Genomic DNA, 1153433 nt, shown 5'->3' on the forward strand with positions numbered 1-1153433 from the left:
ATTCCCCAAATCTTATAACACAAGTGTTCCTATGAACAATCATGCGTCAACCTATAAGTATATACATGTCAACATATAGGCTCTTATTAAAGGAGACCTGGGCTTAAGGAGTGGCATCAGTCATAAGAGATCCTGTCAATACTGGATATTACAAGTGGATCCCTTACAGACCCCATGCAATCATGCAAACATGCAGATGTTTATGCCGTTGAATCTGTTAATCCCAGGGTTTCATTGAAGACATAAAGCCTTCAGGCATGACCTGGAGGACCCATCCCCAGTAAACCTAGCAGTATTTCCTCACCAGGTAACACCAGCCGTAGTAATAACAAACCTCTTGTGCTTCCTGATGGTGCTGGTGGGCAACATCGGTTACATCGCAGTGTTTACACCGCAATACCTTTACAACACGGGTATGGCAACGCAAGTCATTACAATGACTTGCGCTGAATGGCACTCTAAGATAAGGAATAGTATGATTTACTATTCAAACACCTTCCCTACTGTAACGTAGGCTGGAGTTGGAATAGTAAATCATACTATTCCTAAGTCCAGCACCCTCAAGCGCAAGTCAGTGTAACGATTTGCATAGTTATGCCTGCATTATAAACAGGCCCGGACTGGCTGTTGCGGGCACCGGGCAATCCCCTGGTCGGCCGTAAGGGTGGGGGCCGGTTTTGGGCCCGCAGAGTAAACACCGCAATGTAATGTTGTATATTCGGTGCTGGTAACATGTTACTGGCTCCATTGGGAACACCATGCCACTTGTAATATTCACCATAGTTTTCTGGCCCTTTATTCATCACAGTTTGAGTTAAACACCCAGGGCTAGATGTAGTTATTGTAAATTACCGATTCAAAAATACTGAATTTTACTGATTCGGTATTTTCGAATCGGTAATTGCTATGTAAATAAAAAATCGGTAAAAATTACTGAATCGTTAAGATTGGGTAATTACCCTAATACATTAACCTCAACTCCGTTTGATATAAGAGGAGGGATATTCGGGTTAGATTTTAAATAACGCAAATACGGATCCATATATAATGCAAAAAGGAGGGGAGAGCTAGGTCAACCTTGCCTAGTGCCTCTTTTAATTTGTACAGGTGCAGTTGAATCTCGGTTTATTTTAATTCTGGCTGTAGGTGCCTTATATAAAACCTGAATTGCCCTTATAAATTTATTGCCAAAACCATATACTTTCATTATTTCCCACAAGTATATCCATGCGACCCTATCAAAAGCCTTCTCGGCGTCAAGGAATAAGGCTGCCAAAGGACCACCAATAACCTCCATGGCATCAAAGCAAGTGATCACTGTTCGAACATGTGTAGTGGTGCCTTTTCCTGGGATAAATCCGTGTTGCTCTGATGTAACTAGTTTTTCTATAACGGTGGACAGTCTTGTTGCCAGAATTTTGGAATATATTTTCACGTCCGCATTCATAAGGGCGATTGGTCTATACGACCCTGGGGCTGTAGGAGGCTTACCCTTTTTTAGAATGACAATAATCTCAGTGCCCCCCCATGAATCTGGGACTGACACTTCCCTATGTGCATGTAAAAGAGTATCTAGTAACTCTGCTCTTATAGAAGAGAAAAATGTTTTGTAAAATTCGATTGGAATGAGATCTGGACCTGCTGCTTTAGAGGATGGGAGTTCTAATAATGCTGATGTTACTTCCTCTAACGTTATATCGGAATCCAGCTTAGTCTGATCTTCCATTTCCAACATATCAAGCTGTATATTTCCCAGATAGTCTCTTATTTCAATACTTATTTCATCAAAACCCATCCTGTTGTCACCATCATATAGGTTCGTATAGTATTCCCAAAATTCATTCCTTATACCATTAGAGTCTAATATCACATTTCCTAGATTATCTACCATACTTTTAATATCCCCAGCGTTGGTTTTCTGCCTAGTTCTAACAGCAAGAATATGACCCACCTTCTCGCTGTATTCAAACGCCTGTTCTTTTTTTGTGAAATAATTTACAGCCGTTTTATTCGTAACCATTTCAGCAATGTCACTCTTTAAAACCATTATTTCTAATATTTTTTGATCCAGTGGGCTCCCAGCTATGATAAGTCTACTAAGTTCTGCCTCCGCAGCCAGAAGTGAATTCATCTGCTGTTCGGTCTTCTCTCTTTCACTCTTCCGTCGGAATGTTGTAAAACTAATCGTCTCACCTCTTATCCCTGCTTTAAAAGCATCCCAGATGTTACCACTACTTGAGCTACCCTTATTATTAAACCAGAATTCGGTTATCCATTTCTCCATATGTTTACAGTAACTCTCATCTTTTAACAACGCCCTTTCAAATGTCCATTTATAAGCTTTTCTGGTTATACCATTGAGATTCAATGTCAGTAACAATGGGTTATGATCTGACATCATACGTGGTAACTTTGTAATAGATGCATTGGATAACAAAACATTAGAAATTAAGAAATAATCTAATCTAACAGTAATTCTATGGGGTGCTGAAAAAAAAAGTGTCCCCGTCACTCATTGGATTCAAATTTGCCCATACATCCGATAATGCGTTATGTGCGGCCAGATCTACTATTGCCTTATGTACCCTCTTCTTACGCCCAGTATAACCGTGGTCCCTTTGAAGTTCTACGCTAGCAGGGCGGTTAATATTAAAATCCCCACAACAAACAATAGGTTCCACCCAAGTTGTCAATTCCTGATCCAAAAATTCAAATATGTCCGGTTCATCGGACGTTGAGCCATAGACTGATACCAGAGTGAATCTAGCTCCTCTGAGCACTACTTCCGCAATGACCCATCTTCCCCACTTGTCTACCTTATTCCTAATCACCGTACACTCTCTCCCTCTTCCCAAAATTGCCACCCCCCGTGTTTTCGAAGCTTGTTTAGTATAAGCTAATACTTCAAACCCCAACTGCCCTAACAAAAACCCTTTACCTCCCTCAACGTGAGTCTCCTGGAGACAGATCAGATCTGGATTTAATGCCTTACAAAAATCAGAGACCCTTAATCTCTTCTGGAGGTCATTAAGGCCACACACATTCATTGAAATAATTCTTCAAGCCATTAAAAAATATCAAAAATTATACCCATCCTACTCTCCCAGTTTCCTTTTTCTTTCTTTATTTCCTTGTTCCACCTTATACTTAAAAGCAGTACCAATTTTTTGCAGGAGCTCTGTATGTATGCTACTACGCATGATGTGTGCCATTTCCCCCCCCCCTTGTGTTCCCCCCCTTCTCCACCCCGGACTACCCCTCCTCCACCCTCCCCTACAGGCAAATAGGTCACGCATGACCTATGTGTGATCGCCAGGGAATCAGCAGTCGCCACTCCTCCCCACCTTCATACCCCCTCTATGTCAAATATCCAGCTTCAATATTCTAGTTAACGCTCCTTGCACCCCAAAACTTCAATCATAAAGGCCTTTGCTTTGATTTCAGAAAAGAAAAACTTAACCTGACTTTTGGTTACTATTTTCAACTTTGCCGGATACAAAAGGTAGGCTTCTGAGCCCAGAGATTGTATACTCGGAATCAATTGCCTCAATCTCCATCTACGCTCTACCGTAGCATGGCAAAAATCGGGCCTTGCAAAAAATGAAACATTGTTAAAAGACTTTCTTGACTCAGGTTTGGCCTTATCCAGGATCAGCTGTCTTAGCAGAAAATTCCCAACAAAAATCAAAATTGCCCTTGGTTTCCCCCCTTGGGCTCCTTCCTGCCCTCTTTTGAAAAACGGAAAGCGATGGGCTCTTTGGATTTCATGTTCCCATTGCCATGATGTTAGTTCTGGGAAAGCCCCTTTTAACAAATTTACCACAAACATTCTGATGTCCCCTCCTTCCAGTCCTTCTTCTACTCCTAGCAGCCTGATGTTATTTCGACGCTGTCTATTCTCAAAATCCTCGAGTTTCCAGTTTACATCTTCAGCCACCTTCTGATGCTCTTCCTTATATGATTTAATCTCTCGCAGATCGTCCTCCACTTTCCCAGTTCTTTCCTCCACGTGGGCCACCCTTTCAGCCATCTCGTCCTGTCTTTGACTTATTTTCCTCAGTTTGTTCTGGACCTTTCTAGCCTCATGTCTAGCTCTCCTACTTTCCCCTCTAGCCTCGGATTGCATCAACTTCAGAGTGTTAAATAATAAGTCCAGAGTGACTGGGGGTTGTGTAGACTGCAAAGATCCCTGCTCTCCGATCATTGTAGCCGGGCTATCCTGCTCTAAAAAAGAGAATGTGGTAGTAGAATAATCCCAGGCTAGCTTTTTGGTAGGGTCTGTGGTACTGCTTGCTGAAGAAGGTTTTCTTTTGGCTAAGCGCTTTTTTTGAGTGAATTTCTGGACTGGAGAGCTGCTACCTGTGTCTCCCCCAGTTGACTCATCAGAGCTCTCTCCTGTAGGAAGTGATTGTGACTGGGAGTCTTCTTCTACCGAGTAAAACCTCTCTGCTGAGGCTGCCTCAGACATAATGTGCAATTCAGTGGAGTTGGAAGCAGAAGCTGAGGATTCACCACCTGATTTGACTCCTTCTCTTTCCATGTTCGAATCTACTTCATTCACCAAAAGCGAAGGCAATGCTTGTATATCAGAATCTGTTGCCAAACCATTCTCCAATCCTGTATTGCAAACAGTAGTTTGTATCAAGCAGCTATCCTTATCCGGCAAATGTGCATCCAGAGCTCTAACATCAAACAAGCCATTACCGACCTTGTGCAGCGAGAGATGCTTCCCTGGTTGCGTGTGGTTCAAAGATTGTGCAGTGACCTCACCTGCCACAGCTCCTTCGTTCGTCTTTCTTGCAGCGCTACCAGTGGTTGCAGGCATCGCCTCAGCCGGCTTCCCCACATCGGGTCTTTCACCTTGTTGCTTAGCAACCGCTGTGCCAGCGCCAGCGCTGGCGTCCGTTACAGCTTTCTCTCCCTCTCCCAATGCCGGAGTCGATCCATGGACTTCGCTGACAAGCTCCGCTTTTCCGTCAGCATCTGTAGCAACTGTAGCAGCAGACACCGGGAGGACATCAGACTTGCATCCAAACTTGCCGCCGCTGCTCCCGCCTGGATTCGAAGGTATGTTTGAAAAGCTCTCTGTAACTGAGGGCTGACGCATTGCATTCTCTTTTGTTTTCTTAGTATTTCCGCCGTCCTTTGCCGAAGCTAAAACTGAATTATCACCACCCGGCTTTCTCAGGGATGATTTCTTAGGGATAGCTCCGCTTTTCTGAGCCGCATTCTGTGATACTTTTGTATCCGTCCTTGTTTCCTGTTTAGTATCGATCTTGGCTTTCTCTTTGACATTTTGAGCTTTGCTAGAGTCAGTTTCACAAAGCTTCCCGCTTTTGTTTTCTTTGCCGTCTTTCGCATCATTTACTCGCTGTAGCCTCGGCGGCATTTTAAACCAGGATCTCAAAAACAGCCTGGTATTTGCTGTAAAATTCCTCCAAAGATTCAGGGCAATTTGTTTAGTTGTGCTTAATTCTTGAGATAGGAGTCCGCCTTTCCTGTAATTCCTGTCACAGTGAAGCTGTATGGAGTACTGAAAAGTATTCCTTCCCAAGCCAGGCTCCACCATTGATTCAGCCATCCATTTACCCAGTGGCAGGGAGAAGTGAAGTGTGCGACTTACTCGCTGAAACCCTCAGCGGCCATCTTGCCTCCTCTTATATCAAACGGAGTGGAGGTTAATGTATTAGCGTATGCAGATGACGTTGCCATAATCACCCCAGACCCAGCCAAAGCAATGGAGGAGGTTGAGTTGGAGGCTAGTAAATTTGGCAGAATTTCCGGGTACAAATTAAATAGCGCAAAAACACAAATTATTAAAAACACAATGGTTCAATATAATGATAATCGGGTGGTTCCTGCAGCAACGTATTTAGGAGTTGAGATATCACCTAACTTGGACACAGTGGTAGGACGGAATATTTCCCCTTTAATTAAGGACGTAAGTGCAGAGTTGGCCAGAATAGATAAGCTTAGACTTACGCTAGTAGGACGTACAAATGTGATAAAAATGATTATTCTCCCTAAATTCCTTTATTTCTTTCGCACTATTCCTCTTTTGTTTGAATCAATTTGGTTTAATAAACTAGAATCAATATTAAATAAATTTATATGGTCATATGGGAAAACTAGAAGGGCCTATAAGTTTATGACGTTACCAAGGGTTAGTGGAGGGTGGGGGGTTTCGGACTTCAGGCTATATTATTGGGCATCTGTACTACAATACACTCAGGGTTTGCTGGGGGCAGGTAATTTAGAGTCGAATGTTAGATCCTTTTCGACAATGGTATACTCAATTGTAATGGGGGCAGATGCCGCAAACGCTTTTCTAAATCATGCTGATTTCCTTTACTATAAACATACACGTTTTAAAACAGTTAAAGCTGCATATAACATCTGGATAGCAGTAGCAAAGAAATGTGGACTAGGAAGATACAACAGGTATACTAGAATGTATAGGAATAGAACACTACCCCCCTTGATCTTTTCTGATTCTATAATGGCGGAATGGGATATGCAAGGTGTTAAAAAAATAGGGGATCTGATGGGGTTGGATGGGAATATCTTACAATTTTCAGAGTTGATGGGAAAATATGACATTACAAGAAATAGCTTTTTTAAGTATTTGCAAATCAGGAGTTTCCTGGGTAAGAAAAAGGGTGGAGAATGTGGATTTCGGAAGAGTAACCTTATGGAATCCCTAGCTCGGGGTGGAGAGTGTTCTATACGATTCTTTTATGCTAGCCTAGCAGAATTTAAAAAAGATGATACTGAGAAATTTGGAGATAAATGGGCAGGGAAACTAGGGGTACAGAGTCAATGTTTTTTGGATTCACTTGAGTTAGGATGTTCTGTGCTGTGTTCTGCTCCTCTTCAATCGCAGCACTTTAAAACTGTATATCAGCTCTATCACACACCGGACCGCATTGCACAGTGGGGGGCGACTACAGGGACAACTTGTTTTCGTTGCAATGCTCCGGCAGCAGACAGTATCCATATCTTCGCACTCTGTCCCCAATTAGAGAATTTACGAAAGGGTATTGAAGATTTTATGAGGCATACTCTTGGTGTAAATGAGATCCTAACACCAACTGTTATTATGCTAGGGGTTAGGGGATATAGGGATGATAATACTGAATTTGTATTCCTAGCGATGGCAGTGTACAGATTATTAATTGCTAGAGCATGGCGGGACCCTACCCCCCCCACAACACAACAATGGATTGCTTTGCTATTGGGGATATTTAACCTTGAAAAAGGTATATATGCCAGGAAGGGTAAAAGAGGAAGAAAATTGGGATTAAAAATTTGGAATCCTGTATATTGCTGGAAAGAGAGAGTAAGGGTATCCCTTGGTTAATAATTTGTAAGGCTTGTTCAAGTTCTCCACTTGTATGTATGTTTTGTTTATAATTTTTTATACAGTAATTATTTGGGTTAAATTTTGCATTGTGATCTCTGCTTATACAAATGACAATTGTTGTATGGTGTGTGCCAACAAAATGTTTAAATAAAAATTAAAAAAAAAAAAAAAAAGATTCGGTAATTACCGAATCGGTATTTACTGATTCGGTAAAATAGGGAAAGAGTCAAGGGTGGCAGGGTGTCACTTTATACCCTGTTGCACCCCTGATTAGTGCTTGTGTGCACATGTGTCACACATACATGCCCTAAGGGCATGTATGTCTGCCACATGGGACAGTTGAAAATGCATTGATTTGCATTTTCTAAGGTATTCCTTATTTACCACCAACTAATAGTTGGTGGTAAATAACGAATCCTTAACGCACATGAGCACTGTTTAAAGTGCTTCCTACATGTCATTTACCGATTCGGTAAATACCGAATCGGGAAATGATGATTCGGTAAATACTGAACCAGTAAATACCGAATCTGTAAATTGGCCCCCTACATAACAAAAGCCTATTACCGGTCGGTAATGGGCGAAATTCGTTAATTTCGGCCGTTACCGACCGGTAATAGCCGTCCTACATCTGGCCCTTAGTAACTTGTTAAGAGTCAGTCCAGGTCAATTTTTCCAGGGACCTTGTCTGAGGTAAAGGGTCAAGTCCTATCACCTGTCAACATCCCTAGGTTCAAAATGCATTAAATCTGATGTTATAGAATGGAAAAGCAAACTTTTTTAGAGCTGGGAGTCAGAGTCCCACAGAATTTGAAACAAAGACTTTCTAACGTGTTATCCTTCACATATAAATTAATATGCAAGACATAAATATGCGGGCCCATCACATCACAGGTCTGTTTTTCACATGTGTTGTGGTGTCACTTGTTGACATTGTGGTGGTGGAAATCTGGAAATAGAGAAAGGGTTGTGGTATGTTATAGATAACTCCTGGGCTGTGGGTATTGGGGGGCACACAGTTGTGTGATGTAATTGATGTATTTGGATCATTAGGAGAACATGATGTTCCACAAAAGGGTATCTTGGGTTCAATTTTCACTAGTCTCTACATAGCTCCTGTTGGAGGAGACAGCAAAACAGGCACAATTGTTATACACTTTTTTACAATTCCCAATTATTTCCAAATGTGTGCAATTACTGCCTCCAGTCATGTGCATATGCTATTTGCAGTGGGGGTATTTGTGTCTGATATTTCCACCAATTTCTAAATAGGTATGGTAGAGAATCCTTCAAATAATGTAGTCATCATTCCTGCCAGCCACACTTTGAATGAGACACAGTGCTGGGATTATGTACCAAATGAGCACTCTATTTCCATCTGCCTTAGCTTGGGTTTTCAGCCCTTGCAGGCTGAATATTTGCATTGATTGACAGGGAGGAGTGGCCTCCTCAGCTATAAATGGTACTACCAAAGGCAGTCTTGACAGGGCTCTGCTCACCTGTTGTGATGAAGATGCAGCTCATCAGGGTGTTCTTCACCACTGCAATGTGGATATCATGTGGGTGCAGAAGGATCAGGTATATGTTGCATGACCCCATATGATTGTAGGGCAGGTGTCTTACTAACAACTTTTTTTTTGCATATTTTCTTCTCAGGTTCTCAGTCGCAGGCGCCGGTGCTGACTCCGGCCACCACCTCAGGCCCTTTGGGACAGAGCATAACCTTCAATTGCAATGTTGGAGTTAAAGATGGCGGGGGGATAGCTTTCATCAAGCAGACTCCAGGGGATGTCCCCTCGGGCATCATGTCTCATCATCATTCATTGACGGATCCAAAATATGCACCAGGGGTGTCCTCAGCTCACTTTACAGCCACCATCAATCCTGCTGGGACCGAGTACCAGTTTATTATACGCAATATCGAACTCACGGATGGCGCAACATATTACTGCATAAAATGGTATGTGAGTTTTTCTGGATACCACTGTGAAAGAGGCCTTGACAAAAACACTGGTATCTCTGCAGAAACAGGAACAGAGAAAAGATGATTTGCATATGTACCAAACCTGCACAGTTAGCTATATCTTATTTCTGGTTCATTGCTACTACATCAGCTTTCAAGTTCTACTTTCTTTTGTTATTGTACAATACATATTGCCAGTGTTTTTGTTATGAACAAAGATTGAAGAAAGAGATAGTATTAATCATAAATCTTTTTTGCAAGGACACTTTTACCATTGTGTTCTTAAAGGCAATGTGGGCAGTTTATAGATGAGTAAATATAAGCATTTATACTTTGTATAAAAGCAGTAATTTCAATCAATTTAAATGTAAGTTTACTTGTTTTGACCACACACAAATTCGCTAAATTGTCTAATGTGTGAAAATGGTATCCTTTCTTTAAAAACCTGAAAATATTATGTAACATCTTAACACTTTTATAGGAATATCAAAACTTGTTTTCATGTTTGTTAGTCATTCCTAAAACCATCAAAGGTTTCTGACTGAACATTAATGGTCGTTGTGTAATTTTGCGAGGCATACTAGTTGGCAGGAAAATTGTTATTTTAAATATATATGAACCAAACACGGACGACCCAGCATTCTTTCCGGTCAATCAAGAACAATTGTCCAATTAATTAGACGTCCCATACATATGGATGGGCGACTTTAATTGTGTCTTAGACTCAGCTCTCAATAGACATCTCCCCAAAGCAGGAACAAAACCCAGAATGTCCCAGATGCTCAGGAAGTTCATGCAATACTTAGGGGCCCATGATGTGTGGTGGGAAACCCACCCTACACTTCCACTCTTCACATGCCATTCACATACACACAGAACGCAAATTAGGCTGGGCAGGTTTCTGGTATCGGGAGTGCCGCCCTTCCCAAAGGTGGAGGTGACCCATTTGGTGCACTTTCTGTCCAACCATTCCCCGGTACGATCTTTAGTTCGGTGGGGATCACCCATATTGGGCCCGAGGCGTTGGAGATGCCCACCCGATCTGCTCGTGGATGAATTGGGTAGAGCTAAATTATCCAAGACAGTAACAGACTACCTGTCAAAAACTGGTGGGGTCCCACTGGGAGGGCTACTGAGTGGGGGCTATAAAGGCAGTGACTCGCAGGGCGAGCATGGGACTGGTGTGTGGGGTGAGGCGGCAGTTACTTGGAGAGCTAGACAGAGAGGAGAAAGCGTTAACCCACATACAGGCGGGGAACCTGTCTGTCAGAGAGGTGGGCGAGATGGTAAGGAAACAGCAAGAACGTATAGCTGATATCTGGGATAGGCTGGTCAAGTACACCTTGATGCTCTACCGCCAAAAACTACATGCTGAGGGTGACAAATCGGGTCACCTACTGGCATGGATTCTCTGTAGGAAGCGGCTTCCCCATCTGTCACCGCTCTGAGGGCAGAGGGAGGGAACCTCGTGCACACCAGGGCCGGGATCCTAGAGGTGTTCCAGCATCACTTACAGAAGGTATATACTGAAGACCCCGGAGTGAAATCATAGAGATACGTCCCCGTGGTCGGTGGTTGGCTCTTGTCCTCTATGGTAGAGGAACTGGACGCTAAGATCACCGCTGAAGAAGTTCAAGAGGCGCAACGGGCCATGCCCGGAGCTAAGACTCCTGGGGCTGATGAGTTCCCAGTGGCCTTTTTACAAGCTTATTCTAGTCAGCTTGTCCAACCTTTGCTATAGGTTGGCCCCCCACATGGTGCACATGGTTCTCGAAGACCAATGTGCTTTCATACCAAACCGTAACACGGGCTTGAATAATAATATCAGGTGGCTAACAGCCACGGCCCGTGTAGGGCATTCCACCGGGCGGTGACGTCACGCGGGGAGGGGCAGGGTGTGGAGTTGTAAAATGCGGCCGATTTCAGGTAAGTACTGGGGAAAAAAACGAATTTCGTTGTGCGCGCTGCATCGCCAAATGTGATGCAGCACGCGCAATGAAATTCGTTTTTCCCCCCGGTACTTACCTGAAATCGTCCGTATCCCGCATTTTACAACCCCCCCTGCCCTTCCACCGCCTGACGTCACTGCCCGGTGGAACGCCCTACACGGACCGTGGCTGGTGGCTAATACACTTTCTGCATGAAGTAGAGCAAAGAAACGATGATCTAGCCATGGTCTCCATAGATTTGGAGAAGCCCTTCGACTCTGTGGATTGGGGGTATCTGTTGGAGGTGCTCAGGGTGGCTGGTTTTGGCCCATGGTTCAGATGATGGGTACAGGTGTTGCATACAGCGCCCAGCACTAATTTCTGGGTGGGGTACAGCAGGTCAAGTGAGTGGCTTCTGGGGAGGTGGCTGCGTCTAGCCTATTTCCCTTCTCTGCTTCTGTTTGCACTGGCAATTGAGCCCCTGGTGATATGGGTGCATAGGGACTTGGGTCACTGGGGCTTAAAAGTCACCAAGACTTCCAACATCATATCTTTCTATGCTGATGACACTCTATTCTATGTCTCCTCACCACAGGAGGCAATTTCGAGGCTACTACAGGTTTTGGAAGAGTTTGGTGGGTGCTCGGAGTTGCGACTCAACAAAACAAAATCATTGATATTCCCCCTGGCTCACTTCCAGCTGATCCACTCCCTAGAGTGGGCTTAAGTTGGGAGACAGAGCACTTCAGGTATCTGGGTGTGCAGGTGGCGGGTGAGGGCTCACGGATATTGTGGCTCAATGTCCATAAGTTAATAGATGCAGTACATGGGTCGATGGGCTTCTGGAACACTCTCCCGCTCTCACTAATGGGTAGGTTGCTGATAGCAAAGATGGTGGTGTTGCCCCGCTGCCTGTACATGTTCCAGAACGCCCTATGTCCAATCCCTGGGTGAATTTTCCTGGCTCTGGACTCTCTAATGATAGACCTGTATTGGGCAGGTCAAGGCAGCAGAGTGGCTCTTGCCGCACTGAATCGCACATATGATGTGGGTGGCCTAGAGGCACCCAGAATGGAGCTCTATGAATACGCCGGTCAACTACAGCATGCAGCGAGATGGATTGCTGAGGAGGACAATTGGGAGAAAAGGCTGCTATGGGACAGAGTGCAGGTTACTGACTTACCGTCCCTCCTCTTGCAGGGCTTCAGACACCTCTGTTGCAGTGCCATATGTGGTCAGACAGACTGCGCTCATCTGGCAAACATTTGCAGAGCGAGTCTTGAAACACTCCCCGTTCCATCAGGATTTGTCAGTGTGGGACATTGCGCTGGTTAGGAGGGTGATGTCCAGTATGTCATACCGGGCCTGGCAGGAGGGGGGTTGTGACATACTTGCGGATCTGTACTCGGGTGAGAGCTTTTTTTTACATTCAAACAACCCTGTGACGACTTTGAATTGGGGCAGGGACAATATATACAATATGCTGCCTTAGCCAATATATTTAAAGAAATATGGCCCACGCATTCAACAATCCCACATCTTACGCAGACACTAGACATTCTACTCACATGCGGGGCAGGAAGACGCACCATATCACTACTGTTTGAGGTCATGAGGGAGTATGCCGGTGCTCCCCCTCATTCGGCATTTGTCACTTAAAACGCAGACCTGGAGGGGCCACTGGAGGATAAGGACTGGGGTCGGTGGGTGCACTTGCGCACACGGTCTCCTGTAATGCCCAATTCTGGTTAATTCACTACAACTACATGCACTGCACATATATGACTCCAGAGAGAATACATTACATGGCCCCCAATAGGTCAAACTCCTGCCCTAGGTGCCACAAGGAAGGGGTTAATTCCCTGCACTTGGCTTGGGAATGCCCTGAGGTCAGTAGCTTCTGGACAGAGTTGTTGTAGCGGATCAGAGGCAGTGTGACTGGGCGGGTTCAATTGACACACTCCCATTGCGTATTGGGGTTAGTACGGAAACCTAAAAAGCAAAGCAAGATAGTATACAGACTCCTGTAATTACTTTTAGGGCTAGCGAGCGCAGAATTGCTATCGTGTGGATGGGGACGCGGGCGCCCGAGGTTTCGGCATGGATACGAGATGTGCGCAAACGGACATTAGCTGAGGAAGTGCACATGAAGAGGTGTTGCAGTGATGAGAAATTAGTGGACGATTTAAGACTTTGGAGGGAACTCTGTCATGATCTACAGGCTAATGGCACACAGTCAGGTACCCAAAGCTCATCAGTAGTGGGTAGCCAGGCAGGAACCGAAGAGGAGGGTATTAAATGTCTGTTATACTTAGCTAATGCTTGTGGAAAGGGGGATCAGCGTTTGGACAATTTCCAGAACAGCACAACCATGATTTATGACTACATGATTCTTTTTGCTGGTATTGGTTGAACACCGGTATTATGTTATTGTGTAAAATTTTAAACAAAGTTTCTAAAAAAAAGAAAAAAAAGCACTGCCTGGAGCCCAAGTACACTTTAGAGAGCACCAGGCGTTGCCTAAGAGCCAAACGAATATACCAGCTAATGCCAGAAGGACATCAACTTTTTTAATCCTGTGAGTGAGTGGTGAGGTCAGTGGAGTGGGGTGGAGAGAGTACCATTGTCAGAAGAGTCTGGTGCCAACCAAATGAGAGCCATAGGAAGGAGTTCTATGTGTTCTACGTGTTTGGCTCACAGTGAGCTTGAGATATCCACAAACCCTTCTGTCTTCATGGGATTTTACAAGATTTCAGGCAGGAAACACTGAGCCTGGTGTTTCCCGGTTCAGAAAATCTAGCTGTAGGAGCATCAACCAATTATGATTGAGGAGATCTGGTTGTGATCTCCTATTAAGATATCGCTCCTCCGGAATCACCATCAGGGCCCTTTTAGCATTAATTCATGACCTTCGCAACAGCATGCACCTATCAATAGGTTCACAATTATGCCTAAATCCATATTGAAAAGCTTGGATCAATGTATTTCATCAGGACATTGCTGTAATTTCTGTTTAATATTCCAGTAAACATGTTTTTAATACTGATGAGAGGATAGTTCACAAGCTGCAATATATTTCCTTTATTCTATATAGGGATAAAGATTGCCTTTGAAATGATTTGGCTTTTAGGAAGTGTTTTTGAGTGCACCTAATAATACATACATGTGTAGGCCAGTTTTACAGGTTGGTTTGGCATACCCATTTAGACACCGCATGATGCCGTGTTAATGGCTCACATACCACTTGGCCTCAGGCGTTTAGGTAATGAATTTGCACAGTTCATGCAGAATCATGGGTTAAAACTCAATATTAGTAAAACTTTTGCAATGAAAATTGTTAGAAGGGTTGCACGCTGTTGTGATATTGTTATTGAGTGCTCAAAAATTCTGTTTACACCCACATTCCCATATTTAAGCATGTCCTTTAATCAAGCTGGGAACTGGATGTCTCCAATGAATTCAAGTAGGCTCCAATTTGTTGAAACTATTATGACCTGACTGAACTTTGCTTGAAAATTGGGCATTAAACAACTGAGGGAGCTTATGACTATTTATAAGGCCAAATGTAGACCTACTGCCACGTAGGGGTCTGAGCTTTGTTATGTTATGTTATGTTATTAGAGCTTTTAAAGCACACTTTTACCCAAAGGTGCCCTGGTGCTGAGCACTGTCAAACTGGTTTCCGTGGACGCAAAAGGCTTATTCTGAGAACAGACACGTTTTCAACCCCTTCCTGAAAGAAAGGAGCTTAGTGGAATTCCAAAGATGCACTGGTAGGTTGTTCCAAGCTTTTGCTGCACAAAAGATGGAACTACTGCCACCCCAGTTAGCTTTTTTCACTCTGTGAACAGTCACTTGCTTTGCTTCCAAGGAGTGCAATATTCTTCCGGGGACATACCATTGAAGGTGTCTCCTCAGATACTCAGGACCACTTCCCATCAAAGACTTAAAAACCATGCAAAGCGCTTTGAATTGTGCACGTTGTTTTATTGGGAGACAGTGATGTCCATTTCTGAATGAGACGAACCGTGGTGTGCCCGTTAGAAGCCTGGCTGACACATTTTGAACCAGCTGGAGTCTGTTTAGATGTTTCTTTTGAATATTCAAATACAGACAATTACAGTAATCCAGCTGTGACAAAATGAGGGCTGAGACTGCTGTCCTGAAGCTATCCTCTGGTAGGAAAATTTTTATTTTCCTCAAAATTCTAAGGAGGAAAAAGCTTGTCCAGATAACCCCACTGACCTGGTCCCCAAAAGTAAGTTTGTTACCCATAATCAGACCAAGATTCTTAGCTTTCACCGTGGGGGTTGGGGGCTTACCCATTTCTTCAGGCCACCAGTCTTGCGTCCAGAGGTTGGAGTTATTCCCCAATATAATGACCTCAGTTTTGCCTGCATTGAGTTTCAAGCAGTTCGCAGACATCCAACCAGTTATAGCTTTCATGCAATTGTGGCAACTTAAGGCCGTTTCGGCTTCTTTGCTTCACTATAGGAACAATACAATTTGTGTGTCGTCCACGTAGGATGTTAATTGGAGCCCGCAAGATCTTATCAGGGCTGCCAGTGGGCTGACGTATATATTAAAAAGCGTGGGGCTAATGGAGGACCCTTGTGGCACCCCACAAAGAAGGGAAAAAGGCTTTGACCTATCCCTTCCCAGATCCATTGTTTGCATTCTATCAGACAGAAAAGTTTTCAAGAGGTTCCAAGCCTTGCCCTGAACCCCCGCTCTCGATAATCGGTCCATCAGAACTTCATGATGGACAATATTGAAGGCTGCTGACAGATCCAACATAATCAGGATCGCCGAGCCTCCCTGGTTCACAGCCTCCCTTACCTCCTCTGTGTCTTTAATCAGAGCTAACTCTGTGCTATGTCCGGCGCAAAGCCATACTGCGTAGGATCAACCACATTGTTGCTCTGAAATAACATGCTAAGTTGCACATTGATAGCCTTCTCTATCATTTTTGCCGGCAGTGGAAGTTGAGAGATGGGTCTATAGTTATTCGGATCACTTGGATCCTGGTTTGTTTTTTTAATCAGCGGGAGCATTGAGGCTGATTTCCAGGTTCTTGGGTACTGGCCTGACTCAATAATGATGTTAAACAAAGTCATAAGGATGGAGGCAATGACAGCTGGGATGCTTTTGATCACCGATACTGGACAGGGGTCCAGGGAAGATCCAGATCGAGTCCCCATCAGAAGGTTGGTTACATCTTGAATCTCAAATGGTGTGAAACCCTCTTATATAGGCGAGTTGTTGATGGCAACAGACTTTGGCCCGGCTAACAACTTTGGGGATATCTGAATGCTGATACACTCCAAGTAACAGAAAACACATTCCTTAGGAATCTCCTTGCTCTTCCAAAAAGCAGTTCAACCTTTGTCTGCCACTCTGAACTAGGAGCTCCTTATTTAGCAGACGTGATCAAGATCCAGACAGTTTTACTCTGGCATGAAATCTGGTCCTCCGATCATACAACACTCAAGCGGTCTATCATTGAAGACTGTCTTAGATCAACGTCTGCACTTAAAATCCCCTGGCTCAACTTTGTGCATAATTATCTGGTGGATATTGGCCATCCTGAGTTTTTGATCATCTTGAGCTCTTGATTACCATCCAAAGAAAAGCCCTTAAATTGAAATGCCTAACACTACTTGAGGAAGCGAGGTTATCGACAGAAATGACAAAATCTTTAGTTTTGAGGACCCAGATGATTCCGACTAGCCCCAATATGGAATTCTATTTAGTTAATGTGTATAATCAGCGTCATAGATTCGTGCTGACCCGGGTTCGGCTGGATATTTTCCATCATCTGATCAGCTTTCCCACTATTAATAGCTGGTAGTCTGATCTTGTGAAATGCCCATGTGATGACATTTCCACACAGAGTACCATGCATATTGTTTTATTTCTGTAAATACTATTCTGGCCTGAGAAAATACTTAAATAAACCTTTGTTACTACAACTAGGTTTTGTACAATGTCGACCAGCTTTGATGTATTTGCAATTGGTCCCGAATTTGTATATATGCGCTGTATTCTCTCGGTTTTTATTGGCTGTGATTAACTGTAGGAAGCAGCTGTAGATATGTTATTAATAATGATGGGGACAAAAGTTGTTACTTATGTTTGCTTTTAGTCTGTATTTTTACTCTTTTTAACTAATTTTTAATCTTGATAGTGTTATATGGTGTAGCTTTTATGATTCACTGTGTGACTTTGAATAAAGCTTATTTTCGATTCGACACCGCATGAGATCCTTGCCCAATAGAGAGGCTGGCATTTAAAAAAAGGGAAATAAGTAGAACCATTTCAACCGTTAGGGGTTGTTTCATGTTATTCACTATTTTATTCCAGTTTCTTTTATTATACAGTTATTCTCATACCATCCTTCAGTGTTCTTTTATTATAAATTGATCCCCTATCTCCCTGCTCATTGGTCAGTTTTGCTGCAACTCACATCTTTCTCCTATCATGATGTTTGCTGGCCGGCTCCAGCAGCAGGTGTACCTACTTCAAGAAAGGCAAAAACACTTGTTTACACTGTCTATAGTGGCACAGTGGCAGAACATTGCTCTTTCCCTATGACCACTGGAATTTATTTTTGATGTGATTTGTCACAGGGCCAAGTTTTTCCCGCACATGCATCACGTAATGCAATAGCACTGACTGCAAGGAATGAAGCCTGACCACCAACATAATAAAAAAAAGTGATTTTAGTCTAAACGATTTCGTAGTAAATTAGTTTATTTTTCCAGGGGCTGTGTCACAGCAAAAGGTTAAAGTCCTACCACCTGTCATAATCTATAGGTTCAATATGCAAAAATCTGTTGTTACAGAAAGGAAAGGTACATTTTCTTTGAGTTGGGAGTCAGAGTCCCACATAATTTAAAAAAAGACTTTCCAACATTTTATCCTTCACACATAAATGAATATCCAAGACATATACATGTAGGCCTACCACATCACAAGTCTGTTGTTCTCTCAAGTGTTGTGATGTAACTTGTTGTTGATGTTGTGAGAGTGGAAATCTGGAAATAGAGGAAGGGATGTGGTATGATATTGATAAGTCCTGGGCTGTGGGTATTGGTATTCACAGAGCTGTGTGCTGTAATTGAGGAATCTGAATGTGTAGGAGAACATTATGTTCTCCCTACAAAAGGGTGCTTTAGGTTCAAGAGCTAGTTTAATTATCAGGAGCAATTTTCACTTGTCTATAAATAGCTCCTAAGTGGAGAGAGAGCAAAACAGGCACAGTTGTTGTTTGCCATTTTCAATTCCCAACTATTTACAAATGGGTGCAAATACCGCCTCTAGACAAGTGCATATGTTATTTGTAGTGGAGGTATTTGTGTCTGATATTTTCACCAATTTTTAAATAAGTATGGTAGAGAGTTGTTCAAATAATTTAGTCATCTTTCCTGCCAGCCACACTTTAAATGAGAAACAGTTCTGGGACTATCCACAAAATGAGCACCAGACGAGGCTCTATTTCCATCTTTACAGCCTTAGCTTGGGTTGTCAGCCCTTGCAGGCTGAATATTTGCATTGATTGACAGGGAGGAGTTGCCTCTTCTGGTATAAATGGTTCCACCAGAGGCAACCTTAACAGGGCTCTGCTCACCTGTTGTGATGGTGATCATCAGGGTGTTCTTCACCACTGCATTGTGGATATCATGTGGGTGCAACAGGATCAGGTATATGTTGCATGACCCCATATGATTGTCGGGCAGGTGTCTAACAATTTTTTTCTGCATATTTTTTCCTCAGGTTCTCAGTCGCAGGCGCCGGTGCTGACTCCGGCCCGCACCTCAGTCCCTTTGGGACAGAGCATAACCTTCAATTGCAATGTTGGAGTTAAAGATAATGGTTGGATGGCTTTCATCAAGCAGACTCCAGGTGATGGTCCCCTGGGCATCGTGTCTCATCATCATTCATGGACGGATCCAAAATATGCACCAGGGGTGTCCTCAGCTCACTTTACAGCCACCATCAATCCTGCTGGGACCGAGTACCAGTTTATTATACGCAATATCAAACTCACGGATGCTGCAAAATATTACTGCATAAAATGGTATGTGAGTCTTTCTGGATACCACTGTGAAAGAGACCTTGACAAAAACACTACTATCTCTGCAGAAACAGGAACAGAGAAAAGATGATTTGCATATGTACCAAACCTGCCCAGTTAGCTATATCTTATTTCTGGTTTATTGCTACTACATCAGCTTTCAACTTCTACTTTCTTTTGTTATTGTACAATACATATTGCCAGTGTTTTTGTTATGAACAAAGATTGAATAAAGAGATAGTATGAATCATAAATCTTTTTTGCAAAGCAAACGTTTACCATTGTGTTCTTAAATGCAACGTGGGCAGTCTGCGATTTATAGATGAGTAAATAGAAACCTTTATACTTAGACTAAAAGCAGCAATTTAAATCAATTCAAATTTATGTTTACTTGTTTACACCACACACACATTTTCTAAAGTCTCGAGTATGTGAAAATTGTATCCTTTCTTTAAAACCTGAAAACATTAGGTCACATTTTGACACTTTTAGAGGATTATCACAACTTTTTTTTCAAGTTTGTATGTCATTTCATTTCAAAGTACTTTATTTGGTTTTAGAATAAAACCATAAAAGTTGCACAACTCCATCTAAAAATGTAAAAACATACATTTCATGACAATAAAAGGTTAATAATTAATCCTATAAAAACAGAGAAATCTATATACATCTAGATCAGTGATAAAAAAAGAGAGGGGAAAACCGGGCAACCAGTAACCGTAAATTCAACTTCATAGATGGTAATAGGGGGATGCCAACCATTATTAAAGGTTTATTAGTTCTCCATACAGATTCTAGATCTCAATGAGGATTTCAGAAAACCTACTACAAATGGAATACATTCTGGTTTCACCAATTGCAGATAAAAAGGAGCTGGGCAGACCTGGGTAAAATTCAGCTTTTTTAAAAGGGGTGTTAAAAAAATCTGCGAGGTACTTCATAGAAATTACAGAAAAACATAAAGTGCAGCAAATCCTAAGGAGACACTCCGTCGCAGCCACAGGATGCTAACACCTGGCCTCTACAGCTTCCTTTTGGTACAGCAAGTAAAAAATAAAAGTCATCCAAATGAAACCTGATCAATAAAAACCGCTCATCGGTCGACAGGGGCCACAGAAGATGTGGTTCTGTAGATGGAGTAGTTTTAAGCATCACAAATTTACGGACCCTGGGTTTTCCCAATTCTACTCCATCTCTGCCAAGTTTTTTGAGGGAGGTAAACGTCTTCTTTACAAATTCCACATCCTCTAGGGTAAAAAAAAAGATCCATCCGCCCCAGTTCTTCAAAACAGCCCTTTATATATTTTAACCATGGAATGCATAACATGTGGTCAAGGCTCAAAACTTCTCTCAAAATCTGGTGGTTAAGAACTAGGTCTTTGTTTAACCAGCAATTGAGCCAAAACAGCAAGGGGCGCATGGCCAAAATATCACAAATAAATGGCAACCCTGTTTCTTCATGTACCACCAAATTTGATGTTCCTCTAGGCACCCCGAGGAACTGTTTTAACAAGATATTCTGGAGGGATGCCATCCGGCCCTGAAGCCTTATTACACGACAGCCCTGAGATGCCTTTCTCCACCTCTTTATGCTCAAACACTACTGGGACGTTAGTATAAACCCTGACTTGGAGTTGCTGATGATCTGTAGCGCTTTTAAAAATGGATTTAAAATGAGACACCCATTCATACTCTGTTATATTAGTGCCTACTTCTCTGACCCCTGCCTTCTCAAATAAGGGTGGAGTAATAATACCCCAGAACCTAGAGCTACTCCCTAAGGTACTTGGCTCTAGTAATTCTCTCCACCTTGCTTCCTTTAGTTCTCCCTTGCGAGTGGCCAATGCCAGTTTATACTTGAGACGATGGGCACGAATCAGAGATTGATATCTCGGGGTAGCTTTTAAGGCTTCCTTTAAATCTCTAGCAGCTTTGGAACATGAAGGATCAAACCAACTGGGGTCACGAGGCACCGTCTTATGAGAAGGGGCGTTTAACAATGCCCCTACCTTACAGATAATACCATCGAAGGTCTTGAGGACACCCCCAGGGAGGGAGCCAGGCGACACACAGAATGCTATTTCAGATGCGCATGACTCTTGTACCTCGCCATGAAATGTCCGGCACTACCTGGGACCATTTTAGGCGGCGCCTTCCATCCATAGGTCTCAGCGTACCAGGCACTATCACCCTGGCATGACTTGTCAACAGACCACCTCCCAGGTACACACAAATGTGGTTATGATCGCTGAACACACTGTCCATGATTGTAAACCCCCGAAGGTTGGACTGAAGCCTAGCTGAGATCAAAATATGATCTATAAAAGAACCGTTGCTTCGTCCTTTAAAAGACGGGACGGACTGTTGCTAAGGGGGGCAGAAAAATACATTGATGGTAACAAATCAAATTCATTGAGCATATTGTTAAATTCATCCCCCTGAACAGAGTGCTCAAAGTGAAATCCCAACTCTCTCATACAAGTGGTTTTGGGATCAACACATGGGTGAATGTTAAAGCCCGCGCCACCATAAGTCCATGTGCAACGGGGCAGCAGCACTGCCTAATATGGCAGATCAACTGAGCAATCTTACACTCCCCCTGTGCGTTAATTGTATTGTAAAAGATAATGATACCCATGCTATCATTTCCTCTCCTTAGGACGATAACTTGAAGATTTTTATTAGCAATGGGGAGTTGCTGGATCCTACAAGTCACGGTCACCGCTATGAATATAACCAAACCACCCCTAGCTCTGCCACAAACTGACGGGGACGCAGGGACAAAGAAGGCTTTGTATCCCTCCAGAAATAGGTTACAGTTCACCAGCCAAGTCTCCTGGAAGCAAATCACAAATAATTGCCTGATAAACTGCACCCATGAAGGGTCCTGAAATTTCCACGCCATTCCTGCAATGTTCCATGACAGGACGTTATAAGCTTCTAAGTTGGGGAACACCCCTTGATGTGGGGACGGCATCTGCTGCTGGGGACTAACCATCCCAGATAGCTCCATACTGCAGGGCACAACACTACAGGTGGGAGAGCAGGGGGACTTCTGTTGATGGGGTAAGTCTCCTATGGGCTCTAGGTTCTTGTGCAGTCAGGCACACTCGTCCAGCCTTGAAAGAACTGAGAATCTAATCAATAACTCTAGCCGAGGGCCAGGCTGATGCCCAGCCGAACGGGACACCCCCCCCCCCCCCCAAAAGATTGAAAATGGCTCCCCCTAAAACCTCAGAAGGTCTTCGGATCCACCTATTACATGGCATACTTATATTGTGGTGCCTTGTGTGGTCAGCCTTGTAGAAAAAACCCAGAGGCAGAACCTGGATACCAGAGTCCCTGGGAGTTGGTTCAAGATAAACACCCCGAAAGATTCTCTCCACAAGGAATAAGCTATTGAAATTCACGATAATACAGTCATCCCCTCCGGATTTCCTCGAGCTACCTATCCAACCACACGGCGTACCATGATGATATTGTGTTCCACCATTGAACCCACAGAGGTATTGCTCGAAAGCCAATGAGTAACCTTATTCTTAAGTTGAGTGAAATCCTCCTGGGAGCCTTGTGTAAGTGGTGTGACATTCCCCAAGATTACTACCAGTGGTGCGGATTGGGGTGGAAGATTGATGACCGCTAAATTCTGAGGGGCATTGGTTGAATATCCCTCCGACTCTTCTGATGTTGTTCCTGATCTAGGAGTAGCTTGGCCCTGGTGATTTGTAGATAGAACCCCATTAGATACCTGCCTGTCACTTATACCATCAGCCAACCCCTCTAAATCTTTGGAAGCCATATTTGCGCCGCGAGACTGGCCTCCGCCAGAAGGTCGGGAATCTACGGCTACCCCAGGCAAAGGTGAAGTGCCTGGCACTGTATTAACCTTGGTCGAGTTCAAAATCATAGGTTGGAAAGAATAAGTGGATTCTGAAGACTTATGTTGTTCTGCTAGGATTTGCTCTATACGGTTTAACTTAGCCATAATCGGGCTCCGCTTATCATCCAGCATGCAGCTCATAGCTGATTTAAAGGCTTCCAACATGGCCAAATTGATTATATTTGATGCTGGGGACACGGGTACCTTGTTGTTAGGGGCAGGCTTGGGGGGTACGTTAGGTTTAGTTTTTTTTTGGCTTGACTCCCTATTGGCTTACATTTTCTTTTCAAACTACCACTGGACCTGTGAGCCACCCTTAGATGTCGCTGGGAGCTTCTGGGGATGTATGAATAATAATACCACCCGTCCTACCATTCCCTATCATAAGGGAAGACGCACCACTCTTCCTGTTCCCGATAATCACAACGGGAGACAGTGTCCTAGGAGGCACCTCCCAGGGGGTTTCTTGTAGAGGAGATAGGGCTTCATTGACCTCTGATTCACTACCCAACCCAGGAGATGAAAGTATACTTGGTGCTTCACTGACAGGTTCCCTTGGTGGATTATTTGGCCCACCCAGGAAAAAGAATAGGCCAATAGAGGGAGATCTAGAGAGACGCCTGTTCACTAGTTCAATCTCCTTATCAATAACTGAGGCAGCTCTTAATAAAAAGGCATCCATAGTTGTAACAGTAGTTGCAGCTTTTGTCCCTTCTTGGCTCACTTGTGTCTTCTGCCTCCCCATGGCACCGAACCAAAGTGAACCCCCAAAACTTGAGATAAATTGACAGCACAGCAAGTAATGCCCTCGATCGAATGGACCACAACGGAATGTAAAGAGCGTCAGTAGAATCCTGTGTGGGTACTACTTCTCCCACATAATGGAGCTATACCTGCACACTTCTAATAATCCACCATCTAGATAAAAACAAAGTCACTGACCAGAGTGCAAATATTGCTCTATAGCTATAAAATTAAAACCAAGAGGGAGGGCCCAGCCCAGCCTACTCCGGCCCCTGACGGGCACAGAAGGGCCCGCCCTTGGTCTGGGCTTCGTCCGTGCTTCGTCCCGCGTGCGGTGGAGAGGCAGAGCTTCAAGAGCAATGGCCACGCCTCTTCCTCACTCACGGCAACTGTGGGTTGCCAGGTGCACCCTGGGGGCTGAAGTCCTCACCCCGGGTGATGAGATGACCGGTTTGCGGTGTGGCGGATAGATGTCTAGATAGGGCAGCGCAGCGTCCTTGTGGAACCCCCCCAATCTTGTTCTCAATTCTGGACCCAGAAAAAAACAGCAGAGAAGATCTCCCGTGCCGCGGGGGGAGAGGCTTTCACTAGAAGAGGGCAACACAATAATCCCCAAGGAACTGGGTAACATAAGTTTAATAGAAAAATGCACCTTGAGGAATTATTTCATATCATTACTCATTTTATATCAAGTCATATATATGTACATTGATTGAAAGGAACATAAGGAACATGGTATCTTTTGTTCAGCTTTATATCACACTTGAAACAAATATATGTCAAGAATCGTTACAAAAATTAATACAAAGAATAGGCAACAGAAAACACTACCATATTCAATACATCTTTTAGTAGTGCTATATACCGTTGGTACAACATGTATTAAACATATATATACATAAAGTGCTCCAGAAACATCAGTCAGCTAATCCATCAATTCTTTTTACAAATCCTGTTGTTGGTGATTGTAAACCAAACGGTATATAGGCGTCGACGTTTCGGTCTTTATCGTACAATTCACACCAAGACCATCCTCGGGACTATATGTTGCACAAGATATCTACAAAAATATACAATATATACACATTTAGTATATTAGATCCTACTACTTATGTCCAATATAATCGATTGTCTGCTAACATTAAACTAACCGTCACCACACCCAGTGTGACAATATAAAACAATCTACACAAATCAAACCCCATCGGGGTGTCCAATACTCACTGAACAGATATAAATCACCCAAGTCTTCCAGATCGAATTAAGGCTTCTCAATGAAGACCAATCAAGTTCAGACGTACTCCTGTATAAGTACAGAGTCAAAACATGCCCGATCAGTATGTCCTTTGACCAGCTCATGTCTACCCATAAGATACCATCATAATACTGGGAGCGTAGCTTACCTCCACAGTGTTGTCAAGGTAGTACGGTTCAAACGGGTATAAGTCTGCTATAAAATTTCATGTGCATACCGTCTCACCTATAAGATAGAAACAGGAGCATCCACTATCAGATAATTGTGGAGCCAATCACGGGTAACAATAGACACCTGGGGGGAGAGGCAGCGCTATAAGCATGATGGCCAAGCCTCCCCCTCACTCGCGGCAGCTCGGAGTTGCCTGGTGCACCCTGTGGGCTGAAGTCCTCACCCCGGGTGATGCGATGACCAGTGGCGGTGTGGCGGCAAGATGTCTAGGTAGGGCTCAGCGTCCTTGTAGAACCCCCAACATCGTTCTCAATTCTGGCTGCAGAATAAACAACAAAGAAGATCTCCCGTGCCACGGGGGGAGAGGCAGCGATTTAAGCGCAATGGCCACGCTTCTCCCTCACTCGCGGCAGCTGGGAGTTGCCTGGTGCACCCTGGGGGCTGAAGTCCTCACCCCTGGTGATGCAATGACCGGTGGCGGCAAGATGTCCAGGTAGGGCAGCGCAGCATCCTTGTGGAACCCCCAACCTTGTTCTCAATTCCTGCCGCAGAAAAAACAACAGAGAAGATCTCTAAAACCATCAAGGGGTTCTGACTGAACATGAATATTTGACATTAAAATATGGCTTACTTTAAGGTCCGAATATATGAAGGAGAAGGGAAACAACCTTTACATCGCAGATTTTACACCCGATACATTCACAACGCGGTTGTTACAACAACCGCATTGTTACAACGCAGTGTCATTACAATGCAAGTTGTTACAACCACTTGCGCTAGATGGCGATCTAAACTAAGGAATAGTATGATTTACTATTCCAACACCTTCCCTACTGTTGCACACTCTGTAGTTGGAATAGTAAACCCTACTATTCCTTAGTCCAGAGCGCCATCTAGCGCAAGTCGTTGTTACGACTTGATTTGTAAAGGAACTGCGTTGTAACAATGCGGTTGTTGTAACGACCACGTGTGAATGTATCGCGGTGTAAAATCCACGTTGTAAAGTGCTATATTCGAAGGGCAAGAGCCCTTAGATAATATCTGCGCCACGCATACTTTCTAATAGGCTATCCAGTGTGTTCCGAGCCGACCTTAACACTTTAAACTGGTACAGCTCGATTTGTTAATGAGCACTAACTGGTCAACTCAGGCAAGTTTCTCTGTTTTAAGTAGTTGTTACCCGTTAAGTCCTTCAGGCGGCTTATAGTTTGGTAATTTCATTTAACATCAACTTGTCTCACTTTTTTAATCTACAAGCCCAAAGGTACGCTGATGCGCTTGGGTGTACATCAGATTGAATATGGAGGGTAGCAGTGTGTCAGGCTTTAATTTATTTACACCAGAATGAAAAGTGTATAACTAACAACAACCATCAGTTCAACATCTTGATAAATGAGTTCACAGTCTTGGCGGTAATACAAGATCTAGCTCGACCTTTCTTCCAATTCTGGTGCATTTTGTTCATAGGTTTGATATCGCAAAGAAAGTCTTTGAAAGAAACAGTCATTATGAGCTGCACTCATTATACCTACAAATTGAGGCACAGTTTCCATATCAAACGATGAGACACAGAGACTTAGGCCCTGATTTAGATCACAACGGTGACGGATATCACATCCACCAAATTATAAAACCCCTAGGATTTTAAGGGATTTATATTTCAGCGAATTGGATATCCGTCACCACCATTGTGGCGGAGTAAGCCGTCTGCCGAAATCTAGCTCTTAATACTCAGCACCACCATGAAATCGCAAAAAGATCACGCAAACTCCCCATAAGCTTGTCTGACAACACACTAGCGCTATAGATTCCAGATGGTGCAGAATGCTTTGGAACGACTGCTTAGGATTACCATCTAATAAAACCTGTTACTTCTACCTGAATGTGACATTTCTAATTCACGGAGCAAAGAAAGAGGCAGGAAGATAAAGGCTGTATTATTTATAGGTGTCAAACAATCTGGCCTCAAAATACATAACCAACCTACTCTACTAAAATGTTATGTTATGTTAGGAGATTTTCAAAGCACCTGGATACTGAAGGAATGGATCTGAGATGGGATGGGATGGGATGCTGTTCCAGAGTTTGATTGTGTTGAGGACAATACCTCTAACACCCCATTGCATCTTCTTAAATGTCAGAACACATAATAGATTGGCAATGGACGTTCTGAGTTCTCTGTTGGGCTTGTATCTCTTGAAAGCTGACCTGAGAAAGTCTTGCCCTGAGTTATGCAGTCATTTGTGGGCCAAGCAGAGGGCTTTGAATTTAGCCCTTCTGCGCATGGGAAGCCAGTGAAGCTATGAAGTCCCTGCTCAATGGAATGTAATTTAGGAAGAATAAAAATCAGTCTTGCTGCAGCATTTCGGACCAATTTTAGTCGACTCATATGTTTTTCTAAGACGGTTAGATAAAGACTATTACAATAGCCCAGTCTTGGAAGTACAAGAAGGGATATTAATGTTTTTCTGTGGCTATCCGGAATGAAAGGAAGAATTTATTTTTTGTATCATTTTTATGATATGGTAAACTGCGGATGTGACAGATGATATTTGCACGCTCATATTAAGGTTGTCATCAACGATGAGTCCCAAATTCTTCACTTTTATTGACGGGGCGAGGAGGTAGGGGCAGATTATCAGGCCACCAATTGGTGGACCAAGCTGGAGAGGTGTTGCCAAACACCATAATCTCGGTTTTCCCTGCACTAAGCTTCAGGCAATGCCCACTCATCCAACCATTGATTGCCTTGATACAGTTACAGCATCTTAAGGGGCCTGATGAGTTATTATGAGCTGCTGCAATTGTCAACTGAGTGTCATCTGCATAAGCTGTTACCTCCAAGTTTAAGCTTCTAATGAGCTGGGGCCAATTTCGCTACATAAACATTAAAAAGAGTAGGACCCTGCGGGACTCCGCAAGGCAGTGAGAAAGGTGGGGAGTTAAATTTCCCTAACGCTACTGTTTGAGATCTGTCCCTGAGAAAGGAGGAGAGAAGCTCGAGTGCGACCCCCTTAACTCCTATTAAGAGTGGTATGATCAACAGTATCGAAGGCAGCAGATAGGTCCAGTAAAATCATAACTGCTGAACCTCCGCCATCTACTGCTTTCCTCACTTCCTCCATTGCCTTGACCAGGGGGGTTTCTGTACAATGCCCTGGTCAGAAGCCATACTGAGAGGTATCTAGGAGCAGATTGTCAAAAATGTATTTAGATAACTCCAGATTCATTATCTTCTCACAATTTTCAGAAGACAGAGGTTGACGTGCGATGGGACGATAGTTGGCCGTATTCTTAACCTTTAAATTGAACTTTTTTTTAAAGTGGAAGGATAGAAGCATGTTTCCAGGTCGAGGGGAAGGTCCCAGTAGCGAACATGATATTATTAAAGATCTGAGATAGCTTCCTCGCAATGTCAGGGACCATCTTCAAGATCTTTGCCGGACATGGGTCATAAGGGGAACCTGATTTGGATTGCAAAAGTAGGGAACTCACTTGTTTTGGTGAAGTGGCAGAAAAGTGTGTAAGTGAACAGTCGCTAAACGTAGAAGACACCTATAGAGCTGTGACAAGACCTTCCACCTATTGCCAGTGAAAAACTATCTTCCAAAGAGTACACAACATTCCCCTTTCAAGCTCCTCACCCTCTGAACACACTTCCAATTGAAGTCTGCTACATTCAGCCCCTTCAAGTTTAAACAAGCATTGGCAAAGCCAATGGGTCTCACTTTGGCTTTGCCAATGTGTTTTAGCCATGTTGCACACTAGCGTGGCTGCTGTTCAGCGTGGCTAAATGTTAGTGGGGTAAAGGAAAGTGGCATAGAGTAGAGCGCATAAAGTGAAGTAGAGTAGAGTGTTATGGAGACGTATAGAGTTGAGTTGCATACGATGGAGTGAAGTGGAGTGTCATGGAGGGAGTAAAGTGTGATAGAGTCGATGGGCATAGAATGGAGTAGCATTGAGTGTGTTACAGTGTCTGGAGTGGAGTAGAGTGCCAAGTAGTTGCATAGAGGGTCATGGAGTGGTGTAGTGCAGCGTGCAGTGGCTTAAAGGGTGTTGAAAAGAGTGGAGTACAGTGTTGTAGAGTAGAGGGGCGTAGATCAGAGTAGATTGTCATAGACTGAAGTGGCATAGAGTGGAGTAGTGTCGGATAGTGGAATGGAATAGAACCTAGCAGAGTGTTGTAGTGTTGAGTGGTACAGACTAGAATCGAGTGGCAGAGTCGAGTGGCATAGAGTGGAGTGCAGTAGTGTGTCATCGAATAGAGTGGAGTAAAGTGGCGTGGAGTGACATTGAGGGAGTTGTGTTGTAGAGTGGAATAGAGTAGAGGAAAGTGTTGTAGAGTGGAGTAGAGTGGAGCACAGTTTCGTGGAGTAGAGCAAACACAAGGAGATGATGGACGGAGTGCTGAAAATTTTCAGACACTCACACCCAGTCACAGATCTGGGTTGAATCCGTCATCCTTCTTTAGCCTACTTCGAAACCTCAGTTGAGACCCAGCTATTTTCAAATCAGTCTTGACCCTGTGCCTCATGGGAACAGTCCAGCCCGAACTAGTAGAGCGTCATAAGGTGGAGTATCATAGAGTGCAGTGTGGTAGAATTTTGAGGAGGGGCCTAGAGTGAAATGCCGTAAAGTACAGTGGGGCAGAGTAGATTGGCCTAGATTGCAGTGTTGCAGAGTGCATTGTGTTGAGTAAAGTGGTGTAAAGTGCATTGACGTAGAGTCCAGTGACATAGAGCAGAATGTTTCAGTGTATAGTGAAGCGGCATAGAGTGCAGTGATTCAGGGTTGTAGAGTAGACTGGCATATAGTGTGGTGGTGTACTGTAGAGTGGTATAGAGTGCAGTGCTGTGGAGTGCAGTGGTGCAGAATGGATTAGAGCGATGTGGAGTGATGCAGAGTGTAATGGGATTCAGTGCAGTAGAGAGGTGTAGAGTTGAATGGTGCAGAGTAGAGTGCAGTGACGTAGAGTGCAGAGGCAGAGGGGAGTGACGCAGCGTAGAGTGGTGCAGAGTAGAATAGAGTGGCTTGGAGTGTTGCAGAGTATAGTATAGTGGCATAGAGTGCAGTTGTGCAGAGCTGTTAGAGTAGAGTGCAGTGGCATATAGTGCATTTGCTGCAGGCTGTTTTTTCAACATTGTAATCAGGAATTACACGCAAGCAGGCATATTAACTTTGTACAGGAAAAGGCAAGAAAAATATTACAGTTAAAAAAAGAATAAGGTTAATTAAGAAGGTTAAGCTAATGGCAAATGTTTCTTAATTACAAAATAGAGTATGGATGACTTAAATAGAGAAAGCGAAGAGGTTGTGGGACTGCCGCTCCATCCCCTGTGACGATGTAATGTCCTACGGTGCAGTCATTCTAGCTGGCACAGAACATATGCATAGCATGAAGCCAGGTCAACCAGACCAGGGGACATCACAGCAATGTTATATCCCCAGTAAATGGAAGCATGGACAGTACAAGCCAGTGTGGGGTGTAACGCAAAACACTGCCATGCAGAACAATCTTCGAACTGGCCTAATACCAGTGCAATATCAAAAAGATGCTTACCCGAACGAACCAATCAACGGATTTACTCTCCCCAGTTACTTTTTCGGGGTCTTCTAAGACAAGGAGAAAAGTTTGAAAAGGGAGATCAAACGGGCATAAAAGAGGAAAACATAATGATCTATATTTTCATGGGTGCAAATGTCCCCCGAAACTCGTTGTGTTCTCTGAGGTGCTAATGGGTGGCTTAATACAATTGCGCAGTCACTCACATGTGCAGTCACTCACATAGCTTTCTTTATTTGAATGCCGATGCTCTTGGAACACGCTTTCATGGTATTATACTCCCACTGCAGTCTGAACAGGGGATATTAAGGGATCAGAAAATAAACGTAGGGAGGGTCAAGTAGGGCTATATTTAACGACCAGAACAACTCATGCCCTAAGAGAAACTGTCAACAAGCAAAAGAGAGGCCTGGTCAGAAACCTGCAAGTGTGCCGCAACCGGACTAGTATCCCAAAACCATTAGAAGCACTAGAAGTGAGAGCCCAAGTCTGTTTGAAAAAATTCCCATCAGCCCACCCATGTGGTGGAGTGTCGTCATATGGGAGATGTCACCAATCCAATTCACAAACAGTGCACCTAGTCATGGCGCAGAGATGGATGGATTAACATGGTGTAAATACGGACCACTGGGCTTCACTGGTGATGCTAATGGGGTGCAGTGCAAAAAATAAGAGTGATAAATGTGAGGATAAAATTGACTCCAAGGGCCAAAATCAATTTTAATTAGTATGGCGCTCGGGTCAAGATTAAAATTCTGCCAAATAGTTTGAAATAATAACTACATGTGGGCAGAGTAAGTGAAGGTCGACATGTTTCAGCTGTACTGACTATTGGTCTTAGCTTTCTTCAGGACCATTAGGGAAACTGCGACTGCCAATCAAAAAATCAAAGGATCAGTGATGCACGCTAATATACATTGGATAAGTCCTACCAGTTCCTCTGAGCCCAGATGAATACTGTAGGAAGTCCAGAACTTTGTGTATCTCCTAAAGAAGAGACATAGACGTGAATCAGAAACCATCTAGTGCAAACCGGATTTTAGGAAAACAAGCACAGGATACAAAGCACACAAGCAGAGCGATGGAGACACTTTCTCTCCGCTGAACTATATTTAAATTAGTGTATTTAAAATCACATCAACAAGAGTGTCTGTGGTAACTTACCCAGCATTATGTGGGAGTACGCCTCACCTCACCCGGAACCCTCTCGGGAAGAAGGGAGGCCCCGCTCTAGTTAAGGAGGGAAATGGACAGAAAAAGTACCTTTGAGAAATAGCAAAGGGACTAACAACCATGATTGCTGCCATATCAAAATTGAGCTTAACAAAACCTAGCTTTACAGAAAAAGAGACTCAACCAGGTATAAGAAAATAGGCTGGGTGACTCTACAGGGAGGTAGTCAGCCTATACTTGGAGGGCTGTTCCTAGCGATAAAATGACTACAAGTGGCTACCAAATAACCATAGAGAACTGTATCAAATAACAAGCATAAAACAGGGAGCAACTACCAAAGCCTTGCAGTGACTGAATGCTGTGCAAATCACAGAAGACTTAAAGAAAGAAGGGCTAGTAATGCAGTGGCTCGCCCTACTCAGTTGGCAAGGGGAAGACCTAGTACCCTACCTGTCCGTCGGTACCTCGATGCAGGCGTCCGAGAGGGAACGGAGGTACCGACGCTTTACACGCTTGTGTATAAATACCCTCGTTAATTGGGTAACTGACTGCAGCTGTGGGCGTTCCTGAACGCGTCCGCTTAAGAAATCGGATGCCTGCGCTCGATAGCGCATGCCCTAGGCAACCCGATAGTGCGGCGCGTTGAAAGCGAACCCTGAACGCGCATGCGCAATGTGTTCTGATTGAAACGCGCATGCGCGAGCTCTGAGCCTTGCGTTTCAGAGCAGCGCATGTGCCGAACTATACTGCGCATGCGCTGATATTGAGACTCAGCCAAAGGCGATCGTCGCGCCGATGTCTATTACCAGAAAGGGACACAAGCGTCTGCACAACAGGCTATCATTTTAAAAGGCACTGAGACGTAAAAAGATGTTTGTATATACAATCCCTGATACAATAGTGGAGAAGAACATATGCACAAAAAGGCCATAGTATATATGTATATACAGTACAAAAATTGGACCATAATGAGTAGCTGTATACATACACCTGATGATGAAAAAAATTGTTTTATATTGAAAAGAGTGTACAGAGAAGGAGCAATTTACATGTATGACATAATGTGTGTAAGGCTTAGATTGACTACATATGGTCTAGGATGACGGTTTCTCTGTTATAAGGAATCTAGCTTCCTGAGGTGATCTAGCTTCCTGAGGTAGCGAAATTCCTCTTCAGGAAGGAGCAGAAATGGATTTTTCTTTTGAAAAGTCATATACAAGGTCTGAATGATGACATACCGTGGACATCGCTGTAAATCCAACTAGTCCATTGTCTTTTGGCATCTGTTTTCTGCAGTTTACTCATTCTGGGGTTATTTATGATGCCATCCTAGACCATATGTAGTCAATCTAAGCCTTACACACATTATGTCATACATGTAAATTGCTCCTTCTCTGTACACTCTTTTCAATATAAAACAATTTTTTTCATCATCAGGTGTATGTATACAGCTACTCATTATGGTCCAATTTTTGTACTGTATATACATATATACTATGGCCTTTTTGTGCATATGTTCTTCTCCACTATTGTATCAGGGATTGTATATACAAACATCTTTTTACGTCTCAGTGCCTTTTAAAATGATAGCCTGTTGTGCAGACGCTTGTGTCCCTTTCTGGTAATAGACATCGGCGCGACGATCGCCTTTGGCTGAGTCTCAATATCAGCGCATGCGCAGTATAGTTCGGCACATGCGCTGCTCTGAAACGCAAGGCTCAGAGCTCGCGCATGCGCGTTTCAATCAGAACACATTGCGCATGCGCGTTCAGGGTTCGCTTTCAACGCGCCGCACTATCGGGTTCCGATTTCTTAAGCGGACGCGTTCAGGAACGCCCACAGCTGCAGTCAGTTACCCAATTAACGAGGGTATTTATACACAAGCGTGTAAAGCGTCGGTACCTCCGTTCCCTCTCGGACGCCTGCATCGAGGTACCGACGGACAGGTAGGGTACTAGGTCTTCCCCTTGCCAACTGAGTAGGGCGAGCCACTGCATTACTAGCCCTTCTTTCTTTAAGTCTTCTGTGATTTGCACAGCATTCAGTCACTGCAAGGCTTTGGTAGTTGCTCCCTGTTTTATGCTTGTTATTTGATACAGTTCTCTATGGTTATTTGGTAGCCACTTGTAGTCATTTTATCGCTAGGAACAGCCCTCCAAGTATAGGCTGACTACCTCCCTGTAGAGTCACCCAGCCTATTTTCTTATACCTGGTTGAGTCTCTTTTTCTGTAAAGCTAGGTTTTGTTAAGCTCAATTTTGATATGGCAGCAATCATGGTTGTTAGTCCCTTTGCTATTTCTCAAAGGTACTTTTTCTGTCCATTTCCCTCCTTAACTAGAGCGGGGCCTCCCTTCTTCCCGAGAGGGTTCCGGGTGAGGTGAGGCGTACTCCCACATAATGCTGGGTAAGTTACCACAGACACTCTTGTTGATGTGATTTTAAATACACTAATTTAAATATAGTTCAGCGGAGAGAAAGTGTCTCCATCGCTCTGCTTGTGTGCTTTGTATCCTGTGCTTGTTTTCCTAAAATCCGGTTTGCACTAGATGGTTTCTGATTCACGTCTATGTCTCTTCTTTAGGAGATACACAAAGTTCTGGACTTCCTACAGTATTCATCTGGGCTCAGAGGAACTGGTAGGACTTATCCAATGTATATTAGCGTGCATCACTGATCCTTTGATTTTTTGATTGGCAGTCGCAGTTTCCCTAATGGTCCTGAAGAAAGCTAAGACCAATAGTCAGTACAGCTGAAACATGTCGACCTTCACTTACTCTGCCCACATGTAGTTATTATTTCAAACTATTTGGCAGAATTTTAATCTTGACCCGAGCGCCATACTAATTAAAATTGATTTTGGCCCTTGGAGTCAATTTTATCCTCACATTTATCACTCTTATTTTTTGCACTGCACCCCATTAGCATCACCAGTGAAGCCCAGTGGTCCGTATTTACACCATGTTAATCCATCCATCTCTGCGCCATGACTAGGTGCACTGTTTGTGAATTGGATTGGTGACATCTCCCATATGACGACACTCCACCACATGGGTGGGCTGATGGGAATTTTTTCAAACAGACTTGGGCTCTCACTTCTAGTGCTTCTAATGGTTTTGGGATACTAGTCCGGTTGCGGCACACTTGCAGGTTTCTGACCAGGCCTCTCTTTTGCTTGTTGATATTAAGGGATCGCCAAACAAGCACCATGGAGAGACAGGGAGAGAGAGAGAGCGATGATCATTAATATTGTGATGCACGAATAAGCGTACATATATTTGCTGATTAGTATAACCAGAGGGTGAACAGCGTCTTTATAGCAACTAGTGATAACCAGCTAAAAATAACGATTCATTACTTTGTTGCACATGCAGAGTTGTTCCTTGAGAACTGACCTATCTCTGCTATATAATTCCTGTTTCAGGTTGGTTGTGCCTCCTACCTGACCTGAGATTTTTTTATTGTAAGATTTGTTTTTCCTTTGGGACTGCGTTTTCTCAGAAGCTCTTTGACTTGCTGCAGGGAGACTGTGTTTTGTTTTTAACCTGGAACCCAACTACACTTTAGAGAGCACCATGCCTTGCCTAAGAGCCAAACGAAGATACCCGGCTAATGCCGGAAGAACTTTATCTTTTTAGGTCGAGCCTGGGCAGCTCATGCGCTAGTCTGCGAGGCATACTGCATTTGAGTATGGACTTGAAGCCCCACCCACTCTCCACCCATATTTGTCATTGGCTTGTGTCACTGTCCTTCATAAATGCTGGCTTTTGATTCGGTAATAGGCTCTGGTTAGCCCCTCCTTAGTACCTTAGTGGCCTTGTCTTCATTTGTAACCTCCCATGAGGATTGGCCCTTTTACTTCTGTTGTTACAGGGTATGTCTTATTTAGTCTGTAAGCAGTAGTTTCTTTAATGAGTTTCTCCTACTGCAGGCAAGACGTGCTTTCCTGCAACATTCAGAGCGCCATGCACACTTTCACTTTCCAAGCAGCGTGGGACAATGGCGGCTGTTTCTTTGAAATGCAATAGGCCTTGTATTTACATGAGTTTGAGCTCTTGGCATTGTAAATGACAATGCCTTTTATTTATGTGTTAATGATCAAAACAGATAAATAAAAGGCATTGTCATTTACAAGGCCAATAGCTTCAACTCTCGCAAATGTGAGACCTATTGCATTGCAAATGCTTGTTTAACCCTGAGTGAGGGGTGAGGTCAGTGGAGGGTGGTGGAGAGTGTATTAGGGGCAGAAGAGTCTGGTGCCAACCAGATGGGAGCCATAGGAAGGAGTTCTGTCAGTCAGACTCACACTGAGCTTGAGTCATCCACAAGCCCTTCCGTCTTCATGGGATTTTACAAGATTTCAGACAGGAAATATCGATTCCTGGTGTTTCTTGGTTCACAAAATGTAGCTGTTGGAGCATCAACCAATTGTGATTGGGGCGATCCGATTGTGATCTCCCGTTAAGATATCGCTCTGTTAGAATCACAATCAGAGCCCTTGTAGCATTACTTCACGACCTTCGCAACAGCATGCGCTTTTCAATAGTTTCACAATTATGGCTAAATCCATATAAAAAAACTAGGCTCAATGTACAGTACATTGCTGTAATTTCTGTATAATATTCCAGTACAAATGTGTGTGTAATGTTTTGAAGACTGATGAGAGGATAGTTCACAAGCTGCACTATACTTCTTTTATTCTCTATAGGGATAAAGATCGCCTTTGACATGATTTGGCTTTTAAGAAGTGTTCTTGAGTCCACCTAATAACACACACACGTGTAGGTCAGTTTTACCGGTAACTTTGGCATAACCTTTTAGGCACCCCATGAGAACCTTGCACAATAGAGACGCTGGCATTTATAAAAAGGGAAATAATTAGAACCATTTCAGTTTGAGTTTAAGGTTCATGCTATTTACTGTTTTATTCCCATACCCTCCTTCAGTGTTCTTGTATAAAAAAAATGATCCCCTATCTCCCTGTTCATTGTACAGTTTTGTGGCATCTCATATCTTTCTCCTGTAGTGAGGTTTGCTGGACGGTTCACCAGCAGGAGTAGCTATATCAAGAAAGGTAAAAGAAAACATGAGTTGTGATGCTCAGCACAAACATTTGTTTATACTGTCTATAGTGGCATAGTGACAGACCATTGCTGGTCCGTTATGGCCACTGGAATTTAATTTTCAATCATTCAATCAGGATTTATAAAGAGTGGCTGCTTCACCCGTGTGGGTTTCCAGGCGCTGTGGGATCATGCTGCCTGTACCTATTGGTTGACTATCCAGGTCTTGCGATCCTTTCTGATTTGCTGGAGTGATAGTGAGGCTCTGTAGAGCAGGGGAGGATGTTCTAAGTCTTAGCTGCCAGGTGGGAGAAGGAGCGGCCTCAGCTGTTTGCTTGGCGGATGGTTTGGGTGACTGCTAGGCTGAGTAACCCAGAATGAAGCTCCCTGGTGCGTTGGTGACATTTCACTTGTTTGTTGAGGTATGCTGGTCCTTCGTTGTGTTGTGCTTTGTACACGTGGGTGAGCAGCTTGAACTGGCATCTCTTCGCAACTGGTAGTCAGTGTAGTTTCCTGAGGTGAAGAGTGAGGTGTGTATGCCCATAGAGGTCGAGGATGTGTCTGGCTGCTGTGTTCTGGATGGTCCGGCCTCCGACGGACGCCTCGCCACGACTTTACAATTGAGGGACGTGCTACATACTGCCGCCCACACTATCGTGTTAGAATTCAGGCTGTTTTGATCTATTAGTGCCGCTATGCGAAGAAGCCTGCCCGGTAAACGGTGCCCCATTGATCGCGAGGGATTTCTACCGGAAATATCGTTCGAGAGGGGAAGAGTGGTCTCTTTATATCGGGAGGGGACACCTCCATCTGTTAGAACCCAGAACTGGACCCACGTTGTTTCCTTTCATCACTTGTATTGTGATTCTCTCTCATTTCGCTGTGAAGTATTCTGACCTCTTGTTTACACCTCTACGCATTCCCATGTGTGTGAATAGGGATATTGTCTAATGACTGAATATTGTGATATGGAGCGGCAGCCCTGAGCCTAGCTCTCTACATACTACTGTTTATATCTATTGATGTATTCTTCAAACCTATGGACCTGTTTTGAAAACACACAGAAGCGAATACTTGTAATTGTTTGCGCCCTGTCGACGGATTGGTGAATATCGGTCCTGTTCCGAAACGCGCGTCGGCGCTTTTCTTCTTTTTTCGCTTTGCTTTGTTTCATTTGTGTATGTTTGTTTCTAATGGTGTACATATTCTGTAAAGTGTTTGTACTTTTTGTATATATTGTTTATTGGTATGACTGATGATGGATCGTATGGGTGTGATTGGTTGTTACTTTGAAGGTGTGAGAGGGTATGTGCCGCATACATTTTGATATGTAAATAGATTTTGTATATACATTTGTGCCTTTATTATTATATGACCTATAAATGAAAACTTCAGAAAATAATAATAAATAGATATATATGTTTTTCAAATAAATACTCTCTGTGTGGGACTACGATGATGTCTGTTATGGACTAGAGTGTTCGCCATTTAATAGATTTAGTCTTAGGGGGGGTCCTCTTGTTTTTGATTATAGTTTTTCCCTGCCTCCTCCCCCTAATACTTATTTTCAGGGACCCTCGTGTGTTTTTGACTGGTCTGGAGTTTTCTCATGAGTTGGGCGGTGATTTCTACATAGAGGGAGTTGCCGTAGTCAAGTCTGCTGGTGATGAGACCTTGTGTGATAGTTCGCCTGGTGTTGGGTGGGAGCCATCTGAAGACCTTCCTGAGCATTCGGAGAGTGAGGAAGCAAGCAGAGGAGACGTCGCTGACTTGCTTCTTCATGGATAGCTGACTGTCGAGGACGATGCCTAGGTTGTGAGCGTGTTCAGTGGGTTTGGGGGTAGGGCACAGCTCTACCCCTACATTAATTTCAATTGGGTGAGTTACAGGGCCAAGCTTTTCCCGCAAATGCATCACATAATGCATTAACACTGACTGCAAGGAATGAAGCCAGACCACCAAAAAAATCAAAAAGTGTTTTTAGTTTAAAATATTTCATAGTAAAACTGAACTGACACTTTATGTGTGTTAGTAGTAAATTAATTAGCTGGCGTATATATGTTAGGCGTATATATGTTACACAATTACTTGACTATATGTACAACATTATTAGAGCCATACTGGCGGTCAGTTACTCTGCAGCATGTGTTTGGGACAGCTGTACAACCATGTTAATAACCTATTATCATTCAATCTAATGGACCTACTCTTCTCCTAGTCCCTCTTCAATTTTAGACTGAGACCAACCCTAGGGGACGATGGGGTCTGGAAGATGGGATACTCCGTCACACACGTGGTGGATAACAGATATCCCATCTGTTGTATTACAGTAGACAAAGCATAGACTATAAATGATGCACTGTAGTACAGCGAACAGCAAATATTTTATTGGCGAAGTTTGTCAAGGAGTATCCCATCCACCAAACTCTAAACCAGGCCCTTCGCCCCACATTACATCCTGGCCTCCACCAAAAAATACCTACACATGGCAGAGGGGAAAGTTAGTCTACAGGAAGAAAGTTATAGGGATTAGGATAGGTCGAGTTGTAGCTATGAAGTGCCATGTGCAGGGAGGTGATGGGTGGGATATCTGCCTCACTTAACACACACATTATTGTCAATAGGAAAGCAAGGTGACTTACCACTTGCCCTTGCCCTCACCGGAACTGTTCCCCCTCCCTCGACTGGCTAGGTCTCCTCTGCCGTCCCTGGCTGGCCGGTGCTGGCAGAGGCACTGGTGGCATGGGCATCTAGACAAGAACACAATGCACCCATTTTAAATTCCAGATTAGCCACCTAAGATTTATTTTGCACAAGCTACAACAGCAATACCTCACTAAAGGTAGGTTAGCTATCAGCATCTTTTATCAAAAGTATCACTTTGGGAGGTTGGGTTGACAACATTTTCAAAACCAGGTAGACAATCAAAAACATTTTTCTCCTAATTGAGGGCTAAGAATGAAACACAATGAAGGGGTGAAAGGGAATGCAAAGGACATATGGTATTGGTTGGGAATAGTGTCTCATTCCTGCCATCCTGCACTGTCTAGGAAACTACAAGTATAAGACAACAATGGGGGTCCATGACAACTCTATCTTTGTTTCTGTACCTTGTGGCTGTTCAAGAAAGCCTTCGTAGCCAACATGTTTGGTGAATACTTGGGCCTGAGATCCTCTCAACATTACCAAAATATGTTCTCTTAACAGTAACACATAAGACATGTAAAAGAGGGGCAAAGGAAAGCTTACTAAAAAAGAGAGCAGAAGGAAGCTACAGAGAAGAGAAAGTTTGCTGCAAAAACAGGAAATATAGATAACACTGGGAAATACAGGATTAACAAACATTATGAAGGGGAGTTGAAAACAAGTAAATACAGAAGGCTACAAATAGTTAAGAGTAAGAAGTAATAATAAACATGACATACTGAGTGGGGCCAGCAGAACCATCTGACGTGGCGCTGGTAGTCCTGGTGGTGGGCCCACTCGCCACTGCTTTGTTGTGGTGGCAGCTGCTTAGCTGGATGTCCTCTTTCCCTTGGATGCTTATGAAAGGAATAAAGATAAAAAGTACATTTCGTGATACTCTCTACAAAAAATACTTTGCCATCCACAGCATAGTACTTTTTAAATCAGATAGCCTATTCCTGGTTCCTAACCAAAACTTACATTTTGAACCATTTATTCATTCCAATGAATGATATTTGCTTCTCTGTCCTCTTTAAGTATTGATGAGCCAAGTCGGTCTACCTTTACATACTGCACATCAGGGAGGTTCGGATTGTATGAGCTACATAAAGCCACAGAGAAGAACACTAACACCTCTGACATACTACTATCATAATAGCGACATTCCTTAAACCAGCCTAAGCAAGCACCTGGCTCACACTGGAACAGGATCCTGGCAATATCATTCACTTGATGTCCATTCCGACCCTATAGTCCCCGACCCTCCCTGTAAGGCTGGCACCTTACACCACTACCTAGGATACCAGGAGCCAGATTTATCAAGGGTTTATTATAGCCTTATAGCCCGCCGTAGCGGGCTATACCGGCTATTAAAGGCCCGCTGAATCGTTAAAGGCCCGAGCCGAAGGCGAGGGACTTTAACGAGACATCGGGACTTTAATTGCCGGTATAGCCCTGCTACGAAGGGCTATAAGGCTATTAGAACATTCTGCCACTAGAGGGCAGAATGTTCTATCAAATTAAACAAAGGCCTCTCGAAGCTCGAGGGGATATAAATCCCCTCGAGCTTCGAGAAGCCTTTGTAGAACATTGGAATGTTGCTCTGCATGCCTTTACCGGCCCGTAGAAGCAGGGAGTACTCCATTGTCTGCAATGGAGCTCCCAACATTTCAATGTTCTAATTTGCCCTATGCCATGCAAGGTGACACAAGGGCAACACAAACTCTTAAGCCACATTTATCAAGCCATGTAAAGCTACCTTGGGTGGCCCTGCATGGCTTTGTAAATCTGGAGTAATGTAAAAAGGCAGAGTAATTTGCTGGCTTCAGTTACTCTGCCCCGGGAAGGTGTTCAGCGTCACATAGCTGGAGATTGAGAGCGGGTGTTTCCACACATCCACCCAGGTATATAATTTTGGCACATTCCAAGATTTTCCATCACTGGTAAACCTGAGAAATCATCAAAATGCTATGCTTTCCCAGAGGAGGTGTGTAAACATATGTTTATTTCTCTTCGTGTTTTCCTCTTTCTATGTGTGCTGCAATTTGACTCCAAGGAATGTTTTAATGCCGGAAGGCGACCCTTCCTGTACATAAACAATCCAGGGTGTAACGTGTCACCTTTGCACCATCGCCCAATGATGCCTACGTTGGTGCTGTACAGCACTCAGTGCACCAGAACAGAGAGAGAGCCGGCCTACAACATATCTTGGTAAATAAATATATTGCATTTCTGCCCTCACCCTTTGACGCAACGCAGCAAGTTGTCTTGGTGCCCAGCGCTGCACAAACTTTTGATAAACCAGAGCCAGATGCCTCCGCAAAGTTTATAGACCCTGGCATATTACATGCCCACTCCTTCTGAAACAAAGACAGTGGACACAAGTACTCTGTGATGCAAAAAGTCCATTATTTGTTTGTGTTTCACTTTTCACCCTAAGGGGGATGGGTATGCCCAGATGTGGGTCCCTTGCTCACTGTGCCACGGGATTCAAGCTAGCCTGGCTGATGAAGGGTAATACCCAGAAACCGGTCATAGGAGGCTTGTTTACGGTTCAGGGAGGACCTGGCTTTGCAGTTCAGTCTGGACTGTTACCTTGAGGCACAGGGTCAAGACTGATTTGCATATGGCTGGGACTAAACTGGGGTGGCATAGTGAGCAAAAGAACAATGGATTTAACAAAGATCTCTTGACTGGGGGTGACTGTATGATTTATTCAGCATTCCCGTCCATCATTTGTTTGTGTAGCACTTTTCACCCTAAGTGGGATGGGTATGCCCGACGTAGGTCCCTTGCTCACTCTGCCACTGAATTCAAGCTATCCTGGCTGATAGAGCATGTTACCTAGAAACCGGTCCCAGGATTCTTGTTTCCAGTTCAGGGAAGACCTGGCTTGGCAGTTCGGCTGGACTGTTCCAATGAGGCACAGGGTTCAGACTGATTTGCATATAGCTGGGTCTGAACTGAGGTGGCGATGTGAGCTAAAGAATGATAATGGATTGAACCCAGGTTTGTGACTGGGGGTGAGTGTCTGAAAAGTTTCAGTGCTCTGTCCATCATCTCCTTGTGTTTGCTTTGTACTGATGGTAGCACCACTGCTACCAATTTTCAAACTTGATTCCGGTAATGGAAACCTTGTCATGAGGTAGAGAATGTGTTGAATGTCATCGATGTAGGAGAGGACGTTGATGTCATGAGAGCTAATGATGCTGGCTAGAAGTATCAGGTTGCGTTGAAAAACGGTAAACTCACGGAGGATCGTTACAGAAATCCGCCGATGAGGTCACAGGCTTCTGAGGTGTATAGTGCCAGGCTGACTGTCGGAATTTTTCCATTAAGGCAGGAGCAGAGCCATCAGAGTGCATATCCTTGGATTCCGATAACGTGCAGGTATTGGGTGAGGATGAAATGGGAGAGCATGTTAAATGCTGCAGAGAGTCCAGGAGGATGAGTGCTGCTGTGTCTCCTCTATCCAGAGTCATGCAGATGTCATCCGTGACGGCGATGAGGGCAGTTTCCATACTGTGGTTGGGTCTGAAACCAGACTGAGTGGTGTCAATGGGTCGGTGGTCATGGAGGTACTCAGTGAGGCATTTGTTGCTGATTTTCTCTAATAGCCGTAGGGAGATCGGTTTGTAGTTGGCAAGTGTTGAAGGGTCTGCAAAGAGTTTCTTCGGCAATGGAAGGGCAGTTGCATGTTGGGGAAGGTCACAGAAGGTGGGTGGGTGTTCATAATGGGTGTAAGCATGCCACTGATGGGTTACTGTCCTCTGGATTAGGAGTGGTAGAGGCAGGGGTCCGTTGGGGTGGATGGAATTCATGGTGGCAGCAGTTTAGTCTGGGGCATTGATGGGTCATCTGGTTAGAATTAGTTCTTTGGTTAAATTGAGAGGCATTTGGCGAGGTCTGTTGGGTCCAGATGTGGGCTAAAGCTGATGTAAATGTCTGTGATTTTAATACTGAAGAATTGAGAGCACTTGTTGCAGAGGTCCTGAGATGGGTTGATCAAGTTGGAGGTGACCACTGGTGAGGCGAAATCCTTCCCAGGGGCAAAGATTTATTTTCTTCTGTTGGTGCTGGCATCGATGCAGTCTACCAGAACGGCTCATTTGGTGGACCAGACTATATGGTGGTAGCTTCTCAGGCAGTGCTGCAGGAAAACTTTCAGAGTGGGGGTGCTGCTATTAATGTTACACCACCCAAATCATAAGGAGTGTGAAAAATCCACGCATCAAACATACAAGTATAGTAAATGAGCCACGCCCATTCTGTAGGAGAATAATAAACATGTGATATGTAGACAATGGTGCATTTTGGAGCACGCTGTCACACATACATTGTGCTAGTGCACAGCCATTTACAGAAATTACAAAATCATCTCACTTTATAGTCAGAGTGAACAATAACCACCAATATCCATGTTAAAATAATAGGCAGAATTTTGTTAGAAGACAAAGCCTGACGTTTGACCTCTGTATGTGAATGCGCAGCAAATGCAACAACATAAAGACAAACTTTAAAGGCATCTTTATTAAGCATTCACCTTCTTAACACCAGCACAATTATTTTGAGGGGTGCTCCAGCGCCCCCAGCACTGACTCCAACAGCCTATGGTCTCAGGCCCAATTTGAATATGCTCCAGTCTGCATTGTCATGGCTCATTCACCATCGGTGCTCCAGTTGTTTGCAGTGTTGTTTTGTCGATCTGAGTTCCTGTAATGTCTGAGCACAACCAATGCAGAGCCTGGCTGCACAATCCGGTTAGAGCGAGACGTGAATTCCAGAAGCTGATTCCCTACACCACCCAGAGTCCTGCAACCACCCGCGAATTGTAAAGAAACTCCAATTAAAAACAGTACCCATGGGAAAGGGCAAGTTGGGAAAACACAAAGATGGTGTTTCCAGTAAGCATGGGAGGAAAATCCGTTCCGCTCGCGGATTTTCCGTAAATTCGCAATCCGCGAGATTCGCGAATTTCCCGCAAAATCCGCGAACGGAACGGATTGGGTCAAAAGTTCAAGCTGACTTTTGTAACTCTTTTAGAATGGCGCCGGCAAGCTGCCAGAGCCATTCTAAAATAGTTACAAAAGTCAGCTTCAACAGGAAGCTCTAATAGATAAAGTAAAGCAGGTGCTGCTCAAATTCAGTTACACAATCATTAATCACCCCAAACTTGGGGTGATTAATGATTGTGTAACTTAATTTGACCTTCAACTGGAGCACCTGCTTTACTTTATCTATTTGTGCTTCCTGTTGAAGCTATTTCTAGATATTTTAGAATGGCGCTGGCAGCTTGCCGGCGCCATTCTAAGTGGGGCTGAGGGCAGAAGGGCACAAAAGTGGGACAGAGGGCAGAAGGGGACAAAAAATGAGTGGGGCAGAGGGCAGAAGGGCACAGAAACCAGTGGTACAGAGGGCAGATGGGCATAAAAAACGAGAGGGTGGCAGTGATTAAGCAGGCAAAAAAAAAACCCCCGCGAAATTGCAAAGCGCCTTGCGTACACCGGGGAACACGCAAAGCGCCTCGCAAACACCCGCGAACACGCAAAAATAAAAAGATCCGACAAATTCGCGCAAATTCGCGAATTTTGCGGATTGCCAATTCCCAAATTCGCGAATTGCCAATTCGCAAAATTCGCCCATGCTTAGTTTCCAGGGTCCCTTCAAGGTAACTGCATCAGTCCATGACCCTTGAGGTTCCTTCAATGTTCTGAGTTCTTTATGTGTCTAGAAACAAAGTGTTACAGACTTTAGAGCCTTCACCTTGAAAGCATGAGTAACCCAGAATAACCTCCCACTTTCCCACTTGTATTTTAGTGCCTTGAACCCAATAAATGCAGTGTAATCCTAAAAGAAGGAAGCAATACAGGATACTAAATTAATATGAATGCTACATATTTCTATATTTTGACACCCCCCACCCCCTAATGCCCAGTAATACCTAGATGTTTAACAATGTCAACTTAAGGGGAGTGCAACAAACTGGAATTACTTCATTCATTCAGTCTCTCAACAAATAATCCATAAAACTTCAGAGATTGAGAACTACACCAGAAGTTGCTCAAACAAAAAAGTCTTAGAAAAACAACGAATTAACTTTGATTTAGAATCATAGAATTTAGCAGGAAAAATGTCCATTAACAGTCGTTTTTTTTGGTTAATTGCACATGTCAATCTCCATTAAGCATCTTTTTATCTCTTTATAGAATCTGCATGTCTACGTCCATTAAAGTCTTGGGATTCAAATGCAGTACTTTTTTTTAACACAGATTTTATTAAGTTTTTCAGTTTTGATGAAAATCACATTGCATTACAGTTCTGTGTCGAAGGGATTCAAATGCAGGACAGTGAATATATATCCAAAATTATTTATAAGCATGCATTTTAACAAATTTGAAGATCAGTCAGTTTTTGGTAAATGCTTTTTTAGTGCATGAAAAATAAAAAATAAACTTCCAAAAGCAGCAGAGATACCAGGACAACGCAGCACAGGAGCAGGTAGAAGCATGACTGGAGCAGCAATAAAAGTCAGCAGCAACAAGACCAACAAGGAATCAAGGTAAGCATGGCATCAGGTAAGCAATGAAAGGCACGCGTGGGTTCCAGAGTATGTGGTCTTTATACTATAGCAACAGGTAATATCATGAGGGGTTGCATTGGGAGTGTGACCCCCCAGGATTTATCTAATCTGGGAGAGGATGTCTGTCCAGAAGTTTTGTATTCTGGGGCAGGTCCACCACATGTGCATGACGGTGCCCCTGTCCCCGCGATTCTTCTAACACGTGCCTGGGTTCCCAAACATTGCATGGAGTCATGTTGGGATCAGGTACCAGAATGTGAGAAGTTTGTATGCATTCTCCTTATGAGCTGAGCAAATTGGGGACTTCATGGCTCTTTGCCACATCTTCCACCAAGTGTTGTCCCCTATCTCTCGGCTTAGGTCCCTTTCCCATAAGGAGGCACAGCTACGTGTAGCTTTAGGTCCTAGCTCAGAAACGATCTCTGTAGGCATGAGATTCCTTTTTGGTGGAGAATAGTTTCCAGTGGTGTTTTTGCCCGGCAGATTTAGCCCCAAATATTTCTCATTCCGACTGGGTCTACTGTAGGAGTTGTGTTTGTCTATAGCCGTCCCCTTGGCCCAGGAGAAACTCCTCTTGAATATCATCTTAGGATTTCATGTTGTTATCAGAGAACAGCTCTCCCAAGGTTGGTGGTGCCCGATCATTCCAAAGTGGATTCTTCTTTTGAAGACAGCTTTGGTGGGAAACCAGTGATGTCACTTCCTGTGCAGATGGATGATTGGAAATTTAGTGATCACACTTCCTGAGGAAATGACTGATGGAAATGTTCTTTTAATATTTGTATTCACATTTCACTTCCATATAAAATACGGATGCATATTTTAGGTAGTGCAGACTTTACACATCCAAATATATATCTTTGTAACTCTACCTCATAAAAGGTAGATGTTGATCCAATCTACATGTGAAAATGTGTGGTAGAATCCACTCCTTCAAAAACATGTTTAACTGTTTGCTTTCCTGTCAAGCACTATGGTACAGCATACCCAGTGCACTGAATCTCTATTTATGTCACTGTTTGTTTTGTGCTAAGAGTGTCTTGACCTGGTCTGTGCTCTGGATACTTTCTGCAGTGGTGTAAGATCAAAATGTTTTGCCTGATTTATTAACTTTAATATAAGAAAAATTGGATTGGCTATTATGGGTTTTACTGATTTTAAGCACACCTTACATACCGTAGCCCCACATTGCAGGTATAAATTTCCTCCTGCTGTGGATGGCCCCCTCGCATGCAGTTATTGCAAATTTCAGACCATTCCACACAGGTCTCCTAACAGCCCTTTTATTAAAAATCCGTCTGCTACCTCGGATACTACTAAAGCTAGCTGGAATTGCTTTCTAGCCAATGTCCGCTCCCTCCCCAAGCATGCTACTAATATCTGGGACCTCATTTCCTCCTCTTGCCCAGACATCGGCTTTCTTTTTTTTTTTTTTTTTTTGGTGCAAGATTTTTATTGAAATTTGCCATCAATACATCATCAGTACAACATGTCTCATGTAAATTTTACGCAGTTAACCACTGTTTCGTACTGTTACACAGCTATTTAGCCGACAACCTTCCGGTCCGGCAGCAAATATTTGGCATGATGCAGAATGCAATGAGGATACAATGACTGAATATGTGAAATCTTACTTTTATGTTATTTTTGCTATAAATTAACAAGAACAAAAACAATAGACTCATCCTTAATGTATAGTCACAATGTCACAATCAAGGTCAATGGTAATTGCAGATTCCAGGTTTCCCAGGCTGGTACCCTTCCCTCTCCGAGCACCGAACAATGTAAAGTCCCCATCAGACAAATCCTATCCCTTCACCCATCTCTGCACATTTCTCTCTATCTCATTCATCCATCTCCTCTTCATCTTCTGAGCTGTCGTCCTCGTCTTCCGGCAGTGGTTCACATAAATCCCCCCTATATCTGTTCCATGCCTCCCACACCTTGTTCCACTTGTTGGGGTTAGCTCTCAGTTTATACACTGTGCGTTCAGTCAGCATCAGTTTATCCATCGTCCTACACCACAGTGCTAGAGTAGGTGTTTCTGCCACCCCCCACCTCTGCGCCGTGTCGCGTTTGGCCACCATAGTCCCAATAGTGACCCACTGTTGTTGCCTGAGCGTCAAATCAGTCCCTTCCCAAATATTCAGCAAGCACATTCGTGGTTCCGGTGTTAAGGAAGTGTCAAGGGTCTGGGAAATGGTCTGCATGACTTGCTGCCAGTAACTCGTTATGGCCGGACATTCCCACAGTGTATGTAGTAGTGTTCCTTCCTCCCCACACCCCCTAAGACAGTATGGGGTTTCCGCCCTGTGCATTTTATGAAGAGAGGTCCTGGTGTAGTACACTCTATGTAGGATTTTCAGTTGTATGAGCCTAAACCGGGCCGAAACCCCTGCCTCCCTTGGTGACGCTAGTGCGGCATTCCAATCCGTCTCGTCCATGGCACCTAGTTCAGTTTCCCATTTCTCTTTCAAGCATTGTAAGGGGTCTGGGAGGTTGTTTAGTAACTTACGATATGTAAGTGAGGTCGCGCGTGTTTGCATGAAGTCCGTGAGAAGTCGGTCTTCTAAGAGTAAGGATTCTGGGACAGGTGACCCCGGCTCAAGTACTGCCATTAGTGCGTGTCTTATTTGGATGTATCTGTAGGTTTCAGTGGGGCCTAGTGCGTATTGTTGCTGCAATTGCGGGAAAGGGATTACCCCTGCAGTGGTCCATAGGTCCCCCACCGTTGAGATTCCAATATTATCCCATTGGGTAAAACCTTTACTGGACCTAAGACAGCCCAATTGTTTAGTGTCCCATAGTGAAGTTAGCTTGGTAATGACTACCTTCCATTTTAGCCGTGTGAGCGCCTTATACCACAATGTTACCGTGTGTTTAGTTGGACCGAGCAATCGCTTTAAGAGGCTTGGATTATATAGTGGGGCCAGCAAACTATGTGTTCCTAATTGCGCCCTATCTGCTAGATATGCCGGGTCGTCGTGTGGTAAATAAATATTACCCTTTCATAATTTCTATACTTAAAGGAAAGCTCATGCATTAAATGAGAGGCAGAGTCCGTGGTGTCCTGATTCAAAGGGGCTTTATTTACAATAACCCGGGTTAGCGGAGAATCTGTTCCATCACCACTAAGGTTCAGGAAGGGTCTTCTAACGTTTATTCACAGAGTCCTTTATTTATACATTGAATCTCGTACATAGAGAAAAGAGGAGGACTCCAGGCGGAGCAGGAGAAAGAGATAAGAGCATGTTGGCGTACACTTGAGATGTCATGGAGGTGTCATAAGTGGGTGGATACATGGAGGGGGTTGCATGGCCAGCTGGAACTTTGCCCTACTTGTGTGCAACTTGGTCATGACGTGTAATTGACGTGTGACTAGGGGAAGCTGGGGGGCTGACTTCTAGCACTAGGAGGAGAGTCTGGGATGTCAGAGCGACCTGTACCTTTGGCATTATCTGGTATCTTATGTTTGGAGTACATGTTGCTTGATTTAAAGGCCATCAGGGCAAAGGCAGCTCATCACTAAAGGCTGGTGTATGCATATATTTCTTTATGTATTGCGTGGGGCTATGGATCTTCTATGGAAACTGGTTCAGTAAATCACTTGCATGGAGACAGAAAGGCTAGGCCCTATCTTCTGCAGGCGGAATATGTTTATCCTTTTCATTAGGCAGGAATGTGTTTCTGTGGAGCAGAACAGATAACTGTAGGCATAACACTGTCTTCGCAGGCCAGGCCAGGCTGCGCCGGGCACCTCTCGGCTGAGCAGGAAATAAGGGAAAGGTCAGGGATGCAGGCGGGGCTGCAGCTTTCAGAGTGTTTCAGGAGGCTTGAGGCCTGGATTCGTCTCCTGGCCCTGCGGAGCCTCAAAATGGGTGCTTCTCGATATTAAAAACGTGCACCATGTAAAGACATTGGCAACATAGGCTTAAAAGCAGAATTATCCTTTCTTTCATGGTGGGCCTGGTAACTGACATGTTAACGTTGGACGCAAATGTAAACACAGAGGCGTCATCATTTCGGCCATAGAGGGAAAATGCATGGATGCCATGCACATACACTAAACGTGGGGGTAGACGTAGGGGACACAATAGGTCAAATAAAATTTCATTTACCTCATTCCCTCCTTGGCCCCTACATTACCCTTCAGGATACATCTATATTCATGAGACCGTATATTTGATCATACAGTATCATTTGTTCATCCTTGATCCTTTGTTTACGTGGATGGGGAACACAGGCAGTGGCACACTGCAGACAGAGACAGTCTCATGGCAGACTGCTCCTGGGTCAAGTTAGCCAGGGCAGATGCAGTCTCATTTACTACTGCTTCCAGAGTTATTGTTAACCTACGTATGAGTTTACTGTTTTGGACGGGACCTATGAAGAAAAAGAATCCTTTGTTGAAATCTGTATATTGCTCCCAAGCTGTCTCAGTCTGATCAACAACTGGGGAATTTATCTCCCTCTTGTGTCTGACATGTACTAGTCGTGAATCTGGATGATAATGGGATGGGGCTAGAAAGATAGGGGGCAGAAGGAAAACTATATAACATGTTCCACCCCAGTCTGAGGGCAGATGTACATAGGCTGTCTGACCGCAAATGAAATAGGTATGGCGTGATGCTTTGAAAATGGACTTTCCTTGGTCATTAAACTCTACTACAGTATTACATTCACTGTGTCTCATATGTACTGATCCTTTATTTCTAACACACAAATCACCTTTTGCTGGTAGGACTGAAATAGATTGTGGTCCTGTATTTTGCTTGGGCTGAACATTCAGTATTTTAAAATTGAGGGAAGCATTTCCTTGCTTGTACTCTTCATTTTCTAGGTCGGTCCCCTTCCTTTGAGGGAGCCCGTCTTTGTCTGGGAAACATACTTCATTCATTACTTTATTCAGATTTCCATGTATCCAGTCACTCTGGGAAACTACAGATGTTCTGTCTAGTGATGTCATTAAAGCAAACCATGCTCCGCACGAACCATTGTGGGAGAACGGAAAAGGGAAGAAGGGCAGAACTCCCTTCATTTTCTGATAAGGCGGGAGTTGGCCACATACCCAGCAATCTGTTGCATTGCTGGTCTGATGAGAATGGTGCAACATACGAATGAAAGAATTGTTGCGCAGTGCTTCATGGGGTGGCAGATCACTAAATGTGTGCTCTGCAGTGTAGTTAAAAGAAAAGTGTACATGTGAGGAGGAAAGAAAACATGGAATCAAAGGAACATAATAATCAGAGTTATTATAAATCGACTGCGAAGGGATTTGCAGTACGTCTTTCTCTTATCTCTCTGTCTACTGCTATTTGGGTCTATGGTCTAATACATGTCAGGAACCTGTCTAACCGATTCACCCGAGAGGGACTTAAACAATTAAACTGTCTGACTTACTAGACCGTAACTTGGATTAATACTCCTGATGCGGAGTTTTTCTAGAAAAAGGGGTTTTGAGTCACTGGGGTCATTGTCATTTTTGATCAAAATTAAAGTTCCAAATTGTCCATAGAATCTCCTTTTCGTCCTTCGAGCCGGATAACAGTCCTCGTGGTGTGTAGTACAATCCTCGGTGTCTTCCAATGCGGCTCAAGGGGGCTCGATCGGTCAAAAGTTCCGCTCATAGATAACATCTCCAGGGACTATGGCAGGCTCCTGGACTTGGGTGTTGTCAGGGAAGGCGGCGGGAACCTGTGAATGAAGAGAGAGTAGTGCAGACATCAAGGAAGCCAGGTAATCTGTCAGCATGTTATTGTCAACATCAGATATTTTATTTTAGGCATAGGCGTACCCCTAATCTCGTCTTAAGTGTCTGATTATGGTTTTCTACAAGGCCTGCTGCAGTATAATCTGGGACTGGGTACGCTTCTGTCCATCTAGTTAGTGCACACACTAATTTGTCCATTTGGATACAATCCATCTGAAGGAACTCAAAAGGGTGGTCAGGAGGATGGAATCCACCTTGTTCCACCGGAATGCCTTTACCTGGATTGAACTGGCAACAGATCATACAGGTACGTACTTTCTGTTTCGCTGCTGCACGCAGGTGCTTGTTAAACCAGATATTCTGTAAACTGTCTAGCATTGCCTTCTCTCCCAAGTGTGCTGGACTATGTGTTTGTGTTTATGATTACTTGTACCATGGAATCTGGACGAAACCATGTAGCTTTGCCTTTAGTCATCCAACCTTAGTCAGTCTGGACCCCTCCTTGTTCAGTCCATTTCTTTATTTCATCTGAAGTGGCATGTGTCTGTATGTCGAGTACATCTTGTGAAGGATCCCTGACTGTCATGCTATTCGTCAGTAATGGTACCTCTGTCTTTGTCGTGTCTGTTAGTGTCTGGACTGTAAGTCTAGAATTCGGTCTGCCAGGTCATTACCCTGGGAAATGGTGTCTGTGACTTTGGTATATGCTTTGCATTTCAGGATAGCTATGGCTGAGGCAAATGTATTGCTTCTAACAGGGCTTGAATAAGTGGGCCATGCTGAATTTTGGCCCCATGAGAGGTCAAGTAACCTCTCTCCCTTCAGAGAACTTCGAAGTCATGGACTACGCCAAAAGCGTACTGTGAGTCTGTATAAATGTTCACTTTCCAGTTCTTGGCTCTTATGCAGGCTTGTGTCAGAGCGATGAGCTCTGCTGCTTGTGCTGACAGTGTGTCTGTTCTGTGTGTCTCTATGACTTCAGTAACAGTGGTCACGGCATATGCGGCCACTAACTCTCCTGTGCTTGTTCTCATGCATGAACCATCAACATAAAGTGTCAGGTCAGGATCTGGAAGTGCCATATCTGTCAGGTCTTGTCTTGGTTTCGTCACTGTATTTATTACTTCCACACAGTCATGTGGTGCAGTATCTACTGTACTTGAGGGCAAAAGTGTAGCAGGGTTAAGAATGTTGCATTGTCTGATCTCTATGTGTGGCTGAAATAATGTCAGTTCATATCCTGTCAGTCTAGCTACAGTCAAGTGTTGTGTCTGTGTTCTGTTAAAGAGAACCTCCACTGCATGTGGTACCTGGACTGTCAGAGAAGGTCCTAACACTATGGAATCACTATGGCTAGGGCTGTTGCTGCAACTGATTTCAGGCACACAGGCAGAGCCTCGGCCACTGGATCTAATGTACTGGAAAAATAAGCACAAGGCTTGTGTTTTCCAGCTTGATCTTGTGTAAGGACAGATAATGCTGTCCCTTCCTGTTCAGTGACAAAAAGCATAAAAGGTTTGCTGTAACTAGGAGTCGCTAAAACTGGCGCTTGACATAAGGCTCTTTTTAATTCTTTAAATGCCAAGGTATGTTCTTGTGTCCAAAGGAGGACAGTTGAAGACGCTGCCTCCTGTGTTGTCAATTGTATGAGTGTTTTGGCTAGATAGGCATACTAGTGAGGCCAATGAAGGCCTTGTGTCTTGGGCTGTGAAAGATTGGCAATTAACTGAATACGTTCTTGTGTCAGCTGTCTACCCCTCTTGGACAGCAAGTGTACAAGGCACACACCACTTGCTGTGCACTTTGAAGGGGACACTCTGTGCCCCTTGTCTGCCAGGAACTGTAAAACTGTCAGTGATGTACTGTGTCGGTAGGCATGTTAATACTGTCCAGCTGTCTTTTTAATGCTTGACTGTAAATGCTAGGGCTCTCTGTAAAACCTTTAAATATTTAAAGCTACGTCCACTTAAACTGAATCAGAAGAGATACTGGCTACCTGGATGAATTGGAACACTGAAAAGGACATTTTTCAGGTCAGTTACTGTAAAGAATGGTGCTTCAGAATCAATAGCAGTCAGTAATGAAGAAATGTCTGGGACCACTGGGTATTGTGGTACTATATATTTGTTCAACTACTAGTCTGTAAACTGGTGGTGCATTAGGGTCTGATCGTTTAAGGATAGGAAGGACAGGTGAGTTACATACATTTGAGTCAGTCTCTACCACCCCCCATGTGCAATGAGTTCGTCAACAATCTTTAATAAGGCCACTATGGCATCAGGTGGTATCTTGTATTGTCGTATACGTGGGAGTACTACTCCTGCTTTGAAAGTGACACGGTGTGGTGTTATGTTCATGTGACCTACGTCAGTTGGACCTTGTGCCCATAGGTGCTGTGGTACATTCTGGAGTCTGGGGTCAAACTCTTTCAGAACATAATGTCCCTTAAAATCCCATAAGAACAGTCGCACTCCTTCTGGAGAACAACAAATAACTGCTCCTAGTTCCTTTAATGTCTTTATACCTAGCATGTTTTCTGGACATGATTTAGTAAGTACCAAGTCTGTGGTACGTGACAGTGGACCAACTCCAAGGGAAACTGGCTTTGACACTTCATTAACAATAGGCTTTCCTGAAAATCCCAAGGAAATATTGTGTGAGCCTGAGAGAGGTACCCCTGGAACCTCGTCATGGCTGATGGTAGTTCTGCTCGCCCCTGTGTCAATCAGAAACTTACTGTCCTGTCCTAGTACACGACCTTGTACATGGGGACCCCTTTAATCTACAGGAACCTCAATAAGGGACAAGCCATCTACCCTCTCTAGGCTGTTTCATGAGAAAGATTTGTAGACCGTGTAGTCTGACTGCGTGTACTGCCTCACTCCTCTGAGAAGCAGCCCCCACCTTCAGAAAGATGTTCGCGCTCAGAGCTTGAATCTGATCCAAGCATAATAAGCTACAGTGCGATGTAATTTTGAATCACTGCCAAATGCTGATCTCATTGCAAGAGCAACACTCCCTGCCAATTATTCTGTCTAAGCATCTCTAATCTCCAGTCAGGGAAGCTCACTTAGGCCTTCTGTATCTATATTACTCCAAGGGCCAAGCGTCTGCCAATACATTCTGCATGTGCAAGGATCCCTTTATCTTCATGCGAAGGGAGCCTGAGTCAGTTGGAGGAGTGTAGCCCTCCCTTTACATAAACATTTCTTGCGCGGAACGAAATTGGATGTTGGCCAATGATAACAAGACAGGCACTGGTCGGTGATTCTGTCGCTGGGAGCTATGCTAACTTCAAGGTCGAAAAACACATTCTTTGTAACTCAAAACAAAATCTGTTCCCAGGCCAGGCCACTATTCTCAAACTAACTGAAGGAAATTTAAAACGTGATGTAAAGCATCATAAAATCAGTAATTAATAAGGACATATTTTTTGCTTTGTAATTCAGACACATGCTGGCATTTTAAAATAATTCTGTTACAATGTACTGTTACTTAAAAGTTCCACTTTCTAAAAAAACACTTTTGTCTAACTAATGCAGCTAGAAGGCAAGACATTTGAAACATGGGCATTTATTTAGTATGCAGATTAACACATAAAAAGGGGGCAATTTGATTCTGAAAAAACGAATTATCATGGACTGTTGAGTTTAATATTTCTCTGCACATATCAATTGAAATTTCTCCACTAAATGTTTTATCTGAAACCTCCTTGCAGTAGGAAAATATCCATATATATCTTCTATAATATTATTTTCTATAAAAGCACACGGTTGCATTTCACTAATTAAAAGCACATTCTATGATGGGTCTGTTTTATAAATTCTTCTCCACAACCGAACACACTAATTCTAAAACACTGGCTTGTGTGCCATCCACAGCTGGAAACCCTTATCACAATCCGACTGGTTGATTTATAACATTCCGACCTCCGGAAAAACACATTAAATCATGTGTTCCAAGGCAAACCCACACAAATTCGTGGACGCATTTCAAATAGAAAGTTAAATGAACACTGCTTTCTGTTCTCCATGCAAGATGTTACCATGCTGTCAAAGCACATAGGCAGAACCAGTAACCAATGAAAAAGTGAAATCAAACCATCATACATTTAAACAATCACTGACTTTTAGTGTCAGCTCACATAACCATGCATGTTAAACAGCATGTTGAAATAAATACTGCCTTCTCAATCCAAGAAATTAACCCTTAGGCGGCTCAAACACAATCATTCCCCCAATGACTGCAGATACATGGGAAAATCAAGAACTTATCACTTCACGTTTTCAAATAACACGTACGCACATCTTCAAAACATTTTCTCCAAGCAGTTGAAAGAGATCCAGCTCTCTCCTGACTAACGCAACAATATCATGCTCTGTACAAGCCATATCCACATGGCGCTATTCACAAGCCATATTTACAAGAAAGTCAACAAGTCCAAAAATGACACGCTATTCAACAGGCATATTTACAAGGCACAATGCACAAGGAACACAACAAGTCTAAATGAGAATATGCTCCTCACAAGCCATATTTACAAGGAGCTATGTACAAGAAACTCCACAAATCTTCCTAGTCTTAGTGAAATCACGAGCATTGAGCCCTTTCCTGGTTCTGGATCGTATATACAGTGGGGAATTGCTTCTTTCCACATACTCTAAAGGGTACAGGTGGTGGCGTTTGCGGCCTACGGGGTGTTTCTGAGGGGGTCACTTTAGCTAGTTCTTCTGAGAGGACCAGTAACAACAGCATTTCTTTTTCTATCAGCCTGTTCTGCCTTGACCTTGTCTAGTTCTCTCTGCCCGATGAATTTCTTTCTCTGTTCTCCTATGTGACTCTATGCGCCATAACTCAATGGCATCTTTCTGTGAGGGTCTTGATTTCTTTTTCCATAGAGCTTCCTCTACTCTCATAATGCATTCAGAATCCCATGTTCCCGAGATGGGCCATCTGTACTTCTCCTCTAAATCCTTCGTGTAATCTAAAGTCTAAAAACAATATGGCATCTAGCCCATGCTTGTTGTACATATAATGACCAGGTGTGTCTCTAGGTGGGATGTTAACTGACTCTTCTAATATTCCTTTCCTGGTCCCTATCTGACGTAACTTTAAAAACAGTGGCATATTTGTACTTACTATAACGTGAACACAATAAACACAGTAAACACAGTAATAGATGTCAAACCATCATTCATACCACGACATTAAGATACATTAAAACATTTCGAACAGATACTGTCTAGTACATAAAACACAATACTTGAAATCTAGAGAAAACAATACTATAATAATGGATGACTAGATGCACTGCTAAACAGTACAGACCGGTCCCATAAAGAGACACGTCATACCGCGCTCACCTAAGTGAACACGTACGGACCAGGTCTGTGTACCCAGACCTGTCTTGACCGGGCACAAATTAATGCACCCGTCTAGATGCGTCCCCAGCAACGGTACTCACCGGGAAGCAAGACTTGAACTTGAACTTGAACTTGAAGGCCTCGGAAACTTGATACTGCGCATGCGCCTTGGAACAGGTTGGCCTCTGGATACCTCGGACCTTGCTCTCTCACGGCTTGGGCTCTGGTTGGGATGATCCGCATTCCTCACCGCCTCGTGTGGATGCCTGGTCGCAGTCCGTCCTCCTCGTGGGCCTGAGGGAGTAAGCGGGAAGTCCCGCGGCGTGCACTCTGAAGTCCGTCTCGGCTGTAGAAGGGGGCAAAAGCTGGACTAACATCACCGGCAAGTGGGGAAAGGGACCAGTCCTGGTCGGGCGCCAAATTACTGTGGTAAATAAATATTACCCTTTCATAATTTCTATACTTAAAGGAAAGCTCATGCATTAAATGAGAGGCAGAGTCCGTGGTGTCCTGATTCAAAGGGGCTTTATTTACAATAACCCGGGTTAGCGGAGAATCTGTTCCATCACCACTAAGGTTCAGGAAGGGTCTTCTAACGTTTATTCACAGAGTCCTTTATTTATACATTGAATCTCGTACATAGAGAAAAGAGGAGGACTCCAGGCGGAGCAGGAGAAAGAGATAAGAGCATGTGGGCGTACACTTGAGATGTCATGGAGGTGTCATAAGTGGGTGGATACATGGAGGGGGTTGCATGGCCAGCTGGAACTTTGCCCTACTTGTGTGCAACTTGGTCATGACGTGTAATTGACGTGTGACTAGGGGAAGCTGGGGGGCTGACTTCTAGCACTAGGAGGAGAGTCTGGGATGTCGGAGCGACCTGTACCTTTGGCATTATCTGGTATCTTATGTTTGGAGTACATGTTGCTTGATTTAAAGGCCATCAGGGCAAAGGCAGCTCATCACTAAAGGCTGGTGTATGCATATATTTCTTTATGTATTGCGTGGGGCTATGGATCTTCTATGGAAACTGGTTCAGTAAATCACTTGCATGGAGACAGAAAGGCTAGGCCCTATCTTCTGCAGGCGGAATATGTTTATCCTTTTCATTAGGCAGGAATGTGTTTCTGTGGAGCAGAACAGATAACTGTAGGCATAACACTGTCTTCGCAGGCCAGGCCAGGCTGCGCCGGGCACCTCTCGGCTGAGCAGGAAATAAGGGAAAGGTCAGGGATGCAGGCGGGGCTGCAGCTTTCAGAGTGTTTCAGGAGGCTTGAGGCCTGGATTCGTCTCCTGGCCCTGCGGAGCCTCAAAATGGGTGCTTCTCGATATTAAAAACGTGCACCATGTAAAGACATTGGCAACATAGGCTTAAAAGCAGAATTATCCTTTCTTTCATGGTGGGCCTGGTAACTGACATGTTAACGTTGGACGCAAATGTAAACACAGAGGCGTCATCATTTCGGCCATAGAGGGAAAATGCATGGATGCCATGCACATACACTAAACGTGGGGGTAGACGTAGGGGACACAATAGGTCAAATAAAATTTCATTTACCTCAGTCGTGTGGGGGACATCGGCTTTCTTACTGAAACATGGCTTAAACAGGCCTCCATTCCAGCCTTCGCCATTACACTCCCAGATGGCTACCGCATTTTAAAGGCAGATAGACCACGTAAAAAAGGCGGTGGCATTGCCATCATATATAAGGACCCTATAAAGGCCATCATGCTAGACCAATTCTGCAATGACGCCATAGAAATCCTTATATTCAGAATAGACATCCACTCTCAGCTAAGTTGGAAAGGAGCCTTGGTTTACCGCCCGCCGGGACCACTCCTCCCCTCCTTATCCCATCTTATAAACATAATAGCCCCCCACGCTATATCCTCAAACAAATTCCTCCTGCTAGGGGGCTTCAATGTCCACAGTGAGATTGTCGAAGACCCAGACGCAGCTACCCTCATGTCAGAAATGACTGCTCTAGGTTTGAACAAAATTGACGAAGCGCCTACACACAGCGCAGGCCATACACTAGACCTGATCTTCTCTAACTCCCCAGAGACTACTTACAATACCACCAGACCTCTTGTATGGTCAGACCACTCAATAATTAACTTTAATCTTTAAGGCCCCTATGAACGTGCAGTCAAGAAAAATCCCGCCAGACAGGCCCACCGACAATGGCATAAACTTTCTCCTACCCTCTTCCACGAACAATTTTCTCCCCCTGATGAGTCGCCCGCAGACACAGTAGACAAACGTCTTGTGGCCCTACAGGACGCAGTAAAATCCGCTATTGACTCTATTATTCCCCTTAAACATTCCTTTCACGAACCCAAGCTCATTCAGGCCCCCTGGTACTCATCCATGCTCAGAGAAGGGAAAAGCATATGCAAAAAGCTTGAGCGCCGCTGGCGCCGCACTAAGGACGTCTCTGATAAAGGGAAATACAAGGCTGCCCTTGATACCTATCACAAGAACCTAAAAGCAGCCCCGAAAAAGTACATAGCTACCCTACTGGAGCAAGCCGACAATGGTCCTAAAACCCTCTTCCAGGTCCTTAACAGCCTCATCAATCCCACTGCCTGCAGCCCTGCTGAAGAACCCACCCAATCTCTAAGTGATGAAATTTCCAATCACTTTTCCCAAAAAATCGATGACATTTACAAGAAAATATCTGTATCACATGCTAATCTCAGTCACAGCATGTTAATTGATCCTGCCCATAGACCACTAAGTCTCAACAATCTGGATAAATTCCCCTTACTGACCATTCCTGAAACCGAATCCCTTCTTACTTCAGCTAAATCAGGGTCCCCCAAAGATCTTCTCCCAGTCAAAATGGCCAAAAAACTTGCAGCCGAACTGGCTGCGCCTCTATGTGTGGTTTTGAATAATTCTATCAGTGAAGACAAACTGCCAGATGAATGGAAAGCGGCCCAGATAATGCCCATCAGAAAAAACAACAAACTGTCTCCTGATATTATCACCAACTATCGGCCAATTTTGCTGCTCCCTCTCTACAGCAAACTATCAGAAAAACACACCAATACACACCTTTCCAACTTTCTCGAATCCTCCAACTGTCTCGACCCCACGCAATCGGGATTCCGTCCCAAATACAGCACCGAAACCGCCCTGGTCAAGGTGATCGATGACATCCGTATGCAGGCGGATGCTGGTCGGGCAGTCATTCTCGTACTGCTCGACCTCTCCGCCGCATTCAACACCATTTCACATCAAATCCTGCTAGAAAGATTGGAAGCAGCTTGGATCCAGGACACTGCACTAGACTGGATAAGGGACTTCCTCCATGGAAGAACAACAGTAGAACTTGGTCCCTTTAGCTCAGTAACCACCCCTGTGACCAAAGGAGTACCGCAGGGCTCCTGTCTCAGCCCTTAGCTGTTTAACATTTATGTTGCCCCCCTCGCCGCCCTCCTTAGGGATAGCGCATTCACCCCTCTCACCTACGCTGATGACACACAGCTTCTCCTCACCTTTGATAAAGACACCCCGAACATTAAAAACATCTTCTTGGAAGGTATGAGGACAATAACAACATGGATGAGTAGACATTTTCTACAGTTAAACACTGGTAAAACTGAGATAATGCTCTTTAGAGAAGCAGTATCCACCTGGTCCCCCAGTTGGTGGCCGGAGGAAATGGGCCAGGCACCTTCCCCCAAACCAATAATTAAAAACCTTGGAGTTCTAATCGATAGCAAACTCAGCCTCGACGAACGTATAGCCACCACAAAATGAGCCTGCTTTCACGCACTACGGGCCAGATGTAGGTAAATCCGATTTACCGACTTTTAAATACCGAGTCATACCGAATCGGTATTTAAAAGTCGGTAAATTGGAAGGAGGCAGATGTAGGTAAAAAATTACCGAATCTGTAAGATTCGGTATTTACCGATTCTGTAAATACCGAATCTGTATTTCCCATTGATTCCTATGGGCCTTGAAGCCCATAGGAATCAATGTGAAATACAGATTCGGTATTTACAGAATCGGTAAATACCGAATCCTGCAAGGGTGCAGGGGGTGTCACTTTGACACCCTCTAGCACCCCAATTCTGGACTTGTGTGCAATGTGGCACACAGACATGCCCTAAGGGCATGTCTGTGTGTCACATTGCACAGGTGTGCATGCACACCTGAATTCGGTATTTTACCACCCAATAGGATTGGGTGGTAAAATACCGATTTTTAAGGGCCTGTGGCACTCTTAGGAGTGCCACCTACATGTGGTTTTTCCGATTCGGTAAATATACCGATTCGGTATTTTACCGATTCTGTAAATTTACTGATTCGGTAACTTTACAGAATCGGTAAAATATAGGCCCCCTACATCTGGAAACCCTAATACCGGTCAGTAACGGCCGAATTCGGCCGTTACCGACCGGTATTAGGGCTCCTACATCTGGCCCTTCGTCTTCTCCGTAGAGTTTTCCACTTTCTTCCCTCGTCCACTCGAAAAACTCTGGTTCATGCCCTGGTCCTCAGCCCCCTGGACTTCAGTAATGCCCTGCTGATCGCTGCCAAGGAATCTGCCCTGGACGGCCTTCAGGTGGTACAGAACACAGCAGCCCGCCTGGTAACCAGCTCACCCTACCGTACTCCTTCATTGCCTCTATTGCGTAAACTTCATTGGTTACCTATCCGCATGAGAATTAAATTCAAAATCTGCTGCCTTGTGTTTAAGAGCCTTAACCAACTAGGCCCCGCGTACCTGTCCAACAAACTGATTAGACATTCACCGACGCGGACCCTCCGCTCAAAGGAGAAAGGTCTTCTTACTATCCCGCGAATCAAACAAACTAGATTATTAGGCAAATCATTCTCCCATCTAGCGCCCCAATACTGGAATCAGCTCCCATTGGACATTCGCCTCTGTACCAACTATTTTAGCTTCCGAAAAAAATTGAAGACCTCACTCTTCTGTTAAAATCCCCAGTTACCACTCCTGCTGCATCTATAGCGCGGAGATACCCCATGTGGGGTGATTCATGCGCTCTACAAATGACAAAAATAAATAAAATAAATTAGAACTATCACAAACTATAAAAAAAAGATGTATTCATGTCTGTGCTATTTCTTCTCTTGAATCTAGCTGAAAGCAGCGGGCTCTGCACATGGTCAAAGACATTGATCCTAACTTGAGTGATTGGAGAGTGGCTGATTCCAGAGCGAGAGATTGTGGACCAGTACTACTCCGGGGAGAATGTCTTAAACCAGGTCAAAAACTGTTCTTAAACTACAGCCATCTTTCATTGGTAAATACAAAATGCTTAAGCCTCTTGACTTAATTTAAGATATGAAGATACGAAAAAAACGTTCTGCTTTTAATCCCAGAAGGATGCTGCGAATTGATTTTCCCAGAATCACAGAATGTTAATCCCTGGCCGGGATTTTAACCTGGCTCCCCAGTTCCAAAGTCAGCAGCTCTGGCCGCCGTGGCCTTTTGGTGCCCAAATTTACTTGCACCTCAGGCACTGCTCAGAAAGCTACTCTGCCCAGGTACTTTTCAATCGACACTTACAGAGCTGTGACAGACAAGGACGAAGCTTATAAAATTGTTTAAAATTAAAAAAAACAAAATATTTTATCTAAAGATTTTATTTTACTTAATAAAGTGAAGCTTTGGTCATTTCTGCTATTACACACTGCTGCCCTTGAGTGTCGCCCCACCTATACCTGAACGTCATCACCCTCTGATTACCCGTGGTCCTATCTTCCCGCTGAATAATGTCATTTATAAAATAGAACGTAAAAGCCAAAGCCATTAATAAAATGACTATTTCATAGTCTCTGACTCTGGACCAAAGATGCCCAGATTCGCAGTGTGGGCCAGGACATGAGCAGAATTGTTTCTTTTCTGCACCTAGACCTGCTGCTTATCTTTGCCTGAACATAGGAAGCAAGTGGCGCGAGAAGACATTTAGCGCCACTGGGGATCACACACATGCAAAGATGATAAGTGCCTGTTCTTTCTTACAATCTGTTCCTTATTTGCATGTGGAGCCTGTGTGCTCAGGCACTGCTGGCATATAATACACCCTGCCCGGCTCTGCCATCATTCTACAAAGCAAGGATCACACTGGAAAGAGGCGAACCATGAGGCTGCCACAGACTTTGTTCTCATGTGTCCTGCTCTGTATTTCAGGTAGGGATGCTCCTTAACAAGGTAGAAAGGTAGTAAAGTTGTGATGTGAATAAATACTGCATTTTTACTATTTCTTCTTTTTGACCAAACCTCAGGGGCACAGGCTCAGCCACCAGAGATGCCTCCCACTCCGCAGGTCAGCCTTGGCCAAAGTGCCACTTTGACCTGTGACGTCAGAGTGAAAGAGGAACATTATGTAGATTTCTACAGACAGATCCCAGGAGAAGCCCCGAAGCTCATCCTGTGTAACCATCACTCACTGGCCAACCCTACATATGGACCCGGAATGTCTTCTTCCCACTTCACCGCCACCATAAACAGTGCCGGCACCCTGTACCAGCTAATCATTGCCAACACAGAGATGGCAGACGTGGGACACTATCTCTGTTCGAAATGGTACAACAGTTTGAAAGGATTCCCACAGTGATAGAGAGCAAGACAAAAACACAGGAACTGAGTCCAACCACCGAAAAAAAACGAAAGGGACCATCTATTCGAAAAGTCAAAAGAAATTATGTAAATAGCTTATTTAAGGTGCAGCAACACATTTGCAACTGACTCACGCGTGTGCATGGGTCGCAAACTGAGTGAACCAGGGACGGAGAAAGATGTAACAAGTATCACTGATTTCCTAGCCTTGTGCATGAAGACCTAATCTTTGAGCGTTTGTATGGACAGCTTACAACTGGGCAAAAAAGAAGATTGATTTCCTCCATTTTAATGATTTTTAATATGAATGGAACAAAAAGTATTAATGCCACTCCAAAAAATGGAGTAGACTGGTTTCAGACAATGCTACAATTGTGTCAAAATTATTTTATTTTATTTTGATACATAAGTAGCATTATCTAGTAAAAAATCCAATTTGCTTTATTTTGCTTAATAAAAGTGCTACTGATAGATTCGGATTTTTAAATAAATTATGTGTTGTATGCAGTTTCATCACAATCATTTTCCTTAATTGTTATCCAGTGATATGAACACGTGTTTGTTCCATTTCAGCCCACACAAAAAATAAAAATGGTGCAAATTGATTTGCACTTTTTTCATCAGTACAAGGTTTCTGTGACATGGCTTTGGGTGACCTTCCTGATAAGCCCATGAGTTGACTGTTGACACAGAAGATTTGTCTTACAACTTTAATGTGGAGGTAACGTTTAGGACAGTTATATTATGTTGAAATTAACTCCTTGGCTTTAACATTGATGGTTGTTAGCTTAAAATGGCGAAAGTGAATTCAAACATTAAAGTTAAAAATAAAGTTAAACGAGGCTGGTAAACTATCTCAATAAATAATTGTCAAAGTTTAATATGTCATAGGCTTTTTAGATAATCTTAAAAAGACAACCAGCAATGTCTAGGAGAGCGGTTCATTCAATGTACAAATTCACATAAACTGGATACACCTCACCATCAGAAAGAATGGAACCACCCTATTTGCCTAACAAAGCCACTAGTAAGGGTTTAGCTCCTTTGAGACAGATTTTTGCAGCATATAACTGATTGCCAGAACCCTACAATAAAACCTATTGATTTCTAAGGCAGGAATCTAGCATTCTCGGTCATTGGAGCACACAACACCCCCGGATAACAAAGGAAAGGTAATGTTAGATTGTCCTTGTTTTTCCTGTTCCCATTGTGGGTGGTGTTTTCCTCAAGAAAATTCTGCCCACAGTGTTATGTTTTAAATGACTGAAATCTCACTGTATGATGAAAAGGGTTGTCAATCACTTTGAATCCTGTGGCTGTGTAGTGTGTATCAATTTTTGAGGTATACAGGTCGGTTGCTGTAGTAGGTGTACAGAGCAGATTACTTGTAAACTCAATTCTAACATCTACCCTTGTACACGTTTTTGGCTACAACTACGAGAATAGAGGAATTCGGCGGGCAAACTCCGGGCAGATGGAATCCTAGTTACTGGCCCGAATTTTCTCATGCAGTTCCTACTAGTACTTTAATATTCGCAGAATAGGAAATTGCTCTGTAGAATGGTGTGAGAAATTCAGGTATTGCTTGAGTGGGATGTTAATCCTGGTCAAGTAACAGCCACAATCCCTGTCAGGGTGAACCGTAAAAGTCACCAAACGAACCTGTGCTTAAATCTAGGGTAGCTCTCGGGTAGCTTGGCACAAAAGCAGTCAGGCTTAACTTAGAGGCAATGTGTAAAGTATTCATACAGCACACAAACAGTAATAAAGTGAAAACACAACATAAGAAAAGTTTCACACCAATTTAGAAGAATAGATGACATCTTAAATACATTATTTGACACCAAAATGACAAAATGACAACATGACTAAAATCTAATCAGTACAATGGGAGTTATGAAAGTTTTAAAGTTGAAGGTAAAATCTAGCACCTAAGAGATCAAAGAACCAACCGTGGACATCTAGTTGTGCAAAGGTCGGGTCAAAATAAAAGAATATGACCTATTGCGATTGATCACGAGTCAAATACAATAAGTTGGTTGGGCCCAGTCAGGGCTTACCCTTGGACTTATAGGAAATTCCAGTAAAAATGTTCTGAGAGGTAGAGGTTCTGCAGGGTAAGGCTGCAGGCAGTGTCCAAGGAGAAGGAAGTGGCATCAGGCAGCTGCTGGACAAAGTTGCGGTGAAGATTTTCACATTTGGATTCAATCGCTTTTTTGAAAGTTGAAATCTCCTGCTGGAGACTGCAACCTACGAGGGCTCTATGAGGTCAGATACCCTTTCTGCGAAGGACCACTGACCAGGATTTGCTGCTACTGAGAAGAACAAAGTGGAGCACCTTAGGCTGATACATGAGCAGGTTGGTCCCGGACTCCTCTCGGTTCTCAGAGCAGTTTTTAGTGAACAATTTTCTATGTCCCAAGTTTTGAATTTTGGCTACCTGGGCACCTTTAACACCAGCACCAAGGATCCTGGCCTGGAGGGCACCACATGGGGGTTAGGACTCACTTATGCTATGTCCAGGTGCAGGGTCAAGGATGCTGGAGCCTTTTGTGTCCCTGAGGGTCTGACCAGGAGGCCAGCCAACTAGCCCGTGGAGACCCTCTGCTAGTCCTGTGTTCAAGAAGGGAACAGGGTTCAAGCAGCAGGGCATGCCTCTATGGGTTCAAGGCAGTCTCCAGGTAGCAAAGCATTCCTCTGAAGTACACAGCAGGCCTCAGCAGCAGGCAGTCCTCTGAGATTTCTTCTACAGGTCCCGAAAGTGAACTGAAGAGTTAATCTGAGGTTTCTATTTTTATACCTGGTGTCTTCTTTGAAGTAGGAAAAGTTTCTGGAGAATTTCCTTGGAAGTGCTTTGAGTTTACTGCGTCCCGCTCCCAGGCTACGGCCTGGCTGCATAAACAATTAGGTAGCGTGAAGTCCTTTGTGTGGAAGCAGAGCACAGCCTATTGTAGTAATTATTTATTTATTGCTTGATTAAAAATAATTATTGCAATTCAAACATTAAAATCTTGAATATAAAAACACAATTCCCAGTTTCTGAGGGCCAGAACTTTGCACAATGTATGCTATTGTGCAAACGAGCAATGAAGGTGCTTCAGTGTCTTCATATATCTTTTAGACCCTGATTACCATAGTATCTTAGACACAAGATCATTTAAGGTGTCAGCAGCCTAAAAACAACCACTATAATTTCCAATTCATTAAAACAATCCTTTGGTTACAGACACCGGCAATTTTTCAGCATTAGCTAAAGGGTTATAATTTGACATGATAATGGAATCGACTTGCCCGATAGACATAAAATAGGGGCCTGGCGGGCTGATCTTACCCAAGCCTTGAGGAATAGAGGTTTTAAAAGTGTGCAGCGTATTTTAAGCAGTTTAGGACAGGCACATACTATGTGCAGTAAGGTTTCACGTGGCCAGCCACACAGTCTACATTTAGTACTTGGCCATTGTTGGATCCAAGTCAGTGTACCCTCCTTGGTTGAATTTATGCCCAATCTTATTTTTAAGAATATTTCTTTCCTTTGAACTGAGAAATGAGCATTCAGATAAGGCTGATTCGCAGAGTCTGGTGTGACTTAATCACTAACCATGCATGTCTTTTTGCCACTAAAGATGTCTTATCTGCATTAAGTTAGTTGGTTTTAATTATTTGATTTAGGATTTGTTTAAGACTGAACATTATCAATCCTGAGAGACCTAGCTACAAATCAAAACTCCAGAGGCATGTTGAAATGCAGGCTCACCAGGTATCTGTATAGACAGAATTAAGTATTTCATGCCAACAGGTGTTAGCTAAAGAATCGGGGTCAGATGAAAACAAAGAGTACATACATTTCGAAAATGACCCTTGCAACAACCATGGACTGTCTTTGGAGGCCAAACTCCAATCTAATTTCTGCTTGGCCAAGTGACCTATGGATCCCAAAGATTGATTTATAGGCCTTAAATACTAACAGGTCTAATAATTTTGCATCTTTCCCCCGGTAATAGGTGAACCATATCTAATAGTTGGCTGTAACTTTGCTTTCATAACTTTGAGGAGATGTTCATATCATTGGCATATCAATGGTTTAACTAGGCATTTAAATGTGTGAATTAGGGTTGCAGTTTTTGCCCTTAAGTCTTTAAAATGACTTTTGAACGAGACTCTACAGTCAAATAAAATACTCATATATTGATATGTCTTTACCACTTCAATTGGCCCACCTCCAGGCCTCCATGAATAAGTCTTACATTTTGCAGGGCTGATTTTCATAATTTAATTTTTTTAACATTCAGTTGCAGACCATTCATTAGGATATAATCATCGAATGCATTAATTAATCTTCGTAGGTCTATCGGGGTTCAGCTCAGCAAAATGGCCATGTCTGATTATTGTAAATAACTAAGATGCACCTCAGCAATTTTTGGAGGATTGGCATTAACACGCTCAAAGTGCAGTAGTGGGGTTGACAAAATTATACCTTGCTGTGCTGCCCAGTTTTCCAAATTGATCAATAGATGGGAGGCAAAGACCTTAGTGCCTTCATCAGTTAGGGCAAGTAGCCAGTAATCTGCAGGGTTGTTGACTGGGCTGCTTTTGAAAATGGGCTGCACTATGCTTCCTTGACAGGATACAGGGCCAATGTTCAATGCCAATAACTCTTTGAACACTGAAGTCAACACTTCGGCCCACGTCAATATTGGTACGGAAGATGGCATTGGGGAGCCCGTTTGGGCCAAGAGCCCCATTTCATTGAAGGCGGCATAGGAGAATGGCTATTTCAATAGTACTTATAAAATCCAAGTCATTCTCTGAATTGGGGCTGCTCATTTGCTCTATGTAGAACTCACTAGACTTCAAAGTGCTGTTTATACAATCCAGGTCATTCGCCAGGTTGGAGCTGCTCACTTTCTCCATATTTCGCTTGCTGATTTTATCACAATTCTAGCACAAGTCATACCTATTCACATCTAAATCACACACACCATACAAGTTTGTAATAAATCTTACCCATTCATCCTCCATTATATTAATACTGTAAGCCCTATTGCCTAGCCTTTCAAGGTCATTAATAATATCCAAAACGTTTTTACATTATTTAGTTTAGAGACATGTAATAATCTATGCCACTGCCCTGTTTTAAAAAGGGATAAAGCCAACCAAACTTCTCGTCTATATAATCTTCTTAGGACCGTCATTTTATCCTTAAGTGCATAATGAGATTACCGGTATCTATGGGAAAAAACTTCCCGTACTGCTGTATTGAGGGATCGTTTTAATTTAAGTAATGGAAAGGAATACCATTTATTAGTGGAGGTTAATGATGGATTTGCTTTTCTGACAGTTAGCGCTCGAAATTTTCCCACCAAGGATGAGGTAATATAATTCCATTTATCTAGCACTGAACCTACCTGGCACTGGTCACCATCCTTTATTATGGCTTCATCAAACTTCATTATTTCTACTTGTTTATCCGAATGCCATATCAGTCTTTTCAAGTTATATGAATGAATGAATGAATGAATGAATGAAAAGGGATTTGTATGAGCGCAACTTAACCCGAAGGGATCAAGGCGCATGAAGAAAGAACCATATTGAGAAGCTCATTAGATTTGGGGTTACAGCTTATTGGCAGTTGTAGCATTAATATCTGAGGATTATGGTCACTTTCTAGTCGAAGAGTCACCTTATATTCAACATTTTTTTAGCCCAGTTTATCTGAGATGAAGGTGAAATCGATTATTGAGCCATGCTTGGACTGTTTAAACGATGGAACTGGCCTTGATTTGCACACAGATTTTTCCTTTAACAAGAGTAAGCCAAGCTGGTGCAGATTGTCACAGCACACATTTGTGATACTTATGATATACCGTAAGATTATTCAGCTGGGTCACCTTATTTTTCCTCGCACTTAAATAAACATTAAATATTATCCTAAAGCAGTTTTACTGTAATAGAACACATTGTAACCATTCCAACTGCAAATCAACTACTTCTACTGTTAGGTTTTAATTCAGTGGTAATATAACATGAGAGTCCGCCCTTTGCATGGCCTAATTTATTAATACGTATAGCAGGAAGATTAAATTCATTTGGACCCAAGCAATGGAGTTACTTGTTCTCTCCATGTTTATTGGAACATTTAAATTTCAAAGGTATGTAAAAATGAGCGAATATCTAGATCGGCCAGAAAATGGGCCAGCCCGTGCACATTCCAATAACATATTATCAGTTATGTATCTTTACCACTTGCAGCAGGCAAGATTCAGTTCTCATCTTCTAAAGGCACATTTGCAAAGGTTTCTGGAAGCCATGTCCAATCCTCAAATGGCGTTTTATTTTTGGGTAACAAGTCACAGGTACACACTCCTTTTAATGTATTGGTAATTAGAAGACCTGTATGACAATGTGATTTGTTCAATGGGCCAGTCGCACTTCTGAGTTATGGGATTGACATTTTACTTTCAACTGTATTTCTTTCTTTTTCCAATTTTGGGGCTAATGCCTCTAAAATAGAAGGACATTTTGAAGGGGTATAATTCTTAAACTCAATGCCCCATTCCATAAAATAAATGCTTGAGTCTAGGATTTTATTTACAGCATTTTGATTTGCAAGTAGGGCTGCACCCAGTTCAACTGCCAACTACACCCAGTAATGTGACCCAGGATGAGACAGCAGGCACGAAATAGCTAAGGCAGGAACAAGCCAACTTTCTAAAAGTGGAATTTTTAAAAGTGTAAATTTAAATCCGACTTTACCAGTTTACGGGTATTTTAAATAACAATTTCATAGACATCAAACATGAAATTTTTACCTGTTCCCAATTGCAAGTTAGCACATAATAAATATAATAAGGCAACCCAATGTCATCTTATGGGAGAGGTTGGCCTTACAGTAGTAAAAACTAATTTTGGAGTTCTTTACTACCTGGACATGCAAGACTTAAAAGTATATGTCCAACCTTTTAGTTACAAAGCACCTTGCCCATTGAGCTGCCTATGGCCTACCTTAGGGGTGACTTCTATCTAATGAAAGGGGGGGTGGTTTAAGGCTTGGCAAGAGGTTTCTTCTGCCAAGTCGAAATAACGGTTTAAAACTGAATTCAGGCTGCAAAGGCAGTCCTGGGATATGTTTCAAGGGGCTACTTAAAGTGGGTGGCACAATAGGTGATGCAGGCCCACCAGTAACATTTATCTTATAGGCCCTGGGTATTTGGTATGCTACTTTACTAGGGACTTGTAAGTAAATTAAATATGCCAATCAGGTGTAAACCAATGTTACCATGTTTTAGGGAGTGAGCACAAGCACTTTATAACTGTCTATCAATGGTACTTAAGGCCAACAAAAAACAATTCCGCAAAAATAGGAACGGTTAAGGCAAAATATTTGGGGGTGACCCTGCAGAGAGGGCCAAGCCTAAACATTTGGTTTTACCGGATGCAATTCTGCATGCAGTTACCACTTGCTATGAGCAAACAATGATCGGAAGGGGTCTTCAGGATAGGAGAGTGAAAGGGAAATTGAGTCATGTCAGTGGGGAATCTTGCCAGAAAAAAAGGACAAGATATACTTGGGACAAAGCTTAGCTGCTGTTGAAGGAAAAGCTGTATATGATTTTACCAGCTGGATTTTTCTGCCAATTAAATCAGGTCCAGTGTCCTGGCATACAAGAAAAACAATTTCAGTGGAGCAGTACTTCATCCATGAATGCAATTCTGCCTGACTTGTCATCAGGACTTTCTCTTTTATCACTACTTAAGAAAGCACCAAACAAGCTAATGATTCCTTGAACCTCTTGGTCCTGAGTTGTAACCATGGGTTGGGCACTCAAATAACTACTATGTGATTTAAGTCACTTCACTCTAAGCCTGTTCTTCAATTACATGTCCCCATTACATGATCTGAACTCCACATGTGCTATACTGTCTTATATACCGCACCTCGTACTGGAGATTTCACTACTGAAATGAGGGTTCTCTTACCAAACTCGCCTACCTATAGAAGCTATATCCTTGTTACATCAAATAGCAAAACTACATGTTAATAAAACTGATAAGTGTTTTTTTACCTGCTTTGCGCTTTTTTAAAATATATTCCTATCCTCTCATTACTAGTTTTGAATATTTTACATTTCCCTCTACATTTATTCCATGGTTAGCATCTCTGTGCTTCCTATGCTTGTTTCTATAAAATCACTTTCCCTTTTGAGTTTTTTCCTGCCTTTCATATGCCTGTGATAACTTATCAACATTCCCTATCACCTGTTTTCTTTCAGCCTCACACCTGGTTTTATAGCTGCAGCTTTCAGCCAAGGGGCAGCAGGTGACAATTCTACTAGTCACAATGGGACTGGTCTTGATACTGCATATACGGATAAGGAAGGCATTCCAATATGTAAAGATCTATACTTTTGCCTAAACTGTAGAAAGCTGGCTCTGTATATACTATACCAAAGTAAGGTATAGTGTGCACAGAGTCTAGTGTTTCCCCAAAGGTAGGCAGGAGTTAAAGTAAACAGTACTTTACTCTCTATTTTGTGGTAGTGTGGGCGAGAAGTAAGGCCTTATCAGAGGGTAGTGTTAAGCATTTATTGTACAATCCTGGCAAGAGATGATTTCACACACTCAAGGGCTGAACTCTGCCAATTGGTTTGTATAAGAATATTGTTTAGGTCTTTTTATTTTCTAGAACCAAGCCAGGCCTGGTACAGGTCAGTATAGAAATACTTTGCAAGTATAAGCAGTTTAAATACAGTTTGAGTGCAGTGAATTAGTTACAGTATAGTTATTTTGCTATTACTTTTCTTACACAGCCACATATCTCTAGATACAAATCTGGTGCATTTCCTGAGGGAGAGAAAAATGAGTCAATGTGTTTTGCAAATGAAATACAGGTTTACAGTATTACTCACAAGCCACATTTAGTCCTGAAAAGGCAGAACTGAGTTTACGGGTCCACGGGTGGGATTTGGTCAAATGGGCACTAGAGTGGCACTGCCAGCGGCACAGAGGCGGCTGGGTGCAGAGTGCCGGGACCAAACGTTAACCAACAGGCTAAGCACAGTTGTGGGTAGGGGGACTGCAGCAAGCAGTCCATCAGATTGGGGACAAAAAACACCTGGGGTCGAGGTCAGCAGTGTAGGACCCAATGGCCAACACAAGAACTACACCACCAGAGGCACATGGGCTGCCGGGTGTAGGATGTGGTCTTGGCTGATGCTGCAGATTCTGTCGCGGTTCACTCGGAGTTGGTCAACTGCTGTTGAGGCAAATGTGGCTTTGGGAGTCATCGTCCTGTGACGGCAAATGCACAGTGATGGAGTCGGTCAGACGGTCTCAGTTGCTCTTTCTGGACCACTTCGGACATGGAGTCGATCCGGTTGTCGCCTTCAGTCGCGATTGAGGGGACCTTCTAGTTGTTGGCTGCAGGCTTGATTTGGGAGCTTGTGGAGGTTCAGGGGTCACTGGGATCCAGGCTAGGATCGCTGGGTGGACCTCCTTAGGGTGTTAATTCACTCAGGCTCGGGCGCCGGGAGCGGAGTAGGGGGGACTCACGGAGTCGGGCGAAGTCAGATTCGGTTACTTTTGAGGACGTCCGGTGCTCACAGTAGACAAAGGCCTAGCAGGGTCTCTGGGTTTTTGAGGACTGCTGGCTGCAGGACACACCAAAGTTCTGTTGTAGGAGTCCGGGGCCAGGACAAGCCAGTAGGGCTGGGGCGAAGTCAGTTGGTGTCCTCTTCTTCTTCTCTCTGCACATCTGCTCAGTCCTTCTTCTTCTTGCTTCTTCTGATCGGCTCTGGTCTGAGGAGGCATTGTTCAGGGTAGCCCCTAAATACTAAATTTAGGGAAGTTTACAGGTAGGTACAGGTCGGGGCCAAAGGGTCCCTTACTTGGGATGGGTACAATCCCTATTATGCCACCCTCCAGTGGGAGGGTGGCATGATCTTCACTCTGGTTGGTTGGGTCCCCTCATCTGCAAGATGGCGGGGACTGAGAGTTGTGATTCACCTCGCCTACCCCACCTGAGGGGCCAAGACGTGGATCCCTTGCTCACTGTACCACCGGATTCAAACTAGCCTGGCTGATGAAGGGTGAAACCCTGAAACCGGTCCCAGGATGCTTGTTTCAGACCCAGGGAGGACCTGGCCTGGCAGTTCAGACTTGACTGTTCCCATGAAGAACAGGGTCGAGACTGATTTGCATATGGCTGAGTCCGAACTGGGGTGGCATAGTGAGCAAAAGAACAATGGATTAAACCCAGTTCTCTTGACTGGGGGTGAGCGGTTGAAAGGTTTCAGCACTCTCTCCATCATCTTGTTGTGTTTGCTACCCCATACATAGGCACTAGACCTTTAATGCTACTGGTTTTGAATGCTACTGGTTCCTATTTGTGGACTGTAATATTTTTGGTGCAGGTATGTTCCAGTGGTCCTGCATGTATCATCAACTGCCATAAACTTCCAAAGGAAGTATAGTTCCATTGAAGGAAGGGTTGGGCTCTCCTGTTAGCACTGAATCCGTCAGAAAACAGCTCTCCAAAATTTGTGGAATGAGCCACTGTGTGAGAATCATGATGTTCTGCGTTGTGCAAGCAGTAGAAAATCTGCAGCACTGGAATGACTAAGACTCGCCCTCTAAATGATTTCATTGGGCCACTCGTGCAAAATAAGTCTTTCAAGTTGCCAGTTTTTTGGGCTGGAGCTTTTAAACTTAGGAACAATACTTTTAGATGTTAGTATGTGCAATAAATGAAACAACCTGGGCTATTAATTGTTGTTAACGGTGCTAAATTTGGCTGCTTTGTATGTTTCTTTTAGTATATTTACGACACTGGTTTGCGCTATGGGAGTCATTTCTAATTAAGCTTATTTGTAAGTTTAGGGGTGTTGATTAAGACTGGCATCTAATGCTATTGAAAATGATGGTTTTACCTTTTTATGTATTTTACTTTCTGTGTACACTAATGGTTGTAAAATGACCGAATAAACTATTTTTGACTTGACTTGAAGTCTTTCAATGTGACACTAGGCATTACACCATGGCACATGGTTGAGCAAGCAGTGTTTACATCAACATTTGTAGTTAATGGACTCACTGCAATACACATTTCTATGTGCTGCCAAACAGTAAGTAGCAGAACATGTGTAATTTTGCAGTAATTACATCTATACTACTATTATAAAGAGAGAACACAAACCTTTGAGCCAGGTAAACTACAAAAGTAATGCACCAATCACTGCACCCAATACACCATTTGAAAGGGGAGATGTGGCAGAAGGACATAGGCTATAGATATGTACACTATATACATTAAAAAAGCAAAAACGCCAAAAGTGGTAAAGTAGTCCCTTGGGGGCGTGGCCGTGGGCGTCTCAAACAACAAATGTGGGCGTTTACAGGGCCGTGCCAAGTGCGAAAAACATAGGCCAAGCGACTTCACAACAGACTTACATATGCACACATAGAGCGGAAATGCGCTTTCACTGAATTCAGAACGCACAAAATGCAGACATAGAGCGGAAATGTGCTTTCAATGAATTTCTAACAAACATTTGCAAATCCCAACACATACAGCGGAAATGCGCTTTCAATGAATTTAAATTCACACATACAGCACGGTAACACCAATAAACAAAAACAGCAGAGGTGCGCGCTATAACAAATATACACGCATTTGTTGCAGTTACCCAGACAACATTAACGCCTTCGCATTAAAAACCGGGCGGGCCTTCCATCGACGAGGAGTGTCAAATGACGCCACACAGGGGGCAGGATTAATCGCATACTACACCAATCACAACGCACTAAAGAAAACACACACACACGACTTCGGCTTACCAAAAAAAGTCTTTAGCCTTTGACCAACGACGTCACAGGGGGATAAACACGAACAAAAAAAGCTGACATTTCTTAACGGAGAAAGGCAATGGACTGCGCGTTCACAAGACTTTCCTCCCATCTTGCGGACAAGATAAAACGTTTACAATAAGACATACGAATAACGAAAATAAAACAACTGCCCATAATCACTCGAGCACTGTTAGGACTTCACCACACAATTGACAAAACGAAAGGGAAACTTATTTGAAGGGATACAAAAACGAACACACGGAAAGAGCCTTCAAAAGAAAAAAAAACATTAAACAGGTGACACGACACTTTCCTCAAATTTTGCGGACAACATAAAACGCGAAAAACAATACATACGAATTAAAAAAATAACACAAGTGGGCCAAATCAGTTGAACAGGGCCAGGACTTGCACAGACAACTCTTCTGCGGGGCGGGCGGGGGCCCTGAAGCAGCCTTTTACTCCCGGACAACGTCGGTTCGGGCTGCTAGTATGTTATAAATAGGAAAATTACATAATATTTCACTTGACCTTTGTGCCTGCTTTCATTTGGAACTAGGATTTCACAAACCCAAGACACACTTATTAGTAGGTATGACTTGTGTGAAAACCTGGGTGTGTTTGCTCTGATTCTGCCTGGTTATGCCTGCTTAGGCATAGGCAATGGAGGATCCTGGCAATCCTTGTCGCAGAGCCAGTTTGCATCGGCTTCTCAATGCAAACTATATTTTGTGCCAGAAAGTAGATCACTCCTGTCGTCAATCACAAGAGATGTAGCCACTTCGATTGAGGAACCTGACTTCATCAAACCTTATGCCTTCTTATTAACCTTGATGCTCAAGACTTCCATTAACTAGTTTAGGAACCAAGACACTCAAGATATATTTTTACCGAAAAGACCAATCACAGTCACAGGAAACAGTCCCTTCCAGCAGCAATCACTAGATCATGAACTTTCACCTCAACATCCCAAGGACAATACCTACAGTAATGTATGAACACATACCACCCACTTACAGAAACTTGACCAAAGCACCCAAGCAAAACCTACAGATACTCAACTTCTGAACCACGCAATGGGGTTTTACGAGCGCCTGACAACAGTTCAATGCAGTGGAACCCACCAAATCATGGACATCTTACTGTCAAAAGTCAAGATGATTCAACAGTGATATGAAGTTTCAAAAGGCAATGGAAGAAAACATACAATCAGAATAAGAAAATATGGCTCAAAAGACAGTACAGAATATACAAATCAGTGATCAAAACGACAAGAAATTCAGAGGCTAGCCGCCCTACTGAGAGCTATTAAAAAAACGAATAATTCCAAAGCCCATAATGCATGGCAACTGGCCCTGGATCACAGATCTTAAAGCCACCTTTCACTCTATCACATGCAACGCTCCTTAATATCTGTTGGACAAAGTTAGGATGATTACAGGCTTTAATTCTTGCGGTCATGGTCTGTATCCATGCATCAAATGTTGAATTGAGTTTTTTTGTTTAGCTTGGATGCACCGGTAATGAGATCATGTATTTTGTGTATATTGTACAGACTGTACTCACTCTTATGCTTCTTGCCTTGTTTTCTGTCTGCAATGTCTGTCTAACGCCTTTGTACATGCTGTGAAGCGCTCTGATACCCTCGGGTCCAGCTAGCACTATACAAAACTTTAATAAATAAATAAATAAATAAATAAATCATGATTCACTGTAACTGTGAGTTGTCTTGCTTTATTCCTGCAAGTTAATGGAATGTTTGTGTGCGCAAATTGCCACATTGCAAAAATAACTCATCACCTGCTTTTGCTTTACTTTAGCTAAAGATACATTTCTATTTAGCTGAAAGTATGCTGTATTGGTGACAACGAGGCAAAGACTTCTCTGTAGAATGACCCTTATAACAGACCGCAGGTTCCCTACTGAGGGGCTGAAAAGTAACACAATAATATGTCTGGAAGGGAGGCGAAGGACACAGCCTCACATTCCAGCAGAGTTTGCCCCTGTGCATTCTGGTGAATGCAGTCCACAATCAGTGCTTACTTGAATATTAGTAGTAGTATTTCACCAAGGTTGGTGCAGGTAGAGCTGTTCATCTCTAGACACGTGTTTCTGGATTTTATCCTTCATCAGTAGAGATCAGAAACAAATTTCATCAGAGGTTGCTGAGAATGCTGCCACAGTCCTCTCAGGTGTTAGTACCTCTCACAGGAGCACATGGGGTGAACTGTGCTGTGATGTGAGGCAGTGTGCTCCCATCCCCTTTTTAATAATATATGTGTTCAGATCGATGTTGCAAACATCGTATTCTGACCGAATAAGGTTGTATATACTCCATGGAATAACTAACATTGAAAAGGTATGTAAACTGCTCCTAGTTAAGGAGCGCAGTCAGAGACACCAGGGGTCTCATTTATGAGAAATGACGCATCTCTGCGTGAAAGCAGCGATGCGTCACTTCTCAGTGCGCACTCCTTGCGACATTCCTGATGCGTCATATTTAATGTATGACGCATTATGTCGCAAGGAGTTACAGATACGTCAGTATTTCTGACGTATCTGTAAGCGCAAAAGTGACGCATTGCTGCAGTGTGTCACAAAAGTGACGCTGCTCCAGCAATGCGTCCTTTCACATGGGGCAAGCCCCATGTGAAAGGGCCTGCGTCAGTCTTACGCCTGCTGTGAGGCAGGCGCAAGATTTTGACGCAACGGCGTCCTAAAAGTGATGCAGTGAAATCTCATAGATTTCACTGCGTCACTTCTGTGGCCCTTCCTTGCGTCAATACGCCCCCCTTGCATACATTATACCTGGCGCAGGTATAATGTGGCGCAGGGGTTTACAAAGTGACGCATCTACCTAGATGCGTCACTTTGTAAATATGGTGCAACAAGGCGCATTTTTTACGCCACTGGTGCGTCAGAAAAAGTGAAGCACCGGCAGCGTAAAAGTGACGCACAGCCTCATAAATGAGGCCCCAGCTTTGGAGGCATGCAGTTGGTTAGGATACTTAATGAAAGGCATTCTGGTCAACATGAATGGTGGGGTGTTACATGGTTCAGCCACAGACTAAATAATGACAATATATGATGGCGCAAGGTCAAAATGTGGGGTTCTCACAATCTTTTAAAAAGTAGTAAAAACCCTCAAGTGTAAACCTCAGTATATCATTCCACCTCCACAGTACATGCCACCTGGTGCACATTTTTACCTTCTAATTATAAAAGGCACCAATCTCCTAATCAAAGCTATAAATGTAACAGGATCTCCAAAAGGGTTCATGAAGAAAACCCTCCTACCATACTGGCTCGAGAAATCATCAACTCATCCCTTGCAACTGAAATGTCCGAAATCAACTAAAGGCGTCTCAATACAAGTCAGCAAGTTCCCTGACTTGGAGTATGAACCGTTTGGGCAGGGCCAGGGCCGGCTTTAGAGCCGTTGGTGCCCAGTGCGACAACCATTTTTGCCCCCCCCCCCCATGACCACCTGCTCGGATTACCTCACGACCACCAGGTAAAAGTCCCCCTCATCTCTCCATAGCCCCTCTCTCACATACATTTCATTTGTTTTAAAGTGCTGGTAAAGGCTGACTTTACCAATAAGAATGTATATCTACCCACACAAACACTTCTCAGCAACATTAAGAGAGACAAGATAATGAAAGCCTGGAGGGAAAAACTGAAAGTCCTAACCTATTTTATGCAGCTTGCATACAGCTCTTTGATGACAGTTCATAACAGTCACTGTTCTGTATTAGGGTTGTAATTTATGAACTGGGGTTAAAAAAGGGATCTCTGCGACAAAAGCAGTAATCCACATAAAATGCAGATCTATGATCTGCACGGTACGCGTTCCTTGCAGCAGGTATATTAACCCTCTGCACTACTTTATGAAGAGTTAAAATTAGACAAAACTCTGATCTCTCTCTCTCCAGCAGGAACATTATCACAAGAGTTATCCTGACGTTTTTAATGGTGCCTCATTACTCGACGCACAAGGAACTCTACCAAAGGTGTTTTTAATTCGTAAGTTATTGTCAAACACCTGCCGCCTCCCAGGTCAGCGCCCGTTTGGCCGCACCACTAGCCCTGCCCTAGAGCCGGCCCTGGGCAGGGCTGGGCATCTTATTTGTGGTTTTCTTTAAGGAGGACACATGTTACAATTCAAATGGTGTGCTCCACTTGCTAATTATCATCCACCATTTTGTAAGCTGGAATGTCCACTCTCTAAAATGTCCTCTTCAGTCATATTAGGCAGAAGGAAAGCTGATCAAGGAGTTTAGTCGAGTTTCTTCATTACCCATAAACCTCTTGGGTTATTCCAGCATCCTTGCCAGGTGGCGAGATTATGTTGGTTCTCCAAAGAGTTTGTTGGTTTAAAATGCAAGGCGCCACCCCCCTTCGGGGAGTGGCGTCGTTAGTGGCAGCCAAAGTGCCGACCCAGCGGAGGTTCACTTCCGGGTCAGCCGACCCGGAAGTGAAAGTCAGGCGAGGACCAATGGAATCAGGGCTTATTGACTCCCCCGGAAGTAGTCACAGGGCGCGAGGCTTAAAAGCCTGCGGTCATCTTAGGGGCTCCCTCTTTTGTTCGCTGACCGCCCAGGAGTCGGACGTCGTGTGAAGAAGGCATCGCGGGACCGTCGCGTGAAGTGAGCAGCGAGGGTCAATCCGACTCGTGATCCAGGTTAGCGGGCCGTGCAGTGTGTTGCGTGGTTGTTCGAAGTATATGTACGCATACTTTGAAGCGTGCGTGTAATTCGAGCTGAGAGAGCGAGCGGAGGCGGGGAAGCGTACCGCTCCGGGGGCGCGTTGAAATTGGAAGAGGGAAAGGGTTGCAAGCATCGCGAGTCGCGCGCACTCGGGAAGGCAGCGGAACGGGTGTGTGGCAGACGCGGAGTGACTAGGATCCCTTAGCGCTCTTAGCTCCCTACTGAACTATGTGATTTTTAAAATTGAGTGAACGATAACTGAGCGCTGTGATCTGGGGGCCAGCGCGGTAATTTTAAAAAGTACAATGAGGACTCCGCAAATACCCTCTTTCGTAATCAGTATCAGGCGGACAGCGGAAGTCACTGGGTAAAGCGTTTTTCTGCACGAAGTGGATGGGATGCATTCCCCCCCCTCCATCTTCAAAGAAGTTCAGGGATGGCGATCGCAGGAGGCCAGCAAGATATTTATGGGCTTAAGGGTTGAGGCTCCTTGATGAGGTATTTGGGACATCCTGTAGGAGAAGGTCATGCTTTAATAATATTATTTAATTAATACATGGGGGCTTTACGTAGAGGATAACGGCATTACGTTTATACAAGGGCTGTTATCAAATATCAGGCACAAACCCAATTTTATCTATTGTAAAGCTGGGTGAAGGACTCTATAAGAAGGATTGCATTTACCATATGGGGGCTATGGAGAGAAGGGCAGTAAACAAGCAGTCAGCTTTCCTTTTGTCATCATACCAGGGGGGAAAGCGCATGCGCATGAGGCACAACCGGATTCATTTGGGAGCAAGCTCAAGCCACGGTGGCTTATGCCTGGGAGAATGGGGTCTGGGCAAAGGAGAGCACGGTCTATCCAAATGCATGTAATGTCAGTTAAAGATTTTAACGATTGTTTTCTTTAAGTGCAGGATGCCGCCAAAAAGGGCACGGAAGGGCAAAGAGCCCTCAGCCAAAAATGACGAGTACCTCGCCTTTACGGAGTTGCTGGAGTTCACGAAAGAAAAAGGCGTGGATTGGGTGATAAAGAACATGCGTGAGGGGGCTAGAGCAGACGCGAACTCTCAGGAAGAAAGAGGGAGAGGCAAGAGAGCGAGGCGTACGCCAGAAAGGTTTAAAGATGCGACAAAAGGCAAGCGGCCCAGGGCGGCAGAGCCCCAACCAGCATCACCAGGTGAGGAGGAGGTGCTAGAGACAATTGATTTGAATTCAGTCGCAGATAAGGACAAGGACGGCGTGGAGGGACAGCATGTTACTGCTAAGTCTACACTAATAGGAGGGAACCCTGTCACTCATGTGGGGGTGCCCTGTTCACAGGGTACGTTACCGCCAGTAGTGGCGCAACCAGGTAGCGGAGTGTCGCAAGTGTGGGTACAACCCGGAGGGGTCGCACAGTTACCAGGGATGCAATTATATGGTTCTCATGGGCAAGCAATTGGTAATGGCCCCATAAGCCAGATGATCCCCACCATGTCATACCCGACAAGTGGGGGGCCCGTGATGATGAATGCTTACTCAAATTTGGGGTGTCCACCACAGACCCCAATGGCTAACACCGCTGTTGATTTGTCTGTGTCTCCTAATAGCCAGATACAAGGGGGGGTCGGGGGACAACCGACAGGTCACCCAATGTTGGCATTCAGCCCGTTAATGTTTGGTTCATCCTCAATGACCCTATCGCCATCTACGGGGATCACCTGGCACGTTCCAGCAGATATAAAAGAAAAGATACTCAGAGGTGAATATGTAGATGTGTTCGACCTCATTAATGCAGGGGTGGCGTCAGGGAAGTCCAGAGGTGGGAAAGAGGGCGAATATAATCAAAAGAAGTCGTGGGTAGAGTGGTCCATGAAGAATTGGATCACGGGATTTGCCATTTATGCTGCAGTTATACTGGAAAAATATCCCGTGTTGGGTCCTCAAATGATGAGTTACATATCCCTGATACATGGTGCTGCAGCTGAGTTTCCAGGCCTGGGGTGGTTAAAATATGATAAAATGTTTAGACAAATGAAAGCAGTCCACCCAGGCATATCATGGGACCAACGGGAGATCAATCTATGGCACACAGTGTTTTATTCTTCGCCCTCAACGTCTAAGACTAGTTCCCCCGCTCAGAGTCAGTCCTTTCGGAGTGACAAAGGAGTTGGTGATAAAAAACAGGCCTGCTGGCAGTTTAACAGAAAGGAGTGTACTAGGGGGTCCTCATGCAGGTTCAAACACTGCTGTTCATACTGCGGAGGAACGTCCCATCCAGAAATCAGATGTTTTAAGCAAACTGGAAATCCCAAAGAACAGTCCACCCATACCACCCCAAAAGGAAAGCCACCAAAAACATCCGACAAGGCTCCCAACTCCCATTAAACGTCATGTCCTGACACACCTCCTTAGTAAGTATGACAAACTTGAGGAGGCTCAATTCCTGCTTCACGGCTTTACATTTGGTTTCCGTATCCCGTCTTCAGCCTCCCCCACTAATGTCCCGCCTCGCAATCAAAGCTCAGTGCTCCAGAACATGGAGGCAGCGCGAAGCAAGATCATGAAAGAAGTCTCCTTGGGGAGGGTCGTGGGTCCTTTCAAAAATCTACCTAACCCCGATCTGGTCTGCTCGCCGCCAGGATTAGTTCCTAAAAAAGAAGTGGGTAAATTCCGCCTGATACATAATCTATCAAGTCCCCCTGGCTTCTCTGTCAATGATAAATTAGACCCAGAACTGTGTACGGTGCGCTATACAACGTTCGACACAGCCATTGAAAAATTGCAGGCGTTGGGTGAGGGAGCCTTAATGGCCAAAGCCGATATTGAGTCAGCGTTTAGGTTACTTCCTGTTCGCCCAGAAGACACCAGGTTGTTGGGTTTCACCTTTGATGATAACTACTTCATAGACTTGTGCATGCCCATGGGATGTTCTATTGCTTGTGCAGTTTTCGAGACTTTCGCCAGGTTCTTAGAATGGGCGGTGGAGCAATTCCTGACCTCAGACAAATCCCATGAAGTGGTACACTACTTGGATGATTTTCTATTCATGGGCCCTAAGTGTTCCCAGTCATGCAGGAAGGCCCTGCTGGGCTTCCAGCACCTGGCTGAAGCTCTGGGGGTGCCAATGGTGGCGGAAAAAACAGAAGGCCCAACTACATGTCTGACGTTTTTGGGCATTGAAATCGATACCAGAACAGGTGTGTGCAGGTTGCCTAAGACAAAAGTAGATGCCTTCAATGCCGCAATTGATAGCTGCCTAGGAGCAAAGAAAGTAACTCTACACCAGTTACAAGTCCTTTTGGGCCAACTGAACTTTGCCTTGCGGGTCATACCAATGGGCAGGGCTTTCTCCAGGAGTATAGCGAGGGCAATGTCTGGGCTGCGTGCAAAGCACCACAGAATGAGGTTATCAGCTGACGTGAGAAAGGACTTATTGATTTGGAAGTGTTTCTTGCAGGAATTCAATGGCACGGTGTTGTGGCGGTCTGCCAGCACCTCAAATGCCGACCTTGAGCTGTTCACTGATGCTGCAGGAAGTATTGGTTTTGGGGCGATTTTGGGCCCTAAGTGGTGCATGCAGCACTGGCCGGATGAATGGGTAGAACGAGGCCTGACCCGTAACGTTTCTTTCCTAGAGTTGTTCCCCATAGTGGTGGAGTTGCACTTGTGGGGGGATATGCTCTCAAACAGGCACATTGTATTTTGGTCAGTCAGTAGTGATGGTGATCAATAACCAGAGAGCAACCTGCACATGGGTGCTCCGTCTTTTAAAAGAGTTAATACTGCAATGCCTGAGCCACAATGTCCATTTCACTGCTAGGCATGTTCCTGGTGTTGAGAACAAAGCGGCTGATGCGTTATCTCGTTTTAAGTTGACAGAATTCCGTGCACTTTGGCCGCAAGCAGAGGAGACAATGACAGCTTTCCCAGCGGAGCTATGGAAGTTTGGTGCCCCACTGCCTCCGAGTTGATAGCAGAATCCTTGGCCCCCAAGACTAAGTGTATGTATCAAAAGTCTTGGGAATGTTATAAGACATACTTAAGGGGAGCGGGCCTAGTGGATGCTTTTGTGCCTCAGAGCGTGTTAGGATTCATAGTACAGCAGAAAGAGATGGGGAAATCAGTAGCATATATGAAGAGGCAATTATCAGCATTGGCATTCTATGCGGGGTTGCAGGGAGTTACAGACCCAACGAAGGACCAGAGGGTAAGAAGAGCGGTGAAGGGTTGGGAGCGCTTGACGCCTGGGGCAAAGGACTCCAGAAGGCCTATAGATGTAGGGAAGTTGGTAAAAATCTTGGAGGCGTTGCCGCTCGTCTGTTTTTCCTCATACGAGACCCAATTATTTAGGGTGGCCTACGTTTTAGCCTTTTGTGGAGCTCTACGAATCTCTGAATTACTCCCGGCATCTAAAACAGATAGGGAGGGAGGCCTAAAGTGTGCAGACATAATAGAGTCAATAGATGTCCTGAGACTCAGAGTTCGAAGGTCAAAAACGGACCCATTAGGAAAAGGGACTTGGTTACAATTGGGTAGGGTAGAGGGGGAGCTTTTCTGTCCGGTTACCCTGATGAGAGAGTTCATGCAAGCCAGGCCTCAAGGGGCTGATGATAGAGTGCTTGTTCACAGGAATGGTTTGCCCCTCACCAGGTTCCAGTTTACAAGGGTGGTAAAAATGACCTTGGCTAAGATAGGGTTGACCCGACCGACTTTACATCCCATTCTTTTCGGATTGGTGCAGCAACAACAGCTGCTGGCCTGGGGCTGCCCGAACAGGCGATTAAGAGATTGGGTCGTTGGAAATCCGCATGTTACGAACGTTATGTCCGTCTGCAATTAGTTTAATAGTCTTTACCATTACTTTTCCGCCCCTTCTGCCTAAAAGACCGTTCTTACCGTGCTTCTTAATGTTTACTATAGGTACCTCCCCTAAGAGAATCCAAATATGTTGGTGCGGCCACTCCTTCATTCGCAGGGCGGGGGTGATCTTCAATGAAACGCTTGAGAAAAGGGTGCACATGGTGCAAGGATGTGATCATCATTGGGTGGGGATAGGCGGGCAGCTCCTAGCTGACGTCCCGAAGGATTTAAAGGCGGCTTTGGCCAGGGGCATGCCTTATCCAGATGTATTCGTGTTGCACTGTGGAGGCAACGATATGATTCCGGCCGGAAGGAGAGGAGTGAAGGAGTTCTTGTTTTCTACCCTAGCAGCTGTCAAAAATATTTTGCCTGAGGCTATATTATTATGGTCCGAAGTCATCCCGAGGTTGGTATAGTCGCGGGGCGCACCCATGAAAGCGGTGAATAAGTCAATAAAGAGGTTAAATCAGTCAGTGGCAGAAATCCTGCGGAAATCCAGCATTAGAACTATCCGTCACAAGTTGATACAAACGTCCAGGCCGGATTTATATGCGGAGGATGGAGTGCACCTTTCAGAGGCGGGCACTGAGATATTTATAGAAACAGTCTTAGGAGCCATCTCCGAAGCTCTCGAGCGCGGGGGGGGAGATCGAGTCCGCCAGTAAGCGCCTCGCCCTGTGGCGGGGTTCCGGACAAGAATACCACGGGAACTTCTTGTCCAGTGACAATTTTACCTCTGAACAGGCTTTTCTAAATCATCATGGACTCCGGGCTGGCGGGAGAGTTGGGGCTGACCTGCTGGTGGCCTTGGCTTCTCCAGCCCTACCCCGGAAGCCGCTGGTTGCCCAAGTGGTGGCACATTATTCACCTGCGGCTCTGTTGACCGGAAGGGGGTTAACGTAAAGAGAGCAGGCTATCTGGGTTGTGGCCTGCTGGCGCAACCAGAAGTTAAACCAAATGCCCATTGGAGAATGGGCGGTAAAAGAGTGTATATGTATATAAGAGTGAGTTTTTTAATGCTGTGATGTAAAAATAATTTGGACTATAAATAAAGAAATGGGGGTCAATGAAGTAATTGACCTGTGAACTCAATTTTAATAAACAAGCACACTGCAGAAAATCAAGAAAGACTCCAGAGTTTAATTGTTGAAGGGGGGCCTCTCTTTAAGGCATGCATTGGGGGGGGGGGAGAGTGCACTTTGTATGCCATCTATGCAAGGCGCCACCCCCCTTCGGGGAGTGGCGTCGTTAGTGGCAGCCAAAGGGCCGACCCAGCGGAGGTTCACTTCCGGGTCAGCCGACCCGGAAGTGAAAGTCAGGCGAGGACCAATGGAATCAGGGCTTATTGACTCCCCCGGAAGTAGTCACAGGGCGCGAGGCTTAAAAGCCTGCGTCCATCTTAGGGGCTCCCTCTTTTGTTCGCTGACCGCCCAGGAGTCGGACGTCGCATGAAGAAGGCACCCACCCACCCATCCCTAAAATTAGGACTTCAGGCAGGGCAGTAGCGGGGTTCCGGACAAGAATACCACGGGAACTTCTTGTCCAGTGACAATTTTACCTCTGAACCGGTTTTTCTAAATCATCATGGACTCCGGGCTGGCGGGAGAGTTGGGGCTGACCTGCTGGTGGCCTTGGCTTCTCCAGCCATACCCCGGAAGCCGCTGGTTGCCCAAGTGGTGGCACATTATTCACCTGCGGCTCTGTTGACCGGAAGGGGGTTAACGTAAAGAGAGCAGGCTATCTGGGTTGTGGCCTGCTGGCGCAACCCGAAGTTAAACCAAATGCCCATTGGAGAATGGGCGGTAAAAGAGTGTATATGTATATAAGAGTGAGTTTTTCAATGCTGTGATGTAAAAATAAAGAAATGGGGGTCAATGAAGTAATTGACCTGTGAACTTAATTTTAATAAACATGCACACTGCAGAAAATCAAGCAAGACTCCCGAGTTTAATTGTTGAAGGGGGGCCTCTCTTTAAGCATGCATTGGGGGGGGAGAGTGCACTTTGTATGCCATCTATATAAGTGAATACGAGCATTAAAGAAGAGGGCTCTGTAACTTTGTAGTTTAACGAATGCATCCAAAATACCTTTCAACCGGAGCGTCATTAGTCTGTTTACAGGCATCCTCAATCTTGACAATATTCACATTCTTTGACAAAAATGCAAATGTAACAAAAGTATTTTTGTTAACAAAGTTGTATTCACTCATTGGAAATAGCAACAACTTGCTTAGCATTTGAACGCGAAATCTGAACGATGTGTGTTGATATACAACAGAAATAAAGATACAAACAAACCATCTAACTGTGTGTTCCTATTCTCAAGGAACAGCCCTGAAGAAAAAGCAGGTTGTTTGAAACAAATGTCATCAGCCTGTGCTGTCGAATGCAGCAAATCCTTAAAGAACATAAGTGATCGAAGTCAATATCTTTGTTACAGTTATTTCATACTCTGCAAAAGTGTTCCTCTTTCGGTCCATGATGCATGATGGATGAGTGCATTTCATATTTGCATATCTGACCCGGGCCCCCGGGGGCACTGATGGCACATATTAAACCTGCGTGAAGTTGCCTTTTTTGTGCAAACCTTGGTGCAAAGCTCTGAAAGGCGCCAGCATTGCTGAAAGGATGAGGCTGCTGCAGACCCTGGCATTCTATGCCCTGTCCTGGGCTTCATGTGAGTATGGCGAGGTCTGATGTATGCTTCCATGCTTTATTTCTATATGTATAAGTATGCTAGTATACGTTGCAAGTATTCATAGAATGTTGTAATTCTGTCTCTCTCTTTTCAGATGCCCAGGCTCAGAAACCTGTGATGCCCCCTGCTGCCCAGGTCAGCCTTGGACAAAGTGCCACTCTTAGCTGTGAGGTTGGAGTGAAAGAGAACCATGCTGTCTCATTCTACAGGCAGGTCTCAGGAGAGGTCCCACAACTCATTCTGTATCACCATCACACCTATAGCGCCCCTAGGTATGGCCCTAGGATGTCATCTGACCACTTCACTGCCACCGTAAATAGTGCTGGCACCGTGTACCAGCTTCTTGTAAAAGATGCCAAGATCACAGACGCGGCACACTATTACTGTGCAAAGTGGTTTGATGGTGTGAAGGGATACCACAGTGACACAGAGCCTGACAAAAAACATCTGAACTGAATTCAACAAACACACAATCAAAAAAGTAGCTCAAACTTTTGAAAAAAAGTCAACAAAGAGTGTTAAATTATTTATTGATTTTCAAACAGCACGATCAACCCAGAATGCCTCCTTGATAGCCTTTAAATTCCACTTTGCATGAAATTTGCATATGCGCTCCAGAAGAATAAAGAGCACACTGAACATTAAAAACTATAAACATAGCCTTCTGTTGCAACGGCGACATGAGGAGATAATTTCTGAAATAACCATTTTTTCCAATAGCTATTCTATTTGTGTTGTTTAATGCAATATAGGGGGTGGGACTAAAGGAGAGAATTATTACAAAACAATGCCTTTTTTTTTTGCATATTCTTAATTTTTAAAGTTTTAGAAAATGAGCTTAATCCAGTCATGGCGTTCCATGGATTATTTTGCAGCGGGATGCAGTGATAATGCAGATCACAAATGGACACTACACCACTAGAAGGTAATCGGCTGAGACTTATGTTGGCAGGCGCTGCTTCCTAATTTTTTAGTACTGTGACATCTTGTGGACCAGCCCAGTCTCAAACATGGCAGTTGAAGGGGTGGGTAATCATCATTCATTGGCCCTGGACATGTCCTCTCTAAACTAGAGACATAACACCATCTTCGAGCATTGACCTTACGTGATATCTTCAAGCTGTTTGCATCAAATGGAATTAGGTAAAATCATACCAACGGCGGGCTGCAAATTGGGGACATATGGACCTTCTGGTCACAATGAGGTAAGAGTCCATACTTTGAAAGAAAGTCTTAAACCCTGTCACTGAAAGTGCAGAATCTCTTTCTCCTGGTTCTTCCCCAGCTCTTCTTCTCAGATGGATCCTTGACTGTGAAGCCAGACCCTACACTGCTGAATGGAGTCTATGGGAAAGAGAGTTCCTGCTCAGGTCCACTATCTCCTGATGAAGACTTTCTTTAACTCAAGCTAAAGAGCCGCAACCCAATGTCCTTTGGTATTACAGGAGTGTTTTAAGACTTAAGCTGGAAATGAGATACTAAGAGCTGATAGGACTGTTCTTTGGCAGAACGTCCATTAGCTTCTAATACCGCGGACCGGTCTTTAGAAAGAGAAATGGGAGAAGCTGAAACAAGGAAGACATAGAACATGTGCTCTTTCGAGTCGAGGACCCTAAAATAAGATGACAAAATATGTCAGGGGAAAGTGTATTTCTTTGAATGGAAAGGAGATAGTGACCTAACATCTAATATAGATGAATTACTCTAAACAAGTAGTTTTTAACATTTTGACTTGTGTGGACCCCCACTGAATCATTATTAGAATCTGTGGACCCCCAGTGAGCCATTACTGGAAGCCAGAGGTCATGGCTTAAGCAATTTGGATGTTTGACCCTCAATACACAAAAATACAGAAACAAATCAATCATCAAACAAATGCACAAATGATTAAATATTTTATTCACAAAAATATAAAAAATATAAATGTTCATTTCTATGGGAAGGATAGGGATTGTTAATATCCAACTGATGCCCCGCATCTTTCATACTATATTCCTTTTTGATTCATTTGCACTGCTCCCACAAATCATTCTGAAGACACCAACCTAATTTTTAATCTCTAATTGCAAACTGCTTCATATTTAAAATATTTAAGTTTTACATTTTGCTTCTTTATTTGCAAACACGTAACTACATTTTCTAACCACTTACAGACCCCCCTGAGTAAGTATTGCTGCCCCCCAGGGTTCCCCCGGACCACAGGTTAACAACTTCTGCTCTAAATATTGATCCTGAAACCTGAAATATCAGCATAGGTGGTCCAAAGGAGACGTCCTAATGGTGATGACATTTATCATAAACAGTTTACCTTATTTTTTGCTAATGTGTGTAAATTGCCTGCTTCTCTTATTCATGAGCACACCTTTTTCTTTGTATAATTTCATTGGAAACAAAGAGATATTATGTTCTGCATCAGCGTGCTCTTTGACGAATATATATATATATATATATATATATATATATATATATATATATATATACTAGCAGCCCGTCCCGACGTTGTCCGGGAGCAATTAGGCTTTAGAGCCCCCGCCTGCACGTAGAAAAAGGGATCGGTTAGGCTCTGGGTGTATTTAAACCTTTTCTTTCAGACCATGTTTTGGGTTTGCATAAGATCCCACTCTTCCACCTCCTGGTCACCTTTTTAGATGCTAGGGCAGCATTCTTTCGACTTCTGTAGACACATCTGATCATATCCACTCTTGTTAGTTTGCTCACTGACTTTCTGACTGTGCTGAAGGATGATCGTACTGCAAAAGCCGCTATTTGTTCTCTCTACGCATACCAGCCCTCTCAAGCCTTCTGCCATATCCCTTGCGCTCCAGCTGGCTGTATACATCATACCTGTTCCCTTCCCACGCGGCATCTACTACACCTTGTCACCTGTTCCCTTCCCACGCTGCATCTACTACACCTTGTCACAGCACCCCTTCCCGTGCGCTCGGTCTTTGTACCTCAATACCTGTTCCCTGGCCGGCTCAGCATCACGTCACTCCGCCCCCTTCCTAGCGCTGTTGCCTTGTGACTATCACACAAGTGAATGACCCCTTTCCTGACCTTCTCTGCTACTCGCCACATGGCTCTCGTTTACCGGGTCCCCCTTTCTTCGCCTCTCGGTTGCTCCAATCAGGTCTCACCAGTCCTCCAGTCTCCGCTCTTTGCAATCAATGCTGGGACGTCAGCGTCGGTTGCTCCAATCACGTCTCACCAGTCCTCCAGTCTCCGCTCTTTGCACTCAATGCTCGGACGTCAGCGTACGCCGCTCCTCCCCTCGCTCCTGATGTCATGACCCACCTCGCGGCCGGTGCTACTTTCAAGGGACTACTTTTTTTTATGGTAAATTTTTTTAGTTACGTTTTATTTTTATTTTTATACAGCCTATGTCCATCTCCTGGACCTCCCCTTTCCAACGCTGTATTGGGTGTTGCAATTGGTGGTGTACTTTTTGAGTTTACCTGGCTCAAAGGACACAGTTCTCTCTTTATAATAGTAGTATAGATATATATATATATATATATATATATATATATATATATATATATATATATATATATATATATATATATATATATATATATATATATATATATATATATATATATCTATACTACTATTATAAAGAGAGAACACAAACCTTTGAGCCAGGTAAACTCGAAAAGTACACCACCAATCAAAACACCCAAGACATTTTTGAAAACCTCAGGGCAAGCAGAAGGACATAGGCTATTAAAAATAAACAATATACGTTGTTTAAAAAAATTTGAAATAAAAATAAAGTAGTTCCTTGCAAGTAGCGCCGGCCGCGACGTCTGCGTGATGACATCATTTGCGTGCACTTACCTGAACCAACATCAGTCCTGGCCGCATTCTGCGGGAAACCACTGAGACCCGCGTCAGGGATTTGCTTTCCTGGCCTCGCAGCACGCTGCAGACCTCCAGCCGAGCAGGAGAGGGACACGCATGGGGCCCCGCCTTGGCTGATCTTGGGCTGTGGGGTGAATTGAAGAGGTGGCAGCCGGCTGCAGACAAGTGTGCTGGGGAGGGCTGGAGCGAGACTGCAGTCAGACTTGGTGGGGTGGCACCTACCGCTGCAGACGAGGGGACTTGCAGCCACCAGACTAGGCAGACATAACAGCGTGGGCCCCAGGAGCCAACGGCGTAATTGGGGGGGGGGGGGGGGCGAGGGGGGCGGACCGCCCCAGGTGGCACTATTTTCGGGGCGGCGGGTGTCCGCAAATAAATTATAAAGGCCGCCGCCGTGGGCCATCAGTCCTGCGAGGGCGGGAGCGCCGCGTATGTGGGTCCCAGAGCCATCATTGGTAGCGCGCGAAAGTGCTACCAATGATCGCTCTGGGAATCATTTTTGACCAGCCCCTGCGCTGAAAGCGCTGCAGTGACGTGCGCCATCACCAGGCGCTCTCGAGTCTGGAGAGTGCAGGCATATTTGCAGCGCCTGAACTTGTTGTAAAGAAGAACCAAAAGAAACTCGTCAAATGCGTGTTTTAAGCACATTGGAGCCAGCGCATTATTTTTTCCTTCAGAATACCTCGAGGCCGGCTTCATGATGTCAGGGAGGTCACGGCGGCAGAGGGCGGAATGTGTATTTAACGCTACGAGGCACGGTTGATACTGAGTGAGTTTATTTACCATAAAATAAACGCATTGATTGTAGCCATGCTATGCTGTGTTTTGTATTTATGTAGCGTGCAATATCCGTTCAGGAATGTCTGGGAGCATTACTAAGTATGCAGTAGAGGCTAATAACGCACATAGTATACTTGGCTCATCACACAGAATTTGAGTCTGTAGATTAGATGTTTCACGCTCGCTCGATTTGTGGGGTGCATGTTATGAAGCGCACATTGTGTACCATCGGAAACAGAAGTCCTTCAGTGGAAACACATATGAAGCAATCGGGGGAACCTACTTCAAGGTTTCTGCCTGTACATACTGTCTTTTAAAATATTAGATTTGCTTTGATCTGGAGGCAAGGCCTTCTGGTTTCCAAAAACCCAGATTTCTCTTTGGAGGCACAACGGCCAGCTCTGGGTACAAAGAATTTGTAGGAGTTACATGTTACAGGTCTAGCCCGCCTAGTGGCATGAGGGCATAGTGCAGCTTGAAGGCACACCTGAGGCAGGCGGAGAGGCGAATCATCTGAGGGGGTGCTGGACCCCCTCCTCCTTTGGGAGATAAAGTCATCCATGGACTATGGGAGTGCAAACTCTGCACTGTCTGTCTGCTCATGTGTGTAACTCACTCCACAGCACTGGCATAGCGGTCCGCCCCAGGTGGCACTATTTTCGGGGTGGCGCGTGTCACTGATGGCCCAGTTCTTCTATTTTGCCTTTTCTCAATTTGCTTAATGGCACGTATTGCATTGTAATTGCATTTATATAGTGCTTACTTCCTCTGAAGAGGCGTCAAAGCGCTTTTCGGTGAGTAGCATGCTACTCTGGAACTTAAACACTATTAGTTGATTTGGTGTAATGAAATTGAAAGTAATTTGAGCGTGGACATGTTAGAATATTATTTGCACTGAAAAGGAATAGTGGGGGATATGTAGAGTTGGACAAGAGGAAGTCATTGGGCCTCTTTATATATTTAAAACCTAAGTTTTGTTCGAACTAATATTTTTTGTATTTCAATTGCAAACAGAGTGCCAATTGCAGGCTGTTTAGCCTGCTTCGAGGTCACTTAAAACATTGATTTAAAGTCTTCTGCTCTTTAAGTGTCTTGATCCATAATGCCTGTCAGAGTAGTATGTATGTGAAGGGGTTGGGAGGGCAGCTGCTGGAAAACGATTCCTTGCACTGTTGTAGATTTAGGTTTCTCTCTGAGTTTTCCAGATCCAAGCGTGAGGCGCTCACTCAGTGCATTTTTCTTTCCTTTGCATTCTGGAACTTGTAGTGTTGGGTTTATGATGGGATGAACAGGACTGGAAACCCCTGAGTGCAATGAAAACATATGGACGGGATGAGCTACTCAAGCTTGGAAATGGAGAACCTGAGAGGTCTGTGGTTTATCAGAGGAGCCTGTGCCGATCCAGTCCTGAGCTTTCCTTTTAGCAATCATTGCCATTTTTTACTGTAGTCCAGTAGGCTCAATTCAACGGAATCACAACTGCGACTCCTTATATTCAATAAGTTGTTGCATAAAGAGCAGAGACCCGAACATGGTGTCCCAGTGAGAGGATATAGCGTTAGGGCCAGACTCCAACAACTATGAGTGACACTTCCGCGCGAGCAAAATCAAGCAATGAAGAGGAGGGAAACATATAAATATTATAGATGACACCCATTTGAACAACGAGAAACTATAAGAAGATCTTAAAATGGCTGGGAAGCACCAGAAATGGACAGGCACGCACATCGCTAGGGGGTCACAACCCAGGCTGGAAGGTACTGAATGTGGTAATGGGGAATAAGGTTAGAAATACCTGATAATGGGATGGAATAATGTAGTATGTATAACGTTATGATGTAAAGCATGTCAAGAATGTCAGAACACAAAAGGAGTGTGCGATTTCTCTGTCACTAGGCCTTGTGTGAAATGAACTTCTATATATCAATGACAAGCTGGAGGTTTTTGGCGCGACAATGCCAAGCTACATGGTTGACTTCATTGGGGGCTCCGGAGCAAATAAGTCATTTTTTCTGTAATCCTCCCCCCTCCCCCTCCCACTATCGGCAGGGGCGGCAATCTGAGGGATAGCCCCGGGCGCCAGAAGCTCTAGCTTCACCGGTGCCAGGAGCTGCAGGTAAGCCTGCTGGGAGTGCCGGAGAATCTGGGGCGCCTGGCTCCAGCATGCACGGCAAGGCTGGGTGCAGTGTTGGGCCTCGCACTCTGACGGTCCTCGTGGCAGCATGGGTCCGTACTGGCCTCGCTGACAGTGTAGCAGGGTGGCTTTGCTCACTCCCCATCTCTGCTGCACAGGCCTCCGGTGTGTGACACAACAACAACAACTTGCACACAAAGATTCTCTGCCGGCAAAGACCCTGTGCAGCCTTACACTCCTTTATTTATATCCTCAGACTGCGCCTGCCCAGAGGAGTGCTACAGGTGGCAACAGTGTGATATAGAGGCCGGATGGCTCTCTACAGATGCTATATGTTCTCCTCCTCCCTTTCCAGCTCCACAACTTGAACCCACTCCTGTGCCTCCACGCACCTGTTGACAAATCTGGCTTTCTTGAAGTCTTATCGACATAGGTGACTTACCATAGGCTGTAACTTAAATTGGGAGCATGCAATGTTGTCCTGAATGTGCGTCATCCCAATGCACTCCGCTGACACTTTCCAGTGTGCTCAATCTCAGAAAGTGCCAACATTGGTAGGGGAAGCCCTACTGGAGCCTCCAACTACTCGATTAGATTGCAAGCTCAACACTCCACACAGCCTATTCATGCAACAGTAACTGATCCAGTCCAGGTTTTTGCTTTGCATTCTGTGACTGGTAGATTTTATCTATACTACTATTATAAAGAGAGAACACAAACCTTTGAGCCAGGTAAACTCAAAGTACACCACCAATAAAAACACCCAAGACATCTTTGAAAACCTCAGGGCAAGCAGAAGGACATAGGCTAAAATAAAAAATATACGTTGTTTAAAAAATTTCGAAATAAAAATAAAGTAGTCCCTTGCAAATAGCGCCAGCCGCGACGTCTGCGTGATGACATCATTTGCGTTTGCGCTCCCTGGCAACACTTCCGGAAATGGCACCGAAGATCGCGACCTGCTGGGAGGACTGCAGCGGCCCTGCTTGCTGCTGGGCGAAGTGGCGGCCTGTGCGGGCGGGGCGCATGGAGAGTGGTGGCCTGTGCGGGCAGGGCGCCTCAAAAGTGGCGGCCTGTGCGGGCGGGGCGCCTGGAGAGTGGCAGCCTGTGCGGGTGGGGTGCCTGGTGAGTGGCGGCCTGTGCGAGCGGGGCGCCTGGAGCGGGACCGGCGGCTCAGGTAACGATCAGGCTCTCCGGGACACGGGCGGGAGGGGGCCGGGACGGGAGGGGGCCGGGCTGTGGCGGGAGGGGGCCGGGGGCAGAAGTGCACGCAAGCCTCAAATGCTGCCCCTAGCCCCTATCTGCCCCAGGCAACGCTGGGGCGGGCTGCTAGTATATATATACATGCTTCGGTTTCCACCATGGACAGAGCACTATTCAACGGGTGCGGAAAAGCAGTAGTGGACACCACTACTTATTATCGCTCAAACTCCTTTAAGTCAAAAAAGAGAATTCTGCACTCTCAGGGGTATTTCAGAACAGCTTTATTACAGATTGACCAGCAACAACAGATGCAGACGCTTTTCGGCGAAATGCCCTTTTCTATGTCAATTACATTGCGGAACCGACATGTTTTTCAACATTTCTCATTCACTAAAACAGAGAAACGACTGTCGCGCTCATTCAACGCCATTTTAAAGTGTCCAAATGCTTCTGCATCATATATGCACATTCCTTATATTTTATAGACTTAAGTCCCATGCAGCCATTCTAATTATGCGTTATCATACTTTGCCAGGGACTTATTCGTCTCTATTTCTCACTTGTTAATCAAGATTAATCCTGGCATCATCAATTTACTAATTGTGTTACATCCATAGCACATTGTCTGCCGTGTATCGGCCCGACCATTGTCCTGAGGTAACTGAAATCTCGCCGTGAATCGGCGTATGTCCTTCCTCTGCTCATTATAGTCAACCTTAAGTCAAATTTCGTATTTCTTTTTTCATTTTACTTTACTATTTTTTCTTTTTTCTTTTTTCATTTATGAATGAACATACATATTTCATATCCCAAAGTTCAAATTTCTACCTAGATATACAGAGTCGGAATCCAGGATTAATACTCCACAATTCAAAATTTACATTTTCAAATTCATAGTTCTAAAATCATGAGGCATAAGTTCATCTTATTAAGAATCCATCATTGATTATTCTAACTTTCAACACTTTACAGGAAAAACATTTCATTCAGATTAAGACTGAGACCTTCTGGTGAAAACAAGTTCCCTTCTCCTTATATATAATCATACTTCAGAGTTCAAAATTCATGTTCCTATGTGTACTGCCAACTCTTCGCCACTATTCATTCACCCTGGTGATTTTGTGATCTATTATGTAACGTGATTCAAGTCTACGTAACTTCTTTATTTTATCACCTCCTCTAACATTTAGGGGAACATGATCTAAGCCAAAACATTGTAATTTGTTTCAATCACTCCGATGCTTCTCCGCGAAATGTCGCGCCACCGGATATGCCTGATCGATCGTATCAATTGCCCTTAGATGCTCCAGTATTCTTATTTTTTGCTGATGTACCGTGCTCGTGCTGCCTATATAGCGAAGCCCGCATGGGCACACTAGGCAATACACTACATAGGGCGTACCACACGTTATAAATTTAGATATTTTCTTCTTTCTCCCTGTGTCGGGTATGGTGTATGTTAATACCCTTTTGCTGTTTGCGCAGGCTTTACACTTGCCGCATTTAAAAATAATCTATCGCAAGCTGAGAAAAAAGCACTGGAAAATCTTGGGCAGGACAAATCTGTGATTATAAATCCTTCAGACAAAGGAGGGAATGTTGTGGTACAAACCAGAGAACAGTACTGTAAAGAAGCTATGCGGCAAATGTCGGATGAGAGGTGCTACCAAAAAACTACAAGTGAAAAGTATCATCAAAGCATTCAAGCCTATGACAAACTAATTCGTAAATGGTACAACAAATGTATGTTGGGTCCGGAAGAACATCTGTTTTTACGTAGCTCTAATCCGGTGATCCCCACTTTTTACCACATTCCCAAATTACATAAAGACAATTTGCATCCACCTGGTAGGCCTATCGTTTCCTCATTGCAAGGACTTACTGAACATGTTTCAATGTTTATTGATAATTTTTTGTCTTCGTTTGTGATTCAGTTAGATTCTTATGTGAAAGATACCAAAGATTTTTTAAACAAAATCAAGAGCGTAAAATGGGACCCAACCTATTTGTTGATGGCATTAGACATCACAAGTCTTTACACATGTATAGAACATGGAGCTGGGGTGAAGGCCATTAAATTCTACTTAAACAAAAGACAGCTGAGGTATGCACAACACAACCTCATGTTAGTGGAATTTTGGGAATTTTGCCTGACAAACAACATCTTTCTGTTTGAGGAGCAACATTATAGACACCTGACTGGTACGGCGATGGGCACCTGCTTTTCCCCCAGTTATGTGAACTTGTTCATTGGCTGGTGGGAGGAGCAGGTGCCCAGAACCTACCAGGATGGAAACACCGGAGGGAAGGTAATAGAATGGTATTGATATATATCGATGACCTTTTCATTGTGTGGCAGGACACAGAGGATACAGCTCTGGGTTACATTAACCTTCTGAACACTAATGATGTTAATTTACACTTCTCGGGTACAGTTAGTCCAGTGGCAGTGGACTACCTGGACCTGAAGGTGTTCATTGAAGGACATAACATTGAGACAGCTCTCTATCGAAAATCCACTGCAGAAAACTCCATACTATTTGCGACTAGTAGCCACCCCCAAAGCTAGTGTTGAGTATACCTTATGGCGAACTCCTCAGGCTAAAGAGCAATTGTACTCGAGAGGAGGATTTTGAGGCGGCTGCCTCAGACTGCTTAGCCAGGTTTACAGTAAGGGGATATTAGTCTGAAACATTGAACGCAACCTTGTGTAAAGTGAGAAAAATACCAAGAGAGACACTGTTGATTGAAAAACAAAGGAAGAAGGATCAACAGGCATCGTCGGTGAGACCAGGGTCGCGTTGCGGCGGTGTTCTCTGCCGTGTCAAAGCTTCGGCGTGAAGCAAGGCAGTGTGGAGTGCGGTGCCCACAGATTGCGATGCATGCAGTGGCTCGTTGGCGGCGTCAGCAGGTGTCGTTGGTGAGACAAAGGTTGCGGTGCAGCTTTGAGGCATGCCCGCTGCGGTGTCTTCAGGACACAGAGTCGACAGCGGCGTCGTAGAAGTCGTTGAGTTGCTTTTCCTCTGTTTGCAGCACAAACACACAGTTCCCAGTGCTGCAGGCAGAAGAGCTTGAAGTCTTTGTGTTTCCTGAGACTTCGTGAACAGGGGGCAATGTCTCTCTCAAGCCCTTGGAGAGACTCACAAATTTAGTTGCAGAAAGTCCAGTGTAGGCCTTTCACTGCCCAAGACAGAAGCAGCCACTGCAGGTCAGCCCAGCAAAGCAGATGTTTCTTTTCGCAGCTTCTCTGGCTCTTCTTCTTGGCAGTCTTCTTGTTCCTGATGAGTTCTAAAGTTCAGGGGTCTGCCCCCTGTATTTGTACACAAAAATCCTTTGATCTTTCAGGCAGTGGGTGTCTGTGTCCGGCCAGAACCAGGCTGGCTTACTCTGGTGTGTTTTCCTGGCAGGAGGTGGAGACGGCATTGTCAGAGGCAGACCAGGCTCTTTGAGGTGGAAGGAAATCTCCCCCATCTTCCCCCATTGCAGCTCAGGTCTATTCAGCCCCTTCCTGACCTACCAAGACTATCTGGAGGCACACCTGCTCCCCAGCCTTCTGTCATCCAAAACCCAGACAGGCAATCCACATTCCAGCAGAGGCACACAGGACGGCCAAGCAAAATAATACCCACTTTCAAAAAGTGACCTTTATGAACTCAGAATGAAAAGGGAACCCTCGCTAAAAGCTGCGTCTTTAAATTCTGAGTTCAGGAATACTAAACTTCATTTCCTTACCGCCAACCCGATCCATCCTACGGGGGAAGGGATGACCTTACAATAGTGAAGAGCGAATTTGGCTGTATTCACTATCAGGACCTCCCACACACACACTTGGGCATGTCCTGCATTTCACATACAATGCACCCTGCCCATAGTGGTACCTTGGTCCAACCTTAGGGGCGTCTGACATGTAAGAAAAGGGAAGATTCCATGATGGGCCAGTGTGGGCACAGGCCGCGCCAAAATGGCAGTCACAACTGCGCGCAAACTCTGCGATGGCAGGTCCGAGATACCTTTTTCCGTCCACGTGCGTGGGTGGCACGATCCTTGCTGCAGGCCCACGAGTAGCATTTGATTCACAAGCCCCGGCACCCGCAGTGCACTTTACTAGGGACTGACATGCAAACCAAATATCCAATCATGAAAACATCAATCCATAACATACTTTACAGCTAATTAGCAGTGCGAAAAGTGTGCAGAAACGCTACGCCAGCAAAAACAGAGTCAAAACCAGGAGGTCAGTAAGCAAAAACTCAGGGGAAACACGCAAAAAGATGTCAAGTCTAACAGTAGACCATACACTTCTTTTTATAGCTTGGAGGTAGTTCCAGAAAAATGCATACACTTTAGTACTTGGTCCCTGGATGACACACCATTGTAAAAATCAAATATTGACACAAATTGTACATACCAGTAAAGATGAACTGACACATGCAAGGTCAGTAGATGTTTAAATCCAATTTTGACACAAATGGTACATACCACTAAAGCTGAACTGGCACATGCAAGGTCAGTAAATGTTTAAATACCTTTTTGACCCAAATTGTACCTACCACAAAAGATGAATTGGCACATACAAGGTCACTAAATGTTTTACTGGAGGCCTGTGGCAGCAACAAAGCAGTAGCTTCTTTAGAACTGATAAGTATATCCCCCTCAAATAATATTGCATCAGCATCAATGGACAACTATATAATTTTAAATATGCATATGAATAATAGCAAAATCACTATACATGTTGTTCCTATCTAAGAAGAAATACAAATAAACTAAAATGGTAAAAGATAAGAACTAACACTAAAACTATTATGTTGACAAATCAAGATCTCAAAAACATCATTGGAATATGAGTTGAGTGACATGAACCAATTCATCAATACTGGTAGAGGTTTGAAAAGAGATGGCTTCTATTGTTGGACATTGTGTGGTTTCCTTAAAATTGATATCACAATAACTTATCTTTTCAGAAATAAGGGGCATGCATAATCCTCACCATTGTATAACATGTATCTTGTCATAACTACATAGCATGTTTTAGCATGGTTCATAGTCATGCCTCCATCTCTTACAGGTAAGACATTTTTGGACAATGGTCCACTTGAAATTGTAGTGTCTTCTAACAGATCTCTGTTATTTTATATTCTACCCATTGTGCATCATTTAAACTATCCTGGTCACAATCCACCACTTCTCTTCTACCCACACACTGGAATGAAAAGTTTTATTCTTGCACGTTGGACAAGACAGACTAGATGAGGGTTGGGATTGGGTACTTCTTCGAAGAATAGGCATATCCCACTGGGTATATGAGGAATACGTCTTTCTTTAGTAGGCAGTAGTTCCTGACTCCTGGGAGAGGCTGCCTTTAACACTGTCAACAATCATATGGAGAAGGTTGCACCTCTTCGATGCTTGCTGGCCCTGCCACTCAACAGGGTAATACTCCTTGGGCCAGAACCGACATTGGACACTACCAGGCAGAGATTGATTACTAGGAGGAAATGGAAAAAGCCAATTTTTAGTGAACTGCAGCTTCATGAACCAGGTCAACTTTGTTGATGGAATCACAGTACTGCAAGAGGGAGGGTTGTCACCTTTGTACTTTATTTTAACAGGTACCTCTGAGGATATAAGCTAATTGCATTCAAAGGCACTCAAAATTGAGAGACTTGCTCATTGGTAGAAATTGTCATGTTGCCTATAGTCAGAACTACTAACAAAGGATGTAGAAAGAGAGATTAATAAAAAAACAATTAAGATGTTAAGATAAGAACCCACTGCTCCAAGGGAGCGCTACTCATTACAAGATCTGTACTGAGACCTTATTCAAGTCAAGCTCCAAAAGACCTGAAAGAGTTGGGAACTTGACATAAATGTACTTAGCCAGTGAAATGGTTATGATGCATTTTGGCTTTGTTTTAACAGTATCATGTATACGTGCTACGTGCACACTCACTCAAACGTGCAAAAAGAGTCTTTGCTAAGAGCTAATTTACACTAGAGCGCAAAGAGAACACGTCAGAGGGGCACCAAAATGGTAAAAAATCACAACATACTCCAATTACTTATCTACAGTGTTCTCCCTTGAATGTGTATACCCTATATATTGAAAATAACGAAACCAGAATATGACCCTGTACTTAACTCCATGGCTGCTAAGGCAATTCCCCTCCTGTGCTGGGAATTGCTATTTTATATTGTTTTTTGACGAGCTGGGCTCGTCATCAGTGTATGAGGAGGCTACACCATGACGAGCCCAGCTCGTCATGAGTGTCGAAGGGGTTAAACCCTAAACTTATTCCTGAGCGGAGTAGGAATTGTTGGTGCGGTAACTACAAATTTCACAGCTCAAGTGACACTAGACAAAAGGATTCATTCACACAGGCATCATACAGTCATCAGTTGGAGTAGGTAGTAATATATTAATAGATTTCACCCTAAACTAATAATATGTCTTGAATAAGCATATCAAATTTACTGCTATTAATGTGGCCATTCTCATTGCCTATGTCACTTATACAAACTAGTCCATTCTCACTATCCTCCATTATAGAACACTCAACACACCTCATGAATTGCTTGTTCTTTCTAATTTTCTATGCCAGTTCTTACTATTCCATAATTCCGCTTTGTTATTTGATGTTCTTAATCTTAAGTTAGATTCACCCGCAGAAGCTGCAGAATTATTTCTTGCCAATCCAATATTATCAGGTCAGCACCTACAGAAATATATTCCTCCACATGAGCCAGGGAACTTACTGGACCCTATAAGTGCGTCTGAGACTTTTAACCTCACGTCCAATCCCTTTACCCTAAACTGGTCAAACTACTTGTTTAGTCCATTTTAAATCTCATGGCAGAGTACAACTCCCACATGGAGCATTACTACGGTGTCTCTCCATAACAAATCATGAACAACAACAGGGGCACCCACCAACCTGAACCAGGGACAGTCAATATATATTCCTAACAACAGTTAAGGAGACAATTAATACACAACACTAATATTCAATTCACACAAACAAATTCGCATTTGCAATAAAGGAAAAAGGGAAAAAGAATCAGGGAGAACGATAAATCAGATAAATCAAAAAATCTTTAAAAAAATAACACAAATTTATTATAAATATATAGCGTTAAAAAAGCACGCTCAGGTAAATGTTTGCTGGTATACAAAACAATACATTACAGAGGGACCAGACAGAATGGCAAACAACAAATATGTTACAATGAAGATACAACATATACAAAAATTATGTGTCCTCTGAATTTGATTAGCCACATATGCGTCAACGGCGTTTCAACCGCTATTTGTTGTGCGGTCCTCATCAGGACAAAATTGTTCACTGAGCCTCAAGCAATTTCTGCAATTACAAATACATTTATCAAAATTACTGGTTTGGACTCCCTTGAAAAAAAGAAGAAAAAAGAAGAGAAAAGAAGAAAATCATGTTGTTTTAGTTAAAAGATTTCAGCCAAACTCACCAGAGAAAAAAAAGGAAGAAAAAAGGTTTCTATTAACCTTTCTAGTGAAAAAGGCTACCAACACCAAAATTATATTAATTTCAGAAAATTCAACTGTATTAAAATTACTGTGCGAGCGATCCCATTGATTTAGAAATGCTCTCAAGGAAAGTTCATATCCACAGTCTGCTGTAAACAGAAAAATAAGATAAACAGCCAATCTAAATTCATAGGGACATCTACAAAAGCCATTGGGATGACCACTTACTTCCAAAAATGGTAATCAATACCACGAAGCAGGGTATCAGCTTCAAAGCTTCTTGTTTGTGCGAAAATTGCAAACAGGGAAGGAAGATTCAATCTTCAGTCATCAACTTCGCCCGGCAGTGAGCTTTAAAGAAGAAGGGGGGAAAAATTAGCTATGTCTGTATATACCGCTTTATTCAATTGAAAAACCATTAAGGTCTCTCCAGAAACAAGCCACTATGTAGACATAAAAAGGTAAGTATATCCTCCACGTGTGTTAAATATAATTAACAATAAAGCTCAGTGACTAGTGTGGGCACAGCCTCATAATATCATAGATAAACCAGGATTTATATTACCAGCATGGCCCTATTTTGCTGGCTTGGATATCTGTGCAAAAACACCTAAAACGTGTGTGACTAAAAGTTAGATCAATTTCAAGTCGGGCACTATAAGCAATGTAGTCTATCACATTGCATCCAACCGTTTGGCAACAGATGTGCATACTGTGCATCAAAGGCACATACCAATATTAGAAGTAAATAACTATGGGCCGTCACAAAGTTACGAGAAAAACTCTGTGTCCCCCCATAACAACGAGCAAACCATGTTGTATTCATCAACGCCCATAAACCAATCAGTGACTTGTAGGCTATCGTGCCCAAAGCATAGTAATTAGTTAGAGAAGTTCTCCCCGGCATAACCTTATCGAAGCTCCTTGCTGCCACTCGAACATACCCTCACGATTAACAAAAAATCGACGAAGGACTACAGACTCACAAAGGACAGGTGCCATATTCGATGAGTCAAAAAGCACCTAATCGGGTTATTGATCCGGGCGCAAATTAAGTCCAGCCAAACCTGGGTCTATATTTCATACCAAAATCAAGAAAATTGTTTAGTAAACATAAATATAGAAAAGAGGTTATTAGAAAAGAAACTTTTTAGAGATTAGTATAAGGGAAAAAGTTATGTTTGAACAAGGCAGACCCAGTCACAATGTACATGGAGCCATGGACATATGCAAATATGTAACACACATTCATACAATGTTCTAAAGTCATAACAAATAAATGAACATATACTATAAATAATGTGTTATGCATCCAAAAAGACATGAAAAAAATAATTCACAGTAATATTTCAATAGTGTTGTCACAATAAACAATCTTCTTCACAATGGATGAGCAGATAACATCAATAGCAGATATCTACATATATCTACCCATAGATTACAGAGTGACACTCCTCCATTGAGTTCAGACCGCAATTTATACTGTTACATCGGAGCATCCAATGCATTCAGCTTTATTTAAAATACCTGTGATGCTACCGCCTCTAGCAGAGACATGCACTACCTCAATGACCTGCCAACGCATTTCGGATGGGGCATGTTTCAGTTCCAAATAATGGGCCACTAGGGGTGCATTCTCAGTTTGGCAACGAATGCGACTCTTATGTTGTGTCAGACGTGTCTTGATTGTTTGAGTTGTCTGTCCAACATAAATAAGGTCACATGGACACCAAATCGCGTATACAACATTTTTTGTGTTGCAGTTAGAGTAGTCTTTCAGTTCATGTACAATATTCCCATGTAAAAATTGTTTCGTATTCAGACTAGAATCACACATTTAGCAGCCGCCACATTTGTAGTGTCCTAGTAATTTACTCAGCCCCGTAAAGTGTTGTAAGACTGGGGGTTTCAGGTTTAGGGAGAGCCGCCCTCACAAGATGGTCTCTGAGGTTTTTTCCTCTTTTATAAGAGAACAAAGGTTGTTCATGTGTGATGCCTGTTGCCAACACCAATGGCCAATGTTTTAAATAATTGCTGAGACTTTGTTACTTCGTGTTTCAAATGTAGTCACACATGGAATCCGATTAGTTTGTTTCCTGTTTGTAGGAGTTAGTAAGAACTCGCGATGGTTATACCATGCTCTCTTCATGGATCTTTTGACTAGCTTCCGCGAATAACCGCGTTTTCTAAGTTTTTCTGACAAAATTTTAGCCTCTATGAAATAATTTTCTTTAAATAAACAGTTTCTGTGAATACGCAAAACCTGCCCAAATGGCAAACCACCCCGCAGTCCCCTGGGGTGGTTACTTGAATATTCCAAGAGTGTATTTCGGGCTGTTGGTTTTGTAAATAATTTTGTAGACAGTTTCCCATCATAGGGGAAGATAGTCAGATCCAGGAAGTCAACATGGGACTTGCTGCAATTAGAGGAGATCTTCAAATCAGGGGAGTATCGATTAAGCCAGTCCAAAAACAAAGATAAATCTAACTCAGTCCCTGTCCAAATGAAAAAAATATCATCAATGTACCGTCGCCAATGACGGATGTGGTCAAAATAAGGATTATTAGTGGAGTCATTAACAAACCTTTTTTCAAAATTATCAACCAAAAGTATAGCAAAATTAGGGGCATAAGAAGCCCCCATCGAAGTGCCCTTCACCTGTAAATAATAATGTCCGTCAAATTCAATGTAACTACGTGTCAAAGAAATAGTCAAAAGTTCAACAATAAAGTCAGTTGGGACTGGCACAGGTGCTGGTCGAGTATCCAGAATGGTCCAAATAACTTCAATCCCTTCGCATTGCGGAATGTTGGTGTACAAGGATTATAAATCCAGGCACACCAAATATTCCGAGGCTGGACAAAATTGCATCACTTCCAGCTGGGAGATGATATCTCCACTATCCCACACATAGCTGCGGGTACTCGTGGCAAAGTCTTTAATAAATATGTTGATGTATTTACAAAGAGGCTCTAGGACCGACCCACAGCCAGAGACTATGGGCCGGCCCGGATGGTTGTTAAAGTCCTTATGCACTTTCGGAAGTGTATACAGGAGAGGAGTCCTGGGAGATTTGCAATTAAGGTAAGCAACTCCTTGTCACTTAGATAACCAGCCGTTTTAGCAATAGATGTCACATTGGTAATAAGTCCCTGAATTTCTGATAGCGGATTCGTTCTCAAAGTCAAATAATGATTGCCATTGTTGAATTGGCGTTTTACCTCAGCTTTATAATTATCCATAGATTGCAACACTATACCCCCTCCCTTATCTGCAGGTTTTATAATTACTTCTTTGTTTTGTTTTAAGTTCTGCAGGGCCTTCCGCTCAATATGGGAGATGTTATAGGGGATATATTCAAAGTCTTTATGTAAAGCTGAGACTTCTTTGAAGACCAGAGACTCGAATGGCAATAGTTCCACGGGCATCCTACTTGTAGGTGGATTAAACACAGAAGGAGGACGCAATCCAGAGAAATTCAAAGTTGTAGACATGGTATTATTCTGAAAGAAAGCTTTCAGACGTCGCCTACAAAAAAAATTGTAGTAGTTCCATCTGTACCTCAAATAGACATGTTTTCTCAGTTGGTACAAAGCTAAGTCCCTCAGTCAAAAGAGAAATCACAGCTGAAGACAACAAATGGTTGGATAAATTAAAAATAGGAATAATCTCAGAAGTATTAGGACCCACATCTTCTATTGGGGGGGTCCCCACTGATAAAACTTCCGACGTGTCTCTCTCTCTCCTGCTTGGAAGTTCCACTGTTGGGGTGGAGCTTGGGGTGGGGGGGCACGTGTTTTCCCTTTCCCACTTCCCTGTCCGCGTTGTTCTAAAAAAGGCGCATAATTACCATTTGAGGGACCAGGGCGAGCATTAATGTCAGTGTCAGACTCGTTCACTGAATTCACAGAAGAGTCAGAAAATGTGATTGCATTATTCCTCTTGAACCGTCCCCATGTAGGGTAATTCTCAGAATATTGTTGCCTTGGTTGAGTAAAAAATTCATCAGCCAGATAAGGATGAAACCGGGTTTGGTGGAAATTAGTTATGTCTTTCTGAATCTTGTTGGTTTTTTTATTACGTTCAATTTTCTCAAATTCATCGATGGTTTTAATGACTTTTTCAAGTGCTGCCTTAGCATCAGTAACTACATTTCCTTCTGACAGACGTTTTTTTAAATCTGCAATGATTTCTAATTCTTTTTTGCTATGTTCCATAGCAGTATTGATGCCATGGACTAGCCAATGACGTGAGCATGTAACACCGATATGGCTAAACCCATTTCTGAACTTCGGGTCATTAGTAAATATTACAGATACATTCCGCACCTGTAAGCCCATCGGAATCACGTCTTTTTTTAAATACTCCGTCATCATCAGGGCATGTAGTGTAGTTCGTACATGTTTTTTACGACATTGCTCCAGCTCTTCAAGCAATGCTTGGGCTTCATTAATAACAGGTTGTGTCACCGCTGATCCCAGCAGTGACGGACCATTCTTTATTCTTGAAATGTACTCCTCTGAATAAGTAGTGGCATCAATATTAGCCATCGTTACTTAGGCAAAATATCAAGGCCAAAAAGCCCTCACAGTCAACCAACTGTGCTCAAATCATGAAAAACTACAGGGGCACCCACCAACCTGAACCAGGGGCAGTCAATATATATATTCCTAACAACAGTTCAGGAGACAATTAATAAGCAACACTAATAATCAATTCACACAAACAAATTCGCATTTGCAAGAAAGGAAAAAGGGAAACAGAATCAGGGAGAACCATAAATCAGATAAATCAAAAAAATCTTTAGAAAAATATCACAAATTTATTATAAATATATAGAGTTAAATAAGCACGCTCAGGTAAATGTTTGCTTGTATACAAACCAATACATTACAGAGGAACCAGACAGAATGGCAAACAACAAATATGTTACAATGAAGATACAACATATACAAAAATTATTTGTCCTCTGAATTTGATTAGCCACATATGCGTCGACGGCGTTTCAAACGCTATTTAGTTGTGCGGTCATCATCAGGACAAAATTGTTCACTGAGAGTCAAGCAATTTCTGCAATTACAAATACATTTATCAAAATTACTGGTTTGGACTCCCTTGAAAAAAAGAAGAAAAAAGAGAAGAAAAGCAGAGAAAAGAAGAAAATCATGCTGTTTTAGTTAAAAGATTTTAGCCAAACTCACCAGAGAAAAAAAGGGAGAAAAAATGTTTCTATTCACCTCTCATAGGGACATCTACAAAAGACATTGGGATGACCACTTACTTAAAAAATGGTAATCAATACCACGAAGCAGGGTATCAGCTTCAAAGCTTCGTGTTTGTGCAAAAATTGCAAACAGGGAATGAAGATTCAATCTTCAGTCATCAATTTCACCCGGCTGTGAGCTTTAAAGAAGAAGGGGGGCATTCGAGTCTCTGGTCTTAAAAGAAGTCTCAGCTTTACATAAAGACTTTGAATATATCCCCTATAACATCTCCTATATTGAGCAGAAGGCCCTGCAGAACTTAAAACAAAACCAAGAAGTAATTATAAAACCTTCAGATAAGGGAGGGGGTATAGTGTTGCAATCTATTGCTAAAACGGCTGGTTATCTAAGTGACAAGGAATTTGCTTACCTTAATTGCAAATCTCCCAGGACTCCTGTCCTGTATACACTTCCTAAAGTGCATAAGGACCTTAACAACCCTCCGGGCCAGCCCATAGTCTCTGGCTGTGGGTCGGTTCTAGAGCATCTTTGTAAATACATCAACATATTTATTAAAGACTTTGCCACCAGTACCCGCAGCTATGTGCGGGATAGTGGAGATATCATCTCCCAGCTGGAAGTGATGCAATTTTGTCCAGCCCCGGAATTGTTGGTGTGCTTGGATTTAGAATCCTTGTACACCAACATTCCGCAACGTGAAGGCATTGAAATTATTCGTACCATTCTGGATACTCGACCACCACCTGTGCCAGTCCCAACTGACTTTATTGTTGAACTTTTGACTATTTCTTTGAACCCTTAATTACTTTGAATTTGACAGATATTATTATTTACAGGTGAAGGGCACTTCGATTGGGGCTTCTTATGCCCCTAATTTTGCCATACTTTCTGTTGATAATTTTGATAAAAGGATTGCTTATTACTCCACTAATAATCCTTATTTTGACCACATCCGTCATTGGCGACGGTACATTGACGATATTTTTTTCATTTGGACAGGGACTGAGTTAGATTTATCTTTGTTTTTGGACTGGCTTAATCGATGCTCCCCTGATTTGAAGTTCTCCTCTAATTGCAGCAAGTCCCATGTTGACTTCCTTGATCTTACTATCTTCCCCTTTGATGGGAAACTGTCTACAAAATTATTTACAAAACCAACAGCCCGAAATACACTCTTGGAATATTCAAGTAACCACCCCAGGGGACTGCGGGATGGTTTGCCCTTTGGGCAGTTTTTGCGTATTTGCAGAAACTGATTATTTAAAGAAGATTATTTCATAGAGGCTAAAATTTTGTCAGAAAAACTTACAAAATGCGGTTATTTGCGGAAGCTAGTCAAAAGATCCATGAAGAGAGCATGGTATAACCATCGCGAGTTCTTACTAACCCCTAAAAACAGAAAACAAACTAATCGGATTCCATGTGTGACTACATTTGGAACACGAAGTAACAAAGTCTCAGCAATTATTAGACAACATTGGCCATTGGTGTTGGCAACAGGCATCACACATGAACAACCTTTGTTCTCTTATAAAAGAGGAAAAAACCTCAGAGACCATCTTGTGAGGGCGGCTCTCCCTAAACCTGAAACCCCCAGTCTTACAACACTTTGGGGGCTGAGTAAATTACTAGGACACTACAAATGTGGCGGCTGCTAAATGTGTGATTCTAGTCTGAATACCAAACAATTTTTACATGGGAATATTGTACATGAACTGAAAGACTACTCTAACTGCAACACAAAAAATGTTGTATACGCGATTTGGTGTCCATGTGACCTTATTTATGTTGGACAGACAACTCAAAAAATCAAGACACGTCTGACACAACATAAGAGTCGCATTCGTTGCCAAACTGAGAATGCACACCTAGTGGCCCATTATTTGGAACTGAAACATGCCCCATCCAAAATGCGTTGGCAGGTCATTGAGGTAGTGCATGTCTCTGCTAGAGGCAGTAGCATCACAGGTATTTTAAATAAAGCCGAATGCCGTTGGATGCTCCGATGTAACAGTATAAATTGCGGTCTGAACTCAATGGAGGAGTGTCACTCTGTAATCTATGGGTAGATATAATGTAGATATCTGCTATTGATGTTATCTGCTCATCCATTGTGAAGAAGATTGTTTATTGTGACAACACTTTTGAAATATTACTGTGAATTATTTTTTGATGTCTTTTTGGATGCATAACACATTATTTATAGTATATGTTCATTTATTTGTTATGACTTTGGAACATTGTATGAATATGTGTTACATATTTGCATATGTCCATGGCTCCATGTACATTGTGACTGGGACTGCATTGTTCAAACATAACTTTTTCCCTTATACTAATCCCTAAAAAGTTTCTTTTCTAATAACCTCTTTTCTATATTTATGTTTACTAAACAATTTTCTTGATTTTGGTATGAAATATAGACGCAGGTTTGGCGGGACTTAATTTGCGCCCGGATCAATAACCCGATTAGGTGCTTTTTGACTTATCGAATATGGCACCTGTCCTTTGTGAGTGTGTAGTCCTTCTTCGATTTTTTGTTAATCATGAGGCTATGTTCGAGAGGCAGCAAGGATCTTTCGGTTAAGTTATGCCGGGGAGAACTTCTTTAACTAATTACTATGCTTTGGGCACAATAGCCTACAAGTCACTGATTGGTTTATGGGCGTTGCTGAATATGACATGATTTGCTCATTGTTATGGTGGGACACGGAGCTTTTCTCGTAACTTTGTGACGGCCCATAGTTATTTACTTCCAATATTGGTGTGTGCCTTTGATGCACAGTATGCACATCTCCTACCAAACGGTTGGATGCAATGTGCTGAACTACATTGCTTATAGCGCCCGACTTGAAATTGATCTAACTTTTAGTCTCACACGTTTTAGGCGTTTTTGCACAGACATCCAAGCCAGCAAAATACGGCTATGCTGGCAATATATATTCTGGTTTATCTATGATATTATGAGGCTGTGCCCACATTAGTCACTGAGATTTTTTGTCAATTATATTTAACACACGTGGAGGATATACTTACCTTTTTATGTCTACATAGTGGCTTGTTTCTGGAGAGACCTTAATGGTTTTTCAATTGAATAAAGCGCTATATACAGACATAGCTAATTCTTCCCCCCTTCTTCTTTAAAGCTCACTGCCGGATGAAATTGGTGACTGAAGATTGAATATTCATTCCCTGTTTGCAATTTTTGGACGAACACGAAGCTTTGAAGCTGATACCCTGCTTTGTGGTATTGATTACCATTTTTAAAGTAAGTGGTCATCCCATGGCTTTTGTAGATGTCCCTATGAATTTAGATTGGCTGTTTATCTGATTTTTCTGTTTACAGCAGACTGTGGATATGAACTTTCCTTGAGAGCATTTCTAAATCAATGGGATCGCTCGCACAGTAATTTTAATACAGGTGAATTTTCTGAAACTAATATACTTTTGGTGTTGGTAGCCTTTTTGACTAGAGGTGCATAGAAACCTTTCTTCTCCCTTTTTTTCTCTGGTGAGTTTGGCTGAAATCTTTTAACTAAAACAACATGATTTTCTTCTTTTCTCTGCTTTTCTTCTCTTTTTTCTTCTTTTTTTCAAGGGAGTCCAAACCAGTAATTTTGATAAATGTATTTGTAATTGCAGAAATTGCTTGACTCTCAGTGAACAATTTTGTCCTCATGAGGACCGCACAACTAAATAGCGGGAAACGCCGTTGACGCATATGTGGCTAATCAAATTCAGAGGACACATAATTTTTGTATATGTTGTATCTTCATTGTAACATATTTGTTGTTTGCCATTCTGTCTGGTCCCTCTGTAATGTATTGTTTTGTATACCAGCAAACATTTACCTGAGCGTGCTTTTTAACGCTATATATTTATAATAAATGTGTGATATTTTTTTAAAGATTTTTTTGATTTATCTGATTTATCGTTCTCCCTGATTCTGTTTCCCTTTTTCTTTTCTTGCAAATGCGAATTTGTTTGTGTGAATTGATTATTAGTGTTGTGTATTAATTGTCTCCTGAATCTCCATAACAAATGAAACCAGATAAATTTTTGTGAAAGTATTAAAAATTAGTTTCTTAACTGCACAAATAGTTTTCATCCATAAAAATCCAGATCATCATTTTTCAATCATTAACGCTGCATTATCTGAAATGGTCAATCAGGGTGCTCCATTACGATACACATGGTCTATTAAAACTGCTAGGACTTTTACACATAAAGAAAATCTTTTGTCCATTAAATAACTAGGTATTATGGGGCGCATGCATCAAGCATTTTACTGGTCGCAAACGTGCCATTTTTTGCGATTACCTAAACTGTGAATGCATTGAGAAAAACACAAATTGTGATTTCCTAAACATGATACATATTGCATTCGCAAATTTCATTTTCACAAATTGAAATCGCAAATTACCATCAACTTCAATTTGATGGTAATCTGCAATTCCTTTGAAAAATGCAAATAAATGCATTTTTCAAAGTACATTGTGGTGCACACACATGCCCTTAGGGCATGTGTGTACACCACAAGTGCATAGCTACCTTTTTGGGGGTCCATCCAGGTGGCCTTTTTGCCCCCTTGCACCCTTTAAATTGCATGCGCAATTTGCGAGTACCTATTTGGTACTCACAAATTGCGCATGCAATCCCATTCATTCCTATGGGCCACTAGGCCCATAGGAATTAATAGGAAGCCATTACTTAATAGCGAATTGCAATTTGTGAGTCGCAATTAAGGAATGTCTGGGAATCGCAATTCTTTTGCGATTCCTACATGCATAAGGAATTGCGATTCCTAAATTGCGATTCCTTAAAAATTGGAATTTAGGAATCGCATCTCCTCACTTTGATGCATGTGGCTCTATGAAACTAGCAACTCGGGGCCAAATGGTAGGCATTTACCGGTCGGTAACGGCCGAATTCGGCCGTTACCGACCGGTAAATGCAATTTGAGATGTAGGGCCCTGTATTTTACAGAATCGGTAAATTTACCGATCGGTAAATTTACCGATTCTGTAAAATACCGAATCGGTATTTTTTCCGATTCGGTAAAATTGATATGTAGGTGGGACTCTTCTGAGTCCCACAAGCATTACAGAATCGGTATTTTACCATCAAATACTATTTGATGGTAAAATACCGATTCTGGTGTGCATGCACATGTGTGCATGCACACCTGTGCCATATGACAGGCAGACCTGCCCCTAGGGCTTGTATGCCTGCCACATGGCACCCAATCCTGTTTAGGGGGTGCCAGGGGGTGTCAAAGTGACACCCCCTGCACCCTTGTGAAATTCGGTATTTACCGATTCGGTAAATACCGAATTGGTAAAGACTATTGATTTCTATGGGCTTTGAAGCCCATAGGAATCAATAGGCTTTACCGATTCGGTATTTACCGAATCGGTAAATACCGAATTTTACCGATTCGGTAAAAGGGAACATCTGGATTCCCTACATACCAACCCCTCACATTTACCGAATCTTAATTACCGAATCGGTAAAATTCGGTAATTTTCGGTAATTAAGATTCGGTAAATGTTACTTACCTACATCTGGCCCCTAATGTGTCGAAAGGAGCTGGAGGAAAAGCTACTCCATGGATCCACGTGTTTTATTTGAAAACCAATAACTGGAATACAAAGAGGCCATGAAGTCAGAAAAACATCTATTACACGCACCAACAGAATAACAAATGCTCCTAAATGGTCAAAGAACTCTTCAGAATGGTTTCAGAGTTCACCTGCCTCAACCTGTGTTGGTGGATGTCTACAAATGTTTCAAAACTGAACTCATCAAAATCTGAGTTGTGTTTTTCCAACCTCTTATCTCCTGGCTCGACTGACATTAACTGGCTAGTTCCTCGCCCCCATCCAGTTAAAACTGTCTATAACTTTACAATTATCTTGGATGAGAAGTTAGCCCTCAACCTTAAGATCTCTTACGGTAAGTAGTTCCTGTATTTTTAATAACTTTTCTGCATATTCTGCTTTTTATTGATTCTTCGTTCCATATCCAAATCATCAATGCTGTCATGCAATCTGAGCTGGATTATGGTAATATTATCTTTCTCATCTTGCACAAGAAATCCTTAAATCATCTCCAGCTCATACAAAGCACAGCAGCCAGACTGATCACTGACTTCAAGAAGTGGCAACCTATCTCCCCTAACTTGCATCAATTTACTGGCTCCAGAATCTCTAACCATCATTCATAAATCTCTATATTCTTGTCTGCACCGTTCCTAGTTTCTAAATTGAGCTTGTATCATGCTCCTAGCTCTTTAAGCCCAGAAGGACAATTCCTTCTTTACTTCCTGGTCCTCGCAAGGAACGAACTTGGTGAAGATCCGTCTGTGCAGCCAAACTTCCTTTACGTCTACATTTTCAACCTTCCATGCCTATGTTTAGGAGAAAAGCTAAATCCTTGGCTATTAAATTTGTAACATCTCCATCATTGCACCCAGTAACTGATCCGAGGGACCAGAGCTTATGGGTTTGTGCGCTTTACAATAAACACAAATAACATATTATAACATGACATTACACAACAGAACTGTGATCATCTGAAGAACAGACAAAATACAGGGTCATGTTTTCACCACTGTCAACATAGATCAAAATGGTACTCTAGCTAGGACATTCATTGTTCAACAGGCTGGTCAAGACATTCTTATGCAAGCACCAATTTGCATAACACCACAGGATGGACTATTGGAAGGCATCGCGGCGATGAGGGTCCTGTTGCGGCTTTACAAGTGCACTGATTTTTTAACGCACTCTTGTAATGCACTCTGCTCTGCATTATAATAGTACCCAAATAGCAGCATTTAGATGTGGCATTGTAAAGAATTGATTTTGGCCTGAAAGTGGAGGTGTATAACTTAATTTATGATCAGAAGTGTTTGCCTCTTGTCAGGATGACACAAGTGGCTAGTGCCTCTCGCTTATGGAAAAATATATTTCTCCTAGGTACAAGAGTGGGCTACCATTAGCCATTCAGGAAGTGTTAAAAGACCAAACCATGACGCAAGGTGCATGGGCGAGCACAAAAGAGCTTAAATGATAAATTAGGGTGCCCAGTGAACTTTATACCCATGAACCATGTTGGCCCCATTAGCCAGTGAGCTGTGAACTCGTGCCAACATTAGATCTGTCATGGAAGGCGAGAGCTTCCCGCAGAGCTGTTAGGCAGGATTCATCCAACATCTTGACTGAGTACAGTCAGGAGACACTCTGCGGCTTCTTTTGCTGCGGCTGGGCACAGTCACCAGCAAGGCGACTTGTTCTCTTGTGGGTCAATGTGGAGAGATGGAGCTGAATGTTTTTGTACACATCTAATACAGTTATAAATGCCCTGAATTTTAAGGATGAAAATGAGGCCAACTCTTCACAAAAGTCTCACGTGGTGTTAAACATGAAGAGAATTCACTGATGACTAGGAAAGGAAAGGATTCAGATCAGAGAAGAGATTCTTTGGGGATGTTTTGAAATAATGAAACTTTTACAGAGGTAGCTAAGTTTAGCTTCCAAATATCAATCTTTTATGCTTTCAAAAGATATTTACATCTCACTGAGTCTTCCACGTTCTATAATTTGGGTCTTGTCCAAATTAAATGTCTAGTTCAGACAGCACCAGGGCACCACTGAACCCTGTAATACAAGGTTGTGTGGATTTAAGTACTGCAGGTTTCTAAAGGATGTTCTTAAAAGCACCTCCCTTTCTTGATTATTAAATGTTCTGAAGCTTGATGTAATTCTTCATAAACACCACCCACTTCGAACCTGCAGCCTGTAGCTTACAGATCCTCTCCTCCTGTAACAGACAAAGCAAACACTGACTCATCCCTACAACCTGGAGTCTTCCCAAGCAACTTAAACATCTCAACACAAGTTTAGTGAACAGCAAGCTTTGCAGTATGCGTAGTCTGGGTCGAGCTGTGTATCTTGTTTGTTGCTTTATGTAAGTGGGAGGTGGGGGATAATGCACAAAGTGTGCTATAATTAACAAACATCTTCCAGCCTTTTCCTGGATGAAATGTCCACTCTCTGAAAGTGGCAGATCTTCACAGAGTTTAGTAGAGCTTCTCTGTCAGTCATAAATGTCTTTAGTTATTACTGCATGCACGCCCGCTGCCCTGGCTCTCCGAAAAGTTTGTCAGTGACAAATGTTAGTGGATCCTCAACGTTACAGAAAGAGTGTTCTGTCTTTTTGTAGATTCATGAATTTCACCCTTAATGCTTTCAAATCGAGAGTGTCACTTGGCTGTTTAAAGGCGTCCTCTAATATTACAGAACCGGCAATCTTGTAAAAGAAATTAAATGTGACGTATTGATTTCTTGTTGCAAAGCAGCAAAAGTGTTTAACTCGTATGCAGCAAGACCTTAAATTAAATCTGTGAATATAGCCAGTTTCTGTGTTCCTGTTCGGTCCAGTGATGTGTGAAGTGCATTTCATATTTGCATACCTGCCTCTCGGTCCCCCTGGGGGACTGATGCATATATTAAGCTTCTCAGACTTCGCCTTTTGTACATCTCTGTGCTCAAGGTCCAGAAAGGAGCCCCCGACCCTGAAAGAATGAGGCTGCTGCAGACCCTGGCCTTCTGTGTCCTGCTGTGGACACCCTGTAAGTAAGCAGGATCTGAAGTAGGTTTTCCTTTTTCTGAGAGCCATGCATAAACCATGATTCTTTACACAGCTAGTGTTCATAAATGTATTTCTCTCTCTCACTTTTCAGATGTATTGTCCCAGAAACCTGTGATATCTCCCACGGCTGAGGTCAGCCTTGGACAAAGGGCCACGATTGGCTGTGAGGTTGGGGAGAAAGAGGGCTATGCTGTATCATTCTACAGACAGACCCCAGGAGAAGCCCCAAAGCTCATTCTGAGTCACCATCACTCCTGGAGCAAACCTGAATATGGCCCTGGGATGTCATCTGACCACTTCACTGCTGCAGTGGACAGCGCCGGAACCGAGTACCAGCTCATTATAAAAGATGCCAAGATCACAGATGCGGCGCAGTATTACTGTTTAAAGTGGTACCCCAGTGTCAGCGGATACCACAGTTACGCAGAGCCTGACAAAAACCTATGAATGCAATTCTACAACGAAATACTCAAGACAGTAACTCAAAGTTTCAAGAAAATCCAAGAAAGTGCGTAAAGGATTTTCATTCATTGTTTACAAACAAAATCAACAGACATCATTCCGTATTTAATTGTGCACTATGTCCATGCAGGGGGCGAGGAATAGAGATGAGAAATCGAGACATTTTGTTGAAGGAGAGTAAAGTCTGATCAGGCGCCGAGCAATTAAAACATTTGAAGAGTCATTTGTGCAACAAAGGTTGAGCGTGATACCAGAAGGGCTTCAGAATCCAACAAGTGTGTCCCTTTGTCATGTACAAGAGTTTTACTTTAGTGTTTCAGATGATGCACTTGTATTCACTGCCATTAGAAATAATAGTCTGTAAACATGAGATCAGAAGCCTTCATGAGCGACCCCGCCATGTCCTACAAAGGCTTTGAGTGAACCACCATATGTCAGATATGACGTGCCCCTATTTAGCCTATATTGTTATTGTGAAGGAGCAACATTATATAGTCTTTGAAAGAATATACCAGAGAGGATTTGAATCCGCAGACATCCTGAACCCTGAATCATGTGGAGGCGCTCCCAAACGCGATTATCGAGTAAGAAGATGTAAAAGAGTCAACGTGAAGTAAATGAATTGTCCAAGATCACACAATCTGGTAAAGCAGTGAAGCTAGGATTGACCTGGGGTGTCCTGCTTGCATACTTGCATGTCAATTACTGGACGGATAGCTCCTCCTTTCCCCAGTTTAGCAATAAAGGAACAGAGACTTGTGATTCATTTTGAAGCACTCTATCATTGCACAGTGTTAAACAAATGCACTTACCACCGGGGCACAAACGCTAATAACAATAGAGGTGGGACTAATTGGGGCAGGCAATCAGCACCACGCAGAGTGATATCACCGGAAGTGATGTCAGGGGAAGCTATGTCACAGGCCTCCAATATCCCTTCCTTAAAGGAAAGTGCTGTTTCCCTTCTCTGCTGGCCTAGAGTCTGATCTGATAACTGTGAGCTTAACCAAGGCGGAGCCTGCAGCCTCAGCGGGGGGTCTCAGCTGGTTCAACTGGGGCAGCACCCAGGGTGGGCTTGTAGGATGTGCACTCGTTCAAAACCGTTTTATGGAATTTAGCAGATGTGTGTCTGACTCACGAGTAGTGACTTAAAGGTTGGCTTGGCTGCTCCAAGTAACATAGGTGTCAAGTGGCTCCAGGTCACGTGTGACACCTTCAGCCAGGCCTGGCCTCTTAGTCAACAACATTCTCCATGTTGGAATATTAAGACCCCGACGCCCCCATGGCGACACATGTCGTCGGCTGAAAATTGGGCATTGGCTGATAGTTTCATGTTGGTGCCATTTTACAGATGTTAAATAGAATGTAGCTTCTCGTTTTCTATCTTTTTAGGTCGAGCTGACCTAGCTTTCAATGCGAAAGCATTGAAAGCTGTCAGCAAGACAACTAATGTTGCCCGATTTTGGGAATGTGGACACGAGAGGGTGCACGAGCGCAGAGCGCGGATTTCACCTCGTGGGCGCGCACGTCGCCGTGCCCCTCTCGTGCCTCATTCCCTTGCGCAAACACACTCCACACTCACGCATGCGCACATACACAGCCACGCACACACTGCATACACACACGCAGACCCACACGCACACACACAGACACATTCGAACACACACAGACACACGCGCGTACACCCCCCTCCCCTCTCACTCACCGGGCCCTTTTGGCGTGTTCCGTGTCTCCTCTGCAGCGCAGGTCGGGCACTCACCGGGCTGTTGCTGGGGATCGGGCTCCTCTCTGCGGCAGGCTCATCTCATCGCGGCACCAGGGGGCAGGACTTCACTTCCGGGGCTCCCTCCAGCACCTGGGAGCCCCGCAACACTCTGGCTGTTTTGCTGTTGGCAGCCCCGGGACTCTCCTCGACTCATGGGAGCCCCGGGCTGCGGAGAGGCCATCAGTCGGCCGGCTTCACTTCTTCCTCGGCGGCGGTGGGCGGGACTTCCTGCCGGATTGCAGGCCCGCCCCCGTCACGGCCAAAAGTGCCTGACTTCCGGTATCTTAAACTCAGTTGGGCAATCGCGTGAATGGTATAAGAACTTTGATTAATTCCAAATGTTTCTAGTTTTCATTTATCGATGCGCATTTGACATTAACACTCTGTTTGACCATGGTTTGTTAGCTCGGATAAAGTTTTATTGCAAGAGGTAGTTTGGAGTCACCAGGGTGTCACAGCAACGAACGGAGAATAAACGCAGTTTCTGGAAGTCGGGCATTGATTGGCTAAAATCGCGTTTGATCCGCCAATAGGACGGCTTATTAGTTTGGGTAGAACAGGAAGTTAAATAGAACGCGTTTCACGCTATTCGGCAACCAATTGTTTGGAGAGGAGCAGCTCGGGTGTTTTCTATGAGAATGTGGTGTAAACTTGAGGTGAGAAAAATAGGGAGTTTTATTATTTTGTAACATAGTGAGTTTTTGGTGAACAATGTGGTATCGTGTTGGTGCCGTGCGCGTGTGTGTCTCGTGTTGTGGTGCGTGTATGTGTATGTATGCGCGTGTGTGTATGTGCTCTTGTGGAATGCGTGGAATGTATGCGAGGGCGAATGCTGGAGGAGTCAGTTACTGGAAGGGAGGACGGAGGAAGTACTATTGTGTTGCTGTATCGCCACTACTTGAATGTTAATAAAGAACAATTGAAGAACCTACTTGCCTACAGGATCCTTCTTACAATACATGGCGACGAGCGGGATTTGGCAGCAGCAACATCGATTTTCTTAAAAAAAAAATTTTTTTTTCCTATCTTAAATTTTCGTTGGATCATTGAATATTGGTTTGCTATTATTCACTTGCTAACGGATTACTACTAAGAGACTTTCAACAACAGTGAGTAGCTACTGGCTGAACTTGTATTTTGTGGAAAGTGAAAAGTTTACCTTCTTTAAACCATCTACAGCAACGTATGGTGCGTCTTTTGAACTGAACTCGTGAAGAACAGTTGCGCGTGCGGATGAACCTCTAGTCTTCCCGTAGCTGATTGTCATCGTCACGTGATAGTGTCATCACGTATTACGCACAACGTGTGGCCATTTTGGATGTATTTTTTTTTGCATCATTTCAACGCGTCAACAGATTAAGATAGCGTCTGAGCAACGCGATCAAAATAACATCGGAGCAACGCGTCTGAGCAACGCGATCAAAATAACATCAGAGCAACGCGTTCGACATTGCATTTAAGCAACGCGTTCAGTTGTTAATTTTAAATAAATATATATACGGCGTTTATAAGCAAAATTAACGCTGGCCATCCAGTTGATTCTACGTTGTGGGTAACATCTTTATGTACTATTTTAACGTTATTTTTTCTGCTACAAGTACAAAGCCTTATTCATTTTCCACACTATTTGAACTTTGGTGAACTTTTTGTACAAGGAAAATTGCATTAACTTGGACTTTGGTGAACTGTTTGCGCAAGTATCCGCAAAGCATTTTTTTTCTTTCTTCATTTTTGCAAGTGTTAAATTGTATTACCTTATATTGTAATTGTAATGTCTTCAATTCATCCACCTCCATTTTTTCTGGCGGAATCTGGTGAACCTCCTATTGCATGGGATCTTTGGATTGATATGTTTGAGGCTTATGTTGAAGTGTTAAATGAAGAGGAACCTTCTCAAGATAGGAAGGTATCACTACTTAAGCATAGATTAGGTGCTGTAGGTTTGAGGGAGTTCAAAAATCTACCGAAAATTGAAAATGCTGGTGATATGGGTGCTTATCAATGTGCCGTCAAACAGATGCAGGAAAGATTTGGAAGGAAAATTAACGTAGTAATGGAAAGGTTTAAGTTTTATTCAAGGGCTCAAAAAAGTGATGAGTCAATTGATCAATTTGTTTCCGCTCTGAGGGGTTTAGCAGTCACCTGCGAATTTGAAACTATCACATACGATCAGGTTTTGCGGGACCAGATCCTTATGAAGACTAAATCTAAAAAAATCCAGGAGAAATTATGGTCATCTGGCAGCACTTCATTGAAGAATGCAATTGAAGTTGCTAGAGGTGTAGAAATTTCTGACCAATGCATTCGTGAAGTCAGAAATGAAAAAAATGATAGTGATTCTACATCTATTAATGCTGTGAATAGGGTTGATAATTATAAACCCAAGACTGATAGTAAGACTGATAGTAAGATGACCAGTTATTCATCCTATTCTAATAAAAAGGGGAATGAAAAAACTTATGTAAAAATTGGTGAATCAAAAAAGTTTGCGTGTTTTAGATGTGGGTCTTCGACGCATCTAGCAAATTATAAGTGGTGTCCAGCTCTTGACAAAATATGCACTAATTGTAAAAAAAAGGGACATTTTACTAGAGTTTGTCGGGATTTCAAAGCTAAAGTTAACTATTTACAAAATGATGAACAAGATGATATTAATTGTGTTCATGCTAATAATCAAGATGATGCTTTCTACGTGGAAGGCGATGTATGTAGTATACAGGACGAATCTCTTAAAGGGACAAATAAGGTAAAAAAATTACCGTCATGCCTTGTCACCATTGATGGTTTGGAAGTAAAGGTCATGGAAGACTCTTGTGCATGGTACACCATTATGGGTATGGATTTGTTTAAATCCCTTTGGCCTACTAGACCATTATTAGGTCCTGATGTACGACCTGGTAGTTACACTGGGCATAAAATACCTTTAGAAGGATTCATAATTGCTAAAATAATCTTTGGCTGTAATTCGTGCCAGGGTAAAATTTATGTGGCCGACAAAGGTGCAACCATTTTGGGGTGGCCACACATTTTTGATTTGGGCATGAAAATCGACCCCAGACGGGAATGTCCTGTCTATTCTATTCAGGATGAATGCATTGAGAATAATACTTATTCAAACCTACAAGAAAAATTTCCTGATGTATTTTCGAATGGGATTGGCAAAATGGTTGGGTTCAAACATAAAATAATATTAAGAGAGGGCGCATGTCCTATTCGACAAAAACTTAGGAATGTTCCCATCAGCTATAGGGAGAAGTTAGGTGAGATACTTAAGAAACTATGTAGTGATGGCATTGTTGAACCTGTTGAAAGCTCGGATTGGGTTTCGCCAGTCGTAATTTCGCTTAAATCCAATGGCGATTTGCGACTGTGTGTGGACCTAAGATGTTTAAATGAAGCTATCTGGGTGGACACATTTCCTCTTCCTAATTTGCAGGAGCTTACATCGTCTGTTGGTGGCTCATCTTGGTTTTCCAAGATTGACTTAACCAGTGCGTACCATCAAATTGTATTAGATGACGATTCTAGACATTGCACTGCCTTCATTACTACAGAAGGAATGTTTAGGTACAAACGAATGCCATTTGGTCTCGCCAGTGCATCTGCTGTATTCCAAAGGGAAATTTGCAGGGTTTTACAAGGTATTGAAAATGCTAAGGTCTTTCAAGACGACATTTTAATATATGGGAAAGACAAAGAGTGTCACGATAAAAGTTTATTTGAGGTTTTAGATGCATTGAGAAGAAGTGGGTTGACCATTAAAAACGAGAAATGTGTATTTGGGAAATCTGAAGTTGAATACTTAGGACATGTGATATCTAAGGATGGGATTCGACCTAAAATCAGTCATGTTGATGCTATCTTAGCTGTTCCGGAGCCTACTAGCAAGGAGCAATTGATGTCATTCCTTGGACTCACAGAATTTTATTCACGTTTTATTGAAAACTATGCTTCAAAAGTTGAACCCTTGAGATCGTTATTAAAAAGAGGTGTAGTTTTTACATGGGATGAGCAACAAAAGACATGTTTTGAGGAAGTGAAGAAGGAGATAGTTACTACTCCTTGTCTGAAACCCTTTTTGCCAACGGCTGAATGTGTGTTATCTGTGGATGCATCTGGTTATGGAATTGGGGCTGTATTTTCCCAGCGGGTTAAGTCTGAAAAATGGGTAGTAGCATATGCTTCACGCACTTTGACCCAAGCGGAGCGGAACTATTCCGTGATTGAGAAAGAATTATTGGCTGCTTCATGGGCAGCTGAAAGATTTCGAATGTATGTATGGGGGAGGAAATTTAAAATTTGCACGGATCACAAACCATTGGTGAATATTTTAAGATCTGAGGGAGGAAAAAACTTAACCCCAAGGTTAGCTCGCTTAGCTTCAAAGCTGCAGATGTTTAATTTTAGCATAGAGTACATTCCGGGTAAAGATAATGTAGTTGCGGATGGTTTATCCAGGTTACCTAATGTGGATTCTAAGGAAGTTGTAACCAATACTGATTGTGAAATAGCATTTACTACTAAGGATGTATTTCTTGTTGGGACTCAGGATGCCATTAGTGGTATCTCTGAAACATCGTGGATGAATGAGATGGAGAAAGATGTAGTTCTGAAGGAGATTAAACGTTTTATAGTTGAGGGTTGGCCAAGAGAGTCCAATTTACGTGGTGAATGTGTTGCATTCTCTAAGATTAGAGATGAACTGTGTATTGTCAATGATATTATCCTAAGAGGCGACAGGATTGTTCCCCCTGTGGGTTTAAGGAAAGATATTGCTGAGAAAAGCCACTTAGGACATGGTGGTATGTCCAGTTCGAAAAGAAGGGTCAAAGAGTGGTTTTGGTGGCCAGGGTTAGATTCTATGGTGGACCGATTGGTAAGGGATTGCAAGATTTGTGGTACTAGTGATAAAGTGGTTAAACCATTACATGTACCATTAACTATGGTAGAATTACCTGAATACCCGTGGCAGAAAGTAGCTATTGATTTTATGGGGCCATTTTCTGCTTTATCATCTATGGACTGTTATGCCATTGTACTAGTGGATTATTATTCAAAATGGCCCGAGGTAAGAATGGTAAGTGGGATGTCATCTGATGTGGTTATTGAGTTTTTAGAGGATGTATTTTCAAGAGAGGGTGTTCCTGAAATATTAGTTTCAGATAATGGTCCCCAATTTGTATCACAGAAGATGGAAGATTTTTTACAAGTGATGGGTATCAAACACATTAAATCTTCATTATATCACCCAGAAGGCAACGGCCAAGTTGAGCGCTTCAACAGAGTGGTTAAAGAAGCAATTGAATTGGCATTGAGTGCAGGGTTGCCTTGGAGGAAAGCTTTGCAAGAGAGGCTGACTGCTTATCGTGTTACCCCCCATTCAGCTACAGGGAGAACACCTTTCGAGATCTTGAGGGGTAGGAAACCCTTCTCTGGGTTAGTGCCTTGGTGGTTGAGGAAAAGAAATGATAAAATGCAATGCAACACTAGGAATATTGATAAAGAAGTCAGATCTGAGGTTAAGAGGTATCAAGATCGTAACCAGCAGTATCATGGTAGTAGACATGCTTGGCCTTTAGTTAGGATTGGTCAGTTGGTTAGGGTGAAGAACCCTAGGAAGGTGTTGAAGGGTGAAAGTGTATGGTCTAAACCTTTAAAAGTAATAAAGGTTTTTGGTAGTGCTGTTGAATTAGAAGATGGTAAAAGATGGAATTTTCGCCAATTGAGTCTTTGTAATGAGAGGAGTGGTGTGGTTGGTGCACATCATGATGGTGGGTCTTGTAGCGGTTACTTATTAGGTGATGATTTTGGCCTAGCAAAAGAATTGGAGTTATCTAGTGATGCAAGTAGTTGTAGTACAGGTAGTTGTAGTACCGATTGTGAGCCCGGTGATGGTGTTGGGGATGTTGGTGATGTTAGACCTTCTTTCTCTCATTCCGGCGTTGATGATGAGTGTCTCCGACGTAGTGATAGAGTAAGGAAGTTGCCTGTCCGGTTTTCTGATTACAGATTAGGATGATTCTGTTGTGGGTACTTAGACTCTTTGAGGAGGAGGGTGTGTGGTATCGTGTTGGTGCCGTGCGCGTGTGTGTCTCGTTTTGTGGTGCGTGTATGTGTATGTATGCGCGTGTGTGTATGTGCTCGTGTGGAATGCGTGGAATGTATGCGAGGGCGAATGCTGGAGGAGTCAGTTACTGGAAGGGAGGACGGAGGAAGTACTATCGTGTTGCTGTATCGCCACTACTTGAATGTTAATAAAGAACAATTGAAGAACCTACTTGCCTACAGGATCCTTCTTACAATAAACAACTTATAGTAATTCGATCTCTTCAACCCGGCAGGTTACAGTATAGCATAGCAGAGGAGGAAGGTTTTCTGGAGACATATCCGCATTAACATTAAATAGGTAAGCGCTTAAGGCTTGGTTTAGATATCGATTTTTTAATCTTGGTTGGGACAACAGACTATAGTATGTTCTTTTTACATACACAGAGCATATATGAACGGTTCAGCGATTTAATTCTCCAGCAGTGTCTTGTGGTTCGAGCATAAGGTATGATTTAACCCTATGTCATCTTGATGTTCGAGGGATAATAGTTAAATTGTTTAGCCATAAGTTCATATATTTTACAGGAAAAAGGAGAAAGATATTGCTTTTGCACGACAAACTGATTTAAGTTGCAATTAGAGGGATTGGCCCTCTAACATTGGAGTGAGATATCAATTTTATTTTCTCAAACACACTGCACTTGAGGTGTTTTATTTGGTGAAGGACTCCCTTTGAGTACAGATCTTACCTGAACATGTTGAATGACATATCATTGTCAAACTAAAACTGATGTGCCTGCAAATTATTCTTTATTTTCTCTGTCCGCTCTGATTCTGTTTTTACCTGGTTGTGTTTAATCACACTGAGTCTTACTGTCCCAGTACTGTAGAATGTTGATACATTCACAAAGCTGGGTTGAAATATTGAGGGACGTTTTTCACGCATAAGCATCAGTCCTAGGGGGAAACATCACTTACAACGCATTCATTACAACGCACTACCATTACAACGCAACCATTACAACGCAAACCATTACAACGCATTGCGCTGGGGGGCGCTCTAGGATAGGGAATATATTTAATTTACTATCCAACACCTTCCCTACTATCCACGGGGACTGGAGTTGGAATAGTAAATTAAATATTTCACTATCCAGCGCTTAAAAGCACTATGCGTTGTAATGGTATGCGATGTAAAAACCGCGTTGTAACAGCAGGGGTTGTAATAGCTTGCGTTGTAACGTCACCAATCCGACCTAGGATCTTAAGCTGAATATCTTGTTAGCAGGTCATAGCTGTTTCAACAATTCTTGTGGGCTGTGATCTAATTTCTTCGGGTTAAAGGGTACCTTTACAAATTGAGACAAAAATCATCACTGGGCCGACTAATTAGGACAGTTCAAGGTGGTTTGTTGTTGGATTAGAACATTGTTGACAATTATTATCATTCAGACAAAAAGCAAATTAAACGGGGATTAGTGTACTTCACTCAAGCAGAGGCGTCTTATTTTGACAAAAGGAGTAGCTGGCAACCTCTGCTCGCTCCATTATGCAGTAAGTATAAGGGGTCCAAATGGGTACCACTATTCATGTAGTATTTCTGACTGATACACACACCTCCATAAGTGTCCCATACTTCATAAGGACAAAGGACTCAAGTTATAGGAATTGTGAACTCCCCACAGAGGTGGGTAAGAGAAGCTGTGTGCCCATCGACTATTAGTTTCTTACCAGCAGCAAAGGGTTTCACTTTAATTTTAAAAAATTGGTTTCATTACCTCAACAACAATTTACAAATTACATTCAGTCACTTTGCATCTTGCCAATGCTAGTGCTCTTCACTCTCTAGCATATGCAGTATCCCTCAGCAAACAGTCAACTCAGTTAGGATATGCACATTATTAACGAACACAGAGGCTGTGGGACAACATAGATTAGTAACAATCCTATATATTTTTTAGGTCTCGCCTATTATACCTGCAAGGATAAATAGGCGAGATTATAGTAAGCGGAAAAGAAAAGTCTACTTAGTCTGCGGATCACGTACAGTTCATGTGAGCTATGCACGTGCACAGAGACAGCCACATCACACACCACCATTTGTCTGTGCCTCTGCATTAGACTTCAAAGGCTGCCGCTCCCCCGCCCCCCGCGTGCACATCGCACACCACCGTTTGTCTGAGCCTTGGCATCAGACTTCAAAGGAATGCGCTCCCCCGCCGCCGTTACAGCAATGTCAAGAGCTTATTTTTTTTGCATCCATTTCGCTGGAAAGCCGTGATTTGTTTGGCGTACTCTGCACCTTTCTTGGTTTTTTTTCTGGACGAAAGTTAAAGCCTACCGTGCTTGTTTACAGTAGCCTTGCTCCTCAAATGCTGTTGCTGTGTTGCCATCTCTCTAGGGACACTCAGCTTGAAAACACTCGACTTGCTAGCTGCAATGCTACATCTGCTATGCTTTGCCTCTCGACACGTTGATCCCTCGCAGACTGTGCTGACTCTGCCCCTCCTGATTCTGAAACTGACCAACGCAGTCTCTTCTCTCGGTCTTATGATGTCTGCCCTGCCACAATTTACTTCGGACCCTCATCCTCACATCTCCTTACCCTCACACACCCTCACACCCTCACACACCCTCACTCACTCTCACACCCTCACCCTCACACCCTCACCCCCTCACTCTCACAACCCTCTCACCCTCACTCCCACACACCCCCTCACCCTCACACCCCCTCACCCCCTCACCCTCACACCCCCTGCCCCTCACACACACCCTCACCACCTCACCCTCACACCCCCTCACCCCCTCACATCCCCTCACCCTCACACCCTCACACGCCCTCACACACCCTCATCCTCACTCGCCCTCTCACACCCTATCACCCTCACACACCCTCTCACCCTCACACACCCTCACACCCTCACACACCTCACCCTCACACCCCCGCACCCTCACATCCCCGCACCCTCATCCCCACACCCTCACACACCCTCTCACCCTCACACACCCTCTCAACTTCACACACCCTCTCACCCTCACACCCTCTCACCCTCACACCTACTCATCCTCACACCCCCTCACCCTCACACAGCCACTCACACACCCTCTCACCCTCACACACCTTCACAAAGTCTCACCATCACACCCTCTCACCCTCACACCCTCACACACCCTCACACACCCTCACCCTCTCACACACCCTCACCCCCTCACCCTCACACCCCCTCACCCTCACACACCCTCACACCCCCTCACTCACCCTCACACCCCCTCACACGCTCACCCTCACACACCCTCATCCCCTCTCACCCTCACACCCCCTCACTCATCCTCACACCCTCACACACCCACACACCCTCACACCCCCTCACCGTCACCCCATCACACCCTCACACCCCCTCACCCTCACACACGCTCACTCACACACCCTCACACCCCCTCACCCTCACACACCCTCACCCTACCACACCCTCACTCACACACCCTCACAACCCCTCACCCTCACACCCCCTCACCCTCACACACCCCCACCCTCACACACCCTCACCCTCACCCTCACACACTCACACACCCTCACCCTCACACCCCTTCACCCTCACACACCCTCACCCTCACACACCCTCACACCCCTTCACCCTCACACCCCTTCACCCTCACACCCCCTCACCCACCCTCACACACCTTCACTCATCCTCACACAACCTCACTCTCCCCCACAAACCCTCTCACCCTCACTCACCCTCACACCCCTCACTCACCCCTCTCACCCTCACACCCCCTCACCCCCTCTCACCCTCACACACCATCACTCACCCTCACACCCCTGACCCTCACCCCCTTACACCCCCTCACCCTCACACATCCTCACTCACACCCCCTCACACCCTCTCACCCTCACACCCTCTCATCCTAACACACCCTCACCCTCACACCCCCTCACCCACCCTCACTCACCCTCAAAAACACTCACACACCCTCACCAGCATAGCATAACAAAACAAAGCATAGGATAGCAAAACAAAACCATAGCATAACAAATCAAAACATACCATAGCAAAACACAACAAAGCATAGCATAGCATAACAAAACACAACAAAACATAGCATAGCATAACAAAACAAAACATAGCATAACATAACAAAACATAGGATAGCAAAACAAAACATAGCATAGCGTACAGCATCACTCCGCACCACCACAGCATCACTCAGGGGCACCACATCACTATGTGCTACCACAGCATCACTTAACACCACAGCATCACTCGTTCGCCATCACAACATCACTCAGCATCACTACAGCATCAATCTGTGCAACCATTCAACAACACCTGGTTCAAATATGTTCTCTCAGTGTTTCAAGCTTTATTACAAAACAAAAAGATGTTAATATTTCACTTCTGTTCTTGGATTTTCATCACAATAAAATACACTGAACATAATCTTCACAAAAGTTATTTACAAAACTTTAAGCTATTGCCATTATAAATTACAATAACTTTATTTAAGTATTAATTATTGAAAAAAAATTAAAAGCCATTGTTATTTGTAATATCAATACATGTAAGTCACGTAAATACAACACATATTGCATTACAAATGTCATAGGTGTCACGTTTGCGAAAGTTATAACTATTGGCATTGTAAATGACAAAGCTATTAATTTCGCTATTTTCCACCCAAAAAAAATTGTTATTTACAATCCCATTGCTCAAACTTTCCTAATGCGAGACCTATTGCATTGCAAATGCTTGTTTCTTCCCCCTGTCCCCTCACAGCAGTATTTCTTACAGTTTTTTTTATATGAAAAGTAAAAAACTGTTTTTGAGAAAAGACCCAATTTTTCTGCCTCCAAAACTGGTCCGGCAATAAAGATTTATTAGTTCCACAAAAAGGGCGTTCGTTATCTTGCTGTCCGCAGACTTTTAATACTTCTGGCTACAGTGAAGGTTCATCAGGCAAGTAGGGGAGAGGCCCAGGTGATATTCGAAGAGCAGATTCTTGCATTACAGTATGAAGAAACACAGACCGACATCTCTCAAAATATAGGAAGGTGCTAAATACACCTTCATTGCCTAGACGAATTAGAGTTAAATTGGGGTTTATGTGCCATGACACAGCACCACATGCAGAGCACACACCTGATGTGATTAGGCAAGAAAAACGTGTGCGAAGAGACACTACAAAAATCAAAAAAATGTGCTGGAGGCTCCAGAGCGGTCTTTGTGCAGCTGCTTAGTAAGGAGGACTACTCTCAGGCAGTGGCGGCTCCTCCGCCAAGGAGGAGGAACGTCGCCCTACTGCCAAGAGCTGCAAAGAAAGGAAAAAATAAAATGATAATAGCGGAGTGTTATTATCATTTCTTTTTGTCCTCTTGCTGTGGCAGTGCATGAGGGGGCGGTGCGACCAATCACAACGCTCTCCTGACTTGTGTCACTTCATTCGTTGTTAAGGAGTCGTGGTTCAGGTACTTCGTTGTGAATGAGTCGTTGTAAAGGTCGTTTCCCCTGCTGGTCACAGCGTGAAGCATATTCACAGAAGAATTCTTTCAAGAAAAAGACACAAAGTTACAGAGAGCCACAGCAGTATTCTATGCTGATCTCATGTCTTCCCTGACTTAACAACAGGCCCGGTTCTAGAGGGTGGGCCGGGTGGGCCCGGCCCACCCAAACAGGAGGCTGGCCCACCCAAACATGAGACTTGGCCCTCGCAGTGAACCTGCCACTGACGTACAACGACAATAACAGCTGTTCAGATAACTGGTGATTTACGATACTGCTGCAGAGCAACCATTTGTCTTTTGGTAGTTTTTAAATGCAGATAAACTGAATTTTAATGGAATAGCTCAGTGGGTTACTACCTCTGTCACAGATATCCTTGTGTTACTTGCAGTCCAAAAGTTACTATCCTAACATAGGACAGTGACCTATGAAATGTCATCAAGGAGCTGAATACAAACTTCGCTTTTTTGTGTTGATATGGTTAGAGCTTCTACATTCTTTCAACTTTCTAATGTTACTAAAAAGAGTTTTTTGGGGCAGTTGTACCTTTTTATCAGTAAAGCCAACCCCCAACCACTGGAGTACTCTTTAAATCTTGAGTTTGTGCTTCCCCAGAACAAACCCTTGTAAAATAAATTGCCTACCAGTATGGATGACATGTGATTTCTACACCTTGTAATCCTCATGGTCCTATGTGACATTCCCCGTAGACTGATTTATTGTCTCTGTATAATGTGTGCGGTTATGTAAGTACTGTGACACCCCACACTGATATGAGTAGCGCTATACAACAAATGGAATGGATATAAGAGAGGCGCAATGGAGAGTTGAGAGGCACTAGTGAAGGGTGGCAGTGAGGGAATCCGAGGAGGAGGTCACGGTGTTGTGGGCTACGGAGAGATGAGGGGCGCTGTTAGAGGGTGGCAGTGAGGGAATCCGAGGAGGCGGTCTCGGGGTTGGGGGCTACAGAGAGATGAGGGGCGCTGGTAGAGGGTGGCAGTGAGGGAATCTGAGGAGGAGGTCACGGGGTTGTGGGCTACGGAGAGATGAGGGGCGCTGTTAGAGGGTGGCAGTGAGGGAATCCGAGGAGGAGGTCACGGGGTTGTGGGCTACGGAGAGATGAGGGGCGCTGGTAGAGGGTGGCAGTGAGGGAATCCGAGGAGGAGGTCACTAGGTTGTGGACTACGGAGAGATGAGGGGCGCTGGTAGAGGGTGGCAGTGAGGGAAGCCGGGGAGAAGTTTATGGGGTGGAGGGAGGGAACTACAGAGAGATGAGGGGCACTAGTGGACGGTGGAAGTGAGTGAGTCCGAGGAGGAGGTCACAGGTTGGGGGGAACTACGGAGAGATGAGGGGCGCTGGTGGAGGGAGCAGTGAGGGAAGCAGAGGAGGAGGTCATGAGGTGAGGGGCTACAGATAAATGAGGGGTACTTGTGGAGGGTGGCAGTTAGGGAATCCGAGAAGGAGGTCACAGGGTGGGGGGAACTACGGAGCAATAAGGGGTGCTGGTGGAGGGTGGCAGTGAGGGAATCTGAGGAGGAGGTCATGGGGTGTGGGGGAGCTACGTAGAGATGAGGGGCACTGGTGGAGGGTGGTAGTTGGGGAGTTTGAAGCGGAGACCATGCGGGGAGTGGCTACAGAGAGATAAAGGGCACTGTTGGAGGGTGGTAGTTGAGTTATCTACAGAGAAAGAGGTAAAAAAAATAGGTCAAAAAGACTCTTGCACCGGCACTAAAGCTGACTGATTAGAACAACTGTGGAGCATACTTTAACATGCATGCTAATTACATTTACTGCTATATTCAATGTTTCAAGTTTGAAGGTGATTTTACTATTGTTTTTTACTGGGAATAATGAAAGTGGAACTGAATGGTGGCTGATATGGGCCTGGGGCCCAAGGTCAGCTGTGAAATAAGGTGTAATGGAGAGGGGATGGTAGAAAAGTGGATAATCAAGCCTGTAAGGGAGCGTGCTGCAGAGTCGGGGGTCAGGTGGAGGTAGTAATGGAGAGGGTTTATCCCTGAAGGCTCGCACAGAGGGAGCCCCAGTTGTGTCACTTGCTTGATACTCCCACCTTAGAAACCTCCTCTTCCCATCAAAGGGACATTACATGGAAGAAAAACACTTTTGAGAGCGATAACATTTAGAAAGAGACTTTGAAAAGAGTGCGTTTTACTGTGCCTTGTAAGACTAAGGAGAGAAAGGAGGGCCCAGAAGCAGGCCTGGCTAGATATATAAGCGATAAATCGGGGCAGCAGTGGCCCACCCAAATGTACCATTGGCCCACCATAAATAAATATTCCTGGAGCCGGGCCTGCTTAACAAAGGTAATTACTTCTGGAGACACTCAACACCTCCACAAAGGCAGGTACAGAAACTAGAAATACAATGGGGTCTCATAGGCTCACAACATGTCATGAAGTAGGAAAAACAGAAGTGCAAACTCAGGTGCAGCAGGACATCAAGAAAGTGCTCACACTTTGCTTTTTTTATCTAGGGGGTGCTGGTAGGACAGTTTATCGGCAGTTCAATGCACATGGCCTGATGGTGAGGGCGCCTTTGAGTGCTGTTAAAGTGCTCGGAAAGAGACGGATCACTGACATAATATCGAATTCACAAATATAGAATTACCAAAATATCGAAGAAAAAATATAGAATGCAAAAATATTGAATTCCCATCTACAAACAGGTAAGTACAAAATATCGAATCAAAAATATAGTTTTAAAAAATATAGTTCATCAAAATATCGATTTTTTTAAAATGTCTTAAAAGTAATTTAAAATTAATGAAATAATAAATATAACATTTACTATTCCCACTCCAGAGAGTGCAACAGTAGGGAAAGCGTTGGATTGCATAGGGGTAAAAATGACTATTCCCACTCCAGGGGGTGCAACAGTAGGGAAAGCGTTGGATAGCGTAGGGGTAAAAATGACTATTCCCACTCCAGAGAGTGCAACAGTAGGGAAAGCGTTGGATTGCATAGGGGTAAAAATGACTATTCCCACTCCAGAGAGTGCAACAGTAGGGAAAGCGTTGGATTGCATAGGGGTAAAAATGACTATTCCCACTCCAGAGAGTGCAACAGTAGGGAAAGCGTTGGATAGCGTAGGGGTAAAAATTACTATTACCACTCCAGTGAATGCAACAGTAGGGAAAGCGTTGGATTGCATAGGGGTAAAAATGACTATTCCCACTCCAGTGAATGCAACAGTAGGGAAAGCGTTGGATTGCATAGGGGTAAAAATAACTATTCCCACTCCAGGGGGTGCAACAGTAGGGAAAGCGTTGGATAGCGTAGGGGTAAAAATGACTATTTGATATTAAATTACTTACCTTCAATTCGATATTTTTCACCACTATATTCTGTCCATTCGATATTTTGTCCATTCTATATTTTGAATTCGATATTTTGTCTTGTTACCAAAGAGACATCACGTTTTTTGAAAAACCCCGAGCATACTGTCCCTTTCTGAGCACTTTCACACCATTCCACTGCATCCGTCAGATCAGCCTGTCTGAACCCCCTCCTCTCAGGTGACAGTGCTGCGCAGAATTCACAAGAAGCCTTGGATCGTTTTCAGCTTGAGGGATTAAAAGAACCTCGAGCCGAGCCAGAGCCGGGCACATGCCTCGATCCAGGCACAGCCTTCAGTGACTTGTCCATGTCTAAGGAGAAGAATGAGGAGCAGGTGGAACACTTTGCCCTATTTTAAGCTACACAAATGATGAGCATAATTCATGATGTTACAGTCCATGTAATCGCTGACATCATTGGTGATGATTCATGCATTGCTGCGTGACTGTTCTGTGAATGAAAGAGATATTATTTAAAGATGATTATTTAAAACTTTTTTTTTTCAATGAGGATTGTTAAAGTCCTACAAGACAAACTCATGGCCTGGAGTTACAGGTGGGGTAAAATGGGAAAGCTGACAAAATGTGAGGGAATCACCCATCTTAGGAATCATTTAGATGTTGGGGGGTAATCATTTCCTGATGGTTGCGCTCCTTGGTTGGACTGCTCCTGGCTTTGCCATCATGTAACCTCAGTTAGACATGATGTTGGCATGTCTACTTGTTTCAGACAGGTCTTGTGGAGCCCGGTCAATTGACTTATTCCTCCTTGATGGAACCAGAAAGTGAAAAAAATCAAATCCAGGAAATGCCACAAGAACAAGCATCTGGACTGTTCCCATGGGGCACAGGGTCAAGGCTGATTTGCATATGCTGGGTCCAAACTGGGGTGGCGTAGTGAGCAAAAGAACAATGGATTTAACCCAGATCTTTTGACTGGGGAAGAATGTTTGCATTGTCAGCATTCCGTCCATCATTTGCTTGCTGTAGAACAGGCATTGGCAAAGCCAATACGTATCGCCTAATCAAGATGCACTGCCTTTGTCAATGATTTTTAGCCATGTTGTACAGAAGCCTTACTGCATTGAATTGTTTTGTTTTTCACTTTCAGCGATGACTCCACTGTACAACATGGCTAAAAAAGCATTGACAAAGACAATAGATCTTTAATATGCAAGATCTATTGGCTTTGCAAATTCTTGTTCTAAGGAAAGGTGGAGCCTCTGCTTTGTCATGGAAAATAACCCATCAGGAGACAGAAAGGGACTGAGTGTGATAATCACAAGATGTGGTGTAAGAGCCAATGTCCCTAGCTTGGGTTCAAATCCCTGCTTTTTCTACCCACTGAAAGTCTGAACTTGAGCAAATCAAAGAATCCTGACGATCTGTACAAAACTTCGGATGCGCCAAGATGTGATTCTGGCAAGGTGGGCATTGCTGTCTGGCCCCATGCCCTTTGAGGTGCCCAAGGCAATTTCTTCTTCAAATCCTCTGTTCTGGACACATAAGACACCAACAAAACACAATAAAATTGCCCATGGAAAAGCACACATATTTATTATATCCTTATATTTCTTTTCTTCATATTTGTTGGTTATATATTTATGCTGACTTTGTTACATGTTGGCAGTTTAGCTCTCACAGCAACTGAAAAGCAGCGTTCTGGCTGTCATGAGTTTGATTCCAAGCTATAGACACTCAAACTTCCAATTCTTCTGAGGAGGGTAGATTGAGTATCCTAAACTATCATTTACAGTGCTTAGAACCTGGCCAGTGTCCAGTTTACAAAGCTATAGAAACCCATACATTTAATTAATGCCTTAGCATGGATGTCAGTTAACAAAACAACGACGGAAGGTAGGAGAGGGGCAAAGTACAACAATGGGAATCGGGTCTGCGTGGCAAAAATGGGCAAGGATCGGCGATGTTGGAAGTAAAAGGGAAAGAACTACCCAAATCAGAGCACAAGCAGTAGAAGGACAATAATGAAAGCAATTAGTCAGTATTTGGTCAATTCTCCAGCGAAGCGACTAACACACAAGGAGAAAGTGAAACCAGCTCGCCCTGAACCAATGAGAAGCAAGCAAAAAAGAGTGACACTGAAACAAAACAATGGTCTGTAATGGGCAAGATTTAAGCCCCCTTTATTGTAAGTTCACAAAAGATCTCACAAGCAACGGTGAATGCGCTGTTTCAGGTGAGACCTAAATATGACCACCCGCCATAGACGCTGAGGTTTTTTTTAATCTTCAAACTGAATCTTTAGATATGGTAGGCTAGCCGAGGCTGGTCCAGCTAAACAGTTACCCTAACTATTTGATTGTTGTCCCACGTTGGACTAAATCTAACTTTAGGTGTTAATGTTAAATAAGAAGTGTAATATGTTTGTTTGTTTAAAGATCAGTAATGAAATATACTCATTCTCAAGATACAATGTGAAAGGCAGCTTTTTAGGTGCAGTTTGCCTTGCCTATGCCTTCCTACATCACCTTTGCATGGGAGAGAGCGATAGGATCTCAATAATGCTCGGTAACGATAAAAAATATCTTGAGCCACTGCACATGTACTTAGGGTCAGATGTACTATTTACTGGTCGTAAAATACAGTTTTCAATTTGCAACTAGTATTTTGTGACCAGTAAAGATTTTTACGAACTGACCTATGTACCATTAGGTTGCTTAAAAAAAACGGAATCGGATTGAGTCCTAATCTGAGCTACCTAATTAATATTTATTAGGAAGGGTGAAAATTGCAATTCTATATTATTGGTCACTATGACTGGGATTGTGGCCTGGAAGGGTCAGAGTGCCATCGTAGTAGTCAGTGCCCCTATCTCTTGGAGGGGAAACAACACTTACAACGTAACTTTTACAACGCACTGCCTTTACAACGAAACTTTTACAACACAACATCCATTACAACGCATACCTTTACAACGCAACCATTACAACGCATGTCACTACAACGCATACCACTACAACGCATGTCATTACAACGCAGTCATTACAACGCATACCACATTATCCAACACTTACCCTACTGTTGCACCCCCTGGAGTTAGAATAGTAATTTTTACCCCTACACTATCCAACACTTACCCTACTATTGCACCCCCTGGAGTTAGAATAGTAATTTTTATCCCTACACTATCCAACACTTACCCTACTGCTGCACCCCCTGGAGTTAGAATAGTAATTTGTACCCCTACACTATCCAATACTTACCATACATGCAATGTTAAGTATGCGTTGTAATGGTATGCGTTGTACATGTAGTATGCGTTGTAGTGGAATGCGTTGTAAAGGTAGTTTCAAAGAATTCGTTGTAATGGCATAGGTTGTAATGAAATGCGTTGTAATGGATGTTGCTGTGTAAAAAAAGCGTTGTAAAGGTATGCGTTGTAAAAGTATGCGTTGTAACGACATACATCCCTCTTGGAGAGTCTGACTTCTGACTCTCTTGTAGTTAGAGGAATGAAGCACGTAGAGGAATGATGCACATAGAGGAATGATGCACATAGAGGAATGATGCACATAGAGGAATGATGAACATAGAGGAATGACGCACATAGAGGAATGATGCACATAGAGGAATGATGCACTTACAGGAATGATGCATTTAGAGGAATGATGCACATAGAGGAATAATGCACATAGAGGAATGATGCACTTACAGGAATGATGCATTTAGAGGAATGATGCACATAGAGGAATGATGCACTTACAGGAATGATGCACTTACAGGAATGATGCATTTAGAGGAATGATGCACATAGAGGAATGATGCACATAGAGGAATGATGCACTTACAGGAATGATGCATTTAGAAGAATGATGCACATAGAGGAATGATGCACATAGAGGAATGATGCACATAGAGGAATGATGCACATAGAGGAATGATGCACTTACAGGAATGATGCACATAGAGGAATGATGCACATAGAGGAATGATGCACATAGAGGAATGATGCACTTACAGGAATGATGCTCTTGGTAATCCCCTGTCCTGCAACTCAGAAGGGTCTACCACACTGAAGCCGGACACCGTCTTGAAAGCCGCGTGGACTGAGAATGGGAGAGTGCTATCAAGAAAGGAGAATGAACTTGTTTTTTAAACAAATTGTTCTCCACAAATGCCACTGTCTTTGTTTTGGGATTGCATTTATCTCAAGGGGAAATGATTTCCCACTTGACCTTCGGAATTAGATGCATGCGTCACTCAGCACTACGGGGACTGCCGAATAAAAATTAGCCTGTAGTCAGAGGAACTTAGAAGCAGAGAAAGTCAAGGAGGTAGATCTAAATAAGATACCCCTATGGCATGTACCTTAGTTCACCCCACAGACCTAAACAAAGATGGCTGCTGACATTAGATAATGTAGCATTCCTGTCAATGGAAAGGACATATGAACTGTCAAATGATTCTCACTGTGCCGGCCACCCATTAACAAAAATATAGCAGGTACTCTAATACCATATACTCACCTGGTCCAATAAACACACATTCGCACAACCTGGTAATGAACCAATAGGGTCAATTGGTTGTGTTTTTCTATAATTTCAAGATTAGTCACTTCTTATTCTCAACTAATCTTTCAATGGTCAAAAAGTTCTTTCCTCTGGTCAATGGACCATTAGTTGAACTAGTTGATGGTGAAATTACATAAAATAATCTTCTTACAATTGATGAAATGACCACAGGCTCATGAAATGTTTTGAATCTTTATCCCGATTAATTTCATGTGAAGCACTTACAAAGTGCATTACAGTTTCCATCTCTCATAGGAAGAAAGATTCGATTAATCAATCATCAAAGCATATACTTCTAAATTTAGGAATGACTTATGCTCAGAAAGGAGAGGATAGAGAGAAAAGAACATTAGCACATACACAGAAAATATATTACATAGGATGATGTGAACACCAACCCCCTGGCCAAGGAGTTGGGAAGGGTCCCCCGGGAATGATCCGGCGACAAAGGCTTCATGACAGGCATCAAGAAAGGATAGATGACCTCTCTACCACCGAAGCTTGCGTAGTGTCACTCTCTTCCTCCTTGAGATTCTTCCGCGATCTTCTTCTAAGTAAATTAATTTAGGATAAAGTGGCTCTCCATTCAATTCTTCTTCAGCATCTCTTGTCACTCCCAAAGCATCCCCCAATTATACCCTACAATATTCATGTACCTCCCAATAATATTTCTATATCATGAAACTTCTAACTCTGATTGGACAGGCAAGGGGGGATGATCATCACACCATGCATATTTTCCAATTTAGTCTTTTAGTCCATTGTTTTAAAATCCCACCACTTAATTTGTATTCATAATACTTTATGCCCATCCATATTCATTAACATTAGAAACAAAAGTATAAACTTCATGCGTTCCCATTCATCTTAGAGGTTTTCACGCTGGTTCCCAGGGTATGTATCTTTTGCTACCTTGGACTGCGTTCAAGAGTCACATCACTTCTTCCGGCTTGTTCATATCACGCATGCGCGGAGATCAGGTGGCCAACAGACTTCAGTCTCATACGAAAGGCCCATGATACGCACTAATAAAAGATTCAAAAAGACATATGTTCATTTCGAACATAAATAGTTTCACTGTATACCACCTATTTCTACTCTAATCTCATTAATTCATTTATGCTTTTCCCGCATTAGCATTAGTAAAATAGCGTGTTTAAGTTTCAGCCAAGCAGATACTAAGCATGTGAGCTTTCAGTTAGCCATGTTAATAGCATTTGCGCAAGCGCAATAAATTCCCTCCAAGCGACAGTTCGTCATACTACGTAGATGCAGCTGGCGCATGCACAGTACAGTTTTCCCGTTAGCAGCCATTTTAGAATTTCCCCCCGAGTTACTTATTAGTAATATACGTAGGCAATCTTCTCTTTCTTGCATGTTTATTGTTGTGTATATTAATTTACACAATACATGGTTACTACAATATTAAAAGTATAATGAGAAGAATGTCTTCAATCAAGTCTCTTTTCTACGAGTCCTTGCTCCATCAAGATGCCATTGTCAAAGCTCAAGAAAAAATGCTTAATTTATAGAACAAGGGCCCAAGGTTTGAGGATTTTACAATTCTAGAACTTATGAAATCCATATCTTTGAAGCCAGCTGGTATTTAAGTGAATTTTCTGGTGTGCTTAGGGCAAACATAGCCTTAATATCTGCCCCACATGTTGCTATTCCATCCTCCTACAAGGTCCTAAAAAGAGATACTCTGATGATAACAGTCTGAAGTCACTTGGGTTCAGGGGATGATCACTAGGTGCTAGTGAAGGAACAACCTTCGCCCCTTAGTCCTTCTCACTTGGGAACTAATCCTGAGAGGATGCGGGGAATATTTGCTGCCTTCACAGTGGCACAGGTTACTTCGCTTCCTTTATAGATGGGCTGTTTCCTGATCTTCAGGATGTTCTGCTCAGAAGGTTAAGGATATCCTACAGACTGGGAAGCACTCACACCTGATTAACAGCCAGACATTAGTATAGCCTGGTCATAGCAGGGGAGGAGGCTGGGTGAGGGAGTGTGCGCTAGGTCATGACAGGAGTTTGAGTATAAGACCACAACACGGAAAATGGAAGGCTCAAGTGCAAGGGTCTTGGCGGGTGTGGGTTGGAAAGGATCTGTTGTGTGGAGCTCTGAACTGGTACTACTGCTACCTGTGTTTATCATCCCATGTGTGAGTAGTCAAAACCTAAAAGTAAGTAAAATCTTCAGATGGATCTGATTTGTGTGGAGAGCGGGTTGATTAGGATGGATAAGTAGGATGCTATGGTGATAAATAAAACTCCACAGAGTTTTAGCCAGTTTGAGGGAAGAATGGAAACCTCCCAAATGCTCACATTGGAGGATCCACCCCGCAGATCATGCTAATTTTACGTTTAAAGTGATCAGTTCCCTATGTGTCCTTAATAGCAATAACTTGTTTTTTTATTTGCCACTGAGTCTAACAACACTTGTGCAAATTCAGAGCCTTGTGCACATCAGATGTTAGCCTTACCCAACTGTAAAGTGTTCGATATATTGCCTGCACAAGGATGGGAGAGTGGCATGGCAATGTCTGGACTCGAATTCATGATCTTCCGGACACTGCAAATTCTCAGCGATGAGCACCCATTCATTGAAACATCCTATTAGCTTTATCCTACCCGAAAGATTCCTTAGGCACAGTGGGGCAGATTTACAATTCCTGGCGCATCCCTGCAAATCAGCAGGGATGCGCCAGGAAACTTGTGACACGCATCACAATCCTTGCGCCACCAAATGCGGTGCATCATGGTGCAAGGAAATCCAGATACTTGTTGCATCTGCCGTCATAACGTTGGCGCAGTACTGGAGTTGTGTCGCGGGTGAGACGCAACTCCAGCACTGTGCCAACCCAGCCTATCTTGCACATGGTGCGTCACACCTTACGCCTGCTTCAAGAAGGTGCAAGGTTTTGACTCAGCGGGTCAGAAAAGTGACTGAGTGAAATCTTGTAGATTTCACTCAGGCACTTTTCTGAGGCGTTCCTGCACCGGAACGCCCCCCCCCCGCGCCAGAACGCTCACATGAAATCTGATGCACGTTACATGTGGCGCAGGGCTTTACAACGTGATTCATCTCCGTAGATGCGTCATGTTGTAAATCCCCCGCAGCATGGTGCTAGCTTTACGCCGCTGCTGCGTCACAGAAGTGACGCAACAGTGGCGCAAAAGTGGAGTACGGGGCTGGTAAATCTGCCCCATGTCTTTCACTGATACAGTCCATTTAATACCTGCATTTTAAAATAAATTGGCCTTCATTGAATTTTTAAAAGGTTCAGTGTGTTGTGGAGGGCGGGCGCAGCAAGAGCCTTAGGGATGAAGAGACACCTCGGCTTTCAGTTCAGGCAGTCCCGGGGTAAGGGGCGGTGCGTAAACGGTGAGTTACTAAACGGACAAGTACATTGAGGTGCAAGGACCCTTAGGGGCCACTTTACAAAGATGGTGGATTCATGGTAGGGAGAAATCAGGCCAGATTAAACTTGTCTGGTCAGTGTCTGTGCCCTATTTGAATTAGATCATGGGAATTACCATAGGGACCCAGCATTACTGGATCCTTTTGCTTGGGTCATCCCTGGTTCCAGGGACAGTTGCACTGAGATTTTCCACATGCTCTGAGCGAGTGACATACAGCCGCGGCACATGCAGGTAACAGCGGTGGGGCCGCGTGGGGGGGGTTTCGAGGAACGATGCAGAGGGGAAAAGTAAATAAATAATTCATTTTTGCGCTGCGTCGTCCCTCAAAATCTCCCCCACGTGGCCCCACCATACCACAGCTGTTACTTGCACGGACCGTGGCTGGTGACAGATCTCAGCATTTGGGCCACAGCGGGTCACTAGCCGGGTCTCGGGTTTGGTCCGAATGGGTCGGGATTGGCAGGGTCTGATGTCACTGGATGGAGCCTTCCATACTCCTCCAATGCTGTGGCAGGGGGTTGAGCTGTGCATCTTGGTTCAGTGGTGGTCAGGTTGGGGCTCTGTTCCTGCCTCAGCTCAATGGTCCGACCAAGAATGACAACCATAGAGAGGTGGAGGTGATTTGGGAATTGGAGCAAAGGGGTCAAGGCAACTGCCAAGTGTTAATGTTGACACTTTTTTTAAAGTCTTTTCTTTCAACTAACAACTGTTTGCAATCATGAACATCTCTTCATTTTTTTCCATAATAGGAAATACCAGCATTCAGTATCTCATTTGTTAGGAAAACAAAACTGAACTCACTAAATGTGTAATAAGATGTCAAAGGACCATTGGATAGTTTAAAAAATATCTTTTGGGTGATTTACATTGTACGGCTCTCCGGTCATTTTGATGACAGGCCGGGGGCATCGATTCGGGGGACTGATGCATGGCCTGGAAATAAACAATACTATAAGGTGAATATGTTTTGCTTCCTTCCCCAGAGCACTGGTGTTCCTGGGTTTTTAGAGTTCACACTCACCGAGGTACAGGCAGGGCTTTAACTGGTTTGATAAAACTGGGGGGGGGTCTCTTAAAGGGGCTTGGCTGATGTAATTAAGGGCGCGGCTTAAGAACGCTTAAGAACGCTTAAGCTTAAAACCTGTGCTTAGCATAGAGTGCCGCCCATCTTGTATTTTGCTGCTTCTGTCATTGCACCCAGATATATAATACAACAAGTAACATCACACCTACAACAAGACAGGACCATTGACTTTGTCAATGGTTGTTATTTGCATAGGATAAATGCGTAACAACTATGGCTTTGTTGCATATAATATTGAAAATACTTTAGTTCTGAAATGATGGGACAGTGAAAAAACTATAACGAGTCTCTTCAAAGTTACATAAAGGCAGTGAAGGGTGGCACTGCTGCTGAGTGTAGGTCTTTGTTTTTTCACCCTAAGGGGCGGGCAAAAATGGAGAGCCAAATAAGGACCTGTCTCAGCACCTGCTTTTTAGAACTGCCAGTGCTGAGCACGGGCAGGACCTGGCCCACTTAAAGCCCTGGGTACAGGTACAGTCACCTCACCCTCAGCTGGCGGCAGGCGCCTTTGACCTCTGAACACAATTCTGGTATAAGAGGGGTGCTCTGTGGAGTCCACCCAGGGGTGGCAGAGAAGCAACAACAGGAATACACTGGGCTGGTGCCAGGCAGCCATGGGAGGTGCTCTAAACACCCACTAAAGAATGGAAGAGAACCAGCCCAGAGAAAGGTACTTGTTAGAGGTGACCATGTTGAGTGCTCCGCCCAGACTAACCGGGATCGACAAAGTGGAATAAACACACCCACAATCTGGCAAACCTGGGAGTCATAGTGTCCGTTCAGGGGTGTTCATGGAATGTTCAAGAGCGGTACATGCAGGTAAGAGCAGGGGGAGGGGGTGGCGGGGGGGGGTTCGGGATTCGAAATATGATGACGAGGGAAAAATAATTATTTAATATTTTTTTCCTCGTCATCTGTCGAGTTCCCCGTCACCCCACCGCCTTTACATGCACTGGCCGTTCCTGGGAATGTTATTATTAGTACTGCATTATGTAGCATTGCACCCAGAGGGGCGGGTACATAATGAGTGTCGAAAAAAGCTCAAGACTTGGAACCACCTCCCTCTAACCATCTTCGGGAGGACAAGCCTAATTAAAATGTCAATCCTGCCAAAATTCACCTTTCTGTTTAACTCTATTCCGATGGCCTTTGATAGCAAACAAATCGCTAAATGCCAACAAGATATCAACTCTTTTATTTGGAGGTATGGGGCCACACGATTAGCTTGGAGGAGGCAAAAAGGAGGCCTAACGCTACCAGACCTACAGTACTATGCCTGGGCGTTTGAATTATCCTACTCTAGAATGCTTCTAAAGATACCACTAGATAATGCTAGGGGAATGATGTTTCGAGTAATGCTAGAGGGTTCAGGTCTTCCACCTGCCGGCTTTCTTTTCAAGTTTGGAGATCAGAAATTCTTCAAAAAATTCTCCATTCACTGGCTAGTAGCTGGGCTACAATTAGAAAAAAACTGGGGCTGAGCTTTTTTCTAATACAGCCCCCTTGTGGGACTCGCCTGGCACTCCTTTGTGCCTAAAGGACAGTTTGGCGTGTCCTATAAGGGATGCTGGAATTCTGTCCTGGGGAGAGTTGGTGGCAGGTGGTTCAATGTTGCCCTGGGAGGAGCTGCGGGAGAGAGCTGGGCCGCGCCTCTCCAGATTCAAGCATTTACAATTGACCAGTTGGGCTCAGGCACTACTTATGAAGAGGGTCCCCCTGGGTAAATACAGCAACCTGGAAAATCTACTGGTTACAAGGCCAGGGGGGGGGCAAGGAGGTCTCATGTTGGTACTGGGCGGTCTTAGAAAAAATAGATGGCGACTTTAAAGCCCCTGAGAAGCTTTGGGGAGAAGAAATGGGAGATCAGGGGGATCAGAACCGGCAGAATTCATTTACTATGCTATATAAGCTTGTGAAACCAGCATGGCTAAGACGAAATCACCTGTTCACGTTACATCGAGCATATCTTTCCCCCCAGAGGCTAGCCAAATATCAGCATGGGAAAAAGTGCAACAAATGTGATCTACTTGAGGCCTCGGACGTGCACATGTTTAAAGATTTCCCTGCCATCAGTCACTTCTGGGAGAAGGTGGTGGATGCCGTGTCTTCTATGCTTAAAACCACACTGTGCTTATCTCTTCCATTGATCATCTTTGGAGTAGACGAAAACATCACCGGGCACGATCCTTTTTGTTTTATACTATCCTCCTGACAAGGAGGCAGATTTGCAGGTTCTGGGTGGATGCAGCCCCCCCAACATACGAGGGTTGGCTGACGTCAGTGTATGAAGTTTCTAGGGTGGATTTGGCCAGACTCTGTAGCAGGAAAAGGATCGCCTTTTGGCACTTTCTGGTAAATTGGAGATAGGATTCCTGGGTTCCCCCCCCCCCGGGTCCTATGATTATGCCTTTTTCCTGCTCCATGGACCTTTGATAGGGCCTTCCCAGGTATACTTTTGATCCAACAGGCATTAAAACGCCTAGATGGAGTTCTTTCAGGTCTCCCTTATTGTGCTTTGGTCTCCTTCTTCCGACAATAAAGTCTTTATGCGCCTGTGTCCGTGCCATGCTAAGAGATCTGGGGGCTGGACTTAGTGGCATACAGCGGTGGTCGGTGGAAACTTGCACTAGGGTATCGGCAAATGAGGACAAAAAAAAAAAGCATTGCACCCAGAGGGTCAGAGCAGCATTTCGCAGGAATGTACTCTTTACAAGCAACCAGGATACACACCTTAATATAGTCCACTCAAGACCATAGTAGGGGGGAACTTACAGGAATGCTGTTACAGATAGGGAGGGTTAATGCTCCACGTGGACTACTCAGTAGAAAGAGGTTGGGACCAACACAGTGAGTTTATATATTGCGCCACTGACTAACAATGTTAGTAGGAGTTCTATAGAGACAAAGTCGAGGTATAAAAAAGTAATTTGTGCTCTGGGTGGGCGTGATCTTGTCCATATTTAATTGGTACATCAATATGATATTATTTGCTTCAGGACTGTTTATAAAATAAATTGGAATTTCTACAGGATGCAGTCTGCCAGGACTGGTTGAATGGGGTATTATTGTCATGGCTATGTATTGTATATGGTGAAATAATACACAGTCACTTCTGTCAATGACTGACTATTAACTCCATGGCTGTTACCCAGAAGACCTGAAAGAAGTACCAAATTAAAAACTATGCTGCGAAACACGTGCTTGCTTTTTGTTCACTTGTGCTGTTAAAATGGAATTAGAAAATTGGAAACTCGATTTTTTTCGTATTCCTATACTCAATTAAAGTAGCAATATCACACCGACCATGAGATCTTTTTAATAACATTGCATGTATTCTGTTCTAGGCAGAGATTCTGAAACCTCATTGAGGGCGAAGTGCCAGTCCACTTTAGAGCCATTCTTCATAGTTAGTGCTTGAGTGTCCATAGGAGGGAAATCATATTGATGGAACATAATTACTAGGTAACACCTTCATCCAGGAACAACACAGTAACAATGTAGATGAGGTACCAGTTATAGGCAGCTAGGGTAAAGGGTCTATACAGTACATGTTGGAGTAAAAGGCGGCTAATCCAGAGTCATGCATTAGTTTTAGGCAGTCAACGTACATGTTCTATAGCAAGGGTCTACAACATTTTCTGTAATAAAACCTACTCATGTTCCATGAAAATCATCCTGATCTACTAACAAACATTATCCGTATTGAAATACTGACCATAGTAGGCAAGATTACAATAGTGGCCATCACATGCAAGATTATCAATAGGAATCACCTCAAGTCTTCTTTTCGATTTGGAATTTATCGCCTTAGGTAGGGCCACTGGAATTATGCAGTTGTGCTGCTGCTGCGTTTTTAGCATAATTATATAATAATATTTTGGAAATTCAACCATTTTTTCCAACTACCAGCTTATGAGCTCTGCAAATATACACAATTTGGCCTTGAACACATGCTTTGTAATTTTTATACACATATATAAATTAAACCGAGTGAAAGCTTCGGCTTTAGAAGGCTGGAATGCACACAGGAGAGCTCCTTACAGGTGGTGATCTATGCGTTGGAGAAGACCCTCTGTGCAGCCCCCACATGGATGCTCAGGTTAGAGGAAGTCTTGGTTCTAGGTTGGTAACCTTAAGAACCAGAATTTGGAGTGCCCAGGTCAATAGTGCCAGCTGGAGGATGTGTATATGTAGTATGTATGTATATATGTATGCATGAGTATGAAGGAATATATGTATGTACTTATGTATGTATGTATGTCTTACTGATGGGGCGCTAGAGGGCGCACAGCGGAATGGCTGACTCTTGAGGCAGCTTCGCCGGCCGGATCAGAAATGAGGCGTAATAATTAACATCGCAGACTCGAAACTGTGATAGAAAAGCAGCGTTGGACATCGGAATGCAGTGGCATTGAGATGTGTACCCCGCACTGCTGATTTCACACCGCGGGGTCTTAAAATCCAACTAGAGGCGGACAGGATCTGAGAAGATCGCTCTGTGCACAAGATGGCAGAGCCCAGCTACCGGGAACGCTCGGAGTAACCCGGCAGAACGAACTATATGCAGATCCTTGTGGGCGCCCACGTAGACTCAGAGTTTTGCGCCGAGCATGCCTCTATCCTCGCTGTGACAAGGTGAGGCGCCGGTGGCAAAGGGAGTGAGGTGTGCGCGATCGTTGCCAGGGCTATGTGGTAATGATCTAAAATGGTGGAGCACAGCAGGGAGAATGGCAGATGCCGCGAGCCGGCGGCATTTACATAACGTGAAACGGACAAAGACTGCGCATATACAGGTAATACTGTAGACCTGTAGCTGGATGCGACTGTAGGGACAACGTATGGCCCTATGCCTGGCTTTTCCTAAATAAGTGACATCCGAGATCATAATTGCCAGAGGGAAAGGAGGCATGAGTGAAGAGGCAAGCAATAACTCTTGGACTTGATTAAATGCCCCTACATCTACGAACTGCAGTATCAGCGACATAGAACATGGGAAACTGGCGCAGACAGTAAATCGCCTGAAGGCCAACACTGGAGACAAGATGGTGGCGCCTAGTGCCCAAGTGAGATCGGGGTCAACTTAACGGGTGGCGGAGGCGGTGGTGTACTGTTGGTGCTTGATTGAGAGGCAGCACGCACAACTACTGAACTGCGATTGCACTTATTTGGAGCCACACCATGGGCGGTGCAGAGTGGGGAGATATACAAGATTGTTGACTGAATCACGAGGTACTACAGCAAAATGGCGGCACGACAGGTCTGAGAACAACGTTATGGTGCGCCAACTGTGCTTCTTTGGGGCCCTTGGGTGGATACGCGCCTGTTCGCTGAGGAAGTTGTGCGTATCACTGCTCCTGATCCACTTCTGAAAGTAATTGGGATGTGTGCGTGAGTCATAATACTGGCCCCTTGAATATCCTGCTTAATCGGTGAACCGCTACCCTGGATTGGCGTTGCCTGCTGAGAAGGTGCGTGAAACATATGCAGGATCCTGCTGCCTGTGTCGTGTTTACCTAACTGCTTCTCCCCAGATGACTATTGCTGGTGGTGTGCGGTGCCCACGGTTGCACCAATGCACAGCTTGAACTTCTGTGGTGGAAACAATTCAAACAACATTGCGTGCCCCATGTGACGGGATTGCATTGTAATCAAAGGCTTGTTGTGCGGTGTGCACCACCTCAGCTGCCCTTCCTGGAGACCTGGGACAAGGTTCGGCCACACTATAGAGCACACTTCACGGAATAAGGTGTGAAAGCACGTCTCAGCGGGACTGTGGTCTCTCTATAACCTCTCTCGCTCCAAGTTGTGTGCTGTCGCCTCTCAATTGAGCGAAAATGGGTAATCCTGAGAAACAACAATCCAAGCTGCCCTTTGAATCAAAGAAGCAATCCAAAGGTGTGACAGCAACTTCAGACGCTGAACCGGAGAATGAAACAGGGCACTCCAGCGGCCTGGAGCACATGCTACAAGCCATACAGTAAAGCCTGCAAGATATTAATGGAAAGCTGGACACCATCACGCAGTGAGTAGATAACATGGCAGCTAAGTTGGGCAAACATGGGGAGCGGCTGGTGGAGGCCGAAACCAGAAGAGAGGCCGTGGAATTGAATCACACACCACAACCAAAAAATGCTCAGACATTGAAAAAATCTTATACGTCATAAAGAACAAAGCAGAGGACTTGGAAGCGAGATCCCGCCGCAATAATGTCCGCATAATGGGGGTTCTGGAATCTACCAACACAGGGCAGATGGAAATGTACGTGGAGGAATTGATCCAAAGTATATTTGGTGAGGAATCTTTCTCCACAGTTCTTATAGGAGAGAGAGCGCACAGAACATTAGCCCCGAGACCGAAGCCTGGAGCAACTCCGGGACCAATAGTGGCCCACATACTTAATTACAGAGACCGTGACACCATCCTAAGGCTAGCAAGAGAAAAGTGGGACATAAACTATCAAGGCAATTATCTGGAATTCTACCCGGATTTCACCATGGAGGTCCAATTAGCGCGTAAGGAGTACAACCCAGCAAAACAGAAGTTGAGGGAGCTGGGGATTGAATACGCCATGCTCTATCCAGCACGCTTGAAAGTGATGCATGATGGTCGCACCACTATCCTCCAAACACCAAAAGCGGCACAGGACTTTCTAAAACAATTGCACCGCAGGCGAAAGGAGAAACCTCGAGAAGAACAAACTCACGACTCGGAATGAACGATTGCAGACACCGCCGAATACATGATGATTCCGGAATTTGAATCTGGTAAGATGTATGGGTGACACACAGCTGAGACAGTGCACAATGGACATATAAACTCTATGCTGCGGGCCCAGACTATATGTGCATGCTCAAGGTGCAGTGTTTTGTTGTGACGCACTGGTCTCTGTGCACTACCCATCAGTATCCTCTGGAACACACTGTATCTGCTCTGGGGGTACCTTTTAGTGACCCATAGGATGGCGCTCGTGCGAGGAGTAAGTAGGCATATGGGCAGGTACATCCTGATACTTCCCGCTGAAACAGAAGTTTTGACACTGCCATGTAAGCAGACATTGATGTAGATAAGTGCAGAAAATATGGTACATTATGGTGCTATTGTCCTTTACATTTCTGATATGCGTGGGCTGAATGGGTCCCACCGAGCAGATTGATGTGACATAACAGTAACGGTTGTACCCGATAATGTATCTAAGATTTTGAAACCATCTCCTATATCCCTGTCCTATGAGCCTATCTTTGTTGTTACTTGGGCGCTCTACAGGTGAGCTGGCTATACATTTATAGGCCTGGGTATCACGTATTCTACCTATGTGCTGTTATCGAACCCGCTGCTACTAGAGCAGTCCGAATTATGTACAGTCCACATATCTAAATGACATCTGGCCACATCCACTATTTTGGATGCAGATACGTGCACCGGGTGGATCCCCCGTGCGGGAGTTTCCCAACCAATGTTTAGTACTAAGGTTTACTATTGTAAGGGTTTGTCTTTGGCAAAATTGGGTGCTGAAGTGGGTGGGGGGTGGGGGGAACGCAGTTGGGTTTTGTTTTATGGACCTATGCACTTAAGAAACATCGCAGACATCCAGACCTTTTCCACCATATGTATTGCGGATACTTCATTTCAGAAATGTATATGTGTCATGTATGCTTTAGCAGTTAATATGCATGATATCAACTGAAGTGCCTAAATGATGTCTACTGAGAAATTACAGTCGAAATATTTGAATTTCTTAACCTGGAACGTTAAAGGTTTAAACAACCCAAAGAAAATTTGCTAAATATTCGCTTATTTTGACAGGTTACGAATAGACATAGCTCTCCTCCTGGAGACGCACATAGCTTCTCACACAAACAACAATGTAGGGCGTAGATGGGCAGAATCCATACATGGCTCGGCCTACTCCTCTTATTCCAGAGGGGTCCTCATCTTGGTAAGGAAAGGTCTGAACTTTCACATAACAGAAGTTAGTAAAGATTACGAGGGGCGCTATGTGATGATAATAGGGATCCTCGGAGGGCAGAAGTTGGCTATCATTAATATATATGGCCCTAATGTTGATGACCCAGAATTCTATTGTAAGGTTTGGGCCAAACTTTCCGATGTGCGAGATATTCCTATAATATGGGGTGGTGATTTCAATATTGCACTGCAAGATGGCCTGGATAGATCTAGGAGCTCAACAGAACCCCACAAACATGCATTGGCTACACTGAAGGATATAATGGCTGATATGAACATTATTGACATATGGACAACACGCGACCCCACACAGAAGGAGGCCACACACACCACTGCAGCACACAATAGCTGGTCACGTATAGACTACTGGCTTGGCACAGATGACTTGTCGCTTTGGACGTCATCGATCAAACACATGTCCAGGACATTATATGATCATAATCCTGTACTGATTACCTTGATTATACCACGCTATGTACCGCCGCCCTTCAACTGGAAATTTAATGCAAACGCGCTTTTAGACACAAGGTACACAGATGCCATTCACAACACCATAACAGAATACTTTGCACTGAATGCTCCTACAACGGAGGACCCGGGCCTACTGTGGGAAGCTTTCAAAGCAACAATCAGGGGAGTTTGCATAAGTACTACCGCGGGCATTCTTAAAGTTATAAGGCAACAGCTTACCACAAGAGAAGAGAAATTGAGAACACTAGAGCGAGAATATGAAGGCACACAAGACACTAGGCTGCTAGGGGAAATCAGAGAGGTATTGGTGGAATATCAGACGTAAGTTGACGGTGAACTAAAATATATCATGAAACGTCAAGTAGCACGGTCCTACGGAGAGGGGGGTAGACCCGGTAAGAGTCTGGCGCCTAAGATATGTACAGGTCACACTCCGCAAATGGTTCGGGCGATCAGGGACGATGGGGGCACTTTAAGAAATGAAGCACAGAAAATATTGTGTGAATTCATGTTAAAATATGGCGAACTATATACCTCTCAAGCAACAGCCTCTGCAGACAAAATCATGGAATACCTTGCGGATGGGTCGATAGCATGACTGTCAGATGCGCAGAGGGAATGTCTCTCGTAACCTGTCACTGTAGAAGAGGTCATTACTGTAATTAAATCATTACCAAATGGTAAAGCGCCTGGCCCTGATGGCTTCACATGCAAATTTTATAAGACATTTTTGGATCAGCTGGCCCCGCATATAGTGGCAATGTATGGAGATGCCCACAACAAACAGATACTCCCCCCAACGTTAAGGGAAGCCATGTTCATTGCCCTTTTAAAACCAGACAAAGACCCGGTGCGCTGCGACTCTTACAGACCCCTATCCCTTATAAATGTAGACACGAAAATAATTGCCAAATTGTTAGCTACACGTCTGCAACCACTGATGACCAACTTAATCCTGCCGGACCTGTCGGGGTTCATTCCATCACGTTCGACTTCCTACAATACCAGGACGTTGTTTGCGATGTCCCATTATTTAGCGCCCAATATCAAGTCTGCAGCTGTATTACTAGATGCAGCTAAGGCCTTTGACTCCATCGAATGGTCATATTTGCACACGGTCCTACGGAGGATGGGATTCCCCCCCCCCATTTTTTTACAAAGTGTCCATATGCTTTACACCACCCCAGTAGCACGCATTAGAGTTAACAAATATATATCCGACACAATACAAATTACTAGAGGGACAAGAAAAGGGTGTCCTCTCTCTCCCTTATTGTTCGCTCTAGGGCTAGAACCGCTGGCGTGCAAAATACGGCAGAGGCCCCATTACTCATAGCTTTCATTTCCACAGAGGCCACTGCATATCTCACTGTATGCAGACAACATGATGTTATACGTCTGTGATCCAGCGCAACACCCGAATCCTCTATTGAGGGAATATATCAAATTCGGACAGCAATCTGGTCTTAAAATAAACTGGTCCAAATCCGTGATCATACCGCTAACTGATACTACATGTCCACACCCTACTGACTATCCACTAGAATGGCAGGAAGAGCCAGTAAAGTATTTGGGAGCCTGGTTTCATCGGGACCCAGAGATTGTAATCTGCATGAATTATGGCAGGGGGGTAAGTGCCATAGAGGACAAAATTGCAAGGTGGAACTGCCTGCCACTGTCACTGGCTGATCGGTTAGCCATAGTGAAAATGGCTATTCTGCCAAAAATTACTATATTTATTTAATAACATTCCAATAAAACCACTGATGGCAGTGTTTCGTAGGATTTCTACCATGGTGCTGATCCTTATATGGGCAGGAAAGCATGCAAGAATCAAAATAGAGCCCTAACCTTACCCTATTCACAAGGGGGATTCAAGGTGCCTGATTTTATGCTGTATTATTTATGTGCGCAAGCGCAATATCCACACTTTTGGTATCACGAGATCCCTTTTCTCACACATGTTGCTATTGAAGAATGGGATGCTTTTCCCATACCACTGACAGCCATCATTACCCATCGCAGACCCCCGCTGCACAATCAAGATATTAAACACCATAGACACGACTTACAATGCTTGGCACACGATGGGGCGTAAAGCACGTAAACTTCCTCTGTATGCTGCCGCTCTACCACTACATCATCACCCTGAATTATCGGTAACTCAGGAAAAGGTGGGGATGGGATTACTCAAACAAGTCGGTATAGATTCCATGGGACCTTGGATGACCTCTCCTTCACCAGTCATCAAACGCTCCTTTTTAGATTCACATACCGCAGACTACAAGGGGCGGTAAAGAAGCTGTATTCATCCTATCCTGCCGAACCACAACAGTTGTCCTCTCTACAACTATTACTCAATAGCCCTACAGCGAAACACATAGTATCCAGATTAGATGTCTAAATGCAAGGGGATATAGGAGACACTACACTGAAGGCGCTGGAAAAATGGAACGCAAGTTTAGATACCCCACTAACAACGGAAGAATGGGCCATAACATGAACACTCACAGGGCTACAGACGCGAATGGGAACCTCCATTTCCTACATTATAAATACCTACACCAGACCTACTATACACCAGAGCTACTCCATAGGTATGGCTGACGGGCAGATTCAAAATGTACTAGATGTCATGCTGAAGGGGCTGACTTCATACACTTAGCGTGGCATTGCCCAAAAGTGGCAGAATACTGGGTACAGGTGATAGAAACGTTAAGTAAAATGGTAAATGTTCCCATCAAATGCACAGTGCGCACATGTCTGTTGGGTTTGGTACCCGATATCTGCGCTACCAAGAGGAAATATTGTGTGGTTGCACTGCTTCTGGCTAAGAGGAGGATATCACTGAGCTGGAATAGCAGACGAGCTCCGAACAACAAACAATGGCTCATAGACCTAACGTATTGCAAAGACACACTACTAACTTATGAAGAAGAATTACCCGCGGGCTTTCGACCAAGAGATTACTGGAAATATTTAATTGCATATTTAAAGACTGTAACAGACTAGTGAAATACATGTCCGAACGATATTGCAAAATTTGTGAAGATGAAGTATAATGTAATGCAAATAATACTGGACTATGGATGTTGTTGAGCAATGGTCTGTATGGCTGCTCATGATTGTTATTGTAAAGTTTACAAATGCCAATAAACATTTTTTTTTAAAACGTATGTCTTACTGATAGAGGCAACGGATCACTCGTTGTGTGTGTACAACGGATCACTGCACATGTCTGAAGCTTAAAGAATACAATCAGACAGAGACCCCTGGTTGGAAGAGTCTCCAAAGCCAGGAGGAGAGGAAAGGACGAGTATAGTTTGAAGGTGTAGTGTGAAATAGTGTGAAGGAGTAGTGTGAAGTTGTAGTGTGAAGGAGTAGCATGAAGTTGTAGTGTTCTGTGAAGGGGCATATTAAACGTCTTGTGTCTTTACTACATCCACACCTGCTGGGAGTCTACTCTGGTTCTCTCTAGAGTTTGAGTCACAAATGATAGAGTTTCACAATATTATTGAAAGAAGGTTTCGTCACTTTGTAGTCTGAGGAATGCTGTCCATAATACTTTTAAAACAGGGGTGTTATTTGGCCGTTCAAAAGCAGCCAAAATAATTACAGCATGGACAACCTTGTGAAAAAGTCTACATGTAACTAATACATTGTTACAAAAATGTTACACACACGTTGAAGCAGCAACAGCTTTCTACTTGAAGGCAGCACCTTGAATAAAATCTGTGAATATAGTCCGTTTCTGTGCTCCTGTTCGGTCCAGTGATGCGTTAAGTGCATTTCATATTTGCATACCTGCCTCTCGGTCCCCCTGGGGGACTGATGCATATATTACGCTTCTCAGACTTCGCCTTTTGTACATCGCTGTGCTCGAGGTCCAGAAAGGAGCCCCCGACCCTGAAAGAATGAGGCTGCTGCAGACACTGGCCTTCTGTGTCCTGCTGTGGACACCCTGTAAGTATGCAGGATCTGAAGTATGTTTGACTGTTTTTGGGCAGCGGTACATATAATTATGCTTACATGCACAGCACATATACATTAAATGTTCTATTTCTTCTCTCTTTCAGATGTATTGTCTCAGAAACCTGTGATATCTCCCAGGGTTGAGGTCAGCCTTGGACAAAGGGCCACGATTGGCTGTGAGGTTGGGGTGCACGAAAACCAATATGTATCATTCTACAGACAGACCCCAGGAGAAGCCCCACAGCTCATTCTGATTCACTTTCACTCCTGGAGCACCCCTAACTATGGCCCCGGGGTGTCATCTGATCATTTCACTGCCACAAGGAACAGCGCTGGAACAGATTACCAGCTAATTATAAAAGATGCCAAGATCACAGACGCGGCGCAGTATTACTGTTTAAAGTGGTACCCCAGTGTGAGCGCATACCACAGTGACACAGAGCCTGACAAAAACCTATGAACACAATTCAGCAACAAAATACTCAAGACAGTAACTCAAAGTTTCAAGGAAATCCAAAAAAAGTGTGCAAAAAGTTTTTATTGGTTGATTAGCAAAATAGATCAGCCCATATTATTTTGTATTTAACTGCACACTGTCTTCTTAGAGGTGCTGAGAATAGAGAGGAAAATACATCAAATTTATCGTGAGAGCCGAGCCATCAAAATATTTGAAATGTCAGTTGTGCAAAAAGTCCTGTATATTATGATAGTCTTCAGAATTAAAAAAAATGTGCATGCCTTTCTCATGTAGAAGTGATTCACTTTAGTATGTTACATTATATAGTTACCTTCCCTGACATTTATTAGATATAATAGGCTCTAAGCATGAGGTTTAGAAACCTTTATGAACCCAATCGTCCTTCTCCACACAGAGGTGCTGTGACTGAGACACTCAGTCTTACTGGCCTCCAGAGGTTTTCAGTCAGCGCACACCCTGAGGGGAACTAACTGAAGACGGTTCTCAAATGTGATCCTCAAGGAAAAAAGGCAAGGGGAGGTAAATGAATCCTCCAAGATCTCATTTAAGACCAAAGGACAGAGCTATGCATTTAATTTACGAGGAGCTTTATTAGTCAAATGTGTTGGATAAATATACCAGGGCACAATGGCAGTGGCGCTTTCAGAAGCGGTCGCTCCCTGCCTCCCTGCTCCACTGGCATCGTTGGCTGCTTTGTGATACTCGTGTGCAATAGCTGCTGCCTGCCTTAGCGCTCAAACCGCCAGAAGCATCTTCGACTGTTCAGTATTTTTACTAGGCAATTTCGAGTGTTTTGTTACCAGAATCAATTGAGCTGTGGAGAATATAGCACTGTTCACATTGCTAGTGGCTGACTGTATTAGCGCTGTATTAGAGCTTGAAGCATTTGCGTGTGTTCATTTGTGTGCCCCATCTTGCTGCCTGTTTCCCTTTTACCGGCCATTTTGTTGTTGTTTGTGCCTCGGAGCCCGTCCCCTCCACCACGATCCCGCCTCCCAGCTGATCCTACCTCGCCCCTCCCCCCTCCACCATCCGCATATGACAGATGCATTTTCGTGCAGCGTTCACGCGCAGCGGTTGCGCCCCTTGCGCGCCAAAGGTGCGCCAAAGGTAAGCCCGTCTACGCCCGTCCGCGCCTGGACCACACCCAGCGCCAAACCCCCTGGTACCCGCCTTACCCTGCCCACCCGCCTCACGTTTGACGCCGCTACTCTCCTCGCCCTTAACCCCGGACACACACCACAATGCTACGTAGCCGCCCCGGGACGCACGCACGGCCCCTTCACCTGTCGCTCCTGCACATTTACCAGCGATAAGACCCATACCACATCCACTAACCCCAAACACAACTCCGACTCTAACCACCTGAAGTGCATCCTGCTAAACACCCGCTCGGTCCACAGACACGCCACTGAACTCTGGGATCTACTCGACACCACATCACCGGACATCGCCTTCCTTACTGAAACATGGATGAACGCATCATCAACACCCAACATCGCCATTGCCATCCCTGACAATTACAAGATCACCCGGAAAGACCGCACCGTCCAAACAGGAGGAGGCATCGCCATCATCCATAAGAACACCATCAAAATCACGACCAGCTTCGACGATAACCTTTCAACCGCCGAACACCTCCACTTCCAAATCCACACCGACCCCAGAACCACATTTAGAGGCACCCTCATCTACAGACCACCAGGAACCCGTAAACAATTCAGCGAAGACATCACTGACTTCATCAGTCCACATGCCCTCGCCTCCGAGAACTACATCCTACTAGGAGACCTCAACTTCCACCTGGAAAAGAAAAACGACAACAACACCACAACCCTTCTGGACGACCTGGCCAATCTCGGCCTCAAACAACTTGTTCACACCCCCACCCATGTAGCCGGACATATGCTTGACCCAATCTTCACCTCCAGCAAACACATCTCCTTCGATCACACCACAGCTCTCCATTGGACGGACCACTGTTGTGTTCACTTCAGCTACAAAACAACCTCGACCCACAACCCCCCACAACCTATCCCCCGGAGAAAATGGAACAAAATCACCACCGACCAACTTCTCACATCGCTCAACCAAAACCCACCCGCCCCCTCATCGGACCCAAACCAAGCTGCCTTCAAATTCAAACAATGGATCACTCACAGCGCTGATTAATTAGCACCCTTGAAAAACCACCACACCAAACAAAACAACAAAAAGGCCCCCTGGTTCAACGATGACCTCAAGAAATCCAAGAAGCTATGCCATACTCTCGAGAAAACATGGAGAAAAAACCCAACCACCGACAACATGACCACCTTCAAGTCAGCCACCCGCAAACACCACCAGCTGATTCGAACCACCAAGAAATCAGCATTCAAGGATCGACTCGACAACAACGCCCATAACAGCAAGGAACTCTTCAACATCGTCAAGGAATTCACCAACCCCACCGCAGCCTCGAACGACATCACTCCCTCCCAAGACCTCTGCGACTCGTTATCCTCCTTCTTCTACAACAAAATTGCCGACATACATAACAGCTTCGAAAACAATTCCAACGAACAATCCTCTCCACCGCCCTCAGAACCTAAACCGCCCTCCAACCACCTCAACGCCTGGAACCCAATCACCACTGAAGAAACCATCCGCCTAATGAATTCCATCCACTCTGGCTCACCAACCGACCCATGTCCCCACCACATTTACAACAAAGCAGACTCCATCATCGCACCTCATCTCCGTGACATCATCAACTGCTCCTTCAACTCTGCTACCTTCCTAGAAAGTTGGAAACATGCCGAAGTCAGCGCCCTCCTGAAGAAACCCACAGCAGACCCCTCCGAACTTAAAAACTACCGCCCCATATCCCTCCTCCCATTCCCGGCCAAAGTCATTGAAAAAGCCGTCAATAGCCAGCTCGCCACCTTTCTGGAATCCAACAACTCCCTCGACCCATCACAATCCGGTTTTCGAGCCAAACACAGCACCGAAACCGCCCTCATCGCGGCAACAGACGACATCCGAACACTACTGGACAACGGAGAAACAGCTGCCCTCATTCTACTCGACCTCTCCGCCGCCTTCGACACTGTCTGTCACAGCACCCTCACACAACGCCTCAGCAACATTGGCATAAAAGGCAAAGCCTTCGACTGGATCATCTCATTCCTCGCCGGAAGAACCCAGAGAGTACGCCTCCCCCATTCAATTCAGAGGCCACCGAAGTCATCTGCGGCGTACCACAGGGATCATCACTTAGTCCCACCCTCTTCAACGTCTACATGAGTCCACTCGCCTCCATCGCGCACCAACACAACCTCAACATAATTTCCTACGCTGACGACACCCAGCTGATCCTTTCCCTCACCAGAGACCCCAACACCGCCAAAACCAATCTCAACAAAGGCGTGAAAGAAGTAGCCATATAGATGAAAAACAGCCGCCTGAAACTTAACTCAGACAAAACGGAAGTGCTCATCCTAGGATCATCCCCCTCGGCCTGGGACGACTCATGGTGGCCTTCGGACCTAGGCTCTGCACCCATACCCACTGACCATGCACGCAACCTAGGCTTCATCCTGGACTCCTCCCTCTCGATGACCAGACAAGTCAACGCCGTCTCATCCTCCTGCTTCAACGTACTTCGTATGCTCAAAAAAATCTTCCATTGGATCCCCACGAGACAAGAAAGACTGTCACCCACGCACTGGTTACGAGTCGTCTAGACTACGGAAACACCCTCTACGCCGGAATTACAGCCAAACTACAGAAAAAACTCCAATGCATCCAAAACGCATCGGCGAGACTCATTCTGGGCATCCCTCGCCGTGATCAGATTACCGGCCACCTGAAAGACCTCCACTGGCTTCCCGTCAACAAGAGAATAACATTCCGTCTCCTCACCCACGCACACAAGGCCCTCTACAAACTAGGACCCGAATGCCTCAACACCCGACTATCCTTCTATACACCCAACCGCCAACTAAGATCCTCCAATCAAGGCCTCGCTGCAGTCCCGCGTATCCAAAGATCCACCATGGGAGGTAGATCCTTCTCCTACTTAGCGGCCAAGTCCTGGAACTCACTCCCCACTCACCTCCGCCTCACACAGAACCACATCTCCTTCAGAAAAGAACTTAAAACCTGGCTATTCGATAAATAATGAACCCCTCCCCCTAGCGCTTTGAGACCCTCTGGGTGAGTAGCGCGCTATACAAATTCTTGAACTTGAACTTGTAATCAGCGACATGCGATATTACATCACAGGAAGTGATGTCAGTGTAAGTTAGGTCATAGGCCTCCACTATCCATCACTTGATGTCAAAACTACAAGTTTAATCAAGGTGAAGCTGCAATCTCAGTGGTGGTTCTCAACTGTGTCAACACCAAGGGGGGATTGTGGCATCCGCACAGATTCTAAACCTTGTGGAAGTTGTTAGCAGGTGTGCGCCTGACTTGTGTGTAGTTACTTAAAAGTTGACTTGGCTGCTCCAACTAACATTAACTGCCAAGTGGCTCCATGTCACGTGTGACACCTTCAGCCAGGCCTGGCTTCTTAGCCAACATCTCCCTGTGTGCTGGAATATTGAGACACAAATGGAATAGTTAAAGGCAAAACCACAAGCCCCAGAATGCAACATGTGGTCAGCTGAAAAGTCAGGGATGGCTGATAGTTGGAGCAACTTTGGCAGATTTTAAGTAGAAAGCAGCTTCCACTTTTCTATTTTTTCCTTCCCCTCAACTGTACTGGGAACATTTCTCTGTGGCACAGAAAGTTTTATTTTGGTATGAAATGCCAGAAATGTGCAACTATTCAGTGTTTGATATAGGGCTGGGCGAAGTTTTGCAGGTTTCTGAACGCGAGGGGTAGCCATCTGCGGCAACTGCCCGAGATGAGAAATTTCGCCAGGAGATGGCCTAGCATACAATTTTCCTGGCTTGCGCTCACCAACATAACGTTGGCAAGCCGTGCAAAAGTAAAAACTCCACTCTGCGCCACAACGCAGAGTTTTTCAGAAATCCGCGCTCTCTGCGGAGCACGGAGTGGCCAAAACTCCAAAAACTCGAGCGGAGCGAATTTTATGCCCAAGTCTCGTTTTATATAAGCTCTCTCTCTTATCTATGTTTTAAAAATATTTTTATATTTGTAACTATTTGTAACTATTTGTCTAATTGTTCTTCATATGTATGTGTTTTTATGGTTTGTCTTTTTATTATGAACCAGATAAAATAAGTAAATAAAGAAACAAACAAAGAACCAAATAAAGAAACAAAGAAAGGTATGACAACTTAAAACTGTTTTTGAGAAAAGATCCCATTTTCTGCCCCCAAAACTGGTCCAGCTCTAAAGATGTATTTGGTGCACAAAAATGTCATTTATTCTCTTTCTGTCCAGGGACTATTAATAAGTCTCGCAACAGGGCAAGGTTCATCAGGCAAGTAGGGGAGAGAGAGGACCAAGTGACATTTGAGGAGCAGATTCTTGCATTACAATATTAAGTAACACAAACCGACGCACCTCTCAAAATAAAGCGAGGTGCTAAATACAACTTTATTTCTGATAAACTATTAGAGTTAAATTTGGGATTAGGTACTATGACACAGCACCACATGCTGAGCACACACCTGAAGTGATTTGGCAAGAAAAACGCGTCCAAAGAGACACTACAAAAATCAAACAAATGTGTTGGCACTGCCAGAGCTGCCATTGTGCAGCCTCACATTAACAAGCATTGGCAAAGCCAACAGGTTTCGCATATGTGAGAGCCGTTGAATATTCCAATGTCTTTCAGCCATGTTGTATAGCAGCACGGCTGCGTTTCAACATGGCTAAAGTTAGTAGTGTGTGGCGTTGAGTAGGGAGGCTTAGAGATGAGTGGAGTAGTGTGGCATAGAATGGAGTGGCATTGAGGGGCATGGAATGGAGCGATGCGGACTGCCATAGGGTGGAGTGGAGTGGTGTAGAGCAGAATGGATGTAGCATAGAGTGGAGTGGTGTAAAGTGCAGTGGCATAGAGTAGATTTGTGTAGAGTAGAGTAGAGTGGCTTAGAGTAGAATGGCATAGAATAGAGTGGCATCAAGTAGAGTGGAGTTCAGTGGACTGGCATAGAGTGGACTGGAGTTGCATAGAGTCAAGTAGGGTAGAATAGGGTGCTAAGAGTGGAGTGGCGCAGAGTGGTGTGGCACAGATTGGAGTGGCATACAAGGGAGTGGCGGATAATGAAGAGGCTTAAAGTGAAGTGGCATAAAGTGGAGTGGCATAGAGTGGTGTAGAGTAGAGTGACATATAGTGCAGTTGTGGGTGTAATTAGCTCAAGCAAGTAACCAAACTTAAGATCAACACAAAGGCATGAGGTATAATGAGATGGATGCCCGGAAGGCAACGAAAATAAGTGCATGGTGGCAAGCATCAAGAAGGTGTGCATGTGTTGTTAGTGAAGCATTTATACATTATACCAACTTAGTACAACCCATGTAAAGTGTAATTTTATTTGATTTGTACAAGTAAGCCAAAAGATGCCGGTGTAGATAAACAATGCCCAAGAATATGTTTGAAAACACAATGAATGTAGAAAGTTGCACGAGAACTGCTGTCTGAAATGCACACCTCAATCACAGCATGATCAGCCGACAGAAAGTAATCAAGAGGAAGCAATTTGTACTTGGTCCATGCTCCACAGAAAGAAAAGGAAGTGACACCCAACACGTGCTGGGCAATTTCAGAAGTAGCAAGGAAGAGTCACAATGAAGCCAACAAATGGTAACTGTTGTATCTTGATTAATCTATTTTATTTCACAATGCAATTGTTCCCATAACGAAGGGAGATATGTTGTATCTTAGGTCTTCCTGCTGCTCAGTTAGAATGCATGTAATGTGGAATGTTGCATGAATGGAATGTTAGTGGTTGGTGAATGTCAGTTGGGTGAGGGCTGAGCAGCAGGACAGCTGCTCCTGATGGGGTTATCGTTTTATCTTCTTAACTTAACATCTTAATCTAAATAAAGTAACTTACATAATCTACTTGGAAGTATCGGCTTCTGTCTGAATACATCCTTTGGCGATGTTTTGAAGGAGAATCCACGCGTGCAAATGAAAAGAAATTAAAACTAAGGAGTACTGTTAAGAAAACGAGAAGAGAAGTTCAAGCTTGAAGGGAAAGGAAACTTGAAAAGTACAGAAAATCGAAACAAAGGAAATCTCGAGGTAAATGAATTTTAACAGTGATTTAAAGTGTGTGTGGAACGCTGTCTGGCAATCAAACCCCATCAGTGACCCGGACATCGGTCGCCCTGAAACCCAGGTTTGCCAGATCCTTCAGCGTGTAGTTTGTTTATGGTTTGGGGGCAGTAAATCGCGCCTCGGTGTAATGTATATAATGACAGTTAGGTTGCCCTAAGACCCAGTTCTGCTTGATCTGTCAGCGTTAATTAAGTGTTTCATACCAGCTGAAGGGTACTGTTATTATTGTTCGGGGGCAGACAATCGAGCCTCGGGTTAAAAGTACGTGTTGGCAGTTATCCGGTGGGAAATGAGAGTTTTGCAGGGATGACAGCGCTGTGGTGACTGGAAAGATACCGTGGATGTGAAAAAAAAGGGAAATATATCTACAATTTAGTATGGAGAAACGCTTTTTTTTTTTTTTTTATTGGTTTAGACCATTGTCTTCAGTGGGATGAGTAAACGGTTACTGTTTTTGTTTAAAACAATATACACGAGACTGGAAAAATTGCAGGTTTACCTCATCAGTGGTCTTCAGCATCATCCTCTGTGACGTCAATCCATTTACGTCTGACGCTTGTTAGGCATTATTTGGTGCATGTTCGTGCCGTGAACCACACGATCCAGCGTCGATGTGCATGCCTCCATTTTGTATATGGTAAATCCAGGCACACTCTGTATTGCCGCGTTTGTTAACAAGATGAAATATACAGAGATTGTTGCTGCACTGTGAGTAGACGGTACCGAATTCCTTCAGTTTACAGTGAGTTTTGCTAACAGGAATATGCAAGTTTTGGAAAAGGTAATCATGAATTTGGTTTTGTTTGCCCACTGAAGTTCACCACAAACTATTGCATGTTATTAGAGTCAAAATAACATGTATGGCAACAGTGTACTTAAGAGAAAAAAAGAAACGCCGAAGGGCCCAGAAGTACAATAAGTACATTAAAGATTTGTTTTGACAAGCTGGTCTGAAAGCGCTTTGGATGTTGTTCCAGAACGCGACTGGACAAAGACGTGACTGGACAAATTACCCAGTGATGGAAGCGGTACTCAGAGACCATGTTGGGGACAATTTCACAGAATGGAAAACACAACGGGGAACCAAAATGCGGGGTCAAAGAGCCAATTTGGGGTAAACAGGTTTCAGGACTTGAGTAAAAAAGGGTCTAGGATTGCTAAAGTGTTGTGTATGAGTGCAGTCAGGTTGTTAAGCTACTCATTGGTTTGTGTTGTGTATGAGGTGACTGTAGACCGGTAAAGTCACTCATTATTTGTGAAGTTTGGCAGTAGGTGAATAAGTCACCAAGAGCCGTCCCACAACAGGTGTTGTGTATGAGTTAGTGCAAAGTTGTTAGGCAACTCATTGGCTTATGTATGTGATGGCTATGTTTTATGTTGACACTTATTGTTTGTGAAGTTTGGTTGTAGGTGAATAAGTCACCAAGAGCACCGCTCATTGGTTTGTGTGTGTATGAGATTACTGCAGTATAGTCTCTCAGTTTTGTTGTAGTTCAGGAGCTCAAGTTTGGAGTACAATTTCAAGTATCTTGTTCCACAACAGGCGTTGTGTGTGAGTTGGTGTCAAGTTGTTAGGCTTGGGTGTGTATGTGGTGGCTATGTTGTATGTGGTCACTCAGTGTTAGGTATTGTGTAGTGCTGATTGGTGCATGAATGAGTTATGTAAGGACTTGTTCTGGTGTATGAATGAGTTATGTAAGGGCTTGTTCTGGTGTATGAATGAGTTATGTAAGGGCTTGTTCATTTGTCTGAGGTGTACATGTGTTTTTTTCCCCTGATATATTTGGTGTTTTGGTTTGTTCCTGTGGGTGCTGCTTATTGTTCTGTTCTGGCCAACTGGTATGATTTGTGGCATTTGGGTCTGATGGTGAATGATGAAGAATAGTGCTTTGTTTCAGGAGGCTATGTGGCGTTCTCCTCAGACTGTAGTCATATCATTTTTTTTTTTGTTGAGGGAGATATGTTTTATCTTAGGTGCTATACATGTGGTCATTTTCTTATTTAATTCATCTATTATATTTGACAATGCAATTCTCCCCATAACGAAGGGAGATATGTTGTATCTTGATTAATCTATTTTATTTCACAATGCAATTGTTCCCATAACAAAGGGAGATATGTTGTATCTTAGGTCTTCCTGCTGCTCAGTTAGAATGCATGTAATGTGGAATGTTGCATGAATGGAATGTTAGTGGTTGGTGAATGTCAGTTGGGTGAGGGCTGAACAGCAGGACAGCTGCTCCTGATGGGGTTATCGTTTTATCTTCTTAACTTAAGATCTTAATCTAAATAAAGTAACTTACATAATCTACTTGGAAGTATCAGGCCTTTCTTGTAACAATACCCCTCGCAAGTGAGGAACGCGTACGCTCTCACAAGTGAAACCTGAAAAGGGTAACTCTCAGGCTCCTTGGAATAAGGGAAACAGTGCCCACTCTCTAAAAGTATTGTGGATCTCCATTCACCGGCGACCACAACCCGACTTATGCCCTGCTTATCACAATTTAAAGCAAGTTTACAGTAGACTTTTTTCAAGAAAAAGACACAAAGTTAAGAGAGCCTCACAGCAGTATTTTATGCTGAAATCCTGTCTCCACCTATTAACAGAGAGAATTACTTCAGGAAAAGCTCAACACCTCCATAAAGGTAATCGCACAAACAAGCGAAACAATGTGTCTCTCAGGCTCAAACTTACATGTCTTGACACGTCAGGAAAAACTGAAGCGCAGAGTTCAGGTGCAGCCAGACTTCAAGAAGTGCTCACACTTTGCATTTTTGATTTTGGGGATTAGGGGAGGAAGGTTGATTGAAATTTCAGTATAAACGGCCTGAATATGAAGACACCGCTAAGTGCTGAGAAAGTTCATTGAATGAGGCGTAGCCCTTTAAAAAAAAATAACCAGTATTGCGTCCCTTTCTGCACACAGGTGGACCTTAGAAACAAATAGCCCTATTTTGTGTTATACACATCATGACAATAATTCATGATGTGACAGTGTGTGCTGTCACTGATGTCTTTGGTGATGATACATGCAGTGTTGTGTGATGGTACTGTGGATGAAGGAGATATTACTTAATAATTCTTTTACAATGAAGATGATTAAATTCACACAAGAAAAAACTCAAGTCTTGATTTACTGCTGAGTCATATCGAGAAAGCTGTCGAAAACATGCTGGAGTCCCCCATCCCAGGCATCAGCTAGATGCTGGGATGGTGGTTTCCTGATGGCTGATGTATAAACAGGTAGGAGGACCCCACTCTAACTTGTAGAGGACGGTGGGGAGAGGAATTCCTGATGGCTGAGCCACTTGGTTGTGTCGCTCCTGGCTTCATCCCTTTCATCCCTAGTGATGGCGCATGGTGTCAGAATGTCTGCTTATTTCAGGCTTATCTCAGGCAGGCCTTGTGAAGCCCTCTGAATTTACTTTTTTGTGTCTGGGACCTCCTTCCATGATGAGACCAGATATAAAAATATCAAATCTTGCAAGCGCCACAGTAACAAGCATTGGCAAAAGCAAGAGGTCTTGCTTATTTGAGCTATGTTAGCTTTGCTGAGGCATTTTAGTAGACATGTTGTACAGCATCCCGACTGCTGTGCAGCATGGCTGAAAGTAGGGAAAAAAACAATGCAATCATTTGGTCAACGCTGCCCCTGTTTCCTTCCAACCATGCTTCACAGTAGACGCACAGATGTATAACACGGCAAGGAAAACATTGACAAAGTCAATACCGCCAGCAGAGGCGTAATCTTTGCTAATGCTCTCCAAAGAAAAGGGGGAGCCCCTGCTTCATCATGAAATTAGCCGCATGTGGAGGCAGAAAGGGACTAGTTGTGACAATCACTTCAAGTGTCAAGTGGTAAATGTCTTGCGCTTTGGTTTGAATCTCAGCTTCTACAACCCAGCCAAAGTCTGATCTTGGGCAAATCTCCTAATATCCCTAATCTGTACAGAGCTAATAGATGTGCATAGATTTGCTTTTGGCAGAATGAGCTATACAGTCTAAGCAATCATTTATTTAATCTGACCACAGCTTTCTACCTAAGCATTTAACGCGGTGCTGAAAGTGGGAGAGGACTTACGATTGTACAACTGAAAAGCATATTTCGGGAGCAGGGGTGGTTCGCCAATGATGCAGAGTATTTTACAAAATCAGCCACCTGGCAGCATTTGGGCTTCAGCTGTGGATGCAGAATGCATTAAATAACTCTTTTTATATAGGAATTGTGATTATATATGCTTCATGGCTTGAGTTCATGCATACCATAAAGCCCCTAAAAGTGGCCACCCTGTGCACACAGTGTTGTACAATAAATATTGTACACCAAAACCCAGAAATGCTGCTGTCCATGGAGCAAGCTGGCCGTGCCATCCCTCTCTCTTTGGGTACCAGGGAAGATGGCAAGAACAGAGACGCAGTAAGCTGGGCATTGCTGTCTAGCCCCTCGATGCTTCTGTGGCAATTTCTTCTACATATCCAGTGCTCTGGACACCTAACACGCCTCTCAGTATATTATACACTGCAGAGAATCTGGAAATATCAAAAACATATTTTATCATTTACGAGTGTTTAATTTTTTTGCTGCTTGGTGAAATGTACCACCACATCCACCCACAGCAACAGAATGGGCAAAACCCTTTGCTGCATCAGCCCCTTTCCTAACAAGTCAGTATTGAATGCAGGTGAACTGACAAACACCCCGGGCTTTAAACACTCATTGCACGGTGCAGTGGCAGGGATCTGTGAAAAGACTGATGCCACCGTGCACATGGGATATGTGTCAAAACATGACACAAAGCTAGTCACATACCAAGACAATGCACAGCTGCAAGATGCCCCATTGTCATGTGTGATATCTTCATCAAATCCAGGCTTTTTACCCAACTGCCCTTTACTGCTGGGGTTCTGAGCCCAGAGTTAAAATGTTAACAGCAACATTTCAAGTCCACGAACACAACGTGATGTCTGTTAAAATGTCAGAACTGACTTAAAGAAAGACATTTCCCACTGGGAGACTTGGGAGCTCTGAATGTCCACACAACAGCGGCACCACCTTCACGTAGTCAGAGGGAGAGTGCAAAAAGCAGTGGCGAGCTTGCGTAAAGCATCAAGTTTCTGGTGCCTTAGGATGCAGAACTATAGATTAATCTGGTTTAATTCAAATTTCAAAGAATTTACGAGGTACTATGCTGAGGTTAGCAATTTTAAGAGGAGAATAAAAACCTCCCAAAATACTCACATTTGGAGGATCCACCAAGCATTTCATGATAAGATTATTTTGCTGCACACCCTACGATCGCTGAATATAAGGAAATAGAGTGATTTAACAGTAATTTTTTTTAGCATCATTACTCTTTTTAGTTGGCTAATTCATATTTAAGCCCTTATTCCGCATTTGCACTTTGACTGGCCAAGGTGAGCTGCTGTACTCCGCCTGTCAGAGCGGGTCACCGAGCACACGCCATCTTGGTCAGAGTTCTAGTTGGTGTTGTTAAGAACGCTCCTCGCTATTTAAGGAGAGGGAAATAGAAGCATGCAGCGTCCGTGCCAAAGGCAAGCCCATCTGCGCCATCCGCGCACCAATCGCGCACCAATCGCGCATACCGCTAGGCATACTGCCTGTCAGGAGTACCGTCTAAGCGGGAATGCCAGTCTTCGTTCCTCGAAGGAGCAACTAATCCCCATAGGTGAGCAGGGCGGCATGGGCTCCAAAAGGGAGGAACTGAGCGAAGGAAGATGATACCTTGGTGAATCTTATGCCAGATAGTCTTAAATGTGGCTTCATTAATGTTAGATCCCTGATAAAGCATCATCAGGAGATCTTTACCTTGTTGGAATGTCATAATCTGGACGCATTGTTTCTAACTGAAACATGGACACTTATTCTTATTTCCAGGAGAGGGGACAGGAGCTGGCCGCGAGCTCAGAATTGAGCGGGCCACGCGCTCGCGAACGCGCTCGCTGTGGCCAGCTCCTGTCTCCTCTCCTGGAAAGCCGTACCACACAGCCACACCTTCCCCTGCACGCATGCGCACACACAGAGACACACACACGAGCGCACCTACACACACGCACCCACACATAGACCCCCGCCCCCCCTGCCGCACACACACAGAGACACACACACGAGCGCACCTACACACATGTGCACACACATACATAGAGACCCCCTCCCCCCGCCGCCACCCACATACACACAGACGCACGCACACACACACAAGTGCACCACCCCTTCCCCCCTACAATTAAGTACCTGTACCAGTTCTGAGGCTACAGCCCCCGGCCCAGGCTGTCGTTGTCTCCTCTCTGACGGCCACCTCCTGCAGTAAGGGGTTAAGTTCAGTCCCGCACACCGTCTCCAGCCCTCCCTGCAGGTGCCCTCTCTTCGCCGGGGCCCGGGAGCCGCCAGGGCGCCCCCGCCGCTTCTCGTTCACCCTGTCAAGGCTTCCCTTGCTGTGGTCACAACCGACGCTCAAGAGGAATATACGACCCTTCCCCTTATTCTCAACTCATCTACCCAAGGTCTCCAATACCTCCACATGCTGTAGGATATTTTCACTTTCCTTCCTGTGTACAACGTGTTGACTCTGTAACACTGCCTCTTCCCTCTCCAATTGGCTACATAGCGCGAGCTCCTTTCCCTCTCGTCATCACTGGTGCCCTTGTCTGATTTGTTGAATACTTTAAGGCCGCCCACTTCCTCTATCGCTCGTTGGCTGGTCGTGTCCTTCCCCTTTGATATTCCTGCCCTTTTATTGACTCCCTGTGAAGTCTCAGTCTCCTTCCTGACAGGTGGGTTTAGGGGTAAAATAATTGCTGTGTATGCCTGCTGAAACAGGTATCCCGTTCTAGCTCTTGCTCACACAGCAGCACTGCTGTCAATGCTAAATTTGCCACTGAGGAGGCGTCAGACAAGGTAACGAGGCAATTGGAGCGTGGCTGTGCCAAACTCTAGCTCACTATTGAAACTCATGCTTACCTGGATACCATGTGGTGTTTTGGACTCCATAGGACTAAGCAACCCGGTGTTTGATGAGCCATCCCACAGTATTGTGACTGATCCGACCTGTTTTGTTGTTGTTGTTTGTGTTGGGCCTCTTTATTGTGTTTTTGGAAGACTGTTAACATTATCTTATGATAACGTTACTCATTGTTTGAGCAGTGCTGGACATGTATTCAAGAGTTTTGACTTGGCCAACAGTCCTCTGCCAGGCACCCTGCCCAAATGAGATGGAGAAAAACTGGCAATGCTGCCACTATCTATAGTATTTTTCCAGGGGGGGCTACAATTTAGGTGTCTGTTGTGTCCAGTGATTCCCTGGTTACTTACTGGTAATCTCCATTACCCTTTGTCAATTTCATACTCAATCATAGTCATTGCTACATGCATGTCAACATTGGGAAAGCATAGAGAGGGATATTTAAACAAAAATATTGGGGGTGGGGGTGGATTTATTTTCCGCATGCCCCGTGCGTGAGGTGCATCATCAGAGCTGTGCGAATAATAACAGCTGTGAGCCCGTGCGTGAGGTGCATCATCAGAGCTGTGTGAATAATAGCTGCTTCAGCCCGGTGTGTAAGGTGCATCATCAGAGCTGTGTGAATAATAACAGCTGTGAGCCCGTGCGTGAGGTGCATCATCAGAGCTGTGCGAATAATAACAGCTGTGAGCCCGTGCGTGAGGTGCATCATCAGAGCTGTGTGAATAATAACTGCTTCAGCCCGGTGTGTAAGGTGCATCATCAGAGCTGTGTGAATAATAACAGCTGTGAGCCCGTGCCTAAGGTGCATCATCAGAGCTGTGTGAATATTAACTGTGTCAGCCCCGTGCGTGAAGTGCATCATCAGAGCTGTGTGAATAATAACAGCTGTGAGCCCGTGCCTGAGGTGCATCATCAGAGCTGTGTGAATAATAACAGCTGTGAGCCCGTGCCTGAGATGCATCATCAGAGCTGTGTGAATAATAACTGCGTCAGTCCGGTGCGTGAGGTGCATCATCAGAGCTGTGTGAATAACAACTGTGAGCCAGTGCGTGAGGTGCATCATCAGAGCTGTGTGAATAACAACTGTGAGCCCGTGCGTGAGGTGCATCATCAGAGCTGTGTGAATAATAACAGCTGTGAGCCCCGTGCCTGAGGTGCATCATCAGAGCTGTGTGAATAATAACAGCTGTGAGCCCGTGCCTGAGATGCATCATCAGAGCTGTGTGAATAATAACTGCGTCAGTCCCGTGCGTGAGGTGCATCATCAGAGCTGTGTGAATAACAACTGTGAGCCCGTGCGTGAGGTGCATCATCAGAGCTGTGTGAATAACAACTGTGAGCCCGTGCGTGAGGTGCATCATCAGAGCTGTGTGAATAATAACCGCTGTGAGCCCCGTGCCTTGGGTGCATCATCAGAGCTGTGTGAATAATAACTGTGTCTGCCCCGTGCGTGAGGTGCATCATCAGAGCTGTGTGAATAATAAGCAGCTGTGAGCCCGTGCCTAAGGTGCACCATCAGAGCTATATGAATAATAACTGCATCAGCCCTGTGCGTGAGGTGCATCATCCACATTGCTCAGGTCACCCAAATTCCTGCACTCTCTACCACACTACTTTCAAAAACAGCATACTCTTGCACACACTCTCACTGCTCACCAATTCAAAGTTTGCTAAAAAATGTATGCAACGCATTGTCATACACAATGCCAATAACTCAAGCTTTAATGCTGGGAGACCTATTGCATTTTAAAATGCTTGTTTATAATATGCCACTCACCCATTCAAGAATGACTATTCTGGGAAACGTCAATCTCTGGGAAAATGGGAATCTAGGCCCAGCATTGAAAAAGCTACTACAAGCATGTGAGAATATAAACTTGCAACAACTGGTGTTACAGCTAACACACCAGGGGGGCCATGTCTTAGACTTAATATATGCAAATCGCACAGAGGTAGAGGTGGTAGAGATATTGGCCCTATGCTGGACTGATCACTTTTCAATCCAATTTCTGTTAGCACTTCCCAGAGTGAGCAATCAAATGACTCATTCTGGGAACAATCGACAGGGAAGGGAATGGACCAAGCTGCTAAAAATAAATCATTCCCCGTTATTTACTGAAAAGAACTTATTTGATGCCAGCCAATCGGTGGAAGAAAACTACCACAACTTCTGTGGTCAGATAAACCACACTCTTGACCAACTGGCACCAGTGAAAAAGTTAATAAAACAGGGACAAACCATCAGCCCCATGGTACAATGAGGAGTTAAAGATACAAAGGAAAAAACTGTAAACAGGCAGAAAGAAAGTGGAGGAAATTCTATGAGGAAAAGGACAAAATAGCCTTGAAAATAGCACTGGGCACATATAAAGGAACGATTGCTAAGGCAAAAGCTGAATATTACACAAACATTATTCTGCAGGCGCCTAACAGTGCCAGAGCCATGTTTAATATAGAGAAGGACCTCTCCAAACCTGAGTGTGTGAATAATAAGATCATAGCCACGCAAGAGCTATGTGATGGCCTGGCAGGGTATTTGAAGAGAAGATTAACAAAATCATTGGTGGCCTGGAATTAAATGAGGAGGCTGGGATGGAGGATGGAAAGGGCTCATCTGAACTCATGACGACAGAGAAGCAGGAAGAGGGAGCAGACAAACATAAACAGGCAATCCTGGATCATTTCCTGATCCCCACAGAGGAAGAATTTAATAAAATAGCTCTGAGTGTTTCCTCCGGGTCCCCACTGGACCCTCTCCCACATAGGTTGTGGAGAGAATTAAATCCAGAGCTCTTTCCCCGGCTCCGCCAAATTTGTTGTCAATCATTGAGTAGCGGAATGTTCCCAGACTGTTGGTAGCAGGCAATGGTGACCCCCTTACTCAAGAAAGCCACACTCGATCCCCTATGCCCATCGAACTACAGGCCTATCTCCCTGTTGCCCTACCCGGTAAAAATCCTGGAGGGGTCAGGTAGCAAAACCCTGTCATATTTTCTTATGACAACGACTTGCTCGAAGAGGTTCAATTTGAGTTCCGACCTGCGCATGGAATGGAAACGGCTTTAGTGACAGTCCTAGATAAACTCAGAATGAGAGCTGACACCTGCCAATCGGTCATATTAGTATTATTGGATATGTCAGCCGCACTTGATAAGGTCAATCACAACCTTCTGTTAAAGAGATTTATGGAGGTTGGAATTAAGGGCATGGCACTGAACTGGTTCCAGTCATACCTGTCGGGCAGACAGCAGGCAGTGGCTATTCCTCCCTTTGTATCCATAAAGAGTTCCATCCAGCACGGGGTACCTCAGGGTTCGACAATAAGTCCAATTCTATTTAACGTATAAATGCGCCCACTTATTTCTATTATTAAATCCTATGGAATAGAATTAGTGAACTACGCAGATGATACGCAACTTGAAAAGGAATCAAGCAGTATCATTGGATAGATTCCTCGAGTGCATGTGAAGAACTGCTAACTGGCTTAGGGATAACTCCTTACAAATAAATGGTGATAAAACAGAAATTGTGTACTGGACGACAATAAAATATCTCGCCCACTCCCAGCCGACTTCTGTCCTACCCCCACAGACAAACCACTAATTCCATCTAAAACAGTGCATAATCTGGGGGTGCTGTTTGACAATAGTCTACAACTAGACTCCCAAGTAAATAAAACAGTTGGCACCTGTCTATCTTTGATTAGAGCTCTACAGAAAATACTTCCGCTGCTGCCGATTTCCACCAGGACACAGGTGGTGAGGAGTGTCATCTTGGGCAGGTTAGAGTATTGTAACACTCTACTACTAGGAGCACCAAATTCTCTGATAAGGAAACTGCAGAGAATTGAAACAATAGCTGCCAAATTAGCTTTAAAGAGACCTCGTAGGTCTTCTGCATCTCTATCCCTTAAGGATCTCCATTGGTTACCGATTCTGCAGAGAATACCATTAAAATCACTCTGCATTGTCTTTAAGACAGTACACGGAATGGGACCTAGACCACTGCAGAGAAAATTTACCTGGTATATTTCATCTAGAAAGCCTCGCTCATCAACAGCAAGACTGGTGAGAACAACTAGATTTAGATAAACCAGGACCGGGGGCAGAGCATTCGGCTCTGCAGCTTCGTGGTTGTGGAATGAATTCCCGATTGATCTCAGACAAACTGAGAATCTGCTGCACTTTAGAAAAAAGCTGAAAACATGGCTCTTCCCCAGGGAAGAGTGATGTACAGTTGTAGCTCTAATTACTCTCATCTGGCATGGTTGTTTCTACGCACAGTGAATGTATGGTAATTCCATCGCCAGGATACCCGTCGGGTGACAGTGCGCTATATAAGTCCAGCTTACATTACATTAAATTACAAAGTGATCAGTTACTTACTTCGCGGTAATCATAGTTCCTTGTTTTTTATTTGGAACTCCATGCACCACTTCTGCAAATTCTAAGCCTTGTGCACAACAGAGATTAGTGTTACCCAATTGTAATAGTAAAGTACTCAATATACTGACCTCATAAGAAAGGAAGGGTGACACGGAAAGGCCTGGACGAGAATCATGATCTTCAGGACACTGCAGGTTCTCAGCGATGAGAGTTCAGGTCATTGAACCATCCTCTTAGCATCCTCCCATCCAAAGGATTCCTTGAGTAACGTGAATCCCAATGTCATATGACATTTAGGACCTGAATTTCAAAATATATGGCCACTCATTCAATATTTGAAAGGTTCATTGTGTTGAGTTTGCAGCAAGAGCAGTGGGAATGGAGGAGACTCCAGAACTTTCAGTTCAGTCGGTTCAGCGGTAAGGGGCGGTGAGTTACTGACTGGACAAATACAATGAAGGGCTGGGAACCTCAGTGGCCTCTTTACAAGTATGGAGAATGTTTGATAGGGAGAAATCAGGCCCAAATAAACTGTTCCGGTCAGTCTCTGCCCCCATCTGAATCCCAGAATTATGAGAAAACTCTCCAGGAATTATGAATAACCTTAGGGACTCAGAATTATTGGGTCCTTTTTTGGCTGTTATCCCTGATTCCAGGGACAGTTGCACTCAGACTTACGTCCTGCTCTGAGCCGGTGGTAGAACTGAGCAGAGGACAGCAGTGGGTCACACGGGGGTGGGGGGGGGGAGGATCTGATGTGACCTTTCCTGCTCCTCCAATGCTCTGGCGGTGGGTTTAATGGTGGCCGGGCTGAGGCTCGGATCCCGCCTCCACTTGTCAGTCTGAGGGTTACACTGGACGCGGATTCACACCCAGTACAACTCAGCCCGCTGATCCCGCACTGTGTATGGTGGGCGCATCAGGCGTCTTGAAATCTGGAGGGGCATCACCCCAACTCAGGATCCACCAGACTCCCAATGACAGCCCCAGAGCAGGTGACTTCAGAACTAGAGCAAAGGGGCAAAGGCAGCAGCCAAGGGTCAAGAGCGACACTTTTACCAGGTCTTGATTTTACCAACAATTGTTCGCTGTCGGGAACATGTAGGTTCATGTTTTCCATAAAAAGAAATACCAGCTTTCCGTGTCCCGTTTGATAAAAACAAGAGAACTTCCTAATAGTGTCAAGAGATGTCAGAGGACCTTTTATTTCTGTTTGGATAAAATGTCTGAATGTTGCTTGGAATCAGACGGGTTTGAGATTGATTTTTGGGTGATTTACATTTTACTGTTCTCCGGTCACTGTGATGATAGCCCAGGGGCACCGGCAGATGGTCATTGTTTCTAATTTGTCAAAGTGATGCAGGGCCTGGAAATCAACAGTACTTTAAGGTGACTTTGCTTTGTTTCCTTCACAAGAGCACCGGTGTCCCTGGTTCACTTAGGGTCAGGCACAGTCACCTCGGCCTCAGCTGACAGCGGTTACCTTTGACCTCTGAACATAATGCTGGTATAAGGGTGGGTGCTCTGTGGAGTCCACCCAGGTGTGGCAGAGGAGCAACAACAGGAATACACTGGACTGGTGCCAGGCAGCCATGGGAGATGCTCTAAAACCCTCTAAGGAGTGGAAGAGAACCAGCCCAGAGAAATGCACTTTTAGAGGCGACCGTGCTAAGCATTCCCCAGCGCCTAACTGGAATCAACACCATGGAACCAACACAGCAGGTTTCTAGTGAACCCGGGAGCAATAGTCCTAGTTCAAGGGTGTGGACGGAATGTTATTATCAGTAATGCATTATGGAGAGCACCCTCCGCAGGAATGTACTTTTTACACACACTCGAGGTAGGCACCTCAATATATTCCGCCCAACAACCACAGTGGAGGAACCTACAGGAATACTCAGGTAACAGGTAGTCTGGGAAATGCTGGATGTAGCCTATGGAGGAGCAACAGGTTGTGACCAACACAGTGGGTTTATATATTGCACCACAGAGTAACAATGTAAAGGAGTTTTATAAAGACAATGTTGAGGTCTAAAAAAGTAATGAGTCTTCTGGATGTGGGTGATTTGTTCACTATTTAATCAGTACATTAATATGAGATTATTTGTTTCAGGGTTGTTTATAAAACACCTTTGAATTTCTCCAGGATGCAGCCTGCCAGAACTGTTTGAACACAGTGTCATGCTCATGACTTGTTATTGTATGTGGTGAAACAATGTATCCCTGCTTCTATCGATGACTGACCACATAACACAACAGCTGTTATTTGAAAGACCTGAAGAAGTGCCAAATTAAAAACTACGCTGCGAAACATGTTTGCTTTTGGTTCTCTAGTGCTATTAAAAAAGAATTAGGAAATTGGAAACTTGATCTTTTTCATTTTCCCGTACTCAAAAAAATAAGAAATGTCACACCAATCCTGAGAACTCATTAATTTGTTAGACATCGATTTTGTGTTTATAAAATTGAATTTATTCTGTTCTAGGCAGAGGTACTGGAATCTGTTTAAGGTCGACCTGCCAGCCCACTTTAGAGCCATCCTTCATAGCCAGTGTTAGTGTCCATAGGAGCGAAATCATATTGATAGAATATAATTACTAGGTATTATTTTCATCCAGGAGCAATAGAGTAACAATCTAGATGAGGGCACCAGTTATAGGCATCCAGGGTAAAGGTTCTATACAGTACATGTGTGAGTGAAAGGCGGCTAATCCATATGAATGCACAAGGTTTAGGCAGTCGGCGTATATGTTCTTTAGTAGAGGTCTACAACCTTTTCTGTAAAAAGACCTCCTCCTATTCCATGAAAATCATTGTGAACTACTAACATCATTAGCCTTATTGTACTAGTGATCACATTAGACAAGATTACATTAGTGCCCATCATATGCGAGATTATCTGCAGTAATCACCTCAGCGCATCTGGTAGGGTTGTCAGCAGTGAGGTAAAAAGGTTTTTCACTTTGAAATGTATCTGCATCCGTAGGGCCACTGGAAATATGTGATTGTGCAGCCGCAAGAATTTTAACATCATTCTAGATTTGCAGCATGTGCCACAAAATCCACCATCTGCTCCATAATCTGTAGATTGTAGCAAAAAGGTATTGGTTCCCAGCTCAAGCGGCTCAAAAGTTACTAAAAATGCAGCTACCCATGTTGCTGCTCAGTGGAAAACCCTTTGTAACTGATCACCTTTCTGTTGCCTTTTGCTATATCTGGGTGTTAACCTGGTACTAATGAGGGCCAACAAATGCCCAGACAGTGTAAACAAGTGTAAACATAATTTGCCTTTTGTTGCTGCATAATTTACTCAAGGCTGCTGCATAATTTGTCTCTCCCCTGCCACATACTTCCAGTGGCACTGTACATAGGTAATTCATAACAGCTAAAGCTGCAACACCCCCAGCACCAAGGTTATGGTATTAGTAATATGTCTTCACAAGCCAGCATGATTTAACCCTCAAATATCAAAAGATCTTGGAAATTCAACCTCTTTTTCTCCAACTATTGACTTTCAAGTTCTGAAAATATATACATTTTAGTCTTGAATGAATGCTCTCTAATTTTGGTATCCATAATTGAATTCAACTAAGCAAAAGCTTCAACTATAGTAGGCTATATGCACATAGGAGGGCTGCTTACAGGTCATGATTTATGCGTTGGAGAAGACCCTCTGTAGAGCTCAGGAGAGGCCGATGCAGGTAAGTACCGTGGGGCGGAGGCGTGGGGTGAGGAGGGAGTCAATGGATGATGGCAAGGGAAAATAACATTACAACAAGAAAACTACTTACCTTGCACTCATCGTCGTCTGTCGACTCACCCACCGTCACACCGTGCTTACCTGCACCAGCCGCTCCTGAGCCCCCACAGAACTGCCAGAGGAGCCCCCACAGGGATGCTCTGGTTACAGGAAGTCTTGGCTCTAGGTTGGTGATCAAAAGAATCAGAATTTGTAGTACAAAGTTCAATAGTGTCAGCAAGAGGACATGCATGTATAGTATGTATATATATATATGTATGCATGGGTATGAAGGAATTTATGTATGTGTGCTTTACTTATATACAGAAAAATTTAGCCAGAGGCAAGGGATCACTGCACACGTCTGAAGCTTAAAGAAAGAATACAGAGAGAGACCCCTGGTTGGAAGAGTCTCCTGAGTCCAGAGGTGAGGAAGGGACTAGTATAGTGTGAAGATGTAGTGTGAAGGAGTAGTGTGAAGTTGTAGTGTGAAGGAGTAGTGTGAAGGTGTAGTGTTCTGTGAAGTGGATCTTAAACGTCTTCTGTCATTACTACATCCCCACCTGCTGGAAGTCTATTCTGGTTCTCGGAATGAGTTTGAGTCACAAATGTTACAGTAGGCAGAACACTATCGAAAGAGGGACTTGTCGCTTTGTGGTTTGATGAAAGCTGTCTATAATACTTTTCAAATCCGAGTGTGTTGGCTATTTAAAATTATCGAAATAATTACAACATTGACTACCTTGCGAAAAAAGCACATGTAACTAATACATTGTTACAAAAATGTTACAAACACATTGGTGGCAGCCACAATTTTCTACTCGAATGCAGCAATACTTTAAATAAAATCTGTGAATATAGTCCGTTTCTGTGTTCCTGTTCGGTCCAGTGATGTGTTAAGTGCATTCCATATTTGCATACCTGCCTCTCGGTCCCCCCGGGGGACTGATGCATATATTAAGCTTCTCAGACTTCGCCTTTTGTACATCTCTGTGCTCAAGGTCCAGAAAGGAGCCCCCGACCCTGAAAGAATGAGGCTGCTGCAGACCCTGGCCTTCTGGGTCCTGCTCTGGAGATGCTGTAAGTATGCAGGATCTGAAGTTTTTGGGGCAGTCTTACACATAATTATGCTTATGTTTACCACATGTATCCATAAAATGGTGTATTTCTCTTCTTTCTCACTCTTCAGATGCTCAGGCTCAGAAACCTGTGATATCTCCCAGGGTTGAGGTCAGCCTCGGACAAAGGGCCACGATTGGCTGTGAGGTTGGGGTGCACAAAGGCCAATTTGTATCATTCTACAGACAGACCCCAGGAGAAGCCCCACAGCTCATTCTGAGTTACTTTCACAACTGGAGCGAACCTCGATATGGACCCGGGATGTCATCTGATCATTTCACTGCCACAAGGAACAGCGCTGGAACAGATTACCAACTAATTATAAAAAATGCTGAGATCACAGACGTGGCGCATTATTACTGTTTAGAGTGGTACACTAGTGTGAGCGGATACCACAGTGACACAGAGCCTGACAAAAACCTATGAACTCAATTCAACAACAAAATACTCAAGATAGTAACTCAAAGTTTAAATAAAGTCAAGAAAAGTGTATACATGATGTTATTGATTGTTGAACACCACCCTGCACGTTGGCAGAGGTTCAAATGGCTGTAACAAGCTTGCAACAGAATAAAGCTCCAGAGTTGGACAGGATTCCAGACGACCTCTACAGAGACCAACAGACAGTATTTATACAATGCTATTCTCTAGGGTTTACCACTTCCATGTACGTGGATGGGGGCGGAGATAATCCCCATATACAAAAAGGGTTCCCCACTCGAACCTTCCAACTATAGGCCTGTTAGCCTTATTGATATGAGCCAGAAAATTTATGCTAGGCTCCTTTTACAACGTCTGCAGGACTGGATTAATGATAATAATGTTTTGACTCCGCTACAAACGGGTTTCAGGGCCAAAACTTCAACAATCGACCAACTATTCAGGCTCCAGGTCCTTTATTGGAAGCTTGTTGTACTGGAAGGGGGTAGCCTATATTTAACCTTCGTGGATTTGAAGTCCGCATTTGACATGGTGGACCGTAACCAGCTCTGGAATATACTATTAACAATGGGGGTTCAGCCATACTTATCATACCAATTCAAACTTCTCCACGAAGGTCAGAGTTCGATTCGGTAAGCATGGACAACTAACGGGCCCATTTCCAGTTGAGAAGGGGGTTAGGCAGGGTTGTGTGCTCGCCCCAGCCCTCTTCTCCCTCTTCCTTAACAGGCTCATAGAAGATCTCCTCGTTATCAAAGATATAGACTCTCCAAAACTGGCCTGCCAAAGATTCCCCGCACTTATGTTTGCGGACGACACCCTGCTGCTCTCTAAATCGCCAATCGGCATGCAGCGGGTGTTGAACCAGTTCGCCAACTTCTGCAAAAAAAGAAACCTGGTGGTTAACATTAATAAGACCAAGTACGGGAGGAGCTACGCGGGCATCCAAGATGGTCGCGTGAGCAGAGAGCTCCTGAGACCCGCGCCGCCCTTCTTTATCTATCCTGCAGGTATCCTGGTCACTTCGACGGGCTTTTGGAGTGCTACTCTCACTGATGCTGTCGATCCTTTTTTGGTCGGAATCGGACCTCGGGGACCATTTTTACATCGTCTCCAACTTTCTGGCCTAACCCCCGACGCGACCGGGGTCTCAACTGCCTAGTATGGCCGAGCTGTAATGCAACAACAACGGCTGCCTGGCATCTGGCCCACCGGTGGTGTGCCACTTTCACTTTCCGTTTCCAGCCCTCTCGTCTCTGACTCCTTGGGACCTCCTACTTTGTCTTGGCCCGCCGCTCTCACAGCGAACGTTTTCTTTCTTTGTGCTGGCTGGGAGGCCCCTGGCATCCTCTCGTGAAACTGGACTTTTGAGGTTTGGGACTTGTCACCGTCCCGCTACACCTGGGTGTCCCCGGCCGACGCTGAATGCAACATGGCGACGAAACCTGAGGCTGAGAAACGCAGGAAGAACGTTACTCGCGGGGGGTCGATCCAGTCCAATATGATCGAGCGCTACACCCAACCGAGAGGCTCCCCTGGTGCTACCAGTGTTGGCTTGGAGGACCCGAAGACCGACATGTCGTCTTCCTCAGAAGTGTCCCTTCAGGACCTTTTGGCCGCCATTTCTGGACTCAAGGCCGATATGAGTCAACAATACGAAGCCATCGTGTCCAAGATAGATACGGTGTCGGTGGATGTTACTCTTATTCGAGCCAACTTGGACAAGACGAACGAGAGGGTCAAGGCATTGGACTTAAAGGCATCGAGTTTGGTGACGGACATGGCGGAGGCGCAATCCGAGATAGGGAATCTGGGTTCCTCACACGACCTCTTGCTCAAACGCATGGAAGACTTTGATAATTGGGCCAGGCGGAACAACATACACTTGGTCGGAGTGCCGGAAGACAATGGTGCCGCCTCGATCGATCTACTGGTCGAGGAACTCATTGTCGCTAAACTCGCTCCCGCAGGTCTCAGCAAGTTCTTTGCGGTTGAGCGTGCCTATCGCTTCCCAGGTGGTCAGGTGAAGCCAGGAGGCCCTCCGAGGCCTATCATCGCTAGGCTGTTTCACTTTCGGGACAGAGACGCTATCCTGCAGGCCGCTCGTAAACACGGCCCGTTGAAGTACGATAATAACTCTGTCTCTATCTATCCTGACTTCACTCCCCAAGTGCAACGACAACGTTCTGGGTTCCTTGGAGTGAAGCGTCGTCTGAGAGATCTGGGACTGAAGTACGCCATGCTGTTTCCAGCTCGCTTGCGGATTGAGTTCAGAGAACGAGCTTATTTTTTCGATCAGCCGGATCGTGCTAGTGACTGGTTAGACTCGCTGCCGAAAGATGACACAGAGAGTGGAGGCCCTGGTGGTGCGGAAGGTGGTGCGACGGCCCAGGATTAACGTGGGCCCCCAGAGGTCCGACTTGAGACTATGAACTTTACAGAGTAATCTTTACTGTATGCTTTATGATTATGCCCGTGGTGGTGCGGGTACGGGTGATTTCTCCCTTCCTCCTCGGGGGGTTCTTTGTGTAGATCAGATGGGGCGACAGGCACACTGCAGTTTGGGGTGGCTTTCTAGTCAGCAGGGGTGCAGTGTGGGGGGCGTTGTAACGGGTTCTTGGTTGGGGGGTAGTTTCTGGGGACTTGGTTGTGCTTTATGTTTTTTGTTATTTCTTTTTTTTCATGGTATGTCACTGATTGCAAGTATTCTGGATCTGTGGTTGTGGGAGGGGGTTGGATTGGGTCGCTTTTCCTGGGATGGGGGGGGGGGGGTGAGATGCAGGTTCTTTCTTGGAACGTCAACGGTCTGGGTGATAGGATTAAACGTGGCATTGTGTTACAATTTATAAGGCGTCATGCCCCTGATGTCGTGTTCCTTCAAGAAACGCACTTGATCGGTAATGCCTGTAAAGCTCTGGACCGTCGGGGCTATCGATTGGTCGCTCACGCTGGTTTCACCTCCGGGTCCCGGGGAGTGGGTATAATGGTAAAATCCTCCCTGGCCCTTGAGATTGATGATGTTATCCTTGATGATCGGGGGCGGTATGCTGCTGTCTCCGGGAGATGGGAGGGTAAGCCGATGGTATTAGTGGTTGTGTATATTCCCCCGGGGCTGCAGGCTACCACGTACGCTGATCTTGGCAAGACTCTTCTTGGTCTCCCTGATGGTCTGCTGATCATGGGTGGAGACTTTAACTCTGTTATGTCTGGCGAATGTGATCGGCTGCCCCCTAGAGTGTTGCCGCAGTCCCAGATGTGGCTCAATGATATGGCTGAGACTTTTGGTCTGGTGGATGTTTGGCGTTCGCTGCACCCCGCCCTGACGCAGTATACCTTCCACTCTGGTGCGCATGGCAGCCTCTCTCGTATAGACTACTTCTTTATGCTGGCTTCTACTCTATCCTTGGTACGGGAGGTTCGTCATCTCCCCGGGGCATCTCGGACCATTCCCCCTTGATGATTAGGATTTCTGTGGGTGGTCTTCTTGGTAACAGAGTTCCCCCTGTCCCCCCCTGGCACTTTCGGAACCCCCGGCTCCGCTCAGATATAGTGAAGGCTATTGACTGTTACTTTGATGAAAATGTGGGTTCGGTGACCTCCCCCACGGTTCTCTGGGAGGCCTTTAAAACTGTCATTCGGGGATCCGCACTGTCTCTCATTGCTGCTGAGCGGAGGGCTAAGAGGGAGGCCGTTCTGGCCCTCGAGACTGAAATTACAGCGCTTGAAAGTGAGCTGGGTGGGGACGACACGCCTGCGCTACTACACACTTTGGAACTGAAACAGGCGGATTACAGGGCTTGTGTTACCGATGCTACCAAGTTGATGCGAGCGAATCAATCGGGCCGGCTGTATGATGTGGGTGACAAAGCCAGCAAACTCCTGGAGTGGCTGGATAAGGCTGAAAGAGCGAGTCGTGTTGTGCCCGTTATTGTTCGCGAATCTGGTGAAAGTGTGTCTGACCCCGGTGAGATTGTTGATTGCTTTGTTGATCATTTCCGGAAGGTTTACACCCCGGTGAGTGATCGTGATGAGGCTGATTCCCGTCTGTTGTTGCGTGATATAGCTCTTCCTTCCGTCTCGGAAGAAGAGGGCCTGGCTCTGGAGGCTCCCTTTACGGTGGATGAGATTGCCCTCGCTATCCGATCTTTGCGCTCAGGTAAGGCGATGGGGCCCAATGGTTTGCCCATCGAACTTTACAAACTTTGTCCGGACAAGATGGCCGCCCATCTGCGCAACATGTTTCTTGACGCGTTCGAGGCAGGAATCCTTCCACTTGAACAGCGCCTAGCTACTATAGTGGTCATTTATAAGGATGGCAAGCCTCGTGATCGCTGCACCTCATATCATCCCATTTCCCTGCTAAACACGGAACCTAAAATCCTGGCCAAGGTTCTGGCCAATCGGTTGTTGACGGTGATTTGTGACCTGATCCATCCGGATCAATCCGGCTTCATACCGCACAGAAACACGGCCCTTAATCTGCGTAGGCTTCACGGTGTTCTCGCGAGAGCTGCAACTCTCACGGAGCCTGCGGTGGTGGCCTCTCTAGGCGCTACTATGGCTTTTGACACCATTGAATGGCCTTATCTTTGGGCGGCCCTCTCCAAGTTTGGCTTTGGCCCTAACTTTATTGCCTGGGTCAGGCTCCTCTATGAACAACCACTGGCTCAGGTTGTGGTAAATGGCAGAAGCTCTGGCCCCTTCCCGTTGGGCCGTGGCACCCGTCAGGGATGTCCGCTTTCCCCGCTTCTATTCGCGCTGGCACTTGAACCCCTTGCGGCGTGGCTCCGCTGGGAACCATCGATTAAAGGGATCCGGTGGACGCCAGATCTAGAGGATCGCGTCTCATTGTATGCCGATGACATCCTTCTTTATTTCACTTCCCCTCAAAAGTCCTTGAACGTACTCTTCGACGTTCTTACATCCTTCGGTAAGAACTCTGGATTGGTCATTAACTGGACCAAATCCTGTGTTTATGTCATAGCCGGGGTTCTGCCGCCTTTGCCTCGCAGGTTCCCAATCTTGGTGGCTGACGGCTTCAAGTATTTGGGGATTTATGTCTCTATGGTTTCTTCGGTCCGCTATTAGCGAAACTTGTACGCTCCGCTCCGCCGACTCAAACAAGATGTAAGACGATGGCGTGAGCTGCCCTTATCTCCATTGGGCCGAGCGACGCTTTTTAAAATGATGTCGCTCCCCCGATTTCTCTATGCCTTGCAGAATTTCTTCGACCCAGTTCCCGCTCGCTACTTTCGCGAGGTCGAGAGTCTACAGCGGCAATTGATCTGGGATGGTCGTGCCCGTATTGCGCTGTCCAAGCTCACCCTTTCCTGGTACGATGGTGGTATTGCTTTGCCAGATATCAGACGCTATTACTGGGCCTCGCACCTGAGCGCCATTAATCATGCAACGTACTCATCGGAACCCGCTCCCGCCTTTGCCTTGGATAAATTTGTATTGCCCGGTGGCAGCTTTAATAGGGCTTTGTACTCGAAGTCGCCAATCCGTCTCCTTACGGGTCCTACGAAGTGTGCAGTTCAGGCCTGGAGGGATGCAACTGTGGCTACGGGCTGGGGTGGCAAGCTGACGCGTATGACGCCATTGTATGATTCAGATCGATTGGGCAACCTTTGGAAGACGAAAGGGTTTGATAAGTGGGACATGATTGGGATCAGTAAGGTGGATGATCTTTGGGCCAGGGGTGCTGAGAAGTCCTTTGAAGTCCTGAAACTGGAATACCAGCTTGATGACAGGGAGCACTTTCGGTATATGCAGGTTCGACATGCCTTGTCCTCCGTCTTTCCCCCCGGTATGGATATTCCGCAATCCTCCCCCCTGGAGGACCGTGTCCTAGACGGCCATGTCCCCGAAAGTACGATTTCCTTAATATATAAGAAGCTCATTAACAACAGGGCTGACCAGCTGGGGAAACTTCGTGCTTCCTGGACAGCGGACTGGCTTGAACTAGACGATGAGGACTGGCAGTCAGCTGTTTCCTCCCCCAAGGAGGTGGCTATTCCGGCTCGGCTCCGTTTTGTCCAGCTAAAGATCCTCCACCGTGTGTATGTGACTGGTATGCGTCTGGTGCGAATGGGGTTTGTGATGGATGGACGGTGTAGGCGTGGATGCGGTATGGATGGTACTTTTCTCCATGTTCTGTGGGAATGTCCGATTGTCTCGGCCTTCTGGTCTAGGGTGCACGATGTGATGGGACGTGTTACTGGAGTCCCCCTCCTTCCTGAGGCGCGACGTTGCTTGCTTAATGTGTGGGAGCCTACGGATTGTACCGCTGCTCAGACGTTCTGGGTCACTCTGGGCAACATGGTTGCAAAGAGGGATATAGCTCAGCTCTGGGGCTCCGCCAGACCGCCGCTGCTCAGTGCCTGGAAGGATAACATGGACTGGTGCATGTTTCGAGAAAAGACGGTATATGAGGCACGGGGGCGTCCCAAGAAATGGTCCAGGGTCTGGGCTCAGTGGAATTCGTACCGTGGTGATATTTGTTCCCCTCCACTTGACTACGAGGTTTCTCTCCCCTCCTCCCCATGATTGACGTTCCGTTTCCTGTTTTCCATATCATATGTGTCCTCTCTTCCTTCGTGCTCGCTCCCCCTTGCCAGATGCATTCCTTTATATAATTATTCTTTTTCCCTTTCCCCCCCTCCTATGACCATTGCCAGTATGATACCATGTGTTTGTGTGTTGTTGTTTTTCTTCGACAAAATCATAAAATTAAACCTCTAATATCCTTTTGCTATGGTTTCATGCTCCACACTATAATGTACGCTCAGAGATCGCTTTAACAGTGTACTGTCCCTTTTTTCTCTTTATTTCTTTCACTATATGTCATAGCGGCCGGCCCTGAGGGGTTGTAGGCAGACGCTGTGTAATGTGCATTTCACAAATAAAGGTTTTAAAAAAAAAAATAAGACCAAGTACATGATATTTAATGCCAGTACTATTAACTGCCCCCATCCAATGATGGAGAGCAGACCCCTGGAAAGGGTCCCCATTTTTGATTATTTGGGTCTATCTCTGAACGACCAAATGGCCAAGGCCAACTTAAAGTTAACTCAGGCTGTAGGGGGGATTTTAAAAGTGCAAAAAAATTGTGTCTTAAAAATAGTAAGTGCCCCGCTTGAAATTTTTAAAGTCCAAGCTAGGTCGTCGTCCCTATATGGAGAAGAACTTTGGGGCCACACACTATCAAATGAGTGAACCATCACGGAAAACAACTTTATTAGGCAAATTATGACTCTGCCAAGAAATACTCCGTTAGTGCCGCTAATGGATCTAAACATCTGCCCGATTGCAGATGTCATTGCCTCACGGCCACTGCTTTATTGGAGGAGGCTGTGGAGTACTCCTGAGTTGGCGAGCTGCAAGGAGGAACTTAAGATGGTAATGGCATCTCTAGGCGCAGGCAGGATTCCTTGGTTATCATTTGTACGGCAGTCTTTTATCTCGATTGGGCTGGAGAATCTCTGGAATAACCCTGAGGTCTCCTGCTCAGTCATCTCCAAGAAAACCTTGGTCCATACGATAAAAGACCATAACCTAAGGAATGTATTTCGTTCAGTGAAAACCTCAAGCCTAACCTATGGTTTCTTGGACTCTAAGCCATACTATGGCTTTGAACAGGAAATCGATGTCATACAACCTACCTTAGCGAAGAAGCTTTATTTACAATTTAGATATGGAACCCTGCTTTTATATGCAACCACTGATAGGTGGACGAGGGCCCCAGTCCGTCCCTGCCCAGGATGTCGAAAGGAGGAGGAAACTCCTGTACATGTTATCTTCTTCTGTCCTGCATATGGTAATATCCGGAAGAAGTGGATCATTCAGCTATGTAACAATCTGGGCATCAGGAATTATCTTGCTTTCTTCAGGATTTTAAAAACTGATACCAACGCAGTGATAGTGGCTGCCGTAGCAAAGTTCCTGTTCTCAATGTGGTTAATTCATAGGAATTTGACTAGTTAACTCATAATTATATTTGCACCAAGCTTAAACTGTGGAGATGTAGGGAGTGAATGTGTATATTAAAAGGTATTTTACTACTTTTAACCCTTTCGATGCTCATGGCGAGCTCAGCTCCTCATGAGGCACAGTTGAGCTGTGCTTATGACGAGCTGAGCTTGTCATGAAACTATAGTATTCAAGGAATTTCAGCACAGGAGGGGAAAAGTCACAGCAGCCAAGGTGTTAAGCATTTGTAGACTTAACCTAAATATTTACAACTTTAAAAAAAATGTCTTCCCACCTTGATGATTTTTATTGATGATGGATTTAAATTAGATCAATCGATTTTAGGTTTAAAGTATTTTATTAAGGCATAAAAGACACGGGGAGGGGAGCAGGAGGTCAGGCAAACATACATTACAAAAAGCGAAACGTTGCAGCGAGTCAGAAGAAGAAGAGGGAGGCAGGGTGCCCCAGAGGGTAACAAGGCAAAAAACATGAGGCAGTAAGGCACTGTAAACAACCCCCCATAGGCACCCACTCCCTAAGCAAGGCCAAGCCAGAATAACACTCTGCGGCACAGCAAAAAAGAAGCATACCACACCACCAGCCCCTCTACCCCAGAAAAGGAGAAGAAAGAAAAGCAAGGAGGAAAGAAAGGAAAACAACACCCCAACATCCCCGTCCGAAGAGCAGCATTAGAAGTATATAGCCCCACTCCCCTCCCCCAGCCCCCGGTCCCCAATCCGCACAATCACTCCGCCGCAGGCGCCGGTGGAGTCAGCCTAAGGAGGCGCAAGTACCGTGGGCACGTCAGCTCGCGAAATTCCGTGGACAGCAGTGCCAAAAAGGGATGCCAGAGCTCCTCGAACTGGTCAACATTCCCAGCCACCGTTAGTGATATCTTCTCCATACCCAGTACCTGCCAGAGCCTATGCAACCACCCAGTGATAGAGGGGGCAGTGGGGGTGCGCCAGAGGACAAGTATGTTCTGAACGGCTGAGCCGAGCGCAATCGCAATCTGCCTGCCCCTGCGGGATTTCAGCGGGTACATCAAGTCATTGGGGAGGCCAAGCAAGACATACGCGGGGAAGCGCGGGAGCTCAATCTCAAAATGCCTATCCACCTCATCTAAGACTTCCTTCCAGTAGGCCGACAGCACCGGGCACTCCCAGAGAATGTGCGTGAGGGTGCCCTCCTGTCCGCAGCCGCGCCAGCAACCCTTATCGCCTAGTTTGCGCATCTCGTAGAGCCGCTCCGGGGTGTAGTACCAATAAGTGGACACTTTAGTGAAGGTTTCCGTCAGCCCAGTGTGGTACGCAGAGTGCCTCGCCCGATACGCAATCTTGTCCCACTCCTTGTGGCTCAGGGTCCTTCCCAGTTCCCTGTGCCAGCGTTCCCTCCCCGGGTTATGGTAGTGAAACGGCGGGGGTTGGAGAAATTTATACAAATCGGTAATGAGTTTGGCGTCCGAGGCCCGGGTCACCAACCATCGCTCATAGGGCGTAATCGTACGGGCGGCGACGTCACGCACTGAGGGTTGAAGAGCCCAGTGGCGGACCTGCATGTAACGCAGTCTGTCCCCCTCCGTCAGGCCAAACTCCTGTCGGAGCTGCTGGAAGGGGAGCACGCCCTCCGGCCCGTAGATCTGGAAGAGCGCTCTACATCCCGCACTCACCCAGTGGGAAAAGGCCCCCGGCTCCAGGCCCGGAGTGAAGTCCGGGTTGTCAGCAATGGGAGAGAACGGCGACGGAAAAGTGGTGAGCTCCCGCAGCTCACACACCGCGTCCCACACTCTTAGCGGGACCCGGGTGATAAAGGAAGCGTAGAGATTAGGCGGGCGGTGAGCGCGCCGTAGGAACGGGACCTCCTGGAGGGTACGGCCCGCAACTGCCTGGTCTTGAAAAAGCCAGTGTTTGTCCGATTCCCACCGGCTCCATTCCACCAGGTACCGGAGCTGCGCCGCCTGAAAGTACTTCCGGAGGTCCGGGATCCCGAGACCTCCCGCCTCTGGGGCAAGCATGGAGAGGACCCGCTTCATCCGAGGCTTACGGCCTTGCCACACAAAGCGGGAGATGTCTGCCTGCGCCTGCCGTATCCAGCCCACGGGGGGCTGAAGAGGTAGAGCGCGGAAAAGATACAGGATCTGGGGCAGTATCGTCATCTTCACCGCCGCAATACGGCCCAGCCACGAAAGCAGGCCCTTGTTCCAACGGCCGAGTTCCTCCTTTATCTTTGTGCCCAGAGAGGAATAGTTAGCTGCGACCATGGCAGGCAGGGTGGGAGCAAGCAAAATGCCCAAATAAGGCACCGTGGAGGAGGACCACTGCAAAGGGAAGAGACTTTGAAGGTCCCGTCTGGTGTCGGCAGAGAGCGACACATCCAGTGCAGCCGACTTGGTCATGTTCATTTTAAAGCCCGCAACGCGGGCAAAAGCGTTCAACTCCTGGACGCAGGCAGGGAGCGACCGCCTGGGGTCATCCAGGGTCAACAAGACATCGTCCGCGTATAAGCTGACAGTGTGTGTAGTGCCCCATCTTCACCCCAATAGCGTCCGGGTTGTCGCGAATCCTCTGCGCAAACGGCTCCATATAAAGGGCAAAGAGGAGCGGCGAGAGAGGGCAACCCTGTCTCGTGCCGCGCTCAATGGTGAAGCTGCCGGAGCTGTGTCCATTGACCCGCACTGACGCCGACGGTCTCCTGTAGCAGGTAAAGACCATGGTGCGGAACTTCTCGCCGATCCCCAGTTTCCCAAGGACCAGCTCGAGGTATGGCCAATGAACTCTATCAAAGGCCTTCTCCGCGTCGACTGATAGCAGCATCCGCTCCCCCGGAAAGCGTGAGGCCTTCTCCAGGACGTGCGTCACTCTCTTCGTGTTGTCGACCGTCTGCCTACCGGGTACAAAACCGGCCTGATCTGCCTCCACCAAACCTGGTAAGTGTAGACCCAATCTGGCCGCCAAGATTCCGGTATAAAGCTTGAGGTCCACATTCAGGAGCGAAATGGGCCGGTACGAGCCGCACAAGGTCCGGTCCTTCCCCGGTTTGGGGATAACCGACACAGTCGCCGAGAGGAGGTCCGGTGGGATGGCGCCCGGTTCGGAGAAGGAGTTGAACAAGCGAGCCAGGAGAGGGGCGATAGTGGGACAAAAGGTCTTGTAGAACAAGGCCGTGTAACCATCCGGGCCCGGGGCCTTGCCATGCTTCAGCCGTGCGATCGCGGAGATAACCTCCTCCACGTGAATGTCCCTCTCTAGATGGTCCGCCTGGGAGGGGTCCAAGGCCGGGAGGGTCACGGATTCCAGATAGGCCTCAGCCTCTCCCGGTGGGGAAGATTCTGAAGCGTACAGTGCCTCGTAAAAGGATCGAAAGGTATCCGCCACCTCCGCGTCACCAGAAACCGGGATCCCATCCACACCCACCAGCTCCTTCACCACATTGCGTTGCTGCGCAACCCTAAGCCTATGGGCCAGGAGCTTACCGCACCTGTCTCCGCCGGTGTAAAAGGCATGTCTCAGGCGCAGCGCTGCGTATTCCGCCCGATCCAGATCCAGCGCAGAGAGGAGTTTCCGTGCCGCCTTCAGTTGCTTCCAAACCCGAGGTGCCCCCGTCCGGCGGTGGACCTGCTCAAGCTCCCTAACCTGCGCCGTCAGTTCTTCCCTCTTGCGCTGGCGTTCCTTATTGTCCGCCGAGGAAATGGAGATAAACTCTCCCCTGACGACCGCTTTCAAAGCCGCCCACTGTGTAGCCAGGGACGTGTCAGAGTTGCTATTGTGGGTCAGGTAGTCCTGGATGACCTCCTCCACTCGCTTCACCACCGATTTCTTATGAAGAAGCGTGTCCCGAAGCCGCCACATCCCTCTCGAGGGGGGGGGCGCCGGCCACGCAAAAACTCCGGAGACCGGCGCATGATCGGACAGAGACAAGACCCCGATGTCCGCCGCCGTAGCGGCCGAGCGAAGTGGGCCGCTCACCAAAAGATAATCCAACCGCGAATAAGTGCGGTGTGCGTGGGAAAAGTAGGAGTAGTCCCTATCGGTGGGATGCATGGTGCGCCAGAGATCATGCAGGTCCATCTCTGCAATCTGGTCCCGCACCGCTTTAGAAAGCTCCCCTGTCTGCGGAAAACGCTGGGCAGACCTATCAAGAGTGGAGTCGAAGACCATATTCAGGTCTCCCCCCAAGATGACATGGCGGTCGGGCGAGGCAGTAACGTCCACCAACACCGAGTCCAGGAAACGATCCTGGTGGTCGTTTGGGCTGTAGACCGAACCAACCGTAAAGGTAACACCTCCTAAGCGCATGCGATACACTAAGAGCCTCCCCTTCTGCTCGGCATGTTTATACAGCACCTCCCCCCTAAAGGAACTGGCTAAGAGAATGGCCACCCCAGCGGTCTTAGTCGCAGCAGAGGAAAAAAGTTGCGTGGGGAACTTGGCAGAGCGCAACCTATGGCAATCTCTGGAGAGTAAATGGGTCTCCTGCAGGAGGCAAATATCCACCTGCGACCCCTCCAATAGGGAGAGGATCGCCCTACGCTTTACGGGGTTATTCAGACCCTTGACATTAAGGGTCACTACCTTCAAGGGTGGCATCGCCTCCAGGGAAACAGCACGCTATGCAGCAGGCGGGGGATCAGCGGAGGGGGCGCGCGGGGTAGGGGCGCAGGGAAGGCCAGAGGCGGCATCGTACTCATTCGGACAACTTCGGACAGGACCCCCCCCACGACAAACCAACAATGAAACCCCCCAAAAAACCATTGATGGCAACCAGCCAAAACAAAAAGCAAAAAACCACACCCCATAGTCTCAGTCTAGCCCAGATGGGCGAGTCTGCAGAGAAAAATCAAGTGGACGTCCAGCCACACACCACCCCCCCGCCCCCCAGCCCCCAGCCCAGCATCGTGAAAGCTAAGAGTCTCTCCCCCCGGAGAAAATTAGGCCGTCAAGGCCACACCAGTAGATTCAGGCAAGTTCCTGGCCGCAGTCCTCAGGGCCTCCGCCATGTCAGCTCTGATGGTGGGTGAGTCCGGGCGACTCACCGGCCCTGACGATGGGCGCCTTCTCGACCTCCGCCGGCCCCGCCGCTCAGGGCGCCTCCATGCGGGCGTAGCCCCATCCTCCTCCGTAGCAGTAAGACCCAGCACCCCGCAGATATCTTGTAAGGAGCGCAGCTGATGCAACACCCCATTCCATCTAAAGATAAGACGGAAGGGGTGACCCCAGGAGTAGGCTGTCTCGTGCTCTCGCAGGAAGTCCGTAGCGATGCGGAAAGACCTGCGCTTTTGCAGTGTGATGGCAGACAAGTCCTGATAGAGCGCCACAGGTCTGTCGCGGAAGGTCAATGGTTGCTTCCTACGGGCCTCAGCCATGATGCGCTCCTTTAGAGGGAAATCCGGCAAGAATGCCAGGATATCAGGCGGGGGTGTCGATGACTGGCGCTGGCGGCCCACCCTGTGTGCTCTGTCAATGCGGATGGGGAAATCCTCGCCCTCCTCCAAGATGTCGCGGAACAGGTCCTGCAGATATGCCACCAGGTCCGCACCCTCATCAGCGGATGGAACACCTCGGACCCGGATGTTGTTCCTCCTGGACCTGTTCTCGAGGTCCTCCGAGTGGGCCTGGAGCTCGACACATTGCTCCCGGAGGCGGAGGACGTCCTGTTGGAGATGGGTTATCTCCTCATCGCGGCGTTGAGCCGCCGTCTCCACAGTCTCGACCCGTTCGCCCAGGCCCTCAACTTCCCTGCGCACCTCCCGGACCTCTCCAGCCACTTCGGTCTTAAGAGTCTGAAATTCCTCCTTGAGGGAGGTGAATAAGTCCTCCATGAAGGACCGCGTGACCGGCGGCTCACCCGCAGTTGCGTCCGTTGATGCCCGGGAGGCCCCCGGGGACGGCTGCGTCCTGTCGCGTAGTTGCTGGGACCTGCCGAGCATTTCCGGCAAGGTGCGATCACCCCGTGCCGCGCCACGTCTTCCAGTCATCTTGGGGCCCGGCAAAGCCCAGAATCAGTCGTTGTAGGCGAGCCGCCGCGAGCGCCACCGCTCGCGGGCACCAGATGTGAGGCCTTCGCCGAGGACAAGAGTAGTGCGTCACAGGCGACAAAATGGCGGTCCGGGTATGGGCAAGACGGCTCTCGGGCCAGCAGGGCAGGTAGCAATGTCCGAAGAGTAGGCCTCCCGTATCGTGTTCCCAGGGAGGGCAGTAGATGAGCTGGCACCAGAACGAGTCAAGGCTCCCATGTGAGAAGGGCGCGGGCAGGGGCCACCGGGCACAGCCACACAAAGACAAGATGGCGGGAGGGTGGGACCCAGGAAGGCAGCCCGGGCCAGCAAGTCCGTGGGCAACTCTCAAATGATAACGGGTCCGGAAAGTGCGAACCCGGTGCCTCCCCTGATCACCAGTCGATTGCCCGGCACGGGCACTGCTCAGACTCCGCCGTCCAGCGCCTCCGGGCACGGAGTTCGCAAGGCGTCGCCCCTCAAGACCCCGGATAGTGGGGGGATCGCCGGTACAGGCTAAAGTCCGTCTCCCAGCAATGGTGCTTGCCACCAGGGCACCGCCAGGAAGCCACCTCGCTCCGCGGAGTCCGTCTAGTCCGCTCCCTCGGGATCTCCGGCGTTCCGCTGTTCAGCACTCGGGCCAGCCAAGGCGCGCGGACAGCGCCGCGCTACGCTCCGCCTCCAGGCTCCTCTCCTCGGGGCGACCCTGGCTCTAATCCTCGGAGCGATCTCCGAATAAACTTTTCGGGAACTTCCCCCGGGGCTTCAGAAGTCAAAGTGGCACCAAAATGTGCCCCAGGAACTCCGGCACAACACCCTCGCCCGCAGTGCGGCCGCGGGGGGAGAGAAGCGCAGGAATCGGGGCTCGAGCTGAGCCGGGCTGGAGGAGCTACGGGAGGAAGCGTCCGCTCACCCCGCCATCTTGGCCACGCCCCGATCAATCGATTTTAAAAGATAATTGCTATGTTTGAAAACTGCATATTTTTTCTAATGTATGTGCTTTTATGGTTATACCCAACCGCAATAAAGTTTTTGAACTGAACTGAACTGATTGTTGAACAACATATTCAACCCATTAACAGTATTGTTAGAGAGCAAAGTTTGCTAGGCCCTTAGCTGCAGAACTCCAAAGTGTGGATTGAGGCTGTCTGTTTCCTAGGAGATTCTGAATTGAGGAGCAGCTTTCCAGGCCCCCTGGGTAGCAGCCTAAGCTTTCTGATTGGCTCCCCAGCTCTTAGGCAACCCTGATCCCTCCTCTCACACCTGTCCAGGCCCCTTAAGGGTTTGCTGGATGAACCTCAAACAGTCACCTCCGTTTTGTGAGCTGCAGTTTCCCTGTGCCCCAGAATGCAGTGAGCAAAAGACCAGGTGGTGGGTGGCAAGGAGGCAGACCAGTGCTGTCTCTTTAATGAAATGTTTTTGCTTGTAGTTGTTAGTTTTAAAAATTGTAACCTGCCCATGATTGCATCCGTTATCAACTGTTTTGTTTAGAAACTTGTGGCTTTTACTTGCCCGTGACTGTTCATTTAACCTGTTGAATTGTGGGTTTTACAGTCCGAAATCTATTATTTTTTCTCACATTGCCGGTAACTACCTGTTTTTCCCTCCTAATTTCTCCCTTGCTCTGTGCTCAGACCTGTGTACTAAGCAATCCACCCCCAGCTCCCATTTTATGTTAGCACGTGAGTGAAATCAGATTACCCCCCCCAAACACCCCTTCACCCTTTGAAACAGAGATATTCTACATCAGAGTGTGAACAGAGGGTTCTCTGAGACAGCAGGAATCTGATGTAAACTGTTTAAGCTGTGTTTTTAAGGATTGTGCATTCGTTTTTTGGCTAGGAGAGTGAGTAAATCTTTATACAAACAGTATTGTTAGAGGGCAAAGTTTGTTAGGCCTTTACTTGCAGAACTCAAAAGTGTGGATTGAGCCTGTCTGTCTAATAGCAGATTCCAACTCCCTGGCCAGCAAACATTGCCTGTGGTCGCAAAGACCTAATATAGGCTGTTATTGGATGCTACCTGTGTGCACTGATTGGTGGTTGCATCTGGTGTTTCTATTGGATTAGGATTAGTGTTCTCGTTGGTTTGGTACTTGAGAGTAATGATTGGTTCCTGGGTCAGTGATTCTATTGATGTGGGGCTTAGGATTAGTGATCTGAATGGTTGATAGGTGTATGGTTTCTGATTGGTGCCTCTGGATGGGGTGTCTATTGGACATACGGCTTAGGGTTTTCTGTGTGATTGGCTGCTGGCACTATGGTTGGATCTAGGGCTGGGGTTAGGCTTTCTATTAGACATAGGGGTTAGGGTTTTCTGCGCGACTTGATGCTGGGAATAGAGTTGGGGTAATGTTTCTATTGGACGTAGGGTTTAGTGTTTTGTGCCTGATTGGGTGCTTGGACTAGGGTTATAATTTGTTTTAAGGTCTTTGTCTCCTATTGGATCTAGGGTTTAGGGCTGGTGTTGGATTGGTTAGTATTAGGGCTAGAGTTCTGATTGGCTGAAGGTTACTGGGGTCATATAAGGCCAGAGCTTAGGGTGTCTCAGCCAGGGCGTCGAGGCTAAGGGTGGAGTGTACAAGGGTGAGTCCCTCTTTGAGCCTGTTTAAGACTGGTCAGGACTATGGCCAGAGATGCTGCCCAATTCCTTATACATGAGCACCCACCATATACCACCCACATCCACAACAAGAGTAACATATTCATAGCACATGTTCTCTGCGCATTCACTGCAACCTAACCCTATACAAAATTCTATGTCTCAGCACCCACTATAAAATCACACAAACCACACCTATACATCCTTCTATCCAAGCTGCCCCACATTTGCACCATCACCTACAAACAGTACACAAATCCATCCTATTTCACTATCCAATCAACTCATGACTAACACAACCCAATTCCATACCACACTGAACTATATCCCAACCAGACGCACACTCCCTGCTCTAATGATACCTAACAGACCTCTTTTTGTCACTAACAAACCAATACTCAGCCTTCCATCATTTCTCCAACCAACACCCTCCTCTTCTTTCGACCACAATAAGACAAATACACAACACTTACACTCCACTGCACCACACATATTACCTCTTGCGTCAAACAAGTCTAAGACAAACACTCACAACTCAACTTGGATGGTTACACGGCCTTGTTCTACAAGACCTTTTGTCCCACTATCGCCCCTCTCCTGGCTCGCTTGTTCAACTCCTTCTCCGAACCGGGCGCCATCCCACCGGACCTCCTCTCGGCGACTGTGTCGGTTATCCCCAAACCGGGGAAGGACCGGACCTTGTGCGGCTCGTACCGGCCCATTTCGCTCCTAAATGTGGACCTCAAGCTTTATACCGGAATCTTGGCGGCCAGATTGGGTCTACACTTACCAGGTTTGGTGGAGGCAGATCAGGCCGGTTTTGTACCCGGTAGGCAGACGGTCGACAACACGAAGAGAGTGACGCACGTCCTGGAGAAGGCCTCACGCATTCCGGGGGAGCGGATGCTGCTATCAGTCGACGCGGAGAAGGCCTTTGATAGAGTTCATTGGCCATACCTCGAGCTGGTCCTTGGGAAACTGGGGATCGGCGAGAAGTTCCGCACCATGGTCTTTAACTGCTACAGGAGACCGTCGGCGTCAGTGCGGGTCAATGGACACAGCTCCGGCAGCTTCACCATTGAGCGCGGCACGAGACAGGGTTGCCCTCTCTCGCCGCTCCTCTTTGCCCTTTATATGGAGCCGTTTGCGCAGAGGATTCGCGACAACCCGGACGCTATTGGGGTGAAGATGGGGCACTACACACACACTGTCAGCTTATACGCGGACGATGTCTTGTTGACCCTAGATGACCCCAGGCGGTCGCTCCCTGCCTGCGTCCAGGAGTTGAACGCTTTTGCCCGCGTTGCGGGCTTTAAAATGAACATGACCAAGTCGGCTGCACTGGATGTGTCGCTCTCTGCCGACACCAGACGGGACCTTCAAAGTCTCTTCCCTTTGCAGTGGTCCTCCTCCACGGTGCCTTATTTGGGCATTTTGCTTGCTCCCACCCTGCCTGCCATGGTCGCAGCTAACTATTCCTCTCTGGGCACAAAGATAAAGGAGGAACTCGGCCGTTGGAACAAGGGCCTGCTTTCGTGGCTGGGCCGTATTGCGGCGGTGAAGATGACGATACTGCCCCAGATCCTGTATCTTTTCCGCGCTCTACCTCTTCAGCCCCCCGTGGGCTGGATACGGCAGGCGCAGGCAGACATCTCCCGCTTTGTGTGGCAAGGCCGTAAGCCTTGGATGAAGCGGGTCCTCTCCATGCTTGCCCCAGAGGCGGGAGGTCTCGGGATCCCGGACCTCCGGAAGTACTTTCAGGCGGCGCAGCTCCGGTACCTGGTGGAATGGAGCCGGTGGGAATCGGACAAACACTGGCTTTTTCAAGACCAGGCAGTTGCGGGCCGTACCCTCCAGGAGGTCCCGTTCCTACGGCGCGCTCACCGCCCGCCTAATCTCTACGCTTCCTTTATCACCCGGGTCCCGCTAAGAGTGTGGGACGCGGTGTGTGAGCTGCGGGAGCTCACCACTTTTCCGTCGCCGTTCTCTCCCATTGCTGACAACCCGGACTTCACTCCGGGCCTGGAGCCGGGGGCCTTTTCCCACTGGGTGAGTGCGGGATGTAGAGCGCTCTTCCAGATCTACGGGCCGGAGGGCGTGCTCCCCTTCCAGCAGCTCCGACAGGAGTTTGGCCTGACGGAGGGGGACAGACTGCGTTACATGCAGGTCCGCCACTGGGCTCTTCAACCCTCAGTGCGTGACGTCGCCGCCCGTACGATTACGCCCTATGAGCGATGGTTGGTGACCCGGGCCTCGGACGCCAAACTCATTACCGATTTGTATAAATTTCTCCAACCCCCGCCGTTTCACTACCATAACCCGGGGAGGGAACGCTGGCACAGGGAACTGGGAAGGACCCTGAGCCACAAGGAGTGGGACAAGATTGCGTATCGGGCGAGGCACTCTGCGTACCACACTGGGCTGACGGAAACCTTCACTAAAGTGTCCACCTATTGGTACTACACCCCGGAGCGGCTCTACGAGATGCGCAAACTAGGCGATAAGGGTTGCTGGCGCGGCTGCGGACAGGAGGGCACCCTCACGCACATTCTCTGGGAGTGCCCGGTGCTGTCGGCCTACTGGAAGGAAGTCTTAGATGAGGTGGATAGGCATTTTGAGATTGAGCTCCCGCGCTTCCCCGCGTATGTCTTGCTTGGCCTCCCCAATGACTTGATGTACCCGCTGAAATCCCGCAGGGGCAGGCAGATTGCGATTGCGCTCGGCTCAGCCGTTCAGAACATACTTGTCCTCTGGCGCACCCCCACTGCCCCCTCTATCACTGGGTGGTTGCATAGGCTCTGGCAGGTACTGGGTATGGAGAAGATATCACTAACGGTGGCTGGGAATGTTGACCAGTTCGAGGAGCTCTGGCATCCCTTTTTGGCACTGCTGTCCACGGAATTTCGCGAGCTGACGTGCCCACGGTACTTGCGCCTCCTTAGGCTGACTCCACCGGCGCCTGCGGCGGAGTGATTGTGCGGATTGGGGACCGGGGGCTGGGGGAGGGGAGTGGGGCTATATACTTCTAATGCTGCTCTTCGGACGGGGATGTTGGGGTGTTGTTTTCCTTTCTTTCCTCCTTGCTTTTCTTTCTTCTCCTTTTCTGGGGTAGAGGGGCTGGTGGTGTGGTATGCTTCTTTTTTGCTGTGCCGCAGAGTGTTATTCTGGCTTGGCCTTGCTTAGGGAGTGGGGGCCTATGGGGGGTTGTTTACAGTGCCTTACTGCCTCATGTTTTTTGCCTTGTTACCCTCTGGGGCACCCTGCCTCCCTCTTCTTCTTCTGACTCGCTGCAACGTTTCGCTTTTTGTAATGTATGTTTGCCTGACCTCCTGCTCCCCTCCCCGTGTTTTTTATGCCTTAATAAAATACTTTAAACCTAAATCCTTTAGAATCCCATGTGGGGTCCCCCATGGCTCATCGTTGAGCCCCACCCTTTTCAACATTTATGTTGCTCCCCTGGCTCGTATGATAAAAAATCACGGGTTCGAATTAGTGTCATACGCAGATGGCACACAGACAATTATTTCAATCTCAAGTAAAAAGCAGAACACAGCATTAAAATGTAAGGACTGCATGAGAAGTGTTAGTGAATGGATGGCCAAAAACTGTCTCAAGTTAAACTCAAATAAAACGGAGGTGTTACTTTTTGGAAAAGACACAACATTTTGGTCCGCTGACTGGTGGCCTTCAGAACTGGGAGTGGTCCCCACTCCAGTGGCCAAAGTTAAAAATCTTGGAGTTATAATGGATTCCACTCTCTCCTTCTCCTTGCACATAAAAATGCTTACGTCATCTATCTTTTTTATCCTGAAAATTTTAAGGAAAGTGCTCCCTTTCATTCCGGGAAATTTACAAAAAACAGTGGTGTCAGCCGACAATTGCAATGGGCTTTTGCTAGGAGTGAACAAATCCGTGTTGGTGAAGCTTCAGGTACTTCAGAACTCCGCAGCAAGACTGCTATTTGGATTAGCCAAATTTACATCAGTAAAACATGCTCTCAAAACTCTACACTGGTTACCCATGGAAAAGCGCATAATGTTTAAGGCCTTGTGTATTGCCTTTAAGTCATTACAAAGCTCGGGACCTTGCTATTTGAGGAAGCGCTTAAAATGGTATACCCCCTGCCAAACCTTGCGCTCAACCTCATTGAAGCTAATGGAGGAACCCACGTTCCGTCTTCAGAGAAGGGGTGAAAAAAGATTTTTTAGCATTTCCACTAGATGGTAGAACAAGCTATCATTCATTCTGAAAAATGCCTCTGATTTGCGATCATTTAGGAGAGGCTTAAAGACCTGGCTCTTTACTCTGTAACCTTGTGCAAGGTCTGGGCCGATGACAGTCAACGTTCACTAGCTGTAGCCTCCTCAAGCGCCTTGACGCCTCCGGGTAGATGTTGCGCTATATAAATACTTAAATAAATAAATAAATAAATAAATACATAAATAAATATTTCACTATACTAAATCCCCCACTAATCTTTTATGGACTCCAGAATAGTGTGCTACTCACCGAAAAAGCGCTTTGACGCCTTGTCAGTGGTAGTAAACACTATATAAATACAATACAATATCATTTTGTATTTAACTGGACGGTGCACCCTTTCGGGTGCCGAGGAATAGAGGTGACTAACACATCAAATTTAAAGTGAGCGCCGAGCCAGATCAAGAGCCGAGCCATCAAACTTTTTGAAATGTCAGTTGTGCAACAAATGTCTTGTATAATATGCTAAAGACTTCAGAATTAAATTTAAAAATGTGCCTCCCTTTCTCATGCAGAAATGATTCACTTTAGTATGTTACATTATATAGTTACCTTCCCTGACATTTATTAGAAATAACAGGGTCTAAACATGAGTGTGGAAGCCTTTATGAACCCCAACATCCTTCTCCACACAGAGGGGCTGTGAGTGAGACACTCAGTCTTACGGGCCTCCAGAGGTTTTTACTCAGCACCCACACTGAGGGGAACTAACTGAAGACGGTTCTCAAATGTGATCCTCAAGGAACAAGCATTAGAAATGCAATAGGTCTCGCAGCATTAGAGTTAGTGCTTTTAGAATTGTTTATGGTTTTTTTTGTAAATCTTTAGCATGAGGTTGAGGGTGAGTGAGGGTGAGGGGTTGAGGGTGAGTGAGGGTGAGGCTGAGGGGTTGAGGGTGAGGGTGAGTGAGGGGTTGAGGGTGAGGGGTTGAGGGTGAGTGAGGGTGAGGGGTTGAGGGTGGGTGAGGGGTTGAGGGTGAGGGGTTGAGGGTGAGGGGTTGAGGGTGAGTGAGGGTGAGGGTGAGTGAGGGTGGGTGAGGGTGAGGGTGAGTGAGGGTGGGTGAGTGTGAGTGGGGGTGAGTGTGGGTGAGGGTGAGGGATTGAGGGTGAGGGGTTGAGGGTGAGTGAGGGTGAGGGGTTGAGGGTGAGTGAGGGTGAGGGGTTGAGGGTGAGTGAGGGTGAGGGAGGGTGAGGGGTTGAGGTTGAGGGTGAGTGGGGGTGAGTGAGGGTGAGGGGTTGAGGGTGAGTGAGGGTGAAGGTGAGTGAGGGTGAGTGAGGGTGGGTGAGTGTGAGTGAGGGTGAGGGTGGGTGAGTGTGAGTGAGTGTGAGTGTGGGTGAGGGATTGAGGGTGAGGGGTTGAGGGTGAGGGGTTGAGGGTGAGGGGTTGAGGGTGAGGGGTTGAGGGTGAGGGGTTGAGGGTGAGGGGTTGAGGGTGGGTGAGGGGTTGAGGGTGGGTGAGGGGTTGAGGGTGGGTGAGGGGTTGAGGGTGGGTGAGGGGTTGAGAGTGAGTGAGGGTGAGTGAGGGTGAGGGGTTGACGGTGAGTGGGGGTGAGTGAGGGTGAGTGAGGGTGAGGGGTTGAGGGTGAGTGAGGGTGAGGGGTTGAGGGTGAGTGAGGATGAGGGGTTGAGGGTGGGTGAGGGTGAGTGTGAGTGAGGGTGAGTGAGGGTGAGTGAAGGTGGGTGAGGGTGAGGGGTTGAGGGTGATTGAGGGTGAGGGGTTGAGGGTGAGTGAGGGTGAGTGAGGGTGAGGGGGTGAGGGTGAGTGAGGGTGAGGGGTTCACGATCTTTTTTTCTGTTTGGGGGCTTGGCACCTCGAGCCGCCGTGGGGGCACACTGTCCATGCATGAAAGGCATAAGTGGTATCATTCTATTTTCTTTCAGCCATGAGCTCCAGTGAGAGACACCTCTATGAATTACTCCCAAACAGAGTCAACAATTTCACGGAATACTTTAGTTTTCTTGAAGCTCAGTCACCCTAAATTACATATGCAAAACCGCCAGCAAATGTTTCAATACGTGCTCAGAACCAAGATGAGGGGCTCCCAAATGTTCTTTTCTTGCAGCCTACAAGTACTCTTTAGTGCAAAAAGGATTCCACCTTAGATACACTGATTATGGAGGAAAACATCTCCCATTTTAGTAAAGAGCAAGAAGACCCAGGTCAAACTTGTGAGGAGACCGAAGGCAGGAGCGGGATCTGGTGCAAATCTGGTGCAAATTGACATGAAAGTAAAATATACATAATTGCTCATTCAGATGTTCATCAGCAGCCAAACAATGACTATATGTTCAAAGTGTATGATCAGACTTTGTACTCCCTTCAACCAGAGGGTGAGTAGGTTTTGAGGACACAATATTGTGGCAGGAATAACGTGAATGCGTTGGTGTTCGAGTGGCTTCCCGGACATGGGGGAAAGGGCGTGATTGTGAAGCACTGTCTAGGTGTTTCTCCTGTGAGCAGTTGTAGAGTGTTGGCACTGCCCATCCGAGCACAAAGTAGAAAAATATGACTATAGGTGCACCTTGTTTTTCTAAGTCTGGACAATGTACAGCAGTTACTTTATTTTATGGAGGGAAGAGAGGGGAGGGGGGAGGAGAAATGCGACACGGCGCGAGGGGAGGGGGGAGGAGAGATGCGACACGGCGGGAGGGGGCGGTGCGGCTCAAATAAACAAACTTGTGAGGAGACCGAAGGCAGGAGCGGGATCTGGTGCAAATCTGGTGCAAATTGACATGAAAGTAAAATATACATAATTGCTCATTCAGATGTTCATCAGCAGCCAAACAATGACTATATGTTCAAAGTGTATGATCAGACTTTGTACTCCCTTCAACCAGAGGGCGAGTAGGTTTTGAGGACACAATATTGTGGCAGGAATAACGTGAATGCGTTGGTGTTCGAGTGGCTTCCCGGACATGGGGGAAAGGGCGTGATTGTGAAGCACTGTCTAGGTGTTTCTCCTGTGAGCAGTTGTAGAGTGTTGCTGATGGAGCAAGGATTCGCATGTATAGCGCCTTGCTCGTATGCAAAACCCTTGTCTATAATTGCATAATAATATTAACACCATTGTTCGTCATTTGTAAAGTGTTTTCCCCTACACGCGGGTGTCCCTAGGATGCTTGCTTGTTTGTCTTTTCATGTACTAACGAAGCTTGCACTGAAAATGGCTGCTTTGCCCCAATTCAGTCTGCGCATGCGTCGGTCATACCCATGTGATGTGACGCACTCGCATTCTGGAGGGATTCTGTGCTCATGCGCATTGATGCTAAATATGGCCGCTTGTCTCTCACCACGCTCTCTGCTTAATGCAGCAGCTTTTAGCCTATCTATTCTTTCGCATTAATCCCTAATGCTATAGTTGTTATAAAAGTAAGGGTTGGTTATCTTTTATCATGGTATACAGTGCGATCATTTTTATGTATGATTCTAATTTGTCTTCGCTTACTTTTCATGTACCGCGTCTTTGTGGGCTGGGTATGCATGAGCGGAGCCATACTTGAAGCTCTGCTGGGCACCGTCACGTGACCTGAGAAAGTTCCAACTGCGCAGAAGCTAAACCTAGCCAGCTGGCTCCTGAAGCACAATGCGCCTGGGAACATCGCTGGGAATACGGAGTCTTACCTTGAAAGAAGCAATACTGTTGCTACCTACTGTAGTCTATCCTGTACTATTGTATTCCATGCATGGGAACGTGAACCAAGGGGGCGGGTATGAAAACTGAATAATTATGATGGGAACGTTGAATTTAGGAGGTGGTAAAGACCACACCACCTCTCTTGACCAATCACAATATGAGAAACTGTCACTTGCAACATTAGGGGGTGGTCTGAGGGTCCCCAAAACTGTATAACTACCCTAGTTTAGCTTAGGAAAATTGTCCGACTTGTCCGAGTAGCAGACCTGTCACTAACCCTACGATCTCAATAGGTGTTCAATCCTGAAAGTGCTGCGGAGCACTTTGTCCTTACTTTCCACAAACTCCCAATGGGTGGAAAATCCTAAGTGCTGGCGAAGCACTTTGCTGGGGAATTCGAAAATCCAATCGGGGTTTCTGGCGGATTACTTGCAGGAGGGGGTAACGCAGGCGTTGCTGTCCGAAGCTGTGGGTGTTGGTCGTACCCTGGGAGGCCCAGTCCTTGATCCGAACCTGAGGGGTATCCTGTCCTTATTCTCCGTGAGCTGTACCTGCTCACAGTCTGGCATTCCTTTTCTGAGGGTCCCTGTCCCCGTCTTCCCAACTGACCCGTGGCCAGGGTTGGTCTTCAATCTGAATTAGGTAAATATAGATTGTGGGTTTGCGTATCTCTGTTTCTCTCTCTCTTTCTCTCTGATCTGTTAAAGCATTTTTACCTGAGTTATTGCCTTATTGCCATTGAACTTATATGTGCCTGAATTTTAGTTGGTTCCTTCTCTCCCCCTCTCCTTTAGAAATTCATTGATTTTATAAAACCATAGCATGTTCCCGTTTTTCCCTTTCCTTTAGTGGTTTGCAGTGAGCTTAGCAAGAATATTCTGAACACTTAGGTTAAGTACATGTTCTAGGTCCCATCCCATTCCTATGTTCTAGTATAACGTTGCAGTGAATAGTATGTGCTAAAACTTCTCCCTGTAGTTTCCCATATATTCTAAATGGTCATATTGTTTGTGCAAAGTTACCTTTTGGTACTGATTTTGATGTTTGATATATTACTCTGTGTATCGCTTATTATTCTGGCTTCTTCACTTTGAATTCTTATATAAAAACTTGAACTTAATCAGGTGTCTGTGGTCATTTTACAAAACTGTGGAAAGTATTTTACGGATTTGAGGTGTATTGAATGTTAGGCCTGTCTACTTTTCTTTAACAGCTCCAGGTCCGTCAAGGAATTGCGCCTGTGGTAAGTCGGGTGCATGGTAAGCAGAGGTAAATCCAAACTTGATTACTCCTAGCAGCGTGCAGGAGGAGAAATCCTCACCCAGTTTCACCCAAACGAAATTAATGTGATCTTCACGCCAAGGGCCCAGTGCGTGTTAGAGAATTGGTAATCCCGGGTGACCTGGGGAAAACTGCGCGCTCTAGCAGTAATTTCTGGTAGCAGAGGATGGTTTGGACTAGTTGGATTAGGTAGGCAGGATAGTCATAAACAAACCGTGAATATAAAAACGTGCTGCTGATTGTTACTGTATTTTTACAATATTTTTGAAATGTGTTTTTATATGTAAATGTTCATGAATTTGCATTGCTGTTATAAATACTGCATGTTGAATTAACCCAGAATTGTTTGTAAATGTTCAGTGTAGTCTGAATCCCCGGGGAAGTATTTTAGCTAACGGTGAGTAGAATCCGGTTAGCTGTTGAAGTCACTAGGTTTGAGGTATTAGTGCAGGGTTAAGGATAACTGGAAGCACTAATTAGGACCTTTGTTTCTGGAGTGAATGATAGCTACGAGTCCATTATAAAACTTTCATTGCGATATCACCTAGTAAGGGTCGCATACGGAAGGAGTAGTAGGGTCTCCGAGGCTTGTCTGGTAAGTAAAATAGTTCGCTGGTGAAATCCTGGCTCAGTACATATCCCCGATCAAGGTGGATGAGTCAGAAGAATAACGGGTTCTAGGTTACTAGTGTGTAGGGACAGGCAAAGAAGTCTATCCAGAGTGAATGAAAAGTAGACAGAAGTGGTTTACTAGTAGCGAAAGAAAAGTCTTTTCTCTCTTTAGAACACTCAAACATAGTGGCAAACGTTGTGTATTGTTAACTAAAACCTGCACTTGCACTTTAGAGAGAGTAAAAAGTTTCCGTTACCTTGTGAAGGCGGGAGTCGGTCGGAGAGCTGCTCTGACGTCACTCCGTGCCGCGCTGGTATTGGTCAGGATAGCGGGCGTGTAGCGGAGCTGAATTTGTGAAGGAGGGGTGAGCGCCGAAACGTGAGACTCTGTCTTGCGAAAAGGCCGCGCACCCATTGGTTGACCGTAGTTGTATTCTCTGACCTGATTGGGTGGCGCGAAATAAAAGTTGCGCTAGCATTGGAAGCACGAAAGTAAACAAAATTAATCAAGCCGAGTTAGAAGCGAGTCTGGAGAGTTGTATGTGGTACCCAGACTTCATACCGAATCCAAAGTACCTAGGATTTCATAAGGATCAGCTTATACGAGGTAGACCGCACATGATGTATGGAATAAAGAGAAAATTGTCCTTCTCGGATAAAGTGAAGAACTTCTTTAAAACTGACAAACCCATTAGAACGAGGGAAGGTGTACTCATTCCCCCGCCAAATACCCCTGCCTCTTTTATGATGTTTGATAAAGGGTATCACACTTGTATCTGGCTAGAAAATTGGGCAAAGTATACTGTAGATGACGGAGTCCTGGCATTCCCTGTTGAAGGTACATTTAATGGTCGGATCCTGTTTAACTTAAGGACCCGCATGAATGAGTTACACCCTAGACCTAGGTTGACCCAGTACGAAGCTTTGGAGGAATGGGAGATTGAGGCTGCAGAGCGAGATAAACCCCGAATGGATAAAGGAGTGAGTAGGTGGTATCCCAGACTTCCAACGCCAACCAAAGAACAGAAAATGAAACAGTGGAGGCAGTCTATGTTAACTGAAGGACTGTTTCCCATGATGGGAGTACTAGAAGAGAAAAGAGGAAAATGTAAAGCAAAAACCCATCACCTAGCACCTATGGGGGATGTAGAAGATGAACACCTGGAAGACTTGTTAATGAAGGATCCACCTCCCTATGTAGCGGAATCAGATTCGGTGCATTCCCAAAGTTCTGTTACCAATTACCCCCGGAGTGGGAGGGAAAGTGATACAGACAGGACAGCTACAAGCAGTAAGCATGGTGGAAGGGATGAGTTTTGCAGACCTAAGTCCACAGTCCCGAATTATCAACCATTCGGGGAAAGTCCCCCTCGATTGGTTACCCCGACTTCCCCGAGTATTTATCCATCCTTAGTACCCCAGGTATTACATGGCAATAATGCTGAAAGGGGGTTGCAGGAAAAAGAGAGAGAAGTCCTGGCTAGACAGCGAGAGGACTTAGCCAGAACCATTGCACAGATGCATCCCCATCCTGAGGCCCTGACCATTCCGGTAACTATTGGTCCTGCTATCCCGATGTACAAAAATGACTTGATTAGTCCCCTTCCTCCTGTCATCACCCCAATGCTGCCTACTACTAGTTTTCAGACCCCGAGGAAAGAAGTGTTCATAGATGAGGATCAGGAAAGTGAGTGTGAATCTGGAAGTTTAATGGATTTGCCCATAAGAGAGCCGAGGGCCAGTATAGTAGGGGCAAGGAGTCAGCCTAGACAAAAGGAAGTGGTGATTGAAAGTGCATCTGGAATCAGGAACGCCTCTTTAGTTTCCCCTGAAGAATTAGACAGGTGGACAAAGGAGATAGAGAAAGAGACCACTTCTCAACCTAAAACATTGGAAATATATAAATTAAGAATAGAAATAGAAGAAATGATGGCTGGGAACGTGGGAGTTGAGCGCCTGAGCTCGTACAATGAAGAAGAGTTACTATTCATCAGTAAAAATCTTACCCGGAGTGCTAGGGTGCTCCACGAAAAGATAATGGATGCCGCCACAGAAATGGGAGTTGATGTTAGTCGCTCCAAAATCCTTCAGAAACCCTACAGAGTGGACTTTTCAGACAAGGACTTAGAAAGCCTGAATGTGATGGGGAAACAGATCCAAGTAAAAGAATTGTTGAAACTCCTGCAGAAATGGGGCGAAGTGGGGAAGTGGAGAACAAGGTGGGCAAAGAAGAAGGAAGGCAGCAGGGCTGGGTCAGTAACTTCAGAATTCGTATTAAAGGAAGTAACCCCAACAGAAAAATTGTGTCCCATGAGAGAGGTCCCGGGAGGGAAGTACGTCCATGTCCCTTGGTCCAGGCAAGACATTGTGTCATTTACAAATGACTTCCCGAAATTACGCGAGAAACCAGTTGACTGGTACCGACAGGTAGAGCGTTTCATAAAAGTTCAGAAATGCCTGCTGAAAGACCTGGATGGGTTTTTCGATATTGTGGTCCCTGTAGATCTGTGGACAGAATGTAAAATAGAGATTGATTGGCCTAGTGATGAATATCCCAGAGATGAGAGAACGGGAGCCCCTTCGCCGGATGTAATGAGGAAATATGACCAGGTCATACAGTATCTTAAGAAAAAGGTGCCAGCCAAAGAGACAGATTGGACCCGAATAGATAGAACAACCCAAGAACGTGATGAGACAGTGCATTCATTTTACGAAAGGTTACTACAGGTATTCAAAACTTACAGTGGTATTGATAATGTGGACATGAAAGACATGACCCATTTCAGTTACAGATTTGTGCTAGGATTAAGGCCTGAAATATCACAATGGATTCGAGATAACAAAATCAGTTGGCAGGGAAAGCCCATAGATGATGTCCTGAAATATGCGAAATACTGCGAAGATGAAATTGAAAATAAAAAGAAAGCCCTCAAGGAGAAGGTGATGTGGGCACAGGTAAAATTAGCCGAACAGCAAGAAAAACAGTTAAGTAAAATGACTTCTGATAATAATGTACCGAATACCAATTCTGGGGGGGGAGGGAAGCCCAGACCTAAAATGAGTCGTGAGGAGGCCATGAAAAAGTTTCCGTGCCATGGGTGCGGCCAGATGGGGCATTGGAGAGACGAGTGTCCACACCTACAGGCTGGTAATGCCCCTGTAAATGGTTTAAATCCACAGGTGCCGAAAGAGGGGACAAGGAAAACCCAGCAACAGGTAAAATTACCTCCAGTACCTCGCGCTCCTAGACAGAATTTTAAGAGTCAGGGTCAGCAGAATGAGAGGGCGGAAGTATGGGAGGTTGAGAGTGAAAGAAATGCAGTCATTCCGCAGTACTTGCTAAGTGATACCTTCCTTTGTGAAGATCAAGATTGACGGGGCCTGAGAGGGGAGGATGAGGAGTGCGTACTTGGCGCCTCCTTACCGGTAGACCAGACTGGACCATACATTGAAGGAAAGGTTGAGGGCAAAGACGTCACCTTTCTGTTGGACACTGGTGCTACCAGATCTACTGTAAGAACAGTGGATGTTCCTAACCTACCCCTCTCGGGAGAAGCGATCCAAGTAGTGGGCGTATCAAATCAGATAATAAGTACCCCTGTAACTGAACCAATGGAGATTTCTATAGGAAATTTCAAGGAAATGCACAGATTTGTGGTCTGTGATTCCAGTCCTGTAAATCTACTAGGACGTGATTTGTTGTGCAAGATGCGTTGTACCATTTATTGCACCCCAAATGGCGTTGAAATTCAGACCCCCGATGAAGATGGCCTGTACAAACTGATGTTAGTCAGACAAGATGCTGATATCAAGCCTTTGACAATTGAGGATTTACCTGAGGAACTACAGCTAAGAGTAGTACCTGAAGTGTGGGACTTCACGGGAAAGGATGTAGGCCTGATGGCAAATGTGGACCCGGTTAAAATAGCAATAAAAACAAATGCTGTATACCCCAAAACCAGACAGTACAAAATGAGTGCAGAAGTGAAGGCAGGAGTAGCGACTGAAATCACGAGGCTGCTGGAAGCAGAAATAATAGAAGAAGTGCTGAGCAGCCCCTGTAATTCGCCTATCATTGGGATCAAAAAGCCTAGTGGGAAGTACAGGGTGGTGCAAGATTTGCGCAAGGTAAACCAAATCGTTGTGCCTTGCTGTCCTATTGTGCCCAACCCTGCAGTAATACTCTACCAGATTCCTTGGAACGCAGAATGGTTCACTGTCATCGATCTGTGCCATGCATTCTTTTCCATCCCATTGCATCCAGAAAGCAAATTCCTTTTCAGTTTTGAATTCGACAGTCATATCTATGTCTGGAATCGTGTCCCTCAAGGGTACACTGAAAGTCCATCGATTTTCAACCAGATACTGAAAAAGTGCCTTGAATCCCTAGTGCTGCCAAGAGAGTCTGTTTTGGTGCAGTACATAGACGACCTGTTAGTGGCATCTAAAACCAAGTCTGACTGTGTCACTGACACGATTGCCTTGCTGAATCACCTAGGAAAAGGAGGACATAAAGTGTCGCCTGACAAATTACAATTCTGTAAAAACTCAGTAAAATATCTGGGGCACCAGATAGAAAAGGGAATCAGGAAAGTCACTACCGAAAGGATCAAAATAATTAAAGCCATGGAACTACCCACAACCCAGAAAGAAGTGAGAATGTTCTTGGGAGTTGTGGGTTACTGCAGGCAATGGATTGCAGGATTTGCGGCTCTAGCCCGACCCCTGATAAAAATGACAAAGAAAGGAGTGGAAGATCCCGTCCACTGGGACAGTGAGAGCATGAATGCTTGGGTAACTCTGAGAAACTGTCTGTGTACCGCACCTGCATTGGGTATGCCTGAGTACAATAAACCCTTTGAACTGTTCTGTGACACCAGAGAAAATTGTGCTCTTTCAGTCCTGACCCAGGAGCACGGATCAGTCAGAAGACCAGTCGCCTACTTTTCGGCCACCCTAGATCCAGTGGCGGCTGGACTGCCTGGCTGCTTAAAAGCCGTTGCTGCTACTTGCGTCAGTCTAGAACAGAGTGAGAGCATTGTCATGGGACATCCCGTCACCGTCTATGTTCCTCACTCTGTTGTCATCCTACTGACTAGAACTAGGACCCAGTACCTCACACCTAGTCGGCTGACTAAGTATGAGAGAATTTTGATCGGTGCTGAAAATATAACTATCTCCTGGTGCAATGTCCTAAATCCTGCGACACTGTTACCTGTCCCTCTGGATGCAGAATCGGATGAGGGTGGGGAACATAATTGCATTGATCTGACTGAATATAGCACCAAGCCCCGTCCTGACATCCGTGAAATAGCACTACGGGACGGGGATAAAACAATGTTTGTGGATGGCTCGTGTTTGAGACATGAGAGTGGGAGTCTGAGTGCTGCCTATGCTGTGGTTACTCTGACAGGAGTCGTCGAGGCATCTTACATGCGCGAGGTGAAATCTGCACAAGTGGCGGAGCTTATAGCGTTAACTCGAGCATGCAAGAGGGGAAAAAACAAAAGAATTACTGTTTACACAGACAGTCAGTACTGTTTCGGGGTTGTTCATGACTTCGGCCAATTGTGGTTGCAAAGAGAATTCATGACTTCCTCTGGCACACCTATCCGAAATGGGAAAGTAGTGCATAACTTACTGGAAGCCATCCAATTACCCAAAGAATTGGCTGTGGTCAAGTGTGCGGCTCACAGATCTGGAAATGATGATGTGACTGCCGGTAATAGGTACGCTGACCAAATTGCACAGTTTTGTGCCCGACACCAGATGTCCCTACAAATTGCCCGGTGGGATGGAACCAGCTGCCAACTTATGTTGTTTGATAATGTGTCAACGTGGGAAGAATTAAGAGAGATACAACAAGCCACAGACAGGCAAGAAAAAGGCAGGTGGGCCGCAAAGGAGTGCGAGTTGCGAGAAGATGGTGTGGTGGTAAACCCGGCTGGGGTGCCTGTACTGCCTGATAGCTTGATCGACCCCATGGTCAGAATGATACATGAGCCAACACATATGGGAAGAGATGCGATGTGTCGGGTGTTTGACCAAGTGTTCTGCAATTCAAAGTTCAGGGACCAGGCGGACAGGTTTTGCCAGAGGTGCCTAGTGTGTCAGCAATTCAATGCAGGAAAGAAGACTGTAGTGAAACAGAGTAATATTGGAAAGGCAGTAGGTCCCTTCGTAAGAATCCAGGCAGACTTCATAACAATGCCCAGATGCAACGGATATAGATATGTTTTAGTCATAGTTTGTCTATTCTCTAGGTGGGTGGAAGCATACCCAGCTAAGAAAAATGACGCAATTACCACAGCCAAACTATTGCTCAGGGAGTTGATACCTAGGTTTGGGATCCCAGAGACGATCGAAACGGACCAAGGTGGGCATTTTGCCAACGATGTCCTATTGGAACTCTGTGGAGCATTCAAAATGAAGCAAAGACTGCACTGTGCCTACCACCCAGAGGCTTCTGGGGTAGTGGAACAAATAAATGGCACTCTGAAGTCCAGACTGGGAAAAATGTGTGATTCCACAAAAATGAACTGGATAGAAGCTTTACCCCTGGTGCTGATGAGTCTGAGAAGTATCCCGAATCGAAAGACTGGCCTAAGTCCCCATGAAGTGTTGATGGGAAGAGTGATGCGCCAGGCATGGGTACCCGGAAACAAACTGCTAAGCATTTCTGATGATATGGTGCTAGAATACTGCAAGCAGCTGGGTGACCAAGTGCGTTCTCTCTCTCAGCAGATTGGAGAGACTGAAGACGAGTGGCCAAAGACTCCAGCACACAACCTGCAGCCAGGAGACTGGGTGGTGTTAAAGAAACACACCCGGAGCAGCTGCTTGAAGCCAAGGTGGGGAAAGCGACGACAAGTGATCCTCGTCACTACCACTGCTGTGAAGTGCGCTGGTGTACCGAAGTGGATCCACGCCAGCCACACAAAGCGGGTATCTGGAGAAAACGCGACTGGAGCTGAAGGCAGCACAGCTGAAGAGACCTCCGAGGAAGAGAGTCCGGAGCTAGCTGACATCGAACTGCCGAGCACAAGTCGAGACGTTGAATGGTATCCCGCCGACGAACCAGTTCATGATCCAATACGAACAAGGAAATATTCCTATTTAGACAGTGAGTGGGATAGTCCAGGTGAGTCAGGAGTAGAAGAAGAAGGTCAGGTCAATGAAAGCCATAACCCACCTGATCAGGAAGTAGGCCAAGTAGGGTCAGATCAAGACATCGACACTCCTCCTGAAACTCCCGAAAGTGGAGAGGGACAGTTAGAAATTAGGGCTGACGTTCATGCAGAAGAAAGCGAAGAGGTCGAAGCGCATGAACAGGAACAGATAGAACTAGATCAAAGTGCTCAGACAACGGAAACAACAGTAACGAAAAGTAAAAAGAAAGTGCGATTTGAATCTGAGCAGGGACAGATTAGCGACCAGGCAGAAGAGATAGACGAAAGACCTGGAACTAGTCAGACAGGCAGGGAATCGGAAGTGCCACAACAAAAAGTGAAAAGAGTGCACGAAGAGGGAGAAGTCTCCTCAACCACTGGGAGGCACGGAGGAAGAAGTACACCTCGGTACGTCAAAAGACTAAGGCTCAGACTAAAGACAGTCGAAGAAAACGATAAAGACCGAAAAAGGGCTTTAAGTGAAAGGAGTGCAGCCCAAGGCAAATCGCTGAGAAAGAGCAACAGAATAAAGAAACAGAACCGACTGTATCGGAGCCCTGAATGGACGTACTTTGTGTTGGAAGAGGTTGACGAGCCTCACCCCAGTGGCAACAGTGACAACGAGTCCATTGCTGATCGGAGTTCGGACGAAGACCCTCCTTAAGTGAGCCCTGAAGTGAGCCTTTGGTGCAAAGAAGCGAAGAGGGGTAGCAAAAGCCACCTGTAAGCTAAAATGTCTGATCCGAGTGTCTCTGGGAGATCCTGCTGTGGGTGTCTCAAAACCTGTTGTAAGATATGTTTGTGTAGTGTAGCTATGCTAATAGTAATATGGATAGGACTAACAGTTTTTCTACCTTTCATGATAAGTAAGAATCCTAACTTGTCCCCCACTGAACCGGAAGTAGTAGATGTAGGAGATGTACAGACTGCAGAAACACCACGAAGACTAGAAAGACGCGACAAAAGAGTAGGACTGACACACCCACGACCTGACTTAGAAGCACCAGATGAGGATGGACTACACTTTCACAAAATGAAGAACAGGACGCACTTAAATGTTTTTGCTAACTTGTTAGTGCATTACGTAGAAGCTATGGAAATAGAGGACTGTTATGTCTGCATGAAGCTGCCAACTTCAGTGGCTGAAGGCGTGACATACCACCATCTACCTTTGACCTATGGAATATCCTGTAGTATATTAGCTAGCTTGTTTTATAGAAGCTCCTTGCAGTACTATTATTCAAATGAGGACGTAGTATTTTCTGAACTTCCCATTAGAAGACATTTGAACCGTGTACATACTACAAGTGACGTGACCCGCTATATGGGAGAATATTTCCTGACTATAGGTACCATAGACTTAGATCAAGCAAAGGAAGACAATCTGACCTGTTCACTGCAAGAGCAGGAAAAGATGTTTATAAAGATGGCAGACAGAAGGAGAGAAAAGTTTCAGAAGAAGGCAAATGACGAGAAAGATAGAATCCCTAGGTGGGCTGAGCACATGGATAACACCTCAGAAAGCGAAGCCAGTCCTGCCTTGTTGCTGGATTTTGAAAGAAAGGGGAAACTTTGTATCCATAGGGAAAAGACAGAGTACTATAACAATGTATTCATCGGTTCCAGCGAGTGTGAACATAATTATAAGGTAATCGGAGGTTGGGGTTTCAAAAATGGGTCAGAACCTGTGTTTCCCGGAATATATTATATATGTGGGAACAAGGCTTATTTCAAATTGCCGGATCACTGGTATGGGAGCTGCTACTTTGGCATTGTTTTCCCGAAAATATACCATGTGAACAATGCAGCTGGAAGCGATGATGAAACTAATGGCTTAGTGCGTAGTAAACGCGAGAGTGTAGGCGAAATTGTAGGTGATATTTTTAGTGCACTGATACCTGGAATGGGGGTAGTTCTGAACACCCATAGAATCTGCAAATTGTCTACAGTAGTGGACCGGTTATCAACGGACACTGCTGCTGGTTTCCTGCTGGTCAATACTGAAATGGTTGCGATCAGATCAATGGTTTTACAGAATCGGCTTGCCCTTGACACCCTATTAGCAAAAGAGGGCGGAGTCTGTAGAATGCTGAGAGCGCAACATTGTTGCACCTACATTCCTGACAAGAGTATCGAATTAAAACAATATGTGAAGAACATAACTAATTTGGAAAAGGAACTCAAACCATTAGAGGTTGACAGTGCCTGGACGAGACTGACTGGAGGTCTCTCCTCTATAGGTAGTTGGTTTACTAATCTAGGTAGAAATATTTTGTGGAAAATACTGATGCCAATAGTCATAATAGGTGTGATTGTGTTGATCATTTTTATCTGCTGCAAATGTCAGAAGTGTAAAAAGAAATATACAGTAAATCCGAGGGGGGTGAAAAGAAACGTTGATGAATTAGAATTAGAGGAGCTGAAGAGTGCAATTTATAAGAAGGCGAAAAATCACCACTCTCATAGGGAAGCTGAAAGAAAACTAAACAATAAGTTTATTGAAATCGAAATGAACGATATGAATGAATGAGAAAAGTTGGCATCTGTTTCCTTCATGTAGTGATGATAGTAAATATCATCAAAGAGGGGATTGATGGAGCAAGGATTCGCATGTATAGCGCCTTGCTCGTATGCAAAACCCTTGTCTATAATTGCATAATAATATTAACACCATTGTTCGTCATTTGTAAAGTGTTTTCCCCTACACGCGGGTGTCCCTAGGATGCTTGCTTGTTTGTCTTTTCATGTACTAACGAAGCTTGCACTGAAAATGGCTGCTTTGCCCCAATTCAGTCTGCGCATGCGTCGGTCATACCCATGTGATGTGACGCACTCGCATTCTGGAGGGATTCTGTGCTCATGCGCATTGATGCTAAATATGGCCGCTTGTCTCTCACCACGCTCTCTGCTTAATGCAGCAGCTTTTAGCCTATCTATTCTTTCGCATTAATCCCTAATGCTATAGTTGTTATAAAAGTAAGGGTTGGTTATCTTTTATCATGGTATACAGTGCGATCATTTTTATGTATGATTCTAATTTGTCTTCGCTTACTTTTCATGTACCGCGTCTTTGTGGGCTGGGTATGCATGAGCGGAGCCATACTTGAAGCTCTGCTGGGCACCGTCACGTGACCTGAGAAAGTTCCAACTGCGCAGAAGCTAAACCTAGCCAGCTGGCTCCTGAAGCACAATGCGCCTGGGAACATCGCTGGGAATACGGAGTCTTACCTTGAAAGAAGCAATACTGTTGCTACCTACTGTAGTCTATCCTGTACTATTGTATTCCATGCATGGGAACGTGAACCAAGGGGGCGGGTATGAAAACTGAATAATTATGATGGGAACGTTGAATTTAGGAGGTGGTAAAGACCACACCACCTCTCTTGACCAATCACAATATGAGAAACTGTCACTTGCAACATTAGGGGGTGGTCTGAGGGTCCCCAAAACTGTATAACTACCCTAGTTTAGCTTAGGAAAATTGTCCGACTTGTCCGAGTAGCAGACCTGTCACTAACCCTACGATCTCAATAGGTGTTCAATCCTGAAAGTGCTGCGGAGCACTTTGTCCTTACTTTCCACAAACTCCCAATGGGTGGAAAATCCTAAGTGCTGGCGAAGCACTTTGCTGGGGAATTCGAAAATCCAATCGGGGTTTCTGGCGGATTACTTGCAGGAGGGGGTAACGCAGGCGTTGCTGTCCGAAGCTGTGGGTGTTGGTCGTACCCTGGGAGGCCCAGTCCTTGATCCGAACCTGAGGGGTATCCTGTCCTTATTCTCCGTGAGCTGTACCTGCTCACAGTCTGGCATTCCTTTTCTGAGGGTCCCTGTCCCCGTCTTCCCAACTGACCCGTGGCCAGGGTTGGTCTTCAATCTGAATTAGGTAAATATAGATTGTGGGTTTGCGTATCTCTGTTTCTCTCTCTCTTTCTCTCTGATCTGTTAAAGCATTTTTACCTGAGTTATTGCCTTATTGCCATTGAACTTATATGTGCCTGAATTTTAGTTGGTTCCTTCTCTCCCCCTCTCCTTTAGAAATTAATTGATTTTATAAAACCATAGCATGTTCCCGTTTTTCCCTTTCCTTTAGTGGTTTGCAGTGAGCTTAGCAAGAATATTCTGAACACTTAGGTTAAGTACATGTTCTAGGTCCCATCCCATTCCTATGTTCTAGTATAACGTTGCAGTGAATAGTATGTGCTAAAACTTCTCCCTGTAGTTTCCCATATATTCTAAATGGTCATATTGTTTGTGCAAAGTTACCTTTTGGTACTGATTTTGATGTTTGATATATTACTCTGTGTATCGCTTATTATTCTGGCTTCTTCACTTTGAATTCTTATATAAAAACTTGAACTTAATCAGGTGTCTGTGGTCATTTTACAAAACTGTGGAAAGTATTTTACGGATTTGAGGTGTATTGAATGTTAGGCCTGTCTACTTTTCTTTAACAGCTCCAGGTCCGTCAAGGAATTGCGCCTGTGGTAAGTCGGGTGCATGGTAAGCAGAGGTAAATCCAAACTTGATTACTCCTAGCAGCGTGCAGGAGGAGAAATCCTCACCCAGTTTCACCCAAACGAAATTAATGTGATCTTCACGCCAAGGGCCCAGTGCGTGTTAGAGAATTGGTAATCCCGGGTGACCTGGGGAAAACTGCGCGCTCTAGCATTGCCACTGCCCATCCGAGCACAAAGTAGAAAAATATGACTATAGGTGCACCTTGTTTTTCTAAGTCTGGACAATGTACAGCAGTTACTTTATTTTATGGAGGGAAGAGAGGGGAGGGGGGAGGAGAAATGCGACACGGCGCGAGGGGAGGGGGGAGGAGAGATGCGACACGGCGGGAGGGGGCGGTGCGGCTCAAATAAACAAACTTGTGAGGAGACCGAAGGCAGGAGCGGGATCTGGTGCAAATCTGGTGCAAATTGACATGAAAGTAAAATATACATAATTGCTCATTCAGATGTTCATCAGCAGCCAAACAATGACTATATGTTCAAAGTGTATGATCAGACTTTGTACTCCCTTCAACCAGAGGGTGAGTAGGTTTTGAGGACACAATATTGTGGCAGGAATAACGTGAATGCGTTGGTGTTCGAGTGGCTTCCCGGACATGGGGGAAAGGGCGTGATTGTGAAGCACTGTCTAGGTGTTTCTCCTGTGAGCAGTTGTAGAGTGTTGGCACTGCCCATCCGAGCACAAAGTAGAAAAATATGACTATAGGTGCACCTTGTTTTTCTAAGTCTGGACAATGTACAGCAGTTACTTTATTTTATGGAGGGAAGAGAGGGGAGGGGGGAGGAGAAATGCGACACGGCGCGAGGGGAGGGGGGAGGAGAGATGCGACACGGCGGGAGGGGGCGGTGCGGCTCAAATAAACAAACAAGCCGGAGGGAAGAGAGGGGAGGGGGGAGGAGAAATGCGACACGGCGGGAAGGGGAGGGGGCGGAACAGGGGAGGGGGCGGCGAGGGGACATGCACGCGCCCGTGACTTTTAAGGTCAATGCGCATGCGCATAAGCTTAATGCGCATGCGCATTGACCTTAAATTTATCGTGCACTGCAAGGAATCGCCACGATTCCTTGCAGTGTGGATAAAGAGTGGATAACTCGCAATAGTCTCGCTTGCTCGATGCGCATGCGCATCGACAACAGGCGAGACCTAAAAAGGCAACGGGGAGTGAATGAATCCTCCAAGATCACACAAATTGGTAAAGCAGGGAAGCCGGGATTCACCCCGGGCGTGATAGTCACTGCATGGACGGCTCCTCCTTTCCTCATTTAACACCATAGGACAGAGCTAGGTGTTTAATTTATGAGGAGCTTTATTAGTGCACTGTGTTAAATAAATATACCGGGACATAATAGTAGTGGGACTAATTAGCATAGGCAATCAGCGACATGCGGAATTACATCACAGGAAGTGATGTCAGGGTAAGTTAGGTCTTAGGGCTCCACTATCCCTCACTTGATGTCAGAACTACAAGTTTAATCAATGAGGAGCTGCAGTCTCAGTGGTGGTTCTAAACCGCGTCAACTGGTGCAACACCAAGGGAGGATTGTGGCATCCGCACAGATTCAAACCCGTTTTGAAGTTGTTAGCAGGTGTGCGCCTGGCTTGTGTGTAGTTACTTAAAAGATGGCTTGGCTGCTCCAACTAACATTAACTGCCAAGTGGCTCCATGTCACGTGTGACACCTTTACCCAGGCCTGGCTTCTTAGCCAACATTTCCCTGTGTGTTGGAATATTGAGACACAAATGGAATAGTTAAAGGCAAAACCACAAACACCAGAATGCAGCTTGTGGTCGGCTGAAAAGTCAGGGATGGCCGATAGTTTAATACTGGAGCAACTTTGACAGATGTTAAATAGAATGCAGCTTCCACTTTTCTACTTTTTCCTTCCCCTCAACTGTACTTGGAACATTTCTCTGCAACAGTGTTTGATATAGGGCTCGGCAAAGTTTGGTAGGTTTCTCAATGCGAGCTGTAGCATCTGCGGCGACTGCCCGAGTTGCGAAATTTCGCCAGGAGATGGCCTAGCATACAATTTTCCTGGCTTGCACTCACCAACTTAACGTTGGCAAGCTGTGCAAAAGCAGGGGAGACTCTAGGCTCATGGCGGCCCTGGGCAGGGAGCGTAGGTATGGGGCCCCAGAAGAGGGGGTCCGGGCGGGGCGGAGCCCGGAGCTCAGGAAGGGGGCCAGGGTGCTTGGAAGTGGAACAGAGCTGGAGGCCGCCAAATCCCTGTGACTGGGGCCGCCACGCAAATATGTATCCATCCTCATAGGATTATTATATTAAGGATATATTGACATACTGGTGTTTGGCGGCCCTGTGCAGGTGCACAGCTTGCACATGCCTAAGGCCGGCCATGGCAAAAGTAAAAACTCAACGCTGCGCCACAACACACAGTTTTTCAGAAATCTGCGCTCTATGCGGAGCAAGGCGTGGCCAAAACTTTGCAAACTCATCAAGCGGAGTGAATTTTACGCCCAGCCCTCGTTTTATATAAGCTTTCTCTCTTATCTTTGTTTTTAAAATATTTTTATATTTGCAACTATTTGTCTAATTGTTCCTAATATGTATGTGTTTTTATGGGTTGTCTTTCTATTATGCACCGAATAAAATAAGTTAAGAAAGAAAGAAAGTTATGAATACCTAAAAGATCCTATTTTCTGCCCCCAAAACTGGTCCAGCTCTAAAGATGTATATGTTGCACAAAAATGTCATTTATTCTCTTGCTGTCCTGGGACTTTTAATATTTCTGGCAACAGGGCAAGATTCATCAGGAAAGTAGGGAAGAGGACCAGGTGACATTTCAAGAGCAGATTTTTGCATTACAGACCGACCCACCTCTCAAAATAAAAGCAAGGTGCTAAATACACCTTTATTGCTTAGAACAAAGAGTTAAATTGGGCTTTAGGTACTATGACACAGCACAACATGCAGAGCACATACCTGATGTGATTATGCAAGAAAAATGTGTCCAAAGAGACACTACAAAAATCAAACAAATGTGTTGGCACTGCCAGAGATTCTATTGTGCAGCCTCACAATAACATGCTTTGACAAAGCCAATAGGTCTTGCGTATGTGAGAGCTATTGAATATTCCAATGTCTTTCAGCCATGTTGTACAGCAGTGTGTGGCGTTGAGTAGGGAGGCTTAGAGGTGAGTGGAGTAGTGTGGCACAGAATGGAAACATAGAGGGACATGGAATGGAGGACGCAGAATAGCATAGGGTGGAGTGGAGTGGTGTAGCGCAGAATGGAGTGGCAGAGTGGAGTGGCGTATAGTGGAGTGGCACAGAGTAGATTTGTGTAGAGTAGAGTGGCATAGAGTAGAATGGCATAGAATAGATTGCCATCAAAAACAGAGCACGTCCACCTGTCCACGTCCACCGTATGCATTTGTTTTTTTAAACTGCAGGCGCTCTGTTTTTAATCCTGACATCAGGAACAAACTAATAAAGCCCATATTGCTCCCAGGGGCGTAACAAACGCCCCCGCAGCCCCCGCGGTACGGGGGGCCCCACTCTCTTCAGTAAATGAACTCAGCTCTTCCTGAGAGCTGTGAGAGAGGCTTGCGCTAAAGCAAGCCTCTCTCCCTCTAAAGCTGGTGCAGGCTGTCTGCAGCCTGCTCTGAGCCCCTCCCCTGACTGAAGAGAAACAAAGTATCAACTGGCATTTTTTTAGGTCTTGGCTAGAAGCGAGCGAAGCTCGCTCTCGCCAGAGACCTATAGTTAGCGGCTCAGCTTCCCAGGAGGACAGCACTGGCCGCGCGCGGTGATTTGTTAAGGCCACGCGCACGAGAACGCGCTCGCGGCCAGGTGCTGTCCTCCTCAAAAGCTGCCTCCCTTCCCCATGCAGGGCGGGCCGCCGCGCTGCCTGCGGCGACCCGGAAGCATTGACGGCCAAACCGGAAGTAGGTGCTGTCCTGCAGAGCACCGCTTTTCAACTCTCTGCTCCTCATTGCCGGAGACGGCTTTTCAAGTTCCTCGTCGCAAAGGGAGTAGCTGTACTACCTTTTCATTCATTGTCATGCACTTGTTTTATTCGGTACAGTTGTGCCGTTAGTTTTGGGCAATTGTTTTGTTTATAGTTGGAACGTAGATTGCAAGCTCCTTCATCGGCTATCACCCGACATTTCTAGTATTTTGCGTCTTCACGAGGGGCATTACCGAGCATATTGAACCCTTTTCTGAGATTCTATGGGAGTCTCTTTTGATCACTTATTAGTGAGCTCAGACTCTTATGTTTGCTTCTTAATATTACACATCTAAGGTGTACGATATGCCCCTCTGCATTGTCAAGTTTACGTGCACATTAAAAAAATTTTAATACGAATACGCCAGTATTGGGATGTCTCTTTAAATCTTTAGCACGCTGCTCACGTTATCTCTTTAAACACACTCAGCATGCTGGGTATTCTTACGTACTCCAGCTACTGGCGTTTGTTTCGTATGAGGTTGAAGGAGTTTCTGATCCGGCATCAATAATCACGGTGAGAACTGCGGTTTAGCTAGTTTACTTCTTTTATATTTGCGCTTAGACCTGTACCGTTACCAGCTTATTTTGTTTAGTTTTTCAACAGAAAGCATCCGTTCGGCTGAACGCATTGAGATATTTATTGCTGGCCGCGCAGCTAATAACACGCTGATTATCCGATTACACGGGTCCATGAACCGGGAGCGTTGGTTCTCACCATGCCACTCGTAGTGTCGGGTGAGAGTCATTTTGGATGACATTATCTTGGCAAACCATTTCATAGATTTTAGTGTCTCTGAGGCTCCTTAGAACCATATCTTGGTATTTATCTTTTTTCAGTGACACATCCTGTGTCTTTTCATTTTCAAGGGTAAGAGTCTATTGTTCTGACTTCATCGAACTTGGGGCAACCACTGAGTCTTTTTATGGACATTTCTTTGGACCTGTACTGCATGACTGAGATCGGCACTGGTCACATTTTCTGGTTATAGAATTGGGTTTCAATGTGCATTCCCATTATTCACAAGGTAGCATGCCAATCATTCATTCACTTTGTCCTTTCCCTTTTCTTTTCTGTATTGCTTCACCATTCGGGTGCAAATCCTATTCACTGTCATATATTGTCCTACAACCTATATTCGATTGGTTGACATTAATGTGTGATTAGTTCACATTTATTGTGTTGTAGATTCCCAAGGAGGACACACCAAACCTTATACAGCTATTGTGTGATGGATTTCATCCCCTGAAAAAGGGTTATAAACCCGAAATGGATTGGGATTGTCTCTGCTTATATACTATAGACAGGGATTGCTATATGTTACGGACTGTATACATATGAAGTTCATTGAATCAACTTGTTCCTTTATTATTTTGATGTGAATTCTTATATTTTTCATATTATAACATTCTGTTTTGTATGGAATCAACTACACTAAGTAGTTTACTACATTGTTGAAACTAATATTGATTATGCTTATTGAATATAGTATACTTGAACAGAAAATTCTGTGCGTACTCTATTGAAGAAATTTTTGTTCTTAGCTGTGCTCCGTGTAGACTATGGTTTCCCATAGTCTCCTTTTTGTTAGAAGATTTATTTTTCCACGTTGCAATGGAAGTTTAAAACTGTGCTCACAGGCTGCAATGGCTGGCATGAGACATGTTTAAAAGGCTACTTAAGTGGGTCGCAAAATAGGTGTTGCAGTCCCACTAGCAGCATTTATTTTACAGGCCCTGGGTACATGTAGTACCACTGAGTACCACTGTGCTAAGGACATACTAACAAATTAAATGTGCCAGCTAGCTGTTAGCTAAAGTTACCATGTTTGTATAAGAGAGCAAAAGCAATTTAGCACAAGTTAGCAGTGGTAAAGTGTGCAGAGTCATATAGAAAGCAAAAACAAAGTTAACAAAAACAGGAGGATTGAAGGCAAAATTTGGGGGGAAAACCATGCCAATGAGGTCAGGACCAACTCAGGGGATAACAAGTGATCACCCTATAGAATGGGGAATAACATGAGGAAATGTGTCCAATTTCTGCATGTTATTTTGTTTCATAGAATGACTTTTACAGTAAACATCATAAAGCTTTATTTGGTGCTTACACAGTACAACATGTTATGGGGCCTTTATTTGACACAGCATTTGATGGAAAATCAGTCTTTGAAGATTATACAGTCATTCAGTAATATAACTTCACAATTGCCAATATTATGGTCTCTGACAGTATACATGATCAAATTATTGCTCATAATGGTGGTTTAGTGCATTCTCTTTATTACTTGGTGACAGGTTAAGAATACGACTGAGCTACATATGTCTGTTGTGATTACTAAAAGAATAGTACTGGATTGCAAAGCATTGCTCAGATGTCCCCAGTTGGCGCTGTTTAAGGTCGAGTGCCAAATACCAAGGCTGCGTAGTCTTGATTCCACCTCGTGGTTCTTTAATCTACTAGTAAACTCTCCCTGCCTTTTTATCTCACTCGCGTGCAGGTTCTTTTTCATTACTGCTCACCCCTCATCACTGTTTTCCATCTTACTCTTTGTCATTCTTTTCCCCTTTTGCTTTTTGCTTTCTCTTTCTCTGGATCAAAGTCTGTTGAGGATAAATACGTGCCAGTCCCCAAAAATGAGTGCCTGTGAACCCCACCTGCAACCACCAACTCAAATTAAGCACTGCTGGTTGGTCAGTAGTGGCCAAAAAATTAAATGAAACAGAACAAGGACGCGAAAAACCAACCGCACTGGGACAAAGGTAACCTTCTCAAACGACCTTTAATCAAACTATTAAGATTGCTGAGCGAAAATTAATTAAATCAGGGGAACATAGATCCTGAAATTACCTTATAACTACAAGAACTACAACTAACAATAGCAGCGATCAACAAGAAGATCCACTTAACCGATCACACTCTTCGAGACTTTATTTATGTGCAACATCCTTTTCGTTAGGAAAAGTTTTACATAGTCTAAAGACTTTTAAATTTATTTTAATCTTTGTGTAAAATTGTGAGTTTTTATTAACTGTGCAATAAACAAATTCGGTTGTTTAGTGGGCAAAGTCAAGGGGTTGTTTTGGAGAATTTAGTGGCTGTTTTTTTAAAAAGAGCCGCAGGAGTTCGTATAAATCCTGCGAGAAAAAAAAAATATGAATTGATTCGGCATCGGCACTGCCATGACTTTAGGTTCTAACACTTTCACATCGAAAAATTATTTAACATTACGCTTTCCCAGACCCCATTCGCCTGCAGACAGGTGTCTGCTTTCACTTTGTGTCCAAAGTGTTTTAGGGAACTGCATGGACACGCGTTTATACAGTCCATCTTCTACTTTCTTTAGTCCAGTTCTCTCTCCAATGCAGTGTTCTCATGCCCTTTGCTCTCCCAACATTTGCTCTCCCATTTGATGAACTTTCATTGCATTCAGCGAATGACTAGTTCCAGGTCAAATCCAAGCTAGGTAGCCGTGATAGCAACTTAATCGTACTATTTGTTACATATAGACACTTGAAGACCCCACTTAAGTACGGTTATAATGGTGTGCATCTTGCATTGTTTACAGAGGAGAGTATCTTAAACTAGGTGGAAAATCATCACCCAGATCAGATGTGTATCAACAAAATACAAAGTGGCTAGGGCACAGGTTGTTTTTAGGCTTCTATTTGTTATAATATGTTTTGTGTGGTCTCTTGATCTATACCTGAACATTTACCCATATATTTGTACGGAGCTCAATATTAGTCCCTAGAAGATGCGAGAAGGGGGCCATAAGGCTTGCACTTTTGTATAGGTAGCACATATTTATACTGTTGAATGCCGGCGTGAAGTAAATGAAATGTGTACAAGGATGCCTGTTGCCTAAAGACAATGCCATTTATTTATCGATTAAGCTATTGGCAATGTAAATGTCAATGCCATTTATTTATGATTTAAAAAATAGTCATGAGCAATGCCAATAGCTCTACCTTTAATAATGCCGAGACCATTGCATTGTAAATGCTTGTTCTCTTCAGTCAGAGCCCTGGAGAAAAGGACAAGGAGGGGGTGGTGGACCCAGAGACAGCATTCCCCACAGGACTCTGCTCCTCTGAGAAGAGACAAGGATGGGGTGGGGGCCCCAAAGACAGCAATCTCCAGGGCAATGCTCATATGAGAAGGGATTAGGCAGAAAAATGGTGCCCTCAGGTAAGCACTCTTGTTAGAACGCACCATGGGCATCCACAGGAGGGGCAACGGGGGGCACTTGCCCCCCTTCCTGGATCGCCATTGCATCTGGTGTGGGCCCATCATTCTTTTGAAATGGTGTCATTGTTCCAGGTGGCAGTCCCCTCCATTGGGTGGGAAGGGTGCAAGGGGGTGGCTGAGAAGGGTGCAATGTAGAGAGGAGAAGGGGGCAAGGCAGAGAAGAGAAGGGTTGAGGGGAGAAGGGTGCAAGGCAGAGAGGAGAAGGGTGCAATGCAGAGAGGAGAAGGGTGCAGTAGCTGTGCTGATGTATAACACAGCAAGGAAAAGATTGACAAAAGTCTGTAGCTTTAGCAGTGGCAGAAGCTTTGACAAATGCCTGTCCTAAGAAAAGGGGGAGGCCCTGCTTCATCATGGAATTAGCCACTTGTGGAGGCAAAAAGGCACCAGGGGCCATATGTATGAAGCCAATTTGCTGAATTTCAGCGTTTGTGTTTGCCAATTAGCAGTGTGCAATGTAGCACACAAAAACCACCTCGCAAATTTTGCGATTCCCTATTTTGCAATTGCATTTAAGGAAACACAAATTGCGATTTCTTAAATGCAAGGTAAGAAGCACATAAGAAGGTGTGATTTGGCCTTAAGGAATCGCAAATTACCACAAACTTCAAGTTGGTGGTAATTTGCGATTTCACTTAAAAATTCACAATTTTCCAGAGGCCCGGAGGTGTATACTGAATGTGTGGGAACCCACAGACCTGTGCACGTATGGGAAGCAATGGGTGACACTGGCATGATTGGTAGCAAAGAGAAATATTGCGCAATTGTGGGGTGCCGGCCAGTTACCCCGAGTAGCCAAATGGGTGGAGGACCTGGATTGGTGTATGTTCAGGGAGAAGTCAGTGTATGTGGCCAGGGGCTGCCCTGTGAAATGGAGAAAGGTGTGGGGAGCCTGGAATAGTTATTGAGGAGAGATTTGCGTGCCTCCGGCAAGGCAGGTGGAGGTGGAAGCGCCAGAATCCCTATGATCCATAATCACATATTGGCTTTATAATTCTGTTAAATGACATTGAATTCTTGACCATGATGTAACTATTAACACACCCGATGTCTTTTCTTTTTCTTTGCTATTTTGTTAATAAAAAGACATACAAAAAAATCTCTATTTTGCACTTTTTAAAGTACCATGTGGCACACATATTTATTTATTTGTGCGATTTATATAGCGCGCAAATACCCTGGGGTGTCTCGGCGCTGTGGATTTAAAGGAGAGCTGCTAGAATTTGATGACTACTGATTGACCAGCCAGGTTTTTACTTGTTTCCTGAACTTTAGGAGGGTGGGGCTGGTTTTGATATGGAGGGGAGGGCATTCCACAGTCTAGCCGTGGCAACTGTGAATCGTCAGTCTCCCCAAGATGTTTTCTCTGTCCAAGGAATGGTCAGGAGGTGGGCCGAGGAGGAGCGTAAGGTTCTGTTGGGGGTGTATGGGCAGAGTACCTTTTTTAGGAACTGAGGTCCAGTGTTATTGATTGCTTTATATGCAATGCATAGTGCCTTAAATTTAGTTTGACTTCTGATAGGTAGCCAGTGAAGCTGACGTACAACTCGGGAGATCGACTTGAACTTGGAGGTGCCGGACAGATTCCTGGCAGCTGAGTTCTGAACTAGTTGTAGTTTGTTAAGGACTTTTTCCTGGGCGTTTAGTAGGAGTGCATTGCAATAGTAAACTTTTGACATCATCAATGTGCTTATGAGAGTCTTACCGGCGCTGGGGGGCGGGAAGGGGGAATGGTAGGAGTTTCCTTATCGGTTTAAGAGTGTAGAAGGTTGATGAGACTACCGCGTTAGCGTGGTGGATGAAAGGCAACGTGTCGTCGAACATTACACCCAGATTCCTGACGTTTGTGACAGGTGCGGGAGGATATCCGAACTCGGTTGGCCAGCAAGTGAGAGACCAACCAGGGGCTAGGCTGCCAAAGATCTTTGCCTCCGTTTTATCGGAGTTTAACTTTAGGCAGTTGTTTGCCATCCAAGAGCTGATGGCTAGCATTCCGTCTTGGAAACTGGCAGCAACTGCTCCTCCATCGTTGTGTACTGGTAGCACCAGTTGGGTGTTGTCGACTTATAAGATTAATCTCATTCCGTGTGCTTTGATGACCCTGGCCAAGTCTGACACATTGATGTTAAATAAGGTCGGACTTAGGGAAGATCCTTGGGGCACACCACAGGGGAGGGTGAATACTGGGGACTAGAAGTCGCCGAGTTTAACTGACTGGGTGTGGTTGGAGAGAAAGGAGGTTAGACGGGCTCTGGCCCTATGCCTAATGCCGATGGGGGAGACATACATGCCCTTGGGGCATGGATGTGTGCCACATGTGCACACATGCATATTTCAGGAGTGCAACAGGGTGTCCTTTTGACACCCAGGCACCATTGAAATTGGATTTTCAATTTGCGATTCTCTATTTTCTAATCCCAAATTGAGAATGCCTTCCCATTCATTCCAATGGGCCTCTTAGCCCATAGGAATGAATAGGAAGGTATTCCTTATTTCCGAATATCAATTTGCTATTCTCAAATAAGGAATATGTGGGATTCTCAAAATTATTAGCAAATCCCACATACATTGCATTTTGCTATTCTCAAATTGCGATTCGCTGAAAATCACAGTTTGAGAATCGCAAAACTCTATTTTCATACATATGACCTATGTGTGATAATCACAAGAAGTGTCTAATGGTAAATGTCTGTAGCTTCGGTTTGAATCCCAGCTTCTACAACCCAACCAAAGCCTGATCTTGGGTAGATCTCCCAATATCCCTAATATGTACAGAACTAATAGATTTGAATAGGTTTGCTTTTGGCAGAATGAGCTAAGCAATCATTTATTTAATCCGGCCACAACTTCATACCCAAGCACTCACTGCGGTGCTGTCAGTGGGCGAGGACATACGCTTGTACAACTGAAATGCATATTCTGTAGCAGGGGTGGTTCACCACCGATGCAGAGCATTTTACAAAATCAGCCGCCTGGCTGCATTTGGGCTTCAGATGTGGATCCAGAAAGTATTAAGTAGCTCTTTTTATATAGGATCTGAAGTTATATATGCAGCATGGCTCGAGTTCATGCATACCATAAAGCCCCTAAAAGTGGCCACCACATTCACACAGTGTTGTAGAATAAATATTTTACACCAAACCCAGATATACTGCTGTCCACGGAGCAGGCTGGCCGTGCCGTCCCTCTCTCTTTGTTTACCAGAGAAGTTAGCAAGGTCAGACAGACAGATAGCTGGACATTGCCGTCTCGCCCCTCGATGCTTCTGTGGAATTTCTCCTTCATATCCAGTGTTCTGGACACCTAACACGCCTCTCATTATTCCATACACCGTAGAGAATCTAGAAAAAAACCAAAAATATTTTATCTTTTAGCAGTCTTTAATTCTTTCGCTGATTGGTGAAATGTACTATCAGGTTTATCCACAGCAACAGAATGGCCAAAACCCTTTGATGCATCAACCCCTTTTCTAACAAGTCAGTATTGATGGTAGGCGAACTGACAAACACCCCGGGCTTTAAACACTCATTGCACGGTGCAGTGACAGGGATTTGTGAAAAGACTGCTGCTACCGTGCACACGGGATATGTGTCAACAACAAGACACAAGGCTTGACACACACCAAAACATTCATAGGTGTGAGGTGTCCCATTGTCATGTGTGAGATCTTCATCAAATCCAGGCTTTTTACCCAACTGCCCTTTACTGCTGGGATTTTGAGCCCAGAGTTAAAATGTTAACAGCAACATTTCAAGTCCCGGAACACAACATGATGTCTGTTAAAATGTTAGAACTGACGTAAAGACATTTGGCACTGGGAGACTTGACAGCTATGAATGTCCACACGACAGCAGCACCAGCTTCACGTAGTCAGAGAAAGAGTGTAAAAAAGCAGTGGCGAGCATGCGTAAAGCATCAAGTTTCATGAGCCTTAGAATGCAGAACTACAAATTAATCTGGTGTAATTCCAATTTCAAAGACTTCACGAGGTTCTATGCTGAGTTTATCCATTTTGAGAGACGAATACCAACCTCCCAAATGACCAACATTTGGAGGATCCGCCAGGCATTTCATGCGAATTTTAAGTTCAAAGTGATCAGTTACTTACTTTGCGGTAATCATAGTACCTTGTTTTTTATTTTGAACTCCATGCACCACTTATGTAAATTCTAAGCCTTGTGCACAACACATATTAGTGTTACCCCTTTGTAATAGTAAAGGATTCAATATACTGACCTCATAAGAAAGAAAGGGTGACACGGAGAGGCCTGGACTAGAATCATGATCTTCAGGACACTGCAGACTCTCCGCGACGAGCGTTCAGGTCATTGAAACATCCTCTTAACATCCTCCCACCCACAGGATTCCTTGAGTAACGTGAATCCCAATGTCACAGGCCATTTAGGACCTGAAGTTCAAAACAAAATGGCCTGTTATTAAATATTTGAAAGGTTTATTGGGTTGAGTTTGCAGCAGGAGCAGTGGGAATGGAGGAGACTCCAGAACTTTCATTTCAGGCAGTTCAGGGGTAAGGGGCGGTGAGTTACTGACTGGGCAAATACAATGAAAGGCTGGGAACCTCAGTGGCCTCTTTACAAGTATGGTGGGTTTTTGATAGGGAGAAAACAGGCCCAAATAAACTGTTCTGGTCAGTCTCTGCCCTCATCTGAAGCCCAGAACTATGAGAAAACTCTCCAGGAATTAGGAATAACCATAGGGACTCAGAATGACTGGGTTCTTTTTTGGCTGTTTTCCCTGATTCCAGGGAAGTTGCACTCAGATTTACGTCCTGCTGGAGCCAGTGGTAGAACTGAGCGGAGGTCAACAGTGGGTCACACGCGGGGTGGGGGAGGGGGGCAGAGCCTGATGTGACCTTTCAAGCTCCTTCAATGCTGTGGCAGTGGGTTTAATGGCGGCCGGGCTGAGACTCGGTTCCCGCCTCTGATGGTCAGTCTGGGGGTTACACTGGACGCGGATTCACACCTAGCACAACTCAGCCCGCTGATCCCGCAGTGTGTAAGGTGGGCGCATCAAGCGTCTTGAAATCTGGAGGGGCATCACCCCAACTCAGGATCCACCAGACTCCTAGTGAAAGCCGCCTGACCACCAATGACAGCCCCAGAGCAGGTGACTTCAGAACTGAAGCAAAGGGGCAAAGGCAGCAGCCAAGGGTCAAGATTCACACTGTTACCAAGTCTTGATTTTACCTCACAATCGTTTGCTGTCGGGAGTATGTGGTTTCATGCTTACCATAAAAAGAAATTCCAGCTTTCCGTGTCCCGTTTGATAAAAAAAGAGAATTCACTAACGGTGTCAAAGGATGTCAGAGGACCATTTATTTCTATTAGGATAAAATGTGTGAATGTTGCTTTGAATCAGACGGTTTTGAGATTGATTTTTGGGTGATTTACATTTTACTGTTCTCCGGTCACTTTGGTGATAGCTCAGGGGCATCGGCAGATGGTCATTGCTTCTGATTTGTCAAAGTGATGCAGGACCTGGAAATAAACAGTACTTTAAGGTGACTATGCTTGTTTCCTTCACACGAGCACCGGTGTCCCTGGTTCACTCAGGGTCAGGCACAGTCACCTCAGCCTCAGCTGACAGCGGACACCTTTGACCTCTGAACACAATGCTGGTATAAGGGTGGGTGCTCTGTGGAGTCCACCCAGGTGTGGCAGAGGAGCAACAACAGGAATACCCTGGACTGGTGCCAGGCAGCCATGGGAGATGCTCTAAACACCCACTAAGGAGTGGAAGAGAACCAGCCCAGAGAAATGTACTTGTTAGAGGCGACCGTGCTAAGCATTCCCCACCGCCTAACCGGACCGACACAATGGAACCAACACAGCAGGGTTTTAGTGACCCTGGGAGCAACAGACTTAGTTCAAGGGTGTGGACAGAATGGGATTATTAGTAATGCATTATGTAGAGTTGCACCCGGGGAGTGGGAGAACACCCTCCGCAGGAATGTACTTTTTACACGCAGCCAGGGTAGGCACCTTAATATAATCCACGCAGAACCACAGTGGAGGAACCTGCATGAATACTCTGGTAACAGATAGTCCGGGTAAATGCTCTATGTTGGCTACGCAGGAGCAACAGGTTGTGACCAACACAGTGGGTTTATATATTGCCCCACAGAGTAACAATGTTAAAGGAGTTTTATAAAGACAAAGTTGAGGTAAAAAAAAATGTTTACTCTGTATGGAGGTGATTTGTTCACTATTTAATCAGTACATAAATATGAGTTTATTTGATTCAGGATTGTTTATAAAACACATTGGCATTTCTACAGGAGGCAACCTGCCAGAACTGGATGATTGGAGTATCATGCTCATGGTTAGGTATTGTATGTGGTGAAACAATATATCACGACTTCTAATGACGACTGACTACAAAACACAACTGCAGGTTATTTGTAAGACCTGAAGAAGTGTCAAATGAAAAAATACGCAGCGAAACACGTGTTTTTTTTATGTTCCGTTGTGCTAATAAAATAGAATTTGAAAATTGGAAACTCATCTTTTTCAGATTCCTACAGTCAATAAGATAAGAAATACCACACTAATCCTGAGAACGTATTCATTTTGAGACCTCGATTTTGTCTTTATAAAAATGGAATTTATTCAGTTCGAGGGAGAGGTACTGGAACCTGTTTGAGGTCGATCTGGGGGCCCACTTTAGAGACAGTCTGCATAGCTAGTGTATGAGTGTCCATAGGAGGGAAATCGTATTGATGGAATATAATTACAAAGTATTATCTTCACTCAAGAGCAACATAGTAACAATCTAGATGAGGGCACCAGTTATAGGCAGCCAGGGTAGATGTTCTATACAGTACATGCTGGAGTGAAGGCGGCTAATCCATATGAATGCCCACGGTTTAGGCAGTCAACACATATGTTCTTTAGCAGGGGTCTACTAACATTTTCTGTAAAAAGACCTACTCTGTTCCATGAAAATCATCCTGAGCTACTAACAAACATTAACCGTAGTGTATTAGTGACCACATTAGACAAGATTACATTAGTGCCCATCATATGCAAGATTATCTGCAGTAATCACCTCAGTGCATCTGGAAGGGTTGTCAGCAGTAAGGTAAAAACGTTTTTCAGTTTGAAATGTATCTGCATTGGTACGGCCACTGGATATATGTGATTGTGCGGCTGTGGGTTTTTTAACATAATTATAAATTTGCAGCATGTGCCACAAAATCCTCCATCTGCTCCATAATCTGTAGATTTTAACAATAAAGAATTGGTTTCTAGCTCAAAAGGTTCAAAAGTTACAAAAATGCAGCAACATGTAGAAAGGGGCGACCACTCGGTCCCCCTGAATGTATGGTCGGGGGCCCGGATCCTCCCGGGAGACCATTTTGGGCGGGGGGCGTGTCACGGCTGGTATGCCCGAAGCGGCGTAGCCGGGGCGGGCCTTTTTCCCGCCCAAGAGGGGTTGTCCTAGACACCTACACCGATGGCCACGCCCAGTAGGCGTACCAGCGGAGGGTTCACGCCCTCCCGAAGAGGAATAAAGAGAGCGGGAATCCGAAGAAGCATCCTCTTGTTCCTGTGCTTGGAAGCTGCACCCACTCGTTGCACGTGAGCCCTCGACGGAACAAGGAGCAATTTTGAGAACTTGTAATTCTTGTGTTTCTCTTTCAGCGACTTCGAGGCTAAGGATCCAGGACCATGTTGATCAACTTGGATCGAATATTCGATAACAATGCCTGGCAAGAAGGCAGGAAAGAAGTCCGAGACTGACCAGATGCTTCGCATGCTGGTAAGAGATATGGCGAGCATGAAGAAGCAGATGGCTGCGATGAACAATACGGGTAAACCAAAGAAGGTAATAGGCCCGGCATTGCCGGGAGTTGTCCCCGCGGGTAGGGGTAAACGGGTCAGGAATAGGGCGGCAGGGGGGGAGGTCCCGGTTCCCGAGGTACCCCCGGCAAGCCCAGCCATTCCAGTCGAGGCCCCGGTACCAATCCCGGACGCGGGTCAACCGATTCCGGTTGTTGTTACGCCCGCCAACGAGGAGGACATGCCTCCAGAATTAGCCGCCCAGTTGGCCTCATGGCTCGGCAGAAAAACAGGGGGTGCTACGGCACCTGAAGACACGGCCGAAGAGGCCAAGTTACTAATGCAGCAGTTGCGGCAGTCGCGAGATGCCGCAAAGGCGAATCTCCCTCTTGTCCCCCCACAGGTGACCTTGGAAGGACCGGCAGTTAGCGTCGGAAAAACAGCGGGAACGACAATGGAGCCGGGTAATCAGGCATTGCCAATGGCGAGGGAGGGGTCTTTGCCCTCAAGACGGGAGAGGGTGGTCCAACATATACCGTTGGCCACGAAAGAATTGATATGGGCTGATAAGTATGTAAATATGTTTCCTCTGCTGACTGACCATCGCGAGATGGAGTATGCTAAGACGCAGAAAGATTTGTGGCACCCGAGTGTATGGCGATCAAAAATGGCGAGATTCAGGGTTGATGAGACAATCACAAATTGGGCCAAGGCCTTTGCGATGTTTACTGCAATTATTCGGGAACGTAAGCCCGAGGTTTTTTTTTTTTTTTTTTAACACCAACGGTCCCAAACTTTATTTAGTTTCACAGATAAGCCAGTAGTTATTCATACAATGTCATAACAATGAAGTATTGTCACAAACGGTACTCAGCAAATAGCACATGTTGACATGTCAGTTATACATGAGTGGAAATAAATAGTAGCTGATGGAAGTGCATAAGTCCATAAGTGACGGTGCCAGGAAATGTCTCATGTTGCAGTGCTCGCAGGTCGTAGCACTGCAAAAGGACCAGCGTGGTCACGAAAGCCAACAGTCATTGTTCGAAGTTGAGTTCCCTGATCAGTACAGCAGCGGGTAGAGGCGGTATCATACCCTCTGTTGTCGGATGGGTCGCTGGGTGCCCGCTTCCTGGTCATGGACGCATCCAGTCTGCCTTATGCGAAACGTAAACAGGGAAGGGGGATCGAGCATTATCATGAGTACAGCATGAACAGCCTCTGTGTCAACCAAAAGGTATAACTGGGTAGTATAATACAAGGGGGAGGGAGAAACATTTCAATAACTGTTGGACTTGCATTTGCGTGTGTAGTAGTGCATCTAGAACCCTAGCTGTGTGTGGTGTATCCTGTGTGGGTCGCGCAGGGGCGGGGACAGTTGAGGAGGCGGTGTCGCTGCGGCTGCAGGGCGAGGGGAGGGGGGGGGCGAAAGGCGGGGGGGAGAGCGGCAGGGGACATCTCTGTCGTGTAAGGCCTCAGGTGTCGGGGGGGAGGGGGAGAGGGGGGCGGGGGTAAGCCCGAGGTTTTGCCCGAATTGTCTTGCTATCAGGCACGAATAATGGATTTTTATGAAACGTATGAGGGCAATGAGTGGATGGGTTACGATATGAAGTTCCATAAGGCCAAGGAGTACGATTCATCTCTGACGTGGGATTGTCTCGACTAGATTTCTTTGCAGAAGCAGCTCCTGCCGGGCGCGACGAAGTCGTCCTCGCTAGGCGGATATGGGTCGGGGCCTTCCCGCCAACAGCCCGCGGTGCCCTTTCGAGCGGGCCCCGTGGCGACCACCAAGCAAGGACTGGTGGGAATGGGGGTAAGAGAGGGGTCTGTTGGAATTTTAACAGGGGCAATTGCACCAGGCCACAAGGGACATGTAAGTTCAGACATGCGTGTGCAGGTTGCGGGAATTCCTCGCACCCCGAGAGTTCGTGCAGATCCAGGAATAGTGGGACGGGGGGGTACAGGAGGGTCCAAACAAGACTGAGGGGGACCACTGTGTACCGCTACCTACCCCCGTTGATATCATGGCAATGATCCCCTGGCTAAACGAATACCCTGATCATGTCTCCGCTGGGGTGTTGAGGAATGGCTTCTTATATGGTTTCCACATCCCGGCGGGGGATTTTCGTGGGGAGCCACTTTGTAGAAACCAACTGTCGGCTCAGCATAATCCAGCGGTGGTGGAGAGGAAGATTGCAAAAGAGGTTGCCCTTGGCCGGGTTGCTGGCCCATATAGGCACCCGCCAGTAACTAATTTCATCTGTTCCCCGTTAGGAGTGGTTCCCAAGAAGGACCCGGGGGAATTTAGGCTGATCCATAACTTGTCAGCTCCGAGGGGTCTCTCGGTGAACGATGCGATTGACCCGGGAGTTTGTTCGGTGCGGTACGCATCATTCGATGATGCCGTCACCATGTTGAATCGCCTGGGGCCCGGAGCGCTGATGGCGAAGTCAGATATTGAGTCGGCGTTCCGGTTGCTCCCGGTACACCCACGGGATCAGCGTCTGTTAGGCTTTGTGTTCCAGGGACGTTACTACATGGATAGATGTATGCCAATGGGTTGCTCCATCTCTTGTGCTTATTTTGAGAAATTCAGCTGTTTTTTGGAATGGGCATTCACCAAAGCCACTGGCCATAGCCATGTTATGCATTACTTAGATGATTTTTTGTTCTTGGGGGCAGCCGGCGACACAAAATGTGCGCAGGCGCTACAGGAATTTTGCACCCTCATGAAGGGATTCGGAGTGCCATTGGCACAGGTAAGACGGTTGGACCATCTACTTCACTCGAGTTTCTGGGAATTGAGCTCGATTCTGTGGAGGGATGTTTCCGTTTGCCAGTAGGGAAAGTAGCGAAATTCAGGGCTCCCTGGAACTGTGCCTTAGCAAGGAGAAAGTTACCCTCCATCAGTTACAACAAGCAGTGGGTCAGCTTAACTTTGCCCTAAGAGTGATACCAATGGCCTGCCCCTTTTCCCGCTCTATCGCACAAGCTATGGTTGGTCTCAAGGAAGGACACCACCGCACGAGACTGTCTGCAGAGGTTCGCCAGGACATGCGCATATGGTTGGCATTTCTGGCGGATTTCAACCGTCGAGTGGTGTGGAACAAGCCGCCAGCGTCTTCGGACGAGCTGGGTTTGTGGACCGACTCGGCGGGGAGCGTGGGATTTGGCGCAATCTTTGGTAATCGATGGTCGGCACAAACATGGCCGACGTGGTGGCACACCAGCGGTCTCACAGGTAACATTGGGTTCCTCGAGTTATTCCCCATTTTTGTGGCTCTGATGGCATGGCCGGATGAGTTCAGAGATCGCTCTGTGGTGTTTTGGTCCGACAATATGACTGTTGTTGAATGTATAAATAATCAGGCAGCACGCTGCAAGTGGATATTGAGATTATTGAAGGAAATTGTACTACTTTGCATGATACTGAATGTGCAATTCAGGGCGAAACATGTGCCGGGTGTACTGAATCAGGCTGCTGATGCACTCTCTCGTTCACACATGCAGGCTTTCAGGGGTTATCTACCTTCCGCGGACCTAGCGGAGGCACCATTTCCCGAAGCACTCTGGCTACTCGGTGCCCCGGATTACAAGACCTCGTGGCAGCAAGCTTAGCCCCCAGGACGAGGAAGGCATACGAAGGAGCGTTTCGTTCCTATTGTGCATTTTTGGGTCCGGCAGGGGAGGACAAATGGGGTCAGGAGGATTGCTTCCTAAAGTTTCTGGTAGCATTACACAGGGAAGGCCGATCAGTAGCAACGGCCAATAGGCACCGGGCCGCCATTTCATTCATGGCGCAGGCGCATGGCATCAAGGACCCGACATCGTCCTTTTTGGTAAAGAAAGCCCTTCGTGGCTGGCAACGCCTGGAAGGTCGTACAGTAGACGAGAGGCGCCCGATTGGGTTAGAAAGGTTGTCCCTGCTTATGTCGATACTTCCCACGACATGTTCCTCCCATTTCGAAGCAGTTCTGTTCCGGGCCGCTTTCGCATTAGCGTTCCATGGGGCTGTGTGGGTGAGCGAACTGGTCGCAAAGAATAAGAAAGATGTGGAGGGAGGTCTGTGTCGGGATCACATCCTGATTAGGGGTGATTCAATGGTAGTCACAATAGCCAAGTCCAAGACTGACCAGAGAGCTATGGGAGACAGTATTGTTGTCCAGCGCATGCGAGGGTCCCCCATGTGCCCGGTAAAGTGCGTTGAGGAATATTTGGCGCGAAGGGCGGATACATGGGGGGGGAGCCTGCTGAGACACATTGATGCCACCCCACTGACGAGGTTTCAGTTTCAGAGGGTGCTAACAATGGCAATCGCAGCGGCGGGCTTGGACCCGTGCGATTTTGGGACCCACTCCTTTAGGATAGGGGCTGCTACCTAGGCTACAGCCAGGGGTCAGAGTGTTGAAGAGGTGAAACAGTTGGGACGATGGTCCTCGAATTGTTTTGAAAGGTATGTGCGATTGCACATGTTGTGAAGTCAAGTTACATGCACTCACGCTTCTTGTCTTCTGTTTGATTTACAGTTTCACGAGCATGTTATGCGGGGCGGAATTTGCAGTCGACCCGGCACCAGGGGACCAGCGGTCAGAGATCACCGGCTGAGGAGAGAGTGGTGTGGGTCGTGGGCCACTCATACGTGAGGCGGGCCGGGGACGTATTCAAAGCAAGTGACGTGACTCACGCAGCTGGGGAATACGGGTACAGTGTGACCTTCCACGGAAGGGGCGGGCTCTGTATTGACCAATTTGAATCTTTTGTCGAGGAACTCTTAGGGCGGCAGAGGTCACCGCCATCTGTAATCATAGTACACCTAGGGGGCAATGACATGGTGACACTCGGTAGGCGAGTACTACTCGAGCGAGTTTTGTCTACTGTTAGCTGGCTGGCGAGAAGGATCCCGGGGTGCACGATAGCATGGTCCCACATGATTCCCAGGAAGGTGTGGCGGGGGGGCCTCTCGGTGTCAGCACTGAACCATTCAGTGAAAAAGGTCAACAACAAACTTGGTAGGTTGTTTCGCTCGGCGCAGTTGCACAGTATTCCGCATGGATGTATTCGGGGGGATCACATGTATCTGGATGATGGGGTCCACTTGTCCCGGGAGGGGAATGTCTTACTCATAGGAGACTTCATAGCATGGCTAAGGGGTTTGTGAAAACATGACCTTTAGGAGGAGTTTGTGGGGGGGCCGGATAGCCGGTCAACTATCCGGCCTGTGGCGGTAAGGTCATGATCGGTGAGCAGTAATTTCAAGGTCCCTAGAGGGGAGCGCCACCCACTATGGATGGGAGCGCCCGGGTGGAGGCGGCCATTGGCCCCTCCCACGGGGAGGCGGCACCCACTAAGTATGGGTCGCCTAGGGGAAGACGGCCATAGGCCCCTTCCAGGGGAGGAGGCGGCTATATGCCCCTCCTACGAATTTCCCGGGGCCCGGATATCCGCGACGGTGGATGTGATAGACAGTGTGGGGTGGGAGGGGGAGTCCACGCTGCCTTCTTACAGACACCTCACACGGGTCCTCGGACGACCTTTAAGATGGCGTCGAGTTAAAATGGGGGGCCCCCACAAGACAAGGGAAATTGGAGTTGGCACAGAGGGCACAGTCCTCTGCGCGGCCGCCACTCACACCGTGAGGGCGAGAGTTTTGGTTAGTAGGGATCTGACACCGGTTGCGACCTTGCCGTTGGCCCGTAATGCTAGGATATACAATTTTAATTTAGAAAGTATGCATTTGCAGGATGTTAGACTCGGCTAGGAAAACCTTTGTACTAGAGATTTGTTAAGGTTAGCCAATGAACATGTCTTCATCGAAATGTAATAAATGAAAATTGTACATGATATGAAACTTTTATTTTAATGTTTTAATTTTGCTTCATATTTTAATAAATACGGCCGGGAGGGTAACTCCCTCCCGCCTTCCAAAAGTTCAGAACTGTATTCCCATCCTTGGGGATTGTGTTGGGAGGGGGTGACAGGCATCCCGGCCATATGTTGCCGCTCAGTGGAAGGCCCTCTGCAAAGTTTGGCTGGTTGCCTTACTGTTGCCTTTTGCTATATTTGGGTGTTAAACTGGTACTAATGAGGTCCAACAAATGCCCAGACAGTGTAAGCAAGTGTAAAATAATGACGTAAAACTATCACAAAATGTGCAGCTTTATACGGCACAATTTTCCTTTTGTTGCTGTATAATTTACTCAATCGTGCCGTATAATTTGGCCCTTCCCTGCCTCATAATTCCAGTGGCCCTGTACATAGGTAATTCATAACAGCCCAAGATAAAACGCCTCCAGCACCAAGGTAAAAATATTAGTACTACGTCTTCCCAAGCCAGCATGATTTAACACTCAAATATTGAAATATTTTGGAAATTCAACGGTTTTTCTCCAACTATTGACTTGCAAGTTCTGAAAATTTAATCATTTTAGTCTTGAATGCATGCTTTCTAATTTTGGTATACATAATTTAATTCACCCAAGCAAAAGCTTCAACTATAGTAGGCTGTATGCACACAGGAGAGATGCCCTGAGCCCCCACAGGACTGCTAGAGGTGCAGCCCACAGGGATGCTCTGGGTACAGGAAGTCTTGGCTCTAGGTTGGTAATCAAAAGAACCAGACTTTGGGGAACACACATCAATAGTGACAGCTGGAGGATGTGTATGTATAGTATGTATATGTGTATATATGTATATATGTATGTATGCATGAGTATGAAGGAATATATGTAGGTACTTATGTATGCATGTCTTACTTATAGACCGAAAGATGAGCCAAAGGCAACAGATCACTGCACGTGTCTGAAGCTTAAAGAAAGAATACAGCCAGAGACCCCTGAGCCCAGAGGAGAGGAAGGGACGAGTATAGTGTGAACGTGTAGTGTGAAGGTGTAGTGTGAAGGAGTAGCATGAAGTTGTAGTGTTCTGTGAAGTGGCATCTTAAACGGCTTGGGTCTTTACTACATCCACACCTGCTGGGAGTCTATTCTGGTTCTCTGTGGAGTTTGAGTCACAAATGTTAGTGTCCACAACATTATTGAAAGATGGTTTTGTCACTTTGTAGTTTGATGAATCCTGTCCATAATACTTTTAAAACAGGGGTGTTATTTGACTGTTTACAATCATCAATTACAACATGGACAACCTTGTGAAAACGCGTACATGTAACTAATACATTGTTACAAAAATGTTACACACACGTTGAAGCAGCAACAATTTCCTACTCGAATGCAGCAACACCTTGAATAAAATCTGTGAATATAGTCAGTTTCTGTGTTCCTGTTAGGTCCAGTGATGTGTGAAGTGCATTTCATATTTGCATACCTGCCTCTCGGCCCCCCCGGGGGACTGATGCATATATTAAGCTTCTCAGACTTCGCCTTTTGTACATCTCTGTGCTCGAGGTCCAGAAAGGAGCCCCCGACCCTGAAAGAATGAGGCTGCTGCAGACCCTGGCCTTCTGTGTCCTGCTGTGGACATCCTGTAAGTATGCAGGATCTGACGTATGTTTGCCTGTTTTGGGGCAGCCGCGCATATAATTATGCTTACCGTAGAGTATATATTCATGACATGTATTTCTCCTCCCTCTTTCTCTCTCTTTCAGATGCTCAGGCTCAGAAACCTGTGATATCTCCCTCATTTGAGGTCAGCCTCGGACAAAGGGCCACGATTGGCTGTGAGGTTGGGGTGAAAGACACCGATTATGTACATTTCTACAGACAGACCCCAGGAGAAGCCCCAGAGCTCATTCTGTATCACTATCACTCCTGGAGCGACCCTACATATGGCCCTGGGATGTCATCAGACCACTTCACCGCCACAGTGGACAGCGCGGGAACAGATTACCAGCTGATTATAAAAGATGCAAAGATCACAGACGCAGCGCACTATTACTGTTTAAAGTGGTACCCCACTGTGAAGGCATACCACAGTGACACAGAGCCTGACAAAAACCTATCAACTCAATTCAGCAACAAAATACTCCAGACAGTAAATCAGTTTCAATGAAAGCCAAGAAAAGTGTGTAAATTATTTTATTGGTTGTTTAACAACATAAATCAGTCCATATTATTTCGTATCACTTCCGGTCTTTCTTTGTATGTCCAGCCTTCTACAGAGGAGGAAGGTTTCTCTGCCTGTCTGTGCTGTTCCCTTCATGTTCAGACCTTCGCAGACCCCTTCTCCCCCAGGCCTCAAATCTGCACCAGCCCCACCTCAACCCCAGGAGGAGAGAGTCTGGAAATGTCTGCCCAGTAGGTCCCTAGTAAAGTGGATTGCTTTTCCTGGCTGCTGTTTCCTGGATGTGACACCCTGACGCTGTTGAACCCGGTCTGCGTCTCCTGAATCATCTTGCCGCTCTCAGCACTGTAAACCGCAGCTCCCTGCCGGACCTGCTTCGCGGGTCCCGCTACGCGGTGTCGTGCTGTTTGTGGGTGTTGGAGCAGAACCGAGGGTTTCTTAAGGACAGGGCTGCGAGCGCACAGGTAGCAGGACTACATCTCCCAAGAGTCCCTGCTAATCACCTGACTGCAAACACCTGGTGACGCTCTCCCTGTTGGACACGCCCACTTCCTCTTATCAAAAGCTCTTGGACACGGATCTATTGGGAATTGCTTTTCCTGGCTGCTGTTTCCTGGATGTGACACTCTGACGCTGTTGAACCCGGTCTGTGTCTCCTGAATCATCTTGCCGCTCTCAGCACTGTAAACCGCAGCTCCTTGCCGGACCTGCTTCGCGGGTCCCGCTACGCGGTGTCGTGCTGTTTGTGGGTGTTGGAGCAGAACCGAGGGTTTCTTAAGGACAGGGCTGCGAGCGCACAGGTAGCAGGACTACATCTCCCAAGAGTCCCTGCTAATCACCTGACTGCAAACACCTGGTGACGCTCTCCCTGTTGGACACGCCCACTTCCTCTTATCAAAAGCTCTTGGACACGGATCTATTGTGAATTGCTTTTCCTGGCTGCTGTTTCCTGGATGTGACACCCTGACGGTGTTGAACCCGGTCTGCGTCTCCTGAATCATCTTGCCGCTCTCAGCACTGTAAACCGCAGCTCCTTGCCGGACCTGCTTCGCGGGTCCCGCTACGCGGTGTCGTGCTGTTTGTGGGTGTTGGAGCAGAACCGAGGGTTTCTTAAGGACAGGGCTGCGAGCGCACAGGTAGCAGGACTACATCTCCCAAGAGTCCCTGCTAATCACCTGACTGCAAACACCTGGTGACGCTCTCCCTGTTGGACACGCCCACTTCCTCTTATCAAAAGCTCTTGGACACGGATCTACTGTGAATTGCTTTTCCTGGCTGCTGTTTCCTGGATGTGACACTCTGACGCTGTTGAACCCGGTCTGCGTCTCCTGAATCATCTTGCCGCTCCCAGCACTGTAAACCGCAGCTTCTTGCCGGACCTGCTTCGCGGGTCCCGCTACGCGGTGTCGTGCTGTTTGTGGGTGTTGGAGCAGAACCGAGGGTTTCTTAAGGACAGGGCTGCGAGCGCACAGGTAGCAGGACTACATCTCCCAAGAGTCCCTGCTAATCACCTGACTGCAAACACCTGGTGACGCTCTCCCTGTTGGACACGCCCACTTCCTCTTATCAAAAGCTCTTGGACACGGATCTATCGTGGATTGCTTTTCCTGGCTGCTGTTTCCTGGATGTGACACTCTGACGCTGTTGAACCCGGTCTGCGTCTCCTGAATCATCTTGCCGCTCTCAGCACTGTAAACCGCAGCTCCTTGACGGACCCGCTTCGCGGGTCCCGCTACGCGGTGTCGTGCTGTTTGTGGGTGTTGGAGCAGAACCGAGGGTTTCTTAAGGACAGGGCTGCGAGCGCACAGGTAGCAGGACTACATCTCCCAAGAGTCCCTGCTAATCACCTGACTGCAAACACCTGGTGACGCTCTCCCTGTTGGACACGCCCACTTCCTCTTATCAAAAGCTCTTGGACACGGATCTATCGTGGATTGCTTTTCCTGGCTGCTGTTTCCTGGATGTGACACTCTGACGCTGTTGAACCCGGTCTGCGTCTCCTGAATCATCTTGCCGCTCTCAGCACTGTAAACCGCAGCTCCTTGCCGGACCCGCTTCGCGGGTCCCGCTACGCGGTGTCGTGCTGTTTGTGGGTGTTGGAGCAGAACCGAGGGTTTCTTAAGGACAGGGCTGCGAGCGCACAGGTAGCTGGACTACATCTCCCAAGAGTCCCTGCTAATCACCTGACTGCAAACACCTGGTGACGCTCTCCCTGTTGGACACGCCCACTTCCTCTTAGGCATATAATAACGACTGTACCCCCGCAGCGCGGGAGCTCGCAGGAGCGCGCCGGGAGAAGCCCGGGACAAGGGCGGGCCCTCAGAGGCACGAGAAGGCCAGGCTAGACCAACATTTTACTCATCACATACTGTTTGGCCAGATTACCCGCTTGGTGACTCCCATGCTCTTTTTGAGAAAAGTATTAGAATGTTTGAGATTATTATATAGGTTGTGTGATACAGTTTGTTAGCTCTGGTTTCGTTTTTCAATTATATACTTTCGAGAAAAATTGTCAAGTATTTCAGTTTATGAATAGTACTTTCTATCATATACTTCACCACTCCTACTGATTGAGATGACGACAAAAAAATTAAGGTCTGGGAGAATATTAGTAGGAAGATCTTGCTCAAAAACCAGATCGAACCCTCTACGCAATAAGATTAGCCAGGCTACTCATTTGAAAAGCACTTGCCAGCTTTTTAATCTTTGGGAAAGGGGTAAGAATAAAGCTACAGTGGTAGACAACAAGTCGGAGGATATTAAGGATTCTGGAGCTATTCATTTAGAATTGTTACCCAATAGATCGGGAGAGATGCCTGTAGATAGAAAGGTAATTGTGGATAACAATTCAGCCACAACAAGTGTAGTACCTATACTATCTGAGTGCGGTTTCTCACCTCCTTTATTTTCCACAATGAAAAATAACATTGAATTAGCCCCAGAAGTAATTATAAAAACAAGGAAAGACATAGAAGATAATTTGTACAAAGGGAAAATTCCACATGATGATGTCGATCACACAGTAAATACATTACTAGTAAGAGATTCTTTCAACAACGGCTTGTCTCCTATGGTCCTAGATAAGGATCTATGTCAAAGATACATAGAGACTGACTTGGTCAAAGACGAAATAGATTTAAAAACACCTGTAACATCAACCCATGCTGGCTTACAGCTCTACAGTAGCACCCCTTCCAAGTCCTCACACACAAATTTCTCTATAAGCCCCAACCTAAATTTGACTGGGATAAATGCACTACAACACCATGGGATAGATAAACCTATCTCTGATTCTCTCCACATGTTAGAACACTTACTGTCGTCCATTTTACAATTACTGGAAACATTTGTGGGGGGCTCCGACTGTGTACTAGATACAGTGACCCAAATCTTGAAAGTTTTATTGGGCACTCGAAGCGAGAAGGATGCAGTCCTAAAGGAGCAGTCCTCCTTAGTACAAGACGAGGTAGTAATAAAAGATCAGTTACCTATAGTCAACGATGATCCAAAAATAGTAAATGAGGAAGCAAATATAAGTGCTATTCAGCCACCCTCTATTTTAAATTGCCCAACAGGTAATGATTTAGAAATAAAATCCTGTGGGGAACTCCACCCTAAAACCGGGAATGATCTTTTCCCAATTTTTAAGAGGCAACAGGGAGAAGGAGATAGAGAGGTGGATGCTGCGCTGGAAGAGAATAGTAATAATGGGAAGTTAGAGAAACTAAAAAAGAATGGAAAGAATAAGAGGAAATTAATAAGACGGATAGAAAAAAATAGGCGGAGGAAAATCCTTTTTAGAAAACATCTTAACTCCCCTATATATAATGAGGTACATCAAACTCAGGTGGTAGCTGAAAATGATAATAACCCCGAAAATAAGAACATTGAGGAAAATATTGTTCCTCCACCTGCGGCTACCCCAGTACTAGTAATTTCCTCTCCCCCCCTACCTATAACAATTGATACAAATACCCTCTTCCAACCAGCTACTATTAATAGGGATATAATTGGGACAAAAAATTCTATATCTTTGGGACAGGAGCATAATCCTCCCGGCCATGTAGTTCCAATCCTTAATCCCCTAGCAACATCCTTTGCGGGAGTAGTTGCACAAGGTGTCCCGTCAATAGAGACTAAGGAGAAAAGCATTGACACCGTGTGGGTAGAATTTTCTCCCCTTTTTGATGTTGAATGCATTTTGAATAGATCCCTCTTGCTTAAATATTTTCAAGAATCGGCTAACTTGAAATTAATACAATCAGCTGATTTAGACAGGGTACAAATATTAAAATCAGATGTGGGAATGATAACTAGGGTGAAGTTTCACTCTAAGCTAGTAGCTAATCTAATCCTGCAGCGCTCAGAAGATCTACAGAGCAGAGGGATAGATGTAATCCCGGTGTTAGGGCATACTAGACAAAATAATGTCCTTAAATCCCAAATTTGTCAGAAGTCTCCTTTTTCTCTGTTGCAAGCAGCAACAGGAAGTATAAATAATGTAGGTGAGCTTACAGAGTTAAAAATATGCAAGTCTAAGGACTTTCGTTTAGTGTCCTATGCTAATCCGCCTTTGTTATCTCGTCAACTAGATACCGGAGATGATAATGTTCAATGGAATTGGCTTCCTAGAGTTCTTGCAGAAAAATCCCTAAATAAACAATTGCCTAATTCGCATCTTTAGCAAAAAGTTATCTATAATATCCTGGAATGCAGTTGGACTAAAAAACAGTCCGGAAAAAATGGCATTCCTTATGTCCCTGGAAGCAAATATAATATGCCTCCAGGAGACATGGTGCCCCGATAAAGTTCAAGCAGGGAAAGATTATTTTGTATTGGAAGGTAGTGCCACTTTTAATAAGAAAGGACATGCCAGTGGGGGGATAGCTTGCCTTTTATCGAATCGAATAAACTGGAATTATGTGCATTACATGGACCCCAGTAACCTCTTTCAAGTAGTAACTTTATTTGGGTCTAGTAACACGAAAGCTGATAAACATTTGGTTCTGATTAATGCTTATATACCACTGGAAGCTGGCTATAATGTAATCTTGAAAAAGTTTTTTTCACATATCCAGAGTATCAGGGAGAAAGATCCAATGACGGCTATAATTTTAGTCGGGGACTTAAATTGCAAGATTTCCAATGCAAGCATAAATTTATTTTGCGATAAATTTAGAGAAGAAACTCTCCACATTCCTCGGGCAGTATTTCCTGAAAATACTAAAACAAATAAACGTGGAAGACAACTGTTAAATGAGTTGGCAGAAATGGATGGGATTATTGCAAATGGGAGACTCCCCTCGGATTCCCCTGCTAATTTTACGCATAAATCCTATCAGGGGGAATCGATTTTAGACTATGTCATAGTGGGGACTCACTCATTCGAGTTATTGAAGGACCTGAATATCATCGACACACCGCTAAGTGATCATAGAATACTCTCTATTTTGGTGAATGTAAAGCTCTCCAAATGTGATCAGTGGTCTCTGAATAGCGATCAAATAAATTTCGGGACTAAATCAGGAAGGTGTTAATGGAATGCAAGAGCGCAACGAAATTTGGAAGGAATGCTCGACATAGCAATATCTGAGCTCCCTTCCTGGCATGGCTCGGAAATAGAAAATTTCTCTCTGTTCATGAAGGCAGTAATAGCGGGGGCAAAAAAGTCCAATAAGAAAAAGTCCATTAGAATATTCCCAAGCCCTCTGAGACTGCTTAACATAGAAATTAATAAATTAGTAAGGGCCCAATACTTAAATAGATCCGTTATTATAGCACGAAAAATAACTTTGCCGGTTGAGCAACGCGTGGCCTTCAAAGCTGGGTGTATCCTTTTCAAGTCTCTACACGACATTGGTCCCATTTTCATTAGAGACCTATTTAAAAAATACAGCCCCTCCCGCAACCTCCGGTCTGCTCATAAAGCCCTTCTGACTATCCCTCCGTATAAGAAGAAGCGGCTCGGAGGCAGCTGCTTTGACCATCTTGCAGCTGCCCTCTGGAACTCTTTCCCTCTTCATCTGAAACTTAGTGATAACATCCTCAGCTTCAGACACTCTCTGAAGACCTGGCTCTTCTCTCAGGCGCATCACTAAGCTGCCTTATCTCCACCAACCGATGGCCACGCCTGTTCCTTCCTACAGCGCCATGAAGCCTCCGGGCGTACGAGCGCTTAACAAATGCCAAATAACATTAACATTAACATTAACAAAAAGGAAAAGGAGAAGGCTATCAGTCACAATACGTAAAGAAAAAGAGGATACCATCTGGGTAAAAATGAGAGAAGCCGCTACTAACGGGGAAATGAGGCAGTTTTGGTCCCTTATAGGTGAGGGGTGCGGATTGAGAACAAGACCTTTACCCATCCCTATTGAGGAACAAATATGGAGGGACTTTGTTTCTACCCTTTATGCAAGCAACAACCCTGTGGCCTTACAAGTATGGTCAAAAGAGATGAGTTTGCCTCTAGAGCCATTCTCAGAAAAAGACATAGATTTAGCTATTGGTGAAATGAGGAATTCCGGGGCAATGGGCCCGGACGAATTGCCCATCACCGTATTAAAACAAAACAGGGCTAAATGGAGCAAATTTCTTTGTCCAGTATTTAATATTTGTCTACTGAGAGGTAAGGTTTTACCCTCCTGGAAGGGAAGCATCCTGGTGCCATTGTTTTAAAAGGGAGACCGCTTATCCCCTCAGAACTATCGCCAGATTGCATTGTTGGATGCAATCGGCAAAGTTTTTACAAGATGTTTGCTGAAACGAATAAATGACTGGGTGGATTATTCAAACATACTTCCACTCGAGCAGACTGGTTTCAGAAAAAACCATGGCACCATGGACAATCTAACAGCCCTCCAGGTAATAACCGATAAATACATTGGAGCAAGAAAGGGGAGAGTCTATGTGGCATTCATAGATTTTTCCACGGCCTTTGATAAGGTCGATCGACAATTACTGTGGAAAAAGCTATCTGCTCTTGGAATGCCTCATAGACTTTTACTTCTGGTACAAGACTTGCATGACAACACATGGTGTAGAGTGCTATTGGGGGGAGAAAGGGGATCTCAGCTTATTCCATCTGCGAATGGCCTCAAACAGGGCTGTTTATTAGCTCCCCTTTTGTTTTCCCTCTATGTTAGTGATCTCCCCCACACTATATCCACATGTGAAGGAATTGCCCCACGCCTGGGAGATACATACATTTCTTGCTTAATGTATGCGGACGACATACTAATCCTAGACCTTACCCCGAAAGGTCTTAACAACCGTCTGCATTCATTATATGTATTCTCCGAAGATCATTTCCTGAAAATAAATATCTCTAAAAGCAAGGTAATGTGCATGGAGGGGCGAAAAAAACTGAAGTTGGAACACATTAGCTGGGAGCTGGGAGGTCAAAAATTAGAAAGAGTAAAATCATATGTATTCTTGGGTAAGGTTGTCAATAGCAACTTGAACAACAAATCCCACATAGATAGTAGTTCTCGTAAGGCAAAATCGCAGGGAAATGGGTTGAGAGCTTTATATAAATCAACCGGTAAAAGACACTTTGGGTATCTGCTGGAGGCCTTCCGGGCAAAAATCCCTTCAACTTTGCTTTACGGCATAGAACTTATTGATTTAGGTGAATGGGTTTTTTTGGACATTATTGAGGGTTCCCTCTTGAGAAACCTAACTTCGGTTAATAATAGTTGCAGTGCAGCAGCCCTTGGATTAGAATTCAGCTTAAGAAGTAGCTGGGCACAGGGTTTGGCAGGAGTTATTCGCTGGGTTACCTGCTTGATCAAAGGAAAGCCAGCCACATTAAGATCCCTCATCACAAAAGAGTTGATGGGCCCCCTAAAAGAGCACTCGTTACTCATAAAGAACTATAGGAAGGCCATTACTCTCTTGGATCTGGAGGAAGCCACTCTTTTAGACCTCTCTATGCAACAACTAAAATTTACATTAAAACAAGCTACATGGAAGTTAAGCTACGAAAGGGATCGCAACTCTATTGTACAGAAGAAGGGGGTTACTCAAGCTGTTAACTCTCTTCTGTTTAGACAAATACAACCTTATGCCTCTTGGAATATACCTCACGGTCTGCGCCGCTTTTGGCTGCTTCTTAGGCAGGATCTTCTTCCACTGAATAAGTTGTTGGCCAAATGGTATGGTATATCCAATATATGTAATTTCTGTAATAACTCAGTCCAAGACTCTATACATGTTCTGTTAGTTTGTCCAGCACTAATGGTTCACCGCCGCTTGTGGGTGAAACCTGTATGTATACAATTTGGTATTTTATCGGCAAGATCTCTTATTGATGCTATCTTCTGTCCCCCAAATGAAATTTTCTGTAATAGAATTTTTAATTTTTTTAAATGTTTTTTAGAATTGTATTAGATGAGTTGCATGATAATTTGTATAAGCCAGATCACACGTGGTTTCATTTTTATATTACTTGTCTGTTGCTTTGTTATATGTGGATCTCTGAGGAGTTCCAAATCATATTTAAATAAAATTGAATTGAAATATTATTTCGTATTTAACTGCACACTGTCTTCTTACAGGTGCCGAGAATAGAGAGGAAAATACATCAAATTGATAGTGCGAGCCGAGCCCGATCAAGAGCCGAGCCATCAAAATATTTGACATGTCAGTTGTGCAACAAAAGTCCTGTATAATATGATAGTCTTCAGAATTAAAAAATATGTGCATCCCTTTCTCATGTAGAAGTGATTCACCTTAGCATGTTACATGATATAGTTACCTTCCCTGACATTTATTAGAAATAATAGGCTCTAAGCATGAGTTTAGAAACCTTTATGAACCCAATCGTCCTTCTCCACACAGAGGTGCTGTGAGTGAGACACTCAGTCATTACTGGCCTCCAGAAGTTTTCAGTCAGCACACACCCTGAGGGGAACTATTTGAAGACGGTTCTCAAATGTGATTCTCAAGGAAAAAAGGTAAGGGGGAGTGAATGAATCCTCCAAGATCACACAATTTGGTAAAGCTGGGGAGCCGGGATTGACCCTGGGCGTCATGGTTACATAGTGTGCATTTCAGTCACTGCATGGACGGCTCCTGCTTTCCTCATTTAGCACCAAAGGACAGAGCGATGGGTTTAATTTACGAGGAGCTTTATTAGTGCATGTCTCTGGGTGTTGGAATATTGAGACACACATGGAATAGTTAAACGCAAAGCATGTGGATGGCTGATAGTTGAATACTGGAGAAACTTTGGCAGATGTTAAATAGAAAGCTGCTTCCAATGTTTAATTTTTTCAGCCCCCTCTCAACTGTACTTGGTGCATTTCTTTGTGAGAAAATAGTTTTATTTTGGTATGAAATGCCTGAAATGTGCAACTACTCTGTGTTTGATATAGGCTTAGACAAAGTTTGCAGAATTGCGCTACAGAGAGCTCTGCAAAGTGCCCAAAAAACTCTGCCGTGCTATGCGGAGTTCCGAAAGCGGAGGAGTCCGGTACGTCGCGCTGATTTTTAGTGCAGGAGTTTCTCCTTGGCTGTAAAATCAGCACAAACTGCATCACGCAAGCACCATAGGGCGCTGCTGTTATCTGCAGCTTGAGTAGATTTTCTACTCACGCTGCTGCGTCCCCAGCGCGAGCGGCAGGTTTCTCAACCCGAGCAGTAGTGACCTACCGCGACTGCCCACGAAGAGATATTTCACCGTGAGGTGGCCTAGCATACAATTTTCCTGGTCTGCGCTCTCTAACTTAACATTGTCGAGCTGCACGAAAGTAAGAACTCCACTCTGACCCACAACGCAAACTTTTTCAGAAATCCACGCTCTATGCGGAGCACGGAGTGACCAAAACTCCGCAAACTCTGCGAGCGGAGCGGAATTTTATTCCCAAGCTCTCTCTCTTATCTATGTTTTTGTAAATATTTTTATATTTTTTACTTTTTGTCTAATTGTTCTTACTATGTATGTGTTTTTATCGTTTGTGTTTTCTTATGAACCTAATAAACTAAGTAAAGAAAGAAAGAAAGGCATGAAAACTTAAAACTGCTTTTGAGAAAAGATCCCAATTTCTGGCCCCAAAACTGGTCCAGCTCCAAAGATGTATTTGTTGCACAAAAATGTCATTTATTCTCTTGCTGTCCAGGGACTTTTAATATGTCTTGCAACAGGGCAAGGTTCATCAGGCAAGTAGGGGGAGGACAAGGTGACATTCGAAGAGCAGATTCTTGCATTACAGTATTAGGAAGCACACACTGACACACCTCTCAAAATAAAGCGAGGTGCTAAATACACTTTATTGTCTAGAACAATTAGAGTTAAATTGGGGTTTAGGTACTATGACACAGCCCCACATGCAAAGTACAGACCTGATGTGATTAGGCAAGAAAAACATGTCCGAAGAGACACTACAAAAATGAAATAAATGTGTTGTCACTGCCAGGACTTCCATTGTGCAGCCTCACCGTAACAAGCAGGTGTAAAGTGGAGTGCCATAGAGTAGATTTGTTGTAGAGTAGAGTAAAGTGGTTTAGATTAGAAGGGCATAGAGTGGTATCAAGTAGAGTGTTGTTGAGTGGCAGAGAGTGGAGTGGAGTGGGTAGAGTGGTACTGTGTGGAGTGGCATTGGTTGGAGCAGAGTAGAGTGGCGTAGAATGGAGTGGAGCAGCGTAGGGTAGAGTGGAGTGGCATAGAATGGAGTGGAGCAGCGTATGGTAGAGTGGAGTGGCGTAGAATGGAGTGGAGCAGCGTAGGGTAGAGTGGAGTGGCGTAGAATGGAGTGGAGCAGCGTAGGGTAGAGTGGAGTGGCATAGAATGGAGTGGAGCAGCGTAGGGTAGAGTGGAGTGGCGTAGAATGGAATGGTGCAGCGTAGGGTAGAGTAGAGTGGCGTAGAATGGAGTGGAGCAGCGTAGGGTAGAGTAGAGTGGCGTAGAATGGAGTGGAGCAGCGTAGGGTAGAGTGGAGTGGCGTAGAATGGAGTGGAGCAGCGTAGGGTAGAGTGGGATTTCCCTGCACATGAATAGGGCTTGTGTCCATTGCACAATGCTGTGTCCACCCCCTGTGGTCATACTACACCAGTGAGGACAGAACTGGTTTGAACTGGGCTCTAGACCCTTACACAAAGAGAACAAAGACCTTTGCCAAGGAGAAGAGCTGGAGAAACTGGAGAAGGAGTACTGCCCCTTTGCTATGTGCTATCTTGGGTTGGCCTGCAATAGCTGTTTGGGCCAAGGAAAGGACAAGGACTTTTTTTGTGTGCTGTGTCCCCCCTGCTTGAGGAAGATCTTCAAGAGCTGGAGTAGAGCTTGCCTCCTGTTCTGAAGTTCCAGGAACACAAATAATTCACCCCCAGCTCCCCTGAGCTTCCTTGCTGGGAGTTCTGACCTGCCAAAACGTGCCTGTGACTGTGTTGGGCCTCTGGAGGTTGTTCCTGCTGTTGGGAGTTGGAAAATCAACGCAACTACAAGTAAATCTGCGCATCGCTCTTCTTGCGGCTGTTTTTTTGATGCAGCACCACTGTGTGTAAAGAATCTCCACGCATCGCAGCGCCGCTGCCGAAACCGACACCAACGCAGCGCCGGTCACTGCTGCAAGAACCAACGAATCAAGGGATCGCAGCTGAAGAAACCGATGCAGCGTCACTCGACACCGCTGCATCAATCACCGACGCATCCCAGATTTCCACGCATCGTAACTGTGCAGCAAGTTTTCCCGATGCATCGCCCGCAGACAAGAACCATCTCGGAATCTACGCTTCACTTCCCGCTACAGACCGGATTCGATGAATCACTTCGCCTGCATGCAAGTGAACTGTCGCATTATCTCTCCCTGGTCTCAGGAACTGACGCAACTCTTTTTTTTCGATGCTCCCCATCTCTCCCGCTGTTTGGACATGTGAATTTTGTCGCAACTACACGTACTTTGAGAGAAATCATACATCCATAGTTTTCTATGGACCCAGTTGTTTGAAACCTCTTTAAAGTCATAATCTTATAACATGTATGTTGGATTTTTGTCGTTTTGGTCTTGTTGAGTTTAGATAAAGATACTTTATTTTTCCTGAACTGGTGTGGTTTCCATTTGTGATGTTATCACTGTATTACTGTGTGTTATGAGGGCAAATACTTTACACATTGCCTTTGGGATGTGTGTCTGCTCATGCCAAGCTACCCAGTGGGTGAGCAGGGGTTATCTAAAGTGTGTATCCCCTTACCCTGACTAGAAGCAAGGGTCCCTATTTGGACAAAGGTACCTACCTCTCCCAACTAGGGACCCCTATTTCTAACATTGGTGGTCAGCGGTGAGGATTTGAACTTGTATTTGTACTTGACCCCCAGTGATTGGTGTACATCACTAGTTTAGTGCAGACCACTATGCAACCACATGCTGTGTTTATTTTTGGTTCTATTTTTTATCTGACCCTTGAGCTATCCACGCATCATGCCTCTAAATATTAAATCAGCAAGTGAGGCTGCAAAATTGGAGTTTGACAGTGAAATGTTAAGTAGTTCCAAAGTAGAGCAACTCAAGCGATTCGGCAAGAGCTTTGGATGTCCCATGAATAGGGGTGGGCGGACATCTCCGTTCCGCCCACGGAATGTCCGGAGATTTGCCCCTTCCGCCTATCGCAATGAAGGCGGAGAAATGAGGCAAATCTCCGCACACTCGGGGGCGGAACGTAATTTGGCCGCCTCCACCCGCCTCCCGCCCGCAATATTAAATTACTTTTCCTCACCAGGAATGCGCATGCGCAGGCTCCAGCGCATGCGCAGTTCCAAGAAGACGGCTAGCTGGACAAGGAAGATGACCCCGCGATAAGGTAAGTTCTTAGTTAAATCTTATTTTAGGCTTAAAGTCATTTAATATTGCGGGCGGGAGACGGGTGGGAGGCGGGCGGCGGGTGGGCGGCGCGTAACGGAAATATGCAGAGAGGCACGGAGATTGGTTTAATCTCCGTACCTCTCTGCGTAAGTCTCTTACACGACTTCCGGCCACCCCTACCCATGAAGAGCCCCTCTAGGAAAGAGGAGCTGCAGAAGGCCCTAGGGGCCTGGTGGGAGACCAGACAAGCTGAGGAGGCAGGGGATGCAGATATGGATAGGGATGTGCCAGAAAATGGTTTCAGATCCCAGAAGTTGCCTGTTGGGAGAGCAGCCTCTAGGGCTGGCAGCAATCATTCTTCCAAGAATTTGTCTCCAGGAGAAATGGAGGAGAACACCTGGTCAGGGGTCACAAATTGGAGGTTATGAGGCTCCAGATGAAATAATTGGAAAAGGAGAACCAAAAAGCTGTCATAGAGAAAGAAAAGATGGCAGAGGAAAGCAAGAACGCTCAAGCTTTGGAAGAAAAAAAGCGCTTTTTGGCACATGAGTAAGCATGAGAGAGCTCGACATCCGGGCCAAGCAGGTGGAGTTCAGTACAAATGGTGGCAGCGCACTGCCAGTGCAAGGGGGTAAGGTTTACATTCCCAGGACCTAGTACAGAATTTCCAGAAGGCGAGGTGGTATTTATGAATGGTTTAAATCCCATGAGGCAGCACTGCATATGACTGAGGTCCCAGGGAAACATTGGGGGGCAGGCCTGTGGAAACACTTTGAGGCCAAAGGGAAGAACACTCTGAGGGAGGTGGGTGCTCTGACCTATCCCAATATGAAGGAGGCTTTCTTCCTCAGGTATAGGATCACACCTGAGCAGTGCAGGAAAAAGTTGAGGTCCTTCAAGAAGCTTGCATCCAATATGTGGGTTGAGTGGGTGAACCTTTATTGCAGAGCACTGGCTGGTTGGATAAAGGGAAGCAAGGTAACTGATTACCAGGGGCAGCCACGGCTCACGCAGGGCGTTACACCCAGCGGTGACGTCAGGCAGAGGAGGGGCAGGGTGGGGGGTTGTAAAATGCGGGATATGGATGATGTCAGGTAAGTACCGGGGAAAAAAATAGAATTTCGTTACCGGCGCTGCATCACATTTGGCGATGCAGCGCGGGTAACGCAATTAATTTGTATTTTTTTTGGTACTTACCTGACATCATCCATATCCCGCATTTTACAACCCCCCACCCTTCCCCTCCTCTGCCTGACGTCAACGCCCGGTGTAACGCCCTGCACGAGCCGTGGCTGACCAGGGTTTGTACAACTTGATTGGTTGGGAGCACTTGAGTACTGTGTGTTTCAGAGCTACGCCAGCATCTGATGAATAGTAAGTTGACTGACCCCAGGAAGCTTGCTCAGGAGGCAGACTGCTGGGCAAGTACCAGGGTCCACAGGGTTATGTGGGAAACCCAGCTAAAGGGGCGAGGGTCCCCAGCAGAAGAGTGGGGGGACAAGGGTGACCAAAAGGAGTTTTCTAAAGGGCCTAAAATAGTTCCCAGGGTAAAGAGTCTCATTCCCCCAACTCTAAGAAGCCATGGCCCCCTAAGGGTAGGCCAGTAAACCGGGGTCCCCGCAAGTGTTATCCATGTGGACAGGAGGGTCACATGCAGCATGATACCAAGTCCTCAAGGCACCACCAGCACCCACTAGTGCACCGTCACCGGGGTTAGTGTAGTGCTGGGGGAGGAGTTGGTTCCTCATGAGGGTGGGGAACCAGCTGTGATGACCCTTATCATATTAGGAGCTAGAGAGATGGTTCAGGAAACCTGCCTGATAACACTAAACAGTACCTGCAGTGGGTGACCATCAATGGGAGGAGGGTGGAGGCTCTGAGGAACACAGGAGCCAGTGTGATATCTGCAGGGCGCGCTACGAAATTCATTTTATTAATTAAATTGTTTACTTACCTCCAATGATCCATATGCCGGTTTTTAGCACCCCCCACCCTGCCCCTCCCCCGCCCCACCTTTCTGACCCACCGAAACTCCCTCCACGGGCCGCGGCTGTCCACACCTGCTGACTATCTGCTTGGCAATGACCTGCAGAGCTCACCTTGGAAGGAGGTGGAGCGCCAGGCTCATTAAAAGATAGTGGGACTGCATGAGTGGCCTGTGTGACAACTCGTCAATTGCAGCTGTTAAGAAGTTAGCAGGCTAGTGGTTGTGGGTGGAGCCTAGGGGGAACAGGAAGAGGAGGAGATGGACAGAGGAAGGGGCAGTTAGAGTAGGGACAGGAGCCAGGCAAGTCATGAGAGAATAAAGCTCCATAATCATACCTGATTGTGTATGTGTTTATTTGTAGCAGGATGCTACAACTGGCGACGAGGGTGGGATGATCAAGCCCCACTGTGTGCAGAGCCTCACTGTGAATTTGATAATTTCTCAACAGATGCCGCAATCAAATCACAAATAATAGATGGATGTTACTCCGATCAACACAGGAGGCGCCTACTGAGAAAAGTACATGAACTAGATGACATAGAGGAGATGACACGAGTTTATGATCAGGCGGAGGAGTATGCAGCTGATATTGAAACAGGACACAAAGGAAGTCATGAACAAGTGCGACGTGTGCACGCCAAAAGTGACAGCCGAAGGAGCTCGAGAGACAGACAATGGAGGTCACGCACGTCTTCCCGTCAAGAACAGTCAAAATATCAGCGGCGAGAGCCGTGGAAGAAAGAGAGAAAACCTGAAAGAGTGAAGAAATGCTACCGATGTGGGTATGACTACCCCCATGTGGACAGTTGCCCTGCCATGGGTCAGAGATGTCGGAAGTGCGGCCGAACCAATCACTTCGAAGTGATGTGTGGGGACTACAACAAAGAAAAACGAAGTGGTGCCACAAGGACATCTCAACCTGACACACGAAGCAGTGCCCAAAGAACATCTTGGTCCGGCACCCGAAGACACCATGCACGAGCTGTCCAAGACCAGGCTGAGCAGTCCTCTGGGTCGTCACACTCTAGCAGAGAGTCACGTCGTTCCAGGTGGGAACGGAGGTCACCCTCCAGGGAATCCAGACCGTCATCCCGAGACTCAGCATACACCATCGAATACCTGAACCTAACGGCGGATCCGGACCAGCTTAAGAAATATCCTCGGCTGGATATCAAAGTTGGCAATCATGACACAAAGTTCGTGCTAGACTCCGGTGCATCCCTAAATTACATTCCAGTCACCGAATACGAAAGAATGAGTCCACGACCTCCTCTGACATTTGCACCCGTGAGAGTCTTCACATGGATGGCCAAAAGCCACTTCCCTGCCTGGGGAAGTTCTCGACGACCCTCAAACATGACAACACAACCATAGCAGCAGTCATCCACGTCATCAAGGGCCCTGAAGCAGACTGTCTACTAAGCTTGCCGACAGCTGAACGTCTTCACCTAGTGGAAATTCTTTTTAAGGTCGGCGACAACCAAGATGTGACCCGCCAGTTTCCCAAACTATTTCAAGGACTAGGCAAATTGAAAGACTGTCAAGTGCGATTGCATATTAATGAACAAGTTAGACCTGTCGCCCAACACCCTCGACGGGTACCATTTCATCTGCAGGCCGCTGTCGAAGAGGAGCTCCAGGATCTGTTAGCTGCAGACATCATCAAGCGCACTGATGGCCCCACACCGTGGGTATCACCAGTAGTGATTGTCCCGAAGAAGGGCACGGACAGCAAGGTCAGACTCTGTGTGGACATGCGCCTGCCCAACACTGCAATCGAAAGAGAACGACACCCAGGACCACATCTGAGCGATATGATCGCTGCTCTCAATGGGGCCACAGTATTTTCCAAGTTGGATTGAAATAAAGGATACCATCAGCTAGAACTGGATGTAGGGTCAAGATATATCACCACCTTTGCGACCCATCAAGGGTTGTTCAGATATAAAAGACTGAGCTTTGGAGTTTCCTCAGCGGCCGAAATATTTCAGGAAGCAATTCGGCAAGTCATTCAGAACATTCCCAACACGCTCAACTATAGTGATGACATCCTCGTCTATGGATCTGATCTACGAGAGCACGACATCGCACTCAATCGTGTCTGTCATGCCTTATTGGAGGCGAACCTGACTCTAAACGGAGAGAAGTGTGAATTCCACCAGGCCACACTGAAGTTCTTTGGCCACATCTTCTCTGGCGCTGGCATGAAGCCTGATCCTGATAAAATTGTGACGTTAAACAACACCAAGAGTCCCCAGGACGTCAGTGAGCTCAGGTCATTCCTCGGAATGGTCAGTTATTGTGCTCGCTATATCAGAGACTACGCAACAATCAGCCATCCCCTCCGTATCTTTACCAAGCAAGGTCAACCATTCGAATGGACTCCCTAATGCGAGCAATCATTCAAGGAGATCAAGAGAGCGGTGGAATCTGCGGATCACCTGTCATACTTTAACCCAAAGCGAAAGACTGAGATAACTGTGGATGCCAGCCCCGTTGGGCTCGGAGCCATCTTAGCACAGTATGAGAATGACTCAGATCAACGCCGTATCATTGCATATGCGAGTCGTAGTTTGACTGACCCGGAACGGGCCTACTCGCAGCCCGAAAAAGAGAGCCTAGCTGTAGTGTGGGCATGTGAAAATTTTCATGTTTTCATGTATGGCAAACATTTCACCCTAATCATGGACCATCAAGCTCTCGTCACCATTTATGGAAACCCACGATCCAAGATGCCCCCGAGGATTGAAAGGTGGGGCCTACGTTTGCAGGAATATACATTCACCATAATCCACAAACCGGGGAAATCTGAAAATCCAGCGGACTACATGCCCCGGCACCCACTTGCATTGTCAGCCTCTAATCCATCCATCGCGGAAGAGTACATTCACTTCGTGACTGACCACGCCTTACCTCCAGCTATCCCCATGGATACCATTCGAGAGAGTACAGCACAAGACGTCATCCTCCAGAAGGTCCTTCACAGGGTTCGACACAACCGATGGAGACACGACCCTCAGGATGAAGACACTGATCCCGTTATTAAACGTGAAATGCAAGCCTTCCGGCATGTATGTGGCGAACTGTCAGCCACCACTGACGGCATACTACTGGGAGACCAGAGGATTGTGATCCCCACTCAACTGAGACAAGGAGTGGTTGCTCTTGTGCATGAAGGACATCGAGGGATTGTATCAACCAAACGGGCGCTAAGGGAACGAGTATGGTTTCCGTATCTCGATCAACTGGTGGAAGCCACCTTGAAGGATTGTCACCTCTGTCAGCTCACCGGCAAAAGTGATCCTCCAGCGCCACTGCACATGACCACCCTGCCCCTTGGAGTGTGGCAAGAGATCGCCATTGATTTCTATGGACTCCTGTCATCGGGCAAATATGTGCTGGCCATCATTGATGAGCATTCTCGATATCCCATTGCATGCTTTGTACCATCTACAAACGCCTCTAGCACTCTCAAAGTACTTGATGAGGTCTTTGCAACATGGGGAGTTCCCAAGACGGTGAAGACAGACAATGGGCCCCCTTTCAATGGGCAAGACTTTGCAGCATTTGCGAAACACCTAGATTTCCATCATCAGAGGATTACACCCCTTTGGCCACAGGCAAACGGGACAATCGAAAGGTTCATGGCCACGCTCAAGAAGACCTTTCAACATGCTACAGCGGAAGGAAGATCTGCAAGTGGCACTCAATGAAGTCCTCCGAGCCTACCGCACAACTCCTCACGCAACGACTGGCCAGTGCCCAGCGACACTCATGCTGGGACGCCCCATGAGGAATCGCATTCCAACGTGGGATGGTGCCTTGAGAGCATCGCCATCCGCAAGCGATCATCAAGAAATGATGGCAACTGACAAGCGAAATAAAGATAAAATGAAGTCATATGCAGATCACCGGAGAAGAGCGAGGTCACTATCATTACATGAAGGGGACCATGTTCTCGTCAAGCAAGAGCAGCAGAGAAAGACCGACTGTTTGTTCAAGGACGAACCCTTGCTGATCACGAAGAGGAAAGGGACTATGCGGACGGCGGAGTCTGGGCAGCAGCGAGTCACAAGAAACATTTCGCACTTTAAGAAATTGTCACGAGATACCTCCAGAACCATGACGAGTGAGATGGACACTCCCAGTTCGGAAGAACCACATTCAGATGGTCGTGAGAGCACTGCTCCGATCACTGAGACACTGAGTACTATCAGTCCGAGAGCCAGGTCGCCACGACCTCATCGTGACATACGTCCACCCAAGAGACTTATCGAGGAGATGGACTGAGAAGTCAGTATTTTTGTTTGTTTTGTTACAAAAGGGGGAGATGTTATGAAGTTAGCAGGCTAGTGGTTGTGGGTGGAGCCTAGGGGGAACAGGAAGAGGAGGAGATGGACAGAGGAAGGGGCAGTTAGAGTAGGGACAGGAGCCAGGCAAGTCACAAGAGAATAAAGCTCCATAATCATACCTGATTGTGTATGTGTTTATTTGTAGCAGGATGCTACAGCAGCCAGTAGGGGTGATCAAGAGGAACTGGAGACTGAAAGAGTGGCCCAGGTGCCTATCAGAAGGAGGAAGGGCAGGGGGTGTGAGAAACCATTCCCCGAAGTTCCCACGGTCCAGGAAGAGGCAGAACCTGAGGGGGTTGTCCTAGAACCTACAGGGGAACAAGTGGCCAAACTGGGAGACCTGCCTGAGCTGACCCATTGGCAGCAGGAAGGAGGTCCCTCCAGGGAGGAGTTCTGCAAGGCACAGATGGAATGCCCTACTCTTGTTGGTTTGCAGCTGCAGGCTGCAGACCAGGTGGCAGGTGGTGCTTCCGCATCACATTTGATTTATTGGGAGAATGGTCTCCTTTACAGGGAGCCTAAGGTTGCTGAGCCCCGGGCAGCCCATGTTCTGGTGGTACCCGCGTGATACAGGACCTTCCTTCTGGGTCTGGCTCATGATGTGCCTCTGGCAGGACATTTGGGGTATGACAATACCTATCACAGGCTTGTCACCCACTTTTACAGGCCCCAAATGCAGAGGCGCCTTGGCACACATTGTAGGTCTTGTCAGACTTGCCAGGAAAGTGGCAAGACTGGTAGGAAGTGTAAGGCTCCCCTTCAACCCTTTCCTGTGGTGAGCACCCCTTTCGAGCAAGTGGGCATTGACATTGTGGTGCCACTGGAATCCAAGACAGCCTTAGGCAACAAGTTTATCTTGGTATTGGTGGACCATGCCACCTGGTACCCCAAAGCTGTCCCTCTCAGGACAATCACAGCCCCTGTGGTGAGCTGTGCATTGATGGGGATCTTTTCCCATGTGGGGTTCCCCAGAGAGGTGGTCTCTGTATATGAAGTCACTGTGGGAAGAGTGTGGTATAATGTACAAATTCACCACTCCTTACCACCCACAAGGGAATGGGTTGGTTTAGAGATTCAACCAAACCCTGAAAGGCATGTGTGGGACGTCTTCCTACCATGCCTGTTGTTTGCCTTAAGGGAGGTACCTCAGAAACCCTTAGGGTTCAGTCCCTTTGAATTGCTGTATGGGCACCCTGTGAAAGGAACTCTGAGTCTAGTGAAGGAGGGCTGGGAGAGAACTCCTGGTAAGACCCGCCCAGAATGTGTTCAGCTACATGCTGGCCTTCAGAAACCAGACTCAACGCTTCAGAAAAATTGCTCAACCGAACATGGAAGTCAGCCAGGAGGAGATAAAACATTGGCACAACCAGAATGCCACTCTGGTTGAGTTTCAGCCTGGCCATAAGGTGTGGGTGACCAGATTTTGGGTTCCTACCGGAAAAGGTCCCCTGGAAGTCTGTGCTAAACCAGGTGTTTTACTGCTATGCAACTTGTTGATAGCATTTCCTACTTCAGCTATAGTGATCTCCCATCCCCCCTCCTGATGGAACTCCGGCGAAAAACTGCGTGAGCTATGGTTATCACTAACCCTGGGGGAAGCACTATGCTACGCTCGCGTAGTTTGCGAAGTTTTCACAACTTCGCACTACGCGAACTGCACCTAGCACAGTGCGACGACGCGTAGCGTAGTGCAGCGGTCATTTTTTGCTTGCTCGTGGTCCTCAACGTCATGGTGGCGACCGCGAGCAAGCAAAATTACATCCCGCCGAGACTTTTTCCTCGTTCGCCATCAGCAACATCAAGTTGCCGATCGCGAGCATGGAAACTAAACCTCCCGGCGAGATTCTCAACGCCGGGAAGTCAGGTTTCACATTGCGAGTGGTCGCGCATGCTCGCGACCGCTCGTGATGAGAAACTACCAGTCGGCTTTGAGAAAGCTGCCGCTTGAGTAAAAATCTACTCGAGCAGCAGAAAACTACAGCTTGCACTGTGCAAGATGCCGTTTTCAATGATTGCACAGTGCCGGATGCTTGTCCGCACTGTGCAATCATTGAAAACGGCATCTTGCACAGTGCGAACATGCTACTATGTAGTTCCCGTAGTGCTACATGTAGTTAGCGTAGCGCGAAGTGCACTTTGCGTAGCTACGCGTAGCGCAACTTCGTGAACTACACCCACCCCTAATTATCACTGCTGCTATCCTCAGTGTCATACAGAGACCCGTAATGTGACTCCCAAGCCAAGGCCGAACTCCATTCCCTATCGCAGGAACTCACTATAGCCCAGAAAATATTCAGATCTTTATCACTCAGGGCTAGCCCGAGGGTATCCCACCTATCTGCTTCCCAGTTTTTCTGTTCCTGCTGGATGGTCTCGTTATACCTGGCCCTGGAGAGTTTGATTTGTGGCCTGTCTTTTGCCTTAACCGCATCCAGTAGGTCCCGTTTGACTTTAGGACAGTTATCATTGAACCAGGAGCATATGGGACGTTTGTATTCTCTCTGCGACACCGGATAGAATACGTCAGTCAATTTTGTAATTAGCTCCGCATGGATTTTACCTGCCTTGTCACTATCCTGTGTAGGAATTTCTTGTACTACCCCCCACATTTTAGTTATCATTGGCATTGCTATCTGGTAGACTTTAGCCAACTTTGTGGGAGAGTGTTAAAAGTGGCTCCATCTTACTTTCCTTCTGTTGTTGGACAGCGTTAGTGCACTAGGCTCGTTTGTAGGAAGGGATGGAGAATTAGAAAAGCCGAGCTGCCCTGTTTTTAGGATCACTATTAGGGCATTGTGGTCACTGTCCTGCCTTCACTGGACATAGAAGTCAGAGACCATTTCTCATAGTCTCGTTTCCACCAGAATGTAGTCAAGTAAAGAGGCCTGCCCTAGTCTGTTAAATGTGAGCTGGCCCGGGTGGTCTGATTTAGTCCTCCCATTACATGCCCTCAGTGAAAGAGCCAGCGTAAGTGAGTGGAGTTGCAAAGCCAGTGGTGACCATACCTTTATCGGATTGATCTGCGGGTCGGGGATCGAACAAAAAAGATCTTCTTCAGAGGGCGCCAAGTGAATAGTATCAGTGAGGGGCTCGAATTGATAGTTAAAGTCACCCCCAACAATCAGCCACGTCGCTGTATCCAAAGTTGGTATAAAGCACGCCAAATGGTCCATGACAAGGGATTCTTGTCTATTGCTCACGGGTCTAGAGTGCACATTGATTAGGGCAATTTTTATCTTTGTGGGAAATGCCAGCAGGGCACATTGAATATCATTTGTGGGTGATGTCATCTGCTCGGCTCTACAGCCAAGATGTGTGCCTTCCAAAATAGCTAGGCCACCGGAGGGTCTCCCTCTCCCCGCCATAGTTGCCAAGATGTTGAAAGTCGCAAAGCCAGCCTGTAGGAAAGCTTCCCTCGCCCAGTTCTCTTGAAATATACAAATGTCCCGTTCATCCACAAAGTGCCCCCATTCTGGGCAGGGCAGTTTGTTTTTAAGTCCTGCCAGGTTCCAGGATAGGATCCACAATCCACTGCCCTGTGCTCTTATCCCTCTCAGTGCCTCAGGAGCAGCGGTGTGGGAAGAAGGATCACCCGAGATGGCCCCACAATAGCTGTCGAATATACCTCCAGATCCCTCCTCCCTGTTTGTGCCACCCGGTGGGGTAGGGGATGTGGCATCAGAGACCCTTCTCCGCTGTATCCTAGCTCTGGGTGGGCTAGTCCACTGGACGGTGACTCGGCTACTACCCCTGGATGATCGCCTCCTGTTACACCCTTCTTTGCCCTATTGGCCCTGCCACAATATCACTAGGTTCTCGCCTTTGGGTAAACCACCCCCCAGTCAATCTACCCCCTCCAGGCTTCCATATCTATTGCTCACCAGGATGTTGAATTGGAGGTGCCTGATGTATGCACCCCAGCTACCCTCGCTTAGGGGCCCTGTTCCAAAAATTGGGGATGGAGGAAAAACACCACCTCTTTTGGGCATTTGGTTTTGAGGGTAGAGGAAATCCAAGGGTCGAAGACTAATTCCTGTTGGGACATTATGACAGTGGGTGGTAGAGTTCAGTAGTTTTCTAGTGGTGTTGGGATTTTTAAAGTTGATGATTACACACTCCTCTGGATCTGTTTTTGACGAGTTCCCACCCACCCTACTCTTCAGACCATTAAAATCTCCCCTGCTCTGGCGTACTCAAAGTGTTTATATCTTGCAACCCAGAATAGACATTTATTTCTAAGCTCAAGTTGGGTTTCCTTTGTGTTGGGTGTAATTGGAGGGGTTCCAGTCAGGATGGCTACATAAGGGGCGCAGGCCGGGGGAAGGTTTATATTGGGCAAGTGTGTGTTTGTGCTCACATTCCTCTCTACAATATGATCTTTCTCTGGTTGCCTACCCTTATTGCTTGTAGTATCCTGAACATGGGGATTGTCACAACACCTGGAGCTATAATGTCAGCACTAGGCTCAAGGTGAACACTCAAGTTTCTCCTCTCCCTGTTGTTACTCAGTTCCCATGCCTTGTGGCTAGTGGCGGGCCCGTCGGGAATGCGCACCCCCACCCCAAGTGAATGTGATATACTTCGGATATCAACCTGACAGCCTTTATCAATCCCTTCTCTTGGCTTACTGGTGGAGTGGTTTTGCTGAACTAGTGTCACTACATCCCGTGCTGCCAGTGCTTTCTCCAGATTGTCTAGCCGACTATTTAAGGGACCCAGTTCTTCTTTAATGGTAGCTCTCAATTCATTGTGCAGATCTGCCATCAGATTCAGTGCCCACGGAGGGTAGGTTGTGTCTGCACTGCCAGTTTGGAGACTACCTTGGTTTTGTCCTTGCTCAACGCCCACCCCCCACCCCCCACCCCTTGATCGGCTGAGGTTCTCTCACAACATTTTTTTATTTTGGGATCAATCTCGGTTGTTGATTTACATTTACCATTCTTGGTGATATTAGTGGAAGTTCTGCCCTTACGAGGTGCTTTTTTTGTTAAAACTTCCTGGGGTGCGTGACATAGTGGGTTCAACTGGATTGGGTCATGTTGGAAACGGGACCCTGGCTGGCCAAGACTCGTGTCGAGGTCAGTCAGGGATCACTATTCCCAAGGTCAGGGCAAGGGAGTTACACGCCAAGATAACCCCTACTCGCCCTCTAGGTAACGTGGCGCGAGCAGTCAAGGCTAAACTTGGAGGCGATGTAAGTTAAGTATTTGCGCACGCACCCCAGCAACAACAACCAAAGGCCCACCACAAAGGAAAACTCCACACAAGGTTATATAAAAATAGCGTTTGTATTATAATAAATATACATCAGATAAAACACACATCTTGTTACACTGTGCCAACAGGCACGGGCGGAATTTACAAGGGATATTTGTACAGGACAGGGCCACTTGGACCACTGTCAAGGGTATCAGCACTTTTAGAAGCAATACTTTCAGAAATAGCACTTTAGAAAGTAAAATCAGTGTAGCACACAAAATAAACATAGAGCACACAACCAGTAATCACTGGTAACAGGACCTCACTAGCACCACCTGTACTAGGGAGAAAACAACCACCTACACATCACAATACCTGTAGGGGTGCAAGGATAAAACACATGATGTATTAACATTCAGAGGTGTAAAATCAATAACAATTGCGCCAAACTCACAAGTCACCACCTGTGACTGTCCCGGTGTCCCAATGTCAGGGCCTAAACATGGCAGTTGCCCACAAAGTGCTGGGCAACTGGAGCAGGGAAAGTTAGGGCAACGTTGGAGCTTCTCTGGGCTCAAAGAACCACCACTGTGGCACTGGTGAGCCTCTCTGGGCTCTGGACAAAAACAATGAACTGGCCCTCCTGAGCCTCTCTCAGGCTCTCAGACAACGGACCCTGCCTCACTAGGCGGGGGGGTCCCTCACGGGGGACCCAGGCACAACTGGGGAGCCTCTCGGGGCTCTTAAACAAATAAGGGCACTGCTGAGCCTCTCAGGGCTCCAGCAACAAAGGTGCAGCCTCGCTGGGCTGTGGGGTCCCTCTCTGGGGACCCGGAGCAAAGACAAATGCCCTGCAAGAGCCTCGCAGGCTCACGAACGAAATGGCCCCTCAGAGCCTCTCTGGGCTTGTAACAAATGCAGGCTGGAGCCTCTCTCAGGCTCGTCGAGCAAGGGTGCCGGCAATCGAGCCTCGCAAGGCTTGCTAACAGGAAATGCCCCCAAGAGCCTCTCAGGCTCTAAACACGAGGGCGCGAGGTCGCGCTGCTGACGGGGCCGGTGGGAGGCGGACACCGACAATGTGTCCCGGCGCCCCTCCCTCCAGAACGGCCACACTCACCGGCTCTGGTCTCCAGCGGAGGCGGGTCTCTCCCTCTGGTCCCGGGGCTCTCCTCTCCACTCGGGGAGCCTCGGGGATCCGGCCGGCAGCTTCTCTCTTCCTGGCTCAGCTACAGAGGCGGGACTTCCGGTCGGCCTCTCCTGGGCCGCGCTAGGATTGGTCGGACTCCCAACCACTTCCGGGTCGCCGCGGGCAGCGCGGCGGCTCGCTTCTTAGGCAGGCAGACGGGCTCCCATGTGATCCGAGGAGTGGGCTCCCTCGTGGATCAACAAGAAACGGGCAAAACAACGCGGCAATGAGCGGGGTGGCACCCGCGCCGCCAAATCACCACACGGGGTGATCAGATGCCGGGTGGGCACCGGTTGTGCACACCAAGCGCTAGCAGCGCTAGTAACGAAGGGCAGGCGCTCCCAAGCGCCTCCAGGACAGAATACAGCGCTCACAGCGCTATGGCCAAAATCCAGCGCTTTCAAGCGCTAGACAGGCGATTTCAGCGCTCCCAGCGCTGAAGGGCAGAGAGCAGCGCTCTCAGGCTGTAGGCAAGGAATCCTCAGTGCTCCCCAGCACTGGAGGACAAAACAAGGCTCCCGCAGGGGCTGGAGGAAGGCAGGGGGCAAGGCTGGGCCAGAGCCAGCACACTGGGTCTCCAGGCAGGGAGACACACCAAGTGGCGGTCCTCCTGGCCCCAGCAGCAGCAATAGCCCCCTCTGGCAGGATCCAAAAGCAGAACATTTTCTAAGGGGACACAGCCCCTTCTTATAGTAACAAATCCTTTGTTTCAGGGTGCAGGGTGGGGGGAAAACCAGTCGCAGCTGGTTCTGGAGCACTCTTGATGGCCCAACCACCCATTTCTTTCACTGGGGAGGCTAGGGCCGTTAGACACACCACAGGGGGGTGGAGCCAGCATTGTGTGGGGAAAACCCAGCCCATCCAGGACACAGGTACACTCCTCCCACACATCACTCATGCTAATCTCCCACTCACCACCGGGCAGACCCATCCAGACTTCCTGGAGCCTGGCATGCCAGCCAGCTCCAGCCAATCACGCTCTAGCACCCTCACTGCACACATATCTCAATGTCCAGAAGTAGCACTTCCCTTCTAGACACATACATGCCGCAGACACCATCTTGCAGCATTCACTCTCACGAGTTTAAGCATACTAAACTCGAGCCTGCACTCCCCACGCATCAGGAACTACCAGGGACACACACATTCCCCATGCATTCCTATGGGAGGGCAGGCCAGCCATACTACACGCACGCACTTTCACTCTGGGACTCAGGGGAAAGTGCGCAGAGACCCAAAAATCACTGACACAGGGTCACACATAAGGCAAAAAGTCTAGGGGTGAACCTGCCCTGCGGGCCAAGTCCAACACAACCCCCTTCCAGCCAAAACAAAGGGGAGAACAATCACCACCGTGATGGACTTCCCTGCTTGGGGCGATAGAACACGGACGCAGGCCCGCCACTGCCGGGACACCCTCCTGTTCTATGCCACGGTGAACCCCTAGGGTTCCTTCTAAAGCTACTGTAAGGACCAACTGGGCTACCCCACTGGTACTCCTCAGCTGTCCGCGGCCAGGACCAGGCCCTAGGCCACCCAGGTGCCACTGGTTCCTGCCAACTCACAAAGTGGGGGGTAGTAACCCCTGGCACATAACAGCCATTTTCCACTCTTCCTGTCTGCAAGACAGGGCTAGACTGCCACTGGTTCTCCAGCCTAGGGTCTACAACCTTAGGTGGACCAGGAGTCTCAGGGAAGGCTCTCCTCCCCTTACCTCTTCTTTTAGGGTTCCTCCTCCCCGTGCGAGGGGGATACCTAGAACGCCATTCCAACCTAGGGTTTAACCCCTCAGGTTGCACCGGGGTCAGAGGTGGGCTCTCCCACCCTCTGCACCCCCTTCCAGAAGTCTGCCCTCTCCCAACTGGAGAAGTTCCTCTGGAAGAAGAACCGGTCAGGACACTGGTTACAGTCGTCCTACCCTTCAGGTCAGGCTGAACCTGAACCTGGCCTCCCAACCTCCGGTCTAAAACCTTTGGCGGAATAATTGCCTGGCACTCCAGGACTTCTGGGGACTCACACGCAATCCCCCTGAGGCTGACACATGACCCATGTGTCGTGTGACTGTCTGCCTGGCACAGATCTCCCGCCTCCTGTCCACCTGACAGTGCGCAAAGATCCCCCAGCACAGAAGTGGCGCCACCCGGGTCCCTCCAAGAAGATCTAGCCCAACTGGCTAGTCTCTGGTCCACTGGTGCATCCACTGGGAAACTCATCCCCCAATCACTCCTCACGCTGGACTCCTGTACCCTCCCTACCGGAGCGGTACTGCCAGCCTCTAGAACCACAGGAGCTCTGTTTACAGACGCTCCAGGTCCTCTACTCACTAGGAGATCCTCCTCAAATGGGCTAACAGGACAGCCTAGGTCCCCAACCTGGTGTTCCCTCAAGAAACCACCCAGGTTCTGAGACAGGGCTTCGGGCCTCTGGGGGCTCTCAGCCACCCACTGACTCCTGCTCCACTGAGCCAGGTAGTCAGCCCCTACACCCTTCTCACTATACTGGGACCTAGCTGGGCTACACTGAGCCTCTTCCACCACGCTGGGCTGGAAGATCCCTGACCCACTACTTTCGGAGTCACTCCCAATGACTCAAAAGAACCTCTGGCCCTCTCCCAGCGGTCTGCTTCATCTGCAAGCTCACATGCGTCAGACAATCCACACCCCAACAGGTGTGTGCGCAACCCTGGAGAACAACAACTGAGCAGGTGCTCTTTGACAATCAGATCAAACAAGACTTCAAAATCATCTCACGTGTGAACCTGCACCCAATCAAACAGTGTCCCACAATATTCATCCTAAAACTCCTCCCACGACTGGTGAGGCAGCTTCCTACTGCCCCTGAATTTCAACCTTAACTCCTCCTCTGGGGAAACAGGTACCAGACTGGGGGAACTGGGAGTTTCTAGACTGAGATTCAAATAGCTGCCACCACTGGACTCCACCCTCCCTGGGGGATCCAGAAAATTATGACTGCGGTCAGGGGATAACCTACACTCTAGGGCTATCTTCTCCCTGGCCAAGGCCCTCTCAGCCTCTGCAGTCCGCTCATTCACACCCAGCTGCGCCATCTCTCTGGCATGCTCTAACCTGAGCTTCTCCATGGCCAGCTGGTGCTCCCTCTCTTCTCTCCTATCCACCCACTCCTCTGGGGACAGGGAAAGGGATGGGGTGCTACATCTGACACTGGACCCAGCAAGGGACTCCATATCTAGGGGGTACTCGCTCTCTGCTGGCGCCCAGCCACTGTCAAACTCACTCTCCACATCAGACTCTTCAGGGCTCCCCTCAGACCCACCACCCTCATGGTGTGCGGTCCGGGCCCTCTCCCTCTAACTGTGCTCACGCTCCCAGTCACTCTTCTGCCACAGGATCATGTTATCCCTAAGCTTGGACTGGGTGTCTGACTCACTCACTGGGATGTCTCTCTCCTTACATAACCGTACCAACTCATGCACACTGTACTTAAACAGGCCACAAAGTTTAAAAGGAGATTCCATCTTGACAGGATGCTCACAGACACATGCAACACAAGGGACCTAGCAATCTGAAGTAAAAGTACACAATTCCAAAACTTCCACTCTCCTTAAAAAAAGAACTCACTCATGCGTCCAGGGAAACACACCATTCATCCACACACACCCTCCCCTCGGATCGGTAAGGCAGTTTCTACCACCCCTGACTTCTCAACCTGACCACATGTGACACAGGTACCAAACTCTGGAAGCAGGGCGGGGGACAAATGAACTGAACGCAATTATCAAATGACACTCTTCAGGAGAAGCAACAATGGAATTTTACCAAAAACAATAATCCCCAAAATGTGGTTATCTAAAAATGTAGAGCTTTGAAGTGTGGCCCGTCGCTACTGTGGTACAACGCAAACACAAATCCTTATCCCACCGCTGCCACCAATGTTGGAAACGGGACCCTGGCTGGCCAAGACTCGCGTCGAGGTCAGTCAGGGATCACTATTCCCAAGGTCAGGGCAAGGGAGCTACACGCCAAGATAACCCCTACTCGCCCTCTAGGTAACGTGGCGCGAGCAGTCAAGGCTAAACTTTGAGGCGATGTAAGTTAAGTATTTGCGCACGCACCCCAGCAACAACAACCAAAGGCCCACCACAAAGGAAAACTCCACACAAGGTTATATAAAAATAGCCTTTGTATTATAATAAATATACATCAGATAAAACACACATCTTGTTACACTGTGCCAACAGGCACGGGCGGAATTTACAAGGGATATTTGTACAGGACAGGGCCACTTGGACCACTGTCAAGGGTATCAGCACTTTTAGAAGCAATACTTTCAGAAATAGCACTTTAGAAAGTAAAATCAGTGTAGCACACAATATAAACATAGAGCACACAACCAGTAATCACTGGTAACAGGACCTCACTAGCACCACCTGTACTAGGGAGAAAACAACCACCTACACATCACAATACCTGTAGGGGTGCAAGGATAAAACACATGATGTATTAACATTCAGAGGTGTAAAATCAATAACAATTGCGCCAAACTTACAAGTCACCACCTGTGACTGTCCCGGTGTCCCAATGTCAGGGCCTAAACGTGGCAGTTGCCCACAAAGTGCTGGGCAACTGGAGCAGGGAAAGTTAGGGCAACGTTGGAGCCTCTCTGGGCTCAAAGAACCACCACTGTGGCACTGGTGAGCCTCTCTGGGCTCTGGACAAGAACAATGAACTGGCCCTCCTGAGCCTCTCTCAGGCTCTCAGACAACGGACCCTGCCTCACTAGGCGGGGGGGGGGTCCCTCACGGGGGACCCAGGCACAACTGGGGAGCCTCTCGGGGCTCTTAAACAAATAAGGGCACTGCTGAGCCTCTCAGGGCTCCAGCAACAAAGGTGCAGCCTCGCTGGGCTGTGGGGTCCCTCTCTGGGGACCCGGAGCAAAGACAAATGCCCTGCAAGAGCCTCGCAGGCTCACGAACGAAATGGCCCCTCAGAGCCTCTCTGGGCTCGTAACAAATGCAGGCTGGAGCCTCTCTCAGGCTCGTCGAGCAAGGGTGCCGGCAATCGAGCCTCGCAAGGCTTGCTAACAGGAAATGCCCCCAAGAGCCTCTCAGGCTCTAAACACGAGGGCGCGAGGTCGCGCTGCTGAGGGGGCAGGGGGGGGGGGGGCGGACACCGCCAATGTGTCCCGGCGCCCCTCCCTCCAGAACGGCCACACTCACCGGCTCTGGTCTCCAGCGGAGGCGGGTCTCTCCCTCTGGTCCCGGGGCTCTCCTCTCCACTCGGGGAGCCTCAGGGATCCGGCCGGCAGCTTCTCTCTTCCTGGCTCAGCTACAGAGGCGGGACTTCCGGTCGGCCTCTCCTGGGCCGCGCTAGGATTGGTCGGACTCCCAACCACTTCCGGGTCGCCGCGGGCAGCGCGGCGGCTCGCTTCTTAGGCAGGCAGACGGGCTCCCATGTGATCCGAGGAGTGGGCTCCCTCGTGGATCAACAAGAAACGGGCAAAACAACGGGGCAATGAGCGGGGTGGCACCCGCACCGCCAAATCACCACACGGGGCGATCAGATGCCGGGTGGGCACCGGTTGTGCACACCAAGCGCTAGCAGCGCTAGTAACGAAGGGCAGGCGCTCCCAAGCGCCTCCAGGACAGAATACAGCGCTCACAGCGCTATGGCTAAAATCCAGCGCTTTCAAGCGCTAGGCAGGCGATTTCAGCGCTCCCAGCGCTGAAGGGCAGAGAGCAGCGCTCTCAGGCTGTAGGCAAGAAATCCTCAGTGCTCCCCAGCACTGGAGGACAAAACAAGGCTCCCGCAGGGGCTGGAGGCAGGCAGGGGGCAAGGCTGGGCCAGAGCCAGCACACTGGGTCTCCAGGCAGGGAGACACCCCAAGTGGCGGTCCTTCTGGCCCCAGCAGCAGCAATAGCCCCCTCTGGCAGGATCCAAAAGCAGAACATTTTCTAAGGGGACACAGCCCCTTCTTATACTAACAAATCCTTTGTTTCAGGGTGCAGGGTGGGGGGAAAACCAGTCGCAGCTGGTTCTGGAGCACTCTTGATGGCCCAACCACCCATTTCTTTCACTGGGGAGGCTAGGGTCGTTAGACACACCACAGGGGGGTGGAGCCAGCATTGTGTGGGGAAAACCCAGCCCATCCAGGACACAGGTACACTCCTCCCACACATCACTCATGCTAATCTCCCACTCACCACCGGGCAGACCCATCCAGACTTCCTGGAGCCTGGCATGCCAGCCAGCTCCAACCAATCACGCTCCAGCACCCTCACTGCACACATATCTCAATGTCCAGAAGTAGCACTTCCCTTCTAGACACATACATGCCGCAGACACCATCTTGCAGCATTCACTCTCACGAGTTTAAGCATACTAAACTCGAGCCTGCACTCCCCACGCATCAGGAACTACCAGGGACACACACATTTCCCATGCATTCCTATGGGAGGGCAGGCCAGCCATACTACACGCACGCACTTTCACTCTGGGACTCAGGGGAAAGTGCGCAGAGACCCAAAAATCACTGACACAGGGTCACACATAAGGCAAAAAGTCTAGGGGTGAACCTGCCCTGCGGGCCAAGTCCAACAGGTCATATTTGTCAGCATGGGTCCAATGATGGGGTAAATATATCAAGGGTGAGTGACCACCGCCTTTCTGTGAGTTCAATTTCGGTGTCCACCACCGCAATGGTCCTCTGTAACATTTTATCTATTGATGTTGGGGGGGAGAGCGGGAGCACTAGTGCTTTTGTTTCTACCAGTGCCAGCCTTCTTTCCCATTTTTTTCCTGCTAACACTCTAGTACTCCTAGGGTCTACCTACAGGTAATCAGCATTCCTGTTCTACTTAAGCAAATGCAATTGACTTGCAATTGGGCATTTTTTTTTTTTTTTGTCAATTTATAGGGCGCAACAGCTACCCAAGAAGGGTTTCCCGGCGCCTAGACACAGCTAGAAAAGAAAAGACAGAAACGGAGGGAGATTTTGAGGGATTATTGTTCGTACAGCCAGGTCTTTACAAGCTTTCTGAAACTATGGTAGTTATCTTCCTTCCGAATGCTTGGAGGAAGCGTGTTCCACAGGGAGGGTCCAAGATAGGCAAAAGATCTGCCCCCTGATCTTGCACGTTTAAACCTTGGTATACAGAACCATGCTGCTGTCTGGGACCGGAGGTTTCTCTTTGGCGTGTAGAGGCAAGCAAGGGATTGGAGGTATTTTGGGGCTCCTCCTGTTTTTATTTTGAACATGTAGTTCAAGGCCTTGAAGCGAACTCTGTTCTCTATCCTGAGCCAATGAAGGTCCCGGCGATGGTTCGAGACTCCAGCGTTCCTGGGAATCTTACACAGGAGTCTGACCGCAGCGTTTTGCGCCACTTGTAGTCGTCCAATGACAGATTTATTTGCGCCTAAATATAGGATGTTGCCGTAGTCAAGCCTTGATGTGATAAGGGCATTGACTACGGTCTTCTGTGTTGACATAGGCAACATCCACAGGATTTTCCTCAACCATCTGGCTATGGTGAGACACAATCCAGTAACTTTACTGGCCTGTTTATCCATGGATAAGGCGTTGTCTAGTACAAAACCCAGATTTCGAGCATGGGACAATGCGCGGGGTTCCAGAGATCTTTGTCTTTTCCCAAAATCAGAATTTCCGTCTTGTCCCCGTTCAGTTTTAACTGGTTTGCTGTCATCCAGTTCAGTATTTTTAGTAATCCTTCCTTGAGTAGCGACGGGGAGTGGGGACAAGAATTAGACAGGGAAAAAATGATTTGGGTGTCGTCGGCGTAGTTCATGAGCGTTAGCCCTAGCTTCTCAACAAGTTCTACCAGCGGTTTGAGATAGATATTAAAAAACAGAGGGCTCAGGATGGACCCCTGTGGCACTCCATGAGCTGCAGGTAAGGTGTCTGACTCGGCCTGTGCTGATGCGATCTGAAAGGTTCTGTTTGCCAGAAAGGATTTAATCCACTCCAGAGCCTTTCCTCTTATGCCATTTGTGTGTAGTTCTCTAAGGAGCGTTTCGTGGGAGATGGTATCGAACGCCGCACTTAGATCCAATAGCACAAGTGCTACCGTCTGGCCTTGGTCAAGAAGTTGTCGGATATTTTCAGTGACACCTAACAGGGCGGTCTCCGTCGAGAACCCAGCCCTGAAACCAGATTGCGAAGGGTGGAGTAAGGAGTTTTCTTCTGCAAAAGTGGCTAGCGTGGAGTGTACGTGTCTCTCGAGGCACTTAGAAAAAGCAGGAAGCAGAGATATAGGCCTATAGTTGGCCAGTATTTCTGGGTTAGCATTTGGCTTTTTCAAGAGGGGTGTCACCATGGCGTGCTTCCATAAGGCCGGGACAGTGGCGAGGTCGAGGGACAAGTTTAAGAGGTTGGCAATGATATTCAAGGACTGGTCATCCAATTGTTTTATAATTTTAATAGGGATGGGGTCCCTAGGGGAACCGGATTTGACAGATTTTAGGATTCCTTTAAGATTCTCTAATGAGAGATTCGGCCAGAGTTCCAGCAGGTTTTTGTCAACAGCAGTGGGTTGAGGTAGGCTGGGGTTAGATGGAAGGGGTGGGTCAGCGTTAGATATTTTAGTATTGATGTCTGAGATAATTTTGTCGATTTTCTCAGTAAAGAAGCAAGCTAACGCCTGACATTGTTGAGCGCTTAGGGGGGGTGCAGCGGCTGTAGTATGTGCGCCCGCCAATTCCTTAACTTTAGAAAAAAGGGTTTTGGGCATGTTAGTTGCTTCGGTGATTGTTTTTGAGACGAAGGCAGCTCTTGCCTTTGTACACGCCGCATGATAATGGTTTCTGGCTTCATGATAGCATTTTTTGGCATAAGGGTCGTACTTTTTACGCCATTTACGTTCTAATACTTTGCATCTTGACTTTTCGGTTTTAAGACTGTCGTTAAACCATGGGGCCGGGGGACGATGCCTACTCCCTTTGGTGTGAGTAGAAGGCAGACAGCTATTAGCGGCATTTGTTAGCCAATTTTGTGTCTCAATTGCTACGTGGTCCATGTTGGAGTTTGGGCTAGGAGGGTTTTGTTTGAGTGCCGCATTTAAGGCATCTATGTCGACTGACTTCCAGTTCCTTCTATTAGTGGCAATAGTATTTTGTTTCACTCTAGGGGAGGGTGGAAAAGAAATGCTAAAGCTGATGAGATGATGGTCGGACCAGCCAGAAGGTACGGTGGCGATGTGCGTGAGTTCACTGACGTTAGTTATTATGGGGTCCAACAAGTGGCCAGCTGTATGAGTAGGGCTGGAGTTGATAATAGATAAATTCAGTGCAGCTAGATCTTCCAGAAAATTATAGCATGAGGGGATGGTGGGATCTTCCAGGTGTAGATTTAGATCACCTAACAGAGAGAAATTGCTAGATGACATATAGTAGGGGGTAATAAGATTTGCAAAGTTTGATACCCATTGAGAGGGGTTACCTGGTGGACGATAGATCAGAAGGCCTGACATAGTGAAATTGGGGTTCAAGGTAATTTTAAAAAGACCCGCTTCACAATCTGGAATTAGAACAGATTCCAAAGTGCATTTGTATTCTCTGTTAAAAATGATGGCTATCCCGCCCCCAACCTGTTTTTCCCTATCGAGTCTGGCAATGGCGTAGTTGTCAGGGAGGGCAATAGCAACGTCTGGGCCAGCGCTGTCATGTAGCCATGTCTCGGTTAGGAAGATGGCGCTAGGACATTCTTCAGTGAGGAGATTAAAAGGTCACGATAAAACACCACTGGTCCGAGTGGCGGAACACCTTGTTCTCACCCGATTTTCAACATACACAGTCCATTCTGTCCTCGCCAACTCCCAGATTGCAATTGTCTATGTCTATGTGCACCGGTACAGCTATTAACTGTGCAGTCGGTGGGGCAAGATAGTAGTTACTATCTCAGGCACAGAATGCTTTGGGCTTAGTTTGGCAGTCTTAACTCTGTTTCTATGGTGCAGGGAAAGTAAAAAGGTCTTACATCAGGGTTTCGGACAAGATGGAAATCGATGGATGCTGCCAAGGGGGGTGGCCCAGCCCTGCCTCTTCCTAGCCATGACGGGCGCAGGACGGGCCCGCCCTTAGCCTGGGCTTTGCCCGGGCGCAGCCTGAGCGTGTCCCACGCCGCGGTATCCGGTCAGCGTTAATGAGGGGTCAGGTGACTTCTCCCTCTCAGCTGTCAGCAGGCGGGAGAGATGCGATGCACTCTGAGACTTGGAGCCCCACCAGAGTGTGCAAACAGGTGGAGGTGCTCACGTTGGAGGTAAAGAACAAAACGCCCCTGGAGTAGTAGAATTTGGGAGGCACTAGAAGATTCACTGCCCCCTCTGCAGCCCTGTAAATGCTCCACGAGTGCCCCACAGTTGTTTAGCGCATCCTGCTCCGCAGGATCAGGCAGCGCTAATGAGGGCTCAGGTGACTCCTCCCTCTCAGCTGTCAGCAGATGGGAGAGACGCGATGCACTCTGGGACTTGGAGCCCCACCAGAGTGTGCAAACAGGTGGAGGTGCTCACGCTGGAGGTAAAGAACAAAGCTCCCCATGAGTGGTAGAATTTGGGAGGCACTAGAAGATTCACGCCCCCACTGCAGTCCTGTAAATGTTCCACTAGTGCCCGCAGTTGTTTAGCGCGTCCCCAAAAGTTGCAAAAAGGTAGTTGGAAGCACCACTTTGATATTTAACAGTGGTTAAAGCACATCATTACGGAAACATTGTATCTAAAGCCAGGGACCATCTGATGCTGTTTTAAGACTGCCTACCTGGCCCTTTGGACTATCGCTGCTTCCAAGGAATTCCCTGCACGTAAGGAACTTTGTAGCGCCTCGCCGGACCCGCTTCGCGGGTCCCGCAGCGCTTTCAATTGCAGTAGCTGCTGACTGTGTGGGCGCACATAGGAGGAAAGCGGGGCAGGAGAAAGCGCCGACGGAGCTGCGAGCATACAGGCAGGGACTCCAGTGTCCAGGAGTCCCTGCGCGCCCGATTTACCACACCTGGGCTGCTCTCCCCGCTGGCCACGCCCCCCGCCTATCTGCCTATCAGCCATTTCCATGCTGTTTAAAGGAGACCAGAGGAACCGCAGCGCGGGAGCGCGTGGGAGCGACCCGGGAGAAGCCCGGGAGAAGGGCGGGACCGTCTGCGGCCGTCAGGGGCCGCAGGAGGCCGGGCTGGGCCCACTCTCTTTCGCCTGTCCTTCCTTGATCACAATTGGATTTTGATATAGGTTTTGGACATGCCATCACCGGCCCTAGTCGGAACACCAGTGAAGGCGGGGGGAGGTAACACCGGGACTCTGGACAATTATTTTAAATCGGCAAAGGGTGATGGGGGAAAGGAAACCTCTCTGGAGAAGCGTAGGGCAGAGCGCCGCCGCTCTATTGAGCATATGAAAAATAGGCCCCTCAGCGACATAATTCCCTATCCTATCTCCCAAGAGGAAGGTTCCTTTAATGGTAGCCAGGATTCATTATCCCAAGAAGGCGTCCCCCTATTATTGCGGGATAGCACTCCCAACCCTGGCTCATTCTCTGAACAGACCTCGGACGTCATCCCACTCCCAATTTCCTGCAGTATGGCTGTTGACTTAGTCACCCAAACGCCCCCCGTAGTTAACACCAGGAAAAGTAAGCCAAAGCAAATTGTCGTGGCAGAGGTGCATGGCCCACCACCAAACAAGCGCAGAAGGAAGCTGAGGGGTGGGCAGGGGAAGACCAAGATCCCCCATTCCGACTTTGGAAAAGCACATAAGTCCGTACATACGTCTGACAGGCCTATATTGAATGTGCATAATGCTATTCCTGCCAAGGGTACCAACACCACTATCACTGCTTCCATTAGCGATCAAGGGGACAATTCACCCAATATATCACCCCCTGTCACTTCTTTGGGGAATGTAGAATTTCTGCTTAGATCACTCCTGCTGCCCATTAGCGAGAGTTTGAAGAAAGTAGAGATCAGGCTTACCATCTTGGAGGCAACCCAAACCAGTCTGAAAACCTCGGCCAGCAAACAGAGTAGAACCATCGAGTCCAATCCACCAATTGGAACTTCCCTTAATAATCAAAACCCTCCTATCAACGCGGCACCCCCTTTGGGTACCGCTGCCGTCCCCCTTTTGCAGCCACTCATGGCCAACCTAGTTCCAATTTCATCTAGCAATTCCACAGCCAGTAGGCCCAGCTTCCCTCAGTACAGCTCCTGGCATAAACCCTGGGGTTCTATCTAATGCTAGTATTGCTCCCCTACTCCCTGGTAAGCCTGCTCCCAGACCACGGAGACCCGACTTGCCGCCGGAGGCTAATAGCCTTATGGTGGTTTTGGCGGGTGCTCCCCCCCTTGAAATGGGTGAAAGTGAGAACTTCCACTCACTCAAGAGGAAAATCATCAAATGGCTGAATTGGAACAGACCTCTCCCAGCCCACCTCAATAATGAGATCATTATGGTGAGAAGGGTACCTTGGTTGGGGAAGACGAGAAAATCAATAACAGGGGACTGTATTATGGTGACTTTCCGAGACCCTGGGACAGTATTACACATATGCGTTGGGTCAAATAGATCACTGGATACCACCATACAGACTTTGCCAATCTCTTTCTTCTTCCCCCCTATTCGTATGCATCATGATTTGTCACAAGGTAATTGGACAAGGGTTGAACGGAGACCCAGATATAGGGGATATGCTGCACGTCCAGTTTACTGACCTCCGGAGACACCCTTTTTTGACTATAATCGTTTTAACTGTCTGAATGGACTGGATGGGGTTGATTGACTGTCCCCAAACCCTGACTTAAATCCTGCGACCTCTGATAACGGTTTCAGTGAACCTTTCGATCCAACTAGACCTACCTCTGATAATGGTCCTGATGTAGCAATTGGTGTAGCACCTGGCATGGGCTCCCCCCTCATTTCTACTTCTGCAATCCCCCCCGCTGTTGCTCCGGCGCACCTGAGATTAATCTGGTGGAATGTGGCTGGCCTAGCCAATAAGCTGGACACTCAAGACTGGGTAACCTACATCGAGTCTGGGGATGTTTGTATGTTCCAGGAGACCTGGGCAAGGGAAGAATACAGGCACCAGGGCTACCTGTCATTTTCCATCCCGGCTAGGTGGGAGGGCAAGGGCCGCCCCTCAGGTGGACTCACAACTTGGGTGTCATCCCACCTAGGGTGTCAGGCTTCACGCTTACCGGTGCCATCAGAGGACATCTTAGTGGTTCTATTGGCCTGGCCGAACCTAGCGAAACTTGCCTTGATAAATACCTACTCTAGGCCAGTGGGAGTTTCGCGAGAATCTTCCACCATAGATGAGCTTTCAGCTTATTTATCTGAAATTCCAAAAGACATACCTTATGTAGTGGGGGGGGATTTAAATTCTCATTTCGAGCCGCTGGCTGGTCTCTTAGAGGGATTCCCCATGGAAGAAGAGTCCAGGTGGTCAGTACCTTCTGTAGTAGCACCTCGCCTGAAGGCATGGACACCTGTAGCACTGCAGATCACTGCCCTCACCCTAAAGCATGGAATCAGAGCTTGCAACGGGCGTATCAAGTCTGATGTACCAAGCAAACCCACGTATAACAGAGTGGGAAGAGAGTCCCGCTTGGAATACGCCCTTGTACAGATAGTGAACTGGTCATCTATCCTGGACTTTAGGGTTACTGAAAGACTAGATAGCGATCACAGGGTGCCTGCAATCATGTTTGCAGATGATACCCTGCTGCTGTCCAAAACCCCCATGGGGATACAGAGGACCCTTGATTCTTTTGTGGCTTTCTGCACAGAAAGGGGGTTAGAGATCAATGCTGAAAAAACTAAGTTCATGGTCTTGAACCCAACCCAAAGATCACGCCCGAACCCCCTACTGGGATCATCACGTTTAGAGAGAGTCTCCACCTTCGAATACCTGGGTGTAACGTTGAATGAAACCATGTCCTGGGGAACACACCAGACTAGGGCTAATCTTAAATTAGTGCAGACCACTGGCGGCATCGCTCGGATGATGAAGAGTTCCACATACCGTCCGCTGGGGCCGCTCATCCAGATCTACAAGGCACAGGCCAGGGGTGCTATTATGTATGGGGCGGAACTGTGGGGTCACACATCTTCCCGCAGTTTGTCTATAACTGAGAATAATTTTATTAGACAGATAGTTGCACTCCCGTCTTGCACTCCGCTCCTCCCCTTGAGGATGGATCTGGGACTGAGACCAATAGCAGATGAATTAATTCTCAGACTCATAGTCTTCTGGCGAAGGCTATGGAGTAGTGAAGAACTTTCTACCTACAGGGCGGAACTGAGGGAGTTTCTAACCCACCCCAAAGCTTTACAGATCCCCTGGATAAAATATATAAAAAAGTCCTGTGTGAGACTGGGGCTCCCCGACCTGTGGTCAGATCCAGCTAATGCTTCACTAAGGATCCCACGAAGAGCTTTGGCCAATGCTTATCATGAGCAGAAACTAGCTATGGCCTTAGATTGCCAGGGTGAGGGGTCACTAACATCTGTATTCACGCAAAGTAAGGACTCTTACAGGCTGGAAAGGGTCCTGGATGCTATGTCTCCCATGCTGGCCAGGAAGCTATTTCTCCAATGGAGATATGGCACACTGCCTCTGCGATCCTACACTAGCTCCTGGTCAACTCCGCCCTCTACTAAGCAATGCCCGGCATGTACTTGTGCTGAGGAAAGCGATTTACATGTGGTCTTGTTTTGTCCAACTTACAAGGCCGCCAGGAAATATTGGCTCCTACCACTCATCAGAAACTTTGGCTGTAGGGAGTATCTCCCGATGTATAGAATTTTAAAAACTGACGTCTCGGGCCCAACTGTGTTTGCACTAGCTAAATTTCACACAAATGTCTGGCATACTCGCACCCGTATTCTAAAGTCGTAGTTCCCCACCTAATTTTAAGATTAACAATTTTAAATGTATGGTCTTTTATCTGTTTTCACTCCAATAGTACCTATTTCTTAGGGTGGAACGATTTTAAATTGTACAATATGTGTTTGCTGTCTATTTTCGATGGTTTTATAATGTTTCATAGGTGTTTCTTTTTGTATATGTTTGATGGCCAAATCGGCCTAAATAAAGATTGAAATTGGAAAAGCCAGGTGGCTCTTCATATGAATGTGTGCTTTGTTTTGAAACATGGTTGTTTAGCCATAACATTATATCCTTGAGAATTATAGGAACAGAAATTGCCAGTGATGCCTGAGAAGACGTACACAACGACTGTTCTATGCATAACCTGCTCTTCTTTTACAGGTATGTTGTCATTGTTAAACTCATGTTAAATATAGTCAAAGAGTTTACTAAGCACGAAAGGAAAGCTAATCAAGGACAACCTTGCATTCCAGGTCTCCCTCCCTGCAGTACCCTGCCTAATTCCCTTCCCCCTGTCTAGCCACTTTGATACTCAGTGCAGTTAAGCTGGAGTCAAGGCTGCTGGAAGGTGGGCTTCTTGAGGGTACTGCTCCTGAGGAACCCAACGGAAATTGACCAGTTCTTACAGTGCAGCTAAACTGGCACATCGACTCCCCATGGTCTCAGGAACTGACACATCTCTTTGTTTTTCAACGCTTCCCATCTTTGCGGCTGTTTGGCCTTGTAAATTTTTTCGAAACAACAGGTACTTTGCGAGAAATCACGCATCCATAGTTTTCTATTGACCCAGTTTTTTTAAACCATTTTAAAGTCATATTCTTATTACATGTATGTTGGATGTTTGTCCTTTTGGTCTTGTTGACTTTAGATAAAGATACTTTATTTTTACTAAACTGGTGTGGTGTCTATTTGTGATATTATCACTGTATTACTGTGTGTTTTGAGTACAAATACTTTACCCATTGCCTTTGGGAAAAGTCTGTCTGCTCGTGCCAGCTACCCAGGGGGTGAGCAGGGGTTGTCTGAAGTGTGTATCCCCTTACCCTGACTAGAAGTAAGGGTCCCTATTTGGACAAATGTACCCACCTTGCCTACTATAGACCCCCATTTCTAACACAGTGTTTAATTCTTTCACTGATTGTTGGACTGTACTATCATATTTACCCACAGCAACAGAATGAACAAAACCCTTTGATGCATCAACCCCTTTTCTAACAAGTCAGTATTGATAGCAGGTGAACTGATAAACAACCCAACCTTTAAACACTCATGCATCTGTGAAAAGACTGCTGCTACCATGCACTTGGAATATGTGTCAAAACATGACACAGGGCTTGTCACACACCAAAAACAATTCATAACTGCAAGGTGCCCCATTGTCATGTATAAGATCTTCATCTAATCCAGGCATTTTTCCCAACTGAACTTTACTGCTGGGGTTTTTGGGCTCCTAGTTAAAATGGTAACAGCCAAATGTCAAGTCCCAGAACACAACATGATGTCTGTTAAAATGGCATAACTGACTTAAAGTAACACATTTGCTACTGGGAGACTTAGCAGTTATGAATGTCCACACAAAAGCAGCATCACCTTCACATAGTCAGAGAAAGAGTGTAAAAAGGCAGTGGCGAGCATGCATAAAGCATCAAGTTTCAGGTGCCTTAGAATACAGACCCACACATTAATCTGGTGTTATTCAAATTTCAGAGGCTTCACGTGGTACTACGCTGAGTTTAGCCATTTCGAGAGAAGAGTATAAACCTCCCAAATGACTCACATTTGGAGGATCCATCAAGCATTACATGCTAATTTCAAGTTTAAATTGATCAGTTACTTACTTTGCGGTAATCATAGTACCTTGTTTTTTATTTGGAACTCCATACACCACTTCTGCTAATTCTAAGCCTTGTGTATTAGTGTTACCCAATTGTAATTGTAAAGTATTCAATATACTGACCTCATGAGAAAGGAAGGGTGACACGGAAAGGCCTGGACTAGAATCATGAACTTCAGGACACTGCAGACTCTCCGCGACGAGAGTTCAGGTCATTGAACCATCCTCTTAGCATCCTCCCACCCACAGGATTCCTTGAGTAAGGTGAATCCCAAGGTCACAGGCCATTTAGGATCTGAATTTCAAAATAAATGACCCCTCATTAAATATTTGAAAGTTTTTTTGTGTTGAGTTTGAAGCAAGAGCAGTGGGAATGGAGGCGACTACAGAGCTTTCATCTCTGTCAGTTCAGCGGTAAAGGGCGGTGAGTTACTAACTGGGCAAATACAATGAAGGGCTGGGAACCTCAGTGGCCTCTTTACAAGTATGGTGGGTTTTTGATAGAGGGATATCAGGCGCAACTGTTCTGGTCAGTCTCTGCCCCCATCTGAATCCCAGAATTATGAGAAAAGTCTCCGGGAATTAGGAATAACCATAGGGACTCAGAGGCCCACATGCATCATCCCGGGATTTTGCGAGTTCTAAAGTGCGAAAAATAGCGATTCGCATTTTAAAATTCGCAAAACGGGATGCATGAATATTTTTGCAAATTAGTTGCGATTCGGTAGGAATCGCAATTTCTACCAAATCGCAAATATTATGCGATTTTCAAAGTGCGAATTCGCAATTCACATTGATCCTATGGGCCAAAAGGCCCATAGGGATCAATGGGAATTACGAATTCGCACTTTGAAAATCGCAAATCCTGATTGCATTTCAAGGGTGGTGAGGGGGGTCCAAATGAACCCCCCCTGCACCCATGAAATGTTGTTTTCGCATCATGTTGCACACACACATGTCCTAAGGACATGTGTGTCCGTAACATGAATGTTTAAAAAATGCATTTGCTGCGTTTTTAACACTTTTTGCAAATTAACCGAGAGGTTCAACCACTCGGTAAATTTGACACCGTAATTGTGAATTCGCAATTGTAAAACTAATCATGCATTGCTTTTAAGAAATCGCAAATTTGCGATTTCTTGAAAGCAATCGCATTTTCAGAAATCACAAAAATGTTGCGATTTCTGAAAATGTATGATGCATTCCAAAAATGGATTTTGGAATCGCAAACGGACGATTTTAAGGAATCGCACCGTTTGCGACTCCAAAAACCCTTGATGCATGTGGGCCAGAATGACTGGGTTCTTTTTTGGCTGTTTTCCCTGATTCCAGGGAAGTTGCACTCGGATTTACCGCCTGCTCTGAGCCGGTGGTAGAACTGAGCAGAGGTCAACAGTGGGTCACACGCGGGGTGGGAGATGCAGGGTCTGATGTGAACTTTCAAGCTCCTCCAATGCTTTGGCAGTGGGTATAATGGCGGCCGGGCTGAGGCTCGGATCCCGCCTCCGCCGGTCAGTCTGAGGGTTAAACTGGACGCGGATTCACACCTGGTACAACTCGGCCAGCTGATCCCGCAGTGTGTATGGTGGGCGCATCAGGAGTCTTAAAATCTGGAGGGGCATCACGCCAACTGAGGATCCACCAGACCCCTAGTGAAAGCCGCCTGACTACCAATGACAGCCCCAGAGCAGGTGACTTCAGAACTGGAGCAAAGGGGCAAAGGCAGCAGCCAAGGGTCAAGATTGACACTATTACCAGGTCTTGATTTTACCCAACAATCGTTTGCTGTCAGGAACATGTGGTTTCATGTTTTCCATAAAAAGAAATACCAGCTTTCCGTGTCCCATTTGATAAAAACAAGAGAACTCCCTAATAGTGTCAAAAGATGTCAGAGGGCCTTTTATTTCTGTTTGGATAAAATGTATGAAAGTTGCTTGGAATCAGACGGGTTTGAGATTGATTTTTGGGTGATTTACATTTTACTGTTCTCCGGTCACTTTGGTGATAGCCCAGGGGCATCGGCAGATTGTCTTTGTTTCTGATTTGTCAAAGTGATGCAGAACCTGGAAATAAACAGTACTTTGAGGTGACTATGCTTTATTTCCTTCACCAGAGCACTGGTGTCCCTGGTTCACTCAGGGTCAGGCACAGTCACCTCAGCCTCAGCTGACAGCTGCACCTTTGACCTCTGAACACAATGCTGGTATAAGGGGGGGTGCTCTGTGGAGGCCACCCAGGTGTGGCAGAGGAGCAGCAACAGGAATACCCTGGACTGGTGCCAGGCAGCCATGGGAGATGCTCTAAACACCCACTAATGAGTGGGACAGAGGCTGGTGTACTTATTTAATATTCTTCAAGACGTGTATAAACATTACCTATTATATGAGACTTCTGGTGTCGACCTTTTGCAATTTCCATTTAATTTAAGTACTACATTTGTGCATTGACACCCTAAACCTTCATTCTTGAACGTGTGCCCAGGACTTGGTCTTAATTTGCTGTGTGGGTTCGTACTCACATATATGCAGGGGTTATCCGGGTTTTTCCCTGACCTGGCAGCAACGTAACCACCTATTCTCTCTTACACTCCACCGTTAACTAGCCTGAGCGCCATTCTTCCTGCCTATCCAAAACCCATCGCAGAACCTGAAAAGAGTGGAAGAGAAGCAGCCCAGAGAAATGTACTTGTTAGAGGCGACCGTGCTGAGTGCTCCGCCCAGACTAACTGGGATTGACACAGTGGAACCAACACACACAGTACCTGGAAAACCTGGGGGTCATAGTCTCCATTCAGGGGTGTGGATGGAATTCTAATATTTGTAATGCATCAGTTAGATTGCACCCAGAGTGGGAGAGCACCCTTCCATAGGAATGTACTTTTTACACGCAGCCGGGGTAGGTGCCTTAATATAGCCCACCCAGAACCACAGTGGAGGAACCTACAGGAATACTCTGGTAACAGATAGTCCGGGGAAATGCTGTATGTAGCTTATGCAGGAGTACAGGGTTCTGACCAACACAATGGGGTTCTATATTGCACCACAGAGTAACAATGTTAAAAGGAGTTTTATAAAGACAACGTTGAGGTCTAAAAAAGTAATGAGTCCTCTGGATGGGGTGAGTTTTTCAATGTTCACTCAAGACATAAATATGAGATTATTTGCTTAAGTGTTGTTTATAAAACAAATTGGAATTTCTACAGGATGCCGCCTGCCAGAACTGGGGAACGGAGTATCATACTCATGGTTAGGTATTTTTTGGATGTTGAAACAATATATCACTACTTTTATCTCCGAATAACTACATAACATGACAACGGTTATTTGTAAAACCTGAAGAAGTGCCGAATTAAAAAATGCGATGCGAAACACGTCTTTGATTTTGGTTCTCTTGTGCTATTAAACTAGAATTAGAAAATTATAACTCCATCTTTTTCATATCTCTATAGTCATTAAAAAAAGGAATAGAACACCAATCCTGAGAACTTATACATTTTTAGACCTCAATTTTGTCTTTATAAAATTGAATTTTTCTGTTCTAGGGAGAAGTATTGGAACCTGTTTGAGGTCGACCTGCCAGTCCACTTTAGAGCCATCCTTCATAGATAGAGTATGAGTGTCCATGTATCTGCATGGGTAGGGCCACAGGATATATGCGATTGTGCAGCTGCGGGGTATTTACCATAATTATACATTTGCAGCATGTGCCCCATAATCCATCATCTGCTCCACAAGCTATAGATTTTAACATAAATAATTGGTTTCTAGCTCAAACGGTTCAAACGTTACTACAAATGCAGCAACACGTGTTGACACTCAGTGGAAAGCCCTTTGCAAAGGTTGATGGGTCGCCTTTCTGTTGCCTTTTGCTATATTTTGGTGTTAACCTGGTACTAATGAGGTCCAACAAATGCCCAGACAGAGTAAACAAGTGTAAAAATAATGATGTAAAACTATCACACAATGTGCAGCATTATGCGGCATAATTTGCTTTTGTTGCTGTATAATTTACTCAAGCCTGATGCTTAATTTGGCCCTTCCCTATCCCATAATTCCAGTGGCCCTGTACATAGGTAATTCATAACAGCCAAAGCAGCGACACCTCCAGCACCAAGGTAATAATATTAGTAATAAGTCTTCTCAAAACAGCATGATTTGACACTCAAATATCAAAATACTTTGGGAAATTCAACCTTTTTTCTACAACTATTAGCTTTCGACTTTTGGAAATATACACATTTTAGTCTTGAATGCATGCTCTGTAATTGTGGTACACATATATGAATTCAACCGAGTGCAAGCTTCATCTTCAGTAGGCTGCAGGCACACAGGAGGGCTGCTTACAGGTGATGACCTATGCCTTGGAGGAGACGGGAGACCCTCTGTGGAGCCCCCACAGGTCTGACACAGGAGCCCCCACGGGACTGCCAGAGGAGCCCCCACGGGACTGCCAGAGGAGCCCCCACGGGACTGCCAGGGGAGCCCCCACGGGACTGCCAGAGGAGCCCCCACAGGTCTGCCAGAGGAGCCCCCACAGGGAGGCCCTTGTTAGAGGATTCTTGGGTCTAGGCTGGTAATCAAAAGAACCAGAACTTGAAGTACAAAGGTCAATAGTGCCGGGTGGAGGATACATATGTATAGTATATATGTTTATATGTCTGCATGAGTATGAAGGAATATATGGATGTACTTATGTATGTGTGGTTTACTTATATATCGTAAGATGAGCCCAGGGGCGGCCTTAGGCATGTGCAAGCTGTGCACCTGCACAGGGCCACCAAACCCCAGGGGCCACCACATCAATATATATCCTTAATATAATAATCCTCTGAGGATGGATACATATTTGTGTGGTGGCCCCTGGCAGGGATTTGGTGGCCTCTGGCTCTATACCACTTCCAAACACCATGACCCCCCCTCTTCACTGGCCTCCGCACTCCGCCCCGCCTGGACCCCCTCTTCCGGGGCCCCCTACCTACGTTCCTTGCCCAGGGCCACCATGAACCTAGAGCCGCCCCTGATGAGCCAGAGGCAACGGATCACTGCACACGTCTGAAGCTTAAAGAAAGAATACAGCCAGAGACCCCTGGCTGGAAGAGTCTCCAGAGTCCAGAGGAGAGGAAGGGACAAGTATAGTGTGAAGGTGTAGTGTGAAGGTGTAGTGTGAAGGAGTAGTGTGAAGGAGTAGTGTGAAGGTGTAGTGTGAAGGTGTAGTGTGAAGGAGTAGTGTGGAGTAGTGTGAAGGTGTAGTGTGAAGGTGTAGTGTGAAGGAGTAGTGTGAAGGAGTAGTGTGAAGGAGTAGTGTGAAGGTGTAGTGTGAAGGAGTAGTGTGAAGGTGTAGTGTGAAGGTGTAGTGTGAAGGAGTAGTGTGAAGGTGTAGTGTGAATGAGTAGTGTGAAGTTGTAGTGTGAAATAGTGTGAAGGAGTAGTGTGAAGGTGTAGTGTGAAGGTGTAGTGAGAAGTTGTAGTGTTCTGTGAAGGGGCATCTTAAACGTCTTGTGTCATTACTACACCCACACCTGCAGGTAGTCTACTCTGGTTCTCTCTAGAGTTTGTGAGTCACAAATGTTAGAGTTTCCACAACATTATCAAAGAGGGTTTTGTCACTTTGCAGTTTAACGAAAGCTGTGTATAATACTTTAAAAACAGGAGGGGTTTGGCCATTCACAAGCATCGGAAATAATTACAACATTGACAAACTTGTGAAAAAATGTACATGTAATTAATACATTGTTAAAAAAATGTTACACATATTGAAAGCAGCAACAATTTCCTACGTGCAGGCAGCAACACCTTAAATAAAATCTGTGAATAAAGTCAGTTTCTGTGTTCCTGTTTCGGTCCAGTGATGTGTTAAGTGCATTTCATATTTGCATACCTGCCTCTCGGTCCCCCTGGGGGACTGATGCATATATTAAGCTTCTCAGACTTCGCATTTTGTACATCTCTGTGCTCGAGGTCCAGAAAGGTGCCCCAGGACCTGAAAGAATGAGGCTGCTGCAGACCCTGGCCTTCTGTGTCCTGCTGTGGACACCCTGTAAGTATGCAGGATCTGAAGTGTGTTTGCCTGTTTTGGGGCAGCCGTAAAATATAATTATGCTTGAGTTCACCTTATGTATTCATAAAATGTTGTATTTCTTCTCTCTCTTTCAGATGCTCAGGCTCAGAAACCTTTGATATCTCCCACGGTTGAGGTCAGCCTCGGACAAAGGGCCACGATTGGCTGTGAGGTTGGGGTGAAAGACACCAATTATGTACTTTTCTACAGACAGACCCCAGGAGAAGCCCCACAGTTCATTCTGAGTCGCTATCACTCCTTTAGCGGCCCTACATATGGCCCCGGGGTGTCATCTGACCACTTCACTGCCGCAGTGAACAGCGCGGGAACCGGGTACCAGCTCATTATAAAAGATGCCAAGATCACAGACGCGGCACAGTATTACTGTTCAAAGTGGTATGATAGTGTGAACGGATACCACAGTGACACAGAGCCTGACAAAAACCTATCAACTCAATTCAACAACAAAATACTCAAGACAGTAACTCAAAGTTTCAAGGAAAGGAGAGAAAAGCGTGTTAAAGATTTTATTGGTTGTTTAACAACATAAATCAGTCCATATTATTTCGTATTTAACTGCGCACTGTCTTCTTACAGGTGCCGAGAATAGAGGTGAAAAATACATCACATTCATGGTGAGAGCCGAGCCAGATCAAGAGCCGAGCCATCAAAATATTTGACATATCTGACGTGCACCAACAGAAGTGATTCGCTTTAGCATGTTACATTATATAGTTACCTTCCCTGACATTTATTAGAAATAAAAGGCTCTAAACATGATTGTGGAAACCTTCCTAAAGCCCATCATCCTTCTCCACACAGAGGGGCTGTGAGTGAGACAGTCAGTCATTACTGGCCTCCAGAGGTTCTCACGCAGCACACACCCTGAGGGGAACTAACTGACTGACTAACTGAAAATGTGCTTCTCAAGGAAAAAAGGCAAGGGGGAGTGAATTAATTCTCCAAGATCACACAAATTGGTAAATCAGGGAAGCCGGGATTCACCTGGGGCGTCATGGTTACATAGTGTGCATTTAAGTCACTGCATGGACGGCTCCTCCTTTCCTCATTTAACACCAAAGGACAGAGCAAGGTGTTTAATTTACGAGGAGCTTTATTAGTCAAATGTGTTAATAAATATACCAGTGCACAATGGCAGTGGGACTAATTAGCATAGGCAATCAGCGACATGCGGAATTACATCACAGGAAGTGATGTCAGGGTTAGGTCATAGGCCTCCACTATCCCTCACTTGATGTCAAAACTACAAGTTTAATCAAGGTGGAGCAGCAGTCTCAGTGGTGGTTCTCAACCGTGTCAACTGATGCAACACCAAGGTTGGGATTGTGGCATCCGCACATATTAAGAGCCGTTTTGAAGGCGTTAGCAGGTGTGCGCCTGACTTGTGTGTAGTTACTTAAAAGTTGACTTGGCTGCTCCAACTAACATTAACAGCCAAGTGGCTCCATGTCACGTGTGACACCTTCAGCCAGGCCTGGCTTCTTAGCCAACATCTCCCTGTGTGTTGCAATATTGAGACACAAATGGAATAGTTAAAGGCAAAACCACAAGCCCCAGAATGCAACATGTGGTCGGCTGAAAGGTCATGGATGGCCGATAGTTTAACACTGGAGCAACTTTGACAGATGTCGAATAGAAAAACTACCACTTATCTGACTAACTGGGTTGCCGATGCACTCAAAACACAGTAAAATAAATTGTTAAGTAACAATAAAACAACACTTTAGCAACATAAATGACAGAAGTATTTCAACAGAGCTCCAATGAAGGGTGAATCGTGGAGTCTTTAATGAAGTATACAGCCAGCCGACACGTGTTTCATCGCACTTGCGATTCCTCAGGGCTGAAACAAACAGATAATTGACAATAGAGCATGTGTCTCGTATGGATACAATTACAATTAGACCTCGGTGTGTGGTCTGTACATACTTATTTTTAGCTTCTACTGCAGTGAACGTACAATAATTCACCTTTTATAGTCTCAGTGCCACCACAACACATCCGTGTCGAAAGTGTGTTGAATGCCGATATTATTAGTCAACGTGTTGGTGACTGGTGAGTTTGTGCTGACACGGTGGTGGAACCTGAATATTCTTCTTGAGACGACTGATATATAACGTCATAATTGTCGTAGCGGAAAAAGTGTTCTATCCGTGTACGACTCATTCATACTACATGCTTGGTGAGTGATGAAAACTGTGACTCAATGCACAGAAAGGACACATACCTAGATGGCTGTGTCAAAGTCAGAAGGTCTGTATATTCAACATAAGGGATGAACAAGAACAAAAAGGGAAACATCTCATCACTAAATGTCATAGTCACAAATAATGAGGCAAGAAACACAAAAGTAGTGAGGCTGTAAAAACAAAGGAATGGAAGCTCACCGCTCAGCTGGTGATAATTCCGACCCAGCCGGGCCCGTGACCGATGGTACTCGGTATGAGTATATACGATGCAGGGTAAGGTTCTCAATTCTGCAACTAGACCAAATGTATTGAGTCACTATCCGTAAGTCGGAATCTAATTGTTTCGAGCTTAAATAAATGGTCATCTGAATTGTGAATCTGGTACCAAAGCTTATATAAGGAATGTGAAAATCAAAAAGAACATCGTAACCGATTGTTAACGGGCATGATCAACTTGTAGACACTTTCGACCCCTACCCCAAATTACCACTAGGGTAAATAACATATTCGTTGAGGTAGGATCAGGGATATCCTTCACAAACAGTATTTAGTAGTTTGAAAAAGACTTACATGTCAGAACTATCGCTGGTTCTATGAAGCTCGGAGGTCACAATATTTAGCAGTTCCAAATTTGTAGAAAGGCGTCGAACAGGGTGCTGTTCTGAAAAGATTAGGGGCCCCGGTAAGAGTTTGCCCAATTTATACTATAAACGACAGGATCGTCACTGGGGTAAAGGATTTAATTGGCTTACCAACTCAATGGTTTCGATCCTCGTTTTTATGCCGAGTATGGCTCCAAAAACGACGGGGAACCCCAGGCTGAAATGACACCAAATTTTGATGGGGTCAAACTCCTCGTGCAATTCAAAATGTTCAATCCCTTGTAAGGAATGTCAGACACGATATTGGTTCAATCTTTCTTTCTTACCTGTGTAAAGCTGTGGAGCGGCGTGTAGCGCGTCCTGACCTCCGAGCTGTCTTCCTGTTTGGACACGTGACCATGTCTCTCAAGACGTTATATACGTCACTGCGCTACGTGCCCGGTCGACTAGACCAGTGTGTTTGTTATGGTCACGTCCATATTGGGTTCACAACTGAGCCCAAATATTATTCCTTGTTAAGCGCTAGTGGGATGATGCTGATAATCAATGATCGCTATTCTGACGCTCATATTTGTTGGATGGTCAATGGATCGTGTTACGATGTTAGAGAAAGGAAAGAAGATCTCGGTGAACCTCCAGGTGAACTGGATTGTGAGCACCGTGAATAGACATGGTCAATCTCCCGGTACATATCCCAGTCATACGTGAATATAAAATACATTCAATTGTCAAATCCGAATCACGATCATAGTTGTCTATTTACATATATGACATCCATTAATCTCAGAATTATGTGTTCAGAAAGTCATGAACAAGAGTACAGTAGAGTACAGGAGAGTTATCATAACATGAAGGATTGGCAATTTTTCATAAGTAATGTAACCTATTGACAAACACAGATCTACATACAGTGCGGATGTGTTACAGTATTATATCTACGGTTTACATATTCATTGCTCAATCTCCCAGGAAATATTGCATCTCCTGGTCATAATTGAGTCCTAGTTCTACCGACTTCAGACGCATGATCCAAGTTGCCTCAGTGCGTCTGAGTCTCAGTTCACGGTTTCCACCTCTGACGTCCTGATGGACTGTTTCAATGCCAAAGAATTTGTCCATTTTGTTGGTCTTGTCTTTCTGGCAGGAGGCTACATGTAGGGCTACGTGGTATTTAGGATCATAGTTCAATATTGCCCTTATATGTTCCATCATTCTCTCTTTGAGTTGTCTGATGGTGCTTCCCACTTAAAACTTTCCACATTCACATTCTATAATGTAAATCACAAATCTAGTTGTACAATTAATGTTGTTCTTAATGACGAAGGAAACACCATCTGGACCAATAAATTGAGTTGTGCCATGTTTGGCCCATTTGCACATGCTGCAGAATCCGCATTTGTAAAAACCTTGGCTATGTTGTGTCATCCAAGTAGTGCATATTGTGTCTCGAGGCACAGTAGGACTCAATTTGCTCCTTAGTGTGTTGCCTCTTCTAAAAGAAATTTGAGGTCTGTCTGTAATGTGATTAGTCAGAGCTCTCTCTGATTTCAATAAACCCCAATGCTTGGTGAGACTCTTCCGGAATGTGGAAAGGTTTACGTGGGAAGCACCATCAGACAAATCAAAGAGAGAATGATGGAACATATAAGGGCAATATTGAACTGTGATCCTAAATACCCCGTAGCCCTACATGTAGCCTCCTGCCAGAAAGACAAGACCAACAAGATGGTCAAATTCTTTGGCATTGAATCAGAGGTGGAAACAGTGAACTGAGACTCAGACGCACTGAGGCAACTTGGATCATGCGTCTGAAGTCGGTAGAACTAGGACTCAATTATGACCAGGAGATGCAATATTTCCTGGGAGATTGAGCAATGAATATGTAAACCGTAGATATAATACTGTAACACATCCGCACTGTATGTAGATCTGTGTTTGTCAATAGGTTACATTACTTATGAAAAATTGCCAATCCTTCATGTTATGATAACTCTCCTGTACTCTACTATACTCTTGTTCATGACTTTCTGAACACATAATTCTGAGATTAATGGATGTCATATATGTAAATAGACAACTATGATCGTGATTCGGATTTGATAATTGAATGTATTTTATATTCACGTATGACTGGGATATGCACCGGGAGATTGACCATGTTGATTCACGGTGCTCACAATCCAGTTCACCTGGAGGTTCACCGAGATCTTCTTTCCTTTCTCTAACATCGTAACACGATCCATTGACCATCCAACAAATATGAGCGTCAGAATAGCGATCATTGATTATCAGCATCATCCCACTAGCGCTTAACAAGGAATAATATTTGGGCTCAGTTGTGAACCCAACATGGACGTGACCATAACAAACACACCGGTCTAGTCGACCGGACACGTAGCGCAGTGACGTATATAACGTCTTGAGAGACCCGGTCACGTGTCCAAACAGGAACACAGCTCGGAGGTCAGGACGCGCTACACGCCGCTCCACAGCTTTACACAGGTAAGAAAGAAAGATAGAACCAATATCGTGTCTGACATTCCTTACAAGGAATTGAACATTTTGAATTGCACGGGGAGTTTGACCCCATCAAAATTTGGTGTCATTTCAGCTTGGGGTTCCCCGTCGTTTTTGGAGCCATACTCGGCATAAAAACGAGGATCGAAACCATTGAGTTGGTAAGCCAATTAAATCCTTTACCCCAGTGACTTTCCTGTCGTTTATAGTATAAATTGGGCAAACTCTTACCGGGGCCCCTAATCTTTTCAGAACAGCACCCTGTTCGACGCCTTTCTACAAATTTGGAACTGCTAAATATTGTGACCTCCGAGCTTCATAGAACCAGCGATAGTTCTGACATGTAAGTCTTTTTCAAACTACTAAATACTGTTTGTGAAGGATATCCCTGATCCTACCTCAACGAATATGTTATTTACCCTAGTGGTAATTTGGGGTAGGGGTCGAAAGTGTCTACAAGTTGATCATGCCCGTTAACAATCGGTTACAATGTTCTTTTTGATTTTCACATTCCTTATATAAGCTTTGGTACCAGATTCACAATTCAGATGACCATTTATTTAAGCTCGAAACAATTAGATTCCAACTTACGGATAGTGACTCAATACATTTGGTCTAGTTACAGAATCGAGAACCTTACCCTGCATCGTATATACTCATACCGAGTACCATCGGTCACGGGCCCGGCTGGGTCGGAATTATCAACAGCTGAGCGGTGAGCTTCCATTCCTTTGTTTTTACAGCCTCACTACTTTTGTGTTTCTTGCCTCATTATTTGTGACTATGACATTTAGTGATGAGATTTTTCCCTTTTTGTTCTTGTTCATCCCTTATGTTGAATATACAGACCTTCTGACTTTGACACAGCCATCTAGGTATGTGTCCTTTCTGTGCATTGAGTCACAGTTTTCATCACTCACCAAGCATGTAGTATGAATGAGTCGTACACGGATAGAACACTTTTTCCGCTACGACAATTATGACGTTATATATCAGTCGTCTCAAGAAGAATATTCAGGTTCCACCACCGTGTCAGCACAAACTCACCAGTCACCAACACGTCGACTAATAATATCGGCATTCAACACACTTTCGACACGGATGTGTTGTGGTGGCACTGAGACTATAAAAGGTGAATTATTGTATGTTCACTGCAGTAGAAGCTAAAAATAAGTATGTACAGACCACACACCGAGGTCTAATTGTAATTGTATCCATACGAGACACATTCTCTATTGTCAATTATCTGTTTGTTTCAGCCCTGAGTAATCGCAAGTGCGATGAAACACGTGTCGGCTGGCTGTATACTTCATTAAAGACCCCACGATTCACCCTTCATTAGAGCTCTGTTGAAATACTTCTGTCATTTATGTTGCTAAAGTGTTGTTTTATTGTTACTTAACAATTTATTTTACTGTGTTTTGAGTGCATCGGCAACCCAGTTAGTCAGATAAGTGGTAGTTTGTCTACTCAATCCGAGTGGTTAAAGGTTTGTCCACTCGCTGATTTGCACCTGAGATAATATTATTTCGAAACCTTTGTGCGTATGAACAGGCAGTGCACCCAGATTCCAAACTGATTTAAAAGCCTTCAGAATTCATAGATGTCGAATAGAATGCAGCTTCCAGTTTTCACATTTTTCCTTCCCCTCAACTGTACTGGGAACATTTCTCTGTGGCAAAAAAAAAGTTTTATTTTGGTATGAAATGCAAGAAATGTGCAACTATTCAGTGTTTGATATAGGGCTGGGCGAGGTTCGGCAGGTTTCTCAACGCGAGGGGTAGCCATCTGCGGCGACTGCCCGAGTTGAGAAATTTCACCAGGAGAAGGCCTAGCATACAATTTTCCTGGCTTGCACTCACCAACTTAACATTGGCAAGCTGTGCAAAAGTAAAAACTCTGTCCTGCGCCACAACGCAGAGTTTTTCAGAAATCCGCGCTCTATGCGGAACACAGAGTGGCCAAAACTCCAAAAACTCTGTTAGCGGAGCGAATTTTATGCCCAGGCCTCGTTTTATATAAACTTTCTTATCTATTGTAGGAGAGTAGGGTCTGCTTTCCTATGGTCACCCCAGATTTTTGCTTTTTGCTTCACTGGTTTTCGACTTAATGTGGCTGTGGGCCTGCTAATCAGACCCACAGCCTGCTGTTCTCTCGCTAAATTCACATCCATGTACTTTAGGTACATACCCAATTGGACATTGGTTCACCTTATCAGCCCCTGTACAGTGCACTATAGGTGCCCAGGGCATAGGTGTATCCAAGGCCTACCAGGGGCTGCAGCATATCTTTTGCCACCCCTGGCTGGCTATCCAAACTGACACAACTGGCTGATCATTCAGCTGGGGCAAGGTCGTGTAATGACCCCTTGCTTAGATATAGTATACCTATATCTACACCTATATCTGGACATATATATACCTATAAGTCACTCCTATGGCAGGCCTTAACAATCCTGGAGGCAGAGTGCTTGGTTTTATGTGAGATGGTGCTCTAGCATGAGCTGAGCCTGTCTGCAACTGTCGGGACCAATTCCCTTAGCTGTTCCGGGATATTGCCATATCATATACTCTTAAGTGCATTATAATCCTCACGGTTATTTGCTAACTCTGGTTTGGCTTTATCAAAACATGTCATGTAAGGTGTCATACGCTTTGGAATACTACCCCCTTGCCAGTCCTGGCGATGGGGGTAGCATTCCACCCTTCTAGAGGGAGAAGACATGTTACTTTAACTAAACGCGGTTAAATCTAACCAAAGCCCCAGCATCACAAAATGGACGCTGCTGCCACAGACACGAGTCTGGCCTCCTGCTGCTGACCGAAACTCCAGCAGGGGAGGCCTGGACAATAGATATCCTGTCACAGGGAGGTGTTACACCACCCCAGACAGGAGCTAGTGGATTGTAGCAGGGAGGGTTGAATGAAACTAGACACTGCCTGGGGAGCAGAAAGAATTCCCGTGCATAGTGCAGTTCAAACCGGTGCTGGGACACTCCAGTCCCCACTCTGGCGCGAAACTGGACAAAGGGAAAGGGGTGTAACCACCCCCTTCCTGGGTTCCACCCATAGGACGGACGTAGCAGGTAATGCAGCCCCTTGATTTGGAATAAAGGTAGGAGCTGTGCCCAGGAGCCTTAGATTATGCTGAACGAAACTTTGATACCGAACTCTGGACCCTTCGACATCCCACTCGACGTGGAAGACTGAAGAATCTCCCTTGTGGTCAAAGAGTGACCACCCTGTGCAAACAGGGACCATCCAGCGCCCAACGGTTTGCTTTGTTGCAGTTCCCACCAGTACTCGAGCAACAGAGATCAACAAGACCCAGCTTCCCTGACTTCTAATAGCCTGATCCACAGTCCAAGTGAATCTGAGACCTGTGGAGGTGACGTGGAGCGTGGAGCCGGCCATCTTGGAAAGACTGCAAAGTGCTGACCGTGCAGCTTCTGAGGCACCCTCGAAGCTGTGCATTGAGGTTTGAGAAGCCTCAGCCCCGAGCAGTTGGTGCACTGAAGATCTCCCCTCCACACTCATCGAGTGCTGCGTGGGGCCCTTTTGCATTTTTCTGCTTGACGCGTTGGTCCGGTCGCTTGCCCGTTGGCTAGTGGCCCCAGAACTGACGAACCTTGAAATTTACACTGCTAGTCTGGTTGCTCCAGATTTGCCCTTGCTGCCCTGAAAAGGAGCCACCGCTCTGACCTTGCTGTTCTGAGTAAGAAGCAATCTTCCAATCCTGCGTGGGTTGCACTTGCCAAGGCTTGTTACCTCTGATCCGGAAGCCGACACCGCCGACAGTGAGAGCCTCTGTGGGACAGCTCGTGCTCTACTCCTGGTCATCGTTGATGCCCCAGAGTCCACGTGGCAGCGGAGACAAGCTTCATGACAATCACCTGATTGCGCCCGACATTGCCTGGTTCCTTCCTGGTTCCATCCTGGTCACTGGCTAGTGACCCAGACTCTGTCTCCTCTGCTTTCAGGTACTCTACATCTTCGATCCACCCTTAGATCCAACTGGACTCTTCCCTTCCGGCAGCCATCAGCATCTTCATCACCAGGCTCCATGGATCTACACGACGAAACCCGACACACTTTGGCACCTATGCACCCGCTTCCTGTGGGTGAGGTAACGAACTAACAACGGTGCTCCTGTAGTGGTTTACACCTCTAGTGTCCTAGTTTTAAGTGTGGTAATTCTAGTCCAGTCGGAAGACTTCCAAATCAGTAACTCTTTAACTTTTACGCGCCATTGACTTTGCATTGGTGCATGCGTGTGCTTTAGGCACTGCACCCGTGTCCCGCGGGCCTCTCCCGACTTCATCACTGCTAGTCCCGAGTAGCCCCAGTGATTCACAATGCCCTAGGCCTTACCATTGTTCGAGAGGTGGTACTTATACCACTATTTTAGTATATGGTTTGAGTGGCAACCGGGCCTATCCAAAATTGTGCAACTTTTGAATGTTTAACTGTGCTTTTGTTTAAACGCTTGTGCTTCTATACTCATAAAGAGTACAGAGGATTATTCTAGTAATAAATACATATATTTTCATAATATATAACTTGTGTGTTGTCCTTTCATTTGATATTACAGGATTGCATATGGTAAAACAGCTGGCTTCACATGCCCTCTTGAGTTTAGCCTAAGACTGCTGGTCCATGCTACCACTAGGATAGCTTGTCTATAAGGTTGACTTTACAACCACCACCATAAGGGATTGTTTGGACTGATACAAGGTGCCCACAGAATTGTGGACATCATACATCAGGCCAACTTCTCACATCTATGTTTTTTAAATATTTTTATATTTGTAACTATTTGTCTAATTGCTCTTCATACCTCAGAGGTGCGCCAGAGGTAAGCCTGTCTGCGCCCGTTCGTGCTAGGCAGAGCTCAGAGCCCGGGGCCACGGGAGGATTTCACCAATTCTCATTCAAATACTCCAGAGAAGCTCTGGTGCACATGAGACAGAAGGTAGCATCCCCCTGCTTACATTCTATGTCAGGAGATAGTCCCTCCAACCATTGCCGGCACTGCCCTTATAGGCTTAAGTTGAATGAGCCTTTGCGAGCTATTTCCACCTCAATACGTATGGCCCTAGTCAATTGTAGATCGCTTCCAAAACATGCTGAAAAAAATCTACCGAATCCTAGAAGACCTCCAGTTGGAAATCCTCTTCCTGACAGAAACATGGTTAGGACCAGACTCAGACCCAGACATCATTAAGTCTCTCCCACCAGGCTTTCTTATTCAACATGTAGACCGATTAAAAGGGAAGGGTGGGGGTATCGCTATAATCTATAGGGACCATCTCTCCTGCCGTTTGCAAGGCAGCCCCCTCTCTGACTGCGAAAATGTTCTATTTTTGATTCAAGTCTCCTCATGTAAATCTCTCTCTGGACTTCTTATCTACCGCCCGCCGGGCCCTATAGGACAATTCTGTAGATCACTTCTGGAACATTCAGGCACACTGGTTGCCACCCACTCTAACTTTATGATCTTAGGAGATCTTAATATCCATTTTGATAAGGGGGAAGATAAACTAGCTTCGGATCTGCTACTAGATCTTGAAACCCATCAACTTAAACTGGAAAGTCTGCTTCCCACCCATACGCTAGGGCACCTCTTGGACCCTATTTTTTCCAACATCCCTGACCTTACAATCTTAGGTCCCACTCCGATACCATGGTCAGATCACTTCCTAATATCGCTGAACTGGCGGTTCTCCACCTTCTTCCGCCCCAGACCTCCACTTAGCAAACCTACACGCCCCTGGGCTAAATTAGACCCGGAAAAATGGAAGTACAATCTGGAGCTCTCCTCCCCATCATTAGTCTCTGATCCCACAATAGCTGACTCCGAGTTCTCAAAGTGGATTCAAGAGACACTGGATAAAACTCTCCCGAAAAAATCTACCTGCAAACCTGGAGATAAAATCACCTTGCCCTGGTTCACCGAGGAAGTACGTCTTGTAAAAAAGCTCTGCAAGAAAACCGAAAGAGAGTGGCGAAAAAACTTTGACCCCATCAAGAAGCTAGAATATAAACATATGATCCTCGAATATAGAAAGGCCCTCAAAGCTGCACAGTCCAACTTTTTTGAAGAAAAAATCAGGCTATCTGCCAATTCATCTAGGGAGACCTTCCAAATCGCAAAAAAACTCCTAAAAACCACGGATCCTCCCTCCCCTGTGGAACCCTCGGTCAGCCTGTGCAACGAATTAGCCGAATTTTTTGACTCCAAGATTAAAAAAATTCTCAACTGCCTTCCCCTTCAAACACCAGACAACCCCTCCCCTCATAACCTGCCCAGATCTGTATCCCAGGCCCCGGAGCCCCAGCTGACTCGGTTCGTTCCCACGACAGTAGATACGCTTTCTCCAATACTTCAATCAATTAAAAGTGGACCTCCACTGGACCCTGCACCTTTTGATATCCTAAAAACAATTGCCCCAACCATTCTGCCTCTTTTGGCGAATCTGATTACCACCTCTCTCTCGCATGGTATTGTCCCGCCGAGCTGGAAAAAGTCAATCATTAAAGCCCTGATCAAGAAACCTCACTTAGATCCCTTGGAGCTAAGTAATTTTCAGCCGATCTCCCTACTGCCAGGTGTCAGTAAGGTCGCTGAAAAATATGTCAATCGTCAACTTTCCGACTACCTCGAAGTTAATGGCCTCCTGAAACCCTCACAGACGGGCTTTAGACCAGGCCAGAGCACGGAGACCGCGTTGTTGGCGGTGGTCGAAGAAGCAAGAAAGATCATTGACGCAGGAGGATCAGTGGCAGTGATCCTCCTGGACCTTAGTGTGGCCTTCGACACCGTCAACCACCCCAAACTGGTCCACAGGCTTAAAGACCTAGGTATCTCAGGGCCCGCCCTGTCCTGGCTGGAATCCTTCTTGAGTGACCATTCTTTCCAGGTAGCGGACGGTAATTTCATCTCCAAGTCAACATCTATACACTGTGGTGTCCCTTAGGGCTCATCCCTGAGCCCGACCCTTTTTAACGTATACATGTCCCCCCTTGAGAAGATCGTCGCTCCATTTGGAATCAAGCTATTAACCTACGCGGTCGACATCCAGCTGGTGGTATCCCTTAGTCAGCAAGACCACCCTCCCACCAATCTTTACACCTGTCTTGGTGACATAACCAAATGGATGGACATCTCCCACCTCAAGCTTAATAGCGAAAAAACTGAGGTTATGGTCCTGGGCAACCAGTCATATTTCCGCCCGAGTCCCTGTGACCTCCCTGTATGGGCATACATCTACCCCTAAACGCGAAATTAAGAGCCTAGGGATCTGGCTGGACGAGGGCCTCAACTTCTCTACCCAAGCCAGGAAAACGGCTGGAACTTGCTATGGTCTCCTACGGACCTCCAGAAAAATCCTCCCCTTGCTCCCTGCACAATCTCAAAAATTACTGATCCAGGGCCTTGTGGTGTCCCGTTTGGACTATGGCAATGCCTTGTACCTAGGGGCCCCCAGCAAGGTGCTGGCAAAACTCCAGACTGTGCAAAACACTGCCGCCCGTCTTCTCACGGGGACACACAGCCGCTGTTCAGCCAAACCAGCGGATGTACCATGTTACAACGCATACCATTACAACTACCTACCATTACAACGCGACCATTACAACGCATACCATTACAACGCATAGCGCTTAGAGGTGCTGGATAGTGGTAAGTATAATTTACTATTCTAACTCCAGTCCCCGTGGACACTAGGGAAGGTGTTGGATAGTAAATTATACTTATTCCCTATCCTAGAGCGCCCCCCAGCGCAATGCGTTGTAATGGTATGCGTTGTAAAAGTTGCGTTGTAATAGTAGGTAGTTGTAAAAGTTGCGTTGTAACAGGTGTATACCAAACCAGCCCTTACATCACTACACTGGCTGTCCATCCAAGAAAGGGTGCATTTTAAAGCTCTGTGCACCACCCATAAAATCCTGCACAGAAAGGCCCCTCCCATCCTAAAGGACCTAATTGTCCCTTACAAAACTAACAGAACCCTTCGTTCCTCACACTCCAATTTGGCAGCAGTACCTAGGATTAGGAAGGCCCGCTCTGGAGGCCGACTATTTACTTACAATGCCTCCAAGCTTTGGAACACACTGCCCCCAGACATCCCAACCCTCTTTCATTTCGCAAATCACTTAAGACCTGGCTATTTCCCTAATTCACCTCCCCTCAACCTCTTCTGATCTATCACTAGCGCTGGGACGCTCACGGGCAGCCATGCGCTTTACAAATCTGTTAAATAAAATAAATAAATAAATGTATGTGTTTTTATGGTTTGTCTTTTTATTATGAACCAAATAAATTAAGTAAAGAAAGAAAGAAAGAAAGAATCAAGGAAACAAAGAAAGGTATGAAAACTTAAAACTGTTTTTGAGAAAAGATCCTAGTTTCTGCCCCCAAACTGGTCCAGCTCTAAAGATGTATTTGTAGCATAACAATGTCATTTATCCTCTTGCTGTTCTGGGACTTTTAATGAGTCTCGCAACAGGGCAAGGTTCATTAGGCAAGTAGGGGAGAGGACCAGGTGACATTTGAAGAGCAGATTCTTGCATTACAATATTTTTTATTTTTTTATTTATTTTTTATTGGCATTTTCAATACCGTATACAACAGTAAACAAACTCAATTTGCCAGTCAATGTACATTTACAATACTGTAACCAAGTGCAGACATTGCATGATAGTTAGAAGTAAAAAGCATAGCATAACTTTGTGTTAACATCGGGAACACAGTACATACTTTCAAATAGCTGCAATTGTCCGCAGTCCGCACCACAGCAGGTCGTCAATTCACATAACTAAAGCTTCAGCAGAGTACAGGACAAACATTTCCAGAAGCGTAAGTCGATAGTCCAAGTCCCAACCTACATATCCCGCCCAACAGGGAGCCCTCACCCAGCACAACACTCATCACAATGCAGCACGAAGTTAACCCCATCGCTGCGGCGGTTATTTTTCCCCTACGCAGCTTTTTTCTAAAAGCCGCGTAAGATGACGAGCTCAGCTCGTCATCCGCACATGCCCCCCGTGGCTGATGACGAGCTGAGCTCGTCATCAGCATCGAAGGGGTTAATAAATGATCCACTCAATCACCAACATCTCCATCAGGCCCGCTATCACATTGATTCTCCCGCTGCCATTGGAGGAATGGTTCCCAGATGTCACGTGGTCTGGAAGTGGGCAGCATCAGTTCCCAAAAGGTGCCCAGTTGCGTGTGCCCATATGTTACATCAGCCAGCCAGCTCTTGACTGAAGGCGCTTTCCACCTCCCCCAATGTACTGCAACCTGTCTTTTGGCATACAACAGTAGCATAGCGTGTAATTTCCTGAATGCGGGTATAGTGTGTTTCACATATCCTAGGATCGCTAACTCAGGGGACGGGGCATCAGCACGACCAACGATCTTGTTAATGGTCTCAAACACTGTTGACCAATAGTTCACCAGTTCGCTGCATGACCATGACATGTGCAGAAACGTAGCGGGGGAGTGCCTACATCTCCAGCAACGAGCATCCTCCCGGAGCCCCATTCTGTGCAAGCTGACCGGAGTCCTATAGAATCGGTGCAGATTTGCATTACAATATTAAGTAACACAAACAGACGCACCTCTCAAAATAAAGCGAGATGCTAAATACGCCTTTATTTCCTATAAACAATAAGAGTTAAATTGGGGTTTATGTAACACATGCAGAGCACACAACTGATGTGATTCGGCAAGAAAAACGTGTCCGAAGAGACACTACAAAAATCAAACAAATGTGTTGGCACTGCCTGAGCTTCCATTGTGCAGCCTCACATTAAAAAGCATTGGAAAAGCCAAGAGGTTTCGCATATGTGAGAGCCATTGAATATTCCAATGTCTTTCCGCCATGTTAAACAGCAGTACAGCTGTGTTTCAGCATGGCTAAAGTTAGTAGTGTGTGGCGTTGAGTAGGGAGGCTTAGAGATGAGTGAAGCAGTGTGGCATAGAATGGAGTAGCATAGAGTGGAGTGGTGTGAAGTGCAGTGGTATAGAGTAGATTTGTATAGAGTAGAGTGGAGTGGCTTAGACTAGAATGGCATGGAATAGATTGGCATCAAGTAGAGCTGAGTTGAGTGGACTGGCATAGAGACGACTGGAGTGGCATAGAGTCAAGTAGGGTAGAGTAGGGTGCTAAGAATGGAGTGGCATAGTGTGGTGTAAAGTAGAGTGGCTTATAGTGGAGTGGCACAGAGTGGTGTGGCACAGATTGAAGTGGCATTCAAGGGAGTGGTGGATAATGAAGAGGCTTAAAGTGGAGTGGCATAAAGTGGAGTGGCGTAAATTGAAGTGGCATAGAGTGGTGTAGAGTGGAGTGGGATAGAGTGGAGTAGAATAGAGTGGCATAGCGTAGTACAGTTGTGGGTGTAATCAGCTTAAGCAAGTAACCAAACTTAAGATCAACACAAAGGCATGAGGCATAATGGGGATGGATGCCTGGAAGGCAACGAAAAGCGTATGGTGGCAAAAGAAGGTGTGCATGTGTTTTTAGTGTAGCATTTATACGTTATAACAACTTAATCCAAGTACAAGTAAGCCAAAAGGTGCCGGTGTAGATAAACAATGCCCCAAAATATGTTTAAAAACACAACAAATGAAGAAAGCAGCACGAGAACTGCTTTCTGAAACGCATACCTCATCACAGCGTGACCAGCCGACAGAAACAAATCGAGAGGAAGCAATCTATACTTGGGCCATGCTCCACAGAAAAAAAGGAAGTGATGCCCGGTCAATTTCAGAAGTAGCGAAGAAAGTGACACAATTAAGCCAACAAATGGTAACCAACGGGTGGGCGCCAAGGCCTTTATTGTAAACAATACCGCTCACAAGTGAGGAACACATACGCTTTCACAGGTGAGTCCTGAAAAGGGAACTCTCAGGCTCAATTCCTTGGACTGAGGGAAACAGTGACCACTCCCTAAAAGTATTGTGGATCTCCATTCACCGGCGACCACAACCCGACTTATGTCCTGCTTATCACAATTCAAAGCAAGTTTACAGTAGACTTTTTTTCAAGAAAAAGGCACACATTTAAGAGAGCCCCACAGCAGTATTTTATGCTGAAATCTCATCTCCACCTATTAACAGAGAGAATACCTTCAGGAAAAGCTCCACACCTCCATAAAGCACAAACTAGCAAAACAATGTGTCTCTCAGGCTCACGACTTACATGTCTTGACACGTCTGGAAAAATTGAAGTGCAGAGTTCAGGTGCAGCCAGACTTCAAGAAGTGCTCACACTTTGCATTTTTGATTTTGGGGATGAGGGGAGGAAGGTTGATTGGAATTTCAGTGTAAACGGCCTGAATATGAAGACACTGCTAAGTGCTGAGAAAGTGCATGGAATGAGACGTAGCCCTTTAAAAAAAAGAACTAGCATTGCGTCCCTTTCTGCGCACAGCTGAACCTTAGAAACAAATAGCCCTATTTTGTGTTACTCTCAACATGGCTATAATTCATAATGTGACAGTTTGTGCTATCACTGATGTCTTTGGTGATGATACATGCAGTGTCCTGGGATGGTACTGTGGATCAAGGAGACATTATTTATTATTGATTACTTAATACTTCTCCAATGAAGATTGATAAAGTCAGGCAAGAAAAACCTCAGGTCTTGATTTACTGCTGGGTCGTATCGGGAACGCGGTCGAACACTTGCGGGAGTCACCCATCCCAGGCATCTTTTTGATGCTGGGATGGTGGTTTCCTGATGGTTGAGCCACTTGGTTGGACGCTCCTGGCTCGGCCATCTTGCATCCCTTTTGGTGTGAGGAAATATAAATTTTATGGTCAAGAAATGTTCCCTAACGTGTACCCCACCGTCTCCATGTACTAGCTTGAAGTGCATGTAACTTCCCTCCTGTGCCAGCTATGAAGACGCAAATACATTTGCGTCCAACGTTAACCTGTCCTCTTTCAGATCCGCCATGAACGGGTTGAATATTCCGTTTCTAAATATGCCATGCCAACGTCTTTTTGTGGCATACCTTACACGTTTTCCAGCCCAGGCGAAGTAGGCCCTGAATTCTGCCATCAAGCCTTTTCCTGCCTTCTGACTCTGAATGCCTCAGCCTGGTCTGCCTCTGTACCCGTGACCTCTGCCTTACTCCCTGCGCGGCTCACGGCGCTTAGCTCAGCCTGCTGCCTGCCAAGACTGTATTCAACCTTCGAATTATCTGCTCCGCTCCTCGAAAATACATTCCTGTCTCGTAGTTCAAGTAAACATTCCCCAAGCTGCAGAGCAAAGGGCCCGGCCTTACTGTCTCCGTGCAAGTAATTCGTAGCTCCTGTTGCCATGGTAGGCCCATGCCCCCTCGCATCTCATGCAGACACGTAGACGCTTATACACGCACTCACAACCAGTATAGAATAGCCTCCGTCCGAGAGACCTTTCCCTTCCAGATAATACAGTTCCTTAAACATGAGATATTAGATACGATTTGGGATTAGGTTGATGTGACATCCCAGACTTATGTCTCCACTTGTAGGGCTAAATGTCAAGTCCCCTTCACCCTCCAGTTACACGTCAATCACACGTCATGCTGCTGCGCGCGCATCTCTGCCATGTATTTCTGCTGACACTGCAGGATTCTCTTATGGATCCACCTACTTGTGACATCATGTTAAATGACGTTTCTAGTACACGCCTTCATGCACGCCTATTGTAACGCCTTTTCTGTTACGTATGAGCATTTTTATCTCTCTTCTCAGCTGTTACGCCTTCTGCATATGCCTTTACTGTAATGCATTGACTATATATATGAATAATTGTCAATAAAGTATTGTCTGTCAGTCCCTTCCCGAACCTATGTGGTGACGGAATGGTATGCCACCTTGGCTCGAGCCAAATACCCAATTCCTTTTTAAGGAATAAAACCTTTTTGAGAAACCTCAAATATCACAGATTTTGCCTCTTATTTTTCTGAGTTATTCTTATTGAACTTTACTGCATAAATTAAGCATGGGTAATTAGAATTTACCACATAATTGGCGCTCGAACAGGGACCCCTCCCCCATCTCACGCGCCGGAGGTGCGTTGCAGGCCTGGCCCCCTGCCACAGCCGGACGGACAACTACGCGTACCCGCAGGATTTCCTGTATCTCCCTCAGGCCAACGGAGGTGACTGAGGCTGCGATCAACACCCAGACGAGGCGGTGAGGAGTGCGGAGGATCCCGACCAGAGCCTAGCTGAGAGAGCAAGATCCGAGGTATACGGAGGCCCACCAGGTTCCGAAGTTCCGAAGTATCTGCGTCACGAGTCGAGTCCGAACCCAGTCCGGTCCAGTCCAGTCCAGAGTTTCCGAGGCCTTCTGTTTCCCTGCTTCCCGGTGAGTACCGTTGCTAGGGACGCATCTAGACGTGCGCATTAGTTTGTGCCGGTCAAGACAGGTTTGGGTACACAGACCTGGTCTGCACTGTTTAGCAGTGTATCTGTACTGTTTTAGCAGTATATCCTGTCTGCACTGTTTACGGTGTATCTGTACTGTTTAGCAGTACATCTAGTATCACGTAGTTAGTAAGTTTTATTCTAATTATTGTTGTTCGTTTTGAAATGTTTTAATGTGTTATCTAAATGTCGTGGTATGAGTGATTGTTCGATCTTCATTATTGTGATTATTGTGTTCATTGTGTTCATATCTGAGTAAGAACCAAGTAGCCGGATTTTAAGATGCCGTTATTCTCCAAATTAAGACAAATAAAAACTAGAAAAGGGATACTAGAAGAAGCTGTTCCCATTCCACCTAGGGACACTCCAGGGTACTTTATGTACCACAAGCACGGCCTAGATGCCGTTTTATATCTCGACTTATGGGTGGACTACACTAAAGATCTAGCAGAGAATCAGAGATGGCCCGCTGCTGGGACATGGGATGCAGATTGCATCATGAGAGTAGAAGAAGCATTATGGAAAAAGAAAGCCAGACAGTCACAGAAAGATGCCATTGAACTATGGCGTAAAGAATCGCATAGACGTACAGAAAAAGCACACAGAAAAGAAGAGAAAAGTAGAGAGGAGTCTGAAAAGGCCCGAGAAAACGTATTAGTTGAGGAAGGTATCCGAGTAAAAATAGAACAAGTAGATAGACAACGAAACACCCTTATGAATGGTATGTATCCTCTTTTGGATGAGGGTTTGCCTAAGGCCACCCCGGAAGTACCGAAAGATCTACCACCCCCATTGCTCCCGACTAAAATGCATCAGAAAACAGCAAAGGACATTTTCCTTTCTTCCTATCTAGACGATGTAGCCCCCGAATATGTTAATACCGCACCGCCACGCACACCTCCTCCTGGCGGCCAAGATGGTCAGCCCCCACCTCCGCGACAAGCTACTCCTCCTCCCGTTCCTCCTGGTCTTCCAGCCGTTCTTCCACCTCTTCCTGGACCTAATCCCCCTGCTTTACACCCAACGAATCCCTTCGGATCCGGCGCCTCAGGAGGCGCGTCCGGAGGGGCGACAGGTTTCCAAACCCCGCCACCCACCCATCGGTGGACTTATAGAGACCTAGCACAACAACGTACACCTCGAACAGCCGATATTACAATATATGGAGATCGTCTTGCAGACTGTAGATATGATCCAGTACCTGGTAAAAAGAATGACGAAAGAATGTTGCTCGCATCAGTACGATTGCGACGAGTCACAAACTTTTTATTAACATTACCTGGAATGGTAGATCATCTAGATAAAATATATCATTTTGTCCAAACAGGGGCAGGGCCTGAAAGTATTAAGGAGGCATTGGCCTACCAGAAAGTGGATACTCAAGCCAAGATATTACGGTTTCTTATAAACTGTCTAATAAGAGAAGTGGATAGGCCGGGTATGAACCCGGATGACGTAAAAGCACTCCATAGGTGGGGACAGAATATAGCAGATGGGAATCATGATAAACAGGCCTGTATAGATAATATGTACCGAAGAATCAGAAGTGCAATAACCAAGATGCATGAGAAGAGACAGCCACCACCAGAAATAGATTCAGACAAACTTGAATCCTCAGAGGAGGAGAACGAACAAGAAGAGACAGCAGAACAAACACAGTTACCAGTTAGAGAAATGATAGCCTATGTAGGTAAAGGAAGACCCTATAATAACTCAATGCGTCCAGTACGTCCAGAAAGTAAAAGAATTTTTCAGGAAGCTATGTGTAACCCGAGAACTCCTGAGCACTTATTCCAAGCCACTGACAACAGGCTTCGAGAACGAATGGGGTACCATGTACTCGATTCTATGGACGAACAAGAATTAGCCAGGTCAGCAGTGCAATGGGCTGACAATTCTGAGAAATATGGTGATGATGCGTTAGCACACACGTTTTTGAACATGACACCGAGTGAACAGCGTTTAGCTGGTACATACATGATACAACACCTACTCCTATTGCATAGAAGCCAACATTCCGATCCAGGTCCCCTGCTTGATATATTAGCAGAACTGCTCATGAATAAATGGAGAGGTCTAGGTACCGATCTAATTAAAGTGATTCTAGAACATCGACACAGATATAGTGCCTTCTTGTGTCCACAGACCGATTCAGCACATGCCATGGAAAGAAAAATGTATTACATAGACAGACAGAATCCGTTGCGAGAAGTGCACCCAGTTCAGAATGCAGACAATACGCTTAGACGCGTGTTTGTGTACACGCCCATAACTAAAATAGAATTATTGGAAATGAAAAAATTAGTACCTAGCCATGACAAAGATCCCGCAGGTTTTCACCGTGAAATAAAAGACATGTTACTAATGGGCGATTACACCTATCCAGACCTTATGAAAATATTGAAAGTATTACTGCCTCCTGGTATTTACGAGAAACTCAAAGAAAAAGAATGGGAGGTGGGAGATGCAAAGATTGATTGGGCTGCATTAGAAAACAAAGAAAATACTCGAGTTGCAGGCCTAGGGCTTGGAGACAAAGTCAAGGCATTACCAGGATTGTTAGTACAAGTATTGCCACGTTTATTAAGTACGAAAAAGGAAGATTGGGGTGCAATCTCAGCCTGCAAATAGAAACCCGATGAAGGCACTAGTGATTTCTATACCCGATTTGAGAAATGTTTTGGTATTAATAGCGGCCTGAAAGCAAGTAGCGAGTCATATCCACATCTTTTTGTAACGAAATTAGTCGAGAATTCCCTGCCCCAGGTTAAGAACAGAGTACTGAAAGTCGAAAGCACTTGGCAAGCTAATACTCCTTCACAAATGTTACAAATGTTACAGTATCATCAGAATAGAATTAGAGAAGAACAAGAACACGAACAAAGACGTATGAAAGACACAAAAATGAAAATGTTAGTTGCCCAGTCAGTTCCTGTTGACGGTCATAAAAAGGGTGCGACCCAGCCCAGTAATTCGACGGCTCCTGTTAAGGGAGTATGTAACTATTGTAAACAGCCAGGTCATTATATAAACGATTGTGCAGTTCTGAAACACAATATCTCCACGGGTAAGACCAAGGAGAGACCGCGTCCACCTAGACAAGATCAGGCCCAACAACAAGTACCCCAGAATATACAACATATTCCGCCTATGCCAGCTTCCACACAGACCGTAGCAGTACCCCAGCAACAGCCTATTACCGCAACACAAAACACGACACAACAGATGTACCAGTATGCACAAAATGATTACCCCGATTATCAGCGATACACATGAAACAGCCTAGAGAGGGAGTTTGGCTTGCCTCTTATTGAGGTTCCTGTAGATCAAGAGGGTCCTTATGTACACAGTCAAGTATTAGGGAAAGACAGAAAGTTTCTCATTGATACAGGGGCAAGCAGAACCACGATAAGCCACAATGAGGTTCCAGGGGCACCCCTCTCAGGCTCACAGAATGTGTCCCTTGGATTTTCAGGAAAACCCATTATTAATGAAGTATCACAACCCCTTCCTCTTGCAGTTGGTCCTTTGACACGGACTACAGATTTATTGCTTACAAAATCATGCCCAGAAAACTTGCTAGGTATAAAGACATTGAAAGCTCTAGGAGCTATTATATGCTGTTCTCCGGAAGGAGTACGATTATTCTTGCGCGATTTTAAAGGCCACTATGTATTGAGAGACATGGATCACCGGTTACAGAATGTCCCTGCACATTTGTGGGCACAAGGCCCCACTGATGTAGGTTGTATGCACATTACACCATATCGAGTCACACTCAAAGCAGGAGTGGTATTACCACGGATTCGACAATACAAGTTACCCCCAGATGCTGTAGTGGCTTTACTGAGAATCATTGACGAGCTCATTGCACAAGGAGTGGTTGTGGAAACCGACTCCAATGTATGTAATTCTCCTATCATTCCAGTTCTTAAACGTACTGATCCAAATGCACCACCTGTTTATCGATTAGTTATTGATCTGCGTGAATTGAATAAATGCATTATACCACAGTATCCCGTGGTCCCAGATATCTCTTCATTACTGACAGCCATTGATTCAGAAGCGACGTTCTTTACTGTAATTGACCTCAAGAACGCCTTCTTTAGCGTCCCAATCGATCCGGAAAGCCAGTACCTGTTCGGATTCAGTTTAAATGGACGAAGTTTCAAATTTGCACGCGCACCTCAAGGATTCACAGAAAGCCCCAGCATCTATAGCCAAGCATTGAAAAGACAACTCGACAGTATCCACATGCCAGTTAACACTGCCCTACTTCAGTATGTTGATGATCTGCTGATCACCGCTCGAAGTGAACCCGAATGTGAAAAAGCATCACTAACAGTTTTAAATTTCCGGGCTGACAAGGGGCACAAGGTATCCCCTTCGAAGCTGCAATTCTGTGTTCAGCAAGTTGTGTACCTGGGTCACTTGCTGTCCAAAGTGGGGAGACAGCTCACTCCTGACCGCATTCAGTTAATTGTAAACATGTCACCACCCAAGACACAGAAGGAGGTGCGGGCTTTCATAGGCCTCACTTCGTACTGCAGACAATGGATTCCCCAATATGCATTTCTAGCAAAACCACTCATTCAGTTGACAACTCAGGAGGCAGCGACATCGACTGTCCTCCCTTGGACTCAGGAACATACACAAGCTTTTGAAGACTTAAAGAAAGCCTTATGTCAAGCACCTGTTTTAGCAACACCATGTTACAGTAAACCTTTTACACTTTTTGTCACAGAACGTGAAGGTACTGCCTTGTCAGTACTCACTCAGGAACAAGCAGGTTCACACAAACCGTGTGCTTACTTTTCTAGCACATTAGATCCAGTAGCCCAGGCCCTCCCTGCATGCTTGAAATCAGTTGCAGCGACAGCTTTAGCAATCAGACAGAGCGATTCCATAGTGTTAGGACATCAATTGACAGTACAAGTTCCACATTCCGTGAAAGTCCTTTTAAATCGAACACAGACCCAACACCTGACCATAGCAAGACTGACAGGTTATGAATTGACATTGTTTCAACCACACATAGAAATCAGACGCTGTAGCACATTAAATCCTGCCACGCTTTTGCCATTAAATGGAGTAGATCCATTGGCACATGATTGTATTGAAGTCATTACTATTACAACAAAACCCAGACAAGACTTGACAGATGTTCCATTATCAGATACAGACCTGACACTTTATGTGGACGGTTCATGTATGAGAACAAGTACAGGAGAATTAGTGGCAGCCTACGCAGTCACGACAGACACCGAAGTTATTGAAACCAATTGTATCGACACCCTGTCAGCCCAAGCAGCAGAGCTCATCGCTCTGACACAAGCATGTATTCAAGCCAAGAATAAGAAAGTTAACATATACACTGATTCACGTTATGCATTCGGAGTCGTTCACGACTTTGGAGTCCTCTGGCGAGAGAGAGGTTACTTAACTTCTCACGGTGCCAACATTCAACACGGTCCCCTCATTCAAGCTCTGTTAGATGCAATACATCTGCCTATTGCAATCTCTATCATGAAATGTAAGGCACATACAAAAGTCACCGATACGATCTCCCAGGGTAACGATCTGGCAGACCGAACAGCTAAGCAAACTGCTCAAAATCGAACTCATGTAACTGACCTAACAAAAATAGTAGTACCGACACACTACATGACAGTCAGGGATCCCGCACATGATGTAATTGACATACAGACACATGCCACACCAGACGAAATCAAGAAGTGGACTGAACTAGGAGGGATCCAAACAGAACAGGGATGGATGACGAAGGGAAAATCTACATGGTTTCTCCCCGACTCTATGGTTCAGGTCATCATTAACACGATACATAGTCCAGCGCACCTAGGAGAAAAAGCCATGCTAGACAGTATTCAACACATATGGTACAATAAAAACTTACGAGCAGCAGCCAAACAAAAAGTGCGTACTTGCATGATTTGTTGTCAGTTTAATCCAGGTAAAAGCATCCCCGTAGAGCAAGGTGGATTTCAGCCTCCCGATCACCCTTTTGAAGTCCTCCAGATGGATTATATCCAGATGGAACGTTGTCCAGGTTTCAAATATGTCCTCGTAGTCGTATGTGCACTTTCCCGATGGACAGAAGCATATCCAGTCCCAGATTACACTGCTTCGACCACTGCCGGTATGGTTTGCCCCGTATCGTGTACTCAGATAACGGTCAGCCATTCTCATCCGAGCTTGTGAAACATATTACACTCCTGTTAGGCTATCAGTGGAAGTTCCACTGTGTCCGGCATCCCGAGGCAGCAGGTCTCGTGGAGCGCCATAATCAGACTCTAAAAATCCGACTTTCAAAAATCTGTAGAGAGAAAGGCGTTGACTGGATAGTCGCTTTGCCAGTTGCCCTTTTCTATATGAGGATGGTGGCGCATTCTCGAACCGGGCTATCCCTGTATGAAGTGGTCTTTGGTAGGCCACCGAATATGTGGGGGACGCCTATACCTCGCAAAATCACAGATGTTGACTGTATTATGCTGACAGATTACCTTGCCTCCTTGATGTCTGCACTACAATCTTGTCGTTCACAGGTAGCTGCAGCTTTTCCCGACAACACCGAGGTGAAGCCCCACGAAGTGGTCCCTGGGGACTTTGTCTTCGTTCGCAACTTCGACCGGAGAAGTCCACTGGAGCCCCGCTGGCAAACCCCGAAGTTGGTTCTTCTGACGACGAGGACAGCTATTAAAGTTGAGGGCAGAAAAGGGTGGCTACATTCGAGCCACGTCAAGAAGTTTCACGGACTCCCTTCGGACTTGGACTCTAAGCCCTGCCCTCCTACACAGACTGGTTCAAAACTCCCTTTGGTTGAGAAAACCGCCTCTGAAGAATACAGACTAAAGTTACGATCTAGCAAGTCAGACAGTTTAATTGTTTAAGTCCTCCCCTAGGTGAATTGGTTAAATTAGTTTCTGACATGTACCCCCTAGATCGAGATAGAGAGAGAGATAGACAGAGACAACTCAAGAAACGTGCATATCGTAAATCACTTCGTAGTCACTGTATAGTGACGTTATTGATTATGTTTTTCCTAAGTCTTCTGATTATTGCTGCTAGTATCTTACTGCATATATACTACCCTATTTTCAAGCGTACACAATCTGTTTATAATGTCACTGCTGAACATTCTTTTAGTGAATTACCTCCACATGAACTGTCTTACAGACTTGCGCTGCGCAACAACACATTCATTAGTATGTTACATCACTCCCATCAGACTAATAACGCTACCAATTGTTGGATATGTGGCCGACTCCCTCCCTACCAGAAATACAAGGGAGTTCTGCCCCTCTTTCCGTACCCGTTCACTCACAATGGCTCATGTGGCGCATGGTTTAGATTGATTAATTCCCTAGATTCTGATATTGTTGTATATGAAGGAAGCTGGGTTTGGGGAAACCTGAACTTAGTCCTGCTTAAAGCCTGCTACCCTGACAAGAAGGGACTTCCCATTAGGACAGGAACTGATGTAGAAAATTAAGTATATGGATTAGGTAATTATACAATTAACCTCATGATTCTAACTGTTGAATCCGAAGCTGCACCAGTTCTACCTGCTATGTCAGTATTACCTGTTACAGGTGAATTATGTGTCCGAAAGAATGGTTCAGTACATTTAGGTCATAGTAAATGCACTACTGTGGTCGAATTCAGTGATCAAGGCAAGTCTACATTCAGAGCTACACGTCATTCCTACTTCGTTTGCGGCCATACCGCATACATACGTTTACCTCCAGATTGGGATGGTACCTGTTACATTGCATTCCTTTTGCCACCTGTTTTCCTAGCCCCTCCTGATTATCACAGAAATACCAATCTAGTAAACAATAGACTCCGAAGGGATCTCCCAATTGTCGATTACACTGAAACGGCATGGGAGCAATATACAGACTTCAATAAAGGCTTCTTTCCCTACTTAGGTGCTGTCTTCAATAGTAAACTGATACGTAAATTAACTAGAACACTCGAAGCAGTAGTGAATGAAACTACTTCCGCTCTAGGCAACTTAACAGAGGAGCAGTCTGCGATGCGGGTTGTTGTTCTTCAAAATCGTCTTGTTATTGACGTCATCTTGGCAGATAGAGGCGGAGCTTGTAAGGTCATCGGGTCAAGTTGCTGTGTTTTCATTCCAGAAAACGCGCCAACTGTATATAAAGCTATCACACGTCTTCATAAAATTGCAAGTTTGATACACCAGAATCCAGGCACCTGGACTTGGTCCGGTTGGTTCTGGACAACGTTGACCGCTTGGGGATGGAAGATCCTATCCTTCCTAGGCATTGCCCTTCTCATAGTATTCAGTTGCTGCCTGTGTCTACAATGTGGGCCGGCAATTTGCGGCCTGTGCGCCACATCATGCATTCCGCATTCAAATTCCCATTCAAAACGCGAAAAGAAGAAAGAAGAGCAAATGATGTTACGTGAACAGATTGATCGATTCATGAGGATCGATGTATCATGAAGGGTCCGTAGGGAACAAGGAGGGAATGAGGAAATATAAATTTTATGGTCAAGAAATGTTCCCTAACGTGTACCCCACCGTCTCCATGTACTAGCTTGAAGTGCATGTAACTTCCCTCCTGTGCCAGCTATGAAGACGCAAATACATTTGCGTCCAACGTTAACCTGTCCTCTTTCAGATCCGCCATGAACGGGTTGAATATTCCGTTTCTAAATATGCCATGCCAACGTCTTTTTGTGGCATACCTTACACGTTTTCCAGCCCAGGCGTAGTAGGCCCTGAATTCTGCCATCAAGCCTTTTCCTGCCTTCTGACTCTGAATGCCTCAGCCTGGTCTGCCTCTGTACTCGTGACCTCTGCCTTACTCCCTGCGCGGCTCACGGCGCTTAGCTCAGCCTGCTGCCTGCCAAGACTGTATTCAACCTTCGAATTATCTGCTCCGCTCCTCGAAAATACATTCCTGTCTCGTAGTTCAAGTAAACATTCCCCCAGCTGCAGAGCAAAGGGCCCGGCCTTACTGTCTCCGTGCAAGTAATTCATAGCTCCTGTTGCCATGGTAGGCCCATGCCCCCTCGCATCTCATGCAGACACGTAGACGCTTATACACGCACTCACAACCAGTATAGAATAGCCTCCGTCTGAGAGACCTTTCCCTTCCAGATAATACAGTTCCTTAAACATGAGATATTAGATACGATTTGGGATTAGGTTGATCTGACATCCCAGACTTATGTCTCCACTTGTAGGGCTAAATGTCAAGTCCCCTTCACCCTCCAGTTACACGTCAATCACACGTCATGCTGCTGCGCGCGCATCTCTGCCATGTATTTCTGCTGACACTGCAGGATTCTCTTATGGATCCACCTACTTGTGACATCATGTTAAATGACGTTTCTAGTACACGCCTTCATGCACGCCTATTGTAACGCCTTTTCTGTTACGTATGAGCATTTTTATCTCTCTTCTCAGCTGTTACGCCTTCTGCATATGCCTTTACTGTAATGCATTGACTATATATATGAATAATTGTCAATAAAGTATTGTCTGTCAGTCCCTTCCCGAACCTATGTGGTGACGGAATGGTATGCCACCTTGGCTCGAGCCAAATACCCAATTCCTTTTTAAGGAATAAAACCTTTTTGAGAAACCTCAAATATCACGGATTTTGCCTCTTATTTTTCTGAGTTATTCTTATTGAACTTTACCGCATAAATTAAGCATGGGTAATTAGAATTTACCACAGGTGGCGTAACCTCTGATAAACATGGTGTCAGGATGTCTGCTTATTTCAGGCAGGTCTTGTGAAGCCCTGTGAATTCACTTTTTTGCGTCTGGAAACTCTTTCCACTATGAAACCAGATATAAAAAAAATAAAATCCAGCAAGCGCTAAAGTAACAAGCATTGGCAAAGCCAAGAGGTCTCGCTTATGTGAGATATATTAGCTATGTTAAGGCATTTTTGTAGCCATGTTGTACAGCATTCCAACTGCTGTGCTGCATGGATGAAAGCAGGAAAAAAAACAACGAAAGGGCAATCAGCTCTAGCAATTTTTCTTAAAACTTTCAACCATGCTGCACAGTAGCCGTGCTGATGTATAACACAGCAAGGAAAAGACTGACAAAAGTCAATAGCTCCAGCAGTGGCAGAAGCTTTGACAAATGCCTGTCCTAAGAAAAGGGGAGCCCCTGCTTCATCATGGAATTAGCCACATGTGGAGGCAGAAAGGCACCAGGGACCATATGTATGAAGCCGATTTGCGATTGCAAATTAGCAGTGTGCAATGTAGCACACAAAAACCCCCTCTCAAAATAAGGAATCGCAAATTTTGTGATTCCCTATTTTACAATTGCATTTAAGGAATCACAAATGGCGATTCCTTAAATACAATGTAAGAAGCACATAAGAAAGTGCGTTTGGCCTTAAGAAATAACAAATTACCACCAACTTCAAGTTGGTGGTAATTTGCGATTTCACTTAAAAATGCACTATTTTGCAATCTTTAAAGTACCATGTGGCAACATATTTATTTATTTGTGCGATTTATATAGCGCGCAAATACCCTGGGGTGTCTCGGCACTGTGGAGTTGAAGGAGAGGAGCTGGAATTTGATGACTACTGGTTGAAAAGCCAGTTTTTTACTTGTTTCCTGAACGTTAGGAGAGTGGGGCTGGTTTTGATATGGAGGGGGAGGGGATTCCACAGTCTAGCCGTGGCAACTGTGAATCGTCAGTCTCCCCAAGTTGTTTTCTTTGTCCGAGGCATAGTCAGGAGGTGGGCCGAGGAGGACCGCAAGGGTCTGTTGGGGGTGTATGGGCAGAGTACCTTTTTTAGGAACTGAGGTCCAGTGTTATTGATTGCTTTATATGCAATTCATAGTGCCTTAAATTTATTTTGACTTCTGATAGGCAGCCAGTGAAGCTGACGTACAACTCGGGAGACCGACTTGAACTTGGAGGTGCCGGACAGAATCCTGGCAGCTGAGTTCTGAACTAGTTGTAGTTTGTTAAGGACTTTTTCCTGGGCGTTTAGGAGGAGTCCATTGCAATAGTCAACTTTTGACATCACCAATGTGCTTATGAGAGTCTTACCGGCGCTGGGGGGGGAGGAATGGTAGGAGTTTCCTTATAGTTTTAAGAGTGTAGAAGGGTGATGAGACGACCGCGTTAGCGTTGTGGATGAAGGAAAACTTGTCGTCGAACATTACGCCCAGATTCCTGTCCTTTGTGATAGGTGCAGGAGGAGATCCTAACTCGGTTGGCCACCAAGTGGGAGACCAACCAGGGGCTAGGCTGCCAAAGATCATTACCTCCGTTTTATCGGAGTTTAACTTTAGGCAGTTGTTTGCCATCCAAGAGCTGATGGCTAGCATTCCCTCTTGAAAACTGGCAGCAACTGCTCCTCCATTGTTGTGTACTGTTAGCACCAGTTGGGTGTCGTTGGCGTATGAGGTTAATCTCATCCCGTGTGCTTTGATGAACCTTGGCAAGTCCGACACATAGTTGTTAAATAAGGTCAGACTTAGGGAGGATCCTTGGGGCACACCACAGGGGAGGGTGAATACTGGGGAGTAGAAGTCGCAGAGTTTAACTGACTAGCGGTTGGAGAGAAAGGAGGTTAGACGGGCTCTGGCCCTATGCCTAATGCCGATGGAGGAGACATACATGCCTTTAGGGCATGTATGTGTGCCACATGTGCACACATGCATATTTTAGGGGTGCAACAGGGTGTCCTTTTGACACCCAGGCACCCTTGAAATTGCATTCTCAATTTGCGATTGTCTATTTTCTAATCGCAAATTGAGAGTGCCTTCCCATTCATTCCTTTGGGCCTCTTAGCCCATAGGAATGAATGGGGAGGTATTCCTTAGTTGCGAATCTCAATTTGCGATTCGCAAATAAGGAATATGTGGGGTTCTCAAAATTATTAGCAAGTCCCACATACATTGCATTTTGTGATTCGCAAATTGCAATTCGATGAAAATCGCAATTTGAGAATCGCAAAACTCTATTTTCATACATATGGCCCTAGGTGTGATAATCACAAGAAGTGTCTAACGGTAAATGTCTGTAGCTTCGGTTTGAATCCCAGATTCTACAACCCAACCAAAGTCAGATCTTGGGTAGATCTCCTAATATCCCTAATATGTACAGAACTAATAGATGTGAATAGGTTTGCTTTTGGCAGAATGAGCTAAGCAATCATTTATTTAATCCGGCTACAACTTCATACCCAAGCACTCACTGCGGTGCTGTCAGTGGGCGAGGACATACGCTTGTACAACTGAAATGCATATTCTGTAGCAGGGGTGGTTCGCCACCGATGCAGAGCATTTTACAAAATCAGCCACCTGGCTGCATTTGGGCTTCAGATGTGGATCCAGAATGTATTAAGTAGCTCTTTTTATATAGGATCTGAAGTTATATATGCAGCATGGCTCGAGTTCATGCATACCATAAAGCCCCTAGAAGTGGCCACCACATTCACACAGTGTTGTAGAATAAATATTTTACACCAAACCCAGATGTGCTGCTGTCCACGGAGCAGGCTGGGCGTGCCGTCCCTCTCTCTTTGTTTACCAGAGAAGTTAGCAAGGTCAGACAGACAGATAGCTGGACATTGCTGTCTAGCCCCTCGATGCTTCTGTGGAATTTCTCCTTCATATCCAGTGTTCTGGACACCTAACGCGCCTCTCATTAATCCATACACTGTAGAGAATCTGAAAACATCTAATTTCTTAAAAATCTTTTAGACGTCTTTAATTCTTTCGCTGATTGGTGAAATGTACTATCACTTTTATCCACAGCAACAGAATGGGCAAAAACCTTTGATGCATCAACCCCTTTCCTAACAAGTCAGTATTGACTGCAGGTGAACTGACAAACACCCCGGGCTGTAAACACTCATTGCCCGGTGCAGTGACAGGTATCAGGTGAAAAGACCACTGCTACCATGCACAATGGATATGTGTCAAAACATGACACAAGGCTTGACACACACCAACACATTCATAGGTGTGAGGTGCACCATTGTCATGTGTGATATCTTCATCAAATCCAGGCTTTTTACTCAACTGCCCTCTGCTGCTGGTGTTTTTGAGCCCAGAGTTACAATGTTAACAGCAACATTTCAAGTCCCAGAACACAACTTGATGCTTGTTAAAATGTCAGAACTGACGTAAAGACATTTGGCACTGGGAGACTTGGGAGCTATGAATGTCCACACGACAGCAGTGGCACCTTCACATAGTCAGAGAAAGAGTGTAAAAAGGCAGCGGGGAGCATGCGTAAAGCACCAAGTTTCAGGTGCCTTAGAATGCAGAACTACAAATTGATCTGGTGTCATTTCAATTTCAGAGGCTTCACGAGGTGCTATGCTGAGTTTATGCATTTTGAGAGACGAATACAAACCTCCCAAAAGACTCACATTTGGAGGATCCATCAGGCATTTCATGCAAATTTTAAGTTCAAAGTGATCAGTTACTTACTTCGCGGTAATCATAGTACCTTGTTTTTTATTTTGAACTCCATGCACCACTTCTGCTAATTCTAAGCCTTGTGCACAACACATATTAGTGTTACCCAATTGTAATTGTAAAGTATTCTATATACTGACCTCATAAGAAAGGAAGGGTGACACGGAAAGGCCTGGACTAGAATCATGAACTTCAGGACACTGCAGACTCTCCGCGACGAGCGTTCAGGTCATTGAACCATCCTCTTAGCACCTCCCACCCACAGGATTCCTTGAGTAACGTGAATCCCAAGGTCACAGGCCATTTAGGACCTGAATTTCAAAATAAATGGCCTGTTATTAAGTATTTGAAAGGTTTATTGGGTTGAGTGTGGAGCAAGAGCAGTGGGAATGGAGGAGACGCCAGAACTTTCATCTCTGTCAGTTCAGGGGTAAGGGGCGGTGAGTTACTGACTGGGCAAATACAATGAAAGACTGGGAACCTCAGTGGTCTCCTTACAAGTATGGTGGGTTTTTCATAGGCAGATATCAGGCCCAAATACACTGTTCTGGCCAGTCTCTGCCCTCATCCGAAGCCCAAAGTTATGAGAAAACTCTCCAGGAATTAGGAATAATCATAGGGACTGAGAATTACTGGGTCCTTTTTTGGCTGTTTTCCCTGATTCCAGGGAAGTTGCACTCGGAATCGATTTACCACCTGCTCTGAGCCGGTGGTAGAAGTGAGCAGAGGACAACAGTGGGTCAAACGCGGGGTTGGGGGGGTCAGGGTCCAATGTGACCTTTCATGCTCCTCCAATGCTCTGGCGATGGCTTTAATGGAGGCCGGGCTGAGACTCGGATCGTCCTCTGATGGTCAGTCTGGGGGTTACACTGGACGCGGATTCACACCTAGAACAACTCAGCCCGCTGATCCCGCAGTGTGTGTGGTGGGCGCATCAGGAGTCTTGAAATCTGGAGGGGCATCACCCCAACTCAGGATCCACCAGACTCCTAGTGAAAGCCGCCTGACCACCAATGACAGCCCCAGAGCAGGTGACTTCAGAACTGGAGCCAAGGGGCAAAGGCAGCAGCCAAGGGTCAAGATTCACACTATTACCAGGTCTTAAATTTTACCCAACATTTGTTTACTGTTGTGAACATGTAGTTTCATGTTTCCATAAAAAGAAATACCAGCTTTCCATATCCCGTTTCATAAAAAAAGAGAACTCACTAAAGGTGTCAAAAGATGTCAGAGGACCATTGATTTCTGTTTGGATAAAATGTATGAATGTTGCTTGGACTCAGGCGGGTTTGAGATTGATTTTTGGGTGATTTACATTTTACTGTTCTCCGGTCACTTTGGTGATAGCCCAGGGGCACCGGCAGATGGTCATTGTTTCAGATTTGTCAAAGTGATGCAGGGCCTGGAAATAAACAGTGCTTTGAGGTGACTTTGCTTTGTTTCCTTCACCAGAGCACCGGTGTCCCTGGTTCACTCAGGGGTCAGGCACAGTCACCTCAGCCTCAGCTGACAGCTGCACCTTTGACCTCTGAACACAATGCTGGTATAAGGGTGGGTGCTCTGTGGAGTCCACCCAGGTGTGGCAGAGGAGCAACAACAGGAATACCCTGGACTGGTGCCAGGCAGCCATGGGAGATGCTCTAAGCACCCACTAAGGAGTGGAAGAGAACCAGCCCAGAGAAATGTACTTGTTAGAGGCGACCTTGCTAAGCATTCCGCACCGCCTAACTGGGATCAACACCATGGAACCAACACAGCAGGTTTGTAGTGAACCCGGGAGCAACAGTCCTAGTTCAAGGCTATGGATGGAATGTTATTATCAGTAATGCATTATGTAGAGTTGCACCTGGAGTGGGAGAGCACCCTTCCACAGGAATATACTTTTTACACGCAGCCGGGGCAGGCGCCTTAATATAGCCCACCCAGAACCACAGGGGAGGAACCTGCAGGAATACTCTGGTAACAGACAGTCCGGGGAAATGCTCTATGTAGCCTCTGCAAGAGCAACAGGTTGTGACCAACACAGCGGGTTTATATATTGCCCCACGGAGTAACAATGTTAAAAGGAGTTTTATAAAGACAAAGTTGAGGTAAAAAAAGTAATTCGTCCTCTGTATGGGGGTGATTTGTTCACTATTCAATCAGTACTTAAATATCAGATTATTTGCTTCAGTGTTGTTTATAAAACAAATTGGCATTTCTGCAGGAGGCAGCCTGCCAGAACTGGGGAACGGAGTATCATACTCATGGTTAGGTATTGTATGTGGTGAAACAATATATCACTACTTCTAATGACGAGTGACTACATAAAACGACGGTTGTTATATGTAAGACCTGAAGAAGTGCCAAGTTAAAAACTACGCTGCGAAACACGTGTTTGCTTTTGATTCCCTTGTGCAAATAGAATAGAATTAGAAAATTGGAAACTCTATCTTTTTCATATTCCTATTGTCAACTTATTACCTATTAGACCTCGATTTTGTCTTTACAAAATTGCATTTATTCTGTTCTGGGCAGAGGTACTGCAACCTATTTGAGGTCGATCTGGGGGCCCACTTTAGAGCCATTCTTCATAGCTAGTGTATGAGTGTCCATAGGAGGGAAATCGTATTGATGGAATATAATTACTAGGCATTATCTTCATCCAGAATTAATATAGTAACAATCTTAGTGAGGGCACTAGTTATAGGCAGCCAGGGTAAATATTCTATACATTACATGATGGAGTGAAGGTGGCTAATCCATATGAATGCACAAGGTTTAGGCAGTCAACGTACATGTTCCTTACTAAGGGTCTACAACATTTTCTATAAAAAGACCTACTCCTGTTCCATGAAAATCATCATGAGCGACTAACAAACATTAACCGTAGTGCACTAGTGACCACATTAGACAAGATTACATTAGTGGACATTCTAAACAAGATGATATGCAGTACTCACCTCAGTGCATCTGGTAGGGTTGTCAGCAGTAAGGTCAAAAAGTTTTTTAAGTTTGAGATGTATCGGCATAGGTACGGACACTGGATGTATGCCACTGTGCGGCTGCGGGTTTTTACCATACTTATAGATTTGCACAATGTCCTACATATTCCATCCACTGCTCAATAATCGGGTTTAACAAAAAAGTATTGGTTTCAAGCTCAAATGGTTCGAAAGTTACTAAAAATGCAGCAACACATGTTGCTGCACAGTGGAAGGCCCTTTGCAAAGGTTGACTGGTTGTCTTTCTGTTGCCTTTTGCTATATTTCGTTGTTAAACTGGTACTAATGGTGACAACGCGGGCTTTACCCCGCGCTGCCATTACGACGCTGCTAATACAACGCAAGTCGTTAGAACGACTTGCGCTGGAGGGCGCTGTTGCTAAAGGAATAGTTTAATTTTCTATTCCAACATCTTCCCTACTGTAACGTGGGCTGGAGTTGGAATAGAAAATTAAACTATTTCACAATCCAGCGCCTACAGCGCAAGTCGTTGTAACGACTTGCGTTGTAAAGGATACGTCGTAATGGCAGCGTGGGGTAATCCCCGCATTGTCATGACATACATCCGTAGTAATGAGGTACAACAAGTGTAAAAATAATGATGTAAAACTAAAACAAAAGCTGCAGCATTATGCGGCATAATTTGCTTTTGGTGCTGCATAAATTACTCAAGCCTGCTGCCTACTTTTGCCCTTCCCTACCACATAATTCCAGTGGCTCTAGTCTGTACATAGGTAATTTATAACAGCCAAAGCTGCACCGCCTGCAGCACCAATGTAATACTATTGTGATAAGCCTTCATCAGCCAGCATGATTTAACACTCAAATATCACATTTTTGGGGAAATTCAACCTTTTTTCTCTAACTATTGACTTTCAAGTTCTGAAAATTTACACATTTTAGTCTTGAATGCATGCTCTCTATTTTTGGAATACATAATTGCATTCAACTAAGCAAAATCTTCCAATTTAGTAGCCTGTATGCACACAGGAGGGCTGCTTACAGGTCATGATCTAAGCGTTAAGAAGACCCTCCCAGGAGCGGCCGGTGCAGGTAAGCGCGGTGGGGCAGGGGGGGGGTCGACTAACAATCACAAGGGAAAATAACATTAAAAAAAGAAAAACACTTACCCTGCGCTCTTGTGCGCAAGGTAAGTGGTTTTCTTTTTTTATGTTATTTTCTCTTGTTGTCGTCCATCGACTCCACCTCTGCCCCACCGCGCTTACCTGCACCGGCCGCTCCTGAGCCCCCACGGGACTGCCAGAGGAGCCCCCACAAGGATGCTCTGGTTAGAGGAGGTCTTGGCTCTAGGCTGGTGATCATAAGAACCAGAACTTGGAGTCCAAAGGTCAATAGTGCCAGCTGGAGGAGACATATGTATAGTATATATGTATATATGTATGCATGAGTATGAAGGAATATATGTATGTACATCTTACTGATAGACCGAAAGATTAGCCAGAGACAATGGATCACTGCACATGTCTGAAGCTTAAAGAATACAGACTGAGACCCCTGGTTGAAGAGTCTCCTGAGTCCAGAGGAGAGGAAGGGACGAGTGTAGTGTGAAGTTGTAGTGTGAAGGTGTAGTGTGAAGGTGTAGTGTGAAGGAGTAGTGTTCCTGGTAGTGGCATCTTAAACGTCTTGTGTCATTACTACATCCACACCTGCTGGGAGTCTACTCTGGTTCTCTCTAGAGTTTGAGTCACAACTGTTAGAGTGTCCACAACATTTTCGAAACAGGATTTTGTCACTTTGTAGTTTGATGAATCTTGTCCATAATACTTTTAATAGAGGAGTGGTTTGGTCATTTACAAGCATCTGAAATAATTACAACATGGAAAAACTTGTGGAAAAATGTACGTGTAACTAATATATTGTTAAAAACATGTTACACACACATTGGAAGCAGTTACAATTTCCTACTTGAAGGCAGCACAATCTTAAAAAAAATGTGTGAATATAGTCAGTTTCTGTGTTCCTGTTTCGGTCCAGTGATGTGTTAAGTGCATTTCATATTTACATACCTGCCTCTCGGTCCCCCCGGGGGACTGATGCATATATTAAGCTTCTCAGACTTCGCCTTTTGTACATCTCTGTGCTCGAGGACCAGAAAGGAGCCCCTGACCCTGAAAGAATGAGGCTGCTGCAGACCCTGGCCTTCTGTGTCCTGCTCTGGACACCCTGTAAGTATGCAGGATCTGAAGTATGTTTGCCTTTTCTGGCAGTCATGCATATAACTATGCTTATTTACACAGCTAGTGTTCATAAATGTATTTCTTCTCTCTCTTTCAGATGCTCAGGCTCAGAAACCTGTGATATCTCCCAGGGTTGAGGTCAGCCTCGGACAAAGGGCCACGATTGGCTGTGAGGTTGGGGTGAAAGAGAACCAATATGTATCATTCTACAGACAGACCCCAGGAGAAGCCCCACAGTTCATTCTGAGGCACCATCCCGGCTGGAGCAAACCCGAATATGGCCCTGGGGTGTCATCTGACCACTTCACCGCCACAAAGAACAGCGCGGGAACAGATTACCAGCTCATTATAAAAGATGCTCAGATCACAGACGTGGCGCAGTATTACTGTTTAAAGTGGTATGAAAGTGTGAAAGGATACCACAGTGACACAGAGCCTGACAAAAACCTATAAACTCAATTCAACAACAAAATACTCAAGACAGTAACTCAAAGTTTCACTGAAGGCCAATAATGGTACATGATTTTATCGGTTGTTTAACAACATAATCCAGTCGTATTATTTTTTATTTCAAATTTATCGTGAGAGCCGAGCCAGATCAAGAGCCGAGTCATCAAAATATTTGAACTGTCAGTTGTGCAACAAAAGTCCTGTATAATTGGAATTAAGAAATATGCACCCCTTTCTCATGCAGAAATGATTCACTTAAGTATGTTGCTTTATATAGTTACATTGACTGACATTTATTAGAAATAAAAGGGTCTAAACACGAGCTTGGAAACCTTTATGAACCCGATCATCCTTCTCCACACAGAGGGGCTGTGAGTGAACCAAGGGACAGCCAGTTATTACTGGCCTCTAGAGGTTTACTGAATGTAAAGTTGAGGCTACACAAATTGAGTTGTAAGTGTAGTTTATTGAAGGAACACAGGAGCAAGGTAGGGAACAACCTACACAGGACTTCTTCATCAGCAACTCCATAGTTGCTAGGGAGAGGGAAACTAGGATACAATGGAATGTAGAACCATTCTGCAAGAAATTAAAGGGGCAAACATAACACATCTTCCCCTTCATAAATAAAGGAAAGAAAAAGAAAATAATCAGCAAACAAAGTCTTCTAACCACTTGGGTTTAGAGCAAATGCGTTTCCGGTTTACAATTACATCACTGCTACATGGAAGTTCATTAACAGATGTTGAATTAAAATCATGATTCGGTGGAATAGAATCAAGAGTAGCAGGAACACTAGAGGACGGAACTGACGCATCCAAATAGGAGGGAAGGTTTACTACATCTGCAATGGAAGGGACATTAATTACATCGGAAGAGGAAGGGTTTGAATTGGAGGAAAGATTTTCAGATACACTAAAACCACCATGATCCTCACAAGGAATAGAATTAGGAGTGGTAGTACATGACAAATCAGGAGAAATAACAGAGTCATTTGTTAAACAATTTTTTCCTCTGTAGATGGCAATTCTTTTAAGATTCCACACTTTACCATCGCTAAGAAGGACAGCATTGCGAAGAATCTTCTTGACCATAAGAGGTTCAGAAAATTGGGAATCCCCCTTACGGACTTTCCAGGGTTTCTTCACCTTAACCCACATACCAACATTAACATCAGCAGTGCTAGAGCAACATTTCTTATCAAAATTTCTCTTATACTCTAGGTGCTTATCAATAACATTAGTTCTGACTTTACTCATACATATGTCTAAACAGGATTTTTTGGTAACCATTTGGGATTACATTTAGTTCTGGCAACACGACCTCTCATGATCTCGAAGGGAGACATTTTTAACGCATCATGAATATTGGTCCTATAGGACCAGACAGCTTTGAAAGCTGAGGTTTCCCAATCCTCACCATTTTGCACAGCTATTTGTATAGCATTCTGCAGGACCCTGTTGAACCTCTCGCAAAGGCCATTACCACTTGGGTTGTAAAGAGAGGTAGTCTTATGGACAATACCAACACGCTCAAAGTAGGATTTAGTTAATTTGGATGTGAATTGAACGCCATTATCACTAATGACTTGGTTGGGCATTCCTTCTTCAATAAAAACTCTGTCAATAAAATTCAAAACAGAAGAAGAATCAATCTTGTCTACAATGGTGATATTAGGCCATCTAGAAAATACATCAATCATAGAGATTATAAATTTGTGATCCTCTCCAATTGGTCCCATAATGTCTATGGCGACAGTATGCCAAGGACCCTCTGGAACCAAGGGTTCACACATGTCGGGTTTAAGCGTGTTAAGAACTTTATCAGAATTGGCACAAGTGACGCAATCTCGAACAATTCTTTCTGTAAGAACATCAATACCTGGCCACCAATACCATTGTTTAACATTTTGTTTGGTTTTTACAATACCACAATGATCTTTGTGACACAAGTCAATAATACCTTTTCTTAAGGATGAAGGAGGAATAGCTTTTTCACCTCTAAAAATAGTATCGTCACAAACAGTTAGTTCATTTCTAACCTCCCAATAGGGCTTAAGATCGGACGACAAATCTTTCTTTTCTGTCCAACCTTCCCGAATGAAGGAAATAATAGAAATTAAAATTTTATCTTTACGATAATCATCCTTCCACAACTTTTTGTCTATACAAAAAGGATTACTATCAAGAATATAAGCAACGTGAAGGGAATCCCACTCATTCATTTCACATTCTTGTAGGTCAGTAGGCATCCGGGAGAGGAAGTCAGCAATAACATTGCTTTTACCAGGTAGATATTCAATTTTGACAATAAAATCTTGTAGCCGCATGGACATTCTTGCTATTCTAGCAGTAGCATTGTAAAGGCCTTCAGTAGAAAGGAGTTTAGTGAGAGGCTTATGGTCTGATCGCACTATACACTCCCTTCCCCAAACAAAACTGTGAAAGTGCTCAAGAGCCCATACTACAGCTAAAGTTTCCTTTTCAATAACTGAGAATTTACTCTCCGGAACGGAAAGTGCTCTTGACGCAAATGCTACAATGCGTTCTTTACCTGCGCTGTCGATCTGAGATAAAACACTTCCCAAGCCTTTGTTGCTAGCATCAACTGTGACAACAGAACTTAGATCTAAATCAAAAGGGCATAACACAGGAGCATTAATGATGTCCAGTTTGATACTGTTGAACTCATCTTCACAAAAAGGAGACCAATCAAATTTAACTTTGCTCTTTAAAAGTTGTCTAATATTGAATACTTTGGATGAGAAACTTTTAACAAATTTAGAATAGAATTCCACCATTCCTAGAAATGATCTTACATCATCTCTACTGGTGGGAGGAGGAGCATCTTTTATAGCATCAACCAATTTAGCTTTGGTTGAAACACCATCACAACATAACACGTGTCCAAGATAAGTCACAGATTTGACTGCAAAATGGCATTTAGAATATTCAATAGTTAAACCTTTATCCTCAAGAATGCCTAAAACTTCTTCTAGAATGGTATTATGTTCATCTTTATCTTTACCGTAAACCAGAATATCATCCTGAAAGAATTTAACTTTAGGATGTTTCCCAAAAAGTTGGTGCATGATGCGCTGGAAGATGGCAGCGGCAGATGCTAAACCAAATGGCATGCGTTTAAATTGGAAACACCCCATGGGAGTGATAAACGCAGTAAGTTGTCTACTCTCAGTGTCTAGGGAAATCTGATGGTATGCAGAGGATAAATCTATTATGGAAAAATACAGAGCACCATTAACTAGAGACAACATTTCATTAATTTTGGGTAAGGGGAATTTGTCTACGACAATATTCTCGTTTAAGTGGCGGAGGTCCACGCAAAGACGGATTTTGCCATTGGCACGCCTTGCGATAACCACCGGGGAAATCCAATTAGAGGACTCTATTGGTTCAATAATGTCTTCTTTGACAAGTTTTTCTAATTCTTTTTCAACATCGCCCCGAACCAGAATAGGAATGTTTCTGGCTTTAAAGATTTTAGGGTTAGCATTATCTTTCAGAACGATGTGGTGGGAAAACCCTTGAAAATTTCCGATCTTACCACTAAAAACTTTAGGAAATTTTTTAAGCATGGAATCTCCAATCTCAGTTCCCTCATTAATAACTAAAACAGGACCTGGACTGTTAGGATTCAGGACGATGTCTAAATCCCACTGATCTCTCCATCCTAGGACAGAAGGTCCAACTTTAGCAACATACAATTTGCACAAGGATTCTCTTCCTTTAAACTTGAATAATAAAGGTTTGTAACCAATTACATCGATCTTACCACCGGAAAATCCTTCAGCAGAGATGTCAGGAGAATAAAGATCATTTCCTAAATAACGAACAAATTTAGAATTCCAAACATTTTCATTGATGATGGTATATGGGGAACCGGAGTCAGCATAAATATCAATAGGGACCCCACCAATAAGCATATTACAAATAGTCTTCTTAAGGACATTCCTTTTCCCTGAGTCATTAATATTAAAAATGTAAACTTTCTCAAGGGGTTTAGGTATGCAGATCTCATTCATAGGACAAGGTGTAATACTCTTCACACAATCATTATCAACATAACAATGCATAACTTTGTTACTTAAATCTTCTTCATCATCAGAAGATGAATCATAAACAATTTTAACTTTTTTACTTTTCAGTCTATTGCAAGCTCTGGAATAATGTCCAATTAAACTGCAATTTGAACATTTTTCCTTCAATGCTGGACAAAGCTTGCAATTAGCTAAATGCGAACTGCTCCCACAACGAAAGCATTTTAAATTATCACTTTTTTTAACTTCAGTAGGTTTGTATTTAGATTGAAGCCTTTGTTTATAGTTGGATTTTCCTTGAACTTTTGAAACAGTTTGATCACCAGTAGTTTTGGATTCAGATATAGCCTTTTCTTCATTTTTAATTGCTTTAGCGCTGCGACCAGAAAGTTCCGCCTTTCTGACAATGGCTAAAATATCTTTGAGGTCTGAGTCCCCATTAATCCACAGTCTGTCCTGAATGGAAGGATCAGAAGCATGCATAACTACTTGGTCTCTAATAAACTGTTCTTGAAGATGGTCGAATTTACAATCTTCAGCTATTTTTTTAAGTTCAGCAATATAAACATCGATGTTTTCTCCAGGTCGTTGCTTTCTGTGAAAAAACTTATAACGAGTAATACCTATGCAAACCTTGGGAGAAAAATGACTGTCAAAGTCTCTTAAAATATCATCAAAAACATTAGAATCACCACTACCACCACTTTTAGGCATTTCTTCATAAACTTTAAGACCACCAGCGCCTAGAGAGTGTAAAAATTGTTTTTTCTTTCTTTCTGGTTTCATTTTACCATCTTCATCAATTGTGTCAATAAAGTTCATGAAATAAGCTTTCCATTGGAGCCATTTCATACATGGTTCTAAACCAGAAGGCCAAAAAGGTTGTGGTGATTGAATTGTGAAGTTTTGAGAAGTCATTGTGAATAAGAAGAGTGATAAATAAATAAATAAATCTTACTTGAAGTTTTCAGATGGTAGGTGCAAGTTTTCAGATGGCAGGTGCAAGAGAACTGCTTGAAAACAGAACGCTTTTAAAATAATGAAAAAGAAAATTAGTAAGTTGAGATAAAAATTATTTCTCAGTACTTGTAATAAAAACGAATAAACAATTCCGTTTAATTAATGAGCGCAATATGTAGAAAAACGCTCTTCAAACGCGTTAAGAAAGCGAAGCGTTACTGTGGAGAAACGTTGTCATGGAGATGGTTTTCTTTCCCTGAAGCGTCAATGCGTGGAGCGCTCTTTAAGACCAGATAACGTCACAACGAACGTCAATACGTGGAACGCTCAGCTTGACGAGCAAACGTATCTTGACGAGGTAACGTCACAAGGAGCAGGGCGAGAAATGGAGGGCGAGCCAATTCAGACTGCGCTGAGCTGAAGAATGTCGCGCTGAAGGTAACGGTCTCGCTAGATTTTTGAAAGACGCATGCACAGTAGTTTTAAGCCTCCGAAAATGAGCAAAAAGTCAATGGCACAAGCGGAAAGAATGTTAACCGCTGGGGGTGCGCGGAATGAATATTAGCCGCTGGGGGTGCGCAGAGTAAATAAGTGAAAGTTACTCACGAAGTTCTGTAGAGCTTTTACTCACGAAGTGTTCAGAGAGGCTTTAAACGATGAAAACGAGAAATTCAAGTGTGAATGGGTAGGAGATTTGTGCAGATGGTAATTTCCTTTTAAAATATCGTTAAATTAATTCTCCTGAAGTTTTCTCTCCATGTAAACGGAAAATAACAGAATTGTAGAAAATGAAAATAATTGTAGAGTTGGGTTCTTCAGATTCCTGGTGTTCCTTGAAGCCAAGTCGCCAAAATTGTAAAGTTGAGGCTACACAAATTGAGTTGTAAGTGTAGTTTATTGAAGGAACACAGGAGCAAGGTAGGGAACAACCTACACAGGACTTCTTCATCAGCAACTCCATAGTTGCTAGGGAGAGGGAAACTAGGATACAATGGAATGTAGAAACATTCTGCAAGAAATTAAAGGGGCAAACATAACACTGAACTATTTGAAAAATGTTCTAAAATATGATTATCAAGGAAAAAGAGGCAAGGGGAAGTAAATTAATCATCAAGATCTCACAAATTGGTAAAGCAGGGGAGCAGGGATTCACCTGGGCGTTATATTTACATAGTGTGCATTTCAGTCACTCCATGGACGGCTCCTCCTTTCCTCATTTAACACCAAAGGACAGAGCTGTGCGTTTAATTTATGAGGAGCTTTATTAGTCCACTGTGTTAAATAAATATACCAGGGCACAATACTAGTGGGACTAATTACCATAGGCAATCAGCGACATGCGGAATTACATCACAGGAAGTGATGTCAGGGTAAGTTAGGTCATAGGCCTCCAATATCCCTCACTTATGCAAAATGGCCATATTTGTCACTTCCCTGCACGCCTAGTGCTCTGATGTCATAACTACAAGTGTAATCAACGAGAAGCAGAATTCTCAGCGTTGGTTCACAACCATTTTAATTGGTGCTACACCAAGGTTGGGATTGTGGCATCTGCACATATTCAAAACTGTTTTGAAGAGTTAGCAGGTGTGCGCCTGACTTGTGTGTAGTTACTTAAATGATGGCTTGGCTGTTTGCTAAATTCAATAAAATAAAGATGATGGGTTCTTGTTGTAATGTTCATGTAGTATATTTATTCTTGGAATTAGATAGTCAGGTACAGCATTCAAGTAGGAATGTAATATGGTAAGAAACCCCACCGGGAGCAGATAACCTCCTGCTCAGCCTCCAGGTAACTGATAAATCCCTTGAACAGCAACAGGTAGAATCCTGGATGACATCACAGAGACATGACATAGATAAGCAGACACTAACACTAAGGAGGGACAAAGAGAGAGGAAGAGCAGGATATAACACAGTTCCAACTAACATTAACTGCCAAGCGGCTCCATGTCACGTGTGACACCTTTAGCCAGGCCTTGCTTCTTAGCCAACATCTCTCTGTGTATTGAAATATTGAGACACAAGTGGAATAGTTAAATGCAAAACCACAAACCCCAGAATGCAGCATGTGGTCAGCTGAAAAGTCAGGGATGGCCGATAGTTTAACACTGGAGCAACTTTGGCAGATGTTAAATAGAATGCAGCTTCCAATTTTCTATCTTTTCTTTCCCCTCCCTGCTCAACTGTACTCGGTACATTTCTTTGTGGCAAAAAAAGTTTTATTTTGGTATAAAATGCCTGAAATGTGCAACTATTCTGTGTTTGATAGAAGCTTGGGTGGAATTTGCGGAGTACCGTCCGTGGAGCTCCGCGAAGTACAGAAAAAACTCTTCTGTGTTACACAGAGTTCCGCAAGCGGAGGAGCCCGGGACGTCACGCTGATTTTTATTGCTAAGAGTTTCTTCTGCGTTGTGAAATCGGCATGAAATGCATCATGCTGAGAGCGAGAGGGGGTTGCTTCTTTCTGCCTCTCGAGTATAATTTCTGTTCGAGCACCAGCTTCCTCAACGCGAGCAGCAGGTTTCTCAATGCGAGCAGTAGCGACCTGCAATGACTGCCCTTGTTGAAAAAGCTCGAGGGGAGGTGGTCTCACTTCCGCTCGCCAACTTAACGTTAGTGAGCCACGTGAGAGGAAAAACTCTGCTCTGCTCCGCTAGCCAGAGTTTTTCAGAATTCCACGCTCTATGGGGCGCATGGAGTGGCCAAAACTCCGCAAACTCCACAAGCAGAGCGGAATTTAATGCCCAGGCCTAGTTTTATATAAGCTCTCTCTCTTAACTATGTTTTTTTAAGTATTTGAAAGATTTGTAACTATATGTATAATTGTTTTTAATGTGTATGTGTTTTTATGTTTTTTTTAATTATGAACCAAATAAAGTAAGTAAAGAAAGAAAGGTATGAAAACATAAAATTGTTTTTGAGAAAATATCCCATTTTCTGCCCATAAAACTGAGCTGAGTTGGCGATGCCGCGAGTGCAAGGTAAGTGGTTTTATAAATGTTTTTATTTTACTTTCCCTATCCCGTCATCTGTCCACTTCCCCCCACTGCCCCACCACTGTTACCTGTGCTGACCTCACCCGTTGAGAAAGCCAATAGGTCTTGCTTATGAAGAGCTAATGGCTTTGCAATGTCTTTTATCCATGTTGTACAGCAGCCTGACTGTTGTTCAGCTAGGCTAAAAGTTAGTGGTGTTTTGTAGAGTGGCATTAAGTAGAGTGGTTTGAGGAGAGTGGAGTAGTGTGGCGTAGAATGGAGTGGCGCTGAGTAGCATGGAGTGGAGTGAGGCAGAGTAACATAGGGTGGAGTAGAGCGGTGTAGAGTAGAATGGAGTGACAGAGTGGCGTATGGTGGAGTGGCATAGAGTAGAATTGTGTAGAGTAGAGTAGAGTGGCTCAGAATGGAATTGCATAAAATCGTGTGGCATAAAGTAGAGTGCAGTTGAGTGGACTGGTGTAGAGTGGACTGGAGTGGCACAGGATCAAGTGGGGTGCGAAGAGTGGAGTGGCATAGAGTAGAGTGGGGTAGAGTGGCATTGTGTGAAGTGGCGTCAAGTGGCGCAGAGTAGAAGGGCATAGAGTGGAGTGGATTGGCGTAGGGTAGAGTGGAGTGGAGTAGCATAGAGTTGAGTCACTAAGAGTAGAGTGGAGTGGCGTAGAGAAGAATAGTGTAGAGTACAGTGGAGTTGTCTAGAGCAGAGAGGCGCTGAGGGGAGTGACAAAGAGTGGTGTAAAGTAGAGTGGCATAGAATGGAGTGGAGTAGAGTGGCACTGAGTAGAGGGGCATTGAGTGGAGTGGAGTCACTAAGAGTAGAGTGGAGTGGCGTAAAGAAGAATAGTGTAGAGTACAGTGGAGTGGTCTAGAGCAGAGAGGCGCTGAGCGGAGTGACATAGAGTGGTGTAAAGTAGAGTGGAGTGGGGTAGAGTGGCATAGAGTGGAGTGGGGTAGAGTGGCATTGTGTGAAGTGGCATTGAGTGGCACAGAGTAGAGGGGTATAGAGTGGAGTGGATCAGCGTAGGGTAGAGTGGAGTAGCATAGACTGGAGTCACTTAGAGTAGAGTGCAGTGGCGTAGAGGAGAATGGTGTAGAGAAGAGTGGAGTGGTCTAGAGTAGAGAGGCGCAGAGTGGAGTGACATAGAGTGGTAGGAAGTAGGGTGGCATAGATTGGAGTGGCAGAGTGGAGTGGCGGATAGTGTAGTATTGTAGAGTGGAGTGGTGTCGAGTGGAGTAGAGTAGAGTGGCATAAAGCAGTACAGTTGTGGGTATAAGTAGCTTAAACAAGGTACAAAACTTAAGATCAACACAAAGGCATGAGGCATAAAGGGGATGGATGGCTGAAAGGCAACGAAAATAAGCATGTGGTGGCAAGCATCATGAAGGTGTGCATGAGTTGTTAGTGTAGCATTTATACGTATAACAGCTTAATCCAACTCATGTAAATTGTAATTTTATTTGATTTGTACAAGTAAGGTAAAAGACGCAGGCGTAGATAAACAATGCCCAAGAATATGTTTAAAAACACAACGAATGGAGAAAGCAGCACAAGAACTGCTTTCTGAAACGCATACCTCAATCACAGCGTGATCAGCCGATAGAAACAAATCAAGAGTAAGCAATCTGTACTTGGTCCATGCTCCAGAGAAAGAAAAGGAAGGGACCCCCAGTACGTGCTGGCCAATTTCAGAAGTAGCAAGGAAGAGTCACAATGAAGCCAACAAATGGTAAGCAATGGGTGGGCTCCAAGATCTTCATTGTAAACAATACCCCTCGCAAGTGAGAGCATGTGCAGCACATGCGCTGTCACAGGTGAGACCTAAAAAGGATAAGTCAGGCCCATTTCCTTCGAATAAGGGAAACAGAGCCCACTCTAAAATTAATGAGGGGCTCCATTCACCGGCGACTACTACTTGACTTAGGCCCTGCTTATTACACCTTAAAGTAAGCTTACGGGACAGTTATTTCAAGAAAAAGACATAAAGTTAAGAGAGAGCCACAGCGGTGTTTTATACTGATATCACATCTTCCCTTATTTAACAGGGAGAATTACTTCAGGAGAAGCTCAAAACCTCCATAAAGGCAATCGCACAAACTAGCAAAACAATGTGTCTCTCAGGTTCAAAACTTACATGTCTTGACACGTCAGGAAAAACCGAAGTGCAGAGTTCAGGTGCAGCCAGGCTTCAAGAAGTGCTCACACTTTGCATTTTTGCATTTTGCCGACGAGGGGAGAAAGGTTGATCAGCATTTTTAGTACAAATGTCTTGAATATGAAGACACTGCTAAGTGCTGGGAAAGTGCATGGAATGAGACATAACCCTTTTTTTTAAAAAAAACTAGCATTACGTACCTCTCTGAGCTCTTTCACACCATTTCACTGTGTCCATAAGATCAGCCTGTCTGAAACACCTCCTTTCAGGTGACAGCGCTGGGCAGAATTCACAAGAAAGCTTGGCTCGTTTTGAGCTTGAGGGATTAAAAGAACCTCGAGCCGAGCCAGAGCCTGGCACGTGCCTTGATCCAGCTTTTATCCTTCAGTGACTTGTCCAGGTCTAAGGAGAAGAGTGTGGAACAGGTGGGTCTTATAAACAGATAGACTATAGCCCTAGTTTGTGTTACACTTATCATGAATATCATTGATGGTGTGAGAGTGTGTGCTATCACTGATGCCTTTTGTGAAGATACATGCAGTGTTGCGTCATGGTACTGTGGATCAAGGAGAACGTATTTACAACTGATTATTTAATACCTTTATTTTTTAAATGAACATTGTTAAAGTCACATAAGAAAAACACTTAGGTCTTGATTTACTTCTGGGGCCTATAGAGACAGCTGTCGAAAACGTGCAGCAGTCGCCCATCCAGGCATCATTTAGATGCTGGGATGGTGGTTTGCTGATGGCTGAGCCACTTGGTTGTGTCGCTTCTGGCTCGGCCATCTTACATCCCTTTTGGTGGCGTAACCACTGATAAACATGGTGACAGAATATCTGTTTTTTTCAGGCAGGTCTTTTGAAGCCCTGTCAACTGACTTTTTCGTGTCTGGAACCTCCTTCCACGATGAGACCAGATATGTAAAAATATCGAATCCAGCAGGCGCCAGAGTAACAACCATTATAAAGGGGGGGTAGAACACAAGCAGTCACGGGGACCTGGGCGTCAAGTAGTAAATGTATAGAGGGGTCCCCGTGGAAGGGAAATTATTTCTGCACAAACAATAAAAAAATCCAAACAAGAACTAAGATGGTACTCAAAGGACAGGGATGTTGTCATTTATTCAACAACAACATGTATAACAATTTAAAGCAATATTTGTAATCATTTATAGATGAAAACGAGAAATCGAAAAATTTGAAAGGGCCCCAAGGGGGGGAGAAAGGGGGAAAGGGGAGTGTGCTCAAAGGTTGTGTAAAAGGTTATACAGATAGTACACAGATTTAAACATACTGTACATATACACAATCAACAAGGAATTGCAAATTATTCCAAAAAACCAAAACGGCCTACATCAATTAAGGCAAGTGTTGGGCAAATTTAACAAAAAGGTGGGGCATTCCACGGTCACGTGTACAAATCAATCGAGTACTGGAAATGTGCCGGATGTCCCAAGGTAAAGAGGTGTCGACGTTTCGACCCCGACGTTTCGACCCCTATTTCTAGGATCAATTTATTCCTTTGCCGGGGTCTTCATCAGGACCGTTGTAGTAGGGAAAGGGACGAGGAGGGGCCGTCCTATCTGAAAGAATGAAAACCCGTGTCAGGGGATGGAGTATCAATTAATAAAAACCAAAACAGTCTTAGTACTGTGCACCAGGGAGGTGACATTAGTTAAAACCAAAATGAAAGCCATGGAGTCCGGGTCGTGGGACCTCTAGACAAGGGGACCAGAAGCTGAATATGCGATTAATCCATAAACACGCTTGTGAAATTAATTATTACAATACATCAGGGGCACATTAGCCAGCATGCTAATGTGCCCCTGATGTATTGTAATAATTAATTTCACAAGCGTGTTTATGGATTAATCGCATATTCAGCTTCTGGTCCCCTTGTCTAGAGGTCCCACGACCCGGACTCCATGGCTTTCATTTTGGTTTTAACTAATGTCACCTCCCTGGTGCACAGTACTAAGACTGTTTTGGTTTTTATTAATTGATACTCCATCCCCTGACACGGGTTTTCATTCTTTCAGATAGGACGGCCCCTCCTCGTCCCTTTCCCTACTACAACGGTCCTGATGAAGACCCCGGCAAAGGAATAAATTGATCCTAGAAATAGGGGTCGAAACGTCGGGGTCGAAACGTCGACACCTCTTTACCTTGGGACATCCGGCACATTTCCAGTACTCGATTGATTTGTACACGTGACCGTGGAATGCCCCACCTTTTTGTTAAATTTGCCCAACACTTGCCTTAATTGATGTAGGCCGTTTTGGTTTTTTGGAATAATTTGCAATTCCTTGTTGATTGTGTATATGTACAGTATGTTTAAATCTGTGTACTATCTGTATAACCTTTTACACAACCTTTGAGCACACTCCCCTTTCCCCCTTTCTCCCCCCCTTGGGGCCCTTTCAAATTTTTCGATTTCTCGTTTTCATCTATAAATGATTACAAATATTGCTTTAAATTGTTATACATGTTGTTGTTGAATAAATGACAACATCCCTGTCCTTTGAGTACCATCTTAGTTCTTGTTTGGATTTTTTTATTGTTTGTGCAGAAATAATATCCCTTCCACGGGGACCCCTCTATACATTTACTAGAGTAACAACCATTGGCAAAGCAAATGGGTCTCACGTATATGAGCTGTATTAGCTTACTCAAGGTATTTTTGTAGCTGTGTTATGCAGCTTCCTGACTGATGTGCAGCATGGCTGAAACAAAAAAGAAAAGCTAAAAAACGCAATGACGTAGTCAGCGCTGGCACTTTTAAAAAAAAAATCTTTCAACCATGCTGCACAGTAGCTGCGCTGATGTAGAACACGGCAAGGAAAACACTGACAAAGTCAATAGCGCCAGCAGAGGCGGACGCTTTGCCAATAATTGTCCTAATAAAAAAAGGGGAAACCCCTGCTTCATCATGGGAATGGCCGCATTTCAAGGCCGAAAAGGACTTAGGGGTATATTAGCAAGAACCTCGTTAAAATTATCGCCGTTTTAGCGGCAGACGCTAAAACGGCGATAATGGGCTTGCTAATATGCGTTATAGAATTCCAATAGAAGGCCAGGTTAGATGTCCTGCACATCTAACTGCGATAATTTTAACGAGGTTCTTGCTAATATGCCCCTTGGTGTGATAATCACAAGAAATATCTAACGGTAAATGTCTGGAGCTCCAGTTCGAATCCCAGCTTCCACTACCCGACCAAAGTCTGATCTTGGGCAAATCTCCTAGTATTCCTGATCTGTACAGAACTAATAGATGTGCATAGAGTCACTTTTGGCAGAATGAGCTTTGCAGTCTAAGCAATAATGTACTTAATTCAACCTCACCGTTATACCCAAGCATTAAATGCAGTGCTGACAGTGGGAAATGACATACGATTATACATCTGAAATTTCTGGAGTAGGGCTGGTTAGCCATCGATTCGAGAGTAATCTACATGATCAGCCACCTGGCATCATTTTGGCTTCAGATATGGATGTGACAAGGGGAAATCATGCTGATCCACAATGTTTTTATTAAGTAGCACAGACCAAAGCACTTTGCAAATAGGATTTGTGGTTATATATGGGGCATGACTTGAGTTTGTGCACACCATAAAGCCGCTAAAAAAAAACAACATCTTGCATATTGTGTTGCACAAAAAATATTTTCCACCAAAACCCAGAAAGGCTGCTGTCCAGGGTGGCATGGACACAGAGGCAGCCCGCTGGGCATTGCCGTCTCGCCCCTTTAGGCAGCTGAGGCAATTTCTCCTTCATTTCCAGTGCTCTGGACACCTAACACACCTCTCATTATTCTATACACTGTAGAGAATCTGGAAATATTAATAACATATGTTCTGTTTTAGCAGTCTTTAATTCTTTCGCTGATTGGTGAAATGTACTATCACATCAACCCACAGCAACAGTCTGGGCAAACCCCTTTGCTGCATCAGCCCCTTTCCTAACAAGTCAGTATTGACTGCAGGTGAACTGACAAACACCCCGGGCTGTAAACACTCATTGCACGGTGCAGTGACAGGGATCTGTGAAAAGACCACTGCTACCGTGCACATGGGATTTGTGTCAAAACATGACACAAGGCTTAACACACACCAAAAACATTCATGGCTGCTCGTTGTCCCATTGTCATGTGTGATATCTTCATCGAATCCAGGCTTTTTACTCAACTGCCCTTTAGTGCTGGGGTTTTCAGCCCAGAGTTAAAATGTTAACAGCAACATTTCAAGTCCCAGAACACAACATGATGTCTATTAAAATGTCAGAACTGACTAAAAGAAAGACATTTACCACTGGGAGACTTGGCAGCTATGAATGTCCACACGACAGCAGCACCAGCTTCAGGCAGTCAGAGAAAGAGTGTAAAAAGCAGTGGGGTGCATGCGTAAAGCACTAACGCTTCAGGCTCAGCCTGGGCCTCTGTTTTAACGCTTTCATAAAACTTAGGGGCATATTATCAAGAACGGCGTTAAAATGATCGGCGCTTTAGCAGCAGGAAACTGCCGCTAAAGCGGTGATAATGGGCTTGATAATATGCCCTTATGAATTTCCATAGAAGCCCAGGTTCACACCAGAACATGGGCTTCTTTGGGATTTCACAAGGGCATATTATCAAGCTCATTATCACCGCTTCAGCTGCAGTTTCCTACCGCTAAAGCGGCAATAATTTTAACACCGTTCTTGATAATATGCCCCTTGATGAATCCTGACATTTTAGGTGGAATCTGCATAACGGTTATGTATTTTAGAATGTTTTTTTATTCTTCTCTTCCTTTTTATGTATGAAAATGTAGCAGATTGTAACAATTTTAATTAATTGAACAATAAAGATAACTGAGTACATGCATGTTAACAGAAGGCTACATCGATTGTATGGCCTCCTTGAGGCTGGCTGTGAATCCCACCAAGACTTTTGCTATGGCTGCGGACCAATGAATGTTGAAATGCGGACTCTGACGATAGATGGCAAACCAATTGCAAGAGATAAAGTATTTTCTTTTATTGGCATCACTTTTGATGTATAGGGTTCCTGGCTGGCGTGTATATCCAGGGCTAGATTCCAATTACTCAACGGTAATGGGTTAATTTCTAACCTCAGTTCTTTTATTGCCCAAAAAACTATTGCCCCCTTTTAGAAGTTTATAGGAGGAAATGTCTTCCAGTTTTAACTTATGGCTCCAGCAGTTGAGGCTACAAAAAGGTTTCTGGGCTCCAAGTGGAAGAAAATATGGTGTGTAGAATGCTTTTAGGACTCCCACCATGTAGCCTGAGCTTCATACTGCAAGAGGAACTTGGTTTGGAGTATGTTAAAGACCACATCAACTTGGCCCTACTGCTACTGTGGTGCTTTATATGGAGCAATCCTCACTCCCTACTTAACGGAGATATCATTGGGGACTGTTTATAATGCAGAATGAATCTAGAAATTCCATGGTTGGCCTATGTCAAGAGGATGTCTCACTTACTGGGTAGGCGCACCACCCCAGGGCTAAACCGCATTGGGAGTTTGTGACTTCCACTCGGGACAGGGACCTCTTAACCAGATTTAGGCTAGATGGCAAATAGGGTTCACCCTTGGGCAATGTTAGAAATGGGGGTCTCTAGTTGGCAGGTTGTGCCCTGTCCTAGTAGGGATCCTTCCTTCTAGTCAGGATAAGGGAGTCACACAGCTAAATAACACCTGCTCATCCCCTTCGTAGCTTGGCATGAGCAGGCAGGCTTATCTCAGAGGCAATGTGTAAAGCACTTAACATAACACACAGTAAAGTTAAACACTACAAAAGGACACCACGCCAGTTTTAGAACAATAGCCACTGTTTATCTGTGTAAAACAAGACCAAAACGATAAAAATCCAACATACAGTAATTATGATATGAATATTGCAAGGATCCACTTAAAATACAGATCCTTGAATTTGATAGCTCTGTCTGGGGCTAACACGGCATTGTGAACAAACAAATCCAGAAGTTCAGGCTTACTGTAAGGTCAAGTGCCGGCTACGGTGTCGGGAAGACCCGCAAACAGTATCTTTGAAATGCTGGTGCCATGGACCATGTGATGATATCCGGAGAGGCGACGGCATCGGCAGATGTAAATGTAAATCTGTATTTGTAAAGTGCAAACTACTCACCCTTATGGGTCGCAAGGCGCTGGGGGCCGTCGTGGAAATTAAGTGAGCTATTGCCCAGAGACACATGGTGCTGAGCTTAGCTGCCGACGGAGCCAGGATTCGAACTGTGAACCCTGTGCTCCGAAGTCAGCTGCCCTGGCCGCTGCACCACACCTCTCCACAGTTATCGAATCCGAAGGTTGGTGCAGGAGCTGTTGGGCCCTTGAAGTGACAAACATTGCAGATGGAACTCTGTGAAGTTGAAGTTAGGAGCACCGGAGTCGATGGCGTCAGGGCTGCGATGTGAATCGGGACGATGCAACGTGTGGTGCCCACAGGTCACGGTGCAGGCAGCAGCATCATCACTGCTGAAGTGCTGTCATCAGTAGACCCATGGTTGTGATGCAAAGCTGAGTGCTGCTGCAGGCGGTGCCTACAGGTTGCGTTGCAGGCAGCGGCATCGGTTGACAATGTTGGAGTCGATGGCGTCGACATAGGGGGACCAAGGCTGCAGTGTGAGATGGGACGGTGCTTTGTGTACCTCACGAGCAGTGTCCACATGCCACAGTGCAAGCAGCTGCATCAATGTCGGCATGGGGCCGCATCGTCGGTGAGGCCTGGGGGCAATGTGAAGCGAGGCGATGCGAGGTGTGGTGCCCACAGATCATAGTGAGAGCAGTGGCTTGATGACAGCATCGGTGAGACCAGGGTTGCACTGTGAAGCGGGGAAATGCTCCGGGTAGTGCCTTCAGGTCACGGAGGCAACAGCAGCATCGTTGACAGTGTCATAGTTGTTTTTCTTCTGTTGCAGCACAAAACACACAGGGGCATATTTACAAGGGAAGTGGCGGAGTGAGGCGTTAGCTTTGCTGGCTTAACGCCTCACTCCGCCACTTCAGAAATACAGGGCTGCACCATATTTACAAGAATATGATGCATCCCTGCATTTCCACCTGCACTGGTGCTAGACTTAGCAGCCCGGCGCCAATACAGGCCCCCTTGCAACATAGTGCAAGGGTGTCTGCTTTCAGGGGAAGATTGTTTATGTGCAGGCATCTTTAAAAGCCATTTTGTATGTGCCGGGGTTGGGGTCGTTTTTAGGGATGGGGGTAGGTTTTAGGTGTAAGGGGGAATCAGGGTATTTTTTGGAATGGGGACAGGGTTTTAGGGCACATGGTGGGGGTCGAGGTAGTTTTAAGGGCTGGGGCTGTGCTTGGGGGGGAGTTTTTAGGAGTGGGGCAGTTTTAGGACTGAGGGGTGTCATGGTAGGTTTTTAATGGTAGCAGGGTTTTAAGCCTCAGGGCAGTGGACGGGTTTGGGGTAGTTTAAAGGACAGCACAGGTGTCTGTTTGTTTTAGGTCTCGGAGCAAGGGGGCTGGGGTCGGGGTAGTCTATGGCAGGGGGCAGAGCTTTAGGCCTTAAGGCAAGGGGAGGGGAAGTGGTAAATTTAAGGGAATGTCCAGGTAGGTTTTAGGCCTCAGGGCGGGGGTGTGAGATAAGAGGATATGATTTTAGGGCTTAGGGCGGGGGGGGGGGTCGGGTAGTGGTAATCTTTACCACGCTTTCTCTTTACCAATCATGCCTTTACCATGAAATTGTGTGGTAAAGGAATGCATGGTAAAGGCATGCGTGGTAAAGTAATGAGTGGTTTAAATGCATTTGTGGTTAGGACAGCGTAGTAGAAGAACGCTTGGTTTTGTATGCCTCTGTCATACAACCGTTCACCATAGAATCTCTTTAGTCCATACGTACCTGGTGTGGAATTGTTTATGTTTAAAATGTGCATCCACATTCTCTTCCTCAGCCCGCAAGTTTCATATGCTTCAGCTGTGTAGTTGCTGTTGGAGGTGGGCAAATCAAGGATCATTCCGATATGAGATCATTTATCTTAATACTGTTCACTTCTACAAAGACATGCCACCTCCTACTTACTGGACATATATATATATCCATCCTCAGATCAGTTGCACTCTCCGCCGCACCTCACATCTCGGGTGCCACTCCTGCGGTGGTGAGCCACCTCAAAGTGATTAACGCCGGCAACCACGGCCACATTGCCAAACGACGAACACACACATGGCCAGAATTCAAACTTAATGGATTATTTGCAAGCCATAAGCACTGACAGACGCGTTTTGCCACAACGCCTTTTTCAATGTTGGTGCGTTCAGATACCGTCTTCAATTTAAACCATGAAGAAATACGACAGACTCACAGTGATTCACATAAAAAAAAACAACAGTACATTAAATCTTACAAATGCAACGCAAATTTGGCAGCCTGGTGGGCCGTGGGCTGGTGGGAGAAGCAGTGGCCTCGACAGAAGGGCCAGATCAATGGGTTGACAACGTGGCCCTATTGGCTCGCTATATTGATGATTTGTTCATAGTCTGGAAAGGGACACGAATGGTGGCTGAATATATAGCTGCCCTTTACCAAAATGATTTGAATCTAGAATTTTCAGGAACCATCAGTAGTACCAGTGTCTTCTATTTAGATCTTGAACTTTACTTGGAAGATAATAAGATACTAACGAGCTATACCGAAAAACCCACCAAGGGAAATTCGGTATTGCATGCACGAAGCCACCACCCAAGAAGTTTAATAAAAAACATCCCATATGGTGAGCTTCTAAGTATCAAGCGCAATTGCACAAAGGAAACAGAATATGAGCAAGCTAAAGAGAGTGCCCTAGAGAGATTTGGGAAAAGGGGCTACACTCAAGGGATCCTACAGGAGGCAGTAAAAAAGACAGATCTGGTGGTGAGCCCTCAACTTCTTGTCACAAAGGATCAAGCAAAATCCAGAAAGAATGCACAGGAAGGGATTCTTAGAATGATCACAGATTTTAGTGTAAGTTCCCACAAAGTTGTGCATGTCTTAAAAAAACTGGCACATTTTAAGAACTGACAATGTGATCAGAAGGGCTATAACATCTAGCCCTCAGATTACGTATAGGAGAGGCCCCTCTATAAAGGACCATTTAGTAACACAGTCACCACAAAACAACTTCACATAAGAAAGATCCAATTGTAGGGTTCTTCCCTTGCCTTAGATGCAAAGCCAGCAAATACAGCAGCAGGGTTTGTGACTATAGAGTGGCAGGGCAGGGGACCAACACAAATAGATAGATCAAGAAATTGCTGAATTGCAATTCAGAATTTACTTTCTACTGTTTAGAGTGCCCATGTGCAAAAAGCTATATAGGGAGCTCCGTTCATCCACCCAAAAAAAGGGTACTCGAACATATGCGAGCGATTGCTAACAAGGATCATTGTTATCCTGTAGCTCATCACTTTGAATCGGAACACAAAAGCAATCAAGACCTGCTCAGGTTTTTCTGCATTGATCAAGTACAGAAAGATGAAAGAGGAGGGGACAAGGGAAAACTGTGTATTCTTGAGTCCAAATATATAATGGAGTTACAAACTAAAGCCCCTTAGGTGTTAAACAATGATGAAGAATTGTGGGTACATGTAGGCTAAAATGGTTGAACGACATCCTACAACAGAGATTATTTACTCCTCTCTGTAGAAGCAATCTATAAAATGTATTTAAAATGTATTTGAATTTTATTTTATTTTATTTTTATGAGGTGGTTATGGTCTCCACTAAATGCATTAGTATATATTCTTTGGAGATGGATTGTCTCCCCTTATAGTTTTTACGTGGCACCAGGAATAGAGGGAAATTAATCGTGTGAGTATGAGCCCATTCAGGGTATGATTATAAAAACTCATAAAGGCAAAGAAGGAGGGACTCGATAACGGTATAATGTATGAAAGATATACCCATGTGAATAAGCTTAATCTGAAAAAATAATGTTAATTTGTTGTGGGGGGAGAGGAAAATATAAATTTATGAGCTGCAAAATATATGTATCATCTGTTTTTAAATGAATTTATTACTATGTTTATAATCCTACCCACTCTCATCTTCCCCTGTCCACCAATCATGTACTATCTTATGTCTAAAATTAATATGAGATTTATGTAATCAAGAGTAATCTCAATAGAGTGATCGAGGTTTTAAAAACAAAGCTCCAAGCTGGCCGCCAAATTTGCTTTGTGTTTGTAAGATTTAATGAGCCGTTGTTTTTTTTTTATGTGAATCAATGTGAGTCTGACGTATTTCTCCATGGTTTAAATTGAAGATGGTGTCTGAACGCACTAATATTGGAAAAGGAGTCGTGCTGAAACGCATCTCTCAGTGCTTATGGCTTGTGAATAAAACATTGAGGGGCATATGTACAGGGAAGTGGCTAAGCCTGTTTTTGAGTCAAAAAGGCTAACAACACACTCTGTCACTTTATAAACTCAGGGCTGCACTATATTTAGAAGAATATGGTGCAACCCTGCGTTTCCCCCTGTGCTGGAGCTAAAATTAGCTGCCTAGCACCAACGCAGACAACTTTGCACCATAGTGCAAGGGTGCCTGTGCTGAGGGAAGTGATTGTTTATGTGCAGGAAGGTGTTCTTTCCTGCACATAATCATTCTTTAACCCGTTCCGTGCTGCCATCGGCCAACGGCCGACGGGAGCACTACCTCCCTAGTGCTGCCGTCGGCCAACGGCTGACGCAGCCCCGCCCACCCTTTAGAACGCCCGCACTGCGGCGGAAAAACCGCCGCGGTTAAGGCGTTAAATGGCATTTTGTAACTTCTATGTGTGCTGCTTAATGCAGAACACATAGAAGTTGCAAAACGTCATTTTTTTAAATGACTGTTTATGTGGAGGAAAGGACACCTTACCGCACATAAACAATCATTGCTGTTTTGCTGTTTCTAAGTATGCTGCACAATGCAGCACACACGGGAACAGTAAAAACGAGGAGAAATTAAACATTTCTCCTCGTTGCGAAAGGGTAAGACCAGGTTTTCCCTGGTCTTAAATTTGGCGCTGCCCCATATTACGCCACCCTTGTAAATAAGGGGCAGCGTCAAAATCAATGAGTGTTGCGGTGGAACGCCCCCCGCAACACCCATTTCCCTCCCCTTTCACACTAAGTATAGTATGAAAGGGGGCCTTATTTACATGGCAGCGTTAAGTCAAGTTAAGTGGCTTTATTCAGCCTTGTAAGTAAGGCGAAGCCCCTATCACCACCACAACGTCCTGAAAAGTGACGTTGTGGTGGCGATAGGGGCTTGTAAATATGCCCCTAAGTTTGAATTCTGCCCGTGTGCGCACTCATTTTGCAACTTGGCAGTGATTGCTGGAGTTAATTATATATAGCTATTTGTAGTATATATATATATACTTACATAACAAACAATTAGCCAGAGGCAAAGGATCACTGCTCATGTCTGAAGCTTAAAGGATACAAACAGATAGAGAAAAACAGATAGAAACCCCTGGTTGGAAGAGTCTCCTGAGTCCAGAAGAGAGGAAGGGACTAGTATAGTGTGAAGTTGTAGTGTGAAGGTGTAGTGTGAAGGTGTAGTGTTCTGTGAAGGGGCATCTTAAACATCTTCAGGCAGATGCATCAAAAAAAATACCGGGAGCAAACGGCCAGATTCACAGAATCTGGCCGTTTGCTCCCGGTATTTTTGCATTCATGGATGCATCATCCCAAATGCAGAAATCGCAATTTAAGGAATCTCTAAATAGCAATTCCTTAAATTGCTCTTGCATTTAAGGAATCCCAAAATGAGATTCCTTAAATGCAATGCATGAAACCCCAAAAAATAGCGATTTCGCTAATAGGGGGAGCAAATTACCATGAAGTTGAACTTCGTGGTAATTTGCTAAAACTTTGAAAAATGCACTTTTGTGCATTTTTCAAAATTACATGTTGCGCACACACATGCCCTTAGGGCATGTGTGTGTGTAACATTTGTGCACAGGTCCATTTCAGGGGTGCAACAGGGTGTCCTTTGGACACCCTGGCACCCTTGAAATAGCGGAACATTAGCGATTCGGTAATATCTAATCGCTAATAAGGAATGGCTTTCCCATTCATTCCTATGAGCCTTTAGGCCCATAGGAATGAATGCGAAAGCCATTCCTTATTAGCGATTAGCTATTACCGAATCGCTAATAAGGAATCTGTAGGAATCGCTAATAACATTGCGATTCCTACATGCATCCCGTTTTGCGAGTCTTTAATAGCGATTCCTTAAAATTCGCTATTAAGGACTCGTAAAACATAACTTTGATGCATCTGCCAGCTTGTGTCTTTAGTACACCCACACCTGCTGGGAGTCTACTCTGGTTCTCTGTAGAGTTTGTGAGGCACAAATGTTAGAGTATCCACAACATTAGCCAAAGAGGGTTTTGTCACTTTGTAGTTTTATGAATCCTGTACATAATACTTTTAAAACAGGGGTGTTATTTGGCCGTTTACAATCATCAATTACAACATGGACAACTTTGTGAATTCTTTTTACATTTAACTAATACATTGTTACAAAAATGTTACACTTGTTGGAAGCAGCAACAATTTCCTACTTGAAGGCAGCACCTTGAATGAAATCTGTGAATATAGTCAGTTCCTGTGTTCCTGTTCGCTCCAGTGATGTGTTAAGTGCATTTCATATTTGCATACCTGCCTCTCGGTCCCCCTGGGGGACTGATGCATATATTAAGCTTGTCAGACTTCGCCTTTTGTACATCTCTGTGCTCAAGGTTCAGAAAGGAGCCCCAGGATCTGAAAGAATGAGGCTGCTGCAGACCCTGGCCTTCTGTGTCCTGCTGTGGACATCCTGTGAGTGTGCAAGATCTGAAGTAGGTTTGCCTGTTTTGGGGCAGCCGCACATATAATTATGCTTATGTTTAACGCATGTATTCATAAAATGTTGTATTTCTTCTCTCTCTTTCAGATGCTCGGGCTCAGAAACCTGTGATATCTCCCAGGGTTGAGGTCAGCCTTGGACAAAGGGCCACGATTGGCTGTGAGGTTGGGGTGAAAGAGAACCATGCTGTATATTTCTACAGACAGACCCCAGTAGAAGCCCCGGAGCTCATTCTGTATCACCATCACTCCTATAGCAGCCCTGTCTATGGACCTAGGGTGCCATCTGACCACTTCACTGCCACAGTGAACAGCGCCGGAACCGGGTACCAGCTCATTATAAAAGATGCCAAGATCACAGACGCGGCGCATTATTACTGTTTAAAGTGGTACCCCACTGTGAGCGCATACCACAGTGACACAGAGCCTGACAAAAACCTATGAACTCAATTCAACAACAAAATACTCAAGACAGTAACTCAAAGTTTCATGGAAAGGAGAGAAAAGCATGTAAATAAATTTATTGGCTGTTTAACAACATAAATCAGCCCATTTTTTTTGTATTTAACTGCCCAAAGTCTTCTTACAGGTGCCGAGAATAGAGGTGTAAAATGCATAAAAGTTATAGTGCGAGTCGAGCCCGATCAAGAGCCGAGCCATCAAAATATTTGACATATCTGTTGTGCACCAAAAGAAGTGATTCACTTTAGCATGTTACAATGTATAGTTACCATGACATTTATTAGATATAATAGGCTCTAAACATGAGTTTGGAAACCTTTATGAACCCAATAATCCTTCTCCACACAGAGGTGCTGTGAGTGAGACAGTCAGTCATTACTGGCCTACAGAGGTTTTTAGTCAGCGCACGCCCTGAGGGGAACTAACTGAAGACGGTTCTCAAATGTGATCCTCAAGGAAAAAAAGGCATGGGGAATAGTGCCAACATCAGCCCATACCCCAGCCCGCTCACAACAATTTCCCGTAATAACAGACACCACACAATATTTTGTTGGAGAACGTTGTTGCAGCTTTATTTGCATAAACATTATGCCAACATGTTGGGTTATCTTATGTGCGATCCAGAATCAGGCCGCCCCTCGCGACCAGCCCACCTGATGAGCCATAAAACCCCCCGTGGTGTTAACCGCGGGGCGTTGTCAATTTTGGGGGAGGGGCTAACCGCCTCCCCCAGGCGGACCTCCAGAGTCCACCCCTTACTCACGCCACTCCCCCTCCGGGGGGGCGGAGCGTTGCAGGCAACCCCTGGTTGCTCAGGTCCACAACCGCCCGCAGGACTAACGGGGCACCGTCACTCCTCCAGGATCCCACCGAGGATCTCCCTGGGGATAATTTGCTCTTGCACCCTTACTGTGCTCCTGTAGAGGGTACCCTTCTGTACCTTCCTGCGTTGGATCGCTCTGTAACTCCGCCTGCAACACAAGCAAATTAGTATTAGATAGCAACCCCCCCCCTTACTGCCCGACAGCCGGGTTAGCAGTGGGGAGGGAAAACAGCATCCGGGCAGCACCACTGGTCGGGGTCAAGGGGGAGAGGGTCCGTCCATGCAGCAGGTCAGGGAACAAAGAGGGCCCCTGACCCGCGACCCCCCAGCCATATACCCTCGGACCCCCCCTTCCCCTGCCGGAAGTGACATCACCGGGGACCCTCCTGGTCCCCCAACACTAGCCTGCTCCTTTGGGTCTGTGCCATCCTGTGGCACTAAGGGTGGCCGCCCTCTGAGGTGGCCACCTTTGGTGGCCCGGGGCAGCCTGTAAGTAAATGAATCATCCAAGATCACACAAATTGGTAGAGCAGGGGAGCCGGGATTGACCATGGGCGTCATGGTTACATAGTGTGCATTTCAGTTACTGCATGGATGTCTCCTCCTTTCCTCATTTAACACCAAAGGACAGAGCTAGGTGTTTAACTTACGAAGAGCTTTATTAGTCAAATGTGTTAAATACATTTACTGGGACATAATAGTCGTGGGACTAATTAGCCAAGGCAATCAGCGACTTGCGGAATTATATCACAGGAAGTGATGTCAGGGTAAGTTAGGTCATAGGCCTCCACTATCCCTCACTTGATGTCAAAACTACAAGTTTAATGAAGGTGGAGCAGCAGCAATCTCAGTGGTGGTTCCCAACCGCTTCAACTGGTGCAACACCAAGGGGGGGATTGTGGCATCCGCACAGATTCTAAACCTCGTGGAAGTTGTTAGCAGGTGTGCGCCTGACTTGCGTGTAGTTACTTAAAAGTTGACTTGGCTGCTCCAACTAACATTAACTGCCAAGTGGCTCCATGTCACGTGTGACACCTTTAGCCAGACCTGGTTTCTTAGCCAACATCCCCCTGTGTGTTGGAATATTGAGACACAAATGGAATAGTTAAAGGGAAAACCACAAGCCCCAGAATGCAACATGTGGGCGGCTGAAAAGTCAGGGATGGCTGATAGTTGAACACTGGAGCAACGTTGGCTTGCGCTCACCAACTTAACGTTGGCAAGCCGTGCAAACGTAGAAACTCCACTCTGCGCCACAATGCAGAGTTTTTCAGAAATCCGCGCTCTCTGCGGAGCACGGATTGACCAAAACTCCGGAAACTCTGCGAGCGGAGCAGAATTTTACGCCCAGGCCTCGTTTTATATAACCTTTCTCTCTTATCTATGTTTTTAAAATATTTTTATATTTGCAACTATTTGTCTAATTTTTCTTAATATGTATGTGTTTTTATGGTTTGTCTTTTTATTATGAACCAAATAAAATAAGTAAAGAAAGAAACAAATAAACAAACAAAGGTATGAAAACTTAAAACTGTTTTTGAGAAAAGATCCCATTTTCTGCCCCCAAAACTGGTCCAGCTCTAAAGATGTATTTGGTGCATAAAAATGTCATTTATTCTCTTGCTGTCCAGGGACTATTCATGAGTCTCGCAACAGGGCAAGGTTCATCAGGCAAGTAGGGGAGAGAGAGGACCAAGTGACATTTGAGGAGCAGATTCTTGCATTACAATATTAAGTAACACAAACCGACGCACCTCTCAAAATAAAGCGAGGTGCTAAATACACCTTTAATTTCTGATAAACAATCAGAGTTAAATTGGGGTTTAGGTGCCATGACACAGCACCACATGCTGAGCACACACCTGATGTGATTAGGCAAGAAAAACACGTCCAAAGAGACACTACAAAAATCAAACAAATGTGTTGGCACTGCCAGAGCTTCCATTGTGCAGAATCACATTAACAAGCATTGGCAAAGCCAACAGGTTTTGCATATGTGAGAGCCATTGAATATTCCAATGTCTTTCAGTCATGTTGTACAGCAGCACGGCTGCGTTTCAGCATGGCTAAAGTAAGTAGTGTGTGGCGTTGAGTAGGGAGGCTTAGTGATGAGTGAAGCAGTGTGGCATAGATTGGAGTAGCATAGAGTGGAGTGGGGTAAAGTGGAGTGGCATAGAGTAGATTTGTATAGAGTAGAGTAGAGTGGCTTAGAGTAGAATGGCATGGAATAGATTGGCATCAAGTAGAGTGGAGTTGAGTGGACTGGCATAGAGTGGACTGGAGTGGCATAGAGTCAAGTAGGGTAGAGTAGGGTGCTAAGACTGGAGTGGCATAGCATGGTGTAAAGTAGAGTGGTTTATAGTGGATTGGCACAGAGTGGTGTGGCACAGATGGGAGTGGCATTCAAGGGAGTGGTGGATAATGTAGAGGCTTAAAGTGGAGTGGCGTAAATTGAAGTGGCATAGAGTGGTGTAGAGTGGAGTGGGATAGAGTGGAGTAGAATAGAGTGGCATAAAGTAGTACAGTTGTGGGTGTAATAAGCTTATGCAAGTAACCAAACTTAAGATCAACACAAAGGCATGAGGCATAATGGGGATGGATGCCTGGAAGGCAATGACAATAAGTGCATGTGGTGGCAAGCATCAAGAAGGTGTGCATGTGTTGTTAGTGAAGCCTTTATACATTATAACAACTTAGTACAACCCATGTAAAGTGTAATTTTATTTGATTTTTACAAGTAAGCCAAAAGATGCAGGCGTAGATAAACAATGCCTAAGAATATGATTGAAAAGACAACGAATGGAGAAAGCAGCACGAGAACTGCTTTCTGAAACGCATACCTCAATCACAGCGTGACCAGCCGACAGAAATGAATCAAGAGGAAGCAAGCTGTACTTGGTCCATGCTCCAGAGACAGAAAAGGAAGTGATGCCCGACACGTACTGGTCAATTTCAGATGTAGCAAGCAAGTGACACAATGAAGCCAACAAATGGTAAGAAAGGGGTGGGCTCCAAGGCCTTTATTGCAAACAATACCGCTCGCAAGTGAGGAACGCGTAAGCTCTCACAAGTGAGACCTGAAAAGAATAACTCTCAGGCTCCTTGGAATAAGGGAAACAGTCACCACTCTCTAAAAGTATTGTGGATCTCCATTCACCGGCGACCACAACTCGACTTATGCCCCACCTATCACAATTTAAAGCAAGTTTACAGTAGACTTTTTTCAAGAAAAAGACACAAAGTTAAGAGAGCCCCACAGCAGTATTTTATGCTGAAATCCAGTCTCCACCTATTAACAGAGAAAATACCTTCAGGAAAAGCTCAACATCTCCATAAAGCACAAACTAGCAAAACAATGTGTCTCTCAGGTTCAAACTTAGTCAAGTCAAGTCAAGTCAATGAATTTATATAGCGCGCTACATACCCAGAGGGTCTCAAGGCGCTTGAAGAGGGGTGGGGAATTACTGGTCGAATATCCACGTTTTAAGTTGCTTTCTGAATGCTAGGTGGTTCTGAGTGAGGCGAAGGTGAATGGGCAGTGAGTTCCATGTTTTGGCAGCCAGGTAGGAGAAGGATCTTCCTCCCATGGTGGTTTTGTTGATGTGAGGTACAGCAGCAAGGGCTTGGTTGGAAGAGCGCAGCTGGCGGGAGGGGGTGTAGAAGGAGAGTCATGTGTTGAGGCATTCGGGTCCGAGTTCGTAAAGTGCTTTGTGTGCGTGGGTTAGGAGGCGGAATGTTATCCGTTTTTTTGACGGGGAGCCAGTGGAGGTCTTTCAGGTGACCAGAAATATGGTCTTTACGTGGGATGTCTAGTATGAGTCTGGCTGCTGCGTTCTGGATGCGTTGGAGTTTATTCTGAAGTTTTGCTGTGGTACCGGCGTATAGGGTGTTTCCGTAGTCCAGTCGGCTTGTAACCAGTGCGTGGGTGACCGTTTTTCTAGTTTCGGTGGGGATCCAGCAAAATGTTTTTTTGAGCATGCAGAGAATGTTGAAGCAAGATGATGAAACGGCGTTGACTTGTCTGGTCATCGAGAGTGAGGAGTCTAGGATGACGCCCAGGTTCCGTGCGTGGTTCGTCGGGATGGGAGCTTTTCCAAGGGCCGCTGGCCACCAAGAGTCGTCCCAGGCAGAGGGGGAGGTACCTAAGATAAGGACTTCTGTTTTGTCTGAATTCAGTTTCAGACGGCTGTGCTTCATCCACTCGGCTACTTCTTTCATTCCTTCATGTAGGTTGGTTTTGGCGGTGTTCAGGTCTTTGGTGAGTGAGAGGATCATTTGAGTGTCATCAGCGTGTCATCAGCGTAGGAGATGATGTTGAGGTTGTGTTGGCGTGCGATGGCCGCGAGAGGGCTCGTGTATACGTTGAAGAGGGTGGGGCTGAGTGAAGATCCTTGTGGCACGCCACAAATTACTTCAGAGGCCTCTGACTTGAATGGTGGGAGGCGGACTCTCTGGGTTCTTCCAGCAAGGAACGAGGTGATCCATTCGAGTGCTTTTCCTTGGATTCCGATGTTTCTGAGGCATTGTAGCAGGGTGCTGTGACAAACTGTGTCGAAGGCTGCGGAGAGGTCGAGGAGGATGAGGGCGACTGTGTCTCCATTGTCCAGTAGAGTTCGAATGCCGTCTGTTGCTGCGATGAGTGCGGTCTCGGTGCTGTGTTTTGCTCGGAAGCCGGACTGTGAAGAGTCGAGGGATTTGTTGGTTTCGAGGAAGGCGGCGAGCTGGTTGTTGACAGCTTTCTCGATGACTTTGGCCGGGAATGGGAGGAGCGAGATGGGGCGGTAGTTTTTGAGTTCGATGGGGTCAGCTGTGGGTTTTTCAGAAGGGCGCTGAGTTCGGCGTGTTTCCAGCTTTCCGGGAAGGTGGCGGAGTTGAGGGAGCAGTTGATGACGTCTCGGAGGTGTGGTGCTATGATGGAGTCTGCTTTGTTGAAGATGTGGTGAGGGCTTGGGTCTGTGGGGGATCCTGAGTGGATGGAGTTCATCAGTCTGATGGTGTCCTCAGTGGAGATTGGGTTCCAGTCATTAAGGATGTTCAAGGGGGGTGAAGGTACAGCAGAAGGTTGTGTGGGTTGGTCTTCGGGTTGGTTGTCGAAGCTGTTGTGGATGTCAGCAATTTTGTCGTGGAAGAACGAAGCAAGGGAGTCGCAAAGGGCTTAAGAGGGAGTGATGTCGTTGGAGTTGGCAGTGGGGTTGGTAAACTCTTTGACGATGTTGAATAATTCCTTGCTGTTGTGGGCGTTGTTGTCTAGTCGGTCTTTGAATGCGGCTCTCTTGGCGGTCCGGATCAGTTGGTGGTGTATGCGGGTGGCGTTTTTGAAGGCGTCCCTGGTGCTGGTGTTTTGGTCTTTTTTCCAGGCCTTCTCAAGAGAGCGACAGTGTTTCTTGGATTTCTTAAGATCATCGTTGAACCAGGATGCGTTTTTGTTGCCGAGTTTGATTTGACGCTTTTTCAAAGGTGCTAGGATGTCGGCGCTGTTGGTTAGCCATTGATTGAGGTTAATGGCTGCTTGGTTGGGGTTCGAGGAGTGGGCGGGGGGGTTTTGAAGAAGCGATGAGGTAATCTGGTCGATGGTGATTTTGTTCCAGTTTCTTCGCAGAGTAGGTTGAGGATGGTTGTGGGTTGTGATCTTTTTGTAGGTAAAGTGAACGCAGCTGTGGTCCGTCCAATGGAGAGCTGTGGTGTGACTGAAGGAGATATGTTTGCTGGAGGTGAAGATAGGATCGAGTGTGTGACCTGCGTAGTGAGTAGGGGTATTAACAAGTTGTTTAAGTCCGAGGTTGGCGAGATTGTCCAGAAGGGTGGTGGCGTTGCGGTCGTTGCTCTTTTCCAGGTGAAAATTGAGGTCTCCCAATAGAATGTAATCCTCGGAGGGGAGGGCGTGTGGGGTGATAAAGTCCGTGATGTCTTCACTGAATTGTGCACGGGGTCCTGGTGGTCTGTAGAGGAGGGTGCCTCTGAGTGTGGTCTTGGGGTTGGTGTGGATCTGGAAGTGAAGGTGCTCGGCACTAGCGAGGTTGACGTCTGAGCTGGTTGAGATGCGGATGGAATTCTTGTGGACGATAGCGATGCCTCCTCCTGTATGGTGGGTGCGGTCTTTTCGGATGATCTTGTAGCCTTCCGGGATGGCAATGGTGATGTCTGGGGCTGAGGAGGCGTTCATCCATGTTTCAGTTAGGAAGGCGACGTCCGGAGAGATGGTGTCTAGTAGATTCCAGAGGTCGATGGCGTGTCTGTGGACCGAGCGGGTGTTGAGCAGGAAGCATTTTAGGTGGTTGGTGTCAGAAATCTGTTTGGTGTTAGTGGATGAGGAGATAGTGTTGGTGCCGTCATACTTGCATGAGTTGCATGTGAAGGGTCCATGGGTGTGTCCAGGAGCGGCTAGGGCGCAGTTGGGGAGGTAGCCGGGGTTTAGGGCTAAGAGGGTGGAGGCGTTGTATGAGATGCGGGTGGGCTGGTTGGTATGGGGGCCAGGGGGTTTGGCGCTGGGCGCGGTCCAGGCGTGGACGGGCGTAGACGGGCTTACCTTTGACGCACCTTCGGCGCGGCCGCAGCGCGTGGATGCTTCGCGTTGATTCATCTGGCATAAATGGAGAGTGGAGGGGGCGGAGCGTGAGAGGGTCAGCTGGGAGGCGGGGAGCGGGGAGGAGACACGGGCAAAGTAAATAAACAATAAGACGGCCGCTTGGTAGCAAAATCGAAACTGGGGCAGAGCCGGAGTTCGAGTTCGTGTAAGGTTACCAATGCAAGTATTTAGTCACGCTTCTTAGCCGCACTACAATGCTAGGTATGCAATTAGTGAAATGCCAAATAGAACGATAGCACGCGCACACAATGTCACATATACAGCACTTAAAAACTGAATAGTAACGATACCAAGCGCTATAAATTGCGCAATGCGCTGTGTCAGGGCAGGCAGGCAGCAGGTCTCAGGACAGGCAGGCAGCTGGGAGAGAAGCGTCCGATGTGCGAGCTGAGTGCAGGGTGAGCGACCGCAATGGAGGGAATCCAGGTGGTCACAGAGAAGGAGAGGACGGGGCGAGAGTAAACTATCCGTGTGTGGGAGGGTTAGCTGGGAGGCGGGGAGCGGGGAGGAGACACGGGCAAAGTAAATAAACAATAAGATGGCCGCTCGGTAGCAAAATCGAAACTGGGGCAGAGCCGGAGTTCGAGTTCGTGTAAGGTTGCCAATGCAAGTATTTAGTCACGCTTCTTAGCCGCACTACAATGCTAGGTATGCAATTAGTGAAATGGCAAATAGAACGATAGCACGCGCACACAATGTCACATATACAGCACTTAAAAACTGAATAGTAACGATACCAAGCGCTATAAATTGCGCAATGCGCTGTGTCAGGGCAAGCAGGCAGCAGGTCTCAGTACAGGCAGGCAGCTGGGAGAGAAGCGTCCGATGTGCGAGCCGAGTGCAGGGTGAGCGACCGCAATGGAGGGAATCCAGGTGGTCACAGAGAAGGAGAGGACGGGGCGAGAGTAAACTATCCTTGTGTGGGAGGGTTAGCTGGGAGGCGGGGAGCGGGGAGGAGACACGGGCAAAGTAAATAAACAATAAGATGGCCGCTCGGTAGCAAAATCGAAACTGGGGCAGAGCCGGAGTTCGTATTCGTGTAAGGTTACCAATGCAAGTATTTAGTCACGCTTCTTAGCCGCACTACAATGCTAGGTATGCAATTAGTGAAATGCCAAATAGAACGATAGCACGCGCACACAATGTCACATATACAGCACTTAAAAACTAAATAGTAACGATACCAAGCGCTATAAATTGCGCAATGCGCTGTGTCAGGGCAGGCAGGCAGCAGGTCTCAGGACAGGCAGGCAGCTGGGAGAGAAGCGTCCGATGTGCGAGCCGAGTGCAGGGTGAGCGACCGCAATGGAGGGAAACATGTCTTGACACGTCAGGAGAAACTGAAGCGCAGAGTTCAGGTGCAGCCGGACTTCAGGAATGTGCTCACACTTTGCATTTTTGATTTTGGTGATGAGGGGAGGAAGGTTGATTGGAATTCCAGTACAAACGGCCTGAATATGAAGACACAGCTAGGTGCTGAGAAAGAGCATGGAATGAGGCGTAGCCCTTTATAACCAGTATTGCGTCCCTTTCTGCGCACAGGTGAGCCTTAGAAACAAATAGCCCTATTTTGTATTACACACATCATGACAATAATTAATGGTGTGACAGTGTGTGCTATCACTGATGCCTTTGGTGATGATACATGCAGTGTTGTGTGATGGTACTGTGGATCAAAGAGATATTACTTAATAATTCTTTTACAAAGAAGATTATTAAATTCACACAAGAAAAAACTCAGGTCTTGATTTACTGCTGAGTCATATCGAGAAAGCTGTCGAAAACATGCTGGAGTCCCCCATCCCAGGCATCATTTAGATGCTGGGATGGTGGTTTCCTGATGGCTGAACCACTTGGTTGTGTCGCTCCTGGCTTCATCCCTTTCATCCCTTTTGATGGCGCATGGTGTCAGAATGTCTGCTTATTTTAGGCAGGTCTTGTGAAGCCCTATGAATTTACTTTTTCGTGTCTGGGACCTCCTTCCATGATGAGACCAGATATAAAAATATCAAATCCAGCAAGCGCCAAAGTAACAAGCATTGGCAAAGACAAGAGGTCTTGCTTATTTGAGCTATGTTAGCTTTGCTGATGCATTTTAGTAGCCGTGTTCTACAGCATCCCGACTGCTGCGCAGCATGGCTGAAAGTAAGGAAAAAACAATGCAATCATGTGGTCAACGCCGCCCCTGTTTCCTTTCAACCATGCTGCACAGTAGCCGCACTGATGTATAACACGGCAAGGAAAACATTGACAAATTCAATAGCGCCAGCAGAGGCGGAACCTTTGCTAATGCTTTCCAAAGAAAAGGGGGAGCCCCTGCTTCATCATGAAATAAATAAATTCCTTATGGGGTGACCCAGTATCCCTCAGAACCTGGGCAGTACAATGTTAATATCAACACAGGTTCTGTCGGGTTTGAACCTGATTGCTTCAGAGCATGTACACATGTTTAAACATATATTCAGGCATAATTGCATTACTTATTATGACTGTTAGACCTCGTTATAGAGTGCAAATCCAAACAAAAAAAAGAGGGTCAATAAACGTTTTAATCATTGAATTAATTTTTCATTCAAGACTTGATTTTCACAGAATTTTCATTGAGACCCTCCAAGTATGCTTGAGTATTAATCACAAAATACGTCGCATTCACTTAAGTGAAAAAGTGACATATCGTGAAAACATTGTGACTGAGTGACATACTGATACGTGACTTATATACATATAAGTGAAGGATATGGGAAAGGAAGAATTTTTGAAGAATTTTTTTTTTTTAAATCACGGGGGCCAGTCTATAACTTAATGGTTATTGAATCCAGCGTGCCATATTAATTGGCTGTGGTGTTGGATTCTGTTGGCTGGTCCTCTAATGTTTTTCGTCGATGTTTCGACCCTGTTGACGCCTTAATTATAGGTTTCTGACGGGTCTTCTTCAGGACAGGGGAAGGGTGGTGATGTTGCGCCTATATTCTCTTTGTTTGAACACCACAGAACTATGTTGGTCTCATCTAGGACGACGAATCACCGTAGCATGTTAATTGCGCCTCCGGTGGTTGATCTGAAGCGAAGTTTCTTATTCCATGTGCTTTATATAGTGGTATCCTCACCATCTATCAATTTTCAGTCGGTGATCATAAAAACGGGTATTTCTCAATAAATGATTCCCTCTTGTCTATCCCGATCGTCCTTCAGTTACCAACGAGGCAACGTCCTCGAGGGGTTAACCAAGCCTCCGTGGCGGTTCCGCGTTTACAGGCTGCATAGTCACGGACGAGTACCCAAACAGAATCCCGGTATGGCAAGCAAGATCGCTGACCACGGATCGCGGTAATTAACTGAAGGACGATCCTTCACTTATATGAATATAATTCACTCTATAACGAGGTCTAACAGTCATAATAAGTAATGCAATTATGCCTGAATATATGTTTAAACACGTGTACATGCTCTGAAGCAATCAGGTTCAAACCCGACAGAACCTCTGTTGATATTAACATCATCATGAAATAAGCCGCATGTGGAGGCAGAAAGGGACTAGTTGTGACAATCACTTCAAGTGTCAAGTGGTAAATGTCTTGCGCTTTGGTTTGAATTCCTGCTTCTACAACACAACCAAAGTCTGATCTTGGACAAATCTCCTAATATCCCTGATCTGTACAGAGCAAATAGATTTGCATAGATTTGCTTTTGGAAGAATGAGCTATACAGTCTAAGCAATCATTTATTTAATCTGACCACAGCTTTCTACCTAAGCATTTAACGCGGTGCTGAAAGTGGGAGAGGACCTACGATTGTACAACTGAAATGCATATTTCGGGAGCAGGGGTGGTTCGCCAATGATGCAGGGCATTTTACAAAATCAGCCGCCTGGCAGCATTTGTGCTTCAGATGTGGATGCAGAATGCATTAAGTAACTCTTTGTATATAGGATCTGTGATTATATATGTGGCATGGCTTGGGTCCATGCATATCATAAAGACCCTAAAAGTGGCCACCCTGTGCACACAGTGTTGCGCAATAAATATTTTACACCAAAACCCAAAAATGCTGCTGTCCATGGAGCAAGCTGGCCGTGCCATACCTCTCTCTTTGGGTACCAGGGAAGATGGCAAGAACAGAGACGCAGTCAGCTGGGCATTGCTGTCTAGCCCCTTGATGCCTCTCAGGCAATTTCTCCTTCATATCCAGTGCTCTGGACACCTAACACACCTCTCATTATTCTATACACTGCAGAGAATCTGGAAATATCAAAAACATATTTTATCATTTACGAGTGTTTAATTTTTTTGCTGATTGGTGAAATGTACTATCACATTCACCCACAGCAACAGAATGGGCAAAAACCTTTGATGCATCAGCCCCTTTCCTAACAAGTCAGTATTGAATGCAGGTGAACTGACAAACACCCCGGGCTTTAAACACTCATTGCACGGTGCAGTGACAGGGATCTGTGAAAAGATTGATGCCACCGTGCACATGGGATATATGTCAAAACATGACACAAAGCTAGTCACATACCAAGACAATGCACAGCTGCAAGATGCCCCATTGTCATGTGTGAGATCTTCATCAAATCCAGGCTTTTTACCCAACTGCCCTTTACTGCTGGGGTTTTTAAGCCCATAGTTACAATGTTAACAGCAACATTTCAAGTCCCAGAACACAACGTGATGTCTGTTAAAATGTCAGAACTTACGTAAAGAAAGACATTTCCCACTGGGAGACTTGGGAGCTATGAATGTCCACACAACGGCGGCACCACCTTCACATAGTCAGAGAGAGAGTGCAAAAAGCAGTGGCGAGCATGCATAAAGCATCAAGTTTCTGGTGCCTTAGGATGCAGAACTATAGAATAATCTGGTTTAATTCAAATTTCAAAGACTTTATGAGGTACTATGCTGAGGTTAGCGATTTTGAGAGAAGATTACAAACCTCCCAAAATACTCACATTTGGAGGATCCACCAAGCATTTCATGATAAGATTATCCCGCTGCACACCCTACGATCGCTGAATAAAAGGAAAAAAAGTGATTTGACATGTTTTTAAAAATAGTACATTGTATTAGCATCATTACTCTTTTTAGTTGGCTAAATCATTTTTAAGCCCTTATTCCGCATTTGCACTTTGACTGGCCAAGGTGAGCTGCTGTACTCCGCCTGTCAGAGCGGGTCAACGAGCACACGCCATCTTGGTCAGAGTTCTAGTTGGTGTTGTTAAGAACGCTCCTCACTATTTAAGGAGAGGGAAATAGAAGCATGCAGCGTCCGTGCCAAAGGCAAGCCCGTTTGCGCCCGTCCGCGCACCGATCGCGCATAACGCTAGCCATACTTCCTCTCAGGAGTACCGTCTAAGCGGGAATGCCAGCCTTCGTTCCTCGAAGGAGCAACTAATCTCCAAAGGCGAGCAGGGTCGCATGGGCTCCAAAGGGGAGGGTGAGCGAAGGAAGAGCTGCGTTGGGGAATCTAATGCCAGATAGTCTTAAATGTGGCTTCATTAATGTTAAATCCCTGATAAAGCATCATCAGGAGATCTTTACCTAGTTGGAATGCCATAATCTGGACGCATTGTTTCTAACTGAAACATGGACACTTATTCTTATTTCCAGGAGAGGGGACAGGAGCTGGCTGCGAGCTCAGAATTGAGCGGGCCACGCGCTCGCGAACGCGCTCGCTGTGGCCAGCTCTTGTCTCCTCTCCTGGAAAGCCGTACCACACAGCCACACCTCCCCCTGCACGCATGCGCACACACAGAGACACACACACGAGCACACCTACACACATGCACACACATAGACCCCCGCCCCCCCTGCCGCACACACACAGAGACACACACACGAGCGCACCTACACACATGCGCACACACATACATAGAGACCCCCGCCGCCACCCACATACACACAGACGCACGCACACACACACACACAAGCGCACCCCCCTTCCCCCCTACAACTAAGTACCTGTACCAGTTCTGAGGCTACAGCCCCCGGCCCAGGCTGTCGTTGTCTCCTCTCCGACGGCCACCTCCTGCAGTAAGGGGTTAAGTTCAGTCCCGCACACCGTCTCCAGCCCTCCCTGCAGGTGCCCTCTCTTCGCCGGGGCCCGGGAGCCGCCAGGGCGCCCCCGCCGCTTCTCATTCACCCTGTCAAGGCTTCCCTTGCTGTGGTCACAACCGACGCTCAAGAGGAATATACGACCCTTCCCCTTATTCTCAACTCATCTACCCAAGGTCTCCACTACCTCCACATGCTGTAGGATATTTTCACTTTCCTTCCTGTGTACAACGTGTTGACTCTGTAACACTGCCTCTTCCCTCTCCAATTGGCTACATAGCGTGAGCTCCTTTCCCTCTCGTCATCACTGGTGCCCTTGTCTGATTTGTTGAATACTTTAAGGCCGCCCACTTCCTCTATCGCTCATTGGCTGGTCGTGTCCTTCCCCTTTGATATTCCTGCCCTTTTATTGACTCCCTGTGAAGTCTCAGTCTCCTTCCTGACAGGTGGGTTTAGGGGTAAAATAATTGCCGTGTATGCCTGCTGAAACAGGTATCCCGTTCTAGCTCTTGCTCACACGGCAGCACTGCTGTCAATGCTAAATTTGCCACTGAGGAGGCGTCAGACAAGGTAACGAGGCAATTGGAACGTGGCTGTGCCAAACTCTAGCTCACTATTGAAACTCACACTTACCTGGATACCATGTGGTGTTTTGGACTCCATAGGACTAAGCAACCCGGTGTTTGATGAGCCATCTCACAGTATTGTGACTGATCTGACCTGTTTTGTTGTTGTTGTTTGTGTTGGGCCTCTTTATTGTGTTTTTCGAAGACTGTTAACATTATCTTATGATAACGTTACTCATTGTTTGAGCAGTGCTGGACATGTATTCAAGAGTTTTGACTTGGCCAACAGTCCTCTGCCAGGCACCCTGCCCAAATGAGATGGAGAACAACTGGCAATGCTGCCACTATCTATAGTATTTTTCCAGGGGGGGCTACAATGTAGGTGTCTGTTGTGTCCAGTGATGCCCTGGTTACTTACTGGTAATCTCCATTACCCTTTGTCAATTTCGTACTCAATCATAGTCATTGCTACATGCATGTCAACATTGGGAAAGCATAAAGAGGGATATTTAAACAAAAATATTGGGGGTGGGGCTGGATTTATTTTCCGCATGGCCGGTGCCTGAGGTGCATCATCAGAGCTGTGTGAATAATAACAGCTGTGAGCGTGTGCGTGAGGTGCATCATCAGAGCTGTGTGAATAATAACTGCGTCAGCCCGGTGCGTAAGGTGCATCATCAGAGCTGTGTGAATAATAACAGCTGTGAGCCCGTGCCTGAGGTGCATCATCAGAGCTGTGTGAATAATAACAGCTGTGAGCCCGTGCCTGAGATGCATCATCAGAGCTGTGTGAATAATAACTGCGTCAGTCCCGTGCGTGAGGTGCATCATCAGAGCTGTGTGAATAACAACTGTGAGCCCGTGCATGAGGTGCATCATCAGAGCTGTGTGAATAACAACTGTGAGCCCGTGCGTGAGGTGCATCATCAGAGCTGTGTGAATAATAACAGCTGTGAACCCCGTGCCTAAGGTGCATCATCAGAGCTGTGTGAATAATAACTGTGTCTGCCCCGTGCGTGAAGTGCATCATCAGAGTTGTGCGAATAATAACAGCTGTGAGCAACAGCATACTCTTGCACACACTCTCACTGCTCACCATTTCAAAGTTTGCTAAAAAAAATGTATGCAACGCATCGTCATACACAATGCCAATAACTCAAACTTTAATGCTGCAAGACCTATTGCATTGTAAATGCTTGTTTATAATATGTCACTCACCCATTCAAGAATGACTATTCTGGAAAACGTCAATCTCTGGGAAAATGGGAATCTAGGCCCAGCATTGAAAAAGCTACTACAAGCATGTGAGAATATAAACTTGCAACAACTGGTGTTACAGCTAACACACCAGGGGGGCCATGTCTTAGACTTAATATATGCAAATCGCACAGAGGTAGAGGTGGTAGAGATATTGGCCCTATGCTGGACTGATCACTTTTCAATCCGATTTCTGTTAGCACTTCCCAGAGTGAGCAATCAAATGACTCATTCTGGGAACAATCGACAGGGAAGGGAATGGACCAAGCTGCTGAAAATAAATCATTCCCCGTTATTTACAGAAAAGAACTTATTTGATGCCAGCCAATCGGTGGAAGAAAACTACCACAACTTCTGTGGTCAGATAAACCACACTCTTGACCAACTGGCACCAGTGAAAAAGTTAATAAAACAGAGACAAACCATCAGCCCCATGGTACAATGAAGAGTTAAAGATACAAAGGAAAAACTGTAAACAGGCAGAAAGAAAGTGGAGGAAATTCTATAAGGAAAAGGACAAAATAGCCTTGAAAATAGCATTGGGCACATATAAAGGAACGATTGATAAGGCAAAAGCTGAATATTACGCAAATATTATTCTGCAGGCGCCTAACAGTGCCAGAGCCATGTTTAATATAGAGAAGGACCTCTCCAAACCTGAGTGTGTAAATAATAAGATCATAGCCACGCAAGAGCTCTGTGATGGCCTGGCAGGGTATTTTGAAGACAAGATTAACAAAATCATTGGTGGCCTGGAATTAAATGAGGAGGCTGGGATGGAGGATGGAAAGGGCTCATCTGAACTCATGACGACAGAGAAGCAGGAAGAGGGAGCAGACAAAGATAAACAGGCAATCCTGGATCATTGCCAGATACCCACAGAGGAAGAGTTTAATGAAATAGCTCTGAGTGTTTCCTCCGGGTCGCCTCTGGACCCTCTCCCACATAGGTTGTGGAGAGAATTAAATCCAGAGCTCTTTCCCCGGCTCCACCAAATTTGTTGTCAATCATTGAGTAGCGGAATGTTCCCAGACTGTTGGAAGCAGGCAATGGTGACCCCCTTACTCAAGAAAGCCACACTCGATCCCCTATGCCCATCGAACTATAGGCCTATCTCCCTGTTGCCCTACCCGATAAAAATCCTGGAGGGGTCAGGTAGCAAAACCCTGCCATATTTTCTTATGACAACGACTTGCTCGAAGAGGTTCAATTTGGGTTCCGACCTGCGCATGGAATGGAAACGGCTTTAGTGACTGTCCTAGACAAACTCAGAATGAGAGCTGACACCGGCCAATGGGTCATATTAGTATTATTGGATATGTCAGCCGCACTTGATAAGGTCAATCACAACATTCTGTTAAAGAGATTTATGGAGGTTGGAATTAAGGGCATGGCACTGAACTGGTTCCAGTCATACCTGTCGGGCAGACAGCAGGCAGTGGCTATTCCTCCCTTTGTATCCATAAAGAGTTCCATCCAGCACAGGGTACCTCAGGGTTCGACAATTAGTCCAATTCTATTTAACGTATAAATGCGCCCACTTATTTCTATTATTAAATCCTATGGAATAGAATTAGTGAACTACGCAGATGATATGTAACTTGGAAAGGAATCAAGCAGTATCATTGGATAGATTCCTCGAGTGCATGTGAAGAACTGCTAACTGGCTTAGGGACAACTCCTTACAATTAAATGGTGATAAAACAGAAATTGTGTACTGGACGACAATAAAATATCTCGCCCACTCCCAGCCGACTTCTGGCCTACCCCCACAGACAAACCACTAATTCAATCTAAAACAGTGCATAATCTGGGGGTGCTGTTTGACAATAGTCTACAACTAGACTCCCAAGTAAATAAAACAGTTGGCACCTGTCTATCTTTGATTAGAGCTCTACGGAAAATACTTCCGCTGCTGCCGATTTCCACCAGGACACAGGTGGTGAGGAGTGTCATCTTGGGCAGGTTAGAGTATGGTAACACTCTACTACTGGGAACACCAAATTCTCTGATAATGAAAACTGCAGAGAATTCAAACAATAGCTGCCAAGCTAGCTTAAAGAGACATCGTAGGTCTTCTGCATCTCTATCCCTTAAGGATCTCCATTGGTTACCGATTCTGCAGAGAATACCATTTAAATCACTCTGCATTGTCTTTAAGACAGTACACGGAATGGGACCTAGACCACTGCAGAGAAAATTTACCTGGTATATTTCATCTAGAAAGCCTCGCTCATCAACAGCAAGACTGGTGAGAACAACTAGATTTAGATAAACCAGGACCGGAGGCAGAGCATTCGGCTCTGCAGCTTCGCGGTTGTGGAATGAATTCCCGATTGATCTCAGACAAACTGAGAATCTGCTGCACTTTAGAAAAAAGCTGAAAACATGGCTCTTCCCCAGGGAAGAGTGATGTACAGTTGTAGCTCTAATTACCCTCATCTGGCATGGTTGTTTCTACGCACAGTGAATGTATGGTAATCCCAGCGCCAGGATACCCGTCAGGTGACAGTGCGCTATATAAGTCCAGCTTACATTACATTAAATTACAAAGTGATCAGTTACTTACTTTGCGGTAATCATAGTACCTTGTTTTTTATTTGTAACTCCATGCACCACTTCTGCAAATTCTAAGCCTTGTGCACAACAGAGATTAGTGTTACCCAATTGTAATAGTAAAGTATTCAATATACTGACCTCATAAGAAAGGAAGGGGGACACGGAAAGGCCTGGACGAGAATCATGATCTTCAGGACACTGCAGGTTCTCAGCGATGAGAGTTCAGGTCATTGAACCATCCTCTTAGCATCCTCCCATCCAAAGGATTCCTTGAGTAACGTGAATCCCAATGTCATATGACATTTAGGACCTGAATTTCAAAATATATGGCCACTCATTCAATATTTGAAAGGTTCATTGTGTTGAGTTTGCAGCAAGAGCAGTGGGAATGGAGGAGACTCCAGAACTTTCAGTTCAGTCGGTTCAGCGGTAAGGGGCGGTGAGTTACTGACTGGACAAATACAATGAAGGGCTGGGAACCTCAGTGGCCTCTTTACAAGTATGGAGGATGTTTGATAGGGAGAAATCAGGCCCAAATAAACTGTTCCGGTCAGTCTCTGCCCCCATCTGAATCCCAGAATTATGAGAAAACTCTCCAGGAATTATGAATAACCTTAGGGACTCAGAATTATTGGGTCCTTTTTTGGCTGTTATCCCTGATTCCAGGGACAGTTGCACTCAGACTTACGTCCTGCTCTGAGCCGGTGGTAGAACTGAGCAGAGGACAGCAGTGGGTCACACGGGGGTGGGGGGGGGGGAGGATCTGATGTGACCTTTCCTGCTCCTCCAATGCTCTGGCGGTGGGTTTAATGGTGGCCGGGCTGAGGCTCGGATCCCGCCTCCACTTGTCAGTCTGAGGGTTACACTGGACGCGGATTCACACCCAGTACAACTCAGCCCGCTGATCCCGCACTGTGTATGGTGGGCGCATCAGGCGTCTTGAAATCTGGAGGGGCATCACCCCAACTCAGGATCCACCAGACTCCCAATGACAGCCCCAGAGCAGGTGACTTCAGAACTAGGGCAAAGGGGCAAAGGCAGCAGCCAAGGGTCAAGAGCGACACTTTTACCAGGTCTTGATTTTACCAACAATTGTTCGCTGTCGGGAACATGTAGTTTCATGTTTTCCATAAAAAGAAATACCAGCTTTCCGTGTCCCGTTTGATAAAAACAAGAGAACTTCCTAATAGTGTCAAGAGATGTCAGAGGACCTTTTATTTCTGTTTGGATAAAATGTCTGAATGTTGCTTGGAATCAGACGGGTTTGAGATTGATTTTTGGGTGATTTACATTTTACTGTTCTCCGGTCACTGTGATGATAGCCCAGGGGCACCGGCAGATTGTCTTTGTTTCTGATTTGTCAAAGTGATGCAGAACCTGGAAATAAACAGTACTTTGAGGTGACTATGCTTTATTTCCTTCACCAGAGCACTGGTGTCCCTGGTTCACTCAGGGTCAGGCACAGTCACCTCAGCCTCAGCTGACAGCGGTTACCTTTGACCTCTGAACATAATGCTGGTATAAGGGTGGGTGCTCTGTGGAGTCCACCCAGGTGTGGCAGAGGAGCAACAACAGGAATACACTGGACTGGTGCCAGGCAGCCATGGGAGATGCTCTAAAACCCTCTAAGGAGTGGAAGAGAACCAGCCCAGAGAAATGTACTTTTAGAGGCGACCGTGCTAAGCATTCCGCACCGCCTCACTGGGATCGACACCATGGAACCAACACAGCAGGTTTCTAGTGAACCCGGGAGCAATAGTCCTAGTTCAAGGGTGTGGACGGAATGTTATTATCAGTAATGCATTATGTAGAGTTGCACCCGGAGTGGGAGAGCACCCTCCGCAGGAATGTACTTTTTACACACACTCGAGGTAGGCACCTCAATATATTCCGCCCAACAACCACAGTGGAGGAACCTACAGGAATACTCAGGTAACAGGTAGTCTGGGAAATGCTGGATGTAGCCTATGGAGGAGCAACAGGTTGTGACCAACACAGTGGGTTTATATATTGCACCACAGAGTAACAATGTAAAGGAGTTTTATAAAGACAATGTTGAGGTCTAAAAAAGTAATGAGTCTTCTGGATGTGGGTGATTTGTTCACTATTTAATCAGTACATTAATATGAGATTATTTGTTTCAGGGTTGTTTATAAAACACCTTTGAATTTCTCCAGGATGCAGCCTGCCAGAACTGTTTGAACACAGTGTCATGCTCATGACTTGTTATTGTATGTGGTGAAACAATGTATCCCTGCTTCTATCGATGACTGACCACATAACACAACAGCTGTTATTTGAAAGACCTGAAGAAGTGCCAAATTAAAAACTACGCTGCGAAACATGTTTGCTTTTGGTTCTCTAGTGCTATTAAAAAAGAATTAGGAAATTGGAAACTTGATCTTTTTCATTTTCCCGTACTCAAAAAAATAAGAAATGTCACACCAATCCTGAGAACTCATTAATTTGTTAGACATCGATTTTGTGTTTATAAAATTGAATTTATTCTGTTCTAGGCAGAGGTACTGGAATCTGTTTAAGGTCGACCTGCCAGCCCACTTTAGAGCCATCCTTCATAGCCAGTGTTAGTGTCCATAGGAGCGAAATCATATTGATAGAATATAATTACTAGGTATTATTTTCATCCAGGAGCAATAGAGTAACAATCTAGATGAGGGCACCAGTTATAGGCATCCAGGGTAAAGGTTCTATACAGTACATGTGTGAGTGAAAGGCGGCTAATCCATATGAATGCACAAGGTTTAGGCAGTCGGCGTATATGTTCTTTAGTAGAGGTCTACAACCTTTTCTGTAAAAAGACCTCCTCCTATTCCATGAAAATCATTGTGAACTACTAACATCATTAGCCTTATTGTACAAGTGACCACATTAGACAAGATTACATCAGTGCCCATCATATGCGAGATTATCTGCAGTAATCACCTCAGCGCATCTGGTAGGGTTGTCAGCAGTGAGGTAAAAAGGTTTTTCACTTTGAAATGTATCTGCATCCGTAGGGCCACTGGAAATATGTGATTGTGCAGCTGCAAGGATTTTAACATCATTCTAGATTTGCAGCATGTGCCACAAAATCCACCATCTGCTCCATAATCTGTAGATTGTAGCAAAAAGGTATTGGTTCCCAGCTCAAGCGGCTCAAAAGTTACTAAAAATGCAGCTACCCATGTTGCTGCTCAGTGGAAACCCCTTTGTAACTGATCACCTTTCTGTTGCCTTTTGCTATATCTGGGTGTTAACCTGGTACTAATGAGGGCCAACAAATGCCCAGACAGTGTAAACAAGTGTAAACATAATTTGCCTTTTGTTGCTGCATAATTTACTCAAGGCTGCTGCATAATTTGTCTCTCCCCTGCCACATACTTCCAGTGGCACTGTACATAGGTAATTCATAACAGCTAAAGCTGCAACACCCCCAGCACCAAGGTTATGGTATTAGTAATATGTCTTCACAAGCCAGCATGATTTAACCCTCAAATATCAAAAGATCTTGGAAATTCAACCTCTTTTTCTCCAACTATTGACTTTCAAGTTCTGAAAATATATACATTTTAGTCTTGAATGAATGCTCTCTAATTTTGGTATCCATAATTGAATTCAACTAAGCAAAAGCTTCAACTATAGTAGGCTATATGCACATAGGAGGGCTGCTTACAGGTCATGATTTATGCGTTGGAGAAGACCCTCTGTAGAGCTCAGGAGAGGCCGATGCAGGTAAGTACCGTGGGGCGGAGGCGTGGGGTGAGGAGGGAGTCAATGGATGATGGCAAGGGAAAATAACATTACAAAAAGAAAACTACTTACCTTGCACTCATCGTCGTCTGTCGACTCACCCACCGTCACACCGTGCTTACCTGCACCAGCCGCTCCTGAGCCCCCACAGAACTGCCAGAGGAGCCCCCACAGGGATGCTCTGGTTACAGGAAGTCTTGGCTCTAGGTTGGTGATCAAAAGAATCAGAATTTGTAGTACAAAGTTCAATAGTGTCAGCAAGAGGACATGCATGTATAGTATGTATATATATATATATGTATGCATGGGTATGAAGGAATTTATGTATGTGTGCTTTACTTATATACAGAAAAATTTAGCCAGAGGCAAGGGATCACTGCACACGTCTGAAGCTTAAAGAAAGAATACAGAGAGAGACCCCTGGTTGGAAGAGTCTCCTGAGTCCAGAGGTGAGGAAGGGACTAGTATAGTGTGAAGATGTAGTGTGAAGGAGTAGTGTGAAGTTGTAGTGTGAAGGAGTAGTGTGAAGGTGTAGTGTTCTGTGAAGTGGATCTTAAACGTCTTCTGTCATTACTACATCCCCACCTGCTGGAAGTCTATTCTGGTTCTCGGAATGAGTTTGAGTCACAAATGTTACAGTAGGCAGAACACTATCGAAAGAGGGACTTGTCGCTTTGTGGTTTGATGAAAGCTGTCTATAATACGTTCTCGTACTGGAGGGAAAACCTTCGAGGTCTGTGCCACTCAGTGCTGGAACAAGCTTCCGATTACTCTACGCGCATGTCAAACTGAAGTGGCATTCCGAAGGTCACTAAAGACCCACCTTTTTTCCTCATAAGGTTATCCTCTTTTTCCTACCCTCACTGTCTCCAAGTTTTACCAGCGCCGGGACGCCCCGTTGGGGCAGCTGTGCGCTTTACAAAACACACAAATAAATAAAATATAATACTTTTCAAATCCGAGTGTGTTGGCTATTTAAAATTATCGAAATAATTACAACATTGACTACCTTGCGAAAAAAGCACATGTAACTAATACATTGTTACAAAAATGTTACAAACACATTGGTGGCAGCCACAATTTTCTACTCGAATGCAGCAATACTTTAAATAAAATCTGTGAATATAGTCCGTTTCTGTGTTCCTGTTCGGTCCAGTGATGTGTTAAGTGCATTCCATATTTGCATACCTGCCTCTCGGTCCCCCCGGGGGACTGATGCATATATTAAGCTTCTCAGACTTCGCCTTTTGTACATCTCTGTGCTCAAGGTCCAGAAAGGAGCCCCCGACCCTGAAAGAATGAGGCTGCTGCAGACCCTGGCCTTCTGGGTCCTGCTCTGGAGATGCTGTAAGTATGCAGGATCTGAAGTTTTTGGGGCAGTCTTACACATAATTATGCTTATGTTTACCACATGTATCCATAAAATGGTGTATTTCTCTTCTTTCTCACTCTTCAGATGCTCAGGCTCAGAAACCTGTGATATCTCCCAGGGTTGAGGTCAGCCTCGGACAAAGGGCCACGATTGGCTGTGAGGTTGGGGTGCACAAAGGCCAATTTGTATCATTCTACAGACAGACCCCAGGAGAAGCCCCACAGCTCATTCTGAGTTACTTTCACAACTGGAGCGAACCTCGATATGGACCCGGGATGTCATCTGATCATTTCACTGCCACAAGGAACAGCGCTGGAACAGATTACCAACTAATTATAAAAAATGCTGAGATCACAGACGTGGCGCATTATTACTGTTTAGAGTGGTACACTAGTGTGAGCGGATACCACAGTGACACAGAGCCTGACAAAAACCTATGAACTCAATTCAACAACAAAATACTCAAGACAGTAACTCAAAGTTTAAATAAAGTCAAGAAAAGTGTATACATGATGTTATTGATTGTTGAACACCACCCTGCACGTTGGCAGAGGTTCAAATGGCTGTAACAAGCTTGCAACAGAATAAAGCTCCAGGGTTGGACAGGATTCCAGACGACCTCTACAGAGACAAACAGACAGTATTTATACAATGCTATTCTCTAGGGTTTACCACTTCCATGTACGTGGATGGGGGCGGAGATAATCCCCATATACAAAAAGGGTTCCCCACTCGAACCTTCCAACTATAGGCCTGTTAGCCTTATTGATATGAGCCAGAAAATTTATGCTAGGCTCCTTTTACAACGTCTGCAGGACTGGATTAATGATAATAATATTTTGACTCCGCTACAAACGGGTTTCAGGGCCAAAACTTCAACAATCGACCAACTATTCAGGCTCCAGGTCCTTTATTGGAAGCTTGTTGTACTGGAAGGGGGTAGCCTATATTTAACCTTCGTGGATTTGAAGTCCGCATTTGACATGGTGGACCGTAACCAGCTCTGGAATATACTATTAACAATGGGGGTTCAGCCATACTTATCCTACCAATTCAAACTTCTCCACGAAGGTCAGAGTTCGATTCGGTAAGCATGGACAACTAACGGGCCCATTTCCAGTTGAGAAGGGGGTTAGGCAGGGTTGTGTGCTCGCCCCAGCCCTCTTCTCCCTCTTCCTTAACAGGCTCATAGAAGATCTCCTCGTTATCAAAGATATAGACTCTCCAAAACTGGCCTGCCAAAGATTCCCCGCACTTATGTTTGCGGACGACACCCTGCTGCTCTCTAAATCGCCAATCGGCATGCAGCGGGTGTTGAACCAGTTCGCCAACTTCTGCAAAAAAAGAAACCTGGTGGTTAACATTAATAAGACCAAGTACGGGAGGAGCTACGCGGGCATCCAAGATGGTCGCGTGAGCAGAGAGCTCCTGAGACCCGCGCCGCCCTTCTTTATCTATCCTGCAGATATCCTGGTCACTTCGACGGGCTTTTGGAGTGCTACTCTCACTGATGCTGTCGATCCTTTTTTGGTCGGAATCGGACCTCGGGGACCATTTTTACATCGTCTCCAACTTTCTGGCCTAACCCCCGACGCGACCGGGGTCTCAACTGCCTAGTATGGCCGAGCTGTAATGCAACAACAACGGCTGCCTGGCATCTGGCCCACCGGTGGTGTGCCACTTTCACTTTCCGTTTCCAGCCCTCTCGTCTCTGACTCCTTGGGACCTCCTACTTTGTCTTGGCCCGCCGCTCTCACAGCGAACGTTTTCTTTCTTTGTGCTGGCAGGGAGGCCCGTGGCATCCTCTCGTGAAACTGGACTTTTGAGGTTTGGGACTTGTCACCGTCCCGCTACACCTGGGTGTCCCCGGCCGACGCTGAATGCAACATGGCGACGAAACCTGAGGCTGAGAAACGCAGGAAGAACGTTACTCGCGGGGGGTCGATCCAGTCCAATATGATCGAGCGCTACACCCAACCGAGAGGCTCCCCTGGTGCTACCAGTGTTGGCTTGGAGGACCCGAAGACCGACATGTCGTCTTCCTCAGAAGTGTCCCTTCAGGACCTTTTGGCCGCCATTTCTGGACTCAAGGCCGATATGAGTCAACAATACGAAGCCATCGTGTCCAAGATAGATACGGTGGCGGTGGATGTTACTCTTATTCGAGCCAACTTGGACAAGACGAACGAGAGGGTCAAGGCATTGGACTTAAAGGCATCGAGTTTGGTGACGGACATGGCGGAGGCGCAATCCGAGATAGGGAATCTGGGTTCCTCACACGACCTCTTGCTCAAACGCATGGAAGACTATGATAATTGGGCCAGGCGGAACAACATACACTTGGTCGGAGTGCCGGAAGACAATGGTGCCGCCTCGATCGATCTACTGGTCGAGGAACTCATTGTCGCTAAACTCGCTCCCGCAGGTCTCAGCAAGTTCTTTGCGGTTGAGCGTGCCTATCGCTTCCCAGGTGGTCAGGTGAAGCCAGGAGGCCCTCCGAGGCCTATCATCGCTAGGCTGTTTCACTTTCGGGACAGAGACGCTATCCTGCAGGCCGCTCGTAAACACGGCCCGTTGAAGTACGATAATAACTCTGTCTCTATCTATCCTGACTTCACTCCCCAAGTGCAACGACAACGTTCTGGGTTCCTTGGAGTGAAGCGTCGTCTGAGAGATCTGGGACTGAAGTACGCCATGCTGTTTCCAGCTCGCTTGCGGATTGAGTTCAGAGAACGAGCTTATTTTTTCGATCAGCCGGATCGTGCTAGTGACTGGTTAGACTCGCTGCCGAAAGATGACACAGAGAGTGGAGGCCCTGGTGGTGCGGAAGGTGGTGCGACGGCCCAGGATTAACGTGGGCCCCCAGAGGTCCGACTTGAGACTATGAACTTTACAGAGTAATCTTTACTGTATGCTTTATGATTATGCCCGTGGTGGTGCGGGTACGGGTGATTTCTCCCTTCCTCCTCGGGGGGGTTCTTTGTGTAGATCAGATGGGGCGACAGGCACACTGCAGTTTGGGGTGGCTTTCTAGTCAGCAGGGGTGCAGTGTGGGGGGCGTTGTAACGGGTTCTTGGTTGGGGGGTAGTTTCTGGGGACTTGGTTGTGTTTTATGTTTTTTGTTATTTCTTTTTTTCATGGTATGTCACTGATTGCAAGTATTCTGGATCTGTGGTTGTGGGAGGGGGTTGGATTGGGTCGCTTTTCCTGGGATGGGGGGGGGGGGTGAGATGCAGGTTCTTTCTTGGAACGTCAACGGTCTGGGTGATAGGATTAAACGTGGCATTGTGTTACAATTTATAAGGCGTCATGCCCCTGATGTCGTGTTCCTTCAAGAAACGCACTTGATCGGTAATGCCTGTAAAGCTCTGGACCGTCGGGGCTATCGATTGGTCGCTCACGCTGGTTTCACCTCCGGGTCCCGGGGAGTGGGTATAATGGTAAAATCCTCCCTGGCCCTTGAGATTGATGATGTTATCCTTGATGATCGGGGCGGTATGCTGCTGTCTCCGGGAGATGGGAGGGTAAGCCGATGGTATTAGTGGTTGTGTATATTCCCCCGGGGCTGCAGGCTACCACGTACGCTGATCTTGGCAAGACTCTTCTTGGTCTCCCTGATGGTCTGCTGATCATGGGTGGAGACTTTAACTCTGTTATGTCTGGCGAATGTGATCGGCTGCCCCCTAGAGTGTTGCCGCAGTCCCAGATGTGGCTCAATGATATGGCTGAGACTTTTGGTCTGGTGGATGTTTGGCGTTCGCTGCACCCCGCCCTGACGCAGTATACCTTCCACTCTGGTGCGCATGGCAGCCTCTCTCGTATAGACTACTTCTTTATGCTGGCTTCTACTCTATCCTTGGTACGGGAGGTTCGTCATCTCCCCGGGGCATCTCGGACCATTCCCCCTTGATGATTAGGATTTCTGTGGGTGGTCTTCTTGGTAACAGAGTTCCCCCTGTCCCCCCCTGGCACTTTCGGAACCCCCGGCTCCGCTCAGATATAGTGAAGGCTATTGACTGTTACTTTGATGAAAATGTGGGTTCGGTGACCTCCCCCACGGTTCTCTGGGAGGCCTTTAAAACTGTCATTCGGGGATCCGCACTGTCTCTCATTGCTGCTGAGCGGAGGGCTAAGAGGGAGGCCGTTCTGGCCCTCGAGACTGAAATTACAGCGCTTGAAAGTGAGCTGGGTGGGGACGACACGCCTGCGCTACTACACACTTTGGAACTGAAACAGGCGGATTACAGGGCTTGTGTTACCGATGCTGCCAAGTTGATGCGAGCGAATCAATCGGGCCGGCTGTATGATGTGGGTGACAAAGCCAGCAAACTCCTGGCGTGGCTGGATAAGGCTGAAAGAGCGAGTCGTGTTGTGCCCGTTATTGTTCGCGAATCTGGTGAAAGTGTGTCTGACCCCGGTGAGATTGTTGATTGCTTTGTTGATCATTTCCGGAAGGTTTACACCCCGGTGAGTGATCGTGATGAGGCTGATTCCCGTCTGTTGTTGCGTGATATAGCTCTTCCTTCTGTCTCGGAAGAAGAGGGCCTGGCTCTGGAGGCTCCCTTTACGGTGGATGAGATTGCCCTCGCTATCCGATCTTTGCGCTCAGGTAAGGCGATGGGGCCCAATGGTTTGCCCATCGAACTTTACAAACTTTGTCCGGACAAGATGGCCGCCCATCTGCGCAACATGTTTCTTGACGCGTTCGAGGCAGGAATCCTTCCACTTGAACAGCGCCTAGCTACTATAGTGGTCATTTATAAGGATGGCAAGCCTCGTGATCGCTGCACCTCATATCATCCCATTTCCCTGCTAAACGCGGAACCTAAAATCCTGGCCAAGGTTCTGGCCAATCGGTTGTTGATGGTGATTTGTGACCTGATCCATCCGGATCAATCCGGCTTCATACCGCACAGAAACACGGCCCTTAATCTGCGTAGGCTTCACGGTGTTCTCGCGAGAGCTGCAACTCTCACGGAGCCTGCAGTGGTGGCCTCTCTAGGCGCTACTATGGCTTTTGACACCATTGAATGGCCTTATCTTTGGGCGGCCCTCTCCAAGTTTGGCTTTGGCCCTAACTTTATTGCCTGGGTCAGGCTCCTCTATGAACAACCACTGGCTCAGGTTGTGGTAAATGGCAGAAGCTCTGGCCCCTTCCCGTTGGGCCGTGGCACCCGTCAGGGATGTCCGCTTTCCCCGCTCCTATTCGCGCTGGCACTTGAACCCCTTGCGGCGTGGCTCCGCTGGGAACCATCGATTAAAGGGATCCGGTGGACGCCAGATCTAGAGGATCGCGTCTCATTGTATGCCGATGACATCCTTCTTTATTTCACTTCCCCTCAAAAGTCCTTGAACGTATTCTTCGACGTTCTTACATCCTTCGGTAAGAACTCTGGATTGGTCATTAACTGGACCAAATCCTGTGTTTATGTCATAGCCGGGGTTCTGCCGCCTTTGCCTCGCAGGTTCCCAATCTTGGTGGCTGACGGCTTCAAGTATTTGGGGATTTATGTCTCTATGGTTTCTTCGGTCCGCTATTAGCGAAACTTGTACGCTCCGCTCCGCCGACTCAAACAAGATGTAAGACGATGGCGTGAGCTGCCCTTATCTCCATTGGGCCGAGCGACGCTTTTTAAAATGATGTCGCTCCCCCGATTTCTCTATGCCTTGCAGAATTTCTTCGACCCAGTTCCCGCTCGCTACTTTCGCGAGGTCGAGAGTCTACAGCGGCAATTGATCTGGGATGGTCGTGCCCGTATTGCGCTGTCCAAGCTCACCCTTTCCTGGTACGATGGTGGTATTGCTTTGCCAGATATCAGACGCTATTACTGGGCCTCGCACCTGAGCGCCATTAATCATGCAACGTACTCATCGGAACCCGCTCCCGCCTTTGCCTTGGATAAATTTGTATTGCCCGGTGGCAGCTTTAATAGGGCTTTGTACTCGAAGTCACCAATCCGTCTCCTTACGGGTCCTACGAAGTGTGCAGTTCAGGCCTGGAGGGATGCAACTGTGGCTACGGGCTGGGGTGGCAAGCTGACGCGTATGACGCCATTGTATGATTCAGATCGATTGGGCAACCTTTGGAAGACGAAAGGGTTTGATAAGTGGGACATGATTGGGATCAGTAAGGTGGATGATCTTTGGGCCAGGGGTGCTGTGAAGTCCTTTGAAGTCCTGAAACTGGAATACCAGCTTGATGACAGGGAGCACTTTCGGTATATGCAGGTTCGACATGCCTTGTCCTCCGTCTTTCCCCCCGGTATGGATATTCCGCAATCCTCCCCCCTGGAGGACCGTGTCCTAGACGGCCATGTCCCCGAAAGTACGATTTCCTTAATATATAAGAAGCTCATTAACAACAGGGCTGACCAGCTGGGGAAACTTCGTGCTTCCTGGACAGCGGACAGGCTTGAACTAGACGATGAGGACTGGCAGTCAGCTGTTTCCTCCCCCAAGGAGGTGGCTATTCCGGCTCGGCTCTGTTTTGTCCAGCTAAAGATCCTCCACCGTGTGTATGTGACTGGTATGCGTCTGGTGCGAATGGGGTTTGTGATGGATGGACGGTGTAGGCGTGGATGCGGTATGGATGGTACTTTTCTCCATGTTCTGTGGGAATGTCCGATTGTCTCGGCCTTCTGGTCTAGGGTGCACGATGTGATGGGACGTGTTACTGGAGTCCCCCTCCTTCCTGAGGCGCGACGTTGCTTGCTTAATGTGTGGGAGCCTACGGATTGTACCGCTGCTCAGACGTTCTGGGTCACTCTGGGCAACATGGTTGCAAAGAGGGATATAGCTCAGCTCTGGGGCTCCGCCAGACCGCCGCTGCTCAGTGCCTGGAAGGATAACATGGACTGGTGCATGTTTCGAGAAAAGACGGTATATGAGGCACGGGGGCGTCCCAAGAAATGGTCCAGGGTCTGGGCTCAGTGGAATTCGTACCGTGGTGATATTTGTTCCCCTCCACTTGACTACGAGGTTTCTCTCCCCTCCTCCCCATGATTGACGTTCCGTTTCCTGTTTTCCATATCATATGTGTCCTCTCTTCCTTCGTGCTCGCTCCCCCTTGCCAGATGCGTTCCTTTATATAATTATTCTTTTTCCCTTTCCCCCCCTCCTATGACCATTGCCAGTATGATACCATGTGTTTGTGTGTTGTTGTTTTTCTTCGACAAAATCATAAAATTAAACCTCTAATATCCTTTTGCTATGGTTTCATGCTCCACACTATAATGTACGCTCAGAGATCGCTTTAACAGTGTACTGTCCCTTTTTTCTCTTTATTTCTTTCACTATATGTCATAGCGGCCGGCCCTGAGGGGTTGTAGGCAGACGCTGTGTAATGTGCATTTCACAAATAAAAGTTTTTAAAAAAAAAAAATAATAAATAAGACCAAGTACATGATATTTAATGCCAGTACTATTAACTGCCCCCATCCAATGATGGAGAGCAGACCCCTGGAAAGGGTCCCCATTTTTGATTATTTGGGTCTATCTCTGAACGACCAAATGGCCAAGGCCAACTTAAAGTTAACTCATGCTGTAGGGGGGATTTTAAAAGTGCAAAAAAATTGTGTCTTAAAAATAGTAAGTGCCCCGCTTGAAATTTTTAAAGTCCAAGCTAGGTCGTCGTCCCTATATGGAGAAGAACTTTGGGGCCACACACTATCAAATGAGTGAACCATCACGGAAAACAACTTTATTAGGCAAATTATGACTCTGCCAAGAAATACTCCGTTAGTGCCGCTAATGGATCTAAACATCTGCCCGATTGCAGATGTCATTGCCTCACGGCCACTGCTTTATTGGAGGAGGCTGTGGAGTACTCCTGAGTTGGCGAGCTGCAAGGAGGAACTTAAGGTGGTAATGGCATCTCTAGGCGCAGGCAGGATTCCTTGGTTATCATTTGTACGGCAGTCTTTTATCTCGATTGGGCTGGAGAATCTCTGGAATAACCCTGAGGTCTCCTGCTCAGTCATCTCCAAGAAAACCTTGGTCCATACGATAAAAGACCATAACCTAAGGAATGTATTTCGTTCAGTGAAAACCTCAAGCCTAACCTATGGTTTCTTGGACTCTAAGCCATACTATGGCTTTGAACAGGAAATCGATGTCATACAACCTACCTTAGCGAAGAAGCTTTATTTACAATTTAGATATGGAACCCTGCCTTTATATGCAACCACTGATAGGTGGACGAGGGCCCCAGTCCGTCCCTGCCCAGGATGTCGAAAGGAGGAGGAAACTCCTGTACATGTTATCTTCTTCTGTCCTGCATATGGTAATATCCGGAAGAAGTGGATCATTCAGCTATGTAACAATCTGGGCATCAGGAATTATCTTGCTTTCTTCAGGATTTTAAAAACTGATACCAACGCAGTGATAGTGGCTGCCGTAGCAAAGTTCCTGTTCTCAATGTGGTTAATTCATAGGAATTTGACTAGTTAACTCATAATTATATTTGCACCAAGCTTAAACTGTGGAGATGTAGGGAGTGAATGTGTATATTAAAAGGTATTTCACTACTTTTAACCCTTTCGATGCTCATGGCGAGCTCAGCTCCTCATGAGGCACAGTTGAGCTGTGCTTATGACGAGCTGAGCTTGTCATGAAACTATAGTATTCAAGGAATTTCAGCACAGGAGGGGAAAAGTCACAGCAGCCAAGGTGTTAAGCATTTGTAGACTTAACCTACATTTTTACAACTTTAAAAAAAATGTCTTCCCACCTTGATGATTTTTATTGATGATGGATTTAAATTAGATCAATCGATTTTAAAAGATAATTGCTATGTTTGAAAACTGCATATTTTTTCTAATGTATGTGCTTTTATGGTTATACCCAACCGCAATAAAGTTTTTGAACTGAACTGAACTGATTGTTGAACAACATATTCAACCCATTAACAGTATTGTTAGAGAGCAAAGTTTGCTAGGCCCTTAGCTGCAGAACTCCAAAGTGTGGATTGAGGCTGTCTGTTTCCTAGGAGATTCTGAATTGAGGAGCAGCTTTCCAGGCCCCCTGGGTAGCAGCCTAAGCTTTCTGATTGGCTCCCCAGCTCTTAGGCAACCCTGATCCCTCCTCTCACACCTGTCCAGGCCCCTTAAGGGTTTGCTGGGTGAACCTCAAACAGTCACCTCCGTTTTGTGAGCTGCAGTTTCCCTGTGCCCCAGAATGCAGTGAGCCAAAGACCAGGTGGTGGGTGGTAAGGAGGCAGACCAGTGCTGTCTCTTTAATGAAATGTTTTTGCTTGTAGTTGTTAGTTTTAAAAATTGTAACCTGCCCATGATTGCATCCGTTATCAACTGTTTTGTTTAGAAACTTGTGGCTTTTACTTGCCCGTGACTGTTCATTTAACCTGTTGAATTGTGGGTTTTACAGTCCGAAATCTATTATTTTTTCTCACATTGCCGGTAACTACCTGTTTTTCCCTCCTAATTTCTCCCTTGCTCTGTGCTCAGACCTGTGTACTAAGCAATCCACCCCCAGCTCCCATTTTATGTTAGCACGTGAGTGAAATCAGATTACCCCCCCAAACACCCCTTCACCCTTTGAAACAGAGATATTCTACATCAGAGTGTGAACAGAGGGTTCTCTGAGACAGCAGGAATCTGATGTAAACTGTTTAAGCTGTGTTTTTAAGGATTGTGCATTCGTTTTTTGGCTAGGAGAGTGAGTAAATCTTTATACAAACAGTATTGTTAGAGGGCAAAGTTTGTTAGGCCTTTACTTGCAGAACTCAAAAGTGTGGATTGAGCCTGTCTGTCTAATAGCAGATTCCAACTCCCTGGCCAGCAAACATTGCCTGTGGTCGCAAAGACCTAATATAGGCTGTTATTGGATGCTACCTGTGTGCACTGATTGGTGGTTGCATCTGGTGTTTCTATTGGATTAGGATTAGTGTTCTCGTTGGTTTGGTACTTGAGAGTAATGATTGGTTCCTGGGTCAGTGATTCTATTGATGTGGGGCTTAGGATTAGTGATCTGAATGGTTGATAGGTGTATGGTTTCTGATTGGTGCCTCTGGATGGGGTGTCTATTGGACATACGGCTTAGGGTTTTCTGTGTGATTGGCTGCTGGCACTATGGTTGGATCTAGGGCTGGGGTTAGGCTTTCTATTAGACATAGGGGTTAGGGTTTTCTGCGCGACTTGATGCTGGGAATAGAGTTGGGGTAATGTTTCTATTGGACGTAGGGTTTAGTGTTTTGTGCCTGATTGGGTGCTTGGACTAGGGTTATAATTTGTTTTAAGGTCTTTGTCTCCTATTGGATCTAGGGTTTAGGGCTAGTGTTGGATTGGTTAGTATTAGGGCTAGAGTTCTGATTGGCTGAAGGTTACTGGGGTCATATAGGGCCAGAGCTTAGGGTGTCTCAGCCAGGGCGTCGAGGCTAAGGGTGGAGTGTACAAGGGTGAGTCCCTCTTTGAGCCTGTTTAAGACTGGTCAGGACTATGGCCAGAGATGCTGCCCAATTCCTTATACATGAGCACCCACCATATACCACCCACATCCACAACAAGAGTAACATATTCATAGCACATGTTCTCTGCGCATTCACTGCAACCTAACCCTATACAAAATTCTATGTCTCAGCACCCACTATAAAATCACACAAACCACACCTATACATCCTTCTATCCAAGCTGCCCCACATTTGCACCATCACCTACAAACAGTACACAAATCCATCCTATTTCACTATCCAATCAACTCATGACTAACACAACCCAATTCCATACCACACTGAACTATATCCCAACCAGACGCACATTCCCTGCTCTAATGATACCTAACAGACCTCTTTTTGTCACTAACAAACCAATACTCAGCCTTCCATCATTTCTCCAACCAACACCCTCCTCTTCTTTCGACCACAATAAGACAAATACACAACACTTACACTCCACTGCACCACACATATTACCTCTTGCGTCAAACAAGTCTAAGACAAACACTCACAACTCAACTTCATCCCCTCTTACACAACACATACACTCTACTCACAAACACATCACCACCCCCTTTACCATACAACTTTCACTCACAAACAATATTATACTAACAAATCCATCTCATAAAACAAATACATCAGCTTCTAGTTTCACTACTCTTCAAAAACAAAACACATCAAACACACCAGCAAAACAAAATCTCTCAAGCGCAACACCTCATAAAACTTACCATCACAAACTACAAACATACACCCACCTTTCAAATTATACAAATGAACAAACTCCAATACCAAGTTTTCTCTCTTCTACCAAACCTAACACATATACAGCAACTCTTGCTTAACCATCTCTCATTCAATGGACAATTTAGAACCTTAACACATGACTCACATGCTGCACCGTCACCCCTACCTCATGCACCTTCCGCCCTCAAGAGACGCAAACAAAATAGGCAACGTGCCACACCTCACAGCTTAATTTCTCCATGTCTGCTGCACAACAAAATGTCACCACAAAAACAACACAGCACACCAACTCACTCTCAAACACCGTCTCCACCACCTATACATGTAGACCCATCAAAATGCCTTTTAAATCTGCTGGATGAGGACCACGATACAGAAAATCTACTCAATTGCTATCCCCTTATAGCTAATATCAACACTAAAGACCCACCAACTGGAAGCCCACAAAATACTGCTCACTCATCTACAAAACAAAGTCACACTATCTCCAGGCACATTCTCTAAACTTTCTACTAATAAATGCTCAATTGATCTCTAAAAACAAACATCACACCCACAACCTTCTCACTGACGCAAAAGCGGACATACTATTCATAACTGAATATTGGTTGGGAGATGATGTGCCTCCAATCCTGCGTGAAGCCATTCCTCTAGGCTAACAAACGAGCACCCAAAATTATATAGACAAAAAAGGAGGTGACCTAGCTGTTGTCTTCAGATAAACATTACATAGCACTAAAGTTGACGACATCTTCATAAAAATTTGTGAGGCCCTTTTCACCAGATGCCATCCTACACCATCATTCTCCTGTAACTTCCTGCTCCTTTACAGACCACCACCTAGCAAGGCAACATTCCCAGACGCACTTTTAGACACTGTTTCAAACTTGATAACACTACACTCCAACCTGTGCGTTCTGGGTGGCCTCAAGATTTGGTTTGACAACCCAATATGCGCCATTCAAAAACAATCATCGCTGGCCTAGAAGTACTGAACCTGCATCAGATCGTCGACGCACCCACACACATCGCTGGACACATCTAAGATGTCATTTTTAATAATACAGAACTTATTACCATTCAAAGGATGACTCTGGTCACATGGTCATACCAAAAGTTATTTGCCTTCCAACATAAAACACTAAGCAACGCACCTAAAACCACCTTATGTGCATCCACTCATCGGCCATGGAACAAACTCAGTTTGGAACACTTAGAAACACAACTAACATCCAGTAGAGATCTAGAAACAATATATTCTATTAAAAAACTATATGATTGGCTACAAGAAGCTTTTGATATCCTGATACCTCAAAAAAACACACAACACAACAAAAGAAAACAAGCACCTTGGAGAAATATAGAAATAAAAGAGACAAAACAACAAAGTAGAAAGCTGCAACGTACCTGGCTCAAAACAAACGCCAACCAAGACAAACTTTGCCTACAGAAAATTAACAGATTATACAAGTCAGCTATCAAAAAAGCTAAGAAAATATACTATTCAGACAGAATTCAAAAGGCTAAATGTGCAAATAACGATTTTTATAAAATTCTCAATACATTTTGTTAACCAAATTGCTTTTAAGCAGCTCATCCCATTACTCAAGCATTAATATCAGACAAGCTGTTGAATCATTACATGGACGAAGCAGACATGTTAGACTCATATTTAAAACAGAGACAAAGCATCAGCACTAACCCTTTCACAAAGCTAAAATCCAAGAATACTCTAACCGATCCTCGCCGTCCCTTCCAATACATTTCACACATTGAATTTATTGACCTGGTCAAAGCAAGCAAACCAACCGGCAGCCCTTCTGACCCATGTCCACCGCAAATCTTCAAGAAAATTCTTCTAAGAACCTCTGCTGCCACTCCAGTAAGGAGAATCATCAACAACTCCTTAACTACTGTAATATTTCCAGAAGAACTTAAAAAGTCATACATACGCCCATTACTGAAGAAAACAAACTTGGGTCACTGAACCCTGACAACTACAGACCGATTTCAAATGGAGCTTTCCTGGGAAAACTGATAGAAAGAGCGGCTTTCTTCCAGATGTCACAATTCATTAAAGAGAATGTCATACTTTCAGACTGCCAAAGGGGATTCCGTCCAGGAAGAGGCACAGAATCTGCCCATCTTGCGATTTGGGATGACCTGAAGAATACAGTTGACTGCAACTGGGTTGCTGAGCTACGTCTCTTGGACCTCTCGGCTGCCTTTGACATGGTTGACCTTGACACTCTGATACAAACACTCTATAAAGCCGGCATAGACAGAACTGCTCTAGACTGGATTGTGTCCTAACTTCACAACTGAACTAATTTCATCCATACCCCACGTTTCTCGTCCAAACCGTACTTCACAAAAGCAGGGGTCCCTCAAGGCTCTGTTATCTCGCCCATGCTTTTCAACATCCACATGAAGTCATTGCCGGCACTGATCAATCAATTTCACCTCATGTGCTATAACTATGCAGATGACACGCAAATACTCCTTCAACTGCAATGCCACAAACACATTGGAAGCTCACCAATTTTCTGTTGTTTCAGAGCCATGGATCAATGGATGACTTGGAGCCATCTCAAACTGAATGCTTCCAAAACGGAAATCCTCCTGTGTGGCGATTGGAAACATTATGACCCGCTCACCACATGGCCTTATGATCTGGGAACACCTCCTAAAATATTGAAGTAAGTAAGAAACCTCGGAATGACCATGGACTCCAAGCTATCAATGAATGTCCAAGTGGCCAAACTAGCAAGATCAAGCTGTGTTTCTATAAAAACTCTGTGACAAATCTTCCCCCATTTGGGATTTCCACTCAAGGTCCAGGCTACTATCTCCCTTGTTTTATCCAAACTTGATTACGCCAATAGCCTCTACAATGGATCACCTTTAACAACCATGAAAAGACTACAATGGATTCAGAACTCGGCTGCCAGACTACTCTTACATACAAAACTGCAAGACCACATCTACCGTGCCTTCAAAGCCCTGCATTGGTTACCAGTTGAAAGTAGATCCACATTCAAGCTGCTTTGTCTCACCCACAAAGTGATACATGGAACAGGATCTCTCATCATGAAGAATAAAATCACCAAACACATTCAACAAAGGAACCTCCGCACTAGAGTGGCACCTCACCTTAAAATCCCAAGATACAAGAAAAAAACAATCGGTGGTACATCATTCACTGTTCAAGCAGCCAAATTATGGAACTTTTTACCCTCCCCAACATAAGATCCACGGATAACCACCTTATCTTCAGAAAACTACTCAAGAATTAGTTCTTCCCGACATAACCACCATATGCAAACAGATAGAAATGTACAGCATATCTCTCTGGATATAAGCATTTATTTGTAGTAGAGCTATATACCTATATATATGTGTATTGCTTTGTATAAACATGTAGAACAATAATGTTTACAAAATATATATATATATAGATAGATATAGATAGATAGATATAGATAGATATAGATAGATATTCATTAGTTCTGCTTAAAAAATGTACATATTACTGATAGTTACATTATTCTAACATGTTTAAAAGGGACTACATAAATTAGTAAATCTTTTTATCATAACTATTTTTTGACAAATGCTTGATTATTGATCTACAAAAAATTATATAAATAAATAAATAACATTAATGTAAAGTACAACAACACGTAAAAGCAAGAGTTTATTTAATGCATCTTCAATCTACATATACTACCTTCCTTTATGCATCTATATACCTTCCATTCACTTATGGATCTTTATATTTATTACATTTGGATCTATATATTCATTACTTTTTCTTATTTCTAACTTTTCTTCTAATTCAGCATATACAATGCACTACCCTATTTTTCACCCTATACTGCTCTCAATATATTCTTTACCTCCACTCTCTGACTCGTCACAAACCTCATTCTAATACTCTTTCCAATGCACTACCCTGTTTCTCACTGTGTACCGCTATCAATATATCCTTTACCTACACTCTCTCATTCATCCTAAATCCCATACCACTTCTATGATCCCCCAAAAAAACCCTTTGAGACTCTTCCCTACTCCACCCCTACTTGCATAATCTCATTCTGCTTTTTTCTATTCCGATCCCCTAAAACAAGACTTTCAAAACCCTCCTTCTGACTCTTCCCCCTCCACCTCCCTTTTACTCATCCCAAGCCTCCTCTTACTGCTATGAGCTACAAAACAAGCAAAAAAAGATTTCTAAATCCTCCCCTCTTCTATCCCTCCACTATTCTTGTCAATCCAAATAACAAACTAACATGTCCACAGCTCAAATTATTGTCATATTTCACTATACTAATTCACCACTAATCCTTTATGGGTTCCGCAGTATCGTGCTACTCGCCGAAAAGGCACTTCAACACCTCATCAGGAGTAGCAAGCGCTATAGAAATGCAATTAGTTTACCTCTGCTACCACTTCCCTATCCTTCTCAATCCAAATAACTGACTAACATATCCACCCTCAAATTACTTTCATATTTCACTATACTAATTCATCATTCACACTGTATTGGTGCCAGAGTAGGGTGCTATTAGCTGAAAAAGCACTTCAACACCCCATCAGGGTAGCAAGTGCTACATAAATGCAAACCTTTTTCCCTTCTCTATCCTCCACTATTTTTCTCAATCCAAAGAACTGACTAACATATCCACCACTCAAATCACTTTCATATTGTGATAGTTTGGCCTCTCATTTCTGTGATAAAGTCTCCATTATCTACAACACATGTGTGACCCATTCTGGCAATGTTTCAACTAACCAGGCACCTCGAACTGAGATGATAAAGCCATGTCTTGACACGTTCACTTTGGCATGCATTGGTATCCAGCCTGGTCTCTCCAATTTTACATTAATGTCTCAGGAACTAACTGTCAAAATTTTGTCAGCAACTAGGTCAGGATCCCCTTTAGATCCCTGCCCTCCAAATATAAGCCACAGGTTAGCTGAGACACTCACCTGCCCTCTTATGGAGGTTCCTGAATAGCGCCATTAAAACTGCAACTTTTCCTTTGCTATAGAAAAGGACGTCTATCTTACCCCTATTAAAAAACTCTAATTCAGACAAATTGGATGTAGGTAATTATCGCCGCACTCCCGCCTACCCCTACCGGCGAAGATCCTGGAAAAACACATGAACCAGGAATTCGGGACTTTTATTGAGAATAATCAAGTCCTAGACCCTACTCAGTACGGTTTCAGACAACAACATAGCACTGAACTTGCCTTGCTCACCGCTACAGACGAAATCAGAATTGCAGTTGACAAAGGAGGATCAGCAGTCTTGATACTGCTTGATCTGTCAGCAGCCTTTCATACGGTAGATCACGGCATTTTAATCGATCGACTTTGTGAGGCTGGAGTTGGTGGCACGGCACTCGCACTACTGAAATCATTCTTGCAGGGCAGAGAGCAATTTGTTGAATCAGTTGGCTTTTTAAATCTAAATCTTTTAGAATCCCATGTGGGGTCCCCCATGGCTCATCGTTGAGCCCCACCCTTTTCAACATTTATGTTGCTCCCCTGGCTCGTATGATAAAGAATCACGGGTTCGAATTAGTGTCATACGCAGATGGCACACAGACAATTATTTCAATCTCAAGTAATAAGCAAGACACAGCATTAAAATGTAAGGACTGCATGAGAAGTGTTAGTGAATGGATGGCCAAAAACTGTCTCAAATTAAACTCAATTAAAACGGAGGTGTTACTTTTTGGAAAAGACACATTTTGGTCCGCTGACTGGTGGCCTTCAGAACTGGGAGTGGTCCCCACTCCAGTGGCCAAAGTTAAAAATCTTGGAGTTATAATGGATTCCACTCTCTCCTTCTCCTTGCACATAAAAATGCTTACGTCATCTATCTTTTTCATCCTGAAAATTTTAAGGAAAGTGCTCCCTTTCATTCCGGGAAATTTACAAAAAACAGTGGTGTCAGCCGTAGTTCTATCAAAACTCGACAATTGCAATGGGCTTTTGCTAGGAGTGAACAAATCCGTGTTGGTCAAGCTTCAGGTACTTCAGAACTCCGCAGCAAGACTGCTATTTGGATTAGCCAAATTTACATCAGTAAAACATGCTCTCAAAACTCTACACTGGTTACCCATGGAAAAGCGCATAATGTTTAAGGCCTTGTGTATTGCCTTTAAGTCATTACAAAGCTCGGGACCTTGCTATTTGAGGAAGCGCTTAAAATGGTATACCCCCTGCCAAACCTTGCGTTCAACCTCATTGAAGCTAATGGAGGAACCCACGTTCCGTCTTCAGAGAAGGGGTGAAAAAAGATTTTTTAGCATTTCCACTAGATGGTAGAACAAGCTATCATTCATTCTGAAAAATGCCTCTGATTTGCGATCATTTAGGAGAGGCTTAAAGACCTGGCTCTTTACTCTGTAACCTTGTGCAAGGTCTGGGCCGATGACAGTCAACGTTCACTAGCTGTAGCCTCCTCAAGCGCCTTGACGCCTCCGGGTAGATGTTGCGCTATATAAATACTTAAATAAATAAATAAATAAATAAATAAATATTTCACTATACTAAATCCTCCACTAATCTTTTATGGACTCCAGAATAGTGTGCTACTCACCGAAAAAGCGCTTTGACGCCTTGTCAGTGGTAGTAAACACTATATAAATACAATACAATATCATTTTGTATTTAACTGGACGGTGTACCCTTTCGGGTGCCGAGGAATAGAGGTGACTAACACATCAAATTTAAAGTGAGCGCCGAGCTACAACAAGAGCCGAGCCATCAAACTTTTTGAAATGTCAGTTGTGCAACAAATGTCTTGTATAATATGCTAAAGACTTCAGAATTAAATTTAAAAATGTGCCTCCCTTTCTCATGCAGAAGTGATTCACTTTAGTATGTTACAATATATAGTTACCTTCCCTGACATTTATTAGAAATAACAGGGTCTAAACATGAGTGTGGAAGCCTTTATGAACCCCATCATCCTTCTCCACACAGAGGGGCTGTGACTGAGACAGTCAGTCATTACTGGCCTCCAGAGGTTTTCAGTCAGCACACACACTGAGGGGAACTAACTGAAGACGGTTCTCAAATGTGATCCTCAAGGAAAAAGGCAACGGGGAGTGAATGAATCCTTCAAGATCACACAAATTGGTAAAGCAGGGAAGCCGGGATTCACCCCGGGCGTGATAGTCACTGCATGGATGGCTCCTCCTTTCCTCATTTAACACCATAGGACAGAGCTAGGTGTTTATTTTACGAGGAGCTTTATTAGTGCACTGTGTTAAATAAATATACCGGGACATAATAGTAGTGGGACTAATTAGCATAGGCAATCACAGGAAGTGATGTCAGGGTAAGTTAGGTCTTAGGGCTCCACTATCCCTCACTTGATGTCAGAACTACAAGTTTAATCAATGAGGAGCTGCAGTCTCAGTGGTGGTTCTAAACCGCGTCAACTGGTGCAACACCAAGGGGGGATTGTGGCATCCGCACAGATTCAAACCCGTTTTGAAGTTGTTAGCAGGTGTGCGCCTGGCTTGTGTGTAGTTACTTAAAAGATGGCTTGGCTGCTCCAACTAACATTAACTGCCAAGTGGCTCCATGTCACGTGTGACACCTTTACCCAGGCCTGGCTTCTTAGCCAACATTTCCCTGTGTGTTGGAATATTGAGACACAAATGGAATAGTTAAAGGCAAAACCACAAACCCCAGAATGCAGCTTGTGGTCGGCTGAAAAGTCAGGGATGGCCGATAGTTTAATACTGGAGCAACTATGACAGATGTTAAATAGAATGCAGCTTCCACTTTTCTACTTTTTCCTTCCCCTCAACTGTACTTGGAACATTTCTCTGCAACAGTGTTTGATATAGGGCTCGGCAAAGTTTGGTAGGTTTCTCAATGCGAGCTGTAGCATCTGCGGTGACTGCCCGAGTTGCGAAATTTCGCCAGGAGATGGCCTAGCATACAATTTTCCTGGCTTGCACTCACCAACTTAACGTTGGCAAGCTGTGCAAAAGCAGGGGAGACTCTAGGCTCATGGCGGCCCTGGGCAGGGAGCGTAGGTATGGGGCCCCAGAAGAGGGGGTCCGGGCGGGGCGGAGCCCGGAGCTCAGGAAGGGGGCCAGGGTGCTTGGAAGTGGAACAGAGCTGGAGGCCGCCAAATCCCTGTGACTGGGGCCGCCACGCAAATATGTATCCATCCTCATAGGATTATTATATTAAGGATATATTGACATACTGGTGTTTGGCGGCCCTGTGCAGGTGCCCAGCTTGCACATGCCTAAGGCCGGCCATGGCAAAAGTAAAAACTCAACGCTGCGCCACAACACACAGTTTTTCAGAAATCTGCGCTCTATGCGGAGCAAGGCGTGGCCAAAACTTTGCAAACTCATCAAGCGGAGTGAATTTTACGCCCAGCCCTCGTTTTATATAAGCTTTTTCTCTTATCTTTGTTTTTAAAATATTTTTATATTTGCAACTATTTGTCTAATTGTTCCTAATATGTATGTGTTTTTATGGGTTGTCTTTCTATTATGCACCGAATAAAATAAGTTAAGAAAGAAAGAAAGTTATGAATACCTAAAAGATCCTATTTTCTGCCCCCAAAACTGGTCCAGCTCTAAAGATGTATATGTTGCACAAAAATGTCATTTATTCTCTTGCTGTCCTGGGACTTTTAATATTTCTGGCAACAGGGCAAGATTCATCAGGAAAGTAGGGAAGAGGACCAGGTGACATTTCAAGAGCAGATTTTTGCATTACAGACCGACCCACCTCTCAAAATAAAAGCAAGGTGCTAAATTCACCTTTATTGCTTAGAACAAAGAGTTAAATTGGGCTTTAGGTACTATCGATATTGTCGTGTATGCGGAGCCCCGCAAAAACATCCCCTGGTGGAGCACACCACTTGAGATCACACGGAGGTGCTTCTGTTTAAAGTTGTAAATCTTTATTTATCATTTCCATAGTTATTTTTCAAGGCAATTAACTTCGATATTCGACAGCATATCGGGAGATAACCAATGTTATGATCCGTTTACATTTGAACATTGAGCTCCAATGCATTTCGGGCGAAGGCGCCCTTGATCACGGAGAGCTGAGGAGGAAGCAGAGGAAAGTGGCAGTGAGGGAAAGTATCGTGTTTGAAAAGATAAAAGGGATCTATAATAGTGCTCTTACGTGTGGGCTGCTTAGATGAGTGCGCGTAGTTAAGGTGCAAGGTGGGGTACGTGATGGGATTATTACCGCCAGTGATACGGACAAACTATAGGTCTCTTAAGCTATCATTAGTCAGCCTCTTACTTCAAAGTAACGGGTGGCGTCCTTAAGACGTTCTCCTGTGGTCATCCGCTTGCCGTCTCAGCCGCGTGTGAGACCATCGGCTAAATAATTAAATCGACAGAGATGACGGACTCACGCCCGTGGGACACGGGGGCCATATTGGAGTGGTGGAATCTGACTAAACACCCAGTGGTGGAGACATGTATGCGTAAACGAATGGATGGGAGTGAACAGAGACAGACAAAAGTAAACAAAAAGTAAACAAGGGTGAGACAGGGGTAAAGGGAACGAAGAAGCAGCAACATTACAGTCGATGTTATAGGTAACAACTAAATTCTGTACGATCATTGAGCCCGTGGGGCTTGAGGGTCTGCAGAAGGTAAATCCACTCGAGTTCTCTCTTCAGTAAGAGTTTTGTGTTGTCTATGCCTTCTTTTTTGGGTACAATCTCTAGGACCATGAATTTTAATTGAGCGATGGTATGGCGTGCTTCCATGAAGTGAAGAGCGATGCTAGATTTTTCGGTTTTAAGTCTGATGTTAGACTTGTGCTCATTCAGTCGGGTTTTGATTTTGCGTTCCGTCTTTCCTATGTATAGTTTGCCACATGGGCATTTGAGGGCGTAGATTAAATTGGTGGAATTACATGTGGCGTCTACATGGAGTTTGATATTGTGTCCTTTCATGGGGTGTTGTATTTCATTACCCCTGATTACACTGTTACAGTGGCCGCAGTTCAAGCAGGGTTGGGTGCCGCGGTGTCTTTTAGTTGATTCTATGGGCTTGGCCAATATTTCCTTGATGTTTCGATTCCTGGTGTGAGCAAATATGGGAGGCTCATTGAAGATGCCTTGAAAGTCCGGTTCATTTTGCAGTATTGGCCAGTGCTTCCAGATGATCTTTTTATATGCTGCACTCGCAGTGGAAAATTTGGACACGAGGACCAAGCGTTGTTCTGTGTTTCTATGAGTCTTGGCCAGGCAGTCCTGTCTGGATATGTTAGCCACACGGTTTTGTGCGTCTTGCAAAACATTGTCTGGGTAACCACGTGCCCGGAATCTGTTTGACATTTCCGTCATCCGTTGATGAACCATAGTTTCATCGGACACTATGCGCTTGACGCGCAACATTTGGGAGTACGGAAGATGTTTTTTCAGGGAGCCTTGGTGAAAGCTAGTGAAGTGAAGGGCATTGTTTCGATCTGTGCTCTTTCTGTAAAGATCCGTGACGATGCCGTCAGCTGTGTTTTTAATGTGGACATCTAGGAACGCGATGTCGGTGTCGCTGATTTGCCACGTTAGTTTAATCCGTGGATCCTTGGTGTTAGTTTCCGTCAAAAGATTATGAAGAGATTCTTTGGTGTCTGCCCATAGGAAAAATAGGTCGTCGATGTACCGTAAAAATAGTTTGGTGTGTTTTTGGAAACTTGGGTGGGTGTACAGGTATTTAGTTTCAAAGTTCTCCATGTAGGTATTGGCGTAGGACGGGGCAGCGCAGTTTCCCATGGCCATCCCAGAGAGTTGTAAAAACCACTGATCGTCAACCTTAAAGTAGCTGTGATAGAGGGTGAATATCATTAATTCCATCAGGAACGTTTGCATATCAGGATGAATGTCACTTTTGAGAAGGATTCGTTCTATTGCCTCGATGCCCCCTGTGTGGGGTATTGATGTGTATAATGAGCTCACATCGGCTGTGCAGAACACTAGAGAACTTTGGGAACATATTCAAGACACCGACACCTACATGGCATTGAACTGTAACCCTACCAATGAATACCACAACCAGCTGAAGGATATTGTAAATAAAGCACTTCAACTGGGAACTATCGAAGAACGCACTAAAAAGTATCTTCTCGTGGAATATCCCAAAAGTCCTACGATCCACATGTGCCCAAAAATCCATAAGAATCTCATGGACCCTCCATTCAGACCGATAGTATCCACCAAACGATCGATCCATGAAACCACCGGTAAATTCTTGGACAAATACCTACAACCTCTAGTCACTCAATCATTGAGTCACATCAAAGACACCACAGAGTTTCTCATAAAACTATCTGACTTCCAAACCTCCAATAATCAATCTCTAGTGTTCTGCACAGCCGATGTGAGCTCATTATACACATCAATACCCCACGCAGGGGGCATCGAGGCAATAGAACGAATCCTTCTCAAAAGTGACATTCATCCTGATATGCAAACGTTCCTGATGGAATTAATGATATTCACCCTCTATCACAGCTACTTTAAGGTTGACGATCAGTGGTTTTTACAACTCTCTGGGATGGCCATGGGAAACTGCCATGGGAAACTACATGGAGAACTTTGAAACTAAATACCTGTACACCCACCCAAGTTTCCAAAAACACACCAAACTATTTTTACGGTACATCGACGACCTATTTTTCCTATGGGCAGACACCAAAGAATCTCTTCACAATCTTTTGACGGAAACTAACACCAAGGATCCACGGATTAAACTAACGTGGCAAATCAGCGACACCGACATCGCGTTCCTAGATGTCCACATTAAAAACACAGCTGACGGCATCGTCACGGATCTTTACAGAAAGAGCACAGATCGAAACAATGCCCTTCACTTCACTAGCTTTCACCAAGGCTCCCTGAAAAAACATCTTCCGTACTCCCAAATGTTGCGCGTCAAGCGCATAGTATCCGATGAAACTATGGTTCATCAACGGATGACGGAAATGTCAAACAGATTCCGGGCACGTGGTTACCCAGACAATGTTTTGCAAGACGCACAAAACCGTGTGGCTAACATATCCAGACAGGACTGCCTGGCCAAGACTCATAGAAACACAGAACAACGCTTGGTCCTCGTGTCCAAATTTTCCACTGCGAGTGCAGCATATAAAAAGATCATCTGGAAGCACTGGCCAATACTGCAAAATGAACCGGACTTTCAAGGCATCTTCAATGAGCCTCCCATATTTGCTCACACCAGGAATCGAAACATCAAGGAAATATTGGCCAAGCCCATAGAATCAACTAAAAGACACCGCGGCACCCAACCCTGCTTGAACTGCGGCCACTGTAACAGTGTAATCAGGGGTAATGAAATACAACACCCCATGAAAGGACACAATATCAAACTCCATGTAGACGCCACATGTAATTCCACCAATTTAATCTACGCCCTCAAATGCCCATGTGGCAAACTATACATAGGGAAGACGGAACGCAAAATCAAAACCCGACTGAATGAGCACAAGTCTAACATCAGACTTAAAACCGAAAAATCTAGCATCGCTCTTCACTTCATGGAAGCACGCCATACCATCGCTCAATTAAAATTCATGGTCCTAGAGATTGTACCCAAAAAAGAAGGCATAGACAACACAAAACTCTTACTGAAGAGAGAACTCAAGTGGATTTACCTTCTGCAGACCCTCAAGCCCCACGGGCTCAATGATCGTACAGAATTTAGTTGTTACCTATAACATCGACTGTAATGTTGCTGCTTCTTCGTTCCCTTTACCCCTGTCTCACCCTTGTTTACTTTTTGTTTACTTTTGTCTATCTCTGTTCACTCCCATCCATTCGTTTACGCATACATGTCTCCACCACTGGGTGTTTAGTCAGATTCCACCACTCCAATATGGCCCCCGTGTCCCACGGGCGTGAGTCCGTCATCTCTGTCGATTTAATTATTTAGCCGATGGTCTCACACGCGGCTGAGACGGCAAGCGGATGACCACAGGAGAACGTCTCAAGGACGCCACGCGTTACTTTGAAGTAAGAGGCTGACTAATGATAGCTTAAGAGACCTATAGTTTGTCCGTATCACTGGCGGTAATAATCCCATCACGTACCCCACCTTGCACCTTAACTACGCGCACTCATCTAAGCAGCCCACACGTAAGAGCACTATTATAGATCCCTTTTATCTTTTCAAACACGATACTTTCCCTCACTGCCACTTTCCTCTGCTTCCTCCTCAGCTCTCCGTGATCAAGGGCGCCTTCGCCCGAAATGCATTGGAGCTCAATGTTCAAATGTAAACGGATCATAACATTGGTTATCTCCCGATATGCTGTCGAATATCGAAGTTAATTGCCTTGAAAAATAACTATGGAAATGATAAATAAAGATTAACAACTTTAAACAGAAGCACCTCCGTGTGATCTCAAGTGGTGTGCTCCACCAGGGGATGTTTTTGCGGGGCTCCGCATACACGACAATATCGATATTCGAAGGTGTTCCAGACGGATAACACCACCCTACGAGAGCACCCATAACTCAGAAGTACCTCACTGATTAACCTCCCTACCTCTACGTTGTGCACCCCGCCATCTCCAATATTCACTTTAGGTACTATGACACAGCACAACATGCAGAGCACATACCTGATGTGATTATGCAAGAAAAATGTGTCCAAAGAGACACTACAAAAATCAAACAAATGTGTTGGCACTGCCAGAGATTCTATTGTGCAGCCTCACAATAACATGCTTTGACAAAGCCAATAGGTCTTGCGTATGTGAGAGCTATTGAATATTCCAATGTCTTTCAGCCATGTTGTACAGCAGTGTGTGGCGTTGAGTAGGGAGGCTTAGAGGTGAGTGGAGTAGTGTGGCACAGAATGGAAACATAGAGGGACATGGAATGGAGGACGCAGAATAGCATAGGGTGGAGTGGAGTGGTGTAGCGCAGAATGGAGTGGCAGAGTGGAGTGGCGTATAGTGGAGTGGCACAGAGTAGATTTGTGTAGAGTAGAGTGGCATAGAGTAGAATGGCATAGAATAGATTGCCATCAAAAACAGAGCACGTCCACCTGTCCACGTCCACCGTATGCATTTGTTTTTTTAAACTGCAGGCGCTCTGTTTTTAATCCTGACATCAGGAACAAACTAATAAAGCCCATATTGCTCCCAGGGGCGTAACAAACGCCCCCGCAGCCCCCGCGGTGCGGGGGGGCCCACTCTCTTCAGTAAATGAACGGGCCCCCTCAGCTCTTCCTGAGAGCTGTGAGAGAGGCTTGCGCTAAAGCAAGCCTCTCTCCCTCTAAAGCTGGTGCAGGCTGTCTGCAGCCTGCTCTGAGCCCCTCCCCTGACTGAAGAGAAACAAAGTATCAACTGGCATTTTTTAGGTCTTGGCTAGAAGCGAGCGAAGCTCGCTCTCGCCAGAGACCTATAGTTAGCGGCTCAGCTTCCCAGGAGGACAGCACTGGCCGCGCGCGGTGATTTGTTAAGGCCACGCGCACGAGAACGCGCTCGCGGCCAGGTGCTGTCCTCCTCAAAAGCTGCCTCCCTTCCCCATGCAGGGCGGGCCGCCGCGCTGCCTTCGGCGACCCGGAAGCATTGACGGCCAAACCGGAAGTAGGTGCTGTCCTGCAGAGCACCGCTTTTCAACTCTCTGCTCCTCATTGCCGGAGACGGCTTTTCAAGTTCCTCGTCGCAAAGGGAGTAGCTGTACTACCTTTTCATTCATTGTCATGCACTTGTTTTATTCGGTACAGTTGTGCCGTTAGTTTTGGGCAATTGTTTTGTTTATAGTTGGAACGTAGATTGCAAGCTCCTTCATCGGCTATCACCCGACATTTCTAGTATTTTGCGTCTTCACGAGGGGCATTACCGAGCATATTGAACCCTTTTCTGAGATTCTATGGGAGTCTCTTTTGATCACTTATTAGTGAGCTCAGACTCTTATGTTTGCTTCTTAATATTACACATCTAAGGTGTACGATATGCCCCTCTGCATTGTCAAGTTTACGTGCACATTAAAAAAAATTTAATACGAATACGCCAGTATTGGGATGTCTCTTTAAATCTTTAGCACGCTGCTCACGTTATCTCTTTAAACACACTCAGCATGCTGGGTATTCTTACGTACTCCAGCTACTGGCGTTTGTTTCGTATGAGGTTGAAGGAGTTTCTGATCCGGCATCAATAATCACGGTGAGAACTGCGGTTTAGCTAGTTTACTTCTTTTATATTTGCGCTTAGACCTGTACCGTTACCAGCTTATTTTGTTTAGTTTTTCAACAGAAAGCATCCGTTCGGCCGAACGCATTGAGATATTTATTGCTGGCCGCGCAGCTAATAACACGCTGATTATCCGATTACACGGGTCCATGAACCGGGAGCGTTGGTTCTCACCATGCCACTCGTAGTGTCGGGTGAGAGTCATTTTGGATGACATTATCTTGGCAAACCATTTCATAGATTTTAGTGTCTCTGAGGCTCCTTAGAACCATATCTTGGTATTTATCTTTTTTCAGTGACACATCCTGTGTCTTTTCATTTTCAAGGGTAAGAGTCTATTGTTCTGACTTCATCGAACTTGGGGCAACCACTGAGTCTTTTTATGGACATTTCTTTGGACCTGTACTGCATGACTGAGATCGGCACTGGTCACATTTTCTGGTTATAGAATTGGGTTTCAATGTGCATTCCCATTATTCACAAGGTAGCATGCCAATCATTCATTCACTTTGTCCTTTCCCTTTTCTTTTCTGTATTGCTTCACCATTCGGGTGCAAATCCTATTCACTGTCATATATTGTCCTACAACCTATATTCGATTGGTTGACATTAATGTGTGATTAGTTCACATTTATTGTGTTGTAGATTCCCAAGGAGGACACACCAAACCTTATACAGCTATTGTGTGATGGATTTCATCCCCTGAAAAAGGGTTATAAACCCGAAATGGATTGGGATTGTCTCTGCATATATACTATAGACAGGGATTGCTATATGTTACAGACTGTATACATATGAAGTTCATTGAATCAACTTGTTCCTTTCTTATTATGATGTGAATTCTTATATTTTTCATATTATAACATTCTGTTTTGTATGGAATCAACTACACTAAGTAGTTTACTACATTGTTGAAACTAATATTGATTATGCTTATTGAATATAGTATACTTGAACAGAAAATTCTGTGCGTACTCTATTGAAGACATTTTTGTTCTTAGCTGTGCTCCGTGTAGACTATGGTTTCCCATAGTCTCCTTTTTGTTAGAAGATTTATTTTTCCACGTTGCAATGGAAGTTTAAAACTGTGCTCACAGGCTGCAATGGCTGGCATGAGACATGTTTAAAAGGCTACTTAAGTGGGTCGCAAAATAGGTGTTGCAGTCCCACTAGCAGCATTTATTTTACAGGCCCTGGGTACATGTAGTACCACTGAGTACCACTGTGCTAAGGACATACTAACAAATTAAATGTGCCAGCTAGCTGTTAGCTAAAGTTACCATGTTTGTATAAGAGAGCAAAAGCAATTTAGCACAAGTTAGCAGTGGTAAAGTGTGCAGAGTCATATAGAAAGCAAAAACAAAGTTAACAAAAACAGGAGGATTGAAGGCAAAATTTGGGGGGAAAACCATGCCAATGAGGTCAGGACCAACTCAGGGGATAACAAGTGATCACCCTATAGAATGGGGAATAACATGAGGAAATGTGTCCAATTTCTGCATGTTATTTTGTTTCATAGAATGACTTTTACAGTAAACATCATAAAGCTTTATTTGGTGCTTACACAGTACAACATGTTATGGGGCCTTTATTTGACACAGCATTTGATGGAAAATCAGTCTTTGAAGATTATACAGTCATTCAGTAATATAACTTCACAATTGCCAATATTATGGTCTCTGACAGTATACATGATCAAATTATTGCTCATAATGGTGGTTTAGTGCATTCTCTTTATTACTTGGTGACAGGTTAAGAATACGACTGAGCTACATATGTCTGTTGTGATTACTTTGTAAAAGAATAGTACTGGATTGCAAAGCATTGCTCAGATGTCCCCAGTTGGCGCTGTTTAAGGTCGAGTGCCAAATACCAAGGCTGCGTAGTCTTGATTCCACCTCGTGGTTCTTTAATCTACTAGTAAACTCTCCCTGCCTTTTTATCTCACTCGCGTGCAGGTTCTTTTTCATTACTGCTCACCCCTCATCACTGTTTTCCATCTTACTCTTTGTCATTCTTTTCCCCTTTTGCTTTTTGCTTTCTCTTTCTCTGGATCAAAGTCTGTTGAGGATAAATACGTGCCAGTCCCCAAAAATGAGTGCCTGTGAACCCCACCTGCAACCACCAACTCAAATTAAGCACTGCTGGTTGGTCAGTAGTGGCCAAAAAATTAAATGAAACAGAACAAGGACGCGAAAAACCAACCGCACTGGGACAAAGGTAACCTTCTCAAACGACCTTTAATCAAACTATTAAGACTGCTGAGCGAAAATTAATTAAATCAGGGGAACATAGATCCTGAAATTACCTTATAACTACAAGAACTACAACTAACAATAGCAGCGATCAACAAGAAGATCCACTTAACCGATCACACTCTTCGAGACTTTATTTATGTGCAACATCCTTTTCGTTAGGAAAAGTTTTACATAGTCTAAAGACTTTTAAATTTATTTTAATCTTTGTGTAAAATTGTGAGTTTTTTATTAACTGTGCAATAAACAAATTCGGTTGTTTAGTGGGCAAAGTCAAGGGGTTGTTTTGGAGAATTTAGTGGCTGTTTTTTTTAAAAAAGCCGCAGGAGTTCGTATAAATCCTGCGAGAAAAAAAAAATATGAATTGATTCGGCATCGGCACTGCCATGACTTTAGGTTCTAACACTTTCACATCGAAAAATTATTTAACATTACGCTTTCCCAGACCCCATTCGCCTGCAGACAGGTGTCTGCTTTCACTTTGTGTCCAAAGTGTTTTAGGGAACTGCATGGACACGCGTTTATACAGTCCATCTTCTACTTTCTTTAGTCCAGTTCTCTCTCCAATGCAGTGTTCTCATGCCCTTTGCTCTCCCAACATTTGCTCTCCCATTTGATGAACTTTCATTGCATTCAGCGAATGACTAGTTCCAGGTCAAATCCAAGCTAGGTAGCCGTGATAGCAACTTAATCGTACTATTTGTTACATATAGACACTTGAAGACCCCACTTAAGTACGGTTATAATGGTGTGCATCTTGCATTGTTTACAGAGGAGAGTATCTTAAACTAGGTGGAAAATCATCACCCAGATCAGATGTGTATAAACAAAATACAAAGTGGCTAGGGCACAGGTTGTTTTTAGGCTTCTATTTGTTATAATATGTTTTGTGTGGTCTCTTGATCTATACCTGAACATTTACCCATATATTTGTACGGAGCTCAATATTAGTCCCTAGAAGATGCGAGAAGGGGGCCATAAGGCTTGCACTTTTGTATAGGTAGCACATATTTATACTGTTGAATGCCGGCGTGAAGTAAATGAAATGTGTACAAGGATGCCTGTTGCCTAAAGACAATGCCATTTATTTATCGATTAAGCTATTGGCAATGTAAATGTCAGTGCCATTTATTTATGATTTAAAAAATAGTCATGAGCAATGCCAATAGCTCTACCTTTAATAATGCCGAGACCATTGCATTGTAAATGCTTGTTCTCTTCAGTCAGAGCCCTGGAGAAAAGGACAAGGAGGGGGTGGTGGACCCAGAGACAGCATTCCCCAAGGGACTCTGCTCCTCTGAGAAGAGACAAGGATGGGGTGGGGGCCCCAAAGACAGCAATCTCCAGGGCAATGCTCATATGAGAAGGGATTAGGCAGAAAAATGGTGCCCTCAGGTAAGCACTCTTGTTAGAACGCACCATGGGCATCCACAGGAGGGGCAACGGGGGGCACTTGCCCCCCTTCCTGGATCGCCATTGCATCTGGTGTGGGCCCATCATTCTTTTGAAATGGTGTCATTGTTCCAGGTGGCAGTCCCCTCCATTGGGTGGGAAGGGTGCAAGGGGGTGGCTGAGAAGGGTGCAATGTAGAGAGGAGAAGGGGGCAAGGCAGAGAAGAGAAGGGTGGAGGGGAGAAGGGTGCAAGGCAGAGAGGAGAAGGGTGCAATGCAGAGAGGAGAAGGGTGCAGTAGCTGTGCTGATGTATAACACAGCAAGGAAAAGATTGACAAAAGTCTGTAGCTTTAGCAGTGGCAGAAGCTTTGACAAATGCCTGTCCTAAGAAAAGGGGAGCCCCTGCTTCATCATGGAATTAGCCACTTGTGGAGGCAAAAAGGCACCAGGGGCCATATGTATGAAGCCAATTTGCTGAATTTCAGCGTTTGTGTTTGCCAATTAGCAGTGTGCAATGTAGCACACAAAAACCACCTCGCAAATTTTGCGATTCCCTATTTTGCAATTGCATTTAAGGAAACACAAATTGCGATTTCTTAAATGCAAGGTAAGAAGCACATAAGAAGGTGTGATTTGGCCTTAAGGAATCGCAAATTACCACAAACTTCAAGTTGGTGGTAATTTGCGATTTCACTTAAAAATTCACAATTTTCCAGAGGCCCGGAGGTGTATACTGAATGTGTGGGAACCCACAGACCTGTGCACGTATGGGAAGCAATGGGTGACACTGGCATGATTGGTAGCAAAGAGAAATATTGCGCAATTGTGGGGTGCCGGCCAGTTACCCCGAGTAGCCAAATGGGTGGAGGACCTGGATTGGTGTATGTTCAGGGAGAAGTCAGTGTATGTGGCCAGGGGCTGCCCTGTGAAATGGAGAAAGGTGTGGGGAGCCTGGAATAGTTATTGAGGAGAGATTTGCGTGCCTCCGGCAAGGCAGGTGGAGGTGGAAGCGCCAGAATCCCTATGATCCATAATCACATATTGGCTTTATAATTCTGTTAAATGACATTGAATTCTTGACCATGATGTAACTATTAACACACCCGATGTCTTTTCTTTTTCTTTGCTATTTTGTTAATAAAAAGACATACAAAAAAATCTCTATTTTGCACTTTTTAAAGTACCATGTGGCACACATATTTATTTATTTGTGCGATTTATATAGCGCGCAAATACCCTGGGGTGTCTCGGCGCTGTGGATTTAAAGGAGAGCTGCTAGAATTTGATGACTACTGATTGACCAGCCAGGTTTTTACTTGTTTCCTGAACGTTAGGAGGGTGGGGCTGGTTTTGATATGGAGGGGAGGGCATTCCACAGTCTAGCCGTGGCAACTGTGAATCGTCAGTCTCCCCAAGATGTTTTCTCTGTCCAAGGAATGGTCAGGAGGTGGGCCGAGGAGGAGCGTAAGGTTCTGTTGGGGGTGTATGGGCAGAGTACCTTTTTTAGGAACTGAGGTCCAGTGTTATTGATTGCTTTATATGCAATGCATAGTGCCTTAAATTTAGTTTGACTTCTGATAGGTAGCCAGTGAAGCTGACGTACAACTCGGGAGATCGACTTGAACTTGGAGGTGCCGGACAGAATCCTGGCAGCTGAGTTCTGAACTAGTTGTAGTTTGTTAAGGACTTTTTCCTGGGCGTTTAGTAGGAGTGCATTGCAATAGTAAACTTTTGACATCATCAATGTGCTTATGAGAGTCTTACCGGCGCTGGGGGGCGGGAAGGGGGAATGGTAGGAGTTTCCTTATCGGTTTAAGAGTGTAGAAGGTTGATGAGACTACCGCGTTAGCGTGGTGGATGAAAGGCAACGTGTCGTCGAACATTACACCCAGATTCCTGACGTTTGTGACAGGTGCGGGAGGATATCCGAACTCGGTTGGCCAGCAAGTGAGAGACCAACCAGGGGCTAGGCTGCCAAAGATCTTTGCCTCCGTTTTATCGGAGTTTAACTTTAGGCAGTTGTTTGCCATCCAAGAGCTGATGGCTAGCATTCCGTCTTGGAAACTGGCAGCAACTGCTCCTCCATCGTTGTGTACTGGTAGCACCAGTTGGGTGTTGTCGACTTATAAGATTAATCTCATTCCGTGTGCTTTGATGACCCTGGCCAAGTCTGACACATTGATGTTAAATAAGGTCGGACTTAGGGAAGATCCTTGGGGCACACCACAGGGGAGGGTGAATACTGGGGACTAGAAGTCGCCGAGTTTAACTGACTGGGTGTGGTTGGAGAGAAAGGAGGTTAGACGGGCTCTGGCCCTATGCCTAATGCCGATGGGGGAGACATACATGCCCTTGGGGCATGTATGTGTGCCACATGTGCACACATGCATATTTCAGGAGTGCAACAGGGTGTCCTTTTGACACCCAGGCACCATTGAAATTGGATTTTCAATTTGCGATTCTCTATTTTCTAATCCCAAATTGAGAATGCCTTCCCATTCATTCCAATGGGCCTCTTAGCCCATAGGAATGAATAGGAAGGTATTCCTTATTTCCGAATATCAATTTGCTATTCTCAAATAAGGAATATGTGGGATTCTCAAAATTATTAGCAAATCCCACATACATTGCATTTTGCTATTCTCAAATTGCGATTCGCTGAAAATCACAGTTTGAGAATCGCAAAACTCTATTTTCATACATATGACCTATGTGTGATAATCACAAGAAGTGTCTAATGGTAAATGTCTGTAGCTTCGGTTTGAATCCCAGCTTCTACAACCCAACCAAAGCCTGATCTTGGGTAGATCTCCCAATATCCCTAATATGTACAGAACTAATAGATTTGAATAGGTTTGCTTTTGGCAGAATGAGCTAAGCAATCATTTATTTAATCCGGCCACAACTTCATACCCAAGCACTCACTGCGGTGCTGTCAGTGGGCGAGGACATACACTTGTACAACTGAAATGCATATTCTGTAGCAGGGGTGGTTCACCACCGATGCAGAGCATTTTACAAAATCAGCCACCTGGCTGCATTTGGGCTTCAGATGTGGATCCAGAAAGTATTAAGTAGCTCTTTTTATATAGGATCTGAAGTTATATATGCAGCATGGCTTGAGTCCATGCATACCATAAAGCCCCTAAAAGTAGCCACCACATTCACACAGTGTTAGAGAATAAATATTTTACACCAAACCCAGATATACTGCTGTCCACGGAGCAGGCTGGCCGTGCCGTCCCTCTCTCTTTGTTTACCAGAGAAGTTAGCAAGGTCAGACAGACAGATAGCTGGACATTGCCGTCTCGCCCCTCGATGCTTCTGTGGAATTTCTCCTTCATATCCAGTGTTCTGGACACCTAACACGCCTCTCATTATTCCATACACCGTAGAGAATCTAGAAAAAAACCAAAAATATTTTATCTTTTAGCAGTCTTTAATTCTTTCGCTGATTGGTGAAATGTACTATCAGGTTTATCCACAGCAACAGAATGGCCAAAACCCTTTGATGCATCAACCCCTTTTCTAACAAGTCAGTATTGATGGTAGGCGAACTGACAAACACCCCGGGCTTTAAACACTCATTGCACGGTGCAGTGACAGGGATTTGTGAAAAGACTGCTGCTACCGTGCACACGGGATATGTGTCAACAACAAGACACAAGGCTTGACACACACCAAAACATTCATAGGTGTGAGGTGTCCCATTGTCATGTGTGAGATCTTCATCAAATCCAGGCTTTTTACCCAACTGCCCTTTACTGCTGGGATTTTGAGCCCAGAGTTAAAATGTTAACAGCAACATTTCAAGTCCCGGAACACAACATGATGTCTGTTAAAATGTTAGAACTGACGTAAAGACATTTGGCACTGGGAGACTTGACAGCTATGAATGTCCACACGACAGCAGCACCAGCTTCACGTAGTCAGAGAAAGAGTGTAAAAAGGAAGCGGCGAGCATGCGTAAAGCATCAAGTTTCATGAGCCTTAGAATGCAGAACTACAAATTAATCTGGTGTAATTCCAATTTCAAAGACTTCACGAGGTTCTATGCTGAGTTTATCCATTTTGAGAGACGAATACCAACCTCCCAAATGACCAACATTTGGAGGATCCGCCAGGCATTTCATGCGAATTTTAAGTTCAAAGTGATCAGTTACTTACTTTGCGGTAATCATAGTACCTTGTTTTTTATTTTTATTTTGAACTCCATGCACCACTTATGTAAATTCTAAGCCTTGTGCACAACACATATTAGTGTTACCCCTTTGTAATAGTAAAGGATTCAATATACTGACCTCATAAGAAAGAAAGGGTGACACGGAGAGGCCTGGACTAGAATCATGATCTTCAGGACACTGCAGACTCTCCGCGACGAGCGTTCAGGTCATTGAACCATCCTCTTAACATCCTCCCACCCACAGGATTCCTTGAGTAACGTGAATCCCAATGTCACAGGCCATTTAGGACCTGAAGTTCAAAACAAAATGGCCTGTTATTAAATATTTGAAAGGTTTATTGGGTTGAGTTTGCAGCAGGAGCAGTGGGAATGGAGGAGACTCCAGAACTTTCATTTCAGGCAGTTCAGGGGTAAGGGGCGGTGAGTTACTGACTGGGCAAATACAATGAAGGGCTGGGAACCTCAGTGGCCTCTTTACAAGTATGGTGGGTTTTTGATAGGGAGAAAACAGGCCCAAATAAACTGTTCTGGTCAGTCTCTGCCCTCATCTGAAGCCCAGAACTATGAGAAAACTCTCCAGGAATTAGGAATAACCATAGGGACTCAGAATGACTGGGTTCTTTTTTGGCTGTTTTCCCTGATTCCAGGGAAGTTGCACTCAGATTTACGTCCTGCTGGAGCCAGTGGTAGAACTGAGCAGAGGTCAACAGTGGGTCACACGCGGGGTGGGGGAGGGGGGCAGAGCCTGATGTGACCTTTCAAGCTCCTTCAATGCTGTGGCAGTGGGTTTAATGGCGGCCGGGCTGAGACTCGGTTCCCGCCTCTGATGGTCAGTCTGGGGGTTACACTGGACGCGGATTCACACCTAGCACAACTCAGCCCGCTGATCCCGCAGTGTGTAAGGTGGGCGCATCAAGCGTCTTGAAATCTGGAGGGGCATCACCCCAACTCAGGATCCACCAGACTCCTAGTGAAAGCCGCCTGACCACCAATGACAGCCCCAGAGCAGGTGACTTCAGAACTGAAGCAAAGGGGCAAAGGCAGCAGCCAAGGGTCAAGATTCACACTGTTACCAAGTCTTGATTTTACCTCACAATCGTTTGCTGTCGGGAGTATGTGGTTTCATGCTTACCATAAAAAGAAATTCCAGCTTTCCGTGTCCCGTTTGATAAAAAAAGAGAATTCACTAACGGTGTCAAAGGATGTCAGAGGACCATTTATTTCTATTAGGATAAAATGTGTGAATGTTGCTTTGAATCAGACGGTTTTGAGATTGATTTTTGGGTGATTTACATTTTACTGTTCTCCGGTCACTTTGGTGATAGCTCAGGGGCATCGGCAGATGGTCATTGCTTCTGATTTGTCAAAGTGATGCAGGACCTGGAAATAAACAGTACTTTAAGGTGACTATGCTTGTTTCCTTCACAAGAGCACCGGTGTCCCTGGTTCACTTAGGGTCAGGCACAGTCACCTCAGCCTCAGCTGACAGCGGGCACCTTTGACCTCTGAACACCATGCTGGTATGAGGGTGGGTGCTCTGTGGAGTCCACCCAGGTGTGGCAGAGGAGCAACAACAGGAATACCCTGGACTGGTGCCAGGCAGCCATGGGAGATGCTCTAAACACCCACTAAGGAGTGGAAGAGAACCAGCCCAGAGAAATGTACTTGTTAGAGGCGACCGTGCTAAGCATTCCCCACCGCCTAACCCGGACCGACACCATGGAACCAACACAGCAGGGTTTTAGTGACCCTGGGAGCAACAGACTTAGTTCAAGGGTGTGGACAGAATGGGATTATTAGTAATGCATTATGTAGAGTTGCTCCCGGGGAGTGGGAGAACACCCTCCGCAGGAATGTACTTTTTACACGCAGCCAGGGTAGGCACCTTAATATAATCCACGCAGAACCACAGTGGAGGAACCTGCATGAATACTCTGGTAACAGATAGTCCGGGTAAATGCTCTATGTTGGCTACGCAGGAGCAACAGGTTGTGACCAACACAGCGGGTTTATATATTGCCCCACAGAGTAACAATGTTAAAGGAGTTTTATAAAGACAAAGTTGAGGTAAAAAAAAATGTTTACTCTGTATGGAGGTGATTTGTTCACTATTTAATCAGTACATAAATATAAGTTTATTTGATTCAGGATTGTTTATAAAACAAATTGGCATTTCTACAGGAGGCAGCCTGCCAGAACTGGATGATTGGAGTATCATGCTCATGGTTAGGTATTGTATGTGGTGAAACAATATATCACGACTTCTAATGACGACTGACTACAAAACACAACTGCAGGTTATTTGTAAGACCTGAAGAAGTGTCAAATGAAAAAATACGCAGCGAAACACGTGTTTTTTTTATGTTCCGTTGTGCTAATAAAATAGAATTTGAAAATTGGAAACTCATCTTTTTCAGATTCCTACAGTCAATAAGATAAGAAATACCACACTAATCCTGAGAACGTATTCATTTTGAGACCTCGATTTTGTCTTTATAAAAATGGAATTTATTCAGTTCGAGGGAGAGGGTACTGGAACCAGTTTAAGGTCGATCTGGGGGCCCACTTTAGAGACAGTCTGCATAGCTAGTGTATGAGTGTCCATAGGAGGGAAATCGTATTGATGGAATATAATTACGAAGTATTATCTTCACTCAAGAGCAACATAGTAACAATCTAGATGAGGGCACCAGTTATAGGCATCCAGGGTAAATGTTCTATACAGTACATGCTGGAGTGAAGGCGGCTAATCCATATGAATGCCCACGGTTTAGGCAGTCATCGTACATGTTCTTTAGTAGGGGTCTACTAACATTTTCTGTAAAAAGACCTACTCTGTTCCATGAAAATCATCCTGAGCTACTAACAAACATTAACCGTAGTGTACTAGTGACCACATTAGACAAGATTACATTAGTGCCCATCATATGCAAGATTATCTGCAGTAATCACCTCAGTGCATCTGGAAGGGTTGTCAGCAGTAAGGTAAAAACGTTTTTCAGTTTGAAATGTATCTGCATTGGTACGGCCACTGGATATATGTGATTGTGCGGCTGTGGGTTTTTTAACATAATTATAAATTTGCAGCATGTGCCACAAAATCCTCCATCTGCTCCATAATCTGTAGATTTTAACAATAAAGAATTGGTTTCTAGCTCAAAAGGTTCAAAAGTTACAAAAATGCGGCAACATGTAGAAAGGGGCGACCACTCGGTCCCCCCGAATGTATGGTCGGGGGCCCGGATCCTACCGGGAGACCATTTTGGGCGGGGGGCGTGTCACGGCTGGTATGCCCGAAGCGGCGTAGCCGGGGCGGGCCTTTTTCCCGCCCAAGAGGGGTTGTCCTAGACACCTACACCGATGGCCACGCCCAGTAGGCGTACCAGCGGAGGGTTCACGCCCTCCCGAAGAGGAATAAAGAGAGCGGGAATCCGAAGAAGCATCCTCTTGTTCCTGTGCTTGGAAGCTGCACCCACTCGTTGCACGTGAGCCCTCGACGGAACAAGGAGCAATTTTGAGAACTTGTAATTCTTGTGTTTCTCTTTCAGCGACTTCGAGGCTAAGGATCCAGGACCATGTTGATCAACTTGGATCGAATATTCGATAACAATGCCTGGCAAGAAGGCAGGAAAGAAGTCCGAGACTGACCAGATGCTTCGCATGCTGGTAAGAGATATGGCGAGCATGAAGAAGCAGATGGCTGCGATGAACAATACGGGTAAACCAAAGAAGGTAATAGGCCCGGCATTGCCGGGAGTTGTCCCCGCGGGTAGGGGTAAACGGGTCAGGAATAGGGCGGCAGGGGGGGAGGTCCCGGTTCCCGAGGTACCCCCGGCAAGCCCAGCCATTCCAGTCGAGGCCCCGGTACCAATCCCGGACGCGGGTCAACCGATTCCGGTTGTTGTTACGCCCGCCAACGAGGAGGACATGCCTCCAGAATTAGCCGCCCAGTTGGCCTCATGGCTCGGCAGAAAAACAGGGGGTGCTACGGCACCTGAAGACACGGCCGAAGAGGCCAAGTTACAAATGCAGCAGTTGCGGCAGTCGCGAGATGCCGCAAAGGCGAATCTCCCTCTTGTCCCCCCACAGGTGACCTTGGAAGGACTGGCAGCTGGCGTCGGAAAAACAGCGGGAACGACAATGGAGCCGGGTAATCAGGCATTGCCAATGGCGAGGGAGGGGTCTTTGCCCTCAAGACGGGAGAGGGTGGTCCAACATATACCGTTGGCCACGAAAGAATTGATATGGGCTGATAAGTATGTAAATATGTTTCCTCTGCTGACTGACCATCGCGAGATGGAGTATGCTAAGACGCAGAAAGATTTGTGGCACCCGAGTGTATGGCGAGCAAAAATGGCGGGATTCAGGGTTGATGAGACAATCACAAATTGGGCCAAGGCCTTTGCGATGTTTACTGCAATTATTCGGGAACGTAAGCCCGAGGTTTTTTTTTTTTTTTTTTTTAACACCAACGGTCCCAAACTTTATTTAGTTTCACAGATAAGCCAGTAGTTATTCATACAATGTCATAACAATGAAGTATTGTCACAAACGGTATTCAGCAAATAGCACATGTTGACATGTCAGTTATACATGAGTGGAAATAAATAGTAGCTGATGGAAGTGCAAAGTCCATAAGTGACGGTGCCAGGAAATGTCTCATGTTGCAGTGCTCGCAGGTCGTAGCACTGCAAAAGGACCAGCGTGGTCACGAAAGCCAACAGTCATTGTTCGAAGTTGAGTTCCCTGATCAGTACAGCAGCGGGTAGAGGCGGTATCATACCCTCTGTTGTCGTATGGGTCGCTGGGTGCCCGCTTCCTGGTCATGGACGCATCCAGTCTGCCTTATGCGAAACGTAAACAGGGAAGGGGGATCGAGCATTATCATGAGTACAGCATGAACAGCCTCTGTGTCAACCAAAAGGTATAACTGGGTAGTATAATACAAGGGGGAGGGAGAAACATTTCAATAACTGTTGGACTTGCATTTGCGTGTGTAGTAGTGCATCTAGAACCCTAGCTGTGTGTGGTGTATCCTGTGTGGGTCGCGCAGGGGCGGGGACAGTTGAGGAGGCGGTGTCGCTGCGGCTGCAGGGCGAGGGGAGGGGGGGGGCGAAAGGCGGGGGGGAGAGCGGCAGGGGACATCTCTGTCGTGTAAGGCCTCAGGTGTCGGGGGGGAGGGGGAGAGGGGGGCGGGGGTAAGCCCGAGGTTTTGCCCGAATTGTCTTGCTATCAGGCACGAATAATGGATTTTTATGAAACGTATGAGGGCAATGAGTGGATGGGTTACGATATGAAGTTCCATAAGGCCAAGGAGTACGATTCATCTCTGACGTGGGATTGTCTCGACTAGATTTCTTGGCAGAAGCAGCTCCTGCCGGGCGCGACGAAGTCGTCCTCGCTAGGCGGATATGGGTCGGGGCCTTCCCGCCAACAGCCCGCGGTGCCCTTTCGAGCGGGCCCCGGTGGCGACCACCAAGCAAGGACTGGTGGGAATGGGGGTAAGAGAGGGGTCTGTTGGAATTTTAACAGGGGCAATTGCACCAGGCCACAAGGGACATGTAAGTTCAGACATGCGTGTGCAGGTTGCGGGAATTCCTCGCACCCCGAGAGTTCGTGCAGATCCAGGAATAGTGGGACGGGGGGGTACAGGAGGGTCCAAACAAGACTGAGGGGGACCACTGTGTACCGCTACCTACCCCCGTTGATATCATGGCAATGATCCCCTGGCTAAACGAATACCCTGATCATGTCTCCGCTGGGGTGTTGAGGAATGGCTTCTTATATGGTTTCCACATCCCGGCGGGGGATTTTCGTGGGGAGCCACTTTGTAGAAACCAACTGTCGGCTCAGCATAATCCAGCGGTGGTGGAGAGGAAGATTGCAAAAGAGGTTGCCCTTGGCCGGGTTGCTGGCCCATATAGGCACCCGCCAGTAACTAATTTCATCTGTTCCCCGTTAGGAGTGGTTCCCAAGAAGGACCCGGGGGAATTTAGGCTGATCCATAACTTGTCAGCTCCGAGGGGTCTCTCGGTGAACGATGCGATTGACCCGGGAGTTTGTTCGGTGCGGTACGCATCATTCGATGATGCCGTCACCATGTTGAATCGCCTGGGGCCCGGAGCGCTGATGGCGAAGTCAGATATTGAGTCGGCGTTCCGGTTGCTCCCGGTACACCCACGGGATCAGCGTCTGTTAGGCTTTGTGTTCCAGGGACGTTACTACATGGATAGATGTATGCCAATGGGTTGCTCCATCTCTTGTGCTTATTTTGAGAAATTCAGCTGTTTTTTGGAATGGGCATTCACCAAAGCCACTGGCCATAGCCATGTTATGCATTACTTAGATGATTTTTTGTTCTTGGGGGCAGCCGGCGACACAAAATGTGCGCAGGCGCTACAGGAATTTTGCACCCTCATGAAGGGATTCGGAGTGCCATTGGCACAGGTAAGTCGGTTGGACCATCTACTTCACTCGAGTTTCTGGGAATTGAGCTCGATTCTGTGGAGGGATGTTTCCGTTTGCCAGTAGGGAAAGTAGCGAAATTCAGGGCTCCCTGGAACTGTGCCTTAGCAAGGAGAAAGTTACCCTCCATCAGTTACAACAAGCAGTGGGTCAGCTTAACTTTGCCCTAAGAGTGATACCAATGGCCTGCCCCTTTTCCCGCTCTATCGCACAAGCTATGGTTGGTCTCAAGGAAGGACACCACCGCACGAGACTGTCTGCAGAGGTTCGCCAGGACATGCGCATATGGTTGGCATTTCTGGCGGATTTCAACCGTCGAGTGGTGTGGAACAAGCCGCCAGCGTCTTCGGACGAGCTGGGTTTGTGGACCGACTCGGCGGGGAGCGTGGGATTTGGCGCAATCTTTGGTAATCGATGGTCGGCGCAAACATGGCCGACGTGGTGGCACACCAGCGGTCTCACAGGTAACATTGGGTTCCTCGAGTTATTCCCCATTTTTGTGGCTCTGATGGCATGGCCGGATGAGTTCAGAGATCGCTCTGTGGTGTTTTGGTCCGACAATATGACTGTTGTTGAATGTATAAATAATCAGGCAGCACGCTGCAAGTGGATATTGAGATTATTGAAGGAAATTGTACTACTTTGCATGATACTGAATGTGCAATTCAGGGCGAAACATGTGCCGGGTGTACTGAATCAGGCTGCTGATGCACTCTCTCGTTCACACATGCAGGCTTTCAGGGGTTATCTACCTTCCGCGGACCTAGCGGAGGCACCATTTCCCGAAGCACTCTGGCTACTCGGTGCCCCGGATTACAAGACCTCGTGGCAGCAAGCTTAGCCCCCAGGACGAGGAAGGCATACGAAGGAGCGTTTCGTTCCTATTGTGCATTTTTGGGTCCGGCAGGGGAGGACAAATGGGGTCAGGAGGATTGCTTCCTAAAGTTTCTGGTAGCATTACACAGGGAAGGCCGATCAGTAGCAACGGCCAATAGGCACCGGGCCGCCATTTCATTCATGGCGCAGGCGCATGGCATCAAGGACCCGACATCGTCCTTTTTGGTAAAGAAAGCCCTTCGTGGCTGGCAACGCCTGGAAGGTCGTACAGTAGACGAGAGGCGCCCGATTGGGTTAGAAAGGTTGTCCCTGCTTATGTCGATACTTCCCACGACATGTTCCTCCCATTTCGAAGCAGTTCTGTTCCGGGCCGCTTTCGCATTAGCGTTCCATGGGGCTGTGCGGGTGAGCGAACTGGTCGCAAAGAATAAGAAAGATGTGGAGGGAGGTCTGTGTCGGGATCACATCCTGATTAGGGGTGATTCAATGGTAGTCACAATAGCCAAGTCCAAGACTGACCAGAGAGCTATGGGAGACAGTATTGTTGTCCAGCGCATGCAAGGGTCCCCCATGTGCCCGGTAAAGTGCGTTGAGGAATATTTGGCGCGAAGGGCGGATACATGGGGGGGGGGAGCCTGCTGAGACACATTGATGCCACCCCACTGACGAGGTTTCAGTTTCAGAGGGTGCTAACAATGGCAATCGCAGCGGCGGGCTTGGACCCGTGCGATTTTGGGACCCACTCCTTTAGGATAGGGGCTGCTACCTAGGCTACAGCCAGGGGTCAGAGTGTTGAAGAGGTGAAACAGTTGGGACGATGGTCCTCGAATTGTTTTGAAAGGTATGTGCGATTGCACATGTTGTGAAGTCAAGTTACATGCACTCACGCTTCTTGTCTTCTGTTTGATTTACAGTTTCACGAGCATGTTATGCGGGGCGGAATTTGCAGTCGACCCGGCACCAGGGGACCAGCGGTCAGAGATCACCGGCTGAGGAGAGAGTGGTGTGGGTCGTGGGCCACTCATACGTGAGGCGGGCCGGGGACGTATTCAAAGCAAGTGACGTGACTCACGCAGCTGGGGAATACGGGTACAGTGTGACCTTCCACGGAAGGGGCGGGCTCTGTATTGACCAATTTGAATCTTTTGTCGAGGAACTCTTAGGGCGGCAGAGGTCACCGCCATCTGTAATCATAGTACACCTGGGGGGCAATGACATGGTGACACTCGGTAGGCGAGTACTACTCGAGCGAGTTTTGTCTACTGTTAGCTGGCTGGCGAGAAGGATCCCGGGGTGCACGATAGCATGGTCCCACATGATTCCCAGGAAGGTGTGGCGGGGGGGCCTCTCGGTGTCAGCACTGAACCATTCAGTGAAAAAGGTCAACAACAAACTTGGTAGGTTGTTTCGCTCGGCGCAGTTGCACAGTATTCCGCATGGATGTATTCGGGGGGATCACATGTATCTCGATGATGGGGTCCACTTGTCCCGGGAGGGGAATGTCTTACTCATAGGAGACTTCATAGCATGGCTAAGGGGTTTGTGAAAACATGACCTTTAGGAGGAGTTTGTGGGGGGGCCGGATAGCCGGTCAACTATCCGGCCTGTGGCGGTAAGGTCATGATCGGAGAGCAGTAATTTCAAGGTCCCTAGAGGGGGGCGCCACCCACTATGGATGGGAGCGCCCGGGGGGAGGCGGCCATTGGCCCCTCCCACGGGGAGGCGGCACCCACTAAGTATGGGTCGCCTAGGGGAAGACGGCCATAGGCCCCTTCCAGGGGAGGAGGCGGCTATATGCCCCTCCTACGAATTTCCCGGGGCCCGGATATCCGCGACGGTGGATGTGATAGACAGTGTGGGGTGGGAGGGGGAGTCCACGCTGCCTTCTTACAGACACCTCACACGGGTCCTCGGACGACCTTTAAGATGGCGTCGAGTTAAAATGGGGGGCCCCCACAAGACAAGGGAAATTGGAGTTGGCACAGAGGGCACAGTCCTCTGCGCGGCCGCCACTCACACCGTGAGGGCGAGAGTTTTGGTTAGTAGGGATCTGACACCGGTTGCGACCTTGCCGTTGGCCCGTAATGCTAGGATATACAATTTTAATTTAGAAAGTTTGCATTTGCAGGATTTTAGACTCGGCTAGGAAAACCTTTGTACAAGAGATTTGTTAAGGTTAGCCAATGAACATGTCTTCATCGAAATGTAATAAATGAAAATTGTACATGATATGAAACTTTTATTTTAATGTTTTAATTTTGCTTCATATTTTAATAAATACGGCCGGGAGGGTAACTCCCTCCTGCCTTCCAAAAGTTCAGAACTGTATTCCCATCCTTGGGGATTGTGTTGGGAGGGGGTGACAGGCATCCCGGCCATATGTTGCCGCTCAGTGGAAGGCCCTCTGCAAAGTTTGGCTGGTTGCCTTACTGTTGCCTTTTGCTATATTTGGGTGTTAAACTGGTACTAATGAGGTCCAACAAATGCCCAGACAGTGTAAGCAAGTGTAAAATAATGACGTAAAACTATCACAAAATGTGCAGCTTTATACGGCACAATTTTCCTTTTGTTGCTGTATAATTTACTCAATCGTGCCGTATAATTTGGCCCTTCCCTGCCTCATAATTCCAGTGGCCCTGTACATAGGTAATTCATAACAGCCCAAGATAAAACGCCTCCAGCACCAAGGTAAAAATATTAGTACTACGTCTTCCCAAGCCAGCATGATTTAACACTCTAACACTCACACTTTAACACTATTGAAATATTTTGGAAATTCAACGGTTTTTCTCCAACTATTGACTTGCAAGTTCTGAAAATTTAATCATTTTAGTCTTGAATGCATGCTTTCTAATTTTGGTATACATAATTTAATTCACCCAAGCAAAAGCTTCAACTATAGTAGGCTGTATGCACACAGGAGAGATGCCCTGAGCCCCCACAGGACTGCTAGAGGTGCAGCCCACAGGGATGCTCTGGGTACAGGAAGTCTTGGCTCTAGGTTGGTAATCAAAAGAACCAGACTTTGGGGAACACACATCAATAGTGACAGCTGGAGGATGTGTATGTATAGTATGTATATGTGTATATATGTATATATGTATGTATGCATGAGTATGAAGGAATATATGTAGGTACTTATGTATGCATGTCTTACTTATAGACCGAAAGATGAGCCAAAGGCAACAGATCACTGCACACGTTTGAAGCTTAAAGAATACAAACAGACAGAGACCCCTGGCTTGAAGAGCCTCCTGAGTCCAGAGGAGGGGAAGAGACGAGTATAGTGTGAACGTGTAGTGTGAAGGAGTAGTGTGAAGGAGTAGCATGAAGTTGTAGTGTTCTGTGTAGTGGCATCTTAAACGGCTTGGGTCTTTACTACATCCACACCTGCTGGGAGTCTATTCTGGTTCTCTGTAGAGATTGAGTCACAAATGTTAGAGTGTCCACAACATTATTGAAAGAGGGTTTTGTCACTTTGTAGTTTGATGAATCCTGTCCATAATACTTTTAAAACAGGGGTGTTATTTGACCGTTTACAATCATCAATTACAACATGGACAACCTTGTGAAAACGCGTACATGTAACTAATACATTGTTACAAAAATGTTACACACACGTTGAAGCAGCAACAATTTCCTACTCGAATGCAGCAGCACCTTAAATAAAATCTGTGAATATAGTCAGTTTCTGTGTTCCTGTTCGGTCCAGTGATGTGTGAAGTGCATTTCATATTTGCATACCTGCCTCTCGGTCCCCCCGGGGGACTGGTGCATATATTAAGCTTCTCAGACTTCGCTTTTGTACATCTCTGTGCTCGAGGTCCAGAAAGGAGTCCCAGGACCTGAAAGAATGAGGCTGCTGCAGACCCTGGCCTTCTGTGTCCTGCTGTGGACATCCTGTAAGTATGCTGGATCTGAAGTATGTTTGCCTGTTTTGGGGCAGCCGCGCATATAATTATGCTTACCGTAGAGTATATATTCATGACATGTATTTCTCCTCCCTCTTTCTCTCTCTTTCAGATGCCCGGGCTCAGAAACCTGTGATATCTCCCTCATTTGAGGTCAGCCTTGGACAAAGGGCCACGATTGGCTGTGAGGTTGGGGTGAAAGACACCGATTATGTACATTTCTACAGACAGACCCCAGGAGAAGCCCCAGAGCTCATTCTCTATCACTATCACTCCTGGAGCGAGCCTAGATATGGACCTGGGGTGTCATCAGACCACTTCACTGCCACCGTGAACAGCGCGGGAACATATTACCAGCTGATTATAAAAGATGGCAAGATCACAGACGCAGCGCACTATTACTGTTTAAAGTGGTACCCCACTGTGAAGGCATACCACAGTGACACAGAGCCTGACAAAAACCTATCAACTCAATTCAGCAACAAAATACTCCAGACAGTAAATCAGTTTCAATGAAAGCCAAGAAAAGTGTGTAAATTATTTTATTGGTTGTTTAACAATATAAATCAGTCCATATTATTTCGTATCACTTCCGGTCTTTCTTTGTATGTCCAGCCTTCTACAGAGGAGGAAGGTTTCTCTGCCTGTCTGTGCTGTTCCCTTCATGTTCAGACCTTCGCAGACCCCTTCTCCCCCAGGCCTCAAATCTGCACCAGCCCCACCTCAACCCCAGGAGGAGAGAGTCTGGAAATGTCTGCCCAGTAGGTCCCTAGTAAAGTGGATTGCTTTTCCTGGCTGCTGTTTCCTGGATGTGACACTCTGACGCTGTTGAACCCAGTCTGCGTCCCCTGAATCATCTTGCCGCTCTCAGCACTGTAAACCGCAGCTCCTTGCCGGACCCGCTTCGCGGGTCCCGCTACGCGGTGTCGTGCTGTTTGTGGGTGTTGGAGCAGAACCGAGGGTTTCTTAAGGACAGGGCTGCGAGCGCACAGGTAGCAGGACTACATCTCCCAAGAGTCCCTGCTAATCACCTGACTGCAAACACCTGGTGACGCTCTCCCTGTTGGACATGCCCACTTCCTCTTATCAAAAGCTCTTGGACACGGATCTATCGTGGATTGCTTTTCCTGGCTGCTGTTTCCTGGATGTGACACTCTGACGCTGTTGAACCCGGTCTGCGTCTCCTGAATCATCTTGCCGCTCTCAGCACTGTAAACCGCAGCTCCTTGCCGGACCCGCTTCGCGGGTCCCGCTACGCGGTGTCGTGCTGTTTGTGGGTGTTGGAGCAGAACCGAGGGTTTCTTAAGGACAGGGCTGCGAGCGCACAGGTAGCAGGACTACATTTCCCAAGAGTCCCTGCTAATCACCTGACTGCAAACACCTGGTGACGCTCTCCCTGTTGGACACGCCCACTTCCTCTTATCAAAAGCTCTTGGACACGGATCTATCGTGGATTGCTTTTCCTGGCTGCTGTTTCCTGGATGTGACACTCTGACGCTGTTGAACCCGGTCTGCGTCTCCTGAATCATCTTGCCGCTCTCAGCACTGTAAACCGCAGCTCCTTGCCGGACCCGCTTCGCGGGTCCCCCTACGCGGTGTCGTGCTGTTTGTGGGTGTTGGAGCAGAACCGAGGGTTTCTTAAGGACAGGGCGGCGAGCGCACAGGTAGCAGGACTACATCTCCCAAGAGTCCCTGCTAATCACCTGACTGCAAACACCTGGTGACGCTCTCCCTGTTGGACACGCCCACTTCCTCTTAGGCATATAATAACGACTGTACCCCCGCAGCGCGGGAGCGCGCCGGGAGAAGCCCGGGACAAGGGCGGGCCCTCTGAGGCCCTCAGAGGCACGAGAAGGCCAGGCTAGGCCAGTCCTCTAACATTTTACTCATCACATACTGTTTGGCTAGATTACCCGCTTGGTGACTCCCATGCTCTTTTTGAGAAAAGTATTAGAATGTTTGAGATTATTATATAGGTTGTGTGATACAGTTTGTTAGCTCTGGTTTCGTTTTTCAATTATATACTTTCGAGAAAAATTGTCAAGTATTTCAGTTTATGAATAGTACTTTCTATCATATACTTCACCACTCCTACTGATTGAGATGACGACAAAAAAATTAAGGTCTGGGAGAATATTAGTAGGAAGATCTTGCTCAAAAACCAGATCGAACCCTCTACGCAATAAGATTAGCCAGGCTACTCATTTGAAAAGCACTTGTCAGCTTTTTAATCTTTGGGAAAGGGGTAAGAATAAAGCTACAGTGGTAGACAACAAGTCGGAGGATATTAAGGATTCTGGAGCTATTCATTTAGAATTGTTACCCAATAGATCGGGAGAGATGCCTGTAGATAGAAAGGTAATTGTGGATAACAATTCAGCCACAACAAGTGTAGTACCTATACTATCTGAGTGCAGTTTCTCACCTCCTTTATTTTCCACAATGAAAAATAACATTGAATTAGCCCCAGAAGTAATTATAAAAACAAGGAAAGACATAGAACAAGATAATTTGTACAAAGGGAAAATTCCACATGATGATGTCGATCACACAGTAAATACATCACTAGTAAGAGATTCTTTCAACAACGGCTTGTCTCCTATGGTCCTAGATAAGGATCTATGTCAAAGATACATAGAGACTGACTTGGTCAAAGACGAAATAGATTTAAAAACACCAGTAACATCAACCCATGCTGGCTTACAGCTCTACAGTAGCACCCCTTCCAAGTCCTCACACACAAATTTCTCTATAAGCCCCAACCTAAATTTGACTGGGATAAATGCACTACAACACCAGGGGATAGATAAACCTATCTCTGATTCTCTCCACATATTAGAACACTTACTGTCGTCCATTTTACAATTACTGGAAAAATTTGTGGGGGGCTCCGACTGTCTACTAGATACAGTGACCCAAATCTTGAAAGTTTTATTGGGCACTCGAAGCGAGAAGGATGCAGTCCTAAAGGAGCAGTCCTCCTTAGTACAAGACGAGGTAGTAATAAAAGATCAGTTACCTATAGTCAACGATGATCCAAAAATAGTAAATGAGGAAGCAAATATAAGTGCTATTCAGCCACCCTCTATTTTAAATTGCCCAACAGGTAATGATTTAGAAATAAAATCCTGTGGGGAACTCCACCCTAAAACCGGGAATGATCTTTTCCCAATTTTTAAGAGGCAACAGGGAGAAGGAGATAGAGAGGTGGATGCTGCGCTGGAAGAGAATAGTAATAATGGGAAGCTAGAGAAACTAAAAAAGAATGGAAAGAATAAGAGGAAATTAATAAGACGGATAGAAAAAAATAGGCGGAGGAAAATCCTTTTTAGAAAACATCTTAACTCCCCTATGTATAATGAGGTACATCAAACTCAGGTGGTAGCTGAAAATGATAATAACCCCGAAAATAAGAACATTGAGGAAAATATCGTTCCTCCACCTGCGGCTACCCCAGTACTAGTAATTTCCTCTCCCCCCCACCTATAACAATTGATACAAATACCCTCTTCCAACCAGCTACTATTAATAGGGATATAATTGGGACAAAAAATTCTATATCTTTGGGACAGGAGCATAATCCTCCCGGCCATGTAGTTCCAATCCTTAATCCCCTAGCAACATCCTTTGCGGGAGTAGTTGCACAAGGTGTCCCGTCAATAGAGACTAAGGAGAAAAGCATTGACACCGTGTGGGTAGAATTTTCTCCCCTTTTTGATGTTGAATGCATTTTGAATAGATCCCTCTTGCTTAAATATTTTCAAGAATCGGCTAACTTGAAATTAATACAATCAGCTGATTTAGACAGGGTACAAATATTAAAATCAGATGTGGGGATGATAACTAGGGTGAAGTTTCACTCTAAGCTAGTAGCTAATCTAATCCTGCAGCGCTCAGAAGATCTACAGAGCAGAGGGATAGATGTAATCCCGGTGTTAGGGCATACTAGACAAAATAATGTCCTTAAATCCCAAATTTGTCAGAAGTCTCCTTTTTCTCTGTTGCAAGCAGCAACAGGTAGTATAAATAATGTAGGTGAGCTTACAGAGTTAAAAATATGCAAGTCTAAGGACTTTCGTTTAGTGTCCTATGCTAATCCGCCTTTGTTATCTCGTCAACTAGATACCGGAGATGATAATGTTCAATGGAATTGGCTTCCTAGAGTGCTTGCAGAAAAATCCCTTAATAAACAATTGCCTAATTCGGATCTTTAGCAAAAAGTTATCTATAATATCCTGGAATGCAGCTGGACTAAAAAACAGTCCGGAAAAAATGGCATTCCTTATGTCCCTGGAAGCAAATATAATATACCTCCAGGAGACATGGTGCCCCGATAAAGTTCAAGCAGGGAAAGATTATTTTGTATTGGAAGGTAGTGCCACTTTTAATAAGAAAGGACATGCCAGTGGGGGGATAGCTTGCCTTTTATCGAATCGAATAAACTGGAATTATGTGCATTATATGGACCCCAGTAACCTCTTTCAAGTAGTAACTTTATTTGGGTCTAGTAACACGAAAGCTGATAAACATTTGGTTCTGATTAATGCTTATATGCCACCGGAAGCTGGCTATAATGTAATCTTGAAAAAGGTTTTTTCACATATCCAGAGTATCAGGGAGAAAGATCCAATGACGGCTATAATTTTAGTCGGGGACTTAAATTGCAAGATTTCCAATGCAAGCATAAATTTATTTTGCGATAAATTTAGAGAAGAAACTCTCCACATTCCTCGGGCAGTATTTCCCGAAAATACTAAAACAAATAAACGTGGAAAACAACTGTTAAATGAGTTGGCAGAAATGGATGGGATTATTGCAAATGGGAGACTCCCCTCGGATTCCCCTGCTAATTTTACGCATAAATCCTATCAGGGGGAATCGATTTTAGACTATGTCATAGTGGGGACTCACTCATTCGAGTTGTTGAAGGACCTGAATATCATCGACACACCGCTAAGTGATCATAGAATACTCTCTATTTTGGTGAATGTAAAGCTCTCCAAATGTGATCAGTGGTCTCTGAATAGCGATCAAATAAATTTCGGGACTAAATCAGGAAGGTGTTACTGGAATGCAAGAGCGCAACGAAATTTGGAAGGAATGCTCGACATAGCAATATCTGAGCTCCCTTCCTGGCATGGCTCGGAAATAGAAAATTTCTCTCTGTTCATGAAGGCAGTAATAGCGGGGGCAAAAAAGTCCAATAAGAAAAAGTTCATTAGAATATTCCCAAGCCCTCTGAGGCTGCTTAACATAGAAATTAATAAATTAGTAAGGGCCCAATACTTAAATAGATCCGTTATTATAGCACGAAAAATTACTTTGCTAAAAAGGAAAAGGAGAAGGCTATCAGTCACAATACGTAAAGAAAAAGAGGATACCATCTGGGTAAAAATGAGAGAAGCCGCTACTAACGGGGAAATGAGGCAGTTTTGGTCCCTTATAGGTGAGGGGTGCGGATTGAGAACAAGACCTTTACCCATCCCTATTGAGGAACAAATATGGAGGGACTTTGTTTCTACCCTTTATGCAAGCAACAACCCTGTGGCCCCACAAGTATGGTCAAAAGAGATGAGTTTGCCTCTAGAGCCATTCTCAGAAAAAGACATAGATTTAGCTATTGGTGAAATGAGGAATTCCGGGGCAATGGGCCCGAACGAATTGCCCATCACCGTATTAAAACAAAACAGGGCTAAATGGAGCAAATTACTTTGTCCAGTATTTAATATTTGTCTACTGAGAGGTAAGGTTTTACCCTCCTGGAAGGGAAGCATCCTGGTGCCATTGTTTAAAAAGGGAGACCGCTTATCCCCTCAGAACTATCGCCAGATTGCATTGTTGGATGCAATCGGCAAAGTTTTTACAAGATGTTTGCTGAAACGAATAAATGACTGGGTGGATTATTCAAACATACTTCCACTCGAGCAGACTGGTTTCAGAAAAAACCATGGCACCATGGACAATCTAACAGCCCTCCAGGTAATAACCGATAAATACATTGGAGCAAGAAAGGGGAGAGTCTATGTGGCATTCATAGATTTTTCCACGGCCTTTGATAAGGTCGATCGACAATTACTGTGGAAAAAGCTATCTGCTCTTGGAATGCCTCATAGACTTTTACTTCTGGTACAAGACTTGCATGACAACACATAGTGTAGAGTGCTATTGGGGGGAGAAAGGGGCTTATCTCAGCTTATTCCATCTGCGAATGGCCTCAAACAGGGCTGTTTATTAGCTCCCCTTTTGTTTTCCCTCTATGTTAGTGATCTCCCCCACACTATATCCACATGTGAAGGAATTGCCCCACGCCTGGGAGATACATACATTTCTTGCTTAATGTATGCGGACGACATACTAATCCTAGACCTTACCCCGAAAGGTCTTAACAACCGTCTGCATTCATTATATGTATTCTCCGAAGATCATTTCCTGAAAATAAATATCTCTAAAAGCAAGGTAATGTGCATGGAGGGGCGAAAAAAACTGAAGTTGGAACACATTAGCTGGGAGCTGGGAGGTCAAAAATTAGAAAGAGTAAAATCATATGTATTCTTGGGTAAGGTTGTCAATAGCAACTTGAACAACAAATCCCACATAGATAGTAGTTCTCGTAAGGCAAAATCGCAGGGAAATGGGTTGAGAGCTTTATATAAATCAACCGGTAAAAGACACTTTGGGTATCTGCTGGAGGCCTTCCGGGCAAAAATCCCTTCAACTTTGCTTTACGGCATAGAACTTATTGATTTAGGTGAATGGGGTTTTTTGGACATTATTGAGGGTTCCCTCTTGAGAAACCTAACTTCGGTTAATAATAGTTGCAGTGCAGCAGCCCTTGGATTAGAATTCAGCTTAAGAAGTAGCTGGGCACAGGGTTTGGCAGGAGTTATTCGCTGGGTTACCTGCTTGATCAAAGGAAAGCCAGCCACATTAAGATCCCTCATCACAAAAGAGTTGATGGGCCCCCTAAAAGAGCACTCGTTACTCATAAAGAACTATAGGAAGGCCATTACTCTCTTGGATCTGGAGGAAGCCACTCTTTTAGACCTCTCTATGCAACAACTAAAATTTACATTAAAACAAGCTACATGGAAGTTAAGCTACGAAAGGGATCGCAACTCTATTGTACAGAAGAAGGGGGTTACTCAAGCTGTTAACTCTCTTCTGTTTAGACAAATACAACCTTATGCCTCTTGGAATATACCTCACGGTCTGCGCCGCTTTTGGCTGCTTCTTAGGCAGGATCTTCTTCCACTGAATAAGTTGTTGGCCAAATGGTATGGTATATCCAATATATGTAATTTCTGTAATAACTCAGTCCAAGACTCTATACATGTTCTGTTAGTTTGTCCAGCACTAATGGTTCACCGCCGCTTGTGGGTGAAACCTGTATGTATACAATTTGGTATTTTATCGGCAAGATCTCTTATTGATGCTATCTTCTGTCCCCCAAATGAAATTTTCTGTAATAGAATTTTTAATTTTTTTTAATGTTTTTTAGAATTGTATTAGATGAGTTGCATGATAATTTGTATAAGCCAGATCACACGTGGTTTCATTTTTATATTACTTGTCTGTTGCTTTGTTATATGTGGATCTCTGAGGAGTTCCAAATCATATTTAAATAAAATTGAATTGAAATATTATTTCGTATTTAACTGCACACTGTCTTCTTACAGGTGCCGAGAATAGAGAGGAAAATACATCAAATTGATAGTGCGAGCCGAGCCCGATCAAGAGCCGAGCCATCAAAATATTTGACATGTCAGTTGTGCAACAAGTCCTGTATAATATGATAGTCTTCAGAATTAAAAAATATGTGCATCCCTTTCTCATGTAGAAGTGATTCACCTTAGCATGTTACATGATATAGTTACCTTCCCTGACATTTATTAGAAATAATAGGCTCTAAGCATGAGTTTAGAAACCTTTATGAACCCAATCGTCCTTCTCCACACAGAGGTGCTGTGAGTGAGACACTCAGTCATTACTGGCCTCCAGAAGTTTTCAGTCAGCACACACCCTGAGGGGAACTATTTGAAGACGGTTCTCAAATGTGATTCTCAAGGAAAAAAGGTAAGGGGGAGTGAATGAATCCTCCAAGATCACACAATTTGGTAAAGCTGGGGAGCCGGGATTGACCCTGGGCGTCATGGTTACATAGTGTGCATTTCAGTCACTGCATGGACGGCTCCTGCTTTCCTCATTTAGCACCAAAGGACAGAGCGATGGGTTTAATTTACGAGGAGCTTTATTAGTGCATGTCTCTGGGTGTTGGAATATTGAGACACACATGGAATAGTTAAACGCAAAGCATGTGGATGGCTGATAGTTGAATACTGGAGAAACTTTGGCAGATGTTAAATAGAAAGCTGCTTCCAATGTTTAATTTTTTCAGCCCCCTCTCAACTGTACTTGGTGCATTTCTTTGTGAGAAAATAGTTTTATTTTGGTATGAAATGCCTGAAATGTGCAACTACTCTGTGTTTGATATAGGCTTAGACAAAGTTTGCAGAATTGCGCTACAGAGAGCTCTGCAAAGTGCCCAAAAAACTCTGCCGTGCTATGCGGAGTTCCGAAAGCGGAGGAGTCCGGTACGTCGCGCTGATTTTTAGTGCAGGAGTTTCTCCTTGGCTGTAAAATCAGCACAAACTGCATCACGCAAGCACCAGAGGGCGATGCTGTTATCTGCAGCTTGAGTAGATTTTCTACTCACGCTGCTGCGTCCCCAGCGCGAGCGGCAGGTTTCTCAACCCGAGCAGTAACGACCTGTCGCGACTGCCCACGAAGAGATATTTCACTGTGAGGTGGCCTAGCATACAATTTTCCTGGTCTGCGCTCTCTAACTTAACATTGTCGAGCTGCACGAAAGTAAGAACTCCACTCTGACCCACAACGCAAACTTTTTCAGAAATCCACGCTCTATGCGGAGCACGGAGTGACCAAAACTCCGCAAACTCTGCGAGCGGAGCGGAATTTTATTCCCAAGCTCTCTCTCTTATCTATGTTTTTGTAAATATTTTTATATTTTTTACTTTTTGTCTAATTGTTCTTACTATGTATGTGTTTTTATCGTTTGTTTTTTCTTATGAACCTAATAAACTAAGAAAAGAAAGAAAGAAAGGTATGAAAACTTAAAACTGCTTTTGAGAAAAGATCCCAATTTCTGGCCCCAAAACTGGTCCAGCTCCAAAGATGTATTTGTTGCACAAAAATGTCATTTATTCTCTTGCTGTCCAGGGACTTTTAATATGTCTTGCAACAGGGCAAGGTTCATCAGGCAAGTAGGGGGGAGGACAAGGTGACATTCGAAGAGCAGATTCTTGCATTACAGTATTAGGAAGCACACACTGACACACCTCTGACACACTGACACACTGACACACTGACACGCCTCTCAAAATAAAGCGAGGTGCTAAATACACTTTATTGTCTAGAACAATTAGAGTTAAATTGGGGTTTAGGTACTATGACACAGCCCCACATGCAAAGTATAGCCCTGATGTGATTAGGCAAGAAAAACGTGTCCGAAGAGACACTACAAAAATGAAATAAATGTGTTGCCACTGCCAGGACTTCCATTGTGCAGCCTCACCGTAACAAGCAGGTGTAAAGTGGAGTGCCATAGAGTAGATTTGTTGTAGAGTAGAGTAAAGTGGTTTAGATTAGAAGGGCATAGAGTGGTATCAAGTAGAGTGTTGTTGAGTGGCAGAGAGTGGAGTGGAGTGGGTAGAGTGGTACTGTGTGGAGTGGCATTGGTTGGAGCAGAGTAGAGTGGCGTAGAATGGAGTGGAGCAGCGTAGGGTAGAGTGGAGTGGCGTAGAATGGAGTGGAGCAGCGTATGGTAGAGTGGAGTGGCGTAGAATGGAGTGGAGCAGCGTAGGGTAGAGTGGAGTGGCGTAGAATGGAGTGGAGCAGCGTAGGGTAGAGTGGAGTGGCGTAGAATGGGGTGGAGCAGCGTAGGGTAGAGTGGAGTGGCGTAGAATGGAGAGGAGCAGCGTAGGGTAGAGTGGAGTGGCGTAGAATGGAGAGGAGCAGCGTAGGGTAGAGTGGGATTTCCCTGCACATGAATAGGGCTTGTGTCCATTGCACAATGCTATGTCCACCCCCTGTGGTCATACTACACCAGTGAGGACAGAACTGGTTTGAACTGGGCTCTAGACCCTTACACAAAGAGAACAAAGACCTTTGCCAAGGAGAAGAGCTGGAGAAACTGGAGAAGGAGTACTGCCCCTTTGCTATGTGCTATCTTGGGTTGGCCTGCAATAGCTGTTTGGGCCAAGGAAAGGACAAGGACTTTTTTTGTGTGCTGTGTCCCCCCTGCTTGAGGAAGATCTTCAAGAGCTGGAGTAGAGCTTGCCTCCTGTTCTGAAGTTCCAGGAACACAAATAATTCACCCCCAGCTCCCCTGAGCTTCCTTGCTGGGAGTTCTGACCTGCCAAAACGTGCCTGTGACTGTGTTGGGCCTCTGGAGGTTGTTCCTGCTGTTGGGAGTTGGAAAATCAACGCAACTACAAGTAAATCTGCGCATCGCTCTTCTTGCGGCTGTTTTTTTGATGCAGCACCACTGTGTGTAAAGAATCTCCACGCATCGCAGCGCCGCTGCCGAAACCGACACCAACGCAGCGCCGGTCACTGCTGCAAGAACCAACGAATCAAGGGATCGCAGCTGAAGAAACCGATGCAGCGTCACTCGACACCGCTGCATCAATCACCGACGCATCCCAGATTTCCACGCATCGTAACTGTGCAGCAAGTTTTCCCGATGCATCGCCCGCAGACAAGAACCATCTCGGAATCTACGCTTCACTTCCCGCTACAGACCGGATTCGATGAATCACTTCGCCTGCATGCAAGTGAACTGTCGCATTATCTCTCCCTGGTCTCAGGAACTGACGCAACTCTTTTTTTTCGATGCTCCCCATCTCTCCCGCTGTTTGGACATGTGAATTTTGTCGCAACTACACGTACTTTGAGAGAAATCATACATCCATAGTTTTCTATGGACCCAGTTGTTTGAAACCTCTTTAAAGTCATAATCTTATAACATGTATGTTGGATTTTTGTCGTTTTGGTCTTGTTGAGTTTAGATAAAGATACTTTATTTTTCCTGAACTGGTGTGGTTTCCATTTGTGATGTTATCACTGTATTACTGTGTGTTATGAGGGCAAATACTTTACACATTGCCTTTGGGAAAGGTGTCTGCTCATGCCAAGCTACCCAGTGGGTGAGCAGGGGTTATCTAAAGTGTGTATCCCCTTACCCTGACTAGAAGCAAGGGTCCCTATTTGGACAAAGGTACCTACCTCTCCCAACTAGGGACCCCTATTTCTAACATTGGTGGTCAGCGGTGAGGATTTGAACTTGTATTTGTACTTGACCCCCAGTGATTGGTGTACATCACTAGTTTAGTGCAGACCACTATGCAACCACATGCTGTGTTTATTTTTGGTTCTATTTTTGATCTGACCCTTGAGCTATCCACGCATCATGCCTCTAAATATTAAATCAGCAAGTGAGGCTGCAAAATTGGAGTTTGACAGTGAAATGTTAAGTAGTTCCAAAGTAGAGCAACTCAAGCGATTCGGCAAGAGCTTTGGATGTCCCATGAATAGGGGTGGGCGGACATCTCCGTTCCGCCCACGGAATGTCCGGAGATTTGCCCCTTCCGCCTATCGCAATGAAGGCGGAGAAATGAGGCAAATCTCCGCACACTCGGGGGCGGAACGTAAGTTGGCCGCCTCCACCCGCCTCCCGCCCGCAATATTAAATTACTTTTCCTCACCAGGAATGCGCATGCGCAGGCTCCAGCGCATGCGCAGTTCCAAGAAGACGGCTAGCTGGACAAGGAAGATGACCCCGCGATAAGGTAAGTTCTTAGTTAAATCTTATTTTAGGCTTAAAGTCATTTAATATTGCGGGCGGGAGACGGGTGGGAGGCGGGCGGCGGGTGGGCGGCGCGTAACGGAAATATGCAGAGAGGCACGGAGATTGGTTTAATCTCTGTACCTCTCTGCGTAAGTCTCTTACACGACTTCCGGCCACCCCTACCCATGAACAGCCCCTCTAGGAAAGAGGAGCTGCAGAAGGCCCTAGGGGCCTGGTGGGAGACCAGACAAGCTGAGGAGGCAGGGGATGCAGATATGGATAGGGATGTGCCAGAAAATGGTTTCAGATCCCAGAAGTTGCCTGTTGGGAGAGCAGCCTCTAGGGCTGGCAGCAATCATTCTTCCAAGAATTTGTCTCCAGGAGAAATGGAGGAGAACACCTGGTCAAGGGTCACAAATTGGAGGTTATGAGGCTCCAGATGAAATAATTGGAAAAGGAGAACCAAAAAGCTGTCATAGAGAAAGAAAAGATGGCAGAGGAAAGCAAGAACGCTCAAGCTTTGGAAGAAAAAAAGCGCTTTTTGGCACATGAGTAAGCATGAGAGAGCTCGACATCCGGGCCAAGCAGGTGGAGTTCAGTACAAATGGTGGCAGCGCACTGCCAGTGCAAGGGGGTAAGGTTTACATTCCCAGGACCTAGTACAGAATTTCCAGAAGGCGAGGTGGTATTTATGAATGGTTTAAATCCCATGAGGCAGCACTGCATATGACTGAGGTCCCAGGGAAACATTGGGGGGCAGGCCTGTGGAAACACTTTGAGGCCAAAGGGAAGAACACTCTGAGAGAGGTGGGTGCTCTGACCTATCCCAATATGAAGGAGGCTTTCTTCCTCAGGTATAGGATCACACCTGAGCAGTGCAGGAAAAAGTTGAGGTCCTTCAAGAAGCTTGCATCCAATATGTGGGTTGAGTGTGTGAACCTTTATTGCAGAGCACTGGCTGGTTGGATAAAGGGAAGCAAGGTAACTGATTACCAGGGGCAGCCACGGCTCACGCAGGGCGTTACACCCAGCGGTGACGTCAGGCAGAGGAGGGGCAGGGTGGGGGGTTGTAAAATGCGGGATATGGATGATGTCAGGTAAGTACCGGGGAAAAAAATTGAATTTCGTTACCGGCGCTGCATCACATTTGGCGATGCAGCGCGGGTAACGCAATTAATTTGTATTTTTTTCGGTACTTACCTGACATCATCCATATCCCGCATTTTACAACCCCCCACCCTTCCCCTCCTCTGCCTGACGTCAACGCCCGGTGTAACGCCCTGCACGAGCCGTGGCTGACCAGGGTTTGTACAACTTGATTGGTTGGGAGCACTTGAGTACTGTGTGTTTCAGAGCTACGCCAGCATCTGATGAATAGTAAGTTGACTGACCCCAGGAAGCTTGCTCAGGAGGCAGACTGCTGGGCAAGTACCAGGGTCCACAGGGTTATGTGGGAAACCCAGCTAAAGGGGCGAGGGTCCCCAGCAGAAGAGTGGGGGGACAAGGGTGACCAAAAGGAGTTTTCTAAAGGGCCTAAAATAGTTCCCAGGGTAAAGAGTCTCATTCCCCCAACTCTAAGAAGCCATGGCCCCCTAAGGGTAGGCCAGTAAACCGGGGTCCCCGCAAGTGTTATCCATGTGGACAGGAGGGTCACATGCAGCATGATACCAAGTCCTCAAGGCACCACCAGCACCCACTAGTGCACCGTCACCGGGGTTAGTGTAGTGCTGGGGGAGGAGTTGGTTCCTCATGAGGGTGGGGAACCAGCTGTGATGACCCTTATCATATTAGGAGCTAGAGAGATGGTTCAGGAAACCTGCCTGATAACACTAAACAGTACCTGCAGTGGGTGACCATCAATGGGAGGAGGGTGGAGGCTCTGAGGAACACAGGAGCCAGTGTGATATCTGCAGGGCGCGCTACGAAATTCATTTTATTAATTAAATTGTTTACTTACCTCCAATGATCCATATGCCGGTTTTTAGCACCCCCCACCCTGCCCCTCCCCCGCCCCACCTTTCTGACCCACCGAAACTCCCTCCACGGGCCGCGGCTGTCCACACCTGCTGACTATCTGCTTGGCAATGACCTGCAGAGCTCACCTTGGAAGGAGGTGGAGCGCCAGGCTCATTAAAAGATAGTGGGACTGCATGAGTGGCCTGTGTGACAACTCGTCAATTGCAGCTGTTAAGAAGTTAGCAGGCTAGTGGTTGTGGGTGGAGCCTAGGGGGAACAGGAAGAGGAGGAGATGGACAGAGGAAGGGGCAGTTAGAGTAGGGACAGGAGCCAGGCAAGTCATGAGAGAATAAAGCTCCATAATCATACCTGATTGTGTATGTGTTTATTTGTAGCAGGATGCTACAACTGGCGACGAGGGTGGGATGATCAAGCCCCACTGTGTGCAGAGCCTCACTGTGAATTTGATAATTTCTCAACAGATGCCGCAATCAAATCACAAATAATAGATGGATGTTACTCCGATCAACACAGGAGGCGCCTACTGAGAAAAGTACATGAACTAGATGACATAGAGGAGATGACACGAGTTTATGATCAGGCGGAGGAGTATGCAGCTGATATTGAAACAGGACACAAAGGAAGTCATGAACAAGTGCGACGTGTGCACGCCAAAAGTGACAGCCGAAGGAGCTCGAGAGACAGACAATGGAGGTCACGCACGTCTTCCCGTCAAGAACAGTCAAAATATCAGCGGCGAGAGCCGTGGAAGAAAGAGAGAAAACCTGAAAGAGTGAAGAAATGCTACCGATGTGGGTATGACTACCCCCATGTGGACAGTTGCCCTGCCATGGGTCAGAGATGTCGGAAGTGCGGCCGAACCAATCACTTCGAAGTGATGTGTGGGGACTACAACAAAGAAAAACGAAGTGGTGCCACAAGGACATCTCAACCTGACACACGAAGCAGTGCCCAAAGAACATCTTGGTCCGGCACCCGAAGACACCATGCACGAGCTGTCCAAGACCAGACTGAGCAGTCCTCTGGGTCGTCACACTCTAGCAGAGAGTCACGTCGGTCCAGGTGGGAATGGAGGTCACCCTCCAGGGAATCCAGACCGTCATCCCGAGACTCAGCATACGCCATCGAATACCTGAACCTAACGGCGGATCCGGACCAGCTTAAGAAATATCCTCGGCTGGATATCAAAGTTGGCAATCATGACACAAAGTTCGTGCTAGACTCCGGTGCATCCCTAAATTACATTCCAGTCACCGAATACGAAAGAATGAGTCCACGACCTCCTCTGACATTTGCACCTGTGAGAGTCTTCACATGGATGGCCAAAAGCCACTTCCCTGCCTGGGGAAGTTCTCGACGACCCTCAAACATGACAACACAACCATAGCAGCAGTCATCCACGTCATCAAGGGCCCTGAAGCAGACTGTCTACTAAGCTTGCCGACAGCTGAACGTCTTCACCTAGTGGAAATTCTTTTTAAGGTCGGCGACAACCAAGATGTGACCCGCCAGTTTCCCAAACTATTTCAAGGACTAGGCAAATTGAAAGACTGTCAAGTGCGATTGCATATTAATGAACAAGTTAGACCTGTCGCCCAACACCCTCGACGGGTACCATTTCATCTGCAGGCCGCTGTCGAAGAGGAGCTCCAGGATCTGTTAGCTGCAGACATCATCAAGCGCACTGATGGCCCCACACCGTGGGTATCACCAGTAGTGATTGTCCCGAAGAAGGGCACGGACAGCAAGGTCAGACTCTGTGTGGACATGCGCCTGCCCAACACTGCAATCGAAAGAGAACGACACCCAGGACCACATCTGAGCGATATGATCACTGCTCTCAATGGGGCCACAGTATTTTCCAAGTTGGATTGAAATAAAGGATACCATCAGCTAGAACTGGATGTAGGGTCAAGATATATCACCACCTTTGCGACCCATCAAGGGTTGTTCAGATATAAAAGACTGAGCTTTGGAATTTCCTCAGCGGCCGAAATATTTCAGGAAGCAATTCGGCAAGTCATTCAGAACATTCCCAACACGCTCAACTATAGTGATGATATCCTCGTCTATGGATCTGATCTACGAGAGCACGACATCGCACTCAATCGTGTCTGTCATGCCTTATTGGAGGCGAACCTGACTCTAAACGGAGAGAAGTGTGAATTCCACCAGGCCACACTGAAGTTCTTTGGCCACATCTTCTCTGGCGCTGGCATGAAGCCTGATCCTGATAAAATTGTGACGTTAAACAACACCAAGAGTCCCCAGGACGTCAGTGAGCTCAGGTCATTCCTCGGAATGGCCAGTTATTGTGCTCGCTATATCAGAGACTACGCAACAATCAGCCATCCCCTCCGTATCTTGACCAAGCAAGGTCAACCATTCGAATGGACTCCCTAATGCGAGCAATCATTCAAGGAGATCAAGAGAGCGGTGGAATCTGCGGATCACCTGTCATACTTTAACCCAAAGCGAAAGACTGAGATAACTGTGGATGCCAGCCCCGTTGGGCTCGGAGCCATCTTAGCACAGTATGAGAATGACTCAGATCAACGCCGTATCATTGCATATGCGAGTCGTAGTTTGACTGACCCGGAACGGGCCTACTCGCAGCCCGAAAAAGAGAGCCAAGCTGTAGTGTGGGCATGTGAAAATTTTCATGTTTTCATGTATGGCAAACATTTCACCCTAATCATGGACCATCAAGCTCTCGTCACCATTTATGGAAACCCACGATCCAAGATGCCCCCGAGGATTGAAAGGTGGGGCCTACGGTTGCAGGAATATACATTCACCATAATCCACAAACCGGGGAAATCTGAAAATCCAGCGGACTACATGCCCCGGCACCCACTTGCATTGTCAGCCTCTAATCCATCCATCGCGGAAGAGTACATTCACTTCGTGACTGACCACGCCTTACCTCCAGCTATCCCCATGGATACCATTCGAGAGAGTACAGCACAAGACGTCATCCTCCAGAAGGTCCTTCACAGGGTTCGACACAACCGATGGAGACACGACCCTCAGGATGAAGACACTGATCCCGTTATTAAACGTGAAATGCAAGCCTTCCGGCATGTATGTGGCGAACTGTCAGCCACCACTGACGGCATACTACTGGGAGACCAGAGGATTGTGATCCCCACTCAACTGAGACAAGGAGTGGTTGCTCTTGTGCATGAAGGACATCGAGGGATTGTATCAACCAAACGGGCGCTAAGGGAACGAGTATGGTTTCCGTATCTCGATCAACTGGTGGAAGCCACCTTGAAGGATTGTCACCTCTGTCAGCTCACCGGCAAAAGTGATCCTCCAGCGCCACTGCACATGACCACCCTGCCCCTTGGAGTGTGGCAAGAGATCGCCATTGATTTCTATGGACTCCTGTCATCGGGCAAATATGTGCTGGCCATCATTGATGAGCATTCTCGATATCCCATTGCATGCTTTGTACCATCTACAAACGCCTCTAGCACTCTCAAAGTACTTGATGAGGTCTTTGCAACATGGGGAGTTCCCAAGACGGTGAAGACAGACAATGGGCCCCCTTTCAATGGGCAAGACTTTGCAGCATTTGCGAAACACCTAGATTTCCATCATCAGAGGATTACACCCCTTTGGCCACAGGCAAACGGGACAATCGAAAGGTTCATGGCCACGCTCAAGAAGACCTTTCAACATGCTACAGCGGAAGGAAGATCTGCAAGTGGCACTCAATGAAGTCCTCCGAGCCTACCGCACAACTCCTCACGCAACGACTGGCCAGTGCCCAGCGACACTCATGCTGGGACGCCCCATGAGGAATCGCATTCCAACGTGGGATGGTGCCTTGAGAGCATCGCCATCCGCAAGCGATCATCAAGAAATGATGGCAACTGACAAGCGAAATAAAGATAAAATGAAGTCATATGCAGATCACCGGAGAAGAGCGAGGTCACTATCATTACATGAAGGGGACCATGTTCTCGTCAAGCAAGAGCAGCAGAGAAAGACCGACTGTTTGTTCAAGGACGAACCCTTGCTGATCACGAAGAGGAAAGGGACTATGCTGACGGCGGAGTCTGGGCAGCAGCGAGTCACAAGAAACATTTCGCACTTTAAGAAATTGTCACGAGATACCTCCAGAACCATGACGAGTGAGATGGACACTCCCAGTTCGGAAGAACCACATTCAGATGGTCGTGAGAGCACTGCTCCGATCACTGAGACACTGAGTACTATCAGTCCGAGAGCCAGGTCGCCACGACCTCATCGTGAAATACGTCCACCCAAGAGACTTATCGAGGAGATAGACTGAGAAGTCAGTATTTTTGTTTGTTTTGTTACAAAAGGGGGAGATGTTATGAAGTTAGCAGGCTAGTGGTTGTGGGTGGAGCCTAGGGGGAACAGGAAGAGGAGGAGATGGACAGAGGAAGGGGCAGTTAGAGTAGGGACAGGAGCCAGGCAAGTCACGAGAGAATAAAGCTCCATAATCATACCTGATTGTGTATGTGTTTATTTGTAGCAGGATGCTACAGCAGCCAGTAGGGGTGATCAAGAGGAACTGGAGACTGAAAGAGTGGCCCAGGTGCCTATCAGAAGGAGGAAGGGCAGGGGGTGTGAGAAACCATTCCCCGAAGTTCCCACGGTCCAGGAAGAGGCAGAACCTGAGGGGGTTGTCCTAGAACCTACAGGGGAACAAGTGGCCAAACTGGGAGACCTGCCTGAGCTGACCCATTGGCAGCAGGAAGGAGGTCCCTCCAGGGAGGAGTTCTGCAAGGCACAGATGAAATGCCCTACTCTTGTTGGTTTGCAGCTGCAGGCTGCAGACCAGGTGGCAGGTGGTGCTTCCGCATCACATTTGATTTATTGGGAGAATGGTCTCCTTTACAGGGAGCCTAAGGTTGCTGAGCCCCGGGCAGCCCATGTTCTGGTGGTACCCGCGTGATACAGGACCTTCCTTCTGGGTCTGGCTTATGATGTGCCTCTGGCAGGACATTTGGGGTATGACAATACCTATCACAGGCTTGTCACCCACTTTTACAGGCCCCAAATGCAGAGGCGCCTTGGCACACATTGTAGGTCTTGTCAGACTTGCCAGGAAAGTGGCAAGACTGGTAGGAAGTGTAAGGCTCCCCTTCAACCCTTTCCTGTGGTGAGCACCCCTTTCGAGCAAGTGGGCATTGACATTGTGGTGCCACTGGAATCCAAGACAGCCTTAGGCAACAAGTTTATCTTGGTATTGGTGGACCATGCCACCTGGTACCCCAAAGCTGTCCCTCTCAGGACAATCACAGCCCCTGTGGTGAGCTGTGCATTGATGGGGATCTTTTCCCATGTGGGGTTCCCCAGAGAGGTGGTCTCTGTATATGAAGTCACTGTGGGAAGAGTGTGGTATAATGTACAAATTCACCACTCCTTACCACCCACAAGGGAATGGGTTGGTTTAGAGATTCAACCAAACCCTGAAAGGCATGTGTGGGACGTCTTCCTACCATGCCTGTTGTTTGCCTTAAGGGAGGTACCTCAGAAACCCTTAGGGTTCAGTCCCTTTGAATTGCTGTATGGGCACCCTGTGAAAGGAACTCTGAGTCTAGTGAAGGAGGGCTGGGAGAGAACTCCTGGTAAGACCCGCCCAGAATGTGTTCAGCTACATGCTGGCCTTCAGAAACCAGACTCAACGCTTCAGAAAAATTGCTCAACCGAACATGGAAGTCAGCCAGGAGGAGATAAAACATTGGCACAACCAGAATGCCACTCTGGTTGAGTTTCAGCCTGGCCATAAGGTGTGGGTGACCAGATTTTGGGTTCCTACCGGAAAAGGTCCCCTGGAAGTTTGTGCTAAACCAGGTGCTTTACTGCTATGCAACTTGTTGATAGCATTTCCTACTTCAGCTATAGTGATCTCCCATCCCCCCTCCTGATGGAACTCCGGCGAAAAACTGCGTGAGCTATGGTTATCACTAACCCTGGGGGAAGCACTATGCTACGCTCGCGTAGTTTGCGAAGTTTTCGCAACTTCGCACTACGCGAACTGCACCTAGCACAGTGCGACGACGCGTAGCGTAGTGCAGCGGTCATTTTTTGCTTGCTCGTGGTCCTCAACGTCATGTTGGCGACCGCGAGCAAGCAAAATTACATCCCGCCGAGACTTTTTCCTCGTTCGCCATCAGCAACATCAAGTTGCCGATCGCGAGCATGGAAACTAAACCTCCCGGCGAGATTCTCAACGCCGGGAAGTCAGGTTTCTCATTGCGAGTGGTCGCGCATGCTCGCGACCGCTCGTGATGAGAAACTACCAGTCGGCTTTGAGAAAGCTGCCGCTTGAGTAAAAATCTACTCGAGCAGCAGAAAACTACAGCTTGCACTGTGCAAGATGCCGTTTTCAATGATTGCACAGTGCCGGATGCTTGTCCGCACTGTGCAATCATTGAAAACGGCATCTTGCACAGTGCGAACATGCTACTATGTAGTTCCCGTAGTGCTACATGTAGTTAGCGTAGCGCGAAGTGCACTTTGCGTAGCTACGCGTAGCGCAACTTCGTGAACTACACCCACCCCTAATTATCACTGCTGCTATCCTCAGTGTCATACAGAGACCCGTAATGTGACTCCCAAGCCAAGGCCGAACTCCATTCCCTATCGCAGGAACTCACTATAGCCCAGAAAATATTCAGATCTTTATCACTCAGGGCTAGCCCGAGGGTATCCCACCTATCTGCTTCCCAGTTTTTCTGTTCCTGCTGGATGGTCTCGTTATACCTGGCCCTGGAGAGTTTGATTTGTGGCCTGTCTTTTGCCTTAACCGCATCCAGTAGGTCCCGTTTGGCTTTAGGACAGTTATCATTGAACCAGGAGCATATGGGACGTTTGTATTCTCTCTGCGACACCGGATAGAATACGTCAGTCAATTTTGTAATTAGCTCCGCATGGATTTTACCTGCCTTGTCACTATCCTGTGTAGGAATTTCTTGTACTACCCCCCACATTTTAGTTATCATTGGCATTGCTATCTGGTAGACTTTAGCCAACTTTGTGGGAGAGTGTTAAAAGTGGCTCCATCTTACTTTCCTTCTGTTGTTGGACAGCGTTAGTGCACTAGGCTCGTTTGTAGGAAGGGATGGAGAATTAGAAAAGCCGAGCTGCCCTGTTTTTAGGATCACTATTAGGGCATTGTGGTCACTGTCCTGCCTTCACTGGACATAGAAGTCAGAGACCATTTCTCATAGTCTCGTTTCCACCAGAATGTAGTCAAGTAAAGAGGCCTGCCCTAGTCTGTTAAATGTGAGCTGGCCCGGGTGGTCTGATTTAGTCCTCCCATTACATGCCCTCAGTGAAAGAGCCAGCGTAAGTGAGTGGAGTTGCAAAGCCAGTGGTGACCATACCTTTATCGGATTGATCTGCGGGTCGGGGATCGAACAAAAAAGATCTTCTTCAGAGGGCGCCAAGTGAATAGTATCAGTGAGGGGCTCGAATTGATAGTTAAAGTCACCCCCAACAATCAGCCACGTCGCTGTATCCAAAGTTGGTATAAAGCACGCCAAATGGTCCATGACAAGGGATTCTTGTCTATTGCTCACGGGTCTAGAGTGCACATTGATTAGGGCAATTTTTATCTTTGTGGGAAATGCCAGCAGGGCACATTGAATATCATTTGTGGGTGATGTCATCTGCTCGGCTCTACAGCCAAGATGTGTGCCTTCCAAAATAGCTAGGCCACCGGAGGGTCTCCCTCTCCCCGCCATAGTTGCCAAGATGTTGAAAGTCGCAAAGCCAGCCTGTAGGAAAGCTTCCCTCGCCCAGTTCTCTTGAAATATACAAATGTCCCGTTCATCCACAAAGTGCCCCCATTCTGGGCAGGGCAGTTTGTTTTTAAGTCCTGCCAGGTTCCAGGATAGGATCCACAATCCACTGCCCTGTGCTCTTATCCCTCTCAGTGCCTCAGGAGCAGCGGTGTGGGAAGAAGGATCACCCGAGATGGCCCCACAATAGCTGTCGAATATACCTCCAGATCCCTCCTCCCTGTTTGTGCCACCCGGTGGGGTAGGGGATGTGGCATCAGAGACCCTTCTCCGCTGTATCCTAGCTCTGGGTGGGCTAGTCCACTGGACGGTGACTCGGCTACTACCCCTGGATGATCGCCTCCTGTTACACCCTTCTTTGCCCTATTGGCCCTGCCACAATATCACTAGGTTCTCGCCTTTGGGTAAACCACCCCCCAGTCAATCTACCCCCTCCAGGCTTCCATATCTATTGCTCACCGGGATGTTGAATTGGAGGTGCCTGATGTATGCACCCCAGCTACCCTCGCTTAGGGGCCCTGGGCCAAAAATTGGGGATGGAGGAAAAACACCACCTCTTTTGGGCATTTGGTTTTGAGGGTAGAGGAAATCCAAGGGTCGAAGACTAATTCCTGTTGGGACATTATGACAGTGGGTGGTAGAGTTCAGTAGTTTTCTAGTGGTGTTGGGATTTTCAAAGTTGATGATTACACACTCCTCTGGATCTGTTTTTGACGAGTTCCCACCCACCCTACTCTTCAGACCATTAAAATCTCCCCTGCTCTGGCGTACTCAAAGTGTTCATATCTTGCAACCCAGAATAGACATTTATTTCTAAGCTCAAGTTGGGTTTCCTTTGTGTTGGGTGTAATTGGAGGGGTTCCAGTCAGGATGGCTACATAAGGGGCGCAGGCCGGGGGAAGGTTTATATTGGGCAAGTGTGTGTTTGTGCTCACATTCCTCTCTACAATATGATCTTTCTCTGGTTGCCTACCCTTATTGCTTGTAGTATCCTGAACATGGGGATTGTCACAACACCTGGAGCTATAATGTCAGCACTAGGCTCAAGGTGAACACTCAAGTTTCTCCTCTCCCTGTTGTTACTCAGTTCCCATGCCTTGTGGCTAGTGGCGGGCCCGTCGGGAATGCGCACCCCCACCCCAAGTGAATGTGATATACTTCGGATATCAACCTGACAGCCTTTATCAATCCCTTCTCTTGGCTTACTGGTGGAGTGGTTTTGCTGAACTAGTGTCACTACATCCCGTGCTGCCAGTGCTTTCTCCAGATTGTCTAGCCGACTATTTAAGGGACCCAGTTCTTCTTTAATGGTAGCTCTCAATTCATTGTGCAGATCTGCCATCAGATTCAGTGCCCACGGAGGGTAGGTTGTGTCTGCACTGCCAGTTTGGAGACTACCTTGGTTTTGTCCTTGCTCAACGCCCACCCCCCACCCCCCACCCCTTGATCGGCTGAGGTTCTCTCACAAATTTTTTTTATTTTGGGATCAATCTCGGTTGTTGATTTACATTTACCATTCTTGGTGATATTAGTGGAAGTTCTGCCCTTACGAGGTGCTTTTTTTGTTAAAACTTCCTGGGGTGCGTGACATAGTGGGTTCAACTGGATTGGGTCATGTTGGAAACGGGACCCTGGCTGGCCAAGACTCGTGTCGAGGTCAGTCAGGGATCACTATTCCCAAGGTCAGGGCAAGGGAGTTACACGCCAAGATAACCCCTACTCGCCCTCTAGGTAACGTGGCGCGAGCAGTCAAGGCTAAACTTGGAGGCGATGTAAGTTAAGTATTTGCGCACGCACCCCAGCAACAACAACCAAAGGCCCACCACAAAGGAAAACTCCACACAAGGTTATATAAAAATAGTGTTTGTATTATAATAAATATACATCAGATAAAACACACATCTTGTTACACTGTGCCAACAGGCACGGGCGGAATTTACAAGGGATATTTGTACAGGACAGGGCCACTTGGACCACTGTCAAGGGTATCAGCACTTTTAGAAGCAATACTTTCAGAAATAGCACTTTAGAAAGTAAAATCAGTGTAGCACACAAAATAAACATAGAGCACACAACCAGTAATCACTGGTAACAGGACCTCACTAGCACCACCTGTACTAGGGAGAAAACAACCACCTACACATCACAATACCTGTAGGGGTGCAAGGATAAAACACATGATGTATTAACATTCAGAGGTGTAAAATCAATAACAATTGCGCCAAACTCACAAGTCACCACCTGTGACTGTCCCGGTGTCCCAATGTCAGGGCCTAAACATGGCAGTTGCCCACAAAGTGCTGGGCAACTGGAGCAGGGAAAGTTAGGGCAACGTTGGAGCTTCTCTGGGCTCAAAGAACCACCACTGTGGCACTGGTGAGCCTCTCTGGGCTCTGGACAAAAACAATGAACTGGCCCTCCTGAGCCTCTCTCAGGCTCTCAGACAACGGACCCTGCCTCACTAGGCGGGGGGGTCCCTCACGGGGGACCCAGGCACAACTGGGGAGCCTCTCGGGGCTCTTAAACAAATAAGGGCACTGCTGAGCCTCTCAGGGCTCCAGCAACAAAGGTGCAGCCTCGCTGGGCTGTGGGGTCCCTCTCTGGGGACCCGGAGCAAAGACAAATGCCCTGCAAGAGCCTCGCAGGCTCACGAACGAAATGGCCCCTCAGAGCCTCTCTGGGCTTGTAACAAATGCAGGCTGGAGCCTCTCTCAGGCTCGTCGAGCAAGGGTGCCGGCAATCGAGCCTCGCAAGGCTTGCTAACAGGAAATGCCCCCAAGAGCCTCTCAGGCTCTAAACACGAGGGCGCGAGGTCGCGCTGCTGAGGGGGCAGGGGGGGGGCGGACACCGACAATGTGTCCCGGCGCCCCTCCCTCCAGAACGGCCACACTCACCGGCTCTGGTCTCCAGCGGAGGCGGGTCTCTCCCTCTGGTCCCGGGGCTCTCCTCTCCACTCGGGGAGCCTCGGGGATCCGGCCGGCAGCTTCTCTCTTCCCGGCTCAGCTACAGAGGCGGGACTTCCGGTCGGCCTCTCCTGGGCCGCGCTAGGATTGGTCGGACTCCCAACCACTTCCGGGTCGCCGCGGGCAGCGCGGCGGCTCGCTTCTTAGGCAGGCAGACGGGCTCCCATGTGATCCGAGGAGTGGGCTCCCTCGTGGATCAACAAGAAACGGGCAAAACAACGTGGCAATGAGCGGGGTGGCACCCGCGCCGCCAAATCACCACACGGGGTGATCAGATGCCGGGTGGGCACCGGTTGTGCACACCAAGCGCTAGCAGCGCTAGTAACGAAGGGCAGGCGCTCCCAAGCGCCTCCAGGACAGAATACAGCGCTCACAGCGCTATGGCCAAAATCCAGCGCTTTCAAGCGCTAGACAGGCGATTTCAGCGCTCCCAGCGCTGAAGGGCAGAGAGCAGCGCTCTCAGGCTGTAGGCAAGGAATCCTCAGTGCTCCCCAGCACTGGAGGACAAAACAAGGCTCCCGCAGGGGCTGGAGGAAGGCAGGGGGCAAGGCTGGGCCAGAGCCAGCACACTGGGTCTCCAGGCAGGGAGACACACCAAGTGGCGGTCCTCCTGGCCCCAGCAGCAGCAATAGCCCCCTCTGGCAGGATCCAAAAGCAGAACATTTTCTAAGGGGACACAGCCCCTTCTTATAGTAACAAATCCTTTGTTTCAGGGTGCAGGGTGGGGGGAAAACCAGTCGCAGCTGGTTCTGGAGCACTCTTGATGGCCCAACCACCCATTTCTTTCACTGGGGAGGCTAGGGCCGTTAGACACACCACAGGGGGGTGGAGCCAGCATTGTGTGGGGAAAACCCAGCCCATCCAGGACACAGGTACACTCCTCCCACACATCACTCATGCTAATCTCCCACTCACCACCGGGCAGACCCATCCAGACTTCCTGGAGCCTGGCATGCCAGCCAGCTCCAGCCAATCACGCTCTAGCACCCTCACTGCACACATATCTCAATGTCCAGAAGTAGCACTTCCCTTCTAGACACATACATGCCGCAGACACCATCTGGCAGCATTCACTCTCACGAGTTTAAGCATACTAAACTCGAGCCTGCACTCCCCACGCATCAGGAACTACCAGGGACACACACATTCCCCATGCATTCCTATGGGAGGGCAGGCCAGCCATACTACACGCACGCACTTTCACTCTGGGACTCAGGGGAAAGTGCGCAGAGACCCAAAAATCACTGACACAGGGTCACACATAAGGCAAAAAGTCTAGGGGTGAACCTGCCCTGCGGGCCAAGTCCAACACAACCCCCTTCCAGCCAAAACGCAGGGGAGAACAATCACCACCGTGATGGACTTCCCTGCTTGGGGCGATAGAACACGGACGCAGGCCCGCCACTGCCGGGACACCCTCCTGTTCTATGCCACGGTGAACCCCTAGGGTTCCTTCTAAAGCTACTGTAAGGACCAACTGGGCTACCCCACTGGTACTCCTCAGCTGTCCGCGGCCAGGACCAGGCCCTAGGCCACCCAGGTGCCACTGGTTCCTGCCAACTCACAAAGTGGGGGGTAGTAACCCCTGGCACATAACAGCCATTTTCCACTCTTCCTGTCTGCAAGACAGGGCTAGACTGCCACTGGTTCTCCAGCCTAGGGTCTACAACCTTAGGTGGACCAGGAGTCTCAGGGAAGGCTCTCCTCCCCTTACCTCTTCTTTTAGGGTTCCTCCTCCCCGTGCGAGGGGGATACCTAGAACGCCATTCCAACCTAGGGTTTAACCCCTCAGGTTGCACCGGGGTCAGAGGTGGGCTCTCCCACCCTCTGCACCCCCTTCCAGAAGTCTGCCCTCTCCCAACTGGAGAAGTTCCTCTGGAAGAAGAACCGGTCAGGACACTGGTTACAGTCGTCCTACCCTTCAGGTGAGGCTGAACCTGAACCTGGCCTCCCAACCTCCGGTCTAAAACCTTTGGCGGAATAATTGCCTGGCACTCCAGGACTTCTGGGGACTCACACGCAATCCCCCTGAGGCTGACACATGACCCATGTGTCGTGTGACTGTCTGCCTGGCACAGATCTCCCGCCTCCTGTCCACCTGACAGTGCGCAAAGATCCCCCAGCACAGAAGTGGCGCCACCCGGGTCCCTCCAAGAAGATCTAGCCCAACTGGCTAGTCTCTGGTCCACTGGTGCATCCACTGGGAAACTCATCCCCCAATCACTCCTCACGCTGGACTCCTGTACCCTCCCTACCGGAGCGGTACTGCCAGCCTCTAGAACCACAGGAGCTCTGTTTACAGACGCTCCAGGTCCTCTACTCACTAGGAGATCCTCCTCAAATGGGCTAACAGGACAGCCTAGGTCCCCAACCTGGTGTTCCCTCAAGAAACCACCCAGGTTCTGAGACAGGGCTTCGGGCCTCTGGGGGCTCTCAGCCACCCACTGACTCCTGCTCCACTGAGCCAGGTAGTCAGCCCCTACACCCATCTCACTATACTGGGACCTAGCTGGGCTACACTGAGCCTCTTCCACCACGCTGGGCTGGAAGATCCCTGACCCACTACTTTCGGAGTCACTCCCAATGACTCAAAAGAACCTCTGGCCCTCTCCCAGCGGTCTGCTTCATCTGCAAGCTCACATGCGTCAGACAATCCACACCCCAACAGGTGTGTGCGCAACCCTGGAGAACAACAACTGAGCAGGTGCTCTTTGACAATCAGATCAAACAAGACTTCAAAATCATCTCACGTGTGAACCTGCACCCAATCAAACAGTGTCCCACAATATTCATCCTAAAACTCCTCCCACGACTGGTGAGGCAGCTTCCTACTGCCCCTGAATTTCAACCTTAACTCCTCCTCTGGGGAAACAGGTACCAGACTGGGGGAACTGGGAGTTTCTAGACTGAGATTCAAATAGCTGCCACCACTGGACTCCACCCTCCCTGGGGGATCCAGAAAATTATGACTGCGGTCAGGGGATAACCTACACTCTAGGGCTATCTTCTCCCTGGCCAAGGCCCTCTCAGCCTCTGCAGTCCGCTCATTCACACCCAGCTGCGCCATCTCTCTGGCATGCTCTAACCTGAGCTTCTCCATGGCCAGCTGGTGCTCCCTCTCTTCTCTCCTATCCACCCACTCCTCTGGGGACAGGGAAAGGGATGGGGTGCTACATCTGACACTGGACCCAGCAAGGGACTCCCTATCTAGGGGGTACTCGCTCTCTGCTGGCGCCCAGCCACTGTCAAACTCACTCTCCACATCAGACTCTTCAGGGCTCCCCTCAGACCCACCACCCTCATGGTGTGCGGTCCGGGCCCTCTCCCTCTTACTGTGCTCACGCTCCCAGTCACTCTTCTGCCACAGGATCATGTTATCCCTAAGCTTGGACTGGGTGTCTGACTCACTCACTGGGATGTCTCTCTCCTTACATAACCGTACCAACTCATGCACACTGTACTTAAACAGGCCACAAAGTTTAAAAGGAGATTCCATCTTGACAGGATGCTCACAGACACATGCAACACAAGGGACCTAGCAATCTGAAGTAAAAGTACACAATTCCAAAACTTCCACTCTCCTTAAAAAAAGAACTCACTCATGCGTCCAGGGAAACACACCATTCATCCACACACACCCTCCCCTCGGATCGGTAAGGCAGTTTCTACCACCCCTGACTTCTCAACCTGACCACATGTGACACAGGTACCAAACTCTGGAAGCAGGGCGGGGGACAAATGAACTGAACGCAATTATCAAATGACACTCTTCAGGAGAAGCAACAATGGAATTTTACCAAAAACAATAATCCCCAAAATGTGGTTATCTAAAAATGTAGAGCTTTGAAGTGTGGCCCGTCGCTACTGTGGTACAACGCAAACACAAATCCTTATCCCACCGCTGCCACCAATGTTGGAAACGGGACCCTGGCTGGCCAAGACTCGCGTCGAGGTCAGTCAGGGATCACTATTCCCAAGGTCAGGGCAAGGGAGCTACATGCCAAGATAACCCCTACTCGCCCTCTAGGTAACGTGGCGCGAGCAGTCAAGGCTAAACTTTGAGGCGATGTAAGTTAAGTATTTGCGCACGCACCCCAGCAACAACAACCAAAGGCCCACCACAAAGGAAAACTCCACACAAGGTTATATAAAAATAGCCTTTGTATTATAATAAATATACATCAGATAAAACACACATCTTGTTACACTGTGCCAACAGGCACGGGCGGAATTTACAAGGGATATTTGTACAGGACAGGGCCACTTGGACCACTGTCAAGGGTATCAGCACTTTTAGAAGCAATACTTTCAGAAATAGCACTTTAGAAAGTAAAATCAGTGTAGCACACAATATAAACATAGAGCACACAACCAGTAATCACTGGTAACAGGACCTCACTAGCACCACCTGTACTAGGGAGAAAACAACCACCTACACATCACAATACCTGTAGGGGTGCAAGGATAAAACACATGATGTATTAACATTCAGAGGTGTAAAATCAATAACAATTGCGCCAAACTCACAAGTCACCACCTGTGACTGTCCCGGTGTCCCAATGTCAGGGCCTAAACGTGGCAGTTGCCCACAAAGTGCTGGGCAACTGGAGCAGGGAAAGTTAGGGCAACGTTGGAGCCTCTCTGGGCTCAAAGAACCACCACTGTGGCACTGGTGAGCCTCTCTGGGCTCTGGACAAGAACAATGAACTGGCCCTCCTGAGCCTCTCTCAGGCTCTCAGACAACGGACCCTGCCTCACTAGGCGGGGGGGGTCCCTCACGGGGGACCCAGGCACAACTGGGGAGCCTCTCGGGGCTCTTAAACAAATAAGGGCACTGCTGAGCCTCTCAGGGCTCCAGCAACAAAGGTGCAGCCTCGCTGGGCTGTGGGGTCCCTCTCTGGGGACCCGGAGCAAAGACAAATGCCCTGCAAGAGCCTCACAGGCTCACGAACGAAATGGCCCCTCAGAGCCTCTCTGGGCTCGTAACAAATGCAGGCTGGAGCCTCTCTCAGGCTCGTCGAGCAAGGGTGCCGGCAATCGAGCCTCGCAAGGCTTGCTAACAGGAAATGCCCCCAAGAGCCTCTCAGGCTCTAAACACGAGGGCGCGAGGTCGCGCTGCTGAGGGGGCAGGGGGGGGGGGGGGGCGGACACCGCCAATGTGTCCCGGCGCCCCTCCCTCCAGAACGGCCACACTCACCGGCTCTGGTCTCCAGCGGAGGCGGGTCTCTCCCTCTGGTCCCGGGGCTCTCCTCTCCACTCGGGGAGCCTCAGGGATCCGGCCGGCAGCTTCTCTCTTCCCGGCTCAGCTACAGAGGCGGGACTTCCGGTCGGCCTCTCCTGGGCCGCGCTAGGATTGGTCGGACTCCCAACCACTTCCGGGTCGCCGCGGGCAGCGCGGCGGCTCGCTTCTTAGGCAGGCAGACGGGCTCCCATGTGATCCGAGGAGTGGGCTCCCTCGTGGATCAACAAGAAACGGGCAAAACAACGCGGCAATGAGCGGGGTGGCACCCGCACCGCCAAATCACCACACGGGGCGATCAGATGCCGGGTGGGCACCGGTTGTGCACACCAAGCGCTAGCAGCGCTAGTAACGAAGGGCAGGCGCTCCCAAGCGCCTCCAGGACAGAATACAGCGCTCACAGCGCTATGGCTAAAATCCAGCGCTTTCAAGCGCTAGGCAGGCGATTTCAGCGCTCCCAGCGCTGAAGGGCAGAGAGCAGCGCTCTCAGGCTGTAGGCAAGAAATCCTCAGTGCTCCCCAGCACTGGAGGACAAAACAAGGCTCCCGCAGGGGCTGGAGGCAGGCAGGGGGCAAGGCTGGGCCAGAGCCAGCACACTGGGTCTCCAGGCAGGGAGACACCCCAAGTGGCGGTCCTTCTGGCCCCAGCAGCAGCAATAGCCCCCTCTGGCAGGATCCAAAAGCAGAACATTTTCTAAGGGGACACAGCCCCTTCTTATACTAACAAATCCTTTGTTTCAGGGTGCAGGGTGGGGGGAAAACCAGTCGCAGCTGGTTCTGGAGCACTCTTGATGGCCCAACCACCCATTTCTTTCACTGGGGAGGCTAGGGTCGTTAGACACACCACAGGGGGGTGGAGCCAGCATTGTGTGGGGAAAACCCAGCCCATCCAGGACACAGGTACACTCCTCCCACACATCACTCATGCTAATCTCCCACTCACCACCGGGCAGACCCATCCAGACTTCCTGGAGCCTGGCATGCCAGCCAGCTCCAGCCAATCACGCTCCAGCACCCTCACTGCACACATATCTCAATGTCCAGAAGTAGCACTTCCCTTCTAGACACATACATGCCGCAGACACCATCTTGCAGCATTCACTCTCACGAGTTTAAGCATACTAAACTCGAGCCTGCACTCCCCACGCATCAGGAACTACCAGGGACACACACATTCCCCATGCATTCCTATGGGAGGGCAGGCCAGCCATACTACACGCACGCACTTTCACTCTGGGACTCAGGGGAAAGTGCGCAGAGACCCAAAAATCACTGACACAGGGTCACACATAAGGCAAAAAGTCTAGGGGAGAACCTGCCCTGCGGGCCAAGTCCAACAGGTCATATTTGTCAGCATGGGTCCAATGATGGGGTAAATATATCAAGGGTGAGTGACCACCGCCTTTCTGTGAGTTCAATTTCGGTGTCCACCACCGCAATGGTCCTCTGTAACATTTTATCTATTGATGTTGGGGGGGAGAGCGGGAGCACTAGTGCTTTTGATTCTACCAGTGCCAGCCTTCTTTCCCATTTTTTTCCTGCTAACACTCTAGTACTCCTAGGGTCTACCTACAGGTAATCAGCGTTCCTGTTCTACTTAAGCAAATGCAATTGACTTGCAATTGGGCATAAAAGGTCACGATAAAACACCACTGGTCCGAGTGGCGGAACACCTTGTTCTCACCCGATTTTCAACATACACAGTCCATTCTGTCCTCGCCAACTCCCAGATTGCAATTGTCTATGTCTATGTGCACCGGTACAGCTATTAACTGTGCAGTCGGTGGGGCAAGATAGTAGTTACTATCTCAGGCACAGAATGCTTTGGGCTTAGTTTGGCAGTCTTAACTCTGTTTCTATGGTGCAGGGAAAGTAAAAAGGTCTTACATCAGGGTTTCGGACAAGATGGAAATCGATGGATGCTGCCAAGGGGGGTGGCCCAGCCCTGCCTCTTCCTAGCCATGACGGGCGCAGGACGGGCCCGCCCTTAGCCTGGGCTTTGCCCGGGCGCAGCCTGAGCGTGTCCCACGCCGCGGTATCCGGTCAGCGTTAATGAGGGGTCAGGTGACTTCTCCCTCTCAGCTGTCAGCAGGCGGGAGAGATGCGATGCACTCTGAGACTTGGAGTCCCACCAGAGTGTGCAAACAGGTGGAGGTGCTCACGTTGGAGGTAAAGAACAAAACGCCCCTGGAGTAGTAGAATTTGGGAGGCACTAGAAGATTCACTGCCCCCTCTGCAGCCCTGTAAATGCTCCACGAGTGCCCCACAGTTGTTTAGCGCATCCTGCTCCGCAGGATCAGGCAGCGCTAATGAGGGCTCAGGTGACTCCTCCCTCTCAGCTGTCAGCAGATGGGAGAGACGCGATGCACTCTGGGACTTGGAGCCCCACCAGAGTGTGCAAACAGGTGGAGGTGCTCACGCTGGAGGTAAAGAACAAAGCTCCCCATGAGTGGTAGAATTTGGGAGGCACTAGAAGATTCACGCCCCCACTGCAGTCCTGTAAATGTTCCACTAGTGCCCCGCAGTTGTTTAGCGCGTCCCCAAAAGTTGCAAAAAAGGTAGTTGGAAGCACCACTTTGATATTTAACAGTGGTTAAAGCACATCATTACGGAAACATTGTATCTAAAGCCAGGGACCATCTGATGCTGTTTTAAGACTGCCTACCTGGCCCTTTGGACTATCGCTGCTTCCAAGGAATTCCCTGCACGTAAGGAACTTTGTAGCGCCTCGCCGGACCCGCTTCGCGGGTCCCGCAGCGCTTTCAATTGCAGTAGCTGCTGACTGTGTGGGCGCACATAGGAGGAAAGCGGGGCAGGAGAAAGCGCCGACGGAGCTGCGAGCATACAGGCAGGGACTCCAGTGTCCAGGAGTCCCTGCGCGCCCGATTTACCACACCTGGGCTGCTCTCCCCGCTGGCCACGCCCCCCGCCTATCTGCCTATCAGCCATTTCCATGCTGTTTAAAGGAGACCAGAGGAACCGCAGCGCGAGAGCGCGTGGGAGCGACCCGGGAGAAGCCCGGGAGAAGGGCGGGACCGTCTGCGGCCGTCAGGGGCCGCAGGAGGACGGGCTGGGCCCACTCTCTTTCGCCTGTCCTTCCTTGATCACAATTGGATTTTGATATAGGTTTTGGACATGCCATCACCGGCCCTAGTCGGAACACCAGTGAAGGCGGGGGGAGGTAACACCGGGACTCTGGACAATTATTTTAAATCGGCAAAGGGTGATGGGGGAAAGGAAACCTCTCTGGAGAAGCGTAGGGCAGAGCGCCGCCGCTCTATTGAGCATATGAAAAATAGGCCCCTCAGCGACATAATTCCCTATCCTATCTCCCAAGAGGAAGGTTCCTTTAATGGTAGCCAGGATCCATTATCCCAAGAAGGCGTCCCCCTATTATTGCGGGATAGCACTCCCAACCCTGGCTCATTCTCTGAACAGACCTCGGACGTCATCCCACTCCCAATTTCCTGCAGTATGGCTGTTGACTTAGTCACCCAAACGCCCCCCGTAGTTAACACCAGGAAAAGTAAGCCAAAGCAAATTGTCGTGGCAGAGGTGCATGGCCCACCACCAAACAAGCGCAGAAGGAAGCTGAGGGGTGGGCAGGGGAAGACCAAGATCCCCCATTCCGACTTTGGAAAAGCACATAAGTCCGTACATACGTCTGACAGGCCTATATTGAATGTGCATAATGCTATTCCTGCCAAGGGTACCAACACCACTATCACTGCTTCCATTAGCGATCAAGGGGACAATTCACCCAATATATCACCCCCTGTCACTTCTTTGGGGAATGTAGAATTTCTGCTTAGATCACTCCTGCTGCCCATTAGCGAGAGTTTGAAGAAAGTAGAGATCAGGCTTACCATCTTGGAGGCAACCCAAACCAGTCTGAAAACCTCGGCCAGCAAACAGAGTAGAACCATCGAGTCCAATCCACCAATTGGAACTTCCCTTAATAATCAAAACCCTCCTATCAACGCGGCACCCCCTTTGGGTACCGCTGCCGTCCCCCTTTTGCAGCCACTCATGGCCAACCTAGTTCCAATTTCATCTAGCAATTCCACAGCCAGTAGGCCCAGCTTCCCTCAGTACAGCTCCTGGCATAAACCCTGGGGTTCTATCTAATGCTAGTATTGCTCCCCTACTCCCTGGTAAGCCTGCTCCCAGACCACGGAGACCCGACTTGCCGCCGGAGGCTAATAGCCTTATGGTGGTTTTGGCGGGTGCTCCCCCCCTTGAAATGGGTGAAAGTGAGAACTTCCACTCACTCAAGAGGAAAATCATCAAATGGCTGAATTGGAACAGACCTCTCCCAGCCCACCTCAATAATGAGATCATTATGGTGAGAAGGGTACCTTGGTTGGGGAAGACGAGAAAATCAATAACAGGGGACTGTATTATGGTGACTTTCCGAGACCCTGGGACAGTATTACACATATGCGTTGGGTCAAATAGATCACTGGATACCACCATACAGACTTTGCCAATCTCTTTCTTCTTCCCCCCTATTCGTATGCATCATGATTTGTCACAAGGTAATTGGACAAGGGTTGAACGGAGACCCAGATATAGGGGATATGCTGCACGTCCAGTTTACTGACCTCCGGAGACACCCTTTTTTGACTATAATCGTTTTAACTGTCTGAATGGACTGGATGGGGTTGATTGACTGTCCCCAAACCCTGACTTAAATCCTGCGACCTCTGATAACGGTTTCAGTGAACCTTTCGATCCAACTAGACCTACCTCTGATAATGGTCCTGATGTAGCAATTGGTGTAGCACCTGGCATGGGCTCCCCCCTCATTTCTACTTCTGCAATCCCCCCCGCTGTTGCTCCGGCGCACCTGAGATTAATCTGGTGGAATGTGGCTGGCCTAGCCAATAAGCTGTACACTCAAGACTGGGTAACCTACATCGAGTCTGGGGATGTTTGTATGTTCCAGGAGACCTGGGCAAGGGAAGAATACAGGCACCAGGGCTACCTGTCATTTTCCATCCCGGCTAGGTGGGAGGGCAAGGGCCGCCCCTCAGGTGGACTCACAACTTGGGTGTCATCCCACCTAGGGTGTCAGGCTTCACGCTTACCGGTGCCATCAGAGGACATCTTAGTGGTTCTATTGGCCTGGCCGAACCTAGCGAAACTTGCCTTGATAAATACCTACTCTAGGCCAGTGGGAGTTTCGCGAGAATCTTCCACCATAGATGAGCTTTCAGCTTATTTATCTGAAATTCCAAAAGACATACCTTATGTAGTGGGGGGGGGATTTAAATTCTCATTTCGAGCCGCTGGCTGGTCTCTTAGAGGGATTCCCCATGGAAGAAGAGTCCAGGTGGTCAGTACCTTCTGTAGTAGCACCTCGCCTGAAGGCATGGACACCTGTAGCACTGCAGATCACTGCCCTCACCCTAAAGCATGGAATCAGAGCTTGCAACGGGCGTATCAAGTCTGATGTACCAAGCAAACCCACGTATAACAGAGTGGGAAGAGAGTCCCGCTTGGAATACGCCCTTGTACAGATAGTGAACTGGTCATCTATCCTGGACTTTAGGGTTACTGAAAGACTAGATAGCGATCACAGGGTGCCTGCAATCATGTTTGCAGATGATACCCTGCTGCTGTCCAAAACCCCCATGTGGATACAGAGGACCCTTGATTCTTTTGTGGCTTTCTGCACAGAAAGGGGGTTAGAGATCAATGCTGAAAAAACTAAGTTCATGGTCTTGAACCCAACCCAAAGATCACGCCCGAACCCCCTACTGGGATCATCACGTTTAGAGAGAGTCTCCACCTTCGAATACCTGGGTGTAACGTTGAATGAAACCATGTCCTGGGGAACACACCAGACTAGGGCTAATCTTAAATTAGTGCAGACCACTGGCGGCATCGCTCGGATGATGAAGAGTTCCACATACCGTCCGCTGGGGCCGCTCATCCAGATCTACAAGGCACAGGCCAGGGGTGCTATTATGTATGGGGCGGAACTGTGGGGTCACACATCTTCCCGCAGTTTGTCTATAACTGAGAATAATTTTATTAGACAGATAGTTGCACTCCCGTCTTGCACTCCGCTCCTCCCCTTGAGGATGGATCTGGGACTGAGACCAATAGCAGATGAATTAATTCTCAGACTCATAGTCTTCTGGCGAAGGCTATGGAGTAGTGAAGAACTTTCTACCTACAGGGCGGAACTGAGGGAGTTTCTAACCCACCCCAAAGCTTTACAGATCCCCTGGATAAAATATATAAAAAAGTCCTGTGTGAGACTGGGGCTCCCCGACCTGTGGTCAGATCCAGCTAATGCTTCACTAAGGATCCCACGAAGAGCTTTGGCCAATGCTTATCATGAGCAGAAACTAGCTATGGCCTTAGATTGCCAGGGTGAGGGGTCACTAACATCTGTATTCACGCAAAGTAAGGACTCTTACAGGCTGGAAAGGGTCCTGGATGCTATGTCTCCCGTGCTGGCCAGGAAGCTATTTCTCCAATGGAGATATGGCACACTGCCTCTGCGATCCTACACTAGCTCCTGGTCAACACCGCCCTCTACTAAGCAATGCCCGGCATGTACTTGTGCTGAGGAAAGCGATTTACATGTGGTCTTGTTTTGTCCAACTTACAAGGCCGCCAGGAAATATTGGCTCCTACCACTCATCAGAAACTTTGGCTGTAGGGAGTATCTCCCGATGTATAGAATTTTAAAAACTGACGTCTCGGGCCCAACTGTGTTTGCACTAGCTAAATTTCACACAAATGTCTGGCATACTCGCACCCGTATTCTAAAGTCGTAGTTCCCCACCTAATTTTAAGATTAACAATTTTAAATGTATGGTCTTTTATCTGTTTTCACTCCAATAGTACCTATTTCTTAGGGTGGAACGATTTTAAATTGTACAATATGTGTTTGCTGTCTATTTTCGATGGTTTTATAATGTTTCATATGTGTTTCTTTTTGTATATGTTTGATGGCCAAATCGGCCTAAATAAAGATTGAAATTGGAAAAGCCAGGTGGCTCTTCATATGAATGTGTGCTTTGTTTTGAAACATGGTTGTTTAGCCATAACATTATATCCTTGAGAATTATAGGAACAGAAATTGCCAGTGATGCCTGAGAAGACGTACACAACGACTGTTCTATGCATAACCTGCTCTTCTTTTACAGGTATGTTGTCATTGTTAAACTCATGTTAAATATAGTCAAAGAGTTTACTAAGCACGAAAGGAAAGCTAATCAAGGACAACCTTGCATTCCAGGTCTCCCTCCCTGCAGTACCCTGCCTAATTCCCTTCCCCCTGTCTAGCCACTTTGATACTCAGTGCAGTTAAGCTGGAGTCAAGGCTGCTGGAAGGTGGGCTTCTTGAGGGTACTGCTCCTGAGGAACCCAACGGAAATTGACCAGTTCTTACAGTGCAGCTAAACTGGCACATCGACTCCCCATGGTCTCAGGAACTGACACATCTCTTTGTTTTTCAACGCTTCCCATCTTTGCGGCTGTTTGGCCTTGTAAATTTTTTCGAAACAACAGGTACTTTGCAAGAAATCACGCATCCATAGTTTTCTATTGACCCAGTTTTTTTAAACCATTTTAAAGTCATATTCTTATTACATGTATGTTGGATGTTTGTCCTTTTGGTCTTGTTGACTTTAGATAAAGATACTTTATTTTTACTAAACTGGTGTGGTGTCTATTTGTAAATGTAAATGTAAATGTCAAGGTATTTGTAGAGCGCACTGTCACCAAGCGGTTTCCTGGCGCTATTACTCATACCGCTGTGGAACCCCTCCTGGCTTTCCCTCTGAAGTGTCCACTCCTGGGCACCCCCAGGGTGAAGCCAGGCATCCACAGCGCTGTTGGGGCCGGTGTGGAGGTTAAGCAAGCTATTGCCCAGAGTTGCAGCGTGGGACCCATGATTAGAATAGGCACCGAGGCGAGAAATCAGGTCCGAGGAATTATGAGCCCAAGACCCGCCGAGGCGGGAATTGAACCTTGGTCCCGGACCAGAACTCTGCATCAGGGTCTGCCGCTCTAACCATTGAGCCACACTCCTCCACAATTATCCATATTATCACTGTATTACTGTGTGTTTTGAGTACAAATACTTTACCCATTGCCTTTGAGAAAAGTCTGTCTGCTCGTGCCAGCTACCCAGGGGGTGAGCAGGGGTTGTCTGAAGTGTGTATCCCCTTACCCTGACTAGAAGTAAGGGTCCCTATTTGGACAAATGTACCCACCTTGCCTACTATAGACCCCCATTTCTAACACAGTGTTTAATTCTTTCACTGATTGTTGGACTGTACTATCATATTTACCCACAGCAACAGAATGAACAAAACCCTTTGATGCATCAACCCCTTTTCTAACAAGTCAGTATTGATAGCAGGTGAACTGATAAACAACCCAACCTTTAAACACTCATGCATCTGTGAAAAGACTGCTGCTGCCATGCACTTGGAATATGTGTCAAAACATGACACAGGGCTTGTCACACACCAAAAACAATTCATAACTGCAAGGTGCCCCATTGTCATGTATAAGATCTTCATCTAATCCAGGCATTTTTCCCAACTGAACTTTACTGCTGGGGTTTTTGGGCTCCTAGTTAAAATGGTAACAGCCAAATGTCAAGTCCCAGAACACAACATGATGTCTGTTAAAATGGCATAACTGACTTAAAGTAACACATTTGCTACTGGGAGACTTAGCAGTTATGAATGTCCACACAAAAGCAGCATCACCTTCACATAGTCAGAGAAAGAGTGTAAAAAGGCAGTGGCGAGCATGCATAAAGCATCAAGTTTCAGGTGCCTTAGAATACAGACCCACAAATTAATCTGGTGTTATTCAAATTTCAGAGGCTTCACGTGGTACTACGCTGAGTTTAGCCATTTCGAGAGAAGAGTATAAACCTCCCAAATGACTCACATTTGGAGGATCCATCAAGCATTACATGCTAATTTCAAGTTTAAATTGATCAGTTACTTACTTTGCGGTAATCATAGTACCCCTTTTTTATTTGGAACTCCATACACCACTTCTGCTAATTCTAAGCCTTGTGTATTAGTGTTACCCAATTGTAATTGTAAAGTATTCAATATACTGACCTCATGAGAAAGGAAGGGTGACACGGAAAGGCCTGGACTAGAATCATGAACTTCAGGACACTGCAGACTCTCCGCGACGAGAGTTCAGGTCATTGAACCATCCTCTTAGCATCCTCCCACCCACAGGATTCCTTGAGTAAGGTGAATCCCAAGGTCACAGGCCATTTAGGATCTGAATTTCAAAATAAATGACCCCTCATTAAATATTTGAAAGTTTTTTTGTGTTGAGTTTGAAGCAAGAGCAGTGGGAATGGAGGCGACTACAGAGCTTTCATCTCTGTCAGTTCAGCGGTAAAGGGCGGTGAGTTACTAACTGGGCAAATACAATGAAGGGCTGGGAACCTCAGTGGCCTCTTTACAAGTATGGTGGGTTTTTGATAGAGAGATATCAGGCGCAACTGTTCTGGTCAGTCTCTGCCCCCATCTGAATCCCAGAATTATGAGAAAAGTCTCCGGGAATTAGGAATAACCATAGGGACTCAGAGGCCCACATGCATCATCCCGGGATTTTGCGAGTTCTAAAGTGCGAAAAATAGCGATTCGCATTTTAAAATTCGCAAAACGGGATGCATGAATATTTTTGCAAATTAGTTGCGATTCGGTAGGAATCGCAATTTCTACCAAATCGCAAATATTATGCGATTTTCAAAGTGCGAATTCGCAATTCACATTGATCCTATGGGCCAAAAGGCCCATAGGGATCAATGGGAATTACGAATTCGCACTTTGAAAATCGCAAATCCTGATTGCATTTCAAGGGTGGTGAGGGGGGTCCAAATGAACCCCCCCTGCACCCATGAAATGTTGTTTTCGCATCATGTTGCACACACACATGTCCTAAGGACATGTGTGTCCGTAACATGAATGTTTAAAAAATGCATTTGCTGCGTTTTTAACACTTTTTGCAAATTAACCGAGAGGTTCAACCACTCGGTAAATTTGACACCGTAATTGTGAATTCGCAATTGTAAAACTAATCATGCATTGCTTTTAAGAAATCGCAAATTTGCGATTTCTTGAAAGCAATCGCATTTTCAGAAATCGCAAAAATGTTGCGATTTCTGAAAATGTATGATGCATTCCAAAAATGGATTTTGGAATCGCAAACGGCCGATTTTAAGGAATCGCACCGTTTGCGACTCCAAAAACCCTTGATGCATGTGGGCCAGAATGACTGGGTTCTTTTTTGGCTGTTTTCCCTGATTCCAGGGAAGTTGCACTCGGATTTACCGCCTGCTCTGAGCCGGTGGTAGAACTGAGCAGAGGTCAACAGTGGGTCACACGCGGGGTGGGAGATGCAGGGTCTGATGTGACCTTTCAAGCTCCTCCAATGCTTTGGCAGTGGGTATAATGGCGGCCGGGCTGAGGCTCGGATCCCGCCTCCGCCGGTCAGTCTGAGGGTTAAACTGGACGCGGATTCACACCTGGTACAACTCGGCCAGCTGATCCCGCAGTGTGTATGGTGGGCGCATCAGGAGTCTTAAAATCTGGAGGGGCATCACGCCAACTGAGGATCCACCAGACCCCAAGTGAAAGCCGCCTGACTACCAATGACAGCCCCAGAGCAGGTGACTTCAGAACTGGAGCAAAGGGGCAAAGGCAGCAGCCAAGGGTCAAGATTGACACTATTACCAGGTCTTGATTTTACCCAACAATCGTTTGCTGTCAGGAACATGTGGTTTCATGTTTTCCATAAAAAGAAATACCAGCTTTCCGTGTCCCATTTGATAAAAACAAGAAAACTCCCTAATAGTGTCAAAAGATGTCAGAGGGCCTTTTATTTCTGTTTGGATAAAATGTATGAAAGTTGCTTGGAATCAGACGGGTTTGAGATTGATTTTTGGGTGATTTACATTTTACTGTTCTCCGGTCACTTTGGTGATAGCCCAGGGGCATCGGCAGATGGTCATTGTTTCTGATTTGTCAAAGTGATGCAGAACCTGGAAATAAACAGTGCTTTGAGGTGACTTTGCTTTGTTTCCTTCCCAAGAGCACCGGTGTCCCTGGTTCACTCAGGGTCAGGCACAGTCACCTCGGCCTCAGCTGACAGCAGGCACCTTTGACCTCTGAACACAATGCTGGTATAAGGGTGGGGTGCTCTGTGGAGCCCACCCAGGTGTGGCAGAGGAGCAACAACAGGAATACCCTGGACTGGTGCCAGGCAGCCATGGGAGATGCTCTAAACACCCACTAATGAGTGGGACAGAGGCTGGTGTACTTATTTAATATTCTTCAAGACGTGTATAAACATTACCTATTATATGAGACTTCTGGTGTCGACCTTTTGCAATTTCCATTTAATTTAAGTACTACATTTGTGCATTGACACCCTAAACCTTCATTCTTGAACGTGTGCCCAGGACTTGGTCTTAATTTGCTGTGTGAGTTCGTACTCACATATATGTAGGGGTTATCCGGGTTTTCCCCTGACCAGGCAGCACCGTAACCACATATTCTCTCTTACACTCCACCGTTAACTAGCCTAAGCGCCATTCTTCCTGCCTATCCAAACCCCATCGCAGAACCTGAAGAGAGTGGAAGAGAACCAGCCCAGAGAAATGTAATTGTTAGAGGCGACCGTGCTGAGTGCTCCGCCCAGACTAACTGGGATTGTCACAGTGGAACCAACACACACAGTACCTGGAAAACCTGGGGGTCATAGTCTCCATTCAGGGGTGTGGATGGAATTCTAATATTTGTAATGCATCAGTTAGATTGCACCCAGAGTGGGAGAGCACCCTTCCATAGGAATGTACTTTTTACACGCAGCCGGGGTAGGTGCCTTAATATAGCCCACCCAGAACCACAGTGGAGGAACCTACAGGAATACTCTGGTAACAGATAGTCCGGGGAAATGCTGTATGTAGCTTATGCAGGAGTACAGGGTTCTGACCAACACAGTGGGGTTCTATATTGCACCACAGAGTAACAATGTTAAAAGGAGTTTTATAGAGACGACGTTGAGGTCTAAAAAAGTAATGAGTCCTCTGGATGGGGTGAGTTGTTCAATGTTCAATCAAGACATAAATATGAGATTATTTGCTTAAGTGTTGTTTATAAAACAAATTGGAATTTCTACAGGATGCCGCCTGCCAGAACTGGGGAACGGAGTATCATACTCATGGTTAGGTATTTTTTGGATGTTGAAACAATATATCACTACTTTTATCTCCGAATAACTACATAACATGACAACGGTTATTTGTAAAACCTGAAGAAGTGCCGAATTAAAAAATACGCTGCGAAACACGTGTTTGATTTTGGTTCTCTTGTGCTAATAAACTAGAATTTGAAAATTATAACTCTATCTTTTTCATATCTCTATAGTCAATAAAAAAAGGAATAGAACACCAATCCTGAGAACTTATACATTTTTGGACCTCAATTTTGTCTTTAGAAAATTTAATTTTTCTGTTCAAGTGAGAAGTATTGGAACCTATTTGAGGTCGACCTGCCAGTCCACTTTAGAGCCATCCTTCATTGCTAGAATATGAGTGTCCATGTATCTGCATCGGTAGGGCCACAGGATATATGCGATTGTGCAGCTGCGGGGTATTTATCATAATTATACATTTGTAGCATGTGCCACATAATCCATCATCTGCTCCACAAGCTATAGATTTTAACAAAAATAATTGGTTTCTAGCTCAAACGGTTCAAAAGTTACAACAAATACAGCAACACATGTTGACACTCAGTGGAAAGCCCTTTGAAAAGGTTGATGGGTCGCCTTTCTGTTGCCTTTTGCTATATTTGGGTGTTAAACTGGTACTAATGAGGTCCAACAAATGCCCAGACAGAGTAAACAAGTGTAAAAATAATGATGTAAAACTATCACAAAATGTGCAGCATTATGCGGCATATTTTGCTTTTGTTGCTGCATAATTTACTCAAGCCTGCTGCTTAATTTGGCCCTTCCCTATCCCATAATTCCAGTGGCCCTGAACATAGGTAATTCATAACAGCCAAAGCAGCAACGCCTCCAGCACCAAGGTAATAATATCAGTAATAAGTCTTCTCAAAACAGCATGATTTGATATTCAAATATCAAAATACTTTGGGAAATTCAACCTTTTTTCTACAACTATTAGCTTTCGACTTTTGGAAATATACACATTTTAGTCTTGAATACATGCTCTGTAATTTTGGTATACTTATATGAATTCAACCGAGTGCAAGCTTCATCTTTAGTAGGCTGCAGGCACACAGGAGGGCTGCTCACAGGTGATGAACTATGCCTTGGAGGAGACCCTCTGTGGAGCCCCCACAGGTCTGACACAGGAGCCCCCACAGGGAGGCCCTTGTTAGAGGATTCTTGGGTCTAGGCTGGTGATCAAAAGGACCAGAACTTGAAGTGCAAAGGTCAATAGTGTCGGGTGGAGGATACATATGTATAGTATATATGTATATATGTCTGCATGAGTATGAAGGAATATATGTAGGTGCTTATGTATGTGTGGTTTACTTCTATATCGTAAGATGAGCCGGAGGCAACGGATCACTGCACGTGTCTGAAGCTTAAAAAAAGAATACAGCTAGAGACCCCTGGCTGGAAGAGTCTCCTGAGCCCAGAGGAGAGGAAGGGACGAGTATAGTGTGAAGGTGTAGTGTGAAGGAGTAGTGTTCTGTGAAGGGGCATCTTGAACGTCTTGTGTAATTACTACATCCACACCTGCAGGGAGTCTACTCTGGTTCTCTCTAGAGTTTGTGAGTCACAAATGTTAGAGTTTCCACAACATTATCAAAGAGGGTTTTGTCGCTTTACAGTTTAACGAAAGCTGGGTATAATACTTTAAAAACAGGAGTGGTTTGACCCTTCACAAGCATCGGAAATAATTACAACATTGACAAACTTGTGAAAAAATGTACATGTAATTAATACATTGTTACCAAAATGTTACACACGTTGGAAGCAGCAACAATTTCCTACATGCAGGCAGCAACACCTTGAATAAAATCTGTGAATATAGTCAGTTTCTGTGCTCCTGTTCGGTCCAGTGATGTGTTAAGTGCATTTCATATTTGCATACCTGCCTCTCGGTCCCCCTGGGGGACTGATGCATATATTAAGCTTCTCAGACTTCGCCTTTTGTACATCTCTGTGCTCAAGGTCCAGAAAGGAGCCCCCGACCCTGAAAGAATGAGGCTGCTGCAGACCCTGGCCTTCTGTGTCCTGCTGTGGACATCCTGTGAGTGTGCAAGATCTGAAGTGTGTTTGCCTGTTTTGGGGAAGCCGTGCATATAATTATGCTTATTTTACTGTATGTATCCATAAAATGTTGTATCTCTTTTCTCTCTCTCACTCTCTCTCTCTCTCTCTCTCACACACACACAGATGTCCAGGCTCAGAAACCTGTGATATCTCCCACGGTTGAGGTCAGCCTCGGACAAAGGGCCACGATTGGCTGTGAGGTTGGGGTGAAAGAGAGCCATGTTGTATCATTCTACAGACAGACCCCAGGAGAAGCCCCACAGCTCATTCTGTATCATTATCACTCCTGGAGCGACCCTACATATGGCCCTGAGATGTCATCTGACCACTTCACTGCCGCAGTGAACAGCGCGGGAACCGGGTACCAGCTCATTATAAAAGATGCCAAGATCACAGACGCGGCGCAGTATTACTGTGCAAAGTGGTACCCCAGTGTCAGCGGATACCACAGTGACACAGAGCCTGACAAAAACCTATCAACTCAATTCAGCAACAAAATACTCTAGACGGTAACTCAAAGTTTCAAGGAAAGGAGAGAAAAGCGTGCTAAAGATTTTATTGGTTATTTAACAACATAAATCGGTCCATTTACATCACAGTAAGTGATGTCATGGTAAGTTAGGTCATAGGCCTCCAATATCCATCACTTGATGTTAAAACTACAAGTTTAATCAATGCAGCTTCCAGTTTTCAAATGTTTCCTTCCTCTCAACTGTACTTGGAACATTTCTCTGTGGCACAGAAAGTTTTATTTTGGTATGAAATGCCAGAAATGTGCAACTCTTCAGTGTTTGATAGGGCTGGGCGAGGTTCGGCAGGTTTCTGAGCGCGAGCGGTAGCCATCTGCGGCGACTGCCCGAGTTGAGAAATTTCGCCAGGAGATGGCCTAGCATGCAATTTTCCTGGCTTGCGCTCACCAACTTAACGTTGGCAAGCCGTGCGAAAGTAAAAACTCCACTCTGCGCCACAACGCAGAGTTTTTCAGAAATCCGCGCTCTCAGCGGAACACGCAGTGGCCAAAACTCCGGAAACTCTGCGAGCGGAGCGAATTTTATGCCCAAGCCTCGTTTTATACAAGCTCTCTCTCTTATCTATGTTTTTAAAATATTTTTATATTTGTAACTATTTGTCTAATTGTTCTTAATATGTATGTGTTTTTATGGTTTGTCTTTTTATTATGAACCAAATAAATTAAGTAAAGAAAGAAAGAAAGAAACAAGGAAACAAAGAAAGGTTTGAAAACTTAAAACTGCTTTTGAGAAAAGATCCTAGTTTCTGCCCCCAAAACTGGTCCAGCTCTAAAGATGTATTTGTTGCATAAAAATGTCATTTATTCTCTTGCTGTTCTGAAACTTTTAATGAGTCTCGCAACAGGTCAAAGTTCATCAGGCAAGTAGGGGAGAGAGAGGACCAGGTGACATTTGAAGAGCAGATTCTTGCATTACAATATTAAGTAACACAAACCGACGCACCTCTCAAAATAAAGCGAGGTGCTAAAAAAACACCTTTATTTCCTATAAACAATTAGAGTTAAATTGGGGTTTATGTGCTATGACACAGCACCACATGCTGAGCACACAACTGATGTGATTTGGCAAGAAAAACGTGTCCGAAGAGACACTACAAAAATCAAACAAATGTGTTGGCACTGCCAGAGCTTCCATTGTGCAGCCTCACATTAACAAGCATTGGCAAAGCCAAGAGGTTTCGCATATGTGAGAGCCATTGAATATTCCAATGTCTTTCAGTCATGTTGTACATCAGCACGGCTGCGTTTCAGCATGGCTAAAGTTAGTAGTGTGTGGCGTTGAGTAGGGAGGCTCAGAGATGAGTGAAGCAGTGTGGCATAGAATGGAGTAGCATAGGGTGGAGTGGTGTAAAGTGGAGTGGCTTAGAGTAGAATGGCATTGAATAGATTGGCATCAAGTAGAGTGGAGTTGAGTGGACTGGCATAGAGTGGACTGGAGTGGCATAGAGTCAAGTAGGGTAGAGTAGGGTGCTAAGACTGGAGTGGCATAGCGTGGTGTAAAGTAGAGTGGCTTATAGTGGAGTGGCACAGAGTGGTGTGGCACAGATTGGAGTGGCATTCAAGGGAGTGGTGGATAATGTAGAGGCTTAAAGTGGAGTGGTGTAGAGTGGAGTGGCATAGAGTGGAGTAGAATAGAGTGGCATAAAGTAGTACAGTGGTGGGTGTAATTAGCTTAAGCAAGTAATCAAACTTAAGATCAACACAAAGGCATGAGGCATAATGGGAATTGATGCCTGGAAGGCAACGAAAATAAGCGTATGGTGGCAAATGAAGGTGTGCATGTGCTGTAAGTATAGCATTTATACGTTATAACAACTTAATCCAACCCATGTAGAAATATATATATATTTTGTACAAGTAAGCCAAAAGGTGCCGGTGTAGATAAACAATGCCCCAAAATATGTTTAAAAACACAACAAATGAAGAAAGCAGCACGAGAACTGCTTTCTGAAACGCATACCTCATCACAGCGTGACCAGCCGACAGAAACAAATCGAGAGGAAGCAATCTGTACTTGGTCCATGCTCCACAGAAAGAAAAGGAAGTGATGCCCGGTCAATTTCAGAAGTAGCGAAGAAAGTGACACAATTAAGCCAACAAATGGTAACCAACGGGTGGGCGCCAAGGCCTTTATTGTAAACAATACCGCTCACAAGTGAGGAACACATACGCTTTCACAGGTGAGACCTGAAAAGGGGAACTCTCAGGCTCAATTCCTTGGAATAAGGGAAACAGTGCCCACTCTCTAAAAGTATTGTGGATCTCCATTCACCGGCGACCACAACCCGACTTATACCCTGCTTATCACAATTCAAAGCAAGTTTACAGTAGACTTTTTTCAAGACACAAAGTCAAGAGAGCCTCACAGCAGTTTTTTATGCTGAAATCCCTTCTTCACCTATTATCAGAGAGAATACCTTCAGGAAAAGCTCAACACTTCCATAAAGCACAAACTAGCAAAACAATTTGTCTCCCAGGCTCACGACTTACATGTCTTGACATGTCAGGAGAAACTGAAGTGCAGAGTTCAGGGGCAGTCGGACTTCAAGAAAGTGCTCACACTTTGCATTTTTGATTTTGGGGATGAGGGGAGGAAGGTTGATTGGAATTTCAGTGTAAACGGCCTAAATATGAAGACACTGCTAAGTGCTGAGAAAGTGCATGGAATGAGACGTAGCCCTTTAAAAAAAATAACTAGTATTGCGTCCCTTTCTGCGCACAGCTGAACCTTAGAAACAAATAGCCTTATGTTGTGTTACTCTCAACATGACTATAATTCATGGTGTGACAGTGTGTGCTATCACTGATGTCTTTGATGATGATACATGCAGTGTCCTGGGATGGTACTGTGGATCAAGGAGACATTATTTATTACTGATTACTTAATACTTCTACAATGAAGATTGATAAAGTCAGACAAGAAAAACCTCAGGTCTTGATTTACTGCTGGGTCGTATCGGGAAAGCGGTCGACCACTTACGGGAGTCACCCATCCCAGGCATCTTTTTGATGCTAGGATGGTGGTTTTGTGATGGATGAGCCACTTGGTTGGACGCTTCTGGCTCGGCCATCTTACATCCCTTTTGGTGGCGTAACCCCTGATAAACATGCTGTCAGAATGTCGGCTTATTTCAGGTAGGTCTTGTGAAGCCCTGTGAATTCACTTTTTTTGTGTCTGGAAACTCTTTCCAGTATGAAACCAGATATAAAAAAAATCAGATCCAGCAAGCACTAAAGTAACAAGCATTGGCAAAGCCAAGAGGTCTCGCTTATGTGAGATATATTAGCTATGTTAAGGCATTTTTGTAGCCATGTTGTACAGCATTACAACTGCTATGCTGCATGGATGAAAGCAGGAAAAAAACAACAAAAGGGCAATCAACGCAAGCAATTTTAAAAAAAACTTTCAACCAGCATGGTACAGTAGCCGTGCTGATGTATAACACAGCAAGGAAAAGATTGACAAAAGTCTGTAGCTCCAGCAGTGGCAGAAGCTTTGACAAACGCCTGTCCAAAGAAAAGGCGAGCCCACGCTTCATCATGGAATTAGCCACATGTGGAGGCAGAAAGGCACCAAGGGCCATATGTATGAAGCCAATTTGCGATTGCAAACACTGAAATTTGCTGAATTTCAGCGTTTGTGTTTGCCAATTAGCAGTGCGCAATGTAGCACACAAAAACCACCTCGCAAAATAAGGAATCACAAATTTTGCGATTCCCTATTTTGCTATTGCATTTAAGGAAACACAAATTGCGAGTCCTTAAATGCATTGTAAGAAGCACATAAGAAGGTGTGATTTGGCCTTAAGGAATCGCAAATTACCACCAACTTCAAGTTGGTGGTAATTTGCGATTTCTCTTAAAAATGCACTATTTTGCACTCTTTAAAGTACCATGTGGCACACATATTTATTTATTTGTGCGAATTATATAGCGCGCAAATAACCTGGGGTGTCTCGGCGCTGTGGAGTTAAAGGAGAACAGCTGGAATTTGATGACTACTGGTTGAAAAGCCAGTTTTTTACTTGTTTCCTGAACGTTAGGAGGGTGGGGCTGGTTTTGATATGGAGGGGGAGGGCCACAGTCTAGCCGTGGCAACTGTGAATCGTCAGTCTCCCCAAGATGTTTTCTTTGTCCGAGGCGTAGTCAGGAGGTGGGCCGAGGAGGAGCGCAAGGGTCTGTTGGGGGTGTATGGGCAGAGTACCTTTTATTCGTAACTCAGGTCCAGTGTTATTGATTTCTTTATATGCAATGCATAGTGCCTTAAATTTAGTTTGACTTCTGATAGGCAGCCAGTGAAGCTGACGTACAACTCGGGAGATCGACTTGAACTTGGGGGTGCCGGACAGAATCCTGGCAGCTGAGTTCTGAACTAGTTGTAGTTTGTTAAGGACTTTTTCCTGGGCGTTTAGGAGGAGTCCATTGCAATAGTCAACTTTTGACATCACCAATGTGCTTATGAGATTCTTACCGGCGCCGGGGGGGAGGAATGGTAGGAGTTTCCTTATCATTTTAAGAGTGTAGAAGGTTGATGAGACGACCGCGTGTAATGGCTGGATTTCCTGTCTAGATGGGATCAGCCCCCAGGGGCCCCTGTGACCCAGCCAAAACGTACTCACCTTCCCTTCTTAGATCGTATTCACAATGAGTAGCTATACAGATAAATATACAGATTGCACCTAAGAATGGGGAATGACAATATACATATATGGAGTTTTTTACAATATCTTATTCACATCAGTTGGCCTCGCGGTCGCCCCGACCCAGACCGTTCTACCCTAGGGCAGATCTGACACACAATCCGGCGTGTCTACACACGGGCCTGCAGAACCCAATGCTCCCTTTTCCAAGCGTTCGCGATCCTGCGAAACATCCGCGACAGTGTCCCCCCTGTCGTTCTCATTTAGTCTTATACCACAATCCGGTGGCTTTACACGGCAGTATCCCTCCTGCCGTTCTCATTAACGCCGCATATCAACGACGACCACATTCCTATGAAACATTATTGGGATGATATCTCAACAGTCTACTTAGGATAGAACTAAAATAATAACTTTGGATATGAGTTCAGATTGTATAATGTACTCCGTGCTCATGACATCAAAGGTCCACTCACTCCCTCTTTATTTGGCTACCATTCGTTTGATCGGGATTTCTCATCCGTTCGTCTTAATAGTGCTCAACTAGAAGCCTCATTTACCAAGATTGAACATAAGCACCAGGTACACAATAATTCTATATGAATTAGGGTATTTATTAACAATAGACATAAATCACATTACTAAGCAGCATTACATTTGCAAAGGGAATAAAAGATAAAGATTAGGGTGCACGCACTATAAGAATAGGTTGGACTTCACCTGGTTAATGGGAAATCGGGACTCGGCAGTCATCTAGGCTCCTGTCTCGTCTCTGGGTCCTGGCTCGCTTTGCAGTCACCCTCAGCCGTCACAAGTACACGTCTGCACCGATAGGCTCAAACTCGTCTGCTCTCCCTCAGGACCTCGGAACCTTGCTGTTAATTAGCTACCGTCTCTCTCTCTCTCTCTGCATTAGTGCGCTCCGCGCCACTTCTCGTTCAGTCTATCTTCAGAGAGTTTCGGTCTTAATCTTTCTCCGACTTCAAAGATGGCGACTTGTCCACCATAAAAGTGAATAATGGCAGAGATGCTAACGGCTAGATGCCGCCTACGGACTAACTGACTGAAAGACTAACACCTTCGCTAATATCAAAGCCCGTTCCTTCATGGAAATTCACGGCCAGTAACCTGCCGCCCACCAAATTCTTGTACCTCCCCGTACCAAGGACACTTTCCCAGCCGGCCGGCCTGAAGTTGTGTCTTCGGAGTGGAGAAAAATACATTCCTTCGATAAGGGTCAGCCTGAACCGGTTCTCTCCAAGCGAACAACAGCTTGAAACTAAAACATTACATTTCACCTAGAAAGCCTTCTCGAGCTACCGGGCAGAAAGCAAAATGGAGTCTGTCTCGTTTAAGGCCTACGGAGCCCATAATATGCATAGCTCCACGAGAAACAGATCGGCATGTTAGCAAATGAGTAAATCATGACTAATACTTATATATCTAACCCCTTACTTAAATTCATAAGCCTTACTCTAAGGGAAATGGCACGAAAATGCCCTTATATCTGTAAGACAGGGTCCCTGTCTATCGGCCTAATCCCTATGCTACGAGGGTGATAGGCTGGAGTCACCCTCCATCATTCTCCTTCTCCAGGGAGCTGGCAAAAAGACAGCCATAACATTACACCCCTTGACTCCAGTCTATTAACCAGCAATTAAATGGAACTAACGTCAGTAGATGAATAATATGAAACAAAACTAACTGATCTACGATTCTTCGTAAGTCTAAAAAATTGTAGCAGGGAAGGGATACACTGAATAAAGCAACAAATCGCTATAAGGATGCAGACAATAATAATAACCCCTCCCAAAATTTGTCGTAAAAAATGCATGTCAGGGAGCCAATTAAAAAGCCAGTCAAAGAAACCCTGATCTATGTGTTCTCTAATTTCTGCAGTCAAGTCGTGGAGTTTATTAATATGGGACTGGATATCTTTAGAATGGTCAGACAAATTAAAACAGCATAGACCTTCAAAATCAGAGCATTCATGCCCGTGTTTTAGCAACAAATAATCGATAGCGGCACGATTCTGCAAAATAGCTCTACGTTCACCTTGGGAATCTAATAATAAATCGGACAGAACAGTAGAAGTCTGGTTGATCGATTTGACCATCCAGCAGGCCATTTTGCCGATTGTTTTGGCATTATAAACGGCCAATGCAGGAACACCAATAATGGAAAAAGCTAAACCAAGATATTCTGATCTGGAATAAAGATGAACAGAGGAATCACAGTCTTCATGCAATGACATAGAGTCTCGAACAATACGGGAATGGGAAGGAGGATGTGAAGAAAACATTAACAAACTTAATCTAGTGATGGCACATGGGCCACCAGAAATATTCGCAGGAATATAGGGCCAAGATGAATTCCCGCATGAAAAGAGCCACCCAGCCGGTAACAACATTGAACGATAATGGCTAGTGGCGACAACTAAACCTTTGCAAGTCATATTGTTCTTCACTGAAAAACATGAATTAGGAAGTCTTTCCATACATAACAAACGCTGGTGAAATGAAAAAGTAGTAGCGGCTTGGAGTTTCAACCGCAAACATTCAGAGATGGCTTTAGGATTACAAGTCATCATGAAGCAAAGGTCACCAGGGGTAATGTTAAAAGTAGTGATTCTGGAATTAAGTAGGACATCCTGGTCTGGAAGAAGAGTACATGAGGGACAATACTCATGGGCCAAGAAGTCGCCCAAAATGACATTAGGTCGGGCACTGGATATATTGAATACATGACGAAGTGTATCAGTAGATGCGGGGACAGCAACCAAACAGGTTGATAAAATGTCAGTAACGGACTTCATGGGTGTAAGGCAAAAATGCGGAGAGTTCGTCACTCGCTTCGCGAGTGTGATCCAAAAATTGGAGGACTTCTGCCACGCGGACCGCGCGGCTCTTGTTATCCCATCACTCGGCGTCGGTAGATGCTCTCCTCTCCCGGCGTAGCAAGCCAAAAGGAGTCCAACGACGACACATCCTGCAGCAGCAGTCCAAAGAATGATCTGAAAGAATACAAACACAGGCCTTAATCATTCTCGTAAGTAACATTTATCAGCTGGGACAGCTTCCCAGCCATCTTGCCCTGGCTTCATCACCAAAACGGTGTTGTCATGACCGGTCGCAATAATATCAGCCTGTTCAGGAGGATTTTTAGGCGATTGCACCCATATTTTAGCTCCAGGAAGATCAGAAGATCCGAAGCCTTTTTGTCCTCGCACAGTTAGCAACGTTGGGGCAGAGCCTTTTTTGATCTCACCACTGAAGACAGGCATAATCAATAACTGAGCAACACGGTCAGACTTTTTGATAAACAAATCCGTCTCACTGCTATTAAGCAAGAGAACCTTAATCTCTCCCTGATAATCACTGTCGATCACGCCACCAAGGACTTGAACACCTTTCAGGGCCAGGCCAGATCTAGGGGCAATTAATCCAAAACTACCGGCAGGTATAGAGACACCAACGCCAGTTTCAACAATGATTCGATCTTTTCCTGGGAAGTGTGCATCATTTAATGCATGCAGGTCGAGGCCTGCGGAACCTGGGGTTGCTCTACATGGAGCCATAGCACCGGGGGTAATTTCCCAATAAATCACAGTGGTAGCAACAGAATTAGGTTTCGCATCAACATGTGGAGGAAACAAACGCATCAGAGGAGATTCAGCATGCAACAAAGGACGATTATTCAATATTAATAAGGCTTGAAGTAAAACATCTCTCCACTGGCTGTAACGGTCATCAGTCAACTTGCGCAACTGTTCTTTCAACAAGCCATTCATTCTCTCAATCAGTCCTGAAGCCTGTGGATAATATGGAATATGAAACACCCAATCGATATTGTTCTCCATACAGAATTCCTGCACTAATCTTCCACGAAAGTGGGATGCATTATCTGATTGAATTTGGAATGGGACACCATAATATAAAATAATCAGCTCCAGGGTTTTAATTGTATTCACTTGGGTAGCATTCTTGCAAGGGAAAGCGACCAAAAGGCCACTATAAGTATCAACTGCTGTACAAATGTATTGACAATTTCTGCTCATGGGGAGCGGACCAATATAATCAATCTGCCAAATTTGGGCGGGCAATTTACCTCGATGTAAGTGACCTCGAACAATTTGAGGCACCTCCTTCTTTCTAGAATGCTGGCAAATGGGGCAATGTAAAATGGCATCTTTAATTAAAGAAAAGGGAATATGAATTCCTCTATCAGCAGCCCACCTGTTAGTGGCTTTCTCTCCAAAATGTCCTGCTTTCTGATGGGCCCATTTCGCCAATCCCGCCAAATCAGAATCTTGCATGTCAACCACTGCCTCAGAAATTTTAGACTGTTCATCTGCAATGTTATGGAAAAATTTGTCAAGGGAGTCGATTGGAGTATGAGCATCCACGTGAAAGATTGTTACAGTACTCTGCGGAAGCATTTCCCAAATTTCTTGCCACAACTCTTTACCCCATAATTCTTTAGAGTGCAATTCCCAATTGTGCGAATGCCATGTAGGCAACCACACCGCTAGTCCATTTGCAGTGGACCAAGAATCAGTGAAAATATGACATGTACCTGGTAACTCCTGTTTCAAAACTTGGTAAACTGCATAGAGTTCAGCATATTGACTACTCTTACCGTCTCCAGTTGTGCTCAATAATTTCTTTGTAATCGGGTTATAGGAGACAGCTTTCCAATGCCTCTTGTCACCAATGAACTTCGCAGAACCATCCGTAAACCACACATGTTTTCTATCCTCCACGGACAGATCATCAAATGATTTACCCCACTTCACGGGAGACTCCTGCACTACGGGAACCGAACGCTCACTCTCAGCTTCATTGGAGGGCGCCTGCGCCACTCGCTCATGTAGAACCGCCACACCTTTCGGACCCACACGTGCCCTGTCCTGAATGTACCATTTCCATTTAATCACACTAGCCTCCTGAGCATGTCCAATTCGATGGGACTTCGGTGAACTCAAAACCCACTGCATGATAGGAATCTCAGGCCTCAAAACCACAGCATGGCCTAAAGTCAATTGCTCGGTATCCACCAGAGCCCAATAACAAGCAAGCAACTGTTTTTCAAAAGGAGAGTAACGCTCACCAGCCTCTGGTAGCTTTTTGGTCCAAAAACCTAATGGCACTTTTTGTCTGCCCTGCTTTTGCCACAAACTCCAATTGGCATACAGACCTTCCACGGACACATTCAAATCCACATTACCCTCACTCACGGGCCACAAATCCAAAGCATACTGAATAGCTTCTTTAGCCAAATCAAAAGCAGTCTGTTGAGGTTCACCCCACTCAAACGCATTCTTTTTACGAGTGACTCGATACAGTGGAGCCAAGATTTGACTCAAATGTGGAATATGTTGGCGCCAAAATCCAAACAACCCAATAAAGGATTGCGCCTCTTTCCTATTTCTGGGAACAGCAAAATCAAGTATTTTACGTTTAACTTGTGGGATCACTTCTCTGTGACCTTCATGCCAATTAATTCCTAGAAATTTCACAGCTTGGGATGGAGTTTGTAATTTGTCAGGATTGATTTCCCAACCTTTTGCTCGCAAACAGTCAATGATCTGATCTAAATGAGACTGTACTTGGTCTTGCGTTTCACCTTGAATCAAAATGTCATCAATATAATGACAAATCTGAACTTGTGGAATCGAAGGCACTTCAGACAAATGTTCCGCCACCAGCCGGTGACAGATTGTAGGGCTATGTACATAGCCTTGAGGAAGACTCCGGAACGTCATTTGACGTCCATTCCATGTAAAACTGAATTGTTCTTGGCATTCGGGGGCAATCGGAATCGAAAAGAATGCATTAGCAATATCGATAGAAGCATACCATGTACCAGGATGCTTTTGAATTCTCTCGATCAATGTAACAATGTCAGGCACTGCCACAGTCAATTTAGGTGTATGTTTATTCAATTCTCGATAATCAACAGTCATGCGCCAAGAGTTGTCACTTTTGCGCACGGGCCAAACAGGATTATTCCAAGCGGATGTGACCGGAGTAATGACTCCCGCGTCAACCAAATCCTGAATCGTAGCTGTAATTTCTTCATGACCACCTGGGATGCGATATTGTTTCTGAGAAATCACTTTCGTCGCTAAAGGGATCTTAATAGGTGGCATGCGTAAACGGCCAACCCGTACGGGTCTGGTCGAAATGTACTGTCTAGTACCAAACTGATAGTAACCATCATCCAAATGCAAAGTCATACCTTTCAAGATGTCAATTCCAATAATATATTCCAAAAGTGGCACAACCAACACAGAGTATTCTCTACGAGGAATCCTACCAATTTTAATCTCAAGTGCAGTTTGAACTGCGGGCGTTTCTTTACCACCCAGGCCGGTAATTGTAAAAGACTGTCCATGAAATTTCCTTGCTTTACCATGAATTAAAGTGGCCTCCGCCCCAGTATCAACTAACGCTCGGGCCCTTTGGATATTACGATGTTTCCAAAAAATCTCAATATCTACATATGGTCTGTAATCTCTGTGGGCCCACCTGCGTACCGGAGCTTGACCTATTTCCTAGTCCTTTTTCCCGCGTTCCGTCAACCAAGACAGATCAGGGTAGATGTTTTCAGTTTTCTTCGGTATCAGAATTTCTTGTTCATATCCGTCTCCAGTACGAAACGGATTAGTGTCAGGTTCAAAAAGTTGTGAGTTACGGTCAGAGAGTCTGTTACGATCCTCCCTCCTACGTACATCAGGGGAAAAACTCCTTGCATCTCTACGTCTGTTAGAACCACGATCATCTCTTCCCCTTTCACGATCATCCTCTCTCCCCCTCCCATCACTACGACGGGGGGAATCACCACGTTCTTGGCGCCGATCATCACGGCGATCAAAAGTCACACGTCGTCTCTCATCACCACTGTCATCCGAACCACGATCATAATCATTCTTTCGCACACGACGGGCACCTTCCTTCCGATCCAAACCACGCTTACGAAACATATCCCATAGGATATTATTAGGTTCACCATCAATCTCTTCCCTTTTGACACCATCAGCAATGAGAGCAAGAAACATGTCGCGCCTAGAGAACTTATAGTCCCCACCAGTACGACCCTCAGGTCGGGATTGTCTTTCAGGTTTAAACCATTCACCCAGCTCACCAAGCTGACGAACAGACTCAAGCACAGCAGACAAAGGATTGCCAGTTTGATTAATCAATAGTGTCATCATGACCTGCTTGTAAGCAACAGGAGAAGTACGTATAATGCGGTTACGCACGGAAGATGTTAACAAACCATCCAATAACCTGTCAGCAGTACTAAGGAAGATACACGTTTTCATGACTTCCTCCTTTAAGCGTTGCGACGCATCGCGCAGAGTATACCACGGCTTTTCATCAGAGGGCCAATCAGACTCTGTTGGATATTTATGATTACAGCCATCAGACGCAAGTTGGAGCAAAGAAGTTTGGACATTACCATTAAAATTTCGAAAATGGTCCTGAATAGTAGAATCAGAACTCAAAGAGCAAAATCGTAAGCAATCAACAGCATCGAGCATAATACCGGAAGCGCCAAGCTCATAAAGACGCACCATCCAGGTAAGCAAGGCCTCACCAGGCCGTTGTTTAAAACGTTGCAGGATGTCACTAATCTCCTGCTGAGTAAAATCTTCAATACAGTCAAGAGGGATGCCACCCGGATTACCAGGGGCTTGTTGTAATTTCCGTCGAAAGATCGGGTGAGCAGAAACTGCGGGAAGAGCTTCCGTGGAAGCCCGCATTTTAGATTTAACAGAACAATCAGGGCAAGCTACGTCATCCGCACGGGAAGAACGAGCACGGTCAGAATCGGTAGTCAAATCAATGCATGAAGCAGATTTACAATCACGTCCGGAGCGAGAAGACTCGCGCTTATCACCCTCCTCTGCCGAGGAGTCAGAAGTATGAGAATCCCAGATATTACCGTCCCACTCATCGGGGTTCCAATCCATTCCAGCTTTTGCTACAATCATACGCACTTTACGGGACGACACGCGCCCACGACGATGTTTGTATTTATATCGTGCAATACGGACCGCAGCTCTTTCGGCAATGGTCTGGTACGTTTCAAGTTTGTCGGCAAGCAGTTTATTTTGACAACGTAAAAGAGTATGCGAATTTTGCAACTCAACACACTGTCCTTCCGTATCTTTAAATTGTTTCTGTAATTGAACAAACTTCTCATGCAACATTCTGTATGCAGTAAGAACAATCCACCCTCTGCGTCCTAAAATAGGAAGCTCATCACCCTTCACTACTGGCGCTTTCTGTAGGCACGAAATCACATCAGCAGGCTCCGCCTGCTCCAAGAATGAAGACCAATTTTCACTTAAACCAGTAGAATCAGCCCACTCGCGGGCCAAGGCCTCGTAAGGCGTAGACTCCCAGCCGGGAATCTGAATCGGCAATTTGAAAACCGACGGAGATTTTTTCGGAAACATATTAACACGCAAAAAATATATACACAATTATAAACAAAATTTTATACGTACAAGCCGAGCGCAAACCAACGAGATCAAAACAACAAAATGCACACAGGCTTCGTAAACAGTTCGTGACGCCAGATGTAATGGCTGGATTTCCTGTCTAGATGGGATCAGCCCCCAGGGGCCCCTGTGACCCAGCCAAAACGTACTCACCTTCCCTTCTTAGATCGTATTCACAATGAGTAGCTATACAGATAAATATACAGATTGCACCTAAGAATGGGGAATGACAATATACATATATGGAGTTTTTTACAATATCTTATTCACATCAGTTGGCCTCGCGGTCGCCCCGACCCAGACCGTTCTACCCTAGGGCAGATCTGACACACAATCCGGCGTGTCTACACACGGGCCTGCAGAACCCAATGCTCCCTTTTCCAAGCGTTCGCGATCCTGCGAAACATCCGCGACAGTGTCCCCCCTGTCGTTCTCATTTAGTCTTATACCACAATCCGGTGGCTTTACACGGCAGTATCCCTCCTGCCGTTCTCATTAACGCCGCATATCAACGACGACCACATTCCTATGAAACATTATTGGGATGATATCTCAACAGTCTACTTAGGATAGAACTAAAATAATAACTTTGGATATGAGTTCAGATTGTATAATGTACTCCGTGCTCATGACATCAAAGGTCCACTCACTCCCTCTTTATTTGGCTACCATTCGTTTGATCGGGATTTCTCATCCGTTCGTCTTAATAGTGCTCAACTAGAAGCCTCATTTACCAAGATTGAACATAAGCACCAGGTACACAATAATTCTATATGAATTAGGGTATTTATTAACAATAGACATAAATCACATTACTAAGCAGCATTACATTTGCAAAGGGAATAAAAGATAAAGATTAGGGTGCACGCACTATAAGAATAGGTTGGACTTCACCTGGTTAATGGGAAATCGGGACTCGGCAGTCATCTAGGCTCCTGTCTCGTCTCTGGGTCCTGGCTCGCTTTGCAGTCACCCTCAGCCGTCACAAGTACACGTCTGCACCGATAGGCTCAAACTCGTCTGCTCTCCCTCAGGACCTCGGAACCTTGCTGTTAATTAGCTACCGTCTCTCTCTCTCTCTCTGCATTAGTGCGCTCCGCGCCACTTCTCGTTCAGTCTATCTTCAGAGAGTTTCGGTCTTAATCTTTCTCCGACTTCAAAGATGGCGACTTGTCCACCATAAAAGTGAATAATGGCAGAGATGCTAACGGCTAGATGCCGCCTACGGACTAACTGACTGAAAGACTAACACCTTCGCTAATATCAAAGCCCGTTCCTTCATGGAAATTCACGGCCAGTAACCTGCCGCCCACCAAATTCTTGTACCTCCCCGTACCAAGGACACTTTCCCAGCCGGCCGGCCTGAAGTTGTGTCTTCGGAGTGGAGAAAAATACATTCCTTCGATAAGGGTCAGCCTGAACCGGTTCTCTCCAAGCGAACAACAGCTTGAAACTAAAACATTACATTTCACCTAGAAAGCCTTCTCGAGCTACCGGGCAGAAAGCAAAATGGAGTCTGTCTCGTTTAAGGCCTACGGAGCCCATAATATGCATAGCTCCACGAGAAACAGATCGGCATGTTAGCAAATGAGTAAATCATGACTAATACTTATATATCTAACCCCTTACTTAAATTCATAAGCCTTACTCTAAGGGAAATGGCACGAAAATGCCCTTATATCTGTAAGACAGGGTCCCTGTCTATCGGCCTAATCCCTATGCTACGAGGGTGATAGGCTGGAGTCACCCTCCATCATTCTCCTTCTCCAGGGAGCTGGCAAAAAGACAGCCATAACACCGCGTTAGCGTGGTGGATGAAAGACAACTTGTCGTCGAACATTACGCCCAGATTCCTGACCTTTGTGACAGGTGCGGGAGGAGATCCTAACTCAGTTGGCCACCAAGAGGAAGACCAACCAGGGGCCAGGCTGCCAAAGATCATTACCTCCGTTTTATCGGAGTTCAACTTTAGGCAGTTGTTTGCCATCCAAGAGCTGATTGCTAGCATTCCCTCTTGAAAACTGGCAGCAACTGCTCCTCCATCATTGTGTACTGTTAGCACCAGTTGGGTGTCATTGGCCTATGAGGTTAATCTCATCCCGTGTGCTTTGATGACCCTGGCCAAGTCCGACACATAGTTGTTAAATAAGGTCGGACTTAGGGAGGATCCTTGGGGCACACCACAGGGGAGGGTGAATACTAGGGAGTAGAAGTCGCCGAGTTTAACTGACTTGGTGCGGTTGGAGAGGAAGGAGGTTAAACGGGCTCTGGCCCAATGCCTAATGCCGATGGAGGAGACATACATGCCCTTAGGGCATGTATGTGTGCCACATGTGCACACATGCATATTTCAGGGGTGCAACAGGGTGTCCTTTTGACACCCAGGCACCCTTGAAATTGCATTCTCAATTTGCGATTGTCTATTTTCTAATCGCAAATTGAGAGTGCCTTCCCATTCATTCCTATGGGCCTCTTAGCCCATAGGAATGAATGGGGAGGTATTCCTTAGTTGCGAATCTCAATTTGCGATTCGCAAATAAGGAAAATGTGGGTTTCTCAAAATTATTAGCAAGTCCCACATACATTGCATTTTGCGATTCGCAAATTGCAATTCGCTGAAAATCGCAATATGAGAATCGCAAAACTCTATTTTCATACATATGGCCCTAGGTGTGATAATCACAAGAAGTGTCTAATGGTAAATGTCTGTAGCTTCAGGTTGAATCCCAGATTCTACAACCCAACCAAAGTCTGATCTTGGGTAGATCTCCTAATATCCCTAATATGTACAGAACTAATAGATGTGAATAGGTTTGCTTTTGGCAGAATGAGCTAAGCAATCATTTATTTAATCCGGCCACAACTTCATACCCAAGCACTCACTGCGGTGCTGTCAGTGGGCGAGGACATACGCTTGTACAACTGAAATGCATATTCTGTAGCAGGGGTGGTTCGCCACCGATGCAGAGCATTTTACAAAATCAGCCACCTGGCTGCATTTGGGCTTCAGATGCATCCAGAATGTATTAAGTAACTCTTTTTATATAGGATCTGAAGTTATATATGCAGCATGGCTTGAGTTCATGCATACCATAAAGCCCCTAGAAGTGGCCACCACATGCACCAGTATTGTAGAATAAATATTTTACACCAAACCCAGATGTGCTGCTGTCCACGGAGCAGGCTGGCCGTGCCGTCCCTCTCTCTTTGTTTACCAGAGAAGTTAGCAAGGTCAGACAGACAGATAGGTGGACATTGCTGTCTAGCCCCTCGATGCTTCTGTGGAATTTCTCCTTCATATCCTGTGTTCTGGACACCTAACACACCTCTCATTATTCCATACACTGTAGAGAATCTGAAAACATCTAATTTCTTAAAAATCTTTTAGAAGTCTTTAATTCTTTCGCTGATTGGTGAAATGTACTATCACTTTTATCCACAGCAACAGAATGGGCAAACCCCTTTACTGCATCAGCCCCTTTCCTAACAAGTCAGTATTGATATCAGGTGAGCTGACAAACACCCCGGGCTGTAAACACTCATTGCAGGGTGCAGTGACAGGGATCTGTGAAAAGACCACTGCTACCGTGCGCATGGGATATGTGTCAAAACATGACACAAGGCTTGACACACACCAAGACATTCATAGGTGTGAGGTGCCCCCTTGTCATGTGTGATATCTTCATCAAATCCAGGCTTTTAACCGAACTGCCCTTTACTGCTGGGATTTTGAGCCCAGAGTTACAATGTTAACAGCAACATTTCAAGTCCCAGAACACAACTTGATGTCTGTTAAAATGTCAGAATTGATTTAAAGAAAGACATTTCCCACTGGGAGACTTGACAGCTGTGAATTTCCACACAAAAGCAGCACCAGCTTCACGTAGTCAGAGAAAGAGTGCAAAAACGCAGTGGCGAGCATGCGTAAAGCACCAAGTTTCAGGTGCCTTAGAATGCAGAACTACAAATTGATCTGGTCTCATTCCAATTTCAGAGGCGTCACGAGGTACTACGCTGAGTTTAGCCATTTCGAGAGAAGAGTACAAACCTCCCAAAAGACTCACATTTGGAGGATCCGCCAGGCATTTCATGCTAATTTCAAGTTTAAATTGATCAGTTACTTACTTCGCGGTAATCATAGTTCCTTGTTTTTTATTTGGAACTCCATGCACCACTACTGCTAATTCTAAGCCTTGTGCACAACAGAGATTAGAGTTACCCAATTGTAATTGTAAAGTATTCAATATACTGACCTCATAAGAAAGAAAGGGTGACACGGAGAGGCCTGGACTAGAATCATGAACTTCAGGACACTGTCTGCCGGTTCTCAGCGATGAGAGTTCAGGTCATTTAAACATCCTCTTACCACCTCCCACCCACAGGATTCCTTGAGTAACGTGAATCCCAATGTTACAGGCCATTTAGGACCTGAATTTCAAAATAAATGGCCCCTCATTAAATATTTGAAAAGTTTATTGTGTTGAGTGTGCAGCACGAGCAATGGGAATGGAGGAGACTCCAGAACTTTCATTTCAGCCAGTTCAGGGTTAAGGAGGGGGGGGGGGGGCTACTAACTGGGCAAATACAATGAAAGACTGGGAACCTCAGTGGTCTCCTTACAAGTATGGTGGTTTTTTCATAGGCAGATATCAGGCCCAAATAAACTGTTCTGGTCAGTATCTGCCCTCCTCTGAAGCCCAGAACTATGAGAAAACTCTCCAGGAATTAGGAATAACCATAGGGACTGAGAATGACTGGGTCCTTTTTTGGTTGTTGTCCCTGATTCCAGGGAAGTTGCACTCGGATTTACCGCCTGCTGGAGCCGGTGGTAGAACTGAGCAGAGGTCAACAGTGGGTCACACGCGGGTTGGGAGAGGCAGGGCCTGATGTGACCTCTCATGCTCCTCCAATGCTGTGGCGGTGGGTTTGATGGCGGCCGGGCTGAGGCTCTGATCCCGCCTCCGCTGGTCAGTCTGAGGGTTACACTGGACGCGGATTCACACCCAGTACAACTCGGCCTCCTGATCCCGCAGTGTGTGTGGTGCGAGCATCAGGCGTCTTGAAATCTGGAGGGGCATCACCCCAACTCAGGATCCACCAGACTTCTAGTGAAAGCCGCCTGACCACCAATGACAGCCCCAGAGCAGGTGACTTCAGAACTGGAGCAAAGGAGCAAAGGCAGCAGCCAAGGGTCAAGATTGACACTTTTACCAGGGGTTGATTTTACCCAACAATCGTTTGCTGTCAGGAGCATGTGGGTTCATGTTTTCCATAAAAAGAAATACCAGCTTTCCGTGTCCCGTTTGATAAAAACAAGAGAACTCCCTAATAGTGTCAAAAGATGTCAGGGGACCTTTTATTTCTGTTTGGATAAAATGTATGAATGTTGCTTGGAATCAGACGGTTTGAGATTGATTTTTGGGTGATTTACATTTTACTGTTCTCCGGTCACTTTGGTGATAGGCCAGGGGCATCGGCAGATGGTCATTGCTTCACATTTGTCAAAGTGATGCAGAACCTGGAAATAAACAGTGCTTTGAGGTGACTTTGCTTTGTTTCCTTCCCAAGAGCACCGGTGTCCCTGGTTCACTCAGGGTCAGGCACAGTCACCTCGGCCTCAGCTGACAGCAGGCACCTTTGACCTCTGAACACAATGCTGGTATAAGGGTGGGTGCTCTGTGGAGCCCACCCAGGTGTGGCAGAGGAGCTACAACAGGAATACACTGGACTGGTGCCAGGCAGCCATGGGAGATGCTCAAAACACCCACCAAGGAGTGGAAGAGAGCCAGCCAGAGAAATGTACTTGTTAGAGGCGACCGTGCTAAGCATTCCCCGCCGCCTAACCCGGATCGACACCATGGAACCAACACAGCAGGGTTGTAGTGACCCTGGGAGCTATAGACTTAGTTCAAGGGTGTGGACAGAATGGGGTTATTAGTAATGCATTATGTAGAGTTGCACCAGGGGAGTGGGAGAGCATCAGGCCACAGGAATGTACTTTTTACACGCAGCCGGGAAGGCGCCTTAATATAGTCCACCCAGAACCACAGTGGAGGAACCTCCAGCATACTCTGGTAACAGATAGTCCGGGGAAATGCTGTATGTAGCTTATGCAGGAGCAACAGGTTGTGACCAGCACAACAGGTTTATATCTTGCCCCACAGAGTAACAATGTTAAAAGGAGTTTTATAAAGACAAAGTTGAGGTAAAAAACATGTTTACTCTGTATGGGGGTGATTTGTTCACTATTCAATCAATAAATGAATATCAGACTATTTGCTTCAGTTTTGTTTATAAAACAAATTGGCATTTCTACAGGATGCAGCCTGCCAGAACTGGGGAACGGAGTATCATACTCATGGTTAGGTATTGTATGTGGTGAAACAATATATCACTACTTCTAATGACGACTGACTACATAAAACGACGGTTGTTATATGTAAGACCTGAAGAAGTGCCAAGTTAAAAACTAGGCTGCGAAACACGTGTTTGCTTTTGATTGCCTTGTGCTATTAGAATAGAATTAGAAAACTGGAAACTCTATCTTTTTCATATTCCTATTGTCAACTTATTACTTATTAGACCTCGATTTTGTCTTTACAAAATTGCATTTATCCTGTTCTAGGCAGAGGTACTGCAACCTGTTTGAGGTCGATCTGGGGGCCCACTTTAGAGCCATCCTTCATAGCTAGTGTATGAGTGTCCATAGGAGGGAAATCATATTGATGGAATATAATTACTAGGCATTATCTTCATCCAGAAGCAAGATAGTAACAATCTTAGTGAGGGCACTAGTTATAGGCAGCCAGGGTAAATATTCTATACAGTACATGATGGAGTGAAGGCGGCTAAACCATATGAATGCACAAGGTTTAGGCCGTCAACGTACATGTTCCTTACTAAGGGTCTACAACCTTTTCTATAAAAAGACCTACTCCTGTCCCATGAGAATCATCATGAGCGACTAACAAACATTAACCGTAGTGTACTAGTGACCACATTAGACAAGATTACATTAGTGCCCATCATATGCAAGATTATCTGCAGTAATCACCTCAGTGCATCTGGTAGGGTTGTCAGCAGTAAGGTCAAAAAGTTTTTTAAGTTTGAAATGTATCGGCATAGGTACGGAAACTGGATGTATGCCACTGTGCCACTGCGGATTTTTACCATAATTATAGATTTGCACAATGTCCTACATATTCCATCCACAGCTCAATAATCGGGTTTAACTAAAAAGTACTGGTTTCAAGCTCAAATGGTTCAAAACTTACTAAAAATGCAGCAACACATGTTGCCGCACAGTGGAAGGCCCTTTGCAAAGGTTGACTGGTTGCCTTTCTGTTACCTTTTGCTATATTTGGATGTTAAACTGGTACTAATGAGGTCCAACAAGTAATAAAAATAATGATGTAAAACTACAACAAAATGTGCAGCATTAAGCGGCATAATTTGCTTTTGGTGCTGCATAAATTACTCAAGCCTGCTGCCTAATTTGGCCCTTCCCTACCACATAATTCCAGTGGCTGTGTACATAGGTAATTTATAACAGCCAAAGCTGCACCGCCTGCAGCACCAATGTAATACTATTGTGATAAGGCTTCATCAGCCAGCATGATTTAACACTCAAATATCAATTTTGGGGGAAATTCAACCTTTTTTCTCTAACAATTGACTTTCAAATTCTGAAAATGTACACATTTTAGTCTGTAATGCATGCTCTCTATTTTTGGAATACATAATTGCATTCAACTAAGCAAAATCTTCGAATTTAGTAGACTGTATACACACAGGAGGGCTGCTTACAGGTCATGATCTAAGCGCTAAGAAGACCCTCTCAGGAGCGGCCGGTGTAGGTAAACGCGGTGGGGCAGGGGGGGAGTCGACGGACAATCACAAGGGAAAATAACATTAAAAAAAGAAAAACACTTACCCTGCGCTCTTGTGCGCAAGGTAAGTGGTTTTCTTTTTTTATGTTATTTTCTCTTGTTGTCGTCCATCGACTCCACCCCAGCCTCACCGCGCTTACCTGCACCGGCCGCTCCTGAGCCCCCACGGGACTGCCAGAGGAGCCCCCACGGGACTGCCAGAGGAGCCCCCACGGGACTGCCAGAGGAACCCCCACAAGGATGCTCTGGTTAGAGAAGGTCTTGGCTCTAGGCTGGTGATCATAAGAACCAAAGGTCAATAGTGCCAGCTGGAGGAGACATATGTATAGTATATATGTATATATGTATGCATGAGTATGAAGGAATATATGTATGTACATCTTACTGATAGACCGAAAGATTAGCCAGAGACAATGGATCACTGCACATGTCTGAAGCTTAAAGAATACAGACTGAGACCCCTGGTTGAAGAGTCTCCTGAGTCCAGAGGAGAGGAAGGGACGAGTGTAGTGTGAAGTTGTAGTGTGAAGGTGTAGTGTGAAGGTGTAGTGTGAAGGAGTAGTGTTCCTGGTAGTGGCATCTTAAACGTCTTGTGTCATTACTACATCCACACCTGCTGGGAGTCTACTCTGGTTCTCTCTAGAGTTTGAGTCACAACTGTTAGAGTGTCCACAACATTTTCGAAACAGGATTTTGTCACTTTGTAGTTTGATGAATCTTGTCCATAATACTTTTAATAGAGGAGTGGTTTGGTCATTTACAAGCATCTGAAATAATTACAACATGGAAAAACTTGTGGAAAAATGTACGTGTAACTAATATATTGTTAAAAACATGTTACACACACATTGGAAGCAGTTACAATTTCCTACTTGAAGGCAGCACAATCTTAAAAAAAATGTGTGAATAAAGTCAGTTTCTGTGTTCCTGTTTCGGTCCAGTGATGTGTTAAGTGCATTTCATATTTACATACCTGCCTCTCGGTCCCCCCGGGGGACTGATGCATATATTAAGCTTCTCAGACTTCGCCTTTTGTACATCTCTGTGCTCGAGGACCAGAAAGGAGCCCCTGACCCTGAAAGAATGAGGCTGCTGCAGACCCTGGCCTTCTGTGTCCTGCTCTGGACACCCTGTAAGTATGCAGGATCTGAAGTATGTTTGCCTTTTCTGGCAGTCATGCATATAACTATGCTTATTTACACAGCTAGTGTTCATAAATGTACTTCTTCTCTCTCTTTCAGATGCTCAGGCTCAGAAACCTGTGATATCTCCCAGGGTTGAGGTCAGCCTTGGACAAAGGGCCACGATTGGCTGTGAGGTTGGGGTGAAAGAGAACCAATATGTATCATTCTACAGACAGACCCCAGGAGAAGCCCCACAGTTCATTCTGAGGCACCATCCCGGCTGGAGCAAACCCGAATATGGCCCTGGGGTGTCATCTGACCACTTCACCGCCACAAAGAACAGCGCGGGAACAGATTACCAGCTCATTATAAAAGATGCTCAGATCACAGACGTGGCGCACTATTACTGTTTAAAGTGGTATGAAAGTGTGAAAGGATACCACAGTGACACAGAGCCTGACAAAAACCTATAAACTCAATTCAACAACAAAATACTCAAGACAGTAAATCAAAGTTTCACTGAAGGCCAATAATGGTACATGATTTTATCGGTTGTTTAACAACATAATCCAGTCGTATTATTTTTTATTTCAAATTTATAGTGAGAGCCGAGCCAGATCAAGAGCCGAGTCATCAAAATATTTGAACTGTCAGTTGTGCAACAAAAGTCCTGTATAATTGGAATTAAGAAATATGCACCCCTTTCTCATGCGGAAATGATTCACTTAAGTATGTTGCTTTATATAGTTACATTGACTGACATTTATTAGAAATAAAAGGGTCTAAACACGAGCTTGGAAACCTTTATGAACACGATCATCCTTCTCCACACAGAGGGGCTGTGAGTGAACCAAGGGACAGCCAGTTATTACTGGCCTCTAGAGGTTTACTGAACTATTTGAAAAATGTTCTAAAATATGATTATCAAGGAAAAAGAGGCAAGGGGGAGTAAATTAATCATCAAGATCTCACAAATTGGTAAAGCAGGGGAGCAGGGATTCACCTGGGGCGTCATGGTTACATAGTGTGCATTTCAGTCCCTGCAAGGATGGCTCCTCCTTTCCTCATTTAGCACCAAAGGACAGAGCTGTGCGTTTAATTTATGAGGAGCTTTATTAGTCCACTGTGTTAAATAAATATACCAGGGCACAATACTAGTGGGACTAATTACCATAGGCAATCAGCGACATGCGGAATTACATCACAGGAAGTGATGTCAGGGTAAGTTAGGTCATAGGCCTCCAATATCCCTCACTTATGCAAAATGGCCATTTTTGTCACTTCTCTGCACGCCTAGTGCTCTGATGTCATAACTACAAGCGTAATCAACGAGAAGCAGAATTCTCAGCGTTGGTTCACAACCATTTTAATTGGTGCTACACCAAGGTTGGGATTGTGGCATCTGCACATATTCAAACCTGTTTTGAAGAGTTAGCAGGTGTGCGCCTGACTTGTGTGTAGTTCCTTAAATGATGACTTGGCTGTTTGTTAAATTCAATAAAATAAAGATGATGGGTTCTTGTTGTAATGTTCATGTAGTATATTTATTCTTGGAATTAGATAGTCAGGTACAGCATTCAAGTAGGAATGTAATATGGTAAGAAACCCCACCGGGAGCAGATAACCTCCTGCTCAGCCTCCAGGTAACTGATAAATCCCTTGAACAGCAACAGGTAGAATCCTGGATGACATCACAGAGACATGACATAGATAAGCAGATACTAACACTAAGGAGGGACAAAGAGAGAGGAAGAGCAGGATATAACACAGTTCCAACTAACATTAACTGCCAAGCGGCTCCATGTCACGTGTGACACCTTTAGCCAGGCCTGGCTTCTTAGCCAACATCTCTCTGTGTATTGAAATATTGAGACACAAGTGGAATAGTTAAATGCAAAACCACAAACCCCAGAATGCAGCATGTGGTCAGCTGAAAAGTCAGGGATGGCCGATAGTTTAACACTGGAGCAACTTTGGCAGATGTTAAATAGAATGCAGCTTCCAATTTTCTACCTTTTCTTTCCCCTCCCTGCTCAGCTGTACTCGGTACATTTCTTTGTGGCAAAAAAAGTTTTATTTTGGTATAAAATGCCTGAAATGTGCAACTATTCTGTGTTTGATAGAAGCTTGGGTGGGATTTGCGGAGTACCGTCGGCGGAGCTCCGCGAAGTACAGAAAAAACTCTTCTATGTTACACAGAGTTCCGCAAGCGGAGGAGCCCGGGACGTCATGCTGATTTTTATTGCTAAGAGTTTCTTCTGCGTTGTGAAATCGGCATGAAATGCATCATGCTGAGAGCGAGAGGGGGTTGCTTCTTTCTGCCTCTCGAGTATAATTTCGGTTCGAGCACCAGCTTCCTCAACGCGAGCAGCAGGTTTCTCAATGCGAGCAGTAGCGACCTGCAATGACTGCCCTTGTTGAAAAAGCTCGAGGGGAGGTGGTCTCACTTCCGCTCGCCAACTTAACGTTAGTGAGCCACGTGAGAGGAAAAACTCTGCTCTGCTCCGCTAGCCAGAGTTTTTCAGAATTCCACGCTCTATGGGGCGCATGGAGTGGCCAAAACTCCGCAAACTTCACAAGCGGAGCGGAATTTAATGCCCAGGCCTAGTTTTATATAAGCTCTCTCTCTTAACTATGTTTTTTTAAGTATTTGAAAGATTTGTAACTATATGTATAATTGTTTTTAATGTGTATGTGTTTTTATGTTTTTTTTTAATTATGAACCAAATAAAGTAAGTAAAGAAAGAAAGGTATGAAAACATAAAATTGTTTTTGAGAAAATATCCCATTTTCTGCCCATAAAACTGAGCTGAGTTGGCGATGCCGCGAGTGCAAGGTAAGTGGTTTTATAAATGTTTTTATTTTACTTTCCCTATCCCGTCATCTGTCCACTTCCCCCCACTGCCCCACCACTGTTACCTGTGCTGACCTCACCTGTTGAGAAAGCCAATAGGTCTTGCTTATGAAGAGCTATTGGCTTTGCAATGTCTTTTATCCATGTTGTACAGCAGCCTGACTGTTGTCCAGCTAGGCTAAAAGTTAGTGGTGTTTTGTAGAGTGGCATTAAGTAGAGTGGTTTGAGGAGAGTGGAGTAGTGTGGCGTAGAATGGAGTGGCGCTGAGTGGCATGGAGTGGAGTGAGGCAGAGTAACATAGGGTGGAGTAGAGCGGTGTAGAGTAGAATGGAGTGACAGAGTGGCGTATGGTGGAGTGGCATAGAGTAGAATTGTGTAGAGTAGAGTAGAGTGGCTCAGAATGGAAATGGATAGAATTGTGTGGCATAAAGTAGAGTGCAGTTGAGTGGACTGGTGTAGAGTGGACTGGAGTGGCACAGGATCAAGTGGGGTGCGAAGAGTAGAGTGGCATAGAGTAGAGTGGGGTAGAGTGGCATTGTGTGAAGTGGCGTCAAGTGGCGCAGAGTAGAAGGGCATAGAGTGGAGTGGATTGGCGTAGGGTAGAGTGGAGTGGAGCAGCATAGAGTTGAGTCACTAAGAGTAGAGTGGAGTGGCGTAGAGAAGAATAGTGTAGAGTACAGTGGAGTTGTCTAGAGCAGAGAGGCGCTGAGCGGAGTGACAAAGAGTGGTGTAAAGTAGAGTGGCATAGAATGGAGTGGAGTAGAGTGGCACTGAGTAGAGGGGCATTGAGTGGAGTGGAGTCACTAAGAGTAGAGTGGAGTGGCGTAAAGAAGAATAGTGTAGAGTACAGTGGAATGGTCTAGAGCAGAGAGGCGCTGAGCGGAGTGACATAGAGTGGTGTAAAGTAGAGTGGAGTGGGGTAGAGTGGCATTGTGTGAAGTGGCATCGAGTGGCACAGAGTAGAGGGGTATAGAGTGGAGTGGATCAGCGTAGGGTAGAGTGGAGTAGCGTAGACTGGAGTCACTTAGAGTAGAGTGCAGTGGCGTAGAGGAGAATGGTGTAGAGAAGAGTGGAGTGGTCTAGAGTAGAGAGGCGCAGAGTGGAGTGACATAGAGTGGTAGGAAGTAGGGTGGCATAGATTGGAGTGGCAGAGTGGAGTGGCGGATAGTGTAGTATTGTAGAGTGGAGTGGTGTCGAGTGGGGTAGAGTAGAGTGGCATAAAGCAGTACAGTTGTGGGTATAAGTAGCTTAAACAGGTACAAAACTTAAGATCAACACAAAGGCATGAGGCATAAAGGGGGTGGATGGCTGAAAGGTAACGAAAATAAGCATGTGGTGGCAAGCATCATGAAGGTGTGCATGAGTTCTTAATGTAGCATTTATACGTATAACAGCTTAATCCAACTCATGTAAATTGTAATTTTATTTGATTTGTACAAGTTAGCCAAAAGGTGCCGGTGTAGATAAACAATGCCCAAAAATATGTTTAAAAACACAACGAATGGAGAAAGCAGCACAAGAACTGTTTTCTGAAACGCATACCCCAATCCCAGCGTGATCAGCCGACAGAAACGAGTCAAGAGGAAGCAATCTGTACTTGGCCCATGCTCCACAGAAAGAAAAGGAAGGGACCCCCAGTACGTGCTGGACAATTTCAGAAGGAGCAAGGAAGTGTCACAATGAAGCCAACAAATGGTAAGCAATGGGCGGGCTCCAAGGCCTTTATTGTAAACAATACCCCTCGCAAGTGAGAGCATATGCAGCGCATGCGCTGTCACAGGTGAGACCTAAAAGGATAACTCTCAGGCTCATATCCTTCAAGGGAAACAGAGCCCACTCTAAAATTAATGAGGGGCTCCATTCACCAGCGACTACTACTTGACTTAGGCCCTGCTTATTACACCTTAAAGCAAGCTTACGGTACAGTTATTTCAAGAGAAAGACATAAAGTTAAGAGAGAGCCACAGCGGTGTTTTATGCTGATATCACATCATCCCTTATTTAACAGGGAGAATTACTTCAGGAGAAGCTCAAAACCTCCATAAAGGTAATCGCACAAACTAGCAAAACAATGGGTCTCTCAGGTTCAAAACATGCATGTCTTGACACGTCAGGAAAAACTGAAGAGCAGAGTCCAGGTGCAGCCAGACTTCAAGAAGTGCTCACACTTTGCATTTTTGCATTTTGGGGATGAGGGGAGAAAGGTTGATCAGCATTTCAGTACAAATGGCCGAAATATGAAGACACTGCTAAGTGCATGGAATGAGACATAACCCTTTTAAAAAAAAAACTAGCATTACGTCCTTCTCTGAGCACTTTCACACCATTTCACTGTGTTCATAAGATCAGCCTGTCTGAAACCCCTTCTCTCAGGTGACAGCGCTGGGCAGAATTCACAAGAAGGCTTGGCTCGTTTTGAGCTTGAGGGATTAAAAGAACCTCGAGCCGAGCCAGAGCCGGGCACATGCCTCGATCCAGCTTCTATCCTTCAGTGACTTGCCCACATCTAAGGAGAAGAGTGTGGAACAGGTGGGCCTTATAAACAAATAGGCTATAGCGCTATTTTGTGTTACACTTATCATGAATATCATTGATGATGTGACAGTGTGTGCTATCACTGATGCCTTTTGTGAAGATACATGCAGTGTTGCGTCATGGTACTGTGGATCAAGGAGAACGCATTTACAACTAATTATTTAATACCTTTATTTTTTAAATGAACATTGTTAAAGTCACATAAGAAAAACACTCAGGTCTTGATTTACTTCTGGGGCGTATAGAGACAGCTGTCGAAAACGTGCGGCAGTCGCCCATCCATGCATCATTTAGATGCTGGGGTGGTGGTTTCCTGATGGTTGAGGCTCTTGGTTGGACGCTCCTGGCTCGGCCATCTTGCATCCCTTTTGGTGGCGTAACCTCTGATAAACATGGTGTCAGGATGTCTGCTTATTTCAGGCAGAGCCTGTGAAGCCATGTCAAAGGACTTTTTCGTGTCTGGAACCTCCTTCCACGATGAGACCAGATATTTAAAAAAATCGAATCCAGCAGGCGCCAGAGTAACAACCATTGGCAAAGCAAATAGGTCTCACGTATATGAGCTATATTAGCTTTCTCAAGGTATTTTTGTACCTGTGTTATGCAGCTTCCTGACTGATGTGCAGCATGGCTGAAACAAAAAAGAAAAGCTAAAAAACGCAATGACCTAGTCAGCGCTGGCACTTTAAAAAAAAAAAAAAGTTCAACCATGCTGCCCAGTAGCTGCGCTGATGTAGAACACGGCAAGGAAAACACTGGCAAAGTCAATAGCGCCAGCAGAGACGGAGGCTTTGCCAATGCTTGTCCTAAAACAAGCATTTACAATGCAATGGTTTCGCCTTTGGAAAAGTTTGAGTTATTGGCATTGCTCATGACATTTCTTTTTTTTTTTTTTAACTTATAAATAAATGGCATTGTTATTTACATTGCCAACAGCTCTCACAGCCCACACAGCTCTCTCAGCCCACACAGTTCTCACAGCCCACACAGCTCTCACAGCCCACACAGGCCACACAGCCCACACAGCCCACACAGCTCTCACAGCCCACACAGCTCTCACAGCCCACACAGCTCTCACAGCCCACACAGCTCTCACAGCCCACACAGCTCTCACAGCCCACACAGCTCTCACAGCCCACACAGCTCTCACAGCCCACACAGCTCTCACAGCCCACACAGCTCTCACAGCTCTCACAGCCCACACAGCTCTCACAGCCCACACAGCTCTCACAGCCCACACAGCTCTCACAGCCCACACAGCTCTCACAGCCCACACAGCTCTCACATCCCAAGGGAAGTTCATCGTTCCATGCATGCATTCCAACTAAATGTACAGTGCAATATATGGCTAGAGGGCCAGTCAGTGCACAAACCAAAAAAGAATTCCAGGTGCAGAACCCGGCAGGAAGAGGTCGCAAACCCTGCCTGGGTGAGACCGGAGAACTTTCACTCTACAAAGGGTGATAAAATTAGTACTTTTGAGTTTGGTACAATAAACATCTAATTTCTGTGAATAGCGCCAAGAGACAGATTCTGGGATTAAATATGCAATAAATAAATAGGCCCCTGATCCTATCTGGTTAGTTGGTCACGCACAGACCTGTTGCAGGTGTCAAATCCTCATAGTCAGGTGTCTAGTTGACAGGGCCATAGCAACATTTTTATATCAGACCCACATAATACAGTTGCAGACTGATGGTAATAAACCTGCACCTCTACAGACGGTTTGCTTTTCAGATGGTTTGTCATGAAGGGTCGTTAACAATGTGCTAGGTTTGACTAGTTTAAGAAGACGCGCGAGATAAAGAAAAAACAACCCTTAATGTGTTTATCGATCTATCATCTGTATTACTATCGATTCACTTCAGATCCACTAGATACGAAAATGCCTAAACAATGCTTGTTAGAAAGCTGAATAGCGCACATTGTATCTCTCTAAGAAGACGGAAACCTCAGCCGGGCCCTCCAAGATTGGAATCCTGTGACCTACAGAGGACACTGCAATAAACCCCGGATACTCCGAGCTGTCCTGTCGTCTGAAACGTTATACGTGCACAGGTCAGGGCGACCTTCGTCTGAGTAATCTCCTTCGATGTTAGAAAGGGAATACAAAGGATTGTTTTGGGTCATTTTAGGACAATGAGGAGTTTCCCTCCATAGTAAGTCAGGTGCAGTGCAGTATTGTTTTTTGTAATTATTTCATTTTTCGTTTTTATTTTATTTGTATGTAGGCCCTTGGGCGACCTAGCACTGAAACGTCCATCTAGAAAAAAGAGAGGCTAGCCTTCGAGCTGAGAGTCAGTCCAATGCTGGAATCGCCGGGGATTCAGTGGCTTGTTGGCCGTGGAGGCACTGAGGCGGATGTCAAGGGGCGCGCTGCGGCTCTCTCTGGGTCTGGGTGCGCTCGTGCACCACTGATATCCAGGAAGTGCCCGCTGCTTAGCTCCAGACCATGCTGCTATAACCCACGGGAAGCAATGGGTGACTGAGGGCACGCTGGGGGTGGCGGTGCACCACTCATATTCCACAGCACTGTGAGCCACGCATAGGGGTACCGCCGACACCAAACCGTACTGAATGATTGCATCACCAACAGCTGCCACGAGGCACTGGAAGCCAATGAGTGTTTAATCCCACATGCAGAGGTAGCGGTGCACCGCCAGTCTCAAAAAAGTACGGAATATTTAGTTCCACACTGGGGCGCCACAAGACCTTTGAGTGAGTGAGCTCGTGCCAGGGGTAGCGCTAAGGAAGCTATCGGAGGGTTTAGCTCGCAAACAGGGGTGCCACTGGCGGCAGGAAGGCATCGGGTTCACACCAGAGGGCCTCTAATGAGAAGCTACTGAGGGCTGTAACCCATGTTATCAGTGCACCAGCTAACCAGTATGAAAAGCAAATTGTCCGCTCGCACGCGGGACACCGGTCCCCAGTGCTAGTTACTGAGTGGTTAATCTCACACTAAGGCCAACCCGTACCTGGCCCAGTCCTATTCGCGCCGAATGAACCACACAAGAGGCAGTTAACCAGCTCTCTTCCGTGTGCGCACTCCCTCCTGCACAGAGGACTCTCCCCGGTGACGCTTCAGCTCTCACCACTCGCCCCCCGCTGGCAGGTTCACTCTTAGACAGCTGAGCTCCTCCCGGCGTCTGTCCCAGCCTCCTGTACGCAGGACTCCGTTCTCCGCATGGGACAGCTATAGCACCGCCCTCAAACATCCCCTAAGAGATGCTGTTAGACAGCTCCTGCCTGTATCAAAGCTCCGTCCTGTACTGGGACTCTCCGTTGCCGGACACATTACTCCGAGTCTCCGACCCTCTCCCGGATGACAGCTCCCAGCCCTCAGCCACTCCCACAGGTCCCGTTCCACGGCTCCCACCTGTGTCAAAGCTAACTCCGGCACTGTCAGCACTCCGCCTCCAAACTATCTGCACTCAGTCCCCAGCGGGGAGTCTCTCCCCTGTGTGACAGCTCTGAGCCCCCACCCACTCACACAAAGACAGCTCCTATCTGCATCCAAGATCCGTTCCCTTCCAAACGCAGGACTCTCCGTCACTGAAAAAAAACTGCCCGAGCCACTCCCCCTCCGCGGCGCTGCTCGCCGAGATTAACTATTTCTGTCCTAGGAGAGCACTCCCTCCTGCACAGAGGACTCTCCCCGGTGACGCTTCAGCTCTCACCACTCGCCCCCCGCTGGCAGGTTCACTCTTAGACAGCTGAGCTCCTCCCGGCGTCTGTCCCAGCCTCCTGTACGCAGGACTCCGTTCTCCGCATGGGACAGCTATAGCACCGCCCTCAAACATCCCCTAAGAGATGCTGTTAGACAGCTCCTGCCTGTATCAAAGCTCCGTCCTGTACTGGGACTCTCCGTTGCCGGACACATTACTCCGAGTCTCCGACCCTCTCCCGGATGACAGCTCCCAGCCCTCAGCCACTCCCACAGGTCCCGTTCCACGGCTCCCACCTGTGTCAAAGCTAACTCCGGCACTGTCAGCACTCCGCCTCCAAACTATCTGCACTCAGTCCCCAGCGGGGAGTCTCTCCCCTGTGTGACAACTCTGAGCCCCCACCCACTCACACAAAGACAGCTCCTATCGAGATTATAGAGTCAACTGGGAGGGTTCATTCAATAACTGAGCATAAACCTGTAGACGCAGATTTTGTATTTGACGATCGTGAACAAGCCCGTCAGACATAAAACAAGTCTCACGCTTCCCGCGTGATACGCGATCGGCCCGGTCGGGTCTTGTAGAGCGGATGGCCCCCCTGGTCTACAGGACCCACTCGGGGGGGAACCACCGACCTCAGGGCTATCCAGGGGGAGGGAAGGCCCAAGGACCCAGCGCCGCCTCAGTCACGCGGGCGGGGGCTTCGTTTGCAGCCTGCTGGACCCGACCGCTAAAGGATTCCAGCGGGAGGGACTGGAGCGCTCTCGCAGCGCGGAGCTGCAGGCAGGCAGAGAGACACAGAGCGGTGCGAGTCAGCGGGAAGGGGCGGCTCGCACCGCGGGGGATATCAACAATACCTTGGCACTTGCAGGCAGGCTGGCAACCCCAAAACCAAGGGGGGAAACAAACGTTGCGGGCCCCGAGCCCGATGATAGTCTCGGTGGCGGCTTTTCTCCGGGGACAGATGCGACACGGGGCAGGAGAGACGTAGAAGTGCCGGCAATGCCGGACCAGACACGGGGGCGTTCCCGGCGTCGCGTGACGTCGACAAAAGCCAAAGAATGTCGGGAACGCCCCCGTGTCTGGTCCGGCATTGACGGACAGGCCCCTCGTCCAATGGCAAGGCTCCGTTTACGGAGCCAGCCAATCAAGGACGAGGGCCGAACAAAAGCCACACTACGGTTCTCAACAGGATTTCGCCTGCGCGGAAAAGCTGCGCAGAGCGCAGCTTCCGCTAGGCGAAACCTAAAAAAGGGGGAACCCCTGCTTCATCATGGGAATGGCCGCATTTCAGGCCGAATAGAATAGGGTGTGATAATCACAAGAAATATCTAACGGTAAATGTCTGTAGCTCCAGTTTGAATCCCAGCTTCCACTACCCGCCCAAAGTCTGATCTTGGGCAGATCTCCTAATCTCCCCGATCAGTACAATACTAATGAATATGCATAGAGTCACTTTTGGCAGAATGAGCTTTACAGTCTAAGAAATAATGTACTTAATTCAACCTCACCGTTATACCCAAGCATTACATGCAGTGCTGACAGTGGAAAATGACATACGATTATACATCTGAAATTTCTGGAGTAGGGCTGGTTAGCCATCGATTCGAGAGTAATCTACATGATCAGCCACCTGGCATCATTTGGGCTTCAGATATGGATGGGACAAGGGGAAATCATGCGGATCCACAATGTTTTTATTAAGCAGCACAGACCAAAGCACTTTGCAAATAGGATCTGTGATTATATATGGGGCATGACTTGAGTTTGTGCACACCATAAAGCCGCTAAAAAAAAACAAGCATTGGAAATGAAATAGGGCTCGCATTAGGAAAGTTTGAGCTATTGGTGTTATAAATGAATTTTTTTTATTCATGTGTTTTTATTTTAATAGCTAAATTAATAGCTGCATCGGTGGAGCTGTGTGGTGGGTGCATCGGTGGAGCTGTGTGGTGGGTGCATCGCTGGAGCTGTGTGGTGGGTGCTTCGGTGGAGCTGTGTAGGTGGAGCTGTGTGGTGGGTGCATCGGTGGAGCTGTGTGGTGGGTGCATCGGTGGAGCTGTGTGGTGGGTGCATCGCTGGAGCTGTGTGGTGGGTGCTTCGGTGGAGCTGTGTGGTGGGTGCTTCGGTGGAGCTGTGTGGTGGGTGCATCGGTGGAGCTGTGTGGTGGGTGCATCGGTGGAGCTGTGTGGTGGGTGCATCGGTGGAGCTGTGTGGTGGCTGCATCGCTTGAGCTGTGTGGTGGGTGCATCGCTGGAGCTGTGTGGTGGGTGCATCGCTGGAGCTGTGTGGTGGGTGCTTCGGTGGAGCTGTGTAGGTGGAGCTGTGTGGTGGGTGCATCGGTGGAGCTGTGTGGTGGGTGCATCGGTGGAGCTGTGTGGTGGGTGCATCGCTGGAGCTGTGTGGTGGGTGCTTCGGTGGAGCTGTGTGGTGGGTGCTTCGGTGGAGCTGTGTGGTGGGTGCATCGGTGGAGCTGTGTGGTGGGTGCATCGGTGGAGCTGTGTGGTGGGTGCATCGGTGGAGCTGTGTGGTGGGTGCATCGGTGGAGCTGTGTGGTGGGTGCCTCTGTGGAGCTGTGTGGTGGGTGCCTCTGTGGAGCTGTGTGGTGGGTGCATCTGTTGAGCTGTGTGGTGGGTGCCTCGGTGGAGCTGTGTGGTGGGTGCATAGGTGGAGCTGTGTGGTGGGTGCATAGGTGGAGCTGTGTGGTGGGTGCCTCTGTGAAGCTGTGTGGTTGGTGCCTCGGTGGAGCTGTGTCGTGGGTGCCTCAGTGGAGCTGTGTGGTGGGTGCATCGGTGGAGCTGTGTGGTGGGTGCATCGGTGGAGCTGTGTGGTGGGTGCATCGGTGGAGCTGTGTGGTGGGTGCATCGGTGGAGCTGTGTGGTGGGTGCATCAGTGGAGCTGTGTGGTGGGTGCATCGGTGGAGCTGTGTGGTGGGTGCATCGGTGGAGCTGTGTGGTGAGTGCCTCGGTGGAGCTGTGTGGTGGGTGCATCGGTGGAGCTGTGTGGTGGGTGCATCGGTGAAGCTGTGTAGGTGGCGCTGTGTGGTGGGTGCATCGGTGGAGCTGTGTGGTGGGTGCATCAGTGGAGCTGTGTGGTGAGTGCCTCGGTGGAGCTGTGTGGTGGGTGCATCGTTGAGCTGTGTGGTGGGTGCATCGGTGGAGCTGTGTGGTGCGTGCATCAGTGGAGCTGTGTGGTGGGTGCATCGGTGGAGCTGTGTGGTGGGTGCATCGGTGGAGCTGTGTGGTGGGTGCATCGGAGGAGCTGTGTGGTGAGTGCCTCGGTGGAGCTGTGTGGTGAGTGCATCGGTGGAGCTGTGTGGTGGGTGCATCGGTGGAGCTGTGTGGTGGGTGCCTCTGTGGAGATGTGTGGTGGGTGCCTCTGTGGAGCTGTGTGGTGGGTGCCTCTGTGGAGCTGTGTGGTGGGTGCATCAGTGGAGCTGTGTGGTGGGTGCCTCTGTGGAGCTGTGTGGTGGGTGCCTCTATGGAGCTGTGTGGTGGATGCCTCTGTGGAGCTGTGTGGTGGGTGCCTCTGTGGAGCTGTGTGGTGGGTGCCTCTGTGGAGCTGTGTGGTGGGTGCCTCTGGAGCTGTGTGGTGGGTGCCTCGGTGGAGCTGTGTGGTGGGTGCCTCGGTGGAGCTGTGTGGTGGGTGCCTCGGTGGAGCTGTGCGGTTGGTGCCTCGGTGGAGCTGTGCGGTGGGTGCATCGGTGGAGCTGTGTAATGGGTGCATTGGTGGAGCTGTGTGGTGGGTGCATCGGTGGAGCTGTGCAGTGGGTGCATTGGTGGAGCTGTGCGGTGGGTGCATCGGTGGAGCTGTGTCGGTGGAGCTGTGTGGTGGTTGCATCAGTGGAGCTGTGTCGGTGGAGCTGTGTGGTGGTTGCATCAGTGGAGCTGTGTGGTGGGTGCATCGGTGGAGCTGTGTCGGTGGAGCTGTGTGGTGGTTGCATCAGTGGAGCTGTGTGGTGGATGCCTCGGTTTAACTGTGTGGTGGGTGCCTCGGTGGAGCCGTGTGGTGGGTGCATCGGTGGAGCTGTGTGGTGGGTGCATCGCTTGAGCTGTGTGGTGGGTGCATTGGTGGAGCTGTGTCGGTGGAGCTGTGTGGTGGCTGCATCGCTTGAGCTGTGTGGTGGCTGCATCTGTGGAGCTGTGTGGTGGGTGCCTCTGTGGAGCTGTGTGGTGGGTGCATCGGTGGAGCTGTGTGGTGGGTGCATCAGTGGAGCTGTGTGGTGGTTGCATCGGTGGAGCTGTGTGGTGGGTGCATTGGTGGAGCTGTGTCGGTGGAGCTGTGTGGTGGGTGCCTCGGTGGAGCTTTGTGGTGGGTGCTTCGGTGGAGCTGTGTGGTGGGTGCTTCGGTGGAGCTGTGTGGTGGGTGCATCTGTGGAGCTGTGTGGTGGGTGCATCTGTGGAGCTGTGTGGTGGGTGCCTCTGTGGAGCTGTGTGGTGGGTGCCTCTGTTGAGCTGTGTGGTGGGTGCATCTGTTGAGCTGTGTGGTAGGTGCCTCGGTGGAGCTGTGTGGTGGGTGCATAGGTGGAGCTGTGTGGTAGGTGCCTCGGTGGAGCTGTGTGGTAGGTGCATAGGTGGAGCTGTGTGGTGGGTGCATAGGTGGAGCTGTGTGGTGGGTGCCTCTGTGGAGCTGTGTGGTTGGTGCCTCGGTGGAGCTGTGTGGTGGGTGCCTCGGTGGAGCTGTGTGGTGGGTGCATCAGTGGAGCTGTGTGGTGGGTGCCTCCTTGGAGCTGTGTGGTGGGTGCCTCTGTGGAGCTGTGTGGTGGGTGCATCGGTGGAGCTGTGTGGTGGGTGCATTGGTGGAGCTGTGTCGGTGGAGCTGTGTGGTGTGTGGCACTTTTTATAAATCATTAGTAAAAGAGATCAATGAAATTCAACTAAAACCCATATATAGCAGAAGAGGAGAAAGCTCTAGTAACGGGATGCAGGATGAATGTATTCCTTTGAAGCAAATCGCCAGCATGTGAAAGGTGTAAAATAGCAATCAGCATAAAACGAAAATGCCAGCTAAAGACTTTATAAAATTCTGTGTGGCCCTGATAAAATAATTAGAGCGTTTAATTATATCATGACCAACAACGGTTATTGTTTCAAGAGCAGCGTGCGAGATGGTTAGGCTGCAATATAAACAAGCCCTCGGCATTGCTGTGGTGGGAAGGGGGGGCGGGGAGAGGCAAGAAGGGAAGAATAGGGGCCGGGAGCAGCAGCCTTTGATGTGCCCGCCGGCCGGCCGTGTAGTGAATAATTAAGGGAGGAGAAATGCCGGCTGGGGGAAGCTTGAGATGCCTGAGAGGCTGGTGGCTTTGATGTGCACGCGCTTCGGGCACTGCAACAAATCGCCGAGTTAGGTAAACTCGGTTTAAGCTGCAATATAGCTCGCCAGCTATGCGCATGCGCATCAGCAGGCGAGCCCTAACAACATCCTGCATATTGTGTTGCACAAAAAATATTTGACACCAAAACCCAGAAAGGCTGCTGCCCAGGGAGCAAGCTGCCGTGCCATCCCTCTCTCGTGTACCTGACTGGATGGCAAGGACACAGAGGCAGCCAGCTGGGTATTGCCGTCTCGCCCCTTTAGGCAGCTGAGGCAATTTCTCCTTCATATCCAGTGTTCTGGACACCTAAGACACCTCTCATTATTCTATACTCTGTAGAGAATTTGGAAATATTAAAAACATATGTTCTGTTTTAGCAGTGTTTACTTCTTTCGCTGATTGGTGAAATGTACCACCACATTCACCCACAGCAACAGGCTGGGCAAACCCCTTTGCTGCATCAGCCCCTTTCCTAACAAGTCAGTATCGAATGCAGGTGAACTGACAAACACCCCGGGCTATAAACACTCATTGCCCGGTGCAGTGACAGGTATCTGTGAAAAGACCACTGCTACCGTGCACATGGGATATGTGCAAAACATGACACTAGTCTTGACACACACCAAGACATTCACAGTTGTGAGGTGCCCCATTGTCATGTGTGATATCTTCATCAAATCCAGGCTTTTTACCCAACAGCGCCCTCTGCTGCTGGGGTTTTTGAGCCCAGAGTTAAAATATTAACAGCAACATTTCAAGTCCCAGAACACAACGTGATGTCTGTTAAAATGTCAGAACTGACTTAAAGAAGGACATTTACCAGTGGGAGACTTGGCAGCTATGAATGTCCACACAACAGCAGCACCAGCTTCACGTAGTCAGAGAAAGAGTGCAAAAAGCATTGGGGAGCAGGCGTAAAGCACTAGCGCTTCAGGCTCAGCCTGGGCCTCTGTTTTAACGCTTTTATAAAACTTAGGGGCATATTATCAAGAACGGCTTTAAAATGATCAGCGCCTTGTGAATTCCCAAAGAAGCCCATGTTCACACCAGAACATGGGATTCTATGGGAATTCACAAGGGCATATTATCAAGCCTGTGAGAAGTTGGCCTGATATGTAGTGTTTCCAATTCTGGAACCACTGGGTATCAGTCCAAACAAACCCCAAAGATGTCAGGTTGTAAGTCAACCTTGTAGACAAGCTATCCTAGTGGTAGCATGGACTAAGCAGCCTTAAAGGCTTAACTTAAGAGGTCGTGTTAAGCGAGCTTGTTTTACCACATACAATCCTGTAATCAAATGAAAGGACACCACACAAGTATATATTGTAAAAATATATGTATTTATTTCTAAATTACTCCCCAGTACTCTTTATGAGGAAAGGGGCACAAGCGTTAAATCAAAAGCACTGTTAAACATATAAAGTTGGCACAATTATGGCTGAGGGCGGGGGGCCACTCAGACCATATACTAAAAAAATGGTATAAGTAACACTTATTGAATATTGGTTAGGCCTAGGGCCTAGAGATTCGCTGGGAGCAGTCAGGACAAGCAATGAAGAAGTCGGGAGTAGCCCACAGGATACGGGTGCAGCACGGAAAGTGCGGCGCGCACCAATGTAAAGTCAATGGTGCGTAAAAGTTAGTTAAAGTGAATTAAATGATACTTCCGCTGAACCTAGAAACACAAAACTTCAGACACAGACCCTAGAGGTGTGTGCCAGTGTAAGGACACCGGCGTTGCAAAGTTACCTCACCCACAGGCCGTGGGTGCACAGGGTCGAAGTGGCGTCGGGTTCTGTCACGCAGGTTCTTGGTGCTTGGAGCTGTTGCAGCTGCAGGCGCTGTGAAGCAGAAGTGTCCGGTGCGATCCAAGGGTGGATCGAAGTAGAAAAGTACCTGAAAGCAGAGGGGACAGAGTCTGGGTCACTCAGCAGTGACCAGGGTGGAACCAGGACGGAACCAGGCAATGTCGGGCGCAATCAGGCGGTTGTCGATAGGCTTCTCTCCGCTGTCACGTGGGCTCCGGGGCATCTGCGACGTCCAGGAGCAGGTCACGATCTGTCCCACGTAGGCTCTCGCCGTCAGCACCGTCGGCTTGAAGATTGTAGCAAACAGCACTTGGCAAAAGCAATCCACGCGGAACCGGGAGATTGCTTATCACTCGAACCAGGAGGGTCAGAGTGGGTGCTCCTTTTCACAGGAGCTGGTGCAGATCTGGAGCAACCAGAAAAGCAAGTCGGTTTTCAAGTTTCGTCGGCACAGGGGCCACAAGCCAGCTGGCAAGTGACCGGGCCAACGCGTCGAGCACACACAGGCAGAAGGGCCCCACGCAGCACTCGTCGAGTGTGGAGGGGTGAGCTTTGGTGCAAGTGGAGCTCGGGGCTGGGGCTTCTCAAACCCCGGTGTACAGCTTCGAGGGTCACTCGTGGGCTGCACGGTCAGCGTCTCGTGGCCTTTTCAAGATGGCGTGCCCCACGCTTCCGGTCGCCTCCACGGGTCTCAGCTCTGCAGGGACTGTGGATCGGGCAGGTAGAAGGCAGGCAAGCTTGATCTCGTCGATCTCTGTCGCTCGAGTTCCGGCGGGAACTGCAACAAAGCAAGGGTCGAGGGCTGGATGGTGCCTGTTTGCACAGGGTGGTCACTCCTTGACCACAAGGGAGATTCTTCAGTCTTCTCACGTCGTGTAGAAAGTCGAAGGGTCCAGATTTCGTTTCTTATGTTTCTTCAGGATGATCTGAGGTCCGTTGGGACTGCTCCCCCTCTTATTCGAATCTAGGGGGTTGGACATCCTGCTAGGTCCCCTCCTATGGGTGGGACCCAGGAAGGGGGTGGTTACACCCCTCTCCTTTGATCCTGGCCGCGCTGGGACAGGGGCTGGGAGGCCCCAGAACCGGTTTGGCCGGATCCTGCCAGGGGCAGCCTTGTGCTCCCCAGGCAGTGTCTGGTTTCTTTGAAACCTCCCTACTCCAATCCACTATCTCCTGTCTGGGGTGGTTTGACACCGCCCTGTGACAGGAAACTCTTTGTCCAGGCCTCCTCTGCCGGGTTTCGGTCAGCAGCAGGAGGCCAGACCCGTGTCTGTGGCAGGGGCATCCATTTTGTGGATCTGAGGCTCATTTTAAATCAACCGCGTTTCAGTAAAGTAACATGTCTTCTCCCTCTAGAAGGGTGGAATGCTATCCCCGTCGCCAGAACTGGCGAGGGGATAGTATTCCAATTCGTATGACACCTTACACGACATGTTTTGATAAAGCCAAACCAAAGTTGCTATATAACCGCGAGGATTATAATGCGCTTAAGAGTATATGGTATGGCATTATCCCGGATCAGCTTAGGGAGTTGTTCCCGACAGCTGCAGACAGGCTCAGCTCATGCCAGAGCACCATCTCACATAAAACCACGCACTCTGCCTCCAGGATTGATGAGGCCTTCCATAGGAGTGGCTCACAGGTTATATATGTGTCCAGATATAGGTTTAGATATAGGTATACTATATCTAAGCAAGGGGTGATTACACCCACTTGCCCCAGCTGAGTGATCAGCCAGTTGTGTCAATTTAAGAACCAGCCAGGGGTGGCAAAAGCTATGCTTCAGCCCCTGGTAGGCCTTGGATGCACCTATGCCCTGGGCACCTATAGTGCTCTGTACAGGGGCTGATAAGGTGACCCAAGCCAATCTAGTTATGCACCTAGGGTACATGGAATCCATTTTACAGAGAGAGCAGATAGCCTGGGGCCCTGATTAGCAGGGAACCAGGCCAACTAAGTCGAAAACCAGCTAAACACAGGGCAAAAAATCTTGGGTAACCATAGTCAGGTAGCCACCTTCCTACATAACCCCCCCCCAAACGAAAGGAGATAAGGCTATCCTTGGCCAGGTAAGCCTTTATTGCCTGAGTGGCCATATAAGGAAGTACCTGCACTAGCATGGGTACCCCCTGTCTCATGGTCCACTAAGCAGTCCCTCACCCTAGGGGTATTAGAGGGTCTCCACCATAGGGAATCACTACCTTGGGTGTGTTTATGCAAAGTTAAAGGCTGGTTTGGATATGGAGTATTGAAGTGAGGCTCCACTATTTTTGGGCTCAACTTCCTCCAATTATCTTCCACCATATGTGCCTTTCTTTCTTCAACTGAGTTGCACTGAGCTCTCAGGGTCAACCTCTGGCTACCTAAAGCTGGAGGCTGGGTCCCTCTGTTTGGCTTGCTGGAGGGACAGTTCAGGTTTGGGCCCTTTGGGTCCCAGGTTTGGCTGTGCCCAACAGAATCCATCTGTGGGAGGTCCCTAACTGTTTTTAAGGGGGCTCCCTCAGGAGTTTTTAAAGTTTTCACCTTACTAGGCCTACTAGTTTTGGTGCCCCTAATCTGTTGATGGGGGTGCTTTATTTGACAGGGGGCCCTCTGGGTCTCACTGTCCTTCTTGCCCTCTGCAGCCCTGGGCTGACTGAGGCAAGGTAGAGAGGGGCAGGTTACCTGCTCCAGACTGGATCCCACCTGAGAAGGGTCCACTGCCATCAGAGGCTCTGTCAGGCCAGGCCTAATAACCTCTGGGGCAGTTCCTTCATCAGGGGTAAGATCAGTTCCCTGAGGAGGCTGATCCTGTCCTAATGTCTGGTGAGGGGGAGATTTCTCTTCCTCCTCCATGCTCTCAGTTTGGGTGGAGTGATCCATCATTTCAGGCTTCACAACACACATATCTGTTTGAGTTTGGGCTGTGGCCATCACAGCCCCACCAACCTTTTCAGGAGGAGACTCAGTTTGGGTTTCTGCTGTTATCATAACAGCTTTGCTACTCTGTCTTGGAAGAGCTTCTGGTAAAGATGGGGCAGAGAGTTGCTCAGCCCTACCAACCTTTTCAGGAAGGACATCTTGAATTGGGGCTATAGCCAGTACAGCCCCACTAACCTTTCCATTGGAATTTACCATTCTAGAATGGATTTTCTGTTCAACCTCAGCCCAGGCTGAGATTTCCAAATCATTACCCAGTAGACAGTCTACAGGCAAGTTTGGTGACACTGCCACTCTCTTTGGGCCAATGACACCTCCCCAGCTGAGACTTACTACTGCCATGGGATGATTTGTTTGGATGCCATCAATGTTTGTTACCTGGTATGTGGCACCAGGTAAAAGTTGCTTAGAGGGGACTATACAGTCAGCCACCATGGTGATGCTAGCCCCTGTGTCTCTAAAAGCTTCCACTTTCAAACCATTGATGATGGGTTCCTGTCTATATTTGCTCAAGGTATTTGGGCAAACAGAGAAGTTGGCAAACCCCATGCCAGTCTCATAGACAAGATCATTTGGGGATGGAGACCTGGATAGGCCAGGGTCCCCTTGGGCTCCAAAAGTAAACCCACCCAGATTCCTGGGTGTGCTCCCACTTCCTGGGGGATTACTGCTGACAGTAACAGGAGGTGTTGGAGCTGGCTTTGGAGGTATATTTTCTTTATTGCCATTCTTGGGACAACAGCTGTCTGTTTTGTAATGCCCCACCTGTTTACAGGCATGGCAATAAGGTTTTTTCTCTGTTGAAGAAGTGTCTTGGGACCCACCCCCCTTTTTGGAGTTTTGGGGCCCTGGGGAAGTGTTTTCTTTACTTTTATCCCCACCCTTATCTTGAGGCTTGGTAGACTCCTTCTTCTGGTTATTGTCCTGATTCTTAGGCCTAATCCTGGTTCTGACCCACTTATCTGCCCTCTTTCCCAATTCTTGGGGAGAGGTCAAATCTGAGTCCACCAGGTGCTGGTGTAAGAGCTGGTTCTGACAATTACTAAGGATCTGCTCCCTCATAATCAAATTATACAATCCTGTGAAGTCATGTACTTTGCTGCCATTCAGCCAACCCTCCAGAGCCTTAGTTGCACAATCAACAAAATCAGTCCAGTCCTGAGTCTGTGTCTTCTGGGTATCTCTGAACTTTAACCTGTACTGTTCAGTGGTTAAGCCAAACCCATCTATCAGAACACTCTTCAGGACTTTGTAATTGCTGGCATCCTCATGTCTGACAGTGAGGAGCCTATCCCTCCCTTTCTCTGAAAAGGAGTACCATAAGATTGCTGCCCACTGTTCCTCAGGAACCTGCTGTACCATGCAGGCTCTCTCCAGAGCAGTCATCCATTTGTGGATGTCATCCCCTTCCTGATAGGGGGGCACAATCTTTGTCAGGTTTCTACTATCATAGGACCTGGGTTTCTCTTTAGGAATTTTGCTGCCACCAGTGGCATCTAAGCCACTTATTTTTTTCTCCCTTGCCAAGGTAAGTTTAGCTTGTTCCAAAGTAAGCTTAGCTTGAGCCAGGGCTACCTCTTCCCTCTCTATCTGGAGTTGGACAGCCCTCATTCTGGCCCTATGCTCTTTTCTCTGGGAGGAAGTCATCCCTCTTTGAGATTCTCTTGAGGCACTAGAAAGGTGAGAGTCCTCTGATGGAGATCTCTCCCTTCTATTGCCTGGGAGAATTTGGTTATGAGATCTGGGGTGGTGCTGGCCCCCCCCATTCCCATGTAGGTCCAAGTTGGCCTGGTTAAGGCTGGCAACCTGTACCTGGTTTCCCTGCTGATCCTGATCTTCAGGCTCTTCTACATCAGAGCCTTCCTCTTCCTCTTCCTCCTCCACTACATCATCATCTGGAAGATCCTCATTCTCAGGGGAGTTTATCCCTTCCTCTGTTTCTAAGGGAGTCTGACTCACCTTATCTAGGTCATCCTTTTCTAGGAGAGCTATTAGGGAAGGAATGGTAGGGCCTCTGCCCTTTTTTAGCCCCCTGGCTGTGCACAAGGCACTCAGGTCTTTGTGGCTAAGGTTGTCATATCTGGATGTTGTCCCTATAGGATCAACTTCTACAGGAGCAGAACCTGAGGGTCTACCTGTATCAGACATGACTGCTAGTGAGGTGTAAGTGGTGCACTTACCTACACTAAGTGGTTTCCTACTGTACCTTGCTAGTGAGTTGTAGTCAGGGTGTGCTACTCCCTTTTATCTACAACTACTAAGTTCAGTAGAACTTAATATGCTAAGCTTTTGATTTATATGTACCTAGAGGTACTTGATGTGATCTTTCAATTTGATAAAGATTGCAATGGTAAAACAAACAGCAAGCTCAAATCCGCACCGCTGCACACCAATGTGAGAAGTTGGCCTGATATGTAGTGTTTCCAATTCTGGAACCACTGGGTATCAGTCCAAACAAACCCCAAAGATGTCAGGTTGTAAGTCAACCTTGTAGACAAGCTATCCTAGTGGTAGCATGGACTAAGCAGCCTTAAAGGCTTAACTTAAGAGGTCGTGTTAAGCGAGCTTGTTTTACCACATACAATCCTGTAATCAAATGAAAGGACACCACACAAGTATATATTGTAAAAATATATGTATTTATTTCTAAATTACTCCCCAGTACTCTTTATGAGGAAAGGGGCACAAGCGTTAAATCAAAAGCACTGTTAAACATATAAAGTTGGCACAATTATGGCTGAGGGCGGGGGGCCACTCAGACCATATACTAAAAAAATGGTATAAGTAACACTTATTGAATATTGGTTAGGCCTAGGGCCTAGAGATTCGCTGGGAGCAGTCAGGACAAGCAATGAAGAAGTCGGGAGTAGCCCACAGGATACGGGTGCAGCACGGAAAGTGCGGCGCGCACCAATGTAAAGTCAATGGTGCGTAAAAGTTAGTTAAAGTGAATTAAATGATACTTCCGCTGAACCTAGAAACACAAAACTTCAGACACAGACCCTAGAGGTGTGTGCCAGTGTAAGGACACCGGCGTTGCAAAGTTACCTCACCCACAGGCCGTGGGTGCACAGGGTCGAAGTGGCGTCGGGTTCTGTCACGCAGGTTCTTGGTGCTTGGAGCTGTTGCAGCTGCAGGCGCTGTGAAGCAGAAGTGTCCGGTGCGATCCAAGGGTGGATCGAAGTAGAAAAGTACCTGAAAGCAGAGGGGACAGAGTCTGGGTCACTCAGCAGTGACCAGGGTGGAACCAGGACGGAACCAGGCAATGTCGGGCGCAATCAGGCGGTTGTCGATAGGCTTCTCTCCGCTGTCACGTGGGCTCCGGGGCATCTGCGACGTCCAGGAGCAGGTCACGATCTGTCCCACGTAGGCTCTCGCCGTCAGCACCGTCGGCTTGAAGATTGTAGCAAACAGCACTTGGCAAAAGCAATCCACGCGGAACCGGGAGATTGCTTATCACTCGAACCAGGAGGGTCAGAGTGGGTGCTCCTTTTCACAGGAGCTGGTGCAGATCTGGAGCAACCAGAAAAGCAAGTCGGTTTTCAAGTTTCGTCGGCACAGGGGCCACAAGCCAGCTGGCAAGTGACCGGGCCAACGCGTCGAGCACACACAGGCAGAAGGGCCCCACGCAGCACTCGTCGAGTGTGGAGGGGTGAGCTTTGGTGCAAGTGGAGCTCGGGGCTGGGGCTTCTCAAACCCCGGTGTACAGCTTCGAGGGTCACTCGTGGGCTGCACGGTCAGCGTCTCGTGGCCTTTTCAAGATGGCGTGCCCCACGCTTCCGGTCGCCTCCACGGGTCTCAGCTCTGCAGGGACTGTGGATCGGGCAGGTAGAAGGCAGGCAAGCTTGATCTCGTCGATCTCTGTCGCTCGAGTTCCGGCGGGAACTGCAACAAAGCAAGGGTCGAGGGCTGGATGGTGCCTGTTTGCACAGGGTGGTCACTCCTTGACCACAAGGGAGATTCTTCAGTCTTCTCACGTCGTGTAGAAAGTCGAAGGGTCCAGATTTCGTTTCTTATGTTTCTTCAGGATGATCTGAGGTCCGTTGGGACTGCTCCCCCTCTTATTCGAATCTAGGGGGTTGGACATCCTGCTAGGTCCCCTCCTATGGGTGGGACCCAGGAAGGGGGTGGTTACACCCCTCTCCTTTGATCCTGGCCGCGCTGGGACAGGGGCTGGGAGGCCCCAGAACCGGTTTGGCCGGATCCTGCCAGGGGCAGCCTTGTGCTCCCCAGGCAGTGTCTGGTTTCTTTGAAACCTCCCTACTCCAATCCACTATCTCCTGTCTGGGGTGGTTTGACACCGCCCTGTGACAGGAAACTCTTTGTCCAGGCCTCCTCTGCCGGGTTTCGGTCAGCAGCAGGAGGCCAGACCCGTGTCTGTGGCAGGGGCATCCATTTTGTGGATCTGAGGCTCATTTTAAATCAACCGCGTTTCAGTAAAGTAACATGTCTTCTCCCTCTAGAAGGGTGGAATGCTATCCCCGTCGCCAGAACTGGCGAGGGGATAGTATTCCAATTCGTATGACACCTTACACGACATGTTTTGATAAAGCCAAACCAAAGTTGCTATATAACCGCGAGGATTATAATGCGCTTAAGAGTATATGGTATGGCATTATCCCGGATCAGCTTAGGGAGTTGTTCCCGACAGCTGCAGACAGGCTCAGCTCATGCCAGAGCACCATCTCACATAAAACCACGCACTCTGCCTCCAGGATTGATGAGGCCTTCCATAGGAGTGGCTCACAGGTTATATATGTGTCCAGATATAGGTTTAGATATAGGTATACTATATCTAAGCAAGGGGTGATTACACCCACTTGCCCCAGCTGAGTGATCAGCCAGTTGTGTCAATTTAAGAACCAGCCAGGGGTGGCAAAAGCTATGCTTCAGCCCCTGGTAGGCCTTGGATGCACCTATGCCCTGGGCACCTATAGTGCTCTGTACAGGGGCTGATAAGGTGACCCAAGCCAATCTAGTTATGCACCTAGGGTACATGGAATCCATTTTACAGAGAGAGCAGATAGCCTGGGGCCCTGATTAGCAGGGAACCAGGCCAACTAAGTCGAAAACCAGCTAAACACAGGGCAAAAAATCTTGGGTAACCATAGTCAGGTAGCCACCTTCCTACAAAGCCCATTATCACCGCTTCAGCTGCAGTTTCCCACCGCTAAAGCTGCAATAATTTTAACGCCGTTCGTGATAATATGCCCCTTGATGAATCCTGAAATTTTAGGTGGAATCTGCATAACGGTTATGTATTTTAGAAATGTATTTTTTTATTTTTTTTTATTCTTCTCTTCCTTTTTATGTATGAAAATGTAGCAGATTGTATCAATTTTCATTAATTGAACAATAAAGATAACTGAGCATATGCATGTTAACAGAAGGCTACATCGATTGTATGGCCTCCTTGAGGCTGGCTGTGAATCCCACCAAGACTTTTGCTATGGCTGCGGACCAATGAATGTTGAAATGTGGACTCTGACGATAGATGGCAAACCAATTGTAAGAGATAACGTATTTTCTTTTATTGGCATCACTTTTGATGTATAGGGTTCCTGGCTGGTGTGTATATCCCAGTGCTAGATTCCAATTACTCAATGGTAATGGGTTAATTTCTAACCTGAGTTCTTTTATTGCCCAAAAAACTATTGCCCCCTTTTAGAAGTTTATAGGAGGACAAGTCTTCCAGTTTTAACTTATGGCTCGAGCAGTTGAGGTTACAAAAAGGTTTCTGGCCTCCAAGTGGAAGAAAATATGGTGTGTAGAAAGCTTTTAGGACTCCCACCATGTAGCCTGAGTTTCATACTGCAAGAGGAACGTGGGGCATATTACCAAGCAATAGCGATAATTATCGCTATTGCTTGGTTAGAGACAAATATTTACCACAGCGCTGCGGCGATTTGTACCGCAAATAAACCTTGGTATTACCAAGGTTTAACGCAAATGCGGTAAAAATCGCCGCAAAGCATGAATATCGCTGAAAAGTCAGCGATATTCATGCATTAGCGAGCTAATGCTCTTAGCCATGTTATCCACCTCCCATTGGATAACATGGCTAAGAACTGCTCAGGGCAGGTGTTAGCTTTTGGAGATATTCCCGCTTAGCGCGAATATCTCCAAAAGTTGGTAATAGGAGATAGCGATGTTAGAGACTGTTTTCAGTCTCTAACATCTTGGCACGCCCACTTTGCATCTCATTAGTGATAAATATCACTGACATGCAAAGTGGGGCCCAAGATGGTCGCTATCTCCTACTAGCTGTCGCTAACTGGTGTTAGCGGCAGCTAGGTAATAGGGAGATAATTTTATCTCCGCTTTCTTGGCTTTTAAAGCCAAAAAAGCGGAGATAAACCCCCTTGATAATATGCCCCACAATTCTTTGAAGCTGAGTTTTTCATAACTGGATGGTGCCTCGGGAGGGTCACCCACAGGTAGAGAACTTGATGGTTCACCTGTGCCAGCCATGACTAGTGAGGTGAAGGTGGTGCACCTACCTACTCTATGTGTTTACCTACTTGAACTTCTCTAGAGGTTGTAGTCAGTGTGTGCTAGGCCCTTTGGTCTACAACCACTAAGTTCAGTTGAACTTAAGTATTTAAAACTTTGTTTATATGTACCTAAGGTACTTGATGTGATCTTTCAAATGATATTGTCAAAGATTACAATTGGTAAAACAAACAGCAAGCTCAAATCCCACCGCTGCCACCAATGTGAGAAGTTGGCCTGGTATATGATGATCACTAATTCTAGTGAGCACCTTGCACCAGTCCAAACGACCCTTATGGTGATTGGTTGTAAGTCAACCTTATAGATAATCTATCCTATGGGTAGCATGGACTTAAAGCAGTCTTAGGCTTAACTCAAGAGGGCATGTGAAGCCAGCTGTTTTACCATATGCAATCCTTTTAATACCAAATGAAAGGACACCACACAAGTTATATATTATAAAATATATGTAGTCAAGACGCCGAGACGGGATCCCCTAACACTCTGCTCCGGTCTCTTCACATTGTCGAGCACCCGCTAAGTCTGAAACGCCACTCATAGGACTTACAGGCTCCCTATGTTCAAGTCAGCAAACATAAGACTCTTCTAAATCGAGTACACAGATCTTTCCGATCTTTATTCACAAATGTAATCATCATCACCCTTCCATCTAGTTTGCGACCCCTGACGAAGGGGCTCGCGCCCCGAAATGCATTGGGTGGAATGAAATGTATTGTCACTGTGATATAAAAATGTACAGTAAATGACAGTCATGTATATGCTGATTAACTCACATGCATTCTAAACAAATGTCACATGGATATAAATGTTTTGCTGATTTAAGTTAACTCATTGATGAAATTCGAAATAAATGCATTAACGATCAAATCGTAAATTGAGTAGTGCGTGCTGGTGCCCTGGTTCTCAACCAGGCCTAACATACTTCATATGTCATAGTTTGCAGGCTATATACCAACACAGCACACATATCGAACTAACGCTTTCAAACTGATTATAAAGAGTGCAGTCGCCCTTCAATATTCATTTAAGAACTGCTCAGGGCAGGTGTTAGCTTTTGGAGATATTCCCGCTTAGCGCGAATATCTCCAAAAGTTGGTCATAGGAGATAGCGATGTTAGCGACGGTTTTCAGTCTCTAACATCTTGGCACGCCCACTTTGCATCTCATTAGTGATAAATATCACTGACATGCAAAGTGGGGCCCAAGATGTTCTCTATCTCCTACTAGCTGTCGCTAACTGGTGTTAGCGGCAGCTAGGTAATAGGGAGATAATTTTATCTCCGCTTTCTTGGCTTTTAAAGCCAAAAAAGCGGAGATAAACCCCCTTGATAATATGCCCCTTGGTTTGGAGTATGTTGAGGACTACATCAACTTGGCCCTACTGCTACTGTGGTGCTTTATATGGAGCAATCCTCACCCCCTACTTAACAGAGATATCATTGGGGACTGTTTATAGTGCAGAATGAATCTAGAAATTCCATGGTTGGCCTATGTCAAGAGGATGTGCCACTTACTGGGTATGCGCACCACCCCAGGGCTAAGCCGTATTGGGAGTTTGTGACTTCCACTCGGGACAGGGACCTCTTAACCAGATTTAGGCTAGATGGCAAATAGGGTTCACCCTTGGGCAATGTTGGAACTGGGGGTCTCTAGTTGGCAGGTTGTGCCCTGTCCTAGTAGGGATCCTTCCTTCTAGTCAGGATAAGGGAGTCACACAGCTAAATAACACCTGCTCATCCCCTTCGTAGCTTGGCACGAGCAGGCAGGCTTATCTCAGAGGCAATGTGTAAAGCATTTAACATAACACACAGTAAAGTAAAACACTACAAAAGGACACCACGCCAGTTTTAGAACAATAACCACTGTTTACCTGTGTAAAACAAGACCAGAACGATAAAAATCCAACATACAGTAATTATGATATGAATATTACAAGGATCCACTTAAAATACAGATCCTTGAATTTGATAGCTCTGTCTGGGGCTAACACGGCATTGTGAACAAACAAATCCAAAAGTTCAGGCTTACCGTAAGGTCAAGTGCCAGCTACGGTGTCGGGAAGACCCGCAAACAGTATCTTTGAAATGCTGGTGCCGTGGACCATGTGATGATATCCGGAGAGGCGACGGCATCGGCAGATGTAAATGTAAATCTGTATTTGTAAAGCGCAAACTACTCACCCTTATGGGTCGCAAGGCGCTGGGGGGCCGTCGTGGAAATTAAGTGAGCTATTGCCCAGAGACACATGGTGCTGAGCTTAGCTGCCGACGGAGCCAGGATTCGAACTGTGAACCCTCTGCTCCGAAGTCAGCTGCCCTGGCCGCTGCACCACACCTCTCCACAGGTGTCGAATCCGAAGGTTGGTGCAGGAGCCGTTGGGCCCTTGAAGTGACACACATTGAGGATAGAACTCTGTGAAGTTGAAGTTAGGAGCACCGGAGTAGATGGCGTCAGGGCTGCGATGCGAAGCGGGACGATGCAACGTGTGGTGGTCACGGTGCAGGCAGCAGCATCATCACTGCTGAAGTGCTGTCGTCGGTAGACCCATGGTTGTGATGCAAAGCTGAGCGCTGCTGCAGGCGGTGCCTACAGGTTGCGGTGCAAGCAGCGGCATCGGTTGACAATGCTGGAGTCGATGGCGTCGACATAGGGGGACCAAGGCTGCAGTGTGAGATGGGAAGGTGCTTCGTGTACCTCACGATCAGTATCCACATGCCACAGTGCAAGCAGCCGCATCGATGTCGGCATGGGGCCGCATCGTCGGTGAGGCCAGGGGGCAATGTGAAGCGAGGCGATGCGAGGTGTGGTGCCCATAGATCATGGTGAGAGCAGCGGCTAGATGACAGCATCGGTGGGACCAGGGTTGCACTGTGAAGCGGGGAAATGCTCCGGGTAGTGCCTTCAGGTCATGGAGCCAACAGCAGCATCGTTGACAGTGTCATAGTTGTTTTTCTTCTGTTGCAGCACAAAACAAACAGGGGCATATTTACAAGGGAAGTGGTGGAGTGAGGCATTAGCTTTCCTGGCTTAACGCCTCACTCCTTCACTTCAGAAATGCAGGGCTGCACCATATTTACAAGAATATGGTGAATCCCTGCATTTCCACTTGCACTGGCGCTACACTTAGCAGCCCAGCGCCAATACAGGCCCCCTTGCAACATAGTGCAAGGGTGTCTGCGTTAAGGGGAAGATTGTTTATGTGCAGGAATCTTTAAAAGCCATTTTGTAACTTCTATGTGCCGGGTTTGGGGTCGTTCTTAGGGATGGGGTTGGTTTTAGGTGTAAGGGGGGAATCAGGGTATTTTTTGGAATGGGGACAGGGTTTTAGGGCTCATGGTGGGGGTCGGGGTAGTTTTAAGGGCTAGGGCTGTGCTTGGCGGGAGTTTTTAGGAGTGGGGCAGTTTTAGGACTGAGGGGGGGTTGTGGTAGTCCTTTTAATGGTGGCAGGGTTTTAAGCCTCAGGGAAGTGGACGGGTTTGGGGTAGTTTAAAGGACAGCACAGGGGTCTATTTTAGTTCTCGGAGCGAGGGGGCTTGGGTCGGGGTTGTCTATGGCAGGGTGCAGAGCTTTAGGCCTCAAGGCAAGGGGAGGGGAAGTGGTAAATTTAAGGGAATGGCCAGGTAGGTTTTAGGCCTCAGGGCGGGGGGGTGAGATAAGAGGATATGATTTTAGGGCTTAGGGTGGGGGGGCAGGGTTGGGTAGTGGTAATCTTTACCATGCATTTCTCTTTACCAATCATGCCTTTACTATGAAATTGCGTGGTAAAGGAATGCATGGTAAAGTAATGAGTGGATTAAATGCATTTGTGGTTAGGACAGCTTAGTAGGCAGCTTAGTAGAAGCACGCGTGGTTTTGTATGCCTCTGTCATACAACCGTTCACCATAGAATCTCTTTAGTCCATACGTACCTGGTGTGGAATTGTTTATGTTTAAAATGTGCATCCACATTCTCTTCCTCAGCCCGCAAGTTTCATATGCTTCTGCTGTGTAGTTGCTGTTGGAGGTGGGCAAATCAAGGATCATTCCAATATGGGATCCTCTATCTTCATACTGTACACTTCTACAAAGACATGCCGTTTGTCTCCCTCCTACTTGACACGCTGGTTAATTTAGTGACTTTTTTGGTACACCCTGACAGGGGTTGTAGCTTCTGCTTGAACAGGAATCACCCACCATTCAACCAACAACGCAGTTTCTCACATATGTACAGTATGCATGAATATATGTGTATATATATATATATCGAACACCAGTCCAACCTTATACTTCACAAAGAAGGCGCTGACTCCGTGTATACTCCAAAGTAAGAAAAGGTTTACTTTCACCAATTAAATGCTATATATATATCCATCCTCAGATCAGTTTCACTCTCCGCCGCACCTCACATCTCGGGTGCCACTCCTGCTGTGGTGAGCCACCTCAAAGTGAATAACGCCGGCAACCACGGCCACGTTGCCAAACGACGAATGCACACATGGGCAGAATTCAAACTTAAAGGTTTATTCGCAAGCCATAAGCACTGACAATGCCTATTTCAATGTTGGTACGTTCAGATACCGTCTTCATTTTAAACCATGGAGAAATATGACAGACTCACAATGATTCACATAAAAATACAACAGCACATTAAATCTTACAAATACAAAGCAAATTTGGCAGCCTGGTGGGCCGTGGGCTGGTGGGGGAAGCAGTGGCCTCGACAGAAGGGGCAGATAAATGGGTTGATAACGTGGCCCTGTTGGCACGCTATATCGATGATTTGTTCATTGTCTGGAAAGGGACACGAATGGTGGCTGAAGAATATATAGCTGCCCTTTACCAAAATGATCTAACCCCTTCGCTGCGGGGGTTATTTTCCCGCTGTGCTGGGGGGGAGGGGGGCACACACGGCGCCTTCATTCTCATGACGAGCTGAGCTCGTCATGAGGAACGGCGCTCCTGTGCTCATGACAAGCTCAGCTCGTCATGACCACACCCGTTCTCGTGGAACGCTCAGCACAGCAGGGGAATTATCCCCGCATGCGAGCGTTCCACAGCTCATGACCAGCTGAGCTCGTCATGAGCACCGGAGCGCCGTGGCTCATGACGAGCTCAGCTCGTCATGAGCATGGAAGGAGTTAAACCTAGAATTTTCAGGAAATATCAGTAGTACCAGTGTCTTCTATTTAGATCTTGAACTATACTTTTTTTTTTTCTTCCAAAACCTTTATTGATTATACTTGGAAGATAATAAGATACTAACGAGGCTATACCGAAAAACCCACCAAGGGAAATTCGGTATTGCATGCACGAAGCCACCACCCAAGAAGTTTAATAAAAAACATCCCATATGGTGAGCTTCTAAGTATCAAGCGCAATTGCACAAAGGAAACAGAATATGAAAAAGCTAAAGAGAGTGCCCTAGAGAGATTTGGGAAAAGGAGCTACACTCAAGGGATCCTACAGGAGGCAGTAAAAAAGACAGATCTGGTGGTGAGCCCTCAACTTCTTGTCACCAAGGATCAAGCAAAATCCAGAAAGAATGCACAGGAAGGGATTCTTAGAATGATCACAGATTTTAGTGTAAGTTCCCACAAAGTTGGGCATGTCTTAAAAAAACTGGCATATTTTAAGAACTGACAATGTGATCAGAAGTGCTATAACATCTAGCCCTCAGATTAGGTGTAGGAGAGGCCCCTCAATAAAGGACCATTTAGTAACACAGTCACCACAAAACAACTTCAGATAGGAAAGATCCAATTGTAGGGTTCTTCCCTTGCCTTAGATGCAAAGCCTGCAAATACAGCAGCAGGGTTTGTGACTATAGAGTGGAAGGGCAGGGAACCAACAAAAATAGATAGATCAAGAAATTGCTGAATTGCAATTCAGAATTTACTTTCTACTGTTTAGAGTGCCCATGTGCAAAACGCTATATAGGGAGCTCCGTTCATCCACCGAAAAAGAGGGTACTCGAACATATGCGAGCGATTGCTAACAAGGATCATAGTTATCCTGTAGCTCATCACTTTGAATCGGAACACAAGAGCAATCGAGACCTGCTCAGGTTTTTCTGCATTGATCAAGTACAGAAAGATGAAAGAGGAGGGGACAAGGGAAAACTGTGTATTCTTGAGTCCAAATATATAATGGAGTTACAAACTAAAGCCCCTTAGGTGTTAAACAATGATGAAGATTTGTGGGTACATGTAAGCTAAAATGGCTGAACAACATCCCACAACAGAGATTATTTCCTCCTCTCGGTAGTAGCAATCTATAAAATGTATTTAAAATGTATTTGAATTTTATTTTATTTTTATGAGGTGGTTACAGTCTCCACTAAATGCATTAGTATATATTCTTTGGAGATGGATTGTCTCCCCTTATAGTTTTTACGTGGCACCAGGAATGGAGGGAAATTAATTGTGTGAGTATTAGCCCATTGAGGGCATGATTATAAAAACGCAAAAAGGTAAAGAAGGAGGGACTCGATAACGGTATAATGTATGATAGATATACCCATGTGAATAAGCTTAATCTGAAAAAATAATGCTAATTTGTTGTTGGGGAGAGAAAAATATAAATTTATGAGCTGCAAAATATATGTACCATCTGTTTTTTAATGAATTTATTACTATGCTTATAATCCCACCCACTCTCCTCTTCCCCAGTCCCCCAATCATGTACCATCTTGTGGCTAAAATTAATATGAGATTTATGTAATCAAGAGGAATCTCAATAGAGTGATTGAGGTTTTAAAAACAACGCTCCAAGATGGCCGCCAAATTTGCTTTGTATTTGTAAGATTTAATGTGCCGTTGTTTTTTTTTATGTGAATCAATGTGAGTCGGAACGCACTAATATTGGAAAAGGAGTCGTGCTGAAACGCATCTCTCATCTATGGCTTGTGAATAAAACATTAAGGGGCATATGTACAGGGAAGTGGCTAAGCCTGTCTTTGAGTCAAAAAGGATAACAACACACTCTTTCACTTTAGAAACTCAAGGCTGCACCATATTTAAAAGAATATGGTGCAACCCTGCGTTTCCCCCTGTGCAGGAGCTAAATTTAGCTGCCTAGCACCAACGCAGGCACCCTTGCACCATAGTGCAAGGGTGCCTGTGCTGAGGGAAGTGATTGTTTATGTGCAGGAAGGTGTTCCTTCCTGCACATAAACAATCTTTAAATGGCATTTTGTAACTTCTATGTGTGCTGCTTAATGCAGCACACATAGAAGTTGCAAAACGTCATTTTTAGGTCGAGCTGACCTAGCATTGAATGCGAAAGCCTTGAATGCTGTCAGCAAGACAACTAATGTTACCCGTATTTGGGAATGTGGACAGCAGTCAGACGCGTGCCTGTTCATTGTCAGTTTTCACCACGGGAGGGCGCGTCTGAGCCGCGCTTGCGCAGAGTAACTCACAGCCCTTGCTCACACACAGACACAGGCAGCCCCCACCCCTCTGCATGCAGTCACACACACAGGCGCGCGCATGCACACGCAGGCACACACATACAGGCACACGGCACACAGCCCCCCCCCCTCCCTCCCCTCCCTTTACCTTACCGCCCTCCCTCCCCTCCCTTTACCTTACCGGAGTCGGACTCGCACCATCTGCCAAGGGAGCCCTGCAGAGCACTCGAGCTCCTCTGCCACTCTACCAAGAAGCGGAGCTCTCCCCATAGGCATGGGGGCCCCGCAGTCTCCCCGCTGGTCTTCACCCGGGCCCCCTCCTGGGACTTCATGCGGCACTTCTCTTCTCCGGGCTCGCGCTCCGACCTGAAAACGAAACTGAAGAGTGGCGCGCATGGGCAGGCAGCCCCCGCCCTCCCACTCCTCACAGGCCGGCGAAAAGCTGATGGTAGCGCAGGACTGGTTTTTATTTTATTATTTTCTGTTATTTCACAGTTGCAGTTGACAGAGATGCATGTAGTTTGTACTGATTTGGGCAGAGGACACTGGTGTTGTTTTGTGGGGTTTAATGTTTTTTTCCGTTGTTTCACGGAGTCTCCTGGTACGTAATTTGTGTTGAATTTGGGGAAACACCATTTAGCAGCTTTCATGTAATGCTGCTAGTTTTTGATGCTGTGCAGGTCCCAGCAGTGAGCCTCAGTTGGCCTCACGCAGTCCCAGGAGCTTTCAGATCATGAGTCAGCAGTCCTTGTTTACCTCCTCCATCTCATGCTAAAGTCGCCGATAGAAGTGCAGACAGCACCAGAATGTTCTCTGGGTCGTCTCTCAGTTGAGCAAATCCCCTCCCTCCCCCACAAGCATGGAGCGCTTTTGAGGATAGCGCAATTTAAGAACTTTAATTAAACTAGGCGCTTTCGGATCATTCTTAGTGTAGAGACAAAGTTCGCGTTTGAGAGTTCTGGACACAAAACTGGCGTGAAGTTCAGAGGCATTGGGTGTGGGCAGCCTGACGAGGCGTTCGAGGGCGCCACATGTGGTAGCGGGGCTCTGTGTTTTATCAATTGTAATGGCGGGTTTTAGGGGGAAGAAAAGTGAGTTTTCTCTGCATGCATAAACAGGCCAATGAGCGTCTTTTGGCTGCAGACGGGACAGTGTTTTGTGGGTATAATTGAGCTTGTGCAGAGCTCTGTCCAAGGTGCACTCGTTAGAGAATTGCAATAGAAACGGGAGGAAAGAGATTATTACAGCCTTGTGCCACGCACCATCTGCCTATGCTCCTGTCCCTCTTACCTGTTCCTCTTAAACCATTGCATCATTAGCCATGGGGGACGCCTCTTTGGGGATGGAGAACTGCATCTCGATGAGAGGTAGGGTTGCTGGCAGGGGTTCATAGGCAGAGACACCTACTGCTACAAGGCTGGTGTGAGGCAGGCAGTCTCTCCAGCCCTGAAAACACTTTGATCAGCCTCCAGCCTCCTAAGAAATCCCCCGGTCCACTGCAGTCTAAAAACGGCCTTCCCTCATTCCTTCTGGCACTTTGTATATTATGTCATTAATAAAGAGAATATTTTCCCCTTTGTATTGTGACATAGTTTTTGAGTTGCACTGCTTATACAATCTGTGCAACCATTCAACAACACCTGGTTCCAATATGTTCTCTCAAGGTTTCAAGCTTTATTACAAAGGTAACAAAAAGATGTTCATATTTCACTTCTGTTCTTGGATTTTCATCACAATAGAATACACTGAACATAATCTTCACAAAAGTTATTAACAAAACTTTATGTTATTGCCATTATAAATTACAATAACTTTTATTTAAGTATTAATTATTGAAAAAAATGTAAAGCCTTTGTTATTTGTAATATCAATACATGTAAGTCACGTAAATACAACACATATTACATTACAAATGCTATAGGTGTCACATTTGCAAAAGTTATAACTATTGGCATTGTAAATGACAAAGCTATTAATTTTGCTATTTTCAAAAACAAAACAAAAATAAAAAATTTGTCATTTACAATACCAATAGCTCAAACTTTCCTAATGCGAGACCTATTGCATTGCAAATGCTTGTTTTAAATGACTGTTTATGTGGAGGAAGGGACACCTTATCGCTCATAAACAATCATTGGTGTTTTGCTGTTTCTAAGTATGCTACACAACGCACCACACATGGGAACAGTAAAAACAAAGAGAAATAAACATTTCTCCTTGTTGCGAAAGGGAAAGACCAGGTTTTTCCTGGTCTTAATTTTGGCGCTGCCCCATATTTACGCCACCCTTGTAAATAAGGGGCAGCGTCAAAATCAATGAGTGTTGCGGTGGAACTCTCACCCCAACACCCATTGCCCTCCCCTTTCACACTAAGTATAGTATGAAAGGGGGCCTTATTTACATGACAGCGTTAAGTCACGTTAAGTGGCTTTATTCAGCCTTGTAAGTAAGGCGAAGCCCGTATCACCCCCACAACGTCCTGAAAGTGACGTTGTGGTGGCGATAGGGGCTTGTAAATGTGCCCCTAAGTTTGAATTCTGCCCGTGTGCGAACTCGTTGTTTGCAACTTGGCAGTGATTGCTGGTGTTAATTATATATAGCTATTTGTTTGCTGAAATAAACCTGTTTATTCATACCTATACATACACACATATATATATATATATATATATATATATACACTTATATAACAAACAATTAGCCAGAGGCAAAGGATCACTGCTCATGTCTGAAGCTTAAAGAATACAGACTGAGACCCCTGGTTGGAAGAGTCTCCTGAGTCCAGAAGAGAGGAAGGGACGAGTATAGTGTGAAGTTGTAGTGTGAAGGTGTAGTGTGAAGGAGTAGTGTGAAGGAGTAGTGTGAAGTTGTAGGGTTCTGTGAAGGGACATCTTAAACGTCTTGGGTCATTACTACATCCACACCTGCGGGGAGTCTATTCTGGTTCTCCATAGAGTTTGTGAATCACAAATGTTAGAGTATCCACAACATTATCAAAGAGGGTTTTGTCACTTTGTAGTTTTATGAATCCTGTACATAATACTTTTAAAACAGGAGTGTTATTTGGCCGTTTACAATCATCAATTACAACATGGACAACTTTGTGAATTCTTTTTCCATTTAACTAATACATTGTTTCAAAAATGTTACACACATGTTGGAATCAGCAACAGCTTTCTACTTGAAGGCAGCACCTTGAATCAAATCTGTGAATATAGTCCATTCCTGTGTTCCTGTTCGGTCCAGTGATGAGTGAAGTGCATTTCGTATTTGCATACCTGCCTCTTGGTCCCCCTGGGGGACTGATGCATATATGAAGCTTCTCAGACTTCGCCTTTTGTACATCTCTGTGCTCAAGGTCCAGAAAGGAGCCCCTGACCCTGAAAGAATTAGGCTGCTGCAGACCCTGGCCTTCTGTGTCCTGCTGTGGACATCCTGTGAGTATGCAAGATCTGACGTATGTTTGCCTGTTTTTGGGGCAGCCATACATATAAATATGCTTATGTTTACTGTGCGTATTCATAAAATGTTGTATTTCTTCTCTCTCTCTTTCAGATGCCCGGGCTCAGAAACCTGTGATATCTCCCACGGCTGAGGTCAGCCTCGGACAAAGGGCCACGATTGGCTGTGAGGTTGGGGCGAAAGAGGAAGAATATGCAATATTCTGCAGACGGATCCCAGGAGAAGCCCCGAAGCCCATTCTGTATCACCATTACTCCTGGAGCAACCCTAGATATGGCCCCGGGATGTCATCTGACCACTTCACTGCCACAGTGGACAGCGCCGGAACCGGGTACCAACTCATTATAAAAGATGCCAAGATCACAGATGCGGCCGACTATTACTGTTTAAAGTGGTACCGCAGTGTGAAGGCATACCACAGTGACACAGAGTCTGACAAAAACCTATCAACTCAATCCAACAACAAAAAACAATTCAAGACAGTAAATCAAAGTTTCAATCAAAGGGGGCGTGGCTTGCACGCCGGACGGAGAAGACGCTCTTCCCGTGAGCTCCGTGAAGGACTTTCTTCAGTGATGCCGTGAGAGCGTTGTATCCTGCTCTTTTGACATCGGAAGCGGCTCCATTGACAGCGGAAGGCAACGCGACCCAGATGCAGCAGTCGGAGGTGATTTTCGTGCAGGGAGGACTTTGAATGCACAGCGATAATCTTTCCTTCAGACGCGACGCGGGCGGCTGTCATTTTGTGCGCTGAGCCCATGTCGCCGTTTTTGCTATCTGCTGCATCTCCCTTCCTTATACTGGGCATTATTCTTCAGCTTTGCCCATATTCTGCACTACCATGATGTCTTTTTTGCTGTTCCTGGCCTTTTTGGTTGCCTCCTATTTATGCTCTTGAATAACTCTGTGCTCTCTGTCAGGAAAAGGTGCCGCCATTTTTCACATGCCGTATTTGATGTGACTCTCTTTCTCCTTTCTACTATGTCACGTATACTGGCTTTTTGACCATATTGAATTACTCTTCTCATGTTCTGCGCATTCTTAATGCTGCTTATGAGGCTGGGTATCTGTTTTTTTGTACTATAGCACTGTACTTGGCTCTCATATTTCCTTTTACCTCAGTGCCACCATTTTTTCAACGTCCTGCGATTTTCCTTTAACTGACTTCGTGTACTTGCTCCTCCTCTTTGGCAATACCTACAGTGCAGTGTCTTTCTTGCTATTCATTTTTGGCTGCATCTTTTGTCTCCTGCGCACATTGTTACCATGGCCAATGACTCTAAGTTGTCTCAGTCTGGTACCAAACCAAAAAGGCTTAAAAAGGATCCGCCCTCTTCCATTAAGTCTTCTTCTAATCCTGTTCTGGACTCAATCCTCGAGGAGGTTCGAGGCCTACAACCTTTTATGAGTGCTACTAATGACAGGCTCAAGCAGATTGAAGATCGTTGGGTAATTATGGAGGGCAAAGTATTAAATTTGGAGCAAAGGGTTAGTGATATTCAAGATGTTTCCACTAAAATCCCTCTCCTAGAGCAAGAAATCCACAAACTTAAGCTGCACACGGAGGATTTGGAAAATCGCGATCGAAGAAGCAACCTACGCGTTTATGGTGTTACGGAAAATTTGGAAGGCTCTGATATGGTGTCTTTTTTACAAAAATGTCTACAAGAACTTTTGGATCTCCAACCTGCGTCTCACCCTCTGAACATTCAAAGAGCTCATCGTCTTGGCCGTCTGAACTCTGCCTCAAACAAACCTCGTGGCATTATCATGCTTTTTCTAGAATTCACAGAGCTGATGACTGTTTTAAAAGCTGCCAGACTGAAACATCGTCTCCAGTGGTCCGGCAATAATATTTTCATTTCCCAAGACCTCTCGACTGCGACTAATGCCAGACGTAAAGAATTCTTGAATCTACGGCCTCTGATGCGACAACTTCACATTCAATATGGCATTCTTCACCCGTGTTTCTGCAAGATCACACACAATGGCCGAACCCGTTCCTTTGATGATCCTCAAAAGCTCCATGCTTATCTCCAAAGTGCTTCTTCGTCGACGATGGATACTGTGGCTTAAACATCTTTGCTTTAATCTTTTCTTGTTGCTCTAACTTGTCGTTTCATGTTTCTCTCTTTCTATTAATGTATACTTCTCTCCTATGTTTTTGTATGTCTCCTTTTTTTATTTCATTTTTTCTCTCGATCTTTCATTTCTATTATTTTACCTTTCGCTCTTACAATCTTCTCCTCACCATTTTCTTATGTCCGTTTCCTCGGTTGCTCATGGGGTTGTCTCCTCTACCGGTGTATCCTCGCCCCTGATGCTTTTCTTCTTTGCTTTCTCTCCGATCAGGCATACGTGCCTTGATCTGTTTACTTTCTTTTACCTTTTCTCTGCTCTCTTTTCTACCTTTCCCCTTATTTCTTTTTTCTCTTCTCCACCTTCTTCCTTCCCTTTCCTCTTCTTTCCTGATACATATCTTTCGTCTCCCTTGCAATCTCTTTTTCTATTATTATACTTCGTGATGTATTTTGTCCTTCTGACCAGATTTTACGTCTATGTTCTAAGTTTATTGAGAGCCTCCCCTATACGTTTTTTATGTCATTGTTATTTCCTTTTTTGTAGTGCCTCCCTTGCCATGTGTTCTCTCCACGTGTCGTCCATCACCCCCCTCTTCAATGGTGTGTAATTTTGTCTCATGGAATGTGCGAGGTCTTGGTCATCCTGTCAAGTGTCAAAAGGTATTGTCTCATTTATCCAAAATTAGTTCTCAAGTTGTTTTTCTTCAAGAAACGCACTGTTCTGATGTCGAATCTATCAAATTGAAAAGACAATGGGTGGGTCAGATTGTATTCTCTCCAGCTTGTCTCAAAAAAGGAGGGGTTGCTATTTTATTTCATAAGGCTTTGAATGTACAGATTCTATCCTCTCAACATGATGACGAAGGACGTTGGGCAATGGCTAAGGTTGTTATCCATAATAAGACAATGGGTTTGCTTAATATTTATGGCCCGGTACGTCCTGACCCTAAGTTTTGGACTGCTATTAAAACTCTGATTTCATCTATAGATTGTCCTGATTTTATCATTGCAGGTGATTTGAACCAATGGTTAGATCCGTTTTCTGATAGATTATCCTCCAGTAAGTTTCAACCTGATAAAACCCATAAAGGTTTTCAATCTGCCATTGCCTCACGTCCTTTATATGACTCTTGGAAGTTATGTAATCCAGATGTGTTGGAATATACCTTTTTCTCCCTGTGCATCACACCCGCTCTAGAATTGATTACATTTTGATTAGTAAATCCTTACTCCACTCTATTCAAAAATCTACCATAGGCTCTATTTTTATTTCTGATCATACCCCTGTTTCTACCTCATTTGATCTGTCCATTATATCCCCTAAATTTGGTCGCTGGAAATTTAATGCCTTTCTTTTATCTGATGCAGTTTTTTGAAGGAAAGTGCGGAATTTTTCACTGAATTTTTTACCTTTAACGATCCATCTGATACCTCCATTCCTAATAATTGGGATGCTTTTAAAGCTGCGTTCCAAGCATTTACCATATCCTATGTTGCTAAGAAAAAGAAACTGAATAGGGAAAAGTACGATGCTCAACTTCGTAAGATAAAACACCTTGAGCATTTATATTTCTCCTCTAAATCCCCCTCCTCCCTTCATGATTTGATTTCTGCTAAAACAGACCTCAATAAGGTTGTTACCAATGAGGCTTGTAACACCCTCCTTAAAATTAAATCCAAATTTCATGGTGGCCAAAATAAAGCAGGGAAAATGCTGGCAAACTATTTGAAAATTAAGTCTGAACGTAAGAACATTGGCCCCATATTCAATGACTCTCTAAACAAATTGGTTACAGCCGATGAGGACATCGCTGATGTATTTCATTCCTATTACCATTCCTTATATACTGATGACACTCGTCCCTCTGATGTAAACGTCTCTTCCTTTTTTGAGGGCCTTCCCCCTCCCCCTTTCCTCCCTGATGAGTTTGCACTCCTGGAAGAGGACATTTCACTGCAGGAAGTAACTCGAGCCATTCACTCCCTCAAACGCTCAAAAGCTCCTGGTCCAGATGGCCTTCCTGTAGACTTTTATTCTTCCTTTCATACCTTTTTTGCCCCTAAACTCCTCCAACTCTTCAACTCATTTATTAGTAGTGCGAAGGCTTCTGGGTCATTTTTGGATGCACTAATTATCATCATTCCAAAACCTGATAAAGATCACACCCAGTGCAAAAACTATCGCCCTATCTCCCTAATAAATTATGATTGCAAAACTTTTGCTAAAATACTTGCCTCTCGCCTTGATTCCCTTATTCCCCGCCTTATCAAGACGGATCAGGTGGGTTTTGTGAAGGGGAGGCTTGCTGCGGACAATGCTCGCTTATTCTCTAATGTCATTGCGCACAGCAAACATCTTAAAGTTCCTTTAGCAGCACTGTCCTTAGATGCTGAGAAGGCTTTTGACCGTATCAACTGGCACTATCTCATACCTACACTACACTGGTTTGGTTTCGGTCCTTTTTTTATCTCTATGGTTAAACTCCTTTATTCCTCCCCTCGTGCCAGTATATTTGTCAACAACCACTTTTCCAAGTCATTCTCCCTATCTAGAGGTACTCGTCAGGGATGTCCCCTTTCTCCCCTGTTATTTATTCTCTGTCTTGAGCCCTTCTTAGAGAGAATTCGTTCTAATCCTGACATCACTGGTTTTAAATTGGCATCTACAGAAACTAAATTGTCCGCTTATGCAGATGATGTGCTGGTGTACATGTCCAATCCTGAAACCTCCCTTCCGCCTTTCATGGATGAGGTCCGTTTATATTCCTCTATTTTGGGATATAAATTGAATCTCTCCAAAACTGAAGTCCTCCCACTTAATTCACTTTGCTACCAATACATGTTTAATAATACTGATTTTTTTTGGTGTCCCTCTAAAATTAAATACCTTGGCATTTGGTTCGCTCCCTCCTTGAAGGATACCCTTAAATTTACGTTTGATTCTCTTATAAAGAAACTCTCCTCCCTTCTTCAACTCTGGTCCCCATTATTTCTTTCCTGGTGGGGTAGACTGGACTCAATTAAAATGATGATTACTCCACATGTTCTCTATACAGTGTCTATGCTTCCTTTCAAGATTCCCATGTCCTATTTTTCCCGCATAAACTCTATTTGTACTAAATTTTTGTGGAATGATAAGCATCCCCGAATAGCTCTACAGAAACTGATTCGTCCTAAACCTGAAGGTGGAGTTCGATTTCCCAACTTTAAAATGTACCATTCCGCTTTCCTGATCAAACAATCCTTTTCTTTAGCCTATGATTTTGATGGAACTCCTGTACCTACCTGGGTTCTTCTAGAACGCTCTCTGTTGAAGGATCATCCCTTTCAACATGTTGTTTGTATGTGAAATTGTTCTTTTTTGAATAAATACCCTATCTTAAAATGTTCCCAAACTGTATTACACAATGTTTTATCCTCTAATCTTTCTCCATTACAATGTTTTTATTATCTGTTGTATGGTATAACAAATTTCTTTGTTACATAGGTAAATCATTTTATTTTAAGCATTGGAAAGAGAAGAATGTTGTATTTGTTCATCAGTTTTTTGATACTAATAACTTTCTCATTCCTTTTCCGAAATTACAAAGTTTATTTAATTTGCCTTCATCATATCTCTCTGAGTATACTATTATTACGTCTGCCATTCAGTCACACTTAGCCTCTCTTACAATTCCTGATGTCTTCCCATCTTTTGTTCCTACCTCTTCCCTGTATCCATTATTTTCCTCTCAACAACCTAAGGCTGCCCTCGTTTATACTCTATTACTGTCACCTAGTTCAGAACGTTCTAAATCAGCTGTTGAGATTGCATGGGAAACTGACCTTAATATGTCCCTCTCTATTTTGATGTGGGATCGTGCATGGTCCAAGTTGTTTAAAGTTTCTCCTGCTGTGCGTATTACCCAATCGTTATTGTTCATTTATCATAGAGTCCTTATCACTCCTGTAACTGTTCATAAATTATCCCCAACATCGTCTTTACTGTGTTGGTCCTGTGCTAAAGAAACTGGGTCACTTAAACATTTACTGTTTGAATGTTTTCAAGTTTGATCATTTTGGAAGAAAGTTTGGAAGACATGTATGCTAGTATTTAATTGTCCTACCCAGTTATCCTTACAGGCTATTTTCCTAGGATCATTGTCATCGGATGTAGATATTATCTCTTCTTCTGCGAGATTGCTGGACTTGTTTATTTCTCTTGCTTTTAAAGTTATCTTGTTATGTTGGAAAGATAATTCTAAAATTTCTACTCACACCTGGTGGAACTTTGTTTGTGATGAACATAGGATTGCTATCGCCTCGTCCTATTCTGTTCCCTTGAAAATTAAATCTGATCTCCTTTGGCTCCCCTTTACCACTTATCTTTCCTCCAACTCTCTTTCTTGAATGGTTCCAAGTTTTCCCACTTATCTTTCTCTTCTCCTCTTTCTCCCTTCCCTTCCCTTCTTTTGCCCTTTCTTTCCTTTTTGTTCTTTCTCCTTTCCTCTTTTATTTTCTCCTGGTTTCTACCTTTTCCCCTTTCTGCCTTCCTTCTCTGATCATTTCATTCTTTGTTCTTATTATTCATTGCATATGTTTTAGTACTTATCTTTTATATTCTCTTGTTTCCAATTTTTTATGACATATGTATTGTATTTACTCCAAAATGCTAATAAAAATATCTTAAACAAAAAAAAAGTTTCAATCAAAGGCAAGTAAAGTTTGCAAAAGCTTGTTTAACAACTGAATCAACCAATATAATTTCGTATTTAGTTGCACACTGTCTATGCAGGCGCCGACAACAGAGGTGAGAAAGATCAAAAATGTATAAGGAGAACCAATCACGTGCGGAGCCATCAAAATATCGGTAATATAAACCGTGCAATAAATGTTCTGTATGACATGATAAAGACCTCAGAATGGTTCCAATTTGCTACATTAAATTATATGTTTGCATTGAGCGCCATTGGTTGGAAATTATAAGTTAAAGATGAGTTTAGAAACCTTCATGAATCCTCCCCCCCCCCAGGCCCTCACAGATGCCAGGAGTGAAGCTAGAGTCAGCTGTTCCCCTTCTATTCAGCCTACATTGCTACTGTAGGTGGGGCTACATTATAAGCTTTTTAAGCACATACATGAGAGGGTTTAATCAGCATATGTCCTGAGCTGAGCTGTCTGCAGGAGCTCCCAAGTGTGACTATCAAGGCAGCAGGAAGGGGCAAAGGAATTGCTGAAGATCACACAGGAAAGCTGGGGTTAAACTCCATGTCGCAATTACAGACTTGGCATTTCAGTCACTGGATGGGTAGCTCCTCCCCTTCTCAGTTGAACACTAAAAGACAGCGCTATTTGTTTAATTTTTGAAGGGCTAAATCAGTGCACCGTCTTAAAGAGATGCCGTCATCACCAAGGCACAATTTCTTAAAAATTAGTGGGAACTAATTAGCATAGAGAATGAGTGCTGTGGGGAGTGATATCGCAGGAATGGATGTCAGGGAAAGTCATGCCATTGTCCTCCAATAGGCCTCACTTAAAAGGGAAAGGGCTATTGTCACTTCTCTCCTGGCCTAGCCGTCTGATGTGATAACTGAAGGCTTCATCAAGGCGAAGCTTGCAACCTCAGGGTCAGCCTGTCTAAAAGCCCACCTCTAGGCGATAGTGCTGGGCAGAAGCCATGAGAAGGCTCAGCTGCTTTTGAGTTTGACTGATTAAAAGGGCTTGGACAGAGTCAGGGATCAACGTCGATCCAGGCTTGATCCTTCTGTGGCTTGTCCACTTCGCTGGAGAAGAATAAAGAGCATGTGAACCTTATAAGTGCATTGACTTTACATATTGTAGCAGTGGATCAGTGCTTAATTTGAGCCGGTACTTTCCGGTGCTCAGCACTGGCACTTAATCATCAGTATTGGCGTTTATAGCATGAACTCAATCCAAAGGTGTGCTTTTCATGGGCACCAGTTAAGGACTCATTGATTTTTCATTTTTTGTAGGTCTGGGGAGATTAAGTGTTTTGCCCAGAATCTCAGGGTGTTGAGCCTACACCGAGACTCAAACCTGGTTCCCCAGCTCCAAAGTCGGCACCTCTAGCCCTTATGCCGCATCCTCTCCCCTTTTGTAGAGTTTTGGTTAGTTCTGTTATAGGCAGCACTAATAGAAGCAATGGTCTAGTGGAAGCTGCCTCCTGACAAGAGCCCTGGCACTTATTTCACAAATTAACCATTGCAGCGGAGAAGCCAACCTTGCATCTCGAAACAATGCATACGCCCAGAATAACCATGCAATAAATTGTACCTAATGACACAATTTATAGGATCAAGGGTGCTGCACAGGTTGCACTATTGCTACACTCCTAGATGCACAGAGTGTGCAAAAAGCAACACTCAATATCGACTTATGAAGAATCTGGTGCACACCTCCACAGAAAATCCATAGGTAAAGTACCACAGACACAATTTGGTAGAGGTGCCGCTGATGCTATAGCTCAACATCCTTTTTGTATGCGTGGCATGTTGCGGCAGATCTCTGCCTGCTGTGCAGATTGTAGCTGCTGCCTTACCATCTGCATAAAATTCAATAAGCACACTCTAAAACAAAGGTAAAGAACCACATATTTATAGGCATGCAGATTAAAGAGACATATTTAAAAAATGTTTTGAATGCAAAAATGCAATCGATACATGTCCACGGGTGAACATATTATAATCACAACAGCAGATAAAGACTTGAAACAAAGGCAGGCAGAAATTCATAGTTGAATTAATCAAAAGCTGGAATGTATGAAGATGTACAGTAGAGTACAACTCGTACAGTTGTACCAAAAGCTGACACGTGTTTCGTCAAAGACAACTTTTTCAAGGCTTAGTTAAATTCTCTTTAAAGAATGAGGTTGGACCTCTAGTAACATAATCCTGACCGCAGCACAGAGTCTTTGGTTTAAGATGAGACACTGTAAAAGAACTTCCCATATGAATATCTATTTGGTTTGCTCTTTGATGGCCACATAGATATTTGGGAAGCCAACTCATGATTGGAAATTTGACCTGCGAGGAAGATACTATTATATATTTAAAAAACTCTTCTCGTCATGAATGTCTTATCCTTTTTTAGAAGAATTTAACCCGACCGGAGTCCCACCAGACCCCTAATGAACACCACCATACTACTGATGAAGGCCACAGAGGGATGCAGATGATATGAAAATAGGGGCAAAGTAGTGAAGGTTGCCATGAAATATAAATATTGGCACTTTTAAGTCCTTTATCTTATCTAACAATTGTTTGCCATATGGAAGGTGTGGTTTCATGTTTTCCATAATTTATAATTTATTAGTAATCTCAAAATCACTATGTCCCAAGGAATACTGGTAGCTCTTTGCTAAAAAAAATAACTTAACTAAAAGTGTTAACGATATCAAATGATCGTTTTTCAATTGGATCAATTTTGCTTAGAATCAGATGGTTTGGGGCATAATTTGTTGGTGATTTACAGTGTACTGTTCTCAGATCATTTTGGTACTAGGCAAGGGCATCAGCAGATGGTAATTATTTCTGATTTATCAGATTGATACAGGGTTTGGAAATAAACAGAAATGTGAGTGACTATACTTTGATTCCTTCATCAGAGCCCTGGAGCTCCTGCGTATCAGAGTTCGCATTCACTGAGCTTCAGGGTAGTCAACCTAGCCTAGCCGACAGCACGCTCCAGACGACCTTATCCTTTCCCTCTAAACTTAATGCTGGTATAAAAGTAACTGCTGATTGCAGTCCAACCTGGAGTGGCAGACGAACAACCGTAGGAATACACTGGTTACAGGCAGCCATCGTAAATCTCTAAAACCCACCCAGAGGTAAGGAGGACCAGCAATGCCAAAGAGGCTCCTGTAGGCCACCATAGCAAGCGCTCCAGTTAGCTTAAGCAGGAGCAGCAGCGGGAACCAACGAAACAAGTATTTGGAGAACCTGGGAGTAAGAATCTCAGTTCAAGGAGTAGAAGGATTGTTATAGTTAGTAATGCATTATGTAGAGTCGTGCCTGGAACATACTTATTATATGCAGGCGGGCATACACTTTATCCTACAGGAATGCTCTGGTTACAGGCAGCCCCAAGTAAATCACTATGTAGTCTACCTAGGATCTTGGCACCAACACAGTGGGATTATACATAGCACCACAGTGTCAAAAAGAGGATAATCCTATTCAGGAATATAATTACCAGATATTATTATCATCCAGGAGCAACAGAGGAACAATCTAGAAGAAAGCACCAGGTACAGGAAGCCATGTTAAATGCCCCTTGGAGTACGTCCTGCAGTGAGAGGGTGTGAATCCTGATGAATAGACAGGTTTTAGGCAGCGCGGGTACATACTCTGTACTGAGTCCATACAGGAGTGATAGACAAGCAGCCCACTCAAATGCTCTGCTCTCAGGAAGTCGGGAATCTTGGGTGGAATGAAGAGAACCAGAATGTGAAACACACCGGTCAATAGACTCTGTTGGAGGGTATGTAACGTCATACATTACACAGCATGTGGCAATAAGAAATTAGACACCAGTTCCAAATGCCTAAACCACCACGGTTGGGGCCATGTCTGCTTTGCCTGCCCTGTTTTTCCCTGAATGGGCACTTTGTATTAGCCAAGCGAAGATGACTTGAGAAAGGATGGGATAAAATAGTCCGGTAGAGGGTGATTATGGAAAAAGTTTAGCAAACTCATTTAAAAGGCACATGATGTGGGAAAAGAATAGCAGCCTCCTTTAGAGTTTAGCAGAGTGAAAGCTCTACTCCAAATTGGTAGAGCACCCACCCTTCAAACTCACGCTCCATACCCCATTTATAGTAAAGATACCAATGAGTTCCTTAACCCGTTGTGTGCTCATGCCGAGCTCAGATCTTCATGAGGCACGGTTGAGCTGCACTCATGACGAGCTGAGCTCGTCACGGCCGTTGGAACGTTCGCACACTGGGATAATTTCCTAGCTGTGCTGAATGTTCCAAAACGGGTGTGGTCGTGACGAGCTCAGCTCGTCATGAGTGCAGCTCCACTGCGCCTCATGACGAACTGAGCTCGTCATGAGCACGGCAGCGCCGCGCGCCGCCCCCCTCCCCCCGCACAGCAGGAAAAAACGCCCCGCAGGGAAGGGGTTAAAGCAAATCTCTGTATGCTCCACTGTCAGAAACCCTTAATTGGATAGTCCCACTGCCAACATCCACCAGCTCACCTTATAAAACTTATGGCAGGGCCAACGCCACTCATGTTTCCTACATGAATCTGCCACGGCCCATGGTAGTAGAACTGCAGAGGTAAAACGAGCAATTGACCTAACACATAGGGGAAAAAACATATTCTGTCTGGCAGGGCCGGTGTTTGGAAAAATATTGAAGACAAAATAGCGTGTGGACAAAATATGGTGTCAAGAATAATGAGGACAAAAATATCATGTTTAAGTTTTTATAGGTAGGCAAAGTTATACTAAGCTTAGCTCCACCAATATGTAACTTTATGATATACATATCTTCAAGGAATACAGATTTGTCATTAATAAATGTATACTTACCTATATGCACTTACCTTCTCGATATTCTGGTCCACAATATTTTTGACACAATATTATGCCCACATGATATTTTTTTTGTTGTTGATATTTTGTTAGACAACCGGCACGGCCATTAACTTGTATAAATAGATTGTCAGGAATAAAGTCTATTTCAGAAATACAAAAATAGATGCCAAGGGGACCCAAAATCATGGTCTCTGCAAGGCTATCAACTGTGTCCCCAGTATATCCACTTCACCAGCAGTTGTTACAGGAAAGGTAATACATCCACATACCAACAAAAGTATCTGGTACAGCGTCAGTATAGGGTACACACATATTTAGAAGTTTCAGAAGCAGCTTATATAAACCCAGAGTAGCCAAGGTCATATGTGAAAATTACACAGAATGAGCTGGGAGGGAAAGGATGTCTAACAAAATCAGATCAGGTCAATTAAAAAAAAATCTCTACTGTCCCTAGAATTCTTGTGTCATAAGCTCATGTTGTCTGTTCCACAAAGTGGAAACAGAGGTTTCTATAACACAAATATATTATCGATTCTCCTCATAATTGTTTATTATTGGGCAATTTTTACACCAAGAGACTCATCTGGCACTAAACATGTAGCCTTCATGATATTCAAATGTGTATTACAAGTCTTGAAACATAGAAATCTGTTCTGTGTTCTCTTGTTCGATTAATATAAAGGAAATAGTTGACGGTAAACCGATTGGGCTTGACATATGACAAAAATATAAACAATCCTATAGGTTGATATTTATAGTGCTTTAATCAGGGCAGTGCTGGAAGATAAGCAGTATTTTGGACACGTCACTAGCTACTAGCATCTGAATGCATTGACATCTGCTTGAATATATTTTAGAACAAATGTTGGTCTATAACATGCTGGTTCATAGTTTTAACATAAGCTATGTTTGTTTCCAGTGACATGAGTGCCTCACTTTGGGGGAGACAGTTCTCCCAACACCTGTATCGTTGTTTTCTTTCTCTGCTCCTCATCTCTGACCATGAAATCATCAGTTGGCAGACACATGCACAGTCAAAATGAAGTGTAACTAACAGGTGCCAATAGTCAGTTATTGAAGGAAGTCTACTTTAATATTTGCATACCTCGCCTTATGTCCCAATGCCCTCTGGTACCCATAGCATAAAATGCAGCTCACCAGGCGTTGAATTTTGTAGTTAAAGACCAGACCTCAAAAAGTCAACTGCACAAATGAAGAGATGGTACTGCTGCAGATCCTGGCATCATGCGTATGACAAGGACTGATGGATATTTGATTTTTGATAGCATTGATGAAGTGAAACTGATCAATTCTGCACTGTTATTTCAATCAATGTTCTGATTTTCATGTTCACTTTTCAGATGCTCAGGCTCAGAAACCTGTGATATCTCCTGCTGTCCAGGTCAGTCTTGGACAAAGCGCCAACATAGGCTGCGAGGTTGAAGCAGACGATGGCAATGCCCTACTATACTTAAGACAGATCCCCGGAGAAGCTCCAACCCTCATTCTCTACCACCATAAGAGCTACTCCGTCTCTGTGTATGGACCCGGCGTATCCTCCTCCCATTATACCGCCTCGACAAACAACGCTGGAACCCAGTATCAGCTCATTATCAAGGATGCTGAGATCGGAGACACGGCTCAGTACCACTGTTATAAATAGTACTCAAGCATCGCTTCATTCCACTGTGATAAAGAGCCTGTCAAAATCCTCACAATGAAATAGCATTTGATTGGGGAGGGACTGTTGGATTGTTGTAGTAATATCATGTTTCAGTATCTGGGTTATCCAAAGTGATGGTCTTGAAATTCATGTAAATGTATTAGAGTAAAATGTTATAGTTTTAATGGTCATAGACCTTTGCTCAGATAAGTAATGTTTTTGCATTTCTGGCTTGGTAAAAGTGATTTTCCCTGTATGCAAACATTTAAATGCACAGAATCTGCTTTATGCACATTTACCATGCTCAACCAACTCAGTCAATATATAGGGATCCAGAAATGCAGATGAGAACCTGCAACTGTACAAGCTGGTCTATATATTGTGAGCTTAAACCTTGCTTTCAAAATAAGGTATTGCAACCCCAGGGTCAGTTCTCTTTCTGACAAGTATTACGCTTTTGGCAGCCATCTATGATAGAAGCGCTGATGCTTTCTTCCACCTCTTTATGTCATAGCCAACTAAGGGCACTCAACTATGGCACTGCCCACATGGGGCATGGACATTAATTATGTCTATATGTAACGTCATGATAGCTTAGGAAAGATCAATAAATACAGTCCCACAATTCTTAAATTTTTTAAGTAATAGTTTCTGGCATTTTAATTTTTCCTCTGTGACTAATCATGCATTCATTATTTACTTTATTCGGTTATAATACATGATACAACCATAAAAGTACAATTAATATCACAATTAAAATATATGAAAAAAGAAACAATCATAACACCAATAAAAGTAAACTTGTTACATTTAGTTAATAAATAGATTTCCGGGATCTAAAAACATTTTTAAGAAACACAGAGACAGATGCAACAGTTAATATATTATCTAATCTTTGGATAGCTAAAAAAGCAGGAAGACACTGATTTACTTCCATGATCTTCAAAATGAGAACAATCAATCTTTTCCTGGAGTAAAATTTGCAGAAAAACAAGATATGGATGTCTGATTGTTCAGACAAATCATCACATGGGCATTTGCTAAGTTGCTTTGACCAAATATTCCTATTTGGAAAACTCAAAAATTTAAATACAAGGTTTACCCTAAAACGTATTAATAAAAATCTTTCAAAGTCACTCATGTGTAGCTTAACGTAAGGTTGCATGTTATTCGAGGTCATTATTAGTTGGTGCGCGACCACAGACTTTTTTGTCATTTCAACAGTGGTTCTGCGCTTGCCCAAATACTTCATGCAACTATTCCTGAGATCTTTCCTAGATGCATGGCACAGCGATACAGGATTCTCATAATAATCAAGGTGGCCTATATTTGTAAGAAACATCTTTACATAGCTTAATCATCCCATCTTGCCACCATTATCAAGGCTCATCACGTCCCTCACAATAGAACGATTAAAAACGCACTCCTCGATGGTCCAGATCCTATGCCACAGGAGAACCGGCGCAACCTTAATAATATATTCAATATATGGTTGGCCCAGTTCAGGTCGACAAACGTACGTTGAAACACTATCAGGGACTAATAGGAGGTATCTCATAAAGATATTTTCCACATCAGTACTATTGGATTTTATCTAATTTCAATAGCAACACGATTATGAATGTAATGCTTGAATTAACCTCGGCCAGTGGCAATCCCTCGGTGCTGCATTTGAGTCCATAATTATTCTCCCACAATGACACTCTAGATAAAGGCCTGCCTTATGCAAATCAGTACTGACCATGCTCCTCACAGGAACAACCGCCCTGAACTGGCAGGAAAGGCCACCCTCAGAAAGGACGACAAGCAACCCCAGACCAAAGGTGGGCAAAAGAACCATGTGTTGGAATTCTACCAGGGGTTAGACTTATTGTAAACAATTCTCCCAGCACCTTTTTGTGTTTTATGTAATGTACTAAGCTGCAAAGGTAAGCTTAGAGGTGGCTACCTTGCCATTTGTGCCAAGGAACCAAGCTACACCTGAAGGACGTGCCCATTCGGTGCAAAACTGGTCCTGGGTTGCTTGAGTTCCAGTTTATGGAGGACCTGGCCTAGGAGTTTGGGTTGGACGGTTCCTATTGGAACAGGTCAAGACTACTTTGCATATGGCAGAGTCCAAAATGAGTTGGCATGTTGGGCAAAAGAACAATGGATTGGAACGCTACCCAGAGCCATTACCAGTGATTTCAAGCATTCCTCCCACATCACTTTTGAGTGTTTGATTTGATCTAATTTGCCACAATTGTACAGTCATTTTTGATATTCCACAGATGACCTTGAACCAGCTGATTACAAGCTCTTCAGTAATAAATCTTGTATTCATGAAGTTACTGTTATTAGGGATGAAACAGCTGCAGGAAGACATTTTTCACCACCACATCTGTATGCCATAGTTTTCAAAAGACTTATGCCACTCGCCGTCCCATTCAATATTCAAATGTAGTTAAATTTGGGGACACTTAATAGTGATTTATCAGATCTTAGTGTCCTTTTGATCGCAGTGACAGTAGAATGTCATTAGCAGGATCCCTTCTTGTGCAGGGTCCATTTCTGTGGAACACCCTCCCCTTGCAGTTCAAACATTAAACAATTTACTCTTATTAAGGATGCCTAAAACACACTTATGCAGGATGTCCCAATGGTCAGCTGAACTCGCCTTCAGGCTTCTTCGAATCCACCTATCCGTGCCTGGACACAGAGATGCTAGTTAGAAGCCTAAAATCAGCTGCTGCTGTCATGGGTCAGCCTCCCCATTATCATTTTAGGTTTTACTATCTCTAATCTGTTTACATAATGTTTGACTCTTGTTACTGATGTCTGTGAATTGGCACTTAACTATAGTAAGATCAATACCAAGCTTGAGCTTCGAGGCTAACGTTTGGTGGCCGGTTGTGCTAAATATTGAGACTCTAGGTAAATTCGTACATTAATAAGGCTGTCATTGAAATCAATTATGAAGACTTGAAGGTGAATTGGAGAAATAATGACTCATGATTTCTGAGTCTAAATTTCACTTACGTTCTTATGCTGGTGTTGCCAAACATAGTCCGTAGTTGCGATGGGTGGTAATAGATCAGTCCACCCTACCCTCTGTGCAATAAGAACAGATGACGGACGGAATGCTGACCAAATCAAACATTCACCCCCAGTCAAAGATCTGGGTTAAATACATTTTTATTTGCTCGCCACTCCATTCCAGTTAGGACCCAGCTAAATGCTAATCAGTCTTGACCCTGCTCCCCATGGGAGCAGTCAAGCTTGACCTACCAGGCCAAGCCCTCCTTGAACACGAAACAAGCATCCTGGTTCGGTTTCGGGATATCATCCTCTTTAGCTAGACTGGGTTGAATCCGGTTCCAGGATACCTCTTTTCTGGTCCAGGGAGGGCCTGGCAGTTCGAGCTGGACTGTTCCCATGGGGAGCAGGGTTGAGACGGATTTGCATTTGGCTGGGTCCAAACTGGGGTGGCGTGGTGAGCAAAGAAATGATACATTTAACAAAGATCTGTGATGGAGGGTGAATATTTGATTTGTTCTGCATGCCGTCCATCATTTGTATGTTTTTTGCTTTGTCTCCCTAAGTGGGAAGGGATGCCCAGATGTGGGTCCTTTGCTCACTGCACCACTGGATTTAAGGTAGCTTGGCTGATATGGGGTTATACCCCAAATCCCGTCCTAGGAGGCTTGTTTTTCAGTCCAGGGAGGAACTGGCCTGGCAGTTCAGGCTGGACTGTTGCCATGGGGAGCAGGGTCAAAACTGATTTGCATATGGCTGTGTCCAAACTGGGGTGGTGTGGTGAGCAAAACACCAATGGATTTACCTCAGATCTGTGACTAGGGGTGAATGTTAGATTTGTTCTTCATTCCATCCATCATTTGTGTCTTATTGCTCCATCTGGAAAAGGCAGGCAAACTGATTAAAATGAATACAGATTTCTTTCAGCCAGAGTTAAAAAGAGGAATGAAGAACCTTCTGATAAAGTCATAATGGTACTCGTGTCAACTTAGATTAGAAATGACAGGTTGTTACAGTCTTATGAAAGGAAGCGAAAATTCTTCTTCTTTCCAGATCGGCATCCAGCTACTCTGGTAAGGAAATTGTTGGTGGTCGCGCCTTCTCATATTTGTCTCCAAACTTTGGCATAGGCTTTCACTTTAAGTGAAAAGTACAGCTGAGTTCTACACTTTCAGGAAAAAGTTACAACCTGACTGTTCACTCAACTGACTGAGTTGAGCATCTCCAAACATTCCTCAGGATGCTTTTCCACCCATTTATAGCGCCAGGATGTACTTGGTATTTGCGTGCTTCGCAGTTTCATAACATAACATAGGAGTGACCCACCTATATCACAAGTGATACATTTCACTACTCAGTCATCTTCAGCAATTCTTTGTTCTGCGGAGATGAATTACAATGAAATTGAAGTGGATATTCAAAAAGTTTACAAAAAAGTTTTAATTTCCTCTTAGTCTTGTTACATAGACTAGTTTTTCAGTGGAGAACAGGCAGTGTATCCAATTGAATTCTTGTATCAAAATAGTGCAACAGGACCTACTAATAAGATGATAAACTTAATTTAATCTTAAAAGTGTTGCAAGGTTTCCAATATTAAGCACGAAGATTATAGTGTGTGATAGGAGTCCAACATCTACCATCATTTAATACAAAGGAAAATGACAAAGACAAGAAGTATGAAAGAGGAAGCAGGGGCAGAAAAATAACAGGAACTGTCAAAGCCAACATGACTTACATTTTGACTGCCAATGTTTGTTTGTGCACCACAGAGCATGGGCAAATGAAAGCCCTTGCAAAACCAAAGCTACAGAACCAAGGGTTACTTTCCTAATATCGTGCATTTTCAGATGCTTTTATTAGTGCTGCACCACGGGGTTACCACACCATTCGCTGACTGATTGTAAACATTGTGGCCATCTTGGAACAGTAAAATAACTACCATGGCAAGATGGCTACCAGTGTTGTTAAAAAATCATCTTTTGGCCGGCATCAAACCATCAAACCTTGCTGTAAAGTTATCTTTAGATCAGTTCTAGGTTCACAACTTCTATTGGTGTAACGTACTTTTTTTTTTGTAAAGTGTAACGTACTTTAACGTACCTCATTTAAAAAAAAAATAATTTATACATGTCAAAAGAACAGTAGAAACACTATACGCTGTATGCATATGTTTGTCCCCATCAGATAAAGACTGGTAGTAGTTCATTCATTGCAGGGATAGGGAGGCAAGTGTTCTGAGACAGGATGAAAATAGGTAAGGAGACCACCTGCTTCATCATTGAGATTCATAGAGAAGCATTCATATACATATTTAAAAATGTGTATACAGTTAAAACAGATTACTCAATAGTATACGCCAATTGGTTAACAACATTTTGTGCCCGAGGGATCTACAGTGGCATGGCAAGGAAATGGGTTTTGAAAGGGCTTATCCAGAGTGGAATGTTACATGAAGAACACTATTCAGGCAAATTTGGCCTCAACAATGATTTTCAATTTCTCTGGGGTGGGGTTTGGGGCTATTTAATAAAATCACACATGGACAAAACTTAAATATGGAAATCTTAAGCAAACCTGAGACAACTACAATTAAAACCACGTACGCATCGTTGAAACAGGAATTACCAAGCTGTGATAATAGGTTAGCGGGGCGTTGGGCGAAAGGCTTTTAAAAATTACCACTGATAGGTTATTACAAAGTTTCAGACTAAATTGTAAATATCTACGAGCTGCTAATCTACAATTCCAACACTATAAGACATTCCACTGGTTATACTACACCGAAGTAGGTTACATACATGGAATATCAACATAAGATTGAATTGTCCTTGATTTTCAATTACAGATGCAGACAGGTCTGATATGTTTATCACATGCACATCGCTCAAGGATCCTGGCAACAATTTCTTGCGAGCTAGCCAAAACGCTAGGTACAGATACAATTCTTAGCACACAGTTTACACTTCCGGGGTGGATGTGGGTGGTGTTACGGCCCCTCCCTGCATTGGTGTATGTTTTATTACCAAAGGTGTTTTTTTTGTTTTTTTGGCACACTTTTTCATAGGACCAATAACTATGAATTGTAAACACTGAATATAAACACCATGATTAACTGTAACCATTGTTGACTAAATCACTAATACAGGGATCCCCACAAGTAGCATACTACACATTCACAAAGAGCATTCATCGCCTTGTCTGGGTAAGTAAGCGCTATATAAATACCACTCCCACACCATATAGTATTAAACCATACAGTGCTTCAAGCTAGTGATATCTAAATATGGCACCTATAATGCAAGTGTAAGTGTCAGTGCAACAACTGCAGTGAGTTGGGTCCCCACATCAGGGCCAGCGCACATCTGAATTTTGGCCAGCAGAATTACTTTGATGGTATTTTTCGCATAAATCGGTCTATGAGAGTCGACCTGGGGCGATGAAAAATAAGAAAGTAATTGAAAGAATCAGAGGACTTCTCCCAAGTCCAAGAACTACTGCTAATATTTTTGTGTTGGCCTTCTCAAGCTGCACTTAAACAGTGCCTAATTTGAGCCGGTGGTTTCCCGTGATCAGCACCGGCACTTAATTGGTTTCGGGTGATTAACACCAGCACTTAATTATCAACACCGCACTTAGGACAGTCTGCCATATGGTGGAGCTGCTCAAAATTTAGAGATGAGCAGAACAACAGTTGTTTATAAATACAATATATATTAAAACTTACTAATACCTGCCTCCCCAGGCATTCATTTAGCCTTGTGGACCTGGAATAATCTGAACTGTCACATTTACATGGGAGGGATGGTTAGTAGTTGTTTTGGCAGCGAGGACAGGGGCGATGGGTGGTGCAAGCTGCAGTGGCCTCCTGGTCAGGGCCCTGGCACGTAATATTTTACAAATTAAGTACTGACTTAACTAATAGCCACGAGGCTACGAAATGACCCCAGAGTATTTCAGGTGTTTAAATACTCAGGGGACTGTTTAAAAAGAGGTGCACATAGAAGTTGCTAATCGTGTTTCGATTCAGGGCGTTGGGTTGGACTTGCACGAGATTTACACCTATGCGTAAACACAAGGGAAATAACATCACAAACTGATACTAAGCCCAGTACACCTCTGCTAATATTGCTAGTGCACAGAACTGTGCTGACTTTCACAACAAAGTAGGACTCAATAGTAAGTACACAATCAAACAAAAGAGTGAGCGCTTAATAAACAGAAGATTTGCACTAGTGCCTGATTAGTTACCTTGTGTCTCTTGTCAAGGTCAAAACACTCATGGGATTATTTACATATAATCAAAAAATCAAAGGAGGGAGCGAAGAGGAAAAAGGTAGAATCGTCCTCCTCTTGATACTGTTATCCAACATAGGGATTCTACCATTTATTGTGTGAATATATATATATGCGCCATGTGTGTGCTGCTATTCTTATTTGAAGGGTTTAAACATATGTGGATGATGGTGTAAAAAGATCTAAGCTCCTTCTCTCAATTGTAGGAAGGGCAATGTTTAAAAAGATTGTAAAATACCCCTCACACACTGAAACCTGATTCAGTGTATTGCTTCATCATTGGGGTCTTCCCGCCCCTCTACAGGACGGGGCGTGCTACGACCTATGTAGATGCGGGAGCACTTTATTGAGTGATTGGTGAATATGTGTAGTGTGTGGGATCGTGAAAAGAGTATGTGATGGTTAAAAATTCTCTGGATAGTGGAACAAATATACTTTATTGTCTTCCCTAGCTGAGAATAGTAAAAAATGGGGAGGTGTAGATGGTGTACTGTAATGAGTCACCTCCTACAAGTTCGACATGTTTCAGAAGCCACCCCCTTGGCTTTCTTCCTCAGGACCAAAAAACGATCCCAGTACCACCACAATGGGTGATAGAATCAATGTACATATGCCTGCTGGTCACACACACTGTCCTATGTTCCCTGTTTAGGGAGTAGAAAAATATACCACTTGTGTATATCTTAAAAACTTCCAAATTTTATCGTTATTGCTCCATGAGCTCTCACGAGAGGTGTAAGGGCGCCTTCAAATAGACAATGCTGGAAGGAGCGCGGTCACCAAAGGAAATTACCTTCTTGTGGCTCGCCGGAACCTGTTCCTTACATATAGTCAGGAACCCTGAAATTATGCGATAGTGCGACTGTTGTATTTTCACATAATTATAGATTCACTGCATTTGCCACATAATCTGCGACATAATCTGCGGATTATAACAAAAAAATCATTACCAGCTCAAACGGTTCAAAAGTTATTAAAAACGCGGCAAACCGTGTTGCTGCACAGTGGAAGGCCCTTTGCAAAGGTTGCCTGGTCACCTTTCTGTTACTTACTGCTATATCTGGGTGTTAAACTGGTACTGATGTGATGCAACTAATGCCCAGACAGGGTTAACAAGTTTAGAAATGACAAAAAAATGAAGCAAGACTGTCACTAAATGTGGCACATAATTTTCTGATTCACAGTAAATAATTTTGCTCTCCCCAGCCACATAATTCTTGTGGTCCTATATTTAGTTTTAAATAGTTGGTGCCAATAACTGGGGTGCAAATGAGGGTTGCATGAGACAATCATACCTGAATTACATCAGTGTGTTAATAAATGACAGAAAACTTGTGAAACTAGTAATGGCATCAGTTTTATGTACACCATGCCTGTTTGCACACAGTTTGCAAAGGCAATTACCTGCAGGGATCACCAATAAACAAAGCTATAGGTGCAAATCCAGATCAATACAATTGTATAAATAATAATATTTAAAATTTAAAATTAGAATTGCTTTTGATTTTACTCTAGTGCCACCTCCTAAATGAATGGGTCAAAAAATAAGAGCCTAAAATAGAAAAATAAAAAGTCCTGAGGCGATAACAAGGAGAAACGCCACTTCCTGCTGACGTTATTACACACAGCTGCTTTGACTGTAGTTCATGACCTGAAATAAAATCTTACCAAAAAGTTACTTTTCCTGTACCATTATTTTACAATATTCATATTGTTTCCTGCTTGTGTCCAGTGAACTGAGTGTTCACGTGACTTCCACCAGCGCCTGCATCTCATCTCCACTTACCCTCCCCACCTCACAGCACCGCCTCAAGTCTCCAAATAAGAAACGTTTAAGTTTCATACAGTACCATGCAGAATAAGGCTGTCGCAGACATTGTTATCATCTCCCACCATGGGTTTCACTCATAGCACATGGGCGGTTGCATGTAAAAATATCAACGGGCATATTATCAAGGAAGGGCGTTATAATTATCGCCGCTTTAGCGGCAGAAAACTGCCGCTAAAGCGGCAATAATGGGCTTGATAATACGCCCTTGAGAATTCCCATAGAAGCCCATGTTCTGGTGTGAACATGGGCTTCTATGGGAATTCTTTACGACATATTATCAAGTCCATTATCGCCGCTTTAGCAGCCATAATTATAACGCAATATCTGCAATAACATTGAGTCTGAAATAATGACTACCAGCACACTGTCATGGTAATTATGTATAGGCAAGTATGCATTTATTATTATTGACTATACATCTATGTACCTGGAAAATTAGATATGCATATACGATTTATATATATTTTCACTGAAATAAACAAAAGATAAAGTAACGTTACAGTTAGGTGAAATGTTCAGTAACAATGTAACGTTCTAAACTGTAAAAATCTCTGAAATTCACCAGTTATGGATATCTTTTTAGCAAATAAGTATAACTCGTGTCCTAAGGTAACTATGACTAGCTCTCTTGCCATGTAAACTTTTCTTGTCAATAATTTCACTGAAAATGTTGCAGTGATATTATCAATGACGCCATAGATGTCATGAGTGATGTAATATGTGGGGTAATTAGATTAACATTTTGTTTGGAAAGTTTTATGAAGATTTATGAAACAGCGCCAAGGTTATTAGCAAAAGATATATATAGATATTACCGGTGCTGGTTGCCACCGGGCATTTATAGTTAGAACCACATTTCTAATTTTTTTTATTTTAGGAGTGGGGGTGGTCTTAGGACTCAGGGCAGGGAGGGTCATGGTAGTTTTTTTATGGTGGCAGTGTTTTAGGCCTCAGGGCAGTGGACGGGTTTGGGGTACTTTAAAGGACAGCGCAGGGGTGTGTTTTTGGATTTGGGGGCTGGGATCGGGGTAGACAATGGCAGAGGGCAGATTTTAGGCCTCATGGGGAGGGGAAGGGGTAGTTTTAAAAGCATGGCGGGGTAAGTATTAGGCCTCAGGGCACGAGGGCGAAGTTGGGGGATAGGATTTTAGGCCTTAGGGCAGGTGGGGGCCGGATTATTGGTATCTTTACCACGCATTTCCCTTTACTAATAATGCCTTTACCACAGAAATGCATGGTTAAGGAATGCATGGTGAAGGCAAGCGTGGTTAGGACAGCGTAGTAGAAGCATGCATGGTTTAGCCATGCATGCCTTTGTCATACATCCGTTCACCATAGAATCTCTTTAGTCCATACGTACCTGGTGTGGAATTGTTTATGTTTAACATGTGCTTTCACCTTCTCTTCCTCACCCGGGAAGTTCCATACACTTCTGCTGTGTAGTTGCTGTTGGAGGTCGCAAGACAAGGATCATTCGAATATGGGATCCTTTATCTTTGTATAATAAACTTCTACAAAGGCATTTTATTTGTCTCCTTCCTACTCACTTTACACGCAGGTTAATTTAGTGACTTTTTTTGTGCACCCTGACAGGGGTTGTGGCTTCTGCTTGAACAGGAATCACCCACCGTTCAACCAACAACACAATTTCTCATGATATGTACAGTATGCATGACTATATATATATATATATATATATATTATCAATCACCTCCTCGAAAGGAATGAAAACGCACTCGAAGGATCTCTCTTTTCCAATTCTTTATTCATCCATAGTTCTCAATATCCAAAATATGTACCAACGCGTTTCACCGCCAACAGACGGCTTGCTCACGGTAGATATTTACATCACTCACTAACTTCCTTTAAGGAGTGGTTTACCAAACCCACGTGATTAGCTTGTGACTTCCTGTCGATTATGCTAAGAGTTATGGGACTTGTAGTTTAACTCAATATAACGATTGTTTTGTAAAACACACAAAATTGCACAAAATTCGTTCTCTCAACCATGAATCAATTCAACACTGTTTATACTGGTTTTAAGGTTGCTTCCGCAAATTTTAACTTCAATTATTCTTGGGTCATGGCCATCCCCCATAGTTCATCACAGCATGAATTGTCTCTTGTTTATAAGACCGTTCTCAAAACAGATCGGGTTGTCATTGAAAGTCCTTTAATATAGCACTCCAGTGGGCAATTATTTTTTGTGAGAGAGCAAGATATTAGTGTCTCTTTATTTACGTGTGTTCTTTCTGCGCCCCATCTGTTCACATTGTGTACTATGAACAAACAGCAGGAAAAGTTTGTTACTTTCTTTCTGACATTCCCTATACGACTATTTTACAGTAGGTGCCCTATTCTTTTCTAATTATTCTTCTTGTGTCTTCTTACTATCTACAAATGTACATAAAGTTCTTCACTCTGATTTAACCCGTCCGGGTGCAAAGTTTGAAAATTCAATATTTGGCGTGACTCTCTGCATCTCAGTTTTCGCTCTTGATCTCCTGCTCTTTCATGAGGTACAATTGTTTCCAGACCATAGAACTTTAGCAGTTTCCAGTCACTGCTGTGTGCAATCTCCATGTGTTTAGCGACAGCATTACTTCTGTCTTTGTTGGTCGTCGCCCTTACATGTTCAAGGATTCTTAATTTTAGTTCTTTTTTTGTGCTGCCGATATATTTTAAAGCACACGGACATTCTATCACGTAAACTACATAGTCTGTTCTGCAGTTTATCAGTTGTTTGATTATCCAAGATTTTTTATTTGGTAAGGTTACTTCTGTTCTGTTCATGGCAATCTGACAGACTTTGCATTGTTGACATTTTTTGAAGCCTTTACTTTTCAACCACTGGATACCTTTTTTCTTTTTCTCATGATCTTGATGATGACTATGCACCAGTTTATCTCTCAGACTGGTGGCTCTTCTGTATGTTACTTCCGGATGATTTCCCATTATTTTTCCGGCAGTTTCGTCTAGATGTAAAATTTTCCAATTCTTTCTTAAGATATTTACGATCTGTTTAGATTCCCTTGAATGATCCAATATAAGTCTCACTGGTTGTTTATCAGTTTGTGTTTCGTCTTTCTTTTTTGGTTTAGTCTGGAGGATTTCTTCTCTCTTCTTTTCGTTTGCTCTTGTCCAGCCTTTCGTGATGATACCTTGTTTGTATCCTCGTCGTTTGAATCTGCGTGCCATATCTTGGCTGTTTGTTGTCCATTCTTTTTCTTGGGAGCAAATGCGACGTAGTCTTAAGAATTCCCCGTACGGTATGTTGTCTTTTACGGATGTTTGATGGAAACTATCCGCATGGAGTGTTGCATTTGTGGATGTCTTCTTCCTATATAGTGTGGTCTCTACTTTGTTGTTGTATATGTAGATTCTGGTGTCAAGGAATATTGCTTCATCTCGAGTTATGTTGTAAGTAAATCTTAAGTTTGAATCTGTCGAGTTCAAGATGTTAAAGTACGTTTCAAATTCCTGCGCTGATCCGTCCCACACTATTAAGAGGGACAGATCAGGAATCACCCACCGTTCAACCAACGACACAATTTCTCATGATATGTACAGTATGCATTGGGGAAACCTGCTGCCTGACAATGTTTCAAAAAAGATAATAACGGCATTGGAACAACACCGAACCCACTGGAGGGTAGAAAGACTTTTAATAGAGAAAATTAGGGAGCCGCTTGCACTACAGGTACCATAATACCCAGCAACAGGAAGTGACCTGAAAAAGAACGGACCATTGGAGGCCTAAAAACATTTAAATTATCGTGCACATGTGGTAGCAAACCGGCTTTCCCAGATAGAACGGTGTTTCACAACTGAAGAAGTTCAAAGGTGAACGAAACGCGTCTTGTGCAATGCCGTGCTGAAAATGCAAGAAAAGAAATAAAAGAAAATTGGCAAATACTAGGTTGTCGTGTGCGGTTCCACCTTCCTCTGCGGGGGAAAACAGTTTGAATATATGATCGGCTTGGTTCCGCCGAAGGAGACTGCGCTGCCACTAAGAGCGCCAAACACCCTCTGAATTGAACCACATCGTTGCCCCCGTAAACACGGTCCAGGAGGATGTGGTGCTCCCGGGTACTGGACCCGATATTGGACCCAAACGTGCCAGGGAAAAGGGGCCGATTTGGGGAAACCTGCTGCCTGACAATGTTTCAAAAAAGATAATAACGGCATTGGAACAACACCGAACCCACTGGAGGGTATAAAGACTTTTAATAGAGAAAATTTGGGAGCCGCTTGCACTACAGGTACCATAATACCCAGCAACAGGAAGTGACCTGAAAAAGAACGGACCATTGGAGGCCTAAAAACATTTAAATTATCGTGCACCTGTGGTAGCAAACCAGCTTTCCCAGATAGAACGGTGTTTCACAACTGAAGAAGTTCAAAGGTGAACGAAACGCGTCTTGTGCAATGTCGTGCTGAAAATGCAAGTAAAGAAATAAAAGAAAATTGGCAAATACTAGGTTGTCGTTTGCGGCTCCACCTTCCTCTGCGGGGGAAAACAGTTTGAATATATGATCGGCTTGGTTCCGCCGAAGGAGACTGCGCTGCCACTAAGAGCGCCAAACACCCTCTGAATTGATCCCACATCGTTGCCCCGTGAACACGGTCCAGGAGGATGTGGTGCTCCCGGGTACTGGAACCGGTATTGGACCCAAACGTGCCAGGGAAAAGGGGCAGATTTGGGGAAACCTGCTGCCTGACAATGTTTCAAAAAAGATAATAACGGCATTGGAACAACACCGAACCCACTGGAGGGTATAAAGACTTTTAATAGAGAAAATTTGGGAGCCGCTTGCACTACAGGTACCATAATACCCAGCAACAGGAAGTGACCTGAAAAAGAACGGACCATTGGAGGCCTAAAAACATTTAAATTATCGTGCACCTGTGGTAGCAAACCGGCTTTCCCAGATAGAACGGTGTTTCACAACTGAAGAAGTTCAAAGGTGAACGAAACGCGTCTTGTGCAATGCCGTGCTGAAAATGCAAGTAAAGAAATAAAAGAAAATTGGCAAATACTAGGTTGTCGTGTGCGGCTCCACCTTCCTCTGCGGGGGAAAACAGTTTGAATATATGATCGGCTTGGTTCCGCCGAAGGAGACTGCGCTGCCACTAAGAGCGCCAAACACCCTCTGAATTGAACCACATCGTTGCCCCCGTGAACACGGTCCAGGAGGATGTGGTGCTCCCGGGTACTGGACCCGGTATTGGACCCAAACGTGCCAGGGAAAAGGGGCCGATTTGGGGAAACCTGCTGCCTGACAATGTTTCAAAAAAGATAATAACGGCATTGGAACAACACCGAACCCACTGGAGGGTAGAAAGACTTTTAATAGAGAAAATTTGGGAGCCGCTTGCACTACAGGTACCATAATACCCAGCAACAGGAAGTGACCTGAAAAAGAACGGACCATTGGAGGCCTAAAAACATTTAAATTATCGTGCACCTGTGGTAGCAAACCGGCTTTCCCAGATAGAACGGTGTTTCACAACTGAAGAAGTTCAAAGGTGAACGAAACGCGTCTTGTGCAATGCCGTGCTGAAAATGCAAGTAAAGAAATAAAAGAAAATTGGCAAATACTAGGTTGTCGTGTGCGGCTCCACCTTCCTCTGCGGGGGAAAACAGTTTGAATATATATATATGTGTGTGTATATATATATATATATATATATATATAGAGAGAGAGAGAGAGAGAGAGAGAGATAGAGAGATAGATAGATAGATAGATAGATAGATAGATAGATAGATAGATAGATAGATAGATAGATAGATAGATAGATAGATAGAGATAGATAGATAGATAGAGAGAGAGAGAGAGAGAGATAGATAGATAGATAGATAGATAGATAGATAGATAGATAGATAGATAGATAGATAGATAGATAGAGAGAGATAGATAGATAGATAGATAGATAGATAGATAGATAGATAGATAGATAGATAGATAGATAGATAGATAGATAGATAGATAGATAGATAGATAGATAGATAGATAGATAGACATATGGGTTTGAGTGAATATATATATCTACTTAAGTATGTCTGTAGCATGTCTTACTTATAGACCGAAAGATTAGCCAGAAGCAACGGATCACTGCACACGTCTGAAGCTTAAAGAATACAAACAGCCAGAGACCCCTGGCTGGAAGAGTCTCCTGAGTCCAGAGGAGGGGAAGGGACTAGTATAGTGTGAAGTTGTAGTGTGAAAGAGTAGTGTGCAGGTGTAGTGTTCAGTGAAGTGGCATCTTAAATGTATTGTGTCATTACTACATCCACACCTGCTGAGAGTCTATTCTGGTTCTCTCTAGAGTTTGAGTCACAAATGTTAGAGTTTCCACAATATTATTGAATTAGGGTTTTGTCACTTTGCACTTTGATGAATCCAGTCCATAATACTTTTAAAACAGGAGTGGTTTGGCCGTTTAGAAGCATCGGAAATAATTACAACTTGGACAAACGTGTGAAAAATGTTTACATTTAACTATTACATTGTTACAAAAATGTTACAAACACGTTGAAGCAGCAACAATATCCTACTTGAAGGCAGCATTATCTTAAATAAAATCTGTAAATATAGCCAGTTTCTGTGTTCCTGTTCGGTCCAGTGATGTGTTAAGTGCATTTCATATTTGCATACCTGCCTCTCGGTCCCCCCGGGGGACTGATGCATATATTAAGCTTCTCAGACTTTGCCTTTTGTACATCTCTGTGCTCAAGGTCCAGAAAGGAGCCCCTGACCCTGAAAGAATGAGGCTGCTGCAGACCCTGGCCTTCTGTGTCCTGCTGTGGACATCCTGTGAGTATGCAAGATCTGAAGTATGTTTGCCTGTTTTTGGGCAACTGTACATGTAATTATGCTTAGGTTCACCTTACCTAGTCATAAAGTGTTGTTTTTCTTCTCTCTCTCTCTTTCAGATGTATTGTCTCAGAAGCCTCTGATATCACACACAGTTGAGGTCAGCCTTGGACAAAGGGCCACGATTGGCTGTGATATTGGGGTGGATGATGGCAATGGTGTATTATTCTGCAGACAGACCCCAGGAGAAGCCCCACAGCTCATTCTGAGGCACTATCACTCCTGGAGCGACCCTAGATATGGACCCGGGGTGTCATCTGACCACTTCACTGCCACAGTGAACAGCGCGGGAACAGATTACCAGCTCATTATAAAAGATGCCAAGATCACAGACGCGGCGCAGTACTACTGTTCAAAGTGGTACACTAGTGTGAGTGGATAACACAGTGACACAGAGCCTGACAAAAACCTACGAGCGCAATTCAACAACAAAATACTCAAGACAGTAAATCAGTTTCAATGAAAGCCAAAGAAAGTGTGCAAACGTTGTTACTGTTTGTTCAACAAAATCAGCCTGTATCATTTCGTATTTCGTTGCACACTGTCTATGCAGGGTCCGACAACAGAGGTGAGAAAGATCAAGAAGCATTGGAAATGCAATAGGTCTCGCATTAGGAAAGTTTGAGCGATTGGTATTGTAAATGACACTTTTTTTATTTATGTGTTGGTTTTGAAAATAGCAAAATTAATAGCTTTGTCAGTTACAATGTCAATAGTTTTAACTTTCGCAAATGTGACACCTATAGCATTTGTAATGCAATGTGTGTTGTATTTACATGACTTAGATGTATTGACATTACAAATAACAATGGCTTTTAATTTTGTAAATAATTAATACTTAAATAGAATGTATTGTAATTTATAATGGCAATAGCTTAAACGTTTGTAAATAACTTTTGTGAAGATTATGTTCAGTGTATTTTATTGTGACAAAAATCCAAGAACATTGCATTTGCACCTAAACACACACAGAGCCACACACACACACACACACACACACAAATAGATGTGGTGGTGGTGGATCTGGGGGATATGGTGGTGGTGGATGTGGTGGTGGATGTGGTGGGGTGGTGATGGTGGATGTGGTGGTGATGGTGGTGGATGTGGGGGTGGATGTGGTGGTGGATGTGGTGGTGGTGGCGGATGTGGTGGCGGATGTGGTGGTGGATGTGGTGGTGGTGGATGTGGTGGTGGTGGATGTAGTGAAAGGGGTGGTGGATGTGGTGGTGGATGTGGTGGTGGAAGTGATGGTGGTGGGTGGGGTGGATGTGGTGGTGGTGGATGCGGTGGTGGATGAGGTGGTGGATGTGGTGGTGGATGTGGTGGTGGTGGATGCGGTGGTGGTGGAAGTGGTGGTGGATTTGTTGGATGTGGTGGTGGATGTGGTGGATTTGGTGGTGGTGATGGTGGATGTGGTGGTGGATGTGGTGGTGGATGCGGTGGTGATGGTGGATGCGGTGGTGGTGGTGGATGCGGTGGTGGTGGTGAATGGGGTGGTTGATGTGGTGGTGGATGTGGTGGTGGTGGATGCGGTGGATGTGGTGGTGGTGGATGCGGTGGTGGATGTGGTGGTGGTGGATGCGGTGGTGGTGGAAGTGGTGGTGGATTTGTTGGATGTGGTGGTGGATGTGGTGGATTTGGTGGTGGTGATGGTGGATGTGGTGGTGGATGTGGTGGTGGATGCGGTGGTGATGGTGGATGCGGTGGTGGTGGTGGATGCGGTGGTGGTGGTGGATGGGGTGGTTGATGTGGTGGTGGATGTGGTGGTGGTGGATGCGGTGGATGTGGTGATAGTGGATGCGGTGGTGATGGTGGATGCGGTGGTGGTGGTGGATGCGGTGGTGGTGGTGGATGGGGTGGTGGTGGTGGTGGATGGGGTGGTGGATGTAGTGGTGGTGGGTGTGGTGGATGTGGTGGTGGTGGGTGTGGTGGATGGGGTGGTGGATGTGGCGGTGGATGTGGCGGTGGATGTGGCGGTGGATGTGGCGGTGGATGTGGATGTGGATGTGGTGGTGGATGTGATGGTGGATGTGATGGTGGATGTGGTGGTGGATGTGGTGGTGGATGTGGTGGTGGATGTGGTGGTGGATGTGTAGGTGGATGTGGAGGTGATGGTGGATGTGGTGGTGGTGGATGTGGTGGTGTTGGTGGTGGTGGATGCGGTGGATGTGGTGGTGGTGGATGTGGTGGTGGAAGTGGTGGAAGTGGTGGTGGAAGTGGTGGTGGATGTGGTGGTGGATGTGGATGTGGATGTGGATATAGCGCATACTTATGGCATGACTAGAAAAAAAAGCAAGCTGGTTCTGAGACGCTGCGGGCTCTTAACGACTGAGATGAAATCAGCAGCATTCCTGGATTTCTTAAAGTTTGTCGGAGGGGAGGGGGGCCGTGGGCTTTGCAGCACGGAGCGCACAGCGAAGAGAGTTGTGGTGTTTCTCCTCCTTGGAACATTTGTGCTCAAAAAGCATATTTTCCTGGAGACACATTGATGCGATGCTTACAGCTTGTAAGCTAAATCGACACAAAGGTAATAAACACCCACTTGCAGCATAAGACAGACCAAAAACCATATAGCTTTTCTTTCAACTTAGATGCATATTCGGCTCTGCAACTGAGAGCCAACATAGCAATTTTAGAAACAACGGATAATGGTCTAAGACAGCTGTCAAACTGTCCTTATAATTCTTCAAATTCCCACATACAAATGGACAGACAGGACACGTGCGTCAATGACGACACCGCAAAGGTAGCAGGATAAAGAAACGTAATGTGTAAACACTTCAGCAAATGACAAACGTGAATCACGAGATATCAAGTACATGCATCTACTCCCAATAATTAACGCACATGCCGTAGTGACAGCATCCCAGTTAAAAGCATTTTACATGACCCTGTCCCAGAAGAGGGTAACTGTACTGCAGAGTAGTATCCAATGGACAGCAAATGACTGGATGTGATTATGTGCATGCCCGCTTTTCCAAAGGGTGTACTGGCAAATGTCAACAAGTCAGACTATTCTGAGCAATAATTTAGCAAACCAGCAGTCGGATCACATTAGCAGAGTCACTCTTCAATGAACCTGCATTGGCACAATGTAAGGCCATTCATCTCAATGGTGCAGCGCTGGCACTTATAACCAATAACGTCAGTCTTTAATACACCAATTTGATCACCTTTTAACAATCGTCCTTTAAAGAACAGATACATAGGCATGGCAATTATGTCTTTAATGGACCAGTACGGCCATTTCTCAAAAATAACATCTATAAGAGTACAGTAATGGCACGTAAAAGATCTACATCTACTTGGCTAGTGAGTACACACATTTCCGGCGCTGTAGGTCATGAGAATCGGTATTCGTGGCTTAAAAATATGTTTGTCATAGCAATCCAGGAAAATGTAGTTCAAATCGAGGTCTCTGGCGCTGTAACCACATGGAAAAAATGCTGCTGCATGTACGGAATATTAGGAATGTGTGATATGCGCATGCTAGTGAGAGACTGCTACATAACATGGTAATTCCGTTTTAAGCACAGTCAGAACATGAAAGAAATACTCACAAAAAGGTTGGTACCACCGCTTTAACATACGTACGCTTTACATGCACCAAATACAACAACAAACAAGCTACAATAAAACAAGACGGAGGGCATTGCTGTGGGGAGGGGGGAGGAGAAATGCGACACGGCGGGCAGGGGAGGGGGCGGAGTGGGGAGAGCGGCGATGAGGGTGTGAAGCAGCAGGGGCCTTTGAAGTGAAGCTAAGCTTCAATTCAAAGGTGTGGGTGGAGTGCGGCTGAGGGAACAGATGGCGATTTGATGATGTGCACGCGCATTTTAGGTCAATGCGCTTGCGCATTGACCTAAAAGCGCACTGGCACAGCACCAAATCGCCAGTTAGTTAAAGTCTGTTTAAAGCCCTATAGTCTCGCTCCGCTCAATGCGCATGCGCATTGATAGGTCACGAGACCTAAAAATGTATAAGGAGAACCGATCATGATCATGTGCAAGCCATCAAAATATCTGAAATATCAATCGTGCAATAAAAGTTCTGTATAATATGATAAAGACATCAGAAAGGTTTTAATTTGCTATATTAAATTATAGTCGCATTGAGCGCCATTGGTTAGAAATCATAGGTTAAAGATGAGTTTAGAAACCTTCATGAAACCACCCACCCCAGGCCCTCACAGATGCCAGGAGTGAAGCTAGAGACGTCAGCTGTTCCCCCTCTATTTGGCCTAAATTGTTACTGTAGGTGGGGCTACATTATAGTCGTTTTAAGCACATACAAGAGAGGGTTTAATCAGCATATGTCCTGAGCTGAGCTGTCTGCAGGAGCTCCCAAGTGTGATTATCAGGAAATGGAGGCAGCAGGAGGGGCAAATGAACTGCCGAAGATCACACAGGAAAGCTGGGGTTGAATTTCCATGTCACATTTACAGACTGGGCATTTCAATCACTGGATGGATAGCTCCTCCCTTTCTCAGTTTAACACTAAAAGACAGCGCTATATATTTAATTTCTGAGGTGCTAAATCAGTGCACCGTCTTAAATAGATGCAGTCATCACCAAGGCACAAGTTATAAAAAATTGGTGGGAGACTAATCAGCATAGACAATGAGTGCCATGGGGAGTGATAGGGCAGTAATTGATGTCAGGGAAAGTGATGCCAATAGGCCTCACTTAAAAGGGAAAGGGCTATTTTCACTTCTCTCCTGGCCTATCCGACCGATGTGATAACGGAAGGCTTGATCAAGGCGAAGCTTGCATCTCATTGGCAAATCTCAACCCTTTGAACTGGTGAAGGCAGGCTGGGATCGTGGGATGTGCACAACGCTTTACTTGTGATAGAATGAGTGCCGGTGCCCCAAGCTCTGACGAGAAGACTGTGGCCGGCGCGATTACATGTCAGTGCGCCGAGTACCAGAGCTGTGGAGCCTTCGATCCACCTCAGGCCTGATGGAGCGCTTACAGACCTCTATGTGTATGGGTGCATCATAATCATGGTTTAAACGAACCTGCATGTTTCATTACTTTAATGTATTGTGTTTATTAAATGCTTTATTCTACACGTTAAATAAGAAATGTAATGTGCACTTTTAAATAGAATTTGCATGTATAATAGAAGACACCATCAATGCTATATGCACAAGGGTGCAGGATGATATTATATTCGTATAAATGTAATCGTGTGTGTTAAAGTTGCCTGCAGTCTAGGCCCAGAGCTGCAGGTTGTTGATAGTTTCGTTTCCTCAGTTGCTAAAGAAATAATTAAATGTATCTTTATGTGTTCCAGAACAGTGTACTCTCACCCCACTGCAGGTATCGGAATTCCACCTGGTTATTTTAGTTTAAGGAGATACCCGGAATGTCTTTGAAGAGTATGAGAACGGGAAGGGAGGATATCTTCTGTGCCTGGCCTATCTGAACCTCAAGGCCACTGGAAGACAAGAAGATTTAAAGAACAAATGGAAAGTTACTGAAACCCTATGCGAGTTAAATAATTCATCATGTGATACCTTTGGAGGGGGTTGAAGTGTGTTTTTAAAATGATATGGCTGAGATACCCGCCACCCCCTCTCAACACAATCCCCAAAGGAGGGAAACCGGAAACAGTTCTTGAAGTTTTTGGAAGAGGGAGGGAGTAACCCTCCCGGCCGTATTTATTAAAACAAAATTAAAACATTAAATCAACATTTCTATATTATGTACAATTTCATTACCACATTGCGATGTTTGGCTAACCTTAACAGATTCTCTAATACAGAGGTTCTCCTAGCCGAACTAACATCCTACACACATTTACTTGAAATTATGAAATTGTACATCCTAACGTTTAAGGGCCAACGGCAAGGTCGTAACCGGTGTCAAGATCCCTAACCAAAAATACCCCCCCCACTTGTGAGGGGCGACAGCACTGAGGCGTACCTCAAGTGCAACTACCAATTTCCCTTTGACTTGACGGGGGCACCAATAAAACTCGACGCTACTTAAAGGTCGTTCGAGGACTCGTGTGAGGTATCTAGAAGGTAGCGTAGACCCCCCCCCAAAAACCCCGCACAACTTACCACATCTGCCGTCGCAGACGTCACTGGCCCCGGGAAATTCCCCAGGAGGGGGCTGTAACCCCTCCTACACAGGAAGGGGCCTTGACCGCCTTTCCTTTTCTTCCGGCGACCCATCCTTAGAAGGGACCGCCTCCCCGTTGAGGGGCCAATGGCCACCTCTCCCGAGCGCTCCCATCCGTGTTGGGTGACGCCCACTCATAGGGATCTTCCAATTAGTGCTCACCGATCATGACCTTACCGCCACAGGCCGGATAGTTGACCGGCTATCCGGACCCCCCACAAAGCTCCTACCTAAAGGTCATGTTTTAACGTTTTTAACCATGCTAAAAAGTCTCCTATGAGTAACTCATTCCCCACCCGAGACAAATGCACACCATCCCCCAAATACATACTGTCATCATTAATACAGCCATGCGAAATAGAATGCAATGTCCTGGAACGGAACAACCTACTCACTTTGTTATTAAGCTTTCTAACAGAATGATTCAAAGCAGGAATAGAAATAGCCCCTCGCCATACCTTTCGTGGGATCATATGGGACCACGCAATTATGCACCCCGGAACTCTCCTCGCCAACCAACTTACAGTGGAAAGCATTGCCTCCAGGAGAAGTCGTCTACCGGTGGTGACTAAATCATTGCCCCCTAGATGTACTATGACTATAGACGGCGGTGACCTCGTCCGCCCTAACAAACCCTCGAAAAATGTTTGAAACTGGTCAATACAGAGACCGCCCCTTCCGTAGAAGGACACCCTGTACCCGTATTCCCCAGCTACGTGAATCATGTCACCTGCTTTGAATACGTCCGCGGCACGCCTCACGTATGAGTGGCCCACGACCCACACCTCCTTTGTCACAGCCGGTGATGTCTGACCGCTGGCCCGGTGTTGGGTCGACTGCATAGTCCGCCCCGCCTCGTAGGCTTGCGCAACTGAAAATCAAACAAAAACAAGAGGCGTGAGTACATCATTACAGCTTCACAACATGTGCAACCGCACATACCTCTTATAACAATTGGAGGACCAACGCCCCACACGTTTTACTTGTTCAACATTAAGACCCCTAGCTGTAGCTTCTGTAGCAGCCCCTATCCGAAAGGAATGGGTCCCAAACTCGCCCGGGTTCCAGCCCGCAGCGGCAATTGACATCGCAAGCACCCGCTGAAACTGAAATTTCGTCAGTGGGGTGGCGTCCGCGTGTCTCAACAAGGTCCCCCCCCATGATGCCACCCTTCGTGCTAGGCAATCATCTAAACACTTTACCGGACACATGGAGGACCCGGGAATCCTGCGTATGATTATGCAGTCACCCATCCCACCCTGATCGGTCTTGGACCTGACAAAGGAGACAGTCATTGTCTCTCCTCTGATCTGAACGTGTTCCTGGCACAAACCCCCTGTCACATCCTGTTTGTTCCTTGCCACTAGTTCACTTACCCGCATCGCCCCATGAAATGCCAGCGTAAAAGCGGCTCGGAACAACACTGTCTCAAACTGAGATGAACATGTGGAAGGGAGTGTGGCCAACAACTGGGCCAACCTATCCAAGCCTATCGGGCGCCTCTCATCTACTCTGCGACCCTCAAGGCGTTGCCACCCACGCAGCGCTTTCTGTACCACGAAGGACGCTGTCGGGTCCTGGATACCATGAGCCCTGGCAACAAAGGAAATGGCAGCACGATGCCTCTGGGCCGTAGCCACTGATTTCCCAGCCCTACGTAAGGACATCAGAAAATTCACTACCCATTCCTCGTGGCCCCAAAGCCCCTCTCTATCGGTCCCCAAAAAGGCTAAATAGGACCGAAACGCCCCTTCATATGCCTTCCTCGTCCTTGGTGCTAGACTCTCTCCCACGAGGTGACGAAGTTCGGGGCACCGAGAGACCAGAGAGCTTCGGGAAAGGGTGCCGGCTCTGGGTCCGCTGTGGGAAGGAAACCCGAGAAAGCCTGCATATGAAAACGAGACAGTGCATCAGCCGCCTGATTCATTACCCCCGGGACATGTTTTGCTCTGAATAGCACATTCAGTTGCATACACAGTAACACAATTTCTTTGAGCAGTCTTAAAATCAGTTTACATCGTGCAGCCTGGCTATTGATGCACTCGACCACGGTCATATTGTCAGACCAAAATATCACAGAGTGATCTTTGAACCCTTCTGGCCAGGTTCTCAGGGCCACCAAAATGGGGAAAAGTTCAAGGAAAGCAATATTACTTGTCAGACCATTGTCATGCCACCATGTCGGCCACCTTTGTGCCGACCATTTTGTGCCGAAGATGGCACCAAAACCTATGCTACCTGCTGAATCTGTCCATAGCCCCAGCTCTTCCGAGGACACGGCTGGTTTGTTCCAGACGACTCGACCATTAAAGTCCACCAGGAATGCTAGCCAAATGCGCATGTCCTGGCGGACCTCAGCCGATAGCCTCGTGTGATGATGGCCCTCCTTTAAGCCGACCATAGCTTGGGCAATTGAACGGGAGAAGGGGCGGGCCATTGGTATAACCCTCAGGGCAAAATTTAACTGTCCCACCAACTGCTGTAATTGATGCAGCGTAACTTTAGATCCATTTATACACACTCGCAGGGCTGCCCTGAACTTCAACACTTTGTCAGCTGGCAAACGAAAACAACCCTCACTGGAGTCTAACTCGATCCCCAGAAACTCGAGGCAAGTCGCAGGACCCACCGTCTTACCTGGTGCCAATGGCACACCAAACTGCTTCATTAACATACAAAATTCGGCCAAGGCCCGGCCACATTCAAGATCCCCGGCTGCCCCAAGGAACAGAAAATCATCAAGGTAATGCATTACATGTTGGAAACCCGTCTTCTTTGTGAAGACCCATTGTAGAAAACTACTGAATTTCTCGAAATAGGCACAAGATATAGAGCACCCCATCGGCATACACCTATCCATGTAATAATAAACCTGAAACATGAAACCCAGGAGACGCTGGTCGTCTGGGTGTACCGGGAGCAATCGGAACGCTGATTCGATATCTGACTTCGCCATCAGCGCCCCGGGCCCCAGGCGATTCAAAATGGCTACGGCCTCATCGAAGGATGCGTACCGCACCGAACATACTTCCGGATCTATTGCATCGTTTACAGAAAAACCACGTGGAGCTGATAAATTGTGAATCAATCGGAACTCACCCGGGTCCTTCTTGGGGACCACCCCTAAAGGAGAACAAACAAAATCCTGCACCGGGGGTACACTAAACGGGCCGGCGACCCGACCTCGAGTAACCTCTTTCCGGATCTTATCTTGTACCACGGTCGTATGCTGCAGGACCGACAGTTGATTTTTACACTTCTCCACACCCTGAAAGTCCCCTACCGGGATGCGGAAACCATACGAAAATCCGTTCCGCAGCACCCCAGCAGAAGCACGATCCGGGTATTCACTGAGCCAGGGAATCATCGCCAAGGTATCAATAGGGGTAGGTAAAGGCGCCCCTCGGACTATGTTAGACCTGTTTGGCGCCTCCTCTCCCCCCGTTATCACCGGTTTTGGCTCTGCACGTGGACTCAGGATGGGGCGACCCGCACCCACTACATTCATGTTTAAATTTACACGATCCCTGGGGCCTAGTACATTTACCTCTGTTGAAATTAAAGCATAACCCCTTTTTTCCTGTATTGCCGGAAGGCCTCGAGTAATCGTCGGTACCCGTACCTGAACGAAAGGGCGTCCCCCCATATTGGCGGGAGGATTCGCCAACATTACTTCCTACCAATGGCATTTTCAACATTCCTGTCTCCTTCATTTTATCCCATGTCAGAGAATCGTAACAATCCCAGGTTAAGCTTTTATTATGCTCTTTCGCCTTTCTAAAAAGATTATCGTAGCAAAACCAATGGTTACCCTGGTATGATGTCGAGTACCCCATGATTCGCGACTGATAGATCGGCAACTCGGCAAGCAACTCGGGCCTACGTTCCCCCAAGATCGACGTAAAGATTCCCCATGCATTGCCCCAATTGCCAATATTTTCATTCACTTTAAAGGCGGCCATTTTTGTGCGCCAAACACTCGGATGCATGAGGTCTTTCTGGCCCTTAACATGCTCCACCTCATAATGATCAACAAGCAACGAGAAGATGTTCACATATTCCCCCGCCCAAATCTTCTCTTTAATTGCCAAAGGCACATGTTGACCCAACCTTTCTCTACGAGAGGGTGCTGACTCATCCCTCGCAATCGGCAATGGCCGCTTACCTGCACCGGACGCTGCCTCTGCGGTCGTAATCGTCCCTTGTGGCTTGTCAATTACTGCAGCCGGCGCGGACACCTTGGCTGCCTCCCGTTTCTCACGCAGTTGCTTCATCAGCGCCTGCGCATCGACAGCCGTGGCGCCCTCACTACCTTCGCCCAACCATGCTGCAAGTTGTGCTGCCAGCTCGGGCGGCATATCCTCATTGGACACCGGGGTGACCACCACGGGAATCGGATTCCCCTCCACGGGTACTGGGGTTGGCGCTTCAAGCGGGGTACAAGGAACCGGGACGTCTCCCCCAGCTGGCCCCCTTCTTGGCCTCTTGGCTCTCCCTCCTGGGGCTGCTCCAGCCGAAGGACGTTCCGGCCCCCCTTCCCCCTCTCTCTCCGCCACCCGCTTCTTCAGCTCGGTCATCTCCTTCATGAGGACCCGAAGCATCTGTTCAGTCGTCATTCTCTTTCCGCCTTTCTTGGGCATTTCTCCGACAGAGTATCTGCAAGACAAAAAGAAGGATTACAACGCTCAAAATTGGCTCTTCGTTCCGTCTCGAGCTCACGTGCAGCGAGGAGGTGCAGCTTCAGAGCACAGGAACAAGAGGATGCCTTCCGGTCTTGCGTCCCCTTTTATCCGTCTTCAGGGCGGGCGTAAACCCGCCCCTGCCTGCCCCGAGGGCGTGGCCAGCCGCGTCAGTGTCTAGGCCAGCCCACTCTAGGGCGGGAAAAAGCGCGCCCCGGCTACGCCGCTTCGGGCATACCAGCCGAGACACGCCTCCCGCCCAAGATGGCTTCCCGGGGGGATCGTGGTACTCTGCCATACGTGCGGGGGGACCGAGTGGTCGCCCCTTTCCATGCGCAGGGACAGAGAATCAGACTTCTAGATTTTCGGAGGAGAAGGAGCATCTTAAGAACAAGCTCCATAGCCTTAAGCTATCTTGACCCATTTTAACGTGAGTGCTTCTAAGGACGTCTACATGTGATGACACCTTTGGGAAAAAGATAGGGTACTGAGCTAGGATCCCTGATGAGATGAGTGTAGGGAAAGAGAATTCATGCTTTTCTTCCTAATGAGTAAGGAACTTGACTCAGCCTCCATCCTATGTTGTATATTGATTCTCGAATTTATCACCTTATGTCTTCTGTAACCAATGAATTATATGCGTAGATTCGGCTCTGTATTGATTTTTATATACCTATATTCATTGATTCTCAGATACGTATATATACAATTGTTTTTGGCATTATAATAAAATCCATAACTGGAATTCGGAGTCTGTGGTCCTTTAACCTGAGTAAATTGTAAGTATAATTCTGTAGTGTTTATTCCCCTCACCATTTTTAGTAGGCAAATAAAAGATCATCAGCGCTAAATTCGGAAGGAAAAGCAAGGGCAAAATTTAGCAAGAGGCCTCTTTAGTCCACTGCCAAACCCCTCTGTCCCTTTATCTCGCTGCTGTAGGTCCATACTTTTTCTCTTGGTGACGTTTTTCCCTCTTTCTCTTCCTTCTTACCTGAACAGAGGAAAAAGTGAAGTGCATTTTTCAGATGCAGGCAGACTTCAAGAAAGTGCTCGCACTTTTCCTCATTTAATTTTATGGGCGAAGGGAGCAAATTACCTGTTTGTGGAGATGCTGTTAAGTGCTCTGAAAGTGTTTGGAAATAGGCTTAATGCTGTTTGAAAAATCACAAGTATAATAGCCCTTTCTCCAGCCTTTCAGCCCATTCCACTGCAGTCATAGGATCAGCCTGTCTAAAAGCCCACCTCTAGGCGATAGTGCTGGGCAGAAGCCATGAGAAGGCTCAGCTGCTTTTGAGTTTGAGAAATTAAAAGGACTTCTTGGACAGAGTCAGGGATCAACGTCGATCCAGGCTTGATCCTTCTGTGGCTTGTCCACCTTGATGGAGAAGACTGAAGAGCATGTGAACCTTATAAGCGCATTGACTTTCTATATGGTAGCAGCGGATCAGTGCTAAATTTGAGCCACTGGTTTCTGGTGCTTAGCATCGGCACTTAATCGTCAGTATCGGCGTTTACAGCATGAACTCGACCCAAAGGTGCGCTTTTCATGGGCACCAGTTAAGGACACATTCATTTTTCATTTTTTGTAGGTCCGGGGAGATTACGTGATTTGCCCAGAATCTCAGGATGTTGAGCCTACGTCGAAACTCGACCCAGGTTCCCCAGCTCCAAAGTCGGCAGTTCTTGCCCTTATGCCACATCCTCTTCCCACTTGTATAGTTTTGGTTAGTTCTGTTATAGGCAGTACTAATATGAGTAATGGCATGGTGGAAGCTGCCTCCTGACAAGAGCCCTGGCACTTATTATTTCACAAATTAACCATTGCAGTGGATAAGCCAACCTTGCATCTCGAAACAATGCATACGCTCAGAATAACCATGCAATATAATGTACCTGATGACACAATTTGTAGGAGCAAGGATGCTGCACAGGTTGCACTATTGCTACACTCCTAGATGCACACAGAGTGTGCAAAAAGCAACACTCAATATAGACTTATAAGAATCTGTGCACACCTCCACAGAAAGTCCATAGGTAAAGTACCACAGACACAATTTGGTAGCGGACATAGAGGTGCTATAGCTCGGCATATATTTTTTGTATGCGCCGCAAATTGCGGCAGATCTCTGCCTGCTGTGCCGATTGTAGCTGCTGCCTCACCATCTGCATACAATTCAATAAACACACTAAAAAAAGGTAAAGTACCACATATATATAGGTATGCAGATTAAAGAGCCATATTTAATAAATGATTTGAATGCAAAAATGCAATCGATACATGTCCACGGTTTAACAAATTATAATCAAAACAACACAGAAAGACTTGAGTTAAAGGCAGGCGGAAATTCATAGTTGAATTAATCAGAAGCTGGAATTTATGAAGATGTACAGTAGAGTACAACTCATACAGTTGTACCAAAAGCCAACACGTGTTTCGTCAAAGGCAACTTTTTCAAGGCTTAGTTAATTTCTCTTTAAAGAATGGGGTCAGACCTCTAGTAACATAATCCTGACCGCAGCACAGAGTCTTTGGTGTAAGATGAAACACTGCATAAGAACTTCCCATATGAATATCTATTTGGTTTACACTTTGATGACCACATACATATTTGGGAAGCCCACTCATGATTGGAAATTTGATCCGCGAGGAAGATACTTTTATGTATTAAAAAAACTCTTCTCGTCATGAATGTCTTATCCTTTTTTAGAAGAATTTAACCCGACCGGAGTCCCACCAGACTCCTAATGAACACCACCATACTGCTGATGAAGGCCACAGAGGGATGCAGATGATCTGAAAATAGGGTCAAAGTAGTGAAGGTTGCCATGAAATATAAATATTGGCACTTTTAATAAGTCCTTTATCTTATCTAACAATTGTTTGCAATATGGAAGGTGTGGTTTCATGTTTTCCATAATTTATAATTTATTAGTAATCTCAAAATCACTATGTTCCAAGAAATACTGGTAGCTCTTTGTTACAAAACATAACTTAACTAAAAGTGTTAATGATATCAAATGACTGTTTTTCAATTGGATCAAATACATCAATTTTTCTTCGAATCAGATGGTTTGGGGCATAATTTGTGGGTGATTTACAGTGTACTGTTCTCAGATCATTTTGGTACTAGGCAAGGGCATCAGCATATGGTAATTATTTCTGATGTATCAGATTGATACAGGGTCTGAAAATAAACAGAAATGTGAGTGACTATACTTTGATTCCTTCATCAGAGCCCTGGAGCTCCTGCGTTTCAGAGTTCACATTCACTGAGCTTCAGGGTAGTCAACCTAGCCTAGCCGACGGAAAGCCCCAAGCAAACTTAGCCTTTCTCTCTGAACAGAAGGCTGGTACAAGTGTAACTATTGATTGCAGTCCAACCTGGAGTGGCAGACGAACAACAACAGCAATGCACTGGTTACAGGCAGCCATCGTAAATCTCTAAAACCCCACCCAGAGGGAAGGAGGACCAGCCATGCCAAAGTGGTTGCAGGAGGCCACCATAGCACAAGCTCCATTTAGCTTAAGCAGGAGCACCAGCGGGAACCAACGAAACAAGTATTTGGAGAACCTGGGAGTAAGAGTCTCAGTTCAAGGGAGTAGAAGGATTGTTATATTTAGTAATGCATTATGTAGAGTTGAGTCTGGAACGTACTTATTGCATGCAGGCGGGCATACACTTTATCCTACAGGAATGCTCTGGTTACAGGCAGCCCCAAGTAAATCTTTATGCAGTCTACCTAGGAGATTAGCACCAACACAGTGGGACTATATATAGCACCCCAGTGTCATCCAGGAGCAACAGAGCAACAATCTAGAAGAAGGCACCAGTTATAGGAAGCCAGGTTAAATACCCTCTGGAGTACGTCCTGGACTGAGAGGGGATGAATCCTGATGAATGGACTGGTTTTAGACAGCGCGGGTACATACTCTGTACTGAGTACATACAGGAGGGATAGACGAGCAGCCCACAAAAATGCTCTGCTTTCAGGAAGTCGGGAATCTTGGGTGGAACTAAGAGAACCAAAATGTGAAGCACACCGGTCAATAGACTCTGTTGGAGGTTATGTACAGTATTGATATTGAAGCCGGGTCTGGTGACTTCGTGGACTAATGCGTCCACTGTAGGGGCCTGTGTTTACCCGCAAGGTCACAGGTTCAAATACCAGTGGGTCCACTCAGCCTTTTATCTTTCTGAAGTAGACAACATGATCACTATTGAGTTGGGTAATAATAAACATCTGCCATTCTGCGCCAAGATACTCCTCTGGGGGAATGTGCACTTTACAAATACACATGTTATAGTCACTGAAAAAAACAAAGACTAAATGTCAGTCAAAATTTACCATTTTGAAACTCTAAAAAACACTGATATTCCTTAGTAATGGTAAACAGAAATAACTATTATTCACGCCCTCACCATGCACAGTGTTGTCATCAATGATGTCATTTCATATGTTGTCATTGATGCTATGAATGATGTCATTGAACATTTCATGAGTAACGTAATATAAGCAGTGCCTGATGGGGGCATGTGTTATGGTTACTTGAATAAGCTATAACTGGTGAATATCAGTGTTTTTAGAGTTTAAAATGTTCGATTTTAACTGGCATTTTTACCTAACTATAACGTCACTTTGACCTTTGTAAAGTAAAGTAAGATATTACTACCAGACTTAACTATACCATCACTTTAACCTTTTTTTCAGTGAATTTCTGACTTTTTCATTAACAAAAGTTTCGTTTCGTTTCAAAAACTTTATTGCAGTTTTTATAACCATAAAAGTACAATATAAAGAGATATCATTTTAAGTAAGGCAGACCTACTGCCTTTGCCAAGGGACAGAACACTAAAATACATAAGGCTGGCCTATTGGCTTCAACAAGGGGTCAGCACATCAACAAATATAAACCAATTGTCACAATGATGTATCAATAATTATATATACACATACGTAGGAATGCACAACAATTCTTGTCACTCAAATCATTAAAAACAGGAATTTGTATTCAAATCCATTAACATGAGTTTGAATCTTTCTTTAATGCTCTTCAGGCCACAAAATGCAGTCAAATAACCAACCACAAGGGGCCCCACAGTCCACCTGAAGAGCACATAGCTCAAGCTCGGAGTGCTGTAAAAACAAAAGGTTAAGCTATCCTGGGGTCATGCATTCAATGACACAGGAGACTTAGAGTGTTTTTTAAAGTTTTCTGGGGGGGCTGCTGTTCTCCTTGCAGCACCCAACAACACTTCTATACATTGTTGATGGTGCCCCTGCCCTACCTTGGTACCTAACAACACATAAACTATATAACAATAAAGCCCATGCGTGGCATTATGCGGTCATGAGAATCCCGCCATGGCCCCCAACACTTATGGATGTAGTGGGTGCCATGGCACACACTTTTAAATAAAAAAATGTGAAAAGACACAATGTGGTGGGTACCCCGAATGCGACCGGGCGACCAACTTTCAAATAAAAATTTAAAATGTTAAAAAAGATACAGAGTGTGCTCCCAGAGCTGCCATTTAAAAACAAATATGTTGCAGCACTATGAAGCAGTGAGGCCACTCATTTCTTTTGGACATGCGGCATGTGGCACAGCATGGGGAAACAACCTTTACAACCCAGTGATTACAAAACACTACCTTTACAACGCAGCATCCTTTATATTGCATGCCATTACAACGCAGCCATTGCAATGCATGTCACTACAACGCATGCCATTATAATGCTTACCATTACAACACATAGTTTTTACCCCTACACTATGCAACACTTATCCTACTGTTGCACTCTCTGGAGTGGGAATAGTAATTTTAACTCCGACACCATACAACACTTACCCTACTGTTGCACTCTCTGGAGTGTGATCAGTAATTTTTACCCCTACACTATGCAACGCTTACCCTACTGTTACCCTAAAAAATGATGCGATGTAATGGTATGTGCTGTAATGATATGTGTTGTGATGGCATGTGTTGTAAAAACATGCATTGTAATGGGTGTTGCTATGTAAAAACTGCATTGTAAAGGCATGTGTTGTAAATGTTTGCGTTGTAACGTCATCATTTCCATAGCATGTGGCAATAATAAAATAGACACCAGTTACGAATAACCTAAACCACCACGGTTGGGCCATGTCTGCTTTGCCTGCCCTGTTTGTCCCTGAATCGGTCAGGAAGATTTGCAACAGCACTTTGTATTAGCAGAGCGAAGATTATTTGAAAAAGGATGGGATAAAATTGTCAGGTAGAGGGCGGTTATAAAAAAAGTTTAGCACACTCATTTAAAAGGCACAGAATGTGGGAAAGGGATAGCAGCCTCCTTTAGAGTTTAGCAGAGTGAAAGCTCTTCTCCAATTGGTGGAGCACCCACCCTTATGCTTCCAACCCCCATTTATAGTAAGGATATCAATGAGCTACTTAAGGCGAATCGCTGTAGGCTCCACTGTCAGAAACCCTTAATCGGATAGTCCCACTGCCAACGTCCACCAGCTCACCTTATAAAACTTATGCCAGGACCAACGCCACTGATGTTTCCTACTTGAATCTGCCATGGCCCATGGTAGTAGAACTGCAGAGATAAAACGAGCAATTGACCTAACACATAGAGAAAAAAAACACAATCTGCCTGGCAGGGCCGGTGTTTAGAAAAATATTGAAGAACAAATAGCATGTGGACAAAATATTGTGTCAAGAATAATGAGGACAAAAATATCATGTTTAAGTTTTTATAGGTAAGCAAAGTTATACTAAGCTTAACTTCACCAATATGTAACTTTATGAAATATACATATCTTCAAGGTATATAGATTTGTAATTTGTAAATGTATACTTACCTATTTGCACTTACCTTCAAGATAATCTGGTCCTCTATATTTTTGACACGATATATAATGCCCACATGATATTTTGTAAGACAACCGGCACGGCCATTAATTTGTATAAATAGTTTTTCAGGAAAAAAGCCTGATTCAGAAATACAAAAATAAATGCCAAGGGGACCCAAAATCATGGTCTCTGTCCCCAGTATATCCACTTCACCAGCAATGGTTACAGGAAAGTAAATACATCCACATACCATCAAAACTATCTGGTACAGCATCAGTATAGGGTACACACATATTTAGAAGTTTAAGAAGCAGGTTATATCGACCCAGAGTAGCCAAGGTCATATGTGAAAATTACACAGAATGAGCTGGGAGGGAAAGCATGTCTGCCAAAAATCAGATCAGGTAAATTAAAAATAAATCTCTACTGTCCCTAGAATTCTTGTGTCATAAGCTCATGTTGAGTGTTCCACAAAGTTGAAACCGAGGTTTCTATAACACAAATATATTATCAATTCTCCTCATAATTGTGTATTATTGGGCAATTTATACACCGAGAGACTCATCTGGCACTAACCATGTAGCCTTCATGATATTTAAATTTGTATTAGAAGTCTTGAAACATAAAAATCTGTTCTGTGTTCTCTTGTTTGATTAATATAAAGGAAATAGTTGAGGGGAACCAATTGGGCTTGACATATGACAAAAATAGTAGAAATTCGTATAGGTGGGTATTTACAGTGCTTTAATCAGGGCAGTGCTGGAAGATAAGCAGTATTTTGGACACAGGTCACTAGCTATTAGTATTTGAATGCATTGACATCTGCTTGAATATATTTTGGAACAAATGTTGTTCTCCAATATGCTAGTTTATAGTTTTGACACAAGCCTTTTTTCTTTCCGGTGACTAGAATGCCTCACTATGGGGAAGACAGTTCTCCCAACACCTGCATCTTTATTTCTTTCTCTGCTCCTCATCACTGAACATGAAATCCCTAGGTGGCAGACACATGCACAGTCAAAATGAAGTGTAACTAACAGGTGCCAATAGTCAGTTATTGAAGGAAGTCTGCTTTAATATTTGCATACCTCGCCGTATGTCCCCAATGCCCTTTGGTACTCATAGCATAAAAATGCAGCTCACCAGGCTTTGAATTTTGCAGTTAAGACCAGACCTCAAAAAGTCAACAGCACAACTGGAGAGATGGGCCTGCTGCAGATCCTGGCATCATGTGCCCTTTTGTGGATTGCATGTATGTATGACAAGGACTGATGGATATTTGATTTTTGATAGCATTGATGAAGTGAAATTGATCAATTCTGCACTGGTATTTCAATCAATGTTCTGATTTTCATGTTCACTTTTCAGATGCTCAGGCTCAGAAACCTGTGATATCTCCTGCTGTCCAGGTCAGTCTTGGACAAAGCGCCAACATAGGCTGTGAGGTTGAAGCAGACGATGGCATTGGCCTGCTATACCTAAGACAGATCCCCGGAGAAGCTCCAACCCTCATTCTCTACCACCATAAGAGCTACTCCGTCCCTGTGTATGGACCCGGCGTATCCTCCTCCCATTATACCGCCTCGATAAACAGCGCTGGAACGCAGTATCAGCTCATTATAAAGGATGCTGAGATCAGAGACACGGCTCAGTACCACTGTTATGAATGGTACTCAAGCATCGCTTTATTCCACTATGATAAAGAGCGTGTCAAAATCCACACAATGAACTAGCCTTTGTTGGGGGGTTACTGAGGGACTGTTGGATTGATGTAGTAATATCATTTTTCAGTATCGGGGTTATCCAAAGTGATGTTCTTGAAATTAGTGCAAATGTATTAGAGTAACATTTTATGGTTTAAATGGGCATAGACTATTGTATAGATAAGTAGGGTTATACCATTTATGGCTTGGTAATACCGCTTTTCCCTGTATACAAACATATTGTTAAATGCACAGAAACCCACTTTATGCACATTTACCTGATTTTTCAGCCCTCTTGACCTATGGTAGCTCCCATGCTCAATCAACTCAGTCAATATATAGGGATCCGGAAACAGATGAGAACCTACAACTCTACAAGCTGGTCTATATATTTTGGGTGTCAAGTTTAATCCTTGCTTTCAAAATAAGGCATTGCAACCCCATGGTACGTTTTCTTTCTGACGAGTGTTACGCTTTTGGCGGCTATCTTTGATAGAAGCGCTGATGCTTTCTTCCACTTCTTTATGTCATAGCCAACTATGGGCACTCAACTATGGCACTCCCCACATGGGGCATGGACATTAATTATGTCTAGATGTGACCTCATGATAGCTTAGGAAAGATCAATAGATACAGTCCCACAATTGTTAATTTTTAAGTAAATGTTTCTGGTATCTTAATTTTTTCTCAGTGACTAAGCAAACTGAATTCAGGCAGTTTATCACTTCACATCAGTACTATAGGATTTTATGTATTTCAATAACAACACAATGATGGGTAGAATGCTTGAATTCATCTCAGCCACTGGCAATCGCTCGGGCTGCATTTGAGTCCATAATTTTTCTCCCACAATGCCACTCTAGACAAAGGCGTGTCTTACGCAAATCAGTACTGACCATGCTCCTCACGGGAAAAGCTGCCGCAAACTGGCAAGAAAGGCAACGTCCAGAAAGGACTAGAAGCAACCCACACCAAGGGTGGCCAAAAGAACAATGTGAAGGAATTCAACCTTGAACAACTTACAGTGGTTAGGCTAACTGCAATCTTTCCTCCCAGTACCTTTTTGAATTTGAAGTAATGTCCTAAGTTGCAAAGGTAAGCTTAGATGTGGCTACCGTGCCCTCTGTGCCAAGGAACAAAGCTACACCCGATGGGCGTGCCCATTCAGCGCAAAACTGTTTTGGGGTTGCTTGTGTTCCAGTGTAGGAAGGACCTGACCCAGCAGTTTGGGCTGGACTGTTTCGATTGGAGCAGACTCAAGACTAATTTGCATGTGGATGTGTCCAAACTGAGCATGCTTGTTTGGAATGCTAGGCTGAGCGATTTCCAGTGGTGAGACCTATTGCAAGCATTCTTCCCATCACCTCTGTGTGTTTCATGTAATGTCCTAACTATGTTCCAGCAATCTCTTACGGTAGCCATTGACAAAATTGCTCCTCTGAAAACCTTTAAACAATTCCCTGTGGCCAAGCAGGAAAAATGGTACACCGAGGCTCTCCGGAAAGAGAAGCAAGAATGTAGGAGGATAGAGAAGAGATGGAGAAAATCACACTCAGAGGATAACAAGAAGGCACATCGTGCAGCTCAAACAAACTACTACAAACATATCAAAGCTGCCCGCAAAAACAACATTGCCCAACAGCTCACGGAAGCCGGCAATTCTGCTAAGGAACTCTATAGGATCCTTGAAACATTTGTCAAGCCTACTGCTTGCGTAAGTCCAGATGACTTCTCACAAAGTCTATGCGAAGAAGTTTCTTTATACTATAATAAAATAGAGTCCATTTATGACAAAATCTTAGCATCTCAAATAGGCAATGATACTCTGACTGTTCTCCCCTCCACCAACAACACTAACCTCACGGTGACCACATTCCCTCCTATCAATAATGAAGAGCTATTTACACTAATGACCCATGTAAAATCCGGGTCTCCGGACGACCTCATCCCTGTTAAAACCTTAACCTCCCTCAGTACCTTGCTAGGTCCACACATCCAAGATGTAATTAATCAGTCTCTGAAGAAGGGACATGTTCCAACTGAATGGAAAAGAGCGGTGGTGAACCCCATCCGCAAGAACGCGGCTCTCCCCTGGACGGAGCTTTCCAACCTGGTACTGTGATACTTCCCTCCCTGTTCTCCTGGCCACCCTACCCCCCTCCTATGTGGCCCTGCGAGCCGACCGACCGGCAGGCAAGGCTGGCGGTGGGGTCGCCCTAATCGCTCGGTCAGAGTTGAACTTCCAATCTCTTCCCTTTCCCCCCATTCCCCCTGCTGACTTCCTGGCAGTCCGCTCTCTTTCATTTTCCCCCCCCATCACTTGCCTTTTAATGTACCGCCCTCCTCAGCCCTCGCCCTCATTCCTGCCGGCATTCCAAGACCTGTTGGCCAACTTGGTGGTCAACTACGCCTCGGTCTTGGTGCTAGGGGACTTTAATTACTGGCCCTCAGACCCCCACGAGTGCTCAGCCTCAAAAGAATTCACAGATTGCCTTTCGTCCCTCAATTTCGTGTCACACATATCCGTCCCCACTCATTCCCATGGGCACACACTGGACCAGGTCTGGTCCCTCAACCTCCCTTTGGCCTCGGCTACTGTCTCGCCGTGCCCATGGTCCGACCATGCCCTCATCTCCTTCTCCATTCTCCGTAACCTGATGCCTAAAACTCCGCACGCCAAAAACACCTGGGCACGGAACTGGAATAGACTCGATTATCCCTCCTTGACCTCCCTGCTCCGCAACTCCACCCCTACTCTTGCTGGCTTACCATCTGCCTCTCAAGCCAAGGCCATCAACACCTGGCTGGCTGAGGGCTGCGACTCAGTGGCGCCCCTACGCCGCATTTCCATCCGCCGACCAAAGGACTCCATAGATGGTTCAATGACCACCTAAAAGATCTCAAACTGAGCGCCCGACGGGCGGAGAGGCAATGGAGGAAAAATTACAGTCCCTTATCAAAAACCCACTTTTTATCAGCACTGGCCGAATACAAAACAGCAATCCTGGCTGCAAAAACCACCTACTTTTCGTTAAAAATAACTTCTGCAGAAAACAAACCCAGGGAAATCTTCGGCATAGTGAATGACCTGGCATTCTCAGACCGAACCTCGCCCCATATCCCTCCCTCCCAGCCTCTCTGCGACCAGCTTAACACCTATTTCTTAGACAAAATAGCAACCATCAAGACCAACATCCCACCACCCTCGTCTGCCTTCGTCGATCCCTCCCCCCCTTCCGTTCTTTACCCTCTTACCTCCATCCCCCCCCCTCACTCAGGACTCTTTTCTGGAGATACTCCCTAAAGTGAAGTCGGGGTCTCCCGCGGACGTCTGCCCGGCACGAGTCCTGCAGCAAATTTACTCCAGCTGCCCTGACCCCCCCATTGCCTTCCTCAACAGCTCCCTGGCACAGGGCGTAGTGCCCTCTGCGCTAAAGGCAGCTACCATAGTGCCCATCCTGAAAAAACCTGGCGCTGACTCTTCCATCTCGGCCAACTATCGCCCCATCTCCCTGCTACCCTTTCTGGGCAAGGTGATGGAACGCCACGTTACCGCGACACTTAGCGCCCATGTTGAGGCAAATGGGGGACTGGCATCCCGCCAAGCCGGGTTCCGTCCCAGGCATTCTACCGAATCAGTCGTGGTCTCAGTCTTAGACAAACTCAGAAAGGGCATGGATGAGAACAAACACCAGGCACTGGTCCTCCTTGATCTCTCCGCCGCCTTTGACACGGTGGACCATACCATCTTACTTACCCGTGTCAAGGCGGCCGGCATCGGGGGATCAGCTTTGATCTGGCTCTCCTCCTTTCTGAGGGACCGCACTCAGGCGGTCCGGCTAGGCGACTTCACGGCCACTCCTCTCCCTGTCACCTGTGGCGTTCCCCAGGGATCCTCTCTCTCCCCCTTACTTTTCAATCTTTATATCTTTCCTCTTATCTTCGCACTCCAGCAGCTGGAGGTCACCATCTATAATTACGCGGATGACCTCCAGCTCATCTTTGATCTGTCCCCTTCTCCTCTCTCTGTCTCTAACTTCCAGTCAACTATGACATTCATCAGGGACTGGATGAACCACAACCACCTCAAGCTGAACCCGGATAAAACCGAGCTGGTTCTCACTGGTGGTTCATCCAGCCCCTGGAACTCTCTCTTCTGGCCCCCCTCTCTTGGTCCCGCACCGACCCCCTCCACCACGGTCAAAACACTCGGTGTCAAAATAAACAACCAGCTCACTCTCCATTCACAAATTAGTTCCGTGGTATCCTCTTGCTTCCTCACTCTCCGCACTATCCGCACTGTCTCCCGTTTCTTTTCCCCCCAGGCACTTAAGATCATCATGGCCGCACTAGTGATATCGCGACTGGACTACGCAAACGCTCTCTACCATGGCATCCCCGCGTACAGTTTGCGTAGACTCCAGACTATCCAGAACCAGGCAGCCCGGCTGGTGTACGGCCTCCCTCGTTATCACCATTCCACCCCTCTTCTCAGGGAGCTTCACTGGCTCCCTGTAAAAGAACGTTCCCTCTTTAAGATAGGCTGCATGGTCTTCCAGGCCCGCCAGGGCACTGCCCCCGCTTTCATCTCTTCATTAATCAATTCCTATGTACCTGCAAGAGAACTTCGGTCTTCCTCCAAGTCCCTCCTTCAGATCCCTCGCTTCACTCGTAAAAAGTGGGGCGGGGCCAATTTCTCCACCCTGGCTCCAACTTTCTGGAACTCACTCCCTGACCACCTCCGCTCTACCACTCAGTATCTCCCCTTTCGTAGAGATCTGAAAACGTTCCTCTTCAGCCAGGCCTTCCCCACTTAAACTCTCTCAATATCCCCTTTATCTTTTTCTGGTCCTTCTCCCTCAGTTGCTGATCCCCCTAGCGCCAAGAAACCGCAAGGTTACGCTGCGCTCTAGAAATAATTTAAATTAGAAATTAGAACCTCCGGCCCATCTCCCTCCTACCGTACTTCAGCAAGCTGGCCGAGAAACATGTCAACTCACACCTGTCCAGCTACATCGAGGCAGCGGGCGGCCTAGACCACTCACAATCTGGTTTTAGGCCCAACCATAGCACCGAATCAGCCCTCTTGTCAGTGACAGATAACATCAGAATGTCACTTGACAGGGGGAGCTCAGTGATTCTGGTGCTATTGGATTTGTCCGCTGCCTTCGACACGGTGTCGCACAAAATTCTTCTCGACCGCTTGGAAGGAGTGGGAGTAAAAGGGACCGCCCTTGCGTGGCTTGAAAGCTTTCTTGCAGATAGACAACAGGGTGTCAAATTAGGCTCCCACAAATCTATCTGTAGGCAGCTCACTAAGGGTGTGCCACAAGGCTCATGCCTGAGCCCCACGTTATTCAACGTATATGTGGCCCCCTTAGCGGAGATTATAAGATCTTACGGGTTCTCCCCAATCTCCTACGCTGACGACACTCAGCTGTTATTTCCCTTCCAAATTATCACACCTGCAGTCATGCAATCCTTTCAAAATGGCATGAGAGCTGTGGCAGGTTAGATGGTCCAGAACTTCCTCCAATGCAACGTGACTAAAACCGAAGTCATGTTGTTTGGAGGGGCCACCCTGCTCTGGTCTCCGGATTGGTGGCCACTTGAGCTAGGACCTGTTCCTGCGCCCAAACAGACCATAAAAAATCTGGGAGTACGCCTGGACCAAACACTGATCTTAAAAGACCATGTCAGTCAAGTCACGGGAACATGTTTCCGAATAATTGGTCTCCTACGGCGCATTTTCCCCTTCCTGCCAGACATCCACAGGAAAACGCTGGTACAGGCACTAGTACTCGGGCGGGTAGACTATTGCAATGGTCTACTCATTTCCGCCAATCAAGAACAACTATGCAGACTGCAGGTGGTGCAGAACACTGCAGCAAGACTCATCTTGAATGCCCCCCCCATACCCCGTCACGTCCTCTCCTTTCCCACCTTCACTGGCTTCCAGTGCAACAACGGGTCAATTTCAAACTTTGCTGCATAATGCATAAATGCATTCATGGGTCCGGTCCCAAATACCTAAAAGACATTTTTGTCCCCTACTCTCCTGGACGCACTTTGCGCTCCAGCAACACCATGTTGTTGCATGTACCTAAAGTCACCAGAGCGAGACAGGGTGTCCGAGCACCCTCTCTCAAAGGTCCCCTGCTATGGAACTCCCTCCCACCACAACTGAGACACATCTCTAATTTATTTTCTTTTAGGAAAAAATTAAAAACATACCTATTCACCCAAGACTAATTCACCTTGCTCCTATACTGCCATTCCCCTCAATAAGTAATTCGACTCACGCAGAAGCTACGCGCAGAGATACCCCTTCGGGGCTGATTCAGGCGCGCTATAAGCATATAAATAAATAAATAAGTCGAAAGGATATGTCTGCACATGGGTCCTGTGCTCAATGTGCCACTGGAACCAAGCTACGAATAACCGACAAGCCCTCCAATCAAGCTGAAACCGGTAATGGGTGGCTTTTGTTCGAGTTCAGGGAGGACATGACCTAGCAGTTCAACTGGACTGTTCCTATTGGAACAGGTCAAGACTACTTTGCATATGGCAAAGTTGAAAAAGAGTTGGCATGGTGGGCAAAGGAACAATGGATTGGAATGCTACCCAGAGCGATTGCCAGTGATTGCAAGCATTCCTCCCATCATGTTTGTGTGTTTGATTTGATCTAATTTGCCACAATTGTACAATATTTTTTCATATTCCACAGATGACCTTGAACCAGCTGATTACAAGCACTTAAAAGTATGTCTCGTATTTATGAAGTTACTTTTATTAGGGATGAAACAGCTGCAGAAATGCATTGTCTTAGCACCACATCTGTATTCCTTAGACGTATGCCACTCGCTGCCCCATTCAAGTTTCTAATGTAGTTGAATATGGGGACACCTAATAGTGATTTATCAGAAATTAGTGTCCTTTTGATCGTAGTGCTAGGAGAATTTCATTAGCAGGATCCCTTCCAGTGCAGGGTCCATTTCTTTGGAACTCTCTTCCCTTGCAATTCAAACATTAAACAACTCACTCTTATTAAGGATGCTGAAAACACACTTATGCAGGATGTCCTAATGGTCAACCGACCTCTCCTTCAGGCTTCTCGAACCAACTTATCCTTGCCTGGACACAGAGCTGCTAGTTAGAACCTAAAATCAGCTGCTGCTGTCCTGGGTCAATTTCCCTATTATCATTTTAGATATTACCATCTCTAATCTGTTTACATAGTTTTTGGCTCTTGTTACTGGTGTCTGTGGAGTTGTACTTAACTACAGTAAGTTCAATACCAAGCTTTAGCTTTGAAGCTAATGTTTGGTGGCTGGTAGTGCTAACTATTCAAACTCTAGGTAAATATATACATTGGCTAAGAAAGCTGACATTGAAATCACTTATGAAGACTTGAAGGTGAAAGGAAGAAGTCAGATACATGATTTCTGATCTAAATTTCACTCAGGTTCTTTTGCCGGTGTTGCCAAACATAGCCCATATTTGGGATGGGTGGTAATATATCTGTTCACCCTATCCTTGGTGCAAAAAGAACAGATGATGGACGAAATGCAGAACAAATCAAACATTCACCCCCAGTCACAGATCTGGGTTCAATCCATAGTTGTTTTGCTCGCCACTCCATTGCAGTTTGGACCCAGCCATATGCAAATCAGTTTTGACCTTGTGCCTCATGGGAAGAGTCAAGCCTGACCTGCCAGGCCAGGCCAAGCCCTCAATATCCATTTTAGCTTGAATCTGGTTCCAGGATGCCTGTTTTCCAGTCCAGGAAGGGCCTGGCAGTTTGGGCTGGACTGTTCCCATGGGGAGCAGGGTTGAGACTGATTTGCATATGGCTGGGTCCAAACTCGGGTGGCGTGGTGATCAAAAAAACTGATAAATTTAACCCAGATCTGTGATGGAGGGTGAATGTTTGATTTGTTCTGCATTTCGTCCATCATTTGTATGTTTTTTTGCTTTTTCGCCCTAAGTGGGAAGGATATGCCTAGATGTGAGTCCCTCGCTCACTATACCACTGGATTCAAGCTAGCCTGGATGATGAGGGGTGATACCCGAAACCGGTCCCAGTAGGCTTGTTTTTCGGTCGAGGGAGGACCTAGCCTGACAGTTCAGGCTAGACTGTTCCCATGGGGAACAGGGTCAAGACTGATTTGCATGTGACTGGGTCCAAACAGGGGTGGTGAGCAAACAGCTGATGGATTTAACCCAGATATGTGACTGGGGTGAATGTTAGATGTGTTCTTCATTCCATCCATCATTTCTCTGTTTTTGCTTCATCAGGAAAAAGTACGCAAACTGGTTAAAACTGAAATACAGATTTTCAGCCAGAGTTACAAAGAGGAATGAAGAACCTTCTGATAAAGTCATGATGGTGTTCATGTCAACTTAGATTAGAAATTACAGTTTTTGAAAAGCCATCTTATGAATGGAAGGGAAAATGATTGTTCTTTCCAGATCTGCATTCAGCTACTCTGGAAAGGAAATTGTTGGTGGTCACGCCTTCTCATAATTGTCTTCCAAACTTTGGCATAGGCTTCCAATTTTAGTGAAAAATACAGCTATGTTCTAAACTTTCAGGAAAAAGTTATAACCTGGCTGTTTACTCAACAGTCTGAGTTGTCCATCTGCAAACATTCCTCAGGATGCTTTCCCACCCATTTATAGCACCAGGATGAACTAGGTATTTGCAATTTCATAACATAACATAGGAGTGACCCACCTAAATCACAAGTGATAAATTTCCCTACTCAGTCATCTTCAGCAATACTTTGTTCTGCGGAGATGAGTTTCGATTACATTGAAGTGGGTATTCAAATAATTTACAAAAAGGTTTTCATTTCCTCTTAGTCTTGTTACATACACTAGCTTTTCAGTGGAGAACAGGCAGTGTATCCAATGGAATTCTTGTATCAAAATAGTGCAACAGGACCTACTAACAAGATGATAAACTTAATTTAGTGTTAAAAATTGTGGCATATTGCAATATTTTCAATATTAAGCATGCAGCTTATAGTGTGGGCATGGAAAAAAAAGACCGGCGGAGGGATAGCCTGCATTCACCGAGCGGATACAGAGGTCAACCAAATACAATCCGATCCACTAGAATCTTGTGAATACCTAGGTCTTAATATAAGATCAGCAACTAATCAAAGATGCAACCTACATGCGTTCTACCACCCACCCAGAGAGAACGCAGAGTTCACAGAGCAGTTAATGGAGATCATAACGGGCAACTCTAACACTGACGCTAAGAATATATTCCTAGGCGATTTCAACTTACATTGGGATGACCACAATGACAAACTAGTTAACACGCTTAAAGACTTCCTCACTGAGTTAAACCTCAATCAAGCATGCACACAACCTACTCATTCGAAAGGAGCAACGTTAGACTGGATTATCTCAAGAGACAAGGATACATCAATCCTCGCAATAACACCATGCGATTGGTTAGATCACCACGCTATTACATTCATGATACCTGTAGTGAAAAAGGGCAAGACCACCCAACCCTGCAAGTTCAAAAAATTGATTCGAGACACAAAAGAGGCTAATATTGAGCTATTCGTGGAAAGCTGTGAAAGAGACCTAAAGACACCTAGCAACCTGCAGAATGTAAATGAGATGACAGATCACTACATAACTTCAGTCGGGAACATCGTCAATGACACCATGCCATTAAAACTGAAAAGAGTCACGGAGAAGGTAAAAAATCCATGGTTTAATGGATCACTGAACGAAGACAGGCGCAAATTGAGAATGACCGAAAGAAAATGGAGACAACACCCATCTTCACCGGAGTTGATAGCCCTCAGAAAAATCAGAAACGAATATAACAAAAAGATCATCAATTCCAAAAAGGAATTTATAAGATCTGAACTGGACAGTGCCAAAAACAGACCGCGGAAACTCTTTGAAATCGTAAAGCAACAATCAAATAAACTAGCCAAAACCTCTCATGAGAACTCGAAGACTCCTCTAAGCTGCGAGGAATTCGACATTTTTCTCGGAGAAGGCCAAATCGTTGGAAGTAGAGCTCACTAGCGCAGCGGCAAACATTCCCATCCAATCTTTGGCTACGAACGATTCCGACTCGACAACAGAGTGTAGCAAGATGAAAAACAAGGCATACTGGGACACATTCGAATTATATGACCAGGACAAGGTCGCCAGAACGCTCTTCGAAATTAAGCCTAACAACCACTATCACGACCCCTTACCCGCGAAGTACTTAAGAGAAATCAGCCATATGGTAGTCCCAATCTGTACCAAAATAATAAACGCATCACTGTCACAAGGGATCCTCCCCGACTGTCTAAAAACAGGGCAAGTTGTTCCCATAATCAAAAAACCTACAGCGGATGCAACAGATCCGAATAACTTTCGCCCAGTAACCAACATCCCTATACTGGCAAAACTAATTGAGAAATGCGTGCAGTGCCAACTGAGCCAACACATCACCAAGTTCTCCCTACTAGATGAATGCCAATCAAGATTCAGATCTGGGCATAGCACAGAAACAGCGATCCTCCATATTGTCGATGATGCGCTACAGGCCCTAGACCAAAACCAAGCATGCTTAATGATTCTCCTGGACCTGTCGTCGGCATTTGACACAGTAAATCGCGAAGCTTTACTGACCAGGCTGCAGGACAGGATGGGACTAGCGGGAAATGTGCTGAAATGGTTCGAGTCTTTCTTATGGAACAGAACTCAACGATTCCTGGTCAACCAATCAATTTCATCTATATGCCCTAATTCAATTGGAGTTCCACAAGGATTGACACTATCCCCTGACTTGTTTAACTTGTATGTCGAATCTCTTACAAAAATTCTCCGAAAATCACAGATATCCTATCACATGTATGCGGACGACACGCAGATATACATAAAGATCGCCTCCCTTGAAGACATTGAGCTAATGAATGAGACTCTAAAAACGGCATTGCAATGGTTAACTTCCAATCATCTGAAGCTAAACGCCCACAAAACAGAGTTCCTACTAATTTACCAACAAGGAGCCAGGCAGAAATAAAGGAATGGACCAAGCTGGTGACGGCGCTGAACTGCACCCCAACTCTAGTCAATTCAGCTAAATCGCTAGGAATCACTTTAGATGAAAACCTTGACATGAAAGCTCACATTAATTCAATGGCTAAAAGTGCCCGCTTCCACCTGAACTACTTAAGAAAATTGAAACCATTCCTCTCAGAGGCAGATCTTAAACTTGCAATCCAATCCCTAGTTATCTGTAGGATTGAATATGGCTGCACCACCCTAGCTGGCCTACCAAAAACGTCCACAGCACCTCTAAAAACTTGCCTCAACGCAGCTGCAAGACTCATCACGGGATCAAGAAAATTTGACCATATATCCCCTCACCTGAAAGCTTTAAACTGGCTACCCGTTGAAGCCAGAATACATCTAAAGATAGCGTGCATCACCCATAAAGCGCTCCACTACAACACGCCAAGATACCTAGCCAAAAAAATTAAGCTATCGGGAGGTAACAGACCAACGAGGAGTGCCAAGGAGCTGCTGCTGCGACCAGCCTTTTTCAGAAAGAAAAAAACTTATGACAGAGCGTTCTCAGGAGCCGCCCCCAGAATCTGGAACTCACTCCCTCTAAACATCAGGAAGATTCGGAACATTGGAACATTTAAGCGAGAAGTTAAGAGCTTCATGATGTGTAAATACCTTACATAGGTTTATTGATCACGGTTACAAACAAGTGCAGCTCTACTTCAGAACATTCCCGCCATCAGTAAAGGGGAGCCTCAACGGGAATAAGTTGTAGGATTTGACAATTTGAGGCTGGCGTAATTACTGAGGCAGACATCGCTACCTCATGTCAATGTGAATTTATATATTACCTCACATCGTAAAGCCATATAATCTTCTACCTCATACTGGTTTGCATAAATTGATATGAAGTAAGTTAACCATAACCGACCTCCTAATGCATAATGTTCATACTGAGGGATATATATCTATACGCTCCTCCCAAAGCCTTATAATTATCTACCTCATATTTGTGTGATGTGACTATCTACCTCAGTTCTATGTGATGTTATCTATATAACGTTATATGTTAATCATAAACATGCTCTCTTTTTTATGTGAAGCGCTCTGATACCCATGGGTCTTGTTCGCGCTATACAAAACACTATAATAAATAAATAAAGACAATAAGAGTGAAAGAGGAAGCAGGGGCAGAAAAATAATAGGAACTGAAACAGTCAACAGGAGTTACATTTTTACTGCCAATGTTTGTTTGCGCACTACAGAGCAAGGGGAAATGAAAGCCCTAGCAAAACCAAAGCTGCAGAACAAAGGGGTACTTTCCTAATATATTGCATTTTCAGATGCTTTTATTACCACAGCGTCACCTCACCATTCGCTGACTGATTGTAAACATTGTGACCATCTTGGAACAGTAAAATAACTACCATGGCAAGATGGCTACCAGGGGACTTAAACATTTATTTTTGGGCCATCAAACCATCACACTTTGCTGCAAAGTTATCTTTAAATCAGTTCTAGGTTCACAAATTCTATTGAGGTAATGTACGTTAATGCTCACAACTTCAATTTTTCTTAAAATAATTTCTACACGTCATAAAGAACAGTAGAAACACTACACGCTGTATGCATATGTTTGTCCCCATCAGCTTAAGTCTGGTAGTTTTTTCAATATTCATTTCAGGGATATGGAGGAAAGTGTTCTGAGACAGGATGAAAACAGGTAAGGAGACCACCCACAACCTCTCCATGATGGAATCCTGCACAAAAGCCTGACCTCAATGAAAGAAATTCAACAGCCAACTGAGGAATTGTGAAGGAATATATAAGGTTACAATGCAAAAAATTACAACCCATGTTTTTACATCGTGGTTTTTACATCGCACCTACTATTACAGCGCATGATGTTACAACGCATGCCATTACAACGCATTTTTTAAAACTACCATTATAACGCATTCCATTACAATGCATACCCTTACAACGCATACCATTACACTGCATAATACTTTTAGGGCAACAGTAGGGCAACAGTAGGGTAAGTGTTGGATAGTGTAGGGGTAAAAAATAATATTCCCACTCCAGTGAGTGAAACAGTAGGGAAAGTGTTGGATAGTGTAGGGGTAAAAATTACTATTCTAACTCCAGTGAGTGCAACAGTAGGGTAAGTGTCGGATAGTTTAGGGGTAAAAATTACTATTCCCATCTACCCCAAAACCCATACCCGCCCTAAAAGTAAAAAAATCTCTATTACTTAATGCATTGTAATGTCATGCGTTTTAATGCGTTGTAATGGTATGAGTTGTAATGGCAAGCGTTGTAGTGACATGCATTGTAATGGCATGCGTTGTAATGGCGTGCAATGTAAAGGGAAGTTGCGTTGTAACAGCTGCATTGTAAAATCAGTGCGATGTAATGACTGTGTTGTAATGGATGTTTCCCATCGTGCAATCTGCATCTTGCATGTTCCTTACTTCAGATATAAATTATGTCTTGCAAACAAATGAGATTATGCATGAACCTAAACTAATTAAATACAACATATGGCCAAATGCCCAGAGCCTTCTGGTAAAGGTAGTGCCTTAATATCGCTCCAGTGAGCTGCTCCTGCACATTGTCCATAATTCAAAAATAAAATGCCCCAGTGGGTCTGGAAAATGTCTCACCAACTCAGCGCTGCTACTTCACACCTGCCACACGACCTTCCTGCCCTTTGCATTGCTTGCCGAGTAGCTGTAGCAGGAGCAGCTCACTGGAGCGATATTAAGGCACTACCTTTACCAGAAGGCTCTGGGTGAGCCAACGCCCACTGGGGCAGGTGTAAAAGGTTATAATCAGGCTGGTGCTCCACGCAGTGTTGTAAATAGAATCCTCTGAAGAAATGCTTCAACAGCATGAAACGCGTCAGGCTTACAGAATTCTTTGGACTGTGTTCTCCTTCACTGTGCTGTTTCCTGCTAAATAAACGCGGAATATTTGCCTTCCTGCAAGAGTGGTTCTTCTAAAAGGGGAGCTTTTTTGTGTGAACATATATATATATATATATATATATATATATATATATATATATATATATATTTGCAATAAAGACAACTCTGGCCACTAAAAAAACAACTCAGGTAAGAACTTCGGCCAGTGGTCTACAATCTAGAGACTCAGTCCTCATGAAAACAATGCATCAACTCAACAGAGATGGGGAGGACTTAACGAACACACAAGACATTGCAATTGAAGAAGGCATCAGTCTCAATGAAACTACTGACAGTCCTTTCAAAGCTCCCTCAACGTTTATACCAAGCATGCCAAAAGACGCTATAGACACCTATGCGGAATTGATAACTAATGGTCTAAAGAAATTATTAAGTAAAGTTATGAAAACACAAAGTTCAATTAACACAAGAATGGAAAGGGGCGACCACTCGGTCCCCCCGAACGTATGGCGGAGTGCCTCGATCCCCCCGGGAAGCCATTTTTGGGCGGGAGGCGCGTCTCGGCTGGTATGCCCGAAGCGGCGTAGCCGGGGCGCGCCTTTTCCCGCCCTAGAGTGGGCTGGCCTAGACACCGACGCAGCCAGCCACGCCCTCGGGGCGGGCAGGGGCGGGTTTTCGCCCGCCCTGAAGACGGATAAAAAGAGACGCAAGACCAGAAGACGTCCTCTTGTTCTTGTGCTCCGAAGCTGCACCTCCTCGCTACACGTGAGCTCGGGACGGAACGAAGAGCCAATTTTGAGCGTTTTGATCTTTTTCTTTGTCTTCTAGATACTTCGTCGGAGAAATGCCAAAGAAAGTCGCAAAGAGAATGACGACCGACCAGATGGTGCGGGCCCTTTGCAAAGAGATGTCCGACATCAAGAAACGGTTGGCGAAACGGGACGAGGAGGAGGGTTCGGGCCCTGCGCCGGCTGGAGGGAGACCTAAGAGGCCGAAAAGGGTTCCAGCCGGTGGAGACGTCCCGGTCCCCTCTGTACCGCTCGAGGCGCCGACCCCAGTACCAATGGAGGGGAATCCAATCCCCGTTGTCGTCACCCCGACATCCAAAGAAGACATGCCCCCCGAGCTGGCAGCACAGCTAGCAGCTTGGTTGGGGGATAGTAGTGATGGCGCCACGGCTGCCGAGGCACAGGCGCTGATAAAAGGGCTTCGTGAGAAGAGAGATGCAGCTAAAGTGACTGCGCCGTTGGCGGGAATAGACAAGCCGCAAGCGGCCGAAGCTGCGTCCGGTGCAGGTAAGCGGCCATTGCCGATTGCAAGGGACGAGTCAGCACCCTCTCGTAGAGAGAGATTGGGACAACATGTGCCTTTAGCTATAAAAGAAAAGATCTGGGCTGGGGAATACGTGAATATTTTCTCCTTGCTTGTTGATCATTATGAGGTGGAGCATGTTAAAAGTCAGAAGGACCTAATGCATCCGAGTGTTTGGCGCGCAAAAATGGCCGCCTTTAAGGTGAATGAGAATATTGGCAACTGGGGCAATGCGTGGGGTATTTTTACATCGATTTTGGGGGAACGTAGGCCCGAGTTGCTTTCTGAATTTCCCATTTATCAATCACGAATTATGGGTTACTCGACAGCGTATCAAGGTAACCATTGGTTTTTGTTATGACAATCTGTTCAGGAAAGAAAAGGAACATAACAAGGGTTTGACTTGGGATTGTTACGATTCTGTAACGTGGGATAAAATGAAAGAATCAGGAATGTTAAAGATGCCATTGGTTGGGAGCAATGTTGTAGATTACTCCCGCCAAAATGTGGGGACGCCCTTTCGACCAAGTACGAGCACCGACGATCAGTCGAGGCCCGCAGGCAATACAGGGAGGAAGGGTTTCTGCTTTAATTTCAACAAAGGGAAATGTACCAGACCTCCGGGATCATGTAAATTCAAACATGAGTGTAGTACGTGTGGATCGTCCCATCCTGAGTCATCGTGCAGAGCCAGAACGGGTGAGAATGGGGGTAAGGGAGGCGCCAAACAGGTCTAAACTAGTCCGAGGGGCGCCTTTACCAACCCCGATTGATACCTTGGCAATGATCCCCTGGCTCAGTGAATACCCGGATCGTACTTCTGCTGGGGTGCTGCGGAACGGTTTTTCACTTGGTTTCCGCATCCCGGTAGGGGACTTTCAGGGTGTAGGGATTTGCAAAAATCAACTTTCTGTTTTACAATATACATCTGTGGTGCAAGAAAAAATTCAGAAAGAGGTTAGCCGGGGACGGGTCGCTGGCCCATTTAGTGTACCCCCGGTACCGGATTTTGTCTGTTCTCCGTTAGGGGTGGTCCCCAAGAAGGACCCAGGTGAGTTTCGTTTGATCCATAATTTGTCTGCTCCACACGGCCTTTCGGTGAACGACGCAATTGATCCAGAAGTTTGTTCGGTGCGATACGCATCGTTTGATGAGGCAGTAGCCATCTTGAATCGCCTGGGGCCCGGGACGCTGTTGGCGAAATCAGATATCGAGTCAGCGTTCCGGTTGCTCCCGGTACACCCAGACGATCAGCGTCTTTTGGGATTCGGGTTCCAGGGGTCATTTTACATGGATAGGTGTATGCCAATGGGATGCTCTATATCATGTGCTTACTTTGAGCAATTCAGTACTTTCCTGCAATGGGTGTTCATGAAGAAAACGGGTTTCCGGAATGTAATGCACTACCTTGATGATTTTTTGTTCCTTGGTCCCGCCGGAAATCCCGAATGTGCTCAGGCCTTAGCCGAATTCTGTGTGTTGATGGGTCATTTTGGCGTGCCATTGGCACCAGGTAAAACTATGGGTCCCACGACTTGCCTCGAGTTTTTGGGGATCGAGTTGGACTCAGAGGAGGGGTGTTTCCGTTTGCCAGCCAGCAAAGTGTTAAAATTCAGGGCAGCCCTCCAAGTATGTTTGAATGCATCTAAGGTTACACTGCATCAGTTGCAACAATTAGTGGGGAAGTTGAACTTTGCCTTGAGGGTGATCCCAATGGCTCGCCCTTTTTCCCGCTCAATTGCCCAAGCGATGGTTGGCCTAAAAGAGGGTCATCATCGCACGAGGTTATCGGCCGAGGTCCGCCAGGACATGCGGATTTGGTTAGCATTTTTGGCGGACTTCAATGGCCGAGTCGTCTGGAACAAGCCAGCCGTGTCCTCAGAAGAGCTCGGGCTATGGACAGATTCAGCAGGAAGCATAGGCTTTGGCGCCATCTTCGGCACAAAGTGGTCTGCTCAAAGGTGGCCCCTATGGTGGCACGAGAAGGGGCTAACGAGTAATATTGCTTTCCTCGAACTATTTCCCATTCTGGTGGCCCTGAGAACTTGGCCAGAAGGGTTCAGAGATCATTCTGTCGTGTTCTGGTCCGACAATATGACCGTGGTAGAATGCATCAATAGTCAGGCAGCCCATTGTAAATTGATTTTGAGGCTGCTCAAAGAAATCGTCCTACTGTGTATGCAACTGAACGTGGTATTCAGAGCAAAACATGTCCCAGGGGTGATGAATCAGGCTGCTGATGCACTGTCTCGTTTTCACATGCAGGCTTTCTCGGGTTTCCTTCCTTCAGCGGACCCGGAGCCGGCACCCTTCCCCGAAGCTCTCTGGTCTCTCGGTGCCCCGAACTTCGTCACCTCGTGGGAGAGAGTCTAGCACCCAGGACAAGGAAGGCATATGAAGGGGCGTTCCGGGCCTATTTAGCCTTTTTGGGGGCAGAGAGAGGGGGACTTTGGGGTCAGGAAGAGTGGGTTGTACTTTTTCTGATGTCCTTACGTAGGGCTGGGAAATCGGTGGCTACGGCACAAAGGCATCGTGCCGCCATTTCTTTTGTTGCCAGGGCCCATGGCATCCTGGACCCAACAGCGTCTTTTACAGTACAGAAAGCGCTGCGTGGGTGGCAACGCCTAGAGGGTCGCAGAGTAGACGTAAGACGACCGATAGGTTTAGACAGGTTGTCCCAGTTACTGGCCACACTCCCTAGCACATGCTCGTCCCCCTTCGAGACCTGTTTGTTCCGGACTGCATTTACGCTGGCATTTCACGGGGCTATGAGAGTTAGTGAGCTAGTTGCAAGGAACAAACAGGATGTGACGGGGGGCTTGTGCAGGGAACATGTTCAGATCAGGGGTGATGCGGTGATTGTCTCCTTTCTCAGGTCCAAGACTGACCAAGATGGGAGAGGGGACTGCACGATCATTCGCAGGAACCCCGAGTCATCCATGTGTCCGGTACAGTGCTTAGAAGATTACCTAGCACGAAGGGTGGCATCATGGGGGGGGACATTGTTGAGGCATGCAGACGCCACCCCGCTGACGAGGTTTCAGTTTCAGCGGGTGCTTGCAATGGCCATTGCCGCAGCGGGCTTGGACCCGGGCGAATTTGGGACCCATTCCTTTCGAATAGGGGCTGCCACTGAAGCTACAGCCAGGGGTCTTAATGTAGAACAAGTGAAACGTGTGGGGCGCTGGTCCTCCAATTGTTATAAGAGGTATGTGCGATTGCACATGTTGTGAAGCAGTAATCATGTACTCACGCTTCTTGTCTTTTGTTTGTTTTCAGTTGCGCAAGCCTACGCGGCAGGGCGGACTGTGCAGTCGACCCAACACCAGGCCAGCGGTCGCACGTCACCGGCTGTGAGGAAGGAGGTGTGGGTCGTGGGCCACTCATACGTGAGACGGGCCGCAGACGTATTCAAAGCAGGTGACATGATTGACGTACCTGGGGAATACGGGTACAGAGTGTCCTTCTACGGAAGGGGCGGTCTCTGTATTGACCAGTTTCAGGAATTTTTTGAGGGTTTGTTAGAGCGGATGAGGTCACCGCCGTCCATAGTCATAGTACATTTGGGGGGCAATGATTTGGTCACCACCGGTAGACGACTTCTCCTGGAGGCTATGCTTTCCACGGTAAGTTGGTTAGCGAGGAGAGTTCCGGGGTGCGTAATTGCGTGGTCTCATATGATCCCACGAAAAGTGTGGCGGGGGGCTATCTCGATCCCTGCTTTGAATCATTCTGTTAGAAAATTGAATAATAAAGTGAGTAGGTTGTTCCGTTCCAAGACATTGCATTCGATCTCGCATAGTTGTATTAATGATGATAGTATGTATCTGGGGGATGGTGTGCATTTGTCGAAGGTGGGGAATGAGTTACTCATAGGTGACTTCCTAGCTTGGTTAAAGTCGTTAAAACATGACCTTTAGGTAGGAGTTTTGTGGGGGGTCCGGATAGCCGGTCAACTATCCGGACCTGTGGCGGTAAGGTCATGATCGGTGAGCACTAATTGGTAGATCCCTATGAGTGGGCGTCACCCAACACGGATGGGAGCGCTCGGGAGAGGTGGCCATTGGCCCCTCAATGGGGAGGCGGTCCCGTCTAAGGGCGGGTCGCCGGAAGTAAAGGAAAGGCGGTCAAGGCCCCTTCCTTTGTAGGAGGGGTTACAGCCCCCTCCTGGGGAATTTCCCGGGGCCAGGGTCATCTGCGACGGCAGATGCGGTAAGTTGTGTGGGGTGGGGAGAGGTCAACGATACCTTCTAGATACCACACACAAGTGTTCGAACGACCTTTAAATGGCGTCGAGTCTTAAGTGCCCCCGTCAAGTCAAGGGAAATTGTTAGTAGTTGCACTTGAGGTAAGCCTCTGTGCTGTCGCCCCTCCCAAGTGGGAGGGGTAAGTCTGGTTAGGGATCTTGACACCGGTTATGACCTTGCCGTTGGCCCTTAAACGTTAGGATGTACAATTTCAGTGTTCTTAGAGAATGTTTTGTAGGATGCTAGTTCGGCTAGGAGAACCTCTGTATTAGAGATTATGTTAAGGTTAGCCAAACATCGTAATGTGATAATGAAATTGTACATAACATGAAAACGTTTAATGTTTTAATTTTTTGTTTTAATAAATACGGCCGGGATGGTCACTCCATCCCACATCCAAAAACTTTAAGAACTGTTTCCGGTTTCCCTCCTTTTGGGGATTGTGTTGAGAGGGGGTGGCGGGTATCTCAGCCATATGGAAAGGGGCGACCACTCGGTCCCCCCGAACGTATGGCGGAGTGCCTCGATCCCCCCGGGAAGCCATTTTTGGGCGGGAGGCGCGTCTCGGCTGGTATGCCCGAAGCGGCGTAGCCGGGGCGCGCCTTTTCCCGCCCTAGAGTGGGCTGGCCTAGACACCGACGCAGCCAGCCACGCCCTCGGGGCGGGCAGGGGCGGGTTTTCGCCCGCCCTGAAGACGGATAAAAAGAGACGCAAGACCAGAAGACGTCCTCTTGTTCTTGTGCTCCGAAGCTGCACCTCCTCGCTACACGTGAGCTCGGGACGGAACGAAGAGCCAATTTTGACCCACCCACCAGCCCCTGAGGACAGCAAGTTGTTGTGCAATAAAGTGATTTATAAGTTTGTTTTTTCCATTTCGTTTACAGGCTGTGACAGTATCAGTTTGTTGTTATTCATATTAAAGTATGGTGAATCTCGTTTAGGTTGTTACGATTAAAATGATTTGATGTAGTGTTGCAATTTTTTGCATGTTCTTTCGGTCGTAGCGACCAATGTTTTCATAGGTTTGAGTAAGAATTGTCGTATTTATTTTTGGTAGGCGGTAAGGTCATGATCGGTGAGCACTAATTGGTAGATCCCTATGAGTGGGCGTCACCCAACACGGATGGGAGCGCTCGGGAGAGGTGGCCGTTGGCCCCTCAATGGGGAGGCGGTCCCGTCTAAGGGCGGGTCGCCGGAAGTAAAGGAAAGGCGGTCAAGGCCCCTTCCTTTGTAGGAGGGGTTACAGCCCCCTCCTGGGGAATTTCCCGGGGCCAGGGTCATCTGCGACGGCAGATGCGGTAAGTTGTGTGGGGTGGGGAGAGGTCAACGATACCTTCTAGATACCACACACAAGTGTTCGAACGACCTTTAAATGGCGTCGAGTCTTAAGTGCCCCCGTCAAGTCAAGGGAAATTGTTAGTAGTTGCACTTGAGGTAAGCCTCTGTGCTGTCGCCCCTCCCAAGTGGGAGGGGTAAGTCTGGTTAGGGATCTTGACACCGGTTATGACCTTGCCGTTGGCCCTTAAACGTTAGGATGTACAATTTCAGTGTTCTTAGAGAATGTTTTGTAGGATGCTAGTTCGGCTAGGAGAACCTCTGTATTAGAGATTATGTTAAGGTTAGCCAAACATCGTAATGTGATAATGAAATTGTACATAACATGAAAACGTTTAATGTTTTAATTTTTTGTTTTAATAAATACGGCCGGGATGGTCACTCCATCCCACATCCAAAAACTTTAAGAACTGTTTCCGGTTTCCCTCCTTTTGGGGATTGTGTTGAGAGGGGGTGGCGGGTATCTCAGCCATATGAGACCATGCAACAATCTAATGAAAAAACTGAAAACAAATGATAATATAGTTATCAACCAATCCGATAAGGGAGGCAACTTAGTACTTTGGGGGAAAAAAGCTTACATAGAGGAAGCCCACAGACATCTTGATGACCAATTGTGTTATGCTTTGACTAATATGAAAAACATCAAAGACATCCAACAATCTTTCTATAATGACTTGAATCGTTGGAAGCGAGAGGGACTATTATCCAGAGATGAATTAAAATTTCTATATAAAGAACATCCGGTGTTACCAAACATCTATTTTATCCCTAAAGTGCACAAGGGAGTAAATCCGGTACCTGGAAGACCAATCGTATCATCGATAAACAGTCTATTTGAAAATACTTCTAAGTATATTGACTTTCATTTACAGGAATTTGTAACCTCCCTTCCGGCTTACATTAAGGACACTAATGAATTTTTATATTCCTTAAACCAATGTAGGTGGTCGGCTGATTACCTACTTATAACCATGGACATAGCCACTCTATATACTAGTATCTCCCACACAGACGGTATCAATGCAATCAAATTTTACCTGGGTAAAAGACCCATAGAACAATATAATCATAATAACATGCTTGTTTCTATGATAGACAAATGTTTGAACAATAATGTCCTTTTATTTGCAAACCAGGTTTATAAACAATTGAGGGGAGTGGCCATGGGTGCATGTTTTTCCCCCAGCTACGCGGGGCTCCACGTTGGCTGGTGGGAGGAACATGTCCTCAGGGTTTCCCACTCTGTATTTTGGTTGAATAACATTGTTAAATACTGGAGGTACATCGATGATGTATTCATCATCTGGAAAGGTACTAGTGAATTGGCTCACCAGTTTGTTCATAACATCAACATCAATAACCTCAACTTGACCTTTACTGCTGACATCAGTGCTAAAGAAGCTAGCTTTTTAGATGTACAGATACAGATAATAGACAATGCCATTACCACCAGTCTATTCAGAAAAAGCACCGCAGGCAACTCAATATTGCATGCGGACAGCTTCCACCCACAGCACACAATTCGAGCCATACCACATGGTGAGTTTTTGAGGATACACAGGGCATGCAGCACTATTGAACTCCGTGATCATCATCAACTGGAGGCAAAGTTTAGACTAACAGCAAGAGGTTACAATCCCCAATCTCTAGATATAGCGAGAAACAAAGCAAATAGTCTAAATCGCTTTGATCTGTTAGATCCCCTTAGGATATCCAAGACAAAAGCCAGTGAAGTTCAACAATCTAACACCATTAGACTGATTACTGGATACAGCCGTCAGTCCAAACAGATTGCTTCCATGGTCAAGTCACAATGGCTCACGGACCCCACACTCAGGGACATTTTACCCAGTACGCCAACCATCACCTATAGGCGAGCTTTCGGAATGCGTAACGAACTGGTTACCAACAGTCCAGAACTGTCCAGGAGTGAGAAATGGCTATCCCCACGTAAAGGCTTTTTCTGATGCAGCTCTTGCAGGGCTTGCAATTTCTGAATAAATACCAAATCGTACGTAACCCCCTTTAGTACGAAACCGGTCTTCTTGAATGCACATTATACATGCAGAACAGAACTGGCGGTATATGTGCTCACCTGTAGTTGCAATTTAAGATACGTTGGGAGCACAAAATTGCTACAATATCTAAGGGCAATTATAAATGCTGACCAGAGCTACCCGGTAGCCAGACATTTTCAGGCCCATCTCAAATATGATGTGATCGATGCTGTGACCACTTCAAAGAAAGGTGGAGACTATGAAACCAAACTTAGACAGCTAGAGTCACGATACATTGTGCAACTTAACAGTAAGACACCAGGGGGGTTAAATATGGGGGAAGATCTTAGCAATTTCCTCTGATAACTCTGGATCTTTCTTTTCTTAGATTGTTCTAGTTTCAGATATTGTCTAAACATATAGAGACATAATTCTTTTAGATGTTTATTTCCTCTAAAAATATCTACATCTTAGTGATGATGACAACCAATTGCCATATGCGCCATGAGTCCTTTTTTCAGTGGATTTTGGATATTATACTCTCTCTTTTTATTATTTCATTTTATGTATTTTATTCTTCATAACAGGGTTTAATCAAATTCCAAAGTAAGTTGGAATACTTTACCCTATGAATTTTTCACACACATTTTTAGTTGTCACGTTTTCCTCTCTACACATTAGTATTATTATTATTATTATAATTATTATTTTTGGTTCAAGCAGACCAAATAAGGGCCATCATTGTAAAAGGACATGCTTTATCAAGCTTGTGCTGTAATAAAGAGTCTCATACCATTTATGTCATTTCGAATATAATTCACCCCGAGGGACATTATATTTTAAGATGATAACAAACTATGTCAGCAGATATAAGGACCACAATAGGCTGTCAACACCAACAGCACATGGAGACGCGGCGTATTTGCACAATATGAAATATAGCACTTTTATGCACTTTGCACTTTAATATGCAAAACGTTTGTACATAATGTTTACATAATGCACTATGCACTTTATTCAAGTTATGTCTCCAAAAATTGGTTCCCAACAATAGCAATGGATGTTGAAATGCAATTTTATACAATATGATGTTGTTAAGGTGACTTTGTTTGCCATACTTAATTCCCGTGGGTCACATTATATTATATATCATTTTGATGACTAGTCTTTGCATCAAGATACATATCTTTGTGAATTACTATCATACATGTATTTGTACAAGTATAAAGTCTTTTTTATCGACAGCAGTTTGCGTTACGAGCAACTGCACTCGCAGATTATAATGGTTAACGACTCAAGCACATTTAAAGAGCTTTTTAATGTTTGACTATTATTGGTTAACATTTGATAGCATGTTATTTATGTGTTTTGTACTATTCTAAGATGGCGCCCATCTTTTTTCAAATATAGGCTTAGGCAATGTGTGAGTCCTATGTCCATTTCTATGTATTGACGTTTGAATTTGGGCGCGTTATCATGTAACAAACACTATATATATCCAATGTGGTCTGTACTCCCGTTAACAGTGAGCAAGGACGCTCTGTCCGAAACGCGTCTGTTCGACTTTTTGCACCCTGCATTTTATGATTCAATAAAGCAACCAACAAAGAAAGAGTGACTTGGGCGTGTCTTTTGTGTCCGCGCGCTGGATTCTGCGTTTGGGATTTCTGCGCGGCTACCGGCTGGATTGTAATATATATATATATATATCTTAAAGAAATGTGTATACAGTTCAAACACATTCTTTGTTATTCCATCGCTACTTGTTGGTACACAAAAAAATATTATGAGGTAGAAAATATACAACTATCCAAACATCAATTAAATTTGCCCCATACATACTTCCCTTCTAATATTTCTTTCCACTCTACCTTTTAGATTGTATATTGCACATTTAATTTCAAATATGGAATGAATGCTTTGCCGCCAACTGGGATATCCTGGTGGAAGCACTTCCAGACATTGTCCAGCAAATATAATTTCATATAAGCTATTTGAGCACCAATGTTTAGGGTTGGCTTTTGCAGGACATTGACTAAAACCAATTCAAAAGGGTTCAATTTATTTGTGGTTAGGGATGCTAGAAAGGGAAGGTTTGCCAGCAATGGGTTTCAGCTCTTAACATACCATTAGTCAATATGTATACACCAATTGGTACACAGAAGTTTGTGCCTGACGTTATCTGTAAAGGCATAGCAAGGAAATGGGCAAAGAAAGGGCTTATCCAAATTGGAATGTTATATGAAGAACAATATTTGTGCAAATATGAAGACATTAAAGATTATTTTCAATTTCTCTGGGGAGAGGTTTTTAAATATTCACAAATAAGAGGCTATTTAATGAAACCGCACATGGACAAAACTTAAATATGGAAATCTTAAGCAAACCTGAGACAACTACAATTAAAACCACATACGCATCGTTGAAACAGGAATTACCAAGCTGTGATAATGGGTTAGCTGAGCCTTGGTGCAAGGCTTTTCAAAATCACACTTACCGCTGATAGGTTATTGCAAAGTTTCAGACTAAATTGTAAATATCTACGAGCTGCTAATCTACAATTCCAACACTATAAGACATTCCATTGGTTATACTACACCCCTAGTAGGTTACATGCATGGAATATCAACATAAAATTGAATTGTCCTAGATGTTCAATTAGAGATGCAGACGACTCCGATATGTTTGTCACATGCACATCGCTCAAGGATCCTGGCAAATTATTTCTTGCAAGCTAGCCAAAATGCTAGGCACAGATACGATTCTTAGCACACAGTTTATACTTCCAGGGTAGATATGGGTGGTGATACGGCCCCCCTGCATTGGTGTGTGTTTTGTTAACATAGTTGTAGCCTCAGAAATATTATCATGAAGTACCTTGCCCAAAAGACGTGAGCACCACTAACTGTGTGCATGAAAATGTTACTAACAGAGTGAAGCATCCCCTTAACTGGGAGACATTTACTTGGATGTATGACATCACAACGCATGCTTTTACATTGCATGCTTTTACATCGCAACTTTTACAACGCATGCCTTTACAACGCATAGTGTTGAGGGATGCTAGATAGTGAATAGTTTAATTTACTATTCCAACTCCAGTCACCGTGGATAGTAGCGAAGGTGTTGGATAGTAAATTAAATATATTCCCTATCCTAGAGCGCCCCACAGCGCAATGCGTTGTAATGGTTTGCGTTGTAAAAGTTGCGATGTAAAAGCACTGAGTGGTAAAAGTTGCGTTCTAAAGGATGTTTCCTCATTTACTTACCATCCACACAGGGAACTATGGTAAACTGGCACACATTTTCATAAGACCAATTACTATAAATTGTAAACACTGAATATAAATATCATGATTAACTGTAACAATTGTTGACTAAATCACTAATACAGGGCTCCCCACGAGTAGCATGCTACCCATTTGCAAAGAGCAATCAGCGCCTTGTCAGGGGTAGTGAGCACTATATAAATACCACTCCCATACCATATAGCGTCACACCATACATTACTTGAAGTTAGTGATGTCTAAATATGGCACCAACTGCAGTGTGTGAGGTCCCCACATCAGGGCCAATGCACAACTGAATTTTGCCAGCATAATTACTTTGCAGGTATTTTTCACATAAACGTGACTGTGGAACTCGACCGGGGCAGTGAAAAATACGGAAGAAGTAGTTGGAAGAATCAGGACATATCCAAAGTCCAAGAACTACTACTAATATGTTTGTGTTAGCCTTCTCAAGCTACACTTAACACAGTGTTTAATTTGAGCCGATGCTTTCCGGTACTCAGCATCAGCACTTAATTGGTATCTGGTGCTCGGCACCGGCACTTAATTGTCAACACCGCACTTAGGACAGTCTGCCACATGGTGGCGCTATTTATCTAATTTAGAGATGAGCCGAACAACGGTTGTTTATGAATACAATATACATTAAAACCTACTAATACCTGCCTCCCCAGCCATTCCTTTAGTTTTGGGGACCTGGAATAATCTGAACTGTCGCACTTGCAGGCGAGAGAGATGGTTAGTAGTTGTTTTAGCAGCGCTGACAGGGGCGATGCTGCAGTGGCCTCCTGGTCAGGGCCCTGGCACTTATTATTTTACAAATTAAGCACTGACTTAACAATTAATAGGCACAAGGCTACAAATGACATTACAGGGGAGCCCAGGTCTAAATGATCCCGAGGCTTTCGGGTGCTAAAACACTCATGGAGTTGTTTATAAAAAATGTGTGAATAGAAGTTGCTAGTTGTGTTTCGATTTAGGGTGCTGGGTTGGACTAGCATGAGATGAGAAAACACATGGGGAATAACATCACAAACCGCTACTAAGCCCTATTGCCTCTGCAAATACTGCTACAGGACACAACTGGGCTGGCTTTCACCAGGAAGTAGGACCTGATAGTAAATACAAACTCAAACAAAAGAGTGAGCACATAATAAGCAGAAGGTTTTGCACAAGTGCCGATCAATTGCCCCATGTCTCCTTCGAAGGTCAAAACACTCATAGGATTATTTACATATAGTCAAGAGTACTGACTGGAAGTATGTGATAGTGCGGCTGTTGCATTTTTGCATAAATATAGATTTGCCGCATTCGCCACATAATCTATCTTTTGCCACATAATCTGCAGATTATAACAAAAAAATAGTTTCAAGCTCAAACAGTTAAAAAAAAAAACTAAAAACATAGCAACACGTGTTGCTGGGCAGTTGAATGCTCATTGCAAAGATTGGCTGGTCATCTTTATGTTGTTTATTGCTATATCTGGGTATTAACCTAGTACTGATGGGATGCAACTTAGGCCCAGACAAGGTTAGCAAGTTTAACAAGCATTGGAAATGCAATAAGTCTCGCATTAGGAAAGTTTGAGCGATTGGTATTGTAAATGACACTTTTTTTACTTATGTGTTGGTTTTGAAAATAGCAAAATTAATAGCTTTGTCAGTTACAATGTCAATAGTTTTAACTTTCGCAAATGTGACACCTATAGCATTTGTAATGCAATGTGTGTTGTATTTACATGACTTAGATGTATTGATATTACAAATAACAATGGCTTTTAATTTTGTAAATAATTAATACTTAAATAAAAGTTATTGTAATTTATAATGGCAATACCTTAAACGTTTGTAAATAACTTTTGTGAAGATTATGTTCAGTGTATTTTATTGTGACGAAAATCCAAGAACATTGCATTTGCACCTACACACACACAGCCACACACACACACACACACACACACACACACACACACACACACACACATATAGATGTGGTGGTGGTGGATCTGGGGGATATGGTGGTGGTGGATGCGGTGGTGGATGTGGTGGTGGTGGTGGATGTGGTGTTGGTGGATGTGGTGTTGGTGGATGCGGTGGTGGTGGATGCGGTGGTGGTGGTGGATGTGGTGGTGGATGTGGTGGTGGATGCGGTGGTGGATGTGGTGGTGGTGGATGTGGTGGTGGTGGAAGTGGTGGTGGATGTGTTGGATGTGGTGGTGGATGTGGTGGTGGTGGGTGTGGTGGTGTATGTGGTGGTGTATGTGGTGGATGTGGTGTTGGTGGATGCGGTGGTGGTGGTGGATGCGGTGGTGGATGTGGTGGTGGATGTGGGGGTGGTGGATGCAGTGGTGGTGGAAGTGGTGGTGGATGTGTTGGATGTGGTGGTGGATGCGGTGGTGGTGGATGTGGTGGTGGTGGATGTGGTGAAAGTGGTGGTGGATGTGGTGGTGGTGGTAGATGTGTTGGTGGATGCGGTGGATGTGGCTGTGGATGTCATGGTGGATGTGGAGGTGATGCTGGATGTGGTGGTGGATGTGGCAGTGATGGTGGATGTGGTGGTGGATGTGGTGGTGGTTGTGGTGGTGGATGTGGTGGTGATGGTGGATGTGGTGGATGTGGTGGTGGTGGATGTGGTGGTGGTGGTGGATGCAGTGGTGGTGGATGGGGTGGTGGTGGTGGTGGATGGGGTGGTGGGGTGGTGGATGTAGTGGTGGTGGGTGTGGTGGGTGTGGTTAAAGTGTTGGTGGATGTGTTGGTGGATGTGGTGGTGGTGGATGCGGTGGTGGTGGTGAATGTGGTGTTGGTGGTGGATGCAGTGGTGGATGTAGTGGTGGTGGAAGTGGTGGTGGACGTGTTAGATGTGGTGGTGAATGTGGTGGTGGTGGATGTGGTGAAAGTGGTGGTGGATGTGGTGGTAGTGGTGGATGTGGTGGTGGTGGTGGATGTGGTGGATGTGGTGGATGTGGTGGTGGATGTGGCGGCGGATGTCATGGTGGATGTGGAGGTGATGGTGGATGTGGTGGTGGATGTGGTGGTGGATGTGGTGGTGGTGGATGCAGTGGATGTGGTGGTGGTGGATGCGGTGGTGGTGGTGGATGCAGTGGTGGTGGTGGATGGGGTGTTGGTGGTGGTGGATGCAGTGGTGGTGGTGGATGTAGTGGTGGTGGGTGTGGTGGATGTGGTGGTGGTGGGTGTGGTGAAAGTGGTGGTGGATGTGGTGGTGTATGTGGTGGTGGTGGTGGATGCGGTGGTGGATGTAGTGGTGGTGGAAGTGGTGGTGGATGTGTTAGATGTGGTGGTGGTGGATGTGGTGAAAGTGGTGGTGGTGGTGGTGGATGTGGTGGTGGTGGTGGATGTGGTGGATGTGGTGGATGTGGTGGTGGATGTGGCGGTGGATGTCATGGTGGATGTGGAGGTGATGGTGGATGTGGTGGTGGATGTGGTGGTGGATGTGGTGGTGGTGGATGCAGTGGATGTGGTGGTGGTGGTGGTGGATACGGTGGTGGTGGTGGATGCAGTGGTGGTGGTGGATGGGGTGGTGGTGGTGGTGGATGCAGTGGTGGTGGTGGATGGGGTGGTGGATGTAGTGGTGGTGGGTGTGGTGAAAGTGGTGGTGGATGTGGTGGTTGTGGTGGTGGATGCGGTGGTGGATGCGGTGGTGGATGCGGTGGTGGTGGATGTGGTGTTGGTGGATGCGGTGGTGTTGGTGGATGTGGTGGTGGTGAATGCGGTGGTGGATGCGGTGGTGGTGGTGGTGGATGCGGTGGTGGTGGAAGTGGTGGTGGATGTGTTGGATGTGGTGGTGGATGTGGTGGTAGGTGTGGTGGTGGGTGTGGATGTGGTGGTGGTGGATGCGGTGGTGGATGTGGTGGTGGATGCGGTGGTGGTGGAAGTGTTGGATGTGGTGGTGGTGGTGGATGTGGTGGTGGTGGATGTGGTGAAAGTGGTGGTGGATGTGGTGGTGGTGGATGCGGTGGTGGTGGTGGATGTGGTGGTGGTGGATGCGGTGGATGTGGATGTGGTGGTGGATGTGGTGGTGGATGTCATGGTGGATGTGGAGGTGATGGTGGATGTGGTGGTGGGGGTGGTGGTGGATGCAGTGGATGTGGTGGTGGTGGATGCGGTGGTGGTGGTGGATGCAGTGGTGGTGGTGGTGGATGGGGTGGTGGTGGTGGATGGGGTGGTGGATGTAGTGGTGGTGGGTGTGGTGGATGTAGTGGTGGTGGGTGTGGTGGATGTGGTGGTGGTGGTGGATTAGGTGTTGGATGTGGTGGTGGATGCGGTGGTGGTGATAGTGGTGGTGGATGTGTTGGATGTGGTGGTGGATGTGGTGGTGGTGGGTGTGGTGGTGGATGTGGTGGTGGATGTGGTGGTGGATGTGGTGGTGGATGTGGTGGTGGATGTGGTGGATGTGGTGGTGGAGGATGTGGTGGTGGATGTGGTGGTGGTGGAAGTGGTGGTGGTGGATGTGGTGAAAGTGGTGGTGGATGTGGTGGTGGATGTGGTGGTGGATGCGGTGGATGTGGTGGATGTGGTGGAGGTGGCGGTGGATGTCATGGTGGATGTGGAGGTGATGGTGGATGTGGTGGTGGATGTGGTTGTGGATGTGGTTGTGGATGTGGTAGTGGTGGTGGATGCAGTGGATGTGGTGGTGGTGGTGGTGGATGCAGTGGTGGATGGGGTGTTGGTGGTGGTGGATGCAGTGGTGGTGGTGGATGGGGTGGTGGATGTAGTGGTGGTGGGTGTGGTGGTGGTGGGTGTGGTGAAAGTGGTGGTGGATGTGGTGGTGGTGGTGGATGTGGTGTTGGTGGATGCGGTGGTGGTGGTGGATGTGGTGGTGGTGGATGCGGTGGTGGATGCAGTGGTGGTGGTGGATGTGTTGGATGTGGTGGTGTGGATGCGGTGGTGGTGGTGGATGTGTTGGATGTGGTGGTGGTGGGTGTGGTGGTGGATGTGGTGGTGGATGTGGTGGTGGTGGTGAATGCGGTGGTGGATGCGGTGGTGGATGCAGTGGTGGTGGTGGGTGTGGTGGTGGATGTGGTGGTGGATGTGGTGGTGGTGGGTGTGGTGGTGGATGTGGTGGTGGATGTGGTGGATGTGGATGTGGTGGATGCGGTGAATGTGGTGGATGTGGTGGTGGTGGATGCGGTGGATGTGGATGTGGTGGATGCGGTGGATGTGGATTTGGTGGATGTTGTGGTGGATGTGGCGGTGGATGTCATGGTGGATGTGGAGGTGATAGTGGATGTGGTGGTGGATGTGGTGGTGGATGTGGTGGTGATGGTGGATGTGGTGGTGGATGCGGTGGATGTGGTGGTGGGTGCGGTGGATGCGGTGGTGGTGGTGGATGCAGTGGTGGTGGTGGATGGGGTGGTGGTGGTGGATGGGGTGGTGGATGTAGTGGTGGTGGGTGTGGTGGATGTGGTGATGGTGGTGGTGGGTGTGGTGGATGTGGCGGTGGATGTGATGGTGGATGTGGTGGTGCATGTGGAGGTGGATTTGGAGTTGATGGTGGATGTGGTGGTGGTGGATGTGGTGATGGTGGATGCGGTGGTGGTGGTGGATGCGGTGGTGGTGGTGGATGGGGTGGTGGATGTAGTGGTGGTGGGTGTGGTGGATGTGGTGGTGGTGGGTGTGTTGGTGGATGTGGCGGTGGATGTGGCAGTGGATGTGGCGGTGGATGTGGCAGTGGATGTGGTGGTGCATGTGGAGGTGGATTTGGAGTTGATGGTGGAGGTGGTGGTGGTGGATGTGGTGATGGTGGATGTGGTGGTGGTGGTGGATGCGGTGGTGGTGGATGGGGTGGTGGTGGATGGGGTGGTGGATGTGGTGGTGGTGGGTGTGGTGGATGTGGTGGTGGTGGGTGTGTTGGTGGATGTGGCCGTGGATGTGGCGGTGAATGTGGTGGTGGATGTGGCGGTGGATGTGGCGGTGGATGTGATGGTGGATGTAGTGGTGCATGTGGAGGTGGATTTGGAGTTGATGGTGGATGTGGTGGTGGTGGATGTGGTGATGGTGGATGCGGTGGTGGTGGTGGATGCGGTGGTGGTGGTGGATGGGGTGGTGGTTGATGGGGTGGTGGATGTAGTGGTGGTGGGTGTGGTGGATGTGGTGGTGGTGGGTGTGTTGGTGGTTGTGGCAGTGGATGTGGATGTGGTGGTGGATGTGATGGTGGATGTGATGGTGGATGTGGAGGTGGATGTGGTGGTGGATGTGGTGTTGGATTACATTGAACCCGCATGCATCAAGTGCGGATTATACAATATAAAATAATGATTTATTTTGCGCTGACTCGCAACCTTAACCAGCCATGATCATTTAGAAATAAATAAGACTATCCACTTAGCTGTGTGAATACAGCACATTCTACAGCCGATTAATAAAAAGTCACCAACACAACTAAATAAAGAGCATGAAAAGACAAATAAGAAAGCTGGTGAAAAAGAAAACACATTGCCCAAAAAATAGTGCTTCTGCAAACTGCATATATTGTGCAAAAAGAAACGAAGCATTACTGACAAAGACCAATAACTTACTTAACAATTCTTTTAAGCTAAAGAAATCCATTGCAGCGCACGTTCAGTGACTAAAAATTTAAATCAAAGCAACCACGTTCATCCATCAAAAGAACAGCTCAAGAAGGCTGTATGGTGGGCATCGTAAATAAAAAGTGCACTTTACACGGCCGGCCGGCCGTGAAACTGAAAGCACGGCCAACTAAATAAAGAGCATGAAAAGACAAATAAGAAAGCTGGTGAAAAAGAAAACACATTGCCCAAAAAATAGTGATTCTGCAAATGCGACACGGCGGGCAGGGGAGGGGGCGGAGCGGGGAGAGCGGCATGAGGGTGTGAAGCAGCAGGGGCCTGAGACGCGGCCGCCTTTTATGTGGTAACTAGCAGCCCGCCCCAGCGTTGCCTGGGGCAGAAAGGGGCTGGGGGCAGCATTTGAGGCTTGCGTGCACTTCTGCCCCCGGGCCCCGGCCCCCTCCCACCCGTGTCCCGGAGAGCCTGATCCTTACCTGAGCCGCCGGTCCCGCTCCAGGCACCCCACCCGCACAGGCCGCCACTCACCAGGCACCCCGCCCGCACAGGCCGCCACTCTCCAGGCGCCCCGCCCGCACAGGCCGCCACTCTCCAGGCGCCCTGCCCGCACAGGCCACCACTCTCCATGCGCCCCGCTCGCACAGGCCGCCACTTCGCCCAGCAGCAAGCAGGGCCGCGGCAGTCCTCCCAGCAGGTCGCGATCTTCGGCGCCATTTCCGGAAGTGTTGCCAGGGAGCGCAAACGCAAATGATGTCATCACGCAGACGTCGCGGCCGGCGCTATTTGCAACGGACTACTTTATTTTTATTTCGAAATTTTTTAAACAACGTATATTTTTTATTTTAGCCTATGTACTTCTGCTTGCCCTGAGGTTTTCAAAGATGTCTTGGGTGTTTTGATTGGTGGTGTACTTTTCGAGTTTACCTGGCTCAAAGGTTTGTGTTCTCTCTTTATAATAGTAGTATAGATAAAATCTACCAGTCACAGAATGCAAAGCAGAAACCTGGACTGGATCAGTTACTGTTGCATGAATAGGCTGTGTGGAGTGTTGAGCTTGCAATCTAATCGAGTAGTTGGAGGCTCCAGTAGGGCTTCCCCTACCAATGTTGGCACTTTCTGAGATTGAGCACACTGGAAAGTGTCAGCGGAGTGCATTGGGATGACGCACATTCAGGACAATATTGCATGCTCCCAATTTAAGTTACAGCCTGTGGTAAGTCACCTATGTCGATAAGACTTCAAGAAAGCCAGATTTGTCAACAGGTGCGTGGAGGCACAGGAGTGGGTTCAAGTTGTGGAGCTGGAAAGGGAGGAGGAGAACATATAGCATCTGTAGAGAGCCATCCGGCCTCTATATCACACTGTTGCCACCTGTAGCACTTCTCTGGGCAGGCGCAGTCTGAGGATATAAATAAAGGGGTGTAAGGCTGCACAGGGTCTTTGCCGGCAGAGAATCTTTGTATGCAAGTTGTTGTTGTTGTGTCACACACCGGAGGCCTGTGCAGCAGAGATGGGGAGTGAGCAAAGCCACCCTGCTACACTGTCAGCGAGGCCAGTACGGACCCATGCTGCCACGAGGACCGTCAGAGTGCGAGGCCCAACACTGCACCCAGCCTTGCCGTGCATGCTGGAGCCAGGCGCCCCAGATTCTCCGGCACTCCCAGCAGGCTTACCTGCAGCTCCTGGCACCGGTGTAGCTAGAGCTTCTGGCGCCCGGGGCTATCCCTCAGATTGCCGCCCCTGGCTGATAGTGGGAGGGGGAGGGGAGAGGACTACAGAAAAAATGACGTATTTGCTCCGGAGCCCCCAATGAAGTCGACCATGTAGCTTGGCATTGTCGCGCCAAAAACCCCTAGCTTGTCATTGATATATAGAAGTTCATTTCACACAAGGCCTAGTGACAGAGAAATCGCACACTCCTTTTGTGTTCTGACAATCTTGACATGCTTTACATCATAACGTTATACATACTACATTATTCCATCCCATTATCAGGTATTTTTAACCTTATTCCCCATTACCACATTCAGTACCTTCCAGCCTGGGTTGTGACCCCCTAGCTATGTGCGTGCCTGTCCATTTCTGGTGCTTTCCAGCCATTTTAAGATCTTCTTATATTTTCTCGTTGTTCAAATGGGTGTAATCTATAATATTTATATGTTTCCCTCCTCTTCATTGCTTGATTTTGCTCGCGCGGCAGTGTCACTCATAGTTGTTGGAGTCTGGCCCTAACGCTATATCCTCTCACTGGGACACCATGTTCGGGTCTCTGCTCTTTATGCAACAACTTATTGAATATAAGGAGTCGCAGTTGTGATTCAGTTGAATTGAGCCTACTGGACTACAGTAAAAAATGGCAATGATTGCTAAAAGGAAAGCTCAGGACTGGATCAAGATGTTTCTGGTGGCACAGGCTCCTCTGATAAACCACAGACCTCTCAGGTTCTCCATTTCCAAGCTTGAGTAGCTCATCCCGTCCATATGTTTTCATTGCACTCAGGGGTTTCCAGTCCTGTTCATCCCATCATAAACCCAACACTACAAGTTCCAGAATGCAAAGGAAAGAAAAATGCACTGAGTGAGCGTCTCACGCTTGGATCTGGAAAACTCAGAGAGAAACCTAAATCTACAACAGTGCAAGGAATCGTTTTCCAGCAGCTGCCCTCCCAACCCCTTCACATACATACTACTCTGACAGGCATTATGGATTAAGAAACTTAAAGAGCAGAAGACTTTAAATCAATGTTTTAAGTGACCTCGAAGCAGGCTAAACAGCCTGCAATTGGCACGCTGTTTGCAATTGAAATACAAAAAATATTAGTTCGAACAAAACTTAGGTTTTAAATATATAAAGAGGCCCAATGACTTCCTCTTGTCCAACTCTACATATCCCCCACTATTCCTTTTCAGTGCAAATAATATTCTGACATGTCCACGCTCAAATTACTTTCAATTTCATTACACCAAATCAACTAATAGTGTTTTAAGTTCCAGAGTAGCATGCTACTCACCGAAAAGCGCTTTGACGCCTCTTCAGAGGAAGTAAGCACTATATAAATGCAAGTGCAATGCAATACGTGCCATTAAGCAAATTGAGAAAAGGCAAAATAGAAGAACTGGGCCATCAGTGACACGCGCCACCCCGAAAATAGTGCCACCTGGGGCGGACCGCTATGCCAGTGCTGTGGAGTGAGTTACACACATGAGCAGACAGACAGTGCAGAGTTTGCACTCCCATAGTCCATGGATGACTTTATCTCCCAAAGGAGGAGGGGGTCCAGCACCCCCTCAGATGATTCGCCTCTCCGCCTGCCTCAGGTGTGCCTTCAAGCTGCACTATGCCCTCATGCCACTAGGCGGGCTAGACCTGTAACATGTAACTCCTACAAATTCTTTGCACCCAGAGCTGGCCGTTGTGCCTCCAAAGAGAAATCTGGGTTTTTGGAAACCAGCAGGCCTTGCCTCCAGATCAAAGCAAATCTAATATTTTAAAAGATAGTATGTACAGGCAGAAACCTTGAAGTAGGTTCCCCGATTGCTTCAACATGTGTTTCCACTGAAGGACTTCTGTTTCCGATGGTACACAATGTGAGCTTCATAACATGCACCCCACAAATCGAGCGAGCGTGAAACATCTAATCTACAGACTCGAATTCTGTGTGATGAGCTCAGCCTTTTAATGTCCTCGAGTAGATTTACTGCGTGACATAACATACTGTTACAAAAAATGGGTTTAGTAAAGCGCACATTCAGCCAAGTGTACTATGTGCGTTATTAGCCTCTGCTGCAGACTTAGTAATGCTCCCAGTCATTCCTGAACGGATATTGCACGCTACATAAATACAAAACATAGCATAGCATGGCTACAATCAATGCGTTTATTTTATGGTAAATAAACTCACTCAGTATCAACCGTGCCTGTAGCATTAAATACACATTCCGCCCTCTGCCGCCGTGACCTCCCTGACATCATGAAGCCGGCCTCGAGGTATTCAGCAGGAAAAAGAAATGCGCTGGCTCCAATGTGCTTAAAACACGCATTTGACGAGTTTATTTTGGTTCTTCTTTACAACAAGTTCAGGCGCTGCAAATATGCCTGCACTCTCCAGACTTGAGAGCGCGTGGTGATGGTGCACGTCACTGCAGCGCTTTCAGCGCAGGTGCTGGTCAAAAATGATTCCCAGAGCGATCATTGGTAGCGCTTTCGCGCGCTACCAATGATGGCTCTGGGACCCACATACGCGCCCTCGCAGGACTGATGGCCCACGGCGGCGGCCTTTATAATTTATTTGCGGACACCCGCCGCCCCGAAAATAGTGCCGCCTGGGGCGTACCGCCCCCCTAGCTACGCCGTTGGCTCCTGGGGCCCACGCTGTTATGTCTGCCTAGTCTGGTGGCTGCAAGTCCCCTCGTCTGCAGCGGTAGGTGCCACCCTACCAAGTCTGACTGCAGTCTCGCTCCAGCCCTACCCAGCACGCTTGTCTGCAGCCGGCTGCCACCTCTTCAATTCACCCCACAGCCCAAGATCAGCCAAGGCGGGGCCCCATGCGTGTCTCTCTCCTGCTCCGGCTGGAGGTCTGCAGCGTGCTGCGAGGCCAGGAAAGGAAATCCCTGACGCGGGTCTCAGTGGTTTCCCGCAGAATGCGGCCAGGACTGATGTTGGTTCAGGTAAGTGCACGCAAATGATGTCATCACGCAGACGTCGCGGCCGGCGCTACTTGCAAGGAACTACTTTATTTTTATTTCAAATTTTTTTAAACAACGTATATTGTTTATTTTTAATAGCCTATGTCCTTCTGCTTGCCCTGAGGTTTTCAAAGATGTCTTGGGTGTTTTGATTGGTGGTGTACTTTTCGAGTTTACCTGGCTCAAAGGTTTGTGTTCTCTCTTTATAATAGTAGTATAGATGCGAGGCAAGCGGCTGGTGGCATTGTGCACGCGCTTTCACATGCACTGCAAGAAATCGCCTGGGAAACACCTGATCTCGGTAAGCTCTGTTTAAGCCGCTATATATCGAGCTCCCGCTCAATGCGCATGCGCATTGAGATAGGTCGCTCGACCTAAAAATGGCAAAATAATGAAGCAATGCTATCACAAAATGTGGCACATAATGTCACATAACTTGCCCCTTGTCTGTGAGCAGGCGCGGCCCTTGCTGGTAAGAGCGATCTGTCGGCTCCCCCCTTCCACTCTGCCCCCTGCCCCACCACTCTTACCTGCACGGTAACGTGTCTGTGAGTAATTTGGCTCTCCCCTGCCGCATAATTCCAGTGGTCCTTCATATAGTTTCAAATAGCTGATGCCAATCACTGGGGAGGAAATGAGGGTTGCATCAGACAGTCGTGCCTGATTCACATCAAAGTGCTGATAAATGATGGACAACTTGTGAAACCAGTAATGGCATCCGTTTTATGTACACCGCGCCTGTTTGCACACAGGTTTTCAAAGGCAAATTACCTGCAGGGATCACTAATAAACAAAGCTATGAGTGCAAATCCAGATCATTACAAACGTAAAAATAATGTTATTTAACATTTAAAATTATTATTGCTCTTGATTTTACACTAGTGCCACTTTCTAAATGAATGGGTGGGAAAATAAGAGCCTAAACTAGAAATCTTGAGGCGAAGACAGAGAGAAACGCCACTCCCTGCTGACGTCTTTACACACAGCTGCTTTGTCGGTTGTTCATGACCTGAAATAACCTCTTACCAAAAAGTTACTTTTCCTGTACCATTATTTTACATCATTCATATTATTTCCTCCCTGTGTCCAGTGAACTGAGTGTTCACGTGACTTCCACCAGCGCCTGCATCTCATCTCCACTTACCCTCCCCACCTCACAGCACAGCCTCAAGTCTCCATATAAGAAACGTTTAAGTGCCTAACAGTACCATGCAGGATTAGTCTGTTGCAGAAATAATTATCCTCTCCAGCTGTGGCTTTTGCATATGTAGCACATGGGCGGTTGCATGTGAAAATATCAAGTATTTATTATTGATCTGCAATAACATTGTGTCTGAAATAATGACTCCCAGAAGATAGTCATGGTAATTAAGTATAGACAAGTATGCATTTACTATTCCTGACTATACGTCTATGTACCTGGAATATTATATATGCATATACGATATATATATATATATATATATATATATATATATATAAAGCTTTTTGCTGCTGTAGCGCTGTTGCTGGCGCTTCACCTGGACTCTCTCGTTGTTGCCTGTTGGACCTGCAACAACCACTCGCCGCACCCGCTCCGCGGGTGCCGCTTCGCCCTGTTGGCTGGGGGCTGCTTGGGAGACCCTCGAGGAAGCCTGAGGCTGGTGCGAGGCGCAGAGGGGCTGCGAGCGTGTGCAGGGACTCCATTGTCCAGGAGTCCCTGCGTGACCAGCAAGACCTTCCGGTCCGCTCTCCCCGTGGCCCGCCCACCGCCCACAGGAGGGTACTTTACCTCCTCTTCCTGCTTTGTTCCCTGGGACGCTTTTTGCTGCTGTAGCGCTGTTGCTGGCGCTTCACCTGGACTCTCTCGTTGTTGCCTGTTGGACCTGCAACAACCACTCGCCGCACCCGCTCCGCGGGTGCCGCTTCGCCCTGTTGGCTGGGGGCTGCTTGGGAGACCTTCGAGGAAGCCTGAGGCTGGTGCGAGGCGCAGAGGGGCTGCGAGCGTGTGCAGGGACTCCATTGTCCAGGAGTCCCTGCGTGACCAGCAAGACCTTCCGGTCCGCTCTCCCCGTGGCCCGCCCACCGCCCACAGGAGGGTACTTTACCTCCTCTTCCTGCTTTGTTCCCTGGGACGCTTTTTGCTGCTGTAGCGCTGTTGCTGGCGCTTCACCTGGACTCTCTCGTTGTTGCCTGTTGGACCTGCAACAACCACTCGCCGCACCCGCTCCGCGGGTGCCGCTTCGCCCTGTTGGCTGGGGGCTGCTTGGGAGACCTTCGAGGAAGCCTGAGGCTGGTGCGAGGCGCAGAGGGGCTGCGAGCGTGTGCAGGGACTCCATTGTCCAGGAGTCCCTGCGTGACCAGCAAGACCTTCCGGTCCGCTCTCCCCGTGGCCCGCCCACCGCCCACAGGAGGGTACTTTACCTCCTCTTCCTGCTTTGTTCCCTGGGACGCTTTTTGCTGCTGTAGCGCTGTTGCTGGCGCTTCACCTGGACTCTCTCGTTGTTGCCTGTTGGACCTGCAACAACCACTCGCCGCACCCGCTCCGCGGGTGCCGCTTCGCCCTGTTGGCTGGGGGCTGCTTGGGAGACCTTCGAGGAAGCCTGAGGCTGGTGCGAGGCGCAGAGGGGCTGCGAGCGTGTGCAGGGACTCCATTGTCCAGGAGTCCCTGCGTGACCAGCAAGACCTTCCGGTCCGCTCTCCCCGTGGCCCGCCCACCGCCCACAACCGCCCTATATATCCTACTCTGAGGCTTCCGCGACGCGGGACGCGCGCGGGTCCAAGCGCGGGGCGAAGACCGGGCAAAGAGCGGGCCGTTTGAGGCCGTTCGAGGTCTGAGCGGTCTGGTCTGGGCCCCCCATCTTGCATTTTCGCCTCGCACTTTGTGTTTGCCTTTTTATTGTTTCCTGCCCGGGCTGTTAGACTTAGTTAGTCCATATTTGACAATATGTGTACCCGCGTCACACGCAATAGGGCGGCCAAGGGGGGGCCGGCACCTAACGGGCCCATGGACGATTTTATCACGCGGACAACCAAGGCTATAGACCATGAAATTGACAAATTGCAAACCAGAGTGTCCCTTGACCTGGAAGCGGCCAGGAAGTTGTCACTTGATTTTGCCTCACGTAAGAAATCCTCTCTTGGCCATATAGCTACAGCTACTTCCCCTAGTCATATTGGTAAGCGGGAGGGTGTTATAGCAGTGGTTAATGTCCATGATATGCCTGTTCTGCCCACTGCCTCCCTCCCACTCCCATCTTTAGGTCTACCTGCCTTGCCCGACGGCCCGCTCACTGTTGAGGACAGCCCTCTTGTTTCCCTTACTTGTTCCCAACAATCACTTGATATATCCCTGGCCTCTACCTCATATGGCGGTTTCGATAACATCCCGGGGAATCCCAATAAGAGAAAACGTTCCCCCAGCCCAACTTCCCCTCGGAAGAAATTGCCAACACAGGGTGTTAATCTGCCCATCAGTGGAAATACAATAGCCGCTATCAGTCCGGCCATGTCTCTCCTCTCGCCATTGGCTCCCGGGGGTGAAAACATTGTGGGGCAAGGCATGGTAGATTCTGGAGGCACCTCTCAACCTGAAAGATTAGATACGGGCTGGACAAACCAGGACGGGAGGGAGCGGGAATTTATAGGAGTGGTGTGGGAGTCTCTAAAAAATCTCTTATCTCCCCTGGACCTAAGGCTTTCCCGTATAGAGAACAATCTCCTCGAAATGGAGAAAAGTATCATCGCCTTGGCCACTCTTGGCCTAAGAGGCCTGGAACGCCAGGGGGTGATTGATAGTGACCCACGCACAGAGGTTCCTACCCCACCCCACACAGCTACTCCTGGTTTGCCCCCTAATCCCTCTTTGCCCTGTCCTACCCACCCTATCCCCAAACCCCGCACTAGGAATCTCATTATTGCTAACCCGCCCCCTCAGGCCAGGGCTAATACCCCAAATGCTCCAGCTACACAAACTCATACTGGCTCTACATCAGCTGCACCAAGAGCCCGGAACCCAATTAGCTCTAGCACCGGCCCTGCCCAGGCACCTCGCACCAATACTTCAACAGTGACACCGAGAGCCCAAAATCCAGCCAATAATAGCTCACGTCCCGCCAAGGCCCCCCGGAATAGACCCCCACCTCATTCTGCTAGGGGCCCCAACACCAGGAGCAACTTTCGAGGAGGTTATATAGACCTTCCTCCCGAAGCAAATGATTATATGGTGGTTTTGACGGGCGTCCCGGAGCTGGAGAATGGCCAATATGAAGACCAGCACTCGCTACGTAACAAAGTTATGTACTGGCTCAACACTTATAGGCCTATTCCCAATGGAAGGAGGAGTAGAGTCTTAACGACTCGAAGAGTTCCCTGGGTGGGCACCACGAGGAAATCGACCCCTGGTGACTGTATAGTCGTAACATTTGACGACGTGTATACAGCCAGGCACATTTGGGCTCCTGGGAATCAAGACTGGGGCTCTTCTATTGCCCCGAAGCCCTTATCATTCTTTTATCCTCCCCGTGCTGTATGTCCGCAGGGGGGCTTTTGGCCCACAGTTCCCCAACAGCCTAGTTGGGGTTTCCCTTCCACCGCGCTTAACCCAAGCAGTTGCTGGCCTGGAAGTGTAACTGCTGATGGGTTTGGTAGCCTGGAGGATGTCGATTGACTCCTAACGACCCCAACTAGAGTATTACCTAGCAATCACAATGGGTCCACATTGGGGAAGGGGAGTCTATCCTTGACGGCTAGTGTGGGTACGGCAAGTTGCTTCTCCCCTTCCCAGTCCCCAACACAGGCCCCCCCTACACTGGAATCGACGCACCCTTCCTCTGTTGTATGCCCTTCTATTACACACGTAGCAGTAAACCTGATTGTCCCCGGAACCCCACCACCTGCAGCTTCTTTCCACTCTGCCAGGGTCACTGATATCCACACCATCTCCCCAGTTCCTGAGCCACAGCCTGGCAAGACCTCGATATGTGTTCCCCAGCTTAAAATATTAAGCTGGAATGTGGCAGGGCTTGCCCGAAACTTTAATAAACCTGATTGGGTCTCCTTTATGGAGCCCTTCGGGATTTGCCTTTTACAGGAAACTTGGTGCTTGGAGCCTGTGCACAGGGTCGGCTTCACCACCTACTCTGTGCCGGCTTCCAGGTCTAAAGGCAGCAAAGGCCGTCCTTCTGGTGGCCTTATAATCTGGGTAAGTGTAGCACTGGGGTTAGTAGTAAAACATACAAATTCACCATCTCCAGATCTCTTGAGGCTTACTATGCAGTGCCCGGGGGGTAATACTCTTGAGCTCTTCAATATGTACCTAAGGGGGGCTAGGGCAGGGAACTTGAGCCCTCTGTCCCTAACTGGAGTCGAAGAGGAGCTAACCAGCTGCAACATTGACTCCCTTGTCATTTTGGGCGGGGATTTCAATTGTTGCTTTGAGCCTTTGGCCTGCGAGGACATCTTGGACACATGGGAGGACGATGCCAAGAGAGGCATTCCCTTGCTTGCTCTCGATCCCATCAGGAAATGGACCCAGAATGCCATTGATATCAACGCACTCTGCTTGGAACACTCACTCAGAGCCACTAATGGTCGTTGTAAGTCAGACGCTGGAGGAGTACACACTTACAACAGGATTGGACATACCTCCAGAATCGACTACGTGCTGTTAAATTTTAACCTGTGGGAATACGCCCTTGATATGGTTGTCCAAAAATCCACGGATAGTGACCACAACCCGTTGATCCTTGTGCTTGCTCTCCCGTGGGACCAAGGGGCCTTAGCAGAACCACCTCGGTCAACTTGGAAATCATCCCACGAAGTTGTTCCATCAAACTGCGGGAGGCGACTAAAGTGGGCTAAGGTCGCTTCGGATGCTACAAGAATGGCCCAAGTTCAATCCATAATGATGGAAGCCAAGTGTACAGCTAGCACGTTGGATTGTGACTCTCCCATCCTTGTGCCATTTGTGGAGACAATTGTATCACTTAGCAATCTCTTCCTGGTTCCTGAGGGGAGGGGGAGGTCCAAGCGGAGAAATGAGTCTAAGGGCAGAGACCAATGGTATTCTCACGCTTGCCGACAAGCAAAAAGTGAACTAATTATGGCGGTCAGCACTAAAGACCAGGCTTTGATTTCCCAAGCAAGGAAAAATTACAAGAAAACTCAAGTTGCAGCAAAGATCACTCATGAAACCAACTTCTGGAGTGATCTAATGGAGGCTGGATTTAGAAAAGACTCAAGGGCTTTCTGGGCTCTGATTAGAGCTAGGGATAGGCCTGCCGACTCCCTGATTACATGTAATATTCCTGGGAAGGTTTGGTGGGCCCACTTTGCTAAATTATATTCCAACTCTCCGGGGGTACTGGGTCCCAATTGGAGTCCTAGTGACTTAGTACTAGCTAATAGCTCTCACCTTGGCTCCACTTTTTCACCTAGGGAGGTGGAGATAGCAATCAGGTGCATCGTTCCCAACAAAGCGGCAGGCCCAGATGGAGTCCCTGGAGACTTGCTTCGTAGCAATGTCGAGGTTTGGAGCCTATACATTGCTAAACTCCTGAACGAGGCAATGGTGGGTGGTGGTTTCCCGGATTCATGGAGGGGTGCGGAAGTTGTCCCCATTTTTAAAAAGGGCTGCAGGGACGATCCGGCCAACTACCGACCCATAAGTCTGCTTGATTCCACCCAGAAGGCAGCAGGGAAGGTAGTTCTGGGTAGGATCCTGCAGTGGGCTGAGGAAATGAAGGTTCTGTCTGACTTTCAGGCCGGTTTCAGATCTGGAACCGGCACGATTGAGCAGACATTCCGATTTCTGATGCTTTTTTGGAAAGTGGTCAAACTGGGCAAGGGCAGTCTGTATCTCGCTTTCATCGACTTACGGACTGCCTTTGACCTTGTTCCACGTAACCAACTGTGGGCCACACTTGAGGGCATGGGCATGCCCGCGTACCTATTAGCCCTAACCATCAAATTCCACGAAAGCAATTTTGCCCAAATTAGATGGGGTCAGCAAGGCCAAAAAACATCTCGGATTCCTGTCGACAGGGGCGTCCGCCAGGGGTGCGTGCTAGCTCCCACTCTGTTTTCCCTATATCTAAACGGAGTGGTAGAGCACCTTCTCCAGCTATCAGCAGATGCTCCTTCTCTGGCGGGCAGGAAGATACCAACGCTCCTGTTCGCAGACGATACCCTGCTGATTTCGAAATCCCCGAAGGGCCTCCAAACCCTGCTAACGAGGTTTCAGGGCTTCTGCGACGCAAGGGGCTTGGCTATTAACATCAACAAAACCAAGTTCCTTGTGTTGAACCCCCCCAGGAAGACAGTTCACCCACCATCAATTGACGCAGTACCCTTAGAAAGGGTTAGGGAATTCGATTACCTGGGAATCAGACTTTGTGACACCATGTCTTGGAAGGCGCACCACCAAAAATCCACCTTGACATACAGGAGGGTCATGGGTGCCCTCTTAAAAGAGCATCGCGCCTCACCCCTCAAACCCATCGGGGTGATCCTCGACATATACAAGGCAAAGGCTGTGAGTGCGGCCCTTTACGGGGCCGAATTGTGGGGTACCCAGAAACTGGATGCTCTATCCCATCTGGAGAATAAGTTTCACAAAGACCTAATGCGGCTCCCTCACAACTCTCCTACCCTACCCCTTCTACTCGACACAGGTACACGACCCATAGCTGACCAGGCCAAGTTACGTCCCCTCCTCCTGTGGGCCCGTATATGGAATGTCCCTGAGCTTTCAAGCTATGCCGATGCACTAAGTGAGCTTCTTTCAACCCCGGGCTGGCATAAGATCGGTTGGCTCGTTGGTGTAAAGCGCCTCCTTTGCGATCTAGGCCTCGGCGATGCTTGGGCTAGCAGATCCTCGCCACCCAAACAGCTGCTTAAGAAAATATTCTGGCTGTGGGTGGACAACGAGAGAGTCTCACAACCGAATATATGTAGATCAGCTAAGGAGTTCTTGGTTATCAAATCCCGCCCCTCTAGAGAACCCTACCTCGATGTGATCTTGAATCCAACAGATAGGGCGTTGTATTTCAAATTTAGGGCAGGGGTTTTGCCCCTAAGCTCAAGGACAGCCAAGTGGAAACCACCATGGCAAACTGTGGAAACTTGTCCTTTCTGTACAACCAGGGTAGAATCTATTGCTCACTTGTTATTCGAATGCCCAGCCTACGCTGCTCCCCGTCGCAGATGGTTGAAACCGCTCTGCACAAGGCTGGGCACTCGGTCACATTTGGAGGCCCTACAGCTGTTAAAATCCGACCCCCAACTACTGTTTGCTTGTGGTCTGGCAAAATTTCTGGGGTGGACCTGGAGGATAAGAACCGCGAGGAGGAAGCTCCTCCAGTAAGGATGCCAACTGACATTATAGTGCCCCGGCTACTTCCTGTATGCGCCCCTTTTGTTTATGCAGAAATGAATATTTGTATATTTGTACAAATGTTTTCAAAAATGATGCTTTTTACTAGGTTGTATATTTATAAGATTCTTGTTGAAATTTTTATAGTCTTGATGTATAACTGTGTTTTACCCGTATGAAGATTTTATTGCAATGCTTTTATGAAATGAAATATTTCGAAATAAAGCTATACAACAACAACAACAATATATATATATATTGCTCCACGTACTTTCAAGGTACCACGCACTCTGCACAGGAAATAAAGATTAATGCTCCGTCTGTGTAGTCAAAATCACGGTTTATTACAAACCATAAAGCCTTCAAAAACCCTACGCGTTTCGGCGGACAACCGCCTCGCTCACGCGTAGGGTTTTTGAAGGCTTTATGGTTTGTAATAAACCGTGATTTTGACTACACAGACGGAGAATTAATCTTTATTTCCTGTGCAGAGTGCGTGGTACCTTGAAAGTACGTGGAGCAGTATTGGATATCGTGGACCTCCAACCCGAGTCGCACCGCCGATCTAAGTGTCCCGGTCTCTCTGGAGGAAGGAGGATTTGGTATATATATATATATATATATATATATATATATATATATATATATATATATATATATATATATATATATATATATATATATATATATATATATATATCCAAAGCTTTTTCCTCGCTCTGAACCCCTGCCACTTTCAGCGGAGGGCCCTGACGGGATAGCGAGTCCCACACTTATCCCGGGTAAAACTACAATGAATCCTGTCATGGGATTTTTTGTATGCGGGAAGTGTAAGTCTTGCAGACACAGTGGTAGCACTAAAATGATCAAACTCTCCAAAGATCTCGACGCCTTCAAAATTCTGACACACACGTCATGTCATACTGACCATGCTGTCTACGCCCTCACATGCCCATGTAAATTAAACTACATAGGCAGCACCAAACTTCCAGCAAAAGACAGAGTATTGCAACACATGAGGGCCATCACGAAAAGAGATAGGAGTTATCCTATAGCTAGACATTTTGAGTCCCATCACAAGAGCAATGCCAATCTACTGTCTTTCTGTGTCCTGGCGCGGTCCCCCTTAGAGAAAGAGGGGGCGACAGACTACAGGAACTACGCAGACTTGAATCAAAACTCATCATCAAGTACCACACCACGCAACCAGAAGGACACAATCATGATGAGGAACTGGAAGTACATCTAGGGTAGCTGCCACCATGGTTTAAATTACTGTCAGGTGTTATTTTTTGCCAGTCTAGCTCGTGTAATTTTTAATGGTCTGTGAGATGTTTGTGTTTTTTGTATAAGATTATGTATACTTATCATTTTCACTTCTGCACACTAACTCACAATGTTCTAGTTTTATTTTATCAGATCTCTGAAAGGATGAACAAGAGAATTCACTGCGCGGTCATCTCACTTCACTTCACGTATGGCAGTTGAGCACGAATGAATTGAAGAACTGGCGGTTTTTTCCCCCCACTGTGATTATGATGGGCGGCACTGTGAACATTCACGAACTTGGCGTATAATGTGGTAACCGTTTCGCCCACTTGGGCTTTATTTGGATATTTGGAGGGGTATTTATAGATCGCAGCGTTCGCTCCGGAAGGAGCATCATGGCGCTGAAAGTCCTTGAATCCAGGTCGCAGAGTGGTAGGGGGGAGGCTAGATGGAAGCTTTGGTCCAATCGTCTGGAAGATTGAAAATCCATGTTTTGAGAAGTTTTCTAAAAGGCTTCTCAAGTGTCTGAAGTCTTAGGTGTCTGGGCATGCTGTTCCAGGCTTTAATAGCCAGGGTTTTTCCGCCTTTAGACTTCAGGTTGAACTTGGTGGAGGTCATGAAATTTTCTTGGGACGATCGAAGGGAACGACTCGGGTTGTAGTGAGGGAAACGTCTGGTGAGATAGATGGGACCTGTTTTGTTAAAGGCTCGAAAGGCAACGGTGAGAATCTTGAAGAGTATTCTCTTGTGTAGGGGAAACCAGTGTAAGGTCTTTAGGGCTGCGGAGATTGAGGATTTACGAGGTAATTTTAGGACAAGGCGGGCGGCAGTGTGTAAAACACTTTGGAGCTTGGAGAGGGTGGACTTCTTGGTACCTGCAAGGAGGCCGTTGCAGTAGTCCACGCGCGAGAGAATGAGGGCTACGGTTACCGTTTTTCTAGAGTCTAGGGGGAGAAAGTCGAAGAACTTTCTCAGGGATTTGATTATGCCGAAGCATTTGCCGGCTACGGTCGTGGCATGATGGTCAAATGAGAGATCAGAGTAAAAAAGAACCCCGAGGTTTCTAGCGGTGGTGACGGTCTGGGGGGGGGGCAGCAGAGTTGTCAGGCCACCAAAGGGCAGGACAGAAAGAGGCGTTCTTTCCAATGGGGAGGATCTCAGTTTTATTTGAGTTGCACCAGAGGTGGTTTGAGTCCATCCATTGGAATACAGCAGTTAGGCAGTGTTTGAGATTGAGCTCTGCCTTGTTGGAATTGTCGTCTAGGGGGATGATCAACTGAGTATCATCGGCATATGAGGTGACAGTTATGCCGAATGATTCTATCAGAGTGAGAAGAGGGATGAGGTAAATGTTAAAAAGGAGGGGGCTTAGGATAGACCCTTGGGGGACTCCGTAAGAGACCGTTTTCTCATTGGATTGAAAAGGGCCCAGGGTGACAGTTTGGGACCTATCGCTGAGAAAAGATCTGATCCATGAAAGAGCTGAGTCAGAGATGCCGATGTCCATTAATCTGTTGATTAGGATGGAATGGGATATGGTGTCGAAAGCTGCCGTGAGATCAAGAAGGATCAGAATGGCCTTCTTCCTTTGGTCTTGCAGCGTTTTGATGGTGTCGGTCAGTTCGATTAAGGCAGTTTCGGTTGAATGTTTAGGCCGAAACCCGGATTGCTGGGGATGGAGAATGTTGTGGGTTTCCAGAAAGGATTTAAGTTCTTTGTGGACTAGTTGTTCTGTTATTTTACCGAGGGCGGGGAGAAGGGTGATGGGACGGAGGTTGGTCAAGTCCACTGGGGATTTATTAGCTTTTTTCATCAGTGGTTTGACAACACCCTTTTTCCATGAGCGAGGAACAGATCCAGAACTGAGAGACAGGTTGATGATGTCATTGACGATAGAGTTAATCTCATCAATGATTAGATGGAGAATCTTAGGGGGGCAGGGGTCGGAGGGGGAGCCGGATTTGCAGGAAAGGATCGCTTCTCTGGTTTGGGCCAGAGTAACCGGGGTGAAGTTTTTAAGACTGTAAGCAGTCAAGCCAGGTTGATCGGATTGGGGAAGTTTGTGGGTGGTAGGAGGAGGGGGGAAGTTTTTTTGAATGGAGGTAATTTTATCGTCAAAATATTCTGAGATCTTGTCGCATAGCTCTTGGGATGGGGGGATTTCGGGTTGGAGAGCTTTGGGATGGGTGAAGGTCTTTACTATCATAAATAAAGTTTTTTGCTTTTGGCTGGCTTCATTGATGGCATTTACATAGAACGCTCTCTTGGCTGATTTGATTGCGGAGAGATAGTGTTTCCTCTTAAGTATGTAGGCGCTGCGGTCGTCATTGTCGTAGGTTCGACGCCATTTACGTTCCGCTTTCCTGCAGAGTAGATGTGCGGAGGCTAAATCAGGTGTGAACCAGGGAGCTTTGTTCTTAGTTTTCTTCAGGATTCTATCATGATAATTAGTGGGGCTCCGTTTTGCAATTTCTTGTGAGAGCCAGTTATGGAAGCGGTCTGCGTCTCTATCGATGTTTCCAGATAGAGAGGGGGAGTAGGTTTGAGAGATGGGATTGAGAATGAGATTTTTCTGGACGGTTTTCCAGTTGGTAGAGTTATTGAGCCAATCTTTTTTAATATTGCCCACAACAAGCAAACCCATGGCCCCAGCTATGGCGATATATGAGGGCCAGATACTCCCGTCTGCACTATATGGCTCCAAGCTGTGGGGGTTTGAAAATGTGTCTGAGTTAGTAACTGCGGAAAACAAGTTCCTTAGGGATTTGGTGGCTCTTCCCGTTTCCACTCCGTTAATCCCCCTGCGACTTGATCTAGGTAGGAGACCCGTTAAAGATCTGGTGCGGTTGCGCCCCTTATTGTTTTGGGTGAGGCTGCGGAGGACCGAGGAGCTTGCCAACTATGCTGGCGTTTTGGATAAATTAATATCGGTAGACACCGGTAATAAGATCAGGTGGGTTTATAATTTGAGGCAGCTGGTGATGCAACTGGGCCTAAGGGATGTATGGGAGAGCCAAATGCCACCTCCCAAATCGGTGATCAAGAAGATATATTGGGAGTGGGCACAGGCTGAGTCAATATGCAGTGGGGCTGGGGGTCCACTTACCGAGCGGTTTTTAAAGGTTAAATGGATCAGGAAGTTGGAACCTTTCCTCGACCTCATAACCAAGCCTTTAGACAGGGCCCTTTATTTAAAGTTAAGGTACGGGACCCTCCCGGTACATGATTATATATCGGGGTGGTCTACTGCTGATGGCCCTTCACGCAAATGCCCGGGGTGCGCGGCCCTGAAGGAGACTGTGGCGCACCTACTGTTTGCCTGCCCCGCATATAAAACTGCTAGGAAGATATGGCTGAAACCAGTATGCAAGGGGTTGGGTTTGAGGTGCCATCAAATGGCTTTACGACTTCTTTCTACTGACCCAACTTCAACTGTTATGGTTTGCGGGGTGGCTAAATTCCTGGGCAGCGCTTGGCTGACCCGCATCAGGAGGTTAAAACAGCAAATCCCGCCCTGAATAATAGATCACAACCGCTGGCCCTTGGCCCTATGCAAAGCTGAGTTAGTATAGCCTGTTGTACTCTCAGCACATTGATAACAATGTATTGTTGAGAAATTTGACCTATAGTAACATTTGATGTACAGTAATCATGTAATGGTTCCATCTTAATTAGAATATAACTGTGTAGGTTTTAACTATTGTTTTTACCCTTTTAATGGATTGTATGTATAATTGTTGGAAATGTTACTCTTGTATAGTGAATTTTTTTACCGAATAAAGATATTCATTCATTCATATTGCCCACTTCGTGTGACTGTATTGATGAACTTGAAAGATTGTATCTTATGCGGCAATGACAATTCTTTTCAGACACAGATTGGAAGGGGAATGCCCACTGGGGCATGAAACACGATTTGGTGAGACACTGATCACTTAAGTGTTCCACCATCAGATATTATTTGGTTGCGCAAGATGCGTTTAATCTCTAAACTTTTGTTTGCCAGACGTAATCTATGGGTGCATCAATGTTGCCTTTAAACGTGGTTAATTTCTTTTTCCCTTATTGTTTATTTAAACAACTTTTGAATTTACGAAGCAGAGCGTGCAATGTAGCTCGAAATGTTTCAGACCTGTGAGTCTGTCTATTATGTTCATTTGACATGTGACCGTATTTAACTCACCTTTGCACAAACACTCACGCTCGTGATCAAGAGGAAACCTCCTTGAAACGCGTTGAGTGGAGCTTTAATAAAAAGCTCGTTATTCTGCACAAGCTGGCCCGGACATTCCTTTTTTGCTAAACCGATTCTAGGAAGAAGTTTGGATATATATATATATATATATATATATATATATATATATATATATATATATATATATATATATATATTCACTGATAAAAACAAAGGTTAAAGTAACGTTATAGTAAAGTGAAATCTCTGTTAACAATGTAGGTTCTAAACTCTAAAAACCACTGAAATTCACCAGTTATAGTTATAATTTTCTCAAGTAAAGTATACCTCGTACCCTAAGGTTACTATAACTCGCGTCCACACCATGCACAGTTTTCTCATCAATACCTTCACTGCAAATGTTGCAGTGATGTTATCAATTATGTCATAGAAGATATCATGAGTGATGTAATATGTGGGGTAATTAGCAGTGTATTTCGAGGGCATGAGTTTTAGTTACCTTAGGGTGTGAGTTATAGTTTATTGAAATCACTAAAATAATTACAGGTGAACTTTAGTGGTTTTTAGAGTTTAAAACATTACGTTGTTACTGAAAATTTCACCTAACTGTAATGTTACTTTAACCTTTGTTTTTTCAGTGAATTTCTATTTTTTTTTTTTTTTTAATGTCAAGTAATATTTAATTACCATACGCAAATCCAACCTCCTGCCACATTGGCCATGTGCAGTGGGGGATTGGCCACAAAACCTGGTCTGCCGCCAAGCCCTGTGGTTACCCACCTAAAGGCAGCCAACGCCACACTGTACAGGGCCTTTGCTCATGCATGGCTGGGGGTTGGCCACAGGGACTGCGACTAGCCCCCGCATGAAGCTATCCCCCCCCTAATGCAGCCAATACCACACTGCACACTTCCTTAGGCCATGTGCAGCGGAGGCTTGGCCACAGGGCTTTGCCGTGGGGACCTCATCCCCCAGGGCCTTTGTTTTTTAAAGGAGAGGGCTGCACATGGACCCCCTCCCCAATCCTTATTAGTCCCAGGGGGCCCCATCTCCAAGGACCTTTTTTTATTAAGGGGTAGGAGGTCTGTGTGCCCCCCTACCGAGATTTATTAGGCCCTGGGGACCCCATCCTTCAGGGCTGTTTCTTAAATTAAAGGAAAGGGTAGGGCATGTGCCCCCCCCCCTCCCCGAGTCTTATTAGGCCCTGGGGAATATTTTTATTATTATTAGAAGACCCACATATACCTCTACTATAGCCTTTGGTATGTTCAGTGATTTTCTATGGCATTTAACATAAGTTAAACTCTTACTACCATACCCGCGTACAACTCCACTTTAACTGCTGTTTTTCTTCAGTGAATATATATATATTAAGACTCCTTTTGGACTGAATGCTGGCGAAGATTAACATAGTAGAGGTATCCATTGCAGAGGTTTTTAATCCTAGTTTTAGCATGGAACATTTTGAGCGGCACAGACAGACGTTATCCGTGTGAAAGTTATAAGAATGATGCATGTAGGGTGAACATGAACTTTTGTAGACAAAACAATAACGTTTTTAGTGATTCATCAAGGTGGTAACTACATTTTGGTTCTCTGTGTATATTGTTATGACAAGAAATTCTAATGAGATTATGTATGTACTCTAGAAGGAGATATGAGGTTGATACACCTGCACTTTATGGTTCACTAATGGACCACAAAAGTTCATATTTAAGTACTGTAATGCACTTGCATTCTATTGCATACATTTGCAGATGTGTAAGTACTGTAATGCACTTGCACTTTATTGCAGAAATTTGCACAGGTATATAGGCTACAAATTTGGGGTACAATACTGAAGCAAATGCACTTAATTCTTAGATGCATCTCTATATCAAAACTGGAAAACATCTGCATTCAGCTTGTGTGAAGCAAACGGAGGTCCAGAGACACTTGATGAATGGAACTCGCACTTTATTGAATACTTTAACTCATGATTAAGTATATGTTTTTCTTTTTTTAACTGATTTTTAGATCAATTATATTTATGACTAAGCTAGTAGTACTTCACTCAGCGTAATATCTACATTGGACAAAATGAGCGTACATTACTTCATGCTATTTTAATGAAGTATGTGTAAGAAATTTATGAAGTAGGATGGTCCATTTTGTAATTCTCAATGAGATTTATCATTGTGAAGAATAACTCTACAATGCAAAGCTGAAATAATAAGCATTAGTTTACATGGACTGTCTGTATGCATGATATAATGTGAGAACAAATACAACTGAGAGCACAGGCACGTGCCTTTTATCATTATGCCCTGAGGAATTGTGTTAAGTTATGTGCATCACATTTGTACTAGCATGTGTTTAAGAAAGACATAAGTTTGTTATTAGTGACAATGAAATTTTAATTGTTGCTTCAATCATAAAGTAATAATATAATTTAAAATGTAAATTGTAGTAAGATTGGGAGACAATATTTATTTGTTGGAAAGTTGGTTGGCATATTCCTTTGTACCTGCTCACTTTTCATCATTTGGAGTCTGTCTTTGCTGCCTATTGAGATTCACGAGTCCTGTGAACACCTTACTCTGCTATTTAAATGCATTGTTTTTATGGCGATTGCTGTGTGATCAAGGCAGGTGTGCTGAAACGTGTTACAGTGTACATGACCGTGTCGGTGTCCGATTCGTTATGTAGATTTGGAAGTGGTGTTCATATATATATATAAATATATATGCACCTACTTGGGTCTACACTCGTTTTTTTTACGAAAGAGAAGTACCAAGTGCAAAACATATTATACATATATATATATATATATGATGTGATCAAGGACACCGTCTTGTGTCCGAAACGCTTCAGAGACAGCACCATTTGTTATCACTGCAATAAAAGAATCTGGCATCAACTATATACTTAGTCCGTGTCCCTGCTTGTGCACAACTGCATTTGGGAGCTTAGCTTTGGATATATATCTTCTATACTAATATAATAAAGAGAGAGCCCAAACCTTTGAGGCGGGTAATCTCAGGAACCACAGCACCAGTCACAACACCCAATACAGCGTTGGAAAGGGCAGTTGCAGCAGAAGGACATAGGCTATGCAGACGCCCACCATATACATTTAAAAGGGAAAAGAACTGTGTCAGCAAAGTGGTCCCTTGTGGGGTGTGTCTGCGTTGTGCTGTGGGCGTGTGCTGGGGGGCGTGACAAACGCTGGGGGAGTGTGATACGTTCCGCCCTTCATGCCATGTCTCATATTGTGTGCTAATCCCACCCTGCTCCCTTTAAATACCCCTGCACCCCATACTCATAACCCACCCTTACTCCTTAAAATACCCCAACACCCTTAAACACTAACCCATCTTAACCCTATAAATATACCCTGTACCCCAAAACCCAAACCTATCCCTAAACCCTAAAAATACTCCTGTACCCCAAAACCCAAACCTAGCCCTGAACCCTAAAAATACCCATGTACCCCAAAACCCAAACCTAGCCCTGAACCCTTAAAATACCCCTGTACCCCAAAACCCAAACCTACCCCTGAACCCTAAAAATACCCCTATACCCCAAAACCCAAACCTAGCCCTGAACCCTAAAAATACCCCTGTACCCCAAAACCCATACCTATCCCTAAACCCTAAAACTACCCCTGTACCCCATAACCCAAAACTATATCTGAACCCTTAAAATACCCAAACACCCCAAAACATATACCTCAGTACACCAAAACATATACCCCTATACCCATACTTACCTTATCCAAACATTAAAAAGAAAACATGCTTTTACCATTCATGCATTTACAACAAATTTCGTTGTAACTGTATGCGTGGTAAAAGCATATAAAATGTAATGCCATGCGTTATAATGGCATTGCGGAGTCATGGTACTTTCGTAATGAAAGAATGCGGAGTGATGGTATGCGGAAAGAAAGTTGCGGAAACCCTCCCCCGGTAAGTACATTGGTGGCACGTTGGCCCACATCTCCAGCAACATACTCATATTTTTTCACCACCCATTTGAAAAATGCACAGGTCTCTCTCATAGATGGCCAGCACCGACATACACTTTTAGACACACCTCCCGCCACAAGTTCTAGAATTGCCAACTTTAGAGCTGGGGAGCTACGTTCGAATCTCGGCATCAGCTCAACATCCTGTGATTCCAGGCAAATCACTTTGTCTCCCCGTGCCTACCACAAATGAATGTGTTCTTCTGTAATTTAAATTGTGTTCATGCCATGTTGTCGAGTTAGCGCTATATAATATTGCAAGGAAAAATAAAGTAGGGAAACGCGAGTTCACACACTACTGAACGTGCACTCTTAAGTGCATCAGCAGTGCACTGTGAATCGGAGCGTTTCACAGGCCTGTCACAGATAAGAAATGCTATCAAAACGAAATCTTACAAAACAATATACTACTGGCCGGCAGCAATTCATACCCAGACAACGTCGGGACGGGCTACTAGTGTATATATATATATATAGATAGATAGATAGATAGATAGATAGATAGATAGATAGATAGATAGATAGATAGATAGATAGATAGATAGATATAGATATATACAGATATATATATATATATATAATTCTGGGCATCTTTTCGGAAAAGCTCTGGCAGCGATGGAGCTAATGTTATTTGTCACTCTTACTGATAAATTAAAAAACGACCTCAGTTCCTTTGTTCGCCTCTTGCCTTCACAAGTCTGTAAGACACCGTATAAAAACAAACAACACTACCTGTCACACATAGTTTCATCCATGCCTTGATTCACAACACTGAACATTATTGAGTAATACAGGAAAAGTAATTGTAAGCAGTAAAAAGCATCTTCTTCTCCACACATTTCTTTTCAACAGAGATCACTGCATGTGAGGTCCAGTGACTTGAAATGCAAAAATATACACTCCAGATACATGAAACTATGCCACGGACAGACAACCATTGTTTCAGAATGGGTAGGCATAGCATTACGATAAAGTAAGAAATCTGGATTAGTTCACTAGGTAACTTGTAGTTACAATCATACCATATCAAAATTAAAATAAATGTTAAATATTAAAAGCTCACGATTAACCTTGACAAAGAAAAATTGAAGGGATAGTAAACTAAACAAAGTTCAGTGGCTTGAAATTTGAAATCAACATTATTTCATAAGCACATTCAAGCTCTGTTCATCATTCAGTTTATATTGCTCCATTACCTGGTGCTCTCTAGCCATGTCAAATGGGGATCTGAAAAGTGTGCCTCTCGTGATCTAGCTCTTGTATTTTTGTAGCTTGTATCTGGCAGTTTGCAGCTGCTTGTTTTCATTCTCTGAATGTCTGTTCCGCTTGTGCGATTCTTAGCAATCTTTAAAATTATTCATGCATCATTCATTTACATTAAGATAAGGGCGGTTTTACTTTAAGAAGTGTGTAAACCACAATGTAGTTTTACATTTAGCATATGGAGTGTCACTGCACTTGAATCTTAGCTGTTGATGTTAACTATTGCAATCTGTGTACTTTTTACCTTGAATATTTTTACCACCATTCCCCTATTTCAACACCAGACCTCAAACCATTTGATCTGTACACTGGCTTCACTTCTTGGACCCTGAATGCATGCTCTGCCCATAATCTGCCTTTCAGCACGCCCTGGTAAGTTATGCAGCACTCCACAGGGTGCTGTACATACTTCTGATTGCATGCCTATTCAGAATAGATACAATCCCATAGGCTGTCCATGTTTTTAATATGTAATGTAGCAATATTTAAATGGAAAGTCTTGGAACTGGAGACTTAGTAGTAAGTAGCGTTGGAAGGCTTTTCAACCAATATTACTATCTGAGGAGAAAGTACCCTCTAAAAGATTATATTGAAATCATAATTGTAACCTCTGATGGAGGGTATCACATGGACAAAAATTTAATTGAAACTGAACTCATTTTCAGAAAGAGGATACAATATCTCACTGGACCTCATTTTCTCAATACTGATATTGCCATCACATGGGAAGACATTCTCACAAATTTTATATTTTACTACCAGTGGGACTATTTCTCACAAAGATGAAATTACTATCCAATCATGGACTCATAGTCAATAAGGATGATAGTACAAACAAATGGAACTTATCTTCTTAGGAAGGGTCGTACCATTCTAGCAGACTTCTTCCTTATCCAGAAGATAATACATCCAAATAGAATTTACCCACACACATGATAGGTGCATGTCTAACAGAGGTCATTCTCAATTGGATGATATTACATCTTCATAGAACTAACACTTTCAAGAATGATATTAACATCAGAATGGAATATATCATCAAGGTTGATAGCAGCACATGAATTGTAATCATCCTCACAAATGAGAAGTTAACAACCATCATAGCCTTCTTCTGACAAGTATGAACTAATGAAACTGACTGAATTAATTTTCACCTGCAACTCAAAGTCATTCATACTATAGTAATTCAACCATGGGCAACAAAGATTGAAAAAGCAAGTAGAATCTGTGGTAAAAACTGATGCAAGTTGATCACCTTTGTCTATAAAATAGTGTAGTCACTCTGTCTTCACCGTTTTCTTCTTTAAGTACACATTCAACCACTACATTGGGAAAAAATGTTGGAAGAGAAGATATTGCCACTCACCGATACCACACCTATCTGCCCCATGTCAAGTCCTAATTACGATGAGCCTATCCTTATTCTCCTTCAGACAAGTCTCATTGAAGTTGTTCCTTATTCTTCACGCTGGTCTCTCAGCTAATTCTCTTAACCAGCTATTACAATGATCAAGGGGACTTGCCAGCCCACAGATCTATTGGTCATCGTTTTTGCATGTGGTCACATCCACATTATATGTCTGTGTTCGTGTTCAGCGAAAAAAGCAGCCTCATTGTCACAGGTAATAAAATTATTTGCAGTATAATGTTACAGTCTTTATGAAATGTACTTTTTCCTTTAATACCAAGTTCAACTTTTTTTGCCAACATTAATTTTCCTAATTCTTTAAATTGTAATGATAGACATAGGACTATTTCTCGAGTAATGAAGTTTTTTAAAACGCTAAAAGATGAGCAGGTGTATTTTTTCTGTAGCCTTTTACATTATTATAGCTAAGTGTTCTTTTTTTCTTACTTCTTCTAAGGGGTTTAAATTAACATGATGAATGTTACCTGAAAAACATTATCAAATGCAAACAGCTCCCTTCCAATACTCTCTAAAGACAAATCCTTTAAAAAAGCCACCGGCAGAATTCTGATTTATCTGGCCCCTCTGTAAAGTGTTCTGTGTGTGATGTGGACATGGTGCAGTTAGCTGACTATTACCGAAATGTGTTCATTGAAATGCCTAAACACTTCTCAATTTCATTTTCAAGTATTAAATATGGGCTATGTGGTATGAATGTAATTTGATAAGTCAAATTTAACTCTCAAATATGAGCATTTGGTATAGGAGGAAAAGCTCCAAAATGGTGTTTGGTAATATAAGTATATTAGGTAAAAGCATTTTTTCTTGGCACGCTGTCCAGAAAAATCTGTTTTTAAATACATGACACCACAATAATAGAAATAGGTGTTTCTTAGCATTCTTTCTAGTAATATCTTCTTAAATATATAATGCCAAAAAAGACCTAAACAACTGCTCTCTCTCTGCACCTCTCTTGTGCCCTCTCTCCTTCCCTCCACCCTTTTCTGAAATGGGAAAGCTGTAAGTGTGCACACACATAGAGGGCTTGCCTCATTGATTTGTATTTTCGGATCAAATGTCTTGGTTATTTTTTTTATAAAAATCAGTAGAAAGTTGCAGAATGGTTAAGGTGTTAACTTACACTGTGAACTCAAAGAGTTTTTGTCATGGTGTATCCATTGTCAGGAATCTTCTTAAAATACTATCCTTTGATTAATTATTTATAAGGTTTGATTCGGGTTATTGAAACTACGCAGGGTACATCTGCCTCTCATGCTGGCCATAGGACACAGCATAGATTACAAGCAAAGAATTTACAGAGCTGAAAAATTTACAAAATATACCATTTTTGTAAGACAGCTTCATAGACTTAAAGACTGTTGTGGCAATACTTTGTCATCTATAAAACGTATAAAACATTTGCAAGAAAACACGACTTGCCTTGACATGAATGTTGAAGTGAATTTTCAATTAAATTGCTAGTATAAGACTGCAAACAAGGAGTCGCTTCACAGTTTTTGCTGATCTGACTGAACCTCAAACTGAGTACACTTTTTTTTGGTAACCTTACCTTGACATTATAAAGAGAAGCACTAGTATACTTTTCGTTTTGATAAATAAAAGGTAATATGTCCTAAAATACTCCTGAAATGTACCTGCGAGAATATGAGCCAAAACATTCAGGAATTGAGGTTGAGAAATTGTGATCGGATGATTATTTAAAGACAACTGTACAGCATGCTGCTTAATAACATATGCAGCTATTTTTCTCAAACTCACTTTTCCCATCTGCCTATAATTTGGAGGCTGGGGTTAAGTTTGTTCAGACCATCGTATGAAGATAACACACAAGTGGTAATTAACACTTTACGATTACTAAAAGATAAAAAGAAAAAAGGTAATATACAATGATTCTATTGCATTAGAAATCGAAACTGCAGAATTCTCATTTTCAATATTTATTTTTGAGAATGTATTTTAAGTCCAGTAACTGCTTGTTTGTAAATCAAAATGAATTCATAATTTGCCTAAAATCCTTTTTTCACTAGCACCTAATATCACTACCCTGGTATATTATCTTCTTCGTGCATATCTTCATTCAGACAGTTAGATGTTTACAAGCTGGAAATACATATTGGATCTGTGAAGTTGAAAATATTTTAATTATCTAAATCTGGTTACCTGCAATGAAAAAGATAACCATAGTTAAAAGGTTCTATGATCATTGAGGGAATCATATACTGAACCAAAGTTAAACCTAAATTGATTCACTTCACTAGACAATTTTAAAAGATTGTTTTGTAGCCAATAAATAGTTTGCATGTCCAATAACATAATAACATAACATCAACTTGGTCTTCGACGGGTAAAGAGGTAACTTTTTCCTAGCGAAAGTCCTACCACTATAATAAATTAAACAAAATTGGATTGTGATACCTTTAGAACAAACATTGATTGTATACTATGACTGTGCTGTACATGAATTTTTGTAATCCCACTAAAGTTTGTTAAATGGTTTAAATACAGTGTATTTGACATTGCCAACAATGGGGTTTGGGTTACATCTTTCTTTCATGAAAAAAAAAAATATATATATATATGTGTGTGTGTAAGCGCAGCTTAATTATCTTACTTATGTATTCTTAACCCTGAATAGAATGTTCTAGAATTGGGTTTCTAGTAGGGCAGCATTAAAATGTTGATGTTGTGGTAGAACACTGGCTTTCCCACTGAGTCAAATTATGATACAGGGATATTTGAACTATTACCCACTGTGTGGGTCTTCAGTCAAAGCAGTCAACTCATTGTTACAGGTAGGATACGTTAAAAACATATTTGTATGCCATATTGGGAAATAATAATTTGGGTTTAAATTAACAATTCTTTGGCAGTGCAAATAACAAATGCATTTTGAAATGTTAATATTATTGTAAAAGACAAAATTATCGTGCATAGAATCATGAGAAGACCTTGAAAGTCTTTAACAAGTTTTTATTTCAATATAGGTTTCCCTTAAATATTATGAAATGTGTTGGTTTTCAGCCATAGCAGCCAAGTGATTGTTACAGGTAGAATAAAAACAATTATTGGCATTAAAAGAGTAAACACTGTTTGTTTATCTACAACAGAATCTTAGAACTTTCTATTTTAAACAAAATCCACTTTAAATAACCAACTTTTTTATTCAAACACAACAAGGTTAAATGGTAAATTTAATATAAAATATGTACTATGTTTTATGGCCGCGTAATAACATCAATTTCAATTGGCTTGTGGGGAACAAAAGCATAGGCTTTTTTTCATCAGACAGGTTTTCAGTGCAAAGTTTACAAAAATGCTATCATCTGCCCATGCATTCAGGCAAAGCACCCATCAGTGCAAGGTAAAAAGGCAGCAACATACATTCAATAAACACTGGATTTGGAATTTTACCTTTGTTTCACCTTTGGTTATATACTATTGTTTTACTAAAATGTGAGTACCATTGATTTCTGAAATACCTTGAATTTACCATTCTGTCATGCAACACAAGCAGCATCAATTCAGATAATATAAACTTTCAGTTAACATTGGTCAAATTATATAATCAGATTAAGAATTTAGTTAGAAGACAAGGGCATGCATGATGAGTAAAACCATGTCTAAGCTCAAACTGTTTGATGCTCTACATATATGCTCGTAAAAAATATGTGACTTTCAACAAAATAAGTACATTTTGTTAAAGAGATTTACTTGAGGACAGTATCCACCCTCAAATCTTTAGAACAATGCTTGCACCACCATGCACCTCAGTTGATTAATTTCAACCTTTGGATCTGATTGAAAGTTTGGCTGATGGTTTACTCTGTCACATATGCGGCAGATATCAAGTCCAAATTATTACAAGTGCCATGGGATAAATAGCACTTGTACAAAGGTAGACAGGATATCCAACACTTTTGTATTGCATCAGCAAACTCAAAATCAGACCTAAGTCCTCTTTTATTAAATAAAGATTATTATTTTAACGCAGAGGAGCGTCACTTTAAACTGTTAAAGGAAAATGTTCCGGTAACATGTTAAATTTTGTTTAAGGAAAATAAATTTGTTTTCCAATAAGGCAGGTTTTGAGTAAAGGGGTGCCTTAAAAATTCTCCTCTGTGTTGTCTTCAGTCAAATCAGCACACTCATTGTTACAGGTAAGTACAGTGCTAACAATTGAATTCATAAAGGTCACTGAAATATGTAGGCAGGGTGGCTATATTTAAAAACAAAATGTTTCTTTTTGATCAAACTAAGGACAATTGTAAACAGTGGGAGTGCTGTAAAATCAACAGTTACATTTCTGAATTTGCCATAACTACTGATCGTGATGACTGTTTTTTCTATAAAAAATATAAGAATGACATCTAAAACATTGATAAAGCAATAATTTCACCTTAGCATTGCCTGGATGACTCTGTGTAATGTAACAATCTCTACTTTTCCTATATAAATTATAATTACTAGCAAATTTCAAACTCAGTTTGTCTTGTCAAAGTAACCAGCTCTAGTGTTAAACTGATGTTTTTTAAAGACCGATAACCATTCCAAATGCTCTTTACTGAGATAAATCTTACTGCAGAGTATCAAAATGTATCCCCATCCAGATGTATTTGTTCATGGGATATGTATATTTTGAAACTCATATCAACTGAAGAGTTGGTTGTGTAGTATAAGTTGTAGAAACATGCATGCTCTCTGTTCCTTCACAAACTGCTTTCACAAGTACCTTTTCTTCCAGAAGAGAGCTCACTATCATGAGTAGTAGGCCAGTGTGGTACCATAAATAATATCTCACAATGTTCAAACCTATCCTCACCTTTCTTCTATATGTTCAAACAGAATTTTTTCATAAACTGAGTTAAGCATGAAAACATTTAAAATATTAGGGATTGGAAAAGCTTGATTTTTTGTAAAAACAATCTGTGTCAATGCTGAATCCCCTCTAAATTTCACAACCACACCACTTTTCAAATGACTAAACCTAGTGGACAATAGGTCCAACCGTATGTCTGAATAACATTGTGAGGTGGATAAACAGCAGAGTAAGCATAACAAAACCTTTTTAGGTATGTCTGATTAATTCTAAAATGTGGGAGAGTATTGTGTTTGCAAATCAAGAAGTTAAATAACAATGTGTGATATTTTAAGGAGTATATCTTTATTAGGCATACATACATTTGTAAGGGATGTATGACGGAACCCCACATGCATTTACCATGCATGCCTTTACAACACAGTCTCTAGCCCGACTGCAATGTTACCACACTTTCCTTTACCATGCACGTTGTTATAATGACTTGCCTTAGGGGGGTGATGGACTTTAGAAAAGTATAAACTTACCATTCCAATCTACTCAACAGTAGGGAAGGTGTTGGACTTAAAATCCAGCACCAGTCCAGCAATGCGCCCCCTAAAGCAAGTTGTTGTAACGGCTTGCATGGTAAAGTTGCAGTGGGGCGTTGTAAAGGCAGATCATGGGTAGTTTTCTTTTCCGAGGTCATGAAAACTTAGATAATGAAAGAATCTATTGAAGTTAGCATTTCTAAATTTTGAATAAGTCTACTTGTAGAACTGCAAGAGGAACATAGTATGGGGGCAGATTGTTTTGCAAACAATCGCTATGAAAATTTGACATTTTTTGTATACATTTCAGTCTGCCAAACATGGGGTAATAAATACATAGTATTTTTTTATGAATTAACAGGACATTCTATGGTGATGTTCTGAATGAGTCTAGTTAGGCATAAATCTGTCCTTTATCTATAATACATCATAAATTAAACAAACACAGCATAAAAGACAAATAGATATGTTAAATAAATTGTTATTTTTATTAATCAATTCTGAACTTTGGATACAAAAATCATTTTTTAAATATTTAAGATGATCAAAACAGTTTTCTGAGTTAAGGTGATTTTCTGTTGGTTCACCTTAGGAAAAGGAGCAGTGTGCGATGCTGTGACGATGTAACACTCCAGCGTGTCTATTTTTCATATTATACAATAGAATAATGGATCACAATTTATTTCTTCTGTATTCTTTACCTCTTTCTGTGTATGTATGCTATTATTGTGCAATCTGTTTCATTCTTTTTTTCCAATTTCATTCTTTCTTTTTCCAGTTTGATTGTTTCTTTTTTCTTTCAACATCCTACTTTTCCTGATTAGGTTTCTTTTCAATCTATTATTGTCCCATTTATTTTTTATTTATCTTTATCTTTGGCTGTGATTCTGATGAAATAGTCAATAGTGATGAAACATGGTAACTGAAATATGTGTTTGCCTAATGAAAGTATTACTAAATATTTTAGAAGAAGCCTTCATGTAATATTTAACCATAAACCTGATATGTGAATGCCTTTTCCCTAACTCAATTTGATTGTCAGAGAAAGCAAGCTAATGGGAAATCTCGTGAAACTTAACATGGTAGTTTCTGAGTAAGGTTGATTCGCTACAGGTCCTTCTCAGAAAAAGAGCAATGTGTAATGATTATCCACAGCTGCTCTACCATGTTTTTCCTTAATTTCACACACTAGATTGATCCACCAAATATTATTTCTCTTCTGTTGCTACCTTATTTATTGTTAAATGGAAAGCTACCCATTCATTCATTCATTCATTCTTTTTTCTTTTCCTTTCCTTTTCTTCCTTTTTATCTTTTGTTACTTTTTCTTCAATTTCTGTTTTTAAATCTTTCATCTTCCTTTCTTTATAATTTAACTATCTCTATTTCTGGTTTCCTTCGCTGTTCCTTTCTCTTTTAGTTTGTATTTCTCTCTTTTTCTAACATTCATTATTTCTTTTCTTGATTTATCTTTTTTCTTTTCTCGCAATCTGTTCTTTTGCTTTCTTTCTTCCTAATTTTCTTCTACTTCCTAATGCTTTCATATACTCACATCCTTTTGTCTGTCCTAAGTTCTCCTTTTTATTTTACCCCACCACTCTCCCTCTATATCTGCCACACTCTTAAATCTACAGCTCATCTTCATTTCCTCCTTTATAATATCTTTCCAACACAGTGTCTCTCACAATTTCTATGTTTTTATAAATCTGTCCCTGTCTTGCTTTTTCTCACTCCAGTCTTGTCTTTCTATCGTGTCTTGTCTTTCTATCATCCTTGTCTTCCACTCTTATCTCACACTATTTATCTTGTTCTTCCCACTTTCTACTTTTGTCATAATCTTATTTTCTTCCACACCTTCTTTCTCTTCTACCTTCTTTCTCTCTCCAATGCTCACATGGTATCCCACTATCACTTCACTCATACTTTTTCTTACTAATTTCCTCTAATCTCCTGCCTGACCATTCATCCACCTATTTCTGACCTTGTGTACCCCACCACTCTCCCCTTCAGTCTGTCTTCTCAACCCATGATCCTTACTCACTGTCTCCCCTTATTTACTATCTTTTTTTACATCCCCCATGTTCTCACTGTATGTATATTTACATTCAGATATTTCCAGGAAAATGGTCCTAATATTCTAGTATACTCTCTATCTATGGCTCTGTCCCCACCCATCCTCAACTTTTCCTCATTCTCTCTCCCACACACATTTGAGCTCTATTTTTTTCTCATAATCTCATAATCATGGACATGCATTCATATAAAAACTCCCTAAACTCCCCTTTGTTTCTTTCTATTAGTCTTTTAAACACTCACTCTTTATTTCCCTCTCCTCTCTCACACATTCTCTCATACTGTTTATTTTCTCTTTGTCGTTGTTCCTGTCTCCTGTGATTATTGGTACTTTTGCATGCATCAATATTCTCTTAAACATGTTTTTTCTTTCCTCACTACCACCTTACACTCGTCCAGTGCTTTCCTTTCACTCTTTTAGACTGTTCCTGGATATTTTTGGCCATGTCAATCTGTTCTGAGTTCTGCTCTTTTCTCCCTCCCTACTCTCTCTCTCTGTCTCTATCTCTCTCACTTTCCCCGCACGCATTTGTCTCCTTCCTTTCTATGTTTCTCTGTTGTATCAATGTCTGCTATTCCTATTGACCACTGTCGACCATTTGCCCTGTGCTTCTTTTACATCTTAAGAATAGGTTCAATGAAACTTGTTATGTTACAGAGTATTCTGTGTATCTGCACAGTCATCCTGTGTGATGACAGTTGAAATACATACAATTTTCCCTACATGCTGATGCCAGTTTTTTTATGTTCCAGGTGCAAACTATCCTGAGGCTGATATAACACTTTTCCCACCACAACCAGAGGCACCAAGTGGAACCACACAGCCCACTCTAACTTGCCTAATAAGCAACCTCTCTGTGCCCTTTGGTACAGTCAGCTGGATGGTGGATGGAAAGGTGGCACAGAATGCCATAACCAGCGATCCAAAGCGAGACACAAGTGGCAACACCTTCAGCATGAGCAGTTATCTTACAGTGCCGGAGGTAAACCGCGACTCAACGTTTACCTGCCAGATCCAGCAGGCAGGGTCAGCTTCGCTTGCCTCCCGCAGTCTGAAGATATCAGAATGCGCATAAGAGATGCAGGCCAAGAAAGAGCGCTGTCCGACTGTGGGATTGCCCAACTTTTCTCATGGCCATTCTTCATCTACACATAGATCCTCAAGTCTATACCATACATTGTGTCCACATTAAAGTCACAAATTGAGCCTTGCTTGCTTGAATTACTGTAAATCATGCAGAAAAGTTTAAATAACTGATCAATTGATTGTTTAGGCAATCACTTATACATTCTTTACACCCTAATGGACTATTCATTGTACTCAAAATGTATATTCCAGCTATTACAAAATATTCTATTTTTCAGTCATTGTTGCTCTGTGATGTCTTAATCTGTTCACAAAATAAATAATGTTAAGTAAAGCAAACTGAGTCTCCTGCTAATGTATAACTTGAACTATGGTGAATGAAAGCTCATAATGAGGCATTATGCACTGAAACTTAAAAAAGGTTTTTTTCGAGAATGTTTTGAGTCAGTAGTGTTCTTTAACACCCATTAAAGGCCAGATCTAGGAACCCTAATACCGGTCGGTAATGGCCGAAATTACCGAATTCTTAAATACCGATTCGGTAAATTACCAAATCTGAAATGTAGGAAGCACTCAAGTGAGTGCTTTTCACCTGTTAGGATTCTTTATTTACCACCAACTTCAAGTTGATGGTAAATAACAAAAACGTTAAAAAAGCAATTTTTTTGCTTTTTATTCAGTGCCATGTGGCAGATATACATGCCCTTAGGGCATGTATGTGTGCCACATGTGCACCCACGCACTATTCAGGGGTGCAACAGGGTGTCAATGTGAAACCCTGCCACCCTTGAAAGGGTTCCCCCTATTACCGATTCGGTATTTACCAAATCGTTATTTACCGAATCGGTAATTTCCATTCATTCCTATGGGCCTCCAGGATTCGCTTACAGATTACAACTGCTAAACCCCTATGAACATTTACAGTTATGCCAAAAATTAAATTATCCCATACACTACAGCCCTGTTGTTCTGTCTTAGAATTGTGCAGGCTAGCTCTTGGCACCTTCCTCCATGGCAGCTGACATGAGCTCCCCCATTGAGACCTCCCATGAGATGATGGTAAGAAACTCAAAGATGCTATGCTGTTTCTGAGTTTTCCTCCCATGTGAGTTTCTTTGAGAAATGGCAGAGGAAGGTAATACTTATTCTGAGACATATTTTTCTATGACTGCCATAGGACTTCTTGCGGCTTTGCCAGGAACCACTCCTAGACCTGTGTCTCGGAATGGAGATGCTTCAAGATCAAGAGCTGTGGCTCAGTGACACCCACTCCTCAACACTAGAATAGGGCAGAGAACAAATTGTGGGTGTGCCATTTCAGGACTGGTGTTCCTGCTCCCACGTTGCTACCGTCATACCCTGATGATGCTCCTGCCCTGAAGAACAATCTAACTGCTAAAGAAACATCATTTGATAAGAGCCTCAGTGTCACAGGGAAAGAATGTGAAGAGGCCACTCAGAGCACAGGCTAGTTCTCACTGAGACCTAAGCACCAGCATTGTAGCAAAGCATTGAGGGGATGATGCTTAGACACCAGTGGTCTGGTTTTATGACCGCTGAAGAGTCTGGTTCTTATTCCAGAGTCACATGAAGAGGCCATCTATGACATAAGCCTGCCTTGCACTCCAGAGGCACAAGTACAGCCCACCCGAGACATAAGCGTGCCTGTAATAGTGGTGTTAGGTCCACTGAGGACTGAGCACCATTACGTGCACTTCCTGCTCCATGTGAGTTTGGAAATAATATTGAAACATAAATTAGAGACAAGTTTGCATTCAACTGTGTCTCAAAAAGACTCAAGAAAGATTTCCGACCTGCATAAATTCATCTCTGTCAGAGGTTATCATCATAGGGGAGTGTATAGAGAGATACATTATTTCTTCACAAGCTTTGTCACCTGTAAGAAATGTGGTTACTCGTTCATTGGGATGTGAGTAAGCATGAGCAAATTTTGCGAATCTGGCGTTCGCGAATTTTGCGAATTTGCGAACTTGCAATCTGCAAAATCCGCGAATTCTCGCGAATTTGCGGATTTTTTTTGTGTTCGCAAGGATTTCTGCCAGTTCGCGAGGGTTTTGTACAAGTTCGCAATTGCGAACTTACATGTCGGCTCGCAACGGTCGCGATTATGTTGTTTCTACGCCTGGTTCATCATCACAGGTTCCCAGCACCCTCTGTTTCACCCCTGCCACCCTTTGTTTCACCCATGCCACCCTCTGGTACATCAATGCCACCCTCTGGTTCATCATCACTGTAGATTATGGGGGGAAAAAGCAAGCACACCTGCCCTGCTTCAACTGACATGAATTAATTTGGGGTTGATTTATTAATGTGTCACTGTTTTAAAATTCCAGTCTGGCACCTGCTTCCTTATCTGCAATTTGGTTTCTGTTGCAGTGCATTTTTTTTCCAGGACCTTTGTGGCCTACTTGTAGCTATTCTATGAACCTGCTGTGAGGGTCAGAGCAGGGTCATACAATTGTTGCAACTAGCAACTGAACTCTGGAGGTGCCCCAGTCAGGAAGCACTACAGGGAATTATTACTAATGATGAGTTTGAACTTTTGAACCTGCTGAATGCTTTCACTTTTGCAAAACTCGTTTTTCTGCAGAACAGCATTACAGCAACTGTAATGCCCCAAACAAGCTTACTTGTGAAAGTTGATTTCTAATCCAAAAGTGATCCAAAGAAAGTCAAAAGGCCTCAAATCCAAAAAAGTGCAGGCAAATGTCAACCTGAGGAGTTATTCTGATAAAAATCATCATTTTCAGAAGGTCTATGCTGCTTGCTAGTGTATTTCTTGTGCAGAATTGCAATTTATGTAATTTCGCGAGTGCGAGATTGTTGCTGCCCGCCGCACCTACATGTTCGCAATTGCGAACTTACACCGCACGCCGCAAAATTGTATCACCAAGAAAAAAAAATCCGCTGCGTGCGAATTTGCGGATTTTCGGTAAATTCGCGAGCGTTCACGGATTGCGAATTTACCGAAAATCCGCAAAATTCGCGAGCGGAACGGATTTTCCGCCCATGCTTAGTTGTGAGCCTAGGTCAAGCAGCAACCACAAGTATTATCAGGGTAAGACACAAACAAATCTGAAATTTGCCTGTTCTTGATCCCCTGGTAGCTTGGCACAGAGCAGTTGGCCTTAACTTAGAGACAATGTGTGAAGTATTTGTGCAATACTTTAAACAGTAAAACAGTGAAAACACACCACAAAAGGAGCCCACACAGTATTAGAAAAACAGAGTGATTTTAATTAATAGAATAAGACCAAAACGACAAAAATTCAATTAGTAGAACTGGAGTTCTGCCTCTGGGTCCATCATGCAACAGAGGAGATATGGCATTCAACTGTATCTACAGAGGCTACCAAAGCAGGGGCACCACTTGGCAGTGTAGACTCACAGATGGCGGAGTCCAGGTGCAGATGCTAGGTTGTTGGAAGCCTGTTATGCTCTTGGGGCTTCAGATCAGGAGGCCAGTCAACTACCCCTTGGAGTCACTTTGGGTTCAGGAGTGATGGCAGCAGATCAGCACAGCAAAGCAGGAGTCCAGCAGAGTGACAGTCCTTCAGTAGCACAGCAGTCCTTCTTCCTAGCAGAGTATGCCAACTTTCTGAAAGTGCTATTTTCAGAATGGCAATTTAAAATCCAACTTCACCATAAGTTAGGATTTTAAATTGTTACTACAGACACACCAATCTTGAACTGGTTATCTCTTTCCATTAGGAAATTATTCTTATAAAATGTAATAAGGCAACTCCAATGTTATCCTATGGGAGAGATAGGCCTTACAGTAGTGAAAAACGAATTTGAGAGTTTTTCACTACAAGGACATGTAAACTTAAAAGCACAGTTCCTACTTTTTTTATATACTTTGCACCCTGCCCTCTGGGATGTCCAGGTCGTAGCCTAAGGGTGACTTATTTGTAGTAAAAGGAAGGGGTTGGGCCTCGCAAAAGGTCTATTTGCCAGGTCAAAATGGCACTTTTAAAACTACCCTCACAGTCAGTCAGTCAGTCAGTCAAAATACACTTTATTCGATTTTTGTTAAAATCATAAAAGGCAAAACATACATGTATTTAAAAAGACATTTTAAAAATACCCACAGTTCATTTTGTTTATACATAGTGTCCATAAAAAAGTCACTGAATTGGTCACCATTATACATACGAAAAATAGCAGTTAATGTATTCATTTTTAATTTAAAACAGAGCAGTTCTAGGGATTCTTTTATTTCTACCTCTGTGCGCGGCTGTTAAAAAACTCGCTACACAAAAAGTGACATGTGCGTCCGGTAACCTTTGGAGGTAAAGCAAGGCAGGTCTCACTTGTATAAAGCCCAGTGTTTTCAGGAGGGGAATTAAGTATTTTCTCCTCTCAGTATCGTAAAATGCACAAAAAAACAGGAAGTGAAGAGTGTCCTGATTAGAGAACTGATCGCACTCACAGGGTGGTGCATGTTCTGGTTTACCCCACGTAGGGAAGGTGCCTAATAGATAGTGGATTAAATTCAATCTGAATCTGGTTAACAAGAATCTATGCAAGGGTTTAGAGACATATTGCAGGTATGGTTCCATTGAGGGGGAAGAGGACAAAACCAGATGTGCTCTTACTAACGGTTTATTAACCTCATATTCCTCTCTCTCTAAGCGTGTCCTCCCCTGGAATTCCTTCTTAATCCATGCAATGTCCGCTTTCCTGATTGTAGATGGTGTTGTATATAAATCAGGTCTTCCGAGGGCAGTGAATGATGACTTTATATATCTCAGCCAGACTATTTTCATTGCCCCCTCCCTTGCAGTCACGTCTTTAAGGATTGTGTGATTTAAAGACAACTCGGTATTTAACCAGATATTGGCCCAAAAAAGTAAGGGGGCCATTTTCAGTCCATCTATAATATAAGGTAGGCCAACTTCCTCATGTATGGAGTATGTAGGTGTGGAGTTTGGGACCGACAGAATTCGTCTAATGAGTTTGTTCTCTACTATCTGCATACTATCCAGATTAGTATAACCCCACAGTGCTGCACCATATGAGGCTATTGAAATGCATTTACTTTTGTAAACTTTTAACACGGCTTCCATTGGTTTAGCCCCTAGTCTTTTAGTAAAATCCAACAGGGCTGCTGTGGACCTGGCTAAAGAAATACATTTGGCCTTGATTTGCGGGACCCAGGAGCCCTTCTCATCAAACAGGACCCCTAGATAAGGAAAAACCGGGACCCTGGAGAGAGCCTCGCCGTTACAGAAAAAGGTTTTTGTATGTGATTTGTTTTTTTGTGGACCCACAATCATTGTGTGCGATTTAGTTACATTGATTTTTAGATCCAATCTGGCCATAAAGGAGCCAAAGAGTTCCAAAAGGGTCTGTAGCCCGATTCCCGTGCGGGCGATGAGAACAGCATCGTCTGCATATAAAAGAGCCGGTATCTGCTTCCCATCTACCCGCGGGACATCAGCGTTGCCTGCTAACAAAGACTTCCCTAGATCATTAATGTAAATGGTGAATAAAAGTGGGGCTAAGATACAGCCTTGGCGGACACCTTTATTTGACCTAAAACTATCAGAGCATCGCCCATCCCTGGTCACCCGGACCTTCGCGGTAAGGCTTTGGTGCAAGCTTGCTATAAGGGCTACCAGGGGTTCCTCAATACCAAGCTCACAGTCTCTGGAAGGGCAGGCTTGAGACATGTTTAAAATGCTACCAATTTGGGTGGCACAACCAGTGCTGCAGGCCCACTAGCGGCATTTAATTTACAGGCACTGGGTACACGTAGTACTGCTTTACTAGGCTTGTGTAAGTGAAATTACATATGCAGATAAGAGATAAGTCAACCTTTCCATGTTTAGACGAGAGAGCACAAGCATATTTGCAATGGTTAGCAGTGGTAAAGTGTGCAGAGTCCTAATGCCAGCAAAAAATGGGTAATTTTCCATCAGTTTGTTGTATGCATGGAGGTACCACAAGGTGCTGCAATGATCGGAAGTAATCGTGAGCGCAAAATCCGTTCCGCTCGCGGATTTCGCGGATTTTCAGTCAATCTACGAACTCCCGCGAATTTACCGAAAATCTGCGAATCCGCGAGCGGAGGATTCGGGTGGCAAAAGTTCAAGCCTTCGAGCTTGAAGTTGTTGTTGTAACTATTTTAGGATGGCGCCGGCAAGCTGCCAGCGCCATCTTAAAATAGTTACTAAGTTAGCTTCAACAGGAAGCACTAATAGATAAAATAAAGCAGGTGCTCGAGCACCTGCTTTATTTTATCTATTAGTGCTTCCTGATTAAGCTCATTTAGTAACTATTTTAGGATGGCGCTGGCAGCTTGCCGGCGCCATCCTAAAATAGTTACAGCCCAGGATGATGGATGGACAGCTCACTCAAGGGACCCCTGCGCACATCGGTGTGCATAGTAACACACACATGGCCGCTGGAACTAGTTGAAGCTCAAATTCAGTGACTCATTCATCAGCCCAAAAACAATCGTGAGCGTCGTGGAGGCTGGGCAGGTGTGCCTTCTTCCCAAATCTACCGTCGAAAATCAGCTGTGATGCTGGATAGAGGCCTTTGTATCCTTGACTTTCACGAGCCCAATCCTCGTGCTGTTCCTGTGACCAGGAGCTTCTTTCTCTTCATCTGCTGCTCTGATCGGTCTATGACTATTTATACACACAAGAGGCACTTGAACTTGCACAGAAGACCCCCCCATTAAAAAAATCAGCAAAATCCGCGAATCCGCAAATTCGCGGATTCTGCGAATCCGCAAATTCGTGGATCGTGGATCCGCGAAATCCGCCCATGCTTAATCGGAAGAGCAATATGAAAATTGTCAGGTTTAAAGTACAAGAATGTGCCGATGAATTGAGTAATGTAGTTTTGACGGTTGACCATGTAAGAAATATTTTAGGTGATTGCAAAATGATAGAGCCCTTGTGTCAGGCGAAAATTGATAGCAAACATTTACAAGTGATTGCAGGCTCTGGAGCACCAATTACTATTCTAGTTGATAACATCTTCTTGAAATATTGGCCAACGTATTTTGTTTTAAAAGAAACTGATTTCAATTCCAAGGGCTTCGTTGACCAAGATATTGATGTTCTTGGTTATTTAAATGCCTTATTGGAATGTTAAAGATGCTAAATATCAACCAAATTGTATGTAGCTGGGTGAGACATCATGGGATGGAAGAATCTAGCTAGGGTGGGCATTCTTTTGCAACCTGGACATGACAACCCGAGCATTTTGGGGGAAATGCCTATTTTAAATTTGGAAACAGATTAGAACTTAGATTCATCCCTCTTCTTTAAATTCCCTAAGGTTTTAGGAACAAAATAGTTATGGGAAAGGGGTTTGAACATTCTTTTAAGCTCCAACTGGGTGCCGTTCTGGTTTTACACAAATTAAGGCCCATTCCCCTCAGTGTGAAGAAGGACCTGAAAGTCCTTCTTTATAAACTTTGGGGCAGATTTACAATAAACTAACCCAGTGCGGTGCAGCAAGTAATTTTGCTGTGCCGCGCTGCATTCGTTTTGAAGCACAGGGATGCAACATATTTACAACAATATGTTGCATCTCTGTGCTTCCCCCTGCGCTAGCGCAAAACTACTGCCATGCGCTGACGCAGGCACCCCTGCACCATGGTGCAAGGAGGCCTGCACCAAGGGGATGATTGTTTATGTGCAGCAAGGGTTGCCTTCCTGCAATAATCAGAAATGGTGTTTTACAACTTCTATGTGGGCTGCATTAGCACACATAGAACTTGCAAAACGTCATTGATTTAAAGGATTGTTTATGTATAGAAAGGGACACCTTCCTGTACATAAACAATCATTAGAGGTAATTTACCCATTCTATGTGTGCTGCAGAATGAAGAAAGATGAAAAAACAAGGAAAAACAAATACATTTCTCCTCATTGCCCCTCCCAACACCTCCCATGGGGAGACGTAGCATTCAGACGCATTTCCAGATTTCCGATTTCCGCAGCCACGCTACCTTTCAAGCCAGACTATCCACTACAATGGACCACGGACGCGATACGATATCTCGGAATCCGGCTACACACGGACTCGGAGATTGTGTTCAGAGAAAATTACGGCACTGCGGTCAATAAACTGGAGGATGATGTGGAAACCTGGATTAAATTGCAATTGTCTTTACTTGGTAGAATCTCTATCATGAAGATGGTGGTTCTGCCCTGATTTCTGTTCCTTTTCACGAATATTCCTATTGTTTTGCCCTCTTCTTTCTTCTGGAGAGTTAACACACTAGTGAAAAAATTGGCTTGGGAGGGTAAACAAGCAAGGGTGAATTGGCAGATAGTTACCTTGCCATATCACTTGGGGGGTTAGGCGCACCAGATTAAAATTTGTATTATAGAGCGGCGCAGGGAACCCATGCTTATTATTGAATGCATGGTGCTTCTGATATTCTGTTTCTATGTATGGAAAGTCTCTTCGCTGCTCCCCTACCCCTGCCTGCCATGTTATTTAAGCCTACCGACCCCAGGACGGGGATTCTAGACTCGCTTAATTCCACTCTGCATGCATGGCATTACATATTACAGATGCAGGCGGGGCACAGTTCTATTTCCCGGACATGCCCATAGATTGGACCCTTTGGATGGCCCAGTGCATGGTTAAAGGGGTTATTCAAGCATTACAATCATTGAATATAACGGCGACAGGAGACTTATTTCAAGACAGTGTAGTTAAGTCCTGGGAAGAGGCGGCGAGCCCTGTGATAGCTAGCAATATGCTGCAACGGTTTCAATTTCATAGAGTGTGGAGGGCATTGTGCGGTATCTTAGGAGATGAGCTACAGGAATCCCCTGAAGTGCCGGAACTGACCTACATAATCAGAGCTAAGTCGCCCTGCAAAATGGTCACTAATAAATAAATTAGGAATGTCCCACCAGGCGAATCAGTGTACTAAGGCCGGACTTGCCTGGCAATGAGACTTGCAGCAGGAAATTGATGACACCATGTGGACTTATTGTTGCACTAGCACTCGGCGTATCTCCTTACACTGAAGACTCACTTCAAGTATGTTAATAGGGTGTACAACACGCCAGAACGATTACACAGGTATGGAATCTGATAGTCACCGGCTTGTGATAGATGCAGAACACAATCGTCAGATTTTCTACATTTGGTGTGGCAGTGCCCGGGGGTGTGTGCATATCGGGAAACCCTTTTTCAGGAGTTGGGGAACATAGTAGACACAGAGCTAGCCCCAGACCCGATTCTTGCCCTTCTGGGGTATACTAAACAACTGCCCAAGTCAGTGCGTAGGCTAGTGGATATGGGTCTTCTTATGGCCAAGAGGCGGGTTGCAATGTGCTGGTCGAAAGGCCCCTTGCCCACAGTCACACAGTGGTCACGTGACATGCTATATTGCAGCACACAAACTGAGAATTGTAGTGCATTGTTCCCTCCCAGGAGCAGAACCAAGAATTTCTGGGGATTTTACACAACCTATTTACTTGCCAAAAACACGGACAGTACAGGCGCAACCCCGCGGACCCTGGCGACACTGCGCATGCTGACACTATTTAATCTGTACCAGGCAATGCACACCTGGGTGAGCCCCCTAGGGGGAAGCATTGAGACTGCGTTTAGATGTAACTCCCCCACTGTCGGTGTTACTGGAAGGTGGGAAGTTCGGGTCTAGTGACTGCATAGCTGGAATTATATTGTACCCCTCCGTGTGTTTACCCATAAGCAACACCGCAATGCTTTACATGCAATTAGACAGCACAGAACGGATGTAGACTGAATGGGTATAGTTTATGGAGCTTTTGTTATATTTTGAGTTTCCCTTTTGTGTGCATATATGACATCCTTTCCTTCTTGGTCAATGTTCGCTGCCTGCCCCTTGGGTTGTTGGCTCATTAGCTGTGTTTACATATTCGAGAAGTCCTGCAGCCGGCCTCAGGGTTGTAGGCGAATGGTCGTGTATAATTGTGAAATATGCAAAAAAGAATTTTACAATTTAAAAAGAAAAACTGTCTGAAGCTCAACACTGAGTCAAGTCAAGTCAAGTCATAAAATTTATATAGCGCACTGCATACCCAGAGGGTTTCAAGGCGCTTAGGAAGGGGAGGAGGATTATTTGTCAAATATCCACGTTTTAAGCTGCTTTCTGAACGCTAGGTGATTCTGGGTGAGGCGAAGGTAAGCGGGGAGTGAGTTCCATGTTTTGGCAGCTAGGTATGAGAAGGATCTGCCTCCCATGGTGGTCTTGTGAGGTACAGTGGCGAAGGCTTGGCTGGAAGAGCGAAGTTGGCGGGAGGGGGTGTAGAAGGACAGTCGAGAGTTGAGGCAATCTGGTCCGATGTCGTAGAGTGATTTGTGTGCGTGGGTAAGCAGTCGGAAAGTAATCCTCTTATTGACGGGTAGACAGTGGAGGTCTTTAAGGTGACCAGAGATGTGTTCGTTGCGTGGGATGTCTAATATGAGCCTGGCTGAGGCGTTTTGGATTCGTTGTAGTTTCTTCTGGAGTTTAGCGGTGGTACCTGCGTAGAGGGTGTTTCCGTAGTCCAGTCGGCTCGTGACTAGAGCGTGGGTGACTGTTTTCCTTGTTTCGGTGGGGATCCAGCGAAATGTTTTTCTGAGCATGCGAAGAATGTTAAAGCAGGAAGAGGATACGGCGCTGACTTGTCTGTTCATTGAGAGTGAAGAATCCAGGATGACGCCAAGGTTCCGTGCGTGGTTTGTCGGGATGGGTGCATTTCAGAGGGCTTCCGGCCACCCGGAGTCGTCCCATGCAGAGGGGGATTTACCTAAGATGAGGACTTCTGTTTTGTCTGAGTTCAGTTTCAGACGGCTTTGTTTCATCCATTCGGCGACTTCTTTCATTCCTTCGTGTAGGTTAGTTTTGGCGGTGCTGGGGTCTTTGGTGAGAGAAAGGATCAGTTGAGTGCTGATCTTTGCCAACCACACCTCCCTCTGGATCAACAGCTGGTGGCCCGCTGAACTCAGACCTACTCCCACACCAAAAGAACATGCCCACAACTCGGCATCATCCTGGACAGCAAACACACCATGAAATGACAGATCAGCACAGTCTCCACCGCCTGCTTCCACACTCTACGCCTGCTCCAAAGAATCTTCAAATGGCTCCTCATCAGCACAAAAAAATAGTCGCTCAAGCCTTAATCATCAGCCAGCTAGACTAGGGCAATGCACTGCACACAGGAACCACCAGGGAACTCATGAGACGGCTTCAGGCAATACAGAACTCAGTGGCCAGACTGATCCTCAACTTGGCCAAATGGACTGACATCACCCAACACCTGAGAACCCTCCACCGGCTCCCTGTCTAGAAAAGATGCCGATTCAAGCTGCTGACACATGCCCACAAAGCCCTCCACGACCAAGGACCAGCATACATAAACCACCGCCTGAACTTCCACCCACCATCCAGAAGCCTTTGCTCCACCTCCTTCGCACAGACACCGCACTTCCGCCATAGCCAGAGAGGAGGCCATCCCTTCTCCCACCTCACCGGCAGAGCTTGGAACACACTCCCCCCAACCTCCAAACATCACCCTCACTGAAGGATTTCAGGAAGAGACTCAAGACTTTGTTGTTTGAGTAAACCCAGCAACTCAGAGCCTGGATACCCTCATGGGTGATAAGCTGCCCTTTACAACTACTGTTTGACTGACCACTTGAAAATGTGTTAAACATAATGAGTAACAGGGGAATGGCAGTGAAGGCAGAGTGTACTTTTTTCAGCCAAACAGTTGAATACTTAGTTCACTGTATTTCAGCTGATGGTGTAAGAGCAACGTTTTGCAATTTGGGGGTAATTCTGAAGGCACCACCACCCGTTCATTTTTATGACTGTGTGAGTGCTATGCTTGTTTTGTTCTTGGTTATGCATTGGTAGAGCAACCTTTATATTTAACTGGACATCAGACATTCATGCTGCTTTTGAAGAGGTGAATAAATTGGTTGTGACTATACCTGCTTTGGACTCTTTTGGACCTGAAGGGAGATGTTTTCTAGCCAGAAAGAATTGGATTGGTGCTGTTTTGGACAGTTAATTAATGATAAAGAGACTACTTTTGTGTTTGCCTCAGGACCCCAAAGATTCTGAGACTAAGGGGCACATTAGGATAACGGGCGGACTTTGTCCGCCCACCATCCCTGTGGAAGACGGGACCGCGCGCGACCTGAGCGGCGGTCCCGCCATGCAAATTATGGCGGGCGCATCATGCATTTGTAACATTACGGGGAGCGGTGTTTACACCAGCACCCGCCGCAATGTGACAAATGCATGTTGTGCATTTGCATACACAAAGCAACAGGCACCGCGCGGTGCCTGCCGCATTGTGTATGCAAATGCAGGGGGTACCACAGGTACCCCCTATGTGGACCCCCCACCTCGCCTTCACCAAGGGGGCCTGCAACGGGCCCCCAAAGTAAAGACCGCATTCTTCTCCACGGCGGCATTATTTATTTATTTTATTTATTTATTTATTTATTGACCTTTGTAGAGCGGGGCGAATACCCGTGGGCGTCTCGGCACTAATTAAGGGATGGATCAGCAACTGGGGTAAAGAAGATATACAAGGCTATTGGTCAAATAACCACGTCTTTAGCTGTTTGCGGAATGTGAACAGGGAGGGACTTGCTCGGATATGTGCAGGAAGGGTGTTCCAGAGTCTAGGGGCGGCAACCAGGAAACGCCTGTCGCCCCAGGTGACTGTTCTAGTGCGAGGCACAGCCAAGAGGTTCTGAACAGAGGAACGAAGAGATCGGGTTGGGACATGATGGAGAAGATTCTGTTTGAGAAAGTGGGGACCTTGATTATTGAGTGACTTGTAAACAATACACAGCGATTTGAATTTGATACGGCTGCGTATCGGGAGCCAATGGAGATCCCTAATGATGTTTGTAACTGGTGCGAACTTGGGGTTCCCAGCCAGCATTCGTGCGGCTGCATTTTGGATTGACTGCATCTTATTTGTCACTCGGACTTGGGCATTTAAGAATAGAGCGTTACAATAGTCCAAGGAGGACAGGACTAGTGAGCTGACCAGTGTTTTCCCGGCCGTGTTCGGTAGGAAAGGTAGTATTTTCCTAATCATTCTCAATTTCATATGAGCTGAAGCCGCAGTTTTATTCGCATGTGCCATAAAATTGAGGCCAGCATCGAAGATGACGCCTAGATTTCTCACTTTGCTAGCTGGACTCGGCGGGGGACCGAAAGATGGTGGCCACCAGACAGGTGACCAGCCCGGGGAGAGGTGACCGAAGATGACTACATCAGTTTTTTCTGAATTGAGTTTCAGACAATTCGTGGCCATCCATTAAGCATCTGACCGCACACATCCTAATATGGAGGTGGTGTCTCGCAGACACCGCCACCATAGACAAGCACTTTTTCGGCCGGTCGACTTTGCGACCGGCGGAAATGCGGCGGACGGACTTTCCATCCGCCGCGGACCCCCCGGACATCCTAATGTGGTGGTGGGGGGTCATTCTGTTGAGGATGGTGGGCGGATTGCCCCCACCGGGCAGGCGGGGGCAATCCGCCCGCCATCCTAATGGGCCCCTAAGTATGGTCCTCCTGAAAGAGAAGCTCAGGCATGTGTTTGGGCTGTTCAAATCTTTAAAACATACATGTGACGTGGCTCCTTTGATGTTTACATGGATCACAAGCCTCTGGTTTATTTATTAAGTGGTAATAGGCTTGGAAAAGCTTCAACATGATTGATAAAGCTATGGTCTTTCATGTTTGCCTATTTCTTCTACTGATTTTGTGGATGACATCAATGGTGATTTTGAGTGTGTTTGGTCCTTTGATAAGCGATATTTAGTTTTACTAGTAGACTATTTTCAAACAGATGTATTATGCCTTACAACACCAACGATGCTATTCCATTTCTGAAAAGTGTCTTTTATTTTGAGGGGTCTCCAAATATGATTGTTATCAATAATGGTACACATTTTATTTCCAATTAAATGAAAGATTTTTGTACAAGTGTGATATTAAGCATCTTCGTGTTTATAGCTCTTCGGCAAATGGATTAGTTGAAAGAGAAAACAGCAAACTTAAAGGAGTGCAGACTGCAATGTCAGCACAACTGAATTTCAGTAATTTTTTAAAACAGAAAGTTTGGATGCACCTTATTTCGCTTAATTCTACCTTTTAAGTTGCTGGGAGGCAAAGATCTCAAGTCCAACTCTTTTTTTGAATTGTTTTTCTGCAAACTTTTCCAACACAAATATGAATATTGACATGAGTAAATTGCATGAAAGAGTTAGTAATAGACAACTCAAACTGATGAAAATGTTAATGGCAAAAGGAAATTGAAAGATGTATATTTTAAAATTGATGATTGGGTTCTCATTAAAAAAACACGCTAAGGCAAAAAGGAGAATCAAAATTTACTTCTCCTGTAAAAATCTCTAAAGTGTTATTATACGGTAAGGAGTAGTGGTAAAAGAGTTGTCTTGTACCTTCTTCCAACTTACAAGAGAGATGTACAGGAAAATGCAAACTAATGCCACGGATTTCACATTTGAGCACTACGATTTACGATTCCATGATTTCCTCTGATCTGAGCACTAGTTCTTCTGGTGAAAGTAAACATTCTGTTCCAGGTTTGGGTAGTACTCTTTCACATCAGCAAGTCTCAAGCTTATCTTTGTCTCAACATGTAAAATTACATGAGCTGAGTCTTTCTACACATAGGACGTGCAAGGTCAATTTACCTATCAAGTTACTTGATTACAATTTTAAATGAACTCCTGTTTGTGTTTTGTTAGCAGGGGAAGATATGTAATAGTGATGATACTTTGAACCTTAAGTTTTTTTGTTTTGATTTGGTATTCACTGTATGCTTGTTTTTTGGAATATTGTTGCAAGTTCCAGATTCCCATCAGATCAGATGCTGCTGACTCTGGAACAGTTCAGACCTGTCCACAGTTGTGGGCCGTGTTTTCTGAAAATAAATCCTCTTGAAATATCAACTAGATCCTGTAGTCTATATTTCCACACCTTGTCTACCACAGTGCTACAATGCATCCACCTTCAGAGGCACCTGAATAGGATACCCAGGAGACAAGCCTCCTTCTCACTCTAGACATTCATGCTGCTTTTGAAGAGGTAAATAAATTGGTTGTGAATATACCTGCTTTGGATTCTTTTGGACCTGAAGGGAGATGTTTCCTAGCCAGTAAGAATGGGATTGGTGCTGTTTTGGACAGTTAATTAATGATAAAGAGACTACTTTTGTGTTTGCCTCAGGACCCCAAAGATTCTGAGACTAAGTATGATCCTCTTGAAAGAGAAGCTCAGGCCTGTGTGTGGGCTGTTTAAATCTTTAAAACATACATGTGAAGTGGCTCCTTTGATGTTTACATGGATCACAAGCCTCTGGTTTATTTATTGAGTGGTAATGGGCTTGGAAAAGCTTCAGCATGATTGGTAAGGCTCTGGCCTTTCATGTTTGCCTATTTCTTCTACTGATTTTGTGGATGACATCAATGGTGATTGTGGTTGTGTTACAGCTGCAGTCGACTCTATAGTGGAGCTAGAGGTTTAATATCTGCGGAAGAATGGGCAGGGTCTGTCTTTAAGTACACTAAGGAAAGCTGCCCTCAGTCTAACAGTCTTGCTGCTGATCTCAAAGCGTTTAGTCAGGTTTCAGATGGCTTGTCTTGTGGGAATGATATCCGTGTGAGAAATGGTACATTTATACCACCTGTGAGTCTACATGAGAAACTGATTGGTTTAGCCCATGAAGAACATTTAGGCATATCAGTGACTTCTAAGAATTTGAGACAGTTTTACTGTGGCCGGCAATGGACACACAAATGAGAAGTTATATTGATGCTTGTCCGCAGTGTGTTGTGTCTGATAAGCACTGGAGAACTATGGAGAGACCTTTGTATCCTGTACCTCTACCAAAGCAACCCTAGGGAAAAGTGGCTTTAGATTTTTTCTGGTCCTTTTCATTTACGTCCTATGATAAGCGATATTTATTTTTACTAGTAGACTGTTTTCAAAACAGATGTATTCTGCTTTTCTAGACTCTTCCAACACCAACAATGATATTAAGTTTCTGGAGAGTGTATTTTATTTGGAGGGGTCTCCAAATATGATTGTTATCAATGATGGTCGACTTTTTATTTCCAATGAAATGAAACATTTTTTGTGAAATCATGATAATAAACATCTTCGTATAGTGTGATATTAAGCATCATCGAGTTGTTCTTTTTAGCTCTTTGGCAAATGGATTAGTTGAAAGGGTCGGAAGCATTCTTAAAGGAGTGCAAATTGCAATGTCAGCAGGATTGAATTGAGTTGAGTTTAGTTGAATTTAAGTATTTTTATCAAAGAGAAATTTTGGGCTCACCTTATTGCGCCTCATTATACCACAGGTGTTTCACCTTATAAGTTGCTGAGAGGTAGAGATCTGAAGTCCAACCCTTTTCCTAATTGGTTGTCTGCAAGCTTTTCCAACACAAATATGAATATTGACAGGAGTAAATTGCATGAAAGAGTTGGTAATAGACAACTCAAACTGAAGGAAAATTTTAATAGCAAAAGGAACTTGAAATATGTAGATTATAAAATTAATGATTGGGTTATCATTAAAAGAGGAAACTCAAAATGTACTTCTGTAAAAATCGCTAAAGTGGGTAAGGGTTCTGTGCTATTATATGGTAAGGAGTAGTGGAATAAGAATTTTGTTGTACCTTCTTCCAACTTACAAGTAGAGATGTATAGGAAAATGCACACTTGTGCCATGGTTTTCACATTTGAGCACCATGGATTCCATGATTTCTACTGATCTCTGATCTGAGCACTGGTTCTTCAGGTGAAAGTAAAAATTCAGTTCCAGGTTTGGGCAGTACTCTTTCACATCAGCAAGTCTCAAGCTTATCTTTGTCTCTACGTGTAGAAACGGAGTCTTTCTACACATAGTACACGCATGGTCAATTTACCTATCAAGTTACTTGATTATGATTTTCAATGAACTTCTGTTTGTGTTTTGTTAAGAGGGGAAGATATGTAATAGTGGTGATACTATGATACGTGTTTTTTTTGTTTTGATTTGATATTTACTTTATGCTTGTATTTTTAAATACTACTGCAAGTTCCAGATTCTCAGTAAATCAGATGCTGCTGCCTCTGGAACAGTTAAGACCCTTCCGCAGTTGTGGGTCGTTTTTTCTGAAAATAAATCTTCTTAAAATATAGAATGGATCCTGTAGTCTATATTTGCGCACAGGACTACAGTGCATCCGTCTCGGGACCTGGAGAGGATATCCAGGATATGAGCCTGCCTCTCACTCCAGACACATGGAGGAGGTTTTCTCGGACACAAGCCTATGTTTCACTCCAGAGACACCTGTATAGGACATATACCAACCTCTCTTCCAGGGACCCCAGGGACACCGAGGAGGATTTTCTAGCGTAAGCCTGGCTTTCACTGTAGAGAGGAACCTATATAAACCATCTAGAACATAAGCTTCTCTTTTGTTCCAGGGGAACCTGTACAGACCATCCAGAACACAAGCCTGTATTTCACTCCAGAGGCACCTGTAAAGGACATAAGCCAGTCCCCTCTACAGGGGGCACCAGGAACACTGGAGTAGACGTGACTGGACATAAACCTGTCTTTCACTTCAGAAGAACCTATACAGACCTTCAAGGACATAAGCTTCTCTTTCACTGCAGAGACACCTGTAAAGGACATAAGGCAGCCTCCCTCTTCAGGGGGCACCAGGGACACCGGATAAGGCCGTATCTGGATATTAACCTGTCTTTCACTGCAGAAGAACCTATACAGACCTTCAAGGACATAAGCCTCTCTTTCGCTCCAGTGCCATCTGTGCAGAGCATCCAGCGCAGAAGCTTGTCTTTCACTCCAGAAGCACCTGTACAGGAAAAAAAGAATGCTTCCCACTGGGGACACCAGGGACAAATGAGGAGGCTTTCCAGGACATAAACCTCTCTTGCACTCCAGAGGAACCTATACAGCCCATCCAGGCCAGACGCCTGTCATTCATTGCAGAGACACCTGCACAGACCTTCCAGAACACAAGCCTGTTTTAACTCCAGTTACACCTGTACAGCCCATCCAGGACACAGGTCTGCCTCTGACTCTAGAGTCACCCGAAGAGGCCATCCAGGACACACGCCTGTCTTTCCCTCCAGAGGCACCCGTAGAGACCATTAAGGACATACGTCTGCCTCTTACTCCAGAGTCATCTGAACAGGTCACCCAGGCACATGTGCACCAAAGATGACAAGTGATGTGGCAAAAGAAGACAATAACACTGTATTTTGCCTATACTTCCCTGCTGTTTTTCATCAGCTGGAGAAGAAGAACCTAAGTTCCACAAAGTGTTCGCATAGCATTATAAAGAGGGAAGTGGTTCAATAAAGATAACATGCATTACTTATGTTGATCACTTACTTTATTAAAGACATGTTCTTTGATGTATCAAGGGATTGATTCCTTGTTGTTGTTGTGTTTGAATCCCTTGGGAGGTTGACATTGTGAGGGATGTGGTGTGGTTGCACTGAATGGGGAAATAGGCAATAAAGTCTGTGATTTCATCTGTAAAGCTCTTGTTGGGTCCAGGGATGTTTGTAGTATTTCCAGGAAGTAGAAGAGTAGAAGAATAGTAGAACAAAACACGTAGTTGTTACATCGCTGATGGTTCATGGCCAGGTGGACTTGTGAGTGACTTCAAGCTCTCCTTCGGTCTTGTGACCGTAGTCTATGCATTGGATGCTATAGCGCTGGGGATGAAGACATCCATGTTGGTTTGGGACTAGTTGGTCTGGGACTAGTTTGATGAACAATGTATCTAGGCTGTGTTGTGAGGAGATGTCAGCAATGTTAGATGCTTGTGAGGCAACTGAGGATGCATTGAAGAGCATGAGGTGGAGGATGTGTGCTGCTGATGGCTGTGTGTGTGTGTGTGTGTGTGCGTACACGGGTGTATCTGTGTGTGTGTGTGTGTGTGCGTGTGTGTGTGTGTATGTGTGTGTGGTTGTACGTGTGTGTGTGTGTGTGTACGTGAGTGTGTATATGTGTGTGTGTATGTGTGGGTTTGTGTTACTATCCTTGTGGGGACTTGGGTGTGATAACACACTCACGCTGTGGGGACTTGATTGCACTGTGGGGACCTGAACCCAGGTCCCCACAAGGCACTGTCTTCTAAATGATATAAAATGACTTTAGGAACATCTGTGTCAATTTTTACAACTTTCTAAAAAATTGCCTTGTGGGGACCTGAGTTTCATCAAGTGTGTTTATATTTTTGCTCCCTCTGTCCCCAGAGACAGGAGGTGGTACTGCAGCCTTAAACACACTTTGCATTTAAACACACTTTGCTCACCAGAAAACACACTAGCAGCAGAAAAGACCTACATTTTGAAGGAAAAGCTGCATAAATTTCTCTTTATCCAAATATTTTTTATGCAAATAATGTTTTACTCTATTTATTAAACAACATTTTTATTTACATGAAACTAATGAATTAAGGCTTTTTGTATCTGAAATTGTTGGTGGCTTTATAACCATTTCTAAAAGCAATTTAGGTCACTTTTTAATCCCAGAATATTTCACTATTTCTGTTTGACCTGATCTGCAGTTTAAGAATAAGGGGGCAGATTTATGTTTCCTGGCGCATCCCTGCAAATCCACAGGGATGCGCCAGGAAACTTGCGACACGCATCTCAATCCTTGCGCCACCATGGATGCACCGCATTTATAATGCGGCGCATGTTGCTTCTGCTGCTGTAACGTTGGCACAGTGCAGGAGTTGTGTCGCGGGCACAACAACTCCAGCACTGTGCCAACCCTGCCTGCGTCTAACATGGTGCGTCAAGCCTTACGCCTGCTTCAAGCAGGTGCAAGGTTTTGACACAGCAGGGTCGGAAAAGTGACTGAGTGAAATCTTGTTGATTTCACTCAGCCACTTTTCCGAGGCGTTCCTGTGCCGGAACGCCCCCCGCACCAGAACGCCCACATGAAACCTGACGCAGGTTTAATGTGGCACAGGGCTTTACAACGTGACGCATCTCCCTAGATGTGTCACATTGTAAATACCCTGCAGCATGGCACTGGCTTTACGCCGCCGCTGCGTCACATAAGTGACGCAACGACGGCGTAAAAGTGGTGTACGGGGCTTGTAAATCTGCCCTGAGGTACATCACACTGCAATGCAATATAAACAAATCGATTTTTTTTGCAAATAACCTATAGTTATTAATGCCTATTGTTACATTGTAAGGCTTGCACCATCTAGGACGCCTCAAATAGTAAGTATAATACCATTGGGGCTGAATTTGAACACATTATACCGAAAGTTTAATGTGCCTTGTGTTTAGCATGTCTGTGACTAGTTCCCAGCCCACAGAAACCCTACTACAGCACATTTACCTTAATTTCAGACATTAATTAGTACACATATAAACTGGGCACAATAAGATCCACATTTCCTACCCTTCATGTAACAGAGTGCTGTGCTGCCCAAATGACAGAAAATAGCGTATCCCAGATTTAGAAACAGTCGCCCACCGATGTCTTTGAAGGTGCTAATGCTAAAATTGGACATTACGATGGCGCTCAGCCTTGTGCAATGTGCAAGGGTAAGACTTCAGTGGAAATTCCAATGTGTAGACAACTGCATAAGGGCTAATTGTGTAATATTAGTGCTTTAGTATAAAACACACACTACACGTAAGTATATTAGATGATATACTTTTTGACCCTTTGCCACTGTCTGGAGTCTCTTGCGGGCAAAGTCAGATTAGGCTCTGCACCAACACCTATGATTTGTGCAATATTCTATAATCTAATATTGGTATTCTAATATCCCTTAGACTATATTACCTATGGGTTGACATAAAAGGATTATTGTGTTGTGAGAGTTTGAACTTCTGGAGCAAAATAGGTTATAGTGCTAGATTGTTGCTACAGTTTCCACTGCTTTGCACACCGCTAGCACCAGCACAACCCTGTATTAAAGCTAGGCCTAGGGGGTTGTTGTTGGAAAACCTCCTATTAACATATTTTTATATTTGCTAAATTTATATGAATCATATTTTGTATACCTACTGAACCAGATCCTTGTTCTAATCAACATACATTGATATTTCATACCACGAGTTCATTTTGGGATGGTTAGGGGTGTGAAAGGTTTTCATTACTATTTCAGATAATGGGTACTTGAAAATAAAGTCTAGGCTGATAGTTGTGTAAAGCACAATGATGTCCCCCTCCCCGCAGAATGTAAGGAGAGGCCCATAAGCCTCCCAAATCTTGTTGATTTTGTTGACCTTGGCAAGAATAAGGGCCCCCACCCCCGAAGAGTTGATGGGGCCCCTAAAAGAGCATGGTTTCCTCCGTGCCCTGGTGGTTGCTGGTACTTGTGTTATGCCCCTGTACAGTGATATTGAATCTACTAGATGTGTTCCTTAACACCTCTTTCAAGTATAACACGTGATATAAATCCACTTACGATTTAATACCATCGACACAGAGCTGAAAATGGCAAATTACTCAATTGTAATTAATATTGTTCAACACATTAATAATTCTCACTTGTTAAGAATATATTCGTTTGCCAGATCTGAAATTTCCCTGACTATACACAATCGGAATATAATACAAACCATTTTTCGTTTGTTTAGTTCTATGAATTAGTTATTTAGATGAAAGTCGTTTTGTAACAGTAAGTGAGTATTAAACACTGAAGGTGAAAAAATTAAAAAATACGAAATTGATACCAGCTGACCCTCGTTGAAACAATTTTAAGCGCACTTGAGAATCTGCTGAACTTTACGAAAAACAGCAGACATTCACCCATATTCCAGTTTAAATACAATGTTTTAATTATAGGATGCTAACTATTAAAGTCGTAGAGGTATAATATGCAACAGAGTAAAACTGCAAGAGTTGAAAGCCTTTTTACCAAGTGTTCAGATTCCATTTTTTCAATATATTGCATAAGTAAACATGTGTGTATTGCCATTCTGTAAGTGTCTAGAGTGCGCAAATGTAATTAATAAGATTGACAGATTTACGGGTGAAAAAAAGTACAACTGAACACTTTGCTGGTGTCTTGTGAGCGCACACAAGGCTCTGTTTGAAATCTTCTGTTTCTCTTCATGTTAGTTAGTGAGTTTGAGAGCAGGGAGCCGAGGTGTGGCTGTGCTTCTATCACGGCAGGAAACACTTATCCATAACAAAGCCAAAGTCAGAGCTGGTAACCAGGCAGCCACTGCTTTGGAGAGCCCTTCTCCTGCAAGGGCGCGCGCACACACACCTGGACAAAGGCTGGCATTAGCATATCTAAAGTGATCGGGCAGACGTCCCATCCCCCACGGCAGCACTGTTTCCTGGCATTCTCCCCAAATGAAAGGCTTCAAGGCGCAGTGATCACTCAGAATTTCAATCCTGGGAAGTGAATGGTGAAAACACAGAGGGGTTTCGCAGGTGTATTCATTCACAGGGACATAACCACCAAGATGCCTTTACACTGTTTAGAATTAATATCGTATTTATAAAAGGTGCAAAGTTAAGTTAACCTCCAGCGTTTAATAATTCCTGCACTATGTGAACAGTTTAGACCCTGCGCCTGAAGGTGAGATTGGCTAAACTGCAAGAAAATGCATTAATTATAACATATTTGCTGAACTATTGACAACTTTCTGGTAATTTAGTATCCATTTAATACCATACGATTTAAGCATCAAGAACACTGCTTTAATAATGTGCTGCTTTATACCTCCCAATTAAAAAAGGTTACCCAATACAAGTGCTATGTTGCATACGGCAGAAAACAAAAAGTGTGAATGAATAAATAAATACATTTACACACCTGTAGTACACTTTGTGCTGCTTTTATTCAGTTAATTGTAGTTGCTTTAAAACTTGTCTTCATAATCGGGTTTACCAAGTGCTCACAATACTTGTACTCTGAAAGCCAGCCTATCGTATACAAATTAGCCCTCCTGAAGATTGTTGTAAATGTTATAATATGTGTGTGAATAACTAATGGAACGAATACCTTCAAATCAATACAATGGACCTTAAAAGAGGTCATGTGTTGGATTTTTTTTATTCTGAATGCATTGACCAGGCTCTGGGAAATTATTAACACTGGTCTCAAAGTTAGTGCTATTTGAATTACTTTGAGAATAGTGCATGGCTGTAAACATAAAAACGAAATAAATACATAATAAAAAAGGATCCTCACTGAATCCACCAGGCTTAAATCACATTTAAGTATTTAAGCTTTTTCTTGCATTACGTAGATAAAAGTTGTTCCCTGAATTCACCCATTGGGGATGTTGCTATGATCTGCATTGGAAAGAGACTCAAGACATTGCTACTGGAAGGACCATCAATGATGTGCAAATTCCACTTTCATTCATAACAAGAGGCCCATTAGCCTCCCCAGAGTCCAGTGCTCTGGAAGCTCTTGAAGTGGGTTAGTCCCAGATTGGGGATGGCCCATGTTCCTATGCACACACCTTTCTAGAGAGAAACTGCATGGGTTGTGGTTGGGATTAGCAGCCGGAAAGGGCTAACTAAGGCTTTGCTTTCAAACAGAAACGCTGTCTGTCTTCGCATAGAAGTTTTACAGTTGCACAATAAAACTATGACGTTAGAATCCCATATTAAAATATCACATATATAACATTTCTATCCAGAGGTAATATTGTAAATAAACAAGTGTTCCTCCATTTCTGGCTGAAGCTGTACCACGATTTTGCACTCAGTGAAAGGGATACACCGCTCATAAATCCACACAAGCATTAGAAATGCAATAGGTCTCGCAGCATTAGAGTTAGTGCTTTTAGAATTGTTTATGGGTTTTTTTGTAAATCTTTAGCATGAGGTTGAGGGTGAGTGAGGGTGAGTGAGGGTGAGGGGTTGAGGGTGAGTGAGGGTGAGGCTGAGGGGTTGAGGGTGAGTGAGGGTGAGTGAGGGTGAGTGAGGGGTTGAGGGTGAGGGGTTGAGGGTGAGTGAGGGTGAGGGGTTGAGGGTGGGTGAGGGGTTGAGGGTGAGGGGTTGAGGGTGAGTGAGGGTGAGGGTGAGTGAGGGTGAGTGAGGGTGAGGGTGAGTGAGGGTGAGGGTGAGTGAGGGTGAGTGAGGGTGAGTGAGGGTGGGTGAGTGTGAGTGTGAGTGAGGGTGAGTGAGGGTGAGTGGGGGTGAGTGTGGGTGAGTGTGGGTGAGTGTGGGTGAGTGTGGGTGAGTGTGGGTGAGTGAGGGTGAGGGTGAGTGAGGGTGAGGGATTGAGGGTGAGGGGTTGAGGGTGAGTGAGGGTGAGGGGTTGAGGGTGAGTGAGGGTGAGGGGTTGAGGGTGAGTGAGGGTGAGGGAGGGTGAGGGGATGAGGGTGAGGGGTTGAGGGTGAGTGGGGGTGAGTGAGGGTGAGGGGTTGAGGGTGAGTGAGGGTGAAGGTGAGTGAGGGTGAGGGTGAGTGAGGGTGGGTGAGGGTGAGTGTGGGTGAGTGTGGGTGAGTGTGGGTGAGTGAGGGTGAGTGAGGGTGAGGGATTGAGGGTGAGGGGTTGAGGGTGGGTGAGGGGTTGAGGGTGAGTGAGGGTGAGGGTGAGTGAGGGTGAGGGGTTGAGGGTGAGGGGTTGAGGGTGAGTGGGGGTGAGTGAGGGTGAGGGTGAGGGGTTGAGGGTGAGTGAGGGTGAGGGGTTGAGGGTGAGTGAGGATGAGGGGTTGAGGGTGGGTGAGGGTGAGTGAGGGTGAGTGTGAGTGAGGGTGAGTGAGGGTGAGGGTGAGTGTGAGTGAGGGTGAGTGTGAGTGAGGGTGAGTGAGGGTGAGGGTGAGTGAGGGTGAGTGAGGGTGAGGGTGAGGGTGAGTGAAGGTGGGTGAGGGTGAGGCGTTGAGGGTGAGTGAGGGTGAGGGGTTGAGGGTGAGTGAAGGTGAGGGTGAGTGAGGGTGAGGGGTTGAGGGTGGGTGAGGGTGAGTGAGGGTGAGTGAGGGTGAGGGGTTGAGGGTGAGTGAGGATGAGTGAGAGTGAGGGTGAGTGAGGGGTTGAGGGTGAGGGGTTGAGGGTGAGTGAGGGTGAGGGGTTGAGGGTGAGTGAGGGTGAGGTGTTGAGGGTGAGTGAGGGTGAGGTGTTGAGGGTGAGTGAGGGTGAGGGTGAGGGGTTGAGGGTGAGTGAGGGTGAGGGTAGGTGAGGGGTTGAGGGTGAGTGAGGGTGAGGGTGAGTGAGGGTGAGGGTGAGTGAGGGTGAGTGAGGGTGAGGGTGAGGGGTTGAAGGTGAGTGAGGGTGAGGGTGAGTGTGGGTGAGGGTGAGTGTGGGTGAGGGTGGGTGAGGGTGAGTGAGGGTGAGGGTGAGTGAGCTACATCTAATGACTTCAGAGGACTGCTTATAGACTGTTTAAATTACAACCACTGTCGATAGTAAGTACTATTGACCCTGATAACACCCTAATATATGTCCAAAGTCACAGTTTGGTAGGACTGGGCCAGACCAATGTATATGTTTCTATAAGTGTAGTCAGGACCATACAAGGGTTAGTTGAAACGCCTTGGCGGAAAACCCTGCTTCATTGTCTGGGAAGATTTTATTTAAATAGCCCGTTCCACATTTAGCTGTAACAACTTAGGAGAGAGCCTTCCCCACCCACATCAAGGAAGATAAAACCTGTAAACGGTGCTACCTGACGGTAGAGCCCCTTTGCAAAACAGACATCAGGCAAAGAGTTATGCTGTTACTCTTAAATAGAGTGTTATGAAAAGGAGTCCGAATTAAATGTTCATCCTAAGCATTGAATTTAAAAAGCATGTACAGGAAAATATTGCATAATCCAATATTGTCCTTGCACCTTTGAGGCTTCCTAAACAAAAATGTTATAAATCTGCAATTAAAATGTCATAACTTCAGCAAAGTAAGTACATCAAAATACACAAGCTGTCTGATAATTACAACCTACATACCACGTCGAATGCACAGTGTAACAGAATGACTGCTTGATCCCTCATCACAAAACCCAATTGAAACACAAATTGGAACAATGTAGCCATCCACGAAATGCCTTAGCCCAAATACGAGGGGAAGGTAACTCGATGGACAGGGAGGTCCGTGTAAGTACAGGTTCGGCTGACCTGGTGGGGAACATCAATTAAACCGGGTCGTCCTCGGTATGGTAAACTCCAGGCACACTCTCGCGAACCGAGAGCAAAACATTGTGCGCGGTGAGTCCGGTAAAAGTGAAGCGACCTATGATAGGGTTACAGCGCATGTAAGCAGTCATGATTGGCTAGAGCGCTGGCCAATGGGGATGAAGGATGAGTCTCATCCTCCAATGGAAACCCAGTTGCGCCGGCAAAGTCCCGTTTTTATCGTGGTGTGTTTCTTGTTTAGTTTATGTGGTACCGAAGTCGGAATTACGAACAGAGTCGTAATCAAAACTGAGTGTAAAGAAAATTATTATTATATATACTCAATGGTCCACGGAGGCGCTGCGCAATGTTGATTGAGGCCATGGGGGACCAAATGGGAGAGAGCGATGATTAATTTATGCGATGTTCGCAAAAAGTCTGTCAGTTGTGAAACGACTCGTGATTGGTCTACAGTGTGTGTAAACCCGCGCTATTGGTTAAGGCGCTGGCAAATAAGAATGAAATGTTAGCCTCGTCGTACAATAGGAACGCCAAACCAGGAATACGTGCAAAGTCACATCCGAGTCTGAGGTCGTGGTTTATGATAACGAGTTAAACAAGAAGGAGGGAAGAGAGGGGAGGGGGGAGGAGAAATGCGACACGGCGGGAAGGGGAGGGGGCGGAGCGGGTAAAATAAACAAGACGGAGGGAAGAGAGGGGAGGGGGGAGGAGAAATGCGACACGGCGGGAAGGGGAGGGGGCGGAGCGGGTAAACAAAGACGGACGTGCACGCGCTTTTAAGCTCAATGCGCATGCGCATTGAGCTTAAAAGTCACGGGCACTGCAAGGAATCGCCACGATTCCTTGCAGTGTGGATAAAGAGTGGATAAGTCCCAATACTCTCGCCTTGCTCGATGCGCATGCGCATCGACAGGCGAGACCTAAAAACTGACCTCCAATTATATTTTAGGCTGAGGCTGAACGTCCATGTTATTTGGGGGCGAAGGTCTCACAAGTATATTGCGCCCAGCCTAAATTAGACAACTTTAAGGGAAGAAATCACTGCCAATAATTTGCTTAACATAGCAAGAATAGTAGCAGAAGGAGAATGTCACACAGAGCGCAGTATGATGGTCTCTGCTAAGAACAGGGTCGCACTGGCTGATAGGGCAATCTGGTAGTGCCAGAAGGGCTGCTGTTACAAGTGAGTGTTCGGGCAGTTTATTTGCTGTTTGTGCGCCAGGGTATGGTCTGGTGGGCCTGTTTCGGTTAATTTCCCTGGTTTTACCACAAGCTTTGCATGCAGAAAGCACAAATACGTGCAGTATCTCATACCTTGCAAAACACTTTTGCAGTGTGTCTTTACACCTCCAAAATGGCCCCAATTTGCACATTTTAGCTACCTGATTTGCTAATGGGGTCCACTTTATTTTGGTGGCCGGGTCGATTTCTTTGCCCTAGTCCAGTAATGGCTTTTGGTGGACTGTCATGTCACTTAATCAATCAATTTGGGGGTTGGTATAGTGCAGGCTACTCATCCGGAACGGGTCTCAAGGCGCCAAGGGAGAGGAGGGCAGGGCGGAGTTCCGTAGATCCTACAAGTTCACTACATATCATCGAAGAGCCAGGTCTTGAGGTCCTTTAGGAACTTGGGGAGCGATGTAGCCTGTTGGAGGTGAAGAGGGAGGGACTTCCATGCCTTGGCCACGAGGAGGGAAAAGAAGCACCCCTGCTGTTCTGCTTTTCTTGATCCGAGGTACAGTTGCGAGGGAGAGCTGGACCGAGCGTAGAGAGCACAGGGGTGCGTGGAACATGAGGCAGTGGTTCAGGTTGGCGGTTGCGGTGTTGAGTAGGGCCTTGTGTGCATGACTGAGAAGCTTGAACGTCATTCTCTTCTCGACGGGGAGCTAATACAGGGTCCGTAGATATTGGCTGATGTGGCAGTGGAATATGCCTCCTTTCCCTCATCCGCATGTTGTTACAACGCAGTCATTACAACAACTGCATTGAAACAATGCAATACCAATACCTCGCAAGTTGTTACAACGACTTGCGGAGGGGGGCGCTGGATGTTGGAATAGTATAATTTACTATTCCAACTCTAGTCTTTGCAGACAGTAGGGAAGGTTTTGGATTTTAAATCCAACACCTTCTCCCCCTCCACAAGTCGTTGTAACGACTTGCGGGGTAATGGTATTGCATTGTTATAACGCGGACGCTGTAACAACCGCATAGTGACATATGCGCGGGTGACCGATGTTTACCATGGCAACTGTGTGGTAGGTTGAGGACTAGTCTGGCGCCGGTGTTCTGGATCTTCTAGAGTTTACGGGTGAGGTTCTTGTTGAACCCGACATCGAGTGCGTTGCCATAGTCCAGTCTGCTGATGATGAGGGCGTGCGTCATCTTTTTCCTGTGTTCGGGGGGATCCACGTGAAAGTCTTGCGTAGTAGGCATAGGGTGTGGTAGCAGGAGGAGGTGATGGCAATGACCTGGCGGTCAATTTAGAGTTCGAGTGCAGGATGGTCCTGAGTTTGCGTGCATGGTTGGTCCCCGAGGGCAGGGGGCAGTGCTTAATTTGTAAAATAGGAGTGCCGGTGCTCAAATGTTTTCATAGGAGTCCACCACCCACTTTCCTGTCTCCACCCACATCCTCCATTGGCTCCGCCCACTTCCACCCCACGATGACTCGGACTGTTGGACTGTGGTGGTAGTGAGCCTGGCAGTGCGCGGGTATGCTGGGGTGTGGCAATTGGCAAAGCACTGAAAGCAGCAAATGCGCATGTATTGCAATGTGAAAAAATCGTTGCACGCTGCTTGCCTTGCACAGTGGGGGCACACATCTCCACACACCTTTTAGTGTCATCTCAGGATACACCCGCCACAGAACAAATCTGCCTGCTTGTACCTTGTACCTTGTGCACGCTCCATACTTCATTTGCTAGTGCACACTTGTGCACATACTAACAGTTGAACAGCTCTGCACATACTAGTGGTCCACACAGCTGTGTACACTTTGGGCACCTCTGCACTCCTGAGCACACGACATATCAAGATGCTGTTCAGCACGTAGGCCATGCACATATGGGGTCTGTGTCTTTTTTTCCCCAAAATTGCCCGTCGCTTAGTAAGTGAATTTGCTTCCGACTGCACAGCTTAACATAGAGCAGGAATTACCCGTTTTTGTTGCAGCACTGTGCTGTCTACAGCTTATATATACAGTGGGGTGAGTGCACTACCTATGTTTGACACAGTTCGTTTGTTTTTGGGTGCTCCGTGGGTGGCGGCCAACGTCCCTGGGCGCCTAATTAACAGATTCAATGTTGTGTCCCTAATGGAACATTAGGGACATCCCCTTGGGCACACCTTAGCCTCCTCTCTTGCAATCAGAGGATTCCACACATATTTGTATTTCATTAGTCAGGCGTTTTTATTTGATATTTTCGATATTTTCTCTTCATTTATCTTGTATTCATTCAGTTAATAAATTCTCATCATTCCAACATCAGTGACAATTATTCCTTTGTATTCCAATGCATTTCGGGCGATATCACAACGCCCTTCATCAGGGAATCAATACTATAGAAAAACACAAAATCGTAACAATCGTAACAAAATCGTCAAAAAAATAGTAATTGTAATGGTGATCTAAAAACTCAATTGAATAATTGTGCATACCTAAACAAAAACTAGAAGTCTACAAGTATATGTGACATTGTTAGCACCTATTACCCTTTATCTACCCGTGTTCCTATCTAACATATCGAAAGTGCATGCATACACTCACGTGTCACTGTTCTTCTCTTTAGAAGATTATCTCTGAAAAAACAATATCATGGGAACAGCGCGTAAGCACATCGCTCTGACCTGGACTCTTAAAAAATCAAAAAGAGGTAATTGCCGGTTTTTCTTGGAAGACACTGACCTGATTCTCGCTAACTTGGTGTTTCATTCTGCATTCTCTATAACTCCATTACCGATGGTTGTCAAGGTTACCAACAAGCTATGCTTCTATTTGATACCGTTCCGCTCACGTGACACCGAGCGCCACCATGAAGTTAAGGTTTAACAGCAACCTTCCTCCTCTAGTACTTAGAAGTGGTTTAACATTGGCTAAAACGCTAATGCACTAATCAATAATATGTTAAAGAAATTAAATTGAAAAATTAAACCAATTTGTTTTCGAAAATAATTCTATTCCTACTGGGGATTCGAACACCTTAAATCAAGTGATCAAAAATCTAAGCTCAAACACGGTGTGCTATGGAGGACAAGTGGAGTGTTGTGGTGAAATAATACATGTGAAAGGTTGATTCTATGTACAAAACAATGGCTCAGAAAGCACTAAATGATAATACTAAATGAAAATACAGTAAACATTATAGTATATGGTATCACAGGTCTCCTGTCCAGAGTAAGGGAAAAAAGCAGACTCTATATTAAATGTTAAATTATAAGTAACATGACAATTCGCTCCGTTCGTTAAGTCCATTCGGGCTCTGAGTACACAGTTTATGTATCCAGTAGTTCTCTCGTTGTAACAAATGTTTGGTGTTGTCTCTTCCTTCAGTTTTCTCTGCTACTTCCAACACTATGTATTGCAATTGGGAGATGTTATGTTTTGCCTCCATGAAATGGGCGGCTACAGTAGATTTTGCGTTTTTGAGCCTAATGTTAGATTTGTGTTCTGTTAGTCGTATCTTTATACTTCTTTCAGTTTTTCCAACATATAGTTTCCCACACTGGCATTTCAGTGCGTATATAACATTTTTAGTATTGCATGTGGCATTGACTTTGACCTTGATATTGTATCCTTTCATCGGATGATTTATGGTGTTGCCTTTTATGATGTTGTTACAACTTCCACAACTTAGACATGGCTTAGTTCCTTTGAATGATTTGGTTTGAGGTTGTCGCTGTTTGAGGATTTCTCCCACATTTTGGGCTCTTGTGTGTGCGAAAATGGGGACTTGATCAAAAGCATGTTGGAAGTCGGGTTCTGACTTCAGCATATTCCAATGTTTGGTAATGATTCTTTTGAAGTTGTAACTTTGAGTAGAGAATTTGGATACCGCTACTATACAAGCTTTTTTTTGTGTTTTTCTATAGTATTGATTCCCTGATGAAGGGCGTTGTGATATCGCCCGAAATGCATTGGAATACAAAGGAATAATTGTCACTGATGTTGGAATGATGAGAATTTATTAACTGAATGAATACAAGATAAATGAAGAGAAAATATCGAAAATATCAAATAAAAACGTCTGACTAATGAAATACAAATATGTGTGGAATCCTCTGATTGCAAGAGAGGAGGCTAAGGTGTGCCCAAGGGGATGTCCCTAATGTTCCATTAGGGACACAACATTGAATCTGTCTACAGCTTACACATTAACTCAGATTTTCAGAGTTAATGTTTGCACTGTAGACAAGGCAATTTAAAGAAAAACACAAAGACCCCTTCTGCATCCTGCTCTGCACTGAATGGCAAGATGAAATGGTCTATGCAGGCAACCCCCTGATGGGCATACCCCCTTCACAAACACCCTCACAGTGGCATCCTTACCGCATACAGCAGGAAATGCACATCTGCCTACATTAACCAGTGAACACACTAATGATGTCTCCACCAACACACTAGAACTACACACGGGTGCCAGTACACTCCGCAATCAATCTGTTTCAAATGAATGCATAAAACCCTCACAATTTTTGAGTGTGTTTGACACACTTGTTTGCACAGCATTATTGATTTAGTCATGACCAGAACTGAAGAACTTAGTGAAAGTGATTAAGGCTGACCCGTGTTCTGGCATTTTTTGGCTGCACCTTTATAGTTTTCCAATGGCCGTCGAGGTCAGACGTGGCTGTGCTCAACGTGACTCACTCCACTTGGTCCTCTGTCACTATTAGGCTGCCGAGGCCCACGCAGCTTCATGACATTAACTCATTAGGCCCCAGCGCCTGCCAGGCCCTGCCTCACCTGGTGCTGCTTAGGCTGTTGCGCAGATGTATTTTTTTAACTCATGAATCAATGATTAGGCCTACCAGGCCCTGCCTCACCTGGTGCTTAACTCTAGGTACTGTCCAGACCAGTCTACTCCACCAAGTCCAACTCAACGCGGCCAACATCGTCCAGGTCGCGCTACTTTAAACAGCGGCGGCCGTTGAACCACGATACTCGATGCGGTTAGGTGCGGCCATGCGGGTATATGCTGGGGGGCGTGGCAAAAAGGAGAGAATGCGCGTACAGCCCCAACCCTCGCAGAAGACCAGGCAAAGCCCTGCCCAACTCAGTGTCCCACCCACTGGGCCGGCAACACTGATCCGCTGCCCCTGGGCCGCCAGTGCCTGATTGAGAACTTGAACGTTGTGAAGACAGAATCGGAGTCACAAAGTGAAACAAGTTCTTCAACATCACCAGTCATCACACAACCAGGACCTCTTAACTAGTAACCCATCACTGACAGCTGCACTTATGGTACAGCAGCACAGCACACACTCTGTGCCACTAATTATAAGTCAATTACTGATGTTCACTAAATGCTTGTAGACCTGGCCCTGATAATTAAGTACCGGTGCTAAGCACCGGCACAAATTAGGCACTGGCAGGGGGCCACCATGTTTTGTTCCAGGCGTCAGGGTGTGGGCCCATGATGAGTATCTCTGTGATGCTCGTGTTGAATTGAAGGCAGCTGTTCTTCATCCATCTAGCGACGGCTTCCATTCCATCTTGAAAGTTGAGTTTAGCGGTGTTGGGTTCGTTGGATAGGGAGAGAATGAGTTGGGTGTCATCTGCATATGATGTGATGTTGAGTCCGTGTGCTCTGACGATGGCTGCAAGCATGGCCATGCGGATGTTGAACAGGGTAGGGCTAATGGAGGATCCCTGTGGGACTCCGCAGGTGGTTGAGACTGCTTTTTCCATGACTTTGGCCAGGTAAGGGAGTAGGGAGATTGGTCTGAAATTCTCGAGGTCGGTGGGGTCTGTGGAAGATTTTTTCAGGAGAGGTTTGATCTCGGCATGTTTCCAGTCATCGGGAACGAGGCAGTCTTAAAGGAGCGGTTGGAGATGCGTTGAAATTTGGAAGCGATGATGTCTGCGACTTTGTAGTAGATGATGTGGGGGTAGGGCTCCGTGGGGGCCCCGGAGTGGGTGGTCTTCATTATCCTCAGTGTGTTTTCGATGCTGAGGGCTGTCCAGCTGTTAAATGTTGGTTGCGTGCTGCTGGGAGCAGTGGGAGGGGGTTCCTCATGGGGGTTGTTGACATCGAAGTTGTCACAGATGATCTTGATTTTGTGATGGAGGAAAGTGATGAGTCTGTCGCTGAGGTCCTGGGAGGGAGTGATGACTGTGGACTCGCTGTTGGGTTGAGCGAACTCTTTGATGATGCTAAAGAGTTCCATGCTATTGTGAACGTTGGTGGTGATTCTGTTCTGAAGTGCTTCCTTCCTGGAGAGGCTGATGAGCTTGTGGTGGGCCGCAGGAACTATTTTGAATTTGTCATGGTCAGTCATGGCTTTGGAGTTCCTCCACAGTTTTTTGAGTCATCTGCAGGTGTGTCTAGAGTCTTTGTCGTTCAGTGCAAAAACAGCTGGTTTTCTTGGTGTGGGGCTGGATAGTTTGTTTGAGGGGGGCAATGATGTTGGCACAGTTGGTGGTCCAGTAGTGTAGCATGTGGTCGGCGGTTATGGGGTCATCGTCTGTGGTGGTGGGAGCAGAGCTGCTGAGGGTGGCGGCGAGCTGGTCATTGGAGATCTTGTTCCTGTTCTGGCGTTGGAGCTGATGAGGGCGTTTGCGGGAGATGTTGGATTTGAAGGTGAAGTGAACACAGCGGTGGTAAGTCCATGGGAGGTCAGAGGTGTGGCTGAAGGTGATGGAGTTCCCGGCTGTGAAAATGGGATTGAGGATGTGCCCAGCTGAGTGCTTTGGTTCGGGTACGATCTGCTTGAGTCCGACAGTGTAGAGGTTGTCCAGGACAGCTGTGGAGCTGGGGTCCAAGCGGTTATTGAGGTGGAAGTTGAGGTATCCTAGTGAAGTTGTTGGAGGTGATGGCATGCGGCGTGATGATGTCTGTGATGGAGTCAGAGAAAGGAGCGCAGTGTCCATGGGATCGGTAGATGAGGGTGCCTTGGAGGGTGTAGGACTGGTTGGCCTGGATCATGAAATGGAGGTGCTCCATTAGGTCTGTGGACCATCAGAATAGGCGCTCAGCCGCAGAATGGTCTTGTGAGCGATGGTGATGCCTCCTCATGCTTTATGATTGGAAAGGCTAAATAGTAAAAAATATTTGTATCCCTTTTGTACTAAAATAGGACTGCCACACTTAAGGTTGCATAAATCTGTGAACCAATTAATGTCGGGGAAAGTATATGTATGCTGTATTGTCAGGGCCACTAGGATTATGACATTATGTGGCTGCAACATTTTTTACATATTTATAGATTTGCCATGTTTACCACATAATCTATCAACTGCTGCATTATCTGCTGATTGTAACACACAATCTCTTTGGAGTTAAACATCATTATCTTCACAACCTGTTTGTGTGGAAACTTGAACATTGTCTTTACACACTATTTCAGTGGGGACATGCGCACAATTATCTTTACACACTATCTCTGTGGGCACTTGAAAATCTTTATAACACACAATGGGACTTGAGCATCCCTATAACCACACATTATCTCTGTTGTGACTTGAAAATCATTATCTTCCCATACTAGTTGAATGGGGACATGAACATTGTCTTTAAACCAGATATCAGTGGAGACCTATACTCTCGCTCTGGGGTCTTAAACATCCCTATAACCACACACCGGCTTGGTGGGGACTTGATATCACCTTTGTCACAGAGTATCATTGTGGGCATTTGAATATGATTTCCTTCACTCACCACCACTGTGGGCACTTTAACCCCTTCCATGCTCATGACGAGCTCAGCTCAGATTTGCTCACTCTTCGCAGGATTTGCTCACTCTTCGCAGGCGGCTGCCGGAAGAGCTACACTTACACCCTCACTCCTCTACACATCGTAGATAGCCTGATTAGATTGCTTTAAAAAGTGAAAAGATCGTTTTTTAAAAATTGCACTTTATCATTCTGTTATTATTCATTTTGCTTAGTGGCACTTTTAAAATTACTAGCGGAATTCCATTGGGACATTTGGGACAGATATAAGCTCTCAAGCCAGCCTCGAACTAGGAGGCGAGGGGAATTAGGCGTCGGCCATCTTGGGGAGGTATTCCCCTGGTCAGTTGGAGCTCTAGCTCATCAGCACACAGGCACTCGGTGCTGTTACTTAAACACGCCCTTCTGCCTCCGCGCACCGGACGCGCTATGCGGACGCGCCGTTATTGCGCCGGAGGTGCGCCGGAGGTGCGCCTGAGGTAAGCCCGTCTGGGCCCGTCCGGGCCAGGACGGACTTGGGCCCAGTCACTCTGCGTCACCCAAGCCCAAACTCCCTCATTTAACGTATAGTTGCAACGCTCTATTAGCGTTAAGGAAGAATGTAACTGGGCAATGCAGCAAATTACGAGTACACACCAGAATTTCACCTGCCTGCACAGGATGTAGGTATCGTTTTACTTCTGAGACGTCTGGCCATAATAAGACCACCTCCTGCCCAATCTCCTTAGGGCTACTTAATTGCAGATCCCTTCCTGCACATGCTACCCAGCTCCACCTTCTTGTGGAGGAGCAAGAACTTGACGTACTATTTCTCACGGAGACATGGACCTCCGAAAGCTCTGACCCTGACATTGTTCGGGCACTCCCCCCTGACTACACCTTCCTGAGGCAGACTCGGGTAGATACACAAGGTGGAGGTATTGGTATTATCCTTAGGAGGGAAATGGCAGCTAGAATCGAGAAAGTAAATATTTCTAGAGCTGAAGGTCTCTTGTTTACCATTACCCTCTCTTCCACTTCCACACTATCGGGGCTGTTAGTTTACAGACTCCCTGGCACATATGGGCAAGTCTGTGAGGAATTAATTAAGAAAGCTATTACCCTAGCGAGTGCTTCCCCCAATTTCACCATTTTAGGTGACTTTAACATACATTTAGACGAACCGGATTCATCTGCATGTCTTAAATTAACGTCTAGCTTGGAAGCACTTCAGCTCACTCAACTGGTACTAGGCCCTACTCATAAAGCAGGACATACCTTAGATCACTGCTATACTAATCTGGGTAACCTTAAATTTACCAATTCAATCAGGGTGCCCTGGTCAGACCATTATCTGCTACTCTTCACGCTGCCTTTGACAGAACAAGACAGACCTGCAACAACATCTAAGAGAATAACCCGGATATGGTCTAAGCTCCCAGTGGATAACTGGAACCTTAATCTTAGGGAATCCCTACCTAGTTTAAAGAATGACCCTATAGAAGCTAATGCCCAGTTCAACCAGTGGGTAGAAAATTCCCTAGACCTTACCCTCCCTAAATCCCAACTCTCCCACAGACGTGGGGAGAATAAGAAACCTTGGTACACCGAAGAATTAAAGGCACTCAAGCGGTGTTGTAAACAGGAGGAAAGAAAGTGGAGGAAGAACTCCACTCCAGATACGAAGGAGAACTATAAGACTGCTCTTAGGAAATACCAACGGGAAATAAAAACTACACAATCTAAGTATTTCCAGGATAAAATTTATACCTCAGCCAATGCTCCCCGTGAAATGTTTAAAATCTTTAAATCATTGATTACATCACCGACCTCATTGGCCGATCCCAACAAAGCGCAACTACGTTGTAATGAGCTGGCCACGTTTTTCTTGGAAAAAGTGCTAAATATCTATTCCTCCTTCCCCCACGCCCCTACAGAATCGTCTACTCCTGCGGGTGAAGACATGGCGGAGTTTAAAGAATTTCCTCCCATGAATGTTTTGACTACTCAGGGACTGCTTAAAAACTTAAAATCTGGGTCCCCATTGGATCCAGCACCCCCTACGATTTTACAGCTGGTATCGGAGACGGTGACTCCACTTATACAGGAGGTGATAAACTCCTCACTGGCCTCTGGCACGGTGCCCCCTTCCTGGAAACAAGCCAGAGTAAAGGCTCTTCTTAAAAAAAAAACCTTAACCCAGATGACTGGGCAAATTATCGGCCTATATCCTTGCTGCCAACAGTCAGTAAGCTTGCCGAAAAGTATGTAAATGCCCAGCTTTCTGCATTTCTGGAGGAAAGGAATGTACTGCACCCTACGCAAACTGGCTTTCGGAGCCTTCAGGGAACAGAGACTGCCCTTATTACGGTGGTAGAGGAGACTAGGAAGATCCTTGACACCGGCTCCAATGCCGCCATACTTCTCTTAGACCTCAGTGCGGCATTCGATACCGTGAATCATAACATCTTGCTGCAGAGTCTGAGAGAAGTAGGGGTTGGGGGGCAAGCGCTCAATTGGCTGTGCTCCTTTCTAACGGAAAGGACCTTCAAGGTCTTTGAGGACAACGCTTCTTCACCCCAAATGCGTCTCCAGTGTGGTGTTCCCCAGGGCTCTTCCCTCAGCCCTACACTATTTAATATCTATATGAGGCCTTTGGCTGAGGTGATTCTGCCCTGGGGAGTACAGCTGGTGACGTATGCAGATGATACGCAATTGATCATCTCACTAGCGTCTCAGAATGCCCCCTATAAAAATCTCTCCTCTTGTCTAACGGATATCCACGCATGGATGGATACATCCTTTCTTAAATTGAACGGTGCGAAAACAGAGGTAATGTTACTAGGACAGAAGCCTCCGTCCACCATTGACAACTGGTGGCCACTTTGCCTTGGACAGCCCCCCCCCCCCACCAAAAAGCCAAATTAAGAGCCTGGGGGTCTGGCTCGACCCTGCCCTTAATCTTGGAGTACAGGTGCGCAAGGTAGCAGCGATCTGTTATGCATTACTGAGACAACTGAGGAAAACCATTAAACTCCTCCCGTTCAGTTCCAGGAGAATACTGGTACAATCCCTGATATTATCGCGCCTTAACTACTCCAATGCACTCTATCTGGGAGCTCCACAAGGCGCTATTAAAATCCTCCAGACGGTCCAAAACTGTGCCGCACGTCTGTTACTGGACATCCCACGACGGACCTCTGCCAGATCTGGTTTGCGCCAGTTACACTGGCTCCCAGTGCAAAGGAGAGTGGAGTTTAAGTCCTTGACCACGGTACATAAAGCCTTCTATAAGACTGGCCCCGTACTAATTCAAGCCATGTTCTCCCCCTATATCCCTCAACGGACCCTCAGATCTAATAATAAGAATCTGTTAGTGTTCCCTAAAATAAAAAGAACACGTACAGGCGGGAGACGCTTTCCGCTACAGGCAGCCAAACTATGGAATAGTCTTCCTGACTCCATTAGATTGGAACCCAATCATCAAAAATTCAGGAGGCTAGTTAAAACTCACCTGTTTGCCTAACTCTGTGAATGAATGAGCAAAGGGCGCCGGGATGCCTACGGGTAGCTGTGCGCGTAACAAATGTGTAATTCATTCATTCATTCAGATCCCTTATTCCTTATATCCATCTATTGCCTATTGGCTTTGACATAATTATGTGTCCTTTCATCATTTTCAGGCCTGAAAACCTGTAGTAGAGGGTGGATCCTGTAGTTCTGACTTTATATTACCTATTGGTAGGGTTTGTGAATGTATTTTGATAGAGCTATGTGTCTATTTCATCCTTTTCGGGCCTACAAGGCCCAGAACCAGAGAGACTCCATTTTGCTTTCTGCCTCTGCAGACTGAGATGTTTGTAGGTCAAGTGTGATGTTTTAGTTATGAGGTGTTGTTCGCTCTTTGCAAACTAGAGAGAACAGGCCGGAGCTGAATCTTATCAAGAAGTGTCCCTGGGGCTCAAGTCTCTAGACGAAACAAGCAGCTAATCACTGTGAGAGCGTCTGGAGCAGGGAGCCTGGTACATGGATTTGGTGGGAGGAGGCTACTGGCTGGAACTTTCCACTAGGGGAGAGCATTCCATATTAGCGAAGTGCAGAGAGGTGGAGTTGTCAGAAGCAGTTGTGTTCAGATGGATCTTGGAGCGTTCAGATGGATCTTGGAGCAGTCAGATGAATCTTGGAATGGTAGAAGGCAGTTGGTCTTTGGAGCTGAAGAGAGCAGTCAGAGATGATCATTGGAGCTGGAACTGTCAGCTGGAGCTGCCAGTTTGTCAGAATGTATTGAAGCAGTTGCCAGTCAGATGGAAGAGCTTTTGGAGCAGTTGGAGCCAGTGGAGTGAAGCTGTGGTGACTGAGGGAGAGAGCCCTGGTTCCACCAGAGAGAGAGAAACATTCCTTTCTTATAGGGTGGGGTATTCTAAACTAGTTTGCTTTACACTTAATCATTCACTTTCTTTTATTCCCTAGGCTATATTCCCTACTGTATTGTTGCACTGATTAATCCCTTTTCTTTCAGCGGTGTGCAGTCCTGTTATAATCCATTTCCCTTTTTAGCTACTTACAGTTCCTGTCAGCTATATGTGGATGTGTTAGTAATAAAGCTTGATGTATTCCTTAGATGTGTCTATTCTCCTTTACTTTTCAGGCTATGCCTAGATTGCTAGTTATTGTGATGTTATAATTTGCTATTGTGTAATAAAGGGACCCCAGTTCTTAGTGAACCATTGTGTAACTGTTATTTGTTTGGTAAAGTTAACCTTTCTTCTAGTCTGATGCTGTTATGTGGACGGATGCGTTTCCCGTCCGGGTAAGTGGTAACTGAGCAAGGGAGCAGGGAGCACTTATATCAGAGAATAACCTTTGCATATTGTGATTTGGCCATTCTTGTGTGAGAGGATTGAACTGTCTATCTACCACATAAAATATAATATTACATTCCTAGTAGATATTAGATATATAGAGAAACTTCCCAACAGAGAGAGAGAGAGAGAGAGAGAGAGAGAGTGCTGAAGGTATTCATAGGACAGAGATTGCCGCTAGAGAGAGTGGCATTAGTGAGAGCATTGATTGTGATCAATGTGTATACCCACATGATTGTGGCTTGTGAGAGCACCGGGAGGATACGGTGTGTAGTGAGATTGCTGCTAGAGAGAGTGGCATTAATGAGAGCATTGATTGTGGTCAATGTGTATACCCACCGGATTGTGGCTTTTGTGAGCACTGATTGTGGTCAGTGTGTAATGGTAAGTAATCAGAACTGCCCCCTTCACTATGAGTAGGAGGGTAGTATAGTCTGGGCCTAAGTTGCCGCGAGACTATAAGGTATGAGTGTGGTGTAGAATATGGAATTCCGTAGCAATTAGTGATTGTTTCTAGTAATCCCTATAGATTTAGTGGTGTTTTTGATGATATGAGCTTGTATATTGCTAATTCCCCATCCCCAGGAAGGTACCTAGGTACTTTGGTAAGTAGGCTCTGGGGAGGGAGATGGTTACGTTTCGGCTGGATTGGTGGTGTCTTGGTGAGCTGGTGATATCTGGTCTGAAAATCCGGACGTTACAGGACTTTAACATGATTACCTACACATAGCATCTGAGCAAAGGGCATGAGATTCCTACAGCCACACACCATTTAGGTAGAGACTTGAACATGCATATTATCACATACTATCTCCACCTGAACTTGAAAGTCAACATTTTCACACACACTTCATGTGGGGACTTGAACAATATATTTACACACTATTTCAGTAGGCCATGATCATAATTATCTTCACACACTCTGTGGGAACTTGAACTTCATTATCTTCACACACTATCTATGTGGAGACTTGAACACTGTCTTTTCTCACTTTTTCACTCGGGACTTGAATAAGATTATCTTCATCCACCATCTTTCTAGGGACTTGAACATCCAATAATCATACACTATTTCTATGGGAACAATAAGATCTCTATATATTCACACACTTTCTCCTTGTCATTGTGTTATCAGCGTAAGATACCATCTTCACCATATGGCTCTGGATAACATCGGCCAATGGGCGCAGGTAAAGATTTAAAAGAGGCACTTCCCTCTGCAATGGGATAACGTGCAAGGTATGTGGCTTCTCGATGACCTGAAACCAGCGTTTATGAAGGAAGTCTGCAATCCTATCAAAGACTCGACCCCTAATACCCTGTGTCCACAATTGATCCAGTAACACAGTATACAAGACTGTATCGAAAGCTGCGTTGAGATTTAGCATAATGAGTGCCCCAGATTTCCCTGCGTCAGCCACCTTGAGTAGTGACTCTGTGGCCAGAAGTAACCCTGGGCGTAGTTCGCAAAGGGGCGCTACGCATAGCTACGCGAAGTGCACTTCAGAATGCAGAATGCAGAAATGAAATACACAGAACGTTTGTTCACTCACCGGGGAGGTTTCTAACGTTGCGGTGTTCTCTAACGCCTCACGTTGACACTCACCCGGGATCCGTCCGTCTTTCCTTGCTGTCATTTGTTGAATAACAAACTGTTATCAGGAAACACTCTCTCCTTTGTTAATGCACGCCACCGACTTCAATCAGTTTAAAGTTCACTTTCAATTACGGCAAGCGGGAAAGTGTTTTCACAATGTTTATGGCATCCTGCCTTTTCATATAACAGATTGTTCGTGCTGGGCTCCCTCCCGTGCCATAATATGATTCAAGCAACTGTCCTTGCGAGAGGAGCGCTAATATGCTGGTGCCGTTAGCGAAGTAAGGACAACTTCGTAAATTAATTCCAAGCAATTTTGAAAAAAACGCACGCCGCACTCTTCTTGGATAGTTTCACTCACTTTTTAATGACCTCCACCAAATCTCCACCTACGCGTTTCGAACTGCCCTAGTTCTTGATCACGGTAGTTACATTTGTCCTTCCTTACTTTCACCAATTTATACCATAAACACCACTTTTGCAATTATGATGCATTGTGTGTTTGGTAGTGCAATGTTTACATTTTTACTCTTGTGTATTCACAAATTGCCCTGTGTCATGCTATCCACATGGCGGATCATGTTCCACACTGGTCATATGTGTTTTTGTATTTCAGTATGTACACTCCTGGGGAGTGTTTGTTCTCCCAAAAAAAGAGTGTGTTTAGGGATCAATGCGCTTACTTCAATTTTATCTAAGTCATAAAGTTGATGTTTTTATACTTGTGTATACATGTTTGTTTTTCTGCTGTAAATGTAACTACCGTGATCAAGAACTAGGGCAGTTCGAAACGCGTAGGTGTGAAGGCCTGGCCCTTCTCAGGGGGTCCCAAAAGGACCCCCAAAGGCAACAAAAAAAAATTCAAAAAAATCGTGGGGTACACACACCGTACGTGTACGGTACGCGTACCTTGCGCGTACCCCGCGATTTAAAAAAACAATAAAAAAAATTTGCACTTGGTGGTCCTTCTGGGACCCCCTGAGAAGGGCTATGGGGTCAGGGGGGTCTCAACCCTGCCCCCTTTTCGCGTTTTCCACTCTTGTTTTGTGCTCTCTTGTGCCTCACTTCTCCTGAGAAACAAGATGGCTGCTCAGGTGGTCCCAGAAGGATAATGACATATATAAACGTTATCCGCTAATAGAATTAGCATTTACAAAACCTTTGAAATTTATTGAAAAAAATATAGGTTTCACGCCTGATATAGTTAGGAATTAGCATTTAAAAAACCTTGCAAATTCACTGAAAAAAACATAGGTTTCAAGCATTCAACCATTCTGTCATTGGGCTATACTTGGGCTACATCTGGGTGATATTTGGGCTCTTTTGTCTCTGGTGGCCATCTTGGGAGACTGCATGTCGGAATTTTTTAATGAAATAGAAGAGGATTTGAAAAGTCACTCAAAATGTGCCCTAATTTTTCTTTCTGCAGCACTAATCATACTTTCTATGGCAAAATATACCCCCCTCATTTTGTTCCTTTTTAAAGTAAATGTTTTAAGAGTTACCACTTTATTCCAATCAAGATGGCTTCAGGTGTGCCATACCTTTGTAATAAGTAGGACTGTTAGCGCTCTAGTTGTTCTTTAGAACACTCTAGGAGGCTGCAGTAGAACACAAAGGAATCAACTGACAGTCTCTGTCCTTGTTGAATGTACATGTTTTACTGAGAATGTCAGACTTCATTCTCACGTGACTGAGAAAGATAATGTGAATTTACAGAAAATATGCTTTCAGTTTAGCTTTTAGATCCCCTTCCAAACCACTGTGGGAAAAGCATGAGATAATAGTTTTCTTTCAAACATTATTCATGATATCCCAGCAGAAGGCTTTTTCACATGGTAAAATCACCTTAGAACACACCACAATTCCTAAAATGAGTATGGTTTTTTGAATGAATTTTAAAGTTTTTTTAAATGCTAATTCCTAACTATATAAGGCCTAAAACCTATGGTTTTTTCAGTGAATATATAAGTAGTTATAGTTAGGACCTAGCTACCATAGGAAATCCGTAACATTCTATTGGGAATAACTCTAGCGCCGGTTGAGGAATTTGCGTGTAATTTTCCAAACCTTTGGCCAGCTCCGCTCCGCTCCTTCCCTTAAAGTTTCGGGGGGATTCGTGAAGTGGGGGCTGAGAAAAAAGGGGGGTCCCAAAATTACTTTCCATAGGACGGTCTGACAAGTCTACAGCCCGAACCGCTGAACGGAATTACACCAAACTTGGCAAAATTGTAGGGACAGGTACGCAGATGTGCCTTTGCTATGTTTGGTGAAAATTGCTCCAGTGGTTTTTATGAAAATTAACTTCTAAAACACATATATATCTATAGGCGTGCTCCGAGCGCTCACTGGTACGCGTACCGGGCAGCGCACTCGGTGCGCTACGGGAGTGCGCGAGCGGAAAGCTGATTGGCTTTCGGATGTCTGTCAACATTCTAAACAGTCCGGAGAGTCCGCCATCTTGTGTCTCGGTAAAATCGATACACCTGAGGTGAAAATAAAAAGAGGGAAATGATTAAAAGGGGGCAGGGTAGACACCCCCTGACCCCGTAGGTTTTCTGAGGGGGGACTAGAAGGACCCTGAAGGGCAAAAAAACTATTATTATTTTTTGTAAAATTTTCGCGGGGTGAGCGCTGGGTGCGTTCCCAGGTGCGCTCTCCGGTACGCGCACCCTGAGCGCACAAAAACAGTGTAAAAAAATAGAGTAAAGAATTTGTAAAGAATACAGCTCTTTTTGGGGAATTGGAGGTAGTTCTAAAAATAACTGTTTTTACTTCTTTTTAGGTTTTCTTTGTAAACAAAAACAAAAACAGGGAATGTCAAACTGCTCAACAGGAGCAAAAACAAGTAAAAATTAGGGCTGGGGACGGCAGCGGTGGTTTTCCCTTGTACGTACTATGTTCATGATACTTTGCTCTCCGTAACAAAGCATTTCATCACAGTCTTTACATTTTATAGTGATGCCGTGAAAAACAGACTGAATGTTAGGAATCAACAGCTCAGTTCTCCCTCTCACGTTTGATGTAGTTGGTCCTCCAGTAGATGTGGAAGCACCATCCCTTGGGGGATTTCGTGCCAGGGCCCTGACACTCTCCCGGGCATAGTTCTGGGGGTGCCTCCTCTGAACGTGCCGAATCATTGACGAGTTTCCAAAACTGTACTTCCTTGTAGGATCACCCCGTGAAAGCACAGTTTTGCAAATTTTGCACTCCACTTTTGGAGAATTCACCTTTTTTTCACCTGGTGGTATGGTGAAAAACTTCCAAATAAAGTGCTCCTTCACCTTGGGCTCAGGAGGCACCTCCTCAATGAAATCATTGGAGTCCTCACTGCTGCTGGGTGGTCTAGCAGCCATTGTTTTCACAAAAAGGAAGAACAGAAAAGAACAGGTCTTGCTGTCTCCAAAGTGAAAGAAGAAGTGAAGGAAATGGGTGGGGTTTTTATCAGTTGTAAAAAAAACTGTTAACAACCAATGAAAAGAGTTATTTTAAGGTCACATGACTTGACGCGCTCACGCTGCGCGCACCGGGGGCGTTTACGCGGCGCGAACGTAGGCGCTTCCTGGGGCGCTTACGCGGCTCGTACGTAGGCACTTACGGGGGTGCTTAAAGTTATAGTACGGGTATTTACAATCAAAAATACTACTTTTATAAGTATGCTACTGAATGTCTTGCATTATTATTTAGTTAAATACATACTTTTTTTTCGGCACGCGGTAATAGCGCTCTCGCTGCGCTTTCGGGTGACCTTACCGGTGCGCGCACCCTGAGCGCCCCAAGACAATATAATTTAAAAAAAAAACCTACATGAAAAATACATTGAAAAAGTTCTTTGTGTGAAAAAAAAAATTAATAGTTATAAAAAACAGGTAATTAAAAAAAAATTCAGTTTAAAAATCGTAGGTTACAAACTCGATATACAAAGGAATTAACTTTTAAAAAACCTTTGAAATTCACTGAAATAAACATAGGTTTCACAATCATTATAGTTAGGAATTAGCATTTAAAAAACCTTTGAAATTCACTGAAAAAAACATAGGTTTCACAATCGTTATAGTTAGGAATTAGCATTTAAAAATCCTTTGAAATTCACTGAAAAAACCATAGGTTTCATACCAGTTATAGTTAGCTAAACATTTTACTCATACAAAACCATTGAAATTCCCACTTGATAGTTAGTTGGACTCACTATAACTTGCGCGCCCGCAATCCACTGCTGATGATGTCACATATTACATCATTCATGACATGGTCAGTGACATCACTGATGACATCACTGATGATATCTCAATTGACATCACTGATCTCATCACTGATGACATCATTCACGTGATAATACGATGCACATCCTCACACTCTAATATAACCTTTGATACACCCAGTGTTAAATACAGACTACCATTCTTGAAACCATTGACACACCAATACCAGTAACTACATACGCACTCACTGATTCCTAGATCCACACACACATCCACTCTTTCACCCATACAATTACTCATACATACAGTCATTCATCAAAACAACACTATCCTATGCACTCATACACCTATACAGAGACTCACACATTGCCACTCTTCCATGGAGTTACTCACACACCTAGTCAGTCATGCAAACAATCAATCACACTCCTATTTCCTCATCTATACAGTTATACACACAACAACATACTTATTCAAACATATACTAACACATACTCTCTTATACAATCACTGATACAAGTACACATTGATCCATACAGCCACTCGCACAATCACTGGCTCTTATGTATAGTTATTTATATATGCCAACTCTCATATGCACTGTTTTACATATGTACTTACTTGGACATGTAGCACTGAGATATCCATTCACTCACCAACACACCCATGCACACAGTCAACTGCCCATGCAGCTGTTTTCACATGCACTCTTGAACCCATACACCAAGTGAATCAACTGCTCACACATCTATGCACAGAGTCACACACCTCCCAGCCACCCCCACACACACTCACCCTCACATACAAATACTTGGGCAACCAATCAATTATCCATATAGCCACTCATATAGCTACTGATCAACACATGCAGCAGCTTACACAACAAGAGTCATAATGATGCACACATTCAGACAGTTTAGTAACTAACCCATGCATTCAGTAAGACACATTTAATCACTCACTGATACAGTCAGTCACGCATCTACTAAATCCTTCATCCACACACTCATACATACACTCATTCTTCAATATGTAAAACATATTTTAACTTTACAGAAACACACATTCACCGGATAATGTCATCAGTGATGTCATCAGTGATGTCATTTGAGATATCATCAGTGATGTCATCAGTGATGTCACTGACCATGTCATGAATGATGTAATATGTGACATCATCAGCAGTGGATTGCGGGCGCGAAAGTTATAGTGAGTCCAACTAACTATAACGTGTGAATTTCAATGGTTTTGTACGAGTAAAATGTTTAGCTAACTATAACTGGTAAGAAACCTATGGTTTTTTCAGTGAATATATATCTATATCTATATATATATATATATATATATATATATCTTTTTTTTCCTGAGTGCTTCCTGATTGCCAGTGGTACGTGTTTGAGGCGATGCCACATTACACCTCTAAAAATTTCACTTCTCACAGGTAGAATGGACCAGCACTCAAATCTCTGGAATTATCCAATTTAATTCAAAGGCAGCATTCGGGAGGACGTATGTTTATACAGATTTTTATCAAGAGGGAGCCTAGAAAGAGCCCCAAGAGCAGGTGTAAGGAATACTTTGAGAGAAAGAAGAGCTTTGTGAGTAGAGGACCATTTCATTCTTGAATTATAATGACAAACATTATATAGATGTGACAGCTCTTCTATTGTAATCATCCCAAAGTATCAGAACAAATCAGTATGTGGAGTTTATTGCAATCAGAAATACAGTTGTATCTTCTTAATGGAGACTAGAGTTGATAAGATGGGTGTTAGAAAAGAAAATGAGAACTCTGATACTTGGATTTTTAAGGAAGTGTGAACCTTCCTGGATGAATACAGTTTAAATCAGTTAATGCTGCATTTGAAGTGGGATTCTTAGATATGGGATACTTACAGTCTATCTCTAGTGGTGGCTTGAGCCCCACTATTATCACATCATCTCATCTCATGAGCATATATAAAATGCACATTCACACCTGAGAGTACTTGTTGCTGAATACCATATGTTTTTAGTTATCCAAGTAAATAATACTTATTGTATAGACCTTGGAAGGAATAAAGGCTGAGTGGTCACACCAGGATTCAGATATGTGAGAGAGTGGTCAAACACATTTTCCTCAAGTGGATTACTTCATTTAATAAGCCATCAGACTAATACAATCTGTATGGGTTCTTCAGCACACCTATCCTTGCAAACATCATGATGGAGACTTGAATATGACTGTAATCACACATTTACACTGTGGGCACTTAAACATCACTATAATCGCATAATATCTCTATGAATCCTATTAATTCACACACTATCTCTGTGGGAACCTGGACAGGTCTTTAATCACACACTATCTCTTCGGGGACCTGGGCTTGTCTGTAATCACACACATTCTCTTTGGCAACTGTAGTAATATTATTGTCACACACCATCTCTGTGGGGACCTCAACATCTCTATAATCACACACTATCTCTGTGGGGACCTGGGAATGTCTATAACACACTATGTCCGTGGAGACCTGGGCATGTCTATAATCGCACACTATCTCCGTGGGGACCTCGACATCTCCATAATCACACACTATCTCTGTGGGGACCTGGGCATTTCTATAATTACACACTATCTCTGTGGGGACCTCAACATCTCTATAATCACACACTATTTTTGTGGGGACCTGGGAATGTCTATAATCACACACTATTTCTGTGGGGACCTGAGCATGTCTATAATCACACACTATGTCTGTGGGGATCTGGGCATGTCTATAATCACACATTCTGTTTAACAACCATGGTAATACTATAGTCACAAACCATCTCTATGGGGACTTGAGCATTCCTGTATTTACACACAAGCTCTGTTTTGGCTTGAGCATCATCAGCTTCGCATTCCCTCTATGGGGCTTTGTGAATACTAATAAGTAGTAAAGTTAGACTTTTGGTCTAAGTTTACATTGTTGAAAATGTAAAGTAGAAAAGTTAAATTTTTTTCTAAGTTTACAATTGTGAATTGGGCCCTATTTTAATGAGGACTTAAACACAATCCTCTTCATGAACTATATCTGTGGGGACTTAAACATCGCTATAATAACACACTATATTTGTGACAGCTTGAAAAAAACTATAATAAAACACTATCTATGTGGGAACTTGAACATCACTATAAAAACATATCATCTCTGTGGTGACGTGAGCATTCCTGTAATTAAACACAAGCTCTGTTTTGACTAGAAGCACTAGGGGGTGCCAGGAGGCACAGGGTTAAGACTGATTTGCATATAGCTGGGTATGAACTCGGGTGACAAAGTGAGCTAAAGAACGATGATGGATTCAACCCAGATCTGTGACTGGGGGTGAGTGACTGAAACATTTCAGCACTCCGTCCATAATCTCCTTGTGTTTGAATTGTTCGTCCTAAGTTGGCAGGGTAGGCCCAGGTGTGGGTCCCTTGCTCACTTTGCCACTGGATTCAAGCTAGCCTGGTTGATGAGGGGTGTTACCCTGAAACTGGTCACAGGATGCATGTTTCCAGTAACGTGAAGACCTGGCTTGGCAGTTTGGGTTGGACTGTTCCCAATGAGGCACATGGTCAACACTGATTTGCAAATAGCTGGGTCAGAACTGGGGTGGTGAAGTGAGCTAAAGAACAAGGATGGATTCAACCCAGATCCTTGACTTGGAGTGAGTGACTAAAAAGTTTCAGCACTCCGTCCATCATCTCCTTGTGTTTGCTTCGACTTGGTCAGCTTAACATTCTCTGTATGGGGCTTTGTGAATATTGAAAAGAAGTAAAGTTAGACTCTTGGTCTAAATTTACCTTTTTGAATCGGGCCCTATTTTAATGAGAACTTAAACACAATCACCTTCATGCACTATCTCTGTGGGGACTTGAACAACACTGTAATTACACACTATCTCTGTGGGGACTTAAACATCACAATAATAACACACCATCTCTATGGGGACTTGAACATCTCTATGATAACACACCATATTTGTGGGGACTTGATCATCACTGTAATAACACACTATCTCTGTGGGGACTTGAACATCACTATAATAACACACCATCTCTGTGGGGACTTGAACATCTCTATGATAACACACCATCTTTGTGGGGACTTGATCATCACTGTAATAACACACCATCTCTGTGGGGACTTGAACATCTCTATGATAACACACCATCTTTGTGGGGACTTGATCATCACTGTAATAACACACTATCACTGCGGGGACTTGAGCATTCCTATAATTACACACAACCTCTGTGTGGACTTGAACATCATTAGCTTCACACTATTTATAATGGAATTTAAGCGTTGAATATACACACTATTTCTATGGAGACTTAAACACAATGATCTTCACCTACTATCTCTGTGGGGACTTGAAAATCTATTTTGGCAAAAATGTAAGCAGCTAATTAAGCCCTGGGTTCCACTTGACCATATTCCTTAATTCCATATGTTAATTTCTTTGTGTTAGTTCCCTTATCTCCTAAGATTGTATGCACTGATAAATAGGGTAAATATAGCATTAAGACTCTTTCTTTAAGCATGATATGATATTTTTGGCACATTAACATACTCAGTCTTAAATGTATACACCTAGTATATATGCAGCAATTCATATATGAATAAAATATAATGTTGCTTGTGTATATTGTTGATAAAATAAACATTTAGCCATGTGCCTTTGACTGTATTCAATCACAACTAGTGTTACGGACTAGGTCCCCACAAGGATGGTAGCACATGTTCGAGTCCCCACAAGGATGGTGCTGTGCGCACGATTAAATAACAATATATTTGCAAATTTGAAGCAGGATCCTGTATCCTGAATTTTTTCTTAACATTTTTCTGTTATTAGTGTGTTGTAAAAACATTGGGAAAGGTTAGTCCCCACAAGGCTGGTATTCACACATAGTCCCCACAAGGATGGTAACACGTGTAGGTGTGTGTGTGTGTGTGTGTGAGTGTGTGTGTATGCGTGTGTGTTTGAATGTGTGTGTGTGTGTACGTGTGTGTGTGTATATGTGTGTATGTGTGTGTGTGTATATGTGTGTGTATGCGTGTGTGTTTGTATGTATGTGCGTGTGCGTGTGTGTGTGTGTGTGTGTGTGTGCGTGTGCGTGTGTGTGTTCGTATATATATATAGATGCAGAACGGTCTGAAGGCAGATGAGGCACTGAGTGTCCACCTCTAATTCCGCATGAGTTTATGACTCCATAGCGGCGACTTCTCATTCCCTGACCCACCCTTTCCCTAACATCAATCTCACTTGTATATATTCTTAACACAATCCCCCCCACCTCTTGGTCACTTATCACCGTACACATTCCAACACTTTCACTTTGGAATATATGGACACTCCTGTACAATTGCATACCGACTGTCTTAGACCACAATCACCTTAACATGTGCATGCTCATTGGGCGTCTTATTGGCACCGTAGATCCGCGCACGACTTCGTGCCCCTCTGCCCACTTGGGCTGGATCCTTTCCACGTGGTACGCCACCTAATAGGTAATAGCCACCATTACTCAGGGACAATAACTCCCCGAGTAAGCCACATTGACTGCCTGAGCACATGTTCACACACAAACACATTCATTAGAATGTGCTTTCTGCATATACAACCTAGTAGGCAGATGGTGAGGCGCACATATATATTCAGTTGTGCTTTAATCTGATTCTGATTTCATTTTTCGTCTGTTGTTTCTTCAATAACACTGGTTCTAGTGTGATGAATATAGTATTATTTCCATTTTGTGATTATTCAACAAATGTGATTTAACCTATGCATAATGTTAGCGAACCAAAGTTTCATCTACCTTTGTAACCTTGTTTGACTGGAAGAAACACTACACATACTCACCATGACTCTGCATGTCCCATGCTGTATGTAACTTTTCCATTGCTGTGGTCGCTAAGTCGGTTTCCATGACAATCAGTTTTGGTTTACACCTTGTTTCTAATTTATACTGCACCGTAGAGATTTGCGATGTTGTGAGCAAGGCGGACACGTCTGCCGAAACGAGTCGTCCATCACGGAGGAATAAAAACACTTATCCTTGAAACCTTTACCCACGGAGTCAGCGCCTGTTTTATTCATTGTGTTCAGCAGGATTGGCATCGATATATATATATATATATATACAGCTTCACTGTCAATAAATGACCGGACCAGCACTCGCTTTAGGTTAAATCTATTATAGATTTATCGCGCAAAAGGAAACAGACGCGTTTCAGCCTTTGCTTTTGTCAGTCCATACACATATATATATATATATTCCTCGAAATGCTCGGATAGGAGCCAGACCACAGATAACTTATCGACAGCCTAGATCCTTACGAGATAGGTTGGTCCGTAGCTATCCTAGAGAAGACACACAAACACAGTGGTTATGAATGCCAAATGGCTTTACCACTTGTGGTATGTTTAAAGCAGATCGGAATGGTAGGAACTGTAAGGAATATACCACAGGCACCAAACAGAAGCGACCAATAAGACACATTATCAACTACAATAGCGATTTTACTGTCTACGTGCTGGAGTGCCCCTGTGGCCTCCAGTACATAGGCAGTACCAAACTCCCACTTAAGCTAAGGATACTGCAACATCTGCATGCCACCGCAAATTGTGATCATAACTATCCGGTGGCACGCCATTACACAGAATGTCACAACAGCAACAACCGCATCTTACAGTTTTTTGTTGTGGATAGAATACCAAAACATATAAGGGGTGGGGACCGAGAGAAGCAACTCAGGATCCTTGAATCCAGGTTTATCCTGGATCTGGATTGTAAAGTGCCAAAAGGACTTAACAGTGGGGAAGAACTTGCTGGGCATATAGGCCTATAAAGAACTGCGGTACTCTCTCTAGTCAATAAACAGTATTGGGAATCTCCTGAACAGAAGTATGTTAGGATTTTAATTAAGATGATTTGCTAGCAGTAAGCTTTTCTATTTTTCACTTTTAATTCAGACAGGATAGATATTTTGAATAACGGGGGATTTTGAACTGTTGGTGTTTTGCCTATCGAAGAATCGCATCCGCAATTGTGGAGTCTCATTGGGAAGGTATGTAGTCTTCCATAAGCACCAGATGTCTCCCCCGAACATCCTGTCCCTATACACATATTAGACACTTTAGCAATAATTTAATTCACACACTTACACTACCCCTTCACATCCCATATACCCAGGATTTGGAAAAGGATAAAACCTGTGTATCTTGGAGAATAGTTACACGTTGGGCAAAATTGACGTTGGAATACAAATATAGCGGGGCATTATTTAAGCGCTACCTTAGTGAATGTACAAGAGAAATGACCAATAGCGCGCAAAGGGCAGGACAATACTGTTACGGGGCAAATTAACATTTATATGATTGCAAAGTTACGAAGACTTGTATGCAACATATTGGCACATTATATTGCTAGATAATATGAGTGCTTGTTGTCAGCAAAAATGTATTTTAATTTTAAAATTAATTGTTAGCATTTCGCTATAATTATGAGTATGTGTCTTTCCGTCAGCAATGCCTACATTGCCCATTATGCTGCTGTAGGTATCCCGCTGCAATCATGTTATGTATATTGTGCTCGAAATGCCTATAATTTTACAAAAAGCTGCTGCCGTTTTAAGAATTTGTTCAGTCGTCACGCAATTAATGGTTTCACGAATGTATTTTACAATTCGTTGCTGGCACTACGAAACAACGATGCACATACACATTCCGTCTTCTAATGTTAGAAATGTCATTGCTGCTTTCTAAACTGTTTTGACTACATGCCTTAATTGATAAAATTTCAATTATGGCGATATATGGGATAATTTGTATTTTACAGATGAATTTCAGTTTTACAATGCTTCATGTTGACGTCGAAACAAAGTGTAAGATACAGTATTTTTTCCATTTCCATCATGAAGTGTGAAGTGTATTTCTATGGCAAATGGAGACACAGGAAGTTACTTGATAAAGGCAAACACTGCAACACTTTGTCCTTGTTAACTAATGCACAATCAAGTTTTTGTGCAGTTTCCTAGCGTGCTATCCTTCGATTTCAATGGATTTATATATATATATATGTATTGCAAATAGAGATGACGACGCCGTGTGCAATTTACAATCTTTAATAGCTGCCGCTACCAAACACGTTTCAACTGATTCATCAGAGGTTAAAACATGTTAAATAGAGGTGTAACCAATATATAGAATGAAGGAACTTACTAAAGCTCACTTGAGCATAATTTTAAATAAAGTTTGATTCAAATTGTAAAAAGAGCGCAGGGGGCAAAGAGATAAAAGCGCAAGTACTAAAACAGTACATTAGCTTTTTATGAATGTTGTAGCGATCGCCACCGTCAACATAGCCAGATGCAAAAGATTCCGTACTGAACGCCCCTTACGGAAATACTATAAGTCCCAGAAGGCCATACGGCGCTGGGTGTTGAGACAATGGGAGGACCTTATTTAAACTCCACCTACGGAATGTAACGGGGCTTGTCAATCTTGTTCCGGCTTCTCTCGCTAGCAGTTTGGTTTTTCCTCGCTGGAGTTTGTGTTACTTTTGTCTACGCTAACGAAGAGCCTGCGTGGTCAGATTTCTGGTAAAGCGACGACGCCGACGAAGAGCCAGCGTGGTCAGATATCATTTGTGCAAACAGCGCCGACGAAGAGCCAGGGTGGTCAGATATCATTTGTGCAAACAGCGTCGACGAAGAGCCTGCGTGGTCAGAAGTCCTGTGGAATCATTGTTACAAGCCGTATCTTGCCGCGCAAGTATACTTGAGGAGTGCGGGCTCGCCTCCTACATTATTCTCTTGTTGTTTTCTAATATTTGTTTAGTACTGGTGTAGATGCACCTTCCATTATAGTTTATGTACTGTGGGGTTACAATCCTCACTATCAGTGTTTACTGCCATAAACGTTATTCTGGGCTAGTCCGTCCACAAGGAGTATTGTGGTCCTTACAGGGCGTGTCACTTAACGCCAAGTACGAAAAGCCCTCATAAACCTCTCCTAGGCCTACTGAGGTGTGTTTAAGTCGAGAAGTGAAGTTAACTTTTCAGTACTTTTGGCAACATCTCCATAAACGTGCAGAGTATATGTTCTGGATTCATTCTCGGATACACGGGGTTGAGAAGCTGGTGAGTTCAGTAATAGGGGGGAAAAGAGTTCAGACAGTAACAGCTTGTGGTATTAAATTCTTGCTCTCTGTCTTCTCCTCCGTCTGCAGTGTCACAGTACTGGTGACCTCGTGGGTATATCGACCAGACGATACCAGAAGCGCCAGATCCCCAGTTGCCAAACCACCTCCCGGCCCCTTTCTGTACATGCTCGAATAGTGGGTATAATTCCGTTGTTGGGTTTTGTGCAGTACGGAGTTGGGAGGAATATCGTCTATCGTCTCTGCTGGCCATCGGAGTCAGGTTAGTGGCGCTTGCGTGTTCTTGCGCTGCTTTCAATCCCGACAGATTGACAAGCCTAAGAATACAGCCCAGCCTAGACGATGGACACGAATACCATTCTTACTTTTTTGTTGGAGAGCTTTACAGAACTACAACAAGAAGTCCAAACCTCTCGTGCAGAGAACCAGGCCTTACACAAAGAGGTCTCCGACTTGAGTAGAGAGATGTCCGATCTTGCGCATAAGGAGCCGGTTGTGAAACCGTTGATTAGGCCGGCTACCTTGCCCCCGCCTTCTTCCTTCCAACCAGGGGGTTCGTTTGCAGCCCCTTCCACTTCTACAGAGACCAATCCCACGGTCCATATAATCCAAAACCAGGGAATACCTCTAGCTCCTCCCGAAAGGTTTTATGGAGACCCTCGAAAATTTGAAACATTTTTGAATCAATGTCGTCTTCATTTCCTATGTAAGCCTATGGTTTTTCAGGATGAGGCTTCCAAAACAGCCTTCATGATGTCCTACATGGGAGGGAATGCGTCCAGTTGGACCATCCCCTTACTGGAAAGGAATGACCCTGTTTTGCATGATTTCTCCGATTTTTGCCTTGAATTACGTAATTTGTTTGACAGGAAGTCCCATATGTTGTCCCTAGACCGCGAACTGATGTCCTTACGACAAGGATCTCAGGATCTGTTGTCATACATAACCACGTTTAACCGCCTTATTGTAGAAACGGACTGGCCGGCTCAGAAGCGGATTTCTTTGTTTTATCAAGGCCTACGGGGCGAATTAAAGGACGTATTAGCACAAGTGGTGCAATTACCTTCTACTTGTGAAGAACTTATAGATCTAACCGTCCAACTGGATCACCGATTGCTGGAACGAAAAGAAGATAGAAACAGGGGAGACAATAGATACTCATACCCCATGGTTAAACCTCGGCAAGGGGGTGAAGAAAAAACAAAGACACCAGAAGGACCGGAACCCCTGCAAATCGGAGGAATCTGGGGTCCTCTCACCAGGGAAGAAAGGGACAGGCGACGGAGACTCAAACTTTGTCTATATTGTGGCAAAGGTGGGCATTTTATCAATGAATGTAGAGCCAGGAACTACTTTCCGGGAAAGAATCCCCTTCCCCGAGTACAGGCCGCTCTAACATCAAGTGAGCCGTCGGAAAACTGAAGGTCTCATATCAGATTGAGACCTCTGATTTGAGACGGCCACCTAGCATGGTCTCCCCTTATGTGGCAAATACCCTTCACCCGCCCATATGAACGTGAGTGTTTCTCTATGGGTAGCCAACCAGAACTCGTTAAGAGTCGATGCCCTGTTAGACTCGGGAGCTACAGGGAACTACATCGACCAAGACTATGCATTCCGAATGGGTATCCCCTGTGAAAAGAAACGTACGCCTGAGACCGTTAAAGCGGTGGATGGTCCCGTACTTTCATCGGGCCCTGTAACGTACCATACTCATGCTCTAATAATGAGATTTAGAGAGGATCATTGTGAGTACATCCAGTTCGACCTCATAGACGCCCCGCAGTTTCGTCTCATTCTGGGTATGCCCTGGCTCACGCTGCATGACCCTAAGGTAAGCTGGTCATCTCAGACAGTCAGTATGACTTTTGAGTATTGTAAAGAACATTGTCAAGTCAAGTCAAGTCAATAAATTTATATAGCGCGCTACATACCCAGAGGGTCTCAAGAAGCTAGAAGAAGGGTGGGGACTTACTTGTCAAATATCCACGTTTTGAGTTGCTTTCTGAATGCCAGGTGGTTCTGAGTAAGACGAAGGTGAGTGGGAAGTGAGTTCCAGGATTTAGCTGCCAGGTAGGAGAAGGATCTACCTCCCATGGTGGTTTTGTTGATGCGAGGTACAGTGGCAAGGGCCTGGTTGGAGGATCGTAGCTGGCGGGGGGGGGGGTGTTGTAATGGCTGGATTTCCTGTCTAGATGGGATCAGCCCCCAGGGGCCCCTGTGACCCAGCCAAAACGTACTCACCTTCCCTTCTTAGATCGTATTCACAATGAGTAGCTATACAGATAAATATACAGATTACACCTAAGAATGGGGAATGACAATATACATATATGGAGTTTTTTACAATATCTTATTCACATCAGTTGGCCTCGCGGTCGCCCCGACCCAGACCGTTCTACCCTAGGGCAGATCTGACACACAATCCGGCGTGTCTACACACGGGCCTGCAGAACCCAATGCTCCCTTTTCCAAGCGTTCGCGATCCTGCGAAACATCCACGCCAGTATCCCTCCTGGCGCTCTCACTTATCTTATACCACAATCCGGTGGCTTTATACGATAGTATCCTCCCTATCGTTCTCATTAACGCCGCATATCAACGACGACCACATTCCTATGAAACGTTATTGGGATGATATCTCAGCAATCTACTTAGGATAAAACTAAAGTAATAACTTTGGATATGGATTCAGATTATATAATGTACTTTGTGCTCACGACATCAAAGGTCCACTCACTCCCTCCTTATTTAGTTACCACCTGTCTGATCGGGATTTCTCATCCGTTCGTCTAAATAGTGCCTAACTAGAAGTGCCATTTACCAAGATTGAACATAAGCACCAGGTACACGATAATTCTATATGAATTAGGGTATTTATTAACAATAGGCATAAATCACATTACTATGCAGCATTACATTTGCAAAGAGAATAAAAGATAAAGGTTAGAGTGCACGCACTATAAGAGTCGGTCGGACATCACCTGGTTAATGGGAAATCGGGACTCGGCAGTCATCTAGGCTCCTGTCTCGTCTCTGGGTCCTGGCTCGCCTTGCAGTCACCCTCAGCCGTCACAAGTACACGTCTGCACAGTTAGGCTCAAACTCGTCTGCTCTCCCTCAGGACCTCGGAACCTTGCTGTTAATTAGCTACCGTCTCTCTCTCTCTCTCTGCATTAGTGCGCTCCGCGCCACTTCTCGTTCAGTCTGTTTTCAGAGAGTCTCGGTCTTAAATCTTTCTCCGACTTCAAAGATGGCGACTTGTCCACCATGAAAGTGAATAATAGCAGAGATGCTAACGGCTAGATGCCGCCTACGGACTAACTGACTGAAAGACTAACACCTTCGCTAATATCAAAGCCCGTTCCTTCATGGAAATTCACGGCCAGTAACCTGCCGCCCACCAAATTCTTGTACCTCCCCGTACCAAGGACACTTTCCCAGCCGGCCGGCCTGAAGTTGTGTCTTCGGAGTGGAGAAAAATACATTCCTTCGATAAGGGTCAGCCTGAACCGGTTCTCTCCAAGCGAACAACAGCTTGAACCTAAAACATTACATTTCACCTAGAAAGCCTTCTCGAGCTACCGGGCAGAAAGCAAAATGGAGTCTGTCTCGTTTAAGGCCTACGGAGCCCATAATATGCATAGCTCCATGAGAAACAGATCGGCATGTTAGCAAATGAGTAAATCATGACTAATACTTATATATCTAACCCCTCACTTAAATTCATAAGCCTTACTCTAAGGGAAATGGCACGAAAATGCCCTTATATCTGTAAGACAGGGTCCCTGTCTATCGGCCTAATCCCTATGCTACGAGGGTGATAGGCTGGAGTCACTCTCCATCATTCTCCTTCTCCAGGGAGCTGGCAAAAAGACAGCCATAACATTACACCCCTTGACTCCAGTCTATTAACCAGCAACTAAATGGAACTAACGTCAGTAGATGAATAATATGAAACAAAACTAACTGATCTACGATTCTTCGTAAGTCTAAAAAATTGTAGCAGGGAAGGGATACACTGAATAAAGCAACAAATCGCTATAAGGATGCAGACAATAATAATAACCCCTCCCAAAATTTGTCGTAAAAAATGCATGTCAGGGAGCAAATTAAAAAGCCAGTCAAAGAAACCCTGATCTATGTGTTCTCTAATTTCTGCAGTCAAGTCGTGGAGTTTATTAATATGGGACTGGATATCTTTAGAATGGTCAGACAAATTAAAACAGCATAGACCTTCAAAATCAGAGCATTCATGCCCGTGTTTTAGCAACAAATAATCGATAGCGGCACGATTCTGCAAAATAGCTCTACGTTCACCTTGGGAATCTAATAATAAATCGGACAGAACAGTAGAAGTCTGGTTGATCGATTTGACCATCCAGCAGGCCATTTTGCCGATTGTTTTGGCATTATAAACGGCCAATGCAGGAACACCAATAATGGAAAAAGCTAAACCAAGATATTCTGATCTGGAATAAAGATGAACAGAGGAATCACAATCTTCATGCAATGACATAGAATCTCGAACAATACGGGAATGTGAAGGAGGATGTGAAGAAAACATCAGCAAACTTAATCTAGTGATGGCACATGGGCCACCAGAAATATTCGCAGGAATATAGGGCCAAGATGAATTCCCGCATGAAAAGAGCCATCCAGCCGGTAACAACATTGAACGATAATGGCTAGTGGCAACAACTAAACTTTTGCAAGTCATATTGTTCTTCACTGAAAAACATGAATTAGGAAGTCTTTTCATACATAACAAACGCTGGTGAAATGAAAAAGTAGTAGCGGCTTGGAGTTTCAACCGCAAACATTCAGAGATGGCTTTAGGATTACAGGTCATCATGAAGCAAAGGTCACCAGGGGTAATATTAAAAGTAGTGATTCTGGAAGTAAGTAGGACATCCTGGTCTGGAAGAAGAGTACATGAGGGACAATACTCATGGGCCAAGAAGTCGCCCAAAATGACATTAGGTCGGGCACTGGATATATTAAATACATGACGAAGTGTATCAGTAGATGCGGGGACAGCAACCAAACAGGTTGATAAAATGTCAGTAACGGACTTCATGGGGGTAAGGCAAAAATGCGGAGAGTTCGTCACTCGCTTCGCGAGTGTGATCCAAAAATTGGAGGACTTCTGCCACGCAGACCGCGCGGCTCTTGTTATCCCATCACTCGGTGTCGGTAAATGCTCTCCTCTCCCGGCGTAGCAAGCCAAAAGGAGTCCAACGACGACACATCCTGCAGCAGCAGTCCAAAGAATGGTCTGAAAGAATACAAACACAGGCCTTAATCATTCTCGTAAGTAACATTTATCAGCTGGGACAGCTTCCCAGCCATCTTGCCCTGGCTTCATCACCAAAACGGTGTTGTCATGACCGGTCGCAATAATATCAGCCTGTTCAGGAGGATTTTTAGGCGATTGCACCCATATTTTAGCTCCAGGAAGATCAGAGGATCCGAAGCCTTTTTGTCCACGCACAGTTAGCAACGTTGGGGCAGAGCCTTTTTTGATCTCACCACTGAAGACAGGCATAATCAGTAACTGAGCAACACGGTCAGACTTTTTGATAAACAAATCCGTCTCACTGCTATTAAGCAGGAGAACCTTAATCTCTCCCTGATAATCACTGTCGATCACACCACCAAGGACTTGAACACCTTTCAGGGCCAGGCCAGATCTAGGGGCAATTAATCCAAAACTACCGGCAGGTATAGAGACACCAACGCCAGTTTCAACAATGATTCGATCCTTTCCTGGGAAGTGTGCATCATTTAATGCATGCAGGTCGAGGCCTGCGGAACCTGGGGTTGCTCTACATGGAGCCATAGCACCGGGGGTAATTTCCCAATAAGTCACAGTGGTAGCAATAGAATTAGGTTTCGCATCAACATGTGGAGGAAACAAACGCATCAGAGGAGATTCAGCATGCAACAAAGGACGATTATTCAGTATTAACAAGGCTTGAAGTAAGACATCTCTCCACTGGCTGTAACGGTCATCAGTCAACTTGCGCAACTGTTCTTTCAACAAGCCATTCATTCTCTCAATCAGTCCTGAAGCCTGTGGATAATATGGAATATGAAACACCCAATCGATATTGTTCTCCATACAGAATTCCTGCACCAATCTTCCACGAAAGTGGGATGCATTATCTGATTGAATTTGGAATGGGACACCATAATATAAAATAATCAGCTCCAGGGTTTTAATTGTATTTACTTGGGTAGCATTCTTGCAAGGGAAAGCGACCAAAAGGCCACTATAAGTATCAACTGCTGTACAAATGTATTGACAATTTCTGCTCATGGGGAGCGGACCAATATAATCAATCTGCCAAATTTGGGCGGGCAATTTACCTCGATGTAAGTGACCTCGAACAATTTGAGGCACCTCTTTCTTTCTAGAATGCTGGCAAATGGGGCAATGTAAAATGGCATCTTTAATTAAAGAAAAGGGAATATGAATTCCTCTATCAGCAGCCCACCTGTTAGTGGCTTTCTCTCCAAAATGTCCTGCTTTCTGATGGGCCCATTTCGCCAATCCCGCCAAATCAGAATCTTGCATGTCAACCACTGCCTCAGAAATTTTAGACTGTTCATCTGCAATGTTATGGAAAAATTTGTCAAGGGAGTCGATTGGAGTATGAGCATCCACGTGAAAGATTGTTACAGTACTCTGCGGAAGCATTTCCCAAATTTCTTGCCACAATTCTTTACCCCATAACTCCTTAGAATGCAATTCCCAATTGTGCGAGTGCCATGTGGGCAACCACACCGCTAGTCCATTTGCAGTGGACCAAGAATCAGTGAAAATATGACATGTACCTGGTAACTCCTGTTTCAAAACTTGGTAAACTGCATAGAGTTCAGCATATTGACTACTCTTACCATCTCCAGTCGTGCTCAATAATTTCTTTGTAATCGGGTTATAGGAGACAGCTTTCCAATGTCTCTTGTCACCAATGAACTTCGCAGAACCATCTGTAAACCACACATGTTTTCTATCCTCCACGGACAGATCATTAAATGATTTACCCCACTTCACGGGAGACTCCTGCACTACGGGAACCGAACGCTCACTCTCAGCTTCATTGGAGGGCGCCTGCGCCACTCGCTCATGTAAAACCGCAACACCTTTCGGACCCACACGTGCCCTGTCCTGAATGTACCATTTCCATTTAATCACACTAGCCTCCTGAGCATGTCCAATTCGATGGGACTTCGGTGAACTCAAAACCCACTGCATGATGGGAATCTCAGGCCTCAAAATCACAGCATGGCCTAAAGTCAATTGCTCGGTATCCACCAGAGCCCAATAACAAGCAAGCAACTGTTTTTCAAAAGGAGAGTAACGCTCACCAGCCTCTGGTAGCTTTTTGGTCCAAAAACCTAATGGCACTTTTTGTCTGCCCTGCTTTTGCCACAAACTCCAATTGGCATACAGACCTTCCACGGACACATTCAAATCCACATTACCCTCACTCACGGGCCACAAATCCAAAGCATACTGAATAGCTTCTTTAGCCAAATCAAAAGCAGTCTGTTGAGGTTCACCCCACTCAAACGCATTCTTTTTACGAGTGACTCGATACAGTGGAGCCAAGATTTGACTCAAATGTGGAATATGTTGGCGCCAAAATCCAAACAACCCAATAAAGGATTGCGCCTCTTTCCTATTTCTGGGAACAGCAAAATCAAGTATTTTACGTTTAACTTGTGGGATCACTTCTCTGTGACCTTCATGCCAATTAATTCCTAGAAATTTCACAGCTTGGGATGGAGTTTGTAATTTGTCAGGATTGATTTTCCAACCTTTTGCTCGCAAACAGTCAATGATCTGATCTAAATGAGACTGTACTTGGTCTTGCGTTTCACCTTGAATCAAAATGTCGTCAATATAATGACAAATCTGAACTTGTGGAATCGTAGGCACTTCAGACAAATGTTCCGCCACCAGCCGGTGACAGATTGTAGGGCTATGTACATAGCCTTGAGGAAGACTCCGGAACGTCATTTGACGTCCATTCCATGTAAAACTGAATTGTTCTTGGCATTCGGGGGCAATCGGAATCGAAAAGAATGCATTAGCAATATCGATAGAAGCATACCATGTACCAGGATGCTTTTGAATTCTCTCAATCAATGTAACAATGTCAGGCACTGCCACAGTCAATTTAGGTGTATGTTTATTCAATTCTCGATAATCAACAGTCATGCGCCAAGAGTTGTCACTTTTGCGCACGGGCCAAACAGGATTATTCCAAGCGGATGTGACCGGAGTAATGACTCCCGCGTCAACCAAATCCTGAATCGTAACTGTAATTTCTTCATGACCACCTGGGATGCGATATTGTTTCTGAGAAATCACTTTCGTTGCTAAAGGGATCTTAATAGGTGGCATGCGTAAACGGCCAACCCGTACGGGTCTGGTCGAAATGTACTGTCTAGTACCAAACTGATAGTAACCATCATCCAAATGCAAAGTCATACCTTTCAAGATGTCAATTCCAATAATGTATTCCAAAAGTGGCACAACCAACACAGAGTATTCTCTACGAGGAATCCTACCAATTTTAATCTCAAGTGCAGTTTGAACTGCGGGCGTTTCTTTACCACCCAGGCCGGTAATTGTAAAAGACTGTCCATGAAATTTCCTTGCTTTACCATGAATTAAAGTGGCCTCCGCCCCAGTATCAACTAACGCTCGGGCCCTTTGGATATTACGATGTTTCCAAAAAATCTCAATATCTACATATGGTCTGTAATCTCTGTGGGCCCACCTGCGTACCGGAGCTTGACCTATTTCCTAGTCCTTTTTCCCGCGTTCCGTCAACCAAGACAGATCAGGGTAGATGTTTTCAGTTTTCTTCGGTATCAGAATATCCGTCTCCAGTACGAAACGGATTAGTGTCAGGTTCAAAAAGTTGTGAGTTACGGTCAGAGAGTCTGTTACGATCCTCCCTCCTACGTACATCAGGGGAAAAACTCCTTGCATCTCTACGTCTGTTAGAACCACGATCATCTCTTCCCCTTTCACGATCATCCTCTCTCCCCCTCCCATCACTACGACGGGGGGAATCACCACGTTCTTGGCGCCGATCATCACGGCGATCAAAAGTCACACGTCGTCTCTCATCACCACTGTCATCCGAACCACGATCATAATCATTCTTTCGCACACGACGGGCACCTTCCTTCCGATCCAAACCACGCTTACGAAACATATCCCATAGGATATTATTAGGTTCACCATCGATCTCTTCCCTTTTGACACCATCAGCAATGAGAGCAAGAAACATGTCGCGCCTAGAGAACTTATAGTCCCCACCAGTACGACCCTCAGGTCGGGATTGTCTTTCAGGTTTAAACCATTCACCCAGCTCACCAAGCTGACGAACAGACTCAAGCACAGCAGACAAAGGATTGCCAGTTTGATTAATTAACAATGTCATCATGACCTGCTTGTAAGCAACAGGAGAAGTACGTATAATGCGGTTACGCACGGAAGATGTTAACAAACCATCCAATAACCTATCAGCAGTACTAAGGAAGATACACGTTTTCATGACTTCCTCCTTTAAACGTTGCGACGCATCGCGCAAAGTGTACCACGGCTTTTCATCAGAGGGCCAATCAGACTCTGTTGGATATTTATGATTACAGCCATCAGACGCAAGCTGGAGCAAAGAAGTTTGGACATTACCATTAAAATTTCGAAAATGGTCCTGAATAGTAGAATCAGAACTCAAAGAGCAAAATCGTAAGCAATCAACAGCATCGAGCATAATACCGGAAGCGCCAAGCTCATAAAGACGCACCATCCAGGTAAGCAAGGCCTCACCAGGCCGTTGTTTAAAACGTTGCAGGATGTCACTAATCTCCTGCTGAGTAAAATCTTCAATACAGTCAAGTGGGATGCCACCCGGATTACCAGGGGCTTGTTGTAATTTCCGTCGAAAGATCGGGTGAGCAGAAACTGCGGGAAGAGCTTCCGTGGAAGCACGCATTTTAGATTTAACAGAACAATCAGGGCAAGCTACGTCATCCGCATGGGAAGAACGAGCACGGTCAGAATCGGTAGTCAAATCAATGCATGAAGCAGATTTACAATCACGTCCGGAGCGAGAAGACTCGCGCTTATCACCCTCCTCTGCCGAGGAGTCAGAAGTATGAGAATCCCAGATATTACCGTCCCAATCATCGGGGTTCCAATCCATTCCAGCTTTTGCTACAACCATACGCACTTTACGGGACGACACGCGCCCACGACGATGTTTGTATTTATATCGTGCAATACGGACCGCAGCTCTTTCGGCGATGGTCTGATATGTTTCAAGTTTGTCGGCAAGCAGTTTATTTTGACAACGTAAAAGAGTATGCGAATTTTGCAACTCAACACACTGTCCTTCCGTATCTTTAAATTGTTTCTGTAGTTGAACAAACTTCTCATGCAACATTCTGTATGCAGTAAGAACAATCCACCCTCTGCGTCCTAAAATAGGAAGCTCATCACCCTTCACTACTGGCGCTTTCTGTAGGCACGAAATCACATCAGCAGGCTCCGCCTGCTCCAAGAATGAAGACCAATTTTCACTTAAACCAGTAGAATCAGCCCACTCACGGGCCAAAGCCTCGTAAGGCGTAGACTCCCAGCCGGGAATCTGGATCGGTAATTTAAAAACCGACGGAGATTTTTTCGGAAACATATTAACACACAAAAACTATATACACAATTATAAACAAAATTTTATACGTACAAGCCGAGCGCAAACCAACGAGATCAAAACAACAAAATGCACACAGGCTTCGTAAACAGTTCGTGACGCCAGATGTAATGGCTGGATTTCCTGTCTAGATGGGATCAGCCCCCAGGGGCCCCTGTGACCCAGCCAAAACGTACTCACCTTCCCTTCTTAGATCGTATTCACAATGAGTAGCTATACAGATAAATATACAGATTACACCTAAGAATGGGGAATGACAATATACATATATGGAGTTTTTTACAATATCTTATTCACATCAGTTGGCCTCGCGGTCGCCCCGACCCAGACCGTTCTACCCTAGGGCAGATCTGACACACAATCCGGCGTGTCTACACACGGGCCTGCAGAACCCAATGCTCCCTTTTCCAAGCGTTCGCGATCCTGCGAAACATCCACGCCAGTATCCCTCCTGGCGCTCTCACTTATCTTATACCACAATCCGGTGGCTTTATACGATAGTATCCTCCCTATCGTTCTCATTAACGCCGCATATCAACGACGACCACATTCCTATGAAACGTTATTGGGATGATATCTCAGCAATCTACTTAGGATAAAACTAAAGTAATAACTTTGGATATGGATTCAGATTATATAATGTACTTTGTGCTCACGACATCAAAGGTCCACTCACTCCCTCCTTATTTAGTTACCACCTGTCTGATCGGGATTTCTCATCCGTTCGTCTAAATAGTGCCTAACTAGAAGTGCCATTTACCAAGATTGAACATAAGCACCAGGTACACGATAATTCTATATGAATTAGGGTATTTATTAACAATAGGCATAAATCACATTACTATGCAGCATTACATTTGCAAAGAGAATAAAAGATAAAGGTTAGAGTGCACGCACTATAAGAGTCGGTCGGACATCACCTGGTTAATGGGAAATCGGGACTCGGCAGTCATCTAGGCTCCTGTCTCGTCTCTGGGTCCTGGCTCGCCTTGCAGTCACCCTCAGCCGTCACAAGTACACGTCTGCACAGTTAGGCTCAAACTCGTCTGCTCTCCCTCAGGACCTCGGAACCTTGCTGTTAATTAGCTACCGTCTCTCTCTCTCTCTCTGCATTAGTGCGCTCCGCGCCACTTCTCGTTCAGTCTGTTTTCAGAGAGTCTCGGTCTTAAATCTTTCTCCGACTTCAAAGATGGCGACTTGTCCACCATGAAAGTGAATAATAGCAGAGATGCTAACGGCTAGATGCCGCCTACGGACTAACTGACTGAAAGACTAACACCTTCGCTAATATCAAAGCCCGTTCCTTCATGGAAATTCACGGCCAGTAACCTGCCGCCCACCAAATTCTTGTACCTCCCCGTACCAAGGACACTTTCCCAGCCGGCCGGCCTGAAGTTGTGTCTTCGGAGTGGAGAAAAATACATTCCTTCGATAAGGGTCAGCCTGAACCGGTTCTCTCCAAGCGAACAACAGCTTGAACCTAAAACATTACATTTCACCTAGAAAGCCTTCTCGAGCTACCGGGCAGAAAGCAAAATGGAGTCTGTCTCGTTTAAGGCCTACGGAGCCCATAATATGCATAGCTCCATGAGAAACAGATCGGCATGTTAGCAAATGAGTAAATCATGACTAATACTTATATATCTAACCCCTCACTTAAATTCATAAGCCTTACTCTAAGGGAAATGGCACGAAAATGCCCTTATATCTGTAAGACAGGGTCCCTGTCTATCGGCCTAATCCCTATGCTACGAGGGTGATAGGCTGGAGTCACTCTCCATCATTCTCCTTCTCCAGGGAGCTGGCAAAAAGACAGCCATAACAGGTGTAGAAGGACAGTCGTGTGTTGAGGCATTCGGGTCCGATTTCGTAGAGTGCTTTGTGTGCGTGGGTTAGGAGTCGGAAAGTAATCCTCTTATTGACGGGGAGCCAGTGGAGGCTTTTCAGGTGACCAGAGATGTGTTCTTTACGCGGGATGTCTAATATGAGCCTAGCTGAAGCGGGACAAAGTAAACCATGACGTCCCACCTGATCCATCACCCGCTACTTACTTAGCTGGTGCATGTTCCGTTGACTCGTTTTGCTGTGCAACAGTATTACCAGATGAGTACCGTGAATTTCACGCCTTATTTGACAAACAAAAGACCACCCAATTGCCTCCTCATCGTACCTATGATTGCCGGGCAGACCTCATTCCGGGTGCGGATATCCCTTGCAGCAGGGTGTATGTCCTGACGGAAAAGGAGACGCAATATCTAAAGACCTACATAGATGACAATCTGGCATCTGGGTTTATACGACACTCTACCTCTCCTGCTTCGTCGCCCATGTTCTTTATACCCAAGAAGGACTGCGATGAGTTGCGACCTTGTATCGATTATCGAGCCATAAACAGAGTAACAATCAAGAACCGATATCCTCTGCCCCTAATCCCTGTTTTGATGGATCAGTTGAAGGGAGCTCGATATTTCACCAAACTTGATCTCCGCAGGGCTTACCATCTTGTACGCGTGAATAAGGGGGATGAGTGGAAGACTGCGTTTAGAACTAAATTTGGCCTCTACGAATACCGGGTGATGCCTTTTGGCCTATGCAATGCCCCAGCTGCCTTCCAGTTTTTCATGGATGAGGTGTTAAGGGGGTGTTTGGAGTCATTTTGTGTGGTTTACATTGACGATATTTTGATATATTCTGCATCTCTGTTAGACCATAACACACATGTAAAAACTGTGTTGGAACGGCTACAACAAAACTCGCTGTATGCCAAGTTGAAGAAATGCCTTTTTCATGTTCAACAAGTTGCCTTTTTGGGATACGTGATCGATGCTCAGGGGTTTCGAATGGACATGAGTAAGGTCAATGCCATACTGACCTGAAAAACGCCACGAAACGTCAAGTCAGTGCAGAGCTTTCTTGGCTTTGCCAATTACTATCGGCGATTCATTCAGGACTTCTCTAAGGTCATACATCCTATCACTGTCCTCTTGAGGAAAAACGTCCCTTTCAAATGGGGAGAGGAGGCTGAGAGCTCATTCCAACTTCTTAAAGAGAACTTTACCCAAGCAACCATTCTTCGACATCCAGACCCTAAGATGCCATTTGTGCTGGAAACTGACGCATTACAGTATGCCCTCGGTGGAGTTCTGTCCCAACGTCACCCTACCACAGGTCAGCTTCATCCTGTGATGTATTAGTCTAAGAAGCTCACACCCTGTGAAGTCAATTATACCATCACTGACAAAGAGCTCCTAGCCATCAAGAGAGCATGCGAAGAATGGAAACATTACCTCCTAGGGGCATTACATACTGTGGAAATCATCACAGATCATCGCAATCTGTTGTTTTTGAAAACGGCAAAGGCTTTGACTCCTCGTCAACTGAGGTGGACCCTCTTCTTTTCTGACTACGACTTTGTGATCAAATATAGACCCGGGACCCGTAACGGAAAAGCGGATGCGCTCTCCAGACTGGAAGATGAAGAAGCAATAGCTCCCACTGAACCCCCTTCCATTCTTAAGGGGATCGAACAATCAGAAATGTCTATTGCCTTAATCACCTCCGATGATTTCCTCGAAGACGTCAGAGTTGCCCTAACTGACCTGGACATACCATCCTGGGTGCAAGAAGAGCCCGCTCACCGATGTGAGAAAGATCAGTTAGCATACCATTACCATGCCTTATACATACCCCGAACTGTGTTACAACGCAAGGTGTTAGAATGGGCACACGAATCTGCTTTAGGGGGACACATGGGAATTCACAAGACCACCGCTACTGTGGAACGATCGTTTTGGTGGCCTGGTGTCCGAGCCGATACAAAGGAGTATGTAAAAAACTGTGCGATTTGTGCCCAAGGAAAAGCCTGTCATACTAAACCACCAGGGCTGTTGCAGCCATTACCGATTCCACCCAAACCGTGGCATACCTTGTCTATGGATTTTATTGTGGAGATGCCTCCTTGTGAGAAACAGACAGTCGTTTTGGTGGTGATCGACCATCTTACAAAAATGGGACATTTTATCTCTTTACCTGGTCTGCCTTCCTCCAGTGACTTAGCTAGAGTCTTCCTGCAACACATCGTGCGACCACACGGATTACCGAGTGTGTTAATAACGGATCGAGGAACGCAATTCACCTCTCGTTTTTGGAAGGCTCTATGTACCATCCTGCAGATAGATGCTCGTCTCTCATCCAGCTATCATCCGCAAACGGATGGTAAAACGGAACGTCTGAACCAGACCCTTGAACAATACCTGCGATGTTTTACGTTGCAAAACACCTCTGATTGGACCATCCTTTTGTGGTTGGCGGAATTCGCCTATAATAACGCTATACATACTACCCTGGGATGTTCTCCGTTCTTTTGCCTTTACGGATTCCACCCGAACATGCTTCCGTTTGAATGGCCGGCTGAATCCCTAGTTCCTGCCATCCATGAACACCATGCTCATCTTAGGGCAATCCTGATCGAGGCTCGGAACAATCTGGAAAAAGCCCAAGCAGCCCAGAAGCTTTTTGCTGATAAAAGACGATCCAATATCAACAAGAGAGGTAGGGTGTAGACACTCCTGTACCCCAATCATATATACTATAAACAACGAAGGAGTGACTCAAGTGCAAAACAAAAAGTGATAATCGCAATGGATTCATGAAATAACGCTTTGCTGTATACTGCACGCGTGATCAATGCTCACACGCGTGCAGAAAATACAGTGGGGCAGTCTTAGAAATCCCTAAGGGGGCCCGGACGACCGTCTTCAAACGGAAGAAAGTCAGGGCGTTTGCTAGTCAGCATCTAGTGGGTAGAGGGAAAAGACCTAAGTTCTTAGAAGGACCCTCACTCACCACTAGTTGGTGACATGCTTCATCATCGGGTCCCCGCTGGGGTGACCGAATGTCTCCCCAGCGTGCTACGACGCCTGATTACAGCGGAGCAGGATGTGGTGGGTGCAAAAGTGCCCAAATTAGGAAGTGACTAAACGTGATAGTGCAAAAGTGTATTAAACAATTAAAAAATGCAAAGGTTGTGCCTTTAGAAAATTTTTTAATAATGGCCAACCCGCATTGGTTAAAAACAAAGTGAGCGGACTCCCACGGTTCTTAATTAAGGAACCGGAGTCCTAAGTCAGAGGTAAAATTGGGATAAAAGACGATCCCCAGAGCCTGAGTATAAGGTTGGAGACAAAGTCTGGCTTTCCACACGCAACCTGCATCTGAAGGGACTTACGAAGTTGAAGCCTAAGTATGTTGGTCCCTATGGTGTTTGTGAAGTAATAAATGCTGTAGCCATGAAACTCTCGTTGCCACTGTCCTGGAACATTCATCCTGTGTTTCATGTGTCACTCCTGCGTCCTTGTCTTCCAAGCGTGCGGTTGCCTGAACGTCCTCGTCCTGTGGAAGTTGAGCGGCATGAGGAATATGAGGTACTGTCTATCCTGGACTCTCGCATGGTACGTAGCAGAATTCAGTACCTGGTCGATTGCAAAGGGTTTGGCCCAGAGGACAGGACCTGGGAGACGGTGGACCATCTACATTGTCCTGATTTGGTTGAACGATTCCATGAGCAGTATCCCGGTAAGCCAGGACGACCGCCAGGACGGCGGTCCTCGAGAGGGGGTTCTGTAGCGATCGCCACCGTCAAAATAGCCAGATGCAAAAGATTCCGTACTGAACGCCCCTTACGGAAATACTACAAGTCCCAGAAGGCCATACAGCGCTGGGGGTTGAGACAATGGGAGGACCTTATTTAAACTCCACCTACGGAACGGGGCTTGTCAATCTTGTTCCGGATTCTCTCGCTAGCAGTTTGGTTTTTCCTCGCTGGAGTTTGTGTTACTTTTGTCTACGCCGACGAAGAGTCTGCGTGGTCAAATTTCTGGTAAAGCGACGACGCCGACGAAGAGCCAGCGTGGTCAGATATCATTTGTGCAAACAGCGCCGACGAAGAGCCAGCATGGTCAGATATCATTTGTGCAAACAGCGTCGACGAAGAGCCTGCGTGGTCAGAAGTCCTGTGGAATCATTGTTACAAGCCGTATCTTGCCGCGCAAGTATACTTGAGGAGTGCGGGCTCGCCTCCTACGTTATTCTCTTGTTGCTTTCTAATATTTGTTTAGTACTGGTGGAGATGCACCTTCCATTATAGTTTATGTACCGTGGGGTTACAATCCTCACTATCAGTGTTTACTGCCATAAACGTTATTCTGGGCTAGTCCGTCCACAAGGAGTATTGTGGTCCTTACAGGGTGTGTCACTTAACGCCAAATACGAAAAGCCCTCATAAACCTCTCCTAGGCCTACTGAGGTGTGTTTAAGTCGAGAAGTGAAGTTAACTTTTCAGTACTTTTGGCAACATCTCCATAAACGTGCAGAGTATATGTTCTGGATTCATTCTCGGATACACGGGGTTGAGAAGCTGGTGAGTTCAGTAACAGGGGGGAAAAGAGTTCAGACAGTAACAGCTTGTGGTATTAAATTCTTGCTCTCTGTCTTCTCCTCCGTCTGCAGTGTCACAGTACCGGTGACCTCATGGGTATATCGACCAGACGATACCAGAAGCACCAGATCCCCAGTTGCCAAACCACCTCCCTGCCCCTTTCTGTACATGCTCGAATAGTGGGTATAATTCCATTGTTGGGTTTTGTGCAGTACGGAGTTGGGAGGAATATCGTCTATCGTCTCTGCTGGCCATCGAAGTCAGGTTAGTGGCGCTCGCGTGTTCTTGCGCTGCTTTCAATCCCGACAAATGTGCTCACAGGAGCGTTATAATGGGCAGAAGCACAGCGCTAGCGATTTTATGTGACAAAATATAAATTGAATCGTTTAAATGGTATTGGTTCACTTAATAACCACGAGAAATGTTGTAATTAAATTTTATTGTATGTTACTCTGTAAACATGATGAAAAACTATGAGTCTTTTTTCACATTAGTCACTGTTGTAGTTTTAATGTTTTGCACGTCATGCACTTTAAAAATGGCGACGTTCAGAAGCTCAATTACCAGGGAACAAGACTGCGAGTCAGTTGATACGCGTTTGGTAGAGGCAGCTATTAAAGATTGAAAATTGCACACAGCGTCGTCATCTTTATTTGCAATAGTGGAGACTCGCCTCGAGGAGTCTATTCGACGACGCAACTCTCGCTAAGGAGGCATGGAATGCTCGAGTAGCACGAGGAATATATATATATATATATATATATATATATATATATATATATATATATATATATGTTGGACCCGTCTGCTTCTGAGAGTCCCCTCACCACTATGATTTATTTTGTTCCCCTGTACCTCCAAAAATTTGTCGCTTTTTATTTTTGTCTACCAGGACTTTTTGTGTGATTGTCTCATGGGGCTAGATGTTCCTTGACACTCAGTTACTCACGAGGTTTCTGGCACCTATGTACAAGGCACCTGGCGAAACCTGTGAGCCTGGAAACTGAGGTTGACAACCTGTGTGTGTGTTCAAACTTAAAATGGTGGACACATATTTCCCTCATGTGAGTGACTCCCATTGGAGCCTACATGAACTTTGGCCTTTTGAGGTTTTGGCGCCCTTTTGCTTGGCGCGCATTCCTGACAGGAATTCCTTTAGTTTCTTCAGGAACACAAAATGGCTGCTCCAGAACCCCAGGATGGTGGCTCTGAAGGACCAGAAAGTACCTCAAAAGTGCCATGTCATGGGCCTACCCAGAGAAGGTTCTAGAACCTTCTGGCTCGTGCTAGCACCCCAGGGCACTGGCTATATAAGGTCCAGTCCCTGGCGGCCATTGGAGATGAAGATCATTCCTGATTCCTGATTTGACCTTGACAAGGAAGGAGTTCTAGACTGACACCAGATTGACACCTGCCCTGTTGACCCCTAAGGCAGCTGGTGACAAAGGCAATAGTGCAGCTAAGGTTGCTGGCGTTGGATGTGACTGGCATTCCAGTCAACAGCGTGGGCGGTGACCTAGCGCCTGAAGCGCCTGCCCAGCGACCGCCTTGAATTCCCCAAAAGACTGTGGCCAAGTTCGAGTGCCTCTCCGCCCCCCCCCGGTGGCTGAAGCGGCTGTGGAAGCGAGTCGCTAGGCGAGAGTGACGTCGCCGCGATCGTGATCCCCCCTGAAGTGCCCCCTTCGTGAATAGCGCCTACCGCGAGGAGCTCGGACGTCTCCGAGCCCCATCTGCGAAGAGCGCCTCCTGCGTGGACCGAAGGTGAGGTGGTGCGCCGGGGCGGGGAAGGCCAGCCTGCATTGGGCGGGACTAGCGAGTCAGCCCCTCCTTGTTGACCCGGGAGCTGAAGTTGTGGGCGGGAACCACCCCGAAGAAGGAAGTCGGAGGGAGGTCTGTGGAGCCCCTGCGAGCCCCGTTGCTGGCTAGAGAAGTACTGTGCTTGACTGCATCGTCCGCTACAGCTGATGTGAGGTGGGCCGTGTGTTCCGCTAAGAGACTGCGGTGTGTGAGAGCTAAACAGCGGCATTACTTTGACTGAACTGTGGAGTTTTTGCGACCTCCCCGGCAGCCCGTTCGTCGTCTTAAGACTCTGAACTGGTGCCGCCAGGGTTCTGAGGGTGAACCAGCCCTGTAGGCGAATATTGACCCCCAGCGCCAAGTATAGGTCCTCTCCCGGTGGCAGCCGAGTGTGAATGAGCTGCTAAATGTATTTCCTTGCTTTCTAGATACACGCGTGTGCATCGAGCGGTTACAAAAGAGTCCCAAAAGTAGTTCTGTATCCCGAGAAGCCTGAAAGCCTGTCGGGCTGTCCAACTAACTGTAAGAGTAATCTCTCCTTTCTCCACACTGGAAAAGTGACTGTATTTAAAAGTGATTAATTGGTGGCAGCGATACCAGTCATTGGTGATAACTAAAGTGATATTTAGTCCAGTCATTATTGTGCTAGACATTGCTGATATTTATTGTGATATTTATTCTGGTCATTGATATTATTTATTCTATTTATTCCAGTCATTGCTAAATTAATATTTATTCTACTGTATTCATATCTGCTATTTATCCAGTGTATTTATTCCTTAGAGTCCAACTATTTATTTATTTATGAGAAACCAGTATTCCATTGAATAAATGCTTACCAGAAATGTAACTGTGAAACCCTAAGTGAATTTGCTACAAACCCAGAGAACTTTTATATAAATGAATCGTATTTTTCCATAACAGTGGTGTGGTGTCCTTCTTTTTGTGTGGTGTACAGGGGGTTATTATCGGGTCCAAGCTGGCTTAACACTATAGCCTTCACCTGCCTAGCCACTCGAGTCAAGCTACCTTCCCCCTTTATGCTGGGCTTGCCCGCGCAGGTCCAACATAAAATTGGTGGCACAGCGGTGGGATTGCGAGCCGTGCTTGTTGTGAACCCCATAATAATTCAGTGTGCCCCACAGGTACACATCCGGAGTTTTCTCCCAGCGGCCCTCTAATTTATCGTTTTTTTTTTTCTAAATTCTTGTCTGGTGGTGGGTGGAAGTGACCCTCAGTTGTCCTTACCTTACAACCTACTTCGTGGTAGTGGTCCACACTTTTCGCTGACGAGATGGAATTCAATATGTCAGAGTTGGAGACCTATACTGTGGCGCAACTCAAGGATTTCTGTCAGGAAAGGGGTGTGTTCGTCAGGCGAGGGGCCAAAAGAGAGGAGCTCCGTACTAGTCTGCGAGCCTGGGTGGAGGCACACATGGAGGGAACGGTGGAGGAGGAGGAATTTGACAGAGATACTGTTGTTGAGGTAGTGACTGCAGGTCCCCCGGGGGTGGGTGAAATGTCAATTAGCCCCAAGGAAACTTCACGGGAGGGCAGCAGTGTATCCTCTAGAGGGTTGTCTGAAACTGAATTGGCCGACAGGAGGGAAGAAAGACATCTGAGGTTAGAGTTGGCTAGGTTGGAGCTGGAAGGGAGGAGGATGGAACACGAGTTCAGGCTAAAGGAACTTGACCTCAAGTCCCGTAACAACACTCCGGAGGGTGTCGAGTCTCAGGAATTTGCCAGGGAGCCCAGACCTCATTTACCTAAGGACGTGGTCGCCAGCTACACTGCTGGAGACGACATTGCTAAATGGCTGACAGCCTATGAGGTCTCCTTAAGAGCCCATGGGATCCATGAGAAGCATTGGGGTGGTGGATTGTACCGGTACATGCCTCCGACAGGTAGGGATGCCTTATTGGCCCTCGACCGGGAGGAACAGGTAAATTACCCCGCCATGAAGGTGGCGCTCATCAGGAAGTTTGGGTTGACCCCCGAGAAATACCGGCAAAGGTTCAGGGGCAGCCACAAGCTGAGCTCACAAAATTGGGTTGACTTCCTGGATTATGCCAAGAAAGCCCTGGAAGGGTGGGTCCAAGGTAGTGAGGTGGAGGACTATCACGGGTTGTATGACTTGATACTCAAGGAACATCTACTCGAGAAATGTCTTCCCGAGCTGAGGCAACACCTGGTAGACAGCAAACTTACTTGCCCCCGTAAGCTTGCTGAGGAGGCGGACGTCTGGGTAAGTACCAGAGTGTCCACGAGGGGGACGGGAGGAGAAACTCAGAAGTCCGGACAGGGCGCTCCCCAGAGGAAAGAGGGGGGAGATAACAAGAAGCAGGAGTTCTCCAAAGGCCCCCAAAATAGCTTTAAGGGGAAAAACACCTTCTCCAACTCTAAGGCTAACCCGCAGAAGAACCCTAATCCTGGCCAGAGTCAGCAGCCAAGGGTTGTCCATTGCTTTGAGTGCGGTGGTATTGGACATTATAAGGGAGACGTGAAATGCCCAAAGAGACCACCCCCTCCCACTGGAGGAAAGGCCCCGGGAGTCGCTAGTGCAGCGCTTGGGGAGGAGATGTCCTTGAGTAAGGGAAGGGAGTGGGCGGGAGTCACCTTAGTGTCCCTGGGTAATCGGGAGATGGTTCCAAAGATCCAGGTGCCCGCGAATACTGCCAAGTATGGGCAATGGGTCACCATCAATGGCCATAGAGGGGAGGCTCTGAGAGATACAGGAGCCAGTGTGACTATAGTTAGGAGTCATCTGGTATCCTCAGAGCAGGTGATTCCAGGCGTACTTCATCCGGCCGCGATGGCTGACGGCCGAACGAGCCACTATCCTGTGGCCGAGGTTCCCTTTGAGTGGGGAGGGGTTGCAGGTTCACTTCGAGTTGCCGTAAGCCCCGCCGTGCCAGTCGATTGTTTGCTGGGCAATGATATGGAGCACAATGCTTGGAAGGAGGTGGAATACCGGACTCATTCTGAGATGCTGGGTACACCTGAATGGGCCTGTGTGAGTACCAGGTCGGCGGCTGCTCAGAAGGAGAAGTCGCGTGGGTTGGAGCCTGGAACAATGGCCCACCCAGCTGCCGAAGAGGGAGCATCTCGAGGACAGGAGGAGCCTGCCTCGGTGTCCGTGCCCCGTGAGACGGATAGGCCACCGGAGGAGGTGGACCCGGAGTCCGCGGAGGAGGACATGGTTCCGTTGGAGGACCTGCCTATCCCTGCCGAGTGGCGGGTGGAAGGAGGACCGTCCAGGGAGGAACTGAGCAAGGGACAGAGGGATTGTCCCACCCTCGAGGGTCTGAGGCAACAGGCTGAAGCCCAGGCAGCAGGTAACCAGTCTGGGAACTATCGTGTTTACTGGGAGGATGGTCTCCTCTACAGTGAGCCCAGGGCGCCAGTGCACGGATTGTCACGGGCCCTGGTAGTCCCACAGTGTTACCGAGCCTTCTTGCTAGAGTTGGCTCATGAGATTCCATTGGCAGGACACTTGGGTCAGGACAAGACCTTTGCCCGGCTTGTCCCCCACTTTTATTGGCCTCGGATGAGGGTGGCGTCCGACACATATTGTCGGACGTGTGTGTCATGCCAAGCCAGTGGGAAAACAGGGATGAAGCTAAAGGCTCCCCTGGAACCACTTCCCGTCGTTGGCACCCCCTTTGAAAGGGTGGGCATCGACATTGCTGGGCCCCTTGATCCACCGACATCATCCGGTCACAGGTTTATCCTGGTACTGGTGGATCATGCCACAAGGTATCCAGAGGCTATACCTCTGAGAACCATCACTGCACCGGTGGTGGCGAAGGCCCTGATGGGGATCTTTACCCGAGTGGGTTTCCCCAAAGAAGTTGTGTCTGACAGGGGGACCAACTTCATGTCAGCATACATGCGGGCAATGTGGAAGGAGTGTGGAGTGACCTACCGGTTCACCACTCCTTATCACCCACAGGCCAATGGCCTCGTGGAGAGATTCAACAAGACGTTGAAGGGTATGATCAGAAGTCTACCCGAAAGCCTGCGGAGGAAATGGGACGTCCTCCTACCCTGTTTGCTCTTTTCCTACAGGGAAGTGCCACAGAAGGGAGTGGGTTTCAGCCCCTTCGAGCTTCTGTACGGGCACCCTGTACGTGGACCTCTCAGCCTGGTGCGAGACTCCTGGGAAAAGTCTCCCCGGAAAGTCCCCCAGGATGTGGTGAGCTACATGCTGGCCTTCCGAAGCCAAATGGCTAAGTTGTGGAAGCAGGCTTCTGACAACTTGGAAGCCAGCCAGTCTGTGATGAAAGCGTGGTATGACCACAATGCTCACCCGGTGGAGTTGGAGCCTGGCCAGAAGGTGTGGGTGATGGAGCCTGGAGAGCTGAGTGCCCTCCAGGATCGGTGGACAGGCCCCTTTGAGGTGTTGGAAAAGATGGGCAAGGCCACCTATTTGGTGGACGTGAAAACCCCTCGGCATCCGCATCGGGTGTTACATGCCAACCGCCTCAAACCCCACTACGAGAGGCCCGAAGTCACGTTAATCATGGTGACTGATGGATCGGAGGAAGAGGACACTGAGCCTCTCCCCGACCTGTTTGCGTCTCAAGAGAAGGATGGGTCAGTGGAGGGAGTGAAACTCTCACCATCTTTGACTTCTGAGCAGCAGGAGGAATGTCGCCAGGTCTTGGGGTCATTCGCTCCTCTGTTCTCCCTTGTTCCGGGTAAGACCCACCTGTGTACCCATGATGTGGACACAGGAGACAGCCCACCTGTGAAGTCCAAGTCTTACCGGCTGTCTGACAAGGTGAAGGCCAGCATCCGAAGCGAGGTAGCCAAGATGCTGGAGCTAGGAGTCATCGAACCCTCAAGTAGCCCTTGGTCTAGCCCGGTGGTTTTGGTTCCCAAACCTGCGCCACCTGGCACCACGCCCGAATTGCGATTCTGCGTGGACTACCGAGGACTCAATTCGGTCACGAAGACCGATGCTCATCCGATCCCTAGGGCGGATGAATTGATTGACCGGTTGGGAGCTGCCCAATATCTCAGTACCCTTGACCTCACCGCAGGGTATTGGCAGATTCCCATGACTGATGGAGCCAAGGAAAGGTCAGCCTTCTCCACACCTGATGGACACTACCAGTTCTGTATGATGCCCTTTGGGCTCAAGAACGCTCCTGCAACATTCCAGCGACTGGTGAACATGATCCTCACCGGAATGGAGTCCTTCTCAGCTGCTTACTTAGATGACATCGCTGTCTTCAGTAACAGTTGGGAGGATCACTTGCAGCATTTGCAGGCTGTTCTCCAGGCCCTGGAACGGGCTGGCTTAACGATCAAGGCCAGCAAATGTCAGATTGGGCAGGGGTCGGTGGTGTACTTAGGTCACTTGGTGGGCAGGGGAGCGGTGCAACCCCTTCAGGCAAAGATTGAGGCAATCATGGCCTGGAAACCCCCCAAGACCCAGACTGAGGTCCGAGCCTTCCTGGGCCTCACAGGTTACTACAGACGGTTCGTGAAAGGGTATGGCACTATCGTGGCACCCCTTACAGAACTCACGTCCAAGAAGCAACCCAGGAGAGTCATTTGGACGGAGGCTTGCCAGCGAGCCTTCGACACTCTGAAACAAGCATTGTGTAAAGCTCCAGTCCTGAAGGCTCCAGATTTCACGAGAGAGTTCATTGTCCAGACAGATGCATCCGACATTGGCATTGGGGCGGTGTTATCGCAACTCAATGAAGAGGGTCTGGATCAACCCGTGGTCTTTCTGTCACGAAGACTGCTTCCCCGGGAACAGAAATGGAGTACCATTGAGCGGGAAGCCTTTGCGGTGGTCTGGGCACTGAAGAAGCTGCGACCATACTTGTTTGGCTCGCACTTCCTGGTTCAGACAGACCACCGACCCCTTCGTTGGCTCATGCAAATGAAGGGGGAAAACCCCAAACTGTTGAGGTGGTCTATCTCCCTACAGGGAATGGACTTTCGGGTGGAACACCGACCCGGAGTTGACCACGCCAATGCAGACGGTCTCTCCAGGTATTTCCGCCTTAGTGTTGAGAACTCCCAAGGGGTTGGGTAGCTCTCCCCACTTTCAGCTGGGGGGGACGCGTGTTGGACCCGTCTGCTTCTGAGAGTCCCCTCACCACTATGATTTATTTTGTTCCCCTGTACCTCCAAAAATTTGTCGCTTTTTATTTTTGTCTACCAGGACTTTTTGTGTGATTGTCTCATGGGGCTAGATGTTCCTTGACACTCAGTTACTCACGAGGTTTCTGGCACCTATGTACAAGGCACCTGGCGAAACCTGTGAGCCTGGAAACTGAGGTTGACAACCTGTGTGTGTGTTCAAACTTAAAATGGTGGACACATATTTCCCTCATGTGAGTGACTCCCATTGGAGCCTACATGAACTTTGGCCTTTTGAGGTTTTGGCGCCCTTTTGCTTGGCGCGCATTCCTGACAGGAATTCCTTTAGTTTCTTCAGGAACACAAAATGGCTGCTCCAGAACCCCAGGATGGTGGCTCTGAAGGACCAGAAAGTACCTCAAAAGTGCCATGTCATGGGCCTACCCAGAGAAGGTTCTAGAACCTTCTGGCTCGTGCTAGCACCCCAGGGCACTGGCTATATAAGGTCCAGTCCCTGGCGGCCATTGGAGATGAAGATCATTCCTGATTCCTGATTTGACCTTGACAAGGAAGGAGTTCTAGACTGACACCAGATTGACACCTGCCCTGTTGACCCCTAAGGCAGCTGGTGACAAAGGCAATAGTGCAGCTAAGGTTGCTGGCGTTGGATGTGACTGGCATTCCAGTCAACAGCGTGGGCGGTGACCTAGCGCCTGAAGCGCCTGCCCAGCGACCGCCTTGAATTCCCCAAAAGACTGTGGCCAAGTTCGAGTGCCTCTCCGCCCCCCCCGGTGGCTGAAGCGGCTGTGGAAGCGAGTCGCTAGGCGAGAGTGACGTCGCCGCGATCGTGATCCCCCCTGAAGTGCCCCCTTCGTGAATAGCGCCTACCGCGAGGAGCTCGGACGTCTCCGAGCCCCATCTGCGAAGAGCGCCTCCTGCGTGGACCGAAGGTGAGGTGGTGCGCCGGGGCGGGGAAGGCCAGCCTGCATTGGGCGGGACTAGCGAGTCAGCCCCTCCTTGTTGACCCGGGAGCTGAAGCTGTGGGCGGGAACCACCCCGAAGAAGGAAGTCGGAGGGAGGTCTGTGGAGCCCCTGCGAGCCCCGTTGCTGGCTAGAGAAGTACTGTGCTTGACTGCATCGTCCGCTACAGCTGATGTGAGGTGGGCCGTGTGTTCCGCTAAGAGACTGCGGTGTGTGAGAGCTAAACAGCGGCATTACTTTGACTGAACTGTGGAGTTTTTGCGACCTCCCCGGCAGCCCGTTCGTCGTCTTAAGACTCTGAACTGGTGCCGCCAGGGTTCTGAGGGTGAACCAGCCCTGTAGGCGAATATTGACCCCCAGCGCCAAGTATAGGTCCTCTCCCGGTGGCAGCCGAGTGTGAATGAGCTGCTAAATGTATTTCCTTGCTTTCTAGATACACGCGTGTGCATCGAGCGGTTACAAAAGAGTCCCAAAAGTAGTTCTGTATCCCGAGAAGCCTGAAAGCCTGTCGGGCTGTCCAACTAACTGTAAGAGTAATCTCTCCTTTCTCCACACTGGAAAAGTGACTGTATTTAAAAGTGATTAATTGGTGGCAGCGATACCAGTCATTGGTGATAACTAAAGTGATATTTAGTCCAGTCATTATTGTGCTAGACATTGCTGATATTTATTGTGATATTTATTCTGGTCATTGATATTATTTATTCTATTTATTCCAGTCATTGCTAAATTAATATTTATTCTACTGTATTCATATCTGCTATTTATCCAGTGTATTTATTCCTTAGAGTCCAACTATTTATTTATTTATGAGAAACCAGTATTCCATTGAATAAATGCTTACCAGAAATGTAACTGTGAAACCCTAAGTGAATTTGCTACAAACCCAGAGAACTTTTATATAAATGAATCGTATTTTTCCATAACAGTGGTGTGGTGTCCTTCTTTTTGTGTGGTGTACAGGGGGTTATTATCGGGTCCAAGCTGGCTTAACACTATAGCCTTCACCTGCCTAGCCACTCGAGTCAAGCTACCTTCCCCCTTTATGCTGGGCTTGCCCGCGCAGGTCCAACAATATATATATATATATATATATTCCAAGGATATCCAAATCCAAATGCAGAGTTACCAGAGCTGCAGAAACAGATACAGGCCCAAAATAGGTGCAAAGCTAGTTCTTTATTTCGTGCTGGTTTTTCAAATCACCAATATATGTATATATATATATATATATATATATATATATATATATATATATATATATATATATATATATATATATATATATATATATATATATATATATATATATATATATATATATATCAACAGGAACTCGTAATATTCTCCCGCTTAGACGCGGAATCATGGGTGTAGACCAACTTTTGTGCCAGCATTATTCATTTCTGCATGAAGTCAAGATGCGTTTAGGCCGTATATATATTGAGAGCAAGTTTCATTTGGATGTTTAGTGGCCTGCTCTGGGCACGAAGTTGCCCACCTGCTGACGCTTCATGTCCGGTTGTTCTACTAAACAGAGCAACACTTGGGAACAAAGTCACCTTGTTCATTTGGGCATGAGAAAAGCAGCAGAAGCGGCGTAACCTGTAATGTGCATTATTCACCTAGGAAAGCACAAAGACAGCGGCGAGCAAGCCCCCAACTACATTTACCAGAATGCTTGACGCCACATGCCCTTTTGGGCGGTACTGTGAACAGTGAAAATGAATGTGGGATACAAGGCAGTTGTACCTTTCCTTCTGCGCCTGCCATTTGAAGAAGGGAGAAATGTCTCCGAAACGCGTCTGGCGAAAGGCTGTAAGAGACTTACCAAATTCAGTGCGCTGTGCCTCTGTTGTTGCCGATTTGAATAAAAGAAGGTTTAATCTGAACTTCGTGTGTGGCGCTTCACCTTGAGAGCAAGTTTCATTTGTATATATATATATATACTCTCACGTTCCCCCAACTTGACTTTCAGAAAAGCTAACTCCATGAGTAACACCTTGGTTTCTAGTAGTCCTGAAATTAAATCTTCTACAGACTGGCTGACGAAAAGTAAGGGCTTTATCAAATGTGCTACTTGTAAAGCATGCAGACAGGGTATTAACAAAACTGAATATTATAGCCCGTTCCACAGTACACCTAGGAAAATAGATAAAAAACTTACATGCAAGACGGAATATGCGATTTATGTATTGGAGTGCCCCTGCGGATTGAAATATGTAGGGAGCACTAGACCCCAATGTCATAAGAGAGTCCTTCAACATCTACGGGCTATTAAAAATGGGGATGAATCCTACCCCGTGGCTTGTCATTTTTCAGCAGTTCATGCAAAGGATTCTGATCTGCTGAAATATTATATTGTTGATTGCATCCTACCTCTGAGGCACGGTGGGGATAGAAATGCTAGATTAAGAAGATTGGAAACAAAATATATTCTTGAGATGGACACTAAGAGCCCGAATGGTTTGAATTCAACAGAAGATTTTTATACGTTTTTATAATCTATATCTGAGGTTTAAGGTGGTTTTAAAGTTGTATATATCTTCAAGAGTCCATCTACAACGAATAAGTCAATATGCCGCACGTAAAATGAATCAATTTTAAGTATTCCACATTTTCACTATTTTTTAAGATATCTTGGGTTTAGGGTGGTGAATACACTGTTTTGATATATATTGAGTTGGTGGATGATTAGGAGTATGCCCACTGGGGCTTTATGTAAGAGTAATCATTCTCATGTTCCTGCAAGGGTAGTGGCTTAACACAACTCTCCTTATGTGCCAGTCACGGATGTGACTCATGTTTTCGAGTGAACTAGACACATTATTTGAAACAGCCGTGGAGGACTTTTGTAGCATAGATTTTTAAATCATGCATATATTTTAGAAAGTTCCTTTTATCTGGTTGTTTTTAACAATGGAATGTTTTTATCATGAATAATGAATTTAATTATTTATTGATGTTTTTTACTCGATTTTGCAAATATTTATTGTGAATGTTTACTCAAATTGCAAATTTGCACATGACTTTGGCACGTTTTGCACTGTACATGTATTGTATTTAACAGCAATATTTGCACAGGAGGTTTGTACAACAAGTATATGCCAATTGGTACTGTATTTCACAGTTATATTTGCATTTAAGCAGAGACTGAGTCTTTCATCCATGTTTAGTACATTGGTAATTGCACTGTCACTTTAAAAGGTGTTGATCTGCCCATGTGATGTGTCATGTGATCAAGGTCCGAGAGGGACCGAAACGCGTCATGGCGGTGGTGTTGGGCGAGTAACTGCAATAAAGATTCAGCACGATTCTGGGTCTGCATCGTCTCTTGGGATTCGATTCCTGTGTGCTAGAGGTGAAATCAGGATATATATATATATATATATATATATATATATATATATATATATATATATATATATATATATATATATATATATATATATATATATATATAGATATATTACCTACTGGCGGTCGCCAGTAGGTATATATAGTTAGGATTTTTTCTCTATGGGATTTTTGAAAATTCTATGTCTAATAACTTTGGTGTTTGTGGACGGAATTGGCTGAAATTTTCAGGAAAATGGCACATTTTGTTTCTGAGCAGCCCTTGAAAATTTGGGGGGGGTCGTCAAGGGGGGGCCGTGAAAAAAGGGGGGTCCCAAAACGTGTTTTCCCATGTTAATTTCCATAGGGCGGTTGGCCTCACTTTTAGCTCGAACGGCTGAATGGATTTGCACAAAACTTGGCAAAATTGTAGGGACTGTTAGCCCGATGTGCCTTTGCTAGGTCTCAATATATGTGCTCCAGTGGGTTTTGAGTAATTTAGGTTCAAAAAAAGATATATATCTGGGCGGAGCCTAACCACACATCTGATCTGATTGGCTGTCAGCACTTCATCCAAGAAGTGTTGGCAGCCATCTTGGGACCAATATACATGATAGCACCTCATTAAAAAGCATTGTAGTTAATAGAGGGTTTTAGGACTTTAGTTACATTATAAATCATTTGTTGATGGTACCATACTCGTTTTAGGAATTGTGGTGGGTTCTAAGGTGATTTTACCATGTGAAAAAACCTTCTGCTGTGATATCATGAATATTGTTTGAAAGAAAACTAATATCTCATGATTTTCCCACAGTGGTTTGGAAGGGGATCTATAAGCTAAACTGAAAGCATATTTTCTGTAAATTCACATTATCTTTCTCAGTCATGTGAAAATGAAGTCTGACATTCTCAGTAAAACATGTACATCCAACAAGGACAGAGACTGTCAGTTGATTCCTTTGTGTTCTACTGCAGCCTCCTAGAGTGTTCTAAAGAACAACTAGAGGGCTAACAGTCCTACTTATTACAAAGGTATGGCACACCTGAAGCCATCTTGATTGGAATAAAGTGGTAACTCTTAAAACATTTAATTTAAAAAGAAACAACATGAGGGGTATATTTTGCCATAGAAAGTATGATTAGTGCTGCAGAATGAAAAATTAGGGCACATTTTGGGTGACTTCTCAAATCCTTTTCTATTTCATTAAAACATTCTGACATGCAGTCTCCCAAAATGGCCACCAGAGACAAAAGAGCCCAAATGTAGCCCAAATATCACCCAGATGTAGCCCAAGTATAGCCCAATGACAGAATGTTCCAGAGTGTTCTAAAGAACAACTAGAGCGCTAACAGTCCTACTTATTACAAAGGTATAGCACACCTGGAGCCATCGCGATGGGAATAAAGTGGTAACTCTTAAAACATTTAATTTAAAAAGGAACAAAATGAGGGGGTATATTATGCAATAGAAGGTATTATTAGTGCTGCAGAAAGAAAAATTAGGGCACATTTTGAGTGACTTTTCAAATCCTCTTCTATTTCATTAAAAAATTCTGACATGCAGTCTCCCAAAATGGCCACCAGAGACAAAAGAGCCCAAATGTAGCCCAAATATCACCCAGATGTAGCCCAAGTATAGCCCAATGACAGAATGTCCCAGCGTGTTCTAAAGAACAACTAGAGCGCTAACAGTCCTACTTATTGCAAAGGTATGGCATACCTGAAGCCATCTTGATTGGAATAAAGTGGTAACTCTTAAAACATTTAATTTAAAAAGGAACAAAATGAGGGGGTATATTTTGCCATATGAATTATGATTAGTGCTGCAGAAAGAAAAATTAGGGCACATTTTGAGTGACTTCTCAAACCCTCTTCAATTTCATTAAAAAAATTCTGACATACAGTCTCCCAAGATGGCCACCAGAGACAAAAGAGCCTAAATGTAGCCCAAATATCACCCAGGTGTACCCCAAGTATAGCCCAATGACAGAATGCCCCAGAGTGTTCTAAAGAACAACTAGAGCGCTAACAGTCTTACTTATGACAAAAGTATGGCACACCAGAAGCCATCTTGATTGGAATGAAGTGGTAAGTCTGAAAACACTCAATTTAAAAAGGAACAACATGAGGGGGTTAATTTTGCCATAGAAAGTATGATTAGTGCTTCAGAAAGAAAAATTAGGGATCATTTTGAGTGACTTCTCAAATCCTCTTCTATTTCATAAAAAAAATTCTGACATGCAGACTGAAACATGCACTTTGAATACCAGCAGCAGACGTCCCTGGTGAGCAGTAGCTTTACTACAGTGATCTAATGTGCAACTAGAGTGCTAACATTCAGAATTTATGGCAAATGTGTGACACATCTGAATGCCTTCTTGATGGAACCAAAGTAAACAAGCATTGAAAATGCAATAGATCTCGCCCTCGTTTAAGTTAAAGCCATTCTGTTTGTAATGAGGTGGCTTTTTAGCTTTGCTTTTATTAGTGTTTTTTCAACTTTCATGTAAATAACATGCATCTGTATGCATATAAGTATATGTATGCATGCATTTATGTTTGTATTTATATAGATATACAGATGATATATGTTTATATATGTATGTATATATATATATATTCACTGAAAAAACCATAGGCTATAGACCATATATAGTTAGGAATTAGCATTTACAAAACCTTGAAAATTCACTGAAAAAACCATAGGTTATAGACCATATATAGTTAGGAATTAGCATTTACAAAACCTTGAAAATTCACTGAAAAAAACATAGGTTATAGACCATATATAGTTAGGAATTCGCATTTACAAAACCTTATTTTACTCACACAAAACCATTGAAATTCCATATATAGTTAGTTGCACTAACTATATATCGCGCACCCGCAATCCACTGCTGATGATGTCACATATTACATCATTCATGACATGGTCAGTGACATCACTGATGACATCACTGATGACATCTCAAATGACATCACTGATGATATCACTGATGACAACATCCAGTGATTGTATGTTTCTGTAAAGTTAAAATATGTCTTACATATTGAAGAATGAGTGGATGTATAAGTGTCTGGATGAAGGATTTAGTAGGTGCATGACTGACTGTATGAGTGAGTGATTAAATGTGTCTCACTGAGTGCATGGGTTAGTGACTAAACTGTCTTAATGTGTGCATCATTATGTCTGTTGTTCTGTAAACTGTTGCATGTGTTGATAAGTAGCTATATGAGTAACTATATGGGTTATTGATTGGTTGCCCAAGTATTTGTATGGGAGACTGAGTGTGTGTGTGTGGGTGGCTGGGAGGTGTATGACTCTGTGCATAGATGTGTGAGCAGTTGATTCACTAGATGTATGGTTTCAAAAGTGCATGTGGAAACAGCTGTATGGGCGGTTGACTGTGTGCATGAGTGTATTGGTGAGTGAATGGATATCTCAGTGCTACATGTCAAAGTAAGTACATATGTAAAACACAGTACATGTGAGAGTTGACATATATAAATAACTGTGCATAAGAGCCAGTGAATGTGTGAGTGGCTGTATGGATCATTGTGAACTTGTATCAGGGATTGTATAAGAGAGTAAATATGTGTTAGTATATGTTTGAATAAGTAAAGTTTGTATAACTGTATAGTTGAGGAAATGGAGGTGTGATTGATTCTTTGCATGACTGACTAGGTGTGTGAGTAACTCCATGGATGAGTGACAGTCTGTGAGTGTCTGTTTACACTGATTGTATCTAAGGTTATATTAGAGTCTGAAGAGGTTCATCGTATTATCACATGAATGATATCATCAGTGATGTGATCAGTAATGTCAAATGAGATGTCATCAGTGATGTCATCAGTGATGTCATCAGTGATGTCATCAGTGATGTCATTTGAGATGTCATCAGTGATGTCATTTGAGATGTCATCAGTGATGTCATCAGTGATGTCACTGACCATGTCATGAATGATGTAATATGTGACATCATCAGCAGTGGATTGCGGGTGCGCGGTATATAGTTAGTGCAACTAACTATATATGGAATTTCAATGGTTTTGTGTGAGTAAAATAAGGTTTTGTAAATGCGAATTCCTAACTATATATGGTCTATAACCTATGGTTTTTTCAGTGAATTTTCAAGGTTTTGTAAATGCTAATTCCTAACTATATATGGTCTATAACCTATGGTTTTTTCAGTGAATATATATATATATATATATATATATATATATATATATATATATATATATATATATATGTATATATATATATATATATTCCAAGGATAATCCGGCACGGCTCAGGTTACCTCCAGGCTGCAGACACGGACCCAAAATAAGTGCAAGTGTAAATGTTATTGTATATCGGTGCTTCCAATCGTCACAACTCGTTTCGCGCTTCCCAGAGCGCTTGATCACATGACACAGTAATCACCAGGCATAGATTTAAATACATTGATCACATGTTATGGCCTACAAATAGCATAGAAACTGAAGAGTTATCACAGTTTATAACCTACAAAAAAACATTTCATTAATAACATTGTGCTAAATGTGGCTCGTATGTAATGTTCGGTGGCACATAAGTACAGTGATTTTACCCGTGTGTGTGTTAAAACCTAGTCCTTAAAAAATAGGTGAGAAAAAAAGAAGTGTTTAAAATTAAAAGGTTTTTGGTGTATTTTGATGAAAGAGCAGCATTAACTGTTTTGTTCTTCTTGATTACATAAATAATGCAACGTGGATTAAAATTGCATTGTCATGGTATGCCTTCAAGTGCATTTTGTGGAATCGCAATGGAGCCCCATTTGCTTTTACTGTACACATATTTCTAAACGCACTAGTGCCGGAGATAAAGTGCGAGGTAATAGATGTAAATATAAATATATACACAGTCATAGGACTCATAAATACGCCAATAGATAAAAACCTTAAAATGGTTAAATGATGGCTAAAGGAATGAATTCATAACAGATAAATTTAAAATTCATTACATTAATTTGATTGCTAAACAATGGTAAAAGATGAAGGAATTAATACGATATATTACATGATAAATATCCAGCTAAAAACCCATAAAAGCATGTTAAGTAATTTGCAAGTCCTGTAAAACATGTGCAAAATAACAAAAGTGGCCTACAGTGAAAGATGTACGTTACAGGCAAGTGTAAAGGTCCTCCGTGATATTAAGACCCGAGGGGTGCTTAGTATTTAGTTCAAGTATATAACGTGTCTGGAGGCGGCGCAGGTTTTCCTCCCTGTTACCACCTCGTCTACTTGCCTGGACACAGTCTATTACAAAGTATTTGAGTTCATTGCTCTTAGAATCATGTTTGGCTTTAAAGTGCCTCGCTACAGGGTACGTATTGTCTTGATTGCAGATTGCTCTGAGATGTTGTAAAATTCTCTTGTGTACGGGGAGCTTAGTGCTCCCCACATAGAGCAAATTGCATGGGCAAATCAGGACATAGACGGCGTATTCCGTCTTACACGTAAGTAACTTATCCATCTTGTGTTCCCTGCGATCAAATGGCGAGTGGTAGCTATTTTTATTTACAGCCTGTTGACAGGCTTTGCATACCTTGCAGTTGTAAAATCCCGCCTTGGTCTGAAACCAAATTGTGGATTCTGAGACTTCAGGACTGGTCTTGACTAGTTCATCTTTCATAGATTGCCCCCTACTATAAGTAATAGAGGGCATTTTGGGGAGATCTCTCCCTATCGGATGTATGACGTTACAACGCATACTTTTACAACGCCTACCTTTACAACGCGGTTTTTACCACGCATACCATTACAACGCATAATGCTTTTAGGCGCTGGATAGTGAATAGTTTAATTTACTATTCCAACTCCAGTCCCCGTGGATAGTAGGGAAGGTTATTGGATAGTAAATTAACCTATTCCCTATCCTAGAGCACCCCCAAAGCAATGCGTTGTAATAGTTTGCGTGGTAAAAGTTGCGTTGTAATGGTAGGTCGTTGTAAAAGTTTTGTTGTAAAGGTTGTATACCCTCCCTATCACTGGGTCACTCAAAATCAGGGGCCAGTTTTTACTGATGATTGTTCGAATCTGTTTGTGTTGGGCGCTGTATTGCACAATAAATCTAAACTCAGGTGGCTTGGCGGTAGTTTCCCCACTGGCTGTTAATGCCTTTGAGTCTCCGGCCAAAAGTTTGAATCTATCCTTCTGCCCCGATTTATGGATAGCAGCCTCTATGATATTATCTGAATAGCCCCTTTCCTTGAATCTTAGTTTGCGGTCCCTCTGGGCTTCTTTCAAGTCGCTTTCCCTACTATGGATGCGTTTCAATCTCAACATTTCTCCATATGGGATGCTATTTATAAGGTGTTTGACTGCGAACTTCTTACATGCAGGGTTGAATTCCCAGCAGTCGTTTTTCGGTGCAATTTGGTCTCCACCTTGTCATGTTCAATGAATACCTCAGTATCTAAAAAGGTAATAGATGTTTTGCTCAGGGTGGCTGTGAATTGGAGGTTCAAATTATTCTTGTTAAGGTCTGACACAAAACTTTCTGCAGATGCCAAATCCCCCTTCCAAATCACAAACAACTCATCTATGAAATGTAACCACGTTATTACATGTGATTCCATAGCTTCTGAGTGTTCAACCCTGAGAACCAGTTCCTCCCACCAGCCCATGTGCAAGCATGCGCAGCTGGGGGAGAAACTGGCCCCCATGGCAACCCCCTGCAGTTGTCTATACATCCAGTTATTGAACATAAAGATATTATTGTTCAGACAAAAGTTCACCATTTCTCCCAGCATGCGTCTATGTTCTGGCATGTCTGATAGGGATCTCTGTAAGTAAAAGTCTAATGCTTTAAGGCCATCCACGTGTATGATGCTGGTTTACAGCGAACATACGTCCAGTGCTATTAATAAATAATCATTCTGCCACTCAATGTTCTTGATTTTGTTGAGAAAGTCACTGGTGTCGCTTACATAGGAAGGCAGTTTTTTTACTAGTCCCTGTAAGAAAAAATCAACATATTGCGACAAATGTTCCAAAAAGCTGTTTCTGGCTGAAATGATTGGATGTCCAGATGGACTTGTTGCATTTTTATGGAGCTTTGGCAAAAAGTACAATGTTGGTACTACTGGGTAATCATTTTTGAGGAATTTGTGTTCTTGACTTGTGATTAAGCCCATAGATTTCCTTTTGGCCAGTTTCTTGTAGCAATTCGCATACATTGTCTTAAGCTCGGTCACAGTAAATCTTGTATAACAATTTCTGTCATTTAATTGTAAATGGGCTTCCTTCATGTACATATCTCTGTGCATCAGTACAATATTTCCTCCTTTGTCTGAGGCTCGACTGATTACTTTTTGATTTTTCTGTAGTTTTGTTATTAGAGCTCTGTAGTCTGCTGTTTCCTTGTTGTATTTATGCCTGCCCCTGTGTATTTTGATGTTTAAATCTTTCAATCGGACCGTGACTTGATCATGAAAGAGGTCTATGGCGTCTTATAACATTACTGGATTGAATGTAGATTTCATTCGAAAATCCGTTAGTGGTTTGCTGCGCTGAGTGGCTGAGGATAGGGTCAATGAGGGAATGTGGTTCGACTGGGTTTGAACTATGCCACTGTCATTTGAAGAGTTGGATTGCCATAACTTGTTAATTTCTTCCATTAGGGCCTCAGTGGTTTGTGAGCATTCACTATCCCTTGTGTTAGAATCACTCTGTGGCGGTGTTCGGTCTTTGCCAAACTTGTTCACAATAAAGTATTTTTTAAGCTTCAGTTTTCTCGTGCTTTTGAACACATCCAGTCTTGTATTGACATAATTGAAATCCCTCTTAGGGCAGTATGTTAAGCCCAGACTCAATATTTCTTTTTCTTTTTGATTTAGTTCTATTCCTGATAGGTTGACAAAAGTTCTGTCCAAGTTCGGGTGGATTACTTGTTCTTTCCCCATCCTCCTCTCTTTTTGCGAATTGCCCCTGCATTTGTTTGCCTTTCTCCGCTCTCATCGCTTCCAATTTTTGGTGCGGTGTAGTTTTGCTGTTTTGTCCGTGAGCGTAAGGTTTGCCTTCGGTCCTCGCAAAAAAGGGCCAGTTCCTCATCCAATGTGTTTTTTGGACCTGCTGCCCTCGCTTGTTCTTCTTTTTCCAGGTCACTATCAGGGTTAGAACTAATGTCTGAGTTTGACAAGCCTGATGCAATGTTTTCAGATCTTACCACTTTGGGTCTTGTTGCAGACTGTTTGCCCGCTAGTTTAGTTTTTCTTCGGGCCTCATATTTCTTGGAGAAGGTGAAAATTTGCCCTGTTTCATAATCCGTTTTATCACGGAAAAATTGGTATGTTTTTCTGTTTTTTATAATGTCCTCCTCCTCCTTTTTCAGTCTTGCACACATTTCCTTTCTCATTTTCTTGGCTTCGTCATCTTCTTTTAACGCCTCAATCTCTTCATTAATTTTGTTGATTTCCTCCAGAAGCTCCGTTCGGTCCGACTCCGCATACTTTACCAAAATATGCATCAGTTGTTTGGAGGAATCCAAATTGCAGTCAGCCCACGCATCATCGAGGGGTTTGGTTTCTCATAGCTAGGCGCTAGAAGGATGCGTAATCCACGAGGGATCCTTTCCACGTCCAGATACATTGTCAGCGACCTAGCCTCCCACCACTTGCTTTGTTCAGCGCTGCATTTCTTTTCCAGTATTTTGATTTTATCTCTTAGAGTGCTATCAGGTTCTTATGCTTTGTTTGTCGCACTACTCTCCTTTGTCGGTTCTGATCTTTTTTCATCGAACATTTGTAATGCTGCACTTTCACGTTCCTGAACTGTGTCCGACAACATTATGGGAGAACACCGTTAATTAGACAAAATATTGCTTCGGAGTTTCGGTTTACTGAAGTCAGTCCCCGTTTAATCCTTAGCTTTTGAACACCTCTGACCCCTTGTAGCATACATGCCAACATTTCAGTAGAGCAAATAGGGAGATTTAAAAAAAATATTCGGGAGAATGGGGCCTTGAATCGGGTTCCTGGCATGTATGGGCTTTGGGAGTGTGCTGCTGCAAGATTGGACATTTGAAACACAAATGCACGTTTTTTTCTTACCTTTCAGAAGCATGGAGCGCAATGGGAGGCAGAGAGGGTGATGCAAGTGTTGTGCACTGGCCTGGCACCCCCGTGTGACAGCCCGGGCTGAAACAGCTTTCTGTGCCCACACACAGCCGCAATCCCCCCGTACTTCACAGGTCTTTAAAAGACCATTCCCTTGTTAATGACGCTTTGTTGTTTTTTCACCCCCTCCTAGCCCCTGCATGACGCCACTCTGACTATTGCTGGAAGAATTAGCACTTTGCACAATACCGAGCCCTGTCAGCTGAAACCCCGAGGAATCGGGTTTTTGCTTACAGGAATCGGGAGGCGGGAGACTAGCCTTAAAATCGGTAGTCTCACGCCTGAATCGGGAGGGTTGGCATGTCTGCTTGTAGCGACCTCTGTCTCGGTACACGTACCTCAAGCGGTCAACGGGACCCGCTGTCTCCTCCGACACAGTCGCGTCCCGGTCCGCCTTCCGGTTCTTTGTGTAATGATGCAGGTCAAGGGGGTTCCACAGTCTTTCTCCTTCCGGAGCTCCTTGCGGTTTTCGCGGGAAAAACTGATCTCTTACATCAGCTGTGGCCCAAGTCGAGAGGGGGTCCGTTAAAGCCGTCAAGAGACTCACATCGGCTTTTGTATTCCAAGGATAATCCGGCACGGCTCAGGTTACCCCCAGGCTGCAGACACGGACACGGACCCCAAATAAGTGCAAGTGTAAATTTTATTGTATATCGGTGCTCCCAATCGTCACGACGCGTTTCGCGCTTCTCAGAGCGCTTGATCACATGACACAGTAATCACCAGGCATAGGTTTAATTACACTGATCACATGTTATGGCCTACAAGCAGTTGACACGAAGCAAAACTGTCCTTCATGGTGAGCATGGCAGAGCATAGACGAGGCAGAATTGCACATAAAGGAGGGTGAAATAAAGATACGATGAACAGGTAAATAGGGAGATCCTCAAGGGGGAAGCAAATTAAACCATTTACCCCATACTTTATTAAACAAATCTGGGCACCCCGAGCTTCGAACATGGCTTCCTCCTGGATCCCGCACCAGTCCACTCCCCTCCTCCACCCCTTTAGCGTGGGCGCCTTGGCCTGGGACCAGTGTGCCGCAATGTCTCTCTTGGCCACTGCCACAGATGTCCCCAGTAGGCGCTTATCCGCCCTTGAACCATCCAGGTCATCAAACACCCCAAGCAACAAACATATGGGGTCGTGAGGAACCTCCCAGCCCAATGCGGTTGTGAGCTCTCTTTCCACCCCCTCCCAGAATGGCGCCATGGCTGGACAGCACCATACCATGTGATAGGAGTCAGCTGGGGCAGATGTACATTGTGTGCATGCCGGGGAGGGCTTCAGCCAGGCCTGGAATAGCTGTGTCGGGGTGAGATAAGCTGTGTGTAAATAATAGACCTGGACCAGACGAAGCTTGGAGGATGTAGTCAGAGTTTTAGGTGCCAAAATGCATCCCTCCAGTCCGCCTCCTCTAGGGGGCCCACCCAACTCTCCCATCGACCCAGGAGCTGGTCTAGAGAAGCAGGGCCATTATTCACTAAGGATCAGTAGATACGGGACACTCCTCCCCTCCCCAGAATTCCCATCATCACTTGGGCTTCTAACGGCTGAACTCTGGAAGAGAGACAGAGGGTGAGACATGGGTATGGAGGGCCTGTCTGAGCTGCAGGTATTTATAGTTCTGGGAGTGTGCAAGGGCGTGTCGGAGCTGCAGATCCGCAAAGGAGCGGATGTGATCCCCCACCCAAACATCACCGAGTACTGAGACTCCGACAAGTTCCCACCATCGGAACCTCTGCAAGGACGAGACCTCTTACATCCAGGACCCGTGCCATAATGGCGTTTGCCGAGTTAGTTTCCGATCCCACCACACATGGCGGAGGGCCGTGCGCCAGGCCAGAAACACCATCCTGGTGACCAGGGGCAAGGCCCGCGGGACTGGGCTGCGGTACAAAAAGCCCTGGATCTGTGTAAAGTTCGACGCACCAAGTTCCACTCGATATGCAGGGCCCGCATACCAATCGTGGATGACAATGAGCTTCGTAGCTAGGTAGTAGAGGTGAAGGTTGGTTACCCCCATGCCTCCATCAAAGGGGGGATACGACAGTGCGCCAGAGATAGGCATAGCCTACCCCCTCCCCAGGGAAACCGGGTGCGGACACTGTCCAGTTCGCGGAACCAGCTACTCGACAGGTGGACAGTAATGTTTAGCATTATGCAAATAAAATGGTGGAGGACCATCATTTTGAACAACGCACTCCTTCCATAAGGGTTGAAGGGGAGAATCTGCCACCTCTTGAGATCTGCCTTCATCCGGGCAACCAAAGGCGTGATGTTTAAAGCCCACTCAAGTTCTGGCTATCCAAACGCCGAGGTTCTTGACCGAGTGCCTTCTAAGGGGGATGTCCAACTGCCAGTCAAAACAGTCCCGGGAGGGGTGTTGGGGCACTAGGGTTGACTTCGCCAGGTTGAGGCGGAGTCCCAAGAGGCGGAGTCCCGAGACCCGTTCAAATGAGGCAAGGGTCGCCAGGCACCTGGGGCCAGAACTATCAGGGTCAGCCAAATATAGCAAAACGTCATCCACGTATAGGGCTATCTTGTCTACTTGACTCGAGTCCCAGGCCCATCCCCAGATAAGTGGGTCCTGCCCGATGAGAGCCGCCAGGGGCTCCATCACCAGCGCGAATAAGAGTGGCGAGAGCAGACACCCGAGGCTTGTACCCCTTCGGATCGGGAAGGCCCCGGACAGCTCTCCATTGATGAGTACTCGGGCTCTGGGGCTAGCGTAGAGAACACTGATCAGATGGCGGAACAAGGGACCAAAACCCATCCTGTCCAGCACATCTTGCAGATATTCCCAGTTCACCGTATCAAAGGGCTTCTCGAAGTCTAAGAAGAGTAGTGCCAAGTATGGGGTGAGGCGGCCACAGTGAGCCAGAGCCAAATGGAGCCGGAGGGGTCGTAGCCTTTGAGCCAAGACCGTGGCGAAAATCTTAATCTCTGTATTAATCAGCGAAATCGGATGGTAGTCTGCACAGCTCAGGGAGGGCCGTTGTGTCTTTGGAATGACCACTATCGTAGCAACATCTGACTTGGGAGGGAATGCCCCTACCTCCGCCACGTGGTGGAAAAGTTCCGCTAAATGGGGGGCCAGGACATCCCGAAAGGTCACGTAGTACTCTTGAGGAAACCCATCGGGACCAGGCGTCTTCCCGGGATGCAAGAGTGAGATAGCGTTCTGGACTTCCTCCAGGGTGAAAGGACGGTCCAGAGCCTCCGCTGCCTCTGGAGAGAGACCCGGAGGTCGGGTATCTGTCTCGTCCAACAAGTCATCTAGGGAAGCACCTGGCGGACGGGCGGTGTAAAGGGTCTCATAGTAATCCGCAAAGGTTTGAGCAATGGCTGAAGACGTCACCCGGAGAGCCCCAGTATGGGAACAGATTTCAGGGATAATAAGGTGGACTTTGGGATAAGACACTAGATTGTGGAGGAGCTTATCATTCTTGTCCCCCCACCCGTAAATACAGGCGGCCGATGAACGCCAAAGCATCTTGTCAGATTCCAATGACACCCGACGGATCTCCTCATGCACCACAGTCAGCTGTCGGGAGGAATCGCCCGTGTTGCCCCTGAGCAAAGCCGTCTCGAGCCGCTCCGCCCGGGATTCTAGGTGAGCAAGCTGGGCCATCCGCTCTGACCACATTGCGTGGACTAATCCCCTGGCCACCCCCCGGATAACGGCCTTGCTCACCTCCCACAGTGTCCCCTGCGAGGGGCCCGAGCCTGTATTAGTGGAGAAAAAATTACACAGCTCCTGGTCAAGGGACTCTACCAACGTTGTATCCTGTAAGAACCAGGAGTTAAGTCGCCAGACCGCCCACGGACCCCTCAGGGGGGTCCTGAGGCGGAGTGAAATGGGAGAGTGATCTGAGATCCCCCTTGGTAGTATCACCGCCGCTGGCAGTCTGTGGCCAGCATCAGGATAAGATTGATTCGGGAGTGAGTATGGTGGGTGGCTGACGTGTGGGTGTATTGTTCTGTACTTGGGTTCCATATTCTCCAGACATCACACAAACCCAAGGTCGAGGACCAGCTTGAGAGAATCTTCGCAGAGGAGATACGGGCTCCAGATGGCGGCCCGGTCGTATCCTGCAGGGGCTGAAGAACGGCGTTGAAGTCACCCCCTACTACCATAAGGCCCTGTGGGAGGGAGGAGATCACTTGAGTAAGACCCCGTAGTGTAGGGGGTAGGAGCGGGGGGAATGTAGAGGCAGAGAAGGCTCAGGGGGCACCCTTCAATGGTTCCCAAGACCACCACATATCGACCCTGTGTATCCGACTCGACGTTAACGAGAGTAAAAGAAAGCCCTTTCCTCAGCAAGATGGCCACCCCTCGGGAGCCCCGTGCAAACCCAGAGTGCCAGACCCTATAAAAGCAATATCGAGCTAGGAAGTTGCATTGTGTACCCAAGAGGTGGGTCTCTTGGAGGAATAGAATGTCCGGCCCAAGGCGGTGAGCAGCGGGGAGGACCGCTGTATGCTTGATTCGGTCCAGGAGGCCATTGACGTTCCAAGAAAGGATGTGGAGAGGTCTAGTAAGGATTGAGGTCATCTAAGGGAAGAAACTGTGGAGGGCCGGATAACTACATGGATCCCTACCCATCCAGGGGGGAACACCTCCCTACCCCCGGGCCCAGGATCGGAGTCGCGGTATTTGATGGTCAGCCCATCAATCTTGGGAATCGGGGAAAGGAGGCCTCCACCGACGCCTGTGATGCACTGATCGCCTGTAGGATAGCGGAAAGGTCTCCCCCGGCTGCTTCAGGCGTCTCCGCCGACCTAACCGCCGGGTCCCGATCAGACTTGGTGAACTGGTCCATTGTAGTTTGAGTGGAGGGCCCAGGGACCTGAGAAGTGCGTTTTTTGCCCATGCTCCCGGAGGTTCAAGTGTGGGCGGTTGGCCCAGGGCGGAGGGGGGGGCACACAGCTGTGTTCCAGCTGTGGTCCCACTGCCAGGTGTGGCAGTCGATCTCCCTCCCACTCCACAGATAAAGGAAGGCGGGTGTCACGAGGATAATATACAGTGACAGGTGTCGTCGGCTCCCCAAGTGACTCCAGCAGGCCCAGGGCCTCAGGGGCCCCCCACCGGCTAAAAGAGCCCGAGTCTCCAGGCGAAAGGAGTTCAGGCACCCACGTGCGCCACCCGACTCAGTGGCTGATCTGCCTCCCACCAAGCCAGGGCGCTCCTCTCAACACACAGGCAGCAAGAAGGCTGGGTGGGGGACCCGTCAGCCCGTAGGTCGAGGCTGGCCAGGAGACCCAGCGGGCCCTCAGAGTCGGGCACTCCCCCACCCCAGGACCTCGCTGTACACAGGCAGCCTCCTTCAATGCAGGTCTCGTCATCCGCCGCTCCACAGCTCCAGCGCAGGGGAAGAACATCCACAGACTCCGCTGACAGCCCCTCCATCGCCCCGCTCCTCCACCCCCTTCACCTTGCAGGACGGCAACAGCCGCGGATCCAAGGCAGGCTGATGGGGGGGAGGGCGCTCCAGTCGGGGACTACCACAAGGGCGCAGTGGGCCCACACCAGCAGCAAGGCAACTCTAGAAGCGGCCCGACCGGCCCTTCAACATCACCACAGGCAGGCCGATGGGGGATGGAGGGGCAACCCAACATGGGACCGCCTGTTGGACTCCTGCCCAACCCACACACTGCAGGAACGAGGAATAGTCCAGTCCCCTTCCCCGACTCACCAGCCACTCACTGAATGATACACATGAGTAAGCTGCTGACCCAGAAAAGAGGGTGGAAATCAAAAGGTAACCAAACCTTCCACCCTTAAAACGTGCCTTAAAAAGGAACACCCGCCTCCTTCTTCTGCACCTGCAAAAAGGGGGACACAAAGTACATCCTACAGTAATTATTCAATCCCCAGTCCTTCTTCTGCTACAAAAGACCATTATCCAAGCATATCATGTCACATACACTTACCGGAAGATTGAGCAGGCTTAGCTTCAAGGAGTTTGTCAGTCACTTTAAACCTAAGATAACATCTCTTAGGCGGCTTACTGGAAGGACTGAACGTGTCAATAAGGGTGTATGGTTAGGTCGATTGAGGGATATGCAGGGTAAAAAACAGACCACTTGTACAGGCCTGTAAAAACCCCTGCCTATCGGGTACTTTGAAATGAGGCTGGGAATCGGCGAGAACGCGTTTTCTCCTCCGCTCGGTATACTAGAAAGTAAACAAACCCAGCCGGGTTTGTTTCGCGGAATGGACGAAAGCGTCACTTCCGCATAATGAGGCGGACGGGTAGCGCTCTCGCGACCGTGTGATTCACCGCGTCTCCAAATCGGGAGAGCAGCGAAAACGGGCAACAAACAAACAGGGGCCCCTGAATGTTAACGTAGTCGCACCCAACGGTCCAAAATCAGAAAAAAGGAAAAGGGGAAGAGGAACTAAACTTAAGGACACTAACTAACTAGAAAAAGACCTCGCTAAGGAAAGGGGCAGGCAAAAAAAAAGGGGAATACTACAAACAAGGTACTAGGACAAGGGATGAAGCAAGGATAAGGGAAAAAACTTGAAATCAACAGGGAATTCTCCAAGTCTTTACACGAGCCCGTGAAAAGACAACAGCGATGAACTGGAAACACAGGAGCCAGGATGCAGGAACCACCAGGTAGCAATAACAAGCATTGACATAAGGGTAGGACTCCTTTTTATACTACCGGTGTGTCATGTGATGAATTTGGGCATGGTCAGCAAAAGAGGACTGGGGACCAGGACCTAACAGTACCCCCCCCCCGATAATCCTCCCCACAGGTCTTGGCTTCCGGGGATGCAGTCTAGGGAATAACCTCACCAGCCGAGGCGCATATACACCTCCCGCTGGCTCCCACGTCCTATCCTCCGGGGCATACCCCTTCCAATCCACCAGGTAATACAACCTACCCCTTCTCCGCCTTGAATCAAGAATGGCCTGTACCTCAAACTCCTCTTCGCCATCCACTAGTAAGGGGGCAGGAGGGGGCAGAACCTGGTCTGAGGGAACAAAGGGCTTCAGCAATGAGGTGTGAAACACAGGATGGATCTTATAGTCCGAGGGTAGTAACAGCTTTATCGCCACAGGGTTGACTACCTGACTCACAGGGAAGGGGCCTACATACCGGGGCTGTAGTTTACGTGATCCCGGTAGTTTCAGATTACGTGAAGCCAACCATACTTGATCGCCCACCTTATAACCAGGGGCCGGAACTCTATGGCGATCAGCCTGTACCTTCATTGCCTCCTTAGCATCCTGCAAGCTGCCCCTAGCCGCCTCCCAGATGTTTCCCAAACGTTTACATATGTCATCAATGGCTGGCATGTGACCAGTGGGTTGAACGGCCAGGGCTCTAGGATGGTATCCCATAGAGCAATAAAATGGTGTCATGCCCAAGGCCGAGTGTATGCTGTTATTATAAGCGAATTCCGCAATAGGCAATGCCCTCACCCAATCACACGAGAGGGACGTAGTCAAGCATCTCAAAAACTGTTCCATTGTCTGGTTGGTGCGTTCTGTCTGCCCATCTGACTGGGGATGGTACGCAGATGACAACCGTATATCCATTTTAAGCACCAGACAGAGCTCCTTCCAGAAATGAGACACAAATTGCGCTCCCCTGTCTGAGATGACCGCTGTGGGCAACCCATGCAACCGCACTATCGAAACCATGAACTCCCATGCCATCTCCTTCGCTGTGGGAATGTTTCGGAGTGGTATAAAGTGAGCCATTTTGGTAAACAAGTCTACGACCACAAAGATAGCAGTGAAGCCGGAAACCAAGGGAAGGTCCTTAACAAAATCCATGCTAATAGTATGCCACGGGGAAGGGGGTACTGCCAACGGCTGCAGAAGGCCTGAGGGCTTACTATGTGAGGGCTTATTGATGGCACAAACAGGGCAGGCTGTCACATACTTCTGGATATCCTGAGCCACCGTATCCCACCAAAACCACCTCAGGCACAACTCCTTTGTCTTCCCAATTCCTGGGTGCGCAACTAAAGAGGACGAATGACACCATTCTACCACCTCTGGTCTCAACTCGGGGCGAATGAACAACCTATCCCCCTGATATAACAACCCTTCTCTAGCCACCACCTGAGACAATTGCAACCACGGGGCCAAATCCATATTGCGCAACAGTTCTTTTATCCTGGAAGCAAATTCTTCCACCGAAGCTACTCCCACAATCTTTCTACCATCAAGCATAGGTCTATTTTCCTTCCCTGCTTTCACTTCCTCCGGGTCGACATGAATCCGGGACAGGGCGTCTGATTTAATCTGCTGAGCGGCAGGTCTGTAGGTGATTATGAAATCATATTCATTAAAAAACAAGACCCATCGCATTTGTCTTGGTGTCAAGGCCCGGGCTGATCTGAAAAACTCTAGATTCTTGTGATCTGTATAGATGGTGATGGTATGACGGGCCCCCCACAGGTAGTGACGCCATTCCTCAAAAGACAATTTCACCGCCAAAAGTTCACGCTCCGCTACTGTATAATTACGTTCGGCCGGCAACAATGTTTTCGAGAAATAAGCGATAGGGTGCATATCTCCTGTGCCCCCCTCCTTCTGGGACAAAACCCCACCGACTGCACACGCGGAAGCATCCGTTTCTACAAAGAAGGGAAACGCCGGATCAGGATGAGCCAGTACTGGAGCGGTCGTAAAGGTCTCCAACAGTACCTGAAAAGCGCCCTGTGCCTCCGGGGACCACTCAAAGAACACCCCCTTTCTTAACAGACGGGTCATAAAGTGAGCGATAAAACGCCGGTAGAAATTGGCGAACCCCAAAAGTACCTGTATGTGCTTCACCGTAGTGGGCACTGGCCAAGATAAAATAGCCTGTATCTTTTTAGGGTCCATTCGTATCCCTTCAGCGGATATGAGGAATCCCAAAAACTCTACCTCCTTCGCATCAAACTGACATTTTTCCAGTTTGGCATATAGCCGATGTTCCCGCAGCTTCTGCAACACTTGTCGCACGTGAGTGTGATGGTCTCATCCGGTCTCTGAGAAGATAAGGATGTCATCCAAGTAAACTATCACTGTCTTATCCAGATGTTCGCTCAAGACCTCATTTATGAAATACTGGAATGCCGCCGGCGCGTTACACAAGCCGAGTGGCATCACACAGTATTCAAACAACCCATGTTTAGTTTTAAAAGCCGTCTTCCACTCATCACCGGGCCGCACCCTGATCAGATGGTATGCTCCACGCAAGTCCAATTTAGTGAACACTGTGGCCTTGCGGAGCTGATCCAGCAACACGGGGATGAGTGGAAGAGGGTACCTGTTCTTAATAGTGGCCTTATTCAATTTCCGGTAGTCCACACACGCCCTAAGAGTGCCTTCCTTCTTCGGAATAAAAAAGATCGCCGAAGAGACAGGTGAAGAAGAGGGACGGATAAAACCTAGTTCCAACATCTCATCCAGATATTCTTTGAGATGTTTTTCCTCGGGTTCAGACAGAGCATAAACTCTACTACAAGGCAAGGGAACCCCTTCCAATAGGTCTATCCTACAGTCAAACGACCGATGTGGCGGCAGACTCTGAGCACAACCCTTATCAAACACATCGGCGTATTCCACATATTGTCTTGGAACTCCGTTCTCTTCCATGGCTGCACAATACAATGGAGGGACCTTCCCACTGGCCTCGCTATAGCAATGCTTCAAGCAATAATGCGAATCAAGAGTGACATGCCGAAGTACCCAATCAATCCTAGGATTGTGTTCTTGGAGCCAAGGCACCCCTAGCACCAATCCAAAGGAAGGCGCGTCTATCAAGTCGAATACCACGCACTCTGAGTGACCATTATCACATAACAAGCGGAGCGGCATGGTTTGTCTAGTGATACACCCTGATGACAACTCAGTTCCGTCTATCGCTCGGACCGGCTCTGGCTGTTTCTTATACTGACAAGGCACGCCGAGCTTCTCTGCTAGGGAGATGTCAATAAAATTGCCGGTGGCCCCCAAATCCAATAACACCGAAACAGGCACCCTTTGATAATCTGCCAATAGAAGCTGTGCCGAAATCACAAAATGTCTGGGCGCCAAGTCCACTGCCCCCAACACCTCATATTGACCTCTGCTAGGCTCAGATAGGAGTGGTCTTTCCACCTGTACATATGCCACCTTTTTGCCATAACCTGCTCCAGATGGTTTAACGGGACACTCTCTTGCAAAATGACCTCCCTGTCCGCAATAGAGACATAAGTTCTGATCTCTACGTCTCTTTCTTTCTTCAGGTGTAAGGGGCCCCCTGACCCCTCCTATTTCCATGGGTTCAGGTTTGGCTTCACCGGGTTGCTGTTTCACTTCGGTCTTTATGAAGTTCCCTCGGGACACCTGAAAACGACCACGATCACCGCGTCGCTCTGACAACCTATGGTTCAATTTAACCACTAAGTCTATAAAAGCGGCGCACTCTTCCGGGGGATCCACTACTTGTGACACCACGTCCTTCAGATCATCATTAAGACCCTGATAAAATAAGGAAGTCCGCTTTTCGGCTGGCCAATGTGTCTCTGCAATCAATCTATTAAAAGACGCTATATATGTCAGAAGATCCTGTCGCCCCTGTCGCAGTTTTAGTAATTCCGAGTCACTAGCTTGCATGAAAGCATGTTTGGCAGACAACCCCCTCATCAACTCCTTGAAAGCATTGTAATCCCTCAATACCTGGTTGTTCCCTTCCACTAATGGGATAGCCCACTGGGCAGCAGTACCAGCCAGATATGAAAGAGTAAAGGCCACCTTCGCAGCATCATCGGGAAACGCACCAGGCCTACATATGAAGTGTAACTGACACTGGTTCATGAACATCCCGTATTTCCCGCTGTCTCCATAAAACCGTTCAGGTGGAGCCAGAGGAACAGGAACAGGGGAATTTACGGTAATTGCCACATGGGTACCTCCTCCAGGATTACTCTGCCCTGCCCCCCCATACTGGAAGTTAGCCGGATGTATAACGGGATTTTGTGCTCTAGGTTGTGCCTGTGCCTGAGCCCTTACCGCTACCAGCTCTTGTCTCAACCCTACGTTCTCCTCTCTCAATTCCTGTACTTGCGCCTGTAACGCAGCAAGGGCCCCCATTATATCAATCATGGAGGGTGCTTCCGCGCCCGCCATGGCCCCTCCTCCTTCTACGTCCATCTAAGTTCGGGCAGTGTATTAGTACGTGGGCTTGTTATTCTGTTGGACTCCTGCCCAACCCACACACTGCAGGAACGAGGAATAGTCCAGTCCCCTTCCCCGACTCACCAGCCACTCACTGAATGATACACATGAGTAAGCTGCTGACCCAGAAAAGAGGGTGGAAATCAAAAGGTAACCAAACCTTCCACCCTTAAAACGTGCCTTAAAAAGGAACACCCACCTCCTTCTTCTGCACCTGCAAAAAGGGGGACACAAAGTACACCCTACAGTAATTATTCAATCCCCAGTCCTTCTTCTGCTACAAAATACCATTATCCAAGCATATCATGTCACATACACTTACCGGAAGATTGAGCAGGCTTAGCTTCAAGGAGTTTGTCAGTCACTTTAAACCTAAGATAACATCTCTTAGGCGGCTTACTGGAAGGACTGAACGTGTCAATAAGGGTGTATGGTTAGGTCGATTGAGGGATATGCAGGGTAAAAAACAGACCACTTGTACAGGCCTGTAAAAACCCTGCCTATCGGGTACTTTGAAATGAGGCTGGGAATCGGCGAGAACGCGTTTTCTCCTCCGCTCGGTATACTAGAAAGTAAACAAACCCAGCCGGGTTTGTTTCGCGGAATGGACGAAAACGTCACTTCCGCATAATGAGGCGGACGGGTAGCGCTCTCGCGACCGTGTGATTCACCGTGTCTCCAAATCGGGAGAGCAGCGAAAACGGGCAACAAACAAACAGGGGCCCCTGAATGTTAACGTAGTCGCACCCAACGGTCCAAAATCAGAAAAAAGGAAAAGGGGAAGAGGAACTAAACTTAAGGACACTAACTAACTAGAAAAAGACCTCGCTAAGGAAAGGGGCAGGCAAAAAAAAAGGGGAATACTACAAACAAGGTACTAGGACAAGGGATGAAGCAAGGATAAGGGAAAAAACTTGAAATCAACAGGGAATTCTCCAAGTCTTTACACGAGCCCGTGAAAAGACAACAGCGATCAACTGGAAACACAGGAGCCAGGATGCAGGAACCACCAGGTAGCAATAACAAGCATTGACATAAGGGTAGGACTCCTTTTTATACTACCGGTGTGTCATGTGATGAATTTGGGCATGGTCAGCAAAAGAGGACTGGGGACCAGGACCTAACACCGCCCCAAGGGCGCAATGGAGCCCGCACCAGCGACTTCGGGCATCAGTGGCAGCCCGTTCAGCCCCCAGCACCACCACACCTCGTCCACCACAGCCTCATGCACCGGAGCTCGAAGCAGCGCGGCTCGACACAGCCGCTGAAGGGCGAGGGGGGGAGAGGAGGCCCACAGCACGTGCCCCCCGCCTCCTCACCTCCTCCAGCGCGCCAGCTGCCAGCACCTCCACCGCCTCCTAGCTGGATCCGCACAGAGGGACAGGCCACAATCCGATCCCGCAGCAGGATGCCGGGTCTACTCCTCAGCCTCCGGCGAGCACAGAGGCGACGCCATTCCTCCCCCGCCCGGGGTTCCAGGCACCCTCTGTTGATGAGTCCCGCCACTCGCTCTCGCCAGCAACTCTACAGGCTCCAGGGCGGGAGGGCACCCCTCAGTCTCCAGCCGCTTCTCGGCCGCACACCACAGGATAGGTTGGCGCCCAGCTACAGGGCCGCCATCTTAGGGTAGAAGAGGCCGTTAGGAGCCGAGAGCCCGCAGAAGATCACAGGCATCAGATCGGCCCCGCGAGAGGTCAGAGCGCTGCAGGTCGGGTGCGGGAATCGTTCCAAGGACTCTGGGGCACCAATGGTCGCCAGCATTGGGCTAAGATGAGGAGAATGACGGAGGGGGTCCGGAGCACTCTTAGAGTGCGACCGCCATCTTGACGCCTCAAGCCACGCCCCCCCTTCCAGATTTATTGGCTCTTTACGCAACAAAAGTATTTTGGAGGTTCGCCTTCATCATTGATGAAGACGGACTGCCAAAAAGCGTTTGTTGTGTAAAGTGCAGATAAATACGTAAGAGGATTAAACACTCCCATGAGTACTGGTCTGTTTGAAATTTGAGCCTTGAGATATATGCTAGCCTGCCCACACACGACGGTGCACCCGCTAGTGAGTGCAGAGTAACCCTGGGTGGTGAACTTCGCTCCGCTCACGGAGTTTGCAGAGTTTCCTGCACTCTGCGTTAAGCGGAGATCACTGAGTTCCGAAAAACTCCACTTTGCGTTCCGTAGCGGAGTTTTTTACCTAGTTTGCGATCGTCAACATCAAGTTGGCAAGCGCGAGCTTGGAAAATCAACATCCTGGCGAGATTTCTCAGTGCAGGGAGCATCAGATTTCTCATGCAAGTGGTCGCAAATACTCTTGACAGCTCGTGTTGAGAAACTGCCCGTTCAAGTTGTGAAAGCTGGTGCTCGAGTCAAAATCTACTTGAGCGGCACAAAAGGAATGCAGGGTCCGCTTGCACTGTGCATGGTGCCATTTGCAATGATTGCACAGTGCGGACAAGCATCCGGCACTGTGCAAGCACTGCAAATGGCCTTTTTCTATCATACTCCCCCTCTCGCGTTGCTCTGCGTAAGCAGCGTAATGCGGCTGAGATTTGTTTGCAGTTCGCATAGTGCTGTGTAGTGCAACTCTGCAAACTCTGCACAGGGTTAGTGCAGAGGCATTATCCAGGAAATAAAGCAAAGATATATCAAACAATGTTGGTATCAAAAATACTTCATAATAAAAGCAGCACTCCCTGTAAGCACCAGAAAATAGTGGCCAAAAATGATTACAACATGCAAAAAGTGTGCAAATTGATAGCCACTGGTTTCCAAATGGTTTAAAAAATGTAAAAAAAAAGTAGCAATACTCCACAAGAATTGACAAGAAATATAACTGGAAATTAGGAAACCCTTCCAATGATGTACATGGTAATAAACAATGTCTGCTTTTTCATTAAAGTGTACAGAAAAGTGATACATGGAATGTTTGAATTAATCTCATTCATTGGTAATTACTCGGGCCGCATCCCAATCCATAATTATTTTCCATACCATGCCACTTCAGTTTGGATCCAACCTTATGCAAATCACTCTTGACTCTGCTCCAATGAGAACAGGCTAAGTTCTCCCTTATCGGAACCAAGCAACCTAGGACTGGTTTTACCCTGGTTAGGGCTCATCAAATAGGTATAGTTTTGTTCCTGTGACACAGTGTATGTCCAGACGTGGTTTCAGTGGCACTGTGCCACTGGAACAAAGCTTTACTTGAATCCGAAAGCTTGTGGGCATTCCCATATTGAGGAACGATGTCCTTTTCTGCATTTTACTGAAGGCTAATCCTGCTTCTTTTGTTTGTTGGAATTTCCCACACACCAGGATTCTCAACTCATCTTCCAACCTCTCCAGATTCTGTGTGTGTGACATCATCAGACATTGCCAAGGAGCAGAAATAGAAACATAACAAACAAATGGTTGCTGATAGTGTCATAAGGGTTCCATTAGTGCTGCCTAGGAAACTGAGGCTGAGAGTTCTAGATCTCTGGTGCAGTGGTCACTTTCCTTGGAGACTTGGAAGGAGGCGGTTGGAGCTGTGTTACCTTGTGAGAGCTGCAATTTCTTTAAACACTGACATTTATTAGTGAGATTGAATACTACTACAACTGGTAAGGTCATTTATGTGTTAGAGTGCTTGACTGAGGGTCTTATTTAGAGGTTTGTGGATGGGATACTCAGTCAAAATGTGACAGATACTTCTTCCCCTATGTTACAAGTGCTTTAGATTATAATACACTTGGAATTTGATGGATGGGATATCTGTGATGTTTTGAATCTAAAACATTATGTTAATTTTAAACTTAAATAGAATATAGACATTGTGCTACCTCCAAAGGCCTGTGTATTTTCAGAATCCATGCGCACTTACATAAACACACACACATACTGGGGACAAATGATGAAACTTTACGTTAAAGTTCTGTTTATGCATTAGGGGAATAGACGTGAGGTAATGTGGTTTTAGGTTAGAGGTTTAGGGGATAATAGTTAAGATTTTGAGGTACAGATTTAAGCGTTAAGGGTTTTGGGCATAATGTTAAGGAGTGAAAAGGTTAGGAGTTAGGGTTATGACGGTTATAGGTGCTAGGGTATAACATTGTGAGACATACGGTATTAGGATTGACACTTTTGGGTGTAGGGTTAATGGATTAGGGGAATAGAGATTAACACATTGAGTATAAGGTATAGGGTTTAAGGGTATGAGGTAAGTATTTCAGGAATCTTTTTAAGGTTATGGTGAAGAGGGTTACAATTGTGGATTTAGGATTAAAGAAACCCTGCTGTTACATTTATTTAATAATATAGAGGAACATGTTTTACATATGAGGTATGCTAATGAGTATTTCTAGAAATTATATTAATCTGCATGAAAAATATGCAGGTTTACTTTTCATAGTAACATTGCACTCAATTTATTTCAATGGAACACACATGACTTTCCAGGCATCTATTTCTCAGTAAACAATATGAATTATCTAGGTACACAAACACATACACTCAAACACGCACCTCTTGAGTATGTAGTTTGATTGTTATCTATAATAATTCCTATGGCAATCATAGATGTCTCTCTGATCCTCTTCTTTTTTAGCTTTAAACTAAGTACCCATAGAATTGTGTTCACTAAGCACCAGTTTAGATGATTTCTCATTTCAAAAAAAGTATATTATTTATGTTTGCATGTTTAATTTTTTTGTGATTGGTTGTGTTTGCTTGTGAATTTTCAAAACATCTATAAAGGTGGTAATTGAGCTTGAAGTGTTTTAATTGTTAGCGGCTGAAGTCTGTACATATTATGACATACCTAATTTATGGAATTCTTTCATTGCCAAACATTTCTTTAGTGGTTCACAGTTGATGTTTTGAAGTGAAAACTACTTTTGTTGATTTATTGTCCTCAAAATTTTACAGGCATCTCTAGTTTTTGCTTAGCTATTTTGTTTTCTGGTAAGTTGTGTTTGCTGCTGCACTGTTGGGCTGGTATTGTTGTTATTAAACTCTGCTCTTCCTTCTGTCTGTTCATGTGAGTCTTGTGTTTGAGGGCTGTCAGGCTGTACACCTGTGTTATGAACTTGGGTATTGGTGAGGTATAGGAGAAAAACGTACAGGCTGTGGGGAAAAGAAGAAGGATTATTTGTGTTCTGTTCAAACACTATTTACCATCTAGAGATATCTCATATGTGTTGACATTAAGGCTGGGCTTGTCGACCTATTAATTAGAACAAGCATTTGCAATGCAATAGGTCTCGCATTAGGAAAGTTTGAGCTATTGGCATTGTAAATGACAATTTTTTTAATTTATGTTTTGTTTTTGAAAATAGCGAAATTAATAGCTTTGTCATTTACAATGACAATAGTTATAACTTTTGCAAATGTGACACCTATAGCATTTGTAATGCAATATTTGTTGTATGTACGTGACTTACATGTGTTGATATTACAAATAACAATGGCTTTTAATTTTTTTCAATAATTAATACTTAAATGGAAGTTATTGTAACTTATAATGGCAATAGCTTAAAATTTTGTAAATAACTTTTGTGAAGATTATGTTCAGTGCATTTTATTGTGACGAAAATCCAAGAACAGAAGTGAAATATTAACATCTTTTTGTTACAATTGTAATAAAGCTTGAAACATTGAGCGAACATATTTGAACCAGGCGTTGTTGAATGGTTGCACAGATTCATGCTGTGGTGGCGCTGAGTGATGTGGTGATGGCGAACGTGTGATGCTTTGGCGTTCAGTGATGCTGTGGTAGCGCATAGTGATGTTGTGGTGCCCATGAGTGATGCTGTCGTGGTGTGGAGTGATGCTGTATGCTATGCTATGTTTTGTTTTGCTAACCAATGTTTTGTTTTGTCATGCTATGCTATGTTTTGCTATCCTATGCTTTGATTTGTTATGCTATGCTGTGTTTTTTTATGCTATGCTATGTTTTGTTATGCTATGCTATGTTTTGCTATGCAATGCTTTTTATGCTGTGCTATGTTTTGGTATGCTATGCTATGTTTTGTTGGGTTTTATTACGCTATGCTTTGTTTTGCTATGCTATGTTTTGTTATACTATGCGATGCAGTTTGTTTGTGTTTGGTAAGCTATGTTTTGCTATGCTATTATATGTTGTGTTTTGCTATGCTATGTTTTGTTGTGTTTTGGGGGGCGTGGCTTGGACGCCGATCGGGATGGCGGCGTGAGCTCGTAGCTCCGCGCGGATTCCCGCTAATTCTCCTGTTTTTCGGGACCCTAGGCGACCCGGAGGCGACGCTCCTGCCCTCTGAAGTGTAAGGGGACAGCTGGACGTACTCGGTGAATCGCTGGGGGACTGCTGGCCCCGAGGAGATCGAGGAAGAGGCGGCCGAGGTGTAGACCGGGGTGTGAAGAAAATGGCGTCGCGGAGGTCGGACGGTCCGGAACCTCAACTCTGAGTCCGGCTGTCGCCAAGCGGAGAGGGACCCTGCACCCGACTGCCTGACGCATTGGGATTGGCGGCACGAAGCCTTGAGATCGGGGGACGCTGCCCGATTCACCCAGGGGACAGGGGGCCCTCGGCGGCCGCCGTCCCGTGACTCATCCTCCCCCCACCGGCCTAGTGGGGGTGACGGAACGGAGCTCATCCGCCTGGTCATTGCTCCTGAGACCCTTGGCGGTGACATTGTACTGCCTGGTGCCCGGTACTCGGCACGGGCCCACGAGAGCACCCACAGTACGGGTGGCCGGACTTGTGACGCAGCGCCCTGATATGGCGGCGATCGGAGGACCGACGCCTGGGAGCCGCGGAGGGGACTCGGCGACGTCGACCCAGCTGAGTGAGAGTCCCTCCCCGGAGCTTGACCAAGAACAGCGGCTGAACCGGCGCTTGGATGCCATCCTTGAGGCGATCACCTCCACCAAGGAGGCGTTACATAATGACATTGCCCAAGTGGCCACGGGCCTGGGGCTGCTACGTGCGGATCACGCGAAGCTGGCGGATCGGGTCAAGGATCATGACCAACTGTTGCTGGACCTGAAGCCCTCGGTGGTGACGGCGGAGCACAGGATTACAGACATCTTGGCCCGGCTGGACACTCTGGAGCGGAGGGCGGAGGATGCCGAAGGTCGAAATAGGCGGAACAACGTGCGGGTCGTAGGCCTGCCGGAACGGATTGAGGGGGAGGATGCGGTGGCCTACATGGAGAACTGGTTCCGCACTGTGGTGGCACCGGAGGGGCTTACTCCATTTTTCACTCTGGAGCGGGCCCACCGGGTGCCCGCCCGCCCGCCGGGGCTTGGCCGCCCCCCCCGTCCAATGGTGGTGCGGCTCCTCCATTACAAAGACCGAGACCTTCTCATCCAGCGGGCCAGGATGTCGGGCCCTTACGGGGTGGAGAACAGCAAGGTGACGATATTTCCGGACTACACGCAGGCGGTCCAGAAGGACAGGGCATCGTTCCTTGCTGTGAAGAAGGAGCTCAGGGAGGAAGGCATTCAGTACTCCTTGCTCTACCCGGCCAAGCTGCGGATTATCATGGATGGCACCACACACTTTTTCCACACTCCGGACGAAGTTTGGCACTGGCTTGAGTTATACAGAGCGGGGACGGACAGGACACACCAAAGTAGGCGAGACCAGCCCAAGCAGCCCCGGGTGCGGCAGTCACAACGTATCAGGTCCCGCAACAGGCGCCAGCGGGAAAAGAGGGAGGCCCAAATGGCGGCGGAGAAGAGGGACGCACTTGCGGCGACAGCGGCCATTACAGGGTCGCGACAGAACAGTGAACGAGCCGAAACGGACTCGGGAGGAGAGGGCAGCAGAACAGGAGAGGAACTTTCGGAGGCAGAGAGCCAGAAGGGGCCGCCAGTGACCCCACAGACTTCGGATGATATTATTTGCGGCTAAGATAGACTTTGGTCTTGATCGGGACTTCATGGTAGGGTGATATCCTGTTGCTGGAGGGCGGGTTGCCGGGTGGGGAAGCGGAGTGTATCAGAGGGGATGAAGGGCGGACGCCGGCTCCGCTGGCTGGGATCGGCGGCGACTCACCCCCCCTAGGCCCTTAAGGCCGACTGTGGTGGAGACCACAGGGTAAGTGTGCGATAAGTTGGTTCAAGGTTTGGATGGGGGCGGCCATTGGGTTCGTGTGCTCTGTCCTGGGGAGTGGGGGTTGGGGAATGTTTCAGTTTTGGGGGTTCTGGGGTTGTTGGGGGGGGGCAACTGCATTGGGGGGGCCATGGACCGTTGGAATCTGAATTGGACTATATGGACTTGGAATGGGGACATTACCTAATTTGAAATGCCTAACGTGGAATGTCCGGGGGCTGCGGACTATGGTGAAACGTCACAAAGTGCATGCATACCTGGTACGCAGGGGGGTTCAGATAGCTATGCTCCAGGAGACTCACCTCACTAAAAAAGAGTGCGCTGCCTTGCAGAAAAGATGGCGGGGCCAGGTTTTTGGCACCACTTATTCAGCGTATGCCAGGGGGGTCTTGATCTGGGTGAGGGCGGGGATCCCCTTTCAGGTGCTGAATCAGGTAATAGATCCGGATGGCAGGTTTGTAGCGGTGGAGGGGAGGTTGTATGGACGGGATGTGGTTTTTTGTTGTGTTTATGCACCAAACACTGACCAGGGCCGATACTTTGATAGCCTCTCGGGGTCCTTGGCCTCTTTCCTGGCGGGTCCGATGGTACTAGGGGGGGACTTCAATTCAATTACGGATGTGGCTCTGGATAGGTCCCATCCCCCCCTGGTAGACTCTCCTGTGCGCAGGCTGGCCGCGCACAGGAAGGACTGGCAAGAACGATGGGGGTTGCTGGATGTCTGGAGGGAGAGGCACAGGGGAACCAGGGATTACTCCTTTTACTCCGCTTTACATGATTTACATGTTAGGATTGATGCGGTGCTTTGTGGGGGCTCCCTAGCGCCTTTGATCACCCATGCTGAGTACCTTGCTAGGACGATATCTGATCATAACCCCCTGTTGGTGCATATTCAATGGCAGAGGGAGCGCTCTGTAATACCAACATGGCGGCTTCGGCCGGAGACGCTAGAGGATTCTGTGTTCGACGAAGCGGTCCGGCAGGGCATTGATAGTTATTTCGGTGTGAACGAAGGGACGGCGACGAGCAGGTCTGTTGAATGGGATGCAATGAAGGTGGTGGTGAGAGGGGTGTGCCTGGGTAGGTTCTCGAATGCCCGAACGACTGTGCTGAATGACTTAATGAAAGCGGAGGAGACGCTGAGGGACCTGGAACGCCGCAGGCCAACTAGGCCAGATCTACAGGCCCAGTTATTGGACGCGAAGGAAGTGGTAGCCGTGGAGACGGAACGTTTGAGATGTTATGATTACAGGCAGTACATGATTAGGGCGCACGCAGAACGGGACAAGGTGGGTACCCTTTTGGCCAGATTAGCGAGTCCGGAACTTAGGGGTTGCCCGATCCTCAGCATTATTGACGCACAGGGAGAGATGGTGTACTCTCAGGCAGCTGTAGTGGACCGCTTTCGGGGTTACTATGAGGAATTGTACCGGAGTCAGCTGGGAGTGGGGGTGCAGGACATCGTGGAGTACCTGGGGGAGAGACCGCTTCCGGTCTTGGACGAGGGCGACGCGAGGGACCTGGGTAGCCCGATTACGCTAACGGAGATTCGAGTGGCTATCAAACATATGGCCCGTAACAAGACACCCGGGGTGGACGGCCTCCCAATCGAGTTTTACCAGCACTATGTAGACGCTCTGGCGCCCAGGCTGCTGGTGGTGTATACGGAGGCCTTCGAGAAGGGGGTGTTGCCTGCCTCCATGCGGGAGGCCCTGATAGTGCCACTCCTCAAGCCTGGCCGAGATGCCGCGGACGTGAGGTCTTATCGCCCACTGTCCATGTTGACGGTGGATTACAAGATCCTGAGTCGCATCCTGGCCACTAGATTGGCCCCGCACATGACGGGCCTGGTGCACAGGGACCAGGCTGGGTTTATACCCACGAGGAGCACGGCGATGAATATCCGCCGCCTGGTGGGGATAATGGACGCCATCTTGGAAGGGGAGGGGTCGCCGGCGGTACTGTCCGTGGATATTGAGAAGGCCTTCGATAGTTTGGAATGGCCTTTCCTGGATGGAGTGCTGGAGCGGTTTGGCATGGGCGATGGGTTTCGGAAGTGGACGAGGGTCTTGTACAACTCGGCGACGGCGAGGGTACGATTGGGCGGCCTGGTATCTGCCGCGTATCCGGTGGGCAGGGGAACACGACAGGGATGCTCTCTCTCCCCTTTATTGTTTGCCCTGGCGATGGAACCCTTGGCGGTCCACGCGAGGTCCGGCGACCGTTACGCGGGAGTAGTGGGGGATGGGCAATGGCATTATATATCGCTTTATGCGGATGACTTGCTCCTGTACCTAGCAGACACCTCGGGGGCACTGGCCGGAGCGATGGACCTGCTGTCCGAGTTCGGCCGATTATCGGGCCTTAAGGTCAATTGGGCAAAGACCTGCGTGTTTCCGCTGAGAGCGGGATCCCCAGCCCCTAGCTGCGACCTGGGAGTGACGTGGGAACCCTCTTGCATCGTCTACTTGGGTGTCCGCATTTACCATTCGGCCGCCGACCTCCTGGAGGGCAACATTGGCCGTTGTGTCCGGTCGCTGCGGGGTAGCCTGTCTTTCTGGTCGACCCTCCCGCTGACAGTCCTGGGCAGGATAGCATTGCTGAAAATGGTGGCGCTCCCCCGCTTCCTTTATTATTTCCGAACGCTACCGGTTTGGATTCCCCAGGGAGTGTTTAGGGACCTGCGGTCAATGATTATTGGCTTTTTGTGGGGGCATGGTCGCCGCAGGGTAGCCTTGAGCACGTTACTTCGCCCCAAGCTGGAGGGTGGCATGGCCGTACCCGATCTTGAGCTATATTATTTAGCTGCGCAGTTGCAGGTCCTAACGCAGAACGTAGCTAGGGTGTTCCGGGGGCCGGAGGTAGACCGGGGTCGGGGGATACAGCGCCACGTGCTGTCGTACATCATTCTGCAGCAACGGCTCGAATTACGGGCCCTCACCATGGAGGAGCGGACGCTCCGGCTGTGCTGGCAGAGGAGCCTTCGGAGAGCGAGAGTATCGCGGCCTTATGCCCCGGAGATCCCAATCGGGATGTTGACAGCTTTGCCGCACGGAGGGGACTGGTCCCCGCTGATGGCTTGGGAGGACGCGGGGTTGCAGGTGGTGGGTGACTTATATATAGATGGGGCGTTGGCACCGTTCGAAGTACTCCGGGACCAGTTCGGACTGCCTGACGGGGGCTTCCTATTGCACGCGGCTATAGTGGCTGCCGTGCAGAAGCACTGGAGAGAGGGGCTCCTGGAACCCGCCACGACTATGGCATGCCAATATGTGGTGATGGCAGCTGGTACATTCAAAGCGGTGACGTGCCTCCATAACAGGATGCTGAACGATGGGCTGGAACCGCTCCATGGGCTCAAGGCTAAATGGGAAGAGAGCGTTGGCCGGCCCATTCCGGATGCGGCGTGGGGCCATATCCTGCGACGCACGTGGAAGGGCACTAGGAACGCGCGCTTTCAGCAGGTCCATTTTTATGTGCTCCACAGGGCCTATCTAACTCCAGAAAAACTACAGCGGCACTTTCGGGTGCCGGATGCCTGTTGCCCCCGGTGCTCGTCCCTAGGGGCAGACATGGACCACTTGTTTTGGGGGTGTCCGCAACTGGGGACTTATTGGGCGGAGGTAGGGGGACTCCTGAATGAAGTGACTGACAGGGAGGTAGACTTCGACATGGCGACATGTCTGTTGCTCTGGTTCCCGCATACTAAGAACACCAAGGTGACCAGTAAATTTATAGATCTGGGTCTGATATTGGCACAAAGGGAAATATCGTGGCACTGGAAGGCCAGGGGGGGTCCCTCATTGCGTAGATGGAAGAATGAGTTGCTGCGATGGTCTGACTGCGAGAGCGTGCTCCGGATGAAGCAAGCAGTGAAGTTGGGGAATGAGAGGGCTCTGGATGCAGCGCGTGCGTGGGAGTTAGTGGTACAGGCTCTGCGAGATGCTTTGGTTGAGGATGAGGACGGCGAGGACTAAGCCGCTGGACACCGCGGGGCAACACAGATATATGACATCGCGCACTGTAGTGGAACCATCCAGTCTAGCAGAGCGAAGCACATACCTTAGCAGTTGCCAGGGGGGGGGGGTGTTGGGGGGGTTAGCTGTAGGGGGGTTTGGGGAGGGCCGGACGCCGTTGGAGGGTTGCTGGTAGAGGCCTCGGACCTACAGGGACGGGGGCATTGAGTGGTGGGCGGATTGATTGGTTGGAACGGCCTGGCACGGAGGCCCGATTAACCTAGAGCAGGCCCGAAGGGGGCGATTACGCGGAGGCCTCGGAGATGGCTGATGGGACTGTTGTTGCGGGTGGGGGGGTAAAAGCAGATACGTAAAACGACCTTTCGCCAGGGTCCCAATGGGACGTACACTGTGTTGTGCTCCTCCGGAGTGATCTGATATGCCGCCCGGCCTCCGGGATGCGGGCTGAATGGCTGTGTACAAATGTGAACTGTTACTGGAAGGGGGGGGGGCCCACATGTGTACTGGCTGATTACTTTTTTCCTGCTGTTTATAACTCTGCAATAAAAATATAATTTAAAAAAAAAAATGTTTTGTTGTGTTTTGTTAAGCTATGCTATGTTTTGTTGTGTTTTGCTATGTTTTGTTATGCTATGTGTTGTTGTGTTTTGTTATACTATGTTTTGGTATGTTATGCTATGTTTTGTTATGCTATGCTATGTTTTGTTTTGCTATCCTATGCTTTGTTTTGTTATGCTATGCTATGTTTAGTTTTGCTATCCTATGCGTTGTTTTGTTATGCTATGCTATGTTTAGTTTTGCTATCCTCTGCTTTCTTTTGTTATGCTATGCTATGTTTTGTTGTGTTTTGTTATGCTTTGTTATGCTATGTTTTGTTATGCTATGCTACGTTTTGTTGTGTTTTATTATACTATGCTTTGTTTTGCTGTGCTATGTTCTGTTATGCTATGTTTTGTTATGCTATGCTATGCTATGCTTTGTTATGCTATGTTTTGTTATGCTATGCTAAGCTTTGTTTTGTTATGCTATGCTATGTTTTGTTGCGTTTTGTTATGCTATGTTTTGTTATGCTTTGCAATGCTATGTTTTGTTATGTATGCTATGTTTTGTGGTGTTTTGTTATGCTATGCTATGTTTTGTTTTGCTAACCAATGTTTTGTTTTTTCATGCTATGCTATTTTTTACTATCCTATGCTTTGATTTGTTATGCTGTGCTGTGTTTTTTTATGCTATGCTATGTTTTGTTATGCTATGCTATGTTTTGCTATGCAATGCTTTGTTATGCTATGCTATGTTTTGTTATGCTATGCTATGTTTTGTTGTGTTTTATTACGCTATGCTTTGTTTTGCTATGCTATGTTTCGTTATACTATGCTATGCAGTTTTTTTGTGTTTGGTAAGCTATGTTTTGCCATGCTATTATATGTTTTGTTTTGCTATGCTATGCTTTGTTGTGTTTTGTTAAGCTATGCTATGTTTTGTTGTGTTTTGCTATGCTTTGTTATGCTATGTGTTGTTGTGTTTTGTTATACTATGTTTTGTTGTGTTATGCTATGTTTTGTTATGCTATGCTATGTTTTGTTTTGTTATCCTATGCTTTGTTTTGTTATGCTATGCTATGTTTAGTTTTGCTATCCTATGCTTTGTTTTGTTATGCTATTTTATGTTTAGTTTTGCTGTCCTCTGCTTTCTTTTGGTATGCTATGCTATGTTTTGTTGTGTTTTGTTATGTTTTGTTATGCTATGTTTTGTTATGCTATGCTACGTTTTGTTGTGTTTTATTATAGTATGCTTTGTTTTGCTATGCTATGTTCTGTTATGCTATGTTTTGTTATGCTATGCTATGCTATGCTTTATTATGCTATGTTTTGTTATGCTATGCTAAGCTTTGTTTTGTTATGCTATGCTATGTTGTGTTTTTTATGCTTTGCTATGTTTTGTTACGTTTTTTGTTATGCTATGCTATGTTTTGCAATGCTATGTTTTGTTATGTAAGCTATGTTTTGTGGTGTTTTGGTATGCTATGGAATTTTTTGTTGTGTTTTGCTATGTTTTGTTGTTATGCTATGTTTTGTTCTGCTATGTTTTGTTGTGTTTTGTTATGCTATGCTATGTTTTGTTATACTATGCTATGTTTTGTTGTGTTTTGCTATGCTATGTTTTGGTATGCTCTGTTTTGTTATGCTATGCTATGTTTTGTTGTGTTTTGCTATGCTATGTTTTGTTTTGCTATCCTATGATTTGTTTTGTTATGCTATGCTATGTTTTTTTATGCTGTGCTGGTGAGGGTGTGTGTGAAGGTGAGTGAGGGTGAGGGGGTGTGATGGTGGGGGTGTGTGAGGGTGAGAGTGTGTGAGGGTGAGGGTGAGAGTGTGTGACGTTGAGGGTGTGTGATGGGGTGTGAGGGTGTGAGGGTGAGGGGGTGTAAGGGTGAGGGGGTGAGGTTGTGTGAGGGTGAGGGTGTGAGAGTGAGTTAGGGTGTGTGAGGGTGAGAGGGGGTGAGAGGGGGTGAGGTGGTGTGAGGATATGTGAGGGTGAGGGGGTGAGGGTGTGAGGGTGAGGGGGTGTGAGGGTGAGTGAGGGTGTGTGAGGGTGAGTGAGGGTGTGTGAGGGTGTGTGCAGGTGTGTGAGGGTGAGGGTGTGTGAGGGTGAGAGTGTGTGAGGGTGAGGGGCATGAGGTGGTGTGAGGGTGAGGGGGTGTGAGGGTGAGGGAGTGTGGAGGTGTAAAGGTGAGTGTGAGGGGGAGTGAGGGCGAGGGGGTGTGAGGGTGAGGGTGTGTGAGGGTGAGGGGTGCGAGGGTGTGGGGGTGAGGGTTAGGGGGGGAGTGTGAGGGGGTGAGGGTGTGGGATTGGGAGGGTGAGCATGTGGGGTTCTGAGGGTGAGGGGGTGTGAGGGTGTGAGGGTGTAAGGGTGAGGGGGTGTGAGGGTGTAAGGGTGAGGGGGTGTGAGGGTGAGGAGGTGTGAGGGTGAGGGAGGATGAGGGTAACAGGGATGAGGGTGGTGTGTAAGGGTGTGTGAGGGTGAGGGCGTGAGGGGTGTGAGGGGGTGTGAGGGTGTCAAGGTGAGGTGTGAGGGTGAGAGGGTGTGTGAGGATGAGAGGGTGAGTGAGGGAGAGTGAGGGTGAGAGTCTGGGGGTGTGAGGGTGAGGGAGGGAGAGGGTGACAGGGGTTAGGGTGTGTGAGGGTGAGGGTGTGTGAGGGTGAGGGGATGTGAGGGTGAGTGTGTATGAGGGTGAGGGGGTGTGAGGGTGATAAGGGCTGTGAGGGTGAGGGGTGTGAGGGTGTCTGAGGGTGAGAGGGTGTGTGAGGGTGAGAGGGTGAGTAAGGGTGTTTGAGGGTGAGGGTGTGGGTGTGTGAGGGTGTGTGAGGGTGAGGGGCTGTGAGGGGGTATGAGGGTGAGGGGGTGTGAGGGTGAGGGGGTGTGAGGATGTGAGGGAGGGTGAGGGGATGTGGGCGTGAGAGGGTGTGTGAGGGTGAGGGTGTGTGAGGGCTAGCATGAGGGGGTGTGAGGGTGAGGGGGTGTGAGGGTGAGGGTGAGGGGGTGTGATGGGGTGAGGGTGAGAGGGTTGTGAGGGTAAGGGTGTGTGGGTGTGAGGGTCAGTGAGGGTGGGTGAGGGTGAGTGACGGTGTGTGAGGGTGAGAGGGTTTGAGGGTGTGTGCAGGTGTGTGAGGGTGAGGGTGTGTGAGGGTGAGAGTGTGTGAGGGTGAGGGGCATGAGGTGGTGTGAGGGTGAGGGGGTGTGAGGGTGAGGGAGTGTGGAGGTGTAAAGGTGAGTGTGAGGGGGAGTGAGGGCGAGGGGGTGTGAGGGTGAGGGTGTGTGAGGGTGAGGGGTGCGAGGGTGTGGGGGTGAGGGTTAGGGGGGGAGTGTGAGGGGGTGAGGGTGTGGGATTGGGAGGGTGAGCATGTGGGGTTCTGAGGGTGAGGGGGTGTGAGGGTGTGAGGGTGTAAGGGTGAGGGGGTGTGAGGGTGTAAGGGTGAGGGGGTGTGAGGGTGAGGAGGTGTGAGGGTGAGGGAGGATGAGGGTAACAGGGATGAGGGTGGTGTGTAAGGGTGTGTGAGGGTGAGGGCGTGAGGGGTGTGAGGGGGTGTGAGGGTGTCAAGGTGAGGTGTGAGGGTGAGAGGGTGTGTGAGGATGAGAGGGTGAGTGAGGGAGTTTGAGGGTGAGAGTCTGGGGGTGTGAGGGTGAGGGAGGGAGAGGGTGACAGGGGTTAGGGTGTGTGAGGGTGAGGGTGTGTGAGGGTGAGGGGATGTGAGGGTGAGTGTGTATGAGGGTGAGGGGGTGTGAGGGTGATAAGGGCTGTGAGGGTGAGGGGTGTGAGGGTGTCTGAGGGTGAGAGGGTGTGTGAGGGTGAGAGGGTGAGTAAGGGTGTTTGAGGGTGAGGGTGTGGGTGTGTGAGGGTGTGTGAGGGTGAGGGGCTGTGAGGGGGTATGAGGGTGAGGGGGTGTGAGGGTGAGGGGGTGTGAGGATGTGAGGGAGGGTGAGGGGATGTGGGCGTGAGAGGGTGTGTGAGGGTGAGGGTGTGTGAGGGCTAGCATGAGGGGGTGTGAGGGTGAGGGGGTGTGAGGGTGAGGGTGAGGGGGTGTGATGGGGTGAGGGTGAGAGGGTTGTGAGGGTAAGGGTGTGTGGGTGTGAGGGTCAGTGAGGGTGGGTGAGGGTGAGTGACGGTGTGTGAGGGTGAGAGGGTTTGAGGGTGTGTGAAGGTGTAGGGGTGTGAGGGTGTGGGGGAGGAGGTGTATGAGGGTGAGGGTGAGGGGGTGTGAGTGTGAGGGTGTGTAGGGGTGTGAGGGTTGAGGGTGAGTGAGGGTGAGAGGGTTGTGAGGGTGAGGGTGTGAGTGGGTGAGGGTGTAAGGGTGAGCGAGGGTGTGTGAGGGTGGGTCAGGGTGAGTGATGGTGTGTGAGGGTGTGTGAGGGTGAGAGGGTGTGAGGGTGTGTGAAGGTGTAGGGGTGTGAGGGGGTGAGTGTGAGGGGGTGTGAGGGTGAGGGTGAGGGGGTGTGAGTGTGAGGGTGTGTGGGGGTGTGAGGGGTTTCAATATCTCTTGGTCTGCCTTACAACCTGCAGAAATATTACTATTTAGAGGGCTGGTAATATGAGTTCTAAATGTTAAAAGCAGCAACAGATTTAGTTGGTGTTCGACCTGACCCTCTAAGCCAGGTCACCCCAGATGTTTGCCTTCCTTCGCTGAACACAGCTATGTTGGCTTTTAGGACTCTGTGCACATTCCTCCTGCTAATCACTGGTAAACTGAGTGTGCTTTCCCTTTAAAACAGGGTAAAATTGGCCTACACCTGAATGGTACATTTAATTTACTGGTAAAACCCTAGTACATGGTACTAAATGTACCCACTGCCTGTAAATTAAATGCTATTAGTGGGCTGTAGCACTCATTGTGCCCCCCTCTCCCCCACTAAGGTAGCACTGCAAAACATATCTTACGTCTGCCACTAAATCTGTAGTATATTTTCTAACTAAACTGCCATTCCAACCAGGCACAATAAGCCTTTTTCTAGGCCTAAGCATTCCTGTATAATACTTATAAGTCACCCCTAAGGCAAGCCCTAATGGCACATAGGGTAGAGTGCAATTTATTTAAAAAGTAGCAAAGGTTTACTTCAGTTTTACATACCCTGACAATGAGAATATCTTAAAGGCATGGCTCACTGTCTCCCCTTTGTTACCCTAAACAGTTTTGAGTAAATATAGGAAAGAGTGAAGTTTAGACAAAGGGGACATCCCTCACCTGCAGACTGGCACTGAAAATTTAAGTGGTACCTTCAAAACCTTTCATCAGAACACTCCTTGACCTGTGGAAGATTAAGAAGAAGAACTGCCCTGCTATTTGAAGATGGAAGATTGAACCTGCGTGACTTGGGCTCAGGCTCCATGGAAGTGACTCCAAGAGTCAGTTGACTGACCTCCTGTTTGGGCTACAGGGACAAGGCAATCTTCCAGGGGCCTCCCTGCAACTGCAAAGCTGACCAGCACCAACTGGGCCTGCCTGAGCCCTGCTGCCGGCCTCTGCTGGACTGAACTCTGATCCCTAATAGGTGCCCATCCAAGTTATGGACCCTTGGCTAGCATCAGAGTGTTCCCTCCTTATCTGAAACCGCAAGTCCTGAGTCCATGGTGAAGATTCTGAAGTTTTTACCCACTCTGTGACTTTGAATGGACTCCTCATGTCACACGACACCCATCTGCAATGCCTGCCAACTTGAATCTCCTGCAATGACTTTCTCTTCATGTCCGCTCCTAGATCCAGTACCACCCCAAGAAACGATGGATGGAATGCTGAATGAATCAAACATTGACCCCCCCCTCAAGAGATCTGGTTTAAATTCATCATTATTTTGCTTCCCATGCCATCTCAGTTAGACACAGCGATATGCAAAACAGTCTTGACCCTGCTTTTCATGGGAACAGTCCAGTCGAATGGCCAAGCCAGGCCATGCTTGTAGCAGAAACAAGCATCCTAGTATTGGCTTAGGGGTATCACCCCTCGTCAGCCAGGCTAGCTTCAATCCAGTGGCACAGTGTACAAGGGACCCATGCCTGGGCATACCCATCCTACTTATGGAGAAAAGTGCTATGCAAACAAATGATGGCTGGAAGGCTGAATTAATCTAAATCCATTGCTCCTTTGCTCACCATGCCACTCAGCTTAGGCCCAGCCATATACAAATCAGTCTTGATCCTGCTCCTCATGGAAACAGTCCAGCCTGAACTTGCTAAATTTAGTGCAATTCCGTTCAGGAGTTCAGGCTGTAGCCTTGTCTAAAGTTTCCTATGGAAATGAACATGGAGAAAATGGATTTTGGGACCCCCCCACTTGACGATTCACCCCAAACCTTTCAAGACAGTAGCTGAACGGAGCACCTCATTAGTTTTGAAAATTATGCGAAGATTCATCAAAGGGCCCCAAAGATATTGTAAAAAAAACCTATTTTTTTAGCCCCAGCATGCGTCTGCCTGGTTGGTTTGAGTGCAGGACACCTGAACATCGTTAGGCTGAGGAGGGGCGAGAGACAACCTGATGGGGAGTGGCCCCAATGTTTAAATCTGTGCGTTTGGCCCCCCTGGAAGAAGGAGCCCTTGAAACTGGCACTGAAGAAGCCATTTGAAGGCTGAAACGCATCTGCCTAAGCGTTTCATGGACCTCAGATACTTGTGCAAAACAAGAGCTATTAAAGCCTTTTTAATCCCCGGAGCTGAGTCCTCCCTTTTTTCCTCCCTGGGAGAAAGTTTTGGTGTCTATGCTTCGCCAGGAAGCAGGGCGCTGGTTGACGACCGCCCTCTCGGCCTGGAGCAACGCTGAGAGCCTGTGATTTCTGGTAGCTGCATGAAATTGCAACGCGTCGCCCCCATTACTTTGGGGGAGAGGAGGCAACACTGTTTGCCTGAGAAGGAGACATAGGAAGGCAAAATCATTCCAAGTACATCTGGCGGCGTTGAGATCCTTAGCCAACCAGTTAGGACTTCACATGTTGTTAGGAGATGCCCCGTCACTGAATGGGCTTCCTCTGAGGACTCCCAGCCCCAGCATGCATCTCCCTGGTTGGTTTGAGCGCAGGACAGATGAACATCGTTGGGTTGAGTCGGTGGGAGAGACCACCTGATGGGGAGTGGCCATGATATTTAAATCAGTGTGTTTGGCCCCCCCTGGAAGAAGGAGCCATTGAAACCGGCACTGATGAAGCCATTTGAAGGGCTGAAACGCGTCTCCCTAAGCGTTTCATGGACCTCGCATGCGCAAAACAATAGCTATTAAAGCCTTTTTAATCCCCGGAGCTGTGTCTTCCCTTTTTCCCTACCTGAGTGAAAGTTTTGGTGTCAATATTTCTCCAGCAAGCAGGTGCTGGCTGACGACCGCCCTCGGTCTGGAGCAACGCTGAGAGCCAACACTGGTAACCGCATGAAGCTGCAACGTGTCGCCCCCATACTTTGGGAGAGAGGAGACAACACTGTTTGCTTGAGAAGGGGACATAGGAAGGCAAAATCATTCCAAGTACATCTGGCGGCGTTGAGATCCTTAGCCACCCAGTTGGGACTTCACATGTTAGGAGATGCCCGTCACTGAATGGGCTTCCTCTGAGGACTCCCAGCCCCAGCATGCATCTGCCTGGTTGGTTTGAGAGCAGGACACATGAACATCGTTGTGCTGGTCAGGGGCATGAGGCCATGTGATGGGGAGTGGTCACGATATTTAAATCCATGCGTTTGCCCCCCCTGGAAGAAGGAGCAATTGAAACCGGCACCGATGAAGCCTTTTAAAGGCTGAAACGTGTCTGCCTAAGCGTTTCATGCACCTCACTTGCTCGCGCAAAACAAGTGCTCTAAAAGCCTTTATAATCTACGAAGCTGTGTCATCCCTTTTTCCCTACCTGGGAGAAAGTTTTGGTGTCTATGTTTCGCGAGCAATCAGGCGCTGGCTGACAACCGCCCTCTCGGTCTGGAGCAACGCTGAGAGCCTGTGAACTCTGGTAGCTGAGTGAAACTACAACTCATCGCCCCACATACTTTGGGAGCGAGGAGGCAACACTGTTTGCCTGAGAAGGGGACATAGGAAGGCAAAATCATTCCAGGTACTTGTGGCGTCGTTGGGATCCTTAGCCAACCAGTTGGGACCTCACATGTTGTTAGGAGATGCCCCGTCACTGAATGGGCTTCCTCTGAGGACTCTCAGCCCCAGCATGCATCTGCCTGGTTGGTTTGAGCACAGGACAGATGAACATCGTTGGGCTGAGGAGGGGCGAGGGACCACCTGATGGGGAGTGGCCATGGTATTTAAATCTGTGAATTTGGCCCCCCTGGAAGAAGGAGCCATTGAAACCGGCACTAATGAAGCCATTTGAAGGCTGAAACACGTCTGCGTAAGCGTTTCATGGTCCTCACTTACTTGCGCAAAACAAGAGCTATTAAAGCGATGTTGTCCATTTTTCCCTACCTGGGAGAAAGTTTTGGTGTCTATGTTTCTGCAGCATGCAGGCACTGGCTGACCACCGCCCTCTCGGTCTGCACCAACGGTGAGAGCCTGTGAACTCTGGTAGCTGCATGAAACTGCAACACGTTGCCCTCCATACTTTGGGAGCGAGGAGGCAACACTGTTTGTCTGAGAAAGGGACATAGGAAGGCAAAACCATTCCAGGTAACTGTGGTGGCGTTGGGATCCTTAGCCAACCAGTTGGGACTTGACATGTTGTTAGGAGATGCCCCATCACTAAATGGGTTTCCTCTGAGTACTCCCAGCATGCATCTGCCTGGTTGGCGTGTGCGCAGGACACCTGAACTTCGTTGGGCTGAGGAGGGGCGAGAGACCACCTGGTGGGGAGTGGCCACGATATTTAAATCTTTGCGTTTGGCCCCCCTGGAAGAAGGAGCCATTGATACCAGAACTGATGAAGCCATGTGAAGGCTGAAACGCGTCTTCCTAAGCGTTTCTTGAACCTCACTTTTCCTGCACTCCGCGTTAAGCGGAGATCACTGAGTTCCAAAAAACTCCACTTTGCGTTGTGTAGCAGATTTTTTTACCTCTTTAGCAATCGTCAACATCAAGTTGGTGAGCGCCAGCTTGGAAAATCAACATCCCCGCAAGATTTCTCAATGCAGGGGGCAACTGGTTTCTCTTGCAATTGGTCGCGAATGCTTGTGACAGCTCGCGTTGAGAAACTGCCCGCTCCAGTTAAGAAAGCTGGCGCTCGAGTAAAAATCTACTTGAGCGGCACAAAAGGAAAGCAGGGACCACTTGCACTGTGCATGGTGCCGTTCGCAATGATTGCACAGTGCAGACAAGCATCCGGTACTGTCCAATCACTGCAAACGGCATTTTCCTATCATACTCCGCCACTCGCATAGCTCTGCGTAGTGCGACGGAGATTTGTTTGCAGTTTGCATAGTGCCGCATAATGCAACTCCGCAAACTCCGTTCAGGTTTAGTGCAGAGGCATTAGGCAGGAAATAAAGCAAAGATATATCAAACAATGTTGCTATCATAATACTTCATAATAAAAGCAACAGAAAATAGAGGCCAAAAATTATTACAACATGCAAAAAGTGTGCAAATTGCACACTGCACGCTTGGTTATTACAACCATTTTCAAATGGTTTAAAACATTGAAAAAAATAGCAATACTCCACAAGAATTGACAACAAATATAACTGTAAATTAGGAAACCCTTCCCATGATGTACATGGTTAATAAATGTATGCTTTTTCATTAAAGTGTACAGAAAAGTGATGCATGGAATGTTTGAATTAATCTCATTCATTGGTAATTACTTGGGCCGCATCCAAATCCATCATTATTTTCCATACCATGCCACTTAAGTTTGGATCCAACCTTATGCAAATCACTCTTGACTCTGCTCCAATGAGAACAGGCTAAGTTCTCCCTGAACCGGAACCAAGCAACCCAGGAGTGGTTTTACCCTGGTTAGTGCTCATCAAATAGGTATAGCTTTGTTCCTGTAACACAGTGTATGTCCAGACGTGGTTTCAGTGACACTGTGCCACTGGAACAAAGCTTTACTTGAATTCGAAAGCTTGTGGGCATACCCATATTGAGGAACGATGTCCTTTTCTGCATTTTACTGAAGGCTAATCCTGCTTCTTTTGTTTGTTGGAATTTCCCACACACCAGGATTCTCAACTCACCTTCCAACCTCTCCAGATTCTGTGTGTGTGACATCATCAGACATTGCCAAGGAGCCCAAATAGAAACATAACAAGCAGATGGTTGCTGATAGTGTCATAAGGGTTCCATTAGTGCTGCCTAGGAAACTGAGGCTGAGAGTTCTAGATCTCTGGCGCAGTGGTCACTTTCCTTGGAGACTTGGAAGGAGGCGGTTGGAGCTGTGTAAGCTTGTGAGAGCTGCAATTTCTTTAAACACTGACATTTATTAGTGAGCTTGAATACTACTACAACTGGTAAGGTCATTTATGTGTTAGAGTGCTTGACTGAGGGTCTTATTTAGAGGTTTGTGGATGGGATACTCAGTCAAAATGTGACAGCTACTTCTTCACCTATGTTACAAGTGCTTTAGATTATAATACACTTGGAATTTGATGGATGGGATATCTGTGATGATTTGAATCTAAAACATTTTGTTAATATTAAACTTAAATAGAATATAGACATTGTTCAACCTCCAAAGGCCTGTGTATTTAAAGAATCCATGTGCACTTACATAAACACACACACACATACTGGGGACAAATGATGAAACTTTACGTTAAAGTTCAGGGACTAGTGTTTATGCATTAGGGGAATAGACGTGAGGTAATGTGGTTTTAGGTTAGAGGTTTAGTGTATAATAGTTAAGATTTTGAGGTACAGATTTAAGTGTTAAGGGTTTTGGGTATAGTGTTAAGGAGTGAAAAGGTTAGGAGTGAGGGTTATGACGGTTATAGGTGCTAGGGTTTAATATTGTGGGATATACGGTATTAGGATTGACACTTTTGGGTATAGGGTTAATGGATTAAGGGAACAGAGATTAACACATTGAGTATAAGGTATAGGGCCTAAGGGTATGGCTTATGTATTTCAGGAATCTTTATAAGGTTATGGTGAAGAGGGTTAAAAGTGTAGGTTTAGGATTAAAGAAACCCTGATATTACATCTCTTTAATAATAAAGAGGAACATGTTTTACATATGAGGTATGCTAATGAGTATTTCTAGATATTATATTAATCTGTATGAAAAATATGCAGGTTTACTTTTCATACTAACATTGCACTCAATTTATTTCAATGGAACACACATGACTTTCCAGCCATCTATTTCTCAGTAAACAACATGAATTATCTAGGTACACAAACACATACACTCAAACACGCACCTCTTGAGTATGTAGTTTGATTGTTATCTATAATAGTTCCTACGACAATCATAGATGTCTCTCTGATCCTCTTCTTTCTTAGCTTTAAACTAAGTACCCATAGAATTTTGTTCACTAAGCACCAGTTTAGATGATTTCCCATTTCAAAAAAAAATTATTATTTATGTTTACATGTTTAATTTGTTAATGATTGGTTGTGTTTGCTTGTATATTTTCAAAACATCTATAAATGTGGCAATTGAGCGTGAATTGTTTTAATTGATAGGGGCTGAAGTCTGTACATATTATGACATACCTAATTTGTAAATTTCTTTCATTGTCAAACATTCCCTTAGTGGTTCAGATTTGATGTTCTGAAGTGAAAAATACTTTTGTTGATTTATTGTCCTGAAAATGTTACAGGCATCTCTAGTTTTTGCTTAGCTATTTCGTTTTCTGGTAAGTTGTGTTTGTTGCTGCACTGTTGGGCTGGTATTATTGTTATTAAACTCTGCTCTTCCTTCTGTCTGTTCATGTGAGTCCTATGTTTGAGGTCTGTCCTGTACACCGGTGTTGTGAACCTGTGCATTGGTAAGGGTATAGAAGAAAAACATATAGGCTGTGGGGAAAAGAAGAAAGATTACTTGTGTTCTGTTCAAACACTATTTACCATCTAGAGATATCTAATATATGTTGACATTAGGGTTGGGCTTGTCGACCTATGAAATAGGAAAAGGTGAGATACCTATGAGGTATATTTGCATCTAATCAATGTAATTGACGATGGTTTCAATATCTCTTGGTCAGCCTTACAACCTGCAGAAATATTACTACTTAGTGGGCTGGTAATATGAGTTCTAAATGTTAAAAGCAGCAACAGAATGAGTTGGTGATCGAACTTGCCCTCTAAGCCAGGTCACCCCAGATTTTTGCCTTCCTTCATTGAACACAGTTATGTTGGCTTTTAGGACTTTGTGCACATTGCTCCTGATAATCGCTGGTAAACTGATTGTGCTTTCCCTTTAAAACAGAGTAAAATTGGCCTACACCTGACTGGTACATTTAATTTACTTGTAAAACCCTACTACATGGCACTAAATGTACCCATTGCCTGCAAATTAAATGCTACTAGTGGGCTGTAGCACTCATTGTACCGCCCTCTCCCTAACTAAGGTAGCACTGCAAAACATATCTTACTTTTGCCACTAAATCTGTAGTACAGTTTTTAACTAAACTGTCATTTCAACCAGGCACAACATGCCTTTTGCTAGGCCTAAGCATTCTTGTTTAATACTTATAAGTCACCCCTAAGGCAAGCCCTAATAGCTCATAAGGCAGGGTGCAGTGTATTTAAAAAGTAGCAAAGGTTTACTTCAGTTTTACATGCCCTGATAATGAGAATATCTTAAAGGCATGGCTCACTGTCTCCCCTTTGTCACCCTGGACAGTTTTGAGCCAAATATAAGAAAGAGTGACATTTAGACAAATGGGACGTCCCTCACCTGCAGACTGGCACTGAAAATAAAAGTGGTACCTTCAAAACCTCTCAACAGAACATTCCTTGACCTGTGTAAGATTAGGAAGAAGAACTGTCCTGCTATTTAAAGATGGAAGATCGGACCTGCTTGACTTGGGCTCAGGCTCCATGGAAATGACTCCAAGAGTCAGTTGACTGACCTCCTGTTTGAGCTAAAAGGACAAGGCAACCTTCCAGGAGCCGCCCTGCAACTGCAAAGCTGACCAGCACCAACAGGGCCTGCCTGAGCCCTGCTGCCGCCCTCTGCTGGAGTGAACTCTGATCCCCAGTAGGTTCCCATCCAAGTCATGGACCCTTGGCTAGCATTAGAGTGTTCCCTTCTTGTCTGAAACCGCAAGTCCTGAGTCCCAGGTGAAGATTCTGAAGTTTTTGGCAACTGTGCGACTGCGAATGGACTCCTCATGTCACCCGACAACCATCTGCAATTCCTGCCAACTTGAATCTCCAGCGATGGCCTGCTCTTCATGTCCGCTCCTAGATCCAGCACCATGTAAACAAATGATGGAAGGACTGCTGAATGAACCAAACATTCATCCCCAGTTAAGAAATGTGGGTTAAACCCATTGCTCTTTTGCTATCCATGCCATGCCAGTTTAGACCCAGCCATATACAAATCAGTGTTGATCCTGCTTCTCATGGGAACAGTCCAGCCTGTACTGTCGAGTAAGGCCTTCCTTGGACCAGAAAAAAGTATCATAGGACAAATTTCGGAGCATCACCCGTCATCCGCTAGGCTCACTTAAATCCAGTGGCACAGTCAGTAAAGGACACACATCTAGGCTTACTCATCCCACTTTCGGCAAAAGTGCTCAGCAAACAAATGATGGACGGAGAGCTGAATGAATCAAACATTCACTCCCAGTCAAGATAACCAGCACCAGCACAGTGGACTGCAATGACTGCCAAAGAGAAGCTCTAGCAACATCAATAAATTTGCGATTTGTCTTGCGTTGTGTTATCACTTTATTACTTTGTTTGCGTGCTGCATAAGTACTATACACATTAACCCTATCTTAAGCATAAGTGATCTTGTGCCACGGCACCAGAGGGTAAGCACAGGTTTACTTAGTGACTTTTGTGGTTAACCAGACAAGGATTATGTTTATTACTTGAGTGGTGCTTCCACCCCTCTCACCCAGTTTCTAACGCTTGGTCAGTTTAAATTAATTGTTTATGAATGAAGCCAAAGCAGAGTTATCAGTACATGCCTGGAAGGTCTCTCAGGTGCAAGGAATTCTTTTGAATGAGCCCACATGGATGACCTCAGAATGAATCTATCCTTTTTGGCAGAGGGGCCAGTGACGCAGGGTTTTCAATTATCTCTATCCGGACCCTTTCAACTGATTGTCGCTAATGGTGCTTCAATCAGACATTTTAACATAACACTCTTAGGCTAAACAAGACCATAGGAATTTCATGTGCACCTTGCAACAGAAAGTTATTGCAACAATGTGCCATCATCAATTGTATATTTTCCCCAAAATAATTTAGCCATAAAGACACTTTACAGTTCTTCAAATTTAAGTTGAACCCCAAAGGGCCATCACCCTTTACATGTTGTTTTGTTCCTATTAGCGGAATAATATTTATAGTGAATTATCAGTTTAACCCACTAATACATTTTGAAGCTGATTATTGAATTAGATCTTTTGCAATTTCTCATGCATCAACTAAACATTTCGGACTAGCGATCATTTAACACAACTGCCTCGTTTTGCACGCAGGGGTCCTAGGTGGCATCAAATAGATGATGAGATGGAAGCTTGAGTTGTCTATGATCAGGGCTGGACTGAGAACCAAAACTAGCCCCGGCAAAGTGTTCGGCGGACCGCCTGGGGCGTTAGGAGTGCGACCGAGCTGTATGCCAGTGCCGGTTTCGGACGATTTTGTTACAGGGTCCAATATTATAGCTGTGCTGCAAAAACGGCCCTGTAACAAAAACAACACCCCACAGGCCAAAAACCATCGCTCACACTGGCGGCCCACCGGGGAAAAACCTGGTGCCCGCTACGCCCAGTCTGGCCCTGTCTATGGTGCATCTCCGAACCCTGAGTCAAAAGCCATTGCCTTACTCACTGATAAGCCTGGTATTTTGCCTCCCACCACACCTCTCCTTAAATCTTTCTCCTGTCAAAATATAAAAACATTATTCCTGGCCTCTGGCTACCCTACCACATTTCTCTCTAGAGCTTTCCGATCCTTCCTTGCTTCAAGTTGTGCTCTCTGCTCTTCATCCAATGCTGACAGGCTCTTGGAGAGCCATGGCAGGATAACCTGGAACTGATTTATCAGTTTGCAACAGTGTGAAACAACTTTTTCCCCCAGTTTTTCTGTCATAGCAATAACAGGATTTGGAATTCGGTATTCATGCTAATGGCTCTCCCTGATAGTCATACATAGCAAAATATTAATGGCTGGTGAACAAGTCACATAACAGACTAGATATTTCACAGTGTCAGGTCAGCGGTAAAATGTTTGAGTCTGGTGCGCAAGGCACAAACATTTATGTATATAGTTTTGTATAGCGCCAACGTGACCCTTACAAGTATCAGAGCGCTGCACAATTTTGGGTAAGAGGGATACAGTATTGGGAGGCAAAATAATCATTACATAATCATGCAAGACACGTGCAGGACTCCTGTAGGTGTTGGAACTCATCATCACATATGGGTACAGTAATGGGTGAGGAACATTCGAACATATGTATGTAGAGTGCATGTTAACGATGTTGTTCACGATGTGTGGGAGTAGCTTCTGAATGTAAGTCTGAATATATTTTCCCACTCACGCAAGACCTTGAATCCTAATGTTGCAGCAGGGGAACATCCTTTACAACGCAACCTTTGCAATGCACTACCATTACGATGCAACTTTTACAACGCAAGTTATTACAACGCATTGAGCTGGAGGGCGCTCTAGGATAGGGAATAGTTTAATTACTATCCAACACCTTCCCTACTATCCATGGGGACTGGAGTTGGAATAGTACATTAAACTATTCACTATCCAGCGCCCCCCAACGCAAGTCGTTGTAACGACTTGCGTTGTAAAACCTGCGTCGTAATGGTATGCGTTGTAAAAGCATGGTTGAAGCGTCATACATCCGTTGCAGCAAGATGGGCTTTCCAGATCCCCTTGCTCTAAAGCTTTTTACCCTTTGATAACACTCCAGATTGTGCCGACTTCATCATTTATTGGTTAAAGAAACCTTTGGAGGAACTCGTGTGATATTTGACTTATATGATTGATTATCCAGCCAACAGTTGTTAGCCCAGCTGTTTAGTTTGTTGCCCACTACTAAGTTTGATTTTATCCGCGTTAAGCACTGGATAGGAAACAGACTCAAAAGAAGCCAAAAGGCCTAAAAGAATCAGGAATGCAACAGATGGGGGGCATCCAACAGGGACGTCAAGACTTAATCAGAGGAGTGCATTGGTCTAAAACCTGATTGTTGCAGGCTGAGCAATTATTTTCCAAATAACTTGATAACTGATTATTAGCCAGGCTTTGCATCAGTTTGGCGGCAAACGATAAAAATGATACAGGTCCGTAATTGACATAAACTTTAGTTATGCTCCAAAGGCAGCAGTATTTCCCACCCATTAGGTACCTGGCCTGATACATTAATTCTGTAAGTTTAATTCAAATAATTTCACAAACTGTGTGAATGATCTTCATCTTTCAGATATCACGAAGAGATCTTGATAATATCTCTTTCAGCTGCTCAATTAGCTCTTCCTATTTTATGGGCTTAAAACGCATAAAAGTGTTTCCTTGAGAAGTAGGGTCCAGTTAATATGTTATTGAGGGGTCTGCAGAGGGTGAGCTAATTTCTAAAATGCTTCCTGCAAAAAAGTGATAGAGTTGGTTGTATAAAGTGTAGGAGGGCAGAGACTTACATCTTTCACAGTGAGTGGGCCAAACTCTCTAACAATCTCCAAAACCTGTCTAGTCCCTGAGGTGAACTGATTACTCTGAGCACAAAGTGAGTCGAATGTTTTGTTTTAATGGCTATTTTATAGGTTTTCAAATCTGGAAATGGCATTCTTATTAGGGTTTGAGTTAAAACCTTTCCTCCAGTGTCTTTGGACTTTCTTACATGCTTTCTAGCAACATCAATTTGCTATTGATACACACTTCATACAACTTTCAAGAGGACAACAGAATCAAGACCAGTCGGCACTACAATGTCTTCATCTGCCTTAAACGGATGCATCAGGTGGATGATTGAACAAGGGAGGGTAGAAATTTGCAGGTTTGAGCCACAATCCACAGGAGTTTCCAAGGCACTAAAAGCCCTGGTAGTGGGAGCTAGATTGGGCAACATTTTCAAGGATGTCAAGTGGTGTGGGTATTCTACCTTTAAGTGGTTTTATTTTAAAGCTATGCAGTACAGTCGGTGGTCAGTACGCTTTAAACTATGCATGATCCTTCCCTAGGGTCTTGACAAAAACTGAGATTTTCATAGACATTGCAGAAAGAAGCTAGGATAATTACCATTCTTTTCTTAAGATGATGAGACAAATAGTTCCTTAATGGATTTCCACCTTTTACTGATTGGTTGGAAAGTATGACTTGGGGGTTCAATGAAAGCAACAGGTTTCTGTGACAGTTATGAGTACATGGATGATGCTAGAGCAAATACAATATGCATGACCTGCTGCTGTTTTAAGGCTTCTGGTAGGCATCAGACTGGATCCAGATATTTAAAAGCAGCAGTACTCTTGTATACCAGTAAATGGCGTTGTGCATCTCCGTGCTGACGTTGTTCCACTCCAGAAGACTTGGGTGTAAATAACCACAATCCAGGCGTGCTGATGCCAGTTCCTTTGTATACATGCTTTTTGAGGCGGAAACAGAGCTTACTCCTCCTCTCTTTTACAACTATTTTTCTCCCAAAACGTTCTTTTTCAGAGTCCCAGGGACAATATGTCACCTACCAAAACAACAGGGCTTAAACATTTGAGGGAATGTTGAAAACCAATGTCTGTGACAGATCCCCATGAACTATGTCTGTGGTGCCTAGGGTCTGAGGAGGTCCTTGACCTGACCCTACCTAGAACAGAGGGAAAAACTAACATCTTGACGAACAAGTTACTTACATTCCATAACGCTTTAGCTCGTAGAGACTCTATCTAGACGCTGATTCTTTATAAGAGAAAATTCCCTAGTGTCAGACTGCATCCTGAATAATTTTTTGCAATTTCCCCTTGCATGCTGGTAGTTCGCATCGTTTGGCACTGCATCGTATTGTTGGCGTAGTCGGCAGCAGATGCGACATTCGCGGTGCCAACATAGGCCCCGCCCCAGGGAGCAAACCTCCGTTCATAACAGTCTTTTTTTTATTTTTAATCCTTGCAATTTATTATGATATGAGGTTTGCAAAAGGAATCAACGAAAAGATGTGTACAAAGAATGTGTTTGTATTATGGTAAATCTGGATATTATCTAAAAGATTGCCAAAGTAAACATAGAATTTTCAAGGGTCAAATACAGATGCCTTCAGTTATAAAGGTTACAACCAGTGGAAAACTGAGCGCCTCGACAATAAATGGTGCTGCCTTGTTGAGTGATGATAAGCAGTTTGTCACAAAATAGGCAGCTAATACTATGCAGTGATTGATTACTCATTTAGCAGTTCCTAACAAAATTATTTTATCCAATGAACAAGGTGAATTGGTTTCAGGACTTCAGGTCAGGTTTAGGTGTCTCAGGGAATTATATGGTTATCAAGTTTGGACAATCATTAGAGATACCTTTGATCACTAAGAATGTTCCTGCAGAGGTTAGGGCAGTAGATGGTTCAGCATTGCCTTCAATGTTAATATATGCACACAATCTTTGCGGTGGTTTTTGCAAGTCACTATGAATAAAATAGTTTTGATCTGATTGATGCCCCTCATTAGCTCGAGCCTAGCTATTGCATAAGCAATCGCTATGCGAGATTATAGTAAGGGGAAAAGAAAGTATACCAAAGACCTCTGCAATGCGGTTTATGGCCAGTGCATGTGAGGCATTAAAGTGCGAAGCAGGCATCTGGCATTGACTTGAAAGCAGCAGACTGCTTTCGCCAGCGCGTACTTGGCCTCACTTCCTGCTCCCCCTCTTACAGCAATTAACTTTCGTTCACTCACACCCCATGCGCTCGTTCCCTCCCACCCTTCCTTTGATGTCCGCTTTTCTTGTTTCCTCCTCCCTACCCCTCTCTCTCCTCCCTCCAACTCTACCCTCCACCCTCCAACTCCACCCTCCAACTCCAACATCCAACTGCAACCTCCAACTCCACCCTCCAACTCCAACTCCACCCTCCAAATCCTACTCCATCCTCCACCCTCCAACTCCAACTCCACCCTCCAACTCCACCTCCACCCTCCAACTCCACCCTCCAACTCCAACTCCACCCTCCAACTCCAACTCCACCCTCTAACTCTAAACTCCAACTCCAACTCCACCCTCTAACTACACCCTCCAACTACGCCCTCCAACCTCAACTCCACCCTCCAACTCCACCCTCCAACCTCAACTCCACCCTCCAACTCCACCCTCCAACTCCACCCTCCAACTCTACCCTCCAACTCCACCCTCCACCATTCAACTCCACCCTCCAACTGCAACTCCACCCTCCAACTCCTCCCTCCAAATCCACCCTCCAACTTCACCCTCCATCACTCAGGAACACCACCACATCCCTCAGGGACACCACCACATCATTCAGGAACACCACCACATCATTCAGGGACACCACCATATCACTCGGGGACACCACCACATCACTCAGGGACACCACCACATCACTCTGGGAATACCACCACATCACTCTGGGAATACCACCACATCACTCAGGAACACCACCACATCACTCAAGGACACCACCACATCACTCGGGGACACCACCACATCACTCGGGGACACCACCACATCACTCAGGGACACCACCAATTCACTCTGGGACACCACCACATCACTCTAATACACCGCCACTTCACTCAGCCCAACCACATCATCACTCAGCACCACAACAGCACTGTCCTTGCTTGCTACCAACAAGCATTGCCATGGCCAATAGGACCCTCCAACTCCAACTGCACCCTCCAACTCCAACTCCACCCTCCAACTCCACCCTCCAACTCCAACTCCAACTCCACCCTCCAAATTCACCCTCCAACTCCACCCTCCATCTCCAACTCACCCCCCTCCAACTCCACCCTCCAACTCCAACTCCACCCTCCAACTCCACCCTCCATCTCCAACTCACCCCCTCCAACTCCACCCTCTAACTCCAACTCTACCCTCCAACTCCAACTCAATGAACTCTCACAATATGTCTGTCCTCACATCCAGTTCAAAGATATACACACACACACATAATCTATTACAGGGGCACCTGGTGGCCTGCATTCATAAAATATCGCTGTCACCCACACATCCATTCTGCGAACAGGAGGAGTGTAATGCTCCCCTACAATTCTCCTATGCCAACTACAATCCCTCCAAGAGACCTGCCCATTCCTTATTTTGATTCATCTACATACTTACTCCAGTAACTTATAAATTAGTTGATTAGGTAATTTTAAAGGCTTTTTGAACAGCCTAGGTGCCATCTTGACCTGTTCTTACCATCTATTTCCTTCATACTTATACAATTAACTTGCAACTTGAAAAGCAACCAAAAATATGTTTAAGCAATGACGCTGTAGTAGACAGAGAATAGTTGTGTCACAAGCAGGTGATGTTTTAGGGCATTATTCTCATACAGCAAAATGAAGCTGATTCCATGTAACAAAAGCACTTTCGATAGTTAAAAATCATTTACAAGGTTCCATAGGGCAAACATGTTTCATCCGAAGTCTAGACAATTTTTTAGTAGTCACTTATAGAAAGGGAGTGTTACTTGATGAAAATGTGAATCCCCACAGTTTCTGATATAGGCCAATCCTTTTATGAAAACAGTAACTTACGGTCTGGGTTTTAGGGATGAGAAGTGAGGAATTCTTTTGTACAGCACATTGCAGTTAAGGTGTTTTCTCATTCTATTTGGCGAAATGATATTGAAATATTTTGCTATTTGGGGATTTAGTATAACAACAGCATAGGTGAGAGTCAAGTTTTCTTTTCTCCTCTCGCCTCCCCTGAACTGAACCCTGGATATAGAGATAATGTTCTTTCTCTTATAATCCCTTTTAGACATCAAAAATGATTCATGTTAAAAAATAAGGTCGTAGTTCACAGACCCGTCTTGAATCTCCAGTGTTTTTAAAGCATATATTGTATACTGTTTCCTACTATGGGAGGCTATGCCACTGACCTCCGACTTTCACAGCTCATGGAATCCTTTGCTCTGAAATTATTGTGACAACTGAAGCTCTTGACTCAACTCATTACTTTTCTTTCTTGATTCCTAGTGAGCACCATCAACCACAGTTGAAATTTGAATTTCACTCAATTCAGGATGTCCAGCAATGTGAGTTTTGATTTCATGCCTGTAAGTGTAAATGAGGTATTATGCTTGATTGTCATTATCAGGGCTTGAGTTTCTGAAATAGAGATGAGTACTGCTATTTGAGTGAGAATTCACATGTTAAGTCCCGATTCTAAAAAAAGCTGCAGGTGAACAAAGGTAAAACATAAGACATGCAATGTTTTAAAACAGGAGAGGAAACAATATAGCGTCACCTACTAAAACCACAGGGAGCGAGAAGAGTTTTTGTAGTGACCTTTGAACTATGTTTTTGTTTGATGACTGAGAAACGATCGGACCTAAATATATGGGAGCAGATTCACAATCCTCATGTGCCGCGGTGCATCTAGTTGCCTGAGGTACTTGTGGCGTAGCCTGCTGAGTGATATTTACAAGCACAGGTAAAGTCATTCTGCGTGACTTAACCTGTGCTCTTAAGTATCGCCCCAGTTCATGCAACACTTTGCGTGTTAGGGACGGGACATGGGTGTTGATATGGGTGTTCCCACGCAACACCCATGTCCACTGATGCATTTGCAGATTTACAAGAAATCGTAAATCTAGAAATGTGTCAGAATGTCAGAAGGTGCCCCTTCCTGCACAAGAACAATCTCCCCAAGACGCAGGCATCCTTGCACCACTGTGCAAGGATGCCTGCGCCGGCGCGTGGCAGCTGTTTGTGTGCCAGCGCAAGGGGAAGCAGAGAGATGCAACATACTGTTGTAAATATGTTGCTTCCCTGTGCTTTGAAACTAACGCAGTGCAGCACAGCAAAATGACTTGCTTTATCGCGCTGCGTTAGTTTCTTTTAGAACTACCCAGCGGTTTCTTCCCAACTTACAATGTTAGTTTAAAGGTTCGGGAGGATAAGTAGTGAGCAAATTATAGTGCTTACTTTAAAGTTTTCACTTTCATGAAAAGAGTTGTCATTTGAGATGTTCTCAATTTTGTTGACAATCAATTTAGATTCTTCAAAAAAAAAGTGGGGGTGTGATCTCTTTCCCATAGTTGTACAAACATGATGTTTAGAGCGCGCTCCACTACAGGCCTTCAATGTGAAGTGAAAGAGTTACACTTGGTGAAACCATTTATTTCCCCTTCAAGGCAGGAGTGAGATATAGGGCAGCTCACCGAGGAGGCTCATAGAACGTGAAACAACACCGAATCAACCCCAGCCCACAAAACTACTCCTGACCCACCCACCAGCCAATAAACCAACCCGACCTACCCCCTCCAGCCGGCAAAACAAAATCTGACTCACTCCCAGCCTATAAAACTACCCCAACCCCACCAGCCTACTAAACTACAACAAAACAACCCCCAGCCCAAAACTACACCCAGCACAAATAAACTCACCGCTTCCTGCAAGGTCTTCTTGCTTCTGTCCGTAGCAGGCAGCAGTTAGTATGCATATTGCCTTAACCACACATATGCGTGCTTAGGGCATATGTGTGGTTAAGGCATGTGCTGTAGATCTAGCGGACTTGGAACACTCATGGTTTATACCACAGTGTTCCGACTGTTCCCCGACCATGGCATTTGAATATAGCGGATTCCCTTTAGTAGTTAGCTACTACATTTCAACGAGAAAATGGCTGAGTGGCACAGGGTGTAACATTGTAAATCAATATGATGAAATGGTGAAATCTGGTTTTAGAGAGAAAGACCAAATGATTCTTTCTGTTTCTCTTGTAGTTCCGCATGCGAGCCCGCCTGAGGGCAGTAATCTGCTGCTGCAGACCAGTCCCTCAGGGAGGTAAGTGGTCGAAAGCAAAACCCCTCATTACCTCATGCCACTAGACATAAATGTACTCTGAGTGGCAGATTTACAAGCCCCTTGACACACCGGTTCATCATTTTTTGTGTTGTACCGGTGGCGCATGGTAACGCTCCATATTTACAAGGACAGGAAAAGCCACCCTGTGTGACTTTGCTTGTCCTTGTAAATATGACCCCTTTACACGCAGCACTTTGCATGAAAGGGACTTTCCATGGGTGTTGCTATGGGTGTTCACATGCAGCACCCATGGAACTAGACACATTTTCAGATTCACAAGGAATCATAAATCTGGAAATGAGTGTGAATGCTATGCCTCCCCAGCAGAGGCGTAGGGAGGCGCAACAAGGAGAAATGTATTAATTTCTCCTCGTTTTATTTTCCTCTTCCTATGTGTGCTGCATTTTGCAGCACACATAGAAAGAGAAAATCACCTCTAATGATTGTTTATGTTCAGGAAGGGTTACCTTCCGGCACATCAACAATCATTGAAACAATGCAGTCTTTCAACTTCTATGGGTGCTAATGCAGCGCACATAGAAGTTGAAAAACGGCATTTCAGATTGTTTTTGTGCAGGAAGGGAACCCTTCCTGAACAAAAACAATCTCCCCACGATGCACGGCTCACGGGTGCAGTTTGTAAGCCAGCGCAGAGGGAAGCCCTGAGATGCGACATATTGTTGTAAATATGTTGCATCCCTGTGCTTTGAAAGTGACTCAATGTGGCTTGCATTAGGCACTGAGGGGCATATTATCAAGGATCGGTGTTAAAATTATCGCCATTTTATCGGCAGTTTCCTGCCGATAAAACAACGATAATGGGCTTTTTATAATACGCCCTTGTTAATTTCCATAGAAGCCCATGTTAATACCAGAACATGGGCTTCTATGGGAATTAACAAGGGCGTATTATCAAGCCCATTATCGCCGTTTTATCTGCAGTTTCCTGCCGATAAAACGGCGATAATTTTAACACCGGTCCTTGATAATATGCCCCTGGGTCACTTTCTTGTAAATCTGCCCCTGAGTTTTCCCCTTTGTGTGAGTTCTTTGATTGTTTATACTTTTAATAAAATGAAGGGATGCATTTCTGTAAAAAGTAAATTTTCAGCACAGAACACACTGTCCTTGAAGCTGTTATGTAATAATATAGTACGTGAAATGCAGATGAATCAACCCCTCAATATTCAAGTACATGCGGATATGGAGGCAGCAGTTACTCAATGTTACAATGTATGGCGCCGGCATTCATCATTTAGTATTTCATTTCTGAGCGTGTTGGGCCACAGTCATTGTGGTGGGAGGTACTGGCTGTGTTTCAAATCCTGGCACCACCTCGGCAGAATGGCCATTCAACAACCAAACACAGCACTGACAAATTATTCGAGCCTTAAGGCATGGGTGTGGTAGGCTTGGAAGGCCACTGGATCACCAGGCAAGATGGTCAAAGACGTTTTAAGGCATAGACAAATTAGGCAATTGCCCAGGGCCCCCACCTTCCAAGAGGCCCCGTGGGAAAGTGAACTTTCTCACTATTTGATCTTTGACTATTCTGTTTCTCTGTTAAAACTCTCTACCTCATGCCACTACTGACTCTTTTGAGTCATTTTAAGGACTTATGGGATCCCTGTCAGGACATATTTAATCTGTTATTGTGTGCTCCTGTTATAGTGTGACATATGATTTAGTATTGTTTGGCATCAAGCAGTATTGAAATAGTAGGAAATGGGTAATACATTTCAAATTTGTACTGTACAGATGCCCTCACATTATGTCTTACCCAGGGCCCCCCAAATCCATATGAGGACATTAAAGATGATCAAGTGTAGTGTGGGCTGTGAAAATGTGCAGCCAAATGCTGCTGGTGGCCGCAGAGCTACCTTAGACGGCAGGTGTCTTTGGAAGTACCTGGCTCACGGAGACCGAGGGACAGTGTATGCTGATGGCAAAAGGAGAAGCCTGGGCTCGCTCACAAATGGAATCTTTGTTCAGTACGGACACATTTTTACAGAACTCCTAGGCTGTGGATAGGAGGTACCTAAACCCAGGAATATAAAGCAAAATGAACAGTTGTAGGCTGGGCCACCAAAAATGCTGACATTTTAGAACTTTCATAGATGTGGCAAATAGCTTCAGAAGTTATTGTCCAAAACATGTGATCTGGAGAAAATATATTCCAATGGGGAGCAAAGGAGCAGGAACACAACTTGTAAGCCTCACTAACAAAATGCAGTGATTTGCTACATGTGCAAATTAGAAGAGCCTGCCATAGCAGTGCCTTCTAAATCTATATATATTAATCTCTTATATTTGATACAAAAGTCACAAACAGCTGCACCATTCCAGGGTAAAAAAAAAACCTTATCATAAATTCACAGGTATAGTCACTTAACATAAACAATTGTTCAGCTGTATCTGAAGTCTAACATAGATGAGTTGAATTGACCATGCATGGTCCCCCATCACCCATCCAGACTCAAATATTCACATTTTGCAAACAGAGAAAGGCAGGCAACAACTATACAACTGGGGGAAAAGGGAGACCCAAGTTGGAGGGCCTTTTTCACCAAGAGCATTACAGGACTGGCAGTGAAACGTGCAGCTACAGAGTTTCAGGACATTTTTGTATCCATCTTTAAACTGATTAGTTTTCAAGCAAACATGGCTTTTAAACTCTGGTAGATTAATAAGTTATGTTATGTTATGTTAGTTTACACTATGTTATTATATTGTATTTAATGTTATAATTTCAATCAGCAGCAACTTGGGGCATGAAGGTAGGACCATCTGAGGGGCCACTTTCTTCAGTTTGTGCAGACATATGGGACTCTGTAATCGAAATCGACATTCAATCTAGAGATACTTGTGCCCTCAACCTAACCCTAAGTTCTGACCAAAGGCTCTTTGTGATTATCAAATGCCATTTGTGTCCTTTTGGATAGGTTAGAGAGCTCCTGGACATGCTGTCTTGTATGCCGGGGGCTTTAACACAGCATAACATTTGAGGAGTCTCAATATAAAAATGGAGAGTAACAGCTCTAGAATTTATCATGAGAGGCACTTTTATTACGTCTGCATAGTTATGGAAGCTTTGTTGGGAGTGCTAATTCTCTTTACATTTCCCTCCGTAGGCTTCATCACGTGCAAGGTGTAGTTCAAGCAGTTAGATTTACATAGAAGTAGGATACAGGAAATAACTAAACCTGAGCAAGACAGCCTGCCTTTCTCCCACAGAATGCTCCGAAATAAAATCAAGCACTCTTTCACATAAATTCAACACATTCAAGATGAATCTATGATCAGTTACCATGGGGGTCTCAACTGCACTTAGGAACCGCCACACAACTCCAACAGAACACATAAGACGGAACATGTTTCACAAACTCAACACAGACAAGATATGTAATTTAGGTGGCCAGCATGTGAGTTACCGTAGCCTTACTGATTACGAAACTCACAGAGTTCCACAACATATTAAATAGAACACCACCCACATATTCAGCATGCCACACACTGCAGGCATGCAGTATGATGGCTATCACAGTAGCTCCTCCAACAGAAAACATTAGCATGCATTGAACACAGATTCAGATACACTTTTCAACCAAAAGCACCAACATTACAAACACTACACACACAGCACATACACAGAAGCACATGCACACCTATACTTAGCTATTTGGAGAATGTATGCGCTGTACAGCCTTAACCCTTAACTATCCAGTTCACCCAAAGTATGACCAGCCCACAATACCAATAACACATCTTTACTCCATAAAGCAAAGCAGAGGCTGGTCTGCTTTGTAAACACTTGCATCACGTGGAAAGCCACCAGATTGCGGACAGCACCATAGGACAAAGCCAAAGGCAAAATGTGCACTATGCAAATGCTCAAAATATAGTTTAACATGCAGATAAACTAAGCTGTCGCTGATACATTTGAATAAATATGAAATATGAGACAACCTATAGAGCAATGATGCAAAATACCAAACATTTAGCTTTGTATCTCAATTTAGGTTTTGAGTTTAGAAAAGGTTGATATATGAAATGTATGATGGGAAGGTTTTAAGTAGATCCTTGGAGTTGATCATCAACATTTATTAGAAGTGAGATAATAATTCCACCGTTATTTTGTTATATCATTTGGTCCCCTTTCCACATATATGTTTTCACCTTTTAGGCCTCGCCCCATTTTTTTGGTACCTACTGGTGGTGGGTCAGGTTAAGCGGGTATATTTTGTCAAGTGACCTGGTGTTCACTTCTTAGACAGGTCCTACTGTCCCCCCACCTGACCTAATCGTTGCTTTCTTCTTAATGAAATTCTTGTCATTTGTCAACCTGGATATACAGGGCCCTCGGGGAGTCCCACCTACCTGCGCATTGCCTAATGCTGCTTTATCTCACTGCTCTTGTTTTCAGCATCTGTTACCCCTTACACTACTTAACTTCTGTTCTGACAATTTTGACTTGACGCTGCAGTTTAAGCAAGTGCTGTTTCTGAAGGCCCAGATAAAGGGCGTTTCCATAGTCCAGTCTGGCCAATGCCAAAGTTGTTACCAATGTTTTTACTGCAGGTGGGGGAATACAAGGTTTCACCTTCTGAATTCGTTTTAGAGTTAAATGTACCTGAGAGGCGACCTTGGTTTGATGTTGGAAGGTGAGACTGTCATCGAAGATGAAGCCTAGATTTTTAGCTTTACGCACTGGGGTGGGAAGTATTCCCATAGCTGGGGGCCACCATTTCTGAGACCAAATGGTGGAGTCTGAGCCCAGCAGAAGCACCTCTGTTTTACTTCCATTAAGCTTTAGGCACTTTGCCCGCATCCAGTGATCCATGCAGGTCATGCACTGATTAAAGCTGGCCGCCGTTTCTTCCAGATTGACTCAGATGGATACTACAATCTGGGTATCATCAGCGTAGGACACTAGCGAGAAGCCACACTGCCTGATGACGTCAGCTAGGGGGGTGACATACTGATTGAACAGCTTAGGGCTTAAAGATGAGCCCTGCGGTACCCCACAAGGAAGTGAAAAAATGTTTTGAACAAGAATCATCAATCTGAACCTACTGTCGCCTATTGTTAAGGTAGGATTTGATTAAGCTTAGTGCTGAGCTTGACACTCCCAACTTCTGAAGCCTTAGAATGAGGATGCCATGGTTCACGGTGTCAAAGGCCGCTGAAAGATCCAAAAGGATCAAGGCGGCCTTTGCACCGGAAACCAGCATAGAGCGAAGCTCCTCTGCTGCCATGACCAAGGCCGTCTCTGTACCATGCCCTTGCCGGAAGCCGTATTGTGAAGAGTCCAGCAGATTTTCTGAGGAAACAAAGGTCGTAAGTTGGAGATTTATTATTTTTTCCAAAACTTTAGCTGGGAACGGAATCCTTGCTATGGGCCGATAATTATTGTGATTGCTGGTGTCTAGGTTTTTTCAGCAGGGGGAGGATGGAGACCTTCCTCCAAGCCTCTGGGAAAATGCTGGACATAAGGATCTCGTTGAAAATCAGACAGAGTTGCTCGCTGATCTCATCAGCTGCCTGTTGGAATATTTTAGGAGCCCCTGCTTTCACCAATCTGACTATCTGCGAAACCTGTTCTACATTTGGGGGATAAAAGCATTCAAGCCATGGCCAGGATGTCGCGTAGGTGAAGAGGGTTGATTCACTTGAGGCTCATTGCCTTTTCCACTGAAGAAATCATAGATAGAAAGCACTGTGTCCCTAAAGGAATCTGCGAGTTAATTGCAGAAAGTAACATTGCTATTCAGTGCTAGTGGGGTGGGAAGTGTCACTGATTCCTTTAAAGTTGAGAAAAGTAATTTACTTGAGTTGCCCGCCTGCTCAATTTATCAGAGTAATAGCTGCTTTTTTTCTCCAGAATCATCTTTTTATATTCGGTCAGTGACTGTGTATAAACGTTTTTTTTGGCTTCCCTATAAGTTTTTCTCCAGCGCCTTTCAGCTTGTCTGCATAGTTGCTTCCGGATGCGCAGTGAGTCCCAGACCAAGGTTCTGATTTCTTCAACCATTTGCTAGTAAATGTTTTTTCTGGAGCTAGAATATTTACTGCGGTTGCTATCCAATTAGTAAAATATTGGTGGATGTATTTACTTCGGGCATTAGTGTCGGTTTAGAGGCAGCTGATGTTAATTGCAGCTGCTGTGGGCTGATTTCCTTCCAATTTCTCCCTTTAAAAGTCCTAAGAGCAGAATGAGGACGAGTAAGATGATGGGACGAGGTAAGTACCAGCCGAATGGCCTTATGATCAGAACATGGGATTGGAAACCTCTCCTGCACTTTCAATTGAGGATTAGATATTTCCATCTAGGGTGTGTCCATCCTCGTGGGTAGGATGCTTGATCAGTTGTTCCATCAAGACACTGGCCATCAGCTCTAGAACGAGATTGTATATTGGTCATTTATATTTTCTAAATGGTAGTTGAAGTCACCTAAGATAGAAAATTCCTGAAAGTCAACACTAGACTCGATGACTTTTGTCTCTACAAACTTGTTCTTAGACCCTGGTGGTCTATACAGCAGTATGCCGTTAAATATATAGTTTTCACTGATGGTGATTCTAAATGAAAGCAGTTCACAATCAGGACTGCTTCCTCAAGTAGAGCTTTTCATCAACAAGGTGTCCTTGATAATAATCACTATTTCTCCTCCCCGCTTATCCTGTCTGTCATTCCTGATTAATAAGTATCCATCTGCCCACGTCTCCGTGACAAATGCCATATCTATATTGTGAGGTTCCAGCAGCTCGGCGAATTCAATGTTGTGTTTAATTAAAGAGCGTGTATTCAGGAGTAGGCCCTGGAGGGACTTTTGCAAAACTGTTTGCGGGTAAAGGACTTGATGCGAGTTAAAGCTGCATTTTGTTTTGGTGAAGAGGAACTTCATATCACACAAAGGGCACACCTTAGGCTCTTTCAAAGGATCGAGTTGCGGACAGGAATCCTTCATCTGGGGGTTAAGACTTACAAGAGTATCTCTTGTATATTTTAAACTTGGGCCCAAGATCAGTAGGGAACGGACACAGGGGGTGGCCCTGGGCCCGATCGAGGCGCGGATGGGTGCAGACAGGCTTGCCTTTGGCGTGCCAGCGGCACGCCCTCTGTGCATCCGCTCTGTCATGCTGCTTAAATAGCAGTGAGTCTGGCGTCTCGCGCACACATCAGTTGTTTCCAACCCAGAAGTACTAGTCAGATATGTCCGGTCCCTTAGCCCTCCGCAACAAATGGCACAAGCCACGGCAGAACGGGCGGGTAGGGAAGATCACAACAGCTGCCACCCTGATTAGCAAGCTAAAACAAAGTGCCGGTAAGCATGTGGAATGAGGTACAAAAACCAATTACGATCCCAGCAGGTAGAGTAAAAGTCTGAAATGAACACAAAGTGTCAATCTCAATGCGGTTTTTAAAAATAGCAGCAGGGCAAAAGGATAGGTGACAAGACCTACCGCTGGTGTTCTCGCGTCCGCGCCGGCATGCTGCTTAAATAGCAGTGAGTCAGGCGTCTCGCGCACACATCAGCTGTTCCCAACCCGCAAGTGCTAGTCAGGTATGTCCGGTCCTTTAGCCCTCCGCAACAAACGGCAAAAGCCACGGCGGAACGGGGCGGGGACGGAAGATCACAACAGCTGTCACCCTGATTAGCAAGCTAAAACGAATCACCTGTAAGTTTTGTGGAATGAGGTACAAAAACCAATTATGATCCTAACAGTTGGAGTAAAAGTCTAAAATGAACACAACGTGTCAATCTCAATGTGGCAAGACCTACTGCTGAATTCCAGATATAATCAATTTGTAAAAAAATAACATGAAACATAATTTGCACAAGCACCAATGCATCTTGGACAAGTGTCCTTTCGTTAGTATTTCATGCACATTTTGCTGCAATTTAAAAATATATTGTGACACTTTTTTCTAAACTGCTAAAAAATGTCAAATAACCTCTGTTTGGGCATTATTTGTACATGTGTCTGTTTCTCTGGGTTGTCATTACAGTTCGACTGATGGAAGCTGTCCGGCGCATGGACATAAACATCTTTATGGCTTTTTTGCATACATCTGCTTCTGCAAATTCAAATGAGAACATCTTGTTATGTTGTAAAATCCTGGAACATCGAAAAAAGGTAACTGTGATTCTCCATTGCTTTACCGGGTATTCTAGGGAATAAGAGGCAATGTGCTTCCTTTAAACATGTGGTTGTCTCATGGTATGATATATTATGTATGTGAGAATTTCAGATTATTATATGAAATCGCAGTAGAAGCCTTATCATGGAATACAGTCACAAAAACTGTCTTGGGTCCAGTGAAGCTTGTTTGTATCACCTTTGTTCAACCCTGGGTATCTGGGGCTTCGAGCAGCGAAGCTTGACAAAGGAACTTAGTGTAAATCATGTAAGAGCACCAAACAATGGAATAAGAAAGTCACACAAGAGATACAACAATACTATATGAAAATAGAACATATTTTTATACATTTTTAGAATCCATGTTCATCAAATTTCATTGGAGGTTCCAGAAATATGTATTTTGAAAACAATAAAAAAAACTTTCAATACAACCACAAAACAGCACTGGTCAACAAAAGTTTGTAAATTTTTTTAATGTTTAAAACAGTTAGTTTGTCAACTTCAGCCTGACTTAAGGTCACTTTGGGCAGTGACCTGGCCACCAGACCCTTTTTCAGTTCAGTTCCAGGCTTTAGAAAACAACCACCATAGAGAACAATGAAGTGGTTCCTATGCTGGGGATGCAGGCAGAAAAGATGTTCAAATATCATCCTGGAGCTGTGCAGTCGACAAGGGTGAGCTGTGGGTGATTCCTTGGTGCATGGGTGAGGTGGGGCAACTTTGGCCACTGCATGTGAGGTCCCATGGCATCCTCTTTGTGACAGTCGAAGGCCAGCAGCGGCTGGGCTACTGTTCTCCCGACACAGCAATCACTGCGAATATCCTTGGTAGAGGCTAGTGTCCCTCTAAGGCAAGAAATCCTTTGATAGCAGTCCTGGGTCCAGCAGACTCAAGTGCAACTTTTGGCTACATCGGAGATGTCTCTAGGAGCACCCAACAGCAGTCAGTGGTGATTCCTCTGAAGAGGATACTGCTGTGCCGGTTTTGGCTTTCTCAACTTTGGTATCCATGGTGCTGTTCCAGGGGGCCAACCAGCTAACCCTTGGAGTCACTGCTTCAATCTGGCTCTGGGATCAATGTTTTCCCAAGCCAGGAGCCGCAGGCACAGTCCAAATTTTACTAGTCCAAAGTGCAGCAGGTGCAGTCCTTCCAACAGTGAATCCTCTCTTTGTGCTATTCCAAGGGCAGGAGGACAGTCTTTGTTGGGTTATTTTTCCAAATCCAAGGTGTATTGAGGTTTAGCATGCCAGGGGTGCCTATTTTACCCTGGGAAAGTGCCTACGGGGACAACGTGGTCACTATCCAATGGGCTAGTACGCCCACTCCTTTTTACAACTAAGTTCAAGTTATGTGTGGCATTTTGCAATCCCAGTGTGCAATATTCTTGCTACTGTCAAGCCCACAGGAAAACAGGCTTGAGGACAGTGTTTTCCTCTCCGTCCCTGCCTCCAAAAGTCATCCTGCTCGGGTGTGTTGTCACCCTTTAAAGGTAACATAACAAAAGAGAAATTGCCAGTACTGATAACACCACAGTAACATAAATTCAAAACACCGTACTTGAGAAGAAATTCAAGACCGGATGCTAGTTAATAGCTTTTTATTCTTATTTCTTGATTTTATCAAAAGGTACTTATACTTTTTGTGAAAACAAACATGTAAAAACAATTCGATATCCAAACTCAAAATTGAAGGTAATCATTCATCATATCACTCATGTCACAACCAAACAAAAAGCAATCATTCAAGGGGAGAAGGGGAACACTAAATGGAAGAACTACAAATTTTATCAAAACATACAATATTTACAATATCATACAACACTATACATAAGACAGGAGAAGCCAAGTGTCTGCAAAAACAGTCAAATAAATTCTTTCAATAAACAATCACTTTTGATGTACAATCCTATAACTAAATATATGAGAGTACTTGTTAGGTCTTTGGAAAAGGATTATGTACAAAGGTTAGAGATAAGCAACAGTTATTTGTGACATTCAAGCTTATCACTAAAGCAGACAACAGTATGGCTGGGGCCTACGCGTTTCGAATCCCAGTGGTTTATAGGGATTCTCTTCAGGGCCTTTAGGGTTCTCTACAAAAATGAAAAAGAGAAGAAAAAAGGGGAGAGAATTAGAAGAAACTCTAGATACAAGATTAATTTAGTCACAAGATCAACATCAGTCGCATACACTCAGTGTTTACCCAGAATTCCTCAGGCTAGCCACTAGTTTATCACGGTCTAACTGACTAATGTTTAGAAGTTTTTTTCTTGAATCTTTAAAAATTACCGCAGGTGGGGAACTCTATCTAAGGTGACTGAGCTATACTCACCTTCTGTGTTTTAGAAGAATGGAGCTATTCTCAGGTGAAGATTAATTAACACAGTAGAATGTTGGTGGACCTACACAAAAAGGATAGAGATGAGTTCAGGGGGTGGGGGAAGGGGGTTAAGTTAAAGTGCTGACGCTGTTACAGGAAGATCTCACCTGGTGGAAAATGTTAGAACCAGCGTATGAAGTGGCTGTCAATTTTTTCACTGGACGAGTCTTTGAAAAGTAAAAAGAAAACGCATCACTAATTAAGCCTTCTAAAACGTGTGCATCATAAAAAGACACAGTTAATAAGGCTTGTTACCGGTATGCGGTGTTCAGCAAAAGAATGAAGTAGCACTTGTTCGCGGAAAAACGTCTGTCAAGACGAAGCTTTTAATGCGTGGTTCATCTAAAGAAACAACAATAGACTCTATTAACCGCCAACACGCGATAATTTCAAACATGAGGTTGAAAAATGGAGCGGCAGCTTACCGGCGTTACAAGTCAGCTACGTGTGGCTTCCGTAGATAAAGCACACGGTTGTTTTAATTTCCAGGCGCCAAGAGGCTGGAATACAGAATGAAACGCGTAAAGGTCAATTGCATAGCAGACGCGTACAAAGCGTTCATTAGTTAAGGCTCAGAGCGTGACCTCATAGATTAATACAGCCTGGGGCTTACCGGTGCATTTTTCTTCAACGTGGTTTAGCGAAGAGTATTTTAAGCTAAGAAAAAAAATATAAAAAGGCCAGGGTGAGAAACTACTTGAAAGTGATTTAAACTAAGAGCGATATTAGCGCAATTACAGTTTCAAGTACTCACTATTTTTAAATGTGGCAAGTTTTTCAAACGAGGCAGCGTCCAAGACAGCACTACACGGCGGCTCCTGCGCAGTAGCAGGCTGTAGTGAAACTGCTCTGCCTATATACATGGCTAATGAGCAGGTGGCCGCCCATTCAGTGTTCAAGATCACCTAAGAAAGCTGGACTGGATCCAAGGTGAGCTCCGGATCGGAGTTCCTAAAGGCACACACCACAATACATTACATTGCAGGCATAGGAAATGGAAATGCTACAGACCCTTTATAGTTTGAAGATTTCACTTAATTCGTTAAGTCCAGATACTGCTGTATCAAACTTCACGATAAGGAACGCTTCACGTTTAGATAGCGTCAGATTTAAATCACCACCTCTGGGATTTCGCTCTATTTTGGAGATTACTGTCCACTTCAGGTCACTCACAGTATGCTGAAGTCGTGTCCAATGTTGCACCAAGGGGGCATTTTCAACTTTCCTATTGATCCTTGATTTATGTTGCGAGATCCTTTGTCTGATCTCTTGATTGGTTTTGCCAATATATAGCAATTGGCATGGGCATATAATACCATATACCACATATTTGCTCTTACAGTTACTCATAGTGTCATGTTTCCAATGACACTCCGTTATGTTGAAACAAGGAACCTTCCATAGTGGATTCACAGCATAAACAGTTTCCACATTTGTGGTGTCCAACGATGGGTGGCATCCCCATCATTTGGCGTAACGTTTGTGGTTTGGCAATGGGCATAGCAGCCCGAACAATGTGGTTTGCAATATTATTTTCTTTCTTGAAGGCAAATAGTGGTTCATTTACTAGACTGGCATCCAGATTCTTGACCAGGTGCCAGTTCTGTTTAATCACCTTTTTTAGACGATTGGCATTGGGGCAGTAGGTTGTGACACATACTTGTTTTTCTAAGGCAGGTTTGGATCTACGTTCTAGAAGGATTTTGCGTGGGGTCCATTGTGCTCTTTTCATGCAATTTTTAACAAGTTTCTTTGGATAACCCCTCTCACATAATTTAGATGTGAGGTTTTCTGAATGTTGTTCGAAATCTTTTTTATATGTGCAGTTTCTGCGAACTCGCAAAAACTGCCCGTACGGGAGATTTTCTTTTAGATTTCTAGGGTGGTTGCTGTTAAACATAAGAGACTTGTTTCGGTCGGTAGGTTTTGTGTACAGGGTAGTTGCAAGCTTACCATCGGAAGGAAAGACCTCCACGTCTAAGAATGCAATCCTGCTGGTGGATTCAGAAATGCTGAATTTAATGTCAGCTGTTCTATCATTAAGCCATTGATAAAACTGGTTTAAAGTGTCACTATCACCTTTCCATGTCAAAAAAATATCATCAATAAAACGGAGCCATGCTCCGATATATTGAGAAAAAGGGTTGTTGGTATAGATGTATGCATTCTCATACATGGCCATAAACAGGACAGCCAATTCTGGGGCAAAGGGGCAGCCCATGGCTACCCCCTTGACTTGGTAATAAAATTCACCATTAAAACAAAAGTAATTCTTTTTTAAGGTGAAAGTTGCCAAGTCCACTATGAACTTTGTAGGCACCCGCATTGGTCTTGGCCTGGAGTCAAGAAAGTAGGTAAGTACTGCTATAGCCTCATCTTGAGGGATTTGGGTATATAATGCAGTAACGTCTAGGGTGACAAGCCTGTCACCTCCTTCATTGAAGTTTATATTTTCAATTTTTCTAATGAAATCGGTAGTATCCTGAAGATAGGATTTGACCTCAATCATGAATTCTTTCAAAAAGCAATCCACATATTTTGCCGCTGGTTCTAATACAGAGCCACACCCTGCCACAATGGGTCTACCCGGTGGATGGTCAGGGTCTTTGTGTATTTTTGGCAAAACATAAAACATAGGAACTTTAGTATGTTTATTTTTCAAATATTCAGCCTCTTTTGGACCAACGAAACCTAAGTCGAAGCCCCCTTGCACAATAGCAAAGAGCTCATTCTGTAGTTCTGTGGTAGGATCTTTGTTTATCTTGCGGTAACAAGCAGTATCTTGTAGCTGCTTTAGTACTTCAGTGGTGTAATCGTTAATATCCCACACCACGATGGCCCCGCCCTTGTCTGCTTGCTTAATTACAACCGTATTGTCAGTTTTAAGGTTATTTAAAGCCGTCATTTCTTTTTTAGTGGTGTTGAACTTGATATATTTTTTCTCCTGTTCCATGGCCGATATAGCAGATAATACACTTTTCTCAAATGTTAAAAGGTTCTTTGGGACTTTGTTAGCTGGGGGACAGAAGGTAGATTTGTTTCTAAGACCAGTGACCTCTACGGGTTGAATGGTAGGATTTTCACTAAAGAACACCGTTAAGCGTAGTTTTCTGCAAAACTCTATAAACTCAGACTTCATTTTAACGAAGTCAGTTCTCTTAGATGGTACAAATGACAACCCTTTTGCCAGAACACTAACCTCATCCGGGGTCAACACTTTTTTAGATAGGTTGAAGATTGGCGACATGTTTAATTTTTGTAATGTTGTCGTCTCGTTTTCATCTCCCACTGGACGTTGGTTCTCACTCGACCTCTCGGGAGTGTTTGGCCTCTCCCTAAAAAATTCGGCGACTGGTTCTGCTGTTGCTGCTGATTAGTGTTCCAATTCCTATTTCTATTGGGACGGTTATATGGGTTTGCGGAGTTATATGAGTTTGCGACTTCAGCATACTGTGAGTGACCTGAAGTGGACAGTAATCTCCAAAATAGAGCGAAATCCCAGAGGTGGTGATTTAAATCTGACGCTATCTAAACGTGAAGCGTTCCTTATCGTGAAGTTTGATACAGCAGTATCTGGACTTAACGAATTAAGTGAAATCTTCAAACTATAAAGGGTCTGTAGCATTTCCATTTCCTATGCCTGCAATGTAATGTATTGTGGTGTGTGCCTTTAGGAACTCCGATCCGGAGCTCACCTTGGATCCAGTCCAGCTTTCTTAGGTGATCTTGAACACTGAATGGGCGGCCACCTGCTCATTAGCCATGTATATAGGCAGAGCAGTTTCACTACAGCCTGCTACTGCGCAGGAGCCGCCGTGTAGTGCTGTCTTGGACGCTGCCTCGTTTGAAAAACTTGCCACATTTAAAAATAGTGAGTACTTGAAACTGTAATTGCGCTAATATCGCTCTTAGTTTAAATCACTTTCAAGTAGTTTCTCACCCTGGCCTTTTTATATTTTTTTTCTTAGCTTAAAATACTCTTCGCTAAACCACGTTGAAGAAAAATGCACCGGTAAGCCCCAGGCTGTATTAATCTATGAGGTCACGCTCTGAGCCTTAACTAATGAACGCTTTGTACGCGTCTGCTATGCAATTGACCTTTACGCGTTTCATTCTGTATTCCAGCCTCTTGGCGCCTGGAAATTAAAACAACCGTGTGCTTTATCTACGGAAGCCACACGTAGCTGACTTGTAACGCCGGTAAGCTGCCGCTCCATTTTTCAACCTCATGTTTGAAATTATCGCGTGTTGGCGGTTAATAGAGTCTATTGTTGTTTCTTTAGATGAACCACGCATTAAAAGCTTCGTCTTGACAGACGTTTTTCCGCGAACAAGTGCTACTTCATTCTTTTGCTGAACACCGCATACCGGTAACAAGCCTTATTAACTGTGTCTTTTTATGATGCACACGTTTTAGAAGGCTTAATTAGTGATGCGTTTTCTTTTTACTTTTCAAAGACTCGTCCAGTGAAAAAATTGACAGCCACTTCATACGCTGGTTCTAACATTTTCCACCAGGTGAGATCTTCCTGTAACAGCGTCAGCACTTTAACTTAACCCCCTTCCCCCACCCCCTGAACTCATCTCTATCCTTTTTGTGTAGGTCCACCAACATTCTACTGTGTTAATTAATCTTCACCTGAGAATAGCTCCATTCTTCTAAAACACAGAAGGTGAGTATAGCTCAGTCACCTTAGATAGAGTTCCCCACCTGCGGTAATTTTTAAAGATTCAAGAAAAAAACTTCTAAACATTAGTCAGTTAGACCGTGATAAACTAGTGGCTAGCCTGAGGAATTCTGGGTAAACACTGAGTGTATGCGACTGATGTTGATCTTGTGACTAAATTAATCTTGTATCTAGAGTTTCTTCTAATTCTCTCCCCTTTTTTCTTCTCTTTTTCATTTTTGTAGAGAACCCTAAAGGCCCTGAAGAGAATCCCTATAAACCACTGGGATTCGAAACGCGTAGGCCCCAGCCATACTGTTGTCTGCTTTAGTGATAAGCTTGAATGTCACAAATAACTGTTGCTTATCTCTAACCTTTGTACATAATCCTTTTCCAAAGACCTAACAAGTACTCTCATATATTTAGTTATAGGATTGTACATCAAAAGTGATTGTTTATTGAAAGAATTTATTTGACTGTTTTTGCAGACACTTGGCTTCTCCTGTCTTATGTATAGTGTTGTATGATATTGTAAATATTGTATGTTTTGATAAAATTTGTAGTTCTTCCATTTAGTGTTCCCCTTCTCCCCTTGAATGATTGCTTTTTGTTTGGTTGTGACATGAGTGATATGATGAATGATTACCTTCAATTTTGAGTTTGGATATCGAATTGTTTTTACATGTTTGTTTTCACAAAAAGTATAAGTACCTTTTGATAAAATCAAGAAATAAGAATAAAAAGCTATTAACTAGCATCCGGTCTTGAATTTCTTCTCAAGTACGGTGTTTTGAATTTATGTTACTGTGGTGTTATCAGTACTGGCAATTTCTCTTTTGTTATGTTATATGCAGGCTCAGCCATACTGATTAGAGCCAACCCTTAGTTGTTTATTAGTACCCTTTAAAGGTGGCATTTCCTTTGAGCCTGCCTTTTGGGCTAACACCTCAGTTGGCCTTTCTGGGAGAGGAGGTGGCACCTCTCTCTGCAGCAACTGCCTTTGTGCTTAAGCCTTGGAGTTGTTCATATCTCTCCCCAGGTGGGCAGAAAGCTGTCTGTTGGCCCGGGCCTGCACAAAGCCACTGGACTAGCTAGGGCACAGAGTGTCAACTTTTTAAAAGCTGACCAACTTTAACAGTGACATTAATTTCGATTTGGGCATCAAGTTGAATTAGATGTAAGGTAGTCCCATTCAGAAGTTAGCCGGACTAACTTTCCTCATCAAAACAACATATTTAAGGGGTTTGCTGCTAAGGTTATATTAACTTATATGTCTTGCTTAACAATATACAGCTCCCTGCCATAGGGGTCTATATGGCTTCCTTAGGGGTGAATTACATATATCATTAAGGGAACGGGTGGCTTTGCCATTAATGGCAATGCCATAATCAAACTAGCATTGTGAACACTACCCTTCTAGTCTGCAGTGGGAGGCTGGTAGCCTTCTTGTATTTTGTCATCTCTGCACCATATACTAGGGACTCAAAAGTAAGTTAGTGCTTGCAAATTGGGGTCATCCAATTCAAGAAATCTTTTATAATGGGTCAGTACACTGGCACTGGGGTCAGGTTAACAGGCCTAAGTGCAAGTCGAAAAAACAGCAACTAGTACTCAAATAGGGGCAAGAACTGGGGTGGGAACATGCAAAAAGCCAGTTTCCTGACAGTGTAGGGTTGTAGTGTGATGTTTTTGGGCCCTAGGGTACTGCAAAGGTCTATGTGATGTGAAGTAGAGTTGTATAAGGTTAGGTTGTCTTGGCTTGTAGTGCAATGCTTTGCTATAGTGTACAGAATAAGTAAGTCAGTGTGGTGTTGCAGTGTTATATCATATTTTTGTGCAGTGTACTATAGTCTTGTGTAGTTTGTCAGTGTCATGCTGTGCTGTAGTGCAGCTATGTGTGTTTTGTGGTGTTATATTGTAGTATGATGCAGAGATGTATTGTAATGCATTACATCGCTGTGTTGTGTTGCAAGTGCCTGGAATGACAGATTTTCATCTAAAGCATCCATTAAGTATGCATATTGATATCGTACTTCATGGATGAGTCATTAGAGAAAACAGTATTGTAACCTTTGTTTGAACATTTCAACTCTGTTCGGCCAGAGACTGTGGGAGAAAATGGCAGACACTAACCTCTCACCGAAACATGTCATGGCAAATTCTTTCTTGGAGTGAAGAAAGAACAGTTACACTGCTAGTTTGCTGTAAAAATACTTCAGATCTTGGGGTCTAAAACCTAGAACCAGAAAGAATGGATCATGCCAGGTATTCAAGATATCCCTGTAAAACAAATGTACATAACCTCATCGAAATGAAGATCATTTAACCACTCTGGTTAATCCAGAAATGTAACCAGAATCTTGCTTTGAGGGACTTATTGTGAAATACCCTGATCCTGATTACAGCAAATCTGTGAATGGAAAGCTCTCATGTCAGCTACTTTTGTCCTTACAATATTATGTTGAGTGTCATCTAAAGGAGCCGCTTGTGAGACGTAAGAATGCATGGCTAGTTTCTACTCTGGATAGGGATAATTGAGAAAAAAAGTGGCACAAGGAAAAGGTCAATAATTACAGGTCAAAAAAGACTATCATCCCTATTCACAAAAGTAGAAAAACCTGCAAACGTGCACATTTACTCTTAGACTCTGTAGTAACTTTACTGCTTTTGGCTATTCACCGTTTTCACATGTAACTAATAAATATTTGTATGCTGACAATATGTATATATAGATGTATGCCATGTTACCTACTGGCGGACGCCAGTAGGTAGTTATAGTTTTAACAATTGGACCATGTTTCCATAGGAAAAGGGTTTTGTAACTTGTTTATATCTTTGGCATAGTTTGACGAATCTTCACTATAAGTGGGTGTGTGAGTGGCTTTATTGATGAGTAAGTGGTTGTGTGAGTACTTGTACGGGTCTGTGAGTGATTGTGTGGGTGTGTGAGTGGGTGCATGAGAGGTTATATAGGAGTGTGAGAGGGTGTGTGAGTAGTTCTGTGGATAATGTCATTAGTGATGTCCTCAGTGATGTCACTGACCATGTCATGAGTGATGTAATATGTGAGGTAATAAACAGTGCATTGCGGGCCCGTAAGTTATAGTTAGAGCAGATTTTGTATAAGTGGAATCTGAGCCTAACTATAACGTTCCTGTACCCTTTGTTTTTATGGTGAATAATAGATCTATCTATAGATCTATCCACTCTCCATATTCACTTGAGCAACAAAAAATGGCCAGAGACACTGCACGGCTTGAAATCTGAAGAGACAACCATTGCAAAAAGGACTGAGAGTATAGGGATCCTTTGTTTGTTTATTTACATATATTTTTAAATCACCTACTGGCAGTTGCCATTAGGTAGGAGGACCCAAAACAACTTTTCCTCACGTAATTTCCCATAGGAATTTTGAACGTGACTATAGCCCGAACTGCTGAATGGAATTACACCAAATTTGGCAGAAAGCATGTTCTCGTAATTTGGTTTAAATCTGTTCAGTAGTTTTTAAGTAAAACAAATATATATATGTATATATAGAGACGCAGAGGGTCTGCAGATCCGACAGTTCTCATAGTGAGATCTGATTGGCTGCCAACACTTCTACTAGAAAGTAGTGGTAGACATCTTGGGACTCAGGACTTGGCCCAACTCCCAAAAAAACGGGAAAAAAATGCAATGGGGCGGGGTAGGAATACTCTGACCCCCTAGCACTGGTTGCGGGGGGCCCCAGGTAACCGTGTCTGGGCAAAAATGTTTAGATTAAAAATTTTCTATGATTTTCCAGAGGATCTGTGGCCAAATCAAAAACAAAATAAACAAGTACAGTCTCCTGTGCTTGTTTTCTTTAATTCCCTGGGCGAGTAAGGTCCCATGTTTTTTGTTTTTTTACAGAGTTTTATATAGCGCGAACCTGACCCGAATCAGGTATCAAAGCGCTTTACATAGCACCAGTTGTATTGCTTGAGGGCACATTAATTTTTGCATATGCATATAGGTCAGGGACGTAGGTGGCCCACTTCCCAAGGATGAGCCAACCCTGATGTCCCCATTTCCCGGGGCCCAGCTTTATAAAATATTGAGAGGGCAGCACATAGGCCCCTTACCGTTTTCAGCCTCAGACCCCATCTTCTGGTGTACAGATATAGGTAAGAAGGGCGAGGGGGCACGCAGACCCCCTCCCCGGGCTGATTCAAGCCCTAGGGACCCCATGGCCCGGCCCTGTTACTAATGGGGAGTAACTATACCTTGTGCCCTAAGGCAACTATAACTCGCAAGGTCACCATGCACCTCACATTTTACTTCACTCGTGACATCTTCTCTGATATTATTGATAATATCAATGCAACTTTTGCTGTCAAATTGTTCATGAGATAACAGTTCATGGCAGGGTTGAGTTATAATTACCTTAGGCACAAGTTATAGTTACTTGAGATAACTCTAGCTATAACTGCTGAATTTCTATGGTTTTGAGTGTGGAAAATCTGAACACAACTGTAACCTCCCTATAACCTTTGGTTTTTAATGAATATATATACCCAATCTACCTTAACCTAAAGCTCTCCCATTTAGTAATAACTATTACTTGTTTTCCAGCCACTCACTCCCATCCCTCCCACGGGTAGTACAAAATTATAGTTGTATGTGTAGGGCTAAGATCTCGTAGTAAAGATAAGAGAGGTGGAGGCAGAGGTCTTCAGACAAAGGTTTTGGGATAAGCATTTTGCAGTATGTTGCAGTTTGTGAATAAGTTCCTGATTGACTCTGTTAATCACATGTATGAAATTTACTTTTTCTTCCAGTTAACACCCCTGAAGGAACTAGCCATTGTACATTGTATGTACACTACCATCACTCAAAGGGAGGTGACAATGAGCAACATGTTGGTGACTGCTGACACTCTGGATAGCATCTTGACGGACTCGGTAAGCAACAGGTTTTCACCGACAGATGGTGATCGTTCATTCAGTCTTGGAAAACCTCAGAACCTTCAGGGCAAAGCAGAATTACTTCTGATCATTCAGTCAGAACTTTGGTATTCCAGATAGTTCCATCATGGTCTGCAGCCGGTATGGAAACTAGCAGTGGTGCGATTGAATGGTTAACAGGGTTATACAGATGGCTCTCTCAAAGTATCTGAAAAATTTTGCACAGGATGATTAACTTGTCGCCACAATGGATGTGAGTAGAGAGCCTGGCAGAAGTAGTGCATGGGAGACGCAATGGGGCACAAAAAAAACCAAGATATTACTGACATGAAAAAGTCTAATCTGTTACCCAAAGGAAATAGAAGGTTTTTTTTGAATGGGGATGTCATGGGAGCTACAAGAAATATAGCAGCTCTTATAACGAGAACACTGTCTTAGTTTTACAGTGGGTGGGAATGTAGAAATCAACAGAACTATATATCAGAATATTACATATCATTTGACAGAGGCAAAATGGCGGCCGCCAGCTCAGTCGTGTGAGCTGGTAGCTCCTGTACTCCTACACCCGTGAGGAAGATGTACTGTGGATAGTGAGAGGACGAGAGGGTGAAAGTGGGTCTGAGCACTTACCGAAGTGTGCGTAGCTCAGTCCTGGTACTATTGGCATGTTCAGGTTTGCTGCGACAGCTATTTTTCATTATCTCAGCAAAATCCGATTTGGATACATTGTAGCCGCAAGGGGCTGGGTGTAGACGCTGAGCCGAGAAGCAGCATATTTTGCAGGCAAAACTACTGGAGAGTCGAGAACAGGATATCGCAGAACACCGATAATGCCGCCTAAAGGAGCTAGAGGGAAAGCCCAGGCCCTGGCTGATGGTGCTACTGCTGCTGCTACAGTGGCAGCCGTTGGAACTGTCTCCGAAACGATAGGAAAAACCGCGGAGCAGCTGAGCCGTAAGAAAGCCTCTAATCTCAATGGTAAAAAAAGTAAAGGCGAGAGCTGTGCCCGTGGTAACTCTACAGGCATGGTCAGTCCTGCAAAATTCACTATCCCGCAAATGTTCTCACAAGGCAAAGGTGGGAAGAGTGGGAAAACGGGTGTCCAGGGTATTCTGAATCCCCAAACAGACAAGCTCCTAGGAACATTGGGTGTTGAAGCTGTTGTTGGTCCCCCCGGTCATCATGAAGGAGAGTTCAGGTGCTCAGCAGATTTCTCTGTATGGCGCTGTTGCAGTGGACAATTTAATATCTGGCAGCAATATGGATCTGGCTAACGGCGCTGGTAAAAAGGATGGGCGCAATCCTGCAGGAGTGAACAACAGTGGGGTGAACCCCTTGGACTGGGTTGCCAAGATACTGAACCAGTTGTACCACAGAAGCTTTGTAATGATAATAACATTGCAGTTAGAAGCGAAAATGACTCGGTTGGCTTGGCTGGGGCTCTTAATGGGACAGAGTCACTCAGTCTAGATTCACTAACGAAGGAGACTCATAAGCTGCCCAAGAGCTGTTGTGTCTATTTGGGGAAACTTAGAGATGGTATGTTCTGAGGGGGGATTTGAGAGTGCAGCAGTAAGGAGCAACTGCTGGAGGTATTATTAATGTCAGAGAGTATAGTTTTCACTTTGTCGAGGAAGTAGTGTTGGAGGGTGTTACAGTCTATTGGTGTTTCTGATTTTCTTGCTTTCTTGCTTAGCTCTGTCAAAATTTTAAAAGTTTCTTTCTGTGTACTTTCTGCGTTGTTAATTCAGGATTCATAGTATTCTGCTTTGGCTAACAGAATGCACTTTGTATAAAGCTTAAGAGATGCTTTATAATGGTCCCGTTCTATATGATCGTTTGTTTTCCTCCAGCATCTCTCTAAATGGCGGAGCTTTCTTTTACATTCCCTCAGAGAAGAGTTGAACCAGGGGGCCCCTTTCACTTCTCTGTTGATCTTATGTTTCCTTTTGGGTGCTATCTGATCGATGGCCTGGCTAAGATTTTGCATAATGTTCGCATACTCCTGGTCCAAATCACCATGGGTATTAAGCAATTGTGTGCATTTAAGGAGGGTGTCCGTCAGAGTTATTGAATCAACTGAGGTCTTGAAATGGTAAAAGTGCACCATCTTCATACAGATCTCCAATGGAGGAGATCCCCGATTCCTCCCAGTCATGTAGCCGCTGTCAATCTCCTCCATGGGGGAGATCCTCACAGAACCACACCGGGATCTCAGGGGCATATGCCGGGCTCCCTTTATTGCGTCGTATAGCCCCATACCAACATTGCCACAGGACCCATAGATCCCTGGATACCTCATGTTCCCGCATCGTGAGCTGTAGCAAAATCCGACTCAAGTGACTAAGCTCTAGGTCCCTTCTTCTCTGGTTTGTCTCCATTCCCAGCTTCCCTGCCAGCCGTTGTGCGAACCATTGGAACTGGGCCGCATTGTAGTAGGCCTCAAAATCCGGCACTGCAAAGCCTTCCTCCCGACGCGGGCGCATCATGGTTGGCAGAGACACTCTTCTTCGTCCCGTTCCCCACAGGAAGCTCGAAACCATGGAGTTGAATTGGGCAAAGCACTTTACAGGTATCCAAATCGGCAGGGTAACAAAGTAATAAAGTAAACGGGGGAGGGTTATCATTTTTAATAATGCCACACGCCCCGCAACCGACAAAGGCAGGGAGGCCCAGAAGTCAAGGTTACTCCTGGTTGAATGCAGAGCCCTTCCGATGTTACCCTCAAATAAATCAACTGCCTCGTGCTAAATTCTAACCCCCAGATCAGACATCCTATAATTTATACCTACATACTGACCAACAACTCCTGCACCACCACTGTCACTCTCAATACCCGCCAAATCATAAGTCTCACAAACTTTACTCTATACAGCTTATCTCAAACATAAACACAACATCCCACACCGATACCCATAAAAAATGCAACAATAAAACAGTTCTGCTTTATCTCTGATTCTTTTGCAAAATAATGGTATACTTGGTTGTGATTTTTGTAACTATTAAATACATTTTTTGCATATTGTGTTCAGAGTTTTTGAATTATGAATACATCTAACACACCTTATACATTAGAAAAACATTAATCTGGTCAAACGGAAAAAGTCATAAAATCTCAAATGTTATCCACTCTATTTTTGCTGCACATTGACAGTAAAAGAAAGAGAGGTTTATTTCACAACTAACGGCAAAAGAAAGCTGTAAATACATAGATCAATTAAAAAGTAAATGAGCATTCATCAAAGTAAATATTTCTTTGTAACAATATGATGCTCAATATATATCTAGGAGAGAAACCGGTGGATTTCAACGTAGGTCTATGATTGTTTCACCTCTTTATATATTTTGCAGAGCCTTTAACCCCTTCGATGCTCATGACGGAACGGTTCCGTCATGAGCATCGGTTGAGCAGTGCTCATGACGGAACCGTTCCGTCATGAGCTCGTTGGCTCATTAGAAACCTCAGCTCAGCGCGAAAATTCGCGCCGCGCTGAAGGTGTTAATAAGACTATAACAAACATTAGGCCCCTGATTTAGAGGTTGGTGTACAGGTTATACCGTTGCAAATATGACGGAGTACCCTGCCCTCCAAGCTTTTGTCCACCTGCCTTATTTACAGGTGGGCAGACTACAACTTTTCAATCAGTGGATTTCTTGATGGCTCAGTCGACCAAAGCCTAGAATCATTTTCTTTTGCCCATCACTGCAAAAACACTTGCCTGTGAGGGACAGGAAAAAACAATAATGATCTCCACACCTTGGGAGGTAATGAATCTTTTGTTTTTCAGAAACTGCTGCTTCATGGGTTTCTGAAAAAAAAGTTAAATAGTTGGTGAACGGCTGTCAAACTGAGGATGGCCATCCACCAAACCTTTTGTACCTTGACGGAAACCGCTGTGACAGTGGTTACTTTCAAAGTACAGAGATAATCGCTGGGCAAGAGGTCAGCTTGAAACATAACAACTCAAATACCATTGGGGTGGTGGACGCAATGTCCTCTGACACCCTGGAGGACACTGCTTTGCCTGTCAAATACAAAATCAGGCCCCAAATTCCATATTTTCACTCCTAAAGAACTTCTGAAATATCTTGACAAAGGTAGCAATATTGTAACACCGAGACTCGGATTCTTCTTTACATACCACAGGTAGGCAAGGGCTGAGAACACAAAATAGAGTCAATCTGTATATAACAAACTAATAGATTCAAAGGGTAAAGCTCTCATAGATCTTGATTTGTATTTTGTAGAATGAATTTCCTATTTTAGTACCTCATTTACACACAGAAATGTGTGTGCATGTCTGTACTGGTTTGTGTGTGTAGTTGTTTATGTCTGTGAGAAACTGAGAGAAGAGAGAGTAAGAAAGGGGAGGAAAGTTCGGGGCTGCACTGATTTAAAATCATGGACTAGATTGGCAAAAACCACAGGAGGTAGGTGGTGTTTGCTTTGCAGCAGATTCTGCCAAGGCATGTGCTGGGCCTTTTGTAACAAGCATTGTACTTGCACCCATTTCACCCCCACACTGTGTCAAGATGCATTACACCATTTGCTAGGAGGCTAGGGCCCATACAAATGAGGGAACACTTTTGTCCAGGTGTTTCTGTTAAATTACTAAGCACTGGCAAAGGCAAACTGGATCGCAGAAGATGTCTAACTCTAAGGGAAGCGGTGCAAAGGTAGCACACCTACCGAGGCACACTTTGGGAGGTGCTACGGAGAGTCTCAGAAACCTAGTCATCCCCATGAAGATGAAGTTAAGTAATATACCCACCTCCAAATGTGTTCCGATATGCTGGCAGTACAAAACAGAACAGCAGCTTGGAAGTGCCACACATCTTTCACTGTTGCACCCTCTCTGGCCTCTGAAACTTCAGGACTTCACTAGCAAGGTCATGTTTTTATCAAGATATACAAGGAGACGAAACAACTGTAGACCTATTTCGTAACACACCACATTGTTATTAGCATGTAGTTCATGTATTATACCATTACAGTACTGTTGATTTATTGACATTGTGCTTTATCATGCATTTCCATGTATTTTTATCTAAGACAGTCGGTCCTAATTAGAGTAATTAAAATACATTTGTGTTAGTCTTAAAATAGGTAAAATATTTGTAAATATAATCATTCAGTGTTTTTAGAGTCAGTTTACCTTTTGTTCCGCTCAAAAAGATATTGCAGTCTCTAAGGCCAGTATTGTGTTGAAAAGAGGTTAAATATTTCACAAACTCATACCACTAGTACAGATATGTTATAAGTAGAAAACACTAAGGTAATCCAGGTCTAGAGAATAGCCAAATAGAATTAATTATTTCTGATGATATATGACCCATGCCAATACAGAAGGCGACTAGGTCGAATAGCTCGCACCTCTCAGCCTGTACCAAGCAATACATTTGGTGCACATCCTAAATGGTATCAGTCACTTTTGGATACCTCTGCAGTGCAGAAAGACATGCATTTATAGAAAAGAAAAGCCTTTTTGATGTGAAATTAAGAAAAGACAAGAATTTCTGATATTTTGATGGACTTATTTATTCATTCATTGGAGGTACCAATATATTTATAATTTTCTTATGACCCATTTTTATCCTGTAAACATTCTTGCTGCTAGGGGTCAAGAAATCTCAGGCTACAGCCTTATTTTCAATCTGTTTTGGCAACTGCTGGTTCTACTTGGTCTATTTCAAGGAGTGATTACATTGTTGTCATTTGCTCCGCTTCTATCTTATTGATAATTGAGTCTTAGGGTCTGATTAGGAGTTTGGAGGACAGGTTTACTCCATAACAAACGTGAGGGATATCCCGTCCGCCGTATTGCAATTCCATTATATCCTATGGCTGGAACATGTAATATGGCGGACAGGATATCCGTCACGTTTGTGACGGCGTATCCCATCCGCCAAACTCATAATCAAGCCGGTATTGATTTGTTCAGGCATCCCCTGTTTCACAATATTCCCTCTATACCTGATCCATGGTACTTAATACTTGTTTTGGATTTGTTTTTCTCCTCTTGTTCGTCACAAATGTTTCAAATTACCAATATTTCCTATTTCTGCATATTTAGGAGAATGCGCCTGAACTTGAAAGGATGGCTTTAATGTGCCAAATTACACTTACCAAGTGGATACCACAGTCAATATCATCTAAGATTGTAAATCTGTTTACGGTGCCTTCTATTCGAGAGGAGATTGCGTTTTGGGCCATTCATCAAATGGCAATTCAATACGGTAATTTGAAAAAATGCTATGTTGTTGTCAAACACTGTGCTCTGTGGCAGTCTACCGGATTCTACATTCATTTTAGGTCTGTCTGCAAATAGTTTTATCTGTCTATGGCTCATGTCATCACAACACTCAAATACACAGAGTGGGCTCTGAAGCATGCGGCAACATGTTCTTTCAGTTCCCTTACTCCATTGCTTGTTTAAAGTATTTCTACATTTTGTACAAAACCCATAACAGTATGGTGAATTTATGCATTTTACAGTGGTGATTGAGAATGGATCAATCACTAGCATTGCATATACAATGCATATTGAAAGTGGAAAGAAGCCACAGGGTATATTTAAGTTATTTTCCACATATATTTCAAACTGATTGTGGCATTCAGAATAGAGTCCCATGCCCATGCTTTTGCCATTTCAGCCCGTATAGTTAAAACGATTAATTTTTTAAGGAAGTGACAATTAATTGGAAGGAAATACAACAGCACCACTATGTGTTGCAATCCCATGTCATAATGGTAATTCAAATAAGCTCTAAAATGATTACTTTCTGTACTGTGCTAATTAAAGAAACAAGCATCTCCGTGCTTATGCCATCAGAAGGCTTCAAAATATGGAACTCCAGCAAGCGGCCTTAGAAGTGAATGGTTGCATCTTAAATACAGGTCCACTGACAGCCACTTTTGAAAGATGCAAATGTATTGCTGCTATTTTGGTTATTATGTTCAAATGATACATATTATTTTAGATTTGTTGAAATATAGTAATTTCACATTGTAGATTCACATTTTAGCACCACATACCAGCACCAGATGTCCCTTACAGGTTTTGTTTCATTATGTCTCTTGAGGAAAAACTGTTAAAAACTGTAACAGCTCTACACCAACCAGCTACTTAACTATTAAGCCTTTATTTGTACAAGGATTTAGAATTTCTGTAAATGCAGCAACTTTGCTATAATGCCGAACTCCTTCATCACGTCATAAAAAGGTGCGAGTGAATCCTGGGAAAAGACAATGTGAAACGTTCTTTAATGCTTATTGCATTACGTTTTATGTTCTGCTGGGTGGAAAATATACAAAGCTATGCATCAAGATTTTTTTACAATATGTTTCATGACCAACACCACCTTTGCAGCACACTCATCATCTTAAGTTGGTATTAGTCTTTAGTTTAATTAATATTGTTTATCCTATTTTCTCTCACAGGACCAGAAATGGAACCATATCTAGATCTGATGCTCAGAACGTTCGTTCCTGTAATGAAGACGGCTTCTACAATCAACCAGAAATATTGGTTTAGCCTTGGTGTGCACCTGCGCTGGTGGAGGGGTCGGGTTCGGTTTGATGGGTGGGAGAGTGTGGGGAGAGGACACCTTTATTAGGTTTACTTTTGGGACATTTCCTGAGAGCACCCTTCATGCAAAGAGATGCAATTTCTTATGTCTGATTGGTGCAGAGAATAACAGTCCCTATTCATCCCATTGTTTTCAACAACTGATTACTTATCTGCATTAAACTTTCATTTGTGGCACAAATCAGAACTCAACTGCAACATTGGTCTGCATAATGTGTAACTCCACTACTTTCTAGTACATTTGCCAATTGAACTGGCATGCTGAGCTGCTGTGTCAAGTTTGCCATATGATGACTGGAACGCATCTCTAATCTGTATAGTGCACCTCCGGGAAACACCCCATTCTTTTCAGTAATAAAAAACTAAGGGCGTGATTTAGAGTTTGGTGGACAAGTTGTATCCTATTGTATGTGTAATAAGAGGGACGGGCTATCCCATCACGTTTGTGACGGGATACCCATCTGCCACAGCCTGAATCAGGCCTTATGTTGTGAACTTACCTCCCTAGGAAGTGGAGCATTAAAACCTGTAGAAATTGTACATCATTTCCCAGAGGTAATTGTTCACTTCAATGGCACAGACATCTTGTTGCAACCTAGAGCTCAAACAATTGCAAACTAGTCACCGTGTTAAGTAAAGAAGACTGGTGCAAATCATGGAGTAAATATATTTTTACCATTTTTGCCTCTTGAAAAATAGAGAATGCAGGAAGCAAGATTTGCTCCCAACTAAACATTTTCAATATTAGGACAGAAAAAGGGGCAATGTGATTTCACACGTTTTGCTATGCTTAATATAGGAAATTGAATGAATCAGTGTTTATTTAGATGTGAGATTAAAACCAGTGTAGTGTCTTCCTGCCTGATTAGCAGAATAGTGCAAAATCATTACACCACTTTTTTACTCTGGTGATATCTGAACCAGCACTTCTTTGTTAACCACATAAAATGATTCACAAAAGTACTGATAAGGAATGCTTGGATGCATCCTCTTTTATATTTTTACATACTTTTTTTTATTTTGCCAAGAGGGCAAATATCGTCACACAGTAATAACTTGTGCAAAATCTGATTTCTCCACTTTTATTTCATAAACAACAAAACTGTACAAACTAAATTGCTTTGTTGTTAATTGAATGTAAAAAGTACAATGGTGACACAAATTCTGCCTTCCCTTCATTTTAGTTCAATGCAATGAGTTGCAGTAATGTGGAATTATCATATATTGTCTAGAATGCTTCAAAAGTGCAATAGGATGCATGATCGAAATGGATACCATTACAGTATCTATGAGAGTCAGAGAATACCTATGTGAATTGAGTCTAATACCTGCTAAAAATCATTTCCTATCAGCAGACGCATTGCACTGTTTTTGCTCAGTATGTCCTATGCACTACCAGACAAGGTGGTACATATGTAGATTAATGCAACACTTAAGCCTTTGAACTTAACTGTATTTTTTTTGTTTTTGTGCAGTCATTGAGATGTTATCAGGCCAGTTTGCTTCCAGTGTAGACACTCCTCTAGTCACACTTTTCTTTGAAGCCTACTCAACCTGTAAGGTATTTCTTCTTGAAACCATCCCCAGTGTCCAGGAGGTGAGTTGGTAAAGTGGGGAAAGAACAGAGTGCAGTGGATGAAGGTTTAGAGCTGTTATGTTTTGTGAGATAACTGATGCATACACATTTACTGCCCCTTCCTCTGCCTTTGCATATATACTTCATTTGATGAAATACAAAAAAATATGAAATTCATTCCCTTGACCCAGACTTGTGATCTCTATTTATGTAGCTGAATAAAATGTGTAAAAACTTTTATTGAACCCGACCAAGTATAAAATTCCTATCAGGTCAGATATATAAAAAAAAATCTAAGCTAAACCATGCTATAATACTTAAGAACAGCAAGTGTAATAAGTATTTTTGAAAAAGAAAGTGACAGAATAAGATTCTAGGGCAATTTAATAAAATCGCAGCGGCAGTAGTGTATTTTCTATGTCTACCACAACCTGTCCACGAATAGGAGGCAGGGGAAATATATTTTTTAAAAAGAGCTGGGGAGAGGGAGAAAATAGAGAGAGTGGGTGGGGAACCCTCATCCAAATAAGACAAGAGCGAAACAAATTCATGGTTAACATTTCTAATTTAGAGAATCAGTTTTGTCTATTGGAATATTCTGCCAGTGAAACATACCACTGCCTTTGCATGACAGAATCACTTCCTAGTGAACAGATGTCAAGTGCAGCTGCCTCTCCAGGGAACCCTCTACTTCCACATGTGGCTCATCTTATCTTAGTAGTTAATGTCTAGTGTGTGGAACTGAAAACCTGGTGTAATTTACCTTAACAGGTCTGGGGGCAGGTCATCACCACTCTGGGACATTTGGCCTCCGTTCTGCCAGAGGAGCAACTAGATAAGGAGCTTCCTTGGTTGGTCAATGAAGTTGAAAGGCTCCAGTCCCAGCTGCCTGCTGATATGGCATTTCGTTTGCTCACGGTGAGTGTGACCTTTATTTGCTGTCCATGCTTGCCACTTCAACCAATCCCAAATGATCCACTCATAATGAACACTGTATCCCATAATGAGAGATTAGCTGCAATGAAACACTACATTATTGAGAAATGAGGGTTGAATACAGAACTACAGAATTCCATTGGTGAGTTAGTTACACCACAGGTGGAGTTGTGAGATGGTTCAGGCCTCCATCATGTGTACATTGGGCCAACATATTGGCATTCCGCTCCCGACAGTACCAATGTTGTGGGTATCAGAAATTTTGGGATGTAGGAAAAATGTATGATTCCAAGTTTGCCCCATGGGTACCCCTGAGAAATAGAACCACCGCACCAATTCGGACAGTAATTCCCCGCTATTTGACACATTCATGCCTGGTAATTATTTCAGTTTTGAGCTGGTGTATTGTTTTGGGAGATGAAGGGATTACAGGGAATATAGTTTTCCAATATTAATTCCAAATACTGAACCAGCTCAATTGTGATTAGCACACAATCCATGAAGGCAGCCAGAGAAGCAAAATGCACATTTGTATTTGTTACATATGAAATCGGGATTAATAAAGGAGAAATGTGTACCAAAGCAATTGTGCTAGAATTTAAATAAACATCAACAGTGCTGAAATTTGCTTCACCTGTTGGTGTGATACTGGGTAAGTAAAATTGGTTATGTAAGTGAAATTGAGCATACTGACGCTCCATCTTGATGCGTTAATCATAATAAAACAGCAGATCTTCAGTCACTAGAGCCCTGACATAGGTCCCAAGCAGTAATTGGGCTTACTAAAGCCCTAGTGACCTCTTATAACAAACAGTGTGCCATTGCATTTTCTCTAGTCTGAGAGGCTGCTTACACCCTGTGAAATACAAGCAAATTTACAAATGACCTTCACTAAGGAGTCCCATGAATTTACATTGCACTCCTGGTGACCGAACATACAGGTACAGCAGTGAAGTCTTAAGAGGAGCACTGGAAATGTATCATGTTGGTAATCAATAATGTGTTGGAATTATAAAATACTACTTTTAGTTGCTATAAAAACAAATATTAGCAAAGGAAAGGGTCCGTAGTTAGAGACGTGCGAACTGTATTAGCTGAAAAAGCAAGAGTGACGTAGACCGTGGTGGACACACTATTAGAATCATTACGTCTCCAATCTGCCAATTTTCATTTCCACAGAACTATTGTTTTTGAGGCTTGAGAATTGTAGATTAATGTTGAGGATCTAAGTGGAACCGTTTCTGCTAGGTCTGAGCACTTACAGTTAAAAGGACAGGATGTTCAAATTTCCTTACAAGTCCTTCTTTTGACAGTCTCCACTTGTAATAGAATACCAGCTACAAACATAAAAACATGACAGAATTTTGTTGTATGGCATATTGACCATATACATAATTTGAGGTTGTTCCCCAAATGAGTCTTCCAAGCCTTCATTGCAGGTGATCATTCTCCTCATTAGCATCTGTGCAGCTAAATGTGTTCCTAAAACTGCTTTTAGTCGTCGCCCATCTTCTGTGTTGCAGCTCCTGCCTCCACGTTGCCTTTGATTCTCATAAGCAAACACTATCCTTTTAGGCTCCTCTGTACTCCCATGGTTCACAGTGTGCAGGGGTGCAAGAGGGACATTGAGCAATCCTGGTCCACAACTGTTAATAGTGAAACAGATGTAGCGGCACATACATGGATCCAGGTTTTAGAGGAGCACCCTAATTATGTCTGTATTTTACTATCTAACAGGAACAAATGGGGAAAATGTATTTCCAATAGTGTTCATCCACACATGCTACATCTAAGTGTGCCCTTTGGCTTGAGGGTGTATTTTGCTGACTTGGGATGAGACTAAATCAGTGGAGTGTGGATCACTTGGAGAAGCAGGCAGATAACTAGAGGACCTGTAGGATGAACAGGGAGAAACAGGAGGGTGAAAGGGAGGTCAAACAGAGGAGGAGGACAAGTGAACAAGACTCTCCAAAAAGTTCAGTACAACTGAATGGAGGAGGAGGAGGAGGAGGACCAAGATCACTAGCAGGATTAGGAACACACGGTACTGGATTTCCAAGATAATGAAGAGAAAGCAATAGCAGGAGGACCGTGGGAAAAACCTGGAGGATCAGGCAGCCAAAAACCACAGTCGACCAGGATGACTGAGACCCCAAGGACATAAGGCCCAGCATGCCCAAGACAAAGAGGAGGATCAGTAAAACCAGGAGAATAAGTAGAATGAAGTAGAACAGAAGGACCTGAACCAGGAGGCCAAAGAGGAGAAGAAGTACAAGTAGCCACTTTATTAACCGCCATAGAAGCCAGGAACTAGCTGACTCCAAACCCTTTCGGTGGTATAACAAAGAATGTATGCAAGCAAGAATTGCCCTTGGCAATGCTATCAGGGTTGGGGAAATGGGTACTGTCCGTACTGCAAGATATGAATACAAAAAAGCTATCCATAAAGCCAAGTGCCTATGGGATGAGCTTAGATGGCAGGACCTAAAAGAAGCTAGTTTGTAGAATAATACCAAATTATTCTGGAATATCATTAAGTGAGGCAGAGGGGGTCAACCTGATCAGCCCCTAACTCATGTCTCTCATGAAAGGATGGGTTAATTACTTTAGGCCCCAATATGCGCGTAACCCTTTAGATGATCAAATGGAAGAAGATAGTTATGTTTTTTTATACTGATGAGGCTTTTAATGGCAAAGAAGTTTTAGCAGCTCTTAGTGCAGTTGCTGGAGGTAGAGCACCAGGACTCGATGGTGTCCCTGCGGATGTGTTCCTCTTCGACAAAATACGATGGGGTAGATACATCTTGTTGATGGCAAATGCAACAGCCCTGGGTGCCCGATCCCGGTTTCCTGGAAAGGGGATGTGATAATTCCAGTATATAAAAATGGAGTAAAAACTCAACCGAGGAATTACAGACCTATCAGCTTGATAGATACGATTCAGAAGGTAGTTGGGAGGTTGATCCTGACCAATATCTTAGACTGGGTTGAAGAGAATAGTGTATTGTCCCCTTTCCAAGAGGGTTTCCGTAAATACACTAGCACCATTGATCAAGTCATTAATTTTATTCTTTTATAGTGGAAGACTGTGACATTGGGCAAGGGCAGCCTTTATGCTGCCTTTGTTGATCTACGTTCAGCTTTTGACCTTGTCCCCCGTTCCCGGTTATGGGTGACGTTGAGGGAATTAGGCCTTTTGGACGACATCCTAACCTTCGTAATGAGGCCACACAAGGGCAATCATGCTAGAATCTGCTGGGGAGGGCAGGGTAGGGTCACCACCCAGTTTCCGGTTGACTGAGGGGTACGGCAAGGCTGTGCCATGGCACCAACGTTATTCTCTTTGTATATTAATGGAATAGTGGACCGTTTGTTGCCAGTGAATACAGATGCCCCTTCTCTAGCAGGTATACAAATTCCGATTTTAATGTTTGCAGATGACACATTAATTATTTCCAAGACTCCTAATGGCCTCCAGTGAGCTCTATCAATTTTTGAAGATTTTTGTGCTGCTCGAGGCCTGGAAGTTAATGTGTCAAAAATGAAATTAATGGCTTTTAATCCGCATTGAAGTTTTAAGGGGAGGGTTTTTATGAATAAACAACCACTTGAACTGGTCAGGGCTTTTACCTATTTGGGTATACAGTTAGAGAAGAACCTTAAGTATGACTGCCATATAGATTTAGCAGCCCTGAAACATCGACAAGTTACGGGAGCTTTAAGTCTGGAGCATAAAAGGTCTCTAACAAAACCAATTAGACCAGTCCTCCAAGTTCATGAATCTAAAGCTGTTAGCTCCGCGCTTTATGGCGCCGAATTATGGGGGTTTGAGAAAGCAGCTCCTTTAACTCTTTCTGAAAATAAGTTCCTCCGTAGCATTACCAATCTCCCACAAAGCACCCCTCTTAAGCCAATTAGATATGATTTGGGTAGAAAAGCTAATATTGATGTCGCCAAGTTGCGTCCGATTTTATATTGGCGCAGGTTGTGAACGATACCTGAACTCTCATCATATGCCTCAGGTTTTCTGGATGTAATAAAATCTGATGCCTTCCACAAAATCGGTTGGTTAAGAGGTGTTAGGAATAGCCTGATTGGCCTGGGAATGAGAATGCTATGGGAGAACCCATTAGAGGCTTCTTTTCCCTCTGAAAACATCCTAAAAGAGAAGTATTGGGAGTGGGCTGCTTTTGATGCTTGGAGTAACTCTGACTCATCTTCTATGGTGGGAATCTTCTTATAAACAAAACTCACACCCAGATTAGAATCCTATTGGGATAATATCACCAGGCCGAGAGATAGGGAGCTTTACTTCCAACTCAGGGCAGGCTCCTTACCTGTAAAGTCCCTTATGTCCAGGTGGACTGCCACAGGTGATAACATCTGTCCTGCCTGTGGGAGTCATAGCGAAAGTTGCCCACCTGCTTTTTGCCTGTTCCGCCTATGCACTCCCTAGGCGAGTTTGGATGGCTCTAGTGTGCAAACTACTTTGCACATTTAGGAACGCCGAAGCGGAAAGGCTTATGCGCACCAGCACTTTACAATTTATCACAATAGCGATAGCCAAATACCTAGGATGGGCGTGGGCTATAAGGCTGAAACCTAAATCTGGGTCATTCTTTGGTGAGCATTAATTTGAACTTCCCTAGCCTGGCCACTGAACGTGATTGAGTATTTTAACTGGGTGTAACTTTTATCTCGTCCATTTGCTCTGAGATCTAAGTTTTATCAAACATTTTTAACTATCCAGCCAAGGCATTTTTAACTATATCTAAATGTTGTTTGTTTTGTGCTTTAATGAGTATACTTTGAATAAGGCTACTTTGGAATGGAATGGCATGGAGAAGAAGGATGTGCAAGTGGAAAGGGAGGGTCATCAGGAGGACCAGGACCACCAGAACAAGAAGGAAGAAGATGGGCAGGTCAACATGGAGAACCTACACCACTGTGAAGACCCTACACAGAATGAGGAGGAGGAAGATGGCCATGAGGATGAGCAGAAGGGGAGGTGAGGGTCCAGGACAGCCAAGAAGTTTAGAAACTCCAGGACCACCAGAAGGATTTGGAAAACTTGAAACAACAGGGAACCAATACCATGCCCAAGAACTAGGAAAACCAAGAGTATCAAGACCCGAAAGAATAGGAAAAGGATTTCTAAGAGGACTAGGAAAATAAGGAGGAAAACAAGGAGGAGGGAGACCAGTAAGAGGAAGAAGACCATGAAGAGAAAGCGGAGGCTAGGAGGTCCAGAACAGCAGCCACCACCATGACCACCATGAAAAACCTGAAGGCCAACACCAGGATTGCTAGGAGTAATAGCACCAGAGGATCCAGAGAACCTTGGAAGAGGATGACCAAGATTAGCTGGACCATGAACATAAGGACAATGAAGATCATGAGGACCAGCAGGACTGGGGCCAGAAGAATGAAAAGATTGAAGAAAACCAGGGCAAGAGCACCAGAAGAACAACTAGGAGGGACACAGCAATAAGCACCATGGTAAAGATAATCCTTTTAACAGAAGCAGGATCTCAGGAGGATAAGGGCTACTTATGGCCAATGACCATCCCTAGAAGACCAGGACCAAGAATATGTAGATGAAGACCAGGAGAATGATTTTAAGGAAAATATGAGTTGACAGAAGGGAAAGAAAAATAAGAGGATGATCAGGAAGAAGAGACCTAGAAAAAGGAGAACATGAAAATCAATACGAAGATTAGGAGAACTATGAAAAGGAAGACCTGGTAAGCCAGGAGCATGAAGAGGAAAACCTATAGGTGGAAGACCAGGAAGAGGAGAATGACCAAGAGGAGTAGAGGGACCTGGGCAACCAGGAAGTCCAGGAGCACTAGGATTACCAGGTCCACCAAGAGGACACAACTATCAAGGGAATCACAACGGGACACGCATCAGGAGAACTAGGGACAGGAAAAGCAAAGGCAGAATGATGATTTGAAAAGGAAAGAGAGATCAACAAAACGGGGAACAACCTTTACGACGCGGATGTTACCCAGCAGTACCGTTACAACGCACATTTTAGAACGCAAGTCGTAACCACGACTTGCGCTGGAGGGCGCTAAAGGACAAGGAATAGTAGATTTACTATTCCAACACCTTCCCTACTGTACGTAGGCTGGTGTTGGAATAGTAAATTAAACTATTACTAAGTCCGCACCCCTACAGCGCAAGTCGTGGTAACGACTTGCGTTGTAAAATACGCGTTGTAACGGTACGCGTAGTAATACCACGCGCCGTAACAACGTATATCCCAACAAAACTGATGGGTACCATTTAGACCAAGACCAGCAGGAAGACCAGGAGCAGGAAGACCAAGGCCATGAAGGAAGGGACTAAGAAGGCCAAGAGGATCTAGACAGTGCCATAAGAAGAAGGAGTAGCAGACAACCAAGAAAACTAGAACCACCAAGAGAACTAGGACAACTAAGGCAAGGGCCATCATCAACAGTGGCTAAGAATCCAGGGCCTACGATGACAAGTGAGTCTAGGCTACATGTGTTAGGGCATGCCCCTGTTAAATGCTGAACATGTTCTCTTCTGGTTCCTTGATGGACTAAAATCCAACATCTGACTCCAACAGATAACCTCTACAGAAATCACTATGTGAATCTGAGAGATCTTAAGGCACTGTGAGTCGAGAAAACAGAGCAACCAGGAAAGAAAAAAATGGACATAAGCACGGTCATCTGTCAAAATCTACTTGTGGTCATATGTGTTTAGAATTAGTACACAAGAGAGCTCATTCACACACCAACTCACTCTTGCATTCAGACAGAATTTACACTTTGAAGTTTGTAATTCACCACTGACCATCATCATTTGCACAAACTGCCCTTTGACCTCATCTCAATGTTCTTATCTCCTTGCAGACCCTTGAGTTATGCATCAAGGCAGCTGTTACGAAGAGCTGTAGAGCGCTGGATGGAACTGTGCCAACCGTGCTTGCCGTCCTGCATCACCTGGTAAGTATATACATGAGGACAAACAAAGTATTTCAGTGGGAGGCGTCAGACATTTCTTGTGTAACATATTGTAACAAATAACGTTTCTACCTTAATCCAATTTATAGTAGGAGTGTTTTTAAAGGGCAACATTTGGGAACTCTCTTGCATAAAATAATAAATTATAATCCATAAAAATCCTATGTGAACCAATTTGCTTCTAGGATGCAAAGGAAGAAAACAATGGATATAAATCTATCAGTGCCATGAGCTCCTCTGCAAGAACTCCCCATAACTCTGCCTCCCGGCAACTCTGGCTCTGATAATAGGTAACAGAGGAACAGAGCGACAGGGAAAGGGAAGGGACCCAGAGGGAACACCAAGGATGGAGACCTGAAAGAAAAAAACTGTACCCAATAACAATGGTTTACAACAGAGACATAATACTAACAAAGCTTATCTCGGAGGTTCAATTGTCCAGTTAGACTTTACTATATAATATATACTGGACTCTTCATGACATTCCCAACAACAGTACACCCAATCGTAAATCTATATATTCAATAATAATAAGGCTATATCATATACATTTGATTAATGCCATCAAACAAAGGAAATTCAGTATTTATCCCACTAAGGTTCCTAAAGTCAAAATGTGCAGAAACTACCCCACAATTTAGTTAAAATAATCCAAATACACAACATTTCTGGAATATCCTTACAATCCAAACTTGAAGCATTCAAGACCCCAGTCCACATATAATAAGGCCATCTGAAAACAGGTACACAACTTGACGGCCATAAGCATGAAATTCCAAATAGCAATGCTGGCATGTGGAATCTGGAATGAATGGGAAACAAAAGACAAGCATCTCTGATGAGGACCAAAGTGCGAGAACTGAATGCCGGTAAAGAAAGAAAATGAAGTGGTACAGCAGAAACAACGAGTGGCGGTGAGAACAGAAAAAGGCCCTAATGAAGCCACCGACAGAAACACTCGCTCCCCACTCTGCTGACTAGAGACCTGGGACGCAAAATGGGCAAAAAGTAAAGCAAAAAAGGCCTGCTCTAAAAAGCATGCAACCCACCATGCTGGCCAGACACCGTAGGATGCAATAGGGGAACAGCTTTACTGTACCCAGAGATAAACCAAGATGAAGTGTAACAACAGCCTTCGTCTTGATTACGTTGAATAGACGCCACTGGTGCCAGTTTTGTTAAAAGCATTAAGTACCACTACCTTCTGCAATCTTGCCAGACTTTTGAGTCTACAAACTATCCAAAAACCATAGGAAACTAAGGCATCCACCTTAGAGTGGTAACTGAGAATTTGCACTTCCACCAATATCGGGCACCCTGCATATGCTGTATTCCACACAATTAATTTTTCTGTAGTGTGGTATGGATCTTGGCCCCACAAGTCCTGACAAACTCCTATGCTGTCATTCCCCCACTCGAAGTTATTTGCTGTCTGGATGTATGGGATTGGCTTTCAGATAGCCTAGCTTCCATTATTATTTATTATGGCTTTGTTATTGGCAGATCTGCACACCCTCAAGTGGGGTTTCCGATGAAACAGAAGAGCCACTCAAGTTGTCCACGGCTATTATCCTGTCACTGGGTGAGTTGGTCATAAATGTATGTATGTATATATTTGTGATACTGTAAGTATATATTGGCCTTTACTAGGGATCAGGTCCTCTGTAACATTAATTTCTGTACACTGCCCTGCACGTAACTTGATCGTCTTAAAAGCTACTATTGCTTCAGTAATTATCCCCCCCCCCAGTACATTGGTTGGCTTGCTACTGGAATATGGTGCCCAGTTTACGAGATACAGCTATAGTAGTCACGTGAGTACCATGTGCTCGTAAGATCATCATTAAATGTTGCAGACCATTGATAACATACCTCCTGGACATGCGTTGAAGAATGGCCTTGATGGGCTGCTCCCCAGCGTTGAGTTCCTTCTTGCATAATTTTATTTTGTGTTATTTTTCAATTATGTCTATTTTTTCTTTTCACTTTACTCTTGCAGCCCATTCTCACTCTAGTGAGGTCCTTAAATATTTCGAAAGTAGCTTGATGCAGATAGGTGCAGAGTCCCGTGCCACAACATTACAGCTGCTCTGCAAGCTCCTTTCGGAAACTGGTAAGACTGTCAGTGGGTGGGTGGCAGTGTGTGATTTAGGCAGGGAAAATAGTTAAAGGGATATAATGCTTGTCATAGAATCCGGAGCCCTAAGTTGTATTCCCAACTTACTCCCTTACTTGTCCAACATGGTGCAGCTATAAGCAAAATACTTCAATTTTATATTCTTCAGCTACATTAACTGGCAACTTTTCCTGGTAGAGCACTGCAATTTACGAATAAAGTCTTGCTTACATCAACTTCAATTATGTGAATCATGGTGAAGAAATAAAGGAGTGCCACCGTTTTCTTTTCGGTTAATTGTTCCCATTGTGAGCCATTAATGGGACAGGGACACTGTGAAAACCGATCCGGACATAGACACTGGACAGGAACAAAAAGGGAAATAAAATATGGAGCAGGTCAAGACAGACACGCTCAGTGGTACATGATGACACAGACATGCACTGCGAAACAGGAAGGCATTGATAGCCCCATGGGGCTCACAGTCACAGACTCACAAACCAAAACTGAAAGACAGGACCCTCAGGGTGGTAATCACAGTTGATAGTGGAAACTTCACTACTTATGTATTAATCTTGATCTTACTAGACAAAGTCAATATCTATGTGTTATGAACATTTGGTGTATGGCTTTATTTAATAGATTCAGAAGGTGCCTTTTATCTGGATGCTGTCCGTCACGTGCTTGAGGATGACAATCGCAAGGTACCATCAAGCTATTATACGTGTGTTAAAGCACTTTCATAATTAGCAACTCAATCTAATTAAAGTTATGCAGTTTTTGCATAGTGCAGTAGTCCTACTTACATGGACTCAGAGCTGTGGGTTGCACACCACAATCTGTTGACTTTCTCCAAGGCAAGTCTTCAGTGGAGGTGTTGGGTCATGCAACCTCCAGCCATTTCTGTCAGTTCAGTGTGTCTTGTGTTCCATTGTCTCCCTATCCAAGTGGACATATCCCAGTTTTCCTGCCTTAGTCTGTGTCAATGCATTATTTTCAGACCCAATCCGAGAGGTTGCTGATCCCTAATTGTTTAATAAATGTGTGTTAAAAGAAAGTTTGTGTATGCTGTTAACATATTTGGTCTGTATTTCACATTGAGTTGATCTGTAATACCCCGCACTGAGGGTGAGAATGTTGATGATCAAATAAAGGATTTTGAAGTTCAGAATATTAATATCTCCTCAAATCTTTAACAACCGTGGTGTAAGGTATTTCAAATGTCTCTACCAAGAATAATATTTGGGCTATGTCTCAGCAAAATCTCACCAAACGTGGATCGATAATACAGGATAATATTCAATGTGCACGTTTGAAAAGTCTGATTGTAATATAAAAGATGTATTTTATGTAGAAATTGGAATATATGTGACTTTCTTGATGCCATGTATGTCCACAAGGTGCCTGACTTCAGTCCCAAGGATGAAAGCAAGTAACTCAGTATCAGAATCACCTTGTTCAGCATGTTAGCAAGCACAGGACATAGGCACAAAGGAAAATCAACAAAGCTGTTTTCTTTTGATAACGAACAAAAGGCTGTATTCCCATAACTTTGTCTCTATTGGATTCTCTTTGAGAGGTGTATTGGGTTTGTCATTTTTAAGCTCAGGGCACGATATAAACCTAGTTATCCTTAGATATTTTTCAGATTAAACCAGGAACATCAGAGGCAGGACTCTGCTAGGAATGTTAGAATAACAGAAATCAAGCATGGATGTATTCTTTGGCAGTTGAAGCCATTGTGGCCAGATTGTGCAAATATACAGCGTACAGAACAATGTTGGGGATGTTAATTTTAACTCAATACTGGATACAGGAGACTGTGACTATTTACGGTCTTGAGCAAAAACGACTTCTTGAAAGTGATGTGGATCAACCAAACAACAAGGTGTGGGACAATGAACTATAAGTACTGCAACCCATTTGTTATCTGCTGTCCGTTTTGGGATGTCTGCTCAATCTTACAGGTGGAGTAAGACAGCGGCCATCATTCTTCCCACGGACGACTCTAGTTTTTTTTTAATTCCCTCAGCAGTGGAATCCACAGCCTATTGAATTCTCATATGCATTTTTGTAATCAATATCAGGTCCTTAGAGCTTTTTTGTTGGTTGTAACCTACCTAGGCATATTTTGCAATGTTTTTTTAAAATCTTTTATCAAATCTCAGGCACCTGTAGAAGGTGTAGCCCACCTGGAATATTTGAATATTCCCTCAATCACACTTCAGTCAGACACTCTGTAAAAACAGTTTAATTAAATTGACTCTAGTTTCATTCTCAGATTGTCATAAAAACCCTTTTTGCAACATACTTCAAAAGGTTGTATCTAGGTACTGGCTTTCCACACGTAAAAATGTATATCTGTCTACTCTGTGGACAAAAGGAAGGAGAGAATGCATGGTTTCTCACACTCCCTTGCTACTTTCTCACTGGAATGTGTGATTTTCTCCTATTCATACACCAAAAGGGTTTCTCACTAACCATGCTTACCTTTTTTCTCAATTACAGGTTATTCTTACCACTTTAAGTTTAATGTCCAGTTTAACAGCCAAAGGTTGTTATGATTTGAACGGAAGAGCTGTGATGGATTATGTGCTTAAAAAAACCAACCTCCTTTTCAAAGAGCAGGTAAGTGGCAGATGTACATATTTGGGTAGGTAAATGTGTTAGGGAACAGCAACAGTAGTCAGCACACAAGAAATAAGTGGACCTTTTAGCCCCCTTGTGTCCCAATGTTGTTACTTTGCCATATAATATACATCGGCAGTGTCACATATTTGCCCCTGGTAGTAGAATATAGACCGGATGTCCCTCTCGTTAGTTCCCATAGTCTCACCTTGACATTCTATGTTCTTCATCTGAGCTTGATGTTCTCTACTTCCACTCCAGTGCGTCTTTCTCCCTCCGTCACTTTTATGGGTGTCCCTTATCCATTTGTCTGCTTACATTTGCACCTGAAATTCAGCAGCTGTCCATCAGTACCAACACTGTACATGCCTTTTCTTCATGTCTTGTTATTCCAGGGTGCCCATGATGTGAACCAAACCACTCAAGTGAATTTACTTATAGCTTTCACTTCAAGAGTCATTCTTCCAGTACACCCAATCTATGGTTTTTCCATTATTGGGAAAAGTTTAACCTAGTGTACCCTTACTATTGTGGGGTCTGAGTTAGTGATGTCAACTGCAAGTGGAGTCGCTGTCCCAAAGTTCAACTATTGCAGCTGGTTTGTTTCGTACTGTGGCACTTCTGGCAATTTTATAACTTTTATCCTGCGCTTATGTTAGGCAAAATCGTCCACTGTTGTGAACAACGAGTTTCAGAAAGTGGTCTGATAATATCCTTTAGTTATTCTCTTTCTCCTTCATTGCCCTCCTCTTCCACAAGACTCATGTATGATTTTGTATTGGGCACGTCTTCTGTTTCTTCTCTTTTCTTGGACCATCTCAAGTCCTTTGGGCACTTACACTTTGATCCTATCTCTAGTAGCTGGAGGAAACACCTGTCATCTGACTAGGGGCCAGGAATGGGTGTTGGATCAGTGCTCTTCACTGGTGCTTGTGGGGCAGCTGGTGATATGTGGCAGCATGGGCAATGGCAGGTGGCATGGTGTCTGAAAAACTGCAGTATTCTTGGCTTTGTCAGTGTCTCTGGGGGAGTAGGCCACAGTGGTTTATGGTCTCACCAATTCCTCCATAACAGCAGAGGTGCCATGACCTTCTTGATCACTGAACCAGGTAGGACTTCCTCAAGCTTGGCCAATGCATCCATGTTACAGAGTAGTTGTACCAAGATGCACAACTCAAGCCCATGCTCAGTAATATGTGTGGGGATTGGGCACCACTGATGACGTCTGGTATCCATCTCCTTGGGGCCTGACCATAATCCAGAGTGTCTGCAGTCTTACTCTTGGGTTCCCATTAAGCTCAACTAATAGATGAGCCAGACACTGTCCATAGTTTTTTTTACCACAGGCCAGAGGCAGCATGCCAGGAACAATTCAGATGCCTGTCCTTATGTTGCATCGCATTGTAACAATGGTGCTTGAATACCTAGATCCCATCTTGGTAACCAGATGCACATGTTGACTGGCATGAGTGCAAAGAAATAAGATGCTCAGACACTGAGAGAATGGGACTCGCTCCATACACGTCTCAACAGCAGTGCTCCCATGCAGTACATAGGCCTACCACACAATCCAGCCTATGTGAGACAACTGGCCCTTAGACTTTGCCGGGGCTAACTGGGAAATGTCTTGGGTGATTGGGCAAGGCACATGGGCATTCAGCGAATGCACTGATAAGCTGTGTTTTTCACTGATAATACATTATCTAGTGGGCTCCTTTCTGTTACATACCCCGCTTTATCGTTGAAATGCCTAACAGGGCAAACTACCAAATCCTACACAAAGTAGCACAAGCATACTTCAAATCAGTATTTCATATCAACACTGCCTCCCGAAAATGCAGTTCCCGGTTTTGTCTTATTGAGTGTAAGAAGTACCATAATGTAGCACATACTTCCCCGTCAAGCAGCAAGGGGAGAGCTCATGGGGCATCACAATCTTTGTAGTGAGCAAGAGAGACTACCTTGTGGTGCCAGAGGTGCAATGTCTCAGATGTAGTGCCCAGTGCATCAGAACCTTACATATTATAAGTGAGTCCACCGGTATTTTGACTGTATATGAATGCTATACACTTCTCCGCCAAATGACCATATACTTTTATTCTCTGTAGAGCGGAGCATGGGTGCATAACCTCATTTATACATTTTTATTTACATGTTTGCGGCTAGTGGTTTTAATTTCACATTTGAATTTAAGCCAAGAGGTTCTCTCTGTGCTTACAACCTTGATTTGAAAATTGTGATGTTTTCACTCTCAAATCTCTTGACCCTCCATGAGGAGAGAAAACACAGTGAAAATGATGTGAAAATATATGTTGCTTTACTTCTCTTGCTTTTCCACATTTTCACAGGGCACTAGTCACATGGATCCTGAATCTGATGTTGAAGAAGAGACCATCCACATCCAAATCTCTCAGCTCCTCAATAAAATTGCACTACGCCATAAAAATACTGACGAGGTAAGTGAGAAGGATGTGAAATAAGGTGGGTCAATAAACTAGAAGTGTACAAAATATAAAATGCAGAATGTCCAAAGACTCCTCAATTCCCAGGTTATCTTCATTATCCTCTAACTCACATAATAGTATGTTTTAGTAAAGCTCTCTCTGCTGCAGGTTTGTATGTGGGAAATATGCACATAGTGATCTGAACCATGAATGCATGTTTAAAATGCATTCCTTTTCCACCCTCTTTCCTTGCCTTATCATTTATTTTTGTCTCCTCCTCATCTTGTTGTAAAGCGCTCCGATACCCTCGGGTCTGGCCAGCGCTATAGAAAACTTCCAAAATAAAAATAAATAAAAAATACCATGATTTGCCTTCGGGAAAGCACTGGACTTTGGAATAGTATTTACTATTCCAACTCCAGTCTGTGCAACTGAAGGGAAAGAGTTGGACTTAAAGTACAACATTAGTTCAACAACGCTTTCCTTCAGGGAAGTGGTTGTATTGGCTTGCTTGATAAAGGAATGCATTGAAAAGACACATTAGGGCACGTACAGCAATTCCGAGTCTTGCAGGGCAATGTGTTGGGATCTTAAATACCTTAAAAACATCTTGTCTTCCTGCCAGAAGCTGCCAGAAAGACAGTGGTCCAGACTTTATTCATGTTGAGACTGTATTACTGCATTGTTCTGTATTTCGGAGTGTCACAGACATGATGAAGAAGACGAGAGTGGGTGCAGAATATGGCAGCTTGGCTGCTAGTTCATCTGCCTAGGCACTCACCATCAGCCCCAGCTCTACCAATGCTGCTCTGGCTTCTGTAAGGCATTGGGTATATTTCAAAGCCATGTGCTATTGTCACAAGATTCTCAATCACAAAGGCCCTAAATATCTTCACCTCTGATCACACCTTATCTTCCTAAAAGATATCTGAGATCAGCTGATGCCTCTCTTGCATCTATCCCCAGAATCAAAAGTGCTCACATTGGAGGCCATTCCTTCAACTACTTGGCAGCAAGATGTGGAACTCCCTACCACTTTGGCTTAGGCAAGAAAAATCTGAAATACGATATCACAAGAATTTAAAAACATGTTTTTTCACGCTAACTTAGATTAGGGGAATTCATATTCTTACTCTGTATAATAGAACTGATACCCTAGTGCTGGGACACGCAGCTGACGCAGCTATGTGCTTTATAAATCCCATTATTATTATTATTATTAGTGGTTTGGACCATGTTGTTAAGGCACACCGTGATTTGAGACGCAATGTAAAGTCTGTTTCCTCTGCTGCAGGGATAGAGGTCTGCTGTCCCATGCAGTCCTCATTCCCAGCATTTCCGGCATTCATAGAAGATTGTCGAATCCTACCTCATTTTTTTTAATGAGGCAGGAGGTTCTCCAAATTATTCTAAAGAGCAAAACATAGCTACTCAATCTCCATCTCTTATTTGCTACTTGCCAGATGATACATCAAACACCAATATTTCATATCAACAGGGTCGTTCATTCCCAGCCATAGCTTTACACACTCTGGCACATTTATAAAGATAGTTCTGTTTTGTGATTGTTATGAGGATAACAGCAGATAATGAGATAATTTACAAAGCGGCTCACTCACAGGGTTTTTGGAGAATAAATGTTTCACTCATTCTCTGCAAATAATTGCTCGGATATAGAATCACGGATTGTAGCATTCTACAGGGTTGGTGCTACATCAGTGTAATACCAGCAATCTGTCTTGGACCCCATCAGCAAGGAATGGTATCAGGAAGGGGATAATACAAATGTAGCCCCATCTCCAGAAGACCCACCAGAAACCCTCCCACCGGCTATGACTGTTTATCTGTGGGAATGCAGCCTTATTAAATGCTAATGATACTAATAACACATTCGCTGCTCTTTCTTGCAGGGATTTTGGAAAGAGATTTTGAGCTACATGCTGGAAGATGACTATACTTCATCTGTGCCAGCACTGTGCCAGATGCTACTTGTTGTAGATAAGAAAGCAAGCATCAACTTTCATGAATGTGGTGAGTCTTAAGCATCCTACTCATTGACACAGTGGGATCTACCATTAAAGGTGGTTAATGCTGCCTCCTCCACTCCCCAGATCCCCTCTTACTTTGTCATGATCAGGCATGAGTTGAAGAACCAGTCCATTAGCTCAGGATGTTATGGTTAAGTTACTATAGAATGTGGGTGTCAATATTTCAAATAACATTTATTGCTATCCTTTTAGAGATATATGTGGCTGTGCTGATGTTGCTGCTCGCTGTGAGCCTTATTCACAAGGAATTAACTAATTGCTGTGCCTCAAGCCATTTGGCTGTGCCACGCTGCGTTAATTCCGAACCACCGGGATGCTTCATATCTACAATGATATAATGGATCCCTTTGCTCTCCCAGTGCTGGTGCATAATTGGCTGCCATGCACCTATGAAGGCACCCTTGTACCATGGTGCAAGGGTGGCTGCGTCACAGGGATGATTGGTTTTGTGCAGTAAGGCATATCTTTGTTTTTATGCAGTTAGGCATACCTTTGCGCACAAAAACAATCACAATAGGTAATTTCCTCTTCCTAAATGTGCTGCAGTATGCAGTACACGTAGAAAGAGATAAACAACGAGGAGAAATACAAATATTTGTTCTTGTTACACCTCCCTATACCTCCCCCTGGGGAGGTGTAGCATTCTGACACATTTCCAGGTGTACTATTTCTTGTAAATCTGGAAATGCAACAGAAGCCTTGGGTGTTGTGCAGGAAATCTCACAGCAAAACCCATGGCACAACTGTTCCACACAAAGTGTTGCGTGTAAAGGGGCCATATTTACAAGGGCATTAAAAGCCACGCAGGGTGTATTTACCTGTCCTTGTAAATATGGAGCAGCAGGTTGCACTGCTGGTGTGATGCACAGGTGGCACAAGGGGCTTGTAAATAGTCCCTGTATACTTTTTGTAGTTTGCCAGACATAAAGTGACTTTCCTGTTTGTTTCAGCTCTTAGTCTAGTTAATGCTCCTACCCCCTAAATGCAATGTACTAACTGTCCCAGGTTTCCACACACCATGAGGCTACTCAGGGCTCTAATGCTCCTCTTCAAACCTTGGAGTATTCTTGCTCTCCATGATGTTACTTCTGTCTAGTATGTTGATCATGCCCTGCTGGGTATGGTACCTATTTATGTGTTGTTACTTTTGCCGACCGCAACAGGGATGTATTTTATTTCTCCATGGAGTTACTTTTAGTTATAATATTTGTCTCTGCAATGTTTCTGGTTGAAAATTATGGACTTCAGCTCCATACTAAAATGCTAGTTATTGGCCCTCACTTGTAAGCAGGGATGCATGCTCAATGATGGTAAGTGAAAATAAATATTTTGACTGACTCCAAGGTTACGAAGGAGATTCGCATCTGGTGGTGAATACCTGTAATTGCTATAATTCCAGGGATCCAATTAGCTCTCCCTGCTCAACTTTCCAGTGGATGTGTTGATAAAGTGCAAGTGACCTGGGCAGATGGTATCATAGTCTATTTATTTGTCAGTCATGTTAGGAGTCCTGAACAGAATCGAACAGGGAAAATATGTGCTCGTTCTTGTTTGCCCCAGGTCGTTAACCTTATTAGAAAATAGATATGCAAGAACATGTTCTAGAGTCCTCTTTTCTTCTGGGGTATCCGCTGTCAGAAAATGGCTCCCATTTTTCCATGGTCCTTCAGGATGCAAAGCACGTCCACGGCTCATGACGCATCCTCTCTTATCCCACTGGAGTCTTCTATCCCTCAATGAAAGCCGCAGCAGGAACCTGTGCATGGCAGCTCAGGTAGCTCCTCCTCCAGCTTTCATTTCTTGACAGCAACCGCTAAGGGAGGCAGGAAGAGAATTGCAGCATAGGTTGTCAAGGTTCTGTACACCCCTGGGCGCTCCTTAGTGGTATGGGTGCCTTTGCCAGTATTTGCAGGAATTTCAAAGCATCCTCATGACCGCTAGAGGCTCATTGAAATGCCACCCATCATCTTCTTTGCAGGTACTACTGGGTGTCTTAAGTGTGTGTGCCAGCCATATGTCTTCCTTTGGCAAGTATTGCTCAGTAATTTATGGATTGAGTATGACATGTCTTTGTTCTTTTGTACCTAAACAGCTAAAGGAATTCCAATACACAGACTCTTCATAAGATTGCTGGTGAGTATCACATTCCACACCCATCATATTCCACCAGATCCCTCTTCCCAAGTTGTTTGCTGCCATTTCTATGCAACCTGCTAATAGAGATCTTAAATTCAACTCAGCTTTTATCCTTTTGAATTTGATGGTTTTATTTCCAGTAAATTGGTTATCAGTACGACATGCTACTTACATTGTACAGAAACAGCCAAAATGTGGTTGGTACTAAGTACTGTGTAGAGGACAAGGTAGTATTTCCAGAAGTTTTAAAGGCTAGAGAATAGGAACTCATGAAAGAATAAATTTCTGAATTCTTTGTTGTGGGTTTTCAGGTAATTTCTTCATATCCTCGCTGGGATGTCGAAAGGGGAACTTCAGTCTTGGCTTTTCTCAAGCGCCTGATTCCTGCAAATTACCCATTTCTAGCAAAACTCCTCAAAATGAAGATCCCGCCGCTGATAACATATTTAGAAGGTGAGACCCCAAAGCATGAACCAGTGAGCACACAATTTAAACAAGTATTAGCCTCATAGCTGCTATGGAACGTCCAGCTCCAGTGCTGGACGTTCCATTGCGCAGGTGAGGTTCGAACGTTCAACGGCCGACGGCAGCACTACGGAGGTAGTGGTGCCGTCGGCCACCGAACGTGCGCAGCACCTAAGGGGTTAATGGCATTTCAAACAACCATTGACCAATGACAAAGCCATTAAGTCTGGTGTTGGCTCGTAGCTTTTAGACCTTGTCCACTCATGTTTTTTTCACGGTTTTTATAAACTTGTATTGTGGGAGGTGATGCCAGGTACATACCAAGATAAAAAATAGTGTTTTGGTCTCAAAAGGTCACATTCTTATTGTTGTCCCAGGAACTAAATGAAAATAATTTGTGTGTGGATGTGCTTCTTGTGAAAAAGCAGAACGCCATTGTTCACAGTAAAGTTAGCCAACGGCAGAATTGGCCCATGATGTATGCTGCGGAGGACAAAAGAGAATGTGAATGATAGGACACGTTAGACCAGCAGATGAGGAGGTCTGGCTGAAGGCTTGTATAAGTAAGCAAAAAAAGAAATAGTCACAGTCTTTCTTTGTTGCTGGCCGATGCCATACTCCAAACCGAATGAGGCAATAACAGAAACGGAGTCAGGTATCTTCTTGCAAGTTCTGGGTTACTTCCGCATATAACAGAAAGGCAGTTGACACATTGGTTTGCCGAACAAAATCAGTTTAATACAAAGCTTCTGCCATGAAGCGCTTCATCTGTCAGACGCAGCCTTGATCACATAAGAATGCGGCATCTTGATTCAGTGTTTTATAGTACATATGTGCCAAAAAATTCCATAAACATAGAAAACATTTCTTCAGTATATCCAAGGTAAACATTATTTTAGAGCACTACCTGTTTTGGCACCTTTTCTTTTATTTCAATTGTGAGTTATTGTAACAACTCAGTAGCACCAACTCTTCTAATGACTAAACTCGAAACAAAGACCCCTGGTGGCCTCAATACAGAAGAGATTTTGCACACACATTTATAAACACCAAACGCTCTCTCTGCGTTTGTATTAGAAGTAGGTATTAGTCAGGGTACATGGTAGGTTAGATTAGTCTACTCGGGCATAACATTGTTTGTGTGATGACTAAGGATGAACAGGGTATTTCACAGCAATTAATATGAAAGAAAATGTTAGAACTCTGGTACAACCATATGTTGCAGTTAAAAGTAATGTTTTAAATGTTGTATAATTGAATCCTACTATGTGAGAAGTTCACATGGAGGAACATTTAGAAAAGTTGGTGATATTATGTTGTTAATAAATTGATTGATACATATTTCTGTAAGGTTAGACACCCTTGTTTTCTGAAAAACAAGATTTATAGTTCAGCCTGTGTAGCAGATATCATGCGGAAGTGTTTTATTGTGTTTTTAAGGTAGAATTAATTGCAAATTATAATGTCACTTATGTGAATTAGTCGGGTAGTTCCTACAAATCTACAAAGGATCTCCACGTTTTAGACAACATAAACTAAGGGATTGGTGTCCAGACTGATTCCAGACACCCCCAAAGGATATGTTAGTATGTAGACCAGCTAGCTCACAGTGCCACTATAAGCCCCACAACCATACCAAGGAGAAAATAGTTTCTGGCAACTATCGAACATGAGAACTCTGACCCCTCAGGGATCATGGAAACAGTACAATACTTTTTGCTTGGTCACTTGTGCTCACTTTATCTCAGAGAGATACACAGACTAAATGGTGGGGGCCTTTTCAATAAGTATTTATTGAACCAGAGTCATTCTAGCATAAAATACATGTGCTGCAACAACCACAAGACAGAAACAGATATAGACGATTACAAGCACCAATAGAGTAAATAAAAAGTAGAATTCTACCATGGTGCTAAAATAGTGAATATATGCAGACATATAAATACATGAAGTTAATAGTGCGTACTCCTATAATGCAAACCCTAACTAGATGTACCTAAGTGTACCTAGCATGTATGTTGGTGTATAGCCAAGAACCTCCCAGGAAAGAGCAAACCCCAATACCTGATGTGAGAAAGAAAAGGACCCCATCTTGGTCTCGAGTGGACAACCCACAAGTAATGTCAGACGACTGCTAACTGGAGTGTCTGCATGCAGGGACTTCAGCGTCTCTTGTCAGCATGTCAGCATAGAATCTTTTTCTCCTCCGGCTTGCCCAGCAAAGATGTTCTACTTATATACCCGAAAGGTACCATCAAGGGTTCTACCTAGACGTGCCATGGTACTGTGGGCATGTCAGCCAAGGATGACGAGAGTGGTGACCCTTATACAGAGTTATTATGCACAAGATTGTAATCCTGCTGTGATACTAAGAATCCTCATGCATAATAAATTAGGCTAGTTTTTTGAGAAAACTACACAACATTTATGCAGCACCTAACTAGGTAGAAGGTCAGGGCCAGAACTGTTATGTAGAGCAAGGTAGGACAAATGTCAGTAAAAGCTTGTGCGACTACCTAGGACTATATTGGGGTACACTGGGTATTATAGCAAATTAAGAAGTGTTACAAAATATTTTGGTCTTTGATATAATAAAGGAGTATTGTTCTATGTGTATGTAATTTTAGAGCACATATGCACTTTTTTACTCGTGAACCACAACGGCGATCCCCTATGTGATCAAGGCTTCATCTGACAGCTGAAATGCTTATTTGGCAGTAGCTCTGTAATAAACTGATTTTCTGCAAACAAGTGGTGTGGTGACCTTCCTGTTATATAAGAAAGGAAACCAGAATATATAAACCTAAAATTACAACCAGATATAAGGAGCTAAGAGTGACATCAAGGGCACATGAACAACTAATGACCATGAACTCAATTACGAGGACAGGCTGAGCCAACAAACACATTTTGCACACTTTGAATTGTGTGAATCTACTTCTGCTAGTGCTTGGTATGTAAACACATTGCCTTTGAAATGTTGCTTGCTATTCACTTTTACTTACATATATTTCTTTTTTACCAACTACTATTTCAGCTTCCACGGAAAGAACCTTTGACTTGGCAAAGTGGAAATGCACGCTTGTTTCGGTAAGGATGAATTGCTAATGAATGTCTCACATGACGCTTGTCTCTCTGTTTTCCATAGCCACTCATTCAGCGTGAATATATGCAGATAATAAATTCACCCCATCATAGTGCTGTTCTGCTATGAGGTTGCACTATTCTCCCCATATCCCTATTATTTCTATGGATTATGATCGTTACTATGATGTTGATTATGATTGGGCACAGAGGGGAGCAGCTGTACTCGGTGCATAACATTTCACTAATATGCAATATTTACCAGAAGCATTAAAAACCTTATTGGCCCAAGTTGACATTCATAAAACTGGAAATTGCATGCTTACGACACCTAGTCCTACATGTATCAGAGTTTATCTGCATGTTTTACCCAGGTAAATTACAGGCTCTACAGTGATCATTGCATTACTCATAAATCTGACTGTTGTTGCACAGGGCTACAAATGTATCTTCTCAAAATCACTGCAGACGCCAGCCGTGGATACTGCATTTACGTTTCTATTACTGCATTAAAGTCTCTCACTGTTTTCCTTGCAGTTCCTGGGGACTATCCTAAAACAAGCCCCATACAGAGAATGGCATGTCTCTTTTATGGAAGAACTCACCGAACAGATTGACAGTTTTGCCCATCATGTGAATGAGGAGGTTAGTGTTCTCAAGGGTCAGTATTGAACCATTGGGGAAGTCAATTTAACACAAAGTCGGAGAAGGGTAGAACTGTGTATTCCATTAGTAAAGGTAATTTTTATAATATGGGTACACAGCATTGGGCTTAGCCTGTTGGGAAAATCAGGTATGGTTCTCCCGCTCCCTGGAAGGACTGACCTACTAAGAAGCAGATGGAGATGAACTCCCTGAGATAATCCTCTCCACTTGAATCAATAAAAGCCACAACATTTCAGGGCTATACTCATTTCCCTAATAGATCTCCTTTAGCCAATAGGTAGTCTTCATGTTAGAGCCAATCCCCATTCAGGGGATGTGAGGCCATATTCATGCAAAAAGCAGTGGAGATATTGTTCTTATCAAAAAGCAAAGAAGAAAGGAAGGCGGGCAAAGAAGGGGGAATCTTAAGGATTATTTCTTGGTGCCCTCACACATCACTGAGTATGTAATACTTCATAGTGGGCTTGCTTCTCATAGGTCTAGCGCTATAATGCCCTACGGGCCCCATGAAAGGTCACTTTAAGGGAGATCTTTTTCTTTTTGCTGTCTGATGAGAAGTGCTTGTGTAAGGGCATTTTGAATGTGAGGGGTGGAGTACATGTGTACAGTGAAGTAAAGGGAGACTAAAACTATCTAAGAGATACCGAACTGAACTGTAATGTGATGGTTCCCTTGGTAGGATTAAAAAAATATAATTTGGTTGGGGCTAAAACAGGGGTGTGATGTACCCAAGTAGACTAAATCTGTGAGTGTGGTCAGGTTTCGATGGCCTAAAAAGGTTCCACAATGATTCGTCAGGACCAAAAATATGGGGGATAGTCCGACCCCACACCTAAGACATGATATGCTGCTAAGGTATTCCTTTAGAAGAAAATACCTGGTTCAAAATGTTTAGAACTGATCATCTAACCTAGAAAATAAATGAAAAATTAAAGAAAACACTCATTAAACAAATGTTTGTATGTTTGGTTCAATGTGTCACCAGAATCGATTTTCCAACTCACTGTATCATAGTGTCTCTAAAGGTAGACATGTGCATGCTATTTTTGGCGCTGACCAGTCACCACAACGTGAAAGAAGGGAAAAACACACAAGTACATATAATATAACAGAATAAGCAAGTGAACATACATGGAACAAACAAAATAAACCAATCGGTGTTTGTGTTACTCAGCGTATCATAAGTTATTGGATGTCCTCCATTGTGAGTGACGGGTCTTACCCTTTGGATCAATTAATTATGCCCTATAGGTCAAAAGCAGAGGGTAGTGCTCAGCTGCTGACAGTGGAAAAAACTATGATGGTCAGTAAAAAGAAACAGTAAATCAAGGGGCCCCAAATGACTTAGTGCTAAAAGAAAAAGAAAAAGTTTTCAAGAGAAGCAACCATACTCACATGGTTTCTGAACGGAGAGCACAGGAGACCTACCCTCCTCTGCTCGCCTGGCTCGAGACTGAGCAGAGGAGAAGACCTGTCATTGAAGGTACGGGCAATTGGAGCGGTTGTCCTCAGGTGTGGTGTGGGCAGCAGCTGGAAGGAGTGATGACCTAGTGGACAATGAGGAGAGGAGAGGAGGGGAGGGGCGAGCTTGAGCCAAAAGGAGTGAGCTTCTCACGTGCTGATGTAACAGAGATATCATGTCTCAGTGGTGCCTATCCCAGAGTGTGCAGTGGTTAAAAGCTGGGCATCCCAAAGTCATCCATGGTTTTTGTAAGGTGGCCTCTAAGTAGTAAACTAAGACAGTTGAATGTTTTGTTAATCAAGGGTAATGGTAAGAGAAAAGTATAGTAAACCTAAATACTCTTGCATATACAGTGATGGAGAGCTAATCAGGTGCACATAACTCCTAGCGATCCCTCATGGTGGAATCTAGGCATATTGGCATCTGTGTTCATGTTGGAAATCTAGGCCACCTCATGTAATAAGTAACACGAGGAGGCCAAGTGGTCTATTCCCAATGGATTAGGGTGCTTGGTGGGCACTATTGGGAAATGTCAAATGAGGAGAAGAGGAAAGAGAAGAGGTAGGCTGGAGCCAATAGGAGCAAGCCCCTCATGTGCTTGTGTAGCAAAAGTATCGTCCCTCCGTGGTGGACATCTTGGAGTGTGTAGCGGTCAAATGCAGGCCGACCAAAGTTGTCAATGGTATTAGTAAGGCGGCTTCTGATGGATACAACTGCCAGTGTATTCCTCACCTTGTGAATATCCCCCTGCGTCAGCAACGTTCGGAAAATTCTTTGTAGCTCGCCGGCGTGGATGACGTTACAGGAACACACAACATCGCGTGCGGCTCCGCTGACGCCACCGACTCCATAATAGGCCTACGCCGGCGTGATGACATCAGTTCCCTTTTTTCCACGTCGTCGACGCTAACGGTTTCGGGGAACCTCTGTAGCTGTTAGTAACTTTGTTACTGTTTTTCTCTGTTTGGTGTCTTCTTGCTTCTTTGTTTCTCGCTGAAGATGTCGTCTAAGAAGACCGGGTTCAAGCCATGTGGGGAGTGCGGCAAGATAATGTCGATTACGGACCCACGCGAGGATTGTATCTGGTGCCTGAGTTCGGACCACAATGTCAAAGGCTGTTCTTCGTGTAAGAAGATGAACCCGAAGGCTCTTCGAGAGAGGGAAGCAAAACTTCTGGTGGTGAAGTTGAAAGGTAGAAAGGAGAAGAAGACTTTGAGATAGCGTTCGAGTAGGGCGAGGTCGAAGTCGAGGTCGAGGTCCCGCACGGCGTCGCCTTCGAGGTCGTCATCTTGTCATGCTTCGAGGTCAACGAAGAAGAGGCATAAGAAGCGAAGGCATGGATCTCGACATCACTCTGGTAAGGACTCGGAGTCGCAACCGAAGTCGCCTAAGAGGAGGCATAGAAAAGATGAGGTGTCTCCTTCACCTGGTGTTCCAGAAGGTGAGGCTTCGCCCTTGGAATCGCCAGTGCGTTCTCCGGCTCCGGTATCGGATCTCTCTCCGCGCCGTCCCCGGCTCGAGAGGAAGAAGAGGCTCCATTACCTGAGGGCTGGATGACTCCAGTCCATCCGCCTGTGGAAGAGGAGGCGAATCTGGAACCTCCGATAGAGCATCCTGTGGGTCCTTACCCGCCCTTCCCAGCTCCAGGTCAAGACCCTACTTCGTTTTTAAACACAATGTATGGAGTCTACACGAGAGCTTTGTACCCCTCTGGTGCACCTTCGGGGTCCCATGGGCCAATTGGCATGTAATTTAGTAGTTCCCCACTCCTATGCTCCAGCTCCTTTTATGCCATTTATGCCGGTGCCGGCTCCGCCTTGGCATTTCTCGGCGCCTCCGAGGTCGTCGACGCCGATTCCATCGTCGCCGGCTCCGGCTCAACCTCGTGAGCAGCGACCTGGGCTTCCGGATCCGATCTCAACGCCAGCACCGGCTCCGTCTGAGTCGGTCACGGATCCGACGGCGCGACTCTTGAAGGAGAGATCGAGGCGAGAAGCTCAGCGCCTTATAGAGGAGCAACGATTTAGAGAGGCTGAGGTGGAAGAAGGTGAGCTTCAGGAGGACTATTTTGATGATTTGAGGGATGCTAGTGGTTTGGAGCTTTTCCCTGAATGGGAGCTGTCTTCTGTATCTGATGCCCCTGCAAAGGACGTTGCACCATACCATGTGGTCATCAAAAAAGCTGCGGATCTTTTAAATTTGACTTTGCCTACAGCAGAATACAAGTCTAATCTTTTGACTTTGGTCCTCCATTCCCCATCTTCAGTTGTGGAACCATTGCTTCCTTTTAATGAGGCTTCGACTGAGCCTATATTGGAGGTTTGGAACAGGCCTCTTACAGCTCCTGCACTGGCTAAGGGTGTTGCAAGGAGGTATAGGGTAGCACCTGGTGATCCTGAGTTTCTATCCTCGCATCCTTTGCCTTAAAGTCTGGTTATACAGGCAGCCTGTTCGAAGAAGACTGTTGGTGCTTTCCCTTAACTGCCTGGGGATAAGGAGTCCAAGAAACAGGATCAGACTGCGAAGAAGATTTTCTCTTCGGCAAGTATGGCCCTAAAATCGATCAATGTCACATGTCTCTTAGGGAGATATATACATGCCCTGATGGACTCTGTACGGCAGTTGGCTCCTAAAATTCCTGAGGACAGCAGGAAGGATTTCAATGAGGTGTTGGCCGATACACAGGCTTCTGCACGTCAAGGGATTCAAAGTGGTCTTGACACTGCTGATTCAGTTGCTCGCATTATGGGAACTTCTGTTGCCTCTAGAAGGGCTGCCTGGCTAAAGTCATCTGACTTTTCTGCGGACGTTCAGGCAGCCTTGTTGGATTTGCCATTTGATGGTGCTGGACTATTTGGCAAAAAATCTGATGCAGCTTTGGAAAGATTTAAGGACAGTAGAGCTACTGCCAGATCTTTGGGGCTGCAGTCCAGAGGCTCTGCGACTAAGAGGTATAGAGGTTTTCGACGTTCGTCCTTTCATCCCTACCGTCAAACTCAACAGCAGCAGCAACAGCAAAATCCACTATATAAATCCTACAGGGGCAAACAAAGATCTCGTCCTCGAGGACGTCAAGCCCCCTCCTCCTCTGCCCAACCCTTCACCATCAGCAAAGCAGCCCTAGATCCGCCATTCCGGATCATGCGGGTCCTGTAGGGGGTGACTTACCCATTTTCTACGGGATTGGGAATCAGTTACATCAGATCTTTGGGTTCTCAATCTTGTAGAGAATGGGTATGCTCTTCCCTTTCGGGAATTTCCTCCAGATTACCCTCCTTGCCAAGGATTTTGCTCAGAGGACCACCTACTTCTCCTGCAGGAGGAAGTCCTGTCACTGTTACGAAAGGGTACGATAGAGGTGGTTCCGGAGCAGGAAAGGGGTCAGGGATGCTACTCCCGGTATTTCCTGATTCCCAAGAAGGGTGGCAGACTTCGTCCAATCTTGGATCTTAGGATCTCGAACCTTTACCTGAAACAGGAGAAGTTCAAGATGCTCACCCTTACTCAGGTTCTTCAGGCGCTGCTGGAAGAGGACTGAATGGTGTTGATCGACTTGCAGGATGCTTATTTCCATATTCCTATCCTGAAGTCGCACAGAAAGTATCTCCATTTCACAGTGGGATCGCAACATTACCAGTTTGCGGTCCTTCTGTTTGGTCTTACTACTGCACCTCAAGTTTTCACCAAGGTCATGGCTGTGGTGGCAGCACATCTCAGAAGGTCGGGGATACCTGTATTCCCGTATCTGGACGATTGGTTGATCAAATCAGAATCTCCAGAGACAGTGTTCCATCATCTGCAAGTCACAACTCAGTTGTTGTACAGGTTGGGTTTTTCAATAAATGTACCCAAATCTCACCTGGTGCCCTCCCAGCGCAACCTGTTCATATGTGCGGTACTGGACATAACTGTATGTCGAGCATTCCCTCCACCTCAAAGGATTCTCGACATTCAGGGAATGATTCCTTTTTTTCACAATGGAGCGGTCGTTCCAGTCCTGAAGGTCCTTCGCCTGCTCGGTCTGATGCCTTCCTGCATTCTGTTGGTCAACCATGCACGCTGGCACATGAGGGCACTCCAGTTGTGTCTCCACTGGCAGTGGTATCAACACAACGGAGATCTCAGGAAGTCTGTGAGGATCTCCAGAGAAGCTGCAGCGGATATATCTTGGTGGAGCGTGGAAGGCAATCTGTCTCAAGGAAAGCCTTTCCATCTACCTCCATCGGTTGCCACGGTGATAACGGATGCATCCACTCTAGGGTGGGGTGCTCATCTGGGGGATCTGGAGATCAAGGGTCTTTGGTCTCCAGAGGAAAGGTTGCTTCACATCAACCTTCTAGAGTTGCGGGCGATACGTCTAGCACTCAAGGCCTTTCTCCCTTCCCTTCACGGGTGGTCTGTTAAAGTCCTGACGGACAACAACACCGCGATGTGGTATGTCAACAAATAGGGAGGAGTCGGGTCGCTGTGTCTCTGCAGAGAGGCTCTGCGTCTCCGGTCCTGGGTTCAGGACCATCAGATTTGTCTGATGGCAAATTATCTGGCCGGAGTTCTGAACGTGCGTGCAGACAGTGTCAGTCGGCAGTTCTCGGCCGACCACGAGTGGAGGCTTCATCCAGAGGTAGTTTGTCACGTCTTTCGGATGTGGGGAACTCTTCAGGTGGACCTGTTTGCCACACACGAGAATTCTCACTGCCCGTCATTCTGCAGTCTCCAGTATCCGATGCACAGAGCTTTGGGGGATGCGTTTCATTTGAGTTGGGGCTCTCAACTCCTTTACGCGTTTCCTCCCATACCCTTGATTCCTCGGGTTCTGAGAAAGATTCGCCAAGACCGGGCCCAAGTCATATTGATCACCCCGTGTTGGACTTGGCCTTTTCCCCTGAAATGTTTCGCTTTTGACCCCCTTGTCTAGGATGTCTCCCCCATGGTAATAAACCTGTATAGGCCATGTGTGGTAGGAGTTGCCCTGTGTTAAAATGTAATGTTATGTAATGGTGTGAGCACTTGTAAATTTTCCCCCATTTTAAAAATGCACCTGACTGAAATGTTCTGTGTTTAAAATGGATGCCATGGCCATGGGTTTTGCCACTGGACTGCCATAGGTCAGCGGTCTAGATATTGTTACCCAGCCACCCCTAGCTTTTGGAGGGAAAGCCTGGCACCCAGGGTGCTCAACCCCTCCCCTTGAGCAAGTTTAGGCCAGCTTTGCCAACATTCTAGAAGGTTCTGGCACTGCCTGGGAGGAGGGTATAAGTAAGGGGGATGTGCCACCAGAGAGTCACACAGAGCTGGGACAGGAACGTGAGGGGACCTGCTGTGAGGTGGTACCGCGACATGGGCCTGTGAGTTGGGCCCTGCACCCCTAAACCCCCCCCCTCTGCTGTCCCCCGGGCCCCTGACAAAGGAGGGCCCCTACCCAGGTCACTGACGCTGTTTGGACCTGGAACTGCGCCAGCGCAGCACGACAGAAGCCCCAGGAGGTGAGGAGTGTGCCCCTGGGCTGCCTGGGGAACTGTTGCCCCTTGTGAGGTACTGCCTATCAAGCGCTGCAGAGGGAGGTTTGTGCCCCAAGGCCTTGGAGGATTGTGTGGCCCTTTGGGAGCGCTGGGCTGCGAGGAGCCTACTGTGAAGTGCTGTGGGCTGCTGACTGGCGTAGACTGCTGCATTGCCCCGAAGCGCTGTGAGTCCAAAGACTGTTGCAGCCTGTGAAGCGCTATTATTTGGAAGCGCTGGAGAAGTGCTGAATTCCTACCCCCGCTGCGTGGGCTGAGAAAGGAGCTGAGAGCTGTATGGGCCTAGGGGGAGGAGCGGTGTGCTGTGACTAGCGCCGTTTGCTGAGGAGAATAGCGCCATATAAATAATTAATTAAAAGGGAGCCTACCCCTTACTGCCGCCGAGGAGACTGTGGCGCTGCTTGAAGATTGCGCCTTGTTGCCGCCGATCTCACCGCCGCAGCCCGGCGTTTGAGGGACCCCGCCACTGTGGTGGTTATCGTCGCGGCGGCCCCCGGTGCCAGGAGAGGGCCACCGGAGTGGAGTGAGGGCCGCGATAGGCCTGAGGTCGGCCTGGCCCGCATCACGTCTTGATTGTTGTTCTTCTTTATGTTGACTATCATTGTTCTTTCCACAGTTAGCAGCTGAGTGCTACACTCTGCTTTTGACCTATGGGTCACTGATCCAAAGGGTGAGACCCTTCACTCACTCCTGAGGACAACTTGTGATACACTGTGTAACATCAACACAGATTGGTTTTTTTATTGTCTGTTACATGTATGTCCACTTGCCTGTTCTGTTATATTGCATGTACTAGTGTGTTTTTTACTTCCTTCACATTGTGGCGACTGATCAGCCATAACAATAGCATGCACATACAGTGTCCCGGAAAAGCGATCCTGGAGACACATTGGTCCATACATGCAAAACATTTGTTTACTGTGTGTTTTCTTCATTTTCTTATTTTTTTTCTAAGTTGGACGATCAATTTTAAACTTTTTGAACAAAGGTATTTTCTTTTAGGGGATTACCTACACTTTATATTACATCTTAGATGTGGGGTAGGATTAGCTCTCTCTTTTTTAGGTCCTGAAGAAGTGGTACAGATACTTTTTGGGCCAACAGGCAAGAAACACGTTGACCTGACCACATTCACAGATTTCGGCTACTTGGATACATTACCTCCCTGTAGTCGCCCGTACCTAGTTATGTTTTTTTAAACCTGCCAAGGAAACCATCAGTTTAAATTCCAGTTGAATGAATACCTCTTTTTAGTCTCTCTTCACTTCACTATACACATTCACTCAACCTCACACATTCAAAACGCCCTCACACTGGCACTTTCATCAGATGGCAAAAATGAAAAGATCTCTGTTAAAGCGACCCTTCGTGGGGCCCATAGGGCATTGCATTGCCAGCCCTATGAAGAACACCCTTGATGATGAGACATTACATGCTCATGGATTTGTGAAGGCCCCAAGAAAAAATCCTTAGGATTCCCCTTTCTTTGTCCGCCTTTCTTTCTACTTTGCTTTCTGAAAGGAGCAGTATTTCCACTGGTTTCTGCATTAGCAGTTTCAGAGCCTAGGTACTGGACCTTCATTGGCTCACATTACCCCTCACTTCCTTGTTTTGAGTCATATTCAGGGCCATATACAAATCTCTACAATGTCCAGAAAATATAACTATACTATACATAAGATAACTAACATTTCACTCAACTTATTAAGTGCTATGTGAAAGTGTGAGACAAATATGTGCGTAGAGTGAATCAAAGATGAATACTCCAATATAAGTAAGACTTTCATAGAGTGAGCAGGAGATGCTGTTTATTCTTAACTCAGACTGTCTTTAATTCACTCCCATATTAGGGTTTTATTTTCCAGTGCCTTGGTAAGTGCATGGCCAGCTGTGATGATACTGCACTGATCTTACCCTTCCTCCGAAGCATGTTCGAATCTACTAGGTTCATCGCTACGCCTTACCATGCAGTAAGTATCAAGTGCATTTCTTACAATTATCATAGATTTATTTCCCTAGGGTATTTCACCCTGTACGCCCACAACAAAAACAAGTTGAGAAGGTAGTCATATGGGGCTGTGGAGCAACTGGATGTACATTTTGTAGGTTTGTAACTTCATTCATAGAGCTTGATGGTAAATTATTGATGACCGGTGAAACATTCCTCACTCAGTACTTCCTCTCACCCAAAAGTGTGATTTTGTACTCCGTGCATAGCCAAATTATAGTAGAGTGAAACCCCTCTACAGAGTAGATGAGGACTAAGTTAGCAGAAACTGAATGTAGAGCTCCTTTTTTCAGGTGACTAATAATGCATTTCATCAGGGATAGGTAGGAGCCACTTTAGGTGATCTCTCTTGATAGAAGCCAGTGTTTGAACAAGATAAATCAAGTTTAATCAATGTAGCTGATAAAGTGGTGAAAGACATAAAGCTATGTGAAGGCTTTGAAATGACTCTCTCAGAAAGGCCTTCAAAATAGACAACAGTAGACATGAAGAAGAAAGGATAAGCACCATTTATAAAGAAACCGCACTCCTTTGTTGTAAAGATGGCTTGTGTATTGAACTGTCCTTGCAGTTCCTTTATGTGAAACACCAGAGAGAACAAAGTGACAGAAAACAAATAGCGACGAAACTCTCATCTTATTGTCCAAAGATGCTTTTTAGGTAGCATGGTAAAGGCCCTCCAGCATAGCTGTATAAAGGTATCCTTAAATCATGCTTTCAGGCCACTGAATATATTTGCTTTACTAGTTGACAATCATTCACCAATACCAGCTGAAATCTCTTGTACTAAAGGTCTGTGTTTGGTTAATGTCTATTGTCTCCCTGAGGCTGAGAGTTGTCTTTCCCTATTTGCAGGGCATAGTAATTGGTTTCCAAACATGTGCCAAGGTTCATCCTTTCGCATGCCGGCAGGTACTTGAAGCGTACAAGGGTTGTCTTTCTGATATTGAGCTGGTAAGAACCATGCATCTCTTTCTGTTTCATATTTCAAACTTTCCTCAGCAGCGGCGGTTCACATTTATTAAATGTATTTTACAATTAGATAAAAGTTTACGAGAAAGAAAAGCTAAAATATGTCTAAAGACGTGGGCTGTCTACAATTCCGAAAACAAAACTGTATCAAATAAATGGCCAGTGCAGCTTCCATTCCTCATGTGTATATAACATTTGTTGAAGAAATTTGTTTAGAAAATTTATTTTGAAGGGGCTTATGATACCAAATGCAAGAATCTCTTAAATTTACCATAAAAACAAGTCATTCAACCTTTACTTTCTCCTTTGATTTACTCATGACTTCAGAGGTAATAGAGCACTAACGGAAATGCCACCCTCCAAGACAACTTACATTTAGGAATGTGGGTGTTCAATACAAGACCGGGTCTAAGACCAGGCCCTGGACACAAGGGGGGAGTGGTACTCGATATCAAACAACAGTCCTGGGTAAAGGCTGGGCTCTGTATCGACAGAATACAGTTACATTGAGGAAAGGTATACGGCTGAGCCCATATTCTATAGCACACAGCTTACTGTGTTCTAAACTCCTACTGAAATGGTGACTTGCCCGGGCCAGGAGGCAACCGGCACCAGCACTGGTGTGTTGTGTGACAGGACTACCTCTCCTGTCTGAGGATGGGCCTTCATGAGGCCAACGTGAACAACCCACTCTGACACATGGGTAAGGCAGTGTGATTGCGTTGTAGGGGCAGAGAACCACACATATCCCCTATGCCTAGGACAAGGCCAGGGAGGATCATTGTATTTGGGGGCTGGGTGACACTGAGGCCAGGGTTGATTTAGGCAGCTGGGTAAGCCAATATTCACTGGATCATTGGTTTTGCAGGGCATTTTCTTTGTGGCCTTCCTGCCACCTTTGAGGTTGGGTGTGTGTGTGTGTGGGAAACATCACTTACAACGCATTTATTACAACGCACTTCCATTACAACGCAACCATTACAACGCAAACCATTACAACGCATTGCGCTGGGGGGCGCTCTAGGATAGGGAATATATTTAATTTACTATCCAACACCTTCCCTACTATCCACGGGGACTGGAGTTGGAATAGTAAATTAAATAAATCACTATCCAGCGCTTAAAAGCACTATGCGTTGTAGTGGTATGCGATGTAAAAACCGCGTTGTAACAGCAGGCGTTGTAATAGCCTGCGTTGTAACGACACCAATCCGTGTGTGTGAATAAGAGTTAGGGTAAGGGTAATGGTACTCATTAAAGTTAGGTGTAGAGTTAATGTAAGCATAAAGGATGGAGATTGACTTCAGGTTGCGTAAATTGTGCCAGTTACGGAAGTTCAAGTTCAAGTTCAGGAATTTGTATAGCGCACTACTCACCCAGAGGGTCTCAAGGCGCTTGGGGGAGGGTTGTACATTACTTATCAAATAGCCAGGTTTTAAGCTGCTTTCTGAAGGAAAGGTGGTTCTGTGTAAGGCGGAGGTGAGTGGGGAGAGAGTTCCAGGTTTTGGCCGCTAGGTAGGAGAAGGATCTTCCTCCCATGGTGGATCTGTGGCTGCGCGGAATTGTGGCGAAGGCTTGATTGAATGATCGTAGTTGGCGGGTGGGTGTGTAGAAGGACAGACGTGTGTTGAGGCATTCGGGACTTAGGTCGTAGAGGGCCTTGTGTGCGTGAGTGAGGAGACGGAACGTTATTCTCTTGTTGACGGGGAGCCAGTGGAGGTCTTTTAGGTGATCGGTAATGTGAGCTTGACGGGGGATGTCCAATATGAGTCTGGCTGAGGCGTTTTGGATGCGTTGGAGTTTTTTCTGTAGTTTGGCTGTGGTTCCGGCGTAGAGGGTGTTTCCATAGTCCAGTCGGCTAGTGACCAGTGTGTGGGGGACAGTCTTTCTTGTTTCGGTGGGGATCCAACGGAAGATTTTTTTGAGCATGCGAAGTACGTTGAAGCATGAGGATGAGACGGCGTTGACTTGTTTGGTCATCGAGAGGGATGAATCTAGGATGAAGCCCAGGTTACGTGCGTGGTCTGTAGGTATGGGTGCTGTACCCAGGGCCGGTGGCCACCACGAGTCGTCCCAGGCAGAGGGGGATGATCCTAAGATGAGGACTTCCGTTTTGTCCCAGTTTAGTTTTAAGCGGCTGTTCTTCATCCATTCTGCTACTTCTTTCATTCCTTCGTGAAGATTGGTTTTGCGGTGTTAGGGTCTTTGGTGAGGGAGAGGATCAGCTGGGTGTCGTCTGCGTAGGAGATGATGTTGAGGTTGTGTTGTCGCACGATGGATGCGAGGGGACTCATGTAGACGTTGAAGAGGGTGGGACTGAGTGAAGATCCTTGAGGTACTCCGCAGATGACTTCGGTGGCCTCTGATTTGAATGGGGGAAGGCGGACTCTCTGGGTTCTCCCGGCGAAGAACGAGATGATCCAGTCCAATGCTTTTCCATGTATTCTGATGTTTCTGAGGCGTTGTATGAGGGTGCTGTGACAGACTGTGTCGAATGCGGCGGAGAGGTCAAGTAGGATGAGGGCAACTGTTTCTCCCTTGTCCAGTAGCGTTCGGATGTCGTCTGTAGCTGCGATGAGGGCGGTTTCGGTGTTGTGTTTGGCTCGGAAGCCGGACTGTGAGGTGTCGAGGGAATTGTTGGATTCAAGGAAGGTGGCGAGCTGACTGTTGACGGCTTTCTCAATGACTTTGGCAGGGAATGGGAGGAGTGAGATGGGGCGGTAGTTCTTAAGTTCTGAGGGGTCTGCTGTGGGTTTCTTCAGGAGGGCGCTGAGTTCGGCATGTTTCCAGTTTTCTGGGAAGGTGGCGGAGTTGAAGGAGCAGTTGATGACATCGCGGAGATGGGGTGCAATGATGGAGTCTGCTTTGTTGAAAATGTAGTGGGGACATGGGTCGGTTGGCGATCCTGAGTGGATGGAGATCATCAGGCGGATGGTGTCTTCAGTAGTGATTGGGTTCCAGGCGCGAAGGTTGTGAGAGTTCTGTTTTGGTTCTGGGGTGGGTGGAGAGGACTGTTCTTCGGACTGGTTTTCAAAGCTGTTATGTATGTCGGCGATTTTGTTGTGGAAGAAAGAGGATAAGGAGTCACAGAGGTCTTGGGAGGGAGTGATGTCGTTCGTGCCGGCGGTGGGGTTGGTAAATTCTTTGACGATGTTGAATAGTTTCTTGCTGTTGTGGGCGTTGTTGTCGAGTCGGTTCTTGAATGCTGATTTCTTGGTGGATCGGATCAATTGGTGGTGTTTGCGGGTGGCGGCCTTGAAGGTGGTCAGGTTGTTAGTGGTTGGGTTGTTTCTCCAGGTTTTCTCGAGAGTACAACATAACTTCTTGGATTTCTTGAATTCATCGTTGAACCAGGGGGCCTTTTTGCAACCTAGTTTGATTTGGTGGTTTTTCATGGGTGCTAGTTCGTCAGCGCTGTGGGTGATCCATTGTGTGAGTTTGGAGGCAGCTTGGTTTGGATCCGATGATATGGCAGGAGGGTTTTGGTTAAGCGATGTGAAGAGTTGTTCGGCTGTGATTTTGTTCCAGTTTCTTCAAGGAATAGGTGGTGGGGGGTTGTGGGTCAAGGACTTTTTGTAGTTGAAGTGAACCCAGCTGTGGTCCTTCCAATGGAGAGCTGTGGTGTGGTCGAAGGAGATGTGCTTGCTGGAGGTGAAGATGGGATCGAGTGTGTGTCCGGCAAGGTGGGTGGGGGTGTCAACAAGTTGTTTGAGTCCGAGATTGGCCAGGTTGTCCAGAAGGGTGGTGGTGTTGCTGTCGTTTTTCTTTTCCAGGTGGAAGTTGAGGTCTCCCAGTAGGATATAGTTCTCGGAGTTGAGGGCATGTGGGCTGATGAAGTCAGCGCTCTTCCAGACTCTTAAACAAAATGGTTCTCCACTGATACATTACTTTCAGTTTGGCAGGGTACATCAGCATATATTGAATGTCCTTAGCCCTAACTTCTCACTTAACCTCTAAGAAAGTTGTAAGAAGGGGCTGCACTTTACCTGCGTAATCGGGTCAGAGCATAACCATAGAGTTGGTGCAATGGACGTTGTTGTGCCTGCCGCAGGATATAGTCTGTCCATAAGGTACAGTATACTGATGGTAATGCCTCTAGGTGGTCTCCCTGGCTGTGGCCTTAGGGCCAGTGCCCTGTGCGCCCTTTCCAGAATGAAGTAGGAGGATAGCTCACAATCCATGATGCAGGTTCTGAAGTATTCTGTGGGGAATTTCTCTCATGTTGCCCTCCCCCTCTTTTCTACTCTGGGCCACCAAATCAGCTGGGCTGTCACAAGCCCATGGGGGGTTGATTAAAATGAAAGGTGGTCCCTACCACTCCCCTCCCATTTGGCTGTATCCTCTCCATTGCGAGTCAAGAGTCAATGCAGAGGTAGAGGTAAGTCGCTGCAGTGAGATTGCAGCTCCAGGTTGTGTCTGTTGGCGGAATGTCCATCTCCCGGCAGGTCGTTGTTTGCCTCATAAGTTTCTCTCATCCTCGACTCCCTACATAGGCTTAGGTTGGCCAAAGGGGACAAATGTAGCGGGCACCACATGGATGTTTTCATCCAAGAAAAGTTTGCCCCATAGTTGGCTCAATCAGGCTGCAGTTTCAGTCCTAGCCATGTGTGGTGACCAGTCCATCTCCTCCACTCTAAGGTGCCCGTTGTAGGAGAGTAGGGTCTGCAATCCTATGATCACCCAGATTTTTTGCTTTTGTTTCACTGGTTTACGACTTTCTCTGGCTGTGGGCCTGCCAATCAGACCCACAGCCTGGCTGTTCTCTTTCTAAATTACGATATGTACCCTAGGTGCATTTACCAATTGGTACTGGGCCACCTTATCAGACCCTGTAACTCAGGGCATAGGTGTACCCAGGGCCGCCAGGGGCTGCAGCATGTATTATGCCACCCCTGGCTGGCCTCCTAAATTTGACACAACTGGCTGCATGACAGCTGGGGCGAAGTCGTGTAATCACCCTTTGCTTTGGATATAGTAGCCTATATCTAACCATACAATGGACACCCGAGTTCCTATCAGTCACTCCTATGGCAGGCCTTGACAATCCTGAAGGCAGAGTGCATGGGCTCGTGTGAACTGTGTTCTGGCCCGAGCCGAGCCGGTTGCAGCTTGCGGAGAAAAGACCCAATGGCTGTTCCCTGATAACGCGTACCACATCGGTAACTTCGGTGTCGCGTTATCAAGACATGTCGAGTAAGGTGTCATACGAATCGGGGTGCTGCCCTCTCACCAACCCTGGCGACGAGGTTAGCATTCCGCCCTTCTAGAGGGACACGACATGTACGTAACTGTGAACCCCGGTTAAAGTTAACGAAAGCCTCAGCTCCACAAAATGGAGGCTGCCACCACAGACACGAGTCTGACCTCCTGCTGCTGGGAGTCCTTCCAGCGAGGAGCACTTGGACAAAGGGTTTCCTGTCGAGGGCGGTGTTCGCACCGTCCCAGACAGGGTTTGTGTATTCTGGGTAGGTAGGGCTTTTGCGAGAAGGTGACTGCGGAGTGGCACCCCGGTGCTCACTACGCATCTGCCGGTTAGAACCAGTTCCAGGGGCGACAGCCCTGGCCTAGGGAAAGTCCGGCAGGGGAGAGGGGTGTAACTACCCCCCTTCCTGGTCCCACCCTTAGGGCAGGACCTAGTCATGTACCCACCCCTTTCTTTAGAATAAAGGCCGGAGCGGGGACCCTTCCAAATTAGATCATCTTTGAATCAAGAATACTTTCTACGAAAGGACTTCAAGACTCTTCTCAAGATTTCTCCCTTGTGGCTAAGGAGTAGTCACCCTGCATCAGCGGGCACCATCTAAGAACTCTGCGGTTTGCTGTAAGTCCTTCCTCAAGGAATCCAACGGCCCAGCTCGACGAGAACCGGCTTCCCTGGCACCTCTGACCTCTACCCACGTCATCAGCTCAGCTGTGATCTGTGGGTGCGACGAGACCTCGAGGGACCGGCCATCATCAGAACCTGCACGCTCTTAAAACCAGCACGACCATCGAGGTAACTCTCTGGTGAGTGCTCTGGGGTCCGAGAAGCCCCGACCCTGAGCCGCTCCAGCACCGAAGTGCAGTCTCCCAGCATCTCCACGATCTGCGTGGGGCCCTTCTGCTCGCTGCTCAGCACGTTGTCTGGTCACTAGCCGCTGGCTTGTGCCCTTCTGTGACGACATCCGAGAATCATCACTGCTGGTCTGGTTGCTCCAGACTGGCCCTTGCTTCCATCTTTGCGAGAAGCACCCCGGACCCTCCTGGTCCACTCAAGACGCCATCTTAGGCCCACCACGTGGCCCTGAGAACTGCCAAGGCTTGTTGCCCCATCCTGGGCCCAGCGACGCCGACAGCATCATCCTTCGTGGGACAGCTCGCACCTCCACCGTGGTCGCCGACAAACGCCTCCTGGTCCGTGAGACTGCAGAGCCTAGCGTCGCCCACTCACCTGGTCGAGGTGACGGCCAACCGGTGCCTTCCTGGTACCCTCTGACTACTGGCTAGTAGTACGAACTTGGTCCCCTCTGCTTTCAGGTTTCTTCAATCTCCGATCCAGGCTTGGATCTCTACGAACTATTCAGCACTGGTCGCCGGCCAGCAACTCCTTTTCTTCCGGCTCCTGGCTCGTCAGCGAAGACCCCGACGCCTGTAAGACTTGTGCAGCCGCAGCCCTCGTGGCTAGGTAACTCGGCATTTCGGTGCCTGCATAGCCTCCTTACTCTAGGGTCCCGAGTCCCTCGCTTCCGACTTGCCTTATCGGGTCCGCCCGAAACCTTAACCTTCCCGTGTCCTCGGACACTTGTTTTTAAATTGTGCACTTGAAGTATTTGCTAAAGAGATTTGGTTTGTGCTTAGTACCCTGTCCTCATAAAGAGTACAGGGCTGTTGTGATTCTTAATAAATATCCTGTTTATTTTCATAACACTTGTGTGGTGTCCTTTCACTGGGTGTTCAAGGGGTACATGTGTGGTAAACAGCTGGCTTAACACGCCCTCTCGAGTCTTTAGCCTTAGACTGCTCGTATCCACGCTACTAGGATAGCTGGTCTATAGGTTGACTTACAACCAAACACCATAGGGGTCGTTGGTACGATACATAGCGGTCGCTAGAATAGCGAACGTTGCATATCGGGCCAACTTCTCACATTGGTGAGCAGCGGTTGGGATTTGAGCTTGCTGTTGTTTTACCACACGTATCCTAAGAATATCTTGTTGAAAGATCGCACAAGTACTGTTAGTACATATAACTAAAAGCTTAGAATACTCTGAGTTCTACTGAACCAGCTGTTGTAGCTCCTCAAGGCTTAGCACACCTTGGCTACAACTCTTAGCAAGGGAACAGTAGGAAAACACATAGTGTAGGTAGGTGCATCACTTACACCACACTAGAAACAGTATGTCGGGCCAGGGAGGAAACTCTGAGTCTCCCCTTGTGTCAGTTGACCCTCCACAGGTCATCCCTTCAGGATATACTGTGCTGAGCTTCAAGGAGTTAAGACGACTGTGTCACTCCCGGAAGATTCAGCAGGGGTCTAACCCCACAACGTCCTTTCTGATTGGTCTCTTGGAGACTTATGATGCCAGGAGAGCTGAGAAACTTCGTAGCTCTTCTAATCCAGAAGGAGACATGCCTCCCCTCGAGGGAACCCGGGACGATCCTGACCTCATACACCTCGCAACGGAGAACGAAGATGGCGAGGAGGATGAGGATGAGGATCTCTCTGGGGATGAGGCAGATAAGGGACAGGTAGAAGTCGTCAGACTAAGCAGGTCCAACTTAAGCAAACATGATAGCGGTACTGGGGAACCCCTGGGGCCACTATCAGGTCAGCTTAACATTGGGAATGGACGAGCCCGATCTCTGTCAAGAGACTCTGGCGGATCCCTTCGAACCAATGGCTCTCACAACTCTTCTCAAAGAGGGATGACATCCCCTCAGAGGAGAGTGTACGAAGCTAAGGAAAGGGCAGCCAATCTGAGGATCGAAAGGGAAGAACTTGCCCTGGCCAAAGAAAGGCTTGCCTTTGCTAGAGAGCAACAGTTAAGTGGGGTAGTCCCCACTGGTGGCAGCAATGTACCTAGTAATAGGGAAAAGAGTTTCGATACGAAACACCTTGGGAAGATAGTGCCCCCCTTTAAACAAGGGGACGACATCCACAAATGGATTACTGCTTTGGAGAGGGCCTGCACTGTGCAGGGTGTTCCCCAGAGTCAGTGGGCAGCTATCTTGTGGCTCTCCTTTGAAGGAAAAGGAAGAGACAAGCTCCTCACCACAAGGGTGGAGGACGCTAACAATTACCAAGTCTTGAAGAATACACTCGTTGAAGGGTTCGGCCTAACCACTGAGCAGTACAGGGTGCTGTTCAGGGATACCCAGAAAACGCAGTCTCAAGATTGGTCTGATTTCGTCGATTGTGCCACTAAGGCTTTTGAGGGCTGGTTGCTGGGCAGTAAGGTTACTGATTATCAAGGATTGTATAATTTGATGATGAGAGAACAAATTTTAAACAATTGTCAGAACCAGTTGTTGCATCAGCACCTTGTCGACTCGGATCTGACCTCTCCCCAAGAATTGGGAAAGGAGGCAGACAGATGGGTTCGTACAAGAGTTAAGCAGAACCAGGGCCAGAATCAAGGTGGTCAGAAGAAAGCAGACCAGAAGGGTAAAGATTCTAAAGGGGAACAAAATGACCAGAAGTCTTCGACAGGTCCCCAACAACCCAAAGAGGGTGGGGGTCAGGCTCCCCAAAAGAAGAAAGAAGGCCAATCCAAAAGGTGGTGCCAGTACTGTAAAAGTAAATCTCACTGGTTTAGTGAGTGCACCAAGAAAGGAGGAGGGCAGACTCCTGCCACTGCAGCCCCTAAGGCACCTGTGCCCCCTAGTACAGTCAGCAGTGGTAGTGCGCCTCCCAAGGGTTTAGTAGGGTTAACCCTGGGTTCTGAGGGGCGTGACAACTTAGTTGGCACACTCACTCAGGCTGTCCTTGTCAGTACAGGGGACGCAGACGTATCCCCTGACGTAAGCCCCAATACTTTGGGCAAATACCGACAGACGCCTTTCATAAATGGAAAGATGGCTCAGGCCTATAGGGACACTTGTGCCAGCGTCACCATGGTGACGCCTAACTTTGTGGACCCTGGACAAATCATGCCAGGTACAGAATTCCTGGTGACCAATGCAAGCAATGTCACTACCAATCACAGTATGGCAATTGTAGCTTTCTCCTGGGGAGGGGTAACTGGCCAAAAGAAGGTTGTAGTTAGTCCAGACCTCCCAGTGGATTGTTTGTTGGGCAATGATTTGGAGTCGTCACAATGGTCAGAAGTGGAGCACCGGACTCACATGGAAATGTTAGGTTTGCCAGCACATGTGTTCGCTGTGACTAGGTCACAGGTCAGGAAATGCCCCACTGAACAGGTGCTGGATCCTGGAACAACGGACCAGACACCTCCCAAGAAAAAGAGCAGTAGGGTTAAGGCTGCGCCTTCCCCCTTGCCCCAGGTTGTGGATCAAGTCTCAGAGGAGGCTGACCTACGAGAATTGAGGGAAACTGAGCCTAGGGAGTTCGAACTTGATCAAGTTGAATTATTGGGTTCAGGGGGACCCTCAAGGGAGGACCTGGGGAAGGAACAGTTAGACTGCCCTTCTCTTGAACCCCTCAGACAGCAGGCTGCTGCTGAGGCTGCTGGGAACGCCACAGGTACCCACAAGGTATACTGGGAAGATGGACTCCTGTACACTGAGTCGAGAGACCCCAAGCCTGGCATGACCAGGAGGCTGGTCGTACCCTTGTCTCAGCGTGGTTTCCTACTTACCTTGGCCCACGAGATTCCCTTAGCAGGTCACTTAGGTCAGACGAAAACGTGGGACAGGCTTGTCTCGCACTTTCACTGGCCTCACATGAACGAAGATACCAAGGAGTTTTGCCGCTCCTGTGTCACTTGCCAAGCCAGTGGTAAGTCAGGTGGCACGACAAAGGCCCCCCTTATACCAATGCCTGTGGTGGGGGTGCCCTTTGAACGGGTGGGGATCGACATCGTCGGTCCCATGGAACCACCTACAGCATCAGGGCACAAGTTTATACTGGTGGTAGTGGATCATGCCACCAGGTATCCTGAAGCTATTCCCCTTAGGACCACTACAGCACCTGTTGTGGCAAGAGCCCTAGTTGGAGTATTCTCCAGAGTGGGCTTCCCTAAGGAGGTCGTCTCCGACAGAGGTGCAAACTTTATGTCGAGCTACTTAACTGCTATGTGGAAGGAATGTGGTGTCAACTACAAGTTCACTACACCCTATCATCCACAATGCAATGGGCTTGTTGAGAGATTCAACAGGACCCTAAAAGGGATGATTCATGGACTACCGGAAAAGCTTCGGCGTAGATGGGATGTCCTGATCCCCTGCCTCTTGTTCGCCTACAGAGAAGTCCCACAGAAGGGGGTTGGCTACAGCCCTTTTGAGCTTCTGTACGGGCATCCTGTAAGGGGACCCCTGTGTTTGGTGAAGGAAGGATGGGAGAGACCTCTCAAAAAGCCTGCAGCCAACATAGTGGACTATGTGCTTGGCCTCCGCTCGCGGATGGCTGAGTACATGGAAAAGGCATCAGAAAACCTTAAGGCCAGCCAAGAACTCCAAAAAGCTTGGCATGACCAAAAGGCTGTCTTGACTGTTTACCAGCCCGGACAGAAGGTGTGGGTGTTGGAGCCAGTGGCCCCAGCAGCACTCAAGGACAAATGGTCCGGGCCCCACACCATCCTGGAGAAAAAGGGAGAGGTCACCTACCTGGTCGACCTGGGAACTCCCCGGAGCCCCCACAGGGTGCTTCATGTCAACAGGATAAAAACATATGTCGACAGGAAGGACATGAGTTTGCTCATGGCCCTAGATGAGGGACAGGAAGAGGAGAGTGACCCTCTCCCCGACCTGCTCACTCAGAATCCTGACGATGGCTCGGTAGATGGTGTTGTCTTTTGTGGCAGCCTCTCCGAACATCAACAGAGCGACTGTAAACAGGTTCTTCAGTCGTTCCGACATATGTTTTCTCTAACACCCAGTCAGACCGATTGGTGCACCCATGAGGTCGACACTGGCGACAGCTTGCCCGTAAAGAGTAAAATCTACAGGCAGCCTGATCACGTTAGAGACTGCATCAAAAGTGAAGTGCAGAAAATGTTGGAGCTGGGAGTCATTGAACCCTCGGATAGCCCTTGGGCTAGTCCCGTCGTTCTAGTGCCGAAACCTCACACCCAGGGTGGTAAGAGAGAGATGAGGTTTTGCGTAGACTACAGGGGTCTCAATGCAGTCACTAAGACTGACGCCCACCCAATACCAAGGGCAGACGAGCTTATCGATAGATTGGCTTCGGCCAACTACTTAAGTACGTTTGACCTGACGGCTGGGTACTGGCAAATCAGGTTAGCTGAGGACGCCAAGCCTAAAACCGCATTTTCAACCCCTGGTGGGCATTATCAGTTCGTGGTGATGCCCTTTGGTCTGAAAAATGCACCTGCCACCTTCCAACGGTTGGTGAATCAAGTCCTTACTGGGCTGGATGACTTCTGTGCGGCGTATCTTGACGATATTGCTGTCTTTAGCTCCACCTGGGAGGATCACCTGGTCCACCTGCGGAAGACGTTAGAGGCACTGCAAGCAGCAGGTCTCACTATCAAGGCCACCAAGTGCCAGATAGGGCAGACACAGGTTGTATACCTGGGCCACCTTGTAGGTGGGGGTCAGGTTCAGCCACTGGAGAGCAAGATACAGTCAATCAGGGACTGGGCTCCTCCAACCACCCAGACTCAGGTTCGAGCTTTCTTGGGCCTGACTGGTTACTATAGGAAGTTTGTCAGGAACTATGGTTCAATTGTGACACCATTAAACGAACTGACGAGTAATAAAATGCCAAAAAAGGTTCAGTGGACAGCGAGCTGTCAAAAAGCATTCGATGACCTAAAGCAGGCCATGTGCACGGCGCCTATCCTCAAGAGTCCGGACTACTCCAAACCATTCATTGTCCAAACAGATGCTTCTGAATTGGGTGTGGGAGCTGTTCTTTCTCAACTGAATTTTGATGGTCAAGACCAGCCCATTGCTTTTATAAGCAGAAGGCTGACCCCTAGAGAGAAGAATTGGTCAGCTATTGAGAGGGAGGCCTTTGCTGTGGTTTGGGCCCTGAAGAAGCTGAGGCCATACTTGTTTGGCACTCACTTCAAGATTCAGACCGACCATAAGCCCCTCTTGTGGCTAAATCAGATGAAGGGTGAAAACCCCAAACTGCTTAGGTGGTCCATTTCCCTACAGGGGATGGACTTCACAGTGGAACATAGACCTGGTACTGATCATGGCAATGCCGATGGACTCTCCAGATACTTCCACTTAGAACAAGAAGACTCACCTGGTCAAGGTTAGTTAGTTGTTCCGACGTTTGGGGGGGGGTCATGTAGGAGAGTAGGGTCTGCAATCCTATGATCACCCAGATTTTTTGCTTTTGTTTCACTGGTTTACGACTTTCTCTGGCTGTGGGCCTGCCAATCAGACCCACAGCCTGGCTGTTCTCTTTCTAAATTACGATATGTACCCTAGGTGCATTTACCAATTGGTACTGGGCCACCTTATCAGACCCTGTAACTCAGGGCATAGGTGTACCCAGGGCCGCCAGGGGCTGCAGCATGTATTATGCCACCCCTGGCTGGCCTCCTAAATTTGACACAACTGGCTGCATGACAGCTGGGGCGAAGTCGTGTAATCACCCTTTGCTTTGGATATAGTAGCCTATATCTAACCATACAATGGACACCCGAGTTCCTATCAGTCACTCCTATGGCAGGCCTTGACAATCCTGAAGGCAGAGTGCATGGGCTCGTGTGAACTGTGTTCTGGCCCGAGCCGAGCCGGTTGCAGCTTGCGGAGAAAAGCTTGCGGAGAAAAGACCCAATGGCTGTTCCCTGATAACGCGTACCACATCGGTAACTTCGGTGTCGCGTTATCAAGACATGTCGAGTAAGGTGTCATACAAATCGGGGTGCTGCCCTCTCACCAACCCTGGCGACGAGGTTAGCATTCCGCCCTTCTAGAGGGACACAACATGTACGTAACTGTGAACCCCGGTTAAAGTTAACGAAAGCCTCAGCTCCACAAAATGGAGGCTGCCACCACAGACACGAGTCTGACCTCCTGCTGCTGGGAGTCCTTCCAGCGAGGAGCACTTGGACAAAGGGTTTCCTGTCGAGGGCGGTGTTCGCACCGTCCCAGACAGGGTTTGTGTATTCTGGGTAGGTAGGGCTTTTGCGAGAAGGTGACTGCGGAGTGGCACCCCGGTGCTCACTACGCATCTGCCGGTTAGAACCAGTTCCAGGGGCGACAGCCCTGGCCTGGGGAAAGTCCGGCAGGGGAGAGGGGTGTAACTACCCCCCTTCCTGGTCCCACCCTTAGGGCAGGACCTAGTCATGTACCCACCCCTTTCTTTAGAATAAAGGCCGGAGCGGGGACCCTTCCAAATTAGATCATCTTTGAATCAAGAATACTTTCTACGAAAGGACTTCAAGACTCTTCTCAAGATTTCTCCCTTGTGGCTAAGGAGTAGTCACCCTGCATCAGCGGGCACCATCTAAGAACTCTGCGGTTTGCTGTAAGTCCTTCCTCAAGGAATCCGACGGCCCAGCTCGACGAGAACCGGCTTCCCTGGCACCTCTGACCTCTACCCACGTCATCAGCTCAGCTGTGATCTGTGGGTGCGACGAGACCTCGAGGGACCGGCCATCATCAGAACCTGCACGCTCTTAAAACCAGCACGACCATCGAGGTAACTCTCTGGTGAGTGCTCTGGGGTCCGAGAAGCCCCGACCCTGAGCCGCTCCAGCACCGAAGTGCAGTCTCCCAGCATCTCCACGATCTGCGTGGGGCCCTTCTGCTCGCTGCTCAGCACGTTGTCTGGTCACTAGCCGCTGGCTTGTGCCCTTCTGTGACGACATCCGAGAATCATCACTGCTGGTCTGGTTGCTCCAGACTGGCCCTTGCTTCCATCTTTGCGAGAAGCACCCCGGACCCTCCTGGTCCACTCAAGACGCCATCTTAGGCCCACCACGTGGCCCTGAGAACTGCCAAGGCTTGTTGCCCCATCCTGGGCCCAGCGACGCCGACAGCATCATCCTTCGTGGGACAGCTCGCACCTCCACCGTGGTCGCCGACAAACGCCTCCTGGTCCGTGAGACTGCAGAGCCTAGCATCGCCCACTCACCTGGTCGAGGTGACGGCCAACCGGTGCCTTCCTGGTACCCTCTGACTACTGGCTAGTAGTACGAACTTGGTCCCCTCTGCTTTCAGGTTACTTCAATCTCCGATCCAGGCTTGGATCTCTACGAACTATTCAGCACTGGTCGCCGGCCAGCAACTCCTTTTCTTCCGGCTCCTGGCTCGTCAGCGAAGACCCCGACGCCTGTAAGACTTGTGCAGCCGCAGCCCTCGTGGCTAGGTAACTCGGCATTTCGGTGCCTGCATAGCCTCCTTACTCTAGGGTCCCGAGTCCCTCGCTTCCGACTTGCCTTATCGGGTCCGCCCGAAACCTTAACCTTCCCGTGTCCTCGGACACTTGTTTTTAAATTGTGCACTTGAAGTATTTGCTAAAGAGATTTGGTTTGTGCTTAGTACCCTGTCCTCATAAAGAGTACAGGGCTGTTGTGATTCTTAATAAATATCCTGTTTATTTTCATAACACTTGTGTGGTGTCCTTTCACTGGGTGTTCAAGGGGTACATGTGTGGTAAACAGCTGGCTTAACACGCCCTCTCGAGTCTTTAGCCTTAGACTGCTCGTATCCACGCTACTAGGATAGCTGGTCTATAGGTTGACTTACAACCAAACACCATAGGGGTCGTTGGTACGATACATAGCGGTCGCTAGAATAGCGAACGTTGCATATCGGGCCAACTTCTCACACCCGTTACATTGTTACAGGCCACCACCTGGAAGTGAAAGCAGCAATGTGCCACACCTCAGTCACGCGCCTGTCTTCTCTCCCTCTCACGCTCCAGGAGTCGATGCAGAGAGGGTTTGCCACTGTGGGTTCACAGCTCCAGGTGGTGTTTGCCTCTGGCAGGCACACCCAGGCCGTCGATTGCAGAAATTCGCTCTCTCATCCAGGGCTCCCTGGATAGGTTCGGGTGGGCCAAAGGGGGTGATTATAGGGCCACTGCACAGGTGCCTGCAACTGAAAATATGTCACCTAAGGTTCGGATTCAGCAAGGTTCTAGGAGCTGGCATGTAGCTCGCTCAAAATGCGGCTACCATCTTAGGCTGCTTGGCCACGCCCCCAAGTAATTTCTTTCTTGATTTCTTTACAATGTAGTGGAGGTGAGTGATCTGTCAATGGTAGGCGAGCCTTTTGGGAGGCAGGATGGTATTTATCAGATAAGGTAGAAACTGTATTGTTTAGAAAGAGCCATACAAGATTTCTTAGGTAAAGAGCAGAGTGAGCACGTATGGTAGCAGCACACGTATACACTGCCAAATCACTATTATTCACTGTTACTGCATCTTTGATCCATTACTCACAAAAGCAATATTTCACTCACACATATGTTCTGCTTTTAGGTGATGAATACAAGGTGCTAAGGATGTGAAATGCCAAAATAGGAGTGAACATAGTATGCTGTTTCTTGTACATATGTTTTTTATTTGCTTGAGATGTGCAGCCTTTCATGACTTTCTTCTTCAAGACTCATGACAGTCTACATTTGTTTACAAGGGTCTTGGTAATGCTGATCTTTTTTATTATATTGTCAGGATCCGGACAATCTGCTTGAAGAAGTACCACCACCAGAATACAGGGATGACTTCCACATCCCCACCTTTTCACCTGAGAAACATGTGAGTTTTCTTTAAAATACAATACCATCATGTTCATGTGCCTTCTCTCTCAAATTCTGTTTCTTCCATACCATCTTCACAAAGTACATCCACATGATATCACACGAATAATTTCCCATGGAAACTATACTCCATTCTCAGAAAATCAAGGAATTCTTTACGTTATTAACTAGGAGTGAATGGTGTAGCAACTCAATCCGTCTCTCATCCACTGGTACCCTTAGAGAGCTAGAGCTGATTTCTTAACTTCAAAGCTGGTTTTAGTGCACAGTGTAAATGTACAGAGGTGGAATGTATCTCCTGAAGGAAAAAGAGATTATTTAAAACAATTACCCTTCTGACTACTAGACTAACCTCTTCTGAGAAACAAAATACAGTGGGGTTGATCCAATTTGTGGGCGAGGAAGGATCTATGGGCTAAAAATTCCCTTTCACAATAGGAGCAAATTTAGCTTTTTCTATCCTCCCTTCTAGACTAGACAAAGAATTTGGCTGGCCTTGGATTTAATCAATGGAGAAAAAAGCTCCTATTCCTTGGGGTCAACCATTTACTGGCAATGCCCAAAATTTGCATTTTTTGAGAAAAATAAGTCAACTGTTATACATGTTGTCATGTCTAAATAGCCTTCTTGTTTCCATTCTCTCTATCTACCAGCTTGAGGACATGATCAAGATGATGAAAAGCACTCTCAGGTTGTGCGAGTTCATACTTTCTAAGTAGGGTGAGGTAAGATTTTGATGCTTTTTTCCTGTCAATGTGAGTGAGAGTGTGAGTACTATCAGACTAAAAGGATCAAACAACAAACCATCACTTATCGATGGGGGTCACTGGAATGTAATGTAAATGTAGGGTGGATCTGTAGAGAGCTGCTTGTCACCCGTGAGGGTCTCCAGGCACTTCTTCCATACAATAATGGGTTTACTATACTTACCAAACAATCCACCCTATGCTGCATAGTTTACAGTTTTTTACAAATAAATATTTTGCTAGTTTAGAAGAATCAAATTACATATGGTGTTGCTCTGTGGCAAACGTTAACTACTCACCTGAATTTATCACCCATGTGTTATGCTGGTACTAGAGAGGCAAAACATTTTGCGAGAACAACATTAATATTTGATAAAACAGCAAAATAGTATTGTCACAGAATGTACTACATTATGCTGCATAATTTGCATTGTGTTCCATAATTTGGCCTTCCTATGTGTCTCATGAATAACAATATTGTGGGACACTAATATCATTGATAAAAAAATCAACAGACAAAATATCAAAAGGTAAGTATGTAACGATTTTCTGTACCTAATTCAACTTATGTGTACCAAAATACATATACATATATCTTCATTTATTTGGAGTTAAGAATGGCAAATGCATATGTCCCTTTGTGCATTTACCCTTTAATATTTTGTCCCTCGATATTTTGTCCACAGTATTACTGTGCCACGATATTCTTGTACTAGACGTTCAAGAGTACAATCGGCCCTTCTTAGCTTCATAATTCCAGAGCCACTTATAATATAAGGCCTTTGGTTACTGTTTTAAATTACATTACAGTTATGAGGGTTGAAAAGGAACGAAATACATAGGTTTTCAAGAGCCTAGGGAAATATGTAACCAACAATGGAACTAGCGAGACTGAGCGATCACATCCCATTGGTGCTGGAGGAGGAGAGATTTCGGGGTAGGGTTGTCCAAAGCACTCATCATCATAAAAGAAACACCTCTATTTTGGGGAAGACTGGGTGTAAAACCTTTTAGAAGAGAACTACTTTACCAATTCAGAGATTCATCATGTGAGAATAGAGCCACCAAGAGCTTGGCTGTAATTCCTCTATGGATGCTTTGTGATTGCACAGAAGAGCAAAATAATTCTGCAAATGTGGTACAGATGCAAAGGGGGGCCCATGAGTAAGCATCGTTATCTGCCCCCTTGAGTCCGCCCAACACTGTCATGGAAACATGGACCGACTGACCTCTAGTTGGCAGTCCCGACCGCCTAATTATGATGCAACCACACATGGTGCAGTCACATACTTACATTTCCCTATGGGAGCATGTGTTGTGGCTATAAATCAGCTGTAGCACAAGCTCCCATAGAGAAATGGGAGGCCGTGTTCCTCCTTGCCCCACGTGGCAGGCACCTCAAGCTGCCTGCCACACAGTGCTGGGATCAACGTGCCTCATTGGACCCCAACCGGAGGCCGCAACAGATGGGGCCCTGCTAGAGGCCCCCAAACACGCTTTCCAACAGGCTTTCCATGTCGGAAGCCGGCATGGAAAGTATGCCCCGGAAACCGTGCATCATAATTAGGTCTCACGGTTTTATGGTATTTATTATTTGAACATTTCCGTCTGTATTTGTCCATATTTATTTTTTGGCCAGCTTATTGGTATTTATCCATATTTAATTTGTGTTGTTTAAATAGATGAGGTGATAGCTCGTGTACTTCTGCATTTATTTAACAGATAAATGTGGACTCATACTTAAATGCCTGTCAGGTTTTAGCACATTACACAGTAAAAAATATAAACATAATAAAACCACATTAAAGAAATAGTGTAATAACACATATACATGTTGAGATATGCAGTAATTTAAGGACATATCATTGAGTTTTGTAGCTCCCCTTGCTGTCATTATGTACAGCTACTGGCCTGAAAGTGATTAATCTCAGCATGATGAATCACTCAAAAGAAGCTAAATTATCTGTATTTTTCCACTTTCAAAAATAAATACAGACAGGGGAGACAGTGTTTTCTGTCTGTGTTTATCTGTAAAAATCAGACAAAGCGGAAATCAGGGAACCCTAATCATAATATGGACGGTATAAAAATGCATCCATATGAATTACGGGCCAGACTCCGACAGGCCGACGGGCTCCTTGAGCCTGTTGGAAGCCAGCTGGAATGACTGGCCAGTTTCATTTCCGACAACCGAATTTGTATTTAGGGGGTCAATAGTGAAACCAACCATCTCGGTCGGAAAGCTTCCGTTTCGACCGAGATCGTAATCGACCCCTAGGACTGACATTTATCAGGCCTGTTTCACATTGTTAAAAATAATCTGTATGATTCCAAAACAACAGGGTGTGACACTGGAGAAGCAAGAGGCACCTGCTGGAGTACAATATTGTATAGCAGCACATTTTTATAAACTGCCTTACCTCTTGTCGTGTTTGAAGAGTCACAATCTCTTCAGTGCTGACTCCCCCGTCACCTTGGTTAACGTTATTCAAATTCTTTGCAAGCCAAAGTTGAACACAGAGCAAAATATATTTTATGAGCTCCTGGTGCCTCCATTGCTTGCTGGACTGTGAGGATGGGCAATTGGCTACTTGACCTATCTGACCTTGTTCTTTTCAACTTTCAGGTTTCAACCTACTTACCATTTCTTTGGCCTTTGATTCGACCACTGCGACTGATACCACTGACAAAATGTATTGAGGATCCCTAACCATCTCCCTTTCTCATAAACAGTCATTGCTGAAACACAATATCCCACCAGAGGACATCCAGAGAACCATTAGAAATCATTGAACAATAAAGGTACACCAGCCATAGAGAAACATGAAGATTTGACTTTTGTGATTTGGCGGAGGACGACAACCGCATCTCAGGAGTATGGCTGAGGATCACTTTGAATGATAACGAAGTACTACTTCCCCCTGGTCTGGTGCTCCTACATCAAATCATTCACCAATATCATCCATGACATGTTAGTTCATAATAACTTGAGCAATAATAAGCAGTTGTTCAATAGTCACTGTACAGCCATGGTGAATTTTAAATTGCTTACTATTTGTAATGAAAATCTTACTGTTTAACATGTTTGTATTGCAAATGCTCTTGTGCAAACTCTCGGAATGTGAACAGGCGTGAGAGCCCAGCGGCGACCCTTGAGGCGTGAGAGCCCAGCGGCGACTGAAACGATCAGGAATCTGCCACAGGGGCGAAGCGGCTTACCGGAACTCAGCGAGAAGCAACTGATGCGGAGACATAGGTCCAGCAACAAGATCACCGAGTTGGGGGTCCGAGGTGCGGAGGAGCAGAGGAACGACATGGAGCCGGACCAGCTTCGCGATACAGAGTGAGGCGGGAGAGCGCACCAACTTGGGACCGTGGACCGGTGGATACGAGGCGGCTGGAGAGGCTGCAAAGTAGGAACCAGAACGGAATGAAGTCCGCAGCACAGCGCAGAGGTGTAGGGCGATGACGGACATAGAGGAGAGACTGCAGTGAGCAGAGGTGAGGGATTGCGGCGATATCAAGAGGCATCCATCAGAAGTGGCCAGAGACAAGATCCACGATGTGCCTTCAAGATACATGATGCATTGGAGAATCACTGAGGAAATGTTGCTTCGCTGTAGACGAGGTGAAACCACGAAGTGGCGTGCCTGACTTTAAGATGGCGGCCGCAACAGACACTCAGTCGAAATACATAAGCATAGTGCAGTTCCTTCTGTCTAGTACGACCAGGGACCACAAATAATTGAAAATAGATCCCAAAATGGCGGAAAACCACTCATAGATAACGAAAGTGGGCATATAAAGAGTGTAAACCATCTACAACAGGAGAAAGTAAAAGAGGACTCCTAACAGGGGCAAGGAGAAAGGAGCAAATCCCATGGTCCAAACAAATCTATGGAAAGTGAAAGAGGACCAAAACTACAAAAACAAAGAAAGGAGCTTATCCCTTGGTCTAAAACAAGCCATGGAAAGTGAAAGAGGACTAAAACTACAGAAACAGAGGAAGGCATCAGCACAAAAGTGATACAATCACGGCGGACATCTTGAAAAGTCCTCACAATTAAATATAAAGCACAACAAAAGAAGAAAAGGCATTTAATTAACCACAAATATGGAGGAAAACTACCTGGAACTAACAAGTGGAAACGCCTACATCATAAAATACCCAACCTATCTTTCTAAGAATGCAGCCAACATTTTTTTTTTTAAACATCTTTTAATTGAAAGAAAAACAATTCCACCATAATACACATCCTTAGAGCAGTGAAAGAGCAGAATTAGCTTACAATGTCAAAAGCACAGCATTCCAAACATTGACGGTTATTGGGATGATCCACCACCAGTCCAGTGTGCCCTCTAGCCCAACTTCGGCCCTCAGACCACCTCCGCCCCTCTTACCATCCTCCCTCCGAACCCCCCTCCACCCCCTACCCCCCTTCAGAATTGCAGACCGCAGCTGAGCCCAAAACCATAGTCTCCCCAGAAGGAGGGAACACAGACTTGTCCCGGGCGATGTCCGACCAGGCAGGACCCCGCTACTCATCCTCCGAGGCATCCATCCACTCTCCCCTTTACCTTCTCCAGGCCTGCCAGATCTTGTCCCATTTTCTGGGGCAGCCCCTACTGTTATAGATGACCTTTTCTGCCCTCTGGCACCAATCCAAGTCCCGCTCCCATTCCCCTATTGTTGGAAGCAGGTCACTCCCCCAAAGGCGTGCAATATTTCTCTTGGCCACCATGCTCGCAAAGGCCAACCACACCTTGTCTCCCCTGGGCCATGTTATCTCACCCGTGACTCCCAATAGGTGCCACTTGGCCTCCAGCGGTACCTCAGCCCCAACCACCTCCTCCATTATGTCCTTTAACCTTACCCAGTAGGAACGAATTTTGGGGCAGTCCCAGAGGATGTGGAAGAATGTTCCCTCGTACCCGCACCCTCTCAGGCAGAAGTGTGATGTTGCGTATCCCATTTTAAATTGCACCGTGCGTGGGGTGTAAGACCTATGTAGTATACGGAGCTGTACTAAACAGAATCTCGCCCGAATCGCCACCTCCCTGGGGCACTGTAAGGCCTCGCTCCAATCATCATCCTCTAGTAAGCCCAGATCGGATTCCCATTTTTCTCGCAGTGGCCAGAGTATATCCGGGAGATTATTGATCAGTTTCTTATAGGTGAGTGATATGGCCTTGTCAATCATTGGGTCCAGAAGCAGCCTGTCTTCGAGCGGGGCGTATTCAGGTAGCTGGTCCCCCTGTGTCAAATGTGAATTTATGGCATGTGTGAATTGTTGGTAGTGGAGGAATTCGCCATTTCCCATCTGGAATTCAGGCTGCAAAGTCGTGAACTCCACTACTTTCCCCCTCTTCCAGACATCACCCAAGAGATCTATACCGATGAGGCTCCTTGCATGCAGGTCGCGGAGTTTCACTACCTCCCTCAGGAAGTCCCCCTTACATAGGGGCGTCTGAGCCGTGAGCTTCCTCTCCCAGCCGAGCAACTTCGTCGCTCGCTTCCATATCTGGACCACCACCGCGGTCTGGGGGGGCAAGGGCAGAGTCAGCCATCTCCCAGAGTAAAGGGCCGCCAGATAGGTACCCACACCCATGGCCGCACGATCCACCCTGTATGCCGGTTCCTCTTGCGTGGCAAAGACCCAACCGTTAACGATAGCGAGCTGGGTCGCCCAGTAGTAGAGACGAATGTCAGGAACCACCAGTCCTCCCTCATAGGGACCGCGCTGTAGCTTACCAAGGGCAATACGCTGGCATCCAGCACTCCACAGAAGGGAGCGTTGTTCCGCCTCCACCATTTTGAAAACCTCGTCCGGGACCGGAAAGGGGGAGCTCTGCAGCACGTACAACAGTCGTGGCAGGGCCATCATTTTGAAGAGTACCGCTCTCCCCATAAGGGAGACCGGGAGGGTGCGCCAGTGTTGCACGTCGCCGTGCAGACGGTCAATTTGTGGCTGTATATTAAGCCGGAAGAACTCCGAGGCTGTCGACGTAATCCATATCCCCAGGTTTCGGAACGCCTCCTGCCACACCAGACCTTCACATCCCACTAGCACGGGCGGTTGGGGTCCCGCCAAAACATAGCCAAGGGATTTACTCCAGTTGATCTTGTATCCGGAACATTCCCCGAAAGTATGTAATATACTCATTAGACGCCGAATCGTTTCCTCCGGCTTCCGGGTGTATAGCAGGATGTCGTCAGCGTAGAGCGAAATGCGCTCTTCCCAACCACCATCCATTGCTATCCCCCACAACCCCGGGTCCGACCTCACCCAGTGCGCCAACGGCTCAAGTGCCAGGGCAAAGAGGGTCGGGGACAGGGGGCACCCCTGTCTCGTGCCACGCCCCAATCGGAACTCCCGAGACGTGGCCCCGTTCACTCGGACTCGCGCCATTGGCTCCGCATACAGCAGCTTCACCCATGTGCAGAAGTTAGTTCCAAAACCCAATTTCTCCAGTACAGCGTAGACATAGCACCATTCAACACTGTCAAAGGCCATATGGGTGTCAAGGGAGAGCAAGGACGCCGGAGCTCCCGCGGGCGCGGCAACTGTCTGTAAGACCCCGAACAGCCGGTGCACATTAAGTCTCATGCTCCGATGGGGCATGAAACCCGACTGGTCCGGGTGGACCAACGATTGGATCACCGCCCCCAAACGCGTAGCAAGGATCTTTCCGAGGACCTTAGTCTCGTAGTTGAGAAGGGAGATAGGCCTGTAGGAGCCACAGACGCCTCGTGGTTTCCCAGCTTAGTGGATCACTACGATCGTGGCCAATCGCAGATCCCTCGGGAGGTGACCCACGTCTCGCGCCTCAAGGAGCATACTGCATAAATATGATGCAACGTGGCTGGCCACACAGCCGAAAGCCTCCGCCGGAAACCCGTTGGGTCCCGGGCCCTTCCCAGTCTGTAAATCCCCCATGGCCTCTTCTACTTCCTTCCGGGAGGAGGGGCTAGGGGAGTGCGGTCCATTGCTTTTGAATCTACAAAATTGGCTCCCTTGAGCTTCGAGCTGACGAGCTCCTGGACGACGCACCTGCGTGCCGGTTTGGGCATCCAGGCCTTTGACGGTTGTTTGGCGGCCTTCTCTTCCATCCCTAAACCATTTCTATACTGATGAGGGAAGTTATCCCGAATCCCGAGCCATGTCTCGGGCGACATCCAAAAACCCGGGACATGGATCGGGTCTAGAGATCATCAGTCCAACAAGTACTTACTTGCACCCACTTGGGTGAACCACTCTTCAACTCCAAGTACCAGAATCCCAAGGGGCGACCCAGAGGAGGGGCTAGCGGAGTGCGGTCCATTGTTTTTGAATCTACAAATTGGCTCCCTTGAGCTTCGAGCTGACGAGCTCCTGGACGACGCACCTGCGTGCCGGTTCGGGCATCCAGGCCTTTGACGGTTGTTTGGCGGCCTTCTCTTCCACCCCTAAACCATTTCTCTACTGATGAGGGAAGTTATCCCGAAACCCGAGCCATGTCTCGGGCGACATCCAAAAACCCGGGACATGGATCGGGTCTAGAGATCATCAGTTCAACAAGTACTTACTTGCACCCACATGGGTGAACCACTCTTCAACTCCAAGTACCAGAATCCCAAGGGGCGACCCGGAGGAGGGGCTAGCGGAGTGCGGTCCATTGCTTTTGAATCTACAAATTGGCTCCCTTGAGCTTCGAGCTGACGAGCTCCTGGACGACGCACCTGCGTGCCGGTTCGGGCATCCAGGCCTTTGACGGTTGTTTGGCGGCCTTCTCTTCCACCCCTAAACCATTTCTCTACTGATGAGGGAAGTTATCCCGAAACCCGAGCCATGTCTCGGGCGACATCCAAAAACCCGGGACATGGATCGGGTCTAGAGATCATCAGTCCAACAAGTACTTACTTGCACCCACTTGGGTGAACCACTCTTCAACTCCAAGTACCAGAATCACAAGGGGCGACCCGGAGGAGGGGCTAGCGGAGTGCGGTCCATTGCTTTTGAATCTACAAATTGGCTCCCTTGAGCTTCGAGCTGACGAGCTCCTGGACGACGCACCTGCGTGCCGGTTCGGGCATCCAGGCCTTTGACGGTTGTTTGGCGGCCTTCTCTTCCACCCCTAAACCATTTCTATACTGATGAGGGAAGTTATCTCGAAACCCGAGCCATGTCTCGGGCGACATCCAAAAACCCGGGACATGGATCGGGTCTAGAGATCATCAGTCCAACAAGTACTTACTTGCACCCACTTGGGTGAACCACTCTTCAACTCCAAGTACCAGAATCCCAAGGGGCGACCCGGAGGAGGGGCTAGCGGAGTGCGGTCCATTGTTTTGAATCTACAAATTGGCTCCCTTGAGCTTCGAGCTGACGAGCTCCTGGACGACGCACCTGCGTGCCGGTTCGGGCATCCAGGCCTTTGACGGTTGTTTGGCGGCCTTCTCTTCCACCCCTAAACCATTTCTCTACTGATGAGGGAAGTTATCCCGAAACCCGAGCCATGTCTCGGGCGACATCCAAAAACCCGGGACATGGATCGGGTCTAGAGATCATCAGTCCAACAAGTACTTACTTGCACCCACTTGGGTGAACCACTCTTCAACTCCAAGTACCAGAATCCCAAGGGGCGACCCGGAGGAGGGGCTAGCGGAGTGCGGTCCATTGCTTTTGAATCTCTTCTACTTCCTTGACTGTGATTTCAGCCTCCAGCACTTCTCTCTCCGCCACCTCCAGGACCGGCAGTTGCAAGGGGGCAAGGAAGTCGCGACAGTCCTGGCCATCACGAGACGTATGGGAGCGGTAGACTTCCTCATAATAGCACACAAAGTCCTCCGTTATGGCCCTACTTGTGGTGCTTACCGATCCATCTGGGTGTTCTATATGTGGTACCCAACTACGATCCCGGTCTCTCCTTTCCAACCAGGCGATCATTTGGTTCGCCTTGTCACCCATGTCATATACTCTGCGCTGGGTGGCTAGCGCGTGTGCCCGCGCCTGTTCCGTCTGGAGATCTCTCACCTCCTTGCTAAGTAGGCACACCCTATGCAACCTGCCTTGGTCTCGCTCCGGGGTGAGCCCCGTCTCATTGTTCAGAGCCATAATCTCCTTCTCCAGACGTTCCACCTGTGCATATTTATCTTTACGCCTCCGCCCTACTTCCGCCTGTACAAAGTCTCTTGCCACTGTTTTATATGCCTCCCACACTATCCCGGGGGATTCCACGGAGCCTACATTATCCGCAAAATATTGATCCACCCTCTCCCTGAAGCGCTCTTGGAAGTCCTCAGCTTTAAAGAGAAAAGAGTCAAGCCGAGGGGGGACTCTTCAGTTTCGGGCGGGACCTAATAATTGAACCCCCACCGGTGAATGATCTGAAATTCCTCGAGCATGCAGGTGTCCATCTCGAAACAGGTTCATGCTGTCCGCGCGCGTGAAGATATAGTCGATCCTAGAGGAGGACCCATGAGCAGCCGACAGATGCGTGTATTGTCTGAGGTGCGGATTGTGCGTTCTCCGTAGATCAAGGAGACCCAGTGCTTGTGCGAAGTCCCTGAGGTGGCGAGTTTTCCCTCCACCCAGCGCCAGCGACGACCTATCCAGGTCTCTGGCCATCACATCGTTCATGTCCCCTCCCAGTACTAACGTCCCCGGGGGAAACTCCAGCAGCAACCTCCCTACATCCGGCAGAGTGGACGTGTGTAACCTTGGTGGTAGTATAGTGAGCAGAAGTTCAGAGGGCGGCCCTCCCATTGCGCAGATAGCACCACATAGCGACCCAGGGGATCAAACCAGCTTCGTCCCATAACCAAAGGCAGAGTATTTTTAACAAGTATACCCACACCCCTCGAACCAGTCGTGAAACCTGAATGTGCACGGAGGGTGTACCCGAATCTGTCCAGGGCCCTACAGTGATTCCCCAACAGATGTGTCTCCTGTAGGAGGACGACATCAGTAGCGTGCCTACGGAGGTACTGCAGAACGACTGTTCATTTAATTTTATTCCGCAGGCCATTCACATTCCAGGATAAAATGCTTATGTGTTGCGTCTTATATGCGTGCATGCCTGCCATGTCCCCTGCCAGTGCTGAACGCGGAAGAACCATCCCTTCCCTCCATCCGCCCCTCCCCGCCCCATAGATGTGTCGATGGAATCAGAACCATGATGAACTGCAGGAACCACAAGTAAGCAACTAAACCAAGCCCCCCGTTCCCCCCCCATAACAGCCCCCCACCCTGCTACCCTGCCACTCCGGCCAACCGCGCCAGACATCCCCAATCAGCAGAGCGCCTGTAGCCCTTAAAAACGATAACCTTTGGGGTGAGTGGTGCAGCCAATCCCACCCTCCGGGGCTCTCCCCCCTAAACCCCATATGAAGAACCAATAGTAAAACCACAAACATCCCAGCCAGAACCAGATGCCCACGAGGAATAAGGAACCTCCCCCGACTGAAAAATAGTACCCATGTATCAGGGCAAGGGTGAACATCCATCACCAGTACACTTTTGGTCCATGCAAGCCCGATACATACATGACCCCCGCTCAAAACAGGCTCACCACCACCCCCGTATGAGGGAGAAAAACGAGGAATGTTCACAGTCACGGCAAGCATTTACAGTGTTGTCATACATTACATGTCCATAGGAGCTCGCCAACCATAGTTGAGATAGTCCGACTCCTCACTCCAGATCCGGAGACGCTGAGAGGCTGCGGGTCTGCCTCCTCGCCCCCGGGGACGGTTCCTCCCGATGCTGCCGGAGTCTCCCCGGCATTTCCACGGAGGAGGCCAGGGACCGGGGGGCCGAACTCCTCCAACTGCCCTCCCCCTCCGGGCACCTCCCGTGCTCCTCCAGCCAGGCATGTGCCTCCTCCGGGGTGGTGAAAAAGAAGGATTTTCCCCCCACCAGCACTTTGAGGCGCGCCGGAAGAACATCATGTAGCGAAGGTCGCAATCTCTCAGTTTTCTCTTGACTGCATCAAAGGATCGGCGCTCCTGCTGGACCTTGAGCGTAAAGTCCGGGAAGAAACGTATCGTAGCGTCCTCCACCCGCAAGTCCCCGTGCCGCCGTGCCGCCTGCAGGATTGCGTCTCGGTCGCGGTAGTTGAGCAGAGGCGGGACGACGAATTTAGACGAAGAATTTAGATAGTCTCTTGGGTTTTAGAGTGTTCAGGATAAGGTCCTCTAGGAACAGCTCTACACTGGCCCCTTCCATTTTTTCCGGCACGCCTACCACGCGAAGATTGTTCCTCCGGGCCCTCCCTTCCTGGTCCTCCAGCCGAGCCGCCACCTGTTGGTGCTGGTGTGTGAGCCGCTGGACCTGTTGTTGCAGTGACTTGACGGTCCCCTGTAAGTCTGTGATAGCAGTCGCGTTATGTGTAGCCTTCTCCGACGTCTTATTCAGATCAGCCCTCTGGAGTGTCAACTCAATGGACATTTTGTCTATTTTGGACTCCAGCGTGGTGCCCAGGAATTGAATGGCCTGCATAATCGAGGAGAGGGACGGCTCCCGGGGCTCCTCAGATGGTCCAGGGTGGGGCAGATCGTCGCCGGTCGGGCCCGCCGTGTAGTTATCCATCGTGTTGGACTGCGGCACCGTCGTGTTACTCTTGCCCCGCATGGTCGCCGAGGACGGTAGGTGGCCACCCTCAAGACACCCCACCAGGCCGGCACCCAGGCAGGGCCAAAACGGTCAGTCTCTGCAGCCGGTATGGGCCCTCCGCCCACGGAGCAGGCCCCCCCCCGCCAATCAAGACAAGGCCACAGATCAGGAGGTCCGGTTGGTGCAGTGACCCGCAGCAGAGGGAGCCCCGTCGTCCAGCGAGCCCCACCAGCAGCCCGAGAGGATCTCAAGACTCTGCCCAGTCCGTCTGCACGCGGCTAACCGCACACATAGGGGCCCAGCCGCCGGTGTCCAGCGCCGCGCCCAGCTCTCTGCGCCACGGGACCCACCGCTCACAAATGCACAACGCGGCAATCAGGGGTGTCGCCCGCTCCTCACTGGTGCCCAGCAGTCGTACCTCACAGGTGCGCAGGTGCGGAGGGGCCAGCCGGGCCCTCCCCACTGGTGCAGCTCCTCGCCATCCGGGGCCAGCAGGGCAGGGGACCACCCGCCGATGTCCGCTCAGGGCCGCTGATTTTCGGCACCAATCGAGGGCCCAGTCCTCACTCTCCGGGGGCTTCCAATGTGTCCAGGCCTCAAGGCAGCCCCGGCGGACCTCACACGCGCCAGCCGCCCCCACCGCAGCGGAGCGCAACACAGATCAGAGCGGGCGCGCTGAGAATCCCGCAGGTGTCTCCTCGGGGGGCGCCGGCTACAGGCCGCCAACGGTGTTGCCAGCTATCCGGCCCTCTCACCGGGGGGCTCAGGCAGGTCGCTGCTTGGTCCCGCAGCCGTCGCCGCCCGGGCCCAGTCCACACTCAGAGCCGGGCAGCAGAAGGCGCCGCGATCCGCGATGTTAGGGTCCCCGGTGTCAGGTGTCACTCTCAGCCGCCTGCTGTTTTTTCCGCCCCACGCCTCCTTCCACTCGAGGCCGCCGGCTCCGTGAGGCAAAGGCCGCAGTCGGCCTCAAAACTCCAGCTGCCGGATCTTCACCACCCGGGCTCAGTTCAGCGCCGGGGAGGGGACAGCGGGAGTCGGAAGATAAGGGCTCCCCGATTCCAGCGTCAGGCGCCGAGTGGTCACTGGATCAGTTGCGGATATTGGGGGTTGAAAGAGTCGCCTCCGGAGCGCCCTAGGACTAGGCTGCCATCTTGGTCGCTGCCAGACCACGCTCCCCGCAGCCAAAAAATTTAAGCATAACATCATGAGGAAAAACCTTGACACATTAATCTGTGACACTTCTGTGTGCATGGCCAAGGAAGTCATCACGAAAGATATGATATTCTTCACCAGAAAAAGGGCGAAATGGCGCAATGCCTTTACAACGTGGCTCTATATAAAATCCACAACTAACATCCCTCATGGTACAAAATATATGACAAAAGCATCACCCAACCTGAGAGTGGACCTCTGCATTACTATCTTCAAGACTGGGATAGTGATGATCCAAGCATCTAACAACGACCTGTAGAAATTCGACAACTTTTTTGCATCCTTAAAAAGAAACATAGAGACCACGAAGCCACTAATACACCGGAGAAACACAGAAGTCAACCTGGTCACACCCAACTACACCAATATAATAAGCACCGCAACTTGGGTCCGCCAGGAACCTGTTCAAGTAACGCAATCAAGAGTCAATAGGCCTTTACAACTCCAGAGTCCGTCAGTAAACATCACAGTCTCATCCGACGCTATCTCCACAATTAGTACCCCAACCAGAGACCAACAGGAACCTGAACTCCATCTAGAGACCTCCAGGAACAGGACAATCAACCAGGAGCTTTATGCGGAACAGAAAGTACGCTGGCCAGGAATGAAGACGAAAGAACGCGAAATAAAAACAACTTCAACAACAGTGGATCGCCAAGCCTAGACAGAACGTCCAACTCAGCAATTAAGGTCCGAGGAGAAAACAGACCAAAGGAGAGAAATAAGAAGAAAATGAGACATGGGTCCGAACGGAAACTCAGGAACAGAAAACGTGAAGATCGAATCATACGGAGGAATAATCACACTCAGTCACCTAAGATCATGAGAAAAATTCTCGAGATTCAAACACAAACCAGTATCATGTCGCAGGAATTATCAAACACCTTGAAAGGTATAGAAAGACTATGTGATATTACAGAAAACACTCACACGGAAGTAGAACACATCAAACAGCTATTAAATACAACCAAAGACAAAAACAAGAAGAGAGCAATGCCATTGTCAAACAGACAAAACAGACCAAATAGGAATCAAAATTCTTTGTCGGAAGTAGAGATACTAGCACTACTCAGGGAGTACGAGCAATCGGACCCCACCAGAGTTCACGAAATCAAAAGAGTATCGATAGACGCAAACAGAACATCCACGAGAAATGGAAGAAAACCCAATCTCAACAACTTACAACAAATCCAACTAACCACCGACTCGTCAAACAGGATCACAGATAGAACAGAAAAATCATTAAAATGCCTTTTGCTCAACTGCCGATCGGCAGCGAAACATGCTTCGGACATAGCCGATATCATTATCAATCAGGAAATAGACGTAACAATCCTTACCGAAACATGGCTGTCTGAATCCTCGTCCCCAGTCTTAGACTTGTTGGTGCCCCCGCACTATAACATAATGAGACTTGACAGACGAAAAAAGACAGGAGGTGGTATTGCCTGTATCCACAGATCAAACTTAGAAATTGGCCATTTTCAATCAGACTCTCTCGAATCATGCGAATACCTTGGGCTCCACATAAGATCAGCTAACAAACAGATTTGCAACCTACATGCCTTATATCACCCTCCGGGAAATAACATGAACTTCATTGACCAACTAATGGAGATCATAACTGCCAACTCCAGCAATGAAAGTAAGAATATATTTCTAGGTGATTTTAATCTACACTGGGAAGACAACAACGACAAACAGGTCAACGCCTTTAAAGACTTTCTGACTGAGCTACATTTATCACAAGCTTGTCTACAACCTACTCACGAGAAAGGAGCAACTTTAGACTGGATAAAGAATAATGACATCTCAATCCTCTCAATAGAACCATGCGACTGGTCAGATCACCACGCCATAACCTTCCTAATATCATCACAGGAGAAGATAAAAACCATTCAATCTAGCAAAATGAAAAGATGGATACGAGAAACCAGAGACTCGAATATAGATCTTCTATTGGAAAGCTGCAAAAGAGATCTAATCCCACCTGACAACACGCAGAATGTGACGGATCTAACGAACCATTACACGACCACAATATCGCAAATAGTCAACTGCACCTTACCACTCAAATTAAAAAGAGTCACGGAAAAGATTAAAAACCCTTGGTTTAATGGAATGTTGAATGAAGATAGAAGAAAATTGAGACGTGCAGAAAGAAAATGGAGACAACACCCGTCATCCCCTGATCTGAAATCCCTCAGAAAGATCAGAAAGGAATATAACAAAACTCGACTCGAAAAAGGAATTTATCAGATCTGAACTGGACAACGCCAAAAACAGACCACGGAAACTGTTTGAGATTATAAAATTACAATCTAATAAACTGGCAAAATCTGCCCAAGAAGTTACTAAAACACAACCAAGTTGCGAAGAATTTTCAACCTTTTTCAACAACAAAGCCAACGATCTGGAAAAAGAACTCAGGATCGCTGCAGATAACCCCAACTACAATACACCTGCATCACAATCTGCAACGAACTATGCGAACAATGCGACAAAAAACAAGGCACACTGGGACACTTTCAAACTTTTAGACCAGATTGAGATCACTAAAACGCTTGCTGCCACTAAACCAAACAATCACTTTAACGACCCTCTACCATCAAAATGCCTGAAAGAAATCAGCCATATTATGATTCCAATATGGATTGAAATTATAAACGCCTCACTTTCCCAGGGGGTCCTCCCAGAATGCCTCAAGACAGGTCAAGTAGTCCCGATCCTCAAAAAACCCACAGCAGACCCGGCAGATCCAAATAACTATCGCCCAGTGACCAACATCCCTCTTCTTGCCAAATTTATAGAGAGATGTGTACAAAATCAGTTGAGCCGACACATCGACAACTTCTCTCTACTGGATGATTGCCAATCGGGATTCAGAACTGGCCACAGCACGGAAACAGCAATCCTCCACATAGTCGATGATGCACTTCAAGCTTTAGATCACAACCAATCTTGTCTACTCATCCTCCTAGACTTGTCATCAGCGTTTGATACAGTTAACCACGAAAAACTTCTAAACAGGCTGCACAACAGGATGGGAATTTCCGGCACTGTATTGGATTGGTTCAAATCATTCTTACAGAATAGAACTCAGAGATTTCTAGTAAACCAATCTCGTTCTCCTTCTTGCCCAAACTCAATTGGAGTACCCCAAGGATCGACTCTATCTCCTTCACTGTTTAACTTATATATCGAACCCCTTACAGAAATTCTGCGAGATTCTAAAATATCTTACCATATGTACGCAGACGACACACAACTTTACATCAAGATTGTATCAATGGAAGACACAACCATTATGAATGAGGCCCTCAAAATGACGCTAAAATGGCTAACTAGCAATCATCTCAAGCCAAACGCAAATAAAACTGAATTCTTTCTCATCGCACCACAAAAGAATCAAGCAGTAGAGAAGGAATGGTCCAAAATGATCACAGCACTAAACTGCACCCTGACTCTAGTTGAGTCATCGAAGTCTCTCGGAATCACACTGGATGAACACCTTGATATGAAAACCCACATTAAAGTAATGGCAAAAAACGCATGCTTCCACCTGAACTACTTAAGAAAAATGAAGTCATTTTTATCGGAGAATGACCTAAAACTAGCTGTGCAATCACTGGTTATCTCAAGAATTGAGTATGGGTGCACAACACTAGCAGGTCTTCCAAAAATTTCCATAGCTCCTCTAAAAGCATGCCTCAATGCAGCGGCAAGACTCATCACAGGATCGAGGAAATTTGACCACATATCCCCTCACTTGAAAGCACTAAACTGGCTACCCTACGAAGCTAGAATACAGCTAAAATTGGCATGCATCACCCATAAAGCGATCCATCACAACACACCCAGATATCTTGCCCAGAAAATAGAAATATCAGGAGGAAACAGACCTGCCCGGAGTGCCAATTTTCTGCTGCTGAGACCACCTATTTTCAGGAAGAAAAAAAACCTATGAGAGAGCGTTCTCTGGTGCAGCCCCTAGAATCTGGAATTCTCTCCCTGCGAACATCAGAAACATTTTCGAACACTGCATCATTTAGGAAAGAAACTAAGATCTTTCTCATGAGCAAATTCCTCCCATAGGTAGGCAAGTTGCCTTTTGTAACTATACAGTGGGGGTCTATTATATAACAAATCGGGATATTTATAGAAAATGCCACACGACAAGAGGACACTGGGCAGAAGGCAAGAGACAATCCAGGAGAGGAGAGAAATCAATCAACTACTACCTCAGAACAGTATTATTCATGTCTTGGAACTTTATAGCAGTCTTGTATCTTTTCTTCTGTTATCTAACTACATTGCTGTTTTTTACTATGCCATGTGATGTTAAGCGCTCTGATACCCAAGGGTCTAGTTCGCGCTATAGAAAACTAAATAATAAATTGTACATTATTTTATGTAATTTAATTTAAGGGCCCTTGGCAGTATATAAAAATGTTGTAAAAATTAAATCACTCTTTTCTTTAACGATGACTCTCATATATTCTTGGCTACATGAGTGGCATAATCCTTCAAGACAGAGTTTCAAAACGAAGTAGGTGTGGGGCATGTTGCATCAAAATGCGTCACTCTTGAAAAATCACTCTCAGCAATGTTTTTCTAAGCAGAATTTAGGATTTGGATGGAACATGCTTCTTCAATCACATTCAAAAGTTTGAAACACAGAGACTCACTGGTCTTTGTCTATTAGTTCGCTTGGCTCAGATCTGTGCAAGGGAAGCAATATGAAAAAAACAATTCTGTTCATTAGACTAATTTGTAGGCCTGGGCGGTAAACTCTGCTACCCTTGAGGAGTTTGTGGACTTTTTCTAACTCTGCACTCCGCATGGACCGCAGAGCTTCTAAAAACTCAGCATATTGGTGTGCAGCAGATTCTTTCCTCTCTCATGGCTCGCCAATATTGAGCTAGCAAGAGCGAGCTAGGAAAATCCAATGCTAGACTATCTCCCGGCGAGATTTCTCATTGCGAGGGGTCGCGGTAGGTCATTACTGCTCATGTTGAGAAACCTGCCACTTGCATTGAGGAAGCTGCCCCTCAAGTAGAACATCTCAAGTGGCAGAAGGAAGCTGCACCCCTTATGAGCTAAAAATCAGCAGTGCAACTTACCTCACTCCATCGCTTGCGGAACTCCATGGAGAGTTTTTTGGTCACTCCGCAAACTCTGGACAGGCCTCCTACTTTGTCCCTTGTTTACGAAAACGCTTATGCCAGCCATTAAGAATCTAGGAAACCGCATTTACACAAACACTATAAAAATAAATTCCATGTTGATCACATTTAGAAATCTTCTTTGGCTATTCTCAACGATCATCGTAATTTGGGGTGTTCAATCTTATTGTTTAAACATACATCTTTCTTAAAGAAATAAATAAAGGACAAAACTAAAAAAAGTGAATCTGTGCACAAGCCCCTAACTTGCATGAGAACTTTACCCCAAATTATTTTTTCTACTCCTGACTCATTCTAAGAAGGAAGATATATACCTCAGGGTCACATGACTTCTCTGTCACAGGTCAGAGACGAGATAATTAGAAAACAAACCCCTGCCACTGTGTGTCTCAAAATGTCCTTTGTGTGAGAGAATTTGCTTGTTGTTTAGCAAAAGTGGGAGGGATGGGATCAGATAAGCAGGATGAGCGTTTGGTGCTTTTTATGGCAGGCTTAATACTGCAATCTCTGGAGGGATTTCTCTCCTATGATGCCTCTTATTACTTCGTCTTCACTTGATACATGAAAACTCATGTCATATGGTATAGTGCCTCACTAAAGGCCTTTACTAACTGACTCTTGGACAAGAAAGAAGCTCCACAGCGGATCAAGCAGCAAGCAACTCAAATTTCCAAAGTCCCTTAGAATATTCAGTTTTATTGTGCTGTCAACCTCCAGGACCTGCTGTGGTTCGGTCCCACTGGAATTCCAGATAGAAAATTTGAAAGAGAGTGGAGGCAGCACCAATCTTGAAGAAAATCAACAAGACCAAAGTTTTTTGTCAAAAAATATAAAAGTGCACAGGACAGCCAACGCGTTTCGCTCCCCAACCATGGGAGCTTCGTCAGGGCAATTATAATAGATATAGATATAGATAGGGTTATCGTGACGCGAAGCGACGTACGGGCAGTCCGTGATAAGCTGCTAATACATTTCTCAGAGAAAATCCGTCGTGGGCCGTCACGCTGAGATAAACCCTTGAAGCATGTGTGTATTAGCAGCTTATCACGGACTGCACGTATGTCGCTTCGCGTCACGATAACCCTATGGATATTAATATTTTCCCTATGGGATAATCTGATATGCTAATTGTGTGAATAACCCGACGGTCCTCGACGCTTTGGATACCTCTATTTCTACTTGGAACCCTTTTACTAGTATATGTACCATTATATTGGCCAGTTCTTTCTTCAATTTGATTGTACAACTGTAGGAGAACCATCTATTATAATTGCCCTGACGAAGCTACCATGGTTGGGGAGCGAAACGCGTTGGCTGTCCTGTGCACTTTGAAAATACGAAAATAAAAAGAAAAATATATTTTTTGACAAAAAACTTTGGTCCTGTTAATTTATTTCAAGATTGGTGCTGCCTCCACTCTCTTTCAAACTAACTGACTCTTGGGGTACAAGTCTTGAAGGCCTAAGGAGATTTGATTGTGTGAAAATTGTCATAACAATATGATAGTGCTACTTGTATTCACTTAATCTCCCTGTGCCTTAAAAAATGAATGTGTCCCTCTGTAATGCAACTGGTGTTCATATGAGGAGCTCTGATACCTTTGGGTCGAGTGTGCCCTATATAAAACTGAAAAGAAATTGCTTCACCCAACAACAGGTTGCCAGGCTCACTCACCAAACAATGGGTTTGCATGCCGTTCAAATAGGAAACAGCCATAACCAGGCGAAAGTACAATATAACCCTTTCTCTCTTAAGGAGAGGGAGAAAGGCTTTCTAGAGAACTGGGAGCAGTACTTGTTCAAAGTCCATCCCATCGGATGAGGTAGAGGCCATTCTTGGGTCGTAAAAAGGAGTGAAGGTGGTTTTACACAGCTTCACTGATCTGACAACAATGGTAGGCTTGAATTCAATAACAAAATGTAATATTTTGTATTTTTGTTCTTTTATCACAAATTTATTGTGACATTGTTAGTACTGATCTTGTTGAGATGACTGTTGTAATACTTAGATAATACTAGAGGATAGGATTTAATAAAAATCCATTATATTAATTATCTATTGCCTGTATAATGAATTGAGTAGACACAATTGGGGTAGGCGCATCATGGTTCCTCCAAGTACTCTGTTAAGTGTGCTCACAATGGGCTTTCTTCTAATAAGTATGGTCCTCGGGGACAGGTATGAGATGACTGTGTGCTTTCCCTTACCTGCAGTAACGCACACATATTCCTACAGCTCTGGGAACTAGCAAAACCTAGCCAGATGTTCCTTTAGAAAGGAGTGATATGAACCAGTGGTACCCTATATTGGCCAGTTCACTGGTTGCTACAAATTTCAAATTTGAGTGACATACTAATGTGTTTGGAAGACCCATGTGTACTTTAAATCTTCCATAGAATCAGGTCCCCTTATCCCTTAGGGCTTTTTAAGTGTAACAGATACAAAAGAAACCTGAGATAAGAACCAGTACCTGAATGTTACTAAATTGTGGCTGATGAAGTATATATTCCACAGAAAACGCATCCTGTGGTTACTATCTACTTGACAGGGAATAGAGATCCTGCTGACAGAAGAAGAGGTCTCGTTCCTTATAGGGACATCTTCACTCTTTAAATCTATCATTAATGAGTAGCTGTAGCTGCAGCTGACAGTAACACCTGATGAAAAAAATCACTTGCTATTACACCTGCCCAAAATCATCCTTACTAATGCAAAGAGCTTCTCTTGGCATATTCAGAGCTCACAAAGTAATACCAGGGAGGGTTACCACATATCATGGAGCCAGGGTGGGTGAGTCTATTAACGCTAGCAGTCAGCAATGACCAGCTTTAGTGGAATACACCTCTCACCTAGCAAGAGACTGTAGGAGAGTAGGGTCTGCTATCCTATGGTCACCCCAAATGTTTGCTTTTTGCTTCACTGGTTTATGACTTAATGTGGCTGTGGGCCTGCTAATCAGACCCACAGCCTGCTGTTCTCTCTCTAAATTACTGCCAATGCACTTTAGGTGCATTACGAATTGGAACTGGTTCACCTTATTGGCCCCTGTAACAGTGTACCCTAGGTACCCAGGGCATAGGTGTTTCCAAGGCCTACCAGGGGCTGCAGGCCACCGCTGGCCTGGTCTCCATATTTGACACAACTGGCTGATCACTCAGCTGGGGTAAGTCGGTGTAATCACCCCTTACTTAGGTACAGTATGCCTGTGCCTAACCCTAAACTGGACACATATGTTCCTATCAGCCACTCCGATGGAAGGCCTCATCAATCCTGGAGGCAGAGTGCTTGGAAATATGTGAGATGGTGCTCTAGCATGAGCTGAGCCTGTCTGCAGCTGTCGGGAACCACTCCCTAAGCTGTTCCGGGATATTGCCATACCATATACTCTTAAGTGCATTATAATCCTCGCGGTTAAATGCTATCTTTGGTTTGGCTTTATCAAAACATGTCGAGTAAGGTGTCATACGAATGGGAATACTATCCCCTCGACAGTTCTGTCGACGGGGATAGCATTCCATTCTTCTAGAGGGACACGACAAGTATGTAGCCTTAACCCCGGTTAAAGTTAACCAGAGCCTCAGCATCACAAAATGGATGCTGCCACCACAGACACAAGTCTGGCCTCCTGCTGCTGACTGAAACTCAGCAGATGGTTGCCTGGACAAGGGGTTTCCTGCCTTGGGAGGTGCGAGCACCACCCCAGACAGGGTTTTGTGTATTGGGTAGGACAGGGCTGAATAGAATCAGACATGCCCGGGGCACACAAGGTGTCCCCGTGCATAGGCCAGTCCAAACCGGTCCTGGGACTTTCCAGACCCAGGCCTGGCGAGGAGCTGGACAAAGGAAAGGGGGTGTAACCGCCCCCCTTCCTGGTTCCTCCCAGAGGAGGGACCTAGTAGGTGATCCACCCCTCAGATTGGGAATAAGAGTGGGAGCAGTGCCATTGCACAGCAGATCATCCTGAATCAACTTGAAATAAAGAAGAAGACTGGACTACGATATTCTGCTGCTCAGAAGACTGAAGAGAATCTCCCTTGTGGCCTAGGAGTGGCCGCCCTTTGAATACAGGCACCAACCAGCAACTCGACGTCTGCTTTGCCGCCGCCTCCCGCCGGAGCCCGAGCCCAGAGCCCGACAAGAACCAGACTCCCAGACCTCTCAGAGCCCGATCCACAGTCCCTGCAAAGAAGGGACCCGTGGAGGCACCGAGTGACGCGGGGCCGGACCTCTTGGAAGACCCTCAAAAAGCTGACTGCGCAGCATCTGAGGCATCCTCGACGTTGTGCTTTGGGGACTGAGAACCCCCACCACTGAGCAGCCCTTGCACCGAAGAAGATCCCTCCAGCATCTCCACGATCTGCGTGGGGCCCTTTTGCATTGTGCCACTCGACGATCCATCCCGGCCACTAGCCACGTGGTCAGCGGCCATCTTGGTGACGAAACCGACAAACTACACAGCAGGTCTGGTTGCTCCAGACCTACCCAAGCTCCTGTGAAAAGGAGCACTCGCTCTGACCTTGCTGGTCCGAGTGTTAAGCATCTTTTGATTCCTGCGTGGCTTGCATTAGCCAAGGCCTGTTTGCTCCGATCAGGTCGCCGACTCCGCCAACAGCGAGAAACCTGCGTGGGACAGCTCGTGACTGACTCCTGGACATCCTCGGCCCAGGGTGTCCACGTGGCTGCAGAGAGAAGCTACCCAACAACGCCTGTTTGCACCCGACATCGCCTGGTTCCAATCTGGTTTCACGGTAGTCACTGGCTAGTGACTTTGAACATTGTCCCCTCTGCTTTCAGGTCTTCACAACTTCAGATCCACCCTTGGATCCACCGGAACTCTTCACATCGAGCCGCATGCAGCATCTTCAGCTCCAAGCACCATCGACCAGCGTGACGAAACCCGACACTACTTCGACCCTGTGCACCCGCTTCCTGTGGGTGAGGTAACTCAGCTCCGCCGGTGTTCCTACACTGGTACACATCTCAAGGGCCTGTGTCTTAAGTTTCAGCGTTCTAGGTCACTCGGAAGGTTCCTAACTATCTAACTTTGTACTTTTTACGCACCATAGACTTTACATTGGAAAGTGCGTGCACTTTGAACACTGCACCCGAGTCCCGCGGGCCTTTCCCGACCTAATCACTGCTAGTCTTGAATAGCTCCAGCGATTCCCAAAGCCCTAGGCCTGTTCCCATTCCGATTGGTATCTCTTATACCACTTTCTTAGTATATGGTTTAGGTGGCCCCTAGGGCTCATCCATATTGTGCAACTTTTGTGTATTTTAAACTGTCTTGTGATTTAACGCTTGTGCTTCTGTGCTCATAAAGAGTCCAGGGGATTTTATAGTTAATAAATCAATATATATTTTCAATATATATCTGTGTGGTGTCCTTTCATTTGGTATTCAAGGGGGTTGTGTGTGGTAATACAGCTGGCTTCACATGCCTTTCAGAGTTTAGCCTAAGACTGCTTTGTCCACGTTACCACTAGGATAACTGGTCTACAAGGTTGAATTACAACCAATCATCATAAGGGTTGCTTGGCATGGTACAAAGTGATCACTAAGAATTAGTGAGCATTATATACCAGGCCAACTTCTCACATTGGTGAGCAGCGGATTGGGATCTGAGCTTGCTGTTGTTTTACCATTACAATCTTTGAGATTATCATTTGAAAGATCATACAGGTACCTGCTAGGTACATATAAAACAAGACTAGTATACTTAAGTTCTACTGAACTTAGTTGTTGTAGAGCAAAGGGAGTAGCACACCCTGACTACAACTACTAGATAGGTTTAGTAGGTAAACACCAGTGTAGGTAGATTGCAACACATCCACCCACACTAGAGCAATGTCTGGAGCAGAGGGTTCCACTGGGAACATCCCTGTTGAGAGTGACCCTCCAAGGGCACCATCCAAATTTGCTATTTTCTCCTTTAAGGAACTAAGACAGCTTTGTGTCTTAAGGGGTCTGAAGACTGGGCCTTCCCCTACTACAGACCACCTAAGAGAGCTCTTAGACCAGTCTGAGACTCTAAAGCCCTCTAAGGCAAACCCCACAGGGGATGCTGAAGGAGGCCATCCTTCAGAGGATGACACTGTAGACACCCCTGTCCCTATCATCCTGGTAGATGAGGAAGCCCCCATCACTGGAGCTCCTCAGGTAGACCCAGAGGAGGAAGACGAAGAAGAGACAGAAGAGGGGGGAGCAGTGAGTCAGATGATGACAGAAATAGTCAGGTGCTGGTCAGTAGACTGAACCAGGCTAACTTAAGCCTATTTGGGACTGAATCAGGTAACAACCCATTCAGACCCCCAGGTGGACTTAACCAGAAGCCTAGGAGGAGAAGGACTCACTCAGGTGACTCTGACAACTCCCATGCTTCTAGAGGCTCTCATGGTCACTCCAGAAAGGAGATGACTAGCCCTCAGAGAAGGGAACATGAGGCCAAGATGAGAGAGGGTGAGCTTAGGATTCAGAGGCAAGAGTTAGAGGTTGCCCTGGCCCAAGAGAAACTTGCTAGAGCAAGACAGCCTAGAGAGAGTGGGGTAATAGAGCCCACTGGTGGCAGCAATATCCACAAGGATAAAGACAGGTCTTTTGATAACAGAAATCTGAGTAAGATTGTGCCCCCCTACAAAGCTGGGGATGACATCCATAAATGGATAACTGCAATGGAGAGAGCCTGAAGAGTACAGCAGATCCCTCAGGGGCAGTGGGCAGCAATCTTGTGGCTCTCCTTTGAAGGTAGAGGCAGAGACAGACTCCTCACAGTTAGTGATGGGGATTCTAGAAACTACCTGGTCCTGAAGAGTGCTCTGATTGATGGGTTAGGCTTAACCACTGAACAGTACAGGTTAATGTTCAGAGATACCCAGAAGACACAGACTCAGGACTGGTCTGAATTTGTTGAGTGTGCCACTAAGGCTCTGGAGGGATGGTTGCTGGGAAGCAAGGTTACAGACTATGAAGGATTGTATAATTTGCTGATGAGAGAACAAATTTTAAATAATTGTCAGAACCAGCAGTTGCATCAACATTTGGTTGACTCAGATTTGACCTCTCCCCAAGAATTGGGAAAGAGGGCAGATAAATGGGTAAGAACCAGAGTTAAGCAAAAGAACCAGAACCAGAACCAGGGTGGTGACCAGAAGAAAACAGACCAGAAGGGTGGGGAGCAGAAATCTAAAGACCAGAAGTCTTCAACAGGGCCCCAAACTGAAACAGAGGGTGGGTCCCAAACTTCCAAGAAGAAGAAGAAAGAAGGTCAGAAGAAACCCTGGTGTAAAACTTGTAAGAACACCTCTCACTGGACAAGTGAGTGTAAAAAGGGTGGAGCCCCCAGCACTGCAGCCCCTAAGGCAACTGCACCCACTAGTACAGCTAGCAGTGCTGGTCCACAAGCCAAAGGGGTAGTGGGTATCACTTTGGGAACTGAAGGAGATTCTGACCTAGTCAGAACCCTTACACAGGCTGTTCTGATTTGTGATGGGGACATAGATTTGACCCCTGACATAAGTCCCAGTAACCTGGGCAAATACAGACAGACACCTTTGATTAACAACAAAGTGGCTCAAGCTTACAGGGACACATGTGCCAGTGTCACTATGGTGACACCTAACTTTGTGGACCCTGGACAATACATGCCAGGTGATAATTACCTGGTGACCAATGCCAGCAATGTCACTACTACACATAGTGTGGCACTTGTTAACTTTTCCTGGGGAGGGGTAACTGGCCTAAAAAGAGTTGTGGTTAGTGCTGATCTCCCAGTAGAATGTTTGTTGGGCAATGACCTGGAGAACTCTCTATGGTCAGAAGTTGAGTACAGGACTCATGCAGAGATGTTAGGGATATCATCACATGTCCTTGCTGTGACCAGGTCGCAGGCCAAAAAGTGCCTCTCTGAACCTCAGGTCTTGGATCCTGGAACAATGGACCAAGCACCTTCCAAGAAGAAGAACTGGAGGGTAAAGGCTGTGCCTTCCCAACTGCCTGCAAGTGAGGATCAAGCTTCACAGGAAGCTGGTCTTGAGACCCCTGAAGGAACTGTCTCTGAAGAACTTGAACCTGATCAGGTTGAGTTTCGTGGGACAGGAGGATCTTCTAGGGCAGACTTGGGGCAGGCTCAGTTAACCTGTCCTTCTCTTGAACCCATCAGACAGCAGGCTGCTGCTGAGGCTGCTGGGAATGCTCAAGGTGCCCATAAAGTTTATTGGGATGAAGGACTCCTTTACACAGAGGGTAGAGACCCCAAGCCTGGTGCAACCAGGAGGTTGGTTATACCTCTGCAATTTAGGGGTTTCCTTCTCACCTTGGCCCATGATATTCCTTTAGCAGGACACTTAGGCCAGAACAAGACTTGGGACAGGCTTGTCCCTCACTTTCACTGGCCTCACATGTCTGAAGACACCAAGGAGTTTTGTAGCTCCTGTGAAACCTGCCAAGCCAGTGATAAAGCAGGTGGAACAACAAAGGCCCCCCTAATACCACTACCTGTGGTGGGGGTTCCCTTTGAAAGAGTGGGGATTGATATTGTTGGTCCAATGGATCCCCCTACAGCATCTGGGTACAGATTCATACTGGTGGTAGTGGATCATGCCACCAGGTACCCAGAGGCAATTCCACTTAGGACCACAACAGCTCCTGTTGTGGCCAGGGCCTTACTTGGAGTTTTCTCCAGAGTGGGGTTTCCTAAGGAGGTAATATCTGATAGAGATGCCAACTTCATGTCAGGATATTTGACAGCTATGTGGAAGGAATGTGGTGTCAACTACAAGTTCACCACTCCGTATCACCCACAATGCAATGGGCTTGTTGAGAGATTTAACAAGACCCTAAAGGGCATGATTAAAGGATTACCTGAAAAGCTCAGGCGAAGATGGGACATCCTACTGCCCTGCCTTTTGTTTGCTTACAGAGAAGTCCCTCAAAAGGGGGTTGGTTTCAGCCCCTTTGAATTGTTGTTTGGGCACCCTGTAAGAGGACCCCTGTGTCTGGTGAAGGAAGGATGGGAGTTACCTCTCAAAAAGCCTAAGCAAGACATAGTGGACTATGTACTTGGTCTCCGCTCCAGGATGGCAGAGTACATGGAAAAGGCATCCAAAAACCTTGAGGCTAGCCAAGAATTACAGAAAGCTTGGCATGACCAAAAGGCTGTCCTTGTTGAGTTTCAGCCTGGACAGAAGGTATGGGTGTTGGAGCCAGTGGCCCCAGCAGCACTCCAAGACAAATGGTCTGGACCCCATACAATTCTGGAGAAGAAGGGAGAGGTTACCTACTTGGTGGACCTAGGAACTCCCAGGAGTCCCCACAGGGTGCTCCATGTGAACAGATTGAAGGCATATGTCAGCAGGGAAGACATGGGCTTGCTCATGGCTACAGATGAGGGACAGGAGGAAGAGAGTGACCCTCTCCCAGACCTGCTCACTCAGAACCCTGAGGATGGTTCAGTTGATGGTGTGGCCTTAGGTGGCAGCCTCACTGAGCATCAGCAACATGACTGCAGACAAGTTCTACAGGCATACAGGCATATGTTCTCATTGACACCCAGTCAGACTAACTGGTGTACCCATGTAGTGGACACTGGATACAGTTTTCCTGTAAAGAGCAAGATTTACCGGCAACCTGACCACGTCAGGGACTGTATAAAGACTGAGGTGCAAAAGATGCTGGAATTAGGTGTTATTGAGCCTTCAGAGAGCCCCTGGGCTAGCCCAGTGGTTCTGGTCCCCAAACCTCACACCAAAGATGGCAAAAGAGAGATGAGGTTCTGTGTGGATTACAGAGGACTCAATGCTGTCACCAGGACAGATGCACACCCTATTCCAAGGGCAGATGAGCTCATTGACAAGTTGGCTTCTGCCAAATATTTGAGCACATTTGACTTGACAGCTGGCTACTGGCAAATCAGGTTAGCTGAGGAGTCTAAAGCCAAGACAGCATTTTCTACCCCTAGTGGGCATTATCAGTTTGTGGTGATGCCCTTTGGTTTGAAAAATGCACCTGCCACCTTCCAAAGGTTGGTGAATCAAGTCCTCACTGGGTTGGATGACTTTTGTGCAGCTTATCTGGATGATATTGCTGTCTTTAGCTCCACCTGGGAGGATCACCTGGTCCACCTGAAGGAAGTGCTTGAGGCTCTGCAGAAGGCAGGCCTCACTATCAAGGCAACAAAGTGCCAGATAGGGCAGAGTAAGGTTGTATACCTGGGCCACCTTGTAGGGGAGGTCAAGTTCAACCACTGGAGAGTAAGAGCCAGACCATCAAGGACTGGTCCCCTCCAACCACCCAGACTCAGGTCAGAGCTTTCTTGGGCCTGACTGGGTACTACAGGAAGTTTGTTAAGAACTATGGGTCCATTGTGACTCCTCTTAATGATCTGACATCTAAGAAGATGCCCAAAAAGGTTCAGTGGACAGAAATCTGTCAAAAGGCATTTGATGACCTGAAGAAGGCCATGTGCTCTGCACTTATCCTGAAGAGTCCTGACTACTCAAGAGAGTTCATTATCCAAACAGATCAATCAATCAATCAGTGACACTTATAAAGCGCGCTACATACCCGTAGGGTCTCAAGGCGCTGGGGGGGGGGGGGGGGGGGCGCTACTGCTCGAACAGCCAGGTCTTCAGCTTCTTCCTGAAGGAGAGGTGGTCTTGGGTCAGGCGCAGGTCGGGAGGGAGGGAGTTCCAGGTCTTGGCGGCCAGGTAGGAGAAGGACCTTCCTCCTGTAGTCGCTCTTCGGATGCGGGGGACGGCGGCGAGGGCGTGGTTGGCTGATCGGAGGTGGCGTTTGGGAGCGTAGAAGTTGACTCGGCTGTTGAGGTAGCTCGGGCCTTGGTCGTGTAGGGCTTTGTGTGCGTGGGTGAGGAGGCGGAAGGTGATTCTTTTGTTGACGGGGAGCCAGTGAAGGTCTCTCAGATGTCCGGAGATGTGGCTGGTTCGTGGGATGTCGAGGATGAGTCTGGCTGAGGCGTTCTGGATCCCCTGGAGTCTCTTCTGGAGCTTGGCGGTGGTGCCGGCGTAGAGGGCGTTGCCGTAGTCCAGCCAGCTGGTGACGAGGGCCTGGGTGACGGTCTTTCTGGTCTCGGTGGGGATCCACCAGAAGATCTTCCGTAGCATTCGTAGGATGTTGAAGCACGCCGAGGAGACGTTGTTGACTTGCCTGGTCATGGAGAGGGAGGAGTCCAGGATGACGCCCAGGTTTCGTGCATGGTCTGTCGGTTTGGGTGCGGTGCCCAGGGCGGGAGGCCACCAGGAGTCGTCCCAGGCGGAGGGTGAGGAGCCCAGGATGAGGACCTCCGTCTTGTCCGAGTTCAGTTTCAGGCGGCTGGTCGTCATCCACTCGGCTACCTCTTTCATCCCTTCGTGCAGGTTGGCTCTGGCGGCGGCGGGGTCGTTGGTCAGGGAGAGGATCAGCTGGGTGTCGTCGGCGTAGGAGATTATGCTGAGGTTGTGTTTGCGTACGATGGCCGCGAGGGGGCTCATGTAGACGTTGAAGAGGGTGGGGCTCAGAGATGATCCTTGGGGGACGCCGCAGATGACTTCGGAGGCCTCTGACTTGTACGGTGGTAGGCGGACTCTCTGTGTTCTTCCGTCGAGGAAGGAGGTGATCCATTCCAGCGCCTTGTCCTGGATGCCGATGTTGCTGAGGCGCCGTACTAGGGTGTGGTGGCAGACCGTGTCGAATGCCGCGGAGAGGTCTAGGAGGATGAGGGCCGCTGTTTCTCCATTGTCCAACAGATGCTTCTGAGTTGGGAGTGGGAGCAGTGCTTTCACAGCTTAATGTAGATGGCCAGGACCAGCCCATTGCTTTTATTAGCAGAAGGCTGACCCCCAGAGAGAAACGTTGATCAGCTATAGAGAGGGAGGCCTTTGCTGTGGTGTGGGCCCTGAAGAAGTTGAGAGCATACTTATTTGGCACTCATTTCAAGATTCAGACCGACCATAAGCCCCTCTTATGGCTTAATCAGATGAAGGGTGAAAACCCCAAACTACTCAGGTGGTCCATCTCCCTACAGGGGATGGACTTTACAGTGGAGCACCGCCCAGGGACTGACCATGGCAACGCAGATGGTCTCTCCAGGTACTTCCACTTAGAACATGAAGACACAACTGGTCAAGGTTAGTCTAATGTCCCTGCGTTTGGGGGGGGGGTTATGTAGGAGAGTAGGGTCTGCTATCCTATGGTCACCCCAAATTTTTGCTTTTTGCTTCACTGGTTTATGACTTAATGTGGCTGTGGGCCTGCTAATCAGACCCACAGCCTGCTGTTCTCTCTCTAAATTACTGCCAATGCACTTTAGGGGCATTACGAATTAGAACTGGTTCACCTTATTGGCCCCTGTAACAGTGTACCCTAGGTACCCAGGGCATAGGTGTTTCCAAGGCCTACCAGGGGCTGCAGCATGTATTGTGCCACCCCTGGCCTGGCCTCCATATTTGACACAACTGGCTGATCACTCAGCTGGGGTAAGTCGGTGTAATCACCCCTTACTTAGGTACAGTATGCCTGTGCCTAACCCTAAACTGGACACATATGTTCCTATCAGCCACTGCTATGGAAGGCCTCATCAATCCTGGAGGCAGAGTGCTTGGAAATATGTGAGATGGTGCTCTAGCATGAGCTGAGCCTGTCTGCAGCTGTCGGGAACCAATCCCTAAGCTGTTCCGGGATATTGCCATACCATATACTCTTAAGTGCATTATAATCCTCGCGGTTAAATGCTATCTTTGGTTTGGCTTTATCAAAACATGTCGAGTAAGGTGTCATACGAATTGGAATACTATCCCCTCAACAGTTCTGTCGACGGGGATAGCATTCCACCCTTCTAGAGGGACACGACATATGTGTAGCCTTAACCCCGGTTAAAGTTAACCAGAGCCTCAGCATCACAAAATGGATGCTGCCACCACAGACACGAGTCTGGCCTCCTGCTGCTGACCGAAACTCGGCAGATGGTGGCCTGGACAAAGGGTTTCCTGCCTTGGGAGGTGCGAGCACCACCCCAGACAGGGTTTTGTGTATTGGGTAGGACAGGGCTGAATAGAATCAGACATGCTCGGGGCACACAAGGTGTCCCCGTGCATAGGCCAGTCCAAACCGGTCCTGGGACTTTCCAGACCCAGGCCTGGCGAGGAGCTGGACAAAGGAAAGGGGGTGTAACTGCCCCCCTTCCTGGTTCCTCCCAGAGGAGGGACCTAGTAGGTGATCCACCCCTCAGATTGGGAATAAGGGTGGGAGCAGTGCCATTGCACAGCAGATCATCCTGAATCAACTTGAAATAAAGAAAAAGACTGGACTTCGACATTCTGCTGCTCAGAAGACTGAAGAGAATCTCCCTTGTGGCCTAGGAGTGGCCACACTGTGAATACAGGCACCAACCAGCAACTCGACGTCTGCTTTGCCGCCGCCTCCCGCCTCCCGCCGGAGCCCAGAGCCTGACAAGAACCAGACTCCCAGACCTCTCAGAGCCCGATCCACAGTCCCTGCAAAGAAGGGACCCGTGGAGGCACCGAGTGACGTGGGGCTGGACCTCTTGCAAGACCCTCGAAAAGCTGACTGCGCAGCATCTGAGGCATCCTCGACATTGTGATTTGGGGACTGAGAACCCCCACCACCGAGCAGCCCTTGCACCGAAGCAGAGCCCTCCAGCCTCTCCACGATCTGCGTGGGGCCCTTTTGCATTGTGCCACTCGACACGCCATCCCGGTCACTAGCCACGTGGTCAGCGGCCATCTTGGCGACGAAACCGACAAACTACACAGCAGGTCTGGTTGCTCCAGACCTACCCAAGCTCCTGTGAAAAGGAGCACTCGCTCTGACCTTGCTGGTCTGAGTGTTAAGCATCTTTCGATTCCTGCGTGGCTTGCATTAGCCAAGGCCTGTTTGCTCCGATCAGGTTGCCGACTCCGCCAACAGCGAGAAGCCTGCGTGGGACAGCTTTTGACCGACTCCTGGATGTCCTCGACCCCGGGTGTCCACGTGGCTGCAGAGAGAAGCTACCCAACAACGCCTGTTTGCACCCAACATCGCCTGGTTCCAATCTGGTTTCACGGTAGTCACTGGCTAGTGACTTTGAACATTGTCCCCTCTGCTTTCAGGTCTTCACAACTTCAGATCCACCCTTGGATCCACCGGAACTCTTCACATCGAGCCGCCTGCAGCATCTTCAGCTCCAAGCACCATCGACCAGCGTGACGAAACCCGACACTACTTCGACCCTGTGCACCCGCTTCCTGTGGGTGAGGTAACTCAGCTCCGCCGGTGTTCCTACACTGGTACACATCTCAAGGGCCTGTGTCTTAAGTTTCAGCGTTCTAGGTCACCCGGAAGGTTCCTAACTATCTAACTTTGTACTTTTTACGCACCATAGACTTTACATTGGAAAGTGCGTGCACTTTGAACACTGCACCCGAGTCCCGCGGGCCTTGCCCGACCTAGTCACTGCTAGTCTCGAATAGCTCCAGCGATTCCCAAGGCCCTAGGCCTGTTCCCATTCCGATTGGTATCTCTTATACCACTTTCTTAGTATATGGTTTAGGTGGCCCCTAGGGCTCATCCATATTGTGCAACTTTTGTGTATTTTAAACTGTCTTGTGATTTAACGCTTGTGCTTCTGTGCTCATAAAGAGTCCAGGGGATTTTATAGTTAATAAATCAATATATATTTTCAATATATATCTGTGTGGTGTCCTTTCATTTGGTATTCAAGGGGGTTGTGTGTGGTAATACAGCTGGCTTCACATGCCTTTCAGAGTTTAGCCTAAGACTGCTTTGTCCACGTTACCACTAGGATAACTGGTCTACAAGGTTGAATTACAACCAATCATCATAAGGGTTGCTTGGCATGGTACAAAGTGATCACTAAGAATTAGTGAGCATTATATATCAGGCCAACTTCTCACAGAGACCAACAGTAATTAGTGGTCAACAAGAACCTTCTACAAGAGGTTATATATGTTTACTGACAGCTGAGACCATATGTATTCATGAACTAAGACTGCAGCAGGCCTACTTCACTTGTTACTCCTACCCCGATTAATTCGTTGACTATAACGGTTACAGGGTACAATGAGATTGTCAGGAGTCACAAATTCAATTACAAAGAGTACCTGGGGCATTGGCATGCACCAGTTTACAGCTGCACTGCATACAGACAATCAATCGTCTCAGTAAAAATCCAGTAATCTTATGAGTAATCCTTTTCATCTATTTTGATCTGTGTTCAATTCAAAGTTCAGACAGAGACAATGTGATTTAAAATCTTTCAATGCTCCAAGAATGCCCGTCTGGGCTTTGTCCAACAGCTCCGTGTATCACATTTCAATTTGAGTAACCAGATTTAAAGTCCACCCAATGCATTTTGGGCTACAGACCCTTCGTCAGGGGTAACTGGAAATTTAGAACAACCCATCAGGAACCATGTATAAATTGTTAAACTCTTCAAAATTAATGGAAAATGTTATGCATATTGTACTCAAACATATATTTTATCAAAATATGTGTGCCTAATATCAATTACTTAACATTGAAAATTAGTGAAAAATTACCCATGCTGTTCATATATGCATATGTGCCTTTACACCGCAAAATGAACAACGCACCAAAAAGTTAATGAAACAAAAAGTGAATAAACCCTGTGTTAAAATCAAACACTATTTATAAAAAACCTAACCCAAACACCCAGCTCAAGAATTCTATGAACGTTGTTTTGAGTCATCTCTGACTCAGCCTTACAACCTTCAGTGGAGCCGCTTGTTAAATAGTACATGCCTGTAACGCATTGAAAGAATAACCTTTGGGCCACAAGCGCAGAACGGACCACAGTCAACTCTCAAGCTGTGTGAAAAAGGCTGCTTTATTGAAAACAGGTGCATCTTACAAAAAACATAACCTTGGCCTTTGCCTCCCAAAACTAAACCTCTCTATACATGCTTCATCTACGTATCCCCCTCAACCATACCTATGGTTTCCACTTCCTTCTCCTGTCTTTACAACTATTTAGCAACCCCAACTCAGTCAATCACGTTTGTCCCTTTAAACCCTGTAACCTCTTCTCCACCTGTCAAAAGATCTACCTAACTAAGTATCTCCTATCCTACTCTTATTACCTGCTCCTGGAGTAACTTGTTCCCAACTATAAAGTGAACTGTAAAATTGAACAGAACTAGCTTCCAGACGCCATGAACCTGCTTCAAGTGACAACCAATTACAATGCATTTTCACTCCCCCGATGCACCTGTACCCAACAAATTTGGCCATCCATCCCATAATAACCAAAATAACCCCCCCATCTTACCTTCTAAACTGTCGGTAGGAGGGGATCGGAAACTGTCCCTAACTGCCGGCTGCCATGTCACCTTACAAAATGGTAACACAGCCTCTAAAATTTCCAGCTAAAACACCCAAGCACATAGCCCAAGTGCGGCCCATAGAGAGACCAATTTGTCGCAGGCTGCACCAATGGACCAAAAACCCTGGGGGTGCGAGCCTCCCTAAAGCCCCATTGGGCCACATGCCCAGAATGGACCACAATCAAATCTCAAGATGTGTGAAAAAGGACACTTTATTGAAAACAGGGGCATCTTACAAAAAACATACCCTTGTCCTATGCCTCACAAGACTAAACCCGCTATAAATCTTTCATCTACATATCCTCCACCCCCACCCCTAATGTTTCCCCGCCCTATTTAACAACCGCAACTATTTAACAACCCCAACGCCGTCAATAACTGCTGACCCTTTAAATCCTGTAACATCTTCTCTACCTGTCTAAATATCTACCTAACTAAGTATCTCCTATCCTACCCTTATTATCTGCTCCTGGAGTAACCTGTTCCCAACCATAAAGTGAACAGGAAACCTGTACAGAACCAGCTGCCAGACGCCACTCAGAATCAGTCCCTATAACGTTCCTGCCAACCCCCCCCCCCCCCCATCACCTAGGCTATTCTTGGGTATCTTGGTATGTATAGTGCTTTGTCTAAAAAATCCTTTATTTGTATATCAGGTAAATCTCCATCCCGTAGTGAGACAAATGAACGCCATCAACCCTGAAAAAGTACACTGCAGCATATCTTAGTTCTGGTTGTTCCACTCTTCCGAAACCTGACTCACCACAAAAGACCCTCATGTCCCTGTTTATCTTCCTCCTGGCTTTATCAATGGCGGCACCCTCCATTGTCTTCCAGGGATGAATTCAGTCCAAACGACAAAGCATCCCGACCACTGCTGCCTAATCTCCCTCAAGTCCCTTTTCATTTGCTTTAGTAGGGCCAAACCCTTGCAAATCACTAAGTCATTCTCCCCGAAATTTATTATTAGAACATTCGGGCATCAATTTATTCAAACTGGGATTGAGCTTGTGCCAGCGCAAGCCCCCTTTCCCATGCCAACTTATTTTAAACAAGGCAGGTTCCAATCCTAAGTTAACACCTTTCCCTTTTTGAAGCTAGTGTCTCTCTGCCAACTTGACGAATGAATGCCCGACTATGCAAATGGCTAGCGCCTCCGACTCTGGCCCTGCTACTGCACCTGAAAAGACACATGTCCATGTTTGTAATACGTACCCCCATCGAACGGGACATATCAAAGCCTCTTCATTGGCCCCTAGTTATACTGTCTTCTACACACCCCTTTGGTCCATCTTCGAGTGCGTGAGGAGGATCATGACCGCTTCACACCGTGTACTTCCCTCAATGAAGGCCTGCAATCCATTTCCTCCCCAACAACTCTGATACTCTGAATGCTCCGAAATACAGCCATTACATTAAGGCAGCAAATAAATCTGCTTCCTGTAATCTAATGCATATCCCGGGTAGCTCCTCTATCATCCTGCCTTATAATGCTTTTGACACCGGCATCCTGGCCCACTGTCCTTTCCCTGCTTGCCTGGCCCAACCTTCCAGCATACACTTTCCTAATTCACCTGCCGAAGGGGCATATCCCCACCACAACTTGTCCATGAGTGCTATCCCCGCTAGCTTGGCAGCAACAGTGAACTTCACCAAAACCCTATCAGAGACATAATGAACTGTATGACATCCTCCTCTCCGGCCCAAGTCCCTGTCCTCCTCTTTGCCCCTCCTGTTATAAAGGCCTGCCAGATGCTGGCCAGATGCCCCTCTCGTAGAAACTCCTAATGACCCTACCACCAGTTACAGCATCCTTTGTCTCCTTCGGACCACATCCCCGCAGGCACCAGCGTCTTCTGAAACTCCCTCTCCGTGGCCAGTCCATGGAACCTCCTCCACTGCGAACGAGACATACCATCTGCAATGTCATTGTCCACTCCCAGGATGTGCTTCGGCCGCAACTGTATATCACACTTCAGACAACTTAGAATGAATACTCTCATCAACTTCAGGACCTGCTCATCTCTTGCTGACTGCTTGTTGACCACCTGCACCACTGCCATGTTAACCACCCCGAAAATGACCTTTCTATGCACTAGGCTTTGCATCCACACTGTGACCGCTATAACTAAAGGAAACATCTCCAAGAAAGCAATACTCCTGCCCCCATTCTTCCATTGTTGCGGGCGTACCTCTGGGCACCACCTGCCCTGCCAGTACATCTCAAACCGGCATGCTCTTACAGCGCCGGAAAATATCTGCACGTCCCATTCGCACTCGTTTGGTGCGGACATGGGAATCCCATTGAATTCTTTTAAGAACTTGCCTCACATGTGTAAATCCTCTTTCGTCCCTATGGACAGTCACATGTGATGGTGTTGCAACATGAGTCCCGCTAATGACCTGCTCAATCTCCTGCAAAATGCCCTTCCTGACCTAACTACCCTGCATGCAAAGTTCAGATGCCCTAGCAGCACCTGTACCATCCTCACCATCGCTTTTGTCTTGGCCAACATGTCATCAATAAACAATCTCACATGCATTTTCTTATCCGCCGGCAACCTCGCTTCCATGGCCACCGAATCCAACTCAATACCTAGAAATGACAACACCGTGCTTGGACCCTGCGTCTTCCCTGGTGCCAGGAGCACACATAGTGCCCCATTGAGCTCTTGGAAATATGCCAACTGTTGCTGACAGTCCAACGAACCAGGCCATCCCACCAGGAAGAAGTAATCAAGGTAGTGTGTCACCGTCTCTTTGCCCGTTTTCCAAGGGAAGACCCATTGCAAGAAGGAACTAAACTTCTCGAACAAGGCACATGATATTGAACAGCACATGAGAAACTCCTTATCCACAAAGATGTTGCCATCCACTTGGCTGCCCAGCAGCTGAAAATCCTCTGGGTATACTGGCCTCAGATGGAAGGCAGCCTTAATGTCACATTTTGCCTTCTAGGCACCCCTGCCAACGTGTTCCACTAGGTCCCTCGATTTGTCCCCTGATGAATAGGAAACTAATGTCAGGTCCTCAATATGAAATCATTCACTAACCCTCCCTGTGGCCATGACAATTTCTGAATAAACCAATACTAGCCTGGTTCTTTCTTTGGCACCACTACCACCGGAGAAATAATCAAATCCGTTATCGGGCTAACAGTGAATGAGCCCTCCATGGGCCCTGCTTCAACTTCTTTTTTCAATTTTCCCCAAACCACTGATGTATGAGCCACCACTGACTTCAGATTCTCTGCCCATCTTGCTGTCCGAGGGGCCTCATACCCCAATTTAAAACCTTCCCTGAAAGCCTTACTCAGTAACTATGCATCCTGCTCCCATGGGTAGAATATCAGCCAGGCATCCACGTAGTCATTCTAAATGGATGTATGAGCATTCGCCCATGTAACCCTGCGCCCCTCTTCCTCCCCTGCCTCTCAGCCCTCTGTTGTCCCTGCTGTTCACTATAAGCATTCTGTTGTTGGAAACCTTGCCCCCCTTGCTGTCCCCTTCCTGCATATCCTGCCCCGAAGCATCGCACCAATGGGTGCCTTCCTGCACATTTTGAGCATTCATGACGAAATCTATAATATACCCGCGTACAGGTTCCTTTATTATAATCCCAACATACCACTGGACCCCCCCACCTCCTTCGGTGTGTATCCTACCCCTTCCCTGGTGGGACGATTTCGAAAAGGGAGGTAAACTAAATGTAGCCCACTGGCTGTATACGTTGTCTTCCCAAAGTTGACTGCCCCCATCATCTGGTGATACAATACCTTCCCAATTTGCCTCGGAATCCCAAACTAGTCTGGCTCGGAACTCTTTGTAGTAGTGCGACCATGCATAACCCCGTATGTCAACTGTGCCCTCCTAACCACGTCCATGTATTTAAACAAGGACACACACCTGTCTGGGTATTTCTCGCAATATACACTAGCGAAAATCAGAAAAGCTGCTGTCCAGTTTTCTATGGTCCTCTTTCGATCTCTCTGGGCCGCAATTCCATAAGCAGGAGCTTCAACATATCCACATATTCTCCCTTCCAAATATTTTCTTTTGTGGATAACATGATGTATGCTCCTAAACGTTTAGTTGGTTTCATTGGTTTAGTTGATTTTAGGCAATCAGACCTCTTTGCTCTCTTTGGCCCCCATCGCTTGGCTATTTCCTCCATCTGTTTTGCCATCTCCTGTGTCATCCATCTCTGTCACTGCTGTCTGAGCTTTCCCGTCTACCTTCCTTGTGTTTCCACTAGACCCTGTCTCCCCCTCTGTCTTCCGCCCTTCTGTACCTACCCCTGTGTCCTGTACACATTGTCCTTTGCGCAGATTGATCTCCCCGTCCTCCCCTCATGCATCAGTTTCCGTGGACACCTTCACCTTGGACTAACTGCCCAGCCTTTTCCCCAATTTCTTAACAGGCTTCAAGGTTGTCATCCTCACTGGATCCCGCTGCCTAACCAGTCCTGCAGAGGGTTGAGTTGCATGAGGCTTGGCCGGGACAACAGCTTCCTGCTCTGTGTCTTGCAACATACTAGGCACAAAATTACTTATCCCCTCCTTTCTTCATCTACTATCTCCCCCTCCTCTATGCTATCTTCTTCATAATCCAATGGTATTTCTTCCCATAGCCCCCATCTTGCTCTATTTGCTCCCCCAAATGTGCCTCTGCACACTGTCGCATACACTGAATAAATTCCTCCAAATTGTGCTCCACATGTGGCGGGAGCTTTCGCTGCCGTTCTGCCACCTCTTGCTGTCCCTGCATTGACCATGTCACCGCGGAGCTAGAGGCCGCATCGGCCCAACCGGGCTGTCACCCCAACGTTACCATATCAAACCTCCACTTATCACTGAGTACGTAGTCCCTGGCCGTGGTCCGAGTGGCCTTCCAAGACCCTGCCATCGCTTCCACTTGGTACTGCGGAGCAGCATCTGGCTCACCCGAGGTGTGTGCCTCTCGCACCCGTTGATCCTACAATGAAATGGCAAGGTCCGGCGGGCAGGGTTTAGTATCCCTATCCGTCCCTGTCTCCCATTGGGCCAGGCACAACTGCTAATACCCCCTGGACCTGTACTGCTCTTCAGGTAACTGTCAGTGCCCCCTCACACCCCTGCCCCCCCAAACCGTCTGCCTAAAACCTCCTCTACTCGTTCCCGCGGAGTACCCCTCCTGTTTGCCTGGGGCCCCTACTTTTGACCCATACGCTCATATAACCTTACCAGAAACTCTTGATTTCACTCTGCCTCACTACCATAAAACTAAACGGTAGATCTCAACGCTTGGAAACTGTGATCGAAAACTGCCCCTAACTGCTGGCTGCAGTGTCAGCTTACAAAATGGTAACACAGCCCCTAATATGTCCGGCCTAAAACCCAAGCCCGAAGCCCAAATGCAGCCCAAAGAGAGCAAAATTGGGCCCGGGCTGCACCCATGGCAAAAAAAAACAAGGGTGTGAGCCTCTCTACTGGACAACCACCCCCCCAAAGCCCCATTGTGAACACCGCACATGCAACTTTTTCAAACCTGCCGTGCAACTATCCTAACGTGTGAGAACCATGTGACTTAAGTAATCATTATTAAACTAACTTAGAAAAAATAGATCTGCTAAGAAAAACAAAATGAAAATAAATCATGCTGTTTACACCAACAAAGAAGTAATGCAAATCAAGCAATAAACCAAAACAAATTTGTGATAAACACATCAAGGAATAAACCGAAACAATTTTGTGAAAAACACATTTTTGTTTTTCAATAAAACACAATGTTTGTTAACTTAATATGGTTGCTTGGTTATCTCAAATACCCTCTGAGAGAGTGCTTTTGCCTTTAAAACATATGGGGTGCAAACATTGTTCATAGGTGAAAGGTGAGAGGTGGATCCTCTGGGTTCCTTTTGTGAAGAAGGAGATGATCCATCTGAGCGCGTCCCCTTAGATGCCGATATGTTAGATCCTTTCGATCAGAGTGTAGTGGGATACGGTGTAGAAGGCTGCTGAGAGGTTGAGGAGGATCAAAGCAGCTGTTTCTCCATAGTTGAGGAGGGTTCGTATGTCATCTGTGCTTGCAATTGTGCTGTGATTGCTGCGGAAGCCAGATTGGGAGGAGTCGAGTAGCAGGTGTGTCAAGAGTTGATTGTTGATAATCCTTTCCAGTACCTTGACTGGGAATGGGATGGGAGAGATTGTCCAGAGGTTTTTGAGTTTGCTGGGGTCAGTGGATGGTTTTTTGAGTAGTGGTCTGACATCTGCGTGTTTCCAGGTGTCGGTAAATGTTGCGGAAGTGATAGAGGTATTGAGTAAGATGGTGAGTTCCTGGCTAAACCTTTGGTTTATGAGGTTGAAGGTTTGGTGCAGGCATGGGTCTGTAGGAGCTCCTGAGTGGATGGATTTCATGGTGGAGGTGGTGTCATGGGTTGAGAGGATATTCCAGATGGTCAGTGTATGGTTTGTGTCAGTTATGGTGGTTTGTGTCAAGGAAGTCCGTAGGTGTGGGTTGGGGTTAGAAGTTCCTGTATAAGGTTGCAATCTTGTCAATGAAGAAGTGGTCGAGGTTGTTGCACAGCTCCTGTGATGGTGTGATGTTGTTTTTGCTGGCAGACAGGTAAGGGAATTCCTTAATAATGTTGAAAGGTTCCTTGGTGTTGTTGATGCTGGTTTCCATGTGTGCGGCAAGAGCTGTCTCCTTTGTTGCCCCCAGCAGGTGGTGATAGAGGTTGAGGGAGGGCTTGAAGGCTGCCCTGTCTGAGGTGTCCTTGAACCATCTTCTCTCCAACTGTTTGCTGTCTCATTTCACTGACCTGACTTCCTGGCCTTTTTGGAGGATTTTCTCTGGATGTTGCTCTTGAGAGGGATGATTCTGTCTGTGGAATTTGTGATCCATGCATTAAAGTTTTTCACTCACTGTGCGAGGTCGGTGTCGGTAGTAAGCTTGGAGGAGTTGAGGGCATTTGCACAGCGGGTCTCAGAGATTTTGTTCTACCTCCAGTGGGTGGTGTTGGTCATCTTGGGGGTGATGGTGCGGGGGCTGGAGATGCTGAAGTGGATGATGGAGTGAGCGGTCCATGTGAATTCTATGACATGGCTGTATTTGATACGGTTGCTGAAGGTGAAAATTGGGTCCAGTGTGTGTCCAGCAGTGTGTGTAGGGTGGTGGACAATCTGGGTCAATCTGAGGCTGCTCATATTTCGGGGGGTGCAGTGTTGTTGTCATTGGAGTCGTGGAAATGTAGGTCGCCGAAGAAGAGGGGTTCATTGTAGTCGGGGATGGTGCTGCAGAAACTGGAGGCAGGGCCATGGGTCAGAATGTGAGGGTACCTCTGATAGTTGTCTTGTCATCCATGTGGAGCTTGAAATTGAGATGTTCCTTGGGAGTGGTGGTGTTGTTGGTGGTGCTAGTACACTGTATAGTTTTGTTGTGGATAATGGATGCCCTGTGTGAGGGTGGCAATGAGGTCCCATAATTCAAAAGAATGCTTGCATAGTAAGCGTGGGTTGAGAAGGGCATATGCGAGTTGGTGTTTTGTACAGGTGGTGTCTGTGATGTGTTCGGGGTAGGGCTGGTTGGTGTGCTGGTCCTTGTGCCGTGGCTGGTAAAGTAGCAGTGGGTGCACATGAAAAGTCCTAGTTCTAACATAGGAATCTAAACAGTTCATACAATTGAGAGCAAACAAATAATACAAAGTTGTGAAAGCAATAATCGCTGTGTGCTGAGACTCGTGGAACTAATCTATGCCGCTCCTCTGAGAAAGGTATAACATAGTTCTAAAATGAAAGTTAGGGCATTAGCCCTCATCGAATAAGTGGTGGGTACAATTCTTATTTGTACTCTTTTAAGTCCATCTATCCGTTCTCAAGTAACTGTGGTAAGGTGGATCGTGGATAGTACCCAATGAAATTCTCCCTGGGTGACATTAAATTTCTATCTTTGTTGTTCCTCAGGCAGACCAAGGCTGTGAATGCCAGTAGAACATGAGACTTTATTGAATGTTGTGTTTCCTACCAACCCAACAAGTGAGATCACAGTTGCTCTGCCTCAGCCCAGTTGATGTTGCCTCAGACCAAGCCTTCTGCATGTGGTGCACCTGCCCCTTCCTGACGAAGACAGGCAGCACCACCATCAACGATGAGGAGTTTGCACTCTGCTCTCTGGTTGTGTTTCATTGAATTTTCACTGGGGCAATCTTTCTCGGACCCAAACACAACCCAGTCACCCAAACAACCAGCCCACCATATGTCACAGCCGTGACCAGAAGATTGAGACTGAGGCCACCACTGATTCTGGAGAGTGGTCTGACCTAGTGCTAAGCTGCCTAGGGCACTTTCAGATAAGGCTGTCAAATGTGATCACAATTTTCTCAGTCCAATTAATCACAGGCTCTATGTCTTCATGGGAGGGATACCACAAAATACATTTGTGGTATCCCTGGGCATGTCTCGGCTACAGGAGATACTTTCCTGGACACAAAGCAGTAATGCTGGGGTCTCGAACCCTCTCCACACAGCCTGAGGTACAGATACTTCTCTGTTTAGCAGCACACAGCTCCAAGTTGTTCCACTCCCAGTTCCTCACAGTTCACTCCTTATAGGTATGATCTTCTTCAGGCAAGAGTACCTCTAGCACTCTTCCTCAGCAGTCAGACAGCTGCATTCTTCAAGGCAGACTCCAGCATCTCTTTTCCTGACAGATCACAGAGCACCAATTTCCATATTTCCACACATGACAAAGGGTAGCTGGCATTCAGCAGCCCCAACCTTCAAGTAAAAAATTATTTTTGGGGTGCGGAAAAGATGTGCATACCCATGCTGCCTGGGTTTCAAGAAAGTGGTCCAATCAGGCGTAAGACTTATGAGCTATCGAGTAATGTGTATAGTCTCTATCACTGGGGTGGTGGCTCCGCCATACGTCCCTGAACCCACAATCCTCCTACCACTCCCTACCACTCCCTGACATAGATCCTGCCCCCCCAGTCCTCGGGTTAGAGCGGTCCATCCTTGCATCCATGACCAAATTTAAATTGCCACCCACCACAACCAAGGAGTCGGGCGTGTGGAGAACCTCGGCCAGGGCCTCAGTCAGGAACTTCTCCTGATGTTCTTTTGGGGAATAGATTGAGGTTATTGTGAGGTTGTAGGTGCTGATTTGTAGCCTCATCGCAAAGAGGTGCCCCTTAATCTCTGCCACTTAGCCCTCTATGAAACCTCTAAAGCGTTTGAAAAACAGGATGGCCACCCCACCCTTCTTACGCTTCCCTGAAGACCAGAACTGCAAGGGTAACCCCCTGGATTGCATACGGTGTCTATCTTTGTGAAGCAGGTGGGATTCTTGAAGTAAAAATATATCCTCCTCCGAATGCTCGAGTAAGGAGAGCACTGCCCTCCGCTTGGTAGGATTGATAAGGCCTCCGACATTATGGCTGACTACCTTAACTTCCATCAGGTTGTAAAGAACCATGGGGATATATGTCTTATGCTATGGAGCCGAGAAAGGGGGACAGACCATGGAAGGGACCACACAGACAGATGTGACTGAATGGACCCTCCCAAAAGGGCCACAAGTAAAAAGCTCACCGGAGAGAGGACCCCTCAATCCAATAAAATTATAAACAAACCAGAAAACATTAAACCACCAGCAAAGGCAAACACACAAAGTCAATCTCAACTTTGCTGCCACTTGATGATCGGCAGGCTTTGGCAAACAGTTTTTCCTTGTGCTGGCAGGTCACATCCTATATTCAGGGTTGCTATATTTACTGCAGAATATATTAGGTCACTTGATAGGCATCTTGAGTAACACATCACTTTCTTTGCACACTGATTAACCAGTTCTATTTTGATGGGGCAGTGGCTAGAGAGGCTACCATGTAAGCAGCACCCACCTCTGATAATTCAAGAGAATGCTCTAGAGTGAGCATAGCCAGTAGTGTCATTTTCACTTGGTGTAGAATTCTCTCCTTAGTTTTTGCGATTAATAGACCTGGATTATTTCAGCTCGAATTTCTTCATCTGGGTGGTCTAGCTCAGGTGTGCAGGAAGGATTGCAGAGGCGAGCATAGAATGAGATTATAGTTTTGTCCAGACCTTGATTAATTTGACAATGAACCTCTCGCAGTCAGATTTTGACTGTGTGCTGTGCTGCCCATTTATGGTTACTATTGGGGCATTATAATTATTACCCCAGCGTTTGTTTGGAAGAGTGAAAAACAGTTGTGCATTTCTCCCCCACCAGGTGAAGTGGAATAGGCCTTTTGGTGGTAGAATAGACCTATTGGATAGATCTTTCTCTTTATTAGCCGACAGGTAATTTTTAAAATGAGCTATCGAGATGTTCCAGCAAGAGAGTGTGTCAAAAAGCTGGATCATCATATCTGCACTGTTCAACATGATTTCAATTCTGGAGTGCCAATTGTTGGCTGAAGTACGTGAGAAGACAATAGAAATGCTCCCTCTTTGGTCTTGGGTGTCATGACTGAGACTCGTCCCTCGAGAATGTCTCTCAGTGCTTGTTTTACTAGCTTTGAGCAAGTCACGTCAGTCGTAAAAGAAGCAAAAACTCAAACAGTAGCAAGAAACACAGCCAAAAACAAGTATTAGATTCTCAATTTTTGCACCTGTTCCCAGTGTTACTTCCGGTTCTCTGATCAGAGAACAATTGGGACAGCTGCAGTCTCACCTAGGGAAAACAGATGTTCATCACATATCAGATAGTGAGATGAATAGAGAGGAAAGCCAAGTGTAGCTGAGAATCACTGTGGCATCCAGTACCTCCTCTCCCCTTATAGGGAAAATCAGACATGACTGCAGGTTGTGCCTTGGCACTTCTGATGTGTTAGCCTCATCCCCTTTGCTTTGATTGTTGCTGTTATCATTCACCAATGGCGTTTTCCATCTTCACAGGAAAGCCCGGTCCAACCATGAAATCTGAGTGGGACTCCCAATCCAAGTACAAAAAATTAGCAAATGGTGGTGTTCTGCGCCTAGAATGAGCGAGCACCCACAATGTCAATTTGGGATCCTTGTCAACAGCTGTGGGTTCTAATACTTTACCATGGTCATGGGTTCATAGGTTGACAGCATATCACAGCACAATATCACACAGGTTCTTAGTCTCAGCTTGCACATGCAGAATTCCACACATGCCCATAAATTTGTTTTAAACATATGTTGTTGCACAGAGACCATTTTGAGTGGGCTCTTAATGTGCCAGTATCCTTGTAAGTAAGACCCCTCTCAACTGTAGACCTATGTACATAATAGTTGTCCAACAATGGGCAGACCTCTACAGACCTACGACAAACAGAAGAAGGTGGTACGAGCTCTCTTTTCTTTGGGAGGTATGCAGAGGGATGCCCAGAGGGAAGTTGAGAAGGCAGACAAGATGTCAGGTAGTGGTTTAATAAATCTGATGGACCCCACATTTTGTTTAATAAATTGTAACTGAAAGTGGTCAGATGAGCTGATCCTCTCCCTTCCCTTGTAAGAATGCATTATCACTGCTAACAGCCACTGACAAGCTCTTACCATACTATGTATGTACACTTGCACGACCTTAAAAGAGACGTTTCTGATGCTCCATCACCTCAGGAGACTAGTATAAGAAGTACATTATTATTTGAGGAGGGCAGCTTCCCATTTCAATGAATATATATATATATAAATCTTTATTCGGCTTATTCACAGTGGAAAAACCATAAAAGTACACAAAATATCAAAGCACAGTAAAAGTAAACATGTTACATATGATTCAGATAAAATTCATTTCACAGTTAAAAGAGAGAAGTTAATCAGAAAAAATGTGCAAAGTACGCTTATTCTCAGACTGGCAGGGTTTTTCAAAGATTCTTTCTATGCTTCATAATGCACTTTAAAAAGTTACTGACAAAATAACAGACATTCGGTGTTTCCAACATTTGCAGTCTTAAAAGAGCAGGTCTGCACTGTCTCAATCCCCAGGATTTCAGTATCGGTAAAAGCCAGATCTTTCTATGGGCTTGATGATATTTACAAAGGAGGATCACGTGCAGATTCGACTGCGTTGAAGTGCCGTCACAAGGACAAGGCGGGAGTATAGCATCCCAGCAGTTTTGTGACGGGAAAGTGACCATTCTAAAAAACATGTTTAGCCTGAATCTTGTAATGAGCATTCTCTCGTAGATTGGAATTTGGAGTTCCAGATATGGGTGAATGACGGAGGCTATTTGGATCATATTTGAATGGATCACTGCCGCTTTTGTAGAGTTGGAAGTGAGTCTTAACGTTTCCAGATGTGATATTGCGTAGCGTTTCAAATGATTTTTTGAGATGTCCGTTATAGTTGTTGGGTCTGAATAGTAGCTTTCGAGGCCTAAGTCAGTAAGAAAGTTCCTAACATATAGGAGCCACTTTATTTTTGCTGCGTTGTCCATATGCATTGCATCTGTAATAATGGTTTGAGTCAAAACATTTTTAGTTGATTTCCAGATGCGTCTCCACAACATCAGAGGTTCAATTTTGATTAAATCCTCTAAGTGGGGTATGGCTAATTCTTGGTGCATTGCGTAAATTGAGGTGCCCTTGGGGGTTGATAGCAAGAATCTTAAAAAAGTGTTTTCCACTCTTTGAATAGGGCTGACATCAGCATACCCCCAGACTCCTGCACCATATATCGCTATAGCCTGGCATTTGGCTTTATAAATCTTAAGTAGCTCTATTGGCGGTCTCTTGCCTAATTTCTGAGAAAAAGTTTTTAGTGCTGCAATGGATCTCCTAAATAAAAGTGCCCTTGTGTTCACTGCTTGCTTCCAAGAGAGTTGATCGTCTATCACTACTCCCAGATAGGGATATTGTGACGTGGATTCAAGCTTTTGGTTGTTAAGGACTATGGGGTAGGTTTTTTTCCGGTGTCTGCCAACTGTCATAATGAACGTTTTTTTTACGTTCACCTTGAGATCTAAATTGCCCATAAAGGACGTATATCTATTCACTGCTTTTTGAAGCTCTTTGGGTGTTCGTGCTAGGATGACGGCGTCATCCGCGTAGAGCAGGGCTGGGATCAGGCGGCGGTTTATGCGTGGGAGGTCCTGGGCCCCCCCCAACATCTCCTCCTCCAAACCATTGGTGTAGAGTGAGAAGAGGAAGGGGGCCAGGACACATCCCTGCCTGACCCCACGCCCTACGCTAAACGGAGACGTCAACTCACCATTGAGGCCAAATCGAACTCTAGCTGTGGCCCCGGAGTAGAGTTCTTTAAGGAAATCTAAAAGGGGTGGGTCTATTCCCAATTGGGCTAGGACCCTCCACAGCTTCTTGTGCGACACGCAGTCGAAAGCTGCGGAAAGGTCTACAAAGGCCAAGTATATCTTGGTAGGAATGGCCTGTGTGTACTTCCCTATTATTAATGTAAGGTTAAGGACCTGCTCTAGGGTACCAAATCCTTCTCGGAATCCAAATTGGATATCCGAGATTATGCCCCGATCCTCAGTCCACTGCTGGAGACGCTCTAGAATCACTCTCCCCACTACTTTCCCGAGCGAGTCCAGCAGTGAAATGGGCCGGTAGCACTTTACATCTTGTCGGTCCCCCTTTTTGAAAATGGGGACCATTATTGATTTTGTCCAAGATGTTAGGATTCCCTCTGTTGCTGCTGCTATACATACTCTGGTTAAAATGGGGGCCCAGAGGTCTTGATTGCTTTTAAAAAGGTCCACCGGGACCCCGTCGGGTCCTGGTGCCTTGCCTGTTTTGCTGTTCTGCAGAGCGACTATAAGATCTGGGATATCAAACGGGACCATAATGGGGTATTTTACCTTGGGAAGAGGGGATTCTGTTGGAAGAGTATTCCTAAAGATTTCCTCGAAGTGAGAAACCCAGGTGTTCTCATCGATCGCGACTTCTATTTTTGGAGTATCTCTTTCTATGAGATATGGGGTTCTGACCGTACGCCAGAAGAGCTCGCTATTTCGTGAGACTGCGCCATGGTGGAGGTCATCCCATAGCTTCTGCTTTAATTGGGCAATTCTCAACTTTCTTTCCCCTGTATATTGTCGCCTGAGCGACTGTATCTGAGCCGCATCACGTGGATTATTTTTGAGTGCTGATTTCAGCTCAGATAGTGCCGCTGTACAATTGTGATTAAACCACTTTGGATTTGTGGAGCGATTTATTTTAGGTTTTGTAGTGAGCAGGTCTTTTATGACATCTAAAATTAAGTTAAAATTTCTCAAGACTTCTTTGTGGCTAGTTGTAAGGTCAAGACATTTCATTATGTTTGGGTAGGACCGCGTTATTAATTTTTTCATAATATCAGAGGGGTTGATTTTAGCCCATCTGATAGTTAGTCCATTACGTTTACTGATCTCGATCTTATTTTGCCTGAGGGTGATCGCCATCTCTGTTTTATAGGAAGAGTTGGCAGGCAATGACATTGTTAGTGTTAGGGCTGCATGATCGCTGTAAGGAGTGGGTATGACTTCAAAGTCTTTAAATTTTGACGTTAGGGTTTGGGACAGGAATATGAAATCTACGGTTGTCTTGTGTCCTCTACCCACGTAAGTTGGTATAAAATCATTTGGATCTGCTTTTCCATGGTTAGCAATCTGGAGATCCAGATCTGATAGGGCGATGTTAATTAGGTTTCCTAGTTTGGTGTGTGCAAGGTGTGCTAATGGGACATTAAGTTCGTCTACAATCCCACAGCACGTTGGATTAGGGGCTGTGCAGGGATGGAGATTGAAATCACCGCCCCAGATTACATGGGTTGCTTTGTCTGCCGGGCTCTGATAGAGTAGTTGTTTTAATTTATCGGTTATAGTGGCAAGAAGGGTTGTAAAATTGTCTTCCACTAAGTTATTATATATGTTGGTCAAAATAATGGTATCTTTGTTTGGAAAAGTAAGTGATAATATTTGATGATTATCATCCTGGGAAAGTGTGGCCACTTTCTTAAGAGATAAAGAATTTGAGATATAGATTGTTAGCCCACCTTTTGGTCTGCCCATTGTACTGGGTAGGGCTGGAACATTATAAGTTTTAAAGCCTTGTAGATGAAATTCTTCTACGGACCATGTCTCCTGGAGACAGATTATTTGATATGGGGCTAGAAACTTCTGCGCGGCGCCATCCTCAATTTTAGTTCGGAGGCCCGCGATGTTCCAATAGCAAACCGTGAGGGATGGGGAGTCATCGGCCAGTTCTACGTCCGAGATTGTCGTAACTTTGTTACTGGTAGGTGAGGGAAGGGTTTTGGGCTGCAGAGGGGAAGGAAGTTGGATTCGTAACTTTGTTACTGGTAGGTGAGGGAAGGGTTTTGGGCTGCAGAGGGGAAGGAAGTTGGATTGCAGAGGGGAAGGAAGTTGGATCTTTCAATGAATAATGGCAGTAACTGGCTAGGGTAAACCATAAAGTCTCTAAATAAACCTGAACTCAACCCCCTGGTAGTTGTGGCACAGAGCAGGCAGGCATACCTTAGGGTAATGTGTAAAGTACTTATGCAGTGCCAAAACAGCAGAACCAGAAGAGGTCATAAAACCTCGCTGTGACCACGGACATCCTAAGTCATACACACTCTGAACCCATAGTAACTGTCAGAGTAAATGGTGACTCGTGAACCTTCTGAATTACAGCAAGCTCTTGTCAGGGCAATCAGTTTGGCTACTTGTGGAGAAGTTACGTGGCACAGGTAGGACGCTTCCAAGACTCCACTCAGAGTACATACACCATAAGCGGCTCTTAAGATACCATGTCGGTCTCTTAGGCAGGACCCATCAACAAAAAGAGTGCAGTCAGATTCGGGAAGAGGTACATCTAGTTTGTCAGGTCTCGGTTTTGTGCAAAAACTTGATAATGCTAGCACAGTTGTGATAAAATTTGCCCTCATCATCTCCCTCTGGATTCGGCAAAAGATAAGATGGGTTTAGTGTGTTACATCTCTTGATGGAAACATTTTCTGCTGCCCAAATGATTCTCTCATAGTGAGTTAAGTGGCAATTTGGCAAATGCTATGTGTGGGAATGGGTCATGATGTTCTCGATCGGGGTTCACCGCTACTACCACTTTGAGACAACTGTTGTGGAAAATGTGAAATATGAAAACATAGCGAAACAACAAACACCAGTAGAAAGCATTGCACAGTCATACATAGTGAGAGAACAGCGTGGGCCAAAATGTCGTACAGACAAGAGAGAGGCGAAGAGTTTGGGAAACAGCCATAACAACGCATGCCTTACATCCCTTTACAATGCGTTTGTTACAACAACCGTGTTGTTACAACGTGAACCATTACATCGCAAGTTGTTTCAACGACTTGCTGTAGGGGGCGCACTGGTGTTGGATTTAGAATCCAACACCTTCCCTGCTGTTGCACAAACTGAAGTAGGAATAGTAAATTATACTATTCCTAAGTCCAGCCCACCCCCACAGCAAGTCGTTGAAATGACTAGTGATGTAATAGTTGGTGTTGTAACAACGCGGTTGTTGTAACGACCGCGTTGTAAAGGCATGCGATGTAATGCATGTGAAGTAAAAGAATATATTCGAAGAGTTCACTTGAGGACATAATATATTAAATAACTTGAAAGCGATGCAGTTAAAAGGCAACTCATGTTTCACAAGCTTAAAGAACTGTATGGCTTTAGCACATTGGTTTATTGGCACTTATTTTGTGTTTCCAAATAGATTGAAGCTTGACTAGACAGTAAGAGCATGAGATAAAATTACTTAAAAAAAATATACTAAGGTCTTAGGGGCACGATGATAAAGCACACATACCACTAAAATTGTATTTACCACAAATATACATGCATTCAAGAATGAAGACTGGCTAGTTTGTTAAGCATTGTTGGAAACTGCAATAAAGACTGGGTAGAGAATTAGTTTTGAGTTTGAGGTTACGGGGCCACGTGCATTTCAATGCTTTCTACTTTCAATCTGTAACTACTAAGTCAATTATTATTTGCTGGTCTGTAATAAAGTACTTTCTTATTTTGTATATAAGAAGCTGACTGTGAAACAGCAAATTGAGACCGGCTACCTGCCTGTGTGAGGAGGGTCGATTTCCAGGTCACAACAGTAAAAAGCTGTCTTTACATTGCAAAAGAGGAGTCTGTCTTTTTTAATTTTGCTAAGTTTTAAAGTCGCCCTGCAACAGTTAGCAAGCCAGCCTGGAAGTCCCTCTTGCCCTCACCTGACTGCTAAAGCTGTAAGACCACCTACCCCTGCTGCATAGATTATTGCACACCTTTTGATAAGGAAAGCAGCCACTGTGTTCTCTGAATTTCTGGCTGTACATGGGGGACTGGTAGGATCCAGAGATTGCCATCTTTTTAAGGTGAGGACAATGCCGACAATGGTCCTTGTTTTTGTATATATTGTATCAGTAGTTTCCCTTGGCAATAGTAAACACAGATGTAGCTATACGAGATATAAGGTTATAAGAGACATAAGGGTATTGCATGCAAGATTGTGTACATGTGTTGCAGAATTTGAAATACGAATAATCATGGAGACTCCCTTAGTGTATATAGAAAAGACATTTCCAAATGATCAGAGAAAATTGCAAAAATATTATTTAGAACGGTTTAAAGACTCCCAGAAACATACAAATCCCAGGCCAAAAGAAGAGAGACTTGACAACAAAATACTAGAGCATATTGGTACACATCTCAGAAGTAAATATGCAGGAGCCAAATTACAGAAGCGAGAAGCCACTTTAGCTTTATGGCAAGATTTTTGTGAGAAGCCTAAGAACCCCTCGAAAGTTGATATCCATAGTACCCCATCTATTCCCCCACCCCTATACGATCCTATGAACACCTCTCCCAAGGTACCTGCTATTTATTCACTGGTGCAGCTCCAGGAAACCTCAGTGGTATTTGAGAACCCCGACATTGAGACCCCTTTACAATCTCTAAAAGTTACCTCTAATGTTACTCTACAAATGCCAAAGCAAAAACATGCAAGTATATCTAGGCAGCAAGTAAGGGTAGGTGACTACCAGTTTTCAGGACACCTAGAAACACATTTAACATACATACCCAGGAAGACAGAAGCGAACAGCAAAGACCATGAGATAGTGATGACCAGTTACATGTTTCATCAGCAACATTGCTTTTGTTGCACAGAAGAGACACACAAGGAAGGGCAGTTAGGAAGCAGATGTCCACCCACAGCAAAGAGATGGAGATGATGTTCGATATAGTGACTAGTGTGTAGGGCTGTAGGTAAGGTGCAAAGGGCAGTATCCCAAGAAAGGAATAGGACTGAAGGTAGTCTACTTACTTGGCAGAATGGGAACGTAATAGTTTCACCATAAAGTGTTTAAGAATGGATATCACAGAGTGATAGTAGAAGAGAGGCAAGGGAAGTGAGGAGAGGGGGATATCACAATAATTTTTCAGAACAGATTCGGCAAAGACTTGGGCGAATAACAAATGGAAGAGTATATACATAAGCGTGTGGATAGTATGGATGAAATGCTTCAACCACCAAAGGCTATGCACCTTACCTATGATGTTAATATTCAAGAAAAAACCCTTATCGATTTGGATCACACAAAGAGTGCAAGGCCATTGCCTAATCATCTTGATATTAAAGAAGGAGTGCAGGAAATGCTTTCTAGAGTGAGGAAAACTTGAGCAACAGAGCTCGAGCGATTGCAGTTTCAGGGAACACATGGCCACCCAGACCTCAGGATGGAATCTTGTGAGGCCATTGCAGGATTGACACTACATGATAGACCAGTACAGCAAATTAATTTACAATCAGTTTTGCACAGCACAGATCTCACCCCTAGTGAGATAGTCACTGAAGGAGAAGAAAATAGCTGGCACAGTGGTGTGCCATATGGGGATAATTTAGTAGATGGGACTGAAAGGTTAGCCTCACAGATGAATCCATGACCACAGAAGGGAAGGCTTGTTTGATCCATATGATATGGTGAATGCTGAGGATTGCATTCTTTTTAGTGAGGGAGATCTAGAATGGGATTATCCCTACATGCTGAAATGTTCCTTTGTATGTCAGAAATATGCTAGACAGCACTATCCCCAGGGTTCTACCACTCCTTTACAGATGCGCCCTGATAAGCAGGGGACCTGGGGCACCTCGTTCTGTTCCTTGGACCCAAGAAATGACTACCGCTGCTTACAGAGGGGGCAGGGAAATGGATTTGAGCTTTCGAACAGCAAACTGGAGGTATCACCTTGGCAGTAGGGTGCATAAAGTGTCTTCTTAGATCGCTTATAGAAGATGAAACAGATATTGATTTTCGAAAATCTGGAGGGAGAAACGTTGCCCTCACTGACACCAGATATGATTGGTCTCCATTTGATTTGGTTAGAACAGTGGTTTGGGATCAGCTGAGGAAAGTGTATCCTGATAGGACAGACATCAGATCTCTCATGGCTCAATCAATGTAGCAAAATGAGGATCCCGCACAGGTCCTTGATAGGATGAAAGAAAAATGGACAAACAAGAGGTGACATAAAAATCAGCAGCTAAATTAGTGCAGCAAAAGTTGTCAAAGAAAGGAGCAAAAGAAGGAGCTTCAGTGGCAGTCACGACTCGGATGACTGCAATATCTGTGGGATTGGTCCCAGTGACTACTAGACACCAGTACCCTCAACAACAGGATACTGTAAGGATAAAGGGAAGTATTAGAGGAGGACAAGGAGGAATAGGAAGAGGTAGGCTACGGCATCAAAGGATGGATCAAGTAGGTCATTATTGTCAGAGGTACGGACATTTCATTAGAGACTTCAGAACCAAGAGATGGGATGAGCAAAATGGAAGAGCAGGAGTTTACAATCAGCCAGGAACCACAATAGTACAGCCACAGCCAAATCTGCAAATCATATATGTGCCTCAGACGCCATCACAAAATATGCAGCCACCAGTAATGCCTCAAGCACAACAGGTGCCGCCTTAGCAAAACTACCAAACACTCCCAATGGTGACTGCACCTCAACGTGAACAAGGAGGTGTCCTTATGAGAGGAGGGAATCCTTTCCAGATTAATTCTGTGTGAGGAAATACACAAGGAAGGTAACCACAGAGTATTTAGATGTGTCCATTATTGTCAGTGACATACAGGCCAGATGGGGAACCCACTGTGACAGGAGCTCTCAACGACAAAAGGTATGTATTACTCATAGATACAGGAGCAACAAGATCCTGTATTAGAGAGGGAGACCCTCTGATTTCCAACAGCTCATTGGACACTCAAGAATTCTCTGGGGAAGTATTGAGGGTTCCTTTACTAAACCAGTAGAGGTGGAAGTAGGAGGGAGGTACATCAGTGGCTGTTTACTGTGATCGCCAGCTGCCCTAGCCAATTTGTTAGGGAGAAATCTTAAGGCCAAGTTAAATATGACTATTCATTTTGAATCTGATGGTACCATGAATTGTTCCACCCCTGGAGTGCTACCTTCCGGGTTCATAAAACAGTAGGGCCCCACTGGTACGTGAGCAATGACAAAGGCAACATTTAATTAGCACTTCAGGCGAACACCTACCACTCTTGAAAATTGCTAGGGGAGAATGTACATTGATTCTACACCTCCCGCATCACATGGAGCGCTTGCACCATTGTGAGGTTGCCCTACATTTCATCGCACTTCCCTCTGTCCTGATGAAGACCGGTATGCTAGGATCTAAGTCACCTTAGGCAACAGTCGGGTCTAACCGTTGACTTTTTTAGACTAACAAGCCGGGGCTGATTATTGAACAAGGAGAAATAAGAGACCGTACTAAATCCTGTAGACAGGCTACCTTTGTATTATTCCTTTCTTCTCCTTCTCCATATCACTGCGCACTTGAGCACCATCTGAAACGCATCTTTTCTTTTTGGAGCAACCGTTATACAATAAATTTCATGTATTCCTTTGCTGAATTATAACTAATGAATCTTGACACAAAAACTGAATCCCATTGTTTGACTCTTCATTAAGGGCATTTCATTTCTGTTGTTGCCTTTTGTGTTTGAATTTGTTTTGTGCTCACCTAAAGCTCAAATTAAATGTTGCATTCGTCATTGCTCATGTACCAGTAGGACCACACTGTTTTACATACCACATGTTACCCAGGTCCTATGGGTTTTGTATGGGTTAGCCCAGTATCTTGTAATGGTACCTTCCAGGATCATGGCATTAACAGTAGATTCCTCTACCGAAGGTCAGATTAGAGCATGACCTGAATATATGGATGCATTTACTATGGCAGTATATACAATCATAGCAGAGACACAAGAGTTACCTAAAGAATTTCTATTTTGGCAACACTGGCAAGAATCTTAGATGCCTATTGCTGAATTATTACCGCAAAAAGAGGCTTCAGAGGTGATACCAACTTATGGCGCTCTAACAGCCAGTGACCATAATCATGTCTTATGGGTATGTGTTATCTTCCTTGAAGCAGGAAAAATGGATGAACAACTGTTTTGTGTTGATTCCATGAAAACAGTTGTCGTCTTTCAAAATGACATACCATTGAGGACAGTATTAGAAGTAAGGATGCCCACACCAGGTAGAGCTTTAGGTTTAGTTAGGGAAGCAGATCTGTCCCATGTACCAGACACCCTGTGGACTAATAGTCCAGATGATGCAGTCCTATTCGTACTGCTTCACCATTCAGAATTACATTAAAGGAATGTGCTACCTTACCTAGCGTGAGGAAGTATACTTTTTCTAAGGAGGCAAATGGGGGGCGTGGCCAAGATGGCATTGTGAGCATACGTGCTTTGTAACCGTTCCTCTCCGGCCCTGGATTTTTGCACCTACATCACTGAACCCCAAGGTCCTGGGGGGCCCATCTGCTGCAGCTGCGACACTGGATATTCTCCGCCGCATTGGACGGCCCGTAGGGGTTTTTGGAGGCCGTTGCGGGGGCTCGGACGAAGCACCAGCGCTAATGAGCCAGCTCGCCTGGACCTGAGTGAGCAGGGCTGGCTGCACCCTCCGCTGTGGCTCGGTGGGATGCGAATGACGTGGGACTAGGGAGCTGAGGGTCAGCTGACTGAGTGTGAAGCCTCCACGACGTCCACGCCTGCTTGCTGGCCCCCATCAATATCTCACGCGGCGCCCCTCGGAGGATGGGTCGTCGTCGGAACAAACACCTGCATCTGCATTGCCACTGGCCTTCTCCTGCGGGGCCTAGAGGCGGCGGAGAGGCGGCGATGCCCGGCCTTCCTTGCCGGTCTTTGAAGGTATGGCGGATCCACCTGGAGGTAGCAGTCCCCCCCTCTCATTGCCGCACATCTGGCAGCTTGGCTCCATGGCCCCCAGGGGGGCGGCGCTGTGCTCACCCTAAAGACACTCCCAATTCCATCAGCAGTGGGAAGCCCGACCTGAGGCCTCCCCCCCTCATTCACAAAGGCTCTTTACTACAACAGGTGGCCTGGGGGCCATAACAGGACTGTGGCTCCGCCCCTCCCCCCTTTGTCTTGGCCCTTACTGCCAGAGAAAGGTGCTAGTTAGTGAATCGTGCTGAGGGCCTGGGGAGGGCTGACTTAGTGGCCTCCAGTATTCAGCGGCATTGTGTGGCAGGATGTCATGGGGCCGAGCTTGGAAGTGCCCCGGTGGTGGGACCGGACTCTGAGGGGACCTAATGCTTCACTGGCTCCTTACGCCTTATCTGAGGCCCAGGCTGTTGCACCCTCCCACTGCCTGTGGTGACTCAGGGGGTTCTCCCTTTGGGACTCCCCTTGGAAACAGATGCTTTGCGGGTCCCTGCTGGTGAGCTCTGTGCTGGCAATTTCTTCTGATAGATACATCTGCCGTGTGGATTCCTCACCTTGTGAATATCCCCCTTGCGTCAGCAACGTTCGGAAATTTTCTTCGTAGCACGCCGACGTGGACGACGTCACCGGAGCACGGCATCGCGCGTGACTCCGTCTGACGTCACCGACCCCATATCAGGCCCACGCCGGCGTGATGACGTCAGTTCCCTTTTTTCCGCGTCTCCGACGCTAACGGTTTTCGGGATCTTCAGCGATACCTTGTATCTTTCTGTTTGATAATTGTCACTGTTTCTCTCTTACGACCTTGTTCTTCTCCGGAGATGTCGTCGAGGAAAACAGGCTTTAAGCCATGTAGGTCTTGTGCCCGCATGATGTCTATCACCGACCCACATAAGGATTGTTTGTGGTGTCTTGGTTCGAGTCACGACGTCAAGAACTGCGATTCCTGTTTTAAGATGAATCCAAAGGCGCTTCGGGAGCGTGAAGCAAAATTGCTTTTGGCGAAGGTGAAAAAAGACTCTGGGCGACTTTCGAGATCTACGTCACGAAGATCGAAGTCGAAGCAAAGGTCTCGGTCGAAGTCGGGATCGGCGTCGAGGTCCAGAGCGGGCTCGAGGTCTGGAGAGGACTCGAGGTCTAAAGCGAAGTCAAAGTCCAGAGATAGATCTAGGTCTAGATCTAAGTCGGCTTCCGGACATGCTTCGAGCTCTTCGAGGAGAAAGCATAAGAGGAGGAAGCACAGTTCGAGACATCATTCGGGGAAGGAATCCTCTGATTCGAAGAGAAGGTCTCACAAACATCGTAAGGACTTTGTCTCTCCTTCACCTGCTTTGTCAAGAGAAGGTTCTCCGGCGCCGGAGCCGGAGCCGGTTTCCTCGGAGCATGAAGAAGAGGAGGTGACTCAAGAACCGGCTTCGGCGGAGACTCCTGTGAATCCAGAAGGTCAGGGTGAGGATGTGTCGGGGCGGCCTCCATTGCAACATCCGGTAGGTCCGTACCCTTCCTTTCCTGGTCCTGGACAGGATCCCTCGCATTTTCTCAATGCGATGTTTGGAGTTTATTCTAGGGCGATGTACCCCACTGGAGCGCCTGGTGGCCCCATGGGTCCATTATCGTACAATCTGGGTATTCCTCAGTCGTATGCCCCTGCTCCATTTATGCCTTTCATGCCGGCGCCTCTTTCACCTTGGCTCGGTACGGCTCCACCGAGGTCTTCGACTCCGCATGCGGCTTTGCCGACTCCGGATCGACCTCGTAGTCGAGATCGAGGTACCACGCTTGTTCATGACTCTCGTCCTCCTGCTCCGGTTCCTCGATCGACGTCGGAACCGGCTCCGTCGGAGTCGTTACCGGATCCGTCGACTTCGATTCGTATGGAGTGGTCGAGGCGAAGAGCTCAGCGTCTTCTCGAGCAAAAGGATGATGAAAGTTCAGATGTGGAAGAAGGCGAGCTTCCTGATCATGATGATGATTTCGATGAGCTTCGGGATGCTAGTGGTCTGGAACTCTCTCCCGAGTGGGGTCTGCCTTCGACTTCTGATGCACCATCAAGGGACGTGGCTCCTTATCACGTGGTTATTAGGAAGGCTGCTGACCTTCTTAGCTTAAAGCTGCCCACAGTGGAGTACAAGCCCAACATCCTCACAGAAGTCCTGCATTCTCCTTCTTCGATTGTGGAGCCAACTCTGCCATTTACTGATGCCTTGTCAGATCCAATTAAGGAGATTTGGAAGAGGCCGTTGTCTGCTCCTGCAGTTTCAAGGGTTATTGCAAGGCGCTATAGGGTGGCTCCTGATGACCCTGCATTTCTTTCTACGCATCCATCTCCGGAAAGTCTTGTGGTTCAGGCGGCTTGCTCTAATAGGGCTGCAGGCTCTTTCCCTCAAGTGCCAGCTGACAAAGAGTCTAAGAAACTGGATCAGGCTGCGAAGAAGACTTTCTCTTCTGGGAGCATGGCTCTAAAGTCATCAAATGCTACTTGCCTTTTAGGTAGATATGTGCACGCGCTGATGGACTCAGTGAAGCAATTGTCTTCAAAACTTCCTGAGGAGGATAAGAAAAACTTTAATGAAGTGATCTCTGACACTCAGGCTGCGGCCCGCATGGTCATTCAAAGCGGCATGGACACTGTGGATTCTGTTGCCAGAATTATGGGCTCATCCATTGCGACCAGGAGAGCCGCATGGTTAAAGTCATCTGATTTCTCAGCGGATGTACAATCTACTTTGCTGGACTTACCCTTTGAAGGAACTGGCCTTTTTGGTAAGAAGGCTGATGTGGCCTTGGAAAGGTTTAAGGACAGCCGTGCCACTGCGAGATCGTTGGGTCTGCAGATGAGAGGGTCGACGGCTAGAAAATTCAAGGGATTTGGTAAATCTTCTTTTCGTCCCTTCAAGCAGGGCCAACAACAGCAACAGCAGCAGCAGCAGAACCCTCTATATAGGTCCTATAGAGGTAGACAGAGGGGTCGTGGACGTGGACGTCAAGTCTCCTCTTCCTCCACTTCCTCCAATAATGCCCAACCCCCACCCGCATCAGCAAAGCAGCCCTAGATCCACCATTCTGGATCATGTAGGGCCAGTAGGGGGTCGGCTTACTCACTTTCTACGAGATTGGGAATCGGTTACATCAGATCTTTGGGTTCTCAATCTCGTAGAGAATGGGTATGCACTTCCTTTTCAGGAGTTCCCTCCCAATTACCCTCCTTGCCAAGGTTATTGCTCGGAGGACCACCTGCTTCTCCTGCAGGAGGAAGTCCTGGCACTGTTTCGAAAGGGTGCAATAGAGGTGGTTCCAGAGCAGGAGAGGGGTCAAGGGTGCTACTCCCGGTATTTCTTGATTCCCAAGAAGGATGGCAGGCTTCGGCCGATCCTGGATCTCAGGATTTTGAACCTCTATCTCAAACAGGAGAAGTTCAAAATGCTCACCCTTGCTCAGGTTCTTCTGGCGCTGATGGAAGAAGACTGGATGGTGTCGATCGACTTGCAGGATGCGTATTTTCACATCCCAATCCTGAAGTCGCACAGGAAGTATCTCCGTTTTACGGTGGGATCGCAGCACTACCAGTTTGCGGTCCTCCCGTTTGGACTTACTACTGCGCCTCGAGTTTTCACCAAGATGATGGCGGTGGTGGCGGCGCATCTCAGAAGGTCAGGGATTCCTGTATTCCCTTATCTAGACGACTGGCTGATCAAAGCAGAGTCGCCGGAGATGGTGCTCCATCATCTGCAGGAGACAACTCAGTTGTTACACAGGTTGGGTTTTTCGATAAACGTACCCAAATCTCACCTGGTGCCCTCCCAGCGCAACCTGTTCATAGGTGCGGTACTGGACACTTCTGTATGTCGTGCATTCCCTCCACCTCAAAGGATTCGCGACATTCAGGAAATGATTCCTTTATTCTTTAATGGAGCGGTTGTTCCAGTCCTGAAGGTCCTTCGCCTGCTCGGTCTGATGGCTTCTTGCATTCTGTTGGTCAGTCATGCACGCTGGCACATGAGGGCGCTCCAGTGGTGCCTCCGCAGGCAGTGGTATCACCACAACGGAGATCTCAGGGAGTCAGTGAGGATCTCCAGGGAAGCTGCAGCGGATCTGTCTTGGTGGGGCGTGGAAGGCAATCTGTCACAAGGAAAGCCTTTTCAGCTGCCTCCATCAGTGGCCACAGTGATATCGGATGCATCCACTCTAGGGTGGGGTGCTCATCTGGGAGACCTGGAGGTCAAAGGTCTTTGGTCTCCGGAAGAAAGGTTGTTTCACATCAACCTTCTGGAATTGAGGGCAATACGTTTGGCGCTCAAGGCCTTCCTCCCTTCCCTTCGCGGTCGTTCGGTTCAGGTCCTAACGGACAACACGACTGCGATGTGGTACATCAACAAGCAGGGAGGAGTAGGGTCGCAGTGTCTCTGCAGAGAGGCTCTGCGTCTCTGGTCCTGGGTTCAGGACCATCAGATTTGTCTGGTGGCAAATCATCTGGCCGGAGTTCTGAACGTGCGTGCAGACAGTCTCAGTCGGCAGTTCTCTGCCGACCACGAGTGGAGGCTTCACCCGGAGGTTGTTCACGACATCTTTCGGATGTGGGGGACTCCACGGGTGGATCTATTTGCCACTCGCGAGAATGCTCACTGCCCTTCATTCTGCAGTCTCCAGTATCCGATGCAAGGAGCATTGGGGGACGCGTTTCAGTTGAGTTGGGGAGATCGACTCCTTTACGCGTTTCCCCCCATACCTTTGATTCCTCGGGTTCTGAGGAAGATTCGTCAAGACCGGGCCCAAGTCATATTGGTTGCTCCGGATTGGCCAAGAAGGGTGTGGTATTCGGACCTACTCCACCTATCCTCTCACCCGCCGCTCCGTCTCCCTCACAGGGCAGACCTCCTCTCTCAGTTGGAGGGGCAGGTTCTACACCCCCACCTCCAGACATTACACCTTCATGCCTGGAGATTGAACGGGGCAACTTAAGTTCTTTTTCTCTCCCTCACGAGGTGGTGGATGTTATTCTCTCTGCCAGGCGTGACACCACTAAGTCCATATACTCCTATAGGTGGACAAAATTTGTTTCTTGGTGCAGGGAGAGAGATGTTGACCCTTTGAAGGCTCATTTGTCTAATATTTTACAATTTGCCCTTTATCTGGCACAGCAAGGTTTGGCTGTGACCACGGTCAAGGGTTATCTTTCGGCCTTATCGGCGTTTTTATGTTTGCCGGACCAGCCTTCTCTCTTTAAATCTCCGGTGGTTTTGAGATTCTTGAGGGGTCTCTTGAATATGTTTCCTCCTACTCCTTTTATTGTTCCTCATTGGGATTTGAATCTTGTGCTGACCTTTTTGATGGGTTCTCCCTTCGAACCCTTGCACAAGTGTCCATTGAGGCTTCTCTCTTTTAAAACTATTTTCCTCGTTGCAATCACCTCGGCAAGGAGGGTAAGTGAGCTTCAAGCTCTAAGTTCCAAACCCCCGTTCCTGACCATTCATGCAGAAAGGATGGTTCTTAGGACCAGGGCTGCATTTCTGCCTAAGGTGGTGACTCCTTTCCATCTTGGGCAGTCCATTACCCTTCCTACCATCTATCCTCCCCCTCACCCGTCTAAGGAGGAAGGGAGGCTGCATCGCCTGGACCCTAAGAGGGCGGTGTCTTTCTATCTGGACAGGACTAAGGACTTCCGGGTGGACGACCAGCTGTTTGTTGGCTTTGCTGGCTGCAAGAAGGGCAGAGTGGTGCACAAGCGCACTCTTTCCAGGTGGATAATCCTGTGCATCAAGATCTGCTACTCCCTTGCGGGTAAGGACCCTCCTGAGGGTATTATAGCTCATTCAACTAGAGCAAAGTCTGCAACATCTGCTTTGTCTAGGGGTGTGCCTGTTGAGGATATTTGCAGGGCCGCGACTTGGGCCTCCCTCCACACTTTCGCGAAGCATTACTGCTTAGATACCGAGGTGAGGAGGGATGGCCACTTCGCGCGTTCTGTCCTCCAAGACTTCCTGGTGTAGCAGAGTAGACACCCTCCTCCGGGAGTGGGGACTGCTGTGGGAATCTATTCACAAGGTGAGGAATCCACACGGCAGATGTATCTATCAGAAGAACAAGTTACTTACCTTCTGTAACGCTTTTTCTGGTAGATACTATATCTGCCTGTGGATTCCTCACTGACCCACCCGCCTCCCCGTTGTCTACTCTGCTATACCTGGTCTTTCTGTATATATGATTATAATACTGTTGTATTGATTTGGTTCTATTTGTACTGTGTACATTGTATATTTGCATATTTGCTATCGTTGGTCCGTCCGTGTGCCTCGAAGGCACGGAAAAAAGGGCGGAACTGACGTCATCACGCCGGCGTGGGCCTGATATGGGGTCGGTGACGTCAGACGGAGTCACGCGCGATGCCGTGCTCCGGTGACGTCGTCCACGTCGGCGTGCTACGAAGAAAATTTCCGAACGTTGCTGACGCAAGGGGGATATTCACAAGGTGAGGAATCCACAAGCAGATATAGTATCTACCAGAAAAAGCGTTACCGAAGGTAAGTAACTTGTTCTTCTGGTGCCTAACAGGTTGGAACACTCCATGCTCCCTCTGGACTAATTACCTGTCCGTCGCCCTTGCGCCCTCGGAGCCCACCTCAGCCTCCAAGATGACCACTGCCTGGGCTAAGAAGGAGCGTACGATCAAGGACATGCTTGCTAAACCCCCACCCCAAAAGCGCTCTCTGCGGAACCTTTGGCCCCAGAGGGAGGTTTAGATGGGGAATCCCCCATCACTCGCTCCTGTATGGATGCATTTTTCCTGTCGCTGAAGGAGGACCACCAGCAGATCAAGAACGACCTGTCTAAGGACTTTTTTTTTGTTTTTTTGTTTTTTTTTCTTTTTTTTCTTTTTTCAGAGTCTAAGGACTTGCAATCAATCAATCAATCAGAGGTCGTGTATAGCGCGCTATTTACCACAAGGGTCTCAAGGCGCTGGGGTGGGGGGGGCGTTACTGCTCGAAAAGCCAGGTCTTGAGGCGTTTTGGCGGCGAGGTGGGAGAAGGATCTGCCGCCGGAGGTAGCACGCTGGATTTGGGGGGCGGTGGCGAGGGCGAGGCTGGCGGAGCGGAGCTGGCGGGAGGGTGTGTGGAAGCTGAGTCTGCTGTTCAGGTAGGCTGGTCCGGCGTTGTGGAGTGCTTTGTGTGCAAGGGTGAGGAGTTTGAAGGTGATCCTCTTTTCGACGGGGAGCCAGTGGATGTCTCGTAGGTGGGGGGTGATGTGGCAGCGGCGGGGTACGTTGCCGATCAGTCGGGCGGAGGCGTTTTGGATGCGCTGGAGACGACGCAGGTGTTTGGCTGGGATTCCGGCGTAGAGTGCGTTGCCGTTGTCCAGCCTGCTGCTTACGAGGGCCTGCGTTACCGTTCTTCTTGTCTCGGTCGGGATCCATTTGTAGATTCTGCGGAGTGTGCGGAGGGTGTTGTAGCAGGAGGAGGATACAGCGTTGACCTGTTTGGACATGGAGAGGGTAGAGTCGAGGATGAATCCTAGGTTGCGTGCGTGGTCGGTTGGCATTGGTACTGTTCCCAAGGTGGTCGGCCACCAGTAGGCATCCCAGGCTGAGGGGGTGGGTCCGAGGATGAGGACCTCCGTCTTGTCAGAGTTCAGTTTCAGACGGCTGCTCCTCATCCAGTCGGCGTTGGCCTTCATCCCGTCGTGGATGTTGGATTTAGTGGAGTGCGGGTCCTTGGTGAGGGATAGGATGAGCTGAGTGTCGTCGGCGTAGAAGATGATGGTGAGGTTGTGGTGTTGGGCCACTTGAGCGAGGGGGGCCATGTAGATGTTGAACAGCGTCGGGCTGAGGGAGGACCCCTGGGGGACGCCGCAGATGATGTCGGTGGGTTCGGATCGGAAGGGCGGGAGGCGGACGCTCTGGGATCTGCGGGAGAGGAAGGATGTGGTCCAGCCGAGGGCCTTCTCTTGGATTCTTGCTTCCTGGAGGCGGGTCTTTAGTGTGTGATGGCAGACCGTGTCGAAGGCGGCCGATAGGTCCCGGATGATGAGGGCAGATGTTTTCCTGTTGTCTAGTTGGCGCCTGATGTCGTCTGTGGCTGCGATGAGGGCTGTCTCGGTGCTGTGGTTTCGTCTGAATCGGGATTGGGATGGGTCCAGGATGTTGTTTTCTTCCAGGTGATGGGTCAGCTGCAGGTTGACGATTTTCTTGATGACCTTCGCCCCGAACAGGAGTAGGGAGATGGGCCGGAGGTTCTTGAGGTCCTTGATGTCCGCCTTGGGTTTCTTGACGAGGGCGTTGATTTCGGCATGCTTCCAGCTTTCCTGGAATGTCGCATTTTCGAAGGCGGCTTTGATGACCCTCCGTAGTTGGGGTGCGATGGTTGTGCCTGCCTTGTTGAATATGTGGTGTGGGCACGGGTCTTTTGTGATCCTGAGTGGATGGAGTTCATGACTTTGCGCGTCTCGTCGTCAGAGACGTTGGACCTGGAAGTCAGATTGTTGGTGCTGATGGTGCGCGCGGGAGGGGTGGGGTCTGGTGCGGTCAGGTCGGTCGCGGTGTTGAAGCTGTCATGGATGTCAGCAATCTTGCGATGGAAGAAGTTGGCGAGGGAATCGCACAGTTCCTGTGAGGGAGGGATGTCGTTGGCGTTGGCGCTGGGGTAGGAGAGTTCTTTCGCGATGCGGAAGAGCTCTTTGCTGTCGTGTGCGTTGTTGTCTAGGAGGTCTGTGAAGGAGGATCTCTTGGCTTGTCTGATGAGGTGGTGGTGTCTGCGGGTGGCGTCCTTATGGGCTGCCTGGGTGTCCGGTGTGCGGGTGTGGAGCCAGATCTTCTCCAGTTTCCGGCATGTGCGCTTGGAGGTCAGAAGCTTGTTGGTGAACCAGGAGGCTCTCTTGCTGGCGTTGTTGTTGGGGGGTTTCTTCAGGGGGGTGAGGGTGTTGGCACAGTCGTCGATCCACTGTCTGAGGTTGCGGGCCTCGATGTCAGAGTTGTTGAGCTCGGTGGGAGGGTTCATGGCGAGGGTGGAGGTCAGCTGGTCTTTGGTTATTTTGCTCCAGTATCGGCAGGTAGCTGTTGGGCGCGGTGGTGCATGGTTGGTTTTCTGAAGGTGAAGTGGATGCAGCGGTGGTCTGTCCAGTGGGGTTCAGTCGTGTGGTTGAAGGCGACGTGGGTGCTAGTCGAGAAGACGGCGTCCAGTGTGTGGCCGGCGGTGTGGGTGGGTGTGGTGACGAGTTGTCTGAGGCCGAGATTGGCGAGGTTGGCGATTAGCGTGGTGGAGTTGACGTTGTTGTTGTTCTCGAGGTGAGAGTTCAGATCCCCGAAGAGGATGTAGTCCGTGGAGGCGAGGGCGTGGGTGCTGGCAAGGTCGGCGATGGAGTCACTGAACTGGGCTCGGGGTTGGGGGGGGGGTGTATACGAGCGTTCCTCTGAGGGTGGTTTTGGGGTTGGTGTGGATCTGGAAGTGCATGTGTTCGGCGGTGTGGAGGGTGTCGTCTGCGTGGGTGGTGACCTCGATGGTGGACTTGTGGACGATGGCTAGTCCTCCTCCGGTGCCTTTGGCGCGGTCCCTGCGGGTGATCTTGTAGCCGTCTGGGATGGCGACGGCGATGTCTGGGGCCGAGGAGTCGTTCCACCACGTCTCCGTCAGGAAGGCTACATCCGGGGTGGTGGTGTTGAGTAAGTCCCACAGATCTATGGCGTGTTTCCGTGCGGAACGGGTGTTGAGGAGAATGCAGCGGAGGTGGTTGGGTCTAGTCCTCGATGGTTTGGTCGTTCTGTTGCAGGTGAAGCTACAGTTCCGACAGGAGAAGTATCCGTGGGTGCGTTTCCGGGCTGCCTGGACGCAGCGTTGGTCTCAGTCGATGTTGAGAGCATGGAGGGATTCGGTGTCGTAGCTGAGTCTAGGACTGGCGTGGTGGGGTGCGCGGGGTCCAGGGTTTCCGGCGCTGGGCGTGGTCCAGGCGCGGATGGGTGCAGATGGGCTTGCCTCTGGCTTGCCTCCGGCGCGCCAGCGGCACGGCCGCACAGTGGCCTGCATTAAGAAGGGTGGAGGGAGGGAGGGAGGAGCAGCTGGGAGGCAGGTGGCGAATGGGAGAGGAAGGGGGCGGGCCGCAGGGGATGCAGCGGCGGGAAGGAATGCTGGAGGAATGCGGGGGCGTGCGGGCGCGATGGGCACTAGGAAACAAGCAGGCAGAGATTAGAAACAGGTAACAAGTTTAAAGGCAGAGAGAAAGATTTTAAAGTGCAGCAAAAAGAGGAAATAAAGGAGAGAGAGAGAGAGAGACAAACAGAGCAAGAGGTCAGACGTGATACTTACCGCCCACCACTGGGCCACCAGGGATGAGGTGCAGGCGGGAGCCTGCGGGTGGAGGAGGGCCTCGAACTTCCAGCGACGGCAGCAGCGGCGTAGGCAGCAGCAGAGCACCAGCAGGGAACGCTGGAGCGGTGGGGGAGCGGACCCGGCCTGAGGCCAGGTCAAGGTTCGCACTCTCACCGTGCAGTGGCCTGCATTAAGAAGGGTGGAGGGAGGGAGGGAGGAGCAGCTGGGAGGCGAGTGGCGAATGGGAGAGGAAAGGGGCGGGGCCGCAGGGGACGCAGAGGCGGGAAGAAATGCGGGAGTAATGCGGGGGCGGGCGGGCGAGATGGGGACTAGGAGACAAGCAGGCAGAGATTAGAAACAGGCAACAAGGTTAAAGGCAGAGAGAAACGATTTTGAAATGCTGCAAAAAGAGGAAATAAAGGAGAGAGAGAGACAAACAGAGCAAGAGGTCAGACGTGATACTTACCGCCCACCACTTGGCCACCAGGGATGAGGCTCAGGCGGGAGCCTGCGGGTGGAGGAGGGCCTCGAACTTCCAGCGACGGCAGCAGCAGCGTGGGCAGCAGCAGAGCACCAGCGGATCCGGCCTGAGGACAGGACAAGGTCAAGGCTGTCCCGCAGGATGTCTCAGAGATTAGGGACTGAGTGGACTCCTTGGAATCCAATGACACTGCTAGGGGTGAAGAAATTGAGTTCTCCGCCAAGAAATAATTTGCCTCTCTGATATACAGATAGATTTACAGGCACATGCTGAAGACCTGGAGAACAGGTCAGACGCAACAATGTGAGGATTCAGAATGTTCTGATCTCAGTGGAGGCAGGAAATGTGTAAGGGATCTCACCTGGGTTTTCTGCAGGAGCGTCCTGGAACCGAAGACAGGTCCACAACTTCCCACCAACACCCACGTGACTATCAAACACTAGATCACAAGTGTGCTTGCGGGGAAGCAGGGAAACAAAACAAGGAAAGGTTGGGGAAGAATCTGTGAAGCTTACCCTCTACTGGCGGTGCACGAATCCCTTCCACTGGCTGGTTGTGGCCCTTGACAAGATCTGAAAGGAAAAGAAGAAATTACAAAGGTAGAAAAAAGGTAAATGGATGTGTACAGGAAAACGTGCTTACAGAATAACTACCTAACTCTTCCTCTGTGTGCAGAATCTATAAGTCGAGGGGAAAGCTGACTTGTAGTCTTGGGCTCGGGTATGATGGGAGGATCCTATATTCATGGAAAACAGGAAGACCTTTAGGCTTATAAGCTGGATAATACCCTTATAACTCCCCTCATACACCTCTTCTCACCATTAGTACATACAATGGTATTGCAAAGGATCAGTCCTTGTGCCAGAACAGGGCTTCTTCACCAGAACTAAAAGTAACGCAAAAGGGAAATAACGAGTAACCATTGTGGCTTTAACGTGGAAAGATATAAGCAAAAGCAGCGCTATGCGCTGTGACCAGTTTTTGATGATGGGTTCAAACTGGATAGGAGGCTTCGTGACGTAGATGGCCAGAGAACAGGATAAAACGCTCCTACTTGGAAAGCAATAACTAAATAAAAACAGGGGAAAAGCAAAGAAACGGGCGGAACTTCAGAACCCCTAGGACCACCAAAGAACCAGCGGAACCGCCGAGCCTAAGTCCGGCCGGCTGACGGAACACAAGTCCGGCCGGCGGGCGGAACCAGACAGGGAACAGTCCGGCCACGGGGAGACTGCAAATGCGGGGAAAATAACTAGGAAAACCGGGCCTCTGTAGCATGACAGCAGTGCTGAACACAAACACGGCGGCGTTAAAACGGAATCAGGAATTCAGTAGATCCAAAGAAATCCAGAGGGAAGAAAGACAGGTAGTCCAGGAACACAGACGTGATGGGTCGCGGCAAGGCTAGAACGCAAAGCGTTGCGTTGAGGGGAAGTCAGGCTCTTAAGCCTGCCTGACCTCCTCGCGCATGCGCGTTGCCAAGCCGCCATTTTGCAGGCTACGGGAGCAATCATGACAGTACACCCCCCCCCCCCCCATGCCCCCCCCCACAGGCTTGGGCTTATTAGGGTGCCGTCTATGGAACAGGCGCACCAATCTTGGTGCGAAGGACCTGGCTAGAGGGTTCCCAAGTTCTTTCTTTCCATTCCATAACCTCATCAGCAGTCATGTTAGCTAGGGAGAAAAAATAAATACATTGTTAACATAGTCTAGACATGTACATGATGTCTGACATAATTAGTCTGACATTGTAAGACAATTACTCTGTACCTGACCATAACAACACCAGCAATGGGGATGAAGATATAGACAATATGTTGTCCCTACATAGACATCACCAACTAGTACCAGTTAAGTTGAGTCAAGTGCCATCTGTGTATTTGCACAGACTGGAACAGCACTCACAATGAGATAGAACCCGTATCATATGGGCCAGTTGTTCACACTCATGTAGATGTCCAGATCGACAAATTTGACACATGGGCCTGGTTACACTAAATTGGGAGTTGGAGTAGCGGCCAGCATAAGTTTAGATCATTTATAATAAACATAAGTGTACATGGATTAGGTGATACAGTACAGACAATGTGGCTATCTTGGCATACCCCATTCGGGCTTTCACAAGGCTGCCCACGTTGCAGCTCTCACTCAGGGGTTTATTGTTGAGAGCCCTGCAGCACTTTTGCCCGACATAAAGTGGTAAATGCACGACACAGAGCTCTGAACAAAATTCATGAACCCACACTAATCCGTCCTGCGTGGCTTTGAGTGGCCTCATAGATATCTACAGGTCAAATAGGAATATGTCTCATTACAACGAATGCGTTTTTCACGCATTCCATTCCGTTTCAACGCGAACCAGTACATCGCTAGTCGTTACAACGACTTGCTGTAGGGGGCGCACTGGACTTAGGAATAGTATTATTTATGTGCTGCATCTTCATTTCTCCTCGTCCTTATCTCTTTCTATGTGCTCTGTATTCTGCAGCACTCATAGAAAGGGGAAAGGCCTCCCAGGATTGTTGCAATGCATGAAGTTAAACCTTTCTGCACAGTAACAATTCTGATGACAGCACAGGCACCTTTGCACCACGTTGCAAGTGTGCTTGCATTTGCACTAGTTTGCTGAAACTGTGCCAGTGGAGGGAGAATGGACAGGAACGCACTGTATTGCATAATACGGTGCATTCACACCCTTTCACATTGGTGTAGGGCAGTGCAGTAAGGTGACTTGCTGTGCTGCCCTAAGCCAATTCCCTGTAACTAAGGGCCTAGATACATAATTAGAGATGTGTATTTCCTGTGGCCAGCTTACATGGACCTTACTGTAAAAACAGTGGTCTTTGTCTGTGAGAATTTCTAAAGACAGTTTCGCCCAGTGATGCGCTGAATCACTGACAGCTCATTGATGGTAGCTGGGTGTTACCTCCCGCCACATATTGCGATAGCTCATTCCTACATCAATCAGACACATACATCAAAATAGTACCATTTACTATTGACACTTGCTGGTAGCACTGGGGTCCTGGAATAATTGCACCTCTCCCCATGAGAATGGAAGATGGCCACCTAAAAGACATGAAAAAGGATATGGCATTTTGAATTTTGCATTTTAGCATGTCAACATATTTATAAACTATACCATAAGATAACAGTATTGATGAAGTGCACACCTTGGAAAAACGCATTTGGCAATATGCCCAGCTCATTGCATGCATCGAGTCCATTTGCACCCCAGAACATCTGGGATGCTGGACATCAGGGGTACTGATAATGACATGCCTGAAGCATGCGTCCAGGATGGAATAGATTGAGTAATGCTGGCCAGCACAACGGCAGAGTCCAGTGTGCCAGGGCACATGGGAGACACGATTTACCCTGGAAGTATCTAAGGAGCAAGTTAATGAACACCTTGCAGCGCACAAGCATAACATGTTTAAATGCTCCAGTGGGCCAAATTGATATATGTCACATAAATTTGATGTGACACAAAGCCACTTTGGGTGGGTTAGTATTGCCTAATACATATGGAGTACGGCAACACAGGCAGACTCAGCAATAGGTAGGTATTCCATGGGCCTTGTGGGGGCTTTAATCACACAACACCCAGGTTGATTGATGGCTGCCCAGATTTACGACACAGTGCTGACCTGGTAATGTGCAAAGCCCATATGGCTTCCCGGGGGAGGCAAAAGGAGGAGACATGATTGGAGCTCTCCTCGTCTTCTCATGTATGCATGTGTGCTGCATTCTGCAATACATATAGAAAGAGGAGAAAGGGTCTCAGGTTTTACATTTGTGCAAGCAGTTGTGCCTTCCTGCGCAAACACAAGCCTTGTAACAACACAGGCACCCTAGCACCATTGTGCCAGGGTGCCTGTGTTGGAGCCAAACTGCCAATACAGCACCAGTGGAGAGTGAAGGAACAGGAATGCACCATCGTCCCTATATTGTTGGAAAAGATAAATGTAGTACTAATCATGTTTCCGGTTAGTGTTCCAGATAAAGGTACATCACTACATGCAGACATGACATACATACATACTGACAGTTCCACCGATCTCCAGCCCCAGGAAGTCTATTGGATCGGTCTCCACAGGGACGATATCTGCTCATACTGCTTTAGCTGGTGTGTAGTAAGGGACTAAGAAAGAGAAGAGAGAGACCCCTTCACGCAACCAGGGGAGTAGGGTACTATTGCGAGAGCAAAATCGGAAAAGTATAAGAGATCCTCAAAAGATTGCTTTTAAAGGTAGGTGAAGGTTAGGACTAACGAGGGTCTGTCATTCAAGAAGGAATTAATGAAGGGTAAAAAGTAATGTGGGACCCTTTCACCTCAACAGATAGAAGTGTTTTACAAAAAAGGAAGTTAAACCAGAGAACAGACAAAGCGATAAGACTCGACAAAAAGGAGAGGAGAAAAAAAGGGTTTCCAACAAGAAGGTGAGAAGGAGAACCTCATATTCAGTCATGAAGTAAGAGCAGCATGAAAGTGTGTTAATTAGGTTACTTATTGTAAATGTAATTACATTCCCCAGAATCGTGTAAACCCCCCAAAAAGAAGAGTATGTCCAATTAAAAAGGAGTGCTAATACAGCAGTAAGATGAGATAAGGTAATACACCTACTGTTTGTTTTAAACTATCAAAATACATGACTTAGAATACTATACCGGGGTGTTTACCGGGGTTGTAAATGAATCAGATTGTGAGAAGTATTCAACCATAGAGCTGAATTAATCTTTGGACTAAAATGTTGCTAGTCTAAGATGTTAACACCTTGGCTGCGCAGGCTATTCCTCTGCTGTGTTGGGCCATAATGATAATGGGTGTGGTCATGACGAGCTCAGCTCGTCATGAGCACACGAGCACCGTGCCTCATGACGAGCTGAGCTCGTCATGAGCACCGAAGGGGTTAAGTCATTACAGGAATTGAATGGTGCTAAATGGAATACAAAATAGAGAATTAATATGATGTATTTCCAACAAGCATAACCCCAGCAGGCAACTAATCAGTGCCTAAAAAAGAGAGATATATCCTGGTCTTGAAAAAGATGGAACAATAAGAGAAAGCCATCGAAACGCGTCAACGCCATTAATAGGCACGATCTTTTTGGGGACTGTGACCAATTCTTAAACACAAGCTAAAGGCATATGCTAAGAGGATTGGTTTGAAAAATTAATGTTACAAATTTAATTGTCTGTGTTTTTGTCTCTATGTTTATTGTTGTGCGGTGAAATAGCAGAAGGGGTAATAGTGGGGTGTTAAGTCTACACATTTGAAAAATGTATTTGTATTTCCCTCTTATGTGAATATTGATTTTCATGTAATTTTATGATGAAGTGGTTTTTTATGACATATGTAGAGAGCATTATACATTGTGTTTTTTTTTTACAAATATATGTTTTTAACTGCAGATCATGCAACACAAAAAATGTTTAAATAAAGAAATTCTTTTATAATATTCTAATTCGGATTTGGATTGTGTATGTTTAGAGGTAACAGTTATAGGGCCATATCCAATACTGTGTAGTAAGGGACACCTTGAAAATATTTTTGTGGTGCCAGCGCACCTGCTCCCATCGGTCATGTTTTTCCTTTGCAGGATAGCCCTTGCTCATCCTGCCACCAGCCTCAAGCATCCTTGAGAGGTAATGGGGTATGAGTCAGACCAGCCATGGCTCACTGAAGTTCCACCCCCTCCCCTCCCAGACATACCCCAACCCTCAACAATCCCCCCAAAATGGTCTACTCTAAATCTAAAACCCCTACCAACTATACCTACCCACAGTACCCCAAAACACAAACACCAACAGTACAATGACAATACAAAATACATAACAATGACACTACACAATATATGACAGCAACAGGGACCTGGACACAACACACACTCTCAATATCAACTAACACACTTCTCCAACAGATACCCTCAGGCAACCTCCTCCACTAGGCACTGGCTAACAGAGAAGTGAAGGCGTAAGCAAATTCACATTTCCTAGTTAGCAGGCTGTCACACCCAATGCATCACTTCCTGCCTGTATCCCGCCCATTTTTTACAAATGCATTGGTTTTTTAATGCATTGGTACTGGGATAGACGGTTTTATGTTATGCCAATTTAATTTATGACTCACTAGAATCACCCCAAGGGGTATCTCGGTGCAACCAAGAGACAGGGCAACAAGAGCCGCTAGATAAGAACAAAATTGTCTTAAGTACTTTCCTAAATCGAGAATGATCTGAATAGATCCAAATATGGTGTGACATTTTGTTCTAATAATAAGGAGCCGGATAGGAATAAGACATGCTGCCCGAGCGGGCGCTTTTGACACGTGGAATGAGTAACAATGCTTTATCACTCGGTCTCAAAATTCTCAGCGGGTTTTAGTGCCTACGTTTGGTAGCTATTTAACCAGGACAGTTTCTAGTTAGAGCTTTATGCGTAAGACAACACATATTAAAAATTATTCTCTGCAGAACCGGTAGCCAACGCAAGTCTGCAGATGGGGAGCTGAGGCAACCCCAGGTGACAAATTGCAAAGCAGGCGATCCACGGTGTTCTGTACCACCTGTAATTTTGATAGCAACGTCTCATTTGCAAAAGCAAAACAAACGTTACAATAATCCAGGGGGCTTACCACAAGGGCCTGGACCGTTGTTTTCCTTGCTGAGAGTGGAAGGAAGAGAAACGCTCTTCTGAATAAGTGCATGATATGGAAACAAGAACCTGAAGTTAACATCACCTGTTCTTTCATGGTAAGAGGTTGGTCAAGGCGGACTCCCAAGTTCTTGAGCACCCGCTTGGGTGTTGGCACAATCCCAAGTTCTGATGGACACCAGTTAACAGTCCATAGTTGGTGGGCCTTGCCAAACAGCATAATCTCATTTTTTTCTGCATTCAACTTGAGAAGGTTTTCTGTAATCCATGTGCCAATTGCTGGCATCCGTCTAAAAAGCAGTGTTTCGTTTTGGCTAAATCTTTCTCAAAGTAGATTACAAGCTGTGTATAGTCTGTATATATTATGATCTCAAAGCCAAAGGCTCTTACAATCTTGGCGAGTGGTGCAAAATATATGTTGAAGAGCAGAGGATCAAGACAAGAGCCCTGGGGCAACCCCTTGTCCACCGACATTGTGCGAGATTTAAAAGAGCATACAATAATGGTTTGGGTTCTGTTGGACAGAAAACCGCCAAGCCAATTTAGCTCTGTCCTATGAATGCCAATCTATTGTAACCTATAGAGTTATTTGGGATGGGACACTGCATGGAACGTGGTCGACAAGTCGAGCAATACGAGCATAGATGGTATATTGCCATCTACAGAATCTCTGATATGGTCTGTGACCACTACCAAGGCTTTCTCAGTGCCGTAAGACGGTGTGAAACCCGCTGTGATGGGTCTAGGATGTTGTTAACCTCAAGTTACTCTAAAAGTTGTTTGTTAATTAATTCTTCCAAGAGCTCACCTAATTAAGGAAGCAATGAGATTGGGCGATAATTAGAGAGGTTCAAATGTGTTAAACTAGCCTTTTTTTGGATTGGCCTAAACTGGGCAGCCTTCCATGTGGCAGGGATTTGTCCAGTGTTAACCAAAAGATTGAATATTAAATATATGGCAGGAGAAAACTGATAGGCGAGAGCAATGGAGATCTTGGCGGGACAAATATCTAAAGGAGATCCGGATTTGTCTGAAGCAAGTGTTACCTGAATTTTCTCCAAGGAAAGCTTTTCGAACTTTTCCAAGTTTGGTACCCCATGGGCGAGGGGAGGTAAGGAAAAGTCACCTCCAGATATTAGGGGAAATTCTGATAGATTTTGTTTAGTTTTTCTTCACAGAGATTAGCCAGAGAATCACAAGGAGGCTGAGATGGCTGGATCACTAGAGTAAATTCTCTAGGGTTTACAGAATCATTTTGAACTCTAAATAACATTTCAATGAGTTTTTTGCCTGTGAAATTTGCTCCGAGATGTATAGTTTCCGAGATGTATAGTTTCTGAGCAGCATTTGCGGTGGTAGCATGTACTTGCTGCTCTATACAGCTCTCTGTCACAGGTATTATTAGAGCACCTCCACGGGCTTTCTAATTTTTGACATGATGATTTCTCAGTTCTAAGAGCCAATGTATACCAAGGGGCGTGGGCACCATGTGAGGGAATATGATCCCTTTGAAGAAGGGTAATCTTATCAGAGGCACAATTTAGAACATTGTGATATTTAGAAAGAGCTTGATCCATGTCTGGGGTACTTGCTGTGATGAGGTGATTAAATGCTAAAGCAAAGGGCTCAGGAGTGATTTTGCGCCAATGTCTACTTAGGTTTTTACCTACTTTAGATGATTTATGCATTTCTGTTGTCGTAGGAATCCTAAAATTGATCAAAGAGTGGTCCGTTCAAAGTAAAAATTGTTGATGTTCACAAACCAGAGGAATAGAGATGGTAAAAACTAGATCTAATATATGCCCTGTGACATGCGTGGACCCGTTTACTCTTTGATGCAGTCCGAGAGAGGCCATGTCAGCAATAAACAGTCTCGCCTCCTCGTTGTCAGGGTCTTCCGGGTAGCAATAAAAATCACCTGATATAAAAACTGTTTTGCTGCCAGGATTTGAGGAGCCATGTATTCAATTAGGTGATGAATAAACTCCATGTTAGTCCCTGTGGTCGATATACTAAGGCACATCTCCAGTGATCCTTGGGCGAAAGTTCCAGTTTGAATATGCAAATCTCTGCCCATTCAACCGGGTCAGCATCTATAATAGACATTTTAATTGTGTTTTTGAAAATATTATCAATACCTCCCCCTATCCTGAGATCCCTATCCAATCTAAACATGGAGTAATTTAGTGGGATGGCCGTTGTTTTAGCCGAGGAGGAGGCTGGGGTCAACAAGTTTCAGTAAGGAAACCTATCTCCGGAAGGCTTGCAGAGTTCTGTCGTATGTTTAGGCAGTGACCTAACATTAAGAAGGAAACAATCTAAGCCCTGCAGATTTGAAACAAGGCATGCTTGACACACGACGCATTGACCGCAATGCCTGTTTCACTGCATTGGCCCCAGATGTGTGACTTACAAGCAAAACTACGTTTGCAATGCAATGCACAAAAGGATGAATGTTTGAGTTTTGGCCTCGCACGCAACTGGCCTAATGACTGCGATACACTGTGTAGTAATTTGTACATTGCAGATGAACACAGCTTGAGCCTCACTTACCTTGCTCCTCTCATCCCACCTGACAGGCTTGATATCATCAGATGGCTGCATTGTCATTGTAAAAATAGCGCCTATGGGTGGATTTTTGTCTTTCTTGTGCTGACATATTGGTTGAAAATATGTTTATGTGAAGAACACATCCATGTTGCGATGTGTAGAGACATAACAAACTATTTGGTGTCTTGTGGGTTGCAGTATGTTTGGTGGAACGTAGGTAGCTGCGGAGTAGTCATCTTTTTGCTCTATTATATAGCATTGCTATGCCTATGAAATACAATGTTGTATAAACTATCATGGAACACATCAATATTCATACATTCTGTCTGCATTGCAGACATAGATTTGTTTACGGATGCAATTGACACTAAGGGAGGCACAGAGACTGACTCAGCCCTGCAAAGTATCACGCATCATGCGTTAGAATAACGCATTTTAGTGTGGTGGTCCGCATCACCGCACTAAAATGCAAAGTCACACATTAATAGCGGCTCCTGATGCTGTCAAGCCAAAGCACTATAACTGACCAAAGCAGCGCATGGCCCATTTCTCTGCTCCCGCCGAATCTGAATGCTGCAGGAACTGGGGGCTGCCTCAGCTGCGCTCGCTGGCTTCATTCGGCATTGCATTCACATGACAAAGAGTCATGAAAATTCATTGCAACAATGTGTCCATGTTTAATTTGCCCAGTAATGCCGGCCAGGATGCAAACTATAAATAGTGCAGGCCCCACGGGGAGTGGGAGTGGATGCCAGTTATCACATTTTCTTAAAGTTAAATTCTGGCTGGTATTTGGTGCGTACCTGCTGCCTCTCAAGTGAGTGCCGCCTCATGGGCTTCTGGACAGGCTGTGGTTGGTGCCTGCAGCCTGTTATGATCATGTTGTGTGAGTTTGGACTGGACACGGCTGCCGGAGAATATTTGGTGCCTGCGGCCTCTCCTAACCCTGGCCCCAACCGTACTCCTTAGATCGCTCTGCCAGAGCCAGACTGTCAGAAGTCTCAACAAGGTTATTTAATACTATTATATTACATGTTGAGCATCAGTAATCACTGTGCTGTGCCTGTTACAGAGCTTACTGCTTGACTTTCTACTCTGTGTTTTAATTGGATACAGGACACCTGACTGGGACCTGCAACAGTGTCCGGTGCCCTTTCACTTCATTCCTGGCCGGTAATCCCAGGCAGAAAGGGAACCATGAGCCCTTCACCAGGGCAAGTCGGGATAACAAGGGCCGGACTGGCATTTGCGGGCACCGGGCATTTCCCCGGTGGGCTGGAGGGGTGGGGGCCGGTTTTGTGGCTGCAGGGGGCCGCTTTTCTTACAGAGTGCCGGTTTTGTAAAATCGGCCCTCTGTAAGAAAAGCGGTAGCAGTGCTTTCCGGTTAACAACCCCCTCCCCTCCCGTTACCAGGGCCGGTGGAGAAGCAACCTGCCAGGGCTGGTTGCTGGTCTCAGTCTGGCCCTGATGGCGGAGCGGTGGTGGCGGTGGAGGAACCCGTCCCGCCCCCGTAGAGCAAATCTCAGGTGACACAGGTCAGACCTCTCTTAGGCTTCCCGGTGCAGAAGAGAGTGTGCAACTGCAAAGTGCCCGTGCACTACCCAATTTCCCCAGGTATTCAAGCACTGAGAATAGCCACTCACCCCTCCTGACCGCGGAACTGCACAGCAGGTATGTCTGTGGTCAGGAGAGGGGAATGGGGTTGCATCCGTACTGGCCACAGTGAGAGAATCCATAGCCTGGCTCTGGATGGGTGAGCCGACAAAGCTTCAATAAAGCCTAAACCGGCCTTGTGCTTCTTGTCAGTGCATGGGGGTTACTGCTGAGACCACAGTGATTTGCCCCCTTAGATGAGGTAGCAGGTATCTCTTAAGTTGCCGTTCTGCCACCAGTGCAGTCAGATCGTGAGACTGCAGGTCAGGTCAGTGTGTGGGGTTGTTGTTTTTTGTCTGTTTATGTGCTTGTCGGGCTACGTGGCTGGGCTGGACTGCTGAATTTTCTGGAAATAAAATCCTGCATTAAGCTTAATTGGATGGAATATGACATATGCAAAATATGTATATAGCATATGAGGAAAATCTGAAAACGTGGCAGCGATGGTTTAAGTCATGATCTCCTACTGTTGCACTGACCTGCTATGCTATTAAAATGTGCTTTTGCTAGCACAGTCACGTTGCTCAAATGGGTGTAATTTCTGATATTTTTGTTTCCATCCTATTTATTGCTTGATTTTGCTTGCAAAAAAGTGTCACTCATATTCATTGAATTTCACTCACAATTTCACTAAAATTATGAAAACGTCACACATAGCAATCCGAAACCTTGGCAGCTATGCTGGCTGGTTCAGCCATTCTACAGTGTCTTTGGCATCCTGCTTACCACTTTACAGGACAAATATTATGCTGTGTTGTTAGGCTAATATGACCCCTGTGACTGTTGGACAGACATCAATTACCACACTACACTAGCCAACTTCCACCCTGGAATTTAATGGCGCAGAGACATTTGCTTTTTGGGCTTTGTGTCGGAAACAAGATGTGTGGCACAGGCACAATGCGCCTTGGAAAAAGTCTAATCGAAAACTGTTTGCCTATGGTATGACCATCACGAGTCCAGCTTCAGTAGGCCAGACAAGTGTGATTTTTTATTTATTTATTCATGAATCCTGAGTGCCAATATATATATATATATATATATATATATATATATATATATATATATATATATATATATATATATATATATATATATAGTCCCTACATTGCATTACTCTGCATTAGAGAGGGGTTCCTTCACTTTTGCATGTGGGTAGCCATGCACATCCGCTGTAAATATGTGCATACTAGCAGCCCGTCCCGACGTTGCCCGGGAGCAAAAGGCTGCTTCTGGGCCCCCGCCCGCCCTGACGTTAAGGCTGCTTAAGCTTTTCTGTTGCCAAGCTCACGTAATCTCCCCCACAGTTCCCAGCGCCTTGAAACCTTTGAGGGGTAAGATGTAAGTACTTTACAAATACCAATTTGTATTATTATTATTCATTGCACCAAGGACGCTGTTCTCCTGTCCTGGATTTTTCACAACCTAATCAACTCTGGGAGGAGTCATCCCGGTTCACGTGACGTCGAACGATCAAAGTGAACAAACTCACTCAGGCCTGGCACGGAGATGTCTGGCTGCCGGTTGCTGTTGTGAAAAAAAAGAGTCTCGGCATGCCTTAGCTAATCTGTGATCCTTTGCACAAAGCCCCTTCTTTCGGGAATTTACCCTTCATGGGGAAATCCCTGCCCGCCGTCATCACTCCACAGCGGTGCGCCTCCATATGGGAAAAGCGTCTTTCATGACGTCTGAGACAATGCCTCTTTCTCAGGGTAACACCCCTTGCTCTGGGAAATGCCCTCTCTAATTAATCCTCCCATTCAGGGGACGTCTGAGGAACAGAGAGGGGTCTCTTTGCTCAGGTCTGCATGGCTAACCAACATCGACAATGGGCAATCAGCATGCTCCTGTGATGACGTCTGTTTGGACTTGAAATACGGGTCGGGGACGTCATTACCCTGATGCCACCTGCATTGCTCAGGGTGGACCTCCGCTGTAAATACCGGTAAAGGACACGCTCGTGTTCAAAGTTCGCAATCCTAAAAAACCTTGTTCTGTAAAGAAATGCCTGTTATTGACACACCCACCGAGCACAGATTAACTCGCACTCGTGCACGCCTACCTTCATGAGCCTTTTTAAGGTGCATACAAGGACCCTGGAACAGACTACCCGAGGTAAAAAGGAATTCTTTAAACTGTTCTGTAGCCACTATTGCTGAAGTAAGAAAGAGGGCGCGAGAGTGTACGCCGCTCTCTGATGTCAGCACGCATGTCGCGGCCGGCGCTTCTTCCAAGGGACTACTTTTTTTATATTACATTTTTTAAATAATGTATATTTGTTTTTTTAATATAGCCTATGTCCATCTGCTTGCCCTGACGTTTTCAAAGATGTATTGGGTGTTTGGATTGGTGGTGTAGTTTTCAAGTTTACCTGGCTCAAAGGACACAGTTCTCTCTTTATAATAGTAGTATAGATACTGAAAGATGACACCCCGCAAACCTGTAAAGCATCAGTGACTGCTACCTTCACTGGAGTGATGGCACATGTAGTTACACCTAACCATTTAGTCTTTTTTTCTATTTTATTGGCATCCTGTGTACAGCAACACACATAGTTGGAGCACTGGGGCAAACAGCAAAGACAGGTTATCAGTAAGACACACGTTTACAGTCGCATCCATTTCTAGTTGTAACAGTCACATCCTTGCATTGTGGGGCAAGTGTGCCTGCACTGGCCCTAGTTTGCCATTTCAGTCCCCGCACAGGTCAAGAGGTAAAATTTTAACAAGTGTTATGTTGGATACTGTACAAATCTTGCAATGTACTTGTAAACATAGCTGTGGCATAGGGAGACTATCTGTGTGGCCTGTGTGGCCATTGCCAAATACGCTCCTCTATTTCTAACCTCAGGACATCATGTAGAATATACAGTGTTCCACGTATGTAAGACCAAAAGCATTTTCATTGCCATGACCCCCTCATGCGCCCTAAGGGCAGTGGGCTTAACTTGCAGGGATTATGTTGTATGACCCATGTGGTGCTGATGGAGCAAGGATTTGCACGTAAAGCGACTTGCTCTTACTCAAGAACCTCAACTAGCTCATAACATAACTAGTAAACCCGTTTGTCACTAATATTGCACTTTCACACAACACGCGGGTGTCCCAGAGACGCTTGCCTATGTGTCTACTAATCCTAATGATGCTTGCATACTACAGAATCGCTGCTTTGCAGAAATCCAGTCTGCGCATGCGTCGGTCGGATGTATGTCGTTACAACGCATACTTTTACTCCGCATACCATTACAACGCGGTATTTACAACGCATACCGCTACAACGCATAGCGCTTTGGGGTGCTGGATAGTGGTAAGTATAATTTACTATTCTAACTCCAGTCCCCGTGGACCCTAGGGAAGGTGTTGGATAGTAAATTAAACTTACCTCTTATCCTAGAGCGCCCCCCAGTGCAATGCGTTGTAACGGTATGCGTTGTAATGCCTGCGTTGTAATGGTAGTGCGGAGTAAAAAATGCGTTGTAACAGGTGAATACCGCGTCGGTCATACCCATGTGATGTGACGCACTCGCAGTTCTGGGGGGATTTTTCGCTCATGCGCAGTATTGCTAAAATGGCCGCTTTGTCTTTAACATGCTCTCCGCCTGCTGCTGCCGCTTCTGCTTATCCGTCTTTTCTGCATAATTTTTAACCGCTATAGATATTATAAAGTAAGGGATATAGTGTAGTTGATCACGGTGTACAGTGTATTCATTTTTTCTGTGTTTCTAATTTGTATTCGCTTACTTTTCATGTACCGCGTATCTGTGGGCCTGGGAGTGGGGAGCCTCTCCATCTTTGAAACCCATCTCACCCCAAACACGTGATGAGGGAAAAACCACACTGCGCAGAAGCAAAGCCGAGCCAGCTGGCTTCTGAAGATAAGATGAGCCTGGGAACATCACTCTTACCCCAGGAGAAGATCTCAGCGGTTCCTAAAACCGATACAATTGTATAAAGTTATGTGTGTTCTATTGTTTTACACCTTTCTCAAATCATGGGAACTGGAATGTAAGGGGTGGGTATGGAACATTTAATATTCATCATGGGAACACAGAATTTTAGGTGGTGACTATGACCTAACCACCTCTCCTGTCCAATCAGAAGTTGGGGATCTTGTCACTTGCAACATTTGTGGGTGGTAGGGGGACCCGAAAATAGTATAACTAGCCTAGGTTTAGCTAGAGAAATTGTCCGACTTGTCCGAGTAGCAAACCTGTCACTGACCCTACGAACTCTATAGGTGATTGATACAGAGAGTTGCGGAGCGCTCTGTCCGTATTTTCCACAAACTCCAAGGGGTGGAAATAGACTTAAGTGCTTGCGAAGCACTTTGCTGGGAGATTCGAGAACCCAATCGGGGTTACTGGCGGATTCCGTGCAGAGAGGGAGTAGCGCAGGCGTTGCATCCGAAGCTGCAGGTGTTGGTCGTGCCCTTTGATGAGCCCAGTCCTGACCCAAATCCTGAGGGGTCTTCTGTCCTGACTGTCCATGAGCTGTACCTGCTCACCTACTGGCATCCTAAATCCTTGAGGGTCCTTGTCCTCGCCTTTCCAAACTGACCCGTGGCCAGGGTTGGTCCTCATTCCGTCCTAGGTAAATATAGTTGTGGGTGTCCGTCTATCTATCCTCTATTCTTTTCCTCTAATAAAGCATTCTTGCCCGTATTCTTTCCACTGTTTCTCCACGTTTCACCTGCTGTTGTTTTATTAGCTATGTTCCATTTTTCCCCTACCTGTAGGGCATTATTGAAACTGTGTTACTTAATAAGTGTGATCTAATTTCACTGGTGATTAGAATCTAGGTTCGAATGAGAAGTTAGTCTATAGCTCAGTTAGAGTTATTAGTAGGACCTTAGAAATTCACTGACTAAATTGTTTTAAATTCACCTACCTTAGTATGAGCCTGAAACTGAATAGCATGTTCCCTGTTGCCCTAACCTTGTAGTGTTCCTTAGCACTCAATGGTGCTTGCCCTCATTCATAGCTACATTATAGTTCTAATTCTGGTTATTGATGTGTTGATCTGTATTAACCTCATCCTTATGGCATACTTATTCTAAAGCTTTCCTTATATAAACTTTTGAAAACCCTTCAGGTGTCTGTGGTTATTATTTTAATCATGAAATGTTATTAAATGAATAAAGTATTTTTGCTGATCTTATCTCTTGTCCACTGCTAGCTCCTGAATCCATCAGGAAATTATGTGCCTGGGGTAAGCCAGGTACTCTGGTAATAGTGTTAAGTAAACACACCGAATTACTGATGGTTGCGTGTAAACTCGCCCGACTCACAAACATACTGTCATAAACACGTCATTGGCCCAAGTGCGTGAAATCGGAAAAATCTAGAGTCGGGCGACCTGCGCGCTCTATCAGTGATTTTCTGGTAGCAGAGAGGATGGTTAGGACTAGTTAAGATAGGTAGATAAGATAGGTTCTGACAAATTGTGGAAAATAAAATGTGCTGCTAAAATTATTGCTGCTATTTTTGCTTTGAATTTTATAAATGTTTTGAAATTATATATATGTTTGAAATGCTGCTATATTATTGCATGTGATTAACAAGTTGTTAGTGATCGTTGTTTTTCTGTTGTCCGAAATCCCCGGGGAATAGTATAGCAGGTGGTGAGCAGAATTCATCTCGCTCGGAGGTCACTTGTGCGAGGGAAATTAGTGCATGGTTAGGCAGAACCGGAAGCGCTAATTAGGACCTTTTCTCAAAAACTGAATAAATGATAGCAACGAGATTGCTAATAGAAACTTTAGTCTGATATCACCTAGAAAGGGTCACACTAAAGGAGTAATAGAGTCATCGGAGCTCAAATGGTAGCAAAGGAGTACGCTGGTGAAACTTAAGACTTAGTATATATCCCGGAAAGAAGTGGATGAGTCAAAGAAGTTGCAGGTTCTCTAATGTTTGTGTGAAAGGGTAGGCAGAAGGATCTATCCGTAGTGAATGAAAAGTAGACAAAAGTAGTTTACTTGTAGTGAAAGAAAAACCTTCTTTCTTTTTAGAACACTCAAACACAGTGGCGAACGTTATACGTTGTTAACTAAAATAAGCACTTGCACTTTAAGAAAAATTCAAAGTTTCCGTTACCTTGTGAAGGAGGGAGTCGGTCGCAGGACTGCGCTGACGTCACTCCGCGCTGGGATTGGTGGAAACAGCGGGTGTGTAACGAAGCTGAGAATTGTAAGGGAGGGGTGAGCGCCGAAGAGTGAGACCGCGTCTCACGAAGGGGCCGCGCACCCATTGGTCAATACTCTTTTGCAACCTCTGTGCTGATTGGTTGCTGTGAATTGAAAGATGCGCTAGCATTGGAAGCACAAAAGTAAACAAAATTGATCAAAAGGAGCTTGAAGATAGCTTGGAGAGGTATATGTGGTATCCTGAATTCATACCTAATCCGCAAAATCTAGGTTTTCATAAGGAGCAGATGCTAAGAGGTAGACCTTATAATATGTACAGAAATAAGAGAAAAATGTCCTTTGCCGACAAAATTAAGAACTATTTCAAGAAAGACAAGCCCATTAGGACTAGGGAGGGTGTAATCATTCCTCCTCCTAATACTCCTGCATCATTTATGATGTTCGATAAAGGGTATCATACCTGTGTATGGTTGGAGAACTGGGTAAAGTACACCGAAGAGGACGGAGTCCTAGCATTTCCCCTCGATGGTACCTTTAATGGTAGAAACCTGTTTAACTTAAGGACTCGAATGAATGAACTACACCCCAGACCCAGATTAACGCAATATGAAGCTTTAGAGGAATGGGAGATTTAGGCTCTAGAGCGAGACAGACCCCAGATGGATAAGGGAGTGAGTAAGTGGTATCCAAAGTTGCAGCGAGAAACAAAAGAGAAAAAGATGAAACAGTGGAGACAGAATATGATGGTAGAAGGATTATTCCCTATGTTTGGAGCAAACGAAATGGTGGGAGGGAAAAAGTGCACAGAGAAAACCCGACACCAAATGGCGATGGGTGAGTCGGAAGATGAATATTTGGAGGATTTGTTTATGAAAAGTCCCCCGCCATATGATGAGGAATCCCGATCTTTGAGTTTAAAAAATCCATTTAGACACCCAAGAAGGAGAAGTGCTAGTGAAGCCGATAAAGCAGGGATGGACAGTAAGAGAACGGGAGGAGAGGGATTTTGTAGACCCGACCCTATGGTCCCAAATTATAAACCATTTGGTGAAGACAGACCAGGTTTGGCAATCCCAACTGCCCCGAGTATATATCCTCCCCTAATGCCCCAAATAATGCATGACCCCCCAGTGGACAGGGTCTTACATGAACGAGAAAAGGAAGCATTGATAAAACAGCAAAACGAACTCATTCAGACCATAGCCCAGATAAATCCAAGTCCTGACGCCCTGAATATTCCAGTAACTATTGGTCCGGTTGTTCCTCTTTATGGGGACAGACAGGGTAGTCCAAAAACTCCAGTCATAACCCCGATCTCAGCACCGCCCAGAAAAGAGCCGCTCATAGTTGATGATCAAGCAAGTGAATGCGAGTCTGTGATTTCCCTGATAGATCTGCCCATCAGGGAACCAGGAACCAGTATCCCACGAGCAGGAAATCAGACTAGGGCTAAGGAAGTCCTGATTGAGACATCTTCAGGAACTCGAAGTGCCACCGTAGTGACTCCAGAGGAGATAGATCGATGGACCCGGGAGTTGGAAAAAGGAACTCCTCATCCCAAACCATTAGATATTTATAAATTAAGAATAGAGCTGGAAGAACTGACGGTAGGGAATGTGGGATTAGATCGATTAAATACCTTTGATGAAGAGGAGTTGTTATTTCTATGCAAAAGTCTTACCAGAAACACTAAATTGTTCCATGAAAAGTTAGTGGACACCGCAGCTAATATGGGAATAGATATTAGTAAGTCCAAAGTATTGCAGAAACCCTACCGAGCAGAATTTTCCGACAAAGATCTAGAAAACATGAACACGTCAGGGAAAAGGACACAGATAAAAGAATTGCTGAGTCTATTACAAAAATGGGGAGATTTAGAAAAATGGAAGACCAGATGGGCAAAGAAAAAGGAAGACAGTAGGCCCAGACCTAATACTGCTGAATATGTCTTACAAGAAATTGGCAAAGCAGAAACATTGTGTCCCATGAGAGAAGTGCCAGGTGGGAAATATGTACATGTCCCATGGTCCCGACATGATATTGTGTCCTTTACCAATGATTTCCCAAAATTGAGGGAGAAGCCAGTCGAGTGGTATAGGCAGGTGGAGCGATTCATGAAGGTCCAAAAATGTCTTCTGAAGGATCTGGATGGGTTCTTTGACATTGTAGTACCTGTAGACTTGTGGACAGAATGCAAAGTTGCAATTGATTGGCCCAGTGAAGAATATGAGAGAGATTCCAGAACCGGAGCTCCCTCGCCAGATGTAATGAGGAAGTATGATCAAGTCATACAATACCTAAAGGGAAAAGTGCCAGCAAAGGAAACTGATTGGACCCGAATAGATAGAACTACTCAAGATCGTGATGAAACAGTGCACTCCTACTATGAAAGATTATTGCAGGTATTCAAAACCTACAGTGGAATCGATAATATTGAAATGAAGGATATGACCCATTTCATTTACCGGTTTGTGCTGGGGTTGAGACCTGAAATATCCCAGTGGATTAGGGACAATAAAATCTGTTGGCAGGGAAAGCCCATAGATGAGGTCCTCAAGTACGCCAAGTATTGTGAGGATGAGATGGAGAACAAAAAGAAAGCCCTGAAGGAGAAGGTGATGTGGGCACAAGTGAAGTTGGCTGAACAACAGGAGAAACAGTTAAGTAAATTGAATAATAATGCTCAAAACACTTCTTCTGGGGGAGGGGGGAAGCCCCGAGTAAAAATGAGTCGAGAGGAGGCCAAGAAAAAGGTCCCTTGCCACGGATGCGGTCAGATAGGGCACTGGAGAGACGAGTGTCCGCATTTACAGGCTGGTAATGCCCCCATAAATGGTTTAAATCCGCAGGTGCAGAAAGAGGGGCCACAAAGGACTCAGCAACAGGTAAAACAGATTCCGTTGCCTCGTGCTCCTAGACAAAATTTTAGACACAAGGTTCAGCAGAATGAAGGGGCCGAGGTATGGGAAGGAGGGGATGAGAGAAATGCAGCGACTTCGCAATTCCTGTTGAATGATACATTCCTCTGTGATGAACCATACTGACGGGGCCTGAGGGGGGAGGACGAGGAGTGCGTGCTTGGCGCCTCCTTACCGGTAGACCATGTGAGAAGGTGGCCTGATATGCAGTGGTCACTATTCTAGTGAACACTATGTATCAGTCCAGCAACCCTTATTGATGATTGGTTGTAAGTCAACCTTATAGACCAGCTATCCTAGTAGCATGGATACAAGCAGTCTAAGGCTAAAGACTCGAGAGGGCGTGTTAAGCCAGCTGTTATACCACATATACCCCTTGAACACCAAGTGAAAGGACACCACACAAGTGTTATGAAAATAAACAGTTATTTATTAAGAATCACAACAGCCCTGTACTCTTTATGAGGACAGGGTACTAAGCACAAACCAAAACTCTTACAAAAATACTTAAGTTAGCACAGTATATACAAATGCCCGAGGGGCACGGAAAACCATATACTTGAAAAGTGGAATGCGAAATTACTAGCAGGTAAGTACAGTACTAATAGGCTTTGGAATCGCTAGGACTTGACTATAGAATCGTTAGATTACTTCTAGGAGACCCAGGGGACTCGGGTGCAGTGTGTGCACTCTCACGCGATATGCGGGACAAAGTCTATGGTAGCTAGGAATTGCAAAGTTAGTGTTCTCGGGCGAACCCGACCTGGTAGGGAGAAAACGAAAGTAGATTCTGACCCTTGGATAGTGAGGCTATGCTGGGGCACCGAAATGCCGAAGTTACCTAGCCCAGGGGCTGCAGCTGCATAGGACTCAAAAGACGTCGGGAATCCTCGTTGACGGACCAGGAGCCTGGAAGAAAGAAGTTGCTGGCAGGCGACCAGTGAAGAAAGTTCGGTGGATCCAAGCCTGGATCGATGGAAGATGACACCTGAAAGCAGAGGGGACCAAGTTCGAGACTACTAGCCAGTAGTCAGTGGGCACCAGGAGGGCACCGGATGGTAGCCACCTCGACTAGGCGAGTGGGTGACGCTGTGCTCGGAGATCTCACGGACCAGGAGGCGTTGTCGGCGACCAGGAAGGAGGATTGAGCTGTCCCACGAAGATAGAAGCTGTCGGCGTCACTGGACCCAGGATTGGGCAACAAAGCCTTGGCAAATTCAAGCCCACGCGGTTGACCTAAAATGGCGTCTGGAGTGGACCAGGAGGGTCCGGGGTGCCTCTCTTAAAGAAGGAAGCAAGGGCCAGTCTGGAGCAACCAGACCAGCAGCAGTGATGTCGTCGGGCGTCGTTCAGAAGGCCACAAGCCAGCCGGCTAGTAGCCAAACAACGCGGTGCACAGCAAACAGCAGAAGGGCCCCACGCAGATCGTGGAGATGCAGGGAGGCTGATCTTGGGTGCTGGAGCTGCGCAGGGTTGGGGCTTCTCGGACCCCAAAGCACTCACCAGTGGAAGACTCGGTGGGCTTGTTACGCAGAAGTCGTGCAGTCTTGGCGATCGTCGGTCCCTCGAGGTCTCGTCGCACTCACTGTTCTCAGCTTTGCTGTAGAGGTGAGTAGAGGTCAGAGGTGCCAGGGAAGCCGGGTCTCGTTGAGCTGGGTCGTCGGTTTCGTGAAGAAGGACTTGCAGCAGACCGCAGTGTTCTGAGGATGGTGCCTGCGGATGCAGGGTGACTACTCCTTAGCCAGAAGGGAGAATCTTGATGAAGAAATCTTGAAGTCCTTTCGCAGAAAGTCGTGTCTTGATTCCAAAGATGATCTAATTTTAACAGGGGGCCCGCTCCCATCTTTATACTAAAAAAGGGGGCTGACCCGGTGACTAGGTCCTGCCTATGGGTGGGACTAGGAAGGGGTGGTTACACCCCTCTGCCATGCCGGACTTTCCCCAGGCCAAGGGCTGGTGTGCCCCTGGAACTGGTTCTGACCGGCCTATGCGTAGTGAGCACCGGGGTGCCACTCAGCAGTCACCTTCCTGAAAAGCCCTGCCTACCCAGGATACACAAAACCATGTCTGGGACGGTGCTAGCACCGCCCCGGACAGGAAACCCTTTGTCCAGGCCTCCCTCGCTGGAAGGACTCCCAGCAGCAGGAGGTCAGACTCGTGTCTGTGGTGGCAGCATCCATTTTGTGGAGCTGAGGCTTCAGTTAACTTTAACCGGGGTTCACAGTTACATACATGTCGTGTCCCTCTAGAAGGGTGGAATGCTAACCCCGTCGCCAGAATTGGCGAGGGGTTAGTATTCCAATTCGTATGACACCTTACTCGACATGTTTTGATAAAGCAATACCAAAGTTAGCATTTAACCGCGAGGATTATAATGCGCTTAAGAGTATATGGTATGCAATATCATGGAACAGCTATTAAGACTTGGTTCCGCAAGCTGCAGACAGGCTCAGCTCATGCCAGAGCACCATCTCACACGATTCCAAGCACTCTGCCTTCAGGATTGTCAAGGCCTGCCATAGGAGTGACTGATAGGAATCTGTGTGTCCATTTTAGGGTTAGGTATAGGTATACTACACCTACAGCAAAGGGTGATTACACGACTTTGCCCCAGCTGTCATGCAGCCAGTTGTGTCAAATTTAGGAGGCCAGCCAGGGGTGGCATAATACATGCTGCAGCCCCTGGCAGCCCTGGGTACACCTATGCCCTGAGTTACAGGGTCTGATAAGGTGGCCCAGTACCAATTGGTAAATGCACCTAGGGCACATGTGGTAATTTAGAAAGAGAACAGCCAGGCTGTGGGTCTGATTGGCAGGCCCACAGCCAGAGAAAGTCGTAAACCAGTGAAACAAAAGCAAAAAATCTGGGTGATCATAGGATTGCAGACCCTACTCTCCTACATGACCCCCCCCCCCAAACTTTGGGACAATAAGCTAACCTTGACCAGGTGAGTCTTCTTGTTCTAAGTGGAAATATCTGGAGAGCCCATCGGCATTGCCATGATCAGTACCAGGTCTATGTTCCACTGTAAAGTCCATCCCCTGTAGGGAAATGGACCACCTAAGCAGTTTGGGGTTTTCACCCTTCATCTGATTTAGCCACAAGAGGGGCTTATGGTCGGTCTGAATCTTGAAGTGAGTGCCAAACAAGTATGGCCTCAGCTTCTTCAGGGCCCAAACCACAGCAAAGGCCTCCCTCTCGATAGCTGACCAATTCTTCTCTCTGGGGGTCAGCCTTCTGCTTATAAAAGCAATGGGCTGGTCTTGACCATCAAAATTCAGTTGAGAAAGAACAGCTCCCACACCCAACTCAGAAGCATCTGTTTGGACAATGAATGGTTTGGAGTAGTCTGGACTCTTAAGGATAGGTGCTGTGCACATGGCCTGCTTTAGGTCATCGAATGCTTTTTGACAGCCTGCTGTCCACTGAACCTTTTTTGGCATTTTCTTACTTGTCAGTTCATTTAATGGTGTCACAATTGAACCATAGTTCCTGACAAACTTACTGTAATATCCAGTCAGGCCCAAGAAAGCTCGAACCTGAGTCTGGGTGGTTGGAGGAGCCCAGTCCCTGATTGACTGTATTTTGCTCTCCAGTGGCTGAACCTGGCCTCCACCTACAAGGTGGCCCAGGTATACAACCTGTGTCTGCCCTATCTGGCACTTGGTGGCCTTGATAGTGAGGCCTGCTGCTTGCAGAGCCTCTAACACTTTCCTCAGGTGGACCAGGTGATCCTCCCAGGTGGAGCTAAAGACAGCAATACCATCTAGATATGCTGCACAGAAGTCATCCAGCCCAGTAAGGACTTGATTCACCAACCTTTGGAAGGTGGAAGGTGGCAGGTGCATTTTTCAGACCAAAGGGCATTACCACAAATTGATAATGCCCACCAGGGGTTGAAAATGCTGTCTTGGGCTTGGCATCCTCAGCTAACCTGATTTGCCAATACCCAGCTGTTAAGTCAAATGTGCTTAAGTAGTTGGCAGAAGCCAATCTATCTATCAGCTCATCTGCCCTTGGTATTGGGTGGGCATCAGTCTTAGTGACTGCATTGAGACCCCTGTAGTCTACGCAAAACCTCATCTCTCTCTTACCACCCTGGGTGTGAGGCTTTGGCACTAGAACTACTGGACTAGCCCAAGGGCTATCTGAGGGTTCAATGACTCCCAACTCCAACATTTTCTGCACTTCAGTTTTTATGCAGTCTCTAACATGATCAGGCTGCCTGTAGATTTTACTCTTAACTGGCAGACTGTCACCAGTGTCAACCTCATGGGTACACCAATTGGTCTGACTGGGTGTCAGAGAAAACATATGTCTGAAAGACTGAAGAACCTGTTTACAGTCTTTCTGTTGATGCTCAGAGAGGCTGCCACAAAAGACAACACCATCTACTGACCCATCATCAGGATTCTGAGTGAGCAGGTCTGGGAGAGGGTCACTCTCTTCCTCCTGTCCCTCATCTATGGCCATGAGCAAGCTCATGTCCTTCCTGTCGACATATGCTTTGAGCCTGTTGACATGGAGTACCCTGTGGGGACTCCTGGGAGTTCCAAGGTCCACCAGGTAGGTGACCTCTCCCTTCTGCTCAAGAATTGTGTGGGGCCCAGACCATTTGTCTTTGAGTGCTGCTGGGGCCACTGGCTCCAACACCCACACCTTCTGTCCAGGCTGATAAACAGTCAGGACAGCCTTTTGGTCATGCCAAGCTTTTTGAAGTTCTTGACTGGCCTTAAGGTTTTCAGATGCCTTCTCCATATACTCAGCCATCCTGGAGCGGAGACCAAGTACATAGTCCACTATGTTGGTTGCAGGCTTTTTGAGAGGTCTCTCCCATCCTTCCTTCACCAAACACAGGGGGCCTCTCACAGGATGCCCATACAAAAGTTCAAAAGGGCTGTAGCCAACCCCCTTTTGTGGGACCTCTCTGTAAGCAAACAGAAGGCAGGGAATCAGGACATCCCATCTACGCCTGAGCTTTTCAGGTAGTCCATGAATCATCCCTTTTAGGGTCCTGTTGAACCTTTCAACAAGCCCATTGCATTGTGGATGATAGGGTGTAGTGAATTTGTAATTGACACCACATTCCTTCCACATAGCAGTTAAGTAGCTTGACATGAAGTTTGCACCTCTGTCAGAGACAACCTCCTTAGGAAAGCCCACTCTGGAGAACACTCCAACTAGGGCCCTTGCCACCACAGGTGCTGTGGTGGTCCTAAGTGGAATAGCTTCAGGATACCTGGTGGCATGATCCACTACCACCAGTATAAACTTGTGCCCTGATGCTGTCTGGGGTTCCATTGGACCAACAATGTCAATCCCCACTCTTTCAAAGGGCACCCCCACCACAGGCATTGGTATAAGGGGGGCCTTTGTTGTGCCACCTGACTTACCACTGGCTTGGCAAGTGACACAGGAGCGACAAAACTCCTTGGTATCCTCATTCATGTGAGGCCAGTGAAAGTGTGAGACAAGCCTGTCCCAAGTCTTTGTCTGGCCTAAGTGACCTGCTAAGGGAATCTCATGGGCCAAGGTAAGTAGGAAACCTCTCTGAGACAAGGGTACAACCAGCCTCCTGGTCATGCCAGGCTTGGGGTCTCTTGACTCAGTGTACAGGAGTCCATCTTCCCAGTATACCTTGTGGTTACCTGTGGCGTTCCCAGCAGCCTCAGCAGCAGCCTGCTGTCTGAGGGGTTTAAGAGAAGGGCAGTCTAACTGGTCCTTCCCCAGGTCTTCCCTTGAGGGTCCCCCTGAACCCAAGAATTCAACTTGATCAAGTTCAAACTCTCTGGGCTCAGTTTCCCTCAATTCCTGTAGGTCAGCCTCCTCTGAGACCTGATCCTCAACCTGGGGCAAGGGGGAAGGCACAGCCTTAACCCTACTGCTCTTCTTCTTGGGAGGTGTCTGGTCCATTGTTCCAGAATCCAGCACCTGTTCAGTGGGGCATTTCCTGACCTGTGACCTGGTCACAGCAAACACATGTGCTGGCAAGCCTAACATTTCCATGTGAGTCCTCTGCTCCACTTCTGACCACTGTGATGACTCCAAATCATTGCCCAACAAACAATCCACTGGGAGGTCTGAACTAACTACAACCTTCTTTTGGCCAGTTACCCCTCCCCAGGAGAAAGCTACAATTGCCATACTGTGATTGGTAGTGACATTGCTTGCATTGGTCACCAGGAATTCTGTACCTGGCATGATCTGTCCAGGGTCCACAAAGTTAGGTGTCACCATTGTGACACTGGCACAAGTGTCCCTATAGGCCTGAGCCATTTTTCCATTAATGAAAGGTGTCTGTCTGTATTTGCCCAAAGTATTGGGACTTATGTCAGGGGACATATCCATATCCCCTGTACTGACAAGGACAGCCTGAGTGAGTGTACCAACTAAGTTGTCACACCCCTCAGAACCCAGGGTTAAACCTACTAAACCCTTGGGAGGTGCACTACCACTGCTGGCTGTACTAGGGGGCACAGGTGCCTTAGGGGCTGCAGTGGCAGGAGTCTGCCCTCCTCCTTTCTTGGTGCACTCACTAAACCAGTGAGATTTACTTTTGCAGTATTGGCACCACCTTTTAGATTGGCCTTCTTTCTTCTTTTGGGGAGCCTGACCCCCACCCTCTTTGGGTTGTTGGGGACCTGTCGAAGACTTCTGGTCATTTTGTTCCCCCTTAGAATCTTTACCCTTCTGGTCTGCTTTCTTCTGACCACCTTGATTCTGGCCCTGGTTCTGTTTAACTCTTGTTCTAACCCATCTGTCTGCCTTCTTTCCCAATTCTTGGGGAGAGGTCAGATCTGAGTCAACAAGATGCTGATGCAACAACTGGTTCTGACAATTGTTTAAAATTTGTTCTCTCATCATCAAATTATACAATCCTTTATAATCAGTAACCTTACTGCCCAGCAACCAGCCCTCAAAAGCCTTAGTGGCACAATCTACAAAGTCAGACCAATCTTGAGACTGAGTTTTCTGGGTATCCCTGAACAGCACCCTGTACTGCTCAGTGGTTAGGCCAAACCCTTCAACCAGTGTATTTTTCAAGATTTTGTAATTGTTAGCATCCTCTACCCTTGTGGTGAGGAGCTTGTCTCTACCTTTACCTTCAAAGGAGAGCCACAAGATAGCTGCCCACTGACTCTGGGGAACACCTTGCACAGTGCAGGCCCTCTCCAAAGCAGTAATCCATTTGTGGATGTCATCCCCTTGTTTAAAGGGGGGCACTATCTTACCAAGGTGCTTTGTATCAAAACTCCTTTCCCTATTGCTAGGTACAATGCTGCCACCAGTGGGGACTACCCCACTTAACTGTTGCTCTCTAGCAAAGGCAAGCCTCTCTTTGGCCAGGGCAAGTTCTTCCCTTTCAATCCTCAGATTGGCTGCCCTTTCTTTAGCTTCATACACTCTCCTCTGAGGGGATGTCATCCCTCTTTGAGAAGAGTTGTGAGAGCCATTGGTTTGAAGGGATCTGCCAGAGCCTCTTGACAGAGATCTGGCTCGTCCATTCCCAATGTTAAGCTGACCTGATAGTGGCCCCAGGGGTCCCCCAGTACCACTGTCATGTTTGCTTAAGTTGGACCTGGTTAGTCTACCGACTTCTACCTGTCCCTTGTCTGCCTCATCTCCAGAGGGATCCTCATTCTCATCCTCCTCCACATCTTCGTTCTCAGTTGAGAGGTGGATGAGGTCAGGGTCACCTCTGGTTCCCTCAAGGGGAGGCATGCCTCCTCCTGGATTAGAAAGGCTAAGAAGTTTCTCAGCCTTTCTGGCATCATAAGTCTCTAGGAGACCAATCAGAAAGGAGGTGGTGGGGTTAGCCCCTTGCTTAATCTTCCTAGAGGTACATACTTGTCATAACTCATGGAAGCTAAGCACAGTATATCTTGAAGGGATGACCTGTGGAGGGTCAACTGACACAAGGGGAGACTCAGAGTTTCCTCCTTTGTCCGACATACTGTTTCTAGTGTGGTGTAAGTGATGCACCTACCTACACTATGTGTTCACCTACTGATCCCTTGCTAAGAGTTGCAGCCAAGGTGTGCTAGGCCTTGAGGAGCTGCAACAGCTGGTTCAGTAGAACTCAGAGTATTCTAAGCTTAGTTATATGTACTAACAGTACTTATGTGATCTTTCAACAAGATATTCTTAGGATACGTGTGGTAAAACAACAGCAAGCTCAAATCCCAACCGCTGCTCACCAATGTGAGAAGGTGGCCTGATATGCAGTGGTCACTATTCTAGTGAACACTATGTATCAGTCCAGCAACCCTTATTGATGATTGGTTGTAAGTCAACCTTATAGACCAGCTATCCTAGTAGCGTGGATACGAGCAGTCTAAGGCTAAAGACTCGAGGGCGTGTTAAGCCAGCTGTTATACCACATATACCCCTTGAACACCAAGTGAAAGGACACCACACAAGTGTTATGAAAATAAACAGTTATTTATTAAGAATCACAACAGCCCTGTACTCTTTATGAGGACAGGGTACTAAGCACAAACCAAAACTCTTACAAAAATACTTAAGTTAGCACAGTATATACAAATGCCCGAGGGGCACGAAAAACCATATACTTGAAAAGTGGAATGCGAAATTACTAGCAGGTAAGTACAGTACTAATAGGCTTTGGAATCGCTAGGACTTGACTATAGAATCGTTAGATTACTTCTAGGAGACCCAGGGGACTCGGGTGCAGTGTGTGCACTCTCACGCGAGATGCGGGACAAAGTCTATGGTAGCTAGGAATTGCAAAGTTAGTGTTCTCGGGCGAACCCGACCTGGTAGGGAGAAAACGAAAGTAGATTCTGACCCTTGGATAGTGAGGCTATGCTGGGGCACCGAAATGCCGAAGTTACCTAGCCCAGGGGCTGCAGCTGCATAGGACTCAAAAGACGTCGGGAATCCTCGTTGACGGACCAGGAGCCTGGAAGAAAGAAGTTGCTGGCAGGCGACCAGTGAAGAAAGTTCGGTGGATCCAAGCCTGGATCGATGGAAGATGACACCTGAAAGCAGAGGGGACCAAGTTCGAGACTACTAGCCAGTAGTCAGTGGGCACCAGGAGGGCACCGGATGGTAGCCACCTCGACTAGGCGAGTGGGTGACGCTGTGCTCGGAGATCTCACGGACCAGGAGGCGTTGTCGGCGACCAGGAAGGAGGATCGAGCTGTCCCACAAAGATAGAAGCTGGCGGCGTCGCTGGACCCAGGATTGGGCAACAAAGCCTTGGCAAATTCAAGCCCACGCGGTGGACCTAAAATGGCGTCTGGAGTGGACCAGGAGGGTCCGGGGTGCCTCTCTTAAAGAAGGAAGCAAGGGCCAGTCTGGAGCAACCAGACCAGCAGCAGTGATGTCGTCGGGCGTCGTTCAGAAGGCCACAAGCCAGCCGGCTAGTAGCCAAACAACGCGGTGCACAGCAAACAGCAGAAGGGCCCCACGCAGATCGTGGAGATGCAGGGAGGCTGATCTTGGGTGCTGGAGCTGCGCAGGGTTGGGGCTTCTCGGACCCCAAAGCACTCACCAGTGGAAGACTCGGTGGGCTTGTTACGCAGAAGTCGTGCAGTCTTGGCGATCGTCGGTCCCTCGAGGTCTCGTCGCACTCACGGTTCTCAGCTTTGCTGTAGAGGTGAGTAGAGGTCAGAGGTGCCAGGGAAGCCGGGTCTCGTCGAGCTGGGTCGTCGGTTTCGTGAAGAAGGACTTGCAGCAGACCGCAGTGTTCTGAGGATGGTGCCTGCGGATGCAGGGTGACTACTCCTTAGCCACAAGGGAGAATCTTGATGAAGAAATCTTGAAGTCCTTTCGCAGAAAGTCGTGTCTTGATTCCAAAGATGATCTAATTTGAACAGGGGGCCCGCTCCCATCTTTATACTAAAAAAGGGGGCTGACCCGGTGACTAGGTCCTGCCTATGGGTGGGACTAGGAAGGGGGTGGTTACACCCCTCTGCCATGCCGGACTTTCCCCAGGCCAGGGGCTGGTGTGCCCCTGGAACTGGTTCTGACCGGCCTATGCGTAGTGAGCACCGGGGTGCCACTCAGCAGTCACCTTCCTGAAAAGCCCTGCCTACCCAGGATACACAAAACCATGTCTGGGACGGTGCTAGCACCGCCCCGGACAGGAAACCCTTTGTCCAGGCCTCCCTCGCTGGAAGGACTCCCAGCAGCAGGAGGTCAGACTCGTGTCTGTGGTGGCAGCATCCATTTTGTGGAGCTGAGGCTTCAGTTAACTTTAACCGGGGTTCACAGTTACATACATGTCGTGTCCCTCTAGAAGGGTGGAATGCTAACCCCGTCGCCAGAATTGGCGAGGGGTTAGTATTCCAATTCGTATGACACCTTACTCGACATGTTTTGATAAAGCAATACCAAAGTTAGCATTTAACCGCGAGGATTATAATGCACTTAAGAGTATATGGTATGCGATATCATGGAACAGCTATTAGGACTTGGTTCCGCAAGCTGCAGACAGGCTCAGCTCATGCCAGAGCACCATCTCACACGATTCCAAGCACTCTGCCTTCAGGATTGTCAAGGCCTGCCATAGGAGTGACTGATAGGAATCTGTGTGTCCATTTTAGGGTTAGGTATAGGTATACTACACCTACAGCAAAGGGTGATTACACGACTTTGCCCCAGCTGTCATGCAGCCAGTTGTGTCAAATTTAGGAGGCCAGCCAGGGGTGGCATAATACATGCTGCAGCCCCTGGCAGCCCTGGGTACACCTATGCCCTGAGTTACAGGGTCTGATAAGGTGGCCCAGTACCAATTGGTAAATGCACCTAGGGCACATGTGGTAATTTAGAAAGAGAACAGCCAGGCTGTGGGTCTGATTGGCGGGCCCACAGCCAGAGAAAGTCGTAAACCAGTGAAACAAAAGCAAAAAATCTGGGTGATCATAGGATTGCAGACCCTACTCTCCTACAGACCAGACAGGGCCATACATTGAAGGAAAGGTTGAAGGAAATGACGTCACCTTTCTGTTGGACACTGGTGCTACCCGTTCTACTGTGAGAACAGTGGACGTTCCTAACCTACCCCTCTCGGGAGAAGCCATCCAAGTAGTAGGCGTATCAAATCAAATAATAAGTACTCCAGTAACTGAACCAATGGAGATTTCCATAGGGAACTTTAAGGAGATGCACAGATTTGTCGCCTGTGACTCTAGTCCTGTGAATCTGCTGGGACGTGATTTGTTGTGCAAAATGAACTGTACCATCTTTTGCACACCAAAAGGCGTCGAGATTCAGACCCCAGATGAAGATGGACTGTACAAACTGATGTTACTGAGGCCTGACGTAGAAATCAAGCCCCTGACAAAACAGGACTTACCTGAGGAACTCCAACAGAGGGTGACACCAGAAGTGTGGGATTTCACTGGAAAAGATGTGGGATTAATGGCAAATGTAGACCCAGTTAAAATAGCCATTAAGACAAATGCTATTTACCCGAAAACCATACAGTACAGAATGAGTGCAGAAGTGAAAGCTGGTGTTGCTATAGAAGTGAAGAGGCTGCTCGAGGCAAACATAATACAGGAAGTAATGAGCAGCCCTTGTAATTCTCCCATAATTGGAATTAAAAAGCCTAGCGGAAAATACAGGGTAGTACAGGACCTGCGAAAGGTAAACCAAATTGTTGTACCTTGCTCTCCTATTGTACCGAACCCTGCAGTGATCTTGTACCAAATTCCCTGGGATGCGGAATGGTTTACCGTTATTGACTTATGTCACGCATTCTTTTCCATCCCATTGCATCCAGACAGCAAATTTCTTTTCTCTTTTGAGTTCGACAGTCATGTATATGTCTGGAATCATGTCCCCCAGGGGTACACAGAGAGTCCCTCGATTTTCAATCAGATTTTGAAAAGATGCCTTGAATCTCTAATCTTACCTAGAGAATCAGTTTTGGTCCAGTATATAGACGACCTCCTAGTGGCGTCTAAAAGTCAGAACGACTGTGTTACTGATACCATTGCTTTGTTGAATCATCTAGGCCAGGGAGGACATAAAGTATCACCTGACAAATTGCAGTTCTGTAAAAATTAAGTGAAATATCTGGGGCACCAGATAGAAAAAGGTATCCGGAAAGTCACCACAGAAAGGATCAGAATAATTCGAGACATGGAGCTGCCCAGAACCCAGAAAGAAGTTAGAATGTTCCTAGGAGTTTAGGGTACTGCAGGCAGTGGATTGTGGGATTTGCTGTTCTAGCCAAACCGTTGATAAAAATGACCAAGAAAGGAATAGAAGATCCAGTTAGTTGGGATGACGAAAGTATGACAGCTTGGATAAAATTACGAAATTGTCTGTGCTCAGCTCCTGCCTTAGTAATGCCAGATTATTCCAAGAACTTTGAATTGTTCTGTGATACACAAGACAATTGTGCACTTTCAGTCCTAACACAAGAGCATGGTCTGACCAGACGTCCAGTGGCTTATTTTTCGGCCACTTTAGATCCAGTGGCTGCTGGATTACCTGGATGCCTGAAAGCAGTAGCTGCCACGTGCACTAGTTTAGAACAGAGTGAAAACATTGTTATGGGACATCCCGTAACTGTATATGTTCCACATTCAGTTGTGATCCTGCTGACCCGAACAAAGACCCAGTACCTCACACCTAGTCGGCTGACTAAGTATGAGAGAATTCTTATAGGTGCAGAAAATTTGATAATTTCCCGATGTAATATTCTGAACCCTGCAACCTTGTTACCCATCACCCAAAATACAGAAGTGGAGGGTGAAATTGAACATAACAGCATGGACCTAACTGAGTTTAGCTCTAAACCACGTCCTGATATAAAAGAAACAGCCTTACCAGTAGAGGACCTTGTGATGTTTGTGGATGGCTCGTGCTTGAGACATGAGGATGGAGGCCTGAGTGCTGCCTATGCAGTAGTCACTCTAGAATCTACCCTAGAAGCATCCTACTTAAGCTAAATAAAATCTGCCCAAGTAGCTGAATTTATTGCATTGGCAAGAGCTTGTAAACAAGGGAAAAACAAGAGAATAACCATATATACTGACAGTCAATATGGTTACGGGGTTGTGCATGACTTCGGCCAGTTATGGTTGCAAAGAGAATTCATGACTTCCTCAGGTACCCCTATCAGAAATGGAAAAGTGGTACAGAACTTACTGGAAGCAATCCAGCTGTCCAAAGAATTGGCGGTGGTCAAGTGTGCTGCTCACAAATCTGGCAACGACGATGTGACAGCCGGAAATCGATATGTTGGCCAAATTGCCCAATACTGTGCCCGGTACAAAATGTCCCTTAACATCAAATTGTGGGGAGGCGGAAGCAGCTGCCAACTTATGGTGTTTGAGAATGTATCTACATGGAGGGAACTGAAAGAATTGCAGCAGGCAGCAGAAGGGGAGGAAAAGGAAAGATGGGAGAAGGATGGATGTCAACCTAGGGACAGAGATGGTGTTATTGTTAAGGAAGGTGTGCCTGTATTGCCAGACAGTATGGTTGCCCCAATGGCCAGAATGATACATGGAGACACTCATATAGGGAGGGATGCGATGTGCCGTGTGTTCCAAGAAGTATTTTATAGTTCGAAGTTCAGAAACATTGCAGAAACACTTTGTCAGAGGTGCTTGGTGTGTCAGCAATTTAACCCAGGAAAAAGGACTGTAGTGGACCAGAGTACAATTGGAAAGGCAGAAGGTCCCTTTGTCAGACTTCAGGCTGATTTTATTCAGTTGCCCATGTGCAAAGGATATAAGTATGTCGTAGTTATAGTCTGCCTATTCTCAAGGTGGGTGGAGGCCTACCCAGCAAAGAAAAATGATGCTATCACAGTGGCCTAATTATTGCTAAGGGAGCTAATACCTAGGTATGGTTTCCCAGAGACAATTGAATCAGACAGAGGTGGGCATTTTGCCAACGAAATCCTGACAGAACTCTAGAAGGCATTTAAAATTGAGCCCAAACTGCACTGTGCATATCATCCAGAGGCTTCTGGAGTAGTCGAACAGGTGAATGGCACTATAAAATCAAGAGTGGCAAAAATGTGTAACTCCACAAGATTGAACTGGATAGAAGCCTTGCCTCTTGTCCTGATGGGATTGAGAAGCATACCAAACCGAAGGACAGGCCTGAGCCCCCATGAGATACTAATGGGAAGAGTGATGCGACAGGCATGGGTACCAGGACACAAACTGCTAAGTATTTCTGATGATTTGGTGCTAGAGTACTGCAGGCAGCTGGGTGACCAAGTGCGTTCTATCTCTCACCAGATCGGGGAGGACGCCGTCGGCTGGCCTACAACTCCAGCCCATAAACTGAAGCCTGGTGATTGGGTTGTGTTAAAGAAGCACACCCGGAAGAGTTGCCTCGCACCAAAGTGGGGAAAACCGAGACAGGTGATCCTTGTCACTACAACTGCTGTAAAGTGCGCAGGCATGCCGAAGTGGATCCATGCCAGCCATACTAAGAGGGTAACCGGAGAAGACGTGACTGAAGCTGAAGGTGGTGAAGCTGAGAAGTCTCCAAGTGAGGGTTCGGAACTAGCTGATGTTGAACTACCGAGCACCAGTCACGACGAATGGTTCCCAGCAGACGATCTGGTTCTTGATCCCATAAGAACAAGGAAGTATTCCTACCTAGATAGAGAGTGGGATAGTGAGGACGAGACAGGGAAGGAAGGAGAAGATCAGGTTGTAGAGAATCACATCAGACCTGATCAGGAAATAGGTAAAACAGGGGCAGAACAAGTCATCGACACACCTCCAAAGACTCCAGAGACCGGAAAGGGACAGATAGTAATTAGGGCTGAAGTTCATGCGGAAGAAAATCAAGAGGTCGAAGTGCATGAACAGGAACAGATAGAAATAGACGAACGTGTTCAGGAGACAGAGCCTGAAACAGTTGAAAGTCAAAGTCAAGTCAAAGTTACACCTGAACAAGGCCAGCTTAGAAACCAGGCAGAAGAAACTGAAGAAAGACCTGGAACTAGTCAGAAAGGTAGGGAAAAAGATACCATTGAAGAAACAGTGCCACAACTGAACGAAAATAAAAGGGCTCGTGAAGAAAACCAAACTACGGTAACAGGTAAAAGGCTCAAGAAGAAAAGAGAACCCAGATGCATAAAAAGACTGAGACTAAGGTTAAAAACAGTCGAGGAGAAATTAGAAGACCGAAAAAGAGCTGTCAGTGAAAGACAGAGAACTGGAACTCAGCAAAACAGACGTAGTACCAGAGTAAAAAGACAAAACAAAATTTATCGGAGTCCTGAATGGACCTACTTGGTGTTGGAAGAAATTGATAATCCCGAAAAAAGCGACAAAAGCGACCAAGATTCGATTGTTGATCAGAGTTCTGACGAAGACCCACCTTGAAAGTAGAACTGCGTAAGCCAATTGTGAAAAGAAACAAAGAGGGGTTGGAAAAGCCACCAAAATGTCTGACTCAAATGTAAATGGGAGAGCTAGGGGAAACTGTTGCAAAACTTGCTGTAAAATATGCTTATGTAGCGTAGCAATAGTATTGGTAGTATGGATAGGATTAACAGTTTTAATACCTTTTATGATAAGTAAAGATACTAATCTGTACCCTACAAAATCAGTGACGCCAGACACAGAAGTTGTACAAACTGAAGAAACACCACGAAGTGTAGAAAGACGGGAGAATGCAGTTAGCCTGAAACAAACTAGACCTGACTTAGAAGCATCAGATGAGGGAGGACTACATTATCACAGAATCAAAAACAGAACACACTTAAATGTCTTTGCAAATCTTTTAGTGCACTATGTAGAAGCCATGGAAATATAAGATTGTTATGTCTGCATGAAGCTACCCACTTCTGTAGCTGAAGGTGTGACCTATCACCATCTACCCCTGACCTATGGAATTTCCTGTAGTATATTAGCAAGCTTATTTTATAGAAGCACCTTACAGTATTATTATTCAAACACTGACATACACATAGTGATGTGACTCGTTATATGGGAGAATTTTTTCTGACTATAGGTGACATAGATCTGAATGAAGCCCGCAGAGACAACTTAACATGTTCTTTACATGAACAAGAAAAAATGTTCTTAAAAATGGCAGAAAAGAGAAGAGAGAGTTTTCAGAAAAAGGCAGATGATAAAAGGCAGAAAACCCCTAAATGGGCTGAAAACATGGAAAGCACCTCACAGGGTGAAGCTAATCCTGCACTGTTGCTGGACTTCGAACGGAAAGGAAAACTCTGTCTTCATAGAAAAAAGACTAGTTATTATAACAATGTATTCATCGGTTCCAGCGAATGCGAACACAATTACAAGGTAATTGGAGGTTGGGGTTTTAAAAATGGGTCAGAACCTGTGTTCCCCGGAATTTATTATATATGTGGGAACAAGGCTTATTTCAAATTGCCGGATCACTGGTATGGAAGCTGCTATTTTGGCATTGTCTTCCCGAAAATATACCATGTGAGCAACGCTGCTGGAAGCAATGAAAATACTAATGGCTTAATGCGTAGTAGGCGAGAAAGTGTAGGAGAAATTATAGGTGATATATTTAGTGCACTGATACCTGGAATGGGAGTGGTTCTAAATACTCATCGAATTTGCAAATTGTCTACAGTAGTGGATCGGTTATCTACTGACACTGCTGCTGGTTTCCTACTGGTCAATACTGAAATGGTTGCGATCAGATCAATGGTTTTACAAAATAGACTTGCTCTTGATACCTTATTGGCAAAAGAGGGCGGAGTCTGCAGGATGTTGAAGGCACAACATTGTTGCACTTACATTCCTGACAAGAGTGTTGAAATTAAGAAATATGTGAGAAACATTACTAATTTGGAAAAAGAACTCAAACCATTAGAGGTTGATAGTGCCTGGAAGAGACTAACTGATGGTCTCTCCTCTGTAGGTAGTTGGTTTTCTAACATAGGTAAAAGTATTGTAGGGAAAATACTGATGCCAATAGCTGGAATAAGTTTGATTGTGCTGATTATAATAATTTGCTGCAAATGTCAAAAATGTAGAAAGAAGTACACCGTAAACAAGAGGGGAGTGAAACGGAATGTTGATGAGCTGGAATTAGAGGAGTTGAGAAACCAAATTTATAAGAAGGCCAAAAGCTTTCATCCTAATAAGGATTCAGAGAAAAGGCTTAACAACAAATTTGTGGAGATTGAGATGAATGAGATGTGAAAATGGAAGTTGGCATCTGTTTCCATTAATAGTGATGATAGTAAATATCATCAAAGAGGGGATTGATGGAGCAAGGATTCGCACTAAGCATGGGCGGAAAATCCGTTTCGCTCGCGGATTTTGCGGATTTTCGGGAAATTCGCAATCCGCGAGATTCGCGAATCTCCCGCAAAATCTGCAAATCCGCGAGCAGCGGATTTTGCTCGCACTGCTCGCACTGTTCGCGTGAGTTCGCGGCTTCCCAGTACAACTTCGCGCCCCGCGAATAAGTGCAAAATTGCAGAAATACGATCTAATCAAAACTGAAACTACTTACCAGGTTCAAAAGTTCAGGCTCATCATTAGTAGCCATTTCCTGTAGTGCTTGCTGAGGGGCCCCTCCAGAGTTCAGTTGCCAGTTGCAACTATTATGTGACCCTGCTCTGAACCTCAGAATAGTTACACATATGCCACAAAGGTCCTGAATTACAGCTAAGGGAGACAAGCAGGAGCCAGGCTGGCAGTTCAAATCCATTAATCAGCCCCTAATTCATTATTGTCAGTTGGGGCAGGGCAGGTGTTGTAACTAATTTTGCAACAATGAAAGCATTTAGCAAGTGCAAAAGTTCACTAATCAGGAAGCACTAAGGAAGCAGGTGCCAGCTAAAAAAATATTCTGTGACACATTAATCAGCCCCAAATTAATTCAGGTCACTTGAGGCAGGGAAGGTGTGCTTGCGTTGCCACAATAATGTACACTGACTGGACAACCAGAGGGTGCTGTGATGAAACAGAGGGTGGCATGGGTGGGCCAGAGGGTGGCATGAGTAGTCAGAGAGTGGCAGTGGTGACAGAGAGTGGCAGTGATGAAGAAGAGTGTCCCAAACAGGCTGGACACGTAGAAACAACAAGTTCGCGAAACTTGCGACCCGACAGGTAAGTTCGCAAATTGCGAAATTGTAAAAACCCTCGCGAACTGGCAGAAACACGGGCGAACACAAAAAAAAAAAATCCGCAAATTCGCGGGAATTCGCGGATTTTGCGGATTGCGAGTTCGCAAATCCGCAAAATTCGCGAACGCGAGATCCGCAAAATTCGCCCATGCTTAATTCGCACGTAAAGCGACTTGCTCTTACTCAAGAACCTCAACTAGCTCATAACGTAACTAATAAACCCGTTTGTCACTAATATTGCACTTTCACACAACACGCGGGTGTCCCAGAGACGCTTGCCTATGTGTCAACTAATCCTAATGATGCTTGCATACTACAGAATCGCTGCTTTGCAGAAATCCAGTCTGCGCATGCGTCGGTCATACCCATGTGATGTGACGCACTCGCAGTTCTGGAGGGATTTTTCGCTCATGCGCAGTATTGCTAAAATGGCCGCTTTGTCTTTAACATGCTCTCCGCCTGCTGCTGCCGCTTCTGCTTATCTGTCTTTTCTGCATAATTTTTAACCGCTATAGATATTATAAAGTAAGGGATATAGTGTAGTTGATCACGGTGTACAGTGTATTCATTTTTTCTGTGTTTCTAATTTGTTTTCGCTTACTTTTCATGTACCGCGTATCTGTGGGCCTGGGAGTGGGGAGCCTCTCCATCTTTGAAACCCATCTCACCCCAAACACGTGATGAGGGAAAAACCACACTGCGCAGAAGCAAAGCCGAGCCAGCTGGCTTCTGAAGATGAGATGAGCCTGGGAACATCACTCTTACCCCAGGAGAAGATCTCAGCGGTTCCTAAAACCGATACAATTGTATAAAGTTATGTGTGTTCTATTGTTTTACACCTTTCTCAAATCATAGGAACTGGAATGTAAGGGGTGGGTACGGAAAATTTAATATTCATCATGGGAACACAGAATTTTAGGCGGTGACTATGACCTAACCACCTCTCCTGTCCAATCAGAAGTTGGGGATCTTGTCACTTGCAACATTTGTGGGTGGTCGGGGGACCCAAAAATAGTATAACTAGCCTAGGTTTAGCTAGAGAAATTGTCCGACTTGTCCGAGTAGCAGACTTGTCACTGACCCTACGAACTCTATAGGCGATTGATACAGAGAGCTGCGGAGCGCTCTGTCCGTATTTTCCACAAACTCCAAGGGGTGGAAATAGACTTAAGTGCTGGCAAAGCACTTTGCTGGGAGATTCGAGAAGCCAATCAGGGTTACTGGCGGATTCCGTGCAGAGAGGGAGTAGCGCAGGCGTTGCATCCGAAGCTGCAGGTGTTGGTCGTGCCCTTTGATGAGCCCACTCCTGACCCAAATCCTGAGGGGTATCCTGTCCTGACTGTCCGTGAGCTGTACCTGCTCACCTACTGGCATCCTAAATCCTTGAGGGTCCTTGCCCTCGCCTTTCCAAACTGACCCGTGGCCAGGGTTGGTCCTCATTCCGTCCTAGGTAAATATAGTTGTGGGTGTCCGTCTATCTATCCTCTATTCTTTTCTTCTAATAAAGCATTCTTGCCCGTATTCTTTCCACTGTTTCTCCACGTTTCACCTGCTGTTGTTTTATTAGCTATGTTCCATTTTTCCCCTACCTGTAGGGCATTATTGAAACTGTGTTACTTAATAAGTGCGATCTAATTTCACTGGTGATTAGAATCTAGGTTCGAATGAGAAGTTAGTCTATAGCTCAGTTAGAGTTATTAGTAGGACCTTAGAAATTCACTGACTAAATTGTTTTAAATTCACCTACCTTAGTATGAGCCTGAAACTGAATAGCATGTTCCCTGTTGCCCTAACCTTGTAGTGTTCCTTAGCACTCAATGGTGCTTGCCCTCATTCATAGCTACATTATAGTTCTAATTCTGGTTATTGATGTGTTGATCTGTATTAACCTCATCCTTATGGCATACTTATTCTAAAGCTTTCCTTATATAAACTTTTGAAAACCCTTCAGGTGTCTGTGGTTATTATTTTAGTCATGAAATGTTATTAAATGAATAAAGTATTTTTGCTGATTTTATCTCTTGTCCACTGCTAGCTCCTGAATCTATCAGGAAATGATGTGCCTGCGGTAAGCCAGGTACTCTGGTAATAGTGTTAAGTAAACACACCGAATTACTGATGGTTGCGTGTAAACTCGCCCGACTCACAAACATACTGTCATAAACACGTCATGGGCCCAAGTGCGTGAAATCGGGAAAATCTAGAGTCGGGCGACCTGCGCGCTCTATCAGTGCCTCATGGACTGCAACTATGCCAAGACTTAGTTTTCATAATCCCTCAAATTCCTTGAGACTTGAGTCTGTTATTTTACCCCTGTGCTGCCCCATCGCACTTAAGATTCCATGACCGTTGATCCCATTACCCGTGATGCCATTGTGCTTCAGTCACATCAAGCGTCCCCCAAAACCCATGACCATATGGGTACCTTGCACCCACTGCCACTAGATTCTCGGTTTTGTGTTCCTTTATGCAGGTTTGAGCTGAACAGAAACATTAGTTTCCTGGCTGATTGGATCCAAACATCAGTTTGCACCTTTCCTGCCCGTAAGATGGAAGCCAGTGCAGCAACATATTTATCCTTCTAGGGTCACGGGGAATCTTCCAGGCTGCAACATGATGCATGTATCACGTGTGAACTGCTACATCTGTTGAATCCTCAACTTGGTATGTCTACCAGCCCTAAAACACCAGGACCTTGTTTGTCCTTTGCACCCTGCAAAACAATCTTCACACGTCCCAAGCACATGAAGAATCAGCCAGACCAATTCTGTTAGCTGGTCTTAAGCAGTGTAAGTTGGGCTGAAAACACAGCACTGAGACCGCCCTCATCGCAGCAACAGACGACATTCGAACTCTACTGGACAATGGAGACACAGTCGCCCTCATCCTCCTCGACCTCTCTGCAGCATTCGACACAGTCTGCCACAGCACCCTTTTACAACGCCTCAGCAACATCGGAATACATGGAAAAGCACTTGAATGGATCACCTCGTTCCTCACCGGAAGAACCCAGAGAGTCCGCCTTCCACCATTCAAGTCCGAGGCCACCGAAGTCATCTGTGGCGTACCACAAGGATCCTCACTCAGTCCCACCCTCTTCAACGTATACATGAGCCCCCTCGCGACCATCGCCCGCCAACACAACCTCAAAATCATCTCCTACGCGGATGACACTCAACTGATCCTTTCTCTCACCAAGGACCCCAACACCGCCAAAACTAACCTACACGAAGGAATGAAAGAAGTTGCGGAATGGATGAAACACAGCCGTCTGAAACTGAACTACTCAGATAAAACAGAAGTCCTCATCCTAGGTACATCCCCCTCTGCATGGGACGACTCTTGGTGGCCGGAAGCCCTTGGAAAAGCACCCATCCCGACAGACCACGCACGGAACCTAGGCATTATCCTGGATTCCTCACTTTCAATGAACAGACAAGTCAACGCCGTATCCTCATCCTGCTTCAACATTCTTCGCATGCTCAAAAAAACATTCCGCTGGATCCCCACCGAAACCAGGAAAACAGTCACCCATGCTCTGGTCACGAGCCGACTGGACTACGGAAACACCCTCTACGCAGGCACTACCGCTAAACTTCAAAAGAAACTCCAACGAATCCAAAACGCCTCAGCCAGAATCATATTAGACATCCCACGCAACGAACACATCTCTGGTCACCTGAAAGACCTTCACTGGCTACCCGTCAATAAGAGAATCACTTTCCGACTGCTAACCCACGCACACAAATCACTCTACGACATCGGACCAGAATGCCTCAACTCAAGACTGTCCTTCTACACCCCCTCCCGCCAACTACGCTCCTCCAGCCAAGCCCTCGCCACTGTACCTCGCATCAACAAGACCACCATGGGAGGCAGATCCTTCTCTTACCTGGCTGCTAAAACATGGAACTCACTCCCCACTCACCTTCGCCTTACCCAGAACCACCTAGCTTTCAGAAAGCAACTTAAAACGTGGATATTTGACAAGTAATCCTCCTCCCCCTCCTTAGCGCCTTGAGACCCTCTGGGTATGTAGTGCGCTATACAAATTCTCTGACTTGACTTGACTTGACTTGACTTCTTCTCAGCCTCCTGCAGAGCTACTCCAGCACCTATAGCATGATGTGGTATATGTGACAATGTAACCAGAAAATAGTTCACATTTGCTGTGTTTTGCAGAAAGCCACACATGTGTTTATGCGTTGTTTACAAGTGACAGTTGTTACATTTTGGCATGACCAACACCCACAACACTTTGCATCATCTGCCAATGTAGAAAAAGCTAGAGGTTTGCGAAGTTTCATGGAGATTCATCAAAGAGAAGTCAAGTTAATGTTCAAAAAGTGTGTGTGTGTGTGTGTGTGTGTGTGTGTGTGTGCGTGTGCGTGTGTGTGTGTGTGTGTGTGTGCGTGCGTGCGTGTGTCTGTGTGTGTGTGTGTTTTTTTGTTCCATTACCATTTTTTACCATGCCTCACGAAATCTGTATTTTCCAGGTGTGGTACACCTTGGCATGTGAAAATTGTTTACATCCGAAATAAAAAGATACATTTAGCTCATGGGTACAATATACAAAATAAGCCAATTGTTTTTTATTTCAAGAGAACACCGTGCCCAAATAGGTTTGATATAGTTTGTAAGGTACAAGTAACACTGTTTGCTACATAGTGTACTGCAAATGTACCCAAACTGCCCTGGAGAGCATCAGATAGACAGCATTTTTACCGGGTTCAACCACAAGATTTCACTGCTGGGATCCAGTGCATACTTCACAAACAAGCCATCGAATAGGTCAAACACTGTGCCAGACAGACAACGTGGGATCCAGCAAGATTAGAAAATATACAATTAGTGACCAAGGATTACAGATCTTATCAGATAACACAGTTAAAACCTATAACCACTGCATGGGTCATTTAATGGGGAAGATGCCACCTATGTACATCAGCGAATTGGACCCTCGTCACTCATGAAGTCACAGCGGCATCACATTTTCCTTGTGAAGTGGAAGACGTAAAGAAAAAATATCATGACTTAAAAGGAAACGTGCAAGAAACGGTTGCAAAAAATAAGAATAGTATAGCTAGCAGGAGTGGCCCACCACCTAAAATGCAATTTAAGTCATGGAAGGAAAAAGTACTGAGTGCCATGGACGTGCCCTCAGTATCTGGCATTGCAGGTAGACTTGTGGTTGAGAAAGAGAAGAGGATGGAGGCAAGTTATTCGAATTTACTCTAATATCATGAAAAAGTTTCAAAAAAAGAAAATGGATAAATGGACTTTTCTCACCTGGCGGTGGACTTAAGTGGACGTGTGTGGGCAGAACTGGCCGCTCCTGGGTTCCCTACGCTGTGTGTCTCCCCTGCCGCCATTTGAAGACCACAGGCCACAGCAGGGGGAGACTACAGCTCCCAGGCAGCTTAGCGGCACCACCTCACTTCCGCCCAGAATCGCGCCCAGATGGATGAAAATACACCTGAGCTAACCTCTAATGTCTCGAGCGAGGGATGGATAGCCCACTTTTCTGATATTTTTGACTCATATAGAATTGTAGACAATGAACCTAATAGGTGGGCCGTCTTGCCGCTGGATATATCAGTTAGCGAGGTCGAACAAGGCATAAGGGCAAGTAAGGGAAGGAAAGCCCAGGGCCCTGATGGGGTGCCGACTGATGTATATAACGCTGCACCAGAGGTTTGGGGACATCTTTTGGTCGCTGTTTTTAATGCAGCCGTGTGTACCGAGGCCCCTGCAACCTGGGGAGAATCGATTATAGTGCCAATTTATAAAAAGGGAAGTAGGTCTGATGCTAAAAATTACCGCCCCATTTCCCTTCTTGACTCCTCTGTCAAGATCATGAGTAGAGTGATGCTTGTCAGATTAGAGGAATGGGCCGAGCAGGATGGTATTCTGGCTGACAGCCAGTATGGATTTAGGAAGGGCCGGGGTACACTCGACCAGTGTATTAATCTTGATCTATTGATCTGGAAATATACTGAGGCGAAACCTGGCTCCTTGTACCTCTGCTTCGCAGACCTTAGTAGCGCATTCGATATGGTGGACCATTCCATCTTATGGCCAACCTTGTTGAAGTTAGGAGCACCTGAAGGCATAATCTTCTTTCTCGCAAGGTTGTACGAGAAATTGCAAACCAGCGTGCGCTTTGGAACTAGGGGAGAATGTACCCCAAAATTTAGTGTTAAAAGAGGAATTAGACAGGGCTGCGTTCTGGGCCCCCCCCTTTTTTTATATTATTTATCAATGGAATTGATGCCATTTTAAAAAGAGTTAATGCAGATGCCCCCCAGGTCAAAGGTGTCCTGGTGCCGGTGTTATTATACGCCGATGACGCCGTTTTACTCTCCAGAACCCCTGTGGGTCTACAGCGACTAATGGATAGTTTTTCTTCCTTTATTAAAGATAGAAAATTAGTAATTAATAAAGGGAAAACATATAGAATGACCTGTGGGACCAAAAGTAAACTTTTAAATACCTTTTTTATTGACAGGGAAAAGGTGCAACAGGTTGACAAATTTTGTTACCTGGGTATCACTTTTTCTAAAGACAGGAAATGGACTAACAAATGTAATAATATCCAGAATAAAATGGCAAAGAATGCCCATGGTATCTATAGATTTGCTGCAAAGGTCGGGGATCGCCGTACCAGGGACATACTCAAGATTTACTAGGCAAGATGTGTCACCGTAGCATTGTATGGGGGCGGGAGTATGGGGCCATAGGTGCGCCCATAATTTGCAGTTGGAGGAAAATCTATTTCTAAAAAAGCTTCTGTTTCTGCCAACCTCCGCTCCAATTTAATTGATCCACCGAGAATTAGCTACCAATTATCTAATTGATCTGTTATCCCTTAGGCCATTGATGATCTGGCGGTCTAATTGGCTTAAGGACGAGAAGTCTTTTAACAGATCAATTATTGAGGATTGTTTATTGTTGGATAAATATCTTGAGATACCCTGGGTTAAATATGTTGTTGTATGTTTCTCAGACATATATAAACTGAACATTTTACTTGACCCTGGTGCAGCATTGAGCATACCAAAAACTGAAATGAAAATTACATTTTTGCTATATGCTGAAAGGAAGCGGGCATTTGCAACTGGAACAATGTCCACTGTCCTGTTTTATAATCGATATAACTCTGGGGAAGGTTTCCCTACTTATCTGACTATGGTAACTAGGCAGTCACACAAATTTGTGCTAACCAGACTTAGATTTGGTATGGCACATTACCTAGTGGCCCACCCAAATATGAATAAACACCCGACAGGGCCGTCCGTGCATGTGTGATGGTGTGTCTACCCAGAGTACCTTGCACCTTTTGCTGTTCTGTAAACTGTACACAAATTTTCGCACTACCTTCCTGAAACCCATGTTTGGTAAATATGTTGTACGTACAGTTAAACATGCTTTGGTGTTAATTTTTAACCTGCAATCTGCAGATGTCTGTTTTTATACTGCAACATTTTTAAATCGGTGCATCAACTCCAGGGAAAGTATGTGCTTTTAATGAATTTTAGATTATTAACTGTAAACCATTTCATGAATTAATATGTGTTTTAATGAGTTCTGACCATTTAATATTAACTGTATAAATCTTTTTTGAAATGTTGAATTTCTTTTGCTGTGCTTTTATGGTCATTTACATGTACCAAATAAAGCTTCATGAATTGAATTGACTTAACAGTACTGCCACGAAACTTGTACTTACGAGCATACGTGTATATATATATATATATATATATATATATATATATATATATATATATATATAAATATATATCTGCAAATACCTCGCAGCAGCGCTCCTCACAAAGAGACACGAGGCAAGGACCAGCTTTTTCTTAGCATTCTTTTTATTCAGCCATCAGATAGTGTATCATGACGCGTTTCGGCCGTCCCAGCGGCCTTGGTCACATGGCGATACAAATTTGCTTTTGCCCTTTTAAAGTGATAACGTGCAGTCACATGTCAATGATGATGGACATAGAAAAAATACTATATGTATAAATACATTTGCCTGTGCTTTCTCATAATACCAATACAGAGGTGAGTTAATAACTGTATGAATACATAAATTAATCACAATTTGCATACTGTATCAAAAGGATTATAAATATACATATATAATGCAACTTCAGTTTAATATACGAAGAGTATCATCAGGTTAACACTTAAAAGTGTATTACTGCCTAAATGCCTACAACTCTTCAAAATGGAAATGAGAAAAGGTATACCATGTAGTCCATCAAATCTATTAGTAAATGTTGTGCGAAAAAAGTGTGCTCACCCGTGTGTATTAAATTATAATGCAAAATTATATTAATGATCACCACTATTAAATGATAGTAGTGAAAAAAAGAGATCCAAAAGAGGGAAAACCTGATTTAATCTCTAAGGACCTATTAAAAGAAAAAAGAAGAAATGAATACATGACGAAAATTGAATCAGCCAATTAAGACTCAGAGGAAGAGAATGCACTGCCTTGACTTATTTAGGGAGTGCTGTTGATTCATTCTTACCTACTGCCATATTATTGCACCTGATTTAAAGTGGCTTCGTGTCAATTGGAGAAAATAAATATAATTTCTTCATCTAAAGTGACATTGTGCAGTCAAAGTGCAAATACAGCTAAAGTGGCTGGTGCTGGAGGGTTGTACAGTACTGAGATAGAGGAGGGGAATTTTACTTCCATGTTCAAGACAAGATATTATCATACATAATCAATGTTGCACATATAGAAAAAATCACACCATAAAAACACAATCTAAAAACGAGGGAATCGGTAACATGACTAAGATCAGCTATCACATCAAAAAATCAGGATAAAAAACATTACCCTAATAATTAAAACGACGGCTAAAATCAATCAATATACACACACACCCAACTTATGTACACTCAATATATAAATTATGCATAGTATATTACAATATAGACATAAATATGTAAACAAAGTGCACGGTGCGGACCAACTCCTCCTATGATTCAGACTATGATTATATTATGGTAATTACTATATGGCTACAGAGTGACATTGTCATGAAGTGGTCATAGGTATGTGTGGAGGTCCTCTGTGGTGTTAAGACCTCCCGGCCACTTTGAATTAAACTCTAAAATATACTTGGTTTCAAGCCTGCGCATACACGCCTCCCTGTCGCCTCCTCTTCTGGTAAGCGGGACGGACTCAATGGCAAAATATTTGAGACACTGAGGCTTACTATTGTGACATGCCTCAAAGTGTCTGGCCACTGGATAACTCTGGTCCTTATTTGAAATGGCGCGCAAATGTTGTAGAATACGCTTATGGATTTGCAGTTTGCTGCTACCAATATATTTTAGCTTACAGTCGCATTCCAGTATATACACACAGTACTCCGTTCTACAGGTTAAGTGTTGTTTTATGTCCCTAGTAGTTCTTGGGATTACTGTTGTAAATTTCTTGGTGTTGACGCCATGTTGGCAGGCTTTGCAAGCCAAGCATTTATAGAAACCCCTGCTAGTGGGTCTCCATGGCTCCTTGCCTATATAGTCTTGACTATTTTTTGAGAGGATGGAGCCCATACTAAAGCTTTTACGAAAAGTAATAGATGGATTAGGGGGCATCACATCGCCAATCATGGGGTCATCTTTTACAAAGTGCCAGTTTCTTCTGACGATACTTCTAAGTTCTTTCTCTTGTTTGGAGTAGGTCAGAATGAGTCTAACTTCATTCACATTATCACTTTGTGTCTCTTTTATAGTCAACAAATCACCTCTTTCTTTTACCCTGGATTTCTTTATAGCAGTGTTGATTGTTTTGGCAGTGTAACCCCTATCTACAAATCTTTGAAAACTTTCGTGTTGTTTTATAATCATGTCTTCATAGTTACTGCAAATACGGCGGATGCGTAGCATCTCGCCGTAGGGTATTGATTTGATTAGATGTTGGGGATGAGCACTCGTGGCATGTAAAAGAGTATTACCTGCCGTCGGTTTTCTAAAAAGAGTACTGGTAATGACATTATTACATATAAAAACCTGTACATCTAAAAATGTCACCGATTCCCTGCTTACATCAGAGGTAAAATGCAAATTAAGATCATTGTCATTGATTTCATGTATGAACTTAAAAACACTTTCCTCGGAACCACGCCATACAATAAAAAGGTCATCAATAAATCTGAGCCAACAAGTGATGTTTGTGGTGCAATATTCTTCAAATTTGCGCATTAGGACCAGTTCCTCCCACCACCCCATAAAGAGGCACGCATAACTAGGGGAGAAACTGGCCCCCATTGCTACACCTTGAACTTGTTGGTACATTTGTCCGTTAAAAATGAAGAAATTATTGTTGAGGCAGAATGTTAACATTTCTAAAAGCATTTTGGTGTGTTGGGCCAGTTCCATGGGCCTGCGGCTAAGGTAATACTCACATGCACGCAGGCCATCTTTGTGCTTTATACATGTGTATAATGAACTGACGTCCAACGTTACCAACAACAGGTCAGGGCTCCATGCTATATCTTCCAATTTTCGCAGAAAGTCACTGGAGTCTTGTACATATGACTTTAAGGACTTCATGTGTGGCTGCAGAAAGTAGTCAATGTACCTTGAAAGGTTTTCCAAGGGGCCACCACATGCTGCGATTATGGGTCTGCCTGGAGGTTTGGAGATATTCTTATGGACTTTTGGTATGAAATAAATATATGGAGTGAGTGGATGATCATTTTTAACATACTTAAACTCATCTCCACTTAACATACCAAGGCCCTTCCAAGCTACCAGGTTCTTACATAGAGCTTCCAACATTCCCCTATATTTCTGGGGGTTGCTTTTAGTATAACATTGTGGGTCATCTAATTGCCTGTGAGCCTCCTCAAGGTACTCCGTGGTGGGCCACAGAACAATGTTCCCGCCTTTGTCTGAATTTCGAACAATAACTTCAGCATTTTTCAATTTGGTGGATAATTGATTTATTTTCCTTTCCTGGTTCGTGAATTGACGCCTGTTTGGTAAATATGTTGTACGTACAGTTAAACATGCTTTGGTGTTAATTTTTAACCTGCAATCTGCAGATGTCTGTTTTTATACTGCAACATTTTTAAATCGGTGCATCAACTCCAGGGAAAGTATGTGCTTTTAATGAATTTTAGATTATTAACTGTAAACCATTTCATGAATTAATATGTGTTTTAATGAGTTCTGACCATTTAATATTAACTGTATAAATCTTTTTTGAAATGTTGAATTTCTTTTGCTGTGCTTTTATGGTCATTTACATGTACCAAATAAAGCTTCATGAATTGAATTGACTTAACAGTACTGCCACGAAACTTGTACTTACGAGCATACGTGTGTATATATATATATATATATATATATATATATATATATCAACAAAAAAGATTGCCGTCGAAAGAAGACACACTCGCAGGTAGGTATACCTCTTTAATGAGGACTGCAGCTAAAACAGCATCTGACATGAAATTCATTTGAAAGGGCCTAACGTGTTTCAGACTCCATAGTCTGAAGCCCTTAATGACTAAGATAACAACAGAGATTCACAAGCTGTAGTTATCTCAAGTAACTATCACTCGTGCCCTAAAGTATCTATAACCGGCACTGAGGGGCCCCTCTGTGTGGTCTATTGCTGTCCCATATGCTGGTACTCAGTGAGAGAAGGGTAGGCTGTTGTGGCGAGATGTAATTCGATGTTGTGTAGACAACAGTGGCAAACTGGCACTATTTCAGCTCCAAGTGAGTGGGAGAGTGAGGTAGGGTAGTATTTACAGCTACATTGCCATTTGTGAAAGCACCTCTCACTTCAAGAGGTATGGAACAACTACGAGCAATGGTTAGAGAATGCTCTAGATAAAATAGCCCCCTGGACTACTAAACCCCCTACCAGGCGTGCTAAATCTGAGCCCTGGTTTTCGGAAAAACTCCGACTTGCAAAAGCCCACTGTAAATCAATTGAGCGCAGTTGGAGAAAGAGCTATGCACCAGACCTCAAAGTGAAGTATAGAACCGAACTAAAAATATACCAAAAAATGGTTAGAGAAGAAAAAAGTATTTTTTTAACAATAGAATTGAGGAAGCTGCCCACCCTACAAAGGAATTATTCCGTATTTATAAAGAACTGACCTGCTCGTCCCGTTTAGAGACTCTGGATACCTATTCCACGGAAATATGCGAACAAATCGCTGATTTTTTTGTGGAAAAGGTGGAGAAGATCCATGCTACCTTCTCCAAAACCCCTGATGTAAGGGATAACGTAGACATAATAACTCCCGCCACTCAAAATCCGACATTGTCTATGTTTACCATTCCAGATAAAAAGGATCTACTTAATATTATTAAAAGTATACATTCTGGATCCCCCAGGGATGTATGTCCATACGATAAATGTAAGGACATCATGGAAAACACTCTGATTGACCACATCAGCCATATGATCTCTCTATCCTTCCAGGAATGTTTTGTCCCGGAAGCCTGGAAATTAGCGCAAGTGATACCGTTAAAAAAAAAACCAAACATTCCCATTACACAGTTTAACAACCTAAGACCCATATCACTTCTTCCATACTGCGCCAAAATTATAGAAAAAGTTGTTAATAAACAACTCATGGATTTTGTAGAAAAGGAGAACTTACTCCATCCCTCTCAATCAGGATTCAGGCCAGGATATTCCACTGAATCGGCAGTTCTGTATTCCACGGAATGTATCCGAATGATGGTGGATGAGGGCGAGACTGCAGCATTGGTCATGCTGGACCTCAGTGCAGCATTCGATACTGTGCTGCACTCTAAGCTGCTATCTCGCCTATCAAAATTAGGAGTGAATGGTCCAGCACTCGATTGGCTTAGATCTTTCCTTACCATGAGATCATTCCAACTACACTGCCCACCCTTCAGGTCATCTTCCCGCAGTGTCAGCCATGGGGTTCCACAGGGCTCTAGTTTGAGCCCTACTTTGTTTAACATCTATATGGAACCCCTGGCTGACATAGTAAGGAATTTTGGGGTGGGCATTGTTAGTTATGCTGATGATACTCAACTCATGTTTAAAATTACACCGGACTGTAAGGAAAATGCCGCAAATTTTTCAAATTGCATGTCGGCAGTAGCCACTTGGATGGACGATAACTGTCTGCGCCTTAATGGAGAGAAGACAGAGGTATTGGTGGTGGGGAAGGAAACATCGTTGTGGTCTGATGCGTGGTGGCCCTGTGAACTGGGAAATCTCCCCACCCCTGCCAAAGTGGTAAAGAATTTGGGGGTCATGATAGACTCTGACCTGTCGGGCAAAACCCATGTGAATAAAACCATAGGAAAGTGCACTGGCATACTTAAAATCCTCCGAAAAATCATTGACTTGATTCCTATAGGAGCAAGAAAAACCATAGTTCACGCCTTAATAACGCCACATTTGGACTATGGTAATGCCCTTTTAATAGGTCTCAATCTCAAAGGCCTTCACCACCTCCAATGCATTCAAAATACGGCGGCTCGTCTGGTGTTAGGTCTCCCGAGAAAAACTTCTATTAAATCTGCCCTAACCAAACTGCACTGGCTTCCTATCAAGGAAAGAATTATTTTTAAAAATCTCTGCTATGCCCACAGGATAGCCCATAACAAAGGCCCCCTGTACCTAGGTAGTCTTCTGACTATACACCGACCGATGAGAGCTCTAAGGTCATCTGGTGCAATGCAATTTAAAATCCCCCGCATTAAAAAAGCTAAAATGGGTGGTAAATCCTTCCGATTTTTAGCTGCTAAGCACTGGAACGATCTCCCCCTTCAATTGCGGATGGAACCGTCCGAAAGAATTTTCAGAGCAAAACTCAAAACGTTCCTCTTCCCTAAATAGCTAGCTGATATGACTCCCTTTCTCTAGTATTTCTGGGTCCACCTTTTGGATGATTTATAAGCAGTTAGCGCGGGGACACACAGTTTGTGCAGCCAGGCGCTCTATAAGTGTTTTATTATTATTAAAAAAGGCTCATTTATTGCTTTTCCACTTTTTGTTACTGGTATCTCTTTAGCCCGGGTCAGTGATGCATTATTGCCTTCTGCTGTGGGAAATAATACATTTCATATTCTCTGGATTTCCTCAAAGACCGCTCTCTGATCTTGAAGGTTCGTGCCATTAAAATATACAATCAACATGGTTCCTGCATACATTTCTGTAGATAATGAAACCTTTCCTTCCGCCTTTGAATTTCCATTCCACCGTCCAACCCCGCGTCGTATCAGACACCAATAGAGCCACTGTGCAATGTGAAATCCATTGACTAGTCTCCAAAGAAAGCTGAGCACATCTCATCTGATTTAAAAGCACTGCATTGGGTGATTCTCTCTGCCAGAATCAACTTGAACATCATTTGTGGGTCGCGTGAGACTCTCTACTTGAGTAAACATGTCAACATTTACCCTAAACTCCACAAATCTGGTGGAGCGCAAACATAGTCATGTTGTGAATCTGAAAGAATCAGTTGAAGGCATAAGCCAACAGACTGTTTCTGCATCTGGACTAAGGGCCTTATTATGAGCCGGGAGGTCCATGGATCGCCAGACAGTCGCAGTCGCCCGACCACCCTATTATGACTAGGGAAGTCAGGCTGCCCTGGGACCACCGCAACCGCTGTTCCATGGCGGTTGTGTGGCAATCCTGAGGTCGCAGTACGCTTGGCAGGACCACCGCGGTCGCCCCCAAGCACATTACTAGTTTCCTCTCCGCCACGATTTTCATGGCTGTGAGTCCACCATGAAAACTGTGGCAGAGAGGAAAGCGGACTCACACCATGCGGATGCACACAGGAGGGCACAATATGAGCCCCTCTGCACCCCAGTATCTGCAGCCAGTTCCTCCACCCCAGTATCTGCACTGCCTTTGACTTTCCCACTGCAGTGCCTATTTCATAGGCACGGCCGTGGAAACGCCAAAGAACCGCCCGCTAGGCCAGAACACAACTCCTGATCTGGCAGGCGGTTCATACACGGGTTTGGAGGTGCGGGAGTGGGTGGTCCCGCTCTTGCACCGCCAAACTCATAATACGACCCTAAGACTCTTGAACAGTCTCTGTTTGCACCTCAGACCTGCTCAATCACTGGAGCAATTAAGGACAGGCTTCAAACACCACCTCCAGCCCATAATCTTCCTTTCACCCAAGGCTATATCCCTTCACCATCCCACCTCTATCACTTTTTTTGAAAACATATTTTATTCGTTTTGTTCACACATCTCACAATACTCTGCAATCATTAAATATCAGCTCAAATCCAACATCTCCCTATTCTCCCATCTCCCTCCTCTTGGAGCATCCATTGTTGAAACCACATTTCGACATCTTGGTGATTAACATGTAATAATAGCATTTACATCATCTTGTGGATCTCAGTTATCAACTAATCTATTCCCAAATTCCCAACTATCACCTAGCCAACCCCCCCACCCCCACCGGTGTGTATGGCTGTGACCATCAATTCTGCCTCAACTCGTGATTCAGCCTTTAGTACTCGCATTACTCAAGGTACCTGGTAGTGTGGCGAGGCGACTCTTCCCAAATCTCAGCTACCTGCTCCTATGGTTCCTCTGCTTGATGATCCACCAATGCTTGAACCAGTGCTTCCCACGCGTTAGCGTAATCTAATGCCTTAATCCCACCTCTATCACTATGATGTTGTGCTTCTGACCTGTTCTTATCTGCATTTCTATACATATTGCCTCGAGTTATTTTTAAATATATATCTGCACGTCTGCCTATCTTCATATTAGTCAGGCATCCTGCTGCTATGCACAGTGCCTTATTGCCCTCCGAGTTTGATTTGATGCTTAATGAATACCCAAATAAAATATAAGAAATAAAGTATTATCTGGCACTGTCTGATGTCCATCTGTAGAATCTTGCTTCAGTCTATTCTTAACATGAAAATCTCAGTGGACAAGCGGATCAGAGATTGAGGGGATATGAAAATTGACCTGAAGCGTACCTAAAAAAGCAGGGCAGATTTTACTTGTGGGGTATGTGCACAACGACATGCATAATTGTTTAATTTCTTTCACCAACACTCAACTCACATCACAAGTTAACATATGGAAAAACGTGAACATTTAAGTTTCAAACTGCGATCAGCTCAGCCGGTGAACCGGAAACCCGCGCAGGTGGGAGGCGGTCATGTTGCCAGCTGCAAGTTTCGCCAGTCACGGGGCAGTAGCCGCAGCTGCTTGGGGGGCACACCCTGTGACACAGATGGGACAGTCCACTTCTCAAAATAGAGCTTTATGTCCTCTCGGTTTTCATAGGTTATTTTTTTCGCATTATTGCATCACCCAAATGTGAAACTTAGAGCTCCAGAAAGAGAAAAATGTGAAATAAAGACAGAATAAATTGCAAATTTATCAAGGAAAAGAGCAGTTGAACATAAATCATTTGGTATAAATATCGGTACTGTGTATTGCAATGTTTTAAGGAAACGTGAATAAAACTCTAATAGAGTGTACTTTGTGAATGTTAAATATACAGATGTGAAGCATCACTAAAAACACGTTTTAATTACTTTAAAGTACAATTTAATAAACGGTACAGCACGTCATGGCTTTGATTAGTACCTTGATATTTCGGTATTATTTTTCACACCAATAAATAACAATATCCGTGGGATCTTTATTTTTACAGTATGTGTATAATAACGCCAATTACAAGTTTCCCAATTAAAATGGGCAATAACATGCATATGTTGGTGCTAACCACTCCAAAAATCGGCAGATCTCGGTATTTATTCCCATTTTTCACTGACTACATTTTAGAGGGTTTGACTTATCAAAAACTGATTGTCGCAAAAATCCAACTATCACATTTTCCAGACAAATTCATAATTCTGACATTTGTAAAAATGGTGGTTTGCAAGGTTGTCGTAATTTTATTGGGCAGTTGTAACTGAAGCCAAAGAAGTTACATTTAATAAATGTGTAAAGCATCTAATAATATTTCGAAAAAGAACATAAAATAAAACAAACTGATTTTAAAATAAGATATCTAGGAATTAAGTAAACAGGGGATATTAAGACATGGTGGTAATGACTTTGGACGTCAACATACAAGTGCTATCCCTTCTATCACTGGTAATCTGGTTGCCTCTTAAGGTGATACGGAATATATATTCTCCTGTTAAACAGGGCCTGTCTAAGGGGCACAGTCCAGTCTTACAACTGGATGTCCAAAGTGTAATTAAAAGGCTTATTGCTCAAGATTTACAGAAACCACCCAAATATTTGCATCTTTTGTGGAATGATTCAAGGAGAGATTTAAAATGCCTTTCACTTGGCCACTAGTCAGCTACTTAGGACCTAATTAAGGCCTTGGAAACAGTGATGAAGTTGGTTGATAAGACAAATTATATCTTACTGTAACATCCATCAGTCTAGGACTCTGAAGCCTCATGGAGAAGTAGCGAACCAAATTTAAAAAATGTGATATGGATGCTCTCTTATTAAAAATGCTTTAAAGAACATCCGCCAGGCTTATCAGCCTCCTCTTGAGTTCATTTCAACCAATATTTGTCCTCTGCCTTATTATGGTCACATTTAGAATCTACTAGCACGAGCATGAGCTGGTTGGTGGTAGGGGTCTTCCAGTTCATATTAAGGATGAGTATGAGGGATTTGTTGGGAATGTTGCGCAATTGACCATAAACTGCACAGCAACACCAGAGTACTCTAGACCCATTCCAGAGAGAGAGAAACCTTGATTGATAATCAATGATCAATGGTTATATTGATCCTCAGTTTCTTCAAGGACCCTTTTAATGAAGAGGAAACTGATGGATGGATCGATGGACGGTCTGATGGTGAGAGAGGAATCGTTTGGATGGACAGTCTTTGTAAATGTATTAGGTGTCAATGTTTTATCGAATGGATAAGTCTAACCGTGTAACAGCGCTCTACTCACCCCAGCCGCCCATCGCGCCCTGTGCCTGCAGTGTAAGCTAGCAGGGGAGGATGTGGCAGGAGGTGCCTTTGAACCACTGCTGTTTGCATCAAAATAGCTTCTATTTTACTTATGGGCTCAGGGACTCTTCTCAAGTCCATGTGTGACTAGTTAGGTAATTCTGGGACTTGTAGTCTTAGTTTTGCACTGGGTAAAATAAGACCACAAGTCCCAGAATTCTAAGAACAAAACGGCACTAGCCTTACTATTCAAGCAAGGACACAGGGAACTTGATAGCTGTGCCCATGTGCCCATTTAAAAAAAAAATAATTTAAAATATAATTGGCTCTGAATAAAAACAATAAAGGTGATACGGTACATACCTAAATATTGCGCTGGCTTTTGTGGTGATGTTTGGCCAAAAAATGTATATTATCGAGCGTGAAAAAGACCCAGGTGGCCATTTTATTAGTTTTCTTAAGAACCGAAATAGCATGCAGGGCAGGAAAATCTTAAAGAAGAAGTGAACTAGAAATCCTCTGCCCTAAAAAGGGAACTTAATGCTGGTTTCGGTGAAAGATGCGCCATGCTCTTCTAGTAAACGATGGATATTCCCACAGCTAATAGGATTACCCTTAATCCCCCATTGGGACTGCACACGTGCCTCATTTGGAGTCTTAAGTGCTCGTTAAGAAGGGGTTCTTTGAGGCCATCCTGTTAACAGATCAAGCTCATTAAAGAGGCAGATGAAACATGAACAGCTTCTGTTGCTCCCAGATGTATACAGATCTCTTTCTTTAAAAAGTTAAAGACCCAAAAGTCCCCAAATCCACTGTTTGGTAAAAATAGCTGCATCACCTATACTGAAATTGTTTTCTGGCAAATTTACATTTGTTCATGATATTTTGGCGAGTACCTCACACTGTCATTTGCACCGATTGATCAACATGAAAACAAAATGTTGTTCCTGTCAGTAAATTCACTTTAAATTTGCTATTTTAATAAAGAGAAGAAAGGACTGCATAATCCTCGCCTCCGTCCTGACATACAATTCGCATCTCCTCTTAAAGATAATGGAAAAAATGCCCTCAAAAGTATAAACCACAGAGCCCTGGTGCAATTCACGTGATCTGATCCAAGATTTCTGAATCTTATTGATTCACATCTTATAATAGAGGGGCCAAGGACAAATTAAAAACATATAATGTACATATAATGTACATTCATATGAAATACTATGATGAACAATTATTATTAAATAGCACATCTGAGCACAAGGGGTTAGATTTGTAACTGAGATAAAATCCAACTTCACAAGTATGCATAAAGGGACCTACATTTATGTCCCAATCCCTAAATCCGGGCCTATGTATAATTTAGTTATTGAAGTCTTGTTATTACATGCCAGTAGTATGAAAATGCCAATCCCTTGGTCATTGTAATAGTATGCTATTCTCAAGTTCTGAGCTCACAACGTCAGCTGACAACTTTTTCCATAAAGACTTTACATTTCTGACAGTTCACATTATTTATTTGATAGGGAAACCCGGGGTGGATAAAATATTCAGTTCGGCACGCGGAATTGGAAGAATTTTGACCCCTCCGTGTTACTCTTTAATGTGGAGTTCTGGCCACATTTATCTAATTGTTGCAAAGCGGAATTTTTCTCCCACGAGGCTCCAAAATATGTGAGCTGGCGCGCACGAATGAGATTTGGAGTTCCCTAGCATGATTTTCGAGCGCGGTCGGTTACCCGCGTCACTGGAATAACGAAACTTGAGTGGGCCCCCCTGCAAGGTACGTGGAGGGGCTTCCTTCGGACTCAATCAGGAGCTCTCTGGCCAGAGTTCTGTGTTGAGGGGGCCCCCCTGGAGCTTGGGGGCCTGTGTTACGCCACTGACCGGCGTTCACGAGTTTTCATGGTCAGAGGAGCAAGCGTACAACTAATGTTCTTTCGGGTAACGGATTCTGCCTCCTTTCCTACATCGCCATGAAACCAACCGGTGTAAGTGCGCTTTATAAATCATTCTTAACATTAACATTAACAGAGGGCTTCCATTTGAGAACATTTATTGCCGCTCTAGTAAATTTTCAATTCAAGCGGCAGCAAAATCAACGCGACTGGCCAAGGCCCCAGCGCATGATGTTGTTTGTGCTGATTATTAGTGGTGCTTGCATTACTGGCGCTAAATTGCTGCATGAGCAGTATATTTTTCTCCCGTTGGCGGAATTCCGCAGAATCATGCAGGGATTTTCTGTGAAACTCCTGGAGTTCCCACCCCTTATTTAGTGGACTGATTGACGTGAGAGTAGTGTTTAAATAAAAAATAATAATCTTGGTCAACATGCCTTAACCCCTTTGCTGCGTCGAACGTTCATCACCCAGTGCTGAACGTTCGAATAACGAGCACTGGCCCGTCGGCCAACGGTCGTGCGCAGCACTGGCAAGGTAGTGCTTGCGACGACCGTTGGCCGACGGCAGCGCTTAAGGGGTTAAAATGATTTACACTAAACTGCTGCTGAAAGGGTTCTTTGCCCATAATAGCAGGCAGCAATTTGGATTGTGGAATTTTCATTGTACTTATTCACCTGCTGTGGTCATAGGTACACCTGAAAGATGTCAAATGATCACACAGATTTGCTCGTTAGGCATCGAATAGAAAACTGAGGCATTTCACCCTCACACCACATAATTAGTGATTTCACTCTTTCAAAATATAGAGGTTTAAATAAAAATATAAATGTAAAAATGCATGCAAATATGGTGTTTTTCTATTGATACTCTCTATAAGCATTGCTTAATTTGAGCAAGGGTTTCTCGTGAGCACCTAATCATCAACACCAGCACTTTTCATGAGCACCAGTTAATGACAAATTCATTTATGGCACGGGGAGATTAAGTGATTTACCCAGAATCACAGGAGCCAACGCCAAGACTCAAGCCTGGTTCCCCAGCCCAGAAGTCGGCAGCTCTGGCCATTACGCCACACCCTCTCCCCACTTTCATGGTTAGTAGTTGGTTCTGTTTTAGGCGGCGCTAACACGAGAAAGGGCTGGTGCAAGCTGCCTCCTGACGAGATCCCTGGCATGTATTTTTCACCAAATGAACCACTGTCACTATAAAATGTTCCCTATTGTATTTTCTCAAAACACTACATTAAAGAGTAGCTGTGCAGTAAAATTATTATTATTGGCTTCCAGGCACGCTCTTAGAAATCTTGTGAAATCAATTTTCTCATCCCAAAATACTAAAAACAAATATATTTTCATGAAATAGTCCATGATTGCAATCCTGACCTTTTCACTAGATTATCCCCGGAATTTATTCCCCATTGAGGAAACCCTAGCACAATATACCTATCAGCAGGGCCACTGGAATTATACGGCAGGGGAGGATCAAATTATGTGGCACGGTTGAGTAAATTATGTGGCAAGAAAAGTCAAATTATGTTGCTCAATGCAGCACATTTTGTTATAGTATTACTTCATTTTTTTGTCATTTATATACTTGTTTCCACCGTCTTGGCAGTGGTTGCACCTCAGTAGTACCATGTTAACACCCTCATATAATAACAAGCAACAGAAAGGCGCCCAGTTAACCTGTGCAGGGGGGCTTCCACTGCACGCACACGTCGCTTCGTTTTTAACTTTCGGACCGTTTGAGCTAGAAACAATTTTTTTATTTTGTTAAAATCTGCAGATTTTGCAGCAGATGATGGCTTATGTGGCAACTGCGGTAAATCTATTATTATGCTGAAAACGCCATGCCACACAATTGCATTATTCCAGTGGCACTGCCTACGAGTTCTGGGGGAGTGCACTTAGAAAACGATTTATTCCTACCCTTGTTTTCTTGTAAATAAATAATCTTTCACTGGGCCCTGGTCTTGAGCCTATTAAAGGTTGTAATACCTCTTGTGTTTTGTCTCTGTTTAAGGTTCGTCAAGCTTACCCGCTGGGTATGGTTTAACGGATAGGGCGGACGACTTCCTCGCTGGAAAACCAGGTTCGAGTCTGGCAAAGGGCTAAAACACCCTGTGATTATGAGTAAATCACGTAATCTACCCGTGCCTCAAAATGAATGCGTCCTTGTGTAACGCAACTGGTGCTCACACAAAGCGCTCTGATACCTTCGGTTCGTGCTATATAAAACTGCACACACACAAAAATCTCCAATGAAATGTATAATGTCTTGATCACTTTGTGAAGATTAAATTGAAAGGAAAGCGTCTATGGCTGGTTTGAATTGCGAAACGAGGCCCTCTAGGAACCAGATAGGGTACTGCACCCCATATCGCTTTTCTAATCTATACTACTATTATAAAGAGAGAACACAAACCTTTTGGCAAGGTAAACTCGGGAACCACAGCGCCAATCCACACACCCAATACATTGTTGTAATCCTCAGGGTGGGCAGATGGACATAGGCTATAGAAAATAAAAAAAACGTACATTTAAAAATATAACTAAAAAAAAGTAGTGCCCTGAAAGTAGCGCCGGCCGCAACGCTGACGGCCACGACGTAGCGCCTGCCGCAACGTACGTGATGACGAGGAGGAGCGGCGGTGAAGTGAGGAGCTCGGGGAGGAGCGGCGGCTCAGGTAAGGCTCTGGGACACGGGACGGGAGGGAGCCGGTGCAGGAGGTTGGCCCGGAACAACTGCGGTAAGGCTCAGGGTCTGGGGACAGCATTTCAGGCTTGCGTGCACTCCCGCCCCGGCCTCCGCCCGCCACGACATTGTCCGGGACACAGACAATGTCGTGGCGGGCGGGGGCCGGGTCGGGAGTGCGCGCAAGCCTGAAATGCTGCCCCCAGCCCCCTTCTGCCCCAGGCAACGCTGGGGCGGGCTGCTAGTCGGAATATAAAACAAATATATATCATTGCTGAAAAAACTACATAGCTAAAGCTGTAGTAAATATTTTAATTTCAGTTGCTCAATGTACATTTAAGATTTCTCCGTTCCTCGTTCGCACTAAATCTACTCCCTGTTCATATCGTCTGGGGGAGGTGGGGTATTCTTACAAATTACACCATTCTGCACTAGTATCAGAGGGGGTGGCCTGCTTGCTATGCACTTTCGTAAACATTTTTATCTCATCAATATGTCTCGTAAAAAGCGTGAAAAGATGCTAGCCGAAACTTTAAAGGCTAAAACCTTGTTTCATCTGAGCTCTTTCTGAACCTTTGTGTCTGAGATGTAATAAAAGACGAAAAGAATCCACAAATGGAAAAATGCAGTAAGGTAAAGCTACTCACAAGTTGACATTTTTTTATTCATGTCACTAGTGAGAATGATTAAAAAGAAGTGGTTGAATGATTCGACCCTGCCAGGTGGTCAGCACAGGTAAGTCCTTAAAGGAATGCCATGTACAAGGGTCTAGGAGCTTTCTTCAGGATCAAGGTCCCTATTGGTTACCGTAAATCAACAGTGAATCAATGAGATCGCTGAAAGGTTATATGTACCAGACCAAGCCAATCCTTGGGTGCGCCACCTTTTCATCATCCCATGGACCTCTGTCTAAATGGTTAGTTTCCCTATTGGAGGTTTTGGGGGAAACTGCCAAGACCTGCTCCTGTGCAAATCCGTCTCATCACTACAATGTGTCATCGTGCCACAGAGCGCGGAGTCGTCACAGGAAGTCTGGCATTCATTTGAGGGCAGAAACATGTCAACCTCTTAGAAGGGTAAAAGTCTATCCCTGCTTCTTTTTTAATCCTACTCACCACTGGTACCCTGAAAAGGCATTTGTCAACCAGCAAGTAGTTTAAACCTAACTGTTTTTTCCTGTTATGGGTCCTTTACAAGACAATTCACTACTACAACTCACACACAGAGTCAGAAGCAGCTTTCCCTGAATAAGATTGTAGACCACACTGGTTCAACACTCGCGACCAGTGTGAGGACGGACATAATAATGAAAGATGCCACATAAGGGAGGAGGGTGGTGGCCTTCCGCCTGCCTGCAACCACCTGGACAAATTAAGCACTGGCTATGTAATCAGCAACATTACCCTCTGAATAACTGAGTTTTCTATATTCTCCTAGTTCACAGGTAATTTGGCAGAAAAGGATGTCTGTCTGAAGTTGGACAACTTGCTGTATTTCTTCTTCTTGGTTAAAGGACCATCCATTGAGCAAAGAAAAACCAAAGGTGATGATGGACGGAGCGTTGACAATACAAACACTCACCCCCAGTCAAAAGATCTGGGTTTAATCCATCACCGTTCTTTAGCTCACTCCGCCACCCCAGTTCAGACATGGCCATATGCAAATCAGTCTGACCCTGTGCCTCATGGGAATAGTCCAGCCCGAACTGCCAAGCCATGTCTTCCCTAAACCGAAATCAAGCTTTCCAGGACTGGTTTCTGGCATTACAGCTGTCTTCAGCCGGGCTTGCTTGACTCCAGTGGCAAAGTGAGCAAGGGACTCACGTCTGGGCATACCCTGCCAACTTAGGGCGAACAAAGAAAAACCAAAGGTGATGATGGACGGAGCGCTGACAATACAAACACTCACCCCCAGTCAACTGATCTGTATCTTGTATTGTCAACGCTCCGTCCATCATTTCCTTTGGTTCATCCAATAAGCACCCAGTCTAGGAAAAGTCCCTGGGTATACACTCACAAGGAAATATACTCTATTTCCGTATCTTAACAGTCTAGATATTCACACAAATGTGTTCACACCAACCCGACCCAATCAATCACAGTGATGGTAAATGGTCAATTTCCACACTAAAATTGAACGTTCACAGTCTTTTTAATAAAAAACATACAAAATTATGTATATACATAAACCGATTAAAATTTCAAAGAAGGATCTTTGAACCTATGCAATAACAAAGAAAACGATATTCAAAAAACAGTTCAATATAAACATTCGACAAGCATAAATTCATATATCACAAGTCATATATCACAAACATGTTAAAAAACAGTTATAGCAGACAGAAATACTATATAATCATGAAAAGAAAACCTCTACAGTGTGGCCTTTGGATTTCTTTGCCACTTAAATGACTAGATCCAATGGTCTTCAATTTGTTTGCACGTGGTATAGTCAATAGTACCCTGAATAAATTAGTATCTATTGCTTCCCAGACCCTACTTGGATTCTGCATTAAGAAAAAAGAATGCGTTGACGCGTTTCGGTGCTGTAGACACTCGATATTTAGCACCTTCTTCAGGACTGCCGTTTCTTTGGGATCACCGGCTTCAGGGATTATTATTTAGCACCCTCCCTGTAGGTACATATGAAGAAAAGCAAGGTATCACTGCTCTGAGATGTGGTACGATTCATAATCAGGCATTTTCTCATTGCTTTTGGTTTTGACACAAGAATGTATTTCATGTTCTAATTTCTCCCAACTCTCTATTGGGGTACTTATTATTTCCCAGGGTATTTTACCTCTCTTTTCCATGACTGTTCGTAGTTCTACAGGCAATTGGTAATACACGTTTTTACAGTCTTGTTGTCCTTCAGGTATCCCTCAGTTAATGCAAGGAACAATCATATATTCGTGCCAAAGACTAATTTTACACATTGTTTCTATATTGTCCCTCTGTTTCTTTTTTAATGTGGAAATCGGAAAAACTATCAGGCACCTCCTTATCCGTTTTGATATTTACACACATGTCTATCTTTTTATTCTCCCGCTAACTTGTTCTTACCTAATGGGTATAGATAGAATTCACCCCCGGGAGGTTCTCAGGACTATTGTACTGCTTCATGCTTTCTTGGATGGAATAAGAGTCCTTCCTAATGTCGGGATACAAAGCTTTATCAATTCCTACATACTATAAGATTACAATCTTCTGTAGGCGGCAGTATGAGAGTCAATTGCCTCTTCGCTGATAATTAGCTGAAGATGAAGGGAACTTTCCACTTCTTTGTAGTTTTATGGGCGATTTTCCAATCCTCTTCTTTGACTGTATATGTCACTATTTGATTAGAATGAATACCTTTTGAGTTATTTAGACTTCCCGTACCCCTTTCACAATATCTGGGCGTGAACTGTTTTTTGAATATCGTTTTTTTTTGTTATTGCATAGGTTCAAAGATCCTTCTTTGAAATTTTAAACTGTTTATGTATGTACATAATTTTGTATGTTTTTTATTAAAAAGACTGTGAACGTTCAATTTTAGTGTGGAAATTGACCATTTACCATCAGTGTGATTGATTGGGTCGGGTTGGTGTGAACACATATGTGTGAATATCTAGACTGTTAAGATACGGAAATAGAGTATATTTCCTTGTGAGTGTATACCCAGGGACTTTTCCTAGACTGGTTGTCTCTGTACCCTGATCCCTGGGGATAGTGGGGTACTCTCTCTCTTAGACATTCATCCATTGAGCAGCCTCATTCATACCTATCCCTCAGTCCAATCAGAATTGAAAGACAAGAAATCATTTTTGCTCTAGGCAAGTGAATTAATCCCCAAAGAAAAATACACTGTGGATTTCTAGCGTACTTAGCGGTTCCCATAACGTATGAGCAGAAACCATTAAAAGTGAAGATCTTAGCAAGTAGGGAAATCCTCTGTGACTGACATTCACGTTCATTGTTCACCACAAATATAACAATATTAGAAAGGCAGGTAAAAATTAGTGTGAAATATAAGTTTGGTGGAAATCATTTTTTTAAGTATATGTAATAATAATTCAGCCATCAAGCCAACTCATTTATTCATGTATTTCAGCACAATGCAAAAATCATAAGCCTATAGTTAATTAAATTCCATTAAATATCTTGTTAAATAATAAATTCCAAGCGGACATATAATTCTTTACTTGGGTAATCTAGTCCACCTTGGCACTAAGACCTCTGTATGGCTTGGGCTCTCACTACTGTATAGGTTGAGAGTGCAGCTCAGCATGAATGAATGACTGATCTGAGCTCTCATGCTTCAGGTGGCACAAATATAGCTTTGGGTTAAATTATTTATTTCACTGTGTTCTCAATGTGCTACAATGGGGACCAAGAATCAATACCTTATCGGGCGATTCGCCGCGCTTTACGAATCCTGATTGATTGTTTGAAAAATGCCACAGCTCCAAAATCTACACTGCTTTATTGTACCTGTTTAGTGGGAAAAATGGCGGAACAGGTACACTTTAATTTATAATACAAACTCCTTTGGCCAGATCTCAGAAAGATGTATATTTGGCCTGCTGAAATCCTTAATATTAAAATGCTGCATTGCGAGGAAGCTTCGGGTTTATTTTAATCGATCCAATCCGATTGAAACATACTCTTCAGGCTCAGCTGACTGTTTCATCATATTTCAAGCGTTTTCTAACAACCAACAAAATACAATACTGTACAAAAAAATATAGTGTTGGGTTTTGGCAAGGGTTATCAGCTGTCTCATCATTTGTCCACCTTTACCAGAGATTTCACAGTAATATCAGATCTAGAGAAAACCTTGGAGTTCCCTTGCTGCAAGTAGTAAGCACTTTCTGTGCTGTTTTAAGTAACAATCATAGAAATGCTTGTTCAGCTAACTTCATCTCAGCCCCATACACTGATCCATGATTCTTTGCCTTCGAGATACCTCAAAAGTTTGAGGAACTACACCTCCTACAAATAAGAAATATAAAGTATTTAAATCAACATTTATGGGATTTAAAGCAAACTTTCATTTTTAGGTCTCGTGGCGATTACCGCGCGAAAGCGCGGTGTCGCCAGAGACCTATAGTCACCGGCTCAGCTTCCCAGGAGACCAGAGATGGCCACACGCATCTTCAAGAATCGGATCGGAGCAGGCCGTGCGCACGTGTGCACATCTCCTGTCTCCTGGGAAGGTCCAACACACACAGCCACACCTCCCCCTGCTTTCGCTTCTCACACGCACGCACACACACACACACACACAGAGACACACGCACACACACACACACACACACGAGCGCACACACAGAGAGACACACGCAGGCACACACACGAGCGCACACACAGAGACACACACGCAGGCACACACACAAGTGCACATACATGCATGCACACACAGACACACTCCACACCCCCCCCGCCGACCCCAGTACAGCTAAGCCTCACTCACCACTCCTGACTTCTTCAGCCTCTGCAGGGCTTCCCTCGGGCATGGGAGCCCCGCGTCACCACTACTCCAATGGGCCAGCCACTCCGTGGGCAGAAGACGTCCTGCAGAAGACGGAAGTCCCGCCCCAGGACAGGTGTGACTCTCCCGAACCTCCGGGATGTGCACGCTCACGTCTTGGTTTTTTTATCGTGAGTGACCTATAGCAGCGACAGTGCATTTTTAAATTGCCTACTTGCTTCCACGCCTCTTCGCGAAACCTATATATTTTTTGTAAGTGTGCCTGTAAGGCATGGGAGACACCTCGAAATATGACAAATCAGCGGGTTGGGGCGGGAAGGGGAGACAGAGCAGGGGACGGGCAAATGTAAAAATCGGTGCTTTCTCGCCTCATTTTAAAATCATTCTGCGCTGGTCGCGGAATTAAAATTCGTGACATTTTATCTCTGCGGCATTCATCATGCGGTGCCGTGCGGGAGGAGGAGGCTTTGTGCGCAGTTCTGAACCTCGCTCTCTCTCTCTCTCATCCACCCTCTCCCATCCCCTCTTTCTCCTGTGTTGCTTGTTTCCCTTCTTTTTGAGCTGGTGATGGTAGGGATGAGTTGGAGGGGGCGGTGTTTGGTGGTGGAACATAGCAACCTTTGCCATCACTCGACTTAGTTGATGTGTATAATGAACATCAGCCTTGTGGTTTGTACTGAACCGATGATAATCAGTCTAATATCTGTTTGATCAGTTCGGATCCACAGCAGGTTAATGTTAGCTATGCATCCCAAGGTAGTCAGCTGATTACGTTTTATGCCTGCCCTATCTCCCAAGCCATTACACGGTGCTGTTCGAGGTTACGAAACGAATATTCCTTGTATGGCTTTTAAATCGGTAAAGTGCTCAACTATGGCTTGGTGCACCTGTTCAATATAAAAATGACAAATGCTTGGCTTCTTCTGTCTGTGTATTTTCTCTGAATTTCAGAATGTTGATAGTTTCTTTTTTTGGTTGCTACTTCGTTATGGCTGTGGTCTTAGCTGGTCGTGTGCTAAGGACTTGTGTTTTCTACTTCAGCTGCTTTCTCATTGAGATCGTTTTGGATTGATTATGGCTTAAATCACAGTTGTGTCACTAGTGATAGCTGAGTATCTGTTGGATAACGTTTATCATAAATATACGGGGGGCTTCTTGCCTTACATGTATCTAGGTATTCCAGTTTATGCTGGCATATATTTATTTTTTGTGTTTTAAGGACTGTGAATTGTTAGATCTCTTTCTTCTCTGTGCATGTATGACGACTACAGTGCTAGTAAAATGTTTGCATTGAACACAATCTGAAGTGCGATTTGCTTTACATTACATTGAAACTGACGATTCCATGAAAGGTGGGGTTGAAACATTTCTTTGAATGCTTGTATTCGGTCATACCCACGAAAATACTTCAGTTTTATCAATCAACATTGTTTCTTAGAAATAAAGTGAAAAACCTAACCCCACGCTTTGAGCATGGCCCTAATATTTAATCTTGCATAATTGCAAATTAAAATAAATAAATAATGCAAAGCATTGTCATTTACAATGCCAGTAACTCAAACTTTAATGCTGCGAGACCTATTGCATTGTAAATGCTTGTTAGTTTTTGTTAAAGGACATTAAGGGGTCTTGTTTATTCAAGGCCTGGAATAATTTTACCAATCCTCAGATCTAGATCCCTCGCCCTAGCTACCACCTATTGCATCCGTCAAACATACAGCAGAGGTCGCACCTTCTCCCATCGGGTGTACAAGACCTGGCATGACTCCCCCTGCACCTCAGAGCCTCATCATCGCTCCAGCAATTCAGGAAGGACCTCAAGACATGGGTATTCAACCAATAGGAGAACCGGCAGCACTATTCGTCAGCGCCTCGAGACCCTCACTGGTGAAGCAGCCGCGCTCTACAAACCCTGATTGATTGATCGTTTGTTCCTGAACATACCGCTACAACATTTTCTCAAAGTTATTGTTTATGTGTCATTAATAACATTTAAATTTTATTGCATAATCACAGCACCCAATCAGTAGTCTGCTCAGTTTGTTCTCGAATTACATCTGCCATGAATGACAGGTATACCATCTCCGCCCACCTTTGAAGTACATAAATTAAAATCTGTACATGATTTTTTTCTCAAATAACTTATATATAGATTATAAAAAGTGAGGGACTGTGGATAATTTTTCCCTTGCATCCACTCCACCTTTCTTAGTGTCCTTCATCGCATCCACTCTGAATCCGGAAAAAAGCATTCTGTGATTTTCTTCATGGCTCTTGCCTTGAACCTGATTTCAGTTCCAGATTTCACTGTTGATGTACTTTCCTGTGCTTTCAGCTTGCCATAGAAGTCTGAGAATCTATTGTACAGAATGGAAATTGGCATTCCGTTCAAGATGATGCCGAAAGAGATGCACAGGAACGCAACAACCCGGCCCAAAGCTGTATCTGGCACTGTGTCGCCATATCCGACCGTCGAGAGGCTGACCTGGGAACAGAAAGAAGGAATGAGATTCTCAAACTTTGAACTGTTCCATATTTAACAATAAACCTCTCAGCCACAACATCTTCACATTTATCATTCAAATAAGGCTAGCACTAAATGTCAATGTTGCCCTTAAAATCTACGCCAACAACAAACTTGATATATTAGGTGTAAAACTTAACTAACAGCAACCCTACTCAATGATTTTGTCAACAATCAGGATATTTCAGCAGCCTCCCAAGTCACTCTAAACATACAATCAATTTTCCCCAGACCACTGTCATTGCCCCAGAGATTATGTCTTCTTTCAGGAGATTCTCAAAATCTTGTTCTCACCTCTTAGTCATCTGTTGCCACAGTCATCACTTCTTTCAAAACCAACTCTAAAGGCACTGGCTGTGCTATCCTAAGTGAGTCATTGTGTGCAGTAAATAGACTCCTTTCAACTGATGTCTGACAAAGAAAGCAGAATTCCGTATACAGAAAGAACATCCTTTTAAAATCTGTGAATTAAGGATCTTTGCAAAGGTTTGGCAGTAGGATTATTGGTTTCCCTCCATGGCTTGGGTGACCATATACTATATCCAACCCGCGACCTGTTCTGTCTCAGAACATCACAGAGACACTGCATAAAGCAAGGCCCAAGAATTATTCCAGCATTCAGCAGAGACTGTGAGATAAGCAATGTAGTAATGTTCAACTAGGTCTTGTTTAATATAGGTGGCTGGTAGTATTCTTGAGACAATGGGTTATTGTTTCTTTCTTTTGACAGGTGACTGGACATGATGTGATTGCACATGCGCACTTTAACTTTTTGCATGTATGTGTTAGCTAATGCCTGATCCTCATTTTCACGTGAAGAATGTGTAAGGCTCACAGTGATAACCACCTAACAAGGAACTTGCCACAGTAGCTTTTTTACTTCTCACCCTATATTTTTCTATTTGCTATTTATTTTACCTTATAGCTTGATTATTACCTCATGCAAATACGGTTGTACTGGCTGAACGAATACGCTAATATGGATGTTATCTGGCGCTTATGGCAAATGGTAATATTTTGAAGGCTCTCAATTAAAACAAATAAAAAACTATAAAAAAAGGCTAGTTCTTATATGACTGAGATACCCGCCACCCCCTCTCAACACAATCCCCAAGGATGGGAAAACGGAAACAGTTCTGAACTTTTGGAAGGCGGGAGGGAGTGACCCTCCCGGCCGTATTTATTAAAATATGAAACAAAATCAAAACATTAAAATAACAGTTTCATATTATGTACAATTTCATTTCCACATTACGATGTTTTGGCTAACCTTAACATATTTCTAATACAAAGGTTCTCCTAGCCGAAACTAACATCCTACAAATACATTTTAACTTGAAATTGTACATCCTAACGTTAAGGGCCAACGGCAAGGTCGTAACCGGTGTCAGATCCCTAAACCAGAATTACCCCCTCACTTGCGAGGGTCGACCGCACAGAGGGCTGTACCTCATGTGCACATACCAATTTCCCTTGACTTGACGGGGGCCCCAATGAACTCGACGCCATTTTATGGTCGTCCGAGGACTCGTGTGAGGTGTCTAGAAGGTAGCGTAAACCCCCCTCCCCACCCCACACAACTTACCACATCTGCCGTCGCAGATGTCCTGGCCCCGGGAAATTCCCAGGAGGGGCCCGTAGCCCCTCCTATCCAGGGAGGGGCCTTGACCGCCTTCCCTTTCCTTTCGGCGTCCCATCCTTAGAAGGGACTGCCTCCCCGTTGAGGGGCCAATGGCCACCTCCCCCCCGGGCGCTCCCATCCGTAATGGGTGACGCCCCCACCATAGGGATCTTCCAATTACTGCTCACCGATCATGACCTTACCGCCCGACCAAAATAAATACGACATTAACTAGCAATACTAAATTAAAAAACAAAACAATAACCGCTTTAAGTATGACTATTGAAACATCATTGATCAACACTGGTGCAAAATACTTTATTCGAAAAACATACTGTAAGGAATCATTCACTTTATTGCATACTAAAACCACACTTTAATCACAACAACCTGTAAGAAATAGAGTTACCACATCAAAACTTTATTTCAAAACCACTTGCTGTCTCCAGGGGCTGGTGGGTGGGTCAAAATTGGCTCTTCGTTCCGTCTCGAGCTCACGTGCAGCGGGGAGGTGCAGCTTCAGAGCACAGGAACAAGAGGATGCTTCCTTGGCTTGTTGCTCCTTTTATCCTTCTTCGGGCGGGCGTAAACCCGCCTCCGCCCGCCTCCGGGGGCATGGCTGGCGGCTTCAGTGTCTAGGACAACCCACTCTAGGGCGGGAAAAAGCGCGCCCCGGCTACGCCGCTTCGGGCATACCAGCCGAGACTCGCCTCCCGCCCAAGATGGCTTCCCGGGGGGATCGGGGTACTCCACCATACGTTCGGGGGGACTGAGTGGTCGCCCCTTTCCATATGGCTGAGATACCCGCCACCCCCTCTCAACACAATCCCCAAGGATGGGAAAACGGAAACAGTTCTGAACTTTTGGAAGGCGGGAGGGAGTGACCCTCCCGGCCGTATTTATTAAAATATGAAACAAAATCAAAACATTAAAATAACAGTTTTATATTATGTACAATTTCATTTCCACATTACGATGTTTTGGCTAACCTTAACATATTTCTAATACAAAGGTTCTCCTAGCCAAAACTAACATCCTACAAATACATTTTAACTTGAAATTGTACATCCTAACGTTAAGGGCCAACGGCAAGGTCGTAACCGGAGTCAGATCCCTAAACCAGAATTACCCCCTCACTTGCGAGGGGTGACCGCACAGAGGGCTGTACCTCATGTGCAAATACCAATTTCCCTTGACTTGACGGGGGCCCCAATGAACTCGACGCCATTTTATGGTCGTCCGAGGACTCGTGTGAGATGTCTAGAAGGTAGCGTAAACCCCCCTCCCCACCCCACACAACTTACCACATCTGCCGTCGCAGATGTCCTGGCCCCGGGAAATTCCCAGGAGGGGCCCGTAGCCCCTCCTATCCAGGGAGGGGCCTTGACCGCCTTCCCTTTCCTTTCGGCGTCCCATCCTTAGAAGGGACCGCCTCCCCATTGAGGGGCCAATGGCCACCTCCCCCCGGGCGCTCCCATCCGTAATGGGTGACGCCCCCACCATAGGGATCTTCCAATTACTGCTCACCGATCATGACCTTACCGCCACAGGCCGGATAGTTGACCGGCTATCCGGACCCCCCACAAAACTCCTGCCTAAACGTCATGCTTTAAACTCTTTAACCAAGCTATGAGGTCTCCTATGAGTAACGCATTCCCCACCCGGGACAAATGGACCCCATCCTCCAAATACATACTGTCCCCCTTGATACAACCATGAGGAATAGAATGCAATGTATTTGAACGAAACAATCTACCCAATTTGTTATTGACTTTCTTCACCGAATGATTTATAGCAGACACCGAATTCGCCCCCCGCCACACCTTACGTGGAATCATATGGGACCATGCAATTGTGCACCCTGGAACCCTTCTCGCCAACCAACTTACTGTGGAAAGTATCGCCTCGAGAAGAAGTCGTCTACCAGTGGTCACCAAATCGTTGCCCCCAAGATGGACTATGATTATAGATGGCGGTGACCTTGTCCGCCCTAACAAACCCTCGAAAAAGGATTGAAAATGGTCAATACAGAGCCCGCCCCTTCCGTAGAAGGTCACCCTGTACCCGTATTCCCCAGCCATGTGAATCATGTCACCTGCTTTGAATACGTCCGCGGCACGCCTCACGTATGAGTGGCCCACGACCCACACCACTTTTTCCGCAGCTGGTGATGTTTGACCGCTGGTTCCCAGGTGTCGGGTCGACTGCACAGTCCGCCCCGCCTCGTAAGCTTGCGAAACTGTAAACCAAACAAAAACAAGAAGCGTGAGTACTTGATAGCAGCTTCACAACATGTGCAACCGCACATACCTTTTGTAACAATTCGAGGACCAACGCCCCAATCGTTTCACTTTTTCCACACTCAGACCCCTGGCTGTAGCCTCAGTAGCAGCCCCTATCCGAAAGGAATGGGTCCCAAACTCGCCGGGGTTCAAGCCCGCGGCCGAAATTGCCATTGTAAGCACCCGCTGGAACTGAAACCTCGTCAGTGGGGTGGCATCAGCGTGTCTCAACAAGGTCCCCCCCCATGATGCCGCCCTCTGCGCTAAATATTCCTCTACGCAAACAACAGGGCACATGGGAGATCCGGGAATCCGATGTATGACTACGCAATCCCCAATCGCACCCTGATCGGCCTTGGACCTGACAAACGAGACAATCATTGTCTCCCCCTTAACCTGAATGTGCTCTCGGCACAGTCCTCCCACCGTATCCCGCTTGTTCTTCGCCACCAGTTCGCTTACCCGCATCGCCCCATGGAATGCTAACGCAAAAGCGGCCCGGAATAACACTGTTTCATACTGGGATGAACATGTCGCAGGGAGTATGGATAATAACAGGGCCAACCTATCCAGACCTATCGGGTGCCTCTCATCTACTCTGCGACCCTCAAGGCGTTGCCACCCACGTAGCGCTTTCTGCACAACGAAAGACGCTGTCGGGTCCTGGATCCCATGAGCCCTTGCCATAAAGGAAATGGCGGCCCGATGCCTCTGGGCCGTAGCTACTGATTTGCCTGCCTGATGTAAAGACAGCAAAAATTTTACGACAAACTCTTCCTGGCCCCAAAGCTCCCCCCTAGCAGCACCCAAAAAGGACCAATAGGAACGGAACGCCCCTTCATATGCCTTCATTGTCCTGGGTGCTAAACTCTCTCCCACGAGGTTTTGTAGTTCGGGGCACCGAGAGACCAGAGAGCTTCGGGAAAGGGTGCCGCCACCGGGTCCGCTGTGGGCAGAAAACCCCAGAAGGCCTGCATACGGAAACGAGAAAGCGCATCAGCCGCTTGGTTCAGTACCCCCGGCACATGTCTTGCCCTAAAGAGCACATTCAATTGCATACACAATAACACAATTTCTTTGAGCAATCTCAGAATCCATTTGCATTGTGCTGCCTGACTATTGATACACTCAACCACGGTCATGTTATCAGACCAGAACACCACAGAGTGATCCCGGAACCCCTCAGGCCATGTTTTCAGGGCCACCAAAATAGGGAAAAGTTCGAGAAAAGCAATGTTACTCGTCAGCCCGCACTCGTGCCACCATGACAGCCATTTTTGAGCCGACCATTGATTACCGAATATGGCGCCAAAACCTATACTCCCCGCCGAATCTGTCCACAGCCCCAGCTCCTCGGAGGACACCGCCGGCTTGTTCCAGACAATTCGACCATTGAAATCCGCCAGGAATGCCAACCAAATGCGCATGTCCTGGCGAATCTCTGCCGAGAGCCTCGTGCGGTGGTGTCCCTCTTTAAGACCGACCATGGCTTGTGCAATCGAGCGGGAAAAGGGGCGGGCCATTGGCATTACTCTAAGGGCAAAATTCAACTGACCCACAGTTTGCTGCAATTGATGTAAGTTCACCTTAGTCTCCCGAATACATGTTTCAAGGGAGGCCCTGAATTTCCCCACCTTTTCCTTGGGTAGCCGAAAGCAACCTTCTTCTGAATCGAGCTCTATTCCAAGAAACTCGAGCGAAGTTGATGGCCCCACAGTCTTACCTGGTGCCAATGGCACACCAAAATGACTCATCAGGCCACAAAATTCTTTTAAAGCCTGTGCACATTCTGGATCCCCGGCTGCCCCCAGGAACAGAAAATCATCAAGATAATGCATAACATGCTGAAAACCCGTCTTTCTCGTGAATACCCATTGCAGAAAACAACAGAATTTTTCAAAATAAGCACAAGATATGGAGCATCCCATTGGCATACATTTATCCATGTAATAGCGACCCTGAAACATAACACCAAGGAGACGCTGATCGTCTGGGTGTACCGGGAGCAACCGGAACGCTGACTCGATGTCTGATTTTGCCATCAGCGCTCCGGGCCCCAGGCGATTCAACATGGCGACGGCCTCATCGAAAGATGCGTACCGCACCGAACACACTTCCGGGTCTATCGCATCATTCACGGAAAGACCTCGTGGGGCTGACAAATTATGTATTAGTCTAATCTCACCCGGGGCCTTCTTTGGGACCACTCCTAAGGGGGAACAAACAAAGTTAGCAACTGGTGGTATATCGAATGGTCCGGCAACCCGCCCTCGAGTCACCTCTTTCCCAATCTTTACCTGTACCACCGCCGTATTTTGGAGGACCGACAGTTGGTTCTTACAACGTGCCTTACCTTGAAAATTCCCCACTGGAATGCGGAAACCATACGAAAACCCGTCTCGCAACACCCCAGCGGACACATGATCCGGGTATTCATTGAGCCAAGGAATCATTGCCATGGTATCAACCGGGGTAGATAAAGGCGCCCCTCGGACTATTTCAGACCTTTTGGCGCTTCCCCTACCACCGTTATCACCCGTTTTGGCTCTGCACATGGTCTCAGGATGCGAGGACTGTCCACACCCCCCACAATCGTGCCTAAACTTGCATGACCCCTGGGGCCTTGTACATTTTCCCCTATTAAAATTCCAACAGATCCCCTTTTTACCTGCGTTGCCACTCGGCTTCGAGTGATGCTCGTTACCTGCCCCTGTCCGAAAGGGCGTCCCAGACGAATGGCGGGAAAACTCACCCCCGTTACCCCCCGACAATGGTGCCTTTAACATGCCTGAATTCTCCATCTTTTGCCAAGAAATGGAGTCGTAACAATCCCAGGTCAAAGCTGGGTCGTGCTCCTTGGCCTTCCGAAAAACATTATCATAGCAAAACCACTGATTGCCCTCATATGATTGAGAATACTCCATGATACGTGTCTGATATATGGGCAACTCGGGCAACAACTCAGGCCTTCGTTCCCCCATAATTGAAGTGAATATGCCAAACGCTCTGCCCCAGTTACCTATGTTCTCATCGACCTTAAAGGCGGCCATCTTTGCGCGCCAAACACTCGGATGCAAAAACTCTTTTTGACCCTTCACATGCTCGATCTCGTAGTGATCGGTAAGCAAAGAAAACATGTTTACATACTTATCAGCCCAAATCTTTTCCTTGACTTCAATTGGAATATGCTGGGCCACTTTCTCCCTCCGTGAGGGTACAGTCCCCTCCCCCGCAATCGGCAGTAGCCGCTTACCTAAATTAGAAGCTGTAGTCGCTGCCGAACTCGTGCCCGCTGCGGTTTCACCCACCGGAGCCTGTGGGGGAACAGAAGATGATGCCTTCGCAGCCTCTCTAGATTCTTGCAGTTGCCTCATTACTGCCCTGGCGTCATCTGCCGTGGTGCCCTCACTATCTTTCCCCAACCACGCTGCCAGTTGTGCAGCCAACTCGGGAGGCATATCCCCCCCGTTCACAGGGGTGACTACGACGGGGATCGGTTGCCCCTCCTTCGGAACCGAGATTGGCTCCTCAATCGGTGTATCGGGAACCGGGGCCTCTCCCCCAGATGCCCCCCTCTTGGACCTCTTGCCTCTACCGCTGGGGACTACACCCGGCAATGCTGGCCCGACGATGCGCTTCGGGCCTCCTGCCCCGTTCATTGCCGCCATCTGCTTCTTCATCTCGGCCATATCCTTTACGAGCATGCGGAGCATCTGATCGGTACCGACCCGCTTTCCGACCTTCTTGCTCGGCATTCTCCAACGAAGGTATCTGAAAGAACAAGGACAAAATTACAACGCTCAAAATTGGCTCTTCGTTCCGTCTCGAGCTCACGTGCAGCAGGGAGGTGCAGCTTCAGAGCACAGGAACAAGAGGATGCTTCCTTGGCTTGTTGCTCCTTTTATCCTTCTTCGGGCGGGCGTAAACCCGCCTCCGGGGGCGTGGCTGGTGGCTTCAGTGTCTAGGACAACCCACTCTAGGGCGGGAAAAAGCGCGCCCCGGCTACGCCGCTTCGGGCGTACCAGCCGAGACTCGCCTCCCGCCCAAGATGGCTTCCCGGGGGGATCGGGGTACTCCACCATACGTTCGGGGGGACCGAGTGGTCGCCCCTTTCCATAAACTTGCTTCAACCTGCCCCAGAGGAACTGCAAGTATGCCCAAAATATGTTGGGGAATATATAATAATCAAGTTACACCATCAATAATGTAATCAGATACAACACTGTATTGTATAGTTATGAATGTTGACAAGCCATGGGCCTTTTACAAACAAGGCGAATAAGCACCATACGCTACTAGAACTGCAGGATGGAAATAACTCTTGAGCGGGACAGACCTGTTTTTCCATTTAAATAGACTCAATATACCAGAAGTAGTAAACAAAAGAAGAACAGTTGGTGGAGAAAATGAGAAACAATGAAAGTGGTTGCAACTGAGCATTGTTCAAGCTTAGAATTTAGGGCCTTATGTAGCACTTGGTGAACAAGTTGCTCTGTCACACACTTGATAGATATCCTGTCCGACTTATAACAATTGCATTATATTCTATGGCACTTGTAATAAGGTGTACATAAATGTGTGATGGAGTACACGTCAGACAAACTCTAATTCAGGCCCTTTGTTATATGTTTGGGTAGAAAGGCCTTATAAACAAATATAAGATTCGGGAAAGAGGTGGACCTGGAGTTAGCTCATTATGGGGTTTAATAAATCATCTTGGCATGCGTAAATGAAAGAATGATCAAATTAATGGAGAAAGCAAATCAAAACTAGGTCTAATTAGCAAAAGGAAAATGCATTAGTGAACTACAAAAACAAAATTAGAAAATAATAAAGGCACGCCAAAGGCAAACTCATCTGCGCCCGCCCGCGACCAGACTGTGACCAGCGCCAGGAACCCTGGATCTCTGCACCTCCAACGCTACGACCCAGTGACACTCCACCCTCTCAACCCAGTCCGCAACAACAACTGCAAGCTATCATCACCAGCCGACACCCAGGAACCCTTCAGCTGTCACCACTGCCAGCACACCTGCAGCACCGCCAAGCCCACGGACACAGCACAACCCGCCTGCAAGAACACAACCGAACCGAAGACCCTTCAATGCATCCTCCTCAACATCCGATCCCTTCACAAACACGCCACAGAAATCTGGGACCTCCTTGACAGCACCACCCCAGACGTAGCATTCTTTACCGAAACCTGGACCAACACCACCTCGGGACCGGACATCGCCATCGCAATTCCTCAAGGAGGAATCGCCATTGTCCACAAATCCACCCTCCACCTGAGCACACTCCCCGACGAACCCACAGACCTGATGGAACGCCTTCACTTCAAGATACTGGCCAGCCCTACCTCCACTCTCCGAGGAACATTCATCTACTGACCCCCTGGACCCCACAGACTTACTGCCAACTCTATCACAGACATCATCTCCCCACATGCCATGTCATCCACCAACTACACCCCACTGGGAGACCTCAACAACCAACTGGACCCCAGCACCACATCCCTCCTGGACAACCTCCACAACATTGGACTCTGCCAGATTGTGACCGTACCCACACACTCAGCAGGACACACCCTCGAACCCCTCTTCACAACAGGAAACTCCATCACCTTCAGCCACACCACCGAACTCCCATGGACTGACCATTGATGCGTCCACTTCAACCTCAGAACACCCACCATCTACAGACACCAGCACCTGCTCCCATGAAGAAACTGGACCAGAATCACTGATGACCAGATAACCTCATCACTCATTAACTCCACCCCAACAATCGTGGAAAACGGCGATCCCAACACCGCAGCCAGAACCCTGCACAGATGGATCTCCGACAGTGCCAACACCATAGCCCTCCTCAAGAAAAACACCAACACCCACGCCAAGAAAGCTAGATGGTTCACCACCAAACTGCAAGAGTCCAGACGCACTTGCTGCCGCCTCAAAAAGGCCCGGAGGAACACCAAATCCACAGAAGCCTACAGCAACTTCAGAGCCGCCACCAATGCCCACCACCAACTCATCAGAAAAACGAGGAAAAAAGCAATTGAAGACAGAATCTCCACTCATTCACACAACAGCAAAGAACTCTTCAACATCATCAAGTAGTTCGCCCAACCCACCAGCGAGTCCACCGACATCCCTCCCTCACAAGATCTCTGCGACAAACTCAGCACCTTTTTCCACCACAAAATCAAGAGCATCTAAGACAACTTCGACAAAGACAACCAACACACTGAACCCTCACCAACCACCCCTGACACCCTGAAGCTAGCGATCGACAACTGGACAGCCCTCACCACCGAAGATACACTGAAGACGATGAAGTCAATCCACTCCGGGCCCCCATGGACCCCTGCCTCCACCACATTTTCAACAGAGCCGCTGACACCATTGCACCAATGCTCTGCCACACCATCAACCGCTCCCTGGCGACCGCCTCGTTCTCCGATGACTGGAATCACTCTGAGACCAACCCCCTTCTGAAGAAAACCCGCAGCGGACCCCACTGACCTAAAAAACTACAGACCCATCTCCCTGCTCCGGTTCCCAGCGAAAGTCATCGAGAAAGCCATCAACAGGCAAATCGTCCCATTCATCGAAGAGCACAACATCCTTGACTCCTCCCAATCAGGCTTAAAAAAAACAGTACGGAAACTGCCCTCCTCGCCGCAACACACGACATCCGTACCTTACTGGACAAAGGAGAAACAGCAGCCCTCATCCTCCTCGACCTCTCAGCGGCGCTCAACACAGTCTCTCACCGCACCCTAATACGCAGACTCCACGGCGCAGGGATCTAAGACAAGGCCCTCAACTGGATCCACTCCTTCATCTCCGGTAGAATGCAGCGGATCCCTCTTTTCTTCTCGGACCCTACACCTATCACCTGTAGAGTCCCTCAGGGGTCCTCCCTCAGCCCTACGCTCTTCAACGTCCAAATGGTTCCGCCCCCACCCCCATTGTCAGAACCTACGGACTCAACATTGTGTCATACGCAGACGACACCTAACTAATCCTCTCGCTATCCAACAAACCCAACACCGCCAGACACAACTTTCGAGAAGGCATGGAAGCCATCACCAAATGGATGAAAAACAGCTGCCTACAACTAAACACCAACAAAACGGAAGTACCCATCATGGGCCCAAAACCCGACGCCTGGAACGACACCTGGCGGCCCTCCGCCCTCGGAAGCCCGCCCACCTTCACAGACCTTCAAATGGATCTCCCTCGAACAGAGAAAGACAGTCACTCATGCCCCGGTCACCAGCAGGCTTGACTATGACAACGCACTCTTTGCCGGAATAAACAAAAATCTTACCCGCAAGCTACAGAACATCCAAAATGCCGCCGCAAGACTGGTCTTCAATCTGCCAAGACGCTGCCACATCTCCCAGCACCTGTGCACACTCCAATGGCTCCCCATCGAAGCTATAGTCCCCTTCAAGATGCTAACCCACGCTCACAAGGCCCTCCACGACACCGGACCAGCATACCTGAACAGCCGACTCAAATTCCACGCACCCCAAAGGACCCTACGATCATCCCAGCACTCCTACGCCGTGGTCCTCTGCACCAGAAAGAGGAGATCGGGAGCCTGCTCCTTCTCCTTCCGCGCGGCCAGAGCCTGGAATGACCTTCCGCTCCACCTCAGACAGAAAACATCGCTCCCCATCTTCGCAAGAAACCTCAAAACCTTGCTCTTCGACAGACCCCCTCCTTGATAGACTGAAACCTGCGATCCACCCCAGTGCCTTGAGACCCTTACAGGTTGGTAGTCGCTCTTAACAAATACCTGATTGATTGATTGATTGACTTCTGGCAAAATGTTTCCAAGTGCCCATGGTCTAGATTGAATGAGATCATAACAAAAAAGGAGAATATGTAGGAGGGGATTATTGTGTCCATCTTCATATCTCTATCTTGTGTGTTTGTCTTGCTGTTTCAAAAATAGACAATTTGTTGAACCAATACATAAAGGAATGCAATATTTAATTACTTTCTCTTGTATACAAAGTATACAGACGGTATAGACAAAAAGGGCTAGGGTAGACAGTTTGCGTGAGCTTCTGGTGAGTGATTATTAATAAACAGGTTCTTTCAGCCCTAAGAGATAGGCAGTTCTCCCTAAAGGTGGATTCTTAAGAGTGCATCCTAATGGAAGCCTCTTATCACATATGAACCCTTAATGCGAAACTGGTGGCAAGGTCAAAGGTAAGCATTCCACTATCAGAGCCTCCTCCTACAGCATTGCATCGCCTCTCTGACTGATGCTACAGATCTCATATCCTGGTTTGCTTTCAAATGCATTATATGCACTTTAGGAATGAGTGCACCTTCTTCCCCATGACCAGCCTGTATTGTTGAACTGTGATATTTATTGTAATTATACTTATCTTTTTCTATTTTCTGAGTTGTGCTGTGAGTTGTATGCTTTACTTTAATATTTATCATGGTGTCGCTATGCTCAACATGCAGCTGAAAATGTATACACAAAGTAAAAACTATTGCATCAGCTCAGTAGGTTCTTACAATCCTGTATCTAGGAAAGCACTGATCAGTGCTCTGGACACCAGGCCGATAGGGCCTTGTTATGCAGGAGTCAAGACCTGGGAAGTGATGTGCCCTATCTCCCTCTCAAGGACAATATGACAGCTCTGAAAGGTAAAACTGGGCATAAACAGCCTGGGAGATTCTGAAGTGCCTAAGAAACAGCCTGCCTGTGAGCCTGATTGAAATCATTTCAACTCCTGACTCTAAGACCATCCTATTCAGTGGATCATTTGAGTGGATAAAGTTTGTAGGAGGAAGATGTCTGCTCAAAATATATGTTCCTGTGAAACAATCCACCCATACTTTGATTGCTATTCCTCAATCTCTGTCCTGTCAATTTCTTGCGAAACCATGTAGCATATGAGGGTGCTTGATACACCAGGCGAACTGCTGTGTCTTTAAGAATTATGCGGCAAACGGGTGTCCAACACCGTTCCAGATGGGCTGGATTCACACCATATTTTAAGGATAACCTAATCACGGACTAATTACATAAGATGTCTTTCAAATCAAAGTAAGTATATCATTATGTGGATGAAAAGAAAATCTGGCATTAATGTAGGTTCCCTGCGCCTACACTGGACACCCTTCTATCACTTATAGCCATTTTAACTTTTCCACAAAACAAAAGCTGGGGTAAAAATGGCTGCCGAATCGTGAATTGCTGTTTGAAGTGCAAGCGCAATATAATTTATTTATGTTTTAATTTAATACAAGCTCAAAGAAGTAACATTTCGAGCAGTTAAACCATGTTACTCCGTGAAGCACAAGTTTCTGTACTTTCTTCAAGGTCTGAAGTTTACAGAGAGGATTCGAAGAAAAGGCACAGGGGAGTTAATGAGTGAGCCCGAATAGCGCCTTAATGGAGTCTAGATCCTGCCAAGGCGCTTCTTGGGTTCTCTGGAAGCTGTTTTGACACCCAAGGAATAGTTTGAGCAAAGAGCTATGAAATGTTGTAACCAAATGACTCACATTAGCTTAGATGCCCACGGGCAAAAATGCCACATGAAATACTTATATCGTGTTTTTCACAGTGTCTATGTATCCAGTTCGGAGATATTTGTCCCTTGAATGTCATGTGTGAATTAGGAGAATAAACAGGACAGTTGATGCATGAACTGAGCTGACATTTGGTAATTTCCTAAAACATTTCCCTACAAACTTCCAAGTAAAACAAGCATTTGCAATGCAATAGGACTCGTATTTACGCAAGACCTATTGCATTGCAAACGGGAATTCGGGTGGGGAGGGTGGTCGGAGTAAGAGAAGGCACGTACAATGGGAATGGGGGGGGTGGGAGAGAAGGCACGGACAGCGGGGGGGGGGGGGCACTGGAAGAAAATAGTGCTCATGAAACACGAAGTATCCATGGAAGGATGCAAATGACGACATGGCCATCAAAAGGAGGGACTAGCAGCCTATAAACCAATCGGAAGGCAGCATTTAGAAAGAAAAAACACATAAAGCAACGAAAAAGTGGGCGGGGCTACCCTCACATAGTCAACTACCACAGATCAACCCCAGAGCAGCGCTTGGGCGGTGGCTCAGAGCTCGACCTAAAAAGACAAGGCAGATATGAAATGAGAGCACTTGAGATGCACTCAATGCTGGTGAGGAAAGCGGCCAGAAGCTGCAGCAGAGGACAGGAGTGCTGCGGAGTGGTGTGGTGAGCTGCATGTAAGGCCAACTGGTAGGTAATCACCAAACTCTGTAAAAATGTGCTGTGTACTTACTCACAAGGCACTGCCTACAAAAAGCAGTGCAGAATAACAGGCTTGTGAAAGATTTCACCAAACACTACAAAGAGCACTGACAGAATAACCTGATTGCTCAAAGAATGAAAAAAAGCTCTACTAAGAAATGTGACACTGCTATTCAAACAAGCATGCCGGATGATAACAACACAGGCTGCTGGTACCTTTAGCTTCCAGGTAAAGAATGTAATTATAAATCTTGGTGGATGGACATAACTCCCACACCAGCCCCATTCCTCTCCCCTTTGTGCTCCCACTGAACAATACCCCTTTCCTTGTAAATAAGCCAACATACACGTTTCTTGCGGTGGTCATTTGTTGGCCGCAGTTTTTATTAGGGGTACATATCAATTTCTGGGTACTCAGTACCACCTTTATTCAGCTGTCAATGACAGTGTGGCATGACATATTTGTAAACATTATTTTCTTGATGGGTGATTTGGTTGGGTTTGCTTTGATATCCGCATGAAAGAGGGGTGGTGTAGCTGTTGTCCCGGAGTTAGCCCCAACTCGCTTCCTTGTTAGACTCTTGTTGTGCCCTGCCAACCCGCAGGGCTGGGCTGCGAGCGCCGTCTCCGTTTGCTACCCCTCTTGGTAGGCCGACTCACCCAGCCGTGAGGCATCGTAAGGTGAACGGTCCTACCTGCTGTTCTTCGTCCCCTCGCCCAGCCGTAAGGCATCCTAAGGCAAGTGGTCCTGTCCCAGCACACCGCCCTCCGGTGTGCTTCTGTGCCAACCATTGTCCACGTTGTTTCTCGCCACGCCGCCAGGGAGGCTTCCGTCTTCCTGGGGGCTCCCCTTCACCCTGTAACGCCTCATCTGCATCCAACCATGGTCATGGCGCCCCACAGATTGCTCCAGAACATGCGCATGCCGGCCTCGCACAGGTGCACTCCATCTTGTGCGTAGAACTCCGGGCGGCCTGTGTGAATGAGCCCATGCCTGATTGCCTCCAGCCCATTGATCCTGCAGAATTTGCTCACGGTGAGGTTCAGCTTCTTTGGTGAGTTCTCAATTGCTTTTGTGGATTGCGCCCCTCGCCATTCCCTTCAGCTGATCAGCTGCGACCAGATCACGGTGGTGCGCTGAAAGGCTCTGGCGGCCTCTGTGAGGTTCTTCTGAATGTTGTGGAGGAGGGCTCGCCTCCCTAACTTGGCCAGGTCATTTCCCCCCAGAGGTGGGTGATCAGTATATACGGGCGCCGGGCCGCCTCTGCCAGCAATTCCATCAGGGTCGCCGGGAGCTGGTCCCATCTCATCCCGGGTCGGCCGTACCAACGCACGCACGTATCCACTGACCGTCCCTCCCGCTTGTGGCCCCCTTCTCGCCACCAGGCGTGTATCCTGCTAATGTATGAGTGTCCTACCACCCATACCAGCCGCGGTCTTTGCCCTGCTGGGGAGAGGACACACAAATCTGTCATTTGGTGGCGCTCCTCTTCTCCCTCCCCCCAGCCGGTCCTGATGTCCTATACTAGTTGCGGCCTAACATACGTGCGGTACGCCCTTGACCGCCATCTCCCTACAGCTTGGATCCCTGCCTCGCTCATGCCCTGTTGTGCGGCTGTCGTGGCTGCCCCTACCCTGAAAGAATGGAACCCGAAGCCTGCGGGTGGCAGCCCTGCTTTGCTGAGCGCGAGATGCGGGATCACCTTAAACTGAAATCTGCTCAGGTGTGACCAGTCTTGGTGCTTGAAGAGGGGGCCCTCGCCGGCTAGGCCATCAGGCAACAAACTGCGCAGCAGGTCTGGTCCCTGATGCAGCGCAGTTTCACTAATGCCCCCTTGCCTGCCTCATCTGTTTTTGAACATCTGAGCAGTATCTTGACTTCCCCTGCCCTTGGTACTACATTGCCCGCCTGTAGGCAGTGCCTCACCGCCCCTGTCTTGGCTGGTGCCACCAGCTCACTAATTTGGAATGCCCCGAAAAAGGCCGTAAAAAATGCCGCCTTCAATAGGTGAAGCTCAAATGTGTCTCTCGCTATGCCCTCCAGTGCCTGCAGTAGCGTGCCCAGTTTGGTGTAATCTCTTGTGCGCCTGCTGTCCTTCTTTGTGCCCTCAGCGCATCGCCAACCCTTCATGGCTGTCTTAATGTAGTGGGATGCTTTTGGGTCCTGCCCTGTCGCCAGCCTACCATAATGGGCTATTGCGGATAGGTGGGCGCGGATAGGTGGGTGCTGCCCCATGACCTGGATTTGTTGGCGTCGAAGGCCCACCTTATGAATGCCTCAGCTGCCCCGTTCGTTGCCCCCGCGTCGCTCAGTGACCGGATGCCGCCTATTTTCATCACTGTGGCGCATACTTCTTATACCTCCTGGCTGCCTCTGGGGCGAGCGCTTGGCTGATTAGTTCTGACAAGTCGACCCCGCCAGGTCCCAGAGTTGGTCCGGAAAGGGGGTCATGGTCTGGTCTGCGCTCGGAGCTAGCTCCCTGAACTTCCCCATTCTCGCTCTGGATAAGGCGTCTACCACTACGTTGTGTACTCCCGGGACATGACGGGCCCTCACGTCTATGTTGCCCTCCAACTGCAATTTAATCAGTCGGCGCATTAGTCTCACGATGTCTGGGGACCTGGCCATCCCCCTGTTGATTGCCTGAACCACCCCCTTGTTATCGGACCATAGTGTCAGCTTCATATTTCGCAGGAAGCGCCTCCATATCGTGAGTGCGACTATGATGGGGAATAGTTCTAGGAAGGTGATATTGCTGGTCACCCCCTCCCTGTGCCATCTAGTAGGCCATTGCTCTGCGCACCACTTGTCACCCAATATCACGCCAAAGCCTGTTCTGCCTGAAGCATCGGTGAACAGTGCAATCTGTTTGCTAGTAACCCAACCTTCCCTCCGAATCAGAGTACCATTGAAGTCTTTCAGGAAGGTGTCCCACATAAGCAGGTCCTTCTTGACCGCCTCCCCCCCTAACCTGATTTGATGGTGTTTATGGGTTACTCCGCATGTTAGCTGTATCAAGCGCCTGGCAAATGCCCTACCTGCCGGGATCACCCTAGCTGCAAAGTTCAGCTTGCCTATGAGACTTTGTAGCTCCCTAAGGGTGGCCTTTTTGCGTCCACAAAGACCCTTGATTTCTGCCCGGACGTCTGCCACCTTCTCCGGGGGGGGAGTCTGGCTGTCTCGGCGAGGGTGTCTAACTCTATTCCCAGGAATGTCATGGTTGTCGCTGGGCCTGCTGTCTTCTCTGCTGACAGGGGGATGCCCAGCTCGCTTGCCAAGCCCTCAAATGCTACCAGTGTGCTCTCGCATTCTGTTGATCCTGCTGGGCCTGTGAAGAGATAGTCGTCCAGGTAATGCAGCTTCCCTCCCGCCGGGTGTCTGTCCTGCAGTGCCCACTCTACAAAGGTGCTGGACATTTCGAAGTAAGCACAGACTACTGAGCACCCCATTGGCATGGCCTTGTCGAAATACACCTGCTCCTTCCATTGGAAGCCTAGCAAATGAAAGCTGTTGGGGTGGACGGGGAGTAAAGGACAGGCGGACTCTATGTCCACCTTTGCCATGCTCGTCCCTCACCTGGTTGCCCTAACTAGGTCAATGGCGTCGTCTATGGATGAGTAGCTCACCGAGCATACATCGGTGTCAATCCCGTCATTTACTGACCCGCCGTCGGGATGGGATAAATGGTGTATCAGCCTGAATTGCCCTTAATCTTTCTTGGGTACAACCCCCAACGGGGAGATGACAACGCCCTTGCACTCCTCCAGGCGAGAGGGCCTTCTATTCTACCTAGGGCTTTTTCTTTTTCCAATTTCTTAGACACTACACCTGGGTGTAATAATGCCGATTTTATGTTCCTGGTGCTGCCCTGGCAGGGGGGGGGGGGGGTGCCCAAAAAAGGGATGGGGAAGCCTGCCTCAAATCCCTGGACTAGTGTCCTGGCATCTGTTTTGTTGTGATACCTGTTTGCTAGCCTGCGTAGCTGGGGGTGTTGATTGGGGACCATGCTAGCTTGTAGGCTAATCCGGCCTGCTCCCCCCGGTCGCCCCTGTGGGCTCCCTACTGCTTCTTCGGCTCCTTCTTGTCTCCTTTTTGGTCCCTTCTATGCTTGCATGCCGCTGCTGGGTGCCCCCCCCGCATGAGGAGCATGTGTGCTGGAATTTGCATGCTGCTCCATAAGTACATTCATTTGCCTCAAACTTCCAGCATATTGCTGGTGCCCCGCTGGCCTGCGCTGTCTTCCACGTGGTGGCCTGTCTAGACCTCTGAAAAGGCCACCCCCTCCCCTTGTGGAAAGCTGTCCGAAAGGGCTGCTCGCTCCTCCCTGCCCATGACCTGGCCTCTTTGGCCACCATAATTTTATGGATAAAGCCGGATACGTCTTCCTCATTCCACTCCATCTCAGGGTGTATCTGCATCTTGAGCCTAAAGCCCTTGTACTCGAGCCAGGCATCGCCCGGAAATTGCCTCTGGGCCCTATGAATGCTGGCCTCATAAAGCCATAGATCCGCTGCACAGCGCGGGAATTTCTCCACTATTATGCACGCCATATCCTGAATGTGTCTAGCCAGTTGTCGAAATTCCTTTCCTTGCGCTCCCTTCACCTCTCCCTTCTATCCACGTCCTTCTTATCGCATGTCGTCAGGTCAAATCCCTCTAGCTGTATTTCCAGGAGGGAAAATATGTCTCTAAATTCTTTCCTCCATATTCTCTCCTTTACTGCTAATGGTATGAGACAGGCCAACCCTGTTGCTCTTGTGGTCATGGATGCTGGCCCAGGGGAAGGCCTTGTGTAAGGGTCAGTTGCTGGGGGGGCTGCTGCGCTGCTGCCTAGTGAGTTTGCGTCCCCCCAGGCCGCCAGAGCAGACCTGCCGTCTCCCCTGGGCCCTGATGTGACCCCCCCTAGCGCCTGTGCATGTGCCTGCCCTGGATCTAGGAGATGCCACGGCTGTCCTGTCACCTCCCCCTGTGGGGCCGCACCTGCACTGCCTGCGCTGAAGCTTTGCAACAATAGCGGTGTCACTGATTTCATGCATTCTTTCACAATTTCGCTAATGTGCTCACCATTTGTTGCCGCGTCCCTGGTCTCTGTGCTGGGTCCCGCCGCCGCCGTTTTGGCTCCAGGTGGTCGGGCTTTCTTCTTGGGGGCCTTTCTTGGTGGTGCCGCCTCTGCGAACTTGGCTGGCGTCTTCCTTGTCCTCTTGGCAGCCTGTGGGGCGGTGTCCGCCTGGCATCGGCCGCTTGACCCCTCATTGCTGTCGTCGCTCGACGCAAAACGGTCCATCCAATCACTCCCATGTTCCTGTGATGTCGCCCGCATTCTCTTTAGCAGTTCGCCAAGGTCTTCTTGTTGCCGCTTGTTGCCTCTCCGCGACATTCTTGGTGCCCTTCGCCGTCACCAGCTTGCTGTGGAAATCAAGGACTGCGGGGTGGTGCCGCCTCCAATATGCACCAACCTGCCTGCAGGGTGCTGCCGCCACCAATATGCACCAAGATACAAAGTTTTTACTGGGTTTTTTTTGGTAGTTGTTGCTTGTTTCCTCTTTTGCTCGCCCGGAGGGGGGGGGGGCTAATGAGCCGCCTGCTCGCTCGCCTCCTCCTGTCCTTGGCTTGCCTGGTGGGGTGCTGCCACCACTCTGCTTCGCACCAAAATGTAGGCTGCGTCGAGGGGGGGTGGGGGGGGGATTGTTTTCGAGTGAGGCGCTGTTTACTTGCTGGCGCGCCTCAGCCTTACTCCTGGCCTGTTGTAGTTACTCGGGGCTGCCCTGCGCTTATTAACAAATGCCCCCGCTGAAAGACCGGGCTAGACTGCCTGGCACGGTTGTTGTCTTTGCCGTGTTCCTGTCTCCACTACTGGTCGTGCCCTGGCCTGCCCCGCCAAGCCACACCTCTTGTGCGCTGCTGCCTCTGCGCTCCGCCGCTTTTCTCCCCCTTCCGTCGGCGGCGCTCAGCCAGTGAGCCAGGTGCCGGGGGAGGGGACTCCTGTTATGTCCGACGCTCACCTCGCTGCTCAGACCTCTATCCTCCGGTGAGCTGGCCCCAGGGGGGGGGGGATGCTCTCTCCTCCGCGTAGCTGCCTTGCAGGAGCGGGAGTGACGGTGGAGCTTGTCACAATGCTTCGGCTCTCCTCAGCTGATCTCCCGGCCCGATACGACAACCTTGCCGGGCCTCTCCTCCAGTCCAGCGATCCGATGTCAGGGTGGTCTCGACGCATGGTCCTGGGTCCGGGTGGCGGCGCGGCAGACGTCCCTTCTGTCTGCCGATCACCTTCTCCTGCAGCACGGTGCAGTCTTCCGCCGTCATAATTCCTTCCTCGTGCTGCTCCCCCCGCTCCAAAGATAGGAGTCATACTGGGGGAAGCCGGCTTTTATCCCCCCCGCGAAGGTGGCCGTCGTTGGTGCCATAACCCCCCCATTGGACCATTTGAATATTGCAGGGGGCCCATTGGCCGGGGGGGGGTGGTAGGCGCCGCCTTGCTACCGGGTGGGGGGCATGGGGGTTCCTCCCCGCTTTCCGCACGCTTTTCGCGCCGCAAACCAGTTCTGGCTGGAGGTGTGGGGGGTTCGGCGTCTGTTATGGCAGCGGCCTCTGATGCCCCTGTTGGTGGCTGGCCTCTGCGATTTCTGAGGCAAAAGAGCAATGCTAACCTTGGGAATTGCACTGCAAAGCACAAAAAAATAAACTAAATAAACTAAATAAAACACTGAAAGGCCTACACTGAGATATGAAAATGAGATAAAAAGCCCAGGAAGCACCTCCAGTGCTGCAGATCTGCCAAAGACCCCACAGGAAGGGCTGGATCACAGGGTGTGGTTCACGACACAGTAGGCCGGTGAGCCCAAAGCTCACACCAGTGGTGGCCGCCACAAAACAAAAGTGGGGGGTTAGGGATTGGGAATTTTGGGGAAAATAATAATTTTTAAAACGTACCTTTCGCTGCCGCTGCCTTCGACGCTGATGGCTGCCTTGGTGCTCTCCCAGAAGTCTCTGGGATAGCGCAGGCTCCCCACCCAATCCAGGTGCTGCTCTCATGCTATGAGAGGAGCAACAGGATTGGTCTGAGCAGCCTGGTGTGCCGCTCAGACAGTGCCTGGGAGCCAGCGGGTTTTCTGCAACCTGGCTGTGCAACACAGCTGGGTTGGAGAAATAGAAGTGTGCACGTCTGTTTGGCAGGCCTAAAGCAGCCAGTCAAACGTTCATACACACTTCTAAGTGCCCAACTCTCCTTCATGTCATGGCCCGGCTGCACCACGCCTTACACGCATGCTCAAGCCAAACCCAGTCACAAAATGTATTTATATTGTTTCATTTTCATTTTATTTTTCTGTGACTTACCCTGACAAGTGGGGCAACTCTCCTTCGCCATTACGGAAGAGCCACCCCAGCTCACAACGGAAATCCTGCTGGCCTCCATCCAATCTCAACAGAGCTAAGAAAAGTTAGAAAAAGCGCTATGACAACGCCAGCGCTGGCCATGTCTCAGCACTTTATTTTCTTACGGCAGTTGGGGGTGGGAGTGGGCAGCACGGACAACAGGAGTGAAGATGAAACAGACAACAGGAGGGAGTGTGGGAAGTCAACAATAAAAACAAAAGCACTATGACGCGGCCAGAGCGGTCATAGTCATAGCACTTTTTCGTATGGTGGGTGGACTACGGAAAATGGGGCAGTGGGAGGGTTACACGCAACAGAAACAACAGGGCGAGGGAGGGTTAGAAACAACACAAACAATTTACAAGCAACACGGACAACGGAGTGTGGGTGGGTAAGAAGCAACACCGAAAACGGTTACACGCTACATGGGCAACGGGGTGGGAGTGTTACAAGCAACATGGATAACAGAGTAGTGGGAGGCGGGAGGGAAGATGCAAAAGGCCCAAGGGGGTAGAAGGGAAGAAGGAACCTAAGAGTGGGAGTCCCTTGCAGTAAACATTATCTTTCACAAGAGACCGCGCATGCTCGCTGTCTCAGGCAGACCTAAAAAAGTTTGGCGGTTTAGTGAAAAATGAGTTAAAAAATAATGGGCTAATAAAGCTGTCAGTCAATACAACAAGGAATGGAGGACAGAATGCAAATGAGGCGACTGGATTGATTTGCCACCGAATATGCGCCTGTTAAGCCATGAGTGGCAGCCATCGCACTAAATGAATATGCTGAAACCTTTTCCCAGCACTGAGGTTAAAAGCGGATTTAAAAGACAGGCGCATTTGTCTTTCTGAGAAGCAGTCTAGGGTGCTGTCTTAGGTGTGACCTAAAAAGCCCTATGACGCGGCCTGTGCTGGCTGCGTTATATAACTTTTTTCATTGCTGGAGGAAGGGAGGGAGGTGCATGCTGTAGGGTAGGCAACAAGGAGGGTGGGTATAGGTAACAAAAACACTATGAAGCATCCAACAGTCTCTGCGTTAGCACCTTTTTTGTTATGGGTGTGGGGGGGGATCAACTTGGACAACGGAGGAGGGGTCGACGGTTTGGAGGGTCAACACTGACAGTGGAAGGTAGGAGGGAAGCACTATGACACAGTCAGTGGTGTCAACATCATAGCACCTTTTTTTGTTACCGTCAGCAGGGGGCAACACAGACAACAAAGGGAGGATGGACGGGTGGGGGTTACAACAATGACAACGGAAGGATAGAGTGGGGGGAAAAGCTCTATGACACAGCCAGCGGTGTTTGTGTCATAGTACATTTTTTTTATTGCAGATGGGAGCAGGGCAACAAGGCCAATGGGAGGGAGGGTAAAAGCAGGGCAACACGGACAACACAAGAGAGGTGATGAGGCAAGCCAAACCAGACTACTGGAGGAAGGGTGATAGTTGGGAAACACAGACAATGAGAGGAAGGGTGCTGGCAAGCCAACATCTGGGTAGGGAAAGTAGACGAGGGAGCCAGCTAAAAAAAGACAAATTCTGGTAGAGTGCCTAAACAGCAGTACCTAAAAACTAAACACTGGAAAGACACAAGTAATGCGTTGATACTCCTGTAGAGGGGTAAACACACAAAGAAGATGGAAGTGTACAGCACATGACCAATAGGAAGCAAGCAAATGAGAGTGACAATGAAGCCAACCAATGGTAAGCAATGGGTGGTCTCTAAGACATCTGATAGAAACAAAGGTCTTGAAGGATAGCACATGCAGTGTCTAGTCAAGACCTAAACTAAGCAGTGTGCTTTTCAACACCATGTCACGAGTAGTAAGTGCTGCATAAATGCAATTACCATACCATATTAGTTATAGGGGTAGGTACACAAAATTACAACCCAAAATTACCAATTTGCAAAGCACAATTGTGTATAGGAATTAACAATTACCATCACGAACAATGGTGTACACATTGCAAACGCGCCCGAGTCACAAATCCGACATGCTTCAAGGCAGTGTTCCCTTCTTTGTAATGAATAAATGCAGTCACAAGCATCAACGTATTATCGACGGCTTGGGGCAGGCATGACCATTCTTTAAGATAAAAACTGCACTTTGTTTTATAGCTTCTGCGCTGCTAGTACAGGGGAGTAGGCATGTTGGCCCTCATTCTGAAGTGACAGACAGGGAAGGTACAGGGGCGACCTTGGCCAGTTAGATTTGGAGTGTGTGGAACGGAGAATTCCCAACCATCACTGCCACTGAAATGGCAAAATGGATGAAAATAGTCTTGAATTTAAAAGGCTTCTCCGCATGAGGGCCATCCGCTCCTTTGTTTATTCTTTGCATGTTTTGTGTGAGAGGTAAGAGGAGAGGTGGGTGTATAGAAGCTCTGCAAAGCGTAAAAGAGAGGTGTGTCTGTGCTATGAGAGCTGCTAATTTGAGAGGAAACCTGACCACAGACACTGCTAGCTGGACGGGAGGTCCCTGGACCCAACTACACACATCAGAATCCATTTAGTAGGGGAGTGTCACACCCCAAAGGATGTACGTGATGACAACGCGAGCTTTTACACCGCGCTGCCATTACGACGCATCCATTACAAGGCAAGTCGTTACAACGACTTGCACTGTAGGCGCTGGATTTTGGAATAGTATGATTTACTATTCCAACTCCAGCCTACGCAACAGTAGGGAAGGTGTTGGAATAGTAAATCTACTATTCCTTAGTATCTAGCGCCATCCTGCGCAGGTCGTTGTAACGACTTGCGTTGTGATGGCAGAGTCGTAATGGCAGCGCGGTGTAAAGCCAGCGTTGTCATGGCTGTCTCCCCACCCAAAACACACCCCTGAAGCTACGCCCCTGGGAATGTAGGTGTTAATACTGCTCCATGTAAATACTGTACAGAGCTATATTAGTATTAACACGGCTGAGTATTAACATTGCAAATGGCGTGAGAGTGGGTCAAGTCAATTACTGTCTCAAGCCTACAATTTGTTGTACAATTACACAAATGTTGTTGAAATAAGACTCCAGTATAAGACTGCAATGAAAAACATACGGTCCTTAATTATCTTTATGTGTGTGGCTAGAAGACAAATGGGACGGCGCATAGCATGTTTTCACTTTGCAGAAGGTCTGCACAGTACAGCAATGGACCATCTCAGGATTTTTTAAAGAGTTTTATATAGCGCGAACTAGACCCCAGACATCGAGTTTTGTTACTCGAACCTGGTTCCCCAGCTTCGAGGTCAACAGCTCTAACCGCAAGGCTACATCCTCTCAATGTTTGGTTTTCCATCCAATGCAGATGAGAAAAAAAACCAGACAGGTCTTGAATCACTCAAAATCACCAGCAGGAAGCATTGCAGAGCTTCCTTTTGTTTGATGGCATCTGTTTGGGTTTTGAATCCTATTGTGACATCATTTCTGAATGGCCCATTTAGTGTCTATGACACCCTCCGGCCATCAGGCTAGGCTGTGTCAAATCTTGCATTAATCAAGTTATTATGAAAAAAGTAGGTGGACAAGAGGCTGAGATAATAATATTGCCACCATATTATGTTTGCTATACAGCCAAATTCTGAAGAACCCTAAAAAAAAATCCCTACATTTTGGTTATTGGAATTAATGTTTATTGAGTAGGGGACATATTTTGAGTCAAGTATGTTCTATGCCAATTATCCTTGTTATGCTGAATTTTTTATTTGTTCTGATTTTCATGAGATCCATTGTCCTGTGTCAGTCAAGCACTTTGAACCTTACTTGGCGCTGTAATCATGGCAAAAGATATATATATATACTGTTGCCTGAATCTCCTTTACTCTGCTTCATATGAACCCTTCCAGCATGGAGAAAATAAATCTCCTACAACAGATGCAAACTGATGTAATGTTCATCATTATTAACTTGTAACAGACTCTGGCCCTCCCCATCCCACAATAAATCCAATTTCTTTCTTTTAAAAGGAGAGAGGTAAATTGTGAGATACATTTCTGCTATAGACTTAAAAGACAGGAAATGTGCCTTCCTCTGACTGATGTGTCATGTGCATTAGCAAATTGCATTTAGATGCCCTGTGACCGGAAGTTCAACCCAGAAAAACAGATAATGGCCCTCTCAATAAAAAGGAATCTTTTTCTTGGAGATTTTGAGTACATGTATGTGATGCTTCCCCTACAACAAGGCAGAATAAGGAAAACGGAAAGGAAGAGGGCGAGGCCTTTGTTAGAAGCACTGATTTCTTGAAAGAGGGAAGACTGTTGTGGTAAAATGGGATTTCAAAGGAAAACCTTCCTGCTGAACAGAGCCATAAATGTGCATTATTCAGCATCATATAGACACGGTCACTGAAATTATGCGATAATAAGGCTGTATCATTTTTTGCATGCTTATGTATTTTTGATCACCTACTACATAATCTGCTGATTTTAAAACAAACTAAATTGCATTTAGCTCAAACAGATTAAAAGTTACCAAAAGCAGGGCAACACTTGTTCCTGCACACTGGAAAGTCCTTCAAAAAGGATATCTAGTCATCTTTCACTTGCTTATTGCTGTATTTACCATTAAATAAGTTCTATTAAGTTGAAATATTCTACCAGTGTTACCATGTGCAAAAATTACAAAAACACTTGGGACACCCTGCACCTTGTTCTTGTAATACTATGTGTACAAATGTATATATTAATGCAACCATTGTTTTGAAATACAAACTTTGATGATAAATAACCTGGTATACTGATCCTTGCTTCTCTCCTTGACCTCCTCGTTTAAACCCTCTACTGTTACTAATTGCTTTTATGCTATGTACTGACTCTGCATTGTACATTTACTAGACCACAGGAACCATTGTTTCTCTATAAAATGTTCAGCGCCTTATTTTTGCACCATTTGGAAAACATGTTGTTCCCCTGACATGTGCTTACTCAGTTTCACTATTATAGAATCCTAGCTTAAAATGTGCACATTTTCTTCGTCCCTCACTTTTTTCATTTGGATCAATCTGGTGCAAAAACACCCTGATTATTTATTTATTGAATTGTGTTGTAAAGCTCTCGGTTTGGGGTTATTAACCCCTCCCATGCTCATGACGGAGCCGCTCCGTCATGAGCATCGGCTGAGCTGTGCTCATGACGGAGCGGTTCCGTCATGGCCCTGCCGCCGCGCCTGCACGACGCTGATTTTGCGCCTGCGCGGCGCGTTCTATTGAGCGGGCGGGGCCATGACGGAACCGCTCCGTCACAAGCACAGCTCAACCGTGGCTCGTGACGGAGCGGCTCCGTCATGAGCCTGCGAGCGCTGCTCGGCCCCCCCACTCCCCCTAGTGCTGAGGCGGAATTGCCGCCGCAGCGAAGGGGTTAATAGCTTGCTGTAAGGTGGCTGGTGTGCTAATACATGCTCTAATATTATCTGAATTCATTTTAACACCTAGGCTAGGGTTTAAATTACCCTGTAAGGCTTCTTAAACACAAGGGTTTACCATACTGCTCCCCTAGGAGTGGGAAACCCATTAATGCGCCATTTTGGGTACTTCTGTAAACTCTGACCCCCAATATGTATGCCATACTTCACATTTCCGCCCACACCAGGTTCTTCTACAAATTCTGACTCCCATATATGGGGTAAATGATCAATTAGAACAAACATTCACGCCTCATTCTTCCCTCTTACACATTGGGTTAAATTACTCCAAATGCCTCCTCTATACACATGTACCCCCATAAGCTCCTGTTTAAGTGCCGAACACCTACTGCCCCACCTCTGCGTACCTCTACATAACCCAATTCACAAGTGTTTCACTTGCTGAAATCACAGGGGCTAACAACGCATCATTGGGTTCCTTGGTGAGATCAATGTATCCAACAACAAAGAGTTGAAGACCAGGTCTTACCGCAGCCCACCACCAAGTCACAGGAATGCTTGTGAAATTAGTACCAGGAACATCATGCTCCACGGAGTGCATCAAAGCCGAGAAGGTGAACACCCCCATGGCGATGAAGAGGAAGAGGCAGCAGACCTGCTGATAGCACTGCCGAATGGTGAACCCAAACGCCCTCATGCCGGTCGAGTGGCGAGCCAGCTTGAGGATCCGGAAAATGCGCATCAGTCGGACGATCTTCAATACTTTGCCCAACTGTCCCACCCGCTCCATCTTTTCGATGTCAGTGTGATGTAGGTGGATATCCGCTTCCTCAGAAAAGTGCTCAAAGATCATCTGAATGTAGAATGGCAGGATGGCGACCATATCTACGATATTTAAAGCAGTTTTAAGAAACTTGCAGGGGTCTGCAGTGGTGAGCAGGCGCAGTAGGTACTCAACGCTGAAGAATATGACACAAACGATCTCTACCTGCTCCATGCAGGCCTTGCCGTTAATATTTAAGTCCTGCAGTTCTTCTACGGTGCTCAAACACATTGCGACAATGGACACCAGAACAAACACGCTGGACAAGATAGCGATCATCTTCGCAGGAACAGAGGAGTAGGGATTTTCCAGCAGATTCCAGATCTTTTTTCTGAATTCGCCCATCCACTGGCCCTCAAAGTGTTCCTCTTGGTGTAGGGGCTCCAGCTCGTCCTGCAGCTCCTTCTGAACCTTCAGGTACTCTTTCAAGTCGTCTTGGTGTTCCATGAAGAGAGTTCGGCAGCATTTCTCGGAGTACGACAAGTTAAGTCCCCAGTACTCAATCTCTTCAACAAAGTTGGTGGGGCAGAGATCGTCCATGATCCACAGCACCCCGCTGCGGTAAAAGTGCAGAATGCAGGGGAAGACCATGGGGTCGCGGTCAAAGAAATACTCATTCCTCTGCACAGAGAAGTCATCACACAGGTCCAACTTCTTCACCGGGTCTGCCCAAGTGGCAAGCTTGCCCAGTCGTGTGATGGGGTAGCGGGCCACTATGTGGGAGTCGATCTGAAATGCTTTCCCGCCAACGTTGATGTTGAGGCCAACGCAGCTGTTTGTGCGTCTGGCGCCGCCAGCATCGTGGCAAGTTGCGCCAATGTTGTGTGCGGAGCTCCATGGCTTCACTATGCTGGCTTGCGCAAAGGGCAAGGAGTGGTCGCAGTTGTCGGTAGCCTTGGAATCACCATGCTCACAAAAGCTAATTTTTAGATTTGCTGAGAGACTTGATCTCCGCTTCTCTAGGCCTCGCATTGTCCTTGGTCTTGCGTCGGGCCTAGCAGCGCAGGGGACATGCATTAATTTTCTTCTCGCCTGCCGACATAGTGCAAGTCACACAATGCATGCTACAGCGCTGGAGGGGGGGGGCATGCAGAACTGCATCACCCCATGCCAAGCCCGTGCAGACGTCTCCTGAAACAGGATTTTCCTTCCAGTTTCCACAACCTCACACTGAGTGCCAGGAAGAGGTTCTGTGCTTGTTAGCGCCCGTGTGGTCTTAGCGTGTCAGAATTGACGACAGGCCACTTCTACCGTTTTAAGACTTTAATAGGATTGACTTCGGATTAGAATTAACTCTTTAAGCGCGGGTCCTTCCTAGAATTCTTGTTACATGGAAATAGTGCATTATTCTGTAGCATATCCCAATGTGGTGCATGAAAGCAAATACCAGCCGCCCCCTTCAAACACCATTGGACAATGACAACCTGAGAGGGGGGGGTGTTTTTTCATGAACTATCACAAAACATATTCACATCGCTGAGAATCTGGAACCTTCTGCGCGGGGCTGGGACGTCACAGCAGCGTAGACGCGTTTACGTGACGCTGCAAGAGCAGAAGCAAGTTGTGTCGCAGAAGTACAGGCATAGTGGGAAATTATTATTAGAATTGTCTTTTCAAAATCTCAGATCGTTAAGCGCCACTCGACCTCAAACAACCCCCCGGGGCCCTTGCACCAGCTGCAGCTAATCAGATGCCAATCGTCTGGCCCGACCCTGCTGCAAAATGAATGCGATGCACAACACGTTGCATGCACCGTCACTCCCGCTTGGACTGATGCCTCACGTTGTTTCTAGCTAAAATGTTATTACTTTAGCTTTCTTCCACTTAACGTTTCCTCACCTACAATGCAGGTTAAGGGTCTCCCAGTTCTGTCCCTAAACCCTGCCCTTAGCTGCGCCCATATTTTGGCGTGTATGAAAAGTTAAGATGTTCACATAGTAACAACAAGGACGCATGTGCCTCTCCACTCCCTACCGACAGACATGACGTAATACTTTTAAAGAATACCACGTTCTCTACACGAGTGAGATGCGAGTTACTGATAATCACCCTTGTTCACACAATAACAAATGACGTCATCGTGTATGAAAACTGAAGTGCAGAGGAAGAGGCAAGTGCTAAAATACAATCCTAATGGCTAAGTTTAAAGCTTTGAAACATGATTAATGATAATCCCTGCATCCCCACTTTACCAAACTGTGTGATCTTAGGCACTCGTGACTTTGGCCATTGTTGGAAGATTGTGGAGATAATACTTCCTGATCTATAAAAAACAGCCGTACGCGTGACTATTGACTGCCAATAATCCCTTGTCCCTCCAGAGTGTTCAACGTTATTTTCACCGATTAAGCCTTTTTTTTCTAGGTGAAACGCATTGGCTGTGATTTTAAGAAAAATAAATAAAAAAAGAAGAATATAATTAAAGCAAAGAAATCAATGCCATTAATGAAGCAGGCCTGCGATTGTTCATTTACTGGTTTGTAACTTTTGTTACTCATCAATGAATTGGGGTTGCCTCTATTTTTGTTTACGAAAAGGAGTGCACCTGACATTTTGAAAGGTAAGGTCACAGCAGACAACTTTTAGAGTGACATTTCTTTCTCTCACACACATACAAACAGTGTACTTCCGTTGTACTGCAGGAGTTACATCAGGAGTCATTACGGTGCAATCATTACATTACTTCACAAGATAATTTGTACTGTTTTAAGTGATTTAATTTTAATTACAGTGGCAGTGGCAGTGGCAGTGGAAGAGGAAGAGGTGTGGCGCAGCGGCCAGGGTGCCTGACTCCGGACTACGGGGTTCAAGGTTCGATCCCTGGTGCCAGCGGCAGGTTAGCCCAGCACCATGTGACTCTGGGCAATAGCTCACTCAATCTTTCCGAGGACCCCCAGCGCCGGGACACCACTTCGGAGGTAGCTCTGCGCTATACAAGTTTATTTTATTATGTTTTGGAACTCCTAAGAGGTCCACATAAAAAGATACACAATATAAAGTACTCGCTCAAATGCAAAAGACATTTACAAATATTACCAAATACCAAAATACAAGATAACCAGCACAATATAGTTAATAAGACCATCTAATAAATATTTAAGAAACGTTTAAAAAAGTTAAAAATACTAAAACAGAACATTTCATTGGGGGGATTATATAAAGCTTGTAAGAAAGAGTTGGCAGTAAGAATGTTTAATTTCAGGCATATTTGTCTCAGCCACTTACGCCGAAATGATCAAATTACAAAAATTACAAATTGCCGAACAACCATACCACCTAGCCATGAGATTATTTAAGGGTAGCAGATCGTGCCTCAGGAGAAGCCAGAACCGCCGTATGCCATGGGATAGGTTCCAGGAGACATAGGGTTGCATATACTTTAATACACAAGTATCAGTAAGAGGAGAGATTCCCTTCTTTGCAAGAATGGACTCCCTATCCAACCTAAAACTGAGATCCCACGAGGCTTCTTTCAGAAGTGATTTTAACTGGCCGGCAGACAGAGTAAAAAGCGTACTCTCCTCCAATTGTAGGAGGGCAACAGCCCTTCTAAAATTCTTTACAATTAAGGAGAACTCCCTTAGGGTGCCCAGCAATTCATTCTTCATCAAGTATCTGAGAGTCCCCACTTCCCCTCTAGCCAGACTGGCTAGCCCTGCACCCAACTACTACGGATGCCGAATTCAAGTCTCAGGGCTACCACTGTGCAGGCAGTGTTAGTAGAGGCTAAAAACCGTAGAATTTTACCTTCTGCGATGTGTAAAAAACCCCATTGCCCTAGATCGATTATTTCAATTCCATACAAGAGGGATGATGGGATTTTCGCCCGAAAGACCTCTAGCAAGTAAGAGAAATGTCTTCTCCCAGTGGCAGAGTATAATGCGCTCAAGCTTTTACCTTGAGACAGGGCCTTTCTGGTATTATTCTCAATGTGGGCCTTGTCACTTAGGTTATCAGATATTATTTTCCCCAGGAAGACATAAGACTTTACCACCTCTAGCTTATGACCTCCTACTGACCAACCAAAATTCTCATATTTAGATTTTTTCCTCCCTGAGAAACACATAATTTTACTTTTAGCTGCGTTTATCTTCAAGTAGTGGGATTCTGCAAAAAGGTGCAGACGATTATTTAACCCTTTGGGCGTTAAGTCCAATATAAGGATATCGTCAACATGTAGCAAACAGGCGATTGGGGTTCCCCCCAATATTGGGGCGATACCATCACAAGCAGATAAATACTTAGGGAGATCTGAGATGTACAGGGAAAAAAGCAGAGGAGCCAAAAGACAGCCCTACTTTAGTCCGTTGATGGTAGGAATGACTTGAGACAACCCCCTTTCCCCTCCTTGAAGGACTTGGCACCATGTGTCTGAGTGAAGTGCCCAAACCAAATCTAACAGGAGAGGGGGCATGCCAAGGGCAGATAACTTTCTCCACAGCAAGGGCCGATCCACTTTATCAAACGCTGTGGAGAAATCAATAAACACCGCAAAGACTCTTCCCCCATGAACCCTTACATATTTGTCAGAGATTATCTGAAGAGCGGAAAGGTTGTCCAGGGTGCCATGTCCCTTACGAAAGCCTGTCTGTTCTAAGGGTAATATGTGACTCCTATCAACCCAATCATTAATCGAGTATAGGAGACATTTAGAGAAGACTTTACCAGTTGCGTCGAGCAGGGCGATTTGGCGATAATTCTTGGGTTCGTTCCCATCGCCCTTCTTAAACAATGGCACCAATATGCTCCCTTTCCAGGACAAGGGAATAGTTTTACTCATAAAACAAAACCTAAATATAAGAAAAAGAATTTTGCTCCAGGCAACTGAGTCCTGTTTCAATACGGATATCGGGAGCTCGTCAGGCCCCATTGCGCCAGAAACTCGCAGTACCTTTATGGCCAGTTCGATAGTTTTTTCAGAAGGGAAATCTATTGGAAAATTACTATCATTACAGAATCCCTCATACTCGGCCACCGGCCCATTACTGGCATATAAATTAACAATTTAATTGACCCAAATTTGTTCAGATATGGTAATTGGACGGGGACGGACTCTTGTTCCACAGCCCTCCCCGATTAGAGACCAGAATAATCTTGCATGACCGTTGACTACGGCCTCTCGCAAATTGATCCATAGAGAATCCTCTTTCTTTTTTTATTTTAATCTTGACCCTACGTCTCCTTCTTTTTAAGAGGACTATTTTGCGGTATCTTTTCGGGGATCTGGACAAATATTGTTCCCTCACCAGCTTATTTATTTCCTTATTTAGGAGGATGATCGATCTGGGGAGTATGATCTTTTTTGTGGATAGATTGGATTTTCTAGCGACTAAAGTGACCTCTTTCATAAAGTCCACAAAATGTAGTAATTCAGCCCCTTGCCAGTTATGAAGAACTTTTACTGTTTTTTCCAGGATGTGCTCCAGGCCCTTCATGGCTTTTGAGTTCCAAAAACATCTTCCTGTTTTATTACTAAAGTTGACAGAGTCTCCATTGAGGGACCAAGGGTCAACATTGGGAGGGTATATGGAGAGAGTTATAGTGATCACCTTATGGTCACTGAATAAAGTCTGAGAGACCGCCAGATCTCTCAGGAGATAAAAGGCGCAATATTCAATGATTACGTAATCCAAGATAGACTCACTTTGATTGGATTTGTGCGTTAAGTTTGCAGGTGTATCGGAAGGAAGCCTTCCATTTGCTATAATACCCTCTGTTAAGGACAGTTCTTCCAGGAGAAGTATCTCTCTCTTATTTGTTCGGATTTTAACTGGGAAAAGAGCTTGTGGAATTTGGAAGGATTCCTCTTTGAACTTGTTTCTAAATAGATCCAAGCTTGAGTTCGAGACTTTGCAGTTAAGATCTCCCAATAAAATTACTTGGGGGGTGGGAACTGTATCCTTGATTTGTTTAATAAAAGCAAAGACTTGTTTCAATACTATATTAAAACTATCATCGGGGGGATATAAGCATTTATTATTACCAGGGGGTTCTTCTTTTCCACATTGTCAAGACTATACAGTGTCGCTGCCTGGAAAAGGTTGCTAGGATCTAAGTGGTGGGAATAATTCCACTTTATCCGATTAGAGAGCAGGCACGCAATTCCCCCTTTAGCGTCCCCTATCTTAGAGGGGGAGGCCCCTCCTTCCAGGACAAAATAATCCCTCCCCACAGTCATTTTGTCCACACACCACATCTCTTGAATGCAGATCACACTAGCCTTCAGGGAATAAAGATACTGCAACTTTTCGGGACTGTTATTAATTCCAGCCGTGTTCCAAGAGAGAATTTATAAGCTGCTGCTAAAGATGAGAAAATAATTTCGGGTTGTCAATTGATTTACTTGATAGAGCACCAGGCAACCAATTCCATTGCTGACTGTCCTCTGCTTTATTACTGTTTGTGGATAAAGAGGGAGTAGTTACATGTGTCACTAGCCATTTAGATTTAGAAATGCATATCTTTAAGTCCTCAAAAATGATAGGAGGACCGGCTTATCTCGAGCCCAGAGACCTCCTGTCTGAGAAGCCGTCTCTGCAGTTGGAGAGAAGAGGCATTACGTCAATCCCACGACTCTGAAAGCTCTCAGCCTGCTTCAGAATAAGGTTCACAACAAGTTTGGAGTAGAACCTTACCCTGATGCACGACCCAGCCTCAACCCTCAAAATAGAGACCAAATCAATGTCATTAGATTGGATTAACTTCAAACTCTCCATCTCTTTGAAGCATTTAAGAAGCAAAGTTCTATTCAGTATTAAGTCAGGATCAAAGAGAGGGAGGAAGTCTAATGTCAGCGTGTCTATATTTTCCTCTGTGAGATTTACCGAGGCTTTTTTAGAGCATACTGCACCTTCTACCGAGGCATAAAAGGAAGGAGCCGTTGGATTAAGGGTATATGCTATGCTAGGAGCAGGTTTTATCATCTTCACTATCGGAACAAGATTCATTGACCTCCCCAAACCTATATTAGGACTTCCTGAATTAGGATTCGCACAACTGGAGATCATATCATTGTACTCTAAGGGGGGAACTGGAACGCCGTCTATTTGCGTATTTGGACCCTGCCTCAGATTTCCATCTTCAATCGCAGCAGAAATGGGCAGAGAGTTATTTTCATCACTCTTAATATGTGAGTCTTGGAAATCCCCAAAAATTCTTTGTCTCTGCCTCTTTTTTCTATATTTGCGAATAGGTTTCCTCTTTTTTCCTCTAATCCTTTTAGGCTTTTCCATTTTTACTTTTTCCCCCTTCTCCTTAGTCTCTTGGACAAAAATAGGGAAGAGCTCTTTATCAGGTTTTAAATCAGCTGCTTCACCAGTTTCCTCTACAACTTCAGGATCAGAGTCCACAATACAATTATAAGCAGAAGATTCAGGGGCTGAAAGTAGCTAGTTTCTAATGGAAACAGCCGGGGCAATCTGGGCTGAATTATGAGAGGGGTCCAAGGGCTTAGTTCCTGGGGAAATATCAATACAGGATTTGGGCCCTAGCAAACCGACATGAGGATCTAAACAGGGTACATTTTCCAAATATTTATTTAATAGGACCTTCAGTATCTGGTTAACTGTTTCCAGGACACAGTCAGAACTACCCACAAATTTACCCAACAATAATAATATAGAGGACAACAGATGTTCTAAAGCGATCAGGGACTCGGAGATGGGTTTGTCAGGTCTATCTGGACAGGGGGAGGAAGTTGGATGAATACCTGATATGTTCAACTCGGGATTCTTTGAGATGTTGGACTGCAAGGATATGTCTTGGGATTTAACAGAAGGGGTACTACTATAAAGTTGAAGGCCTGACGGGGTAGAGATGAACGGGGTCTTAATGGCCTCAAATAATTTCAAAGATCCATCTACTAAGTACTGCCCACAAAGCTCCAAATCAATATCTAGCAGTTGAGAGTCCTCATTACCTACTTCCCTTGGGTGGGGAACCACCTACTAGTTCATGTATCAAGTTGATCCCAGACTTTGAAGAAATATTATGTTGCTGCACACACTCAACTCTGAGAGCGGGCGACTTAGCATTATGGGAAGCAGTAAATTGTGTTGGATTAATTCCCTCACAAACCTGTGAGTTCTCGGCTAAATTATTTTCCATATTCGGACCCTCCAGAGCCAGCTTAGGCGTCCCCACAGGGGAAGGGAAGACACCATTAACCTTATTTGCAGTAAGTTGCTCCGAGTCAGCCCCCGTTGTCGTATTCTTATCTTTAGACTTTTCCCATTAATGGAATAACTGACACTGGCCCTTTAGTTGCAGGTTTTGGACATCCTTGTTGCGAAGAGGGTTAGATTTAATCTTTGTGCAAGACCTTCCTACCAAGAGTCTCCCTGAACGAAGCTTTTTAGCTGTCATGTTAATTTCTCAAATCAGGGAGAAGCCAAATACAATATTAAATACAGGCAGATAAATAAATAAAGTAACACTATAAAAGTTCAAGCATAAAGAACTATATGGAGCTGAAGTTATCCAGAAAAGAGTCAATGTCAATGCCAAAACGAGGACACAAACAATATAAAAGAACAAACGAAAATAAAAATGAAAATAAGTGGGCCCAGCCCAGCCTACTTCGGCCTCAGAGGGCCCGCTTTTTGCCCGGGCTTAGCCCGGCGCGGGGAAGGTCCGTGATTTAAAGCGCCTCCGGGTGCAAGGCTGACGTGGCGACGTTCCGCCGATCAGGGACTGCAAAGGAGCCTGGTAGATGAAGTCCTGCTGTCCCCTCCTCAGCGGCCGCTAAAAATTGTGGAGTGCGGCGGTGAGGGGACCAGCAATGCGGGAAATGCGGAGTGCTTCACAGCCAGGTAGAAGTCAATGCGCCCAAAGTTTTGTGCATACACCCGCTCTGCCGGGAAGGTCCGTGATTTAAAGCGCCTCCGGGCGCAAGGCTGACGTGGCGGCGTTCCGCCGATCAGGGACCGCAAAGGAGCCTGGTAGATGAAGTCCTGCTGTCCCCTCCTCGGCGGCCGCTAAAGATTGTGGAGTGCGGCGGCGAGGGGACCAGCAATGCGGGAAATGCTGAGTGCTTCACAGCCAGGTAAAAGTCAATGCGCCCAAAGTTTTGTGTTATTAGAGGCGTTTTAGTGTCTTTTGTAGGATGCGGTGGGTTATGCTGGGTTATGCTCCTAGAGCCGCCTACTTCTTGCACCTTTTGACCTACTTCTACTGCCAGTGCTGGCAATGCTTTGATTGAGTGCAGTAGTCGTTGAATTTGCTAAGAGCAGTCCCGCCCCACAAAAGACCAGCTCACAGTTCCTGCTGCGCAGGTTGTAAACAGATGTCAACAGATGCCCACTCACTGCACTGAAGAGTGTCCTGCGGCTCCTGCCGCGATAAAAAGCGATGATGAGCCACAGCTACACCCACACGGGAAACACAGAGAGCTCCTACAGCTCTAGCGGCTCAACCGACCGCCACTTGGCTCCTGCTTCCGTGGTCACTGCTGCAGGCGCTTCAGGAGCATTTGCCCGTACAGTTGCTGGTGGAAGCTACTGCGGCCACTCCCCTCCGTTTAACCTGCAGTTACCCGCAGTACGCTCCGTGCTCTGTTCTGCAGTCGCCTGCTGCCTGCTGAGCCTACTGAGCCTGTTGAACCAAGCCCGGTTGGGAGTCAAGCAGGGGCTTCGGCTTCACTAGCGCTGGGGCGGGCTGTCCTCTGTTACTCGCTAGCTCCCCAAATCCCACGGCTCCTGCCGCTACCAGGTGACTCTGGTGGGTCCTGCCTAGTGCTGTAGCCCCTGCTGAGCCGTCAAAAAGCCGCCAAAGTACTGCCAAAAGTGCACCCGCGGCTCTTGCCGCTACAGGGTGACTCACTGCGGTTCTCGCCGCTACTGGGCCGTTCCCGCGTTTCTCAGCGGCTAGAGTGCTTTATGCATGGTGCGGCTGTAGACCGTGCCGCTGTTGTAGGGACCTCGATGCTGGTCCTTCCCTGCCCTGCCCTGCCCTACCCTGTGCTCACCCTCCGCACACCACAGGTAGCAGGGGAGCAGGGGGATGGGGCAAAACACCAGCCAAGAGACCGCTTCATCCAAGCTGCAGAGGGGGAGAAGCGAGGTGATCGAGGCCGGTCAGGAGCCTCCCAGTGCGTCCTCTCACTCGCGTCGGTGTCCTCAGCACAGCACTCCGGAATCTACTGCGCTATACAAATACTGGTATTTCATTTCATTATGAGCAAGTCAGTTTTTTGTTTACTAATAAAAATGGCGCAATTTCACATCTTTTCATTAAACTCTCATCTACCAAATAAAAAAAATTAATCCACCTCAGAACATTCATTGAAAGTTTCAAGGTGAACCGTCAAGCAAGGTCCAAGAAAAAGGTGTGTCCTAAAGCAGTTTTTCCCCATGAAATTTCCACAGGAAAAAATAGACAACAATACAGAAACAAGCATTTGCATAGCCAATAGGTCTCACCTTTGGGAACTTATAAGTGTTTAGCCAGAGTGATTGACTTTACCTATGTCTTTAAGCTGTGCTGTACAGAAGTCTGCAGCATACTGAAAAGTTATAATAAAGAAAAGTGTCAAAAGCATTTTTGTTACCTAAGATATGAACCAAAAAGCATTATGTACAACTGAACGACCATATTAAAAAATTATTAAAAATATTGTCTTGAGTTTTTTTTGTCCTTTGAATGCTGGCAACTTGTATCTGCCTGTCCCAATGGTTGCTTGTTGTGTTTTTTTGTTTTGTTATGGGGGGCATAAATAACCGGAGGGTGAAGGTCAGTCAGTTAGACAGTGAGGGAGTGAGAGAGTCAGTCAGTGGGAGTGAGAGAGTCAGTCAGTGAGAGAGTGGGAGTCAGTCAGTGAGAGTCAGAGAGTCCGTCAGTGAGAGAGTGAGAGTCAGTCAGTGAGAGTCAGCCAGTGAGAGAGTCAGCCAGTGAGAGAGTCAGCCAGTGAGAGAGTCAGCCAGTGAGAGAGTCAGCCAGTGAGAGAGTCAGCCAGTGAGAGAGTCAGCCAGTGAGAGAGTCAGCCAGTGAGAGAGTCAGCCAGTGAGAGAGTCAGCCAGTGAGAGAGTCAGCCAGTGAGAGAGTCAGCCAGTGAGAGAGTCAGCCAGTCAGTGAGAGTCTGTCAGCGAGAGTCGGTCAGTGAGACAGTGAGTGAGAGTCAGTCAGTGAGAGTCAGTCAGTCAGTGAGAGTCAGTCAGTGAGAGTCAGTCAGTGAGAGTCAGTCAGTGAGAGTCAGTCAGTGAGAGTCAGTCAGTGAGAGTCAGTCAGTGAGAGTCTGTCGGTCAGTGAGAGTCTGTCGGTCAGTGAGAGTCTGTCGGTCAGTGAGAGTCTGTCGGTCAGTGAGAGTCTGTCGGTCAGTGAGAGTCTGTCGGTCAGTGATAGTCTGTCGGTCAGTGAGAGTCTGTCGGTCAGTGAGAGTCTGTCGGTCAGTGATAGTCTGTCGGTCAGTGATAGTCTGTCGGTCAGTGAGAGCGAGCCCGTCAGTGAGAGCGAGTCCGTCAGTGAGAGCGAGTCCGTCAGTGAGAGCGAGTCCGTCAGTGAGAGCGAGTCCGTCAGTGAGAGCGAGTCCGTCAGTGAGAGCGAGTCCGTCAGTGAGAGCGAGTCCGTCAGTGAGAGTGAGTCCGTCAGTGAGAGCGAGTCCGTCAGTGAGAGAGAGTGGGAGAGTCTGTCAGTGAGAGTCTGCCAGTGAGAGGGAGTCTGTCAGTGAGAGTGAGAGAGTGAGTGTCAGTCAGTGAGAGGGAGTCTGTCAGTCAGTCAGTTAGAATGACTGGGTCTGTCAGCCAGTGAGAATGAGTGAGTCAGTCAGTGAGAGTGAGTGAAATGCCAGGATATTCAGTGTTTATTTCCTAATTCTTTCAGGCATTTGATGTAAAGCAAAGCACCGCTTACTAATAAAAGTAAGTTGTTGGGGCACTCTCAAACAGGGAAAAAGAAAACAGGGAATAAATAACAGGGACAGAGGGAAATGCGACAAAGGGCTGCGCTCTACTTATTTAATAATAATGCGCCGGAGGTGTTTCTTTTAAAATGCACCAGAGTAAGTTGATCCCACATACTTTTTTTTATTAGAAGAAAGTGCAAACATTAAAAAAACATTTATAAGTTGTGCTTTGTTTAGATTGAAATGCCAGGATATTCAGTGTTTATTTCCTAATTCTTTCTGGCATTTGATGTAAAGCAAAGCACCACTTACTAATAAAAGTAAAAGGGGTTGGGGCAAATTGTGGACGAGGCTGGCTTTGGTGAGAGCATGCGAGTTGGAAATGCAAAAGGGCCGCAGTCACACACCACACGCATGCTTGTAAAAGTAAAAGAAAAACACACTACTGGCATAGCAATGATGTGTTTGCTGGCCCGGGAGTGGTGCGTGCGTGCACTTGTAGTCTGCTGTTTTTTTAAGCACAAACTCTTGCTAGTGGCGCGCCCCTGTGCGCTCCTGCAACGTGTACGAGTATGTGCTTCGAAAAACAGCTGAACAACGGCTAAAGGTCTCCTATGTAGCGCATGCACGCTGTGTAGGCGAGACCTAAAAAAGGCTGAGCAGAATTACACCAAATTTGGCAGAAAGGCAGATATTTATAGAAAAAGTGTGTTTTAAGAGAAATTAAGGTAAAAAAAACTGATAGACGTGTTGCTGGGGGATTCCAGTTGGGAAAAAAGACAAAAATTATTTTTGGTTAAAAAAAACGCAAAGAAATTTATTGAAAAATCACTCCCGTTTAAAAACCAAAAGCGCCCTCTGAAATTCGCCAGTTATACATAACTGCCATACATATAACTTGAACCACTGAGATCTGCAGCTTATGTCAGTTATGTATAACAAGCAAATTTCATTTTTGAACAGTAGTGCTTTTTCAGTGAATTTTTATGTTTTTGTTTTTAAACATAAGTTAAAATATTACTACCATTCTCACGACTAACTCCACTTTAACCTTTGTTTTTTCGGTGAGTGATACATATATATATACATACATATATGTGCAAGGTATATATATTAAGGAATGGGAAAGATAGTGTACAGGTACGCAAGGGTTTGTTAGGGTTCTGGGAAGGGTAGCGGTTGGAGTAGCAGAAGGGTATAGGGATGGGTAGTGTATAGAGGTAGTAATGGGTTTTTAGAGTTCAAGGATGGGTTGTCCTCAGAAGTAGTAATGGGTACTTACAGCTCACAACTGAGTAGTGTATAGGGGTGGAAAGTGGTTTTTAGCGTTCAGGGATGGGTTGTGTAGCGCAGTATTTTGGAGTTTTAGGGTTCAAGGATGGGTTATGTATTGGGACAGTAAGGTGTTTTTAGGGCTCTCTAGCATGAGCTGAGCCAGTCTGCAGCTTTCGGAACCATGTCCTTATAGAGGTTCTATGATATAGCCATACCATATACTCTTAAGTGCATTATAATCCTCGCGGTTAATGCTAACTTTGGTTTGGCTTTATCAAAACATGTTGTGTAAGGTGTCAAACACTTTGAAATACTAACCCCCTTCTGGCGGCGGGGGCAGCATTCCACCCTTCTAGAGGGAGAAGACATGTAGTTACTGCTTTACCCGGTTAAAGTTAAACAGAGCCTCAGCATCACAAAATAGATGCTTCTGCTACAGACACGAGTCTGACCTCCTGCAGCTGGACGAAACTCCCGCAAGGGAGGCCTGGACAATAGGTTTCCTGTCGAGGGAGGTGCTAGCACTTCCCCAGACAGCCTGTGGTGGATTGGGGCAGTGTGGGTTCAATGGAAAAATGGTTTTCCAGACACTGCCTGGGGCACACAAGGTGCTCCATGCATAGCCCGGTTCAAACCAGTTGCTGGGGCACTCCAGCCCCAGCTCTGGTGCGGAACTGGACAAAGGGAAAGGGATAGGAGCGGTGTCTAGAGACATTAGATTATCCTGGACTGAAACTCTGAAATAAAACTCTTGGACCTTGGACGTTCCATACATATCAACTGGAAGACTGAAGACATCTACCTTGTGGTCAAGGAGTGACCACCCGGTGCAAACAGGCACCACCAGTAACTTTCCGGTTTGCGTTGTCGATGCTACCGCCGGAACCCGAAGACTCAGCGACTCAGGAACTAGACTTCCAGACTTCCCCGACTCCGATCCACATCCACAGCAAAGCTGAGACCCGTGGCAGACACGAGACTTGGGACCGGACACCCTGGGCTACCTGCTTTTTGCTAACCGTGCAACTTCAGAGGTATCCTCGAAGTTGTGCATTGGGGTTTGAGAAGCCCCAGACCCAGGCGCCATTTGCACCGCTCAGCCCTCCACACTCCACGAGTGCCGCGTGGGGCCTGCTCCTGCATTTCAGCTTGACGCGTCTTTCCGGTTGCTAGCCCATTGGCTAAAGACTTCCTTTTGAAACTACACCGCATGCCTGGTTGCCCAGGTTTGCTCCAGCTTCCCTGCGAAGGAGAAGCTCCCCAGACCTTGCTGGTCTGAACTGAAGCCAATCTTCCATTCCCACGTGGATTGAGTTTGCCAAGGCTTGTTGGGACCAATCCGGATACCGACACCGCAGTCAACTAAATCCTTCGTGGGACAGCTCGAATCCAGCTCCTGGTCGTCGTCGACGCCTCCTGGTCCTCGTGGCTGCAGAGACAAGCATCACCTTCTTCACCTGAAACACTCGACATCGCCTGGTTCCTTCCTGGTCACTGGCTAGTGACCCAGACTCTGTCTCGTCTGCTTTCAGGTTCTTCACACCTTCGATCCACCCGGACACTTTTCTCCTGGTCGCCTGCAGCACTTCTTTGCAGCTCTCCATAGGAAACAGCGACGAAGCCCGACATGAAAAGACACCTATGTACCCGGCTTCCCTGGGTGAGGTAACTCTAGTACTCCGGTGCTCCCGTGGGTGTTGACTCTCGAAGTGTCCTAGTTTAACAGGGTTTTACTGTAGGAAGGTGGATACCTGACTATGGGTACCCCAGATTTTTTGCCTAGTGTTTAGCTGGTTTTGGACTTAGTTGGCCTGGGATCCTGCTAATCTGGGCCCCAGGCTATCTGCTCTCTATTTAAAATGGACTCCATGTACCCTAGGTACATCTCCAATTGGATACTGGGTCACCTTATGAGCCCCTGTACAGTGTACTATAGGTACCCAGGGCATAGGTGCATCCAAGGCCTACCAGGGGCTGCAGCATGTATTATGCCACCCCTGGCTGGCCACCCAAATTGACACAACTGGCTGATCACTCAGCTGGAGCAAGGTCGTGTAATCACCCCTTGCTTAGATATATAATACCTATATCTAACCTTATATCTAGACACGGGGACACGCCGTTGTGCGTCACCATTGCGCTCTACAAGACCCACTATTATTATTATTATTATATACACCTATAAGTCACTCCTATGGCAGGCCTTAACAATCCTGGAGGAAGAGTGCTTGGTTTTAGGTGAGATGGTGCTCTGGCATGAGCAGAGCCTGTCTGCAGCTTTCGGAACCATGTCCTTATAGCTGTTCTAGGATATTGCCATACCATATACTCTTAAGTGCATTATGAACCTCCCGGTTAAATGCTAACTATGGTTTGGCTTTATCGAAACATGTCGAGTAAGGTGTCATACGATTTGGAATACTACTCCTCGCCAGTCCTGGCGATAGGGGTAGCATTCCACCCTTCTAGAGGGAGAAGACATGTTGTTCCTACTATTCCCGGTTAAAGTTAACCAGAGCCTCAGTATCACAAAATGGATGCTGCTGCCACAGACACACGACATCCTGCTGCTGGGAGTCCTTCCAGCGAGGGAGGCTTGGACAATAGGTTTCCTGCCTTGGGAGGTGCTAGCACCACCACCCCAGACAGGATTTTGTATATTGGGACAGGGAGGGCTGAAAGGATTGAGACACTGCCTGGGGCACACAAGGTGTCCCATGCATAGGCCAGTTCAAACCGGTGCTGGGGCACTCCAGCCCCAGCTCTGGCGCGAAACTGGACAAAGGGAAAGGGGTGTAACCACCCCCTTCCCTGGTCCCACCCATAGGAGGGACCTAGCAGGTAATCCAGCCCCTAGGATTGGTATATAGGTAGGAGCGGAGTCTAGAGACTTTAGATTATCCTGACTGAAACTTTGAAACGAAACTCTGGACCTTCATCACTCTACTTTGGAAGAAGACGACTGAAGAATCTCCCTTGTGGTCAAGGAGTGACCACCCTGCACAAGCAGGCACCATCCAGCGATCGACGACTTGCTTTGCCGCCGCCGCCTCCCGCCAGAGACCGAGCCCGGAGCCTGACAAGAACCGGATTGCCAGACATCCAACAGCCCGATCCACAGTCCCTGCAAAGCTGAGACCCGTGGAGGCGACGAGAGACGTGGGACCGGCCATCTTGAAAAGTCTGCGACCTGCTAACTGTGCAGCCCCCGAGGCCTCCTCGAAGCTGTGCATTGGGGATTGAGAAGCCCCAGCCCCGAGCAGCATCTACACCAAAGATCAGCCCTGCACACTCCACGAGTTCCGCGTGGGGCCCTTTTGCATTTTCCTGCTCGACGCGTCTGCCCGGTCACTTGCCCGTTGGCTAGTGGCCATCTTGGCGACGATTCTGTGAAACTACACCGCTGGTCTGGTTGCTCCAGACTGGCCCTTGCTTCCCTCAAAAGAAGCAGCCCCTCAGACCTTGCTGGTCTGAGTAAGAAGCCTACATCGATTCCTGCGTGGGTTGCCTTTGCCAAGGCTTGTTGACTCCAATCTTGAAGCCGACACCGCCGACAGCGAGAGCCTTCGTGGGACAGTCCGTGCCTGCCTTCTGGTCTTCTTCGACGCCTCCTGGTCCACGTGGCTGCAGAGACAAGCTTCCCATCAGCACCTGATTGCAACGTGACATCACCTGGTTCCATCCTGATCACTGGCTAGTGACCCAGACTCTGTCCCCTCTGCTTTCAGGTCCTCTACATCTTCGATCCACCCTCGGATCGACCCGGACTCTTCTCTTATGGCCGCCTGCAGCATCTTTTCTCCAAGGCTCCATAGATCTCCACGACGAAACCCGACACACTTTGGGACCTATGCACCCGCTTCCTGTGGGTTAGGTAACACGAGTACTACGGTGCTCCTGTAAAGATTTACACTCCTAGTGTCCTAGTTTCAAGTGGTTAAGTTCTAGTCCAGTGGGAAGACTTCCAAACCTTTAACTTTTACGCACCCATTGACTTCTATGTGTCAACGCGTGTGCCTTTAGACACTGCACATGCATCCCGTGGGCCTCCTGCTCCCTAACCATTGTTAGTCCAGTATAGCCCAGCGATTCACAAGGCCCTAGGCCTTACCATTGTTCGTGACGTGGTACTTATACCCCTTTTTTAATATATGGTTTAGCGGGCCACCCGGCCCTATCCATAATTGTGCAACTTTTGTCTATTCTATTAAGTTACTTGTTTTGCGCTTGTGCTTGTGTGCTCATAAAGAGTTCAGGGGATTTGTTTAGAAATACATATATATTTATTTTGAATATATATCCTGTGTGGTGTCCTTTCATTTGATATTCAAGGGATTATAATTGGTAAAACAGCTGGCTTCACATGCTCTCTGAAGTTTTAGCCTAAGACTGTCGGTCCATGCTACCACTAGGATAGCTGATCTATAAGGTTGACTTTACAACCACCATCATAAGGGTCGTTTAGACTGGTGCAAGGTACCCACTAGAACAGTGGATATCACATAGCAGGCTAACTTCTCACAATTGGTACCTTTGCTATAGGACGAAGAGCTAATGTGACACTGATGCTAGTCGGTTAGGGGTTCTAGGTACTGAGGTGAGTTTTTTGGTTCACCACAATTTACTGATGTCCTGGGTTTCTGTGCACAGTTTTGTGTCTGAGCAGAATCCCTGCAAAATGGCACCCACAGTTGGGCGCCATGTTCCAGGGTCTCTGTGCACAGTTCTGTGTCTGAGCAGAATCTCTGCAATAGCTGCACAGCCTCCGTGGGTTTGGCGATCCTTCGGACTGTCAAACTCATAATCAGGCCCCAAGTCTTTTTCTAGTTGGATGAGGACAATTAAAATCTATTGAAGCGGTCAGCATTTATGAAGAAGGCGGACAAGTGGAGCTTTAGAGAGAATGAGAGTAAACTATGAATGTGTGGAGAAACCATGCCTCAGCAGCTAATTATTATAATAATTATATATTTCTGCATCTTCGCCATATACATTACAATTTACCAAAAGCAGCACACGTTTTCCAAGGTGCAGTGTGAGGGAAGTTTCAAGATTAACCCATTTGAGATAACACTGCAGAGAAGTAATATTTTCCTTGAATTGAAGGAAGTTCCAAGAATCTTAAATTACTGGAACTGGTGAAGATTTTTTTTCTCAAATCAAGCCACAATTAAGGACACACCACTGCACTACGGCTGAATAAAAAGAATGGTTTCAATTTTAGAATAATTTATTGCTTTTGCTACAGTTTATACAGAAGAGTTTATCAGAAGTAAAAGTTATGGTTTGTTTGACTTCAGATTAATGCAAAATTATTCAATCATTTCATTTACAAAATGTCACCTTGGCAACAAGTAAAGTGCCTGAATATGCACTTCACCTTTCATATTAACAATGCTGAAACACAGTAATGAGAGGTAGCTACAGATGGGTCCATATTTTAGGCTACTCTGTTAAATTTTAAGAAACAAAGCTTTTTTATGAAAGGTGCTGTTTTGAGGGAGCATAATGCAGTGCTGAAGGGACAAATTGATTACCCCCAGGTCCCTTATGTCCTCATCCCATTCATTACTATGTGGAGATAACCATTTCCCGACTGAAAAAAGATCAGAAGAATGCTGGGACACTAACCCCGCCCCTCCCACCGGGAGTACATAAAGGGTAAATACCTAGCGTTCCGCATAAACAACCAAGCCCATAACAGGAAGGCCGGCCGTCAGGGAGGGAGGGAGGGGCGTATGAATGGGACAAGGACAACAGGACCCGTAGAAATGAAGATTACCGGTAAGTAATAGAGCATTACCCCCAGGTCCCTTATGCGTCATGTGGCCTGGCCGGGTGGAAGACGCGCTCTGCTTGCTCCCTTGGATTCCAGCTGATTGTTGGGGTGGGGGCCTTGTTTCTGTTCGTGTTTCAGCCCCCACTCCAGGTGAGTACAGCGTAGCAGTGTTTTTCTTCTTTCTTGCAGACTGAGGGGCGCGAGGCACAAGGTATCAGTGGTTTATATGTCCCGTTCCTTCTGCAGTCGTTCGTTGTATTTGGTTGCAGTCCTGCCTCGCCAATCTCTGCGTTTCCTGTTGTATATGCTCGGATTGCTTTTCCTCCCCGCAGGATCTCCGCGTGTCTGCTGTGATGGTGGGCTGACACGCAGCGCATTCCCTTCATGTATGTCTGCTGGTTCAGTTTTGGTATACGATTCTGGCAGACTGTGTGGCTCAGGGGTCTATGGCGCTTGGGGAATTCTGGTGGGTCTGGCTGTACAGACGCTCGTCCTTGTTCATTCCTGGGACGGGGTGCATGGATGTGTGCAGATACCGGGGCTTGGCTCTTTGGCTCGGTTTCAGCTACTTTCAGTCTGTGGGGCTCCCTCCGTTCAGCGTCGGGTCAGGTACAGGGTCCTCGCCGGTCCCTTGCGTGCTTGCATTTTGTTCTGTGAGAGGCCAGTATGGGAGTTGTGTTACTCCTGCAAGTGCTTTTCGGGTGCGCTGGCGGCACGCCTTCTGTACTCCTGCACCAGGGCAGGTTGAGGCAGTCGCATTCCAGCTTCTGTGCCTTGACGGGGTTTATGGTCTCTCTAGTCGGCTGGTTGTTGGTTTATGGGTTGTGACATGTTCCTTGCACGCACTACTGGCTCTTCTCTCGCTGGGCTGCCTTGCATGGGCTGTTCCAGTGTGTGTTTTCCATTGCGGGGGGTGCTTGTTTGTGGTTGCCTCCCATCCTGTGTGCCGCGGTTCTCCTCCTCTGCGGCCCAGTTCCTTTTGCCGGCTGTCCGTTTGTTGGTGAGCGGTTTTCGTACTGTGGCCAGGATGGTTTTTCTTTGCCCAATTGACCGGTCACTTTCGTCTGGGCCCCCGGTGTTGCCGGTCTGTGGGCGCCTGGTCTCTTCTGCTCTTGGCCCTGGCCTGGCCTTGGCGTTCCCTGTGTCTCTGAGGTGGTGCTCTGGGCACAGGTCTTCGTACTGGCTCCGGTGGGTCTCTGCCCGTTGCTTCTCCTGGAGGGTCTGCCTGTGGCTACAGTCCTGGTTGTTGTCTCTGTCATCCTGCTGCTGGCCTGGCTCTCATGGTTCCGTTTCATGTCACCTTTGCCTGCGTTTCTGCCTGGCTCTTCTTGTCGCACTGTTTTCTGCTGCGTTTTTACCCTGGTTGTCTGCTGGCCCTTACGTTTGGGCGGGGTGCTGGGGCTCATTGGCTGGGTCCTGTGCCTCGGGGTTGCTGGTCCTGGCCTCCGGTGTTTGCCTGTGGCCTTTGCTCCCTGGGGATGCTCACTCTCCTGGATAGGGACGCCCGCTTGGATTTCCCGTTGAGATGGTTTCCTCTTTTCTGCTTCTTCGAGCTGCTGGTTCTTGGCGGGCACTGTGGTGTTGGTCTGGCCACCTTTCCGGGTCTGTCTCACGTCAAGGTGTGTTTTGGGGGGCCCTGGACGTCCCTCTCTGGTCCCTGCTGCTGCGTGGGTTTCTGGACTCTTCGCCTGCTCTGGTGCCTCGGTTGCTTCTGGCTTCCCCTTCGGCCATTCCTCCCTGCTTCCTCTGGTCTCGTCTGGTATCAGTGGTGCTTCTGGGTGGGCGATGTTTGATTCCTGGTTCGATTTCCCGGGTACTGTTGGTCTCTGCTGGGTCTCTTTTGACCTGTGGTGTTCTTCTCCGGCTTAGTTTGCTGTGGAGGGGGATGCTTGTCCCTGCCCTTTCTGGTGGTTCTTTTTGCCAGGGTTGTGCCTCAGCTTTTCCCTGTACTCATGTTGTTCCAGGGGGCGTGTTTTGGTCTCCCCTGGTCTGCAGGCTTGCAGCGGCTTCTGGTTGGCCTTCGGCGGTGCCTCCTTATGGTTGCCTGTTGCCTTCGGCCTTCCTCCCTGTTGGCTCCTGTTCTTGGCTGGTCTGCTAGTTTCAGTTTGGTACGACCTTCACGGGGTTGCCTGGTTGCGCTCTTGCTGCGGTCCTGGACTGCCTGATGGGGCTGTGTTGGGGGTTCATTGTATGGCCTGACACTTCTTTTGCTGGTGTCTTTTCTGCCTGTGGGGTGGCTGGTCCCTCTGCTATCGGGTTCTGGTCCTTGCGGGTGTGGTGTGTTCCTGCCGTTGTGGCCTCTTGGCTGTGGCTGTGCCTGTTTGGGTCTGTCCCCCACTCCTGTATTCCCTGCTCTTGGGATTTCGTTTGGGCAACGCTGGGGCTGTTTGCTCTCTGGCCTGTGCTCTGCAGGGGCCTTCCCTTCTTTGGCCTTCCCCCGGTTGTGGGTTTGGCCTTCAGGTCCTTCTGGTCGAGTGGGTTGCTGGTCTTCGGCTTCATGGCTGCTGTGTCCTCAATTGCGGTTTTCTGCCCTGGGGGTTTCTCCCCTACTCGGGCCCTGCCTTTGGCTGTGCTGGGCCGGGGGGTTTTAGGTTTTTTTTGTGCATGGATTCTGTTGCTTCTGTGGTCGGGATTTGTTTTGGTGCTCCCTCTTCCCTGGTGGGTTTGGGTTTCCGTGCTGTGTTGTTTGGGCCTGTCCCGCTCCTTCGAGGCCTTTATGGGTCATTGGCCCACGTCTTTGCTGGTCTCTGTATTTTTTCCCCTGCCTTCTGCTTGGGCTGTGTGGGGTCGTCTCTGCCTAGCCTGTCTCTGGTTGGGCTTGTCTGATGCTGGTGTTGGTTCCCTTGAGGTTCCCTTGCTCTAGTCTTGGGTTGTCTAGGTCGTTTGACTGTTCTGTTGCACTCCTTCTCTGGTGCTCGGGGTGTGCCTTCTTCAGGGTTGGCTTCCTGCCCTGGTTTCCGCGGGTTTGCTGTTGGGGTGTTCTGCTGGGGCTGTGTTCTTGGGTTCATGTTCCCTTTTCTTCTTTGTTTTCCCGGGTCTCATTGTCCTGGTTGGTTGCCCTTGTCGATTCTTGCTGCTCGGGCTCCCTGGCAGTGCTGGTTCCCTTGGTGTCTTGTTTCCTGGTCGGTGTTTCGTCCTGATGGGTTTCTGGTTTCTGGTCCCTGCTGGGTCCGCTTCCTTCTGGCACTCAGGTCCTGGTGGGTTGGCTTCCGGGGTTTGTTCAGCTTTACCTCTTTCCCTGTTCATGGGCTCTGTCTCACCTTCCGGGCTGAGTGCTGGTGGGCTGTAGACTGGCCCTTTTTTCATGGTGCCTGGTGCTCTGAGGTTCCGGAGGTTTGTCCTCTGGACACTCTGGGGCCGGGTTGTTTGCCTCCCTTCTCTTCTGGTTTGGTCCTGCCCTTGGTGGGTCTCTCAGCCTTTTTTTCCGGGGGGCGACTTTGGTCGTCTTTTGTTCAGGCTTCGCATTTTTCTCGACCCCTTGTCCGCTGGGTGTTTCCTTTCTTTCCGGGGCCTGCGTTCGGCTGGCGTGGGTTCTCTGTGCCTGGGTATGGCTCCTGTTGCCGGGATCTGGCTTGCTGGCCTGGTGGCTCTTGACCTTCCTTTTTGCGTGGCCTCCTCGCCGTTTTGTTCTTTCTTGCCTCGGTTGGCTTGTGTGTCCGTGCTCTCCCCTTCTCTGGTTGGCTGTGGGGTGTTCCTGCTGTGGGCTGGTTTGCATCTGTGCTTGTTGGACTGGTCCTCTGGATCATCTCCCATTGTTTTGTTGGGAGCATCCCGGATTGGTGAGGCTCCCTCGTGTTTGGGTGCTCTGCCTGGGGTTTTCGCCGGTTCTGCCTTTTGCTTCCTGCGGTGGCTGCCTTGGTGTGGTTCCTGGGTTGGCTTCTGTTTTGTTTGGGAAGGCTGGCTTTTCTGCTTTGGTATTCTCCACATAGAAATGAATGGGACGAGGACATAAAGGACTTGGGGGTAATGCTCTATTACTTACCGGTAATCTTCATTACTCCGGGTCCCGTTGTCCTCGTCCCATTCATACGCCCCTCCTTCCCTCCCGGACGGCCGGCCTTTCTGTTGTGTGCTTGGTTGTTCATGCGGAACGCTAGGTATTTAACCCTTGTGTACTCCCGGTGGGAGAGGCGGGGTTAGTGTCCCAGCATTCTTCTGATCTTTTTTTCTGTCGGGAGATGGTTATCTCCACATAGTAATGAATGGGACGAGGACAACGGGACCCGGAGTAATGAAGATTACCGGTAAGTTATAGAGCATTTTACATTACAAAACACAGAATAATATCCTACTGAAATATTAGTATTTCTTTTCCTATTGAATTTACCAATCATCATTAATTAGGAAGGTGTCATAGCCCAAAATTATCACGAAGACATTCTGCACATCTAAGCCTGTACTTCATTGATAACATTTCATCTGATTTTTGTACTATAGTAATGCAAGTGTAAATTTGTGTTAATTAGTACACTTGATACAAATAACATGGTTTATTGGGTGACATTTATTTTCACTGGCAAGGCATACATACATGAAAATTAATGTGACCCAATACAAATGCTGCTGGAGGAACTGGTCTAATAAATGTATATTTATCAATTTATTACTACAGGGCAAAGGTCAAATAGGATGCCATTACCACAATACAAAATAACTCGAGAAATGAGTGTTTGCTTCCCCACATATTCATATGATACAATCTCTTTGCTGAGGAAACCAAACAACAGATATACGTCTAATTCAATGTAAATTTGACACTGCATAGATTTTACTACCAATGTGTTTCCACTGTTCCTTGTCCCACCATGGCCGATACTATACAAATTGAAAGAACATTACATTATAAATATGTTTTAAACACAGGAATTACTATCTGCAATACTGTTTGTTGCTGTACCTTCAAGAAATAGAAGAGATGAGGCAAGGGAAAGGAAATGAATCAGGCCTTTTCTAAAGTTATAAAATTTATGAAGAAAAAAATATTTTTACAACAGCAATCTAGAAAATAGATCCATAAGCAACGTAACAAAAATATCTGTGACTCACACTGCCTATTAACAAACACTTAATACTGTTTTCAATAGTTTCTATGACCTACTGCAATGCAGGTGATCAGTCACAGATAGTTCTTATTTAATGAAGAAATAATAGCAAAATTAAATTCATGTACAATTTTTCGCAAGCACCACAATTGGTGTTTGATGAATTATCCAAATCAAAGTCTTGCAAGTAAGTCTCCCCCAAAGAATATATTTTTACAACTGTGATCAGCCAAATGCGTTCATATATTCCAAAACCTTCCATTAAAACAATTTGTGATATTGAAAGTCATTACAAAAATTCAATCCTGCAAGTAAGAATTTCCCCAAAACTTCGAAAATATTTTTTCTTTATATATAAATATAAGAATCTGACAAAGTCTTCCCCCAACAGATTTTTTTTAATGCACCTCTAACAAAAATCAAGATATTTTTATATAAAACACTAGAGAACAAAATGCAGGTCACAACTAAAAGCATGTCATTCTTTATAGTCGCTTAACTTAATTTTAAATGCAACATTTTAATATACAGAGCCAAAGTCAATTAAATTAGTCAAATTTGTCCATTGTTGATAGATTCATTTTACCTTTACTATTAAGTGCTTTAATACGCTAATAAATTAAAAACTATATATTAAGAAAGCAGTGCATTAAGTGCAAACAACCCACACATTTAATCAATAGTTACGAAAACGTAATTTCTGTTAAAAAAAATAACAAAAAAACTAAAAGAATGAAAGAACAGTAACACTTTCTGTACCTGGAGGGTGGATCCCAATAAACTATATTAGCACCATGTGTTTCACAAGCAGCCATTAACAGTACAAGTACAAGATATGCCTGTGGAGGCATGAATGAAAGCTACCCAAATCTATGACAGAAAAATTCTGTCACATTTTTGGTAAAGTAAATTAAGTTATGCATATTTCCTATTTCTGAAGACTTTGTTCCTGGTTGATTAATCAATACAGCAGAAATGTTCAGGAAGGTGAGCGAAGCATATCCTGGTACACCTACACCGTATGTCAGAGCTTTACCAACTTAGTGCTGTACCGAAGCGCACCTGCAAAACACAGACACCACCTCATGTCTGAAACTTCAGTGCTGTCAGTTAGTCCAAATTATACCAGTTTCGGAAACTGTTGAATAGGGGAGCATAGTAAGTGACCACTGTTTTAAACAGTTTTACTTAATAGGTTAAACATGGGTGGGGCAAGTCTGCTTAGGTGCTTTTGCCAATTCTAAAGATTGTTTTTTAAAAACTGCCTATTTTGTGATTATTTCAGCCAACAAAGTTTTATAAAAGAAAAAACTTTTATTCCATGAATAATATCTTTGCAATAAACACCACTTGCAGAAACTTTTTCTAAAAATGTTATACTGGAAATTCAAGTGGTAGTTGATGTGTGATGTGGATAACGTTTGTAGCATTGGGAAATCAGAAAGCTTGTCAACTGGAAAAATTGTAATACAAGCATTTCCAACTGTGAGGAGAGTGCTTCAGTTACAGTCACTACGATCCATTGGTATACTTATTACTCAGAAAACTGTATCATCAAACATACCTTTAAACACCCCCAGTTTAAGAATTGAGGCTGTATAACCAAATTGAATATGGAAGTTGGGAGCGTTTTGCGGTAATGTCACAAAATGATTGGCTTGACCTGCAAATCAGCGACGGTTACAGCGTTCATGTGGGTACGCTTATGCAACTCTCCAGGCCTTAGCTGCATCTACAGAAAAGTTAGCAATAGTCATTTTCGTTTAGCAAATTGGATTAAATTTATTGGATGACTTTAGGGCCATGAGCTTGAACATGAGGCACAACTCTGACACAGACAGAGGACCTTTTTTAGTGTTACATGGAGAGGGACCTAAAACATCAATGAAGAAACTAGCTGGAGCATCTCTAGGGAAGAGTCCAAAGAAAAACAGATATGTCTTCACACCTGTAGATTTTAATGTGAAATACCGAAAATTGGGGTCGATTGATTCTCTGATACACCAATCTATTCAATTATAATGTTCTGCATTTCAGAAGAATGCAATGTAAGCAGCTGAACAAGGACAGAGCTTGTCTCCTAAACATGAAGAAAAGAAGCACCTTAGAAGTCCAACTGGTCTTGTATATGAATGAAAACATTTATTTTCACCAGGTTCTTTTATAAATTGAAGGTTGTGAAAAGTTGTTCTCAGCATGCGACCTAAATGTCATGGTTTCTGATGACTAAAGGAAAAAACACCATGGTCGTGAAAGCAGATAAGACGGAGCGCTCCGCTAGTAACTCTAGCCGTTCTTGTATTGATGAACCTTTAAGACTCATTTGGTTTGGCTACAAACAGGTAAGCCATACCAATTAATTGGGACCACTTTGATTCATGATTTTGGAAGGAGGCCAGCCCAATCATTCTGAACATTTTAGCCACAAAAACTACTGAAATGAAAGACCAGTTGTTATTCTAGAGGTTCTGAAAATCTGTCAGAGAGTGTTGAATGAGCATGGAAATGGCATAAGATGTGATAGGTCGTTTAAACTCATGGTGTTACTCAATGCTAAAACTACTCAGGGGTGTGTAGCTTGTATCGTGTAAGCGAAGCTGCTGCATGTGGAGGAGTGTCTAAGGGTGAGACTGTTCGCTGAGCCTTTGAAACGCTAGTAACAATAATGCAACTAGTGTCTCTCTTGCACAAAGGTCTCAACTGTGCTTAAGTTTGAAGACTAAAGGCTCTAAGGCACTTGGGGCCAGATGTAGGAGCCCTAATACCGGTCGGTAACGGCCGAATTCGGCCGTTACCGACCGGTATTAGGGTTTCCAGATGTAGGGCATGCATTTACAGAATCAGTATTTTACCGATTCTGTATTTACCGATTCGGTAAAATTACCGAATCGGTAAATACAAACTCAGTAAAATACCGATTCTGTAAATGCAGATGTAGCTGGCACATGTCAGAGTGCCACAGGGCTTTAAGAATCGGTATTTTACCACCCAATCCTATTGGGTGGTAAAATACCGAATTCAGGTGTTCATGCACATCTGTGCATGCACACCTGTGCAATGTGACACACAGACATGCCCTTAGGGCATGTCTGTGTGCCACATGGCACACAAGTCCAGAATTGGGGTGCCAGAGGGTGTCAAAGTGACACCCCCTGCACCCTTGCAAAATTCGGAATTTACCGAATCGGTATCCCCCATTGATTCCTATGGGCACCGATTCCGATTTACCTACATTTCCCCCCCTCTAATTTACCACTTCTTAAATACCGAATCGGTATGATTCGGTATTTAAGAAGTGGTAAATTAGAATTACCTACATCGGGCCTTTGGTCTTCATTTTAACACGTAGAGAGTAGAGGCTGATTTTATTTTCGTTTTGCATAATCGACAGTCTCCTGCCAGGAATATGTGGAGAGCTACAATAGCCCTTTGGAACGAACATCTTTTATAAAGAACCAATAAATACAAATCAGTGCATTTGTCTATTGTGGAAGTAACCAAAAGCTTGTAGGAGGGACATGCGGACATTTTGCCCACTGTTTGCTGGAGCGGTGGGATGCCCGACTCAACTTTACTCTTTACCCATGACCAGCAAGGTGGCGACCGTTGTACATCATTGGCATTTACCTCATTTGGGACTTTGGTCACAGATTCATCTTTGGTGTGACTGGGAGTGAGACCCAATTAAAACTAACACTAAATTAGGCTCTTTCCAGTGACGCACACCAACATATCGTTCTGGATCTGCAAGCAGGACTTACAGAAGAGGAATAGCGACAAAGATGATCTGCTGCACCCCGACGAGAAGTCAAAAGACCACACAATGGTCAGAATAAGGCCATGGTGAACAAAACCTGGAAATGGATGAAACGTGCTGAGGGTAAAGGCAATTTATAAGAAAAAATACTCTTTGTTACATACATATTTACAACAGCCCCAGGGACTGGGGAGTACTGTTAATCTGAAACAAAAGCTTCAGTCTGTTTTAAAGGAGAAGTGCTTTTTTATGTGACTTGAGCACAATTATTTATAGGAAATCAATGTTTAAGGAAAATAAATATTTTTGTATAGCAATGTTGAAAGAAAACATTGGCATTTAAAATGTTAACTCTTGTCTTACAGCTAGAACAGCTGAGTCGCTAAGTGAGCGTTCAATTTACCACCACCAAGTGATTAGATAATGTGCTTTTGTAGAACAAAATGTAACCACAAGTCATCAATTCCCTTCAAGTATTTCCAGGTAAAGCATTGTCTTTAGTGTGGGCACCTTCACTGCATTTATGTCTCTCAATGGCTCATTGATAAGGGCGTTACTTCAGACAACATCGTCCACACTGGTTAGGTCTGTCAGCTGCAGAAAAAAAAGAAAACACAGGAGAAACATATATTAGAAAAAATCCTAAAATAAACGTGCTTAATAGTCATCGAAAATTCCAAATGATCAGGAGGATTCACTGAAGTCTTATTTCATGTGAATTACTTCAACAAAACGTTGAGAAAAGAAACTCCTAGGAAGTAAAGGAACCATCTACAACATAGTTTCCAACCCGAGAAGCGAAAGGCACCCAAGTTTCTTAATACCACCGTTGTACTTGATCGCGGGCAATTTATTCAACAGGAATGAGGTCCCAGAAAGAGAATATTTGAAAATCCACTTGCAAATGAGGAAGAAAACTCATTTGTCTCTGTTGTAAATGAATTAAGATCCGATATCCATGGTAGCTTAAGTAGTATTTATTAAGACGAGAAGATCAGAAGTTAAAGTACAGACAGCCCCAGCAGGAGCAGCCTTCCTGCTGCTCAGCCCATACACCATATGACACTCACTCATTCAACATTCCACAGCATCACCACGCACCCACATTCCACACCACACTCACACTGGCAGAGCAGCAAGTAAAACAGTGTCCAACAATTATAATGAGACTACAAAGGTTCATGTAAAAGATTATTAGATATGTTTTCCTTTAAATATTGTCATTACTGTCCCTTCTATGAAACTTAGGCCTTTCTTAATTCCAAAGCAGACAATCCACAACTCCTTCTCAAATTCAAAAGCTTCAATGATAACTTTATCTAAATTTTTACCTGTCGGGTTATCATTGAAGATTGGTTTCGAGTGGAGGAGGCTGACATTATGGAGGAAAAGCAAATGATCTGTTCTTTGCAACCATCACCTGCTACAGTCCCCTCAACAACAGCCTCCAACCATGCCTTACTTCAACTCAGACATAAACATAAATTTAGATATCAAAACATGAAGTCATTTGAACTGAAATGTTGTCATGTCTTCACAAGTGGATGCAGCGTCTAGCATGGTTTTAGAACAGCAGATGCGGATTAGAAAAAAAGGTTTTCCTACGTGGACAATGTAATCTAGGAAGCAAACTTGACATACACGTGAACTCCACTGGGCTACGCCAATGGCCTTTAAGTCAAACTACCGGGGTACAAATGATTAATGTTAAAATGTGTAGATGCTTGTCCCAAACAAGTACCAATGAAAAAAAAATCACAATTCCCCATCTACGACTAAATTTCACTTGATGCCGGTTCAAGCCAGAGTTAAACTTAAAACATCTTTTCAGCGTTAAATCACAAGTATACTCCTGCTTTCCCACCAAAGCCTGTAAATAGTTATTACTAATTCCCCCTTTCTTTCAAAGAGTTCACTATGCTCCACAACCTTGACACACTTATCGCCTGCTCCTCTAAACAGAAGACACGATTAACAGTTGCTAGATAAATTTCAATTGCAAAGCAAATTATTTTTTTCCATCCTGCAGAAACATCAATTCTTAGTACTGTGATAATTAGTGAATCCACATAAATTTCCCGTAGTAAACTTCAGTATGTAAAACCTGTGAACACTGACTGGTGAAAAAACATGCAGTATATTTGGATACACCTATAAATTTAGTGTGGAAAGCACCGAATTACCCGTGTACTTCCTTACAACACACAGATTACCCACTTAAAGTGTTTGGACAAGGCCGTCCCTCACGTACAACAGGATTAGCTATGGCCTTACCTTCTCATTTATTTTGGTCCTAAATCACCTTTTATAAGAGGGTTTCATCCAAGTCAGTCCAATTTTTATCCCAATCACACAAGAAGCAGCTTTTAATCAGAACAACAATGACGTGTTTATCCTATAGGAGTCGTTAAAGACAATGCTACTCATATCTCAAATGAATAATTACCTTCTTTGCAGTTTGCAAATGGATAAATTTGGCTTTTTATCGAGGAGCCACCAGGTACACTTGGAAGGGCTCACCTTGATTATTGTGGTAAAGAACCTTCTTTAGGAGTCTTTTCAGGAGGTAAAACTGAACTTCATAGAAAACCAACTTTACTGCATATTTTAAAATCAAACGAAATTGAACATAGGTACAGTTTCTAAAGCATCTCACCATGTAGGTAGAGTTATTTTGTTTTCGTTTCCATTCTGGCATGAAGCATTTCTTGGATGTTTCCAGTAAATCTGAGTTTAGAAAACTCCACTTTGTTTTTGTTTTACAGCACATTACGACCCAAAAAGCAATGGCAAGACTTGAGAGAACTGCAAAGGAAACCAGATGAAATGCATGTTGATCAATACATAATTGTTTAGCCATTAAATTATCATCAAAAATAACAATTCTGTTTCAGGAACATAAAGGCTACATGCATAAATATAAGTTAACTTAACGTAAATCAATTGTAAAACTACAGTAAACTATAATAAAAGGAATTAATATTTCAATTTAGTCAGGATTCACGTAAGGCCATCCAACGTATGGGATGCAAGTTCAATAGCAACTCTCGGGCTGCAAGTGAAATTATTAAGCTGGAAAGCAAAAAAAGGCAGGAGCATCAGGAGTCTAACTAACCTCCACCAAAAACATAGTCTATGTCTGAAGCTTTCTGGTCCAGCCCCTACACCCATGCATCTTATTGCTATTCCTTGTATTGGTGGATCACATATTACCACGCATGTAAACAATACAGTGCAATCACAATAATAAAATGATCCCTTACAAGATGTTCAACAGCAAATTTGACGCATGGAAGGGATATTGCTGATCGAACCATACATGTCCTACACTGCAATAGTCCTAAATACTCTTGCCTTCACAAATATTAGAGTAAAGTCGCTTAGGTTGGAAGCAAAAATACTAATGCCTTTCTGCAAAATCTGGTTCCATCCAATGTGACAACAGATGACATCAACCTTTGCCTTTATTCTCTGTACCATCTGCAGAAGAGAACTGACTAGAGCATTTCCTTTTTACTGATCACAGTTTACTGTGGAACTATTTGTTCTGTTGGTCTAGTAACTGTGTATGGATTCCAGTTGCCCTGCAATAGTTACAACTGTCATGGATAGCATCTAAATACAACTTAAGTGCATCATAAAAACATTTCAGATCGCTACAAGAACTATGGCCATTTGCTAGCCAACAGAATGGATCAAGCCATGAGTCAGTTAATAAATAAAGATCAAAATGGTTTTATAGCTGGTAGACAATATTACACTAATACAAATTACTAAATTGGGGCATTAGATTTTTTTATAGTAAACAATTTCCAGCTGTATTTTATTTTTCTCTCTATTAGGATGCCAAAAAGGTTTGAGGGCTGGACTAATTGTGAACTTTATAGATGTCGGCTCTTGCAAAGTCAAGAGGGAAACTAGGCAGGAATGCCCATTATCCTCCATTTTATCTGCTTTCTCTGTTGAACTTCTTGCCTTCGCTATAAGAAATTACATGTTAATTAAAGCCCCCATTGACAAAATGTCTAATATTAATTTGAATGCTAATGAGATCATGCTCTTTTTAAGACCAGAACTGGAAATTCAGCAAAGAGTTTTTAATATCTTTTCACAATTTAAGGAGATGGGAGCAGTGGTGACATTTGAAAGTGGTAGGGCGTAAAATAATGGGGGGGGGGGTTAATATAATTTATAAAGAACATATTGAAGACGTAACCTTCATATTCATTAAAATAAATCCTCCAGATAATCTGGTAATAGTTTATTGAATTCTGCATTAAGATTTGCTACATAAATGCTTTTCTTTCTTCTGGACTGCTTCAGTATATGGGTCTATTCTCAGCCAGGCAGATAATTGACACATTGCGAATTCTTTTTAGGCCACAGTTATATGCAATACTATGGAGCGGCTATGACAAGAATTCAGCAACTATTCACAGCCTGACGTAGATAGGATAAGCATAGTTTTCTAAACTGAGGAGCTTCCGTCCAAACACTTGTAATAGTAAGTACAATGGCAGTGATGTATCTGGGAGATGCACTGCTTAAGAGAACAACGATCCTTATTCTAAATCGGTGTCGTCCTTTGACAAACATATATTCATTTATTTAAGCATACAAAAGCTGTTCAATGTCATTCAGAAAACTAGCTAAACAAAAGCATCTTATTTGTTGTGAGTTAAAGCTGACATAACACTGTTTTCTGTTATTTAAGCTGCATGCATGAGTCAAGTAGCACTATAGGAAACCCACAACAACCGTATTACAAATTAATTTAAACCATCTATGCAGGCATAGTAGCTCAGTAAGTTAAATATTCGCTGCTAAAATGTGAGTGTAATTAGCTGGTAACCTGTTCGAATCCATGCAGGACAAACTAATTCTTACGATATCATTAGTTTGAGTACGAATAAGTACGAATGAATTGTAACTGTCACCTAGGTCCATGCACGATCCCTGATAGTATTCCCTCAACACCTGTGTGTTTTGGTGCCCCAGAGGAAACACGAGTGGCACAAATAGAGCAATCAGTATACAATCAACCCTGGCGCAGCCGTGGGCGCTCCAGCGGACATGGAATGTGGTCTCTGCAGCTTGCATTTCATAGGGTCCTTTGTGCTGCTATCAAGCCGAAAATACAAACCGGGGTATTAAAAGGGACATTTCAGGCCCTGCTTGTTCACGAGGGTTCGGCAGGTAAATAAGTGATCAGAATCCCGCCCCCCATTAAATTACTTGTAACTGAAACTTCATATTATACAGTTTAAACATTATAGGCACTTCTTGTACATCTCGAGCCCCACACCTCCATCACCGGGAAGAAGTAAAGACAATGTCACACAAAACGCAGGATTGTTCCTTCTTTTTATTTGCGCACTCCAGGACACAGTTGTTCTGTACAATCTACAAACAAACACATCACATACAAAATCATGACTTTGTCACACCGCCTGCATCGTGATAGTGGTCTGCCCGGAGGGACGGTAAAACGGAAACATACCTTTAATAACGCCCTCTCTAATTAACGAAACAAAATCTATAATTCAATTGTGCACAAAACACTTTACAAATTCTCTTGTACAATTAATTTATAAATCAACCAGGCCGAAACAGTTAACTTACCTTAGGCTCCGCTTCCCGCCTTCAAGTCCTGACTCCCGCGGCGCCGTCCTGTTTGAAATTTCCATGGTGCTCGACTCGTCGTGACGCAGCAGGAAGGCTGCAGGCAGCCTCCCTCCCCTCTCCTCCCCTCCACCACAGCACAGCGCTGTGATAGGTTCGGCCGGCTGCCCTACCTACGTCATTTCTCTCTGTATGCTGCAGCATACAGAGAGCAGGGAGAGTGGGAGGGGTTACGCGAGGGCAGGGGGGAGCGGCTTGCCTACACTGTAAATACTGTATGTTTGGGTAGCCTCTCAGGCTGCCCAAACAGACAGTATTACCAACAGTGGGCAAGCCGCTCCCTCCTGCCCTCGAGTAACACCGCCCACACAGGAACTTCTGCTTTCTCGCCGTGCGAGAAGGCAAGGCAGAAACAAATGGTAGTTATTATCATTGGTAATAACTACCTTTGTTTGCCTTCTCGGACGGCGAGAAAACAGGGGGGACGGCGCCCAAACACCCCCATGGACCAGCCGCCGCTGGATGGGAGGATACAAGGCAAATGAGTCGAAAACAGAGATTTTGATATGCAACTGCACTACAGACACTTTAGTTCCAGCGCTACAGCCATTGTTTAACTCAAGGCCAAATAGGTATTTGGGAGTATAAACAACCATGAATGCGGATGATTTATTGGAGTTAAATTAGAGACCATTAATATATCAAATGTTCTTTTCACAAAATGGAGTCCCCTTCATCTCTCAAATGTGGGTAAAATAGATCTGATTAGAATGTGTGTTTTACCTCTAACTTTTTGTTTGCTGCACTTCCATGTTGTTTGCACACCATTTTGTTATTTAGAAAAATTCAGAGGCTGTTATCTACATTTGTTTGAGCCAATAAAACATTTAAACTGCCACTGAATATACTTTATAGCTCCACCGGCACTTGTGCGCTGCATCCCTGGTTTCTTTGCTGCCCATTCCTGGGCGCTATTTTTCCTCGCCCCCGTGCCCACTGTCCACTGCTCACTTTCCTGCCGCTGCTGCCCCGCCCCTGCGCCCATTCGCTATCCCCTGCCTCCCACCTCCCAGCTGCTCCTCCCTCCCAGCTCCCCTTAAAAGTGGCGGCAGCTGCGCGGTGAGGAGAGCGGCCCTTGACCTTCCAGGTAGGTCACTCCCACCCCCCAGTGCAGCTCCAACAGCGCTTGTGCCCTGCATCCCTGGTTTCTTTGCTGCCCTTTCCTGGGCGCTATTTTTCCTCCCCCCCCCCCGTGCCCACTGCTCACTTTCCCGCCGCTGCTGCCCCTGTGGCCCCGCCCCCGCGCCCATTCACTATCCCCTATCCCCTGCCTCCCGCCTCTCAGCTGCTCCTCCCTCCCAGCTCCCTTTAAAAGTGGCAGCAGCTGCGCGGGGAGGAGAGCGACCCTTGACCTTTCAGGTAGGTCGCTTCCCCCAAACCCCCCCCCGCTGCAGCTCCACCAGCGCGTGTGCCCTGCATCCTTGGTTTCTTTGCTGCCCATTCCTGGGTTCTATTTTTCCTCCCCCCCCCGTTCCCACTGCTCACTTTCCCGCCGCTGGCGGCCCTGCCTCCCCCCGCGCCCATACGCTATCCCCTGCCTCCCGCCTCCTAGATGCTCCTCCCTCCCAGCTCTTCTCAAAATGGCGGCAGCTGGCGCGCCTAAGGCAAGCCCGTCTGCACCTGTCCGCGCCGGGACCATGCCCAGCGCCAGAACCCCTGGACCCCGCGAACGCCACAACACCAGACTCCACTACGACAACACCAGACTCCACTACGACGCCAGCAGCCTCCACGCACTCAATGCCGGTCGAAACCACACCTGCTTCCAGGCCACCCAGAAACAGACCCACGGGCCCTTCTCCTGCCGCACCTGCAGCTTCACCTGCGACACAACCACCAAACCTCCAAGGACTGGACCCAACCACCTCCGCTGCATACTCCTCAACACCCGCTCCACACGCAAATACGCCGTTGAGCTCCTCGGCGCCCAACATCGCCATAGCCATCCCGGACGGCTACAAGATCACCGGCAAGGATCGCGCCAACGAAATCGGAGGAGGAATAGACATCGTCCACAAGTCCACCCTGAAGGTCGCCACCCACGCAGACGACACCCTCAACACGGCCGAACACCTGCACTTCCGGATCCACACCGACCCCAACACCACCCCCAGAGGAACACTTATCTACAGACCCCCAGGACTCCGGGCTCAGTTCAGCTACTCCATCGCCGACCTCGCCAGCACCCACGGACTCGCCTCCACGGACTACATCCTCCACGGGGACCTGAACTTTCACCTCGAGAACAACAACGACACCAACTCCGCCATCCTGATCACCAACCTCGCCAACCTCGGCCTCAAACAACTCGCACCACACCCACCCACGCCGCCGGCCACACGCTGGACCCAGTCTTCTCCACAGGCACCCACGTCGCCTTCGACCACACCACCGAACTCCACTGGACCGACCACCGCTGCATTCATTTCACCTTCAAGAAACCAACCACGCACCACCGCACCCAAAAGCTGCCTCGCAGCTGCTGGAGCAAAGTCACAGAAGACCGGCTGATCACCACCCACGCCCAGAACCCACCCACCAACCCAGACGCCGCAGCCCGCAACCTCAGACAGTGGATCGACGACTGCGCCAACACCCTCGCCCAGCTCAAGTAACCCACCAACAGCCATGCCAGCAAGAGAGCCACCTGGTTCACCGACAAGCTCCAGTCCTCCAAACGTGCATGCCGGAAACTGGAGAAAGTATGGCTCCACGAACGCACACCTAACAACCACGCAGCCCACAATAATGCCACCCGCAGACTTCACCACCTCATCAGATTAGCCAAGAGATCCTCCTTCAAAGACCGCTTGGACAACAACGCACACGACAGCAAAGAACTCTTCAGCATCGTAAAGGAACTCTCCAACCCCAGCGCCAACGCTAACGACATACCGCCCTCACAAGAACTGTGCGACTCACTAGCCATCTTGTTCCACCGCAAGATCGCTGACATCCACAACAGCTTCAACACCACAACCGCCCCGACTACGCCAGACTCCACCTCCCCTGGGAACACCACCAGCTCCATCCGCCTGACCTCCTGGTCCAACAACGACGACGACAACGACGAGACACGCAAGATCATGAACTCCATCCACTCAGGATCTCCGTCAGACCCGTGCCCACACCACGTATTCAACAAAGCAGATGCAGCCATCACACCCCAACTACGGAAGGTCATCAACATCTCCTTCGAAACAGCGACTTTCCTGGAAAGCTGGAAGCACACCAAAATCAACGCCCTCCTCAAGAAGCCCAAGAAGGACCCCAAGGACCACAAGAACTTCCGGCCCATCTCCCTGCTCCCGTTCCCGGCAAAGGTCATCGGGAAAATCGTCAACAGGCAATTGACCCGCCACCTGGAAGACAACAACATCCTGGACCGTCCCAGTCCGGATTCAGACGAAACCACAGCACCGAGACAGCCCTCATCGCCGCCACAGATGACATCAGGCGCCAACTAGACAATGGCGAAACATCAGCCCTCATCCTCCTGGACCTGTCGGCCACCTTCGATACGGTCTGCCATCGCACTCTAAAGACACGCCTCCTAGAAGCCGGAATCCAAGGGAAGGCCCTTGACTGGACCAGGTCCTTCCTCTCTGACAGAATCCAGAGCGTCCGCCTCCCACCCTTATGATCCGAAGCCACCAACATAATCTGCGGCGTCCTCCAAGGCTCATCCCTCAGCCTGATGCTGTTCAACATCTACATGGCCCCCCCCTTGCACAAGTGGCCCACCATCACGACCTCAACATCATCTCCTACGCCGATGACACCCAGCTCATCCTCTCCCTCACCAAGGACCCACACACCACCAAAACCAACCTCCACGAGGGTATGAAGGCTATCGCCGACTGGATGAGGAGCAACCGTCTGAAGCTGAACTCTGACAAGACGGAGGTACTCATCCTTGGACTCACCCCCTCAGCCTGGGACGACTCCTGGTGGCCGACCACACTGGGAACAGCACCAACACCCACCGACCATGCACACAACCTAGGATTCATCCTCGACTCCTCCCTCTCCGTGGCTAAGCAGGTCAACGCCATCTCCTCCTCCTGCTACAACACCCTCCGCATGCTCCGCAGGATCTACAAGTGGATCCCGACCGAAACAAGAAGAACGGTGACACAGGCCCTCGTCAGCAGCAGACTGGACTACGGCAATGCACTCTAAGCAGGAATCCCAGCCAAACACCTACGACGACTACAACGCATCCAAAACGCCTCCGCCCGACTAATCGTCAACGTCCCCCGCCGCAGCCACATCACCCCCACCTGAGAGACCTACACTGGCTCCCCGTCGACAAGAGGATCACCTTCAAGCTCCTCATCCACGCACACAAAGCACTCCACAACGCCGGACCAGCCTACCTTAACAGCAGACTCAGCTTCCACACCCCCACCCACCAGCTCCCCTCCGCCAACCTCACCATCGCCGCTGTCCCCCGCATCCAACGAATGACCTCCGGCGGCAGATCCTTCTCCTACCTCGCCGCCAAAACCTGGAACACCCTCCCTACCCACATACGGCAGACCCAAGACCTACTCGCCTTCAGAAGACTCATCAAGACCTGGCTCTTCGAGCAGTAGCAGCGCCCCCCCCCCCTCCTCCCCTCAGCGCCTTGAGACCCTCACGGGCAAGTAGCGCGCTCTACAAGTACTCTGATTGATTAATTGATGCATCTTATAGGGTTATGCCAGAAATTAGGGAATGAGAGGGAAAAGATATTGTAATATTGTCAGACCATGATAGTTATGAACCCCATTTAATTTTGCTGGGATACCCATCACAAACAGAGGAGTTTAAAAAACAGGCAATTTATTTTTTTACAGCAATGCTCATAGAACAGTCTTGAATACTGTAACTTTGGAGAACAATATCAATACCCTTGTTGGAACAGTGAAAAGATAAAATGGCGAAAGTGAAACAATGTGAAATTATATAGGCATTAGGAACTTGATGAATGCATCAATTAAATAATTAGTCTGTAAATGTTTAACACAAATGGTGTTTGTATTGACTGTATGCGTTCACTTAAAAGAAGCCTATTCACTCAACGTGCTACATTTGTTTATCACAAGTGTATTAACAACTCAAAGTTTACTGACAGTGTAGAATATTGCAGAATCATCTGCTTTATTTTCCATCATATTGCTACATTCATTCTGCTTCTACACGGTCCATTCCCAACTGCAGCTTGGAAGTAAACCTTTCTGACTAAAGTACCCTAGTTACACCTCAGGCTTCTGTACTCTGGTCTTAAAGTACACTAATAATGCAGATGAAAATTTGGTGCGAGGCAAATGCTGCTATTCAGGACCTTCCCATCAAGGGGTTCTAAAGGAAAGTGCCTGCCACCGCCCCACGCAGCTCCACAGGATACTGTGGTGTTTAAAATCATATACGCTCCCTTAAATTAGGTGGGAACGTCAGAAAGATGTGCTGTTGACGGAACACTACGTAACAAAAAAGGGTATGGCTCACAAACAGTAAGGCCGAGTACTCTTAAACCACCAACCAAGGACCATGCCAATACTGCTCTAGACTTTAAATCTTTTAATCAAAAGGATGCGCGAACCAGCAATTTAGGCGCATGAACGTCAACACACGTTTGACGTTCGTGAATCCAGTGTGACGAGACCCGGAAGAGAGATCTCCGTATGGCGAAAGGTGAGCAACTTGGGTGCTCTGTTGGTTGTATACATTGTTAAAACTACGTGGAGAAATGAGACTTCAAACTAAAGGGCTGTATATATCTATTGCTTTGATTTAGAAGTAGCTACGGATGATTAATATTAGACGCGGACATCGAAGTCGAACCGTTTGCGACATACGCCGGAGGGCGCCGAAGGTAGGAGCTCGTTTTATAAACCCCATACCACGAGTGACAGACAATTAGCGGTGTCTACTCTAAACCCGGTTCTGGTATTCCAAATAGGACGCCGTCGGCATGAATATTGCCGTTGTTAGATGACATCAACCAAAGAGCAGCTCAATTCAGAATTCACCAAGTAAGTCTCAAGAACTAGGAGAGGTCCCGTTGTGGCTTTAGCTTATGGACAAATGACGGACAGTTCGAGTTACGGGTGTGTGATTTTTCTCTTTCCTTCTTCTGTTCGTACTAGATTCACTTTTCACAACCCATTTTTTGGGGATTGCTCGACCTTTGGGCGTGTTTATATTATGTAAGATACAGCAGAGGCAGATAAAGGTGGGAGAGCTCTCTAGTGTTTTCAACCAAGGCAACAGTCAAATTCTTTTCTTTTTTGTTTTTTGCAGTGAGGTGTTGGTCCTGATGAGAACCCCAAGAACAAGGGGGTTCGAAACGCGTAGACCACGGAGTTGCCAAACAATTGCTTTGATTGATTAGATTTGGTGTCTTTTGTGCCCAATTAAGGAAAATGTTGTATCTAATGTAAATTATTGTAAATATTGAATAGGATACATTTACTAAAACTGGTGATTAATAGCAATGTTGTTTGGCACTTGGGTTGCAAGTGAGACTGTTGAAGTCATTATACCGTTTTTTTGCTCCCAGTATGAATAGTGTGTATGTTGTTTGTGTAGAGTGAATGGGTGTTTGAAAGTTTTTGAATGAAAGTGTAATTCATTTTTCTTTCTTTTCCTTCGTTGAGTTTTTTATGTATTTACACATGAAATGTTGGTCCATCGCATGTATTAAAGTGTTTTTTGGAGATATAACTGAAAAGAATATGTGCTTAAATAAAAGCTACTAATGAGCTTAAGGATGTATGGATTGTTGGTTCGCGCATCCTTTGATTAAGAGATTTAAAGTCTAGAGCAGTGTTGGCATTGTCCTTGGTTGTTGGTTGACGGAACACTGCACTGGAGACCATCAGCAGAGTATTACTGCTGAGGGACCAGACATCATAATCACCAGATACCAATGGGCATGCATTGAGATTAGACTAAAGCATTTAGACCAGGATAAATTATGGTTAGGTCTATTCATTCTTGTAAAATGTAACAGAGTGAAGAGATTTAGGGACAATGCAGGCCAATTTGAATATGCATCATCCTTCAACAGAAAGCAATGTAAGCATGCTTAGCACAGAAGTGATGTTTTAGTAAAGTTTGGTACCAGAGACCAGCCTACCTGCAGAATAAAGAGCAGCCTTCAGGAGGTGTCGTTTTGGAACACACATTTGCATAGTCTAGGTTTTTTGACAACTAAAAAAACAGTCAAATCAGGATGAACACGGAACCCAATACATGCCCAAGGTGCGGGGCGGAGGATGCCCGACTAGTACACATGCTATGGGCCTGCCCTAAACTAGGGTATTACTGGACCACAGTACAGACCGACCTGGCTAGACTAGTCCCTGCCAAACCATACACCACATTGGAATATACCCTCCTGGGATTGGGCCCCGTGGAGCGGAAAAAGAGCGTTGGCACACGATTCACAGACTTAGCCATGATCTTAGCGAAGCGTGCGATAACCATGAGGTGGAAGTCACCCAGGCCACCAGACCCTGAGATGTGGAGGGCGGAGTTAGTGAGGTGGGGCGAAGGCTGAGAGTGTGACATTGCAACGCGAGGAACGTAGAGGGCTCAGGAAACACCCCATCTCCCTAGAATGGAATGCATTGCTGGGGTCCTTTGAGTCAGGGAATGATACAGACTCAGAACATACAATAGATATGAGACAGCAGGAATGAAGACAAATCCAAATAATATAACGCCCCCCGTACGGCTTCCACCAAATAGGAGGGGCCCATTGCACGCAACTACAGGTGCACAAACAGTGTCTAAATGAACGTGTCACATCCTATATGCCTCTAGTACGGCTGTAGCAGGGTTCTCATATCACACGAAATGTCCATATGTAAGAGTGTCCGGCACCAAGAGCTGATGTAATTATGAGTAGGACAGTGCCTGGGGGGGGAGGGTGAGGGAGGGGGGAGTTCAGGTTGGGAGTTTTAGCGAAACTAATGAAAAAAATGAAAATGTGTATATCCTGTCAGTGCGATCATAATTAGGGCTCCCGATTTTATGGTATTTATTTTTTTGCCATTTCCGTCTGTATTTATCCATATTTATTTTTCGGCATTTTTTCTGTATTTATCCACATTTATTTTTGCCGCAAGCAAAAGACGACGCTACAGCTAGTATTTTTCCACATTTATTTAAATTGACAATGCACACATGTGCTCAGTTGTTATTGGTCAACACTATACATTCATCTGAAAACAACCTTTGCCATTTGCAAAATGTCCCAAATATGCTTAAAAGTGCTATCACAAGCCGTTTGTCTCAGAGCCTTGCAATTTCTGTCATTGGCAGAGTGCCACATCCTCTCCCCCACTGAACACCATACAGCCCCACGAGGGGAAACTCACACTGCCTTCAGCTGCCTGAACAAAGTGAAAAGATGCCTCTCTTAAGTATGTTTGAAGTCATAACAGGTGTGAGCCTTTGTTTCCCATCTGTGGCATTTGCTTCTAGGTGTGAAGCTCCTGGCTGCTCACACCCAGTCAGGAGACTCGAACAGATGGAGGCCTGATGACCCCTCAGAATAGGCCATTGTTATGGGCCGAGCAGGAGTCAGAATAATTATTAATGGAGACGCTTTTATGGGCAGTGATAAATAGTAATATCTTCCCTCTGACACCCCGGGCCTCCCCTTTTCCTATGAGATGAGTTAGGAATTCAGAGCTGAAAACTTTGAAAACATCCAGCTAGCACACCGTAGCCATTAATATCCAAATTAAACTCCCCGCTCCTGGCACTGCTGAGTGAGTCCGGACTTCGTTTGACTAATCAGATTCACTGTCAAAGCAACATGTTTTGTCACTGGCGGTGATTCTGTTTTGCTTTGCAGAAGTATGGACCACTTTGCTTTTGTTTACTCACCTACCAGAACTTGGTGCTGCCTGGTCCACTCGGGAACCGTCGGGATTGGACTTCTTCTAAGTAATGCCCAAATCCATGCATCCTTGGCCGTCCAATCAAGAATTGACGCTGGAGCTGTTACGGGTGTCCACACCCGGCCTGCACAAAACGCGGGAAGCAGACACCTTGAGTCTGCGCAGTGTGTCTTCAGAAATCATGATGACAATCTGCGCAGGCTTGAATCTTCTGCTCCCATCTCGCCTGCCTGCAGCCTCTACCCCACCCTTTCCTAACTTCTCACAAGCAGCTTTAGAGAATGTAAATGTGGATCAGCGCCGCTTGCAGTGACACACACAAGCGAGACCCATTAGAAATCAAGTCAACCCACAGCAATAAAGACAAGGTGCGTGTGTCTTGGCTTTTTGAATTAAAATAAAAATGAAAACGGACAAATTCAATTATTTTTAATTTACACTGACTATCCCAATGCCGACCCAGGGGGTGAAAGTGACGGGGGCGGAGCCCCGTCGCCCTCACACAAAAACCGCCACTGACTCTGTGCCTAATGCGGGGTGCAGGCCCCCACTGATGTTAAAAGGTGGATTTGTGATTTAAAAGGGAGAATCCTTGCAGTTGATTCCCGGCTCCGGCTCTGCCCTCTGGGGACAGAAGAAGGTACTGCAGGCTGGGTTCACAGATGGCGTGTCTCAGGGTTTAGGGGCAAGGGGCGACGTCACAAATCCCTTGTGGCCGGCGATTCTGGTCTTTCAAAGCCCTGTGAAGTACTCAGGTGCGTCTCAGCCCGGGCTGACGCCTCTTAACCCTCTAAGTAGGGGGAGACACCAGAGGCCAGCACAGCAAAATGTACTCGTATTTTCCCGTATATATATATATATATATATATATATATATATATATATATATATAAATACAGACAAAGGAAAACTTGTTTTCCATCTGTATTTATATGTATAAATCCGTAAAAACGGAAAACCGGGAGCCCTAATCATAATATACAAATGTGTGAATTATGTACTGTGAATAACCTGCACTGTTACACATGCTTTCATATATCCTGTTAATAAAGAAATTTTCACCAAAAAAAATCAGGATGAACACGGAATTTGATGTACGGGGGCTAACCAATAACATTTCAGAGCTTGATCATCTGATTAAAAGCCAGGAATGACCGTGAATATGTGCTTCACCCGTAGGTGACCCTGTAGATGCTCACAAACGTCTTGGCCTCAATCAGGTTTAGGAGACAGGCTTATGAGGCACAGCTCTCCATCACAATCTCAGACTCCTTGGAGCTGGGTGTGGGCCATGCTAACACCAGCCTGATATAATGATGGTGCTTGGTCCTGGCTGCTAACCTGCCATGGAAACATCGGACTACAAATATAGAGCCATTAGCATTAAACATCTGGTAGCAATCAGGAAGTATCCTTTTGTCTGGTGTGAGAAGTTGGCCTGATATGTAGTGTTTCCAATTCTGGAACCACTGGGTATCAGTCCAAACAAACCCCAAAGATGTCAGGTTGTAAGTCAACCTTGTAGACAAGCTATCCTAGTGGTAGCATGGACTAAGCAGCCTTAAAGGCTTAACTTAAGAGGTCGTGTTAAGCGAGCTTGTTTTACCACATACAATCCTGTAATCAAATGAAAGGACACCACACAAGTATATATTATAAAAATATATGTATTTATTTCTAAATTACTCCCCAGTACTCTTTATGAGGAAAGGGGCACAAGCGTTAAATCAAAAGCACTGTTACACATATAAAGTTGGCACAATTATGGCTGAGGGCGGGGGGCCACTCAGACCATATATCAAAAAAGTGGTATAAGGAACACTTTACGAACAATGGTTAGGCCTAGGGCCTAGAGATTCGCTGGGAGCAGTCAGGACAAGCAATGAAGAAGTCGGGAGTAGCCCACTGGAGACGGGTGCAGCACGGAAAGTGCGGCGCGCACCAATGCACTGTCAATGGTGCGTAAAAGTTGCATAAAGTGAATTAAATGATACTTCCGCTGAACCTAGGAACACAAAACTTCAGACACAGACCCTAGAGGTGTGTACCAGTGTTAGGACACCGGCGTTGCAAAGTTACCTCACCCACAGGCCGTGGGTGCACAGGGTCGAAGTGGCGTCGGGTTCTGTCACGCAGGTTCTGGGTGCTTGGAGCTGTTGCAGCTGCAGGCGCTGTGAAGCAGAAGTGTCCGGTGCGATCCAAGGGTGGATCGATGTAGAAAAGTACCTGAAAGCAGAGGGGACAGAGTCTGGGTCACTCAGCAGTGACCAGGGTGGAACCAGGACGGAACCAGGCAATGTCGGGCGCAGTCAGGCGGTTGTCGATAGGCTTCTCTCCGCTGTCACGTGGGCTCTGGGGCATCTGCGACGTCCAGGAGCAGGTCACGATCTGTCCCACGTAGGCTCTCGCCGTCAGCACCGTCGGCTTGAAGATTGTAGCAAACAGCACTTGGCAAAAGCAATCCACGCGGAACCGGGAGATTGCCTATCACTCGAACCAGGAGGGTCAGAGTGGGTGCTCCTTTTTACAGGAGCTGGTGCAGATCTGGAGCAACCAGAAAAGCAAGTCGGATTTCAAAGTTCGTCGGCACAGGGGCCACAAGCCAGCTGGCAAGTGACCGGGCCAACGCGTCGAGCGCACACCAGCAGAAGGGCCCCACGCAGCACTCAGCGAGTGTGGAGGGGTGAGCTTTGGTGCAAGTGGAGCTCGGGGCTGGGGCTTCTCAAACCCCGGTGTACAGCTTCGAGGGTCACTCGTGGGCCGCACGGTCAGCGTCTCGTGGCCTTTTCAAGATGGCGTGCCCCACGCTTCCGGTCGCCTCCACGGGTCTCAGCTCTGCAGGGACTGTGGATCGGGCAGGTAGAAGGCAGGCAAGCTTGATCTCGTCGATCTCTGTCGCTCGAGTTCCGGCGGGAACTGCAACAAAGCAAGGGTCGAGGGCTGGATGGTGCCTGTTTGCACAGGGTGGTCACTCCTTGACCACAAGGGAGATTCTTCAGTCTTCTCACGTCGTGTAGAAAGTCGAAGGGTCCAGATTTCGTTTCTTATGTTTCTTCAGGATGATCTGAGGTCCGTTGGGACTGCTCCCCCTCTTATTCGAATCTAGGGGGTTGGACATCCTGCTAGGTCCCCTCCTATGGGTGGGACCCAGGAAGGGGGTGGTTACACCCCTCTCCTTTGATCCTGGCCGCGCTGGGACAGGGGCTGGGAGGCCCAAGAACCGGTTTGGCCGGATCCTGCAAGGGGCAGCCTTGTGCTCCCCAGGCAGTGTCTGGTTTCATTGAAACCTCCCTACTCCAATCCACTATCTCCTGTCTGGGGTGGTTTGACACCGCCCTGTGACAGGAAACTCTTTGTCCAGGCCTCCTCTGCCGGGTTTCGGTCAGCAGCAGGAGGTCAGACCCGTGTCTGTGGCAGGGGCATCCATTTTGTGGATCTGAGGCTCATTTTAAATCAACCGCGTTTCAGTAAAGTAACATGTCTTCTCCCTCTAGAAGGGTGGGATGCTATCCCCGTCGCCAGAACTGGCGAGGGGATAGTATTCCAATTCGTATGACACCTTACACGACATGTTTTGATAAAGCCAAACCAAAGTTGCTATATAACCGCGAGGATTATAATGCGCTTAAGAGTATATGGTATGGCATTATCCCGGATCAGCTTAGGGAGTTGTTCCCGACAGCTGCAGACAGGCTCAGCTCATGCCAGAGCACCATCTCACATAAAACCACGCACTCTGCCTCCAGGATTGATGAGGCCTTCCATAGGAGTGGCTTACAGGCTATATATGTGTCCAGATATAGGTTTAGATATAGGTATACTATATCTAAGCAAGGGGTGATTACACCCACTTGCCCCAGCTGAGTGATCAGCCAGTTGTGTCAATTTAAGAACCAGCCAGGGGTGGCAAAAGCTATGCTTCAGCCCCTGGTAGGCCTTGGTGGCACCTATGCCCTGGGCACCTATGGTGCATGGTACAGGGGCTGACAAGGAGTCCATTTCCAATTGTGGTATGTACCTATAGCACATGTATTACAAATTTAGAGAGAGAACAGCAGGCTGGGGGTCTGATTAGCAGGCCCACAGCCTCAGTAAGTCGAAAACCAGTGAAGCAAAAAGCAAAAATTGGGGTGACCATAGAATAGCAGACCCTACTCTCCTACATAACCCCCCCCCAAACGCAGGGACATTAAACTTAACCTTGACCAGATAAGTCTTCATGTTCTAAGTGGAAGTACCTGGAGAGACCATCTGCATTACCATGGTCAGTCCCTGGGCGGTGCTCCACTGTAAAGTCCATCCCCTGTAGGGAAATGGACCACCTGAGCAGTTTGGGATTTTCACCCTTCATCTGATTTAGCCACAAGAGGGGCTTATGGTCTGTCTGAATTAGGAAGTGAGTACCAAACAAGTATGGCCTCAACTTCTTCAGGGCCCAAACCACAGCAAAGGCCTCCCTCTCAATAGCTGACCAACGTTTCTCCCTGGGGGTCAGCCTTCTGCTAATAAAAGCAATGGGCTGGTCTTGACCATCTTGATTAAGTTGTGAAAGCACAGCTCCCAGCCCCAACTCAGAAGCATCTGTCTGTACAATGAACTGTTTGGAGTAGTCAGGACTCTTCAGGATAGGTGCAGAGCACATGGCCTTCTTCAGGTCATCAAATGCCTTTTGACAGCTAACTGTCCACTGAACCTTTTTGGGCATCTTCTTGGATGTCAAGTCATTCAATGGTGTCACAATGGACCCATAGTTCTTTACAAATTTTCTGTAATACCCAGTCAGGCCCAAGAAGGCTCTGACTTGTGTCTGGGTAGTTGGAGGAGTCCAGTCCTGTATGGTCTGGATCTTGCTCTCCAGTGGTTGAACTTGACCCCCACCTACTAGGTGGCCCAAGTACACAACCTTGCTCTGCCCTATCTGGCACTTAGTAGCCTTGATAGTCAGGCCTGCCTTTTGCAGGGCCTCCAGAACCTTCTTCAGGTGGATCAGGTGATCCTCCCAGGTGGGGCTAAAGACAGCAATATCATCTAGATATGCTGCGCAAAAGTCATCCAACCCAGCAAGGACTTGGTTCACCAACCTTTGGAAAGTGGCAGGTGCATTCTTCAAACCAAAGGGCATCACCACAAACTGATAATGCCCACTAGGGGTAGAGAATGCTGTTTTGGCTTTTGACTCTTCAGCTAGTCTGATTTGCCAGTAGCCAGCTGTCAAATCAAATGTGCTCAGAAACTTGGCAGAAGCCAATTTATCAATGAGCTCATCTGCTCTTGGAATGGGATGAGCATCTGTCCTAGTGACAGCATTGAGACCTCTGTAGTCCACACAAAACCTCATTTCTCTCTTCCCATCTTTGGTATGAGGTTTTGGCACAAGGACCACTGGGCTAGCCCATGGGCTCTCTGATGGCTCAATCACTCCAAGCTCCAACATCTTTTGCACCTCAGCCTTTATACAATCCCTGACATGGTCAGGTTGCCTGTAGATCTTATTCTTCACAGGCAGATTGTCACCAGTATCCACCTCATGGGTGCACCAGTTAGTCTGACTGGGTGTGAGTGAAAACAATTGTCTGTGGGCCTGCAACACCTGTCTACAGTCCACCTGTTGCTGCTCAGTGAGGCTGCCTGCCAAGGCTACTCCATCAACTGAACCATCATCAGGGTTCTGGGAAAGCAGGTCTGGGAGAGGGTCACTCTCTTCCTCCTGTTCCCCATCTGTGGCCATGAGGAGACTCATGTCCTCCCTGTCAACAAATGCTTTCAAACGATTGACATGGAGCACCCTGTGGGGGCTCCTAGGGGTGCCAAAGTCAACCAAGTAGGTGACTTCTCCCTTCTTTTCAATGATAGGGTAGGGTCCAGTCCATTGGTCCTGGAGAGCTGCTGGCCCCACTGGGTCCAACACCCACACCTTCTGCCCTGGCTGGTACTCAACCAGAACAGCCTTTTGGTCATGCCAGGCTTTCTGTAATTCCTGACTTGCCTCAAGGTTTTTGGATGCTCTCTCCATGTATTCAGCCATCCTGGAGCGGAGACCAAGTACATAGTCCACAATGTCTAGTTTAGGCTTTTTGAGAGGTAACTCCCATCCTTCCTTCACCAAACTCAATGGACCTCTTACAGGGTGGCCAAACAAAAGTTCAAAAGGGCTGTAGCCAACCCCCTTCTGTGGGACCTCTCTGTAAGCAAAGAGCAAGCAGGGTAAAAGGATGTCCCATTTCCGCCTAAGCTTCTCTGGTAACCCTTTTATCATTCCCTTTAGGGTCTTGTTGAACCTTTCCACAAGCCCATTGCACTGTGGATGGTAGGGTGTGGTAAACTTATAGTTTACTCCACACTCTTTCCACATTGCTTTTAAGTATCCAGACATGAAGTTGGTACCTCTGTCTGAAAGAACCTCCTTTGGAAAGCCCACTCTTGAGAAAACTGCAATGAGGGCTTTTGCCACCACAGGAGCTGTGGTGGTCCTCAGGGGAATTGCTTCTGGGTACCTGGTGGCATGATCCACTACCACCAGTATAAATCTGTGCCCAGATGCTGTTTGAGGATCCATGGGACCCACAATGTCTATTCCAACTCTTTCAAAGGGTACCCCCACCACAGGTAGTGGTATCAGGGGGGCCTTTGTTGTGCCACCTGACTTACCACTGGCTTGGCAAGTGACACAGGAGCGACAAAACTCCTTGACATTTTCTGACATGTGAGGCCAGTGAAAGTGTGGAACAAGCCTGTCCCAAGTCTTATTCTGGCCTAAGTGTCCTGCAAGGGGAATATCATGGGCCAAGGTAAGAAGGAAGCCCCTAAACTTCAAAGGTATAACCAACCTCCTGGTTGTGCCAGGCTTGGGGTCTCTAGCCTCTGAATAAAGGAGTCCTTCATCCCAATACACTTTATGGGTACCTTGAGCATTCCCTGCAGCCTCAGCAGCAGCTTGCTGTCTGAGGGGTTCAAGTGAAGGGCAATCTAATTGGGCCTGCCCCAGGTCTGCCCTTGAGGGTCCCCCTGTCCCCAGAAACTCAACCTGATCAGGTTCAAGCTCCTCTGAGACAGTCTCCTCTTGGACTGCAGAATCAGTTTCCTGTGAAACCTGATCCTCAACCTGGGGCAAGTGGGAAGGCACAGCCTTAACCCTCTTGCTCCTTCTCTTGGGTTGTGGTTGGTCTATTGTTTCAAGATCCACCACTGGTTCAGGAAGGCACTTCTTAGCCTGAGACCTTGTCACTGCAAGGACATGAGCTGAAATCCCTAGCATTTCTGCATGAGTCCTGTACTCCACTTCTGACCAAACTGAGCTTTCAAGATCATTGCCTAACAGACAGTCTACTGGGAGGTCTGCACTCACAACAACTTTCTTTAGGCCATCTACCCCTCCCCAGGAGAAGTTCACAACAGCCACACTATGGGAAGTAGTGGAGTTGCTTGCATTGGTCACTAGGTAACTTTCACCTAGTACAATTTGTCCAGGGTCCACAAAGCCAGGTGCCACCATGGTGACACTGGCACAAGTGTCCCTGTAGGCCTGAGCCAGTTTCTCATTAATTAAGGGAGTCTGCCTATATTTGCCCAGGTTACTGGGGCTTACTGCAGTGGGCAAAGATATGTCCACATCATATAGGAGAACTGCCTGTGTGGGGATTCTGACTAGGCCAGATTCCACCTCAGTACCCAGGGTCAACCCTACTAAACCCTTTGGCTGTGTACCACCACTGCTGACTGTACTAGGGGGTGCAGTTGCTTTAGGAGCTGCAGTGGTGGGGACTGGATTTTTCTTAGTGCATTCACTGCCCCAGTGTGAAACTGATTTGCAGGTATTACACCAAGGTTTCTTTGGGCCATCGTTCTTCTTTTTCTTGTTTCCATTTTGGGAACCCCCCTCCTTATTGCTAGTTTGGGGGCCTGAAGACTTCTGGTCCTTTTCTTTATCTTTCTGATTCCCACCCTTCTGGTCTGTTTTCTTCTGGTCACCTTGGTTCTGGTTTTTCTGCTTAATCCTTGTTCTGACCCATTTGTCTGCCTTCTTTCCCAATTCTTGGGGAGAGGTCAAATCAGAGTCAACAAGGTATTGATGCAACAGCTGGTTCTGACAGTTATTAAGGATCTGTTCTCTCATCATAAGATTGTACAATCCTGTATAGTCTGAAACTTTACTTCCCTGCAGCCAACCCTCCAGAGCCTTAGTGGCACAATCTACAAAATCAGTCCAGTCCTGAGTCTGTGCTTTTTGGGTGTCTCTGAACAACAACCTGTATTGCTCAGTGGTTAGGCCAAACCCTTCAATAAGAGCACTCTTCAGAACAGAGTAGTTTTTGGCATCCTCAGGTCTAACAGTGAGGAGCCTGTCCCTCCCTTTCTCAGAAAAGGAGTACCATAAAATTGCTGCCCACTGATCCTCAGGGACCTGCTGTACCATGCAGGCCCTCTCAAGAGCAGTCATCCATTTGTGGATATCATCCCCTTCCTTGTAGGGGGGCACAATTTTTGTCAGGTTTCTATTGTCATAGGCCCTGTCTTTTTCTTTAGGAACTTTGCTGCCACCAGTGGCATCTAAGCCACACAATTTTTTCTCTCTTGCTAAAGCAAGTTTAGCTTGAGCCAAGGCTACCTCTTCCCTTTCTATTTGGAGTTGGACAGCCCTCATCCTGGCCCTATGCTCTTTTCTCTGGGAGGAAGTCATTCCTCTTTGAGATTCTCTTGAGGCACTAGAAAGGTGAGAGTCCCTTGATAGAGATCTCTCCCTTCTATTACCTGGGAGAATTAGGTTATGAGATCTGGGGTGGTGCTGGCCTCCTCCATTCCCATGTAGGTCCAAGTTGGCCTGGTTAAGGCTGGCAACCTGTACCTGGTTTCCCTGCTGATCCTGATCTTCAGGCTCTTCTACATCAGAGCCTTCCTCTTCCTCTTCCTCCTCCTCTTCTTCTTCTGGAAGATTCTCATTCTCAGGGGAGTTTATCCCTTCACCTGAATCTAAGGGAGCCTGACTCACCTTATCTAGATCATCCTTTTCTAGGAGAGCTATTAGGGAAGGAATGGTAGGGCCTCTGCCCTTTTTTAGCCCCCTGGCTGTGCACAAGGCACCCAGGTCTTTGTGGCTAAGGTTGTCATATCTGGATGTTGTCCCTATAGGATCAACTTCTACAGGAGCAGAGCCTGAGGCTCTACCTGTATCAGACATGACTGCTAGTGAGGTGTAAGTGGTGCACTTACCTACACTAAGTGGTTTCCTACTGTACCTTGCTAGTGAGTTGTAGTCAGGGTGTGCTAATCCCTTTAATCTACAACTACTAAGTTCAGTAGAACTTAATATGCTAAGCTTTTGATTTATATGTACCTAGAGGTACTTGATGTGATCTTTCAATTTGATAAAGATTGCAATGGTAAAACAAACAGCAAGCTCAAATCCCACCGCTGCCACCAATGTGAGAAGTTGGCCTGATATGTAGTGTTTCCAATTCTGGAACCACTGGGTATCAGTCCAAACAAACCCCAAAGATGTCAGGTTGTAAGTCAACCTTGTAGACAAGCTATCCTAGTGGTAGCATGGACTAAGCAGCCTTAAAGGCTTAACTTAAGAGGTCGTGTTAAGCGAGCTTGTTTTACCACATACAATCCTGTAATCAAATGAAAGGACACCACACAAGTATATATTATAAAAATATATGTATTTATTTCTAAATTACTCCCCAGTACTCTTTATGAGGAAAGGGGCACAAGCGTTAAATCAAAAGCACTGTTACACATATAAAGTTGGCACAATTATGGCTGAGGGCGGGGGGCCACTCAGACCATATATCAAAAAAGTGGTATAAGGAACACTTTACGAACAATGGTTAGGCCTAGGGCCTAGAGATTCGCTGGGAGCAGTCAGGACAAGCAATGAAGAAGTCGGGAGTAGCCCACTGGAGACGGGTGCAGCACGGAAAGTGCGGCGCGCACCAATGCACTGTCAATGGTGCGTAAAAGTTGCATAAAGTGAATTAAATGATACTTCCGCTGAACCTAGGAACACAAAACTTCAGACACAGACCCTAGAGGTGTGTACCAGTGTTAGGACACCGGCGTTGCAAAGTTACCTCACCCACAGGCCGTGGGTGCACAGGGTCGAAGTGGCGTCGGGTTCTGTCACGCAGGTTCTGGGTGCTTGGAGCTGTTGCAGCTGCAGGCGCTGTGAAGCAGAAGTGTCCGGTGCGATCCAAGGGTGGATCGATGTAGAAAAGTACCTGAAAGCAGAGGGGACAGAGTCTGGGTCACTCAGCAGTGACCAGGGTGGAACCAGGACGGAACCAGGCAATGTCGGGCGCAGTCAGGCGGTTGTCGATAGGCTTCTCTCCGCTGTCACGTGGGCTCTGGGGCATCTGCGACGTCCAGGAGCAGGTCACGATCTGTCCCACGTAGGCTCTCGCCGTCAGCACCGTCGGCTTGAAGATTGTAGCAAACAGCACTTGGCAAAAGCAATCCACGCGGAACCGGGAGATTGCCTATCACTCGAACCAGGAGGGTCAGAGTGGGTGCTCCTTTTTACAGGAGCTGGTGCAGATCTGGAGCAACCAGAAAAGCAAGTCGGATTTCAAAGTTCGTCGGCACAGGGGCCACAAGCCAGCTGGCAAGTGACCGGGCCAACGCGTCGAGCGCACACCAGCAGAAGGGCCCCACGCAGCACTCAGCGAGTGTGGAGGGGTGAGCTTTGGTGCAAGTGGAGCTCGGGGCTGGGGCTTCTCAAACCCCGGTGTACAGCTTCGAGGGTCACTCGTGGGCCGCACGGTCAGCGTCTCGTGGCCTTTTCAAGATGGCGTGCCCCACGCTTCCGGTCGCCTCCACGGGTCTCAGCTCTGCAGGGACTGTGGATCGGGCAGGTAGAAGGCAGGCAAGCTTGATCTCGTCGATCTCTGTCGCTCGAGTTCCGGCGGGAACTGCAACAAAGCAAGGGTCGAGGGCTGGATGGTGCCTGTTTGCACAGGGTGGTCACTCCTTGACCACAAGGGAGATTCTTCAGTCTTCTCACGTCGTGTAGAAAGTCGAAGGGTCCAGATTTCGTTTCTTATGTTTCTTCAGGATGATCTGAGGTCCGTTGGGACTGCTCCCCCTCTTATTCGAATCTAGGGGGTTGGACATCCTGCTAGGTCCCCTCCTATGGGTGGGACCCAGGAAGGGGGTGGTTACACCCCTCTCCTTTGATCCTGGCCGCGCTGGGACAGGGGCTTGGAGGCCCCAGAACCGGTTTGGCCGGATCCTGCAAGGGGCAGCCTTGTGCTCCCCAGGCAGTGTCTGGTTTCATTGAAACCTCCCTACTCCAATCCACTATCTCCTGTCTGGGGTGGTTTGACACCGCCCTGTGACAGGAAACTCTTTGTCCAGGCCTCCTCTGCCGGGTTTCGGTCAGCAGCAGGAGGTCAGACCCGTGTCTGTGGCAGGGGCATCCATTTTGTGGATCTGAGGCTCATTTTAAATCAACCGCGTTTCAGTAAAGTAACATGTCTTCTCCCTCTAGAAGGGTGGGATGCTATCCCCGTCGCCAGAACTGGCGAGGGGATAGTATTCCAATTCGTATGACACCTTACACGACATGTTTTGATAAAGCCAAACCAAAGTTGCTATATAACCGCGAGGATTATAATGCGCTTAAGAGTATATGGTATGGCATTATCCCGGATCAGCTTAGGGAGTTGTTCCCGACAGCTGCAGACAGGCTCAGCTCATGCCAGAGCACCATCTCACATAAAACCACGCACTCTGCCTCCAGGATTGATGAGGCCTTCCATAGGAGTGGCTTACAGGCTATATATGTGTCCAGATATAGGTTTAGATATAGGTATACTATATCTAAGCAAGGGGTGATTACACCCACTTGCCCCAGCTGAGTGATCAGCCAGTTGTGTCAATTTAAGAACCAGCCAGGGGTGGCAAAAGCTATGCTTCAGCCCCTGGTAGGCCTTGGTGGCACCTATGCCCTGGGCACCTATGGTGCATGGTACAGGGGCTGACAAGGAGTCCATTTCCAATTGTGGTATGTACCTATAGCACATGTATTACAAATTTAGAGAGAGAACAGCAGGCTGGGGGTCTGATTAGCAGGCCCACAGCCTCAGTAAGTCGAAAACCAGTGAAGCAAAAAGCAAAAATTGGGGTGACCATAGGATAGCAGACCCTACTCTCCTACATCTGGTGACATATAGGATTTTCTGATTATACGATGCCACCTATTTGCAGTTCAACATACATTTGGGAAGCTTTCGGGGTACGCCATAATGACAAGAAATCATAACCTTATTGCACCGAAAGAATAATTAACTTCTTCAAATAATAAGCACATCTTGAACATTCATGAATAACTATTTCCAAACAATTTTAGAGTTTGGTTTAAATCAATATGAATACACTTAAGGAAGAGAATGCAATTGTGCTTCTCCCAATGTTCTAGATTGGATTTAAGGAACATGTAATAAGATGACCGTTGGGCCTACAGTCAACTCTTTTTGAAGCTATTCCGATTTACGTCAACAAACAAGTCATCATTGATTTACGAGTCGTGCTTTCAGAGTTTGGAACCCACAATAAGCTTGTCACGTTAGTCAATCTCTTTTGAAGGAAGGTTTGGCCTCCCAGACCTTTAGCAATATCACTAGACTCTCCGTTTAAAAGCTAGTTGGACATGAATACTCTAGGACACCTACAGTGGGAATTATGTGATGATTAAAGCCACCCACAAGTTCACAAGAATTTGTCACAATATTGCTTCTAGCCTAGGCAGTCCATACTCCTAGAGTTGTCCTAATGGCGCCTCCATTTTTCAAAGATAATAATTTCAGACTTGAAAGAATAACTTCTCCCAGATGTTTGACATTATAGACCCGAATTCCAGCTATATATTGAAATTAGATATCCTAATGAAGAAATCGCTGGGAGAGACCTGGAGCTACGCCCCTGCCTCCTATGCCTGTATCTGTCCAGGCCAATGGGGAGGAGAGCTGGCAACTGATGAAACAACTGCCCTGGGCACTAGAGTGATGCTGGTGAGGATGATGAAGCTGCTACTAGACATGGCACCTTTGGTTTGTGAACCATGAAATATTGTTTAAAGTCTAAGGGCTTGAAACTTTCAGACCTGAATTGAAAAGGAGTTGTTATGTGGTTCTTTCTGTATAAATGCTTGATAATTTTTACTGAACTAATATATACATAATGACAAGTAAACAAAGACATTTAAAAGCAAAATATATCAGCCTACCTGGTACAGCAATTGCCCAGTACAAGGTATTATCACCACCAACAGTAACTAAACTTCCTACAAGAAAAAAAAAAGAGATGCATTTTAATTTTGGCCTAGAAACAGTTTTAGTTGTTTTACCAGCCTAATGCAATGAAACAAAAGCAAATAAAAAAAAACACATCTATATATGAATACATCAAAGGGTTTTTCGTTAACCCTCTTTATCCACCGGTCTGTTAACCAAATACCCACTTGTGGTTTGTGCTCACCTTAACGTACAACATGGAAAGTTAAGTAAGTCCAATTTGCCACTAACTCTTTTGCCTGTGATTAATGTGCGCTGGTGGGCCACAGTTGGTGGGACTAATCGTTGCCACTGCTTTTTTACTTTACTCTCTTATCCTTCGTTTTGCTGTTTTAGAGATACTTTTGTATTTAAACGAGGTCTTCAGTCTAGGCCAGAGGTCTTCAAAATTTTTAGGTTGAGCCCCCCAGCTGAATTTTTTTTGATGTTGGGCCCCCCCCACCAACTGTCAGAAATTTCTGGAATCTTGTACACTATATAATCGACCGCCATCCGCATATCCCAAGCATTATTTGGCAAATAACTGATTGAACCTAATACATCCACAACCACTTAGAAACATTAGCTCAAAACTTTACTGCTTGAAGCTTAACAATGGGAATTGTACATCTCAGTAGAAAAAACAAATTACAATGTCGTTCAGCACATTAATTCTTGCACATAATGTTCATATTGTTAGATTTCTGAAACCGTTTCTATAGATTTTATTAAAAAGGAGAAAGAAAGTGAGATCATCGATTCCTTGCTATATAGATCACCATGGAGTACACCAGTTTCATGGTTCAGGGAGTTCCAAACTTTCCCTTCCTGGAGGTTTAGGTGCCTTATTATTGCACGGTGTTCGGTATTCTGCAGCTTTTTCTACAAATTGATGCTTTTATCTAGCCTGCTTACCCTGATTCCTCAATCTTTCCACACGTGTTCTGCTGCTGTGCCTGGGCTACTGAAAACTCTGCTGCTGCTGCTCACCCTAAGCCTGGTCTGTTGATGTTAAGTTTGGGTTATGCTAGCTTGCTCTCCGTGGCCTTTCTGCCCTACATTGCTGTAAAGAAGAACTGGGCTACAGTGGACAACATAGTCAAGAGTATCTCACTGAGCTCCAATGCTGACTGGGTGTACTTTTCTAAATAACTGAAAAAGCATGCTCCACCCTGCCTGTTACCACTGTCCAGGAGCTCCAGCTTGCCCTATCTTTTCAGTTGGGTGCACCTTGATGCTTGTTAGGAAATTTCAGACTCACACGCCCCTAACATTATTGAAAAGATATGCCTCCAAATGCACATTCCACTGGAAGAACAAATACAGCAGTGCTACCAGGAATTTTGGACTCTCTAGCTTTATCTAAAAACAGAAGTGCTGTTGAACAAACAGGGCTTATCACCATTGCAAGAAGACTAACTTTGTGAGTGAACCTCAACCTAGTTTGTCACAAAAAAGGAGATGTCTTATCTCATGGTAGGAAGCAAGATGACACTACTTAAATGTCTTAAATGTATCGCTTGTGGAGCTCCTTACTGACCAGCCTTTCTTAATTACTACAACGGATAATTCACGTTGAAGTAAAGGTTGCACTCCACTCCTGACTGAATCTACATACATCCAAGTGCTTAATGCCTGTGACCAACTAGTAGTGGACCCGCTACCCCCCGTAGGCCTGGCTAGTCACTTCTGGCTACTCCATTTCAAGGCCTTCCTCTGCTACCTTCATATAGTGTCTTCTGCTGCTTCCAATGGGACCATGAAGGGCAGTTACTACGAGGGCTGCAATCAGTTTTTGCCCTGTCAGGCCTCCAGCTGTACTACCAGCATCTGGAGTATAAACATCCAACAGGCATAGGTGCTTTGGTGATGGACAGGTTATACACAATTTTAAATAACTCATTGAAAGGATGGGTTGGCAGTCACCATTGTCCTCGGCTAAAATGACTTGGGTGTGCATGTTGCACAGCTGTTGGGCATACCTCCTAGATCTGCTTGGAGGGCGAAAGCCAGAACACCGGAACTTTGACCCCAGTGACAATACATAAAGAGACATCACTTGGCCTTGGACAAAGGGACATCACGTCTTTGCTACTCAACTAAATGGCTATCATTTTATCAACCTCAGAAATATGTGTGGCTGAGTGGACCTACAGGGAATCGTACGTGGGACCAAAGTATCAAAGACATTTCTGAGAAAAAGAATGGGCCTGGCACAGCAGTCAGAAAAATACACAGAAGTCAATTTTCATCATGCAACTGCGCTAAGACGGCTGCACCTTTTCAGTCACAGTTCTGAAAAACACGGACGGTGGATAATTAGTAAAAGAATACACAAACATGTTCAATGGCGGCAGTTAAAAATCTAGTGAGCACCTGAGCATTTTCATCTACTGGTCTCTGATCTGTATTTACAGATTTCTATATCTCACCCATTTGATAGGTAGAGGTGAGGCACAGAATAACTAGTTTTACTTTTTACTTCAATAGAAATCAGGCAGGTTCTTTGTGTGTATGCACATGTGCAGTTTTTTGTGGTCGTTTACAGTGACCATAGACACTGAAGAGTACTCCAGTTCTTGCTGGTAGGGATAGTGAACCAAGTTGTTCCTCTGTGTCCAAAGCGGAGTGTGGAGCGTTGCTCGTGTATTGTTGTCAAGAGCCAAAGCATAGGGGTTCCGACTGCCATAACGGCCACCATGTGCAGCCCACTGGAGAAGCTGCAGATCATCTGCCACATCCAGAAGTCACTTAACTACACTGTCTTTGATTGCAAGTGTCTGCCGCACAGAGCCTGTTTTGTTTGTTTGGGCAACTACCCGCGGGGCACCGGTGTACTACAGATCTACGAAATCCAGCACGGAGAGGTGCAGCTGCTGAGCGAGCTAGAAAAAGCCCGAGATTTTGATGAAAACCTCAATGTGTGGTATTTGGAAGCAGCAGAAATCCCAGTTTACGGTGAAGGAGCGCCAGAAATTGTTACTGGGGCAGAGATGGAACTGTGAAGGTATGGGATACTAGACAAAAAGGTATACCAGTCTCCAACATGGAACCTGGAGAAGGAGAAACTAAGAGAAACTGTTGGACTGTAGCATTCGGACATGCATGCAATCAACAAGAACGTGCTGTCTGTGCAGGATATGACAATGGTGATATTAAGCTGTTTGACCTAAGAAACAGGGGGCAGATTTATGTCGGACTTGCGCCGCCGTTGCGTCAGGCAACGGAGGCGTAAACGTGGCGCATCCCTGCGACCCATTTACAATGTGACGCATCTAGGCAGATGCGTCACGTTGTAAAGCCCTGCGCCACATGTGGCGTTCCGGCGCAGGTTGGGCATTCCGGGTCAGGTGCGCCTCGCAAAAGTGGCTGAGCGAAATCTACAAGATTTCACTCAGTCACTTTTAGGCCAATGCTGCGTCAAAACCCTGCGCCTGCTTGAAGCAGGCGTAAGGCTTGACGCAGCATTGGACAGATAGGGCACCTCTGAGCCTTGCTGTTGCGACGCAACTCCAGCAATGCGCCACCTTTCGGCACAGATGCGTCACGCATCTGTGCCGTTTTTGCCCCATGGAGTGCCGCATTGTAAATGCGGCGCACCATGGGTGGCGGAGCTGCGGCGCACAATAACTGGCACATCCCTGGGGATGCGCCAGTTATTGTAAATCTGCCCCCAGGTCTCTTCGGTGGAAAACTAACATTAAGAATGGGGTTTGCAGTGTTGAGTTCGACAGGTAGGATATAATAATGAATAAACTGGTGGCCACTTCATTGGAAGGGAAGTTTCATGTTTTTGACATGAGAACCCAGCATCCCAAAAAAGGTTTTGGTTCTCTTGCCGAAAAGTCTCACAAATACACAGTTTGGCAAGTTCGCCACCTGCCACAGAACAGAGATATATTTTTGACAACAGGAGGAGCTGGGAGTCTGCATCTTTGGAAGTATGAGTATCCCGCTCAGCGGACGCAGAAAGATTCTGAAGGCGTGGAGAAGGGGGTCGCAGGATCCGTCGCTCCTCTGCAGAATGAAACCCACACAGCCCATTGCTAGCATTGACTGGAGCCCGGACAAACAAGGGCTGTATGTCTGCACGACCAGACCGTGCAAGACTTCATAGTAACTAAACTTAATAAAGTCTAAGCCAGATTGACGTCCAAAGAAAGCGCCACTAAAGACTGGAATGTATCCAAGGATTCTTATATTTTTTTTAAGTAGCTGTATATGAAATGCTGGTTAATTTTAAACGGAACTACATATGTACATACCTCCGTTGAAAGTTGGACGTTAAAGAGACCTTGTTTGATCAAGAACTTGCTGCCTAGAGGAAGCACCATAAGCAGGAAACATATTTTCCTTTCATCCTTTTCAAATGTATATTTCGGGCAAACTTTTACAGATGTTTGAAATTGTGCGGAAGAGGGCACCTTTTCTTACCGTTCGGAATTGCTGTCATGCCCTATGCAGCCAATGTGCCCTACAGGCAGAGGCACAACAAGGGCCAAATTTCGGGCGGGTGGGGGGCTACAAAAACATTTCGACGGGGGGGCTTATTATTCCATTAACAAGCAGAGTGGAGAGGCAGGGGCTCTAAGAAGCCGTGAAAAAAGAACAAAGGCGTCATTAAGAAGCAATTGGTCTTTAAAGCACCTGTGAAGTACTTGGTGCGGATGTGTGCTTCAGGAAGCCGGCTCATCCCGGGCTGCCACGCAAGAGGGGTGGGAGAGTGGGCTGAAGCCCTTTGACCTTAATGGGCGTTGCGCGCCTACCTGCAGACAGCGGACAACGCTTTTCTTTAAACTCCATGAGTATGGCACGTCGCAAATGTACTTGCGACATGGGACAGTGAGATTTTGAGGTGGAGCACGTGCCCCCCTCAAGATGATGGCGCGCGCCCCAGAGTTTGAAGAACTCTGGTCTAGGGTAATTCAAAGTCAAGTATATTTCCTATGAGCCATTGAAATTTATATTTTCCTGTGATGTGCATTAAAACTAAAAAATAAAGATGTCCAAACCTATTCAAAGTACAGATGCCTGCTAGGGAGCACCCAAATAGTTCTCTTAAAGTTATATGCAAGAATTATTTTTACTTTAAAGTTTTTTAAGTGGCGGTAGGTTTTCTTCATTTTATTTTCTGGCATACGCTAGTTTTCAAAGGCCAGACCTATTCGTTACCAGTGCTAATAACACATATGTTAACCACTAGAATAGCTATTATAACAGTCCCTGGATGCCATATCCAAAAAAAAGGGGAAAACAAGAACGTGTTACTCATTGTATGAATGTAGTACGCACTGAAAGATTACTTCAAATGAAACTTTTTTGTAGAAATCTCTAATTGACCAACAGTCTTAAAGTTTCTACGGACATTAAGAAAATGCCATTCTTAATTGTTCTCCACAAATTTTTTATAGTGAGCCTAAAGAGTATATCTAACATGTGGTAACCCTGCAGATTTTCCTAATTCGGATGCCATGCCTCTGGAAAGCCAACACTACCAATGTACTACTGAATAAGCAAGAGTTTCTTCTGAAAAAAGGCTACTGAACTTATAAACCAAATGTTATAGTTTAAAAAAAAAAATCAATAAACAAACTGATTCAAACACAGTGCAATCAGAGTAGAGTATTTCATCAGGACAGTCAATATAAGACTATAATATTTGTGCAATATTCAATATTCCAAAACATTTCCACCATCTTCCCCATATTTTATGATGCTTCTGCGGGCATCCTCTGGCTTTGTAAAGGTGTTACTCTATTTTAGCATAATCCTTCATAGGCCTAGACTAGGCTGCCGCGGAACAACAATGTCCCTTTTAGAGATCAAGGCCCGCAGATTACCAATTTGTGTTCACCCATCTTTGCCCTGTGTCATCTAAGATGGCACGGGAAGGGGGCAAATTATCGACAATGTTACTAGACAGGGAAGTACGGTAGACCAGCATGGTACTATAAATATTCCAATAGCATGTGGGGATTTTCTTTAAAAAACACTCCATGTCATCACATCTGAAACAATTATGGATGGATGGATAGATAGATAATCGGGTGTGTTCAAGTAGCTCTGATATTCTGTGGAAAGTCACTGGTACCAAATCAAAAACAACAAACCACAATTACGGTTTGGCCAGATATTAAAAGAGGATGTCGTGAATGCGTCAGGAACAGAACAGGCCCTGTGATGGAGCAGACCAGGCAGGTTTAAAGTCATGTATTGAGGGAGTGGGGGAGATTGGTGCAGGCATGTGCTGTGTGTGGTCTAACCTGCCTTGTGTTCTGTTCTCTGCTGCTTGAGCCAGAGGATAAGCCCCGGAAGCTGGGATCGACCGTGGACCAGGGTTCGATTCCCCGCCTCAGCGGGTCTCGGGCTCAAAATTCCACGGCCTCGATAATTCTCGCTCGGGTGCCTACTCGACTCACGGGGTCTCACTCTGCAACTCTGGGCAATAGCTTGCTTAATCTCCACTACGGCCCCTCGCGGCGGGATGCCTGGCTTTCACCCTGTGGACACCCTGCCGGGGCCTCTCACAGGGGAATACCAGGACGGGTTCCCTAAGCAAGCGCCAGGATGCCCTTTGGGTGACAGGTTGCGCTATATAAGTACACCTACATTTACATTTACATTTACATAATTTTAGATGATCTAGCTGCCCTATATTCCCAGCAGCTAAGAGGTAAAGCGCTTTCCAGCTGAACAATCTTGCTAGACTTTGGTTGCGCCCTAACGGGGTTCTAAAAGTAACCGGTACCAAGACTTCTAGATTCTTGAAAGAACTGTCTTTGGATGTTATTGCAACATGGATTTCCAAATCAGAAGGGCTCCTCCATATATCCATAGAAATGATAGGGCATAAAAAGTTCATAAGCTTTCACCTAATTAGGGAGGAGCAGAGAAAGGAACCACGCATTGCAGGATATGCTCTTTTTCAAAGTATTTACCCGAGGTATCAATGGATATTACATGACCTGGCAACTTTCTAATTCATACACTTTATGTTAAATTAGTTAGCACTAATTATTTTCAAAATTACCAAAGTTTTTGGTGTGCGTATTGATTCTGGTGGTTCAGGGCAGAGCCCTTATCGCCCGGCAGAAGTAAGGGCTTCTCTGGCAGGGTCAAGAACTGTCTTTCTGTGCCAAGAAAAGCTACCTGGGTGCAACCCATCCCAAAAAAAGGTGAATTGTTGGCAGGTGGCCAAATGGTTGAGCAGAGCCTGGCTGCAGACCAGGCCCAATGCCCTGAACCAGGTAAGCTGGACTGAATGTTTAGTCTGTTCACCGACTATTGAACTCTTCCAGTTCCGACCGCTTTTTTCAAATGTTGGGCCTCGCTTTTCTGGGCGTTTGTTGAGTCTCCAAAGCTTACAATATAAATTATCTGACTTTATATGCATATGGGCTACCTTTATAGACGTCCATCGCATATGTTTGTGTTTCATATTCATGGAGGTGGATATGCTTACGTGTCCACCTGCATCAACTTGCTATCAGTGAATCAATTTATATTATTTAATTAAACTTCTGCAGCAAGTGCAAACCTGTGGCTTTAGGGATAGGAAGCAGGCTCTTGAATCTTCAGCGTTGAAGCAGAGTCTGTGTAAAATGTCTTGCATATTCTATGCCCTCGGAATTTTCTTTGGAGTCTTCAGAAGCTCATGTGGGTTCCTAAGTCTCTTGCTATGGTTTCTGTAGATGCTGAACACCGCCTGAACGGTTTCAGTTCTTCTACACTCTTCAGTGGTAGAATAGCTGCCCTGCATGACTGATACCACTGGATGTCACTGTCGTCACACAAATGGACAGATCCTGCATTTGTTGTCGGGCAACACAATAGACTTTCAGGTAGAGATTTACATGAACATACATTTTCCCTAAAACAATATCTACTTACCACAGTTCCTGCAGAGCTTGTTCTCTAAAAGGTTAACTTAAAAAGGGTATCCTCCCGAACTTTAGAGGGCTCTGAAATTCTGTCAGCCAAACACAAACTTAACAGATACTTAATGGTTACCAGGTTTATCCATTTTATTTCTTTCATATGAAGCATTTTTTTAGCCCACCAAGAGTATGAGGTTTTCATGTTCTTTACATAAAAACATGAAGTGGTAGGGCCCTGGGGTGATAGGGCTCAACATTTATCAATATAATTCAGTGTGAAATAAGGATTAGAAAGGGTAAACTATTTAGGCACAGCATCTATTAGAGCAGCCATTGAGATTATGGATTCCTCTATGGGACGATGGAATAATTCGAGTTGCAAATGTTAATCAAGGAATTGTTTGAAAAGATGCGTCTTAAGATACTTCCTGTAAATAATGAGTAAGGTTACTTTTCATAAGCCAAGTGGTTGAGGGTTTCATGCGCAGGTTGCAGAAGGATTGGTTGTCCACTAAGGGGGTTTTATACACAGGGATTTTCAGGGACGTGTCTGTTTCTGAAGCCTCTTGATTCAACATGGACAGTCAAAAGATTAGCCTGATAAAGCTGCCTGTGCTTATGGGTGGCCTTGTGAAGTATGTAACTTAACTTTAAATTAATTCTGGTTTGCATAGGCAGCCAGTGAAGGCCTCTGAATACGTGTGCGGTAAAGTGATAGCATTTGTACCACACAAAGGTTTGGTGCCTAGAATTCTCTCATGTTATATGTTATACATGTTAAAATGTTGTAAAATGTGGTTACCTAGAAGTGCACCTCCGGTCAGATAAATGCGGGCCAGAGAACGTTCCCAGGTAAACTAGCTTGTAAGAGCCCTACATAAGAGCTTTCAGCGCGTATAACGTGGGATAGGGGACGTGCCCTACTGTCGAGACAAAGGATGCAGAAGGAGGCAGGGAGTTAGACTACAATACTGGATCAAGAATACTCATAATGTCATCAACCTTTGTTTATTCCAGTTAGAAGGAATTCTTCAGGAAGGATAGTAGTAACTAAAGGTGGGTCACTGGTCCTGAGGAAGGCCCACAGATGTAGCATGTTGGTGGGGGCTTTATTGTCAGCAGCAAGCAAGTGCACTCTGATATGGAGAAGGGGACTAATGCGCACCACAACTCCCAGAAATCAATGCGGATTAACTATGCATTTAATTGGGAGCTGTTGCACGCCCACAAGCCTTTGAGAAAGGGGAAACTTGAAACGCGTCAGGCTCGATGGAAAGCTGCTTAAACCAACCCACTAACATTGCATACCTGTACCTATTAAAAAGGCTGGGAACCTGTTGTTGGACTCGCGTGTGTCTCTCTTGGTGAGCAACCATCGTATCGGTATGTATATATATACACACATACATATATATATATATATATATATGTGTTAGGTTTAAGAATTGAGAAATCTCTTAACAATACTGTCTAATAGTCGGCAGTCCTAACACATTACCCAAGTGCTGATATAATTTGGCAGAGATAATTGGGATCAATGAGGCAATTTTTGAAATGAATGTTTACAAAATTAATCGATGTAAATAGTTGTGTAAATATATGAAATTAGATTTATATATTTGTATACATATATGTATATATATATATATTTTTTCTATGTACTGGACTGGTTTTAGAAAAATCCTACTTGCAATGATGAAATGCTTCATCTATCTTGCCTCATGTTATATACTGAATTGTGTTGTGATGACCAACTGACTTTACTCCTAAATGTACAGTATTGATTTTGCACTATGCACTTTATATATTTGTATGGTTTCCGGGTATGTAAACAAGGGCACTGCGCCCAGTATACTTTTTGATGTATACCCCTTTAACATCAACAGGATGTACTATTAGTCATGTGACTAACTGTGCTATTTAAAATGACCTCCTTCCTCCTTCTCATGACACGTGATCAAGCCTCGGCTGAGGCGAAACGCGTCATGGCGACTGGTGGGCTGTTTATTCTCCACGAATAAATGCACTGAGAACAAGAGCACGGAGTCTGTGGCTTTACTCGATTTTCTGACTTTGCTGTGTGGCGTGGCTGCGCTTTGCTGCATTTTTTACTGGACTCGACGAAATATATATATATATATACACACACACACATACATATATATATACACACATACATATATCTCAGTTCCCATGTCAGCCTGTAGCTTTTCACAAATTGGAAGCAGTCTCTCAGGGACAACTTCAACTAAGTGAATCTGTGCTGCTTTGATGCATTCACAAAGCACATAGAACTGGCCTGGCAACAGCTCAGAGGCTTCAAAGACACATTGACCCAGCAAATATTCTATTTGCATCCTAACGCCCAGGGTACTTCAGTTTCCAAAATGCTCACTGCCAACCGGCATCTAGAAAACCAATTCTTAAATGAAGAGGCCTTGTGTCAATGTTTCTACACAAGTGCCAAGAAATGTGAAATTTCCTTCTGTAAAGCGTTCATTTCAAAAATGGACTTCTTCCGAACATAATTGGAAACCTGCGGATTCTGTGAATGAATAAAGCAAGCACCAGCCCCAGTCATCAACACTGCTCAATGATCTCCAGCCTTCTCCAGAACACTCCTCACCATTATACCATTACTAATTTTATATTAATATGTCAGTTTTTTACAAGAGTAAGGTGCACCAATATCTGAATCGGTCGAGAAGCCAACATTTAAATTGCAATGAAGGCTCTCGATCCCATAATTCGGGGCAAAATGCAGCATTAGGATCAGCTGCCGCAGGCCTCGTATGTTCATATCGTAATCCTTTTTGGGTTCCAGATTAACGTACTAGTCGCCGAAAGAGAGCTTCGACACCTCGTCTGGGGTAGTAAGCGCTATATAAATGCTATTACAATTACAATATCAAGGATGTTTACAATGTGCCAGAGTCACTCTTCACCTGAATTCACCCATCAAGTATCCTCATACAATATTAAAACTGGGAAATAGCACATCCTGGTCTCGCCTGTCAGGAATGCCAAAGAAAGAACGTAAAAAGACACACAACTAAGGTACATGACAATACATACCACCACAATGGCTCTCATCGCTTCTGTCCTCACAGTCCGGGTGTCCATCACATATCCAGGATTGGGGTATGCAGTGAGTAGATGAACAATGGAAGTCAGAGTCCGAACAATTACTGGGAGGGACTGTGGCAGGGTGGCATTTTTCTTCAGTTTCGTCTGATCCATTCGGACAGTCCATTTGTCCATCGCAGACAGAGCTGCTTGGCAGGCACACGTTAGTCGAGTTGCAGAAAAATTCTTGCGACTCACAAGTGGGGCGCTGGCAGCTGGCTTCGTCGCTAAGGTCCCCACAGTCATCATTGCCATCACAAACTAATCGTTTAGGAACACATTGAGAATTGCTGCAGTTGAAATCCGCAGAACTACAAGTGATGTATCCTGAAAGGCAGAAATATAAAGTATTCACTTGTAGAACTTCAATTATAAACATCACATTGCATCAATCACGTATGCAGAATTTGTAACCTTACAAATTCAGAATTTAAAAAGTGTTTTTAGCAAAGATACTGATGAAAATGGTAACTAAAGCCTAATCATGCTTAGCCAAGTTGCTGTATAGAAGGTAGAAAGTGAAAATATAGCACAAATGGTTTTTAAAACTTTAAATGCACTTAAGGGCCAGGAACCATTAAGGAATAGTTTCATGGGTCTACAATATCAAATTAGAAATGCTTAACATCCACAGATGTCAACAACATCATTCAAGTAGGATTCTGTAGGATCCCAAAGCGTATACAAAAGGAATGTATCACCAAAGCCCAAACGATCACTCGACAAATCCAATATACAGCTTTGCTATATGTTGAGTCTTTATGGGAACAGATATCTGGTGCTCCCAAAATATCTTGTACTTTCTACGGAGTTTATGTTTTGGGCACTTTGAGCAAGCTCTGACTTCTAGGATCGGATAGCCATTTTTAATAAGCTTTCAATTTTCGATCAGTAACACTTTAAGGGGCACAACCTTCAGCTGTCATCTTTCAACAACCAATCACAATCGTAAAATAGAGAGAGCCTGAATCCTTAACAACAACATATGGATTGAACACACAGCGGAAAGGCAGCAAACTCTTCGAACCCACCTTCACTGTGAAGATCCAATAGACAAACACTTTATAGTTTTAAACAAAATCCCTATCATGAGCAAGAGATATGCCTCATCTAACATTCTTCAAACCACATACTCTGAAAATAAATTCCAAGATCCGAAGCAAATTGGAGTGCTTTGCGACCTGGAGGTGGGATGGTGTTAGAAGCGGTATACGTCATGGTACAGATGATCATCACAGATCTTCAAGAAATCATGCGTCATTTAACCATGTCCATGGGACTTTATGCACGGATGACTAGTCTCAGGATATCACAGAACCACTAAATACACTAGGAAGGAAGCAGTAATCTGTGCTTGCGGTCTCTCAATCCAGTTAATATTTGCCGTAAATTGTGTGTAAACTGATGTTGCTGAAAAAATCGTAAGCGAGGATTCAGATATTGGATATAGAGAGTAAACGACTAAGCCTTTCAGGTAATGTTGCCACCTTTCTTACCTAAAAAAATGCCTGCCATTGTGGGCATGTCTTTCTCTATGTCCCTGAGCTGGTTGCTATGAGCTGCTTACTTAAATATAAATTTCTGTAAATTCCTAACTTCTTTGACATGGCATTCAGTATGTGTTTGTATTAATACTCATTTAGGAAGCCTATAGACTTCCAGTATTTTCTTTTGATGCAATTTCTTCCAGTATTTGCTATTTTTAGTTTTTGTTTGAAAGATAAAGAAATAGAAGCTTTAGCTGCTTTTCTCAATATTTGTACCTACCTTAAATAAATATATATAAAATATTGTCTAGGTGCAGCCTTATTTGCAGGCAACTGGAGTTGGAACATTAAAAAAATAATTTGCTTTAATCCGGATTTAGTACCAATCAAGTAAAACCATTCACATTAAAATATGTGGTTGCATGCCATATAGAATTGTAAGCGTTGCGCCGGGCACAAGCATGCTTTGTGGCGTTTTGCTACAGCAACACCTTTTTTCCATATCATTACTGTTAGACCTGACATCCTTGGTGTGGTTTTCCAGAAACGTTTGCCTTCCAGTCTACTGGTTTTGCTGACTTCTTTTTTGCTGGCTTTAGGACTCTGCACACTTTATCACTGCTAGCCATGCAAACATGCTTGTGCACTCTCCTTTAAGCAAGGTAAAATTGGCTTACACCCAATTGACATATTTAACTACCTAGTCCCTAGTAAATTAGCACTATATGTACCCAGGGCCTATAAATTAAATGCTACTGGTGGGCCTCCAGCACTAATTGTGCCACCCACTTAAGTAGTATTTTCTTAAACATTTCTCAGGCCTGCTATCGCAGCCTGTGTGTGCAGTTTTAAACTGCCAATTCGACCAGGCAAAATAAACCTTTTGCCAGAACTAAACCTTCCCTTTTATATATATATATATATATATATATATATATAAATAAATAAATAAATAAATAATTCAAGCTTAGGGTAGGGCGTAGTGTATTTAAAAAGTTGACCATGTTTTTTTTTTTGTTTTGTTAACATTCACATGTCCTGGTAGTGAAAACCTCTTACATTTGTTTATCACTAAGGCAAAGCCTACATCTCCCATAGGATAACACTGAAATACCTTATTACATTTACACTGGATTACCTTATTACATGTAATAAGTGACCACTTTCAATTGGGAGCAGGTAGAAATGTGGAGTTTGGTATCTAAAGAAATGCAATCTAAAACCCTCTTTAATGATAAAGTCCATTATCACGTCAGAATACTAAAAATGACACTTTTAGGTAGTTTGCATTTTATTGTCCTAATCATTTGGTGCCTGTATACTGGGTCACATGGCTAGGCAAAGCGTTCAGATCATCTTTGAGTATTGCACCCAGACAGTGAGACAAAGGGGGAATAGGTGTTGACAGGATGGGCCATCTCTGACTTGATAGAGGGGCAGAGCTGTCACCCAGCAAATTTTCACATCAGAAAGGCTCGGCCTTAGCACACTCACAAAAAGTTTAATAGTAGTATTTTATGACCCCCAGGACATGATGGGCCTTGGCAGATAAGCAGGAAATTCCAAGCATCTGTAGAGGTGGAAACCTCCAAAACCTTCTCCTACTTCAAAGTGGGCACCAGGTATAAATAATGCACCATAGGGCCCAACTCTTCAGTACACTGGACCAATGGAAGACTCATAAGGACTGTTGTGTTGCTCTGCAAAGAGAACTGCTACTCTGCTGCCTGAGAAAGAAGGACTGAGCCTCAATCTTGAACCCAGGACCCATAGAGTGACTCCAAGAGGTACTTGGCTGGCCTCCTGATCAGAGCCTCAGCCACACAGAAAGCTCCAATCATCTTGAACCAAGCACCTGGACTTCATCTGCTGTGATTCTTGTCCCCCAAAAGGTGCCACTCCTGTTCTGGACCCTTGGACATAGGCTTGAAAGCGCTCTGCTAGCCCAGCTACAGTGCTAGTCGCCCCACCACTGTGTGACTCAATCGCCCCGAGGCTCCTTAATATCGCCACTGCTTGACGCATCTCGCCAATGTGTGGCGCAATTTGATGCAAGTCTTCCTATCGCAGCTCCACAGCTAGTAAGAACTGCCACTGTGTGATACATCTCGGCACATCTGTTCGAACTGCACCCTCATGGAACCGTTGCTGCACGCTGATGCCACGCAGTCCATCGGAACCACCACTACACGGGACCTTGCAACCCGAATATAATGTACTTTGTTCAGCAGGCATAACTTGGTCTCTGTAACTAGCCGACGCTTCATCGCGGTCAGCCTGAACTTGTTACTACGTTCCAGTACGGCACGACCAGATAACCACAGGTAGCACTTTTTGCTTTTAGGCACTATTTTCAACTAAATCTTTAAAATTACATATCTCCGGTTCTACTGATTGGATTTTGTCAATTTAGTCATAAATAATTTATGACATTTTACTCTATTTCTCTAAAGTGGTTAGGTTTTTTCTTGTGGTGCGTTTACGCTTTATTACTTTTTGAGGTGCTGCATAAATACTTTACACATTGCTGCTAAGATAAGCCTGACTGCTTTGTGCCAAGCTACCAGAGGGTTAAGCACAGGTTAATGCGGGGTTTGCTTGCGACTTCACCCTGACAGGACTTGTGGTTACCACTTGAGAAGGGCTTCACCCCCCTCAAGCAGTAACCCACTTCCTACAATTAGCCAGTTAATTTAATCATACTATCGGTGCATGACGTTGAAGCTGTTGGTGTCCTCACAGTAGCCACTTTAAGGTCAGGCACTACTGTAATTCGTTTTTGTAAATAGAACTTCAGCTTCTGATTCATTGGCGGGTGCAGTGAATGTGTTCGATGTACAGTGGTCATTCAGTTCACTGAAAAAGTGTACTTTCTGCAGTGTATAATTTTTAGAGGGGTAAATCCTGTTACTCTGATGATAGCATCTAGCAACTTGCAGCCTCCTGACAGATGAAGCAGCAACTACTCTGGTCAGTCTTTCCGCAGAGAGTGTTTTATGAGGACAAGTCTGAAATCTCTGTTTCTGTTCCGGATGCAGGGTTGGCACAAGGACATCCTAAGCATGTGAGATAAAAAGAGCAAAAATCCGAAATACAGGGCCACACACAACTAATCAACCCACAATTGTATCTATCCATCCAGCAACAACCATGCATCCACCCACCTGCCACCATCTTCATCGATCCATCTGCCAACACTGTGGTTTAATCTGTCTATCCTTGCACACTAATCCACCAACACCCATGAATCCATCCATCTACACCACATATTAACTCACCCACCCACACCCGTCCTTCATCCATCTATGCATCAACACACATGCATCGATCAACCAGCCACACTACAGACCTTTGGCGGATTGCACAATAAGGGTTCATCCAGCAGACGGGCTGAAACCAATGTTTTTACGGCAATGTTATCACTGCCCTCCAGGAGCTCTCAAATTTCCTGTCAGTGCTCGTACCAGGAATACACATGCCCACAGACATAGTTTCCCCTTCTAGATCCCAAACTTAAAGCAACGTACAAATGCAATAGGTCTCCCTTAAGCGCTCACTTGCATAACTGGAATACGGAATCAGGGTCCAATGGCAAGATATTTAGTCTATTTCAAATGTAAGGCAGTGTTCTTCCAAGCTAAGGCTTTAAATTACGCCAAGTGCCAGTTTCTTTAAGCACCAATTTCTTTCATTTAGAACTTATTTTGGGACTTGTAGTGTGCTTTTTGTATTCAGCACTTTCCACAGCCTAACTAAAACACTCCACAGAGTACTTTGCTGTTGTTTATTTCTTGTATGTGCCTAGTAGAAGGCTCCTTTGTCCTTAGATAGGTCATGGTAATTTCATCTTGACAGCACTCTGTGGACGAGAGTTTTTAGGACGAGAAGTAGGAGCAGTCTTCTTACCAGCTTGATCTGTCTGGTGTGATCATCTTTGAATCATTAAATCCTGATTGGTACACACAAAGTAATCTCAGTTGATCTACCGCGGCAAAACCCAACACACCTCATAGTCCACACTGCAATAATCTATCTTTGAGTAAGTTGAAATTCTTTTCCTTGCAAAAATCTCTTCAGCCTATAAAGATGAACCAATGTAAAAAAATAATTAAAAAAAATAAAAATAAATCAAAAGGATACAATAACCAAATATATATTGTTGTGAGAAATCTACCAATAGGAAATATATTGCATGTCTCACTCATGTAAGTACAATCTCTTCAGAGGTAAAGTGAATGAAAAGAATCCAATTTCTATTATGAACTCTATTGTTATTCTTATCGTGCCCCATTTTGTGTGAAAAGCACAGCAATCTAAGAAATAAAACAAGATTTGAATTCATGTCGCCTACACCTTACAGCTAAAAAATACAAAAAGAAAGAAACAGGAAAGATGTGCGCCCTAAAACGAGAGACACACAGTACTCCGGTAATGAAATAAAACCAAAGTACAGCACTGGTGTTGTTAACTTACCACAGTCTGATTCATCACCACCATCCAGACAGTCCTCATCTCCATCGCATTTCCATAACAGAGGGATGCAGTCTCCATTTCCACACACATGTTGCTTCGAACTACAAGATTCTTCAGGGGACCCTTTATGAAAAAACGTGTTCATTTAGTTAAAAAACGCAAACATTATTCTTCTCTTTCTATTAGGCAACATAATATTTCACAGAAATAATCACTTGTGAATATAAAATCTTTAAAGAGCTTTCCTTTCAGGGCATAGCACATTGGTGAAATTAGATTAACTATTTTCGAAAGCTGCAGGATGGAAATCGCTTCTCTACTGTACTTGCTGCACAGTCCTTTCAGAGCCTGGTCATCACCTCTATGCTCCCTTCCCCCTTACTTTTCAAAGATGCACTGTGCCTAAAGTCTTTATATAGAGTCATCGTCTACAGTGATACAAGCATTGGGAAAGCAAATATTTCTAGTGAGGACTACCAGCCCTTTTCTTTCGCCAATTTATTTTCTCATGTGTAGGAAACTGGGATTTTGTTGCATCTGTTCGATCAATCAATCAGGTTTCTTATAAAGTGAGACTACTCACCCGTAAGGGTCTAAAGGTTCTGAGAGGGGTTTGGGAGGTTGATCTGCAGTTCAGTCGAAGATCAAGGCCTTGAGGGCCTTCCTGAATTACCCCTTTTCGCCCCATTTCTGACTACTAAATGATGGCTCTGCCTTCTGTGAGTTCAGCCCTTGCCTGAGGTGCCTTTCCAGTTCTGGACCTTGGAATTGGGGGCTACAGCTGTCATTCTTCAAAATCGACACATCTCCTCCCTGCTTGTAGCAGAACCGGCACATCGACCCAGTTGCTTGGAACAAATCGCCTCACAATAAGCACTTTACCTTTAGAGATCGACTCTGACAGTGCACTGAGGCCTGTTAACCAGACCTCAGTGACAGTGCTATTTCCCCTAAAACTAGTTAAAGCCTAATTGTAACTCAACAGGCAAAGACTTTAGCACCCCAATAAGTCTCTAGTAAATGGTACCACTGCTACCTAGGACATGGGTACTAACGAGAGTCCTTAATGGCTGCAGCATGTCCTATGCCACCCTGAGGGACCAGCACACAAATGACATGCAGACTGCAATTGCAGGCTGCGTGAAATGGTGAAACCATTCAGAAAACACGACATGGCACACACACCCTGTGGCATGCCAAAGTGCATTGCATGTACTATATGTGAGTCACTCCTTACCGCAGGCCTTAGAGCCCAAAGGTAGGGTGTGTTATATTAAATGTGAGGACATATCTGCAAGAGCCGTTATGCCCCTGTGAAGTCTAGTTCTATTATTAGATATTGCAAGGGCTCAAAGAAGCCGTCTTAAGACATGTACTGGGCACTGGCCACCACGAGTTACCCAGCTACATGATGGCTTCACTAAAAATACCGATGTTTGATATCAAACACCTTGTCTTAATAAATCTGTACCGATATCAGTACTAGATGTATTATGACATGTACCCAGAGACCACCATAGAGGTGAACCCTGAAACTTTACAAGTCTCATAGTGTGCTGGCTGACGGGACTCTTCCAGCCTGCCACCACAGAGGCGCTTCTGACCCCCTTCCAGGGAGAGCCCAAGCTCTCAGAGGTTAGAAACAATGCCTGCTCCGGAGGAAGGTGTTCACACCTCCTCCAGCAGGATGGCTAGTGAGAGTAGCATGTCAAGGCCAGAGGTTTCAAAGCCTTTGCTGCCTTTGATATGTGACCCCAGCTTCCTTCAGCCCTGGAGAATGCCATCCCCGGTCCTTAGGCCCATTTGGCACCAGAAAAAGCAGGAAATTAGCTATGCAGTAGGAATGTTGCACCACCGTTTTTGGTGGAATTAGGTACTCTGGGCAGGATTATGCTCACTCCCCACAGGAACTGGTTATATAAGGGTTGTAGTGACCTCAGAGGTAAGAAGCCCATTGGCTTCTACCCTCAATACCTTAAACACCCCTGAAGTTAGTATTTAGGTCCCCTATCCCCACTGATACCAGATTTTCTGCCTGAAGAAGGACAAAGAAGAGCCGAAGATGTGAGAATTGTGAAATAGCATCTACCTTGGCACAAAGCCCTGCCCGACTGCTGTTCTCCCAACAATCACTGACACTAACTTTTTACAGAAACAGAACAGCCTCTCCAAACCAATGGAGGTCTGTCCAGCACTTGCTCGTCCCCGCAGCATCTCCCTTGAAGTGGTGGAGTCACTCCCCTGCATCAGCAGGCACGGACTGCAGCTGCCCAGGACACCGTTCTGTTGAACCCTGGGCCCTACGAGGCAACAGTTACCCCAGCAAGAGGTCCTCATGCTCAATGAGGTCAGATCAATCTCCTTGACAAGTTTTGTCACCAGGACCACCAGGAGGCCCCTGCACCAATACCCGAGGTACCAGAGCCAGTTGCAAGCACCAAGGCTTGTTTATGTTCAGTCAGAACACCACCGCTGACAAAACTTACCTGCATGTCGAGGGACTCCGAGAGAGGCCAGCTCATCACTGAGTGGCCCTGCTGTGTTTCTTTTTCCGCTTCTGCAGGAACACCAAGAACCGCGATTGCCTGTAACTTGCGACCTGCTGGACAAAACACCTCCGCACCCGAGCTCCCCAGCCCGGGCTCACATAAACCAACAGTGTCTCTGCGTTCCTGAGACCCTTAAGAGCCAAGCCTCCCTTGGGTTCTGTCAGACTGGTCCCTTAGTCCCACCCTTGTAGCCTTTTTTATTCCAAGTACTTTTCCCATTGACTTTAACGGGTAACGTTCGAGGCTACTGTCGCATAAAGCACCTCTGCACCCTGACACCCCAGGGCAGGTAAACTTAACTCTAGGTGCTTTCTTGGACTTTGGCCCCTACTTACCTTAAGTCCAGAAGAACAGTACTGTAAGTGTGTCTAAGCAGTGAAGGTTGCTGCTATAGGATAATATTATGCATTTGAGGCTCATTCCTCAAAAGTCAGCTGTTATTTTCTGCTATTTTTACTGTAAAAAATAATAACGTCTAAAGTACTCACACGATTCCAATGATCTTGGTGTCTACATGTTTTCTAAATTGGGCTCGAGATTCTTCTTGAGTGTCTGTCTCATTCATCGACTGTGTGTACAACAAATGCCTAACCCTACACTCCGATAAGCCTAAACTGCTTGCCCACACTACCAGAAAAGAGAGCCTTTGGGATTGATAATTTAAGCCCTCAAGCCAAGAAGGGTCATCTGCACTTTCTACATAGTGTATCTCATTTGGTACATAACATATAAAGCCAGCTTCCAACATCAGGGTTATTGTAAAAACTACATTGTTGGGAATATATATATATATATATTTATATATATATCTTGCGAGCAGAAACACGTTGGGAAGTGAGCCTCTTTGCCAGCATGTTTCCAGATGAATAAAAAAACTGAAATCACTGCAACTGGAGTCGGTGTACTTCTGTTTTAATAAGAACAAAGAAGTGGTGGTTGGTTGTTTACTCAGGAAGCTTAGTTCCCGTGACACTGAGTCGCCCGGTAAGGGTCAGAGGCTCTCGAGCGAAGGAAATTGTGGTGAAAATATAATATAACTTTTTCTGTGTGCCATTGTATTCCCAGGCACAGAACTTCTCTGTATGTGGCGGCGCTCCTCCTGAAAAAGCAGAAACCACAATGAATTGGCCAACAACTCAACTGGGCTAATCCACTTCTCCATCCTGTAATGGGCAGAAGAAATATGTGATAGACACATCAACAGAGCAATGGGTAAAAGCGGTTAGGTGAAACACACTATAAATATGTATGTGTATAAATTACTGGAAAAACAAAGGTTAAAGTGACATTATAGTTAGGTGAAAATATCAGTTAAAAATATCATTTAAAACTCAATAAACCAATGAAATTCACCAGTCATATTTAACTCGAGGAACTGTAACTTGTGCACTTGCCATGCAGTGTTGCGGTCAATGAGGTAATTTCAAATGTTATCAGTGATGTTATCAATGATGTCATAGGACATATCATGAATTATGCAATATATAAAGTTATAAGCAGAGCATGGCGAATGTGCAAGTTATGCTGATACTGTTAATTATGTCTGGTAAATTCCAGTGATTTTTAGAGTTTAAAATGGAAACTGGCATTTTCACCTAAATAGAATGCCACTTCAAGATTTATTTTTTCCGGTTAAGTTCTTGTTTTTTTTTTAATGTAAAGTAAGATATTGCCATACCTAACCTACTGTCACTTTAATCTTTGTTTTTTTCTGTAACTTCTAGTGTTTTTAAACCTAAAGTTAGATTTTATTACCATATCCAACTATGCCAACCTCCCCACGGGGCGCCAACTAATCCCTGTCCTCACCTTATAAATGCTTTTCTGTAACTGTGTCTTGTCAATGTAATTGTTTTTTCAAACAAATGGGTTTATTCGGGATAAAAATAAATCATTTGAACAAATGCATTTCTCATGAATAGATTTCAACTAATCACTTATTATCAACATGTGCCATCAGAACATAGCTGCAGTCTGAAAATGTCATTATACTACATTTAACCCTATATTCAATGTCAAATCATGCACTAGCTCTCTTCTTTGCCTTAAGTAATTTTATAAACCAAAAATGGCCGTAAACTAAGGGACAAGGCTGTAGTTGAGAACCAGTGATCAATTGCTAAATTTGTTCAAGATAGGAGGCTATATGATACTAAGTTCACTCAACTATAAAACAGCACAACAGGCGAGAACCTGTTTTGCGTGGTGCCTCTGAAATGGCCTGTAGGTAAGAGGTGATGGCGTTTTACCCTCCTTACTACTGTGAAATTCTGCTGCAGGAGACGAATTACAGGGATTTTTATTACACCACACCGGTCTGTAAATGCCTGGTGTTTATAACAGACTATTGTAACACACTTATCTGGGATCTCATGAATTAAACCTCAACATCTGCTTTAAAGGAGTGAGTAAAAAGGCAAGATGCAAAGTCTTCACTACAACTGAGTATGTTAATGCTTTCTCTTCTAAATCAGAATTAATCCTTTTAAAATTAAGTATATTTTCCAGTAATGAACATTATCATTTTCACCGCACTCTATAGACGGAGGCATGGATTGACAATGTTTTCTAAGAAAAGCATACCTGCTGCTGACTTAATCGTATGCGTATACTATGCACGTAAGATTCTTCTAGTTTAAATGATTTTTTAAATTTGATACAGCACAGACAACACAAAGTATACACCTTTAATTCTAAACAGCATTCAAGTTCATGAAATGAACAGAAACAGGCTGGGGCAGCCAAAGCCAACAGTGAGGTTACTACAAGAAGCAAATTGCCTTGTGTGGTAGGGTTTAAGTAAATTTGGTGTACTGTTTTACGTCAGTAAAGTTAAAAGTTCCCACAATGTATTTGGCATTGGTGTGCATTTGGCTACATATAATAGAAAAATAGAGCATACACTAACCTTTACCCTTCAGGCGTTTGTACACCCTAGTTAGAAATAGGATTCATGGTTGGCTGAGGTATGCAGCCAGGCAAGGACCACCACTCTAGTCAGGGTAAGCTAGGTACATGCTAAAGACAACCTGTGCTCACTCTCTGGTCATTTGGGACTGAGCAGTTAGGCTTATCTAAAGAGGTAATGTGAAAAGTATTTGTGCAAAACACAGTAACACGATGAATGCACCACAAAAAGACTCCACTCAGGTTTATAAGAAAGATTATAATATAAACAAAATAAGACCAAACTGACAAAAATAAATTAAGCCTTAGTCAAGATATTGAATCTTAAGAGAATAAATGCAGTAAAGTGCTTAGAAACAAGTAGCTTCTAAAGAGTTACTTTAGGTCGCTCTGGACTGGTACAAAGTCAAAGTTGGGGCTAAATGCGATGGAGCGCTGACTGGCTACAGGACCCACGCAGGCCCCTGTGAACAAAGTACCTTTCCTGGTTCAAGCAACGAAATGCGTTGATGTCAAGCCATGCAGCCGCAGGATGTATCGATCTTCTCCAAGTTGTGAAGCTGGGTGCCGGAATCGAGCGGCATCGAGCGATGCGCTGGAATCTGCCATGCAGTTGAGATGATGCGTCGATCTCAAAAAGCTTCAGCGGTAGCAACATGATGTCCAATGCATCGATCTCTAAAGGTAAAGCGCTTATTGCGAGACGATTTGATCCAAGCAACTGGGTCGATGTGCCGGTTCTGCTACAAGCAGGGAGGAGATGCGTCGATTTTGAAGAATGACAGCTGTAGCCCCCAATTCCAAGGTCCAACACTGGAAACGCACCTCAGGCAAGAGCTGGACTCACAGAAGGCAGAGCCCAGCAGCACAAACAGAATTTCAGAAAGTATTTTGTGTCCCTGAGACTTCAGAAAACATGAGACAAGCCAGCAAACCCTTGGATATCACTTTGGATGGAAGGCAGAGTTCAGATCTTCTTCAGCAGAGTCAGGGAGTAGGAGGGCAACAAGCAGGCAGCATCCTTGCCAGGAAAGCAGCCCAGCTGAGTCCTTTAAGTAACACAGCAGTTCTTCTCACAAAGGTCCAGTCCAAGTTAAAAGCACAGAGAAATACCAACTTTCTAAAAGTGGCATTTCTAAAATAGTAATGTGAAATCCAACTTCAACTTTAAGGAGGATTTATCATTACCATTCTAAACATACCGAACATTACAAAGCTACTCCTTTCTGGTCAGGATTTACAACATAAAGGTATACAAGGGAATTAACAATGCTGGCCCACGAGAGGACTAGGTCTCACAGTAGTGGAAAATGAAATAGGCTGTTTGTCACTACCATGACATGTCAAACATAAAAGTACATGTCCTATCTTTTACTTACAAAGCACCCTGCAGACAGAGCTACCTACTACCTTAGGGGTTACCTATGTGAAATAAAAGGGGAGTTTAAGGTCTGGTAAGTAGTTTTACATGCCAAGTCAAAGTGGCAGTAAACTGCTCACTAAGGCCCGCAGTGGTAGGTTTGAGACTTGGTTAAAGGGCTACTTATGCTGGCGGCACAAGCAGTGCTGTAGCCCACTAGTCCATCACAACCCCCTTTTGTACCGCTTTGTTCGCCATAAGTTGGCAGGTTATGCTCAGACGCGAGTCCCTTGCTCATTTTGCCACTGGATTCAAGCAAGCCGGGCTGAAGACGGCTGTAATGCCAGTAACCGGTCCTAGGAAGCTTGTTTCCGGTCCAGGGAAGGCATGGCTTGGCAGTTCGGGCTGGACTGTTCCCATGAGGCACAGGGTCAGACTGATTTGCATATGGCCATGTCTGAACTGGGGTGGCAGAGTGGGCTAAAGAACGGTGATGGATTTAACCCAGATCTGTTGACTGGGTGTGAGTGTTTGATTGGTTCAGATGCTCCGTCCATCACCACCCCTTTTTGTACCGCTTTGTTCGCCATAAGTTGGCAGGGTATGCTCAGACGCGAGTCCCTTGCTCACTTTGCCACTGGATTCAAGCAAGCCTGGCTGAAGAGGGCTGTAATGCCAGAAACCGGTCCTAGGAAGCTTGTTTCCGGTCCAGGGAAGGCATGGCTTGGCAGTTCGGCCTGGACTGTTCCCATGAGGCACAGGGTCAGACTGATTTACATATGGCCATGTCTGAACTGGGGTGGCAGAGTGGGCTAAAGAACAGTGATGGATTTAACCCAGATCTGTTGATTGGGTGTGAGTGTTTGATTGGTTCAGATGCTCCGTCCATCACCACCCCCTTTTTTGGCCCACTAGTAGCATTTAATTTACAGGTCCTGGGCACATGTAGTTCACTTTACTAGGGACTTATACGCAAATTCAATATGCCAATTGGGTATGAGCCATTACCACCATGTTTTACGGAGAGAATACATTCCCTCTAGCACGGGTTAGCAGTGGTAAAGTGCCCAGAGTCCCTAAACCGAACAAAAACGAGGTCAGAGAAAATAGGAGGAGGAAGGCAAAAAGCTTGGGGTAACTCTGCAAAAATGGTCATTTCCAACAACCCCACGGATGGACTTTTGAAACAGGTTTACCTCGTTCAAATGTATGGATGTATGTATAGGCATTCATATAGCGCACTACTTACCCGGAGGGTCCCAAGGCGCTTCGACCGCTGCAAAACCCTTCTTGGCTTCCCTGAGAGATGGTCCCTTAATGGGTATCTCCAGGGTGAGACCAGGCATCCCCGGCGGTCTGGTGGGGCCGTTAGTGAAGATGAGGCAAGCTAATGCCCAGAGTTGCCGAGTGTGATCGCTGATCAGAGTGGGCACTGAGGCGAGAGAATTATCGAGTCCGCTGACCCTGGTCCAGAAACCTGCCGCGCCGGGAATCGAACCCTGGTCCCGGGCCGTCCTCTGCTCTCGGGTCTGCCTATATAAGCAGCCTCCTTTTTTTAAATGATACATTCAAAGTTATTGTTGGAAGGCCCATTTACATAGCTCAAGATATGCAGAGGAAAGTATATTTTTTCCACTTTTTTACAATATTTTCTTGTATTTGATATAAAATAAAACACTGGAACGTCAAAGAGGAAAATGTTGTTGTTGATGTCCTGAATGGGGCCATATCAAAACGGTATAGTATTCAAAAGAAGGTTTGCTAAAAAAATGCACTTCAATATATTTTGTGCATATCAATAAATTATGGCAGAATCACTGGTTGCATCTTTTTTCACGCTAGGCATCTGCCAAAGAACATAGCAGAATATAGCAAAAGCTTCGTATCTCCTGGGGCAGGTAGGGACCGGTGATTATAAGTCGTGCACAAAGGACTTTTTTGATTGAAATGTTAAGAATCTGAAATATCTTTTCAATCCCTCAAAGCCAAAATAACATCACTATACGGGTACATACAGCAGCATTTCCAGTACATCTAATGTGATAATATTTCAGTTGCGTTTAAATGGCATCACTCTCCACCAGAGGTCAAAGTGGGCGGGATCAGAGGGGCACGACGTGCCCATCCTTTTTTTATGTATGAAAATATGTTCCCCTACTTTATGTAAAAAGACAACCGGGACAGTTGGTTAATTTCCAATAGTTCAACTGCTAAAGCCAAGTGTCATTCAATGGGTCTCCTGAGCTGTGAAACCAAAGCCAGGCAGACAGCTAAACAAGCCATCCTGCCAGGGTGACTGCTTGCCTAAAAGAAATGCAAGTGTGCACAATGAGTTAATTTGCAAATTTAAAGAGTAATGTGCAAAAGTAGGGATGATTGGGAGCCGGTAATGGCTTTAATTGATCAAATCACTTAAAACTTTGCGATGACAAAGATTTATTCTGTTTGAGTGGTAGTGCAAAGAGTATACAACTAAGCTGTAAAGTGCATTCTTTTAATTGTATTTAAATAGCGCCTACTACCCCTGACGAGATGTTGAAGGGACAGTTATTTAAACAAAATGCATTAAGTATAGTCTGGGTATTACTTAAATCTATATTTGAAAGCACCATTTTATCTTAAACATTTTTTAGCACTTTGCAACAGTTTATACTATACTGTGTATAATCAAGTTTAAAATAATGATATTCCTAGTGCTTTCTGTCGCAGGCTGTGACAAGTCACTATTATCCAATGCACCAACCAAGATTTAATTCTGTGGCTCTCTGCTTACACACAGACCTCTGAAGTGCATCAACTAATATAGGTTTTGTAATGCACTATAGTGCATTTCCCACTGCGTAACCGCTTTTTTAAAAATGAACTTTTCATTTTAGCTGGGCATTATTTTATATGTAGCTACCGGACAGTGAAAGACCAAAAAAACTTGGAGAATATTTTGGTTTTTTAGCCACAACTTTGACCTTGCCCCCACTGCAAGCAGACGCAGTTTCCATACTTATTATAATGCACTTCGAACACTACTCTCCGCACAGAATTTTAATTATTCTGGTGTAAATCAAGTCTCCAAGCGAATCAAAATGTATCTTATTGGGCCTATGGAAACAGCAAACCGGTACTCTAGATAGCGAGTACCTGCACTTCTATGGTTCCATTATAGTGACACATTCAATCCAGAGAAACAAGCACGTGGCAATATGCAGAATAAATTAGACTGTTATAGCCAGCCTCATATCCAAGGTCACGGTGACGGAGCAGGACTTACCTTGCGCCAACCGCATCATCAAGAAGAGCATGAGCCCGCGCTGCATTTGCCTGCACATGCTGCACCGCATACAGTATGGAGTAACACAGCAGCAGGTACACAGCATGGACAGAGGCGAGAGTCATTGGCTCGGGAAGGACAAGCCTCCTTGGAAATAAACGAAAGACGGCTGGATAGGTCGCCGAAGAACACGCCCATTAGAAGCCAGAACGGGTTCGGCCATCTTGAAAGGGAGTTCTTCTTCTTGCTGGTAATAACAATTTGGGTATAAAAATACAACTTTACACCACCACCAACTAGCATACTACAGAATAATGAACACTAGTCAAATCTGGATGTAGTCCGAACATGACAATAGTTCTACAATTTAAAGACGGTTCATTTTGTTTATGGCCGTCTAATGTAAGATCAGTGCATTCAACAATGTCCTCTTTCTTCTGAGACTTCCAACGTGCTGACCTGCTCGAGAGCACCATTCATATAATATTTACCATCGATGACTTTCTAGTCTGCCACCCCTGTTCATCCAGAATTTTGACCTCCATTAAAGGGATTACCATAAAGCCATCCTTCATGGTTTTATCAGCTTGCGCCCTATATTAAAAAAAAATACAATTTAGATTTGTTTTCAGCGTTCCCTCAATTAGCGAACTTAACACATTTAAAACAAGCCGATGTACAAAATCAAGTTTCTCGATTTTTTAATATCTCTCATTGCTCCATTATTAACTATTGGCATTTAGGCGCAATTACAATTTGGCAAACTATTTTCACTAAACTGCACAGGGGCACCTGGAGCTGGCACTCTGGGCGGTATTTGTATATATATGCCACTTCAAGCTCTCATATGTTTTTACGTCCACTAACAATTACTCGGATGCTTAAAAGGTGACTATCAAGAGGTAAGGATACATCCCTAATGACTACAACCTGTGAGGAAAGGTTCACTGTTCCCCGTTGTCACCTTCCCCAGAGAAAAATACAACCCATTTGTTCAGGATTTAAGTATAAAAAAAAAGTCCGAAGAGGATATTTAAATAAATGTCTATTTTTATTTGTAACTTGGCCTTTCTGTCTTTGTTGACTTCATCTGTCAGAGGTCAATAAAGAAGCTATAGAATGAATTTAAAGTGCATTTTTTTATAATTACTGTTTTAAGTATGTACTAATGATAGAGCGCGCAGTTCACCCGGGTCACCTTTTTCCCAATTTCCACGCACTGGGCCCTGGCGTACATCCGAATGACAGTGTTTTGCGTGAACCGGGTGATTTTTCCACACGCTACTATGAGTAATTCGGGGGGTGACTCTCTCACCACTTACTATTCATGTACCTGACTTACCACAGGCACATTACTCCTGATGGATCAGGAGCTAGCAGTGGACAAGTAGCAAGATTCCTAAAAGGAGTAAAATACCTTATACATTCAGTACATTTAATAACACTAGGTGATACGTAATGACCACAGACACCTGATGGAGTTTAAAAAGTTTATATACGAAGATAGTTTTCAGAATGCGTATGCCATAAGTAACAGGCAGATACAAATTAGAACATCAATGATAAAGATCATAACAAAAATGTAGCTATGGATTAAGGCAAGCACCATAGATTACTGAGGGAATACTACTGGGCGTGTATTTGGGAACATGCTATTCAGTACGAATTTAAACTAAGGCAGGGGGCGTGAGATAGACCTAATATGTGTACTTATTCTTAAACTAAGTCCTAAACCTTATGCTATTCTTACTAAAATCACAGCAACCATACTAAAGGGAAGGGATATTGGAACAAGCTAAAATATGCAGTCAGTTTAATATAATATCCTATAGGTAGGGGGAAAAATGGAACATTACTAATACACAATTTGCATAAAGTTACTTTCGAAAGGGTGATAGGAGAATATCACAGGCAAGAGTGCTTTATAAAGAAAAGGAAAAGTAAGAGTATAGTTAGACAGACACCCACATATATATTTACCTAGGACAGAATGAGGACTAACCCTGGCCACGGGTCAGTTTGGGAATAGGCGGGGACAAGGACCCTCAAGGATTCGGAAATGCCAGTAGGCGAGCAGGTACAGCTCAGGATAGTCAGGACAGGATACCCCTCAGGTTTTGGGTCAGGACTGGGCTCATCAAAGGGCACGACCAACACCTGCAGCTTCGGATGCAACGCCTGCGTTACCCCCTCTCTGCACGGAATCCGCCAGTAACCCCGATTGGGTTTTCGAATCTCCCAGCAAAGTGCTTCGCCAGCACTTAAGACTATTTCCACCCCTTGGAGTTTGTGGAAAATACGGACAGAGTGCTCCGCAGCGCTCTGTATCAATCACCTATAGAGTTCGTAGGGTCAGTGACAGGTCAGCTATTCGGACAAGTCGGGCAATTTCTCTAAGCTAAACTAGACTAGTTATACTGTTTTGGGACCCCTAGACCACCCACAAATGTTGCAAGCGACAAGGTCCCATCTCTCGATTGGTCAAGAGAGGTGGTTAGGTCATATTCACCTCCCAAATTCTATGTTCCCATAATTAATATTCATTTTTCAGTACCCACCCCTTGCATTCCAGTTCCCAGGGTATGAGAAAGGTGTAAAACAATAGAACACACATAAGACTTATACATTTGTATCGATTTAGGTACAGCCGAATTCTCTTCCCAGAGCATGGAAGATGTTCTCAGGCGCATCTCAGCTTCAGGAGCCAGCTGGCTTGGGTTTGCTTCTGCGCGGTTCGGCTTTTCCCTCATCACGTGACAGGGTTGTGGGAGGATTCAAGTATGGCGTCGCTCCCCACTCCCAGGCCCCAAATACGCGGTACATGAAAAGTAAGCGAAAACAAATTAGAAACACAGAAAAAATGAATACACTGTCTACCATGAATAAGCTTCACTGCACCCCTTACTGTGTAATATCTATAGCATTTAGGGTTAATGCGAAAAGACAGATATGCAAAAGCGGCATGAGCTAGCAGAGAGCATGGTTAAAGTCAAGCGGCCATATTTAGCGACAATGCGCATGAGCAACAATATCCCTCCAAATTGCGAGTGCGTCACATCACGTGGGTATGACCGACGCATGCGCAGACTGGATTTCTGCGAAGCGGCCATTCAGTAGTGCAAGCATCATTACAATTAATAAACATAGATGCGAGCTTCTCTCGGGCACCCGCGTGTACTGAAAAAGGTGAAAATTAAGACGGACAGGATTGGTTAATACTTATTAAAGGTTAGACGAGGTTCATGAACGTGAGCAAGTCGCTTTACGTGCGAATCCTTGCTCCATCAATCCCCTCTTTGATGATATTTACTATCATCACTATAACTGGAAACAGATGCCAACTTTTATTCTTGCATATCACTCATCTCAATCTCCACAAAATTGTTGTTGAGCTTTCTCCCTGCATCCTTATTAGGGTGAGAGTTTTTAGCTCTCTTATAAATTTCGTTCTTCAATTCTTCTAATTCTAGCTCATCAACATTTCTCTTCACTCCTCTTTTGTTCACAGAATATCGTTTTCTGCATTTTTGACATTTGCAGCAGATAAATATAATCAGTACGACCACACCTATTCCAGCTATTGGCATCAGTATTTTCCATAAAAGATTTTTACCCAAGTTAGAAAACCAACTACCTACAGAGGAGAGACCATCAGTCAGTCTCGTCCAGGCACTATCAACCTCCAATGGTTTGAGTTCTTTTTCCAAACTAGTTATGTTTCTTACATATTTCTTTATTTCAATGCTTTTATCAGGAATGTAAGTGCAACAATGTTGCGCCTTCAGCATCCTGCAGACTCCGCCCTCTTTTGCCAATAGGGTGTCAAGAGCAAGGCGATTCTGTAAAACCATTGATCTGATCGCAACCATTTCAGTATTGACCAGCAGGAATCCAGCAGCAGTGTCAGTTGATAACCGATCCACTACTGTAGACAATTTGCAGATACGGTGAGTATTCAGAACTACCCCCATTCCAGGTATCAGTGCACTAAATATATCACCTATAATTTCTCCTACACTTTCGCGTTTACTACGCACTAAGCCATTAGTATCTTCATTGCTTCCAGCAGCATTGTTCACATGGTATATTCTCAGGAAAACAATGCCAAAATAGCAGCTTCCATACCAGTGATCCGGCAATTTGAAATAAGCCTTGTTTCCACATATATAATAAATTCCGGGAAACACAGGTTCTGACCCATTTTTGAAACCCCAACCTCCAATTACCTTGTAATTATGTTCACACTCGCTGGAACCGATGAATACATTGTTATAATAACTAGTCTTTTCTCTATGAAGACAGAGTTTCCCTTTCCGTTCAAAATCCAGCAACAATGCAGGACTAGCTTCGCCTTCTGAGGTGCTTTCCATATTCTCTGCCCATCTAGGGATCCTATCCTTCTCGTCAGTGGCCTTTTTCTGAAACTTTTCTCTCCTCCTTTCTGCCATTTTCAAAAACATCTTTTCCTGCTCCTGTAGGGAACAGGTCAGATTATTTTCTCTAGCCTCATTTAAGTCTATGTCACCTATGGTCAGGAAATATTCTCCCATATAACGGGTTACCTCGCTTCTAATATGTACAATGTTTAGATTTCCTCGAACAGGAAGTTCTGAAAAGATTACGTCAGTGTTTGAGTAGTAGTACTGTAAAGTGCTTCTATAGAATAAGCTTGCTAATATACTACAGGAAATTCCATAGGTCAGGGGTAAATGGTGATATGTCACGCTTTCAGCTACAGAAGTAGGTAGCTTCATACATACGTAACAATCTTCTATTTCCATAGCTTCTACATAGTGCACTAAAAGATTAGCGAAGACATTTAACTGAGTTCTGTTTTTCATTTTGTGAAAATGTAGTCCACCCTCATCTGATGCATCTAAGTTGGTTCGTTTTTGTGTCAGTACAGCAGTGTTGTCACGTCTTTCTACACTGCGTGGTGTTTCTTCAGTCTGTACAGTTTCTGTGTCTAGAGTCTCCGGGTTAGTGGGATACAAGTTAGGGTCTTTACTTATCATAAAAGGTATAAAAACTGTTAGTCCTATCCATATTATTATCAGTACGGCTATACTACAAAAACAGATTTTACAGCAGGTTTTACAACAGCTAAATTTGGATCTTCCATTTACACTCGAATCAGACATATTTGCTTACAGGTGGTTTTCCAACCCCTCTTTGTTTCTCTTCACCAAAGGTTCTCTTAGGTTTTCTCAAGGAGGGTCTTCGTCAGAACTCCAATCAGTAATGGACTCTTCGTCACTATTGCCACTGTGGTTCGGCTCATCAATTTCTTCCAATACCAAGTAAGTCCATTCAGGGCTCCGATACAGTTTGTTTTGTTTCTTTACTCGTGAGCTTCGTCGGTTAGACTGGACTCGGGCTTCTTTTCGTTCACTGGCAGCCCTTTTTCGGTCTTCTAGTTTTTCTTCAACTGTTTTGATTCTCAGTCGCAGTCTTTTTATGTATCGGGGCTCATTCTTTTTCTTGAGCCTTTTAGTGGTCGAGGAAACTTGTCCTTCCTCGTGAACTCTCTTGTTTTCGCTTCGTTGTGGCACTCTTGTTTTGGCAGTGTCTATTTCCCTTCCTGTCTGACTAGTCCCAGGTCTTTCATACGTTTCTTCTGCCTGGTCTCTAAACTGGCCTTGTTCAGGTCAACTTTGTATTTGATCTTTATTTTCAGGTGATCTGGACTCTGCTTCCTGAACACGTTCGTCTATTTCTATCTGTTCCTGTTCATGCACTTCGATCTCTTGATTTTCTTCCGCATGAACTTCAGCTTTAACCACTATCTGTCCCTTTCCAGTTTCTGAAGTTTCAGGAGGAGTGTTGATAACTTGGTCTGTCCCTACTTGGCCTATTTCCTGATCAGGTTTGTTGTGAGTTTCGATGACCTGACCTTCGTCCTCTAATTCTGTCTCACCTTCACTATCCCACTCACTATCTAGGTAAGAATATTTTTGGGTTCTTATTGGGTCAAGAACTCGGTCGTCGGCAGAGAACCACTCAACGTCCTGACTTGAGCTCGGTAGTTCGATGTCAGCGAGATCCGGACTCTCTTCTGGAGTCTCCTCAGCCGCGCTACCTTCAGTTTCAGTCGCGTTTTCTCCTGTCACTGGCTTCGTATGGCTGGCATGGATCCACTTCGGCACACCCGCACACTTCACAGCAGTTGTGGTTACAAGGATCACCTGCCTCGGCTTTCCCCACTTTGGTCCAAGGCAACTCTTCCGGGTGTGTTTCTTTAACACCACCCAATCACCAGGTTTCAAGTTATGTGCTGGAGATGTAGGCCATTCGACAGCAGTCTCTCCAATCTGGTGAGAGATAGAACGCACTTGGTCACCCAGCTGCCTGCAGTATTCTAGCATTAAATCATCAGAAATACTTAGCAGTTTGTGTCCAGGTACCCATGCCTGTCGCATTACTCTTCCCATTAGCACCTCATGGGGACTTAGGCCTGTTTTTCGGTTTGGAACACTTCTCAAACTCATCAGCACAAGGGGCAAAGCTTCTATCCAGTTCATTTTGGTGGAGTCACACACTTTCGCCAGTCTGGACTTGATGGTGCCATTCACTTGTTCAACTATTCCAGAAGCCTCTGGATGGTATGCACAGTGCAACCTTTGCTTCATTTTAAACGCTGTACAGAGTTCTTTGAGGATATCGTTAGAAAAATGCCCACCTTGGTCTGTTTCGATCGTTTCTGGAATTTCAAATCTAGGTATCAATTCTCTAAGTAATAGTTTGGCTACAGTTATGGCATCATTTTTCTTTGCTGGGTAGGCCTCCACCCATCTAGAAAATAGGCAAACTATGACCAGGACGTATCTGTACCCTTTGCACATGGGCAATTGGATAAAGTCCGCCTGCATCCTGATAAAGGGACCTTCTGCCTTCCCAATCGTACTTTGCTCCACTACTGTCTTCTTTCCTGCGTTGAATTGCTGACACACTAAGCACCTCTGGCAAAGCTTTTCCGCAGTGCCCCTGAACTTTGTGTTACGGAATACCTTGTCAAACATACTGCACATTGCATCTCTCCCAATGTGTGTGTCCTCATGTATGATCCTAGCCATTGGGGCTTCCAAACTGTCTGGTAATACAGGCACCCCTGTTTTGTAAATCCTGACACCATCCTCTCTCGGTGTACATTCATCCTTCTCCCACCTGTCTTTCTCCTTTTGGTCTGTTGCCTGTTGCATGTCTCTCAATTCCTCCCAGGTAGACACACCTTCAAACATCATAAGTTGGCAGCTGTTTCCACCTCCCCACAATTTAATTTTTAGGGACATTTTGTATCGGGAACAGTATTGGGCAATTTGGTCAGCGTATCGGTTTCCGGCTGTCACATCATCATTTCCAGACCTGTGAGCCGCACACTTGACCACAGCCAATTCTTGGGGTAATTGGATTGCTTCCTGTAAGTTCTGTACCACCTTTCCATTTCTGATAGGGGTACCTGCGGAAGTCATGAATTCTCTTTGTAACCATAGTTGGCCGAAGTCATGAACAACCCCATAACAGTACTGACTGTCAGTATAAACAGTTATCCTTTTGCCTTTTCCTAGTTTACAAGCTCTTGTTAATGCGATCAATTCAGCTACTTGGGCAGACTTTACATCGCACAGGTAAGATGCTTCCAAGATTGTCTCCAACGTAACTACAGCATAGGCAGCACTCAGACCCCCATCCTCATGTCTTAAACATGAGCCATCTAAAAACACCATTAGATCTTCATCAAGTAAGGCTATTTCTTTGATATCAGGACGTGGCTTGGTGCTGAATTCAGTTAGGTCCATGCAATTATGCTCAACCTCATGTTCTTCAATATCTATGGGAAGGGGCAACAGAGTTGCGGGGTTCAATATATTACACCTGGAGATGATTACATTCTCAGCACCTATAAGAATTCTCTCGTACTTAGTCAGCCGACTAGGGGTGAGATACTGGGTCTTGGTTTGGGTCAGTAAGATCACGACAGAATGTGGAACATATACAGTGACAGGATGTCCCATAACAATGTTCTCACTCTGTTCTAGACTGGCACAAGTAGCAGCTACTGCTTTCAGGCATCCGGGTAATCCAGCAGCCACTGGATCCAGAGTGGCCGAAAAGTAGGCCACTGGACGCCTATTCAGTCCATGTTCCTGTGTTAGGACTGAGAGTGCACAATTGTCTCTTGTATCACAGAACAGTTCGAAGTTTTTGGAATAGTCAGGCATTCCCAAGGCAGGGGCGGAGCACAGGCAATTTTGCAATTTTACCCAGGCGTTCATGCTTTCATCATCCCAACTAACTGGATCTTCCACCCCCTTCTTAGTCATTTTTATCAAGGGCTTGGCTAGAGCTGCGAATCCCACAATCCATTGCCTGCAGTACCCTACAACTCCTAGGAACATTCTTACTTCTTTCTGGGTTCTGGGTAGATCCATTGCTCGAATTATTTTGATCCTCTCTGTAGTAACTTTCCGGATCCCTTTTTCTATCTGATGCCCCAGATATTTCACGGAATTTTTACAGAACTGTAATTTGTCTGGCCACACTTTATGTCCTCCTTTGCCTAGGTGATTCAATAGGGCAATGGTATCAATGACACAGTCGGTTTGGCTTTTTGATGCCACCAGAAGGTCATCTATGTACTGTACCAAAACAGACTCCTTTGGCAGTACTAGAGATTCAAGGCATTTCTTTAGAATCTGGTTGAAAATCGAAGGACTTTCAGTGTACCCCTGGGGGACACGATTCCAGACATAGATATGGCTGTCAAATTCAAAACTAAAAAAGAACTTGCTTTCGGGATGCAATGGGATGGAAAAGAATGCATGGCACAAGTCAATGACAGTGAACCATTCCGCATCCCAAGGAATCTGATACAGTATCACTGCGGGGTTGGGCACAATGGGACAGCAAGGTACAACAATTTGGTTTACCTTGCGCAGGTCCTGCACTACCCGGTACTTTCCGCTAGGCTTTTTGATTCCAATTATGGGTGAATTACAGGGACTGCTCATTACTTCCTGTATGATGTTTGCTTCAAGCAACCTGTTTATTTCAATCGCAACTCCAGCTTTTACGTCTGCACTCATTTTGTACTGTCTGGTTCTGGGGTAAACAGCATTTGTTTTTATTGCTATTTTAACTGGGTCTACATTTGCCATTAAGCCTACATCTTTCCCAGTGAAATCCCACACTTCAGGAACCACTTTTAGCTGTAGTTCTTCAGGTAAGTCTTTAATGGACAGGAGGTTAACTTCTGTGTCTGGTTTTAGTAACATCAATTTGTACAGGCTATCTTCATCAGGGGTCTGAATTTTGACGCCATTTGGTGTGCAAAAGATGGTGCAGTTCATTTTGCACAACAAATCTCGTCCTAGCAGGTTCACGGGACTGGAGTCACAGACCACAAATCTGTGCATTTCCTTGAAATTTCCAATGGAAATCTCCATGGGTTCAGTTACTGGAGTACTTATTATTTGATTTGAAACACCCACTACTTGGATGGCTTCTCCCGAGAGGGGTAGGTTAGGAACATCCACTGTTCTAACAGTGGAACGGGTAGCACCAGTGTCCAACAGAAAGGTGACGTCTTTACCTTCAACCTTTCCTTCAATGTATGGTCCTGTCTGATCTACCGGTAAGGAGGCACCAAGTACGCACTCCTTGTCCTCCCCCCCTCAGGCCCCGTCAGTATTGATCATCACAAAGGAAAGAATCGTTTTACAAAAACTGTGAAGCTGCTGCACTCCTTTCATTCTCTCCTTCCCACACTTCGGCCCTTTCATTCTGCTGAGCCTGATTTTTATCATTCTCTCTAGGAGCGCGAGGCAACGGAGGCTGCTTTACCTGTGGTTGGTTCTTCCGCGTCCCCTCTTTCTGCACCTGTGGATTTAAACCATTTACGGGGGCATTACCAGCCAGCAAATGCGGACACTCGTCTCTCCAATGCCCTATCTGACCGTACCCGTGACAGGGGAACTTCTTCATAGCCTCTTCCCGACTCATTTTTACCCGGGGTTTTCCTCCTCCCCCAGCAGTGGGACTTTGTGCATTATTACTATTCAATTTACTTAACTGTTTTTCTTGCTGTTCTGCCAATTTCACTTGTGCCCACATGACCTTTTCTTTAAGGGCTTTCTTTTTGTTCTCTATTTCATCTTCGCAATACTTGGCATATTTTAGGACATCATCTATGGGCTTACCTTGCCAACTGATTTTATTATCTCGAATCCACTGTGATATCTCAGGTCTTAATCCTAACACGAATCGGTAACTGAAATGAGTCATATCTTTCATGTCCACGTTATCGATTCCACTGTAAGTTTTGAACACCTGCAGTAACCTTTCATAAAAGGAGTGGACGGTTTCATCGCGCTCTTGGGTAGTTCTGTCTATCCTGGTCCAATCAGTTTCTTTTGCGGGCACCTTTTTCTTCAGGTATTGTATGACTTGGTCATACTTTCTCATTACCTCAGGTGAGGGGGCTCCGGTTTTGGAGTCTCTCTCATATTCATCATTTGGCCAGTCAATTTCAATTTTGCATTCGGTCCACAAATCTACAGGTACCACAATGTCGAAAAACCCATCCAGGTCTTTCAGAAGACATTTCTGAACCTTTATGAAACGCTCGACCTGTCTGTACCAGTCGACTGGTTTCTCCCGCAGTTTTGGAAAGTCATTCGGGAATGACACAATGTCTTGTCGGGACCAAGGGACGTGGACATATTTCCCCCCAGGTACCTCTCTCATGGGACACAATTTTTCTGCTGGACCTACTTCTTTTAGTACATATTCTGAGGTCGGGGTTTTAGCCTTATTATCCTCCCTTTTCTTTGCCCACCGGGTTTTCCATTTCTCCACGTCTCCCCATTTCTGTAGGATTTTCAGTAATTCCTTTATTTGGGTTTGTTTCCCTGACACATTCATGTTCTCTAAGTCTTTGTCGGAAAAGTCTGCTCTGTAAGGTTTCTGAAGAACTTTGGAACGACTAACATCAATTCCCATGTTAGCGGCAGTGTCCATTAATCTCTCATGGAGCAATCTAGTGTTCCGGGTAAGGTTTTTGCTGATAAACAGTAATTCGTCTTCATTAAAGGAGTTTAACCTGTCCAATCCTATATTACCGGCCATTAGCTCCTCTATTTCTATCCTTAGTTTATAGATTTCTAAGGGTTTTGGTTGGGGTGTGTCCTTTTCTAACTCTTTGGTCCATCTATCCAACTCTTCTGGAGTTACCACAGTGGCACTCCTGACCCCTGAAGTTGTTTCAATCAGGACCTCCTTTGCCCTAGCTTGACTCCTTGCCCTTGGCACACTTGTTCCCGGTTCCCTTATGGGCAGATCCTTTAAGGAAATCACAGACTCACATTCACTTTCTTGATCATCGACTATGAGCGGCTCTTTTCTTGGGGGAGGAATGATAGGAGTGGGTACAATTGGAGTTATAATAGGAGTTCTTGGACTAGTCAGTCTATCCCCATAAAGAGGTATAGCAGGACCAATCGTTACCGGGATAGTCAATGAATCTGGACTGGGATTTATCTGGGCTATGGTCTGAATTAACTCAATCTGCTGTCGGTTCAGGACTTCCTTTTCTCGTTCACGCAAAACCCTTTCTGAAGAATTGTCATGCATTACTTGGGGTACCAATGTAGGGTAAATATTTGGGGCAGTCGGAAGGACCAAACTTGGTCGATCCTCCCCAAAAGGTCGGTAATTCAGGACTGCGGTGCTAGGTCTGCAAAACCCATCACTATCACTGGCTTTACTTTCCGTACCCGTTACATCTGTCTCACTGGCCCTCCTACATCTTGGATATTTAGAAAACGGGTTTTGTGAATTCAAAGATTCGTATTCCGCAACATAGGGAGGTGGGTTTTTCATCAATAAATCCTCTAGGTGCTCATCTTCTGAGTCCTCCATAGCCATGAGGTGTCGGCTTTTTTCCGTACACTTCCCTTTCCCCTCTTCGAGTACCCCAAACATTGGAAACAGTCCCTCAACCATCATATTCTGTCTCCACTGTTGCATCTTTTTCTCTTTAGTTTCTTTTTGGACCTTTGGATACCACTTACTCACTCCCTTATCCATTCGGGGTCTGTCTCGTTCTAGAGCTTCAATTTCCCACTCCTCTAATGCTTCATATTGAGTTAATCTAAGTCGGGGATGTAATTCATTTATTCGGGTTCTTAAGTTAAACAGGATCCTACCATTAAAGGTACCATTAAGGGGAAATGCTAAGACACCATCGTCTTCTGTGTATCTCACCCAATTTTCCAACCATACACAGGTATGGTACCCTTTATCAAACATCATGAAGGAGGCGGGAGTATTTGGCGGTGGAATGATCACACCTTCCCTAGTTCGTATGGGCTTGTCTTTCTTGAAATAGTTTTTAATCTTTTCGGCAAATGACAATTTTCTCTTTCCTCCGTACATATTGTAAGGTCTACCTCTTAGCATCTGCTCCTTATAAAAACCTAGATTCTGAGGATTAGGCAAGAATTCAGGATACCACATACACCTTTCCAGACTCGCTTCTAACTCGGCTTGATTAATTTTTTTTACCTTTGTGCTTCCAATGCTAGCGCGACTTTTATTTCGCGACAACCAATCAACACAGTGATTGCAAAAAACCCTTGTCCAATGGGTGCGCGGCCTTTCGCGAGACGCGGTCTCACGCTCCGGCACTCACCCCTCCCTTACAATTTCAGCTTCACTACACGCCCGCTGTTTTGACCAATACCAGCGCGGCACGGAGTGACGTCAGAGCAGCCTTCCGACTGACTCCCTCCTTCACAAGGTAACGGTAACTTTGAATTTTTCTTAAAGTGCAAGTGCTAAACTTAGTCAACAACACGTAACGTTCGCCGCTGTGTCTGAGTGTTCTAAAAAGAGAGAAAGTTTTTCTTTCGCTACAAGTAAACCACTTCTGTCTACTTTTCATTCACTTCGGGTAGACTTCTCTGTCTAACCTCCCACACACGCAATATAGAACCTGCTACTTCCCTGACTTATCCACTTCTTTCCGGGATATATACTAAGTCAGGCTTTCACCAGCGGACTACCTTGCTTACCATTCAAGCTTCTGAGACACTATTACTCCTTTAGTGTGACCCTTTCTAGGTGATATCAGACTAAAGTTTCTATTAGCAGTCTCGTCACTATCATTTATTCAATGTTCAGGAAAAGAATCCTAATTAGCGCTTCCAGTTCTTCCTAACCATGCACTAATAACTCACAACAAGCGACCTCATCAGCTAACCGGATTCTGTTCCCCGTTTAGCTATATACTTCCCCGGGGATTTCGGACTACACAAAAACGCTCACTGACAATCTTGTTAATATTACATATAATACTTATAGCAGCAATGCAAAATCATTTACATATATATAAAAAAACTTTAAAACATTTGCTCAATATTTGAAGCAATACAATCAATATATAGCAGTATTGAAATCTCAGCCGCACATTTTTATTTTCACGGTTTATTTATTTAACTATCTTGTCTACCTATCTTAACTAGTCCTAACCATCCTCTGCTACCAGAAAATTACTGATAGAGCGCGCAGTTCACCCGGGTCACCTTTTTCCCAATTTCCACGCCCTGGGCCCTGGCGTGCATCCGAATGACAGTGTTTTGCGTGAACCGGGTGATTTTTCCACACGCTACTATGAGTAATTCGGGGGGTGACTCTCTCACCACTTACTATTCATGTACCTGACTTACCACAGGCACATTACTCCTGATGGATCAGGAGCTAGCAGTGGACAAGTAGCAAGATTCCTAAAAGGAGTAAAATACCTTATACATTCAGTACATTTAATAACACTAGGTGATACGTAATGACCACAGACACCTGATGGAGTTTAAAAAGTTTATATACGAAGATAGTTTTCAGAATGCGTATGCCATAAGTAACAGGCAGATACAAATTAGAACATCAATGATAAAGATCATAACAAAAATGTAGCTATGGATTAAGGCAAGCACCATAGATTACTGAGGGAATACTACTGGGCGTGTATTTGGGAACATGCTATTCAGTACGAATTTAAACTAAGGCAGGGGGCGTGAGATAGACCTAATATGTGTACTTATTCTTAAACTAAGTCCTAAACCTTATGCTATTCTTACTAAAATCACAGCAACCATACTAAAGGGAAGGGATATTGGAACAAGCTAAAATATGCAGTCAGTTTAATAATATCCTATAGGTAGGGGGAAAAATGGAACATTACTAATACACAATTTGCATAAAGTTACTTTCGAAAGGGTGATAGGAGAATATCACAGGCAAGAGTGCTTTATAAAGAAAAGGAAAAGTAAGAGTATAGTTAGACAGACACCCACATATATATTTACCTAGGACAGAATGAGGACTAACCCTGGCCACGGGTCAGTTTGGGAATAGGCGGGGACAAGGACCCTCAAGGATTCGGAAATGCCAGTAGGCGAGCAGGTACAGCTCAGGATAGTCAGGACAGGATACCCCTCAGGTTTTGGGTCAGGACTGGGCTCATCAAAGGGCACGACCAACACCTGCAGCTTCGGATGCAACGCCTGCGTTACCCCCTCTCTGCACGGAATCCGCCAGTAACCCCGATTGGGTTTTCGAATCTCCCAGCAAAGTGCTTCGCCAGCACTTAAGACTATTTCCACCCCTTGGAGTTTGTGGAAAATACGGACAGAGTGCTCCGCAGCGCTCTGTATCAATCACCTATAGAGTTCGTAGGGTCAGTGACAGGTCAGCTATTCGGACAAGTCGGACAATTTCTCTAAGCTAAACTAGACTAGTTATACTGTTTTGGGACCCCTAGACCACCCACAAATGTTGCAAGCGACAAGGTCCCATCTCTCGATTGGTCAAGAGAGGTGGTTAGGTCATATTCACCTCCCAAATTCTATGTTCCCATAATTAATATTCATTTTTCAGTACCCACCCCTTGCATTCCAGTTCCCAGGGTATGAGAAAGGTGTAAAACAATAGAACACACATAAGACTTATACATTTGTATCGATTTAGGTACAGCCGAATTCTCTTCCCAGAGCATGGAAGATGTTCTCAGGCGCATCTCAGCTTCAGGAGCCAGCTGGCTTGGGTTTGCTTCTGCGCGGTTCGGCTTTTCCCTCATCACGTGACAGGGTTGTGGGAGGATTCAAGTATGGCGTCGCTCCCCACTCCCAGGCCCCAAATACGCGGTACATGAAAAGTAAGCGAAAACAAATTAGAAACACAGAAAAAATGAATACACTGTCTACCATGAATAAGCTTCACTGCACCCCTTACTGTGTAATATCTATAGCATTTAGGGTTAATGCGAAAAGACAGATATGCAAAAGCGGCATGAGCTAGCAGAGAGCATGGTTAAAGTCAAGCGGCCATATTTAGCGACAATGCGCATGAGCAACAATATCCCTCCAAATTGCGAGTGCGTCACATCACGTGGGTATGACCGACGCATGCGCAGACTGGATTTCTGCGAAGCGGCCATTCAGTAGTGCAAGCATCATTACAATTAATAAACATAGATGCGAGCTTCTCTCGGGCACCCGCGTGTACTGAAAAAGGTGAAAATTAAGACGGACAGGATTGGTTAATACTTATTAAAGGTTAGACGAGGTTCATGATCGTGAGCAAGTCGCTTTACGTGCGAATCCTTGCTCCATCACTAATACGAGCAAAGAAATACTAGCTTTAGGAAATTTTCCAAATTTTTGTACCTGCTGGACATTAAAATATTGGCCAGGCCTGTAAAAAAAAAAAAAAGAACAGCCTAGTGGCAACCCTACTCATTGAAACACAGCTGATCAAAAAGTTAGACAAGGTGGAATGTAGAAGTAGGCAGGCCACTGAAACCTCGAGCTAGGCTCAAGCTTGAAGCCTGGCTCTGGCTCAGCTCGAGGTCCTATTGGAACCTCGAGCCCATAAAGAGCCAAGCGGTCATGTTGCTTCTGAATGCCGGGAAACAACCATTACAACGCACTATCTTTACAAAGCAGCTGTTACAACGCAGCTGCCTTTACTTCGCATGCCATTACAACGCATGTCACTACAACGCATGTCATTACAACGCATTCCATTACATCGCATTATAAGGTAAGTGATGTTTATTATTTTTTTTTCAGGGTTGGTAAGGGTTTTGGGGTAAATGGGGATAGTATTTTTACACCTACAGTATCCAACACTTACCCTACTCTTGCACTCACTGGAGTAGGAATTCAATTTTACCTCTACACCAGGGGTCTCCAACCTTTTCTGTAGTGAGAGCTACTTCTGGTCAGTGAAAATCGTCGTGAGCTACTTAAGGCCAAGCAACTCGCGCATTTTTTCGAGAGACGCCACACGCCCAGTTTCATTGACTTTAAGCCTAATTTCTTCGGAACCCTTACTTTTGTTTTAAGAAAATGGGCCACACTCCCTCTTTTGAATAAATTGGGCAAATGAGTCCAGAACTGTTTTCAAGGACAACAGCCAATTGTGATTAACTAATCACATCACTCTGTTTTCTCCCACGTCCCCATCTTCCCTTTCCCCTAGCAAACTTAACACGTCAGTTCCTCCATCAATTGAGGTCTTTAAGGTCCCTACACCTCGAGTAAAACAACAACAGCATCTTGAATTTGCTCAGCAACTGGTGAACACTTGTGCCTCCCCAAGTCCTCAAGAAAGTCTTTCCCTTGACTCTGAGCAAATAACTAAAAAATAAATAAATAATATCGATAATAAAGGCAACACAGGTAAGGTAATAACACAAAACAAAACAGAGAGAGACTTGGAATCTGGGCTCTGCACACAAAATGGACTTGACTAGAGCGAGTTCTTACTGGCACTCAGAACTAAAGGTACACAAGGTTGCAGATATAGCACAAGAAAAGTATGAGCCTTTTTCTGGTGTCGGAGCCTATGTTAGTACATAAAGGTAATCAAAAGATTTCTGAACTCAGGGTTGAATTAGTTTGCTTTCTCAGCTCTGGAACAATCTCGGATATGTCACAAAGTCTTACATCTACAGATCTCTTACCCGAGCGGTCTAGCCTGAATCAAATACAATCTGCAAAAACCCTGTGCAAAGTTCGGACAACATTGTACCATCCTGCCCAATTGTTGTAAAAGCCCCTATTGGATGATAGAAACAGTAAGCTTGCTATTACAAATTAATTCTGGGAAACTATAATGAAAAAATCACAGCTCACTGTGGATGCTTAAACAAATTGTTTTAAATATCATTTTCCTATAATTTATTATGAATGTGGATGACGTGTGACGGTCTGCTACAGACCTTTTGCAGAGAATGTTTGTGTTAATATTCATGCAATATCCATAAATAAGTTTCTTTTCATCCAAACACATTACATTTTAGAAATGCGACCGCATCACAGAGACTATTTGCATTAAGTGAGCTGCTGCTGTGTCAAATATTGAAAACACGCATCCCTATCCCTGAATATTGGATAAAACAAATGCATAATTTAGACGAGCGTGCCTGTGCTCTGTCAATGACCAGGCCACAGAGAGTATGAAAGAGTTCAAACGGGATCATAAAATCGTAGCTTTCTGAAGAGAGGAACAATTACGTTGTTTTCAGGAGTGCAGATTTATCGTGTGCCTTCAGCAAAGGAGACTGGAACTTGGCAACACACTACGGTCCTGTTTATAACCAAGAGCTGGAAAGTGGGAGAAAAAGATATTTCCAGTCTTTCAAGAGCCCGTGGCATACCAACAGCCAAGGTTAGAAGACGCACATTGCAGCTCGAGTCTAGAGAACAATGCATTAGTATGGTGTTTACGGGCCAGGCCAGCGCTTACCGTTTGATCTGCTGATGACATATGTTCCAGGCAGAAAAAGGCGGCTGGTGGGGTTCGCAGCAGTTCAATACTGCTTGCGCCTCCTGCATGCTAGCAGGCTTTCTGGGACTTCCTGCTCCACTCCGACCCACCTGGTGCTTACTCCGGCACATGTCCTGACTTTCCAGTCAAGACTGCGGTGCCAGTGTGTGAATGCAGGTGGCGTGGAGCAAAAGCGTCATCATCTTTGCCCTTCCCACCCCAGCTAAGCTCAGTTAGTGACGGCCAATCAGAGCAGGTGGTTTTGTTTATGGCAGGCAACGGCAATGAAAAAAGGACTGAGAACACTAAATGATGAGAACAGGCTACACAATTGAGATGCAAGGCACGAGCTACTCATGGGGGTTTGGCGAGCTACCGGTAGCTCGCGATCGACCGGTTGGAGACCCCTGCCCTACACTATTCAACACTTACCCCACGGTTGCCCCAAAAGTATTATGTGTTGTAATGGTATGCCTTGTAATGGTAGTTTCTAAAAATGCGGTTGTAATGGCATGCGTTGTAAAATCATGCGTTGTAATGGTAGTTGCGATATAAAACGGTGTTGTAAAGGCTTGCATTGTAATTGTTTTCATTGTAACGTCATATATGCCTCCCTCCCTCTACTCAGGATGAGGTGTTACTGTCAGAGCTGCCAACTGGGGAACCAGGTTTGAGTCTTGGCGTCGGTTCATCATACTGAGATTCTGGATGTGAGAAAACGAAGTTCTGTTGCAGTACCTACCACCCCCCCACAGACACATTTTACCTGGCTTTTGATGCAACTTTTAGTGTAGAGTACAGGGTCCCTGCTGTCCAGATTCCCAGTTCCAGTGTTCTTTCCCTAAAGAGGTTTCACAATTGGCGCTTCAGGCCCCCTGTAAGTCCCTAGTATATGGCACCTAGGGCTTTGGGACCGAAGAGGGTCCCCTAGGCACCCCTCATCTAGGCAATACAGACTGTCACTGCAGCATGCATGCCCTGGTGCAGACAAAATCTACATGGGATAATGCCTGTGTGCCATGCCAACAAGCACCACCTAAGAAATAGGTAAGTCACCCCTCTAGCAGGCCTTAAAGCCCTAGGTCAGGGTGCACTATCACAGGTGTGGGTCAATCTGCATGAGCAGATATGCCCCTACAATATTTAAGTATTTCTTAGATATTGTAAGTGCCAGGGAAGCCATAGAAAGTACATGGACTGTAAACTCGACAACTCGAGTTCCACAGCACCATTATGGCTTCTCTGTACACATTGAGTGTTTGGTACCAAACGACTCCTCTCAATAAACCCACATTGATGCCAGTGTGGGATTTATTGAAACATGCACTCAGAGGTGCCCCCTGAAAACCTACCAATCCTGGCGTGGGCACAGACAGGCTTTAGACAGCCTGCCACCACCAGACATGTTTCTGGACCCCTGGGTCGAGAAGCCCGCTCTCCGAGACCAGAAACAAAGCAAATCCCCTGCTCTCTGGGACCAGTAACAAAGCAAATCCTTGGCAGAGGTGTAACACTTTCTACCCCAGTATGGGCAGAGTGCCCAAGAGAGAAGCTTCAGAGGACATCTGGCTTTGTAATGCGACCCCAGCCTCTGCTGCTAGCAGCAGATGGCAGCCCCCAGTTTAGACTTCCACTTTGGGCAGGAAAAACTAGGAAGAATAGATGGGCCCACCTCTGCCTACTCCTCCCTCTAGATGTTGGAGGCAAGGTGAATCGCATCTTCCAGCCCCCACCATCTTGAAGATGGGAGGACTCCTGTAATCATGGCTAGGACTATGCCCCTCCCACAGGAGGGTAGCATAATTGAGGGTGTAGACAACCCAGGTAAGGTGCCCATTGGCCCTCCCTGTCACTCCCTTAAAAAGCCCTTAAATCTAGTATTTAAGTGGCTCCCTCCAGACCCTGAAATGAGTTACTGCCGTCCTACAAGCACAAAGTAGACGCTGTGCAGAGAATACTGCTGACGCCCACTGACTTGGCCCAAGCCCTACCAGCCTGTTTGCAGCTTCAAAGACCCTGCGAAAGAACTTCCCCTGTCCTGCACCCAGTGACCTCCACAACCCCTGGGATGACTGCCGCCTTTGAGAAAGACCAGAACTCCAGGGAACAGCGGCTCTGTCCACTAGAAACCAACACAAAGGACTCCAGTACCCTCCTGAACCGCGTGTACTGACGACCATTCTGCAGCAGACGACTCCAGCCCATGTGTAGCTGGCCCACAGATCCAGAAAAGGTTCCCCACCAATCCAGACTCCCTCCTGGGCTCCACGGCGAAACCTGTGGTGTGAATCTGAAGGCTCACCTGACCGCTACTGATTCCGGTAAGAAAACCCGACATCAAGGGACACCCCTACACTAGCAGCCCCTGGGCCTTGGGGAGCTGGATCAACAGTGTCCCTACGATCTACAGCATCTTAACTTACCTCTGCAGTCACTGGTTTTCTTCGTGCATCCTCCAGTTTGACGCCTGCAGCCTGTCTTCCCAAACAAGTTTCCCATTGAAAAGCATTGGGCGCCCAATGCTGTATTTGGACCCTGCACCCTCTGTGCCACTGGTGGTGTATATTTGGTGCTGCCTTGTGGCCCCCTCCCATGCTTGCGCTAACCCCTGCAATAGATTTACTTACCTGCAAGCAGCGTGGCTTCAAGCTCCCCCAGTCTCCATTGAAACGCATTGGGCCTATCTTTGAATTTGACCTCTGCACTCGCCTGTGCTGGTGGTGCAGATTATGTGCTTTCCTGAACCTTGCCATTTGCTGACCTTAAATCCAGAAGAATGGAACTGTAGGTTGGGTACTTACCCGTGAAACTGCATTGCTGTTTTCCTCCATAAGTTAACATAGAACTGTTTGAAAATTGCACTAAGTGACGACTTTTGAAAGACTAAAGTATTTGTCCTAAAAAATGCAGGTACTTTTTTGCAAAGTTCTTAGTCTTAAAATAAAACTCAAACAAAGATTATTTTGATATAATTGGTCTGGATCTTCTTTTAGTGTTGTATTTCAGTTATTGCTCAATGTGTGCAATAAATGTCTTACACTCCTCTGTGTTAGGCCTAAGGCTGCTCGCCCACACTACCACTAATAGAGCCCTTTGGGTTTACATTGAGCCCTGTACACTTCTGGGGGAATCTCTGGACTCTATGCACGGTATAACCACCTTGTGGTATATCATATACAGAGCCAGCTTCCTATACTGGGCAAATTACTTTGGGGTAGATTACGATGTTATCTGGAAAGGCTCCAAATTGGATTTGGGTCTGCCAGATCCGATTCGGAATCAGACTTGCCGACTGAATCGGAAAGCTTTCCGAATGACCCATTACGATGCTTGGAAAGCGCTTGTACTTTCTGAGTCAGTTCTGGATGGCATTTGGAGGAACCAAGTAGTTTGGAGCCGACTCGTACAGGTCTGTGGACCGCGCTTCCAATTGAACGATTACGATGTCAGATTCGAACTGCCTTTCCGAATTGGTTGTTCCGACTTGGATCAGCTGTCAGAATCTGACTTTGGGGGCCCGTAGCAGGCCCCCCCTTCACCCGGAGCCTTCCGAATGGGGCCTGTGGGGTTACCCAAGGGACCTCCCTATCAGGCCATGCACAGTGGCAGGTACCAAGGGGTGCTCGCCACAGGGTGCACGATTTTCCCCAGCCACTCCTTTCTTCAATGGGAGCCTGTGTATTAAGTCGCAACACGAGCTCTATTGAAGTCAATGAGAGTATGACCAAATCATATTCGGAACAATTGTAATTGGTCGGTCGGAATCCATTGCGAGACCGATTTTCACTAGACCGCTCGCATTTGCGAGTGAGATTGATTAGGTCGAGCTATTTTTAGGTCCCACTCGCCCTTTCTGGGGAGTAGGAATACAAACTTGACACTTGACCTCTGCTTCTGAAGAAGGAAATGTGACAAGATAGCAAGATTTAAAGGCATCTTTATTGCTCATAAAGTAAATGAGCAATAAAATTGCTTTTAGATCTTGTTAACTTGTCATTTGCTCAGTTTTCAGAGTTTGAGGTCAAGTTCATTTAGGTCGAGGAGATTTTGTAGTTTACTAGACCTGCAGGTCTAGAGCATTTTTTATGATTTGTCGAGCCATATATATATATATATATATATATATATATATATATATATATATATATATATATATATATATATATACATATATATATATATCCAACAAAGACGTGCGCAATCCATCACGCTGCACGAGCCACACCAACAGTACTTGAAAGAGTTCTTTTTATTCAAGAAGAACAAAGGCATAACGCGTTTCAAGTTTCATAACACTTCATCAAATGCCATTAGCTGCTTCTCCGTGGGTTCGTTAGGTTTTAAAATAACGTAACTCTAGGGACAGTGAAAAGGGACTTCAGTCCATTTCTTCCAGCTAAAGGGACAGTGTTTAAGGTATTTCAATCACGTTCTTTTTAAACGGAGCAGCAGAGGACAGTACTTCACAGTGCACCAGGTTTAATAGTAACCCCCCAGTGGTGCCAATATAACAGTTTCCTCTGCTGTTACTTATTCAAGACAATGTTAGTTCGTCAGGGACTACATTACCCAGAATGCTCCTTTGTTGCCCTTTAAATTCATACTGGTTTCCACTGCCGATTTTGGCAAAATTTCAATCAATACAAATGTCCCGAGTGCATAACATGCTTTTAAAAGGATAGTGTTCCATATCTCGGTTGCATTGTATAGTTTAAATTTCACTACCACTCCAGTTTTCAGCAGCTTTCCATGTTTCCCCAAAACAGTTGCCTCAAGTCTGTCGTGTTGAGGGAAAATCCTCAGCAAACCCTAGCTGCGCAAAATGTCCATCCAGAAAGTTCGGGCGGGCCCCTCCTTCAGGCCCTTCCAATGCAAACTTGGTTCGTGTAGTTTCCCAGCAGCCGGAGAGCACCTTTTAATATATATATATATATATTCCTAATTTGGAAAGGTAGTGAATCCAGTGCCCGAGAGTTTGCTGAAAGGCTTAATGAAAACAGTTTAAACTTAAAATTCACTTGCGATACAAGTAGTAACAGGATAAATTTCTTAGATCTGGAATTGTCAGCCACAGACAATGAAATTGAAACCCACACCTATCGCAAACCGACTGCAGGTAACACCATCCTGCATGCTTCCAGCTTTCACCCCCCAAATTTAATTGACAGCATACCATATGCAGAGTGTCTCCGTATGAAAAGAAACTGCAGTACAGCTACCTCTTACAATCACTCCAAAACTGCACTGTTCAACAGATTAAAACTAAGAGGATATTCAGAACAAATACTAGAAAAGGCAGAACAAAAATGTGACCCAAAAGACAGAAAAGAACTTCTGTTCAATGTCAAAACTGCAAAACACAAATCTGAATTTAATACAGGAATCCCACGTCTCATTACAGGATACAACGCTTACCATAAACAAGTGAGAAGCATAATTTACAGACATTGGCCTATAGTTCGGAATGATCCGATAATAGGCAAATGCTGCACTAGGAATCCACAACTCACGTTTAGGAAAGCAAAGAGTATGAGGGAAGAACTAGTTAACAATGCCCCAGTGTTGAAAAAGAAAGAACTGCCATGGCTAAAAACTAAAAATGGTTTTTTCAAGTGCACTAAGTGCAAAGCGTGTCAGTATGGCACCAATGTTACTCATGTAAATGTGCCACACAGGAAAACCCCACTAGAGATACGAGCAAATTACTCATGTAAAACAGACTTCGCAGTCTATGTATTGCAGTGCAGCTGTAGTAAACTATACGTGGGTAGCACAATACATCCGGTCCACGTAAGAGTGCTCCAACATCTTAGGGCCATAAAAAACAACGACCCTACGTACCCAGTGGCGAGACATATTAACATGACACACGAAGGCAATGCAGACAACATAAAATATTATGTAATAGACCATGTGAAAAAAAGCGCAAGAGGGGGTAATAGACTATTAGCCCTCAGGAGACTGGAATCACGATACATCATTCTCCTAGACAGTAAGACGCCGCATGGCCTTAATGCAGATGAGGCACTTAGTGTACATTTATGAAATCCTTAGTAATGTGAAATAAAAATTTGTTCCACGAAGTTCCCAAACCACTCCTCCGGTAACAGAGATCAAAATGCAATTATATATATATCCTACATGTCACCTATCTGAATTGTAGTATAATCGTATATGCTTACAAAATTTTTTTTAATTTTGGTTGTCCTCTAAATCTATTAATCTCTCACTGCTTTAACATTGCTAGTTTGTGCAAATAACAATTAGCTAAATGTGATGTTTATATATTATGAATCATACAATGTGTTGCCATTGCCCACTTGGGCTCAATTCCAAACTGTTTAAAAAACAATTATGTGTGTCAAACACACACATTGAACCCCGTGATTTTTGGTTCTTGTTTATAAAACGGGCACTGGACCCAGTATTTTGTATTTTTAAGTACAACCAGGGTTTTCTGTACTTATAAAACAGATTGAACTAGTTTAATCGTTTTTAAACACATTGTGATACAAAGTGTACATTCATTCGCTTTAAAACAATTTGTAAATGGTGCAATGTTTTTTTTGGCTAATAATTCATAATCGGCAATGACATAAATTGTCGATCATTTACATAGCATGATATATATGTGGTTAAACCTTAAGATGCTTTTAATTGTAAAAGCGGTAAAACTACATAAAACGCTGTAACTTTCCAGTGAGTTTGTAACTGGTAACCATGACTACGGGGAAACCAAACTGAGATCCAATGAAATGCTGACATGTTTAAAAGCAATGACTCATTGTTTGCTCTGTGTTGTGAGCAAGGCGGCTTTGACCGTCGAAACGCGTCAATCCTAATGCACTGAGAAAATAAATCTTGTTTCTGAACATGACCCCACGGAGTCAGCGCCTGATTGTTACTGTTGTGGTCAGGATTGGAAAGAATATATATATATATATATATATACTAGCAGCCCGGCCCGACGTTGTCCGGGGCAGAAGGGGGCTGGGGGCAGCACCGCAGCAGGAGACGCGCAGCAGAGCGGCCAGCAGCGGGAGCAGCACAGCGTACTCCCCAGCATCACGTGCGCAGGGTGTTGTTTCCTTCCTCCCGTTTTCTTGCTCCTGGCCGCTTCTGCCCACGCTCCTGTCCGCTTTTACTCCGCGTTCCCCTGGGCATGTCGATGTCGACGGTCCTCCCCGCGCTCCTGGCCGCTCCTACGCGCTTCGGACCTCGCAGGGTATCGCTTTCTTTCTCCTGGGCGCTCCTCGCAGGAGGTGTCTTCCGCGCTCCGAACCTTGCAGGGTGTTGCTTCGGCGCTCCTGTCCTCTCCTCGCAGGGTGTCACTTCCGCGCTCCGGCCCTCGCAGGGTGTTGCTTCCGGCTTCCGCGCTCCTGGCCGACGACCCGTGATGTCAGCACGCACGTCGTTAGCTGGCACTACTTCGAAGGGACTACTTTTCCTTAAAAATTACTTTTCCCTTCTAACATATATATTTTTTCTTATATAGCTTATGTCCATCTGCTTGCCCTGACGTTTTCAAAGATGTATTGGGTGTTTGTATTGGTGGTGTACTTTTCGAGTTTACCTTGCCTCAAAGGACACAGTTCTCTCTTTATAATAGTAGTATAGATATAGATATAGATATGGCTGATTTGTACAAAGTGAAACAGAAAACCTGGATAAACTGCTGCTTTCCTGTGTAAACTCTGTGATCTTAGGCAAATACTACTTTTTCTCACCAAAACTCTTTTTTTTCATTAAAACGTATGAAAGCACTTTTAAATATCTGAGTTCAGAATATCAGTTGTACAAAAATAAGTGCTTCTCAGTGCTATATTATGCCCTACTAATGTCAAAGCTTCCACGCATTAAGGACCTCAACTTTTTTGATTGAATTATGAAGAAACGTTATCATATTTTGCAGGATGTTTTAAGTAGGATTTACACACCAAATATTTTTGGAGCACGGCTCGTGCAAGGGATCTACCATCCGAGCCAGACCTTGAATCGGCTCTCCATGTCAATTTGCTTGCTCGTCCACCTCTGGTGGAATGTAAGAACAGATATTTCCAGAAAACTTGCTCGGCCATTCACAATGATTAGGGGCCAGCTATACATCTAAGAACAAATAAAGCGGATTTTCCATTGTTCCAACAAATGCAAACCTTTTACGAAAAAGGCAACAATGTGGACAGGCACTTAGCACAGCAGCTGAAAGCGCAGATACTTAGGGCATTTTAAACAAAATTATGAACCCCAGATGGGGTGTTAATGGTAGCCAAAAGAGAACTGGGACCCATTCCTCTCCTCCTATAGGTAATTATAAATAGGGCTCCAAAGGTTAATGGTATTTATTTTGTTTTGTTAACAGATGAGATGATAACTTGTATTTTTCCGCAACTATTTAACAAATGAATGTGCACTCATTCTTTGATGCCTGTCAGGTTTTAGCACATTACACAGCCAAAAACAACATAACCAGCCTATATAAAAAAGTTAGCCTATTAGCACAAATACATGTATGCAGTAATTTAGGCGAATCTCATTGAGCTGTTTACCTCGCCATACTGTCAATATGTACAGCTATTGGCCTGAAAGTCATTAACCTCAGCTTGGAGAGTCACTCAAAAGAAGCCAAATTATCTACATTTTTTCGATTTTAAAAATATAATACAGCTATGAAACCCAATGTTTTGTGTCTGCATTTATCTGTAAATATCAGTAAAAACGGAAAACAGGGAGCCCTAATTATAAATGACCAAGGCAGCATATTGAAAAGAAATATTGTGCTATCTTGAGCAAGCCCTAGCAACCACCATCAAGCAGCAGTGGACAGATGAGCCGAATAAGCCAACTGAAGCACCTGTTATTACATTCACTAGCCCAAAGAAGGCCAGGATCTAGATTGGCTTATAGCTGCCTTTAACAAGGGATATACCTGCATCCTTTTTGGCAGCTTGCTAATGTGCTTTCAATCTACATGAAGAACAACTATAATCTCTAGAGCTCGCTAATCGAACATCTAAGATCTTTGGTCTAGCTACGAGACGTTACAGCCCGATTGTAAAGGTTGCATGTTCTTTAGCCGAAGTGTAAAGTAGGCCTACACTCAATGTTCTCTGTGCATATGGCTAGCGGCACAATGAGAGCCACCATTTTGTTGAAGTTGCAGGAGTGAGACAACTGCCCTGGGTGGGTGGGGAAGTTTATGAGTTGACATTTCAAGTGAATTGACCCAGTGGAGATGGTGGAGGAAGTCGGAAAAGTAGCATTGTGAAGCCAAGTAATAGTAGAGTGAAGCTCAATACAGTACTGTATTTCCCAAGGTGCTGTGCTGATACAGCCCACTTAAGAAATCTTGAAAGACAGGTTTACCTTACCCATTAAGGATGAGGTAGTCAATGAAATAAATAAATACAAAAAATCCCAAACGCCAATAACTTGAATATATCTTTCGCACAGGTGTCCTCAGTACTTCGACTCTCAATTGCTTTCTAATATGATTAATAACATTTCATGAAAGGAGATCTAAGAACAACATACTACATTAATTCATTAAAAAGCAAATTGCAAAGTTCAACTGCCACAAAGTTACTACAGATACCAAGTAATCAATAGTACTTAAGGGACACCACACAGTTTGCGATACAACAACATTGATTAACATATTACATGCATTAATTAAAAAAGCAAATAGCAGCATTTAACTGCTACAGAATTATGTAAATTGTCAAATTTCAAATAGTGCCTAAGAGACATCTTACAGCTTGCTTTTAGTGAAAAGCACCCATTCTCCCTATGGTTAATGTTCTCATATCAAAAAATGCAAAGGTTTGGGGTGGTTACAACATAGACAAGTACATTAAATGCATAGGTTCCTGAAATAAGCTTGTGAAGATTTGTTCGTTAAATGATCATAAGAAAAACAGAGTTAATCAAGACTCAAGAGTACTAAATCTGTAAAAGCACAAGGATGTAATCTGGAAGTCCTTGTGTGCAGTTAATCTTTTTAATTTTTTTAATGGTCCCACGGTTACAGAAAAGTTCTCTACAACAACTCAAATCACAGAAATCTTTAACCTGTCGATTACCCAAGCCATCTTTCCTGCAACATGGAAAAAAGCAACAGTGAAACCCATCCTTAAAAAGAACAATGCAGATCCTAAACTGTCTATTAACTACCCCCCTATTTCCCTTTTACCATTTTTTGGCAAAGTAATGGAGTCCCTAATAAATAATCAACTGACTAAATATCTAGAAGACAACATGATCTTAGACACCTCCCAATCGGGCTTTAGAGCCTGTCACAGCACTGAGACCGCGCTTCTAGAGGTGGTAGACAACATCCGGCTGGCCCTGGATGCCAAACAATCTGCCATCCTGATCCTATTGGATCTGTCGGCGGCCTTCGACACCATTTCCCATAGCGTCTTGTTGAGACGGCTGGCGGAGATTGGTGTCGGAGGTCGCGCACACAGTTGGATCCAGAGCTATCTTGCCGGAAGACAATCTCAGATTAAGATCGGTCCATTCTCGTCTTCCTTTGTGGAAAATGATAAACGAGTACCGCAGGGCTCCATATTGAGCCCTACTCTATTTAATGTTTATCTATCCCCACTGGCAAAGGTAATCAAAGCACACAGCTTTGATACGATATCTTATGCTGATGACACTCAGATTCTGATAACCTTAGGCCCCAATCCTGCAGATGCCAAAATCAGATTCCAACAGTGCATGATCGACATTCAAAAATGGATGAACAACAATTATTTAATGCTGAATGCTGCAAAAACAGAGATCATACTATTTGGCATGGCCAATAAAATCTGGTCCGATGATTGGTGGCCTACGGTCCTAGGCCCCTGCCCTGCCCCCAAAAATACAGTCAGAAATCTGGGAGTCATCATTGATGATAAACTATCCCTGACCCCACACATAAACAAAGTTGTCCATTCAAGTATTGGATTAATTAGAAGTCTTAGAAAAATTTTTAAGTGGCTCCCACTTGCTTCTCGAAAACCCCTCATTCAAGGCCTCATAATCAGTCGTCGTGATTATGGAAATGCGTTATTGGCCGATGTGAACGACAGTGCCCTCACCAAACTCCAGACTCTGCAGAATTCAGCGGCTAGGCTGACTCTAGACCTCCCACCCCGCACACCCTCAGCCCCTTGTCTGAAGGCGCTCCATTGGCTCCCCATAAGAAAACGTATTTCATTCAAAATCTGTTGCCTGGTGCATAAATCCATCAATGGACACAGACCAAAATACCTGCAGCGGAAACTCCAAGGTTTCTGTCCCGGGAGAACCCTGCGCTCTTCCACTAAACATCTTTTAAAGGTCCCCAAGGTCAGGACCGTAAGAAACGGAGACAGGAGCTTCTCCAAAATAGGCCCCACCACCTGGAACACACTACCACTAACAATCAGACTGGACCCCAACCTTAAAACTTTCCGCAAAAACCTTAAAACATGGCTCTTTAGTCGGTAATGAATCCCCTTTGGGTTCCCTTCTCTCCAGTTGTCTCGCAAGTGCTCTGAGACCTATTGGTGAATTATGCGCTATATAAAAATAAATACATAGACATAGACATGTCATTTACATCCCCTGGGGTGAATTAATTGACACGTTCCGAGCTCCGAGCTTGCTTGACAACAGTATGGGAGGTCTTCATAAGAACTCACAGCAAGATCCTCGGTCTCCTTTCTGTAGAAATGAGAGCAATCGCTAGTTATGGCATGAAGGTCAAAAAGTAGTTTATTAATATTCACCTGGCCGAGCGACCAGGCTGAACCTGCTAAGGACCCACAATTGGATGATGGAGGTCAAAGACCGAGATACCCCACATTTGTTGCTATCTTTAGATGCAGAGAAAGCGTTTGACGCAGTCCTTTGGCCCTCCCTGGAGGCCACCCGGATTAAATTCGGTTTAGGCCCCAACTTCAGGAAATGAGTGGGATTCATGTCTAAAGACCACAGAGAAAGGGTCCTGGTAAACGGAAGGACCTCTGAAGATGTCCCCATAAGGCGTGGTACGAGACAGGGATGCCCGCTGTCCCCACTACTCTTTGCCCTCACAATAGAGATTCTAGCCTGTTTGTTGCACCAACACCCAGGGATACAGGGATTTCTAATCACCCCAGAGGACGATATGACTGAAAAGATCTCCTTGTATGCGGATGACATGCTATTATATATTACACACCCAGACACAATGATACCTAACCTGCTCTACACCATAGATAACTATGGCCAAAATTCAGGTTACACAATCAACTGACATAAATCTGTGTTAAACAGCCCAGGCGTGTTAAACACGTTACCTGATATAGAAGCCTACTATTGGCGGAACACCTAACCCCAATCAACGAGTGGATACATTCACCAGGGGCACACCCTACCTACAGGTTAGAGAGAGCAACCATGATCGGCAGCACATTTCTCCACTATTTATATGGTGGCAAAGGCAAGGGGAAGCTCCTCCCAGCCACTCAGGTTACCATAGAATCATGGGGAAGAGCTACGAAGGCAATGGAGAGGGAACCTAAACCGACCAAAGAGACAACCCTGTGGCACTGCACCTGGCTCAAAGAACTGCACAAACTGAAGAGCTTTGGAGGGTGGGATGACATAGGTATTTCCACGCTAGGACATATTATCCACAATGGTACGCTCGAAAGATTTGATGCTCTCAAGACTGAATTCTCATTGCCCTCATCCCAGTTCCTCAAGTACGCACAGCTTAAACACGCTTGGTTAGCGGAAAATAGGGATGACTCCCCATTGCCGGAATATGCTCCACTAGAGGGGAGACTGATCCAGGAGTTTATCATGACTAAGGCCATCTCACTAACGTACAAGACTGAATAATAACGCTCCAGACAGACTGGGGAAGTTGCAGCCTACTTGGGAAGGTAATCTGGACACGCTAGAAAACAGACTGGGATGCAGCTCTGATGAACCCCAGAGAGGTGGCGATTAAATCACGACTTCACCTCATACAATATAAAATACTGCATAGAACATATTATGACCGGGTTTGACTACATAAAATAAGGCGAGTAGAGGATCCTCAATGCCAAAGATGTGGACACAAAGAAGGTGATTTTTACCATATTATCTGGGAGTGCGTCCGGATACTGGTCTATTGGGCAAAGATGATGCAGGAATTAGGCAAAATACTAGAAGCCACAGTACCCCTGGATCCCACTATTGGGCATCTCATATGATGTTGATCAGGGTAGACCTCAATTAATCTTCCTTGCACTGGCGCAGTTAGTGGTGAAAAGAGAGGTGGCGAGGAAATGCGGAACCGCAGACACACCACTACTGCGAGAATGGAGGGCAGGGATGGATATGTATATTGCAGCAGAATGGGTCACCTACAAAGTGAGGGGCTGCCGGAACAAATTTCATAAGGTATTGGGAAAATGGAGGAAGTATTATGGTCTCGACGCAATATGTTATGTTATGTTATGTTAGTTAATTTATAAAGCGCATCTGTTACCCGAAGGTGTCCTGGCGCCAATAGTGGGGTATACTCAACTGGATCCTAATGGATGAGTTCCCCCAGACACTTAAATAACCTGATGATCCCAAGCTATTCAGGGGTGAGGGTAGCCCGAAGGAACAGTTTTAAATCTGTGGTTACCGCATGCCTATGCTGCAAAAGGGTATGTAAAATGTATGAAGATAAATTGTCTTGTATGTGGACTAATAACATCAGAGGCTGTATGACTGTAAGTGAAGCTAATTATGTCGTTTGTTTTTGAAAATGATAATAAAATATTTATATATTAAAACTACCCCCATCGCAGGCAATTCACTATTTCCACCAGCTCAGAATCCGAAGGAGTTTGCCAGCTGGCTGGAGGGCGATCGCAGGATGATACGGGATTTGTACATGGGGGACACTCTTAAAACCTTTGTGCAATGCCAGGAGGAGTTCCAATATGCGCAACTCCGTAACTGGCTTTTCGCGCAAGCAATGAAGCAGGCTGCCACACGAGCACTCACCCCCTTTGAACGCCTAGTACACTCCTTTGATGACTCTAATTGACTCCTTTCTCGGACGTATAAGATCTTACAGCACCCCCCACTAATACCCAATCACCCATACCAAAGACAATGGCAATCGGTATCTCCCACCGAAATTTCACCTCCTCAGTGGAGTCATTTGTGGCAAGATATCCCAAAGATCTTTCGCAGTATACCTCAACGGGAAACTGCACACAAGATTATGACACAATGGTACTATACTCCTTCCCGTCTGCATAAGATGTTCCTCACATCCTCTCCAACGTGATGGAGATGTTCGAGCTCGCTGGGTGACTTTATTCATATTTGGTGGACATGCCCATTCCGGACCCTCTTCTGGAAAGAGGTTCTTAGTCACATTAAAGTGGTGCTTGGCTTTCCCCTGCCTGAATCTCCTGCTGCAACATTGGTAGGTCTTAGGCCTAACAACCTGCGGGCGCTCTACAACAGTGATAGGTATAGTGCTCTCCACATGCTAGGGGCCGCTTAACAGCTCATTGCCTTGTATTAAAAAAAAAACGGAGACCCCTCATTAACGTCTGGTTCACATGCTTTTGGCACACAGTGACAATGGAACTCTTCACAGCGTGCCTACAGTCATGCGACACAAACTTCACTAAAATATGAAAACCACTGATTGACTTTCTCTGTAAAATAGAGCACGCACGTCTTCTCCCCCCGAAGCTCCGAGCCCTGCGCCTCTTTGAGGACGCAATACTTCCACCTGAACCTGATAGATTATTGGCATATTCATACTGATATTGCCCCTGACCCCACGCAATGTGTGTCAAGCAACAACCCGCTAACTACATGCCAGCGATCCACCCCTAACCCCCCGCTTGCCCCTCCCAAAGCACCCTCCCCTCACTCTTTGTCAGCCTTGACCACCACTGCTTGAAACTCAAAACACAATGATGGTCGCTCCCTGCCCTGCGCTATACATTCCAGCATCCTTGTGGTAGTCGCCCTATCTCCCCTAGTTCTCTAATGGATGTTTCCCCCCTCTTCACTTTACCTTAATCTCTCACTGTTCTTGTCTATATGCTCTTTGCCGCTTTCTCTTCCCTCTTCCTTTGTTATGGAATTAAGTTTGTTGAACAGGGTCTTGAACCGCTACCACTGTGCAACCCTATGAGCCACCACACACTGTAAAACGCGGTCGGCCCAATGTGAGTTGTGGGCAACTTGCGGTGTAATGCCTGCATGATGTAGGTCGCCACAGCCTCTCCACGCCTTCTTATTTAAAGCGGCCGGCCCTGCATAGGGTTGTGGGCCTTAAGCTGGGTCAATAATGACCCTCCTTTTGATATTTTTGCAATAATAAAACAGATTCAAAACACAAAAAAAGTAGCTTATTACTTGGAGGTTCATGGAACAAGCTGTCTGTACTGAGTTTCAGTCCCTTCCAACAATGAGTGAGACACCGGTGTTCAGTAAAATAATCAAACAACAGATGGTGCTACTTTAACAATAAAAATAAGAATGTATAGGTGCATCAGTGAAAGAGCCGGTTGTACTTGTGGTTAAACTGGGATGAGTTTACACTTGGGATGCGCCTGGGAAACTCCATGAAGCTGATGGGTACTTCTCTGAATGAGCTGTAAGTTGCAATGACTGACTTTAGCCTGTAAACAGCTCCCAGGGCTGCTCTGGTCTCCGTTGTGGTGCTCCCAGTCAAGCTGTATCGATCTCAAATCTTTTCTGATTGTCTCCTCCACTTGCCACGAAAGCCTACTGAAGCGGCATGTCCGGATCCATTTCCATTGTATGCTGGTCACTTTATCAGAGCAGGACTCTACTTTCCAAGCTGTATGCAATTCAAAATCCTTGGATTCAGAGTTCAATTTCATTTCCATCTATCACCATGAAAAGGCTATGACACCTGATGTCAGCCTGGTTTCATTCAATTTCCACATTTTTGTAATGCAGTGCACACACACTCTGATGTGCTTAGCATCAAATTCATTATGCAAAGATTTTGTGATGTCAGATCTTGGTTCTGCGTCCTGATAGCAGGTTGGAACGTTATTCAGTGCGCCATTTCCCTGTTGGGGAAATTCTTCCTTACACATTTCCTATTATACCACAGCAACGGTTTAAGCGGTTTCACTTCCGGATCAGGGGCGGCTCTAGGCTCATGGGGGTCCTGGGCAGGGAGCGAAGGTAGGGCACCCCGAAGAGGGGGTCCGGGCGGGGCGGAGCGCGGAGGCCAGTGAAGAGTGGGGGGGGGGATTGGTCAGGGTATTTGGAAGGGGAAAAGAGCCAGAGGCCGCCAAATCCCTGCCAGGGGCCACCACGCAAATATGTATCCATCCTCAAAGGATTATTATATTAAGGATATATATTGGCGTGGTGGCCCCTGGGGTTTGGTGGCCCTGTGCAGGTGCACAGCTTGCACATGCCTAAGGCTGCCCCTGTCCGGATACTTCCTTGCCTTAAAAAATTAATATGAAAGTGCAATTCCAAAACCAACCCACCCTCTGGAACTCTCTCAGGAAGCAATCAGCTTTCTTGTCCTGAGGAGGACCTAATAAATTATGTGAAGTCAAAATGCCGTTGATAGAATTGCGACTGAAAAAGATACTCATTAACATATCTTGTGCAACTTAATACACATGAACATTTGGTATATAGCTTTATGCATGCATATTACTGGATCAATATCTTTTTTTTACCGTTATTTTATTTGAATTGTGTCACCTTGCACCGCCCACACGAATTTCAAGAGCACTGTGTGTTCATTCTGCACATCAAGCACTATTCTTTAATTAATATTGATGCTGCTACCGACCGACAATAAGATTAAAATTACATGATTATTTTTGGACTTTTGCTGACATATTTTGTGTTAACCAGTGAGTGAAACCCGCCCCCCCCTTCCACCCCCCAGCAACAGCGATATTCTACATCAGAGGGTGCTCTGAGACAGCAGTAATCCGCTATGAGCTGTTTAAACTATTTTTAATAGGGACTGTGCACTTCGTTTTTTGGGCAGGAGAGGGAGTAATGTTTTATACAAACAGTATTGTTAAAGGACAAGATTGTTAGGCCCTTACCTGCAGAAGTCCAAACTGTAGATTGAGCCTGTCTGTCTCCTAGAAGATTTCTGAATAGAGCAGCAGCTTTCAATTCCCTGGCCAGCAAACCTTGTCTGAGGTAGCTGGAACCTTTTATAATCTGCTATTGTTTGGTACATGTGCACACTGATTGGTGGTTGTTTCTGGTGTTTCTATTGGATTAGGGCTGTGTCCTCATTGGTTAGGTATTTGAGGGTTCAGATTGGTTTCTGGGTCTGTGATTAAATCAATGGAGGGTTGGGGGCTAGGGCTAGGCTTTCTATTCAAAGTAGGTATTGGGATTCCTGTGCCATTGGTTGCCTGGACTTGGGTTAGGCCTACTGATAGGGCTAGGGCCTCTATTGGACAGAGATCAGTTTTTTTAACTGATTGGGTGCTTGGACTAGGGCTAAGATTGGCTGTAAGGTCCTGGTCTCCTACTAGTTCTTGATTTTAGGGGTAGTGTTGTGATTGGATAGTGTTAGGGCTAGGGTTCCCATTGGCTTTAGGGGGTCACCTGATTAATAGGGCTATAAAAGGCCAAGGCTTAGGGTGTCTCAGCTAAGGGCGGAGAAGACAAGGGCAGTTGCCCGTTTGAGCCTGTTCAAGACTGGTCGGGACCAGGGCCAGAAATGCCAGAAATGCTGCCCATGTTCTTATTCAGTAATACCCACCCCACCCCACCCCACCCCATCCACATACATAGTAACACACATACAACCCTATGCACAAACCAATGTACCAGCATACACTACAAATCCAACCAAACCACATCGATCCACCCTTCTATACCAACTACCACACATACCCACCATCACCTACAAACAGTACACAACTCTACACTATACCATTAACCAATCCACTCATCACTAACACAACGCCATTCAACACCATACATAACTACATCCCATTCAGACACACGCTCCCTGCTCTAATTACTCCTAACAGACCACCTTTTATCATTAAAAACATATAATCAGCCTTCCATCATTTGTCCAACTAACACCCTCTCCCTCTACCATAACACTAACGCACAACACACACACTGCAAACCACCACACTTTTGAACTCTTGCAACAAACCAGTCTAAGACAAACACTCTTACCTCTGCTTCATTCCCTCCTACACACAACATACGCTCTACTCATAAATGCATGACCACCACATCTACCTTACAACCTCCTCTCACACACAATACCATACAACCAAATCCATTGCATGAAAGAAATACACAAGCACCCCTTTTTACTACTCCTCAAAAACAAAACATATCACACACACCAGCACAACAAGATCTTCAAAGCGCAACACCTCATAATACTTACCATCACAAAATACAAACATACACCCACCTTTCAAACCACACAAAGGAACAAACTCCAATGCCAAGCTTTCTCTCTTCCACCACACCTAACATGGACACAGCAACTCTCGACTTGTACTTAAAACAGAAACAAAGCACCAGCACTAACCTTTGTACAAACCAACAATCTAAGAATACGCTAACTCAGCCTCTCCGTTCCTTTCAACACATCTCACACAATGAATTTATGGACCTGGTCAAAGCAAGCAGGCCTGTCGGCAGCCCTTCTGACCCCTGTCCACCAAAAACTTTGATGAAAGTCTTTTAACAACCTCTGCTGCCACTCCAGTAAGAAGAATCAAAGATTACTTAACTACTGGAATATTGGAGAAGTGTGGCTCACGGTGTAGAGCAGGCAGACCCGGAAGCTGAGGTCAGACACGGGACCAGGGTTCAATTCCCGACGCGGCAGGGTCTTGAGCTCAAATGTCCACGGACTCGATAATTCTCGCTTCGGTGCCTGCTCTAATCATGGGTTCTCACTCTGCAACTCTAGGCATTAAGCTTGCTTAATCTCCACAACGGCCCCCCTGTGGCGGGATGCCTGGCTTTCACCTTGGGGATGCCATGTAGGGGCTATCTCACAGGGAAAAGCCAGGACGGGTTCCCAAGGCAAGCGCCGGGAAACCTCCGGGTAGCTGTGCGCTCAATAAATGCAATAATAATAATAATAATAATAATAATAAGTCAAAAAGGCACAGATACGCCCTTTACTGAAGAAAACAAACTTGGACCCGCTGAACCCTGACAACTACAGACCCATTACAAATGGACCATTCCTGGACAAACTGATAGAAAGAGCCCGGATGTCACAATTCATTGAAGGGAATGACATACTTTCAGACTTCCAAACAGGATTCCGGCCGGGAAGAGGCACTGAATCTGCCCTCCTTGCCATCTGGGATGACCTGACGAATACAGTAGACCTCAACGGGGTTGCTGCGCTACTCCTCTTGGACCGCTCAGCTGCCTCTGACACGGTTGACCATGACACTCTGAAACAAAGACTCTATGAAGCCGGCACAGAGGGAACTGCTCTAAACCTTCGAAACAGAACTAATGTCATCCATACCACACCTTTCTCGTCCAAATCATACTCCACAAAAACAGGGGTCCCTCAAGGCTCTATCATCTCGCTCATGCTTTTCAACGTCTACATGAAGTCATTACCGGAACTGATCAATCAATTTCACCTTATTCACATGCTATAACTATGCAGATGACATGCAAATACTCCTTCAACTGGAATGCCCCAAAGACATTGGAAAAGCCCCAACTTTGTTGTCTCAGAGCCGTGGATCAGTAGATGACTTGGAGCAATCTCAAATTGAATGCTTCCAAAACGGAAAGACTCATGTGTGGCGATTGAAAACATTATGACCCGCTTGCCGCCTGTCCTGATGAACTGGGATCACCGCCTAAAGTATCGAAGAAAGTAACCTTGGAATGACCATGGAGTCCAAGCTGTCGATTGCCCAAGTGGACAAACTAGCAAGATCAAGCTTTGTCTCTATAAAAACGATGCAACAAATTTTCCCTCATTAGGGATTTCCGCACAAAGTCCAAGTTACCATATCCCTTGTTCTGTCCAAACTCGATTAAGCCAATAGCCTCTACCACGGATCACCTTTAACGACCATGAAGAGACTACAACGGATTTAGAACTTGGCTGCCAGACTAAACTTGCATATCAAACCGCGAGACCACACCTCACCTGCCTTGAAAGCCCTGCATTGGTTTCCGATTGCCAGAAGATCCAAGTTCAAGCTACTTTGTCTCACCCACAAAGCAATATATGGAATGGGATCGCTCTTCATCATGAATAAAATCACCAAACACATTCAACAAAGGAACCTACGCTTTAAAGAGGCATCTCACCTCAAAATCCCAAGATACAAGAGAAAAAAACACGGGTAACACATCCTTCTCTGTTCAAGCAGCCAAACTATGGATCTCTTTACCCCCCAACATAAGATCTACCAACAACCCCCCTATCTGCAGAAAACTACTCATAAATTGGCTCTTCCCCACATAAGCACCATATGCAAACAAAAATGTACACAATATACCTTGGTATATAAGCATCTAATTTCACTATAGATATGTACCATCCTTGTGTAATGCTCTGTATAAACATGTAGAATAATTATGTTGATAAAAAAAATCTTTGGTCTACATGTACTTGCTTCCATTGTGCATCTATGTACCTACATGTACTTGGATCTGTGTGTCTGTTATTTTTCTTCCGAAAAAGCATATCCAATGCACTACCCTATTTCTCATCCTGTACCTCTATCAATATGTTTAATCTACATATACTTACCTCCTTTGTGCATCTATATACTTTCAATGTACTTATGGATCTATACATTTATCATTTTCTTCTAATTTGGCATTTCCAATGCACTACCCTATTTTTCAGTCTATACTTCTCTCAATATATCATCTAGCCCAACTTTCTGACTCATCTCAAACTTCTTTCTACTACTCTTTCCAATACACTACCCTATCTCTCACCCTATACATCTATCTATTTATCCTCTACATCCACTCGCTCGTTTATCCCAAACCCCATACCTCTACTATGACCTCCAAAATAACCCTTTCTAGACTCTCTCCGACTCTACCCCTCCTTGCATCATCTGACACCTCTTTTACTATACAGATCCCCTGAAACAAACCTTTCTAAAAACTCTTCCCTCAGATTCTTCCCCTCCAAAAACTCTTAACTTATCCAAATGTCTCATCTTACTGCTTTGACCTAAACAACAGAAATGTAAAAAAAAATCCTTTGCTCTTCTATCCCTCCACTATACTTTTCAATAAAAATAACAGACCAACATGTTACTTCTTAAATTCCACTACACTAATTCACCACCAATCCTTTATGAGTTTAAGAGTAGTGTGCTACTCGCCAATAAAGGGTTTCAACACCCGATCAGGGTTACAAGCGCTATATAAATGCAAACCCTTTTCCCTTTTCTACCCCCCCCCCCCAACCCTTCTCAATCAAAATAACTGAGTAACATATTTACCACTCAAATTAATTTAATGTTTCACCATATTAATTCCACAGAGAAGGGGGACCCCACATCAAAGATAAGGCAGGTAGACGGGGAAAATACAGATCAGGGCAGAAGGAAAAATACCTGCCTATAAAATAGAAGGTGGCCTCAATAGAGGTCCAAATAGATTTATATCAGCCTAGAACCGCAAAAGAGATTCTTGAACAAGAAGGTAGAAAATTAGAAATATAAGTATTTTATTATTTTTCGAGATAGTACTTTTCAGATCATACACTTGATCAACATTGATTGGTAGCAAATAATTGATAATTGTTCTACAAAAGGAATAACATACTTACAACAAACATACACATGCATACTTCTCACATCACCACTGGTGTATCTAATACATTCATAAATCACTCCACAGAAATGTTCTAATTAGTGATCAATTGGGAGCAGTTGTAATATTTTCCCAAGTGGTTTGGTTGGTCTGCAGATGGTATAAACGGCAACGCTTAACGATAGATGAACCGAACATTTTGTATACTGGAAGAATTATTGTACTGTCTTTTCCTTTTGTTTTTCTATTTCAATAAAAACGACTTGAATTAAAAAAAAATAATAATAAAGTAAACGGTATGTGTTGGACTTGGCCCTCTTGGCAGGGTCATCCCTGAACTTTTTGCCTTCCTCCAATATTTTCTCTGACCTGTTTTTGTTGGTTTAATGACTCTGGGCACTTTACCACTGCTGACCAGTGCTAAAGTGCATATGCTCTCCCTACTGTAAAGTGTATATGTGATTGGATTCCATGATTGGCTTATTTGGTTTACTGTCAGTCCCTAGTAAAATGCACCAGGAGTGCCAGGGCTTGTATATACAAATACTGCTAGTGGGCCTCAGCGTTGGCTGCGCCACCCACAGAAGCAGCCTTATAAAATATGTCTATGATCTGCCATTGCAGAACCTGCGTGCAGTCTGGTACTGTCTTGCTGGCTGGGCAAGTGCACACGCTTGCCAGCCTCTACACCTTCCCTTTACTTCATGCGAGTCACCCCTATGGTAGGCCCAAGGGCAGGGTGCATTGTAAGTGTGAGGTAGGACAAGCCCTGATGTGTGTGGCATGTCCTAATAATGAATTACAGCCAATTTCTTTTTTCACTATTGTAAGGCTCCCTGTTCTCATAGGCCAAGATGGGCTGCTGACATTATTACACCCTATAATCCCAGCAGGCTCAGGGTACATGGTGGAAGGTCAAGTTTAGTATGCCTGAACTCAGAATAATAAAATACTTCTTTTGGTAAAGTTTATTTTAATATCCTGTGTTTGCAAATGCTACTTTTAGAAAGTTAGCATTTGCTTGCCTAACCATTTCAGCCTGCCTCTGCTAGGATGTGTATCTGCTGTCTGGATTGTGTGAGTGATAGGGCTGGGGGGATGACAGGTGGTGAATGCAAGGATTACACCTAGGTGGGTGGTGGGAGTGCCCCTGGACTCTGAATAGGGCTGTGCTCTGCCACCACAATGCTGGCTCCACCTCCTGGGGAGCGATTGATGACTCAGCCCGACACCTGGCACCAGGAAGGGGGAAACCTGTCAACAAAGTACTCCTGGCTGCCCCTGTCCCCACAATATTGGCTCCCCCTCCTGTGGAGCGTCTGATGTGCCATCCCTGCTCCCTGAAAGGAGAGACCCAAGTTTACCCAACACAGTGCTCAGAGACTGAAATAAGTTATGCAGAGGCCCCCCTGGCCTGCCAGAACAAAAGAAAAGCTGTATAAAAGTAGGAGCCCTGCTCCTAACAAACTAGATCCAGTCAGCCCTCAGAAGAATCTCTGTTGGAGGAGAAGGGACCTTGCTGCTAAGAAGACCAGAAGAAACCTGCAAGGCCCCCTTGAGCCCCCCTTTGCCTTGTTCCTGCAAACCTGGGGCCTCGGACGATCTCCAAAGGCCTGTAGCTGAGCTGGTCCCCTGACCAGAGTCCCAGGACCATTGGACTCTGCCTGTTCCTCTTTTTGACTCACTGCTGGGCCCCCCTCTGGAGTGCCTCGCTCTCCCCTTTGCAGCTTGTGCCTGGCCCCCGCCTTGAGCCCGCCACCGCTACCTCCAGGAGCTCTGACCTGCTCGGCCGGCCGGCCGCGCACTCTGCACCCTCGGCAGCTTGTGCCTGGCACCCGCCTTGAGCCCACCACAGCTCCCTCCAGGAGCCGTGACCTGCTCAGCCGGCCCGCCCCGCACCCTGCCCCTGACCTGGCAACCTGTGCCCGGCCGCCCTGCCTTGAGCCTGCCACCGCTTCCTCCCGGAGCCAGGCACGCTCGGCCGGACCGCCCTGCACCCTGCCGCACTCTGGCCTCAGAGCTCCCTTTGCAGCTCCCACCGAAGGAATCCCCTGCGGAGATTGCCCTGAGGCCTCTCTCATCGCCTCTCCTTGCTGCTCCTGAAGTTCGGCTCCCACCTCTGGATAGGCCCTGGGTTTCACAGAGGCTTCTCTCATCGCCTCTCCTTGCCGGCTCCTCAGCTCGGCCCCCACCTCTGGAAAAGACCCTGGGTTTCACAGAGGCATCGCATCGTCTGTCCTTGCTGCTCCTGAAGCTCGGCCCCCACCTCTGGAAAAGGCCCTCGGTTTCACGGAGGCATCTGGCATCACCTCTCCTCGCTGCTCCTCAGCTCAGCCCCCACCGTGGGAATCTTCAGCCGGGACATCTCGAGGCCACTGACGTCGCGTCTCCCACCAGCCTTCTCAAATCCACGCCGCATCTCTTCAGAGGCTGGTGCGCCTCGCTCCTCTTTCCCGACTCAGGGTCCGCAACGTTTTCTTTCCCTGCCTGAGGCTCACCAGGAACAGTATGCCTCGTACTGTACGCTTTCATCACCTCACACTTAACTGTACGCTTCATATTGCATCAAGAAGCTGTACGTCGCGTCCGCCTGCTCACGCGAGATGCATCGTTAGGGCCTTGGGATTTCTCCCGTTCTAAGCGCACAAGAGCGCTATGAAGTGTACAACTCGCCCAAACAAGGCTGAAACCTTGCATTAAGGATTTTTTTTACATTAGGGGAGTGTTGAAACTTGCAAAACAAGTATTCCTAAAGGAACTCTGGTAATTTAAAGTATTGCTGAAAGAACAGTTGCCTATTTAAAAATATTGTGGCCTCAACTCAGCGTGTTATATTGGTCTTGTGATAAGTCACTGCCTCAGATATATATTTTTACATAAAGTTACGTATTTTTGATATATATACAACGCCTGGTGTCCATTTGTGGAGGGATCATTGGATTTGCTGTGTGTAGTCCTAAATGCTTAACTGTAGCGCCCCGAAGTTTAGCCTTGTCTGCTCGCGCCACGCACCTAGAGGGTGAGCAAGGATTATTCTTGAGGGGTAATCTCCCTTGCCCGGACTAGAGTGGTGGTTTCTGCCTGGCTTTGGCGCAAGCCTCAGCCAACCAGAAATCCCATTTCTAACAGTATTTATAAAACATGTTTACGAATTATTCAAGGTCATCAGGGCACGACTCTGCAGAACAGAGCTGGCTCCATTAGGGGCCCGGGCCAGAGCCCACGGTGCCCATGCCTTAAAACTGCTCTGATTTCTACGCATCTTCCATTTCATTATTTAGAAGTCAGCAAAAGAACACTATGTGATAACGAGGAGAAATACATGCCTTTTTATAGCGCCAAGAAAGGCACTTCTTGGTTTAGGCGACGCTGGTGTTAACTTACATTTATCATTTAATTTCTATAAGACAGTACACATTGAACTGTTTCTTGGCGCTGCTTAATTAAATCTGTTAGTATTATCCGACGTAAGGGCTTCCATTATACATCGAAGAGACGAAATACTGACGTGGCCCGGGAGTTCTTCAAACCCGTCACACGTGAGTTACATTCAAACCTCTGCGGTAGGCGCATTAATACACCGAGCTACCTTAGAAACATGATTGCCTAGTCACTGCTGTTGGTATGATTGTATGACTTAACAACTACTGCCTAAACCACGACTCCCTGAACAACAAAAGCTAAACAACGAAGAATGCTTAACCACTACTTTTTTACAACAACTACCTAAACCATGGAAAAAAGTTTATAATACCAATTACTGACTGATGCCAGTATTTTCTTTTAAATTAACATGTACAAGCTGGGTCCATCAGTGAGCACAAGCAGAGTGAGATGAAAGGCTGTGCTTATTTGCGCTTATCTGCTTAAGCACCTAACAAGTGTTGAACACAAATACATCAAGCTCTGCCCCTCTGTGCAAGCACAATCAAGGACATTAGACTGAAATAAAATAGCTGTTGACTTTTGTTCCTACGCGCAGTCTACAGGGTGACCTCACAAGTTGCTCTCAACTATCTTATTCCGAGGTGAGTTATTTGAATTCCAAGTGGGCGACATGAAAGGGGTGGGCAGAACAAGCTTTGCATGACACTAGGATCTGAGCCCAGCTGCAGGCTTCACATGGGATTTGTGACACCTCTGCTTATTTCATCCTTGTTGACAACGTGTTAAAGCTGAGCTGGCTGCTGATTTAACCGCGGAGCCAGGGGTCACGGCTTCTGGCCTTCAGTCCGAAAACGTCAAAGGTAACAGCCCAAATTCTTGAAGACAGATTTCCTCAGGCACAGCCTTTTAATCACACGTGCCTGATTGTTTTAGAGCAAGTTTTTGCGAGGTTCAAAAGTGAAGAACGGGAGTCCGTTTGAAGTACACATTTCTGCCCCTTCACGGCGGATTTCTCGCACTTCAGGGAGCAATGAAGGTTACTTACCTTTGTTGTGTTTTCTAGTAAACAGGCCAGCTGCACAGAGCAAATGAGTCAGCCTTATACGAGTAGGAATTGCACATTGCTCGAGGGCTGTTAACTCTAAAACGCAACTGTCTGTGTGTTACTACAGTGTCCTTCCTTCCTTTTCATGTAAGGATCTTGAAAACACAGAAATTACTTCCTTTTGACTAAAAGTTGGGCGTGGGTAGTGCTGGACGGAGATGAGTGACATAACACTCCAACACTGCCCAATCAAAGTGTAGATGAGGGGTAGGGGGGCGGAGAGAAGTGACGTACTTCACATACTTCCCGGATACAAACAAGTCTGTTGCAGACTTCGCAATTTGTCTGATTCTTCGTTGTAAAGGACTTCATTGAATAGTCGTGGTTCAGGACTTCGTGGAATGTGAATCTTCGTTGTTAAGACTTCGTTGTTAAGGTAAGCCGTTGTTTGAACTTCGTTATTAAGGAGGTTTCCCGTTGGTATAACTGTCAGAAACGCAGCGGTGAGTTTATGTTCGCTAAAAGGCGGAGTCGAAGCACGCGCTTTGGACCCGCAGCGCGACAGATCCAGGCGCTGCAGCAGGCGCATTCACCCACTGAGGGTCCCGGGGTCTCCACAACCCGCCCGCCGCTTCAGCCCGCGATCTGTGTTTTAAAGAGGAGGGGCCGACAAAACACAGCAAAACCACTGCATTTTATAGGAGCGAGCGAAAGGAAATCTCTTGAATCATACAAAAATACAGAAAATGCAATGAAATAAACAAACGCCAGGATCTGTGGTTGCATCTTTACCTTCGTGGCACACGGAGGTTTCATTTTCTCATTATATACTCTTTATTTTCTCTCGCAGGCTGTGGTTTGTTGGCGCTCTGTATGGGTTTATTTTGTTTTTGATGGCACTTTGTGGCGTTGAAACTGATTATTAAACTTGTTGGTGCCTGGGGGAACGCAGTCTAATTCAGCTTGGCTGTTCTTTTTTTTTATTTTTATGTTTTACACTATTGCCCTGTTTGTCAACATCTTGCTTCCCCGTGTGCCTCTTCTCTGTAGCAGGTAACCGCCGTCTTTCGGGGAGGAAGCACAGTGCAGAGGACATTTTTGTTTCTCAGACTGTCGTCTCCCATCGGAGAGAACCAATTATAATAAACCATAAACTTCCACCTGCATTTCTTTCCCTGCTCCTACGACCTCCTGGCCGCAATTCGCGATATGTGGCTTCGAACGCAAGGCGATAGATGTACAAGCATCTTCATTCTTACCTTTAGAAAATTACATAGAAAAATTCATAAAGGCCGCTCAACAGAAAGAAATATTTGTGGTTACGCCAGCTCAGCGGGTGAATGCGGCTGTAAAACAAACCTGCGTCTAATGTGAATGGCACGAGGACAGAATGCAAGGAGGGCGGCTCAGCATTTCACCTTTCTGTGGTAGGTGTTGTGTAAAATAAAAAGCTTGTTATTGGGAGTCGGTGTCTTGCACTGCGTCCGCGTGGGCCGAACCGGACCCCCTGGTCTGGCCGAACCCGAGGAGGGGGATGTCACTGAGACTGCCAGAGTGATTGTCCATTCCTCGGCGTCATTTGGACTGAAATATATCCCCGCAAGCTCGGTCTGCATTTTATTATCAGAGTACGCACCCACACACATCGAGGGGCGTACACCCTTTTGTTTTCACGGCGAACCATTTTGCAGTTCAAGATCTTCATATTATGAAACCATCTTCCGGGGGTAGCCGTCAATTTTTTATATAACAAGTCACTATTGCATATGATATCCGTTCATTACAGAAAGAAAATAGAACCCGGGCTGGAAAACGATCGCCCAGGATCACAAGTTCGCGCATAGGAGCCGTGACTCGATGTATGCCGCCTTTGCTGACAACAGACACCAGCTCCATCAGTTAACTACTAGCGACTTCCGCCCAAAATGGAGAGACATGTTCTGTGCTCCAGCGATGGAAAAATCTTCATATGGAAACATCATCCGCCAGAGACAAGCACAAGGCGATAATGATGAAATCAGGAGCAGTGGCAGGACGGATGCAAACATCACGAGGCAAGTGATAAAATGCGGGGCAGATTGCGCCCCAACCCCTTCCTGCACGTGACAGTCCGGGCACCCTGTTTAGATACATTGGGATGGTCTGTGGGGCTGCAGGTCGCAAGCGCTTCAAACAAAGTGGAGCTTTGCCCTGGATTCGGGGGCTTGTTTTTTGCTGAGTGACAGATGACGTCACAGATAGAAAGAACGCAAAAAACACGCCCCAAATGCGAAAAAGAAGGGGCTTGAATCGAGTGACGCCCCTCTCCTCCAATGGCTGGCCTCCGTTTAGAAAGCCAGCCAATGGAGAAGAGGGGCGGGTTCAAGCCCCCTAACTAAAAAACATAAAATCTTCAGATCTGCCCACTGCTACGCAGTGCAACGGTCCTCGACCTAAAAACGGAGGAAGGGCTAAGTAGATTACCCTGGAATTCTCTTTGCAGAAACTGGCAACAGTACATGAGGAGATGAAGCATTGTTTGACACAACCCTCAATGAATCAGGAGAACAAAGGACTTTTCACTGTGAGCGCAGAGGGGAGTTCACTGATGTTATTCAGGGGTGATTGTGAGGTGGTGTGAACAACACCCTGTTATGCTATTGAAACTTGTATCCCACACCGACACTCCGAGGAGTGTCCCGAGGCGGACCTTGAGAGGTGAAGGGGGACCAGGTTAAATGAAAAGGAACGTTTGCAGTCTGTTTTTGAAAAGCGTGGGGTCCTGGATGCTGCGAATTCATTTGACACAGTTAAGTTGATCTGTAGAATCTCTGAGAGATTTGGAGGTACCAGCAGGATACACTTAGTGAGGTGATACTTAAATGGATTTTGTAGCAATCAGATAGGATGGAATGAGAAATCGGTGCAAGTTAGCTTGTTATTTCTTTTGTGGTGGCATACATATTTACAATGTTGTTCAGTTTTGCAAACCGAGTGCTCATTTTCTTTCATTTTCTCCATTTGAGGGATGTATGTGGGTTGGACACACATACCCTTTGGTGGATATATTGATTGATGTAGTGGCAACATGTATATTTACAGAGTTATTCGCTTTGCAAATTGAGTGCTAACCCCCCCACATACAATTGGAGTGCTGCGTGCTCAGTGGAGTCGTGAAATCTCGATGACTGCATGTGCCTCGGACCATCACAGTCACCTAACCAAAAATCTGGAAAGCCCCTGAAGTAGCAAGACACACCTCATCAAGCTCATTCAGGCAAAAACATATTTAGTAACACTACACAAAAATAAATTGTGATCAACTCGTAAGAACAGACATACATGCTTAAATAACAGCGAAATGATATAGCAAGGTTGAGGTTGATTTTACTATTCAACATGAAGTCCTATAAGTTTCTCATCAATTCTCCATGCATAGGAAATCAGAACTATGGTTTACAAAGTACTGACTTAGCCAAAACAAGAGAGAAAAGAGCAAAAAAAACATAACTCGAAAAATAGTATTATATATTATTTTTAGTGATTATGTTTTTCAAATGACCTTTTTACACAAAGCAAAATGGTCAAAAACGAGATAACAGTTGTTTTTTCTGCTATGCAAAGCTGTTAATTTGGAAGACACTTCCAAAAATGTCCAATTCACAAATATGGTTCATCCTTGGACAGTTCCCATTTTTGAGGCGGTATTCCTGGTATGACTGGCTTCTTTTCACTTTTTGCAACTGCAGTGTCGGTGCTGTAGGGAAAATGAAGTTACAATTAGAAAGTAACCATAGTGAAGAAAAAAAAGATATTAAAAAGGTGCCAAATTGAGGATTTCGTTTACACTTCGTAATTTATTTTGAACCATTTCCTGACATAACAGAGAAGTCTTCCACCAAACTTTTAAAGTCAATGACTGAAACCAATTCCATCCGTTCAACAGCTCTAGTCAACAAAGAAAACGACCTATCTTTGACCAAGACTCTTCTCCACATTCGAGAGCCTCCCCAACTTATGGGTTGTCCTTTCATTGTTTTTGGACTGTAGCATTTCGAGGATATATAAGAAATCTGGTAACACTGAATCCGAATAGAAAATGTTTAAATAGCCATAGATCATCATGACAATGTGGCACAATTCTGTCCTTGGTCACCCAGGTTAGAGACCTCGGTCCTAATCTAAGAAAATATATTGTGTTCTTCGACTTGTACATCTCCCTCACAGCTCTGTCCACCTCCTCAGTGTTACATGAAACCTATATTTTAGACCCTCAAAGCCTCCATATGCCCAAGAACAGGAGAGTAAACAAAGTGGCCATTGAGGGCATTAACGTAGACCAGCTGCTTCATAACGATTCATTTTTGAATAAGGTTGAGCTGGGACAAGGAGCAATCAAGGGTACAGAAGAAACAAGAACAGCCAGGTGTTTTTAGAGCAGGATGAGGCGGGAGAAAGTCTTCGCCCACCACTCTTTGATCCCAGAGAGGGATAACAATCTTCAGATTTCATAGGACTATTAACATCAATATATCTGATTTGGTGCATCTTTTGAACTAATGTGTGATCATAAAGCACTTTTTGAGCTAGCCTGTTCTTGGAATTTCATGCATACAAAATAGAGATTACTCAGCCTTACTTAGAGCATACATGAAAATAGAAAATATTTGC

General features: G+C 45.7%; 5 protein-coding genes, 2 long non-coding RNA genes and 1 pseudogene across 20 annotated transcripts in view; 4 read left to right on the plus strand and 4 right to left on the minus strand.

The window, feature by feature from the left end:
- Positions 1-18876: 18876 nt before the first annotated feature.
- Positions 18877-639377, plus strand: SIRPB2 (signal regulatory protein beta 2). Of its 13 annotated transcripts, none has more exons than XM_086947480.1 (4): positions 18877-18938; positions 19031-19353; positions 630689-630725; positions 638705-639377. In XM_086947480.1, exons 1-4 carry the CDS (start codon positions 18893-18895, stop codon positions 639025-639027), a joined length of 729 nt encoding a protein of 242 aa, XP_086803606.1. In that variant the 5' UTR covers positions 18877-18892; the 3' UTR covers positions 639028-639377. The 13 variants fall into 13 exon arrangements, with proteins under 13 accessions (XP_086803606.1, XP_086803605.1, XP_086803611.1 ...); XM_086947479.1 differs by lacking the exon at positions 630689-630725 and adding an exon at positions 633288-633324; XM_086947485.1 differs by lacking the exons at positions 18877-18938; positions 19031-19353; positions 630689-630725 and adding exons at positions 88104-88195; positions 88311-88630; positions 633288-633324.
- LOC147673592 (uncharacterized) lies at positions 23472-104049 on the minus strand. The gene is made up of 5 exons (XR_015302628.1): positions 103927-104049; positions 40604-40720; positions 39821-39928; positions 30942-30994; positions 23472-25923 (listed from the first exon to the last, which is right to left on the minus strand). It is a non-coding gene; the product is annotated as an uncharacterized LOC147673592 (long non-coding RNA).
- On the plus strand, positions 63605-64744 carry LOC147673593 (uncharacterized). Its single transcript, XR_015302627.1, has 2 exons — positions 63605-63692; positions 63788-64744. It is a non-coding gene; the product is annotated as an uncharacterized LOC147673593 (long non-coding RNA).
- A 138052-nt stretch (positions 639378-777429) lies between the features above and the next one.
- Positions 777430-862632, plus strand: LOC147673594 (maestro heat-like repeat-containing protein family member 1). The gene is made up of 23 exons (XM_086946377.1): positions 777430-777441; positions 779134-779194; positions 787227-787354; positions 799209-799331; positions 805409-805571; positions 806776-806874; positions 808399-808520; positions 809271-809417; positions 816323-816415; positions 817937-818015; positions 818433-818546; positions 819192-819253; positions 821058-821177; positions 825532-825652; positions 827762-827802; positions 828117-828258; positions 831308-831360; positions 831892-831999; positions 840849-840968; positions 841862-841960; positions 857740-857823; positions 858479-858550; positions 861198-862632. The coding sequence occupies exons 1-22, from the start codon at positions 777430-777432 to the stop codon at positions 858542-858544; spliced, it is 2157 nt and encodes a 718-aa protein (XP_086802503.1). The 3' UTR covers positions 858545-858550; positions 861198-862632.
- Positions 862633-990615: 127983 nt separating this feature from the next.
- LOC147673595 (potassium voltage-gated channel subfamily V member 2-like) lies at positions 990616-1023328 on the minus strand. The gene is made up of 2 exons (XM_086947492.1): positions 1021854-1023328; positions 990616-994386 (listed from the first exon to the last, which is right to left on the minus strand). The coding sequence occupies exons 1-2, from the start codon at positions 1023162-1023164 to the stop codon at positions 994120-994122; spliced, it is 1578 nt and encodes a 525-aa protein (XP_086803618.1). The 5' UTR covers positions 1023165-1023328; the 3' UTR covers positions 990616-994119.
- A 22783-nt stretch (positions 1023329-1046111) lies between these two features.
- On the minus strand, positions 1046112-1104900 carry CD320 (CD320 molecule). 2 transcript variants are annotated; one of them, XM_086947493.1, is made up of 7 exons: positions 1104734-1104900; positions 1094653-1094775; positions 1088642-1089019; positions 1077644-1077700; positions 1052493-1052641; positions 1049404-1050430; positions 1046112-1048815 (listed from the first exon to the last, which is right to left on the minus strand). In XM_086947493.1, the coding sequence occupies exons 1-6, from the start codon at positions 1104837-1104839 to the stop codon at positions 1050395-1050397; spliced, it is 849 nt and encodes a 282-aa protein (XP_086803619.1). In that variant the 5' UTR covers positions 1104840-1104900; the 3' UTR covers positions 1046112-1048815; positions 1049404-1050394. The 2 variants fall into 2 exon arrangements, with proteins under 2 accessions (XP_086803619.1, XP_086803620.1); XM_086947494.1 differs by having other exon boundaries at positions 1046112-1047907; positions 1047941-1050430; positions 1104734-1104864.
- On the plus strand, positions 1080389-1081829 carry LOC147673597 (dynein axonemal assembly factor 10-like; annotated as a pseudogene).
- A 47381-nt stretch (positions 1104901-1152281) lies between the features above and the next one.
- Positions 1152282-1153433, minus strand: part of NDUFA7 (NADH:ubiquinone oxidoreductase subunit A7) — a 21634-nt gene continuing 20482 nt past the window's right edge. Inside the window, exon 4 of the mRNA XM_086947495.1 lies at positions 1152282-1152519. Coding sequence (XP_086803621.1) covers positions 1152423-1152519 — 97 coding nt within the window. The 3' untranslated portion in view covers positions 1152282-1152422. The remainder of the gene's footprint in view (positions 1152520-1153433) is intronic.

The sequence above is a fragment of the Lissotriton vulgaris genome, chromosome 12 (genome assembly GCF_964263255.1).
Source record: "Lissotriton vulgaris chromosome 12, aLisVul1.2, whole genome shotgun sequence".
NCBI classification, from domain to species: domain Eukaryota; kingdom Metazoa; phylum Chordata; class Amphibia; order Caudata; family Salamandridae; genus Lissotriton; species Lissotriton vulgaris.

Excerpts from the sequence above, each read along its gene's own strand:
- SIRPB2 (XM_086947480.1), top strand. The coding sequence starts at position 18,893 with ATGGTGATCATCAGGGTGTTCTTCACCACTGCATTGTGGATATCAT. Across the intron at positions 18,939-19,030 it reads CACTGCATTGTGGATATCAT|GTTCTCAGTCGCAGGCGCCG; the intron begins GTGGGTGCAACA and ends TTTTTTCCTCAG. Across the intron at positions 19,354-630,688 it reads GGTATGTGAGTCTTTCTGGA|TTCGTGTTCAGCGAAAAAAG; the intron begins TACCACTGTGAA and ends TATATGTCTGTG.
- LOC147673595 (XM_086947492.1), bottom strand. The coding sequence starts at position 1,023,164 with ATGCATGTCCCCTGCGCTGCTAGGCCCGACGCAAGACCAAGGACAATG. Across the intron at positions 994,387-1,021,853 it reads TGACTTGGTGGTGGGCTGCG|GTCAGCCTCTCGACGGTCGG; the intron begins GTAAGACCTGGT and ends TTCTGTTCCCAG.
- LOC147673594 (XM_086946377.1), top strand. Across the intron at positions 818,547-819,191 it reads CAAGCTCCTTTCGGAAACTG|ATTCAGAAGGTGCCTTTTAT; the intron begins GTAAGACTGTCA and ends TTTATTTAATAG. Across the intron at positions 825,653-827,761 it reads CATCAACTTTCATGAATGTG|CTAAAGGAATTCCAATACAC; the intron begins GTGAGTCTTAAG and ends GTACCTAAACAG.
- CD320 (XM_086947493.1), bottom strand. The coding sequence starts at position 1,104,839 with ATGCTGTGTACCTGCTGCTGTGTTACTCCATACTGTATGCGGTGCAGC. Across the intron at positions 1,077,701-1,088,641 it reads CGATGAGAGCCATTGTGGTG|GAAGTTTAGTTACTGTTGGT; the intron begins GTATGTATTGTC and ends TTTTTCTTGTAG. Across the intron at positions 1,052,642-1,077,643 it reads CTGGGCAATTGCTGTACCAG|TTCTCTCAAGTCTTGCCATT; the intron begins GTAGGCTGATAT and ends TTTCCTTTGCAG.